This window comes from Barbus barbus (assembly GCF_936440315.1).
Source record: "Barbus barbus genome assembly, chromosome: 41".
Classification (NCBI taxonomy): domain Eukaryota; kingdom Metazoa; phylum Chordata; class Actinopteri; order Cypriniformes; family Cyprinidae; genus Barbus; species Barbus barbus.
In genome coordinates this window covers 11808962-12750159 of record NC_136719.1, presented here as the reverse complement: position 1 = coordinate 12750159, position 941198 = coordinate 11808962, and the positions used below count along the sequence as shown (strand labels likewise).

Genomic DNA, 941198 nt, shown 5'->3' with positions numbered 1-941198 from the left:
ATGTCACTTCAAAGAGGAAGTCTGTCGTCACTTTATGTGTTATTACTAGAAGACTAAACAGGATGGAAAGTGATATTGTCAGTAACATGACAACCAGTTTAACCTATTTAAAACAACAGAAAACAAGTTAAGTCTTCATTATAGAAAGGAAACCTTGAAGAAAAACCTTTTGGAAAAAGGTACAACTTGGCTATAATGACTTGTCCACTCAAAAGTTGTGAAATTAAAATTCACTCCTACTTTCAAGTAATTGTAATAATGTGAAAAAAAAAGGATTTCTGTCTTTAAAAACTGTCTATTCATATTTTATACTGTATATTACAGTATGGGAAAACATACTGGACAGAAGGATTTAGAGAATCTTTAAAGAAACTTCCAAAAGTAAAGAACCCTTCCTTTGCCGTTTTATTATATCTTCGATGCAGTGTTGGTATTGCTGACATTTTTTTTGTTACTGAAAGTTAAAGAAATTATACTAAAATTACTAAAACTGAAAAATTAAAGCTACATAGTAATATTAACTACATTAAATAGTATGCAGTAAGGTCTAGGCCTACTACATACTAAAACAAACTGAAAATATAAAAATAAAAAGGTATTAAATGCAATAATAGTATATACAGTAAGTACTAAATAACACTGCTTAGATGACACAGTGAGTCAGATATGGTATTCTTACACCTTTATTAATTTGAGCTAATTCAAAAGCAGACATTCAGCAACAGTTGAACATTGTAGCAGCGGGAATAGGCGAATAGACACTAACCGGGTTTTTCTTCTTTTTTTTTTTTAAACAAACTTCACACCATGCATTCAGCTCAAGAACACCCTATCGCAGGTGTGTGTTTATATTGTAAGAATAAACTTAAAATCACTGAGACTCTTCTCTCAGTGGCACCTTGCTTACCAGATGCACAACTTGCTCTGGGGAAAATGTTTAATCTGCAGAATATTATAGTGTGAATTACGGTCACATGGAAGACAAAACAAACAAAAAAAATCAATTTAGTTATCTTGATTTTGATCAAAACAAAAACCCAACCTGAAAAACAGTGGAAAAAGGCAAAAAAATATGCAGGCCCTTTTTATTCTTTATCTTTGTTTCATTGTTGATGCAGGTAAAACCCTTTACAAATCAGAAAGTATTTAAATTTTTTGGGAATAACATTAAACAAGCTCTCATCTCACTCTTTAACCATTTACACATGGAAAACAATAGTCACACACATTTGCATCGCATCACAGAACCACTGTCAGGCCTTGCCTTCCTCACAAACTGCAAACAATTCATAGAACACCACTGCAAGAAAAAAAATTTGGAAAAGAAATCCAGACATATAGAACAAGACGATGAGAGATTAGTTAGTGAATCTGTAACTCTTAGCCAATTTAGAGTCAAAAAGCACCATTAAAAAAAAAAAAAAAAAAAAGGGAAGAACAATTAAAGCCATCAGGGTTGTTTATGAAATAATTACCTGCAACATGTCGGATCAAAACAGCATGGTGTGTTTTGTGTGTATTAGGTGTTACAAAACCATTGTAGAATAAATGCGCATTAACTCGTCAGGCTACACGTCACTTTCTTGTTTAGGAGAGAGTTATAACTGAATGAACCCACGCGGAGATCAGGAGCAGAAGTGGAGGTGAATGAGTGTGTTAATGCGAGCTGATAGAAGTTTTGGGAGCCTGGGCCCCGATTGAAAGGTGTCCTTATGGAGTTGCGAATAGCAGTGTCCGGGTAGCAGACAGACTCCCTGTTTAAGGAACACCTGCACTGGACAGAGCGGTCATAAGTCCGTAAGTGAGGTGCATAAATGTGTGCCATCAGGACACAGAGTTTAACAGGTCCTGCAGGAAGGCGTCAGGGTCTGGGATGTCTGACAGAAGACCTGGAAAAAGAGTCAGCACAAGAGATTAATATTCTATAGCTCAACACTTTTTTTATTTGTATTACTTTCCACTGAGCTTTGTGTTCAGTACATGACAGGAAAGTGTATTAAAAATGTCTGACCTACGACATCCAGGAACTCTGAGAAGGATTCAGCAGGCATGAGCTCATCCTGGAAAGCCCTCAAAACCCTTTCTGAAGCCTCATAGATGGGCATGTCATTGTGCCTTATGTACTCTGCGAGCGAGAAGGACCAGCCTCCTTCTGTGTTGCTGGTGGCCACTTTCTGTTGTGGGAATGGGCAGATAAAATTAGATTTCATACATCCACACGATGCCACAGCTTTCCCTATCTGATCTTTGTTTTTTTCACCTCACATCAAGAAATATCTGCGTACACACGAAACCGACACAAAACGATGTAGTATTCATGCCAGACCAGTATATTGGCGCTGTAATTCTGCCACAGAGATACACTAATAGAAGACTTGGATTATGTGCATAAACCTTATGTGCGATATACAAACGAACATGGAACAATACATTTATTAATCTGTGTTAATGTTAGTTAATAAAAAAGACAATCGTTCAGTGTTTGTTCATGTTTTTGTTGTTGTTACGTGATGCAGCGGTGTCTGACTAGGGGCGAGACGTGGGGTGATGGCATCATCGCTTCAGAAAATATACAGATTCGCAGTAAACACGCAAAACACAAGGGTGGCGTTTTCAGATTTATCCACTCTCGGATCCGGTTAAAAAAAACAAAAAAAAAAAACAGAGGTTTCCCTCTCCCAAAACGCCTGATACATCTGGACGAAACACCAATATGATAAAATTTTGGCGTATACGTTACAGCTAAATGCGTCTCCGTGTGGACGGGACCTTAATATGAAATGACAAGTGTGAGGAACAGCAAAAAACAAACACTCATACCCTGAACATATCAAAGACATGATCCACCAGACCCCAGAAGAGAAGCGGTGAGCGGTAAACGGCATACTCCTTCACGGATTTGTCTGTGAGCCTGAAACGATTCAAATCAAATATGCAATTAAATCACCTATCAGAGAGATATTATTCAAAATGAATAAAAGTGGCATACATACATATACATTTAGTTTTAATATAGAAAAGATATATTTAATGTATATTTATACATTTAATTTTTAACAAAATACTAAAAAATCTGCAATTAACAAAAGGAAAATTAATACAAGTAAAAGTACAAAGTTATGCAGGTATCAATATTTATTATAATAACCATAAACAAAAGAAAAAACTGCAATTAAATCACTCAGTGCATGTATAAATCTATAAAATGTATACAGTAATACTGAGGCCTGAAACAATCCGACACACCCAGCACAAGCCATGTCTGATATAATCTTGCATCAATCTTCTAAGGCAAAATACAGGCTTAAAGCCAACATCGGCAGTTTGAGCAATCACAAAACACTTGCCAAAACCAAAAATAGACACCCCCATAAAGTACAGCACATGCTTGTACAAGCTCTTTAATGTTCAAGCTCTGACACATGCACAGTCATGCTTTATTCCCTTACTTGTTAGCACCCCCTGGTGAGACCTTGCGGGCATGTGAAGTGATCAGCAGCCTACGAAGGAAGTCAAGACGCGTAGTCCTCCAGCGGTCGGGTGGCAGGATGTGCATGGCCAATATGGTGAAGTAGTGCGCCCCGTCCACCTCGTACGAAGTCTCCACCCACTTTTCACAAGGCTGCTCTAAGAAGCTCTGAAGATTCTTCTCCTCCCGTGACGTGGCCCTTGTTCTGAAGAGAAATTCAGAAAAATTTTTAGATTCTCAAAACGCACTGGAACTTAGTTCTCATCTTTGATAAACGTACGTGTTGAGGACGTAGAGAATGGTGTGAATGTTGTAAGGGATGAGGTGGATGTTGCTCTCGCGGCCTCCTCCCCCTGTGTCCATGCTGAAGGACTGCTCCATAGCAAAGCGCAGGAACAGCAGCTTGGTATCATGAATGTTGAGCTGGTACGTGGGTTCCCTTTGCCCTGTGCACTCTTGCAGATATGTGTTGTGCCTGTAACAGTACAAAACAAGCTTAACATCCTGTAAATATTCAGTACATCTTAGCTTTAAACAAGCTGTAGGCATGACGTACCTTGCCAGGCAGGTGGCAAAGGCAGATTCGGGTACGTGAGGCCCCCATACTGGTAGGAGCCCATTGCACTTTGTGTTAGCATTTTGTAATGCGGCACTGTCCCATTCCTCACGCCCTCTGGCAAGCCTGATCCAGACCGACAGAGAAAATTATGAAACAAGTGAGATAAAACCTTCCTTGAAGCGATAGTTCACCCAAAAATGAAAATTCTGCCGTCATTTAAATCACCCTCAGTTGACGGTAGCCATTGACTTCCACAGTATTTTTTTTTTTTCCATACTATGGAAGTCAATGACTACCGTCAACTGTTTGGTTACCAACATTATTCAAAATATCTTAAACATACAGGTTTGGAACAACTTGAGGGACGAGTAAATGATTGTCGTTTTGGGTGAAATATTTTTTTAATCAAATCTATTGCAGTTTCACGTACCTGACAGCAGCAAGGTGACAGTCATAATGGACTATGTTAAAGTGTGAGACAGTGCTGTAGCCCTGCTGCTTGCGGGGTTTGTTCTCGAACTCCTCTAGGGGCACACGCTTTGTAAATGTGTAGATGCCAAGAACTTTGGTTGGCTGTGGGGTACAAAGTATGATCAAGGATCAGACAATGATGAGGTTGAACATTTACATCTACAGCTAAATAAAACGTCATTGATAGATAAATGGACCTGGAACTTGTAGCCCTCTCTACAAATACAGCAAGTCAACCCAGGTTCTTCTATGAGCTCCTCCATCTGTTTAAGTAGGGATGTCTTGGTCACCACCTGGCCCTTCTCATTGGTCTAAAACAGAAAAATTTGAATTCAAAGTCAAGTTTTTTCTGGATTATACATCAAGCTTCTCTCTATATATGCGACTCACTGTCATTCCCAGTGTGCCGAGAGCTTTCTGTCTCATCGCCATGGCCATGCGTTTCTTCTCCGCTCGAGTCTCCCTTCGGGCAGCATCAATCTTCAGGTTAACCTCTGCGTGTTCCCTTAGTGCCTCCAGAAGATTCTCTGCTAAAGTGCCGATACCCTCGTCACTGGACACCTGCTCCAGCTTGTGCAAATTGGTTATTGAATCTGTTCCGATTAGCATCTATAAGAAGAGGAGAATATATGATTTATGTCCATTGTAGGGGTGTAAGAAAACATTGATACACACGAGTATCGCAATATTTTGTTTTGTGATACTGTATCGATTCTCCAAAATGGAATATCGATATAAAAAAAAATACATTTTTTAAAAATTCATACAAGAGTCCAGTGTTGGGGAGTAGTTAACTACAAGTAGCGACGCTACTAACTTAACTACATTTTTCAGTAGCTTGGCAGTAGCTCAGTTGCTTTTTAAACAGTGTAGCTTTTCCAGTAGCTAACTACTTTTTGCAGCAAGTAGCGGTGTAGCGCGAGCAAAAGCTACATTGCGTTTTGTCGAGCCTGCGCGAATCAGCGCGATGCAAGGATATTCTTCTTGTTAGATTACAAACTCATTTTTTGCCATTACCGCCACCTGTTGTTTAATCACGCATCTTGCGGCTAACGGTTCACTGACGTACAGAAGTGGGTTGACACACCCATATTATCCATGATGGAGCAAGACAGATTTGGAGGATGGAGAAACAACTAACGTTAATTACCCATGGCCTTATTTGTCCAAGTTCATGTCTCTCAAAGAAACGACAAGTAAAGGTTACACTTTTTGTAACAGTCTGAGATATTTGAGTGTTGTGTGTAATAAAACAATACTCTTTGAAATCATAATTGTATTGCATTGTTTTAAACACTAAATATTTTACTTAAAACATTCCTCAGACACTTATTCAGTTATTTATAATATACGTTGTTCAAAAAAATCAAAAGTAGTTTCAATGTAGCTAGCTACTTTTTGATAGTAACTTGTAGTGTAGCTAACTACTTTTCCAAAAGGGTAGCTTGACTGTAGTTTAACTACTTTAACTTACGAGTAGCTTGTAAAACTACAGTTTCAGAGTAGCTTCCCCAACACTGCAAGAGTCATAGTAGTTGTTTCGTTTTGAGTTCATATCCCGACCGCTAGATATGAGTCTTCATCTCTGAATTTAAACAGTGACAGGAAATACTAGCTAATAACAACAACTTTTTATAAAAAACCTTTTATACATTTAACTAAAAATCATGCAAGCACTTGAATATTTCCCCCTTTACTCGTAGTACTGCACAAAAAGTGGTTCAGTAATGTTGAATGGTATAGGGATTGATAATTGCAAATGCAGATCCTAATCTATTCTATTTAAACTATTTTTATTTATTTTTTGCTAAGGTTTGCATATGGTGGTGTGTTCTTAATGACAGCTTTCCTAAAAAATATATATCCTATTCCTAAAATAAGAAATGTCCCAATATATCGCCTAGCTTACAGTAATCGCAATGTATTGCAATACATCATATCGCAACCCATGTATCGTGATACGTATCGTAAGATTCTTGCCAATACACAGCTCTAGTCCATTGTCTGTGTACAGGGATACTGCATGAAAAAAAAAAAAAATCTAAACTAGTGATAAAAGTGTTACCTGTGTAGGGGGGTGCTGGGTGGCCAGACCACGCAGCAGTCTAAGGATATATGGAAGGGCAGGTCGAGCAAGGAACTTCTTCCAAACGTCTGCATCCAGGCTGCAAAATATTATTTATAGTTTAGGTAATCACTTTAAAACAGTAATGTTTTTGGATAAGGCAGATGCAATGCATTTCATTTCTTCTTGTTTTATATTTTTTATTAGTTCAAAAAATTATTTATTTTATAATGTATAAATTAAAAAATATGAATAACTTATTATTGAACTTATATAAACAAATATAAAACAAAGTCTAATACATAAGAAAATAGAGATAATAAATATGCATCTATAAAATATATTTCTGGATATCAGGATATGGATAAAAGACTACACACAGACATAATTTATAATACTGTAATTATTATATATATTTACATGTGTTAGTTTAATTTATGATTAAAATATCATTTATTTTTTATTTATTAATGTGTAGATATATACACATTAATAAATATAAATAACCTTTTTAATAAAAGCTAAAACATATATATTAATACATTTACTATACATAATTACAGTATTATACATTTTATATCTGGATAAATATAAAATTACATTTATAAAAAGAAATTAACAAAAATAAATATCTAAATATAATAAGTATCTAAATATAATGTATAATATCTACAAAATGTATTTTGGGATTTGCATAAAAGATACTATATTATATAAGTGCATATACCAGTATTTACTATAAATAAAAATTAACACTTTATTAAAATTATATTATATAAAAATAAAATATATACACACACACGATATACTTATTATATTATGACATGTCATACTTCTTAGCACAGGGGATATGTTTCTTCATATAGTCCAGAGCACTCTGGGTGATGCCCTTCTGCAAGATGAGGTCTTTCAGTTGATGTCCATTACTATTATTTTTGATTCCAGCAGCTATTTTACAGAAGCAGTCCAGAAAGACCTTGTCATCTGCACTGTGCTCCTCATCATACCTGTATTACGAAAACAAACGGTGTTTAATGCAGCAAAATTTCACTATTGTTCTATCAGAGTTCTAGTTACAGAGATGAACAAACTCCATACTTGTCGAAGTTACAGCAGGGTTTAAAGCGCTCGACCAGGATGTGCATCTTCTCTAGTTCACCGAAGGACAGGTAAGGGATGATGCGGAGCAGCCCCTGTAGGACACTGGGGTTGGAACGCACAAACAATGTGTTGATCTGGTCCAACAGCATCACCAGCTGGTCCTTATCACCCGTCAGCAGCAGGTTACCCTGAGGAGAAACACAAAGGAGAGATATGAATACAGCTGGCTGACTTCTATTTTGCTGTAATATTCATTGCATAAATCAAAATATCTTGCTGACCTTGTCTTCAGACACAGTCTCCGCATTGGCCTCATCCAGGATGATCTCCATAATACTAAGAACCTGCTCTGCTATGGATGCTCCTCCACTGTCCTTGCTCTCCTGCTCTGCCACCAATGCCTGAAATACAACATCCAATTACAAATATTCTCTTAAATATTACATTTTATCCTATCAGATGATGCCTCTGGTATGTTACTTACCAGATTCAACGTGCCCAACATAACATTCAGTGTGTTCATCTCTGGTTTCACCAGATGCTGCCTGTTGATTTTCACTTTCACACAAAAACTAAATAACTTGAGGAGAACCTATAAAGCAAAAACAAAATAAGAATTTTCTTCAGTTTCTGAGGAATCTGTAGGGTGTGATGAATTAGAGAGGTGAACTTCATACTCACTGTGAGAAGGTGCCTGCCCTGTTTGAAATCTTTGATTCCAGAGAGCCTGTTCAACATGCACTCCAGACCTCCACACTGCGCCATCACTCCAGCCATCTTATATACCTCCTCATCATCCTCCTCTTCTTCTGAACAGAGAGAAAACACCAATTACAAGTGAGAAACATGAGATAGATTATGGGGAAAAAAACTGAAAATAATGTTAAGAAAGGGTCCGGCAACATAAAACCAACCTGTAGTTGAGTCCAAAGACTCAATGAACTCCTCTGTTGCATCTCCCAGAAGCCCCCTCATTCTGTAGATGATCCTCATTGGCTCACCCTTTATTGTAAGAAATAGAGTGTTTAAACCATGGTTGATATGTAAAAAAGTACATTATCTTCCTTAGCTTACCTCGTTGGTGGGGCACCAAACCTTCTTATAGACCTCAGCAACAGACAGATCCAAACTGATAATCTTGTTATTCACAAGGAGCTGCAAAGAAAAGTCATCTTTAAAAACATATTTCAATAGAGGATCAGATAAGACTGCCCAAAACAAAAACAAAAAAAAGTTTAATTAATTTTTTTTAATTATGCAAAAACCTTAACTTTCTTTCATGCATGTTTCTGCTTGCACAACTTGACATAGTTAGGCACAATTCATAACTTTGGCAGTCAAACATTTTTCTAATATTTTAAAATGTAATATATAAATATTTATAAACAGTGTTGGGGGTAACGCATTACAAGTAACACAAGTTACATAATCAGATTACTTTTTTCAAGTGACTAGTAAAGTAACGCATTACTTTTTAATTTGCAAGAAAATATCCGAGTTACTTTTTAAAAAATGCCAGTTATTTTTTTCCCATTTATTGAATGACAGTTTTCCTGTCCCCATGTTGGGAGAAATCGGAAGTACAGACGCGTTGTGTGCGCTGTGTGAACATGATGTTACTGTAGTTCTAGACTAAATGTGAATGTGCATTAATTCATCCCACTCTCAAAAAACAGATTTAGTGTTCATCAAAATGAATTAAAACAGTGAAATGCAAACTCAGAATATGACGCAATAATTAATGTTAAATGACACAAATGTATCTAATCCCATTTTAACCAATGTCTTTGCTGCTGACCTTTGATGATCCAGTTCAACCAGACTAATAAAGCAAAAATGACTTGGAAAAATTAGAAATTAAATTTTGCTTCATTGTTTTTTTTATTGCAGAAGAGTGTTGAACCTTCTTCTCCTGCGCTCTACTGTACAGATGTGAATTTACTCTTCCTTCAGCCTGAGGTTTATTCATTACACTTTTTGGTGTGAAAGGGCTTCTACATTTGCTATAAATAGAACTTCTTATGTTAAAAACGATCAAGCCCTGCTCATATTTAAAAAGTAATGTGAAAGTAAGTAACGCATTACTTTCCATAAAAAGTAACAAGTTACCTTTTTACGGAGTAACGTAATATTGTAATGCATTACTTTTAAAAGTAACTTTCCCCAACACTGTTTATAAAATGTATAATATACATTTAAAATATAAATATTTTGGAACATTATAAATGACCATGTTGAATAAATGCATTGCTTTAAAAAGAACCTGACCTTGAACATTTGATCGCCAGTGTAATTGTCCCTAACACCTCAATTACCCATTTTATTAAGTTAGTTTTTTTCTTGCTTTATATTTCTAAATTATTTTTAAACCTTAATAATGCCAAGTGATTTATTTGAAGAAGTCTTAGGACATAGTACTAAGGCAGATTACGTACCTCCATGCCACTGTCATCTTCCAGTAGTGCCACAAGATCGCAATCTTGGCAGATTTTGTTCTTGATGTCTCTCATGAGAGGGCCGATGCCTGGTTCATTACTGCTGTATGGGTTTCCTGGCATACGGCCTTGCAGGAAGTCCTCCTGCTGTGGGTCCTTCTCCAGCGTAACAAAGAACTCTGTCACCTCATTCTCCTCCTCCATATACACAGATGGGAGAAATTAGTTTTACCAAAATCATTATTCCAAAAGTTAGAAGCAAAGGTCAAGGAGCTGAAGTCTACTTACCGGATAGATGATGCTACATAACCTCTCGAAGATGAAGACAGGGGTGCGATAATCATCCAGGTTGTACCGCTTTGCAGTTTCGATGCACACAGCCATGAATGCTTTGGTCTCAGATTCCGTCCCTAGAACAGAAGATATAGACTTGAGCTGATTTGGTCTCTAATAACAAAAACATCAGAGAACATCTGAAGGTGAAGGCTGGAACCTGTAGTCATGTCCTCCAACATCTCCAGCAGCATGTCTTGGGTCTCATCGATCAGTTTGGTTCTCTGGACCACCAACTTCCTTAAGCACAGGTAGCCGTTAAGGACCGTGCCAACCAACCGACTCTTAAAGTGACGCTTAATGGACTCCACTTCCACGAATGAGGACAGCAAGCCTATGAGAGAAGAGAAACCGTTAAAACAAGCCACAAGCTCTCATGAAGTTCTGAGTTTAACTTGAACTTGAATATGACACAAAAGCTTGAATTCACCTGTCAAGCTCTTGAGGGCGTATCCCTGCTGTAAGTCTGTGCTCAGTGTGGCTTCTTCAAGGGCTAGTAGATGAGCAATTTCCTAAAGACCATATGAGTTTAGGTAAACGGAAATGACACATCCTCACTATATAACCCTATAGTATCTACAGTTTTTGATGATACCTTGGTGATGAGGTTGCCGATGTATGGTAGGACACCACGGGCAGCCAGGTAAACCTTCCAGTGAGCAGGTTTGATGAGTTTCTGGTACAAAGCCAGGTACTCTGCAGCACATTCTCCAGCAATGCTCAGCTCATCCAGATAACTGGAAGAACAAACAACAAAAACTTGGGAATGGCTCCTACTTCTGGCTTGATTGAGCCTAATATGGAAAAATCTGGTCCAAAAAGGATTGTTTTCTTCATCCATGTCAAATATACCTTGTTAGGAGGTCTAGAACTTGCTGTTTGCGGCTGGGGATTGTTGTTAGAGCTTCGACGATGGTGCAAGCCGCCTGTCTTGCTGCCTGGGTGGCTGGGGTGAAGAGCACCTACAAGAGGGTCAGATTACATTAGAGCACATTAAAGCAGAAAAGAATGAGGCACTCTAGAGTCCTTTGAGAGAGCAAGTACCTGTCTCAGCCAGTTGTTATGACCAAGTTTGAGCAGGCGAGGGAACAGGCCCTCTGACCTGGACCTCATGAACTGCTTCCACTTCCACACATACTTCTCCATCAGGTACTGCTTCCTGATCTCAGCCTTATTCAAAGGTTTAGAGACTGTTTCCTGACCTGCGATAGACCAGAGAGCAAAATTAAGCAAACTGTTTCATGGAAGTAGCCGAGAACACCGCTGATAAAGAATCTGGATATTTACATCTAGCAGGAAGGCACTTTTTCCAGGCTTCATAAGAGGCCTTGGGGTCTTTTTTGAGCCAGAGCTGGGCCTGTGCATGGATCTCATTGTTGTATGGCTTGACTGTAGTCAGTGATTCGACAGCAGCATCCTGTTAAAGAGTATAAGTCAGGTAAGGGCAGGCAAGTGCATCAATACATATCGATTAAAACATCATCAGTACTATGGGTCTGTCAAACCTTGTTTCTCTTGCTGGTTGGGGAAGGAGGTTTGATGAGTTTCTGCAGGATCCTCAGGCACATCAGTGTAATGTTCTCCACCACCACAGGGGTCTTTATATTCACCGCCATCAAGAACAGACTCAATGCTGGAAAAACAAAAAAAAAACCAGAGGCTCGAGTAGGAAGCACTAATATTACTATTCCAGCAATTACAGATAAAATGTTAATTATTCGTAACAATATTAATTACCTAATCATCATAATTACATGATGTAATAATTGTAACTTTTATAATAATTATAAGGATATAATTTAGTAAAAGAAAACAAATAAAGAGAAGCATGTGTAGGGTAAGCACAGAAAGTTCAAATTCTGGCCAAACCAAGTAAGATAATTACTAGTGCTGGGCAACGATTAAATCGCATCCAAAATAAGTTTGTGTTTACATAATGTGTGACCCTGGACCACAAAACCAGTCATAAGGGTAAATTTGTCGAAATTGAGATTTATACACCATCTGAATGCTGAATAAATAAGCTTTCCATTGATTTATGGTTTGTTAGGATAGGGCAATATTTGGCCAAGATAAATCTACATAAAAATCTGGAATTTGAGTGTGCAAAAAAATCAAAATAGAGAAAAATCGCCATTAAAGTTGTCCAAATGAAGTTCTTAGCAATGCATTTTACTAATCAAAAATTAAGTTTTAATATATTTACAGTGGGAAATTAACAAAATATCTTCATGGAACATGATCTTTACTTAATATCCTAATGATTTTTGGCATAAAAGAAAAATCAATAATTTTGACCCATACAATGTATTTTTGGCTATTGCTACAAATATACCCCAGCGACTTAAGACTGGTTTTGTGGTCCAGGGTCACAAATGCGTGTGTACTTTGTGTTTTTATATATACATAATAAATATACAAAGTATATATTTTGAAAATATTTATATATTTATAATCATAATTTATTTTATTTATCATCCGTCTTTCGGATGAGATGTTAAACCGAGGTCCTGACTCTCTGTGGTCATTAAAAATCCCATGGCACTTCTCGCAAAGAGTAGGGGTGTTACCCCGGTGTCCTGGCCAAATTCCCTCTACTGGCCCTTATCAATCATGGCCTCCTAATAATCCCCATACACTTGATTGGCTCAATGACTCTCTCTCCTCTCCACCTGTAGCTGGTGTGTGGTGAGCGCACTGGCGCCATTGTCCTGTGGCTGCCGTCGCATCATCCAGGTGGATGCTGCGCACTGGTGGTGGTTGAGGAGAGACCACCCCACATGATTGTAAAGCGCTTTGGGTGTACAGCAATACACAAAGCGCTATATAAAATGCATCATTCATTCATATTTAATATACAAACATAACATTTTTCTTAAATATATACGTACATGCGTACATATATATATATATAAAATGAATATACACAGTACACATACATATATTATGTACCAAAAAAACTGTTATTTGGATGAGATAAATTGCGATTAGTCATTGCCCAGCACTAATAATTACTTATTATTATTATATGAATTAATATGTGCTATGTGATGTACTGTGAGCATTAGATGACCTAATATATAACAAATTCAATACATATTCACTATTGATCACAGCATCTCCAATATTGGCCAATAATTGATATTGAGAGATTATATTTCTGTGGAACAGCTACAGCATAAGGCAAAATAAAGGTTCAGACTTTTAGCTCTGGAAATCCACCACAGGACTCACCACAGCGAAGTCTGAGCTCCCAGCATCCTCCCTCCTTAGCAATGGAGTCTGTAAGAAGCAGCATTTCATACTGCAAACTACTGACCTAAATGAGAAGAGACGACAATTGTAAGAAACAGTCAAATAAGTACTACCACAGGCATCAAAAACAATAGCTACATGTGATCTTTACTATATAATAAAGACAGTTACCAGATCAGGGTTGGCCCAGTGACCTTTAAGGGCAGCTGACACCTTGACAATAATGAGGTCATTCATCTGCTGTGTGGCTTCTGGGTGATCTCTGCAAAATACATTGACGTAAAAGTAGCTAACATCTTGTAGAACAAACAGTATTAGCCATTCTATTCAGAAATTTGTATATTTGTGTGTATATACACCTGGTAAGCAAACAGACGAGCTGGCGGACCTCCTCCCTCATGGCTCCAGTGCCACGGCGCAGGTTGTACTCAAACAGTTCTCGGATGAGACCCTGCAGTACCAGGATCTGCCTGATGGCAGTGTTGGTTGCCAGTGCACGCAGTAGAGTGATGCAGTGGCCCGTGACAGCAGACGCACAGCCGTAGCACTTGGTGGAGGATGTGTACCCGCATCCCAGCACAGACAGGGCGCGATACTGGCTGGCTGTGAAGGTGGGTTGGGTGGAGGTGCGAGATGATTTGGTAGCAGCTTCGCGCTGTTGCAGGTCATACTCCAGCAGCTCCTTACGCGATGCAAGCACTTTCTGAATGAGTAATAAAAACAGAGACATTACAACAACCATTTTATAATAAAATTATCTAATTATTATTTAAATTAACATTATTTAGCTTTATCGAGTAAATCTAATAAACATTCATTTAAATATTTATAATTATATTAAACTATCACCACTAGCTGCATAAATATATTACATAATGTAAAAATTATCAACACAAACAAGATAGATTGATAAAATAACATTAATATTATGAAAATAAAATAGCAATAATAATTATTATTCATTAAAATTTTAATGTAGTATTATCATCAACACCAGACCAATAACCAGTTAATTATATAATACAAAAATAATCAACACTACTAAAAAAGAAACTTAAGAAAATAATAATAATATAAAAAATTATAGATTTTAACAACAACAATTGGAAGTCAAATATTATTGTTACTGCCATTTAATATTAAAATTCATTTGTTAATATAAATGTGAATATTTTAATTACTTAAAATGATTTAAGTTTTATAGCATGTGTGTAATCATTTATGCAAATAAGTTGCTACTGAAATTTGTTGCAGTATAAATAGTATCGTGAAAATTATCTGGTATTGTTCTTGACTACCATTCTGGTACAGTAACAGCTCTATTTATCTCTAACCTGGATGATTTTGGAGAGCTCATCGAATGAAGTCTTGCAGTCTCCGCTATATTCCTGTGCCAGCTGCTGAATGTACCGATTGACACTGGCAGTGGAGGTACCGAGACCAGCGCCTGCTCCTGTATCATCCTGTCAAGTACCATGAAAACATGAACACCACACCCAAAACTCATTTGGGTAATTCAAGAGAGAAAAGTCATTGATCTGTCTGAAGCAGAAGCTGACAGACTGACCTGTGGTTTCTCAGGTGCAGCCTCATTTACTTTAGACAGCAGACCCTCCAGCTGTGGTCGATGACCCATGAGCTGATGGTAAACACGGTCAGCCTTGTCTAGTAGAGTGTTGATGTTGGTCACAGCCTGGACACAATAAATTATTAACATATTTTAGTAGTGGACTTATAACAGCATGTATTTTTACATTTACGATATTTATGACGATATACAAAAAAATATGGAACAACGTTTTATTGGTGATTGCAGCTGGCAGGCAGCAGTATTTATTAGTGCAAACACAATGAAGGGCATTTTCCATCCCTTTCCAATGAGTTACTGTCATTGATGACATACTACCTAATTCGAAGTGCAAATCTTCATGAGAATACTTCCACACTGCCGTCATGTTTGCTGCGTTAGTGCGCGCCTCTGTTTGATCACGTCACGTCATTGTTCTCTACAATTTATTAGTTTTTTTTGCTTATTTTCGGTAGAATAATTTTGGCTGCTGAACAATCGGTGCATCCCTAGTAAAAACGTCATCGCTTCGCTATATCATTGATATAGCGATATGATACTTTTTTTACATTGTAAAAATTTATACCGGTATTATCGTGGACTGTATGATATGGCACACCCCTAATTTAGACTATTCCTAACTTAACCTGGGGCCTGTTTCATAAAACATGTTTACCATACAAGCCAGGTTCATTTCAGTTAGTCTGACTTATTGTCACTTGATTTGGTTCAAAATAAATCAGACACACTGAAATAAGCCTAGCTCCTTTGGTTTTATGGAACAGGCCCCAGGTCTGTTTGCATCTCTCGTTTTCTGTTGTTGCTGTACACATTCCTATTTTACATTACACAATCTACATAAATGGACATTTATTTTTATATATTAGATATGCCTGCCATACCTTTTTCCTGTCTTCTTCATTTTCTATAGGATCCACAGCACAGCAGGGTTTTGCATACAGCATGAAGTCAAAGCGTGCATATTTACAGAAACCACAGGCATTGCACAGGAATGGGTCCTTCTCGTCATAATTAATGGATCTGGAAAATTCAAAACAGACAATTACAATCTCAATTTCACTGCAATTCTGTCAGTTTTCTTGGGTCTTTGTACAATATTCACACTATGCCTACCTGCACTTGTGGCACTGATACACATTCTCTCCACAGTTGCCACAGACTCCTGGATTGGCAGGGACAGAGGCGCTGCAACGAGGACACTGCAGGGTCTCTGTAGATGCCTGGTAGTTCTCATAGAAATCAGAGAATTCAATCATCAGGTTGGAAGCCACAATGGGGAGAGGGAGGTCGATCTTCACTTCAGTTTGGCCAGGGGTCAACTGCACCTTCTTAGCTTTGTGCCAGCGAGCAGGTCTGTGAACACAAATGTCAAATTATTTTAATGTATCATCAAATTTCTACAAATACAGCTCCAAAAAAATTGTCATTTTTAAGAGTCTGATTAGTATGCTCACTTGTTCTTCAGCTCTACAATGGCCTGTACGGTCCTGTTGTTGTAGTAAAGGTTGATCGTGCGAACCATCTTGGTTCTCTTAAGATCGCCAATCTTCACAGTAACTTTGCTGATTGTGTGGCTGCCAATCAGCTTCACCACTTGCTGAGTGGTGGTGTAACGCGTGTCCACTTTGATAGATGAGAGTTTGATGTTCTAAGAGCATAGGGAATAAAGTAGACCAACATTTAGAACCGTAGCAACTTAAACAACCGTTATATGTGACATGTCAGAAACTAGGGATGCACGATATTATCGGAATCGGCCGATAAAGGCTTTAAATGTAAATATCGGCATTGGCCCGATATGACAAATTATGCCGATATGTCTTGCCGGTAAGAGGACTGCGTTAACGTACATGTGCTCAGGGTGTGCTAGTGATTAGATCACATCAGCAATGTGGCTCATTCTTGAAGCAAAGTTTTGTCTGAATGATGATTAAATTCACTCTTTTGGATGGCTGCATTTAATCTGTGAAAGCACGTACAGAATGACGCGTTCGGTGTGTGACAGAGTAAACAGAAACAGCACGTGCAGCGGCAGCCTCCCACGGGTCCTAATGCCCGCTCAGTAAGGAGTTTTAATCTGTAGGGGCAGTGCTTGAAGTGGAAAAAAAGAAGTGCCGGTACAAATCAATACAAATTAGCACAAGTCAAGCTGCAATACCAAACAGGACCACAGGGAGACGCCACAGACCACTAAATCCCCTGCCTTTAATATACGGACCCATTCAGAATCGCTAAATCTCTGACCACCGCATAATCAGCGTTCATTATAAATCACTCTTGCTTTTAAGCCAAATACACGCTGAAAATAATAATTTTACTGACATCTGGACGTAAGTCACTATTCTCTCCGTAATGGCTGATAAAATCGGCATTAGTGCTGTTTTGAGCTTACTGTTTGAATTCGTTCACTGGATCCTTGGACTTTCCAGGAGTTTACGGTTTAAAATGTTGTGATTGCAAAAGCCTGCTTCTTTTCATTTTAAGATATGATTTTCGTTATAAAGTACTGATTCAAATTAGTAATCAATAATTCATTATTATTCTACTACTCCGCGCGCCTCCCCGACATGCTCTCACGCACCACACAAGGAAGTAGACCGACTCTGCTTGCATTCATTCATGTGATTGGTCGAAATGAGAGGTATCCCGCCTGGGTAGCGTGATTTACATAGTTTCTGATTTACATAGTCAAACATGACGCTTGTAAATTAAATTATTTTATATATACTGATTTATTCATTAATGTGTAATGTGTTTTATTTTTTAAACATATCATAAGCTCTAAAAGATTCAGAATTTTTACAACTCTTTTCCTTTAGACCATCTACAAATGTTACATTTAAAAAAATGAAATGTTAGGTTTAACAGCATTTTTCTGGGGGAAAAAAAATGCAGCGATTGATATATAGTTTATTTTTAGTTATTTTCAAAGTTTCAATGTACTGTCAAAAAAACCTTCATTATTGTTTAATTCTAACAAATAAGTTCTTGTTAAAAACTAACCAAAATTAAAAATATTTTGCTTATAATTTCTGCACAGGAGAGACTTGCTGTTGTTTCCAAACAAAATAAATATATATCTGTATCGGCAATTGGCCAAAATGAGTTGAAAAATATCAGCATTTCGGATATCGGCAAAAATCCAATATCGTGCATCCCTATCAGGAACATCACTCACAGAGAAGGGCACTTCAGGATTGTTGCACACCAAGCAAGGATCACTCTCCAGGTAAAATCCATCAAATTCCACCAGTCCAGAGAGGGTGCTGAGAAGACAAGTGTGAAAAAGGGATGTTATCGCATCCATGACCCAAAATACCCTAGTCCAATGAGAGCATGCTGGGAACACTTACTTGTATATATTTGAATTGGGATGATTGGTCAGGATGTGGTTCTGTGCCCTCAAAATTTCTACAGCCTTTTGAGAGTATTCCTTCAGCTGGAAAACACAGAATCAAAACATTAGCTGCAATGCAAAACACTCACACTAACATTTTAAATCTAATAAATTACCAACTCATTACACTACGACTCAAAAGTTTGGGGTTAGTAAGATTTGTTTTAAAATTTTCTTTTGAAATAAATGTATACTTTCATTCAGCAAGGACACATTACATTGATCAAAAGAAACATTTGTGATGTTACAAAACATTTATATTTCAAATAAACGCAGTTCTTTTGAACTTTCTAATCAAAGAAACCTAAAAAAATATTAAGCAGCACAATTGAATATATTTTATAATGTAATGGTAAATTAAACAAACAAAAAAAATTGTTAATGTAATATTTCACTTTTTACTGTATTTTTGATCAGCCCTAGTGAGCATAAAAACCATCTAAAAAAAAAAAAAATCGTATTCTAATCTGACCCAAAATTTTGAACAGTAATGTATGTTCATAAATTATAAATCAAATTCTACCCAGTCATTTAATACCGAATCACATATTCGAGTATCACTACCTGTGCTGTTCTATATGAACATTCTGCATTTATTTGATATAAAAGTTGTAGTAAAGTGACCCCTTCTGTTCAAAGTTGGGTATTGCATATAATTTTGTTAATGTCCTTATATGATGACATCACAAATGTGAGCCCTGCAGCAAAGAAGAGCATGCGGTCATGGCTACTATTGCTCCTTTATTTAAGTTGTTTTGAATGTATGTAGATGTTGCTACATTATAATTCCTATGCATATTTAATTGTTATATCCCAGATGTAAATTTAGTTTTCTTTGTTTCGTGAATGCACAATCTGTTTCTGTTATAGTTGATGCTAACTATATTCAATGTAAAAGCCTTTGTTGTGCTTAAGCAAACATGTAATTGACGCTGTACATTTAGGATTCTGTATTTTTACAGTTTTACGTTATTCCTTGGGCAGCAGTAAACCTTGGAAACAATTCCTGTGTCTGTTGTCTTTGGGAGGCGTTATCTGACTGCATACTCAAGCAAGGCGTTTGAGATAAAGGGCAGAACACTACCTTCTTTTCCGTCTGAGGTGTTTTAAGCGAGAAGTATCCGAGTAGGTCCACAAACTGGGCTGCTTTACGACCATAAGCGGGTAGTTCTGGCCAAATGGCCCACATCAGGTCAAGCAGCAACTCCTGCTGGGATTTGTTTGAGTTCCTGCAAGGTAAATAATTCATTTGATTTAAGATGGAACATCTGGATCAAGTTCAAAGCACAGGACATGAGAGTGTGTTTAGGGAAGGTGCTTGCATGTAGTAGCTAAGTACCTGTAGATATGCAGTGTGAGGCAGTGGGCTTGCCAGCGCACAGAGGAAGAGTTGGACTCGAGCAGGAAGCAACGCAAGAATTGAATAAGTGTCTCCTTATCTGCAAATTTATTGAGCTGACTGACCAGAGCTGTACACAGCTGATCTTCCTGACTGCCAGCTCCATCTCCTGCAGAAAACACAACAGGAACATTGAGAAAAGTACCATGGAATTTTTTTATTTATTATTATTAATCCTAATGATAGTTGGGTATTGCTCAAAGATCACCAAACCTTCTTTGTCTTTTTCCTTGTCCTCTTTCTTGCTCTTCTTGCTGGAGGATTTGCTCTGAGAGGGCTGAGATGAACCTCCACCTGAAGCTCCAGAGGAGGCCGCCAGGACTTTACTGCCACATAAAGCACAAGAGAGCAGCTGCAGCAAGACCGGAGAAACACCTTCATCCACCAGGAAACTCACTTGCAGCAGGAAGTACAACACCGCTACACAGAGAGAAAGAATTTGATTAGTACCACTAGTGACACCAAACTCATGGGTTTGATTCCTAGGGATAGCAAGAACTGCTAATGCAAGTCACTTTGGATAAAAACATCTGCCAAATGCATAAATGTTAATGTAGGACACATTGTATACTTACAGTCGTCCTTCATGCAGAACTTCTGCCAGTTGATCGTTCTCTGAGTGGCTATTTCAGCACATGCTTTAAGGTGCTCCATCTGTGTAAAAGGAAAAAAGGTCAAGCAAATCCAAACTCAAGGAAGAGTAAAATTCACACAAGCCTGTTTACTCACCAGACTAATGAGAGTGTCATACTGTAGAGCTGAGCCAGATGTCACGGTCACGATTCCTCCCCTCAGGAAGATGCCCTGCTCCTCCAGAAGCTTCTTGATGCCCCGCACGTGGGAGTCCAGCGTGTGGAGATCTCGGAGTTGACGGTATTTCTCTTTGGAGCCACAGATGAACAGCAGGAGCTTCCTCACTTGTCGCCTCACGAACGGCGTCTGCTGGATCATCAGATACTGGAAGATGATTGAAGAAAGTTGATTCATGCTTTCATGCTAAATTATTCACTGAAAACTCTTCAGCACAAGCCAAAAGTGAATTACGTGCATTACCTCTGACAGGAAATAGAACCAGGAGTGATCAAAGATTGGCGGTGGGATGCGCGGGTTGGCGTCTGCAATTTTCTTGATCTGGTATGGCAGTCGGAGGACCATCTCGGTGAGAAGCTGAGAGTACGCTTCAAACACATCAGCAGCATGGCCCTGAGAAACACACCCATAATTTAAAGATCATGATTTTTCTTATGCAATACATATACACAAGAGCAAGCTTTTTAAGACCCAGCCTGTACCTTGACATACTGACGCAGGAAGAAGGGGCTCATATCTGGGGGTGAGGAGGAAGTGTGGGGTTTTAGGAGCTGACTGGTGGCCGTTGGCTCCTCCTCGCCCTGCTGAGTCTTCCAGAACTCCAGCAGGGATTTGAGAACATGCAGGCAGTAGTCTATCGCTCCCATGCTGAGCAGAGCGGTAGCTGTTGCATTGGAGATGAGAGAAGACGACTGGCGAGACAACAGAGACGAAACTGAATTATTTGACAGTTTTCACATTCACTGTTCTGCAAACTGAACCTGGTAGAAACATGTAAACAACCGTATTAGAAATGTACACTTCCTGAAGCAAAACAGTGTTAATGTAAGCTTAAGTTCAAGGCAGGAAGACTAATCTAAAATGGAGCATCCAAATAGGTTTATAAAAGAGGCGGCCAAATTCCAATCAAAGTGTGTGGCTGACAATCAATGTTGTCAGGGACATTTTAAATGCTGACCATTTTATCAAATGTAAATTATTGGCAGATTTCAAACGTTCTTATTACAATTCTTAAAATTAATCTTCAAAAATACATTTCCTAAAAAAAGAAAATAAATGAGTTACATTTTATTTCTCAAAGAATTACAAACTGTTAAATGTTAAAATAAGGAAGTATAATTTTTTTTAAATAAATTAATGCTTTTATTCAGCAAGGATACATTAATGTCAAATTATTTGTCAATGTTCTATTAACTGAAGGATCATGTAAAAATGTAACCGTTTCCAAAAAAAATATTAAGCAGCTCAACCGTTTTATCGGTTGAGCTGCTTAAAAGGATGGTGCGGGGTGGTGATGGTGCAGTGGATAAGACACATGCCTTTGGTGTGAGAGACCCGGGTTCGAATCCACTGTGAGACACCAATGTGTCCCTGAGCAAGACACTTAACCCCCTAGTTGCTCCAGAGGCGTGCGACCTCTGACATATATAGCAATTGTAAGTCGCTTTGGATAAAAGCGTCAGCTAAATGAATAAATGTAAATGTAAAATGTTATCATTGATAATGAAACAAATCAGCATATTAGAATGATTTCTGAAGGATCACGTGACACTGAAAACTGGAGTAATGATGCTGAAAATTCAGCATCACAGCAATATATTACCCTTTAAAATATTCAAATAGGAAACAGTTATTTTACATTGTAACATTTCACAATATTACTATTTTTACTGTACTTTTTTTATCAAATAAATGCAGCCTTTGTAAGCATAAGGGACAAAAAAAAAAATAAAAAATCTTATCGACTCCAAACTTTTGACTGGTAGTTTGGATTGAGGTTTAATTCTCAGACTTTGTGGTTCGAAAATATAATTTAAACTTTTAGAACAAAGCCTTTTGAGCACTGTATTACCAGACTGAAGTTGAGAGTTACCTCAGAGGAGGATTTTGAGCCAGACTTGGTGCGGGACATAAAGACACTGAGGAGCCTCATGATGACCAGGTGCACTTCGTTTATGGAGCTGCGCTCATTCTTCTTTGAAACATCCTGGAAACCATAAATGACAATCCATATTGTGTTTCCATACAAGAAAAATGCATTTAAGTTCTTTCTTAATGTAGTCATACCTTCTTATGCATGCTAAGCTCGGTGATGAGTTGGGCCAGAAGGTCATCCAGGGCTCCTTTGTCTTTCTCGTCCTCTCCATCCAAATCTGTAGTCAGCATGAGGATGACCTGCATGTAGGGGATGGCCTGAACTCCACCTACAGTGTGGAGCTGGGGCAGATGCTGCAAGAGACGCTCCAAGAGCATCAAACGCACCATGTGCAACCTGGAGAAAGGAGTGAGACAGTGCATAAAGTACATTTTATTCTAGTTTATAGTAGGAGACAAGTGCTCCATCATGTAGACAGACCTGTTGCTGGTGTGGATGTCGCCCTCTGTCTCTCCTTCGCCCTCTGATCCATCTCCTTCATGCTGGGCCGTGGTGGTGCTGATGGCTCCTGTGCTGGAGCTCACGCTGCCTGGCCCTGCAGGGTGTCCTTCAACAGTTGTGTCCCCATAAGCACTGCTGCGGCCAGACACTGAAACGCACACATCATCCTGAATTGATGAAACTATCCAAAACAATCCACTTCAAAATAATTTACATTCAAAAACATCAGACAAACAGTAGAAATACAGTCTTACCATTGTGTTCTCCTGCAACCGAGTCGATGGCGCTGCCGCCGCTCTCAGAGCCCACGCTGCCCCCGTGCTCGGCGGGAGAGGTGCGCAGCGTCGAGCCGTCTGTGGCCGCTGTGCTCCCCTCATCATCCGAGGCTGGGGCTGAAAGCATAACCAGAGCTGTTACAGGAAAAAAACAGCAGGCTTTGCTAAGGGGGGTTTCTAAAGGTGCACACAAACAAATGCCTAGAAAAACAGCCATATGTTTGAAAATGATTGTAATTAAAATTATGGGACATGAAGGGATGACAAGAGGAATGCTGGGTGAGCATGCAGTAAGCATGACAGAAAGTAGGGGTGGACAATCTTCCCAAAATATCACCACAATTTTCTTTTAACAATCACGATCTGAATCGCAATCTTCCCAATTTTGAGATGTTCTCTTGAGAATATCCAGACCGGAACAAGCTTACAGACTTATCAATTTGCAAAATTTAAAACAGTATTGCATTAAAAAAATCAGTTGTCAAAATGGTAATTAAAACCTAAGTTAAACTTAAATCACTACATTGTCTTCACTATATGAATTAAATTGATTCTTATTAAAGCTACTAAAGTTCTTCAGTCAAGAGCAGTGAATGATTTTCTCTTTTGTTTGATTAACATTAATGACACAGACAGCAGCAGACGGAATGCACGGATCTAATTTACTTATGCATTTCTTTCCCAAATGTTTATGTTCACTTACGACACAACTGACTGACTTTATGTAAATACTTGAGATGGACATTGAGATTTTTGTGTGTATATTTCACCATTTAGGCATGCTCCTGAAACCTCAAATATACTTTACTTGTTCATGTTCCGCTCCATTTGAAATCAAAACGAAAAATTTGATTTGCCACACAGCTCACGCTGAAGTGTTTTTCAAATATGTCACAACGAATTCAAGACACATGATACAGACATATGGTATAAATTGGCCAGTCAGCACAGCCATCTAGCAGGCAGTCATTGCTGTAGTTTTATTATTATATTATTACGAGGGCATAAAAGACCACAATATAAAATGGTCAGATTGTCCACCCCTGACTGAAAATGTGTCTTTTGGAGAGATGGGTGCAGTTACCTGATGCAGTGGTGTCAGAAAGGGTTCCTGCGTCCAGGGATGAGGAGCTTGGGGCCTGACCAGATAGGCCCAGACTCTGTAGGCCCAAAGCACTGCTGCTGCTGCCTGCAGACACAACATGGACTACACATTAGACAAGGAATGACACATGCACTACCGGTCAATTTTGGAACAATAAAAAAAAAAATTTTTTTTTTAAAGTCTCCAATGTTCAACAAGGCCGCATTTATTTGGTGAATACAGTTAAACAGTAATATTGTAAAACATGATTATAAAGAACAGTTCCCATTTTAATACGTTTTAAAATATTATATATTCCTGTGATGGGAAAACTGTAACGACTGCAGAAAACTCAGGAATAAATTACATTTTCAAATATATTCAAACAGAAAACAGTTATTTTAAACTGTAATAATATTTCACAATATCACAGTTTTTTATCAAATAATTGCAGCTTTGGTGTACATAAGACACTTAAAAAACAAAAAGTACTGGATTCCAAACATTTGACCAGGTAAACGGTGACCTTGCTGGTCTTGTTGCAGACTGAGAGCTATAGCCAGCTCCACCATGGTCTCATCATCAGCGTCTGGAGGGATGTCCAGCATGGGTGGGAAGCCCTCTGCCCCTGCTAGCAGAGCTTCAAGAGGAGAAGGGTTTCCATTGTTTACATTCTCAGCCGTATCCAGGACCATAGACTCAGACTGTAGATCAAACACAGAGAGGAGAGGATTACATAACCGCCTTCTTTACATACAGTAGTTTGGACAAAGACTCATTTTAAAACAACTACCTCCATCTCAAATATATCATTACAGTGTTCAAAACAGATGTTTTGGGGGGCCTGGCTCTTAAAAGCATGAATTCGACGTTCTCAGTTTACTTGACAAATCTATTTGGCCAAAGTTAATTTATTGTTGTTGTTTTCTTCCTAATTAATTGTCCACATTATGGAATATGAAAAAACTAACGCACCATGACTTGTGATGATTATTTGTTCAGTACATGGTATATTAATATATAATTATATGACCTTACATAATTTATAGATGATCATTATTATTGCCCAATAACTTTTATTGAATCAATAAAAAAAAAAAAAAAAAATGTAAGCAATGTTAGTTTGCTGACATGCATACAGTTTAATCACTGTCAGATTAACACTTCTAAGTGTCCAACAGCTGGATTCACAGTGGAGTCGAAACTCACCACCATCTCAAAGTCTCCGTGGTCCACCTCGCTTTGTTCTTGACTCTCCTGCCTGCCGCTTTCCCCTCCCGTCATGTTGGAGGGCTGCATCTTCTCATCAGCATCGTCATCATCGTCGTCATCTTTATCTCCTAGGTTATGAAAGCATAGCAATGCATTATTTTTGGGGTTGATTCGTTTTGAGGTTTGTACAAGTCACAAAGCTGAAAGGCATGGCTCATACCCATAGGCGTATTGGACCGCGGAGGAGAAGGCAAGGTCACATGCCTGCGTTTGTTTCTGGGTCTTAAAACTCTAATCAGAGCCTGTTTGCAAGCAAAGCTCACAGAGATATCCTGTAGATAAGAAAGATGTAAGAATTGCAATATTAGTTTTTCTCAAAATATATGGATTATGGAGAAGAACGACAATAGAACACGTACAGGGCAGAGCAGCATCTGCATGTAGATTTTAGATGCCACGTTGATGTAATCCAGCTCACAGGTGCAGTAACCGTGGATGATATCAATCAGTGCATTGACTGTGGCTTCAATGTGAGTTAGACCTAAATGAAAAACGTAAAAATGTGTCAGATTCCTAGAACAATAAATCAATGAACTCCTAGTGTGGCTCAAATCAATAAACACCACCGTGTGACTATATACCTGGCAAACAGGCGGGAGCCAAAAAAGCATTTTTGGGTTTGAGAGCATGAAGCTTCCAGAAGTTAGTGACCAGCTGCATGATGAAGCTACAGCTCTCAGTATCAGCTTGCTTCAGTCCATCCTTCCCATCATCACCTACATCTAAAGAGAGGAAACGCTGACTTCATGAAAAGGCACATAAAAGGACAACAAGATGAACGTCTAAGAGGTTCAATGGGTGTACCAGTGTCTGACTGAGGAAGTCTGGACTCGGTGAAGTGCACAAGGTTGTTGGGTCTCATGATGGCGATGGAGCGGGCTGTGATCACCAGTCTCTGGAACACATCAGGGTCCAGCTCCTTCCCTTCTTTACTGCAGCTGTTCAGACACTGTACTGCGTTGCTCAGCAGAGACTGATCCTAAACACAGATTAAGCACCAGTTAAAAAGCTGAGCAAAACAATATAGTGATTCATGTCTATCACAGGATAAAAGTGATCATGTTTGCACCTTGTGGTTGTGGTAGGCTGTGCGGCTGGTGTGCAGGCTAGCCAGAAGGCCTTTGGTCTGCTGTTGTACTCCAGCAGGAGTGGGGATAGACAGGAGGAGAGTGGCCAACTCTAGAGCCGCAGCTTTATTTTTCTCCTATAGATTGTAGGGATGGAAAGTCACATGTAAATGCAAATTTCATTGAAAACAAATCAAAAATAAAGTGAAAAAATCTCGCAGTACAAAGCAGTATTGTAATTTTGCATTAAACCTATTAAAAGTTGATTTAGTTAACTGAAATAAGATGAAAACTGAACTAAAAATTGTAAAAAAAAAAATATATAAAAAATTGTAATAATAACAACCAGAAGTATTAAATTAGTAAAACTGTATAATCTTGTAAAAAAAATAATCAGTGTAAAAACACTAAAAGTTTGCTTACATGTGTACTGTGTATATATAAACACACAGTATATATTTGGAAAATATTTACATGTACTAAAATAACGTTTTATTATATAAAAAACATTTATCGCAAAACAAAAGTTCATCTGATTTTTGAAAACAAAATCGATTTTACAGCAAAAATTTTACAAGCACTGAATTATGTACAATTAATTTCCTACAATGGTATCATTTTTAGTTTTTAATTTGTTTTTTAAAGATTTAATTTGTTTTTTAAAGACAGTCTTTTATACTGTCTTTAAATCTTTTATAATTATACTGACACCTAGTGGTGTGGATGATAATTCACAAAGTTTTCAGTTACTGATGCCACTTTAGAAATGCTATTGACAGCCAACCATGAATAATTTATTCCTGAAGCAAAAATGTCTAATAACAGCAAGAAATGAGTAGTATATCAGTTGATCATGTGATCTCAGCATGGCAGCCTGTAAGATGTACCCGCTCCATGCACAATAAACAGTTTTATTAAGTAACCGATATGGATTCTTCATCCTATGTAAGTGCTCTTCATTTTAAACATTTATTCTAATTTTGGATCACCTGGTACTGGTTCTTTTGATATCTATAAAATCACAAAGAGAACAAGATTTCCTTACCTTTTCATTGGGGGAACCCACAGCAAAGCAGCTCTCTAGAGCTTCCAGTGAGCTGACGACCAACCTAGAATGTATACATAAAAAGATTAGAATAAAACAATGTATTATATTAAAATTATAGCAATCCATTCTAACATATTCCAACTCTACATCATTCTCAAAGCATTGCCATATTCAAACCATAACACATTACCAAACGTTAAAAGCGTTAAAGTAAAACACCTATGTGATTACTAATGCTGTAATTGTCCTGCATGAACTACACCAGAGCAAGCTCAGTCTGACTGCTGTCTCTCACACATACACGCACACACGAGCAAAACACCATGCACACAAGCAGAGAAAGGGCAGTTACTAACCGGTCCAAGGCTGATAAGGACTCAGTTTCACAACTTTTTTTTTGTGTTAGGGAGCAAAGAAAAAGAAAAATGTGTGAGGATCACAGAAAAGAAATGCGTAAAAATGATTTGTATGTCAAACACAGGAAACGCAAGCGTGCTAGCACGAGGTCATTATGATGGCGGCAGCCATGCACTGGACACGTCACGCACACCCCTCCCCAAATCCCTTCTCTTTCCTCTGCTCTTCGTCTCGGTTACGTTAATCGACATCAATTACGGGCACTCTTGAGACAATAATACAGATTAAATGCAGTGAATTCATTGAAATGAAGACAGATAGAAGACATTTTCTCTACAGGAAATCATTAATTAATAGGTTGAAATCGGAGCACCCAGGCTTAGGAGACAAGTATACCTCTCCAGTACAGTGCCACTTGTTGTGATGGGGCTGGTGATGTCACTGTCTCCGGTGCCATTGCCCTGGTTTAGGTTGGGGCTGCACACGTTGTTGACTGCAGCTGATGGGAAGTCCTCTGGGGGCTCATCTGGCCAGCCAAACTGCTCTTTGGTTTTGCCATAAATCTTAATGGAGTCCAGCATGGTGACACCTGCTGGGTCGACTGAAGCACCAACTGAAACAAAACAAACAAACATCAGAATTATTCATTATAAATCACCACTAATGTTAAGAGCTTAAATGTATGGAATTCATTTTTTAAAAACAAAAGTTATGATTAAAAATTGCAATCGATTATTTATATAAATATATTAAAAGTGTCAATTTTTTTATTTTGGCGCACACACACACACTCACATAATATAATATATTTATAGCAGATCACAATTTCTTTAAGCAAATGACATTAAAACAAAAATCTGCATCTACTTTTATTTCACAATATAATAATCTGAATTTTACAAAATAATGTAATGTATTTAATTTTTTAATCTGATCTAATTTAAATCTAATAGTGCAATTACTATTCTTTTCTTTTTGTTTTGTCTGTTGGGCTCTTACTGAAAATGGAGAGCTTCTTGTCTGCCTGAAGGGCTTCCTCACGAGTGAAAGGGAAGTCAAACCAGCGGGAACGTGTCAGGTTGAGCTGCATGGTGCGCCCAAAGATTTCAATGTAAGAGGGAGCTCGCTCAATGGCCTGAGTGCCCACCTGCACCCTCATTCCCGTCATCACCATTGAGTTGTTATTGTTCACCACTTCCACCGTGAAACCTCCAGGCTGTTGACAGGAACCAACATAAATGACTCAAAGTGAGAATGTCTTAGCGAGCCATTAAATGATAATTTCTAAATTATACTGTAGCTTGAATCATGTTTGTTACCTTGGTGTTGGCCACATACATCCCTGTAGAATTCAGGCGGTGTTTGATCTGTTGGCCGTTGTAGACCTGCAGCAAGTCATTGCCTCCAAACTCCACCTCTGTCAGCTGCTGATTGTGCTCGAAGAAGTCCACAGGGAAAGTAACTTGGCTGGATGTGCGTGTGGCTGATGAGGCAAAACACAAAATGAAACAAATCTCTCTAAATAACACTAAACAATGTGATTAATCAGAGCAAATGTGGCGTGACTCACTGGCCGTGGCTGTCTTGCGTTTGCGGACAGGTTTCATGATGTTGATCACACTGCTAGGCTGAAGGGAGGGCTGGAGCCAATAGGATGTGTTCTCCACATTGGCCATGTATATACGGAGACTGCCATCTTCACACAGCAGTATCATGGTGGTGCGCTGCTGCTCGTTGCTTGCTGTGTGACGGATTGCAACCATGTCCTGAATCTTAGGGGAAGAGAGAGAATTGTTTATTTGTGTTTGCACCCTATTAGAATTTATTGTACACACTTTTTGCCCATTCCAGCCTCTGGTACCCTGGTATTGGTACTAAATATTCAGTGGATATTCATTTGTTACCAAGAACTTGTGTGTGATACTAAACTGTTCTATTCAGTATGTCCTATTTGGGACTTGGGTGACTACGGAAACTAGGAATGATAATAGACTGCAATTTTAATATAAATTGATAATAATAATTCAGTGTCAATATGCATTTAATCAATTTCTGGCATTCAATAATCATCAAAATGCATCAAAATGTACCAGTAATGCAACTAATCTCAACACAAATCTTTTTAATCGTTATTAAATATTTATTATTTGTACTTTTAAAACAGAGAATAATTTTAATATAGATAGATAATAAAAATTCAGTGTCAATATGCTTTTAATCGAAATTTCTGGCATTCAATCTTCAAAATGCACCAATAATGCAAACTAAACTCAATTTTTTTTTTTTTTTATTAAATTTATAATTTGTACTTTGTTTATATTTACTATTTTATAATATTTCCAAGGCTGTGAATAAATTAAGTAAAATACACAGTTTTCTGTGATTAATCACATCTAACATTATTAACTGCAATTAATTAGTGTGATCATATGCTAGCCACAGGAAGTGAGCAAAAACATTAGAGCAGCCTCAGAAGTGGTGGGCAGGGGGGAACAAAAATACAAAACAACAGATGTTACATTAAATGATTCACACTTATCACAGAAATCAATCTGTTTTTTTTTTTGTTTTTTTTTACTACAATAAAATATTCAAAGTTTCACAATATATATATTCTATACTTCCTTAGGACCACTAGGAAATTCTAGGAACTGACCTTAGCTTTTGCAGGCAGGGTTTTGATCTCCTGGATGAGAAACGTGTCTGGTTTAACCATGATGACCAGCGGGATTCCTGTGGTCTGCTGGACACAGCACACCAAGCCTGGGTGGTTCATGACTTCTGACCACTGACAGAGAGCTGGAGACGTCTTACTACCTCCATTAGATCTGCATATACAAGAGAACAAACATTAGAGAAAAACAAAACACTTGAGAGAAAGAGTGCTAAAATCTCATTTTAAGATTTGAAGACTTTTCTGTACAAATTTAGAAGAGGAGAAATCCTACCCTTTGACATTGATGGTAAAGAGTCTCTGTGTTTCCATGTTGCTGCAGCTCACTGTGGCAGCGAATGACTTGCCCTGACTGTAGCTGAAGAAGAGCATCTGCAGGACGTGGGAGTAGTACACAGAGACTCCGCCTCCAGCCACCTGGCCATTACTGTCCTGCGAAGCAAACACAATACAAACGGTCACACTCAATCCATTCTGAATCCACTTGGTTAACTTACTGCAGTCTATCTGACTATACAGGAAAATAAACCATTGTAAAAACCTTCAGATCCTCATGGTTGATCTCCAGAACGTTGGTGACGTAGAAAGGGCCATGCTGGGCACTGCTGGACTCATCCATCATCTGAGTGTACATGTAGCCAGCTGAGGACATGATCACGATGATGTTTTTGCCCTCCTCGTTGAACAGGAATGTGGCATCTCTGATCTTTGAACTTGGTAGCAGGAAGTAGTACATGGGGCTCAGGGCATCCACAGATAAGTCATAAATCTAAAAAAAAAGTGTGATTTAAGGGGCATTACTTTTGATAGAATTGATGACACATGACTATATAGGCAAATTTGTGTCACTTTTGAGGATAAATGTATTTTTAATACAGCAAGAACTTGTTATACATACAGTTGTGTTCAAAAGTTTGCAGTCAGTAAGATTTTTTTTAAAGCTGATCAGCAAGGATTCATTAAAATTTATCAAATGTGACAGTAAAGATATTTATATTGTTACAAAGTGTTTCTTCTCCAAATAAATGCTGCTGTTCTAAAAATCTGAAAGCAGTCCCTAGCTCAGTAGCCCATGATATAGCTGGGGACTACTTTCAGGTGCAGCGTAATATCATTGCGCCTGCTGCACCCATGGCACGGCAGCAAAGTTCCTTGATTATTATGCCGGAATGAGAGTATAGTTCCTAGCCATATCAGCCTAGAAAATCGAAACTTTTCATTTCGGTCTTCGTACATGATGTAACTACAGAAATGTCAAGTTTAAATAGGAAAATTATTGAAAACTCTTTGGTCATTTTTGATGAACAAATGCTAATGGTCTAATCTGATTCAATGATCTATGCTAAACTAAGCTAAAAGTGCTACCGCCTGACCTGGAGACCGGCTGAATGGATTCAAAAACGGTAAAACTCAACTGTTTAACTTTTGGGGAGTTGTAAAATGAGCCTATTTCCAAAAAAACTGAGTGTTCCTTTAAAGATTTGTTGTTGTTTTTTGGCATTTTGCCTTTAAGATAGATAATGAACATGAACAGATAATTATTGGCCAAATTCTGGCCGGGCCAATATATCGATTACCTTGAAATAAAATGTAAGTTCTATAACAAGTAAAATTACTCACCTTGACAAAATCAGCAGTGATGATGGCCAATTCAGTCTGTGACCCAGGAAACCATATGGCCTTGATGATGAAGTTTCCAGTGGCAAGTTGAGGATGCAGGACTAAGTGATCTGAGACAGAGCCTGTACTGCTGAATGTCAGAACGTGGCAGTCCTGAAGATGAGAGACAGACAAACAAGACTAAAGTCAGAGGAAACAAACCTGTGAAATAATTCCTAAATCTCCCTGTGAAATTATTCAGTGGAAACTGTGAAATAAATTCCTTCAAATTTGTGTCTGCGTTTGTTACCTTGAGTCCACACACTGCCAGATAGTCCTCATTACAGGGGTTTCCAGTGAGACTAAGCACTGTGAAGGGGACTGGAGCGGAAGCCAGGCGAGTCAGAGTCAGTTTCCTCTTACTGGAGTCAGCCTGCTTCAACAGCGCAGACAACTGCAGAACTGTGATCTGCAAAAAATACAGCCAGCCACCATGTAGTCACAATTAAAAAAGTAGCGAAGGCACAAACTCGCGTTTAGGATTTCTGAATTACCTTGCCCTTCTCATGGCTGACAGCGAGGTGTTGTCTGCGTCCGTGTGGGGACGACAGCACACACATGGCCACCCGACGAAGCACATGGGCGCTGATGAGCTGGCGGATGGTCTGTCCTTGATCTCCACTGTAGTTCATCCTGACGTTCTCAAAAGCGCCCTCTTGTGAGCCAAGTGTGGGAACCTGGAGGATAAAAACATGTTTAGTGTCAGGTATCAATGTGGGTGTTAGAGTTAGTCTTCAGGTGTTTGGTTCATACCATGAGCTGATCTGTCATCTCAACCGCCTTGTCTTGAGTGTGTAATTCATTTAGAGCGTGCTGAGCCCGGCTGCTGCTGCCCACCGCTGATGCCTGCTGGAAATTGGTCTGAATGGCATCCATTAGGAAAATGAGCAACTCCATCACCAAGGCTGCTGTGGAAGAGCTTGTCTGCGAAAAATAATGATTGCAGTGAATCAGATGCACTTCTAATATCAAAACGGATTCAGAGAGTGAAGAAATTCTCATACCACTTGGATGAGCAGATCCTCTCTGCAGCCCTCAATGTTTTTACACACGCTGCTCTTCTTAGGTTTGTCGTCGTCACTGCTTTTGCCATCACAGATGGTGACTTTTCCCTTGTCCGCGGGTGAGGAGCTCTGGTGACGGATGGCACTCTCCGGCATGCGCAGCTCGCTCTGGAACGCCGAGGACTCCTTCATGGTGGAGCTCATTCCACTGCTGGGACTTCTTTTCACTAGAGCCTGTAAAACAAGTATACAGACCCAAGATCAGGGATATGGGATACATTTCATTACTCAGACTTAATTACAAAAGGATGTTTATGCCAGGAGGGGGAACACAGGGAAGAGGGAATCAAATTTGATTGTTACATGCTTTCTGTTTCCATCAAGGAGACATGCATGAGTGGATATGGCTTAAATATTGAAATGATTATCTGAAAATCTTTTTAATTAGAAAATTAAGCGAAAATCTTAAGGAAATACTACAACTATATTGAAGATTAAAGGAACAGTTCACCCAAACATTAAAACTGTTACATTACTTAGCCTCATGCTGCTCCAAACAAGGCATTAAAGGCTACTTTTTTGCAAACAAGGCATTAAATGAACCAAAAAATTAAGTATTTATTTCTGTCTACATTTTATAGAAGTGTTTGTTTTTTAAATTCATTTTCTATGAGGGTTTGCAATCTAAATACAATTTGAAACCTAGATTGAGTTGAGTTGTATTTATTTGACACAAAAAGTAGTAATTCACTGTTACAACCTTCTTGTCAAGGATAACACAAAGTTACAGTAACTTATTTCCATTGTGGTCCTTGCTTTAAAAAATAAATAAATAAATAAATAAAACATTTCTGAGATCAGTAATTTCACAATTTTCTAGAAATAAACACTGAATAAATTACATAGACTAGCATTCAAAATTTTAGAGTCAGTCATATTATATTTTTTAAGAAATTGATTTTGGAAATGGATTTTAGGATTGTGCGACATTGAAGACTGCAGTAATGGCTGCTGAAAATATATTAAAATAGAAAAGCATTTTTTAAATGTAATATTTCACAAATATTAGTTTTCACTGTATTTGTGATCAAACAGATGCAGCCTTTGTGAACACGTCTTTTAAATGAATTAAAAATATCAGCGACTCTTTCAAAACTTTAAACATTAGTGTGTGTGTATATATATATATATATATATATATATATATATATATATATATATATATATATATATATATATATATATATATATATATATATATATATATATATATATATATATATATATATATATATGCATGCTGCACACAAAAAGTAGGAGACTTAAATATTGCATTCTTGATCAGTAAATTAATTCAATAGAATCTAAAATTATGACATTATTATTTAACTAGTTTTTAATTGTTACAGCTTGTGTGATATAATGCAAGTCTTCATTCAGTAGTTCTTCACACTACTTATGTTGTTTGTCTTTTAAGAAGTTTAACAGCCATTATTACTTTGGAAACAGCTGCACAACTCTTCCTGTGGGTTTGAAACACCACAAGTAAATGTTTATTTTTTGGGGGTGTACTATTCCTTTAACAACAATGAAATGGACTGAATTCATCTGAAGTAATATACTACCAAACAGTAGAGAATAAACTTAACTATCAAAAACGCAAAAGATGAAATTCATTGCAAACCCTGATAAATTGAGGGAGGTCTGAAATGAGCTAATGGCAGTCAATGATAAATGATTTGCAAGCCAAAGTTACCGCAGTTGCTCTTTTCCCATGATGACCTGAAGTATTCGGTCTCACCTGGCAGCTGCCATCCTCCTTGGCACCGCAGTCACAGAAGAAAGAGCCGTATTTGGCATAGGAGATTTCATGGTCTTTGTGACAGACCTTGGCACACACTGTGCACACACCTACCCCATCCACCATCTTACAGGTGTGACAGTGATACCTGTATGGGGAAGAGCAGGAGATTAAAGACCCACTGCACAGCTTCTGAACGCTTCTGTTGCATAGCAAAGGAGTGCCGAGTTGATCCATTACCAGTGCTGGTTCATGAACTCCTTTTGTGTGATGGTGAAGGTGCATAGCTTATTGCAGAGCGAATCCTCATCCTAAAACACAAGAAACTCAGATATGATTGGAAAAATTGAAGCAATATTTAAATCTAAGGCACAGTGAGCAGACTGTCTCCTGACCGAATCTTCAGCCTGCGAGTCATCCTCCTCTACGGCCAGCTCCTCCACCCAGTCAGAGTCAACTTCAATAGCCTTCTCCTCTCCCTCCATCAGGAGCTGGGACGAGCCCTGGCCGCTGCTCTGCCTCAAAGCGTTCATTACATCTGCCAGGTAGGAAATGATGTGGCAGGCACACTCCAGCATGCTGGCATGCTGGAAACAAGAATGTTTCACTTATGGTCCGACACAAATGTGCGCAAATGGTTACCATCAAAATGGACTTAACACCTACCTTGCCTTGTGACACATTAGCTGTAACTTTTTCCACAACATTTTTCTGATACAAGTATTTTTTACTGAAAGAAAAAGATGAAAAGATCAGGTTTAGATTAAATTGGAGGTAAAAGACCCCATGAAATCAAGGTAGAAATGTTGTGGCTTCAGTCTGTGTGTGGTAGATTTTAGGTCATACTGAGGTCAAAACTTTTAGTCTTTGCCTTTTATTCTCTTCTAGGAAAAAATAGAAAGCACTCCCTTCTAGGGAACATTTACTTAAAGCGTGTCTAATAAAATGTTGACATTTAAGTACATTTGTTAAATTTAAATTGTATCTTATATTGAAACACCTTATACTTCTTATTTACTATTATTATTTAAATGTAATGTAAAATATTTTACATAATATATACTAATATTTTAATAATATTAATATAACAATTTAAAATAATACAATTTTAAAATATTCATTATTCTGTTTGTATATATAAATTAGTTTTCAGAATTTATAACATTTAAAATATATCAGCTCTAAATAATAGTAGTTATGATTATTATTATACATCTTCGCACATTTTATTTATATATATATATATAAAACTGACGAAATATCTAAAAATATATATTTTATATATATATTTTAATAGTTACATTTAAATTGATAGTGAATGATTGTTTAATAATACTACTAATAATAAATATATTTCAAAATTACGTATTTTAAAATCTACATTTTGTAAAATATAATGTAATGCATTTTGTAATGTGTATATATATATATATATATATATATATATATATATATCCAAGTTACTTACCATCTCGTGAGCCAGTCAATGGCGGCTCTGTGTAGCTGTAGATGTCCTGCTCCTTGTCCTGCACTGGCAAGAGTGGCCATGATGACCATGAGCTCAGGGAAGCCCGCTCCATCCCCGCTGGCCAGCATCTCCGATGCCATGGGTATGAGAGTGCTCAGAAGCACAGTGCAGACGCCCTCACCCACCTGGCTGTTATCACGGACAATGTAGGAGGTGAGGAGTTGCAGTAGCTGCCTGTTCTCTTGCACTGTGTCCAGCTGGTCCGAATCTATAGGAGGGGAGGCCGTCATGCGCCTCAGCCAGGCCTGCAGCCTCGTGGGCTCCACACAAGCCAGCTGGGCTAGTGAACCACACAGGCACAGAAGGCTGGGATTGGGGCTCTTTTCCGCTGAGGGATGAACACAGATGGGATGTGTGAGAGGGGAAAATCAGATGGCATAATTCTGCGAGACGTTGCATGGCTACTTACTGAGCTGGAATAGTTTGGTGAAGAACTTCAGAACCCGGTTACAAAACTTTGCAGATAGATTCTCATTGGCAGTGGCCATCATGATCTGCACCAATTCTCCGCTACAAGACAAGAGAGGAAAAGGATGTATTAAACTGATTAAAAAAATGCTTTAGCGATTTCTAAAAGGAAATAATATTCAGCCAAGACCTACCTGAATGAGAAGAACTCCTCCATTGCTTTGCGGACCTGACTGCTTTCCAGCTGTTTCTCCAAGTACTGTAGACACTCTTCAAGAATGGACTCATCCAGACCACTAATTGGAAACAGAACCATATCAATCTAGATTCCTTCAGATTGCAGTTCTGGAGTCTGCTTAAAAGTCATATGGTCAACTGGGGTCCCACCTGTTGGGGTCAGAGTGATTGGCGATGATGTTGTAGCAGCCTGTGATGAGGCGCTCGTAGACGAGAGCCAGGAAAGCGTCTGATTCAGCAGGGCCCAGGATCCTCTCCAGTGAAGTGCTGCAGATCTCCACCACACTCTCTGTGCTGCTCTCCAGCAGGAGGGGCAGCAGCGTGCGGATCACCTGTGGACTGTTCAGCTCCTCTGTGCTGCAGCAACACACAAGTAATCTGTAGCATCTATCAATCTTTTATATAGATATGTCTGTTTTAACTGCTGCTCAAGACTTACACAATGAGATCCCCAGTAAGGCGCACCAATGAGAGAAGAATGTGTTTGAGCGAGGAGGCTAAGGGCAGTGATTGGTTGCCGAGGGTTCCCAGGTGGGCAGCCTGAATGGCGCTGATGTAACTTTCCGATGGGATAGTGTCGTTGGCAAAGGCGTTCCGCTGTGGACAAAGAACCAATCAGTTTACGGTAAGTAGTGAGAGAGTATATTCACTCGAAGTGCTGAAGGATAAGCATTCTAACCCATGAGCCAAAGTTAGGGAACTCATTGGTGTGAATGTTGTTCCATGTTTCACACAATGTCTGAACAGCTGACGGTAGATTCTGCATTACAGTCTGACCTTAAAGAGTGAAAACAGAACCAAAATGGATTATATATTCAAATTTACATAAAAGCCGCTAATATCTTGATATTATCCAGAATTCTTACCAAGCAAATTGGCTTTGCAGCGTGTGGATCCGATGGACAACACAGCAGCATAACCCTGCAGTTTAGCTTCTGTGGGTTTGTTTTCTCCATCTTCTGGCAGGCTCATCAGCAGGTATGACCTGAGCAAACCAATCAGGAAGGGCTTAAGAACTTGGTTTGGTTTTCTAATGTTTACTTGAGTACTTTAAAAGAGATGGTTCATCCAAAAATGAAATTAAAATTAACTTCATTATGGACATGTTATTTTAAGGTTGCTTTTTTCTTGTGGTGCATGTGGTGTAATCGGCACCTGGTGAAGGCTGTGTAGACATCAATGAGCTGCAATGTGGCGGGCAGCAGGTTTTTGGTGATCTCAGAGGATTTGTTGGGGTCTGATTCAGCAGCTACTTTGGAGAAATGCTCATCTAAAGACACTTGCACTTTGGAAATCACAGCATCCAATGTGTAGATGGTTTGTAGAGAGGGTACTTGGTGAAGAGGTAAGATGCTGTTGGGGTCCACGCAGCAAAACGACGAAATCTATGAAGGAGAGGATTTATGAGGCCATATATTAGGAGACAAGCAGAAAAATCTATATCAGCTGTTAATGGCAACTCTAAGAGTGTACCTGTCTGGCGATGTATTCCTCTGCGAGCTCCACATCATATTTCACTGCGCTGCATTTAGCTGAGGCCACTTCGATCAGAGATGTGGCGTGGTCAGCTTTCATTCCCTGTTTCACTAGGTGCTCCTGATTAAAGGGTGTTAACAGATGATTGACCTATAACTTCAAGGCATCTTGATCAGTTGGTTATATTTTCTTAGTGTTAAAATGATAAAACTAACCTTGATCCAGTTAACGTAGGTACTGACTCGTAACCTTGATGACCATCTTAGGGTGTGCAAGATGTCACTCTCACTGGGGTCACTGTTGCCGCTCTTAAGCTGCTCAACATAGGCCTTTGAGGGTGGCAGCACTCCCAGGATTTTCCACAGCACCAGGAAGTAGTACTGCAAGGAACATGCTTCCTGTACCAGAGATTGACAGCAACATTTAGGGCAAAGTCAACCAGCGCAAACACAAGGTTGATTGTAAAAACTGCAGAATGTGTGCAACTCACTACTGGGGTGATGGGCTTGTTTTCTTGCCGTCTTGCTGTGTCAAAGCGGGATCCCGCATCCAGCAGGGAGATCAGAGAGGAGTACAAGTCATCATACTTTACCACGCCATTGAACAGCACTTGGAAGGCCTGTAACAGTTGACAAATAACATGCACATTAACTTCTTATATTCATTTATCCATCTTATATATCTATATATCTATATATATCTATATATATCTATATATATCTATATATATATATATATATATATATATATATATATATATATATATATATATATATCTATCTATATCTATATCTATATCTATATCTATATCTATATATATATATATATATATATATATATATACACACACACACAGGAGTCTTCAAACTTTTAATGCCAAAAACCTCATGGTAAATAAAGAGACAGAACAGGATCTCAGATACATAATGTATGCTGAGAAAGCTATAGAAAGAAATATTTTATTTGATTCAACAATTTATTACACAATGTTTAGGCTACAAGGGCCTAACAAACTATATAACAAAAGAAGATAGTTTGAGAAACATCTCAATATTTTTTGTTCATGAAATGAAAGTCACTGGTTACCAAAACAGCTTTGTTAACAACAGTCTTCAAAATATTCAAGTTTGAACTGACATGAGGGTGAGTAAATGTCAGAATATTTTTTTTTGTGAACTATACCTAATGTTCTTATTTACTGAACTGTTGTATAAAATCACATTTGCACTCATGCTATTCAAACATAAACAGCACTATTGCTCCCGCTGCTCATGTGATATAAATGACAAATAATTTTTTTCCCCAGTATCTTATGGAGTTGTTGCCTGCATCATTTGTCAGTCAACTGCATGAAACATAAGATGATGTACAGGTCTGGGGGCGGGGCCAGTGCCTTTACTACGTTAAAATATTTTAATCGTGTTACTTTCATAACTATTGAATTTAACGTGTTAAACTGACAGCCCTAATTAAAATATACAATATAATAATTTATTATTTAATAACGTTTAAATAAATACAAATATTTAAAATATTTTGAGTAATTAAAGCAGTCCACTATATTTGGTAAAGACCAAAATGGTTTTCCTTAACTAGGTGCACAGACACTCCCATGTCTCTAATACTTGTGTAGACTTGTGATGTGTAGCCTCACCTTGCTGTCAAGCCGACTCCTGTCATCCTCTGAGGCTTCAGGAGACAGAACGCAGTAGAATTTCGGCTTTACTGTGGAATCTAAATGAGAGTGACGACAGACATACAGCAATAAAACAGTTCTTGCACTCTTGCATTGACCATCAAGTGCACAATTGAGTGAAATATGAGAGATCTGACTTACTCCTACCTGCCGAGCAGTGCTTGGCCCAGTTCTCTTCCACCTCTTTGAAACCGTAATAAAGCGGGACAGCACCTCTCTTTCCTCCCTCCTGTCCTGAACTGGCCCCGGATGACAGGGGTGTCAGAAGATTGTACTGAACCTGAGTGAGCAAATCAAAAAATAATTGTTACAAACTAGCTACAAAACAGTGGTGTGTTTACAGTGAAAGTACAGCTACATCCCTACCTGCTCAAACAAGTACATGGGAGCTTTTGAGTACTGGTGCAGCAAGTAGTCAAACACAAGCAAGATGCGGGCCAGGTTGAGGGGTACAGCCTGAATCTGAGAATCCGTGTGGACTGCGATTTCTGCGATGGTCTGCATGCAGAGGGTGAGGATGCTGCGGCGGCCCTTTTCAGAGAAGTTGTGAAAGATGAGCAGAAGCAGCTGAAGGTGTTCAACATTGAGATCCTCATCAGCAGGCACTGCTCCCTGTAGTGTGTGCTGCTTCAGAGTGCCCACAAACCTAAAAACAAAACGCACATATTCAGATTGAGAATGTTATGCAATGTTATATGAACTTGATGCTAACACACAATATACACATGGGTGAGAATTTGGTGAAGAATCCAATGCTAGATTTAAGAAAAGAGGTGTAATTCTGTAAGATTAAGTGAAGTCGTACCTTTCCCAGACCTTCATGCATTCTAGTACATCAGGCTCCCCCTGCTGACTGGCTTTATGCTGCCAGATCAGCAGTAACCTGGAGAGCACTGAGAGGGACTGAGGATGGATGTACATGGGCCAGGGACCCTCTGAGAACGGGGCAACACCCAATTGCTGTAGAAGAGTGTTCTGGAGAAAAGTTAAAGAAAACATGGTATCATATACCTGACAGCTATTAAAAATCTTAAATTAATATTGAGTTTTTTTTTTAAAGCATATTTCAAAATTTACCTGTAGGGATGGAGAGGGCAGGTCTGATGTTACCAGAGAGTGATTAAAGTGATAGAGGGCTGAGGCAAACTCTTCATCAGAGGAACCTGGACAAAAAAGGTTACATGTTAGGAAAAGCCTAAATGTATGATCAGAGTTAGAAAAAAATAAAAAAAATAAAAAAAAATAAGACCTTTGACATCTTTGTCGACATCCTTGATGATGCTGGCGAGGGTGGCCATGTGCTGCTCCGTGAGGGACACGCTCAGGTAGTTGCGAATGAAATTGTTTCTGGACTTCAGCATGGAGGTGGTGATAAAGTTCAGTATGCTTGATGCCAAACTCAAAAACTGGAACAAGAAACGTGTCTTTAGGTCAACATGAAAACGTCACTCATGCAAATAAATAAAATAGTATACAAATGTAATTATATATTACTGAAAAGTAATATATAATATATAAAAATATATTTCAAAACATGTATTTTGTACTGGCTGATATGGCAGTTTTATTGGACTTATACTGGCAACCTAATGGCATAGCTGAAATATCACACAAACAAAAGTGGTTTTTGAATCATTTTAAATAATTACAAGTACTAGTTATGTATTTATAAGAAAAATTAGAATGACAAAAAAAAAAAAAAAATGTTATGCACTTAATTAAACCGTAAAATACAGAAAATCATACATTTTGATTCAACATCAAAACAGCCTCAGAGGTTTTCTGATTTTGAGCAGCTAAATCATAAACAAGTCTTAACTCTCCTTTGACAAGGTTGGTTATGAGTTATGTAACAAATGTGTTTGTACAGGACATAAAACAACATTTAAGTTCTAGCAGCAAAGGTAGTCAAAATCAGCATTCCTCTACACATCGTGGACTTACCAACTCCGGGTCCTTGCGACTAGCCAGGATGTTGCCGTTCTCTGCCGTGTTCAGCTTGCTGGGGCTCTTGAGTCTCGGGGATGTTTCCAGAGGTGGGGGTGGAGGGGGAGGTGGAGGTGCCACCTTCTCTTTACTGGGAGAAATAGTCTCTTCAAACCACAGCCCCAGAATGGGCTCACTATCATCATCTGAAAACATGCCAAGAGCCACAATCAGCACCGCATTCAAACAAGTCATTGTACTGTATGCAAACAAAGCTACTTTAGCCATGGAAATACTTAAGATCTTTTTACTGTTTAAGGCAGAATAAATAGAAGCATAATGAGACACTACGATTCTGACCTAAAACAGAAATCTGCTGACCTGAGAAACAAGCTGCTCTTGTCCTCTCCTGTCTTCTCTCTGCTGAAATAACGAACACTGTCACTAGCTGTGACGGCTGCCAGAACGGCGCAGTAAGCAGAGCATGCTTAGCGTGCCACAGTGTTCAGGAACAGGAAGTAAACTGACCTGACTCTGAACTCTGGGGAGGTCTGACCGCTGTCCTTCTACTACAGCGTGCAGTGCTCAGGAACTGCCTAAGAATGTCCCTGAGATTCCTCAGCCCTGACACTAGCTCAGTAAACCACAAGCAAACCCTGACCTCAGCTGCATAAAAAATAACTCATGCCAATAACATTAAATAAGACTGCTGGGGAATCTTACAAAAGATGTCAAGATATGAACAGGTCATATTTCAAATCAAAAGAGTGGAAAAACATGAATTTTGCAGAAAGAAAATTAATAAAATGCAATTTGACAATATTGTTATCAAAATAAGGCAAATTTAAATCCACCCCTCCCAACTGTCAGTAGCTTACTCTAAAATCAGCATTACAGTAATGCATATTTTAATCGTAAAGTACATTTAGAAAGTTTATTTCTTCAGTGGTAAAATAAATCAACAAGGTAACAATGTGCATAAAATAAAGTAAATAGAATTTGTTTGACATCGTCATCAAAATAAGCATATTTCAAACCCTTCACTATAGTCAGCAGCCTACTGTAATGTACAAAAACATTTCTAATTCACCATAAAGTTCATGTATCTAGTTTACTTGTTCAGGGGAAAAACAAACAAGGAATAATAGTGTGCATAAATACAAAAATAAAATAAAATAAATTGTAAAAATTAATTAAATTAAATAATATAAAATTAAATAAAAAAAATTAAATTGTGGACAGGATCCATTATTCCATTCATTTATATTCCTGTACAGATAATGTGATATTCTTCAATGGAAATATAATTTTCATGAGAAAAGTCCAAAAATATATGCTTCCTTTTCTGCAAAATATATAATTTTTCCTTTTGATTTTGAAATATAACTTGGACATTTTATATGAGTTTCACCCAGATAGACAATCCAATGGGGAATTTTTACAGTTAAAAGCAACTACTCTGTTTATATGAACTAAATCAACTTCAGTGTCTGACCTCACTGTGGCCTTTATTTACAAGGTTAAATACTGAGAAATCTGTAGTGTTTGCTACCTTGACTGCTGTCCTCTTCTGTGCTGCTGAAGTCATCTTCGTAGTAAGTGTTGGAGTCAGTGGAGGCACTGGCGTCACTGCTGACCGAACCTTTCCTCTGCCGCTGCAGCACACACGCCTGAATCAAGCAGAACCAGAGGCACCACATTCAAACACAACGGACCACTTCCTCATAGCAACCATGATCAAGCCTTGTGGTCACAAACCTTTTTATAGGAGGTGGAGAGCAGTGTGAAGAGCAGGTTGGTGAGAGGGACCGAGTCAATGAGTCTCTGCACTCTCTGTATGGACGTGCTCTGGGCCATGATGTTCAGCTCTGCTGGAGGCCCGTCACTGGCCCAGCCCTGGAAGACAGAAAACAGCTTCACTCGTATTTACAAAACAAAAAATGCTCCAGTAGTTTAAAAGCAGCAGTTATGTTCGGTCTTACTCTATGAAGAGCCTCCACTTGTAAGTCCTGGAACAGTGATGTGAGCAGCTTGATTGAATGATTGGCCAGAATGACTGACAGAACCCCAAAACCTTGGTGCCTGATGAGAGAAAACTTCACATTTACTGACACACTTATTTACATGTCATTTTTGTAATAATCTAAAATACACCAAATATGCAACTCATACATTCAATACATTTCACCTATTATGTTTAATTTATTGCTGTATATAAAATTAGATTTTGCTTGGGGGACATAAAATAAAAAAATGACAATGATACTATCCTAATAACATAATAATTTAGAATATATATACAAAACAATTAATAAATATATATTAAAATAAAACTGTTTCACTGCATATTTTTTAATAAAATGTAAAAATTTTATATATCATAAAATCATATACAAAAAAAAAAAAAAAAAAAATCAGGAAATAATGTAGAGAAGATCTCTGCAGACCATCATTAAAGTGACGAGGTCAATACAGCTCTTAAAATATAAATGCATTTAAAATGAATAATAAATTAAACCTTTTTATTTCAAGGCAAGACTAGGTTGTAAAATATGGTGTGAATTCCCCCAAAACTTCTCACAGCTTAATCATTATTTTTTAAAAATGTGTGTGACTGTGTGTATGTGTGAATGAATGAGTAAGTGAGTGAATGCATATATGTGCGCGTTTTTGAGACAAACGAGGACATAAATTTGTAGAATTGACAGGTATGACATAGGTATTACAAGGCGAAGGTGACTTATGAGGACATTGCCCCATGTCCCCACTTTTCAAAACGCTTATAAATCATACAGAGTGAGTTTTTTTGGGGAAAGTAGAAATGCACAGTTTCCTGTGAGGGCTAAGTTTAGGTGTAGGGCAAAAGCACATACAGTTTGTAAAGTATAAAAACCATTACGCCTATGGGATGTCCCCACTTTTCACAAAAACATATATATATATATATATATATATATATATATATATATATATATATATATATATATATATATATATATATGCATACACACAAGCATACAAACATACACATACAGACAGACATAATTACATTTAAAAAAAAATAATGATTAAGCTGCGTTCTCCCACATGAAATCAAGATGTAACCAAAATAAGTTTTTAATTGGTAGTTGATCATCACACCACATGACATTTAGACATTGAAGTCACTCACCTGAATATTTTTAAAACTAACATGAACAGTCTATTTCTAAGAACTTGGCACTTGCATTTTAGGGCTCTCTTATATTTCATGCTACTACATTCATTAGGTCATCATTTCAAGTACAGAACACAGAGGCACTTACCCTTTCCCTGGGCCAAGTTTAGGAGATCCTGCTCCGTCCTTGGTTCGGGTGGCGATGTCTCGGACCCGTAGAGCTGCCAGGGGATCTTTCTCCTTCCCTTTATCAGCCAGGGCCGTGGGGCTCAGGTTCAGTATCAAATACAGGCTGTTCAACAGGCACCAGGCACCCAAGAGCTGAAAGTTCTGATAATGCTGTTGAAACACAAGCACGATCTCAGACATGGGCCGTTCTCATTAATGTTATATACTCTGTGGCAAAGTGTTCACCTACCTCTCCTCCAGCTCTGCGAGAGTCACTGATGGCCTGTCCAATCATCTCATAGATTTCCAGCTGTTGAAAAGAGGAAAAGCGTAAGATGAGGAGTGTACCAAAGACAATAAAACTGTCATCTTGACTATTGACACCTACGCATTTCTGCACAATGGTAGCAGCGTCGTTTTCATAGTCTTCCTCCTTGGAGCCAGTGGAGGCCGCACGAAGCTGCAAGCCGCTGCCCACCTGCAGTATGGCCATGCAAGTTGCCACACTCACACCTGAGAGAAAAAAAAACACTCCTGAAGCTCTCTGTGTATATCTAAACTAGACAAAAGGAGCTTTTTCAATCAACTCACCTGCATAGAGGCAGCTTAGTGCTAACACAGTCACATCAAGTAGTCTCCCAGGAGTCAAAGGCTCCAGTACAGGCAAGGAAAGTGTGTCCAAGGCCATGGTAACATCAATCACCAGGGAGTGAAAACTTAAAACACAGGGAGGGAAGGTCAGGATTACTCAATCTCAACAGATTCAATAAACAGCAGTGAGCTGAGGGTGACTTTGGTTTACCCATTTCGGACAGCGGTGGCATCTGCCACAGTGGCCGGCATGATGAAGAATGAATTGGCGGATACTGCATCCTGGAAGCGGTTTATATACCGCAAGAAATAGGGAAGGTTGAGGCACACGCGCAGCATCTTCTCTGAGCCCCCTGTAATGCATGAGACAAAAATATAGGATTTCATTGTGTAACAAAATGAAAGCAACTTCCATTTCAACATCTTGTATTTGAAATCAAACATTTATGAACCACTGACAAAGTGCAAGTGCAACTCACCTAATTCTTGTAAACTGGACACATTTTGAGAGACGAAGGCATTCTTCATTTTGGCCTGCGTTGCCTGATCTGTTGTTGTCTGGTCATCACACTCATTCTCACCCTGTAAAACACATGACATCATGGTTTTGTCCAAAAAACATCTTTGTTTGCTCATAACAAAATGTGAGTAAACCCAGGAGTGGTCACATCATCGTGAACTTAATCGGAAAACTCGCCTAATTTACTGACCTGCATGTGAGCAGATGGAGAGGCCAGCATGGTAATGTCAGGGTTAAAGACTGAGGTCAGCTGATTGAAAAAGTTCATTTGGACTTCTTTTTGTCTGAGTTCAGGGTTAACAGGGGAGGGAAGCTCCTTCTGGTCCTCCACTGGAAAACAAGATCACCAAAGACAATTGGAGAATATCAGCAGACAGAACCTTGTCTTTGAGTTAACCATTCTGGACAAACTCGAATCTTATCTGACAGAGGAAAGAGAACAAAGCCTCCTTTCTGCCAGCCTGGCACTCACATGAGAAAAAAGGTTAATACACTCAGATAACACAATGCTTTGTCTGGACTAATCTGTGCCACCAATTACTTGCCAAGCTGTGCCATGATGAAGGATGCTATTTTTGTAAAAATGAGATTTCATGATTAATTTGTAGGGCTTGATGCACTGTTTAAATCAACCAAATTAATTGCATACAATCATAACAAAATATTTGCTAAGAATTGCCCCCAAATTAGAACAACTCCATAAAATGTCATAAAATGTAATATGAATTTATGTACAGGTCAGGAGGCCTGACTAAATCCATTCATTTTTAAATCATGTTCTCTTTTTTAATAATTAATTGTACTAAATTAGCAAGCTAAAAATAATGTATTACTAATGTGTAATATTAAAGAATTCAATTACTAAACAGAACAGCTCCCTCCTGACTTGATCTAAACTGAGTAAAACTCACAAGAGAGCCTATAATTAGCCACAATAATCAAATGAGGAGCAAAGCAGGCACACAAGAAAATGATGCTTCATTAATTCTCGTGTACAGCAGATAACAAGCTGTAAAGAGGACAAATATAGTTATGACACATCTGTGTACTGCCTGAACTGCATCAGCATTGCAAGACAATAGCTGTGTCCGAAAACGCTCACTTATCTCTAATGTATGGCAGCTGAGTGGACCATTTCAGAAGGAGTGAACGAAATGAAGTGAATGGATTCGGACGGTGACGTGTACACTGCGAGTAAGACTTGGCTGTTGCAAAAACATCTTCGTCACATATGTACTTCTATATTACATATAAATAATATTAACAGCAATAACACTTAAAATGACTTTATACTGTAATCAGCTTTGTGCTTTCATTTGTTTTGTAATGCTTATTTGGTCATAATCATTAAATACTATTAAAATACTGTCAACAAAAATAAACTAACACAAGCACGTTCATCATTTTATGTATTTATTGTTTGTATCTTGAAACTCTCCCGAGCAACGTTTTTGCATTCAGATAAGATGCCATTGGCCGTAGAGCGCCCTCAGGCGACCGCTAATTCGACATCGGAATGAATACGCTACCAACGAACATTTTTAAATATCAACCAAATTATAATCATTTTTTGTAAATTAAACGGCATCTCTAATTCAAACTCTCTCGCTCCCTCTTCCAGCTCGTTGGTTCTCCGCATTGGATTGTGGGAAATAGTGCTTCAGCGAGTGTACATCGGTTGTACACTCAAAATCAAAATGCATTGTGGGTAAAAAGTAGTGAACGAATGTAGGGAATGAAGTCATTCACTCAGAATTCGGACAGCTCTACAAAATGGCTGAAACCCAATATAGTGCACTATATAGTGGATAGAGAGCAGTTTCAGACACAGCTAATGCATTAAAGAGAACTTAGGCAATCTGTCCACATGGAATCTGTCCCTTTAAAATTCCACATTTACACACTATTGGAACTTCAATAACATCATAAAGGTCCCCCTGGTCCTTCAAAATCAGCACAACTAGACCTGTAAGAATTAACTAAGCCAGTCTACACTGGATATTATTAGTCTTTAATTACAAGGCAAAAAGGAAAGCAAACAAGAAAATCCTACAAATGAAACACCTTCACCACCTCAAGCTGTTTATTTCTGAACAGCTGTGTTGAATTTACAAACAAGACAGTCAACATTCATATGCACCAAAAACACTGCTGCTGCATATCCCCATCCTGGCTCTATATTGTCTAGCTAAATCATAGAGATTACTTCTATAAAGACAGATCACTACACCAATCCCGACACTTCACGTTGTCTTTACATGAAATAGAGAGATCAATTATCTGGTAACACAGTGCTGTGACAATTTGAAACTACTCTTACCATCAGAAAGGGTCTTGACAGTTTGGGGTAGTTTGGCTGACTTCATCATTGCAGTAAAGGTGATGATTTCTGTCCGATCCAATCGACTGCAGCCAGTACAAAGGCCTTTTATTAAGAGGATCAGGTGCTTCTGTGGAGCGGAAGGAGAAAGGAAGTTAGTCTATGAAAAAATGCTATGCTTAAACAGACAAAATGTATTACACCAAGGTTCATATCTGACCTGAGAGACTGCACATGCTTCATCAGGATTCTCCAGACGGAGCAATGAGAATTCAATCAATACTTTACATGCTGCAGCTACTGACAGCAACTGATTTCTGGGGACTGGAATGGGACATAAAAAATATAAAAATGGGAACATTTTTAAAAGCCAGTTAAACCTGTGTATGCTTATATTTAGCTAGAAAATGTAATGAAATGACAGTTTCAGAATAAAACATTGAAATGTGACATACTTTGTCCACAAACTGTGGTGATGTAATGTGCAGATAGTGCCACAAACGAGGAGTAGAATGGCTCATACTGTTTGTCATGGTGAAGAATCTCAGTTTCACTGCAGAAAAAAAAATTAGAGAAACTGCTGAAATCAATTGCAAATTGCAGTTTGCATCTCATTTACATTTAACATTTACATTTATCCAAAGCGACTTACATTGCATTCAAGTTACAGTTTTTACATTTTATCAGCTCTTGCTTTCCCTGGGAATCGAACCCATGACCTTGGCGTTGCTAGCACCATGCTCTACTATTTGAGCTACAGGAAAGCATTTAACTGCTGTAATGTGATACTTCCAAGTGAAACCACGTATTTAATGAGCTCAAATTCAAGATGGGACTTGATTATCCATCAGGAATTGACTGAATTGTGAAAGTCAGTGTGCATCAGAATGCAAGTGTGCTAAACCAATACCACCACAGCTATTTGGCTATTGGTTAATAATATTATCCAGTAGTTTGCATGATCTGACTATTCTGACAAAGATGGAAAAGCTAAATCATTACAGATAAAGCTGCAAGTTATGTTCAAATGAAAGATTATGAAGACAGACAATGTTTTCTGTTGGATTATCAAATGAAAAATTGACCATAAGAATGGAAACAAATTAATAATTACGGTTATGTTGAAATTCTAAACAGAAGCTAAAATAACTAAAGAACTCCCAAAATGCTGTTCCATCTAGCAATTTACATGATTCTTACAGAGATGAAAATAAAAACTCTCCTATAGTGCGCATTTAACAACTGGTTAGCAATAAAAGGTTCCAAAGGCACAAAAGGGAATTTATTTGTAAGAAAAACTCACAGGAGTAGGAATGCATGACCTTATCTGACAGACTGAACTATGATAGTGCTTTCAGATTTAAGTGTAACAACAACATACAAACATCACAAATGCGGTTTACGGCTTTAAATGATTGCTAAAATCTTGTGTGGTAATGGTTGTACCAGTGTTATTTTACCACCATTTCTATACTATTATAGTAGGCTATTTATTAATATTTTTGAATGAGTTTCAGGGAAAACACTTTTAGGAAAAATGCAGATTTCAGCTTCATTTTATCCATTCAGAGAACGCCACTGGCAATAAACGTTATTGAACAAATACACTCATGTCAGAAAACATTCTACACACGGATCACATAAAATGAGCACAGACATATGGAAAAGTAACAATGAAAACAATTATTATTAAAGTGGTTTAGTCCAGTGGAGGTTGGCAGCTCAATTCATTATCAATCGTGTTACTTTCACTTTGAACTAAGTCGCACTTAGCTCACGCACATCGATAAGACGACAGTCAAAGATTTCATATGACAGATTCATTTCAATGCGTGTACCGTTTATTTTAAAGGTCAGTCAGTTGTTTGGCTCGTAATTAAATGGCCGCTATAAATGACAAACACCACAATGTGTTTGTTTGGGAAGACCAAGCACTGTTTCCGTAAAAACGAAACTGATGACAGTACACATTTACACACAGACAAACAAGCTTTTGAAATGGACAACTAAGCTTACAACAAACTAAAACAGAATTCCGACGTTTGTCCACTTGATCAAAAGAGGCTAACTCACGATTAGCGAACCATCAGTGACACTAGCACCAGTTGCCAAGTCATGGCTTGCTAGTTAGCAGGCACACCCCCTATATGCATTAATTTGAATCGACTGCAATTAAAACTTTGAGTAACTAGGACTAGTGCGGTTGCCTCTTACTGACAGAGAAAGATTTATCAGGATGACAATTAAAAAAGACGAGTTTGAGAATTATGAATAGCTCTTGACAGGGGCTAGCAGGCTAGCTAGCGTTGGTTGGGGTTAATCGAGGGAGGCTAACATGCTCATTCGGTGTCAATTAATTCACTTCCGACACAAATATAAAATCACTTTATTTAGGGGCGGATGTCGTGGGATCCTGTACGTCCATTATAAGCAAGCGGCATTCCTAAAATATCAACCAGGCAGATTATATGAACGTAAAAGAGTGGATCTCCGGCCTGATGATGAAGCAGAATCTGATGTATCTGCTACTGTAAATGCACAGTAACACTCCGGCTGTGTCTCAAAACACAGTGAGCTGCATTCGTGGACGGTACATTTAGTCATCATATGCGAATCTGAACTATTCAAAATCGTTTTTGGCCACCGAAAGCATTTGGAATCCAATCCCTCTCACGATGCCCCGAAATGCTGTCCAGGTAGTCAGCTGACTAGGTTTTGGGACACAGCCTCGGTGCTGCCATAGCATCACAGCTAATGCAGAGTCACTCAACAGTTTATTTCAGCCTGCACGAGCCATTTCAACAAACAAGCCCTCTTCTGACCTGTTTATGATGGATCCTATAAGCTGAGGTAGCTCTTTCGTTTCGAAAGCCGTGTAGGACGCTGATAAAAGTGGCCGTACGGCTGCGGTCCACTCAGGTTCTCCATCTCCTCCACTCGACGCCATCTTGAGATCCTCAATAAGAATCTAAGAGCGGAAATGAGGTTAATCATCAGACGCCAAATAACAGGAACTGTCGTCAGAGATAAACATGAAAAGTTTCGTGTGTTATGTCATGCATTGCGAGCACGTAGAAACCTTCTGAAAAAAAACAGGACTGTGGTTAACGGTTTTACTCATGAGCTTCAAAACCTTTGTTTATTTACAACTGTGGCCAAACAGCTCAGGAAACGTGAGCTTAAAGCGGCAGTTCACGCAATAATGAAAATTTTGTCGTTATGTGAATCGCCACCATGTCTTTTCAAAATTTTCTTCTTAACTCAAACATAAATGTTAGGCAGAATGAGCCTATAATTGTATGTGGAAAAAAGATGCAGTAAGTGAATTGTTACTGACTCTCTTGTCAAACAACCTGAGGGATAGTAAACTTGACAGAAATTTCACTTTTGGGTGGTTATCCCTTTAAAATAGTCCAAAACTTGACCAATTGTACATGCCATCATTTTTTGTCCATACAATGGAAGTCAACTATAACCAAAACGGGTCCCAACAGTCTTCAAAATATCATCATCTGTGTTCTGAAGAAGAAGAAAATAAAAAAAGACTTTGAGGTTTGTAACGACATGAGGGTGAATAAATGACTTTTTTTTTTTTTTGTAACTAACCCTATAATATCATCCAAAATAATACAAATTGTAGGCTACATGTCAAAATTATTTGTCTATAGAATTGAAGTCAGTGTAACGAAACTCCCAAAATTCTGCAGAAGTCAGTCAGTCATACAAGTATAAAATAATGGTGAGTAAAATATTTATTTTCTTGGATGAATGATTTAACGATAATTTAACCCTAACAATGATATAACCTTTTATTAAAGCAACCAGAAAATATTTCAACTGGTATTGCCCAGACTATCCACAACTGCAGCAGTTCTACCTTCAATTTTCAAAACGATACAACAGTCAACCATTAGGAAGGGGATATTGTTTATTATTGATCAGGGGGAAAAGAACAAATAATTTATGCATGTTTTAAAAAAAGCATTAGGTTTGTTACCAACTTAATTGAATGTCTACTCTTTTGTTACAAATATTATTATTAAACTTATTTATTTCTGACATCATTAATTTGCAGCAGCGGGGATGCTTTCAAAATTATGTATATAAACAGGCCTAGACTGTATAAACATTTTACACAATAGTAAAATCACAAGGATTTGTAATGTGTACAAGTCAAAATCAAAGTATGATATGGCATATTAGGATCTTGCTCATAAATATATCAAGTAAGAACATGGCTCCAAACCATCCAGTGCATTTGACATACCATAAAATAACTACAAAAGACTATTCAAACTCCTATGCAGAACATTATGTCATTAATGTACAGGAGAAAACAATTTCACAGTTCTCATGTGCACTAGTGATTGCCCATTCAAATCCTGTACCCAAGGCAATATATTTTTAAACAGCTCATCAGATCATATCAAATTTAAAACCAAATAATTTTATTCAATATTTTCATTGATTTAAATAAAAAAAGGCAGTCATTTTGCAATACTCCTTCCCTTAATATTAATTTTCAAAATAACACCATTTCTTCAAAAGGCAGACTCAGACTTACTGAATGAAATCTATAATGGAAAGAAATGAAATAAACGGGACGGGTATTGTGTTATACCTGGCAAGTCTACCTTTAAATCACATGAGTTATGTTACCCTAAAGGCACAATAAATAAATTAGCAAGGGGGTGGGGGGGTGGGTGTACATCGTTACTTCTCTCTCTGAAAAGGGAAAAAATATCATGGCCGTCTATACACTTACACTCAAAACACCACAAGATCTCTAAGACAGCTGGTTGCAAAAATACACCAAACTTATCAAATGATCTTGCAGTTTTGACATGGTCACCAGCTAGTCTCCTGCCATCAATGTGTCGACCACATTGCAGTGAGGGCGAGAGTGAAGTCAACAGGCCTTTAGGATGAGTCTTATCGCCATGCCCTATTGAGCAGTTTCACTTCCGCTAGACGTTTGCTGATCATGGTGGCAAAGAAGAGGCCAAAGAGTACGCTGCTGATTAATACATAGTCATAGTCATCCTTAAGGACATCAAATTGCTTGGAGGGGAACACTCTGGTCTGGTAGATGTCAAGCCCATACGCAACCACCTACAGGGTGAAGAAATTAAATGCATTTCATTCATGTAATAAGATTGGCATAGATGTTAAAGGGATAGGCTAGTTCACCCAAAAATTTAAATTCTGTCATTAATTACTCAACCACATGTCGTTCCTTTCATGATCTCCTTTCATTTTTGGAACACAAATTAAGATATTTTTGATGAAATCCAAGAGCTTTCGTTGTGCATATAGTATTCTCATAGCTTCATAAAATTACAGTTGAACCACTGAGGTCACATGGACTATTTTAACAATGTCCTTTTTACCTTTCTGGGCCTTGAACGTGGTAGTTGCATTGCTGTCTCTAGAGGGTCAGAAAGCTCTTGGATTTCATCAAAATATCTGAATTTGTTTTACGAAGATGAACGAAGGTCTTACAGGTTTGGAGCAACATGAGGGTAATTAATGACAGAATTTTCATTTTTGGGTGAACTATCCCTTCAAATTAAGACAAAAAGTTATTTAATATTGTGAAATGTAAAAAAAAAAATTGACTAAACCATCACTCTTACCAAACAGGTAGACTCCAGGCCAGAGGGGGCAGTGTGGATGCCCCTTACTCTTGACACAGTTTGGTTGTAGTTTATAAACCACTCTTCACGAATTGGCATTTCTGGAGCATATGGTATGAGGTTTTCCTCCCTAAATGGTGAGACAATTATTGTTCAGCTTGGTTACTCAGAAAGCAAATTGTTAATCAAAGTCAGAATCGTATGTGATTTTCCCAACATAGTAAATATTAGTTGAAAACCTACCGACTCTGTTCTGAGACCACCTCTGGTCTCCGCGGGTCCAGAAACATCTTTGGTAAGGATAAAATGTTGCCTGATGGCAGCCCGACTATAAAGTAAATGTAATACACAGAATTTAATATGAGCATGCTGATATTTTTCATAAGACTTTGATTTTATAGATCAGAAAAGCTTAAAAAATAAAATAACAGATGAGATAATCTGTCAGTTTCTGAAGATTCCAAACTGCTTGATATGCACAATACTAACCAAGAAGGTGTCGGCTGGTGATGCCCTTTTCCGTAAGTGTGGCTTCCAAAGTGCTTATGGGAGCAGGAAAAATGTACGACTGCTGCAGAACCTGAGGTGGATGTGGTCTGTCCAGGGAGCTGAACACTGTGCTGTTATAGAGATCCGCTCCCTCAAAGAGCTCCAACACAGAAAACTCATTTCTGCGGAACTTGGAGTTCCAGTACACATACTATAGGGAATAAACACAAAAAGTGGTGTTAAATTCTGTACCAGAAACATTTCTATCACAGTAATCATAATGGATAAATGCATGGATACATCTGTGCACTTACCACCACCCAGTTTTCAGAGTGTACAAAGTGAACAGGTCCTCTGGCTTTCCGCTGCACTGCTTCATGCACAATACGGCCAGTGACACCATCAATCAGGAAGATTCCAACAAAGCTCCGCTCCTGATGGGTGTCTGTGCTTTCCGTTATCACAGCCAAGAGATTAGGGTTCAGATACTGCAGAAGAACAACAGGTAGGATATGTGATTAGAAAAGAGTGTAATTACGTTTGCCCGATAAGAGCACTTATCGAATCAGCAGTACCTTGTAGAGCACACTACGATCCCCCATGACTCTGCCCTGGGAATGCACATGTTCATTTGCACGCTTTCCTTTGACAGCCACTATCTTCTGCACCTCAGTGGGGATTATCACCTCCCAGATTAGCTCTGTAGACAAATCCTAAAGGAACCAAATCATTTATGAACACAAGCATCAAAAGTGCTTTTCATGTGTTCTGCATGAATGGACACAAACCTTGCGCAGACGGAAACCTGACAGTTTTCCCTGACTAGAATCCACTAGGTAGAAGAATATGGAGGATGCTGTGTCCTGAAGCTGCTGTAGAATGTTCTTTGTAGATGGAAATGCTGTGACCTGTATGAGAAAATAAACAGTTTCACATTCTCCAAGGAACACAGAAGGTTTGTCAGAAGAACGGAGACCCACCTTGTACTGGTCATCAATAAGTAGAAGGACTTTAGCATAGTCCTGGTCAATGACAGGCAGCAGCAGGGTCTGAAGGACAGGTCTGGGTAAGGCAGGGGCACTAATTTGACTCTTCTTGCCAAAGATGGGATTGAAGACATAGAGGCTTCCAATACCTGTGTCCTATAAATACAGTCCATTTTTAAATTTAGAAAAAAAAAAAAAATAATAATAAGAACATGCAGTATTGAACATTTCACTGTACTAAAAAAAAAAAAAAAAAACAGTAAAATGAATGGGGAAAACAAAAGTGGACAAATGTGTAAACTAGGCAAGCAAACAAAAAACAAATGAGTACAAACTAACAAGCAAGCAAACAAAAATGAACAAACAAATTAAACAAAAGCAATTGAACACACAAACAAGTAAACAAAGTAACCAAACAAGCAAATAAACAAATGCACAAATCTGTAAACAAACATGAAAGCAAGCAAACCATAACATAAGCAAACAAAAACATTAGATCATACAAAAGCAAACTTCAAAAGCTTACCTTGTTTTTTATAAGAAGTGTGCACTGTGGAGGATGTGGAAAGTGAGCAGTGGTCCTCTGCACAATAAGTTTGAAAACAGAGTTGGGCTGGATGTTTTCTAAATACTGCTTCCACAAAATCGTTCCTGACTTACTGTCGATGCCAAAGAGCTGAGTAGAAAAACAACAGCCATATGTTAACCGACAAGACAGCTAAAAGAACAAAGCAACAGCTGTGCTTTCTAAACTTACCTTCCCAGAGGCAGTTACCATCACCATCATCTTCTGCAGGTTGAATTCATCCCGAGACAGTGTGTCTATGCTGACCTCATTCTTCACACTGCTGCGGGGCTTCCGGGCATCATAAAAGAGTTTCCAGAGATGGGCCAGCCAGGCCTGCAGCAGGATGAACTGGGAAGAGAGGCGCTTGAGAACCATGGGTAACAGCCCATCTGCAGGCAACAAGAGACCACAGCGATGAATGACAGAAGTAAATTAATCTAAAAGAAAAAGTCACTTCAGCTTTAACATCAATTAGTTACAGTCTTGAGCCAATTCATCGTCCAAAAGTTAGAGACGCTGACAAAGACATTACATAAAATAAAAATGTGATTAGGAAGAGAAGCAAAATTAGAGGAAACTCTCTACTTTACCTTGAATGGCTGGATCCAAGTGCAGCAGATAGGCAAAAGAAAACACATAAGGACATAAATACAAAAAAAAATAGCAAGAAAGCCATGGAAAATAGGACAGATGAGTGAGACGGGAGGGTTTTTATTTTTGCTTAGCAAGCAAAGCAGCAATGTCAAAACATACATTAGCCATACATCACAAACACAGAGTGCATACATAACACTTATATCTAGAAAATGTTAAAATCGGGAAAAAAAAAAAGGGCCTTAAAATGACATTTTATCTGACCTTAAGATGTGCTTCATATTTTGAACTAACACTTAACTGGGTTGCTCCAAAATTGCAAGATGAAAAAATAAGACTATAAGCAATATGTAATAAGCAAACAGAGTCATAATAAAAAAAAAAAGGTTTTACCGGCTTTCTTTCCAAACTCTCCCTCCAGTTCTGCCTGTGTTCCAGTGAATGGCAGATCAACCATCTCCATCGTGACCACATCAGCCAGCGCCTCCTCCCTCATCCAGACCACCCTGCCTACATTGAGACACAAAAATCAACTTCTTGCCTTTTGTAGTTTAGACTAGATTGAGGTGAAGCTAAGCTGAATTTGACTTCATATTTTTTACAGATATAGTACAGAGGTCCAGGAGAGAAATCAATTCATTGACTTATTTAAAGCTATTTTGATTAATTTGATTAAACTTAGAATTTAATAAATAATTGTAATGATTTTTTTAAATGTATTTTAAATGCCACATTTTTAAATTCATTTTAAACAAAAGGATTTTGAAACAGCTTTTCGATAATTATTTTCCAGATTCTTAAACAAGAATTATTTTCATTTTTATTTTTAATAAATCAATTTCTCCGTAGTGTAGTTCATACCAGGTTGCTGTAGGAAAGTGAGAGTAAGATCTTCCGTCTGCACCATGACTCTGTAGCCCACAGAATCATCTTTCTTCAGAAAGGCGTGGACATATAACTAAAGAACAGATCAATCAAATTAACCTACATCAAAATAATTGGCCAATAATCAGTTAAACTTAAATACTTCAGCATCAGCCCTCACTCTGTTTGGCTTTCCTCCATTAGGGTCCATGTGGTAGATTATGGTGGTGTCAAGGTGCCTCCGCCCTGTGTCAGCACTGAACAGGTTGATGCTGCAAGCCTGGAGTAAGAATAACAACCGATTAAGGTACAAGTACATACCTAGAAAGACATTTTTGTCTTGTTTTTGAAATGTGACTCACAGTATCATTCTTTGGGGACATCACAGCAGCAACTGTCCTTTCTCCAGATGTGGCAAAAGCAGCCAGATATGACTGAAACATGAAAGACATTGGGCTTTAGACTTTTGAGTGAGGAGTAACCAGTAAAACTTCTGTAATCAATAACACTTTATGAAAAGGAATTGTAAGGAAATTAATGGTTCTGTTTCACTCTGAGATGTATTAGTTCTTACTGGATTGAAGTCTCGGAGCGGAGCGATGAGGCCGTCTTTGAGTTGCAGCAGGATGTGATGATCTAGACTGAGCTGCAGGAAGAACTCAGAAAGAGGAGGCTGTGCTGGATTGGGTTGAGTGGATGTCAGAACAGGCTGGAATCCAGATGCCACCTCCAAATCTAGTGTCTTTGAAAAGAGAAGACACCCATGATATTATAGATAGATACAGAAGACTGAGGAAGCACTGTATGTTAAATACAAGCGTAGCAACATCTGCACCTGGAGGTGGATCTGTTTCATTTCTGTCTGTTCTGCAGACTGCAGTAGTAGAGTATACAGGGACTGTGTGATCTGATCCACACACAGTAGGATCCCTGAGCTGATGACTGTACAGCTGCTCTCCAGGCTTGACATCCATGCGGCTTCAACTGATTTCTGAGAAAAATAAGAGTGATTGTATTATTATCCAAGTAATCTGACTCTCTCAATAAGAAAACTCCATATATTTTTCCTTTTTTTATTATCGAAATAATCAGTCTTTAAATAAGAAAACTGTAGTGTGTATAATTATACATGTAAATTATAAATTGTACTTTGTGTACTATTATACATGTTTTTACTGTCAGTTTTGATCAATTTAATGCATCCTGCAGAACAAAAGCATTCATTTCTTTTAAAAAAAAAAATCCTAAAGAAAGTAAACTCCATACCTTGTTCATAATTTCTCCATCTTCAATTTTGTATTCAACAATAACAATATGGGAGTTCGGCACAACTCCAAAAACAAACAACAGTCCATTCCCACCAGAATAAATAGTTTGATACTGAACAGTGTCACTGTAGGATGCAAAAAGATGAATTCACAATAATTAATTACAGCAATTAAAGAAATAATAATAATAATTACACAAAATAATAACTGTAATAAAAAACAAAAAGAACAGCTGTTATTCTGAATTCCAAGATTTTTTACATCACCTGTCAGGTAGGTTTTCTACCCATATCTGGCTGCCACTTGAAAGGTCATTGAGCGAGATTGCTGATTTCTTCAGCACAGCAACATACTTCACAAAGTCTTGAACTCCAACTAAAGCAGCAGCCTGAAAGCTGTGTTCAAAAGTGGACACTGTCAGTTTGATGCACCAGTTAATCCTAATACTGTCACAAAATAACATAAAAAACATACAACCTTCCTGTATCAAGTACTGTCTCCCACTTCAAGCCACCAACTGTGGTCTCCCAGGAGCGAAGCAGACGGCCATTTCCAACAACAACAAAAGCATCTAAGAGACAACAAACACAGATTCAGAGGCAAAATACAAAACCTAATTTCACAACATACGCTTTTTATTGCATGCTTACCCTGTCCATACATAAGCAGTGCATCAATATGGCCCTCTGGTCCAGTCTTATCCACATGCCGCCAGACTACAAGAAACAAAAACATTTCACTACACTGTTAAATGAATGAATCATACAAAATCATTGCTTTTTAATAAACAAGCTCGCAATACTAGAAAGGTGTATTCTAATAGCCATAATGCAAACCTCTCTCACCTGTCCATCCAGATTATTTTGATTATGATTAAGAAACCCAGGATGATTTTTTCATTTGAAATTTAGAAAATTAGTTATCTCAACCATGGTGAAGTAATAAGGAATTAAGATAGATTCTATTGTTTTTCATTACAATAATACCTTTTAAAGTTTTTTGTAACTATAATGAGGGCTACATAATAGCATAACCCTTAAAGAGACAGTTGAACAAGAAATGAAAATGCTGTCATCAATTACTCCCCTCGATGTTGTTCCAAACCTGTATGACTTTCTTTTTTCAGCAGAACATAAAAAGATATTCTGAAGAATGTTGATAACTAAACAGTTGCAACTTCCTCTGACTATCATTGTGTATATATATATATATTTTTTTGTCCATATAATAGAAGTGAATGGAAACCGAAACTGTTTGGGTCCCAGCATTCTTTAAAACATGTTCTTCTGTGTCCCACATAAGGAGCAAAGTCATATACATTTGTAACAACAAATCACAGAATTTACATTTTTGGTTGAACTATCCCTTTAATGAAGCAACCACTAAACATTTCAGGATTCATTGCCTAGACAATCTTTTTTATTTTTTTGACAGACTGTCCCTTTAAGTATGGGTTGTAAATAAACAACCTGTTATTCATTGGACATAGGAAGAAATTAGCCTATTTCACAACAAACATAAGAAGAGATTTCTATATTACAACAAAGCTCATCTACTTTTTGTATGTTGTAAAGGTTCACCAATAAAACAAAATCTTTCAAATCAAATAGTTAACGCTTTAATGCACAAACTATTCAAATGTAATTTTTCTGGTTACATGGTTTTTTAAATATGCTTTTATTACACATTTGTCCACTTCAAAAGACAAATGATGTATCACTTGTCAGCCATGTAAAAGTTATTTTGTCCAAAAAAAATAATAATTATGGTTAAGTGTCAAATGTTGTAAAATAGTGGTTTATAACAGTGTTTGGGCTGAAATCTGATTATGGACGCTCATTCTTTCACGGTCTAATAACCAATAAACGCTTATAAACAGATTCTGACAGCAATTTATAAATGCCTATAAATGATTTAACGTAAAAAGACAGTCAGACGAGCAGAATGACTTACACAGGTCTCCAGTCCTTGAATTGAGGGAAGCAAACACGTTCTTGTCAGTTGCCACCAGGAGCTTTTTAGACGCTTGAGAATGAGTGTCAAACAAGGCAAAACGCACCTTGCCGATAAACTGTTGCCTCCTGAAAGAAATCGCAGGTAGTTTAGAGTGATGTTAAGACATGAAGACTGACCAGCCCGGTGTAGTAGCCTGCTTAAAGTACCGGCTGTTTTCACAGTCTCAGAAATCCCACAATGGATTATAACTTACGCCAAACCAACACACAGCTATAAATTCCGTTTACATACCAATCAAACTTTCCAACTTGGTCTTCAAATACCGCCGATGCAGTATATAATAAAGACACAAATATTGCTAATCTTACTACAAGCCAAGCCATTGCTGCAGAGGAACAACTCCCACAATGCTCTGCGGTTAAGGACCCATATAGCCAACCTTTAATAAAACAATAAAAATGTATTTAGGCATTCTTTCCATTCCATCCTATATTTAGTTCTTGATATGCAAAAATATTTTTAATAATGTAATTAAATGCATCGGTGTTAACTGCTGCTCAACATATTAACATCAGGCATTCGCTTGAGATGCCTATAGACTGGATTTAAAATATTTCTTAAAGGGTCAGACAGTACATTAACTAATATAATGATATGAAAGTTGTTATAAAATATGAGCGATAATATAAATTACCAAAAAGATTGAAAATAACTTGAAAGATCTGGATAAGTGTGTCTAAATATGAATTTGGGGTTTATAATTTTTATTTTAAATGGTCTAGTGTTACTGTGCAGTTTAAGCCATTAGGTGGCAGCACAATCTAAAGACACTTTTAAACATTCAGTTTGTACCTACGCAGGTGTTCAGTGTGTGCGACAACTCAAGCTCTGTTGTTTTATTACTAAACTCATTGCAAAAACTATTTTAACCCAAATACCTCTACCGACTAAGTTATGTTTAAATATCTGGATTTTGAAAATATATTTTAGCATGTTCACCGAACAGTGCATGATAGATGACCTTCTCTAAAATATCACTCGTGTCCACGCCTGCCCCATCCATGCAACACGTTACTGTAAATGCTTTTAGTAAACACTCAGTAGGACTACAGTACCAGATATGCCGTTCCTTCTCAGCTGTTTGCTGGCTTTCAGATGAAACAGCCTGAACACACTCAGTTTAATTTGTATGGAAAAGTGTTGTGAAGCTCTGTGACATGGATATACACGCAATGATGTCATTATTACTGCTTGCTGAGATCCGTTCATCGTGCTGTCATAGAGATCTGCAGCCTTTAATGTAAGTAGTATGAAAATAAATTACATTTTAGTCATGTTTTTATTATTTTCATTTTGCAATTTTATCGGCTGCATGAAGATTGGTTTGTATGCACAAATCTGCTTATTTTCGTGCATGAAACGTTTGTTGCGAATATTAATAAATTAAAAAATAAGAAATTAAAGCATATTTTTTTCCTTACAGAATTATGTATTAATAAGTATAAAGTACTTTTGATATAGTACTATTATACTATATAATATAGTATATAAAAAAGTTTTATTAAGCAAATTAGTATTTATTTTGTTCAAATAGCTATGTCACTATTAAAATGCAATGTATTATTATTGTTTTTTATATAAATTATAAATCAATTTCCAGTTATTGTGTTCTAAAAGACTTCAAAACAGAGTTGTTGATGTAAGAGCTGCATTATGCACTTGAAATGGAAAGTAATTCTTTCATTCTTCTTTGTTCAGGCCAAATGTCTGCTCAGAACAAGAGAAAATCATCACAGCTGAGAAACAGCCATGTGTACAGGCTTTTACACGTATGGTGAAGGTTTGGAGGCCAGGATGCACAGGTCATGCTTGGTGTATGGAGTATGAAAGGAGGTACATATTAATTTGACTTAAATATCTAGTTAGATTGAATACAGTTACAACAACATTGCCACTAGATTTTACATGTAGTAAAGAGTCCCTCTGTCCTGATTCACTATCAATAGTCCTTTTTACCCCGACTGCCATTTCTCTTTGGCACACCTTTCAGTTCCAGCCAACTTCTTGCCGCTTTTGAGAATGGGCAGAGGGCTAGAGAAAGACAGCAGTTAGAAACTGATCCTGTTGTTGAGAGACGATGGTTATTAAGGGTCTCAGATGCTTTGGGAATCAAAAGGAAGCTCAAGACTCTCAGAGCCATCAACCCCCTTGGCAATTATGGAAGATCATTGAATAGCCCTCATTAAACAGGCACTGGGCTTGCTAAACATTGCCATTGCACTGAGCAAATGCTGAACTAATTGAGGTTTAGAAGTCTATTATTACACGGCTCTCTGAAACACTTAATTCTGATTGGCCAATTGTGAGAATCCATGCTATCTGTCTCAAATTTTGCAGAACTAGTTTTATAGTAATCATATTTTTATCGCTTTATAGGACTGCCTACTACGTAGGCTACAGGCATGTCTACAGACATGAATTTAAGACTACATACAAATGCTGTCCTGGATGGTCCCAACTCAATGCAGAGACAGGCTGCCTCTATCGTAAGTATTTCCACTGTCAGATCTGTCCTATATCTCATCAGACTCAAAATGACATGAAAAACAAACATATAGGCCCTAAACTTTAAGTGCAGATTTGTATGGTTGAGGTTAATGATTCATAAACATCATTCACTGACGGATTGTGTAGTTAATGGCTTACATGATTAATGAGATTCCTGTTCTTCTCTGGAGATTCCATGAGAGGGATTCCGGCTTTGTTGCTGTTGTCAATCATGTACAGAAACTTTTCATCAGATGCTCATTTTGGGGACCAGCAACACTTCAATAGACTCTTTATCTTGGTTCAGGATGGTTCAGGATTGTTGTTTGGGCACAATGGAACTGTATATTCTCTAAATATCAAATAATAAATCATTGGATTTAGTCAGTGTTGTGTTGAAATCTATGAGAATAATCCAAAAGATGATGTTTTGAATGGTTAGCCCACATTGTTAAATCTCTTTAAGGTCCCTTACTACTGTCACTTCTGCTTTATTTTGTGGAGTGGTTTGCCCTTGGTGACATGGCATAGCATGTTTTTGTATTTTTAGAAAAGACATGGCAGCCAGTTCATCACAGCCTAAACATGTTTTAATGCTTAAATGCCATAAAAAGGCAGAGCATAGCTTCTCATCAATGGCTTTGTAAGAATCTGGAAGGCTTAGTGACCTCTTCTTGCAGTGAGCTAGGACACAATGAACCTTTGTGATCATCAAAAGATAGCTGTAGGTCGAATACATTTACTGTAGCTTTCGGTGCAATGAGTTTGGAGAGCATCTCAGGGTAAATCATAGTTTTTTTGTTTTTTTTTTGGAACTCCCAGATCGTAATTCTACAATAATATTATCATATGAATCCCATAATTAGATTATGAGAGTGAATTGCTCCTGCTAAACTCAGCCTCTGTCAGGCGTTTAATAATCAACAGTTGTAGTCCAACTACATGTAAGTCTCTTCATAAGTTGGCATTTAATATCATACAAAGCTATATTATGCTGTTTTCTTATTTTTTGAGTTACATCTGTCAGATAGAAGGGGTATTTAAAAATGCTTAGAGCAGTTTTAATATAAAATTGCTTTCTGGATCTTCAGTTAGAAGGAAATGAACAGGCTGTCAAATGGACACAATATGAATTCATAGTATTACTTTATTCCTTTTATTGATTCATTTACTTATTTAATATGACATTCATCAAACTAAAACAAAATTTTAGGGTGTAATTCTATTTCTTTTTAGTTTTTTCATCTAGTTCTCTCATTTACTGTAATTGATTTAGCAGCTGAATTGCCATAACAAACAGAATATTATAAGTAATTTGTCATTATTGCTGCCTGGTGAAATAAACCAACTTTCAGTATTTTCTGTGAAGATGTATTCTCCTTGTTAAATTTCCCCGTAGAACAATTTACTTGACTGTCTGCTTCTAAATCTCTTTTCTGCTCCAGCTCTCTGTGGGGGGTGGGGGGTGGGGGGGCGCACATGCATCAACTGTGTGACTGCCCCGCAGGATTCAATGGATCCAGCTGTCAGTATGGTGAGTACACAAGTTATCTGAGCTTTAAACTAAGGCTCTATCTCATTCTTATAGCACTCGGTGAATGTCAGTTGGCTTGTGTGATGAATTTGAACAGAGTGTGTTCCATCAGTGTCATGAAAACACTTAAACGAAAGGCTGTTTTTCTTCCTTATGATACTGATGTGCGCACTTTTCTATGCATCAGAATATATGTTGTCCTCCCAAAGGGCTTCTCACTTTCATTATTGCATCCTCTGGACTTCTCAGTCATTTCATTCTGCTTTACTCATTTTGTTCCTCAGCATTTCCACTGCTTTTGTATAGAACAGCCTCCAGGTGCATCAGTAGAACATAACCACTCTAAGGTCACAGCAGGGCTGATAGGGCAGTCAAATCCCTTTCCGAACACTGTAGGATCAGTGTTCCCTTATGGCACTTCTGTGAAAGTGAGTGTGAGAATAGAGTTCTGGAGGAGAGTCTGGCTTCTCTGTGAAGTCACTGTGATTTAGAGCAGATCTCTGGAGGCTTCGGGGGTCCTTCTGCACAGCTGCATTGTCTGTGCGGGTGGGAAATTCATGCAGGTTACTAAAGACCTTCTGGCTGCTGCAGAAAGTGCTAGATTTGCTAAATTTGCAGGTTGTAACACATTTAATCAGTTTCTAATTTTCTTAGACCTGCTTTGATAGAGGCTTTGACAAAAAAGTAATCAGCACCCTGCACTGTGATGTTCTTCTGTGACACCATCAAAAGTGGGCAGTGATAAAAGTTTGTGTTGTAAAGTAAGTATAGCTGGCAGAGCCCACAGGACGAAAGTCAACTATGTGCAGACACATCCTGCCAAAAGAGTTTTATAATACCAGGTGAGAAGTGTCTGACAGACATAACGTTAACTACTGCTGACAGGAAAAAGATGAACCTGCTGATAATTATGAACTCTGTTTAAAAGATAGATAAGAGAACATGAGGATGTTGATGACATTTTCGTTCTTTATCCTAAAAATGTTAATTGAATCTAGTTACATAGATTAAATACTAGAACAATGATGAACTATTACAACAGATTCATTCAAGCTATTTATTTTTTGTAGAAAGGCTTAATCTACTTAACATTTTCCTTAATTGAATTAAGCTCCACTAAAACTCGTTGTGAAAATTAAAAAAATGGGAAAAGATTTGACGTGATTTTTTGAAAAGCTCCCCAAAAAAACAATGGAATCGCAAAAATGTTGGATTGTTTGTTGAGATATGTATGGTCAATCACAGAAATGTAATTCCATTTTTATTGTTTAAACACTGTCTCAGAGTTTCCGTCTTGCCTGTATTCCGTTGTTTCCAAAGGGACGCTGTGTGTTATTTGTAAAGCTAACTTAAGATTATTTTCTCTGAAATATGACAGGAAAGCCTGAGAGTTTCTAAAGAAATCACTCAGAGTTCGTAAAAAATCCAAGAATAACAACAGGATGCATTCTGAATTTGTTTTTGGTGGCAGTAATACCTGTAATTATAACAGGGTCGGTGAGAGTGTGATGTGAGATGATTGAGATGATTCTGACTGCTCAGTTGTGCTACATTAGTAGCCATGAATGGTGATAATTGACAGTATGTTTATTGCTTTTTTAAATCGTATCCTCTAAGTAATTGTAAGAGATTTATTTTCCTTGTTTGATGCATGATTACTAGAAATAATTCTTCAATTTTCTTCAACATTATTGGAAATTTTAATTATTCTTTTCTGGCCTCCTCTGCCCTCAGTCTTTTTAGTCAAGTGATTGTATTGGACACACAAACCTCAGCAGGTGGTCTGTCTTCCTCTCCAGATCTGCTGCCTCGTGAAGATTGTGTGTGATACAGCCCAAGAGGCTACAGGAATTGTAGTTATGGACGTGCTGTTATATAACCCCTTTTGTCTCATGGGTCTGATGGAATGACTCTCATTCCTGTACTCAAACGAAGTGTTCGATCGGCTGTCCCTTTATGACACTCACATTTTTGAGCAGACCTTGAGATGTGACCTAAGCCCTCATAGTGATCGCTGACTGTAAGAACAAATGTTTGGAAGATCAAATCTGAGGGTTTAGTCGCAGCACAGCTGCAGTATTCTATCACACTCCTCAGGCATCGGTCACACCACAAGTATCAGACTGAAGGAAAAGTTTTGGCTGAACGTCAGTGAGAATCATCAACAACAGGGCAAAAGAAAATCCCCAAATCCCAGTTCTTATGTATGCCAAGTGCTTAATGCAGATTTATGCTGCTTTTGTGTCCTGTGCTGTCCATTTGTCTTCAAGAACATCTTGGGAATTGTTGTCTTCAATTGATGGTACAACAAAAGCCCTTTCTTTTACAGTTATGGCCTTATCCATGCTGTCCTGATCCGATTTGTTTTATCATTCTAGGAGTGGTAGAGGAACAGTTTTGGTGTGCAATAATTCATCAAAATAGAAAACCTGTTTTATTGTGTAATGTGATTTGTGAAGGATGTTTTCAGATATATATCAGAGAAAACAGTTCTTGACACACGTTCAGTTACATTAATCACTTTGCTTAAGCCCCATTGCAGCGGTAACTGATTTCATTGTAAATACAAAGTTCTGTCATGAAACTCTAGATAAATAAATAAAATAATAAAATCAATTAATCACAATTGACAGCACTATCGGTGGATAATTCTCCCCTCCACGCTCTCTTTTTGTTCTGTAATTAGATTTTTTTTCTCAAAAGTTTCTCTGAAGTTGAATAAGTACTGCATCTACATGCCAAGTATTACAGCAGTCAAAGGAAATTGAAGACATAAACTGTAAGAAAAAATATGATTATGCATTAAATTCTCTTCATATTGTTCTTTTTACAATGATATTAATACATATTGAATGCTATGTTTCACTTGTAGAAGCAAATTTGTTTCCAAGTCATTCTGTGATTTTAAAGACAAAACTAATCAAATTCAGTGTTTTGCGGGGGGGTTTCAAAGTTATTTAAATCGTTCATGTTGTCATCAGTTTCCTTTGGTTATTGTGTGACCAATTCAAGTTCAAGTTCTGAAGCTTTGTTGTAAATTTTAGCACATAGATACAACATGCATAACAGACCATATGTGGTCCCTCGATGCATCTTGTGTCATGAATTACATCTAAACCAATCCGTGTGAAATAGCTTTGGCCGAGGTGTCTGGTGTAGTCTTGATGTGGTTCCCTCAAGGGATGTCATTACATTGAAAGGCTGTGAATCTAAATTTCAATGGATGTATTAGACATAACAGTTTTCTTACTGTAATATTTTCAGTGGCTAAAGCAAAACTGATTGTTTTAACAGTAGAGTTTCTGAGGTTGTTTTGAGTTCAGGAATCTGGGACATCATAAAGTAGCTAGCAATGTCAATATATGTTGCTCTCCTACTGAAAAATCACTTTCTATATTCTGTATTTAAAAAATGCCTGGGTGTTCAAACAACTTATGCAGCCCTATATAAACTCTTCATTCACTGCACAAAAAGAGCAGTCCTTTGTACACTGTTGTCTTACAGTTTAATACAGATTCTTTGCCTCTTTTCTTCTTGTCAAGCCTCATTTGACTTTTTGTGGGTGTCCTTCATCGTGTCAGTGATGAGTGCTCTATCAGAAGCAATGCAAACATCCTGTAGGCATCCTGTCATGAGAGAGGTAGCCATTGGCCAGGCTTCCTGAACCACTTCAATATGCCTCATTTATCACTTTCATGTAAATAAAATAAACACAAATATGGTTTAAAAATGACTTTTCTTGATGAGTGCTGTTAAGCTGAAAATGCCAGTGAGTTTTTTTTTTTTTTTTTTTTTGGATCACTGACAGGGAGCTTAATTTGCTGAGACTCAATGAATCTCAGATGTGTGATTAAGTGATTTGCTTTAGGTGTTTTCTTGCTGTATTTAGAGCCTTTAAGTAAACCAGTGGAAAAGGCAACCAAAGCAGTATCAGTGGAAAATGGGCTAGTGTTTCCTTCAGCAAACAGGGCTGTGTTTGCAACATGAAGGATCTGTGCCGCTGAGGTCAAAGGGCACATGGGCACAGAGGACATTGGAGCATTGATGATTGTCTGTGGGCAGAACTTTGATGAATGGGCAAAAAACAGGTTTTATATTTCATGCAGAATTTCATTTTAAATGGAATTGGGTTAATCTTGTCTTAAAAGAGACCTATTATGCCCCTTTTTACAATGTGTAATATAAGTCTCATGTATCCGCAGAATTTTTCTGTGAAGTTTCTGCTCAAAATATAATAAATAGATAATTTATTATATTTAAAAATTTAAATGCAAATGAGCTGCTGCTCCCCGCCCCCTTTTCCAGAATTGGACTGTGCCTTTACAGCGCGTACCTCAGATTTCTGTCAAAAATAATATCAGTTTGGTTTTGATTATCATGTCTATTGTGCAGAAATCATACGTTTTAAATGATATTAGTTTAAACTTCTGATATACAGTTTTCTGAGCGCACACATTTGAAGCGCACACAGAAAGCGGCTGTCACATGACATGCGAGTACTAAACTAAGTTCTCTTTCATGTCTTATTGTGCTTAAACTGTCAAATACACACAAGTTTATGTTAAAACACACAGGTTACAAAAATAGTCGGTTATGTCTGTGAAGGTAAACAGCCGGGAAAGAAATTGCATGTTTAGATTAGATCTGTGTGGCAGCGTAATATACAGTAAATAAGTCCAAATAAATCCACTGCTCTCTTGTCTCCTCTGAAGTTGGGACTCTAAATAGTGTTCTGTGCTCGTCAGAACAGAACAGTTAGCATGCTTTGCTCGAACTTTTGCTATGACATTAGATCTGGTACACCACTGTCGCTTGCGAAAACGCAATGGAGGCGCCGTGGGTGGAAACATGCAGATTAAGGGGCAGTGATATTATAATAAGAACCCTTTTCTATGTCATGGGGGAGCAAAATCTGAGTGGCTCGTTTTTTCACAAGCTTGCAGATGAAGGCTTACCAAAATAATTACTGGGTTCTTTTTCTCCAGTATGACTGACTTTTTTCACTGAATGATACAAGGATGTGTAACTTCAAGTCAGATTTATTTGCGGATAAAGTTGGATGTACTATACAGTATATCCTTATAACTTTTACAACTTTTTGTCATTTAATTCGCAGAGCTACAGTTTGTACTAGCAGTAGCAGCTGATGCATTTTAGCATGAAGTCTGTAGGGACTGTATATCTGGAAGCTTTTCATTAAAACCATGCAGGGCAGAGTGACAGCTACTGAATTTACAGTGTGACAAATACAAGACGACAAAAAGTGAATCAGAAACATAGTGCAATCATTGTAGTTTGATTCTTTTTAGTGAATAAAACAACTAGGTTACAGATTACATTTTAATAAACATTTACTGTTACTAAGGTTTGTGTAATATTGCTTTTTAATATATAATTAATGTTGATTATTGGATTGGACATTTTTAATCGTTTAACTGTTTTAACCATTAAGGAACTGCAACTGATTAGAGGAACTGGAACCAAAACCAAAATTCTTTATGATTCCTGTCCTTAGTTACTTCACATGCCTTTTGATTTACTCAGTATTTGTATTAGTAGTTAAGATATAATTCATATATGTGGGTATTCAATGACCTTATTCAATATTCTCTAACCTTTAGACTGTTTCTGAAGTTTGTCTTTAAGTTTAGTATAAATTTAGTTGGAAAAATAAATGTTAACTTCATAGAGTAGACAATATTTTTTTTCCCCTGGACTACATGACGCCTGCTATCAAGATGTCAAGACGTGCATGTTCAGTCTCATGCATTTGTATCTGGAAGACATCCAGCTTCCACTAGAACTTGATTTAATGTCAATATATGTATATGAGTTACAGTACGTATTCCTGCCCTGAACTGAATCTGATTGGAGACATGTGCAGAGGAAAGGCTTTCATGAGAATAGTAGCTGTAGCTTTGTATAAGGCCTTAATTCTCATTAATTACTCTTAATGTGAGAGGGATCATGGAGTTAGGAGCATCTGAAGTGAAATGGAAACGTCTCTTTTCTCTTACCATCTCATTCTTTATTTTGCTTGTGTCTCTGGTCTGTCATGATGGGGTATTACTTGGGAAGTCACTTACCTGTGAGGGAATTGCAGCAAGGTATTAAAGGCTCATATTGCCCGGATAATAGCTTATTAGGAGATCAGTATTCTGTGTTGGCACTGGGTTTAGTGAAGAGAGAAAAGGAAACTTGTCCAGATTTTTTTTCCCCCAGGAAAGATTTATCACGAATAATAAAATCACACACATATTTATCAGCAGTAAATTGCAGTTATTACCAAGACAGTTAAGCCTGGTTAATCACAGTTTTCCCTTGTGGGGATCCCACAATATAAACCTAATATCCAATAACAAGGAAAAAGTTTAGAAGCAATCAAGAGTTTATAAGGATCATCTTTCTCCTGCCAGAGTCTATGCCATCTATCATTTTTAAAAGTTACATATATATGTAAAGCATGTACGGGTTTGTTCAGTATGTTATTGTGCAATTCTGGATCAGATTACTCGTAGATCTTTATTACTTTTTCAAAACCATGATTCGGCATAAGCCTATTTAGTGAAGCCAAAACCACTGTTTGGTGTTGCATTACATGGTTAAGATGTTATTAAGTCTGTTTGTCCATCCAACCATCCACCTATCCATCCATCTTTGGTTTTTATGCATATCTGTTTTTTTTGGGCTTTTGTGTGTTATCTATTATTCCATTCATAATATTATGTACAATGAGTTCTGTATGTAATATTTATTCCATAAGAATGAAGTCCATACCCAAATCATATTAGATGCTGGGGCTTTTGACTAGCTGTTATTTATGTACATGTAATTTTTCCACCCTAGATGATAAATAAGGAAATAGAGACACTGTATTTCTTGAAATAATGCCAGGTAATTTTAGAATTATGTTTTTCAGGCCTGGAAAAGACATTGATATTTTTCTTGGATAGACTTAAAGCTTGCTGAATCGAGTCAGTTCAATGAATCAATCGAACCGGTTCACAAATTGGTCTGAATAACTTGGAATTTGAATAAAAGTCATGGAAATGATTTGGTCCAAAAGTCTGGGAAATGCATAAAAATGAAAGTTTTGTTTTTTTCTCAGTTCTGGGGTGACATGATGGGGTGCTCAGTTTTGATAGCACTGGAGCTTTCAGTATGAAAGAAATGCTTTGCATCGGCCTGATTGATATGTGGTAGATAAGTGGAAATAGTACATCTTCAGCTTTAGCAGTAGGACTTGCTTCCTTTGACATCTTAGATGTTTCCTTCCATATACGTACACACTTTCATCAGTGTGTTCATGAAAAACGTTTCATTTGGATAAGGTCCTAATAAGTTTTTAATTTAGTTTTTATCCATATTTCTGTCTTGGAATATGCTTTCTTATGCTCTCAGCATGGAAATGTAGGAACTCCCTGATCGCATACTTGTAACCTGTACTTCACCTGTCTAGAAAAACACAAGGACCTGTTGTACCCACTCCATTCAGAAAGGAGCTCTAGAATGTCGAGGACTGGAAGGGATGAGTGTTTCTTATTCTGCTCCCATTGGCACTGATGTGGTTTCATTCATAGAAAGCTTACAAAAAGGAAATCCAGTGTTTGGCTTGATTAGTGGCATAAAATGTGTATAGCCAGAGCTCCTCAAAATAATAAACTATTTTTTCACTATACGTCATACAGTAAGTGAATTCGACCCTCATTCATTTGCAGATTTACATATACATGTTTAACCAAAGCTAAAATGTCCTCATATGGTAGTTTCCCTCAGCCTGGACAGTACCATTACCTCATTAGAGAGATTTTCCTGTATTGTTCTCAGCACACCTGTGTTGGCAGGGACCTTTACTTTCTCCTCTTACTGTCCTCAGTGGGACATCCTTCTCTACTCACTTAGGCCATTTAGTTTTTTGGGAACATGATACCACATGCTACCTGAAGCTCTTTTCAGCCATGAGTTTTACCTTTACTTATGTTTATAACTAAATGGTTCTTCCCTGCTTTTAAAGAGAGAGTTCACCCCAAAATAAAAGTTTGGTCAGTATTTATTCATCCTCATTGTTCCAAACCAATACACTGTTATGACAATGACAAGTATCACCAAAATATACACTTTTCCAGAAATGTGTCAATGTTGTCCTCTAGTGGAGGCAATATGTACTGCTTTTGGTGGTAAGATCTCTCGGTGTGTACATTTCCCGTCTCTGTTTGCTGAATAATAATCAGATATTTGCTAAAGGTTTATGAAATTAAAATAAATAAAAATAAAAACTAAGAAAAAAATCGAAATCTCATTATCAATTATCTATAACAAAGTCATATGCAAAGGTAAGAAATAAAAATTAAAGGTAACTTTGGTTCAGATTCCTAAAATTTAAACTAAATATTTTTAAATATTTAGTTTAAATTTTAGGAATCTGAACCAAAGTTACCTTTCATATATATATATATATATATATATATATATATATATATATATATATTTTTTTTTTATTATTCTTTGTTACTGCAAGTGTTACTGCTTTGATGCTGGGATTTCATACAAATAAAATAAGATATATTCCAGAAATGTTGAATGATTCGTCTTGAAGCAGGTGCAGTCTCTCCATTTGATTAATGTGGAAGTATTAAGTGAATAAATGTCCCATGTGGTGCTGTTGCAGGTGTCGACAGTAATTGAGCCTCAGGGCGGACCCTGAATTTGAGTCCAAATGAAGAAACAAATATCCTGCTTATGTCAGCGTGTCAGGGCCCACAAGATTTAGTTTTGCAGTATGCATACTGTTGTCATAAAGATGCTGAGCCCTTTGTTCTCCCTGCCTGGATGACTATACAGACAAAAACCTCCCATCTGTTCATAGTTACCCGACGTGTGTTCTCCTTCACCCTCATCAGAATTTGTGTTAGATGTTATCGGGGGATTTAGAAGCTCAAGGTTTAAATCAAACAAAATTCAAACCGCCAACCTCACCTTGATGTTTGAAACTGATGCACACAGATCTTGTATTGATATTGATCTTGATCTTGTATCCCTGTACGTTTCATACTAAATATCACATTTTGATGGATTTATTGTAGACTTCAGTGTGAGGAAAAATATCTTGACCTGTATTATACAAAGACTTACTGTACATGTTTGACCCTCTACTCCTTCAGCAGCCTGACTTCCATGTTCCTCTGTGATGGATGTGGCTTTACATCCATTTTGTTTATTTAGATCCAAACTGCTTGATTTCTTTTTCCCCTGCAGTGCTCTTGGAGTTTAGAGTTGGAGGGCAAAAAGTTTGGAGTTGGAGGGCAAAAAGCCCAAACAAAACAAGGTCTAAATATCAAGCAGAAACTTTACATCTCCGTTCCTTTCCATGAACCCAGACATCCATAGTGAAAGATTGATTAAAATCAGTTATCATTATAAGACACTATAAGGTATTTTTTTTTTATATATATATTATTATTGGCTGTTTCACAATATCCAACCCAGCAACGAAAGTCTATATTTAATTTTCATCACAGGGTATTAAGATTTAAATTGCATAAAGTACGATGCAACATTTTTTCCTAATCTCTGATGCATAAATCGGTAGGAGGTGTTGGAATAAGTGGCAGCAGACCTGTCTAGACAGTTTTGACATCTTCAGTGCTTTATCTAAGGGTTTGCGTCAGAACATGGTAACTCGGGACGTGACTAGCACTGTGTTTTTGTTGGAATGGTTATCTGTTCGGAAGATGGAACAGCATTGGTGTTCAGCAGAGACAAACTGGCAAGGCTTTGCTCCCTTGGGCTCACTTGTCCAGCGTGAATGGGGTTTCAGCCTCAAAACACACCCATGTCTTGAGCATTTCATCCTAAATTTAATGGGATTTGTCAAGTCAGAGCAGGAACAAAACGTGAGTCATGAGCACGTTTTTAATGTGTTTTTTCTTGAGAAGTTTTCTATTGAATATTAGTCTTTTTTTGTAATCTATAAGCAGTGGTTCAGTATTGGTTTCAGTATTTTACATTGGACTTTGAGGATCTTCAGAAGATTCACCCAGTTGTAAAACCTTCTATTTGAAACCTTAATATTTCAGTGTGGTGAATTTAAATGATCTAATACCATAATATTTGCAATACTGTGGATACATATGCATGCTAGTGTTCATGATTGCCAGTTAAGCATTAATTTGGTCACACTTTATTTTAAGGTCCAATTCTTGCTATTAACAAACCATTAACTTCGACTTTTGCCTTGATAAACTCCTAATTTGCTGCTTATTAATAGTTAGTAGTTGTTTAGTTTAGATGTTGGGTAGGATTAGGGTAGAATATGGTCATGCAGAAAATGTGCTTTAGAAGTACTAATAAACAGCCAATATGTTAATAATAGGCATGCTAATAAGCAACTAGTTGATAGTGAGAATTGGTCCCTATACTAAAGTGTTACCATTGATTGTTATGTCCATATTAAATGCTTTTCATATGGGATTATTTCCCTTTTTGGTCTTAATTGGTTCATGCCTCGGGTCAGATTGCAGCTGCACATCAAAAAGGAGGGATGCAGAGTTATATAAAATAAACCAAACATATTTTCCAAATTGTGAAATTAGGGAAATGACTTTTTGTGATGTTGGAAAGTGCATTGGCTGTTTTTTTCTGTCACTATTTATATGATTCTATATAAAAAAAAGTCTTTGTGTGGCCGATCCTGCAACTAAATTGTGTCCAGCTTTCTCTGGAGTAAGAATGCTTACTTTGTTCATACTGTAAAATTTTATGGCCTTTCATTCTCAAAAGCACTAGGGGGAAAAAGAAATGGCATAGTAGCTTTTCCGCACCGGCTTTCCAATTTTGCTTATTGGAAAGGCTGCATTACCACAGCACCAAAACCACTTTACATTTTCCACTGCTAGACACTTAACACCTCTCGATCTCTATTTTATACACATGTACCAGTGGGAAAGAGTTTGCTCTAACACTAACCAAACACTCAGAGAGAATGTAAGGACCTGTTATATGTATGTCATTATTTTAATTTACATTTTCATATAAAAATGAAGGAATGGAAAAAATGAATGGAAATGTCACACCAATCAGGTGTCTGTTGGATACGCCCAAGAATTCCTAATAAGAATGCAAGAGTTCAGACGGACACTCCCTGCTCCATTAGATGTGCTTTAACGTGTTTAGATGTGGTCTGTGGACTCTGGCTAGTGTCCTAAACCTGAAGTGTCTCTCATTAGATGGGACAGGCTTGGCTTTGTAATGACACTCAGTGAACTACGTGGACATCAAAAGGTGCTTTGACACTTCACTGGAGGGGCCAAAGTAACCTTCCTCTTTAAGTACTGGGTAAGGCATGTAGCCATCGGGAGTACTCATTAATATATCTGTTTTTGTCCAGACCTTCATACCATGCAACCTCTATTTAGGTCAGTAACTGAAAACACAATTAGTACATGGGTCAATTGTTTTGTTTAAACTGAGTCTATTAGTGGTGTTGGTTAAAATTCTTGCATATGCATTCTTCTTCGAGACAAACGTTTGGTGAGTTACTCCTTTAGCACTGTTTTATGACATATGGATATTAATGAGATCTCAAATCATGTGGCTTATTGAGAAGAATTTACCTGACTTATGATGTTTGAACTCACTAGCCTCTGTTAAAATAGGATCCATCCAGAACATCCCAGCTACCACATAGCAATGACACACAGCAACCAAATCACCTCAAGCATATCAGCACTCTAAAAAATGCTGGGTTAAATACAACCCAGTGCTGGGTAAATTTTGGACAGAACACATGCTGGGTTGTTTTCAACCAACAGTTGGGTTAAATGTTTAACCCAACCTTCTGGGTAGTAACCCAACTTTTTAGAGTGAGGTTCAAATCTAAGAAACTTGGGAGTGGGTTCTTTTGGCAGTTTACCGATGTAAACATCCTGGCAGTAAGGTTTGCCTCAGCATGATATTTCAACAGTATGCTATCATGTTCTTTATATGCTGAAAGGTGTAACAAAAAATTAATGTGACTGCCACATGAATTATTGCATTATGATTAATATATTGTTTTGTCTTCACATCCTTCATTTAAGTGAAATGAATGAGACTACATAGTCAAATTTTGGATCACATTTTCCTCCACAGTAGGAGTTATTTTCTTCCCACAAAGTGTGCTGGATAAAGAAAGGTTATCAAAACTGTTTTCATGAAGACATTCCACAGTGAATGCATACTTCCGAGGCTACAGTTCATTTGTCTAAATGGTTTATTGTATGTATACAGTACTGCACATGTTCATTGACATCTGCATGGGTGATGGATCAGTCCAAAGCTACCATTGGCCAATAATATAAACTTTGAGCCACCTATAAGTCCATCAATAAGACTTGCTTTTGAGATGAAGAGGGAGGTTTGGACTATATTATAAATCAAGATAGCATGCACGGTTTGCATTAGGTTTTGGCAAAAAATTTAGGTCTTTCCTTCTCCTCATTAATCAAAGGAGATATTAGTGAGCTCAACTGGCAGTGCATTAGAGTATAGACAACTATATTAGATACATGGAGAAGCATGAGTCTATTTATCTGCTTTAGTCCATTTCACGAAGCCACTTTACCACTCAGCAACCAACATACTTAGCAAACCACATTTTTCCATCTCTCGCTAGTGGTTGCAGGACATAATATCTCCTAAGAAGTTCCTCTCAAAGAACTGCAGCTCATAAAGATGAGCTGAAAATCCCGCGACCTGAGATGGGTTTTATTGCATATGTGAGGTTTGCTGTGAGATCAGTCCTGCTGGCGAGAGGACGGCATCATAAATGTAAGGAACATTTCTTCCTCTGTAATCTCCCCAGAGGTCACAGATCCATGGAAAAGACGGAAGAGCTTCTGGGATACTTCCAATGCTAAGGCTTGTATTGTGAGCTCTAGATTTAACCAAATTACTGACAAAAGTGATGGCACTGAAAGCCAATGCTTGAACTTTTCATTTGGTATCCATTTCCACCTGTTTCAGTCCAAATATCCCACAGCGGATAGAAGGACTTAGCAAATACTTTTTCATAATATTCATTAGTAATCATTGTTGTGTGTGTGTGTGTGTGTGTGTGTGAATTAATTAATTAATTAATTTATTATTTTTTGTTTCATCCAAAATCCTTGTGACCCTTCATAGGACAAGCAGTTTGGAGAAAATTGATGTTTTTTTTTGTTTTGTATTGTTTTTTTATTATTATTTGTTTTTTGCTTTGTTTTTGTTTTGTTTTGTTAGTTTTGTTGTTTTGATTAGTTTGAAATCAAACAATAATTAACAGACCCTCCTTGTTGAAGTCTCCGTTTTTCAAGAGACTTTGACTTTAAACTATAGTGCAGGACTTTCAGTATCTATATGAACTACAGCTGTGTATTTTTTGTGGATCCCCGACAAGTTACCTGGCACATCACTAAAGCTAAATGGCATTGGTCTAAATATTTAGCTGAGCTGAAACTGGCAGTCTGCTTGACATTCAATCCAAATACAGCAGCTTTGATGGATTATGTAAAAACAGCTCTCTCTTAACTCCCTTAACTGCTTACCTTTAACATCTGAGACACCATATGATTTATGGTCAATCACTGTAGGGATAATTGGAACAGCTTCAAGGCTGCAAGATATACGGTCTATTTAACTTAATTCATGACTTAATGAAGATAATTAAAAATTTGATGTCCTGTAAAATGGAAAGCTTTTCTCTTGAAATTCAAGTTGAAAATCACCAAGTGTATTTGTCCGTTTAATGCTTCCCAGTTCCGACACCTGTGCCAGGCAGATGGCAAGAAGATTCAGTTCAAGAAGATTGATATCTCATACTGTAGTTTATTGTGGCAGAATGGATTTCTGAAGACATTTTATGCTGCACTCCTATAAAACCGATTAAGAAAAGTCCAGTTCTTCATGTGGATATTTAACCAGAATCAATCGCAACTGCTGTGACTGTTCAACTTCTGCAGATTTGAGGAAGTGCGCTGTATCTGCTCTGTGAGTTTATACTAGACCATGATCCTGTGTGTCTCAAGACACATGTGGACACTCTGAGATCAGATCTATGTAGGAGAACTGATTGTTTTTGTACTCTCAGTCTCCCCAACAGAGCCCCTATCATTGTGAAGCTGACTGTAATTTAATGGGACTGATATGCTCAGTTTAGTTTGATGTATTTTTTTAGGATCAATGATTTTGGTTCCAGCAAACCAAATAAAACATGAGCAGGTGCTTTTAATTTTTCATTCATATGCAAGACTGAAGCAAGCATATCTTTTTCAATGGCAATGGCCTGTTTTCTGTTTGTTTTATTAGTCAGTGTTTCCCAACTATTTTTTATCTTTCTTACTTCCACAGCCTCAACAACAAGGCTCTTCTACTCACTGACACCAAATCAGAAATGTGTCAGTCTGGATAAAACCGACTCGTAAAGCAGAACATTCTGCTGTGAAAGTCATGTGCTTAAAGCTTTACACTATTTCACACATTATTTAAATTCTGAAACAGAACTGAAAAATGAAAGAATCACAATTAGCTTTTGTTAATATCTATTAGTAGTTTAAAGTACTAGCAGCTTAAAAAATATTCATTTGATGTCTTTTCTTTGTAAATATTTATATATTTATTTGGTTACTTAATCAGCATATGATGTCATTTGATCAATTTGTCATTTATGATGTAAATAGTTTTATTACATTTTTATTATGCAAAATTACTTGCATCATAAATAATAAATACAATTTAAAAAGAAAACAAAATACTTTTTAAAAAAGAAATTATTGATGTAATTAATTCCATGTTTTTTCTTCTAAATGGCTCTAGTTTTATATTTCAGGCACTTTAAGTTGTAACCCACTGGACCCCGCTTAAGTAGGTTTAATGCATATCATTTGTTGGAAATAACTGTTTGTATGGTATACATGTTTTTTTTCCGAATAAATAGCAGCAGAATGAGTAATGATGTGTTTTGCCATTGTATTCTGTGCATCTGTGGATTTTCTTCTGTTATTTAGGGAAGCCTCAGTGTGTCGTTATTAATGTAATTTAATCAAATGGTTTAAGATGAGCCTTAACCCACACCTGGCAGCAGTTTAGACTGCCTCACTGACACAAAGGCATTCGCACAGAGAGTACGACTCACAAAACTCACATGAAAAGAGACGCTTGAATTGTGTCCAGCTGCACCTTTTAAACTCCCCTCAACCTTCATATCCTCTGGAAAAACTGATACTATGTTGGTTGCATGCTTTCCCTCTTATTTTTAATTACTTATTTCCTTGTCACTTTGGATAGATTCCTGTCTTGTTCAAGATGCAAGATATCTGATACTGTAAGCACATATGCCATGTTTGGACTGGTCAGGCTCTTATTCCATGACTTATTTTGGTTTTGTAAGTTTATATCATGTTTTGTTTAAGTGCAGCATTTTAGCTTTTCTTTGGTTCCCCTTTACCCTGTAAAATATTTTTCCATGTTTTCTCTCAAGGTCCACTGCAATGGACCAACAACTTGTCAAAACTAGGGTTATGTGTGACTCATTTGTTTTACTTCTGAGCTGTTGAAAAAAAGTTGAATTGATGTAAAGATTATTAATAACCAAGGCTCTATAAATCACTGAGCTTATGACAGGAATGGCTATTTGAGAAGTCAAGACCGGGGCTCTTTCGTCTTTTTAATAAAACAATCTCATGACAGCTGTAAAAAAGTAAATAATTATTAGCTACTAATTACATCTTCAACAGAGTAATTACTGTACTAATTACCAAGAAATATTACTTAGCATTATCGCATAACTCCTTATTAGCATTACTTATTACTAATACTTTCTAAATCCCATATCAACCTCAACCAGTTGAACAATATAAGGATAGATATAAAACTATTCTTTTAATTTCAAATAAATAAAATTTGCATAAATTATTCTTGAACCTGACCAAAGTATATAAAGGGGGAAGGTTACATTAAAAACATACATTTTAACATCAGATGTTTAATTTTGATGTTAAGCCACTGGTAACACTTTACTATAGCGATCATTTCTCACTATTACCTAGTTGCTTATAAGCATGCCTAATATTAAAATATTGGCTGTTCATTAGTACTTATAAAGCACATATTCTGCATGCATATTCTACATCCCTGATCCTACCCAGTACCTAAACTTAACAACTACCTTCATAACTATTAATAAGCAGCAAATTAGGAGTTTGAGGCAAAAGTCATAGTGAATGGTTTGTTAATAACGAGAATTGGACCTTAAAATAAAGTGTGACCAATCTACTCTTGATTTATAGAATTGTTCTATAGTCTATACAGTATTTAAAACAATTACATCAAAAGAAAATGTGTAGTCAAATTACAGAAAAAAACAAGAGTAATCCCTTATTTAACTTTTCAAGTGCAAACTAATTATGTACAGTGAAAATTTAGTAATGCAATACACCCAACACTGTTCCCAATGGCCATAATTTTATTACAGCCAAGATTAAAAGAAATAGTATAGTAAAAGCAAAAGTGACCAGATTGTGAGCCCAATTTTGAAAATCTCCACTGTTCACAGTTTTGTTTTGAGTGAACATTTCATACAACATTTGGTAAATTTCTCAGCATCAATACCTAAGAGAGGAGAAGGGAGGAGCAGAGACAGACAAGAGGGTGGGACTGCGGAGGCCTGCCCTGGACACAGGCGATGGAGACATAATAGGAGAGACAGAGCCACGAGAAACTACATGTCTGTCAATGCCGAGAGAGAGTGAAATTACTTCATTCTGATGCCAGGACACACAGCTTATTTAAACAGTTTTTCAAGCCCACAGCAGCAGTTGTTCTCTCCTGTTGCATAATGGACATGCTGAGAGTCTGTTTATCCTGTTTTGTTTGCATGATCTTATTTCTTTCTGTTTGAGTGAGGTCTATAACACATTGCGCTTGGACAATGCTGTCCAATTGGCTGAGGTTAGTGCTCATATTTACCTTGCTGGTCCCATGTTTGGGTGCTGGAAATACACGTTTCCGCTACTATCACAGGAATTGCTACACATGCTTCAATGGATATCAGGGATACAACACAAGACACCTGGGGACAGGTGAGTGTTGCTGGATTCACTGTGAATCGATTCATTTGATTCAGTGAACTGATTCCTCTCGGTTAAGGGAATAACCTTTACTGTTACTTAGCATTAGATTTTTAGTTTTTTCTTTTTTTTTTTTACTCCTGAGAGCTGGAATGTGGTGGAACGCATTAGTTTAATGACTGTGCGAATTCAGAGAAATTCTGGGACAGAACTCCAGTCGTGCTGTATGATTTGGTAACGTCTTGGCTGTGACTAAAGAAGCTTCTTTCAGCACTCGTAATTCACCGTGAAGGACTGGAGACGATAATGCCTTCACTCCACTGTGAACAGATATCAGATGTGTAACAAAATAAATAAGCATTAGTGTTTGCCAAATACTATAAGAACGACTTATGTTTTGTTTTCAGTTTTAGGAACCTGCAGCTAATTAAAACTGTGTAATTTAGACTACTTAGTCTTTTCAATAATATTTCACTTGAAATTTTTAAGTGACAAAGAGTTTAGGTTTAGTTGAAAAGAGGATTTATGGATTTACTCTCAATTGAGGGATTGTGAGTGTTAGGGAGACTCAGAATGTGACCAATCACTGGAACACCTTGACTTTGCTTTACCAGAGTAAACTAACTTTAGCTCAGCATTTGTCATCCTAGAATTCATTACAGTCATACTTTTGATAAAGAAAATTGCATTTTCTTCCATGCCTGTTATTCATTTGGTGAAAATAGTGTCTGTTTTGCATATAAAGAATGATTTCTAAGTTTTTGGGATCAATGAGTTTTAAAATACCCTTAGGGTTATATCTTCTGCAGCACCTAGGAAGATGACACTAAGATCATGGAAATATTTCAGGTAGACAAGAATGTTCCGGCATTTACAGTTTCTTCAACTTCCATTCTTTTGTTCTCTGCCAAATTGGTGCTTTACAGAATCTCTACAGCAAAATGTGAAAGACAAATGGATTTCTGTTAACTGTGGGCAAAATGATTAATGAAATTAAAATTAAAGGCTGCATTAATTTGATCAGAAAGACAGTAAAAAATTGTAATATTGTGAAATATTATTTTAAATAATTGTTTTCAGCATTAATTTGAGATAGAAATCAAATGTCAATTTAATGCATCCTTACTGAATACAACTTTCCAACTGTAGTCTATATAGCAAATTATTGCAGTTAGAATTAGTGGTCTCTTTGACTTAATCTGGGTCTTGTATCTTCTAAGGTTTGAGGTTCCAAGGTTTCCTTAATGACCTTAAACGGAGAGCTGGTCTTGAATGAACGTGCTCCAGGGTAATGCTCTCTTACATGGAATGCAAGATTAAGGAGAAACGTGTTTTGGATTAAAGGGAGGCTGCTTGGCATAATCAGTCTGCAGTCAGAGATGTCCTTTATTTTTCATTCCTAAGAATTCCTCTGATCCTCTTTATGAATATCGGACTAACATTTTGCCTTCTGATTTGCTATTTGACGTGCCTTCTTTATTCCAACAATGTGAATGACAGACTTAGATTCTGGCACCAGAGAACTATGCATTTTTATGCTGCGCTTACCTGTCAAACCTAATGTGACAGTCTTCACACAAGCCTGTAATGTTTGTAATACAGGTAGTAATGCAAGATTAAAGCATATCTCACATCTATAATATCAAGCCAGATCTTTGCTAAACTTCAAAGCAAAGGTCTGTGATCTCAACTCAGGGTTATGGTGATAAGAAGCAGTTGTTTTTCTAACCTGTAGACCTGAGGAGTTCACATATGTCATTGATTTTACCTTCTGATTCAATTGCTGTGTCCCAGCTGTACCTCACATAACTGCAGGACTTTGAGGGCCAAACAACATAACATTTGTTATTTTGGTTGAAATGTGGGTTTCACTATTACCTTGTGCACAGTGGGATCCAGAAGTCTGAGACCACATTGAAGTTCTGAGATTTTAGCTTGGAAATAAACTTAGGTTTAAGGTTTGAAAAAGAAATTTCAGTTTATGTACTTTGTCTAGGTCACTAAGCAAATTTGTGGCATTGATCATGTCAGTGACTGTACATTTGGTCAAATGTTCTTGAAGCTCAAGATGCTCTTGTGGAAGAACTCGTGGAGTTCATGCAGCTTGAGTACTGCTGACGTTAAAGGGTTAGTTCACCCCAAAATGAAAATTATGTCATTAGTTCCAAACCCGTAAGACCTTTGTTCATCTTCGGAACACAAATTAAGATATTTTTGATGAAATCGGAGAGCTATCTGACCTCCATAGACAGGAACACACATGCTGACATATTTTAAAGATTCTATGCCGCAAACTTTAAATTTTTCACATACTTTTGAAAATCCAGTGTTGAATTGATCCTGATAAGCGCTTGTCGTCACCGTTGTAAACACGGCGGCTTTCTTCTTTCTTGAGGGTGTTTGGCGCCACGGCATTTTTGTTTCCAGGCGGAACATTAAAGAACACAACACACGCGTCTCCCGGAAATCCTGTATAATTCAACCAATCCTGAAGTATTTCCACTTTTTTCCACTCATATGCATGAGACGTTTAGCCAACGTTCCGTGGGTGTGACGTCTGAGGCTGAGATAGTGTTGCTGTGTCAGGCTGGCCGAGATACTCACACCTGGGTGCAACAGATTGTAGATTATTTGTGATCTGTATGGACCAGACCCCACGGCACGCATGTGATTCGAGGGTTAACTATTAAGTTTAACCATCATAGAGTGAAAGTTTATCATTTGCACTGTTTTGTCTTGCCAATTTATCCATTCAAACAATTTTAAACCATTCAAGCAAATGAGAACACTTGCGTTTGTTTTCCCCGTTTCTTTTACCGCTGCTGCACACACCCAAAGCAAGCACACAAAACAGCTGAGAAAGAAACCGGATGTGTGTCAGTATTAGGTACGTGCATTTGGTCTTAAAGAGACAGCAGCTTATACCTGCAGTGAAGAGCACTATTGTGTTATTTTATAATTAATTATTACATTTCTGCACCTGAATATTAGTGTTACTGACTTTATTAGTAACTTTGTTGTATTCTTCTATGCTTGTAATTTGTGTAATTTTTCTTGTTTTATTATTGACTTTATTAGCTCAGCTAGTAGTTTTTGCTGTCGTAAAGTAGTACTTCAAGTAAGCTTTCAGTAACTAATAAAAAACAAACTTTTTTGTTTGTTTGTTTTTTGCTGATCCAAAAAAGGATCTGATCCGTGACTCAAAATCCGTAATATGATCCGAACCGTGAGTTTCGCACCACAGAGCCACAGTTTGCAAAAATAATTAAACAAATGTCTTACTTATAGTTGTTTCTGCATATTAAAGAGGTATTTCACCACTGGCAAGATGGGGTTTCAGTAAATCTATTTATCTATCTATGTCTATCTATGCAGAATTATTATTTTTTTTTTATTTAAACTTTGGTGTTATATGACTAGTTAAATCAGAGAAAAAAGGATGTGGTAAAAAAAATAAAAACTTCAACATCCAAGTGTTACTTGCAGTTTCTTTGTAATTATTTGTGAAATTAACTTGTAATTTTTGAGTGAAAGTTGTTTCATCACCAATTTTTTTCTTCTGTGTACACACTTAATATTTCATGTAAAAAGTCTGCCTATTCAGATCTTTAAATTCATGGTGATATTTTCTCCTCTGTTTATGTCACATCAAACATGTCCCTTGTGTCAGATAATTACTTGTTTGTTCTAAATCAAATATGGATTTCACCTGGTTCTTGGCTGTATGTTATTACATTCCATTAGCAGTTGTTTGTCTGGCAACAAAACAGAAATTATCATTAGTAACAGTTATTTATACATATTGATATATTGAAAATCAGCCTTTAACCGCTGTATTAACTGTCATCCAAATCTAAACCGGATTTGTTGTTATATGTCAATGTGGTTTAAATAACTAAGAGATAATATACAGCCAGCTGGTCTGCTCACCCTGAAGGGGTTTATTTTGGGATAACGACCAGCTGACTGGACATTATCCCACTTATTTCATGGCTTTATACCAAATAAATAAATATGTGGACATAAAATACTGTTTTGAAATTTAAATTTGTAGATTAGCTTTAAGCTTTTGCTAATAACAACAGTCCATAACAAAGAAGAAAATAATCTGCCTAAGACACAACATTACAATATTGATTTACTGTTATAATAACTATAAAACTGCAATCTAATATACTTTTTCTGTGGACTAGCATAATGTAACATGCCCTCCTCTATTTTAAGTACATGGAACTGAATTATTCTTCACTAAATCATATTAATCATGGTGGACCTTTAGTCTTCTCTGCTCCAGGGCTGTTATTGCACTTAATCAAAGCACTTTCATTAAACAGAACTGCTCAGGGTCAGACAGTCTGTCTAAATGCCTGATTTAAAGTTTTAAGGTTCAGTCTTAATGAGTAAAACCACTGCACTCAAGTGGACCATCACGTCCATCTTCCTGGCTAGTGGTATGGTTGCTTGATTATCATTAAAGGCATGAATTATAAAAGTTAACTAAGTTTTTATACACACATGATGACCTGAATTGTACTTAAATCACCTTCACACACATTAATTCTTCACAGGAAGGTATTTTATAACAGTAGGAGTTCTGGTGGAGTTCAAACTGGAATATTTAATGTATAAATGAGTCTTTTGTTTAAATTTATCTCCAAAATATAAGCAGTTATGGAGACGCCTCATTATAGTTTGCAGTAACTCATACTTTGAATGATCCTCTCCTTGGATTCTTCTGTTTTTGCCATGCATCCAACAGCTAAAAGTCTCTCTGGCTCTACAGTAACTATATTTTAATGTATTGGTATTTTTTGTCCTGAAAATATTTCTTGCTTACAGAATATTGGCCATTTCTGCATATGCTCTAAGGAGGTTGAAGAAGTTTGCTTTCTTTAAAATACTATTTAGTCCTCCATTAATTTGTCTAAAAACTTAATCCACCAATTCATTTATACATTTTCTCAAGGCTTTTTCACTGTATCTCTTGGAAAGACATTTAAACTATAGGACAAGCAGCCCTGTGAAGGGAGTATATGAATGGTCGTTAAAAAAAAGAAAGAAAATAATGTCATTATTTACTCTCAAACCCCTAATGCTCTTAGTTTTTCAGTAACTCAACATTTTTTTTAAGTTTCTTTATAATAAATCCATTTTAATTGTATATGTAATATTTGTGTAAACAATTAATTAAATTTGTATTAATTCTGTCACTAATATTAAATAATAATAATAATAATAATAATAATACTTTTTTATTTAGATTAATTCCGATTGTTGATATTGAAACAAATAGCAAACTGACATCTACTCCCTCAATCAGTTCCATGTGTACAATATGTTAGTAAGTTATAATAAAGTTGCAGCCCACATATTTATATTTATTATAATATAATATTCATATATTCATATATTTATTATAATATAATAAAGTTGCAGCCCACAGAACAGAGCTCATAACTCACTGACACTGTCTGCTGGCATTACAGTCTCTCACCAGCAGGGCTTTCACAGGCCTGCTTCTCTAGATCATCACTGCACCTGTACTAGACTTATCCAAAATCTCCCCTCTGCATCTTTTCCTTAAATAGACTACTCAGTGGAATCCACTGGGTCATGAATGTAAATGGAGTATGAAATGGGAGTAATAAAGGTAGACTGTATTGAGTCAAACATACTTGCTTTTCCTTTCAAAATGTCAGATCTATTCAAACTCACTTTAATATTATGCTGTTGCCATATTTTATGGCAGTGTTTTGACCTTTTAATGCACCACATAGTTCTCAAAAATGAATCCTGTGTTTCAGCTTGTCAACATTGATCCTTACCTGATCGTTCTGCTTTGGGAAAAGCTCTGTTACTGTAATTAAATTAAGCATAGGCCATACTACTTTAAAGGTCAGGGTGATTGTAAGACATATGGCCTGAATCAGACGGGACACAAAGAGCTTATTCACCTGAAGATCTTTATAATGTGCAGATTGCACATTTCCACATTTTCTTAAGTGCACTTTTTGAATTGCCTTCAAGCAGTTTTAAAGGGGTAGTTCACCCAAAAAATGACCCAAAAGTTGTCCTCATGTATTACTTTTGTCTGCGAAACAAAAGAAGATGAAAAAATGTTTTAGTGGGTTTTTCTTTTATACTTAATAAATGTGTGCGTGTGTTTAAGTGTTACTTAAAAACACACTGTTGACAAAAAAGTGGCAACAACAAAATAACCATGCACTAATGTTTTGTTGTTGTTGTTGTTTTTATCTAAAAAGATTAAAATGGATTATTTATGATCTATGTTTTATTATCCACCTAAATTTATGGATTAAATTATGTATGTAATCAAGTTTGCTTTTGATTCAGTGTATCAGCAGTGTCTGAGCTGCCAGCTATTGATTTTGGAGGTTAGAGAGACTTTAGTTAAAACAAAACAGAACAGCATCTGACACAGCAAAATAAATGGTTTTGCATATGTCTTGGAGTGGATAAATTAATTTAGGAAGTTAGAATGACATGCTTTGTTTTCTTAGGTGAATGCTTTGAAAACTTGTTCAAGAGTCAAACCACATTCAAAGCTGTGGCCTCGTGTGTCTACTTTTTCCTCCTCAGATATTGATGAGTGCCAGGTTTACAACGGGGGCTGCCAGCATAGGTGTGTGAACACCAGAGGCTCGTTCTACTGCGAGTGCAACCCGGGGTTTCGTCTGCACATTGACGGCCGCACCTGCATAGGTGAGTCGTTCAGGGGTCGAGAGAGGTCACTGACAGAGAGCTGACAGACTGGCCTGCATCCAAAGGTTTAGAGAATGTAATCATCACGGCCTAAGAAAAATTTGCTTAGGACAGGTTTTTCTTCAAAGCTAGCAGGGGTCCTCACCTTGAGCTCTGTGTATGAGGGGGAATCAAAGAGCCTCTTGTTTTCTTAATAGTGGAATGTTTGCAACTGTTCTGTACTGTACGGGTCTTGTCATGGTGAGTTTGTGATGGACCTTTGAGATAGACCAGATCAGGACCCAACTGTTCTGTTGCCAGGCCCGCTATCAAACTATCACATCCATCTATTCAAGTGTGACTATGGTGTAGAAAGTGTCAGGTGAAACCCAACAATTTAGTTTTTAAAGGAAAAACCCTGTGGGAATAAACAGTTTTTGCAAGCGTATCAATTTAGCTAATGTTGTTTGGATAGGGGTTTTGTTTTTCAAATATGTGGCAATAATAAGAATGGATTTTGTATCGTACCATTCCAGAGCTCAGGAATTTCTTTATAGGAACATTGAAAACATTAAACCAGCTTGGTAAATAAAAATGACAAACAAGGATTCCAGTCAAATACCTTCTTCAAAGCCAATGCCCTGTGCTTCATCTTCCAGCTGGGATGCCACATGTCAGCTGAAAAAGACTTTCATTTGGACATGATTTGGAAATGTTAGTTTTTTCCCCTTGTAATATGGTTATAATCTTGTGGTATTCTGTGTGCGTTCATGGGGTGAAATGTTTCATTGGGACTCTTGGCTCTGAGATTTGTCAGTTTACTTCCAAACTTCCCAGTTTTATTTGGATAAAGTACATGAAATTCTATCAGATTTCTAAATAAATCATTAAAGGAATGTGAAATGGCATCAGATTATTCAATACCATCTGTGATATGCTGTTCATTACCATACTTTCAAAAAACAAAACAGACAGTGGAAGTCTATGGGACTGCTGCAGTGTTATATATATATATATATATTTTTTTTTGTAATATATATTCTCTTATAGTATTTGTTTATATTTTTCGAATTAGCTTTTATTTTATATTTTAAGTTTTCATTTTAACTTCAGTTAAATTTTATAAAATTTTAGTAATTTTGTGATTTTGAAATATTAGATTTTAAATAGATGTAATTTATATTAGTTTTAGGAATTTTAGGATTTAAAATTAGTTCAGTTAGAATACTAGAATAAGTTTTTTGAAGTTTTAAGTTTATTGTCTAATATTTATATTTTATTTGATCTCAGCTTTATTTCAATTTAGTTTTAACAATAACAACACTGAAATGCTGTTGTATTTACTAAAAAACAAGTCAGAATTAGTTTCTGTCATAATCAATTGCATGTCACATATTCTGATGATTGAGCTCAACTTGTGTTGAACCTAGAACATTCTGTTCAATTTCCAAGGCAGTTTGACACTGTAGCAAATTAGCTCAAAGTGAGATGAACATAATTAATCATAACGGGCTGTTATCAATTATATTCATCCTCAGGAATTAACCGTAGCATTAATAGTACAATAAAATTATTTGTTCGTCCGCAGTACGGACAGTTTTAATCGTCTATTGACTCTAAGGAAAATTATTTCTCTGGCCACAAAAAATTATTTCATTACTGATAAATTGCTCACAGAGCATGTAACAAAACCGGAACGTTAAAGAGACCTTGTTCTGTGAGCAGCAGACACAGACAACCAAGCGTGAATACATATGGATGCTTATTAAACTACACTACAGGGGAACATGCAACATCGAACTATACACAAACATACACACATTAAACATAGATGCCAACGCAAGGAAGGCAGAGAGAGAGAGAAAGAGAGAGAGAGTGTTAAAATCAATGACAAACGAACTGATTATTTCAGTCAGACCAAAGGAGTCCGTCAAGGCTGCAGCCTCAGCCCGACTCTATTTAATATCTATATTAACGAACTGGCATCAGCACTTGATAAGTCCTTGTCCTGGTCTGATCCTCGAGGGCAGAGAAATCAAATGCCTCCTGTATGCAGATGATCTTCTGTTGCTGTCGCCTCATGACGAGGGGCTGCACCAAAGCCTCTCCATTTCGGAAAAGTACAGTAATGATTGGGCCTTACCAATAAACATGGAGAAGTCAAAAACCATGATCTTTCAGAAAAAGCCTCATCTTGCTGACAAAAAATACGAGTTTAAAATTGGGGGGAACAATTATTAATAATGTCACCTGTTATAATTATTTGGGTCTGACAATCTCAGCCTCTGGACAGTTCAATACTGCAATAAAAAATCTGACAGATAAGGCACGCAGGGCTTTTTACAGTATAAGAAGACCAGTGTTAAAATTCAACCCACCCATTAAACTGTGGCTGAAAATCTTCGATAGCATCATCAAACCCATTCTTCTCTATGGCTGGGAAATCTAGGAATTTAAACTAAACTATGAAACATGGGACAAAAACCCTGTTGAAATATTCCACCTTGAGTTCTGCAAAAACATCTTGGGAATTCACAGAAACGCCCCAAATCTCGGCTGCAGGGCAGAACTGGGCAGATTCCCTCTGCTCTCTGAAATCCAGCAGAGAGCAGCGAAGTTCTGGTTCCATCTATCAGACATGCCCACAAATAGCTACCATCACAGTGCTTTCACTTACCGGCAAAAACACCCAGAGAGTGACCCCTTACACTATTTAGTGGAAAAACATCAATTCAATTCCACAATTCCGTGTAAACATTCAAAATTTAAAGAAACTGAAAAAATAACTCAGGAAGAATACATTCATGATTAGCAACAAAAAGTAACTCAAGTAAAGAAATTAACTTACTTCCACAGTATAAAAGCTGATTATAAATTAGCGCCATACCTGAGCAGTATTAAAGACTATGTTCAGAGAAAGCTGCTGACGAGCACAGTCTGTGTGTAGAGACGGGCCGACACAAGCAGAGCTGGAGAGCCAGAGAGCTCTAACTGTGTTCTCACTGCACAGAGGGACTCATAGAGGACGAGCTGCACTTCCTTACGGAGTGCAGCAAATATAAACACATCAGAGATGCCTATTTCAAACAAATAGTGCTAGTGTCACCTGAATTCCAGCAAACGAGCAACACAGAGAAACTCTCGTATATATTGGGAGAGAAGGAAAAGTGCATCCACCTGGCAGCGCAGTATGTGTACTCCTGCCATCAAATGAGGGACAAAGGCTGAACCCTCTTTATAATTTACAATTACTCTCTGTATTCTTTTAATCTGTTATTTATTTATTTTTTCTTCTGTTTTCATTGTGATAAGTTGGACATGTATGTGTGTTTATTTTTCCCCTTTTTTATTAATCTGTTTGTTTTTATAATATACTTATTGGGATCTGTTTATCATCTAATATTGATATTTTATTTTTTATTTAATCTTTATTTCAGTTTAGTTTTAACAATAATGGCACTGAAATGCTGGTGTATTTACAAAAAAAAAAAAAAAAACAAGTCAGAAACTAAAAATTTATTTTCAAGGCAGTTTGACAGAAAAAAAGCAAATTACATTTATATTCCAGTTGCATTCTGGATCTGTTCATTTTGCTGAGAGTCTGATGCAGTAGCAGCATAGAATAAACCAGAAACAGATGCCGCTAATTAATCAGTGAGGGTTTTATCCAGGATCATTTGGTTTTGGTTAACAGTAATTTGAGAAGTTAGTAATCTTGCTCATACTTCATGCCAGAAGCTTATGAAGTTGTGAGTATTGAACGACAGATAAAACCTTAATTATTTTTAATTCACCCAAGGATTTTCTGCCAAAAGAAATATTATCATTATCCTTTATTAGACACACTCTCATAATGTAAAGATTTTTTATTTTATTTTTCAACTTTCCCAGTACACCACTCCAAAAGCTCATCCCGTTTCAAGAAATTGGCACTTTTATTTGAATTGTCTGATTATATACACTGTAACAAATGCTGGGTTAAATGCAACCCAGCACTGGGTAAAATATGGACGAACCCAACGATTGGGTTGTTTAGTCCCAGCGGTTGGGTTACTGCCCAGAAGGTTGGCTTAAACATTTAACCCAACTGTTGGTTGAAAACAACCCAGCATGTGTTCTGTCCAATATTTACCCAGCGTTGGGTTGTATTTAACCCAGCATTTTTTAGAGTACAGAAAGAGCCTCTGTGAAGACTGCCATTTTTGAGTGCAGAATACATCAGATGGCCAGTGAATTGAGACTACATTAACTGTACTATGTGTTTATCTGGAGCTCAGCTGTAACCTTTGTCTGACCCCGCTTGATGAAAGAGGTGAGTGAACATTCACAGGAAAAGGATGGAGAAGACCGACTGAAAGGTCTCTGACAATAGGTCATCATCCGCCCCCTGCTGCATCATTAGAAACAAGATAATGAAAGAGCCAATACACCAGTCTTTTGTCTTAAATCTTACACACCTCAGGATTTACTACAAAGGCATCTTTGCTAGTCATTCAAGATCTAAGATCACACATTACAGGTTCCTGGCCATTCAGAGTGTATTCAATGTCGGTTATCAACCACAAACATTCACGCTGAGCGTTCCCTTATCACCACACCAGATGGCTTTTAAATAGTGCAGAACAAAGCTATTTAGTGGTATTTTACTGAATATTATGATTGGTTTCCATCCTGAGATGACTATGCTTTTTGAAAACAGAAGAACGGCAACATTGCCAAGCATCACAATCCAAACACTTGAGTACGATGAGAGACTGTTTTTTCATCAAAGCTTCATATCAGTCATCTGAGAAAAATGGTCCGTTTGCAGTGAACTGTTTTCACTAAATGAATCAGCTTCTGAAAATAATTGCTTGGTACTATTTTGGATGATTAGTGAAGAATGCTTTCGACAGGACTGTTCAATGATTGTTCCACATTCTCTTCTATTACTGGAGAAAATATTGACTTAAAGAGTGGAAATTGAAATCTACTAATAAAATACACAAATTTTAATACAAAAAAATGTATTAATGCAAAAGCTAAAAGTTATTTATACGAGACCTTGATATAATATTCAGCAGGTTACAGCATTGCATAAAAGAAAGCAAATTGCACATTATGTTCAAAGATAAATTGTCAAGTCAAATTAAGTAGATAATAAATGAATAATTTGAGCTGTGGTGGCAGCATCATGTTATGGGCCTTTAGCAGGGCCAGGTGCTCGGTTATAACATAGAGAAATAAAAATAAATTAAGATATAAAAATATACACATGTTTTTGTGCAAAACTACTGCCTTCTGCCAGAAAGCTTCCAGAAAGTTACGATAAATAACGAAATACCAAATCCCACAGCCTGCTGAAACAGAAAATGTTTAAAAAAAGTAAGGCCATGTCAATATTATTTGTAACGCTTTTAACAATGCAAATTGTGTCAAAGCAGCTTTACATCGGCTTGATATAAAGCTTTACAGTATTTAGACGGGGAAATAGTTTGTCGAAATAGTGTCATTCTCCTCTGGCCAGAAAAAATCAGCAGTTTAAAACTAGGCTAAAGCAGAGTCAGATTGTGCAAAGGACTCATCTGGTTCCTGTGGTCTTGTCCCGATGGCCGTCTTGGAGACGGGGTCTTCACTGGGGATCAGTCTCTGGGGCTCATCTAGGTGTCCTGGCTGTAGAGGTCATCTCTAGGTGCTGATACACCATCTGATCTGGATAAAGTCTGGATCTGGGTGGCTACGGTGACCTCGGAATAAGAAATAAACAGACTAATATTAGCGTAGATGCCATTCTTTTAACAATGTAACAAGTACATCAGGTGTTTTGAGAAGTGTTCCTGGTTCCGGTTGACCTAATTAATGCAGCCTAACAATCCTTTAACGGACTTGAATTATAGAAATGCGATAGTGTATTATGTGTAAACCAGGTTAAAGAGATGAGTCTTTAATCTAGATTTAAACTGACAGAGTGTGTCTGCTTCCCGAACAGTGTTAGGTAGATTGTTCCAGAGTTTGGGCGCTAAATAGGAAAATGATCTCCCGCCCGCAGTTGATTTTGATATTCTAGGTATTATCAAATGGCCAGAGATTTGAGATCGCAGCGGACGTGAAGGACTATAATGCGATAAGAGCTCACTCAAATACTGAGGTGCCGAACCATTCAGGGCTTTATAGGTAATTAGCAAGATCTTAAACGTTTAACAATGTTTAATAGGGAGCCAGTGCAGTGTTGACAGAACCGGGTTAATGTGGTCATACTTCCTGGTTCTAGTAAGAACTCTAGCTGCTGCATTTTGAACCAGCTGGAGTTTGTTTATTAAACGTGCAGAGCAACCACCCAATAAAGCATTACAATAATCTAGCCTCGAGGTCATGAATGCATGAATTAATGTTTCTGCATTTGACATTGAGAGCATAGGTTGTAATTTAGATATATTTTTAAGATGGAAAAATGCAGTTTTACAAATGCTAGAAAGATCAGTGTCCAGGAATGGCGTTGGTGTCAGTGGACAGGCTTCAGATGTGTAACAAATCTGTGAACTGACCCACACCGGACTGTGAACTGGAAGAAGTCTTGCAATTTGAACTTTTCTGCAAGAAAAAGAAAATCCAGATGTGCTACGCTGACTGAGTCCAATATAAACAGAATTACTGATATAATTAAAGCCAAAGGTGCTACCACAAAGTATTATATAAAGTGTTTGCATAAGAGTGCACTCAAAGTACTGACAGTTTTTAATTATTTTCCTCCAAGAATAATACATTTGTTTTTCAATTTAATGTCTTACGCTGTAAGGTCTTATTAAAGTGTAAAAAAGCCTTACAGGATTTGTTTGAATTTTAATGCATAGATTTTAATTTGTTATGTGTGTAGAAGACAAATAAGAGATCATATAAATGGAAATATATATATATATATATATAAATGTGTGTGTGGGTCTTGTTTTTCTATTCTGGTGGTGACTTGACCTGAATACACACCAACTCATGTGGACTCGTGTCACCGTGGAGACCTCCCCATCGGTAAACAAGCATATAAATCATATAGAATGAGTTTTTTTGAGAATGTAAAAATGCAGAGGAGGGGTAGGTTTAGGTGTAGGGCAATAGAGTGTACAGTTAGTACAGTAGAAAAACCATTACGCCTATGGAGAGTCCCCACAAGGATATTAAAACAGACACGTTGTGTGTGTGCGCGTGTGTAAATGTATCATATGCTGCGCCGTTCAAAAGTTTGAGAACAGTAAGTTTTGTTAATGTTTTTTTTTTAATGTTTTTTTTTTAAAGATGTCTCTTATGCTTATAAAGGTTGCATTCATTTGATCGAGCATACAGAAAAAAACGATAATACTGTGAAATATTATTGCAATTAAAAAAAAAAGAAAAGGTTTTCTGTTTTAATATACTTTAAAATATAATTTATTCCTGTGATGTCAAAGCTGAATATTCATCAGCCTTGACTCCAGACTTCAGTGTCACATGATCCTTCAGAAAACATTTTAATATACTGATTTATTATCAGTGTTAGAAGCAGTTTTTACTGCTTAATATTCTTTGGAGCCTGTAATACTTGTTTTTTTAAGGATTCTTGTATAAAAGGTCAAAAACAACAGCATTTATTCAAAATAGAGATTTTTTGGGTCAGTACGGTTTTTTCTTTTTCTTTCCTTTTTGAAAGAAATTAATACTTTTATTTTTGCAAGGATGTGTTAAATTGATAAAAAGTGATAGTAAAGACTTATATTGTGTATAAACACTCACATGTATTTTTTTCAACAGTGAATGGCTATTAACAGTCATTTCTTTTATTCCTTATTCCTCCCTCAGCTGTCCAATCCTGTGCAGTGAATAATGGAGGCTGTGAGCATGAATGTGTCCAACTTTCTCCAGTTCACTTCCAGTGCCACTGCAGACGTGGGTACCAGCTCACAGCTGATGGAAAGCGCTGCAGACGTGAGTCTTTCTCTTCATTTATCTAAATTAGATATCTAACAGTGGCTTTTCTTAATTGTGCTCAGTTTTGTTGAGTTTGCAAGAAATGTAATGAAGTCTACCAAAATTAACATCTAATGATGCTTTGTTTGCTGTTTCAAAATAGCAAGCCTCAACTTGCTGTAACAGTTAATATTGTTCTTTTACTTATTGGCTTCATGTTTTGTACAGTAATATTGATAGTTTAGTGCAGTACTTTACAGTACAGTAATCAGAAGTCATATTTCATTCGGTATGTTTTAGATCCTAGTGCTAACCAGTCTGGACCAGTATAGAAGTTCATGATGGTAAAAGCCAGTCGTTTCAGCAGGGTGTAGAAGCAGTTATTTTTGTTGCTTATTTAAACTCTTTACCTTCTGAAAGTTTTGTTATGTTCATGATGTCGTCCATAAAATGTCCCAGCAGTGCATATCACATGCTGTTAGTCAAAGAGCATGCTGACGAGAGGATGAAAGTAGGAAAAGCTTTGGTCTAAGGCTATGCCATAAAGTCAGTATGTAGCTCTTGGAAGTATGCATGGAAGGGTTATTAAAGGTGGAAGCTAAAGAAAGTGATCAACATCTCTAAAACCCACTGTTTTCTCAGAGATACCCTTGACTTGGATACTTTGACTTGGTATCTTAAATCACAAATGACAAACTTTAGACTGAACTTGTATACTTTCAAAAAGTGGTACAGCTCAAAAGCAGTTACTAACCTTATTAACAGGGTCATGGATTCCAGTAATTATGAGCTTGAAAACAGACCTCAGTACAGTGTGAGTCACTTGAACAGCAATATCTGAAACCGGTGTGCATTATGGCCTTTTTTAAATAGCCGTTTTCACAGAGAAACACTTATATTATTCAGACTACAGCATCATCATCTTGGCGAACACTGTGTCAATTCCAGTGTGTCTGCCAAAATTCACATTCACTGTACACAGCCCCCACAGATCCAATGTCCTGACACTCACCAGAGCCCATTGCTCCCCTATGAAGTGTTACCACTGAGAGTTAGGTGAAGACTAGGGGAAAGAACAAGGGACAGAGAGAATGTGTGTCTTGTGTAACTAGTATCTCTTTGACACTGACAAAAAACATGCTAGAATCTGTGTGTGTTCGTGAGAGAGCAGTGCAATTCAGCAAATGGATAACATTGCCATTGAACTGTTTTCATACTGGTGTGATCAAAATACAGTCTTGGGACAAAAGTCTCTGTGCTAGTTTAATATTTAGACAATTCTTAAAAACACCACTAAGGCTGTGCAGTGCTACAGCGATGGTAATACCACAGTACATTGATTTGTAGCATGGTTAGGGATGATAAATGATTGTACATTTTAACTGCAAATTGTTATTTTTCTGGTTATTTACCTATAGTGAATCAGAAGTCTTGCACATTTCCAGGAAATAGATTCCTTCATTCTTAACAAATAAGGTATATGAGTACTGATATTCAGACAAACATGATTGTGATACTGCTTTTATACAACAGTTAAATAAACAAGATGTTAATATTGAGTAACTTCGATTCAATATCGTTAGTTAATTTTTAAATGCATTTTGCCAGTTCTCTTTTTTTGACCCACCTGTAAAAAGAGTTCACCATGAAGTCAAAACAAAATTTAAAAGTGATACGCATCTCTGAGCAAGACACAGTAATGGCGTTGCTAAGTGAATTTGTGATTTTGAATAAATCACTTAAGTGAATGATTCAATGACTCTTAAGACAGTAGCTGTGTCCAAAATCACATAAGTCTGAGTATACTATATCTGATGAAGAGCTAGCTTTTCAAACTGTAAAAAAGTATGTACTATATAGTTTAAAATTAATTCCTGATGTACTACATTTATCTTGTTGTTATTGTCACATGACCTACAGCATCAGTTGCTTACTTCATGAGATAGTAGTGTTAATCAGATGCACATTTTGGAATCATGTTATATATTTGGACAGTGGGAGCCATTTGTTCAATTCCTTAATAAATCAGCGTCGAATTAATTGGTTGCGCTAATGAATCAGGGATTCACTCATAAAAACAGTCACTTGTTTCCACCTACTGGCGTAATTTGTAATATGCAGAAAGAATCGCTGTAAAATCCCCACCACTGGAATGCACAAACACAGTGAAACAGTGAAAAAAGTATATCAACAATGAATGTCATATTTATAGTATTTATATGGTACTCCAAGGAAGTACTTCTAAAAGACATGCAATTGCCAAGGTACTATTAGTATTTAGTTAATGTGTAGTTTTCTTTGGTTTTGAACAGATCATGTGACCCAGATTTGCTCACCTAAATCTATAAAAACATGTTGAAAAGTAAGTTTATGGCTGGTCTAAACCTGATATTATTTGTTGCTCTCCAAATGCAGTATATGATGCCATACGTTTTTTATTTTCTGAGTTATTCTGGATAAAATCTGTCCTCCAAAGGGTCTCAAAACTGCATTGTATATGTATGATGTTTTTTATGTCATAATGTGACTGAGGCAAAAAAGCTGGCCAGGGAAGTATGGGAATTCAGATAGAAAAAGACTGCAGAAATTATGTGTGTGTATTACATGGATTGTGTTGACAAGATAATGAGAGTTTGTGTGCGTGAGGGAGACAGCTAGTGAAATGACATATAAGATTTGATTAAACGGCATGTGTTTCAGTGAGGAACCCATGTGCGGAGAGGAACGGCGGCTGTGTGCACTTATGTCGCAGTGATGGCGGTCATGCTGTGTGCAGCTGTCACCAAGGCTTCGCGCTGGCCCCGGACCAGAAGAGCTGTGAAGGTAAAAGCTTCTGACAGCAGCAGTGAAGGGCTTTTCCACCGCGCTAGGGTTCAGTTACACTGTCATGGAAAGTATTAAATGGTCTCTCATCTGCTGGATCCTCTTTTTCCAAAGTTTTTAAAGAAGTTTCTTTCCCATGGTGTGAGAACAGTGGAAGCACTGTGTTTGATTAGATGGCTGAAGGATGTAGAACATGGTTCATCATCTCAGTGAGACAGTGAGCAGAGATTTCCACTCTGAAGTCCATGATGGAACCTGTTAGCGCTTGAAAGATTGCACTCATTGATTTTCATTTAAGTGATTGTAAGAGACAGAAATTTCGTTTGTCTGACTAAAAGTGACTCAACAAATCCAGAGTGGGATTCTCGTCTAATTAGATGTCTGTATAAATAGAAAAAGGCAACATGTGATCAGTAACTTGTAATTGGTGCGTTTCAGATGTCGATGAGTGTGAAACAGGATTGGCGGCATGTGCTCACAGTTGCCGGAACACTCCGGGCTTGTTCTCATGCATCTGCAATCCAGGATACGAGCTGGGCTCTGATGGCAGGAAATGCTACCGTGAGTTACCTTAAACTTAATTACGGTGAGAGAAGCACAGAAACATACCACAGTGGTCCCAAAAAGTAGAGATTGGTGGGTCAAGTGTGAAATATTGATACTTTCAATCATGATATTAAGTATTAAGAGAATTTATTAGTTTAGTGGATGAGCAAGTGATAACTGATTTAATTACCATTAAAAAGTTTGGGTTAGCAGGTTTAGTGTTTAATGTTTTTGAAAGAACTCTTTACCAATGCTGAATTTAGTTGATCATAAATACAATAAAAACAAAATATTTTGAAATAATAATGTAGTTCAAAATGACTGTTTTCTATTTGAGTATATTTTAAAACGATTTATTCCTGTGATGGCAAAGCTGAATTTTCAGCAGTCATTAATCCAGTCTTCAGTGTCTTTTAAAAATCATTCTAATATGCGAACATGGTGTTTAAGAAACATTATTATCATCAATGTAAATATCAGTATTTTTGTGCAAACAGTGATTTTTTTTAAGGATTCTTAAAGAGGAATTCAAAAGAACAGCATTCATTTGAAATGTGAAAATTGTAATAATATCGATGTCGTTAATGTTACTTTGATCAATTTAATGCATCCTGGCTGAATAAAAGCATTGGTTTCAATGAGTGATAAAAATTAACTGTAAAATAATGTAAAACTAACCATAAATATTGTTAGGATAGAAACTATTTCTTATCTGAACAAGTACAAAACTTCTGAATGATGAGCTTTAAAGTTAAAATTCATCATATTCCATAATTAATAACAAACATGGTCCGCTGACATCTGATTGATTGGTCAAAGGATAATGAACAGTCAATTGGCCATTATCATAAAATAAACCTAGAGTGAGTGAACAGGACTGGTGTTGCATACTGTAAATCAGAAGGAGGTTTATTTTGTAGTGATGACTGACTGACTGTACATTATCTGCTTATTTTATGGCTACTTAATATATAAATAAATGGACGTGATTTTAGTTTAGTTTCATTTAGTTTACTTAAGTTTATCGTTGAGGAGAAAACCTTGAACCTATAACAGTATTTTTAGTATTGGAATCAATATCAGCGATAATGTCCTTGCACTTGATATTGGATTATTAACTACAAGGAACATGGTCCTTTAACATGTGACAACCAGAAAGTGTCCAACAAAACCTAACAAATTTTGAAGTAAATGACACATAGTTAGCGTATATATTGTCTAATACAATGACATTCATGCTCCTGTACTTTCATAATCATTTTTGAACACTTGTTCCTTTTTATTATTGACTCTCTGTAGGTATTGAAATAGAGATTGTTAATAGTTGTGACTCGGATAACGGTGGCTGTTCACACCACTGTCAGCACGGCACACTTGGACCTGTCTGCAGTTGTAACCAGGGTTATCAGCTCGCAGAGGACCTCAAAACCTGTTTGGGTGAGTGTGCAGGTGTACAGACAGATGCATAAATTAGTTTTACAGAATAACTCCAATGAAATCCATCTCTTGGATTCAGCGTGCATCCAGCTGCACTGATAAACCTTTAATATCATCATTCCTCAAACGATATTAATGACTATTTCCTGCAAAAGCAAATGTAAGCCAGCTGGATCTCAGCAGTTAGGTCTTGTGTTTTTCTGGCTGTGCCCTGAAGGTTCTCTCCAAATATTGACCCCTCTTCATAACTGGAAACGTGCTTATATAAATACTCGGTCTACAGAGTCCTAATACACGCCAATGACTCGTGGCCTTGCTTCCTGTACTGCTTTTTTTTGCTTTAGATCTGGAAGAATGTGAGGAGGGAACTTCATGCTGTGAGCAGGACTGCACAAACTACCCCGGAGGTTATGAGTGCTACTGCAGGGCAGGATACAGACTCAACGCTGATGGATGTGGATGTGACGGTATTTCACAACCTGTTTACTGCTGATCAACTATTAAAGAAGAGCAAGGAGACATATCAGTTACTGGCAATGTGCTATAATAATAAACAGCACTAGTTACATCACAGTGCAGTCACATTGTATAAAGATTGTTGTGTTTTCCACTGGTGTCTAGATGTGGATGAGTGTCTGTCTGATAACGGGGGCTGTGAGCACACATGTCAGAACACAGCTGGCTCCTATCACTGTTTCTGTGAGTTTGGAAACAGGCTTGCTGAAGACAGACACTCCTGTATTCGTAAGTACATCATGGGGGGCACAGTGGATATCAGTTACTGTATGTGATGTGCATTAGGATGACTTTATACACAGCTTTCTAGAATACTTGATCCTGATTGGTCAATCACAACATTCTATGGTCATAGTTGTAATGATTAATGTACATTCATCTGGTCATTATAGCAAAATAAACACAATGCGTTGCATTACTTAGATTGTAAAGGGTTATGTTTGTGAAAACAATCAGCTGTCTATATATTATTTGTTATTTCATGGGTGCTTAACAAATAAGTATTTTATTTAATTTTAGTTTAGTTTAGTAGAAAGAGACTAATAGTAATAAATAAATAGTTGAGGGTCCATCATACAAAAATTGACCTCAGAATGCCAAATTCCAATCAAATTGAAAGACCAATCAGAGTCAAATCGTCCAGTCAGCTATGCACCAGTAATAATTTTGTAAAATAAATGCTAAACTATGTAATTAATTTTCTACATAATTGTGCTTTTATTTCCTACAGTACATAGCCTTTTTTCACACAATTAAATATGTATTTTTTTATTCTTTAATTATGTATTTTGTTATCTGTTTTAATATGTATTTAATTATTCATATTATTGTAAGATGATAATGTGGAATAAGTATTGTCTGGTGGTCTGATTATAGTAGTTTTATCTTTGTTTTGGTCATTATCTATGTATATAGTTAATATTGTTGAATGGGCCCTGGGAAGACTAGAAACCACTTTGTGAAAGCTAAAGGGCATCTGACTAAAGAATGTGCATCTAGTATTTGATAAATATCTGTCCAATAAGCAGGATATTGTCCAGCCAGCAACATCTAATTATCCTGTCAAGGATTATTTGGCAATAATAACAGACATTATTACTTGCATAGTTGGTGTAACATCAAGACAACATTGATCGTGTCAATATATCTACTTCTGTCTCTGTTCTGTGTAGCCCTGGAGAGAACGGTTGAGGAATTGTCCAGTCCAGTGGTGGTTGAGAGACCTCTCCTTCATCTCACTCTCCTCCAGGACTACCCACAACCCCTGGAGCGCTATCACGACTATGAGGATGACTACGGCTTTGGAGAGCTGCGTGCTGAGAGCACCCTCTCTGAGAAATTTGGTCTGTTGTTACGTCAAGTGTCTTTATTTATTATTAGTGGCTGTTGTTTCTTGTTACCCTTACCTTTGTGTTGTCACAGTGTGTTTGAATGGGACGTTTGGCCATAACTGCAGCCTGACGTGTGACGACTGCTCTAACGGAGGACTGTGTAACATTGACAGAGATGGCTGTGACTGCCCAGATGGTTGGACAGCAATCATTTGTAACCAAAGTGTGTATTTTATGTTTTGTATAACTTGTTTGAGATTTTTAATGTTTTGAGATGATTCTTAAGCTCACAAAGGCTGCATTTACTTATTAAAAATTACAGTCAAAATTATAATATTATGAAATATTATTACAATTTAAAATAACGGTTTTCTATTTTAATATATTTTAAAATTTAATTTAATTCTATGATGACAAACCTGAATTTTCAGCATCATTACTCCAGTCTTCAGTGTCACATGTTCCTTCAGAAATTATTCTAATGTGCTGATTTGCTGCTCAAGAAACATTCATTATTATTATCAATGTTGAAAACACTTTTGTGGAAACTGTGATACTTTTTTTTTTCAGGATTCTTATAAGTATTCATTTCTTTCAAAAAATATTTTTGAACAGTAGTGAAGGCCTATACTAACTACTGTTCAAATAATTACTCTGTATAAAATAACACTTTCTTTTGTTCATTTTAGCCTGTCCAGAGGGAACATTTGGTAGAAACTGTTCATTTACTTGTAAGTGCAAAAACGGTGGCACCTGTGACCCGATTAGTGGGAAGTGCCGCTGCCCACCTGGAGTCAGTGGAGACCTGTGCCAGGACGGTGAGGGACTGCGACATTACAGCATACAATGAAACCGTATTTGTGCCAAATCTGCTGTTCCAATCACTGTTGGCATGTTTAGATGAAATATGCCTTGTGTTTTAAGTCTCAAATTACATTCATATGATTTTATATCATGTTAATCTTTCATTTAAAGCTAGAGTGTGTAATTTTTATTCTGTGTTCTTTAGGCTGTCCAAAGGGACTATATGGAAAGCACTGCAACAAGAAATGTAACTGTGCTAATAATGGCCGCTGCCATCGCACATATGGAGCCTGTCTGTGTGATCCAGGACTCTATGGCAGGTTTTGTCACCTACGTAAGTCCAGCAGTATATCAGACTGACAGTGACTTAAAACTCCAGGAGATACTCTCCGTGTGATTTTCCCTAGTAGGAGATGTTCCTGGATCAACATCCTTTTCTGGACTTTCACAAAATTCCTATGAAGCAATCAAAGCTCTAATCCTATTCCAAACCATGATCATAAAATCAAAGGGAAAATATACAGCTGGGTTTCTTATTTGATTACCATCATATGGCACAAATGTTTCTTCATTTAAATCCACTAAAATGTTTTTAAAAACACTTTACAATAAGGTCCCATTAGTTAATGTTATTAATTAAGATTAAGTAACGGTGAGCAATACATTTGTTAGATTATTTATTAATTTTTGTTAGATATGTTAATAAACATACAGCTGTTCATTGTTAGTTCATGTTAGCTTAGATTCCATTAAATAATGTTAACAAATTCAGCTACGATTAATAAATGTTATTGTTAGTTTATGTGAACTAATGTTAACAGTTGGAACCTTATTGTAAAGTGTTACCCCTAAAACTTAATTTCAGGGTTAAATGAAATGAAATTGAATTAAATTTAATACCAGATTCATTGATACATTGATTCAGTGGATTGTTGTTCCAGAACTAACAAAGATGTTGATCCAGGAACATGTCATATTTGGGTTAATCATGTTATCTTTTTAACATCTGATGCTTCTCCTGCTTGTAAACAGAATGTCATACACAATGTCTTTTCCAGCTTGCCCCAAGTGGTCGTATGGATCTGGCTGCTCATCGGAGTGTCAGTGTGTGCAGAAGAACACACTTGAGTGCCATCGACGTCATGGAACGTGTGTATGCAAGCCTGGCTATCAGGGCAAGACCTGCAACCTGGGTCAGTTCAGGGAGCACCATTCACTTGATTGACAGCTTGTGTGTGGCAAGTATGTTTTATCTGTTGTTCTTTGTTTTTTTAGAGTGTGATAGTGGATACTACGGTCCAGGATGTAAATCAAAATGCCAGTGTCCAGAGGGAGTGTCTTGCCATCACATGACTGGGCAATGTCAGCGTCAGTGCCCAGCCGGTCTGCACGGGGATCATTGCGACCGAAGTGAGTAGTAATGCATTAGCTGAAATGCAGTGACATTTGCAATACACGGTCCAATACACGGTTCCGTAAAAGTGAATTTATGACCATCTCTGAGAGTCATTGTGTAAGTTTCGCTGACTAGCATTTGACAGTACGAATAGCCAGGCCAAACACAGCTGCCAAACACTGGAATACATGATGGAAATACCTTTATCTCCTGGCTTGCTGATAAAGCGTGCTCCCTTAACACAGATATGATCCTGTATTTCACTCAACTGAAGATCTAGAATAAAAATTGCAGCCCAACATGTTACAAAACAGATTTTAAAGGGGAAATGTCTTGAATAACAGGAATTTTGGGGTATTTGGTGAACTTTGTGGAGGTTGCAGGTCTGACATGGTCAGCAGGGGAAAACAGTGCTTAATCCACATAATTAAATGCTAGTTTAAGCATGTATTGCTAGAACATCGATTTCGTATTTTTGTAGTCCAACACGGAAATTACCATCACCCTAGTTCCCTCGACAGAAACCCTACTAGATTTTTCCATTGGCTTTTGGATTAATGCAGAAAATAAGCTCTATGGTCAACAAAGATTTATGATTCTTACACGTTTTGTTCAATCTTCATATAATTTTCACGAACACCATCACTAAGCTTCAGAAAACTCTTTCAGCCTGTATTTAAAATATATTTTCCCTAAAAGTTTGAGTCTGAATAGTTTGCAAGAGTGTGATTATAAATACAATGAGGTTGTAAAAGCAGACTAGCGAGTAGATGAATTTTCCTGTTCGGCTTGATAATGTTGTCAACAATCTATGTAGTCCTATTTAGACACTTGTTAGAAACCGCTTTTTAGTAAAAGCTTTTTTTATAAAATAACAAGGTGTTATTACTATGTTTTGTGTTGTAGAATAAAATGTGACAATGTCTTGAGTTTGTGTTAAACACAGACCTTATTTCAAGAATTTAACCAAAAAATCCTTCAAAGAAAAATAAATCCATTCAATTCAGGACAATGGAACTGGTAGTGCTAAAAGTGCTAACTCATTTCTGGATTTAGGCCTGCAACAACAACCCCCTATTTGTTGTTGATGTCAAAGGCTGTGCATGCAGTAAAAATGTGTTAATTTGGTATTTTAGTGAGAATTCATCTGTCACTTGGTGGTAGATGCCAATATGGTTACATACACACCCTCCCTCATCCTTAAACTATGAACATGAACTGAACTACAAGAATGTGTCAGTTTACTGTACATATACACAGTAGTAAAACCAGCCTGTTTTATAGAAATGGTCAGAGAGGTCGTAAAATGGCAGTGGAAAACTAAACTAAGACTCTTTTTAATGAAAGAAATCTTATACAGTTTAAATGTGCTTTAGCTGAGAAATAAATAACATGCTACAAAAGTGTATGATAAGGAACTTTCAAGGTAAGAAAGAGTTCAAAACCAAAGGTGGCCATACTGGAACCCGCACACTTTTATTTATTAATGATATCCGGCCCAGATGACAGTCAGTTACTTGAATTGATATGTATATATGTTTTTTTATGAGTATAAAATTGTCCTGCTGCCATGATGTTCAGAGCCCCAGCAGCTTTCATGCCTGAGTCCAGTCCACTTGGCAGGGGGTATGGAAATATCCAGAATATTTCGACAGAAACACTGAGCTGGCAGTCAAACCTCACAACCTGGAAGTCATTAAACGATCAGAGTGCTACGTCTGCCAGAACAACAGGCTGTGAAGGGAGTCGATTTTTCTTGCCTCGGCATTTCAGTCGTAGCCTCTTTGGTTGCTTGACCTGTCCATTCATTTCTCTTGATGCTTAGTTGACTCAGTTGACAAACCATGTAAAATACACATTTATACTGTGTGGCATTTGTTTCTAATTACATTTTTTTAAATCTTTCAAATATATTTTTTAATATATATCTTTACTATTGTCACTGTGAAATAACATAGTATAGTATTTACCTTATTGTTTGTTTCTTTTTCTACCCATTGTTAGAGTAGATGTATAAACTTATGGATAATGTTTAATAATAATATTTATATTCTTAAACAATTTAATATTATACATTTCTTTTCCAGCTAATTTTACGTGAACCTCCAAATGCCGCTCCTGCTCAAGTACAAACAAACAGTATTAGGTTTATTTTGCACTGTTCACTCTGTGAAAAACTATTTGAACTGTCTTTTACAGAGTGCGCTGTGGGACGGTTTGGAGTTGGATGTTCACAATCTTGTGATTGTAATGGAGCTCCATGCGACTCAGTGGCTGGGAAGTGCCACTGTCCCGCTGGGCAGACAGGAGAACACTGTGAGAAAGGTTAGGAAAACAGCACATTAAGAACTACTGAAAACAAAACAAAAACAAGAAACCAGAGACAAATAGTTGCGAGTTTGCAAGTGAACCATCATATTCCCTTTCCAAATCACATATTCTAAGTTGGTCTGGAATCGCATTTACATGGTGTTTCATCTGAACCAAATTAAACACGCTGACCTCTGCTTTCTCTCCTTGCTCTGCACATGTTTAAAAGAGAGGAAAATTGTTTTGCCATTAATGACTTTTCATTCTGTTCTGTTTTGGAGTGGACAGGGTAGTTTAGAGAGGAGAAATTGCTGTGATTTTGGAGGTCTATTATTAGCCGCATTTTGCTGAGCCAAAGATCACAGACATGTGTGTGTTTAAATGTGAAGTTCTCTGTGATGCTGTCAGGACTCCCATGTTGACAAGTATGAATAAGAAAAAGTTATATACAGTCTTCAAGCACCGGTTTAAAATTACAGTCTTAAACTTTTCCCCCTTATCTTGATTATTTGGTTATATCAGTTCATGTATTCCCTGGTAATCGAAGCCATGACCTTGGCACTGATAGCATCATGCTGTGTTATTTACACTTTGAATAAAACTTACTTAAAGGGATAGTTCACTCAAAAATTAAATCTTTCCAAATCCGTAAAAACCAAATTTCATCAAAAATATTTTACTTTGTGTTCCGAAGATGAACGAAGGTCTTACAGGTTTGGAACAAGATGAGGGTGAGAAATTAATGACAGAATTTTCATTTTAGGCTGAACTATCCTTTTAAAGTATGGAAGAAAAAAAGAATGTAAAAAAAATCTTTGCTAAATCATAATTATGAGATAGTAAGTCAAACTTATGATATACTTAATTATAATTATGAGATAAAATGGTGAAATTATAACATGCAGTCATAATTGTGAATGAAACCACTAAATTATGACATCACCTATGAGATAAAAAATTAAATTGACAAAGTAAAAATTATGACAAAAATCACAATTATGAGAGAAAACGTGACCCTAAAAAGTTAAAATAATGATGGATGTTTTGGCCTAAAAAGTCAATTATGACAAAATGTCAAAGACTCTTTATCTCAGAATTTTGACTTATTATCTCATATTTATAACTTTTTTAGGTAATTAAATTTTTGGACTATCCCTTTATGAATGAATTTATTCTATAACTTTTTTTAATGTTCAGAGTGTGAAGAGGGCCGCTGGGGGCTGGAATGTGCAGAGCTATGCCCTTCCTGTGATAATGGAGGATTGTGTGATCAGCTAAACGGCTCCTGTATTTGTCCACCGGGATACATGGGAAATCTCTGTCAGAATGGTAAGATTTAATATTTAATTTTCATAATCTTAATGGATCATCAGAACTCTGTTCAGTACCAGACGTCTGCCATGGTTTTGTGTAACACATTGTAAGAGTCTTGCATATTTCTGGTTTTCAATGTCTGCTTTCCTCAGCTTTTACCTTGTCTGTTGATTACACCGACATGGTGGTGAATCTTGTTTTATTTCAATCAGTCTGCCCATTTGGGCACTTTGGGCTCAGCTGCCAGTTGCGCTGCACCTGTGAAAACAGCGGGCATTGCCACCATGTGACAGGTTTCTGTATTTGTAAAGACGGCTGGACAGGACCCAACTGTGCGAAAGGTAAGGGCACACTTAAAAGTCACACTTCAGCAGATTTAGTTGTTTGTCTAGCACCTAGAAGTGAAAGAAAGCGCACTAGATATGAGGCAGCCATGACGGAAGTCGTGGCCTAATGGTTAGAGAGAGAGAACTACCCAGTCTTGCCTCGTCATGCCCCATAAATGAACAAAATCCAGACCTTCTTGCATTGCCACTACACACACTTTTGTACATCACACGGCCCGTTGCTGGTAAGCTTGCATCTGTTATGTATATTTATAACACTTGAGTTCACCCAAAATGAAACTCCACATAATGCCTTTGCCCTGTTCTCTAAATTGGCGTCACATCACATCCAGTCAAACAGTCACATACTTATTTCAATGTAGACAAAGCTCAAGTAGAATCACTACCCCATCAATGCAACATTTCTTATTTCAGTGGCAAATTGTTTTTGACGTGTTTTGTTATTATTATTATTATTATTATTTAAATAATAATAATAAATATTTTTATTTTCTATTCATTTTTAATCTATTCATTGAGGTTGTAATTAAAACAAATCTTTTAAATAATTAATAATTAATTATTTTCAGCATTTAATAATTGTAATCAGCATTTTTGTAAATACACTTGAGAAGCAAAATTGCTAAATATAATTCAATATTTATTTCAAATATCACACACACACACACACACATAATAACCATTGACATGTTTTTTTTATTTATATTATAAATATATCAATATATTTATTACTCCACTGACACTGATTTTTGTCTTGTTTTGAATTTTTTGTAAACTTTTTTTTTTATATATCTTTTGAATCTAAAACTGTTACTAATTTAATGTTGTCATTTGAAGTATTCGTCAATGCTAGTTTTTTTTAAATATTTAATTTTTTTAAATTTAATGTTGTCATTTGAAGTATTCGTCAATGCTAGTTTTTTTTAAATATTTAATTTTTTTAAATTAATGACTTGTAAAAAGAAGTGAAAAGTTAGCTTATGACTTTGCCTTATTTATTTCTGAGTTCCTATCTCACCATACACTCCAGCCAAACCATTGCAATCATCTGCATCAGGTTTCTGCACATAAATGATCCTTGCCCTCACTACATGCAGTTTGTTGCAAAAACATCTGCCAGGAAAACATAAACTCAAACGGAAATAACTCAGGACTGCTTTAATAAATCTGGTCCTTTTACTTCACTCATAACGTCAGTGGTAGAGTGGGAATTAATTATTTGATGAAATGGGGCATGTATACTCTGTGGCAGCTTGTGAGGCGGGACGCTGGGGGCCGAACTGCGCCAACCAGTGTGACTGCAGGAGCAGCGTGGGCAGCTGCGACCCTGTGACTGGGCAGTGCCACTGTGAAGCAGGCTACACGGGACCACGCTGTGATCAAAGTATGAGCAACCAGGGAATGGCATTTCCAGGGAACACAAATCTAGCATTTTCTGATGTTTTCATTGCATTTTCTAGAGTGTCCAGAGGGTTTCTTCGGCCAGGGCTGCCGCCACAGATGCCAGTGTGAGAATGAAGCAGAGTGCGAGCATGTGAGCGGTGCCTGTACTTGTTTACCAGGCTGGACTGGAACGTACTGTGAAAAACGTAGGAGAGGAAAAAGGGTATAATGTCATTAAAACTAGTCCAGTTAACGTATTTAAGCGTATATATTTATCTTCAACAGCCTGTCCTGAGGGTTTTCATGGTTTCGAGTGCCAGCAGAAGTGCCAGTGCTTGAATGGTGGTTGTTGTCACCCTTTGACTGGAGACTGCCAGTGTCCATCTGGTTGGGTTGGGCATCTTTGCAACACCAGTGAGTCATTTTACTGCGGTCAACATCCCATAACAATAAATGGTAACAAGAAGCATGTTCAAAGCATTCCCTCTGCTTTCGTGTAAGGTAAAAGTAAAGCAATAAAACAGATGCTTTGAGTTTGTGTGTCCATGTATCGGCACACTTTACATGTGAAGTAACGAATGGTGGCGCAGCCTCACCCTGATGTGTGTCTGCACGCTACAGCTCTGCCTTTGATGTGGAAACCTGGTGGCATTGTATTTCAGAATGTGTTGTAGTTCCTTGTGTATGGAGTTTTATATATGTCTGTATCTATATCTGTCTTGTCGTAGCATGTGAAGCTGGCACCTATGGCGCTGGCTGCAGTCAAATCTGCAACTGCCACAATAATGCCACCTGTGACCCTGTTGATGGAAAATGTGAGTGTGCAGCAGGATGGACAGGGAGCAGCTGTGAACAAGGTAGTGTTTTAACTGTCCTCACGCAATCCTGAGAGATGTTTATACTTTTTTAAATCAAAAACATGCAGAGATTTTTCTTATTACATTTATCCAGGGATATCTGATTAACTGATGTTACTTTAACAGAGATGTGTGTATATATATATATATATATATATATATATATATATATATATATATATGTGTGTGACCCTGGACCACAAAACCAGTCATAAGTAGCATGGGTATATTTGTAGCAATAGCCAACAATACATTGTATGAAATTATCAATTTTTCTTTTATGCCAAACATTATTAGGATGTAAAGTAAAGATCATGTTCCATGAAGATATTTTGTAAATTTCCTACCATTCAAAACTTAATTTTTGATTAGTAATATGCATTGGACTTCATTTGGTAAACTTTAAAGGCGATTTTCTCTATATTTTGGTTTTATTGCACCCTCAGATTCCAAATTTTTAAATAGTTGTATTTCGGCCTAATATTGTCCTATCCTATACATCAATGGAAAGCTTATTTATTCAGCTTTCAGATAATTGTATAAATCTCAATTTAAAAAATGATCATATATATACACATACACACAGGTTCATCTCAGAAAATTAGAATATCGTGAAAAATGTCTTTTTTTTTGTAACTTATTTCAAAAAGTTAAATTTTCATATATTCTAGATTCATAACATGTGAAGTAAAACATTTCAAAAGTTTTTTTTTGTTTGTTTTAATTTTGATGATTAGAGCTTACAGCTCTTGAAAGTCAAAAATCCAGTATCGCAAAATAATTGAATATCTCCTAAGATCAATCAAAAAAAGGATTTGCAAAACAGAAACGTTCAAGTTCTTTAAAGTATGTTCATTTATGCACTCAATACTTTGTCGGGGCTCCTTTAGCACAAATGACAGCATCAGTGAGGTGTGACATGGGAGCGATCAGCCTGTGGCTCTGCTGAGGCACTATTGAACCTTCAACTCGTCTGGATTGTTGGATCAAATGTTTCTCATCTTTCTCTTGAAAATATCCAATAGATTCCATATGGGGTTCAGGTCAGGCATGTTGGCGGGCCAATCAGTAATATCATGGTCAGCAAACAACTTTGAAGTGGTTTTGGCTCTGTGGGCAGGTGCTAAAGTCCTGCTGGAAAAATAAATCAGCATCTCCATAAAGCTCGTCAGCAAATGGAAGCATAAAGTACTCCAAAATATCATGGTAGACGGCTGCATTGACTCTGGACTTGATAAAACACAATGGACCAACACCAGCAGACGTCACAGCACCCCAAATCATCTCTGACTGTGGAAACTTCAAACTGGACTTCAAGCAGCTTGGATTCTGTGCCTCTACAGTCTTCCTCCAGACTTCAGACCTTGATTTCCAAATGAAATGCATAATTTACTTTTATCTGAAAAGAGGACTTTGGACCACTGAGCAACAGTCCAGTTCTTTTTCTCCACAGCCCAGGTAAGATGCTTCTGACGTTGTTTCTGTTTCAGAAGTGGCTTGGTAGCCCTTTTCCTGAAGATATCTGAGCGTGGTGACTCTTGATGCACTGACTCCAGCTTCAGTCCACTCCTTGTGAAGCTCTCCCAAATGTTTGAATCAGCTTTGCTTGACAGTATTCTCAAGCTTGCGGTCATCCCTGTTGCTTGTGCACCTTTTCCTACCCAATTTCTTCCTTCCAGTCAACTTTGCATTTAATATGCTTTGATACAGCACTCTGTAAACAGCCGCACCTTTCAGTAATGACCCTCTGTGACTTACCCTCTTTGTGGAGGGTGTCAATGATTGTCTTCTGGACCACTGCCAAGTCAGCAGTCTTCCTCATTATTGTGGCTTCAAAGAACAAGAGATACCCGGAATTTATACTGTATGGATGGTCATTTAATGAAACTCAAATGTAAATATTCTTATATTTTGAGATACTTGATTTGTGACTTTCATGAGCTGTAAGCTCTAATCATCAAAATTAAAACAAAAAAAAAATCTTTGGAAATGTTTTACTTTACATGTAATGAATCAAGAATATATGAAAATTTCACTTTTTGAAATACATTACAAAAACTTTTTCACGATAATCTATTTTTTTAGATGCACCTGTATATACTGTGTATATATAAACAGCTTGATAGAGCACAACAGAATTAATTCCAGGGGATTTAAATCTGAATTGTTTAAAACTTAATGTAAACTTATTAGCCTTGTAAAATGGTGTAAGATATTACCGCCACTGGGAAAAAACACCATTATTATTATTATTATTATTATTATTATTAACACACACAGTTACTTTAGGCATTCCATTATGAAATGATTTAAATGAAATGCAATCAGTTGACACCTCAAGAATCATGTTCAACTGAAAGTTCACATGATAGAGAAGATATTTGTCTTTATTGTGTGCATTTTTTTCCCAGAGTGCCTATTTGGTTTCTATGGTGTGGGTTGCCACCAGCACTGCTTGTGCCAGAATGGAGGGTCATGTGACCGAATCAGCGGCCACTGCACATGTCTAAGTGGATGGACTGGAGTGGCATGTGAACTGGGTAAGACATAAACCAGACATTTTTGATACACAACAGCATTTCTAAAAATTCACCCAACAGTGAAAATATATAGCAACTTTCAGTTGCCAAATTGACAATTTAGTTTTTCAAACATCCTGTTTATGTGTTTTGTGTTCAGAATGTACTCTGGGACACTTTGGCATCGACTGTCAACGCAAGTGTGAGTGTGAGAATGGCGGTGTGTGTGATCGACAGAATGGCAGGTGCTCCTGTCCAGCAGGCTGGATGGGCTCAAGCTGTGAGACAGGTAAAAAAAACATCATAGTGCCTCAGAAGTCATCATAATGTCTGCTTTAAAAACTGACCATAAGGAAGAATATCTGTTTTGGGAAGACATAACATACATTTATTTCCATTCTGTGTGTTTTCATTAGCATGTACTCAAGGTTTATACGGTCCAGGCTGTAAACGGCAGTGCAGGTGCGATCATAACACCCCATGTCACCACATCACTGGCACCTGCATCTGTCCAGCAGGTTGGAGAGGGTTGCACTGCGAGAAAAGTAATTTACCCAGTGCCCATCTTGTTTGCCCCCTGCTGGTAGATCCAGAGTACTGTAACTCATCTGTGCTCTTTCAGTTTGTTTACCTGGTTCATATGGGAAGCGATGTGCTCAGCGATGCCACTGTCCTCGTGGCACGTCCTGTAACCATGTGACCGGGGAGTGTGGCTGCCCACCTGGATTTACTGGTAACGGCTGCGAGCAAAGTGAGTGATTATATCCTGATCTCATTACACTCTTGGTGAAATGTCTTTGACAGCTTATATGTGTTCCTCTGCTCTGCAGTGTGTCAGTCAGGTACGTTCGGACTGAACTGTAATCAGGTGTGCCAGTGCTCCGAGGTTAATCAGCTCTGTCATCCTGTCACTGGTGTCTGCTACTGTGCTCCAGGATATCAAGGCAGCAAGTGTGATACAGGTGTGGCCTTCATGACCTCACCTTCTTTCATCTTACATACATTTGAGATGAACAGAAAATATTTGACAATATTGGCTGTGTGGAAAAAAATATAGTAATTCATTGATAAACACACCAGACAGGTCAAATATGCTCTTATTTATTTATATACCAGCACTGTTGTCACAGGTGATGATTTTTATTAAAACTAATGCTAACACTTGACAATGAAGTTCCATTTGATGACAGTAGTTAACTACATTAGTTAACGAGCTATCAATGAAAAATACTTTTAAAGCATTTATTAATCTTGGTTAATTTCAACATTTATTAATACATAATTAAAATCATAAATTGTGTGTTAATATTATTTAATGAACTAACACTGTGAACATTTGTATTTTTATTAACTAATGTAATGTTTTATTAACATTGTTAGTTAATTAACCATTGTTAACTAATGGTACCTTACTGTAATGTTACCAAACTAACAGATTTAAACTTTTTTTCTTTTATTTTTAGGTCTTATTAAAAACCTTTTTATATGCATGCTTTTATTTTTTATTCGCAGTTTACCTTTCAAATGCCTTAAATATATAGATTTTGTTTTAGTTTTGTTCCATATCTTAAAATTAAAAATAAATTATATTTTTATATAATTACTGTATGAATATCTAAAAAAAAAAGACTCGGTATTTACTATGTGAAAAAGTATTATTATTAAAAGCTTTATATTTATATTTATATATTTGAAAAAAAAATGCACCATTTACTGCCATTACAAGTGACACTTTATAAACTTTTATCAAAAGTTTATAAAACCTATTTACCAAGTAGACAACATGGTTGGAATGTGCTTGAGATTAAATAAGAGATGTGAAGAAATGTAAGAATTAACAAAACCAAAAAAATCTAGATATTTGCATGGAGAATATTTTTATTGTGGGTAATTTCCAATCTGTAATGGTCAAATAATGCAAAAAGTGCAAAAATGTTAATTATATGTATTCAGAATATAAAAGCTGTGAAATTAGCCTTAGCAGGACAAAGCATACACTTGTTTTATTGGAAAAAAATAAAAAATAGTAATTTGCATTAGTGGTCAAAATGCCCATTGTTGAAGAATCCACATTAACATTCTGAGAGGTTTTAAAGGTGTACATCCTCATTACTACTGTATGTTGCATGAAGGATGTCGTACCCATGATGCCTTGTTGTTTTAGAGTGTGCGGTAGGCCGTTATGGTCCCAACTGCGAGCAGGAGTGCCAGTGTCTGAATAATGGAGTGTGCAAGACCAGCACTGGCACCTGCACCTGCCCACCGGGATACATTGGACCAAACTGCAATATCAGTCAGTCACATTTTTACAATTATTGTCTCGGTTTTTTTCTTTTTTTTTTTTTAAAGGTGAGTGTAGTTACTAACTGACTGGTTTCTCTCTAAAGCCTGTCCATCAGGGCGTTACGGGCAGGACTGTGCACGAGTTGCTTTGTGTGGTGAAGGGGCCCGGAGCGATCCGGTCACAGGCAGATGTGTGTGCAGAGCAGGCCAGCGAGGGGAAGACTGTGGCAAAGGTCTGACTGTACTATAAAAAGTGACGGTGAAGGGATTGAGTAATATTTTGCTGAGTTTGTATGAAATAAGCTGATGTAACTGTGTCTCAGGTTGTCCTAAGGGCTGGTTTGGGGAGGACTGTGCTCAGCGCTGTAACTGCAGTAATGGAGGACTCTGTGATGTGGTCACAGGAAACTGCACCTGCGGGCTGGGCTGGACAGGAGACAGCTGTGATAGAGGTCAGCTGAGTGTGCACAGTTCACACGGACATACAAATTCTGTGATTTAAATTTGAATTCTAAAATAAATGAAATATTTTTATAATATAATGTTTATATGTTTATTAAAATAAATGGTTAATGTGCTATAATATATGAAATTATAATAATAGAATATAATTTTATTCTGTTAATTATAATTTTGTCTAAATAAAATAAATTTTATTATATAATTATAAAATAAATAAATTAAAAATAAAAATTAATAAATTTAGTAATCTAACATTCTAATGTATAGTATGAAAAAATGTATAAATTCAGTTTAAATATGTTGTGTTGATCAGAGTGTCCCAGAGGCCGATATGGGGCCAACTGCAGGGAAATATGTCACTGTGAAAATAACGGCACCTGTGACAGAGTGACGGGCGAGTGTCACTGTCCTCCTGGGTACTATGGACATCTCTGTGAACATGGTAAGAAAACACAGCATCTATTTCATCTAATTTTGCATCCTGACTAATATTTCCAGTTATGTAATGATTCCATTTTTTTTTTTTTGTTCAAAAGCATGCCCTGTTGGTTTCCATGGACATCGCTGCCAGCTTTTATGTGACTGCCGTGTCAATGCACCTTGTGACCCTGGAACTGGCCGCTGTCTCTGTCCTCCAGGATATCAAGGACTCCGCTGTGATAGAGGTGCAGAGGAGCTCTTGTATGATGTGGATAAATTATAGATAATTAATACATTATATTAAATTATATATATATATATATATATATATATATACACACACTGTATATTTATGTTTCAGAGTGTGATCCAGGTAAATTTGGGCCTAATTGTGTCCACAAATGTGACTGTGATGGAGACACACCATGTGACCCTGTCAGTGGCAGGTGTCTGTGTGCACCTGGGAAAATGGGATCTCGCTGTGATATTGGTAAGCCTTCCACCGAATTGGAGTCATTTGATTTTTTATTTTTTATTTAGTCAAACATTTCTTTTTAAATTCCTATAAGACTGTAGAGTGAATCAGTTTGGGCCTGACTGCTCAGAGAGATGTGAATGCCTCAACGGAGGTCAGTGCAATCCACGCAATGGACGCTGCTCCTGTCTCAGTGGTTGGGTTGGACCGAGCTGTCGAGAGGGTAAATTCACTGTTATTAATTCAAAATAACCTTCACATTTTACAGCAAGCTCATGTAATAATACGTTTCTTTATAACAGGGCTCACGTCTAGTTAGAATACTAGCAGAAGCAAAAGGAAGGACTCATCAGTATAGCAATCCCACCCAGTTCTGGAACAGACACGGAGAGTTTCACTGACTGTAAACTGACCTGGCTTGAATTTGTGTCGACTTCTGGCTAAAATTAAAGACTTGTAGCAGTTTTTTTTTTTTTTTTTTAGATCTTTGAACACAAAGGTCCACCAAACCGTCAGATGACTCTAACGAAGACAAACTCTTGTGGCAGTTAAGCTGGAGACTTCCATTATTTAGTCAATAAATTATACACTTTCTCAAGGAAAAGTGGACAACTTGAAGGAGAAGAATGTTCATATTGAAGTTCCTCCTGGATGAGGACAAATTCAAAGGATTTTTTTCAGCATCAGTTCTGCTCAGGGAGATTGAAATTCCTGATGACTTCAGTTTATCTCTAATAAAGAAAAGCATCAAATCAAGGCCTTGGCTTCACCAGAAACTGAAGTGAATCCTAGTTCCACTGTGATCGGAAAACAAGGGCCTTAAAGGGACAGTGCACCCAAAAATCAAACTTATGTTGTCATTTATTTAACCTCATATTTTATGGTTTGGTATCCATTTAACCCCAGGTTTTGTCTTGAGTGAGAATTTTTGGAATACTTTTATTAATGGTATCTTACATCATTCATAATGAATATTTTAAGTAATAATTTCTTTAAGATTTTAGGTAGAATGTTGCACAAATATGAGCAAATTTGTTACTACGGTGTATAATATTTTGGTGTTGACATTGTCCATATTTCAGAACATTTCAAGTAATACAAAAATATATAAAACTGGAGCCTTTTTCATTTTTTTTTTTTAACCCGTTTACATACTGTATAAATGTAAAAGTTTTCATGTGTGAATTCTTGTGTACAATTTTATTTGAAAGATAACTGTACTGTAAACCTTATAATCACTATGATTCCTGTTATACTGAACCAGTGTTTTGTAATTTTAGGGTTTTTGCTTCAGATTTATTTTTTTACAGTACCATCTCTACATAGCTATGGATTTTGTAAAGTGTGATTTGCATTCTCAATGAACTCAAAGAAAATGTATATTTCAATACTTCTGCAGCTAAGCCAGGGCCAAAGATAGCACTTAAAACCTTGTTTTTTCAGCAACCATGGCAAACATGGTTGATGGTTTTTCTTTGTTTTGTAATGGTTGATTTTCTGGAAGCTTACAAATGTTTTATTCATGGTTAAACATCTCTAAGGGGTGTAGAAATAGGCATTGCATTTTTAATGTTTTTGATAACTGCAGTTAAATAATTTCGATATTTCATATGCTGTTATGTGTGCGCTCTTAAGGTGTTTAATTGGCAGAAATAATCACAAGAATATTGACATTACTTTGCACATGATTAAACTAATTCTTAAGATTTACCAAAAAGGGGGAAAACATTGAACTGGTACTTTTTTTTTTTTTTAAGTTTTCCAGAAGAAAATACTCTGTTTTAATAGAAAATGTTTCTTGGCACCCAGTAATGTTCTAAAATAAGTTACAACATTTTTAAGAGAAAAAAAAAAATATATATATATTTATATATATATAAATCATACATATTTCCACATTTGTTGTACACTCATAATAAAGGTATTCCCTTACACATAAAACACAAAGACTAAATTAAAGAATTTTAGAATAATTTATTTTCAGTTGTTTGAAGCTGTACATATTTTTTTCTTCAAGCACAATGACATAAGCAATAATTGCCAATGAAAAAATAAATGAAGGCAAATGTGATAATGGTCATTAAGACCAGTATATATATATGTATATATTTAGATTATATACATGTATTCAAATCATTCCATATATGTATCTACAGAAATCACCATAACTTAATGCATATCTGTAACAGTAATGGTCATAATACAGTTAACAAATGTCATAATTATAATACCAAAAAAGTCTATTCTTATCAAATCAGCTTCAAAACATCAGATTTCCTGTACATAGTTAATTCTGTTGACAATATTGGACTCATTTTACAGCAAAGTCCTCAACTTGGGCTCAATAGTAACAACCTTTACTATTGCAGAAAAAAAACTGTGCACCAACAATTTCTCATTCAATGATATTTATCCTCCACATGACTAAACTGGTAAAACTGGCTCAATATAACCATCTAATTACTAACAACATATTATGGCTTCCTGAGCGAAAGCAAACCACTAAAGTCTCATATGATAGATGCAGCTTGACTCAACATACAAATGACAAATATAAGGACATTTACAATGTCTTTCAGCTAAAGGCAACTGAAGCAACGCCTTCCACTTCTATCAAAGCCTGTGGTCTTTGGTTAAAGTGCTACTTCAAAAAGCCTTACAGATATTATTAATAATCTCTACACTTTTTTTCTTGTTTAACAGTACGTTTGACGCATGTCCTCTGCTAAGACTCGATGTAGCTCAGGCGACAATCAAAACCAATATAAACTGCATTACGTTCCAACTACTGGTCAACACTTTCATACCCAGTCAAGCATAAGCATTGTTCTACTCTAAAATAATAGGGCATTATTAAAATTCATTACTATGTACATGCGGCCAACTCTATTACGACTTCTTGAAGATTAAATTCAGTAAAAAGTCCATTCATATTAGAATGAGTGTCAAAATATTTTGAACTGCCTTGAAATGTTATGAATTTATTTGGGCATTATTTTAAAGTAAATAATTATGATAACATATAAATTACTCCATAAAGCCTCTGTTACCCCTACCAGCTTATGCTTACCATTCACCACTGATGGTTTTAAAATGCCATAATACATAACCACACTATTGGTACAGATGAAACATGCAAAACAAATGATTGCCAGCACTGAATATTTTCCATTAATACTAAATAAGGCATATAATCCAGAATTTTTCAGACAGCAACTTAACACTGTCCTAATCATTGGCTTTTAGTTTGAAAAAGTCTAAGATATGATTTACCAGTTTTATAGACACATCTAGAATAATGTTTCATGGAAAACACATGCAAAATAACTCGTACTAAGAGGAAAAGACCCATTGCCTTGCAAATATTATTAACTATCATTAATTAAAAGCAATATAAATAAAAAGCATTTTTTTTAAACCTTTTTCGAATGAGTAATCTAACGTGTAGTGATGTATTTCCAGCTAGTAGAGGACGCCATTGGACAAAAATAAATACAACCACATATACAGGTGGACAACAAACATTAAACATGGCAAGGTAAAACAAATAATAAAACCTTAAATTCATAATGCCTTCAAAAAATCATTTAGGCTTGTCTTGTTTAAATACTGGCAGACTGAAAAATAAAATCCAGTGCGCTGAAAATGATTCTGGTAACTTAGCATGCATTAAAATATATAAATAAATAGCAACAGACTTCCACACACATCGAAAACGACTTAAAATACACAACATAAGGCATAAAACACTGAGTATACGACGAGTACCAAATAACATTTTAAACAATAAGTCACGTGATCAAACGACCTAGCCATCTACGCGTGGTTTGCATGGAGTTAAATTTCTTTGGTTTCAGCCTGATGAAGCGACGACAAATGAGCACACAGACCACCACTCAACTTCCATCTGTTCTAGGTCATTTGCTTCTTAAAAGTAAAAAGAACAATGGGCTTACAAACACTTTCAAACATTGCACATTTGTTGAGGCCTGTATTTAATGTCTATATTTCTGACGGTCTCACAACCCAAAGCTTTATACAGTATTATGTGTAACTCTACAATAGCTCTCCCTTCTATGTTTAAAACTAAAACACAGCCAGAAATGATATAGCTTACATAAATGAGGTCTTGTAAACAAGCATATTGGCTAACAATTTCGATATGAAACTAGAGATGAGTAACATCCAATGCCTTATTTAGTTTATTCAGTCATGTAACTTTCTGCATTCATCAAAGTACTTAATCAGCTTCGTTACTTCCTGTGAGCGTATGCAAATGTATTTGTTTTCCAAAACATAGGGAAAAAAGCATGTGCCATGGCCAGTGGATCTCATGCATTTCTAGACTAAGTACAAATTCTGGATCTCTAATACTGCACTACTTCAAAGGGGAGGAGGAAGCGAGCTTGATTTCAGTGGTTTCTTGGAGCGGCGTTCTGCTTATTGAGCCGGCCTAGCTGATTTGTACGTGAGCATGCTTCCCTTCTGCCCGTGCGGTTCTTGGCCTCCTATCAGGCTAATGTCGGCAGACTCCATGTAGTGTGCGAGTTGGCGTCTCCTGCATGACCTGTGACAGTGCTGGTCCCATGTGCCAATGTTTTTCAGTCAAAGCTCAGAGAAAGAAGCAGGTCGACACAGTGTCACTGCCTTTCCTTTTAAGAACGGTAGTCCTTTTTACTGTAGGGCTTGTTGCCTAGGATACTCTCCACTTCATGTATAATTGATGATGATAATTTTGGAAGAACCTGAAAGAACCTTGGGTTGAAGTTTAATGTGTTTTTCAATGTTACAAATTTATTAATAACAAAATCTGTTGGCTAAAAGCAAGCACCTAATATTTGTAATTTTTTTATGTCACCTTTTCCATTTTTGCTGTTTCATAATTGATTTATTTTTATGTAATGTTGGGAATGCAACATGCATCAACCATCAAAACGAGAAGCTTTTAAGGGCTTCTTGTGGTTTTCTGACAAAAATAAAAGCTTGATAGTTTAACATTTAAAAATGTAGACATTAAGACATCCATAAATATTAGTATATTCATTGTACTGTAAAATAAAAACACTATTATAGCATTTTTTTAAATACTCAATTTTTTTACAGTAATTCAATAGTACAACAGTAGTACAATAGTAATATAATACATTATTTTACAATTGTATTACAATAGTATTATTCATTTTTATTTAGTAATCAAATTCACATTTTTAATATAATTATATTTTATTATATTATGTATCTTACTGATTTAAAATCTTTCAATTATTTGCTCAAAACTTTTTATTTGTATTAAATTTGTACCGCAATTTATATTAAAATACAATAATAATAATAATAATAGTAATAAAATAATATAAAAATAATAATAAAAGAGGTTAGTGTGTGTGTAATGAGCTTTTTCTAGGTAAATAATTGTGGAAGTGTTGAGTGACTTTGAGGTATATTTATGTTCATAGCTTGTTACGACACATTGTTCTAGTGCGATTGCTGTTTGCGAATGAAATGAAAAGCTTTGTTCATGTATGAATCCTGTTGTGAGTAGCTCACCTGAATGGCTCCTATGTTCTCCATCAGCTGTTCAGTGCTGGAGGCCCCCAGCAGCACACAGCTCACCCCCTCATTCCTCAGACACCACGCTAGAGACACACCAAAGCACAGACACTTCACATCTCTCTAAAAAGTCAACAGAAGACTCCAGAACTGTAAATGTGAAAGCCTTTTGAAAACTCAATCAGAAATCTGGCCTCAGGCAAAGAGCTAATTCTCTAGATATTAGATTTTCTAAGGAGAGATGAAAGCAATTCAGGCCTGGGTGCTTTTTATATAACCAAAAATGTCAGAACACTGAACAGCAAAAAGACAGGTAGGTGTACTTGACAGAGTGCTAACATGTGTGGGCATTAAACTTGAACTAAGCAGTTACTGCTGAAGCAGGTGCATTTTAAACTATAAAAATAAACTTCAGTTTTGTTCCATTACAACCGACACACAGGAGGAAGCTTATTTCTGACTCTAACCAGCTATTAAACTCACTTGTTTTAAGCTTGGACAACTTATTTATTCAAGTTAATGCATGTTCTTTGTCTTACTGTACAGTAAATCCACAACATTTTTATCACTGAATATCCTGTTTCACGCAGATATAATTAACATTACAGAAGTAAACTGAGCTTAATGTTAACATTCACAGGTTGCAGAAAGTCATCACATTAAAACCGTCACACCACAAGAACAGACACCATCACATCAAGTGCCAAACAATGTGTATCTGGTCTGCAGTTACCAGTCAGCACTAACCTACTGAACCCCTGCTGTTACTCTGACCTTTACTGCTCTATTAAATAAGGTTATATAAATGATTAGTGTGGATACAAGCAACAAAGCTGAAGCTACACAGGGAATTGCCCAAAATCTGCAGACTGTCTCTGACTTTCACCAACTAGCATTGACTCCTCCAGAGACAGGACTGCAAATTGCGGCAAAAATCTTGGCAAAAGTTGTCTAATGTATTCCTGCCTTAAGTGCCTTAAAGGGATAGTTCACCTAAAAATTAAAATTACCCCCATTATATACTCATCCTCAAGCCATTCTAGGTGTATATGACTTTCTACTTTCAGACAAATACTATTGTAGTTGTATTTAAGAAAGTCCTGGCTCTTCCAATCTTTATAATGGCAATGAATGGGGGTTGAGATTTTGAAGCCCAAAAAAAGTGCTCCACACAGCTCTGAGGGTTAATAAAGGGCTTCTGAAGCAAATATATGTATTTGTGTAAGAAAAAAAATCAATATTTAAAACTAAATCTCCAGTAAATGCCACTCTCTTGTGAATGTGCATACGACAGTTAGTGGAAGCTAGAGATTATGCTTTCTAAAGTTTTAAATATGGATATTTTTCTTACACAAATGCATCGCTTCGCTTCAGTAGGCCTTTATCAACCCCCTGGAGCCGTGTGGAGCACTTTTTATGATTGATGGATGCACTTTATTGTGCTTGAAAATTCTGAACCCCATTCACTGCCATTATAAAGCTCGGAAGAGCCAGGACATTTTTTACTATAACTCTGATTGTGTTCATTTGAAAGAATTAAGTCATGACATATACACCTAGGATGGCTTGAGTGCGAGTAAATCATGGGGTAATTTTAATTTTTGGGTGAACTATCCCTTTAAGCAAAACATTTAAGGCACTTACGACTTTTAAAGATTTGAAAGCATGGATCAGGTAAAATTTATTTACCGGCATTAACTTAATAGGGCCATATTGATCAACCAAAACTTATCCCATGGCATCAGGACAGTGAATGGAACAACCTCTGATTGGTTGACAAAGTTCAGGAACAGAAACAGATATTTAACAGACACAAGATTGCCAACACAAGACCCCAGACAACAAGACACAGGACAGAAGCAGGAGACGAGGACACACAGCCTGTCCTGAGCTCCAGGCAGGCAGACAGACAGACAGACAGAAAGAGAGAGAGCAGCAAGGCCTGGACAGTATTACCGATGGCCAGCTGGGGCAGCGTGCAGCCCAGCCGCTCTGCAATGGCCTGCAACTCTTTCAGCTTCGCCTGCTGACGGCGGCCTTCCTCACTCAGGATCTTGTCCTTCAACCACTGGTAGCCCTGTTTCAAACAGACAACACACCTGCTCAAAGAGCCACACGCCACCGGCTGATGAGCCACAGGAATAGCTGCTGGATACTCATTGTGTTTGTGAAGTAATGATGGAATGGATGATATATGCACACACAGCCACAGGAACATGTTTTATGAGCGGGTGCTGATGGGATAGTGCGGTGGGAAAATGATGGGTGCCAGCTGGTTCACACTTCTCAAAATTTTGCTCAACTGATCATATACTAGTTGAAATAGGACAGGGCTATGTTGTAGACTTTAATTATTAATTATTAAATGAAAGTTGTATAATGTTATAATTTATGCTACTCGCTGCTATACGAAAGCACATCTCATGTAAGAAAAAAAAAACTACTTTTTATGGATCACATAAAAAGTAATTTTCTAAATAATTTTCACATACACTACTGTTCAAAATTGTAATAGTTGGTAAGATTTTGTTTTTGAAAAAAGTCTCCTGTGATGGCAAAGCTGAATTTTCAGCATCATTACTTCAGTCTTCAGTGTCCTTCAGAAATCAGTCTAATATGCTGATTTTGTGCCCAAGAAAAATGTATTTGTTGGAACTGATACATTTTTATCAGGATTCTTTAAAGAAATGAAAGTTCAAAGGTACCACATTTGTTTAATGTTTATATTACAATATTATAATTGCAATCTTTAATGTCACTTTTAAACAACTGACCCCAAACTTTTAAATGCTAATGTTGATTTTATTATAGTGTATATAATAGCAGAATTACAATTTACAAATAACTATTATATTTCAAATAACTATTATATAATTTACAAATAACTAACTATATTTATAACTATTATATTTCAAGATAAATATAATATTTATATTTATCTTGAATACTTTTAAATGGAATATGTAGCCTACAGTATTTACATGTTTGAATTTTACTGCTTTTATTTGTATTTTTTTTTGCTTCCATACTTAATTCTAAACATGTTAATCATGTATTATCATGCTAATTATGTACATTTACAAATGTTCATGTATACATCAGGTGAATCTACTACTGACATGCTGAGCGTGTGTTGCAGTCTACTTACATCTGTATGTATTCTTATGCGTACAATACAATGTACAGTAAAGCACTCAATGGCTGTGTGTAAAGATATGTATGGAAAGCCACTATATCACAGCAAAGAAAAGAGAAGAAACGCTAAAGTGTTTGTGCATTCATCTACACGTGAGCAGATGAGTTGGAGCAATCCAATAAAGTGAGAGAAAAAAATCCCAAAATACAAACGAAAACTCAAGCAAGGCCTTCATTTCAAACACACACACACACACACACACACACACACACAGTGTCATCAATGAAGAATACCACCAACAACAGCAAGGACAGACTGTAACACATAGCCGAGGAATACCTTGAGAGAGGCTCTGGAATAAGGAGGCACACCACTGTCATACTTCCCTGAGATGATTCCACAGGCCAGCGGAGACCACGTCATGGCGCCCACACCTGCACAAATGAACCAGCCACCATTACAACAACTCCGTAACTTCATTTCATTTTCTGAGGTTGTATGAAAAATAATGTTTCTCTAGCAAACACACACACACACGCACACACCTATCTTATGGAAGAGTTCAGGCAACTGTACTTCCACTTTTTCTCTCTGAAACATGTGATATTCGGCCTGCTCACAGACAGGTGGGATCAGGTTAAACTGTCGTGCCACTGAGTACGCCTCCTGAAAAACATACAATAATACACACAGATTCACAGCTGCTCAAGAGAGATGGTACTTCACTTTGTGTCAAAATGGTTGATTTATTACCCTCATAAAAATTCCACCCCCCTCCCATAACTGGACACCTGTTTTGTACACCCCTAGCCCCCACCGTCTCTAAGCGGCCATTTTATTGACCTTATGGTGAACTTAAGAATTTATGACTGTGTGTGTGTGTATGTGTGTGTGTGTGGGGCCGATGTTATGTGGTTTAAACTTTAAATGATGAATTTGTGTTAAATGGGGTAAAGGGAAGTTTTTATTAAAGTGTTTTCACATACACATCAAGAAAAAAAAACATCAAACATGTACGTAAAACGTACAAAGACTGTTTATTTCCCTACAAGTGTAGACTTAAAACAGGAAAAACGTAGAAAATAAAACAAAAAAGCATTAGATACACTATCTTAAAACTAGTTGTTTGACAAAGTTAAATAGAAGAAGTGAGCGCGTTCGTTTAAACCTATTTTGCGGTTTTAAAAAGTTGTGACTTTAAAACAGATACAAAGTTAAATAATATAGATTCGTTTTTATCTTACGATGGTACGTGTGTTTTTCCCTTACAAGTGGACACTAGTCTTGTTAAAACAGTTTTAGGAAAAACTAAAACAAATAAAAAAGCATTAGATACGCTATTTTTCCTATCATTAGAATTTAAAACTAGATCGTTTGACAAAGTTAAATAAATAGAAGAGTTGCGAGCGCGTTCGTTTATCTATAACAAAAAAGAATCGGATGCGTTAGTTAAAACAATAAGATATTTATCAAAAAACTATGTCTTGCTTTAAAAAAAATAGTTTGACTTTATAACAGACATAAAGTTAAATAATATAGAGACGAGTTCTCTTACCGTGAAGTGAAATAAAAAATATCAGACCGTTAAAACACCAGCATAAGATAGCTGTAAAAATCTTCTCGCATTACAATTGAAAACCTAGCATTTGTCCCAACTTAGAAAAGTTAAACAAATGTCTATCTTACGCAGCGTCCGTTTACACAACCTCAAGCTTCTGTGTCAAAACTGAGAATGAGCTGCGGGCCGCTGTCAGGACACACCCACAGCACCGCCCTCTAACGCTGTAAGGAGAGTCTGAAGATTTGCATGTTAAAGAAATTAAAGTAATGTTTTAACATTAGAACAAAGTTATTTTATAAATATTTTACATTTCTCAATTAATGAAACCGTTCACCATTCATCATAAAACTTTTCACTTTAAAAGGTTACATAACCTTCTTGTAAACAAACGCCCCACAGGGGAAAAATGTTGTTTGTTTGTCTTATTTTATTTTAGTTATTCACACTTAACACCTTTTATTTATTTACTCTTTGATATTGTCAATCTTAAAACTTCTAGTGTGCTGCGTCGGTTAAAATACACGTGCGGGAAGAAACTGAAATGATAGCAAATGTTTTGGATTTTCAGTCATAATTAGAGGGGTGGTAAACTTTTTTTTTTTTTTTCTACAACATCTTACGAATGTAAATGTATGTCTCACACAGAGCGACCGAATGAGAAAGTGCGCTGCGCGTCTGGTCGCACGGGCACTGAAACGGTGTTATCTGATCAACGTTGTAAAATAGCTAAAGTTTCTGGGGATTCAACTCATTTGCAATCTAATGAGTTTTTGAGGGGATCTGGCGTCGTAAACTTTGTTAGAACGCGGTCCATTGATTAAAACAGACGGTGTTTCTAACATGTTCAGCGATCAAAGCATCTCTATGGCGTCTATTTTACGATGTGCACCTATGCGCGTGTGTCTGTGCGTCTCTGTCGAAGGTTTAGACAAAACTTCCCAACCCGGTCAAAGGAAGTGTAGTTGAGAATTGAGTATTTATAATGTATTTATAATCTATTCGAATGGTGGGGTTTAAATTAACGTTCAGGAAGTGATGAGATAGAAAAAGAAGGCGATAACCACAAACTTAAATAAATACAGGTCCCCAAAGATGACGATTTTAATAAGACGGTCTATAGGAAAACATTCTTTAATTTACTTCATTTACCTATTATTTCTTTGTTTCACTCATATATTTTTCAACCGTCAACACAAACACACACACACACACACACACAAACATTCAACATATCTACACGTAAACATCCACATAAACAACCATACAGTTAAATATTTAAACTTATGATGTCTCATACAAACCTTTTTTAAAGAACGTTTAGAATCACACTGGGTATCTTTACAAGGTGATGAAAAGCAGCATGATTAAACAATGATACAACTTTTGTTTTAACAAATAAGTTTAACCTAAACTTATAACAAACCTAAAATCATGATCCTTTAGACCAGAGCAAGGATTAGAAGCAGTCAAACGATCCTCTGAGTAAAGCAAGACTCTTACAGAGATTTTTCTTTAGGAATTGGACCTATATTAGACTGAAAATTACTTAAGGTTGTCTGCAACAAAAGTATAAGGTCCCACAAATGCTTCTCAGGATCTTTACAACAGATTAGACTTTCTTTCTCACCTTAAAAACGGTATTATTAACCGCAGAGTTTAAATGTAGCATTTGTTCACAGTATAATGTTCTATTAAAATAAAAACAACTGGTCTATATAGGTTTATCTGACTAAGATTTGATCAAATAACTGATATAAGAAACATGCAAATATTTGATAAGTCCATCTTATCACACCACAACCTGACGTGTCTGATGGTTTATGATGATATCTTACTGATGCACATGTGTTAAGTGTCTGTAAAATAGTTTAAAAAGTCATATTTTTAGCTTTCACGTAGGATTTGTGTCCACGCTCAAGTGGTTTTGTGTAACAGAATCCTGAGACAAATGAAAACAGAATGCGTGAAAGGGTTTTCTCTTTAAGATATTTGTAATGACAGACTAAAAGCTTTATAAAACAATCGTGTGTATGCATTTCTCTCGTACATGTATACAGTAACCGATGAATACACAAAACAGTATTAATACATAACCTCATAAATTCAGCGTAATTCTATCATATCAATCAATAATAAAAGATTTAATTATATACCGTATCAGACTTTCTCTTCAAAACACAAACTTTCTTAAGACTTTTTTAAATGTGTTGAACAATCGGTTTTGGGGGAAAACAGTATAGTTTTGTGTTTCTATTTTAGGATGCTTGTAGTTAATCCCGTCTTTATCTAAAATATTTTTGTATTCAAACTGTCTCACGCACACACACACATGTTGGTTTTAATGTTTTCTGGGGACTCTCCATAGGCGTAATGGTTTTTATACTGAACAAACTGTGTGCGCTATTGCCCTACACCAACCCTACACCTAAACTTAGCCCTCACAGGAGACTTTGTGCATTTTTAGATTTTCAAAAGAACACCATTTAGTATGTTTTTTTTTTTTTTAAGCCTTTTGAATTACGGGGACATAGGCAGTGTCCTCATAAACCACCTTCATATTGTAATACCTCTGTCATACCCATGTCATTATACAAATTTGTGTCCTCATAAACCACATAAACATGCACACAGGTACACACAGCTTTCCCGGTCAGCCGCAAATTGCCAACAATATTCTTAACCTTGTTTTATCATTCAGCTGTAGCTAAAACCTATAACGGAGTTATACTATAGATGCTGAAAGAGCTCATTAACCTGTTTAACTCTAAAAATGTTAACAATGTCGCTCACGAGTAGTTTAACAAACAAGGGTACGCTCATAAAACAAGTCTGGAAGCGATTTGAAGCATTCTAACAACAAGCACAACCGCTGCAGAAAATAGCACCGCAGTAGGCTAAACTCTGGATGTGATATCGACCGACTTATCAGATGTTCAACATATTATTACAAGGTCTTGCTTATAGTTTATGATGAAGCTAGAAAAATATAAGAACACAACCAAATCCTAACGCTATTTCACGAAATAACGCAACAACGGGTGCTCCGTTTCAACATATACACGTCAAATCTGTTTTACCCTAAGTATATCCTATTCTTCTTATATATATCTATCTATATATATATATATATATATATATATATATTTGTTTAGGCTAAATAGCAACGTTTTAACAATTCTTTTTGTTTTTACAAAGATGTTATATTGAACGCGTGTAACTAATAACTCCTTCAAACGTTGCGGCCTTTCAGGTCAGCGAACCACAATACCCAGCATACACCTCAGACTACAAACGTGGCCGTCGGGGGTCCATATCCCAAAACGCTTGTGCGTGACAGCGCTCTAAACCGTAGGACTTCTGATTATACGGGCGCACAGATATAAAAAGACACGCTTTTCCACACTTTTTGTGAAGTACACGCACCTTTCCGTGTTGTGATGATGTAAACCCTTTTTGTGGTCTCTGTTAGCGACGTGAAGTCCAATTCATTTCTGCGAAACGATTCTTTCCCACAGTTCGGTTCAGTGATTCGGTTCAAATAACCAATTCTTTGTCTCATTAAGTCGTCTCGCTGTAATCAAAATGGGTGTGAAAGGTGGGATAACATATTAACGTGATGTTTTGGTACGTGTCTTACACAACTGCGCGTTACTTAACGTTTTTATTAAGTTTTAATATAAAAGGTAATAGTCTGTTAACAATTTTGATGCTTTTATTATGAAATCGTACAAAGAACCACTAAAGTACGCACTGTTTGTTAACACGGAATAATCAAAATAATAACCTACTACGATGTTTATTTACAGCATGCCGAATGTAATACAGTTAAACAGAAACATTACAACATTTCAAACTTGTTAAACAACAGCTTCAATACATTCCTCTTATGAAAACGGTTAAAATCGAATGCTGTCAAACAGAACGTTGTCTGCAAGTTCCCGACGTGTAAATTACCAACAAGTTCTCAATATTCTCAATATGAAAATATGTTCAAAACACATAAACATCCATCACGCATATAGTTTGTGCGTCGATTTAACACGTTCTGTACACACGATCAAAAACACGACCGACAGACAGACAAAACCTCAACGATAGCTGAGATGGATCAGGAGGGAGGACAAAATTATTATTCATCGTCACAATAACATACCGGGTCCGAGAAATTTGATACCCTTACTACAGATTTTGCGACATTCTTTATTCTAGTTGTTATTTTCCTCTTATTCAATCATAAACCTGCAAGAGTTAAATTAATTGATAACATTTGAACAAATTCTCTAAGTGAAAAATGAAATCCTGTGTTTTACGTTCAGATTTGTCTGATCGTTTTGCGATATTGCATCATTCTGTAATTCGGGTTAACGGGTTAAATTCTCAAAAGAAATACATCAACGATTAAATGACCGTCCTTCTACATGACATCGCTTAAGACTAAACAACACTAAAGGACATCTTTCTGGTCTGTCTACGATGTGTACGTTCACAAGACAAACCTCCACTTCAAATTATTTCCCTTGAGGCGTTTGTCCACTGAATCTTTTTCAACACAACGACATTAAACATTAAAGAGTGTTATCGGTCACTATCGCCATCTTCTGTGAGTCAAATAAAGCAACATCTCTGGCGTACCTAAGCATCTACAATGCGTGCATGCGGTAAACATCTTTGTTTCTCCACTTCTGTCATTTTTGTTAGATGTAATGCAAACAATATTTTGAGAACTATGATGTTCCACGCTTTTGTAAAGGCTATAGAAAGAATTCAAACATAATTTTTTACATAGGAATTATCTTTGCGCAAAGCCGATCGACTAAAAATCATTGAATTACAAAATGCAAAACTGTATACACCATTTAAGAAAAATTGCTCTAATGCCTACAGAATACAGAAATCCGCCTCTTGATCTATTGCGACTGGCATTTTACTAAGTCAGACGATCGGCATTACGGATGACGCGGCTCACATTTTGTTTGCTGGATTGCATATGCCATTACGCTGTACTGTAGGTGAGGCCCTCCCTCTGAGAACCATCAGCATTCGGTGTTTATAGAAATAAATGAAAATTAAGAAAAATTTATTGTGAGTGTTTGACTAAGTCGGTATTTCTTTTTTAGGACAATTATACATCTATTTGATGTGAGACTTCATTAAGGCGTGCTGTTTTACACTTACAGCTGCAACGTATCTCACCATCGTACTCAAAGTTACACATTCAGTAAAGTCTGAAGTTGTACGCGATCTTGAAAAGGCTACAGACACAAAATATTAAGGATTTTTTATGCTTCCTATGTAACTCAAGAGTCCGAGTCACTAAGAAAATTATCATATGAATGCAGAAAACCCACTCATGATCATCTGGGTTTATTTTTGTAAATGTTGTTTTAAATTACTTTTTTCTTATAACAAACAACTAATACTGAAATCCTCTCTTCTAAATATATTGATACCACTCTATACTTTTTCATTGTTTTTAGATGAAGACTATTCTCTGAATTCGGTCAATCATGTCGCGACTGCTTGCTGGAAAACATGAACAAATGCATTATAAGATAATAAAAGAATAATCCTTGTACAAGAGTTTGTTTAAACCGAGATTGTGATGTACTGCAGATCTTTTTCTGCTCTGTCTACAAAGCGGCCATCAGACACAAGCATTCCCCGATCTTACCGTTTCTCCGTTACATGTACATCTATGTCATTTAGAACACAAAGTTGCACATTACAAATTGAAGATGGTGTGGAAACACTATTTTCTTTGTACGCGTCTCTAAACAGGTCTTTAATAAATAAATCACAGACGTCATGTAGTTGAATTCATTGAAAGGTGCGCATTTTTGGCCGTTTTAGACGGTCTGCTCCAGCACACAGACGCGTTTTAGGTATTCATCTGACCAAAAGGTTTGATCCTGGGGAAACACGCACGACAGCGGCTGTGTTTTGTCACGATTGTCTTCATAATTGATCCGCTTTTATTAAAACAATGCAGTGCGAAGTTACTGTATTCAACAGCACGGACCCTTGAAATATTTTAGTATATTTTTTTCCCCCCTTCTAAATATCTTAACATGTATTTAGCTTAAATATTGTTTGTTAAGCGTTTACAAAGTTGTCATGCCTGTCGTTGAATTTTATAACATATATTTCACCAAACCTAAAGGACAGAAAATTAGGTTTAGCATAAGTCCGCGTTTCAGCTAAAACGCAAGAGAACTGAGATTTCTTCACTGAGATAATCTACAGAATGTGAAACAAACTCATTAGAGTTACATTAGAGTTTTGGATTCTAGCGCATGTCGAATATTGTTTGTTACTGTTTCACAGGTATAACACCTCATTATTTGAAGACTCATAGGCTGCTGTATAAATCACAAAGTTTTCCACTGTAGTAGGGCGACTCTGAAACCAGACCAAAAATAAATAAATTAGCTTGAGACTTAGTCGTAGCAGTATGACAATTGTTGTTTTTATCTTTCTATGATTTGTTTGTGTTGTTCCGAACCACGGTTTCATTTTACCTATTGTATCGTCATGTGTGATTGTAAAAGTTTTGTCTGTGAGTGTCTTGTTTTTTTTTTACAAACAGTACTGCTGTAATGTTAGCGAACTCTTTGCGTTCGTCAATATTTATGCAAATTTGCTTGATGAAATAAATATACCCTCTTCATTCACAATATTGTATCAGGTATAAGATACAAGATCCTTTCTTATTACATTGATAACAAACAAACAAAAAACTTACTATCTGTACCGCTTAAATAGTTACCTTTAAACGTTTTAAATAATGACATTTTTATGAAGTCAGAGAACAGAACAAGGAGTTGTGACAACCTTTTATTTCAACAATATATCGTTGAGTATACAATCATACATTGAAGTAGTGACAAATTTACAAAGAAGCGGTAGTAACGACATTATACCGGTGGTCTAGCCAGAAAAGAAAATCTCTGCAGACAAACATGTTTTGCTCAAATATAAAATCAACCAGCGATTCAACAATTTCACACGTTATAGAATCACAATTTTTTGCAGCCAACGACGTGCATAAATCTGTTATGCACGTACACAGACAGAGAACCTCGTTAATGTCCATTTCATCCTCACATTCGGACGTTACATCCAGAATTTTTCTGGTTATTAAAAAGGCAGACTCTTTGCCGGTGAGAAACATGCTACTCAAATCAGGCCATGGGTTATTTTTCAGGCTTCTTACAATATCCATTTCGTTCTTGAGATTTTTTACACGCTCTGTATCCCCCGCACAATCGTGATTCGGATCGCAAGCATGCTCGATGACCGTTTGCATCAGTTTGATCATCTGTCCTCGGTAATGCGGTTTAACAGCGGGGTCTATGACGTCTTTTACAAGACACGTTTTTCCAGTACCGTAGTCGGACTCCAGTCGCACATCCGCGACATCTCCAGAACTCCGGTCACGATCCATTAGCTTTTGCACAGCGTCAGACGATTTTTCAGAATTCGATTCTTTCCAAGAGATACGTTTTGTCCCCTAACCGATATAGAACGTTGTCCCCGTTTCCTAAAATCTTGATTGACCGTTTTAATCCGCGATGGTCCTGTGGAATTTCGCTTTCAGTTTCCGGTTTATGGTTCAGATCCGCCGAGGCGTTATCAGTAGAAACATTGCGGGGGGCGTCAGGCTCAGATGAATTGGATTCTTGAAGCTGATTCTGTCGATCCATGTATATAACGTTTTGATTGTTTTTGGTAGCTCCGCCGTCTGCACTTTCAAACCTGGTAGCAACGCCGTAACTGAGTTTGTCAGGCCAGTCATCGACGGTTTTAGATTTCGGAACCGCCCTCAACCTGTTGGCTGGTGTACAGGGTGGGTGGGGTTGTCGCCAGGAATTCCTAAACATCGGTCACGGCTAAGATAAGTTTTTTGTTTGTTTGTTATCAATGTAATAAGAAAGGATCTTGTATCTTATACCTGATACAATATTGTGAATGAAGAGGGTATATTTATTTCATCAAGCAAATTTGCATAAATATTGACGAACGCAAAGAGTTCGCTAACATTACAGCAGTACTGTTTGTAAAAAAAAAACAAGACACTCACAGACAAAACTTTTACAATCACACATGACGATACAATAGGTAAAATGAAACCGTGGTTCGGAACAACACAAACAAATCATAGAAAGATAAAAACAACAATTGTCATACTGCTACGACTAAGTCTCAAGCTAATTTATTTATTTTTGGTCTGGTTTCAGAGTCGCCCTACTACAGTGGAAAACTTTGTGATTTATACAGCAGCCTATGAGTCTTCAAATAATGAGGTGTTATACCTGTGAAACAGTAACAAACAATATTCGACATGCGCTAGAATCCAAAACTCTAATGTAACTCTAATGAGTTTGTTTCACATTCTGTAGATTATCTCAGTGAAGAAATCTCAGTTCTCTTGCGTTTTAGCTGAAACGCGGACTTATGCTAAACCTAATTTTCTGTCCTTTAGGTTTGGTGAAATATATGTTATAAAATTCAACGACAGGCATGACAACTTTGTAAACGCTTAACAAACAATATTTAAGCTAAATACATGTTAAGATATTTAGAAGGGGGGAAAAAAATATACTAAAATATTTCAAGGGTCCGTGCTGTTGAATACAGTAACTTCGCACTGCATTGTTTTAATAAAAGCGGATCAATTATGAAGACAATCGTGACAAAACACAGCCGCTGTCGTGCGTGTTTCCCCAGGATCAAACCTTTTGGTCAGATGAATACCTAAAACGCGTCTGTGTGCTGGAGCAGACCGTCTAAAACGGCCAAAAATGCGCACCTTTCAATGAATTCAACTACATGACGTCTGTGATTTATTTATTAAAGACCTGTTTAGAGACGCGTACAAAGAAAATAGTGTTTCCACACCATCTTCAATTTGTAATGTGCAACTTTGTGTTCTAAATGACATAGATGTACATGTAACGGAGAAACGGTAAGATCGGGGAATGCTTGTGTCTGATGGCCGCTTTGTAGACAGAGCAGAAAAAGATCTGCAGTACATCACAATCTCGGTTTAAACAAACTCTTGTACAAGGATTATTCTTTTATTATCTTATAATGCATTTGTTCATGTTTTCCAGCAAGCAGTCGCGACATGATTGACCGAATTCAGAGAATAGTCTTCATCTAAAAACAATGAAAAAGTATAGAGTGGTATCAATATATTTAGAAGAGAGGATTTCAGTATTAGTTGTTTGTTATAAGAAAAAAGTAATTTAAAACAACATTTACAAAAATAAACCCAGATGATCATGAGTGGGTTTTCTGCATTCATATGATAATTTTCTTAGTGACTCGGACTCTTGAGTTACATAGGAAGCATAAAAAATCCTTAATATTTTGTGTCTGTAGCCTTTTCAAGATCGCGTACAACTTCAGACTTTACTGAATGTGTAACTTTGAGTACGATGGTGAGATACGTTGCAGCTGTAAGTGTAAAACAGCACGCCTTAATGAAGTCTCACATCAAATAGATGTATAATTGTCCTAAAAAAGAAATACCGACTTAGTCAAACACTCACAATAAATTTTTCTTAATTTTCATTTATTTCTATAAACACCGAATGCTGATGGTTCTCAGAGGGAGGGCCTCACCTACAGTACAGCGTAATGGCATATGCAATCCAGCAAACAAAATGTGAGCCGCGTCATCCGTAATGCCGATCGTCTGACTTAGTAAAATGCCAGTCGCAATAGATCAAGAGGCGGATTTCTGTATTCTGTAGGCATTAGAGCAATTTTTCTTAAATGGTGTATACAGTTTTGCATTTTGTAATTCAATGATTTTTAGTCGATCGGCTTTGCGCAAAGATAATTCCTATGTAAAAAATTATGTTTGAATTCTTTCTATAGCCTTTACAAAAGCGTGGAACATCATAGTTCTCAAAATATTGTTTGCATTACATCTAACAAAAATGACAGAAGTGGAGAAACAAAGATGTTTACCGCATGCACGCATTGTAGATGCTTAGGTACGCCAGAGATGTTGCTTTATTTGACTCACAGAAGATGGCGATAGTGACCGATAACACTCTTTAATGTTTAATGTCGTTGTGTTGAAAAAGATTCAGTGGACAAACGCCTCAAGGGAAATAATTTGAAGTGGAGGTTTGTCTTGTGAACGTACACATCGTAGACAGACCAGAAAGATGTCCTTTAGTGTTGTTTAGTCTTAAGCGATGTCATGTAGAAGGACGGTCATTTAATCGTTGATGTATTTCTTTTGAGAATTTAACCCGTTAACCCGAATTACAGAATGATGCAATATCGCAAAACGATCAGACAAATCTGAACGTAAAACACAGGATTTCATTTTTCACTTAGAGAATTTGTTCAAATGTTATCAATTAATTTAACTCTTGCAGGTTTATGATTGAATAAGAGGAAAATAACAACTAGAATAAAGAATGTCGCAAAATCTGTAGTAAGGGTATCAAATTTCTCGGACCCGGTATGTTATTGTGACGATGAATAATAATTTTGTCCTCCCTCCTGATCCATCTCAGCTATCGTTGAGGTTTTGTCTGTCTGTCGGTCGTGTTTTTGATCGTGTGTACAGAACGTGTTAAATCGACGCACAAACTATATGCGTGATGGATGTTTATGTGTTTTGAACATATTTTCATATTGAGAATATTGAGAACTTGTTGGTAATTTACACGTCGGGAACTTGCAGACAACGTTCTGTTTGACAGCATTCGATTTTAACCGTTTTCATAAGAGGAATGTATTGAAGCTGTTGTTTAACAAGTTTGAAATGTTGTAATGTTTCTGTTTAACTGTATTACATTCGGCATGCTGTAAATAAACATCGTAGTAGGTTATTATTTTGATTATTCCGTGTTAACAAACAGTGCGTACTTTAGTGGTTCTTTGTACGATTTCATAATAAAAGCATCAAAATTGTTAACAGACTATTACCTTTTATATTAAAACTTAATAAAAACGTTAAGTAACGCGCAGTTGTGTAAGACACGTACCAAAACATCACGTTAATATGTTATCCCACCTTTCACACCCATTTTGATTACAGCGAGACGACTTAATGAGACAAAGAATTGGTTATTTGAACCGAATCACTGAACCGAACTGTGGGAAAGAATCGTTTCGCAGAAATGAATTGGACTTCACGTCGCTAACAGAGACCACAAAAAGGGTTTACATCATCACAACACGGAAAGGTGCGTGTACTTCACAAAAAGTGTGGAAAAGCGTGTCTTTTTATATCTGTGCGCCCGTATAATCAGAAGTCCTACGGTTTAGAGCGCTGTCACGCACAAGCGTTTTGGGATATGGACCCCCGACGGCCACGTTTGTAGTCTGAGGTGTATGCTGGGTATTGTGGTTCGCTGACCTGAAAGGCCGCAACGTTTGAAGGAGTTATTAGTTACACGCGTTCAATATAACATCTTTGTAAAAACAAAAAGAATTGTTAAAACGTTGCTATTTAGCCTAAACAAATATATATATATATATATATATATATATATAGATAGATATATATAAGAAGAATAGGATATACTTAGGGTAAAACAGATTTGACGTGTATATGTTGAAACGGAGCACCCGTTGTTGCGTTATTTCGTGAAATAGCGTTAGGATTTGGTTGTGTTCTTATATTTTTCTAGCTTCATCATAAACTATAAGCAAGACCTTGTAATAATATGTTGAACATCTGATAAGTCGGTCGATATCACATCCAGAGTTTAGCCTACTGCGGTGCTATTTTCTGCAGCGGTTGTGCTTGTTGTTAGAATGCTTCAAATCGCTTCCAGACTTGTTTTATGAGCGTACCCTTGTTTGTTAAACTACTCGTGAGCGACATTGTTAACATTTTTAGAGTTAAACAGGTTAATGAGCTCTTTCAGCATCTATAGTATAACTCCGTTATAGGTTTTAGCTACAGCTGAATGATAAAACAAGGTTAAGAATATTGTTGGCAATTTGCGGCTGACCGGGAAAGCTGTGTGTACCTGTGTGCATGTTTATGTGGTTTATGAGGACACAAATTTGTATAATGACATGGGTATGACAGAGGTATTACAATATGAAGGTGGTTTATGAGGACACTGCCTATGTCCCCGTAATTCAAAAGGCTTAAAAAAAAAAAAAACATACTAAATGGTGTTCTTTTGAAAATCTAAAAATGCACAAAGTCTCCTGTGAGGGCTAAGTTTAGGTGTAGGGTTGGTGTAGGGCAATAGCGCACACAGTTTGTTCAGTATAAAAACCATTACGCCTATGGAGAGTCCCCAGAAAACATTAAAACCAACATGTGTGTGTGTGCGTGAGACAGTTTGAATACAAAAATATTTTAGATAAAGACGGGATTAACTACAAGCATCCTAAAATAGAAACACAAAACTATACTGTTTTCCCCCAAAACCGATTGTTCAACACATTTAAAAAAGTCTTAAGAAAGTTTGTGTTTTGAAGAGAAAGTCTGATACGGTATATAATTAAATCTTTTATTATTGATTGATATGATAGAATTACGCTGAATTTATGAGGTTATGTATTAATACTGTTTTGTGTATTCATCGGTTACTGTATACATGTACGAGAGAAATGCATACACACGATTGTTTTATAAAGCTTTTAGTCTGTCATTACAAATATCTTAAAGAGAAAACCCTTTCACGCATTCTGTTTTCATTTGTCTCAGGATTCTGTTACACAAAACCACTTGAGCGTGGACACAAATCCTACGTGAAAGCTAAAAATATGACTTTTTAAACTATTTTACAGACACTTAACACATGTGCATCAGTAAGATATCATCATAAACCATCAGACACGTCAGGTTGTGGTGTGATAAGATGGACTTATCAAATATTTGCATGTTTCTTATATCAGTTATTTGATCAAATCTTAGTCAGATAAACCTATATAGACCAGTTGTTTTTATTTTAATAGAACATTATACTGTGAACAAATGCTACATTTAAACTCTGCGGTTAATAATACCGTTTTTAAGGTGAGAAAGAAAGTCTAATCTGTTGTAAAGATCCTGAGAAGCATTTGTGGGACCTTATACTTTTGTTGCAGACAACCTTAAGTAATTTTCAGTCTAATATAGGTCCAATTCCTAAAGAAAAATCTCTGTAAGAGTCTTGCTTTACTCAGAGGATCGTTTGACTGCTTCTAATCCTTGCTCTGGTCTAAAGGATCATGATTTTAGGTTTGTTATAAGTTTAGGTTAAACTTATTTGTTAAAACAAAAGTTGTATCATTGTTTAATCATGCTGCTTTTCATCACCTTGTAAAGATACCCAGTGTGATTCTAAACGTTCTTTAAAAAAGGTTTGTATGAGACATCATAAGTTTAAATATTTAACTGTATGGTTGTTTATGTGGATGTTTACGTGTAGATATGTTGAATGTTTGTGTGTGTGTGTGTGTGTGTGTTTGTGTTGACGGTTGAAAAATATATGAGTGAAACAAAGAAATAATAGGTAAATGAAGTAAATTAAAGAATGTTTTCCTATAGACCGTCTTATTAAAATCGTCATCTTTGGGGACCTGTATTTATTTAAGTTTGTGGTTATCGCCTTCTTTTTCTATCTCATCACTTCCTGAACGTTAATTTAAACCCCACCATTCGAATAGATTATAAATACATTATAAATACTCAATTCTCAACTACACTTCCTTTGACCGGGTTGGGAAGTTTTGTCTAAACCTTCGACAGAGACGCACAGACACACGCGCATAGGTGCACATCGTAAAATAGACGCCATAGAGATGCTTTGATCGCTGAACATGTTAGAAACACCGTCTGTTTTAATCAATGGACCGCGTTCTAACAAAGTTTACGACGCCAGATCCCCTCAAAAACTCATTAGATTGCAAATGAGTTGAATCCCCAGAAACTTTAGCTATTTTACAACGTTGATCAGATAACACCGTTTCAGTGCCCGTGCGACCAGACGCGCAGCGCACTTTCTCATTCGGTCGCTCTGTGTGAGACATACATTTACATTCGTAAGATGTTGTAGAAAAAAAAAAAAAAGTTTACCACCCCTCTAATTATGACTGAAAATCCAAAACATTTGCTATCATTTCAGTTTCTTCCCGCACGTGTATTTTAACCGACGCAGCACACTAGAAGTTTTAAGATTGACAATATCAAAGAGTAAATAAATAAAAGGTGTTAAGTGTGAATAACTAAAATAAAATAAGACAAACAAACAACATTTTTCCCCTGTGGGGCGTTTGTTTACAAGAAGGTTATGTAACCTTTTAAAGTGAAAAGTTTTATGATGAATGGTGAACGGTTTCATTAATTGAGAAATGTAAAATATTTATAAAATAACTTTGTTCTAATGTTAAAACATTACTTTAATTTCTTTAACATGCAAATCTTCAGACTCTCCTTACAGCGTTAGAGGGCGGTGCTGTGGGTGTGTCCTGACAGCGGCCCGCAGCTCATTCTCAGTTTTGACACAGAAGCTTGAGGTTGTGTAAACGGACGCTGCGTAAGATAGACATTTGTTTAACTTTTCTAAGTTGGGACAAATGCTAGGTTTTCAATTGTAATGCGAGAAGATTTTTACAGCTATCTTATGCTGGTGTTTTAACGGTCTGATATTTTTTATTTCACTTCACGGTAAGAGAACTCGTCTCTATATTATTTAACTTTATGTCTGTTATAAAGTCAAACTATTTTTTTTAAAGCAAGACATAGTTTTTTGATAAATATCTTATTGTTTTAACTAACGCATCCGATTCTTTTTTGTTATAGATAAACGAACGCGCTCGCAACTCTTCTATTTATTTAACTTTGTCAAACGATCTAGTTTTAAATTCTAATGATAGGAAAAATAGCGTATCTAATGCTTTTTTATTTGTTTTAGTTTTTCCTAAAACTGTTTTAACAAGACTAGTGTCCACTTGTAAGGGAAAAACACACGTACCATCGTAAGATAAAAACGAATCTATATTATTTAACTTTGTATCTGTTTTAAAGTCACAACTTTTTAAAACCGCAAAATAGGTTTAAACGAACGCGCTCACTTCTTCTATTTAACTTTGTCAAACAACTAGTTTTAAGATAGTGTATCTAATGCTTTTTTGTTTTATTTTCTACGTTTTTCCTGTTTTAAGTCTACACTTGTAGGGAAATAAACAGTCTTTGTACGTTTTACGTACATGTTTGATGTTTTTTTTTCTTGATGTGTATGTGAAAACACTTTAATAAAAACTTCCCTTTACCCCATTTAACACAAATTCATCATTTAAAGTTTAAACCACATAACATCGGCCCCACACACACACACATACACACACACACAGTCATAAATTCTTAAGTTCACCATAAGGTCAATAAAATGGCCGCTTAGAGACGGTGGGGGCTAGGGGTGTACAAAACAGGTGTCCAGTTATGGGAGGGGGGTGGAATTTTTATGAGGGTAATAAATCAACCATTTTGACACAAAGTGAAGTACCATCTCTCTTGCTCATAACAGAACAAATCCATTTATATGTGTGTGCAGATTTCTTTATCATCAAAAGCATCTCCCTGCATGCACACTGATATTATTTTAATAGTTGTATATAAAATAAAGACAACTGGAGGATGTTTTACAAGAAAATACTATTTTAGTCTTTCTACTTCTACAAGTTTAATATGTTACCTGCCATGTAAATGTGAAAGTTGTTTAAAAGTAAATTCTAAACCAAAATTTTTCAGTGCCCAACAACAGAGCAGATGACACTGAGACAAAAATATGTTTAATTTGTGACCATGCATTAAGTACAATATAGCCACAATTTATAAAAAAAAGTTGCCACAATTTACCAAAACAAGAGAACAAATTAGTACAACATAGCCATGATTACGGTGGCCGAGAGAGCTCAACGCGCTGCAAATAGAAAAACACCTGCCAATGAAGAAAACAACTTCATCAATTTGACAACACACGCGCTGCAAATGCTCACAGCACAACCAAACAAAGAAACACGCTGCAAATAAAATTCTTTATTTGGTTGTGTTGTGAGCATTTGCAGCACGTTTCTTTATTTGTTTGCGTTGTGAGCATTTGCAGCACGTTTCTTTATTTGTTTGCGTTGTGAGCATTTGCACCACCTCCTGTCAAACTGATGAAGATGTTTTCTTGATTTGCTGGTGCTTTTTCTATTTAATAATAATAATGATAATAATAATAATATGTTACATTTATATAGTGCTTTTCTGGGTACTCAAAGCGCTTTACATGGAAGGGGGAGTCTCTATTTGCATGTGTTTTCTGAAGTTGCAGCGTGTTGAGCTCTCTCGGCCACCGTACATGATTTATTAAAACAAATTAGTACAATGTGACAATTTAAACAATGGAGCAAATTATATAAAATGGCCACAATTTACTAAAACTAGTCAATGAATTATACAATATAGCCACAATTTACTAAAACTAGTGAACAAATTAGCACAGTTTCCCAAATTTACTAAAACGAGGGAACAAATTAGTATAATGTGACCACGATTAAATAAAATGAGGGACAAATTAGTATAAGCTACGATTAACTAAAACAAGGTAACAAAATAATCATTTGTGGTCACGATATATATTTTTTCATACATAAGAGAGCAAAATAATAAAAAAGGTCCAAAAAGGATGACTGTCATTTGCCATTATGACAGCAAAAAAGGTACATTTGTGGGTAAGTAGAGGTTGAATTAGATGAATCAGCATAATGCTTATCTATCCAAAATACACTGACAGCAAATGAGATGCTGAGACAACCTGAAAAATTATTTGATATAACATTTATTTTACTGAAAAAGTTTTTATTTTAATACGTTAATAAAGTCACTGTGCTTTCAAACCCACCATAATCTCCATGGAGCTCCAGCGAGACGTGCCCCAATACATGGCCATTCCCTGGTTAATCACATGGGTCATCGCTCGAACCGTCTCTGCCAATCACAATATTAACTATCAAAGTCCAGACAACACTCAGATATTGAGGGACCGAGGAACAAAAGCAGATGTGATCAGAGAGTATCTGAGAGATAGATAGTAAGATGACCGCAATACACCTAGCCAGTAAAAAAACAAGGACTAATATAACAGTAAAGTAATGGAAGTGGAGCAGAAGTAGATTCTGAGAAAGGCCAAGAGCAACAAAAGCCATTATTCATATTTTCTTTATACAAAGTGACAGGGCATTAAAAATGGCCTGAAGGTTATGCATGTTATAGTAACTCTACTCAAAGAGTTTCTCAGTGGGTGGAAAATAAATCAGAGTGTGACTCCGGACTGCACGACATCTCCACAAGGCTGCATTTCATTGACATTTAGCAAAGGAGCAATTTTCCACGGTCCAGCCTACAATCTACTTCATGTCAAGAGATTATTATACACTGCTGCATGAACATATCCTATTATGAGAAAGGAACCAGATAAAATGGATAAAAAACCCTGTTAATAATAGAAAATATCTATATAGTGCTATAGCGAACACTGCAATAGTTTCACACAAACATTAATTTAAGAAGTAGTAGGTCTCCATTCTTCAGACTTAGATTCTCGAAAAAGTTTTGATTAACAACATTTTAAAGGATTCCAAAAAGCTGCTTGTTTAAAAATGCATTTTGTGGGTCTATGTACTGTCTCTACAGTCTCTTTTTATAAACCCACATTAGATGCCAATATATTTACTGTGTTCCTAGTCACATAGTTTACTATTTTATTTTATTTCTGTATTTTATAGTTTAATGATGAGGCCACACCACAAGAAATTCCCACATATTAAACTGCAAAAAAAGAAAATATATACTTAAATATACAAACATAATCAAAAAGGTCATATGACAAATCATACAATTATTTTTTACTATTATTTAGTAAGTACAACACTGCAGGCAGGAAAGGACAGCATTCACAAACTATGTGTTCATATGGTAGAATTTTTGCAATTTACCAATAGCAGTTTTTTTTTTTTAAGATTTGTGAATAATATCAGTGTGAACAATCAGTAGACAGAAAGAGAAAATATCACAAAAGACAGACACATGCAAAAAAGAGAGCAGCCACTTGCAGTAATAAAATATTCACATGCAGGGAATCTGAGGACACTGCAGTCAATCATCTTGCAAAAAATATATATTTTTACTGGCTTTAAGAAAATCAAAATATTAGGCTAAAGCATAGTATGAGCAGAAGCAGATTAAAGTGTTTTAATATATTGAATTATTTACATTTCATTATAATATGAGTAATATATGCAACTGTATTTGTCTGAACTGACAGAAAAAAAAAAAAAAAAAAAAAAAAGCGAAGCCCAAAAATGTATCTGCTCAACACCTACATAAGTGCATTTCTAGGAAAAATTAATAATGGAGAAGATATTAAAATGGAATGAATGGTAAATATTCCAAAAAAAAAAAAAAATTGATAAAATGGATAAAAAAAGACACTATAATCCCGGGTCAGTAAGATGCAATGACCTTCTCCAAATTTCACTTGCAAGATGGACAGGATAGTCAAAGAAATCAATCATTCTATGGCATACAAGGTTTAATAGGAACTTCTGGAAATCTTCAGCATTTTATGGACACAGTCAGGTTTCTCACACCAGGAAAAGAGGGCAAACTATCACAAATCAAAACCATAAAATGCTTTTGGAGACAGGAGGTCAAAACTCTCACTGAGGGTACCATGTACCTTCTATGATGAATGTTCTTGATTTTGAAGTGTTAAATGGATCTCCTGGTGATAAACAAACAAACAAAAGACTGAGAAAAGAGGTTTACCAACCAGCAAATGGAATGAAATCTCTGAAGAAAAAAAAAAAAAGGCAGCAGAACTGGACCAGAGCGGATTCTGCAAATCCACGTTTGAACTAACGAGGTCTGAGACAAGCACAAGCAACCATGACCTCAGAAGCATCAGGCTCGGTCTCAATCTGTCCACATACCCCTCACAGCTGTACAGCATGGTATCGTCACAGTTTAGTCAAGTTGGGCTCAGTTAACAGCATTTGTAAGATGTTGATTACCTCAAAATTTTATTTCCACTCATCATTCATTTTCTTAACAAGAAAAAAAAAAAAAAAATAGAGGTTACACTGAGGAAGTTACAATGGAAGTGAATGGGACCAAAGTTTGGGAGGGTTTAAAGACAGAAATGTGAGGCTTACGATTTTATAAGGGCACTTGGATTAATTCTTCTCTTAAAACGCAAACATTATTTGAGCTGCAAAGTTGTTTAGATAAGCATTTTGGGAGTATTTTAACATTCCATTTAACTTCCATTATGAGTACCTCACTGTAAGCCAGATTTTAGCCCTTGTTTTAAACAAAAGGAGGATCAAATCAAAATTCATTTCAATGGTAATGAAAATTATGCCCAAAATGATGTCAACTGAGTTTAACTTGAATTGACCTTGTATTCATTTAATATCTCACCATTCTTTATGAGAGGAGCATTATCAGCCAATCAGGACTTTAAGGAAATGTGACAAAAACTTATTGGTCTGACTCCATAAACATTACCATGCTATAGTGCTGTGAATATGCTATTTAAGTTACCAAAGATCTTTCAGTCATGCTGCTTCGGTTTTTTAGCCCTCTAAACTATTACTTTCTATAATGAAAGTTCTAGTGTGACGAGATGTAGATGTACTAGTCCACTTAATGCGTTTGTAAAACTCTCCAAAGCGAAAGCATGCACTTTTCCTCTGCTAAATTACAACTTGACTCAACTATTAAATGCATAATTGATGCAACGGCTGTGATGCAAACTTGAATCATCTTGACAGCACACTTAGACAACATGCTCCATTCACTGCTCAACGTTCCAAGACAGACAATTAATTATTCCTTATGACATAGTTTATTACAAAATGAGTGGGATTATTAGACTATTTTTAGAACTTTTGCACCTTAAAGGTTAAACAACTCCTTGCCATTGGTCTCAATGTGTTTGATCTCTTTTATGAGTTGGTCTGTAGTCCCATGCTTCAGTGCAAAGCAGTTAAGTGAGCCATTCCAGTGCTGGGAGTCAAAGATGCAAAAACTATCCCAGCATCCCATCAAGCACACCTACCTTCCATTGGCGTGTTGGGGTCAGGTCTGTTAGCAAACACTACGTCCACATACTCTAACTGAAGTCTCTCCAGTGACGCCCTTAGACCTGAAGGTCAGAAAAACAAAGACTATTTAAAGTTTTTTAAACTACATTTCCCTTTCCATTTATCTGCAATCATGAATATTTATAACACAACTTACCCTCTATTATGTGCTTTCTGGACAAGCCTCTCTCTGTTTCTGCTCTGAAAAACAAACAAGAATGTGACATTTACAGATTGAAGTATAGCTTACTGGTTGTGTTTTTAAATCTTGTTATTGACCTCATTGTGAACGATTCTTTAATTATTCAAAAAATGTAGTTTGCCCTTGTTATTTTTAATGAAAATGACAGCTTGATCTTCTGGTGAAATGACAGACTTCTCTCTGTTGACGTATGTCAGACTTCTCCAATCATTTAGTCTGCTTAAATCCCATCAGCATTCAGATCTATCTTCATCCAAACAACAAATAGAACTAGTCCAAATCCATTTTTTTTTTCAATAATCCACTCAAATGTGTCATAATATGGAAGAAAACATCTATTGCTACTTCTGTTTCATTGCAAATTTAATGTGATGCTGATGTGCAGTGGCGCACATTTAATAATCAGTGATCTTCCTCAGGTAAATTTACTAAAGGTCACATTTAATATGGCCATTGATTCTGTATGTGAGACTAATTAATATCAAAATGTAAGCACAGTGGCAATTTAAACCCATTAATGTTTGATGGTGACCTCATATCAGTGCTTGGCTTTGGCTTTTAATTTGCCCTGAGTGAAAGAGCACAGCTCAGAGGGGGGATTCGACCTGGATCATTCTCCAGTGAGGGTCTGCAGGACTATATCCCACACACAGCTTCACTCGCACTCCTATGAAAGAGACTATCATTAACCTGCTTCCCCTGTTGCTCTCACAGGTATGAATCATCGTTAACCTCTTTCTGACACACACACACACACACACAAGCACTTACTTTCCACCCCAGTATATCTTGGTGGTGATGACCAAACTGGAACGTCTATGAAACACAGGAGACAAAGTGGTTAAAAGCGAAACAAAGGCAAGGACGGGCCACACATCACGATGATTGATGGGTAAACAATGGTGTCCGTTTAGGTTGCAGGAAATGACACTGTAGTTACACTGTCCAGTAAATGAAAAGTCCAGGAACCATTGTATTTGAACATCATTACCAGGGCTTACATTTTTTTCTAACTAAATTAAATCCAAAGTACTGTACATATTATATTATATTATAATGAAATACAGTATTTTACACTCATTTTTGCACTAATAATAGAACCTTCATGTCATTTTTCAAAACTCTAGATACAAAACTCAAAACAGTCATTATTTGTAACACAGGCTATGCAATGTTCAAAACTTTGCATATTGCGTTCATATCTTTAAAGAAGCCTTGCATTTGCAGAAGCATTGGTTCAAAATACTAATTTATTATGAAATATCATAGGAACATTACTTTAGATCACCCACACACAAGATACTCATAGTTTCACTGTTTAGTTGTTAGTACAATCATTAAATATAGTTGTTCAAAACACATGATGCAGCTTTCATTACAGTTCTACACATTCGTACATCATTTAGAAAAGTACAGACACTGGAATCATTAAACAAAATTTGAAAATTATTGATGAAATAATCAACACAACAGGTTTTTCAAAAAACTTTAAACAAGGAAAAAAAAAAGTTAAGAAAAAACTACTTAGGCCTGCAGTAAAATGTAAACTGGAGTGTCCCTCACTGCACTTCTATGTTTTTGTGGGTTTGGCCACAGCAGGTTCTCATCCACATGAGCTTTTCGTTAGTTAAACACCTTGGAAAAAATCTTCTAGTATGGCAAAAACAGGCCTGACATCAGTCTCCTTTGATATCATTGCACATATAATCTTTGGCTTGGAGAAGAGGGACTTCTTTGTGAGGTCTGTTGTGAACCTTCCACCTCCATGTGGAGAAAAACAAAAACTGGTGATAAAATGTGGATGGGCCTGAAACCATAATTGCTCTCAGTGCCATCGCTAGGAATTCTGGGCCCATTGCATTGATTTTGCTATGGGTCCCCTCAAAATCACATTCAGTGTGGGGTGGTAAGGCCCCCAGCGAACATCGTTTTGGGCCCCTCTCAACTGCTGGGCTCTCAACCTTTCATTCATGTCATGGCCTGCCTCATCCAAAAATATGAATGGTTTTCATCAGCTTCCAGCTCTATCAACCTCTAAAAAGACTGTAGAAAAACAAATACTGATAACAATTGTATATAATTTTTGGGATTTCTTTTCTCCCAACAACAGGTATCTTGAAACTGATCATACCTGAACATACTCAGTCTTAAGTTGCTTCACTTTCGTAATGTAATTTCGTAATAATTTTCCATAAGAGTAATGCAACAGTTACATAGCACTTTGAGCTGTTGTAGCAATTGATAGTTAGATCATTGCAATGAAATGAATAAATACTCAATTCAGATGTAATGTGCGAGTTGTATTTTGAAATAGTAACACTTTGATGTTGTGTCAATTTGAACCTGTGATTTTAGTTCAATGAACAAAAGATATTTGGCTCATGTGTATTTTATCCAAGCATTTGTAAAAAGTGTTATGCGTTTTGAAAAATGTGCATTTTGATCATCGGTTGTGAATTATGTGTCTAGAGTTTTGAAAAATGACATGAAGGTTCTGTTATTAGTGCAAAAATGATTGTAAAAAAACTGTAAATTAAATAAAAATAAACTAGGATAAAAATAAAATAAAATAGAAAACATTTTTAAATCTATTAAATATCCTTAAACCCATTTTTAAATACTAATTGACAATTTTTTTAAATTAATTTGTATTATTAAATTTGTATTTGTAAAAATTTTAATTAAACTATATATATATATAAAAAAAAAAAACAGCCTTGGTGAACATTTCAAACCCTAGATGTGTTAACCTATTTGTATAACAAATAAAACAAAAATAATTTATTAAAATCATAAAATACATTAAAATGTTAACCCTAAAATAACATTCTTATTTTAGAATAAATATATTTGTTTTGAATTTTAAATATCTTTTCTGAAAAAGTACACTTCTTTGCAGAAGATGATCTAAATAAGTGGCTTTTGTAGAATATTCATGCTAAAATATTCTCCTCTCCCAAGAGAAGATTTTTTGAATACTTGAAACTGCAGTCATGCCATGTTTCTAAAAAGGGCAAAAACTTGGGTCCAAAATTAGACATCTTTCCCTAGGGGAAATGGCTTTTCGCCTCAGTGCTTGCATACAGTGAATGGAAGGATGAATAAAAGTTAATGTCCCCTTAGGTGCAAATTCCACATTAGTCATTCACAAACTAACAGGAGCTGCAAGGTACAAACAAGCATCAAGTCAGCAGTTATACTGACAGTCTGAAGAGGAGAAAACAGCACACAAACATAGGATATCACATCAAATAAGAGAAAGTTCTGAACCCTTAAAAACAGCAAATCAATGTGTTTACCTCCATCCTTTCTTCTTGATGATACTGCCGAGAACCATTTCAGCCCTGCAAGAAAGCGAGAAGTAATTATCATGCTATTATTATAGCCTAAACCTTCTCCTCCTCACTTACATCACAGTCGGTGAGCAAAGCGTCCTCTACACTGGGGGATTCCCTGTTCTCAGCTTCCGGAGAATTAAGCTAATGAAGCATTCACTTTACAGCAATATGAAAGGAACTCCCAGTGTAAACACAGGCAAAATACTTCATGTTTTTTTCCTCCTGTGAGCAGATTTTTAAAAAGGGGAGAGACTGGAAGGGAGGGAGAGCGTCTAATGACAGATGTTACATTTTTGCCCTCAGGACCAATGTGTTCTTCATGAATGGTTCTCCCATCAGGCCTAGTCATCCCTTTGCGAGAATGTGAGTCCTTGTGACAGCTTGTAACAAATGAAGCGCTATTGTAACGTGGGCTCAAGAGGGCAGCAGATGTCCTCAGACAAACTCACAAACAGTACTAGTCTTTGTCTTTTATTTAACTAGCAGTCTAAATGAGTAAATCCACCATTTGTGAAGATGGCGAGTGTATGTGTATGAGTAATAAAGGTCGGGTAGTTTGTCTGTGCTGAAGTATTTACAGTGCTGTTTTCATCATTCTGCATGAGCCTCATCGCCAGCTTGAAATGGCATGAAACATGCCCCCCCCCCACACACACACAACATATATAAGGTCGTGTCCTTTAACACTCGTGAGGTCTGCCTCATTAAAGTGCCGTTTTGTACCGTTGAGTGGATTTCCACTGACTCAGACTATTTCCGCTCAACTTTATCAGCAATTCCCTGACGTTACAGTTCCACGGCATTGCAGAAAATAAAGACGCCACTGCTAAATTTACTGCAAGCTAGCAGGTTTTGACTATTCCCCTTTCCATCTTTTTTTCTCTTCTTGCGCAAGTGAATTCTGCTGACAAAACACTAACTTCTTTCACTAGGTCGTCTTAAACATAGATACCTAAAGTATACAGTAAACAGCAGTTGTAATGTAATAAGTATAAATGTTAGTGTAATGTACAACAATTTAGCAACTCATAAAATTAACACATACATACATACATATACATATACATATATATATATATATATATATATATATGTGTCTGTGTGTACATATATATACACACACACACACACACACACACACACACACACACACACACACACACACATACATACATACATACATATATATATATATATATATAAAATAATACATAAATATAAATATAATACAAAAATATTATTAAAATAAAAAAAATGATTAATTATATATAATAAAATGTATTAATACTAAAAGTGTTTTATGGAAAACACATCCGTCCCAAATATTCAGAATAGAAGTCAATCTTGTTCTTCAACTTTAACATTTGGTCTCGACAATCTTGAATATTGTGTCACATCTTTGCTAAGAATCATGAACCTTGTTGCCAAAGCTACAGTATAGTAAAAACTAATTTAAACATTTTAATTGAAAACAATTATTTGGCTTCCTGAAAGCATTTGAGATCCATCAGATCTGTGAGAAGTAGGTCTATACGGTCCTATAAAAGATAATGTTTCTAAAACTAGAGTTAATACTTTACTAATCTCCTATCGTTATTTAAGAGCGGCAGCAATGAATGATGGGAAATCAGTAAATTCAGTACTCACTTCCCTGCCGCATACACCTCGGCTGTGTCAAACAGATTGATACCGTTCTCATACGCCAGCGTCATCAGCTGCTCAGCTATCTGAGAGAAGACAGAGAGAGAGGAGAAATGGGGACAGATCACAGATGGAGAGAAAACAGACAGCTGAGAAGCCATTATAGCTTAATGTTGTCTTCAGCAGTACAAAACTCAAATGACATGGTTGTAATTAATTAATTAATTTAGTTACTGTACAGTAGAGGTTGATTAAAGCTACACTTTTTATTTTGAACCTAAAGGAAGATAATTTGAAGAATGCTGGTAATCAAACAGTTGTTGGTCCCCATTTCTTTTCCTACTATGGAAATTAATGGGGAACTGTTTGGTTCTTCAAAATATTTTATTTTGTGTTCAACATAAGAAAGAAACTTATACAGGTTGGAAATGACATGAGGATGAGTAAATGATGACAATTAAAATTTTTGTGTGAACTATTCCTTTAAAGCATAGTGTTCATGTTATGTTTATTTGGGTTGTTGCTTTGCTGCAAAAGCATGCTCCATGCTATTGCCCAGTAATTTGTGAATAAACAAAGAGTAACAATCCACGAAAACTCTACCTCATCTGTTATTTGACCACCAAATGTCACCCATGTGCCTGAAGAGAGAATGTTTAAGGTAATGTCAGAGCGACCCATGCAGTGCTATATACTTTAACAGTGAATCTTAAGCTAACCTACATTTTTGATATTTATAAGAATATAGAGACTAACAGTGATCGTAAACATAGCATAGCTTGTTTTACTCACCCAGCCCTAGACATGATACCCGTAAGCCGGATTTCCCAAGGTTCCTAAAAATAAAATAGCAAACAGTTTAAGTCACATGGTAAAATTAAATGCAATCATACTGATTAATGTAAATCAATGATAACGTGTTTCAATGTAATGCATAAATATATGTACTGTGATGCATAAATTGTACTTTTTAATGTTTCAAACTGGTCTGAGGATATATATTGTATTTGTGCCCTGTGGCCAGCAGCACAGTTATGAATAAATCTGAACTCACTGTGTTTTCATTGTGTGTAACCTGGGCCATAGGCTACATATGTACTGTAGCAGTCTTTCTTTGTAACTCCCACTCACACACAGCGAGAGAGAATGAGAGATACAGCCTGGATACAGCACTACAGTACCTTCAGCCCAATGAACCAATCAGAAGACCACCTGGGTCTTTTGTTTAATATTTTTGAGTTTGCAAAGAGCCAAGGTTATAGTGCTGAGCAATTACTATAAGACCACTCAGTCAAGGCCTTCATAATTACAGCTATTCAGTGAGCTTTTGATTCTTATTTGAAGGATGAGAAGCAATTTATGACTGGCACAAAACAAAGATGTTGCTTTAAAAGATCTTTTTATGGTTTCCAAAAAAAAAAAAAAAAAAAGTTTAAAAACCTTTTAGAAGAGAACAGCAACACTTATGAAAATGCACAACATTTCCCAGAAGAAACCAATCAAGAGTCATGAATTTATCCTTGAGAGACATTCCTACTGTATCATATCCTCCGGCCAAGTTATTCACCCTGCTTTCATCACACACTGACAAAAGTGTTGAATTTACATGAATTAATAAACAGAATTGGTTCACATAATTTCAACGAAAAAAAAGTTATTTTGAAGAGACCAAATTAAGCGGTCTCAAAAGTGATTTTTTATGGTTTCCTGACAGGATTTAATTCAATTATATATATATTTGTGTGTGTGTCACATCATGAATTGTAAGATCCCAGATGTACATATACAGGACTGTTAAACAGCACTTCATCTGGAAAGCATCTGCTATGTGTAAACCTGATAAACATCTTCAAAAAATGAGCTTTACATACAGTATCTCACAAGAGTACACCCCTCACATTTTTGTAAATATTTTATTATACCTTTTCATGTGACAACACCGAAGAAATTACACTTTGCTACAATGTAAAGTAGTGAGTGTACAGCTTGTATAACAGTGTAAATTTACTGAGACCTTGTAACACTAACGAGTCACATGACACCAGGGAGAGAAAATTTCTAACTGGGCCCAATTTAGACATTTTCACTTAAGGGTGTACTCACTTTTGTGGCCAGCGGTTTAGACATTAATGGCTGTGTGTTGAGTTATTTTGAGGGGATAGCAAATGTACACTGTTATACAAGCTGTACACTCACTACTTTACATTGTAGCAAAGAGTCATTTCTTCAGTGTTGTCACATATAAAGATATAATAAAATATTTACAAAGATGTGAGGGGTGTACTCACTTCTGTGAGATACTGTACATTCAAACATTAAACATCTTAAAGACATTTTCTAAATTTCTGTTTAACGTTTGACAGCAAACGTATTGCAGATGAGCGAACACTCAAGACAAAAAATATGTCTTTCGGATGTAAACATGCACATCAAATAGACGTCTCTGAGATGTGTGTGTGCTATCAGGGATAGTACTAGCTAGCTAATGAACTGTTAGCGTGCAATGGCACATATTACCATGCTAAATGCCAAGTCTGCTCCTTAAAGCAGCAAAGACGTATTCCTTATGTACCCATCCTCACGTTAAGCAAAAGCTTCACTCTTCACCACAATAGTAACCCAGTGTCATTTAAATGGTGACAGGCATCAGGAATATTAGACTGCTGTCACTTTAAGAGTGTGTGTATTTAACCATTCAAGGCCTATAAAGTGGCAAAAACAACTTAGTTCAATACTGCCGTACTCTATGAGCACCGCCATCTTAATATGCGCGCACCTCTCTGACACTGCTCAGAAACAGTCTCTCAGACGGCGTGAGTTGTCTTTCGCAGCTGATTGTGTTTTAATGGCTTAAAATGACTTATTTTTAAAACACAATTCTCTTTCCCGTGACCACGTAGCACAGAAGTGTTACGTGAGCGTGTAGCCACGATAGAGATGACAGTCTAAAATCTCTACTGGTTGACAAATTTCTACCAGTTAATCATGTCTACCAGTATATCGCCCACCCCTACGTACTGTAAACCTGCACTCTAAAAAATGCTGGGTTATTTTTTTTAACCCAAATGCTGGATTCAGCTTGTTGGGTCATTTTATTGGACTATTTTTAATATTTTTTACCTAGGTGCTGGGTAGTTTGGTGGGTCATTTTTAATGCTGGGTTATTTTTTTCTACCCAACCACTAGGTTGAGCCTGTCTCCAAAGACACATCCTAGCTGCTGAGTTACAGTCAGGGCTTTCTGAGTCCACTACAGAGCAATTCTCAGTGCCACCAATTTAGTGCACTCTTTTGGGGAATTATAGGTTTGTATACATTTTATTTAATTTATAAGTCTTTACTGTGCTGTAAATTGTATTATTTAATGCAATTAGATGTCAGTCGGCTGTGTCAGCAGCGGCCGTTTTGCATGATGGAAACGCCTTTTGCCTTGCATAACATAAATGGATTTTATTCATTATAATTAGCTTAATTTGATGTTATAATACAAAACAACCCAGCATGTTGGGTAAAAACATTTAACTCAACCAACATTTAACTCTGTCCAACATTTATCCAGCATTGTGTTGCCAAATAACCCAAGCTGGGTTGTTTTTAACCCAGCATTTTTTTAGAGTGTGAGCACTTGAAACAATAGTGGCACAGGCTTGTAGTTTTACAATGAATTATTATGAATTATCAACAATAATCAATAATGTACAGTACATACTTTCTTGAAATATATATTATATATTTAATATAATATATATTAATATATATATATATATATATATATATATATATATATATAATCAGAATGCACTTATATGCACTTGCTCTAGTGTGTAGACTCTGAATAAAGGCCTGTAGTCGATGCATGTACAGTGTATCTATTACCTGTAAACAGGCTGTCATCAATGTCACCTCCAAGTGGCTTTGAACAGAACATCAGCGGAGAATTTATCAACTCAAATCAAATTATCAGTGAGCATGGAGGTCCTGAAAACCCGTGATGAATTTTTAACTGGTTTGATGGAGATAGAGTTACAGGATGGGAGATCCATTCACCAGCCTGTGAAGGTGAACTGGCCATCTGCTGATGGGGCTCAAACTGATGTGCAAAGCCCTGTACATGCTCACATGTTCACACAATTGATCTTTTCATCTAACAAGACCCAGAATCCTCTCTGGCAGTGCAGTGGTGTAGTGCTGAACGACTGCGGTTGCAACCAGAGAACAGCGAGAGACAGTCAAGCACGTCTTTAGCCCTCTTTAATTATGGAACGCAGCAAACTGTAGAACATAATAATTGGAGAGAATGTTCCCTTTAGTAGTTAAATGACTGAAATTAAAAAATATATATAATTTGGGATAATAATTTAATAGTATTCAGGTGGTCTGAAACACCAATAATTGCCTATCAAATGTATAATGTGCTAATGCACAGCTTCACAAACTCATGTTCATGGTTCTCTGATGCCTCTTCATTTTCACAATATGCAGTTAAACACACAACATATTTAATCTATTTTCGCTATGTTCTTTTGCTTTTTTACCAACCCCTCCAGTTACTTCACAAACCCCAGTTTGGGAATTCCTTTGTTAATTAACACATAATAAATTATAAATTCACACATGCATACTAAGTAAATAAAACAAATTAAAATAAATAAATAATTAAATAAGACAGACATTGTCTATGAGCATGAAAAAATTACTAATATTTCTCTTCTAATTTTCATAAAATAGGCAAAAATTTATTAATAATAAACTAATGCTACAATACACCAAATTTTTTCTGTAAAAATTCAAGCTAATTTATTATTAGCATACAGCTAATTTATATGTTTTTGTTTCATAAAAGACATTTATGTCCCCTGTCTTTTTGCTTTACACCCTAACTATGGCAACACTGGAATTGAGAGAATACAAATGCAAATGCATAAAACCTCAAACGTCACAGAATACCTAGCACAAATTTCTAAAATCAAGCACATGGACAAACATTTACAGTAGAATGTGGTTGCACAAAGAACTCATTGACTTTCAACGTGACACAATCATAGGATGCCATCATGCCACCAGTAAACTAGCCTAAAATGGAGTTTGGTGTCGAAGAACTTGACTGGCCTGAAAAAAAATATCAGATCTGCTCAGGGACTGTGAAAGTGGTCTTCTTTTCTTTGAGCTCCTCTAACAAAAGCAATTAGCTTTTAAAGGCTCTCTCATTTTTTTTTTTAGACAATCAAAAACATGTTCCACAACCAGTGTAGTCTGATTCATGAATAAATGACACTGAGCCAGTTGTTTTTAGCAGCATGGCATCATATACAGTTCAGCCCTTGCATCCAGATGGCTGTTGGTTCAAACCCTGAAAGGCATAAATTGTAATCTATCAGCATCTTGAGAAAGACACTCTAACAGCAGATTAAGTAAATATATTGGATGTCACAGTGAATAAAAGACTTGTACTGTACTTACACTGAACGAGTAACATATTACAACTGCAAAAATGATTCTGCTGGACAGATATGGAAACAGAGTTTGAACTGAATTATTTAGTGCACACCAATTTGCTTAATGATCAATACTGTTCTGTTTGTCTAGAATTCAGTACAGCAAGATGTGTAGTCTGGAGTGTTTTACAGTAAATGTCTATAACTTCAGAGGGTCAATGCAGACTGCTTAATATACATCATTTGCTGTAAAGAAGTACAGTTAGCCAGAGATCTTGCTACCTAACATTACACGTGGAAAACCAATTACTGAAATCAATCAACATATGAAGTCTGCCATCAATAATTCACCATGCCTTTAAACAAAGCAAGCTTTCGTGATCTTTTAAGGTGAATGGCAGCAAAGCACCTCAGCAGCGTATAGATGTTTAAAAGGCACGTTCACACTGAGAGGAGAAACTCACTCAGTATCTCCCCAGAGATCTGCACTTGGCTGAGGTTGCATGTGTGGGAAACACTGGGCCTGCTCCACTAATCTTTGGCATTCGTTAATGGATGTCGACAGGGCCTTTACCATGGATCAAAATGGGTCTCTTAAAGCAGCACACTGCCTACCTACACTATCACAGCAGTTGATGGAGGTACAGTAACTGGATAGTGCTGGAATGTGAGCAAACACTCTCTCTGTTGCTCATTTAGGCAATCTTGAGTGTTTATAATTAGCAACACAGATTATTTAATGACAGATTGCACAGCAAATTCTTTTTTTGTGCAGATCAATTAATATATTAAAAAGAACTTTAAACATACATTTCTCTATACATAGTGACTTTAAAACACCTGTATAAATACACACGCACCTTACAGTATATGTGTGTGTAACTTTATTTGGGAGTTCGGCATTATCCAATTTTTTTTTAATCACAAAAGTGCTTTGCTGCTTATTAATTTTTGAAAAACTTTGCTCTGCCAAACCAAAGCCATGTTGTACAAGTTGTGGGAAAAAAAAAAAATCTAATTAATTTAAATGAAAGTAATTAAAAATTATGATTACAAATTACATGGCATTTTTAGAGTTTGAAAACGTTTTTAGAAATCATATGAAACCAACCTGAATTAAATTAAGACCTTGGTGATTTTTCTTTTGCTTTATCATGGACACACACTTTTATTCGTCATTTATTCGTTATTGACCTGTACAAGACACGGTTTGACTCCAAACTCCAAAACTGCCCTATGGCGGTCTCTTCTTCAGCCCTACGGCTGACCCAGACAGCAGATGTCTTAATTAAAGAACACACACACACACACACACACAATCATACAAGCTCATTAGCATGGCAGATGAGCAAACACTCTGGGCTTTAGAGGAGTTAAGAATAGCGATACACACACATTTGACCTCACACACATTCAATGTACAGTGATTCACCAGGAATCCCTCTGAGAATGTTTTCATCATATCAAGCCTGAACTTTCAAACAAGATCCACTCAGGTAAGATAAAAAGCCAGTATATTCACTGTTTCATCACTCCAGACTAAAAAAAGGGCTTTAAGTGGAAGAGTAGGAAGGTATGCAACATAGTTACATAAGAAAGGCTGGGGGCATGAGTAATATGGTGAAAAGGTAGAAAGGATATGAGGGAAGTAAAAGACAAAACGTTAAGAAGAGTTAGGAAACCAGGAGGAGGATGCATCAACAAGAGTTTTGTAGGCTACGCTTCACTAGAGAACTACAGGCACGATATTGCCTAGGAGGCATGGGCACTTTATCAAAATGAGTAATCTTATCCCCACAGGGGCCCACTCCTCCCTGCCCAAACACTCCACATGGGGTGCCAAATTATCACAATGTGTGGATGAAAAATGGCCTGGTGGGCAAATCTTTGCTAAGAAATGGTTTTGGAGTAATGAAGTGTATATCGATAAATTAAGAGGATAAAGTCACTACAGAAACAATGCTGTACAGGATTATGGTTGGATTAAGAAATCATCCAAAATAATGACAGAAAAAGGTATGCACATTCAACACAAATTTTGGTAGAGGTGAAAGTCACAATGCAGCAAAAAGGTGCACTGCTAAATTCTGGGCTCTCTGTTGACATCTGTGGTTTAAACGTAAAATTGAAAGTAACTTGTGAACATTTTTATTTATTTTTTGTTGTGTTTACGGTGTTGTCCTTCTGTATTCATCTTCTGCATAAAAAAAGAAGGTTTTTTGTATTTTTTTCCCCCCAAATTAATATAAAGCGCTAGGGTTCGAGTCCCATGTAACACAAATCACGACATTCAATGAAAGAGCTCAAAGCCTCATGAACAAACTAAAGTGACATGGTTGGCACAGCAAATGCATTTTGATCTCACTTTTGATTTTTAACACTATTAGTTAGATTTAGGGTAGGGTTTAGTGTTATTGGTTTGTTATTTTAAAATGTGAAAGAGTTTTAACTTTTTAACAGTACTGACTGCTATGATACGTAACAACCAATGTAGTAATAATACATTGCCTTAGTCAAACTGACCTGTTCTGGAGAAAAGAAATTGAACACTTTTAGCACCATTCACTGGACATTTCACTTTGAATGTGTTGCGAAACATGCTATAAGCAACACATATCATTTAGCCAAGCTTTACCTACAGGCACAAGACACATCTGCAAGAAAACTAATTATATCACTTATAGCACCTCTTGTAAAGCAATACTGTTTGTACCCGCGGCAATGTATTTCAGGTTTTGCAGTAAAATAGACTGGGTTGAAATTTTGTCATGGTGTATATCTCAAAACTTTCATCAATCCAGCACTGCACACTTCCTATAACATCTTCTACTCTGGGGTCTTCCCAGTTAAGAGTGCACATTGGGTTTATCTTGGACAAATAAAGCGTAGCTTGCATAATGGGCTGGCCAGACTGAAGCAGTCCTGCTGTTTACTGCCCAGGGAACAGCCAGGCAGAAACTGCAGCCCATTTGTGCGTTTATGTAATCACCACTTCAGTTTTCTTCCTGCAGACCCCAGAGATACACACGTTAACACAATGCCTGAACACAACCCTCTTCATCGTTCTAATTCTGTATCTTTCAAATTCGTGAACAAAACAGGCACAGGAACTTTGATAATAGTCAAGGGATAATTGTAGCTCCTAGAGAGATGCACGCATTCACAAATGCAAGACCACAACGGACGCAAGTTACACAAGTATGTAGGGTTTTTAAAGGTTCTTGCCTCAGGTGCATGTGCATAAACTCATCCTCACCACAATATGCCGGGGCACATTTAATGTTGGCTCATCAGACATGGAGAGGTTACCATGTTAATCATTCATAGTCGGTTTCTGTTAATCAACATCATTGCACAAAATTGTGATTGTGTCATAATTTCAGCAAAGACCCTCACAGCATTGATGTGAACATAATGCTAGATCAAACTTAAAGGGATAGTTTACCCAAAAATGAAAGATTAGACAAGTATGACCTTTTTTCTGTAAAAGACTAAATAAAAATGTTCAAACATCTTTGGACCCCATTGATTTTTATAGTATGGACAAAAAACAGACATGTTTCAAAATATCTTCTATTGTTTTCCACAGTAAAAGAAAAAAGGCTCAGCGAGTCATAAAAACTGATAGACATTAAATAAATACATTGCAATTTGTCTAATCCCACTAGCATACATGAATAGATCCATTACATTATTGTACAATTATGTTGTAAGTTATTCCCTCTTACAGCCAATGTGTAAAAAACAAAAGGTATTGTAAATCTGATTGTTTTTTTATCAATAAAGACATAATTATGATCAGGTAAATTACAATTACACACACAAATCATCTTAAGCAAGTCCAAAAAACGTCAGCATGCCTCATCTCGTATTCCAGTGGAATAAACCCAGCCTTCACGACTATGACATGAAATTTACATATTTACAGCTTTGAATTTCAAAGACTTAATTACAATGTGGGAATTAGCTTTAAGAGCCAAGACATTTGGTAGCAGAGCAGCAAGAAAGAGAAGCTTTTCAGGTGTTCAGTTACACATTAGTTTAATCAGGAAGTGGAAGACACTCTACATTACCTTGCATGGCTACAAAGTGCCTTTTATGTACAATTACACAAATTACAGTATGGAAAAATGAGGAGGGAGGGTGGGCTTAATTTAAGGATTGAGCACACTATTATTTTATCAGTGAGCAGATAGTAAGCAGCACGGGTATGTTACAAACGACCGTGGGCTGTATGAATGCTGCAGTCGAAAAAGTGAGAGAGCATCCTGTGCTCCTAATAATGTTAAGCAGTGGAACATGATCACACTGCATCTCCATTTCATATAGAGACCATGCTAATGGGTTTAACAGGCACTAACAGAAATCTCCATCTCTAACCCCTCCTCGGATCCCAGACAGCAGAGCAATGCGTCTACACAAACTCAGTCAATTAGTCAAATGAAAGACTTGATCTTTAACTTTGGAGATGTTAAAACTATTACTATATATACTATTGTGTCTAAAATAAAACACCTCAAACTGAATTCAATAGCTTTGAATGCTATAAGCGAATTTATGCATGACATCATTATAATATACAGCATGAAAAAAATGGATATTCATATTGAGATTTATTAACAATTATGTTTAAAAAAGACATTTACAAATTACATTTAATGTCATTAATTTATTAGTGTTATATTAAGTGATCGTTAGATGGAAATAAATTAAAATAAAATGGGGAAATGTTAATTCAATTGATTGCTGTATTAATAGAAACAAATTAACCAATATGGAGCATATTTATATAAAAACGAGCCCTAAGAAATATTTAGATCAAATATACAAAAAGAAAACCAATCATGATTTCATTACTTGAAATATTCTCAATTTTTAAATTCACAAATATTTTGTTCGTGCCACAATGAATTATAATGGCTGTAATAATGGCTACAGAAAACTCAGCTTTGCCATTACATGAATAATAAAAACAAAATGTATATTAAAATAGAAAGCAGTTATTTAACAATAATAATAATAACAATACATTTATTATTATTATGCAATAATATTTTACAATAGTACTGTTTTTACTGTATCTTGGATCAAATAAATGCAGCCTTGGTGAGCATAAGAGACAGTGTGAACAGTAGTGTATATATAGATACAGACAAACCAAATCAATTACTCATAATTTGTCATTATTTTTTTATATTTTTAAATTTACAAATATTTTGCTGACGTAGAAAAAAAAATATGAAGTGCACTGAATACAGTTTGATAAAATATGCTTCTCAATCACTATCTCGACATTCACAACTACATACTAACTTGACCACAAGAGATCAATGAACAAACCAACTAACAAGCCAACTAAACAACTAACCAATCAACTAAATAACATGTCAGACATTCCTTTTAAACCATGACCACTTTAAACTGTAAAACCTGTGACCCAAACTCACCCTGCATAACAAATCAAATCTCAAGAGTCAAAATTTTCGGTATGAGACAACTTTACTTTGCTCAAATCACATGAACATCTGATTACAAACAGTCTAAACTGGAACAAAAACCGAAACAGCACAGAAAGGTTAAAGTGCTACATGTTAATTCTTGGAATCCCCCTCTCACCTACCTATACTTCATGCCAGTTCTCAAGCAGTGGTCACCAGAGGAAGGCATGTTATGCACAGACAGTTGGCCCAGGCTGCGGGCCACCATTGCCACAGCGCGAAATTTGCTTTTTGTCCCCAAACTTGGGCTGTTGGTGTTCTGTCGGTTCAGTCGGTCCTCTGTGCTGCGGCTGACAGCTCGATGGTCCGTGCACACAAAAGACACCTGCATGCTGACGGCGAGCCCCCGCAGACAGCTTTACCACGGTGAGGATGCTGATGCTACAAAGAGCAACTAGTCCTAAAATCTCCAAATGCTGTTACCTCAACAACTAAAGACAAGTGTCTTCCTTCCCTGAGGACAACGAGGAGAAAGACACTTTCTTAAAACCTGAAGAAAATGTCATTAAAAAAGGTCAGAATGAATGTGGCAGCTGTCAAAAAAGTGAGTGCAACACTCTGTTTAAACCACAAGTGCACTTATCGCTCGGAAGTGCTGCCAGAGTGTGTATCTGTCCATGTGCCGTCTGTGTGTGTGAAAAGTGTGTAAGTAAGTGTCTCCGTGCGTGTGTGTGCGCAAGTCTCTGTGAGAGTGAATTCCTGCGCTCTGGCTCCAGGACAGCAGCAGCCTGTGAAGCGGTGAACTCTGGGCACCAATCACATCAATACACAGAACAAGGAAGAAATCCCACATCCATCCACGTCACATTGCAGCACATCAAGCGCACGCTTATCCGCTCTTCTCCACTCTCCTCTGACTGCACTGTAAGTGGATTTGCTCCTTTTTATTCCTCACTTTCTTCAGTTGCTTTATTGTTGTCCATCCAGTATTCCTAATGTTAACTGACAGTGAGCTTTCATAATCAGGCTTCTGGTTTAGATCAACTACCAGTAATGTTTCCCACTGTGTGCTGAGTAAATGCATAAATGCTGAGTGAGAGAGAGTATATAAAACAGCATAGTATGACGAGTGTGCGAGCAAGCAAGAGAGAGAGAGAGAGAGAGAGAGTGTGTGTGGGTATACTAGAGAGAAAGTGGGAAGGTCTAAGCTCTCACTATGTTGTGTTAGATCAGCTCGTACCTGATATTCCACACTGCCTACGCATGACAGAATGTCCGAGGACAAAGACAAGTCTGGTTTGAGAGTCACATGTTAAAAAGAGCTGATAAAATAACAGATGTAGCATTTTCTTCTGTCTTTCTATTTATTCTATAACAAAAGATACTGTGTGGTGATTTAAATGAGCAGAATTCTCACATGAATTAGTGACTTCAGTGCACATGACTGCTGCAGTTTTGAGTGTAGGAGTGAAGTAAGGTCTATTATGCAGTCTGACCATCCATTAATATTCATGACAAACATTTGAGTATGCAGAATGCAGATTGTCCGCTAGCCTTCATTTCTGATGACTTATTGTGCAGAAGGCTTAATTTCATTCAACAATTTTAATCTCATGAATAAGTCACATTCTTGCCTAAAAGTTTATTCAAAATTCTTCTGGATAAAGTAAGTTTCTGACAGTGATAGTAATATTAGAGTAACGGAAAAAATATGCAAAATTTTTCTTTCAAATAAATGCTATGTATTAATCATGATACTACAAATAATTATTTAATTACAGTTTTTCTCAATTGCTTTGGCAATTTTTTGAAACAGTCTTAACATTCTCTAAACTGTGAGTGCAAATGCCACAACGGTTTGCTGGAACTTCAGAACTGTATTGCATGTCTGTAAAATGTAGTTACTCACCCAAAACATTTCATTCATGCTTCAAAACCTAGTTATCGTGTCGGTAATTTGGCCAAGGCCACCAAAATATAAAGTATTTTTGTCATCGTGTGAGCCACGCTGGTCAAAATGTTTAGTTGTTTTTTCACCATGACAGTCAACCATGGAGTCAATAGTACATAGAAAAAAAAAGTATATGAACATTTGTATTTATACAGTACATTTATTTTTGTACGAATGTATTACATGTAAAGTAGTGTGAAGTGTAACAGTGCACTCTGTTACAGTAGTATTACCTGATGTAAACTATGGCAACAGCTTGGATGACAGTTACTGTACTGAAATGCTGAAGGCTGCACTTCTTATGTATGCCATATTTCCTTTCAAAAGTACAAATGTACACATTACTGTATGTGGGATATTGATTGAAAGAGACTGTTTCAAAATGTTTGAATTATTGAGGATATGGTCGATCTACCAATTTTTAGCTGCACCCTTCAGCCATTGTAAGGCCATGATTGACAACATTATTTAATCTGATATGCACCTCTGTCCTTGGCCTCTTCTTCCTCTTACTTACAAGTAGTTGTGAAAATTTCATTTCTGTTCTGAGAAATGCACCAAAGCTATATTGCTATATTGAGTACAGACAGAACGACAGATAGATGGACAGCCAGAGGGAGAGAGGGAGAGAGAGAGAAAAGAAAGAAAGAAAGAGAGAGAGAGAGAGAGAGAGAGAAAAGAAAGAAAGAAAGAAAGAAAGAGAGAGAGAGAGAGAGAGAGAGAGAGAGAGAAAGAAGATAGAAAGATAGATAGATAGAACGACAGAGACAGACAGATAGAACGACAGGACGATAGAACGACAGGCAGATAGAACGACAGGACGATAGAATGACAGGACGATAGACAGATAGAACGATAGACAAATAGAACGATAGAATGACAGAACGATAGATAGAACGATAGATAGAACGATAGAACAATAGATAGATCGATAGAACGATAGATAGAACGACAGAACGATAGATAGAAAGAACGATAGATAGATCGATAGAACGATAGATCGATAGAACGATAGACAGATAGAACGATAGACAGATAGAACGATAGAATGACAGAACGATAGATAGAACGATAGATAGAATGATAGAATGACAGAACGATAGATAGATAGAACGATAGAACGATAGATAGAACGATAGAACGACAGAACGATAGATAGAACGATAGATAGAACGATAGAACGACAGAACGATAGATAGATAGATAGAACGATAGATAGAACGATAGAATGACAGAACGATAGATAGAACGATAGATAGAACGATAGAACGACAGAACGATAGATAGATAGATAGAACGATAGATAGAACGATAGAACAATAGATAGATCGATAGACAGATAGAACGATAGACAGATAGAACGATAAACAGATAGAACGATAGACAGATAGAACGATAGAACGATATAGATAGATCGATAGAATGATAGATAGAACGTTAGATAGAACGTTAGATAGATCGATAATTGATAGAACAATGGAACGATAGATCAATAGAACGACAGATAGATCGATAGAACGATAGATAGATCAATAGAACGATAGACAGATAGAATGATAGAAAGATAGATAGATAGACCGACCGACCGATCGATAGACCGATAGACAGATCGATATATCGATAGATAGATAGAAGGAATGATAGAATGATAAAACAATGGATATAATGATAGATAGAACGAGAGAATGATAGATCGAATGATAGAATGATCGAGAGAACAATAGATAGAACGATGGATAGATGGATCAAATGACGATAGATAGATAGATAGATAGATAGATAGATAGATAGATAGATAGATAGATAGATAGATAGATAGATAGATAGATAGATAGATAGAACGACAGGACAATAGACCCTTTTTGAGTCGACGTCACGATTACGTCACAGCACAAGCTGGAGGCAAAACAGAGGGAGAACTGGAGGCGGCCCATTCAAACCAGCGCAGATTCAGCAACATAAGGAGCTTTAAATATAGTCTTGTTGCGATGTTGGGTGCCACAATCGACATAGTACAGGCTCTGATTTGAAATTTTATCGCTTACCTGCTGCCACTGCCAGACAAAAACGGACGACTGTGATTAAAACGCGATAAAACCAGAGGACTGAACAGAAACGACCGTCAAAATGCTCGCGTTTGCAACGCACACTTCTTGTCAGAAAAGGTTCAATAAAGTATTGTCTTTTGTTGTTATCAGTGCGTCTATAGATTTCTTATGCATCTCACGATTATGTTGTGTATGAAATAATGTCTGTGTGCATGTGTGTAAAACAACAAACTTATAAGCTTAATCATTTGTAATTGTATTGTTATGAGTAATTGTGGCTTGGAATAATAATGTTTCTGTAAAAATAGTTGCCTGCTGAAATTGAAAATACATCTTCATGACTAGATAGACACTGTGAGTCTGTCTTAACTACACAGGTTAGATGTGAGTCAGTCAACCGGAGGGAATCCTGTCAGATCGTCCATGCTTCGAGGAAAAGCGTGCGCGGGTCGGCCGATCTGGTTTCGTCCATTAAAGTTAACCTTTTCAAATAACAATCGCGGTCCTGGACAGTGCGTGACCTTACATATGTGGGTGAAATCGGATTTTCTCCAGTTATTGTTAAAAAACAAGCTAACAAACTTCATAGCTAGCGTTAGTGAAGCGGTCAGTGGAATTTTTCTGCCTCCAGCTAAGCTCCGCGCACAGAAAAACGTCACAATGTTTACTAACAGAAAAAGGAACGGTCTATAGAACGATGGATGGAACGATAGAACGAGAGAACGATGGATGGAACGAGAGAACGATGGATGGAACGATAGAACGAGAGAACGATGGATGGAACGAGAGAACGATGGATGGAACGAGAGAACGATGGATGGATGGATGGATGGAACGAGAGAACGATGGATGGATGGATGGATGGAACGAGGGATGGATGGATGGATGGAACGAGGGATGGATGGATGGATGGATGGATGGATGGACGGACGGACGGACGGATGGACAGACAGACAGGACAATAGAACGATAGATAGAACGATAGAACGATAGAAAATCACAAATTAGCAAAGAAAAAATCTTGACAGAGATTTTTCAGTTAAACAAACAATAAAATTTCTGCATACCTCTACATAGTATTTGCAGAAACATTGATATCGTAAGACAAAGTTGTAAATCAGAGATCAGAGAGGAAGCCATAGATTAAAAATGAAAAATTTCTCTAGTTTAAGCTAACTGCTGTGGTCCTGCGATGGTGTCTGTGAATGAGCGTGAGTGTACGTCCCGCAGACCGTAAACACTGAGATGAGCTCTCTTATAATCTGACACACGCTATTCCTGCATCTCTAGCACATTACTGCGCCTAAAGCCATTGACTGACAGAGCCACTTCCCGGTTTTCATGCACTTGGGATTAGAGGAGCTCGTGTTATCCTACCTCTAGATGAAAGCATGTGGACAGGCGGCTTAAGTGAGCATAGAGAGTTTCCTGAATGGCACTTTGACACTAGCTAGCCTCAGGACAAAGACTCTGCCAGCAGGCTTGAGTAAAGGAGCGGTCCATTTAAATCAGACAAGCAGACAGAAAAACAGGATACTGAACTCGGGCATCTTTCATCACGCTATCTCTTGAGAAAGAAAACTGACAGGAAATCATGGCTTGAGATGAGATGAGAAAATGTGCCAATGGATATGTAAACTCCAATCCACTGGCAACCAGTTTCACCCCATCTGCCACTGCACATGATCCAGAGTCACAGGCATGCCACATGCTAACACAACACACTGAAATATGTGTGATACTGTGTGATATTAGCAATGTACTTCAAATTGTTTGATTAATTGACCTGCCTGAGCTGCGCAAGCTGAAGAATCAATGAACACTGTAAACTGAAGAGCTTTGCTGGCTGGTTAATTGACAAGTTTTTGGCAATTTACAAGAGATTGTTGTGAATGGGTTCTTCCCATAAAAATGCATTAAAACACAGACAACGAATAAATTAAGCATAATGATTTCACAATATCATAATACAATATTTGCATATTTTGAGTTACTGTAAATATACAAAAAATAATAAATATGACAAAATATTAACTAAATTTAAAAGACACTTTCATCAAAAGAAATAAAAACAAATGTCAAGTTCTGCCATGAATCGTTAGATGGCGCAGGCTGATGGGTCGTTAATGCAAATTGATGATATACACAGCGTTAACTTGGCAAAAGCTGATTAGTTCATGTTGCATACACAGCCAGAGAGTTTACTGCTTTACATTTAAATGGCTGGTCAGCATTCACTAGAGCAGTTCGCAGCACGCTTTCAGAGGTTCTCTGAAACCCTCCGCCTTCCCCTGCTCCACCTGTATAAATCTTCTATGGGTTATATTACTGTATATGCTACTTGTGCAGCAACAGTATGTCTTAAATACTCACAGCACCGTATCGACATATGTATTGGCAGTAACAAGTTCCTGTACTTGCTTTGCAGCAGCAGCAATAATCTACAACAACAGCAATAAATAACCGCAGCAGAAATTCAACAGCGTAGATCTATCTGATCTGACCAAATACATTAACATTGTCATAACTATTACCATTCTAAAATCTTCCAAGAGTTATCATGATAGAAATGTGTAAAAATGAACACTACACCACTACTGTTCTGCGGACATTGCTTGCTATCTATTGAATGCTGCTGTTGTTCCCTAAAAAAAGATGCTAAGCTCTAAGGTGTTCCAAGATTGCTGCAACATGATCCTCCTGGAAAAGAGTACACTTACCGGACACTGTGAATAAACAAGGGGGAGAGAACAATGTACATTTTGTCATGGTCACAAATGTATTTGTGTCATGGTGACCCTGTGAATGGATTAACACTGAAGTTATGAGTTTGCATACAGACAGCAGCCCAGTGCAACGCTTACGATCACCTGTCAGCCTCCTGCCATTCCAATACACCACTGTAAATCAAATCCATCACCACTGCTGCAGGTACCAAATAGTTTCAGTCGTAGATTTTAGAGGCTAGTTTTAAATGTCAGTGCAGCCGAATGTACAAGCAGTAATTGAATTATCATTAGAGAAAGGAAACCAGAGCCACAGCCCATTATGTGTCAAATGGTTGAGTATGAGGCGTAGTGTTGCACCAGGGGAGATGTGACCTTTCTAATGAGAGAGGTGGGATGTGTGAGGTGTACTTGAGAGAGAGAGAAGGCTATCATGCATCAGCTGCAAGCCTGGTTCTGTTTTAAGGGCGCTTGTTTTAGTGGGGCATTTGTACTGCCTAGAAAGGCCATCAGTCTGGAGGTCAAAGTCATGAATCAAAACCTTCTTAGTATTACAGATGGAGAGAGAAAACATGTGGAGTGCATTGTAGCTTGCTTTGGATAAAAATGTTTTCCAAATTAAATGTAAATTATATAAATTATTATGAGGTCATAAACATGGTTTAACAATTATAAAAGAAGAAGATCTGCATGAAAAACCAATCGAATGGTTTTACATGGAGTACAGCACATTACACTTCATGGATCATGAAACATGTCAAAACTGCAACTGGATATAAGCACTGGTAAGATCCTCCATTCTTCTCTTAAAGGGAGGTGCCCTGTCATATTGGAGTTGGGCTGGGGCCATAGGTCTCCAAAAGCAATAATCTCCCATTGTTCCTCGCTTTTAACCTCCTGGCACTTTACATCTTTACATCTTTAACATCTTTACTCCATTTAAACTGTCAAGCGCTCCCTCCTTTCACCTTTGATTATTAGCCTAACTCCAGACTTATCCACAGTCAAATAAGCTCTGGAAAATCCCCCAGAGCCGTTCAATCATCTACCACCTCACAGCAGAGCTCAGTCTTTCCACAGTGAGCTTCACTGCAGGGCTCCGGCTCTCATCATAAGCTCACGCAAACACCTAACAGTTACCTCTCAGAGCTACAAACAACACTCTCATCTTCATTTTATTCACTTTGTGGATTAAAACAGTAGTTCATACAAACCAGTATAGTTCATTCTACCAGTATTTACAGTATTTATGTGGTTCCAACTAAAAATATTTGAAGAATTATTCAGTGGTCATCATTATCCATATGTAGGGCCCTATGATTTCCTTGGTGCGGAAAATTCAGACAGAAACACGGAGTCCTGTCATAAAAATGGGTACATCAAAAGGAGGTCAGTTCACTTAAATCAAAACGGGATAAACACGATACTAGTGTATGTGAATATTAAGCCACAAAATACTATTTAAAGATGAATGTCTCTGTGTGAATAAATGACACAGATGCGTGGTTTCATTTTCAGACTCTGTCGCCTCAAAATATAGAACTATAAACAATCTCTAGAACTGCTCTGAGTCACTTCATGCGCATTTACCGTTTCTTTTGAAGAAAAACTATTATTATATCATATAGATTATAAACAGAAACTTAAAGGTCTTCACAGCAACGCATCAAAATAAAAGTGCATTTTAACTTGAAGAAACGGTGACAGAAATATATTCATTAATGTAATTAATTAATTAATAGCACTACTACTACTACTAAAACATTATTTTAAGAATTATTTACCAGATTTTTTTTTTCCATAATTTATTTAATATACAATCAATTACATTTACATTTAATCATTTGGCAGACACTTTTATCCAAAGCACACAACCACAGCCATATCACCCTGCAGCCCAAGACCGGTGTCCCACTGAAGCTAAGCAGGGTTCAGCCTGGTCAGTACCTGGATGGGAGACCTCCGGTGAAAAACTAGGTTGCTGTTGGAAGAGGTGTTAAGTGTGGCCAGCAGGGGGTGCTCACCCTGTGGTCTGTGTGGGTCCATGAGACGTTAAACCAAGGTGAAAACCAAACCTGACTCTCTGTGGTCATTAAAAATCCCATGGCACTTCTCGTAAAGAGTAGGGGTGTAACCCTGGTGTCCTGGCCAAATTCCCTCTACTGGCCCTTGTCTATCATGGCCTCCTAATAATCCCCATATACTTGATTGGCTCAATGACTCTCTCTCCTCTCCACCTGTAGCTGGTGTGTGGTGAGCGCACTGGCGCCGTTGTAGTGTGGCTGCTGTCGCATCATCCAAGTGGATGCTGCACACTGGTGGTGGTTGAGGAGAGACCCCCCCAACATGATTGTAAAGTGCTTTGGGTGTACGCTATATAAATGCATCATTCATTCATTCAAAGCGACTTACAATTGGGGAATACAAGAAGCGATTCCTCTTGAAGAGGCAATCAGACAGAGGAAGTGGGGGAAGTCGTGGCCTAATGGTTAGAGAGTCAGACTCGTAATCCAAAGGTTGTGGGTTCGAGTCTCGGGCCGGCAGGGATTGTAGGTGGGGGAGTGAATGTCCAGCGCTCTCTCCACCCTCAATACCACGACTCAGGTGCCCTTGAGCAAGGCACCGAACCCCCAACTGCTCCCCGGGCACTGCAGCATAAATGGCTGCCCACTGCTCCAGGTGTGTGTTCACGGTGTGTGTGTGTTCACTGCTGTGTGTGTGCACGTTGGATGGGTTAAATGCAGAGCATGAATTCCGGGTATGGGTCACCATACTTGGCAGTATGTCACTTCACTTTCACTCACTTTAAGTGCTCGTAACACCAAATCTCAGTCATTGTTCAAATAAGTACAAGCTAGCAAGGGAAGAAGAGAAAGATTAAGGTTTTTTTTGTTTGTTTTGTTTTTTTTGAGTTTAGGATGAAGTCAAGTAGTGCCGAAGGAGATGAGTTTTCAGTTGTTGCTTGAAGATTGTCAGGGATCCAGCATTCCGTATAGGGGTGGGAAGATTATTCCACCAGCCAGGAATGGTGAACGAGAATGTTCTGGAGAGTGATTTTGAGCCTCTCCTAGATGGTACCACAAGGCGTCGCTCACTAGCAGATCTCACACTTCTGGAGGGGACGTAGATTCGTAATAGTGAGTGGAAGTGCTGAGCCTGTGGTGGTTCTGTATGCAAGCATCAGTGTCTTGAACTTGATGCGAGCTTCAACTGGTAGCCAGTGCAAGTAGATGAAGAGAGGTGTAACATGGGCTCTTTTGGGCTCGTTGAAGACCAATTATTTAGAGATATGCTTTTGGTTATTAAAAATGAATGAAACCATTAAAATTAAATCCAAAAAATGAATGGAAAACACAGAACCTGGAAATTTTTTTTTGAAAAGATGGAAAAGTTTCACAGGGCCGTAAAAATTAAATAATAAATTTTAATTTTTAATAAATTGCTGTTAAATTGAGTAAGCTTCATGATTTCAATTAATTAGTCATGCCTTTTGATTAATAAACTTTAATTTATCCATTAAAACTAGAAAAAATTTAACGAAAAAACTGAATCTAGAAAAATTAAAAGGGAAAAATGGAATTTGGGAAAAAATAAAATGAATTTGGAAAAAAAATTTAATGGATTTCATAGGGCCCTACATATGCTGGCAAGCTGAAAAAAAATGTTCTACATATGGTCTACAACTAGCATACTACAATTATGTTTTTTTTTGTTTTTTTATGTCAAAAGCTGTAACAATTATACTTTTGTGTTCACAAGAAAAAAAACAAAACAGGAAATAACAGGTTGGATTAAATGATGTCAGTTTTCATTTTGGGGTGAACTGCAGATTCAAGTCTGTTAAGAGGTTCATACAGTACACAAAACCTCTATCAGCTCTTTGTAAGACACACTTTCTGAGTGCCTGAACATTAATTGTGGCAGTTAATGCTGTGAATTACCCATGAATCAAGAGTGCTCAGCCCAGAGTACAGGAAAACAGAACAAAAGAGTGCGCCAACTCATTCTGCTTGAGGCTTCTCAGCAGGACTCAAACAAGAGCTTTATCAGATCAGTGATGATGACTCAACCATACAGAAAAAAACTAATATCTTCTCAGAAGATTAATTACAGTGGATTCCAGTTTTTATGATCTCAAATTAACTGAGACACCAAATGAAATATTTATACTTTTAAAATGAACTAATGAAAGGCATAATGTTCCCTTAAATTGTAACCTTTCAATTTTAAAGGACTGTTTCAGCCTATTTTAGCTGAAAATGTTCTCACCCTTAGGTCATCCAAGATAGGTTTGTTTGTTCAATAGAACAGATATAGAGATATTTAGCATTACATCATATTTATTAATGGATCCTCTGCCAACCAAACCAAATAAGGTAAAACACAAGCAGGCAATCATAAAGTCGCTTCTCATGTATATTTATAAGTTTGTTCTGTCAGAGCCCTGAAGTTTACTATAAAAGACTCAACATATCCTAAAGCTCTGCAGTCCTGATGACATTAAAGAGACTTAAGTACACACACACACACACACACACACACACACAAACACACACGACAGGCTTCTCAGAAAATGTGCCTGCCAATATAGTGCACAAGTCATGCAAAATCCGTAAATAAATATATTTAAAATTTCAAATAAGCTACATCTCATTAGACTGTAACATCCCGATGATGAAGCAGCAGACTTTTAATGCAAAATCGAACTCAGTGTAGCAGAGAGCAGCTGCTTTGCCTCTCAATGTCAAATACTGTGTGGTTACATACTAGAGCTGTCACATGTGTTAGAGGCTCTGTTTCAGAGATTAGAAGTGGAACAAACATTTATTTGAGACATGTAGACAGACAAGCGAAGAGAATAGGAAAAAAAACAACCTAAATCTCATTTGATTTTTAGTAGTATTTGATGTGTGAGGGCCTGAGCAGACAGTAACACAACAGGTGGACAGCATAGCAATTACTGCATTAAAGCACTGACAGCAATTACAGCTACATATACCAGCTGCTGCAATTCAGTGGCGCTGAGCTGGTCCGCAAAGCAAGGAAAATGAAGAGTGTAATAATCAACAAATTAAAATGAGCATGCTGCAGAAAATTGCAATTCCATAAGCTTTCTTTCTACTAATGATGCACACAAAAGCGCAATCACAGCTTCAAAGGAATAAAGAAACTCCTTGCAGATATCGTGAATCTGACATCTGTCCTGGTTCTGTAGTCTTTACATGTGAGGACATGTTCAAGTGGTACATAAAGAAATGTGTGAAGGGTATGATAAAACATAGGTTCTCAATATTTTTGACTACAAGTCCCCCACTTTGTCCAAGACAATATTCAAAGGCCTCCTCGTAGCTGTTGTAATAAAAATAAACTAAAAAAAAAAAAGTCAGTTCAATGTTTACACTTATTTTTTTTCGCATTTTAATTAAGATTATGGTAATATAACTCAATTTAAATAATTTTAAGACTTATTAGTGGCCACTGGAACTTTGCCTTAAGAACCACGGATGTAAAATTAATAAATATTATTCAAATTAGTTTTTTTATGCACATGAAATTTTTCTTGCATGCGCAAAAATATAAACATTTGCAGAAAATAATAGACTTTTTCAGGCACATAAGAACATCTACTGTATGTGTGCATGTGAAAACTCAAACCACATAAAACACAAACCGAATTTTCCCAATCTCCTTTTACAGTGTCTGTAAACATTTTGTATTGCTAATAAAATAAATACAATTATTTGTAGGCTATGTTTTTTTTTAAACTTAAATAGAAAAAAGAAAAAATTTAAAAAAGCTAAATAGATGCAGTTTTCATTAGTGACGTCAGACTTTTGGACACTACTGTATTTATTTGCAAGAAAATATAGAAAAACTTCCACAAGACAAATTCCTGATACTCAGGGAAAGACTGCTAGGATCTGCACAAATTCAACTCCCCAAAAGTCTAAGGCAGCAGTGATAAGGATGAAATGCCGGGTCTCCCGTTTCAAGCTTACGCTGCATGAGCAGCTTAATTCACAGCTACAACGCCTGCGGTTCTCTCTCACATTGCTCCATCGCTCCATCTTCTAGACGCTCAAAAAAAAAAAGAAGCTAACTGCACTTTCTTTAAATTGAATTCATACAGCCTGGCCTTTTACTGAGCAGACCTGGAGGGGACCGCCTGTCCATCAGCACTTCTGAATAGTGGAAAAGAACAGAATAGATTAATGAGTTTAGATTAGACTTTTACATTTTATAAGCACATTTGGTCCCACTTAATATTAGGTGTCTTTAACTACTTATGCACTTAAAAACACTTTTATACTTCCTATTAATGTGGGATACAGTGCATAGGAATGGTCAACAGTGTATTATAGATGAAATTACATGCAGATATTTTCTTAAATTTAAGTACAACATAAAAACTTGCATTTTACCAAAAGATTAAATGTATTAAAATGTAAAAATATAAAATTTTATCACATAGGAGTTAAAGCATATCCACATTTTTATGTTTATGTGGGAGGCAGGAATGCATATTCGAATTTACATTGGCACTCTGTTTGATAGAATTACTTATTCAGCTCAAATGCACAGCCTTTTATGCAGGATTTATATTAAATATTCTTTCCATAGCAGTAACAATTAAATGAAATTAAAATGTATTTGTATAGCACTTTTCACAAAGCTTTTACAAAGAATAAAATACTTAACAACCAGCCTTACAAAAAGACTTACATTCAACAAAAGTGCCAAGAAAGAATCCATGCTTCTTTCTGACTTTCAACAGACAGGGGATATAAATCATACACAAAAGCTAACTTTTATATAAAATGAAAGACAAAGATGTGATGGAACCCAATCCATTCAAGGTAGTTTTACAGCACCGTCTAATCCAGGCCCAGTGAAGCATGTTTTATGGGCTTGGTATCGGCCTGCAGAAAGCTCTTTTTCCAGAATGTGGTTTTCCCAATTAGTTTTATGTACTGAGATTATGCCAGACTGGAAGACATGATAACGCATTTATTCTCCTCTCCCTTTCCTTTTTTTCTATTGAAGCACAAGATGCTCTTTGGATGACTCTCAAACCATGAAGTCCATGCAGCTTCAGTGCTGCTGCATTAAAATGGGAAATAACAAATACAAAGACCAAACAAATAAATACACTCCCAACCAAAAGTTTGGAATAAAGATTTATGTTTTTAAAAGAAGTCTCTTATGTTCACCAAGGCTGCATTTATTTGATAAAAAAGTAAGTAAATGTAGTAAAACTGTGAAATATTATTACAATTTTAAATAACTGCTTTCTATTTTGATATATTTAATCCTGTGCTAGCAAAGCTGAATTTTCACATGATCATGTGCCACATGATCCTTCAGAAATCATTCTAACATGCTGATTTCATTAAGCAAATAGTAATTATTCCAAACTTTTGGCTACCAGTGTATGCATTTATGTATTTAAGTATAATCCAGGCTGCATTATGTAAATGCATGTTTAATCCAGAGTACATTCCCTAAGGGGAAATACCGCATAAAAAAATAAAAGGGAAACGCAGAAGGAAAAACAAAGAGACAGAATAAGCGACGGCCTTTAATTGAAGAGGAAGTAGAGCAGAAAAGGCCTGCCTCATTAGTTCTGCACGACAGAGAGAAAGAAAGAGAGACAGAGACAGGGGCTCCAACTCCCTCCTGCACAACACTTAATTAGTTAATAATTATTACTCTTGTACGGTTAACTGATTACATTCAAGTCCAGGAGTCTTGGGGTGACAGCTAATTGCATTGTGCTATCGGACTACGGTTGGATTCTGGGACAAACAATCAATCATAGAACTGAATGTCTTAAATCCATAAAAATGGCATCTCAAAATGTAAGGGATATAAATATGTAATTCTATGAGAACTGAACTTGACAAATGAAGACAAGATGGACTGGTAAGTGCTGTTTTTGACAGACACAGACTTCACAGCACACATGATGCCAAGATTATGTGCACTTTCTGCTATCTGGTGGACAAACCTGGCACAGCAGTTCATTAGGTTAGTGCCACCAAATGAGACAGAATTTGACCGATTAACATGATCCAGTTAGCCCCTGCTGGTAGTTGCTGTAACTACATTATATGGACCCACAAAGCATTTTTTTTTTTTTTTACATTTACAACCATTTAAAAGTAGCCGTATATTCCACAAGCAATATATAAAATGCAAATATTGGAGATGTTTTAGACCTGGCTGCTGCTTTTCATGTCATGATAGTTGTTAGTAAAAGGTTTGGGACTGTTTAGACATGACAACACAAGAGACTATTTAAATCTACACAGGCAAAAAGGACGGTAAAGGAAGTTGATGATGGACTTAGTGATTAAATAGACCGATATAGATGTATGAGAGCATGTGGCAGGTAGAAAATAGACAACTGCTTTCAACAATTCAGCAACAACATGCCAGGCTGTGAATATCAACACCGTTATGAAATGATCCTGTGTACAGTGTGAAAACTGTAAACAGTGGACATTTTAGCAGGAAGATCATTTGTATTTCTCTTTTGTATTACTACTTTTGACAAAACACCAACTGTCCCTGATCATCAGTGCAAAGACATGCTGTCTCTCAAATTCCAAAAGCCTCCACAGGGAGCACTGGAAAACAACACAATACACATTTACAGGTAAATTAGGCTATCTATGATTTAAGTTTGTATTGGTAACACTTTAAAGGTTCAATTCATTAACATTAATTAATACATTGGGTATTATTATCTAACAATGGATGAATTTAGAGCATTTATCTATCTAGGTTTTGACATTTTAAAAATGGAAAAATTATAGCATTATTTGAACAATGTGAACTTTTGAATATAGATCAAATTTGGTCATAATACATTTAATAATTCCATTATTTAATGTAGCCTATTTTGAACAAACATGATCAATGAACAATAGTATATTTATAAAATGGAAATAAGATAGCCAATCATTTGGTAACTTTAGTTAACAAACTTACAATTAAATATTTACTACACTCACTGTAAACCCTAATGTTGTAAAGCAATCAGGTCCTCATAAATTAACATGACTTAAAATACCATCTTTTGCCATCATAACTCAGATATGTTTAATTTATTTATTTGACAGCAAAATCTGCCAAATGAAAGTTTTAAAAACTCAAAATTACAATTTAAATGATTCCCTCTTTCACTTTTCAATCTGATAGCTTGAAGTTCTGCCTGACAACCATGCTGATTGGTAGATAACACAAGGCAGTAAATATTTGGTCTTTGACTATTTCCTTTTCCACTGCAAACTCATTATGAAGATATGGATATACATTAAATATATTATTATAGTCCTTTCATAATATATTAAATATATATGAAAGGACTAAACTAGAAAAATATTAAATTGGTAGTTAAAATGTGTACACTTTTTCTTATTCATGTTAGCAAATTCATACTTCATTGCAATATGCAAACTACTGTAATACTAATAAATGAGACCTTATGTTAATTAATTGAAGTGTGTTATGATTGTAGCATTAAAACAAGAATGACTAGCAATGCATCATTTACAAAAAAACACATTTCTAAGTAGAGCCCAAACCGATATATCGTTTTGCCGATTTTAGCGGCCGATATGAGCCTGCTGCAGATATATAATTTTTTTTATTTTTTTCACAGAACATATAGACCTTTTCCTGAGTAAACGATGAGCACTGCCATTACACCGATGAAATACTTCTAAATGGTGTAATTACTTAGTTTGTCCAGCAGAGCTCCATTGTTTGCTACTGGCGACCCAGGTCAGTGTAGTGTAGAGTTGCGCGGATGAGCTCAAACTCTATGCTCAAAATTCACGCTTCAGTCCGCTGCTTCAGATTAGCCGTCCATCACCCATCCGCACCTATATTTGGTCCTCACATTACAATGATTCTAATTCTTAGTTTAGCATGATTATATGATGAATGGATGGTTCATTTTTAAAGGATTCACCGAATGCCCATTTTACACAATTTGATATGATTCTTTAGGGTCTTAATGAAAGGTCTGTAACATACTGTGGTTAAAATTTCTCAATGGTAGTGTAAAAAACACCTTCTTTACCCTGTCAAAATCAGCTCTGTCTTCAGCACGCTGATCTAGTCTGTTTCTTTAAATCCTAGTGAGCTCTGCTGACTCCGCCCCTCTCTTCCGTGGAGTGACAAGCAGACCATAGATACGTGTAGATTCCCTATTCGACCGCTCCATATACGTTGACGCGTCAGCCATCTCGCACCCACCATAATAATCAATGAATATTCAAAGATATACAAGCGTATAACTTGCTGTTGTAGACGCACACACACAGTCAATGCGCTCAAAGATTCGCAGACCATTCCAAAAATGGCGGATGGCTTACGTATTGCGGCCCATAGAAACAGTCCATAATGAGGCATCTAGGTATATATCTATGGAGCATACTAAACTTCATCTGTGAAACTGGCTAACTAGCACATTATTAGGAAAGGTGATTTGCAAAGATTCATAAAAACCCTTATACTCACTTCTTCTGTAGATAAAGCTGGATCACGAATGATTCGGGCGAACATAGATGCATTTATGTAGATCAGAGATCGGCACATTCACTTCAAAGCGAAAGTAACGTTAATCCTCTGCGTCTTCAGAGGCTCAGATGTTGGGAGTAACTGACAACTGCTTTATTCATTATTACATCCAACAACTACACCTCAATCACTTAATCGGACATCTTGTCTTCCCCTGCACCGAAGCTGACAGAATGGCAGACAGCTCTCAGTTCACTCAGGGTGAGTCTAAGGTAAGATGGTCTTGTCAATCAACTCTCGTGGGAGGTGGCCTGTACAGAACTACGTCATTCTGATAGGAACCTCAGAACAGCCTGATTTGAGAAAGGGGAATTTAGAACAGAGATTTAAAAAAAAAAAAACACTGGGTGGATTTTTTTATCATTATAGGATGGATGTGTACACACACTTTCAACACATTTTTGTTCAAACAATTTAAAGTAAAGTGAATTTTGCATCCGGTGACCCCTTTTAACAGCAGACGTTAGAGCTGATCTGCGCATCACTGCATGTGTTTGTGGCCACCGGAGCTGATAACGGCAGTCAGTGCTTGTGTTTATATCAGCCGCCGCCGTGTCCCAGAACTCATGCTTATCACATCGTGATATCACTCATACTCACAGCATAGTTTGACAGTAACGTTGCAGATTAAAAAGTTAGTATCATTCTGCAGTCCAATAGATGGCAGTGCGGTGGTGGCTTGAGTCTGTTGAATGGTAATTTAACGCTACATTGTCACCTAGTTGGTGAGATGCAATGCTATAAAGTAAATAAACATTGTCCCCCATCTTTTACTCTCACAATGAGTTTATCATACTCGTTTTCTGGTCTATGATTTCCTCAACCTCGATGCAGAAAACGGAAGCGCGGATTCAGTCATAAAAGCGGAATTTACTGTATAACCCGGAATTTCACGTAATCTGTCATATTTGTGATGAATAAATAAAGAACAGGTCAATACACTTAAATCAAATCACGATATAGTGTCTGTGAATATTAAACTGCAAACATACTAGGCTATTTAAATACGAATCCTCAAGTTCTGAGTGTTCATTTGATTACCAGAAAATACACAACACAGAATTTTGTGGGGGAGGGGGGGAAATATTATGCATTATTATTATTAATTTGAGATGTTTACATTTGGAAAAGCTGTGCTTCCTGCACAAACCTGCCCCTGTTGGATTGGTAGTAGCTTGTTGCCCTACAGTTACCTTGTTTATTTGTTTATTTTCTTAATTCAAGTTAATATATATATTTTGTTCTATTTGTGTTTTAAAGTTATTTATAAAAAGTGATGTAAAGTGTACTGTTAAGTGCAATGATGTCAGGTTAATTTTGGATAATTAAGCCTCCATTACATATTTTTGTCACATCATTATAAGTACTTGATCACCACATTTGAGTTATCATTGCTAAAAATGTGTTTATGTAGCCTATATATTCTGTTTATGTACTGTTTTCTATATACAGTACCAGTCAAAAGTTTGGACACACGAATGGGAAGTTTGTCCAAACTTTAAACTGGTACTATCCTATAATATACACACAAAGAATATGGGCCAATATATCGGTATCGCCTTTTTACCCCCTAATATCGGTATCGGGCCCAAATACCCATATCGGTCGGGCTCTATTTCTAAGTATCATGATATGCTTGATCTGTTGCTGACAGGACAGTCATGTAAAGACCGAAAACACTATACTAGCAGGCCATCGTGGGACCAATGCCCTCCCAGTGGCTTATAAAAAGCAAAGCACTTAATCCAAATCACACAGCTGGTCCAGACCCCACTTCAGTCTCTGCTTAACACTTGCTATTCTCTCCGGGTGACTTAGATACACACAACACGGGCCAAAACAAGACTCCATTACACCTCCAAAGTGACAACCAATAGTCTAATAGACCAAAAGGCAATTTGTATGCAGTACACTAAGATTGGTGTGAAAATGATTATCAAAATGGTTACTTTCCTGCCGAACAGACTAGCATAACCATGCTAGAAAATGTTCATCCAATAGAGAAAGGTAGTGTTGTTATTGTTACAAACAAACTTCGATTTTGGTAATTGAAAAAGTTGAAATAAAAATAAAATATAATTAAATATACTAAAAGTATATTTATATTTTCTACATTTATTTTTTATAATTAAACAAAATATTTCATAAAAAATATAAATATAAAAACCTCTAAAAAAACATTTTAAAAATGTACACAAAAATGAAAACATTTGACTTGCCAAATAACGGAAAAACGCCACAAAAAAAGAAAAACAAACTCAAACTGAAATACAAATTAAAGCTATTTAGAAATATTTTTTTTAAATGAATAAAATGAGAACAGCCTAAGAAAAGTACGTAAATTCAAAATATATGATTTAAGTACTAATATTATTAAAACTAAACTGAAATAAAAATGAAAGCTATTTAGATTTTTTTAACTAATAAAATGACAACAGCATAAGATAACTGCATGAAACTGAAATTAAAATATAAATATAGAAACAAATTAAAAATATATATCATATAAATACATTTCACTGGCTGAAAGACCAACTAGTACCTTACCAGTAAAGAAAGCACATCTTCACAAATAATCATCAACCTTGATTAACATAGGAGCCACATTCCTATCCAGCATCAATCAATAATAACTAATCATTTGTGAAACTCAATCCCAGATTTAAAAGCAGGACTTGCAACCTCTGTGGCCCTTACCTGTACCTCATCCCAGTCTGGAAGGAGATGGACTCCTGTAGAGACACTCCATTGGTCCTCAGAAAGTCCTCCAGGTTTTTGAGCTGGGCGGCCGCCCGCACCTCACGCAGACTCCTAATCTCCCCCAGTCCCCCCCCACCCTGCCGCAAAGGGTACAGGCCCTGGTCAGACAGGTAGCGGTCGATGTCGCTCCGCATGCTTTCGCTGAAGGACAAGGACAGCATCTTGCCGCTGCTAATGCTGCTGCTCCTCTGTATGCTGTTCCCCGGCGGCCCATTCTTGGGGATCTGCAGGGGTTCGGAGGGGACACTGTGTTGGTGACTGAGGTGGCGGCCTGCATGCCCGACCCGCACCTCAGTCAAACTGCTTCTATGAGTGGCAAACATGCCCTACCACCAGGGGACCAGGTCTCACACACACAGACAGAAGAGTGAAGTGAGTGGCATGACAGAGACCAGCAGACTGTTGCAGGTCAGAGCCCTTGCTTTAAATAGCACCCGCCTCCCATGGCAATCAACACTGCATTCAGAGACCACCCTCCCAGCCCCTCTTCTCCTGTGGGACTTCAATACAGCGGCCAGTTTTAACGGGCTGATCTTCATAGAATAAAGTCAAGTGGGAGTTGTATTCTTCCATACACATGCGTGATAAAGCAACAGAGGTGAGTGGACATTCAGGCATGCTTGAAGAATGCTGTAAGGCCTGCCGCAGTTGTTCTGGAGAACCCGAATGCCAAAACTATCCAGGATCCAGTCAGTTAAATCCGCCTAACGTATGACGGTCAAAAAATAGACTGGCATTGATCCCAACAAAGGCCAGAATCCTAAAAGTAAACATCATGTACTTTTCACTTGTAGTACAGCAACATAAATATAAAATGTGTCTATATTCATGTTTCTTCAAATTTGGGCACTTTTATGTACGATACCGATTAGGTTTGGAGTTGATTTAGGTTGATTTTATTTTAGAATTAATATCACAATTTTTTTTCAGTTACTTTGTTACATGAAAATCACACTAAAATTATCATGCCTTCATCGCTTTTTTTTACTACTCATTTATAGACTAAAAAATGGTCACAATTTTAAACTTAATTAAAATCCACCATAAAGATATTAATTATTGCATGCTTAAACTTATAAATATGAATAGTTTATAAAATATATATAAATATATTCAATAGTAATATATAAAATTGTATATATTGAAATCATTTGAATATTTATTGTTTGAAAATTATTTAAAACAATTTTTCAAAATACTGTAAATCATCTCATTTTATGACTGGCTTTCTGATCTGATGTTTTTGCCACACAGAACAATTTTTGCTATAACAAATTTTGTAATCTTAGTGAGCGGAGTTACTAAAGAGACAACAATGTTAGTGAAGAACATTATGATTGAATGACAAAAAATTAAATAAAAATACGATATTTAAATTATTTACAAATAAGCTGCAATTGTCAAATTATGCAACACATACTTATTTTATTTTTTTATTGTGTTTTAAGAATACATATAATATTAATTATGAATTTAGCTTTCATGTAATTTGAGAGGTGTTGGAAATGACACTTTGGAAAAAAATTAAGATGAAATGTATGCATTTTGTATGCTGGACATTTTTTGTTGGACACATTTAGTAAGAAACTAGTGAGAGTGTGAAAAGTGTGTTTTAAGAGATTTAAAATACACAGCCTGAATCAAGCAAACAAGCAATATCAAGCAATTAAAAAACAACAACAACAAAAACAAAACAAGTGAAATGGTCTGATGCTGGTTCTCTGTGGTTTTGATGAATAATCAACTAATAATCACAGGTCTAAACCTTTGTAAGATTGTCATGAGGAATGCTGAAAATAGTCACTGCTCAATGTCAAACTGACTGGTGTTCTGCTGACAAACGACAACAGAAATCCATTTAAACCAATATACAAGAACCCCTTGTGCACAGAATTGTATGCCTAGGACATATTTGAAAAATTCACTCAACAAAAATCCATGTCACATCATTAAAAATATATGCTTTCTTGTTATTAAACATGACAGCTGAATTCAGTGCAGAATATTTTATTTTAGAACACCTGTTAGAAAATGCAGTCAGGACAGCATGTACAGATATACAATCATGCTTATTCAGATCTAATCATCTGAATCCACATCTCAAGTGAGTCTCCACTGAAGACACAATCCTGGTCCAAAACGACATTTCTCCCATCACAAAAGTAGAATCCGGCTTTAGATCTCATTAAGTCAGAGATAAAATCCACCAAATCTGCAACATTACACCCTCTTCTCATTCTTCACGGCTTAGTTTTTCTTTCTACCCTGCAAAAGCTCCACAGTGGGAAGAAAGTGACTCAGTATGAGGCAAAACCTTCTTTACTCTCATAACTAAAACATCATGATGCAGTGGCTTATAGTAGACCAAGACAGTCTGTGGATGTAAGCCCTGGTCTCCGTTCCCCTATCACACTAACGCCTCTAACCTGAGAGAGGACTGTGGGCATGAGCGGGATCACCATGCAACATCCTCAAGCGGGACCCATGTTCAGCAAAAGTACCAGCCTTGTACTTACCCGGTTCCTCGGAGGTCGAGTCACGTACGGGTTTTGCACCACACTGCTCATCTGACAACTTAATGCTGGTCAGCACACTAAAGACAACTGCCGTTTTCCTCCTTAAACCGAGAGTCTTTTGATTATGAGCTTTAGTAATTAATGAACGGCAAAATAGCTCCTCCCCTCAAAAACATCAGACACCACCCACTGTGGCGAATGTCACAGAGAATGTTTTGCGAATCTATCGCAGTGCCAGAATGCTCTACAAACATGAATTATTCAAGACAGCTTTTGCTCTAAAAGCCTTTGATGTTGTACCACAAGAAAGTGTATTAAAAGCCATTTTTGCTTGTTCTTTGTTTCGTACGAGTACAAAATTCAAAAGTACAACTCAGCTATCCCAAGCAGAATAAAGAACAAAAAAAGCATTGCATATTACCTTGTTCATGCTATAGTGAGGAAATCCTTGCTAAAATAAAATAAAATATTTTAAATAGAATTAAAATTGAAATATTTTAATTTAATTAAAAATATTTGATACATTTTGAATTTTTTTTTTTTTTTATAAATGTAAAAAACAAAAACACAAATAATAAAATTCAATTAAATTTTTAAAGTTCTACACACATTTATTTATTTTTTTAGTCATTTAGCAGACGCTTTTATCCAAAGCGACTTACAAATGAGGACATAAGAAGCAATCACAACCAACAAAAGAGCAACAACGTGCAAGTGCTATTACAAGTCTTGGTTAGCCTAACGCTGTACAGATAATTATTGTTATTATTATTATTATACATTTTTTATTTATTTATTCTTTTTTTTAAATAAAAAGACATAGATCAAATAAAATTAGAATAGAGAGTGCTAGAGTTAGAGGGTCAAGTAAAGATGGAACAGATGAGTTTTTAGCCGTTTCTTGAAGATTGGTAAGGATTCGGCTGCTCGGATTGTGTTGGGCAGGTCATTCCACCAGATGGGAACAGTTAATGAAAAAGTCCGTGAAAGTGTTTTTGTGTGTCTTTGGGATGGCACAATAATGCGTCGTTCACTTGAAGAACGCAAGCTTCTAGAGGGCATATAAGTCTGAAGTAATGAATTTAGGTAAAGGGGTGCAGAGCCAGTGGTGGTTCTGTAGGCAAACATTAATGCCTTGAATTTAATGCAAGCAGCTATTGGTAGCCAGTGCAAATTGATGAACAGAGGTGTGATGTGCGTTCTTTTCGGCTCATTAAAGATTAATCTTGCAGCGGCATTTTGGATTAATTGTAGAGGTTTAATAGAATTGGCTGGAAGACCTGCCAAGAGAGCATTGCAATAGTCAAGTACACACATAAGATAAACTCTAATAATAAGGTGCTACAAATCATTTAAATGCAAATGTGACATAAGTGTATGTGTGTGTCACTCTGGTGCAAATATTCCACTTTAGATGATGATGACAATGAATTCAGGACCATAGGGATGCGAGTGAGATGTTGGAAAGAGAAAGAGAGAGAGAGGGAGAAAGAGGTTACATATTCAAGTAGAAGTCAAACCCAGCAGACCATAAACTTGTTCATAGTAGATGGTGAGTGCTGTTCTTAGCTGCCCATTACAACAGGAAACGCATTAGCTTTGGATGTATAAACACAGTAGCTTATTTGCTCCTGTGTTAATTACAGTTCTCCATACTGAGCAACAATGCTGCGACCTATGCTGTTTCCTTCATTTCCCTGTGACTAAAGACTCCAGGCATGCCTTAAAACAGTAGCATCTATTATTTAGCATACACCATTTGCCTGTGATGTCACATCCAGGCTAAATATATAACTCATTTCATAGGTCAGTTCGAGTCTGCGTTCCTCCGTCTCTCGTGTGAAACCAGATCGCCAGTAAGCATTGGTTCAGTATTCTCTCAAATGACTCAGCAGAGCTCATTATGAAATAGTTACACTACATCTTGGCTTTGTATAAGATGTTCATGTCAGGAATAGTTAAACAGAAACAGGAAGAGCTTCAGCATCACTCTGACAAGATGAAAATAGAGAACATATCTCTGTGCTGGTGATGAACACTCAGGGCACTCTTAGCTTTTTAGATTCTTTTACAATAATAACAATATTTTGTACACGCAATTTCTAAACCAAAGTTTAAATTTGGGGTCGGTAAGATTTTTGTTTTTTTGAAGATTATGAAAGAAGTCTCTATTTTCTATTTTACTATATTTTAAAATGTTATTTATTCCTGTGATGGCAGTGCTGAATTTTAGTAATGAATCATTACTCCAGTCAGTGTCACATGATCCTTCAGAAATCATTCTAATATGCTGATTTGATGCTCAAGAAACATTTCTTAACATTATCGATGTTGAAAACAGCTGCTTTGTTAATTAAAGTTCAAAAGAAATTTGAAATAGAAATCTTTTGTAACATTACAAATGTCTTTACTGTTACTTTGATCAATTTAATGCATCCTTACTGAATATAACTATTTAAAAAAATCTTACTTACCCCAAACTTTTGAACAGTACTGTATATATTTGAAGTATATACTCAATACTTACATCAACTTGGCAATAATGCCTTTTAGGTTTAAAATATGGCTCCTCTGACTGAAGTAAAATTTTAAAAAGCCTTTTAGGCCATTTTAGAGCTATTATCAACATATACAGTACTATGAATAACAAATATAAAAATTACTAGTTTGCACAAGTTTTCCTTCGCAAGTCTGCATCTTTGAAAAGTTTCAATTATAGATGGCATCACTGTCAAAACAATCCCTGTTCACAAAGATCCATGAAAATGGCTAAACACACTGTATTATGCATGCCAGGCCATTAGTTGGCGTAGAAACACTACGCACCTGCACACATACCTTTACACTAAATATGTAATAAAAGTAAGCGTGAAATCACCATTTTCAAAAACAGTGTTTTTGTAGTAACAGCACTGTTTTCAAAAACTTGTACGTTCAGGCCCCCAAAACTTTGTTGTCATGTAAAAGAATGGCCAAAATGCATAAAAAGTCTTCTGTTTTCAATTGGAAATACCCCCCAAGATATATTTTTAAACTATTTGACCAGCTGTACAAACAGCTGAAAAGCTTTGCTGTTAACACAAAAGTTTCAGTCTCAGAACATGTTTAACAGGAGAGTTAAGCATACTGATTTTACAATCCCGCTCCATCTCCATTGTCCTTGAGCAAGGCACTTAACTCCAGGATACTCCGTCTCTGCATTTTACTCTACTGTATAGAGCTATGGATGAAAGTGTTTTATGTAATCTTGTGGAGAGCTGGCTATATTTACACATGAAGGGCAGATGTACAGTACCTGTAAAACTGCAGCTGCCTCTTTGGACTCCCATATCGAGCTCTACAGCAACAGCAAAAAAGAAAAAGAGTGTTATGACAACTTAGTTTGTCCTTTTTAACTTTATTTAGTGAAGGTGGTAAGAATAATATAAATATAGCACATTGGTTATGTATTGTTCATATAGGTCTTTTCATTTATCAGCAAACTATTGACTGTCTTTGAGTGAGAAGGTTCTGCTCACGTATAGGGGGATCCAGTTTGCCGTGTGGAGAGACGAGCAGGGGAATCCGTGTTGGGTTCAGGGTACATGGAGCCGTGAAACCAGCTGACAGATCTCACTCAGACTCTCAGCTTCTGTACAGAACACAGAAAATATGTCTGTTAAAAAAGTAAAACAGTGAAAGGCCAGGAGGTGGCGCCACTTATATGTTTTGTGCCACTCATTGGGGAACTTACACTAAGCACTCTGGAAATCACCCAAACGACTAACTTCCATTTACTGTATATCTCTATATATAGCCTGAATATCTAACATATTCAAGTATGAACTATTGGAATAGTTAATATTCCATAGTTAATACATCATAGTATTGATGTAAGTATTGTTTATCAGTTGCTGAATATCTAATTGTACGATCTAATGTCTGTATCTGTATGATTCTGCTTCTGAAAACAAACTCTTCCTGAGCTAAATTAAACATGATGCTGACTTATTTTTTGTTGTTCTTGACATACAAACATTAAAGGACATTACATAGAGAACATATCGTAGGTTCAGGAAAAAAGACAATTGAAATGTTTTAACTGATTGCTGCACATCTTGGTCTAGGCTTGACTCACTGATAACTTATTTAGCTACTATGCTAATGCATATTTCAGCATTAATGACACGTGCCATAAATAGCTGAGCTTACAAGTACACTCATGATTAAGTGGTGGGGTAACTTTATCTTAAAAACCAATTAGAATTCAGTGCAGCGGTGAATTTTAGCCCCAGGAGTCACTTAACACATCTCTCTCATTAGTGCAAGAATTCAGAGGTTAGAGGCCATAAAAATGCAGATTCTCAGAAAGAACAATCCTAAATGTCCTCAGTGATCTGTTATTGCCATTTATACTATTTTAACTGCTATTGACATAACAGTGAAGTCTAGGAGTCTTCACCTTTTATGATAAACAAATAAAATCTACTATTGTGAATGCAATGATAATTGTATAATCACTGGCACAAATAGGGTACAAAACAGAGCTTTTAATTGCTTTATGTTCACATGAATTTGCAACCTACAATTAGAGACATTATTAAAATCATTGTGAAATACAATCACACGTGTGCATATTCTGTATCCTGTCTTTGTTTAATCAATAAACATTAAACAAAAATTTAGTAACAACAAATGAAAACAAATGTTGCATTATTTTTCATACAGTAACACTGGTAACTGAATAATTTAAAATTATGTAATTTAAAACTTGAGTAAATTATGTAACTCCCTTAGTGTCAATATCAATTGAATATCAGCTAAACAAATTATGTTGCTTTATTCTATTAATTAAATAAGTTTTTCAACAATATCCAATAGTTCACACAACAATATAAAAACACAGGATATAAGCCTGTAATGCTTTAATAACATTAAAAAGGGACACAAAGGTGCACCCTGTTTGTTAATTCATGGATTGCAAACTGGAACAAGAATAAGCACTGCATTTCACAGAATTCCAAACTTTTGATCAATGTACCTTAAAACAACAATGTCAAATAACTACATGAGATATCAATCTGTGTGTGTTGTTTCCAGCATGAGCGAACTCTGAATATTACTGAACAAGCATGACTCTGTTGAAAGCCTGTCGAGGTCCACCTGCTGTCTCCTCTTACCGCATGGCCAACTGGCCCATCTCCAACCTGGCAGAATTTTACCAGCAGTACATTATAAACTGCAGAGATAAAACATCCAGGCAAGAGAAGTGAGAGAGAGTGTAGGGTCAGAGTACAATCCTGGATAATGTAGTTTTTCGCCATAAACCATTAAACAATTGTTAAAAAAAAAAGGAAATACTGCAAAAAGATGGTTTCAACAAAAGCATTATCATCAATTAACAACCTTGGAGCTCATTGTAGGTCTGTCTTGGAAGGTTTATAAGTTATTGTTAAAAAATCAATTTCTCTAAGGAGAAAATTAATTGAGGTTTTCATTTTGACTGTTGCACATAACTCTTTGGAAAACTTGATTCTGATTAATGTTTAAAAAATCCTATAAAAAACTGTCTGCTTATTTTCAGGTTAAATCATTTTGTATCCTACTTTTGAACCATACTTTATACAGAATAATAATCAGAAAGAACAAATACAGTAGAACTATGTTGAGGGAAGGAAATAATGCAGAAAACAGAATTGAAGTTAATATTTACAATGATACAATTACAATGTTGTTTTATATCAATTCATGATCACAATTTATCCAATAAACAGCTGTGATATTTTAAAATAAAGCCACTAAACAGAAATCAGCTAAATCCAGTATCACACTCTAAAGAACCTAAAACAACCTCCTGAAATCTACACCAACAATTAGGTACGTTTTATCAGTCTTTATCACATCACGTCCCGCGACTCTTGTTTCAGGATACGTCTCATATCAGGATACCCATCCCTTTAGTCTAACGGCTAACGCTTTGGTTTTGGATGTCCATGTGACAGAGAGACAACAGCTACAATCTGGCCCTCGATATGTTTGCTAAAGGTGTCCTCTGAGAGGCCAGGTGGCATGAGCTAGTAATCACCCTGGATGACCTGAACACACTGCACACATGAAGTCACTTGAAGACATGCGAAATATGAAGAGAGATTTTATCAAAAAAATAAAACAAAAAGTCATATCATTATACAATTTGTAATGTTTCTTGAGCACCAAATCAGCAATAATATATAATGTTACTGTATTTATTTACTGTATTTTTGATTAATTTAATGCAAGTGACTTCTTTATATACTGTAGGTGGTTATAAACAAGGCAGCAATAATGGGACATAATAGCTGTCAGTATTGTCCTGCATATGTTCTTCAGTTCAACGTCCTACAGCGAATGACACACTGCTCAATAACAGCTCGGTTCTAATACATTTAGCCTGTGGATACTTGCTTTCTGTGGCATTTTAAAATGGAGAAAAAAAAGAGAGAAAGTGAAAGAGAGAAGAGAACAAGGGAATGGAAGTTAGATTTATAATATCAAATTTCTGCTGTCTCATGCTGTTATGGGTGGCAAAGTGTGGGGGGAGGGAATAGTATCGGCTGTAATACACAGTCAGACATGAGCAGCACTGCAACACACACACACACACACTCAATGACAGGTCATTTCCATGACACAGCAGTTTCTTTCAAAATCAAAACCAGAATTTCAATAGATCTTGAGGCATATTGACATTTGATAATGATTTAGGAATGTCCATATCCTGTGGGGTCCAAAAATCTGAGGCAACATTAATAATCTAGGATTTTTATTATTTAATTTTTTTATTCTTTTGGAATTTTGAAATAATTTAATATTTAGAAAATATTGAATTATTTATTAATTGAATGTAGAACAAAGAAATGTTATGATTCAAAATGAAGAACTAGTTTAATAGATTCAGTTTATATCAGCTCCTACGGTGCATTCAAGTTTAGTTTATTTGCTTACATGGGCTATGCACATTAATGAACATGACTGTAAATGTGCCACAATTAGCCAGAAGGCTATGTTTCATAAGTCATGTCGCTATAAGTCGTGTCGGAAAGATTGTATTTACAAGTTGAATGCACATGAACTCCACCACAAAGTCGAAATTACGAGAGGGAAATTGGAAACTTTAAGACCACAGTTTCCAATATAGGAAAGTGTCAGTGGGAAAATAGATGCAGTGTCTATATTGATGATAAATGTATTCAAATGATTAAAAACATTATTATTATTTTCATTTACGATAAAACTAGCATGTACAGAATATGACAGTATTGTACAATTACAAAAACAGCACCTTCATAAACTAAAATAAAAACATTAAAAAAGCAACAACAAAAAAATAATAATAATGATGTGCATTCTGTATTTCTAATTTTTAGAAATTAGAGTTAAAAATTTTGCTGAATTTGTTGTAGATAAAGGGAATCGCCATCTTGCTCTGATCAATGTGACATGAATGCACCTGATTCATAATTATGACTTCCCAAATGATAAATAACTTCCATTAATATACCTGTGCATGTAAGCTCTATTATTTAAAAAAGGCAACAGATCATTATTACATTTATCAACTTTATCAGTGTTTACAGTATGCATGGTTACATAACATTCTAGCTGAAACAAAGTAGGCAGGGAAACAGAGTGATCCATCCTTCAGACATATGGAGTGAGTCAGGTTTAGAGAGGGAGAGGTGGGGCAGGCTTTGAGATCATAATGCAGTGAAGCCTCACTGTTGCCTCATCAGGATTCTGGGCAGTGTACTGCATTGTCAGCATGCTCTCGCTCTCTCTCTCAGCACTCCTTCAACTCCTCTACAGTGCTTTGTGGGGTGGCTCCTAACTCTGCTGTGTGTTAGAGATGAGCTGAGTGGTGGTCAGTGTCTATTGTAGACATCCCACTTCCCCAAGGGCTTTTAAGAGCAGCTGAAGAACACAGAAAGTGCTGGCTGCCCTCGTGCCAGTCCTCATTAGGAAAGTATCCAAGATGTTTTTTTTCTTTTTTGCCTCTCTCTCTCTCTCTCTCTCTCTCGCCATCGGTTAACTACAAAATCAATCATATGTGCTCTGTTACAGTCTCTGCTAATACGAGGCACAAAACCTGAGAAAATTTGACAGTTTGTTTGCTTTAGTCACAACTGAAACCTGAAACGTGTCTGATTTGTGTTTAAATAGATCTATAAGCATAGTTGGAAAGGTAAAATAATTTCCGGGTTTGTTTTTTCATTTTGTTTACTTCTGATCAATACTGAGAAATAAGTATGGATATAAAATATAAATTCACATGGTTGTCTCAAAAAAATCACTTGAATTTATGACATTATGGTGCCTTGAAAGGCTGAAATCACATACATATAAAAATGCTGGCTGTTAAGTCACTGACTGACTCAGAAATTAAGGGAAAAAAAGTTGCATTTAGATAAAAAGTTTAATTTTATTATTAATTTATTATTATCTTATATTTTATTTTAAAACGTTTAACTTGAAAATGTCACTGATCTACTAATCACAAAAAGTTGTCTATTAGTAAGATGACAAAAAGCTTCAGCGATTATAATGAAATTGATTAAGTTTTGCAGTAAGTTGGACAAAAGTGAAAAAGTCTACATCCCATTTTAAGTTTTAACATCCTATTTTAAGATTTTAGAGATGACAGATGACAACAGATTTTAGGGATTGAGCAATAAGCCAAAACATTCACACATAAGACCCATCTTGAATCAAGGTCTTTACAGTAACAGAGCACTCTACACTTACTGAATATAGATAATATAAAATGTGTTATAAGAATTCATAAGGATCCATAAATCAATTATACAATTGTGAAAAACTTCACAGTGCCATTCTAACAAAACTGGTATGGTATGATTCATAACTAAGTATACAGTTGTGTAAATCCATTTAGATGCATTTCAACTATTAAATAACACTTTTAAAGGGACAGTTCACCCAAGAAGGAACATGGAACATTCTGTCATCATTAACTCACCCTAATGTCAATCCAAATCTGTATCACTTCTGTAGAAAACAAAAGATGTTATGTTTTGAAAAACACTGAGACTTTTACAAAATATCTATTATCTTCCGCAGAAGACACATTCATACAGGTTTAGAATGACATGAGAGTAAATGACAGAATTTTTATTTTTGGGTGAATTATCCCTTTAACTCATTAACATGTAGAGCAGCACAAAAGCTGAGCTGATAGTCCAGTCACTTTAATACCTGCTATCCACCTTCTTCTTCTCATATCCTCCAGAATAGATAATCTGGACTACCACAGTCATCTCACTCCAGTGAAAATACAGTATAACTGTATATATGAGGCACCTCGCAACAATATGATTGCAGTGAGCCAATCAGAGTGCAGAGTTTGAACTGAAGCCAAAACTCTGTAGCCAAAACTACGGAGTGCTAAAACATGAGTATACACATAAGGGATGCATCAGTGTACAAATAAAGATGCAATACATCTCTTCCAACATTATCAGACAAAACATGTTAAGGTTATTTCCCACAGAACAGAACTCTCACTGAGCATCAAAGAACACAAAGGATTCTGGCATTAAACGTAAAAAAGACTAGATACCAGTCTAGTATGGATAAAAAGACATAACTGCAGATGCACACTCACCGGTGTCTTGTGCTGTGTTTCTGCCTGATAACTCCAGCTTGGCTTTCACTGTTGAAACACAGATGGGCTGAGCAGAATCCTGTCTGAAAGGTGTGAGATAGAGAAAGGAAGAGACAGACAGGGAAGAGAGAGAAAGGGAGGAGTGTGCTCAGGATGTTGCCAGTGCTTTGGCTTGCAGTAATGTATTCCTCTCCAAGCTCAGCGAATCTGGCTACCAGGCTATACAGATCATCAACTCTGATTGTGTGTGTGTGTGTGTGTGTGTGTGTGTGTGTGTGTGTCAGTCAATGTGCGGAAAAGTAATTGAGCTTGAAACACAAAAGCATAATAAATGCTGATATTTAAGTGCTGAGTTAACTAAACAAAAGCCATTCAGAGCAGCCTTGTAGATGTAGATCTTTACAGGGGATACTGTGACAATGTCAATTCAGTCATCAGGCAAACAAAACATGTATAAATATGGAATGCAAAAATAATACATACAATTTAAATTAACAAATATACAGGTGTTTCATATTGCTTGGCTGTTTTTACTGCTGTTGACTATTTCTGTGATGATCCATTGGTTTGTAATGCTTTGTAATGCACTCTTTGAAGATAAATGTGTATTAGCAAAAGGAATGAATGAATGAATGAGGCATTTTATATAGCGCTTTATTGTGTATTATTGTACACCCAAAGCGCTTTACAATCATATAGGGGGTCTCTCCTCAACCACCACCAGTATGCAGCATCCACCTGGATGATGCGACGGCAGCCACAGCACAACGGTGCCAGTGTGCTCACCACACACCAGCTACAGGTGGAGAGGAGAGAGAGGTAGAGCCAATCAAGTGGATGGGGATTATTGGGAGGCCATCATTGACAAGGGCCAGTGGAGGGAATTTGGCCAGGACACCAGGGTTGCACCCCTACTCTTTACGATGAGTATCATGGGATTTTTAATGACCACAGAGAGTCAGGACCTCGGTTTAACGTCTCATCCGAAAGATGGACCAATTTATCACTAGTTAGACAAGAATTAGCAACAGATAACAGTCTGGTGCTAATGGTTTTCTTTCTAAAAGTGTGGTGCTTGACTGATAGAGCTGACTTGTGATACAAATCTTGCTAAAATTTTACATTGTGATTTGGAATGACAATACGTCTTCTATTGGACTTCACAAACAATTATGTGTGATGCATCTAAAAATGACACAGCTCTTCAAAACTGTCATGATTCTGATTAACTATTTTGATTCTTCACTCTTAAAAATGAAGGTTCCAAAAGGCAGTTAGTGATGCCACAGTGATGCCTTGTGGGGAACTATTAAGATAAGTATTTCACCAAAGAGCCTCATGATTCAACTGACTATTGCCTTTTTGTGAACAAAACATTCATGCTGAATCATCATGTCTACTACCCAGCATGCTTTTTATGGATATACTGTCTGGGATGGTGATCAATTTACAGGGCAAGTAAATAACAGTTAAAAGAAAATGTTCTAACGCTGTCCTTTCAAATGATTATTAAAAATGTTGCTATTTTAAAACTTAGCTTAACTTTTTAGCTTAAACCATCCGTTTAGTTTAGTTTTCTATATAGTAGTTCTTCACTAGATAAAAAGTATCATTTTATTTTTAATAGTGATGAGATTCTGGCCTTGCTGGGTTTGAACCTGCAGCCTTCCAGAGCTTTTACAACTAAAATTCAAGAGTTGTCACCTTTAGCAAATAACCTCAGCTAACTTGTCCTTGGAATAAAAATCACTTTGAAATGACAAAATAATGAACCAAATATGCTTAAATTCCTACTTGTAAGTGCACTCACATGGAACAGTGAAATACCTCATCACCTTACAGGTTCCACCAGGCTAAACTATCACTTTGCTGCCAGGGATACAGAGGTTAAGGAACACTTTCTATAGATAAGCTCCGGTTTCTGTCTGGGCTGTATTAAGTGATGCTGCATCACAGGGTTTGTTCCATCCAACTAAACATTCAACACTTTACTGAAACTCGCACCCAAAGCTTCTGTATAGAGCATAACTGGAAATAGAGGTGATAGCTGCTGAAGTAGGTGATGGCAAAGCTCAGCTACAGGCCCTGTCCTTGAACAGAGACAGGAACATTTCCATCCTCTCTGTCACTTCGGGTTTTACAGTTTGTGGTGACAGACTTGCTCGGAGAAGCTGAAGTCTTTTAGGTCACACCACTTACATCATGCAAAAAACCTTGTGAGAAAACTGAACCTTTGAAGCTATAGATAATTGCATATGTAAATATTCTTATATTCTAATACATCAGTAGATCATCTGATAATCAGGACTAAAAATCTGACAAAACAGCATCTTCAATTTAGATATTCAGATATATATGTTACCATGCTCAATTCATTTCGCAAAATGTTTTATTCAAAGTTCATAACAGTGTTTACTGCTGTTTCAGCAATAAAAAGGATACAAGATGCTGAATGGACAGATTTGTTCTCTGGACCATGTTTTGAACAAGTGCCTTTATACCAAGATCAGTAGCATTGAGCAAAAACAGCAGTGACTGGCATTATGTTTTCAACTGTCCTCTGACAATGGATATTAAATTTCATTTAGAGGTCAAATACTGAGGTCTCATTTGCGCTGAAAACAGAAATTTGATGCTTTCTTGTTGTTATCCAATGATGTTGTTAGATTATTAAAAGCATCAGGAAAACTTTGAATCACTAAAATGGAGAAATATTTTGCAAATATAAATACAGTATTGACATCCTCAGTGCAAATACAAAATCAGTTTCACACAAAATGAGGACAATCACATCCACTTCCAATTAAATGCAATCGTGTCTTATATTTGTGTTTTAAAATAATAAATATACATTTTCACTCTTAAATGCTCCAAAATTTCTTTATATTGACGCCCAATATTCTGATCAATACAGATAAGCATGTAATTATTTTATGCTATGGCCAATAACTGATAAATGACCAATATTAAAACTATATAAAACTCTAAAACCTAAAATCAAACGTCTGAAATGCTACAAGTGAGATCTGAGATTTGCTAAAGATTACATTTAACAGTGTTATTAAACATTTTAAAGTTGTCAAAGATTAACTTTGTGACCAAACAGCAAAGGTCATTTAAATGTATAAACAGATAAACTGAGCAAGCACAATTAAATATTTAATATAATCCAATACCAATAAATGAAAAAAAGGTCTAAAATTGGCCAATAACAAATTTGGTAGATACATTGTCAGTCTCTATTTATACACTGTAACTTCATCACAAGAGTCCCAAAGAACTAAAGCCCTAATTCATCTGGTCGATTAATAAATCTACTTAAAAGATAAATCCATTAGTCTGAGATCACCTTAAGGAATGAAATACAATGACAACCTTAGAAACTAATACAAAGAGTCAAAAAGGTAAAGATCATAGTGTTCTGTTCAAATGCTTAACACCACACAGGACAGGACATGGTTAAGGCAATGTTACTGTTCTAAATTCCCTATGTACCTTTATAGGGAAGGACTTTTATTATGAATGTGTGCGGCTAGTTGACGTTGGTTTCCACTATTCCGCTTTACTTTCACTTTCACCAATCGCTTGCTCCGTCATTTCTTCAGGTGTTATTGTGCGCGATTGAATGTAAGTTTATTTAATCATTCCTGATTATAAGTCACCGATGTTTATTTCATTGTTGCGTTTAAATATTCATCTTGTGTAATCGAACCTTACATTGTTTCTAATGTTGTTTTATTTCAGATATACGGTGATTCAAATGCGTATGCTCGCTACTGTTAATCCTCTCCTTGTCATGTTGATTCATGTATAACGTATCAGTAGCAGGTTGTTATTTACATGTATGTAATTTACATTTAGCAGATGCAAACCGGTTTACTTTACTCTGTTTATTTCAGAAAGACCACATTTAACACTTTGAGACCATAAGTTGTACAACATCCAATCCAATTGTGGCAATGTTGTGCCATCTGCTGTGAACAGTTAAATATTTCAGTTAAAGAGTTGAACAGTGCCCTGTCTCCTGTCTCCAGCCCCAGACTCGATCCATTGCAGTCTATCATGGCAGTGATCAGCCCACAGAAGCTAGCACAGGGCAGTCTGTCCGTACCGATGCTGCTCGTGCTCAATCATCAACTAGGAGACTGAAACGTTTGTGTCTGTTCTGTAAGAGTCAGGAGCATTACCTATCACAGTGTAACAAAAATTGAGTGCTCACCTGATCAGATTCTAAAGTGGATAAAGGATGGCAAAAGATGCTGGAAATGTGGGTGCACAAGTCATAAATGGGAGGAATGCACGTTGAGGAAGCGTTGAAAGGACTGTGGTAACATAGATCACGGAGTCCTGCATTCCATTGCCCAGGATGATCCTAACAGTGTGCTGCTGACAACATCTCACGAGCGAGCATGTCTTACTTCTCCTAGTTTGACGGGTCGTGTTTACGTGAAAGTAGTTCCAGTGCTGCTGTGGAGAGGCAAGAGGTCTGTTTCGACCTACGCTATACTGGACAATGGGGCTCAGCAGAGTATCATCCTTCCTGCAGCAGTCCAGCAGCTAGGAATTCAGGGAAGGGAGGAGATTATGGCCCTTCGCACCATCCGACATGACATCACAGAGTTGAAGGGGGAGTCTATTGACCTGCTGCTTTCCCCACAGTCGAGACTAGAGGAGAAGCACAGCCTTACGGGTGTTTTCACCGCTCCTCTCCTCACGTTAACCGAGCAAACCTACCCTGTAAAGAGGCTTCAGCGATGTTATCACCATCTCAGAGGGATCCCCATTCCATCTTTCGATAGGGTCTAACCCCTAATTTTAATTGGGTCCGTTTATCCGACTCTGATTACCCCTAAGGAGCCCATAAGATTGGGACCAGCGGGCGGACCAGTCTCTGTACGCACGCAGCTCGGTTGGGTCCTCCAGGGACCAGATGGATTGCTCCCACATCAGGTATTTTCCCCACAGTGTTTGTTCACTTCTCTTACACCACTACGAGACCCCATCTATCAACATGTCGAGCGACTCTGGCAGCTCGATGTCCTTCCATCTCGCAGCGATATAGTGATAACTCGGTCTAAACAGGATCAGATGGCTGCAGACATGTTGGAGACCAGGACACGACGAGAAGAAATTGACAGAGTCTGGCGCTACGCTACTCCACTCCTTCGTGCTCCAGATGCTCCACCGCTGAAGGGGACTATGGAATCCGTTCTGTCCAGCTTCAAGAATACTGATAAGTGCCTGAGTAGAGACCCCGAGAGGGCTAAGGTGTTCGAAGCTGAAATACAGAAGCTACTTGACTCAGGGTATGTTGTCAGGGTACCACCAGAAAGCCAGCACGTAAACGAGTCATCGTGGTTCATACCACACCACCTCGTACAGCATAACGGCAAATACAGGCTGGTTTTCAATTGTTCCTTTGCACACCAAGGTGTCTCTCTTAACCAGCAGTTGCTTCCAGGTCCTACCCTTGGTGTCTCACTGCTAGGAGTCCTCCTCCGGTTCCGGCAGTACGCAGTCGCCATTAGTGGGTATGTTCCACCAAGTGAGACTCCTACCCGAGGACAGACCCCTTCTGAGGTTCATTTGGAGAAACATGCGCCACAGGGACCCACCGGACATCTACAAATTGCAAGTCTTGCCTTTTGGCATGACCTGTAGCCCCTGCTGCGCTACTTTTGCGCTGCAGATGCACGTTCGCTGCCAGCAGGTCGGGAATGAGGATGTGTTGCAGTCCATAGAGCGAAGCTTCTACAAGGACAACTGCCTACAGAGCCTTCCCACTGTTGAGGAAGCCAAGCAACTAATCGACAAGATGAGGCCTCTCTTAGCCTCTGGGGGCTTCGAGATCAGGCAGTGGGCCACGAATGTCCCCTCTGTTGTCCAGCACCTACCGACTAAGGCTCGTTCAGAGAATATCGAACTGTGGTTACAGCAAAATCATTCAGACCCGCTGGAGCTAGTTCTTGGCTTAATGTGGCACTACCTAGAAGACAGCCTAGGCTACAGGCATCGTGCACTAGCAGAGCATCACCTAACCATGAGGTATATCTATAAGGTCTTAGCAACGCAATATGGCTCTTAGGATTCTCCATTCCCTTCATCACCCGAGCCAAGGTTCTTGTCTAGAGCCTCTGGACCAGACCGAGGGATTGGGACGACCCAAATCTTCCTGCAGACCTGCTGGAGAAGTGGAATGCGTGGGAGGAGGAGTTACTTGATCTCTGTAAGCTCCGGCTTCCTAGGTGCTATCTTCCTGTTGACTTTGATGTGGAGGAGTCACGATTCAGCCTACATGTGTTCGGTGATGCTTCGGAGGTTGCTTATGGATCAGTGGCTTATCTCTGTGCCGAGAAGCATGGTAAGATCTACACAGCCTTCGTTATGGCTCGCTCTAGGGTGGCCCCCAAGCGGCAGCTGTCGATGCCACGCCTCGAGCTATGTGCAGCACTGACCAGCGCCCAGCTTGCACAGTTCCTCAGACAGGAACTGACCATTGCCATAGAGACAGTGACATTATGGAACACCTCGACTACAGTGCTCACCTGGATCCAGTCCGAGTCCTGTAGGTACAAGGTGTTCGTCGGGACGAGGGAGGCGGAAATACAAGAGTTGACCGAGCTCCACTCTTGGCGGTATGTTGATTCCTTGAATAACCCGGCGGACAAAATTACCAGAGGGAGGACACTCATGGAGCTGGCGAACTCTGACATGTGGATTCAAGGCCCAGAATTCCTCCGCAAACCACCAGACCGATGGCCAGCCAAGCCCCTTGTAGAGGCCCGAGAGGATACCTCAGAGGCAAGGAAAGCTGTATTCTGTGGATTAGTTGCAGATCATCGAAATCCAGACATGCTTGATGCATCTCAGTATGCTTCTTGGAGTGCCTTGATCGACACGACCCTCCATGGGGCGGCCGCCCAAGATACAAATAAAGAGTCCTTCGATTACAAGTGTGCGAAAGTGCTCATCTTGAGTCTATGTCAGAAGGATTTCTTCCCAGAGGAGTTCAAGGCTTTAAAGTCAGGGAACCAGGTGCCCACAGCTAGCCGTCTGAACACACTTGCACCTGAGTTCGACCCCGAGTTTAGTCTAATTCGTGTGGGCGGTAGGCTACGGCAATTGGATAGCTTCAGCGAAGCTGAGATACATCCAGTGGTTCTAGAATCCCACCATCAGGTGACTAGATCGAGGTCAAGATTGGCCATCGCCAGGAGAAGCGATGGGGTGTCATCTTCAAGTGCCTGACGACCAGATGCATTCACCTCGACCTACTCAACAGCATCGACACCGATGCATTCTTACTGGCATCAAGGCGTTTCTCAGCACGTAGAGGAACCCCGTCCGAGATCCTCTCAGATCAGGGGACTAACTTTCTTGGAGCCGAGACCAAACTGAGAGAAGCTTTCAAGGAGATGGAGCCCAGACAGCAGGAGCAGCTGGCTAGCTACCAGATCACCTTTAAGATGAATCCTCCCGCTGCACCCCACTTTGGAGGCGCATGGGAAAGGGAGATCCGATCAGTAAAGTCTGCACTACGAGTAGTCATCGGGAGCCAGTCTGTGCCTGAGGACATCCTGCAGACTGTACTGATCGAAGTAGAGGGTATCCTGAACAGCAAGCCCTTAGGATACGTTTCATCCGACGTGGCAGACTTAGATCCGGTTACCCCCAATACGCTTCTTATGGGGCGGCGAGACACCTCACTTCCCCAGGTGATATACACCCCTGAGCCCTTTTCCAAGCGTCGTTGGCGTCATTCCCAGACTATCGTCGATTACTTCTGGTCTTACTTCACACGACATTACCCGCCGGATCTCCAGAGTCGCCAGAAGTGGCAGCGGGTAACTCGAGATCTAGCTGAAAACACAGTGGTCATGATAATCGACCCGCAGCTTCCCAGAACCCAATGGCCAGTTGGTCGGGTTGTCAAACTGATCCCCAGCACTGACGGACATATCAGGTCAGCTCAAGTACAGGTCAATGATCGCCTATACCTACGACCTGTGGCCAAACTTGTCAGACTTCCGGCACTTCTTGATGGAGGTGACACTGACCCCAACGACTAGGGAACTTACTTTTAGACATATTAGCTATGCTAATCCGGGGGCGGCTGTTCTAAATTCCCTATGTACCTTTATAGGGAAGGACTTTTATTATGAATGTGTGCGGCTAGTTAACGTTGGTTTCCACTATTCCGCTTTACTTTCACTTTCACCAGTTGCTTGCTCCGTCATTTCTTCAGGTGTTATTGTGCATGACTGAAATGTAAGTTTATTTAATCATTCCTGATCATAAGCCACTGATGTTTATTTCATTGTTGTGTTTGAATATTCATCTTGTGTAATCAAACCTTACATTGTTTCTAATGTTGTTTTATTTAAGATATACGGTGATTCAAATGCGTATGCTCGCTACTGTTAATCCTCTCTTTGTCATGTTGATTCATGTATAACGTATCAGTAGCAGGTTGTTATTTACATGTCTGTAATTTACATTTAGCAGATGCAAACCGGTTTACTTTACTCTGTTTATTTCAGAAAGACCACTTTTAACACTTTGTGACCATAAATTGTACAACATCTAATCCAATTGCAACAATGTTGTGCCATCTGCTGTGAACAGTTAAATATTTCAGATAAAGAGTTGAACAGTGCCCTGTCTCCTGTCGCACTTCTTACATGAGTCCCGTGGTGGATTAGCATCAGTACCCCTACCGTTCAGTTACCTTGTCTTGTCATGTGATTACAACCAGGTGAGCTTGACATTAGATTAATGAAGGATAGCCTCTACATACCACTAAAGCTCCCTGCCCTATTTCAGTAAATTTGTTTACTTCTGAGCTACATGCAACATGCAATGGGTAAAATATGCAATGACTATGCAAAAGTTGAAGAAGCCACTTCTTCAACAAGAAAAATACAGATAAATTCATGTACAAGGTTAGGTCATCAGGGTCAACGCGGTCAAGCAGGACAATGGAGCTTGGGAGCACGCGCGGATTTATAGACCTTTGAATATTTTTATAAATATCCGAACTGTCCTTGACAGAGGAATCCGCCACAGGTGGACCTATTTATTTATTTATTCTATATAATGCTAAATACATTTTACATATCTGCTTTTCCTGTATGTATGACTGATGTCTGCAAATACTCGCGCTCAGAGCTCAAACACATATTGGCGTTCTCGTGCTCACGAGCTGCCTTACCTCTCAATTGTGAAACATGCATTCTCGCTGTGAGATGATGTCGGGGAATTCCTAATACAAAACAACAACTCCCGCTGCTCTCAGCTCTAGCGCAAAGCCACGCGCCACGGATGCATGCGAGCTGCTCTCATTGGCCAACAGTGCAGCGCTAGGAAACCGGTGACATGACGGTCAAATGACATGACGTCACCGCGGAGGGTAGCGTGCAACGATGGTGATATTGCAAATCAAATTCTTTCACGCGAGCAGACGTTGCTGTGTTTGCCGCCTTTACAGATAAAAAATGTTTCATATTTAGGCTACTCGTTCCAGACGTGGTATAAAATATTTCAGCAGCTCACAGCAGCATCTTCAGATAGAGATGACACACAAAAGACAAAGTATTAGAGATAACAGTCTATATGTAATGATAAAACATTTGAAATTTTAAGCTTATGCAAATGTTATTTTGGAATATCGGTATTTGGAAATAATTAAATAAGTAAATAATTTTTGATTTAACACTTCACAATTAGCCTACTCTTCAACAGTGAATTCTATAGAGCTACTGCATAAACAGAGGTTCAAAGATAAAATTCCAAAGATGTGCGCATTTTTTAAATTATACAACATTTAGTTCCAGTCAAAGGCTACATTCTCAATCCGTAATTTGATTGGCCAAGAGGCATTCTAAATTAATAATTGAACCATTCACTCAGTTGAATCAGTGAATTCTTTCATAATTAGTTTATCATGTATTTTGTAACTTAAAATGTAGGCTTGTAGTGATATCATACAATATGCCTTTTTTCTATTTCCGTCAGCTTGAGAGGCTGAAGAATTTTGCAGTGCATTGTGGTCATTTTTAAGAAACGTAAGTTTCAGCACACTAGAACGATTTTGACAACAGCCCTATAAATGTCTGACTAAAATTCACAAGGCTGGGAACACAATTTCCCCAAGGCCTAATAAATATGTTATATGTGTAGTGCAGTGGTTTTCAATCCTAATATGTCTACTCTGCACATTTTGAATCTGAAACATCAAATTCAGGTTTTGGAGCCTATGGAATGTCATCCAAAATATGCAATATACCTGGGTCTTCCAGAGAAGCTTATTTCCCAACTCCACCACTTGAGGGTAGTATTTGCTTAGTTAAGAATGAGGTGCTGTGCACTTGCTGGATAATTGACCTCACAAGTGTAATAAAAAATATTCCAAAATAATTACATATTTTTAAGTTTAATGTGTTTATGTGCTGTCAAACAGCAGTAAAAGCAGTCAATGAAACTATGAAACTAAATATTTAATTTAAATAAAATTATATAAAATAAAGAGTGCATGTAGGAGTGCTTATAAATCAAGGTCAGTTTGAAAAATGAGATATTCACACATTTAATTTGTATCCCATATTTATTTTATGTCCAGTGAACATTTAATAAGTAGGCACTTTAAAGCAGCAGTTTACATAATGTTACATTGAGCTGGGTGCCTTAAAAGCATTCACTGAAACACTGGATTAAACAAAGATTTGGGAGGTTTGAGCCGGCCTATTTCTATGGCTGCGTGCAAATCCAGCAGCCTCTGTGGTGATTACCAAAATATGCAGCTGGGCTTTAGGGTCTCACCGCAGAGATTCACCAGCTATTTCTCTCTATACAGACGTCTGAGTGTTTTTATTTATTTATTTTATTTCTCACAAAGAAGCTTATGATGTGCATATAATCATAGTGAGGGAACGCTTATTAAACTTGCTTGTAAACCAGGTAACCTCGTAAGAATGGGTATTAGATTGAGAAACACTAACGATGCAAATACACCCGCTGTGCCATCTGCGAAACGCTGCAAACTTAAATCAGCCATAGCAGAGTATCTTCCTAAACACCCAACTTTCTTTTCTAGCCCTCTTTGTTGTCATAAAGCAGGGGAAAGCCGCTCCAGATGCAGGGAGGGAAAGAACAAAAAGCCTTTTGTAAACTAATTACTCTGAGCTATTCTTTTCCCTCCTGCAAATAAAAACATCTTTTTTTTACTGATCAATTCAGTTCTCAATAAATCTGACTTTGCCTACACAGCAAAAATTAACAATCCACTGTATTGTGTAGCATCTCTTAAAACTTTGCATGATTTTGCAAGACAGTTTTTTTTCTGGAGTTTGTAATCTTTGTCTTTGTAACAAACTACTATTATTTCACAATAACACTCACTCAGAGGGAGCGATTTCACTAAGAAATTTAAAGAAATATTAGACATGACAAAGAAATTTGGATGCTTAGAAATCTGGGTAATAATAAATTAAAATCAATTGCACTCTTATATTTTAAAGTGTAATTTATTTCAGTTTAAATGCATTATATTATTTTGCTCTCTATATTTATACTGGACATCTAAAAAGCAATAAAAAATTATAGTTTGATAGCTTAAAGATGATCACACACTCTTGATGATCACACAATCACATCATCCTGAAATTATTAATTATCAGATTAATAAGTGCATCCTAGAGGTCAAGATTTGTAATATGTACTTTTTAAAAGAAAATGAACAATTAAAAAGAATATTATCAGGACTTATGCTCATGAGATATTGTGATTTTTATGGGGTTGGTGTGGTAAAAAAAATATGGTTTACAGTGTTGTACCGCAATTGGATTGTTTTTTAGAGGTAAAACAAAAAGGTTAAAATAAACACAAGAGAACTAATACTATAAATCGCAATATGGTAATAATACTGTAAATGAAAATACAGTATGAAAAGACAGTAATGTACTGTAAATGAAAATGAAATAACACTATATTTTTTAATAAATTACTTATTTAATTCAGCAAGGATGCTTTAAATTTATCAGAAGTGACAGGAAAGTCACTTATAATGTTATAAAAGTGTTCTATTTAAAATAAATGCTTTTCTTTAGAACTTTCTATTCATTAAAGAATTTGGGGGGAAAAGTATTGCAGTTTTCATAAAAATATAAATCAGCACAACTATTTAATAATAGATCAAAGAAATAAATTAAAATTTTAAATATATTTGAATAGAAATTTTGAATTGTAATACTTCACAGTATAATTGTTTTTACTGTATTTTTTATCTAAATGGTAAGACTTGTAAGACTAGAATGGTAAGACTAGAATGGTAAAAAATTATAATAATAATAAATAAATAAACAATTGTTACAACCTTTGAATGGTATTGTACATTATATATGTGACCCTGGACCACAAAACCAGTCTAGGGTCAATTTTTTTGAAATTCAGATTTTCTGATTTTCTGAAAGCTGAATAAATAAGCTTTCCATTGATGCATGGTTTGTTAGGACAATATTTGGCTGAGATACTATTTGAAAAATCTGGAATCTGAGGGTGCAAAAAATAATTTGAGAAAATATTGGAGAGCAGTTCATATTACTAATCCAATATTTAAGCTTTGAAATATTTACAGTATGACATTTACAAAATATCTTCATGGAACATGATCTTTACTTAACATCCTATGGCATAAAAGAAAAATCAATCATTTTGACCCATACAATGTATTTTTGGCTGTTGCTTATGACTGGTTTTGTGGTCCAAGGTCACATATGTCATGGAAATATTAGGTATTCTAAAATATGGTGGTTTTGAGTCAACAGATTTTCCTAAATAAAATGTTGATACAGCTGCTACTTTATTAACTTTTTGAATAGGTAATCTAGGAAATATGACCATATTAGGACACACATTTCCTCTTGCTGAAAAGCAAAAGAAAAAGAAAAGAAAAGAAAAATTCACACAAATTAAGCTTAATAAACAGCTCCTTCTATACAAAGCCTCCAAAACAACTTAAACTGCCCAATTTTCAGAGCGGCAGCTCAAACCACTGTGTTGCTCCACATAACAGGGTGTTTTTATTATGCTTTCAACATGTCTTAGATACAATATGCATGACATGTATGCCTATAGAGCTTCTCAAGTTTCTTCTCTCTGTCCTCAGACCAACCCCACATGCCTTGTATCACTCGCACCTAACGTCAAATCAACACCTTCAGCTACCCTCGGCCTCCATTACAGCAAAGAGCCTCCTCCCGCGCCGAGGAGACAACTGATCCTGCGGCAGCACGCAGCTGTAGGAAATGTTGCCATACCAAGTAATAAAGACACTGGGATTATAGCAATGACTCACAGCTTCACTGCTCACAGTGTCGCTCCTTCTTCCCGCCATCAAGTGAGAGACTGATGTCTTTATGAGGCGATGGTGATGAAATGTTGCATAGCGCGATCCTCTCGAATGGGGAAACAAGAGGAAACATTGAGGAGGAATCCGAGGAGGGCTGGATAAGCCTGTGATTCGATTTACAGGCTATTTAGTTGGTAGTGGGAGAGGGAAATTCACCAGTTCACTATGCATCAAGTGGGACACGATGTTATACCGTGGAGGTGAACCTTATCGTGAAAATTTGTGATACTTCTTACAGGACTTACAGGAGTCAAATTTACAGAATACAGTTTAGTCACTGTTAGTACAGGTCAGCCTTCTGGAATAAAGACAAATATTCATGAACAAATATGCTGCTGCGGGATGACAGATAACAATATCTTCGCATTGTTTCACACAGTAGCTTCCAAGAATGATTTCTGAAGGATCATGTGATTCTGAAGACTGAAGTAATGCTGCTATATGTGCCCCTAGACCACAAAACCAGTCATAAGGGTTAAAATGAGATTTATACATCATCTGAAAACTGAATAAATAAGCTTTCCATTGATGTATGGTTTGTTAGGAATAGGACAATATTTGGATGAGATCCAATTATTTGAAAATCTAGAATCTGAGGGTGCAAAAAAATCTAATTATTGACAATATAGCCTAATATATCATAAAGTTGTCCAAATGAAGTTCTTGGCAATGCATATTACTAATCAAAAATTAAGTTTTGATATATTTATGGTAGGAAATTTACTAAATATATTCATGGAACATGATCTTTACTTTATATCCTAATGATTTTTGGCATAAAAACAAAACGATAATTTTGACCCATGCAATGTATTGCTGGCTATTGCTAAAAATATACCCATGCTACTTACGACTGGTTTTGTGGTCCAGGGTTACATCTACCTACTATTTTTAATGAATTAACTATATTCACACGTCAGCTTCCACATAGGCTGTAGTTGCCTTTATCTGGTATAGCTGGCTCTGGTTTTGTGATGCGTAATGTCACTTACAGAAGACCCTGACCTCCGTTAAAATATGGACTACATCGATTTACCATCCCTTCCTCTGAAAACTTCAAAATCCCCTTACACACGGGAGATTTACACCCAAACATCATGGTATAATGTTTCTTCCCTCCTTACTCTCTTTGTTCGTACTCTTTCCCTGACTTTTATACTCTGCCAACATGTTTGCATTTGGGTTGTTGGTCATGGTGCTATGGATTCACATAGCAATGGTAATAGAGAACAGAGGTTTTTCTGTTAATACTTGGCTTGGTTTACATGTTTGTAACATCTCATTAGCCAGCACTGAGAGGCCTTGCTCTAAACATAGTCCATACTGTATGTTAAAGTAGAAAACATCATCAACACATGAGATTATTCACACATATCACAATACTGTAAAGAGCCTTGGATAATTTGGCCAAAATCAGCTTTGCAAACTATATCTTGTCCTCACACTTTCTGCTGAACAATTGACATAAATCTTCTGTACTCTACAGCAGATGTGGTTGCTAGAAATTCATTGTGTAACAATATCTATTTTTCACCATATGTATAAGGTAACTTACAATTAACCAATTAACATGTTTTTTCAATAAAACAAATTCTATAAAAATTACAAATGGTTTTTGATTTAGAATATATATCGGTGGTTGCAACAGTATCATATAAAATATTATAATAAAATGTAATATTAAAATACAGTGCTCAATGTCAATCAGTATGGGTTTAATAGCAAATTATCCCATTTTACGTTTTGTTCCCCTGAATATTGTTTTCTATAAAACTCTTTATCTTTTTAATCTTCTAAAACTTTCAATAAGGGACAAATTACTGTCTGAACCTAAAAAAAAAAAAACATTCTGACTGTTCTTCAAATTAAAATTTCAATCATCACATCATCAAAATTCAAATTAAACAGTGCACTAAACAGTGATATTCAATGTTCATCATAAACAAGACTGTGCAAAGACCATAGTGAAATATTTGCAAATTAACTTAACATAAAAATATATTTTGAAGAATGTTGTTAATCAAACAGTTACTGGTAACCACTGACTTCCTAAGTATTTTATTTTTTCCCATACAATGGAAATCAATGAGTACCATCAACTATTTGGATAAACAATCTGTGCAAAAATATCTCCTTCCATGTTCAACAGAAGATAGAAATTCATACAGGTTTGGAACAACATGAGGGTGAGTAAATGATAACAGAATTAAACATTTTTGGATGAACCATCTCTTTAAGGTCAAAGGTTATGGACTGATAAAATGTTTACCCTGAATACTATCAAGATACAAGAAATCAAGAGATCAGGCCATGCCCCAGCCTCTCTTCCTGTTAAAAAAGAGCTCCTCTCACTGAACACCAATGAATTGGAAACAAATGTGCACAGAGAAAAAGGCTTTTCCATATGGGAGAGGAGAACTGTTGAAGAACAGGACAGATGTTTCCTTATCTACATCCCTCTTTTGCCTCTCTGTTCAATCCTACATGTCATTAGACAAGTCAACTGTGTCAAATGTGTGTCTTCAGTGAGTCACTCACCATCACAAACATTCATCTTCTGCTCTCCGGCTGCCCAGCGGGTTGCATCATAAAGATGGATGTCAGTGGGATGATCCAGAAAATGCTATTTGCAATTTGGAGATTGTATATGCAACCTACACATTTAACTGTGACTCTGAAATGCTCTCTAAATTCACAAAAGAAAATGCACAGACTTTTCCTACTGTTAGCATGAGATGTAAAGGAGGAAATTCAAAACACATATAAAAACTGACTACAGCTCACTGACTATCTTCTGTTTTTGCTCTAATCATAGTTGGATAGGCCTCCGAAAGAACTCAGAAGATGATTCACGCTGATTCAGTTTGTTTTAATTTTGAACGGCTATTTATCCCTCTTAAAAGGGTGAAAATTTATGTTTCAGACAATTGACCAATGAAGACATCCAGTCACTGTTCATGAGTCACAGCTGGAGAGGCTGGCTCAACTTTTCTAATGCAGGTCAGTGGAGCTGGGTGTCCATCCTCAGGCCTCTTTCACAGTGTAAGAGCAAAGCGTGTCGGTAGCCAGCTACGTGTGCATTGTGGGATGCGGCGGAAGGACAGCAGAATTCAGCTGCCATCTCAGGCTTGTGCAGTGCATGGCGCATCTGCTTCAACAGGATTTACTCACCCAGTTGCTCCCTGATGTCTTCTGTGGGCTACTGTCAGTGATTTAACCATTACACGGCCGTGTTGGGTCTATAAATGTGACTGAGGGAAGAACTGAAAACCAGATTACATCGAGTTGTTCCATTCAAAAGTTATAAATCACGTAAATGTTGACACAGACAGAATGCTAAAATGTTTTCTGTTTTACTTTAATTACTAATTAAAGTAAATTACTAATTACTTAATTTACTAATTTACTTTTCTGCAATACTTTAATGGCTCCATAACACTGCAAAGCAGTCTACAATAAACAAATGAGTCGGTTATTTTTAGTGAATGAAAAATAAACATATAGCCTACTTTGTCCGAAATCACTCACTCATTTACTAATCCCAATATAGTGTATGGCAGTTGAGTGCAATCAGAAAGAAGTAAACAAATGTAGGAAATGAAGTTGTTCAATACAAAATGGCTGAATTACTGGATTGCATTTATGCTGCCTCTAAAAAAATCCCCCCAAAAACAGTGTAAATGCAGAATTATTTTAAATGTTAAATGACTGTTTATTATGCCTATTGGAATTTTCATTACTTGGCCATGGAATTGCTTTTCCTTTTTCAAAATATTTATTTTCTTTTAGTAGAACCATTAAGAATAATTTGAAATTTTATACAATATCTCTTATCTCCACTTAGAAGTAACCAAATGTGGAAGTGGATAAAAACAGTTGTAATACAATATCATGTCAACAGAGGTCACCCTTATCAATTATAGGGGGTTCCAAACAAATATATGCTAGTGCAGAGGAAATGGCCCAAATATGATCAGCTAGGACTGAAAAATCCATACCACACTAAAAATCAGTTTGAATGATGCTCCCTCTTGTTCAACACAGAATATACTGCATTCTGTTTACGGGATTTCAAGCTATAAAATGTCTTCAAACTTAATCCTCTGTATTCACCGTTCATCTCAAACCTTCCGATGGATACTTTGACTCTTTTGACTTTCACAAAATGTGCGTGGTACACATTTTCCAGACATAAAGTATGTTACTGGCTGATCACAGGGAATTTACAATGCTAGGATAACTGTAGAAACAGCTGCACTTCAAGCAGGTGTTTGGTCAAATCACACAGTAAATTGTGGTTGATATTGTGTCATGAGAATATCCTCACACCAAATGCGCTGTCACAAACGCCCCCAGCTTTCGGTGTTTAAGTGACATAGAGATCGAAACCCTGCACAAATACCCAGTGCAGCTTTGCAGGCGAGGCGTCACGAGCGGAGGGCTATTGAAAAGCTGCTTGTCTATCTTTATTAGCCAAATCCAATGCAGAAAAATGGATCCCTCTGCTTATCAGCGTGGTGCTCACTGTGGCTGCTCATGAGCCAGAGGTCAGAGACATGACACCAAATTATGGGCACTGTAGACTTATTATATTGATGGAGAAGATGAAGGAGAGCGAGATGGGAGGGTTTGGGTGAGGAGGGTGGGGTGTTAAGAGGATACTGAAGATTAGGAAGGGAATTGCCGCAGTACACTGGCTGCTTTTGTGAGTCCAGTGTCCGAGGGGAAAATATCTCCTGGGGCAAGAGCAGTCTTCCACAAAGCACTAGTCCTATTATAGATACAACAACTTGTTTTAAGACTCCTCAATGTGAGACACCACGTTTTGAGTGGTAGTTTGGAGAGACGGGCCATGTGAGCAAGGTCATATAAAATCATTGTGGGACACAAATAGATGCTGGGTGTGTACAGACAAAAAAAAAACCCTAAAAAATTTGCTGAAGGCAGACTGGCGTTGCATGTCAGTGGCCCGCTCATTTGTTTTATTGTTTTACCAACATAGTACTCATTTTGAAGCCAACTGTTTAGCAGCAGTAACATTTTAACACAGAAAAGCTGAGGTAGAGGTTGAAGATGATAAATGTTTTAAGGATGAGGGTGGAGGGTGGAGAGTGGAAAATTTGCGAGGTGAAAAGTCTAGAAAAAGTACAAAACTTTTCAACCAGACACCCCAGAACAGATTGACAAATAGTGGAAAGACCCAATTTGTATTAATAAAGCCCCACAAGGGCTGGCAGCATCTAAAAAGTATCTGGAGCACTGTGCTTTTGATGGTGTCGTAACCTTAAGCATCAATATAAAACAGAATAAACAGACCAAGGTTCTTCAAATATGACATATACAGCTTTTAGACCACATGGTGCAAAATGAAAGATGTTTTTGTTGGTGAAGCAGAGAGAGATTGGTGATATGAGCAATGTCAGGTAAAATAAAGAAGAAATTTATCTCAATTCAATGGGATGAAAATTTCCAATTTTGTTGACTCTTGGGTTTCTTTGATGTTTGTACTCAAAAATACACAAGATGCAACATTTAAGGCTATTATGATGACTATAGGCAACATACTGAAACCCCAAATGTATCACTTAACTTAGGGTTTAGATTATGACAAATTACAAATATTAATATTAAAATTTAATATAGTTTCTATAAACACAAAGGGATGCACATTTATATTTTTAAGTATATTATGTCATCATATCTGATACATAGTGCCCGTCTTAATACCAGCACTTGTGGGGTTTGCACTTGATCACTTTTCTACTTGCATGACGTATTTGGCCCAAGTGTTCATGTGAGAATTTTGTCCTGATGGGACACTCTTACAACATAGTGTTGTTAAAAGGCAAGTTTCCATGACTTTTGTGAAGTGGTCAAGTGAAGTATGCCAAATTTTCCCTTCCCAGTGAGTAGGGAACAGTATACACTGTAGGGATGAAGGTTTTCCCTACGTATATCACTTTAAAGGTTCATTACGGTCTAAACAGAGTGTATCTGTGTATGATGGAGTCGAGAACAATCAATAACTCATCATTTCACATGAGCAGTACAAGACAGAAAATCTCATCTATGAAAATAAACAACAGCTCAGTATTCGTAGAAAGTAATGATTTTTCTCTTTAGCTCCAGTAAGAGTTTCATCTCTCCTGTTTGATTGCAATAAAACTTTTCTCTCCCTGCTAAGGACCGAAGGGTAGAGTTTGCAGTCTCAGGAAGCTGCCTTGTAATGCCCCACTTATTAAAAAGCAACGTTGGGGTCCCTGAGGTGGCTCGGTATGGTCTGTACACACAGGCACAGAAAGGGAGATGTTTGGTTTACGTGGTTTATATTAGCATGGCTGGTGAGCTAAGCTCCATAACGAAGCCTTAGAGTCTCTCTCAAACAGAGGGCCCCTTCTCAGTGCTCACATCACAGTGGGGTCCTATCAGACATCATATCTCCTCTCAAATATGATATAGATCTATGGACCCTCTCTGCAAGTGCAGGCTTAGTGTTTAAGGTAAAGCCCACTCTTTACTTGAATTTCTTAATTTCCTGAATAAGCTATAAAGCCTATGCTTTTTGATGGGAACTAGTATGATTATCATTAAGGTGTATAGATCTGCCCTACAAAAACATCTAAAATACCTAACAAGATTAATGCAATGGGTCTTATTAAGTAACACCAGTAAGTTTTTAACTATTTAAAGGGTAGTCCACCTAAAAATGAAAATCATTCATCACCCCCATATTACATTTCTTTCTCTTTGTCCATACAGTGAAAACCAATGGGAACCAAAACTGTTTAGTTATCAACATTCTTTAAAATATATATATTTTTGTGTCCCACAAAAGAAAGTCAGTCTTGCAGGTTTGGATTGACATGATGGTGGGTACTGATGACTTACTTTTCATTTTTGAGTGGACTAAGCATGTGTGTTATTTTTTCAGATTACCAGAAAAATTTGCACATGGCCATCTAAGAAAGTGTCTAAACACCTTTGTCTTAATTTTGAACAGTATATTGTTTTAATATGTTTGTAATCACATATATACTATTTTATGTATGTCTGAAGAAACATATTTTGTAGACATATTTTGCTCACACCTTAATCGTTATTTCCAATAATAATAAAAAAAAGATTTCAGTTTCATTCTTTCAAAAAAAAAAGATGATTTAAAAAAAATTACGTTTAATTCTGTGTTACTTGCCATTTCTTAGCAATCATTTGTGAAAATTATTAGTGATTTCTGAATGAAAATAGTTTCTACACCATTTTTTTCGGTTTTGTCATTAAAAACGTAAAAATATCTGATTTTAAAAAAATATATATATATATTTTTTTAAATTGATCTTGACACTATCATGAGGATCCTCAGGACTGATTCTTTGATATTTTAATGTTTTTTAAATAAATCAATAGATAGGACAAAAACGAGCATCATATCATATTCCCCACCACCAGCAGCGAAGGCAAATCCGCCCACCTCACCTTTCCTGACAGCAGCTCTCTCTCACGCTCTCACACTCGCACCCTCTCACTGTGTTGTCTACTGGGGCCAGCTGCCCTCTGATGACATCACACACCCTTCCAGCTGCAGTACTGATGGTGATGGGAACAGATGTTGGCTTTTGGGGGGCCTCCCCCGACAACCACAACTTTCTCTACCCACCTAGAGTTGCAGGGCCAAGAGTACTGTTGACATCTGCTCTCAGCATTTCACTCATAATAAAGCCTTTAGCCAAGGCTAACTTTGTGGGAAACCACCCTCCAGCTTGCCACATCCCATGCATTTCCTTTTTGATGGCGCTAAAAAGTTAAATTTGTTCTCATGATGCATCCTAAAATGCATTTCAAATAGTCAAGGCATTCAAACTGCCAGGAGTTACATGGCTCAAACTAATATTGTATGTAAACTGAGCATATGAGTCCTATTATCCATATTAAGAGAACAGGAGAGGAGAATTTATTTGGGTTCCAAGGTTTGATGTTCAGTGTTTTATGGCCTCCTTTGGGCAAACTAAAATTACATTAAACAAATGATAGCAGCAGATGACCCTCTGCATCCTCTCTAACATTTTATATAATAAAATGCCCTGCAATTTAGCATAATTACTGATTGGCATCACAAGCTGCTCTGGGCCTTGTAATGGAATCCAATTAAGACATGAAACAAGATCAATGATTATAACATAATTAATCATTTCTTTTGAATATAAAAACACTAATCATTGACGTGTCATTCATAAAATATCTCTGCATATTGAAAGAGTAAAGACTGAGGGCCATCAGCAGGAGAACTGAGAGTGTAGCTATTCCGACACATGGAAGAACTGCAGCTGTTCGGCCAATCTCTCTTTATGCATGTGGGAGAAAAAACATTAAGCAGGAATGGGCATTCTCCCCACTTTTCTCATTACACAACTTTCCCCGTTCTGGCACAACATCACAACCTTCCCTCACACACATCTGTGGGCACAATGAGCTGTCTCTGGCCTAAAGGATGGGGGAGGCCGGAATCTCAGCTGTTCTAGTTGTCAGAACCCTGGGAAAGTGTTCCCTCCTCTCTTGCTCCCTCTTTCTTATGCCCTCTCTCCCTATCGTTCTTTTCTTTTCCCTTCCCCCCACCCCATATTTGATGCCCTGAAACCTGAGGACTTGCCTCTGATCATAATTTTAAATAATACCCAGTGAGGGAAAGAAGAGAGGTACCAAAGGGCTTAGAAGAACATTTATATTGAGGCACAAGCTCCCTTTAAATTTGATGGATTGCAAGTTCTGCTTTCAGTTGTGATGTTGATCCCACCTCAATTTGAACAGGCAGATCTGTTTGATGGTTGCTACAGCTGTACACACTTTGTCAGTGTTGATGTTTTATGTAGCCTAGACATAGAATGTACCATTCTGTGAATCCACATAAGAGGGAGAGCTAGAGTTATACTTGAAAAAAAACAAAAACAAGAGAGGCACAAAGAGAAAGGAAAAATACCATACAGCGCTGGACCTTGAAAAAGATACCACAACTTTTGATAATAAGTTTTAATTATAAGATTTTAAGTCAATATTGAGTAAGTTACATTTTAAACACATTCACATGCCAACTGCAGTAACTTGGTCTATTTTTACTTTTTGCTTCTTTGCCTCTTCAAGCAATACACAGTGCTGTTGAGTTTTTCAATGAGTTTTTGAATGAACCGGTTGAGTAAATGATTCAATGACTCACTCATCAAAGGTCTTGTCCCAAATGCCACTTGCAGTCTTGCAGACTTACAATGGCCTCTGCGTAGACATGTCCATTAAGTCCACAAGGGTGTCCCATTCGTCATTTTAGCTTCAGAAGGGTGCTCATGAGCAACCCCATTGCACCCTCAAAGCCTGCACTGTGGCGAGCTCTGCAGCAGACTTCTACCCGTTAGTCAAAGCGACATTATATCACAAAATGTGGACTGACTGAATCAGCATTTGAAAGAATCAGTTGAGTAAATGGTTCAAATGACTGTCAAGAGGTCAACTGTTACCATCTACTATAGATGCTTGCAGAAAGAAGAATATGAGAGATACAATACATTTCTTCTAAATGTAGCTTATGTATATTAATAAAACATCTGAATTACTGTTGCAAAATGTGAAAAATTTGAATGACATCTGTTGGAAAAGAGTTGTTAAAATTATTAAACATATTTGATGTTTGACAGTGTGAGCTGTTGCACTGAACAGTTCGAAAGTATCTCTCTTTATATATTTAAAGTCATGTTGTAATATTTTTCATCAAGAGCTGATGTCTGGATTTGAACCCGGCATTCTTTAAAAATAAGTAGGCTGCCTAAATCTCAGTCTTCCCACTGTGTTCTGAAACATTTGACGGCATCATGTACCATCAGGTTGATCTGAGTTGCTCTAATCCCTCAAATTAAAATGTTCTCCCTCTTCTGTGCTATTCTCAGATCAGTACCAAATGCCTGTGTGTGCAAATGTAATGAGGGAGGAAAATTCTATAACTGATATAAGGCCTTGTAATCCCACTTTCGTCTAGATGTTCAATTCAATTGTAATTGCCCTTTTCCCAAACACAGGTCTGTTGCAGAAGCTGACTATTCCCCTGACTACACGCGGGACAATAAGAGGGGGATTTCTTATTTTCATCCCAATGAGACTCCAGAGAACATAAAAGATTTAATACAGGTGCTGAGCAGAGGAGACAGACGGCAGCTGATTTGCCGTCTCAGGGATTAACATATTCTCAAAACGTGAAGGACAGCCCCACAAGACATTCTGAATATGTTTTCATAATTAAAAAGTCATTACTGCTAAGATAGCAGTAAAGGACAGAGAGAGAGAAACATAAGTAGTCTACATAAACTCTAGACCATTATACTACTCGTGCAGTGGTCTTGGCCTTACAAACACATAGCCTACCCATGGAAATAACTATTTCGACAACAATAGGAAAAGATGAAAGTATTTTAGGAAATGAATTAGTTACATTCAACTTCACAGGTCAATGAAACAATTAACTTAAAATAACATAGTAAAAAAAACAGTTTTGGCTATAAACCTAAAATGGTTTTATTCAAAAGTAAAAAAAATATTTAATATGTAAAAATTGTCTAACTTCGTTAAGTTATAAGAATGAATAGAAAAAGCACTTAAGCACTCATCCGAATGCTCTGAAATACTTGATTCTTATTGGTCAATCACGACATTTAGCAGTCTGATACTTGCTACAATTCTCCTTGGTCCATGGGCCATGGCAACTTTATAGACCGCTACAGGACTGTAAGGAATAACGGCGCATAAAGAAAGACACAGCGCCTATCACTGCATCCACAAATAATGAAGATTAAGCTTTTAAATGCTTAACAAGTAAGCCTTCAGTAGTATTTATATTTGTGATAATTTAAGATTACTTGTGAGCCTCTATTCTTTACATAATATTTACACAATCAAAGCTTGTGAGAACGTCACAACAATGTGGCACAGCAAGAAATGTGGAATGAAGATCTATGCAAAATAAAACTGTACTTAAGACTCTTCATCTCTCCAGACTGCAGGCTTTACACGACGTATGGGACCATCTTGTCGTAATTATTCTTCCTTCCATTCAAACTTGTCCTCCACAAAAGACAAAACACACTCGTGCGGCTTGGAGAACTGTCGCTGCACGTATTGTAAATTGCATGAAGATGTGGCAACTGGCCTCAGTGTCCAAGAGCCTGTTGGTGCTACATACAATACTGTCCCTCCAGCCTGAATGCAAAGAAAGACAAGCCTTCGGTTAACAAAGAAAGATTCTTGCACTGGCAGAGGCTTACTGGCACAAAACAAGCACCTTTTATTACCGTCATAATTAATGACCCGCAGTGCCGCAGATCTGAAAAGAAGAATCTTTCCTTTTAGGGAATTAAAAAGAGCAAAATGACGGCCAAAAAGAGCTCAATTAATAACAAAGTGGGCACAGCTCTGGGATAACACAAACAAGGCAAAACATCAGTCAAACGCACAGACATGTTGGATAAACAAATGCTTGATTCATTTCTGCGGCCCGATGGGACTACTGATTAAATTAGAAAGCTGGAGAAGCGACAATCAACATGCTGGAGGATAAACAATGACAGTGTGCTGTAGGGGGCAAAACAAAATAAAACACAGAAACATTCAGTGACATTTGACACAATTCTTGAGCCCCAGCTGGGTCAGCGCTGAACATATCACAAAAATGTTTATGTAAACAAGGGAAACGTCCACCTCAATATATGTCACAGGCTGTCATGTGTCAATCAGAACATGGCGCACGCAGATAATTGGACAAATCGCTGATGAGTATTTTCCACTTTTCAACTTGTGTATGTAAAACATAATTGGCTTGATGCTTAATTTTAGTCATGTTATGCATATAATACTTTTCTTTGTGACAGACAAAACAAAAACGGTGAAGTGTTCCCTTTTAGGAAATGAATTAGGCCTAGTTACCTTCAATTTCATAGGTCAATGAAATAATTAACTTAAAATTACATAGTAAAAAAAAAAAAATTGTCGAGAAACCTAAAAATAGCCTAAGTGTCTAACATGGGTTAGCCTACATAAATTATAAGGATTAAAAGAAAAAGCACCTAACAAAGCAAATGCACATTTTCACTTTTTACAGTGTATTTTTAATGTTAACATTAAAATAAAGTGAATAAAGTCATTTTTACGAATTAAGTCATTTAAAAGTATTGTTTTTATTTTCAATTTTTTAAATTTGAGTTGTACTAATTTTTCAGTTCAAACAAATCAAAAGAACAAGACAAAGACAACTTGAAAACATTTGACACTGATGTTAATTTGCTGCTTTATCCAAACATGAGATTTGTGCGTGTGTGTGTGTCCAGAGGTTAATACAGATACAATAAGAGAAACACTGACTGGAAATACAATTTAATTTTTTGGATTAATTTATTTTTATATATTAATAGAGACATTAGAACCTCTATTTCATTGAGCTTTCATTGAGCATGCATGCGTGTTTATGGTGACATTAGTGTGCACTGCAGGTCCTTCTAGGATGCTGATTTTTAAAGAACTCATGCTGGGCTTTTCGAACAAAAAGCAATTCTGCCTGCTCTCCCCCTCTTGAGTCAAGTTTGCAAAGTCCAATTTTCACATAATATGAAGGTCGTGACTGAATCTGCACTGGTCTTGGTAGGACATAATGGCAACAGAACTGTAAATTGTTTTTGGGGGAGGGTTGGTTAAGGTGAGGGAAATTACCATTGAGTAACACAGTCAGGGAAACTGACAAAAAGAATAGATTTTTCATCTCAGTGTGTCACATTAGATTTTCGGAGGTGCACAGTGGCAGGTACATGTGATTAGTAACACTGTAACAATGTAATGAACTTTTAAGTTTATTCATCTTCCAGCTCAGGAATGCAAAAAGATCCACCTGCATGATGTGAATGGAGAAGAGAAGAGGAATAATTTTGAGACTTTTTGAAGGTTCAGAATCAACTTTTGTTGTTTAGTGTTTTAAGTTAATCTTTATTAAATCATGCAGACTCATTATATTTTATGCTTTTTTTCTGTAGGTTTATTTAGTACTTTACATCTATGTGAGGATTAAAAAAAACATTTACAAAAATATATAATACACTTTTCTTTTTTCCACATGCACATGCCAAAGTATAAAACTAAAATTGAATTTCCACAGGAGACCATCAAAAACACGGCTCGATTGAAATTGAAGGCCACAAAGCCCTGTTTTTAATACCTTGTTTCTGATATGCCACAGCGCTTCTCCTTCGGTCTCTTTAGCCTTCTGGTCCTTGAGTTGAGGTGGTCAGAGGCTAAGCCTTCAGCGGGAGGAAGTCTGCATTCCTCCAGCTTCCAGCAGCCCTGTTCTTCTATCGCCCTCTTTGTGGCTCACAGTGTGGTGGGGTTAGGAGACTGCCGCCTGAGCTGGCCAGAGCCCAGAGCTGCCGCCTCAAACAACTTCAATGTTAATTTCCCTTTCATCTTGTGTGTGAAATTGCTGCTGGTGTGGCGCTGACCTCCAGCATTATGAGGTCAAGTGTTGAAATCTGATGTGCGCCTGTCAGGCAGACAGTGCACAGAGATAGATAGAGGAGTGGGAGGGGAGTTAAGGAAGGGAAAAGTCTTTACAAGTTCTCTCCTAGCATTGTTAAGGGCTTCTCTAGGCATGAAGCAAGCCTTCACATGTGTGCTGAAAGGAAGAGAGAGCAAATCCACAAGACCCTCCATCATTCCAACTAGACAACTGCTGCTCTTCTCCTTTTCCAATAGTCAGAACTGTGTGAGGAGCAAAGCTATCTGGGAAAAGGTCAACAAGGCCATATGTTGTATGTGAAGTGGTGTTGTTTCAATTTGCTTGGAGAAGAAATACTATCATACAGTACAGCAGCACACTCATTTTATTTTGGCGTGATCACTATTATGACTATTTGTCTTTATCAGCCTATTATAATAAATTATATTATATTTTACATTATAATATGCATATCATTTTTATAAATAGCTACATATATTCAAATATAAATCCCTATATACTAATCTCAGAAGCCTATTGTCTATTTATGTCTATGCTAATCCACCTATATTATATTATTAAAATGTGTATAAGCATTTATATATGTATATATATTGTCAAAGAAATATAATATAATATAATATAATATAACATAATATAATATAATAATCTGTTTCTGGTTCATTATAATGTTTAAATAATAGTGTCTATCTATGTCTATCTATCTATCTATCTATCTATCTATCTATCTATCTATCTATCTATCTATCTATCTATCTATCTATCTATCTATCTATCTATCTATCGATCTATATATATATATATATACATGCATACATACAGTCACATACATAACACCCCTCACATTTTTGTAAATATTTTATTATATCTTTTCATGTGACAACACTGAAGAAATGACACTTTGCTACAATGTAAAGTAGTGAGTGTACAGCTTGTATAACAGTGTAAATTTGCTGTCCTCTCAAAATAACTCAACACACAGCCATTAATGTCTAAACCGCTGACCACAAAAGTGAGTACACCACAAATTTGGTGTTATCGCTCTCACTCTCTCATACTGGTCACTGGAAGTTCAACATGGCACCCTTATGGCAAAGAACTCTCTGAGGATCTGAAAAAAAGAATTGTTGCTCTACATAAAGATGGCGTAGGCTATAAGAAGATCGCCAAGACCCTGCAACTGAGAGGTTTAACAGGACAGTTTCCACTCAGAACAGGCCTCGCCATGGTCGACCATGGTCATGTCCAGAGGTTGTGTTTGGGAAATAGACGTTTGAGTGCTGCCAGCATTGCTGCAGAGGTTGAAGGGGTGGGGGGTCAGCCTGTCAGTGCTCAGACCATACGCCGCACACTGCATCAAATTGGTCTGCATGGCTGTCGTCCCAGAAGGAAGCCTCTTCTAAAGATGATGCACAAGAAAGCCTGCAAACAGTTTGCTGAAGACATGCAGACTAAGGACATGGATTACTGGAACCATGTCCTGTGGTCTGATGAGACCAAGATAAACTTATTTAGTTCAGATGGTGTCAAGCGTGTGTGGCGGCAACCAGGTGAGGAGTACAAAGACAAGTGTGTCTTGCCTACAGTCAAGCATGGTGGTGGGAGTGTCATGGTCTGGGGCTGCATGAGTGCTGCCGGCACTGGAGAGCTACAGTTCATTGAGGGAACCATGAATGCCAACATGTACGGTGACATACTGAAGCAGAGACTGGGTCGCAGGGCAGTATTCCAACATGATAACGACCCCAAACACACCTCCAAGATGACCACTGCCTTGCTAAAGAAGCTGAGGGTAAAGGTGATAGACTGGCCAAGCATGTCTCCAGACCTAAACCCTATTGAGCATCTGTGGGGCATCCTCAAACGGAAGGTGGAGGAGCACAAGGTCTCTAACATCCAACATGATATCGTCATGGAGGAGTGGAAGAGGACTCCAGTGGCAACCTGTGAAGCTCTGGTGAACTCCATGCCCAAGAGGGTTAAGGCAGTGCTGGAAAATAATGGTGGCCACAAAAAATATTGACACTTTGGGCCCAATTTGGACATTTTCACTTAAGGGTGTACTCACTTTTGTGGCCAGCGCTTTAGACATTAATGGCTGTGTGTTGAGTTATTTTGAGGGGATAGCAAATTTACACTGTTATACAAGCTGTACACTCACTACTTTACATTGTATCAAAGTGTCATTTCTTCAGTGTTGTCACATATAAAGATGTAATAAAATATTTACAAAAATGTGAGGGGTGTACTCACTTCTGTGAGATACTGTACATACATACATATAGTTTTTAATAACTAGGTAATATAATATAATATAATAATTCTATGTTTTATGATAGAAACAATGTTTTCTGAGCCTTTATATGATTGGCATGCATCTCTTCCATCATCCTAAGAGGCTGCGCTCACCTCTGAATTACATGCCTTGTTCTTTTGTACCACTTGCAATTCACCATAACTTTCCAAACGAAATGTACAAGTTACCATCTTTTCTTCTAAAGATATTCCTAATCATAAATAAATGCAATCTCTGGCAAAGAACAGGGGGTGCAGAAAGGAGGGAGAGAGAGAAACATCTGAGTAGATAACCATTAGATATGATCCCCATGATAAAACTCAGTAATTTGGCTTTTAAAGATAACTCCAGGGGCTGTCAGGCTGAACGGCAGCAATTTACTGTTTGTTTTGTTTTTCCCCTATCCCTTTTTTACACATTTTTATCTTGCCTGTTGAACAGCTTTTCATCTTAGATGATTTCCACTCTTTTTTTTCTGTGTTTTCCCCAGAAGGTGAGATCAGATGGCAGCAGACTGGCATGTTTTAAAACTATGGACAAAATACAAATATTTGAGAATGTATTTCATGGTAATTATGTCAGGTTTCATGGCCTGAGCTGTGCACTGATGCGCTGCCTGGATGCCTTAATTTGTATAGAAATTGTAATCATTTGTTCATTTCAAGGTGAAAATTGCATTTTTTAATTTAAATTGTATCCTGCGTGATAGGCTATTATCTAGAAAAATTGTCTTTGTGTATTAGAGTCTATACCCAGGCGTCACGCTTTGTTAAAAGCTGACTGCTTTCAAAAAGAAGGTTTATGTATGTATCTCTTCACAGAATGCAGCAGCGCCTGCTCATTATTTTCATTCTGTAGTATTTCCCCTCCATTTTGGATTATTATATGAATAAATCCGCAAGCTGACTGTAGATTTTGCACGCAACCTGTAAACAGGCTCCGCGACTTATCTCTTGGATTTAAACCTGCATGTTCACCTTGAAATCCCGCCTTTTGCCTCACTGAGGTGAGATGGCACGGAGGACGCGAGAAATAGACGACGCGCGACATTAAAGAGAGATACGAATGAGACATATTGGTAGGGGAAAAATGTTGACTGCACCGAGGCTTTTTTTTCAATAGGGTATATTGAGAGCCTTTTAGACCGAGCGGGGTTAAAACGACTCCCAGCTCTCTCACAGCTTAACCTGTTACCCTGCGCCCCTATTTTTGAGCATTTTGTAAAAAACGATATAACCAAATAAAAATGTCTGTAGCTCTTGAACCCTAAGGTCTATATTTAAAAATCTGGTGTTGTTTGAAACTAGACACTTGATCCTTTGTTACTCTAGAGTCATAATAACTCAAAATTAGTATAGCAATAGAGTAAAACAAGGTAAAATATACATGAAATTGACTCGCGATATGTTTTAATGAAGCTCACTAAGGGAAAAATGGATGAGACTTTCATGCCAAAGGCCTGAAAACACCATAAAGATAAAGCTGAACATCTGACCATGTTTTGATTCAAATTTGAGGATGATACTCCCAAAAATGTAGTTTCTGTAAGCTTTTATTTAAAAAAAATCTAGGCGTCCTTTCAAAAAAGCCATTTGGAGACCCCAAATAGACACTTTGTAAACAAATGTCCAAATGAGTCAAAACTACATAATACATATATGTATATCAATTCAGAACTGCTCTGCCCACCAAAACACACAATAAAAAACTATTTCTGAACAGCATTTGTAGTGCTGACTCATTTAGTCATTTGGTTAGTCTACAAATGGCATTTTTGAAAAAAAACGCCTAAATATTTCCTGAAATAAAATATGAAATAATAAATTTTTTATAGGTAAAGACTTACAGAAAGTACATCTTTATGGTATTTCATTTCAAGAAAAGCTTTGGAAAAGTCATTTGGATATTTTATTTCAAGAAAAGTCTAGGAATCCTTTCAAAAATGCTATTTAGAGACTCCATAAGACACTGCATACTACATATGTATATCAATTCAGAACTGCTCTACCAATGAAACCACAAAAAAACACAAAACTATTTCAGAATTTGAACATAACTAAACAGTCTTTATTCTGAACAATTCCAATAATGAAAACAGTGAACCAAAACAGATTTGATCATTTTTGAACTAGTGAAAACACAAAACATGCAAAATACATTGTTTTTACAACATTTGTATTTTTTATTTATTTTATATGGTGAATATTATGAATATTACTATTTTACTAATATAGTAATAGATTACTATTACTAATATTACTAAATAATAAAAAAAAACAACTATTTACAGTATTTACAGTGGAGGAAGACGCTCTAGCAGCCACTAAAATGGTTTTTTTTCTGACCATCTGGATTCACCAGACCTCTGAAAAGACCGGGAAGAGTGAGAGAAAAAGAGTGAGAAAGTGTGTAAGCAAAACAAATCAAACTTGCAACACTGTTTACATTTTGTACACACACACACACACACGCGCGCACGCACACACACACAATAACCGGGACATACCCACAAACAAACACACCCACCCACCCACACGAACAAAACTCATGTAATCCCCTCATATTATCCCTCTCCGTTGTCATTTTTAGAATCTAAAACAGCTAACATGAAACAAAAGCTGCAAATACATGATAAAGACACATAAACATTCAAGAGGAGGGTGGAGACACTTACGTGCTAATGCTATCCACGCTTCCCAGCGATCTCAGCGCGTATTCGGCTACTAAATTAGCCATTTTTCTCCCCACGTCCTCCAAAACACCACCAAACGCCACAGAAACACTTCTCAAGTCGAAGATCCACGATGGAGAGATTCAGATGTGAGCTTTGGACAACATCTGTTCGCTGATAGCCAGTCTGTGTAGCGCTGCGACGCCATTATGTGTACGCTTCATGCGTAACCCGAGAGCGCACGAAAACACACGGACAATACGCCGAGCTATTCTCTAAACAATCTTACGTAAACTATTCAAACTGTCAATCACTGTAAACGTCCTTGTGGTTGGCTAACACTTCCATCCATCAAAACTGTGCTGGCGAGGCATTGGCTGGGTTCAAACACCCCTATTGTGATGTGTCCGGATTGACACCTCGCTGACCCATTCACGGACGCGCTTACTGTCCCGGGTTATAACAGCTCCTGCGATTGAAGGAGAGAGACGAGGGAGGGCTATTCTTACTCGGAAGAGACGATTCTGCTGGAAATAGATGGCGTTTCAAAGCTGGAATACGAATTATAATCGATATTTATTGGAAAATGGACGCTATCGATAACTATAACTCGAATCGCTTATGTAAACAAAGGAGGATCTATCGTGTTTTCCCCTATTTTTTCGTTGTTTTGGATTAAAAAGTGGATGCATTTTGAAGAGTGGACCCTTCTCTTGAAATGTATGCTGGTGTGTCTTGGAATAGTCTGAGCTGACCAGCGCTATTGGCGATCAAACGTGAGTACTGCGGTTCGCTTTGTTCATTTTAAATGGCCGGTCTTTCAGCATTTCTGTTAACCCTTTCCTCTCTGGTGTATTGATTTCAAAAACAAGCTCACATCGTTAATCTTGAGTGTTTTAGCTTTCAAATGATATATAGTTAATGATAATTGATTGAATATTGTTCTAAAACAAAGGTAATAAAAAGTCCGACCACGCCCGACCACGCCCTTCCGGCCCGCCCGCGGGCCGATGCGGGTTAACAGGTTAATTTTGCAGTGATGCTGGAGTGTGGAGATTAGAGTCTGGGGGCAAGGAGGGGCACACCGAGGCTTGGTTGAGGGATGCCAGGGTTACTATGGGGGACTATAATCTTGTATTAGGTGCCTGGAGACAGCAAATGAAAGACTGGGTTTAAAAAGGGAAACTTCGTAGAATTGCGAGGAGAAATAAATTGTTTTACCCTATTGACATCAGCACTAAAAAAAAATCCATTTTAGAAGAGTATAATGCTTCGCAGAAGCAGTATATGTCGAACAATGGAGTCTGTCAAAGGGATACATTCTTCTCTCTGTAACAATCTTCTGCTAAGCGCTCTACTTACCGATCCGGGTTATTAGACAATCATGAGATCTGTCGGTGTAAGCTGATTGTAGGAATGTGGAATCCCTTCGGTGAAGATCAGACACCCGGGCTCAGGTACATAATGTATCCTGGAATAATTATGGGATTTAAGGAGATGTTAGGCTTTGTAAGTGCTTTCTTTGTTACGTTTTCGAGAGGTTGACACCACAGGGTTTCTAAAACATAATAATAACAGTCAAAGGAGGGGACGGGGGTGTCGTGGTGAATTCTTCAGACATGTTTTAATCAGTCGGCACCTCGTGGCATGTTCCTACATCCAAATAACAACGTGTGAGTGACCCAAAATACTCATTATCAGGAAAGCACCACATCCCAGGAATTATTTAAAATCCCCCTCACTGCAAAGTCAGTTGTTTAATTTTTTTGATGATAGTGGCTATTTATTCACCTATTTATTTATTATAATTTTACATTATATATTCATTTAATTTAGCTATTCGATTTTTCCATTTATGTTCATAATAATATTTGGAAAATAATGGCATGATTCAGCTGTCCTCGATGTAATGTGGTCATAAATTATCATGTCAAACATTTCCCATATTAGCCTATTTTAATTTGTTTAATAAATAATCTAATATAATGTATTGTTATTAATACATTATATTATTAATAAAAATATAATATTTAATGTAGCATACTAGATTATTTATTAATAAATATAAACAAAAATATCAAATATAGTAATGTAGCCCAAATATACTAATTGTGTCTTCAGTATTTCATTCTTTCTTTCCGTATCACATACACAAATTCCCTTACATGTATTTCTCTATAACAATAAATATATCTAAATAATATACAGTATAATAAATAAATACTAAAAATATGTTTAGCATCTATGACTGTCAAAGGACAAAGAACTGTCATGACCATCCAAACATCAAATTTGACTGTATGAGATCATCCCAGCAGCTGCTCCCCTAACAGTAATATTGGAAATATCTGAAATGATATTTTATGACATCACATTGAGGACAGCTGAATCATAAAGAGGATTCCTCAGTTCAAAATCACATTCCAGAAAGATTCCCTCACTGTGTGAATGCGCTAAATGTACCCAGATGGCCGCACTAAAACTTGTTTACAATGTATGTTCCTTTAAAGATCTTATAAACACTGAGAGTTAATCTATCATCAGAGAGGTGCTCGTTTTGAGGGGAGGTGCAACGAATGCCCGCATCTTGGGCCGTAATGCCATTACACATGGGCTGGTATTCAGTGCCCAGCCTTCAGTGCCCCCATAAGAAACGCAGTAAATTCCCTCAGGCCCTGCAGCTCTTCTGTGAATGCAGTGCTCTGAGAGTCTCTGTTGTGACACTGTCTACAACACTTCACTCTATTCACTTCCAGCGCAGCTCAATTACTGGAAACTGATATTTTTAGTATCTTAAATCACCACAACTGTCATGATGCTCTTGACTTCAAAGTGGCTATAAAAATACAGCATTGTTAAGAGGGGGATTAAATCATGATTATAGTTGACAGCAACATCAAAGCAATGAAAAGAGTGTATATGATAAATGCCAATAGATTTTCATGTTTTAAGTATTACAGAAAATGAGCATTTCAGATTAAAAAGCTCTTCACAAATTTAGTACTAGATTGTAAAGCAGGCCTACACGATACTTCTTCTGGCCATATATCATCACTTAGTCAACTATTAAATGCGTAATAAAATGTTTGAGCATTTTTAAATAGAAAACATATTTTAAAATATATACCCCATGCATATATTTGACTATTGCGTGATCCATATAGTGGGTGTTGAGAAAGAAAGAAAGAAGCAATCTGTGTTTCTTTGTCCACTTTTTTGAGCTTTAATCCATAACAGATATGCCAGTGCTACAGTTAAGACACCAACAGGCTGAAGGTAGTAAATGCCAATAAAAGTTCCCACTACGCAAGTATTTCATACAGCTGAATAAATTATGCCATGATAATATACACACATGCTGAACGGAAATATATCAAAGAAAATTACATATGCGCAAAAAGGTAAACAATGAAAGAATAAGGAGCAACTGAGGTCGAAAAGAGATTTGGGAAAGGTGTATCGCCCAGTCGGATAGTGCTTCAAATATCCCAAAGGTAGATTAATGCTTGCTGTAGAAATGAGTGCTACACACTAAAAACATGATTTTTTTTCACATTTCTTTTTTGTCTTTTTCATTTACTACAAAATATTGTAAATGTTAAAATGGAAATGTCCTCAGTCTTAAGTTGGCACATGGTCACGTGTTCATGTTCAGTTATTGTCCTGAATATATATGCCATTTTAGGACACACTGGAGCACAGTTTAGTTTCAGTTCATCTTAGCCACAGAAATTGTCTCTGAGGTTAAAAACACAGTTGAGAAAAAGTGGAATAAGGAGCCGTGGTGGCAAACATTAAATGTAAACACAGAATCCATAAATGTGGTCATATATTCCACCTCTCAATGTAATATTTTGGACAATTTTTTTTCGTCAAGACAAGTATTCAAGACCATCACACTTTTTACCTATGTAAATGGCATAAGACTTACAGTAAAAGTCCACTTCTCTCTACAAACTGTGAAAAATCTGATTCTCATTCTACAGTTCATTTTACAGTGACCACAGAGACAAATTAATTTCCTCATCATGATTAAAAAAAGTGCTACCAATTTAGTACATCCTCTTGCAAACGTCTGAAACATAAATACACAAATCGCCCTTTGGCCATAATATCAATATCTGATTGTTTTTAAGTTCTTGGATAAATCATAAGCTATACTTTCCATGAATAGCAGATAAGCATATGGGAAAGTATATCAAAAACCATAGAATGCTATTATAATGAGCCCATAAGGGCTCATTATAATGGTAATTATACTGACCACAGACAAGAATTAGTCTGTGTTCAATGCAAAAAATACTAGAATGAAAACAATGTATTTTTTATCATTTGGTCATCATATTTCAGAACAGTGTATGTTTTTAAGACAAAATCATCATAAATAACACTGATAACCCTAAAACACTTTCCACCCATATAGAGCAGGTCACAGACTGCTTTTTTGCCCCATATCAAGGCTCCACCACTAGCCCAGGTTTTGTGGAATGTCAGCATCTCTCTGTGTATATCATCAGAAATGTAATGTTACAAAGCAAGGCCCTGTGGTTAAAATAGAAACAGGAACTAAACACAAGAAAAATAAAAATGAAACATGTAAACAAAGAGTAATTACAATAGTAAATGCAACAGCAATAGGAACAACCACATTTATAATAACAAATATAATTATAATACCATCATTTTCTATAAACAACATGGTCCGAACAGTTTGGAATGGCCAACGGCTGCAGCTGTAGCCTATGTGTGCTAACACTGGATGCCGACGGGCAGGGCTTTAGTGATTTGGGCTCAGACAATTGATGCTCATTTTCCCTCGGATTCTTTCTGAAGCCCTGAAAGGGTCTCTTTGTTGTGAAAGAGAGAAAGGATCAGGACGAGTAAGGAGATGCAGCACAATAGTGTCTGTTTTTTATATGGAATGGCTTTTGTATTCACGCTGCTATAGGTAGAAAGTCTAAGACTGCCCGTGATTTTGTAACATCTCTTGGTCTCGTTCACTCCTAGTGAGATGGACCATTTGTGGGCGCTGCAGAAAGCATGGAGGGATGCTGGTGAAACAGATGAGTGGATGTTCAGTTCGAGATCCATCAATACGCCTGTCCCGTCTCCACCTGTAGAAGTCCGAGCACAGCCGAGTGCTCGCCGAGCTTCATCCTTCTCTGTGTGGACAAGCTCACATTCTTAGCCAGGTAATCCACCGCAGCTACAAACAAAGATAAAAACAATTCATTCATTTCTCAGTGATATGAAAATAATATGCATCAGTGACAATTTTTGCCTGGATCTGTGAAGCACATTCACTTCATACAGACAGTTACTTGAATAAACCTGTTCAATGGTATCATCTCTCTGTGTATATCCATCAGAAATGCTTCAAAGCAAGGCCTTGTGGTTAAAATAGAAACGTGAACTAAACATGAGCAAAATAAAAATGTAAACAGAGTAATCATAATAGCAAATGCAACAGCAATAGTAACAGCCACATTTATAATAACAAACATAATTATAATACCATCATTTTCTAAAAAACATTTTGGCATAATCTATCTAAAATTAATATCTTAATATACTGTTATAGCTTTGTAAAAATAGGCAATAAAAAATAAATTATTATCAATATATATAAAAAAAACTTTGTCTGCCTAATGAAATCAGTGTGGTATAACCAACATAATTTAAACATAATTTATTTATTTTTATAAATAGATATATTTATTTTCTATATATTAACTTTTCACCTTGATTTTTGTTTTTTTTAATAATGATAAAGTTCTGGAAAATATTTTATAAATTTTTACTTTAGGGTTACACCACTTGACAGTTTTTTAGAGCCTTTCAATCTAAATCAAAATGACAAATTTTAATTTTAAAAATGTATGAAATAAGGATGAATACAAAGGTAGTATTTCTACATTTTCATCTTGGTCATCTTATTTGTAATTGATCCATATAAGCAATTATTTTGAAAATTATGATTTTTTGAAATGATGGGAAATATTTTATTACTTTTAACTTCATGATTATACCATTTGACGTTTTATAGTCTTTGAATCAAAATCAAAATAAACAAAAAATTTTTCTATTTTTATGTATAAAACCCAAAACGCATACAAAGGGGATTTTTCTACATTTCTTTTTAACTTAGACAACCTTATTTGTCATTGATCCATAGCAGCAGACTACTTTGGTTTTAGTTTTGGGTTGAGTTTCAGAGCAGACACTTCACATCACTGTGAGCTTTCACAAACACACTGCTGATTCCAGAGACACAGAGCACCTGTTCCCCACTGTCACTCACTCCTGTCATAGCGAGTATTCCTCAGCACATTCCTCATTATGTCTGTCATCCTTCTTCTCAAAATTCCACACTTCCCATCATATAACATTATATTGTGACACACCAATCTTTTCCATCCATCTTCCTCAAAAAAGCCACCCAATTTGGCATAAACAAGATTTAAATAAATAAATAAATACAAGCCTTTTTAAAGTTCTTTTGAACACAATCAGTTGGGGGAGAAACTTTTTCAGCTCTACTGAGCTAAAACTTTTTCAGCTCTACTGAGTAGATTTAGATAATGAGTCCACTCGATTTTCTACGCCTGAGAAAACTGTTACTGTTGATCGAGATATGTATCTGTTCGTCTGCGCGAAATGCAATAGAGAGAGAGGAGAGTGAGGGCAGAAAGAGTGGCGAGATTCCCACCAGATAGGTGTAGCACACAAAAACGGTGTGACTAACACAGCACCTGAGGGCACGGCACGCATTGGATTGATCTGGAGTCTGGCTTCGCTGGGAGATCTTTATCAGGCGCACGTGTCGGCTCTATCCCGTGGGCTAATCCAGGGTCAGAGGGCACCCAGAGTCCCGCTCGCAACCCAGGACCTCAGCATTGATCTGCTTCCCTTCTCACACTGTTTCAATTTAAATACATGAGCTAAAGACATTAAAGACATTTGATTGGTGGAAAAAGACAGTGAATCACGTTTGGGGTTGCAAGGACAAACCAAGGACAGGACGGAAGTGGTGTGGCGCAAAAAACTGGGGAAGCTCCAATTAACCCCTCTAGCCACAGAAAAGGCCTCCCTCGCTGAGTCCAACTGGAATTGGTTTACTTATTAAGTTAGCACTGCGCTAGCTGTAACCTTCAGGTAATTATTTGCATAGACGTTTCTCACCCCCATCCTCAAAGCCGAAATGGAAAAAATGGAAGTGGAAACAGTCAAGCAGAGGAGGTTAAACCTGAGGGCTTTGCATTTCGAAACTGACAGGATTGGGTTTGCACTACTTGAGTGTTTTTGGAGTTGGCATTGCGACCACAGCCACTCCTTTTCCGACAAGCAGTAAACACAGTGATCATTTGATCAAAATGTCAACAGTAATGACAAAATGCATCACAACGGAGACATCTACGATTAATGGATATAAAAAAGGTGAGCATTAGCGCGCTGGCATTAGCTGCTGGCATGTCAAGAGCCTCTGATGTTTTTTGGTCGGAGGCCCTTTGATTACCCCAGTCGAGGAGGTGTTATTTGAACCTTTCCTTCCTTTATTCATCATTAGCAGAAGTGAGGCGGGGCAGAGCGAGTGTGCGCGCGGACGGTGCCAGACATCTGTCAGTGTGACAGTAAGCGCTGCAAGTTATCGTCTGTAAGCAAGAGCAAAAAGGAAGCTGTCAGGGAACGGTGGCACGTACGGTAGCAGCCGCATACCTGTGGGTGGGCTAGCTGTCTGTACAGGAGACACTGGGGCTGACAGCTAGCAGAGAGAGTAATCACAGCTCATTTAACCTCTCTCCCTCAGGAAGCCTTTCTCTCCTGTCAGCCCCGTTTACTCCTTAAATCCCGCTCAGACTGAATCTCTGCCTTCCTTAAGAGGAGCAGCGAATCTGCTCTCTGACACTCACGGTCACAGCCAACACACGCAAATACACGCAAATATACAAAGTGCGCCCTTAAGCTGTCTCCCGAATTTCAATGAAATATTAGACAGGTGGGCTAAATCAGTGATTTCACACCACGGGGAGTACTTAAAAGAAATAGTTCCCTCAGACATTAGAATTTGGTACTAAACTCAGCTAAAATAACGGAATGTAAATTAACTGAATTGTAAATCATTTAATGAATAACCAGGTACTCTTTTTCATACGATAGAAAGTGACACCATGAATGTATCGCAAAAGTGGTAAATATGTACTTGATGTGTAATTGTTTGAGAAATCTACTAGCAATTTCTAAATAAATATTGCTTCTACATCAAATTTTTTGTGCCAGTGAGTTGAACTGGAACCAGATCTGCCCGATTCAGGTCAGTTTTGTGTACTAGCTAATTTGATTCATTTAATTGAAAAGATCTGTTATTTTTCTTATGAACTCTAATGATCTATAGTGCATGAATTAATTTGGTAACACTTTACAAAAATGTGTCATTTCTTAACATTAATTAATGTATTAACTAACATGAACAAACAACGAACAATGCATTTATTACACTATTTATTAATCTTTGTTAATGTTAGTTAATGAAAATACAGTTGTTCATTATTTATTAATGTTAGTTCACAGTGCATTAACTAATGATAATAAACACAACTTGTGATTTGAATCATGTATTAGTAAATGCTGAAATTAACATTAACTAAGATTAATAAATCCTGTAGAAGTATTGTTCATTCTTAGTTCATGATTACTAATGTTGTTAACTAATGTTAACTAATGTACCTTATTGTAAAGTGTTACCATTAATTCGACTTGAATTTCAGTCCATGTGGCTTTAAAATATATGATATAGTGCATTATTATTATTATTATTATTAGTGCACAAGTTGTATTGACCACTTTTATGGTGCTTTTTTTTTTTTTTTGAGATTTTCACTACATGGATTGAGTGGCCAGAATGTTCAAACTAAACTAAAACTAAATTTTCAACTAAAAATTCTTCTTTTGCGTTCCATTGAAGAATTAAGTCATATGGTTTATAAAAATACAGGGAGAAATGGATGAAATACGTGTCTTTTTTACCATTTCTTTAAGAAGGTCCTGGTTCTTGAATTATATAACAGTTGTTGAGGGAACAAATTAAATAAAAAAAAAAATCTAAATGTCAGTTTTGTCTTGTTTTTAACTCTTTTAGCTTATCTAAAACTTTTTTGTCTTATTTTAAATCATTTTAAGCCATCTTGAGGTCTCCTTGGAAGAAGTTTGCTGCAGCCCCCTGGTTGAGAACCACTGCAGTATAATATTAAAAATATAAAAAAATAAATTACTATTAGGAATTTAAAGGAACACATTTCAGGTTTGGAAAAACATTTTTATATTTACTCATTTAGCAGCTGCTTTTATCAAGCAACTTACATGCAACTTGAGTCTGACGGGTATGTCAGAGTAAATGCGGCAAAAACGTAATACATTTTCATCAGAAGTAAAGAGAAGAGAGGCACGTACTCTGGCCGTACTGACTGTACTGGTATCCCGCAGTGACCGGGTCTACGCTGTAGCTGGTGGTGCTGTATGTAGGGTGGCAGTAGGACTGGGAGGAGGGCAGGCTGTCAGCAGTCTTGATAGGCTCAGAGCGCTGGCTGCAGCTGGCTGAGATGGAGTTGGAGGCCTCCAGGCCGCTGTGCAGGGGGGAGATGGAGAACTCATGCTGGGGCTGAGGGGCCACAGCGCTAGGGTTGCTGAGGATGCTCATCACCTGGTGGGTAGAAAGGAGCTAGAGTCAGGATCAGCAAACAGATATGGAAACCACTTCATCATAGGCAGTAAATCGGTTTCCCGATTCATTGTTGGTCACTGCATGTCACGCAAAGTTCAAGGCCTCATCCTTGATAGGGGTTAAACATCTTCACAACGACCCCTTTCCTGCATCCCAAGGGAGCATTTACTGGGCTAAAAACAGTGTCGGGGAAAATAACAGACACAGAAGGGACCAGCGCAGAGCTGGGTGGTAGAGGGGGTGTTCAGAGAGTGCCAGGGTTGTCTGTTCTGAGGCTTTTCTTCATAACAAGCTCCCAGGGAGAATTTAATCTGGAGCCTTCAGCCATCCCAGAGTCTCAACCCTCATGAATGATTAAAATAATAAACACTCATATTAGATGCCCCCAGAGATTGGAAGATTAGACATTCTACAAGGTCTGCCCTTGTATCGTGTAATATTGTTTACAGCAAATGTAACCCAGTAAACTCTGGAAAAAATAATAATAGTAATATTTTAATATACATTACTGGCAAAAATGTTTGGAATCATTATGATTTTATTGAAAGAAGTCTCTTATGCTCACCAAGGCTATTTTTATTTGATTAAATGTAAAAAGTAAATATATTTACAATTTAAAATAACTACTTTTTATTTGAATATATTTTAAAATGTAATTTATTTTCAGAATCCATTACTCTGGTATTCAGTGTCACATGATCCTTCAGAAATCAGTCTAATTGTCTTATCTGCTGATTCTTCAAATTTGCTTATATGTTGAAGATGGATGTACTTTTGCTTAAATGTTGAAGATGGATGTACTGCTTAATGATGCACAATAAAATATTCCATTTACAAATATTATTTAATTTTTCTTTAGTTTCTGCACCCTTCACATTTAATCTAAAGTAAAAATGAAATAAAACCTAATTATAATGCAATAATTCATAATATTCTAATGATTTTTTCCAGTTATTTTCATCGTTTTTCATAGAAATCTGTACATAAAGCCATCTGTACACAAAGTCATAGTGTCATGCTGTTGATTACCACAGAAAGCAAAAAATAAATAAATAAAATAAAATGTATCATTTACATATATGTACACACATAAACAAATATACATATATATATATATATATATATATATATATATATATATTATTAATAATGACTGAACCATTGTATAAGTGACATGTTAAAGTCAGGGTCATTTAAAGCTGTTTCAAAACCAATGTGAAGCAACCGGATAGAAGGGGTGGAGGCAGAGAAAAAAAAAGTGTGTGAAAGGAGAAAAAGAGGGTCAGAGACGCTGCATGCAGAGGTTGCTCTGCATGCCACATGCTCCCCATCCGCAGACTGAAACAAAGCATCCTCCTGAACATCAGGTTCACGTTGTGGCTCGCTATGCCCCGCTGCCCTTTGGCCGTCTCAGGACCCAACCTGCTAAACCAATTAGCCCATCACAGAGCTGCTGCGAGCAAAATCAAGCCCACATGCACCGCTCAAAACAACATCCATGGGCTATTTGTTGAAGTCTGATACAACCCAGGAGATGACAGAGGACTTCAGAATGATCAGCTACACCTTGGGAAATAAATCAACATACTACAACAAGGCATCGGCCCACCAGTGTGCATACATTCTCAGACGCATGGCCTAAACAGATAAGTAAATTTAGATCAATATCCTCCTGAAGCTTCCAGGAAAATATGCAGCACTTGAAACTTATTAAATACGTAAAAGGCCACTTGAAATGGAGCATGTTGGACTATACGAGTGCGGAAAGTCCCTCTCCTCGTGTGATATATGATATGAGCAGGCCAAGCAGACTTCCTGTGATGAAGGTGGTGGAGAGACAGAGGGAAATGTGTTAATTAATGGGGCAGCACACGGTGGGCTGTCACGCCGCTGAGCGCTGGTGTATGACCATGGACACGGGGTGATGGGTCAGGGGCAAACCGCCTGCCCGACAGGGGGCTGAATGGGCAGCTGGAGGGGAGACAGATTTAACAGGCGCTTAATTGAGGTCTGATTATATTCAGCTCTAGCCGTTAAATGAAATGCCCCTCACAAGACTGAAAGCAGCACTATTGTGTTAAATATATGGTATATTAAAGATGGCATGAACCGAACTTCATCTGTTTTCTATATGCACATTATTGATATTATGGTGAACAATTCACCTGTGCATATATTTAATAAAAAAAAAAAAAAAAGTTTGACCTCAAAAAATGTTTGACCTCATAATTCTGATGATGTATGCCAGACTTCTTCAAGCCCCGCCCCTTTCTTACAATACACTGCAAGCTGCCATTCAGATTTGCCTCCATCCAATCAACAACTGACGGATAGACCCAAGTCAACGCCTAACATTTTGTCTTTTTTAAGAATCCTTATTACTCGGATACACAACACAATACGGAAATATTGCTACTTCCATTTCATCGTGACTTTAAATAGCAAAGTATTAAAGATGTTAGACAACATATTGAAATGACATTAAGTCATGAGACAAACACTGATGTCTGACCTACAGCGTATGCAGCATATATTCACAATACATATTGTTTCAAAGCAGCTTTATAAAAAATGCTTGTTTTAAAGTTACATTTGGGAAGAATTATTTTATTAGCCACAGATGAGTATATCAAAATAATGTCCACATAACAGTAATATAATACGTTACATGGTTAGTTAACATAATGTTTTCAGTTAAGCAGACAAAACAAATTTTTTTTATTGTTAGGCAGCAATCGTAATGATATTTACGTATATTTTTAAAAGCACCACAAAGGTGTCCATATAGGCAATATATTCCAAGTCTTTTGATGTCATATAGCTTTTAAATTGCAAAATGTAATGTCCATGACTGTGATCAGTACATCAACAAATTTGGTCTGTGGTCACTATAAAGCACAGCAAGAAGATTCATGAGATATAACAGCAAATGGATTTGGAAACACATTAGAATAAGTAAATGGAGTAAATAATGATTTTTTTGCAAAATACTCTTTTAAAGGTTTTATTTCTGTTCCTCTGTCCATTTAAACTAGGAATAACAAGAATTTCCAGCAAACCGCAATGAAGTCATGAAAATCTGTAATCCTCTGTATTCCCCAAATACTGACGTTTCACTGTAATATGAGGTAATTTGAGTTAATAGTAAAGCTTGAGCCTATGTAAGTTCAGCATCTCCCCAGGAGTGGCGTTTTAATCAGATGAGCGGGGGACGCTAACACAAGGGGTGTCAGCCCAGAATGTGGGCAGAGAGCGCTGGGTGCCTGACACCTCCATTCAGCCCTGCGCTTAAGCAGCCTGTAGCCTGGGTGATGCCATTATTGTGCTGGAAGACAAATTATTCAAATCTTCAAATTTAGCATAACCTTATTGACATCAATTAAAGTGGCAAATGGAGAATATTCCAGCATGGTGAGAGGTAGAGCCTGGCTTTTTATCACGAGAGGCAGCACGTGGTGAGGCTATTGTCAGCTCAATCCTCTCGCCGCACAGCGCACCACGGAGAGAGGCCTGCCTTAAACCGCAGCGCCTAGCCAGCTGTAATTAGGACATTCAACTTAAAGTGCACATGGAGCCACAACACAAACACTAACAAACAGCAGGATGGCCTGTGAACTCTTTACATGGGCTACTGCACTCACAGTGGGACAACCGCAAAACAGAAGGGGCAGAAACGACAGTCTGGCTCTGTTTTAGAAAGGGATCACATATCAGCCACAATTTTTGTCATGGAAATCGCTGTGCTAAAGTTGAATTGTTTTTAAGAAAACAGAAGACAATTTTCTTAAGAGACTATAATAGTGTGAATGTTTCAGGATAAATGCAAGTTAATTAGTATAGAAAATTACACTGTTACACAGTTTGTAAGTAAAAATAAAATAAAATGGAGGGGAAACAAAATTGGATAAATAAATAACAACATGAAATAATGCTCTAGAATAAATAAAGGTTAAATGATTAGCACAGAAAATAACATTGCAACTCATTTTGTAAATAAAAGAATAAAAATAAGTTAAATGATAAATAACACTGTTACTCAGTTTGTAAACACAATTTTAAAAAGAAACAAAATTGGGAAAACAAATTAAATAAAATTGGAGGAATAAATAATAAAATTACATTATATTCTAGAATAAATAAAGGTTAAATTATTAGCATATAAAATAACATTGCCACTCAGTTTGTACAAATAAAATAAAATAAAAGAAAATTAAAATAAAAAGGGAGAAAAATTAAAGTGGAAGAGTAATGAAATGTAATAAATGGGAAAGATTAAATAGATATAGAATAGAAACACAAAAATAGAATAAAATAAAATAGTACATTTAGCCCATAGACTTTAAGTAACTATCAAATACTTTTTTGTATTTGTTTCAAAGCATAAGGGTTAAATATGCAAAACAAATGGTTTGCAGAAAAGGTTCCTACATCATTAGAATTTTGTAGGAATTTCTTAAATTGTCTACATAAACTTTTACTATAAGCCAGAGATTCTGTTAAAGGGCAAAATGTCTAAACTCGGATAACCTTGCCTGCAGTTATAACCCAAGACTACAACCGAGTAGAGTCAACAGCCCAGTCAGACGCAGACTTGTAATCTATTATTTCCTGCCATACTACCATTGCTAAGTAAAAATCAATATTCTTTCCACATGTGTAACCTTTTTGTATCTGATACGGCTGGTGGGAGAAAGCTGGAATATTTGCCAATCAATCTGGCTGACAAACAACATCCCCAGGCAGTGCGACTCTCCAGGCCCACAAACACCAGAGGACAAATCCAGGCCGACCCACACCAGCACACAGTGCGAACACCCTGGCTGAGACGCACTTAACTTTCTTGAGCCCTTTCAAAGTAACTCCCCACCCCCACAGCCCTCAACCCCCCACCCCAGCCCAACTATCTCCTCTCTTTCTCTCTCTTTCATTCTGTGAAGCATCCCCCCAGTAGCTAGGCTTTCATTTGTTGTCGGTCTGTGTGAGAGCTGCTAGTGCAGATAATGCCAGGCAGGATCCAGTTTAAAGGACAACGCTGCAGGCGTTTCGCTCCTCTCCCTCTCTCGCTCCTATTCACTTTCTGTCTCCCAACAGATAGATTCTTTATAAATAATAATAAAAAGTAATTAATTCTCTCAACTTCAGAGCCCTCTAGCCTGCAGCAGTGTAAATGTAAAACTGGAAATTGATACAATGTGCATCCTTTCAGATAAACAAACAGCGCAGTGGCAATAAAAAGGAAAGCTTTTCACACTACCATAATTTCCTTAACTGTCAAATTATATTTTTTGTCTGAGTAAATGTTTGACGTGACTTGGTTCTTTGTTGGATTTTTTTTTCTTGCCGAAATGGAACGAGGCTCATGCTTAACTGGAACAAAACTGAAATGCGATGACAGGAAAAAACGAGAGGCTAATTCAACAAAACTGGAACTAAACACTTACACAGAAGATGGCTTAATAGCACTTCTCTTTATTAATAATGAGATCTATCAATAATAACTACATCACGATACAATCTATTGTAATTTGGTGGGCAGGAGTTTTAGGACTTGCTAGAGAAATAGCATAAATGTTACTTTAAATCTAGAGGTTACAGGATTGTTTACTGTCAACCCCATGTTCCATGTCAAATAGAAGTGGTCAAAGTGATATAACTTTGACTCAACAACAACAGTATTGAAATATATATTTTGTTTTTAAACATTTATTTACAACTTCGAAAAATCATTTGTAAGATGTACAAGAAAATACTATTTCAGTATCCTTCAACATTTCACATTTAATTCAGTGTTACTTGCCATTTCTTTGTAATATTTGTGAAATTTAATAGCAATTTGTCAGTAAAAATAGTTTCAAAGTAAATCCTATACCATTTTTGTAACAACGAATGACTACAAATATTTATAAAACAAAATATAATAACAATAATAATCAAACAATTAAATAATGAATAATTGTAATCAGTTTATACATTTTATTATATATTATACTAATATAAAGCATATATAATATATATATATTGCATGTTTAAAATATAAAATATAATAATATAATACATGTAAATTTATCCGTTTTTCTATTTTTACAGACAAAGGAAACAGTTTCTTTGTAATTATTTGTGAAATTTCTCAGCAAAAATTGTTATTGTAAATGTTATTGTCATTTTGTAACAACAATTGACTACAAATATAAATAAAAAATAAAATAGAATAAGAATAAGAATAATAAGAATAATAATCAAACCAAATATAAAATATAACAATAATATAATATATGTAAATGTATCAGTTTTTCTGTTTTTACAGACAAAGGAAGATGTTTTCTATGGTAATCAACAGCATGATACCAAGTTTTTATGTCAATAGATTATAAATTGTATTTAAACCAAAATACACTCTTAAGAACATCAAGCGTTATGCTGTAGGTTTAACTGTATGTGAATCCCCTGTAGAGAGCTACAATAGCATAAAAAGACAGTCAGAGACCCTGACAATACAGCCCAAAATCTGGCCTGTCCACCTGCTCTGAGAGGAGAGAGAGAGAGAGAGAGAGAGAGCAGTAGGACAAATGTGGGTGGAGACTCCAGGAGGACAGTGTGTAACTCACACACACAAAATCTCTCCTTTTATGCACATCCACACTCATCTTAATCTGTCCAAGACTGGATTTGCTGGTGTGTGAGAGAGAGGCTCTCATTTCACTGGAATTTACACAAGCATGTTGGTAAAATGTCACCTGTGCAGGGAGCTGGAATTACAAGGGTTGATGTCATAAGGCTATCTGCACAGCTAAAGGTTACATGTCCTACCCTCAGACCGCTAGTCCTAATATCATACTTACAGAGATCAGCTGCAGTAAATGAACTGAGTTAAGGGGGATAGATGAGAATACATTACATAAATTAAAAAAAAAAGGACACTGCTTCCAAAAACCGATATTGGATTTGGGGATTAGCAAACAGAGCACAATGTTCTCTTGAGTGACATGAGTATAAAAACACTCACCGACTTCAGCATTACATTTCAGGGGCAATATCTGATGCAATGCAGCCGTAATTAAAGAAGCGCTGCCATTCTTTGTCGGAAAGTCGCTTTTCAGAGAGAAGCCGTAATCCTCAAACACCCCAACACACACAATGCCAGAATCAACTAGCAAACAATGTCAAGAGGCAAGATAGCAAACTGGAAAACACATAAATGGAAATGTGGACATTTGAGCGTGGTAGTTCCAGAATGCTGTGATGACTGATGTAATTCCACACGGATTTGGGCAATACAATCATGACTAGTTAAAAACAAAAGTGTGTCTTTCTGCACTACAAGTGACAACATACAGAATTGCAACAAGAATTTAATATAAATAATAAAAATAATATACAACTATATACAAATATAAATAATTCATAATAATAATTCATATAAAACAATATAATTATTGTTTAATAACAATTCTTTCAAGTTACTCCCTCCCCAAATTCACACAAAAAATATTTAAAAATAATTAAAAAATAATATAAAATGTTTAAAATAAAGTATATAAAATATAAATAATTAATAATAATATGACAACAATATTATAATGATTATTATTAATAATTATTATTATTTCAAGTTACTCCCTCCCCAAATTCACACCATTGTACATTATCGTTCAAAAATTAGAGTAAGATCTGTAAAAAAAAATCAATAAGATTTTATAAGACGTCTCTCATCCTCAACATGACTGTATTTCTGATGACAGTAAAATTGTGAATATAATTACAATTTAAAATAACTCCAGTCTTCAGTGTCACATGATTTCGATTTGTTGATCATGAAAATTAAATTTCGTGCTGCTTAATATTTTTATGGAAACCGGGTTACATTTTTTCAGTGTTTCGGGGCTGAACAGTATTTATTTTAAATACTTATTTTTGTAATAATATAAATAATGTAATGCACCTTTACTGTACTTTTGATCAATTTAATGTGCCCTTGCTGAACAGAAATATTTTTCAAAAAAAAAATTCTTACCGACCCCAAATTTTGCAGTTTGTAGTTCCAGAAAATACACCATTCACATACATTGACTATTAGAAAATTCTCTCTTCTGTGATATTGTTCAATATAAAGCCTCAACATAAAAAGTGCAAGGGGCTAATCATATAATTTAAATTCATTTGCATATATCATCACCTATTAGCTAGTAGCATCACTAGAATAGACACTGTTGCTGCGTCCCAATTCGCATACTATCCGTCCTAGTATTCGAAAATAGAATTAGTATGTCCGAAATCAAAGTTTCTTCAAAAAGTATGCCAAAGATTCCCGGATGGTTTACTATTTCTGGTTAGAATTCGAAGTGCAGATCGATGCACACTCTAACAGCTAATATTGCCCACAACACATTGTGCGGTCGTTGGGGGATTCGATTAGAACTACAAACACGCATAAAAAGTGTTTTAAAAAACTACAAACATGGTGGATATGCGCAACCGACGGACCAGTAGAGAAAGGGATTTGAGTGATAAATAATCAATGTCTAACCTGATTAAAAAATGTTAATTTAATGTTATCCACGTTATATTTCATCTGCAGCAACACTGTGAACTTATATAATGATACGTTTGGTCATTAACTTTTAAATGCATCATTATGCAAACACATGAGCAGAGTTCTCGGCATGAAAGACCCGCGATGTGCCTCTTCATTTCTCTCCAATATGTTAGGAAATCAAATTAAATGAAATGTGGACGATGTTAACTGTGACAAGATGATTGACAGGGCAGTTTAAATGGTTACAGGATGCACGTAACTAAGCAACAGAGCGTCCGTTAAAGAAGATACTATGACGAAGCAGTATGTCCCAAAGTGTGCCTTCAATTCTGCTACATATTTAAAAGTATGTACTTATTCATCACAAAAAGAGTACATACTTTTAAGGCATAGTATAAGTAGGCGAATTGGGACGCAGCATATGAGTCTGTCAAGCATACAGTACATGAACTCACACTGCAGAGCCAGTCGCCTTGAAAGGTGACAAAACCAGACCCCCACCCGAGAGACAAAATGGCTATTTTTGAAATAAACACTATTTCATAAAATCAATTAATGGTTTTCACGGCTGGAGGCAGAGGTGGGTAATTAGAAGACCCGTCTGTTTACGCCGAGACCTTCGTGGGATCTCTCTCTCCTCTAGTGGCAGGGAACAGATGACATAGATGATTTCCTCTCCTGGCTCGATGTCACTGCACTAATTGGCCACAGCACATTAATTGAAAGTGAAAAGAAGAGTCGGCCAAAAGCGGAGAGGATGGGGGTGGGCGTTTGACTGTGAGAGGGGATGGCACAGACTGTCATATAGGGTGGAAGTGGAGGCTGAGGCGGCTCGGGAGTCTTTAATTGTTTCAAATTAGGCATGTGATTGACAGTGACAGAAAGTGGGCATTGACAAGCTGGGCCCAGATGAGAGCGATTAGCGTGCAACCAGACAAGCTGTCACTTCTCGCAACATGTTATCTGTAGGAAATATTATGCATATGGCTCTTTTAACCCTGTATAGTAACCAAGAGCTCTGATAACGCATGATGGGAATCAATGTGCTGAGTGAAAGAGAAAAATCACTTACACTGATAGATGTCAATACATAACACAAACATGAAAAATAAACATGGTGAATAGCTGAAAGCTATATAACTTTTGTACAATTATAACCCCATAACAAATTGTTCTACACATAATCTTTTAAAATAATATTTAAAAAAATTAAATAAATAATGGATTATGTTTACAAGAAAGTAATATTCAAGATTTTTAACTTTTTTTCTACATTTCACATTTAATTTATTGCGTTACTTGCCATTTCTTTGATAGTGTTTGTGAAATTTACTAGCAATTTCTGAGTGAAAATTGTTTCTACACCATTTCTTATGTGTACACATCATCTACCTCTAAATATTAAATATTTTACAGGATTACACAGTTTGCTACAAATTAGAAAGTACTATTTACATTTCTTTTTAACTCATTTTACCTCTGCAAAAGACTGCAAAACTTGCACATATTGTCCACCCAAATCAGCACAGAAAATTAAAAGTAAACTCGGCATATTATATTATGGCAAAGTACAGAGCACATATATAATAAATCTTTTAAAATTGCTTAAAACATTTATTTAACAAAAGCTATTTTTAGCAAACAAGACCTATTTATTTGAAATTAATTATAAATAAATAAAATACAAAATAAATTGTTCACAATAAATATAAAAAATACAAAAATAAGTAGCCTTTTTTATTAATATGTATTTTTTTAATCTAGCAAATGGATGGATGGATGGATAGTCTTTTCCATCTATATTTACATATAAATAAAGCCTTGTCTGATTAGTGTCACTACAGTCTATGACACTTTGTTTTTATCCTCAAAATTCGCTTCTTAAAACATTTTTTCTAGAAATATCTTGCATTCCAATCACTGCTAGTCTGCTCTAGTGCAATACAGACAAGGCTTTTCAGTACCACTAAATGTCCCAAAGTGCTACAAGGCCTGAAGTTAACCAAAGGTTAATGCGTCCTATTGAGCAGATACAGGAAAAAGTGTGAGGTGCAATCTGATTATTTTATTCAGTGTTTGTGGATGTGTGAGAGAGATTCAGTCACAAGGAAAAAAACATCCCCCTCTGACCTCTCATCCCACCCGCCAGTCTTTTCACGCCTGGCGCTGCTGCTGCCTCCGCTTCTGCCAAATTAAACGTCTGCTTTAAATGATTTCACAAGGAGCGGCTCGGCAGCAGCTAACACCGTCCAAGAATAATGCAAGGTGGAGAGCTGGCGTAGGAGGCGGGAGGATGGGGTGTTTGTTTGCTAAAAACAGCAGGGAGCAGGCCTAGTGAAGAATGTCAAATCAAATTGTTCTTGACAGTGTTAATATCTGCACTTCATAGGGATAATTACATGTAAATAAATAGTGAAATAGCTCTCAGCTGGAGTCTGAGAGGAGAGAGCAGGGCAGTTAGTGTCAGCCAGCTGGGGACTCCAGTGCTAAGGACGGTGAGCGAGCGTGAAGGAAGGGGAGGAGGGAGAAAACCTCCGAGATGTTGTAAAACCACATCACAGAAACTGTGAAACTATTGTAGCCTTACATACAAAACCAAAACAATGAGGCAAGCTTACAAAAGTCCGTCATAAACTGTGGAGGGGGCAGGCAGGGTGATTGGCAGTTCTAGTTTTGCGAGGCTGTAGTATTAATCATAACTTCACACCTGTCAGACTGGCATCTGGAACTAACAGGAAGCATGTGCACAAAAACCACCCCCCCCCAACATGGTGTTTTCAGCAGGTTCATAATTGTTGGAAGTTTTGCTGTTCATACTCAGTGACCCTGTAGACTTACTCGCTGTATGATCCTGATAAAATAAAAAAAATACATATTTACTCTGCATTAAATTTTTTTATTCAGAATAAAACAAATGAATAGCAAAATCCATACTGTAAAACCGTACAAGCTGTCATAATAGTTATTTTTTAAAATGAAATAAAATATAAAATAGATTAAATATTTAAAAAATCTGAGAATAAATATAAAATAAATGATAAATATAAATTTCAATGAGTATAATTATTCTAATATATAATATAACATAATAAGTATAAATATAAAATAAATAAATATAAAATGGAAGAATAAATACAAATGTATTATGATAAAATATAAATGTTAATAAATGTAAAAATTGTTTAAGAGAATAATTACAGAATAAATATAAATTAAAATAAAAAAGTTAACATAAAATGTAATAAATATAAATGTATTGTTAGAGAATAAATAAAAAGTAATTATGAAAATACATAAAAAAGTAAATATAAAATGTAATAATAAATTTGTATTGTTATAATAAAATATAAATGTCAATAAATCTAAAATCGTTTAAGGCAATAAATAAATATAAATATAAACGTTAATAAATATAATAATAATCATGTAAAATGTAAAAATAAAAATAAATGAATTATAAAGCAAAAATAAATAAATAAATTTTAAAAAGACTTTTTTTTTTCATCTATAAATGAAACTCTACTAATGAGATATACAACAATTTTCTATTCCCAGCAGCTCCTTGTTTAGAAACATGTAGCCACTAAGACACAACTATGTCTGTTTAATCAAAACAAACTAAATAATAGACTTCAATAATGCTTTATGAAAATAATAGTTGTGCAAATGTATGTTCATATTGTTCAATCACTTTTTATAGTGCTTTAAATAAATATTTGAGGATTGCCTCGTTCATCATAAGAAATTAAGATTATAGTTTATGGAATCCATCTTATGGAAACAATATGCATGAATACATGCAATCAGGTATTTAGGATATTGTAAATGCTAAGGTAATATTAAGAAGTAATAGTATTTTTCAATCTAACAGTTAATTCTCCTGCATTTCAGCCACAATGCAGTGAGTGTACTGGTCTCGCTTTAATCCTCATCTCCTGAGCTGCCTCTGCCAGATAAATGTAAATCACATTCTCTTATATCCCTTATTTATCAGGATGCAACAGCTCACTTTCACACACAAACACTCTTGAATTTAAATTGTGCTTATTGTCTGCTGCAGCCTTTCATCTATGTAAGAGAATAAGAAGAGAAATGCAAGTAAGAGAGAGTGAAACAGATCAGAGATGCTATAAACGAAAAGCAGAAAGAATGGAATGAATATAGAGGCTGAGAAATGAAAATGTGTGGACTCTACTAGACACCATGTTTAATTTTTCATGAATGAAAAATAGACAAAAACAAGGAACAGACAGCAAAACTAAAAATATTAGTCTCATTTTCACTGGAAAAAAATATGTGTGGCATTTACCCTAGCTGATTAAAGTTATTGCTTCTTTTGAAATAATCAGATTCATGCATACCAGATCATAATTAAACCATTCTTAATATCTTTCTGTCTTTCCACGACAGACCCTCTATTTCAGTCTAGAGCCAATGGAGATGTTGAATGTGAAATTTACATATGTATTTGAGTGACCTGAGAAACCTAGTATGTTTCATTAACACACGCACAAGACTTCAATTTCTCTCAGCTTTCGCTAGAGAGGGGAAAAAAGATAGAAAGAGAGAGAAACCAAATAAATTCATGCAGAAAACATTCTGCCAGTGGATATGATTTAAATTCCCCTGATTTTCTTGGCAGCTTCTGAGCAGGTCTCATCTTTTTTTTTTAAAGCCTCTTACATTTTAACTCTTGCCAAATTGAAACAGCATCTGTATTTAAGACGGGTTCTAATTAACAAGTATTTCTCCTCTGCTCTCGGAGCAAGGGGGTGATGTAAATATGTATGTATTTAGTCTTATGATTTGTTGATGGTGACACATGCCAGCTGACATCGTGCCCGGCGAGCGGCTTAATACCGCACTGGTAATAATAGCAGAGACAGCACATAGACTCACTCATTGATATTCAGGTGCACAATGTCTTGTCAAAAATCTGCAAAAAAAAAGAAGTGAACCAAAACTCAATCATCTTCTTTTTCTCTCTCTCTATTTCTCACCCCCTCTCTCTCTATATATTTTTTATTTTTTGGCAACCCCTGTGCAGGCTTCTTAAATATAATTCATCCAGTTTAAAGTGGCTGCTGTGCTAATGGAGGAGAGGAGAGAGGTTGGAGTCCCCCTCCCTTATCTCTAGCAGACAGTTGTCAGGAATCACTGGTGAGGCCTGAGTTTTGCGCGTGGCTCAGGCAGGGAGGCCTGGGGATATGGATCAAAGGGAGAGCTGGTGAGCACTGCTCTGCCTCTGATCCCCCAGTGCTGAAGCCCAGCCTATTCGCTCTCCCTTCCTAACATCAAATGCTAGCCAAAGTTCCTTCATTCCAAAACACAAATCTTCCAACTGCAATGGAGAGGCGCACGCACACACACACACACACACACACACACACAAAATTATACATTTGCCATTTTTCTTTCACTTCTCTTACAAGTGTGTGGATGCATTTGTTTGAAAGAGTATTGCTTTTTTAAGTCTAAATATTTCATATATATATATATATATATATATATATATATATAAATAAAAATAAAAATGGTATTCAATATAGAAAGTGTAGAGAATAGATATAATAGATATATATATATATTACTATAATCATTCAAGAGAATAATTACAGAATAATTGTAAATGAAAATAAATAAACATCTTCTAAAAATGTAAATATAAAAAGCAATAAAATATAAATGTATTACATATATATATATATATATATATGTTAATAAATATAAAAAATCTAAGAGAATAAATAAAAACAATTATAAATGAAAATACATATAAAAGTCTAAGACAATTTAATTTTATATATATATATATATATATATATATATATAAATGAAAATAAATAAAAAAGTCTCTTGAAAAGAGTAAATATAAAATGTAAGACAAAATATGCATACATTGTTATAATAAAATATAAATGTAAAATATAAAATAAACAAATCTTCTAAAAATATAAATGTATTATAATAAAATATAAATGTTAATAAACATAAATATCTAAGACAATGAATAAAAAATTATGAATGAAAATAAATATAAAGTATCCTATAAAATAACATTATATATATACTATAATATAAAATGTAAGAATAAATATACATGTATTGTTATAATAAAATATAAATATTATCTAAGGCAATAAATTAAAATAAGTATAAATGTTAATAAACAAAAATCTTCTTTAAAGAGTAAAAATAAAAATATAAATGAGCTATAATAAAATATTAAATCTTCATAAATATAAAAATCTTGTCATGAATAGAAAGAAATGACTATAATAACAAAATAGTTTTAATCATTTGTTAATTTTGTTAATATTGCACTCACACACAATAAGTACCCGTTACGGGCCAATCAACCTGACACTAATGTTGCAGAGTGAAATTGCAGTAATGCTCATTAATACTGGCACTGGAAGCTTTACTAGATGAGTCGAGTGCCATGAGGGGTGGCGTTGTTGCTACGGGGCCCGAAACAAAAACCATGACTGATTATACTGAATGGTTGGTTTTAGTAAAACCTGTTCATTAAAACGGGTGTGTGTTGTTTTCTTCTCCGGTTACAACAACTAACAACAAAAACACTGCACATATCAGACAACCATAGCAGAAAGTCTCCCACTGTAAAACCCAATCAGCCACCCGCACAAAGCATCTGTTGTAGGAGGAGGAGCGACTGTAGTAGCAAAGCAGCCTACGGCTTTATTACCGCATTCATTCCTTCTCCACATGTCCAGTGTTTGGACTGGTCTCAATGTCCAGCAGTGGATGAAACACAGAAAAGACATGCAGTCTAGGCCATAGAAATCTGTCCATAGCTCTGACCTGGTCCAAAAGTGGGCTTAATGGAGATTAGGTCTGTCATTGCATAATTTTCTCCCGAACTAAGCTGCAGTGCTGTTTAATGTGTTTTCCAGAGGTGGAGTGAGAAGCGCTCTGCCTCTGCTGGCACATGAGAAGAGTGAGAGATGCTTGTGCACCTGTTGGTGTTGTGAACCCAGCAGGGTTGCATTTCATTCTGGCACGCAGCCATCACAGCACGTTTACTGAAACCCAAAAGTTTTCTCCACTCGACAGAAGCTGCAAAGCGGTCCATCCACACAATCTGACAAATGCACAACTGAAAATGAGCACATCTTTCTCACGTTTTCCTAAACTAAAAGCCAGGTCATTCCAACCATGCACTAGATTTTCATGGATATCAATGTCCTTTTTGCTGTCCCTAGGTTTTGAGCGCTATCTTCTCAAATTAAAATTAAAATGAAAATTTTCCCATTTACAAATATAATTTATGTACATATATTACATTATATGAAATATATTGTTATAAAATGCAAAATCATATATGAAACTTTAGAAATTGGAACAATTTCATATATTAACATATATCTCTAGCCCACAATTATGTACTGTGTTATATTTATTTATTTTTTATTCATATTTTTGATATATATGGTTGCTACATAAATAGCATATAAAAATCATAATATAAATTTTACTACGATGATATTATATATGTTATAACCTTGTATGTCAATGTATGTCATATATTACATTTCTGGATGGGTAAGCTCATTTTTTCCTATCTTTTGATTAATTTTCTTGCCATTGTGAAAGCAGTCAAGTTAAAAAAATAATATTGTTAATGTGCATGAGCTTGACCAGAGAATATTTAAAAAAATGTCAACAAAAACAGAGTTCAAAAGATATTAAATAACAGGAATAAACCAGTGCCATAACCAGTTGGAGCATGGTGGAAAAACAGAAATATCCCTGTCCGCTGTTGAGAAATAGTCAATCTTCAGAAGACAGGATACTAAATATAAAAGAAATCAGAAAGAGACTGAGGTAAACACAAATATTTCATAAATGGAACAAATAAGCAGAATTACTTTGAAACCGTCAGTTAGATGTGCTACAAAGCAGCAGTGAAAATTCAGTGTCAAAGAAGGGTTTGTCTAGACAAATCAGAGAAGGCCATTACACTACTATGACAACAACTTTAGGCTATAAAGCTTTTAAAATGGTTGATAAGATTTCACAAGCAAATAAACCAAACAAAAAGCTCTCTGTGCAATACCACAGTGCCCTACTATTTAGGAAAAACGGCACTCTCTATATAATACAAACTGCACCACATTAGATTCTAGATAATCTTGCACGCACTCACTTATTTGCATGGATTTGCATGAACTGTCTTCATTGAAGACAAAATTAATGTGTTAAAATAAATTACTAGAGGGGGAATTGTAAGTAACAGAAAGACAATAGATTAGACAAATGATGGAGAAAATTGTGATGTACAAAAACAAGCATTTAAGGACTGCCATGTGGACTCCCTGTAGCTGAGAAGAATGGAGGGGGGGTTTGCCTTGTGGGGCACTGGCGGCCCTTTCATGGACATTGAGGCACAGTGTGATGCTGGGGTTGAACTATGATACTCCTGTCAAAGAGAACATTAATTTTTCCTACAATAAGTGCCTGATGGAATAGCCACATGTGACATGTGGAGATGGGTGAGAGGGGCTGGACAGGGGTGGGGAGGTTAGGGGCTGAGGAGGGGTCGGATGGAGGGTGAACCATCTTCATTTTAATGAGAGATTAATACAAAACCCACTGGGGAAAAATTTCATTTTAATTATGATTTTAACAACTGCAATTGTGCTTTTATTATCTTTAAATGTATAGAAAATTCACTGAAGCAGCAGTGCACCATAATTTGATTCATCTTAATTTTTGTTGACATGCTGCGTCTATAAAAATTGCTGCTTTTGTAAAATAAAATAAAATAAAATAAAAGATAAAGACGTAAATTAAATTAATAAATTAAAGACGTTTGATTTTATTGGATCTATTTCTGGCTGTAAACTGCATAAAAATGCTTGAACTATGTTCAGTTATTTATGCAGGTTTGCAGCGACAGCATTAGTACTTAAAGCCCCTCCACTACGATTAACAATCAAACATGCTGAGAAACGCTTATGTTATCCCCCAACTCTGCAGTACAAGAGAAAATCTCTTTTTTGTCATCAAATCCCTAATTCTTTCCTCTCTTTAGGAAAAAAATAGTAATACCAGTTTCCAATCTGCTTTGAGAAATATTTGGTGGGTGGGGGGGGCATAAAACATGCGAACAAGGGGGCAATTGTGGACAAACGCAGTATTGAATTTCATTTCCAACTCCATACACACCATTTCAATCTTATTTTCTGCCTGTTAGCCAGATCTTCTTGGCTATAGTGGGCAGAACTGGCCACTAATGGTGAATAATTGCTTGTAATACACTCTTTACCAATGATGTGCATCACTAGCAACCATTTTCCTTTTATTTAGCTTTTAGAAATCAGCCATTGAGTCCTATTTGTTACTCTCCATTATTCAAGAATGTTACATAACATCTAAAACAATATACTTTGCTCAGAAACACAAGGACGAAAACCTACAAAACCTTACTTCCCCTCTATAATATTAATAAGGACTCAAAGATGTATCAGAGCAAGTCAAGACAATACTTTTCTTGCTTAGTTCTAGTTAATTAAAACATCCTGACTTATTAAAATGTCTGTTAACGCTTGAAAATTACTTCTAGACAATTAAACATACAGATCCATTAGTTTAGTGAGATTACGCTCTTTTCTGAACAAGGCGCAGTGCTAGCAGCTCTTTGACTGCATATGGGATTTCTTCTCTTTAGGGTATCCTGCATTGTCTCAAAACTAATTTTCTTAGAATCAAACAATTAAATCTTTATTTTAATTTGGAGAGTGAGTAAAACAAAGGAATATTAATAAGAACACAGTATCTTAGAAACAGTTCAGGAGCACAAGGGGGGTATCATCCACTAGAAGATGATTTCTCCAAAACATGTCTGCTCAGTACACATGAGACGCATCTAATCACCAGACAAAGAATATGCTGTATTATCTTCAGAGAGGTCTCGTAATTCCACTTGAAAGACTCCTTGACATGTGGCTATAGAGAAGAGTATTTAAACACTGTGGCCAGTGACCCTTACTGACCTGTGGAGATAGTCCATTGCTTACGGGATTCATGTGATTACTGCTCGCTGACTGGCTCATGAAGGTGTCGGTGTAGCTGGAGAAACCGTGGCGGTTGGACGAGAGGCCATAGGCGGAGCTGCTGTCGCTCGAGAGCCCGCCCTGATGCATGGTGGAGTGGGGCAACGGCTGGGGCCGATGCACCGTGCCACTGCCGTCTGGGAAGAACAGCACGCTCAATTACATCAGAGAATTATTCTCATATGCATCATGGGAACGTTCGTTTTATTGCCTTTCATGTATGAGACGAGTTTGTGTAATGAGTATTAAATAAATATAAAAAATGGTCAAGTTCTTCATGGAAACATTGGTTCACTCACCTTGTGGTAATGTTGTTGAAGGATAGGGGGACTCAGGAAGCTGGTATGTTGGTAACGTGGGCATGCCTGTGGGTGGAAACCCTCCAGGTAACAGGTGGTTAAATGCTGCCAGTTGACTGGCTCCAGCTTGTTTACGCCACCTTGCTCGACGATTGCTGAACCAAACCTGAAATAATAAAAATAAAAATAAGTGCCCTGAAATTCTGGCCAATACCACTAAGCTAATTATTAATTTCAAGTCTAATTAATAAAAAATGGTTGAAATTATAAATGTATTCTACTTGATTGTCATTTTGATTAAATCTGTTTGAATTAGAAACAGAATTATTATTGTTAACCAAACTAAAACCATAAAAAAGTTAATTGCTTGATATGAATTAAATCAGTAAATGAAATAAAATATTTATCTTATATTTAATGTTTTATCTTATAATAAGTTACTTTCAACTAAAGCAACATTTCTTTTTCGTTTAGTTGAATACTGACAAGCAATTCCCGCACACTATCGCAACTTGCAAAAAGGTAATATTTATTAACACAACGTTTCGGTCACACGACCTTCATCAGGAGTATACAAATGTTCAAATTCATCTCTTTTAAGATGAACACATGACCACTTAACGAAGCTCCATCTGTAAACAATTAAGCTCATTAGGAGTATAAATTAACATCACATCGTAAACAGTAACAAATTATGATAGTTACAACAACCAACAAAGATCCCACTACAAATTCACAAGATCATCTAAAATACATAAACAATACGTTGTCTTCAAACAGCATCAAATTATTACACCAATCAGTCAAAACTCCATAACCACTCAAACTCATTATAAATTCATAATAGAAACGGCACATCATTCAAAACAATTACACCACTATAACATTACATTAAATGGTGCTTCATCGTTCATACCCATAGGTGATAAAGTTTGAAGGGTATAAATCCAAAACAATTCACGTCTCTGTAGAAGTAATTCAATGTCTCCACCCCTAGGTGGCAAAGTTCCTTTCTCAATCCCACAAAAACGTAAAGAGGTAACATCGTGATTCAAATTTAAAAAGTGTGCCGCAACTGGATAATTCATATCTTTTCTTCTGATCGAACTCTTATGTTCACTAATTCTTTGTTTCAATTGACGTGACGTTTTTCCCACATAGCCTATACCACAAGGACAACGGATCAAGTACACATCATGAGTGGAAACACAAGTAATCACAGATTTGATGTTATATTTTTTACCAGTTCTAGGATGACAAAAAAATGATGTTTTAAAAGTATTATTACACTGAGCACAATTCCCACACCGATAATTGCCCTTCTGTATAGGACTAAGTAAACTCTGAGATGCACGAGAACTGGCGCTCTGAAAACGAGCATGTACCAAGCTATCTTTTAAATTCCTGGCGCGTTTATATACAATCAAAGGAGGATATCTAAAAATATCCTTCAACTCCGAATCAGAAGACAATAAATGCCAGTGTTTTTTAAAAATTGATTACTTGCAGGTGTGCGATGGAGTTTGATCATTAATTAGTTTAGTTGAATACTAAAATAACTAAAACTAAATAAACAAAAAACTACAATTTAAAAACTATATTACTAAATTACGAAAATCTTAACTTAAAATAAAACCAGAAAATATAAATCAAACCGAAATGAAATTCAATATATTAAAACTATAATAGCGTATCACTAACTGAGGGGAAAAATGGTCACTTTATTTTAAGGTTCTCGCTATTAACAAACCATTAACTATAACTTTTGTCTCAATAAACTCCTAATTTGCTGCTTATTAATAGTTATTAAGATAGTTGTTTAGATTAGGGAAGTAGAATATGGTCGTGCAGAAAATGTGCTTTAGAAGTACTAATAAACAGCCAATATGTTAATAATAGGCATGCTAATAAGCAACTTGTTAATAGTGAGAATTGGTCTCTATAGTAAAGTGTTACCGAAAAAACAAACAAACAAAGACCTCATAATATTAGAGGAGGGATGTCCCGGGCTATATGCATAATATTTTGCTCATAACTCCAACAAGTACTCATAAAGTGCACTTCAAGAGAAAATCCTTGAAGGGATAAATATTTTCCGTAATCTATCCCTATAATAGTTAGTTTAAAAGTTTTTTAATGTAGAAAATGTGTTTTCATATCCAAATCTGCATGTGACATTTCAGTGATATTTTAAATGAACAAAAAGCCTCTATTTAAAGAAAGCACGAACGCAAGAAAGGAAGAATGAAATGCCTCTGCCACATTAAGACACATTTTCAAAGTTTCATTCTAATGTGACTCATTGAAAGGGGAGCACGGCCAGTAACCTGCACCTCTCTGGGGCCGAGGCGCTGCCCCTGTGTATGCAAAAGAGTGAATGACATTGATCTATGCCTCAGAGGGGCCATTCTTCAGACTTTAATACACTGGCAGTGCAGTTAATCTACTGTTGTTTTTCAAATGGTCCCCACCATTGTGAGTGGAAGTGAAAGAGGGGGACAATGGCCCTTCAATGAATCAGACCACAAAGAGAGGGCGTCCCTTTTTAAACAGCTCCTCAAGAATGACGCTTTCAGCCTGGGCATTGATCAAGGGGCTGGCGTAGACATACTGTATGAGTACACACTCTTTCTCTGCCTCTCGCTTTTATCCTCCCAGGCTCCCCTTCAATCTTTGTACACAAAGTGACAAAGAAAAGATAAAAAGTCTGATTATTTTTAATAAATTCTAAAATTCAAGTGAGCCAATGAGAGCAGTCTACAGCAAGATATTTTTGATAAATGCAATTTATTCTCAAAAAATATGTGGCATTTATAGTAATTGGAAAAATAAAATAAAATAAAATAAAATTAAATAATATAATTTATTATTAATATTATTATTAATTCATTATCATTAAAAATCCCACCCATAGGACAAAAACAGCAATTATGGCATTCCTTGAAAAAATTCCCGTTCCATTCCCATATCCAAATAAAAACTAGGAAACACCTATAAGACTCTGGAAACACCTATAAGACCTATATAATTACTCTTATTAACACACCAGGCGACTAATTACACACACACGGTTAGCAACCTTGAAAAAGCTAATTCCCAACACCCATCCTAACCACAACGTTAGGTTAGACAACTGGATTTTTTGAACTTCAAGAACTTTCTTTTTTTAGTGTTAATTAATAAATCATGCCAGTAAAAATCAGTTTCATTCAAATAAAAGTTAGCAGTACTCAACCATCCCCCATTAGCTGTCCCACACTGCTCTTTCAACAATGCCGTGCATCATTTCCCATAAAACCACTAGTCCCGCTGACACGAGCCCCATTACTTTACATGTCTTAGTTTAGGATGGTTTCTGGTATTAACGAGAAGTGGAGAGTAGCACAAGGCATTAGAAGGTGCGTATCTCAGTGTTAGAGGCTAGAGTGCCTGCCGCCCCACGCTCAATGATCTCCTAAGAGGCTTGCTGCGAGCTGGGGCTTCTGAATGCACCATTCTGGAACCTGATGGCAAAGGCACCTTGAGCAGGGATTTTCTCTCTGCTGTTCCCTCTAATTCCCACTCTTCTCATTTCCCTGCTCGAGCTGAGACACAAAGCACACTGCCCAACTGAGCTGGCCGACTCATTTCGTATTTCTGAAAGAGTTCGAATAATTTCCTAAAAAGTGAACGGAGTCGCTTGGCGATACATTCAAGAGAGGAGATTTGGTGGAGTGTGGCTGAAGGAGCTGTTGTTTGATTGCATTCGGTTCAGAGGGAATGGAAGTCGAAAAATTGAATTCAATATACTATCAATCTCCAAGTGAACAAGGGGAGCGGGAGAGACAAAAGGAAGGGAGGTAAATGGAAGACAAATCTGATTGTGGACTGTGTCATGATTTCACATTCCACTTTCGGCCAGCATCTCGAGCTCTCATCCAATATCAGTCATCCGGGCCATCCTATCAGTTCCTCTCACTTTCTTTTTGCCGTCTTTCTTGGACGACAATGGCTATATGTCTTCCTAGGATTACCGCTTGCCATGCGCAGGGCAGTTGGTGAGCAGAGAGGAAGACGAGGAGTAAAACCTGGATAACGTGATTGAATTTCACAGCAAAAAAGAACATAACAGTAGCTGAGAGGCGTAAAAAGGCAGACATCTCGGTGGCTCCATACAGGGGTGGTGGGAATCTGGATGGGCAGTGGGACAGGATGGGTTACGATGGAGGGTTGAGGCTGACTGGACTGGGCCTTGAAGGAAACAGTGTGGCAAAACTCTCTAAAATGAGACATTTTTCCAGCAGAATTGAGATAGTTGGAAAAACTCAGTTGAAGTTGTAGAACACTGTTAAGTCCATGCACATCCTCTTTCCAGCTTTTATAACCATCATTATCCATAAACAGAAATATATGCATATAAACATACATATAATACTTTCACATATTTGTATGATCTGTTCATTGAAATCCTGAATTTTTATGTGAGCCAGCAGCATAAGTACAGAATTATTGGCTCCAGATTTTGCAAGGATCAATCACAACGCATGTGATATGACTCCACATCAGGGGGCTGACATTTGTGCCCTGGAAGTCTTGTTTCCAGATTTGATCAAAGGGTACCAGAATAGAGAGGGGAAGTGGACATATCTTCAAACCTGTTTGTACGTAACATGTGGTAGGACTAAGTCTCCTCACTCTATGCCTGACAGGTATACACTACAATTCAAAAGCTTGGGGTCAGTAGGATTATTATTTATTATTTATTTTTTGAAAGAAAATATGGTAACACTTTCCTTAAAGCCTTTTTGTATAATGCATTATAAAGGTTTATTATAATGCGTTATAATTATTCATTATGTGCATTGTAATGTGTTATAGTTTGTCAGAAATAATTATAAGCAAATTTAAAATGCATTGCGTAATAATGAATTGATAAGTGTTATAACATATTACCTGTACCATTATTCATGAGATTGTATATAAGGTGCATTACAAAGAATAATTAAAGCATTAAAACTACTTTTATAATGCATTATACATAAAGGCTTTAAGTAAAGTGTTACCGAAATTACTTTTACTCAGCAAGGATGCATTCAACTGATTAAGGCTAACGTTACAAAAGATTTGCTGTTCTTTTAAACCTTTCTATTCATCAAAAACTGCCACTGCTTATGAAATTTCCTGTAAATCTCCGTAAATTCATTTTGTTTCTCCCTCTGGCCTTACAAAACCAGACAGACAGGCAGCAGTGCTGTAAGACCTGGAAACACTTAGTCAGATATGGATCGCTTCCTCTGACTTGTCATAAGGAGCAGTAAAACAGTAGAAGCACGAGTAAAGTCTCTGTGGTTAAGAATAACCACAGTGACAGACTGATGACACCTAATAGAAAAGCACCAAACATAAATTAAAGCCTTTGACATCCTCACTGATCCATGTCTGACGTCCCCTCTTTGGCAGCAGGAACGCTCCCTCCCTCTCTCTCAGTTTCTCTCGCTCTCTCTCTCTCTCTCTCTCTCTCTCAGACATCTGGATACTGTGTCAGCGCAGCTGCACTCAAGTGGGTTGACACTGAGGCCGCGGGGTCTGCCAAAAGCCAACAGGGTCAGACACCTTCCACTCCACAAAAGCAATGATCCCAGAGCCCTGGCATCTCCATGTGAGCTATCTCGAGACAGAGATCCTCACACATCATCTGCTTGGCCTCTCAAGAACCAACTGCTGGGCTGTGACAGGGTTGAGAAAACAAAACATGAGCTGTTGGGCCAAGATACTGAGGATGTGGTGGTTTCAAATGATCTTTGAGTGATCTGTACTTTCCATCCAACATGGCGCCAAACGTTTGACAGAAAAAGAACATTTGAATTTATATTCATGATTGAATTATCAGTTTTTAAATATCTAATTCAGGTCTGACATATGCAGGTCAGAAGTGATGTAATGTTTATTCACTTGTCTAATTAGCATCAGTGCACAAAATGCACAAAAGGGTCAAATGTCCCATGGGGCTCCTTTCAGGGAGAGCCGAATCACTGACATGGCAGAAAAAAATCAGCAGGATCTCTGACACTGCCAGCAAGAGATCTTCTCGATGCTAAAAAGCCTGCCACGAGGCCACTATGGGTCAGCTTTTTCCAAAATGGAGTCATTTTCAGTTTGTCTGGGCAAACGTTTGACTGATTTACATTTCTGCATTTAGCAGATGCTTTTATCCAAAGCAATTTGTCAAAGAGCCAGCAATATTTGTAATATACAAATTCTGATTTGAAACCAAAGTCATGAATACAAATGCTACTAAGTAAAACAGAGCAAAACAAAGGGTCTACAACTTTATTAAATGGTCAAATCACAGAAAGAGTAAGTCATTTGGCAAGTCGAAAGGTGGTGAAGCCAATTTAGCCAGCTAAAAAGTGGCTGAGAGGAAAAAAGAAAGAGACAGCTGCATTTCAATTATGCAGTTATGTCATTTAGTCAGCTTGTATACATCTGGATCATCGATTGCTGATCGATTGCTTCTGTCTGTCATGCTGCTGAGAGGTTTGCGATTGTAGCTCGTTCACTCGCGGTTCCATTCGCGTTTCTATTCGTGCCTATTATTGTTTTCTTTTTTCTCGCTCCGTTTTCCACGAGTTCATCAAACAACATTGGTAAGCGAATCATTCTTCAATCACGGTGAGTAATGGCTTCTTCTCCTGCTATTGTTGTTTGCACTGTTTGCCACATGTACAGTTTATCTCTCTCTCTGTCGGCAACGAGGGATTCACATGTGATATATGCAGGGAAATAGTTAGGCTGACAGAGAAGATTTCAGAATTAGAGACACACATCCAAACTTTAGTTGAGGACAGTAAGAATGTGAGGACTGTAGATACTGCTTTGGATGCGACTAGCTTAGGGAGTCCTGTACATTGTTCGGTTCCGGCATTAGAGCCCGTGCAGCAGGGCAACTGGGTGACTGTGAGGCGGCCTAGTTGCGGGTCAAAACATCACTCTTCATTTCCAATCAAAACATCAAACAGGTTCTCCCCACTCAGTGACGCACCCACTGAGAAACCTGATGAAAGTGCTCTAGTTATTGGCAATTCTGTTGTATGGAAATTGAAAATAGAGACACCAGCCACCATAGTCCATTGTTTACCGGGAGCCAGAGCGCCTGACATCTTGGCAAATTTAAAAGTGCTGGCTAATGCTAATCGTAAATTCAGTAAGATTATTATTCATGTCGGTGCTAATGATGTTCGACTTCGCCAGTCAGAGATCACTAAATACAATGTTAAAGAGGTGTGTGAACTTGCAAGTACGATGTCAGACACTGTAATATGCTCTAGTCCTCTCCCTGCTTACCAGGGTGATGAGATTCATAGCAGACTGTCGTCACTCAATGTCTGGATGTCTAAGTGGTGCCCATAGAATAACATAGGTATCATGGACAATTGGAAGAATTTTTGGGGCAGACCTGACCTGTTGAAAAGAGATGGTCTTCATCCCTCTTGGGGTGGTGCCGCTCTTCTCTCTAGAAATATGGTACATAGTCTTAGAGTTCGTACTTGACTAACTGGGGCCCAGGTCAGGAAGCAGACAGACTGGCTAAACCGACCGTCTGCTAGCCGCTTCACGTCACAGAAGTCAGTTAATTCTCAGCACATAGATACTCTTTCACCTAGATATCACACTATAGAGACTCTATCTGTTCCCTGAACTAGAAAATACAGAAAACATCCAAACCAAAGTAAGAGTAACAATTTAATTGATGTTCAACAAATAAAAAACAGATATAATACAGATAAACAAATGATAAAGCTTGGCTTATTGAATATTAGATCCCTTTCTACAAAAACATTTTTTGTAAATGATATGATCACTGACCATAAACTAGATGTGCTTTGTTTGACAAAAACCTGGCTAAAACCAGATGACTATTTTCCTTTAAACGAGTCTACCCCCCCCCACGATTACAGTTACAAACATGAACCAAAAGGTAAAGGGGGAGGTGTTGCCACAATTTATAGCAATATTTTCAGTATTTCTCAGAGGTCGGGTTTCAAGTATAATTCGTTTGAAGTAATGGTGCTTCATATAACGTTATCCAAAGAAACAAGTGTTAATGATAAATCCCCTGCCACCAGGGCACCATACAGACTTTATTAAAGAATTTGCTGATTTTCTATCTGAGGTAGTGCTGGCTGCAGATAAAGTCCTAATTTCTGGTGATTTTAATATCCATGTTGATAATGAAAGATATTCGTTGGGATCAGCATTTATAGACATTCTATACTCTATTGGTGTTAAACAACACGTTTCAGGACCTACTCATTGTCGAAATCATACTCTAGATTTAATACTGTCATATGGAATTGATGTCAGTGGCGTTGAAATATTTCAGCAGAGCGATGATATCTCAGATCATTATCTAGTTTCATGTATATTCCATATAGCTAAAGCTGTAAAGCCAACTCCTTGTTACAAATATGGTAGAACCATCACTTCTACCACAAAAGACTACTTTATAAATAATCTTCCTGATTTATCTCAATTCCTCAGCATATCCAATAGCTCAGAACAACTTGATGATGTAACAGAAACTATTGACTCTCACTTTTCTAGCACTTTACATATGGTTGCTCCTTTACGCTTAAGGAAGATTAAGGAAAAGAGTCCAACACCGTGGTATAATGAGCACACTCGGGCCCTAAAGAGAGCAGCCCGGAAAATGGAGAAAAACTAAATTACAGGTATTTCGTACTGCTTGGTGGGAAAGTACCCTATCCTACAGAAAAGCATTAAAAAGAGCATTAAAAACTGCTAGATCTGCTTACTTTAGAAGAAAACAAACACAACCCCAAGTATTTAATACAGACATTACCCAGCAGCAGAGTAGTAATGACTTTATGAACTACTTTACTTCCAAGATCGAAACTATTAGAGATACAGTTGTAACCATGCAGCTGTTATTAAGCCTCTCATTAAAAAAACACAACTTGACCCCAAAGAATTAATTAATTACAGACCGATCTCAAAAATATTAGAAAAGGTAGTATCATCACAACTATGTTCCTTCTTAAAGAAAAATTATATATGTGAGGATTTCCAGTCAGGTTTTAGACCATATCATAGTACTGAGACTGCTCTCATTGGAGTTACAAACGACCTGCTTTTATCATCTGATCGTGGTTGTATCTCTCTATTAGTGCTACTGGATCTTAGCGCCGCGTTTGACACTATCGACCACAACATTCTTTTAAATAGACTGGAAAATTATGTTTGGCATTAGAGGAAGTGCACTGGCATGGTTCAAATCGTATTTATCTGACCTCCATCAATTTGTGGCAGTAAATGAAGAGGTATCATACCAATCACAAGTGCAGTATGGAGTAACTCAAGGCTCAGTACTTGGCCCTTTACTTTTCACGTTTTACATGTTACCCTTGGGAGATATCATTAGGAAACATGGTGTTAGCTTTCACTGTTATGCTGATGATACCCAGCTCTATATTTCTTTGCGACCTGATGAAACTTACCAATTTGCAAAACTAACGGAATGTATAGTTGATATCAAAAAGTGGATGACTAGCAATTTCTTACTGCTAAAATCTGAAAAAACAGAGGTGTTAATTATTGGACCAAAACCTTTTGCATGTAATAACCTAGATCACTGTGTAATACTTAATGGCTGCTCTGTAAATTCTTCGTCATCAGTTAGGAACCTAGGCGTACTTTTTGATAGCAATATTTCCTTCGAAAAACATGTTTCTAGCATTTGTAAAACTGCATTTTTCCATCTTAAAAATATATATAAATTATGACCTTTGCTCTCAATGTCCAATGCAGAAACATTAATTCATGCATTCATGACCTCGAGGCTAGATTATTGTAATGCTTTATTGGGTGGTTGCTCTGCACGTTTAATAAACAAACTCCAGCTGGTTCAAAATGCAGCAGCTAGAGTTCTTACTAGAACCAGGAAGTATGACCACATTAGCCCGGTTCTGTCAACACTGCACTGGCTCCCTATTAAACATCGTTATACGTTTAAGATCTTGCTAATTACCTATAAAGCCCTGAATGGTTTGGCACCTCAGTATTTGAGTGAGCTCTTATCGCATTATAGTCCTTCACGTCCGCTGCGATTTCAAAACTCTGGCCATTTGATAATACCTAGAATATCAAAATCAACTGCGGGCGGGAGATCATTTTCCTATTTAGCGCCCAAACTCTGGAACAATCTACCTAACACTGTTCGGGAAGCAGACACACTCTGTCAGTTTAAATCTAGATTAAAGACCCATCTCTTTAACCTGGTTTACACATAGTACACTATCGCATTTCTATAATTCAAGTCCGTTAAAGGATTGTTAGGATGCATTAATCTGATAATGATTCTGCAATCTGATTCTGCTTTAGTCTAGATTTAAACTGCTGATTTTGTCTGGCCAGAGGAGAATTACACTATTTTGACAAACTATTTCCCCGTCTAAATACTGTAAAGCTGATATAAAACCACCCAGCTTTATATCAAGCCGATGTAAAGCTGCTTTGACACAATTTGCATTGTTAAAAGCGCTATACAAATAATATTGACTTGACTTGACTTGACATACAGTGTTTACTTATTAAAACAAATCATCTTTATTCCAAAATCGAATAACCAAGACAGATTGACCTTATATGGCATTTCACTACATTAAGGTTACATCCAGAGCATTAGCATATGAAGACCACAAGCTCATACCATTTCAGAGGTGAAGCAGGCAGCAGGGCTACGGTGAGCGGTCATATTTTTTACAAGCTCTTGATTGATTAATGTAACTGGTGGAGAGGGGTTCCCAAGAGAGTGTGTGGGATGTTCTCTGATATGCCGCAAATTTTACAAGAAGCAGTGGTGGGCTTTAAAGTGGTGGGAAGAAAAGATCCCAGCCAAAAGCTGAAGTGAGAAATCCATCAGGAATGCACTCTTGTTCTTTTTATCCCCCTCCCTTTGCTCCCAACAGCTGCTGTCATAACTCTACTGTATTTTCCCCCTCTTATTGTTTCAACTATCCACATGGTTGACAAGCTGTCAGGACCAGTGGTGGGCGGAGCCAAAGTCCTGTGAATGCTCTGCAACATTTACATGCACTTTTAAAGTCCAAATACAGTCAGACTAAAACAAGCAATTCATCATGTAAACGCACTTGTCCAAGTCCAAATGAAGTCATACCAATGGGGTTTCTGCAACTACAAGTCTCAGTGTTGTGTGAATGCTACAAAATTCAGAAGTGCCACAAAGGTTTTTAAACCTTCGGATATTCAGTTATGTATGTTCTGACAGAGAAGAATGTAACTCGATTATGAGTTGCTTGATTAAAACTGTGAATATAAACATACTTATCATATGTTATATTGTCTGTTATTTCTCTGGAAGATGACATTGACATTTGGATTAAAAATTCAAAAAGTTGTGAACATGCATGATAAATCGTTCACAATATAAGATCACAGTAACATGCATTTAGAAAATAGATAGGGTGAGCTTTAATTTCAAGCCAACTTTGACAGAAGTAGTGCCATGTTAGCCACCTGATCGCGTTTCTCCGATACGGCTGACAGGAAGAGGCCTGCTGTGTTTTTCTAGCACTTTCTTTGAGACGAGCAGTTGCATTGTTACACGCGTCATCAATCAGACGACCTCAGTTCAGCAGATTTAGTGACACTTTAGAGCTCTATAGACCTCTAAGCACATAGCTGAACTCTTACTGAGCTCTCATTGTGCCATCTACATATCCAACTGAGAGCATCAGTCTTACGGGTACCATCCTTTCATAAGTAAGCTTCATAGATGAGCACAATTACAGGGATAGGTCACCCAAAAAATGAAAGTTCTGTCATCATTTACTCACCCTCATGTCATTCCAAATCTGTATGACTTACTTTCTTCAAAAGAAGATACTTAAAAACTAAAGGGGTTTCAAACAACATTGGACCCATTTGACTTCAGTTTTACAGTATGTGTGTTCAAGATGACAATTTAGATTTTTAGGTGAACTGTCCTTTTAAGTTTTATATACAGACTTATGTAGATTCAATAAAACACATTTTGATCTGCATCTCAGTCAACCATGTGTATATCTAGCAACTACAGAAACTGCTTTAGGATTTGGCAGTGCCATACCTGTACTCTGGCCTCGGTGAGCTTTGCTCTCTGGGCTAGTTCCTCTCTGGTGTAGATGTCTGGGTAGTGTGTCCTTTCAAAGGCCTTCTCCAGCTCTTCTAGCTGCTCGGCTGTGAAGGTGGTCCGACTACGCCTCTGCTTCCTCTTCAAGGGCAGGTCCGGTTCAGACTCAATGTCCGAGCCATCATCCATTCGACCTGTCATAGAGGATAGATAATGGAAGAGCTAAGTGTGTTGTGCATGGCGCTAAAAAAGTCACACACTTACCAGAAAGCTCTCTGGTTACGAATGCTGTCATCATACTGATATGATGTGTGTAAGAGAATGTGTACCCAAAACACGGATGCATTGCAGCACAGTGAGATGGATTCATGTGGCTTTCAAGCGAATATTATTTCAATGCATAGCTATTTATATAAGCGAAGCTCTTGTAAATACAATCCCACATCAGTGTGAATCCCAGCTCGCCCCGAGGCCATAGAGGGAAAAGTGGGGGGAGTTAATCTCCACAGACCACCTTAGCGATCCTCATACCGGTGCTAAAATGAAACAAAACTGGCACTTTGCAAATAACTCAAGTTTATTTCATTAAATGCCATTTGCGATCTTGCTGTCTTCAAAATAAGAGCGGTGGATTATCTGTCAAATGCAGCCATGTCAACTACAGCATTTCTGTTTAGTGGTTAGCTGAAGAAAAGATGAGAAACAATGAGCCCAAATCTGATCTGATGCAAACCAGAGGTGTGTGGGTGGCAATTCAAGCTGAGTAGCTTAGTGATGAAATGAAAATGACACATTAGCTTATCCGGGCTGTGTGGAACAGTGACCTTTATACAGGTGTGTATGCATGATGCTGATAACTTTGCATATTAATGAGTGTAAACATGAAAGATTGACAAGTATGCTGGTAAAAATAAAAAATAAATAATAATAAAAAAACTCACTAACAATAGAGATTCAAAAAGATCTACCTATGTCCCATTCTTTAGTCACATTTCCACATGTGACAGGGAAGATCTTACAGCCCATTTTTATCATTTCCTTTGAGTTGATTCCTTATTTATTTCCAGTTTGGCTGGCACTGGGTTGATCCTTGAAAATCCCTTCAGCAGCATTGGGGGCCTAGCTCTGCAGACACTGGCCTTAATCCAGGCCATGACTTCCCGCTAAATTGAAGCAATTCTACATTAGTGATGGCTGAACCCTGGCTTCTTATTGGCTAATGCTGGTGTGGGCTTCCAAGACTGGCCCCTCTGAATAGGGCTGATTATGGAGGAGCCGATTGGGGTGCGCTTTGACTTTTCTTATATGTTAAGGCTGGGTAAACATTTTTATTTTTTTTTCACATAATCGCAATCTTTATTTAAAAGCGATGTTTCCACGAAGGACCCTTAAGATCCATAGAATACCTTTTCATTGCACAAAAGAGGGAAATGGATCTTTAGATTAAAAAAAATTTTACACAAAGAAAAAAAATGGTTCTGTTAAAGGCTGTTCATTGAAAGGTACTTTGAGGAACCCAAAATGTTCCAAATATGCATTAATGCCTAGCCCCATATACATACAATTCAACAGTGAGCTTCAGAACATACATTCTACACCCTAAGAATACGCTTTTTGCTAGTACAGTACAGTGAGAACTGGTTTTTCAGGCCAGGTGAAACACAAGATGGATTTGAGAGGTAATTCAATGACTTTAAATCTTGTCAACAATGGCAGATCTGTTTATTCCCATTCCACACCATAGGGGACAGCAATGAGGCGAGTTTGAGAAACAGAAATGCTCACACAAACTCTTAACATTTGGCTTCTTTCCCCAAGTTTGAGTTCAAATGATTATATTTGTTGGAAGGTTCTACATTTAAATTTTTTTAAATGTGAAAATGTCATGTTTTTACTTTGCCACTATCACCTGACATTGTTTTGGTCACAACAACAAAAGCTAACCAACAGCAACACCAGATTACAGAATGAATATGTGAACACGTCTCTATTTGTTTGTTGGACGGTTGGACAGAACGTCCCAAAAATAGCCTCCAAACAAAAGCACAACAATGAAAGAGCCATCAAAGTGACTTCGACTCCAGACCAGCTCTGTCTTTTAATTAAACAAGGAATTATGGGATTAAAGGGAGGTTCTCATTACAGGCCACTTGAGGAGTCCTCTGGTAGATGTCTTTTTGTCTCCTAGAGCTCACACTCAGGAATTCTCAACGGATTACACATGGCCGTAGGACATGAGGCCGCATTAATTAAATCAATTCCTTTGCCTTTTCTTTTAAGATTCATTTTGCCAACACTCTCCCCTCATCCCAACATTCTGCAAAAATCATACTGAAGACTACATATATATTGGAACTCATGTTCTTTAAATCCCTTTGTTGGTTTTGGAGAGAGTGTGACAAAGTGATTTGCTTTTGACTTGCCATGACGACCACTTGAGGCCGGTGCAATGATCTATACTGATCGTTTTTGTGGAAAGTGGCCAACACTTTTATTAAAGACACAACATGGAATTTAGTTGTTCTTCCCTACATGCTGCTAGACATTGAAGGGATTGTTCACCCAAATTTGAAAATTCTGTCACCCTAATACCATTTCAAACCTGTAAAACACAAAAGACAATGGACTATATATATATATATACATATGTATGCATGTATATATATATATATATATATACATATGTATGCATGTATATATATATATATATATATATATATATATATATAAAACAGATAAACGTCATACAGGTTGGGAAAGGAATGAGGGTGAATGAATGATCCTATAATAGAAAAAAAAATCTACACTACTTGTTCAAATGTTTGGAGTCTGTAAGATGATTTTCAAAAAAATAAGAAGAATTAATGCATGCATTCAATTAATGAAAAGTGGCAGTAAATACATTTATAAAGTTACATCTATTTCAAATAAATGCTGTTCTATTGAACTTTCTATTAATCAAAGGGTCCTGAAAAATGTATCACGCTTTCCAATATTAAAATATTAAGCAGCACAACTGCTGTCAACACTGATAATAATTATAAATGTTTCTTGAGCAGCAAATCAGCTTATTAGAATGATTTCTGAAGGGTCATGTGACACTGAGAAAGTAAAGGCTGCTGAAAATTAAGCTTTGCCAAATTACATTTTAAAATATATTGAAATAGAAATAATTATTTTAAATTGTCAAAATATTTCACAATATTACAGTTTTTACTGTATTTGTTCTTAAGCCTTGGTGAGCATTAGAGACTTTTCAAAAACATAAAAAAGAATCTTACAGACCCCAAACTTTTGAACAGCCACAATCCTGCCACAATTATCAAAAAAGATTTGCTTTGAAACAAGAGATAAACTTCTCAATTTCCCCACATTTTTACCATCAGACAATGAAAATCAGGGGGACAAATCTAAGAAACACAATTTTAAAAGCTACAAGCTTGATGCAGTTGCGCCTGCATGACTGATGAGTATTCTGCCACATCCCATTCTGCCCTCGTCACAACAATTACGATGTCATTTAGCTGCCATAACAGACAACCCACAAGCTGCTCCTCAGCCAGCCCTGCAGAGACAGATAAAACCTGAATAAGTTTGACAGCACTCTCCTGCTAAAGGTCAGCATCTCTCGCTCTCCTACTCGCAGTATAATGAGGACAGGATTATGGAAATGAAACAGACGCTGATGCAGATACGCGTCTAAACCTGGACCTCATCTTTGTCTCTGCGAGATCCCACGATTGACATGCTGGGTCCCATCACACGAATGCAACCATGGCAAGTACCCAGATCTGTCGAATGTGCTGCGGCATAAATATAACTGAGTATGACACATTTTGTCTGAGATGGCCTGAAGCAGACAGCAGCGAGAGCTTTTGAATAAAGGTAAATAGAGCAAAAACTGGGTTTTAAAAATAAAAAGAGCTCTTAACCAAGCCACTAATCGGTAAAGAACAGAAACATTCCAATTACAATAAGACGACCCTCTTAAATCTATTAAAAAATTGAAGGGACACTGATAAAATGTTTTTATCGTAAAATGTGGGCTTAGTTAAAAAATTCCCGGTGAATTTTATTCCTTTATCCATGTAGTCCTCCAGGGTTTGCGGTATTGTTGGGTTTGTTTCAATATGTTTCAAGCAAAAGGATGCTAAAAAAAAAAACATGATTTTTGAAGCAAACAAGTTAATCTGACAGCGAATGAGCGATGTTTTCTTTCAGACAAACTCTGACAAGTACTGCGTCCCCAAATCCTATTATTTTCTGAACTTAAAATTGTCTCTTTGCATCTCATCAGTTATTGAGAGTGAACATGCCCCATGGGATAAACCTGATTTGTAGCACTTACACATCAAAGAGTGTTAATCAGGAGAAAATTGGCCTAATATATCTTGAATATGGATTTGATTGAAAGCCCTTTGGTGAAACTGAACCAGAAGAGTCGCTGTAACACATTAAAACTGATTCACATAGATCTGCTTCATGCAACCAACCTGACTGAGCTTTTTGCTGACAGCTGGGCGTAAAACTCTCCAAGAGCATCTACTCGTCAGACAGTGATTAACCACTATGGGTGAGGAGCGACTAAGGCCAAAGAGGAGTCATGACCACCCAACATAAGCCTTTAGACCACTTCCATCACCGATGAGCCTGTGAGCAGATGGGATATTCATCATCACGGCCACAATCAGACCTCTTTCTCTGTGTTGCCTTTTTATTTTCATTCCCTCGTTCTCACTCTCTCTCCCCCAAACCTTTCCTGCCACAGTCTCTGTGTAAAGAGCTAAAGGGCCTGGGGTAAAGTGCTTGTCCACAGCTGCACATTCCACTAAGCTTAGCATGGTAGCAAACATTTACACATTTGTCTTCATCAGAGTTGGCTCTCAAAACAACATTATACTGGGTCCGGTATTCAATGGGGCACACACCTGGCCTCCTTGTTTGCGATATATGCACTCATCTGTGAGACTCCAGATTGATAATAACAGTAAAGGTACAACAGTGTCTGTCCCATTTATTTTTAAATTATTACTGGTTTAGACCATCATTCAAACCATCAATTAATGAACTCTCATTGAAACATGTCCACACTCTCTGGCCATACTAGCTATATAGATCATTGTACTCCATTATTTTATACATTAATTTGCACTTGATTCCTAACTATTTTTGCAAGGCTATGAAAACTATAATTTTACATTTTCTGAAGAAAATATGAGTAGTTTACCAATGGAAAACTCACCTCCACAATGCAAGGTGGTTCTTGGTGGTTACCATCAGTGATGAACTGAAATTTTGAAAACTGAAAATATTCAGCCAAAAAAAAAAAAAAATTGATGAACCAAAATTGATGGTAGAATAGCAAAGTTTGAGAGGCATTTTGGTGCTGAAAAACATTTTACTATATTCTTAAAAAATAAAGGCTACAAAGGGGGTTTAACAGCAATGCCATAGAAGAACCATTTTTGGTTCCCCAAAATCATTGATGAGTTTTTGTGTGAAATTTTAGAAATCTAAAGAAACTTTTTTCGCTGTAAAGAACCTTGTGGAATGGAAAGGTCCCATGGATGTTAAAAGTTCTTCATGGAACCATAGATGCCAGTAAAGAACTTTTATTTTTAAAAATGTAGGACTGGTTTAATTGATCACTTTTAAAGATTACATCCTGAACACCACAAGGAGTACAATTACCCAAATTTAAATTAGGAAACTTTATTTCCTAGTTTGATTGTCGAGGTGAAAAGTCTCCATAATATTGTGGGCCATAGATATGACTCAGGACTATCTTTCAAGGTCCGTCAAATGGATTGTTTTCACTGACCTATTGCCCAATAATCATAAATATGATTTTTAAATCGCTCTTCAAAAAGGATCACAATTTGAGGAATCATTCATGTTTGTAGCATTGTGTAGGAAAGTTGTGCTAATGTTTAATATCAATGGTTGGGGATTTTAACAAACTCATTAACATAAGTATGAGCATAATAGAGATTCTAGTTATTAATTTGGGTTATTCCAAAGATCAATAAATCAAATACCTGACAATGCTGAAAAATGTGCTAAAACGTTCGAGAGAAAAAAATGTTAACCAAAATATGTCAAATTCTTTTTATTCAACCAAATGCTATACGTGTGGTAAAAAAACGTTCCGTTTAGATTTGCTATCTGCTCCATGTTCATTAATTTCTTTCCATGGGATAAAAGAACACCATTGAAGAAGGGAAAAGGAGGGAAAGCGCTGTAATTTTGGCTCCCACAACAAACAATTAGCCCTCCTTTCTTTTTGTAGTATTCAAAAACATTTGAGAGAAAGAGAGGGAAGATGTGAAGGAGAGGTGATGGGTGATGCTCTTTTATAGGTCTTGTCATGTGCATGAAGGCTCAGTGGGCTTTTTGTCCACCGTGCCTGTGTGAGAGTGTGCTCACCTTAAACAACAGAGAAACTCGGGGGCCTCCGTGGCCTTTCAGGCCTAACAGAAGACGCACCTTAGGGGGCCATTTAAGCCTGAAAAGAGGCCTGACAACCCTGTGCAGCTCTGTGGGGCATCAATAAATGCTGACATATTGACTCTCTGTGCCCAAGCGCCACTGGAAAATGCTGCCTGAATATGAATCCATTTAAGGGCAGGGAAAAGGGGGCAGCAGTACAGAGAGACAGAGAGAGGGACACTCTAAGGATGGCTTGTGTCTCTTGTGTTTCAAATGCTCAGGAATATGGTGACTGAAAAAGAGTTTTGACAATGAAAACTATAACTATTGACAGATAGGCTAAAGAATGGAGAAGACAGAATTGGTTAGGATAATAAGACCTACTTTAGACATCGCATTAAAGAAATCATGTTTTGCTGAAGTTATCAGATCCACACAGAACATGAATGTGAAGATCACATCTATTCTGCTGTATTAGCTGAATTTCGCTGCAGTGCTATTTAAGAACAACTTCGAAATGGTTCTTAAAATATCTTTAGGCAATTAGGGGGGAAATTCTTTAAAGATATGTGTAGTCGATTTGTTGGGAAGTGCTGACTTAACTTGGTCAATGGAAGAGGCAGAGAGCTCTAATTCAGTTTCTTGCTGCAAGAAACTGAAAGGCAGGTGCGTTTACTTCCTACCTCATTCTTTCTTTTAATATCAAGTTTTAATTTCCTGGGATTGAGATCTCGCTAATTGAGGTCAAAAGCAATCAGCACCGTGGAAGTTAATCAAATATCTAAAAGGTGGGAAAGATGGCAAAATCAGCCATTTAAACTAGCATGCCTATAGCTTATTAAACTATAATTTGTGTGTCAGAGAGGAAAAAAAGACATGAACATACTTCATCCCTCAGCACATTTTAGTCAGTATGAAAGAATTTACCTGCCCCACATAATATACATTATAAGCAGAAAATTAATTTACTCATCCTTGTGAAAATTAATTTACTCATTCTCATCCCTTTACTCAGTCCTCATGTTGTTTCCAACTGATCAAAAATGGTGTAGGATTTACGTTGAAACTGGTAAATGTACAAATAATAATAAAGAAAGGGCAAGTAATACATTGAATTAGACTTTTTTTGTTTAAATCGAAAAATAATTTAGTGTGTAATGTGTATGACTTTATTCTGTGGAATACAAAAGAAGATATTCTGTCCAAACAATGACAGTCAGTGGGGTAAAATATCATTTTTGGTCCATTTTCTTACAATGTTTGAGAAAAACAGCTTCAAAATATCTTAATTTGTGTTGCACAGGGAAAAAACCCCATAAAGGTTTAAAAAGAGATGAGGTTGAGTAAATAAAATTTTCAATTTTTAAGTGAAATATCCTTTTGTAATGCTCCATATAATAGACATTACAAGCAGCTCTGACACAAAATGCCACTGTCAACATCACTTGTCTACTCATTGTGTCAAAGGGGAAAACATTGGCCTCAGATAAAAGTTTCCTTGCATTACTTCAATAAAGTAAATTTTCAGAAAACTTTCTGCTTCTCCATGTGAGGCCTTCCCTGTAAATACTGAGGGTAAAACTGCAGCTGAACTTAATTCCATCCTCACAAAGATGTTTGTGTTATCATGGCTTTATGTCTTAGCAAACTACCATTTATTAAATGCAAAGCCTTTATTCGCTTTTCCCACAGCGGTGGCGTGTGTCTCTTCTCGAGATAAAACAGTTGCGTAAACAAAAAAATGCTGAATGTCAATTTTACCACTGACTTAGCTTATGGGAAATAAATCTTAATATATCAATGTGAGCTTTAAGTGGACAGCCTAGGGCTTAAATACAAATACCAAAAGTGAAAATAAATAATAATAAAAAAAGGCATAATCTTATTTCCAAAAGAAAAGCAGATAAATAATCAGAGATGAAGAAAAAGTGATTTGAAATGCATCCATATACAGTAGTGCTTCTTAAAGAAGAGGTAAGCTTTTCTTTGAGCGCTCTGTCAAAACGCAGACCCTATAACATAAACGAGGTGCTCTGATGTCTTTACGTGCCAACGCGGTAAACACAATTTAATGGAGGCCGTAATAACTCAACGTTGTAACCAGAACAGTTGTTTTTAATTGGCAAATCTCATATCAACAGATGCGAAAACTGAGCAGCACTTGCTTTTGTATACTGCAGGGTGAGAGAAAAAAAGTCAATGTGGAAAGAGTAGCCTGAAGAGAAACTGACAATGGCTGCATAAATAAGCCCATTAGTTAAAAATGTAAGACAAGTGCCCTGTTTGAAGCCTGCGTGGGGAGAGGGGAGCGGGATAGACTCCCTCACAGCTGCCTGGCCCCTCTGCAGCTCTCACACTGCCCCGCACATTCACCATTTAAGTTGGTGGAAAGAATCTGAGCAAATTTCTGATTTGCAACACTCTAGGAACATGTTTATTGTCTTTGTGCAAGTGCAAAACACACACATAAATAAAGCTAATGAAGAATCTCGGGGTGAGGCTGCTAAAGAGCATAAAATGGGAAATTTTATGGCCATAAGTAGCGTGGGCTGATGGTGATTTTTAAGCCATTGGACCAAGTTGTTCAGCACTAATCATAGGACTGATGCGGCGCAATTGCCCTCCTCACTTAATTACTGTTACCTATTATATGGGCCATGCTTCTTTAGTCATCAAAACTGGGCAGGATTTTAAGGGTATTTTTATGACTGCAGCATATTACGGAAATGCCACCTGTTATTCCTAATCATGGTCTTCACATATTGATAATCTAACTTCCACCATGAGAAATTGAGGGTTGAAGGCCTTTTATACTACTGTGCTGACTTTATATCTTGTGCCAAACATACAGTGAACAATCATAGTTAAGTTCAAATGACTAAATTATTGCTCAACGATCAAATCAACAGTCTTATATTTTCATAGTGCATATATTTTCACAATATAGGTCATTTCATCCCAGAGAGATTCATCAACTAGTTAGCGGATATTAAATTACACTGATGTAAACAAAGTTTACAATCAATTTTCACTATCAATTCTGTTACATCTTATCCATTAAATACAGACTCCACAAAACACTAAATCAGCTACAGCTTATCATTAGTGTACTTGCTAAAATCACAACAGTAATGATGAAACCATGGAGGTCACTTGTTTGTACACGTACTCTGTTTCTGAAAGACTTGTTTTTGGAGCTGGCAATGTGAAAGCCATTCAGGAACGACTACATTTTCAGCCAAAACTAAATTGCTTTTATTCATGTCTAAACACAGTCGACATTGTGGACCGGAGGAGAATGCAATTATACTTCTCATGCCAGAAAGACAGCAATGCATGCTTTTTCAACTTTCACTAGTCTCTTTATGGGTCGTCAATAAATAACTCATTATGGATTTGAATGCATAACATGATATGATGCTTGTTTAAAGGGACAAGTAAAAAGGCTACTTGAAAATAACACAGAGAAGACAAGCAGATGTTATGAATGAATGCTAGTATAAAACAGAAAAAAGTCCTGTGTTTTTTTAATAGCCATAAATGTAAATAAATGTAAAATGTAAATAAATGTTTCTGTTTTATGTTTCATCAATAAGAATTTGAAAATAAAGCCATACAATTTAGTTTATTTTATAGTTTAGTTTATTTATTTAGTTTAGTTTATATTTTTCCTATATTTTAACACGATTTAACCAGATATGGCATAAAAAGTTGAAATATTAAACACACCACCTGTATACATTTTGAAACCTTTAAACCTTTACATGGAAGCCCTGTAAATCCCATTGGCTGCATTAAGACAAAATTCAAACCCTACAAACAGGCAATTTCAAGTCATTCACTTGGAAAACGCTCTGTTTAAAACGTCAAAAGGAGGGTGACTCTTTTCTTTTGCTCTTAGATTACCATATTTCTCTCGGGCTTGTGACACCTGCAGCCCACTGAGGGCGTGCAGAACATAGGACTTTACTTCAAACAGCCCAAAGGCTGTGGGTTTGGGTATTGACTGGGATTGAGCTCGTCCAGCTTGGACCCTCCTATACCGCAGATGTACATTAATGCAGGAAAAATACAAATCTGGGAAGCAGAAAGAAAGGCAGTTCCTTTTAACATGCTGTTGTCTAGCTTGATCGTGTCAGTTTGAGGGAGCCCATTCAGAGGTATTCATGCATCTGCCTTTGAGGAACAATGGCAGCTAGTTTATAAACTGTCTCTTTTGGCTGCCTAAAGGCTTTAGACGCCATTGTTTTGCTCCTCTTAATAAACTTTTGGAGGAGTTCATCAACTTGCCTGAATAGCCAACGCAGAGAGGCCAGAGACACAAAATAACAGACGGTTGGCTTTTCCCTTTTCTTTCTCACTTTTGAAGTGACTATCTTTAAATCAGGAAAGAGGGCTGTCAGACACCAGAATAATTTTTGCTCAAACAAAAAAAGCAAACAGCCGAAGGAACAAAAGTTAATTCACAGAAGAATGGAGGACTTGACTCTTTAAATGAAACTGAGAAAGGTGCACCTTGAAACATAGTCTTAACTCTTCAACATCACATGGTAGATTTGTTCCTACAATAATTAATGAGCTAAATGATAATTAATGGCCTCCATTATGCAAATCTTGATGGGATTTTAGTCAGAGCAGCTTAAATTCAAGTAGGCTATTTTATTTCAAACTTTTTGTCTTTCAGGTCAACTACATTTACATTTATTCATTTAGCTGACGCAAAGCGACTTACAATTGCTATATATGTCAGAGATTGCACGCCTCTGGAGCAACTAGGGGTTAAGTGTCTTGCTCAGGGACACATTGGTGTCTCGCAGTGGATTCGAACCCGGGTCTCTCACACCAAAGGCATGTGTCTTATCCACTGCGCCATCACTAAACTAAACTCTAAACTAAAAACAAATAATACATAGTGTAAAATAACAGACTTCAGGCCTGAAAAATATTACATCGAAAGAGACATGAACATGCTTTTAAATTGTATTTATGCAACATAAATAAATGGAAGAAGATAAATTACAATTTAAAGCAAATAAACACAAATTATGGCCAATATAGGCTATTTTGACATCCATTATTAAATACTCTCCACAGAGCTCATTCCATTAATTTTGTCTACTGGGTGACCCTACAATGATAGTATTTATTTAGGGTATTTGTACACGGACACCTGCAATTCTCATTTGCACAGACACTTATGTGGACCGATACGTTTCAACATTTGTGCTCAAAATGTTATAAGATCTTTCGGCAAAAGGTTACTTTTCCTTTGGTCATTTTATGAGTGCCCTGAACCAGTTTGGCACTCCTGCTTTGTGGAAGGATTCCCTTTTGTTAGCTGATCAGTCTCCCATTGGGTCTCCAGACAGGATTCTTGGCATTTGTCGGCAAAAATGAAAGCAGGATTAAGGAATGGCTACTGAACACTCCATGGTAAAGGAGTGGGCAGCAATTCCCCCGATTCAACCCCCCTCTTCCACTTTGGTAACTCCTCTTTTCGTATATTTGTATTCCCAAAGAGGCCATTAAAGCTGGTTTGAAAGCGATCCGAACAATAAGATCAAAATCAACAAGTTGAGTCGTATGTTGAACGTTTGGCCGTTTTCGCTGGTTTCTTTAAATTGAACACCATGGTGCAATTAAAGCAAACATATAGGCATATAAATGGCCATTTTGTCATTAATTCCGTGTGCTTTATTCCGTAGTATTTCCTATATCTATACTGTGTTATGAAATCGCTGGTAGTAAAAAAAAAAGTCGTTCTATTTTTATTCGATACATTCACTCTTAAAAATAAAGGTGCTTCACGATGCCATAGAAGAACCTTTTTTGTCTAAATGGTTCAATAAAGAACCTTTAACATCTGATGAACCTTTCTGTTTCACAAAAGGTTCTTTGAGGTGAAAGAAGGTTCTTCAGATTATAAAAAGGTAAGGAAGAGATGGTTCTTTAAAGAAACTTTGACTGAATGGTTCTTTGTGGAACCAAAAATGGTACCTTTTGAAGCACCTTTATTTTTAAGAGTGTTCTTGATATTATTTTATAGGCTATATGTTGCTATAAAACATTAGGTTATTATGCCACATGCACTTTGCGTCAGAATTTTCTTCTTTTTTTTTTAAATGTTCGCAACCAAAACGTTTTGCCGATTTCTAACTTGAATGGTAATTTTAGCGTCTCTTTGGACCAATGGACGAAACATCCACGATAGGGTTACCAAGAGATTCGTGCTCTTCTAATTAGCCTATTTAGGGCAACATACAGAACTAAAGCGATGGCGAGTCCAGGGCATCAAAAACACTTTTGTGACATTACATAGGAAGCCCGGAGGCCAATACTTTTATTGGTGTCAGCAGGAGTTTTCCCTAGTCGTTTGTTCGTTTTGTTCTTCTGGTCCAACAGGATGCCCCCCACCCCCACCCCACTCTACTGCACAGTGCAAATCTCGGTGAATGACATGGATTTTTGACCAATTAATTATTTGATTTCCCAAAACATCCCGTATTGTCAGGGCTTAATTGAAAACTTTGCATCATTTTATTTCTGGCGACAACGAAGGTGAGTGAGAAGGGGTTATGTGCTTCCTTTTTAGACGAAGGAAAAACATCCACATGTCTTCTGCAGTGGATTTATCAATTTCAGCAAATTAAATGGAAGATTGTCCCTTTAACCAAAAAAAAAAAAAAAAACCCAGCAGATATCCAAAAGCCATTCGCATAGTAATATGTGCACTGAGATAGTCCTTGTCCCACATGACAAGAAATACGTTAATTAATAGACAGGCCCTCTTGAAAGCAGCACTGGCAGCCTGTAATATGATGAACTCCCATTGTAGTGGTGTCACCACAAATGTTTCCGATAAGAAAAAGCACCCAAGGATCAAAGACTATAAGCCTCTCAATTTCCTCCAGATGCCTCTACTTTTCTGCACCTACTTTCTATTTTTTTTTTTTCCTCTCTCCCTTAAACATCTGAAACACACAAAATCCTCTTCATTGCATCTATTGGATCCGCCTCAGGTTAACAGGTCAGCAAAGATGTTGAAAATAATCGCATATTAATATTCTGTTCAAGAAGACTTAGGCTACGTAATCTTTCTACATTTTAAAAATGATTAACGTCAAATGTCATTCGTAGATTGACTCTGATGACACGCTATTTAGACACATTTAGTCGAATATTTACGGCTATTTTTGTTCCGATAAAATATTATTTAGAGATATATTAAACAATACACATACAACCATATAGCCTATACAAATATTCTGTCAAAACTACCCCAAAACGAATTCAAAGAGAGCAGTGCAAGAATTTATAAAAGAAAAGCTGTCAAAAGATGTAAGTAAAAACAGAAGGGCTGAATTCGACGTTTTCCGACATTCGATTCGTTCCACGAATTAGGGACCTGGATTTGGCGCAGGCCTAGTTTTTGTGTGAACTTCATCCTGGGTTAACGTTTGGAAAATAATTTCCTCAGCAAAGTGCAGGACTGAAGTTAACCAGCATGTAATTCAGTTCTGGTGTCATGATCTCCGGATTAGCATTTTTCACAGCATAGTCTCATCATTAGACGATGACCTAGCAAAGAGATTGGTTATACAAACGCCAGACTTGTTCTATTCATTTGCACCATTGTCACTGTCCATCATTACTGACCAACAACAGTTTTATCATATTATGCGCATTACTACGACTAATAGCAAGGAACTTTACTCACATATTTTTATCACATATATTTACAAACATATTTTTATTAATAGCCGACAGTGAAAAGAACAATGAATAATTAAGCTCCATAAAATACTTGCACATTAACTGCAGTTAATTTGTATAAATGAGTAGACTAATTCTGTGAATATACATTTATTTAGCTGAATAATGTAAAATCTGACCTGAAGTGATGATAATAATAATAATAATAATAATAATAATAAAATTTTACAAAATCACTCCCTCTCCCAAAATTCCAATATAATGTGTTGGGTAGCAGCGCAGGGAAAGGGGAGGTTAATCCGAGTTTAATACATTGATGCAGAGCGCAGGACCGCGGCTGTGATGATTGTGTTATCTCTTCCCAACATTTGGGTCTCCCTCAATTTCAGCCCAGCCAAATAGCTGCAAGAAAGTGCAGATGGAGTGACTCTCGATGCCTGAGGAAAAATATTAATAGCTAAATAACTTCACCATACTTTCACTAAATCTCTCCCTCTTTCTCTCTCTCTCTCCATTCTAGATGGATTTGTTTGAAGTGGTCTCCCGACTCATCCTATGGTCTCTTTTCTTCAAACGAGGCTTATTTCAAAGTCTCAAATATACAGTATAACTTTCGTTTCTCTACAAATATCTGGGAACTATACCCGTGTGCAAACACTTTTCATTCGCTCGATGTAATTGGCCTTTTGTAGCATTCTTAAAATGAATGCTCCGCCAAATGCACATATAGAAAAATCAAATTTCACTTCATTCGATTTCTGAGATTCTTCTGTAATTATTATAACTCTTGTTTAAATGTGTTCGGTTTCTCCATTCAAAACGATTCTTTCTCAGCGTGGTCTTAACGAGTTAATTTAATAGGCTATGCGTAGTGCCACCCTAAGGTCGTGTTGAAAGAGTACTCTTTTTAGTAATTAACCGAGATCAGGTAATCCACTGATTTGTTTAAACGATCTTTTGCGTTGTTCTGTGGGATAAGTCTCTGAAAGCCAATTGGTTTAATCAACTGAGCCTAAATGGGGAATCTGTCGATCCCCATTAATTGGCTGACAAATTTTTCTCTGGGTCAAATGACATTTTATTGGTCGAGTAAAGTCCATGTGGTGCACGCGCCTTTCATACTCTGTGCGTTAAAGAGGGCCGTGAACGTCAGAACACATTAGGAGCACAACAACAGGGGCAAAATTTGATAAATACAAAATGACAGGTATCCTTTGGGGGTAGCTTATTTCAGAAGTCATTAAATAACCGAACTTTGTTCTAAACCTGCATGATTATGGACAAAACGTAGTTTTTGGTTTTAAAGCCAGGAGTCATTTGTCATTGTTCAATAATTTCACACCCGTAATCATACAAAACTGCTCAATTTGTCCACAAATGGCATGCTTGGGGTCTCATTCTTTTGCCATGTGTTTGTGCGTCGAATCAACTAAATAGACCAAAATACAATAAAACAATATTATTAAATAAATATACGAACAAGTGTGAGAAAAAAATGTAAAATCTCATGAAGTTGTGCCGAGGGCTAGCCAGTGAGGGCTGTTTAAAGATGAAAGCGAAGAGAAAGAAAAGGCTCAATTTAATCTGCTTTAAAACCTTTCAAAATAACGTTGTGCTTGGAACTCAGCAGTGAGAGCTGATTGGGGATAAATAAGTTTCGTACTATGCCTGTGAGCTATTACACCCATCTCCAACACAGCCGCTTGTTCAAAAGACACGTTTTCATTACGAACTCTAATAAGTCTTAACATTATTAAATGCCAGTTGGATGATCAAGTGAAACAAGCCCCGAGAAAAATCTTTTTAAGTCTGGAAAAAGATTGCATTTGAGCCCTATCTCGTTTGCACACTGAAAAAAATGATACATTGAATTTACTCATTTTTTTAAGGTAGGCTAAGTGGTTGCAATCAATTTATTTTAGCTACATTTAAATAAACACATTTTGCTGAAAGTTAGTCAACTAAATTTGATTATTTAAATGTAGCTAAAATAGATTGATTGCAACCACTTACTTAAAAAAAAAATAGTATAATTTTTTTCAGTGCATGACACATATAGCTCAAATGTGAAAAGACATTTCACTAAATGTAATACATGTGGAGTGAATTTGGAGATATAAATAAACTCTAAACTCTGATATTTACACAAATTATTAATGAATCCTAGCAGATATGCATGCATTCATCAGATGGAAATATTCATATTCTTAATGCACAGCGTTTAGGGCAATGGCAGACATTTCTAATCATGGATTGCACTTTGTATATCCGTAATCCAATAGCTGTGGCTCATGCTGGCATGTGGAGGTTGTATGAGGGTTTTGAGTTTCGCGCGCAAGCACACATACACAAACACAAACATGTGTTCTAAAACAACCCAAATTTTAGATCAATCGTGCACACAATTAAAAGCCGCTTTAAATCATTCAGAAAAGTACGCATAATCCGCATTCTTTTCATGAACAAAGAAAAGCCCTTTGCAATTTTTTAAAACTGAACAAAATTAATGTGTTGTTCCACTTAGGCTATTTATTAATATAGCCTATAGTTAATAAAAATAAATAAATAAAAGCCGACAAATTTCTTACAAATAACCAGTGTTGAAATATAACATACGCGTAAAAGACGAACAGGGCACCTCTTCTAAAGCACCTCTCTAAACGTCAGCTAAGAAACACAATAGTGATTCCAAAAAGAGCAGTGGGCATTTCCAAACAAGAATAAAACATTTTGCACCCTCCAAATCTCATTCTATTCCAACAGACGATTCCATAATATTACAAAACTATCTACCAGCAGGGTGTATTGAATAATTCATCTCTCTATAGATCCCCTCTTGGCCTTTTGTTAAAAGTTTTTCCCCCCTTTACGGATTTTTGAATGTGAAAGGAAGGGTTCATTCCTTCTTTCGAAGCCTTGCTTTTAGGCTTTGCTTTGTAGCAAAGATTCCTCGCTCCAAAAGAGCTTCAGTGAAGGAGAGATCTTTGGACTGAAGTTCATTTTCAAGTGTGAAAAAAAGACTGTCTAAACCGACAATGTTTTGTAGTGTTAGGCTACTTCAAAAAGACAATCATATTGTTTGCTTAGTTGCAGTAATTTTTCTCCCGAAATATTAACATATTCTGGGCACGACTTATTAAATTTAGCTATTTACCTATTTCATAACAGCGTATAAAAATTAATAAAAATAAATAAATAAACAACCTAAAATAATTTTATATTATTACAGCGTTGTTTCTTGTTACCGGTTGCCAGATGGAAAGGTCTGTTGTGCGAATAAGCGTGCCGAATTATCGCGAGAACCAGCGGGCAATGTTGAATTTATGGGCTGTAATTGATATTGATTGCCACATCGGTCATCTGTCAGTTACCGTTTTCAAGGGACCGTTTACTCAGCGTCAAATGAGTCTGTTGTACAAATAGATCAAGGCCTAAATACCATCCGTCAGAGCCAGTATAAATACACACTAAATCAAATGACTAAATGACAGTTCAACAAGCAGAGAAATCGCAAGGACGCCGAGCACCGACACAAAAAGCATACACCGATTTAATGTGCAGAGAAGACCCCCAAAAAACTCAAGCGCAAAGTTTGTTTTGACAAGAAGTCAGGTGTTTTTCTGCATAGATTAAAATAAAATTAAAATGAATTACCTTTGTCTCCCAGTATGCCGTCAATGCTGTGCTTAGTTTTTTTCTCCCCACTGTCATCCTTTTTGTCACAGTCGTCCTCGTCGTCTTTTTTGCCAAATCGCGCACGAAGAACCCGACTGATAGAACTTACTGATGGGATAATTAAAAATAAATAAACAAATAAGTAAAAGAGCACAGTGAACAAAATAATTATATGTGCGTAATAATAATAGGCTAATAATAATAATAATAATAATAATAGGCTAATGATAATAATAAAGTAGGCTAAATAAATTTAATCCGTAATTTATAATTAATAAAGGCCTAGTTATTATAAAATAACAATAGTAATAATAAAATAATCAATACTTTTATTTTCAATTCAGTTTGTTCAAGAAGACTATACACAAAATGATTGTGATAAAAATGACTGGAGGTATGAGATAGGTGATGTGGACATGATAAAAAAGGGTCTGCTTACCAGATGAGGCCTCACCTGAGGGAACTGTACTTCTGTCACACACACCGTCCTTCAGCAGTTTATCCCGAATCTCCCAACTGAACATACCGGGATTATCGCGCTTGTATTCTTCGATTCGTTTTTCCACGTCAGGTGTTGCCACCTGCTTTTGTGTTTGATTGAAAAGGCGAAAATACGAAGAGAAAGGGAAAAAATAGCAAGTATGGGTGAAAAGAAAAAAGACAGGAGAACAAATTTAGTACAAATTGTACATAGCTTGTTTCCTTTTCCTTTTAATACGTACCAACTTTTCTTAAACGATTTAAAATGAAATATTTAATTAGCTTTGCAAATAAAAATAATAGCTACAAAAACCCATCATGCATAATGATAATAGCAAAAATGAAAATAATAATAATAATAATAATAGGCTATAATTACTCTGGGTTTGCTTCCTCCTATTGCTCCAGGACGGATCGAGCCAGTTTCTTGATACCGGCAGAGGATTTTGGACACACAACCGTGGGAAACGCGAAGTTGTCGGGAGATCACGCAGGGACGGATGCCGTGGTGAGCCATTTCAACTATTTTGTGGCGGATATGATTTGGCAAAGGCCTGCCATTGATGAAAACTCCGCCAAGCTGATTGACTCGACCTTGACCCAGAGGAGTTGAAACTGCAGTAAAGAAATGGGAATTAAATCTAACTTTGGCTAGCTTTCACTCAAAATTCAGACTTCCAGTTTACCCTCTTAAATAGGCTATTTCCCCCTCAAAAGTAGGATTAAAAACAATAACGATAATAATTGTATCTTTCATAGGCTATATACGAACACCAAAAAACACGCACTTTGAAATATAGAGCCACACTTTTTAGTTTAACTCTATCTGTTACAAAAAATACAGTGATAAATATATATATATATATATATATATATATATATATACATTTGAACTTGAATCTGGAAAATTGTTCAACATTTAGCCTATACTGGTGTCTTGAGATGCGCTAAAAAAAAATTCCTGTCAGTTAATGAAAGAAAATTTAGCAGATAATTTATCTTAATGTAATTTAACAGATTGCTCTTGAGTGGTCCTCTTGGCCTGCATGCGTTATGCTTCATTATTTTTTTGCACTCGGTGTTGTTCAAATATTTGTCTTTAGTGCATTTTGGATTAACTTGCAACACTAGATCACTTCAACAAATCTTACAATGACGGACAGGCTTTGTAATTGAAAGTTTTATTTGAACCACTGAAATAAGAACATTGCCAGAAACAAAATGGCCCTGGAAATTGTATTTTTTATTTTTTATTTAATTTGATTAGATTTTTTTTATTCTGGTGCATTTAAATGCACATGCGTTCTGCTCATCAAAATGCGCAAAGCCAACAACTATCTCTAATATAATTGTATATATAGCCTATATATATATTAAACTCCAATCGGACATTTGCGTATAGCATTCAGTCGATAACTTGGTGCAATATAGTACTCACAAGTGTAATATAACCTACACTTCAAACTCTTTAAAAATCTTTTTGGCTATAGGAAATCTGTAGGCCTGGTATTATTTACAACAATTAATTACAGCAAAACAAAGTACCCTAACATCTGTCCAACCAACCTTCCAAGGGGAATCCAGTGCGCGGATAGTTCTGTCCTGGAGCCGGTCGCATCATTCGCGGTACTGTTCCCGGTAATGATGACATTCTACTTTTAATAAATGACGAGGCACAGTAAGGCTGATGTTTAAACTGCGAAAGCAAGTCCAGACTTGTTGATGAATGTTTCCTTAATGACTAAAATTCCCTTAAGTCCTCTCTTCAAAAAAAAAAAGGGGGGGGGGTGTTATCCAGCCACACTATCGCAGGGATGTGAAACCTCCAAAAAATCAAACAAAGATAAACACAGTCGTTTTGTGCGGAGGGGGTCATGAGCAAAATAACTACCGCAAGAACAAGATGCAGCGCGCGCCAGGGAGGGGGTACTCCAAACGCTCTCGAGTGAACAAAGGTTACTTAATTCTTTGCAGTGTTTTCTTAAAAGGTCTGATAGTTTTGGATGGCAAAGTCTGCTTAGGGGTTGGGAGTAGTTGAAGTGGATAACTTTAGCGCGCGGGGAGGGGTGTCGCGCGCGCCGATAGGCTCTTGCAGTCTACTTTTATTCATGTGGGCATGGAGGGGAACAAGCAAGTTTTTTTTTCGACCAATCACAAAAAGCAGAGGGTAAGACAAACACGCAACGCACACGCGGAGGGCCTAGCTTTTCATTCACTTCATCAGATTGCCTTTGAGCAGAAAACAATGCAAACACTTGATCGATCGACTGCCATTTGCTAACAATGCCTAAAAGTCATGAGCTAATAAAACAGCAATTATTTATATACTTTATTTTTTTTTCATATAAAATTATAGATAAGTGTGTTTTGTTCATTAATATACTCTCAAATGTTGCTATAGCCTACTTGGCCTATTGTGCAACTAAAATGTGTTTTCAATTGTAGGAACGAAAACACAACCTTGGTTTACCCAGTCAATTAAAAAAAAATCTTGTGCTAATTCATTTGTTCTGTAGTACTATAGCATACAATTTTTAATGCAAGTACAGATAAGCTAATAATGTTCCTTGTGGGACTTTTTAAATTGACGGAGCACTTCAATGATTTGTTTTATTGTAGTTGGTTTAATCTTTTTAATTAAACACCACTCTCCTAAACATCTATCCACAACAACCAAACAAAGGCACCCCCCCCCCCCCCCCCAAAATAAATAAATAAATAATTACAGTCAAAACTACAAAAATCAATAAGCAGAACCTGTACACACCAGCACCAAATGAAAGGCAAAAGTGTCTTTTAAAAACCATTAAAAACCCATTTTGCGAATGGGGGGGGGGGGGTATTAGTCTCATAAAGCATAATAACCAACAAATGGCCAGTCTTCAATCTTCATTTTTAAAATGTGAGACTGATGAATGGCAAATACGTCTAACAACAATAATAATTGATAGATAATGTTAGTTATTGTGTTTAATAACATTTACATTAAAAAAGAAATAAACAGTTCATAGCATTTGTATATTAGGTTATTTATAAAATGTGATATTATATTTGAAAGTTATTAAAGTGTCACCTGAAATAGTTCTAACGTTCTTGCATCAGATAATGATTCATTATAACACGTTGATCCATACATTGACAAATCACACTCTACTAACATATTTGTACGAGTCAGGAAGAAACTCATTAAATTATGACTTGTACAGTCCCATGATTAACCACTGCCAAGCCTACGATTAGCAGTGATTGTTTAGGTATCCTGTGTGGAAAGGCATGCTTAAGAACATCAAACACTGGAATTCAACTTTAAGAACAGACAGGCAGTAATGACTTGAAAGCTGCGCTTTGTTGTTAACAATGGCATCGTTAATTTGTGTGCATTGCTGGTTAATATATACTTTCACATGACTAAGCATGTCACATCCCAAGGGACCGGTAGCTTGAGTGCCTTTGAGGTCTCTTGCAGATGTCGGAGTAAAGCAAGACAGAACTCTTGTTGGCACGATTTATTTCAACGCATATGTCTATAAAGACGTACAGAAATCAGATGAAGCTAAGGTACATTCTAGTTCTTTAATTGTGCTCAAGCTGTAGAAAATATATCCCCTATTTTTTTAAATGTATACTTTAGCAACCCAATTTTCTGGAAGATAATCGGCACTTTTCAAAGATTTGTAGCTTTAATGTGTCAATTCACTTTCACATTGCACATGCAATGTTTTTAACATAGCCTATATCTTGTTCAGCAAGTACTCAGTTTAGTAAATTATTAAGGTCCCCCCCCCCCCCCCCCCCCCCCCCCTCCCCCAATTAGGTTTCACGTGCTAGCATTAGTCTATTATAAAAACACACACACACCTTTGAAACTTGAAGAAAACTCAATATTTGACTTCTTTCTTTACAATAATACAAATAAATCTACACTGCATGTATGTAAATTTATGTTGATTCAAGTGTGCTCACTGTTGGTCTAATGTGAAAACCATGCTGCATACAGTAGGGCTTCGTTACCTACGAATGACAAATTATAGGACTTGCCACTAGATGGCGATAAAGAACCAAAAATGCAATTCTTCAGTTTTTACTCCAGGATTTCACTCCACTTTAGCTTTTTACACTGAGATTGCATGACTGAATATTGTTCTACAATCATAGTTAACTGTTATTTATATAGTAAAAGCTTTTAGCAATAGACACACAATCGTAAACAACATTTACATATATGCCTATATATAAATCACAAGTGGATTAGCCCATTGCTGTCCTATGGACACTACAAAGAAGAGTAAGAGAAGCAAAAGCGCAGAGCTGCATATCTGAAGCATGAACGCAAGAGAAGGACAGCAAGCAAAGAGAGAGAGCAGAGGGAAAGAGAGCAGGTGCACCAGATCACACAAAGCCCAGCAGACTAAGGTTGAGTTCCATATGACACTTTTAGCATTGGGGCAGAATAACATTCCAGCTGGAAGTGTTTAACGGTGTTAAATCACTGGCTTGGTAATGACATTTTGTCCCCATACATCACTGAAAGTAAGGGAAGGAATGTCTGAGGTAGCCCTGTCTTTCTCACAAGCATTCCTACCCATTTCCACAGCACAGTAGCTTAGTCCATTTGTAAGTGCTGATTGTCTGAGATACTTCAAAATAACTAGTAAAACAGATGAGGTCTGTTAGCGGTATTAACTAATTTAAATCATAATTAGGTAAAGAAATATATACGTTTTACTTATTGTATAATTCTATTCAGTGTTTGTGTTGTTCTTTTGGTCTTTCATGAAAGAAACAAGAAAATCAGTATCATGGTTACCACAAAAAAATAATAAGCAGCACAACTGTTTTCAACAAAATGTTTCTTGAGCATCAAATCAGCATATTAGAATGATTTCTGAAGGATCATGGGACACTGAGGACTGAAGTAATGATGCTGAAAATTCAGCTTTGCACCACATGAATAAATTACATTTTAAAATATATTAAAATAGAAAACATTTAAAGTTATTCAAAATTATAATAAGATTTTGCTATATGATTCTTTTTATGTATTTTTGACCAAATAAATGAAACCTTGGTGAGCATATGAGAGTTTTCTTTCAAAACCATCTTATAGATCTCTAAACCTTCAGGCAAAAACACAAGAAAATAAAAGGCTTTGAAATAAACACATGTATGCTAAGGATATTCTGTCCTTAGCATAAATTACTGTAAATTACTGTTGAACTGAGGTATCCCTGAAGTGGAAGGAGCTGATAAAGTGACCCTGGTGTCCAATCAGAAAAATAAACAGAAGAATGCAACTATTTTTACATTTAATATAAAAAATATTAATAAAATATAAATTAAAATTTTAAATGTTACACTCTTTATTTAATGCAGCGGTGTTATTCACTTGTAGTTAGAGTTGAAAACTCTCATCTCACAATAAAATAATGGAATTTAAAGTTTGGTCCAACGACAGATATATTATTCTCTCTCCTCCCATCTTTTATTCAGACATAAAATGCACCATGAAGGCTCTCGGGATGCCTCCATATGCCAAGCATGTGATCTCGTCAAGGAGCACCAAACCACTGCACTCTGAACTCTTGTGCCTCATCCTCTCACACGATACATCCCCTCTGATGAACTCTTTCATGTGCTGGTGAGTGCTGTGAAGGCTGACGGGGGGACATAAGTGAGCATCAATAGGTCGTGACCAGGAGGGTCATGCTGTATGGGGTGTTTCTTTCTCTCTTAAACCTGAATACACTGAGACTATTAACTGCTTACTACATACAAACCAGGGGTCATGGGCAGGCATTTCTATAACTGAGCTGATCTGGGATCACTGTGTCACTCATAACCTGGTAAATATTATCATGGATTGACCCTATAGATGAACTATATGGGGGCGATTGACACATTTTGGATGAACTCTCGATTCTGCTAGCCATATCATTAAATATACAATTATGACAAGTAACAGACTCGTTATTTGGGTCAAGGACAAATTTGATTTTCCATGGACGGAAAAAAAAGAAGAAGTAAAAACCATGCACTGTTATGGCCAATACCACAAGTGTTTTGGGGTCAATGACCAGTGTTGGGATGGTTACTTTGGAAATGTAATAGGTTACAGATTACAAGTTACCCTATTTAAAAAGTAGTGTAACTCTTTCAGTTACTTTATTAAAGTAATGTAACTTATTACATTTGATTACTTTTTGGTTACTTTTCTAAATTTCTAATGAATGTTTTCAACTATTAATCATTTTGAAATTTTAAAAGCAGGCAGGGTTAACCTTACGGTAGTACTCAACACTTACGTTAGACTTTCAAAATCCTTTATCACTTGAATTAAGATTATAAAAATTTAATTTTACAGCACAGACACCACAAAATCAGACTTTAGCACCTCCTACTTTGAGGTTAAATACAATAATATAATAGTTATGATACTGTTTTTAAATCAAATCCTTGCATAGCTATGACAGGAAACACTGGCATCTCACAATGCCTTGGGAAAAAAAAACAAAAAAAAACAGTTAATCTTAAAAAAATAAAGCATATACATAAACCTAAATAGGAAATAAAATAGTTATCCAATAAGTAAGTGTCCTAAACTCCTGAAACACTGGTGTCTCATAAAGCAGTCAATGCAATTTGGGAAATAAATCAATCATACTGTATGTTGTGTGAAAATATTCAAATGTAACCCACTTTGTAATTGTTAACATTTTCATAAGTAATGGTAATTTAACTACACATTTTGTCTCAATAACTGTTTTTTTTTATTATTATTAAATTACGTAATTCCATTACATGTAACTAGTTACTCCCCAACACTGTAAATGATACATCAATGACACATAATCAACTATTTAAAAAAAAAGAATTCAAGCAATCAATCAACAATTACCCTCACACATCTGCAGGTAATCCATAGTTGCTACAAACAACCAAAAACAAGTCAAAAATGAATGAATCCCACATACTATCAGTACTTGCAAAAAATAAATTTATTAATTATTATTTTTTGTACGGGACTCCTTCATTTTTGTTTTGATACCATTTTCAAGTAAGGTTTCAAAATGTTATGTGGTCTAAGCATCAGTTAAAACACCTTTAATATATGTTATAGTCTACATAATCTTTTTTTTAAAACATTTAAAAATATTTATCTAAAGTAAAAAGTCTCTTTGAAAATGTAAATATTTCATAAATATCATCACACTTTCGGGTCATACCACATGACGATTTGCCACCTGAACTAGTTTTCATAAAAAGGTAAAATTATCTGATATGCTCAGAGACTTCTTTCAGAAATTAAAAACATGCTCATCAAATAAAATGTGTTCAAGTGTCATTGTAAGAGAGCATTATTTTAATAAATTAACAGGTAGGAAAAACAAGCATCCCATGATAGACCCAAATCGTCTCAATTAAATACTCCGAAAAATGTTATGATACAGTATCATCTTCTGTGTTTAGTGGTATGACGAGGGTAATGTAGGGCTGGACGGGAGGTTACCTCCTCTAACAAGACATGTCCCAAGGTTTATCAGCATGTGATAGACTGGCTGTTGTTGTTTTTTTGCCAAAATCAGTTTGTCTGGACCTTCCCAGAAAATGTCAGAGAAGAAAGAGGTCTGTTTCATGTAGATGAAAGTAACATCCCCAATTTTACATGCTGCCCCAATTGGTTTCACTAAATCAATCTAAAGACTGGTGCATGAAGAGAATCATTTGATGCCCCTTGTGGCTCTCCTTTACTGTGACTTTTCCCCTTGCGTGTGTACTTGCTCGTTTAAGTTTCATGAAGAGTTATGAAAAAATTAGTGCATAAAAGGATGCATGATATTCTAGGGTCCAAGTTTCATCAAATGACTCGTCAATTCCCGTTAGTAACTCCAAAACTTTGACTAAAAGACATAAGCTGTACCACAAGTTCCTTTATTAAACGCCAAGACTGGAACCTCTGTTTAATCTATTCTTTTCATTCGAAGTCGTTCTTATTGTCATTTTTATGATTAGCATGTAGAGCTCAAAGTAAACTCTAAAGCCACATAACATTTTGGCAGTAATGACAAAATATAAAAAGTGATTGTTAAACTATACCAATATTTCTAGAAAGTCTAAACATTGATTTGATCCCCATTTTTACCCAAATTAGTCGGAGTGAGTTGGCATGCATTAAACAGGGCATCAACAATGAATCCAATCAAATTACTCTGCAAAATTTGTCTCAATTTGTTATCATTCACTGTCCAGTGGCGTGGAGGTTACAGCAATACACTGAAACGCAAATGTTAGCTCAAATGATAATCAAATTGAAGAAGAAAACTTTTCCAAATTCCTCAAAACTCAAGAAGGCCTTAGTTCTTATTTTAGAGTTTAGAATTATGGCATATACTATTTATATATGAATATCTCAAACTTTATTTTGTAAAAATTAAATGAAAGATTTATTTTCAAATTTTAAATAACCTTCAAAAATGATTTTGATATCTCAGTCAAGATTTTTAAATAAATAAATATTTGACAATCTTGGATAACCTTAAAAAATAAATTTTGAGATTTCAGTTAAGACTCTAAAATAAATAAAGTTACATTATTGACTAAGATGTTTTGTCTCCTAAATACAGTCTGTTAATGGAATTAATTACATTTTGGCTAACATAAAAAAAAAATTGACTTGAGTTTATCACATAGGTGGTCTGAAAAGGTCAAATCTGTTTTTACTTTTTAATCAAATCACATTTTGTCACATCGTAAAGGCAGAAATCACCAGATGCAATGTGAATATAGCAATCAGACAGGATTTGTGTCTTAAAACTTAATTTTGCAAACAACCAACTAAACACACAGTCTTGTGTTTGCAAAGGCGTTGTAAACATAGCTAATTTAGTACGGTGGTGTATTTTTTTGCGCTTCTCAGAGTATTATCAGGTCATCCCAGCATCTCTAAGTTGTTTTTTCATAGATGATTATGACTGGAACCGACAGCCTTGGAATCCAGAAGAGCATGAGACCTTCATGCGGGGCTGAGCCACCTCCGGGATCAATGTCTGCATTTTGTTGATCAAGAACTGCAGATCCACCATGCAAGATGCATTTTGTTTGCTAAATAATTATCTGAAGTCTCTATTCATTTGCAGATTTTCACACACAAACAGAATGCATGATAATGACGTTGTATGGTTGAATAATGTCTTCAGTCTTTATTTGGCACAATAGGTGATTAACAAAGTGAGATGGCTTCTGGTGCTTCTTTATTTAATGCATGCATTGACTTTGCTTTATTTGAATGTTTTAATGTCAGTTTCCCACTAGATAGAGTGCTATGTAGAAATATTTTGGTAACACTTTAGTTTGTGGACAAATTCTTAACTAGTTGCTTATTAGCATTAACATAATTCTAGCATATTGGCTGTTTATTACTACTTATAAAGCACATATTAATGGCTTATTCTCCATGACCATATTTTAGATCCATTAGTCCTTTCCTGTACTTAAAGTTTAGGCAAAACTTAATACTTAGTTATTAGTGTGAATTGGTCTCCAAACTAAAATGTGACCAATATTAAAAATGGAGGATAAAAATGTTTAAAATGATTGATGCACTGACAATTAAATAAATAATGTCCACATTTTTACTTTGTAAATGTAGTTTTAATATATTAGTCATTTTATAATGTATACTACAAATGGCCTTAAAGTTGCATGTGCCTTCAATGACAGTTCACCCAAAAATGTATCCATCCTCATATCATTCTAACCTGAGAAATGTCTGTCCCTATAATGGAAGTCAACGGTGACCAAAATATCATCTTTTGTGTTCCACAGAGGTTACGGTTGAGTAATGATGAGAGAATTGTCATTTTTGGGTGAGCTAACTCTTTAATTCTAAACAGAGTTCGTATTTATCAGAGTTTGCATGGTGAAATAGCTATAATTCAGTTAAACTGACACTGATTAAACTGTTTTAAGTCGGATTTGTGGAGAACAGAGAGTGTCATAACTCACAGAGTGAGTTTTAACAACATCAGTTTGACCAGTTAGAAATGAACTGAAACAAACTTGTTTCTACACCAAATTTCACACAGAAATTGCTAGTAAATTTCTCAAATAATTACAAAGAATCAGCAAGCAACATTTTTACAGTGATACAGAGATGATTTTTGCTTCTAAGCTTGTAATTTCAGTTGTGGCACATTTTATTTTCCAGCAGATTCTCAGTTATCACTCTCATTTGTAACAGACAAATATGGGTTGAAAAAAGTTTCAACACTTTTTGGGGAAAAATGTCTTTGAAAAAAAAAAAACTATGCACAATGTTAATTGGAATACAATAATCTTTAAAGCATGCTTTGTGAAAAGTTTAACTATATTTATTAATACTTGCTCTTTTCCATGCATTCATTTTTATTGTCCACAGTACCGCATGAGAATTTAAAATGTAAAACAATGTTTTACCGCCATCTACTGGATAAAGGGGGAAATAATCTAATTTGCACAGTACAGTGGCCTTGAGGTGTGTTTTATCCGTGGAAATGACAAGTTACTGACGTGGCAATTAATGTTATCATTACTGAATGTAGTAGGCCTAATTGTATATAATTATGGCTTTAGTAATACATATTAACCTCAACTACATGAATATATGTTGTGATAGTACATAAAGTGGGCATGCAACATGAAAAAAATATTATGGAATTATGGAAGCTCATAATTCCTCATCCTCATTCTCTTTTTTTAATGTTGCATAGAGAGCAAGATTTCACTCAAATATTTCTTAGGGTAGGTTTACTTTATTTATTATAAGTCACTTTCTGTATCACATTAAAAACCTGGCTGCATATGTATGTATGCATAATTAAATAAAACAAAGGTAACTTGAAAAAGTACAATTTTCTTGTTTTACAAATTTCTTGTTTTACTTGTTTCACAAAAAACCTTTAACAAATTTTACAAACATAAATTACAAACTTTAAAACAGATGACAACTTGCCCCAACCTGAAAATGATCCTTTATTTTATTGTTTGGCCAACACTAAAGTCAAATATGATGATGCTCTAGCTTTAGTTTAAAACTCTAGACACATAATTCAAAACCGATGATCAAAATGCACATTTTTCAAAACACTTAACACTTTTTTCCAAATGCTCGGATACAATACACATAAGCCAAAGATCTTTTGTTCATTGAACTAAAATCACCAGTTCAAAATGACACAACTTAACATCAAAGTATTACTATTTAAAATGTAACTCCCACATGTTTATTAATTTCATTACAATGATCTAACTACCAATTGATGCACCTGCTCAAAATGCTACGTAACTGTTGCTTTACTCTTGAAGCATAGTTTTTTATGGAAAATGATGAACAATTTTAAATGTTTAGATTATGAAAGTGAAGCAAATGAGGACTGGGTATGTTCAGGTATGATCAGTTTCAAGATACCTGTTGTTGGGAGAAAAATAAAATCCCAAAATGTTCTATATCATAGTTATCTATATTTGTTTTTCCTACAATAAATGTCTTTTTAGAGGGTGATAGAGCTGGAAGCTGATGAAAACCATTCATATTTTTGGATGAGGCAGGCTTTAACCTGACCAAGACATGGAGGAGAGGTTGAGAGCCTAGCGGCTGAGAGGGGCCCAGAACAATATTCACTGGGGGGCCTGACCACCCCCCACTGAATGTGATTTTGAGGGGACCCCATAGCAAAATCAGTGCAATGGGCCCATAATTCCTAGCGACAGCGCTGAGAGCAATCATGGTTTCAGGCCCATCCACAGTTTATCACCTTATATTTACCCCCGTACTCCCCTTTCCTTACTGTAACCCGACTGAAGAATTGTTCTCCACATGAAGGTGGAAGATTCACAGTAGGCCGCTTACAAACAAGTCCCTCTTCTCCAGGTCATAGATGATGTGTGTAATGGCATCACAAGGGGAGACCAATGTCAGGCCTGTATTTGCCATGCCAGAAGATTTTTTCCAAGATGTTTAACTAATGAAAACATTCATTATGATGTGGATGAGAACCTGTGGCCAAACCTACAAGACAAGGTTGATAAAAACATGAGGAACTGTGACTTTTCTAATCTAATTTTTCTTATCTAAAGTCTTTTTTTTTTTTTTTTAAACCTGTTGTGACTTGATTATTTCATCAATAACTTTCAAACGTTTCATGATTCCAGTGTCTGTATTTTTCTCTCTAGTCTATTACAATGATATACGAATTTGAACCAAATTGAAAGCTGCATCATGTGTTTTGAACAACTATATTTAATGATTCTACTAACAACTAAACAGTGAAACTATGAGTATCTTGTATTTCATAATAAATAAATGCTTTAAGTTTTGCGTGTAGAGTTTTGAAAAATGACATGAAGGTTCTATTATTACATGGTGAGTCAAGCACAAACGCCCAAAGGTGCACTCAGTTATTTTAACACGCTGACACCTAGCAGCGTAGATGTAGCATAATATAAACACTATAAATACTTAGGATTACTTTATACTTAACTTTATAGTTTTTCTCATTTGCTAAGACACGCTCAGTGAAACTGGCATCCACTTGATCTTCATCATCACATTCTTAGCACAGCAGAAGTCTTCTCTTTCAAATGCCTTAACACTTTTTCATGTTTCACACATTTTTCACACCCTTTGTCAAAACAGTCACCACAGATCTCATTTAAAGACCCCAAACGCTATTCGATTCACTGTGTTGAACAAAAGGAAAACATCTATTCACAGCTGATAGAAAGTACTTGCATAATTATGAATCTCCAATGCACCTGTGTGAAACTTGTTTGCACAACTCTTCAATCAGCAATCAATCCTCATCCCTCTACAAAATATGCCACCTCTGTATTGCTATTTGCAAGCATGGATCAAAGACGCCATCGGCACGGAAGGAGAGTAAGAGGCCATGGCAGAGGGGCCTGAGGAAGAGGAGTTTGTATGCGTGGTGGAGGAGCTGCAGCAGCAAGAGGACAAAATCGAGCTCAAGTTTCAAATGAAATTCGGGCAACAATTATTGACCGTGTCATCAATCATGGCTTGTCCTTTAGTTCAGAGTCGGAGCACTGTGGCATCTATTGTCAGGCTTTTTCGGAATGAGAACAGGTAATTCACAGTGTTACTGTAATGTGTATTTCAGCTTTACTGCATTGCCCTGTTAGTAGAACAAACTGTGTCTACAGTAATGCAGATGTTTTATCAATCCCATTTATGTGACTGTCATACAGTAATGTCAATTTTGACATGCTTTTTGCTTTTACTTTATAGAATCCACACATTACCACACACTGGTGGCAGAGGAAAGATATTTGGTATTGAACAGGAGTCTGCCATTGTAGATATGGTATTGGCAAACAATGCAATCAGATTGCGTGAAATCCAGGCAGCAGTAATTGCAGATCAGGGAGCATTTAGAAATATAAACGGTGTGAGTTTGGCAACTATAGATCGAGTCCTTAAACGAAACCATGTCAGAATGAAGCCGCTGTACAGAGTTCCATTTCAAAGAAACTCTGACATCGTAAAGGAGGCACGATTCCAGTATGTGCAAGTACAGATTTTTTTATTGTAATACCTTGTTTACCATAGTTACATGCGACTGGAATAATTTGCTTTATGAATTTGCTCTTTTTCTTAGAGAATAATGGAGTTTGAAGCTGAAGGGGCACATCACAAATTCATTTTTGTGGATGAAGCTGGCTTCAACCTCTGTAAAGTGAGGAGACGCGGGAGGAACATCATTGGGCAGAGGGCCACTGTCACAGTGCCAGGTCAGAGGGGTGCCAATGTCACCATGTGTGCCACCATCTCCATTGATGGTGTCCTTTGCCACATACAAACACTTCAATACAGAATGCCTCATCACATTTTTTGATGCACCTAAAGAGAGGGCTGTTGATGGATTTGCCAAGCAAGGAGGTAGTTCTATTGGTGCATTGCAACACTGCAAGGGAAAACATCCAATGTGAAGGTCGGAGTATTTCAACTCTTTATAATGCTCTTTTTTTTCTTCTTCTTTTTTTTTTTTATACATATTCCCACCCATAAGCCTCCTTTTGTTTTTTATACTAATATTCAACACTTCTGAGTTTGAACGGTGTAATTTCATATTGATAGCTGTGTTTTGTATTTTGTTTATTATTTAATGATTGATTGAAAGAATAAATTAATTTGACCAAGTTGTGGTGTTTGATGGAAGTATTTGCTTATGTTGATTGTTTTTAATGTTTTGTGAGTGTTTTGCAAACAAAATGAGTCATTTTGGCCATTGAACTTCAGTTTCACCGTGTGTTAACTGTTTTGAAAATGTGATGTCTGAGTGGACAAATGTGTTTAAGCAATTGAGAGAAACTGTAACATAATAAATAACAGACCACTGATTTGAGTGGACCTTAGTTGGTGCAATAATAGGCTACTAATAATACATTTTGGCACGGGGCATGGCAGAAATTAAGCGCCCAGAATGCAATACGCTTTATTACTAATTATAAGCTGTAGATGGCGCAACGTGCTTTAAAATGGTATAACGTTTAGTTGTCATGTTCAGCAATTTTAGTTAACTTTTACAGCTAATTAACAGCGAAATTCATCTACATAGACTTTTTACTTCCTTTTAGTAGTTATGTGGTCATACACATCTGACAGTTACATTAAGGGAAATAACACTTAGTTTGTGAAACCATAGACGCCAGTGGTGACTCACTGAGGGCAGCTTACTTTAGAAATATTCCTCTTTCCTGTAACATTTCGCACATTGTGGTCGTATTTTAAAGGAAGTGACTCAGGCTTTAGTTTCAAAAGCTTAACAGTCTCCTCACTATCACAGCTTTGAGCAAACAGCACAGAGATAAAGATACAGCATTCACAATAAAGCTGATATCACCTCTGCATATCCTCCATACTGATAAGCCAGACTTGACTTGAACAGACTGGCTTGAACAGAAAAAAAGTGAATCATCCACTGATCATATATATATATATATATATATAGAGAGAGAGAGAGAGAAGTGTGGTCATCTTGGTTTGTCCTTTGATAGCCTATAAAAGGTTTGCCACGAACAGTTCATTTAAAATCCCAGGATGTGATCAATTCAACAAACTGCAATTAAAATAATTCAAGTAATCGGTGTATAAATAAGTTACTTTATTTAAATAGTCTGGTGTGAAAAACTACACCAATACTGTACATTTTAGAAGTGCATGTTTCCTCAGCAGATGAAACAAAGTCAGTTAACATTAGCGTTCACACAGAAAATATCCAAGTAATTTTCTTGGATGGACAAAACATAAGTAGCCGAAAATGTAAACAGTTACTGGTCTGATAATGTCAAGATTATAAAGTCTAATCTCAATAAAAAAACAAGTGTGCTCAACGTTTGGTAAGAAATACATGAAACAAGGCCAGGACTAGTTATGGGCTTCTATAACATGGTAAACGGTATAAAAAATAAAATAAAAAAAAACCTATCCATTTACACCAAGTGTCCTGCATTTGGACACCAAACAGCAAGGCAGTGGCATTTCTGCCCTTGTAACAGACGTGACCAAAGAAAAAAAGGCTTTAACACAAATTAATCCTTTTTCACTTAGCAAAATGCAACTATAAATGTCATTCTTTAAAAGTCAAATGATAAATGGATTTGTGTCACATCTGAATGGCCAAAAAAGAAAGCAATATGCATTTTTCACATGAAAGCTAGAATACTAACCCCTGTGCCCAGACATTTCCATTTATGCCACTACATTAGTACCGAGTCTTTTTGATCATCCCGCTTCTCGTAGGTGTAAATCACATGGCATAGTCCTCCACAAATAAAACTTGGCAGCTATTAATTATCTGGAATTCAGGTGAGTGCTATTCCTAATACTAGTCTTTTCATTTTTCAGCAATATATGAATTTATACTGTTGGTGCATAATGTCTTAATAGGAAAAAAAACATGCAACTTTACCATTCCATGTTACAGAGACGAAAAAAAAAAACCCAGCTTATACGCTGGTTACACAGTGTTAACAATGTAACAGTTAATCCTATTCCTTCATTAAAGGATACTGCACACTAATTTAACAATACAGCAATGAAATAGTACAACAAAGAACATGGACATCAATAAATAGGGTGGCACGATTTGAGGGAAACAACCCAATTGTAATTTAAAATACAATTTAAAAAAAGCTCCAGGTTTGCTGTACTTATATGACTATAATAATAATAACAACAATAATACACACAAAACAAGAGATACTACTATTGTAATAGTTCACTGTAAAGTATAACGCATTTATTACTAATAGTCTTTATTTTACAGAACAACTGTACAATACTAATTTTTAAAAATTTTATAGTCTTAATTTCTTCTTTTCAACTGTTAAACCATCTACCATAGATTTTATTTCGGCAGAAAACCACAGGGAGACTGTAAAATCTTTTGTTCAAGTCAAAATCCCAACTTCGGTTTCATTTTGATTAATCGTGCATCCCTTTCAACAAAGGACACTTTCAGAGCTGTTCTGTAGTTTCCAGCAGTGGTAAACCAATTATTTTTGTTTTTCTTTGCGTGTAGTCCAAATACATACTTATCCAATTGTTAAAAAGACCAGTAATTCGTAACACTGAAGAATCAGTTCAGTCAAACAACATATCAGTTTATATCCAGCCTTCCTTATTTCCACTTTAAACAAGCAAACAACTCCCCACTCAGTCACTAATAATCACTATGAGTCTGATTCTTTGAAAAACCTCTCAAACTTGTCCAAGTACCCGGGCCGATGAGGGAGGAGGAAGTAATGGGTACTGCTGACTTTCTTCCCATCTTCCATGATGGGCAGAATACAGGGGCTACGGGGAGCTGGCAAGCCCTCACAGCTCTGCTTCTGTTGAGCCTTACTAACGTACTCCGGATAGGGAGCAAAGCTCTGAGTAGGAGGCATTACCCCGTTGACGTAAATCGGAAGACTTTTTGGACTAATGGCACGCGGTATGACCTGATGAATGGGCTCCCTTGGTGGCACTTTAGGGGGTTTGTCTGCATCAAAGTCATCGGTTGACAGCCACCTGCTGTCCGTGCTTTCACTGAAGCGAGGACGAATTGGGACGCGAGGCGGGACTTCGGGTTTCTCCTGCGGGTGGCTGTGGGGAGAATGGTGAAGGCCGGTTGGTCTGAAGTTGGTGGCCTTGAAGGATCCGGCAGGGCCAGAATGGGAGCGATGCAGCCGGCGCTGGGGTCTGTCATGGTTCTGTGTAACCATCTGCTCCCACTGAGGTCCTTCGTGATACGCAAAGTTTATCTGACCGTTTCCCCGAAAACTGCGCCTCCCTGGCAAGCCATACTGGAAGGACGGGGTTTTAGGCACCAGACATTGGCTCTCAGAGGTGCTGGAGAAAAACTCCACCTCGTCGTCTTCTGCTTCATCAGAGGAGAGGTCGCCTATGTCCGGGAGGGGCGGGAGGGGCTTAGTTGTTCTCCTGGGCGAACAAGGGGGTATGTGTTCATAAACAGACAGTTTCTGTAAGGACGGAACCACCTGGTCTCCCACAGGTGGGTGGCACTGAGAGGAAAACAGCAGCTGTGTAGGATTGGGAGTCTTGGGAGATAGACATGGAGAACAGGAGCCAGACATCTTTCCTGCGAAGTAAAACACAGAGGGAAAAAAATGAGGATTTAAGCACAAATCCTTTAAAATGGCACCTTATTTAAGTTATTTTCAATGGCTCCATCTCTTAAAATGGCGTCAGCCTCAACATAGTAAGTTTATCAAAGGATTCACTTATCAGCAGAGCAAATGACAATCATACACTTCCTATAACCTTCTGCGCTTCCTGAAAAACATCCGCAGCAGGCTTCGAGAACAGAGGGTGACCAGATTGTGATATAGTTGATAAAATTCAAAATCAAGCGTTCACTTACTTTCAAAGCCCACGTTTGCAGAGTTTTGCGGATACATTCTCAAGCTGTGGTCCATGGACTCCGAGCCAAATCCAAAAAACAGCCTACAACAGATGAAAATGGAAGGTGTCAATACTGGTGACTGAAGAAGTAGATCTCTCAATATATAACACAGCCGGTTGAGCTGAGGACTGCAGCTCACACTCACTTATCCATGGTGTCGTGGTCATGGTGTTGATCCCAGTACGGTTGGGCTGAGGCCATAATGTAAAAGAGTACAGGCTAGTTCAGGCCTGTGGGGATCTCCACCTTCCTTGAACCTGCAGAACTCATAATCCAACCATGGGTAACAAATTCAGGCCTTTAATGCTCCACTTTTCCAACAGCAATGGGAAAAACTGTATAAAGAAGAAAGAAAAAGTTGCTTGAATATACAGTAGGTGAGAAATGGTAATTTATGTAATAACGACGAGAAAATCTTTAAAATGTTATCTTTATTCAAAGCTCAAGTCACAAACTAAATTTTTGATTTTCCCTCTTTTAAAAAAGGGACCACTTATTTTAAAGAGAAGAATACTTTTATTCAGCAAGGACACACTAAATCAGGGATCCTCAAATCTGGCCCACAAGATCCACTTTTCCTCTTTTTTTTGAGTTTAGCTCTAACCCTAATCAAACACACCTGAGCATGCCCATCAATGTCTTCAGGATCATTAGGAAAAACAAAAAAACAACAAAAAAAATAAAACAGGTAGGTGAGTGATCAGAGCAAGAGTTAAGGAACCTTGCACTAAACTGATCAAAAGTGACCGTATCAACAAATGATGTTACAAAATATTTAGATTTCAAATAAATAACATGTGAAACAATATAAACACAATAAACATAGTCCGACTCGAGTCTATGTACGTTCTGTAATGTAATTGGCATGGCTTGCTTTATTTTTCCATGTGCTCTGCTTGAGCTTGAATGCTTCTGTTCTTTAGATGTATATAGTTTTTTGGTTTACACATGTTTTCAAATAAAATCTTGAGATACAATGTAACTTTGTTGTAGAACATTGTTGTGTATAATGCCTAATTATAAGCTTGTTCAGAAATCGTTACAACTAGATTATTAAAATACTTGATAATTAAAAATAATGTCTCTCATTAAACCTCATTTAAATAAATATTCAAATATTCTTTTTTTATGAGCCCAAATATTCGAATACAATATTTTTGAAAAATGCCCATCCCTAACAAAAATATTAAACATAAAAAAAACATCCACACTGATATTAAAAAATGTTTTTGAGCACCAAATTAGGGCTGGATGATATTAGGAATATTAGCGATAATATCGCGATAATTATGACAACGATGTCAAATTTGAAAATATTGTGAATATTGAATATTTCAAACTCAAAGTATTACCGTGCAATAGACGTGAGGTAGCTTACATTAGTGCGGTTGCCAGATATCAAGAGTTCAATTCCCTGAATCAGAGTTTCCTGTTACAAGGATACATTATCTGCCCGGTGTTTTGTTTATTTTACGCAATCTGGCATCCATGCACACGTGCTAAAAAAAAAGTTGACAGAATGCACATTCTGTACTTGTTTTGCATCACTTCAGTTACATATACATGTGTTCATTTAATAAAAAGCAGTAAGTTATCACGGTCTAGATTTCCTGAAATTTGCACTAAACATTTTGTATTTACATTGTAACAATAGCTGTTTTATCTAAATATATATATTTATTTTTTTATGGGGGCAAAAGAAAAACATGTTTTTTTTTTTTATTATTTAAAAGCAAATGCAAACATAGAGATATATATATTGAATATCGTAAAAATTTTGAAAATAGAGATCTCAATTGTTTTTATATATCGCCCAGCCCTACACCAAATCAAAGAATGATTTCTGAAGGATCATGCGAGATGTAATGGCTGCTGAAAATTCAGCTTTACCAAAGGAATACATTACATTTTAAAATGTATTAACATAGCAAATGGTTTTTCATAATACTATTTCATGAAACAATTAACTCCCGAATTAAAATCTAAATAAGCCATTTAAATAGGACAAAAACATTAATTACACTAAGAACGTTCTTTGAAGAAATGGGTTGTCTTGCAAAAGCCACGTGCGATTAATATTATTTCTTTTAATGCAGTTTTTCCATTGTTATATATGGGCAGGCAGATGTAACCAACAGCTCAGCTATGAAGCTGCGGTGATGCAACATCAGTTCTTTAAGACATTACACCAAAACACAATAAAGCATCTGTGCTAGAAAACAAAACCATTCAGTGAGAAATGAGCTGGAATGCCTGGGCGCAAGTCAGAATGTAATCAATGAAATACCCATGCAGGCTCCATTATGCAACTTATCACATGCTCGGCCTCTGCTTTGGCTCAGTCAGAACCGTGAAAGGCAGAAACTAACAATCGTCAATTCTCCCAGTAAAGACCTCCATGCAGATGCGACGCTAAAGCATAAATAGTTCTTTGTGTGTTTGCGTTGGGGAGAGTACATCTGCATTTTCAACATCAGTCAGCTCTTATCCGTGAGGTTAAAGCCCTTCCATAAAGGCATGAAAGAGGTGTGAGGTAGGACGTCACCAGCGGGGCCTGGGACAGCAGCCAAAGAGGACGTACTGATCCACTACTCAGAGGAACAGCATCTACTATGCCAAAAAGTACAGTGGGGCAAATTATGTATTAAAACCCAACACCACATAAGAACACAAAATTAAGCTTTCACTATAAATCTATAAATCTCCACAGAACTTGGACAGGAAATAAATCCACTTTACAGTAGTTTATGCTTTTAATCCTGTCCAAACAAAGTGTGGATGGATGGAATATATATATATATACACACACAATCATATGAAACCTTGCTAGCAATGTGGCACTAAAACTTTTGATATTGTCATAGCATACAAACATTCATAATTAGTTGCATGTCTAATCACAGTGCGTAAAAGACTACCAAGTAAATAATAAATATCAGCACAAAAATAAAGGATAAAAGGACCAGAGCTATCTCATGCGTGTTTGTGTGCGTGTACACATTACATTAAATTAGATATTAGGCTAGATTAGATCACTGCTATCAAATTATTGGAATCTCTGTGATTGCAGTGCATTTATATTATATTATATTACAATATAATATAAATACACAGCACATTATTATTAATATTCATATAGGAATCGCGGTGCATTTATATTATACTATACATTTTACAAGAAAGTTATCTTATTTGTTTCTAAATCAATAAGCCTATGTGACAGACTGTAAACAAGAAAGATGAACACCTAAACACAAAACAGAAATATACAGTGGGCACTTGGATTAGAGCTTGGTATGCAATGATAATTGATCATTTGAATTAAGAGGTACATTGCTGGCGAGGTTCCATAGGCAAGTAAATAAATAAAAAAAATAGGTAACAGAAAAGCAGAATCAGCTGGAGGCACGAGGCTGTCAGATGAATCCATAACAGAAGACGTGCAAGAGTTCATAAAGCTGTGGACAATAATAAACTAGGTTACTACTACACAGAACAGATCGTACTGGTTGCGGTCTTGTAAACTGTTCCCTGGAGTGGCGTAGGGCAGCTTGTAAAGTACGAAATTGCAGTGGCAATATAAAGATCAATCTGATATGAGGACATGTTTTCTACATTTATTTCAACACACACCCATCGACAAACCCTTTCTGACTCAGGTGCGACTCATCTCAAACTATATTCCAGTCCAAAGAACAGCCATAACAAGAGTTGCACATAAACTGTGAATTGCACTGAACATTCTGACATATTCATCTGTATGATGAATGTTAAAATTTTATCATATTTAAAGCTACTTACAGGTTAAATGTTTCGCTGGGTTGTGTTTATAGGTGCTCTCTTATATCCAGTACGAGTGCTGTGAGTAATCCCGGAGTATCTTCATAAAACTTTCACAACAATATATTAAACAAAACGCACGTGTAGTACTATATTCTGCCGTCAACTTGCCGTTTTTATCACGGAAAGCAGCGAGCTACAAACTATTTATAAGAACTGTCTACGTCAGATCATAGACACCGCCCACTGTCTTAAAGGAGCCGTTTTGTGCGACCTTATATGGCTGTGACAAACAGCACGTTTTCAGTTAATATGCATTGAATTATTTTACGTAAAACACAGCAAGTTTTCCTGTATTGACAAAGTCGTGGCCTAATGGTTAGAGAGTCGGACTTGTAATCCAAAGGTTGCGGGTTTGAGTCTCGGGCTGGCAGGGATTGTAGGTGGGGGGAGTGAATGTCCAGCACTCTCTCCACCCTCAATACCACGACTGAGGTGTCCTTGAGCAAGGCACCGAACCCCCAACTGCTCCCTGGGCGCCACAGCATAAATGGCTGCCCACTGCTCCGGGTGTATGTTCACGGTGTGTGTGTGTTCACTGCTGTGTGTGTGTGCACTTGGATGGGTTAAATGCAGAGCACGAATTCCGAGTATGGGTCACTGTACTTGTCTTGGCAGTATTTCACTTATTATTAAAATATTATGTTGCATGTTTTGGAGGCTCAAATCCAGTGTTGCCATGTCCATTTATTATAATCGACTTTGGACTGATTTTTTTTAGAGAGCACTGGCTCCCTATTAAACATCTTATACATTTTAAAACCATGCTGATTACATATAAAGCCCTGAAGGGTTTAGCTCCTCAGTTCTTGAGCGAGCTCTTATAGTACTTTGTGTCTGCTGCGATCTCAAAACTCTGGCCATTTGATCATTTATATATGGCCATTTTGATATTTAATACCTAGAATATGAAAATCGACTGAGGGCGGTAGATTCTTTTCCTATTTAGTGCCCAAACTCTGGAACAGTCTTACTGGCGTTGTTCGAGAGGCAGTTTAAATCTAGATTAAAGACCCATCTCTGTAACCTGGCATACACATACACTGGCATACACTGTAAAGGCCCGTTCACACCAAACACGGTAACGATAAAGATATAGTTCTTAAAATCGTTCTCAGTAATAAACAATAGCAGCGTCCACACCACAACTATAACGATAAAGGCACAAAGAAACGATATCCTTGGAATCACTTCCCGAATGATTTTTTCCAGCTGTTGAACGATAAAAACACTGACAGCCAATCAGAATCCATCCTGCTATAATGTGCTAGAGAATTTAAAGTGGGAGATGATATCGTTCGCTGGTGTGGACGCTAATATCGTTATCTTTATAGTAATAAAGGATTCCTGTGTTACATCATATGAAGATTGACATACGCTAATATTAGACTGTTTCATTCTTATTCCGAGGTCACCGTAGCCACCCGATCCAGGCAGTATCCAGATCAGATGGTGGATCAGCACCTAGAGATGACCTCGACAGCCCTTATTGTCAGCAGAGACCACAGAAACTAGATGAGCCCCAAAGACAGATCCCCTGTGAAGACCTCGTCGGCTATCAGTACAAATCCTCTGCAAAGACTACGAGAGCCAGACAAGACCAATTGTGACTTGTGTTGCAGCCTGGAATTAAGCCACACCATGTTGTTTCATCTGGCCAGAGGAGAACTGACCCCCTGTCTGAGCCTGGTTTCTCCCAAGGCTTTTTCTCCATTCTGTCATCAATGGAGTTTGGGTTCCTTGCCACTGTTGCCTTTGGCTGGCTTAGTTGGGGACACTTAATTGTTGGCAATATTGTCGACTTGATTGCACAGACGCTATTGGAAGGGAATTGAACTGAGCTGGATGATGACATTACTAAATCAAGGATGAACTGACTTTATCTAAAAAAAATGACTGTTGTATTTAATTTACTGTTGTCCTCTATTTAGAGCTGCTCTAAAGCAGAATTGAATTTTGTTTGCATTATTGACACACTATTTTTTAACTGCTTTGACACAATCTGTATTGTATAAAGCACTATATAAATAAAGGTGACTTGACTAATTTCATAAAGCCCAAATATGAGCAGAAGGGTTGCCTTTTTTGTGGGATTATGAACATAAATTAATAACATTTTGTTGCAGAAAGATGCAGTTTGTTGAATAAATAAGAACAATTATAAAGAAATTCATATGAAATATCCACAAAAACTGAAATCACTTTTTGAAAGGCAAGTTGCTTATTGTGGGATTATTCTGTCAGACCAATCATTTGTTTTCTAGAAAGATCTGGCAACACTGCTCAAATCCAAACTGCTGTTTCCACATGCACAGGCTGCATTCGGGAGGCACACTTGGGCATGTCTAGCTGTCAGCATGTGGGCCTAGAAAGTGGGAGTGTGAGGGTGGAACTCTCTGTGGAGGCTGATCATTTCCGCTGAATCTTTCTTCCATATGGAGATGTGTGGTCTTGAATCACTGCTCTAGAATGCAAACAACTCTGAGGCTGTTACAGAAAAGGGTTTTACTAACGTGTAATGAATCACGTCCACTCTGGTCACAGAAGACGGCTTCACATAATCCATTAATAAGACTGAATAAAACCTTCAGACTCAGACACACATTTCATTCACTCTTAAGAGAATGAATAAATCACCCTGACAAATCACATATGGGAAACAGAGTCACAATCAAATAGAGCACGCTAACTTAACAGATGAATGTTTGAATTATAAATCATTGTGGAAAAACACCCCGCTCAGCAGCATGTTGATGTGCTGTTTGTGTCCCTGAAGCCTGTGATGATTGTTGAGAGAGGCTGGAAGCCACAGGGGGACTGAACTCCCAAGGAGAGGGTCAATTCATTTCCTGTCCCTGGTCCCACACAGCTGCTGATGCCATGCATCCCATGTGAACAATGTCCTTAGATAACTATATCAATGTTGCCACACAATACCTCAGGGTATTTCAGAGTATTTCTGTGTAATAATATAAGTTTACAGATAATCTTATTATATTATATTATGTTTCTTTTTCTATTTTTAATTCTGTTTTCTATTATTCAGATTCTGAAAATCAGTGACCTTTCTGAACTGAGTGATAATGGTTTTATTGATCGGGAAGAATGAACTAAAAATATCTTGCTAAAATCAGTGACAAGTATAGCTGAAACATGACCCATGCTCTTGAAAATACTATAACCTCTATATTTAAAGCCTTTGTTGTAATCAATGTCATTGTAGTTCTATTCTAGCATTTACTGATATTGTGAACAGCTTTTATTTGTATACACTCCAAAAAGTGATAAGTTGTGATAAAGTGATAAAAAAAAATGAGGAAACCCCTTGCCTTAAAATTAAGTAAATAATAATAAAAAAAAATAAGTTAAGTGAATTGTCAAGTTCACTTAACTTATTTTTTTTATTATTATTTACTTAATTTAAAAAAATGTTCCTCAATTTTTTACAGTTAAGTCAACTTATCACTTTTTACAGTGTATTTTCATCTTTCATTTTAATTTAAGTTTTAGCAATTTTGGTATGTACTTTTGTCATTTTTATTAGTTTTAATTAAATCACTTTAATTTTAGTAATTTCAGTACGTAGGCTAAACTTATTTTCAGTTACTTGCCAAGGAAACATTTCTTAAGAACTCAACCATTTTTTAAGTCCATCTGAGATATACATTTTATTTTATTTCAACTTTATTTCAGTTACCGAAAACTATTTTAACAGTGTTAATTATCAATAATAGCACTGATTGTAATGTATTGTATCTGCAGTCTATTGTGAGCAGCAACCAACATCATAGCCTTGAGATTTTAACCAATTTCCTGTGAAATCCATGAACTATAGGCACCTCGTGGGCCTTGTAACAACCCCAAAACTACTCTTGAGAAAGAGCTTATCTGGAATATTGGGCCTTTCTGGGAATGAGCTGTGGGTGTGTGGTCAAAATGAAGTGCTCCCAGGTAGGCGAACACAGTACAGAGCAATTTCTGAAAACCACAAATGATTTCTACAGGAACTATATATCTGAATGCTATCTCCTGGTGCAAATTCATCCAAACACCAAATTAACCCATGTAACCGCTATTTTAGCCATGCTTATCTGAAGCACAGCACATGCATTTGGCGTACATGGAGGAATTACGTGCCATAAACTGCAAGGCAAATGTTTTACAAGGATGACTGCTCTCAGCACATGTTTTGTCAATTCACCGAGTGCTTCCCTTGACGTACACATACATCTTTTCACTCTCTGTTCTGGATGTTCCGCCCGAGTTCTCCACAACATGAATGATGGCAGGCTGAGAATCCTTTGCAAGTTCACTGGAGTGCAATAGCGAAAGAAGCAAAACAAGCAGCTGACTGATAGTATTTCCTCTGTCCTGATTACATGCTCCAGAGATACTCTTTGTCTCTAGAGGCAATTGAAGGAAACAACTGAATGGAAATAACATTATAGCATGGGAGGAGATCTCTGCTTAAAAACATTCACATACTAAAATTATAAATATATAAAATTATAAAGTTCTTATCTGTATCCAAAAACACTTTGATCTCATCTGTGGATATGAGATGTGTTTTTTATTGTTGTTTCTGTTCATGTTTTAGGAGTTGATTGTAGAAGATAGTCTGTCAAACACTGTAACCATTACTTTTACCCTTTTTGCATGATTGACCTGAGTTAGTTTATAGGTGGAGGAACCTGACAGGGCTGTTGAGTAGCTTCCTCTGTTGTTGTTTTAATGGGTTATGGTGGCTCAGATCACCCACTGCATATTTTCTTATGAGTAAGTCTCTTTGTAAGCGAGCGCTGCAGTAAGCTTCACTCGATAGGCGGGGTCATGCAAACACACTGCTTGCCCCTGTCACTCCATAGCACCACTGCACTACTGCATCTCACACAATCTAAACAATCTATTGAAAGAGATAAAATAGCTGAGAGATTTAAGAATGGTGTTAGATGGACTAATATCAGAATATGATCATTTTTTTAAATGAATGAACTAATATGTTGTTATATACATTGACAGATTTTTATTTATCCAGAGAAATTAGTATTTATTCAGCAAGAACCCAATAAATTAATTAAAGTGACAGTAAATAAATGCTGTTCTTTTGAACTTTTCACTCATCGAAGAATTCTGAATTGTATCACAGTTTCCACAGAAATATTAAGCAGCACGACTGTTTTCAACATTGATAATAATAAGAAATGTTTCTTGATCAGCATATTAGAAATCAAAATACTGATTTCTGAAGGATCACGTGCGCATTAAGAAAAGTCATTTTTTAGCCGTATTTAGAATTAAACATTGCACTGTGTTGTGTTTTATGGTTGAAGGAAATGTCTGTAAATTTGACAGAAAATGTACAGGTAATTTTCTGCTCTGACTTTTGTTTTCTTACAGTGTGTGACTTGAAGACTTTGCCATCACGGGAATAAATAATATTTTTAAATATATTAAAACAGAAAACTGTTGTTTTAAATTGTAATAATATTTTACAATATTATTGTTTTTACATCATTTTTAAATAAATAAACCCAGCCTTGGTGAGCATAAGAGACTTCATTCAAAAACATTAAAAAAATCTTACTGACCTCAACCTTTCACATGATAATGTAAATACATGCATTACATTACAATAACATTAAGGGGATAGTTCCCCTTAGTCGTGATACTCTTGTGAACGCGCGTCTAAGACTGACACGGAAGAGAAAAATAGTTGAATACGTTTTTTTTAGCGTATTTTTTAAAAAGTATTCTCGTAGCTTCATAAAATTACGGTTGAACCACTGATGTCACATGGACTATTTAACTATGCCCTTACTACCATTCAGAGCCATGAATGTGTCAGTTGCGTTGCTGTCAGAAAGCTCTCAAATTTCATAAAAAAATATCAATGATATTTCAAAACCAGGATCCATGAAAAAGTATCAGAAAGAATAAGCTGTAAGAAAGAGTTACTCATTATTTCATGCATCATGAAAACAGCCATGCTTTCAGGATATGTCGTAAGACAAGTTACACCAAAGTTGGAAATGTGAATAGTCCCAAAGGTTGATTTACAAATATTTGCATTTCATCATGTTCTGTGTATTGAACAAAGGTTGCTGGGATGCGTCAGGCTACCACATGCATACCACTCAAAACTCCAGCGACATAAAAAATGGCCTGTTAACATATAAAAACAGGCTTTTAATATTTAATGGACAGGAAGATTAAATCCGCACAGGAGTTTGTTCAATAAATTAGCAGGTTTACTGGAGGGGAGGATTAATTTCCTCTGTCTCTGAGTCACTTTAATGTGACCTTGAGTGGCGAGAGCAGCTGCATGACAGTAAGTGCGCCACTATCAATCATGACAAGCGGGACCAAAGAGCAAACGGAAGTATAGATGTGTATTTTTATACCAAAGCAGCCGCTCATACAAAAAAAGTGGTTGTATTATACAGATAACAAAAACATGAGGCAAAATGCTTATCTATTCCTCTTTTCATTCAAGTACTTTAGCTTACAAAATCACAACGGCCACTCTCAAGAGGAGTCTGGGACAAACACACACACAGACACTGAGCTCCAGTCACACAAATACAAGGGCATCCATTCTCAAGTCACGCACACTTTCCCAGGATGCTAAGGGAACTTAGACAAAGAGAGTCTTTTAATTGAATAAGTGTGCTAGGAAGTAGCAAATGATTTGAGGACAAAAAACAAATGATTTCATGGTAACAGAAACTATGAAAGGCCATTTAGGCTGGATCGTAGAAAAGAAAGAGGTAATTACTGCTGTTTGCCTGGGATACGGCAATAGAAGGACGGGTCACTCAATTACCCATGGTTCCAGGCAACAGAAAGGGCATGAGGTTTGCTCACCCAGAGGGGTGGCTTCCGCAGAGCATTGTGAAGAAAAGACCAGCACATTAATCTCCTCCAAAAGTGCCTTTTTTTCTTTAGGCCAGGCTCCAAAGACTCAGAGAGGAATACAAAAGAGGCTGATATACAGGAATAAGAAGAGAGAACAAACTTCCATGGATCATTTTAAGGAATGAGGGATGTGTTTTGACTGCTAAAAAGCACTTTTATAGTTAAAACAGTATCCTTATTCATAAAACAACAACATCTGAGGTTAATTTTGTGCTTTTAAGCACATTTACATTAGTATAGGCATCACCTGGTCACCACTATATTGAAAAAATTTGCAAATAAATATCATAAAATAAAAAGTAAATAAAATGAAACAAAATATATACAATAAAAAAGAAACACTATAATTAAAAAATATGCACATAAATTCTACCATAAAAAATAAATAAAATGAAACTAAATAAAATATAACATAAAAAAATTATATAAAAACATAAATTCTACCATAAAAAAAACATTAAAATGACATGATCCTGGTTAAATTATATTATACTGTAACCCACATAACCAGTGTAGACTAACAATTCAGCTCTAAATATACAACATGAGAGATGGAATTTCTGTAAAACAATAATTCTTCTTGAGTTTTGCACACCAAAGCAGCATATTTGCATGATTTCTGAAAGATCATGTGACACTGAAGACTGCAGTATTGGCTGCTTTCACTTTTTTTCTATCACAAAAATATATATAATTTTAAAATATGCTACTTAAACTTATTATTATTATTAGATCAAAATTTCTGAATGCTACTCCTCCTAGAGCTTTTAATGTTAGTTAAATTGTAATAATATTTCACAATATTACAGTTTTTTTATGTTTTTATTTATTTATTTTTTTAAATAATTTAATGTAACCGTGGAGAGCATAAGAGACATTAAAAAATCATGCTGACCATATATGTCTAAATCATGCTGACCATATATGTCTTTATTCTTACTGAAGGCCAGAAGAGATTAAAAAAAGTGAGAGGGAGTGACAAGTCATGTGTGGAAAGGAGTATCCGGTTGTAAATACGGAAGCGGTCTGTCTATTTAGACCTACAGATTTCCTCTGAGGTCCCAGCCAGGAACTTGTTTTGGAATCCGGGAGTCTGCTGCTGACACCACGTTTTTCAGCCAGCACTCACCTCACAAGCTATATCCTGTGACTCACCATATCAGAGTCATGTTGAGCAGTTACGGTTCCTGGCCCGGCTTTTTCCTGATTCCATCAGCGTGACCTACATACATCAAATGAATGGATTCTGAATGTCATTCGCAGTCATTCAGGATGCCACTCAAAGATTAGACCATGTGTACTTTTTGAAGTTCACCTTTTCCTTGATGTTCCTGTGACTTATTGTTCACCGAACTTAACCTTTCTAACTCCCACTCACCAAGTTTTCAGAAAACACACACTGCTTCCCCCAAACTTACCACAAAGAAAAACATTACTTCTGGATGGATTGTTTGCTGTTTCAGCTTCTGTTGTGAGAGAAAGCATGATTTTTATCCCATTTTATCCCAAGAGTGGGTTATTCAACAGCTTAAATTTAAAAACAGAATTTCTCAACAAAGTGCAGTTTTGAATGACTTTTGCACCAGATATAAACCCTAATGACCCATGCTGGGCATGAACATCTGTGAATCAGATTTTATCATCATACAAATTACAGTGAGGAAACATCCATAGGTGTGCAACTTTTAAAAGTCGTGCAACTCAGTACGTCCTAATGATGTCACTAAACCTAGATAACTAACTAGCATATCACACAGCCCTATAAGAATGTGATTGTACTTCCAAAGAATAAAATGCCTGCCTTTGTCTGAGTCAACAGCTGTATTTTATGAGTCACGAGGTTCTCAAGCTGAGCTCATGATGATGCATGCTGGTTTCGAGTGGAAATCATTTGTTCTTCGCTTTGGCCTGGCTGATCAGATGTCATAGCAAAAAGAATATATGATGTTGGCTACTGCTTGCACCAATAATCAGATCCATCTGGACAATGCTCATGTTAGAGGTGGGAGCCAGCCGTCATCCGATTCATTACACAACCAGTGAGTTCAGTGTTCATCCTCCCTCACAGTCATTACGAAACTATGCTTGTTTAAAAGTGGCCAGTTGTGCAGAGTGATGCAATGTGGTATATCCTGTATTTTAGACATTGTGGCAAGGAGAGAGTATTTATTTGACATTTTGTGAGTCATTTAGGGCAGAGGTATCAAAATGCACCAAGATTTATCCCCTGGCTCTCTATATGAGAGAACTAAATAATGACTTCAGCAGAGGGCCTTAACCACAAAGCTTAAGAGAGAGATATAATACAATTTCATGAGCTCTACCGTTTAGACTTTCTGTGATGAATTTCTGCGCAATTCATTTGTACATACATTTACCTGAAATCGACTATATAAGAATGGTTTTACATACACTACAAGTCAGTAAGATTATGATCATCAAGGCTGCATTTATTTAATCACAAATACATTAGAATATAACATTTTGAAATATTATTCTAATTTAAAATCATTGTAAAATATTATAAAAAGTAATTTATTCCTGTGATGGCAAAGCTGAATTTTCAGCAGCCATTACTCCAGTCTTCAGTGTCACGTAATCCTTCAGAAATCATTCTAATATGCTGATTTGATGCTCAAGAAACACTTATTAATATCTGGAAAATGGTTGAGCTGCTTAATATTTTTGTGGGAACTGAGATCAATTCTGATCAATCGAATGCATCCTTGCTAAATAAAAGTATTAATTTCTTTAAAAAAAAATAAAAATCTTTCTGCTCGTGTTCCAAGGCCCATATTTAAAACCATATTTTTGTAAGAAATAAAAAGGTTTTGTACAACCAATGCAATGTGCCTATTTACATACAGAATTTTGTAAAGTAAAGTTTGAGATGGTTTTCAAAAAGGTTTTTTATCCACCATGAGTGTCAAATACAATGATCTTGTAATCTGTTTAAGTAACCTGCCCACAACCAAGATAACCCACCCACAAAGTCAGCAAACTAACAAGGTTTGGAACTGAGTGGACAGACTGCAAGGTTATGACACCCTACAACTCACTGTGACATGCCACCTCTCCCCAGTCGGAAACGCCATCTACATTCAGTGACTAATGTAAAAATTGCTATTTGTTATATAACTATAGATAATTTTATTAGCACACCATTAAAGTTTATCTCCTCACACACTATCATTTTAAATAGCTAAAGATCTGCAGTATAATATATAGACATAAAAAATATATATTCTTTGTTTTATGTTTTTTTTTTTATATATATAAAAAGTAGGCTTCTTAGCATATGCAGACAATCTACTTAAAGGAACAGTTTAGCTGAAAAAGACATTTAACTTAAACCATTGCTTCTGTTGCTAAAAAAAATAGTCCTTTATCCATATTGCTTTCTCCAGTGAAAAAGTAATCTCATCTAAATCAGGAGGGAAAAACTACAAAACAGTGAAAACAGTCCAGAACAGTCTTAAACAAATATGCCGGCAGATTTTGATGTGATATAACAGCATTGGATGGACTTTTTCACTGGAGGAAGTGTTTTTATGGATTATGGACTATAGTATTTTGGCCAGAAATTAGTGTTTAAAGTTTTGTTTTCTTACAAACATGTAGCTTTTCGCTTCACAGGATGTTAAGTCATGTGTCAGCTGGAGTCATGTGGATTACTTTTGGATTATTGTGATGTTTTTATCAGCTGTTCAGACTCTCATTCTGACGGCACCCATTCACTGCAGAGGATACCTGAAGTGATGTAATGCTGAATTTCTCCAAATCTGTTCTGATGAAGAAATAATATCATCTACATCTTTGAAGAAATTTTAAGCAAATTTTCATTTTTGGGTGAAATACACCTTTAATTTGACTGTCGGCCATTGAAAACACTGAAAGATAATTATAATTGGCATTGGCATTTCAGTAAATGCATAATTTCTTCTCAAAGTCTGAATGGCTACTAAAATACATTTAAAAAAATATTATTAAACCTAAACAAAAGACCCATAATATAATGATTTTTATTTAGATATTTAGTAATTCCACATCATTCATTTGATTTGATTTGGGCGCGTATTACATTATATTTTTTAAGTTACATTAAACACAAGAAATGTGATTGAACATTTACTGTTTTATAATTCATCTGAATAAAAAAGACATGATTTATTTATTTACTTTCTTCTTAACGCCATTTTTTTATTCATCTGCTGGGTCCCCACAGAAAACAACTCTGTTTTCCAAATGGGAACGTTCTGCAGCAAACAGTAGTTTATAACTTGATAATGTCTCCTTAGAATCTGAATCAGAATCAGCTTTATTCACCAAGTGTGCGCAAACACACGAGGAATTTGTTGTGGTTTTTAAGAAGCTCTGGTACATACATACATACATAAATATCTGACATGAGAACAGAAACATTTAAATAAGACTTAACAATAATAATGTGTAAGAACCTGGAACAGAAGATTTATGTACAGATTTGTGCCTCATTTACTCTATATATACAGCTGTTTAGAAAATATGCATATATATTTACAAAGTACTAGGGAGAGAGTCAATAATTAGAGATGGGGAATGAATTACAGGCATGAATTACAGGACACAGGTAAAAATTCCTGTGTTAGTTGTTTAGGCTGGAGATGGCATGGGGGAAAAAACTGTTTTTATGCCTAGATGTTCTAGTGCACAGAGATCTGTAGCATCTGCCTGAGGGGAGAAGCGCAAACAGGTCGTGTCCAGGGTGAGAAGGGTCTGTGATGATGTTACCTACCCGTTTCTTCACTCTGGAGTAGTACAAGTCTTGAAAGCTGGACAGGTGGACACCAATGATCCTTTCTGCTGACCTAACAGTCTGCTGCAGTCTTCTTAAATCTGATTTGTTGGCTGACCCAAACCATACAGTTATAGAAGAGCACAGGACCGACTCAATAACAGCAGAGTAAAACTGTGTCATGTGCGCCTGTGGCAGGTTGAACTTTTTCAGTTGACGAAGAAAGTACAATCTCTGCTGATCCTTTTTCACGATGGAGTCGATGTGAGTATCCCACTTCAGGTCCTGGGAGATGGTGGCGCCCAGGAACCTGAATGACTCCACTGCAGTCACAGTGCTGTTCATGATGGTGAGTGGGGGGAGAGCAGGGGGGTTTCTCCTGAAGTCCACTATCATCTCTATAGTTTTGAGCGTGTTGAGCTCCAGGTTGTTGTGACTGCACCAGACAGCTAGCTGATCAACCTCCTGTCTGTATGCAGACTCTTCACCGTCCTGGATGAGGCCGATGACTGTAGTGTCATCTACAAACTTCAGAAGTTTGACAGAGGGGTCTTTAGATGTGCAGTCATTCGTGTAGAGGGAGAAGAGCAGTGGGGAGAGAAGGCAGCCCTGAGGAGCTCCAGTGCTGATGGTGCAGGTGTTGGATGTGAGTTTTCCCAGCCTCACTAGCTGCTGCCTGTCTGTCAGCAAGCTGGTGATCCACTGACAGACGGAGGTGGGGACGGAGAGCTGTGTCAGTTTATTCTGAAGGGTGTCCGGGATGATGGTGTTGAAGGCGGAGCTGAAGTCCACAAACAGGATCTTTGCATAAGTCCCTGATTTGTCCAGATGTTGGAGGATGAAGTGCAGTCCCATGTTGACTGCATCATCCACAGACCTGTTTGCTCGGTAAGCAAACTGCAGGGGGTCCAGCAAGGGACCAGCAAAGTCCTTCAGGTGAGCCAACACAAGCCTCTCAAATGACTTAAAGCAATTAGGTCTGTAGTCATTAAGTCCTGTGATTTTTGGTTTCTTGGGTACAGGGATGATGGTGGAGCGTTTGAAGCAGGAGCGGACTTCACACAGCTCCAGTGATCTGTTGAAGATCAATGTGAAGATGGATGATAGCTGGACAGCACAAGCTTTGAGGCAGGCTGGAGAGACACCGTCTGGGCCTTTGGCTTTCCTTATCTTCTGTTTCCTGAAGACTTTGCTTACATCTTCACAGATCTTGATTATGGGCTGAGAAATAGTAGGGGGGAGGGAGGGGGGAGGTGTTGATGGCTGTGTTGTGAGATGGTCAGAGTGGGTGTGGGGTGTCAGACCAGGCTTGGGGAGGGGTCTTGTAACTGGTGATGGTTTTCAGGCCTTTCCACACTGATGTAGAGTCGTTGCTTGAAAGCTGTTTTTTTTTAGCTTTTCAGAGTAGTTTTTCTTTGCCACTCTTATCTCTCTATTCAGTGTGTATTTGGCCTGTTTGTACAAGACTTTGTTCCCACTCCTGTGAGTATCCTCTTTGGCCTGGCGAAGCTGTCTGAGTTTTGTACTGAACCAAGGTTTGTCGTTGTCGTTGTTAAATGTTAAGGACTAGACCGTTGTTAAATGTTAGGACTAGACCTAATCAGAGTTGGGTCTTTATGCTATATTTGTTACAGAAGCAGACTAAACACAGATAATTATCAAAACATGCTTTGTGTACATACTCATAATCATAAAGACTTGTTCTTAAATCACCAAAATAATTGGGCTGATAAGGTTAGACACTCCTGCTAAACTGGCTTTTTGGAAGTCTGACAAATCATCCATTTCACCCAAGGCTTGTACCAACACTGTTAAACAAAACTTCTACTATACTGATATACAATCTAAAACTTAGATCTATAACTTAGATCTGACGACATTAAAGTCAACTTTCTTTTGTAAACGGGTCAAATGATTGGTGATATAAAGAAATGAGGATGTTTTTTCAAGTGTTGCCTTTTAACGAAATCCCTGTGCGCTTTAACAACATTTCTTGATCCTGAATCTGGTTAGTATGCTATATAAGTGTGTGATTACGTGTATAAATACAAGTGAGCAGCTACATATATATGTAAAACGAAAGACGTCTGTTTTAGAAGACTGGAGCGCTCGGTTCATTCATAATATTTGTGTTGATTAGGCTACGTTTGAGCGTTGAAGTTTAAACTTTGCAAGAGCAAGACTTGAATGAACATGTAGCTAATCATTAGCTGATGTGACGTCGTTCCAAACCTTTCTTCTACGGAACACGTAGGCCTAATATTTTTAAAGGAACACCCTGGTTTAAAACTACAAATAAACGACATAAAAGCATTAGGCCTATCATAAATGGTCCACAAGAATAAGAGTAATTGTGAAGGAAGTCGCTGAAAAATCTTTGATGAATGAACGGTTTATTTAAGTTAGGGTTAGGTATTTTTTTTTTAATTATATTTGCATTGGATGGCAATTATGTTTATTACATTTTTGAATTTATATGTTTTCTGTCTTCAGTCAGTTTTAAATAAAAATTATTTGACTTATATTTTGGTTTATAGCTTATAAAATATAATGTAATATTTTCTTAAGAAAATGCTAATCTTATGTCAATAGGCCTACCAAAGGTTTTCTGCTTTTTTTCTCAGGTCATGTCTTACTTCATACTTCATTTTGCTCAAAGGAGCTGGATGAATATGCCTATAGGATTTTTCCTCAAAGTCATCTGAGGCAGTGCTTCCTCTTGTGTACAGGCGTGATAAATACATATTTAAGATTTACAATTTAAAGTAACTGTACAATTTAATGCATCCTTGCTTAATAAAAGTATTAATTTATTTAAAAAAATAAATAAATCTCACTGACCCCAAACTTTTAAGTGCATGGTTTACATAGTTCATTCTGCTTATTCTGTTCAACGTACACGATTTCTGATTTATTTTTAATTTTTTTTAAACAGATTCAATGTGCCTATTTACATAGAGCATTTTGTAAAAAAATGCATTTCATACATGGTGTTCAGGTGGTCATAAAGACATTTATAAACGTTTCTTCTTTTTTAACATTCAAAATTGTCAAATACAATGCTCTGTTCAAGTAACCTCCCCACAAAGCCAGCAAACTAACAAGCTTGGTAACTGTGTGGACAGACTGCAAGGTTATGACACCCTACAACTCACTGTGACAGGCCACCTCTCCCCAGTCGGAAACGCCATTTACATTTAATGACTAATGTAAAAATTGCTATTATATAACTATAGGATAAATTATTTTATTATCACATCGTCAAAGTTTACATTTCATGTTTTTCAATCATCATTTGTCTTTGCTGTTGTTTTAAAACATGGTGCTAAATGGTTTAGCTCCTCACACACTTCCATTGTAAATAGCTGAAGATGTGGACTACGATAAATAGAGGGAAAATAATGTAGGCTTCTAAGCGCATGTAAACATACAATTTTTGATGACTACTAATACATTCTGTATATTGCAGTGTAATAAGAATATAATTACCCCGCCTCGTTGTTTTACGCATTTAGCTGATATATTAAGTATAATGCTTTATTTTTATTTCCTGGGAAGACCTTATATGGGCAATGATGTAACCGTTTCAAATGTATGTGTTTTTTGTTTTCTACTGTTCTACTGTTAGAGAGAGAAATTGTAATCATTAATTGTTTTTGTTTTTTTTTAAACAAAATTTGCCTCCTGGAGTATTCAATTATCATAATGAACAAGAACAGACCATGGATGAGTCTTCTGTCCTAAGTTGTAAGTATTTATTAGGTCAGATTTGTTTTACTTTACCTATTTTATTTCTTTTATTAAATATATCACGTTTAATTATCAATTATCAAATGTATAGGTATCAAATGTGTACCATAAAACAATATATATATATATATATATATATATATATATATATATATATATATATATATATACACACACACATACATACATACATATATATATATATTATATTCAAACTGAACAAATGTTGATAAAATGTAAAGATTTTTATTTAGGTCCACATGATTAATTTGATTACATAACTTGATCTAGGTACATTTAAAAATGAAACATTAGGTTTTACATGAATAAATTCAAGTATATTTAATACATAAAATGCAAGAAATGTGACTCAACACTTACTGTTTTATAATTCATCTGAATAAACAGACATGATTATATTAAGAAAATCACATTTGACACAGTTGGTCTATTTTAAATCACAGAAAAAAAAAAAAAAAAAGTAAGTTATGTCTAGAGCTACAAAGACAATGTGAATATGTAGTGACTGAAATGTAACAAAAAAAAACACTGTGCAGATTTGGCTTTCACATATACATTCATTGGCTCTATCCATCACATGAGTCCCCACAGTACACAACTCTGTTTTCTAAACGGGAACATCAAACACTAGTTTGTGACTCGCTAATGTCTCCTTAGGACCTGACCTAATTTGAGATGGGTCCTTATGCTATATTGAGCAAGAGAGAGTAGAGAGGCCTTATGAGAGTGATATTATGAGACAAACAGAGAGAAAACTATCTTCCAGATCCATCAGCTTACCTTCACAGCTGCAATGAAGGAGTCGATAAGATGATAATCTGCAGACCCATGACTCCCAGTGCCAAAGTTACCTGGAACTCTTGTGTCTGCGGCGTGTTTTGTGGTCTTTCTAGTAAGGAAGTCAAACACTTTGATCTCAAATCCATTGTAGGACAGCTTCCCCTTGTTAGAAAATAAGCAAAAATGTTTTAAATCACTTTACAGTCATCAAACAGCTGAAATGTTGACACAAATGATGTCCCACCTTACCACCATAGATAGATGTTTTGCGTAGACATATTTCCTCTGTAAATGCAACCATGGTGAACGCAGCAGTCAAGCCTCCTTCAAATTCTATGTTCACTACCGGCAAAAACAGTAATAAAACAATATCTTCTACTTTGTTGACAAACATAAAGGGAACATCATTAATGATTATCTGAGATGCAAGTATACAGTATTCTCCAGCCTGATTTGAGCACACATCATTGTCACACTCATACACACAGCGGCCGTAAGGTCCTGTTCTGAGCGCTTCAGTCACAGACTCAATGACAGGAACTGAGTTGGAGCAAATCACTGACACTGGCCAGCCAACACCGCCCTGATTTATGAATAAAATGTCAGCCATAAAATATATGATCTTTTTGTGCTATAAACATCATATGATTATAAACTTCATTAAGCAGAGTGAAGAAAGCAATGATGTGCCACTTTACACAATGTTTGGGGTTTTAAGATGTTTTTGAAAGAAGTCTTTCCAAGCATGCACTTATTTGAATAAAAATACAGTAAAATAGTAATACTGTGAAATATTATTACAATTTAAAATAACTGTTTTCTATTTGAATATATTTTAAAATGTCATTTATTCCTGTGATGCAAATCTCACATGATCTTTCTGAAATCATTCTAATATGCTGATTTGCTGCTCAAAAAACATTTCTTAATATTATCAATGTTGAAAACAGTTGTACTTCTTAATATTTTTGAGGAAACCATGATATTTTTTCAGAACTCTTTATGAATATAAAGTAAAAAAAAACATGTATTTAAAATAGAAATCTTTTGAAATATAATAAATACCTTTAATAACACTTTACTGACCAATTTAATGTATCCCTGCTGAATAAAATTATAAATTACTTAAAAAAAATCTTACTGCCCCCAAACTTGTGAACTGTAGTGTACATGAATACATTACTCTTTTCACTTGATCCAAGTAGATTTTCTTTGCTGAGTACGCACAATCCCCTCTCTACAGGACAGTCTAAACAGCGATCTGCAGCATTTGCTGGCTAGGAAAATTGTGAATTTTTTATTTGATTTATTTTTTTCATTCATTGTATTTTCCATTTAATATACAAAAAAAATAATAATAATACATACTAATAAAAAAGACTAACCTTGTTCTCTTTTGTGAAGTGGCTAAGAGACCCAAATGATGAAACTTTAATACACCTGTCAAATTAAACTAAAAATTTTATTTTTAACCTCCCAAAAATATAATTTTTTACCATTTAAACTTCATTAAAGGGGTCATATGATGCGATTTCAAGTTTTCCTTTCTCTTTGGAGTGTTACAAGCTGTTTGTGCATAGATAAGATCCCTGAAGTTGCAAAGACTAAAGTCTCAAACCCAAAGAGATATTCTTTATAAAACTTATGACTCGACCACACCCCCCTAAAACGGCTCATTCAAACACGCCCCCACATCTACGTCACGGTGTGGGAAGATTTGCATAACACCGCCCAAATGTTCACGCAACGAAAGAGGATGTGATTTTTATTCTCGCTGTAGTATTGTTGCTGCCTCCGGCGCCATGTCATGGAGATGCTGTGTTTCGTTGTGAAAGTGAAAGTACTTTGTTTGGGCTTCCAAAACAGGACACAACTAGAAATCAGTGGTTAAGTTTTATTTACAACACTGTTTCAGAACAGTTCAACCCAAATATTAGAGTGTGTGCAGCGCATTTTAAGGAGGACTATTCCCTGAACCTGGAAGAGTAGCCTACAATGCTGACTTGCACAAAGGCTGTTTCTATAAAGTGGGGCAATTCCAACTTTGGACAGTCTGGTGATTCTGACTCATAACCTGTAAGTATGTTTTCTTATTTAAAGAATTTGCCACTGACGATTCAAACGTGAGTTTTGAGCAGTGTAGAGTAGGGCTTGTTGTTTGTCGTTTCTCCGATCACAAATGCAGACATGGTAATGTTTACGTGGTGCGATGCAACACGACGCGTAAAAAGACAGTACAAGTCATTATAATCAGTATTCCGTCTCACCCTTGAGGTATTTGGCCAATCACAACGCACTGGATAGCTGGCCAATCAGAGCACACCTTGCTACTCAGAAAGATGAGCTTTGTAAAAATCGACGCGTTTCAGAAAGGCGGGGCATAGAGGAGCAACAATAATGTACAGTATGTGGAAAATAATGTGTTTTTTAACCTTGAACTGCATAAACACATTGCATTACAACAAATACACAAAATAATGTTCTTTTTAGCAACGTCATATGACCCCTTTAAAACTTACAAATAATAATAAACAAAGAAACCATAAAAATGACTTTTGTGATCATTCACAAGACAAAGAAATTAAGTTACGGTATTTCACTCATTCTTTCTGTTAATTACATCATTTTTCCTCAGCTCAGCTCCACCACATGTGCATAAGTCATGTTACAATTCAACTCAAGTGCACCTTCGTCCACCAGCCCAGTGATGAATCAGATCCAAATCATCGCAGGATTTGGCGAGCAGAGCAAAATAACTTTCCGCCTCGTTTCTCCAGTTTCCTCTGACAAAGGAGTGAGCAAAATGATACAACCCCACCTATTAGAGAAGACAGCGCTGACACAACACAGAGAGACACGCATTACACGCACACCACAAACACATTAAACACATCCTACCGGTTACAGATGTTGAATGTGGATGACATCGCCAATCACTCCACTGTCAATCAGCCCCTGAATTGTTGAAAAAAAAAAAATGTATATGTTCTTTTCTGCCTGAGACTTGGATAGTTTATTAAGACTCAAAGGAAAATATAACTACTTTAATTTTGTGGATGACAGGGTCGTACCGGAGAACATGGCGCACTGTGAGCATGACGCCGCTCTGAATGCAAGCCTCTACAATCTCTGTGCAGTCCTCCTCTGTAACCTTAGAAAGCATAATAAATTATATTATATTTATTTTATATAAATAATATAATAATAAATAAAACAATTATAAAATTAAATCAATACACAAATCATGGAAAATACCACAGATGTTTGTGGGTCAATGACATATAAGAGTAAATAGTGTAGTTTATGTACTTTTTGTATTTAAAGTGGTTTCATGGTCTTGAAAAAAAAGTATATTATTTTGAAGTTTAAAATGTATTAACTCTAAAAAGATCATGTTGTGTAACTAACATACATAACATAACTTACATCTCTTCAAAAAAAGTTTTAATATATATTTATTTAGTGTATAATAAATATTTTTATGTACAGTTAGGTCCACATATATTTGGACACAGGCACAATTTTTATTATTTTAGCTGCTGACCAAAACATGTTCAAGTTACAGTTATACTAATGTGGGCTTAAAGTACACACTCTGAGCTTTAATTTGAGGGTATTCACATCAAATTTGGAGGAAAGGTTAAGAAATTACAGCTCTTTAATATGTACCTCCCCTCTTTTTCAAGGGATCATAAGTAATTGTACAATTGACTCAAAAGCTGTTTCATGGACAGGCATGGGCTATTCTTTCATTATTTCTACATCAATTAAGCAGGTAAAAAAGGTCTGGAGTTGATTCTAGTGAGCCATTTGGATTTGGAAGCTGTGAACCCACATCATGTGGTCAAAGGAGCTCTCCATGCAAGTGAAACAGACAATTGTTAGGCTTCAAAAACAAAACAAATCTATCAGAGAGATAGCAGGAACATTAGGAGTGGCCAAATCAACAGTTTGGTACCTTCTGAGAAAAAAAGAATGAACTGGTGAGCACAGCAACATAAAAAGGCATGGACGTCCACAGAGGACAACAGTGGTGTATGATCGGAGGATCCTCTCCATGGTAAAGAAAAACGCTTTCACAACATTCAGCCATGAGAAGAACACTCTCCAGGAGGTGTCACTGTCAAAGTCTACAATAAAGAAAATACTTCACCAGAGCAAATACAGAGGGTTCACCACAAGGTACAAGCAAGGCCAGATTAGACTTTGCCAAAAACATCTAAAAAGCCAGACCACTTGTGGAAAAGCATTCTATGGACGGCTGAAATTAAGATCAACCTGTACCAGAATGACGAGAAGAAAAAGTATGGAGAAGGCTTGGAGCAGTGTGATGGCACGCTCATCTAAGATGATGTAACAGAAGACAGAAGCAACCGGAAGAATGATGTAACAGAAGACAGAAGCAACCGGAAGAATTCTGAAGTGTATAGGGATGCCTCCTGTGTGCCCTCTCCCAACTCTGGAGGACCTTCACAGTTCCCACTGTCTCAAGAGAGCTCACACACCCAGGTCACTCTTTGTTCAATCTGTTACCATCAGGCAAATGGTAGAGAGCTATTAAAACAAGGACAAATAGATTCAAACACAGTTTTTATCCAATAGCTGTACAAGCTTTAAATGCCTCAGGACAAATGTGAAATAAAGGATTTGTGTATTTAGTATTTGCACCAATACAAATATATATCCAAATATATATGGAGCTGACTGTATAACTGTATAAAGTATTTTTTAAAATTACATTAAATAACATAACACTTTTTTAAAGAAATGATAATAAATGATTGCGAAAAAATACTTAAAATTAGTATTTTTTAGTATTTTATACCTTTTTTACGGTGGCCGAGAGAGCTCAACGCGCTGCAACTTCAGAAAACACATGCAAATAGAAAAAGCACCTGCAAATCAAGAAAACATCTTCATCAGTTTGACAGCAGATGGTGCAAATGCTTACAACACAAACAAATAAAGAAACACTGCAAAATGCTCACAATACAACCAAATAAATTTTATTTGCAGTGCGTTTATTTATTTGTTTGTGTATAATAAAGGTCAGTGTGACTCTGTGATGGGTTAGATACTGCTTACCAGAATGCTGTAAATTTTAAGCATGGCATTGATGATAAACCAAATCTTTGCAGTCAAATAATATACTGTGTTCATCTAAAGATATTAAAGTGAACTTTCTTTTGTAAGCAGGTCAAACGCTGTGTGATGTTATATGAAGAAATGAATGAGTGTGTCAGGTGTTCTCAAGTGTTACCTTATAATGAAATCCCAGTGCACTTTTTAACTACACAATAACAAATCGGAGTTCTTGATCCTGAAAACGGTTAGGATTCTATAAGTGCTTGATTATGTGTATAAACACAAACTTCACTTGTGTGTAGGCTACATATATGAACAGAAGTCAAACGGAGCGCTCGGCTCATTCACAGTGTATTAGTTACTTTCTTGTCTACGTTTGAGCGATGAAGTTCAAATTACGCAAGAGCAAGACTAGAACGAACATACCATATGGTTTTGTTAGTTCAAAAAAAGTGCATTTACAGAAAAATAAATTGTACTTACTTAATCTCCTTAACAAAATTTTATATACACAAATGTAAATTTTCATGTCAGAAGCCATTGTTTTATGCATTGCTTGCAGACATACAGCACTACTTTGAGACTATTGCTAATTCTTGCTATAAGAAGGCTTTAAAAACTGTTGAAATTTGTAAACTGTTTAATATTTTCCTTTGAATGCAATGCATTTTATTTTATACCCCTGTCTAATACTTTATTTTTGCTATAACTTTTTTTTATTATTATTTAATTTTATTTTTATTATTATTTTGTATTTTTGTACTGTAATTGCTTTTTATTGTTTGACAATGTTCATAATAATAAAAAAAGAAAAAAAACAACGAACATACCATACCCATTGCCTTATCCAGTTTTTGAACACCCTCTGAGAACATCCTGGACTAAAATTACAAAGAAACAGCATAAAGGCACTTTCATAATAAACCATCCACAAGACTCGCAATGAGACTTTGCAGCCAAACGAATGGTGTTGGATTATTAGGATTAGGAAATCACTGTAAAATCTGGATGTTTATAAGACGTACAATCCAATTAATTAACAATTTTTTTTTTCTTTTTTCACATTTCATCTATTTACTTCTTTTCCCCTTGGGTTTACAGCTTCTAATAATATGCTTTAATTACTGTAATCCTTCAGGAAATTCAAATCTGAGATTAATACCTAAGAGTATGGCAGTTCTCCCTCAAATACAATTTAAAGAATTGAATCTGTACTGATGCACAACTTTTTAAATTTAATTTAATTAACACACACACACACTCTTAAAAGGTGCAAAATATTTAAGAAAAACTGCATGTTTATTTTGTACGCTCTGTCATACACTGGATTTTTTTTTCAACTCTCAGCTTTTCACAACTCACCCACAACTGAGTCACCTTTGCAGCCACATCATACAGCTGAATTTGATACACATCATATCATTTTTCATGTTTTTGAAAGAAGTTTCTTATGCTCACCAAGGCTGCAAATATATATTTTTTAAAATTCAGTAAAATAGTAATATTATATAACCATTTTCTATTTTAATATATTTTAAAATGTAATTTATTCCTGTGATGACAAAGCTGAATTTTCAGCAGTTATAACTCCAGTCTTAAGTGTCACACGATCCTTCAGAAATCACTATAATATGCTGTTTTGGTGCTAAAAAATCATGTCTTATTAATATCAGTGTTGAAAACATTGATAAAACAAAAGAAAAAACTAAACAAACTTACCTACTTTGAACAGTAGTGTGTATGTCAAACAAGACTACTTCAAATGTTAACTTGGACAAAGCTTAAAATAAGAAAAACTTATTATACATAAACAAAAAGCAATAAAAATTATTATTACATAAAGATCACTTGTGCAACACAATATCTTACAGAAATATTTGCAGATTTATAAATAGAAATTCTTGCCATTATATTTGCCTGATTAACCATAAATATAAACTATAAAGACATACACCATTTTGTCATCATCTAAGCATGCATGTTTCATCTTTAGTGTACAGTACATGGACCAGAGACTTCTCGTTTTATTCTAGCCCTCAGTCTGCGCAGTTCTACATGGCCACTGTCCACTTTAAGCCCGGTCTCTGTCAGAAACCAAGCTTTGTCGAGTTTCTGTTTCCCATAGTTCTGCAGGGCAGAGCGCAGAAACATTTCAGCTAGGCCTTGTGATCCCAGACCAGACTCCACACACAGCAGAGCCTGTTCCTCGTGCAGGCCCAGGGCTTGAGAAAAGTCCTGTAACCCAGACTCTTCATGGGAACACAACAACAAACTACGGCCTCTGCGGCAATGGTCCTCTGCCCAAACCCTTTGCTCCTCTCTGCCATCTGCACTGTGGCCCTGGATGACCTTATTCAGATCAGACACCGCCCTCTCGTGGAGCCCCAGGTGGGCCAGACAGGCTGCACGCTGCCTGAGGTACTGAAGCTTCATCTCATTGACCGCTCGCACTGCTAGAGTAAGGAGGGCTAAAGCCTGCTCCCACTGACCACTTTCAGAAACACTGCTGGCCTGCTGAGAAGCTGCCTGGAAGCACAAATTCGCTTTATTAGCCACTGTAGAGTTGAATTTGCCTTGAGAAATAGGGAAAAATCAATACAAAAGAAAATCATAGGGCTGTGAATGGATAAAAAAACTTAAATCAATCAGATCTACCATTGAACTTGTAGTCATGAATAAATGTACTGTACACATCGAATCCCTGCGTTAATAAAGAATCAAAAAAGAAAGTACCTGTGCCAGGCGTTTTCTTTGAGCCGGTTGCAGAAGAGTGATTAGAAAGTCTATAGTTGCTGGATCTTTCTCAGCCAGCACACTCAGATAGTTGGCTGCCACTTTGTAGTGCTGCTGCCAGGCCTTCACAACACCCCACCTGGCCTTAGCTGCAGCATCTCGAGGCTCTTGACCAAACACCTGCTTCAGGTGTGCACCTGCAGCATTCACCTCCCCTTCACAAACATAAAAGTTACATTTTACATAGACATGGCCCACATACTTGACTCTTACATGCTTTATACTGTTCCATACCTTTGGCAAGTAGTGTATCTATGTACAGGAGGTGCCACCTGGGTTCCCTGCAGTCAGTGTTCATTAGCGCTCTGCCAGTCAAAAAGGCCTCTCGAAGGAGCTCCTCGCGGCAGGGTACAGGGTTGGCCGACAGAGTCTCTGACAGGCTGCTGCGACAGTGCTGACCCAACCATTCACTGACAAGTTTTCGTGCTTTGTCTTTAAGCGACAGCATGCTCTGAGTGACCTCCTCAGCTCCACACTGAAGGGCAACCAGTATGTCTAGTGTGCATTCCTGGTGAATTATTGATATTATAGTGTCAGTTTACAAGCATATAGGAAAAAATTACTTTGAGTGTCTGTTATCAACTACAGATATTAAAATATTGATATCACTTTATAATGAACACAGTTTACAGCAGTTAATTTATAAGTTTGTTTTTGTCACTTTAAAACTATAAATTAAAAGGAAAAATTATTGGAACTGTATATGTAGAAGTTAACATTAACCAAGGAAAAGGAAAAGTTTGTCTATCGTCAATTCATGTTATCTATGCATTAACCTAATTGTCATGTGTTACTGAATTATGAAACCACCAGCAAAAATATGTTTTGATAAAATGAGGTGGCTCCCATAGGTGGAGGTCTTTGCTTTTGCTCCCACACCTTCTGCTGGTTCAGCATAAGATAAGTGAATCCTCTTCCACACAAAGCCTGCACATGGTCTGGGTGCTTTTTAACGATTGCAGTGAAGTCAAAGATAGCTGTCTTCCATTGGCCCAGCAGAGCATAACATCTTGCTCTCTCCAGCAGAGAGTCTATTGCTCCACCACCTAAAGAATAATCAGTTAACTCAGTTAGGCAATATAAAACAGCAGAGTTCTGAGTTACCTTCTTCTCTTTCTATAATAATTTATATTAAGTTGATCATATGAGTTATACAAAATATATAATCAAGATCAATAACAGAAGCAAGTATCTGAAATTTGCAGAAATAAAAAAAGGAAACTGCTGTATTTTTCAATAGAAACTGCGTCAATTAGATAGAATAAGTGGTGTGATTTTCTGTTAGCATTTACACTTTTTCCCTCTACATTTCACTATGGTAATCATAAATACTTTGTAATGTAAATTTATATATTACTCTACTGTATGTGTCTGAAAACAGCATGCCCTCATTACCTGAAGCCATAATGGCAATGGACAAATAGGTCACAGCTTCCCTTATTGCACTTTCTGCTTGATGGCCACACAGTATACGCTTGGAAGCAGTGTGACAGTGTTTTTCTAGAAGAGCTCGGTCTTGTAAAGATGTTACAGATAAAAGGGGCCGCAGACAGCTAGTGTCTCCTGAATTGATCAGCTTCTTCAGTAGCTGTAAGACAACAGAGAGATTACTTACTGTGAAGATGAAAATTAATATATTTTTATTTTATTATAGATACATTATTTATGCAATTTAACTAAGATGAACTGTAAGAGAAATATAATATAGCACCTGATAGGCATCATAGAGGAAGCCTCGATGCAGCTGCAATATTGCAAGGCGTGCGAGAATCGGTGGCCGTGGGCCTGTGTGCTCAATGTTCAGAAGAAGACGATAAGCCTCCTCAACACGACCCAACTGGTACAGAGCATCTGCTGTGAGAATCTGGGGTCCATCGGCACCGGGTTGTAACTCCATTAGGAGAAGAGCAAGAGCGTGCACACTAAGAGCAGACCTGAAAGGAAGCACAGGAGACTGAATAAGTGCCATCCAGTCCTAATCATGAGGGCTAAAGTTCTGCAGAGTTCAGCTACAACCTTAATTAAACACACCTGAACAAGCTAATTAATAGAGGTCAACTGGCTGAGAAGGTCCAACCCAAATGTTTAATGTGACAATATTAGATTTCATCCAGCTGGTCATTTTTATGCATTCATTATCCAACATAGTTACAACATTTACTAATACATTTTTCGATTTTAAAGTTGTATCTGTTATAACATTAGTTAGTGCACAATGAACTAACATGAATGAATAAGGTATAAATAATATATTAATATCTATTTATATGCAAAAAGTACAGTACATTTTCATGGTTCAGTACTTTTTTATTTTCTGTAATAAAGTTTAGCACTATTTTACTTGGAGTGTTATGTTTGTCCATTTTATAAACTTGAGGTGAGGTTGATTAATCAGTGATCGGCCAGTGCAATCCAAGTTATTGTTATCAGTAAAATCCACTATCGGTCAACCTCTTTTAAAGAAGGTCTGCAGAATCTTCAAACTTCTAGTCAGGTAGGTTGAAGCAGATCTCTGCAGGAAGGTAGCCCTCCAGGAGCAGGACTGGACACCCCTAAATAAAACTAGGAATGAACCAATAATAAAGTTATGCCCGTTACTAATAGGCCGATTCCCAAGTCATTGCTGATAACTGAAAAATATTAAAATTCTATATTTTTTTGTCTAAGAGATTTACAGAGAATAAAAATCAGTGCTTTGAAATGTTACAAAGTGAATTTAGGCATGACAGCATTTTAATTTACAGTTTGAAAAATGGATACTAATTTTTATATTTGGTCAAGATTACATTGAACAAAGGTAATCAAAGGTACACTCTTAAAACTTAAAGTTCCAAAAGGAGGTTTTCACAGGACACAGAAGAACCTTTTTGGGTTCTTCAAAGAGCCTTTCCATGAAAAGTTCTTTAAAGAATCATTATGAAGAACATTTTAATCATCTCAAGAAACTTTTTCTACTATAAAGAACCTATTGTGCAATTAAAGTTTTCTATGGATGTTAAAGGTTCATCATAGACCCATCAATTTAAAAAAAAAAAAAAAAATATATATATATCTTATATTTAATAGTGTAATCCATAATAGTACCGATATATTGTGCATCCCTAAATAAGACACAAAAGACAAAATGAAAGATACAGCACAACAAATAAGTTTCATCCCAAACCATAAAGAAACACAAATGTACCTCTGTTTGTTGTTGATGTGACTCTCCTCATGCTCTTGTTGAGCTCTAGGGTTTGTCTCAGCTCTTTGCTCTTCGATCCCCTCAAGCATGACTCTTCCCTGTTCCAGCAACACGGTGCACAGCAACCCACGGTAATTCCAAGGCACCAGGCACCTAACAGTTACAGAAGCATCCTGTAGCTGTAATTGGCTTGCTGTAATGTAATCTAGAGCAGTAAGGTAGTGTGAACCGGCCATCATACGCAGGATACCCCTACCACAGAGTGCACGGACACAGCTGGGTGGGTGAGGAGTACTATGCTCAATCACCGCTTGGAAATCCTCCAGAGCACCTTTATGGTCTTCAGTGAAGAGTCGGGAATACCCTCTGAGCACTTGCACGGTGTTCTGGTAGCGCTGCTGAGCTGGAGCTGCAGCGGCAAGCTGGCTACTTATGGAAAGGGCTTCTCTATGTTCTCCACGCAGGAGGAGGCAGTCTGCCAGACGCACCCGCAGTTCCCTGCCTCCTCCGTCCGACTCCAGGTGGCATAGAGCTCGCAGTTGAGCGATAACAGGATCCAACAACTCCACTCCTTTCAAAGACCTAAGGTCAGGCCTCATTAGAACAGCCTCTCTGAACTCTGAGACACCTTTCTCGGCCTGTTGACGCAGCTGGATGCGAGCAACCAACCCTATGCCAGTGTCCGAGAAAAGACTCTGGAATTGCTGTCTTGCTGTGGCAGGATGAAGTGCAAAGCCGTCACCTAGATCTTTGCAGACTTCTCTTGCTTGTCCTCCTGCGGAAAAATGAGCAGCTGCTCTGCCCACGAGTAAACAAGCTCTTTTCTCTGGCACCATTGCATGTTCAGTCTGTGATTCACCTAGTTTAAGAGCCAACGACAAAGCTTCTGCACTTTCTATGAACTTTCCGGAATAAAACAAGACTGCTGCTTGAAGCTCTCTTACTTGGATGTCATCTGGTGAAATGGCAAGTAAAAACTCAACAGCTTTAGGAGAATCAATGTCTTCACTTGCTTGTGTAGCACTCGATGCTTTATCCATCTGCCCCTTAGTATGGAGAATGGAATATCTTGGAGATATTTGCTGGTAAAAGGCTTTAATTAACAGCTTCACATATTGAGTTTGCCTTTCTTTAACTAGTCTAATAGTTTCTGATTGATTTCCATGAAAGGCCTGCAGATAAAGCGGAGGAACTTTGGGATTTTGTGCGTCAGAGAGCAAGCAGGCCAGAGCTCTAGTTAGCTCCAGAATTAACTTTGTGCGACCCTCAGGTTGAGGCATTTGTTTTCCCTCTAGAAGAGCAGAACACCGTGCAAAGATCTCATCTGAAGCATGACCTGTACCTTGCAGGACAGACTCCATTTTATAAAGAGAAGCAGACACATTATTGGGGCATAATGTAGACAGAAATACAGCAACAAGACCTTTACTCAGGCCCTCAATAGAATTGTGTGAAACGCCATCAAGCCAGGCCTCCAGCATTGAGATCACCTCCTCTAAATGACCTGCGTTAAGGCCACGCATGTGTCCTACAGTGGAACCGGCATTATTTCCAAAAGCATGGGTGTACAGAGCTGCAGCTCTGCCAGCGTCCCCAGAGAGCAATATTTTGTCACCCTCTCTGCACAATTCAGCTGCTCCTTTATGTATGCCATTCATCTCCCTTCTGTGTAATGCTATTTAGATTTGGATAACATTTCCTTCACAAGGGTCCTCAACGACCTTTAAAAGAATTCACATCATTAAAAAACAATCTCTCTTGCTCTTAATAACATGCAATGAATGTGTTAAATATAAATTGGATAAATAAATGACACTATGTAGCAAGCCGTTTAAACATTTCTTCCTTTAAACTAATTAGTATCTTTTTTAATGTTACTAGTTTATTTTCAATGTAGAGTGATTAGTATATTTTTCTATTTTGCCAGTAACTATTCATTAGACACTAGTTAGTACTTATTGGAATAATGCGTAGTAGGGTCCCTATTAGTCAGTCTATTTGTACTAGAAACTAATCATTATTATGTACTTGTTTCCAAGCTATTCCAGCATTACTAGTACTTATAACTATTTTGTTTTAAATCGCGTCTTAAAACTTTTTTTTTCGAGATTATCTTATTCAGATTTATATAGTTTTGTGAATTATTGTGCACTGTTTTCTTTTCATTTATTGTTTATGTATTTTATTATTTGTAAGGTAACCATGATTGTCTTGAAAGGTGCGCATTAATAAAATTAATTATTATTTGTTACTTAATTATTAGAGCCTAGTCATTTTTAAATTAATATTACTAGTATCTGTTACATTTATTACTAGTAACATTTCTTAAACAATTTCCTTTTGCATAATCTTACTGGTGGAGTAAAATTGTTACTAGTTAGTTACCTGTCACTGTTTGGATAGTGACTAGCAGCAAATTAACAGGTAGGCTACTAGTATCCAAATCTGAATTAGTGATTAAATTAACAGAAACTAGTCGCTGTTGGGATTAAGTAGTAGGCTAATGAATAATTATTTAAAAAAATACAAATTGAAAAAGATACTAGTCAGTGTTGGGTTATTTTTAAGTAAATACCAGCACTAGTTTAAACAGTTGTCCGTTCTAAGCACTAAATGACAGAACCTGTCCTGCAGACACCAATTTAAAACAGATTACAATTTTTATACATAATGTAGGGTACATGATATAATGTAAAACACGACATTATATCGTGCAATAATACATGAGATCGTGCACACTTCTTAATGATGGTTTACTCACCTGTCTGTGTCTGTGAGTTTGAGGGTGCAGTCCTGACTTCAACGAGTTAAACATTGTGTTCTGAGATGTACCGCATATTAAACACGATTTAGATGGACCACAGATGAATGTTCCCACTCTTTACTCAAAACAGCTGTCAAAAGATGCGACTGTGTGGTTAAAGAAAAGCTTAGTCCCTAAAAGAAGCTCCTGACGAAACTCAATATGCCGACCCCATGTGTGAAGTGAAAGACGATAGGACGACGAAACATAAAAGAAAACACTTTAGCATCGAGAAAAGACGACACTTAAGGCGTTAAGGGGATAATATTAGGAACAACGAAGAATGTATAGGTCTGGCCAGATGTTTGCTTGTTCGCTCGTAAAAATGTCGTTACACAACGCGTCGGTCTTAATTCAAAACTCGTCTCGTAAGAAAAAATGTAATAAAGTCGCCATGGTCTTTATTCAGTCACCTGTTGAGGGACTTTGTTACATCCACATTCCAAAAAGTTTGGCTGTAGGCAAACATTCGCTTCACGCAGCATGTGTTCACTGGTTGCTATGGAAACGACCAACTCACCTAACAATGTTGTGTTCTAACATTTTCCAAACGTTTTAGTTTCTTAACCATTACGTTACAGTGACGTTATTTTCCGAATAATATGCCCACAAAAGTTTTTCAAATGTATAAATAATTTGACTGGACAAAAATACAGTCAAGGAATAATAAAACAGAACGTCAAATATAGCCAAATTAAAAACTAATTTAAACTCAAGTTTCATTTCATTTTTCCTGTTTGAATGGGTATTTCTGGACTGGAAGATTTAAAGTATCAAAATTAGAAAAGAATGGCTTATTTGGGGGTGCGAGTTATGGTTCATATTTCCCAGTGAGCATGAGCTACTGTATGTTTCTTCGAACTAACAATATATAGCCTAGCAAATAGGTTATGGTTATATACATGCCTGGAATGACGAACTAAAAAAGTTAAACTGCTTTTGATCTTCACTGTGGTTTAAACAGAATTCAGATGAACCTGGGGTACGAGATGAAAGGGGAATTTCCCACAGCAAACTAAACTTAATGTCAGAACTTTTCTCTGTCTGCACAGCTAGGACACATTCTCTGTCACACTTTCCATTTTATAACTACATGTTGCTGTCAAGATCTGGGCCACACATATTCCACACATTCATTGTTTTTATTATGAAAAGTAACAAATGCTGGTGTGACAAAGCTGTAAAAAAATTATGTGATTTCACAGCATGCAACTGTAATATTTCACAGTAAATTACATTATTATCACTTTACAGGCTTCGGATCGATCCTAAAGTATCGATACTTTCGATACTGATGTTGTATCGAAAGGATCGATCCTCGCATAAAAATATCTATTCTAAAGTGCCTTTTTTAACCACTAATTTTATTTATCAAGAAATTCGGTGCATAAAATAAGCTTCTCGGTGTTAGTCTAATTGTGTTGAAAGGCTCAGTCGCAGTGTTTGTTCAAATAGAGCTGCGTTTCCCAAAGCATCAGAAGCATAGATCTTAAGAAACCATTGACACATTATTACATTACATTACATATCATTGTTAGGCTATATGTATAAAATTAATTCTGAAATGCATCACGTGAAAATGCATTACGGTTTCCACACAAATATGAAGCAGCAATAATAATAAGAAATTTGGATTAACTAAGGATTTTCATAGTCGAATCGGAATTTTCGAATCTTGCCGATAGTCGACTGATAGTCGAATCATACCTTTGAGGGCGGGGGGATACATTACCAAGAGTCAAGTCAGATATTCGACAGTCATAATTGACGTTAACATACAGGGAAAATGTGTTACGGATGCCTCACAGATTCAAAAATGTTTTATGTTTTGATTAAAAGATAGCATGCAGAGTTCAAATGCACTAAAGCAAGGCAAGTGATGACACTTTCAGAATCCCGAGATCCTTTAATACGGGAAGTTAGACCAACTCTGCCAGTGGGATGAAAATGGATACCAGATGATGCCGTACAACTAGCAAAATCAGCACTTCATCATGCTGACATTGTGGGACATGTCCAACAAGGGAGAGGGGGCCTGGGCCTATCTCAGTGCAGACCATTATGAAATAAGGCAACACCATCAGAACGGCGGAAACTGGTGGTTCAAGAAATCCGTCATCAGGAGGAAGCGGCAAGACACGCCAAGGCTGTTGGACAAGCACAACAGGGACAATGGACCACCTGGGAGGGCATAGAAAAAAGGAAGATCAGCTGGAAAGATCTCTGGGAGATGGAGGCAAGAAGGATCAATTTTCTCCTCAGAGCTACATATGATGTTCTTCCATCACCAAAAAATCTCCAGCAGTGGTTAGGAGAAGATCCTTCATGTTCTCTGTGCTCATCCCCAGCCACCCTCAGACACATCCTCACTGGCTGCAAAGTGAGCCTTTCTCAAGGCAGATATACATGGAGGCACAACCAAGTGCTGAAATGTCTGGGTACAGCAATTGAGCTCAGAAGAATATCTACCAACTCCACACCTCTCATTACGTCAACTAAAGATATGCTGTTCATCCAAGCAGGGGAACAGGGGCGGAGAAGGGCCACTTCGCTGGTGAAGATTAGTCAGTTGGAGGGAGCCAGGGACTGGAAGATGCTGACTGATGTAGGCCAGCCACTCACAGTCCAAGCCGAGATTGTGACCACCACTCAAATACCAGATCTAGTACTATGGTCTGATGCCCTGAAGTCTGTCTATTTCATCGAGCTGACAGTACCCTGGGAAGACGCTACAGAGGAGGCAAATGAGAGGAAGAGACTACGATATGCGGAAATGGCAGATGATGCTAAATCAATAGCGTGGCTGGAAAGTGTCCGTATGCCATGTGGAGATTGGCTGCAGGGGCTTTGTAGCAACATCCACTATCAAGTTGCTTAAGGAACTGGGAATTCTTGGCCAAACCCTTTTTCAGACTATCAAACAAGTTTCAGACTCAGCAGAATACTGCAGCCGGTGGCTCTGGTTGAGAAGGAAAGACCTCAGCTGGGCCCCAAAACGATAGGAACCCACACCAAGGTCTGATCAGCCTGTGGTGGGCCTGTCTTAGCAGAGGGTGTATTGTGTTTAAAAGGCCGAAACACCTGAGGAGGCAAAGGTACACAACTGAAGATGGGTTCCTATCTTATGCATAGGTGGCCCTGAACATCTGCTGGTGGTGACAACTATATATATCCAACTGGTGGGAGAGGCCTACAATTTGGGGGACTTTTTATCATCATATCCTATGTATTTAAAAAATGTGGACGCGTTCTTCACACAACAATGTGCGGAAACACAGCAAGTTGGCAACTGAACTCTAAAAATTCACAGTGTTTTATTATAATAGTGTTCTCATTATAATGTTATTTATATGACAGTCCCAGTCATAGTTATTAATATTCTGCATTGTTGTTTGTACTGCTCGCACTGCGCGCTGAAGAGATAATCACCGTAGTACTACAGTGAAGTGTTTTACTGCAGCACAACTCAACCAAATACATCTTATACGAGATCAATAATATATAAACAATATACAGTGGGGCAAATAAGTATTTGATACACTGCCGATATTTCAAGTTTTCCCACTTACAAAGAATGGAGAGATCTGTAATTTTCATCGTAGGTACACCTCAACTGTGAAAGGCAGAATCTAAAAAAAAACAAATACAGAAAATCACATTGTATGATTTTTTAATAATTAATTTCCATTTTATTGCATGAAATAAGTATTTGATACAATAGAAAAATAGAACTTAATATTTGGTACAGAAACCTTTGTTTACAATTACAGAGGTCAGACGTTTCCTGTAGTTCTTGACCAGGTTTGCACACACTGCAGCAGGGATTTTGGCCCACTCCTCCATACAGGTCTTCTCCAGATCTTTCAGGTTTTGGGGCTGTCGCTGGGCAACACAGAGTTTCAGCTCCCTCCATAGATTTTCTATTGGGTTGAGGTCTGGAGACTGGCTAGGCCACTCCAGGACCTTGAAATGCTTCATACGGAGCCACTCCTTAGTTGCCCTTGCTGTGTGTTTGAGGTCATTGTCATGCTGGAAGACCCAGCCACGACCCATCGTCAATGCTCTTACTGAGGGAAGGAGGATGTTGCCCAAAATCTTGCGATACATGGCCCCATCCATCCTCCCCTCAATACGGTGCAGTAGTCCTGTCCCCTTTGCAGAAAAGCACCCCCAAAGCATGATGTTTCCACCCCCATGCTTCACGGTTGGGATGGTGTTCTTGGGATTGTACTCATCCTTCTTCTTCCTCCAAACACCAAAAAGTTCTTCCTTTTTATACCAAAAAGTTCTATTTTGGTCTCATCTGACCACATGACCTTCTCCCATGCCTCCTCTGGATCATCCAGATGGTCTTTGCCAAACTTCAGATGGTCCTGGACATGTGCTGGCTTGAGCAGGGGGACCTTGCGTGCGTTGCAGGATTTTAATCCATGACGGTGTAGTGTGTTACTAATGGTAACCGTTGAGACTGTGGTCCCAGCTCTCTTCAGGTCATTGACCAGGTCCTCCCGTGTAGTTCTAGGCTGATCCCTCACCTTTCTCAGGATCATTGATACTCCATGAGGCGAGATCTTGCATGGAGCCCCAGTCCGAGGGAGATTGACAGTCATCTTGAATTTCTTACATTTTCTAATAATTGCGCCAACAGTTGTTGCCTTCTCACCGAGCTGTTTGCCTATTGTCCCGTAGCCCATCCCAGCCTTGTGCAGGTCGACAATTTTGTCCCTAGTGTCCTTAGACAGCTCTTTGGTCTTGCCCATAGTGGAGAGGTTGGAGTCTGATTGATTGAGTGTGTGAACAGGTGTCTTTTATACAGGTAACGAGTTCAAACAGGTGCAATTAATGGGTGGGGGGTTATATTCCGTCTCTCACAGTTGAGGTGTACCTACGATGAAAATTACAGATCTCTCCATGCTTTGTAAATGAGAAAACTTGAAAAATCGGCAAACCGGCTGAAATCACTCGTACCCTACCTGATCGGAGAAATGCAGTCTTTCTCTCTGCCTGTGTCAGTTTGAGTCTTGTTAAAGATTTAAATCCCTGCTGCCAAGATGGTCCTGTGTCGGTCACGAATTATGGAAAGTGAAATTTATAGGGGTGGTTGGATTTATTCACGCACGTTAAAATATTTATTTAACGCTTCCTTTTCAGATTCTTATTTACAGCATTATCATAATAGGCTGTATATTAACTTATTGGGAGAAAACCGGTAGTTCTATGTGAAATCAAGACATCTGAGCACCCCCATATAGCCAAAATGGCATGATCAGAACATCTCTGCGAATATTCAACTGTGAGATTGGGATTCAAATCGGGCTCCTCCTATCAAAGCATCGAATCGTCAACTATTCGGGGTCACCCCTAAATAGTAGGTAACAGTAGGCCTATATCTGTTTCTGTTACAGGTGACACAATGAAGACGAGGGCATGGATGCTGACATTGGACGGTCAATTTGAAGTATTCTGAAGATGCTTCTTGCACTGTGGAATTTACCAAAGGTAATTTCTACATAACATTGTACTTGAGGGCTTGTTTTTTATTTGGTGGGTTAAACAAGGAATGTTTGGATGTGTGGGGATTTTGCGAGCCGCGCAGGACCACAGCAGCCAAGTGGTGACGAACCCCTTCTCCCCTTCAAACAAGTGGTGAGGAGACCAAACAAGCTGTGCTGGAGACCAGAGAGGAAGCTGTTTTTAAAAGGATGCTCCATCCTCTGCAAACAGTACATATAAAGTGATGTACACAGTTGTGTGCAAATGCTCTGACTGGATAAATCAAACACCTCTACTTTGTTGCAGGACTGTTTTTAAGCTGCTGTTATTTAAATGGTTAGGGTAAATATCATCTTGTTCTGTAACTTTTTGGTCTGTACTGCAACAGCAGTGACCCACTGAATGTGGTGACTGGGAACTGACACCGTTTTCATCCAACCTGAAAGAAAGTAACAGCTTGGATCTTGGATGCCTTTTTGTTTATATACTTCTTGGGCATCAATCCAGAGAGGCAGAGAGGACATATCAACCAGCAAGTCTGTACACTGATCAGGAAACTCATTGAATTTGATGGATGTCAATCTAGTGTGTAAGCAATGTTCCAATGCCAAAATGGAGAAACTCAACTCTGGCTTTGTGTTAAGCTAGATGTAGTCATGCAGTAAGATGATCACTGAATATGTTCTATAGTGTGTCCTGGTTCAATGGAGAGAAGCATGACCGTCTGAACCTCTTTGCTGGAAAGTTTAGACAGAATTTATTAAACTGCTAAATAAATGTGTACAATTGATTTGTTTTTGTGTTTATTTGAATTTAACATCTTTCCAGTGTTATAGGTTATTGAATGGGTTAACAGATAAAATAAAAACACAATACTGGCTACTGAGTTGCATTACTATTTACACTGTAATTCTACAGCAGAATACTGCTAAATTGCAGTAATCTGATGGCATTAACTGTGACTTCACCGTTAAATACAGTAATTCTACAGGAGCATACTGCTAAATCACAGTATGGAATAACTACTGTGAAGTCACAAGCTGTCGTTTCACAATTATTTACTGTAAAAATAACAGTAACTTACTGTGAAAGTAATGCAACTAGTAGCCAGTAATTTACTGTGAATTTACGGTCCAATTTTTTACACTGTGAGTATGAAGTAATACTTCACACGTGTACAATATGACTGAGAACTTATAATACACAAGTAGCTAAGTTTATCCTGAGAACCCCTAGTTGATGGATGCTAAAATTGAAACAAAATTCAAACGTTAAATTGGTAAATTATTCTTTAAATATTCACATTTGTACAAGTATAGTGACACAAGGCTGATTCATATAACCAAGAACTAGAAATTGTAATAAATTATTACAAAGCACCTATGATATGCATAATAATCTGCATTACTTTTACATTATGCTTAAAACAATTCACAAAGAATATTTTTAACCATGACTGAGGGTTTCCTGTTCAGAAGACAGAGCGTCTTCTGTTCAGAGTTCCTTGTAAATGATTGTAAAATGCAACTGCAGCTCACAAACATGAGATGGAGTCAAGATGAGTCAGTTTTACATGCTTGCTTGCAATTGTTCTAGCTTCTCTTGCAGTTCCTGGGCACAGCCTGACAGGTTCATGTAGTGTAATGTTGAGTAGATATTCTCTATCTTTGCTCCACTGCTCTGGCTCCACAGACGCAGCATATGATACTGCTGTTCTAGATAGGATGGGCCTGCCTCCAATTCGATCCGTTCCATCTGATCATCTGACACAGAAAGCAGTCGCACAAATTCCTTCCAACGCATCACAGGAATCGCTCTTATGACAGTGTAGAGCACTGGTGCTGGCCAGGACTCCTTCTGCAACACCTGCATCACTGGGGGAAAGTAGATATGGCCTTTAGATACAAAAGTTGAGAAACCCCAAGCTCTCACATACAGTAGGCCTATCAGTGCCAGATGATTTTAAGTTATATCGCAAAAGAACCATCATGCAGAACCAAATAGTTCATTACAATGTGCATATCAATCAGTCTAGCAACAAAATGAGCACTGCAACAACATTAACATACTGAATTCCTCTTGAGGTCACTGTCACTAGGCTACATTCTATAAAAATAGGGTTTAATGTATGGGTAATATGAAGGAATTTTCCGCATTGAATTTTCACAGGTGTTTTCCCCGTGTTTGGACTTTTTCATTATATTGTGTTGTGGTTCAGGGAAATGTCCATAAACTTAGAAAATGTTGTGGCAGAAAATTACCAGTTCCTTTTCCGTTTTTCTATTGATTTTTTTTTTCTTTCACTGCACTATTGATAAGCCAGTTGCACTTTTGTAAAACGAAACTGAGCGAATCCCTGGTGTGATATGAAAGAATTAAAGTAGTGCCGGATGAGCAGAGTGCCTAATAAAAGAAAATATTAAGGCTATGTCATAACAACTAAAACAAAGATTCCTACTTTCTTTTTATTCTCATTTACTCTGAAAATTATCTACTTCGTTTAATCAGCACATTTTAATGCCCTTTCAACATAAAGCTGTGAGACTCCTACCACACCAAGCAAGCAACTAAATGTGTGCAGGTTATTAGAAGTTACTATCTGATTAAACAGTTCTCAGAAGTTCTTAGACTTTGTAATGTAAGCCTGAAAGCTAGCTGATCACAATCAGTTTCACATACGCCTACATGACTGACAAAAGGATAAGACAAATAGTTGACAAGAAAACTTTAAATATTTAAAAAAGCTTAGATCATAATTTATACATAAATGGTCATTTTCTACCCTGGATTTAGCTCTCTGATTTGAGTGCTCCGTTGGAAGGGCCGTGCCTGCTGTGAGACTTCAATTTAAATGCCCACTGCTATGATTGAAACATCTTTGCATATGAAATGAGCATGCAAACTCTCGAAAACTTTTACTGCATTTGTACTATAACAGCCGCCAAGATGAACTAATCCTGAAAAGTGTTGATTAAAGCATTTTATTTAGAACTACTCCGGTTTCAGCACTGCACTGTAGCCGGACAAAATCATGTCTACTGAGCACATAATGATCTCCTGCAATCTTACCAATACTACCATCATAAGTAACACAGTGAAAACACAATGTAAATAAGAGACTCGTTCAGCAGTGAAAATTTTGCCATTGATCACAAAGGAAGTTTTGTTGAAAATGCAGAAATCACTGATAGATTCATGCTGATCTTGACTGCTCCAATCCTAATTTACATGCTACCATTTCTGCCCTAAATAGTACTCAGGGCTGCATTCAAAATCTCATAACAGTTTACTATATAGTAGGCAAAAAAACACAAAAGAAGTATGTCTGAATTCACAGTACTCGTAAAAGAGTAGGCAAAAATTACCCAGGTGACCTACTACTTCTGGCATGATTCTGAAATGTGCATATGATGGACACTTTGCTTTCCCATGAGGCCACAGGAGAGGATTTATGAATGGCAGTGACGCCTTGCAACTGATGCTGATAGGTCATGTGATAATGACAACATGATGAATGTAGTATGTCCAAATTACATTCATACTACACACTATCATACTATAAAAATGTACTCTTTTTGTGGGTGCAAAGTAATTACTTATTCAAAAAAGTACCTACTCAAGATAGTATGCGATTTCAGATGCAGCCTAGATCCATGCACACTTTAACGGCTTATATCGCATTGCAACCCATTGCACATTGGAGGCGGATTCGATTAGAACTACATGCCTCTTCATTCAATATGCTTGGAAATGAAATGAAATGTGGCGGATGTCCACTGTGATAAGATGATTTACAGGGTTGCTTAAACAATGACAGAACGCACGCAACTAAGCTACAGGGCAGTCCATTAAAGACGCGATTACGACAAAGCAGTACGTCCCAAAGCTGGCTCTTCGGCTACACACACAAAAATATGTACTTTTTCTTCACAAAAAGAGTGCATACTTTTAGGGCATAGTATATGTAGGCAAATTGGGACACAAAAATATTACATATGATGATGACGCATGTTAAGGGATGCATTGAGGGGAAATTGTGACGTCACAATTCTCCCGATTTCAAATCCGGGTGTTTCAGTAGGGTAGAAAAAAATTATTTATATTTTAAATTAGAGAGTTAGTTTTAAGTTTTTAAACTTGCAGTATGTTTTTATTGTAGAGTAATCTCCTATGAATGTAAATATCAAGAGCATTTTGATTCTCCATTTCATGACCTCTTTAATGTTTTATATAATTACATTTTGGGTTTCCGTTTGCTATCAGGGGGGCCATGATGCTCTGTAAATCTCCACTGAGGATGCTTTGTGGGTAGCTGGTCACTGGTAAAGTTTTGATAGCGGCTCCATTTCTTTCCTTTAAAGACAACAAATGCTTTTCAAGGTGATGCTTATCACTTAAAATGACAGAGAACTTAAAAGAAATCCTCAACATCATTTCCACCTTGTTATTTAATTGTACACAACAGAAGCATGTTAAATAAAACAATTACAAACCATTGCTGTGGGAACGCTGATTACATCATTAGGTTGATCTGCTGAAACAAAGACAAAATTCACTTATCTAAGAAAGAACTCAAACCACAGAATTAACAGAAACAAAACAATGTTAAGCTGCTTCATTTTGTAACGATGCAAGGCCCCATTAAAGGCATAACAAGCTTTATTAATCTAAATCAAGTACATGTAAGTGTATATGAACCTGGTTGAATCTGAATGTCTGGATGTTTGCCAGCATTCCAGTTTCTGGCTTGGCAGCAAAGCCATCTCCGACTGCAGAACCAGATGAGAAGACCAACCAATAAGGTCACAACGACCAGTAACGCCAGCAACAGCTTTCTTAGAAAATCTAAGAAAAGGGACAATATATCACAAAATTTAACCTCTGTATTTCTTGAAAGGTTTGCATATATAATTTTTTCTAATTATACATGTTAGGATGTTGTGATACCTTGTGTTTCAGGGGTAGATGTACAAAACGATTTACAGAATTCATTCTTGCACTTATACCTGCAACAAATTACATTAAGCATGACAAACATATGCAACACATAACAATAAAATAACTACAAATGTATTTTCCATAAAAACATTTCCATAATCACAAGTTTTAAAACAAAAAGATGAATCATATTCTTTGGTGTGCTGGAGTGTTTCGTAATGCCAAACATTATGCACAGGAAAACCACAAGTGTGTTAATTATTGGACCAAAAACTTTTGCATGTAATAACCTAGATCACTGTGTAATACTTAATGGCTGCTCTGTAAATTCTTCGTCATCAGTTAGGAATCTAGGCGTACTTTTTGATAGCAATATTTCCTTCGAAAAACATGTTTCTAGCATTTGTAAAACTGCATTTTTCCATCTTAAAATATATCTAAATTACAACCTATGCTCTCAATGTCAAATGCAGAAACATTAATTCATGCATTCATGACCTCGAGGCTAGATTATTGTAATGCTTTATTGGGTGGTTGCTCTGCACGTTTAATAAACAAACTCCAGCTGGTTCAAAATGCAGCAGCTAGAGTTCTTACTAGAACCAGGAAGTATGACCACATTAGCCCGGTTCTGTCAATACTGCACTGGCTCCCTATTAAACATCGTTAAACGTTTAAGATCTTGCTAATTACCTATAAAGCCCTGAATGGTTTGGCACCTCAGTATTTGAGTGAGCTCTTATCGCATTATAGTCCTTCACGTCCGCTGCGATCTCAAAACTCTGGCCATTTGATAATACCTAGAATATCAAAATCAACTGCGGGCGGGAGATCGTTTTCCTATTTAGCGCCCAAACTCTGGAACAATCTACCTAACACTGTTCGGGAAACAGACACACTCTGTCAGTTTAAATCTAGATTAAAGACTCATCTCTTTAACCTGGCTTACACATAATACACTATCACATTTCTATAACTCAAGTCCGTTAAAGGATTGTTAGGCTGCATTAATTAGGTCAACCGGAACCAGGAACACTTCTCAAAACACCTGATGTACTTGTTACATTGTTAGAAGAATGGCATCTACGCTAATATTAGTCTGTTTCTTTCTTATTCCGAGGTCACCGTAGCCACCCAGATCCAGACTTTATCCAGATCAGATGGTGTATCAGCACTTAGAGATGACCTCTACAGCCAGGACACCTAGATGAGCCCCAGAGACTGATCCCCAGTGAAGACCCCGTCTCCAAGACGGCCATCGGGCCAAGACCACAGGAACCAGATGAGTCCTTTGCACAATCTGACTCTGCTTTAGCCTAGTTTTAAACTGCAGATTTTTTCTGGCCAGAGGCGAATGACACTATTTCACCAAACTATTTCCCCGTCTAAATACTGTAAAGCTGATATAAAGCCACCCAGCTTTATATCAAGCCGATGTAAAGCTGCTTTGACACAATTTGCATTGTTAAAAGCGCTATAAAAATAATATTGACTTGACTTGACTTAAATACTCAAATAAACTAAAAATTCTTATTCTCCACAAATAGAGTAATCTACCAAAAATCCATTAAGATTCAGAAGATGTACAGAAAATTTGAATATTAGACCCCATACTTAACACAGCTTTGGCATTTTCCACTTTCCGGAAAAGATCCAAGCCCACACACTACTGCTGTGGTTTTAATAGCTGTTTCTTGGTTACAATTCTTTTTACAGTTCAAACCTGAGAAACACATAAAAGGAAAAACATACCATTCAGTTACGGTTTCCTAGCCACAAGATATGAAGAATATTTAATTTTCTGTTTTTTTATTTACAATACTGTAGAAAGTATCACCTTTGTTCCTTGGCCATAAATTAACTTCCTTTAATGGTACTTACATTCTGTGCACTTTTGACAACTGTTACAGTGTTTACAGTGACCATTACTCTTGTAAAACCCAGGTTTACAATCGCAGACTCTGTTCTGTGTTGGTGTACAGGTGGCATTCTCTACTTCATTAGCTGTAAAACCAGGAGTCTTATATTTAGATAAAAAGTCCACCCTGCTACAGTTATATAAATTTCAAATGCCTAAATTCCACATGCATTAATTAGATTATTGCAATAAGTATACTCTGATATTTTACTTACCACCTCTATCACATGCCGTACATCTTGAACAATGTAGCAGATTATTTGGTAAATCAGTGTAAAAACCGCTCTCACACTTCACACAGTCCTGTCGTGATTTGTAATATCCTGCAGGAAATATCAAAACAATGAGATAAAACAATTGAATTCTGGTTCATGTCTTTTCAGCAAATATATTCCACAAAGGTCCATCTTTTATGGGTGTTTTTCACTGTGGTTTTACTATTATTTTTATTTTAGTTAGTGGGAGGCATGTCTGTTTACCTGCTGGACAACGTCCATCTGTCATGGGTGGAATTTTATTTTGGCATTGGCATTGGGAGACAGTAAATAGTATAAATACCTAAAATAAAGACAATTAACTGCAATCAAATAAATGTCATTGCCTTCTGAACATAAGAAATACCATCATATTAAATACTCAAAAAGAACAAAAAAATGAAATCTGAATAGTTGTTATTAAATCAGGAGTTTTTCAGTGTTTTAATGCCAAAGACCCCCAAATCATGTTCTCTTATAAATGTTAAATACTTTGTGAGAAATATTTTAAGTGTGATAATATACAGAAAAGACAATGCTATTGTTTATCCTACAACAAATGTAGGCAAGCAATTGTTGACACACTAGCTGTCAAATTAATGTTGATAGTAAAGCACAGATCACTCGAAGAATTTGATTAGAAATATTTAAGTTTATACTGACTTGCTTTAGTATTTTAACAAATCTGAGAACCGTTAGAGACGGTTTTGAGATTAATTGTGATTAATGTCATAGTTTCCAGTAATTTCCTCTCTGTAATAATAAAGTAATATTTTTTAGCTTTTACTCATTTTCTCGGATAATGTCTACATAACCCTTTGCAGTCCATTTGAAATCATCTTTCATTTTTGCAGCACAATCTCAGCAAAGCTCTTGATATAAATACTTGCTCAAGATGGATTATATTTTGAAAAATTAATCTATTTAGACATTACTAGCATAATGAAATAAGATATCCCACTTAAATATAATATATGCAGGAGTCAGTTATACTGAAGGACAGTCAATGCAAGTTCTTGTCACATTTAATGATTAAAGTGTGTAGACATATGCTGTACAAAAATTATATATATATTTTCCATACTCATATAACAATAAATTACAGTTACTCGAGAAGCAAGAATACAGAAAGGACCTTTTAAAGTTAAAGTTTTGAAGTTTGATAAATTTCTTTCAAAACTTTTTAATATTTATTATTACATCTATATTCTAAAGAACTAGTAAATTATGATTTTTTTTCTTTTAATCATAGCTCCTTGTACCCCACCCTTTTGAATCCATGCTGTTTTGTATTGAGGCCTTAAACCCCTATAGGCTTAAAGACCCCTTTAATATTTATGGATTCAAGCTTGTCAATGTCTTATTTTATTATATCTTTAACAAAGATAATATGTTATTTATTAAATATATATTTTGCCCACATATCACAAAGTATACATGGCCATGACAACAGGATGGTGGTTACTGAAAAGGTATTTCTCAACAATCTATAATCAGAAATGGAAATATATATATATATATATATATATATATATATATATATATATATATATATATATAAATAAAAACAACAGATGAAACTGGGGTATTTCCAAAGTTCTAATGAGGTACAGACATTTATAATAAGGAAAGATAGCACAGTCTGTCCAGGCAAAGACAACAACAACAACAATGCTAGTTAAAAATTAAATACTTACCAAATCCAAACACAGTCTTAACACAGTCATGATGAGATGTTGTTCAGTTTTAGCTCAAGAGTCATGAATGACGAGCAATAGTATGATTTGAATTCATAGACTTACAAATTGATGAAAACATGAAATAGTCCAACTCTGCTTCATGTCAGCATTTGTGGTATCCATCTTCTGCCTCACTCTGACAGAGTATCTGTTTAGACAGGAAGGTGAGTAACCAAACCAGAAACCTTTAAAGTACAAGATGTGAGAAAGTGTAGATGAGAAACAGGAAAGCACGTCAAAGCATACCGCTGGATATCAGATCATTTATAAGGTCTTTCCTTTGGTTAACTTCTGCTTACATGAGTTCTTTCATTTCTTCACCAACCTATAACTAACATTCCATAACATAATAAAAAATATGACACTATGATTAACCAAATTAAATGTTGAAACAGTGACATCAAGTGGAGGAAAAAAAAACAGTGTTCATTTTTCCTTGGTAAGCTATTTTTAGTTTGAAGCAGAATTTTGATTAATATGCACGGAAAGATATTAGGCTACTCCTCATATATTAGTTAATTTTGAACAACACATAATAGGCACAATATTACTAGTTATGTTATCAGTTTCCATGCCGCCAACAAATATAGTTTCAAACTAAACAACCAAACTTTTCTCGTCAGCAAGCTGTGTTTCATTCCTAAATGAATCAGTGTTTTGAATAAACGATTGACAGACTCACTTACAATGACACTGGTCACTTGTCACCACCTACTGGGCATAACGATGTATAAAAAAACTCATCCCTTAAAGCTGCAGTCCGTAACTTTTTTGGTTAAAAATTATCCAAATTCAATATTTGAGCAAGTACATAACTAGCCAGTGTTCAAACCTATTGCCTTACTTTAGCCCGATTCACAACGGTTATCTTATAATAATGTTTTCTAATTTGAGTGGTAAGGGTAGGTTTTCGTGGGAAATTCGAGCATGGCACTGCGTCATTACGTCACGTCTGTAAACATAAAGAAGTTGTCTCGGCTAGTAGGCTATGGCATGTGAGGATCCTGCAGGTGGAGGATCGTTTATAGCCTTTTCTCACAGCAGCTAGGGCAATTAAATGATGGCGGATTGTGATCCAGAAAGGATTATGTGTTTAAGAAACACGTGAATGAAATTACATTATATTCCAGTTTTAAATATGCTCATACAGATAGCCTGGGATTAAACAAAATTTGTTTTTTTTAAAGAAAACCAGTTCGAAGCGAGCATAGTTTGCTTTTTGGGTTAAAAGAATTCCTTAATAAGAAATTCAAATGGCATGACAATTAGATTAGACTGTACAGAAATTGAAATCTACACGCTAATACACACTACTCATAGTCACGCTGATGTTGATAACATTAATAATTTGAGAAAATTCTTATTTGGATCATATATTCCAAGATGTAGGCTAGAATCTGTGATTGCGAGGTACAGTAAATATCCACCATTCTTTAGTGGTGATTAAATTACCATATTATTTAAATTTACTATAACAAGCACTGGGTGCATCAAACTAGCTACTACAATATAATATGGATTAACTTGCTAGAAGCCACCATTTCCATATATCTATATATATATATATATATGTATACACATACATACACACACACACACACACACACATATATATATATACATACACACACACACACATATGTGTGTGTGTGTGTGTGTATATGTGTGTGAGTGTATATGTGCGTGTGTGTGTGCATATGCATATATATACACATATACATACACACACACACACACACGCACACACACACACACACACACATATATATATATATATATATATATATATTAGGGTTGAACGACTTCTGATTTTTTTAAAGTCGACTTTTTTGTGATGAAAGTCGAGTCGACTAGTCGCTGATGACATCATTAATGAACAAATAAGTCTGGAGCTCTGACAAGCACCTTGTTACAAATTATACATATACGGCTTTATTACAGGAGGAGTAGGTTATAATAAATCATGTTACTATATAAAATTTTGCATGGGAAAGCCTCGATTATGTTTGTTCTCTCAAATGCCCCTCTTCTGTACTCAATGGAACTGTAAATAGAGTAAATATGGTTACTATATTAAAGTTTCAGAGGTAAAAGAAAAAGATACAGAGATGCCCGACCAATTACTTAAGCCTAACAGCAATGATCCCGTATATGTGTGAGACAAAAAGCCATTATTGCCAGCTAAAATGAGAGATTTTGGTGTACAGCACCCAGAAGTGAACAGGCTGACCCGGAAGCTGTGCTGTCTGGAGGCGCATAGAGAACATCCAGCCTCTTCTCTGCTTTATTAAAGCCTCTCCTGCGAGGAAAAAACACTCTGACATCGATAAAAAAGGTTTGTGCGCTCATGGCGTCTTATTCTTTTTTCCCACGCTGAGCTATCGTGCACATTACTGCATTGTACAACACATAACTGCTCGACGGGCGCGATTTATCGCCTTTGATCTACCACAGGTTGCACAAAGCGAAATATAACATTATAAATGACAATATTTGAATGCCTTGTGCATGCATATAATAATGGCTTCAATGTGCATTCGCTATAACGCTGTTATAAAGAGATCGGGGCGGCAGATGTTGTAAAATTACACAGCCGTGCGCAGCGCTTCGCCGATTGTAAGACATTTTTGCACGGCATGATTGTCGGAAGTGTCAGGTTTTTTTCAAGGGGGGCCGGGCAATTCAAAGGTGCTATTCTTCATAAACAAACACACACACACAAATATATAACCACAAACATCTCGTTGCACGATCGGTTTTTCCAAAAATGGACCGAGTCGAATGTGAATTTTTGGGCTCTGCAGAATATGGCGTCCTTATGAAAATATAACAGGCTGCCATTTTTGTTTTTTTCTTTTGTCTGAAATGTTTTTGGTGAAACTGTGCAGGAATGAATCGGAGGCTCTGGGTGATCAGTAGAGATGAGCGATAACAGTGTTGTGCAGCTGCTGTTTGGGGAAATCATAAAACTTCTGTGACTGTTGTTTTCCTCTAAAGAGCTGTCAGGATTTTTGTACTTTACATCATCCGGATCAGCTTTTTCTTTATAGAGGCATTTGAGTTTTGTTGAATTTGGTCACTTTTTTATAGTTTTGATTAAGTGCTTTCAGATTTGAATGAAATATCTTAAATACTGACGTTTTGAATACTGACTCACCTCAGTCAGACTTGAGTCACTTGGCAAATATTATAATTCTTGACACTTGAGCTGATGATGACTCAAGTCATTTGAAACAAACACCACAGTAGCCATTAAGGTCAGAAATTGGGCTAAATATAATATGAATGTTGAATGTATAGCAAATCTTGTTTTATTTAATTTTATAGATAATTGTTTCAATTGAGAATTTATTTCAATTTCCAATTCCTGGGAACAAATATTGTCCCTTAAGAAAAAAAGTTAATTTCTAACATTATTAAGCAAAGTTTTTGCCAAAATGTCTGTTACTACAGTTATTGTAAAAAAAAAAAAAAAATCATTAATGACAAGAAAGCTTCTCAAATGAAAAATTATTTTAATTTATTGTGGTTTTAGAGTAGTAACAATTCGAGTAATAATTATGGTATTTTGGTAGATCAGTAAATTTATAGTACAGGAAGTTGCTCATCTAAAGCAGTGTTCAGCATTTTGAAAAACCATTAATTAAAACAACAGTTCAGACCAAAATAGAACTTGTGTCATATTTTACTCACCCTCGTGCTGTTCCAAACCCGCATGACTTATTTTCTTCTGTGGACCACAAAAGGCCTGAGTCACCATTCTTTATATAGAAAAACGAAATGGGGGGGAAAAAGAAAGATATGCAAGATTGTAATGGGATGGCAATGATGACATTATAATTGTTATTTTGGGGGAACTACAGGAACTAATTATGAGATGTGAGTTAAAATGACTCATCTTTTGTGAGAACAAATGAAGCAAGCACTGATGGTAGTGTGGCATATTGCTCTATTACAGTTTCAATAAATTATTATAGATGTGTGATTGAAAATAAAAAGAAATTAAAGACCTGAGGTTTTGTAAAGAGTGCTTAATATTATAGATACTACATTACACGGTCTGACTTATTTACATTAGAAAGAAATTGACTTATTTCATAACTACACTCAATTTGGCTTATGAACACTTAAGATTTAGGTGAGAAATAAATGTTTCTAACTAAATCCTTTTAGGCTTGTGTGTGCTTTTAATCGGCTATATATCATATTATGACCCTTATTCTGTTTTATTAGAAGGATGGCAGAGCCTCGATTCAATAATCCATATTTCTGGCCACCACCTCCCTCTATGCCTGGTCAAGTGAGTATTGTGTTTTATAAAAAGTTCTCTGACATGTACTTGCGTTCTTCAGTATATTTGTAATAGTTAATTTGACATATGAATAGTTTTCTAGTTTCATTTTAATTGACCAAAAACTAAACAAATGCCATAGTGTTTATTAATTAATGAAAACTTCCTTCAGAAGAGTCATTTGTACATACTGTACCACTGATTACAAAGAGAAACTGTGACATTTAGTGATTGTTTGAACATAAGAAAGCATGACTGTATGCACGTTTGCTCAAATCTGTACATGTCAATGTGGTTTGCCAGAGCGAGCAGCCCAGACTTCCCCCCTTTTTTTGCTCGGTTTGGTTTTGTGTCTCACGTCACATGATGTCCATGCCCCCTGTTAAACCTAACCAATGACTTTTACAGCTGGATAACCTGGTTCTTATCGACAAGATCAAAGAGCAACTGATGGCAGAAAAAATTAGACCTTCGCATTTGCCGCCCACCACTGTTTCCTCTCAGCAGACTCTGCTGGTGGCCTCTCCACCTTCAGATGGTGGGCAACATGTGATGTCTATCCCCAAGCTGCAGCAGCTGCCGGGTCTTCAGGCCTACAATTCCTCTCATCCTGACATCGCCCTGCACGCCCGCCCAGCATCCAGCATCATCGCAGGTACCGACAGACCTCCCATATATTATTATGACAAAGTTCACGTGTAATGCTTCACCATTATGCACTGTACATTTTGGTATTACAAGTACAAGTACATTTCAAAAAATTAGAATATCATGAAAAAGGTCAATATTTTTTTTCACTCATTTCAGAAAGTGAACCCCATATATTATATAGATTCATTACACATAGAGTGAAATATTTCAAGCCTTTATTCAAGCCTATGATTATGGCTTACAGATAATGAAAACCCAAAATTCAGTGTCTCAGAAAATTTGAATATTACATAAGATCAATAAAAAAGGATATTTTAAACAAAAATGTCAGGCTTCTGAAAAGTATGTTAATTTCTATACACTCAATACTTGGTTGGGCTTCCTTTTGCATGAATTACTGCATCAATGCGGCGTGGCATGGAGGTGATCAGCCCAGGTTGCTTTGATAGCGGCCTTCAGGTCATCTACGTTGTTGGGTCTGGTCACTGGTGTCTCTCATCTTCCTCTTGACAATATCCCATAGATTCTCTATGGGGTTCAGGTCAGGCGAGTTTGCTGGCCAATCAAGCACAGTATTACCATGGTCATTGAACCAGCTTTTGGTACCTTTGGCAGTGTGGGCAGGTGCCAAGTCCTGCTGGAAAATGAAATCAGCATCTCCATAAAGCTTGTCAGCAGAAGGAAGCATGAAGTGCTCTAAAATTTCCTGGTAGATGGCTGCGTTGACTGTGGACTTCAGAAAACGCAGTGGACCAACACCAGCAGATGACATGGCAGCCCAAATCATCACTGACTGTGGAAACTTCACACTGGACTTCAAGCAACATGGATTCTGTGCCTCTCCACTTTTCCTCCAGACTCTGGGACCTTGATTTCCAAATGAAATGCAAAATTTACTTTCATCTGAAAAGAGGACTTTGGACCACTGAGAAACAGTTCAGTTCTTTTTCTCCACAGCCCAGGTAAGATGCTTCTGACGTTGTCTCTGGTTCAGAAGTAGCTTGGTATCCCTTTTCCTGAAGATGTCTGAGCGTGGTGACTCTTGATGCACTCCAGCTTCAGTCCACTGCTTGTGAAGCTCTCCCAAGTGTTTGAATCAGCTTTGCTTGACAGTATTCTCAAGCTTGCAGTCATCCCTGTTGCTTGTGCACCTTTTCCTACCCAATTTCTTCCTTCTAATCAACTTTGCATTTAATATGCTTTGATACAGCACTCTGTGAACAGCCACAGCTTTCAGTAATGACCCTCTGTGACTTACCCTCTTTGTGGAGGGCGTCAATGTTCGTCTTCTAAATAATTGCCAAGTCAGCAGTCTTCCTCATTATTGTGGTTTCAAAGAACAAGAGATACCTGGAATTTATACTGTATGGATGGTCATTTATTGAAACTCAAATGTAAATATTCCAATATTTTGAGATACTGATTTTTGACTTTCATGAGCTGTAAGCTCTAATCATCAAAATTAAAACAAAAAAACTTTTGAAGTGTTTTACTTTGTAATGAATCTAAAATATATGAAAGTTTCACTTTTTGAAATAAGTTACAAGAAAAAAAAATACTTTTTCACGATATTCTAATTTTTTGAGATGTACCTGCATGTATTATATTGGTCAACAATGTAATGCTAATTTTTGTAACACTTTAAGGACCAATTCTCATTATTAACTAGCATGCATATTACTACATATTGGCTGTTTATTAGTACTTATAAAGCAAATAATGCCTTATTCTGCATGACCATATTCCATATTTCTAAACTTAACAACTGCCTCACTAACTATTAATAAGCAGCAAATTTGGAATTTATTGAGACAAAAGTTAGAAAATAATGAGAACTGGACCTTAAAATAAAGTGTGAGCAAAACTTGAATACATCTTTTCAATGATGTGTATGTTTTCAATTCCTGAACTTTACTTTACAGTGTCCTTGTTCCAGTGTGATTATATATTTAAGTACTGAGCAATATTAATTAATAACGTACTTACTATAGGGTTAGGGGTAGGAATAGGGTTTGGTTTTTGGATATCGCATGCAATTATGCATAATTGACAAGCGATAGCCTTAAATACATGTAATGTGTAACAAGAACACTGTAAAATAAAGCATTACCTACAATTCTTCCACAATCATGACAAACGTCTCATTTTAAAAACATTAATTATTGTTAAAATAATATTAATATATATTGTGGTTTAATATTCTATCAATTTATTATTATTATTAATTAATGTATTTATTTAGAGTAAAAAAAACTAATATTATTAACTATATTTAACTGCTTCACTACATGTTAATATTCTATAAAACCATGTGGTGCAACCAATGCATTTATGTGCTCCAACCAATATGCAGAAAAAAAACATCATAGTCATGTGGTGTGGCTCCCCAAAAGTATATTTTTAAATTATTAATTAATAATATTGTATTTGTAATAATATTATTTGTAAAAAAAAGAACTACTTGATATTATTACTTTTTACTTGAAATTTTTGTATTCATTCAATTTAAAGGGGTCATATGACGCGATTTCATGTTTTTCTTTGTCTTTGGAGTGTTACAAGCTGTTTGTGCATATATAAGATCCATAAAGTCGCAAAGATTAAAGTCTCAAACCCAAAGAGATATTCTTTATCAAAGTTGAGACTCATCCACACCTTTCTAAAACACCTCATTCAAACACACCCCCACAAAATCTACGTCACTGCGTGGGAAGATTTGCATAACACCGCCCAAATATCTATGCAAAGAAAGAAGGCGTAACTTTTATTCTCGCTGTAGTATTGTTGTCGCCGCCATGTCGTCATTTCCGTCACGTGCTTGAGGTATTCGGCCAATCACAACACACTGGATAGCTGGCAAATCAGAGTACACTGCATTTTTCAGAACGATGAGCTTTGTATAAATTGGCACGTTTCAGAAAGGCGGGGCATAGAGGATCAACAATAATGTACGGTATGTGGAAAATATGTTTTTGAAACAAATTGCTATATAGCAAATAATGTTCATTTTAGCAACGTCATATGACCCCTTTAACTTTTCAAAACCATATGAACCGAACATAAAAACAAAGCATATATTTCTTGCAATTTGGTACATGTATTTAAAATACATGCTTGCTTTTATTCTTACATAATTTCAGAGCTGAATATAGATGACAAGTCTACAGTGAAGGCAAAGGGGTTATGGGAAGATTGGCATATGCGGCAAGCAGTGGACCAAGCCTCTAGAGCGAACCATCGCTCAGGTGGAAGAGACATGCATGTATAAACAAGAGATGTTACATTTCCATGTGCCATCAACAAGTTATAAAAATCTTTTTAATTTTCAAAAAACAGGTCTCACGCTGTCATCCCGCACAGAAAGCCACAACACCTCTGAGGCTCTAACTCCCACAACCCCGACGTCTAGCAGCCAGAACCGCTTGGGCGGCGCACCTTCCTTAAACACCATTTCCGGCCTGGCCAGCGGTCCTGGCATGGAGCATTTGAAAAGTGGAGGTCTGGTGGGGATGCTGGGACCACAGCCCAAAGCTCCACGGGGTCGCAAGAAGATTAAAGCAGAGAACAACACAGGCCCATTGCTGGTGGTGCCCTACCCGCTTCTGGCCTCAGGCCCTGACCAGGCAGTTACCATCGCCAAAGAGGGAAAAACATACAGGTTTAACACTTTCAGTAATGAATCATATTATTTATAACCTGTATTACATCTTGTATCAGACACACAGAATTTCATTTCAGTAACCAAGTATTAAATTTTTGCGTTTCATACAGGTGTAAAGTGTGTCCCCTCACTTTCTTAAACAAGTCGGAGATGCAGATTCATTCCAAGTCCCACACGGAGGCCAAACCCCACAAGTGCCCTCACTGTTCAAAGTCATTCGCCAACGCCTCATACCTAGCACAGCACTTACGTATTCACTTAGGCATTAAACCCTACCACTGCTCCTATTGTGAGAACTCCTTCCGCCAGTTATCACACCTCCAGCAGCACACCAGGTCAGCAGAACTCACAGCAAAGCCTTTAGTGCATGTACAACTGAAAACTATACAACCAGTTTAGAGTTCTATAGAGTGTTAATATATATGCATTTGTTTTGAAGGATTCATACTGGTGACAGACCTTATAAATGTGCCCAACCAGGATGTGAAAAGGCATTCACACAACTCTCAAACCTACAGGTGATGACAACATAAAGATAACAAGGGCAAAAGTAAAATGACATTATACAAATGGAAAAATTAAATACACACATATATATTCAAATTTGTATTAATTGTTATAAATTATATAATTGTCTTATAATTGTGATAAATATATGACAGTTATAAAATGTAAAAATTAATCCTTGAGCAAGGAAACATGATCAAAAATGACATTAAATATAAATATAAAACATATAGCATACTGTCATATATATATATATATATATACACATACATACACACCTTACCGACCAGTAATGTGTTATTTATATGTGTGCAGTATTTTATATTGTATGTCATTTGAGTCTTAAAAGGTGTTAAAGTTTCTTCCTCATTTCTTTTCCTGTTCAGTCTCACCAGAGACAACATAATAAAGACAAGCCATACAAGTGTCCGAACTGCTACCGTGCATACACAGACTCAGCTTCCTTACAGATCCATCTCTCCGCACACGCCATTAAGAACGCTAAATCGTACTGTTGCAGCATGTGTGGTCGGGCATACACCTCAGTGAGTATCAATCTACCTCAGCCTATGAGAAAATATGGGCCCCTCCTCTTTTGTCATATTATAACATAACACCATTTTATTTATTTTTTCAGGAGACCTACCTTATGAAGCACATGTCCAAACACACCGTGGTGGAGCATCTGGTCAGCCACCATTCCCCACAGAGAACAGAATCTCCCAGCATCCCCATACGCATTTCACTTATTTAAGCTTCCTCCCTCATGTTTCTCTTCCATTACAAGATATTTTGTTCACTGCGATGGTCTTCCGTTAAAAAAAAAAAGAACATAAGTGTTAAGAGACCTCGGAGGACATTTGAGTCTGATATTGTCTTTGCCCCTTTAGCTCTTAGTGATATTAAGCCTACAGGCCACAGACTCAACAACTGCTGTCTGAACTGAATGCTTCAATTCAACTCCAGACACCAGTCTAAAGGATTTTAATTGATTATTCCAAAAATAGAATGTCACAGTTGTGATCATTTTAACATTTTGTTTCAAAGGTGTGTAAGGGAGACTTCCAAAGATACTCTTTAAGCACTTTTCAGCCTCGTGGGTTTTGGCTCAAAGTTGAATGAATCTTTTCAGAATGGGAGCAGCGTCTCGCTTTGGGCAGCTATGAGAGTTTAAACTTAGTTTTAACCGGATATTGTGTTTTATTTTACTGTGGATGTGACACTTCTTCCACTTTAAGCTTCTATTATTCTCTTAGGTCATGGTGAGAAATGAAAAGTTACATTTTGAGTTCTGTACGCCGTGACACAGTTGCGGTAAAGTCAGTTTTGTGGATTTTATAAGAACGGTCATTGCTTGAGTATTTTGTACTTTCAAAAGGTGAAGGAATTCCAAGAAATCCCCCGCTAATATAAAGAGTGTTAATAAGATATGACACTCTCTAAAATAACGACTTGTGTTACTTGCATCATAGATGTTTTACTTCTTTCAGTTTTTGCGACAAGGCCTTTTTTGTGTGCAATGCAAATTTCATCCCTTCCAATCACAGTATTTTAAAGGAAAAAGTGCCCTTTTTGTCATTTTTTTGAATAATTACATGATGACAATGTCCATTAAATGGATTTTTGTCATGATGTAACTGAGGAAGTGTGACACAGGTTCAGTGTTGTTAGCTGAATCACACATTTAGGGTGTAGCGTGACCTCTGAACTCCGTTAAGTGTTAATGCCCTCTATTCTTCCCGACATAAGCGATGCAAAAGCACCTTGAGACATTAAGTTACACCGATGAAAGGTGTTCATGGGTTTTTCAGATTATGATACAATCTAAAAGCAGTGGCCTATTTTGAAATGTTTTTATTTGTGAAATTAGAATCTTGTATACCAAAATATCAGTAATCATGTTTTAAGAAATTCAAGTGAAAAAAACTCATTTTGAATGTAGTCATGTTCATTTCCACCGGTGCGTTCATCCAAAACTAATAACTCTGTAAATCTGGTATGTTTAACAGATTTTTTTTTTTAAATACAGTATATATATATATATATATATATATATATATATATGCTCTAACAAGCAAACCAGCATACAAGCTGATAAAACATTTTTAACAGTAGTGGGCAGCAGAATAAAATGTTCTTACTGAGTTAAAGAACACGTGGTCTATTGAATTGTTCTAAATTTGATCATCATGATCATACTTGCCGTATGTGATTTCAACAGGCCACAACACTGCAGCTCAACAACATTCATTTATTTTTGTGGTCATTTATACCAGTCATTTGTTAAGCTTATTTTTTTTTTCATGTATATTTAGGAAACCTTTTTTTTTTATCTATATGTTTGCAAAGGACCAAGCTTTTGCTCTCAAATTTCCCCAAAATATATATAATTGTGATTATATATACAGTTCAGCTGATTTGTTATGCAGTAATGGTTTACTGGGTCAAACAGAATTCTTTTTTTCAAACAGAATTTCACAATTTTAGATAACAGCAATTTGATGAGGATCTACTTCTTGGTGCTTTCTACAAAACCTCAGCTCATTGCCGGGAATAGATTATTACATTACAGTATAATCTTGACTCGTTTAGCCCTCAAATCCACTTTAAATCAGTAAGATGTGTACATTTACTATAAAATATACCCTGTATTCATCATTAATAGTGCAAATCGCAAGGTTTAGATACTGTACTTTGTTCATTTTTGTATCTGTTTAGTATATTTCAACTTATTAATATGTTTTTCTGTAAGTACTGATCATTGTTTTTATAGGTATCCTTGTCATTTTTATGTGTACGCCTTAATTTGATCATCGCTGAAAGATCGGTTTCTTTCTCTCTCTCCCTTCATGTCAGTGTTTTTCAGTATTTGGTTTTCTTAAGCCTATTTTCCGCATGGAACACAGTACTCGTTATTAATTAACTGTAACCATGTATTATGTAAGACATTGTTATGTATGTTCTGAAATAATTCACGTTTTTCTTCTTGCATTGTGGTTCCATATAATAATTTTGTTTAATACGCACAGACAAGACTGATAGGTGAATTAAGAAAATATCAATGTCAAGAACACTTTGTATCTCTATCTTGTTTATTAAATTCAGACTGTTATACCTGAGCCTTTGTATTTTTTTAAAGATGCATTGGAGTCAATATCGATACAGTTCTGCAGTTACTTTTAAAATTTGCAAGTGACAGATTAATTACCACCACAATTGTTTCAAGGAAATTCAGCTTGAATCCTTTTGTCTTTAAGGTCATTGCACACGGAGTCCGAAATTTTCGCACATTGAAAAATAAATACGACCTCACGTTGTGTCAATCATGTTTACACACTGCCTCCAAAACTTTCGTCCGTCATAAAAAAAAAAATCAGATCAGGTTCGATTTTCTGCGTTTTCGCATCCGTTGCATGCATTTTGATAGGAAAGGATGAGGAATACAAAAAAACTGAAAAACGCACGCAAAAACTTCGGACTCAGTGCGTAATGACCTTTAGACCTAAAGCCTTACTTTGATGGCAATTGCATTTGATGTTTTTAGGGACTCTTTGTGTTTACTACTTAATTTCAACATTTACGAAACCATTATTAAAATCAAAAGTTTTATCATTGTTGTCTCATTACCAAAACACCAGTTTTGAAGTATTAAATAATAATTTTAGCTCAGATTGACTGAAGCAATCAAACAGTCATCATGAAAATAAGTTTATTAAGAAAATACATACTTTGTGTACACTGATGTCTTTCGCAGTTTAAATGGCATGAGCCCTATGTTAATATTTTGTGAGCGTTGCATCCTAATATCGTATAGCAGCAGGACACAATGTACAAAGCTCTCATAATGTACAGGCACAACTACAGGATCTTGATCCTTTTGCCACAGTTCAAAACAGAGGCTGCTCACTGCAGATCAAATGGGCGGAGCTTGATATCCAGCAGGATGCAGTGGGCGGAGCTTGTCTGTCTAGTCACATCCTATTAAACATAACTAGGACAAGCTCCACCCATTAGGTCCACAGATGTGGAGCTGGATGTCATTTGGCTCTGCACTTGGTTTAAAGTGATACAACAATTCTCCTCTGTCAGATGACTTTGCTCCCAAATCACAGGTCATTCAGTCTCTGAGACTATGTACAAAACACAAAGGGAGGGCAAAATATTATACAAATCTATAAAACTCCCATTGCACCCCATTCCATAAGTAAACAACAATACCATAAGGCTGATAATGCTACCAAGTCTGTTTTCTTGTCAGTAGCCATTTTTTTTTTCAGTGGAACTTAATACCAGCAGACCAACATTTTCCATGATAAATTATTAATCACAACCACATTGCTCACATTAGTACTTAAAGCATATACTAAACATAAGGTCTAAATAAATATTTCATGGTTGTGTTTTCTGCCCTCTCAATGGAAAAAATATAGTGTATGTGTGAAATACAGTCACGAAATAATCTCTAAAAAATAATTCTGAGCAACGAAACAGATGATGATCAACTTTCCAATGAAAAGATGATATACAGCAAGCTTTTATAGCGTTTGTCTTTACAGTGATCTAAACTCTGTCTTACAAATGTACACTACTATTCAAAAGGTTGGTAAGATATTTTGAATAATTGTTTTTTGTCTCCGATAGCGTTGAGCTATATGCTTCATAGTTGTATCGTCAGCCTGTGAGATCGCCGATACACGCCATTATCGTGCTAATTTATTTATTTATTTAATTACTTAGTTTCATAGCCGGAAAGTGAACAAACTCCTAAAAGGCTAAAACCAGCCTAATGTTAGTGTAATCTATTAACTACATATTATACCTTATTAAATCAAGTGGCGTATGGATGTCATAAAATATTTTTAATATGACTGAATTTGTATTTAACATGATCATAATTGAAAAAAAAACATTGTAAGCTACTAATTATAACGCTTACATTTCCTGCTACAGAAAATGAGCAAAGAACATTAACATGCTCAAAAACATAATCACTGACTCCCGTTATAATCAGTGAAGCCATCTACACTGCATGATGAATAAATATCTTATACTTACATCGCATGTACATCTACACTTTGTTTTTTACAATGAGAGAATTCGCGAGTGAGCAGAAATCAGTCAACGCACGCGCACTCAGGTGTTTCAGCGATGACTAATCTGAATGCCTCTGATTGGCCATTGCACTCATACAATCAACAGAATCCTGTGATTGGTTATAACACGCAATACTGTAAAAATGCAAAAAAAAGAAATATGAGGGAACAAATCAGCACTAATATTAACTAGATAATTATAATTATAATCGTCTTGATATTGTCAAAGGCATCAGCCACAGGAGATATCTCTGACTATTGTCGATACACGATACTATCATCTATCGGCAAAACCTTAGTCTCCTAAGGCCAATTTACACTGCACCGACAGATGCAGACCAATGCATACATCCGACAGAGTAAAGTACAGTACATCACCTCTCAGATGTTATTTTGATCAATTTAATGTGTCCTTGTTGAATAAAAGTACTAATTTCTTACAAAAAACCCCAAATCTTTGAACAGTAGTGTACATGCTCTTATCTACAAAGAGTGTAGTAATCTGAGCTCCATGTAGCATTTAACCAGGTTTTTTTCACCCAAAACCAGCACAGAAAATGAGAAAAGGTCTACTGATACATGCAAGAGTTTCGACATGTATCGGGTAGAATTTACAGTACACCAAATCTCACTAAAACATACAAACACTTGATTTCAAATACTTACCGTTTATCGAAAGGCAATAGTGCATTTCTGTTGTAAACACCTGCAGATTGTACCATCTGAATATCAAATTAATAGTGCTTTAAGTGCTTCTCCACAGTCGTACCATTATAGGGTAAATGTATACAAAAATACATATGGCATCTTATAGATGTGACAAGGCTCCTGACCATAGCATCCAATGAAGTGTAATGTTTGTGGATGATATAAAATCTCAGGCCTTCTAGACTGACTATGTCAGCCACAAAGGCAATGCAGCTGAATTCAACTCAGGTGATATGAGCTTGAGCAAAAATCCAGCTCTTCACATTCGCTTTAAAGTCAATTAAAGTGTAAGGAAATAAACTGAAGACCAAACATGACAGATTGTCACAGTGCCAATTTGTCTGCGTTTTACCCATTTACAGTTCACTTATTTTTAAGCCTTGACTGATCCAGTGACTTTTCAGATTGGCAAACCTTGTAATGGCATTTCGCAGTCATCGTAACTCGCTCAGGCCTCATCACTTGTGGCACTGAGACTCTCTTCCTGCTCTAACCTGCTGTTCAGAGCCACAGGTGAGGTCACGTTCAGGTAGCCTATCTCAGTGGACTGTGAAACGGGCACAGACGAGGAGATCTCCAGGCTCTTCACTCCAGACTCACCCACTTTGACTTTGCGAATGGCATCCAATATTCCCCATGAGTCACCGAGCCCAGGCTGGAGACTACAGCAAGATGCAATGTAAGATGTCACAGTTTGTTTATGGAGACTGAAAAATTATCCCATAATGTACTGCAACCTCATCAGACAAATAAATCCAAAATGGCAGACGAGACAAGAATATATACTACAGTTAAAAAGTTTGGGGTACGTAAGGTGTTTTGGAAAAAAGCATCCTATGCTTACCAAGGCTAAATTTATTTGAGTAAAAATACAGTATAACAGGAACATTCTGTTTAAGTATTAAAATGACCATTTTCTTTTTTTTTAACATTATGTTATATCCAGTATTCCTGCAATTGCAAAGCTTAATTGTGACCCTGGGCCACAAAACCAGTCTTAAGTCGTTGGGGTATGTTTGTAGCAATAGCCAAAAACACATTGTATGGCTCAAAATTATTGATTTTTCTTTTATGCCAAAAATCATTAGGCCATTAAGTAAAGATCATGATATCATTGTCACTTTTGAACAATTTAATGCATCCATGCTGAATAAAAGAATTCATTTAAAAAAAAAAATTCTTAAGGATCCCAAACTTTGCATAGTGAGTACTTAAGTAACAGTATTTTTAATAGTGTAATTGCTATGTATTATACAACCCCAAATTTTGTGTATTACGTATTTTTGATTGAACTAGATTTTAGAACAGAAATACGGAGTAAGTTGCAAGACAGAAAAAAATGGTATTTCTGAATTATACCTTGGAGTTGATGTCCGCAGTTGGCCATCAGGATGAGCTCCAGAAGGATACATTTTCTTGACCTCCTAAGACAAAACACAAAATTGTAGCATCAGTGCAATCCATATTTAAATACTAATAAAAACAATAGTTAAATAAACGTGTACCTCGACAGTACACAGCGACTGAAGGTTTCTCAATGCGCGATCTAAAATTCCTATCTGATTGGCCAGTGTTAGAGTTTTTTCTTGCAGCTGTTTATTCTCCATCTCCAGGAATTTAACTCTAAGAAAGTACCGGACAAATTGACAGTTAGCATGTTTCTGTGCTTTTCTGATAAATGCAGAAGAGGACATAAGATCTTTACCTTTGCTGGATAGTAGTGGCAGTTCTCAGTCCATTATTTCCCATCTCCTCAGCTTCACTTATTCGCTGCAGAAGTTCTCGTCTTTCCAGGAGGAGCTGGTCATTTTCTTCTGTCACAGTCCTAATCCAGTCCTTCTCCTGCTCACAGTGTGCAACACTCAAGATGAAGTACATGTTACGCATGTAGTGTTAAAGGTCAGATCTGAAAACACTCACTTTCTCTGAGAGACTTGTAGCAAGAGCCAGATCATTCTCTAGTTGCTGAATCCTGTGCTCGTGTTGGGTGACTGTCTTCATGAAGATCTGTTTAGCTCTGCGCAACTTGGTTTTGTGCTGAGACTGTTTCTCATTGTATCTCCTGCAGAACATGAGTTTCAGCATTTCATATTAACACACTGCATGTAATATCTTTACTTTTAATCTAGTTGTACTTTTATTATATTTGTAGTAAGAGTGAAGGTTGGAATTCACTACACAACTTTTACAATCTCAACAGGTTTTAAAACACTAGGGACCAGATTTACTAACAGCATGTGCCAGAGCAAACCGTCTTTTGGTGTTAAAATAGTACTGACAGGATTTACTAAAGACACGTAGTGAAGAATTAGTGTTGAAAAGGCGTAGACACAGTTATTTTTGCACCTGACCTTATTGAATATGCATTTGTAGGAGTTTCCCTTTCACACGCAAAATCTATGGGAGGAGATTATTAAAATGAATCACACAACGTGATTTACTAACGTTTGCGCTCGTCAAATGACGCATTTGCGCCATTATTTATTGCCCCCAAAAAGGCATGTCTTAAATTATTTTGTGCTTGAAATGGCTGAATTTGTTGTTGCTCGGAGGAGGCACCGCAGAGAACAGAGAGTGCGTGGTAGAAGGGAGAGGATTTTTTCCACACGTACTCATTTATTTGGAATGCCAGAAGGACACATTATCCGATTTTGAATGCATCTTTACTCTAATTTGCGCTGCGCTTGGTATATTGCATTGGTCATTACGGAAATGAGATGTTGCATCTGTGTTCTTTAATTTGCGCATTGTCAGTAAATCACCCGCATAAATTTCCACGCCCATCTGCAATGTTTTGGAATTGCGCTCTCGTGCTAACTTGCCCTGTTTATTAAATCTGGTCCTAGGTGTCATACACTATGTCCACCCATTGAAGAATGATACCGGATGTTTGTGTCAAGCTGCTGAACAACCAGCTTCAGTTCCTCCTGCAGTCTCTCAGAGTCATGCTGGGAAGACAGTAGATGTTCTTCCAGCCTGTGGCAGCTCTTCTGACTGCTTCTCTGCTGCAGGACACATTGGGAGTTCTTTGTCAAGAGCTCCATTAGTACATCATTTTAGCAGAAGTCAGATTCAGTTTCACCCCACAAACCTCTTCTCTAGCTGTGTTAAGTTCACTCTCCAGCACCTGCAGCCGCATCTCCAGCTCTTGTGTGCGGTGAGACATCTCTGAGTTGTTGCGTGTCAGAGTCGCCTCCTTCGCCCGCAATGAGCGCACCTGCTGCTGGAGTTCCTCATCTTTCTGCTCAAGTAATTTTCTGTCAGGAAACAAAGAAGGTCATCTTAAAATCTCACTATTAACTAGTTGCTTATTAGCATGACTATTATTAACATATTGGCTGTTTATTAGTACTTATAAAGCACATAAACTGCATGACCGGTAACATTTTAATTTAGGGTCTCTTAACTAGTTGCTTATTAGCATGCAAATTACTAGAATATTAGCCATTTATTAGAAGTGATTAAGCACATATTAATGCCTTATTCTACATCCCTAATCCTACCCAATGCCTAAACTTAATTACCTTACTAACTATTAATAAGCAGCAAATTAGGAATTTATTGAGGGAAAAGTCATAGTTAATAGTGAATAAGTGTTTCCTATATAAAGTGTTACCGCATGACCATATTCTACATCCCTAATCCTACCCAATGCCTAAACTTAATTACCTTACTAACTATTAATAAGCAGCAAATTAGTGGTTTGTTAATAGCGAGAATTGGACCTTAAAATAAAGTGTAACCACATTTTTCTATGATTAAGACAAGGCAACACTGACAATATCAAACTATAACTACATCAACATGCAATATATTTAACAAAAAAAGACAAGACTAAAACGTAGTTAAAAAATAAAAACTCTCTATATCCAAAATCTCTATTTTCTTTAACAAAACAAAAAAAAATGCTTGCATGTTTGAATCCACCATTACAGCTTTGCTCTTAAAAAACAAGATTGAAGTGCAATACAAAACATCAATATAATTTTGGGGATTTAATTGATTTAAGTTATTGAATATTAGGAATTTCCCTGTTTTACCGTTAGAGAAGCTTTTGACTTTTAACAGTTTTGATCATTTAGAGAGTGTGTTCATTTGTATAACAATTTAACAAAACAGTAAACTAGATAAGGTCAAATAAACTGATAAAAAATTATTATATCTCTATATTTCTAATAATACAAGAACTGCATCTATTTTGTGTATTAGTCTAACCACTATGCAGTATGACTGTATTATGACAAATTTTTCATTGACTAAAACGCCTAATAGACTTTTTCCAGACTCAACTAAAACTTGACTAAACAAAAACCAAGATAAGTTGACTAAATATGATTACTAAAAAGGACATTTGACACATTACTAAGACTAAAGGTCTCTGCACACTGAGTCCGAAATTTTCATATGCATTTTTTCGTATTCATTATCCTAAAAATTAGTCACGCACAGAAACCTTGCACACTGAGTCCGATGCATATTAATTATTCCGTTGCGAAAAAATTAGCAAAACAGTAGTCTACTAAATGGAGTCTTCAAGCATTGAGGATGATTTTGTTGTCCTCTTGCTTCTTAAAAAAAGAAAAAGAAAGGAAATTATTATATATTGGGTCCATCCAAACCTGACATAGCCTATAGAGAGGACGGAGAGTTCCCCCTCCTTATAAGGAGCAGCGGGATTATCACAGGTGATTCAAAGTTTACTTTAGGATGTCAGTGTCTCAGTTTGATGCAGGTGAAACTAAAGCTACATATTAAAAAGAAGACCACCAAATTCCGTGAATGCAGTGTGCAAGGATCTATATACAGTGCTTTGTGCTACGAGACGAAGTGGATGAACTTGACAGTCGCCATTCTGGATTTTGGCGTTCTCTTCAAAAGCTTGCTACGGATGCGAAATATTGAAAAATCAAACCTGATCCAATTTTTTTTATGACGGCCGAAAATTTTGGAGACAGTGTGTAAACGTGATTGACATAACGTGAGGTCGTATTTCTCTATTAACGTGCAAAAATGTCAGACTCAGTGTGCAATGACCTTACGACTAAATTTAAAAACACCTGCCAAAATGAACACTACTTGTGACACAGTGACCTGTCTGACCTCTGTAGTTGCTCCTCTTGCAGTCGGGCTCTGAGGGCAGACAGGTTATCAGACATGTCTCTAGTGTCTCTCTCCAGTTTGCTGGATTCTCCCGCTCTGGCCTCCTCCAGACGCAGCTGGTGCAGCGTGTTCTTCAATTGCTGTTGCAGTTCTACAACCTGCAAAAATGTTCAATTAACATGTTCTTCATAACTGCTATACTACTACTGAAGATTTTCAATCTGCTGTAAATCACACACCTTCTTGTCAGCAGCGATCACACGTGCTCTCTCTGAATTAAGCTCCTCCATCAAGCTGCTGTTAGTCTGTCGGTTCTGAACGCTTCTGGCCACCTCCAGCTCCAGATCTCTGACCCTCTGCTGGAGTCTCTCCAGCTCTGCCACCTGTCCAGCTGCGCTCCCCTTCAGCTGGGCTACTTTGGCCTGGGCCTGCTTCAGCTCTGCACACAGCTATCAGGAGCAGAAACATAAGGTTTCTGAGCATTAAAATCAACAGAACAACGTTCATACAGGTGCATCTCAGAAAATTAGAATATCGTGAAAAAGTTTATTTTTTCTTGTAACTTATTTCAAAAAGTAAAACTTTCATATATTTTAGATTCATTACATGTAAAGTAAAACATTTCAAAAGTTTCTTTTGTTTTAACTTTGATGATTAGAGTTTACAGCTCATGAAAGTCAAAAATCCAGTATCTCAAAATATTAGAATATTTCCTAAGATCAATCAAAAAAAAGGATTAGCAAAAGATAAAATCTCAAGTTCTTTAAAATGTGTTCATTTCTGCACTCAATACTTGGTCGGGTCTCCTTTAGCACAAATTCCAGCATCAGTGAGGAATGGCATGGAAGCGATCAGCCTGTGGCTCTGCTGAGGCACTATTGAGCCTTCTCATCTTTCTCTTGAAAATATCCCATAGATTCCATATGGGGTTCAGGTCAGGCATGTTGGTTGGCCAATCAAGCACAGAAATATCATGGTCAGCAAAGCACTTGGAAGTGGTTTTGGCTCTGTGGGCAGGTGCTAAAGTCCTGCTGGAAAAGGAAATCAGCATCTCCATAAAGCTTGTCAGCAGATGGAAGCATAAAGTGCTCTAAAATCTCCTGGTAGATGGCTGCATTGACTTTGGACTTGATAAAACACAATGGACCAAGACCAGCAGACGTCACGGCACCCCAAATCATCACTGACTTCGGAAACTTCACACTGGACTTCAAGCAGCTTGGATTCTGTGCCTCTCCAGTCTTCTTCCAGACTCCAGACCTTGATTTCCAAATGAAAAGCAAAATTTGTATTTATCTGAAAAGAGGACTTTGGACCACTGAGAAACAGTTCAGTTATTTTTCTCCTTAGACCAGGTAAGATGCTTCTGACGATGTTTCTGTTTCAGAAGTGGCTTGGTATCCCTTTTCCTGAAGATGTCTGAGCTGGTGACTCTTGATGCACTGACTCCATCTTCAATCCACTCCTTGTGAAACTCTCCCAAGTGTTTGAATCGGCTTTGCTTGACAGTATTCTCAAGCTTACGGTCATCCCTGTTGCTTGTGCACATTTTCCTACCTAATTTCTTCCTTCCAGTCAACTTTGCATTTAATATGCTTTGATAAAGCACTCTGTGAACAGCCACCCCTTTTTGTAATGACCCTCTGTGACTTACCCTCTTTGTGGATGGTGTCAATGATTGTCTTCTGGACCATTGCCAAGTCAGCAGTGTTCCCCATTATTGAGGTTTCAAAGAACAAGAGATACCCAGAATTTATCTGTAGGGATGGTCATTTATTGAAACTCAAATGTAAATATTAGAATATTTTGAGATACTGATTTTTGACTTTCATCAGCTGTAAGCTCTAATCATCAAAATTAAAACAAAAAACTTTTGAAGTATTTTACTATGAATCTAAAATATATGAAAGTTTGACTTTTTGAAATAACTTACAAGAAAAAATTCACTTTTTCACCATATTCAAATTTTCTGAGATGCACCTATACATTTTAAGTTCATACCTTAATCTTCTCCTGGTCTAGCAGTGCATTGTGTCTCTTAAGATCTAGATTTTTCTCTCTCTCATAGCGTAGCTCTCGCTCTGCAGAAGTGAAAAGATGCTGGGTTCTCTGAAGGTCCTGTCTCAGCTGTTTGTTCTCCTCTCCCTTCTGTTGTAGGAGTGAGTATTGAGCCTGTGGACAACCACATTATGGTCACGTTATGTATGGCATAAAAGGTAGAACATTAAAAAAAATAAAAGTGTTATAATTCAATGATGCAGGTTCTAAGAATGTTTTGTGCATAAATAAAAGTAAAAATGAATGTGAATATGTTTGTGTGGGTGTATGAGTGACTAGAGTGCAGGGGTGACCTTAGCCCGGGCCTGAGCTTCACTGATCTGGGCCTGCAGGGCCAGCTGGTGTTGGCCGGCCAGCTGTCTCTCCTCCTCCAGGGTGGAGTGTAGCTTACTCATCTCTGACTTCACACAGGTCAGCTAGAGGAGCAGCACATAACGCTTTACACATGATTCCAGCAAATACTACTGTTCTTTTTAAGTTGACTTTTCAAAAGAACAGTTTCACGTCGGTAAAATTTGTTATTGTGTTCTTATAGTTATTTTAGAATAAATGTAAAAATACTTCAACAAAACACTAATTTGATTAGATTTATATTTGGTCTTAATAAATAGAACAATAAATTGTAAATGTAAAAATAGCAATATAATTTTATTTTGATAGGTTTCTTTAATAGTGTAGTAATGTTTAAGATGAAAAAAATTGAAACATTAAGTTGGTACATGAATTTACAATGGATTAAAAAATGAAATACTAATGAAAAATAATAATAATATAATTTTAGAACACATATTAGACAAGCTTTACCTGACAATGCCCATCATCTTCTGCAGTAGGCTTGTGATTGGCCGTGTGCTCCTGTGATGCTCTCGGCATCTGCTCTCTCGCATACTGGAGCTGCTGTTTGACATGCAGGAGCTCCAGACTGAGTCTCTCCCTCTCGCCGTCAGTCTGAAGCCTCTCATGGGCTTTCTCGCTGTGCTCCTTCTGTAGCTGCATCACATGCCCGCGCTTCTCCATCAGCTCATCCCTAACACAGAGGCACAAAACATCTTACAACATGCTTTCTACAGAGACCTGGAGCTTATACTCAAGATGGGATAATGACAGCTATATTTTACAATAATCACTGTCATACAGAGATGAAAAGGAGGAAAATAGTGACGTATCTGTGACAGGTGTCTTACCTTAGAGTGCTGTGCTCCTTCTCCAGTCGAGTCAATTCTGTTCTCAGCTTGTCCACCATAGAATTAAGCTCTGCCACCTGTCCCCTGCTGTCTCTCAGGTCCTCTTCTGCCCGGCTGTTCTCTGTTTGAAGGGCCAGGTTGTCCTGGAGTCGTGTCTGAGCACGCTCCAACTGGGCCACCTGCAGAGCCCAAACACAGCCTCAGTGAGTTTTTACAAGCTACGGGAAGGATCTCACAGAATCCTAACAATAAATGGATTGCATTCTTTGTGATATAACCCCATCATTTAGTGACCTTAATTTTTTATTTATTATTTAAAATTTATTTAAATTTATTATTACCTTTTCTTCCAAAATTCCCTTTTCTCCTTTAATCTGTGTGAGGTTCTTGTTAAGTGTCTTTCCTTGTTGACATTCTACCTCTAGTCTCTGGACCTCCACACGTAATTTTTTCAGTTCCCCATGTTCTCTTTGCATAACCTGTCCACAAAATAACCATGTGGCATTTATGGTTTAAGATCACTTTATTATAACTCTTCTGAACAAATGCATATTGCTATATGAATAATGAACAACTTTCCAGGACTTTAAACGGTGTATTTTATGATGAGTCATGTGTGGCAATGACATTACCTCTTTTTCCGTTTTGAGAGCAGCCTTGGTTACAGATAGATCCACCTCCAGCTGTTTCCTCCAACCTTTTTCTTCAGCAAGACGTCCCTCGAGGAACTTAAGTCTCTCTTGAATGTTCTCGCTAAGCTTTAGATAGATAAAAGATAATGAAAATATAATTTATCCTACCACACAATTAGAGGGTACAGGTCAGGGACTTTTTCAATGTGTCTTAACCTTTACCTCAGAGTCAGTCCCACGAACCTGATCTTCATCTTTCTTCTCAAGTTTCTTACTATTTTGCTTACTCAGTTCTTCCTCAATACTTTTAATCTAGAAACAAAATCAGTCAGTCTTTACATTCAGGTGTTTACTTATCAAATTTAGCCCAATGTGGATGGATAAAAACGCACCTTTCTCTGTAACCCCTCTATCTCACACTCATGTCGCTCCCGCTCCTCTTTCGCTGCGTTCTGCGCCTCCCCCAGAAGCGACTCCAGCTCCTCATTCCTCTCCACCAGCTCCTCATGCTCATGCTGCTGCTTCTGCAACCTCCTCTCCAGCTCTCGCAGACGGCTGTCCTTATCTTCAGACTCTCTCCGACACCTGCCATCATACAACTGCCATATCAGCATCTTTAAAGAGTGGTAGCAATGACATGTAGAGCTTTTAGCACTATAAAAGAAGACAAAAGTTTCACCTTTTGTGGAGTATCTCATCCTCTACATCCAGTGATGGATCAGGATTGACATTATTCCCAACACCCTGACAAAAAATATCTGTAAATGCTCTCCAGGAAACTACTCAATAACTATTAAATTACCTGTGTCATGTAATATATGCAAACTAGTGCTTTTAAGGGAAGACTGTAATAGTATGAATATCTACCTGTGTAGAGTGTATTTTATTGTGTTCTAACGTTACACTGGTCCCTTGATCCAAGTGCAGCTTTGATTGTTCAACCTGTGGCACATCCAAAATGGAAAATTATATCTGTCCCGTGTTTGCAAGTAAGACTACCTAGTGATAAGACTAACTTACAGGTAGTGGCACTAAAACTACAATTTTGAAAACAATAATTCTTGCCAGTTTAAGAAGAGTCCTCCTCTCTGTGTCCACGGAACGAACTCTATCCCTCAGCACACGAATCTCACTATCCAGTCTTTCATTGCGTTCCTTGGCCTTCTGCAGCTCCACCATATCTGTCAAACATTGGGATTACAACCAGTACACATCATTTGAGATGATTTTATGGTTTGTTCTGTCTTTATGTACAGCGCTTTTTTATAAATAAACTTGAATATAGTCATAAACAAGCAAATGTGAGATGTTTTTAAAGATACACGTGATATCTTGCTGCAGTATCAGACACTATCTCACCACACTGTTTAAGGTTGTCCACTTCCTGTTTCAACTGCTCCACTTCCTCCCCGGTTTTCTGCAGGTCAGGTACTGAAATGAAAATTTCGTTTTGAGTTTACATTACGCGCTAAGGAAAAATAGCAAGCAAAATTCTAAAACTAGATTTGTACATTTTCTAACGATGACTTGAGTGATGCTTGGTCATGTCAATGTGAATGGGGTGTTCTGTACGGCTTTTCAGGGGAAAATAATAGTCTAGTTGCTTAAAAAACAATAATTACTAAGGATGCACAGCATATTAGTAACAAAAAGCATCAATTATTATTAAATTTTTAATTGTTTACACTCATTACTTCTATTTTTACATTTAGATTACATTACCGACACTGTAGTCTAATGCCCATTTAAAAGTTATTTTAAAATAACTACTCTGTTAAATGTAATCTTTAGCAAGTCTCAGAATGAATTTCCATTTTCATACTATACATATTAGAATGTTGTGATGCTTACATTCACATGTAGCAACTAAAAAAAAATGCTGACTTAAATTTTTAGGGTTTTTATCCTTTCATTTACACTACTGTCATAACATTTGGGGTCAGTAAGATTGTTCTGAAAGAAATTAGCTCTTTCATTTAGCATGGACACATTACATTAAGCAAAATTGACAGTAAAATATTTCCATTTCAAATAAATGATTTTGAACTTTCTATTCATCAAAGAAAAAAAAAAAGTTGTTTCCACAGAAACACTGCTTTCAATATAGATGATAATAGAAGTGTTTTTGGGCACCAAATCAGCATTTTAAAATAATTTCTGAAGGATCATTTGACACTGAAGACTGGAGCAATGGCTGCTGAAAATTCAGCTGTGCAATCACAGGAATAAATTATATTTTAAAGTAATTTCAAATAGAAAACTGTAATTTCAAATTGTAATAATATTTCACAATGTTACTATTTTTAAAAATAAATAAATAAAAATGTAAAAAAAAAATCTAAAATAATCACTAATAATTGGCATTAGCGCTATAATCTGAATCCTGAATTTACTTACCACACAAGTTTTGGACCTTACGAGCTAGATCTAGTTCATCCGTCAGGTGGCGAATCTCTTTATGTGCCATAGCAAGACGACTCGATGCCTCTTCCAGATCCCTCTCCAGCCTCTGGCTCTCTGTGTGTTCTCTATTGAGTTCTTCACTGTGGCCCTACAGGGGACAGAGATTTCAGTGAGACATAAACCTGGTTTCACTGGCTGGACAAGCAAGGAGCATGTCAGCATCCATGCGTTTTTAACATGCATAAGCCACAGAACACAGGTGAAGCTGAATGTGGATCATGTTCCAGTGTGAACAGAGTTTAATATGCACCTGCTCCCTTATAACCATCAGAAACAACTGTATGAAGGGGACAACCAGCCTCTGGTTAGTAACCACCCTGAATGAAAGGGGTCCATAGCGCTGTTAAGAGTCAAGAGTGAAAATAAGAGTTAATGTGATCATGCTAAGCTCAGCATGTGAGAGGATAGATATCGTTATTCTCTGCTTTGTGTTCAACCAAGGCATGCATTATTTCATGAGGTAACCATGGAGCTGCCCTAATCTGCTTAAGTGGATCATCCTGTCTAGGACAATACGGAAGGTTCCAACTCTCTTGATTTACATTTCTGTCATGCCTTTTTTATGACCGGTATGGAAACCTACAGGAAGGTTCTGTGCTGTTAGTGTAGCCTTGCGCACACCAAAGAACTTCCTCCAAGGACTTTGAACTGATGATTCCTGTCCATTTAAGGGAGGAACAAAGAATCAGGAGAAATTATGATGCAGAACATATAAAGAGATGGACAGTGAAACACTTAAATATACATAAATGGGAGATTACTACAGCACACTGCTTTTGAAGTTGCTTCCTGCTCATGTGACACTAAGATCTTCTCACCTTATTCATACTTTCCTTTTGCTGCCTGAGTTCCTCTTCCAATATGTGACGCATATGATCCAGCTCTTCCTGATTTCCATAAGAGAGGAGATATTAAAATGATCACAAAACTAATGAGCCACAACTGAGGCATTACCATTAAGAGAAGGCTCCACATTTTAACACATATACTGTATTTATTATTCAATATTATCATATTAATACTTACATTTTATGCATTTGCCATTTTATGCATTCAAGTTATAAGTTTTATCAGTATGCTGATGTTGCTATAGGCAACAATAGGCTGATTTCACAGCTAGCATTTTCTGTATCCTAAATAAAATATAGATATTATAACCGTCTACCTTTATGAAAACTATTACTGATATAAAGTTGTATTTCTCGTAGTACCTGCAGATGCACCTCTCTGAGGTTGCCAGTGAGGGTCTGGGTGTCCAGTTTTCTTTCTGCAGCCTCCAGTCTCTCCAGGAGAGTGACTCTCTCCACCAGCAGATAGGCCACCTGCTCACTGGCATTGCTCTGACTGATCTCTGCTAGACCCTCCTGCTCCAGCATCTCCACCACCTCCTTACACTGGGAGTCTGACACATACAAACATGACTAAAGACCACTTACCAGACATTGTGCAGAATGCTAGGGCTATGCTCTTAATGGAATACTAGTGTACTACATATTGCATACAGTGCAGTATGCACTAAACACCGCAAACTATTTTTATCACCTCAAAAATACAATTATTTTGCATTTTTTATCTAATTCTAAGTTTAAAAAAAATAAAGTAATAATTATATATATATTGTTATTTTAAATACAATTACATTGACAAAAAAAGTTAATTAGAAAAAAGTTAAATAAAAAAAACTTTAAAAAAACGTAAATGAACAATGAGAAATACTGCTAATAACTGAAATAAATTAAGTTTAAAGGCCTGTTCACACAAAAGATGATAACTATCACAATAACTATAATAATCATTCTAATTCTAGAGACAATAGGAGAGTGCACACCATAACTATACTGATAATGAGACAAAGGAACAATGATTTTCTTCCAGCTGATGAACGACAAAAATGTTCACAGCCAATCAGAATCCACCTATTTAAGAACTTAGGCATTTAAAGCAACAGACAACACTTCTGCAGTGCGTAAAAAAATCAGAACATTAATGTCTGTTGGTGTATTCCCTACTATGTCGTAGTTATTGTTATAGCTATTTTTATAGTTATTGTTCTTTTTGTGAACAGGCCTTGTTGAAGTTGAAGTACGAAGACTGAAAATAAAGCTGAAAAAAAAAATTACATTTGAAAAAACTAAAGAAAATATAAATTGGGGAAAAAATTAATACAAATTACAAAAGAACTTAAAATTATTGAAACATACTAAAGTTAAAATGAAAAATAAAACAAAAAATCAAATATTAATAAAAAATATGAATAGATTGATAAATAATATAAATATTTATTTAATATTTATATTCTATAAATATAATATTTAAATAATACTGGTAAAAACATCTTAACACTTGGCTGTCAGATCAAATGAGAGAAGAAAATTGTGGCTGATATTACTTCCACATCCAGGTCCAGCCAAGCACATTGCATTGTGGGATACATTAGTAGTATTCTACACAGCACGCTCTATAACATACTGTACACTGGACAAATGTAGTTGCAGATCTACGAGTTCTATGCATACAGAACATTTACGCACTGTTCACACTGCAGAATACTGTATGCATTCTTATATTTAATACACAAGCATGCATAATGCAGACATAGAATGAGTAGCATGCAACCAAACTTAGACCGCAATCTATTTTATTTATAAGTATGTTAAAACCAATATGAGTTAAAACTCACCCTGTTGGTGTTTCATTAGGGCGAGTTCAGCACGGAGCTGTTCGTTGTCACGTTCATACTCCGCTGCAAGAGATTCCCGCTCCTCCAGCATGTTTCGAATATGCTCCACGTAATTTTCCACCTTGAAAAAACACACCAAACAACCCCACAGCACAGCAAAAGCATTAGCTACAGAAGTAGTGTGTCTTGGTCAGGAAACAGTGTGGTCATGTTACAGTGTTGATGAGGGAGACCATCATTAGCTATTCTTTAGGGTGGGAGGATGCCCGGCCTGCCATCTGCTGGCTCACCTCTTTCATCTCGCTGGCCTGCTGTGTGCGTAAAGTCTGCAGGTCTTCAGTGGCTGCGGTCAGGCTGCCCTCGCTGCGCTGGACCAAACGCCACAGGTGCAGCTCACGCTCCTCTGCTGGAGCCTCAGGGGACACACCGTCCCTCTGCAAGCGGTGGGTGAGCTCGTCCAGCTCCTTTTCCTTAGGAGAAAACAAAACAATGAGCCTCTTTTTTCTTGATGAGGCCTGGGCTACCCGACACCGTTTTCAACACACCATCGTCACCTTGTCAACAGCACATACAATTGCTCGGTGTTAAGTGCATCTCAAAAGGTGCCTAATATCTCACTATACTGTCTCTTTAAGCAGTGTTTCATAAATGGGGGGTTGGGGTCCACTGGGAGGCCTTTAAACTGGTGCTTTAAAAAGGTGCTGAAAAATATTTTAGAATGATTCTACATTAATTAATTTTTTATTCTGCATAAAGATCAGGCTTTAGTATGACTATTTATATATAAACCAACGATGAGGCAATAATTATTGACTCAAATAAAATCTCAAAACCAAGTAATTACATGGTTGTATTGAACAACACTGCTAAAATACATAATGTAAAAGCTAATACATAATATGAACATAACCAACTTAAGAACATTATGTATTATAACAAATACCCGCAGAGTGCGCCAATGGCCTGTTTCACTTTACAGCGTGATCAAACGACAATATTTGGCCACATGCAAACTCAGAAACTTTTAGCATTAGAAATAGGTTGATATGTTGGCAATGGTTTATAAATGATTTACGTTACAAATCTAAGATAATGCATAATTTATTCCCAGATGAACGTTAAGCAATTCATATTCACAGCATATGCAGAGGAAGAGTTTAGCCCCTTTCACACATACAGTCTTTACTGGTAAGTTACCATTAAAGTCCATGTAAAGAGAATTCTGAAAATTGTTTCTAAGCCCATTACAAATGTTAGAAATGTATTACTGAAACACATTACAAAGACTCTGAACTATGTAGTACTTAATTGTGGAGTTTAACCGTTAAACAGTTTTTCACCAATGCTGTGTTCAGGATTTTTTTGTGGGCGGAGCTATGACGCAATGGAGCCACCGAGCGTGGCCCCGCCCCTAACGCTATAATAACTGTTGAGAGGTCAAGTTCTTAGTTTGTCTTTTTGAATGTCTGTGATGTTAGATATACAGATTCTAGGCAGGGACGGTTCTAGGGTGAATGGATACCCGGGTCTTAGCCCAGAGACATCAATATGTGGCACAATACATACAATTTAAAACATGGAGCGTTCACAATTCGCCTCTAGAAACATAGATATATATACTTCATAAAGTCATGAACATTTATGTACTTCATAAAGTCATGAACATTTATGTAATGGATATCTATTTGTAGATTAAGCGCTAAATATTTTTAGTAACACGCGCTCAGAAATTGCCTTTTAAAAAATAATGTTAAACATTATTCCATAATCACTAGAAAAACATAAATAATACAAATAGAAGAAACTTTAATATTATTTGAATATAGTTATTTTATATTGACAGTGTAATTAAAAAACAAGCAGCTTATTACAGCAGAAGTGCTAGAAATATCTAGAATATATATAGAATATTGCCTTTGACAAATGGAGGCCTTGGAGTCAAAAAGGTTGAGAATTACCGTCATAAAGTTATTTGTATTATGTATTGTATTAATAAAGTACATATTATTACACCTGTTGACATTAAAAACAACTGCCCCTGTGTAGTTAAGAAACAAGTCTTCATTAACTAACATTTCATGCGTATGTCATATTTATAAACATAAAATTGAGGACACCATACCTCTCTTTTTTCCATGGCCGAGTGCAGCTCAACTGGAGTCCGTGCATCACTTGCAAATTAGCCAAGAGTTTTTATGGGAGCAAAGTTTAGATTGTGGTTTCCAGCATTTGCCTGCGCCCATGGCAGTCTCTGGACTAATCATTACTTTATTGTAAAAATAGAGAAGCATAAAACATAACTCAACGCGTTGCTGAAGTTTGCATGCCTTTTAGTTGAACACAATACCGCTTAAGCAACAACCTTTATATACAACCACTGCAACTGCAACAAATGACTAAGTTAACTTACACGTGATCTTCTGCATAATCCAAAATCCATTATCATCCCTCATTAAATGTTTCTCTCACATATTCATAATTTATCTGCAGTCACCCGTGTATAATGTTGCTTCGGGCTCAACAGGCTTCTTTTACTGCAATATAAAAAGTTTCCTAACCCTAGCACAGTCCAGTCCGCTAACTTTGGCTAGCGGCTAGTTCGCAGGTATTATGCACGAGCTTCTTTTCATATCCTCCAGACGCCTGCTACAAATAAAACAAATTACGATTGTCGTTGTCCGTCGAAATCGATTTGAAACAGTTAATGATGTCTGTCTGTTTGCAAATATTGATGCAACCGTAGAGTGTCGTATCTCCTGAGGCCTACCAAGTGTTTTGTTGCAGCTGCTCGCAGTAGCTTGGACCGGCGCCTAGGCAACGGGTTAAACCATTACAGACCAACAGGGGGAGAAGGATGCGCTGAGAAGAGCTTTCATGGTAGACCAGAAGATGGCGGTGTTTGCTCTATAAATCAATAAGCATCAAAAGTCAAATGTAGATACAGCACTGAATGACTTAACGTTTTTTTTTTTATATTGTTCTATTAAAATAAAGTAAGTCATACATTTTATGTTATCCATAATAATTCACATTTAAACACTACCGGTCAAAAGTTTGGACAAAACAAGATGTTATCCAAGGCTGCATTTATTTGATTTAAAAAATAATAATAGCCTACTAAAAAGAGTAATTTTGTGAAGTAATTTTACAATTGAAAATAATTGTTTTCTATTTTAATATATTTTAAAATGTAATTTATTAATGAGATGGCAAAGCTGAATTTTCAGCAGTGTTCAGTGTTCAATCTATCTATCTATCTATCTATCTATCTATCTATCTATCTATCTATCTATCTATCTATCTATCTATCTATCTATCTATCTATCTGTCTATCTGTCTATCTGTCTGTCTGTCTGTCTGTCTGTCGATCTATCTATCTATCTATCTATCTATCTATCTATCTATCTATCTATCTGTCTGTCTGTTAATGCGGTATCAGGGTGAATTGAAATAAGTGAACTGGAGTCACATGTATAAAATATAATTATATTAAAGTAAATTAAATGTGGGTGGCATGCTGTAAATCATTACTTGTACAAATCCTAAACTATGTCTAAACTAAAACAAACATTCAAAAGGTTTTTTTTTTTTACATTCATACACTGGGTAAGTGTTACATCTAAATATCAAATTTAACACTAGAACAAAAGGATTTAAAGTGGAGGATTGGACATTCATTTATGGCACAGTATTTTGCATGTCATTCCATAACAGAAGCATAAGAGCTTTTATATGATGGAGGTCCTCATATGTGTAAAGCCAGATATAATGTACAGTGTGCTTGCACAGTCAGACAAAGATTTTATATTATCCACCAGCTGCAATAATTTCCATGTTTAGTTCAGCCCTGTTTTTCCACTCTTAATTAAAACACATTACGAGATTCAGATTTTAATTTAAGAATTAGAAAATGCAGAAAAAATAAAACAAACATTTCAATGCAAACAAGTCCTTACATATCTAAGTTTTTTTTATACAACAGGCATGCTTTTCTAAAACAATGTGCTTTTCGGAGTGCATAAAGTTAATAAAACACTTTGTTTAGTGTAGTGAAAAATACCTCATTATCATGGATTTACAATGAAATGTAATAATGTAAATTGACCAGTTTTGACTCATTCACTTTCTCCCAACATCACACTGCAACTTTTTTTTTTTTTTCTGTTGAATCTGAAATCTGCCAGATAATCCCCGAAGTCTCTCATAACAACACACTCTCTGCCCTCATTTTCTGGTGATATTGCAGCTTTTGAGCTCATAGAAGAGAACATACGCCTGATTGGACTGAAGCTTCTCTTCTGTTATTTCACCAACACTGTGAAACAAACAGAGAATGAATGTTTACACATTTTCCTCTGCTGTATGAATTAAATGAAATGTTATTTCTTTATTACGATTAAAAAAATCCTAACATCATTAAACAAACAAATAATCTAATTTGTCTATATTATCTCTAATAGGAGCAAATTACTACTCTTGTATATCATGTGAGAAAACTGGCCTTTAAATACCATTATTTTATTGCAGAGAAAAAACTGCACCCACCATGAGTCATTATAGTAGCACCAGCCCTCCTCCTCTCGACATGCAGCCGTGTAGTGACCCATATTTACTGTGCCTGAATGATTGCATACTGCATAAAGATCATACAGCACTGGACCTGAAAGCAAACATACAGTAATATTTCATACACCTCTGCACATAATAATAACCAAAATTTATATTGCGTATGATACTTATTCAGATATTATCAGCTCACTGTAGTCAACAGGTCCAAATGGCCCTAAATCCAGTCCATTCAGGGGGAAAGAAACTGACACTGTGCTCTTTGAGATTGAGTACCTTGACATGGCAAATCGATTTAAGTCTGAGATGGGAAGTTAAGTCAATGTACCTTTTGTAAAGCATGTACTTGGTCATAAGACCTTATACTTACTGCTCCACACCACAGATAATTACTGAACTTACTGAAAAGGATACGTATTACCAGGACTCTTGGAAACCTTTGGATAGTCAGTCTCTTTGTGCTCTCAGTGCGACGGTTACACCGCTCACACATCTAAGAAACATACACATCCATGGGTATGAGCAAAAATTCCCATTTTAAATGCAAGCAAAAACTGGCCATGCTTTTCACTCACTGGTGAGTTTTCTTTATCAAGTTTTTCCTCTTGTGAAAAGAGGTCTAGACACTCTCTCAGTGTGACGGTTCGTCCATTATCACTCTGCTGCAATACACACACAAACAAAAACGATGACATGATGACATCATCCGCACAATGCCAGAAGGGCCTGGGAGTGTTACCTTTGGGATGGGGAGTGACAGGTCGCAAAACACGTCAAAGGTGTTGGAGTAATGGGAGCAGATTGAACAGTGCAAGGAACTGCGCAGCTGACCAGAGAACAATTCTGTGACAGAAGGGAAAAAATATTTGAGCACCAGGTGCACACCAGGATTTAAAATGGACAGAAGTAAATAAATAGTATTTACTAAATAATCAATAGACTTGAACAATAAAAATATACATTATGATGATGATCACAATTATATATGTTATATTAACAGTACTTTAATTTATTTTACTTTGGTATTTTACTGTTTTTAAACATTTATACACACACTCACATATATAAAAAATAATAATAAAATCAATTAAATCCAGAAATGTATTGAAAAAACCCACCCGTAAGCATGAATAAGGTGTTATGCAAAAAAATCCACCTCCCCCAGCTTACCAACAATTTTACTGTCATCCCTGTCAAGGTGCTTCTGCCACATTGCAAAGGCCTCCTCTGAAATCCTACAGGAGACAATACGTGATTTAAAGGCTCTAAATGACTCCAGATAGGTTTGCTCCTTTCAAGATCTGTCTCTTTGTGGAGTACCTGAATCGTGTGTATGTTGGTTCCTTAATTTCCATAACTGCAGGATGTTTGGATGGACGACGGTTAATTTCTGTATGAAGCCTGTCCAGGAGGAACCGCAAGAACTCCTGAGCATCCTGCTGACTGTGTGAGTGGGATATGAAATGGATTTTAGATTATTTGTCAGCAAAATATTATATACATAACAACTGAGAAGGATATCTCTAAACACCAGTACCCTAGAACATATTTTAAATATAGTGTTTATCAGAGAAATCTGAATAGATATCTGTAATCATTTGTATTGAACATACCTATAGCCACTGAAGTAAGGCACTGACTCTTTAAAGACGTGATAAAACTTCCCAGGATTCACTGTGGTTTCCCCACCATCACATTCCCACAAGCCAGCCAAAACTTTAGAGAATTCTACAATAAAGTCATTAACAAAAATATTTCAGAAAGTAGATGAGAAGTAGAGGAATGCCTGATTTTAAAATCATTAAATTGATAGATAAAATAATCATTCAAATAAATCTTTTTAGTATTATTTTTAAATAGCCATGCAGCCCCAAACCACTCAGATTTTGATTTCCCTTATTAATAATGTTTAAATAACAGCTGAAGTGTGCTTACCATTCATAAGCACAGGTTCCTGGTTGGAGTGTTTGTCCTGAAGGTAAGTTCTCATCAGACAGTAGTCCCGAAGAATACGAGTGTGAGAGAGACACTGCACGATGGCATTAAGGAAACACTACAAACAAAAGAGAACATCTGAATATGTATAGGAGGGATTTTTTTCTTGCAAACATAAGCATTAAAACCTGGCTTTGAATTAGAACATACAGTATTTCCAACGTTACGCAGTCCAACTTGTCCATTTCCCAGTTGCAGCTCTTTCTGTAGGATGAAAAATGACAGCAAATGACTGTCAGTGTGACTTCCTCAATTACATCACAAGCGGCAACAGGTTTGCCATTTACTATCCCTCCTGCAGTGACTGAGTGTCTATTTATAGGTCTATGATCCAATTATAACAGAGAGGGAAGACATTTTCATGTATGACACTGAGGTTAATACCAGATATACTTAACTCGAGGTGAGCACCTACAGGTGCCAAAACACATACATTTTATGCTCTTTTTATAGTAATTATTAATGTAGTTTATAGATAAGCTAAGCCTGTTGTTTCCAGCATATAAGAGTTGACAGGATAGGCCTATATATAATAAATGCCATGTCTAAAACAGACTAATGTGGCATGTTTTAGACAGAATGTGTCAATGGCATAACACTGCTTCACCTCGTTGTCTGTCACCAGCAGGAGTCCCATGATGGATGTGTATAGTACAGACTTTGAAATGTCCACGTTCTCTGGCTGAAGACCATTTTGAGTGACTAAGTTTCAGCACAGGGCCTGACACGAGTTGTCCATTGCTGTGGATTCAGCTCTTGGCATTACCACATCTGTGTGCAGTGCAACGGTGCCAATGATCCTGTGAATGAAATCATGAATAATTCAAACTCCTTTGAATTTCTTATTCATTAAGCAACTATATTGATCATTCTGTTGCTAAAAACTTTGGTTTGCGATTCAGTCCAGCATGAATAATCATTTTGGTCACATTCTTTGACAGTATGTCAGTTTTGCAATGATGGAAACTTGACATTTTATGTTCAGTCAAGACATATTTAAAAATAAGTCAATTAATGCAGGCTGTTTTAACTGATTTTGACTGACTGTTTCTCATTTAAAGTGAAAAAAAGAGAAGTGATAATTCTCTTGGCTATACATAAGGCAGCACTTTTACAGTAGTTTGACTTGGATATAATATTGACCAATTAGTTTAAAAACATTAAAATAGCAGAGAGAGAGAGAGAAAGAGAGAGAGAGAGCAATGAGCGTTGGTAAATTAAAAAAGAAAAGAAAAAACAGCAAACTAAACAAAAAATAAACGTGTTGTTGTTGTTTAAAGGTATGTTTTCAATAAAACTGCATTAATTACATAAATTGATCACATAAACGTTTGTTTACTCACCCTTATAAAGTATCGTCTACACTTATTTTCCGACTGATGGTCAATGAGCGCCAGTGTTTCTATCCAAACATCAAGCCCAATTAGAAAGTGTATAAGCGTTACTGTGCTCTCATTACACCTGCTGTTCACCTGTCTGTCCTGTCGCTGTGTGTGTGAACCAGCTTTAATTATGGCTAATCTTTCCTTTCTCTCTTTATGACCTTCTATAATTAGCCACGTCTTCGTCTTTGCTTAAGAACAGCTTTGACACTGAGAAGAGACCATGTTTGCACGCTTCTCACAGTCACTATAGTAAACTAGAACTGTATACACTATGAATAATTATTGGACAGTATGCCAGTATCAATGAGAGAAATAGTCTTAACTACTATGTATTAGTACTAGGCGAAAATAGGGTTAGTTGGCAGACTAGGAAGTTGTGGAAGTATTTTATTTTGAGTAAAAAGTTGACAAAAAATATGCTTTCTCTAGCAGTGGTTTTGTATGCTTATGCATCCATAAAATATACTTTAGCATCTTAATTCAACACAATATTGTATTTTTGTTGAACATATAAAAAAAAAAAAAAAACTGGCAGATTATTACATGACTGAGAAATATCAATTTAAAAAAAAACACTAGTAAAAGTGAAGCACTAATCTAATAAGTGAAATTAATGTTATGAATATTCCTGCTTTGATAAATAATAATAATAATAAAAATAAACAAATCCACTTTTATGGAAGTTGTCAGTTTATTGAAAACAAAACGGTAACGATTATGCACTGAAATGAAAATGGGAACGAATACCTTTTTTATAAGAGGCACAGAATACCTATAAAGCAACTGTATAGTTGTCTGTACTTTTGCTAATTTGGGGCCCCTTATAGTTAAATGAGTGGAATTTACTGTCGTAAATATACCACTGTCATAATAACAGTGGATTGCTGTACATGTGCGTTTATTCCTCCCATAAAGCAATTCGCCTTTTTAGCCACAATTTCGTACTCACTCTCCAAACTTACACTCCTAGAATATACACATAAGGGGATCGTTGGAAAGAAGCTATTCGCCTTATTATAAGTCACTGTACCATCAGAATGATTTTGAAACTGTCATTTCAAGGTAAAACATAAATACAGTTGCTTTATATCAAGAGGAAATAAGCATTTAGGCTAAATTCAGGTAAATATCAGTGAAAGACTAGCAGAACTGTTAGCCCTGATGCTACCAAAGGGCAATGACAAACATCCTGGACTCATCTAAGATTAGTTACCGTTCAGATTGCACAAATGTTGTTCATTAACTATATGAAATAGAAATGGTACTCAGTTTAAAGGAATGAGGAACTGAGAGATGGTCCCCATTGCCCATAACCTAAAACATATTTAACAAATATCACACAGTATTCTCAACGTAAAAAACAGGTTAAGCAAGAAGCATAAATCTAATATAAAATATTCTCCTTGTGAGACATTGACACCAACAAACATCCACACATGCAGAATACAAATATAGCTACATGACATTATTCTCACAGTTTCTAGACAGGGTGTAAGACGGCATGTGTGATCTCATTTGTCGGCTGTCACAGTCACAATAACAGTGTAATTCTGTGTTTGTGAATGAACCATTCAACTGGAAAGCACCGGTGGGCCCTGGTCTATGTGTCTGGCATCTCCACATCAGAGTTAAGGTTGAGTTCAGCGATGTTGTTATAGAGTGCAGGGTCAGGGCTTAAACGCCTGGAGGGTTTGCAGTGGCTGCTTTGAGCCTGTCTGTCCCGTGACTGAACCATTGCTTGGCGCAGACATGAAATCCATTGCTGTTTGTTGAAGGAGTCATTAGCCTGCAGGCTGTGGGATTGAGACTTGGAGCGCCCTGTGGCACTCACGCGAAAACAGTTCTTCACTGGGAGGGAATTAGAAGTAAAATGTGTTAAAAAAGTTAGAATGAAGTGAAAGCAATGTGTTACAAAAGTTAGAATGAAGTGAAAGCAATTGAACACCTCTAATGTCAAATTAAAAGCATATAGAATTACAAAACAGTTGAATATTTTAGCCTCTAATGCAAGCATTATAAAAGCAAAAAGCATTAAATAGGCCTATTGAATAATTTAGGTATGTTGCCGGTGGAAAAAATTGAACAACACTTTTGGCAAACTAAATCATTGGTATTACTGTAACTGTTTTAAAATAATGTTTACTCACTAGTAAATTTAAATCATTTTTATTGCAAGAAAAAAATGGCTTATTCTAGTGCTGTCAAACAATTAATCACGATTAATCGCATCCAAAATAAAAGTTTTTGTTTACATAATATGTATGCTGTGTTTATTTATTATGCATATATAAATACACACATACAGTATATATTTTGAAAAAATTTACAGGTATATACATTGATATATTTTTATTATATTTTATATTATATATAAATATATTTAATATATAAACATATTTTTCTTAAACATATACATGCATGTGATTGTATTTATATACACAGAATAAATATACACAGTAAACACTCATATATTATGTAAACTAAATCTTTTATTTTGGATGTGATTAATCATGATTAATCGTTTGACAGCACTAGTTTATTTAAATTCAAATCTCTTCGATTTTAATCATTTAATTGCCATCCATTACATGACGTGCATGCAAACTGGAAAAAAATTTAACCCGGTTACCTTCATTTTAATAATTTTTTTAAGCAACTGATAAATCAAAATTATTATTATTATTATTATTTTTATATCTTAAAACATTAAAATACTGAAAATTTTTAAATACTGAATATAATATAAAAAAATATAATATACAATGAATAAAATTAAACACTTTGCTGATGTTAAATAATCGGTTTATTCAATTTCAATGGTAATCATTTTATTGCAATCCTGTATGCGTCATATGCTTTCAACTAAAAAAAATCTATAAATAAATTATTATAAGTGTAAGATGCGATGCTGCTACCTTTGTCATTGCCCGTAAAAGCCCCACGAAAGGATCCAGAGCTGCTTGGCTCTCCATCAGGTAGGTCCTCCAGATGGAGGTGAGCAGCTGGGAGGGGCTGACGATACACCTGGAACTGGACTGGTCCTTCCCTATCCTGTGCCATTGATCGGGTCAAAACCAATACCAGCTCAAAGAGGAACACATGCAGCTTCTAGAGAGGAGAAATGAGAAGGAAAAATCTGTGTGGATTGTTTTTAGTTTAAACGCTAGAATGATAAACTGCTATACATTTGTTGAAAAGATAAAATATCAATTCAGATGAAAAACTTGCAGTTACCTGGCCTTTAGTACTCTTCAGTTCACCATGGCAGTATAAAAAACGAGATGCCTGGATTTCTGGAACCCTCTGGCTGTCTTCTGAGTAGCACAGCCCCCGTCTGTAAAACTGACACTCAGCCTCTCCAGTTTTAAGATTGACTTCTGTTATAATCCTTTGGATTAGTTCCATCTGAGGTAACAAGAAATAAAAGCATATACTAATTGCATTGTTACAACATTAGGTGGCAGGCAGTGTTGCCAAGTCTGCGGAATTGGGCTACTTTAACACTCATTCTGCAGGATGTTTTTCATGTCCGCGGGTTGAAGCGACCCCAATAACATGATATTTAGCCCCTGGAATGAGACTTTTATCATGGGAACCCCACCAAAAAACGTGTATTTAACCCGCCGGAAAGCGGAATGTGGCTAGTTTTGAGTAGCAATTGGGCGGGTTTTGCTGTTAAAACCTGGCAACCCTGGTGGCAGGTCTTGAAAAGTGAATCACTCAACCAATTGTTAACAGGCAACAATAAAGGTAGCTGCATTGCATGTTAACATCCTAGCATACTACCCTTACTATTTCTCCTATATTTATATGGCACAAATATGGCTTCATGTGAGAATAATTTCATCAATCACTCAACCATTTTGTTCAAAACGTTAACTGAGTCCCAAATGATGCACTTATACACTATCTACTTACGCACCATGTACTCAACCATGTAGAGCGGGGGTAGGCAACGTCGGTCCTGGAGTGCCGCTGTCCTGCAGAGTTTAGCTCCAACCCTAATCAAACACACCTGAGCAAGCTAATCATGGTCTTCAGAATTACTAGGGCTACAGGCAGATGAGGATTTTTCAGGGTTGGAGCTAAACTCTGCAGGACATCGGCACTCCAGGACCGATGTTGCTTACCCCTGATGTAGTGTATGATTTATATAAGGTTATTTTGTCATTAATAATTGGAGTCTGATAGCACCTCCCCCTTCGTAAAGTAATTAAAGTTGAGACAGTCGAATGCATGAAGTGTCCAACATTCCACACTTCGTTTTTTCAGTTATTTAAGTGCATCATCTGGGTAATTGGGACGTACCTAATGAGTCATTCATGAAGAAGTAACGTGGATCCATATCCAGTGTTAGTATGCTATATGTGAAAGCATCTAAACTCACCGCCTGTGGCAGCGCTTCCTCGTCCGGATGCTCAGGTGGAGTGCTCTTCTGAATCTCCTTTAACAGCAGTGGATATTTCACCAGCCTGCTGCGAGGCAAGTCTAGAAAGTTCCACAGGTCTAGCTTTCTGCTGAAGGACGACTCCTGGCACAGCCGCAAGAAATGCTCAACCCGTCTGTCCTGCTTCTTTTGATCGAGCAGAGCTTTTGCCCCAACCTGGTTACAGCAGTATGTGATGTATGCCTCCAGACATGGAAACTATGAAAAGACAGCAAAGAGCTTATAACCCACTCAAATGTTTTATTGAAGTTCGGTGGGTGAAATTTCAGGCCCGTTCACACCAAGAACAATAATTTATTTATAAATAAAACTTCAGTTCTTGTCATGACAACTCTCTGAAGATATTAGCATGGTAATGGATATGACAATGTTAATATATTTGGTCTTGGCGGAATAGATCAGCTACACTGCTGCTGCTGAATTGCTCCCGCCTTTGGTTATTGCTGTAGTTGTAGATAATTGCTGCTGCTGCTGCTGCTGTAAGCAAGAACAGGAACTTGCTACTGTCAAAGTGTATGGCGATATGGTGCAGTGAGTATTTAAGACATACTGCTACTGCACAAATAGCATATAAAATAACCCGTAGCAGATCTTTACAGTTACAGCTGGGGAAGGTGGAGGGTTTTAGAGGAACTCTGAAAGCGCACTGCAAAAAAGTGAAATCCTACCAGCCATTTAACGTAAAGCTGCAAGCTCATTGGTTGCGTACGCAACTGTGAACCAATCAGTTTGTGCCAAGTCGTATAACTCTGTGAATATCATCAGTTACGTTAACAACCCGTCAGCCTGCGCCATCTAGAGTTTCATGAAAGAACTAGGCATTTACACACGTGGTCAGAATTGTTGGTACCTTTGGTAAATATGATCAAAGAAGGCTGTGGAAATAAATGTGCATTGTTAATTCTTTTGATCTTTTATTTTAAAAAATCACTCAAATCTAAGCTTTCATTGGTGAATAAGAATTTAAAATGGGGGGAAATATCATTATGAAATGTTTTTTTTCTCAAATACAAGTTGGACAATTATTGGTACCCCTAGAAATTCTTATGAGTAAAATATATTTGATATATTCCCATTAATATATCAAATATATTCCCATTCATATTCACAATTTTGAGCACACTAGCGTGATTATGAACATTAAATTATTCAGCCATGGCTTCCTGTTTCACAGAAATATAAATAGGAGGGAAAACAAAGGCCAAATTAATCATCCATCACAATGAGAAAAACCAAAGAACATATTTCTGATGTGCAGCAAAAGATAATTGAGCTTCACAAATTAGAAAGTGGCTTTAAGGAAAGAAATAGAGCAGTGAAAATTCCCATTTCCACCATCAGGGAAATAATTAAGAATTTCCAATCAACAGAAAATGTTATGAATCTGCCTGGAAGAGGACATGTGTCTATATCGTCCTAATGCACGGTGAGGATGAGAGTTTGAGTGGCCAAAGACTCCAAGGACCACAGCTGGAGAATTGCAGAAAAAGGTCGCGTTTCGGGGTCAGAAAACCTTTCAAAAAAATTATCAAACAGCACCTTCATCACCACGTTGTTTGGGAGGATTTCAAGAAAAAAATCAAGAAAAGAAAAGGCTTTCACCAAAAAACAATCTCCAGCATATCCAGTTATCAGACACGACTAGAACTTCAAATGGGACTGGCTTCTACGATCAGATGTAACAGAAAATGAGCTTTTTAGCAGCAAACACTCAAGATGGGTTTGGTGAGCACAGGGATAAAAAGTACCCCATGTGTACAATGAAATATACTGCTGTATTTTTAAATTTTGTATGCCTATATTTCTGCTGGAGGTCCTGGACACATGGCATTATGGATTTTATCAAATACCAACAGATAAAAAATCAACAAGTGACTGACTCTGTTAGAAATCTTATAATGGGCCATGTTTGGATCTTCCAACCGTACAATAATCCAAACACAAACCTCAAAAACAACACAAAAATGTGTCACTGGGCACAAAACCAAGCTTCTGCTATGACCATTCCAGTCCTCTGAACTGAACCCCGTAGAAAATGAGTGAGGTGAACTGAAGAGAAGAAGGACCAACATGGAGCTGTGAATCTAAAGGGTCTGGAGAGATTCTGGATGAAGGAATGGTCTCTGATCTCTTGTCAGGTGTTCTCTAACCTCATCAGGCATTATAGAAGAAAACTCCTATACCATTTTGGCAAATGGAGGTTTCAAAAAGTATTGAATAAAAGGGTACCATTACTTGTGTCCAATGTGTATTAGAGAAAAACATTTATTTCATAATATTTCCCCCCATTTCTAAATTCTTATTATCCAATGAAAGGTTAGATTTTTGTTATTTTTTTAAATAATAGAGCAAAAGGATTAACAATGCAGATTTATTTCCACAGCCTTCTTTGATCATATTTACAAAGGGTCCCAACAATTCTGACAACGTGTGTATATCTGTATTATATAGTTATATATTTATTACACGCGTGAGCTGCTTTTGTTGTCTGCTGCTTTAAATGTTCACACTTTTTTTGGTTGGGTATGTTCTGATTGGCTGTCAATGTTTTTATGGATCATCATCATAATTCCAACAGTATTGTCCACCTGTGTCTGTAGCTGTTATATGGACGTCTCTATGGAAGCCTGTTTTTGCGCCGAACTTTTTGTCTTAAAAGTCTGTATGTTGTAAACATGAAAGAAAGTCAGAATTGTAAGATATAAAACTCTGAAATCTTTTTTCCATGTAATTCTGAGTATTATATAATATTTCAGAATTTGTAAATTTCTCTAAGAATTCTGAGTTAATTTCTTGCAATTCTCTGTTTCTTTAATTTCTCCCTAGAATTGTGAGGAATAGTCGGCGCCAATAATAGCCTCGTGGTTAGTGTGCCGTGTCGACATATAGCATAACTGCTCTGGGCAACTCCAGTTCGAGGTCCTTTGCCGATCCCGCTCTCCTCTCTCCACCCAATGCTTTCCTGTCTGCTCTCTACTGTCCTGTCCATTAAAGGCATAAAAGCTCATAAACATAACTTAAAAAAAAGAATTGTGAGGTATAAAGTATACATTGTGATACATAATCTCAGAATTCTGAAGTAAAAAGTCGCAATTACCTTTTCTATATTTTTTTTATTTCGTGGCAGAAACAGGCTTCCATACTCTTCCCCTTTCTCATAGAATTTAAACGATAATTGAAACTTCACAGTTTTGTTTATCATCCTCAATGTGAATGGGCCTTTAGAGTTGCATCGATAATAGCAGAGGCAATGTTTAAAAAAAAAAATGGACTACAACGTTTTGTTATTATTTTTACATATTGGTAGGCTGTCAAACATAAGACTGACCCAGTCCATCATGGTCGGGCCGACCTCTTGCACAGTCTTCTCTGCTCCACGAAGACCTTCAAGACGAACTAAAAGATCTAAATGCACAGGTAAATAATTGTGAATACACAATTATATCTCAAAGAAACAACTACAAAGAATTCACTAACATTTACCTTCATGAAGGGGTATTAATGAATCAAGGGTTCCGAATATCTGTCCCAGCTCACTTTCTGTCATGATGTCTAATTTCAGCATTGGTTCATAGTACACCTGTCAGGAGAGATGAAATTTAATTCCCTCCATAAACACAATAGAAACAAACCTGTTGAATTCTGCACAAACCTTTTTCACTAGACTTAGATCCTCAATGAGCTGTTTCTCACCCTGGGTTAGCTCATAGATTACCTGCAAGCAAAGAAAATAAAGAGGTAAATAACACATAAATGAAGGGTAAAAACTGCATTGGTAGTTCTAACCTCATGAGGCCTTACATAAGTAGAAGATACCACAAATTCGCACACTTTTATAACTGCGCTACTGTCATAAGTTACCAGTCAGTTTTGGCAGTGTGTGGTAGGGCCTTTCAGAGGAAATTCTGACACTGAAATAGAGAACATGGCTTCGTATTCCAGCTCACTTCCTGTTTCACAACTAAGGTAGTGAAGACAGAGTTGGGCCACTGAAAGCTCTTTAAAAAGGTATTAAGGTACACAAGCCAAAACTACCAGTTTGATGCTTTAAATTGTAACTTATTAATAAAGAATTGAATTACATCATGCAAAAAATAAACTTTAAAGAGTACGAATCATGTCGTTGTGGTGTTAACTCAAGCAGCTTTTCACACCTCTTGTCGCTTGATCTCTTTGGTACTGAGCTCATGGCTCATACTGTCAACTGTATCACTCCACAGCTGGCTGCTCCGCCGGCGAGGAAATGAAGAGGCCTTCTGACGTGTTCTTATTGGCATTGGGGGCAACGGCCGGGCCTCTGTCCGGAAACTAATAGAACGCTGAGGAATATAAATAAACATACATAAATATATATATATATACATATTTGAGATGGATAAAAAAAAACAGAGTGAGTGTATGAAGAGGTTTATTGTACCTGTATGGACTGACCCAAGCGTTTCAGTGCTGGGGTCTTCACCGGTGCTATAATACCAGTGACTGAAGCACTTTTATCTACTGGTTTGACTCTTTTGTTACATGGACCCTAATATGAGGGCAACAGCAGAGAATAACGGTCAAGGTTAAAATGTACTTGTATAATTATGTTTTAATGTATCATGGACCATTAATATCTAGCATGCAACACCAGGGCATTCACTGAAACTGAGAAAGGTAACTGACAGTTCAGTAAGGAGATTTGAGCTTTATCAGATTTGATCATGATGTTTTGACAACTCTAAATGTTTATAGACCGTTGTTGTGTTGAGCAGAAATGAACTAGAACAAGGATGCATATTAATTTCTGTACCTCAGAATCTTGTATGTGGTCACTGATGGGAAAGTCATCGTCTTCCTGAAAGAGACGTGTAGTGTAGTACAGATGTCAGCACAAGCATATAACCACAAGCAGATGAAAGCAGTAAACCTAGACGAGTTTATTCCACCAAATATCAGTAAATACATCAGTAACAGAACAATAACGCAGAACACAAAGACTTTCACTCACAAATGAGTGTGTGTTTTTGCTTTTTTTCAACTACAGACACTTTTTTTCTTCTTTTTGCTATATTATGGTTGTTATAATGAATTTGGAAGTGTTTTCCAGAATTCATCATTTATTTTTTACTCATAGACCAAGACTTCATTCCTAAAATAAGTCATGAAATATCCATTGTAAAATTTATTTGAAAAACAATGATAATCTAAAATATTATAATCATAAATTTATCATCTGTAAGTTATTTTATATAAAAATCTGACAAGTTATGATGTAATTTCCACAGCAACTTCTTATTTAAATTTACTTTATTCATTTGTTAACAAGGAAATTACTTTTTTTTTTTTTTTTTGCATCATTTCAAAATGTGTGAATGGCAATGTATTTAAGGTACATTAAATTCTATAAACTTAGCCTTAGCAAAACTAGGCCATTTCCGCAACGTTGTTTCCACTACAGAATATGATCAGACCCAATTTGGAAAACATACGGTTCTGGTCCTAGATTCTAATTGGTTTTTACAGTATTGAAGCCGTGTTGTATTTCCATCTTATATTATCAGCTTTCATTATTTCCGGTGTTTTATTAATGTGAGAGTTTATTTTCTAAAAGCCCACAGGGTCAAAAGTGCCAGTATTTGAAGAAACAGCGACAACGGCAAGTGAGACTGAACCGCTATCATTCAAAGTGTGCTCATAGCGGATTCAGACAGGAAACTGAGTTGTAAAGCTTTTTTCTTGTCAGCTTTTTCCTCACAGCTGAGCACAAGTTGCTTCATTCTTTTACTGTAACCTTCCTTAATTTCTCTTGAAAGCTGAGTGCTCTTTTCTAGATGTCTTGTGTAGCAGACCAGGAAAACCATGGATTGTTATGGAGTCACCTGGTCTCAACACGTTTCCGGTGAAGAGTACAAACAGGTAGACTATCTTCACCATGTCAGACCCCTCAACGCACGTATATTAATCTTCATATATAATCAATGATTAAATTAAAACATATAGGGAAGAACTTTAATCTCTGAGTAGATTATCTTTAGATCATCTAAAGACAGACTAACAGGAAATATCGTGGCTGTTTTTGTAACAGATGCGCAAACAATCATATTCAAACATCTAATACTCTATAAAACAATATCAAAATGATTCACAACATACTTAGATCAGGCATGTTGCATCTTATTTCATAGATAACAACTTACACAGTACTCCAAGATTCGGGCTGAATGCTCAGCATCACTACTTGGGTCTTGTTTTCTTTTCTTCTGCTTAGAAACCAACAGATAATACATTGGTGTTCTTCAAAGGAGCAAGACCTACAGTTTAAGGTCTGTCCATCAAAATATGCATAATATCTATAACCAAAACGAAACTTACCCCTGCGATATCTGACAGGTTGGCGCATGTGAGGAGCCTTTCTCTAGATACAGGAGACCTGAATAAGAATCAAATAAAGTGGAATTATGATCCAGTGGTGTATGATCCAAATTATCACCTGTTAGTTCATTAATGAAGGGCTATAGTGAATTTATAGACCATTACAGCTGATCAGAATGACAGTTAAACACCAAAATGTCATTTAGTTTGAGCGACTATTGATAATTTGTGAAAAAGTCATACCAGGAAGGTGATGTATCAACCTCCGTCTCTTCAAGTTCCATCTTTTCCTCTCTCAAAGCATCTCCAAATGTGTTTATGAAAAGAAACAGCAGTAACTATAAGACTATTACATTAAAAATCAGACCACAAATCTTAGAAGTACCTGTTCCAACTTTTCAAAGAAAAGACAAAAAAGATAATGTGCGCTCTCTCCTAGCCCTCCCCTCTTCCTCTTACACTTGCATATCTGAAACCACATCCTGTGTCAGAAAAAAACATGTACTTCCTGTTGTCAGGCAGAATGAAGACAAATCAGCCTCTCTTAATGTCTTTACAGATCTTTGAGTCTCTGTGTAATTACACCAGCCACATATAACATTTCTGAAAATAATGCAGTGGTGTCTGCTGCTCAGTTGATCAGGTCATGACTGGCTCAGTTTGACAAAGAAATGATGCAAAATTTGGCTTGTCCTGAAGCATGTCAGACTCAGAAATAAAGCATGCAAAGATATTGCCTAAAACAAAAAAAACTAAAAAAAATTCCCCATTAAATGTCTGAGAAACGAGGTGCTTAACCTTAAGAAAGTGCTGATGGTCAACCTCAGGAGGTTAAATATGTTAGTGGTTTCCATTTGCTGAGTTTAAGACATCTAAATTATGTAAACGTAGCCTAAAAACAGCAGTCGCTCAATAATCATTTTGGGACCAAATGTTAGTTTAATCTTTAACTTGAATTTCCCTTAAAGAAAAATACTTTTTTTCTTATAGTAACAGGGTTTAATGGTTGAGCTTTCAATGCAGTCAGCAAACTGGATAAAAATCAATAGGATTTACTCCTCTTTCTGGATACGTTAATTTAATGCACATTTACTGTATTTAAATGCCACTTTAGATGCTGGGTAAATCAAAATCAAATGCTTTAAAAAGGGTTAGGTTTAAAATTGTATCTATTCTTGAAAAGTGACATAACCACATGAAGTGCACCCACAAGCACTTGAAAGGTAACAACCTGAATGATTCTGTAATCTGTTGAGAGCAAACTTGTAAAATTAATACAGCACCACAAACACGGTTCCAAATGTGAAGCACATAGTGGCAGCATCACACTTTCAGCTTTGCAGCAGGGATAAACTCAATAGAAAAGGGGGCAAAGTACATTTTAGACAGAAATTCAATGGGACAATGTGCTATAATTTGAAGGCCAGTAGGAGTTGGATTATTTAATTTACAATAAAACTGTGACTCAGAGCACCATACAACAGCCAAACTGGAGTGAACTTAAAAAAAGTTAATGTCAAGAAGTGGCCCAGTTAAAGTGGAGTGGCTCGCAATGCAGCGCATGAAAATGCAATTTTCTCTACAACTGGATAAAACCCTATTATCTAGATTCAGAGCCTTGATCCTGGTGTTGTAGTACTCAAGACCGGTCTTAAGACCATTTTTGATGGTCTTGATCTCGATTCCATTTGTACTCGGTCTTGTCTTGGTCTCAGACTAAGAGGACTCTGGATTTTGTTTCAAGACCGGTCAAGACTACAAATGCGGGGATATCACTAAATTGTCTGATTTATTTACAACCATCATTAATGTGATTGGATGTAAAATTAAATGCTTCAAATGCAATCAGTAACTAATTAAATAAAAATAATTTTATTTATAACAGTGGTTCTCAAAATGTTTGACTTCACTGCACCTATTGTCCACATTATTTAAAGGCCCCCCTCCACGCACACAAAATATTTTAGAGATTAGCATGACTAGAAAGATGTATATTCATTATAAAAATAACCAAATACTAAGAAATATCTTTGATTTTCATCTGTTTTAGTTCATTTTAATGCTTTTGTTTTATTTGAAACAATTTGAAGTCATCTTGAGGCCCCCTTGGAAATTTGTTGAGGCCCCATAGTGGATTGCTGTGAACAAATGATTTATACCGTTATGGCGGGTCAGACATTATTGAGTGATGGTGTCAAAAATGTCACCAAAATTAATACATACTCCAATAAAATTCAAGATATTGTTGTAAAAAAAGTGCTTGAGAGTTTAAGTGCTCGAATGATGTGGATTTTTATATTAAAATATATGATTAAGCAATACCACAAGAGCAAGAGAACCGTTTAAAAAATATATATTACTTTTATAAAAACATTTAAACTATTTTTAACATTATTCTCAACATTTATGCATTTGTAATTGTACCAATTCAGATACAGCTTCTGTGCAAAGATTAATTTTGTTAGAGAATTCATTTGATTGGAAACAGTGTCTTATAATTAAGTCTTATTATTGTATTTAATGATTAAAAATAAGGCATTTCTCAGGCAGTAAATGTGGATCCTTTAGATTAATTTGAGCAGTGCTGGTCTGGTCTTGACCACAACACTACTTAATCCTAATAAAATGTTGAACAAGACTACTTATTTCTGCTATTTATTATTGATGTAAAATCTTAAAGATTATAGCGTTTATATCCATGAACAGCAGATATATTTAAATTGTGACACTTCTCTTTCTATAAACAATGAAAGCTGAAAGTGTACTGTGCATCTTACCAACTGAAATATTCCTGATAGCCAGTTTGATTAATTGCAGATTCTTTTATTAACTTTATAGATACATTTTAAAAACAGTAGCAAAGAAAAGACAATAAAGCAAGAAATAGTTTTCAACTTTATTCACTAACACACTAAGTGCTCCCATTACAGAGTAAAATCACTTCTTTTTACTGTAATGTTTTTTTTTTTTGGAGTTTAACAAAGTAGAAAGAATACAGAGTTTATGTTCTACAAGGTTAACAAATTAAAAATAAAATAATAAAATGAGGGAGAAAAAAAAGGTTATGTGCAAGTTCCTGAACCCAACCCATACAGAAGCCAGAGAGGCAAAGGGATGTTCCCACTGGGCCTATGGGAGAGCAGGAGTTCAGTAAGTGGACCAACTCGCTCCGAGACCTTGGCCAAAAAGAGCGCTTTAAGTTACACTTAAAGGTGACATCAAGCCAAGGCAGTGAATTGAAACGATTAAGAAAACAATTGATTTTTCTCCTTTGTACTCCATTTTTTGGCATCAGTCAATATTTTACTTCAGAATACAAAGCAAGATGGTGCTGCCCGCAAAAGTACCATGAGGGCAGGAACAGAGACTGGTGTGAAGAGGATTCAGAGGGAGGGAGTGACGAGTGGTGTACAGATAAATTCATACACTGAAGCTGTGCGTTACAACAACCAGTTCAAATAAGTTGCAGCCAAAGATTCACATGCTCCCCATAATCCTAAACATTACCAGCCTGACTGATTCATACCCTAGAGAGCTCGACCAATAGGGAAAGAGGGGTGTTTGAGATGTAATACTTCTAGAATTCAATTACTGATAAAAAAAAACTGATTGGTTTCTCTCTGGGCTCTCCAAGCATACTGATACTCCCCCATCCCCAGTGGGCCACCCTCTCCCGCCTCTGACTGGTCCCCTTCCCTACCCCACAACCCTCTCAGCGAATAGTGTATCTGACATAGGGGACCTCTACATCCTCTTCTGTGTCATCATTGCAGCAGAGCTCAAAAACTAGTGCTTTAACATGCTTCCCCAGTTTCTTCTTGGACACCTTAGTCACGATCTCAGTCATCCTATGAAAATAAAAACAGAGCCAAACAGTTAATTTTCTTCAATCCCATATGCCTCACTGCCACCTGTTATGATTAGAATTGAGTAAATCTTTGAAGATAGGAAAAACCAACTCACGGCAGTTCCAGCCGTTCTTTAAGCTTGGCCGCAGGCATGAAGAAAGAGTAGAGCATGGAAACTCCCTGAGAGAGCATAGTGATCTCCAGTTTGTGTTCATTCTGAGGGAGCATCAGAGTGTCAACCATGAGTACACAAAGTCTAAGATTGAAGAGACATACGTTTGATTGCTTCTACAAGGGATGGACAAATAGGGCATGGCAAAATGTAAATTTATAGGTTTTAAAACAAAGTGCTGCAAAATAGACTTTTTATCATGTATAAATTAGAACATGGATTAAAAACATTCATAATATGATATTTCTCAATACATTATATAATTATATTATGAAAACTAAGTACATTTTACTCTACAATAGCAATATACTTCTGTCATAACTTCAAGATGAACAAAGGTCTAGCAGGTTTGGAACAACTTGGTGAAATATCCCTGTAACCTTTGTCAACTACAAACATTTTGCAATTATCAAAACTTATTTACAACCATATGAAAAAACAACAAAAAGGCCTCTTTCTTCATTTCTTAATTTAAATGAACAAATTAAACTTAATTTGTGCAACCAAACCAATCAGAATGTGTTACTAAATGTTTAACTTTATAATCTGACAACTGAAATACTTATACTTAACACTTACAGTCCAGAATAACAAACTGAGTTAGGGTAATTGAAGTAGTGGTTTCATTTACTAAAATAATCTTCAATGTCCACCACTAGTTTCTTCAAACACAAACTATGAGCATCAAGCATTACCTTGAAATAGTCCAAGAACTGTCGGAGTGTCATTTCTTCACCATTGGACTGAACTCCCTTCACCTCAAAGCGGTCCCAAAGCGTCCAATCAATCTCATAATACTGTGAAAGAAAGCAAGTGTCAAAAGAGCCAACCCTCTACGGACACCTCGGCAATTGAATCGCCACTGGCTAGTACATTAAGTTTACTCACCAAGGCAAGGCAAGTTTATTTATATAGCACATTTCATACACAGTGGTAATTCAAAGTGCTTTACATAAAAGAAAGTGAAATAGACATTAAAAATCAATAAAAACATGGAAATAAAAATAATAAAAAAAGGAAATTTAAGATGATATAGAAATTGATTTAAAATGAATTTAAAGAAAATGATTATACATAAAATGTATTGCAGTCAGTTCGGACATATAGCACAGTGCTCATTCAAATGCACAGTTAAACAGATGAGTTTTGAGTCTTGATTTAAATGTGGCTAATGTTTTAGCACATCTGATCTCTTCTGGAAGCTGGTTCCAACTGCGGGCCGCAAAATAGCTAAAAGCAGACTCCCCTTGTTTTGTGTGAACCCTTGGTATTTCTAACTGACTTGATCCTAATGATCTGAGTGGTCTGTTCGGTTTATATTCAGTGAGCATATCAGCAATATATTTAGGTCCTGGGCCATTGAGTGACTTATAAACAAGTAAAAGTACTTTAAAATCAATCCTAAATGTAACTGGAAGCCAGTGTAAGGACCTGAGGACTGGTGTGATATGCTCAGATTTTCTGGTTCTAGTCAGAATCCTGGCAGCAGCATTCTGGATGAGCTGCAGTTGTCTAATGGTCTTCTTGGGAAGGCCGGTGACTATCACCAGACTGATATACAATACATGTATGTTTGTGTATATATTGTGACGAGTCGGCTGCCTCCCCCCCCTTTCTATCATCACCACCCCGTCCCATATTCGCCGCCCTTCACCAGGCTCCCGACGGGAGTGGGTGTGTGAGAGAGGAGGGGCGCTGAAACAGCCAGGGCTGGCGGCGTGTGATGAGGCGCACCTGATGTGAATAGAGCCTCATCACCGCCGCTGTTTAAATGCCGAGCGCGCCTCTCCTCGGGAGACCGGTCTCTTCCCCCGTGCATGCACGCTGGTGTCCTCGTGGGTCCAGGAAGGGAGCGTTGAGGGATTTCCTGCCGCCGCCAGAGACGCGAGCCGCCGGACCCGCAGTCCAGATGACGCCGCACTCGTGATACGGCCGACGGGCCAGGATGCCGGGCCGTAGAGTCCCCCAGAAGTGCCGCGGCCAGCTGAGGACGAAGCCGCGAGGCGAAGCCGCCGCCCCTCGCGCCCCGGACCAGGAGGGGAGCGCGTGCGGCCACCGGACTCCGCCCCTTCCCTGGACCCTTCCCTTCTGAACACTGCCCTCCTTCACTAGCCCCGCAGCACGACGAGGACACCAGATCCCTGTTTATTTTGGACACTTTCCCCCCTTTGGACACTTTATTTTAATATTTTGTTTAATAAAAACCTCTCCGAGGCTTGACGCCACGCCCACTGTGTCTGTCGTTTGCTCCTCCCGCCACAATATGCACCATTTTACAAACATGTATATATTAGTGCTGTCAATCGATTAAAAAATTTAATCGCGTTAATCAGTCATGGACTGTGATTAATCACGATTAATCGTACATTTAAAATACTAGGATTTACCTGTAAATGTGTTGAAAAAGAAAAGCATGACAAACTAGTTTAAGGAAACAGAACCTTTCACACCTCCGCAAAGTATGAGACATATTCCTTATTCTTTTTTTTTTTTTCAGCCATTATCAGCCTTTATGCTGGCAATAAAACTTTTACCAAGCCACATCGCTTCAATCCCAGTATATATTTACCCAACTATTATCAAAAAGTATTTCTAAATAAATACAAAACATTTTCTTGCAACCTTACATTAAGAATTATGACAAAAACCATTAAGAAGAACTGGACCTGTTCTGCAGGTGCATTAGAGCTAACATTAGCATCATGCTACATAAGACAATTTATGAGATTAATAGTACACTTTCACTCAGAACTCACTTTAAACCACCATTGAGTGTTTGTAATAACTTCCTTTTGTGATCACGTGTGTGTGTGATGTGATATATATATAAAAAACACACACACATACTTTGGGCGGCCACGGTACATTATAAAAGTAGCCCAAAAAAAACCCCGCAACCCACATCGCTGTCATTTTTCCCGCGGCTGTATTTTCAAAATAGCCCAATTGCGCGGGAAAACCGCAACCCTGGCAACACTGGTTCGCTGTACCCTTATCACATAGGAGTATACATCTCTTGCGCACTGTCGCTCGCTCTCTCCGCGTTTGCTTCACTTTTGTCTAGCCTGGCACCTCAATCACACAATCCCTGCATCCCAATGTGCATACTATCCACCCTATCTGCCCTAAATAGTATTGAAAATGACTAATATCTCACAGAATTTAGGATGGATAGTGTGCACATTGGGACGCAGGCAATGATGACCTTCCGCGCTGTATGTATATATATATATTTTTTTTTTTCCCCCTGGAAGTATACTCTTAAAGTCGGCATGAAATCAAAATGGACTATTTACTTTACTAGCGCACATTGGTAATCTTGATGTTAACAATTAATCCGTGCAATAGGGCTGCACGATTTTGAGAAAAAACCTAATTGCGGTTTTTCTGACAAATATTGCGATGCGATTTTCGATTTTTGCGTTCGATACTTTTAAGTGCATAAAACCTAAAATTATTAATAAAATATGTTGTTACTTTTACGACACAGAGGGTTAAATAAACTACATACATAGTGATTGAGGTAATGAGATTGTTTGATGCTTCGTGATTATTAAATAACTGAACCTAAATACCAAAGAATAAGAAGACATAATGGAAATTAACTTAACCACTTGGTCATTTGTTTTTAAATTTAACAATCTTAAACACTGAAAAATAGAAAATGAATTCTTATTAGATTTAGATTTACAATTAGAAAAACAAAATAATTCTGTAGTCCACTGCCATTTACTGAACATGAAACTGTTATATTGCACACATTTTAAAATAAACGACAATAACAATTAAAAACAACACCTTATCCAGCCTTCTGCAAGATAAGAAAGTGCAAAATCAGAAACTGTCAGAGTGCTACATTAAAGGTTTTTTACTACAGGCTAGTCGTGGCTTCGTCTTCATCCACACTTTTTGTGCATGCATCATATTGCTGTCGGTGGTAATTTTTAAGATGCTGGTATAGATTGGTAGTGTTTCCTCTGGATCTGGCCACAGCACGTCGACATATTTTACATTTAGCACTCTTTTGCTCCACGTCGTTCTTCGCGAATCCAAAATAAGTCCAAACAGCTGAAGTACCACCCTTCTTGTTAACCAAGTGCTCCCCCGCTTCCTCTCCCGTCACCGAAGAAGTGCTTTTGGCCATTTCTGCGCAGTTACAAGCTTTTTCTATTGGCACAATTCGAGGTACACGTTGTGTGTTAGCTGCTTTGCTGCTAACAGAAAGCCGGTGCACTGCATACAACCTTGTTTCCATTTCTAATTGGCCAGCAAGCCAGGAACGCGAGATTCGACCATTTTGATTGGCTAATAGGTTTGTCACTCAAATGTCAGAGGCAGGGGAAAAAACCTCAGACTCCTGAGGTTAGGTTATTGCGGGAGTTAAAACCTCAATATCGATGCAATAAAGGTTAATCGTGCAGCCCTACCGTGCAAGTTAATCCACTGAAAATAATCAAAATCTGAAAAATCTTAAACACACCCCTCCGACCATTAGGTTGCTATGATTGAGAGACAGAGGAAGAGCGCAAAAATAAAACCTGCCCTCTATTCAATATTCCGTTTCTGATGGAAATACGTCACTACACTGAAATAAAGACGGCAGCAACTTCTGGTTCTCGCAGACTTTAACAGTCAGTCAAGCATTATAATATGATAATCACGTAGGCCTATTATTTAATGATAGAACTTTAGTAATTAGAATTAAAACTTGGTAACCATGTATGCATGCATTTTAGTCATTTTAACTGAACTTAGGACTGGTGGTGGTGCTTTTTTTTGTCATTCAGTGTTTCTGTAAAAAAAAAAAAAAAAAAAAACAATAATACGCATTCTACTAATAAGAACAATATAAAAAGTACTAAGGATTAATGAGCTGCTGGATTCATGAATATTAATCAGGTTGTGTGCGTTTGCTCGAACTGATTTGCTGAAAGCAAAACAGGGACAATAGTAGGTGAGCACCAGCCAATGAGATTGTCGTGTGCACATTAGTTCTGCCCACTACCGGAGAACCCGGCAGTTCTTAAAAGGTGAAGAATTCCAAAGGAACTCTTTTGACAGGAAAATACAAGAATATCGTTTACATGTAGCGAGTCAATTCTGCATGTTATGCAAGACTCTTTCGCGCTGTCTTTGCATGTGCGACAGCGAGTCGTGCGCCTTCACACTAGAGTTTACCGTTCGTCTAATTGCATGTGCGTTCATTCAGATGAACTGAAAAAAAAAAAAAAAAAAAAAAACAGATCGCTTGACGGAGTGTAAAACTCTGAAGCGCTCAGTGTTCAGCGAGTGAAAATATATCGGTGCTAAACTTATATACTTAGTCTCCAACTCACACACTGGCGAGTAAAATCTGAGAATTTATTAGCCAGTGGCTAATATTAGACATCATTTAGTCGCCCAGTGTGAAGATTTAGTCACATATGCGAGTCATTTACTAGCAATGTAGAGGGTTGAGAGCTCATTCATATTCAAAGGGACGCCAACTCTGCTGCTGTAATGGACAATGCTGTTGGTTACCTTGTGCTTGGGAGCAGCTATGGGCTCAGAGAAGGCGAAGAAAGGCAGAGCAAGGTTCATGAAGCCGTTCTTGTAGGTCTCAAGCTTCTCGTGCCCCTGAACGATCTTTAGTAGTTCCAGACACACCAGACCCACCACGGCAGCTGTCGTTGTGGCGATTGCTGGAATGATTTTTCCAGCAATGAGTTTGCTCTGAAAGAAAAAATAGAAAGGTGAGGACCTGCGATGGTGGGATTTGGCTCCCAAGAGAGTTAAGAAAGCATTTCATTGGCCCTCTCACCTTGTGTCTATCTGCAGGAGGAATGTCGTAGTTCTCTGCTCTTAGATTAGAGGCTGCTACAATGAAGTCCATATGAAAGTTTGCATCATCGTCCTGAGGAGGAGAATTTAATTAGCATTTTAACTGAAGTACAAAAGTTCTAAAGGCCAGGAAATTGGGGTCCAGTTATAAGTGGTACCTTTTCAAATTCAATGGGACAGAGCTTGAATTGAGAAGTCGCTTCTGTAGAAGGCAACTTTGTCTTCAGTTCTTCAAGCCTAGAGTCATCTGAAAACAGATCAATAGTAAATTGACCAATGCTAGGAGAGTGAAAACTAGCATTTGCTTTAGCATCCAGTTTTCTTTGTTCTGGATTCACTGGAACAAAAAAGATGAGCTCAGCAACTGTTTCAAATCCACGTACACTAAAATGTTCTCCACCACTTCTCCACTTACCGATTGATGCATTGGCACTCTGCAGCTCCTGATCAGACACATGGATCTTGACTCCTGATTTGGGTATGAACTCAGGCACTTTAATATCCTGCAGCAGCTTAGTCAGAGCAGAACGGTCAGTGGAGCCCGGCAGACCATATGACTGGGCAAACAAATTACCCGCTGCCATAATGTAGTCCATGTGAAGATCCTACCAATCACAATGACATAAAGATCAATCTTTTTAATTATTTTTTTAAGACATCAAATTTCAAACCAAGACTTGTCTTTTCACAGTGAATACTCACATTGTTAGTGCTGAATTCTAATGGATGGGGACATCGTTTTGGACCTGACCAGAATGGCGCCCCAGAACTTGTAAGCTAGACAGAAAGAGCAGGAAGACATTAAACTAAATGTTCATTACAGTTGGCATGAAATGGAAATTCACACTATTTTATAAATGCATTTTATTGATATTTATCCATGCGTGTTTTTTTTGTAACCAATTTCATAACTCAATTACAGACCGACTTTCTCCAGTCTTGGCTTAAATCCCACCCTGTTCTTTCAAAGTGACCAAGTTTGCATTCAGATCTGCCTCCATTCAATCAATGGATAAAAAGTTCACGCCCTACATTTTTCAAAATCCGTTTCACTCAGACGTAAGGCACAATAGTTGATGAAGGTTTTGATAAAACTTTTAAACTAGGCAATGAAAGATTTTAGCTTAAGCTTTCAAGAATTCAGTTTAATAAATATTTTTTCTTCATTATGACTTCAAGCCAGCTGTATAACCTTGACAAATTTTGCCTCAAAACTGGAAAAAAAAAAAAAAAGTAAAAAAAAAAAAAAATGTATTTGAATAAATTAAGCTTCTTGTACTCCTCGGGTGGCAGTCAAAAATAACCACTTTTTTATTTCAGTTGTGAATATACTATATTTTACTTCAATAATGTTTAATATTTTGTATTTTTAGGGGGTTTTATGGCAGTGAATTATATTTACGCAGTAGTTATAACCCATTACCTATTTACCAACCACTTTTTGAGCATAGACCTGAAAATTTAATTTCCAACTTAAACTGTTGTAAATCAAAGCTGTGCTTTGTAGCACAGACTTAAGTTTGGTCTCATTTTAAAGACGACACCTGGCAGATTATTGATTTAATATGAAATACATTTTCCAAAACATGTTTTACTCTAAAACAAGAAAATAGAAGATTTAAAATCTTAAATTGTGTTCCAAATTTGGCTTTCAATAAAACTATTTTTTGGGTGCAGTACCAACTTGTTTCCACTAGATGAAATTCATTTACCATTAGTTTTCAAAGCAGTCATTTGACAGTGAGGAATATAAGTGACTATTGTCAGAGCCATTTAACCTTTTCAAATCATATCCATAATTTTCTGTTCACAAAGCAAGTGCCAAAAAAAGCAAGTTGGTAAAGCAAGTTTTGTACGATTCCGATGAAGTAAAAAATTCTAAAACACCAAAATAAAAACAAATATTCAGTTTAAAAATGACTGAATAGCACCAGAGGGTTACTATTTCCTGTTAGATTAATATGAAAAAAGGTGTTGTGTCATTGACCCTTTAAGGTTCAGATTATGAAAACAGAGTCTACTGATAACTAATCAAATGAGAACAGACAGTCCTCACCTGGTCTGGAGGGAAATTGTGCAGTAGCTGACGGATGTTGTTGTTATACTGACACTGCCAGTGGTTGCGGGCCCAGGCTACACAGTCCTCCCAGCTGTGTGGTTTATCTGTCACCAGGCTCTTGTATACTGCCTCCACCACCTCCAAAGGCTGAGCTCCAGGGAGCTTCAGTGTGCGCTCCATAAACTTTGGGTCTCTGGGGAGGAATGAGAACATTACATCTTAAAACGGCTGACAGCACCATGCGTGGCAAATTTACGGGTTGTTTAGAGTGACAGGAACTTGCGTCAGATACTGCAAAGCGTTTTCAGCAGGCTGTTTGAAAAGTCCCTCAAACTCGTCACGAGCCCACTAAGAACGCAGGTGGGTAAATGGTCAGTTTAGGTCAGTCACGGTACCCAAGGCTTAAGACACCAGAACTTCATCACAAAGAAAGGTTACCTGAAGGGTGTGTTCAATTGCATTAGGGAAGTTTTTGAGCGTGCAGATAGGAATGGACTTCTCAGGAGGATCCTGGCTGGAGCTGTATGACTCTGTGAGGAAGGGAATGACCACCTGCACGTTCCCTTTGGTGCCTAGAGTACCAGACTCCAGCAATGGCTTACGGTAGTACACGCACCTCCGGTCCATATACATACCTGGAAAAGCAAAGTATGCCGAGATAATTTCTCATAAACAGCTTTTTGAATGTTACATTTTGAAGTGACCTACATGACCAGCCACTTTGCTTTCTAAAGCTCTTACTTACGGGCATCTACATTGTCAAGAGCATTTGTCACTCCATCAAGGCTTTCAAAGAAGTCATCATCGTAGATCTTCTCAGTTTCAGGCCCTACACGGTTCTGATGACCCGTGATACGGACTGATGGGTTCATCTGCTTCACGGCTGCAGCGGCGGTCTCGCTCTTCATCTTCTGCTCAGAGGAACAACAAAATCATCAGCAACCATTCAAGAAAGACATTACAAAATTCCTTTCTTCTTCAGTGTGTCACTCAATCTCACCGTAACGTCCCAAGGCCTAAAGAGGAACTGTCGATTGAGATTGGACTTCTCTATGGTGTCCATGTCAGTAACTATGACCTCTCCTTCACCGCTGGCCAAGCCCATCATAGCGAAGTTTTTCAGCAGCTCACAACCAATAGCTCCAGCACCAACCTGAACACAGGAAACAAGTCACTAAAATTCACACAGACTAAATCAGCCTTACTTTAGTACAATTTATAAACTATTAGTTTTTAGAAATGTGAATTCGCTTTATTTTCATTTAATTTTAGTAAAGTTTATACATTTGTCATTATTAGTTTAGAAATAGCTTTGATTTTTTGTTTTACATTCAATTAGTAATTTTAGTACTTCAACTTACACTTATTACAGTTAGTAGTTGGAAAGGCAACATCACATTTTCATTAAAGTTTTTCATCTAATATTAATATTTTACTTAAATTAAAAGGGGTTTTAATAGCTTTATTTTACAATAACACTGGACTAAAGGCAAAACAATCTTGGCTGGAACAGTTAATACTTGCGGCATAAACTTGCCTTTTGAAAAATATGATTTAAAGAAGCTTTGTTTGATTGTCTCAACATAATTTCAAGGGGAAAAGCAAGCATTGCATAATGCTGAATAATTGGCATGGTGTAATCATCTTCCAATTTGATGAATGGACAGTTTCAGCTCCTCACCAGAAAATATCGCTGTTTGGCTAACAGCTCCTGCAGCTTGGACCCAAAAACAGCAATCTGGCCATCATACCGGCAGTTCCTCTACAGAAAACAGATGAATAAATTATTATTTGCAATCAACCAACACTCTTTTGGGTGAGATGCATGTAGCTCCACGAGCATCAAACAAATACAGAAACACATAAATAAACAATGGTACAAGAAGCACTCACAGGTGCACACTCTTCCTCTGTCAGAACAGCATCCTCAGATAAGCACTCCACCGCATCAAAATACAGCCACTGCATGATGGGCATAAACTTTCCTGTGCAAGCCTGAAGAAAAAAAGCAATATATAACAGACCATGACAGGGGAGTCTAACCAAACGCGTTCCTCATTCATCTCACTGATTCCAAGCTCAAAGAAAATGACGGGAGACCATATTACCTTCATGACCTCCTGGGCAGCAAGCCCACCAATAAAGGCATTGATGGGTGCCAGGTCTCCAGCAGCCATACAGGACAGTTTTTTGATGATTGCCTGGTCCAGCTGCTCTTGTTTGGCAGATCCGGTCTGCGCAGCATTTGCCTCTTCAGCCAGAGCCACAAGCTCATCCGCATCAGACTGCAGCAGTACGAAGAGAGAAAGAGATCACTGCTGAGTCACTGAGACTGATGTCCACAGCACAGCATTCATATGCCATTAAACAGAACACTGTGTAATGGTTGAGGCGTTACATTTCTTGGCCAGAATAAGCTTGGAAGTGGATTGGACCTCATGCATAAATCTAACAACTAACAAAATTTTTCACCTGATTCCAGGGCTTCGGTAGACGACTGTGCTTCTTCTCAAATGCATGCAGCGCCTGAAAGCCCATGTGCAGTTGGCCTGGACGATCAAATTTGGCAAAATCAGTCAGCAGGAACTCTGGTTCGGCCATGGAAGAGGACAAGGATTTCTGATCGAAGAAACAAATGTGCATATGTAATCCACTTTTTCACTTTACATGAGTTCTATAATGTTAGCCTCAGCATGGGCGTCAACTTACAAAGGCAACTTTCTTGGGCATCTTCACTTGTGTGACAATACCACCTCTCACATAGTCCGAGAAAGAGCTGGTGTCACAGATGCTGAAGGTGTAAGGACCTGATGGCAGAGGACATCACGATCACAAAACAGCCTACAGACAAACCTTCAAACGGTGTACAGTTATCAGTACACCTCCTTAAACGGTAACACAAGTTCAGTGCTTTGGGCTCTGAGACAAGGAACTTATTTCCACCTTCCTGTTCCTTTAGGACAGAGGTAGTTGACTAAAGTGATTAGTAGTTGCAGTGATTAACGTTTGTTGCCCAAAGCTGATCCAGTTACATGTTAAAAAGTAGGTTGACATTGCAGTAAAACATGTCAAACAGTCAAACACCCATAAATAGTCAAAAAGTTCCAGACATCTGAAACAGTTGTCAATTTGCTGAGATTAAGACAAATGTGAATTGTCTTTTCATGCTTATTCAATTACTTTGCTAAATGACACTAGTTGTTTACCAAGCAACTCCGCCCACCCTCAGCAAAAATCCAAGGGATGAAAATTCTTAATTATTTAATATAGAAGCTAAAACTACTAAAAATCTAAATGTTTTATTTTAAATCACCCCTGAACAAGTGTTTTTTTCTTCTTTGAAAAAACTGGGTTTCCACTGTCTTGGAACAGCTGCAAATATATAATCTACTTTTAAGTGTGATTACTAGACAAAAAAATCATGAACATTACCAAAATCTTAAAATAATGTGCGTTTTTATAGTGAATATAAATTTTTCTAGTAGTGTTGAATGCTAGATCAGGGAGTTCCTCACTATCCACGCTGAAGCAGAGATCAGGGAGTTCTCCTCACTATCCGCGCTGAAGCTGAAATTGTTCACCAGTGTAGTGAAACAGTACGCGTTGCATTATACACGTCACATGAAATGTCACGTGTCTTTACGGGTTGTGTGTGAATGCATGCACAGATTCCGGAAAATCCCTGGCAGTGTGAATGAACCGAAATCAGACGATCCCGGGACAAATCACAGGACACATTTTCCGTGTATTTTCCGGAATGGCTGTGTGAAAGAGGCTCTATGGTAACTCACCCAGCGTCTTGATCTCTACTGGTTCACAGCCGTTGAGCTCTGTCATGCCCTGTACTTCTGTGAAAGTGATGAAATCTCCACTCTCAAATCCATGCCGTGCTTCATCCAGACACGTAACCACACCAGCACTGTCCTTTAAACACAGACAACACAGAGCAAAAGGTTCAGACAGCCAGAAGTTTAACAAATAACAATGAGACCGTTCATTCATTCTGACTACAGTAAACAAGGTTTAATTGATACCATCACAGTGTAATTTGGCCCATTCCAGTTGACAGTTTTTACCTTTGTGATCATTGAGATCATGGCGCTCAGTGGCTGCTCTCCATTGGTATCAAACACCGTCATTTCGTCTCCAAAATCACAGAATAGTTGCCTATTGAAATACAGAAAGTACATGAGAAAAAAAATAATACCAAAAACATTAATAACTCAACACAAAAGAAAGGTATTCTACCCAAACAGGCCACGCGTGTCTGCCACGATGAACTTAATGCCGTTACTATGGCAGAAGTCACCGATGCGTATCTGCTCATCGAGGCTGGAGTTGGTGAGCACAACAACCTGGTCAAATACACAAACACCTGTTAGCCGAGTCTTTTAAATGCATTAAACTAACTAATGCAAAGTTGTGTATGTATGTGGGTATTTAGTCCATGTGTTGAGCTCATGGATGTAGTCCAGTGGAGCCATAACGGCAGTACCTGAAACTTGGGCAGGTATTCGTTGGTGAGGGTGCCAGTGTAGGAGGTTACAGGCACATAGCTGTTGAGTTCTGCCAGTCGAAGCTGACTGACCTCTGCACGGTTCTTCCCAAGATCCTCCTCGCGCAGGTAAAACTAACATGTAACAAACTATTATTTTTATTATTACTACAACTACTACTATTAACAAATCACACTACATTTTCATTTTCTTATTCCTAAAATTCGTATTTTTACTCCAGTGAATATTGTTATATAAGGTTTTAATTGTTTAATGCACACTGCTGTTCAAAATTTGGGGTCGGTAATATTTGTAATGTTTTTGAAAGAAGTCTCCTATGATCACCAAATCTGCATTTATTTAATAAAAATTGTCTTATTGTGAAATATTATTACAACTTTAATTTCTCAATTTTTATGCATTTTAAAAAGTAATTTATTCCAAAGCTGAAATTTCTGCATTATTACCCCAGTCTTCATTGTCACATGATCCTTCAAAAATCATGTTGATTTGGTGGTCAAGCAACATTCATCATGTCATTAACATCTGTACTGTTTAATATTTTTGTGGGAACCATGACACATTTTTCTCAGGATTCTATGATTAATAGAAAGTTGAAAAGAACAGCATTTATTTGAAATATAAATCTTTTTTAACATTACTTTTTTTATCTTAAATAACCCCAAACATTTGAAAGTAATGGAATTTAACTGTTGCTTGAGCCACAAATGTGGATTTTGACTATGCTCCCGTTTTAGTTATTTTACAGCGCCTTTGCATTGCACAAAATTAGCAGCAATGGCTGTGTTTTGCATCCCCCCAAAAATGTTTATGACTCACGACCAACCACTAACCTGTGAAGAAAGGTCCTTCCATTCAGCCACACCCTGGTCGTGCAGGGTGACACTCTTGACTCCGCCCAGAATTACATTCTTGGCTATCTCTACACCCAAACCTCGCAGCCCTGAGATCAGAACATTGGAGCTCTGCATGCGCTTCATAGCATCATGGCCCAGTACGTACCTGAGAGACACATACTAAATTTAACTACTAATGTGACCTCTTATTTGCTCAGAAAGAACGTTCTAAGGATACATCAAACTGAAATGAAGGCCAAACTCACAGCTGTCTGGAGTACAAGCCCTCATCGATCTCAGCATCATTTCCATTCTTAGCCATGCCCTGCAGAGACCAAAACCACAGTTAACAGACTATAAATAGACAAGCATAACTTATGAAACTGGCTGCCTTTCAAAAACCAGGCACAGTAAAGAATGAAGATTATATATTTCACAAAATATATGACTACACATACCAGTTCAGATTATCTAGATCAGTGTGGTTCCCAATCTTTTTCCCTTCGGGGCCCCCCTACGTACAAATATGACAATATGAACCCCCACCCCCTCCCTCTTGAATGCATCAAACAAAACTAAGTCTGGGCACAGAAGACAACAGGAGCATTTAGAACAAATACACAAATTAAATACTAAATATTTGGCACTGACGGGTAACAGCTCAGGGTGAAAACGGCTGACGTGGTTTCTCAAGTTAAGGCCATCAGATGCAAGTTTCCCAAAGCCATGAAAAGAATGAAAGGAAAAAGTAAAGATAAAAGGTAACAAGTACCAAATACATGCGTTTCAACTAAATGTTACACCATACTGCTGCTACTGCTGTAATTGTTCTTTCAATAAGCAAATTTAAAATGGCATATAATTGGCTAAATAAAATGCCAAGAGAACATACAATAATAAACCTTTGTTTTTATCAAATCATGACACCACATAAAATATAAAAACCGTGTAATAATTGATCCAGTTTATAAAAAAAAAAAAAAAAAAAAAAAAGTGCAAAAAAGTTGTACAGGGTATGTAATTAGCAGCAATATGAGGTAGAGAAAAATGAATAGCTTATTGATATAGTGATATTTACATGGAGTCAAGTGATGTTATGACACAGAGTTAGAGTTTAGGAGCCTGATGGCCTGGGGGAAGAAGCTCCTCCTAAATCTCTCAGTTTTTACCATCAGGCTACGGAAGCGCTTACCAGATGCAAGCAAAGTGAATAGTCGGTTACCAGGGTGATTAGAGTCCTTAATGATTTTGACAGCTCTATTTTTGCAGCGTTTGAGGTAGGCACTGTCCTTGCAACAACGGTGTCATAACATCACTTGACTCCATGTAAATATCACTATATCAATAAGCTATTCATAATTTTTCTCTACCTCATATTGGTGCTAATTACATACCCTGTACAACTTTTTTGCACATATTTGTTTTGCACATTCCTCCTTATTACTATTTAAGACAACAACATACTGACCTGCACATTTATATTTTTTATCTTATTCTTTAATTTTTTTCTACTTTTCTTTTCCTTAATATTTGTATTCTATATAATTGCACTGTCCTTGGAGCGGACCTGACCTACATTTCACTGCTGGTTATACTCTGTATAATTGTGCATGTGACAAATAAAAATCTTAAATCTTGTTGTGTTTAGGGCATTTGCGAGAGCGTCACAACACGTTTACATTAATCTACACCCCCGACTCCAGCAGCAGGTGTTGGAATGTTTGGAAACGGTGTACCGTCGCTCAGCCTTTTCAAACTTCTTTTTGCCCCCAAACGAAGAACGAAAATGAACTTTGTTTGAAGTATATCAGGGCCTTTAGTGGTATTACCCCCTGCATATTTTATTTGTACGTGACATGATTTACACACAGCGTGTGTCTTCTCCAGGTCATGCTAACCAGCTTGCTCATAAAAGCCAAAATGTGCCCAGATGTCAGCTTTTAAAGTAGTTGGAGCATTTTTAATTACTCGCACTCGCCTCCCTCTGCCATTGTATGCTTCCACGACAAAGCACATATGCAACATATGATGTCAGAAAAGAGTCAATACGTTATAATCGGTTATGTTCTATTACTAAACCGATACCGAATCGTCCTCATCGCATTTATATGAAGACTTTATTTGCAAAAACCGATAACGTTTTTTTTTTTTTTCAAAAATCAGGTTTTTATTGTGTTTTATTGCGTTAGTAAGCGTTTTTTTTTGTGTTATTTTTTAACCTAGTCAAAATAACCCAACTGCAGTTTGATTGAGATTAATTGGAATGCACAATGAAAAAAACATGATTTCTGAGAATTGTTCAAAACAGAGTAATCCGTTTTTGCAAATGAACTCTTCACATACATATTAGGGATGGGCATTTCATGCAAAATTAATATTCGAAAATCGCTGGGAATTATTAGAAAATAGCACCCCTTCCCTATATGCATGCACACACGTCACATTATTAGGCTAGTGTTACACAACTATAAACAGAGAGAGAGAGAGACCATTCACGCTTTTAATCTGTATGATATCAAACAGTTTAATTTATTTAAAGATAGGCTCTCTTAACTCAAACCATTTAATGATTGTAACATGCTGAAACATTGATACAATAAACGTAGCAGAATGACAGCACTTATTAACATAGCAGTCCATCCATTAGCATATATCAGCTCATAAGGTATTAAACTGCTCAAAAATATATATTGCAATACTTTCTCGCAATTATATCGTTGGGTAATTATACTGTATATTAACTGCGGGCATCAGTGAGCCGTTATTAATATGAGGGGCATTGAAAACGCTTTTGAATGCGTGTGCGCGAGACAGTTTTACTTTCACTTTGGAGATTCGCGATCACGTTTATACTATGGAGCGGCAGTACTTACCACACATTTTACAAGATTAGATGTTTGTCAGTGGTGCTCAGGATCTGCAAATCATTCGCCATCATCATACTCGGTTGCTGGTAAGTAAAAGTGCATGTACTGTAGTGTAACAGGCTATCGCTAGCATGCGGCTAACCATATGTCCGTTTAGTGGCTCCTTAGAACACGTTATTCGTTTTCCGTGCCTTTCCCAGTATGGATTCAGCACACCTCTAACCCAGTCGGGGATATTTGTGGTCTGCACAGAACTCTTATTTGACATCGTTGTAAGTTGCAAGTCTACAGCATTCGCTCTGCTTACGCATCAGCACCGAAAACATGGGGAATATTTAGACAAATATAATCGCACAACCTATTCGATATTCTATGAATAACTCAACTAATCGAATATTCGAAAATTGTGACCCATCCCTAATACGCTTACATTTATACATATACAAGTATATATAGTAAACATGTTATACTAATAATATTGCAAGTTTTAGAAATAAACATTCAACAGTAGATGGAGTTGAGAATAGCAGGAGCTTGAGTTGGGATGCAGATGTACATTTAATTTAATATAATAAAATTTAATATGAGTATTCTACTTTTCTGCCACAATGCCATGGCTACTGTCAATGTTACTACAGTAAAACCATGGTAAATGTTGGTGATTTATAGATTGAAATGCCTTCTAACTGGATCATTGTTGCACAGGCGTTTCCGCATCAGTTGTTGAGAATGATCCAGCTCTGATTTATTTGGCTTTAAACTAGTTTAAACCGCAAACCTATGTGATTTGTACTGATGAACTCTGCGCTGAACTAGAGCGCGATCACTAGATCTCACAGCGCTGTTTAGTGGTCTCGTGATCGAGACTGGTCAGTGTAGTAAATACATTCGCTTTAGCTCACACTGCCCCGTTTTCTTTTGAGCTGAGCTGATAAAAGGTCAGTGCGACGCGCACTTTCAAACGAGAAGTGCTATTTCGTTTCACTTTTGGTGCATTTGGCGTTTAATATGCATTTATCATGCACAACAGAATGCTAACGCTTATCGGTTAGGCAGATCGGTAGTGGCACCAGCAAGACCGCTAACAAAATTTAGTGTCACCGGCAGAAAAAAAAGTAGCAAAATATCCATTTAGTTGCAGTCTGGAGCTCTGGTAAACTAATATCAATTACACTTTTAATTGTCTTATCTTGGCATTGTAAGCTAAGATTTAAAAACGTTTTTATATAAAATTATTAGTGGAACATTTTATACATCTTTATTTGACCTCAAAGCATATCAGCTCCCGTGCCCCCTCCCCCTGTGAACTCTGGTGCCCCCCTTCCCAGGTTGGGAACCACTGATCTAGATGTCCCAGTTATATGCAAACAAGTTAGTTCTGAAAAGCTTGACTTGAACCTACGTTAGCTGGTGTGTGTGACAGTTCGGTTCTGACAGAGTTAGAGGAGGAGCAGTGGGATCCCGTCTTCGTCTCTGATCCTGACACGCGACGCTTCTTGGACAGCGGCGAGCTGGACATCTAGAAGAGATGAAAGAAAACTCAACCTCTATTTTTCGTAAGTGAATATTATGAGTTAGGTGTGCATAAATATTGATACACGAACAATGCAGATAATGTAAAATCTAGAGAGAAAATAAAAAGAACAGCATCTTACAGGTCACTTAGTTTCTGGTGGAATGAGTTTCCCAAATGAAACAAACCAATTATCATCTTAGTGTAGCCTTAAAAGCATTTTCAGGCTATTTGCTCTAGGACTTGGCAAAAGCTCACGTGTTATTTCCACAAACAAATGGAAAGCAGTGGTGCAAATGAACAATAATAGCAACTAGGGCTGCACCAACTAATTGACAGATGCGTGTGCGTCCTCAGCACAAACACTTTCAGTTTACGGTCATATCCTTATCTGTAAATGTCATTCACGCGAGCATTTCTATTTTTGCGTAAAGGCCCATCCTGACAGTCTGTGTTAAGCTTTAATTTTTACTGAATGAGCGTTGGTGCGTGCAGTCGCGTCAGACAGACGGAACACCGTAGAGAGGGAGACAATTACCATTCCGCATAAACATCAATTGTGCTGAAATATCTGTTGTTGTACGTTAAATTAAGGTTTAAAAGTCAACATGTAGTGCACATATTTTATGAATAGGAACTGTAAAAGAGATAACTGCATGTAATTGTCTGAATATAAATATCAGACGCTTCATATAGGCGCCTTTTAAAGGATAAAGAAATGACAGTAAAGAAGACTAAACTAGGCTATAGTCACTAGCCTATATACAGTGCTTAACAAATTTATGTAAGGCTTTAAACAAATTACATAAGGTTTGTGCCACTGCTGCTCTAAACTAACAGTATTGGTGATTACCAAAATCTTTTTTTTTTTCTTTTTAGCTTTCTGTATTGGTTAGTCCTTCAATATGCATAAGCTCTTTAGTACCAGTAGTTGGCTATTTCTAATGCTATAATATTTCTGTTATCTAAGAAAGAAAAGCAGAAAAAAAAGTCAAGCGCTTTATAATGCGTTTTTTTTCAGATACCCAATTACAGTAAAAAAGTACATAAACAATATCAGCAAGAACGCAAGCTGTTATGAAAGACATAGGCCATTTTTGTTATGTGAATAAATACTAATTTGTTGTTTGTTATTTTCCCAATAAATAACATTTTATTTAAACAATTTTTGACAGATTCCTAAAATTCTTTTTTCTTTATTATGACAGGTGGTCTAATAAATTGTTAAGCACTGTATGTTTTCATAGCATTAAGTTGGCACGTTTGTTTGAAGGACATTGGGCTGAATGTGGAAGTAGGGGTGGGCGATATGGGAAAAATATCATATCACGATTTTTTATAGAAATATCACGATTTTTATCCCGATTCTTTGTTAGTTTTACTATTTTGGTTTTACAAGTTGTCTGAGCATTACAGCCAAACTAGAAAGACAAAGATGCATGGCAGATATTTAGGCCAAAGTGGGTGAAGATAAAAAATCTGTGTCATCATTTTCTCTTTCTTATTAAAAAATAAGAACAAAGATACACATTACAAATACACATAATATACAAATAAAACAAACAGTGCTTTATTTCCAGGTACAATAGGTGTATTTAGCAGAGCATTCAATGAAATTGAATGAACAAATATAAAAATAAAACACTAGATAGACTGATTCCTAAAGCAACTGTATTAAAGTTTTTCAGTCAAGAATAGGGAGTGATTTTTCTCTTTGTGTTTTGTTGTTTTGTTAACGTTAAATGAATAGTTCCCCCACAATTTAATATTCTGTCATCTGTCTGTCAATTCTGTCATAATGTTGTATTTTTATATCATCATTTACTCAAAAGTTGTTTTAAACCGGAATGAGTTTCTTTCTTCTGCTGAACATTTATAAATGCCATTTTGAAGAAGGTGGAAAACCAAACAGTTGCTGGTCCTCAGTGACTTCCATAGGATTTTTCTTTCCTACTATCAAAGTCAATGTAGACCAGCAACTGTTTGGTTTTCCACTGAGTAAATAATGACAGAAATTAAATTTTAGGGTGAACTATCCCTTTAATGACAGTCGACAGCATGTTTAGTGTCCTGTCCCTTTAAGAGCTGCACGCATCTAATATACAGTACAGGCACGCATCCGTTTCTCTCTTAACTATTTACTTTCATTTTAGAGATAACCAACTCAGTCTGTATGTAAACCTTGTGTGTTTTGACAGTATTAGCGCAAAATATAACTTAGTTGAGTAATCAGGCGCTGTTAGACAGGCGTTTTAGTGCGCGTGCTTCAGGTGTATGCGCTCAGAACAAGCGCACGTCAGACCAGCGCGCGAATTAAACATTTAACCAGCAAGGCTTGTATGCAAATAATGTACTTTTGCGATCGCGAATAAGTGCAGTGTCCTGTCTGAGTAACTCTACTGCTGTATGTCGTGTTGTACAGTACATAGAGACGGCGGCGCCAGAACTGTATTTGACAATGTGTGCTGCAGCACGATACTACGATATTTCTTCAAAAGCAGATCGTGGAGACATTTTTATCGTCCACGATCAAAAATCGTCATATCGCACACCCCTATGTGGAAGTGTTGTGTGTCAATAAAAAAATAATAGTCCAACTAATTGATTATCAAAATAATCGTTAGTTGCAACCCTAATAGCAACATCCAGATGGTTTGAATACATTACTTAATGTGCAAGCACCTGGACAAAAATAGCTCTACTAATTGTACTTTATTCATTATTGAACAAAGATGTTTTAATCTTGGTATAAAGCCAACATGAAACAAAAAGCACGAATGTTTTTGTTTTTTTTGAGAGAGAGGGGGGGGGGGGGGTGTTTCATCTGTGTAAAACAACATGTGCATTCAGAAGAATGTTGAAGTATGGCCTTATATACATAAATGGTTATTTCAGCACTGGACAGTTCCTTTAAGAGTAAAAAAAATCCATTGTACTAGCAATGCAGCGAAGTCAGCATCATTCTAAAGGACACAAAGAAATTCTAGTCTATAAAACTAAGGCTAGTTATTATTAGACTGCTCAAATTTCGCCAAAAATTGCATTTAAATTAGATTGTACTAAGAAAAAAAATCAAATGAACGGAAAACACCAAGCTACATTCAGATCACTTATGTGTGGAATAAAACAATAAGGTTTGGCTTTTCACAGCACAAGGAGAGCCCGATTTCTGCCACAAGATGAAGCGCTTTGGCTATAAATAGCTCGCGGACAGAAGCGTAGTGTTTATTTATTTATTTAGTCATTTAGCAGACGCTTTTATCCAAAGCGACTTACAAATGAGGACATAAGAAGCAATCAAAACCAACAAAAGAGCAACAACGTGCAAGTGCTATTACAAGTCTTGGTTAGCCTAACGCTGTACAGATAATTGTTATTATTATTGTTATTTTTTAATAAAAAGACATAGATAAAATACAATTAGAATAGATAGTGCTAGAGTTAGAGGGTCAAGTAAAGTTGGAACAGATGAGTTTTTAGCCGTTTCTTGAAGATGGGTAAGGATGTTTATGGTGAACGGCCCGTGTATTTACTGGCTCACCCATTCTGCCTCAACAAAACCGCTGATTCATTAAAACAAATCTGCAGTGAATGTCACATCCCAAGATCGGTTCCGTGCAGCGTTTCCACAACACAGACTTAAACTCTTATGACAGTTTCCCATCCGTTCATATATTCAGGGGCATAGCTACGTGGTGGCCATGGGTGGCCAGTGCCACCCCTAATTGAAGCATGCAAGCATTTTGACAGCATTACCAGATGACTTTTCACCGCTCAAATATATGACACTGGCACAAAGGCGTGCACACTAACTGAACTAAGTTGTCTCTTCACCTTTTAATTTGAAACATCTAAGCTCAAAGATGCATATAAGTGGACACGGCAACGCTGCAAGTGAGCGCTTAGCGAAGCAGCTTTACGAGCATAGACAAAAACAGATGCGAGCTCAAAGATCAAACTTCAAAAAAAAAAACATTTGTAAAAAAAAAAAAAAAAAAAAAAAAGGCTTAGCACATCAAAATTATCATTTCATGGTTATACACGCTCTCAAAGGTGGGGTGAGCGGGGCAAAAACTAATTTGAGTTTAGTTCCAATTCAGAATTGTTATATTTTCTCCATTCAATGAATCTATGGTTATCTGGCAATGGGCCGTATACTTCACGATGAACTGAGATAGTGACAGCTTTTACTGATTAGAAAGGGAGTTTGCAAATGTGATATTGATTTTATGCAACAGTTCAATAAACATATGTTAATATTAAATGACTTAAATTTTAGGAACACTGTCTGATTTTGCTCTATTTTCACCAGCAAAAACAGTTCCAAATAAAGTCACAACTGAGCCGCTGCGCATCAATGCAAACACAGCGGTGTTTCGTTTATGAACGAACACGCATTTTAAACGATTCATAAACTCATTCATAAATAGAGTCAGTTTGCTTCCTTCCTGAATTAATGCTGTTTGATTTATGAATGATTTAAGGCTAGCTGTTCGATTGATGAATGAATGAGTGACTTGCCATCATTCTCGATTTTGGTTTCATTTTTAAGTAGCCTATAATTTCAGTTATTTGAATAATTTAATATGGCAGCCAGCGGGCGGCTATTTACACTTATTGCAAATAGGGATAGATGCTATTCACACCAGTGGCGAGTAGGCCCACCGTTTGAGAAGTTGGTAATTTTCAAATGGATGTAATTTATTAAACAACAATATTAAGTCTTATTTCACTATAACCAGGGATGGTTATAAAAACGTAGCGTAATATTTGTGTCTATGGTTCGCTGCGCAATGCCATGTTTTGTGATAGGCCATATCTGCAGACAATGGAAATACTTCTCTTTCGGTGCTCCGCACAGCCTCAGCACAGATCGTGAAAGCAGACTGCAGTTTTTGTCATTCATATCATCAAACAAAGTGTAGAGACGATGTAAATAATAGATTCATTGTGCAGTGTAGAGAGATTCATTAATTAAAATGGACAGTTCATGAGATCCCGTTGAACTAAGACGAGTTACAGCTTTAATGATTATAAAGAGACTTACATTTTAGGAACACTGTTGTCTGACTGTGCTCTATTTAGTCAACGAAAATAGTTCCAAACAAAGTCACAGCTGAGCATCTGCCACCTACTGGCATTTTCAGTTTCATTTTTAAATTATAAATTGTCATTTAATAGTTTAATATTTTTATATTCAAAACATTTCATAACATTGTTATTATGAAATGCATTAATACCACCTCTGGTCTTGTCAAAGTCTGTAAATATTCCTTAATGCCACATTTCTGCTCTTCTGTGCTGTGCAAAGATGAATCAATGCTGATTTCATTTGACTAATAACTTATTCTTCCTTATTTTATCTTATTTTAATTGAATTTAATTAAATTTCGATAAAAATGTATAAATGAAAATTTATTGGCACAAAATGACATACATTTATTAAAGAAAGGCATTACAAAGGTTGAAAAAACCCTTTAAGGTGTTAAACATTGCCTTCTAATGGGAAGGTTAATTCTGTCTAATTCAGGCAAATAGTGAAATAACGAGATCCTATTTAACCAGTAAAAATAGCAGCAGTGTACTGGGGTCGACAATATAATTGGCCCGGTGGCCCGGACGTGCTTTTAAAACCGTCAGGGCCACCAGATCGCTCCAACCACTAGCCCGGTGGGGCCAGTAAAAATAATGCCTCGATTAAAAAAAAAAGTCTAATTTCACATTAATTACCTGTGGTTCTGTGTTTTGATTTCTGTTAAATCGTCTCGGTAACCACCGCTAACACGTTACGTGATCCCGACAGCCTTTTACAGATGCAGCGGTTTATGCGCTCCGTGACGTCTGCACCGCCTTGCTCGCTCCCGCGGTTACGCGCGCAAACTGCACACTGCTGCTCAGCACCTACCTATAGCTACTATTAAGCTAGGCTACATGTTTCTGAAACCCCCATCACCCGGCCAAACGCCGGGTAAAAAAAGAGAAGGCAAGTAAGAGAAAATCACCAGAGGAATTGAGGGAAAGCGAAAGGGAATACGAAAAGAAAAGGCAGAGAAAGTTTCAGCCCCAGTGGCGAGACCGCTGGAATTGGCTGGGCTTAGGGGTGTGCGATATGACGATTTTTGATCGTGGACGATAAAAATGTCTCCACAATCTGCTTTTGAAGAAATATGGTAGTATCGTGCTACAGCACACATTGTGTCAAATACAGTTCTGTCATCTCCGTCTCTATATACTGTACAACACGACATACAGCAGTAGAGTTACTCTGACAGGACACTGCACTTATTCGCGATCGCAAAACGACATTATTTGCACACAAGCCTTGCTGGTTAAATGTTTAATTCGCGCGCTGGTCTGACGTGCGCTTTTTCTGAGCGGATACACCTGAAGCACGCGCACTAAAAAGCCTGTCTAAGAGCGCCTGATTACTCAACTAAGTTATCTTTTGCGCTAATACTGTCAAAACACACAAGGTTTACATACAGACTCAGTTGGTTATATCTAAACTGAAAGTAAATAGTTAAGAGAGAAACGGATGCGTGCCTGTATATTAGATGCGTGCAGCTCTTAAAGGGGCAGGACACTAAACATGCTGTCGACTGTCATTAAAGGGATAGTTCACCCTAAAATTTAATTTCTGTCATTATTTACTCACTCACATGTTGTCCCAACCCTCTATTAATTTCTTGTGCTGAACACAAAAGAAGATATTTTGAAGAATGAGGGTAACCAAACAGTTGCTGGTCGACATTGACTTTGATAAAAGGAAAGAAAAATCCAATGGAAGTCACTGAGGACCAGCAACTGTTTGGTTTTCCACCTTCTTCAAAATAGCATTTATGTTCAGCAGAAGAAAGAAACTCATTCAGGTTTAAAACAACTTTTGAGAAAATGATGGTATAAAAATAAAACATCATGACAGAATTGACAGACAGATGACAGAATATTTATTTTTGGAACTATTCATTTAACGTTAACAAAACGCAAAGAGAAAAATCACTCACTATTCTTGACTGAAAATCTTTAATACAGTTGCTTTAGGAATCAGTCTATATAGTGTTTTATTTTTATATTTGTTCATTCAATTTCATTGAATGCTCTGCTAAATACACCTATTGTACCTGAAAATAAAGCACTGTTTGTTTTATTTGTATATTATGTGTATTTGTAATGTGTATCTTTGTTCTTATTTTTTAATAAGAAAGATAGAATGATGACAAAGATTTTTATCTTCGCCCACTTTGGCCTAAATATCTGCCATGTCTTTTTTTTTGTTTTTGTTACCTTGAAAGGCTTTGTCTTTCTAGTTTGGCTGTAATGCTCAGACAACTTGTAAAACCAACATGACAAAGAATCCTGATAAAACCGTGAAATTAAAAAAAAAAAAAAAAAAAAAATTGTGATATATTTTTCCCATATCGCCCACCCCTAGCTGGGCTACGATCAAGAAAAAAAGAGGTTTACTGTGAGCTCTGCAGATCAATGCCCACATATGCAGACAAGTAAGTTAGAGAAAAGTTAACGTGTATGAAACCTATGGTATGAACATAATATAATGAATTGCTGTGTGACTACGGAGAATGAATCCTATGCAATAGGTTTATTTGCACTTGTTTCATGTTTTTGCACAGTTTTGCTGCACTTTGCACTAAACCTACCTTAAAATAAATGCTATTCATGTTGTTCAAGCAAACTGTTCTTTTTCGTGATTATTGGGATCAATACCCGACGCGTTGACCTGGGCCAGTGAACTTCAAAAGACACTGGCCCGGAGGGCCAGTGGCAAATTTCCCTTATTGTCTACCCCTGGTGTAAGTGTAAATAGGATGCAGTGCAAAAATGGCTGATATTTTTACATCAATACTGTAGTACATTTATAAAACGGTATGCAGTTATAACATATTGATTGTAAATTATATAAAATTGCTAAATATTGCCACCTTATGTTTGGACAATAGATCCCTACCTACACCTACCCGATAAACTTATTTTTTTCGATTTTTTTAAATATTTTCTTCATTTTATTAAAAAAAAAAAAACCTCTCCGATCTGATGTGATGGAAAAAAAAAAAAAAAAAGCGGAGGATCACTCAAACGCGCTTTACGTCCTACGGAGGCTATATAATCCACTTTTGTTTTCTTTTTTTGTCCACCCCAAAGAAATCGATGGGCCTTACCTGACCACCACTGAAAAACAAAATTCGGGCTACGCCCCTGTGCATATATTCCATGTATCATGTTAGGATATCTCATTAATAAGGCACTGAATGACGCGGAGTTCAACATTTACGACATTCACTAAAATATAGTGTAAGAAACAGGAGGAAGACGACTTGCTTTACTGAAACGAAACTTTATAACGCTCTTTAAGTTGCATAGAGTTCAGCGGCCCCTGAAACAGAGCGTAGCTTCTAGAACGACTCCAGACTCGCGAGCTGCGCACGAGCGGAAATACCGCAGGCAACCGTGCCGTTCTGAACACAACTCCCATCATTTAAAGCAGAATTGAATTATAACATTTCCTCACTCTCTCGTGTTCTTCTAAACCTGTATGGTGACTCCTGTGCTACATAAAAATTCAGGCAGAAAATGACAGCCTCGTTCACCATTCACTTTCATGTTTTCCATACAATGACCGAGGCTGTCATTCTGCCTGACAACAACTTTTTTGTTCCACGAAAGAAAGTCTGTCAGTCATACATGTTTATAACAACACGAGAGAGAATTATAATTTGTTTAATAAAACCTAAATAAAAGCCCACAAATTCCATTAGCGCACAGATGGCTAAGTGAACTTAATATATTGACACACCAAGATTACAACACCGTTTGATTTGACCCAAGCGCAATCGAAACATGAACAAATCTGTGCGTGACATAAGCAAAAAAATAATTTTAAATAATAAAAAAAAATCATACAAGCTCTTTTATCAGGTACAGATTTACGGTTACACCTGCTTTGTAAATGTCTGATATTCACTTCCGTTTCGACGAGAGACACACAACAAAATCATCCGCAGTACGTCAAGACATCAAATATTATCAAATGTTAAATTAAACAGACACGAGAAGCAAGTCGCGTAACGCTAATCAGATTTGACTAATTTAACCGGATGATCACTTAGCAGGGAGAACGAGGGGATTCTTGGACAACTAGCTTGCTAGCCTGCTAACGTTACATGCTTTGTAATAGTAGGTGCAGGCAGTTGACTGAGCCTGAGGCCTAGTTCACTACAGTCAAGTTCGCATGCTAACCAGTGAATGAAAGAACTCGGCGCTTGTACAAACACAACGATCAGACAACACATAATTACACGAACCTAGGCGGGGAAATACACGTTATAAAGCGCTACCCGAGCGGACAGCTGTTTGCACTGAGTTAGCACAGAGTGCAATGGTTCGCCTCTTACCAATAATCCTTCTCAGTCCACTCTCAGTGTCAGCAAACCGCTCCTCGTGTGAAACTAAGTTAGATGTGCGGATTACAGGCTGATGTAGAAGCGAGGAGAAAACGGACAGCGCTGGGCGAGATGCTGAGTTTAGCCCCTTCACTATCCTGCCGAGTCACAGTCTGCTGCCTGCCTGTGTCGCGTTTCTGGTTTTCTTTCAGCGAACGGAACAAAACCAAAATGGCAGCTGGGACACAGGGGCGGAGCTGCACGGATAACGAGGAACAGGAAAAGGTGGTCCGGCCAAGTTTGCTGCAATCCTCCGCAGTCGCCCATTGGCTGCCCTACCTATGACTTTACGGAAAACCCACCCACTTCTGCATATGCCGAGACTTCAGGCTTCTGTAATTGATATTCAGTTGTGCATATTGAACTGAACCACGTTATCTATTGTCATGAGGCTGTGGATAAAGGACTGAACCCATGCTGTAGAAGGAAAATTGCCGTCATTTTCTTCCTCATGACTCCCCACCTGTATGACTTCTTTTTTTTGTGCAACATAAAACATAAAAGATGTTTTCCATTCAGTGTTCGTCAATGACAACCAAAACTGAATTTCTTAAAAATTAATTGTGTGTTCTGCAGAAAAAAGGCAAACATTTTTAGTTTGATGTGAGGGGTGAGAATTTATATTGTGTGTAAACTTTCCCTTTAAATGATTTTATGTCCTGGACAATTTATATATGAGATACAGATGGCACTGACAATAAAAGCAAATTAAGATGCATTATTTGAGTCCTAATATGTTTGAAAATAACAAGACAAATGTCCCTGTCCATATAAAAGCTATAGCTACATGACACCACAATACAATTACAATCTTGTTGTGGGTGGAAAATATGTTAATGCATTCAAATCAACAATTAAATTTGTTTTTCTGCAAGACATTGTCATGAATGTCTCTCAGTAGCACTTTATGCTACAGCAATGTAAAGTTATGATTTATTTACAATTAACAGTCAGAACTAAATGTTTGTATGGGTTTGGTAATAACACTGAATATTTAATACTAGTCAAACTAAACGGCACAAATAACCTCCTGTCAGATCTGACAAGCAGCATTCTAGTGATTACAGTACATTATGACATGCAAAACCTTTTTTGCAATAAATAATCGTGCAAATCTGTAGAATATTTGTCAACGGCTGAATGGAGAAAGTAAAGTGCTTATTTGATAACTTAACAGACATCATTTACCAAAACAACACTAAAGCAGATGCTGCATTTATTCACTCTACTTAAACATGAAGAAAGCCATACAACCTGCTAGTTGACAGCTGACTCCGTAAAGTAGGTCACAACTATTTCACTAAGGAGAAGACATACTTGACAAAACATTTGGGTAAAATATGTCACCCTTGCAGATGGGGATAAACAGTGGCATAATATAAAGCCATAACAAAACCATAAAATAACAGCCTGCAGAAATACTGAACATCCATTCTTATAATGCATACATGAAGAATAAACCTCGTTTATTTGCCTAGAGCAGTTTACCTCCCCTAAACCAACAAACCATGTAAAACTGTGCCTTTCAAAAGCATTGACTGCTAAATGAGGGGTTAGGTATGGGCTTTCTTGTAAATGAGAGGAATAAGCGTTGGGGGATGGGGTGATACTTGTGACAAAGGCCCAAGTGGGCCGCTTATTCTCGCATATGGTGCATACAAGAAGGAAATGTCCCTTGCGTGAGTTACCTTTAGAGCAGGTACAAATAATGTCAACAACCCCCAACGCATCGCACCTGCACTTGATAGTCAAAACCTCACAGTCCGAGTGAGCCAGTTAGCTCACTGCAAAACACCATCTTAAGATGAGTTTCACATAGCAAGTTGCATACTTACTAAAGAGGGATTGTGGGCTTAAAGAAGCTGCCGTTTACATTATAGCAAATCGATGCTAACAATGCACAGGGGTTACATAAACAGGTTTAATGATCAGTGATCTAAGCGGAGAAGCAAAGCAACCTGGTACCCCACACGCTGACAAGTTTGATTCAGTATTTGGTCTATTTTTCCTAGCGTGGATCTTGAGATACTTTTAAAAGACTGTAATCTGAGCAGTTGTGCAGATATGTTGGCAATGAGATTATCTCGCTATCTTTCCAAGCTAGCTTTCAGGGAAACGATGCGAGGACGTTTTGCGATAACGTTAGCCTGCAAAAACTAAGCTTGTTAGCTTAGCGCAACCTTCTTGCAAAGCGTGAAGGAAATCTGAAAAATAACCCAAACCATAGGACGGGAGAACTAGCCAACTTTTCCGAAAGGATGAGTTGGTTTCTTTTATCCCCAGCTCGTGATGCGCGCTTGGGGCGCATTGTCTCACGCATGCCGTTAGCTGGTTGTCCCTAAAGTGGCCAGTTGAAATTTACAGACAAATTGTTGCACCTGGCTAGCTGACTTCAGCGGTAAAAACTTGGCTTTGGCTAGCTGTAACTGTGTTCTTGTGGAGACGTTAGCTAGTTAGCATTAGCTAGGCACATAAGTATGCAGAACTCACCACATCCGATATTACTTGGCCTCTCCACGGTACTGAATACAGAAATACCTCGCGGGCAAAAGATAAACAACAAAAAGGTCAAATCAAACCGTTTCTGTAACTTTATCCCTGGAAGTGGCGGGAGCTCCGTGACTTTCCAGTGTGAGGGGAGGCTGGACGGTTGCCTGACCGGCTATTCCCTGCACCGTTAACAGTTCAGCAAGTATTCTTCAGTTCAGGAGCGTAGAACCAACATGTGCAGAGTTTGAGTTTAGACTGTGCTATTATTCAAGATACAGGGAAAAATCACAAACTTGTGTTTCTATTACACCGTCATATACATTAAATGCGCTGATGGTCAAATGTTAAACGTTTAGCATAATAATTTAGAACAAACGTAATTTGGTAATAATGAAAAACTTTTCTATAGTTTGTCGAAACCATTATTTTACCATTGCTATCCCCCCAGCGAGTTACAAAATAGACTCGCCCAAAGCTTTAGTTGCGCTATGCTCTATGGGAGACGTAGTTTTTATGCGTAGAAATGTGCGTGAAGTTGCTTTTATGTAAACGGATTATTCTGTGTACACATCAAGATTTCGGGTTAAAATGTATATTAACGGGTAAGCAAATTGTTATGTTGTTCTATTCCTTTTGAAATGTTAATAGTTTAAATATATGTCTGTATTGACTGTATCATTTGAAATGGTCAATGCAACTGCATGTAAAATCATTTAAGATGGCTTTAGCGTGTCACCACATGGCATGTCAACGTGATTTAAAGGTATTTCATGTCAACTGCCCTTTTGTCATTTTCAAAGCTTACACTGGATTTTATGGGCATTGAAATACTTAAGAAGCAGCTCAGATTGCAGGACGTTGACAATACAGACAATAGACTGTGCAAACAAAACGCAGGCATAGAGTATGTAAACACTAAGGTAAATGATAAAAAGATTGGGAAATCTGTTAAACAATGATTTAAGTAAATGGGATAAGTGCACTAAGGCACTCCTGAAGTAGACGGCATTGTGTTGTAGCAACAAGTTGTTAAATGCATCTGTAGTAGACAGTAACAATGTGCTGAAAGTGTTGTTCACTAGAAAATAAGATGAGTATAGTAGCATATCTGTAATTGATAGCAAAGTGGCAAAGTGCTAAGAAGAGAGTGAACTAGTACTAGTGACTTCTTAGTAGTGTGATGGGCAAAAAGTGAAAGTAAAACACTTCTAAATTATTATATTACCAAATAATTCTATGCATTCTGAACTGGAAACATCCGTAACTTAGGGTAGCAAACATGCTAGTTGGCAAGTGTCTATGATAGCCCTTTTTCACAATGTATTTTAAGCAAATCTAGCATATTTGATGCAAGGTTATTTTGTAGTTATATTTACTATAAGGCTTATGTAACAACTGCCGTTTTATACCAATCATGCGAAAAGAAAAGGCTATAAAACAAGATAGTTTGATCTGAATTTTATTGAAATAGTCGTGTAAGTGCAAAAAATAACTTGGAATAATATTCACATCACCAAAATCTATATAATAACTGGGGAGGTGGAAGCCACAGTTACAGTTCACAGACATTTGCGGGAACTTTACATATAGACATTACAACTTACTTTAGGATATATTAGCAAAAGTACTAGATATACTAGTATGCATCATAACTTGAAAAAATAGAGTAAGAGAATGAGAATCAACAAACACGTAAATGGACACATACAACAGTGAAAAAAGGGCCAGGAAAGAGAATATAGCTTTAAAGTTGTCTCGAAGTTATGATCAATTCTCGCCCTCTGAGTATTATTATTCTCAATCAATGAAAGACTGTCATGTTTTGCTGAGACGTAAAGAAACTGCTGTACAATACGAGAATATACAATAAGAATGATAAATGAAATAGTCTTATTGGAGATATTACAGAAGGTAAATGATTGATGAGAGTACACAGATGCACTGCTTCAACTTCACTATCTCAGAGCAAAAATCCAAGATGGATGAAGTGACAAAAATAATAACACCCTCCAAAGTCAGTACCTGGCGAAGAGCAAATGTGCAGTAGTTCTCCAAAACAGAGCAGGATGCCAACTTGTTTTAAGGGAACAAGTTTTATTAAAGGTGAATTTTTCAGGTTATATAAACTCTTGTATCCAAACTCTCCACAGACTCTAAGTTATAGTTATGAAATTATTTAGGAAACATAATAGTGTTTGCTATGATCTTGTAGTGTAGAGCAGAGCCATTTACAAACATTTGTAGTGGGATAACCTTAGCTGTTTTCTCTAATAATACAAAATAGTGTTCAGTTTGCTCACTTTCCTCTTTACACATTTAAAAATCTTCTTATCGGTCACATACAATCAGTAACAAGGCTCTTTGCATTGGAGCCCAAAGATCATTGTACAGCCCCGAAAGGTATGCTGTACTCATGGATCCATAATCCATATCCCAAAGATTTTTTGTTACATGCCGTACCTACTTTATTCTTGAGCGTTCACATCCTTTTAGCATATTTACACCCCTTTTCCTGACAAACTTCCTCTTGGTGATTGGCCAGACCGCTTTGTAGACTTCTGGTCATCACCATTACCCTCGTCTGCAGTTGGATGGCTGTGACCCTGGATGTGACTGGGTGGGGAAGGTGGTGGGTACGAGGGAGGCGGGATGGTCAGGTGTGGTAGAGAAGGCATTGCTGGGCGAGGTGTGGTGGGAAGGGGCGGTGGGGTCGAATGATGGTACGAGCGAGGTCGGGGTGATGGGGAAGAGCTGGCGCTCTTTGCTCCCGGAAGGGTCTCGGGATGGTCGCTGATCTGCTCCAACAATGAAGGCATGTCCCCCTCGATCTTCTCTAACACGGCAGCCATTTGCTTTTCAATTTGTTCGATTACACAATCCATTTGCCAGTCCGCACTGGCTCCACTTCCGGGATCTAGACCACTGTACTGTCCGACAGAGTAGGTTGGACAGTATGGGCTACCATACCCTGATGCACCATGGACCATCTCTTGCAGCTCCTGCTCAAATACTGTTTTATCACAGCCAAGACTTGAAGATCCCAATCCTGCATATGTACACTGGATGTTTTTCACCGACTGGCAACCCTTGTCCGTTCTTCCTTTCTTCAACTCTCTGCTTTTTGGACTGACCTCGCAAGTCGCTCCTACTTCTGCTGGACTCTCTGCAACTGCTTCCGGGAGCTGTGTTTGACACCAGCTACTTGCAGCCATATCATGGACTGTGTCTTTTTTATCTTCTGATTTAAGAGTTGGTTCCTTTCCCACTGACAAGGTACTGGTTTTGGTATCTGAACATGAGCCATGATCCATTGAGAGGTTGGCTGCCATTTTGCGTCGATTTGGAGTATCAGGGAAAGGTGATTTTTTGTCGACACTGTCAACAGTTGTGGCCTCTGGCTCCTTGGGGACATTGTTCTCTCGGTCGTCTGAGATTTTGATAGGCTGGCTGGGTGCTGTTTTCTGGCTCGCTTTTGTTGATGGTTTGTCCTCACTTTCAGAAGTGCCTTCAGTAGTCTCTTTCTTGTTTTGCTCACCTGCTTTTACTTTTAAAGAGCTGTTTGATCTGGCAAGGGTCTCTGCTTCTTTCTCTTCTGCTTTTAGGTGTCTTGCTTTCTCTTCTTGATTCTCCACAGGTCTGCTTTCGACAGACACCTCATGGGACGTGCTCACAGTAGAAATGCTTCCCGAGTTTGTTTGTATCCCTTTACCATCCAATCCATCCGCTTTGTCCTCTTTGCTCTGGCGTTCAACTACCCCTTCAGAAGATCCTATTTCAGAGGCTCGGAGACGCTGCATGAATGTGGTGACACGAATCGCTTTCTGAAAGTGAAATCAAGACATACCAAACACTTAGTACCTAGTCAATTATAAAGTAACATGAGGTCTTCTTTGCTATGGATGAAATGCACTGTTAACAGCGTGGCAGTCTGTGGTAGCCGTTTTCCATCTCTATCGCTTTCATGAGACAAACACATTGGAGATGGGCGTTTTAGTAATTTCAGGGAGGCGTCTAATTTTTTCACGAGTATCGAAACATCAACAGTTTTTTAGCAGTTAAATTAGTTCAACAACTACAAATTACAGCTGATAATTATGCCGGAACCCAACAATGAAATGAAAATATGAGCCATTTTTGGCTCATTTGTGTTTATTACTGGCTGCTGATCTGAATGAAATGTTTTTGATATGTATGTCATCAACAAAAGCATGATGTGAATCAATGAATCAGGGCCACGGTAAGTCATCTGAGGACAAATCACTTTGCTCTCTCTCTCTCTTCATAAGGACCACTTTGGTCCTCTCTGGCACACACACACAAACACAGGGACAACTTTTCATACACATACATGTGACACTACGATGAATATTCGATCTGGAAATTTGTCTGAGTGAATGAAGGACTAACTGGAATTGAAACTAGAATATTGAGGACACTGTGAGTAAAAGCCAGACGGCATATGACTGAATGCACATGGGACCAGCTGGGCAGTGATAAATTTGTTAGTTACTGGTGTGCAGATACAGAGAGGCTTAAGTACAGTGAGAGTCTTTCCAACAATCAGACTTGAACTACATATTTCCTGAATGATCGCTGCTTAAAGAATCAGGCCAGGCCATGAGACACTGCCATGTACACAAGGTATGATGCTAAAGGAAATAAGAGTGCCCAAGTCAAAGATTGTTATACAGAGAAAAGAATCTCTGCCTCTAGGCTGCCCCGCGAATATCAACAGTACCTTCAACTCCTGGGTATCACATGCAAGGAAAAAGCAAACATTAATATAATAACCATCAGAACATTTAATAAACAACAGCTTTATTTTGCATTACCATCTTTATAGTTACTGTCCTTATCCATTGTCCTATTATTTACTGTGCTGTTTTCTAGAAGAGTGATTAATGCAATCACCTGGCAATTTGTACATGACTGTTGTGTATGATAGTAGACCCTCTTAGTATGATAGTACTTACCCTCCACTTGGCCTTTGCAAAGTTTTTCTCAAATTGAGCACAGACTCCTGCCTTCAGATTCTTTTCCGAAGCCCCATTTCCAGCAATCCTGGCAAAAAAAAAAAACAAACAACAAAAAAACAAAGTCTCTAAAAAAAGCAACTGTGTGTTTGAGTTTGTGTGTTTGTATATAGTCTTACCATCCATGCGAAAGTGCATCTTGTGCGGTAATTCTCAGCATCGGGTCAACATCCATAAGTCTGCAGACCAGCTCTTTTGCTGCATGACATTAAAGAGAGGAAGACTGAGGTTTAAAACATCAAAAGCTTTAAAAAGTTTTGATCAGATCAGGAACTTATATCAGATCCTGATATTAGTACCAGCAGGGGAAATGTCATCCCAGTATGGTGAATCAAATTCAAATTCTCCAGCAACAATGCGGTTGAAGATTATCCGGTTGTGCATGTCGGTGTTCTCCTCCTCAGTTTCATCATAGAACGGAGGGTTTCCAGACAACCTACAAATGAGATTTGTGTTATTTGTATTATGATGTGTTGTGTTGAATCCATTAGTATGTATGTAGATTTACTGATTTTTTTTTTTTTTTGGTGCCATAGATGCTGTATAAAACTTCAGGCAGGCAGTTTTTTGGGTTGCTGGGTTTTGGAACAATGTGCATTTTAGAAACACTAAACAAAAAATATTAAATATTCAAAATTAATCTCATGATTTCTGACCAGTCTTCTGAAAGCAGAAAGCCACAAACCCCTATTTTAAAGAGCCAAACATAAAGATATTAACAATCACTGGCAAATCCATTGAATGTCACTTACAAGATGTACATAATGACCCCCACCGCCCAACAATCGACTGGTCTTCCATAGCGATGACGAGCCACCACCTCAGGGGCTGACAGGAAATATGACAAAAAAAGATGTGAAGATTAGTACTTTACATACAAGTACAAATAAATAGAAAGAGAAAGAAAACATGGAAGAGATCATGTGATAAATCAATACCCAGGTACTCGGGTGTCCCGCAGGGCTCGGTGATTGAGCCATTCTCAAACCTGGACAGGTAGAAATCCCGTAACACGACCTTGTTGTGGTTACTCTCTCTATAGTACATCAAGTTCTCCAGCTGAAATGACAGAAAAAGGCACAGGGTAAAAAAAAACGAAACAACAACAAAAAAAAATCAATACTTTAATATATAAGAAAGACATGGCATTAGGCCAAAGTATAACTGAATAAGAGGTCGCTGTGTCCCAAATAATGTTGATATTCTTCTTTCAGCTGGCTAGTAGAGACCAGACAGGACACACCCTTCACCCACTCTCAATTTGAAGAATGAGTTTTTTCTTTAAAAATAAATCCGAAAACACACAGCTGACCTACAACGTATAATAAATGTATCCCAGTCTGTGATATTTCAAGCACAAGCCTTAAAAAAGAAATGCATCAATGCTATATCTAAAAACACCCAGGAGGCAATACAGAATTATGCATTACTGACAAGAATGAGCTTTGAGCAAATGAGATGCACGTATACATGTCTGATGCTAATATTGTGCACAGCATGTTGCTGCCGTGCACTAGAGGGCACTACAAACACGTTGTCTCATGACAAACAGCATCATAACCTTAATGGCTTTAGTATGAAGCATTAGAACCACATGAGGTGGCAATACTGTTTATTACTTTCATATTTGTTTTGAACATTAATGACACCCACAGGGAGCTCCTGCAATATTCCACATGCACAGTGTTATGAGTCAAAGAGGACTAGGCGTTTGATTAATATAACTGATTATCATTAATACTCCGCAGACAAAAACATCCCCAGCACACACATATACAATAACACCGAGTTACAGCCTTATTATCTAAAATTCAGACTGTTTCTTTGTATTAAAGTTAAAAAATGAAGCAAAACCACAAGGTATCATTACAAATGGCCTGTCTTTTCAATTTCATATATCAGCCCAGTTGCATTCCACTCAATGCACATATTGCACTCCATTATTGTATTATACACAATGCATATGGACAGCACATATGTATTTTTCATTGATAAATAATATATTATGATTGCAAACCCACCTTTAAGTTCCTGTGGACTATGTTGAGGGAGTGAATGTACGCCACGGCTTCTAAAACCTGACGGATCACATTGGCGGCATCTCTCTCTGTGTAGTTCCCCTGGTCTAAGATCCAATCAAACACATCTCCACCTGTGGCCCTGTTACAAACACACAGTCACAAAAATAAATGAGAAAAGGACAGGAGATCTGAATATGTTTGTAGAGTTAATTCCTATTTAATCTTTATTTAATCAGCAGTAAGGTTGCTTATTCACATTCTTAAGTTATGGATGGATTCTGCCCTGGACCAATGCGCCAATATGTGTGTGTGTGTGTGTGTGTGTGTGTAATACCAATCTTATAAAATTATATAAAATATTATGAATGATTCATTAAAAATCAAAATCAGTTGTTGTTCTTTGGCTAGTCACCAAACATAAAACAATTAGTAAATTAGTATCACAGTGCTTTATTAGAAGTATTCTGACCAAATTTGGTAATTAGCTGCAATCATGAAGAAAGTTTCAAGAAAGGTTTCAAATATCATATTGCTTATGAATATATTATAATAAAAAATATATTCAATATAAATAATAATAAAAAACAACATTTTAAATCAAATTTAAGACCAAATCTAAATCTATAAATTTAAATCTGGCTCAGAACATTTTAATAATACCTAAAGATGTGAAACTGCAAAATCTTAGAATATCTTGTCAAACCGTTGACAACCAAGGGGAATATGTTAAGTATAACACTGACACACCATTGCCACCAAAATGACATTTGAAATTCTTCAAACACTTAAAACAAATATTTTATTTGCAGAAGGCTAGATTTACAACCAGCATCCTGCAAGCTAAATATAAGAGGACCTTTAAAATCTCAATGGAAATTAAGATTACACTCATTACTGTAATCTTAATAGCTCTAATAGCATGTCAATGTCACTCATGCAAAAGCAGATGACAGGGTTTTAATAGATTTTAGCTCTGGCTAGATATTTGCATGAGGAGCGGAGACAGAAGAAGTGCATTTTCTGGAGTGATGTTCTGATGCAGAGAGATGTGTCCTTGGCCTACTGAATGACACTGGGAAGGGAACATAACTGATCACAGCAAACAGAGGTCAGACTCACAGCTCTTGTATGATGAAGAACTCTTTCCTGGTCTCGAATGCATCAATCAGCTGCAGGATGTTTGGGTGTTTGACCCTGGAATAAACACATCACGGCAAAAAGCTGAATAGTTTCTTTATCTCACATTAAATAGAGAAAAGTGCTTCAAAGAGAGTTAGAAAAGACAGAAATAATCACACTAAGGGTGATGCATACAGCATCTCTTACCCTCTCCATCCTTAAAGGAGTAGTTCACCCTGCTACATTTACAATTTTGTGCTCCAGAGTTAAAAAAAAAAATTGAGGTTTGAAATGACATGAGGGCAGAATTTTGATTTCTGGGTGAACTATCCCTTTAATTTTTTCTTTGTCCTCTCAGAGCAGCACTCTCGCAAAACCCTACATCATCTGTTGATGTTTTGAGTCACCACGTACATTTTCAAGATCATGATCTCGTTCTTGGCTGCCTTCCGCACTTTCCTGCCATCCTTCTTGAGGAATTTCTTGCACACATAGACCTTGTCCGTCTGTCGTTCCTTTACCAGGCACAGCTCGCAAAATTCTTTGCTGCGAAGAAAATTACACTGAATGCTGCATTTTATGTTTTAATAAATACTCCTTATGGTTGTTTTAATAAGCACATTACTGTGACAAGCACCCATCTATTGGGAGAAATGTATCTTAAATTAACGTTTATTGAGATCATGCATCTGTAATTGATGGATTGGCTTTCTTTTAAGGCTATAATGGCAGATCTATGCACACTCACGCCTTGAGGACCTGTCCAATCTCGTATTTGTCAGTAATGTCTGACAGGCTGTTGTATGTCCGCCCATCTCGCAGAGCAAGGCACCCAAATGGCATGACAGCATCCACCTGTCCAGAGGAGAACAAGCGTACACATACACATACAGCCATCAATCTCAATAAAACTAATGTCATTCACTCTAGAGGAGCATGTGTCTTCACAAACTAGCCACACCATGACAGGTTCCACACAGAAATTGCGAAATGCTATTGAATGCTGTTTTAACACAACTGAAAAGAGATTTAAAGAAAAAATTACTTTGGAACATTAACTGGAAATATTGGAAATTATTCATCCAACATGTGCACAACAATTTCTGTATAAAACATTCTTGTGAAACAATCCATTCCTTCATAAATCGACTCATTGGACAGAATGTGACAATTTGCTACACAGAAATTCCTTCTGCTTGTGTTTCATGAATAAGGCCAACTGATTATAAGACACTTACTGGAACAAGGGTGCAAAATAGATTTGGAAAGCCTTAGAGTTTTTTATTTTCAACCAAGTCTCAGTAAAAGGAGATATGTTTAGCCCTCAGAAAATGGTTTTAAGGAGGTCTGACTAAATATTATATGAGATTTCATTTTGGGTTAACAGTTATTTTTTCCCCACCCAAGTCTTAAAATTTGGGGCATGTCTGAATATAGTATAAAATGCTGATTTGTATGATTTCATTATGTTCTAGCAATAAAATTAAATAAGTGAGTAAATAAACAAATAAAACTGATAATCTATCAGGGTTGTAAATCACATGTTTGCAGATTTTGCCTAGATTAAGCTGTCACTCACTAGTGGCTAGCTAGTATGGGGCCAAATGTTAATTTTCTTAGTTAATAATAAACATATATTTTCCATATTTGCATAATAATAATAAACACTCTCCCTATTAAAACAGCAACTTCACATAAAATGATCAAATACACACATGCATACATATTATATGTATGTGTGTGTGTGTGTGTGAGTGTATACACACACATAGATATATACTTATATACATGCATAGATAATAGTTTATAGTAATAGATAACAGTTATCACTCCAGAGAACACAATTTGCATAATAAAATTGTATCCCATTTGTGATAAGGTGTCATATAGAAAAAGGTCCAAATGCTGCTCGAAGAAACGGAAACCACTCTTTGTGTTAGATTCTGAAGAATTATCTGATGTATCACACAATGACAAGATCAGAAATATAATGCTCAAGTGAAAATAATTCAACAGATGGTTGAGAGGACATGTTTGTCTGTGAGGAGAAAAAGAAGATCTTTAAGACTGATGGTATAAGTGAGGAAGAGCGTGTTGAGAGTGACAGCATCTTTATCAGAAGAGAGAGTGCTGGTCTGTTAGCTGTGTAATCCAGCTCCGGCTCCTGCCCCTAATCCTTAATCCCTCACATGGATCAATGCAAGGGAGGGGTCGGGATACAGTAGGAGAGGTCGGGAACAAGAGAAATATTACATAACCGGAACACCGTGTAGCACTACGCTGATTTCACGCTGAATATCTGATATGAAGCGATGAACCGAAATATCGCAATATCTGTTTTATCTGCTTAGAAAAGGAAGTGAAGAAATGAAAACCATCGAGGCACTTCCATGCTTGTGCTTGACAGCTGTTCATGCTACAGCAAAGTCAACATGGCATTCTTACTTGTACTTCTGAGATATCATGTTTGTTATATTTGCATTTCTGTTACCTGCCTTCTGGTACTACACAAACAACCCCATAACAGTCAATTAAAATGAAATTGTGCCACGATGATTTGTATGTGACAGGCCTTTTAGAAAATTTCTGCATTTAAATAAATTAAATATGACACCCAAAAAACATGTTAGAAGAGCGCCCGGTTAGTCATGAGGCTAAATTAAGATGTAGTCAACATGAGAACAATGCTGTTGTGTTGTAAATTTTGACTTGATAATATTTCATGTACAGGTCGCAACAATAACAAAAACATGCTCACCCATGTGTAGAATATAAGGAACTGCAATGGACAGATTTTTTTAGAAAGCAAATGAAAAGTAGGGGTATTTTCTAATTTCCTGAATCGGATGGTTTTGGGTTAACTTGAACCCAGTCAGACACATTTCTTAAGGGTCCTTTACATAAGATGTCGTCTTGTGTTCAAATTTAACTAGATGGGGCACAACAGAATGAAACCGATCACATGGCTCTCCAGACGTTTTTCAAAAAGTGAAACTATTTTTAACTTGACATGCTACCTTAAAAATGCAACACTCATTTCAGAGCTGTGGCACAGAGGGTAGTGCGTTGCTTCTGAAATATAAAAGGTCTGAAGAGCTTGTGGGGTTCGAGTTTGGCTCAGACCAAATCCCTCTCTCTCTCTTTCTGTACATGGCACAATATTCAAAAGCAGTGGCCACTTTTGCAAGAGGGTTTTATTGTGTGCAGGAGCAAAACACAATTTTAGAATAACAAATAGATATTTATTTACAAAAATAAATGACAATTTTAAACAAATAATTAAATTAGAAGAATGCTTAATTACTTTCATAACAAATATTTATTTATAATAAATGCTTCTATAATAATATAATATAACTTTAATAGATAGATATTAAGATATTTAATATATTTTTTAATTAAAGACACACTATGTAACTTTTTTGTTTCATCATAAAACCATCTTTTGTGAATCAGGTTGCCTTACCCTAAATCACAACAGCAAGCCTATAATAATTATTCATATTTTAGAGTTATCAGGACAAATTTCCCAAGAAACTGCATACTTTCATAATTCGTTTATGAAATATCCGTAAATAGGGATATAATGATTCACTCAACTCACGATGCGATACATTTCACAATACGATTTTCTCACTCTCAGTTCTTTAAATCAGATTTTAAAGCAAAAACAATGGTCTGACTTCAAATTTGTGAAATTAGGCTACATAAAACATACGTGACCAACAAAAACAGCAGACGTGCTGGATGAGACGCAAATTCAATCTCTTCCAGCAGGTGGCGCATATGGAACAGTGGCAATATAGTGTTTCCTTGCACTAAACACTACTTCAGTAAGCATTATACAGAGACAAGATCGAAGGAAAATGCCATCAAAACCTTTCTGAAGACAGTCAGAAACAAACTTTCATATAAACTCCCACCCCAAACTGTATCGCAGCTAGTTTAACATTTCAACCCTCTGGAATCGTCACACATTTTTATCAATTTTCAACAGGCTCGGGGTGCATCGCTACATCCCTATCTGTAAATAAAAGAAAGAAGGCTACTATTCTATTAAGTGGAAATAGCTTAAAGCCACAACAACTGAACGTCTAAACCAGTTACTAGTTTGGGCTGTTTGTTTACAAATAGTTTCCACCATTATCTGATATAAATAGCAGTCTGTTTAACATTAGCATTTCAAAACTTTTGTTATATTATTTTAAAACTACAAATTTTAACAAAGTCAGAACAATGACAGCATTGGCAGCAACTTACCTTAATAAGACCTTATGCAATTTTATTAAATGGGAGGGTTTCGATGTTGTTAGTGACTGATAAGGCGATCATCTGTAACTATTTACACAGGGGTGTGCCTTAATCCATCAAATTCATCCACGCAGAATAGCACAGCCGAAATTCATTTTATGCCCAAAACAATTATCCTCAGCAAGTGTTTTGTAGTCTTATGCCTCAACCACTAGAGGGCCAAAAGTCACACAGTGTAGCTTTTTAAAAGAAAAGATATAAATAAATAAGACTAGTCATTGGAGGATGACTATCTGACGACTGTGGCCCATCTGTAATGCAGAGGAAGTTATATGTTTTGAGCCAGAGCTGCTACTTCCCTCCTACTGGCACTTTTTATCACTCTTTCCGTATGGTATGAACATGCTGACAAGATATATTCACAACGAGCGTGGATTCCCTCAGGAGATGGATGCAAATACAGAAGGTGACATTAGGGTAGCGATGCGCACGTTTTGATGGGAACCTTGCACTGGAACGACAGATCACATCTGACAGCTCTCGCTCATTAGTTGCACTCAATACGAGTATGTGCCCTGTGTTACAGGACTCAGGTGCAGCGTAAACACGTACTGAACCACACATCCTTCTCTCTGCGGTGCGGAAAAAGTCAATCTTGTTGAGAAGACTAATGTTCCATTATGGAATGCGTTGGGATGAAAGATTACTCTCTGAGAGCGTGTGATTTCTCAGATCGGTTCTGACAAAAATGTATGTCGTTTTAATTGGGTCCATGCATATTCATAATGGCTATTTTTGCACACGCCCACGCCTTGCATACACACCCATCTTTGGGTCCAAAATTAGCATTCGAATATTCTCCCAGCTCGCAGAAGGCAACGCGTCCACCGGAGACAGAGTTCAAGAAAGATACGATGACAAAGACGAGGCAGCGACAAAGGGCTCGAGGGGGTGCCTTCTACAAAGACTAGCTTGCAACAGATGCTTCCCTCCATCATTAAAGACCATGAGACCCTCAACCATCAGCCTTTCCCAAAACGCTTTTCTGTAAAGCTGCGCTCTTCTCTTTCCTGTCTGTACTGCTCTTATTAAAGCAATGAATCTTCATCTCTAGAGACACCCACATTAAACACCAGATCCAATCCCGCAGGATGGATGAGAGGAGCTGTGCTGTTCTCCAAACACATCTGAAACCAAACCCACACACACACATGCAAGCAAGCACACACACCACCTTACAATCCAGCACAGCAACAAGTTCAAAAGTCACAGCATGGAGCGTAGAAGTTTGATGTCCTCCCTTCTTCCCCTTGCTTAATCTGGTGCTAAATTATAGCGTGCAGTTCTGCGTTCATGTCCACCTCTCACAGACAAACACCATAATCATTATCATCCTGCTGGGTTTATTATGCATTTGGTGTTCTGAAACAGGATTTTGGCACCGCTATAGGCGCAATATTTGCCAGAGCCCCGGCTCCAGCCTCAGATGTAGTGAAAATATTGAGAAAAGACTCATCCGAATTAGTAAAGCAAATATTCTGCCTTCAGTTCAGCTTCTTTGTTACAATTACATGTCATGTTGGGGTACTGTATCACAGAGCATTGTATGGGAAATGTAAACAGAACATAATTTACACTTGTGACAGATAGCGATTTTTCTTCCGTACTGTGACATACATCCAAGTAAAATTAATTATTGAAAAGAAATGAACTCAGGGACTCAGTTCAACTCAACTTGGTTGCTGATTGGATAGAGGCAGATCTGAATGCAAGCTTAAGAAAGGGTGTACTGTAAGAAAGGGGCGGGGTTTATATGGACGAAATGATTGGAGAAGTCCAGACATATGTCACGAGGTCTAACATTTCACCGGAAGATATAATATTTTAATAAAAAATTACAAGATCAAAGTATTTAAAAAAAAATAATAATAATTTAATTGTTCACAATGGATGAATCGTTCACGACAAAAATCTAAATTCATTCTGAATCGTTTTGTGAACTGAATCAAATGATTCCCTCAAAATATCTGACTCGAATGATTAGTTCACGAATTGGACATTGCAATTTCTCTCATGAGCATGCCTTAAAGAACTGGGATGGATATTTGTTGGTGAAGACTTAAATTTCAGTCTGTTCCTCACACAAAATCATCATATGACTTCAGAAGACTTGGAATATAGTTCATGAATCGTACGGATGACTAGGGTTGGGTATCGTTTGAATTTTATTGATTCCGATTCTGCTTATCAATTTTGATTCTTTTCAATTCTCAGTTTCGATTCTGATGTGATTAAATATGATTGTGATATCAAACATTTATCATGTGTCTCTTTTTTGCAAACCATTTATTGGAGCTGAATACCAAGAACAAAAATCAACAAGCTACATAAAAACTGGACTCTTTAAGAGCTGTCCCAAGTTTTAATTCTTAGACTTTTTTTCTGCTTTATCAAGATGCAGAAACACACTGACCTCTTTCTGTCTGACCACTTGTGAACAGATCACCTGAGACAGATGTTAATACCAAGTGTAAACACAGCCTTGGATTAATTTTTAAGTTACCCACCCATGACGGTCCGACTCCAAAATCAATTTTGGCATGAATGTAAATGGGGCAGTGTTAACCCCACCCAGGCAGAGTGAGTCCAGCTGGGCTGCTGCTTGGAGCAGCTGGATGCTCCACAGATCAGTAGAGGGAGGAGGGAAGGGCTCTCATTCACACACAAGATGCTCATCCAAACTGTCTGCTCCTCAGGAGGGAGGCTCAGAAATCTGGAGCTGATGCAAAAGGACAGCTTCCATACAGGAAGGGCAGCGTAGGCCTGGATTAAATCAATCTGTTTCAATATTTTATAGTTGTGTGTTCCACGTTTATTGTTGAGTGTTCATGAGATGGATTTCCTGAGGGAAGAAACTAAAGTAAAGTAAAGTAAAGTCGTGACGTATTGTCAAGTATGGTGACCAAATGCACAAATGCACACACACACACACACACACACACACCGTGAACACACACCCGGAGCAGTGGGCAGCCATGCTGCGGCACCCGGGGAGCAGTTGGGGGTTCGGTGCCTTGCTCAAGGGCACCTGAGTCGTGGTATTGAGGGTGGAGAGAGCGCTGTACATTCACTCCCCCCACCTACAATCCCTGCCGGCCGGGGACTCGAACCCGCAACCTTTCGATTACGAGTCCGACTCTCTAACCATTAGGCCACGACTTCCCCCAACTGTTCCTGTGTCCGGTCGTTCTGGTGCTCAGAGCTCTGTAGCGTCGACCAGACGGGGGGTCCAGAGTGATTTTACCAGCCCTTTTGCTCACTCTGGATAAGTACAGTTCTCGAAGAGTGGGGAGGGTTGCACCAATGATTCGCTCAGCAGTCCGGACTACCCTCCGTAGTCTTCTGAGGTCAGATTTGGTAGCTGAGCTGAACCAGACAGTTACTGAAGTGCAGAGGAAGGATTCAATGAGTCTATGTGAGTATCCCACTTCAGGTCCTGAGAGATGGTGGAGCCCAGGAATCTGAATGACTCCACTGCAGTCACAGTGCTGTTCATAATGGTGAGTGGGGGGAGAGCAGGGGGGTTTCTCCTGAAGTCCATGATCATCTCCACAGTTTTGAGTATATTAAGCTCCAGGTTGTTAAGACTGCACCAGACAGCCAGCTCCTTAACCTCCTGTCTGTAAGCAGACTCATCATCGTCCTGGATGAGGCCAATCAGTGTGGTGTCGTCTGCAAACTTCAGGAGCTTGACAGAGGGGTCTTTAGATGTGCAGTCATTGGTGTAGAGGGAGAAGAGCAGTGGGGAGAGTACGCATATGGTATTATGCATACCTTTGTTGTAACGAGCGGTTATTTGAGTTACTGTTGCCTTTCTATCATCTCTAACCAGTCTGCCCATTCTCCTCTGACCTCTGACATCAACAAGGTATTTTTGTCTAAACAACTGCTGCTCACTGGATATTTTCTCTTTTTCGGACCATTCTCTGTAAACCCTAGAGATGGTTGTGCATGAAAATCCCAGTAGATCAGCAGTTTTTGAAATACTCAGACCAGCCCGTCTGGCACCAATAACATTCCACGTTCAAAGACACTTAAATCCCCTTTCTTCCCCATTCTGATGCTCGGTTTGAACTTCAGCAAGTCATCTTCACCACATCTAGATGCCTAAATGCATTGAGTTGCTGCCATGTGATTTGGCTGATTAGCAATTTGTGTTACCAAGCAATTGAACAGGGGTACCTAATAAAGTGGCCGGTGAGTGTAGGTGAAGACAGAGGCAACACGAACAGGGAGGAGAATATATTGAAAAGAACTGGGAGAATGAACCATTTGTGACATACACAGATGTTTAGCAGGGAGGGAGGGAGGAAGGTGAGGACTGAAGGTTAGAAACGTGGTCACGTCACTGTGACTGGCTGATTACACGTTCAAAAGCAGGGCTATTTCATCCAAAAATTAAAATTTTGTCGTCATTTACTCACTCTCATTTGGTTCCAAACCTGACGTCTGTGGGGAAAAAAAGAAGATAATTTGAGAAATGGTTCAACTGTACCATAAAATGACAGACAATGGGGTAAAAACAAAACAAAACAAAAAACAGGTTTGCACTATATTTCGTTGAATATACCAAAAACATATTTTTCCAGTGTTTTCCACAGCAGAACAGTCAAACAGATTTAGAATGACATGGGAACATAATTTACATATTTAATTTGGTTTTGATACTTTTATTTTTTATAATGAATTTGGTATGCATAAGGACTCAATTTTACTATTACATGCGGTCCCGGGAATCAAATCCATAACCTTGGAATTGTTATAACCATGCTCGACTATTCAAGCTATAGGGAACACACTATTTAAATAATTTAATAATTTTAATAATTAATATAAAGATATAAAAAATATTTGTCCTACAAAAAAAGCTGCTCCAAATGTCTTTTAAGTGAAAAACTGCATCAAAAAAACCTCTACCACATGCCACTGACATGTTTGTCATACTCAAGTGGGAAGGGAAAGAAATATAAAACGAAAACTCCAAATGTGCTGTAAAAATCGGTTCAATGATTCATGAGAAATGTTAAAGTATCCATAATGGTATTTTGAGACTCGTGTAGGCAGAGGAGAGGAACTCATTGTGTTAAAAGACCGCAGGTACAACACGACTGTGGGAGGACAGATTTTATTCATTAGAAAGACAGAAACCATCAAAGCTTTCATTCGTCTTCCTATCCGAGTCTTCACTCAGCTCCTATTGTCTTTAATATTAAGTGGAATCGTTACCTGTGATGACACAAATTGATTTCATTGTGGTTTTGCCACAATATAATGAGGGACTCCTGCTGCTCGCTGTAGTCTCTTATGCATCTGAGAAGCCAATGCAAATGTTGCATTTACTTTTTTAAGCCGTTTGCCTGCTCACTGCATGAGTGAATCCTCCGCCCAATTATAATCAGTGATCGCCACATAGTTCATAGTTCCCTCATCACTGAACTGTCTGCAAGCAACAACAGAGCAGAATATATATATAACCGAAGACATTTAAAGCTAGAAGACGGGCTTCTCGCCGGTCCGGTACAGCAGCAGATGCGACTATTGCTCCGGTTTGCTATATAACGAGTTTTTAAAGCATGCTGGCAGCAGCGGTAAAAGGGCCCTTCATGAGACCCTTCTTTCAGCAATTCTGCTGCTTTTTTAACACGGATGCCTGTGTCCTAGCAGAATCTAAATGAGGTCCCTGGGGTCTCGCACAGCCGGGGCCACATACAAGACATCCGCATCATTACCTTTCCTCTGTCTCCCTACAGGCTGTTCTTCAGCTATAGATACTCGATATCTCCCAGTGGGGAGACAGTGGAGCTAAAACAGGAGCTGGTGTGTGTAACCTTTGGTCAATAGACACCTGCGGATAAAAGCGGCGATTGAATGAAGCGAAAATCAATTTGACGAGCAACAAACAGCTATAGTCCAAAACTGAGACACAAACACAGGAAGGATAGCAGAAGAATAAAACATTATGCCTCATTCTTGTTTGATGATGGATTGGCAGATTTTCATTTGATGGATCGAGAAAAATGAACAAAACAGGTTGTGATAGAGTTGGGAGGGTAAATGTGCATTCGCTTGCTATTGTTTATGAATTATGCATTAGCATTGAGTGGATTACTGCTGAAAGGCAGCATGGTAACTCACGCTTAAATGCAGTAATGAGAAAAAGATACACTTACTGTGACTTTAATTCACCATTATGCACAGACCTTTGGGTTGCTCAAGTGTTTTGGTCTGAGATGAGCTTACTCTAGTGAACATACACACAACACGCCCCTACACACACACACACACACACACTTTCAGACAGACACATGGTCACTGATGATTTGAAAGTCTAATGATCATGTTAGTAAGAGGGGGATTGTGCGACCCAGAAATTAAAACCACCCACAGTCACTATATCCAAATTTTCAGCAGCATGACGAGTGTAATAATGGGGTCAGATCATACATTTTTAATTATTATTATTTTTCCCTTATAGGTTCACTATGTTAAGCTTCCCTACACAAAAAAACAGTGGTATCTTGAGATTTCATTTTTGTCCCAAGCAAAAAACAGTTTATAGTAATGCACTTTTTTGTAAAGTGTGAAGTAACGGCAATGACTTTGGCCTCTCTATCGCCATCTGTGGCTTATACATAAATCGCAAGATACTTGAAGTTGTTTTTAATGGCAGTTGTGTTCAACATTTTATTAGTTCGTGGGAATCTGTCATTCTTCACCACTGACAGTAAAAAGAAGATCTGACAAGGCATATTTCTGAAACATAAGTCATTTGAGCAAGTTATCTATGCTTCTATAATAGCTTGGATCTTTTTTCATTACTTGCAAATATGATATAAACAAGCAACTTACAAATGATGTAAACCTGAAATTCCCCACCAAATCCAACAGGATTGCTCAATACTGTAGGTAAATCAATACTGCTATCTTATCATATTAAGTCAGGGTACCCAAGTAAAAAGTACTAGGGTTACATTTATTTCATACTAAATAAAGTTCAAATCTATTAACTTATTTACTGACATGTCGCTTGAGACTTAACTGATATAAAATTATTACTAAACTTTATTTGGAGTACTACTTGTGCACAATGCATGTTTCTTAATATTAAACTTAAAATGTGTTTTAATGTCACTGAGGTTTGTATGATCTTTGAATAATATCAGTCTTTAAATGTAAGATATTTAAAATGTACCTGAAGTATGCTTGCAATATTCCCAAATACATATATTTACACATACAAATACATTTTAGTGTATTTATTTTTCACTACGGTAAGGCGAAAACAGTTTTTTTAAGTAATCATCAATGGGAATTGTTAAATTCATTGTGCAAATTTAAAGTATTAAACATTATTAAATGTAATTTAAATAATAGAATCTAAATTTTAGATGAAAAACCTAAAATTAAATTTAAACTAAATAATTCCAAATGTGGCTTTAGCAGCTAAATGAAATAAAATGTTATGTTGTATAATAAAATGTTACATACGAAGTTGAAGTACTACAATTAAATAAAAAAAAACTTAAATTGAAATAAAGATAAATTAAAAGTATATAGAAATATTTAGAAAAAAATTGAAAATGACTGAAAAACAAAATATTACTATAACACCATTTCTAACTGCAGTAACAAACTGAATTTTTTTTCTGTCCTGTTTGACAGCCTGCCATTGTGTTGAAAGCGCTTAAACTGCTTTTACCCAAAATATTCATTTTTAATGGGCCATATTTTGCGTCTATGTAAATGCCCATTTCAAATGTGACACGAGTGACAATGCTTACTTATGGGTTGTGGGTTTGCTGTCAGGTCTAATATAGTTGTTTTAGGCAATAACAGCCTTGCATTACATTCCAACAGGTTCACAAAACAAATCTCACTGAAATGTGTCGCACAAACTGTAAAGGTCAGATTGATTCGATCAGGCACCTTGTTAAATGAAGGTTTCTGGTTCAGTGTAAGTTAAGCTCTATCGGAAACATTGGTAACATACTGTCAATCACCACTGAAAATAATTTAGAACCATTTTACAAGCTGAGGGACGAATAAAAATTGTCTGTGGTAATCGACAGTATGCCACAAATGCGGTTGATAAAACTGAACTTGTTAAACCTGGATCATTCCTTTAAAAATAAACCTCACCTACACATTTCTAACGTTATGCAAAGCCGCATGTGCTGCCCTACAGCAAGGAACAGCTTGCAGACCCGTAAAAACAGAAAGGTGGTACTTCTACCTTGAATTGCTAAGATCGAAGAAAAATGCATGTCAGGGAACATAATCTGATTAACTAAATTCATATAAATACTGCATTCAAATTTTTAGATCCGGAGAAATTTAGCATCACATCACTTGCTCACCAATGGATCCACTGCAGTGAATGGGTGCCGTCTGAGTGAGAGTTCAAACATCACAATAATTCACAAGTAATCTTGTAAGAAACAAATTCATCATTATGACACTTTTAACATTAAACTATCCATAATTTTCCAGTGAAACAGTCATCTTGTCTTAATTAGGAGAGAAATATGCACAGGTCATTTACGGTTTACAAGCGAAAACAGTCCAAAATGCTCTAAACAAATATGTCAGTAGATTTTGATGTGAGAGGACAATAGGAGATGGACTATTTCACTGGAGGAAACGTTACTAAAGATTATGGATTAGTATTTTGGCCAGAAAGCTAAAATGCCTTGATGTTGAATTTGTTTCATGCAGCTTTTCACTTCACAAAATGTTAATTGATGGACTGGAGTCATGTGAATCACTTTTGTGATGTTTTTATCAGCTATTTGAACTCTCATTCTGACGGCACCCATTCACTGCAGAGGATCCATTGATGAGAAAGTGATGCAATGCTAAATTTCTCCAAATCTGTCCAATGAAGAAACAAACTCATCCACATCTCGAATGGCATAAGAATAAATTATTATTTTAGGAGGAAATATTCCTTTAAATAAATGGGCCTGTCTGCTGATAATTCAGTGGTGGAAAGGAAGAATTTATGGTGTAATAATTATTGATTTGTTTCTGAGAACCTTCTATGCTTCATAATGTTTAGGTTGATTGATAATTGTACATGTGCAAGTAAAATTATGCACAACCCTCACCTATAGACATTCACATGCATTACAACTCTCTCTCTCACACACACACACACACACAAGCACACACACACATCCTTCTGGCGCTTGCTTTCACCAGCTGTGATGCTAACTAACATTGCAGACTGTTCAAGATTCTGTTTGAAAAATGCCTCCGCTACTCCACTCTCTACTACTTTATTATTTTCATGTAAAATGAACCATTACAGAAGCTGTGGTGTATTCTTTTCCCCTCAAACCCCAATTGATGATTGTACTCTAAACGTTTGGTCTCCACACTATATCTCTCTATTCTCATGAAGCTTTGATCCTTTACACTATTGTTCATTTACCCAGCTCCCCCTCTTCCAGTTCAGCCTCTGTTTTCAAATGTGAAAGTGGAAAGAACACACATGAAGAGAAGAGTGAATAAAGGACACAACCTGGGATGATACAATTTTCAGATTTAAATCAGCAATGGACAAAGGCTTTGTTTTGAACATTGTTATACAAGCCAAATTTGGCAAGAGAAATGAAGAGCATCTGTTATGCACACAGCCAATTAAAAAACTGTTATGTCATTCATTGTTTGTCACAATCACAAAAAATGTTAAATTAAACGAAAAGAAATGGAGAAATACTTTAAAACACCCACAAAGTAGTTTGCAGGTCAAGTACTATATATGCCAGACATATGACATCGTACAGTTAGAATGATCTCAAAATCCAGCTGTAAACTGAGCCTCTGCAATACCATGAGCCTCAGGCTTGTTTCCTATGGAAGTGACACATCTGCACATGCGCTTTTACACTCACCCATACTCAACTCATTCCACTTTAGGATCCTGGTTTTAGACTTACCAGTCTACCACAAGTCATCATGCATATTAATGTTACTATGCCCATGGGACTAAAAAAGAGACATTAAGTCATATATATAGCCACTTAAAGTACACTACAGTTTGTTGATGGGATAAAGTGATAACCTGGCCTTATTTGACCGCAGTCTAACATTTTATAGTATTTAATATCTTTATGCATAATATAAGGCACAACAAACAAGCACATCTATCATATTGCACATTGACTCTCCCACTAAAAGCCTCTAACATGTATTTTGGGCTGCAGTTTGTCATATTAATGGAGAGCTAGTTTTCCGGCCACTTGTTGTCATCTCACCTGCATGATTACATATTTGTTAATTTATGTTGTCTTCGATGTGGAAAGTATAGCTTCATTTTCAGACTGGGAGGTAAACATTTTAATACTTTTTCCACTTACTTCTGTTTATCTCGCACAACTAACAAGGTATGACCATGGTGATTCACTGTCCTGAGACAGCGTAAGTGAGCTAGTCAGGTTTTACTGGAATAACAGAGAGGACAACCTGGAGCCTGTTTCATAAAGCTATTTTACCAAATAAGCCAGGCTTGTTTCAGTTAGTCTGACTTATTTTTAACCAAATCAACTGACAATACGTCAGACTAACTTAAATAAACCTGGCTTATTTGGTAAACCTGTTTTATGAAACAGGCCCCTGTTTAAGCGCGCAAATTGCCTTCTGTTTGTCTCTGAGCAGATTGGAGGAAGTGAGTCACCCATGCTGGAACCGCTACGTTCGACAAAAAGATTCAACCGATTCATTGAAAAGGAGAGATTCAAAAGAGTCATTATGTCCCGAATCAGACATCGCTTGTTCTGATTCAAAACCTTCAGAGAAAACGTCTTTATTGCGGAAGTATTGTCAGTAAAAATAACACAATGTACCACTGTTTTACAGTTCCACATTGATACTTCTCAAATAAAATGGCTTAACTATTGAAAAGGTGATTTAAAAAACCTTTCTACTGAGAAATGTAGAAATCTAGCAATGGATGTTTAAAATGTAATTGTAATTTAAAACATTTACATATTTATATCTTCATTTTTATAATTTGATTTAAAACAATTACAAATAATATTTCTTATACGTGCAGCCATTTGTAGGCTTTAAATAATTTTCCAAAAAAAAGAAACATGTGTCATATGACCATTAATCAACCTCAGAGAATCATTAATATGCGAACATGTAATTATTGAACTTGAAATCTCAGGTACTTTAAGTAGCTAATATATTTTATGTAATGGGTTAAAAAAAAAGTTTGAGAACTCCAGGTGTGCAGTTTGACTGGACAGTGGACACATGGATTTGGTGTCAATAACAATAACAAACAACAATAACAATTGTTAATAAGCCTATTCATTTTGCTATCCAATCAGAACAGACCCATTTTATTTACGAGTGGCCCACCAAATTAGAACCACTGCTTTAATCTTCATTAATCAGACCTTCCTATCAGAAGGGTCTTCAAAAGAGTAATGGGTCCACTGAGGAAGTAAACTCAACAAACTTTTAAGCTGCTAACGCAACATTAAAGTTACTGTGAATTAAAAAGCACATTGAGGACATTGCATGAAACTACTGCAGCTGATGAAATAAAAAATATTGTTTTTTCATAACGTGAGGGATATGGGAGATATGAGTGTGAGAAACAGCATTTCGCGCCCATGCGAGTGCAGCCATGTCTTCGGAGGAGAATTAGGTCAGTTGGGCTCCTGGGAGAATCAGAGGAAAAAAGAGAGAGAAACAGCAAGAACAAGCGAGTGAAACAGAGAAGACAGTGGGGATGAGGGATGGAGTGAACAAAGTAGAAGGTTAAAAGTGAAGGATGAAGGAAAAAGAGAGAAAAAAACACCTGAAATGCTTTAAGTGGATGGTACCAAGAGAAAAACAGCTCTGCATCAGTGCAATGCTTGGAGTTTTAAATGCTTTGACTTCATGTCTCTACAGTAAAAAAAACAAAAAACATGTGCACTGCAAAAAATGATTCATAGATCAAGTGCATTAATGTATTAAATAATAATGAAAAAATTACCAATGGTATGCTTTTTATGGTATGTTTTTTCAGTTTACTTCTAACAACTAAGAAGGAACAATGCTAGCTTTTCTATCATGTTTTATGTTGTCAGTCTCAAAGCATTTGAGTTTGATTTATGCTTTTATTTACCTGTTTTTAAGGTCAAATAGCCCTAACATGAAAAAAAAGTCAGATCTTTGTAATACGTCCCATGCACCCTCTTTCCAGCATGCATTGGGACATACAGTACATAATTAATATGGTTGTATTGACCATTTGCCATTTTCATTTTTAATTTTGTCTGCACATTTAGAAATTAGTTGTCTTGTATGCCAGGATTAGTTTTATGATCCAGTCTCCTGTATGATCATATATGACTGATTTTAAATCATGTGAACTTTACATTACGTTCAGTCAAGATATTTACTTAAAATACCAACGCAAATGAATTCAACTCTTAAAAAGACATGCAAACTGTAAAAGTGTCTATACAAACTGAAATGATGTATAGACACATTCTTTTGAATGTTTTATGTGAAACATTCAAAAGATGAAGCATCATAGAGAAAAATCAGACATAACTGCACTAAAGTTTACACAAGAGATGTCCGTTATGTCTTTCTAAAGCCAACCACAGATCTTGTGCACGTCACAACAGCTCCTCAGCTCAAATCTCAAAGTACAGTGATGTGTCTCTCCATCCCCCCTTCAGTCATTCTAAAACACATCTCCCGCTCTGTACTGTAGGGCTTGACACTGTACTGGGGTAATTAGTTAGTGGCTGGAATAGATGTATGAAATATTAAGGGACTTCCAATGGGACCAAACTTCAAATGAAAATCTTGCTGGCCTTCTGGAAATGTGCCAAGCAGGAAAACTGGAAATATGTACTAAAATAACTGGGAAATGAGTATGCATGTGTCCTTGGGCATGCACTGGGACATACATAATTAATAAGGCTGTACTGACCATTTGCCAGTTTTATTGTTGCTGAATTTGTTGTCACATTTAGAAATGTATTGTTTTGTATGCCAGGATTAATTTTCTTACAGTTTCTTGTATGGTTATTTATGGCAGATTTTAAATCATGAGAATTTTTAAATACCACACTCTTAAAAATAAAGGTTCCAAAACCATGTTTATGCAAGGGTGCCATAAAAGAAACATTTTTAAGTTCCCCAATGAACCTCTCAGTGATAAGTTCTTTAAAAGAACCTTTTCTTTTTGATGAAAAGCACATTTTAATGATCAAAAGTAACTTTTTCCATTGATATTAAAGATTCTTCATGGAACCATCAAAGTCAATAAAGAACCTGTATTTTTAAGAGTTTAAAGCAAAATGAATTCTCAGAAAAAGAGCATAGAAACTATTGCCTCGAATGTTTTATTCATTTAAATTCTGTGAACACTTCATTTACAGTCTTCAATTTTAGACTGCAAAAGTATCCATGCAAAGAGGAATGATGTAGAGATGCTTATGTGGAATATTACAATTAAAAATAAATGGGAATGAATTTATATAGCGCTTTTATTGTGTATTGCTATACACCCAAAGCGCTTTACAATCATGTGGGGGTCTCTCCTCAACCACCACCAGTGCATAATGTGCATAAATATATCCTTGTGCTAAGTGTTGATACAGATTTGATTCAAATTCTCAATTGATTCAAATTCTTGATTTTGATTTCACTATATTAATTCTGATTCATTTTGGCATGTTTCATTTTGTAATATATGAAAGAAATGATCTCCGAGCTAATGCTGGATTATACAATGAACCTTCTAAGTACCTTTTAAGGTACATTACAATATTTTACATGGTCCATTATTATTCATTTTTATTTCATATTGTTTTTTACAGATTTAATAACAAGCACAGCTTTCTCTGTGGAGTGCAGGTTAATTCAACTAAAAATTGTATTTCTTGTTTAAAACATTATTACTTATTTTGCGACAACTCGTTTTGCTTTATGTGGTAGGGATGTAACCATTCACTCAACATCTGATTCACAATACAGATGGGCTGAATGAGAATGCAATTTCACTCTCTGACAGCAGGTGGCGCTTATGGAAAAACCACAATATAGTGTCCTTTTTTCCAGGTTGACGCTGTAAACAAAGCAGAGCTGCACTTCTTAATACTTCTTTAATATGCATTATGCAGAGGCAAGATGAAAAGAAAACATCATCTAAACTAAATTCACATAAACTTCCACCCCCAACTGTATCGCGATTCATTCACATCTCAACCAATTTGAATCATCACATATTTGTATCGATTACTTTTATCCAGCTCAGGGGGCATGTTTACATTCCTATTATGTGGGCATTTTGTCTCATCAAATTTGATTAGGGACTGCAAACTCAGGTAACACCTGACTTATTTTGTTGTATATTTAACAATGCGGGATATTTAACAATCAAGACTGAGGTTCAAATTAAGATGCAATTACCTGGAAAATTCATATTTTTAGCCTCCTTCAACATGGTACTTGACAGTGAACAGAAAATGGATATCTGGATTAAACTAATGACAATAAACAGGCTGCCAAATTCAGTTCATGCACCACATTTCCTCAGCTGCACACTTTATCCAGACTGTCTGCCACTCAAAAAGGCAAACCTTGTGAGTGTTAAAAACAAATGAATGAATTTCATCAATAGGGCCTATATTAACAAAAAGTAACATTAAAGATAAAAGGCAGTCAACTTCAGCACTTCAAATCCAAACTCTGTTTTACAGATGAATGTTTTTAGAGAAGTGATATGTTGCGAGGGTGTAATGAAGGGACAAGTCCTCTGCTAAAGGCATCAGCTTCAGAGATCGAAGACCAGGGAAGCTGCACGAAAACACCAGAGCGGGAAAATGAAAGGGGGGAGAGAGAACAGAAAGGCAAGTGTAAAATATTCAGCAGTGAAATCCGTTCCCTGGTGAAGCGAGAGCTAATGATTGAAATGAAGATAATGGTGGCCACGTTACGAAAACTCTCAGCGTCATTTATCCTCTTTGTGCCTGCAGACTGAAATCAACCATAGGGCTGAAAACTGTCCCACACTATCACACAGGGTACTTAACAACTCATTTACTTGTTGTAATACAGATTCTGATGTTTGTTCTGTTAAAAGATTGCTACGTTATGAAATGCTCGCCTCAACAGAACTGCTGTAGCTCATGTGCAAATTAGCACAGTGAAGAAAAACACATTGAGTGGAAGTCAGAAGTGGCGACCAAAGAGGAAAGTGAATCAGCAGGCCAAAGTCACTGGAAAGTGCCCATCTGGAGAGTTTGGCTGCTTCCTCTCACTGTAAACTGTGATGGCGTCAAAGCCGGCTGTCACATCAACACACAAAAACTCACAGCACTAACAGATTAGCAGTTAGCATCATCTCCTATACTCTAACCTAAGGCACATTGGTTACAAAGCAGCCAAATATAGGACCTAGGGGTGACGATTCAGAGTTTCAACTAGGTGGATTATCTAAAATCAGGTCAGTGAAAGACATCACAGGCTCATTTCCCTTTACTTCCAATTGGATTCGCTTGATACTCCAATAAAGTGTTGCATAACACCTCTCCTTTCTGTCAGTAATGTAGTAGTCAATCGTCTCAGCCTCGTACGTATCTAGAACATTAGCTTAGACATCAAAGGTTTGGTTATTTAAAGCACGCCCAGAGAGGGACAGCGTGTAGAAGTGTGTTGAGGGGTGAATGAGAAACTGAATACATTAACAACCGAGCGTATGTGTGCGCATGACTGTGCGTGTGCGTATGATGCTACAGCAGTTGACTTGCTATCACGGATGGGTAAATGTTTTTGAAGAGAGAGGTTGCTTGGGAAAGACAGAAGAAAGGAGGACAGGAGAAGGAGGGAAAACACAATGATCAAAAACAAGGAGACAAGAGGCCAAAGGGCAGAATACGAAGAACGTCTGTAGGAGGACAGAACACATGAGTCAGATTGTGAAAATGTTGAAACAATACATTGACCGTTCACAGCTATATTAAAACATCAGTCATTTATTTTTTTACAGCTGGAAGAAAATCATTATGCACTATAAGGAAATTGCCTTGATTTTCAACAATAAGTTAATAAAACTTAAAGGTAAAGTGCGTAATTTTGTTGATATTAAAATAACTAACACTGGATGTTAATATGCAGAAAAGCAATAAGAAGTTGGTTCTTTTTTAAGAACACTGTGATTCTGTGGTTCTTTTTAAACATTGTTCTGTTTGTTTGAACATCCCAAACAGCCTGACACAGAAACTCTGACTCGGCCAGTAATGTGTGTGGGAGGGCGGGCTATCTGTTTGTCAACCAATGATAGACAGGGTGAATGGTGAGGAAACCTATTAGTTTTTTTTTTTTTTTTTTTTTTTACTTTTATCCTTCGCTAAGTCTCAGCTCCTTGGATACTGTTGCTAAATCAGACATGCTTTACAGAAGGTCCCAAAGGAATTAATTGGAAACCTTTCTGGCAGAATGGTTTTTAGTTAAATGTGCTCATAAAACGGTCCAAATTAATTACATATTATTCTGACATAACCTTGAATGAATTGTGACATTACAAATACTTTTTTTCTGATATTTCTCTTTTTAAAAAAAGTTAAATTATACAGCAGCACGACTAAAAATTCTTCAGACCTATTCTTAATTATTCTATAACAAATTAATCCATTGCAGGGTTAATATATAGTTAAATAAAACTAAAGCCATAAAAATATATTTACTTGAAAGAAAATTAATGTTAAATAAAATAAAATCTGAAAATAATTACTTATTTTATTTCAGCTAGCAGCCGAAGCAAAAATGAGCATTTTCATTTAATTTAACTTAATGTACTAAAATAAATACAACTAAAACTAAAATATATATATTTAAATAAAACTATATTAATATATAAACTATAATAAAATTACAAAATTGCCTAACAGCAAACAAAATGATCAAATCTTTAAATTAAATTACGTTAAAACACAAAATACCTTTAACAACAACAAAAAAGAAACATTTAAAAAAATACTAATTTTAAATGTCAGCGATACTAAAATAGCACTGATTCATGACCATGAAATTGTCTACTTATATGATTTATTTCAAGATTGATTTCAAGATTTAAAGTTAATATTTTGTATCTTTGTATCTAATTTCCTTTAAAATGCACTTAAAATAAACAGATCCTCCACAGACTTACATTATAAGAGAGCAAAAACTTGTATAGGAAAATGAAGGCTGGCAACAGTTGCTAAGATATGACTGGTCAGTAATGTTTTTAAGGTAAGTTCATTTGGTGCCAACAGAGATGCAGAAATGTAGTCATTACATTATTAAAAAGTTTACAGTTTACAACATTTTCTTTTAAAATAAAGGCTCCAAATTGTGCTCACACCTTTTTCATGTGTCCACTGTTGTGGTTTGCTTTGAGCTGAATAACACACCTTGCCCATTCATAGTGATTAAAAAATAAATAAAAAATATGCGGAGATTTATCACTGTCTTTACTGTAAATAAAATTAGATAAGACATTTATATTAGGCCATCAACAGCAGTAATTTAATTTCCACCGCCGCAGTGTTTTTTTATTTCCTCCTCCCTAGATAAATAAACAGAAAGAGGACGATTAGTGGCTCAGTGTGGGACAGCATTAAAATGACAAGAGTATGTATAGCACCGCTGTCATAATGAGGCTCAAACTTTCAATGGCATAGGCTTCATCTCTTTTTTTGTTCCTCATCTCATTCTCCATTCTCTTTTTCCATCTCTCTTTATCCTCAAGTTGGGAGTAATGGCGGACAAAACGAGGAGTCCTCATCACTGATTTATGTTTGCTCCCATGTCCTGAATATATTTACCTCACTTTGAATGTAATCGAAAGCACTGCACGTCACAAACGCGCACACAAAAGCTCCAGCTTTCATTGTGATGCAGAAAGCCTCAACTTGCATATCTCACTCACAAAGCCCTTTTTGCTTTGTTTTATCACAAATGCTTAAGTGGAAGCTGTTCTGTCTGTTTTCACATGCAATCGGAAACAAAATTATGCTGAGAAGGTGCCTAAGCGAGGCGGTGGAGAGCGCTTCTGCTTGAAATTATATCGTGTAGATGATTAGAAGTAATTTGAGGGAGAGAAAGAGAATGCGTGAGTGTGAACGAGTACATTAAGACTCACATGACCCTTGTAATGGCTTAGTAGTCCGTGGATCTCGATTACACTATAATTTCCACTCTGTCCAGTGTTAGTTTCTGCTAAAGGGGCTATCATGACACTTCTATGGCTGGGCTGCGATTGTTTTAAGGGGAGCAACTCATCCTCTGTAGCCTGCACTGTAAAATAATTATATCTCTTTAATATGTTAGTGAAGAGTGCTGCAGGGGGTGAAAATTATTGGTGATCAGCGTGGCTGCAGATGTATGGCATCTCAACTGTGCTGTAAGCTCTCAACTTAACTCTTTATGACCTCAGCTGGCATGAATGAGGGCATGTGCTGAGGTAATGGGGCACTTAAAAGCAACAATTAACATCTTCCAACAAGTTCAAGACATGCAGTTCTTACGTATTGTGACCTGTTTGATACCCTCTCTCTTACTTCTTTTCATATACACAAACAAACATTTGGCAGACGCTTTTATCCAAATTTACAGTGCTTTCAAGTACATTTCATCAGTTAATGCATTCCCTGGGATTCAAACTTGTGACCTTGGCCTTGCTCTCGTCATGCTCTACTGTCTGAACTACAGGAATACACATATGTCTTCAAGCTGATTCATTTATTAATTGTTGAAAATGTGTATGTTTATGGGATATTATTAGTAATCTAGCACACATACATTTTTACACGCTCAAAAAATGAGTTCAGTTGTCAATCAAATTTAAGGTAATGAGTATAGAATTATTGCAGTACATTTTACAAGAAAATACTGTCTTTCTTACCATTCTTGTTAGTTGCCATTTTCTGTAATACTAGCAAATTCTGAGTGAAAATGGTTTAAAATAAAATCCTACACCATTTGGTACAGTGAATTATTTATGCAATGACAGCACATGTACTAACTTTAGACAGAAAAATGTTTACAAACTGTTTTAGTTTCATAAATTGAATTAGTGGAGTTTATAAGTTGGTTTTATTGTATATGAACAATGGTATTAATTAAATACGACATTAATTAAAATATCAAGGCCTTTTTTAACATTTATTTCATGTATTCACCTAATTTGACATTATAATAGCTTCTATTCCATTCTGTGTGGTTTCTAATGCTTTAGTCAACTAATTTTTAATGTTTCCATCTCTTTACCCAAGACTAACTTTTAAAATGAGTTAAAATTCCGTCATCATTGAATCATCACTGAATCATTTAGTTTTTATTACTTAAAAAACTGTGTAAATATACTGTAATGTTATATTGTAAGTAACATTATTGTCAATTATTATTATTAATATAAAAATGATAGGAATGTAACGATTCACTCAACTCACAATGCATTACAATTCACTATAATGATTTCACAATACAATTTTTTTTTTTTTTTTTTACAAAATGAGATTTAAGACTAATTATCAATGAAAAAATATGTCTTTTATTTTTTCTTGGACAAAATGCTGTACATTTCTTTGTGAAATTGAAATTTGTCAAATGACAAAACTAAATTGAAATTTTACAACAAATCTCAAATCAAATAAATCTCTTCATATAAACAAAGGCTTTTGCCTGCTGTTTCCATTTACAATTACAGGCAACCACTGTATTCTAATCACAATCCAAACAAAGATGCTGAATACATGCAGAATGAGCTGTTTTTAATCTAAATTAGATTGTATAATTTTGAGATATGAAGTAAAAACATCTGCACGAAACAAAAACAGCAGATGGGCTGAATGAGAATGTAAATTCACTCTCTGACAGCAGTTTTTTTTTAGATATTGTCAATACATCCATATCCATATACATTGTACATTATACAATAGCAATACAATACAATAGCAATACAAAAGCAATATACATTGCTTTGTATATTTATATTAGGGCTGTCAAATGATTAATCGCGATTAATCGCATCCAAAATAAAAGTTTTTGTTTACATAATATATGTGTGTACTGTGTATATTTAAATATACACACCAACACATGCATGTACTGTATATATTTAAGAAAAATATGTTAAGTTTATATATTAAACATATTTATATATGTAAATTACATAAATATATACTGTACATGTAAATATTTTCTAACTATATACTGTATATGTCTGTATTTATATATACATAATAAATATACACAGTACACACACATATATATTGTAAACAAGAAGCAAGTGTTTGCTTCATTTGTTTAAATCATCTGAGCTTACGAGCTGAATGTTGGACAAGAGACTTAGACGCCTGGAGTACTGAAATACACCCGTCCATACACTGACTTTACAAAACGCATCTGTGGGAGGTGTGTAGTGTGTGGGCAAAAGGTACGAATCTAACTTGAAAGTGCTTGCTATATGTAGTCTAGCATCAAGGTGGCCCACAGGAGTCGGATTGGATGCTGCACTGGTTGGAAACTGAACAGAAAGGCTTCATATAGTGCTCATATGGTGGGTTATGTGTATGCATTATTTTGCACTGAATATATTTGTCTGAGCTTTTGTCTGTCTGAGTCTCCAAAATTAAGTGACCTCTTAATTGGCACCATCCAAGAGGTGAAAACAATGTTGTGAGACACAGTGCTAATGGGCATTAGCATGTTTATAAATAACCGATTGCATATAGAGCTTCAATTGTGACTCATTGATTGTGATTTCCCTCCACTAGTGTTATGGAGAGTGTAGCATGTAATGTTTCCACGCTGTGATAACAAGCTATTTAAAAAATGCGAACTCGCTAGCATATGTTCTAGGAAAGGTTCTCCACCCTGTCAAGCTGAGGGTTGCCAGCACTTACTCTCATAAGTGGCGTAATTTGTTGAGTAGCTGGAGGTGATAGAACGCAGGATGGGGGCTGAAATGATTCAGAGCTCCATCCAGTAGAAACGCAGATAATGATGCTGCTGACATTCGGCATATCAGCGGACTCAGGGGTGCTTTTATATGAATTCAATGCACCATTACGTCAATATAACTGTGAATGGGTGTCTTTCATTACATTGGATAATGTCTAAGGTGTTACATTTGTTTTGATCGTGTCTAATGTCATTTTGAGCTAAAGTCGTCATTCAGAGTCGCTGTAAAAAGTGGGAGTGACGTTCATGGGCGTCTTGGAAACCTCAGCTGGGGATTTAATCTCGTCTGGGTACTTGTCTTGACTTGATTTCATTGCCACCTTTATGAGAGAGTCTACCGATTGGACAGATAATCCCCCCTGGATGGGAGAATATGCATCTTTTGTGAGATGGCTGAGAAATTTCTTACTACAATCTGGGATTTGCTTTTACATCTTGCACACAGTTGAATGTTTTAGGCTTTTTAGTAAACTATACTGACCATTTGTCAGTATGTATATAGTAAAGTTATTAAATTAGGTGCATGTTTACTACGACCATTTCACCTGACCTGAAGATGACATTGTGTCATCTTTATATTGTTTGAAACGCGAACTGTACAAATGCAGGAACCTTATGAACTTCTCACATATACATTATTGTTGTCTTCATGTAAGTTTTAAGTTTTTTCCGTCTTTTTTAAAGGGGTCATCAGATGCCCATTTTCCACAAGTTGATATGATTCGTTAGGGTCTTAATGAAAAGTCTATAACATACTTTGGTTAAAATTTCTCAATGGTAGTGTAAAAAACGCCTTCTTTTCCCTGTCAAACTCAGCTCTGTTTTCAGAAAGCTGTTTTTTAGTCCATGTTGCTTTAAATGCTAATGAGCTCTGCTGACCCCGCCCCTCTCTTCCGTGCGGTGATGAGCAGTACCGTTTACTTTAGCAGCTAAACTGGCTAAGTAGAACATTATTAGGAAAGGCAATTTGCAAAGATTCATAAAAATCGTTCTACTCACTTCTTCTGTAGGTGAGGCTGGATCACGATAGATTCACGTGAACATAGATGCATTTAGGCAGATCGGGGATCGGCGCATTCACTTCAAAGCGAAAGTAACGTTAATCCTCTCCGTCTTCAGCTGCTCAGATGTCGGGAGTAAATGATGACTGCTATATTCATTATTACATCCAACAACTAAACACCTCAATCGCTTAATCTGAGACATCTAGTCTTCCCCTGCACCAGAGCTGACACAATGGCAGACAGCTCTCAGCTCACTCAGGGCGAGTCTAAGGTAAGATGGTCTTGTCAATCAACTCTCGTGGGAGGGGGCCTGTACAGAACTACGTCATTCTGACAGAAATCTCAGAACAGCCTGATTTGAGAAAGGGCATTTTAAAATAGGGATTTAAAAAAAAACACTGGGTGGATATTTATCATTATAGGATGGATGTGTACACACACTTCCAACACACATTTATGTTCAAACAACTTGTAAAGTGAATTTTGCATCCGATGACCCCTTTAAGGAGTTCTTAAAAGCAGCAGTCAAACTGCGTGCTGCCACCTAGTGGCCCCAGCAATAGGTGCAGTCGATTTCAGGCAGATGTGCAAGCTGGCACATCCTTTAGGGGCCTGGCATGCATTTTTTAAATGCATGTTGTACGTCTTGCCCTGAACAATTAATCTGTGAATATGTTATTTTCAAAGATTTCTTTTTGCCATTTTTGCATTAATTATGATAGGACAGTTATGAGACAGGAAGTAGGACACAGAGCGGGGGGCAAAATCAGGAAAGGTCCACAAGTTGGGACTCGAACTCAGGACGCCTGAAGCGCAAGGCACTATATGCCGGCACACTGCCCACAAAGCTATCAGTTTCAATCCGTGAATATGTTTATATTTTTTTTTCAATATTCTAACCATGAAATTTTTCATCAAAATGTTGTAAATGGATCTTCCAGTGAAAACCTCTCTCTGGTGATGTGTGCAAGACTTCTCCAATCATTTTACATTCCGTTTATGCTCATCTACCTCCACTTTTCAGCGCAACAGCCACATCTCAACATCCAATCAACAACTAATGCATTGAACCAAGTCCCTACCCTTTTCCCTTTCAAATAATTTCATTTATATCACAATACAGAAGAAAAGATCTGTCTACTTCCGTTTCATTGCAACCTTGTTATATTTACACTGCAAAATTGTTTGTACTTTTTGCAGAAATAAACTGTAAAAATGATATAGTCAAAGTAATTTAAAAATAAAAAAGTAAAAATAAAAATGTAAAACTGGTTAATTCTAAGTTACTGTTCCATAAACGTGTGATTATAAATGGTTTACCTTGCATTATATTTAATTTTACTGTAAAATACTGTCAAGTGTATGATTTTTACAAGTAAAACTATGATATATTATATAATTTAAGGTGAAAAACAGTATAATGACATTCCCATGTTGTTTTACTACCTGTATTATTATTGTGGTTATCAATACATTTTTTAGTTAAAAATCAGATTTTGAGTTCAAGTAGACTTGTTATATAACATTATATCATATAATTGAATATAAAATATACAGGCACCAATATACCACTCAGTAGTAACTGAAACATTGTCTCCATGATGGTAAACTTCTGGCAACCACAGCTGCTGTTTTTTTTTTTGTCTGTAAATTTATATTTGTTCTGTGTAGTCACAGCCATATTTTTGTGGGCAGTGCTCAGACATATGGTGCAACAGCATTTTGGGTGACCCGAGTTCAAGCCCTGGCTCATGGTCCTTTCTGAGTTCCATTCTCCTCTCATGTATCCGACTGTTTCTTGTCTCTCTTTAACTGTCCTATTCAATTAATGGCAAAAATACCAAATACCAAACTCAAGAAAAGTTAAAGATTGAAGAAAAGGTCAGAAAACATCCTGGCAGAGTTTCTACCTCATAGCTGACCCTGACGACTTGAATCCTCCACAAACAATTAATTTATTTTGCAAGCATAAGATTCTTCTTCTTCTTTTTTTTTTAATCGGACCTGCATATTCTAGACCACCAATGACTGTATTTCATGAGAGTCTCTTTTATTCTTAGTGCAATTCCATTGAAATCAAACTAATCCCACATCCATACTACCAAGTTTTTTGTTGTTTGGTTTGTTTATTTATTTTTTCTTGCTAATCCACTGTGGCCCATTTGCCCATCCGTTCAACTGCTGGTTTTTGGCACATTCTGATTTTGAATCCGTCACGGCCATTAACCATTTATAATAGATCTGCTCTAGAGCTTAGAATTTGTGAAGTCCTGTAAATGAGTGTTAGCTGGGAAATCCTGCATCATGCTGCTATGTGTTAAAAGGATGTGCAAGATTTCAGTCAAGTTCACAGCTCACCTGTGGGTGCGTCTGTCACTTTCACAAACACCTCTCTGGCTGCAAAGACTGTTTAAGTGTGGCATGGGGTAAAATGGTCTCTGTTTCAGCAGCTACAACCTGCAGCTGAAAGCTGTAGAAGGTTTCACAATGATCTTTGCATCCGTGAGGCATGGCATGTACTGTATGCAAGTACTGCCATTACATAGACAGGCTCTCTATATACTGTTACGCAGCAAATCCTCCATTTTCATGTTTTCATTTAAGAATGAATCCTTTTTCATTTAGATCTCAGATCTAATTTGTCTGATATTTTCTGTCTACAAAAGATTGGATTTCTTTTGGTGTGTCTGGCAATTGATAGAACAAATTATTGCAATCTGATGTGCCAGAAAGCATCTTCACAGGTATATGAATTATAAGACCAGGAAAAATGAAATTATGCATTAAGAAAAAAATGTCTTTTAGATTATGCCAAATGGGATTGGTTCAAGTGTGCTCAGATTCAAAGAAAAAAAGAGTGTGTAACTTTGCCTTTGTATTGCCGTAAGTTTCAAATAAATGTTTTATTTTTCCTCCCACATTCCAATTAAAAGTCAAATTAAAACATACCGTGCATCAATAATGAGTACATTAATAGCTTTTCAATGTAAGCACCATAACAAAGTCCTTTGTATGAAAAAGGTTGAAGACTCCTGGTTATTATGACTGACTGAAAACAATACAGTAATGACAGAGAACTAGATGTGTGGGAGTCTAAAAATGCAGTGCTTTGACAGACATAAATTTAAATGTTACAAAACCGAATATTACTGACTTTTTCAAAACGGAAATTAAAAAATGTCATCAAAATGTCAGCATGTGGATATTTTATTATGCATTCAGAACATACACAGACTTTTGAATCTATATGAGTGAGAACGTCACATAAATGTTTTTATACCTACACTGCTCTAAAACCTGTTGACGTTATTAAATAATAGGCAAACCGATCTTTCAAATAGTAAAAGACCAAATGTCCTTGGTTTTTGACATGCTAAACATGTTATGTCACTGTATTTGTAAGGACATTTGGCCTTGACAGTATAATAAAGCTGTATACACACTCACAGGCTTTACTGACCCTGAATTTCTCTCAGCTCTAAACCACCACTCTCGAGTTAAGCCTACTTGTACAATAAATGGATGAATATCTCAGTAATGGCAAGGACAACATGACAATAAGAAATAATAAGCTAAATAAGTGCAGAACCACGAATAGCCTAATAGTCAACTTATGCTTAACCACAGCATGACAAAAAACATGAATAAACTTAGGGAACGTTATGTCACAATATGTCCGTTATTAATAATTAATATGTCATTTCAACCCAGACTATTTATTGCTACATTACTCAGAGCACCTGCTCTCAAAACAGTTTCTAAAATCTCACGCGAAGCGATGCACGTCGCTAATCTCATATCTGTTTCTCTCACGCGCTCACTCTTATTTCTTTTTTCAAAGAATAGCTTAAAAATCACCTGTTAAACAACTTTTCGGCGTAAATGCGGTCAGGACTCTAATTACTAGAGGAATAATTAAAACACGCAACACTGGAGGCAATCGAGTGCAGAGAAACAGCATCTGTTCCTCACGCACCTACATGTTTGGTTTTGTGCGACATCTTCACGACTGCTGCACTCACAAACTCCATCGCAATCTATAAACACGAAATCGTGATATCTTAATTTGTTTCACAGATGTTCCGCATGTTTTGCGGTGCCAATATGTGATAGGAAGGAAGGCTTGAAAGGAAATAGGCTAGCCTACATAAAAGAAAAATTTAAGACAACATACCAAAACATCTAAAGTTGTTTTACCTGCTCGGAGCGGCACAGAGTACGCACGGGATGGATGAGGAAATCCAAACTTTGAAGACTTGCGAGGGTTAAAGACTCGTTTGTTAGAGACGCATTAGATCGGCGCAGCTCTGACAAGACAATCGGCGTGCAATGCTGCTGTCTGTCTCTGCCTCCCTCTCTCTCGCTCCCCCAGAGAAATAAATCATCTCTGCTTTCATCTGGATCACCGAATCTCTCCCTCCCTCTCTATCTCTATCTCTCTTTCTCACACACGCGCGTTTCCATTTAATATTTTCTCTCCATTTCTACTAACATTTCTACACTTTAGTTCTTAATTAAAAATTATTTAATACGTGTAATTAGCCATTTTCTTGTGACCACTGGCTGATCCCCATGTATGTGAATTGGTGCATCACTAAAATTCACAGTGCCTGGGACAAATTTTTTAAGGAACCCCTCTTCCCAGGACAAAATGATTAGGATATGCCCTTTTGGACATTATTGGGCCCCTTCATCATAAGGCCTCTCAATGTAGGCTGACCCATTAAAAAAAATGAATTACAATTTGTATTATTCTATTCCTCTGATACTGTTGAACAGGTGAATATCTTACATTTTTGCACAAAAAAACCCCAAATCATGTGCAGTAAAAAATAAAAAGCACATGCTTTTTTTAAAACAAATTCTGCCCCTTTCTTATTCACATTCTTTCATAATTGTACCTGCATATAGAATTTATAGTACACATAGCCTATATATTGTTTGTCTTGTCACATACACATATAATTAACTTCATTTTATTATCTGTGTCTTGTTTTTTAATGTTATACATTTTTTAATGTGTAGGCTACTGAAAGCTTCGCCAAGACAAATTCCTTATGTGTAAGCATACTTATAGCAATAAATCTAATTCTGTGACTGAATTGAGTAAGCATGCTCTCATATTTCTGTAATTGATGGGACTGTATGCTTTAGTCACTATTAGTATTTAATAGCCTTCAAAAGGATTTGCAGTGACTAATTCAGTAATTCTCAATTCTGGACCGCATCATTTTGTGTGTCTCTCTTGTCATCAACTCATTAGTAGTGACTGCGAGAAGTTTGTCAGATAAAGGACACATCCAAAACGTGCAGAGTTGGGGCCCTCCAGGCTAGGATTGAGAAGCACTAGCAGATTGCGAGTGACGGGATTACTATGTCGGATTAAACTGCAACAAACATCATTTCATTATCTGCGCATCAGTTGAAAAGGACGATGCTGTGGCGAAAATCCCTCACCGCTGTGTCCAGTTTTGTTTTTATAAACTTGGACATTTTATAGGCTCGTGCTCAGGAAAGAACAATACTGGGCATTAATATGCAATGACAAGAGTTAATATACTGGAGTTTCTTTATGAGCTTTGTGGGATTTTATTTTGTCATTAAAGCTTCAGACATACCAGTAGTCTTCTACAAATGAAATAATACAGGCATCTCAGCATGTAGGGATGAGTTTGGTAATTTACATGATCTCATGCCATTATGAAGTTAATCAGTCAGACAGGGAAATGAGAAGTCCTTTCTTCCAGTATATAGCCATTATGTCTCTCTGGGAAGAGCTAGTCTGTTCTTAATGGGATGAACCATTGAACCACAGAGATCAGGGCACCGATGCTGTACAAGGTCTATAGTGTGCCAATGGGATACGGACAGATGGCTGTGTAATTACGCAGGAACTAACCCCTGTGCGTGTGTGGCTTCCGTTTTCAAATGCGAATATGCTCAATTATTGTTGTTTTCTCAAGAAAACAACTATTACGTCATTCTCTGATAAGTATATGTGACTGATAAGAACAGAACATTTAATGTGGTCTAATCTAGATAGTAATGCAGCTTAATGTGGAGAGAAATTTATTTGTTAAACACACACTATACAGCCTCAAGAAATTCATTATAGCTAGCAACCCAGAGCAGTGCTAGATAAGATAATAATATGTTAAAGGCCACACAAACAAAGGCTTTAAGGGATAATGTACAGTCTTTTATTTTGTGATTAATACCAATTAAAATTAATACCGAAGTGCTCTGAGGTCATTTTCACTGAGAGGAAAGATATATAAAAAGAGAGAATCAGAGTTTTGAATTAATCGATTGAATGAATAATTCAACGACACTCATAACAGTTAGTTGTTTCGTTCAATGAATCTGCTTTTCTGGACAAATCAGTTGACTGAATGATTCAATTGATTCACTTGTTCCTTACCGCCACCTATACTGGCATAATGTAACCCGCAGAAAGAGCCACTGAAAATCCAACACTAATTCACGGACTGCCAGTCTGAAACATGAAAACACAGACAGTAAAAAGCCACTCAGCCAATCAGATTTGTGGACTGGAACTAATTGTTGTATGAAGACCAATGCTGTATGACCTTGATAGTGTAAACAAAACCCAGAAAATTATCTGTACACAAGTGATTGTTTTGGTTTTGGATAAATACTTTTTTTTTTAGTGGTTCTCCAAAAAAGTGGTGCGCAAAAAAAAAATAAAGCACCAAAATAAAATATAACAAAGCCTTGTCTTTGACCCATGGTCCATAAAAACAAAAGCTCTATAATTAGCAATTGGTTTTTAAGAAGGGAGGAAATGGCCCCATTGGCAGGCCTGTGTAAGACAACCTATAATTGGACCACAGGCACACCCATTAAACCAGCTACACAGTGTCCCTGCGTCATGCATTACCATTTAATTGTAATAAATAAATTTCCCAAATGTAGTAGTTGCAATACAATCTAAGTAAGAGGTCAAAACTGAAATGGCAACCTGTTCAATGCACATAAATAAGCAATCTGTATGTGCAATGGTTTACAATCAACCACTGTTTTTTAAAAAAAATACATATGTTCATGTATTTCTGAATTAGGGATCAAAGGATGAAGGCAGCCTTTGCAATGCTATTCATCATATGGTTATTTCCTGTGTTGGAACTAACACGCATTTGTCTTTTACAGATAGCCTTTCAGGGTGAAATTTGGCTTTCGCCCACACAAGTTTGCACTGCGGCCTTGGGTTTGTGTGACAAAGCCTTCTTCAGAGAAAAATAATGTCCTTCAAAAAATATATATATAATAAAAATGTGCAGTAACTGTGAATGTGTGCTTGCTTAAAGACAACACAGATTGAAATGTTGCCTGTTGGACAGATAAAAAGCGAGATGGATGTGATTCTCAACAGTATGCTTCATTGAAACTGGGTAAAATCAATTGTCTTCAAATACAAATATACCACAAATAGAAACTGAGCAGGTGCTTGAATTAACTTATGGGATAGTACAATTAAAAATGAAAATGTGCTGAACATTTATTCAGCATCAGGCCATCCAAGATGTAGATTAGTTTGGTTCTTAAAACACAGATTTGGAGAAATTTAGCATTACATCAATTGCTCACCAAAGGATCCTCTGCAGTGAATGAGTGCCGTCAGAATGAGAATGTCTTGTGAAGTGAAAAGCTGCATGTTTGTAAAAAACAAAAACAAATCCATCATTAAGACGCTTTGAACTTCAAACTGTTGCTTCCAGTCCTCTGCTTTTCTCCAGGAGAGAAATATGCACAGATCAAGCACCATTACACGCAAAACAATTCAAAACAGTTATATGTCATTCTATAACAACAGTTATAAACAAATACTTTAGTGGTTTTTGATGTGAGAGGATGGATAGACTTTTTAAATGGAGGAAGTTTTATTATGGATTATGAATTGGTATTTTGGCCATAAGCAATGGTTTAAATTTAAAATGCTGGATTTGTTACAAACATGCAGCTTTTCACTACACAAGATGTTAAATGACAGACAGGAGATTACTTGTGGATTATTGTGATGTTTTTATCAGCTGTTTGGGCTCTCATTCTGACGGCACCCATTCACGGTGGAGAATACCACAAGTGATGTTATGCTAAATTTCTCCAAATCTGTTCTGATGAAAAAATTAACTCATCTTGGACTGACAAAGGGTGAGTACATTTTTGAAAAAAATTTAATTTTGGGGGGAACTATTGCTTTAAGGTTACATAAAAGCCAACCTTCTACAGAGAATGATAGAAAATTGGCTATATCATAATCTAAACAGATACAGAATAAATTATGCTTAGTCTGGTACAGGTTTTCCGGTAGTACAATACGATTAAAAGGAATCGTTCCCAGGCTGGGTTATTGGTCACGTGTACTAGATGGCCTTAATTATGAAGCTATATTTGAATGGGGATGTAGGGCAGGGATTACTCTGACATTAACTGAGTATGGTGGTAAATCATAAAGGCATATGTCCGGTTCAGCATGTGTGCTGACATCTGCACTGCATGAATGTCACCGATCCAATAAATGAGCACATTGACAGTGGCGTCCTTTAGTGATCGTAACTTCATGGGAAACTTGGGGAAGTTGTGGCATAATGGTTAGAGAGTCAGACTCGTAACCCAAAGGTTGCGGGTTCGAGTCTCGGTACCGGCAGGGATTGTAGGTGGGGGGAGTGAATGTACAGCGCTCTCTCCACTCTAAATACCACGACTTGAGGTGCCCTGGGCGCCGCAGCATAAATGGCTGCCCACTGCTCCGGTTGTGTGTTCACTGCTGTGTGTGTGGGATTAGGATGGGATAAATGCAGAGCACTAATTCTGAGTATGGGTTACCATACTTGGCCACATGTCACATCACTTTCACTTTTTCAAGTCCTTAATTGGCTGGTCAGTAAAAGTTAGTCTGAGCGTTTCTGTCCCAGCACAGATTGACTGAAGTGAGTCGGAGAACTTCATTAATCACATGGACATAATGGTGAGGAAAAATATGGGACAGTCTGTGATGGGTGATATTTTGAAAAAGGTGAAATTTATTTTTAAAACGGGATTTTTCTGTCTTTATTGGGATTTCTATGAGCTGCTCAAAAACATGGGCTATTAAGTCTTAGGTACACAAAAGCTGTCTTATTTCCAGACAGAGGTCTCCAATTAGCCTGCTCTTTCCTCTTGGAAGTCTTTGAAATCTAGTCTTGCACGCACTATTGTCGTTTGCGCATCCGAAATAGGTGATAGATTCACCCTTATTCTGTTTAGTTCACACTGGAGCTGTGGCAGTGGAAAGAATAATGGGTCAATGACATATAAGTGTGTCTACAATAAAGAATACACAAATAGCAAAATCTTGAAAATGTAATGGACTATTTCTCATAACATATAACTTTTAATATAACTATCAAAACCTTTCAAAATATAACTTTTGATTCTCCTTCAATAATTTTTGTATTTTAAAACAGCTACTGACCTTGAACATAGTCATAAGACATGTTTCAGCATGTTGGTCACATAGGCCTAATGTGACGTTTTTTTCAAATATTAATAAACAGTGAACCATATTTTTTTTTCTATTACATAATAATAAAAGACTATGTCAAAGTATTTTATTAGGCATTGTGTTATTTTAATGAGACCTTTTCTTCATTGTATGGTATCAGAAAAGTTGTCACCCATTTTACATATGCTAAGTACCTTTTTGCCTTTTTTTTTTTTTTTTTTTTCTCTGTTCCAGTTTCATCTCCTTATTAATCTGTATTATGACATGCAGAAGACAGGTTGTACAGTATTAGAAAATGAATGTATCTATACTCCGAGCAGTCTTTCCCCCAGATTTTAGAGGTCACTAATAAAAAGAGATATACCCTGAAGAGAGAACGCATGAACTGGGTCAGAGTGGAGATTCTTTCACTCGCTAGGTGCTTTTGCAAGGCTTTTTAACAGTTTCATTCATTGCACTATTCAAGCAAATGAGAAAGTACATTCAGTCACATAATAAGAGATACAGTTGAAATCGATTACTCACTGATTCTCCCCACAACTGTAAAGGTTGAAGTGTTAAAAATAGCACAGTAACTTGTCTTACCTCTCAGTCTCCGGCTGTGTGTCGCTTCAAAGATAGATTAAAACACCAATACTTCCATTAAAACTCAACCGAGAAAAATAGGCCTACTTAAACCATGGACAAATATATGCCTATAATTTAGGCTAAACATATAATAAAAGAGGATAGGGATTAATGTACAGTCATAAAATAAATCTTCACTGTAAGATTATTATAGGTATATTTGCGTTTTCTCGCAAAATCTCTTGTTTCCTCTCACCTCATATTATTTCTCGGCGCAATACTTTTGCGAGAAAATGCAAAAGCATAGAAATATCATTTTTTACTTCCATCCCATACTTTTTTTCATCACCAAGTCACCTTGTATACAGTTGTACAAACCTGTTAAAAAACAACAAAAAAAAAAAAACTAGCAGGCAGCGGAAGCCCTTTGACCTCCAGGTCGGCATTCAGGATGTGACATCACGTGAAAACTCCGATTTGATCATTAACAATGAATGGACCTTCTTTGCTTGCAAACATTTAACGTTTTGTTTATGTGACCCCGCCTTAATCTGAAATGAAAGTGACAGAAACTGTTATCAACATTCTAAAAAGTATCTTCTGCAAAAAGAAAGAAACTCATTTTTCATTTTTGGGTGAACTATCCCTTTAAGGCATTATATTGTGTACATAACCACAACCAAAGGGGTGGCAGGGGATGCTGAAACATTCATTTATATTTACATTTACATTAATTTAGCAGAGCTTTTATCCAAAGCAATTTTACAAATGAGGAATACAAAAAGTGATCCATTTTATATAATGACCTATTTTCAATATCATGACCTCATGTGCCTTATTGCTTGAATAGCTATGTAACATACAAATATAGGCTATATTGAATATCCAGAAATTAATGTTAAACATTCACAGGCAGCTTCAGTCTCTACCACATATTACACTACATACCAATTTGCCTGTAACAGGTTTCTGCATGAAAACATTTCATTTGCACACGTCCCACTCAAGGTTTTCCTTTGTATCCAGTTTGGCTCATCAGTTTTTTTGCAAGAACTGTCAGCTTTAACCTTTCACACCCTAACACACACACTCACGCCATCAGCAACTTCTTTAGCGTTGACTGAGGCTATGGCTGCTGCTTTTGTATGTTGTTTCCCTCAAACTATTCGGCTGACCTTGAGCTTGCATTATCCGGAGAATAAAGACTCTGCTTAAGTCGTTGTGGTTAAAAACACGTTTGCAAAATGCTACGAAGGAGGTGATATGAGAACAAAGATGGAAATATATCATCACTTCCATGTTACAGAAATTTTGCATAATGAGCAGAAGCTGTGAAGTATGAATAATTTTAAAGAGAAAAAACTGTCAATAATTCATGACTCAAAAACTCAAGCCTAAAAATATTTTTTTATTGCATATCTTCAGCTAAACGACCAATACACAACAGCCTGTCTCTGAGTGTATAAAGATCAGCTTCTATTTCAATCATCTGCTCTCTGAATAAAATGCAATGAATAATCAATAGACATGAATTGAAAAACACTCAGAATTATTCATTTACCTTACAAATAGGAAAGTGCACTGATATCTAACAGAATATGACTTTCCCCCCCTTTTTTGACTGGAAAAAGGGATACTTTATAAAACGTTGTTGACGTCAGAGATAATTTCAGATATGTGGTGCATATAATCATAGTATAGGAAAACAGTTTATAATTCCGGCCATCAGGAACTGGAAGCGGGGCACAGATTGCTCTTGTGGCCAGGGACCAAAACAGGAGCAGAGTGGAGAACGTTCCAACTGTGCAATGGAAAACCCCACTGAGATCCCCTTTACATAAGCACTCCAGCCTCAGTGCTGGCCAATAACACACCACTGGCCATCAGCACAGACAACAGAATATATAGATGTACCAATTAAAATGTCATACTGTTATATCGTGTAAGTCATATTACAGCAGACAAGTTGGAGCTGTAGCTTTTTCCTACCTGTTGTGTCTGCTGCTAAATTAAACCAATATTAATTGTGAGACAGCAAAGCTTTGTTTAATGCAGACATGAAGCTAAAACATATTTCAGCATCAGCTTTTTTATTTGTAGTGCCTTTATTTCTAATTTGTATTTTTTGTTATTTTATAAAAAAAAAAAAGTGTTTTTTTGCTTTAGTTGTCCTGCTAGACATTCACTGGAAGAACATGTTGTGGTTTGCCCTGCACAACCTTTTTATAACACTGCCATCTAGTGATAACAACCTTATCCTGAATCCAACAGTTTTACATGTCGTCAAGATGGTTTGGAGGAGTCTTTAATTTAATTTTTACTGTTTATTATTTCAGCGTTTAGTCATACAAATTATACATCATACAAGTTCTGCAGGAAATGCAACAATGTAGCTTAACAAAATTCACGCTATCATTTAAATTGTGATTAATCTATGCAAAATGGTAATAATAAAAAGAGAAAGATCCACACTCCAATTTTCTTGCTATTTTTCTCCTTTTTTCCTTATTCTGTGATTTTTGTTCTCATTACACAACAGCAGATTTTGTATGTGCTGCTGTGTTGCATTATGAACAATTTTAATAAAATAAATAGAAATATAAAATAGTTCAGATCTTTGTTTTTTTTTACATGAATTAATGTTAACATTTTCTTCAGTACATGAACTTCAGGTGTTTACGGATCTACACACCCTTCATACTTTTTGATCTCAGTTGAAAAAAAGTAAAAAACAAAAAGTTATTTTCTTTTAAATGTTAATTACAGAAAACAACATTTAGAAAACAGAAGAAGAATCAGAATTTACTCATGCAAATTACAACAATGCAGTTCTGCAGGAAATGTAAAATATGTGGGTTACACTTTATTTTAAGGTGTCCTTGTTAGAGTGTAATTATACACTGACTTATAAGTACGTTTAAGTAATTAATTAACTACATGTACTACTGTATAGGTAAGGATTAGGATTTGGTTTAGGGTTACTTGCATGTTATTTTGCATAATGTATTGTTATTATAATTTATTGTTATGATAGTAAGTACATGTAACGTGTAACAAGGACACCTTAAAATAAAGTGTTTCCTATACGTTTTAAATATGCAGAAGGTCTTTTGAATGATAACACTGGTGACATTTACTCCAAAATCAGACACACAGATGTTGACTCAGACCCAAAACATTTTGAAGCTTTTAAGAGATTTTATAACATGCTTTTTACATTTCTAAACTAGAGAAACCTTTGAGTATGTCTAAGTCCTTGAATGTTTTGAGAAGTCAAAAGACCTCTTTGCATTCAGTAAGGCTTATGCTGTCTCTTTACTTTTCAAGGCATTTTTTTAATGATTAGTTGCCAGCTTTTTCTCTCACAGCGGTTCCCTCCTGTCACCAACCTTATGGCCCAGTCTCTTTTTTTTTTTTTTTTTTAAATCGAAACCTCATGCTCCACAAGTCAATTTGCATGTTTTCCAAGTAGAAGCCAAAGCTATATACATAATAAATGCACTCAAGTCAGGTTCTTCTGAAAATAAACTATAAAAACAAGATGTTAATAACATGTTAATAAGACTCAACATCCATGATTTAATAATCCTTTTCAATGAATAGTGTCACGCTACAATTAATTAAGCGTACAAAGAAAAAGATGATCAAGTCTTTAATAAATCCACAGGAGGCAGGCAGGACACACACGTAGGGGCAACATTCACAATACCAGACCAGGGACAACTGAACAGGATAGAACTAAAGTAGGGGTGCTAATGAGGGACAGACAGGTGAGGAGGATCAACTAATGAGGACACAGGTGAACTGACTAACATAATCAAACATGGGGAAAAACTGGGTCATAGAACACATGAGGAATAAAAACACAACAAAAGTCCATGAAAACTAAAAAGAACACAACATAAGTGTGACATGTAGGTGACTTTGGCAAGGTATTCATGTCTTCAGAAGGCAAAAAAGTATGATTTGAGTTAAAAATCCAATTAAACAAACACAGATCTCTAAAACCAAAATTACTGTACTTACTATGAATATACTAAAACGGCACTGACATTCATTCACGTGACAACTGTATAATAAAGGTTGATTTTAATCAAAAGAACATGGGTTTTCAGAACGTGGGTTTTTGTCTTTTTTGTGGGTCTACTTACATATTTGCTGGTGTATGAATTGTTTTATATTTCATAATTGTTTATTATTTAAAATCAGCTGAAATGTGCAGGTTCTCATTGTGACAACATACCCCACTGGTCAATGTGTTTTAAGAACTCTTTCTGGACATTTAATATTTTTAACTGAATCCAGCATTCTGACTTTTAGTATTATTAATACATTTATTAATACTTTGAATTAGCTTTATATTTATATTTTCAATTTATATCATTTATGTGCTTTTTATTTAGCTACAATTTATATGTAAGTTTTTGTGTTTATATTTTAAGTTTTTATTTAAGAGTTCTAGCACTTTATTTCAATTCATTTAAAGGCAACATTTCTAATTTTTGTGGTTTCCAACTAAGATTTATATTTTACTACTGATTTATTACAATGAGAGATCATTTAAAAGTTTGGTTATAGATAACAATAACCTAAATTCCCCTGCAATGATCAGATTTCAACTGAACAAACGTGCATGCGCAGCAGTCATTCAGTATTAGCTTAAATCAGGGCTTCTCCATCAGAAGTGGCAGAGCTGCTCTCTGGCTGCAGGGGGCACTATAGAGTTTTCCCACAGACGTTCTCATGTTCCCCCATTTTGGTACTGCTCTGTGGACATGCCTCATCAGGCCTCCATCAGTCAGCCTGATAACAGTATGTCGCCTTTCATCCTCTGTTCCTCAGCTCAGTCCCCAATCCTTCCACACCCAATAACTGGAGCACACATGCTGCTCTCTTTCCCTCAGACTTGCATAGCAGGATAGAAGACATTTATTGAGAGCGACCATGCACTTTCATATCATCCCACCATTTTGAAATCCCTCTTACATACTGTATTCTCTTTAAAGTGAGTAGATTGACCTCAGGGTCACAATTCATGGTATAGAGTGCAAAAACTTTTCTTTAGCATGAATGGCAAATAGATTTCAATCAATCTGGGTTGATGACAATCTCAGTCATCTTGACTTACCTAAAAGTAGAAGCCTCTTGTTTTTCAATCCTTCACCTCTTTCCACTTGTCATTTAGAGACCATTTTTAACAATCCAGTGAATAAACATCCCGTTTTACTCAGAGATGTTATTAGCGATGTTAGCTGTTAGCAGTGAAATGGGTTGTGAATCATCTTAATTTTAAAAATGTGTAAAGAAAAAGCTGTAAGTGAAAATGATTTACTACATACAGCCTATACGATTTCATTACATTTTCATTACTGTATACATTACTTTTTGTCCAGAGAAATCTCAAGTTCAAATAAAGAAAATTGGCAGCTCCCTTATTAACTCAAAATATAACATATTAACAATTTTGGTGGCCAGGCAAACTAAAATGACAACAAGATAAGAGAAAGGCATTATGAAGTGTTTCGAGAACACCATTGCTTGCATGATAAAATATCATATTTTTCGAATATTATACTCCATACTTTACATATTAGTCCACAAAAGAAAAGAAAACATGTCAGCCTTGAAACACCTTGATGTAGTTTGCAGCAGACCAAAACAGCAAAACTGGAAGGTCATAGGTAAAAAAAAAAAAGACAAAGAAAATACAGACTGGCCAGGGTTAGAAACATTGTGAGAAGGACAATACAGCACTTTATTGTTCAGAAATGTTTGCATTGACAAAGAAAAATAGAATAAAGGGGACAAGATAAACTGGAGGTCTCAAATTTAAACATACAGAAAGTTGACTGAATAGAAATGCTCATTCTGGACCCAAGATCACAACAGAAGCCCAGCTGGAGGAGAAAAAGTGTGTAATTGTTGAAAAAGAAAACAGTCAGCGGAGGCTGAACCAAACACAGGCTAATCTACTAGCACAATGCTACAGTGGTCAATTTAACTGCCATGTACTCTTACGTTAGGGCAGGTGTGGATGTATGAAAAGCTGCTCTGGAAGCAAAACAAGTTACAGGATGGTAAATACATATTATAAAAAAGATGCTTCAGTTATAAACAGGCAAAACAAAAGCAAGAGATTATGTTCTTTTATTTTGCATTATTTATACTGATATATTTTTAGAATGCTATACTTTTGTTAATAAACGTAAACAGGAAAAACAGCCACCGAAGCCACATCCATTGTCTATGTGAACCAAAGTAGAACATATGACTATTAAGCGTGAGCACAAAAAGTATAGCAAATCTTTTTTTCATCAGTAAGTACACCTACACATCTTCTTAGACATATCTAAAAGACTGTACAAATATACAATGTGATAACATGAAATTCAAGAATACCTGCTGGCTCTAATAAACACTCCATTTGCCACAATAACGGCTGAAAAAGTCTGTTTCTGGTTATGTTAAAGAATCATAAACTGAAGGCAAATCATGTATTGTTTGGTAAATGTTGAGCTTTCTCTTTCCCTATCCTGAGGAAAAGTTGACCCCAGATTCACAATCAAAATTTGCATTCATCTTCATATTTCAAAATATGCCTTTTTTGCCTTTCTCAAATGGCTTTAGGAGTTGAGGGAACAGCAGAACCTTATAGCTACTGTCTGTAACCAAGGTCTAGAAGTTCAATGAGGCAGCATTGTTGGTGTATTTCAAACATAACGCAAAAGTATACATGTGCATTTTATTAACCCTGTCCAGAAATCAGACCTGTTGCTTGGTTAACGGAGTCTCTGATTGTTCAAGCTTGTTTGTGATACCTGACTGGCACTCTCCCTTTTGCCGTTTTGTTTCGTTTAACAAGTCTTTTGACCCATAACCGTTTTCACTGTGGGCATCCTCCCTGATGTCAGAGTCACTCCCATCCACTTGATCATTTGTCTCTGGTTCCTCCCTACTAAGTGACTGTGCAGTCTGCACAGTCTCCTCATTATCAGTGTCAGAGTCCACAGCAATTGGTTCAGAATTGATAAGTGCTCCAGGTTTTAAGGTGCTCTTCATTGAATCATTGCAGTTGCTCCCTATGATGGCCTTTTGACCATTCGAGTGGAGTGAGGCTTTGGCGGAAACCCTTGCTAGCGCGCCATGCTTCTGCTGCAGGTCACCATTGGTTGTAGCTTTTTGCCGAAAGCGAATGGCATTGGCAGATCGGCCTATCCGATATCTAGTAGTTCGTCTTTTATGTTCATGGTTATGATTCTTGAAATAGCACTTTGACTCAAAGTTCATGGGATGTTGCAAATCTATAATGTCTTCCATTTTAAATCCCAGCAGGACCCGAGTGTTTAAGGTCTCACAATTCAGCATACATCTCCTCCTTCGATTTGAGAAGTGGCTCGCAATGTCAGATTTCCAAAGCCAGAGATTGGACGCAAGCTTCTCCACCTCTCGACGAGTTGGGTAAGGCTGCCTGTTGAAGTACTGAGTGAGGAAAGCTTTTCGTGTCTCGTAGGACTCATTCTCGTAACCCTTTGGGTCCAAGGCAAAGGCTACAGGTTCATCTTGTTTATCAGTTGAAAGTGGTGGGCTATGCCCAGTCTGGTCATCGGTTGCAGATTTCCGTCTCTTTGGCTCAGTTTGGTCGAAGTTTGCTAAACCTGCCCGTTTGAGACCAGCCCCCTGGGCCTGTGCAACTCTTGCGGATGGAGCAGGTCGGCCATTCTGAGTTTTGCCGACACCGCGGCAGTGAACTAGATGCAAAGTGATCGTGGAAGCCGTCATGTTACTAGTGTAGACACCAAGGCAATGGATGCATTTGTAGGTCAACTTCTTCTCCACAGGATGAACCGTTTGTATAACTTGATGGCGGTCACGCAAATGGTGAGCTAGAGAATCTGAAATAGGTCCCTTAAGAATTGAAAAGCAGAGAGGACAAAGTGTTTTGCCTACATCCTTCTTATAAGGTACAGCCGCTTGTGGTGTAGCCTTAGCCAGTATGGCGTCTGAGGCATCTGGGAGTATCTTTGGGACTGGTGGCAATACTGGCTTGTTCCCCTGCAATGATGGTGGTAATGCGTTGTTTTGGGCATGAAATGCCACCGATTCTTCTGGGGCATCCCGCATGTTATATGTGGTGACGATCAGCTGGACATTCTTGGGATTTCCCTGCTGAAGTGTGAGGTCAAATGTAAGTGGGGATTCTGTCCGTGGCCCAACAGATTCATTGGGATGCACCCCTCGCATGTGTGTCACCAATTTTTCCACATCATTGAACGTGGCCCTGCAGTGCGGGCAAGATAAGCCATGTATCAACATGTGGTTAAGAAGTGTATCGCTAGGAAGGTAACGGTTACAGTATAAGCATTTACTAGTGAAGTTGTGAATTTTCATGATGTAGTTGGCCACCGCCGGTACCTTCTCCGCTTTGTGCTCCTTTTCAAAATGCGAACTATATACATTTTCTGGAAAGAGCTCATTGCAGATGGTGCAGATCTTCCATTTTTGAGTGTACGACGTGCCAATGACAGAGTTGCCCTTCTTGGAAGTAACAGATGACACCGTAGTGGCTGCTGCCTGAACTCGAGAGTTCAGCTGAGGGATCTTTAGTATGGAAGTGGATGATGATCCAGAAACTGAACTACAAAGACTTGTTTGAGACTGCTGTGGGATTGAAAGCTGCACCCGTTGTCCCCCAATGGTCAAGGATTGTGTAGTCCCAGGCTTCAGACCAAATGCCCCCTGCTTCAGGTGAACACCTGACAGGAGCCCGCTTGAGCTCAAATTCCCTTTAGGAATAACAATACGACTCAGCTGCTGAGCGGATAAAGGCCGTACTCCAGTCAATACTGTACCTTTTGGCATTACACCAATGATGCCCTTATCACCCTGAGCTTTAGTGGACACCATAATCACAGGCTTCGCCCGAGGTACCACAACATTGGTGTGTCCAATCATAGCAGTAACTTGATAACCAATGCGCTCATGGTCCTCAATGACATGCTGCACAAGGGCTTCATAGGTACGAGGTACAAAGAGGCACCGTTTGCAGTGGATGGCTGTGCTCGTACTGTTGGTACCACCAGAATCAGCATTGCTCCCTGTACCAGAGCCTGCAGTTGTCCCATTGGCTGGTGTTGTCTTCTCACCAGGCCTCACTAAGTACGGTGCCGCTACGTGCTGGAAATGTTCCCGGTAGATATGCTTTCGCACCACATTATATAGCGGGTCCCTGTAAGTGCATTTCTTGCAGTAGTACACTGCTTGCTCTATATTATCACGTGTCTTATCCAGACGAGCACCATCCTTCAAGCCAACCCCTGCCCCCTGAAGTCCTCCAGCATTCTGGCGCACGACATTGTTGGGCATATGAAACAGTCTGATGTGTGTCTCCAAAGTCTTTTTGTTCCCATTGTAAGTGCAATAGGGGCAGTTAAGGAGAATGCGGTTTTCAAAGTCCTCGCTGTGCACATTACGAAAGTGACTCTTGTAGGCGGAGAAAAACTTGGAGGAGAATGTACATCCTGAACAACAGAATGGCTTTGAGCGGTACTCCTAACAAGACAAAGAGGGCAAATTGGTAAAGAAAAAAACCGAGATGGGTTTAAAAAAAAAAAATAGACAAAAGATTAATAAAAAATGCTTCCCCGTCCTTAAGTAAGATTTAAGTTACTACTCACTTGTGATTTGGTCATTGAGGGATCATACATGCACACATCGTCCCATGTTGTGTTCTTAATGTAGAACTCATTGGGAACAAAGTCCTTATAGTCCTGGAGGGGGAAAAGAATAAAAAGTCTTTGTAGAATAAATTTTTCAAATGCTTTGCACATGTACTTTAGTGTAAAATTAATGAATACTGAAAAAAATAAAGAGTTGTTTCGCACTGAAACAATCAGTTCACACAAACGGATTAGCAGAAAAAAATTCTAAACTTCCTAACTCTGCTATTTGAGGTTTGAATCAGAAATGTTAATAAAATAGCTCTTTCTTATAGTTCATAAGCAAGCAACTAGATACTTGACATGGGTTTTTAGGAAATTTAATGGCCAAAATGTACATTATAAATCACTGATTTTCACAATGTCACTTTATTTTATCAGACACAAATCATAAAATACAACACAGGTGTTCCTTTGTGGTGTTGTTTTAGAATAATGGAAAAAAATGGAAATTGTGGTAGATGCAGTTTTTTTATGTTAAAAGATTTTGTTAGATAAAGTAGTGGATTTATCAAAAACAAGGGAGGCGGCTTTATTTCTGGCAATCTCAAAGATCAAAAGTTCACATGGGCCTACTTCATAATCTAAAGAAACGGCACCATATGTGTTACTGCGTTAGCAAAAAAATACTGTTAAGACTCGAGGTTAGAACTTGAATGGTAAAATCATACCAACAAGCTGATTTCACAGCTACAGAGCTAACGGTAACACTGTGACACAGAATGTAACATAAAAACACTAAGCCATTTGGAGCTGTCTTAAGGGGACTTAGATGGTCCATGATAGTGAGCATGTACTTCCTTGCCTATGGAGACATTTTAACTAGAGAAATTTACTTACATCAATGTGCTCCCTGCAAAACTCCAAGCCAATGTCACCCAGCACTTTTTTCACATTCTTCCTTGCTTTCCTTAGACTGCTGATGTTGTTCACTGGGAGTTGAAACATTCTGCCACCTGAAAATAAATGAATCACATTATTGCCATCATGAATGAATAATACACATGTATCGTTTGAATGACTTCAGAAAACATGAATAATACATGAATAGTATATTAAAATATATCTCACTGTGACACTATCAATTTGACTGTTTAAATGCACCTTAATCCAAATCATAAATGCAAGCTCATGTCAGAGAAACGGTCACTAGGAGAGGAAAAGGTCTAAAGCAAATGAGTCTGAGAGCATCTTTCTCATCATAGCCTTGGAAAATGAGCTGCATAATAAACACAGAAAGCAAAAAGCCAACTTACTTTTGACACCATGCAATATCACTTTCTTATTTTACAATAGTTTTTTCCAACTTTTTACTTCATCAAAAGCCACAACCAACAAACGTATTTACGAATTAAATTCCAAAGAGTCCTTTCACAACAGGAAACTTATTTGCGGCCTTTGTATGGTGGCATACAATTATCATCAAAAGTACTTCTACAAATGAGAATGTCAATGAGAATAAGGACAGATAAAATAAATCAATCTCTGTCTGTAATATGTAGTCTATAATTGATCCAAACAAACTGACACAACCTTATGTTTTGTTAAAAAGGAACTGAATGCATTCATTTTTGTTTTTAATTATGAGGTAACAATTCACTTTAATTGTATTTAAATAAACTACCATTCAAAAACCTAAGATGCATTTATTTGATTAAAAATACAGTAAAAACTACAGAAGTTCTAAGCGGCCATGCATTATTATAATTTTTCTGTCTTGTTTTCTCGTGATCACGACTTAATTTTCTCGTGATCTCGACATAACGAAAGTTGTTTTGTGGTTATCTGGACATAATGAAAGTTGTTGATCTCAACCTAAAAAACGTTTTCTCACGACGTAATTGACGCTATCGTGAGAAAATCAGGGTCGCTATATTGTCTTCGACGATAAAGTTGCAGACCCGACAGCCTCCTTCTCAAGTGTCGAACACTTATGTGTAAGTCGTCAATCACTGACAGACACAGAGCTAAAATGGCCAAGTATGAATATGCATGACACGTATTCTATCATGGATCAATGTAGTCGGTCACACACACAACACCTTCAATATTTGGGATGGTACTTATACCATATTTTTATTTTTATTATTTTAGTTTGAGTGAGTCCCTGATCAAAGTAAAAGCGAATACGATCATCCATGATGCTGCGATGATGCTGCTTCTATAGCATTTTCTCATGCCGAATACACAGAGAAAATTAAGTCTTGATAACGACAAAACAACTTTCGTTATGTCGTGATCACGAGAAAACAAGACAGAAAAATTATAATAATGCATGGCCGCTTAGAACTTCCGTACAAAACAGTAATATTGTAAAATATTATTACATTTTAAAATAACTGTTTTCTATTTTAATATGTTTTAAAATTAATTTATTCCTGTGATGGCAAAGCTGAATTTCAGCACCATTAATCCAGTCTTCAGTGTCACATGATCTTTCAAAAATTATTTTAATATGCTAATTTGGTGTGTTTTTTTTTTTATTATTATTAACATTTTATTTTAACATTTATTATTATTATTATTATTATTATGATTCAAAAAACAGCCATGCTACTTAAAGTTCTTTCATCATTATATGCTTTATTTTTCAGGATTCTTTGATGAACAAAGTTCAAAAGAACATTTATTTGAAACAAATCTACTCACACTTCTGGTGCACCTTTACTCTAACAATTTTCTGCATCTCAATAGTAGTGCGTATGTATATTAAACCTATTTTACATGTAATGCAAAATGAAAATCTTTCCAAGCACCAAGTATGGGATGGCACCATTTCAAAATATGATCGCCCAACCGAAAAACACAAACGCATCCAATGAATCTGTGGCCAATAAACTACAGTACCAGCATTGCAGATCTGTGCTCTAATGAATATTGTACATGAAGAGTCAAACATGCAAACTGCAACGCTAAATTAGGCTGATCCCACAGCAGCCCGCAAAAATGAGGTCAAAGTTCAAATAAGGTCAAAGGTCATGTACCTATCTGACCTGCCTTAATGGAAAACCTGCATCAGCTCTTGGCATCCCCAATCACAAGCATCAAACGGTACACCCTGCTTGAACAAAGAGCAGCAGTTTCACTGAATAGGGGCTCTCTCTCTTTGGTTAGGCGTTCCTCATCGCCTCACTGACTTTCTCGCATCCTTTCTAGATGGCGCTAGAGAACAGCTCTTCCTCCATGTTATATAAGCCTCTCCCTGTTCTGCCTGCCCTTTTTCCGCTCCTTTTTTTGTGCAGGCTTCTGCATTACAGCCCTGGAATGGCGCCTCCTGTTGAGGCAGCAGCAGAGGCCAGTGCGTGGAAAGCCATATCTGCAGTGTCTGCTCTGGGTGGAGGTTATTTCATGATCTCCTAGCATACAGATGACTTGGTTTGCATCCATATGCAAACAGAAAATTAAAATATCCATCACATTTTAATTAACTGCTTCATGGCCGTCCATATCCAAAAAACATGGACCCCGTGGTAAATACATTCAGCATCATCTTTTCATCAAAGGCCCAACACCACAGCTACAGTTGCGAAAATATCATTGTACATATTAAACACACACAGCATGATAAACATAAGCTGTCTAAATGTCAAACTCAAGCACTGCAATTTGCTGGTTGACATCTATACTACCCAGGATGGTAAATACTAAAGTAAATATCGAACTTGCCATTCAAAGAGCAAGTCATTACAAATTATATAGAGCAAAATCAAGTAGGCAAGTACATGAGTAGGACAACACACTGACGAGGAAAACAACTGACCAATTAGAGACCAGTCACACGTTGGACTGTTTGGTTTGTTGACATGTCAAAGGAGATCAAATCCTACAACTTTAGTTCATTATTAGTAAAACTGCACGAGCTCAACTGACAGCGCTTGTTCGATGATTAAAAGGACAATTCACCAAAAAAAAAAAAGATTCAAATGACTTATTCAACCTAATAATGCTCCATACTATACGTCTTTCTTTTATCTGTGAAACACTAGATGTCAGACAGGATGACAGCCTCAGTCACATTCACTTTCAGTGCATCTTTTTCCAAACAAAAAAAACTTAGGTTGTCATTCTTAACATATCCTTTAGTTTATATTAGAAATTCATACGGGCTTAGAACAACGTGAGGGCGAATAAACGATGACATAATTAGTTTTATCTTTGGTGAACTGTCCCTTTAACGATTAATTCGTTGCAGCGCGAGCTTTTCGTGACGAGTTAGCCTAACTGTCAAAGCAAACGGAGAGATAACAGCGGGCTGGAGTGAGTGATCGATTTAGGGTCTGTGTGTGAATGATAAAAACCCACAGTTACACTTACAACGGTAAGAACACATCAATAAAAACTTTATTTGTAATTCACGACCTGAGAGAACTGTATGACACAAACAATTAGCTAGGTTTTCCACCTGAGAGTCTGGTTAAGTCCTTTCAGATTTACTCCAGTTTTAATTAATAAGTTAGCAGGTCTCTCAGTCAATTCTCACTCGGTTTCGTTCCCCAAACGCACAACTGGGGGCGAGTTGAACGTTACCTGGCCCGCGCTCCGCTAGCTGCAGCGCGTAATGTCACTTTCTCGGCCCCCGAACCGAGCGCCTTGTCCTCCGCTTCCCAGGCGGACACACACCGCCGAAAGAGGGAGCTCGACTCCTGTCACGGGCCGACCCAGAGCTGTCTGTCTGCCGCGAATGAGCTGCTGCAACTCATCTAGCAGAGTCTGTGCCGGTCTACGGGGGTCCTGGAGGGAGAAGGAGCGCGTGCTGCGTTTGCGATGATGCACAGTCCACAAGACGCGCGATGACGGTGTAATTGACAGCAATTAACGTAATCCGCCATCCACTTAAACAATACGACCCGGCCCAGTACCTATACTATCCAAAATGGCGTGTGAAAAAGGGCGGAAGTGACATGTGTGTTTGATTAGCATAAAAAAGCATTGTGCCGACAGAGAGAGGCGGTGGGTGGGGGATTATATGGTGAGAGGTGTCAGACGACCACCAAGCCAATATTTACCCCCATCTAAGCTTACCTTGAATGCACAAGTGTGTCTGTGCGCGCATAAACTGTTTTATTACATGCTTCCGAAATTGGTGTAAACAACCCCTGGGTGCAGTTACATGGAATGAGCCCATAGGAGGCGCCACCGGCTGAAACTTGATTGGATAGAGTCGTATGCGTCAATTCTGCTTCTGGTATCTACCCCCGCAGAGAGTCGGATGTATACAGTGCCTCAGTACTTAGCCAGCATCGGAGCAGCATGAGTTCGGGTGGTGGCGCTGTACCGCGCTCATGCGCAACTCACCGGGACTACTTCTGCATGTGAAGTGCTGGGGTTGCAGACTGTGAGCCATGGTGATTCCCCCACCCTCTGGCCCTTGAACTCTGGAGTTATTCCTCCCTTGGTGTTGGCTGCATCAAACTCGCCCAAGCAGTTCCTTGCATTACACTAGTTTGGGTGTCATTTGGGACGTAAAACTCCACACCCAGAGAAAGAAGAAAATATTTCCTTTTGGATATGTCAACAAGACAGGGTAGACACTTAACTCAAGAGATGGCAGTAGCTCTTAGGATGTAGGCTGTTGTTTTCTTTTGACACTGACTGATGTGTGGAATTAAGTGCATAATACAACTTCATCAGTTTTGATGAAGTCCCAAATAGTTTATAACACACATCCAGATGAAAGTGTCCAAATACATTGCATAACCCAAATGATCTGCAACATTAAATGTTTATTTCAAAGCATAAATCTCTATTGCCACTCAGAGTAAAAAAAAAATGGTTCTCAGGCTGTTAAAAAGATCAATATACATACAGTAATGCGTTTAGGCACTGCACAATTGAACGTGGTTTCTACTGAGGTCTGATGAACCATCAATGCCAATAAAGAACCTTTGTTCTTATGATTATATAGCCTAGAAAATGCAGTTTATATGAAATACACTTAAAAATAAAGTTATTTTTATTGGCATTAATGGTTCCATGAGGAAACTTTAACATCCATGGAAACTTTCCATTGCAGGAAAGGTTCTTTATAGTGAAAAAAATTTCCTTACATTATTAAAATATTTTCCACACACACAAAGGTTCTTTTGAGAGCTTCACTAAAAGTTCTTTGGGGAACCAAGAATGGTTCTATGCTATGGCTATGAATCCCCCTCCCCTCGGAACTCCCTTTATTTTTTAAGTTCTTTGTTATAAAAAAAAAAAATCGTTCTGTCAATTTGGTCCTTTTTATTAAAATGTAGATTTTTTTCAAACATTTTAAATGTACATTTCAACATACAGTCTAGTAATTAACCAAACTAAATGGAAGATGGAAAATGGTAATTCCAAGCAATCCACACACTACTGTAACCTGATATGGGACAAATAACTCATTGTAATGGACTTGTTACTTGGAAAGCATGAATTCCAGTTCGACTGAAGTGATAAGTGCTGAACATATAGCACAAAACTAAACACAACAAAATGAGGTCAAAGGTCATGTAGTGGCAAAAAGAGTAAGTAATCCTTTCAGGAAGGAGACAATTTCATTTCCACCCAATTTGGACTCCCCATAAACACGGTCCACAAATGAAATAGGAACCTGCGTAATAGACAGACAAGACCCCTTTCAGATAATCATAAAATAATGCAGTCTGCTACTTTGAAAAAAACTTAACTTGATTTTATAAATTAATACATGTATTAAATAGAGTTCAGTAAAATACAGCAATACAATTCACAGTCTTATGTAAATGTATAATGTAAACTGTAATTTAATTTATTAAAATAAGAACAAGATTTATAGGAAATGTGGAATGAGAGATGTGTGCTGACCTCTCCAACAGTATAGCCCAGTTGTCTAGCACGGACAATCATCTCCATCTGGAACACATAGCCTTTTGACACACAATGCTCAACTAATTTTTCAAGAACCTCTTTCTTATAGAGCCTGAAATGTAGAACAAGACAGTAGACAATAATTCAATATTGTAATATATATATAAAAAAAATAGTTTCATAAAACAAAACGATTCATTTATTAACATGCCCTTACCTAAAACTCCCCGTGAGATCAGATGCCCCTGGTCTAAGCAGCACTTGTGTTACAAAGTTTGCACCTCGACTAAAATGAAACAATTATTACAAAAAAAGTAATATTGTGCCATAAAATCAATTACACATGAAAAATGATACCTGACCTACAGTATGTATATATGGCAGTAACAGATGCAGTCTCAAATTTCTAATATTTCTATATAGTTGGATATCATTATAAAACGTAGCTTCCAGTCACACACCTGATCAGTTTCCGGCGCAGATCCCATCCATATACACCACCGTCTCCTCTGTACCTTGTTCCAGACACCAGGTCATATCCACCCTCTTTCTGTTTTCTGAACAAAAAAAAAAAAACAAAACAACAAAAAAAATCATGAAAGTGACTGTTATACAAGTGCACATGATATGCTATTATAGCAAAACTATACTACACAATACAATGAGCAGATAAAATGTCTTTTAACTGCAGAGGCATAAGGTAATTGAAAGAAAATGACTTACTCAATGAACTGTGCAATAAACTTTGGCTGTGAGGGAGAAGAAAAAACAACAATGTAAACAAATGCTCCTGAAGGTTTCATTTATTGAAAGCAGGACCAAATGATCCATTTTAAATTCCTGAAAACTCTGAGTAAACATGCTTGAAGCTATCCAACACTGCTTTAACATATCAATTTTCATGACATTTCCAGTAGTTCTTAAAATTAATTTACTATTTCAGTTGTTCAGACTAATATATAGATAGATCGACAGATATCAAATATTTTTTTTCCACTGTACGTACATGCATAGAGATATATATACACATATATATACACACACACATACAGTGGGAAAAAAATATTTGATTCCCTGCTGATTTTGTACGTTTGCCCACTGACAAAGAAATGATCAGTGTCTAATTTTAATGGTAGGCTTATCTGAACAGTGAGAGACAGTATAGAAAAACGCATTTCAAAAAAGTTATAAATTGATTTGCATTTTAATTCGCAAAACATGACTTAGTACTTGTAGGCAAAACCCTTGTTGGCAATCACAGAGGTCAGACGTTTCTTGTAGTTAGACACCAGGTTTGCACACATCTCAGGAGGGATTTTGTCCCACTCCTCTTTGCAAATCCTCTCCAAGTCATTAAGGTTTTGAGGCTGACGTTTGGCAACTCGAACCTTCAACTCCCTCCACAGATTTTCTATGGGATTAAGGTCTGGAGGCTGGTTAGGCCACTAAACCGTGTGTTTTGGGTCATTGTCATGCTGGAATACCCATCCACGACCCATTTTCAATGCCCTGGTCCTGACGGTACATGGCCCCGTCCATCGTGCCTTTGATGCGGTGCAGTTGTCCTATCCCCTTAGCAGAAAAACACCCCCAAAGCATAATGTTTCTACCTCCATGTTTGATGGTGGGGATGGTGTTCTTGGGGTCATGGACAGCATTCCTCTTCCTCCAAACATGGCGAGTTGAGTTGATGCCAAAGAGTTGGATTTTGGTCTCATCTGACCACAACACTTTGACCCAGTTCTCCTCTGAATCATTGGCAAACTTCAGACGGGCCTATACATGTGCTTTCTTGAGCAGGGGGACCTTGCGGGTGCTGCAGGATTTCAGTCCTTCACGGCGTAGTGCGTTACCAATTGTTTTCTTCGTGACTATGGTCCCAGCTGCCTTGAGATCATAGACAAGATCCTCCCGTGTAGTTCTGGGCGGATTCCACACCGTTCTCATGATCATTGAAACTCCACGAGGTGAGATCTTGCATGGAGCTCCAGTCCGAGGGAGATTGACAGTTATTTTGTGTTTCTTCCTTCTCTGGAAGTTCCAGTTCCAAGGAACTGTTGTCACCTTCTCACCAAGCTGCTTGGTGATGGTCTCGTATCCCATTCCAGCCTTGTGTAGGTCTACAATCAGGTCCCTGACATCCTTGCACAGCTCTTTGGTCTTGGCCATGGTGGAGAGTTTGGAATCTGATTGACAGATTGCTTCTGTGGACATGGGTAGCATTTGGACCAATCAGACACAACTATTTGTTATATTTAACAAATAATCTCTTATGCCCCCTCACCTAACCAAAGGGCCAACTATGAGGGTCTGTGGACCCTTCCCCCGAAATGCATCTAACACCTAAGAAAGGCAGAACAGGCTTCTGGTTCCAAGGCAACCCATCTGATAACACTTGTTTTATTGCTCAAAGGAATGCGGGCAAAGCAACTCACTTCATCTCCCTTTAGGAAAAAGACATTATGCCATAAAAATGGACTGTTTAATTAATTCAAAGAAAAACCTTTCTTTGAATGAACACATATCTTCAGGTCATTGTGTATATTATTACTGTTCTTGTATACGTTTTTGTGTATTGTATACTGTTTTATGCATGCTTACGATAGATTACTAGTTAATATCACTTTAGCTGTACCATGTTTAGTCTCTATCAATTCGTCTTCGGATGATCTAATTGAGAGTGACCATTACATGTTGATACCTATGTAACATATTAGTGTCCTAAGAATCTTTAGTAGTTTGTGCATTAACCCAGGCGAATTACCTATGCAAATTACCATGTTCAGAGACAAAGAGTCGTAAAACTTTCCCTCCAAAAATTCAGGATTATATTGGCTATTTGACACCCCAGAGGTGTGACCTCTATAGCAGATAAAGCTCTAACATCAGTGACGCCCCTCCAGTCTGCGGTTCTGTTAGATCCTAGGAGGATGGGAGTTAGAACTCTTCTGGACCCTTACATTTTTGTGCCAGGCCTTGCGGCCTTGACTTTCCTTTCAACCAAGGATCCTTGGATCTCAGCAGATCTCTTTCTTAGCTCTTTTTCCCTTTCTACCTGGGAAGAAACTCCCAATTACCACCGAGCCAGAATAACATCTTTTGGAGTTCATCATACTTCAAACCCAGAAGAACTTGAACTCCAACTCCAACACCACCAAACCATCAGAACTTTCATCCGAGACTGCATCAGGACACTCGTTCAACGACCAAAGGCATTGCAAGTATCGTACATTTAACTAAACGAAACTGAGGTTTAGTAAAAGTTATAAACCCTGTTATAAATGGCGCTGATGGTTTTATTCAGGTGGTTAACTGACTTTTTTCATAGCTTCATTCTCTGGTTTCCTGATGGTTTCATCCATCAACTCTCATTTGCCCTTTCCCCATGTATGAGTGAATGTATGTTTGTTTGTTTGTTGGACTAGTTTGCGTTAGTGTTTAGTTAATAAAAGTTGTGCGCACAACTTACACAAGTTTCTGGTTCTGCCTTGCACATTAAATGTCTCTTTAAGATTTTGACCCTTAATAGGAAAGTATTTTATGTGGCCAAGGAAATATCCTTTCTTAAGAGTTGATATGAACTTGCACTGAATGTTCGCTGGATGGACAGATCAGTTGATGGCAATTTAATTCTGCTACAGTTATTACTGTCAGCCGATATAAATAATTGTAATTAATCATAATTGTAATTATTTATATACAATTCCCTTTTGAGCTATAATTTGCTACACACGTGTCTGTTATACAGGTAACAAGCGGAGATTAGGAGCACTCCCTTTAAGAGAGTGCTCCTACTCTCAGCTCCTTACCTGTATAAAAGACACCTGGGAGCCAGAAATCTTGCTGATTGATAGGGATCAAATACTTTATTTGACTCATTAAAATGCAAATCAATTTATTTTTGATTATCAAGTTTTTTTTTTTAAATGCGTTTAAAAAAATATATATATTATTCTGTCTTTATTCTGTCTCCCACTGTTCAAATAAACCTACCTGTGATGGAGAGACTTTATTTGCCTTCCATCACTGCTTTACTGTGTTCGAGTTGGTTTTAATGTATTTCTGATCCAGCCGAGTGGGCGTGGCAGTAAGTGTACTCTAAAGTGCTAATTTATTTATATATATATATATATATATATATATAATGAATAAAAGATAAAAAGTCAATTATTAAATAAGGTATTAAAGGTAGTTAGTGAGAAAAAAAATCTAAATGATCATAATCATAAGTCATATGACTTAGTATCTTATAGTTTTGCCTCATAATGACTGATCTAATCTTGACTTTTTTTCTCATTCTTTTTTTCCTGTGTTATAATCATGACTTGATCTTATTATAGTTTACCAAAACAAGATTTGTTTTTCTTATGTGGCAGAAATGAGCTTCCATAGATTCACTGAAAAGAACAGACTCAAAATAATGATTCTCAATAATATCAGTACGGCTTGTTAGTATGTTGAAATACTGTATTTTAAGTATTTCCACAGTCGTGGGAAACATGAATACCAGTATTTACTCAAGGAGGTACAAAACAGTATACTGTACAATGGAAGAGCACTTACATGATGTGAGAGATCTGCATCCATAATGATGACGAAGTTTCCTGACGCGTGTTTAATGCCGTGGATGTAAGCCGTTCCTGGAATGACGTGATCGTCAGTCACGCTATTCCTATAACTGAGCTATAAGAAGTATTAAGAAATCTGAGCCAATTTACCTAATCCCAGTTTTTTTGCTCGCGGTCTCAGGAGCTGAAAAGAAGAGAGATGCCAGATTTCCATGATTTCTCTCGCCAAGCTGTCAGTCATGTGCTGTCTATTATAATGCACAACTCACAATCTTGTCAGCGCCGTAGATCTTCTGCAGCTGCTCGGCGATCTGCAGCGTTCCGTCTGGACTGCCATCATCAATCACTATGATCTCGTAGTTGTATCCACTGCATTAAAACATGGCCATTTGAGTAAAAACGCTCTTCTTAAAACGGAATATTTAAGTTAATCTAAGAGACTGAATCAGGTGATTAGACCGATGTCGCTGACAGCTCATCATTAGGTCTTCAACAGTTTGATAATTGGTTGTATTCCTGTTCTCGCCCATTGACTGTGTATAACAACACACTTACCTCTCGCCAAAGTACTTCACCAGCAACCACACAATCAATGGGAGGTTTTCTCTCTCGTTGTAGGTTGGCAGCAGAACAGAATATTTGTCAGGTTGTTCCTCAGTCTTCGCATGACCTCTCCTGCTCGCCATGTTGGCGTCTCCGACGTAATTAATACCGGATGTTTACATCTGGTAACGTTACGTTGTCCGTGGAAATCACTAGCTCCATTCTTTGGTTCCGGAGCACATATTTCACCAGGGGCTGTTTCATAAAATACGCTAAGAAAAGCGGGGATTAAAGTCCAAAACCTGACTTGAAATAACCTAACAAATCAATCGGGACTAAAGCGGCTTCATAAACGACCATTTACATTCACGTAATCTCACTAATCCGATCCAGGTTCAGTGAGTCTGGATAATTTGATGTGAACGCTTATTCTTAAGCAGCCCTTAATGTCGATCATGGATCAAATCGATCCACCATGGCAAACAGCGAATATTTGTGCTGTTTAATGCATTTGAGACGTCGTGTTTTCCTCAGTGCATAACTGATACGTCACAGGTATATTTTTCCTCTGTCAGGAGTGGGCGTGGTTTACGCGAGCGAATGAGCGCTGCTGAGCGCATGCGCGCAACACAGACAGAGCAGAGTAGAATAATAGCGCAAGAATTCAGAATAAAATATACATTCTGCCAAAATATTGGTTTTTGGACATTAAATGTGACACATAGAATTGTAATCCTACATATAGGCTAAGTGTATTTTTATGATAGCAGTAACTGTAAATGTAAGCTGGCTGATACAGCCCTACTCTCTCAAATTAGTTAAATGTGTGTTCCTCTTATCAGTTAAAATGTAGTCTGATTTATATGATTTATTTTCATTTTTAATCAAGTGATTTTAGCTTTTGATTTAGGTGTTTTTAATGCTTTAAAGAGCCATTTTAGATTGTAATGTTTTAATGTTCTACTAATAACCATAAAAGGTACAGCTGTCATAAATTCAGAGAGAAAGGCTGCATGGCTAGAAACTGCTGATCAACTGAATGCACAAGTAGCAACTATGCTAAAATGTCATTATCCTACATTTTGGGCACAATACATTAAATACAGTTGGTTGTAGCCTATTTTTTATTGATTTGATTATTTAAGGTGTATTTTCTGTATACTTTTATTTTTGGACTAATAATAAAGTCAACTAATTGTATGTGAGAGAGTCAGTGGTAATATCGATGCGTTCCTATTGGTCAGAGTCAGAGGAGCTCAGTTTAGCCTGACAGTTAGCCTGCTCCTGACCAGGTTAGTTTCTCAGCATAAGTTGCCACAGTGACTGAGCTTGAGCTATGGTCATTTTGCTTTCGGAAACCAAATCAAGTGAAAATAAGTCAGAATTACTGAAATAAGCCTGGCTTATTTGGTAAACTAGTTTTATGAAACAGCCCCCAGTTAAAATACTGTGAGTGAAAAACATCCAAATATTGTTTGGACAGTTGAACAACAGCAGTGCAATGTGTCAATAGAATTTAGTCACACACCCTTAGGTTTAATCGCTTCAATTTGCATGAAGGCTGTATGTTAGATGCACTGCACATTGGGATAACATGTTGAGACAAGAAATTAATACAATATTACAACAGTACTTAACCCTGTAATGACCACACCCAGGGAAAAATAGTAATGGACAAGTAGTTTTTTTGCGGTGTGTGGCTCATTTGTACGGTATTCGTTGCACTGGCGTGTCATTTACATTGAGATAAAAGGTTTCCCCATAAAATACTCAAGACTGGTTGTGTTGTTGATTTTATTAGTTCAGCAAGATATCTGAAACTATATTACATCAAAAAGATATTTGCCTTTGAAACACTGATTAAAATGATGCCATGAGTGGTTTAACTGCTGTAATTACAAACACAGTAATTACATACTGAAATTATGCTCATTAAATTGGTATTTTTGTAAACAAAAGTAATTATTATTATTTTTTAATTACATTATTTCATTTTGTTTTTCAGTGAATGTGAATAGTAACCATTTCATTGACGCAGCATGATGGATCGCATGCAAGTCAACGTTTTTTATCTTTAACAGTTTCATTTCATAAGGGTTTACATAAACATGTATATTAATACAAAAACAAAAGACCAGTTCACTTAGTATAATTCTATAAAACACTATGGACAGCACGTCTGCATATGTAAAAAACAATATAATATCACAGTGTATTTCATATTAACATACGTATTGCTCTTGCAAAATATTACTTATTTCATATAAAAAACAAACAAACACTTGATACAAAAACCAGAAGTAATAAGAAACAGGAATAGAAAACATTGAAAGTAATATGCCTTCAACAATATAAATGTAAAACACATACAGTGCATTAAATACAATAAAATACTTAAAGTCAAATATTAGAAACATTCTTAGTGTGCATTTTAGCTGTTGCTCAGAAAGACACTAGTTCCTCATCTGGACACCAAAATATCGGTCTCTGTAAAATAGAGTCTGAGTCTGTTGTGATTTCCTCTGGGCTGCACAAAAAGTTCTGCACATGCATCTACTGTAGTCTCAAAGCAGTAGATCAGGTTGAATACTGGGTAGAAGACAGGGTCAAGGATGATCAGTGCTTTGGTGATCTCAGAATGGGAGTATTGAGTTGAGATCAGCTATGGAGTCCATCAACTGGCTCATTCAAAGTCTGGCAGAATCTCTTTATCCACCAAGTCACAAAGTGTCTTTCTACAAAGTCTGGGGCGAGAGATGATTCTGGCAGTGCTGAAGTAAAACGGTAACTCAAGGCTGGTATCCAGGGTATGGATCCTCTGAAAAATTATATAAACGGCAATTTTACCCACTTGAATTTACACTGATTTTTATGGAGGTCACAATGACATAATTCAATTTACCTGCAGCCGGGGGTCCTTGATAACATCCACTGCTGTCACATACACCAGGGGGTCCCATTTCTCCTTGCTGACCTGAAACTCCTGGAATACCTGGAGGTCCTACTTTGCCATCCTCACCTTTGGAACCTGCTTCCCCTATTTTAGCTTCACCTAGAGGTCCTGTACGAGTAGAAATAAGTAGTGGTGTAATTAACACTTAAAAAAATCATTACAAAGACATTATTTGTGTTTGTGTAAAAGCAAAATTATGTAAAATAACAGGCCTGATTTTCAGAAAAATATATATATATTGAAAAAATTGCTTAATTTGTCAAATTCCTATTGTGCATAGTTTTTCATGTTTTCATCATAAATTCACTAAATTTTGATTGATTTATGCTTAAAGTACAAAGACAAATAAAACCAATCTGTCAGTGATGTAAAAATAAAAAAAATGCAGGATATACACTACTGCTCAAAAGTTTGAGGTCAGTAAAAAAAAAAAAAAAAAACTTTTATTCAGTAAAGATGCATTAAATTGATCAAAAATGTTTATTGATCAAAAATGTATAATTAGTATAGTATAACAATATTTCTATTTTAAATAAATGCTGATCTTTTGAACCTTCTATTCATCATAGAATCCTGAAAAAAAGTATCACAGTTTGGGAAAGTTTTTTTTTATCAAATAATGCATCCTTGGGGAGCAGAAGAGATCATTTACTACTTTATTGTGTCTCTCAGGTAAATTTCTCTTGTTTTAAAAGATGTTTAGATATTTTATTTGAAAACAAGACAAAAATACTAATTAAAAATATATTTTTGCAATGTACAGAAAAGTAAATGATGATATAAATAATGAAGACCCCTTTAAAACAATTTACAAAGACAGCTGTGTGATACACAAATATGTTTCAATACCTGCAAAACCTTTTATTCCTTGTGGTCCCACCACATTTGCTCCTGGAGAGCCCTTCTCACCAGGCATCCCTCTGCGTCCTACAAATCAATCACAGAAATACTTACATAACGTAATCCAGAATTTCAATAAATCAACTAATGTGTCTAATGACAAGCATCAGATGTGGTGTTTGCCCAGCAGATTGCATCTCCAAATAAATGAAAATGTCAAGGCTTACCCTGCTCACCGGGGTACCCTGGTTTCCCAGACTCCCCTCTGCTTCCTTGTCGACCCTGAGGGCCTCGGGATCCAGGTGGCCCCCTTCCCCCTGGTATCCCAGGCTCTCCTGGTGGTGCTACTGGTTCCTGGATGGGCACTGGCTTTCGATTCATGTCATTCAGAAAAGCATCCAACTTCAGCACTTCATCTAAAACACAGTTTATTATCAGCTCATAATTGCTATGCAGTTACTCAGGCCAAGATTCCCATTAAAGATGCTTTTAAATTCTGCATTTACTGTGACAATTAAAACGGATGTAATGAATATACTACATACTGTGCACAAGTTTTTCGCAGGCCTGTGTAACAAGCTGGTAGATCGTGGCAAGAGACTGTGGCTCACCCTAATAAACAGAAGAATTATTAAAACAAACAAAATCTATTTTATGTTTGGCATATAGCAAAGATGTCATTTTGTTAGCCACCTTCTCTCCTCTCTCACCCTTACTTCCGGGAAGCCCCTGTGAAAGAGAAAAAATAATCTGGAACATTTACTTAACAGCCCATTTCTATCCAACTTTTTTCAAATGTATCAAATCTTTTCTGGCCATCTATCTCAGCTGGACTGGATGGATGAAGGACATAAAGAGTAATAGAGCACAATTTTACTTACAGTGGGCCCTACAGGACCTAATGGCCCTCTCTCTCCTACTGGCCCTGGATGACCAGGCATACCCTGGAAGCCCTACAAATTATAGACACAGATATGTAAAAAAAGAGAGCAATGAAAGAATGTACAGTATGAAGTGTTCAATGAATGCATGATATATGTAAGGCTAAGTCTTACTCTTGGGCCTGTGATTCCTGGGCTACCGATGTTACCCTCCAATCCTCTGGTGCCCTGTGGGCAATTTATTGACATAAGGATGAATGACAGACTGAAAATTTCAAACACACTTAGGACAATACCTGCCTCAAACCACACAGAGACTTGCCTTAGGACCAGGCATGCCCTCTTCACCTTTTGGACCAGGAAGCCCTGGTAAACCCTATGAACACAAAGTGAAGAAAATGTGAGATATACCAGAGAAAAAAAAACAAAAAAAAAACACTAATATGATCAGCTGCAACCATGGCCTATAAAATGTTTGTTGAAGCTCACCTGACTCCCAGGCCTTCCAATATCTCCTTTTTCCCCTCTTGCTCCTGGTGGGCCCTTATTAAGACAAAGAGAGAGGGTTTAAATCTGTTACAAATGCTAATACATTAGATCTTCTCTGTAGAACAAGTGTAGGCGTACCACTTTGCCCATTACAGCTATTCCCCGTGGACCAGCGGGTCCAAGAGTGCCAAAGCCGCCCTCAGGGCCCGGTTTACCAGATGGGCCCACCTCTCCCTGGAGAGATGCAGAAAAGGAACAAAAACAGAAACAAAAGTGACAGTAAATACATATATAGTGTTCCAAAAGATTAGTATTTTAAATAAATGCTGTTCTTTCCATCAAAGAATCAGCATATTAGAATGATTTCTGAAGGATCATGTGACGCTGAAGACTGGAGTAATGATGCTGAAAATTCAGCTTTGCCATACAAGGAATAAATGACATGTTAAAATATATTCAAACAGAAAACTGTTACTTTAAAATGTTTTTAAATTGCGCTGTGGATTAGTGGTTAACATAATGGTTGTAGGCTCAAAGCCAACTTTATATGCAAGTTTCCTTACCTTTTGTCCCACGTCTCCTTTTTCTCCCTTCTCCCCACGTGGGCCAGGTCTCCCCTGAATACAAGCATATCATTACACCAATAATTATCATAACACTGATTATTCCAACAACTATTACAATGATTTCACAAGCTTTCTAATGTCCGTGTCAGTTTAAAAATGCAGCGTTGTAGTCTCACAGGTGGCCCGGTGTCTCCAGGTGCTCCAGGGACGTCAGTGGTGCAGGTGCACGCATAAGCAGGGGCAGGACAGCTCTCCTCGTCTCTCTAGAGAACAGAGAGCCACACTTAAAATACAGAAGCAACTTTAAGACATCCTGCACTACATAATGTAATTCAGTGCCATCCATATTGATATGTCAACTCAACCTAAACTGATCATGTACCTGTGAGGGCAGATCACAGCAGTTGTCTTCTGATGCCCAAGTAGTGTTGCACACAATCTCAAAGGACTGCAGCTGTAACTACAGACAAATATAATACACATAGCCTTAATGTGTGTGTATGCATTACTTTTTTCAGTATATTTATGGTCACGAGGTGAGACTCACAGTCGCAGATCCGCTGTGAGGTCCACGTGTCCTCACTAGTTTGCCCAACATCTCAAAACCATCAGTGGGCAAAGTTCCCAGGGGGCGTGCGGGCCTCTCGCCAACCCGCTGGCAGTCCACAGACAGAGATACACTCACCTGACTGACCGACAAATGGATCTGCCAATCAGTTAAAGAGAGGAGAAGAATCAGTGGCAGATTAAATGTTGTATTTATTTTCTCCCCACTCAAAATACTCAACTGACTCTTCACAAAGCCTTGTCCAAAACTTTACTGACCAAACCTTAGAAAATGTTGCCGTCTAATATTTTTGAGAGAAGCTTTTGCGCTTTTCTATCTATAAAATCTAGAAGTAAATGTAAACTTTCAAATTAGGCGTTTCACTTTTTAGTTGATTTCGAGAAGTGTTTGCCTACATTCTGATTCCAAGTTACATTTTTCAAGTGAAATGGCTGATAAGTACAAATAATAATAACCATCACTGTTGGAAATCTCCAGTTCATTCCTATGGGACATTCTGTAAAGCTTGTCTGACTGAGCAACATTAACTAAAAACCTTTACACAAACCTTATGAAAGCTTCCATAGAAAACTGAGTGGACTTGTGGCTGGTCAAAGGTCAGTTCCTGTATCTCTCCTCTGTAGTCCAGACTGAAATACAGCAGAACCTTCTTCTCAGCTAAATAACAGAACAGAAAATAAGCATCTAATGAACTTGGGATTTACAATTTAATAGTCCTTGAATTTATCTTCTCAAGCATCCAGGCACTCACGGTCCAGCACCACCCCCATCTTGGGCTGGAAGTCATTGTCCGTGAGCTGCCAGAGGGCGAAGGGCTCCCTGGGTGAATCCTGCAAGAGCCTGAAGGCCATGCTGATGGTGTGTTCTGGAGAGAAGCCAGCCGGATGAATGAAGCTGAGACAGACAGACAGGGTGTGAGCGCTAAATGAAGGGTGCAACTGAGCGGTTTAATAATACGTTCATGTGTGTGTTTTGTGTTCTCACCCTGTGCTCTGGGTCAGCTGTACGTCTCTGTAGAGGGTGTAACTGGGTAAGGTGCTGAAGATGAAAGGTTCAGCTGCCACACCCTCAATAGTAGAGTGTGCTCTCTGAGTTAGACCGAACGCTTCCATCATGTCGAAGCCTAGAAATCATAAATTCACTTTTTATTTTTTTATTTTACAGTAAGGATGGCCTGTTCACTCAGGTTTGATATGCAAGTGTTTATGAATTTAACCTTGGAGTTTTCTGTAAAAATAATAAGCATAGTTTCCAGCTAATTTTATTTATAAACAAAATGTAACATTTAATTTAAAAAAATAACTACTGTTAAAATACTTCATTTGAAAAAAAAAAAAAAGGAAAAATTTACATAAAACTTTTAAATAGTAAAAATTATTTTAAAATGAGGAACAAAACAAAATATATATAAAATCAGATATTTAAATCTTTAAAAAATTTGTTGGGCAACACTGAAATTAAGTATTGGCTAGAATGAGCAAATAGAAAAAAATCCTTACTGTTGAGACTTGCAATGATATAATGTTGCTTACTGAGAAAGTCAGAAAATCTTTTTGTTTCCATATTTGCTCTGCAAAGCTCAAAAATCAGAGCATAGTGCTAGAAAATGCCATGGTCATGGATTTGAGTTCCAGGGAATGCGTGAACTGCTCATACTTACACCTAAATCTCAATGCAAGTCATTTTGGATAAATTAAAAGTGTAAAATGTAAATATGACCATACCTTTAACCACATGATTTCTGACCGTCGCCTCAGGACACACTGAGAAATAAAAAAGACAATGTTATGTTTGAAGAAAGCTATATTTTTATCAAAAGCAGTGTAAAGGCCTGTTCACACCAAAAGCAAAGCGAACTGCTTTCAGTTCATGTGCATTCAATAAATTTCCATTGCTGTATGAAGAATTGATCCACTCAATAGTTTTAAAAGAAAAATAGTTTTGTTGTGTTGTCAAATTAATTGGTTTGGTGTGAATAGATGAAAAGGTATGCATTATTTCTATTCAAAATCCTGATTTCACTGAATGCTCATGGAAATATTTGTGTTTGATTTGAACAGGCCTTAACTGTTGCAACTTTTACCTTCTCTTTGTACAGGATGCAGTCGAGGAGGAACCTGAATTCTCACCGGAGCGGTTGCTTTATGAGAGAATCACATGCTATTACAGTTGAGCAAAACAAGCATCAGTAATTTTTTAGGCTGAAGTATGACTCAAACCTGTAGGGTGAAGGATAGTGACCGCAGCGCCCTCTTCGGTTCCCACACGGGAGTGCACACTGATGCGGTAGACAGTTTCCGGCTGCAGCTCAGAGAAACAGTGACTGCTGCTAGCAGCATCTACTATGGCCTCTTTAGTCTGTTTATCTGAGCGCATATGTACAGAGAGTAAAGTAAATAACCTAAAACAAACTATCTGTTAAGAACTTTTTCCGAAAAAAAAGGTACCTCTGAGGGCCTGGGTGACTATGCGATAACCACTGACCGCTGGCACGGGCCTCCAGGACACACATATACTGGAGTGGTCAGACCGCACCACACTCACGCTGCTCACCCGCAGACTGGCTGGTTGTGCAGAGAGAGAGAAACACACATAGGAGAGTAAATACTAGACATGGTCTGGCAATGCAATGTAAAATGGGAAGTTTATACACTGTAATACTAGAGATACTGTATTGATGTGTGTGTGTGACTCACTGGTCTTCCCCTGGGCTGAGGCGCTGCCGCCCTCTCTGTTGCGGTACTCAGCAGTCACCAGCACACTGTAACGAGTATCAGGCAGCAGATTCTGTAGCAGGACGCACCTCTCGCTGCCTGGCAATGACACCTATTTAACCAAAATTACACCTCATTTACACAACACAACAAACAAATTAAGCAATGGTTGAGATGTTCCAGGGTTATTATAGTTTTGAATTTAGTTTTTATTTCTATTTTATTTTCAATTTATCCTTTATTTCAGTTTCCTTTTCTTTTTTCTATTTGAACATATTTTAAAATGTAATTTAATTCTGTGCAAAGCTGAATTTTCAGCAGCCGTTACACCAATCTTCAGTGCCACATGACACTGAAAAAAAATATATGCTGATTTGGTGCTCAAGATTTTTTAAAATTATTATTAGCAATGCTGAAAATAGTTGTGCTGTCTAATACTTTTGTGAAGACTGTGATGCATTGTTTTCAGGACTCTTTGATCAATAGAGAGCAAAATAACTGCATTTATTTGATATTGAAATATTTAGTAACAAATATCTTTACTGACACTTTTGATCAGTTTAATGTATCCTTGCTTAATAAAAGTATTAATTAATTTTTTTAAATCTTAAAAGTTGGAATGAATGAATAGAAATATCACATGGTGTGATATTAATATTATAATAATATATTAGTATAACAGTTAATTGTTTTTAGGGCCATCTAGTATTATCAAGTTTCAATAATCAACCTTGATTTTGTCAAAGGTCACTATTAATTTATTAATTTGAGAGTCACTTAATTGTTGTGTAATTAGATTTTTTTTCAGTTATTTTTTTATTTTTATTTCAGCTATTAGAAGTGTTTTCATTTATTTGGTGTGAACTAGATCTTTGCATTGTCTGTAGAAAATATGACTGGTGTTTGCCCATTCATAGGCCAATGCCACAATCTTCAGGTTTTGTGTGTGGTTGTCAAGCGATTGCAATGCGTTAGCGAAGGTGGCCTGAGTGGTTTTAAGTGCCTTTTTTCTAAATGGTTTTGAGTGGTTGCTATAAGAGCCCAAGTACCCATGTTTCTGTAGTACCTATTCCCTAATATAGGATCTATAGGGTACGTAGACGGACATATGTCAATTCAAATACACACAGGCAATACAAAAATTGCACTCTTCTAAAAGCACTCACTGTGTTTTCCCTTGCATCCCCATTGAGTGGAGTGTACGATACACGGTACTGCAGCACATGGGCGTTGGGGTGAACCCAGGTGACCAGCATACTGACTGCGGTCTCCTCTGAGATGGACAAACTGCTCGGACCACCTCCAGATACTAAAGCAGCACAAAAAATGCAACAAAGTTATTCATGTGTTGTAATCAAAGGCATCACATGCGTATAAGTATATACTCACAGGTGCTGTATCGTATAGCCACAGCCTCACTCTGAGCGCCATCGGCATATAATGCGGAGAGTGAAATCTGATATTCCTTATCTTCCTCAACCTCTTCCAAGATTGCCCCCTCACTCTCCCCATCTACTGTCAACTGTAATATATCCATGAATTACCACCTATTATCACCTAATTCTATAAATCACCCATTAATGTAAGCTATTTCAATCAGTACTGACAGCACAGATGTAACAAAGGAAGTGTTAGAGTTGGAGCTAACCTGCCTGAGGTCTCCTTCACTGAGGGAGATCCATTTAATGAGATAAGAGACCACGTCATCCGCTGCCGCTTCCCATCGCACTGTTATCTCACTGCCAGAGAAGTTAGTGACTCTCAGATCCGAGGGAGCTGGGACTCTTACTGGAAGATTAAAGATAATATAATGAACAATCTTCTAAACTGAAGTAACAAAAATTAAACGAGTAAAAATGTGTGCAGCTTACAAGTAGTGACATTGGCTGTGATTGGATTGGACAGGCCCTTTTCGTAGAGAGACTGAACTGACACTAGATACCTGGAGAGGGAAGACAGATTCTGCAGCAACACTGTGTTCACACCTTTGACCTCCACCTGAGAAACAGAGAGAACATAGAACATATGCTGATTTTGTGCATTTATTATTATTATTGAAAACAGTTGTGCTGCTTAATATTTTTGTGGAAACCGTGATACATTATTATCAGGATTCTTTGATTAATTTTATATTCAAAAGAACTGCATTTATTTGAAATAGAAGTTTTTCTATTTCACTAAAACACGACAAAAAAGAAAGACTCAAAGCGGTTTGGGTAGAACATCAAAATCCTAACAAGTGACTTCTGGGAACTGCTCACCTGCTTGACGTCACTGCCGTGATTGGTGCTGTAGACGATGCGGTGTGCAGGAACATCGACAGCTCCAGGGACCCATGTGACCTTTAGAGTGCTGTGACTGACCATGGGAAACTGCAAACTGAGAGGAGACGGCAGTGGGACTGGAAAATAAACAGATGAGAGTAAGAACAGAGGGAATGAGGAAAAGACATTAAGGAATTTCCAAGGGATTTCTGTGGGACAATTTGATATGGCAAGAGACTAAACTTCTGAGTTGCAGGTATAAGAAGTTGCAGCCAGGAGTTGACAGAAAAGTAAAAATGTTGTTTGCTATTTTGTTATTAATCAGTTCTCAGTTTTCTTTTACTGGTGGGAATTCCCATGTAAAACTGTTCTTGTCAGTGAATTGGCTCAAAATTATTAAATGATTTAGGGTTCACAAATGTCCAAAATAGCACTCAGCATTTGTGTTCAGAGCAGAAACAGTTAGTACAGACACCTTACCACCACGTATTGGTTGACAGTTTTCATTCATGTTCATTTAATTTTTTACCATCGAAGAACAAAGGTTAATGTAGTTAACTGGCTATTATTATAGACATGAGAACCAGCCATCCGTTTTTTCTGATCTAATTTATGGTGTTTAATGACAGAAAAGTTGTATGTGTAGTTTTTCTCTCCTTTCTTCTTTTAAGACATTATTAAAGAGGAAAAAAAGATTCTGTGAACATTTACTCACCCTTATGTCATTGCAAACCTGTATGACTTTCATTCTATTGCAGAACACACACACACACACACACAAAAAATGTTTTTATCCAAACAGATTTGACTGACTTCCATAGTATGGACAAAGAGAACATTTCTAAAAAAAAAAAAAAAGTCTTCTTTTATGTTCCAGAGAAGAAAGTCATACAGGTTTGGAATGAGGTTGAGTAAATTTCCAAATTGTTCAATTTTGTGTGAACTATCCCTTTAAGAAGATGTGTCACACCTGTCTGGAAAGTGGATAAAAGCATGTGTGAGCATAATGGGGAAAACAGTCTCAGGTAGATATTTTTCTACGAAAGTGCTGATAATGAATCTGTATTTACAGGTGGTGCCGATGGCTGTAATTGGGTCACTGGGGTCCTCATCATAAAGAGCATAAAGTGTGACTGAATAATCTGTGGATGGCATCAGATCCACCAACTCCACATCTGTCTGAGCTGGTCCAAACTTCACCTGGCACAAGAAACAAGAGCACAGGAATAGAATCAAACCATTGTAACATAATTAGAAACACTGAGCCACATTGTGAGATGTCCCAGACTCACCTCTTTGGCATCATCAGGCTCTCCATCATTGAGTGCTGAGTATAAGGCCATGTACTGTGTGGCTCCAGTGGCCGGCTGCCAGCGCACCCGCAGACTGCTGGGGGAGGAAGCTGTGACCTCTAGAGCCTCAGGTATCGCCAATGGTACTTTAAAGCGGAGAGCACTTTTAATGATATGCAGTGGAAACTCTGAGACCAAATTACATTATCAGCATAAAAATAAGTAAAAATCCCTTTTTGTTTTAACGTCAGCAGCACTTTAGCTGCACAAAATTACATTTACATTTATGACAGTATCAATTTCTTATTCATTTTTTGCCATAGTATTTGTTTTTAAGTTGCAAAATCCTAAAACTTTATGCTTCCAAGTTTAGAATCCCAGATTTTCAGTGTGGTCTAGGGATTTTTAACTATAAATTAGGAAATGTTATGAATGAGCATTTTGAGTGCTGAAACTCACAGGTGGTGAAGGCGCCTCTCAGAGCAGAGCCCACATTGTTCTCATAGACAGGAAAGATGGACAGGTGGTATTGTGTCTGTGAGGACAGTCCTGTCAGCAGAACTGTGGAGTCTGTTCCATTCACCACCGCCTGAAATCAATCAATAACATGCATATAAAAAACACAAAGTGAGTTTTCTGAATGCAACTACAGCATAGAAAACATCCTCTAGGTGGCACCAACAAACCAACATTTCTTCAACTCTCACAATTAAACCACAGCGATCTGATACAAGCAATTCCAGCTTTTAACATCTTTACAGGACACCAGTCTAATGGCTGGAAGATACCAACTTTTAGGCAGCATCCAAAATTGTACACTTCTCTACTATACAGAGGGTGAAAAAGAGTATGTCCGAACTCACATTTTTCATAAAACCGTTGGCAAAAAATCCCCTGATGACTTATTATTTCTGTTATTCATTATAATCCCATGAGGCCACAGGAGAGGAGTTGTGAATGGCAGTGAAGTAATGCAACTGTAGTAAATGAATTCATACCCACAAATTCGTAATATATAACATACTTTTAAAGGTCACAATGTATACTTATTAAAAAAAGTACTTGATTTCAGAAACTTATGCAGACTTTGCTTTTACATTTTAGCGCTTGAAAGAGTGCGAGACACTTGGCTCACCTCTTTGAGACTCTGCCCTTCAGCGGTGTGGTACACCACTCTGTACTGCTGAGGACTTTTGCTGGGGATGGTCCAACGCAGCCGCACCTCTCTCGAGCCTAGTCCTACATACTGCAGATCAGTTGGGCTGGGATAGGACAGAACTGGGTCCAGAGTGGGACGCTCCAGTCCTTCTCAAAAAAGACATATACCATTTTGTTTTAATGGGAGTATGTGGGAATTTAGATCAGTTTAAGATCAGTATAATGAAGATCAATGTGTATGTGATTGGCCTACTCTTCGCTTTAATACGGTCTTCAATCTTGCCACAGAGGATGCGTGCTAGTCTTCCCACCAGTTTACTGAGCAGAGGAAAATCATTCACGTTATACACATTCAGCTCCAGCGGTTCAGACGCCACCTGCCTCAGCTCTGCCTCATCTGCATTTTTCACACCTGGACATGAGTACTTATTAAATTAACACAACACAACAAAAGTGGAAATAAAGACATTTATAATGTTACATTTCTATATCAAACAAATGCTGTTCTATTCATCACAGAATCCGAAGAGAATGTATCACGGCACAACTGTTTTAAACAATGATAAGAAATGTTTGATCAGCAAATCATCATAATAGAATGATTTCTGAAGAATCATGTGACATAGAAGACTGCAGTAATGGTGCTGAAAAAAGCTCTCACCTAAAGCAATGATCTCTACACCGGCATTCTTCAGCCTGTTGGCTGCAGAGATGGCATCATCCTGAGATTTCCCATCAGTCAACAGCAGCAGGAACTGTGGGGTGTTGGGTCGAGCCCCCATCTCCTCCTTCAGATTGTTCTCAAGAGCATGTATGAGAGCCTGACCTGAAATATAGACATGTTAAAAGTGAGCCAATACTCCTTCATCACTGCTGGACTACCTTGATGTGTGATGTATATAGGATTCAGATTATTAGATAACAAAAAAAAACAACAACAACCAATAAGCCACAAGAAGCTGTGTGTTTAGTAACTTTACAGTGAACAAGATTTGTTGTATATAATGCAAATCCAGACTGCCTAAAACCCTCTTTACCATGTTAAAAAAATAATTGCTTATAAATGGTGACAAAAATAATGATGATTAAAAAAAAAAAAAACATTCAATAGATATTAAAGGATGCATGACATATTGGTTATACTGGTTCTGGCTGTAAATGTAGCTTGTTAATGTTATCATTATCAGTCCAATAATTAAAATAAGCAGGTATATTTAGAATGTTAAATTACAGGTAAATTCTCATGTTTATGGTTGCCATGCAATGTACATTATTAGAGAATATGCATTCACACATTTATCTGAATTGTCCATGTGGCTCTTCCAATAAGAAATTAGATTCTGAACCTTCCTTTTTAGAATACTTTTTAATCCCAGGTCATTAAGAAATATACAGGGTATAATATCTACAGTTACCTGTGAAAGTGTTGCCTCCCTTGTATCTGAAGTTCCTGATGGCCTCCAGAAGTGGCTCTCTAGAGGTGAAGTTATTAAGATGCCACTCTGTCCGTGGATCCCCGCTGTACTGAGATAATGCTGAAACAACAACAAATTAATGCTGAAATAACATGAAATTAATCAAAAGTGACAGTAAAGACATTTATAATCTTACAAAAGATGTCAATTTTAAATAAATGCTGATCCTTTCTTTTGAACTTTCAAAAGAATCCGTAAAAAATGTATTATGGTTTCCATAAAAATATTAAGCAGCACAACTGTTTTCAAAACTGATAATAATAAGAAATGTTTCTTGAGCAGCAAATCATCATATTAGAATGATTTCTGAACGATCATGTGACACTGAAGACTGAAGTAATGATGATGAAAATTCAGCCTTGGGAATCAAGAATAAATTACATTTTAAACTATAGATCACTTAAAAAAACAGTTATGTCATAACTGTAATAAAATATGATAGTTTTGATCAAATAAAAGCCTTGGTGAGCATAAGATACTTATTTCAAAACATTAAAAAACCTTACTGATGCCAAACTAAACAGTAATGTATAAACTTTCATTAAGTAAATTAATTAAAAGCTGACATTGAAATGCACAGCTATACAATGTATATAGATCTGAAATAACTTTTCACCTATTTGCACACCCTGAGGCCCAATGTGAAAGGGGACAGCCAGACCCTCCAGGAAGTCACGCACTTTTCTGAAGTTTGTGCGGCCGATGCTCCAGGATCCATCCACCAGCAGGACCAGATCAGCCTGAGCTCCAGCACTGCATTCAAACGGCTTTCGTGTGGAAACAGCTTGAGACACATGGGCAAGAGTCAAACACTGCTGCTTTAATAAAGGGTAGCATTAAGCACTAAGCAGTGGAACTTAAACTGAGTGTGTCTTTTAATGTTTTTAAGCCTGGGCATTTTTGTACTTTGTGGTGAAGGGTATTCAAGGGTCTATTCAAATATTCTTCAATCCTCTCTGCTGCTATATAAAACAATTTGTGCAATAATTTTGCAAGATCCCTTTTGTCAAGACATCTACTCTCTCTCTATGGTGCATTCCTATCTATATGTGTGTTTTTTACAGATGGGAAAAAGGAGGGAACAAATTTCAGTCCTAAGGGCACACAAGAGGCCCTGATAACAACCTACACAGTGTCATTAACTCTGGTTTGTCCCTAATTCTGTTATTAGCCCTCACTACACAGACACAGGAAACATCAACACAGCTCATTAACTCTGTTAAACACTGACCCTAACATGTTCCTGTATCACTGAGTCAATGTGCGTCTTACGTTTATATTTGCATATTTATTAGGTCAATAACAATGAGCATTGATTTTTCATTAACTGTTTGCCCATCTGATTGATTTAGTTCATCTGAAATGTGAGTGGCATTACCTGTGACAGGCTGGCTTGGGGTGTTTTTTCTCGGTTTGTTGGTGATGGTGACCTCTTCTCTCACTGACTTCCCTCCATTTTCTTCTTGATCATTTTTATCCTCGGTCTTGGATCGATTCTTGTCTTTCTTCTTTTTCTTTTGTTTGGTGTTTCTGTCAACTTCTGGCTCAAGCTCAGGTACAGCAGGAGGCTCTATTGCAGTAGAAAGACATAACTTTAATAAATAAATAGATAAATAGTTAAATAAAAGTATTATATACTGCTGCTAAAACACAGTTACATGACATCAAAATCTTAAATTATCTGCAAAATAAAATATAAGTATGTTGATTATGTTTAAGCATGTTAAGTGGTTTCTGAAGAATATTGGAAGACTGGCTATTAATAGACTGAAAGATCACTGACAGTTTAAATGAGTGACAATAGCGAGTGATGGTGTCTGTATTCCCACACCCCGCCTTGTTCTAAATGCACACTCAGCACAGGTGGACACTTCCCCTCCTTGTCCAGTCCTCTGTCCCATTACAGCTGCATTAACTATAGGCATTTGGGGGATGAATGGACTTTAATAGGTTAGATAGTAGAGCTGGCGCCAGTTCAACCATCTGTAGCTCCACCAGTAAAACGCTGATAATGACAGAGAGACCACGGGACAGAAGGTCGGCACAGAGTTCCTCTGCTTTGTACACCCAGTTGGGCAGGAACTAAGAAATGTTATGCTGTAAATATTTTTTTTAGTAACACTGTTTCACACACATGTAGCTTGGAGCCAAAACTGCAGCAGCAGGCATATAACTTTTTAGGTTTTGACAGAAGTCCCTCACGCTCATGAAGGCTGCATTTATTATTAATAATAATAATAATACAGAAAAAAACAGTAATATTGTGAAATATTATTACAATTTCAGAAATCATTCTTATATGCCGATCTGGTGCTCAAGACATTTTTTTTTATTATTAACAATGCTGAAAAAAAGTCGTGATGCTTAATTTTTTGTGGAAACAATACTTTTTTTTTTTAGGATACTTTGATGAATAGACAATTCAAAAGAACAGCATTTATTCGAAATTAATTATTGTTTCCAAAAACAAAAGTCTCCACTGTCACTTTGAATCAATTTAATGCATCCCTGAAGAATAAAAATATTATTATTATTATATATATATTTTTTAATATTACTGACCCCAAATCTTTGAATGTTAGCGTATAAAACACAATGCCTATTTTGCAGGTAAGACTGTGTTGACAAATGCATATACAGTTAACTTCTAGGCCACTGGCAGACAGTGTTTGCGAATCCTCTACCTGTAGTCGTTGGTTCTTGGTAGAGCACAGTGGGAAGGGCTGTTAAAGCCTCCGTCACGTCATCCACCTCTCCAGATCCAATGGAGTGAGTTTTCTTCTGCTCCCGGTTCCCGCTGCGGATCAACTCTTCTTCCCGCAACCCATCGACTGACAGGAAATCAGAGAATGGGTGTGTGTAAATGTGAAAGGATGTGGAGTGAACAATAACATTTTTGCTGATTTATTTAGCAAACTATTAGATGCATCCTACTACATAAAACAAATAAACAGTGTTTAAGCCCCATTTTATGAACACCTTTCTGACATACAAGCAGATCCACAAGGACAAAATGAATGGATGCTTATGCTTTTATGAGGGAACAATGGAATAATCCCCCTCAGACAAGCAAGCCTGGCCCTCTAGCCAAACCACACGACTGGCCTGTCCAGTCCTGCACACTCACAGGGTGACACAGTAACCTACTCTCCCAACCTCTCATCCCAACGCATCACAGATGTTTGGCATTGTCTGCATCTTTTAACAATGACAACACCAGGCTATTATGGGATAAAGAATGATCTCCCACAACAAATTACTTGCATCACTGGTGTTTAAGTTCTTATTTTAGCACATACACATTTGAAGTGAAATCTGAATGTTAGGTATTTCATCATTTGATATCAGGCTTCTTTCAGGGAGGTCTTTTCGGTGGGACATTACTGTGTTTTTAAGGGAATTCCAAAAGTGTTTTGTGCCTGTAAAGACACAAGCGTCAGTCCCAGCCTGTAATCCAGCAGGAATCCACCATTTGACATTGTAAATTATACACATTTCTCTCCTGAACACTGTTTGTGTGTGTGTGTGAAGTATGTAATGTGTTAAAAGGGATTGTTTCTGTACTTTGGGACTGTGTGCTGACAGCTAGTGACCGCTGGGAATTACGACGTACAGATTTCTGCTTCTTGTGCACAAAAAAGCACTTTGGGAAGATCCCCCACCTCCAACAACAAATCAGAAGGGAACCCTCTAATCTAAGGCTTATTGTAACTTTCATCATTTTTAGTACAGATGTGAATGATAGTTCAAATTGTGTAGCTTGTTGAGGATAGGTATGTAATTAGTTTTCTAAATAAAAATACTTGAATACGTGAAATATTCCATATAGGTTACAGGAAGGAGTAGGTTGGCTATTTTGACTTCGACACCTAACAACAACCTAGTGGCAATTCTAACCACATTTGCAACCACAACGCAACACCTTCTTATCCTCCACTCTTACTGGTGAAGCGTCTTTTTGCAATGAGTTTCTCCAGCGTCCCATTGAGCACCATAACTTGGAGGAGATACTCCTGTCTGGGGTCCAGGCCTGCCACCGTGGCCCGGCCGCGTGTAGTTGTGAGCATCAGTTCTGGCTGAGGAACCTCTAGAAAAGAGAATGAAATGGTGATTTAGAGTAAATAAATTTCTCTAACAATCCTCCGCCTTCTATTGGGTGGAGAAGAAGATAGTCCCACCCCAAACCTATGCCATTGGTTAAGCTAAGGAAGTGCCCTTGAACTTTTGATATAAAAAACGTTTATTGTACTATTTGCACTTTTCCTGATCATTTCAGTCATAACTGCTTGAGACTAAACTGAAAAACAAAAAAACAGAATGAATGCGTTAAAAATTAATGCATCTATTATGAGTGCCTCTTTTCGAAAAATTCTATTAAACAAAAATTTAATAAATTAAATACATTTATATAGATATATATACATACAGTGCCGTGAAAAGTTTTTGCCCCCTTCCTGTTTTGTTATTTTTTGCATATTTGTCACACTTAAAAGATTCCGATCAAACAACTTTTAAGATTACACAAAAATAATGCAAGTAAATACAAAATGCAGTTTTTAAATGATTTAAGGGGGGAAAAAAACTGTCCAAACCTACCTGGCTCTACGAAAAAAATTAACTGGCCCCCCGTGTTAAATCCTGAAAGAACTGTGATTAACCACATTAATTTAGAAAGCAGAGTTAAATTTCACTAGCTAAACCCAGGCCTGATTACTGCCAGACCTGTTAAATCAAGAAATCACTTAAATAGAACCTTTCTGACAAAGTGAAGCATGCTTAAAGAGCCATACATCATGCTGCGATCTAAAGAAATTCAAGAACAGATGAGAAACAAAATAGTTGACGTATCAGTCTGGAAAGGGTTATTAAGCCATTTCTAAGGCTTTGGGACTCAAACGAACCACGGTCAGAGCCATTAAACTTGGAATAATGGTGAACCTTCCCAGGAGTGGCTGGCCTACCAAAATTACTCCAAGAGCGCAATGACGACTCATTAAAGAACCCAGAACAACATTTAAAAAACTGCAGGCCTCACTTGCCTCAGTTAAGGTAAGTGTTCATGATTCAACAATAAGAAAGAGACTGGGCAAAAACAGCATCCATGGGAGAGTTCCAAGGCAAAAGCCACTGCTGACCAAAAATAACACAAAGGCTCGTCTCACATTTGCCAAAAAATATCTTGATTATCCCCAAGACTTTTGGGCAAATATCCTGTGGACTGATGCAACAAAAGTTTAACTTTTTGGAAGGTGTGTGTCCCGTTACATCTGGCATAAAACCAACACAGCATTTCATAAAAAGAACATCATACCAACAGTCAAACATGGTGGTGATATTGTGATAGTCTGGGGCTGCTTTGCAGCTTCAGAACCTGGATGACTTGCCATAATTGATGGAACCATGAATTCTGCACTCTATCAGAAAATCATGAAGGAGAATGTCCGGCCCTCAGTTTGTGACCTCAAGCTCAAGCGCACTTGGGTTATGCAGCAGGACAATGATCCCAAACACACCAGCAAGTCCACCTCTGAATGGCTCAAGAAAAACAAAATTAAGGTTTTGGAGTGGCAAAAAGTCAAAGATTGAGTGGCTGAATTAAAACAATTCTGCTAAGAAGAGTGGGCCAAAATTCATCCACAGGGATGTGAAAAACTCATTGCAGGTATTGCAAACGCTTGATTGCAGTTGTTGCTGCAAAGGGTGGCACAACCAGTTATTAGATTTAGGGAGGAATTACTTTTTCACGTCGTAGTGCCAGGAAGGTTTGGACAGCTTTTTTCCCTTAATAAATGAAATCATCACTGAAATCATCAAAACTGCATTTTGTATTTATTCGGGTTATCTTTGTGTAATATTAAAATGTGTTTGGTGATCTGAATCTCTTAAGCGACAAATACGCAAAAAACAAAAAAACAAACAAAACAGGAACAGGGCTAAAACCTTTTCACAGCACTATATATATATATAAGGTTAAAGTGCACTGCAGTTTTAAGTCATTTTATGTGATTAAAATTAAAATGTAGTATGTACATATGATTGTTGTGTGAAGTGATTGTTGCTGTCTTATATCAAAAGCTGTCCGCTCCAGGAGTGGCTTTTGTTGTCCACAAACATATTATTCCTTGTGAGGTATGCATTACTGTAATTTCTTTCTTATTTTGGAATATAAATTTGCTTTTATGAATTGAGACAGACTTGATGACGCATGCAACTGACAAAGGCCACCTCCTGAAGGCGCAGACTTCGAAATGAGACACAGCATGTGGTTTTTCATTTCAAGGTAAGAGGGAAAATAAGAGTAGTGAATTATATACTTATAGAGAATGGGCAGTGAGAAATTACACAGAACTTAAACCTAAATATCATCAAACGATGGCAGTGTGAGAGATTTTATTGTGAAACATGAATGCCTATTTCTGTCTGTCTCTGCCTGGAGCACTGTGGGGCATGTGTGCTGTTTGTTTTGCTGTGGGAACTTTCTCAAGACTGCAACAGACCTGTCTGAACTCACCTAACTGAGCACAAGGGCGGAACAGTAGATAAGAGAGACAAAGATAAAGACGGAGAGAGAGAAATGGTGGGAAAGAGAGAGGGAAAGAGAAGGGGTTTAACTGAAAGATATGGACACACATATATAGAGTGGTAAAAACAAGATGAGAAGTCAGACAGAAGAGATATGAGCAAAGGTTATGACCATCCTGATTTGATCATCGCCCAAAAATCCTGCTTTCCTATTCCTCACCTGTTCTAAATGCTTACTCAGTGGGATAAGAATGTACTGAAAGAAAGAAAGAAAGAAAGAAAGAAAGAAAGAAAGAAAGAAAGAAAGAAAGAAAGACCCTTATTAATGTCTGGCTATAATCTGCAAATCTTTACTCAATTTTTAAATGTAATGCATCATAATATTAAAGGTACTTTTTAAAATGAGTAACTTTTCTATCTATATATTTGATTTATTTACAGACAAATACAGACATTTTGTGTTTCAAAATCTCAAATTCTGTTGGTACATGAAATAAATCGAGTGCTTCAGTGGAATCCAATTCTTGTTATGTGTAGTGGACAAAATTTGGGTGTTTCCTCAGAGCAGCAGATGATTTAATCTGCCCTGGAGCCACTAGTTATGACTGCTATATGCTATAACAATCAGTGAGATTTTTTTTTTTGGAAAACATTTATACTTTTATTCTGCAAGGATGTATTAAATAGATTATAACTGACAGTAAGTAGTTTTACATTGTTATGAGAGTGTCGTGGTCAGAATTATTGGCACCCTTGGTAAATACAATCAGAGAAGGCTCTGAAAATAAACCTGCATTATTAATCCTTTTGATCTTTTAATCACAAAAATCTAACTTTTCATTGAACTAAAACAATTGAAAATGGGGGAAAATCTCATTATAAAATAAATGTTTTTCTCAAATACACGTTGGATCATATTTACCAAGGGTGACAATAATTCTGAAAAAAAAATAGTGCTCTTTTAAAGTTTTTAATTAACAAAGAATCCTGAAAAATATATTACAGTTTCCACAAAAATATGAAGCAGCACAACTGTTTTAAATATTGATAATATTAAGAAATGTTTCCAACAATCAGCATATTAGAATGATATCTGAAGGATCATGTGACACTGAAGACTGTAGTAATCATTCTGAAAATTCAGCTTTGCCATCACAAGAATAGTGTACATTTTAAAATATACTGAAATCAGTTTTAATTATAAACTGTAAAAATATTATTTCACAATATTACTGTTTGTACTGTATTTTGACAAATAAATGCAGCCTAAGTGAGCATAAGAGACTTCTTTTAAAAACATACAAAAAAGGTTTGAATAGTACTGTATATGTCACTGCATGCACATACTGTATGTAATCTTAATTAGTTACCATTAACTGCAGTCTCACCTGTGATGGGCCGCACACGGACCTTATAGCCCTGAACCGGCCCTTCTGCCTCCTTCCATTTAATCTGCAGCCGATCTTCAGAGAGAACAGTCAGCTTCAGACGGCCTAGAAATGCATACCAAGACTTTATGCAACGTGATTTGTTGGAATACAAGTTCAAAACACATTATTAGCAAAGAAAACAGATGTATTAAGACTGTTAGTCATTTGATAAGTCTTTGGCCAGATGCACACACAATGAATATATGTGTAATAGCATAAGTGAGATGAGGGACAAATACAAGCCTGTAACTCCTAGAGAGAATCATGGGAAAAGAGGCCTGTATGTGGATCTTTGGGGAATGAAGCTAAGATATGTATGTCTTGAAAGATCAAAGTCTTCCTCTAAAAGCATCTCAATGCACCCCCCCCCCCCCCCGCTTCCCCTCTGAGAAGTTTTAATATTTGAACAGGAAGTTTTTCATTCATTCCTCCTTTTCCTTCATCACTGTTCTCTTGCTCAACTCTGCCCTTGTCTTCATCTTATCTGCATAATTTCCACATGCCAGCTTGTCACAATCCCCTCTTTCATGTTCCCAGCCCCGTCTTCCCCTCTCTCCAGCTGTCCGTGAGTGCTCAAAGCCGGCCCTGTAATGCCCTGCAGGGTAAAAGGGGGTTGAGGACCACAGGAAATCTGCTTTTCGGTGGGGTTGAAGGTCAGCCTGAAGGGGCTGCATGCATGTAACGTCATAGCCCAGATGAGCGTTACAATGAGGATGACCCCAAAAAACATGAAGATCTTTGTCCCCTCTTACTGTAGTGTCTTTAAGCTCCCGATTATGTTATTAGGAGAATAAAATTGGGGAAATGTTGAAATGCTGGGTTCATACACTATACAAAAAATGCTGGGTTTCATGTACTATAAAAATAATTATTAGGTATAAAAATGTGCTTCATGTGTTAGCATCCAAATTAAGGGGTTTAATTCAAGGGGGAAAACTTTTTATTTATTTATTATTATTATTGCTGTTATTATAAAAGCAGGGAATGGTGAAATGCTGGGTTTCACGTACTATAAAAATGTTTTATTAGGTATAAATGATGCATTAAAATTAACAGATTTAATTCAAGTAAAAATATATATAATAATATATTATTATGAAATTGTAATATTGTTATTATTAATATAAAACCAGGTGAATGATGAAATGCTGTGTTGCATGCATTTAAAAAAAAGTGTTATCAGGTATAAAAAATGTTTCATGTGGTAGCATTTAAATTAACAGGTTTAATTCAAGTAAAATTATTATTATTATTATTTATGACAATTATCTGCATTAAATTATGGCAATAAAAGTACCTTTAAGGGTGAAATTCAGTAGAAATAGCTTATTACGGTAATATTTTAGTGTGGCTACAAAAATATATCCATGCTCTGCATTAACTAGCAGTGGATCAGAGGCAAAAGGAAGCTTTCACACAGCAGCACCACCAACCCAGAAGTCAACAAATGTGCGGCCAACTGCTCAGACAAAAACAGTGTGGAAAACACACGCGCAGCATGTATCCTCTAGGGATAACATGAGGCCTAGAGAGGACACATAAATTACTCCAAGCATTTTTAAGGCAAATTTCTTTCCCAAATGTAGCAACATTCACAAAACCCTATGTGCAGTTGTCTAGGGATTCCACAATGTTGCACAATGGCCTCAGGCAGTAAGTTTGCATTCTAGACTATTCTTTTCTGGTGTACTGCGAACCAAGAATTTCCTTCCTTTGGAGAAAGGTACAATTGTGACAGACTGAGGTGGAAAAAAAAATCAGTATCATTTGGCTAAAAAAAGGAGTTTAAAATGTTAGTGTTTCTGCACTGTTATAGGTTTTTCATTGTTGTAAAAGTACAACACGCTTTTCTAGCAAGTGGGTTGTAAATTTGGTCCCATCAGAAGGACTGTTAGGAATGCAGATGACATTTCACAAACAAAACAGATGCTGTGTGTTTTCTGACAGTATTCATCTTCGTCTTATGTAAAAACAGTTCTTCAAGGCAAATGTGATATAGTATTGATACCAAATATTAGTACTACCAGCATTAACATTCAGAAGACACAGTTATGATGAGATATAATTTAATGCACTGAATTAATGGTTAAAGGTATAATTTATGTGCCACTAAGGAAACTACCAGTAATATATAAACGAATATGGATACTTATATTTGTTTCTGCAAACTGGATTAGGAATATTTTAATACTACAAAGCTACACACTTCACCTTTAAATAAACAAGAGAGGGAACAGTTTTGCACCAGAGGGGAGCTATATGTGGATTGTTATTTTTGTTGGCGGGCATGAATGCTACTTGACCCTTTATTTCATTTTGAAGTGCACTGGCATTGCATTTTGGTTAGAAAAAAGGACATCTAATTATGGAAGCACCAATTATCCACAGCTCTCAAAGTCTGACCATATTCAAGGATGCAGACACATACGTGCAAAAATACAGAAACAAACATACAGTTAGGGGCTTGCAAAAATGACTAGAGTAGATTTTTCGTAGTTTATCCTTATCTGCCAGTATTTGAACAAACATTTTCCTTATGTTTACATTCATGTTCCCTTTGATTACCTTACCAGATCATCTTTCACTACAAAATGGTACCGAAATTTAACCCCGGCAATATTTCAGATCAGTCATAAATATATTCTCAATATCATTCCAAAATATTAATGTTGGTGCATATCTAGTAAATGAGTGGCTTGAGTGAAAGGTAAAGGCAATATATAACCTTGGGAATGGACTTTAGAAACCAGCATCAGGAGAATTGTCACCAGGACAAGTGTCGTTCGCTCTGAGAGGACGGAAGGAAAGCTGTGGGCCATCATGATTGTGCTAGTATCAGTTAAAGACCTGTGGGAAAATGGTAACTGTAAGCAAGACGAAAATGTGCGTAACTTTCATTCACTCCAATCAAATATCAAAGCAGAAGTGATAATGATAAAATAAACACCAGTTATGGTTGTTGGCACCATAAAGCGGTTGTTTTCTGATGAAGCCACATAACGAGAGCATCCCAAACCTTTTAATGTTAAACATACTCTCCTAAACAATGAGGGGGGGAGGGGGGGGGGGGATAGGGGGGGTGAGAAAGACAGACAGAGAGAGAGATCACTTAAAGAAAAGGCTGCACCAAACTGGTCATTACAGGCCCATTGAAGACTATTACAAGACAAAGGATGGAAAGCTGAACACCTGTTATATATGTATAACCAGACATGTCTGCAAAATCTGAATGCAGGTTAGTAACTGACCCATTAGAATCCCACCTGCGCACAATCAAAAATAAATGGAGAGAACATAAACATCTAAAAGCAGTGCATTGGTAAATATTATTCGTGCAATTATTTGACACCTATTTTAATTGGACCCCCTTCCCTCACCTCGCTTTGGGTCATAATAAGACGGCATTTACATACATTGGCTTGTTGTACTGAATACAGCAGAAATAGATGATATCAGGAACTTTAAAGAGTTGAATCTGTTGTGATACCACACCTATAATGAGCTGTCGAAAGCTATTACCACCGCTGCACAAGCGCATTATGAAACTCAAAACTGAAGCAGCACGCAAAAATGAAATGAACTGTGCGTTAGTAGGTGGTTAGACTTGACTGTCTTTACTCGTTATTTAGCTACTCAAACTTAACTTGTATAGATTTTGCTTAACTCAGTCATAAACCTAAACCACTAGGAACAATTAGAGCGAGTCAAAGCGAATTAAAATATATAATTCAAAACAGCAACAGCTTCTGTTTCTGCAGCAAAGCAATGAGACATGCACACTCACATAATATAACTCAAATAAAGGTCTATGCGGCTAGGTAGTTTACCTGAAGCGTGTACCTGGCGCATTCCACACAGGTAAGGGATGTTAACACATTGAGTCCCGGTCACTCACTTCCCATTTGCTGCCGTTGATGTCTCTACTTCGGTTGGGTTAGGTGTGAAATCTGATACGGGTGCAGTGCCCTCCTCTAGTCATAGAGGCGGAGAAAAGTCAGGGTGGTATATCAGCTGTTCTACGAGGCTGGAGAGAGAAGAGAAACTGCTGCGTTTTTGAGACACAGGGCCTACACACAAAAAAACTCACTTGCTGCTTTTATAAAACTTCACCTGAACTGCCCGAATGCGGTAGGCTATAGCCTTCAAAGTGGCTGATTGCTTTAATTACCATAAATTTAGCAGCCAAATGAGCCATGGCTGTCAGGGTAAAACAAGTTATATGTCTGAAGATATAGCTTGTGAGGTAAAAAAGCGAAAGGGACTAAAAAGGGACATAAAACCTTCAAGCAACGTTTGCGTCAATGCGTATATTAGGGTGACCATAGGTCCTCTTTTTGGACCTACAAAAATGCGTCCGGGATTTCTTAATCGCCCAAAATGTCCGGGATTCTGCTGTTTTCTTAATCCCGCTCCCGATGAATTTCTAACAACTGCGGCCTGCTCCCGCGATTTTCGTGTCCACTCCTTTAAACAGTTAAATATTATATAATTTTGGCGCATTGGGGAGCCGCTGTCTGTATGCGGTGTATTTAAATATTTTTGAATGAGCGTTGCTGTTTACTTTCACTTTCGATTTCGCGATCACACCACTCTGTGTAAAGGGAGCACATCTTACAAGATCAGATATTTGTCAATGAGCTCAGAATCTGTTGAGCAGCAAATAGCCTACTCAAGCATGGTCTTGTCAGTCATCGCTCCTTATTCTTGACCTGGCTGAGATCAGTCAAATCGGACTCCTGCAGCTCTTGTTGGATGCAGGATTGCCAAGTCTGCGTTTTTTTCCAAAGAATTGGGCTTCTTTTAAACTATTGCCATGGGTTGATTTTCCCAAGTGGGTTAAAGGTTTGAAATATTACATAAATTACATTTGACTGAAATGCTTGTATTGAAACATTTTGCATTCTACCTATTCTACCTTTCATGGACTTTTTCATTAACTGTTCCCTCCTGGTGGAATGACCTGCCCAACTGAGTCCTTAATATTTTCAAGAAACAGCTGAAAACACATCTCTTTCATTTTCATTTGACCCTCTAACTCTAGCACTCTCTATTCTAATGCTAATTTTATTTTTCTCTGCTTATTTTTATTTAAAAATCTTGACCCTCTAACATTTGCACTCTCTATTCTATTTATATTCTATCTACTTGTTTTATTTATAAAGAAAAAAACACTAGCATTCTCTATTCTTTCTACTTATTTCCTTTTATTTATTATAAATAACGAGCTTCTATCACTAGCATTATCTGTTCTTTTTCTGTTCTATTGACTTGTTTTATTTTTAATTAAAAATAACCCTCTAACAATATCATTCCGTATTGTTTTTCTATTAAATCTACTTGTTTTCTTTTTATTTGTTATAAAAACAAAAGCAAAAAAACTAAAAAATACCTTGCTAGTACTCTTAGGCAAAGCCTACGACCCCCGCGACCTAATGTCCTCTTTTTGGAAATCTAAAATATGGTCACCCTAGGGTATATGAGCAAAGGAAACATTATCAAATATTTAGATTAAAGTGTTTAAAAAAAATATTTCCTTTCAATAAACGTTTGTATTAAACTTTTTATAAAATGTTTGTTTTTAACTATTTAATACATACAGTTTAGGCTACTTGGGATGGGATGCACGCGAGAACCCTGCCGAGAGACGCATCGGCATACTGTCGGCCTAAAGTGAATTCACTGTCATCTTCTAAAACAGCTGTGCTCTCTCTTGATCCTGGGACTGCTGGAAACTGAACTGGCCTTCGAAATTAATCCTCTAAACAAACTCAATGAACTCAATCAGGTTCCTGAATTTACAAACTCCCCTGCATCTGTACGAAAACTCCACACTAATCTAATTAGGCTATAATGAAGTCTGAAGTAAATAGGCTACACACAATTCACAAAGTTGCCTTGTATAAAGGGGTAAAAGGGAAGGAATCTATTGTAAAAGAAAACCAAGTTCATTCATTTTATAAAAAAACAACAACAAGTAGTTCACTTTCATTCTATATCATATTAGTGAAGTAATTATTGTGGGCAAGTGAAACAGAATTTATATTTAGTGAAATAAATCCTTTATTGCCATGTAAACAAATGTGTAAGGCCACTTGGAGATTGGTCCTGTGGTGAGATCAATGCCATCAGCGGTTTTGAATTTATATTTCACCTTTAAAATTACAATTCTCTCAAACTTACTCACCCATGTATCGTTCAAATTACACATGACTTTTTCTTCAAAGAGTAAATAAATGATCATTTTATCTTTTTTTGACAGCCCTTGGTCTCCATCCACTTTCATTTTAAGGAAGACATTCTTTTTGTGTTCCACAGAAAAATAAAAAAGTCATACAGGTTTAGAGCAGCATGAGGGTGAGTAAATGACTGAAGTGAAATGTTCGGATGAACTAACCCACCCAGTCTCTTTTGGAGTCCTGTCTTCCCAAGAGCAAAGATCATTCATATCATGTCTGGGGCTGGTTGAGTACCTGTGGTCAATGTGACCATTCATGTAAGCCTTTAAGGGAAAACATTCCACAAGTCTATTTAGGACATTCATGTCATCCTGGAACTAATAAAGGATCTCTTGCTCCTCTTCATCATTTGTGTCTTCACAATAGTCTTCTTTTGTCCGTAGAAGTGGAAGCTCAAGGTCCGGGTTGTCTCTGACTGGTAGTTGTCTTATCATGGGGCCATTTCCTATAAAAAGACAGAAACTCACACCCTAAGAACAGTACCTGGTCAAAACAATTATTGATTTAAAAACCAGCTTTGCCCATTTTCTTTTTCTTAAGGGCATTATGAGTATCCATTTTACCCAAATTATTACTGAAGCTGTACTTTAACACAATCAATCATGCCAGCAGAGGTCCAATATTGGCTATATGTTAAAGTCTCTCATAAATTAAAGAAAAACATGATTGTGTAGAATGATATTTTACCCATTACAAAAATAAAAAGTTTCACACATTACAGAAGTTCCAAAAAAAAAAAAAAAAAAAGTTTGATACATTAAATAATGACTTTAACAAAGTCAGCATGAAATGAAAATTCACACTATTTCTTAAATGCAGGTCTTATTGTGAACAATTCATCTGTACAGGTATTTCATTTTTTTCAAGAAAAAAAAATTACGCTAATTTATTATACAAGAATGTCAAAATAAAGAACGTGTCGCTACTTAAGTTTCATCACAACCTGTAAAAATTAATTGACTTTGAAACCGCCTATATGTCCTGATTGTTTCTGGGGTTTTTTTTCTTTTATTATTATGATTTTATGCATTTTGTCTCATCTTGTTGTTTTGTTTGGTGTTTATTGTGTAATACAAAACTATGCAAAACATTACAAATACAAGGGCATAATGAATGAGTCCTACCTTTGTTATAGTATGTTTTGAGGCCAACATGCAGTGATATGCCAGACAGACACACAGCAAAGCCCAACCAGTTGACTGTGCTCATTTTATCCCCCATGAACTCCACTGCCAGCAGCAGAGTGCACACCTCCTACAGACAGAGACAGAGATGAAGAGAATGTCTTTGAGAAGAATAGTCCTGGTCTAAGGCTAATAAAGGCTTTGAAATCTAGCTGTTGAGAAATGGAGAAAAACAAAACGATTAGGAATACAAAGAGCTTCTGCAGGTTTATTACTCATAAGTACAGTGCCCTCCAAAAGTATTGGAACAGTAAAGACAAAATTGCTCTGTTGGCTGTGGAGTCAAGACATTACAAATATGATTAAAAGATGAATATGAGACAAAACTACAGAATGTCACATTTTATTATTGGGTGATTCAACACAGATGTTTTACCAAATAAAAAGAACAGCCCTTTTAGAGTTTCATCCCTCTATCTGATGTGAGCATAAGTATTGGAACAGTTGCCTCACAGGTCTTTCTAAGTGATCAGCTGTGTCCTGTAGCATTACAGTTTTTCTCGATTGCTAACACACTATAACCAGGCTTTTGAACTAAAATTTCAAAACCATAACGCCATTTTTCAAAAAGCACACCCATTTTGCTGAATTATAAACACTATTCCCTGCTTTAACGCGAGTCAGATTTGGTGAACTGTTACTGCAAAACTCTACACACAAATCCCTACATTTCTCAGTGCTTACACCATGTGATCATTTAGAAAGCACTAGCATTCAATATTGTTCACTCAAGTCTGCACAGTTTGAGCTCAATTAGCACACAATTACTGAAGTGGAAACACTAGGAGTCAAAATGTATCACACACCAATCAGAACCTTCGCTGGATAGATAAAAGGGCCAAAGTCAGCTTACAGTTTTTCTCAGTGGCTTTGGTGCATTTCTCAGATCAGAAATGAAATTCTCAAAACTACTTGTTCAACCTCCACATCATCTAGTCACTTGTGCACACCATAAAAAGTTTCTCATTCTTTTGAACAAGTTGGGATTGCTTTGTTACATTCATGCAACTGATTATGTACATTTGTCTGTGGTTTCTTACATTATCAGTTGCTAATGTCATGTTGCTCAAAATGTATAGTTCTCTGTGCTATAAACTTAGCCCTCAAAACCTCGAGTCATTAGTTCATCGTATAAATCATTACGGTAAATGCAAAATGGTTGATCTAGTTGTCAAACTGTCAGGCATATTTTCTACACATTTCTATTAGACTTTTTATAAATTTGCCATGAATTGTTCAAGTGAATCTTGGCTTTCACTAATGAAGAGAATATAGATCAATCAATGACAAACCAGTTCTCTGAAATAGCTCAAAGGTACATCTCATGAACCTTCAATCGGAAAGCATATATAGAAAGAGGACAACACAAGACTTACAAATTCTGATAGTGGACTTTCTAATTTTTATTTTCGCCTTTGTGCACATATTTCTTTTTATAATCTATTTACAATGATGTTGTAATGTGTTTTTTTTTTTGGTCAGACCACTAGTAAAAGTGTAACTGTGAATCATATCCAGTCTTTTTCAATCAATATCCCACATACAGTAATGTGTACATTTGTACTTTTGAAAGGAAATATGACATGCATAAGAAGTGCAGCCTTCTGCATTTCAATACAGTAACTGTCATCCAAACTGTTGCCATAGTTTACATCAGGTAATACTACATTAACAGAGTGCACTGTTATATTGACAACATGACTAAGCATTTTACCTATCTTGTTTGTGAACAATGACACAAGGACATCAGGCAAGCAAGAGGATTTTACCCCCACTGCCTGGCCAGGGCCAGTATAACCTGTGATGTTGAGGAGGTTCTTTGGCCTGTCCCTGAATAATTATTTTTGTTGTTTGCTGTATTGTACTGTACTCTACAGTACATTAAATTGAGGGATAAAACATTTGGGGAGTACCACAAGCAACACTTATTACCGTTTTTGTAGTATTGTTTTTAATTTATCTCATCAGTGTGTAAAACTGTTGTAGTGTGTGTGTTTTTGACTGTTTGTGTGTCGTGTCTGAGAGCAAAGTTTGGTTTTTCAGCAAGATTGAGTTGTTTTGAGTGGAGAGCTTCATTTTGACCTGAATATAGGAAGTTTGGGGAATTGAGTTCGAAGTTATGGATTCGTGTTTACTGTTTTGAGAATACAAGGCATAGTTTCAAGAAATGTGTTTAAGCAATAGAGTAAAACTGTAATTCTTCAGCTATTAAAAGCAGGGAATGTGTCATATGAGTTATATCCATTACTTCTGCATTCTGAATCTTGCATTCGATGACACACAAACCAGCATGAAGATGAGGAAGCTGACTTTGAGAGAAAAGCAAGCAATTTGGATGCTAAAAGAAAAGAGGAAGTCAATTAGAGCTATAGCAAAAACAAAAGGCATGAAGAAATCAAGAGTTTGGAAACCACCAGCGACACCAGCAACCAACAACTACCTGATCTGCTGAGAAAACAACAGTAGTTGATGACAGACAAATCATAAAAGCGGTGAAAATGAATCCTAAAAGACGTGTCTGTAAAATCACCAACAACTTCCAGAAAGCTGGGGTGATGCTCTGACAATTTACTGTCCTCAGGAGACTTTGACACAGAATTACAGATGCTACACAGCAAGATGCCAACCTCTGACCAACACCAAAAATAGAAAGGCAAGATTAGAGTTTGCAAAAAAGCACAAAGGTGAGCCAAAAGAGTTTTGGAACCGTGTTTATGGACCGATGAGACAAAGAGGAACCTTTATCTAAGTGATGGGAAAGCAAAAATGTGGAGAAAAAAAGGGAACTGCAATGATCTCAAGCATACAGCCTCATCTGTAAAGCATGGTGGAGGTTAGGGATGTGCCCGAAGCCGAATACCTTATTCGGAAAGGCACGGATAATGGCTTCAAAACGAATAACGAATTCATCCGAATAACAGAAAAAATATTCGGCAGACACAATCACATGTTTGCTGGAACAGCACATTAGTGAGGTCTGCGGTTGTTAAGATTTGTGCAATAATAATGGCTAGAACTGCTTTGATAGCATTTGACACAGTTTCATACAGATAATATCATGGTGATCATTGCGTTAAAGAATGTGGTCTCCTCAGCAATAAACTATCCGCGCGCTCCTTTTTTGATTTGCTGCCTGTCAGTGCCGGATTATTGCTACTAAAAACAAACACAACCAATGCCCTGAAAAATGCATCAAAATAAGTTTAAATCTTGTATTTTGCAAATAGGATACAGAATCTCTAATCTCAACCTTCAACTTCCCAGTTTATTAATGCCCTAATTACTTTATTAACTCTGTTACATTTAGTATTAAAACAAGTCCAGCGACGCTAATAACTAGATCTGGCAACACGGTGGAGCGGAGTGGAGACGGCATTTGCGCCAAGCTCGTTCACTCAGCTGCTGCGAGTCAGTCACATGAATTTATTCAGCGACATGATTTTAAATAATTTTTCATATGTTTTCAAATTTTATTTTTGAACATGAAACATTTACGGAGGTCTGGACCTCATAGCTGGCTATGGGCCTGGATGTATAAAGTGAATGAGTGTAAACTAGCCTATATGAATAAAATTAGCTCAAATCAATAGCCGTGTTGGGGTCTATGCGCGTCTCTCAGAAATCAGAGCTTTGTCTGGAATTATATCAACTAACTGGCAAAAATATCCTAAAAACGGTCCTAACTTCAAACCTTTTCGAAATCCAACTGTAAAAACGCATTACATTAGCCTTTTTTGTGAATGGCATCACATTTAATTATACAAGACGAAGAAAAGCGAGGTTTGATCAAGGCTTTTGGAGGGTCCAAATGATTTGTTGTGCTCTGTTGATAAAATACTCGTAAATGATCACAGACTCCAGCAATACATGATCTCCAAGTTACTTCAAGTTCAAGCGAGCTTTATTGTCATTCTGCTATGAGTACTGAACACTTTCTTTCCATTAATTTTTTTTCTACTAGTGCTCTTATTTAAGATTGTGGATGCTTGTCTCTTGACAAATTTGTACACAGTTTCACTGGAAAACAAGGAGAATAAAGTTATTTTTCTTTTTTGATCAACATTTTCTGTAGTTTTAAACTGAAAATATTTGCAAAGTTATAATTATAATAAAATTAATTTCTTTAGTTATACAAGGCATATTTGTTAAATGAAAACTACGAATCGAACAGATTTGCATTTAAAATGGTATTTTCACGTAATTTGACGGACTTCCTGTTTAAGCCACGCCCACTTCCGGATCCATCTGAATACAGATACAAATAATTTTGAGATTGTCACAGATACAGATACAGATACAAATAATGGCTCCGCTGCACACCCCTAGTGGAGGTGGTGTGATGGCATTGATGACTTTACTGATGACTTAATGTATGATGACAGTAGCAGAAAGAATTTGGAAGGGTACAAAACCATCTTGCCTACCAATATTCAAGAAAATGCCACCAGATTCATTGGGAAGTGCTTCATATTGCATCAGGACAATGACCCTGAACACCCTGCCAGTTCAGTCAAGGGGTTTATAAGGGCAAAGAAATGGAAAGTCTTAGATTGCCCAAGTCAATCTCCAGATTTAAATCCGATTGAACATGAATTTCACCAGCTGGAGAGGAGAGTAAAGGCAGAAACTCCCCAAAAACAAGCAACAACTGGAATTGGCTGTTTCGTCTCATATTCATCTTTTAATCATATTTGCAAATGTCTCGACTCCACAGCCAATAGAGCAATTTTGTCTTTACTGTTCAATACTTACTGAGAGACTTAGGAGGAGCGTCTTCCCCCAGGCCATCAGGCTCCTAAACTCTAACTCGGTCTCATAACACCACATGACTCCATTTAAATATCACTAATATCAATAAGTTATTCATAATATTTTTCTACCTCATATTGCTGCTATGTAAATACCCTGTACAACTTTTTTGCACATTCCTGCTTATATTATTATTATTATTTAAATCAACAACATACTGACCTGCACATTTATATTTATATTTTTTATCTTTTATTTTTTCTACTTTTTTTTTTATATTTATGTATATTTTGTGTGTTTGTATTCTATATAATTGCACTGTCCTTGGAGCGGACCTGACTTACATTTCGCTGCTGGTTATACCTGTCTAATTGTGTATGAGACAAATAAAAATCTTGAATCTTATGGAGGGCACTGTATGTGAAAGCAACAAAGATGTATTCTCACCTTAAAAATGCCTGCAATAGATAGCGTCAGACTGGAGGTGCGGGACACCAGCAAGAACTCAGAAAAGCCCAGGCCAAATGCCAGCATGCCACCCACAGACAGCGTCACTAGAGTGTAGAGCAGGGGGGAGAGCTCACTGACCCGGAAGAGCTTCTCTGTGGTACTCACACTCAGGCCTGCTCAGCAATCACAGGATTAAGAAACAAGCAAACAGATCTGTAAAGATTGCAGTGCCACTGGTAACCAAGAGACATATTTTACACTAAGTAAATTAAATCAATTTTAAAACTATTAAGATTTAGTCCATTGTGACTTTCATGACAGGTCTTAGAGCAAAAAATTATTCTTACATAATAAGTACACATTATGGTAATATTCGTTGTATTAAATCGAAGCTGATTTTATTTTTTATTTTTTTTAAATGTGTATATTTTTACCTACTACAATATTATAATGTCTTATTTTTTATTTTGAGGTAAAATATGACCCTGACATTTCTTTGTGAGATTTGCACTTATCGAAGACAAAATACTAAAATACAGCTCAAATTAAATAATTTTTTCTCAAATGTTTTTGTGACCACTAGATGAAGATTTCTTAAATTATTTTTTTAGAGATCACACTCATAAAAGCAATTTCTAAACAGCAAATTATTTAACAACTGAGCATAGCTAAAAAAAAAAAAAAAAAAAAAAACAGCATTTCAAATTGTATTAATTGCAAATGATTTTCTCAAATCTTAATCTTATTGGACGGCCCGTGTTTTTGCTTTGCGAAACTGAAAAGATTCGTCGGACAGGATGAAAAAAAATAAAAAAAACATTCGCATTTTTAGTGCGTGAATGTTCGGGGTCTATGTGGAAGCATCCATAGGAAGCTGTTGTTTTATTCCAGCGCGTCATCGCGTCTGAAATTTGTTTCGCTTTTTCATGGAAAGGCCTTAATACTTCCACATTTTCCAGGATTATGGAACATACACTGCTAATAAAAAATTTGGGATAATGTTTGTAAAAATGCTCATCAAGTCTGCATTTATTTGATCAAATATACAGCAAGCACAGTAATATTGTAAAAATATATATATATTTATTTTAATATATTTCAATACATTTTAATATATATATAAAAAAATATATTCAATATGTCTGACTGACCTTCATTAAAAAGAAATAGAGGAAAGAGGCCCAGGAACATGAGAGGCTGCAGATGGTACATAGTGTCTATGGGGTTCTGAAGGCCTGTGTAGCAAAGACAAGGACATAAGAGTCACGAGAATTCACCACTTCACCATACAGATTGAACAAAGTTCATAACATGTTGACTTACCAAGCTCTGCTTTTTGCATAAGCAATTGAGTGAGAGTCCAGCGGATCCCTCCGATAAAAGAGGCCAACAGGACCATGATGAAACCCTCCAAATTAAACTGAGTGGACTTCAGTGTGAACATGAACAGACCACTGGCTATCAGCAACACCACGAGGATCAGGAATGGGTTCTGTTGGGTTAAAAAATAAAAAAAAGAGTCAGGCAGCACACATTACTACAACATGTCAAGTAAATACATCACAGAAAAAAGTTGCATTCATGAATTTTAATACATCTAAAATCAAAAGTGAACATGAACTGGTTTATAATGGCTTCCTGTTACAATGGATTTTACCCTCTTAAATCACCTAATGGCTTGGCAACGGCATGTATTACTGATTGCTTGCTATTAATGTTCCAGTACGACTCTCCCAGGTTATGTGAAAATTTTAAAGTGACAAAACTGCAGCGGAATCATACAGCTTTTATGCATTTATGAAACACTGCTTTATTTTCCTTCCCTTTCTTTATTTTGTTTAATCATCTCTATAAACATTGATATTATGTCAAAAGTACAAAAGTTTGTTTAATTTGAGTTGTCTTTGAAGAGATCTGTATTTACATCTGATGTGTTTTTTTTTAATAGTCTAAGCTTCATTTGAAATGTAAGAACACAGATCACCCTTTCTCTTTGCAGTCTACACAGTTTTATCAAACACCATTCTCAAAGTGAACTTTTGCCTGTATGCTGTTATTTCTGTTTTATTTTATGGTATCTGCAAGCAGAACTGAAAGCCATTCAAAAGCCTGATTTATAATCGAGACTTCATCTGACAAAATCCCCATAGCCATAAGATAAAGACACTAGCTGTGCTGTGATTTGTTAACTGTTCACTAAGGGAAAAAGTTAGAAGCAAAAGAATATCTTTTTGACATACATTGGTGAGCCAATTACTGCTCAGCTAAATAGAGAAACATCTAATCAAGACACACTCAGTGGCAAAAAAAATAAGTTGGGTTAACATCTCACATGCAGTTTTCAAATTGTTCTTCTCAGTGTGACCTCTCAAAAAAACTCACAGCATATTTATTAAAGAGCATTTTAACAGTCCTTTAACATGATCTAAAAACGTCTAATCAAAAATCTCTGCTGTTAAAACATACGTCATTATCCTTCACCACAGTTGGAATGCACTCTCTTTAAAATGTCTAAATGTACTTTAACGTCACACTCTATAACATGCTGTTCTCTATCGTCTGGGGTGATAATGATTATATTATGTGCACACATACATAGACAGAGAGCAGCCAGTTCAACAAAGTTTTACACGTTGGTGCCTATGGCTAACTTGACCATGCATCTTGATGTGGTCTTTATGTATGTAAAATATAGGCTTAATGGGTCTGAACTAAAAATAGCTTCCTTTGAACAATAGCTTCCTTTAAAGGGGTCATATGAAATGATTTCAAGTTTTCCTTTCTCTTTGGAGTGTTACAAGCTGATTGAAAGTCTCAAAACCAAAGAGATATTCTTTATCAAAGTTAAGACTCTGCCACGCACCGCTAAAACGCCCATTCAAACATGCCCCCACATGTCTACATCACGGTGTGGGAAGATTTGTGTAATGCTGCTCAAATGTTCACGCAAGGAGAGAAGGCATGGTTTCAGTAACCGCAGTAGTGTTGATGCAGCCATGTCAGGGAGACGCTGTGTGTTTCTATGCTAAAGCAAAAGCACTTTATTAGGCCTTCTGAAAGCAGATGCATTTAGGAATCATTAAGATTACTTACAACAGAACAGTACAACCCAGATGTTATCACAACGCATTTTATGGACGACCATTTCGTGAACCTAGGAGAAGAGGTCATTCTGATTTTGCTATGACAATCTGGCGCTTCTGAATTAGCGACTGTAAGTATGTTTTGCTATTAATTGAAGTATTTATTGACTGTTCAAATGCGGAGTTTTGTGCGTTGTGTGTGTGTGTGTGCTCACTTGTGTGAGAGAGGGAGACAAGGTCACACAATCGCGGCTTGTTTGCAAACACATTTGAGCATCATCACTGTGTCTGTCACGCAACTCTGTTCCTCTTTCGAGCTTGAACTGATGTTAAAACTAAGGACATTATTAACTGTCTTTACATTTATTTTGAAAGCTAAAGCTCGCAATTATAGAAAGGGGTGTTACATTTCCGACTCGTGCTTGTGGTGTTTGGCCAATCACAATGCATTATGTCAGCTGGCCAATCAGGGCAGACTGCACTTGTCGGAAGGAGGACTTGTCTTTGTAGAAAATGAAGTGTTTGAGAGAGGCAGGGCATAGAGGATCTACAATAAATGTACAGTATTTGAAAAATGTGTTTGTTTTTTTACATTAAAGCATGTCAACATATTCTGTTACACCAAATACACAAAATAATGATCTCTAAAAAAAAAAAGCATCATATGACCCCTTTAAGTCCTTTATTCAAGAATTGAGTGTATTTCACACTTACCGGTTCCTCCAGTTTGAAGACCAGAGAGAAAAAGAGAATGAAGAGAACAGCTGAAGACTTGGTCATGGTGTACCTAGAAGACACCCCAAATTCCCAAGTAGTTTCAATTAAACTTGCATTTCCTGAAGCAAACACCTGTGTTTGTAGATGTTCAGAGTTCAAGTTAAGACTGGAATACACTACATGACTATTACATAGATTTTGCCCCAATTTGTAGTCTGGAGGAATTAATTGCTAAAAGTATTTTGGGTAATCTCTGTTGACAGATTTCACAGAAAATAATGAAGAGTATGAAAGGAAGAAAGATTTTTAAGCTTCAGGCTTTGATTTCATCTCGAGTTTGGTTTCATCCAGAGAATAACAAATGATTTTAGAACATATATTATTTTCATATAACATTCATCTCCTAGCAACGTGATGCCCAGTAAGCATTTACAAAGATGATACGCAAGAAAAAAAAATTGTGATTCATCAAATTATGTAAGAAAAAGAGTCCTACGACACAAGTGTAGAAAACTGGTTGCCAGGAACAACACTAAAGCATTCATATATTTTTATCATTTTAACAGTCACTGCACAATCCCATGACTAATTCAATCAATTAAGTATGAATTTAATTAAATATGCATTTAAAAATAGACAACACATCTACATGCGAGGCTAACAATATCTACAAAATGTTTGAATGAAGTCTGTGGCTGTGTTCGAAATGGCATACTTGCTTACTGCCCAGTACACAGTGTATACTACCTACTATTTTTTAAGAATAGTGTGTGAAACAGTATACAATAAGCAACAAAATGTTTCAGAGTAGTATGCCGCATTGTATACCGTGCTGTCACGACAAAAAAATAACCTTAATTCAGCACAGCTGTCGAGGTTGTTACCTTACAAATAAATGTGTGAACCATTCTTTTTTTTTACAAAGGCTTGTTAATAAGGATGCATACTAGTAAACAATGCTATATTGCCCAATTGAACTCATCTCATAATTAATTAACTTGAATCTTGAACAGAACTGGATCAACACTAAGCTGTCTTTAATTGAACAATATTTTCTTTTTGGCAGTTACACTTAGTGAAAAAAGCAATATATTCTAGTTACACTAAGTGCAAATAATGATACATTTTGTTTATTTATATATTACGGCAATACTATTATTATTTAATATCTTTGAAACAATCTGTACTGTGCTATAAGTGCTATAGAGATAAAGGTGACGTCATTTGATTTGATCGGAAATGTGCCATAGAAATTAAGTTACAATTTATGTCACTGTAAAAAAAAATATTTTTAAGGCAACCAGCTTCAGCAGATTTTTGAGTTCTTTCAAATTATTTTTGCAGGAGATTCTCAACTTTTTGTTGTATAAACTTAAAACAAGTTGAGAGAACTCAAATCTGCTGAAGCTAGTTGCCTTAATTTTAAGTTGGCTCAGCTTTTTTTTTTTTTTTATACTGTGTACTAACGCTATTGTTTTGAGATACAGAGCAATAGTTTGTAGTTTACAGTAATATGTATATACAAATAAAGTGTTACATTTATATTTACTATCCCCCGTCTCCAGTTCACTCACACATTTGAAGATGAAACGTTACATGCAGCGTGTTGCATTCTGGGAAACAGTATCCCATATGCATACATCAATTGTAAACAAATGTAGCAGGTAATCCGGGAATTCAATGTATACAGAAAATTCACATACTATTCACATTATACACACTGCATACTGCAATAAAGTAGGAGTTTTATGGTAGTATGGCATTCTGAACACTGTTTGTCCTTGTACTGATTTCAGTGTGCTTGAGTTACATTTAGCAGATTCTGGCAAATATCATCCGGGTATTCCATGCATACAGAAAATTTGCATACTATGCACAGTATACATACTGGATGCTGCAGAAATAGTAAGAGTAGTATGACACTATGGCATTTCGAACACAGCATATGCATCTGTAGTACTTAAGGTTAAGGGATGTTTTATGTTTGAGGAATACGAATAAAATTCTGCCTTGCAAGCACTATAAAATCCAATCTCTCAGGTAATAGCATGCTTACAAACTAATAGTGATGAAAAGGAAGCTCCAGTTGGACAATCCGATATCCAGCGCTGTCGCCAGGGCTGATGGACACAGACAAACAGGTGTTTACATATTACTGTATGATGAATCACTGTACATCATAAATAATTCTATGCTAAAACTTGAAAATGATCTGATGAATAATGGGCTTGTGGACATGATTCCGAGCAGAGACTCGCTACATTCAATCAGTGTGGACTTCACCCACCCAAAAGATAACAGGTTTTATCTCCTCAGCTACCATTATGACACACATTCAAACACATTTTTGGTCTTTGGACTCACTGATGAATTTTTTCCCCAAAACAAACAAAAAATTCTTACCTGTTGGGGCCACTTTAGAAAGGTAAACCTTCCAGGGAAGTGTCACTCGAGGCTTTCCCGTCCAGCATTGCATGGCAAAGCGTGTCAGTGTGGAGAAACTGAAAATTATTACGAGATGGACCAGCGTCATGAACAGAGGGAAGTGGAAGTCCTGAGGCAGATAAAAAAAAAACAGACATTATACAAACCAAATGGACAAAAACAAGCCCTTTTCAAAACAAAGAACAGGCAGGTTTTCACCCAGCTGAACTATATCTTACCCTCATGAGCCACTTGTTGTAGAATGTTATGCCAATGGAAAACACATAGTAGAAGAGCACCAGGCCCACGGTGCGCAGCGCCCTGAGGAGGAACTGCGTCGGGCACGCCATCCTGGACAACCCGGATCCGACAAGGCACAGCTAAACACGATTACCATGAGCTAGTATGTTAACTCTGGGTAGGTTGATAAGAGCATGCAGGGCCAAAGTTTGATGTGCGCGAGTATTGATCAAAGAAGCACTTGTCGAACAGCGCAACATATTGTATCAGAACAGCTGTGCTTTTATGATGTTTGATGAAGTTTACTTTTTGTTTTAACAGGCGTTTAAACAATAAACTCCAACTAAACGTTGTCTCACACACTCGCGAGCACAAAACCTAGTTATTTCAACTGATGCTGTGACAGTTTGCACACGTTGACTGCGCCATTTACTGCTAACCAGAACTAGCTAAGGTCAGTGACCACATTTTCTTACCTCACTGTTTACATAGTCCTCGTAAAACAAAAAGCTGGTAGCATTAAACACTATGTGACCATCATTTGGATACGCGAGTCGCCTCACAGAGCACTAAGGTGACATTAACGCGAGACTCAAATAACTGTTGTTGTTTGTGAAGCTACAGACACCCCTGTGTAGTTACTTCTGCTGCTGTGACGTTGCTCTGCTGGCACACGCGCTGCAGCCCGGGAAAATTTGAATTCTACACATAATGTTTTGAAATTAAAGCTTTTTCTGAATTTTTATTAAGAACAGAAAAAGTGCCAAAGCCAATGTAAATGCGATAAATAGTAGAATGGCTGCTGTTTGTTATGTTTAGTGCTGATCGGTTCGTTCTGTTGATTCGAATCGTTTTGATGAATCAGTTGAACCGGTTCATGAAACGAATCGTTCACGAATCGGACTGATTCGATCTTGAGCGGTTCTCCAGTCAAGAACTCATCGGCTGAATTCAGAATAAAGTTGTCTTGTAATAATATAATTACCACCGACATGGTCCGAGAACCGATGATTAAGCTGATAGTTTGTGAAGTGAACATTTAACTGATGGACACACGAAATTATAGTAAACTCCCTCCCTAATAAAATGTGTTTATAATTTATAACCGAAAGAGAGAGGAAAAATAAATAAAAAATTAAACTAAATATAAAAGACAGCAGTTTAAAGTTTTAAATGATCTTTAGCATTCTAGAAAATCTGGATTTGTTTTGTTATATGCACTTAAAAGAACCAATAAGCATAAGAAATTCAATAAATACCTTAAAATAATCACTACGTTTGCTGCTGTGTATGTGATAGTTGTCAAAAAAACAAAACAAATTATCAGATATATTTTATGATTCAAAGACATGTTTTTCCAAAAGTATGCCCAGGTTCCTGTTGACTTTATTGATTGATTTTATTTTATATTTACAAAATCTCTCCAATTTTATTTAGAATATTTTACACACTATCTTATAATTTCACGTGCATAGGTAACAAGGTAAAACTGAAGTAAATTCAATCCACAACACATATATAAAACACATAATGTGGCTGAATTTATCACATGCGATTTTATTTAACAATACAACTATTTAGAACAAATCCAAACATAAAAATACACATTTCAATCTAAACTGCTAGGCAGCATTGATGGGCGAAAGAACAAATACAAATAGCGATATCAGAATATATCAAGAAATATAACAAAGATCAACGATAACAGCCAGGGGAAAGAAAACTCAATTATAATCTAAATAAAGCGATACATAAAAGGATAATAAATAATCAACACAAAAGAGTTGAATTGATTTGTTCAAAAGAACCAATTCACGGAAATGATTCGAACATTCCACCACCCCACCTTTAATAAGTTCGTCACCCAGAACTCTAGGGGTCGCTGACGATTCCTTCCAGTGGAGCGTGATGTGGAAATGAACGAGCAGTACTTCCTGTCTTTGCATTTGCTGGTTGGGGTGTTTTGTTTTTGTTCCCGTCCGGTTTTCACAAGTAAGTTATACATAAACGCTGTGCCTGTTAGTGTATTATAATATAGAACACTTGACTCTTGTGTTTTGAATGGCTGTTTCTAATCAGCGTGCTGCATTTCGTTTTAAGAATGGCTGAAGAAGAGGACGAACCTGGTTTTGATGAGGATTTAGACGACGGAGGTAACGGGGTAGACTCGGGCCAAGGTAAAAGAAAGCGGCTTTTTTCCAAGGAGCTTCGCTGCATGATGTATGGGTTTGGAGACGACCAAAATCCCTACACCGAATCAGTGGATATACTGGAGGATCTGGTGATCGAGTTCATCACGGAGATGACACACAAGGCGATGTCTATAGGGCGCCAGGGTCGCGTGCAAGTGGAGGACATTGTCTTTCTTATCCGCAAGGACCCTAGAAAGTTTGCGAGAGTGAAGGACCTGCTCACTATGAACGAGGAGCTGAAGAAGGCTCGCAAAGCCTTTGACGAGGCAACTTATGGATCTTAAAATAGGCCATCGGTTGCTATGTCGTTCATGCAATCCATGAAAAGGGTTATTTTTTATTTTCGCCTATAATAGAATTTTACCGGTTGTGATCCCTAGTCCACTTTTCTTACAGCTTTGTGTTACTTCAGTTGCTTGACAGTTCACAGTTCATTTGAGTGTTCGTTTATTGTGTGTGTTTAAGATGTTGTACAATAAAGATGCATTTGTTAAACATTTAATGCAAGTTTATTATTGTTTTGAAAAGCCTTTATGTACACTTTAAAAATCAGAAGAAACATGGCTGTTTCTTAGATAACATGTACAACAACCCTAGTATAATATCCCTAATGACAGTTTAGAACAGGGGTGCCCAAACTCGGTCCTGGAGGGCCGGTGTCCTACAGAGTTTAGCTCCAACCCCAATTAAACACACCCGAAGCAGCTAATCAAGCTCTTACAAGGCATACTAGAAACTTCCATGCAGGTGTGTTGAGGCAAGTTGGAGCTAAACTCTGCAGGACACCGGCCCTCCAGGACCGAGTTTGGGCACCCCTGGTTTGCAATATAAGCTATATAACCATGATATTATTTAACTCTTATAGGGATAGTTCAACTCACTCAAGTTATTCCAAACCTGTATGAGTGACAGAATTTTCAGAATTATCTTGGTGAACTATCGCTTTAAATGTTGTTGGGTTTTGTTTTTTTTTTATCCAGGGAGATACTTTTAAAATTATTGATCAGGTATGTTTTACATTTTATTAATATTAAAATATTTTTATAATTTTTGTTGCAAATTGAAGGGTTAATGCAAGTGTAAAATTAATTGGTTTGGTAAATAGTGCCTGATATAGCTGGGGAAAAGGCATTTAAAATAGCTGACATTTATATTTTTGGCAATATTGTAAATATAACTAATGCATGGAATTTGGGGACAACTTGAGGCTTTTGCTTTCAAATTTATGTATGTGTTTAAACTATTCCATTTTCAGTGACATTAGGCATTCTATTTATAGCTTAGACATGCAAATCACATTAAGATGTTAATAATAAGCCAGATAATTATTATTATACTCATTCAGTATTCTTTTAACATTTGATGTTTTTCACCCAGTGTATATCATTCTCACAAAAGGAGGAATATGTAATTTACTTTGTCATCAGTTATATTTGCATTATTAGTGTGCAACCCTTTACTTTGTAAATAATACTCATCAGCCATTGACCAGATAAACAAGACACAATTTACTGATTTACACACTTGCAGCACACAAAGAATGTCATGTTAAAAATCTAAATGTGCAATAGAGAAGGAGAGCTATTCCTACAGCATGTCTAATAAAACTGAATGCCATATTGACATAAGTGAAATATCACTGTGATATTTGTAAGAGTTTGTGGTTTGGGTTTTGCTGCTACATAAACAGTACTAGTTATAGTCTTTAGTATATACAGAAATTGTCAACTAATTGGGATCAGAGACTCCAGAGAAAAAAAACAATGTTTAATTGCTAAACTCCTCAAAACAAAATCATACAAATCAAAATGTCAGACCAACTAAACAATGTGTGTTTTATTTTTTATTCTGTTTTCAAGCATTTGTTCTTAAATACAGTGAAGTGGTTTGGCTTTGGCATTGGTCTATGCAGCGGTAACAAGCTGCTGATCTAGACTAAACACCCACAAATGTGGGGTCTACCGTGGCATGTGCTTCTAGAGAACTTGAGCGCCATCATAACACGATGAGCCTGTGAACCACACCACAGCTTGGCTCCTTGGATCTTGCATGAGGGTTCAGTGGGAGCCAAACCTTGGCAAACCCCACAGAGGTGTTTATCTGTCTGTCTGCTGAAGAGGTGAGATGGAGGCAGAAATAGGACAAAAGGAAGAAGTAAATTTGAGTGGCACTGAGATGTAAAGTTTCCAGTTGGCAGGGGTGAGAGGGGAGAGGAATGTCCTTGAGTCTGTTTTACTGCACGTTCTCCATCATCTTGAGGAATTCTGGGGAAAAATGGACATGGGTGTTGCTTCAATACTTGGTCTTGCATGCTCATAAATGAAAGGAAATGTAATTTATAAGCCATCGTACCATCAAAGTCCAGCATGCCATCGTTGTTTTTGTCTCCATCTTTAAGCAGCTCATCAATCTCTTCCTCTGAGATGGATTCACCAGTGCTGCGGATGATCTCAGCAAACTCATCTCTGTCGATGTAGCCATCACCGTTCCTGCAGATTCACGGTGTTACATATGCTAAAGTGAGTCTGGGTCACATTCAAAAACAGGTGCATACAAGAAGATATCAGATGACATACTTGTCCAGCACGCGAAAGCATTCAGCCAACTCTTCCTCGCTCTTGCCAGCCTGGTCCTCCTTTAGGAGTCTCACCATCATGACCAAGAACTCCTCAAAGTCGATGGATCCGCTGCCTACAGTTTCCAGTATAAAGTACATTAGCTATTACAATCTACATTTTTGTATTTTATGCTTAAAGTTGAACAATTATTATTATTAATATGAATAATAAAAATGTACAGACATCATCACATAGGCCAGAAACATACTTCACGCAAGTGTGAAAACACATACATTGAACATATTTGAAGGCCTGAAGGGGTGACAGATTTATTCATTCATATGATTTTGACTTTAAAATGGGGTGTTTTAATATTCAGGTAAGTTGCACTTTATTATTTCTGTCTTGGCAAGATCATTTTTAAACTCTTGCTCCGCAATGGCACTATTAGTCCCGAAGGAAATAATTGGCATTTTCCTCTGTAGCGCCCCTTGCGGCAGCGCTGAGAATGCAACGCGTACTTCTGCGTAAAAAACGCAAGAACGCACGGAAATGAGCTTGCGTATAGTATATTTCGTTCTACAGCGTTATATGGTTCTATGCATCCACTTTTTTCCCAGCTGTAGCATTTTGCTTACCGTCTTCATCGACCTCCTCGATGATTTCTTCCAACTCTTCTCTGGTTGGATTCTGACCCAGCATCCTCATGACGGTACCCAACTCCTTGGTGCTGATATCACCGCCACCGTCAGTGTCGAACATGTCGAAGGCAGCCTTGAACTCTTTGAAAAAGACGCATAACGTTTAATGGAAAAAACGTCGTGAATATTGGTGATGTATAATTTTTATCAGTACACTCACCGGCAAGCATCTCCTCGCTCAGGTATGAGCGGGCCTCCTGTTGCGCGTCAGTCTGTGAAACAGTTACATTATGAACGGTTCGTTTCAGATATAAACAGTTCAGTGCATTAATCTGATAAATGAGAAACCCAGGTTCTTCTGGACAGTCATTTGTTTTCCTAATTATCTGTTTGTATTAAGACAGGGTTTTGTAGGCCTTGCAAACAACAGATGGTACCCAGAACACTCCTCCAAGACACTTTGCGACTATTTTAGGCTCAACACGTTATCCTCGCAGTCAGTGACTGTACATGGTAATTCTGAAATAGGAGCCTTGGAATGTGTCGCCTCAGCTTTTAGTTAACCTACTTAACCTAACCTGCTGACCAGATTCATATCAAATGGCATGATGTCCATCTTACGGATTTCTGACCACCACCCCTTCTTTTAAACACTCATTAGTACCATTATACTTTAACAGATATATGGATGATATTTCAGGGTGATCTTTGACTATTTGGTCTTGGAATAATTAAACTTTAATTAAACATTACTACAACAGAAAAATAGCAGTGAGCTGTTTCAGATGCCATTTTTCAACAGTGGATTTTGCTGCAATGTGATGAATTTATCATATAGTAATGACATTTTTTTGTCAGAGAGAAATCTTGGTCTTGTAACACAAATTGATCAGCAGTCAGTTAACTTTGAATCTGTAATAAAGTCACCTAAAATAACACCTAATAAAGTTACTCTCAGATTATATCAGGCATTGTTGCCCAGGCAAAAATAAGACAAAAATAGAGCAATTGTCTGATTAAAAAAAAAAAAGTCAAAAGAGACAAAATAAACTCATTTAAATATATTTTTATTTAATCTATTTTTCAAAACCATAATGATTTTTTTAGTCATACTAAGGTTGATTTTTATTTATTAATTTTATTATAAAGATTTATTAAATGCATGCAAAATTGCAAGGGAACTATTAACAATACTTTAACCTTATAATCCATTACTAATAATGACAGAAATGTAATTCTGACTTTTTGACTAGGCCATTTGCACATTTTATGTTTTCATGCGTTAATTAGCAAAACTGACTGCTTAGATTATTTAAACTCTTACCATGGTTGTGGATTAGCCTCCTCACTTATATCCACGAGACAAGCAGTGGTCAATGCGCTCGCACCCCAACAGAAGGACTAGACTCAAGTGACAGTTCTGACACACTTTAAACAGGCCACCCAAGACCCGCCCACAGGCCTCCAGATTTAGAATCCTGAACTTTTAGGGTTCGACGGCTCCCATAAGCCAATAGAAATGTGAAATGAGTACACTTTAAGAGCAGTCTGCAAGAAAACAGGAAAATGGTAACTGCCTTATTCTGGTGTGTTTATTGTTAAAAAGCCTGTATTTATTGGAAGACCTGTTCAAAGACACAATAAAATAATTATTTAGTGTGTCTGGTAAAACTTCATTATGGAAATTGCATGTTAATGTTGACCACACTAATGTTTAGACACGAAATCCTGGCAGACTTTATTTTTTAATAATTCCACCCCGAAATTTCTACTAAATTTGAGAAGTAACATACTGATGGACTAAAATGGCTTATAATGATTTAAAATAAGTAGCGTACAGATGGAAATTCATTTTTAAAAAGGAGAGAGCCAATAGTGTTCTGCACCACCCCTCTTTAGTCAAGCCGAGAAACCCTAAACCTCTTGGGAAGGTGCTGTGTTGCAAATCTTCAGCGTGCCCTGAATAGCAAAAGGTTTAGATCTCTAGTCCACCCCAACCAAAACGCAACAACACAAATGGCGACACAGGTACCCCAAACCCCGAAGAGCCTAAACCCGAGTTTCCATATATGGCATGTGTTTCCTGAGCAAGGAATTGTACAGACGTGGATTGGAGAAGGATGTGGGAGAACTCGGAGGAGGGGTTGTGGACTCTATACTTTCAGGCAGAAATGGAGAGATTTAATAGGAGATTTTGAGAAGAGCAGAAAGGTCCGATTTTGAATTTTGCATATGATTGCAGCTCTGGAGATTTGCATTCACGGCACTTGCATGAGATAACACCTCCATCAATATGACCTGAAGAAAACGAGGTGTCAAAAGCATCACATGGCTTTCTACCATGAGAAGAAAACATGGAAATCTGACCTTTTGCACCTTTCAGAACTCATTTGTATAACTTGCATGCTCCTGGCACAAAACGTTGACATTAGGATTCGAAATTGATCTTTTTCATGACGTTTTTTGGCCACTAAAGGAGGTAGAGCTTTTTCACATTTGGCTCCCAAACTCTGGAATAGCCTTCCTGATAACGTTCGGGGTTCAGACACACTATCTGTTTAAATCTAGATTAAAGACACATCTCTTTAGCCAAGCATTCACATAATGCATTTTATAATCTTGTACTGCAGTTATATCTGATCAAATGTATATTATTATTATTCTTTAGCTTGGGTTGAACAAATCATTTTTGCTTAGATGAAACAGCAGCTACGCTAATTATGTCTATTTGTTTCTCTGTTTCTGTCACGGGATTAACATCCCGTGGTAACTAGGAATTACAGAAGCTTCAGTCTGGATCCAACCCTTAAATCATCTGAGATGACCGAATACCTGAGAAAAGATCATGCCAACCCCTCAGAGGACCTCAGAGGATGCCAAAGCTCAGACCACATACAGAATTACCAAATTTTGCCACAAGTTAAATATATTAAGGTTCTGCAATATATAAATATATTGTGGAAACTTAATTTCCTGTAGAGCTGCTTTGCAACAATTTATATCGTAAAAAGCGCTGTACAAATAAACTTGAACTTGAACATGTGAAGAGGTTAACTATGGTTAAGTACGGAAATATCAGAAGATATTTGTCCAACACTATGGATCTACTGGATGGCCAAAGTGTTATGTATTTTGGACATGGGGTTCTGGAAACCATCATGGTGCGATGATCTTGTTTTTCTGATTGGGTGTAGTGAAATTATGGGCAAGGTGGGTGAGAAGATCCCATGAGTGTCATGAGTTGCAGCTTCCAGAAATGTGATATTTGGCCCCATAACAACATTTTTTTAGGCCTGAAATTGCATTTAGCTTTAAAAAATGTTAGAGCTGTACGTTTTTACAGACACAGAGATTCTGTATAAATTTAGATAATACAATCACAGTAAAAAAAAAAAAATCACCAAACAAACAAGCAGATTGGCCAAGATATGCCTTTTTAATAGATTTGCAGACGGCGTTAACGTGAGCTAAAGAGATTTCTTATCGCCATGACAACATTACGTCTTTTTCCGAGGCTAATGCTGTAGCAGGGTTATTTTGAATCACTGTAAAGGGTGAGGGAGAGGGGAAGGGGGTTGAAGGAAGGTTGCTTGGTAAAAAGCAGGTGTAGTAGGAGACAGCTGAGGGGAGAGGCATAAGTGGTTTCCTCTTAAAAGGTTTGAAGGGTTATTTATAGATACATCACAGTGCGGTCCCAAAGGAACATTTCCAACAAGACGGCACTGATCTATAATATTCTCTGACCCTCGAAGCGAATTCAGCCCATCTTCATTGTTAACAATTTGAACCTGGGTGATGTTGTGTTTTCTGCTTTTCCTTTAAAGATCTCAGCTTGGTTTGTTCTTGGGAGTCTTGACTGCTGTCATTAGTGGTTGGAGGACATGGAATGTAAGTTTTTCTTACTGGACATTCTCCATCATTTTAAGAAACTCTGGAATGAAAATAGAAAAAGGGATGACGTAACATACAAGCCCCTTTCCTGGTATTGTTTACACCCTCTCCACTCTGAACATATTTTGCATTCAAATATTGTGATTATTCGTTTCTGTAAGAAAATGCTTGTCTTGTCTCACGTCTTGGGATTCAAAAGAACTCGCTGATACCTGGAGATCAGGAAAAAGAATCCCCCTGAGTATGTGTGTAATTACATCTTTTTATATATGTGTGTAATTTTATCTGCTTTAGTAAACTCTTAAAAATACAAGTTCTTAATTGGCATGGTTCCATGTACAAACTTTTATGTTGTAGATACACACATACATATAATTATCACTGCATTTAATAAGAAAATATCAAATCAGACCGAATTTGCAGACAAATTATGCAAGTGCTTTTATCATACTTAATTAAAAATTAAGCTATTGGTTTGATATTTTGTTATTTATTGCAATGCCATCCATACATTGTTAGACTGCTAGACATACCTAGACTGATGTCCATATCATTTCTAGGTGACCTGGAGGTGGTAAAAACACTTAGTAATCTATCTGTTTATTTTATTAATAATCTTCTTATAGAACTTTTATGGTCATACTTTATTTTAAGGTTCAATTCACACTATTAACTACAACTTTTGCCTCAATAAACTCCTAATTACTGCTTACTGCTAAGGTAGTTGTTAAGTTTAGGTATTGGGTATAGGATTGAGGATGTACTGTAGAATATGGTCATGCAGAATATGTGATTTAAGCACTAATAAACAGCCAATATGCATGTTACTAGCAACTAGTTCATAGTGAGAATAGGTCACTTATACTAAAGTGTTACCCTTTTTACCATTTAAAAAACTAACTAAATAAAAAATGGACAAACATATGGCCATGGATATGCAATAAATAAATGAAGTATTTATCGAAGGAATAAGAATTGAAGGAAAAATACTGAGGACATATGGTAAAAGTGGAGATCTTTGTGCTTATATATATAGACTAATGTCTATATAACAAAGCACTGTGGAGAACATCTGCAGAATGATCTCCAATTTTACCATATGTCCTCAGGTTAGGAAGACTTAATTTTGTTTATATTGATATTGAAGAGTTATTAGTCATAATAAATTGATTAGTTCTGCAGCCACGAAAAGAATAAGAATGTGACTAAAGGATGAAATTGATTAATTTACCTAATAATGACAACATCTCTCATATCACACGTCAGTAATACAGTCGTATTTAAATAGAAAATAGAAAACAAGAGTCAAGTCAAGTCCTTATATTGTATTCCAAGAGAATAATATTGAATCTGAATGTATAAACATTTCATGAAATTATATTTAATTTGCTAGTGTTTTTTATAGCTCCCTAAGGAAGGCATAAGAGTATATTGCATCGATAGTTATGTATAAGGGTGTATTTATATCTGTCTACTTACTGTTTAAAACAAAAGATCATAATTGACATTCTTTATAGTGCAGTAAGATTCTTCAGATTATTTAAATGTTCTTCACACTAAGAAAAAATGGATAACACTTTAGAATACTGTTTCTTACTTACTGCATAACTAATAAGGAATTATTGAAGAACTAACATGTAATTATTCATTAACACTTAACTCACTACTGTTAACTACTAAGGAAGATGTGTTAACTAATCAGTACGAAATACAATTTTATGATTGTGTTAAGTAACAGTTAGCTACTCAATAACTAATGTATTCTGTCATGCCTCCTGAATAACTACTATTAATTATCTACTAGTTAAGGTTCAAGAAAAATAACTATGAAATAACTACTAATGAACAGTTGAGTAAAAGGACACGTACAAAGTACTACTACAGTAGCAACTTTGCTACAGTCCACTACTACTATTATTAGCCTATAATGGAAATAAAATATGCATTTTGTTTGCTGTACACCCAAAAGGACTCATTACTATAATTGTACATAACGAGGGGTGAGAACCAGAGAGGCGTAAGAGATATTTTGGGTGAAATGGATATATATATAGATATATATATACATACATACATATATGAAAAGAAAGCTCTTGATGAGCACTTTATACGGACAAAAGTATACTGTCATCCATGAGTGTACAAATGTTTATTACAAACGATTGAAATCAGTGCACAAATTCAGATCAACCAATGGTAATTTTTTGTTTTGGCCGTCCTGTAAAGTTGGTGAAATGTCACCTACGCCTTTATGGTGCTCACCCCTTATGCTTTTGCCTGTATCTTAAATAATTGCATTGTGCGCATGTTCTGTAGGAAATCTGCTTCGGAAAGGAAAGCCAACTGCACTGTCTTGCCATAACTATCCAACTTAAAGTTTTCACTATATTTTCACTTTAGAAGGCCTACTGTTTCAGGTTCGAAATAAGTCCTTCAGAATTATTTGATAATTCTTTATTAATTACTAATGGGTTACATGTATTTTAATTTTTTTTACATACAGGAATTAAATGAATGGTAATGTGGTATATGGTGAGGAGGCACACATACAGTGCTGTATATAAAATAAAAAAAACTAAGGTAAGTTATCGCATGGCACTGGAGTGGTGATTTCTTACAAAACACACTCACAAAACAATTCACTACAAAGGCAAAACCTCTATAAAAGTAACTGCATTTATTAATATTGCATTTTCATACTGCTACTACTACTACTGATAATAACATTTATATGAAAGGGACACAACTCAATTGAACTGTATATGACTGTTCATTAGTAGTTACTTCATAGTTATTTTTCTTGAACCTTAACTAGTAGATAATTAATAGTAGTTCTTAAGGAGGTATTAAAGAATACATTAGTTATTGAGTAGTTAACTGTTACTTAACACAATCATAAAATTATATTACATACTGATTTAACACATCTTCCTTAGTAGTTAACAGTAGTGAGTTAAGTGTTAATGAATAATTGTTACCTGTAAATACCTGTTAGTTCTTCAATAATTCCTTATTAGTTATGCAGTAAGTAAGAAACAGTATTCTAAAATGTTACCAAAAAATGCCCAAAATGATTCTTCCACTGCGTTTTTACAAAAAAAACAAAAAACATGTTTGGAACTTTTATGTTCCACATGAGGGCAGCATAGAATAAATAAGATTTGATTTACCATCAAAATCAATCTTCCCATCTTTGTTTGAATCTGCATCTAACATGAGTTCATTTATGTCTTCGTCTGTCACTGGCTCGCCAGTTGCACGCAAGATATCAGCAAACTCATCACGGTCGATGAAACCATCTTGGTTCCTGTTGGGAAAATATATAATATTGTTTTAATTACAAAATTGTTCTTGATTTTGTTGTCAAGCTAAGTGGCTTTTTGTCTTGTGATGTCATATGTGATTGTGATGCCGGGATGATTACATGAGTGTTTTTGTTTAAAGGGTTCATGAACTGAGAAACCAAAATTCCCTTGATCTTTCGACATGTAAGAGGTCATTGTACTATAAAAAACATCCTGTAAGTTTCAGAACTCAAAACTTTCTCATTAGTCTAAACACAGCTTATATTGGCCAGTCTGCCAAAACGACAGCTTGAGGAATGTGCCACTCTATGATGTTATAGTGTGGCTAAATATCGCCTCCACATTTACAAAGTAAATGATGACTGCTATATTCATTATTACATCCAACAACTAAACACTTCAATCACTTAATCTGAGATATCTGGTCTTCCCCTGCACCGAAGGCGGACAGCTCTCAGCTCACTCAGGGCGAGTCTAAGGTAAGATGGTCTTGCTATCAACTCTCGTGAGAGAGGTCTGTACAGAACTACGTCATTCTGACAGGAACCTCAGAACATTTGATTTGAGAAAGGGGATTTTAAAATAGGCATTAAAAAAAAAAAAACACTGGGTGGATTTTTATCATTATAGGATGGATGTGTACACACACTTCTAACACACATTTATATTCAAACAACTTGAAAAGTGAATTTTGCATCCGATGACCCCTTTAAAATATCAAAGCCAAAGGTTTTCATAAAGCAATAGGTGGTAGCCACATCAGTATCGCTTATACTGTCTGTATAGAGACGCTAAAAAAGCTAGAAATTGAACATTTATAATGAAATATGAATTTTGAATAATGCAAAATTAATTTGTGTCTGTTTATTCTATTCATCAGTGTTTGAACCATTAGAATCAGAATCAGAAAGAATTGATAATAATAAAGAGAATTGACAATAAACATAAAATATAGAGAAAAATAAAATGTCAATGGACAGAACTGTGAATGTGCATATGTAGAAGAAAACTCCATTAAAGAAGAAACCACATTTTCCATATTTCATTTCTGGGTTAAAAAATGAAAAATGAATGGACGCAAAAGTACACAGAGCCAACCTCCATGTCTTGGGTCCATGTACGTTTGCATGCATTCATTTTTCCTTTTTCAACCCAGAAATGAAATATGGAAAATGCAGTTTCTTCTTTAATGGTTCACACACTGATGAATAGAATAAGCAGACACAAACTTATTTTCATTATTCAAAATTTGTATTTCATTAAAAATCGTAAAAATGACATAAAACTTGATTTTACTGTATATAAATGCAAAATTTAATTTATAGCTTTTTTAGCATCTCTATAGCCTTCGGACACTTTAAGCGCCCTCTCGCGCCACTGATGTGGCTACCAGTAACCTATTGCTTTATTAAAACCTTTGGCTTCGATAGTTTTATGATCTTGGTAATTGTTCATGAATGAATGAATGAATGAATGAATGATGCATTTATATAGCGCATTTATTGTGTATTGCCGTACACCCAAAGCGCTTTACAATCATGAGGAGGGGGTCTCTGCTCAACCACCACCTGTGTGCAGCATCCACTTGGATGATGCCTAAAAACATGTATGAAAGACTTATTTCATATTTCTTTGCAATTAAATGTATCCAGGTTCGGAGAACATCAGTTGAAGCTGTAGAAATAGGACACTGGCGAAACATATGCACATATGGTTCAATGTGTTTTTGTAGCACTGATCAATGTAGCCGATCACCATTTTCTGTTGATTTCCTAATGCAATGGCCAAGCGTTTTAATTTAGAATCTATAACAAGCAAAGTGTAACATGATGCAAATAAGACATTAATTGTGCAGTGTAGAGCTTCATTGATTATAACGGAACTTTGTAAGATCGCAATAAACTGAAATGAGTGACAGCTTTTTAATTATTATAAAAAGAGCGCTCTACAAATAAGTTTTGTTTTTCATGATGCTAAGTGGACCAGTGACCGCTTACACGCTGCAAAGTTTCGGGAGTGACATACGAATATAAATGCTGCATTTATATGCGGATGTTACTATCAATGGACAGGGCAAAAATATGTCAAAATAGATGTACATGATTGCTAGAGCACCCTCACTGACTTCAGAAGCACCCTCAGTGATTTAATTCTGAAATCAGGCCTGCCTGTATATGGAGAAGTAGGAGAAATTATAATTTTATATATTTCTATATTTACCCCATATTAAAGCCTTCAGTAGCACTTTAACGCGATGTACTGTATGTATTTTGAGCGACCATGCATGATCCTCTCCAATACCGTGACCCAGACAGCACACAAAATTATGGCAAAATTATACCCTAATATATAATTTCATGATGATAAAGTTCCCAGGATTCTGCAATGTCTATTTTAAAATCATATTTGTGATAGGTCTCTGCTTTGTTCCAGAGACGGCTCTTGTTCTCAAGTGAACGTGCAGGAGAAGCATTACTTCTAATTTGGCCAAAGAAAACTTGTTAAAATCGACATATTTTGATATTAATTTGTGCATTTGTCAAATGTTTATTAAAGGTGCAAAAAGTCATAAAAATCTAAAAAGAAGCCAATATTTTACTTTTTTGGGCAGCATTTTGTGTGTACAGTTCGAATTTCTAATTTTTGAAATTTGAAATTCCAAGTTTTTTCTTGGGTCCTAATGACCTTTCCTCACACTGCTGTTCAGTTCGGTGTTAACATCAAATGACATACTTGTCAAAGACACGGAAGCATTCAGATAGTTCCTCCTCACTCTTGCCAGCTTGGTCTTCTTTTAGTTGCTGCACCATCATGACCAAGAACTCCTCAAAGTCAATAGAGCCACTGCCTGAGAATGCAAAAGATGTGAGATGTGATGGGATAGACTGAAATGCAGACAGGAATGAACAGAAAACAGTTTGAGTATTTGGATGAAACCAAATACTCATCCAAAATTTGGATAATTCATCCAAAAATGAAAATTCTGTCATCATTTACCCTCATATTGTTCCAAACCTGTATACATTCTGGTATTTTGAAGAATGTTGGTAACCACCACTTCTTTTATCTGATCATTCTCCAATAATTACATCTTTACTGCAATTGATGGAGATTTAATACCTCCTTGTTACATGATTGTACATCTGTGGCTGATTTATGCAGCTCTTTGACAGAGTTTTTACAGATTAACAGAGATTCAGCCTCTGACCCCCAAGTGTTATGGGAAACCACTAAATGATTTATTAGGGGTAAATTTAGCCTTTAATAAAAAGTGTATGGAGAGCCGTAAATTTGAATTATAGGAAAAACAAATTGATCTACATTTTGTGAGATCAAAGCCAAAACAGTAAAATTGTTCTTAAATCAGAATCAAAATCTATACATTTAAATAGAGCTGAATTCATCATACATCGTACTAGACAATCATATTATTTCCAAGGAGGACGTTCTTCCAAGCTCTCCCAGGATTATCCTATTTTTCTTGTATTTAAGATTAAGATCTGTACTGAAAGCTTTCAGAGTACCCTGGTTGATTAAAATATCCCCTCATCCTATGATAAACTGGATAGATTAGGATGGCTTCCAGAAATATTGCGAGTATTAGAAATAATAATGAGTATAATTTATAAATCACTTGTGGCATGACAGTATTTAAACATTCTGACTGAGGTTTTCTGGAAAAGAAAACTTAACACTGTGATTGATTGGGACACTGTCTGGGGGAATTATTTTTATACCTCAAAAACCCAGCTCACCAAATGATTCATTATAAATTAATCTATAAGGCATATGCCACTCCCCGTTTATTATATAAAATGAAAAGAAAGTCTGACCCCTTCTGTCACCTGTCTAGAAGCTCAAGTCAAAGTACATGTATGCATTACCCCCCCCCCCCCCCCCCCTGTTTTCTACGGCCAGATCTCAGGCTCTGCAGTAAATAGTTATAAATCTAACATGTTTAATAAACAAGGAATCAAAAAATAAATAAATAAAAAGAACGTTGGTAGCCACTGACTTTCATAGTATGGAAAAAAACTACTATGGAAGTAAATGGCTACCGTCGTACCCACATTCTTCAAAATATCATGTTCACCAAAATAAAATAAAAAATTCATACAGGTTTGAAATGACATGAGGGTGAGTAAATGATGACAGAATTTACATTTTTGGGTGAACTATCCCAGCTTATTGCATGTGAACCCTTATTTAATGTAGTCCTTTTTTGGGACATGACCCAACTTACCATCTTCATCTACTTCTTCAATGATGGCATCCAGTTCCTCTCTGGATGGGTTCTGACCCAGCATCCTCATGACGGTACCTAACTCCTTGGTGCTAATATCACCGCCACCGTCGGTGTCAAACATGTCGAAGGCAGCTTTGAATTCTTTGATTTGAGATAAAAAAAGGAAAAAAATCAATAATTGAAAACAGGATGTGAAAAGCTGCTTAATAAGATTTTTATACATGAGCAATTCACCACTTAAAGGCAAGCAGTGTGCATCAAATGTTCTGAATGAGCAAAATCATGTAGAGACTGTCAAAGTTCACACACTCACCAGCAATCATGTCCTCACTCAGGAAAGAGCGGGCATCATTCTGGGCATCAGTGGGCTAATGAAAAAAAGAGATTATGATATATTAAGAGCCACAGGGGGCTTTCACAAATCAGACTGAAAATGTAAAATCATTTTGTTCATTATTTGGAACTGGACACCCTTCACATGGGAGTTCCTAGTCTTGGATTAAGCAAGAAAAAACATATTTCCAGGTATATTAATGGCAAACAAAGAGCAGACAAGAACAACTTTATGAAAAACATTTCCTTTTAAACAGTTCTGTCTGAGTTCAACTTTATAAAGTAAAAATATATGAAAACTTTAGAGGCCTCTAAAAGTATTTGGTAAAATAAGTATTATAATAAATATTAATTATCAAACAGCATTAGTGTAAACGTGTAAGATTATCACTGCATTAAATATCAAAATATCAAATCAGATGGAATTTTCAAATGATGCTAGTGCCTTTATCATACACAACAAGATTAAGCAATTGGCTTGCTATTTTATTTAATGCAATGAAATTCATATTTTATGTATAGACTGAATCTCATAATACTTTATATGTAACCTGAAAGTGGACACTTAAGACACTTAATAATCAAATTAACCAATTTCTTTTATTAATGATATCTTTAGATCTTAGAAAAACAAAACAAAATTAAAAAGCAAACATTGACAAGTATATGGTTATGTATGCAATAAATAAATAAAATAAATAAAGTAACATCTATTTAGAACTGAAGGAATAATGTAATGACTAATAGCTCCACATCACAAATCACTATAAAGAACATGTGCAGAATTTACTCCACTTTTACCATCCATATGTCTTCAAGTGAAGCAGATTTAATGGGTTTCTAGTGAAGCTATTATTGAAGAGTTAAAAGTACAGAAAACAAAGTTATTTGCATAGATTAGCCACAAAAAAGACAATGTGACAGAAGAATGAAATTGATTTTACCTAATGATGACAAGATCTCTCATATTACACTTCAGTAATAAAGGTGATATAATAATATAGACGATTAAAAGGAAATAAGTCAGAACAAGTCCTCAAATTGTATTCCAAAAACATAATATTGAATGCATAAACATTTCATGAAATTGTATTTAATATGTTCCCTAAAGAAGGCATGAGATGTGAGAAGCGCACATGCAGTCTCTGTATGGAGTTTCTCCATGAAATGTATTCTGTCAAACACATTTTAAGAGATCTGTCAAACAACATGTTCTCACATAGTCCAGAAATGAACACAGTGTTTAAATTTAGCTGCAATAGCTCCTACTACATCACAAATATTCTCCATCTCCATAAGATTCACTATACGATTTGATAGAGAAGGGCACACAAACTGTCGACAAGCATGGAGGAAGTACCCTGTGACCCTTTTACCTGTTCTTGCCTTGGTTTTGTGTAAAAATGCTATTTAAAACCAACATGAATATGAATTCCTCTCATAGAGCTAGAATCCTGTTGTTCACATGCACATTATCAGGAGGAATCACAGAATGACACTGCAAATGTCAAAAGACCATGATAGTCTTAGCACTGTAATCAAACCCTGTAACTTCCCTCTCTTTGATGTTGTGGATTACCACATGTATCCAGAAACCACAATCACTAACACTAGCAAAGGCAAAGAAGTCACTTGTCAATCACTAGAAAACACTCTAAATACTTAACAGTAGTGATGCTTTGAATATTAATTGCACTGTAAATATATTTGCAAAACACAACAAGCCAAAAAAGATTCATAAAATTTAAGCCTTATATTCAACCAGGCTCAATATTGACCTAAGTGCTACACTCAAAATGTGCTTTATGTGTAGCATCTGGTTTTATTCAAGGAAAATATCATTTCATATGACTGAATCAACTTGATGTCATTAAGTTAAAACCACCATTTAAACCTGCACATATCCACTTTTTCATTCTCTTCAAGATCTCCTAGAAAATTGTCCAATTGTAAGTATGAATCATATCTAATAATTTCCAAAAAAGCTTACCATATTGACAGCTTGCTATTGAGATCAAAGCGTATCTGAAAACAATAACAGTCTTCTGCCCAGCAGCCTTCCTCCTAAACGTACGTCTCCAGACTCTTCTAATAAGACCTCATATAATCCTCATATAATAAAATGGCCAGGATTGGACAAGAAACTCTACAGACTGAACTTGTCAACCAATGTCTGTTCAGACTTTAAAAAGCCCCACCCTTCTTCTTCATCCCTTTCTAATCCAGTGCCACCTCTATGTGCCCTCCATTGCCCCATATTTAGCTGAAGGATGGACAAGTGGTCTCAATGACATTTCCCTGCCAATAAAAATAAATAAAAAATAAATAAATAAGGAAAGCAATGCAAGGTTATTTAAGCAGTGGATTCCAGGAACAGATGTTGGCTACAATCACTTCCACATCAAGGTTGGATTAGTTCCCTCACCCACATGACTGTGTTTCTTCACCTTATCTGTCAATCTTACCATCTAGCAGTCAGTTTGGCTGATTATCCCTGTCTATACTGACTCTCACTTGGATCTGCATCAGATGGACGCATATTAGGAAACAGTGAGTCACAACAAGACAACGAAATTCATGTCAGGCTTCACCGTCAGCTGGTCATTGTATGACCCTGAAGAGATTTATTACACAGCCACACTATCAAAAAAAGATACAAATCTGTGATTGGGGAGGTGCCCTACCAATATGTGCCATTTAGGTAGCAAGTACAATTATGGTACTATAATATAAAAATGCCCAGGTGACACCTTTTGTACCTTTTTTTTTACTCTCAAAATATACAAATTATGTGGACATGATGAAATATTGAAACTGATTCATAATGTTACCCATAACCAGTGTTGGGGTTAACACAAGTAACACGAGTTACATAATCAGATAACGTTTTTAGTAACTAGTAAAGTACATTACTTTTTTAACCCTTTAACTGCCTGTTCGACCAAATGATTGAGCACATTTTGAGTCACTATTTTATTGAGAGGGGTACCTAACTTAACTCAAGCTGATTGAGCCATCTCTACCATCTGGTTTAGGTATGTTATGCCAAAATAAATCCACTAAGTCAATCAACAAAGTCAATCAACAGCACTTCACAACACTTCCTCTAACATGGATGTCAGAAACAAATAAATCACTCCTGCCACGTGAACTGTTCTTGGTGAAATTTTGCAAGGTAAGCATATTTTTTTGACATATTACACTGTCAGAGCCATAACTTTACAAAATTATGTTACTTGGTGCCATGAAAAAACTTGAGCACGTTTTTCAAAAACATGCTCAACCAAATGGTTGATTTGTCACTTTATGGTAAAAGCAGAAAAGCTAAGCTAATGTTTTCAGATATTCCATTTCTGCAGTCAGAATGGACTATTTGCTGAGAAATATAGACTTCAGATCATTCATAGCTATGAATATGACACAGCTATTCTTATTTCTTCACGAATATACTGAGATAATTTCGTAAGTATGTATTTTTTTGCCATGTTTGGGTATTTTTTAAGTAAATATAATGAATTCATAGAATTAATGTATGGAAATCATAATTATCAGAGGCAATTACTTCTTAAATGTGACCCTGGACCACAAAACCAATCATAAGGGTCAATTTTTCTAAATTTAGATATATGCATCATCTGAAAGCTGAATAAATAAGCTTTGTTTGGATTGGACAATATTTGGCCGAGATACAACTATTTGAAAATCTGGAATCTGAGATATTGAGAAAATCATCTGTAAAGTCGTCCAAATGAAGTTCTTAGCAATGCATATTACTAATCAAAACTTAAGTTTTGATATATTTACAGTAGGAAATTTACAAAATATCTTCATTGAACATGATCTTTACTTAATGTCCTAATGATTTTTGGCATAAAAGAAAAATCAATCATTTTGACCCATACAATGTATTTTTGGCTCTTGCTACAAATTTACCCCAGCGACTTAAGACTGGTTTTGTGCTCCAGGGTCACAAATGACAAATGCTGGACTACTAACATTACAAAAATTGTAAGAGATTGTTATTTATTTGTTTGTTGTTGTTGTTTTTTACAATTACTAGATGGATGTCAACAGTTTCTATGGTACAAGAACGCACACTCTTCAGGCCCATGTACGAGAAAACCCCCAAGACTCTGATGCTGATCTCAGTGATGTTGATGACCCAATAGAGGATCCTGATTATCACCTCATCCGAGAAGAGGTAGCTGTTGACAGTTCTTTTGAGTCCCTGGATGAAGACGATGCTCCTTCAACAAGCACATCCTCAACAAAGTCAAGTCAAGTCATCTTTATTTATATAGCGCTTTTAACAATACAAATTGTGTCAAAGCAACTTCACAATATCAAAATAGGAAAATAATGTGTATGTGTATGTAAAATGACAAGATGAAACACTCAATTTTCAGTTAAAGGCATTTCATTATTGAATTCAATGATGTCGTTGTCCAGCTCAGTTCAGTTTAAATATTATCTGTACAATCAGGTCGACGATATCGCTGGAAATTAACTGTCCCCAACTAAGCAAGCCAGAGGTGACAGCGGCAAGGAACCAAAACTCCATCGGTGACAGAATGGAGAAGGAACCTTGGGAGAAACCAGGCTCAGTCAGTTCTCCTCTGGCCAGACGAAAAGCTTCCATGTAAAAGAAGAAAAGGAAAACGCACTCTAAAAACAGTTTCCTTGAAGGAGACAGAGAATACCCCTGGCTCAAGTTCGCCCTCAGGCCCACACAATGGCACAAGAAGAATCTGGAAGCATGAAAACATTGAGGAATTCCAGGTCACAGAATCATGATTTGAACAAGATTTTGTGGATGAGGTCATGATATAAAGGCACAAGAGCTGGCATCCTCCGCCAATATATTGGCAACAAACCAGATAAGTGGGGCTTTAAAGTCTACTGCAGAGCCAGTTCATCTGGCATCATCCATGACTTGCTGCTGTATCAAGGGGTATCCACATTCTTCAATGTCGCCCTCAGTGAGGACGAGCAGATGCTACCTTTAGGAGCCAAAGTTTTCTTGAAACATAAAAGCCTAAAATGCCATTATATTACTATATTTTGCTATTTTGTTTTAGTTTTTGAATACAGAAAGAATGTAATGTCTTTGGTTTTGTTACTTTTAGTTGTTAAATAACGTGTTATTTATTTTTGTTTATTGTTAAAAAACAAGAAACATATAATTTCCTGTGTTAAAATAAAAACCTGAAATATTTTATGGCATACTTCAATAAATAAAGAATTATTTTTTAAATAAATTAGTATTATAATTCATATTTTCTGATTTTTGTATGCATATGAATTCTGGCACTTTTACCATAAAGTGTTGGTTTATGGTCATTTGGTAGAGGCCGATATTTAAAAAATTATGGGATGTGTTGAAAAAAAAATACATTGAATGTGGTAATTAGTGACATAAGGAGATAAGAAATGCAAAAAAAAAAAAAATATATCAATTGCCTTTTTGTTGGTGGGGCAGCAATTTAGAAATAAGTAACAGTTTTAGAAATAAGTCAAGACTTTGTTTCCCATGTCTTGATTGACAGCTCTCGTGTTGCCATGTTGAGAGAAATCGGGAGTAAGAGCAGAGGTGTCGTTCATGCTGTATGAGCATGATGCTTGCTGGAGACTAAATATGAACATGTATTTACTCATCTCACCTGCACAAAAATAGATTCGATATTACTCAAAATGAATAAAAACAATCAAATGCAAACTCAGAATATTATACACATCTGCAATAATTAAATATGTTAAATAAGACAAATATCTGAATAAGCCTATTTCCCTACTATATAGAACAGGGCTGTCCAAACTCGGTCCTGGAGGGCCGGTGTCCTACAGAGTTTAGCTCCAACCCTAATTAAACACACCTGAAGCAGCTAATCGAGCTCTTACTAGGCATACTAGAAATTTCCATGCAGGTGTGTTGAGGCAAGTTGGAGCTAAACTCTGCAGGACACCGGCCCTCCAGGACCGACGTACCCCTGGGCTAACCAATCACATGATGTCACTGAACTGCTGTCAGAGTTGGACATCAGTGAAACAAACCATTGCAATTTTGAATGGACTAGAGCTTTCAAGCTTCTAAAAACAGCTTCATTCAGTTATATAAAAGCTTTATAAAAGCAGTCTGTCCATGTGACTGGAAGTTTTCAGACTGAACAAGCTGAAGTGGTTATATGACATGAGGGTAGTTATGATAGAAATTAGATTTCCAGGTGAACTGTCCCTTTATGCTTGCATTTCCTCCTACAAGAACAGTGCTGCTTTTTTCCTCTCTACTCCTCTATATTTTCTTCGATATGACAGCAGAAGGAGTGACCTTGTCAGACTCTCAAGGCTCGCCGTCATTACCCTTCCATGCCTTATCTGGTTTCTCCTATTAATCCTCTGACTGCTTGAGTATCGTAGGCTTTACAAAAATATCTACTCCATGGACAAGTCTTAGCAGATAGTCTTGATCCACATGCTTAACACACCCACAGCCATCACTTATAAACACTTGTAACTCAACTTGTAATACAGTTAAATAGAAGGCATGATGTGTAAAGATGTAATAGCCAAATATAGACTTGTGTCATGGTCTCAGTTAAAGGCAAAAACCTGTATCTGAAACAATGCTGCCTTACTTTTGGATATCAGACAAAGATTCATATTTGCTGATAAGAGAGATGCATAGTAAAGCAACTGGATCTAACACATATGTACAAAGAGTATGAGATTTAAAAATGATTCATTAAAAGTGTACTCTCAGATTCTATCTTTAACATTCTTTCTGAACTTCCTTTTCTACGAAATGACCTTAATTAGCCAAATAAAGGTAAGTCTCACTGAACTCATCCAGTAGCGAAGAGCACTCATTCCTGTGGCAAGAAAATGAAGGCCAACTTCTTTTCCAGTGAAAGCCAAAGTATTTTCATTATGGTGCTCTGGTTCTGAGGAAGGCTGTCCATTATATAACGAGTATACAGTTTTTTTCTTTATTATCTATATTATTATAAAAATTAGATATATTGAGGGCCATGTATCAGACACATGTTTTTCTGTGAAATTAGAAAGAATGAAGTGATATAGAGCCAGATGTGAACATATGAATGTGGGAATCGTATTTCAGTTATTTCCCCCCCCCCCCATGACTTCATTGGCCACATCTGGCTCTAAATCACTTCATTCTTTCTGATTGCTAATCCCAGATTCTTCAAAATAACCTTAAATAGCCAAATAAAGGTAAGTCTCATTGAGCTCATTCAGGAGCGATGCCTCTGGCAAGAAAAGAAATGAAAGCCACATTCCAGTGAAAGCCCACTTATCTTTTTGTAGTGGCCTGGTTTGTAGGAAGGCCGCACATTATCTTATGGTAATGCAGTTTTCTAATTACTATCTATATATTATTAATTCAATTTGACTTACTGAAGGCCAGGCATCAGAAACATGTTTTCTTGTGAAATTTGAAAGACGACAACTTAGAGCCAGATGTGGTCAATGCAGTCAATGTACACTATTGTTTTTTGTTTTTTTTTCAAAGTTAGAAATAAAAGTTCAGTTCATATACACAAACAAGTTAATATACACAAACAAACAAATATAATGTAACAATTACAATATGGTTAACATATTTATCTGTTCGCACATCTCACAAATGAATGAATAAATTTATATAAAATAAAAACAAACTTCATCAGTCTATCTCTGCCTTTTATTCTCACTAACTTCTATTAAGTAAAGTTTCCACAAACTTATGAGGATGACTTGGAGCATCAGAATAGCTGCTTACTCATTACGGATAGATTTACATAAATGAACAAATCACTCAGGGCAGTGTGAGTGTCCTGTCATCACTCTTTCTAATCCAGCCCCCATCCAGTCCATAAGGCAGAGAGTGTACTGGTGGGCTGCTGCACATAGGCAACCACTGGGGGCTCAGTTAACAAGCATTTATTCTTCATGAGTGCCTAATGTCACCCCAAGCTCTCCAAGACGCTTAAGCTGAGGTAATTGACAGCAGCAACTGTCAACCTCTCCTTCCAGTCGCTCTGACACTCCTCCTTTTTTCTTCGCTCTATTCTTGGACATTCTTAAGCACAGCAGCTGAATCTAGGAGAACAACTAGATGTGTAGCAAGCTAAATAAGGAGAAAGCAGTAAACGCCCCTGCTCTTGTCCTCACCTTAAATCCCTGTTATCTATCAAGAGTGCTCATTGATTCTACAACTGCACTACTAATGCAAATACAACCAGTCGATAGGCCTAATTATGTATCAAAAGCCTATCACTATCACTATATTTAATCACTTCTATTAGCTTTTTGATCTTCCTTCGATCATTAACGTGCTTTTGACAAGAAAAGACAAAATCAAATACGGAGACAATATGAAATGCCAGAAGCATTTGCTATGTTAATTATGTTTATTTTCATAGATCACCTCAAACATAAATTGTATAACATTTGTTGGATATCTGAACTGATATATGACTTGATAAATTAAGTTGTTTACTTGATGGCTATAATTAAACTGTTGCAAATCACATTTTATGGCAATTCTGACTGAAACTCCATGATACGAAAATCATCACAAACAACTGATTTAAGTTTAGGCTACATTTTTGTTGTGATTGGAGTGACTTTAAAAATGGAACTGGTCAATGTAGTGTAGCCTACTTCACTTACTTTGTATTTATTGTAAACCTGAATTTTGGGACAAACATGCAATATCTACTTTAATTACACTCATAATCACTCAATCAATCAAAAAAACAAACAAAAAAAACGTTCAAGTCATTTAGTTTTCATCATATAGTGTATTCAAGAAAATAAACTATTTTAATCAAATGTTTTTCTTATTAGCCTACATGATTATTTGATTAACAAATGAAATAATTGATTATTCTAATCGCCAATATAGGTTTAATATTAAACCTTTTGAATGAATTTAGAAGGAAATTAAGTTTGTAGGTGGATTAGCTATTACTTAAAAAAAATATATATATTTTTTTTTACAGTTTTATACAAATGCATATTGTCCATTACAATGAATAGTTTTTATTTTTTTCGTTATTTTACATTATTTTTTATTCAGAAATCAACAACCCTTGATTATTAGACTACAACCTAATAATCCTCTGCGGTTTTAACAGTCTTAATGGAAAACTGAGGCGAACTCTTTCAACTGGTTATTTTTTTTACAAAAGATATGACTCTTTGAATGACTTTAAGCCCCACCTTCATTCAAGTCACTCAACCTGTCTGCATCTTTTCTGGAGATCGCATTCGCAACAAATGCGAACATCAGCCACCGCGTCGTCAAACTCCCAAAGCTGTCATAAAAGCGCTTGTCATCACCCAAATGCGTTTCACACGTGTTTTACCATGTTTCATGCTGTGGAGTGCAGTCTACGCGTGTCCGAGCCCAATCCAGGATGCCAACATCACCTCAGACGTCCTCCAGCTGCTGGACCAGGGACGCTGCCTCTTCAGATCCATGCTGCCATCAAATACAGCTGTGCAGGTACTGGTGTGTGTCTTTGTGGTGATGACCATCATCTCACTTATCATCAACAGCTGCACTCTGTTCAGTCTTGGCAGTTCAGAAGACTTATCCAGGGAGCCACGCTTTGCTCTGCTGAAGAACCTCATAGTAAGTGACATCCTGCTCATTGTAACCCAAGGTCCAACGGTGGCATACTGTCTGCTACAGAAGACCACTCTGCCGTATGGAGCTTGGTGCATCACTCAGTTCTTTGTTAACACTGTTTGTGTTTTCTGCACTATTCTTACTATCACCTGCATGGCTTTGGAGCGTTACCTGTACGTGTGCCAGGCCATCTACTACCTTGTTATACTAACCACCAAGCGCCTTTACTTGATAGTCGGGCTCACGTGGCTTATTTCACTATCCTTTTCAGCAGTGATCACAGCTTTGCTCAGTTTAGGGCACCAGAGCTCATTGCTGGGGAAACCCATAACGGGACTCCTTTGTGAGCCGGACACCTTGGAGGCCCACCTTGGCTTTCCACGAGGCTCTGCTGTGTTTCGAAAAGTAGTTGGGCTCGTGGTGACGCTGCTTTGCATCTGTTCCTACTCATTCTCGTACATCCGCATGTATCAGGAGGCACGTAACGCCGTTCAGCCTTTCCAGCAGGTCAACAAGAGGGCACGCAAAACCGTGATGTTCTACTGCTCCATGCTGCTGCTTCAGCTGCTCCCCATCTTTCTGAAGATAACCTCGGATGCTCTGTGGGAGCTTGAGGGCAACAAGTTCCGTTCACTGGATTACACTGGAGACTGGATGTCGGCGGGGACCCTCCACATCATGCTGCTGGTGATGCTTCAGGTGCCTCCTTGTATTAATCCACTCATCTACGGTCTGCGCAACAGGGAAGTGAGGGAAGCTCTGCCGAGGCTGCTGTGGTGGAGGAGGGACAACCGCTAAGGGAGACAGAGGTTAAAGCCAGGAGCTCACATCTTCACTGTTCTAAAGAAACAGTGTGGAAGAAGGATAGAGTGTGTCATGTGTAGGTCTGGTTATTGTGGTTTATTGTGAGATTGTAATAACGCACAATGTAAAACTTTAATGCAAGATATTTTGAATGCAAAACAGTAAATCTGACTCAAATGCAATGTGCCTTTTGTTTGTATAAAATAAGCCTCTACTTATATTTATATATATATCTACTTACATATAGTTTTTATATCAATATAATTTGGTAACGCTTTACATGTAGGTTCAAATTGTTTATTTAATACATCATAAACTAACAGCATTTATTAATGTTTGTGTTCATTTATAAATATACTATTGTTCACTGTTAATTCAGGTTTGTTCATAATAACTGGATTTATTAAACTGATGCATAAAAACAAACGTGACATTTTAAAACTGTGTTAATAGATATTAGCATTATTCAACAATAAAAATGCTGTAAAACTGAGGTATATTGTAAAGTATTATATATGTGGATATATTTTAAATATATGATTGACTGCTTACTGTTAACCACTATTTCATTTTTTCATTATTTTTGACAAGAAAGGAAGTCGAATTTCAAAGAGTGGTCAGAACAAATTCATCTTAATAATGATTCCCCTGATTTTCACTCAAACACACTGTTTAAAGTACATATCTGACAGCTTTATATCTATCCTTGTATATAACCTTGACAACATATGCACATATACCTAAAGCTGTGAACTATAATTATGTTGACATTCTTAATGATTACCTGCCAAGAATGTGGATGCATTGTAAAAAGGCATAGCAGAAATTAGTAAAGGGTTTAATTGCAGAGACTAATACTGTAGCGTCATAAATTAATACTTATGGAAAACAAAACATTTAGAAATGTATATGTGAACAGGTGAAGGAGGGAATCATGTTTTAATAGCTACATTTTATTTATTTATTCGTATTTATTTGATTATTTATTGTGACAAATATTTTTACTTTTATCTTGCTGCCATTTATGTAAGATGCTCAAGTATGTATTATGGAGAAAATGTTGATTCTTTACACTCTCTTTGGTTTTGTTGAAATTTGAGTAGAAATGAAAGAATTTAGCTGAATTTTAAGAATTTGTCTGTGCAAAAATAATATGTATCTGTGAGATATGACAATTATTTGGTGCAAAATAAAAATACTTTATTAACATTCATACCACTATGGTGTCTCCATAGAGATGTCTGATACCTGCAGCATGCTTAATAAACTGCCGGAAATGGTGATCAAATCCATTAACTTAATCGTCCAGACTCTTTTTCATCTCTCAATCAGTAAGTGTTTAAAATCCAACTTTCATATTTTTCTGACTATTTTCTTAATTGTATGGCTTGTTGAGAAGAGGTTTGCTAATATTTTCTAAGCAGTTAGACTTACTATTTTTGACTAACTACTGGAGAAAGAAAAAAAAGAAAATCTTACCATTATGCTAGACATGAAGGACAAACCTGTGAAATCCATAGTGAGTGGAATATTTTGCCATGTTAGACAGACCGCATAGCAAAATACTAACAAACACTCAGAACACCTTAGCAACACCATAACTTTGCACTTCAAGCTCCACTTGCATTTTCTTAAGAAAATCTATTTTTAATTTGACCTCTTGGAACATGGTACATTACTGCAACATTTGACATGATAAAACCTGCAATGCATTTCAAATGTGATCAATATCCTCATGTGGTTTTTAATCATGCAACTCATGTTTTGATCTTAGAAAAGTGCTTTTTATCACTTTTAAGCATTCAAAGTTTCTTTAAATAAAAGTATTTTAAATGGCTGAATAAGTGTTGAGAAAATGGCAAAAATTAAAATGAAATGTTTATATAAACTGAAAGTTCATTATCATGTGTGAAAATTGGTGGCAAAACAACATTTCCTTTTTCCTCCTGCATGCTTCCAAAATTACATGAGCATGCATATAATAGGACAAATAACAAAAATATAGCTCTTGACTCAAATGAAACTTTTAAATTGAAAAGAGAGAGAAGAGAGAGATCTTGACCAAACAAAAGTTTTTGCATTTGGAGATACAGTACTTTCTAATCCAACCAGTCTAAAAATAGGCTATAGGCTCCCTCTAGTGATTAAAGAGGGTGACATTCTACTTCAGCTTTTTAGAGTCATTGTTCAGTTCAAGCAATACTGTATTTAAAGCCCCTTTTAATTCTAAGAGTTCTTTTCTTTTATTTTTTTTTTATTTTTTTTATTTTACAATTACTAAGTGTGAACATGAACAGTCAGAACCCTCAGTGAGCCCTTACCCCATCCCACCCACCCCAAAGGAGGAGAATAAAATGAAGTACCAAATAAAAAAAGAAAGAATAAATAGGGCACCCCCATAAATTGTCAATGCAACTAAATAATTATACCTTAAAATATAATGAAACAAAAGAAAGCAAAGATCCATAGGTTAAAGGGAAAAAAATCAGCAAAGATATGTGGGTATTCTTGACAAAATTAAGTAGAGGATCCCAGTTTTTGTCAAATCTGTCCGTGGAGTGGAACCTCTTAATGTGAACGTAATTTTTTCGATATATAGAAAATACATCAAATCTTCTAACCACGAGAAAGTGGGAGGTTTAGAAGACTTCCAGTGCAAAAAAAAAATCTGTCTCCAAGCTATCAGTGAGGCAAAGGCTAGAACATTAGCTTACTTTCTTGAAACCACCGGTACACCAAAAATAGCAATCAAATGGCATGGTTCAAGGGAAATATTGAAAATGTTCGAAAAAGTTTCAAGATAGGAATACCAAAAATCTTCCAACGTTGGACAAGAAAAAAAACATGCGAGCAATTCTAAAAGTTCTTGATGAAGACTAAAACTAATATTAATGTTTGGGTTTATATACAGAGAGATGGTAATAGGGTAGAGTGGGGGAAAACGCCCCCCTTAAGTGTAATTTTTTTTCTGTGAAACAAAAGTGAAATGTGTTCAGAAAAGTTATCATAGTTTTAGTGACAATGACATAAATTATAAACAAAGTATGAAAAATGTCCAGAGTGTTCATTTTATTCGATTTTTAACAAAAATTTAATTTGTACCAAGGGGGTGTTACACCTATGGGGCAAAACGCCCCCATGGGTGGGGTAAAATGCTCCCCAGTCTGACAAAGCAATTTGCTTTAAACATTTACAGCAAAATCAGAGTACAGACAGTTTTTGCTTAAAATGAAAAAGAATACAAGAATAAAATAATTATGAATTACAAAATTATAATAGCCTATTTGAAACATTTTGTTAGCTGATGTTAACTGGCTAGCTAACTAGCTACCTGATGCTAACTTGAGGTAATTTTTTAAACATAAAATCCAGATATTTGTATTCAACCAACTAGTTAGAATATATTTTATGGAATAACAAAGATTTGATGTTCAGAACAGAATAACTACAGTAATCGCTCATTGCCCTCTGGGGGGGTTGTACCCGGCTGCGGGCATTTTAGCCCACAGACTATGTTTGTCATTCTGAAAATATAATTATATTTTTTATTAAAATAAAATAACACCCACTCCCCATCTACAGGCCCTACAGGACTGATGTTCTACAAAACAACAAGTTTTAAAAAACTTTTGAACCTTACTGCTGAAAATTAGATCATTTAGGCCTACTGTGAAATCCGTTTTCTCTTCGTTATATCACCAGCTTCATGGTGAAAACTTCTACATCACTCTCGTCAACGTAGTCCATAGTTACAATAAAAATGTATCTCGACTTTATTGTGTGGTTATTTTGGGAAAAACAGTAGGGGGGCATTTTGGAGGCGTTTTCCCCCACTCTACCCTACGTCATAAAAAACAATAATAATAATAATTGGCCATGGAAATTTCATTCTGAATTAAATGAAACCAACAAAAGAAAATAAGCCTGTAGTGATCAAAACTTTCTTCCTCTCAGGTGCAGCAAGACAAAAGAATGAGGAAGTGATGAGTCATTGTGCAATCAGTCACTTCACATTGATGCATTACAGGGAAATTGAACTGTAGCTTACACACAAGCCACAGAAACTGACCTGAAACCAAAGACATATAGGCTGTTTAGGTGAGTGTAATTTTCTGATTCATTATAATAATACAACACAAACTGACATTCAGTATTGTAAATATGTTGTAAAACACACAACATTTTGTGAGGAATATAGTACTTACAGTCTGTAGATTTTCTTGGCTTTAGCAGAGCAGGGCAAGGCTCAAGAATGATACATTCTTGATGAGTAGCTGGCAGAACCAGTTTGTGTGTTGCAAAACCTACCTCAAACTAAAAACTGTATTTATATAAAAACAGGTGCAACTGGTGTATATATATATATATATATATATATATAGAATGATAAAGCTGCAAAAACGATAATGCTAAATTACAATTTACACATTCATCAAGGTTCACATTTAATTGATTAAATAATAGTTTACTAAATAAATACCAGTAAGAGAGTGGAGTAAGATACACCAGCGTTAGGTTGAGCCACCCTGTGCACCTTCTAAACTGTGCACAATTTTTGTTATGTGATATTATTTAGGAAGTCATTATCATATTTAGCTGCACCATCATATCAAGTGCAAGTGAGAGAAAAGCAGCATGTTAAAAAATTAGCATGTTACTTATCTACATTGTCCAGTGGGTTTATGTCAAAAAATGTACCCAAATAAAAACAAAAACACACATTAAATTTTTTAATATATATTGGTAATTTACCGGAAAAAAAAGAAAAATAGAAAATCACTGGCAATGTGAAAATCCTCTTTACTTTACAATAAATAAATAAATAAATAACTCCAGAATTTTATACGCTAAAGACAATATTTAACCTCACAAAGTTGGAGAAATGCAAGGAAGCTACATTAATATCTACCAGTAATATGGCTGGATTGTAAAATAGTTTTGCCAAGACAAAAATGTCACCTTGATTTTATTTTATTGTTATTATTTTTTAAGAAAATATATGGAATGTCACATTTCTTATTACAGTAGTCACTCTGTTTGAATTCTATGTATTGTACTCTTTTACTTTGCTTAATATCCAACCTGCATAGCAACATGCTAAAGCATGCTCTAGCAACCAGTCAAAGCACCTTAGCTTCATAACAGAGAGTTTAGCAAGTGCAAGCACCACGTGGCCATTTTTCGTTACATTTATTTTTATAATTTATTCCCAATTACAAATAAAACTTTACCCCAGTCATGGCACTGCCTTTTAAAAGTCCCCTTAACACTACACAAAAAATAAAAATAGTAATAGTTAAATGTGTTAACTTCCATTCCAGCATCCATGGAGAACACATGGGATGCACACCTGCAACAGGAACCTTGCTCAGATAACAGCCTTGTATTTATTTGCAAGTTACCAGTCAGGGAAGGTTTCCAGGTCCTGGACAGCCAGGAGCCCGTTCAGGTCAAACTCCCAGCGCAATGCAGCGTCCACCAGCTTCGTGTGCGTCTGTGTATGGTAGCACAGGAGAACAACGGACTTTCTGAGCCATTTGCACTTCTGGACCCAGAACGATACAGTCTGTTGTACCACAAGGAGGAAGAGTGGTATGAAATTTATGACGACTATCAGGTTTTGAAAACTCTGGATGCACCCTGGTTTCAAGGTACCGATGGTCTTCAGACAGTCTGTGTCACTGTGTTGGCTCAGAAAACTGCGTCTAAGGAGAAAATTCACTTCCAGGGTATTCTGAATGAGTTAATTGGATATGATTTGGACTCCTCAGACACTAATCGTTTAAATGAGCTCGGCTATACCCGAAGAAAGTTTGCCACACCACGAAGGGAAGAGCTGAAAAATCGGGATCCAGTAGCTTATGCCACTGAGCCGTGGATAACTTCCACAGTGCTCCCAAACGACCAGCAAAGTTACCTTCAACAGAAACTCTCAGTGACTCTTTATTATAATAGTTCAAGCCTTTTAATTATAGCTGACCTGACACATACCCCCAGCGATCTCCTCAAGATCTTCTGGGAATCATTGCCAAAGGAGTACCTGTCATTCGAAGGATGGTCAGTTGATTATGTACTCCAGGTGTGTGGCAGAGAGGAATTCTTGAGTGGAGGCTTCCAGCTCTCTGACTACCTGTGGGTCAGGCACTGCCTTGAAAACACTTTGGAGCTTCATCTCTCAGTGGTGGCCATCTCATCCCTTCCAGAAAACACAGTAAGTAGAGAGTACTGGCCACTGGTGGACAGTCTCACTGGTCTCTCAAGCTCCCACGAGGAGCTTTCCCTTAAAGGGAAGAAAGTAGAGGACATTGTGATGATATCCCTCTGGGACTGTGAGAGAAAGTTCAGGGTTAAACTCTTAGGGTTTGACATCCCAGAACTCCCAAGTAAGGTACCGCCACTTGTCCATGTGGAAGCCACCATAATCTACGGTAGAAAGACTGTGTCATCGGTTTGTTCAACTTCAAAAGAGTTTACGGATGAAGTGCTGTGGAACACCTGGCTGGAATTTGACATTCTGATCAGGGATATCCCTCACGGAGCTAAATTAGGCCTCACAATTAATGCCAGTACTGTTGAAGGCACGTCAACCAAGGACACAAAGTCAAACTCCTCTAAAGTACAAGATTCCCAGAAGGGAAAAGGGCAAGTACTGTACTTCGTAAACCTTCAGCTTATTGACCACAGATCCCTTCTTAGCCAAGGTCCACACACTCTGCACATGTGGCCTTTCCCAGAATGGGACGAGGATGCATTCACTTACGAAGCAGAAAAGCTGTCTACCGCCACTAACCCTGATGTAGCCAAAGCAATGGCAATTACCTTCATGCTGGATCGCTACAGCTTTCCTGTTGTCCTGCCATATGGCAAGAGCTCTTCTGGTAGTGGTATATCTCCTGTTTCAGACTCTTCTACACTGGACCTCTCAGGAGAATCCAGACTCTCCTCACCATCCAGTGAGGCTTCTCCAACAATACCTTTCACAAGGACAGATTGTCTCAGAAGGCTTAAAGAAGAAAGTGTCCATTATATCTCAAATTTACCTCAGTTTCTTCGCACGGTAGACTGGATGTTGCCAACTGCAGTCCAGGATGTTCATTGGTTGTTGAGTCACTGGGAACCAGAGGATATAGAGCTGTCTGTGGCCCTTGAGCTTCTGAGTGTGGATTTTGCAGACATGAAGGTCAGAAGATTGGCGGTTCAAAGATTAGACATCCTATCCAATGATGAGGTACTTAAGTACCTGCTGCAGCTGGTTCAGGTAAAAAGTTTTACAGGTGTAATTGACCTATAGAGTAGTGTCAAAGTAATGAGCCTTCTTAAAGCTCTTGCTTAGAACTCATAGTTGGGGAATTGAGAGGCAAAACTTAATAAGGCATGTAATTTTCTGTAGACCCTTAAAGTCGAACCATATCATGATAGCTGTTTGGCAAGATTCCTTCTCAAAAGAGCACTAAGGGTGAGTCATGTTTGCATGCTTCATCAGAGGATAATTTCCACCTCTGTCATTATCACCAAAAATGACTTACACCATTTCACCTGTCAGAAGATAAAGGTTAACTATGTACTATTGCAATTTCCTGGAACACAGAGCAAATGGATCGGACACTTCTTTTTCTGGTTTTTGCGGAGTGAGGTGGCAGGATGTCCATTTTTTCGCCAGCGTATGGCGGTCATACTGGAGGCCTATCTGTTGGGCTGTGGAGAGGCAATGCTGACTGAATTCCAGCGTCAAGTACAAGTCGTCAATTGCCTGCACGAAGTGGCTCTAACAGTAAAGGTGCTCTACCCAGACAGAACAGATCTTCCATCAACAGGTAAAGTAAAAAAAAGGTAAACAGGTAAAGTCCTGGGTATTATGTCTTATAAGTAGTACATACATCTATATTATCATGTATGTGTATCAGCTCCTCAGAAGCTGCAGGAGTTATTGGAGGAGTGCAATTTACCCTCGGACTTCCAGGTGCCTTTTGATCCCCGTGTCAGAGCAGGAAGTATCATAGTGAGTTGATATCTATATATATAAACTGGTTGATATATATATATATATATATATATATATATATATATATATATATATATATGAACTGGTCCAAACCAAACTTAACCAAAAACAATAATAATAACTAGTCCTTAATGCATAGTTCACCCTAAAATGAAAATAAATTCTGTAACTATTTATTCACCCTCATGTCATTCTAAACCTGTATGAAACAAAATAAGACGTTTTGAAAAATAGTTTTTTGGACCTCATTGACCTTTATTGTTTCATTAACATGCCTCAAAATATCTGATTTTGTGTTCGGCAGATGAAAGAAACCATAAAGGTTTAGAACAATAAGAGGTTAAACAAACAATGGCAACATTTTCATTTTTTAACTGTTTTCATTCAGCTAAAAGACTGTAAAGTGATGGCCTCTAAGAAAAAGCCACTCTGGCTTGAGTTCTCCTGCGTACAGTCAGAAGCTCCAGCCTCTCCGCCTGTCGGCATCATCTTTAAACATGGAGATGACCTCCGACAGGACATGCTCATCATCCAAGTAAATAAGCAACTATTAAAAAACCACTGACTGATTTTCACTAGTAAGAAACCAAATTAAGAAATTAAAGTTCTTTTTTAAATGTGTTTTTTTTCAGACTTTAAGGGTCATGGACTCAATTTGGAAAGAAAAAGGTTTAGATTTGAACCTGGTGCCCTATGGATGCATTTCAACTGGATATAACATAGGTAATGATCAGTCTTTCTTGTTCTTATAACAGAATTATAATACCGCTTATTATAATATTATTATAAGAACCCTTTAAATATTCAACAAATATTGATAGACAAACAAAAATACATTTTAATATATTTTAAAATAATAATAATTTTGGCACAGATACTTGAAAAAATGTCTAATGACCAAGAAACAGATCAACTGACTGTCATCCCTGACTTTACATTCAGCTGTATGTCTGTCTTTGACACAGGAATGATTGAGATTGTGCGAAATGCGATCACTATTGCCTCTGTTCAGAGGAGTCAGGGAGGTGTGGCGGGAGCTTTCAAAAACAATGCCCTGTATGACTGGCTTGAGAGGAAGTGCCCATTCCAGGAAAAAGTAAGCAGATATACTGTACTAATACTATGTCATGTGAGCTGCCTTCTGTCATTCTATCAGATCTGTTTTCTGTATTGTCTCGACAAGCAGATATTTGATCATTCTTTTCCTTTTGTCTTGAACTTCGGTGCAACAGCACTTTCAAGCTATGGAGAAGTTTGTGAACTCGTGTGCCGGCTATTGTGTAGCTACATATGTGCTGGGTATAGGTGACCGCCACAACGACAACATTATGATCACTGAACAAGGTAAAAGAACAAGTTGGTTTTTGTCTTGTGCACCTGACAAGACAAAAACAAAACAAAAAATCACAATATAATTATTGAATATGCAAAACAAGTAGACTAGATGAATATATTACAAATAATGATCCAGTTCAACTTCAGTCATGGTCTTGTTACATCTGGTTAATAAAATATGATTCATGTCACATATTTGATGTCTACCATCCATACAAAATGTTCAGAGTATTATGGGTACATTTTTAGAGAGGGTTCAATAGCACAGAACATGCCTTGAATAGATGTACCAGTATTTTACTAATGTCCACTTGGAATCAAACTAATGTTAAATTCTCAATTCTTCTCAGGGAATTTGTTCCACATTGATTTTGGGCACATCTTGGGCAACACTAAGAGCTTCCTGGGGGTGAACAGAGAAAGGGTGCCATTTGTCCTCACCCCTGACTTCCTGTATGTGATGGGCAGGGTGAAAGGCCGTCCCAGCCTCTACTTCCAGAGATTTAGGGTAGGTTCTGTTTCTCTTTGAATTATTTTCTGTGTTACAGGGCCTCGCAATACGTGTTGTTATTGTGAACTAAAATGATAAACTATTCAAATTTGTTATCGTAATTACAATGAAGCTGAAATAAAAAAATAAATATTACCATTTAAAGTTAAATGGATAGCTCACCCAAAAATGAAAATTACCCAATGATTTACTCACCCTCAAGCCATCCTAGGTGTATATTTGACTTTCTTCTTTCAGATGAATGCAATTGGAGTTATAAAAAAAAATAAAAAATGTTCTGGCGTTTTTTTTTTTAAGCCCAAAAAGTGCATCCATCCATCATAAAAGAGCTCCACATGGCTCTGGGGGTTAATAAAGGCCTTCTGAAGCAAAGTGATGTGTTTCTGTATGAAAAATATCCATATTTAAAACTTTATAAACCGTAATCTCTGGCTTCCACTAACTGTTGTACACACATTCACAAGAGAATGGCCTTCCAGCAGATGATGTGTAGCGTAAGCTCCGGTGAATAAAACTCAAGTCTCCTATTGGCTTATATTTAAATCTTCCAAAATTTTTCTTTACAAATCCTTGTTTTGGAAAGCCACTTTCCCCTGAACATGCGTATGACAGTTAGTGGATGCAAGAAATTAGTTTATAAAGTTTCAAATATGTATATTTTTCTTACACAAATGCATTGATTCACGTCAAAAGGCCTTTATTAACCCCTCGGAGCTGTGTGAAGTACTTTTGGATGGATGGATGCTTTTTTGGGATTCAATATCCAGGACATTTTTTTAAATGACACCGATTGTATTAGTCTGAAAGAAGAAAGTCATATACACCTGGAATGGCTCGAGGATGAGTAAATCATGGGGTAATTTCATTTTTGGTTGAACTATCCCTTTAAAAATTAGAAGGGTTGCCTCTGCAACTAACTGAAATAAGTTAGTAATAAAAGTAATAAGTAATAAAATGACTAAAACTAAAATAAAAATAAACTTCAGAAAATTTTTTTTAAAAATCAAATTAAAGTTACACATAAAGCACATGAAATTACTAAAACTTAAATTAAAACGGTAACTGAAAATATAGAAATAAAAGCTACTTCAAAATATTAAAAAAACTAAATTCGTTAATAAATAACACTAAAACAATACATGCCACTAACAGAAAACTTGAGAAGCATTTGTTACTCCTGTCAGGCCATTTTATTACGCATTTACAAAGTTTACTCTGATCTGTTTTTGTGAGACAGTAATTAATAAAAAAAATGCAGACACATGATTTGAACAAGTCAACCAAATGCTACAAACATACTCTGAGCTGCAGTATATGTTCTTTCTTCAGGACACCTGTATCAATGCCTATCTGTCCCTCCGGGCTCAGTCTCGCCTTCTAGTCACACTCTTCTCTCTAATGCTGCTCACGGGAATCCCTGAGCTCAGCATGTCACAGGACATGCGCTACCTGCGAACCGCACTGCAGCAGGATCAAGGGGAGGAAGAGGCTCGGAACCACTTCCTGCAGCAGATTGCCCTCTGCGAGCAGAAAGGTTGGACTGTCCAGGCCAACTGGTGGTTTCACATGATGGCAGGCATTAAATAGAAAACATAAGGAAACTATGTACTTTTCTGACAGTTAGCAAAGGATATTTCTCTACATGCTACAAAAAGATTGAGAACCACTGGCTTAAAGAGACAGTTAACCCAAAACTGAAGATCTGTCATTATTTACTCATATAATTTCAGACATGATTTTCTGATTTCCTTTGCTGAGCTGAATACAAAAGGAGATGTTTGTCAGGATGTTCATGCTGCTCTATACCATGAAAGTGACCAGAGGCTGACAAATTCCTAAAAGGACAAAAAGCACCATAAAAGTACCACAAAAGTGGTCCATTTCAAGTATTCAGAACTTTATGTAAATAATAAACAAATCAATGTAATTCTCATTTATGCATTTTAAATATGCAAATTCACATTTGGCACATTGTTGTAGTATGAACAGAAAGAAATTTAAACAGAATGAGGGTGAATTTACATTTTATGAACATTAACATTACATTTTATCATGCAAAATAGATGGAGGAAAAAAATTGTATTCAATATAATCAATAAATGTTTGTTTGCTACTTCACGTTTCTTATTTTTTGCATTAAATAATCATCGAAGAACCTGAATCACAATTGACAGATGAATTAAGACCATCTTAACCATTAGAAAGACCATCAGTGTGCCATGATGGTACTGTAAGTAATAAGGATGGCACACCAGGAAATGAGATCTGGCATGTAAACAGTGTAATCACATGCTCTCATGAGTACCAACCTGCCATTTACAGTGGTTGCCTTTAGAGGGCACCCTGGCCCATATTCACCTCACATGCACTGGGTCATGAGACAACAGACCTAAAAACACATTGCTTGGTAACAATAGACTCTGAGATAAAACAGTTTAAGTTTTTGTTAACAGTACTAAGAGTACGACATAAAAACATGAAATTCCCCGCACAAAGGCTGTGTTGTGGAGTTGTCGTGGTTTTTGGTGAGGGTAGAGAAAGAAGGGAGGGGTGTTTGGTGGGTGTAGGGGTGTTTTCAAAGCCAGCAGTTTGGGGGGCATGGGCGGGGGGCTGTCAAGTCTGTCTGAGAGACTGTTTCCAGACAGACAAGCCTCCATGCTTCTCTTCTCTCATCCACTGCATTCTCACATCATGCTGTTCTTCCTTCAGTCTTTTCTTTTGTTGAGGTATTTTCCGGTATTTTTACATTTCTCATTTAATATCAAGCTTTGTTTTTAAAACAGATCAGCATTTATTTATTTCACTCTTCCTCGATTCCTCTTTCTTACGCACTCACACACAAACACACACACCTAGAAGGCATCACTGTGTTTGTGACAAGGATGAGCACATGGTCGTCCCACATGCTAAATGTCTTTCTTGGAACTGTTCGTTCTTCACTATAACAGCTCTACAAGCTCTCTTTTGCAGCACTTTATCAAAAGGTAAGACTTTTTTTTAGAATAGATTGAACGTTGTTATTATTTATAAATGTTTTCATTTTTGGTCTTCAAATACATTGACTTTCAGCTGCTGATTCAACGTCTTCCTTCAGACACAGGTGAGTGTAATAGATAAAAAGGTATTTATTCTATCATGTTATAAGAAACTATTTATTTACTATGTATATTAATCATACATAATTCAAATAATAATAATACAAAATATTAGAATATAAATATGTCACAGAAAATATGCTTCTCGTGAATGGAGGCTAATATTTCTAGGTAATATGCTATGAATATTGAGACAAATATTTGATTTACACTTGATACCCTATAGGTCTTTGGTTCAATTACAGTGAACCATGTTCAGAGCATTGCTTTACACTAAACCATCTGTGTGACACCCTTTAAACACACATGGATTTGTGGTCATATCCCATCGCCATGTGCTCTCCTTGAGGTCACGCCCTCAAAAAAAACAAACAAAAAAAACATATCTGATTCAACCTGCTTTTTATAATTGAGAAGCCAGTAATTACTTATACGGGTGTGTCAGTGGGCAAGTCCATTCATATCTGTTTGAGTCCAGGATACTGAGTGCATGTGGAGAAGAGAGTCAAGCAGCAATGGTTTCCAGTGCAGAAAAGAGCACTGACCTAGTTCATGCCAGACAGAACAGCCAGACAAGCCCCCAATCTCCCCACATTATTAAAAAAGCGAGAATGAGGATTTTTCTAATTACTGTCAAATCAATGCAAATTCAATAACACAACAAATTACTGTAAAAAAAAACACATTTTGTAATGCATTATGAGGTAAAAGTGTATAAATAGTTTCATTAGTGTGTTCTGTAACTACTGAAAGATTCTGCCCAAAGAAAATGCTAATCATCAAAGTGACTTCAAATGCAGACTTCAAAAAATGACGTTAAAAGGGACATGTTTTTTTACTTTGTTGTATGTCTGTATTTATGTAGCACCGTGGTCCAGTGAGGCATGACATTTTGTTCCACTGTATGTCCCCACATGTAGCGGAATGACAATAAAGCTCAACTTGACTTGACTTGACTTTATGGATGCCCTAAATACATATACTAAAACAAGGTAAGAAAAAAACCCTACTGACTATGCACATATGGTTATCTGATTTTGGAACACAGTATACTTGCTTTAAAAACTATAGTGTATTAGCATTAAAATAATAATAACAATAATAAAATGCTGCAACATCTAGACTTAACTAATCAGTTTGTTTTCCTCAGTTGCAAGTTTCTTTGGATAAAAGCATCTGCTAAATACATTTCTGCTCATAATAGCACTGAACCTTTAGAAAGGTGTATCTCAAAAGTTAACGTGGGTCATAAAAAGACACGTCAGCTGATTCCTGGGACAAATGTTAAAGACTGGAGTCAAAATCCATTCCATTTTGTGTGTTTTTAATGACTCCAAACTTTGTGAACATACCACAGGTGTGTCTTTAATAAAATCTGTCTTTTCAGGTTAAGTGCAGGTGTGGCTAACAACATTTAACTAAAACTGACAGAAACACAACTCATTGGCCTAATCTTTAACGATCACGAAACCCTAAGACACATTGTTTTTGTTAAAAGTCGTGCACGTTGCATATTATGGAAATATTAATAAAAAAACACTGAAATCAAATACAATTTTGAAATATAAAGGGCAAAGACTATTAGATTAGATTCAACTTTATTGTCATTGCACATGTAAGGTACAAGGCAACGAAATGCAGTTAGCATCTAACCAGAAGTGCAATAAGCAGAGGTACAGGATATACAGTGCCTACAATATGTTACATATGTACAGAAATATACAGATAAGGCAGTACTAAGGACATAATTTACAAATTTTAAATACTATCAGTATGATATACAGATGGGTGATATGAACATACTATACAGATGGATTATGCAGTAAATGTATGTACACTATGAGCAAAAACTATGAACATAATTACAAATGGATATGAATAAGCTATACATTAAGATATATAAACACTAGTGCAATGAACATTGAAAGTGCATAGAAAATAAAAATGTCCAGTACATAGTACTCAGATTTTTCTTTTTTTACCGATTTAGTGATGGGGAGGGGTGGAGAGTTTGTAGTGGTGTGTGAGGGGGTATCATCGGGCAGAGTTCAGTAGGGAGACAGCTGTAGGGAAAAAGCTGTTCCTGAGTCTGCTGGTCTTTGTTCGGAGGCTCCTGAAGCGCCTCCCAGAGGGCAGTAAGTTAAACAGTCTATGGTCAGGGTGAGAGGAGTCCTTAAGAATGCCGCGAGCTCGACGTAAACAGCGTTTTCTCTGGACGTCCTCAATGGCAGGACGTGGTGTCCCTGTGATGCGTTGGGCTGTTTTCACCACCCTCTGCAGTGCCTTGCGGTCAGCAACTGAGCAGTTCCCATACCAGACTGTGATACAGTTGGTCAGGATGCTTTCAATCACACACCGGTAGAAGTTCACCAGGATGGCTGGAGACAAGTGGTTCTTCTTCAGTGTCCTAAGGAAGAAGAGGCGTTGGTGAGCCTTCTTGGCTAGGCTGGATGTGTTGGTGGTCCAGGTCAGGTCCTCCGAGATCCAAGTTCCCAGGAGCTTGAAGCTGGAGACACGTTCAACAACCATCCCGTTAATGTGGATGGGGTCATGCGTGCCACTTTTCTTCTTCCTGAAGTCCACAATAAGCTATTTTGTCTTACTGGTGTTGAGGAGCAGGCTATTGTCAGCGCACCATGCAGCCAGATGGTGTAACTCCTCCCTGTAGGCAGTCTCATCGTTGTCTCTGATGAGGCCAGTCACTGTGGTGTCATCAGCAAACTTGATGATGGAGTTGGATCCATGCACAGGCCTGCTGTCATGGGTGTAGAGGGAGTAGAGAAATGGGCTCAGCACACAGCCCTGTGGTATGCCGGTGTTGAGTGTGATGGTGGTGGAGCAGGTGTGGCCTGACCTAACATGCTGAGGTCTGTTGGTCAGAAAGTCCATAATCCAGCTGCAGAGGGAGGTGTTAACACACAAGTCTCCAAGTTTAGTGGTCAACTTGGAGGGAATGACGGTGTTGAATGCTGAGCTGAAATCAACAAACAACATCCGTACATATGTGTTGTTGTTATCCAGGTGTGTGAGTACCGAGTGCAGTACTGTGCATACTGCATCCTCAGTGCTCCTACTGCTACGGTAGGCAAATTGGTGTGGGTCCAGTGTAGGTGGGAGGCAGTTCTTGAGGTGTGCCAGGACCAGTCGCTCAAAGCACTTCATAACAATGGGTGTGAGTGCTACGGGGCGGTAGTCATTCAGGCACGTCGGGGAGGAGTGTTTCGGCACTGGCACAATGGATGTGGACTTAAAGCATGTTGGCACAGTTGCTTGGGTGAGGGACAGGTAGAAAATGTCTTTGAAGACCCCTGCGAGCTGCTCTGCACATATCCTGAGCACACGTACAGGAATGCTGTCGGGGCCAGCAGCCTTGCATGCATTGATCCAGCTCATTGCTGTGTAGACATCTGTGGAGGTGAGTTTGAGGGTCTGGTGGTCTCCTGAGAGTGTGAACTTGGTGGCTGTCTCCTTGTTGTTATTGTCAAAGCGAGCATAAAAGTCATTTAGGAAGGAGACGTCTGTGACCGTCGGAGTGGAGTTGCATGGCTTGTAGTCACTGATGACCTGGATGCCCTGCCACATGCGCCGGGGGTCAGAGTTGGAAAAATGTTCCTCTACCTTTAGCTTGTAGCAGTGCTTGGCCTTCTTGATACCCCTCTTCAGGTTAGCCCTGGATTTGTTGTAGGCCTGAGCGTCATCTGATCTGAAAGCTGGGTTGCGGGCTTTCAACAGGAGCCGCACCTCCTTGTTCATCCATGGCTTCTGATTAGGGTACGTTGTGATCTGTTTAAGGGTAAATAGTTGAAGCTCACAGACTATTTCAGTCTAATATGGCCATTAATAAGTTCAAACACTACCATTGAATCCAGCACCACATTTGATTTGAGATCTGCTCTTAAGCTGGAACAGATCACAGTGAATAGTAACTTAAATTTAGATTGTAACAATTTAGATTGTTACTTTAATGCTTATACTGTATATAGTGCATAAGTTGTATGCACTCTTAAAGAGAAAGGTTATTTATTGACATCAACGGTTTCATGAAGAACCTTTAAGATACACCTTTCAAACCCACAAAATATTTTTTATAGTGAAAAAAAGTTTCTTTCACTAAGAGAAATTGTTCTTTTAATAATGTTTACTGAATAGCTCTTCTAATGCACTGCTGTGGACTATGGAACTTTTGGAACCTTTACATTTAAGTATGTGGACTCATTTCAAGGTGCCTAGTTGTATTTTGACAGTCAATAGACACTAGAAAGTGCCATTTATCGCAAAGAAATGTGAAAATAATTCAAAAACTCTTTTTTGTGTTCTACTTAAAAAAATAACAGTATACGGGTTTGGAACAACATGAGGGTGAGTAAATGATGATAGAATTTTCAGTTTCTGGTGAATTGTCCCTTGAAGTGTCTCTCTATTAATTTAAACTTGAATGACTGAAGGATGTTATTTCAATTTTATGTATAAAAATGATGTGAAATAAATAAGAGTGTATGATTTTAAAAGCAATTAAAGCATGTTTCAAAAATATGTGTGTGTTTGTGCTGGTTATTTCCCACGTCTCACACAGATCCGCTGCCATGCTGATTCTGGAAGGTCCCCTCTTTTCAGCACTGATGGTCCATGGCTAAGCTGCTATGACACACTGCAGCGTCCTTCAGAGGGGCCCTCCAATTACCACAGAGACACAGCAACCACCAAAAACAATGTGTATGCTATGTATGGAAAGGTCTTCAGGAAGCAGACTATAAATCGGTGCGAGTAAATGAGACTAGAAGAAGACTCTTATGCTCATTAGCAGACATATGTCTGTGATTGACATTGGCATTCAATTATCTTTAAAATGCATTCATGCCATTTATATAAAAGCTTATTTAATGATCCCACACAAAATCAGTCTTCCGCTATGCTTCTACCTTTTGTAGCGTGACTGATTTCCTCTGGTGTTCAGAGTGGACTGGGGTTTTCTAGCACCATTTGAAATCGGTCGTGCTGAAAGGTATGGCGTCCCCTTCATATGAGCAGAATGTGGACCACTTTGTAGATGATGAAAAGACAGGCAATGGTTGGGGTGAAGTTAAAAGTTGTTAACCTATTAACCACTCAAGCAGGGTCAGAAATTAACCAGATCTGAGGGCAGAAAAGAGACAATTACAGATGATTAAAATGCAGGGCAAATAATGCTCCCATATCATTTCCTTTTTATCTGTTGTCCAACATATAGGCTACATCTATTAGTGTAGGTTTAGTGTCTTGACCTGTAGATGTGACCTTTTAGAATCAATGTTGATTTTGAAGTACTTAAAAAAAATTTGTACTTAAAATTGAAGTACTTAAATGGAAAACATTGTGTGTCTTCAGTTAAATTCAAATACATTCATTATATATATATATACACAGTGGTGTGAAAAAGTGTTGGCCCCCTTCCTGATTTTTTATTTTTTGCATGTTTGTCACACTTTAATGTTTCAGATCATCAAACAAATTGAAATATTAATCAAAGATAACAAGTAAACACAACATGCAGTTTTTGAATGAAGTTTTTTATTATGAAGGGAAAACGATATATATATCAATATACATATATATTGATACAATTGTTCAACATTCAAAACGATGCAAATGTATAATAGATAGCAACAATATTGTGTACCAAAAATGAAAGCTTAGACAATTTAATTTAGTATCAGATATAGTAATATCACCCAAGAGGTCATTAATTATTAATAAAAAATTTAAAACAAATCACATTATTTAGTGCAATATCTAAAACTTTTTTTTTTTAATGATGTAACTGTGCAATCATTTGTCTAAAATAATTACGTATTTTTTAGCTTAGCAAAATGATGAATATTTATTTTCTGGTGTCACTCTTGTCCTGTCAATTGGGGAGAAGGATCAAGTGATAGGATCACGCTGATATAATACTAAATTCAGCATTTTAATAAACAGTGGTTTAATAAACAGCGTGCTACACGGGTGAAGACACACTCTGGACAGCGAGGACTCTTCTAAGAGTGACTCAGATGACCAACGTTTGCATTTTAAAGAGCCACTAATATAATTCCTGACGGAAGCCTTTTATTCTTAAATTCATGAGTTAAAATGTTGCTCGGCCATATATAAAAAGCTACATAATTTTAGTTTATAGTCAGACTAAAATCTGCTGGTATATTGGTTGAAATAGGAAATATCTCCTTACAGGCCACTTTTAGTTTTAAATGTTGTACAAGGCATGTATATTACTATATATAAACATAAATATGATAAACTATGATATCCCTTATGAAAATTAAAGTTGGTTTTACTATTGTAAAAGTGTGGTAACCATGTTTTTTTTGCAGGTTACCATTTCAATATAGGCAGCTTTACTACAACTACCATGGTATTTATTTAGTAAAACCATGGCTAATTTTCATAAGGGATATTAATGTTTAGATTATATTTTGGTACATTTACATAGCTGAATCACAATAAAGCTCACCTGAACTTAAACTAGTTTGATTATAGTAGCCTATTTGTATAATTAGATTAGCCTACTCCTTTCAGTAGGTTGTCTATGTGTAGTTTTATACTTGTTTAAACTTTTACTGCAGAGGTAGCCTACAGCATTTCTCTCCACTGTAGGCTATGTTTCAACATATATACTGTAGAAGAAAGACAATAAATCTTACTTGACCTAACGTAAAAATAAAATTCAAAATGCTTTCATTTTTGGTACACAATATTGTCGCTATCCACTATACATTTGCATTTTAGTATTACAAAATATTGTGACACGATATATTGTTATACCCCTGCATTGTTTTGAATGTTGAACAATTGTATCAATATATATCAATATATATGTATATATATGTATATTCTATATCCCGCGATCCAACAGAGGATAAGAGGTACGGAGAATGGATCAGTTTTTATAGGGAAAGACTGCCTAGTTAAATGTTTAGCCAGGTCACTCTTGATTTTTGAACTAATCAATCATGTTAACAACTTTACAGCACTTGTTGTGAATTTCACTGACACTGTAGTAGGGTTGCTTTGTGAAAATTTAAATCTAAATGGTTAATTATAGATCTAGTAAGACAGAAACTCACCTGTTCCCCACTCATATTGGTCTGAAAAGGTAAAGAGGTGTTTCAGGTCTCGGGAGACTAGCGTAAATTGACCAACAGCGCCATCTGCTGTTTTGGAAAAGAAAGTTGCTCAATTGCACATGTGAGAAAATCTGCCCGCACTCGTGTGAGAAAATCAGCCTGTCGCATTTGTGAGCAAATCAAGCAAAGTTTCCCCATAAAAAGGCAAATGAGTCTCACAGTTGTAACACACAATACATAAATTTGTCCATACCTCTGCATTTTCTCTCAAATAGAGTTTTGTATTTGAAAATCACTTTGCGTTTGTTTGAAAGTCGAGTTTTTCTTTGCAAAGCAGATTGTGTTTATTTGCAAAACACTGGATTTGTTTGATGAATATTGGCACAAAAATCGCTCCATACAATTGGCTTGATTTTCTCACAAATGTGTGCAGGCTGATTTTCTCACGTGCAATTGAGCAACTTTCTTTTCCAAAAACAGCAGATGGCGCTGTTGGTCAATTTACGCTAGTCTCGAATCCAATTTTTATCTCGAATCCTTTTTATATATGGCCGAGCAACATTTTAACTCATGAATTTAAGAATAAAAGGCTACCGTCAGGAATTATATTAGTGGCTCTTTAAAATGCAAACGTTCATCATCTGTGTCACTCTTAGAAGAGTCCTCGCTGTCCAGAGTGTGTCTTCACCCGTGTAGCACGCTGTTTATTAAACCACTGCTTATTAAAATGCTGAATTTAGTATTACATCAGCGTGAACTTTATCCCCAATTCATAGGACAAGAGTGACACCAGAAGAGAAATATTCATCATTTTGCTTAGCTAAAAAATATGGAATTATTTTAGACAAATGATTGTACAGTGTTACATCATTTAAAAAAAAATATTGTACTAAATAATGTGATTTGTTTAAATTTTTTTATTAATAATTAATTACCTCTTGGGTGATATTACTATATCTGATACTATATTAAATTGTCTAAGCTTACATTTTTGGTACACAATATTGTTGCTATCCATGGGCATTTTAGTATTACAATATATTGTGACACGACTTGTGTTTTTGGCTAATGGTGGGCCTTGATTTGATTTAGAAATTGAAGGAACAGTTTCAGATGATTTAACTGATAGTTTAATTGTTTGATCAGCTGGCAATCTGTCTTTCAGTTTGTTCGCGGAATCCACCGCAGAGTATTTAATCAGCCCTTCCTCTTGCTCAAAGGAAATGCCCTCTTGGTTTTCACAGATAAAAGACGACATGAAAGGTTTTTTTTATTATTATTTGTACAGGTGGATGACTGTCTGAAATGAATTTTTGGCATATATTTACTGGTTTAGAGAATGTCAGTAATGTCAGTTTTTTTGTGTGTTTGAAAGGAGTCTCTTGTCATCAAGGCTATGTTTATTTGTCATAAATTATGTCTAGATGTTGCAAATACAGTAAAATTAGTAATATTGTGAAATATTATTACAAGTTAAAATCTGTTTTCTATTCTATATTTCATGTCACATGATTCTTCAGAAATGTCTTTACTGTCAGTTTTTCAGAATAAAAGTATTAATTTCTTGCAATAATAATAAAAAAATCTTACTGACTCCAAACTTTTGAAGTGTATATAGAAACATGCATCGTGTATGTGGAAATAAAGTTTTAGCATTTGTAAATACTGAAAACAAAGGAAGCAGAGAAAAGTTGTGTGAAATGGATAAGAACTATTTAAGTGTCTGTTGTTAGATCACACAAGTGCCGTTTCCTATGAGAACGCTCTGCAGATACTGCAAGAATCAAACAAAGAGCCCTCGATGGTGATTACTAATGAGGTCCACTTACACCCAACTCAGTCAACTCTGAAATCCCAAATTAATTTTTTTATGATGAGACAATCAGCAATATAACCCTTTGCTCTTCTTCAACAGATTGTTAGAAGGGTGACAGACTGGAAGACAAACAAGAAACAGGATCATCTGATGCACCTGTCAGGAGTAAAATACATGTTCCACTGTGCCAAGCGTAACCAGGCCATCTCTGCCCTCCTTCTAAAACATAACCCTCTATTTGACCATGGGATAAATAATGGACTGAACTGATCTTGTCCATATAGCAGAATCAACCAAAATGAGCACAAGGTGAGGTGAAACCGCAACAGAAGGGGACTGTGGAAATCAGCGAGACATTTAGGACACAGGCAAACTAACAAAGAAAAAAGTAAAAAAAAAAATTCCAGCACTTGTATTGTCCTGTTGTTCCATTTAAGACTTGCACAGGCTTGAGAAATGAGTCCGTTAAAGTGGTGCACTGTGATAGGCATTTGTACTTGCCGTTCACTACCATCAGGAGGCAGCAGATTGTAAATTTGGCCTGTAGTCTCACCACTGAAATAATTCTCATTCTCTAGCTCAGTAATTTTCTGATTTTTTTTTTTCCCCCGATTTTTTTGTTTTTTTTTGTTCAAGGATCCAGTTTGTACTTAACAAATCATGTAATAACTTTTTTGTAATAACAAAACAAAAATAACCATTAGAAACTGTATAAATTGTCATCTGTGCCATATTTTATTTTGTGTATTTAGCATTGTTTTTCCCTTGTGAATCTATCACACACAACCCACAAGTAAATTATTATAATAGCAATAAGGGCTGAATACACAATTTTAACTTTTTTTTCCCCTTGCATGCTATCTCTGCTGTGTCTCATTCATTTATATCTCAGCAAGTCAAATATATCTTCAGGTGTTAAGCCATGTGAAAAAGCCCTAACTTTGTATTGCTTGAATCCTAAGTATCCATACATTAATGCCTTTATCAACTCTTCACAGAAGCATTAGTTAATCATTTTTTATCGCATGTAATCTAAGATGTAGGTGAATGTATCTGGCATATGTAATGCATTATAATGACAAACTAAATGTTTCATATCAAATGAGAAGGTTTTCAATAAGCACAGAGTGGAAAGCTCTGCTTAACTTAGGCTAATAATTATGTGCCAAATCAGATTTCACATGATCTTTGTGAAATACCATCACACTTAATCTACATACAAAAACATGATTATTAAAACAAACTATGAGATTAATGTAAACAATACATCGCGTGGGTCAAAATTATCGAATTTTCTTTTATGCCAAAAATCATTAGGATATTAAGTAAAGATCATGTTCCATGAAGTTATTTTGAAAATTTCCTACTGTAAATATATCTCAACTTAATTTTTGATTAGTAATATGCACTGCTAAGGACTTCCTTTGGACAACTTTAAAGACGATTTTCTCTTTTTTTTTTTTTTTTTTTGCACCCTCAGATTCCAGATTTTCACATAGTTGTATCTCAATGGAAAGCTTATTTATTCAGCTTTAAGATTATGTATACATCTCAATAATAATAAAAAAAGACCCTTATGACTGGTTTTGTGGTCCAGGGTACAAATGATGGCAAACCTACTGCAAACAAGCCCCCATGCCAACAAGCCAGGATGCCTTAGAGAATTGATGGACCGATTACAAATGAAACAACTCGCTCAGTTGGCCGTTATCACTATTTGGTCATTTCCGAACTGAAAAGAACTTGAAATGACACAAAACACGAAATGATTAAAGAGTGGTCCGGGTTTTAGCACATAAATACGCCATTTGATTTAAGCCGACGGTGCATCTCAGTAGCCGACCTGCCATTTAGTACATTGGTAAAAACGCACAAACTAGACTTTGGTGCAGTTTAGTTGTAACACACAAATATCGTTTTCTTGTTGATTATTAGTGCAACTGGAAGCCGTTTAAGTTTTAAATAAAACGAAGCAATTTCAGAAACTCAAACGCCACTTTCAAGTTACAAACGGGCGTATACTTTCTCAAATCTTGTCATTTGGTGAATATTTTAAACACAAGCCATGACGTCGCCATGCAAACACACTTATCTGTTTATAATACAGTGGGAGGAAAAACCGCGTGGACTCCTCCTTCACAAGTGAGCTGTGCACGTGAACAGGTGAACGCGCAGCTCGCGAGAGGAGCGCTGCTGCTTATGAGAGTCAACTCACAGGTAAGAGTTGAATCTCGGCTGTCTAACTTTGTACTTTGATTAATTTACATGCACTTTTACTGGTTGTGATCTTATTTTAAAAGGATTAACGGTTGCAATCTCTTAGTAAGTAGCGACTTTGGAAACTGGGCAGCAATTAACTTATTTCAATCTGTTGTTCCTACATTTATGTCGTGTGAGAGATGGATTTTTTATGTAGCGTTTTAGTGTTTACCATACCGACTGATTAGTTGTTATAAAAGACACTTGAGGGTCGAAGTATTTTTTATCTTTCTATGTCTGAAGTGCACAAACTCGTTATGAAAACGCGTTCCCTTGGATTGAAAAAAGCAAACTCCGATAAAGAGTGGCAAATCATTTGTCATGTGGGACTATGGATGGAGATCTGTCGTCAGGATCAGTTTAATTACAGTGGCAATGAAAAAGAAAATGACCAGACCAATGACCATTTTCAAAAACACATTGCAGAAATATGCAATAAAAAGACTTCATTTTTTTTTTTAATTGACAGGATTGATCTGCTACATGAATATCAAAGTACCGTGTGCACTTAAGATACACTAATAAATTATAATGTACTAAAGCATTTAATCATGTATATCTGGGGTCTCTGAGAGTTTGAAAACAAGTAATGCATTTGCATACAGGATAGATGCATCTAAGCAGGGATTTTTTTCTTATTGGTTGTCATAAGATAAAAAAAAAAACATTATATTAAATTGGCCTTGTAGTCTCTTAAACACTGAACAGAGTGTTAGGGTTAAATTGTGAACTGAATTCTGTCCTTGCACTATTGGGATAAGTGTGTATTCTTCAGCTTATCACATTCAGAGACCTTCCATGTTCCCAAACATTTCCTCCACACTTTCTTCTGAATGTAAGAACAGCTCAGTGGAGATGAGATAGCTATCATCATTTACTCATCCTCATGTCATTTCCAAACCTGTTTTGTTTCTTCGGTGGAACATTAAAAAAATATGTTTTGAGAAATATCTGTGTTTTTTGTCATTATATTGGAAGTCAGTGGACACCAAAACGGTTTTGTTACCACAATTTATCAAAATGTCTTCTTTTGTATTCTGCAAGTTTGGAAATAATGAAAGAATTTTTACTGAACTACCCTTTTTAACTTTCCTAGTGTTTTATTCAGTCTTTTTACAGAATGTGATTGTCACCGTGACAGCTGTCATTTGCTTGTGAAGCCTGCAGTATAATTGGAGTTAATGAGTGTGATGTCACATAATGATGTCAAGAATGTGATTCTTTCGTAATCATTTATAATGTTTAGAAACTACTGAGACTGACAGTTGTTTTGTCCAGTCACATCAGCATGGCATAGACCCTGAAGTGGTTTGGTCTGTAACAATAAAGACTGATTGTTTACACTCTCCCAGCAATCTGAATGATTTCCTCTGTTGTCAGAGACATCAAATGTGCAAATAGTTTGTTGAATATATAGCCTTAATCTATATAAACATACATGTTTTAATGAATCTTAAGGTGTGTAAGCTGACAGTCACACGCAGGGCAACTTGAGGCACAGCTAGAGTCATAAAGCATGGGAAACGATCTGTTTTTCTGAGTATTGCTTTAATCGGCTCTCTTTTGACCTTTAGCCTCATTGCTGTGTGTGACAGTGAAGTTTAAAGAGTTCCACGAGCCTTAAACCTCTAAGAGGGCTTCAGGTTCTTCATCCCTTGTTAGCTAATAGATGTTGGAAACTACATCAGTTGATCAATCACCCCTGAGATGAATGTGAATGTTAATGGATAGTTTCTCCAGGTTTTATAGACCTAGTTGACCTAATTGATTGCAATCCCACCTGCAAATCTTCCCTCCAAAACACAGATACTCTTGAGATTAGTTTAAACCGTGTTTTGGAAATGCTAGATTAAGTCTGAAGCCTCTGCAATAATTATTCACAGTTGAAGGAAAAGCTGTCCAAATATATTCTACGTTTCTGTGTCTCATGATAGCTCTGCTGGCCATTCAGTCTCTCTGGAGCCTTATTTAAAATATCAGTCCTGTGATTGTTGGGATTTTCAGGTTTTTGAAGTCAGTCAGATGATGTATTCTTCACTGTCAGACATGATTAAATGATGAAGGAATTTGAAGTTCTGCATGCATATAAAACATAAGAATTGGAAAATATATGCAGAACCTAAAGAATAGTAGGCCTATTTTCTGACCATAGTCAGAAAGATGAATTTCTGATCATTGTAAATCAATGAGATCTTTATAACAGCAGTCTAGTTCCTTAAAATGCATATAAATATAATTTGTCACTCTATATCTCACAATAATATGCAATAGTAGTAAGATGATATTTAAAATACTTTAAAATAGTTTGGGGTCAAAAATATAGTTTAAAGCCATACAATGATGGTTGAGAGATCCTTAATAATAAACAATCCTTAAAAGCCTTATGGATCATATTTGATACATTCATGATTTTTCTAAAAAATGATGTTTGGATAATCAAATAAATCTAATAGTCCAGTATAGTTCACCTTAAAATATCACTAATGATGTAAAAGTTATTATTGCATTTATATTTAAAGTCATAAAACATTTAACAGCAGAAAGACATTTTTAGAATTATGCTAGAAGGCCTTTTATCTGCTAAAAAAGTATAAAACATCAGTCAGATGACAAAAAGCATGTAGTAGATTGTGTATAGCAAAGTTTTGATCAAGTTTATAATTGAGAGGCCATAGACATTTGCATATTCAATAGGATACATTATAGGGTTAACTGCAAACTAACAAATTACAATTTCTTTGTTTAAACGTTTACTTAATTGAACAATTATAGAAATTTTAATATTGAGAATGGTGGGATTTCACTTGTATTGATATCAACTACCCTAGTTTAAATCAGTGTGGAGACTGGAGAGTAATGTAGCTCTCTCCAGCATTCTGAGAGGAATGCAGGGAATTGTACAGTTCCGGAACATCACTCGTCACTCTACTGAACATTCTGGAATGACCCTCTCAGGAAGACCTGGTCGTCTTCTCAATCTTTCATTCTGTGGAAGTTCAAAGGTGATGGTCATCAAGTGCAACATGAGGGAGGAATTCTTTAACATGTAATTGGTTCTTTGATCATGCACTACTGTGTCTCCTCAGGACCCTGAAGCCTCAGGATTCTCCTCATCCTGCACGCACCAAATGAAAGGAACATACTGCTATATTGTTACATGAAGGCATGGCTTTGTATACATTAGGGATATTATTTTTCTGGAATTTCCATAATCCATTGTTATTTAATGATCTATTAATGATCTATAATTATTTATTAACTGTTAACATGAACATAAAAAACACTACATACAGTACTTAAAGGGATAGTTCGCCCAAACATGGAAAAGTCATGAAAAGCTGCTTCTTATTTGGCATGTCTTAGATATTTAGCACAGTTGTCCAGTGATTCCCTCTTACACTCAGCCAACACTGACGTCAATGTTGTGATCATATCAAACATCAAACCCTGTCAGACTGATTGGTGATTCTTCGTAAATCAGGGATCTGGAACCTTTCAGGTCATACACTAGGAAAAGTTGTAACTAAACTTTCAAAGATCGGCATGCTTTTTTGTTGTAAGAGAAAGAGCAGCTTTTGCATTGCGTTTATGGGAAAAAAGTCATGAGTTTCAAGCAAAAACAACTGTCAGTTTTCCTGACTGCCTGTACAATCACCAAATGTAACATTTTATGGGCCTAAATGACTCATTTTAGGCATTGAAATGTTACATTTGGTGATCATTCAATTTATTAGCATAATAACATTCGAGGATAATCAACCAAATTTTTTACGAATTGATTGACTCTTGATTACCTTAAATGTGTTTTTGTTTGTGTTTAATGGAAAAGGGAAGTGTTAGGAAGTGCAATAGCTCTATGACTGAATCTGAAAGTAACCACAGGTTTTAAGTTTACTCTTGGCTACTGTTTGGTCTTACTCCAGAAAAGCCAGAGGGATGGAGCTCACGTTAAAGCACTCAGGTTGGTTAGAGATTAACCTTGGGGATAGATGGTCTTTAAACAAGCACAGAAGACAGAGCCTGCCCTGAATTAAGATTTAATATCCTTATAACACCAAATGATTATATACATAACTGTATTAGATGCCTGTATATTTTCACACAGCTAGACGTTGCAAGCGAAACTAAATGAAAAAAGCAGTCAAATCAAATCTATGATTTCTTGTCCCCTAAACACAACAGTGATAAGCCTTTGTGCATGAATGAGAGCATACCTGTGTCTGCTATTTTGAGCAAGGGTGATTCTAAAGTCTCTTGCATACTTTTTAGTCATGTGAACAGTATATTCATGTTGGCTGTTGGAAGTTCTTAAAGTTCAGCTGGATCTCATGAGGTTCAGATGTTACATTGTTAAACAGTTCTGTCAAATTAGCCAAGTAGATACACTCAGTTTCAGTGCTTTCTCAATAATAGGTTAAGTTCTGTTGTCACTCCACCTCAGTTTTATGTGGTTGGTTTATATATGATGTATCTATTTCCAGGAAATATTTATCTGAAACCCACCAGTGACTGATAGACTGAGATATCAGAAGTACTGTATGTTACACCTGCCTTGTTCAGAACAGATGTCTCACATTTGCTGAGGGCTTTTATCTGACAGAAGAGCCCTCAGCAGCATATATCTATCTATACATTTTCTTATAAGGACTGAGAAGAGTCAAATACTTCAGTTCGTTCAGGTAATGCTGGCTTTGAATCATACACTACTAAGTAAGTGAGTGAATGAATGAATGAACACATTTTACTTACGTTTCTTACGTTTAATAGGTTACCAGTGATAACCATCATAACAAAGCAACTGTCTTAGGGAGTAGATGGTTTACCACATTTCACACCCATATGCTCTTGTTCATGAGTGAACTCCTCTGTATTGTGAGTATAAATTAGTAGTTTTTGTCTTCATGTGGTCAGGTTGGCCTTTGCAATGGCTGATGTTTGCAGATAAAGCCATTAAGCTGCTGTCTTAACAGCTGTGTGCGCTGTGCATGAGTAAGATTCTGTCTCAGATATCCTGGCAGCCTACTGAACATTGAAGACCAACATCAGTTTGCTCTCTTTATTTAGGGTGTAAGGAGTATTTTAATATGTTATACATTACTATTGATCTCTGTAATATTTCATCTGTGTTAGTCCTAATGTAAACGTATTGAACTCTGTTTAAAGTCTGATTTAAATATGTTAACAAGATAACGCTAGCTGACTAACAGGCAAAGTTTTGACAAAATTGATAGTCATGGAAGCATCAAACAAATCAGTTTTGCAAGGCATGCCATTGCTTTACAACAAAAGTGTGTTACAGAATTTTTTATTATTGCAATTTTTATGGTCAGGCATAAGAAGAAAAAGACATAATATTTATTTATTTAATCCAAAAGTGAAAAAACAATTGCCAGAGGTTCAAATACAGCAAAATTAATTATATTCAATAAATAAAAGTTTTTTGATTGATTTATTTATTTATTGATTGCATTCTTTATGTTCTTTGTTTTATTATATTTTTTGGTCCAAAATGGCCAACAGAACAAATCTTTTTTGTTGAGCCCTGAATGTGCACTTCAGTCTTAGGTATGTTCAGTAAATAACTAATGCTATTGGTAATTGCATAAAAATATTAAGTAAATTTTAAGAAATACATAACTCCTCTAGGGAAATATTGTTTCTTGCACCAAAATCTTCAGTTCAGCTCAGCATCTCTTTCAAGTTTTTCCTTCTGTTCAGAGTTGTATTGGAAGGGAAGAAGGTGTGTGTGGTCACAGAAAGCCAAAGCATCACTGCCCTACCCTCTGTACCCCTTAACCAGCTCAACGCCCCCCTAAAGAATGGTTCAGTGCATTCCGTCAGCCTGGAGACCGGCTCCCCCTTTCACACAATGGCTTTCAGAGTGACAGCTGCATTTGAATAAGAATCGCTCTCCATTCACCCCATTGCTGCGCTGAAGGCGGGGGAACCATTTTCCATCCACTCTGATTGGCTTAAGCAGATCCTTCTGTTTTTGTCCGGAAAGGCCAGTTGTGCCTGTAAAGGTTTTTTGGGTTTTTTTGTGCTTAACTTTACACACTCACACTTTTTTTTTACACACACCAGGATATCACACACACAACCAGCCTCAGCCTTTTTGTCTCTCCAAGGAAGCTTTTCTGAGAAATCCTTGTCCAGAGGATATTTATCAACTTGCGTGAGTACTATATGTTTCTTGTATTTAGATAAAGAATCGGTGACTCTGCTGTGCTTTGGTTGGTCTGTACAGATGCAGGTGATGTGCAGGTCATGCTGGTATTATCTGTTGCCTTGCCAGCACTGTAAATCCTGTTATTCCCTTTATCTTTGTCTTTTGTCCTTCCTCTTTGATTTGACAGTGTCATGTTGTGCTCTTTATGGGAGGCATCATACCTATGCTCTAGATTTGATTTTAAGGACTGTGATTTTTCATTTAATGTCTCATATGACAGTAAATTCTTTCAGTTCTGAATATGTAAGGAGTTTAAATGTTTTCACATTTATTTATAATCAAAATTTTACAATTTTTTATTTTTTTACAAAACATTTTTTGTAAATTAGGCTACTTGTGCACTTCTTATATCAGGCTTTAAGTTATTTCTGTGGCTCTGTGCTTTGGATGTATTTGCTGATATCAGTGAAACAATTTGTTCACTATAGTAGTTGAGTGAGTGTGAGAGGATTTTGTGGCAGTGAATTATGGAGTGGAATCTGTGTGGGAAATGGAGGCTGTTGTATTGTGTGGTGGAAGTTCTGACCTGTCACTCCTCTCACCCTCACACTGAAGAGCCTGCAGCCAGGGGCCCGGCGCTCCTCTCTTCAGATCACACTCATGCTCCCACCAGACAAAAGCTGGCTTCACTCTCACTTTAAATGTTCAATATTGATTTGGTGAAATGCCTAGTTAAATTGCACTGCATGTTATATACTATAGTGCACTAATATATATATTTTTAAAGTAATGTATGATAAGTAATGTGCTAATTGTTTTTGTTAATGTTTATTTATTTTCTTGTAGATTTTTTACTATATTTGGCAGGTGTATGCTTAGCCTCAGTCAGTACAGCATCTCAAGTGACCATTACATTTTGAGTGTATGTTTTTATAAGTTAGATTGCTTTAATATACTAATACATTTAATATTGATCATTAATGTCAATAATTAATTATTTTTAATTAAATTGTTGCACTGACCTTAAATTCATTTTTCCCCCCATTGATTGTATAATTAATGTAAACAAATAGTTAAATATACTACACAATATGAAACCATTAAAGAGCATTTTAAACCATATTTGCAATTGTTTGTGTCCAGTGAATAATAAAATGTTGTGAAAATGAGAATCTTTGATATTCAAAAGCTGTAGAAAACTCACCATACTGCTATATTTTAATACTAAGAAATCATTTTTTCACAGTCAGATGCTGTTGTTTTAAGTTCAGATAATGTAAAAGGCAATTTAAAGAATTATGAATAATATAAAATATTTTGTAAATGCACTGAATGATTAACTTTAGCACCTGATGCTACATTTTGGTTGTGACCTGAGCCACTTTAATCTTTGTACTTTTTCTTATTTTTCTTTACATTTCAGGCTCCTGGAAATCAGCTGTCCATGATTGTTTGATAGTGGTGATGGCCAGATATTTCAGTGTTCTCCTTCTGGGTAAGTTGCATGTTAAATTGAACAGATTTCTGCATATACTAGAGTTTGGTGGTCATACCTTTACCTTCCAGATGTCAGATAAAAAGCTTAAGGTGGGATCATAAAGTGACTGATGACAACACAGACAATCCCATGTGATTATCAAAGTCTGTCTCTCCAGTGAGGTGAGCGGGGATAAACTTCTTAAACAAAGTGAAGTTCAAACGCACAGCCCCCCACCCAGGAGGTCTTTCACAGTAGCTCCCTCGAGAGCCCTTTTCAACACAAAACAATATAGACTTAAGCAAACGAAAACATAACCAACCTGTTACCCCTCTCTCTCCTATAGCATCAGTGCCTGGCCTTTCTCTCTCTGAAGAAAAGTAATCAGAGGCATTGTGTTTGCTTGTCCTTATGTCCTTTGTGTTTCATAATGAAAGGTATATGCATTAAGGAGAGGAAACCGCACACCTGCGGCGAACTCTGCTAAACAAGACAAGGAAAAGTTCTGTCGATGTTTGCACAACACTGAGAAATCACAAATCTCTAATGACCACCCTAAAAATCATGCAAACATACACATGAGAATGAATTCATAATTAGTTGTGCTGCTTTAGTGTTTAGTATTAGGTGCCGTTCACACAGAACATGTTTTTGCATTCCACTGCACTGCATTTCCATAGTTATTTCAATGTAAACATGCGCTAGGCAGACGTTTTTGAATTGTTTTACTGTGTCTTGCATGACATGCTGATCTGAAAATGCGCAGCTCAAGTTAAATGTTTTTTTAAAATAAGCATGTAGTAGGCTTTTGCAGGGTTTTTGTCATTGCATTGTACTGCTACAGTACATGCTAGACAATTGTGTTTGAATGTTGTACTCACTTGTGCATTATACACCAGTTAACCTCTTAAGTTCTTCAGTTGTAAATGTTCTAAAACAAGCAACGCTAAGTTAAAAAAAATTCATTAGTTAAAGTTAAAGTAAATGTGTCTCTAGATTTTTATTTTTATTTTCATTGCACTGCCCTGCGTCTCTTTTTGAGGTGGATGTTTTTGCCTGTTGGGCTGGTTAGGTAGGTTTTGAAGCATGGATGCTGGTTTGAGCTGGTTTATGCTGGTCATGTGCTGGTCCTAAGCTGGTCAGGACCAATTTAAGACCAGCACATGACCAGCTTAAACCGGCACATGACCAGCTTAAACCAGCACATGACCAACTTAAACCAGCACATGACCAGCATAAACCAGCTCAAACCAGCATCCATGCTACAAATCCTACCTAACCAGCATATAATGTTTTTTTCAACAGGGTTGCGCAGCACATTTTAAAAATGCAGCACTGAAATTAAACAGTTCAACTTTTTACACATCTATAGACCTTGTATGGTTTAATTCACTGCCCTGCTTCTCATTTTTAAAGACAAAAACACATTCTGTTATGTTTGTCTAGGCAAATTTGCAGTAGATGGCATGTCTGAGTCTTTTGCAGCTGCTAACGAAGGACACAGTGTTCTGAAAATGCGACCGACAAGTTAAAAATAGTTCAATTTTTAAATGCATCTATAGACCTTGGGTTTTAATTTTACTGCCCTGGATCTCACATTTTTAAACGCAAAAACAGTTGTGCAAAAATGCTGATAGAGTATCTATAAAGCTTCTGCTGTTCAGTGCTAAATGTTCTGAAATAGTTCTGTGCTATCATTAACTTAAATGATTGGCGTTCATTTAGTGCAAACATGCTTCCTTTTAGGTTAATTAGACTCATATTTAATTAGACTTATATAATTAGACTGATTATAAATTAATTGCTGTTTGCCTGCTGCACATTGCACCCCTGGGAACCAGGTGCTAGATGTTTTAATAGTTAAGTGAGGTGTTTCTGAGTGCTTTTTAGTTAATTTGATGGCCTAACAGTTTTAACACATGCTTCTGACATGTAGACCTGGTGTTCATGCAGAGGATGCACATTTAAATCCAGTCTCTTTCACTTTCTACTATATGCACTGAATCAAAAGAGAGAGCGAAAACTGAATGAGAGGTAGAGAAGTGGAGATTAAGAGTGGAGAGCAGAATTTCATTAGCGAGGGTACTTGACTGAGAATGGAATGAGAGCAGTGCTGAAGATGGCCATTAGTTTTGACATGTGAGAGAGAGGGGGATCAACACGCTTAGTTTGGCCCATTATTCGCATTGTAGTACAGCCCAATTATCAGTGCATTTATTATTTTATCAGGATCCTTGTATGCTCAATCATAAGTTATTTAACTAAATTACTAAATGTATATTCCTTGTTGAAAGTACTTCACTTAAAAGATTAAATGACTTGGATTGGATTGGATGGAAAATGGAAAAACACTGCAATATTGGCACTGTTCCAAACCCTAGTGAGCTGCCTACCCAGACGGCATGTTTAGACATCATACTGTAGGTCCGCTCCCAATGTGAGGCTGTTCTGAACAGTGAAATTATGCTGCTATAGTTGGAGCCATAGCCATGTGGGCAGAACTCCAATATATGGTGTGGCTGTGCCTTAGGTAACCCAAAATTAAGTTTTGAGCTGGGTCCAAAATTTCATTCTGTCTGAGTAGGTGCTGAACTGTTAAAACAGGTATTCTATGTAGTCTGAATGTAATCTGGATTTAATACATTTGTACTACATAAATACTATTCATTCCCACATACAACTCTTTTCACATACTGTTTTAGGCTACTATAGTGAAGTATGCACTACTTGAGGACTTGAGTTCCTTTCCTGGTCTTTTGAATTGTAAGCATTAGCCAAGTCCCTTTCATGTTCTTTTCACCTGGAATACTGTATGTGTGATATGAAGATATTATCTGCATTGTTTTGCCTTTCAACTCAGAAAGCTGTGTTTAAAGGTTCAGCCAGAATTTAGAGCATGAGAGGAATGTTTTGGGAACGATTACAGTCTCGGTGAGTGATTTCCATACGTGGCTTTTTAAAAGACGTTTTAAGTAGCGGCTGGGAAGTGTGGATCAATGAAGGAGTGTTAAACAAGCCTCCAGTTGATTCTTATTGTTTACCTGTGGAGTCTACTTCAAGCGAAAAATTCTGTCAATAAAGGGGTCCTATTATTCTCTTTTACAAAGTCTTGATTATGTTTTGAGGGTGTACTGGAACATGCTCTCAAGCTTGGTGGTTCGAAAAATGCATTATTTTTCACATAATTTACATTATTACAATACCTTTCTCCCCAGCCTGGCACAAACGGCTCGAATAGTTTGGGATTTGATGAAGGCCCGCCTTCCGAAAAACTAAATGTGATTGGTTAGCTGTCCCAGTGCATTGTGATTGGCTAACAACTTAGACGGTGTTTCAGTACTGCCTTGCCAAAGCAGCAAGTTCTGTCTGGTCCGGTATAGTTAAGGATGGCATCAATATTGCCATATCAATTTGAGCCGGATTCAGACCCCGAGAATATTGAACAAGAGGATCGCGCAGAACCTTTGCTCGCACAGATATTGCAAGACATATTAGAATGGTAACGTTATTGTTTTTTTGGGGGTTTTTTTGGCTAAATCACATTTTACATATGTCAACAACCTCTTAAAAATAACTGCAGTTACTATGTAAAGATAAGTGCAACGGAAATATGTATTATGTTTATTATTCTTTAATTCTAACATTATAACATGAATTGCAGTAATACTGTTATACAGTTTAATTAATTTATACCATAGTCTCATAATTGAAGTGTAAATTCTGCAGATTACATTATTGTCCAGTATTGTACTGTCAGCAATTTAAGTTGGAATTTCACTATTTAAGTCTTTCAGCAAAAGCTTTTTTGACGAAACCAGCACTGTACTCCCTCATGTTGTGGAAGCTGTCCTCGGTAAAATGCGCAGCACACAGTACTAAATTGGGGCTAAAATGCTCAGGAACAGAGTTAAAAATAAATTGTAACCACTGTTTCCTGACGTCGTCTGCTTTAGGAAGGAAAAAGACGTTTGGGCATGGGGGTGAAAAAAACAGTGTTTCTTCGACATGACGAAAACTTGACGCTACAACAGCACTTCTTTGTCGTCGTCTTGTCTGATGCACTCAACCAAGCGTTCGAACCACGACCTCGCCCCTCCCCACTCCCCAACCATTCAAATTTATTTGAATGATATTCTAATGGACCACTTTGTGATATCACAACACCCGGAACAAAAAGTCTGTAGTCCAAACTGGTTTCGTTGTAGTTCTTGAAAAGCTTCTTTAAAAACGAAATATCTCCCTTTGGAGTGGACTTTGAGATTTGTAACTTTGTAGATCTTTTTTTATGCACAAAAATACACACTAAACACTGACTAAAATTCAAAAAATGAAAAAGCATAATAGGACCCCTTTAAGTACTCACCCTCATGTTGTTCCAAACCCGTAAGACCTTTAAGGTTCATCTTCGGGAACTAAAATTAAGATATTTTTGAAGAAATCCGAGAGCTTTCTGACCCTCCATAGACAGCAATGTTGTTACCACGTTCAAGGCCCTGAAAGTAAGGACATCATTAAAATAGTTTTGCGCTACTATGTACGCAGATATTAACAGCTCAGCTGAGTTGTAGGTTGCCTGGTTGTGGCCACAAATGGGTTTAAATTTGTATGATTTGTTGATTGTGTGAGTAGGATGCATTTCATACAAGATCTGGCAACTTTGTGGTTGCCAGATCTTGTGGGCCATACAAATTACAGGAGTTTCCCTGGAGAAATAATAAAATGGGAGGGGGCGGTAGATGGGTGTGAAATATGGGAGACTCCCTGGAAAAACGGGAGTGCTGACAGGTATGGACCTAATATTATCATTATATCACACAAAAATTGGTGTAACAACCAATCACAGTTTTTTAATTTTTTATTATAATTTTTTTATTTACGCTATAAATTTATAACGGAAGATGAACACCTGAACAAGTTTATCCACTGCTTCCCAGGAATTCAAATGCTAATCATCACAGATAACATGGACTTGTGTTTTACAGTATATTCTTGTGGCACATAATCAAATTGTGGGCTCTGTGCCGGTTTTACTCTCTGTACTTGATGTAGGTCAGTGAGACTGTGTGTTAATGATTGTACAAGGAATATGATCAAGGTGTGTGAGCATGTGCCATTGTAATGGAATGTCTCTATGTGGCTTACAGCATGTGTACTTTGTGAACTCTGGCCTATTTTGGAATAAACTGCATATAGACTTCATCTATAGGTCTGCCAGGTTTAGGGTGCATTTCTTAAGCCTGCTTTATATCAGTTCGATCTGGATATGGGGGAATAATCTAGTTATGATCTGTCAAGTGTTCAATTGTGATTGTTTGATTTAAACAACAATAGCTGCCTTGCTTTGTCTGTACCTGCAGGTTCACTATCTGATTTTTTTTAACATTCCATTTCAGGGTTTGAGATTGTATTGTCTGTGCATGCTAGACCACCTTTTATTCCTAAATTTCAATGCATAAGTCCACTTATTAATAATTTAGGCATCATAAAATTATAATATACAGTATGGAAAATGCATATTAATATTGAGCACAAATACATATCTAATACTGACCAATAATTGTAAGTTAAAAAATCTCGAATATGGTCCAAAACTGAAACGGCACTAATCTGTCTTGAGTCATAAGTCACAAGATTGTTTGGAGACACATTAGTCTCTTCTGCGGTGGTCTCAGCTTCCTTATGACATGCAGTTCAGCACATGTGGCGGCTTGTTGTTGAATGTTTGTAGAATGCCATTCCGTAGCTACAGATGGGCATTTTGTAAGACCAATGTGATATACTTTTACACCTGGAATTTTTCTCTTAATGAATGATATTTTCCTGGTTTTGCATTCCTGTACTGTCGTCACTTTGCAGATGCTCATCTGCCTCTGGAACCGGAGACGTTCTTGTGTCTTCAGCCAGATGTTTAGCTTGTATCTGTCTGTGTTGTAAATGTGGCATGTAGGTAAGAGGGTGTGCGGTAGCTTATGTAGTTTGTGGGTGTGTTAAAGAATGCAGGGGCAAGCAGCCATGTGCCTCCCTCAACATAAAAGATGTTTGTTTGTGATCTTGTTTATAACAAGTTCTATTCTGACATTTATTTGTTTGTTAATTTACTTATAAATATAAATCAAATATTAAATAAATGTTTGTGCATAAATAAATGAGCAATATCACACAAGTAGCAGTGCGATATGGCTGTATATACAGCCATATTGTTCAGCTATGAGTGCAATATTGCGTTTACACAGCAGTTCGATTGCACACGTGTGTAAATAAAAAAGGAAACAACAACGAAGTGTCTTTAAAAACCCTCTTTTGTGCAGAATTACTTCCTTCTGCCACAGATTCAAATCTCGGTTTGACAGTTTAACAGCTGAGCCCAAGCCTCCGTTACTAATTTGAAAATGTCAGTTTAGAACTAGTAACGAAAGAACACTGAGTTGCTTCATTAAAAGCTTATTGTATTACTGTATTAAAAGCTGTGTGTTATAATGTAACTAATGTAATGTGTGGAATAATGTAACTAATCATCATCACAAACATACACCATTTCTCAATACTAAATACTACCATTATTTATATAAAATATTATTTATTGAATAATAATTAACAACAACAGCCATCATAAAAGTTGCTAGGCAGTTCAGTCAAAAGTACAAAGGCAGCACTCTGATATATAGCATTACATTTATATAAAATATAACATGATGAGATTTTACCCTTAGCCCAAACTGTGTGCTCTGGAACTAATAATAGATTAATGAGAACAAAGACTGCCCATTAGATTACCCAAAGTGAATTATATCTCATGTTTAATCACTAAAGAGACAAGAGCCAGTGGTAAATTCCAGAAGATCTGGCCAAGGTAAGGCTTGTCTTGGCCAGTTCATGAGCACTGAATGGCCAATGACGCCCTGGAACTCACATCGCCGAAAACCTTGAACCAAATTTTCATATAGATGTTATCTTTATTAACACACTGCATATTTGAAGTCTAAACAACTACATTCTTATCTAAAAACTTTTAAAACATTCTGTGACACAAAAACAGTATTGTTTATAAAATTATTGTGTATTTGGGCATCCACCGTGACACTCACTGTGAGAAATACTGCAAGCGGAGTGATACAAACAGTTCTGTTATCACTCTAATATCACACTGCTGGAAAAGGCTCTCAGCCAATCAGATTCGAGAACCAGAAAGAACTGTTGTGTAAACACAGCAGTCAATAATTGAAGTGGCTCAAAAAAGTTCATCAAAGTTGTCCTAAGACAAGAACACATTTTGGTTTTAGGTATTAGGTCAACTTTGAAAGGTTTTGATCCACTTCAAATGCTGACTAGTGTATATATAAATAATATGTATCTATTTACTTTATTCAATTGCAATGAAATTATGGAGCTTGAAATGACTTTGTGATTACAAATTGTACTGTTTTTAGTTTCTCCAATATGGCTTTAAACTATTAGAATGCAGAGTTTTTTTATGTTTATTTTAATTAGTCTACTGAATTATTTAAGAGGAAATAATCCTGCATGTACAGATATCATCCATTTTTCTATAGGTGATTATGGCTATTTATTTCTCTTTCCCTCTGTCAGTCTTTTCCACATTTGTGTTGACAGGAGAAAAATAATGTGTGGAGGCTCAATGACAGACTATGGCAAAACAGTCAAAACCTATTCTTGCCTACCAAATCCACAAACACACACTCTTACAGTCACGTTTTCACGCTGGCTAGTCAGAACATGTGAAGTCATGAAGAAAAAGTGTTAAATGCATCCTTTACCTCAGGGAATCTGTTATGAGGGATGCATCAGCGTCAACTCTAAGGCAGAAAACTATTTGTGGAGAAATTGTATTTTCTAATGTGTGTGGCTGTAAAGACTAAAGCGCACTCTGTGCTTATGAAGGTTCCTCAGACGGCTGTCCTGTAATTAGCAACCTGAACTCTCAACAGATTGCCTTTGAAATACCCCATCTACTTAGAAAACTAGCGAGATTGTGAACGGGAATCCCCAGCTCTCGCTCTTACAAATATAATAAACAAACACACATAGAGGTCAACATTCCCTTGAGAGATGTAATTGTAAACTCTATTGGTCATGCTATCAGAGCTTATGCAAGACCTGTAGAGAAATGTATTTTAAAAAATTATAGTGTATGTATATAATATGTTTTATAAAACACATTATATTAAACAGATTTTATTAAACATTTTATATAATTGTTTTTAATATTAAAATTTTATTGAGTCCTGGTGGTTTTCAGATGTTTAGCATACATATAGCAAGACTGTTTACCCAGGGGGGGTCCGATGTGTGCGGACACATATACCAAAGATCAGGACCTTTATCCCTTCATTGTGTGGAATTTTACAGTACGTGAGTTAACCATAAAGTCTTTCAATGCCCTCACAAACTTTTTAGCACCTTGACATAATCAAATGGAATTGATGGGGGAAGTCGTGGCCTAATGGTTAGAGAGTCGGACTTGTAATCCGAAGGTTGCGGGTTCGAGTCTCCGGCCGGCAGGAATTGTAGGTGGGGGGAGTGAATGTCCAGCGCTCTCTCCACCCTCAATACCACGACTGAGGTGCCCTTGAGCAAGGCACCGAACCCACAACTGCTCCCCGGGCGCTGCAGCATAAATGGCTGCCCACTGCTCCGGGTGTGTGTTCACGGTGTGTGTGTGTTCACTGCTGTGTGTGTGCATGTTGGATGGGTTAAATGCAGAGCACGAATTCCGAGTATGGGTCACCATACTTGGCTGAATGTCACTTCACTTCACTTGATGGTGCTTATTTTCGTTTTTTTTAAATGAGAAGGGGCAAGTTTTCAATATTGTTATGAACTTTGCAGGCTTATTCTTGTACAAAGAACAATGTTGGGTAATTGAATGATTTACTGATTTTATGCCTAGTGATATATTAAAGTATCGCCCAGCGATATATTAAACAGATAGATAAAACTTTATCTAATAAAACTATACATACAGTACACATAAAGCAATACAGCCAATCTCGCTTTCATGATTATTTATATCATTGCAAAATCTAAACTATATTATCTCCAGCTTGTTTTGTCAAAAACGTTTAAACAATATTACCACCCAGCTCTAATCTGCTAAATGTGACTATAATGAGGATATTAAGATATTATAAACACTAACATCATGATTTTCGTAAAGCTGCTTTCAAACAATGTGTATTGTGAAAAGCACTATATAAAATAATTGTTCTTATATTACTTGACTTCGTTATTATTATTATTTGACTTCATATACTGTGTATTTGTATTTTTTAGAGTATTGTATTTTAAAGTCAAATGGTACATTCCTGTAAATTTATTCAATTTCTCTCATTATTCTGTTTTGAGATGATAGCATTATTATTCAGAGTCAGCAGTGTGTTTAAAAATGTTTGCACCAAGGGGCCCAAAGATTGACCACGACATTGGTTTTCCAAAAGGCTCCTACCCCCCTGACTGTCGAGACCTGTCTGTTGTTATGATAAAGAAATGATAAAGAGGTCAAACACATTGAGATGTACGGTCACATGTTTATCGCCATTCTCCACCTGCCACATGCTAACCCATTATGAGCTGGTATATAGTTTGAGGGTGCGGTTACATGCTAGTCCTCTGTAATGATAGTTCCACAAAGTTAGAGATGAATGTTTGAAATCCATGTAAGACCTCCCACACATCTGGATTTGACAATGTCTGATAACCCTATGATGAAAGGCAAATGCAGTGCATTTTGAGCCCTCCCTTTGCAGAGGTAACAATGTGGAACAAAGCCAGATATTGTCCTGACTCAAAGAGAAACTAATCCCTCAGTCTTTGATTCTGCCGCCTGGGTGGGACCATGAGCCCCATGAGGTCGTCAAACAGAAGCCGCTCTGCTTGTATGCAGTGTCATCCAGTCAATGGCTGTCATTTGGAAAGAAAAGTGTGGCGTGGGTCAGGAAACGCTGATGCATGAGTTTTTACATTATCTTGATGTGGATCAGTTCATTCACCACTTCCTTAGAAGGTGCATTCCAGTCACACAACTGTGGGATATTTGGTCATATTAAGTGAAATTTGTAGTCCTAGGGAATGCATATGTGAATATGTCTGAAGGGCCACTTAAAGAGTATATGTATCAGAAGTCACTTCACAGGAAGTGGAAAAGGAATTTTACCCACAAGTCATTGTGCACCACCTGCAGAAGTTTACTTACCTGTGTCAAGCGAAAAATAAAGTTTGTAGGAAGAAGTAAACACGGCTTGGGGACTCTGTGAATCAAAATACACAGCTAATGACCTCCACTTCCTGTCTGTGTCCTCTTAAGTTCTTCCAGTTGTGGCTCAGGAGCTGCCCTCCGCCCCACACGGCTGCATGGAAGGCAGCTGTTATCCGGCGACGGGAAACCTTCTGATTGGCCGAGCTATTAACCTGACAGCCACCTCCACCTGTGGCCTGGATGGGCCTGAGCAGTACTGCATTGTCAGTCATTTGCAGGTAAAGCCAACATTATTCCTGAACCGTTCTTTCTCTTTCATATAGACACAGAAACATGATCTCATGCTGTGTACACCATGCTCTCTGCTCCTGCTTGTATGGCCTTGCCCTGTGCTCACGGAAATTATTTGTCATGTGAAGATAGATGTGCTCGTGCACGCAGCACCTTTAGAAGTTTTTTTTTTTTTTTTTAAATGTGAGGTAAATTTGTGTAAATGAAAACTTACCATTCATCAAAACATCATTGTATTGATTTTAGTTAAACACAGTTTTTAGTCATGCCAGGGATTTTCCATTGACTTCTATTGTTTGGCAATTTTAGATTTTCATAAAAATGATAGTTCACTCAAAAATCTGTCATCTGCTTTAACTGTTCCTTCACAACTTTGTTTATTAAAACCGTTTGTTCAGGCACCACAGTGCTTTTTTTTTTTACTATCCTTATAGGGACTTTTGATCCCCAAAATGAAGGCAAAACTTTACCCACACAAACACACACACACACACGCATGTTGCACACTTGTTAGATTACAAGATACACGTTGCTGTCTTGCACGTGTGTTGCTCAGTATGCCACACCTCTTTCACTGAAGTAAAATCTGCAGCCTAAGGCTTTTCTGTTCGATACGTGTGTGATTTAAAAGATCTTGTATTCATCTGTTTGCTTTTCCTCTTTTATCCTGAATAACTACTCCTCCCTTTTCCTTCAGGTGTCTATAAAGCACTCTTTTCTGCCCTCATAAAATGTATTTTCATTTACTATTTAATGTTTCATGAATGTCTATTTAAAATGTCTGGTGTTCTTTTAGGTTCTATGTATGTTCCTCTCATTAAAGCGTTTTGGGTGCATAAATTTGACAAACTGTTCAACCGCCTGGAGGCACCACATGTCCTTGACAGAGAGAATTATGCTCGTTTTGTCATCAGTGCAGGTGTTACCTGTCAGCGATCTGACAATTTGTTTGTTAGTAGAGTGTCTGCAGAGTTCTCCATATTTCCGTTTGTAATGCAATATATCCGTCAAGAGTGTCAAATGGAAATTCTAGTTTTAATTGACTGCACTGTTATTATTATCAAAAAGCACTGTAGTAATAGTGATACTTGATCCATAATTTTTACTCTGGTCTTTTTTTAAATTACAAGATTTATACCTTTCAATCATCTAAACATCCTATAGGCCAGGGTTTTTTAAACTTGTCGATGTCAAAGACCTGCATTAAATGAATATGAATGCATGAATGAGCAAATGAAGGAAGAAATGAATGAATAAGGATGGATGAATGACTATAAATGAATTGGGATTGATGAATGAATATGAATGAATGAATAAATAAATAAGGAAGGATGAATGAATGAATAAATAAGGAAGGATGGATGAATGGATAGATGAATGAATGAGGACGAATGAATAACAGTGGATGAATGGATGGATGGATAAATGAATGAATGAGAATGGATGGGAGTATTGAACGAATTAATGAATGATTGAGGATGATGGATGGATTAATGAATGAATGAATGAGGATGAAAGAATAAGGATGGATGGATGAATGGATGAATGAACGAATGAGGGTGGGTGGGTGGATGGATTGATGAATGAATAAGGATGGATAGATTAGGATTGGTGGATGAGGATAGATGGATGGATGGATGGATGGACAAATGAATGAATGAATGAATGAATGAATGAGGATGGATAGATTAGGATGGATGGATTAATGAATGAATGAATAAGGATGGATAGATTAGGATGGATGGATGGCTGGATGGATGGCTGGATGGATTGAAGAATGAATGAATGAATGAATAAGGATGGATAGATTAGGATGGATGGATTAATGAATGAATGAATAAGGATGGATAGATTAGGATGGATGGATGGCTGGATGGATTGAAGACTGAATGAATGAATGAATAAGGATGGATGGATAGATAAATAAGTCTGGATGAATGAATAAATGAATCAATGAAAAAGGATGAATGAATAAGAATGAAGGAATGAGGATAAATGAATATGGATGGATGGATGATTTATTGTTTCCTAAATAAAATAATTGGCTTTTGGAATGGAAATATTTACTTTATTAATTTACTTTTTTCTACTCCCATTAGAATAATGTTGCATGTATAAACTATGTATAAGAAATATTTTCAGATCAATTGAGAATTATTTGTAAATGACTTTTCACAATAAATATTATTTCAAGGCCATGCTTAATTTTTTTTTCTCTGTTTGATTTAAACTATTGTGTAATTTAATCATTCAGCATAAAAAATACTATTTAGAAATATCCAAGTCATTATTTTTATAAATACAAATTTAAAGTTAACCATATTGACCATCCTATTCATTGTGTATGTATTCTTGCATCAAAAAAAAAAGTATCTTAAACTAGACTGGGACACCAGAAATATTAGAAAGCGACTTTCTTTATCTCTATTATTCCTTATTTCACTCCATGCACTTAAACTGTGTGAATCCACAGAGCTTTTAAGCCGCACTAGAGGAATTAGACATGTGTTTTTTGCAGGGCCCCAGTATAGCATTCCTGTAGTTCATAATCCAGTTGATCACTGCTAATCCTATTGTTGGCAGCTCACACTCAAAACTACCCCAGTAAGCATGTGTCTAGTGTGTGTGGTAAGCACAATATTGTAGAAGTGCTGATATCAGTGTCCTGCAGAGCTCGTGAAGATCTGAAATAGATACTGAGCTTCCCCTGGTCGTCGCTGTGACCTTTTCAAGGGAGCTGAAGAAATACACGTGTCTCAGTCAGTTTAGCCAGGCCACTGCTAGAGGTTTTGTTGCTCATGACAACAACTCTGCTTAGACAAAGTGCTCTGGCATTCGTCCACGCTAACGCTCATGTTCTGACCTGAATCCAGAGGGCCCATTCCCTTCTCCTCCTCTGCTTCCAGGTTGGCATGGAACTTGCCCCTCATTCTGAGGGAATATTTTGCTCAGGCTATGACCCAGATTTTCTTTGAATGTCTTGGCAGCTACCTGAGCCGTGAGCCATGCTGGTTTAAGTCGTTACAAATTAAAATGTACCTGAAAAAAGGTGTGGAGAGGCTCTGAGGACTGAGGGCTTTTGCAGAATGAGCTTTTTTTTCTCACACTATTTCTTTCTTATGTCTTTGTGCAGGATTTAAATAAGTGCTTTAAGTGTGACTCTCAGAAGCCGTATGATACCTATCATCACGACAGCAGCCACAGGGTAGAGAATGTCATCTACCAGAGAGACAGCAGGGGAGAACTCACCTGGTGGCAATCTGTAAATGGTGCGTGAGGGTTGTGTTTTGAGACCAAAAGCCTGAGATCGCATTAAAAGTCACATTTTGATTTTTTTCTTTACGTTTACAATTTTTGTACTTTACGTTTGCATTTATTTTGAACTTAAGTTTTAGGATTTTGGAAACATGAGAAAATGGTCATGTTAATTTTTTTGCATGATAAGTAAAATGAATTATTCTTCAAAATAATTATTATTAATACACATTAATGTTAATTAGAATTACTGCATATTCAAATTGAAAAAAACTAAATTAAAAACACCAAATTAAACCTAAGAAAATGTATAACATAAGTAATTGTACTACCTAAAAGATATGAAATCATGTTGATTTTTTTATTTAAAATAATTTGTGATGAATAAATTGTATATTTATTTATTTAGTCAGTTTTTTTCTAGTTTAATACATGGTGATGACAAGTGTTGTAAATATAATAAGTGTAAAGACAAGTGTTTTAAAAATCATTTTATTAGTATTTTTATGATGTTAATTGGTATATACTACTGTTAATTAGTGTATATTAGTATTTGATAAAACAAAAACTTTAACAAAGAATGAAAACATTTTCACTGGTGGTCTTAGGTTTGTGGCCCACACCAAATTATTACAAAGAAAATGTATGACAGGAGATAATTCTTCTACCTAAAGTGTATGAAATTCATAAAAAAAAAAAAAACATTTTATTCAATAATTTGTTATGAAAAAATTGACTGTATTAGTTCCACTGAATACTTGCAGGTAATGACCTTGAGTTTTCTTTTGTCTATTTGTGTGCAGGAGAGGAGAATGTCAGTATTAGACTGAATCTTGAGGCCGAGTTCCATTTTACTCATCTCATCATGAAGTTTAAAGTATGTATACAATATAACTGGATATACATAAGCACAACAATATATTTCAATAATATATAAGTATATATGTCAGTAAAAGTGAACCAACTTCCTCACGGCTAAAGACTTTAACCTTCTGTTTGCATCTCCACAGACGTTTAGGCCTGCTGCTATGATAATTGAGCGTTCTTCTGATTTTGCCCATACATGGAGGCCATATCGCTACTTTGCCTACAACTGCACCAAGACTTTCCGCCGGATTCCTGCCCACTCGCTGCGCTTTATTGATGAGGTCATCTGTGAGGAGCGCTACTCTGATATTGAGCCGTCCACTGAAGGAGAGGTGAGTGTGTGCTGAGGCTATTTTAATAAGGATATGTTTCAATCTGTTTTTTATTGTTACTTTTGAATGTAGCATTCACCCAAAGTCCCACTATATTATTGTATTAATATTATTTTCTAGGTCATCTACAAAGTGCTTGATCCTGCGATCAATGTCAAAGACCCATACAGTCTTGACATTCAGGGTTAGTGAAATGTAACAAATCTTTTACCATGTAACTGTGTAATATTTTTTATTAAAATATATTTCTCCTTATCTAAATGGGATTATTACTCACCCTCAGGCCATCCAAGATGTGGATGAGTTTATTTCTTCATCAGAAAAAATTTGGAGCAATTTAGCATTACATCAATTGCTCACCAATGGAGTGAATACAGTGATCCGTCAGAATGAGAGTCCAAACCGCTGATAAAACATCACAATAATCCACAAGAATCCAGTCCGCCAGTTAATGTCTTGTGAAGTGAAAAGCTGTGTGTTCTTAAGAAAAATCCATCGTTATGGTGTTTTAGCATTAATGAACCAACACTTCTAGCCAAAATATGATTAAATAATCCATGATAATGCTTTCTCCTGTGAAAAAGTCCTTCCCCTATTGTCCTCTGACATCAAACTTCACCGACATATTTGTTTAGAACTGTTTGCGTGCAAACAGTGTTTGATCTGTGCATATTTCTCTCCTGACTTTTTTATAGATAGATTATAGATAGAAGACTTGTTTGAAGTTAATGTCTTAATGATGGATTTGTTTCTTACAAACACGCAGCATTTCACTTCACAAGACATTAATTGATGGACTGGAGTCGTGTGGATTACTTGTGTTTTTATCAGCTCTCATTCTGACGGCACCCATTCACTGCAGAGTATCCATTGGTGAGCAAGTTTCTCCAAATCTTTTCCAATGAAGAAACAAACTCATCATAGCCTGAGGGTAAGTAAAATTTTAGAAAACTTGCATTTTTGGGTTTACTTTTCTTTTAATGTCTTTTGACTTGTGTGTTATTTACTTGTTAAAGCCAATTTTACTCTCATTTACTATAGTGAGTGTTCATTTGGTGTCTACATCACTGCATATAATGCAGCTGCCAATCACACAGTTTGTTAACAATCTTCCCTCAGATTTGTTGCGGATCACTAATCTCCGGATAAACTTCACTAAACTGCACACTCTGGGTGATAACCTGCTTGACCGGCGTCCGGATGTGCTGCAGAAATATTACTATGCGCTGTATGAGCTGGTTGTGCGCGGGAGCTGCTTCTGCTACGGTCACGCGTCAGAGTGCTCACCAGTACCTGGAGTGACCTCCAGGGATTCGGGCATGGTGGGTATCGTCAAACTGATTAGCAGTTTTGATTTCAAATAACAGCTTGATTATTGTTTGATTGTGAATGAAGCACACTATTTAATACATCCCATCTTTTTGATTGGACAGATTCATGGACGTTGCGTGTGTAAGCACAACACTGTGGGATTAAACTGCGAGCGCTGTAGAGATTTCTACCATGATGCACCCTGGAGGCCCGCTGAGACTGATAACGCACATACATGCAGGGGTAAGATAATGTACACATGCATGAAGTTGTTCAATACAAATACAAATGGCAAATAAGTCTTCACTTGTGATTTTTCTCAGAATGCAACTGTAATGGTCACTCCAACCAGTGTCATTTTGACATGGCGGTGTATCTGGCTACGGGGAACATCAGTGGAGGTGTGTGTGATAACTGTCTCCACAACACCATGGGCCGCAACTGTGAGACCTGTAAACATTTTTACTATCAGGATCCAACTCGAGACATCAGAGACCCGGCAGCATGTATCCGTAAGTAGTTTGTTTCCATGAGTCTTTTTTGTTTAATGGTTTTCTCCTGCCTGTTGTTCATGTTGTTTTCTGTGTGTGTGTGCAGTTTGTGACTGTGACCCGGTGGGATCTTTGGAGGGAGGAGTTTGTGACAGTCATACTAATCTAGATCTGGGTATGATTGGCGGTCAGTGTCGCTGTAAGCAGAACGTCAGGGGTCAGCGCTGCGACTACTGCAAAGAGGGACACTATGGACTCAGTCTTGACAACCCACTAGGATGCCAGCGTAAGTGATTGTGTGTTTAGTGGATGTAAAGTCAGTTCTTCTTAAGTTCATCATGAACGTGTTCCACTAACCATTGAAACTGTCCAAATTTTAAACTATTTAAAAATTATGGGCTCTATAAAATTGAATGCTCACCAAGGGGCATCTGAATGTGACATTTATTGTGCTTATATGTATGTCATTGGCAGCATGTAACTGTGACCCCCATGGCATCACTATGATCGGGGCTCCGTGTGATCAGATCAGTGGTGACTGCTCCTGTAAGAGATATGTAACAGGCCGCTACTGCAATCAGTGCCTGGTGCGACTTCACTCTCTCCATAAACAATAACCATCACAAAACTTTTTTGCAGTTTTAATATTGAAAATTCAGAAAATGCCTGTATGTATTTGTTTGTGTGCAGCCTGAATACTGGGGACTCAGTAATGATCTGGCTGGTTGCAGACCGTGCGATTGTGACTTTGGTGGAGCAACCAGCAACAGGTGAGTTACTGATGTCAGTTATTGCATTTAAATGTGTATTTATCCTTGATTAGCAATAAGGAAGTGTCTGGTATCTGGGTGTAGTTTTGATATGCCAGGATTAAAGTCCTGCATTCTTTTGGGATTTGACTAGGATGTTACTAAAGTCAAAAACTCTTTAATTTGTTCCGAGAGTTGAACTGAATGGAAGTGCCCAACTGCAAGGTGAAAATAATGAACGTTTTGTATCTATTTTCAGGATTAGTATTTTTTAGTATTTTTCCCTTGATACATATAAAATAAAATTTTAACTAATATATATATATATATATATATATATACATACATACATACATACATACATACATACATACATACATACATACATACATACATACATACAGTTGGGCAAAAAAGTATTTAGTCAGCCACCAATTGTGCAAGTTCTCCCACTTAAAAAGATGGGAGAGGCCTGTAATTTTCATCATAGGTACACTTCAACTATGAGAGACAGAATGGGGGGTAAGAATTAAGGAAATCACATTGTAGGATTTTTTATTAATTAATTGGTAAATTCCTCTGTAAAATAAGTATGCACATTTTCGCTCTATACATAAAAAATATATACATACATATATAATACATATATACATAGACTCACCGGCCACTTTATTAGGTACACCTGTTCAGTTGCTTGGTAACACAAATTGATAATCAGCCAATCATATGGCAGCAACTCAAAGCATTTAGGCATCTAGATGTGGTGAAGACGACTTGAAGATCAAACCGAGCATCAGAATGGAGAAGAAAGGGGATTTAAGTGACTTTGAACGTGGAATGGTTGTTGGTGCCAGACAGGCTGGTCTGAGTATTTCAAAAACTGCTGATCTACTGGGATTTTCACGCACAACCATCTCTAGGGTTTACAGAAAATGTCCAAAATATCCAGTGAGTGGCAGTTGTGTGGGCAAAAATGCCTTGTTGAGGTCAGAGGTCAGAGGAGAATGGCCAGACTGGTTAGAGATGATAGAAAGGCAACAGTAACTCAAATAACCACTCGTTACAACCAAGGTATGCAGAATACCATCTCTGAACGCACAACACGTCAAACCCTGAAGCAGATGGGCTACAGCAGCAGAAGACCACACCGGGTGCCGCTCCTGTCAGCTAAGATCCGGAAACAGAGGCTACAATTCGCACAGGCTCACAAAAATCGGACCATAGAAGATTGGAAAAACGTTGCCTGTTCTGATGAGTCTCGATTTCTGCTGCGACATTCAGATGGTAGGGTCAGAATTTGGCGTAAAGAACATGAAAGCATGGATCCATCCTGCCTTGTCTCAACGGTTCAGGCTGGTGGTGGTGGTGTAATGGATATTTTCTTGGCACACTTTGGGCCCCTTAGTACCAATTGAGCATCATTTAAACGCCACAGCCTACCTGAGTATTTCTGCTGACCGTGTCCATCCTTTTATGACTTCTTCTGATGGCTACTTCCAGCAGGATAATGCACCATGTCACAAAGCTCAAATCATCTCAGACTGGTTTCTTGAACATGACAATGAGATCACTTTACTCAAATGGCCTCCACAGTTACCAGATCTCAATCCAATTGAGCATCTTTGGGATGTGGTGGAACGGGAGATTCGCATATATATAAAGCAAAATAAAACAAAGGAAAAAGTTGAGGGCTTCTACAGAATATGAACTGATTTCATTATGAAAACAAATCATTAAACTCTTGATTTGAAGCATTTTGAAGATATCTATGACAATTTTCTCTAAACTGTGTTCTCTTTCACCTTCAGATGCAGGATGGACAACGGTCAGTGTGACTGTCGGCCTCATCTCATTGGTCGGCAGTGTTCTGAAGTGCAGCCTGCGTTTTTCTGTGCTTCTCTGGATTTTAACAAGTATGAAGCAGAGGAAGCTATAGGTCGCTCCCCTGATGATCCTACACTTCCAGTGAGTAATGCTCCATTGCACGGAGATCACATTTCTAAAATCAACCTAATACTGGCATTTTAACTATGTATTATTTTTCCTTTTGGCAGCCTAAACTACGCAGAGTTCATGTCATATTATCAGGGTACTGCTATAAATCTTCCTTTTGTTATGAATAGGTGTCTGTTCTGCTCTTGGGGGTGATGCTGGTATCATGGGTCATGGAAACAGGATCAGGCACATAGATTGAGAGAGTAATATGTGCATGTCTGTGAAAATTCCTCAATTTTTCGGTTCAGCTGGATCTTTCAGTCTATAAACGTTGATGTAATGTTGACAAATCGTCTACTTGAGTTTACTGTGACTACTGTGAGTTTACATTCATGTGAGCTGAACCCTCAAGTACCTTCACTTCCACTGTTCTGTGTGACAAAACAATCAGAGCAGCATGCCTATCTGATACCATCATATCCTCTGAGTCACACTCAGGTTTGGTGATAGCTTTGGTTAAAAATTCAGTGGAAAAACAACCTTTTTTCATTAATCAGTGTTTTTTCCTGTTTTTTCTCTCTCTCTCTCTCTCTCTCTCTCTCTCTCTCTCTCTCTCTCTCTTCCCAGTTAAAATGAATCTTTAAAAATATATTAATATTTTAAATTATGTTTTATTTCCACAATGGCAGTTTTTTCATTATAATTTAATGAGGTTTTTCCAGAATAGTTCACTGTACCCCCCTCAGGAACTCAAGCAGTGCTGGTTGTGCAGACACACTGTGGCATACACAAACAAACACGCAGATGACCTGCAGAATGCTCCACAGCTGAAGTGACCCAGAATAAGATCAGAGAGCAGAAGAGATGCCAGCCTGTCAGAGAGAGTTATTAATGCCCACCACACATATAAACACACACCAGTACTGTCTGGCTCACAGTCTCTCACACTCTTCACCATCATTGTTCCAGTTCACACTTTCTCTGCCTGTCACCTCACTCACCTTTTTTTCAGAATGGGTGTCATGTTGTGTTCAAAAGTTTGGGGTTGGTAAGAATGTTTTTAATGGTGTTTAAAAAAAGACTGCATTACATTGAAAATGTTCTTACTGCGTGCAGAGTATATATAATTCATAATGGAGCAGTTGTATACACACTGCATACTAGAAGATTAATATGAGAGTATGGAGATATGCTGATCTGGACAAAGCCATACTCTGCAATTTATGCACTACAGTATATATAAATGTAATCTCATGAATATTATATAGTTTGTGTGTTTGTTTTTGTAGGGCAACCCAAGGCCTCAGGCTGAGACTGACTGTGTGCAGCATCTTAACAATCAGCTGAGAAGAAACCGTCGTCATCATCGCCGGCACATTGACCAACAGCAGAGGGCAGCACTGAGACGCATCCGACAGTTGCAGCAAACTGTAAGTTGCAGATATCACCACCTCCGCCTTCATCAGCCAACTACACAACACTGCTGTATCTAGTTTGATATGAATCTGTGAATCTGTTTTCAGCCCAGTGTAAGCACAGTGCATAGAGAGAGACAACCGGGTCAGATGGTCACATGGACCGGGCCGGGCTTCGCTCGGGTTAAAGACGGCGCTGGCCTCGAGTTCACCATCAGCAACATCCCTTACGCTATGGAATATGACATTATGATCAGATACGAGCCAGAGGTGTGTGGTCTGAAACACTTGAGAGATTGTTTCGAAACATGGTAGCTGATTACTAGCTGGTAGATCATCTTAGACCAGCCTACAAACAGCAACCAGCTAGTCATACTAAGAAATCACCATCTGGAACCAGCTTAGACCAGAAACCAGCTACCACGTTTCAAAACACAAAAACCAGTTTAAACTGGTTTAAATATCCTTAAACACTGCAAAAAAAAATATTTTCTTCCTTAGTATTTTTTACTTAAATTTTTAGTGGGCAGTCGTGGACTAATGGTTAGGGAGTTGGACTTGTAACCTGAAGGTTGCGAGTTCAAATCTCAGGTCCGGCAGGGATTGTAGGTGGGGGAGTGAATAACCAGCGCTCTCTCCACCCTCAATACCATGACTGAGGTGAGACCCTTGAGCAAGGCACCAAACCCCCAACTGCTCCCTAGGTGCCACAGCGTTGGCTGCCCACTGCTCCGGGTGTGTGCTCATGGTGTGTGTGTGTGTGTGTTTGTTCACTTCTCTTAATTCTGCTGTGTATGTGCACTTGGATGGGTTAAATGCAGAGCACAAATTCCAAGTATGGGACACCATACTTTGCCATGCCATATGTCACTTCCTTTCCTTTCCTTTCCTTTCCTTTCCTTTCCTTAGTATTTCAGTATTTTTGTCTCGTTTTCTAATATAAACATTCACATTTATACTACACATTTACTTAAGAAGGAAAATTATATGAAATAAAGTTTTGTTTTTCTGAAAAATGTATCAAAATTAAGTGAGTTTAAGCTTAAAACGAGAAAAAAAATATCTGACAGTTAGGTCAGAAAAATATTTCAAAGATTAAACAGCTTTTTATTTACCTCAGTGGCAGATTTTTGTTTTTCTTGTTTTAAGCAAACTCACTTAATGTTGATACAATTTGCAGAATTTTTTCATTTAGTTTTTCAGGTAAATGTATTTTGATTAAAGAAAGTTGAGATATTTGTACTGGACAAACATACAAGGTTTTTTCCCTAAATTAAAAAAAAAAAGTAACGTATTTACTTCAAATATGACAAAAGAGCCCTGACAAAATATTATCATTAATATTTGATTAAATATTAATGATATTATTAATAATTTTGTCTGTTCTTTTTTTGTTTGTATGCAGTCCACAGAGGACTGGGAGGCTCTAGTGAGCGTCACATCCCTGGATTTACCCACAAGTCTTCGCTGTGGAAACATGCTGCCCACAGAGCAGATGTACACCGTCACAATGTCCCACCAGAGGAGGTAATATCATTATGTTTATGTCCGTGTGTCTGTGTTTACTTGGCATATCAGGAATGCTTTGTTTTTGGATGCAATTACGCATTGATATTTCTTTGTAAGCACTCCATTCGTAGTTAGTGTAGTGTAGACTTATGTATTATTGTATATTATGTACAAAGTGCTATTTTAAAGCTTGTTTAGCCTACCAGAGTTCCACGGCAGTTGTTTTGATCATATAGATGCAAGGGGTGAGTTTTTGGGTGCCATTGTAATCTGATTTCTGGCCTCTTCCCATGGCTCAGGGAATGAAGGAGCAAATTAGACTCTGTCAAAAGCTGCATATGCTTTTGAGCAAACACTGAGAGAATTAAAAAAAATAAGAGACTGGCTGAGCGAGAAAGTGGGAGAAACGAGAAACAATGAAAGGAGACAGGGAGTCAGGTGAGTTCAGGAAGTTCAGTCTGGATATATTACTGGTCTAAGTCTTTCGATGGGGAAATAAAACCCAGGCAGGAGGTAAGACTTCACAGACATCGTCAGGCTGGTGGAGCTGCTGTCTAACTGAGGGAAACTAAATAAGGGTGGCTGTCTGGTGCTGGAAAGGGATTTGAGTCAATGAATGTTGTTAACATAGGGAAAGGAAGCAGCTGTATGTGCTCCACCCAGTTAAAGCTGGTGAAATATACTGGTAGATTGTGAATAAAAATACTAATCATATCTCACATGGTACTTTTCATATTTCAGTGATATGAACTACCGTTCAAAAGTTTGGGGTCAGTAAGATATTAATTTATTATTATTATTTTAAAGAAATAGTTTTATTTAGCAAGAAAACATTCAGTTGAAAGTGGTAGTAAAGACATGTATAATTATACCAAAAAAAAAACAACAACAAAAAACTATTTAAAATCAACTGTTCTATTTAAAGAATCCAAATGTATGAAGTTTTCCAAAACATATTAAGCAGCACAGCTGTTCTCAACATTGATAATAATAAGAAATGTTTCTTGAGCAGCAAATCGGCAGAAATAAATTACATTTTAAAATATACTCAAATAGAAATAGGTCACAGTGTTTTTATGCCATAATATTTCTTTGTATTATTTTTTTTAAATCTTAACTTTATTTAGAAAGTTAAATTATTTATTTAGAAAGTAAAATTCCATCAGATTTGGACCCCATTGTGTATATGTTTAGACATTTTTAATTGATTTGTAGAGTAAAGGGAAAGAAATATGCATGATTAGACTGTTGATGAATATTGTTAATAATGGTTAGTAACTCTTGACAGGTACATTAAAATGACAAGGCCCTTTTGCTTTGAGCCAAACAACCAGTATGTGATGTCCATCCGTTTCCAGCGTCATGCCGTGTCTCACCGACATCTCACTGCCTTCACCCTGATAGACTCAGTAAGAATCCTCTCTCATTTCCCATTAGTCATTTTACATATTATTAAAAGCTTAAAGGGATAGTTCATCCAAAAAACAAAAAATCTGTCATTAATTACTCCCCCTCATGTCGTTCCAAACCCTTCATCCATCTAACAAACACAAATAAAGATATTTTTGAAGAAATCCGAGAGCTTTCTGACCCTGCATACTAGACAGCAAGGGTCCTACCATGTTCAAGGCCTAGAAAGGTAGTAAGGACGTCATTAAAATAGTCCATGTGACATCAGTGGTTCAATTGTAATGTTATGAAGCTATGGGATTACTTTTTGTGTGCAAAGAAAACAAAAATAACTACTTTATTCAACAATTTCTTCAATGTTGTTATTTTTGTTTTGTTTTTGCGCACAAAAAGTATTCTACTAGCGTCAAAACAGTCCATGTGACATCAGTGGTTCAACTGTAATATTTTAACGATGCCGATAACTAAATAATGAGTAATTAATGCCAGAATTTATTTTTGGGTGAACTATCCCTTTTTGAAACTAGGAAAGCATGTGGTGCAATTTCCTAGCCACAGTTAAAACAAGCACTGCCCCCTGCTGGTGCGATTACATAATTATTGAGGCTTCTGTTGAAGTAAAATTGACAAATGCTTACTCTTTCTCTCTCTCTCTCTCCCCACAGCTTGTACTTATACCCAGGTATGATGAGCTCCCAGGTTTCCAGGGTGATGAGCGTCGACACCAGGAGATGGAGTTGTACATGTGTTTGGAATCCTTCATGACCATGCCGATGCCTGCGCTGGCCGAGCTGTGCACTACACTCATCTGCAGCATCTCTGCAATCATGTATGACGGTGCCCTGGGTGAGTCACACAGTGATGAGGTCAAAGCTGAAGATCCCTCCACAATGTCCTGTCAGAACAACAGTCACATCACAACAGATTTTTTTTATTAGATTTGATAATAGTTTGAACTTTTTATTTGTGCAGCATGTCAGTGTGACCCTCAGGGTTCACTGAGTGCCGAATGTGACAAAGTCGGAGGTCAATGCCACTGTAAACTCAATGTTATTGGCCGTAAATGTGATCAGTGTGTGCCAGGGACATACGGATTTGGGCCATATGGCTGCACTGGTAAGACACAATTTATATTTAAATTAATAGTGCAGTCTTTGTTTTTTTTATATCGTAACTGTTTATTTTTTCATAAGTGTTAAATTTGACCCATTTCTCATTGTCCCTCACTCCCATTTCTTTGCCTGCAACAGTATGTGACTGTCACTCTCAGGGCTCTGTAGGGCATCAGTGTGACCCTGTGACAGGCCAGTGTCCGTGCCAGCATGGGGCGACTGGACGCCAGTGCTCTGAATGCCAGCCGGGTCAGTGGGGATTTCCAAACTGTAGACAGTGCCAGTGTAACGGCCATGCGGAGAGCTGTGACCCTGAAACGGGTGCCTGCTATGAGTGCCGAGACTACACAGCTGGACAGCTGTGTGAGAGGTGAGAGACTGCTTAAAGTGGTCAATACACTGACTAAATCAATGTTGACAAATTACATTTGGGTCACTGATTTATGTCTCAAAGTGATGCATGCCATGCAAAGAAGGGTGAAGCTGTCACAATCTGTATATCAAATATGACAAATTATTAATGTAAATTCATAAATATAGATATTTCTATATTAGATACTGACTTCAAATGTTTGAATGGTAGTGTAAGATTTGTTGATTTTATTCTGCAAAGGATGCATTAACTTGACCAAAAATGACAGTAAAGACACTTACATTTTTGCAATGTCTATTTCAGATAAATGTTTTTTTTTTTTTTTTGTATTTGTCAGAGAATCCTGACAAAAATGCATCATGGTTTCCACATATGAAATGTTTCTTGAGCAGCAAATCAGCATATTATAATGATTTCTGAAGGATCACGTGGCACTAAAGACTGGAGTAATGGATGCAGAAAATTCAGCTTTGCCATCACTGAAATTTCACAATATTACTGTTTTTACTGTATTTTTCTTATTAAATAATTGTAGCCATGGTGAGCATATGTAAGAGACTTTCTAAAACAAAATAAAACTGTAAAAAAAATTATATTTTAAAGACTAAAAATTACTGTAAAAGCCTAAATATTTGTATAATTTTTGTTTAGCAAAATACTGCATAAAATATTATGTTTAATAAATAATAACAATATTTATAACATTAATGTGGTATTATGCTAATATGCATGTATCCATAGGCTGCCCTGTAATAAGTGTAGTGAGACAAAATAGTGTTAAATTAATTAATAAATTAAATAAGATATTAATCTCTAAAGACGTGTATCTATTATTCTGTCCTTTCTTTAGGTGTGTAAACGGTTTCTATGGTAACCCAATATTGGGTTCTGGTGAGCACTGTCACCCCTGTCCATGTCCAGGAAACCCTGACAGCGGACACTCCAATGGAGCTTCCTGTCAGGCAGACTATGCCTCCAACCAGATCCTCTGCCAGTGTGGTGAAGGATATGCAGGTAAAATAGTGTCACTAAATCAACAGTTTTTGATTGTCATTAAGTAGGTTTACTGACAGTGTCCTCTCAGGTCCTCGCTGTGATCGCTGCGCCCCTGGGTACTATGGGGATCCTGAGCAGCCTGGCGGGACGTGCCGGGCGTGCCAGTGCAACAGGAACATTGATCCCCAGGACCCAGAGTCATGTGACCCACGAACCGGCCAATGCTTCAAGTGCCTGTATAACACAGACGGCCACTCTTGTTCTGAGTGTAAACCAGGATATTATGGAAACGCACTTGCTCAGGACTGTAGGCGTAAGTGTAGTGACTCTAAAGCTTCAAAACCTAATTGCATTGGAAGTGAATTTATGCATTTGTGTGTAATTCTGCACTCTGTCTCGTCCTGCAGGCTGTACTTGTGTAACTGCAGGCACTGTAGACGACTACTGTACTGATGGAGTGTGTCACTGTGATAAACGGACTGGGCAATGCCCCTGCAAGCCAAACATCATTGGCCACAACTGTGACCAGTGCACACCCAACCACTGGAACTTCGGCTCGGACTGTGGATGTGAACCCTGCGAATGTACCCAACCAAATGTCCTCAGCACCCACTGCAACATGGTATGTCCTGTGGCAGTATCTTTCTTCTTCATTACATCTGTATTTTATCAGGGTTATTCTCTCAAGATTGAAACCTCAACATAAAACAATATATAACAATAAACACATAGGTCGAGGTAAAAATGACATGAACACATGTGACTATACATTACAACAGGGGTATTCAAACCCCCAAACGTGATGAAATATAAATGGCAACTGTTTATTGACATGCATAAACATGCAAAAACATTTAATGCTACTAAGCTTGAAATTATATAAAAGACATGTTTCTTTATTGTCGTGGCATTTTTATTTTGTTATCTTCTCACGAGAACGATGGGGTAGAAAGGAACAGACAACAAATTACAATAAATATAAAGAATATATAATGAAGTACAAGACGATGAAAAAATATAAAAACCATATGCAATAAAGGACAAAACAAGGAGGCAAAACTATTTTTAATTGCCATATATATATATATATATATATATTGGCAATTAAAAAAAAAAAAGGAAATTCAAAAGTACATATACTTTTGTCATTGTTTATTTTTGCTATGCCTCCTTGTTTTGTCCTTTATTGCATATGGTTTTTATATTTTATATATATATATATATATATATATGCTACAAAAGTTCAAAAGGGTCAGAAAGTTTTTTTTTTTTTTTATATATATAAAATTTTATTCAGCAAGGATGTATTAAATTAATCAAATTATATTTAAAGATATTTATAATGTTACAAAAGATTTCTATTTCAAATAAATGCTGTTCTTTTGAACTTTCTATTCTTCAGATAGTCTTGAAAATCTGGTCACAGTTTCCACAAGAATATTAAGCAGTCTTCATTATAGTGAAAGTTCCTTGAGCACCAAATCAGCATACAGTATTAGAATTTAGCTTTGACATCACAGGAATAAATTACTTTTTAAATGTAGTAAAATAGAAAATTGTTATTTTAAATTTACATTTACATTTATTCATTTAGCTGACGCTTTTATCCAAAGCGACTTACAATTGCTATATATGTCAGAGGTTGCACGCCTCTGGAGCAACTAGGGGTTAAGTGTCTTGCTCAGGGACACATTGGTGTCTCACAGTGGATTCGAACCCGGGTCTCTCACACCAAAGGCATGTGTCTTATCCACTGCGCCATCACCACCCTGAAATTGAAATAATATATGAAATTGTAATTATATGTATGGTATAATATGTAATTATACCATATGAAATTGTAATAATATTTCATAATATTATTATTTTTACAGTTTTCAATCAAATAAATGCATCATTGAGCATAAGATACTTCTTTCAAAATATTATGACACCAAACTTTTGAATGATAGTGTTTCTTAAATTAAAAACATTAAAAAATGTAATTAAATGTAAAATTAAAAAGACAAACTGGAATACCTAAATATTTATTACCTTAAACGGATGTCATTTTAGACTTACATTACGATCAAAGATGCTTCAGATGACGTTTACTTTTTATTTATAATTCATTAATCTCATTTTTTTTTTAAATTTGTCTGAAGAGGGACTTGGATTTGAAAGTTTTTATGGCTTAACTTTCTTCTTCTGCCTCTATACTTGTAGTTCAGTGGCCAGTGTCATTGTCAGCCAGGTTTTGGAGGGCGACAGTGCAGTGAATGTGAGGCGTTTCACTGGGGTGATCCCAGAGTGCAGTGTGTAGGTGAGTAGTACACACACACAGTACACTTACTCCTGTTTCTTCTCTGTGTCATATCATTATTCCTTTTATCTCCCTCTGATCAGAGTGTAACTGCCACTCTCTGGGGTCCGAGATGGCTCAGTGTGACCGCGTAACAGGAGCGTGTGTGTGTAAGGAGGAGGCTTCTGGACGACACTGTGACGAGTGCGCCCGTGGCTTTTCCGGAAACTTCCCCAAGTGCGTTCCCTGTCATCCCTGCTTCCAGCTATGGGATGATGCCGTGTGCCAGATCGGCCGAGATCTGACCCACATCAAGGATGTCATTGCTATGATCCTGGAAAAGGGTGAGGTTCCTGGAGTCAGCGATAGCCGCATACATGAACTGGAGAAGAAGCTCACGAAGATTCAAGACCTGATTCGAAATGGAGACCGGGAGGGAATCTATAACCTTATAAGCCAGGCCATTGATGACTTGAGGTAAAGCTTGCACACAGTGGGCGGCACTGTAAATGTCTTTTTACTTTAGTAAAGCTTGCAGACAGGGCCTAAAAATCATTTGTGTCACTTGCATTAACAGAGGTTACATTTTCAGTCTTAGAGTTCAATTTAAACTATGCATTATTTTGCTAACGCTATTTTATTATGCACCAAACATAAATTGTTAGTTGTGTTGGCACTTTGCGAGTATAATTTTAGACTTTGGTTTCACGTTACATGAAGATAATTGTAATTTCTCTCCATTTAAATGGACATATTTTCAGAGCGGAGATAGCTTTGACTGATGGGCGTCTGATGGGTGTGAGTCGGGAGCTGAATGTGACGGCAGACCTTGACAATGCTCTGAAACGAAACCTAACTGCACTGGAGAAAGAACTGAAAGACTTGAACAACACACTTCACCGACTGCGCAGAGAGCTGGAGAACTACTTCATTGCTGGATTGGCAGGTAAAGTAGTATTTTTTTTAACAAGTTTTGTTTGAGTTGTTTTAAAAATTAACAAAATTTCCAGAAAAAAATTAGCAGAAAAAAACACCTTTTCATTCACATTCACCACATTGTTGTTAAAAACATTTAAGCTTTTAATGTCTTTTGTTGTATTTGTTTTACAGACCAGTTTGAAAACGTGCGCAAGTACTACCAGATTTCATTGAATTCAGAGCAGCGCTGTAATGCCTCTGTTTATGGACCCCAGAGTCCTGTGGAACAGTCTGAAGACACACGTAACCGCACCGAAGCCCTGCTGAAAGAGAGAAAGGACAGCTTCATGCGTACAGTCACTGCCAATAATAAATCTTTGTCTGAACTGGAGGAAAAAGCTCATGAGATCGACCGAAAACTCCAGCACCTCAACAACAAGGTAAAGACTTTGGGCAAATCTTTGGCTTGAGACCTGGAAGGGAGCGTCATGAATCTTTATCAGTGACACATTCTTGTTTTTCTTACGCTTTAAGGTATGTGGTGGCCATGGCAATGCTAGTGCTAATAGTAGCTGTCCAGATAGCCCCTGTGGAGGAGCTGGCTGCCGTGATAACGATGGTGTGCTGAAGTGTGGAGGCAAAGGATGTAAAGGAACTGTTGGTGCCTCATTGAAAGCCCTGGACAATGCTGAGGATGTTCATAAGAACCTGACCGCTACTAGTGAGGAGCTACAAACCATTGCTAAAAAGGTAAACGGGTGTCTATGTGTGAGCATGTGCAGTGCATGTGTGATTTTGAAAGAGCCTAAATAATCGCTGCTTAACTCTCAGCTCCAAGACATTGCTGCACTCACCCAGACTGTGAAGACTCAAGCGAAGAACACTCTTGAGAAAGCCCAGGGCAAGAAAGAACTCTTTGAGAGCTCCAACAAGATGCTTAAAGACTTCATTCAGAAGATCAGAGATTTTTTGAATGGTAAGTGGATGTGATTTACGTCTTCAATATTGTTTTTGTGTTGTGTGAAATGCAGAGGCGTCAAGGGGATAGTTCAACCAAAAATGAAAATGTACTCACCTTTAAGGCTTGTTCACATCTAGAACGATAATGATTAAGATATAGTTCAAAAATTCATTCTCAGTATAAAAGAATAGCGTACACCACAACTATAACGATAAAGGCACAGAGAAATTATATAGTTGGAATCACTTTCAGAACTATTTTTTCCAGCTGATCAACGATAAAAACATTGACACCCAAGCAGAATCAATCCTGCTATAATGAGCTCAAGCATTTAAAGCAGCAGACGATGTGCGCTTAGAATAAACACACGCTGGTGTGAACTCTAATATAGTTATCTTTATAGTTATCGTTCTTGGTGTGAACGGGCCTTTATGCTGTTCAAAAATTCCATACAATACCATAAATGTGAAGTGAAGTGACATATGGCCAAGTATACACTCAGAATTTGTGCTCTGCATTTAACCCATCCAAAGTGCACACACACAGCAGGGAACACACACACACCGTGAACACACACCCAGAGCAGTGGTCAGCCATTTATGCTGCGGCGCCCGGGGAGCAGTTGGGGGTTCGGTGCCTTGCTCAAGGGCACCTCAGTCGTGGTATTGAGGGTGGAGAACCCACAACCTTTGGATTACGAGTCCGACTCTAGGCCACGACTTCCCAAATGTATACTATCTATCAGAAGTTTGGAAAATATTTTTTACTCACCTAGGTTGCATTTATATGAACAATAATGTGAAGTATTTTTGCAATTTAAAATGTCTGTTTTCTATTGAAATATATTTTAAAATGGTATTTATTCCTGTGATGTTAAAGCTGAATTTTCAGCAGCCATTACTGCAGTCTTCAGTGTCACAGGATCCTTCAGAAATCATTCTGATATGCTGATTTGCTGCTCAAAAATACATTTTCTATTGTTATCTGTGATGAAAACAAGGACACTGTGATCATTTTTTTTAGTATTACTTGATGAATAGAAAGTTCAAAAGAACAGCATTTATTTAAAATAGAAATGTTTGTTTACTGTCAAATTTTCTTTTTAAGAAAACTCTTACTGACAGTAGTGTAGTCCATAAAACCATATGGCAACAGTAATATGTATCCAATACTGTTGCTTTGTCTGAGGAACAAACCAAAATTAAAGTTACTTAAATTCTGCATAGCTCTGAAATTTTATTCCTGTATGCACGTTCACACCTGGTACATCATGATTTAACATTTGTTAACATTTGCTGCATAATGATAATGATTTGTAAACGTGAATAAAAAAAATTAATAAAAGCTATGCCAGAGAACAATATTTCTAACAAATCACATCTTAAATCTCAGCGCTGTATACTTTTGGTGTATGGAATAGCTTGGACATACTACAAAATATTATCTTTTGTGTTCCATGGATTTAAAAAAAAAAAGGAAAATCATTTAAATTTTAATATTAACATAAGGGTGAGTAAATGATACATTTACATTACTGCATGAACTGTCATTTTAACATGTTTAATTATCATAAATGCTTAATTATCATTTATTTGAAAACAGTAAAAAGCCTTTATTAATACTAAAACTGATATGTTCAGAGGAGGGAGCAGATCCAGAAAGCATTGAAAAAGTGGCCCAGCAGGTTTTGGCGATCTCCTTGCCAGTCAACAGGACCGTAATACTCAACATCGTAGAGCAAATCAAAGCCAACATCGCCAACCTCACCAACGTGGAAGGGGTGTTCAACCACACCTCAGAGCAACTGGCCAAAGTCAAGGATCTGCTTAAGAGAGCTCAAGATGCAAAGTAAGCGAGAAAGAACATTGCTCACTATTTTACACAGAAATCCACATATAGTAAATTTAATTTTGCGTGTGTGATTTTGCGTTTGCACAGGGCACAAGCTGAAGGGGTGAGCGATAATATCAATAAAACTAAAGCAGCACTTGAAACATCTCAGAGTGCCATAAAAAAAGCTGAGAAGGAAATGACCACAGCCCTAGAAAATCTCAAGAATGCCCAGAACATCACTACTACGGTAAACCTTTATTATTATAATTAGTGTTAAACAGTTGTGCTGCTTACTTTTTTTTTCTTTTTTTTTTTTTGTGGAAACCATCATACATTTCTCATGATTCTTTGTAGCATTATTGAATTGATATTGAGTCATAGTTTAAGATTTGAATTAATCTGCTTCTGTCTCTTCCCTGAACAGGTTGACAACAAACTCTTAAATTTAGACCGCAACCTCATGGATGTGATGATGCGATTGGCCAATTTGTCACATGGAGTAGATTTATTGAAGAATAAAACGGAGCAGAACAGGGAGATGGCAAAAGATGCCAAAGCTCAGTCCGACAATGCAACTCAAGAGGCTGCTGGACTTCAAGAGGTGTGTGTGTGTGTGTGTGTGTGCGCACATCTAGCTATATTTTACAGCTTCTGCCATTAACATTTTATTTATTTTATTTATTTTTTTGTGTATGTAATTAAAAGGAACTGGTAAATGCCGAGAATCTGTATAAGGAGCTGAAAGAGAAGGTGGACTCTGTGGGAGGGACAGGAGAAGGTAACATTAGCCAGAAAGCTATAGAGATGAAGAAAGAAGCAGAGGAACTGCTGAAGAAAGCCACCACGGGCATGGAAACCCTCAGAAGTATGTGTCCAAATGCATCAAACATTTACTAAAACAAAGCACTGAAATGTTATGCTCAAATTAACCTATGAGCCAAGTGTTATTTATGCTGTCATTTTGTTATTAAACACAGAAACAAATGTGAATATTTTGAGATATTTGACTATGTTTGGCTCTTTTTTCATCATCTTGTTTTTCTGTGTCTCTCCTTTGAAGAATTGGAGAGAAAATTCAACAAGAACGAGCAGAAAATGCAGCAGCAGCGTGATGAATTGGCGGGTCTGGAGAAAAACGTTACAGAAGTCAGAGAATATATCCGATTAAAAGTCATGGGCTATAACAACTGTCAGTAGGAACTATAAATAACGTGCCTGAAATCCTGAAATCAGACTTCAATTTATCTTCTCAATCACCCTCTTTATGATTCATATATTGCTCCATTACAACCCTAATTGCTATGCCATTATGAATCAGCAGTTTCGCTACTTAATTATGATGTTGATGACAAACTTCAGAGTAAAGTTCTAATCTTATTTTCTTCCTGCTAAATCAGTGGTTCTCAACATTTTTCAGGTGTCGGGAGGGACAATGGACCATCTAATACCCGAAGTCTAATTTGATGTCCTTTTCACTGTTCTCCTTTTTTTTTTTTTTTTTTTTTTCTCCAAACTGCTGTTTTGTTTATATTTTATTGAAAATAGCAACTAGCTGACTGTTTGCTAGCTAAGAAATTGAAACAAATGCTTACATCCACTGACAGAACCATCAGTAATGTTATTAATTTAATGTTAACAGTCAGTTTATTCATTTGAATAATTTTGATTAACTCCATATTGGTGCTTTCTGTTATTATTGTTTTTTTTTTTAAATAAGCCAATCAACAAAACAGACCACAATTTGAGAACCACTTTACTAAATGAAATTCAGACCAACTGTTGCATAGCCTAGTGGCCAAAAACATGCACTACTGTTCAAAAGTTTGGGGTCAGTAAGATTTCTTTTTAAAGAAATGAACACTTTTCAGCACGGCCGCTTTAAATTGGCGAAAGTGACAGTAAAGACATTTAGAATGTCACAAAAGATTTATAAGAACTATTTATCAAAGAATCCTGAAAGGCTTCTGAAAATTCACTTAATTCACACTTAATGTTCATTTAATATGAAAATAGAAAATAGTTATTTTAAATTGTAATGTTATTTCACAATATAGCTGATTTAGAAATCTTTGCAGCCTTAAGAAGCATAAGAGGCTTCTTTCAAAGAAAACCGACCCCAAACTTTTCAACTGTAGTTACATTTAAACACTGAAGTGTCTAACGTCATATTTTTTTTATATTGTGTAAAAGACATATATGAACACATTAAACCTTTGATATGGAATTCAAACGTTACTGTTTTGTTTTATTTATACGCAGAGACAGCCTCAGTTATTTTATGTATTACATCTGTAGTACAAGAGGGGGCGATAGAGAATGTAGAAAAAGTGCAATAGTGGGACATGCTACAATGAAACATATATCATTTCTAATTTTTATGGTTCTAATGCATATTTCTGAATTTCAGGTTTGTTTCAGCATTATATATTGCCCCTTTAAAGTTGTGCCCATTGGCTTTTCTGTCTCTGCATCATCCTTCCTGTGCCGGTTAGTGTTAGGCAGGACATGTTCATGTCTGTGTTTGGATCAGTGGCTTTAGCTGACCCTGAGCTTTGATTCATATCATACCACTGAATCACATATTTATTTCATGTCTTCTCCCGATAGTCCTGTACTATAATGTACATTTCATAAGAAAAATGATGTTTGATTGATCACCTGACTAAAATTAGGCTATATTTTATGAGTACAGAGAATAGACAAATAAATATTTAGTGCCGGATATGTTTTAGAGACAGGGTTTTAATCCAGGGCATTGTGTTGTGTACGGTCAAAAATGTTTACTTCATTAATTTGTAATGATCTTATAGGCATTATTTAATTGATTAATTTTTATGAGTTTAAATAAAGTGATTATAAAGGTTTGCTGGTAAAATCTAGCTTTTTTATTATTCTGTAGGTCTCTAAATTTGGCTGGGAAAACCCTGATTGAAATAAGTTACCAATAAAATCATTATGTGAGCTGTTTTCACATAACCAGACAATGTTTAACATGAGTCTTTCATTAGTTATTTGCATAATAATATATAAATTGTCGCTTAATCGATCATGCAGTTTTCCTAAACCTAAATCTATTAAAAATAACTACAGTATTGTGTAAAATTTAAGTGCATATTACTATACTTGTTATTGAGAGAGTCCTTTTAAATCGTTTTTTCAGAAGCGCGCGCATTCCTGTTTGGTTACGCGCGTTCATGTGGGAGCTTCGGAAAACAAGAGGTGGATTTTTTCCTAAATGACTCTGTGGCGTTGTCTGAAGAGTGTGTCGCTTCACCTTCCGCGGGCATCTTTTGAATCCAGTTCGTGATTTCCTTCGGTTGTAACAGGACTTCAGAAAGTCCGCCTGACTGTGATAGATAGCGCTCAAAGTCTCAATGGCTTGAAGAACAGCTTGACCATCGACAAAATCACAGTAAACGTGTGAGTACGCGCTTCCAGCATTAGTAAATACATGCCTATGTTTGTGTTTTATTACTGGTATTACTGAAGGTTTTATAAGACCGTACACTTTGTCTAGTAGTTATATATGATAAGCTGAAGTTGTGTGACAGCTCATTAGTGATTTTCATATTTTAGAGGCGCGCGGAGGTTGAAGGGTGCTCATCATAAAGCCATGCGCGCGCTTCCCTTACTGTTCATCTGTGGTAAGTGTAGCATGAATCACAAAATCCTGTTATGTGCTGTTATTAGAGCTAGACTCAATATTTACTCATTTAGTTATTATTCTTAATATCTTATGTTTTATCTTAATGTATTATTAGCAACCATTTAGTGTAATTTATAAAGTATGTAAATATGTTTCGTACATTATGACACAATTTTGTTGTTGTTGTTGGTATGGGGCAATTGCCTCTGCTTATTCTATGCACATTTTGAGAGACAGCTGATTTTTTAGAAGTTTATCACACACACAGAGAGAGAGAGAGAGAGTATAATAAGTAATTATACGTTTTATAAATTATTTGTTACCCTGGACCATAAAACCAGTCATAATAAGTAGCACGGGTATATTTTTAGCAATAGCCAACAATACATTGTATGGGTCAAAATGATCGATTTTTCTTTTATACCAAAAATCATTAAGTAGTTTTTTTCCATGAAGATATTTTGTAAATTTCCTACCGTAAATATACCAAAACTTAATTTTTGATTAGTAATATGCGTTGCTAAGAACTTCATTTGACAACTTTAAAGGCGTTTTGCTCAATATTTAGATTTTTTTCAAACTATGTGCTTGAAATAGTTGTATCTCGGCCAAATATTGTCCTATCAAACCACACATCAATGGAAAGCTTATTTATTCAGCTTTCAGATAATGTATAAATCTCAATTTCCAAAAGTTTGCCCTCATCCATCTATTAAATCTCTTCCATATTCGGTTTTATCAACTTATTTTGATCTGCATGTGTTTCATATTTTCCAAGTGGGGCAGACTGATTAACATTATATATTTGAATATCCATGTTTAGATGTACTTTTTAGGCAAAATGTGTTTGAGCCACAAGTCTTAACCTTATCTTATACCTCTCTTACATTAAATATGTAGGAACTCATGCATTCTTTGCATTTAGATGTGTACGGCTAAGTTTAAACATTCACCAAATGTTTTTGTGCCTGACACAAGTCCCATGAATCATTTGCACCTGCTTATATAACTGAAGTCTGTTCTATCGATGTCTCAGGAGACAGTTCAGTTGACTTGTGATGCTCCACACTAAAACTGAGTCTGAAGGGAGGCTCTTTCTCAAAGGTCTCCAGACAATGTTATTACCCCCCTCCGGCACCCAATTAGATTATTTGCTTATTGCCTCTGTCTAGTTAAAGGCATTCTAAAAAGGAAACAAGAGGTCAGCAGGTTACAGAGAGGCCATGTGTATTGTGTTAGTAAATGAAAGTTCTTCACTCACTGAGTTTGTTTCATCCTTGATTGCTTGTTCTTTGATGAATTAAGCACCTTTTGGATATCAGACACTAAATCTGCTCATTCGGGTATACTGACCTTCACATTCCTTTTTCTCTGCCCTTTCTTCCTTTAATCCGTGGTTTTGCAACTGGGAGTTTGACATTAGGGATATTTGAAGGACCTTCAGTGGGTTTGTGATTAGAAAGATTAAAGTGCTCAGCACAAGTTGACAGACTTCCTACACATTTTACTGTTATTTTTTAATTCTTCTGGTGTAATATCTAGCTTTCTCCTTATTACTTCATATATTGTGGCAGGGTGGAAGGATCACGCGACAAGGAGAGCTCAGTTTAAGGCCCCAGAAGGTGGATTTTATTGAAAGACAGGTGACTACGTCAGTGGTGATGGTGCTCTTGCTCGCAGAGTTGCTCTCGGTCGTGTCCAGGTGCAGGTGAATCCATGCGGTGCTCGTGGCGGTGCTGATCGGTCACACACTGCTTTCTGGAACGGAATAGAGAGCATGTTAGTCTGCTGTCTCATGGAGAGGTTTCTCACCCTTCGTCGGTGAGCACGCTTCATTTTAAAATATAAAGCAGCATTTTATTCATTGTGCCTTTTAAAGAGGCTACAAGGTTATATTCCAGTTTTGTTTGGTACATATACTGCTAAGAGTCACTGTCTCGACTGAAAAGTTGCCATTTATACTGCTGACCTTGCTCATTAAATACAGTCTCCTCAGTGCATTTACAGTGTCCATATCTTTCGTTATCATTTAGTGTTACTGTCCAGCTGTCCTCCGCTGTAAGTTTTGTGTAGGTGATGGGCTGCAGGGCTCAGCAGGAGCCTCTGTTTTTGCGAGGATTGATAAAGCTGGAGAGAATGTGGAGTTTTTGGAGGCAGAGCAGTGGGAGTGTTATTTTTGGTGAGGCTCTAATGAAAGTAGCAGGCTTGTAGGAGGCAGACAGCTGATGAGGAGATGCTCTTATTTAGTTCCTGTCACATTTACCGTCTGCTGCCTGTCTGAGTTTAATTTAAAAGGTCTTTGAACTATTCGCACATTGTGTGACTCGGACAACATTGTTCGCAGACCGTCATGGTCTGTGTTAGTTTAGAATTCAGTGTTTGATAACTTTATTCAATTTCTGTATATATATGTATATATAAAACATTTATTATACTGGATTTATGTGAAGATTGTTTTAAGTTCACTTAAATTAGAAGTTATTTTTAATATATATATATATATATATATATATATGTGTGTGTGTGTGTGTGTGTGTGTGTGTATGAGAGAGAGCAGACTTTGAGACTGGGCAGTGGACTCCAGATAGCAGACACCTCTCGTCAGACTAACTAGACTCACAGTGCCAAAATAAACTCAGTGGAACGGGATTAACAAAAGCAGCAGCAATATCCTGTATCCACATGTATTCTCTATATTTCACATTTGCCCACTAGGGCATCTCAATGCTGCATCATCATTACTGTCATGTCTAGCTGAGGCTGTGACAGTGGTCAGGACTGTGAGGAAACAGTGGTCATTTTACTGTCACACCTAACTTTAAAGACATTTATAATAATACAATTTTTTAAATTTATGATGCACTTTTTAAATCCTAGTGAGCTCTGCTGACTCCGCCCCTCTTTTCAGTGGAGTGACGAGCAGACCATAGAGGTAAGGTAAGGTAAGGTAAGACAGACGCTAGTGTCAATCAACTATTGTGGGAGCGGTCTGTACAGAACTACGTCATTCTGACAGGAATCTTAGAACAGCCTGATTTGAGCCTGAAAAAACACTGGGTGGATTTTCATCATTATAGGATGGATGTGTACACACACTTCCAACACACATTTATGTTCAAACAACTTGTAAATTGAATTTTGCATCCGATGACCCCTTTAAGAACAAATCAGCATATTGTAATAATTTATGAAGGATCATGTGACACTGAAGACTGGAGTAATGACTGCTGAAAAGTTTTAATTATATTCCAATAGAAAACAGTTTTTTGGATTTTAATATTTAATTTTAATTTTAGAGTTTTAATTTTTGTGTTATTTTTACTTTTATCAAGTGAATGCAGCCTTGATTATTTACAAAAATCAAAAAAGAAAAAACTGAATTGAATCATTCCAAATGCATAAGATTATTCTACATTTGTAATAAACGAGTTTTAATCAATTGGTAATGCACTGAATTAAACTATTTGCTAATACTGTAAATCCAAGAGACTATTTACTTTAAATATAGACAACACAAGCAAACTTTTTAACCAGAACATTTGGCACAATGACATTTGAGATGATTTAAATCAGAAGTTCCCAAACTCGTTCCTGGAGCCTCCCCAACACTGTACATTTTGCATGTCTCCTTTATCAATCACACCTGATTCAAATCATCAGCTCATTAGTGGCAACTCCAAGTCCTGAAATGGGTGTGTCAGACAAAGGAGACATGCAAAATGTGCAGTGTTCATACTTGATAGTAGGTACCACATCACTCATATAGTGATGCTAGAGACCTTGTGTGCAGATCTGGGGGTGAATTCTTAGTTTTGTCACAGAGAGGGTCAGAGGGTCTGTACGGGTGGCATGTATTTAGGAATACTGGCTTCCGTCCATCCATCCATCCATCCCTGGTCAAATCTGTTCCCCTCTCCTAGAGAATATTTACCGCAGGATAACATTTTCTGTATTCCGACAACAGGTGTACAAATGAGTCGAGGAAGAGTCTCTAAATCTGTATGTCAAAGGAAAGCAAAGGAAATGCTGATTACAAAGATTTTCAATCTGTTTTTGTTTGACATGTCCATGGTAGTTTGTAGTGGCTGTTCTGCTTTTGTTAGTATTTGTGTAAAAGCCCTGCTCAAAAAATGTTTCAGAGTGGCCTCCATGCTTCTTAATGGACTATTTGGGAAGTGACCGGCTGTTTTCTGTCACTCAGCTGCTGAAGAATGTGCCATGTTAGTGTCACTTTTTCCCCTCCTGTCAAATGAACAGTCCCCAGGATTAAAATGGCTCTCTGGGGTTAGACTAGAGACAGGCACAAGGAGGCGATTCTCTGCCTTTCCTGGTTGGGAACAATCTCCCTCTGAAAGCTGAGAGGGGCAGAGATGCAAGAGAATGAAAAAGTGGAGCTCTTGAACAAAGCGGACAGTCCCAGCTGTGATAATCCCTACCTGGCACACTGAGCCAAACCCTGATCAGCAGAAACTGAAGACAACAGAGGGAGGGGGGTTATTAGATTTACAGAAAAAAAATATATGAAAAAGTACAAGAGAAAGGCTGAATGTGTTTAAGAGAGAGAAACACAGAGAAAGAGTAGCCCTCTCTTTGTCTCATCCTCTGGGTCTTACTAGGAGATTAGCTCAGACAGGCCAAACAGGACACCAGAGAGCATTATGGGATATGGTCGGTCCACAATCAGTGTGGCTGTGTTTTCAGAGATATAGATAACACACTCTGCCCTACACCAGGCTGCACTGTACCGCACTGAGACGGAGTTTGTCTATTCTGAGTCATTGAGCCTTGTCAGGACCACAGCACAGCACAGCCCCTATAGCAGCCCCCACTTATTCACAGAAAGAAATATATATCAGTCGAGGCTGACACTGTTACAGACTTCAGAATATTTATGTTGGTTTGAAAAAGACGGCATATTCCTATTGTACAAACGTCTTTAAAACTGTCTAAACAAACAGTTTTTAAGATTCACATTCACCACCTATCTATCTATCTCGCTATTTATCATCTATCTGTCTAGTCATTTATCAGTCTATCTATCGCTCTGTCTCGCAGTTTATTTTCTGTCTAGTGATTTATTTATCTGTCTGTGTAGTTGTCTATCGGTCTGTCTGTCTGTCCGTCCATCCAAATGCTACACTATCTGTCTGTCTGTCTGTCTGTCTGTCTGTCTGTCTTTATCCGTCCATCTATCCATCTATCCGTTTTTCTGTCAAAAGTGAAGAGTCATTCATTTCGCATTATACATCGACTGTAATCAGTACATTCTTTTCAATACAGTAATGGTGTTCATTTTATGTATTTCTGAAACAGCAACCTTGGCTGCAGGGTCTTTAATTTTTCGATCTCCTCAGCAACTACAGTAAGGCAACAGCAGGTCTTTGTTAGCTCTGAGGTATGTCTGCCGTGCCAGCTGTCCTCCCACATTCCTGAGATCTTGTCCATGTAAGGCAGGAGCAGAGAGTGGCACAAACTGACTGAGGGGCAGCTTTCTCAAAGAAACCCTTGGATATATTATGAAACTTGTATATATGACACATGGTTTGACCATCATAAAAATACAACGACACTATCGACTCTGTGTTCTCGCTGTCACCATTTATTGTCATAGCTCATTGTGGGTGTAGCAGCTAAATGCTAAATTATTTAGCTAAATTATTACTAGAAATTATTTCCATTTGTCAATCCCATAAGTGAATGTTTCTTCCTCCATCCATGACTTTATTTTGCTCTTGCCACCTATTGATCTTGTATAGCCAAGAATATTTAAAAGGACAGTGTACTCAAAAATCCTGTCATCATTTACTCATCCTCATGTTGCTCCAAACCTGTATGGAACACAGAATTTTTGTCTATATAGTGAAATCAGTGGGGTCCAAAACAAAACTGGACCCCATTAACTTTCATTGATGACTGAGATATCACTGTGACGTTTTTCAAAATGTTTTCTTTTGTGTTCCACACAAAAAAAGTTGTGCAGGTTTATAACCACATGAGGGAGAGTAAATGACGAGAGCATTTTCATTTTTGGGTGAACTATCCCTTTAACAGAGAAACTCCTCTGCCTCTCGCTCACATTGAAGCCTTTGCTTCCCATAATTCAGCTCCTGTCCACTTTCTCACTGTTTTGTGGTTCAACACACTGCCAGAAAGATTAAATGTAATACCAGCGCCAGATTTGTCATTGCTCAGTAATTGCATTTGGTGTATCTGGACTTATCTGTGGTTAGCTGTTCTGCTTGTAAGAGGAAAAGACATGGTTTTCCCTTGAGTTTCAATTGATTATTTTTGAGGCATTTTCCCATCAGCTCCTGCAGTTTACTGTAAGGCTTTATTTTGGAGTTTGGCTCCAGGTGTGTGTGTGTGTGTGTGTGTGTGTGTGTGTGTGTGTGTGTGTGTGTGTGGTGGCAGGCGGGTGAGAGATGGTACGGTGCCAGACAGATGCAGTTGTCTTGTGTTGACGACATAGATCTCTGATGGATAAATGCTGTAAACAACACTTTTCCCATTCATGTGACTACGCTTTCCAAATTCTCTGTGTGTTAGTTTGATTTCTGAGGTTAAAATTAAAAAATCCATTAAGACAAATTGTCTGAAGCAGTCCCAGCTTTCTTTACTGCAAATCCCAACATCATCTCACACAGGATTTGTTTGGGACACTGGTAGGAATGTCTAGCAGCTGTTGGGTGTTGTAAAAGGTTATTCTGAAACTTGAAATCTCGTAACCACTGTCTCTGTCTCTCTTTCTCTCTTATTAAAGCTACACATATGCATAACTACATTTTATCCAGTTTTTAAATGTGGCTGCAAAGCATGTACGTGTTTAATTGCTAGGGCTAAAGACATTTATACTGATATTTTTTAGCTCTTTTTTAATAGTTTTTTTTCTTCATATATAAATACAGACACACTAAATTATTAGAACACTAGTATTTTCACCAGCTAAATAATGGTTTTAAGTCCACACAATTCACCAATGGTTTTACTCCACACAGAGATCTGATCTCATCATCATCCAGTCTGTCTGGAAAGACATGAAGAAACAGAACAAACTGAGACAGACTAAATCCAGAAGAACTGTGATAACGTTTCCAAGATGCTTCAAGAGACCTACCTGCAAAGCTACAGTACTGTTAAAAGTTTTAGGTACTTGTTTAAAAATGCTGTAAATCGAGGATGCTGTTAAAAATAATGTCATAAATAGATTTTATCAATTAACTTCTATTAACTAAATTAAATCAACATTTGGTGTGACCATCCTTTGCGTTTAAAGCAGCTTTTGCCCAAGGTGCACTTGCGCATAGTTTTTCAGGTAGCTTTGCTGGTAGGTCTCTTGAAGCTTCTTAGAGACATTGCCACAATTCTTCTGGAGTCTGTCTCTTGTTTGTTCTGTTTCTTCATGTCATTCCAGACAGACTGGATGATGATGAGATCAGATCTCTGTGTGGAGCACTGGCTGTTGTCAGACTCCTTGTACAAACAAAAATCTCCCTGGATTATTACAATTAATGGCAAAATGAATGTTTGGAAATGTAAACTGATATTTCCTACTGACACACTACAGCAAAAGACAGAAATAACTGACTTAAACCATTTTTAGCTGGTGAAAATACTAGTGTTCTTATCATTTTTTGCCACCACTGAGTGTGTGTGTATTTATACACAGCATACCAGACACACACAATATATATATATACAGTTGGGCAAAAAAAGTATTTAGTCAGCCACCAATTCTGTCTCTCATAGTTGAAGTGTACCTATGATGAAAATTACAGGCCTCTCTCATCTTTTAAAGTGGGAGAACTTGCACAATTGGTGGCTGACTAAATACTTTTTTGCCCAACTGTATATAAACCCACATCTATATATACATCTATATATATATATATATATATATATATATATATTGTGGCGGGAGGAGCCAACGACAGACACAGTGGGCGTGGCATCAAGCCTCGCAGAGGTTTTTATTAAACAATAAAAAGGGAAAATAAAGTGTCCAAGGGGAAAAGTGTCCAAATAAACAGGGAACCTGGTGTCCTCGCTGTGCCGCGGGGCTAGTGAAGGAGGGTAGTGTTCATCAGGGAAGGGTCCAGGGAAGGGGCGGAGTCCGGTGGCCGCACGCGCTCCCCTCTCGGGGCCGGGAGCGAGTGGCGGCGGCGTCTCGTGCGCGGCTCCTTCCTACTCCTTGGTTCCCGGCGCTTCTGGGGGACTCGACGGCCCGGCATCCTGGCCCGTCAGCCGCCTAACGGGTGCGGCAGTCCTGCTCGACGCACCCTTCCTGGACCCACGAGGACACCAGCGTGCATGCACGGGGAAGAGACCGGTCTCCCGAGGAATACGGGACGGAGTGGTGATGATGGACAGGGGGGAGGCAGCCGACTCGTCACAATAAATATATATATATATATACACACACACACACACACACACACTCTATATATATATATAAGAAAACCACAATATTCATGATTTTGCTTAATTTGACATTGCTAAATAATTTCTCCTCATACTACCACAGCAATGCTGCTTCTCACCATCACAGCCAAAAGAGACTTATTGTGGAAACTTGGCCTTTGCTGAGCACTTATGGAAAATTGCTTGAGTTCTGGTTGGCCAAACTGGCAAGAGAACAAAAATTATACACAATCATGTTCTGCTCATCATGTCTATTTTGTTTATTTTTGTTTCCTTGAAAGTCCTGTCAGCGGCCAGCGCACAGGAGCCTGATCTTGTCCACGGCTGTGCCCATGGAAGCTGTTACCCTGCAACCGGTGACCTCTTGGTGGGTCGAGAGACGAACTTGAAAGCTTCATCCACCTGTGGCCTGTGGAGGAGAGAACCCTACTGCATTGTCAGCCATCTGCAGGTAGAGCCAACACCAGTTCTCACAGACAGTGAGACATTTATACACACACAATTTTTGTAAAGAGTTCATTCTTTTCATTTTTGACCCTTGACCTTATTTAGGAAGAGAAGAAGTGTTTCCACTGTGATTCACGGCGACCTTATGATCCTTATTCCAACCCCATGAGTCACCGCATTGAGAATGTCATCACCACCTTCAAACCACACCGCAAGAAGTCCTGGTGGCAGTCTGAGAATGGTAAGAGAGCAAGAACTTCCATAATCAGCTATAGTTTTTAGGCTTTTTACACTTTATAAGACACAGATATAGGTCAGAGTAGGATCTACATATCCACCGCAGCTCAACCTCAGCCAACTATTAATTCATACAGAAAACTATATGTGCTAATCTGCATCTTCAGTGATGTTTTGATGGAAATCCACACTTCCATTTGGTTTCATTTGTCAAAAGTAAAGTAATTTGTTGCCAGGAAATTTGATTGCCTCTCTGAGCCCTCCAAACCCAGCTGCTTGGCAAGGACTGGAATTGCTTCACATGTATTATTAGAAGGTTGATGTTTAGGGCGTCTATTAATAACACAGAGGCTGAGGGAGAGAGATGCATGCACTCAGAATGAAGCCCAGTGCTAGGGTAAATTAGCCTAAAACAGTTCACTGAACTGAAAATAAAAAAATATTTATTAATTATTTTTTAATGTACACTACTGCTCAAAAGTTTGGAGTCATTAAGGTTTAGTTTTAAAAAAAAAAGTTGATCAAATATGATGTAAAGGCATTTATAATGCAAAAATGGTGTTTTAAACTTTCTTTTAATAAAAGAATTCTGAAATAAAATGTATTATAGTTTCCACAGAAATATTAAGCAGCACAACGTTTTCAACATTGATAATAATAAGAAATGTTTCTTGATCACCAAATCAGTATATTAGAATATTTTCTGAAGGATCATGTGACACTAAAGACTGGTTTAATGATGCTGAAAATTATGTTTTAAAATATATTAAAGTAGAAAACATTTATTAGAACTTTTACTGTATTTTTGATAAAATCCTTTCAGATTACTTATTCATTGAATACAAATAATTTATTGTACTAAATTAACAACTTAAATTGACAGGCCTACTTTTTGTAGTACTAGGATGAAGATTGATATTCAAAATGGAAGTATGTACAAGAGTGCAGAAATAGAGAAAGGTTGTTAGTTGACTTGGCTCAGATGTCAAGGCTCACCCTGACACACACTCTCTAAACCCTGCAGTATTAGAGATAATTACAGACACGGCCTGCTGCTGGCATATCCATAGAGAGGATGATATGGATGATATGGATCCACAGCTGCTGGCATATCCATAGAGAGGATGAGAGGATGATATCCAGTGCTGGCAAAAAGATTGTTGGACTACCAGTACACTACTGCACTAATACAACAATCTTTTTGCCAGCACTGGATACCATCCAATGCACATCCATGACATTTGCACATCCGGTTTATATATAATCTGCTGCATCTTCGCATATTACTGTGTGTATATAACGTAGAATGTGTACTACATACTTTGTATAATGTGTATCGGTAACTGTATGTCTGTCTAATAGTACACTGTGTGTACTGAGTATATGTATGTGTATATTACACATTGTCATCTGTATAAGTCTGTACGTATGTATGGTAATGTCTATATGTAAATTGTTTCTGCACTGTCTGGAGCACGCTCTCAAGAATTTCACTCACGAAGGCACATGTGCTGTGGTGATGTGACAATAAAAGTGATTTGATTTGTGATTTGAAAGAGGGAAACAAAACTCTAATAGAGCAGAACATGGAAGAGAAAAAAAGATGGAAGGACAGAAAACTTCAAGAGATCAAGAAAAAGCTGCAGGCTAGTACTTGAACCTAATGCACTCAGCATTTATTGTTTACTCCGCTAAGTGCACTTGTGGGCTGCAGTGTTGGGTGTTGGGGAGTAACTAACTAAAAATAGTGACACTAACTTAACAACTTTTTCCATAGCATGATAGTTATCTGTAGTTATCTGATAGTTTATTTGTTTTCAAAGTAGCAAGTTTTTTTTCCATTTGGTTTTTTAGTAACACAATTTCCAGTAACAATTAACTTTTTCCAACAAGTTATCAGTGTAATGAGTTAAATGCTAAATGGTTGTTTTTCATGTCACATTGTATTGTGAACTCAATGTAGCTATTTCATTCGAATAAAAAAAAAAGTCCTGGTACTTTTCTGCCATTCATTTTACGGACATTTACATTAAACAAAACACAACCCAATGCAGTTGAGTTTTAAACTCAAAATACCGTATATAACGCCTATACAAATCAATACTGAATTTTCCTTCATATTAATACAGTACATTGTGCCCTACTTTTACAGATACTTTTTGTTAGTAGCTTATCCTCTGCACTTGATTTTACTACTTAAATTAGCTTGTAACTTGGCAATCTACAGTTACAAATAAGCTTGATGCGCTTATGGCTGATGAGCTGAAATTATATTTAAATCTTATATGTAATTTTATCCAAAACAATACCTCTTTACATCTTAATAGAGTTCCTTTTATAGTTTAAGAGAGTGAAACCCTTTTGTGTCAGCTGTGTCTCCTTAGTTAGGGAATTAATTATGGGCGTTCACAGGAAATGGTCACTATTTTTGCTCACGGTCGCTATGGCTTCAGTAACTTTTCTGTAACAATGTCGTATAATGAACAGTAGGTCAGTTGTTCAACACTTGTAGAGTGTGTCTCACAAGTGGACCCCTGTCATGACCCCTATATTGATATTGAGTGGACTCTGGATATGGTACATTTTGGTTCAATTTGGTGTACTTTTTAAGGCTTAAAAAATAAGCATCAGAGAATAAGATCAAATAATTTTTTTCTTTCATTTAAGAGAAATGTTCATTTTTATCAGTAACCAGAATCCAACATTTGGTCCCTACTACTTAGTGACAGCTTAACTTGGTCTAATTTTCAACACTGTTATTGGCATTTTTTTTTTTTAATTTGCCAGGTGATGTATTGATAATTATTTGATGATGTTCATAAATGATGACAAACTGTATAACTGTATTTGATATGTCTAAATATAACCCGAATTCCGGAAATGTTGGGACATTTTTTAAATTTGAATAAAATGAAAACTAAAAAAAATTTCAAATCACATGAGCCAATATTTTATTCACAATAGAACATAGATAACATAACAAATATTTAAACTGATCCATTTTAAAATTTTATGCACAAAATGAGCTCATTTAAAATTTGATGCCTGCTACAGGTCTCAAAATAGTTGGGACAGGGGCATGTTTACCATGGTGTAGCATCTCCTCTTCTTTTCAAAACAGTTTGAAGACGTATGGGCATCGAGGTTATGAGTTTTTGGAGTTTTGGTGTTGGAATTTGGAACACTGAACATGCTGTAGCCTATATTAAGGCCGATGTTAAAATCACATTATCACAATACTTAAGGCATTTTTAAGGGGTGAAGGAACAAACAAGTATCAGTACACAGAATGTGATATTGTCTATTGTGCCAGTCTTAGGTGAGAACTCATACAGCGGCCTTGTTTCCGCACAGACATACATTATTTTCATACAGCTACAGGACCATAAGATGATTTGCTTCATTCATCCATTATCGACACTAGTTGTTGGGCTGAGTGAGCATGCACATGTCATTATGAAGTGGCATCCTCTTTCAAAGGTTCTGTCCAGTTAGTTTATATGGGTATGTATGTGTGAAAATCACTTTTAACAAGTTTCAAACATGTTGTAGATGGAATTAAGAACCTAGCCAGTGTACTTTCTTAAAGATGAATATATATATTTCATCCTTCCCCAAATGCATTTGTAAAAAGTATAGTATTATACAAATTAATTTGTAGTGCACTAATTTTGTGCTTGATGAAAGCATGAAATAACTACATTTAGAATGTGAAGTGACATACTGCCAAGTATGGTTACCCATACTCGGAATTCGAGCTCTGCATTTAACCCATCCAACATGCACACACACAGCAGTGAACACACACACACACACCGTGAACACACACCCGGAGCAGTTGGCAGCCATTTTATGCTGCAGCGCCCAGGGAGCAGTTGGGGGTTCGGTGCCTTGCTCAAGGGCACCTCAGTCGTGGTATTGAGGGTGGAGAGAGCGCTGGACATTCACTCCCCCCCACCTACAATCCCTGCCGGCCGGGGACTCGAACCCGCAACCTTTGGATTACGAGTCCGACTCTCTAACCATTAGGCCACGACTTCCCATGTCTATACAAACTGAATGTATTTTCAGTTTGTATAGACATGTCTATTTTTAGTATACTTATCATGACATAAATATATTTTAAATGCAATTAAGTATATTTATTTTTCACTAGGGGTGTGTCACGTGTTCTATGTAAAAAAAACAGGTGCTCGACATGAGAGTAGTCTTTTTCATGGCTCTTTGGCATGTGCTCTGGACTGAGGCTTAACGACTTCCTCCTCCAACCAAACACTGAAACATGTATTGAAAAAACAGCAAGCCATTCAGTCAATTTCCTTTTGTGCTCCACTTCACCTCTGCTGGCTTCTCCCCCTCATTCTCTTCAGCTCTGGTACAACCTGTCTCTCTTTTCCTCAGCGTCCCTTTCCTTCCTGTTTAGCTGTTGATTATGAAACGCAGGTTAAATCCAGCAGTCAGACAAAAGGCTGCTGCAGTGGACTGAGTTACAGCTTTGTAATGGTAATGCAGGGAGGCACAGGTGAGGTCTATATGAATAATGAACTGTCAAAGTAAGAGCTGAACAGTACAAAGGTAGATTGTTAAACCATCCCATCTATTTCTAGCTCTGCTTAGTCACTGTAGGACACTGTGTTTGAATATGCATATTGTTGTGCATTGTTATTCTGAGCCTTATTAAATTCCCAGATAAAAAGTGGTTCAGGAAGGAAAATATATGATCTCGTTCACTGCAGTGGCTGTGTTGTTATTGTGTTTCACATGTACTCTGGGTTACAATGAGAGTGTAATAACACTGGCAATCTGCTAGCAAAGATTAGTTTAAATAAAAGTTCATAGGCTTTGAAAAAAGCTCTGTCTGAGATGTTTATAAAGTAAAATAGTAATCACAATCTGTTTGAAGTCATTAAAGTTGTGAAAATATTGAAACAACATAGCAAAATCTTACTCAGGCTGATACAATGAACAACTTTTTGAGCAATGTTGCTGGGCATCTTTGGGAAATGTTGCAGTCTACGAGCAACCAGGTGAGGCACAGGGCCCACGACTGATTTAAAATATCCAGATAGAAATTTGTTACCCATTCTCAGTGGGAAAGTGCCCAAGCAACATTGCTCAAAAAAAGTTGGCTAGCAAAATTGCTCAAAATGTTGCCCTGTGTATCATCAGCCTCACTGGAACACTAATGTTTGGACATTTTATGTCCTATGGTTTTTGCGTTTATTATTATTATTTATTATTAGTAGTAGTTTCTGTATTTTAGCTATATGTAGGTTACATTGACATCAGGCCAATCAGTTGTCAACAAGGTATGTTTAATTTGCATAATTTCCAATCAAGCTGCAAATTTGTTAAATTATGCAAAAAGTATGAAAATATTATTTAAATGTATATAGGAAACATAAAATGCTAGCAATTAAATGACCATTAGAATGTTTGCAATTTTATTTCATTAATAATTTATTATTAATAAATAATTAAATAAAATAGAATAAAATAAAATAAAATAAAATGACAAAAATGGTCAGTGGTGCATTTATGTCCACTGCTTAGTAGACAAACTAAATAAACTAATAAATAAGTATGTGAAAAAATTCAAAAAACTATTTTCATCAAAAGTATAATAATAAAAAGCCACAGTTTCATAATAAAATAAAGTAATAAAAAATAGCAGAAATGAAATTATTAATGTGGAACTGTCTTCTCTCCTCAGGAAAGTCTGATGTTTACCTTCAGCTGAATCTGGAGGCAGAGTTTCACTTTACTCACCTCATCATGTCTTTTAAGGTAAGACAGTTTTTTTCATTTAAGAGATCACCCTTGAAACACTCCAAAACTGACCTCATACTGTCAATTGTTTTTGTACGCAGACTTTCCGTCCAGCAGCCATGCTGATTGAGCGATCTGCAGATTTTGGCCGTACCTGGCAGGTGTACCGTTACTTTGCCTTCGACTGTGAGTCCACCTTCCCAGGAATTTCCCATGGTCCTCTTCGTAAAGTTGATGATGTCATCTGCGAGTCCAGATATTCTGACATTGAGCCGTCTACAGAAGGAGAGGTGAGAGATATTCAGTTGGAAGACTATGTTAATCTGTCAGTTAATTTGTTTGTTGACCTTAACTTTCATTCCGCTCAGGTGATTTATCGTGTTCTTGACCCTGCAATCAAGATTGAAGACCCTTACAGCCCCAACATTCAGAGTAAGTGAAACTTAACGAACCTAACCTCTGACTGAAGAAGATACAGCTTTTTGCACTCTTTTCCATCATTGGCAAAGATCTATTCACATGTATTTAAATTCAGTTTACTGTTTGCTGCTGTCCATCCTGCCTCTTTAGTACATGTCAGATGGAGGAAAGCATGCAAAATGGAAATAGAAGCTGATTTCTCCCCCACAGGTCATTGTTCCTGTACTTTAACTGGCTAACTTAAAGTATTTCTAGGAACATAATCAACAACCTGTTTTTTTTCTTATAATAGGCAAGTGCAGTATGTCTCATGAACAGGTTCACTTGGTAACAACCAAATATTTTTTAGTCTGATTCCTTCCTATATGACAAATATAGGAAGTTGCATGTCTTGCAGGTGTTATTTCAAATACATTAAAAGCAATTAAAAAAATTATATATATATCTCTGATATTACATTGCAATAGCTATGGTAACCAGGAGCTTATTTAGGCAATCTTAATAAACTTTTTGTCTTTGAATATTTCATCCATTTATATATGTTTTACCTTTTGCATAACTTATCGAAAAAAAGATAATGTAAAGGAGCAGATGGACTTGTTAGCCGAAAACAGGTGCGGCCTACATATCATGTACTCTCTAGACATTTCATATATCCTGTATGTGTGTGTATTTTTATATGCGTAATAAATGTACAGAGTACACATACATATATTATGTAAACAAAAACTTTTATTTTGGATGTGAATAATCTTGATTAATCATTTGACAGCACTAAAAAGCTAAAACATGCTATTAAATGAAAATAAAAACAGATTTTCAAAAGAATGGAAAATAAACTGAAACTATATATGTGCACTAAATTACAAACAAAATATTACAGAATGAATAAGGTTTTGTTGGATGGTCAAACAATATTGGGTGATCTCTTCAGTGTAAGTGTGTTGAAGCCAAGTACCCTCACAGTGTGTGTAGCAGAATAAGCTGATGATGAACTTCCTGGTTCAGCTGGTCAGTGTAATATTCCCATACAGCTGTGAGTTCTCAGTCATGCACAGTGTGAGTGTATAAATTGATCTCACACTCTCTGTGTGGCTCTCACTTTCTGTTATAACGAACATCTAGAGCATGACTGGAACAAACAGTATGTGCACAGGAGCTGCATTCGCTGATCTCTGATGTTGAGATAGGCTGTAAGCCCCTCACACACACACACACACACACACACACACACACACACAACTCCATGAATTTCCCTCCAACTGTTTATCTTATAAATCACACAAGTCCCACTTCATTGAGTGTCTGTGAAGCGTAACAGGAGTGTATCCGCCACACTTGTGCTAAAGGCCTCCACGCTCAGCTGACTGCAACCACCCACTGAGGAGCAGGCCATTGGCTGAGGGGAGGAAGGGTCAGAGGTCATGGGTTAACAGGGTTTAGGGATTTTTTTTTTTTTTTTTACAAGTGTAGGAGGATGTTCTCATAATTGGGTGGTCGTGACTCTGTGGTTGATGATAGTTTGGTGTGATCCTGATTTTTCCCAACAACTATTGTCAATTAGGCATCATATCCTGGAAATATAAGCACTTTTGCTGAAACAAAAACCTGTGGTTAATTGTATTTCTCTGTTAAACAGGACCAGGCATGTTCAAGACTACAAGATGTTTTAAGAATGTCTTTTATTACAGTTTTATATGTAGACAGTAAATACACTACAGACAGTAAATATAATTTGTCTGAAAGATTTTTTAAATGTTTTTAAATGTCACTTATGCTCACCACGGCTGTATTTATTTGATAAAAATAAAGTAAAACTAATATTATGGCATTTTAAAATAACTATTTTCTATTTGAATATTTTAATAATGTAATTTAGTCCTATGATGGCAAAGCTTTTGATGCTCAATAAACATGCTTTATTATGATAAATGTTACCCTAGTTCATTCTAAGTATTGATCAAATCTATTAACATATTAACTGACATACCGCCCAACACTTACTGATATAAAAAATATAATTATACTTTATTTGGAGTTCTACTTGTGCACAATGCACATTTCTTAAAGGTGTCATCGGATGCAAAATTCACTTTTCAAGTTGTTTGAACATAAATGTGTGTTAGAAGTGTGTGTACACATCCATCCTATAATGATAAAAATCTACCCAGTGTTTTTTTTTTTAATGCCTATTTTAAATTCCCCTTTCTCAAATCAGGCTGTTCTGAGATTCCTGTCAGAATGACGTAGTTCTGCACAGACCTCTCCCACGAGAGTTGATTGACAAGGCCTACCTTAGACTCGCCCTGAGTGAGCTGAGAGCTGTCTGCCATTGTGTCAGCTCCGGTGCAGGGGAAGACAAGATGTCTCAGATTAAGCGATTGAGGTGTTTTGTCATTGGATGTAATAATGAATATAGCAGTCGTCAGTTACTCCCGACATCTGAACCGCTGAAGACGCAGAAGATTAACATTACTTTCATTTTGAAGTGAATGCGCCGATCCCCGATCTGCCTAAATGCATCTATGTTCGTGCAAATCATTCGTGATCCAACTTCATCTACAGAAGAAGTGAGTATAAGGGTTTTTTATGAATCTTTGCAAATCGCCTTTCCTAATAATGTGCTACTTAGCCAGTTTCGTGGCTGAAGTAAACAGTACTGCTCATCACCGCACGGAAGAGAGGGGCGGGGTCAGCAGAGCTCATTAGCATTTAAAGCAACTAAAATGACTTGCTAAAAACAGAGCTGATTTTGACAGGTTTAAAAAGGTGTTTTTTTGTTAAGAAAAGGGATGAGTCAGAAGTATAAATTATTATATTATTTAAAACCGGTTTATGTGGGTGGATTTTTGCATTGGTCTGAACAAAAACTACAGACTGGATTATTGAAAATGCTCATTCATTCTCTGCCAGTAGGAGGTGATTTTGGAACATCAGAAATATAGTGGTTTCCCTGGTAACGGCTGTAAACAAAGCAGCGCTCAGCTCATAAATGATACTTTATCAGGTCAAATGAAAATGCCATCAAAACTTTTCTGAAGACAATCGGTTCTCTTCAGAGGTTCATTCTTATAAAAACTTAATAATAATAATAATGAGAAAAGTGTGAATATAGCCTATATTGACGAGGAAAGTCCACTGATGAGTTACTAGCGTAAGCCTACATTTAATTTTAGTCATTTTAATTTAGGGCTGTCAATCGATTAAAATATTTAATCGCGATTAATCACATGATCGTCATGAGTTAACTCGTGAATAATCGCAAATTAATCGCACATTTTTATCTGTTCTAAATGTAATTTTACAATTTACTTACACAAACCTGTTTACATTATTTGCAGGACAGGGCAGCTCACTTCTTCTGAACATGCAAAATGTACATTTATTATTTATTACATTTGTTTGCCTCTATGTGCCCACATACTGTATTTTGATGCAGCTAAATTCTCAATAAAACTGTTTTCATTAATATATTTTACTGTTTCTGTTGTCAGACAAGGGAATGAATATGAAATAGTGACTGAAACACGACCCATTAAGACTAGGCTACATAACCAGCTCTCCCTTCCAAGATGTTAATCTGCAAAAAATCCAGATTTATAATCCAGCCGTCGTCTGATAAAATCAAAAAGGCTACACATAAGATAAAGACAATAGCTGTGCTGTTATTTCGGCTATACTTGCATGTAAAATTAGAGAAGCAACATATCTGTGTTTAACTGAAAGCGCAGCTCCTTTCAGCCACTCGCTGAACAGAGCAGATGCAAAGAGAGAGGTGTGTGGGGAAAGAGAGACCTCGCGCGGCAGTCAGCTTCAGATGCATAATATTTTCATTTGCTACAACCAGGAAACACAAGAAGCACATTCAACTCGGACACGCAGACAGTTGTCGTGGTAATAAACACCGTAAACAGAAACCGTTCGCGTGTCCACGCTTAATGCGCATCTCGTCGCCTATATGAAAAGCATTTTAGGGGGCCCTTGGCTTTTGGGGGCCCAAGGCAGTCGCCTACCTTTGCCTAATGGGTAAATCCGCCCCTGATGCTGAATGAAAGTATTATTTTTTTCTTTAAAAAAATAAATAAATAATAATAATACCCAAAGACCAACCTTTTGAAAGCTAGTGCATGCCTGCTAATCTCTATAGCTCGTATGCTGTTTTCCATCTGTTCTCACATCAAAAGTGGCATTAGTGTCCTTATCTTTGGTTTATGGTCCGCTATCCTCCACTAACCCCAATGTCTTCATATTGCAGACCAGCTGAAGATCACTAATCTCCGTCTGAACTTCACCAAGCTGCACACTCTGGGTGATAACCTGCTGGACTCACGGACCGAGATCAAAGAGAAATACTACTATGCCATATATGAGCTGGTTGTCAGGGGCAACTGCTTCTGCTATGGCCACGCCTCCGAATGTGCTCCCATTGACGGCATCAGGGATGACACTGAGGGCATGGTGAGTTACTGAACTGTAGCTAGTTATGGGTATGCATTATATAATGCACAATATATAATATATAATACACAATATATAATACATATCGCATTTGGTCTCGTTCTGTCTCGCTTATCTTGTCAGTGTCGGCGCTTGCTTGGCCATTTGTTGTGGAAAAATAAGGAAAGTGTGTCCAGCTAAATTCAATTAGTATTTTGTTAGATGGGTATAAAAAAGCTTAGTTTTCTGCGGCAGCAGTCGCGGCAGTTGTCGTGTGAAGGCTTCCTCGTGTGAAGACCGAAGAGTGTAAAGACCATCGACTCCACCGGGCTGGGACACCGGCAAAGGATACAAGTATCGCTTTTTATTAGGGCTGCCACTAACGACTATTATTATTTTGATTAATCTATCGACTAATTTATCAATTAATCGATTAATTTACAGCAAAAAATCAACAATTTTACTTAAGAATACTTTATTAGACCAAATGAAATCCAAATGTCTATGAAATCCTTTTTTTAAAGCAAAAGTAAAGTGCAACAGAGTGCAAGAAGCAAGTGTCCATCTCAGTCATTATTATACTCTTATACCTTTTGTTCTTTAATATTTTGAATTGTTTTTAGCTTTATTTTTTTTTGTTTTTCATTTAAATGTTAAGTTTTGAAATTTTGTTGTATGCATTTGTCATTTTTATTTAATTTCTTTATTTTTAAAATGTGTATAGGTTGTATTTATAAAGTTTTAGCTTTTAGTTTTGGATCTGTTTTTAGTTGTTTTAATACTACAATTGATTGCTTCTGTTGTCCTTATTTGTAAGTCGCTTTGGATAAAAGCGTCTGCTAAATGACTAAATAATAATAATAATAATAATAATAATAATATTGCTACCAAATCAGATATCAGACAATACTGGAGTTTTTTTTTAGATCTAATGGTTTTGTTGAATGTTAGATATTTATTTGCACATGCTAATTTTCCCTATTTTTACATTTAGATTACCTTTGCTGTCATTTAACAACCACTTAAAGTAAATTTTTTAAAACACTAAAAATGTAACACTGTTAAATGTAATCTTTAGCAAATGTCAAAATAAATATCCATTTTTCATAGTGTACATGTAAATGTAGTAATATTTAAATTCACCACTAGCAGTGCTTTATTTATATATTTAAATTTAGTCTATTTATACAAAGCAGTACATCATTTTAATATGGATCATCTCTAGGTACACGGGAGGTGTGTGTGCAAACACAACACCAAAGGACTGAACTGTGAACAGTGTGATGACTTCTATAATGACCTGCCCTGGAGACCAGCTGAGGGCCGTAACACTAATGCCTGTAAAAGTAATTATGAATAACCAGAATCGTATAGCTCATAAAGTCCATAGAGACATACACTTCTTATGTCACAGTTAACACCTCCCTATTTTTCCCAGAATGCTACTGTAATGGTCACTCCAACCAGTGTCATTTTGACATGGCGGTGTATCTGGCTACGGGGAACGTCAGTGGAGGTGTGTGTGATAACTGTCTCCACAACACCATGGGCCGCAACTGTGAGACCTGTAAACCTTTTTACTATCAGGATCCAACTCGAGACATCAGAGACCCTGGAGTCTGCGTGGGTAAGGAGCTAAATGCTAAACATATATGTTTAAGCATTATACTGGATATGATTGCTGATATCTGTTTTCTCTGGCAGCCTGCGACTGTGACCCAGATGGTTCTCTGAATGTTGGCATTTGTGACGGGCAGGATGACCCCTCTCTGGGCATGATAGCTGGGCAGTGCCGCTGTAAAGACAACGCTGAAGGAGCACGCTGTGATAAATGCAAGCCTGGTTTCTTTGGGCTCAGTGCTAGTGATCCTCGCGGCTGCCAACGTAAGTGTCACCTAAATGATTTTGGCGTCACTACATTATAATGTACAGTATGAAGAATAGGATATTCATTTTGAGATTTGCTGAAAGTTACATTAAATAGAATCATTACATTTTTAGTGTTTTTAAAGATTAACTTTATGTGAGCGTTAAATGACCGCTCAAGGTATCTGAACAAATGAAGGTAATCTAAATATAAACATAGTGGAAATGTATAATGAACAATAAAAGATACAATAGCATAGATATGACCAACCATTCAAAAGTTCGGTGTCTGTAAGATTTCTTTAATGTTTTTAGAAGTTTTTTTTTATGCTCATCAAGATCAAAAATACATTTTTCTCCAGGATGCTTGACGAATAGAAACTTAAAAAGAACAGAATATATAAGAAATATAATTATTTTATCTTCAAATATCTTTACTGTCACTTTTGATCAATTTAATGCATCCTTACTGAATAAAAGTATTAAATTCTTTAAAAAACCTTACTGACCCCAGATTTTTGAACAGACACTTTGACATTTCAGAGCACAGTTTTTTAGTCCAAGTTAGCAGGGAGTTAAATGGCTCTGCACTTTTAGACCTCAGTCTATTTGAAGAAAATTTTTCTAGTATGTTTTACTATTGATACTCTTGATACTTGATCATTCTCTCTTTCTTTCACTGGTCTACTTTAGCATGTAAATGTGACCCCAGGGGTACAGTGTCCGGTAGTTCTCAATGTGACCCTGTTAGCGGAGACTGCTTCTGCAAACGCCTTGTCACTGGACACAGCTGCAACCAATGTCTGGTAAATTAAACTGAAAAAATATTATTCCCCATAAACCTCTGTGAGAACATTTAATTATCAGTCATCAGTTGGCATTGCATGCTTTCTGGTACCTTGTATCCCCTCTACTGTGGTAACACGAACTAAGAGTGTTTGCTCTGCGGTAGACCTGTATGTCTGCATTTAGCCCAAGGGTTTATGGAGGATGGTGTAGGTTTTAACACAGCTTAAAATGGAATGAAAGGAAGAGCTGCATCCTGAAATTAGACAAGCAATAAATGCCTCTAGTAGTAGAGTGATGTCACTTCACTTTATGGATATGTACCATGGTGATTCTTTACTATTTTTGTCATGGTATTTGCTTATGGTTATTGATTAGCACTGCATGGTTTCAAAGTATCATGGAATGACCATGGTTTTGACACAGTATTTTGTATTTAATAATCTGAATATTAAGTGTCATGTTGTGGCTTATGTATCATTTTTATTAGTATACATGACACCGGTTTGTGTTTTGTAAATTTCCTACAGCCTGAGCACTGGGCCCTGAGTCATGACACCAATGGCTGCAGAGGATGTGATTGTGATGTGGGTGGAGCTGCAGACAACCAGTCAGTATTTTTCAGTTTACAGGGATTCAGGCTGTTGTAAGTTTTTGTCTTAATAAAAAAATATGTGCTTTGCATCTGCAGATGCTCAATGGAAACAGGCCAGTGTCACTGTCGGAGTCACATGATTGGTCGCCAGTGTAACCAAGTGGAGTCTGGTTATTTCTTCATGGCCCTCGACCACTACATCTATGAGGCTGAAAATGCCAAACTGGGTCAAGTAAGTGCAGAAATGGGACAAATAAGAAGATATTTGCTTTGTTTTTAGCTACATGTACTCTGTCTGATAACTATGGAACTATTTTTTTATATCACACAGTTCTGAGAAAAAAAGTCAGAACTGTGAGTTTATATCTTACAATTCTGAGAAAAATGTCAGAATTGCAAGATGTAAACTCACAATCGCAAGAAAAAATGTCAGAATTATGAAATAAAAAGTTGCAATTACCTGTTTTCATTTTTCATTCAGTGGCAGGAGTGGGCTTCCATAGATAACGTATTTATAGTACTTGTCAGTTTCTTGCCAGTAAAATTTCTTCATCAAGCAAGAGAAGAAATATTTCAAAAATGTTTTCAAAATATCAAAGTTGCATGCCAAGTGTCAAAAGGAAAGAAACACAAATGTCGTACCAAGGATATTATGATTAAATATTTATTGGGGCCGATACAATAATTATTTAATATTAATAAATATTTAAATAAAAAGAAATATAAAAATACTATAAAAATATAAAAAAAAAATTATAAATAATAATTCTCCACTATTTTGTCTAAATAAATGAAATGTAAAACACTAAAAACTAAAATCATTTTTAAGTGCAAGTGAATTCATACAACATTATAAGGTACAGTTTTAAAAAATGTATGTTCATTTTGAGATTTGATTAAGGATTATATTTGTTTATATTTTATAGGGCTCTGCGTTTGAGGAGAGAGAGTACCAGCCGGGCCGTCCCGTCTCGTGGACAGGCACTGGGTTTGCACGGGCTCCTGAAGGTGGTACGTTGGAGTTTGCCATTAACAATATTCCATATTCTATGGAATATGACATCCTCCTTCGCTATGAGCTTCAGGTAGATTACATGTCTTCTCAATGGCTTCATAGGCTACTCAGAGTAGTGTGTTATGGGTGTATTCATGTGCGTTTATGTGCTTTTAAAGATGCCACGGGACTGGGAGGAGGCCCGTGTAATGGTGATTAGACCTGGCCCCATACCTACCAGCAGTCCATGTGGAAATACCATCCCTGCAGATGATCTGCTAACTGTATCGCTCCTATCTGGTGCCAGGTCTGTGAAACACATGTACAAATGTTTTGAGGGTCAGTCCATCCAGGTCAGTAAATGAACATTCTGTCATTATTTAGTTACCCTCATGTTGTTCTTTTGTTCTTCTGTGGACTATAATAAAATATATTTTGAAAAATGTTTCTATTTATTTTTACTTTTATTTTATTTTTATTTTTATTTTGTATTTTTTGTTCCAAACAAGAAATAAAGTCTTACAAGTTTGGAACGTCATGAGGGTGAGAAATTGATGCACTTTATTTTTTGGTGGACGATCCCTTTAAGCAATCCAAGTATATTTTTTGCTTTTGTATCCCAAAATCTTCCCAGTTTTGCTTATAACACTGATTTAATCACTTACTTTTTTGTTTTGATTTTCTTTTGTTTTTATTGTTGCTGTTTATTTTTGGTTTCAATGTTTTTGTTTTATTTGTTTCTTTCTTTTTGTTTTTGATTTGATTTGATTTATTGATTTATAATAATGTGGACAATCCCTTTTATTAAAAAGAGCAGCTTTAGCCTCTATGGCTAATTTCCAGCTGTAGTCCCCAGCCAGTTGTTAGAAGGCATACATCAAATAAAATACTTTTCTTTCTCTTGTTTTTATTATTGCTTTTTGGTTGTTTTTGTTGTTGCTGTTTGTTGCTTTTTTACGGAGCCCTTTATGGGACATGGTAGTGGGAAAAATTTGCCTAATAATTATCAGGATTTATTATTATTATTGAATTTAGTCCTCCAATGCCACAGTTTTAAAACACTAAGCCACATTAAGCATTTTAGAATGTCCCAAAACCATGCCTTGAACTAAGCACTGACGTATTACTTTATTGAGTCCAAGTTCAAAATAAAACTCTGTGAAACGCACCATTGTGAACATACAAGCAACCACTGCAAGCTGTAAAGTAAACAGGAAGAGTTTGTCTGAACTGTGGTTTTGCGAGAGATCTCAAATATCTTTGTGAGAGGACGCAAAAGTTTCTCAAGGGAACGCAAAACATTTGAAAAATATTTTTTCCTTACACCCCAAATTTTTTCCACTCATCGCAAATTTTTCCCACCACCATGTCCCATAAAGGGCTCCGTACTTTTTTGTTTCTTCATTCATTCATTTATTTTTTTGCTTTCTGTCTTCTGATGCTCTGATACAGGTTTATGGTTCTGCCTCAGCCGGTGTGTTTGGAGAGAGGAGTGAGTTACAAACTGCGTGTGGAGTTCATCCGTTATGCTGACAGGAACAGCATCATTACCTTGACTAATGCCTTTTTACTTGTTGACTCTGTAAGCATTAATTTGTGACTATTCAGCTCTTATGAAGTCTTCATGTTCTGTCTAATTTTGACTTGTTCTTTCATCTCTTCACCTCCCCAGATTGCCCTTCTCCCTCGTTACTCTTCTCTAGAGATGTTTACTGCAGGAGACCCCGCCTCCATCGCACAAAAGCAGAGCTACGAGCGTTACCGCTGCCACGAGACTGCCAAGAGTGTGTCCCGTCCACAGATGAGTGAAGTGTGTGTTAAACTCATCACCAGCATGTCTGCCCTCATTAACGATGGCGCGCTGCGTGAGTGTCAGCAGAGAATGTAGGGACTGTCATGGGAATATTGGGGTTTGTTTTCACTTGTTCATGTTGTTATTAAGACAAGAACATTGATCCCACAGCTTGTGAGTGCGATCCTCAGGGTTCGCTCAGCTCTGAGTGTGATGTCCGTGGGGGTCAGTGCCGCTGCAGGCCCAACATATCAGGCCGGCGCTGTGATAAATGTGCACCAGGAGCTTACGGCTTTGGCCCTTCCGGATGCAAACGTAAGACAAATATTTTCCCTGCTGTGGTACATTAGTAACATTTTGATAAAATTCCTCTTTGTGTGTTCTTCTTTGTATTTTTTCCCCTTTGTTTCTTTTCATTTGTTTTTGTTCTATTTATTTATTTTTTCTTTTCTTTTCTGTTTGTATTTGTTTTGCTTTCTTTTACTGTTTTTTCCTGGTTTCTTTCTTTCTGTCTTGTTTGTTTTTCTTTTGTTTATGTTGCTTGTTTGTTTTCCGTAATTTTTCATTATTTATTTTTTTGTATTTTGTTTTATTTGTTTTATTTTTTGTTTTTCATTTTTGTTTGTTTCTTTGTTTCTTTTGTTTGTTTTTATTTATTTTTGTTTTTACTGTTGCTTTTGCTTTATTGTTTTATTTATTTATTTATGTTTGTTTGCTGTTTTCTTTTGTTAATTATTTTTTATATTTTGTTTTGTTTTATTTGTTTTTTGCTTTTACTGTTGATGTTGCTTTATTGTTTGTTTTTTATTTGTTAGTTTCTTTTTGTTTGTTGATTTGTTTTTATTTTATTTGTTTCCTAGTTTTTATTTGTTTTTCTTTTCCATGTTTTATTCTTTGCACATTTTTTGTTGTATTTATGTTTGTCTTTTCTTTGTTTCTTGCTTTTCTATCCTTCATTTGTTTCTGTCATTAATTGCTTTCTATCTTCGTCCTTAGTTTGTGAATGTAGTTTGGAGGGCTCTCAGAGCCGATTCTGTGACCAGTACTCAGGACAGTGTCCATGTCAGGCCGGTGCGTTTGGTCAGCGCTGTGATGGTTGTCAGGCTGGACACTGGGGCTTCCCCAACTGCAGGCCATGTGAATGTAACGGACATGCTGACGAGTGCCACCAAAGGACTGGAGCCTGTATCAGCTGCAGAAGCAATACAGCCGGGGACAGTTGTGACAGGTACAAAGGGAAAAAGACAGACATTCTTGACATTTATTGTTAAACTGATAATTATTATCATTAGAGGACACTTAAAGATATTTGAGAATCTTTCAACGCTTACAGGCAAACAGTGAAACAGGTTGATTTTGCTTGATTGTTCCTCTGCCTGAGCTAATGTAATAAATACCTCTTGTCACAGGTGTGCTAATGGCTACTATGGAAACCCGGCTCTTGGTTTAGGGAGTCCATGTCGGCCCTGCCCCTGTCCTGAGGGCCCCAACAGCGGACGCCACTTTGCCGCCTCTTGTTACCAAGACAACCGCAACCAACAGGTGGTCTGCAACTGCAACCATGGTTACACAGGTATTTTTAACCACAGAATTTATTTCCTTCCACAGATGGATGGAATCAAATAAATTAAGATGAGGTCTGGGTCATGTACAGTTGCATTTTTTGCATACATGCAAGGGGAGAATGTAGACATCCCAAATTAAAAAGTGCTTGAATTGGGCTTTATAGTGCCATTTAACACCCTGAGTCCATGTGCATCTGGATAGGATGCAGAAAATGCCATAATCAGAGATAAAGGCCACTGTCACTCTGATCAGCCAGTGCAGTGATCATGTGTGTTATCTCCTGTCCCCTCCTCAACTGGACACAGGAATTTTAAAGCGCTCTGCAGGGGCAGTCCTCAAGCGTGAGTAACCATGGAGACCCACCCCACCTCTGCTGCCCAACCTCCGTCACCCCTCCCGTCCTATCCCTCCCTAGCGCATGGCTCATGCACTTCACACCTTGAATGTACATTTGCAGAACCCTGTGAAACTGCACCAAGTGCAGTCGTATGTGACTGGGCAGTGTTGGAGTGTAGTTGGAGTGAACTAAATGTAGCTAGTAGTTGTTTTTTAAAAGTAAGCTATTATTTAGTTTTCAAGCTGAGTGAAATTAAATAGTAATAATTAAACGCTAACTTAAAATGTCTTCTCTCTCTCTCATATTAAGCATTGGGAAGTCCAGTTTATTTAAATGCAGAGTCTTAAAGGGATAGTTCACCCAAAATGAAAATTCTGTCATTAATTACTCACCCCCATGTCATTCCAAACCTGTAAGACCTTCGTTCATCTTCAGAACACAAATTAAGATATTTTTGATGAAATCCGAGGGCGTTCTGACCCTGTATAGACAGCAATGCAACTACCACGTTCATGGCCCAGAAGGGGTGTAAGGACATGGGTATAAAATACGCAGGGGACCTGTCCCCCAATTTTAATAAAACGTAAATTCATCCCCTGCACTTTTTCCAGGCAAGTGTGTTCACGTAGATGTAGCAACGGCCAGTGTGAATAAATCTAGATTTAAATGCTAAGAAAAAAGATAGTCAATGTTTCTGGGCGGTGAATGTGATAGTTGTGCTGCTGTCTGTGGAGGGTCAGAAAGCCTGTGGATTTCATCAAAAATATCTTAATTTGTGTTCCGAAGATGAACGAATGTCTTAGAGGTTTGGAACGACATGAGGGTGAATTATTAATGACAGAATTTTCATTTTTGGGTGAACTATCCCTTTAAACAATTACATACTATATTATACTATTTATTACAATACTTTTACTAAATAATATTTATTATTCTTTATTAGTTCTAGTTTTCAAATTTTTCTAATTTTATAGCATTTAATGTAATTGATGTTTTTAAATTGATATTCAAATGCTATTTAGTTCTCTCTCTTAAACCTATCTGATTTAAATTATATTCTATTGTATTATTTTCTACTCTATTCTATTCTATTCTATTCTACTCTATATTTCTATCACTAGAAGTGAGTGCTAATCACTGTTCCATTGCCAGCATTTGAGCCAGAGAAGCAGGCGTCTGTCTCTATATAGGACTTGGCTGCAAAGATATATGAACATTGCAACAGAGTGAATCAAAGCTTCCTGTTTTGACAAATTTAAAATGACAGCTAAAGTAAGATAACTGAGCTTCAAAATTGTGTGAGATCTATTCATGTAAAACAGTCATTTTCACTCTTATGCTTTGTACCTCTTCACTCTTCAGGAGATTATTATACTAGTACGCAGACTGTTGAGTGTATTATGATTGGGTATTAAGATTAAAATGTGACATTTTCAAGAAATCTTCTAGAGAGTCATTTTTCATAATTTGTGAGTTATGTTATTTGTATTGTTAGACTGTTTTCTTAGTAGAGCTTTACATGAAGATTTTGTATGCGTGCACTTGCATCCTTTAAATATTCATTTAAATATTTTTTCCATTAATAAATTAATTCATTAAATGTCATAACTGAATATTTAAAAACGCCCCATATTGCTGTTATTTTAATATTAAGCCACCAATAATGATTTTGTTCTAATTCTATTAGATATGTGAACCTAATATTGGTTATATTAATTATGTAGTTATAAAGTTTTACTCAGTAACCCAATTAAATAAATTGTGCAGGTTATGAAAAAAATAATCATGAAACTGGAAGTGCTTTATTTGAAGAAGACTGTGGATTTTCCAGCTGTGGCAGTTTTAATGCTATTCTCTTGAAGAAAATATTATTAAATGCAGTTCAGTATTAAAAATGTCCATCAAATGTATTAAAGCCATTTTTCTTTTACTATGTTTTCACAGATGCTTTATAATGTCATTTGCTCTGTTTAGTTGTGACATGGGAGTAAAACATAATTTTTAATGAAATGTTAGCAAATGCTATCTTTATGTTACTAAACGCCTACTTTCTCCCTCAAACAGGTCCACGATGTGACGAATGTGCTCCGGGTTATTACGGCGACACCTCTAAGCCCGGTGGACGGTGCCAACCTTGTCGTTGCAGTAACAACATCGACCTATCAGATCCTGAGGCATGTGACAAGCGTACTGGCCAGTGTCTCAAGTGCCTGTACAACACTGAAGGACCGGACTGTGGCGTGTGCAGGGGCGGGTACTATGGAGATGCTTCCCGCCGCAACTGCCGGAGTGAGTTTACCTGGGTCTTACATTGCTTTTCTACATTATAGTGCACTATTAATATAAAAAACATATCAACTCTTTCACCTACCCAGAGTGCACTTGCAACTTATTGGGCACGGAGCGCAGTCAGTGTCTGTCTCGAGATGACTGCGTGTGCCAGCGTGCCACAGGACAGTGTCAGTGTCTGCCTCACGTTATCGGACAAACCTGTGATCACTGTGCTCCCAATTACTGGAACCTGGCGAGTGGTCGAGGCTGTGAGCCCTGTGGCTGTGACCCCAACAATGCCTACACATCTGCCTGTAACGAGGTACTGTTGGCTTACAAATACAGCTCACATTCAATATATACATATAAACTACCATTCAAAATGTTGAGGTCAATAAGGTCAATAAAATTTTTTTTTAAGAAATTAAAAATTCAGTACGGTTTAAACTGATTAAAAGTGACATTAGTGAAGACATTTATAATGTTATAAAAGGTTTTTATTTTAAATAAATGCTGATCTTTTGAACTTTCTCTTCAACAAAGAAAATGTCATTAAAAAGTCTTCTACAAAAATCTTAAGCAGCACAACTGCTTTTTAACATAGACAATAAGAAATGATTTCTGAAGGATCATGTGACACTGAAGACTGAAGTAATGGTACTGAAAATTCAGCTTTCCCATCACAGAAATAAAGTACATTTGAAAATATATTAAAATAGAAAACAATTATTTTAAATTGGAATAATATTTCACAATGTTACTGTTTTTCCTGTTTTTTTGATTAAATAAATGTATCCTTGATGAGCATAAGAGACGTCTTTCAAAAAAAAAAAAACTTGCAGACTACAAACTTTTGAATGGTAGTGTTTATTTATTTATTTATAATACAGTATTTTAGATTTTACACAAAGACAGATTGTTGATACAGTAAGTAGACTTAGGAACTGAAAATCTTAAAAAAGCTTGGCTTATCTAATATTAAAATTCTGGACAATATAGAGCAATTATCATTTTTATGTTATGGCTGATAAATGGATGATTTAAAAATGCTATGCTGTTTTGTTTAAATAAATGAAATGCTACAAGTGAATTATAATTCATTTTGAAATTCACTAAAGATTACATTTAACAGTGTTATTAAATTTTATGAGGAAAATATGATGGAAAAAATTACCTAAATGTAAAAATAGAAGAGTATGAACAATTAAATATCCATTATTGACCGATATCAAAAAATAAAATAAAAATCTCTGATAACCAATATGGTATTCATATATCTTTCCTCCCTAGTTTCAAAATCTCATCAGTAGTCTTAAATATTGCTTTCCTCTTTTTAAACCCAAATTCATATAGTTCACAGGTCAGTGCCAGTGCCGTGTTGGGTTTGGAGGGAAGACCTGTAAAGACTGCCAGGAGAACCACTGGGGTGACCCAAGATTACTGTGCCGAGGTACCATGATACTTTCAGAGCAGTCCATATCATCTGTAATGCTAATGTAACACTGTTCATCATCGCCTCCAATGCTGATGCACTTTTTTGATTCGCAATTAATCATAATTCCCAAAATCCAATTGATTTGGTAACTTCTCTCCCCACAGCATGTGACTGCGACCCCCGGGGCATCGAGTCATCTCAGTGCAACCGTGTGACTGGTCACTGTGTGTGCCAGCAGGGTGTTTCTGGCGTCCGCTGTGATCAATGTGCCCGTGGTTTCTCTGGCACCTTCCCTGATTGCAAACCTTGCCACCAGTGCTTCGGGGACTGGGACCGCATTGTTCAGGATCTCGCGACCAGAACCAAAGTGCTCACAGATCGAGCAAAGGAGCTTCAGACCACTGGCTTGACTCGAGCCTTTGAGAGAAGATTTAAGGAGTTGGAGGACATGCTGGCACAGGCGCGGGACATTGTTAATGCCCGCAATGCCACTGCTGAGGCTGTGACCACTCTGATGGGCATGATCGAGGATCTCAGGTACACTTGACCCTACATTTTTGTATATTGCTTGAAAGACTAGTTGGGAGTGTTAGAGGTTAGGGAAAAAATTACTTGAGTAATTTTACTTAATTACCATACTCAATTATTATTATTGGGAATTTATGTTGAGAATTGATCATTTATATTTAGAATTATACAGGTACATCTCAAAATTAGAATATCGTGAAAAACTGCATTTTTTTTTTATTTATTTAAAAAAGTGAAACTTTCATATATTTTCTAGATTCATTACATGTAAAGTAAAACATTTAAAAAGTTTTTGATTTTATGATTTTTTATTTTTATTTTGATGATTAGAGCTTACAGCTCATGAAAGTCAAAATCCAGTAACTCAAAATATTAGAATATCTCCTAAGATCAATCAAAAAAAGGATTTGCAAAGCAGAAAAGTTCAAGTTCTTTAAAGTATGTTCATTTATGCACTCAATACTTTGTCAGGGCTCCTTTAGCACAAACTCCAGCATCAGTAGAATTTTTTCTACCTCATATTGCTGCTATTTACATACCCTGTACAACTTTTTGCACATTCCTCTTATTATTATCTAAGTCAACAACATACTGACCTGCACATTTATATTTATATCTTTTATTTTTATTTTATTTTATCTTTTTCTACTTTTCTTTTTCTTAATATTTGTATACTTTATAATTGCACTGTCCTTGGAGCGGACCTGACCTACATTTCACTGCTGGTTATACTCTGTATAATTGTGTATGTGACAAATAAAAATCTTAAATCTTGAATCAGTGAGGAATGGCATTGAAGCGATCAGCCTGTGGCTCTGCTGAGGCACTATTGAGCCTTCAACTCGTCTGGATTGTTTGATCGACTGTTTCTCATCTTTCTCTTGAAAATATCCCATAGATTCCATATGGGGTTCAGGTCAGGCATGTTGGCTGGCCAATGAAGCACCGTAATATCATGGTCAGCAAACCACTTGGAAGTGGTTTTGGCACTGTAGGCAGGTGCTAAAATCCTGCTGGAAAAGGAAATCAGCATCTCCATAAAGCTTGTCAGCAGATGGAAGCATAAAGTGCTCTAAAATCTCCTGGTAGACGGCTGCATTTACTCTGGACTTGATAAAACACAATGGACCAACACCAGCAGACGTCACGGCACCCCAAATCATCCCTGACTGTGGAAACTTCAAACTGGACCTTGAGCAGCTTGGATTCTGTGCCTGTCCAGTGTTCCTCCAGACTCCAGACATTGATTTCCAAATGAAACGCAAAATTTACATTTATCTGAAAAGAGGACTTTGGACAACTGAGCAACAGTCCAGTTCTTTTTCTCCTTAGACCAGGTAAGATACTTCAGACGTTGTTTCTGATTCAGAAGTGATATGAAGACTGAAGATGTCTGAGCTGGTGACTCTTGATGCACTGACTCCAGCTTCAATCCACTCCTTGTGAAACTCTCCCAAGTGTTTGAATCAGCTTTGCTTGACAGTATTCTCAAGCTTGCGGTCATCCCTGTTGCTTGTGTACCTTTTCCTACCCAATTTCTTCCTTCCAGTCAACTTTGAATTTAATATGCTTTGATAAAGCACTCTGTGAACAGCCACACCTTTCAGTAATGACCCTCTGTGACTTACCCTCTTTGTGGAGGGTGCCAATGATTGTCTTCTGGACCATTGCCAAGTCAGCAGTCTTCCCCATTATTATGGTTTCAAAGAACAAGAGATACCCTGAATTTATACTGTAGAGATGGTCGTTTAATGAAACTCAGATATAAATATTCTAATATATTGACATACTGGATTTTGACTTTCATGAGCTGTAATAAGTTACAAAAAATGTTTTTCACGATATTCTAATTTTTTTTTAGATGTACCTGTATATGGGTACTATTGAAATACATTGAAAATTTGCAAAAAAAAATGCTTTTCATACTTTTATTACTAAGATTAAGTAAATTTTACTCGAACCTTTAATACAGTTTTTGCAACAAAATTACAGTAATTTCTATAATTAGATTGCATTGATACAATTTAACAAATTTGATTAATTAGAAAATTTAATTTTTAATAGCTAAGAATTTTTTTTATTTTAAACATTAAGTAATTAATTTGTTAAATACTTGTAAATGAGAACAAATTTACCTATTGGACACAATTACTGGTACCTCTAGAAATTCTTATGAGGAAAATATATCTGAAATATATTCCCATTCATATTCACAATTTTGAGCACTCCAGCGTGATTATGAACATGAAATTATCCAGCCATGGCTTCCTGTTTCACAGAAATATAAATGCAAATGCAAAGGGAAAACAAATGCCAAATTCCAAATTAATCACCCATCACAATGAGAAAAACCAAAGAATATATTTCTGATGTGTAGCAAAAGATAACTGAGCTTCACAAATTAGAAAGTGGCTTTAAGAAAAGAGCTAGAGCAGTGAAAATTCTCAATCAGGGCAATAAGAATTTCCAATCAACAGAAAATGTTATGAATCTGCCTGGAAGAGGACGTGTGTCTACAGTGCCTTGGGAATGTATTCATACCCCTTCATTTTTTTCACATTTTGTTATGTTGTTGCCTTATGTTAAACTGCTTTAAATTACTTTTTCCCCCCACATCAATCTACACTCCATACACCATATTGACAAAGCAAAAACAGAATTGTCACAACTTGTCACAGAATTGAATCACAGAATTGAATCACAATTCATACCCTTAACTCTTAACTCTTAACTTAAGTCTTTTTTGTTTGATGCGACAAGCTTTGCTCATCAACATTTGGCAATTATCTGCCATTTGTCTCCTTACCTCTTCACCTCTCAAGCTCTTTCAGGTTGGATGGGGGCTGACGCACATTTTCAGGTTTCTCCAGAAATGTTTGCTTGGGTTCAAGTCCAGGCTGTGGCTGGGCCACTCAGAGACATTCACAGAGTTGTGTATAAGCCACTCTTGCTGTGTGCTTAGGAAGGTAAACCTTCTGCCCGGCTGAGGTTCTGAATGCTCTGGACTGGGTTTTCATTAAGGCTGTCTCATCTCAATATTTTGATACATTGAGCTTTTCTTCTATTCTGATGAGTCCCTCAGTCCCTGCCGCTGAAAAACAGCCCCACAGCATGAGGCTGCTACCAGCACACTTTACTTTTGGGATGGTATTCTGCAGGTGATGAGCAGAGCTGGCTCCCTTCAAACATGATGCTTAGAATTGAGGTTCATCAGACCAGAGAATCTTGTTTCTCACAGTGTGAGGGTCCTTTAGGTGCTTTTTTGTAAATTCCAAGTGTGTTTTCTTTTGTCTTCACTGAGGAGAGGATTGAGTTTGGCCACACCGCCATAAAGCCCAGATCGTTGGAGTGTTGCAGTGATGTTTGTCCTTCTGTAGGTTTCTCCTATCTCCACATATGATCATGGAGCTCAACTAGAGTGACCATCAGGTTCTTCGTCACCACTCCAACCAAAGCCCTTCTCCATCAATTGCTCAGTTTGGCCAGGAGGCCAGCTCTAAGAAAAATCCTGGTTGTTTCAAACTTCTTCTATTAAGGGTAACAGAGACTACATGCTTCTGTGACCCTTGAATGAAGCAGGATTTTTTTCTGAACTCTGCCCCAGATGTGTGGCTTGATGCAAACCTGTTTCTGAGCTCTACAGACTGTTATTTTGACCCCAGGGCTTGGTTTTTGCTCTGATATGCATTATCAGCTGTTGGACCTTTTATTAAGACGTGTGTGCCTTTCCAAATCATATCCATTCTATTGAATTTGCCACAGGTTACCTTCACTCAAAGTCTAGTAACACCTACAAGCAATATGAATGATGAGCTAAATTCCAACTGTCCCAGATAAGGGTATGAGTACTTATGCAATGGAATCATTTAAGTTTTTTATTTTTAATAAATTTGCAAAGATTTCCAATTTTTTTTTTTTGCTTTACCATTATAGTGTATGTAGTGTAGATTGATGTGGAAAAAAAGGAATTTAAAGCAGTTTAACATAAGGCAGCAACATAAAACGTGAAAAAAATTAAAGGGTATGAATACTTTCGCAAGGCACTGTATATCGTCCTAATGCACGGTGAGGATGAGAGTTTCAGTGGCCAAAGACTCTTCAAGGATCACAGCTGGAGAACTGCAGAAAATTTTCGGGGTCAGAAAACCTTTTAACAAATTATCAAACAGCACCTACATCACCACATGTTGTTTGGGAAGGCTTCAAGAAAAAAAATCAAGAAAAGAAAATGCTTTCACCAAAAAACAATTTCCATCATATTCAGTTGTCAGACATGACTGGGACTTCAAATGGCACTGGCTTCTATGGTCAGATGAAACTAAAAAATTTGCTTTTTAGAAGCAAACACTCAAGAAGGATTTGGTAAACAGGGATAAAAAGTATAATGTGTACAATGAAATATACTGCTGTATTTTTAATGTTGTGGGCCTAAATTTCTGCGGGAGGCCCTGGACATCTTGTTTAGATACATGGCATCTTTGATTCTATCAAATACCAACAGATAAAAAATCAACAAGGGAGTGACTCTGTTAGAAATCTTATAATGGGCCATGTTTGGATCTTCCAACTGGACAATAATCCAAAAACAAACCTTAAAAACAACACAAAAATGGGTCACTGGGCACAAAACCAAGCTTCTGCTTTGGCCATTCCAGTCCTTTGACCTGAACCCTGTAGAAAATGAGTGGGATGAACTGAAGAGGAGAAGCACCAACATGGAGCTGGGAATCTGAAGGATCTGGAGTGATTCTGGATGAAGGAATGGTCTCTGATCTCTTGTCAGGTGTTCTCTAACCTTATCAGGCATTATAGCTGAAAACTCCTATACTATTTTGGCAGATGGAAGTTTCAAAAAGTATTTAATAAAAGGGTACCGTTAATTGTGTCCAATGTCTATTAGAGAAAAACTTTTATTTCATAATGATATTTCCCCCCATTTCAAATTGTTACTCTCCAATGAAAGGTTAGATTTTTGTGATTTTTAAAAAATAATAGATCAAAAGGATTAAAAATGCAGATTTATTTTCAAAGCCTTATTTGATCATATTTACCAAGGGTATCAACAATTCTGACCACGTGTGTATAATTACAGATTTTACCATTTTTCTCACATTTTTGTTCTCACTTTTTACACCCTTGTTGGAGATGAGTTTGGTCAGTTCGTCAGCAGTCTTTCTGTCTGTCAGAGCTCAGATTGGTGAGACCACAGACACACTGAACCAGCTGGAGGGAGACCTGACCGCTGTGCAGGACAGCAACTATGAAGCCAGTAATGCATTAAGTACCCTGGAGAGAAAAGCAAAAGAACTCAACCTGAACTCAGATCAGCTTAACCGTCAGCTTGACATCCTCAAGAACTCCAACTTCTTGGGTTAGTCACTGATTCTGTATTACTATAGCTAAAATGCACTTGCACCTCCCCCATTATATGCAAAATCTCGAAACAAGTGGCATTTATTTATTATTAACTCCCAGAGAATAATCCTAATCTAATTTGATTGATCAAACTAGGAAAACATGCTATTTAACGTGCTATTTTTCCTCAGGTGCATATGACAGCATCCGGGCCTCGTACAACAAGTCACGTGATGCAGAGCACCGCGCCAACAGATCTACCACTGACATTCCCAGCACAGTGAGCCAATCGGCAGACACCCGCAAGAAAACAGAGCGACTGATTGGCCAAAAGAGAGATGATTTTAACCGCAAAAATGCTGCCAACAAACGTACGCTCACAGATTTAAATGCTAAAGCTCAGAATTTGGACATAAAGAAACTCAATGAAAAGGTAAGCTGGATAAAACACAAATAACAACAAATGTCTCAAAAAATATAAAAATATAACAGTTACAAGAATTTGTAACCAATTTAAAAGTATTATTTAAGGGAATGTATTTAAAATAGAAAATCATTGTTTTTTATAATATAAAAAATATTATAAATTGTTTAATATATATTATTTGAAATAATATTTTATTTAATTTTACTTTAAAGCTGTTGTTTTATTCTTTTTGTAGGTATGTGGAGCACCGGGTGACGCTCCATGTGTGGACAGTCCTTGTGGCGGTGCTGGATGTCGTGATGATGAAGGCAAACGCCACTGTGGTGGTCTGAATTGCAATGGAGCCGTTGCAGTGGCCAACAATGCCCTGAGTAGATCCAAGCATGCAGAAAAAGAGTTGGATAAAGCTATGGGAGTAGTGGAGGAGCTTTTTAAGCAGGTAGAGACACACTTTAATTATTGTGACCAATGACTTGCATGATCAGAGCATTTTCAGAGCCTGATCAGAGCTGTCAATTCCTTTAATTACTTCACATTCTCCAGAAAGTGTTCAGTCTTTTCTCCAAATCTTATATTGTCTTGACGGTCTTATTAAGGTGGCAGATGCTAAGACCAAGGCTCAGGAAGCTAAGGATAAAGCCCAGGCAGCTTTGGAAAAAGCTAGTGATACCAAAAATAAGGTGGATCATTCTAACAACGACCTGAGGGACCTCATCAAACAAATTCGTGAATTCCTCATGCGTGAGTTTTAATTATATTATACAATTCAAAATTTTGTAAACATTTTTATTTTCATTTTTTTCTGCAAACCATTGTTGCATTATATTATATTATATTATATATTTTATTAAGAGAATAAAAATGAAATACAGGAATAAGAAAATAAAATACATAAACCTGACATTATTCTCTGCATCTTATACCTAGTTTACACTTTATAGTATACCTTTAAAATTTATTTAAAAAAAATCATATATGTGACCCTGGACCACAAAACCAGTCATAAGGGTAAATTTTTCAAAATTGATAGATTTATACATCATCTGAAAGCTGAATAAATAAGCATCCCATTGATTTATGGTTTATTAGGATAGGACAATGTTTGGCCGATATACAACTATTTGAAAATCTGGAATCTGAGGGTGCAAAAATATCAAAATACTGAGAAAATAGCCTTTAAAGTTGTCCAAATGAAGTTCTTAGCAATGCATATTACCAATCAAAAATTAAGTTTTAATATATTTATGGTAGGAAATTTACTAAATCTCTTCATGGAACATGATCTTTACTTAATATCCTAATGATTTTTGGCATAAAAGAAAAATTGATAATTTCAATGTATTTTTGGCTATTGCTACAAATATACCCCAGCGACTTAAGACTGGTTTTGTGCTCCATGGTCACATATTCGCTCTAATTTTTTTTCCATTTCTGATTTCACCACTGTTTACAAATTATCCTAAAGGACTGCTGAATTTTACATACTAATTAAAAAATTTAAGAAATATTATTATATTATATTACATTTATATTAAAAGAATTAAATTGAGCTAAAGAATTAAGAAAATAAAATATATAAAACACTACTCTTGTACTAAATTACCAAATTTTCAAAACATACATCAATAATCTGATTTTCAAACATTTCAGTAACATTTCATATATTATATTCCCTCTCTCATTTGTTTATTTTTTCATTTTAATTTACGATACTTTGAATTCTTTTGAGCTCATTTACATGTCATGTTGTATATTTGCAGAGGAGGGGGCAGATCCTGACAGCATTGAGACGGTGGCCAATCGGGTGCTGGAGCTGTCAATCCCAGCTTCTCCCAGGCAGATTCGACACCTCGCAGATGAGATTAAAGACCGTGTCAAAAGCCTGTCCAATGTGGACGCCATTTTGGAACAGACCCAGAATGACGTCCGCAAAGCAGAACAGCTGCTGCTGGATGCCAAGAAAGCCAGGTGACTATCTGCACATCTGGTATTTTGCACTGTTTTTGTACATCACTTTTTAAATGTAAATGCAAATCTGTTCTTTCACTCTAGGAATAAGGCAGAGGGAGTGAAGAGCACAGCTGAGAGTGTGAAAAAGGCCCTGAACGATGCCGGCAGGGCTCAGGCAGCTGCAGAAAACGTCATTCAGAAAGCTAGAAATGACATCGGCTTGACTCAGAACCGACTAGCACAGGTAAAACTAATGTAATTAGGAATAACTTGGAATTTTGTATGCTCCTAAATTGATTGGTTTTCTTACAATCCTTCTAAAGATCCAGTCAGAGACCACAGCGCGTGAGAGAGATCTTAATGATGCTATGGACAGACTGGGAGATCTGGGACGCCAAATAGAGGCTTTAAAAACCAAACGTGCCAACAACAGCCTGGGTGCAGCCCGGGCAGAGGAGACAGCCACTATGGCCCGGGACAAGGCCAATGAAGCTAAAGAGGTGTGTGGCAGTCATTTGCGTGTCACTGAGTGTTGTGTTGACCAGAATTTAGTGACTTTATTGTCTGTTTTAGATCCTGGACGGCGAGCTGTCTGATAAGTACCGTACTGTTCAGGGTCTGATGGACAACAAGGCGAAAATAATGCAGGAGGCCAAGCAGAAAGCAGAGCACCTGAGAGAAGAAGCCAAGGAGCTGCTAAAGGATGCCCAGGATAAACTGCAGAGGCTGGCGGGTAAGTGTGTGAGAGACACGCAGAGAGCTGGAGGAAGTTCTTACAATTCAGTTTTATGTTTTAAAATGTTTTATGAATTTGGAAGAACCTGTACAGTTTGGTCAGAAACGTTTATTACAAGTATTAGTTACATTATTTATTACACAAAAGTATTACATTTTATATTATCAGCGTTGAATTGAAAGATTAACATGAATATCATTATATCTTAGTATTTGGTTTGTCCCTTTTTTAGCTGTAATGACATCTAATTATATACATAAAGCGGTATGGGGATGTACAGCACTGAGCTGGCCTAATATAACAAAGTGAATAAATATTATTTTGTAAATAAATATTAAAAATAACTATTATTTTATTATTTATATTATCATTTGAATTTATTATAAAAAAGCATAAAAAACTATTTGTGTAATAATTAAATAATATTATAATGATATATATATATATATACTGTATTTTGAATGTAGAAACATCACAGAGATGTAAAGTACAGAGCTGGCATAATATAACAATAAATTAACAAATAAATATTAACAATAAGTGTTATTTTATTATTCTATTATAATTTATACATACACACACACACACACACACACATATATAGATAGATAGATAGATAGATAGATAGATAGATAGATAGATAGATAGATAGATAGATAGATAGATAGATAGATAGATAGATAGATAGATAGATAGATAGAGAAAAAATATATTTATTTTCTTAAATATATAGTTTTTTTAGTTTTTTTAATTTAAATATAAATCATTTTATGTTGTAAAAGAAATTGCGTGTAATTATATTATATATATATATATATATATATATATATATATATATATATATATATATATATATATAGTTATGTGTGTGTGTGTGTGTGTGTGTGTGTGTGTGTGTGTTTAAATATATATATAATATAATTTTAAATAATATTATATTATAATATTAATATTATAATATATATGAAGAATATGTTTTTTTGTTGTTGTTTTTTATCATGTTTTTATTATGTTATCATGTTTTTGGGGTTTTATTGTGTTAGTTAGCTGTATTTTTTGTTATTTTTTAACCTAATCAAAATAAGCCAACTGCAGTTTGATTGAATTTAATTGGAATGCACAATGAAAAAAACATGATATTTGAAAATTGTTAAACACGGATTTATCTCTTTTTGCAAATGAACTCTTTATATATATATATATATATATATATATATATATATATATATATATATATATATTTAGAATTTAGGTAGATTTACGACACAGAGCTGGTCTAATATAACAATAAATAAATAAATATAACTATAAATATAAATTATAACTATATTATAAATATTATAATTTTATATTATAAAGAACTCAGTAGTTAAGAGTACCGGTCAAGTAACTGAAAAACCTAAACTGCCCTCTTGTGGAGATAAGTAGTACTGATCTTGGAAGGCATTCATTGTTTTATTTCCTTGTAATTCTGACCTGGTTTTGTTGTTGTTTTGCATACACAGAGCTTGAAAAGGACTATGAGGAAAACCAGAGGGTATTGGAAGGAAAGGCCAGGCAGCTGGATGGCCTGGAAGATAAAATGAAGGCAATCCTGAATGCAATCAATAAGCAGATTCAGATCTACAACACCTGTCAATAATCGGTCACAGGAAGGAAAGCCCAACAGCTGGATGTTGCTGTCTCTGAAAGTTCACTACTGTCTGAAAGGATCTGTCATTTGATTCTTTTCCCAGGCTGCTACAGTTTTTGCCAACAAACCTACAAGACAATGCCAAACTGCCACCAGACGCGATGTCTGGAGCAAATATTGTTTTAATGAAGGGCGACTGTTATAACAAAACTACATGAACCTGTTTTCATTCTGGAACTGAATGCAATGCAGATGTTCACATGTGTCTTTTAAGGCAGAGCAGTATTCTACTTTCTTGGTATTAGAAATGTGCTTGTGAAATACTGAATACAATATAATGAAGATACTGAGTTTGCTTGAATGTAAGAGACACTGAATCATGGCACAGAAGTTTTATTGTATAGATTTTCTGCTTGCCCTTTTTCTTTTAAAACTGGTGTAGCTTGGTTCTTTATTAACACTCGTTGTCTAATGAGAAATATACATTTGTTGTCTTTAGTTTCTATAATAGGCTGAACATCTGTCTGAGAAATTACAGTAAAAGACATTGTTAAATGAAGTAAAATGAGTTGACCATTTAGAGTCATTGGTTGTGTATCATGTACATTGATGATACACCGTGTTTCTTCTCACGATAAATAATACAAATAAAAGAAAATCCCTGTGTGATTTCTGTACATTGTCTGTGTGATAGTTAGCCTGTTACATTTAACCCTAATATGATAATATATGAGGAACAAACAATTAAAAAGTTAAAAACATAAAGGTTGAATGAAGATCCATTAAGTATTCACTTATGTTGAGTGGGATCTGCATCTTCCATTTTCTCACAAATTGCGAGAAAGTGTCTTCCTTCCAGATCATGTGTGAACACCATCAGATACAAAAATAATGTCAAATATTTGACTGCAGGGTGGTTTTGAATAGATTTTCAGCTCCTTCTATATGATGTGCCACAGCAGTCAGAAAATCTTCCAGTGTTGACAAAATAACTTGTTTGTATATCACACATGTATTAAATGCAAATGCTGTTTTTAGAAAATAGGACCAAATCAAACTTACTTAAAATGAGAGAAAATATATGAAAAACCCAAACAATTAATTTACCACAGATGGCATGCATTAATGTTTCTGAAATTTGATTATTAGAAGGTTGCGTTTACGTAAAATGCAGTTATAAATACAGTATAAATACCCTAAATGTTAAGTTTAATCAATGCGTAACTTACAGAGTCATAAGCAGATGGCACTGACGCACAACAGAACAGTTTGACTGACATGTCCACAAACGAAACACTGTCTTTGACGTTTTTAATGAATAACATCCAACAGTATGTTTCAAATGTATGATATTTACTTATCAAATGCATCATAAAATCTCGCACCAAAGAAGTTCTCCTCTGCGCATGGCTGTAAACGTAGTGTCCGGAAGTAGACCGTGCGTATGTTTGTGTGTGGAGCAGGTTGGCATGATCGCCGTCTCTACCCGGTTTGTTTTTGTTCTCTAACAAAGTGGGAGTCACAGAGCAGCGGTCGACTCTCAGGTGGAGGACGGGTCTTTGTTTTTGTTTACCGTAGCTCGGTGTCTGTTTAACGCCACAAAATGGGTCCTGGTTAGGATTATATGGGAAATAAAGAAGAAATAAAGAATTATTTTTTAGGAGGCGAGCTGATGCGGCTCAGGGGCGATCGGCGGCCCGCTGCCGTGTGTGAAGCCTGGGGCTGAATTTAAGCTGCAGTCGCCGCGGCTCCGCTGACGGAGGAAAGAAACAAAGTAAGATTTAATTTAAACAACTGTTGTCTTATCCAGGTATCGTAATATGCCTTCACCTGTCCTGTAGGTATACATCAGTTTGGTGTGAGAGGCCTCGTGCTTCTGTTCCCTTTAACGGGTAACGTTAACGTTATTCAGCTCGCTCCGCACACAACACGGGAACCGGCATCTCCTACAACCACACAACAAAGTTAAGATATGTCACAAATCGTACGAATGATATTTATTTGTATTAGACCAAAATGAATGTTAAGGGGCATTTTCTTAGTGACATGTTTTGAGTTAAAGAGAGCTAGAGTCAGACAGGCTAAGCTAGCCAGGTTAGCATCCGCGGCATTAGCGATCATTACGGGTTTATAAGCTGATTGATTTCCCTTGGATACAGTTTTCTCATTTGACAGCTGAAAAGGAGAACGAAAGGAAATGTGAAAATGATTAAAATCAAAGATATCTCGTCTTTCTCCATATTTGTTTTGGATAATGACAGCGAAGTGTCTTGACAGTATCGGTTTTGGTGGCTAACGTTAACTTACACGTTTTAATAAAAAAGTGAAAGTGTAGTAGTGAAATCAGAAGGTTTGGTTGTCCGAAAACACTAGATTTTTATAAAGAGATCAAAAAAGTCAATACAAAATATTCTGTTATAAATGTGAGGTCCTTTTAAATTTCAGATCATGTCTGTTGTTCAGATGTAGACCCTGTTTTATATCCTATTACATAAAGTAGGATCTAAATTTCTGAGACCACATTAAAAATACAGGTTTTTCTACCTGGAAATAAACAGTTTTTCAAAACAATGAAAATAAATAAAAACAGATATCTTTATTTCATATATTATTGTGGTGTTTAAAAGGATTAATGTCAGCATGAAATTAAAATTTCTTTGATAAATGCATGATTCATCCATGTATATATTGCATTTGTTTGGAAAATAAAAAAAGACCTCATAATGTAATCAAAACTTCATAACGGGATCATCTCTCTAGTGATGTATACCAGACTTCTGTAATCAATTAATCTGTTTAAACCCCACCCCTCCACAACTGACTTAAATCCAACTAAAAACAGATGGATAGAACATACATAGTTCAGCCCTTTTTTACGATCTGTCTTTAAGATCTGTCACTACTTCTGGTGTACCTTAAATCTGCTATTTTAAAACATAGGCATCTTACATTTGTGTAAACACTGCAGTAAATTACACACTACATGATTTTCTGTGGAATGTATCAACTCTGATTTCAAACTGACCTAGCGTTGGGGGAAAATCTGTGAAAAAGTTGTGTAGTGTATTCCAGACTTTAATAATATGTACTGCCACTCAACCAGAGTCCGGTTGTAATACACACATTGCTGTTGTTTTTTGTTCACAGTCTCCCTCTAATTCTCTTCTGGGAGTGCTCTCACTTGAAACGCCGCCACGATAGCTGGACCAGGCAGGAAACGGCACAGCTCAGATCCAGAGCCCTGTGGAAGCAGCTCCAGCAGCGGGAGCGAGGTAGGAGACAGCTGACCCATTAGCACCAAGTGGCTGAAGATGGCCAGCAGCAGTACAGGCCCCAGCGAATCGGGCCAGAGGCGAGGTCAGAGAGGACCTGACGACGCAGTCAGCACCAGTAAGAAGAAGCAGAAGGACAGAGCCAACCAGGAGAGCAAGGAGGCCAAGCGGGCCGCCTCAGCCACCAGCTCAGAGACTAGAAAAGGTGAGGAGGCGACTTAGTTTGTTAACACTCATGAAATAGGTCTAAATTGCTTTTTCTTATTCAGGTCCTTTACCCCAATTCATTTTATCTCTTATCTTTTTGATTTTCCTTTCGCTTTGTCTTCCGCCAGGTGTTACTTTTGGAAATCAAGCTGTTGAGTCCTAAGACAGATATTTGATTTATATGCTTGGGGCAAAAGTACAGTGTGGGATAAAATATGTACTACAGTGATATCTAATGTAATATTAACTGATAGGAAGCGTATGTGGTGCAGTGTCCTTTTGACTGTTATTAAATGTAGACTGGCCCATAACTTGAGGTTAAAGTCATTAAAGGCATGGTGTAGTCCATGTCCTATTTTCATGTGCAGAGCTGGGCTGGTTTCCAATCTGTTACGTAGTGTGGTAAACAGGGAACTGGAAAGTTAACAGACATTAACTTTGTGAAACAAACTGAACTCGTGTAGTTGTTCTGCCATGCTAGTCAGTATTGATTTAACTATGGCACTGTGTCCTGAGCTTGTCTAATGAATTGGTTGTTGTGTGGCATTAGAAGCTGGTTTTGGTTGGTATGTGGCGAATCCAGTCATAAATTACATTTATGATAATCATCTTTAGGTAATTATCTTTGAACAAAACAAGGAAGTAATGAAAGTAAAATTACAACAGTAAGAGCATTTTGAATGATGCGATCTCAGATGTTTTTTTTACAGATATGTAGGCCTATATTTCATATTACTTTTGATAGTTCCGGTCATCTATGGTAACTGGATAGTTCTAAAGGATAGACCTAAAAATCTAAATTCTGTCATTTACTCACCTTCATGAAAGTCAATGGTTACCATCGACTGTTTACCATCATTCTTCAAAATATTTTCTTTGGTGCTTGAGAAGAAGGAAACTCTTCTCAAATATATAATTTTCATCTCTTTAAATAAGCCTTATTTTACGTGTTGATAGTTTATGTAAGACCAGATGTATTGTTTATTTAGTTTGTGGTGGCTTTTCTAATCATCTAATGGTATCATGCACCTGGCATTCATGGAGAATTTTAGCATCTCAGCGTATGTGTGTCTATGTATGGTAACTTCTTAGACTTAGTTGAATATACTTAAGTTGGCCAGTCTAGAGAGAGATGGATATTGCTTTATAATCATCCAGTGAAAATTACGGACTTGAATCTAGTGATGTTTGCCAGGCTTCTCCAATCATTTAGTCCACTTAAACCGTGTCTCAATATGAATCCAATGGATAGAAATAATACCCTGTCCTGCATTTCTTCTGATCTATCTGATTTTTAAAAAGAGGTTGCTGCTACTTTCATCATGAATTCACGTTACTTTACCCTTAAAAATCATTAGGTATATTTCTTCAAACATCCAACAAATGGTGCCATTTATCAGTAGAACCAATATTGATATCCCCCAGTTCAGTAGCAGTCTATATATAGATCAGCATTTGACTGTGACTTTAACTTCACTGAACTGAAGGCTAATTCTAAAACACGGACGTTGTCTCGTAATGCTTTCAGTTTACAATGACTGATGTTTGAAACACGTGTAAGTGTACATGAGTGTTTCGTTTGTTTAGTCCCTGTTTGCCAGCCTGTGTCTAAGGCTGTGCCCTTTCTGCTGAGCGCGTTTTGCCTCTGCAGTGCTCTGCCGAGTGCTGAAGTGTTGTAATCTAAGCCTGTGAGTCTCTGCTTCTGTGAAGAAGGGCTTTGTCAAGGTCAGTGGCTTTGCCCAGCGCAGCATGAAGAGTATTCCTCCAATTTTCTCGCTGCCCTCGTTGCCCTCTCTACATGCATTTGATATGAGTGCGCCATTGTCTTCCTCCTGTCGAGGTGTCATGTTTCGTCTCAGCCAAGCACCATCCCTACACAGCCTGTAATGCTGATTCCTGTCATGTAAGGGAGGCTCATGGGATACTGGCAGATGACATCACGTGGAATAGAAGACCAGCTGTGGGGCGTGGCGGCTTTTTGATGACCTTTTAGAACTGTGTGTCACAGCGAGAGAGAGTAACTGGACGGGACTAGCTGTCACTTGACCCTGAAGCCTGATCCGTAGAGATAAACTCGCTCTTTCCTGCTCTCTCTGACCTGATCGCTAACACGCACCTATGTTAAACTCCATAACAGAGCAGTTTGAAATCGAAGGGAGTTGGGATTCCTGCTATGAGTGGCTATCAGATTGTGTAGCGTTATCATGAAATCAGGTTTGATTTAGCTCTTTTGGTAGTTTGTGTTAATCTTTTGTGTATTATCTGTAGATAAATGTTCTTTTGTTTTCCCTCTGCTTATGAAATAATACATTCAATTGCAGTCATTTAATGTGTTTCTGATCGATCTATGTAGATTTGTTTCTGGACTGGAAGCAGAATGCGTTCGATGTGATAGTGAGACTGAACTGTGAAGATGCAGGGGTGCAGAGAGTGGAAGATATCGATTATGCCTTTTCTGAGTCCGCCTGCCACATCCGCCTGCCGGGTAAGGACATTGTGTACTTCTGTCTGATTTGATACATCTTGGTCTTTTGACAGAGGACCATGTGACACTGAAGACTGGACTGATTGCAGCTGATCACAGTTTTGCCTCACTGGAATAAATTACATTTTAAAATATAATCAATATTGTTTGATAAAATTACTGTTCTTATTGTGTTTTTGATCATATAAATGCAGCCTTGGTGAGCAAATGAGTCATCTTTCAAAGACATTTAAAAATCTTACCTTTTGTGTGTGTGTGTGTGTGTTTTCTCAGATGGCCGTGAATGGAGCTGTAATCTCCATGAAGAGATTGAAGCCTCCTGCAGTAAACTGTTTTACAAGGAGAAAACAAATGTTCTGCAGCTAGTCATGCACAAGAAGATCCCCCTCAACACATGGCCCACCTTTGCTGTAAGAGCACCTGCTCATTGTTTTCCAATCTTTCTCCAGCTGTCCATCTCCTTTTCAAACTTTTTTTTTCCAAAAAAAAGATTTTAAAAACAAAATTTGACCTAATTTATTGCTATTTATTTTTGCGGGTGTTCTATTTTGTACAGTAACTACAAATGTAATTACTAAAAATCTAGGGTTATTTACACATTTTCCAATATATATATATATTGCAAATGTTATGTCATATATCAAATATTATATCATCACATTGGTCTGTGATTTAAGCATATGGTCTGACAACAATATCAGAACTGCATGGCCATGCACATGTGCACCTTTGAGCATTCATAAATGTTTTCCTGATCAGAGATCCCTCAATAAAGCTTTATTTATTTGTGTTCCTTATTGAACAGAACAAGAAAAAGACAGAAATAGTGAACATCCTTAGAGAGAAGGGCAGCAACCACCACCAGTCAACCACAGGGCAGTCTGAAAAAACTGTTGAAATCATTGAGAAAATGCCCGCAGTGACCTCTGCTGAGCAGAAACGAGGTAAACCCGACCGAGGGTTGAAACGAGGAATGAAAGGCAAACAGACGGAGCTCACCGAGAGCACAGGTGTGAAGGTAGCTGAGATTAAATCAAGCGATAAAGCAGCCCCGATCAATGAGCCCAGCACAAAGCGCACAACGCGACCCTCCAGAAACACAAAAGAACCCCCAATAGCTCCCTGCTTGACAAAGGAGTCTCAATCCAAACCAGCAATTAATGGAAAAACACACGCATTAGCCGGGAGCAGTGGTGCCTCTTCAACTAGCACTGCGAAAGACAACAGGGTTCAGATGCAGGTTAAAGGTCAAGGATGCCAGGCATCACCGAGAGAAAAAGACCTGGACAGGGGGCCAAAAAGCAACGATCAGGTGAGACTAATAATTCACTTGAAAGTGAAAATAATCAGCATGTAATATAATGGTGGAAAAGAGTCTCTCACATCCTGATGTTCGTCCTTTGTGCTTTTTACAGGTTGAGGCAGATGAAAGTAAGACTGTTTCCTCAGTGTGTGAGCTGAAGGTGGTGCAAGAGGAGAGTTCTCCAGTGAAAACGCAAACTGGAAAAATAATATCTGATGAGAGAGAAAACAGAAAAGATGAAGAGAAGCCACAGGCCGATGCCCAGATCCCTAAAATGCTTCCGTCTCATGATTTGGTATCTGGGGAGTCTGTTTCAACAGCCTCTAAGAGAGAGGAGTCTCCTCAAAAGAGCTGCACAGAGGAGAAGACAGACAAGTCCAAGGAGGATCCACATGGAGGGAGCCAAGAGGATGATCCAGAAGGTCAGTTAAGAAAAATTGTGGCATCATGTTAGCGTTAGAGCTATAATTTATTGTCCTTTGCAGGAAATTTGTCTTGGACTCAAAGCTGCAGTAATACAAAACAACCACTCACAATACTACACAGCAACCACACCAACAACATTAAGAAAGAAGAAAATAGTTAAAATACCATCACACTTACTGCAATATACTTTTTAAAATACCAATACATACCGGTATAAATTAATTCTTATAGCGATTACGTCTATAAAATGGAATTCTATAACGCTTTCTATAATGTTATGTTCCGTCAGAGCACAACGTTAGAATATTCACCACTACAGTTCAAAAGTTTGGGGTCTGTAAGGTGTTTAATTTGATAGTGACGACAAAGATGTATAATGTTTCAAAATATTTCTATTTCAAATAAATGAGGTTTCTATTCCTCAAAGAGTCCTGACAAATAAAGTACCACTGTTTCTACAAAAATATGCAGCAAAACGTTTTTCAACATTGATAATAAGAAATGTTCCTTGAGCAGCAAATCAGCATATTAGAATGCTTTCTGAAGAATCGTGTGACACTAAAGACTGATATTTAATTTTTTGTATTTTGATCAAATAAATGCAGCTTTGATGAACACGATAATTATTTAAAATATATATATATATATATATTGTTACTGTGCCAAAACTTTGAATGGTAGTGTATTTACTATAGAGAGTTTGAGTACACATTTCTGTAGATATATTTCTCACATCTGTGAGGCAAGTAGCCTATACGCTGAATTTCTGTTCATTTTGTGATGCGCTCCAGTTCACAGAAATGGCAGGAAGCGCAGCTTGTTTGTTTTCTTTAGTTTACAAAAGCACAAAAAATGTTGACGTTGAGTTTACACAAATAAAAGTAGACCCTTTACAGTTTTGAATAATGCATTACTCTTATCTGTATGAGCAAAAATGATGGCGTATTTTGTTTCCAATTTTATATCAGGGAAAAATGGCAGTGATTGCACCGGTGCCTCCCTGTCATGCAGAAAGCGTGCCAATGGCTTCCACACTCCACACAAACACTTGGATAAGCACCTACTACTGCACATATTTCTGGGTTAATGTTAGAGTGAACGGACATGTGCAGTTGCTACTACTAACATGTTTCAATTTTAAATGATAATCCATATTTGAGGTCGATGAATGATAGGCAAATGTTTGGATTTCCTGTCCAATATACAGTGTAATTACCTCAAGGACCAGCCGTTAACGTTCTGTCTGTAACAAACATGTACAGTTTAGTTTTTCCGGTGACTAATTGGCTAATACATTTTCTATCCAACTAAGCCTCTTCTTACTATACTCTTACTATACTTACTATACTCATGATTGATGTGTGTTAAGGTCCGGAGCCGATGGTGGACTTGAAGTTTGTGAAGAATGACTCGTATGAGAAAGGGACAGACCTGATGGTTGTTAATGTCTACATGAAAGAAATCTGCCGGCAGATATCTAGGGTGCTGTTCAGGGAACAAGACTTCACTCTTATCTTCCAGACCAGGTGAGAGAGTCATCCACACAGTGTCCAGAAAAAAAGATTCCAACTCTTACATTTATACTAATTGCTGAAACTGTCCACAGTGATCCCAAATTTTTATGCCTTCATCCGGAGTGTGGACCAAACACTGTCTTTAAATGGCAGGTTAAACTCAGGTAAGACTTTCTAATGGGCATCCTAATCTCTGTCGATCCATTGGTCAAGTGTGTATTTCTGAGGGTTTCTTCACCGGTCCCGTCTGCTGATGTTTTAGGAATTTAATTCAGCCAGATCTGTCCAGCTATGCCTTCACTCCGTCCCGTATCGACATCACCCTGAAGAAAAGGCTCAGTCAGCGCTGGGGGGGTCTGGAGGCACCTGCCACACAAGGTCTGCTGCCTGGATTCTATTTGCTTCTGAGCAATCTTTTACAATTAAACAAACAATCATGTCATGCACATTGTTTTGTCTACATTTATGACACTATATAGTAGGGGTGTAACGGTACACAAACATGACAGTTCAGTACGTACGTCAGTTTTGACGTCACGGTTCGGTATGGTTTCGGTACTGCAGGAGTGGAAAGACTAAACTAATATTTTTTTTTTTTTAGCATTTAACAATGGTTTACTGAACAAATTGCTCTTTCTTTAAATAAATTCAATTATAATTAAAATTTTCTTAGGGATAAAAATCTACCTCAGCTTATGCTCTAGGGAGCCCTTTTATATTACTGTAAGGTTGCAATTAACAACAGAGCCCAAACTTAAATTCAGTTACTATTTATTTTTAACAAGGGTATAATAATCAGTACTCAAATTTAAAAATTGTATGCAAACATGTAAATTGTTTTTAAATTAATTTCTAAATTATACAATTTCTATTTGCTGTTGGAACATAATAATTTACAGAGTCATAACTTGTTTCATAAAATATTTATTTAAACATATGCATTAAATAATTAATTCACTAACGGGTAAAGTAAATATAATGAAGTATAGTCTAATATTTAGCAAAATGCTCTTTACTAGACTTCATTTCTCTAGCATGACGTCCCTGAGGTAAATGAAATGCTACATAACATTTGGTGTACAAGCTGTTTTAATGACATCTTTGCGCGGTTGAAACACCAATTGAGCGATTACACAAGGGGTGAGATGTTCATTCATATATATTTTGCGTTAAAACTAGTAAGGGCGGTCGTGGCCTAATGGACCGAGAGTCAGACTTGTAACCCGAAGGTCGTGAGTTCGAGTCTCAGGTCCGGCAGGGATTGTAGTTGGGGGAGTGAATAACCAACACTCTCTCCACCCTCAATACCACGACTGAGGTGAGACCCTTGAGCAAGGCACCGAACCCCCAACTGCTCCCCGGGCACCGCAGCAAAGGCTGCCCACTGCTCCGGGTGTATGATCACTACTGTGTGTACACATGGATGGGTTAAATGCAGAGCACAAATCCCGAGTATGGGTCACCATACTTGGCCACACACCACTTCCCTTTCCCTTTAATAAAGATGAAGGGATGATTATAAAAGTTTTTGTTTACAATATATATGTGTGTGTACTGTGCACATTTATTATTTATATATAAATACACTCACATACAGCATATATTTTGAAAATATTTACATGTATATATTTATATTCATATAATTTATATATAAATATATTTAAAATATAAACATAACATATTTTTCTTAAATATATACATGCATGTGTGTGTATATATACATAATAAATATATACAGCACACACATATATTATGTAAACACAAACTTTTATTTTGAATGCGATTAATCGTTTGACAGCACTAATTTTGTTCCTTTGTGCAGTGGTTCAGGAGTCTTTGAGTCTGTATAAACGTCAAGGAGCTGAAAAAATCATTATTTATATAATAATGTAATCTTGTTAAAATTGATTTCATACAATTGGTATCGAAAAAAGTATCGTTCAGGAACCGGTATCGAAGTCAAGGTATCGGTATTGATTTTTTTTTTTTTACGATACCCAGCCCTAGCTGCTAACCACAAGCTCTATTATCATCTGTTCAAGGTGCAGTGGGGGGCGCCAAGGTTGCTGTGCCCTCCAGCCCTTCCATGCTCGAAAAGAGCCAACCAGGAAGCAGCCAGCATGCACTTCCTGCTAAAGAAGAACCACGAGTGGGAGAGGAGAAAGCCAAACCCCCTCGGGCCCCAGAGGACTCGGGTCTGGATGCCGTGGCCCCTCGCTTAGTCTCCGAACACATGTCTCTCAAACAGGAACCAACTGTTGCTACGGTAATAAGTGCAATGTCTGTTTGTCACATATGATGTGCCATAACTGGTCTCAGGACTATTAATTATGACTTATCCTTTTGTCTGTCCACAGCCCAAGCCCACCTGCATGGTGCAGCCCATGACTCACACTCCTCCTGCAGGCAGTGAGAGAGCTGAAGAAGTGGAGGAGAAGAAAGTGTGTCTCCCTGGCTTCACTGGACTGGTCAATCTGGGAAATACTTGTTTTATGAACAGTGTGATCCAGTCCCTCTCCAACACACGGGAGCTCAGGGATTATTTCCATGGTCAGTGGCATATATTATAATTGATGAGAGTTGCATGTCTTTCATATGGTTGTGTGTCCTACCCAGGTGTTGTGGTGTTTGTTGTTTCCAGACCATGGGTTTGAGTCAGAGATTAACTGTAATAATCCACTGGGCACCGGTGGACGGCTGGCCATTAGCTTTGCTGTTCTGCTTCGAGCGTTGTGGAAGGGCACTCACCACGCGTTTCAACCCTCCAAATTAAAGGTATTTATGCAGCAACAAAATCATATCCTATATCATATCTTCTAGTTTCCCATATGTAATTATGGGTGTTGTTTCATTTCTCTTCATAGGCTATAGTTGCCAGTAAGGCCAGTCAGTTTACAGGCTATGCACAGCATGATGCTCAGGAGTTCATGGCTTTCTTGCTGGATGGGCTGCATGAAGACCTGAACCGCATCCAAAACAAACCGTACACAGAGACCGTTGACTCAGACGGCCGTCAGGATGAAGTGAGCTCTTGTTTTTGTCTCAAAACATACTGCATATACTGCATCCTTGGATATGGAGCAGAGTGTGTTACTAATAAGGGAAAGGGGGAAAGGGAAGTGGTGTGTGGCCAAGTATGGTGACCCATACTCGGAATTTGTGTTCTACATTTAACCCATCCAAGTGTACACACAGTAGTGAACATACACCCGGAGCAGTGGGCAGCCTTTGCTGCGGTGCCCGGGGAGCAGTTGGGGGTTCGGTGCCTTGCTCAAGGGTCTCACCTCAGTCGTGGTATTGAGGGTGGAGAGAGTGTTGGTTATTCACTCCCCCAACTACAATCCCTGCCGGACCTGCCCACGACTGCCCCTATAAGCATGTCCAAAAGTCTGAGACTACACTGGCAATCTGAGATTCAGAATTTAATTTATATAATTACAGTTGACCAGGCATTATAATGTAAAATGAATAGGAAATATAAAACATTCTTCACTTAAGTCATTAATCAAATAATTGAATTTGTGACATTTGAGCTAGTGTTGTCACGGTACCAAAATTTCAGTATTCGGTACCAATAGCAGTGAAAAATCCACGGTTTTCGGTACCAAAGCAAAACACAACAACATGCTAATAAAAAAAAACACAATTTTTATTAATAAATTCAAACAAAAATAAAATGTACAAAAATCAAAGCCATTCTTTATACTTCTTTAAAACTGTTTCAAGTTTTTCCGCAAGTAATAAAAGTATGAAAAACAGTAAACAAGTTTCACCCAAATTTAATTTGTCTTTTATTTAATGAAATTTAAACACATTTTATTTTTTTGGTAAATGAAGGGAATTTACTATTCAATATGGAAGAAATATTGTGTGATTTATTTCTTTAAAATAAAATTAAAAAAAATAATAATTCTTTATTTGTGTCGTGTGAAGTTGCTACGGGAGGCTTTTCTGTGATGATAAATCTTCTGAGCGTTGCTCTTGTTTGTGGTTTGGCAGGCTGTTGCAGAAGAGGCATGGCAAAGGCATAAAATGAGGAATGATTCCTTCATTGTTGACCTCTTTCAGGGCCAGTACAAATCAAAGCTGGTGTGTCCCGTGTGTTCTAAGGTAATACATCAAGAGCTATGATTCAAATTCATGAAGTCAGTAAAAACAGTGTAATTTTAGCACTTTTAATGGTGTTGGGCAGATAATTGTGATTTTCTGCGTCTCTTAGCAATATGGTTGTTGGATTTTTCTCATCATTTTTTATTTTTCAGGTTTCCATAACCTTTGACCCCTTCTTGTACTTGCCTGTCCCCCTACCTCAAAAGCAGAAGGTGCTGACTGTTTTCTATTTCGCTAAAGATCCCCACAAGAAACCAGTCAAGGTACACAGCACAACTTTCTGAAGTTCTGTTCAGCTTTGTTTAAATGGACACTTGGACAGTCTTATTTATTAATGTTTGACCAAAGCCTTTTGCTTGTGTAGTTTTTGGTCAGTGTGAGTATAGTCAGCGCGAGCGTGACTGAAGTACTGGAGTCAATATCTCGCAGTGTGAGGAACAAACCAGAGAACCTGAGGCTGGCAGAGGTATGATGATCCTGTTCTGAACACTTCATCTGCTTGTGTTTGATTCATGTTTTCTAGCACATACAATGTATTGTGTTTGTGTTTTAAAATATTTGGAAATGGAATTGGAAAGTGTGCTGAGTATGGCTGCTCAATTATGGCCAAAATCATAACTCTTGATTTTTTTTTTTTTTTTTTTTTTTTACATTAGTCATCATTCGAGGTGGGTTTTTTGTTGTCGTTTTGTTTTTTACAGTGGATATAATATTGTAGAGCTACTTAAAAATCCTAAACTTATATTTAACATTTTAAAATTTAAAATGTTAAAATACTAGGGAACGCCAGATTTTTAAATCAACAGCCCGGAAGAGGGTGCAAGGAATAAATACAGACCAAACAGCATTTTATTATATTGTTTATTGCAAAGTGCATTTAATTTTAAACTAAAGTTTATCAAATCAAAAGATTTAACCTAGGCTCAATTCCAGTTGAAATTTTTTACATTGCTTATGTCAGAATTTGTCTTTTCATAAAAAATATCCTTTAAATATAGGCAATATTTTGTAGAACTGTTCTTTCTTTTTTAAAAACACTGTTAGTACATTGTTAATAACTTGTGTGCCATTTTTTCCAACAGTAGCATTGCTAAATGGAATTTGGCACTATAATTTATCTTGATTGTATAGTTTTCACTATAATAATGTATCTTGTTGTAAGCCAAGATCACACTTGAAAGCAACTTTGGTCGCAATTTCCGTCGTTTCCAATAGAGTTCAATGGAACTAACGACCATAGTTGGTTAACAATGCTTTAGGGAACTGTACCACAACTCTACTGATGTGTGCTTTGTGATATTTATACATTTTATTCTTCATTAATAGATTGTGTTCCCTCAATATTTTCTCTCAGGTGGTGAAGAACCGTTTCCACAGAATCTTCTCACCGTCTCAGGCTTTAGACAAGGTCACATCCTGTGACCAGCTCTTCTGCTTTGAGGTGTTGTCAAAAGATCTTGCCAAAGAGAGAGTGGTGCTGCTGAAGGTCCAACAGGTACACCATTTCCGTCACTCTTATTATTTTCCTAGGTTTTGAGAATTTTCTTGCTGTGATAGAATGCATTGATTGTGTCTTTGTGTTGATCTTCAGAGACCTCAGGTTCCAAGCATCCAAATCACAAAGTGCGCTGGCTGCGTGAAGTCTCCTGCCCCTGACGACGAGAAGCTCAAGCGCTGTACTCGCTGTTACCGCGTCGGCTACTGCAATCAGTAAGTTTTCATATGTTCATTAGAAGCGTGTGTTGTGCTGGCTCTGAGATCAGACTTAGAATTTAGAGACTTTGCCTTGGGTAGTTGTTATTAAATTTCTTTCCTCTGGTTACAGGACCTGCCAGAAGAACCACTGGCCCAATCACAAGACCACGTGCCGGTTCTATGTGGAGAATATTGGACTGCCGTTTTTAATAAGTGTGCCTGAGTCTAGGCTGACTTACACCCGTCTGACACAGCTTCTGGAAGGCTACTCTAGGTAAAAGAGTAGCCTAGATTAAGTATTTACCCATTTTGGTAATTTGGTCATCTTTAGAAGATGGTAACAAGTGCACTGATACATTTTTAATATTTATTTGTCTGTATATTTTATATTATTGTCTTATTATTAATGTATTGTTTATTTGTCTCATTTTATGTCACTTATATTTCATATACATTTTATTTTGTATACATTTTGTGAGGATTTTATTCAGGTTGATGTCTATTTAAAATTTATCATTTATTTGTCTTTATTTATAGAGCAGATTTATTTTTTTAGTTATATTTTTATAGCATTTGTTGTATATAAATTATATTTGATAGCGTTTATGTATTTGTTTGTTATATAATTTATGGATGTAATTGATAAATTATGCATAACATCTTTTTGAATTTTTATAACCAAGTTTTATATTTTATACATTTTTATACACTTATTTGCTTTGAATTTTTTGTTATATTTTTTATATATATTTTTTTATCGTAGCATAATTTTTATAGCATTTATATTTTATATCAGTTTTGTATTTGATATACCTACTTTTATAGCATTAACAGCATTTTATTTGTTATATTTTTGATAGCATTTTATTTATTTGTCTGTGTAGTTATAGCATTTATTTATAATTATTTATTTTATGATCTATTTTAAGGTGGTTTTGACAAATAGATTGGGGTATGCTGACAAAAAAAGTAAAATCTTTTAACCATTAACCAGAAACACTGTGTAACCCTTCTTTTTTTGTGTGTGCAGGTACTCTGTCAATGTGTTCCAGCCACCTTTCCAGTCGGGTCGGACGTCTCCAGAGGCAAGCCTGTCCCGTGTTGACCTGACCCCCATGGCAAGCAGTGTCTCAGATTGTCAGGAGCAAGAGGAGGAGCCGTCATCTGCGGTAGAAGCGGAAAGCCAGGCAGAGCAGGGTGGCTCTGGCACAACACCACAAATAGAGACCGCGTCTGTGATCTCCGCAGCAGGTGGGGACACTCTCTCCAGTGACTCGGGCTGCTGTGAGCTCGCCTCCAGCTCCCAAGATTCTCTGGTGGAGAAAGAAACATCATGTGAAAAGGCTATTAAACCAGAAGGTAAGTTGGTGTAAAGCTCTTTGCTAAAGTTTTTGTTTGTTGTGGAGTTATAATCCACTGATGTTTGTTCATTTGTAGCTGTAGTGACCGGGTATCAGCAGCCGTCTAAGTCAGCGACTGGAAGTACGTCTCAATTCTACATCACAGTTCTGGACTCAAGCCAAAATGAGGACCGAAATCTTGAGGACAAAGGTCAGTCAGATTTTTGAATGGATGTGTTTCTCGTGTAGGTGCAGCATATCTTCTTCATCCTGGTGCCACTTACAGGTGATGCGGTACTGGAGCTGCCTGATGACTGTACGCTGGAGCTTGTGTGGAACAACAACGAGAAGCAGAAGGAATATGTGCTGGTGCGCTCTAAAGAGCTGGAGTTTGATGAGGACCCTGGCTCTGCTACAGAGACATCCAGGGCAGGACACTTCACCTTGGAGCAGTGCCTGAACCTCTTTACCAAACCTGAGGTGCTGGCCCCTGAAGAGGCATGGTACGGACAGAAGTGTCAGTTTCAGTGTGTTTAAATGACATCATAGATGTGATTGGACTCCTTATATCTTCTCTTGTTGTGATTCAGGTATTGTCCTAAGTGTCAGCAACACAGGGAAGCCTCTAAACAGCTGCTGCTTTGGCGTCTTCCCAATGTGCTCATCATCCAGCTCAAGCGCTTCTCGTTTAGGAGCTTCATATGGAGGGACAAGATTAATGATATGGTTGATTTCCCAGTCAGGTACACTGAGCTATATTCGGTCTCCCTGGCTATCACTAGCACAGGATTTCAAAAGTTTAGGGTCTGTAAGATTTCATTTTGTTATATGTTATGCTCATGTATTTATTTGATCAAAAATAACAGTAATATTGTGAAATTTTATTACAGTTTAAAATAACTGTTTATAATACAATAAGAGTGCAATATTTACAATTATTCCTATGATGGAATTTTCAGCATCATTACTCCAATCTTCAGTGTCACATGATCCTTCAGCAATCATTCTAATAGGCTGATTTGCTGCTCAAGAAACATTTATTTTCAGAGTAAAAAAACTATTTTTCTAAAAACCATGGTAGTTTTTTTGTAAGATTCTTTGATGAATTGAAAGTTTAAAAGAACATAATTTATTTGAAATAGAAATCTTTTTTAACAAATGCTTTAATTTGATCAAAAGTGACAGTTAAGGCATTATTACTGAATAAAATAAAAATCTTACTGACCCCAAACAATTGTTATTTTAGGATTGCGATACTGTTATAGTTTTATTCATATTTTGAATGTTTTGTTTTTATATATTTCATTTTCCTTTTTTCACTGTCACTTATTTTAGTTTTTATTTAATATTTCTAGACAGTTCTTCCCTAACTGTAGTCACCTATAGCTGACTCGCTAGTTGTCTGGCACTGTCTTCTGAACAGCTGCTTTGTACTTATATTTATTATGAAAAGTGCTATACAAATAAAGTGTGGGTTAAAAAGTTACACTGATAATTAACAATAATATTGTTAATACAATCTCAGTTGTTTGTGCCACTATAAAAATAATCCTGATAGTTTAGGTGTATCTTAATAGGAGTATGAATTGTGAACTTGTCATTTAGCTATAGTTTTGTTTATTATCCATGTTTTGGATTGACCGTATAATGGATGTTTTCTCATCAGAAACCTGGACCTGAGTAAGTTCTGTATTGGTCATAAGGGTGACATCCAGCAGCCCCCCATCTATGATCTCTATGCTGTGATCAACCATTATGGCGGCATGATCGGAGGACACTACACGGCCTACGCTCGTCTTCCCAGTGACAAGAACAGCCAGCGCAGCGACGTTGGTGCGAGCAAGCTCTTCTAGATCAATAACATCTCACCAGCTGTGATGTGAAACATCTCACTGTCTGTCACTTACTATTTCAGGCTGGCGTTTGTTTGATGACAGCACAGTGACAACAGTGGAAGAGAGTCAAGTGGTTACGCGTTACGCCTACGTGCTGTTCTACCGCCGCAGGAACTCTCCGGTAGAGAGGCCGTCTCACTTTCTGGGGCCGCTTGGCGCCGAATCCTCTGCTGCAACCGGAGGTGCTGCCAGTCAGGTGAGCTCAGCACCTTCTCATGTCACTGCAGCCCAATGGAAAACAGTTTAATCTTAGTGGAGCAGCTATATACTTGTTCATTAAAGTTGCAAGGGATTGGGTAACGTTCCTGGTGGATTCTCAACATTTTTCTCCATCGTTCATTTTTTAATGAGCTGTCTCTCAGAAATCTCTCAGACAGCATCAGCTGATTAAAATTGAATTAGCTGTTTCATGAGAGATTGTTCTCTCAGATGTTATAGAGTATAATCACCTTGTGATATCTATCAGAGTCGTGACTAATAGATGAATCACGAAGCATCACAGACATTGAGAGTCGATTTGATGAATTGTATTTTTTTAGAATAATTTTTCTTTGTTAGTGATTTTTGTGAAAACTCACACCAATTACATTTTCATCTTAGTTTCAACCATTTCTAACAAGACGTTTTTTCACATATATCACATATATCTCAGTTGAATGCGTCACTGACCATCGTAAAACTTGAGTGATTCAGTAACATCTGGGGTCTTTAACAGATTAGATAACGATGCTTGTTAAAAGGTTAAACATTTTGGTATTTTTGAGGGAATGTTTTACATCAGTGGTCCATCCTTAAAGTTCAAGCTGGGATTTATGGGTTCAAGGAAACATTTTGCCTTTAATTCAGTAGATATTTCACTCACAGGCTGTGTACATTGATTCAAAAAGCTATGATTTGACAATGAAATGCTACTTCTGGACAGGAAGAGACCTCTTTGTGGTCCTTTTGCATGCTATTTTGCTTACCCATCCACCTGAGTGTGTGAAACTGGAGCAGTGAGCTCTCTGATACTCTCAGTGTAATTGGTGTTCTACGGTGGAATGGTGAGGCAAGGCCCTTTCCCAGAAGCTGACACAGGTTTCCACCAATCGCAGGCGTCTCTAATATGGCAGGAACTGGAGGAGGATGAGGAGGGGCAGCGAGAGGCCTCTTTTCGGAGCCTGTTCCGCCCCGGTCTGCGTGGAAGAAGAGCCAGGACGAGACCGGAGGAAGAAGAGGAGGGCAGGGGAGGACATTCTCACCGCAGACGAGAACGCATCTCAGATTACTCTGATGGCGAGCGTCTGAGATATTTCATCATGGGCACTGTGGCGGCAGTCCTAGCCTTGCTGTTCAACCTCATCTATCCTTTGTTATACTGGTCCAACTGGGTTTAATTTACTAGTCACTGCAGCTACAGACCCTCAGCAGAAAGTGCAGATTTGCACTTTGTATTGTACTGTTAGTCATCACTCTTCTCTTGGCCACTTCAATGTTATATAGCTTGGGAGTCACACAGCCACTCAGGATTGTTTTTTTTTTTTTTTTTTTTTTTCAGTTGTTTTACAATATTGTCCAGAGTGTTTCATAAACACTCAGGAAAAATGTCTTGCATAAATATAAATATACTTAGTATATGCATTTAATGGTTGACAAATACCCAGAGCAGTTAGGAGGACACCTCCTTTTTAGCCAGACTTGAGATTTTATTTTAGCTCTATTGACCAATCAATAATTTACTTAGTCATGTTGTTCCAATCCTCTATGACTTTCTTCTTCAGTGCATAAAAGAAGATATTTTGAAGAATTTTGGTTACAAAAGTTTCCATTCCCATCAGATTTTCTTTGGTTCATACAGTGGAAATCAATGGGAACCAAAGCCAACGATCTTCTTTTATGTTCATACAGGTTTGGAAGGACATGAGAGTGAGTATCTCTAACATCTGCCAGTCAGCATTGTGTATCAGCTGTATGTTTTAAATTGAACTTAAATGACTAAACAGCTCAATTATGATCAAATCTGCGATGACTCTATATCTCTGTAGGTGTATTATGTCAGATTTAAAGTAAACATGAATTCAAAGTTTACACTAGTTAATATATTAGTGGTCTTATCATGAAGACCCAAGAAAAAGTGTTTTTTTTTTTGTTGTTGTTGTTTTGTTTTTAAATCTTGATGTGTTTTATTTCAGCTGATGAAAATAATGTTAACCAATGGTTAGATAGTGATCTTATGCATGGTTCATTCTGACCCCACTCTGTAACACCCACTTTTTGCAATCAAAGACATCAGGTTCGGTCTTGGAATGTCTTTTTTTCTTCTTGTTTATGCCATATTATTGAAGTAAAATGAGCTGTGTATGCCATTTCATGTTGACTTTAAATCTAGATTGGTAGAAGTCCTACTTTTTGTTTTTGGGTAAATCTTGCTACTTCATTTCATGGTTACATGTTCTTGTTGTTTTTAGTTACATTTCTAATAATCTTTGTTGATTTTATTTACTCATTTTAACCACTAAATGATTTTCTTCTGTCTTAATGATTTTTTGCCAAACTTTGTCAATAGTCTGGCATGTTTTAAGATGTTTTAACCCTCTGGTGTTCTTTGTTTAGGAGTTTCACTCATGGTCTTTGCCATCAAAAGAGAACAAACACCTCAAATGTTTTTTTAAATGGTTAAATCAATGTATTTGTTTTTGTTCCATATTTTTTCATGTATTATTTTGTATTTTGAGGGAATTATATGGTACTAGTTAATATTTATGCAATAATTGATCCCACCCCCCACACAATTAAAATTAACACTTTTTTCCCCCCAGGTTAAAATAGAGACAAGGCCTTTAACTATAGTAGATGCTTTATTGATTTTATATCACACATTTCCAGAAATGTGCTGTTGTCGTCACACAAGTTAATTTGTGTGTGTGTGTGTGAGAGAGAGAGAGAGAGTGGTTGTGTTTTGCACTTTTGATGTTTTGACGTTTAACCCCTTCATTGCTGTGTCCTTTTTTCCTGCATTGTAGCTGAACTGTTCACACATTTGCAAAAACTTGCTCTGTTATAGTTACATATATTCACGTCAGTCAGTTTTTTTTTGCCGTCTTGATGTTTCAGAGTGACACCCCTTTATTGCCGTGTACTTTTTTTTTTTTTCCTGCATCAAGGCTGCTTTGTAGAATCTACATCCAAAAGCTTCTGTATTTTTGCCTGTTACCTGTTTATTTCATTGGCGATCATTTTTGACCATGAAAGCCACAAGTGTGACTCCTTTTTTAGCCTTTTTTAAATCATGCCCTCAATTTTATTTTGTGTTTACATAGCAAGTCTCATTAAGGTCACCCAGTTTCATACCATCCCGATGAAGATACAATTCTTTAAAACTCAAAACATCAAATTATTAGGTCAGAAGTGACCAAAGAACACCAGAGGGCTAACAATTACCATTTTGTGATCAGCGAGGCAGATCAGCTCCGTACTGTACTTTTGTACCCAACAAGGGAAACCAGTGTGATCTTTCCCCTCTACTTTGCACCATTGATTCAAAGCCTAGTAGCACATGTTGTAAATTGAGATGAGATGCACATATTGTAAAATGAATGGTACTCTTGTTTTTGGGTATGTGTCAGTTTCAACAGTCTCAGGGAAGCTGGTGGGCTATAATGGTTGATGTGTCCGTCCACACTACAAAGCCTAAGACATTCGGCTTCTGTGAATGCCTCCGCTGTGGACACCATGACTGAAACAATACCATCAGATTGTTATTGTACCTCATTATGGTCATAGATTTAGGTGTTTGAAATTACTGGTTCTAATTAAAGGGTAAATCTTTGGGCACAGGACTGCATTATGCATGCATGTTATCATGTAGGCAGTAATTGAATATTTTTGGGCAAGCAATTTTTATTTAAATATCTTCAATATTCATGAAGATATTTTGGACCGATATCTCTGAAGATATCTCTTGAGAAAATATTCATGTTATTTATGATGCTGCATAAAATGTCCCAGCAATAATTGAGACCACTTTAAATGCTGTTCAATTGTAATAGTGCCTGTATCACGCTCTTCATAAACAATAAATAATTCAAGATGACCCTGTCTTGAAATCACTCATTTGAATTAGTTGAATACTTAAACTCTTTGCTGTTGAGTGTTTTTTTTCCCATGTTATTTATAATGAAAGAGTGAATTAACAGTTGGCGTTCATGACTCCATTCAGAAGATGCCTAAAGTTTCTCCCTTTATAACAGTGGTTTATTTTACAGGCTTCTAGCCAGACACTGTTTGGGACAGACCTGGACCCAGACGGACCTCCTCAGTTGAGCACGGATGTGACCTCTGACATGTTTGCACACTCTGGAGAATGTGCCGCCCCATCCTACAGCAACATGGAGGAAGTGGATTGAAACTTGACCCAGTCAGGGAGACTTGCTTCCTCGAAAAAATGAAAAATAGACATTACTACTCACAAGTGGATCTAGCATGGCAAAGGTGCTCAGTTTCTTTTTATTTACATTTGCAATGCAGACAAAAAGGCTCCAACACAAAGACTGTTTGGAAACAGCCGATTAAAGACGTACAGTAAAGTGATGCTTAAAGACTAATCCACATTTACAAATAGTTCTGTAATTTGGGAAGGTGCACACATTGAAATACACTGTCATAAGAGGAAGCGCACAGATGTTCAAGGTTTTTTTTTTTTTTATGTTTAAGCATTTTAACCTAGAAATTATGCCATTCACGTTTTCACACGGTGGGGTTCTAATACAATGTTTATCTTGCTTGTATTTACACGAGGTGTTACTTTGGTAAAATCAATCAGTGACTGCGATCAACATGGTTGGTTTGGATGCACAGAAGAGTTTGTTCTCACTGAAATGTTGCCTGGCCAGATGTGTTTCTCTGTAAAGAGTCAGGAGGTGTTGTGTAAAAAAAGTTTTTGCAAGTGTTGTAGGTGAAGTTTTAAGTGTGGGCAAGGCAGATTGTTAGGTTTTTTTCTTACACTCAGGCAATTTCTCAACTTTATGTCCTGTTCTTTCTTTCTCAGACAATCCAGTGATTGAAATTCTTTCGTTTTACTTCATGTCAGCTCCTGTGGAAATGCAAAATCTTGATTTACTGAGATGCATGTTGACCTACAATAGCCCTAGTACAGTGTATCATATATTATCTCTCTTGTTTTTCTAAGTTTTGAGTGGATTGTCCCATTTCCCCATTCCTTGTTTCTGTGTTGGACTGCATAGCAAGCAGGAACTGGGGATTTGATCGTAAGAATGCTGCTGTGAATAAACAAATGGTTAATATAAATAAAAGCCTTTTTTGCGTAACAACCTTAAATGTTAGAGTTGTATATGCATATTTATTTGTCAAGTTTCATGTTAAGTTTAGAACTAAACAAGCAGGTGAACCTCATGAAAATTTATGAAAAAGCAACCGGGTCATGTTTCAATCCAAAGTCTAAAGAAATCATATTTTGCATTAAGAAAGTGTGACACGTTGGCTGTTGAATGAATGGGAACGTCTATAACAAAGCATTGTTATATACAAAGTGACATATACAGAAGGCAAAAAATGCACACATAAATGGAGAAAGACTGAAATATTAAAATATAATAGTGTATATATTGAAATATAATACTGTTAGTCTTGATACTAGTATTTTTCTTACAAACAACTTTTCAATTCAGTCCTGTGGTTTATTTATAGATTATTGTGATGTTTTAATCAGCTGTTTGGACTCATTCTGACGGCACCCATTCACTGCAGAGGATACATTGATGAGCAAGTAATGTAATGCTAAATTTCTCAGGTGAAGAAACAAATTTCTTTGCACAGTGACTGCTTTTGTGTATTATTTAACACAATATTTATGATGGCATTTATTTTCTATTATTATGGTAATATTTTCTTATGCATAGAGAAATAAATGACTGGTTAGTCTAGTATTGACTGGCCACTTTGAACTCCCGACAACGAGGTTATGCATGATTTCAATCAAAATATATGTAACACCATATTTCACCATATTAAGTGGATGAATACAAACACATAAAATAAATGTATTATAACTATGAAAGCCGGGAGGAGAAGGAAGGCAGCAGTAGGTGGCGCTCTCCACATTCACCCGTAAAGCGCTGCAGCCCCGCTCTTTCTCGCGGTGTTTGACACTGACAAGGAAGTCATGCTGTCAGTCCAAAAGCCGGTTTTAGAGCTCAGCTGTTTTCAGTCAAACTATATTTTTTCAACGAATGTTTCTGTACAAGTAGAGAGTAAGAGCATCACGTGTCAGGCTGTTTTCCCACTGACTGAGATGTGTGTCATCCGCATAGGTCACGTGGAATCTGGACGGATTCACCAGTCATTCATCGCCAGAGATATTTATCCTCGTTTACACTTAAGTATATGTGTTTAGTGTATATATGAATAACTGTAGTTCTAAATATATCCTCCTATAAACACTGTAGCACTATGTATAACCCGGAGAGGATCCCTGAAACAAGTATCGATCAGAACCAAACTAATGGATGCAGAAGTGATGTGAACTCTGACGGGACAGATCAATATAAAGACCCCGCTGATTCAATCCAAAGAGGACCTTCCAGAAGAATCGTTCTTCACTTTGATCTCAACAACACAATCCTTGTATCTGACGCGGTCACAAGACAAGGAACTGTAGCTGCTCTTGAATACTTCCTGTCCACGGTGACCTGGGGGCGCATGACAGAAGGTAAGACCACTTATCTAAAGCCCGGCTCACACTGTGCGATTTTGGCCACGATTTGGTCGTCCGAGTTAAATTCCTGAGAAAGATTCCTATTATCCTAGGCTAAAATCTGTAGTATTTGACATGTTCACCGACAGCCGATTAATGGCTGTCACCTCCGACGAAATTCTGGCAGTGTCAGAAGATTTGGCGCACAGTCCTGTAGTGTGACTACCCCTACGATGAATGTCAAACTGTCTCCGTTTTTCAAGACAAGCTATGCTAGACAATTAATGCTAGAGAATTACTCTATCAGCCATAAACACGGAATTCATCTGATATGTTGTCTTTTCTATATAAACACTGGTCACTCAGTTCAAGGATGCCTACAAAGCCCGCTCACTACCGGCTTTTGGCAAATCGGACCATGCCGCCATCTTTCTAACACCGAGATACAAACAAAGGCTCGTTCAGGAACCTCCGGTGCAGAGAGTAGTGACGCGCTGGTCCTCCCACTCAGAGACTATGCTGCAGGCGGCGCTTGATGACGTCGACTGGGACATGTTCCGGGCGAGTTCTTCTGACGTCAGCGAGTTCACGGATGTAGCATTAAGCTTCGTAAACACGCTAACCGAGCAAGCTACAGAAACAATAACGATAAGGACATTCTCCAATCAGAAACCGTGGGTGGACAGAACAATCCGTGCCGCGGTTAACACACGCACCGCCGCTTACAATGAGGCTCTTCTGTCTGGGAATACGAGCGAGTACAAAGCATCGTGCTATGCTCTCCGACGCGCAGTAAGAGCCGCCAAACACAGATACAGAGAGAGAATTGAGTCTCATTTCCAGCTCAACGACTCTCGACGGATGTGGCAGGGACTGAGGACCATCTGTGACTTCGGAAACAAATCCTCCGCGGAGGTGAGAGCAGATCCGTTGCTGGCCGACGAGTTAAACATCTTCTACGGCCGCTTCGATGGCAACGGCGGTGGCGCGTTTCTGCCGACCAGCGCGTCTGGAAGCAGCAGGCAGAGCAGCGATGATCCTGTAATCACCGTGTCGGAGGATGAGGTTCGGAGGGCGCTAAAGAGAGTGAACGTCAGGAAAGCAGCCGGACCTGATGGGATAACCGGCCGTGTTCTGAGGTCCTGCGCCGATCAGCTCGCTGGTTTGTTCACTTCTATCTTTAATGAGTCCCTTGCTACCGCCGTGGTTCCCACCTCATTCAAAAAATCCATCATTATCCCTGTGCCAAAGAACAATAAACCCTCTTGCCTGAATGACTATCGCCCAGTTGCCCTCACATCTATAGTCATGAAGGTTTTTGAGAGACTTGTAAAGAGCCACATTTGCTCCTCCATCCCTGATACTCTGGACCCTCTTCAGTTTGCCTATCGCCCAAACAGATCCACGGACGATGCCATTTCTCACGTTCTCCACTCTTCCCTCACACACTTGGATAGCAACAATGGAAATTATGTAAGGCTGCTATTCATTGACTATAGCTCAGCTTTCAACACTATAGTCCCCATCAAACTGGCATCTAAACTCACAGACCTCGGCCTAAACTCCTCACTCTGTGACTGGATTCAAGACTTCCTCACCGGCAGACCTCAAGTGGTGAAAGTTGGCCAGTTCACCTCAAACTCCATCACTCTGAACATAGGAGCCCCACAGGGCTGTGTCCTGAGTCCCCTGCTCTACTCTCTCTACACGCATGACTGCGTGTCCTCTCACAGCTCCACATCTATTGTCAAATTCGCTGATGATACTGTGGTTCTGGGCCTCATCTCCAACAACGATGAGACCGCATACTTGGACGAGGTAGAGAGACTCACATCATGGTGCCAGGACAACTGTCTCTCTCTGAATGTGAGCAAAACTAAAGAGCTGATCATGGACTTCAGGAAGAGACAGCAGCAGCCCTACACACCTCTTATGATCAGTGGGACCCCTGTGGAGAGGGTGAGTAGCTTCAAGTACCTCGGTGTAAACATCTCCGAGAACCTGACTTGGACTACACACATCCAAACTCAGGTAAAGAAAGCCAGGCAAAGACTGTACCATCTGCGACAGCTGAGGAAATTCAGGGTCTCACCAGCAATCCTGAAAACTTTCTATTCAGGGACCATAGAAAGTGTATTGACTCAGTGCATCTCAGTGTGGTATGGAAACAGCTCCAATCAGGACTGCAAAGCACTACAGAGAGTTGTGCGCTTAGCTGAGCGCATCTCAGGGTCTGCTCTCCCCTCTCTGCAGGACATCTACCTCAAACGCTGCAAAAATAGAGCTGTCAAAATAATCAAGGACTCAAATCACCCTGGTAACCAGCTATTCACTTTGCTTCCATCTGGTAAGCGCTTCCGTAGCCTGATGACAAAAACTGAGAGACTTAGGAGGAGCTTCTTCCCCCAGGCCATCAGGCTCCTAAACTCTAACTCTGTGTCATAACATCACTTGACTCCATGTAAATATCACCATATCAATAAGCTATTCATAATTTTTCTCTACCTCATATTGCTGCTATTATATACCCTGTACAACTTTTTTGCACATTATTTTGCACATTCCTCTTAGTACTATTTAAGTCAACAACATACTGACCTGCACATTTATATTTATATTTTTTATCTATCTTTCTATTTTATTCTTTTTATTTTATTTTATTTTTTTCTACTTTTCTTCTCTTAATATTTGTATACTTTATAATTGCACTGTCCTTGGAGCGGACCTGACCTACATTTCACTGCTGGTTATACTCTGTATAATTGTGTATGTGACGAATAAAACTCTTGAATCTTGGTCGCGCCGCTGTTTTCATGTGGATGTGTAGAGCTGCATACACTATTCTTCTTAAATACGCCGCCGTTCATATACTTTTCATGATAGCCAACATTTCGGTCCCGCGTGCAATGCAGTTCACAGTCACTGGACGTGTATGGGTTGATAATGTAAAACTCCAGACAAGTTTTCTTGCGCGCACCCGTTTTTAACTCGTCTTGACTGTCGTATAGTCTGACATTAATGACAACTGTGATCCCATAGTGTGACATGATCATCATGTTCGTACAGTCTGACAAGTACAATCCTAAAGGACTTAAAAAAATCGTACAGTGTGAAACTTCTACAGACCAGAAACCCTCAAGCCAGCTTTCCAGACAACAGGCAAACCGGGGACTCTATCATTCTCTATTCTCTATTCTATTTCTATTCTAGGTACTTCTTTTTATATTTATTTAAAAAATATAATCACCCTCTAATACTATTGCTCTCTGTTCTTTTTCTATTTTATTAACATGCTTACTTTTTATTTATTATAAAAAAACGACCCTCTAACACTAGCGTTCTCTATTCCATTTCTATTTTACTTTTCTTTTTTTATTATTATATAAAAAAACCCTCCAACACTAGTGTTCTCTGTTCATTTTCAATTCAATTGTTATATATATATATATATATATATATATATATATATATATATATATAAATTAACCCTCTAACACTAGCATTCTCTATTATTTCTGCTTCTTTTCTTTTTATTTATTATTAAAATTACCCTCTAATACTAGTGTAGCGTTCTCTTATCTTTTTTATTCTATCTGCTTCTTTTCTTTTATTTATATTACAAACAATTTACCTTCTAATACTAGCGTTCTCTAATCTTTTTCTATTCCGTCTACATTTATTTATTATTTAAAAAATGTGTACTGCATTAGACTAACTGGAAATTGTATACGTGTTTGTGTGTGTGTTTAATTTAATTTATATACTTATGTAAAAATTACAAAATATAGTTCAATGCATTATGCTTATAGAAATCTGTGTACTTGTGTAAAATACAGGATGTTTTTATATTTATATTAATTATAACAAAATGCTATGACCACCTTATACTCAAATAGAGTTTTAATTTTTAAATGTTTACTCTTAATATTATAGTACATACAGTGGCTGTTTTGCATCATGACTCAAACACCTTTACCCAGCATCACGTCACATGGTTCTTCTCACTGTTCTCAGGTAAATGGGAGTGGTTGTCAGAGGCACCATCTCTCCTCCAGCCTTGTGAGGGTGCCATCACATACTACTCTCAGTTTGGCCGAGTGGCAGGCTTCGCCACCATAGGTCCAGGCCGACGGTTCCGGAAGGTCCTGGAGGAACATCTAGAGCTACTCCGATGGCCGTCTGACTTACCTGGAGATAAAGAGCTGTCTGTTAAGGGAGATGATGGGAAGCTGTATCACTGGATCCTCCCTTCCTTCTTCCAGATGCTGCAGGACTTGTCTTCACAGGGTGTGGAGTTCTCCATCCTGTTCCGTACATTCGGCACAGATCTGCCCCGTGTTCTGAATGCTGTCAAGCATGCTGTAGAGCAGGGCTTGCATCCGCTATTCCCCGACCTCCCGGCTCTGAAGGTATTTGATATGGAAAAGCAGGTTTTGTGTTGTCCTAGATAAACCGAGCCTCATTAAGACGGTCTCTTCTCACAGCTGAGGGTGAACGTGACCGCCGGACGCATCAAGTGCAGCAGTAAGGGTGCAACACTGATTCGTGGAGAAGAACAGGTGTCCACAAGGGATGGAGAACGGCATGTTTACCAGTACCTGAGCTCTGCTGAGGGTCTGGGTGGCTTCCAAGACCACTTTGACTGGTGAGGAACCAGTTATGGATCTGAAAACAATGGAATTGTATTGTTTATCAAGTCTTTGTTTTGTTTTTTTTAATAGGTGGGCACGGAATACATACTCCATTTTAGGTGGAAAACCGCTCTGGATTGACCCTTTTGACCCCAAAGTTCAGCATATCTTCATTGATGACAACATTCGGCAAAACGATGAGGACACTATTGTCCATCCTAAGGTATTAGATGTACGTTTTCTCTTTTCCAGATTGACCGTCCGTCCCTTATGTTTTACCCATTCTATTGAACGCTCACCTGTTTCTGCAGGTGTTTCTGGACCCTGAGGGCTTGCAGACTCGAACAGCCTCCACATCAGAGCTGTATGATCTCTGTCTGGTACAGAACGACCTGCTGAAGGCCATTTCTGAGCCTGGATATTTCACCCGACGCATCCAGATCTGCATGGAGAACTATGAGGGGAACATCCAAAAGAGATAGCCAAATGAATCTCAAGTCATACAGGGAAACACAAATTATGCCTAAAGACAATCCTGTGGTATGTGCATATATTATGTGGAAAAAACAATGTGTGAAATTCTCTGCTACAATCACAGATCGCCACCCTTTATTTACCTAATGAAGGATGTTGCAATCCATAAATCCATATATACATTACCATTATAATCAAGGGTCAGATGGGACCCCTGAAGATGTAACAATCATAAACATCACATGCTATAGTATATGTAGACGTTATTATGGTCATAAGCATTGGCAGCTGCTTCATAGATCTATTTTGTTATATGCACATGTAAACCGAGGAAGGAAGATGATTCTACCACCAGTATTCTCAGGAACATCGGGTAGTTTTTTGGTGTTATTTATTTTTTAATGCATTTATGAATATCAAAACACTTTAATTTGTAGACATTTTTTAGTGATGAAGAATCTTTCTCTCTTTTTAGTTTTTTTATTTGCTCTTATGCTATTAAAGCTTGAAAGCCTTTTGATTTCTTCTAATACTAATTTAAAGCTGAGACTAACCAAAGCGGAATTTGCTAATATTCCTAACATGTTCATTGGATTGAGTTTACAATTATGTAGTTTTACACATTACGTGATGATTTTAAATCACATGCTAAGAGGTAAAACTTCTGGTTCCTAAAACAATGTGTAATTATATTCAAATTTTCCAACAACAATTAATGTTTTGATTGTTTGAATGTAGTTTTTCTCCTTATTTTTGAATCCATTTCCTCTCACCATCATTGGAGGATGTTAATCTACTGAAGCAAAGCTTGTCATTGCAGTTACTGCTTTTAGTGTGCTTTATTTATAATGGCTATTTTGAAATGGGTTGTTTTGTTGTATGATTTATTATGGTAGTATTTTCATTTGGAGAGAGTTGCAAAAATAAAATATTGACTGGTGACTTAACTGTTGATTGCCTCTGTATTTATCGTTTGTTTACATATATATCTCTTCTCATTTACATCTTAAGTTGTTAAATCAGTGGGGATACTGAATAGTTACTAACATTTGCTCTTCTGACATTTGTCAGCTTTCTTTTTACGACAACTCGACTGTAACATGACTGTTCTCAATTCATGCACATGTAATATTCATATTCACACAGGAGATAAATATGAATCGTGCATATACCACAATATTTCTATGTGGGTAATACAGAGACCTACGGTGTTACTATGGTAACGGCCATAAACACGATTCAGCGCGAGGAGCGTGACAGAGAAAACATGTTCTGAAGTAAATACTTTATTAATTCATTAATTAAAGTTAGCTAGCGTGCTAATGATGTAATTGTGAATGAATTGGTTAATTTAAACGTCGAATCGTTTATTTAAGCCGTGAAAAGTTGATCAACAAGGTAACGTTAACCAAGACAGAAGAATAATGTCAGACTCTGATGAACGCGAGGTGTTAAAAGCAGAGACTGAGGAAGAGGATGAAGAAGGGCAGGGAGAGAGAAATGATCTTGAAAGAAAAGAGAAGGAGATTTCAGGACAAGAGGACCAGGTAACCAAAATTTACATTAAAAGCCAACAATCTTTATCTAATCAATTATCTTTAAATAACACTTATCAAGTAAGGTTAATAAGATTTAGTTTTAAATATGCATTTATTTTATATTATATGATATATACAAAATAAACTGAAAATAAAAAAAATATCATATGACTGTACTTTCTGTAGCCTACTTTCTTGTGCACTGGAATCTCCTGTAGCTATGACAAATGCCTTGTGTGTGTAAACATACTTGGTAATAAAGCTCTTTCTGACCTCTGACATTAAGATTGTCCTTAAATTTGACTTTATTACCAGCTAAAGCCCTGTCCACTAATCCAGGACATGATGGTGAAAAGCTTGTCCTTATTGTGTCGCACAGGGAATGGTCTGTCTCATGCATATGTCAGACTTGACCTTAAAAGCAAGTAAGCTTGTCTTGAATGTTCTTCTGATTCCCATCATTTCCAACATACTACCATACACATTTACCGTATCTCAAGTATAAGTTGAACATAAGCTTTTAAAATTGGTTTTCACTGTACCTTTCTTAACCAGGGGTCTGACAGACCAGGCCTTGCTCAGCTCCTTCATCCATCTGCGCTACTTGGACATCTCCTCCAATCATTTATCAGACTTCTCTCCATTGGCTGATCTCACCCAGCTGCTGTGGGTGAAAGGAGATGGCAACCTGCTTCAGAGGTTTGAGGGTCAGCCGTTTGGCAAGCTCACTTACCTACAGTGGCTCAGCTTTGCCAACAACCGCCTATTTGATGTTAAAGGTCTTGGAGGTCCAGCACTGGAAACCCTCAATCTCACTGGTTAGTTAGATCCGTTTAGTAGATTATTTTACTTTTACAATAAGCTCTTTTTATACTCTTGCACCAACCACACTGGTTTCGTTCAGCAAATCTAGAGTGGTGTATTTAGCTGTATTTCACATATGTGATTCAATAATGTGATTAAAAAAATTATGAGCTGTCCACATTTCATTGTAATCTGCTCTGGACAATAACCATGCAACGTTAAGCTTTATCTGCTGCACTAAACCAACCAGCATTTCATTATATATTTTTAGGTAATGGTATCCAGAGCATGCAGGGCCTGGAATATCACAATCTGACCAATTTGGTGACTCTCGAGCTAAGAGGAAATTGTTTGGAAACTACAGATGGCATTTACCTCCCCAATTTACGCCATTTGTATCTGGTATAACTGCTTGTATTTATGCCTATTGTAGATAAAAGTACATGATACTGATTTTCTCCAATAAACTACCATCTTGCACTTTCACCCATCTATTCAGGCTCAGAACAACATAAAGCGATTGGAGGGTTTGGAGAAGATCCAGTGTCTCAACACTCTTCACCTCAGAGATAACCAGTTGGAAACACTAGATGGACTCAGTGCCAACATGAAATGTCTCCAATATCTTAATGTCAGGTAACAGGAATACTTTAGCACCAGGTTTGGCATTTTCCCAGTCTCTCTGAAATTGAGGAAGCAAATGTTTCTAACTGAATAGAGTTATATTACCACCACTGTCTGACAACCCTCTTTTTCTTACCTTAAGAGGGAACCTTATATCTTCAATGAGGGCTTTGCGAACTCTAGTGAATGTGGGGCAAACACTGAAGGCCCTTGTGCTCTCAGACAACCCTTTAGCAAAGACTGACGATTACAGGTTGTATGTGATCTCACATCTCTCCCAGCTGGAGAGACTGGACAAGGATCCCATCACGGCTGAAGAGAAGTCTGAGGCCCAGGAGAAGGTGCGAAACCTGTTTATGGCATATTCTGTGGTTAATTATCTTCACTGTTTTCATGTAGTTGTGCCAATAAAGGTCTATCAGACAGTATTTTAATTGTAAAACATATTTTTTAGGATTTTGAAGATAAATATGCTGAAGATCAAGAGGATAGCTGAACAGGCTTTGCTAAATACTTGTAAATATAGTTTTATATTCAATAAAGTCTACTAACATAAAACGTTCTGGTTTCATTTAATGCAATATAGTTCCTGATGTGATCTTTATAGCTGTAGCTGCTGTTAAAAAATGATACTGTCTAGCACGTATCACTAGATATGAAAGCAAGGTAGGCCTACATATCACTGTAACCTAATACCTATTGTGAAGAAAACAAGGAAATGCATCTTATTTGGACCTAATTTACAAAGAAAAATCAATGTTTTAAAAAGGAAACAAGAAAGAATATGAATAGAAATTGGAAGCTTAAACATCCTTTGTTTTTATGTTTTAGTTTTCTGCAATGTCACATACACTTTGGTATTCTATCAAAATAGAACAAGAAATGTCACTTCCTTGTTTGTTCATATCATATCCATCCACATTAAAGGGGCAGAGCCTTTTTCTTTTAACTGTAAGCCTGACAGGAAATAATAATCAGATTTTCTTTTTTAATGGAACAACTTATTGAGCAAAATATAAAAGGTTTGCATATGTGTTTTATTCAGACTGAATAAAAGCATGCAGTTTGGTGCAAATGTTTTTATTTATATGGCCATAAAGATTCTGATCACTTATAATGAAAATCAATGGTATCTTTATAATTATATTGCAGACAATTACCTAAATATCTCCCAATAAGATGATGTGTTATGATCAAAGCTCTGTAGTTTTTAATGTGAGGGGGTTAAAATGTATCGAAATATGTAATATATATATATATATATATATATATATATATATATATTGTATAGACAATCAAGTAAACCTAAGGGAATGTTCATCTTTTGAAATATTAATGACAGTATAAAAATTAACCACACTTTTACTTTATTTAAAATAATAATAATAATAATCAAATGTGCACCACGACCTAGAGGTGGACATTTTTTTTAGTTAGAAATTAGAATACTAAAATTACCTGTAAACAATGTATGTACTATCACTGTATGTCCTGCATGAACAAGATTATGTACAACAGGTTTTTCAGTTTTGTTGGTAATTTAAGTCCTAGAGGCCCTTAGAAATTTGTGTATAAAATACAATACAGTGTAAAGGGTTAATCAGTTTCCGCGCTCCTTTCCTCGAGACTGTCACCATGACTCGACTATCATTGATTCAATGATATCAGTGATATCAGTGTAAAAACTCAAGTAAAACTCGCTTCCGTCCCACCCTAATCTTATGCATGAGAGATTTATTACAACACACACAGAGTTCTGTCTGTCTGCGGTCTTTGCCCTGATCTGGCAACCCCTCTACTGCTGTCCTGTTGCGAAAAGCGTTCCGTCCAATGGTTCGCTTCATCGGATGAGTTGACAGCTGACGTAACGCCTCGCTTAAAAGCTACAGCGCAGCTCGTTACCCGAGTCCCACTCGGCTCTGGTGCTTACTGCGTTTATTTGAGCAATTACAGATTAACGTAGTATCGGAAGAGTTACAGCACTCGCGTTCATTTCCAGTTGAAACATGAGCTATCACAAACCCGACGAGAAAACTCTGCAGGCCCTGAAAGACATCGCCAACAAGCTCCGGATTCACTCCATCAAGGAAACATGCGCCTCAAACTCCGGGTAAAATCTTCTGCACTTATGAAACTCATTCGCAACGTCTTTCTATGATGGTAAACGACATATTTGCAACCGTATGCGTACGTTAATCTAATTTGTCGTGCGAATGTTCACTTTATATTCCTGCATAGCACGTGAATTTGGCGAGGGGGCCGGGCACATTGCAGCTAGCTTATTAGCTTTGAATCCTTTGAGCTATTGTAAGTTAAGCGAGTCATTAGCTTTGACAGCTTTTTAGCCCGTCGTGGCCTCCAAAGCGATGACCAGTGAAAATTGGCTTAGCTCTCATCGCCCCTATAATTAGCACGGGTATGTGGGATTATAAAGAGTACATTTTCAGTAAATTCCAAATTAACCATGGCGTTTAATTTCTTCGTAACGTGCAATGCGCTGTGGTGCAACTGATTCATTTCGGCTGTTCGTGAACGACTTGTTCCTTTGAGTCGGATCTTTTCAGAACGGCTGTTGAACCAGTTCACAGATTCAGAAAGAACGAATCCCGACTCGCTGAACCGATGAAGATGACAGAAGAGCATTTGGAGTACGAACATGTTACAAAAAAATGTTTTGGAAATGTGTTTGGCTTGATGACATGTAATAAGCTGTTTAATAAAAGTTGAGATGTAAATGAACTCTGTGTAAATTAACTTTTTATGTTGAATCAAGGACAATCACCCTTTTATACGTACTTAACAGTATACACATTTATACGTGATAAACAGCGATGTATGTTAACATGACTTGGTAAAACAAGCACGTAATGCCACGCCGGGTCAAGGCAACGTAATGACCCAATTACGCTGTGAATCTTTTTTGAGCCGGTTCTTTGAAACAAACTGCTCGAAAGAACCGTTCCGTGGAAGTGATTCGGACTTCATCACTAATTTATCCTGCGAGCTCGCGGCTGCACGCTTCACCTACAGGTTGTCACATGGAGTCGTGTAGGTCTCGTGGTATCTGTTGTGCTGTGGGTTAAAGTGCTGTTAGGCACGATGAAGTTATGGGCTGATGGGACTCAAACCAAAGCGCGCTGTATTCAAGGGTGTGGAGATAAGCAGAGTTCAAATGAAGCTTGTGTGAAAGGAAAGCTTTGCTTTGGCATTGCTCAATCTCTGCGCTGCAGTTCTCTTTTGAGAGACTGACCACTATATTGCTACAGATGGTCATTTCTCAACATGAACTGAAATCGAAGAGGGGAGTTTCTAAACTTGTAGGGGATATAAATACGGCCTTAGATGGATTAATACTATCAAAAAGATAATGCAAACGCATGGTTTATGTAGTGAACTCTGTGCATCAGAGGGTTAATCTGTTACAAAACTTTACACACACCCTTGCTGGCATGCAACAATCTCTCATTCATCGAAAATATTGTGAAGGAATTTCCCTGAGTGTTGAAACTTTTACCTGATACTACTTGTTTTATGGTCATGACACTTCCCCTTTTTTTTTTTTTTTTTGTTCCTTCTCATTTCTATTTGGGTGGGGGTTTTTTGTCCTCTCAGGGATAATTACTTGTGTAGAGGTTTAAACAAGGAAGTATTGATCATAACTCAGACTTTTGTAATCTAATCCTTCATTCTAAAGTTGATCAGTAGAGATTTGTTTCTTAATTCCTTGTCCATTTTCTTTTTCAGCCTAAGTGAGTCACTGTATAGGACAAAGATGGTAATTCATCAATGGTGTTTTGTTTTTTAGATAATTAGGAATATTTTGAAGAATAACATAAGACTGCATGGATTTCCACTCACAATAAAATTACAACAGTGTTTTGTGAACACATTTTTGTGACCACTGAATTGCATGAGTGATTTATAAACTTACTTCAAACATCCTGTTACTTTAAACCACTTTGGGAACAAACTAACAGTTGTTCTGTATCCTCAATTCAAGTTATTGCTTGGTCATATGTATGTGTTAACAGCTACCAGTGCTGCGTTTTTTTTTTTTTTTTTTTTTTTTTGGTTTTTTTTTTTTTTTTTTGGCTTTGACCGTTCTGAATGGAAGCTCATTTTTGCTGCGGAATAAAATAAAGATATTTGTGACTTTCAGAATTGCATAGTCCGAATTAAAATTTAATAATATTGCAAGGTAAAAAAGAATCTGAATTGTGAGAAGTTGTAATACTAATTACCTTTTTTTTTTTTTTTTTTCTGGGGTGAAAACTGGCTTCCATAGTTCTGTGACTTACGCACTCATTAAAAAAACCAAAATGATTTCAGTCCTCTTACTTGCCCTCATGTCACTTCAAACCTGTATGGCTTTGTTTCTTCCATGGAACATAAAAGGAGAAATTTAGAATAATGTACAGTCACTCTTTCATGAAATTACAATGAAGGATGCTTTCAAGCTAAAAAAAATATACAGGTTTGGAGTAACATGAGGTTGAGAAAATGAAATGTTGATGTTCTGTTACATAAGCTTAGTACCTCAAAAAAAGCAAGATATGTGTCATGGTTTGAGTTTGTACTGTTTTCTCTATATTTGAATATTAGAGGCCACAGGCCTTATCATTATAGGTCTTATATGATGTGCCTGGTTTGGCAATAGCTGAAGTAATTGTTTCTGATAAGGTCTATTACTACACCTCAAAACCCAATGATGACAGTAGCAACTTTTGCCCTTTAGTACTATTTGCAGTCATGTTCTAGTTTTGAAGTGAAAGATAACCTGCATGTCTGATTGGTCTTTAACATCCAGCATGTTTGAGCTGATGGTTGATGGCTAGATTGATACTGATGTGTTTTCCCATTCACAGGCACCCCACCTCGTGCTGCAGCGCTGCCGAGCTCATGTCAGTGCTGTTCTTCCACACCATGCGCTACAAAGCCAAAGATCCCCGCAGCCCCAGCAATGACCGCTTCATCTTGTCCAAGGTGGGCTGTTGTTCCGTGTTTGGTTATGAGCTTCCTTTTTAGTTTTCTCAAAGTGCTTAGACTAAATGTATTCTACCCCTCATGTTGCTGTTTTCAGGGCCATGCTGCTCCCATTCTGTATGCTGCCTGGGCAGAGGCTGGATTCATCAAAGAGTCTGAGCTGCTAAACCTGCGCAAGATCGACTCTGACCTGGAGGGTCATCCCACCCCTGTGCGTAAGACCACTCTTATCACCAGCATACACTAGCTTTTAAACGTTTGCGGTTGGTAAGGTTGTTTTAATGTTTGGAAGAAGTCTCAAATTCTCACTTAGGATGCATTTATTTAAAAAAGTAAAGTAATGTTGTGAAACCCTACAATTTAATATAACTGCTTTCTATTTTTATGTATTTTAAAATGTAAATTATTGTTGTGATTGCAAAGCTGAATTTTCAGCAGCCATTACTCCAGTTTTCAGTGTCACGTGATGCTTCAGAAATCATTCTGATATGCTAATTTGGTGCTTAAGATTTCCAATTATTATCAATGTTAAAACCGTTGTGATGCTTAATATATTTATGGAAACAGTGAATTTGTTTTCTGGATTCTTTGATAGTAGAAAGTTCAACAGAACAGCATTTATTTAAAATGGAAGTCTTTAGTAACATTAGTTCTTCTGATTAAATGTATGCATCATTACTAATTAAATGTATTCATTTCTTAAAGAAAATCTTTGTGTATCAACTCTTTCACACAAACATTTATGATGCAATTACCCTCATTTCCCTGTTTATTTCAGAAACTAGCATTTGTGGATGTGGCGACAGGTTCTCTTGGCCAGGGTTTGGGTGCTGCCTGCGGTATGGCGTACACCGGAAAACACTTTGATAAAGCTAGGTACTTGCATTGGATTCCCTCTGTAAATTAAGTTATTCTACAGGTTTTTTGGTTTTTTTTCATACTATGGTCAATTTTACTGCATTGCTTATTTACACCAAATTCAAAATCTGGAAATTCCCATTTGATGCTGCTGTAACTGGATGTGTCTGTCTTGTCTCATTAGCTACCGTGTGTACTGCATGCTGGGAGATGGTGAGTGTTCAGAAGGGTCGGTGTGGGAAGCCATGGCTTTTGCCTCCTATTACAAGCTTGACAATCTGGTGGCCATTCTTGATGTGAACCGCCTGGGTCAGAGTGAGGCAGCACCACTGCAGCACAACATGAACACCTACAAGCATCGCTGCGAGGCCTTTGGGTGGGTTTAATGAATACTGAGAGTTTATCTCTTGCTTTGTTTGAGATTGCATGGTAGCGTACTATTTGTGCACAGTTCATATACTCCAGAAACAGATGAATTGTGCAGCACAGCAAACCTGGAGCTCTCCTTTATATATATATATATATATATATATATTTTTTTTTTAAATCGCATTCAGTTTTTATAAGATACATTGCTAGGTATTTTTATTTTTTCAGACCTATCAATGTAGGGTTTCACATAGTGTTTAACGTAGTAGTTAGTATAGAGTGTATACTAAGCAGTGTGCTAGTATTCTATTCAGAACACAGCCACTCTCTTTGTATTCCATGTAACAAATTTGTTTCTTCAGCTTCAACACTTATGTGGTTGACGGCCATGATGTGGAGGAGCTGTGCAAGGCTTTGTGGCATGCTGAACAAACAAAAGGGAAGCCCACTGCCATCGTAGCCAAAACATTTAAAGGCAGAGGGCTCAAAGGTGAATTACTATATCTTGTACTGCAAGACCATCAGCAACGATATCTATTATGATTTTTCACATTCTCATGGTCTGTCCTGTGTTTTGTTCAGGCATTGAGGATCAGGATAACTGGCATGGGAAGCCTGTGCCTAAAGACCGTGTGGAAGAGCTGATTAATGACCTCCTGAGCCAGATCCAATCACCCAATAAGCCCCTCCACCCTCAGCTGCCCGATGAGGATGTTGCTCTAGCTGACCTCACCCCCATCCACCTGCTCACAGCTCCAGAATACAAGATTGGAGATAAGGTTATGAACTAACATTGTTTTTAAATGGTTCTTTTCATTGAGTAAATTCTTCTGAAGTTCCTCAAAAGAAGGATCTATAAAGGATCTTCTGCTTTTGTTTGACCACTCAGATATCCACCAGGAAGGCTTATGGTGTAGCCCTGAAGAAGATGGGGGATGCCAGCCCTCGTGTGGTGGCCTTGGATGGTGACACCAAGAACTCAACCTTCTCTGATATCTTTAAGAAGGCCCATCCTGATCGCTTTATTGAATGCTTCATTGCCGAGCAGAACATGGTGTGTAAATGGATGGGTTTTTTCTCCCGTTTACAATGATAATTTACAAGTCATGGTGGTAAAGCCAATGTATATTGGCTGACAGTGTGTGTCATGTATGTCACAAATGAATGGACCTGTAATCTGTGTTTGTAGAGCACTTTGTGGTGAGTTGAAGGTGTGGTGCACTATTCATACAGTGCATTGTAAATACCTCACAGTTAAAATGTTATCTCTTACTATTCACTTTCTGACTAATACTTTTCACTGCCAAGTGCTTACTCAATAGGACATGATTTCCCACAATGAGAGAGAATTCCTTTCTGCATAAACACGTGGTCATTCAGAGGTCAATATAATCTAGGAAGTTATTTTTATGAAATATATTTTAATTAAAATGACTTTCAGCAATGTATTGAATATTTTAATGTTACTATTAATGTGTAAATGATACTAATTAACATTTAATGTTTGGGGTAAGATTTTATTATTTTAAGGGAAAAAAAACTTATTCAGCAAGGATTTATTAAATTAGTTTTTCCTTCTGAATCCTGATTGACAAGAATTAATATGACCATTTTATTGTTTCTGATCATAATTCAAATAAGACAAAGTTTTGAATTGAGTTGACCTCAAAGTTTTGAATTGTAGTATAAGTATATTAGTAATAGTATATACGTTGTATTTTATCTAATAAAATTATGTATTTAATTATGCTGTGTCCAGGTGAGCGTGGCCATTGGTTGTGCTACTCGTGATCGCACGGTTTCATTCGCCAGCACTTTTGCTGCCTTCTTTGCTCGTGCCTACGACCACATTCGTATGGCAGCGATCTCCCAGTCTAATGTTAACCTGGTCGGCTCACACTGTGGTGTTTCCATTGGTAAGGCATTGTGCAGTGAATACATGGATTCTTGCTATTTTATCTGGGCTTAATTAATAGTCAAATCTCTTCAGAATCTGAAGTATTTCTTTGAAATGTTTCTTAATTTCTGATTTTGTCCAGGTGAGGATGGCCCCTCACAGATGGCACTGGAGGATCTTGCAATGTTCCGCGCTATCCCAACATGCACAGTGTTTTACCCTAGTGATGGAGTGTCTACTGAGAGAGCCGTGGAGCTTGCAGCCAATACAAAGGTGTGTTATTGTTTCCATTTGTTGGTCTTCTGTAGATACATTCATTATTATTTTGGAAAGAGAAGTTAATCTATTGTTCTTTGACTCAGTGTTCATGCCGTTTTCTGCTTTCAGGGTATCTGTTTCATCCGTACCAGCCGACCTGACACTGCAGTCATCTATGATGCTGGAGAGAAATTTGAACTTGGAAAAGCCAAGGTGAGGAAAATCCAGGAAAATTTTAATTAAATTATTTAGTTACAAACTACAGCAAGGAAGGCTAAATTTAGCATCCATGCTGAACTTTGTCATTTTAGTGTAATCGTGGCAGTGGTAATAGGGCAGTCGTGACCTAATGGATAGAGAGTTGGACTTGTAACCCAAAGGTCGTGGGTCCGAGTCTCAGGTCCGGCAGGGATTGTAGGTGGGGGAGTGAATAACCAACACTGTCTTCACCCTCAATACCACGACTGAGGTGAGACCCTTGAGCAAGGCACCAATCCCCCAACTGCTCCCCGGGCGCCGCAGCAATGGCTGCCCACTGCTCTGGGTTTATGTTCACTACTATGTGTACACTTGGATGGGTTAAATGCAGAGCACAAATCCCGAGTATGGGTCACCATACTTGGCCACACACCCCTTCCCTAATGCGTTTATAAATGCAGTGAGCAAATGGGGCCTCCTGTTGGACAGCTGTGAAATGCCTGGTTCACAAAAGTTGTTCTAACAATTCTCTTTCTGTCCTGTAGGTGGTGCGGCAGTCTGACAAAGATCAGGTGACTGTCATTGGAGCTGGAGTAACACTGCATGAGGCACTTGCAGCACATGACCAACTGGCCAAAGAAGGTTTGTTCATCACCTACTGGCCGTAATGGAACATTGTTACATTACTACATTTAACAGTCCCTCAGTTTCACTTTAGAGAATTAAAACGACTTGTGATGAAAGTATACTAAATGTATAATTATTATTGATATTAAATATAATTAAAATATATATATATTAGTGCTGTCAAAGTTAACGTGTTAATAACACTAATTTTAACCCGTAGTTGGAGAAATGGTGTTTCCAACTTAGCAACATTGCAGACCCCTTTAGGTATTGCAGGGCTTTATAATGATATGATTGGGGGTCACTGAGTTTCAGATGTTTCCAGAATTTAATTGCGTTTTTTTTTTTTTTTTTTTTGAGGATATTTGCCTAATTCTTCCCTGCATGCGTTGTTAGTTGTGTGCTGGTGCATGTATAATATAGTTTTACAGAGTTCTGCATGCAGGGTCTCAATTGAGTGAAGTGACATTCTGCCAAGTATGGTGACCCTTACTCGGAATTCGTCCTCTGCATTTAACCCATCCAAAGTGGACACACACAGCAGTGAACACACACCCGGAGCAGTGGGCAGCAATTTTATGCTGCGGCGCCCGGGGAGCAGTTGGGGGTTCGGTTCTCATGGGCACCTCAGTCGTGGTATTGAGGGTGGAGAAAGCGCTGGACATTCACTCCCCCCACCTACAATCCCTGCCGGCCCGAGACTCGAACCCACAACTTTTGGATTATGAGTCCGACTCTCTAACCATTAGGCCACGACTTCCCAAATTGGATGTTTTTCCGATTTGGTGAGATCTTGATTTGGATTTGTCGGCGGACCCCACACCTCACTGCCATAGAGGGCAATGGGCTCAATTACTGATTCTAATATTTTCAGCCAAATTCTAATAGGGATTTCTATAGGATATTGTCATTGCGAGCGGCGGAGAGGAGCCGCGCTTTCAGTTCAACACAGATATTATGTTGCTTCTCTAATTTTACATGCAAGTACAGCCAAAATCACAGCACAGCTATTGTCTTTATCTTATGTGTATTTGATTTTATCAGACGGCGGCTCAATTATCAGGATTTTACAGATTAACTTCTTGGAAGGGAGAGCTGGTTATGTAGCCTAGTCTTAATGGGTCAGATTCAATCACTATTTCATATTCATTCCCTTTTCTGACAACAGAAACAGTCAAATATATCAATGAAAACAGTTTTATTGAGAATTTAGCTGCATCAAAATATAGTGTGTGGGCACAGAGAGGGAAACAAATGTAGTAATAAATAATATATGTGCATTTAGCATGTTCAGAAGAAGAGCTGCCCTGTCTGCAAAAAATGTAAACCGGTTTGTGTAAGTAAATTGCTCAGTACAAAGAAAGAGAAGTAATGGGAACCTGGCATTTATTTTTTCATGTGTCTAATAGACATGAACAAGCTTTTTGAAAACCATCTCTGACCTTTCATGCTCGGACTATGGTTTCAATAATAATAAACACACATTTGGATAAAGCATCCATATTTGTCCATGCCCATATTGATTATTGTATTCAAAACTTGAAACATATTAATTTTAAGGTACATTTAGAACAAATTAAAATGTGCGATTAAGTTACGATTAATCACGAGTTAAATATTTTAATTGATTGACAGTCCTAATAAATATATATAATTAATTATTTTCCCCAGGTGTGAACATTCGGGTTATTGACCCATTCACCATTAAGCCCCTGGATGCCTCCACTATTGTGGCAAGTGCTCGTGCCACAAAAGGAAGGGTGATAACTGTGGAGGACCACTACAAAGAGGGTGAGCTGTTATTTTATTTATTTTTTATTCAGTGAAATACCATCAAGATTAAAGGGGAAGACTACCCCCCCTTGTGCCGTGAGAGGTATTTTATGTTGGTTCCTCTGCTCTCATTGTAGGTGGTCTGGGCGAGGCCGTCCTGTCTGCAGTGGGTGAAGAGCCTGGCATTGTGGTGCACCGGCTGGCCGTGAGCCGTGTGCCTCAGAGCGCCAAACCGCAGGAGCTTCTGGACATGTTTGGCATCAGTGCCAAATCTATCGTTGCTGCCGTCAGGCGCACTTTTGCCAACTGAAACTCTTTGAACCACCCTGAACTACACCCTTCCTCTTTCTCCACTACTAACCCAGACCCTTATTCCGGAAGCTCACGGATATACCTAACTTCTTAGTGTGTGAAAATACTTTCACTTGTGCACTATAGTCTATACAGTGTCGCCCATAGCTTTTGGAGTGTTTTCACTTTGCATCATTATCAGTTTTGACTTCTTGAAAACTTTAACTGCTGGAAGTGTGGATTAGATCAGTGTGCATTGCTTTTGCAGTTTTCTGAATATCATTAAAACGATGACCATTTCACATTAAGTCATTTCATCCTTTCCGTAGCTTTGATTCTGTGTGCTTCCTGCAATTATTACAAGCCAGTATCATGAAAATTAAATTTGATAGCAGTGATGGTGCTTTCAGAGAGTAAGAAAGTGTATCTCTCTTTTCTTTTTTTAAACTGCTGTTGCATAAACTACTGGACAACTAAATTTTGGAAGGTTATTACAAGAAAGTTTTGGTGATCTGATAAAGTGTATCTCATGTTACTGAGACGCCCTCACTGTCATTGCTTGTGTAAACAGTTATCACTGAATTTGATGTAATGTGTTAATAAATTTAACTGCCCAACCAATGTGCCTATATTCTGTATTACCTCTCAGTGAGTTAGTCGGTTTTAATGTACATAAATGACCTGTAGCCTGAAGTTAAACCAGATTCATGAATCATGATTTGGTACTTGCTGGTACACAGTCCGTCCATTTTGTGCTATAACAGACAGCCAGCTAACAGTGAGTTTTGTTTCTACTTGACAGGCAAATGTTGTTTTAGAAATAGGGGGCGTGTATAATTCTATTTTTACAGTATATGGGCGTGTATAATTCAGCCAGTCTGATGGGCTATGCCTACGGGTAATGTTATATCTCAGGGGTAGGCAACATCGGTCCTGGAGTGCCGCTGTCCAGTAGAGGTTAGGTGCGTTCGACTTGAAGCGGCGCTGCGCAGAATGATCAGTGTATGCCATCAAAGTGCCGCTATTCCATCTGCTCTCTTATGGCTCTCGCGGTACTGTGATGTCATACACTGATCATTCTGCGCAACGCCTAATTACTAGGGCTACAGGCAGGTGAGGTTTTTTTCAGGGTTGGAGCTAATCTTTGCAGGACTGATGTTGCCTAGACCTGTTATAGACCATTGGTCTCAAACTCAATTCCTAGAGGGCCACAGCTTTGCACAGTTTAGCTTCAACCCTAATCAAACTCACCTGATCCAGCTAATCAAGGTCTTCAGGATCACTAGAAACTTCCAAGCAGGTGTGATTTGGAGCTATACTCTGCAGAGCTGTGGCCCTCCAGGAATTGAGTTTCAGAAAGTCAGACCACTGTTAAAAAGCGCTTGCTGTTTAGGAGTGGATACAGTTACATATAGAAAACCTCAAACTTTAAAGTCAAAACCCAATCTGTTTTCATTGAGGTGTTTGAACAAACAAAAAATAGCATGTGCTAGGGAAAAAACGTGCAACTGTGTACAGAAAATGTTTTTACTTGAGCACAAATAACATTCTGTTCTGGGGAGCGGTACATGACACCATTTACTTGTTTCAGCAAATTATATAAATATATGAAATACAGATCATTTTCTGTGCTTCCCAATCGAGTTTGTGGTGCCGTCAGAGAGATGGTTTGAGTCAGGGAATGAAATGGCAGGTATCCGTTAGGCCGGAATTTTACTCGACTCCCTTCATGAATTCCAGGAACTCTGTTGGTATTAAAAGTAAAATATGTTTTTGTTGTCGAAATGTGAATTTTCGAATAAATATTCAGAAATGTACCATATTTTGAGCGTGAATTTACCGTCGTAATCGATCTTGCCGTCGTTGTTCTTGTCTCCGTCCTTCATGAGCTCCTCGATGTCGTCCTCAGTGATGGCTTCACCTGTCGACTCCAGCATGTTCTTCAGCTCATCTAAGTCAATGTAACCATCTCCATTCCTTAAAGAGACAATGATAAAACATGTCTAGTATAGGAGGTAATGTGATATACGACTACAATATGCTTTGAAAAGGCAGTTCATACTTGTCAAACATGCGGAAGACTTCAGCCAGCTCCTCTTCTGATTTTCCTTTGCTCTCCTCTTTCATGCAGCGCACCATCATCACCAAGAACTCATCAAAGTCCACTGTCCCGCTTCCTATAACCCACAGAGACCTTTCAACAATCAAATCTCAATTCATCCCATAAACTTCACCTGAATCTGTATGATATCTTCAACTAAAATCCAACATACCATCCTCATCTACTTCATCTACCATTTCCTGCAGCTCTTCTTGAGTGGGGTTCTGGCCCAGCATCCTCATCACCTTGCCCAACTCCTTAGTGCTGATACAGCCATCCTCAGCGTCCTGAACGAAGATGTCGAACGCAGCTCGAAACTCTGCCGGGTACAGTCAGATAGCAGCGCAGAAGTCACACGTCAGTAACATTTGTAAGTTTAAAATAGAGTTGACATAGTGTTACATCATAATACATGCTGCTGTATGTTCAAACTGACATGTTAAAAAGAGAAACTCACCATTTTTTTGTTCTTCTGTCAAGTTCTCTACCTGTTAGGTGGAAAAGAGAGCTCAAAACTTTGCTTCACTTGACTTCGAACTAAAAATACAATGTGTTGTAAGACTGTACAGCATGTCATTCGACAGAGACTGATCAAGGCCTATTCTTTACAGGAATGACAGCTGTCACTTGGGTAATGTTCTTCAGACATCAGACACCCTCTGCCCAATTGTTAAACGCTTTAGCCTCAGCGACTATGACCTTTCTCTATTTCAACGACTATTACGGGATATGTTAAATCTAAACCTGGTTACACTGGTTTCGGTACTCTTTTTTTTTTTTTTTTTGACCAAATTCATTTTGATGGTGTGTCCTGTGCCCCTAAAAGGGCCCCAAACTTCTACTGTCCCATCTCCCATTTATTGATTTAACCTTGAGAGCTAACTAACCCGACAGTGCACAGATTGATTTCTCTGGGTGATTTTTAGTTATAATGCTGAAATCTGTCATTTTCAGAAGGAAATGGTCAAGGACAGGTTAACTTATAGATGAACAGTTATTAATTTATCATTTATTTTACATGTTCATACTAACTTTTGGGGCACGCTCCATTCAGGCAGCTTGAGGTTAAATGCAATGCTTATAATTAGTGCAATCATAACTTACCGCTGCTTTATATACATCATCCATGGCTGTCCTGGGTTTGAGGTTTCCTTTTTGAAATTGTCTGTAAAATCCTCACAGGTAATCCAGCACTCCTCTCTTCACGGCAGACACAGGACGAAGAGTCCCAGGGCCACCTGCCTTTGCCTTTATGGCTGGAATGGATGGCCCCAGAAGAGACAAAGCCTTTTGTCACACCCCTTTCCTATCTAAGAGAGTGAGGGATGGGTGAAAAAGGAAAAGGAGTGGGACAGAAAGGGGTTAGAGATGGCATGGGCTATAAATAGGGGAGGAATGTCAGAGACAACAGGCAGGAGAACTCGAGTTATGACAATAAGTCCTTGGCACTGGTCTCCCTGGCAGCAACAACCCCATATCAAGTTCTAAACTTATCCACCAGTCACCTGCATTTGCCAATCATTGTTGAGCAGCATCACGACTGCATTCTTGTGTCAGGCACTGATCCTTTGTGTGCAGGAAATTACTATAATCAAAGAGGCCAATAGCACTTCTTGTTATTAAATCTTAACCAGTGTTTGGGGTGTGGGTCCTTTAAAGGACTGAACATTAATAATTCCCTTCAAAGTTTTTCCTTTGGTCAAAGAACCACATTGAAAATATGGGACTGGATAACTAGAATTTCCCAGTACCACTTTTCCAATGTAGCTATTTAAAAATTTTATAGAAACATTTGAACAAAAAAATGATGTAAACATATTTAAGAAATATTTAAAAAATGGTCTGCATTTTTTTCTAGGGCATTGAAGATCAAGATGGCCTTTGGGTTATTCTCAAAAAGTAATGAACTATAGTATTTAATTAACTCTGATTTTTTATTCTAAAGTTTATTTTGCAATTTTATTTTAAATTAGAAAAATGCCAAATGAGCAGTTTCACTTGAGGTCTCGGATGACTGGATGCTATTTATACTCATGAATTATTTTTCTTATGTTCATCGTAGATAAAAGGAATCATAGGTTTTTGGCTCAAGTAACTGTTTTAGATGCAATTCTGAATGAAAGATCAGGGGAAACATCTCATTATTCCAGTCCTAAGACTAGTGATATGTAAACAGTTGCTTCACTGTGGCATCTCTCACCACAAGTCCATCTTTATTTCTATTTCTATAATTAAGTCCAGAGAAGGGAACCTAGTACTCAAGTCATGTCTTGTGCCTGAGCTGCTTGAAAACATATGAACATGTTTTGTGAATTATTATATCATTCCAGACTGTAAGTCACATGTCAATTTCTGATGTTTTCGTGTTTGGGACAGTTTTATAATTTAGAATAATTTGGAATACTTCTGTTTCTTTTTAGTTGTTGTTTTTTCCTCTTCATCTTTCTCTACAAATCCATCAGTATTTAATGTCAAAATCAGACTGCATCAGTGTCATTATAGGCCACAAGCAGCATCAAGCATAGACTAATGCCTCTGGTGCTGACATCACGATGATACGCTATGCTATTCTGGATCCCTCTGGCCTAAATTAAGAACTGGTCATGAACCTTCCCTTAAAAGACTATTAGAGTGAGAGATTACAAAACACACACTTGTACAATTCATAGACAAAAAGCAGTATAATTTCATAAGTATAGGTTTACAAAACTGTTTACACAGTTTACAAAATTTTGATGCGTTAGAGGAAGCTCCTTTTCTTGCTTTCACTCATTGCATCTAGCTGACGATCAGATGTATTTTTCTTTGCCCATGTTCTCAGCAGCTCTCTCCATGGCCAGCATACAACAACCGCAACCACCTCACCCTGAGAACACGTAACAGCTGAGACACTGAGGTTCAGAGGGCATGTGTGGGACAATGAGGACAAAGTGGGCTTGGACACCGGACAGGTCAGCAGAACACTCACACCAGTGACTCACTACAGACAGACATTTGTACGAGGAGCAGCAGTCTGGCAAAGTGATTTTTGCCAGATAGCATAAAATTACAGATTCTGTCTCACTCTTACCCACTGTTTGTTTGGACAGTAATACAGGGTCATCCATTTGAAAGGGACCTTGGTTGTCAAGGGAGAATAAATAAAAAAAACATTTTAGAAATGGGTAGCCTAAACTTCTTTAACTTTATATTTTGAGTTACTCTTTAAATAATTATATAATTTGATTTCCCAGTAAACTCTTTTTTTAAACAAACACAAAACAATATTATAGGCTTTAAAATTCTTTCTTTAAAAGTTACTGAGGGAGATGGCCATGTTTGAAAGTAAAGACAATTAAAAAGTATATTATTCAATGGTATATATATATATATATATATATATATATATATATATATAATATATAAACACACACATGCATATATATTTAAAATTCAAAGAAAATGTAAAGTTAATTTAATTTGTGGACTTTTCTGTATGCTTGCTTTTGCTAATAAAATAAAGTTAAAGAATTCTATAATAATATGAATTAAAATTTGTAATGATATTTTATATCTAATGCAAATCAGATTAAAACTGTTGAGAAACCTGAAAAAGAAGTATAAAGATGCCTCAAGGTGTGCACATTGAAAATATGCTTCATATGTCAACGTACACAGTTGTTGCCCATTTTGTATCCAGTGTTGTCTGAGCAAATTTAAACAGAGTCGCAAAGCAATATCTCGCTCTGCAGTGATACTTTATGGTGTGAATGTAAATGCAAACAATCTCTCCCTATACAATGTGACCCTGAGCGCTGGTCTATTTGTATGTGTCTGTGAGACCCTTGTCCAGCCATAACTGTGGCTTTTTTTAAACATCCTTCTTTCCTCCCCCACAGATTTCTCAAATCTCTGATTTCCCACTAATGAGTGAAATTAAAAAGATAGTGTTTACAGAAGTTTTATACAAAAAACTATTTGGGCGCTGATGCCAAACTTAAAATTAATGAATCTCATTGGTTTAGAAAAGAAAATGTCAAACCCAGTGGCCCTTGTTTTAAAGTAATGACCAGAATTGCAAACTAATTATCAAATGCAATGACATTTAGACATTTTAAATGTGACACTATATATAAATCAGCCTATAATCTCCATAAACGAGAAGAGTGTGTAACTGTATGCTTTGAAAACACATAGCATTTGTCTGTATGCCTGTCTGTCTCCATCTGTTTGTTTTATGAGTTAGAGAACCATGTCTTTCTCTTTTGGCAAGGTCTTTTTCTTTTTCTTACATACGTGATAATGGCAGCATGCCAGGCAGGAACATGTCGAGAACGAGACATGGAGCCGGAGAGAGATCTCTGCACGGGTCAGTCAGGCTGCTCGCTCGCTGCCCTCTTGTTTGGATAACTCTCTCATTTGTCCATCTCAAGTGCTACAAGGTGTGAACACACTGTCACTGTGGCATGACGTGACTGACATTGACCAGCATTCCTCTCTCTCTCTCTCTCTCTCTCTCTCTCTGTGTCCCACACTCTAGTGTTTGTTGGCACAACCATTGACTTTATAAGGAAGAGTTGATATTTTTGTGAACTCCTGGCAATGAAGGTCCTTGTACATGTCTAACCACGTACTGTGATCTCCTCCCTGTTTTCTCCTCCTCCTCCTCCTCCTTCTCACTGCTGACAAAGAGAGAATTTAAGAGGGCAGCTGGAGGTGAGCCTGCAGGTACATGGTGAGCGACTGAATAGATCGGATTAGAATCATGCAGGCTCTTTTGGTGTTTTGCGTGTGCTTAGGAGCTTTATCTGTGGAAGGAGAATTCCTGAACGAACTGAATTCACTCCTCACATTTTTACCTGAGATTGATGTTTCATCCTCACAGCATCAACCAGTGGATTCTTCATCAGCATCAAGTGAGTTCATCAGTAATTATAATTTCAAGAGCAGTGACAGAGTTTGCAGTCTCAGGAATGGTCAGACAAGTTCATTGTGAATAGTTAATCTTCTCTGTTATACTTTGTTCTTGTTTAAAGTTTTATTGAACTATGATAAAGTTATAAACTAAAGTTAGAGAATCAAAGCATATTTTGAAAGAAATAGAAGTAAAAGCAACCTTCTTTACAGTTTTATATAGAGTATGTCTGCCATCAAATAGTTTAAATTGTTGAAAATTACTTTCAATATTTGGAAATGTGCGTATGGCTGCATCTACAGTGACCTTTTAATTTTTTAAGTAACTGTAGTTCTCCTCAAGTACACACACATGGTGTCATAGCAGAGTAAACACAGGTGTAGTTATTCACATTAATTATGAACATGAGCCACTAAACATTACACAATACAATACGATTCAGTACCGATCAAAAGTTTGGGGACGGTAAAAATATATATAAAAGAAAAAAGTATTTTATTTATTTGAAAATAATTAATAATTATTTAAAGAAAATACAGTAAAACAGTACTGTTGTGACAGTACAATTACAATGTTTTATAACTGTTTTTATATTTGAATATATTTTATAATGTAAATTATTCCTGTGTTGTCAAAGCTGCATTTTTAGTAACCAGTACTTTGGTATCTAGAATATGCTAATTTGGTGCTCAAGAAACATTTCTTATTATTATCAATGTTGAAAACTTTTAAAATAAACTTCTATTTAAAATAAATATTCTTTGTAACCCTGTAAAATTCTTTACTGTCACTTTGATTCATTTTATGCGTTTTGCTAAATAAAAATGTTAATTTATTGGTTACACTTTAGAATAAGGAACAAATTCACTATAAATGAAAAATGTTCCCTTTCTAAACTGCTAATTTTCTGCTTATTAATAATTAGTAAGGTAGTTTTTAAGTTTAGGTATGGGGTGGATTAAGGGATCTAAAATATGGTCATGCAGAACAAGGCATTAATATGTGCTTTAAAAGTACTAATAAACGGCCAGTAATATGCATGCTAATAAGCATCTAGTTAAAAGTGAGAATTGTCCTTAAAATAAAGTGTTACCAAGTTATATATATATATATAAAAAAAAAACATTTTCCTAATCATTTAAACAGTAGTGCATGTGTAGCTTCTTCTGACAATAGCGGAGTTGTTGGTTCACACACGATTCTGAATTCACTAATTATTGTGTTGAATCATGGCTGCATTTGCAGGTGAAAAGAGAAGCAATGAAGCACAAAGAACAAGGCAAGTAAGCGACACTGCCACAAACACACAGGTGAGTTTGTATTTATGGAGACAAACCAATCAGGTTTCTTACATCAAATAATTTGGTGAAATAAATATAAAACAGTAAATATTGAATTCGTGACCATACTCGTGTCCTATAGTAACACCTGTTTGCTGCACAGACTGCTACTGTTGTTACAGTGGAAGAAGTATGTGTATTCTGGCAGTCCAAGATAGCACAACCATACCATAAATGCTAATTACAAGTCTATTTTTGCTTCCCGTCTTAATGCTCAACCTCTCATTTTCCACCTCCTTTATTCCTGCCTGTACTATTTGTCCACTATATTTAGTTTGTTCAGCGTGTTTCTGGTTATTTCTGTGTCACTAATGAGCTCGATTCCTGCTGTGTTCCTTCTGTGTGTCCCATCAGTCAGTTATGGGGCGAGCTGAGGCTGTGTGGGTGGAGCTCAATGCTGTGTTGGAGAGATGGGGCGGAGCAGCAGGGAAACTAAATGCAATCTTGAGGGACCTCGAAGAGGAGAAAAAACGCCTCTTGGACCAAGGGGAAGAGCAGAAAGCAAAGAAAAAGGAAGAGGATGAGGATGAAGAAGAAGAGGATGATGATGATGATGAGGAGGAAGAAGAGGAAGAAGAAGAAGGAGAAGGAGAAGGAGAGGAGGAGGGAAAGGAAGAAGAGACAGCCGAAGAGGAGGAGAATGATTCATCTAACAGCACCTCGACCCAAGACTCGCTACCGGAAGGCTGCCAAGTGGGAGAAAGTCGAGTATCCTGCAAGCAGATTGGCTTGTCTCACCTGCCAGTCATCACAAACCAGGAAGTCACCATACTTGAACTGCCTGGTAAGGTCTCTGGAAAGGCTGAACAATCCAACATAAATATATGCATCACTGAGACGTTCTGTAATTTATTTTGGTTGTATCTTGTAATTAGCACAGCCATACAACATTTTAAGAAATGTGCTGTCTTACAGGGAATAACTTAACAAGAATTTCTCCCAGTGGTTTTTCTGGACTGCCAGATCTTGAAGAGCTTGACCTAAGGTTGAACAAGCTGGACGACTCCTCTTTCGGCTTTCGGCTCTTCATGGTACTGGCATTTTTTATCCCTTCAATTACACCAGTGAAATACTCCTATAATCTTAAAAGAGTATGTACTGTATGTCTACATTAAACCTAAAAATAATTCCATCCTAGTCAGGATTTTTAAGAACATACAAATTAAAAGTTTCAAATTATAACTGCTAACTATAAGTCCAGCCAAGATTCGTGCGGATTTCCCAGCAGGAGACCTTGAGAAGAGACCAAACACACCACTCCCAAAGCAAACTCAGCAGCATGAAAATAGGAACCACAGTTTGGCCAGTGGAAAATGCCACTGTCTTCTTTGGACCATCTATGAAATGTCGGTGAAATTAGCATAAAGAGTAAATTCACTTTGATGGTAAATGAGTACACAATTTACAATGCACATTTATGTCGTTTCACAAATGGTAAGTAGCTAAAGTCAGGCAGGTCCGATAGTCTGGGGCGCATTTACATGTCTTAACATTAAAATAACTGAACAAACATGCGCAATTGAGGCTTTTCATTTGGTGGTAGGCACAGTGGAAACATTGCTGTGTTAAAATGCAGGCTCATAATTCACTAGGCCCAAAACAGACAGGACATAACCACTAAGTCCCAAGTAGACAAGTGTGTTTCTGCTCTTTTAACAGAATCTGACAAAGCTGAAGATTCTGAAACTTGACGACAATGAACTTACAACAGTTCCACAGTTGTCATCTTCTTTGGAGGATCTGAAGATTAACAACAATCAAATAAACCAACTAGCTTCACACAGCTTCAAAGGTTTGTGTTGTTTTCATACCAGCCACAAGCATGAGTTTATTCATGGCTTTGGTAATTCATGTGAGTTCATTTCCTCATTGTTAAGATTTGCTGATGAAGAATGGAGTAGTACTTTTGAAATGTTTGAAATAATTTACACTCACAAGAGAAATAATCTAGTCTCATATCAGTAACTGAATAAAAGCTATTTTATTACAAGTTGCTTGCAGGGGTTGACATGTTGAGATCACATGACCAGCTGAATATTATTTGCTTAATCTAAGTAACTCCCCTGTTGCTGGACATTTTTGTTCACAAGATACACCATTAGGCTGGAATACAATGCAGATTTTTGCCCTGATTAACAGTCTGGACAAGTTGACACTAGTAGTCAGAGCCAGTCTGCAGGTTTGACTTGACAGATTGCAAGGAAAATCATGTAGTTTATGATGAGCAGACGCAGATCTTTTATCTACAGACTATGATTTCACTGAGTCGGAGGAAATCAAACATGTTTTACATTTTGAGCTGATATTATGACACATAATATTTTCATTTGTCACTAGTAGTGTGTGATCCTCAGTCGTTTAGTGTATGATGCACAGTTTTTTCATCTATAACTATTGGCATAATGCCTAGTGTTTTAGTCCTGTAGTGTATTCCAGCCTTAAATAAATCATGACTGACTGCTAAAAAATCATTTGAACAATAATTTTAACAACTGAATACCTTTTTTGTTTGAGGTTCCATCCACACCACTAAGTGTCAGAATAAGTGTAGGACAGCTCAAAATAAAAAGAAATTACTGATGCATCTTTAACTGAAATAACTAAGAACATTTTGTTTTCTGCAGGCTTGACTAACCTAAAAGTCTTGGAACTGACAGGAAACATCCTCTATGAGAGTAGCATTGCACCCTGGGCTTTCAAACCTCTGAAGGCACTCAAGTATTTACGACTGGATAAAAACAGATTCAGTGGTATCCCAGCGGGCTTGCCCCCATCTATAGAGGTCAGTTCTGTAACCCGGTCAATGATTCAGTCACTTGCTTCTCTGTATAGGTTTATGGTATTTATATTTTGATATGTCTTGGTGTATTTGCAGGACCTGAGGTTGCAGGGCAATCAAATAGTGGAGGTGCAGGACAGGCTTTTGGATAAGTGTGTCCACCTGAAGGTGTTAGATCTCAGTCACAACCTCCTAAAAGAGAACAGCATCTACCCTGAGGCCTGGATCAACCTGCGGTGAGTCTCACATTAACTTTTTTTATATATTTTTTTTTTTTGTGAACAGTTATTTTTATTGAGACAAAACATTGCAGTGTAGAAAAGAACAAAGTGCAACACCCAATCACCAGAATAACAATAAATACACATGAATACAAAATAAACTTTTTTATATTTATAAAACATATTATATTATTGTATTAATACACTTTATATATAGACACTTATTGCTTCTGGAATGGTAATCTGTTTCAGCATTTTTATTTTTTTATATATTATACAAAATATATTCTATATTAATATTTTATATAAAATACTTTATAAATTGTTTATATATATATATAGATTATTAAATGAATCAAATAATTATTTCTGTATAAAATATACATTTCTGTATATACAGTGGGGTATAAAAATATGTAGTGCAAGTTTTGTCATAAATAGGAAAAAATATACAGTGCCCTCCATAAGTATTGGAACAGTAAAGGCAAAATTGCTCTGTTGGCTGTGGGGTCAAGCCATTTGCAAATATGATTAAAAGATGAATATGAGACAAAACTACAGAATGTCACATTTTATTATTAGCCGTTTCAACACATATATGTTTTACCAAATAAAAATAACAGCACTTTTAGAGTTCATCCCACTCATTGATGTGAGCATAAGTATTGGGACAGTTGAACATAAGGCAGATATAAAAGATTAAAAGCTATTATTTAGTTGCAGATGCCTTGCGCACAATCACAGCAGTGAGTCTGTGACCCATAGACATCACCAGACTCTTGGTCTCATCCTTTGAAATGCTTTTCCCAGCCTTTAATGCAGCCAATTCCAATTGTTGCTTGTTTTGGGGAGTTTCTGCCTTTCCTCTCCTCTTCAGCTGGTGAAATTCATGTTCAATCGGATTTAAATCTGGAGATTGACTTGAGCAATCAAAGACTTTCCATTTCTTTGCCCTTATAAACCCCTTAACTGAACTGGCAGGGTGTTCAGGGTCATTGTCCTGATGCAATATGAAGCACTTCCCAATGAATCTGGTGGCATTTTCTTGAATATTGGTAGGCAAGATGGATTTGTACCCTTCCAAATTCATTCTGCTACTGTCATCATACATTAAGTCATCAGTAAAGTTGAGAGGGCCTGTTCCAGAGACACCCATGCATGCCCATGCCACGACAACACCTCCACCATGCTTTACAGATGAGGCTGTATGCTTGGGATCATTGCAGTTCCCTTTTTTTCTCCACATTTTTCCTTTCCCTTCACTTAGATAAAGGTTCATCTTTGTCTCATCGGCCCATAAACACAGTTCCAAAACTCTTCTGGCTCACCTTTGTGCTTTTTTGCAAACTCTAATCTTGCCTTTCTATTTTTGGTGCCCGGTCAGAGGTTTGCATCTTGCTGTGTAGCATCTGTAATTCTGTGTCAAAGTCTCCTGAGGACAGTAGATTGTCAGAGCATCACCCCAGCTTTCTGGAAGTTGTTGGTGATTTTACAGACACGTCTTTTAGGGTTAATTTTCATTTGTCTGTCATCAACTACTGTTGTTTTCTCAAGCGATCAGGTCGTTGTTGGTTGCTGGTGTCGCTGGTGGTTTCCAAACTCTTGATTTCTCCATGCCCTTTGTTTTTGCTATAGCTCTAACTGACTTCCTCTTTTCTTTTAGCATCCAAATTGCTTGCTTTTCTCTCAAAGTCAGCTTCCTCATCTTCATGCTGGTTTGTGTGCATCATCATCGAATGCAAGATTCAGAATACAGAAGTAATGGATATAACTGATACGACACATTCCCTGCTTTTAATATCTGAAGAATTAATGCAACAGGACACAGCGGATCACTTAGAATGACCTGTGAGGCAACTGTTTCAATACTTATACTCATATCAGATAGAGGGATGAACTCTAAAAGTGCTGAACTTCTTAGCTGGTAAAACATCTATGTGTTGAATCACCAAATAATAAAATGTGACATTCTGTAGTTTTGTCTCATATTTATCTTTTATTCATATTTGTATACGTCTTGACTCCACAGCCAACAGAGCAATTTTACTGTTCCAATACTTTTGCCGCTGTCGCCTCTGGCTTGCTTAGTTGGGGACGCTTCATTTCCAGCGATATCGTCGACCTGATTGCAAAGACACTATTTAAACTTATTGACACATTATTTTCCTTTTTTGATATTGTGCAGTGCTTTGACATAATTTGCATTGTAAAAAGCGCTATATAAATAAAGGTGACTTGACTTGACTTGAGGGCACTTTATATATTTTAAGATTTCTATATAAAATATTTAATACATGATATTGTAATATCAATATCATATTTAAATGTATGTAAATATATAAATTGGCCTTTCTGTGTCAAATAAACCAGAGGTCCCCGGATTAAATTTTTCATTTTGCAAAGTTACCCACATTTGGTTTTTGACCACTGAACACGTGTACAGTTTAACAATTTGCTCCTGGGGTCATATTAAAATTCCAGTATCTCTGGAACTGAACTATATAGGGCCTTAAAAATGAAGATTGTTAAGACCCAATATCTTAAAAGGCATTAAGATATCTTTAATACATCTTGAGTTACAGGCTGTAACTCAAGATGTATTAAAGATATCTTAATGCCTTTACAGGTATGCAATCTTTGGAGAAAAAACTTGAAAAGTACTCTTTCCCCATTTTTGTATGGTCACCATTGGCATAAAATGCAACGAAGATTGCTAAAGATGCTGTCATCTTTTATCTTTCTGATGAAAAAATATTAGCAAAATCAGAAATTTGAGCTAGGGAAGTTTCTAAAATTTGGTTGATTTGACTTGGAGTAACCCAAATGATAAATGTATATACAATAAAACACACACACACACATCCAAACACACAGTCCCTTGGTACAGTCCCCTTATTAGCCACTAGATGGTGCACAAAGGACATGCTGAGGGCAGTAATCCACCCAGTTGCTAAATGTGTTGTGGTACAACACAATTGCAAGAACCTGTGTGTCCGTCATCATCAGAATCAGTTGAAGGAGTGTGATCATTTATTCTGGACCTGCTGTCAGCCTGCATCTGCCCCATAGTTTCGATTCTACCAGAGTAGATGTGCTTCTCCAAGGTCTCACATCACTCATCCTGAGGAGTGTGTTATACAGGAGGCAGAAGCGACAGAGAGCCCACTCATCAGTCACTCTGCCCTTTACCCTGTCAAACACACTGAGTGATGGGGTGGAGTTAGACAAACAAGCCCGAGAACACACATACCACATCCCAGCTGTTTGGAAATCCAAGCTTAATTTCACAAGTAATAAAGACTTTGTCTAGAGTCGTATAAAGAGGATTACTAGGGTCTATTTTGTGATTAGGCATAAGCTCACTCATGGATAACAGTTTGCACTTGTATTGCGGTGAATGCAGATGTTTGGCTGGCCGCTCATCGACCAAATGGAGCGGTTTACAGCACTGGTTGTGGCTTGGCTGTGTGAAGGTGAATGTGTGGGGGTTATGATTCATACAGGGGTGACCATGATGCTTGAGCATTTTGTGGATTTTGTTTTGTAGAGTTGCCAACCTACAGATCATACTTCTACTAAAAGCAAAAAAAAAAAAAAAAAAAACAGAAAAGGTATAGTAATCAGAAAAAAACAGTAATAAGTACTTTATACCTAAAAGAGACATCCAGAGTTCATCCTAAATTGAAAATCCAGTCATTTACTCACCCTCCTCTTGTTTAAAACCAGTTTGAAGAAGAAGATACGTATTTTAAGAATGCACTGGCTTTTTTTACCACTCAATTAAAATAAATGTGAAATGGAGCTGTCAATTTTTTAAAAGGACATAAGCATCACAACATTAGCATAAAGGTATAACCTATATGACTTATATTTAAGTATTCTGATGTTATACAATGGCTTTACTTGAGAAACAGACCAAAGTAAATTAAAATGAGACCTTCCATTACAACTTTCTCCGCACCATAAGCTTTTTGTCTTTTCCACCCCCCACCCCTGCATTGCCTATCTCACACTGATTCTCATACCGTCAGCAAATTATACTAATACATTATTCATCTCTAACATCTTTTACTCATTTTCTTTTCTTGCAAGTTGCAAATCTTTTTGAAACAGTGCCATTCAAAGCTGGTTTGCAGAAATTCATAACTCTTTCTTTCTATTCACTCTCATCAACATCAGCATTACCAGGAAAGCGGGCATTATCGCTGGAACTGTTTCCATGGCTGTTGCACTGTTTACTTTCCAGCTGCCTTTTTAAGGTAACCTGTAATTAGCTGCAGTGAGTGTAAGTGAGCTTTGATCAGCCATCAGCTCAACTTTACAGGCTCTTTATTTCAAAAATAATGTCACATTGTCACCAAATTGCTGCTGCTAATTGTTACTGTTGATGTTTGTGTGTGTGTGTGTGTGTGTGTGTGTGTGTGTGTGTGTGTTCATGCATTCACGTGTGTGATCCTGTGATCCTGTGATCTACCCAAACACTGCAGCACTATGCTATTATGTCGGCACAAATCTCTGAACCTCCCCGGGTTAAGGCAAGACATTTACTGTCTCCTTTCATTTCTTCAGCCTTTATGAGTGCCTGTCAGCCCAAATAATGTCCAATCGGCACCATGGACCCAGTGTAAATCCCAGCTCCATCAACACCTCCTCAACACTCCATTTCTCTAACTTTCACACACACACACACACACACACATATATATATATATCAGCCACATTACATTTCCAGCTGAGACAACTGGCTAAAAAAAAACATTTGCAGTCCAAAGATGGCAAATTTTGTACTTCTGGGGGTCTTGTGGCAGAACTGCTATTGAAATGATTGGAAATGCTTACGGCTAACTATTACAGTCCCTCAGCATATAAAAAGGCACTTCCTACTAATAAACTTCTTTCCTTTTCTCTCTGTATTTGTTTCTGCATTTACACTTATGTACGGAAGTTCTAAGCGGCCATGCATTATTATAATTTTTCTGTCTTGTTTTCTCGTGATCACGACTTAATTTTCTCGTGATCTCGACATAACGAAAGTTGTTTTGTCGTTATCACGACTTAATTTTTCTCGTGATCTCGACATAACGAAAGTTGTTTTGTCGTTATCACGACTTAATTTTCTCTGTGTATTCGTCATGAGAAAATGCTATAGAAGCAGCATCATGGATGATCGTATTCGCTTTTACTTTGATCAGGGACTCACTCAAACTGAAATAATAAAAATAAAAATATGGTATAAGTACCATCCCAAATATTGAAGGTGTTGTGTGTGTGACCGACTACATTGATCCATGATAGAATACTTCATGCATATTCATACTCGGACATTTTAGCTCTGTGTCTGTCAGTGATTGACAACTTACACATAAGTGTTGGACACTTGAGAAGGAGGCTGTCGGGTCTGCAACTTTATCGTCGAAGACAATATAGCGACCCTGATTTTCTCACTATAGCTGCAATTACGTCGTGAGAAAACGGTTTTTAGGTTGAGATCAACAACTTTCGTTATGTCCAGATAACCACAAAACAAATTTCGTTATGTCGAGATCACGAGAAAATTAAGTCGTGATAACGACAAAACAACTTTCGTTATGTCGAGATCACGAGAAAATTAAGTCGTGATAACGACAAAACAACTTTCGTTATGTCGAGATCACGAGAAAATTAAGTCGTGATAACGACAAAACAACTCGTTATGTCGTGATCACGAGAAAACAAGACAGAAAAATTATAATAATGCATGGCCGCTTAGAACTTCCGTACTTATGCTCTAGCTTCTGTTCAATGCCTTATATGACCTTTTCGCACCACAAAAGTTTTACTTGCATGGACTTTCAATGGACAGAAATCTCTTAGGTTTAATTAAAAATGTCTTAATTTGTGTTTTGAATTTTTTTTAATGGTTTGGAATGACATGAGGGCAATAGAATTAAATTTTTTGCTTGAACTAACCGCTTATACATTGTATGTGCATATTAATGTCCTCACTTCCTTGAACTCCGTCCTCCTTTTTTAAAGATCCAAGTGCCAGGCCTATAAAATCTAATTACAGGGTTTAATGTCACTGAACAACCTTTATGCTTTATTTCTCTTAGAGGAGAGGCTCTAGTAGAAGAACTGCTAATAAGATTCTTTTAAAAGTTTCTTTAAAAGTGATACATCTCTGACCAGTGATGTAACGTCTGCAATAAGCAGGCAAATGTCATGGGAATCTGGGTTGAAAGACTGTGGTGCTCTGTATGTTCATATTCCATTGTGTTTATATAGGTGCACAAATGTCTGTGTGTGAGCAGTGACACCACAGGCCCCCTGTCATCTGGAGGGTTGTTTTGGTGTTCTGGGAGAGGGCTCCTCTGCAGGCCAGTGACCTGAGACCGAGGATTTTGATGGATGCGAGGACAGTGTGGATGCGATAGCTGGACTGAGCTTACGGGAATGAGGCAGGGGGGTGAAAGAAAGGACACGCACTGCTTGTTTTCTCACACAGGGAGAAAAAAATGCAAGTTAGTGCAGTTTCACCAAGAAGTTCACATTCTCATTTCATAATGAGTTATATAAAGTGTCTTTGCCCGAGGTGACAACCAAGAGCCAGCGGTTGTGCAGATATGAAGAGACAGTTGCATACACATAAATGCCTTTCGCTCTTTTAAAGTGTGAAAGAAAATATTCAAAACCTGAATATTGTCAGGAAAAGAGCATGAATTATGGAGCCACAGCTGGAGATGGTTATGCCATTGCTCGCTCTTGCTAGTTGAAATCATAGTGCCCTAAACGAAGAGGCTGAGTTTAGCTGTGCTTGGGTCTCCCGCATGCATGATATAACATGAGAGCCAACGAAATGTGCCTTGTCGTGACAGTGGTCTTCCTGTCCTGCGTGCCAGGTTACGTAAGGGCGGTTGTGCAACGCTGGCATCGGTGTGCCTGTGGACATGTGGTGGCAGCCGTGCTCTCTGCTTTTCATTATGGGAGTGCTCCCTGAGGATGCCCACCGTTATTAGCTTGTCGGTGGGGGGAATCTGTGTGGGAACAATATCAATATGTAAATCTGACTCAGACATCAGAAGCCAATAATCCTGAAACTGCTTTATTTTGTTCTTGAATTATGCTATTTTTTGTAGCGAAATCTGTATTTTATGGCAGCTTTGTCACTCAGATTGTATCTGGTATTGCACGTTTAAAATTTTTTACGATGGTTCTAGATATGGTTCAGGCAGTGAATTACTTTTTTTTTCTACTGGTCAGATTAATTGTGGATTTCTACAGACTGCTAATATATTATAACTAAACATAAACTAAAAATATATAAAATATATATTTTTCTCTGTGTATGTAAGTATGGGTATGTGTGTCTTTTTGGCTGTAAATTATTTTGTTGGCTCACTTGTGACAGTGGTCCATTGCACACATTCATAATAAAACATTTATGGATTTATTTAACAATCCAACTGTTGATGAAAATCTCCTAAAGAGAGGGAAAAATTCCCTCTATTTATTAGCATTAACACTTATTTCCAAAAAGCAGGAACGGCATGCACCTACATTATTTGTTTTTTAATGTTCACCAGTGGAAGTCTTGACCCACTTTGTGCCCTAGGCAAGACGGACCAAATTTTTGGATTTTCCAAATGTCTGACACAGCGTTTTAGACTAACACTTTTGCCTAAATTAATCATGCAACTTTATAAATTATGTTTGGGAGCTTGCATTAACATAAACATTATGTTTGGGAGGAAATGCACTTGTCTCTAACTAGTTTGAACACTCAAAAATGCTTCTGCAAGAGAATCTGTGATAAATAAACAATAAATCTGACACATTGTTCTAAGCAGATTTTCTTAGTATTCAAACGCTTTCTAAAATATACATTGAGGTGATACCAACAAGTGCTTTATTTAACTTAAAACTAGGACTAGACATAACTAGATAGCTTAGGGCTCCTCTCTGAAACGCTGTCAGCTATATTCATTGCCAGATATTCTGATTGATATTCAGTCTGCAACATCTGAAGTTCCATCTCTCATCTCAAGGTCAGTATCAAAGCTTGTTGGGTGAATGAAATCCACATGGAGGTCACTGTAGCTTTTGATGTAATAATAACAGTCATTGCCATATGAGACCCTTATTTCTTCTCAGCGCACTGGTAGACTGGGCAGCCGTCAGTGTTATGGAGGCAGAGGAAATGTGCTCCTGACTCCTGCTGAGACGATCATTGTAAACTTACACCAGCTGCCTCCTAGACCCCTCTTGAAAAACACAAAAGCCTCTCATACACTACCATGACTTTTAGGACGTTCTCTCACTCGCTCGAAATCTTCCACCCCCAAACCCCCCTTGTGCCTTCACAGAACACACACACACAAACACACATAACCAAAGTCGACACACAAGCTTTTTTGGCTCTAGCTACCTTGTGCTGGGTTAATGACCTGTCATGGGGCCCTTTCTCCGTGGAAACACTACAGAAAATTTCACAAGCTCCCCCAGCACTTGAAAGAAACCCACTACATATGATGCAACCAATGTACACTAACCATCAAAAATACTCTAACATGGTTTACGTAAATACAAGTTGTAAAGACATGCTTATACAAGCAAATGTGTCTGGTAGACCAGCAAAACAGTCTTTCTGATGAAGCTGTTTGAGCAAGGAAGCCTATAACTTTCATGTTACCTACTAGTGGTGGGGATTTTGATTCATCCCAAAGTATTGACCTTTTGAAATCCATTGACCAAAAAGATTTGTTTTCCGATTTATCAACTGATATTGTCACTGATTGGTTCAGATTGGTTGACCATCTCTTCAGATTACATATTCCTGGCAGTAGGTGGTCAAAATATGTAAAGTTAGCAACATTTATGTGTTATGAGTGAGCCCTTGAATCATTGAATGATTTGTTAAAAAGCACCAAGTCACTGAGAACTAAAAATTGAGCTCACAGGCTTCAGTTAATGAGAAATAGTAGTGTATTGAAGAGAATGAGTATAATTCCTTCACTTAAAAGATTTGTTCAAAACACTGATTTGTTTACAGACTAAACTGTTGCTAAATTGCTTAACATTCTGAATTATAAAGTTGTTAAAAGTGCATTAATTCACAAAAGACTAACATTAGTTAGCACAGTTTTAGTATTGGTATTAAGAATTATGAAATTTCACAGAAATCTGACATTTTTGACATTTTTTAATAACCTTATTTCCAGCAAAAATAATTATTGTTATCGTGAAATAAAATTACTTACTCATATTATGATATAAGAGTTTGGTCATCTTGACCACTGCTAATACACTTCATGAGGTAACACCACACCTCTGTCTGTCTGTTTTCTCAGGAAGCTGGAAACTCTTGACCTGTCCCATAACCAGATGGCAGTGGTGCCCTCAGATCTGCCCAGGGCATTGCGCCAACTCTCCCTGCAGCACAATCACATTCACTCCATTCCACCATACTCACTGAGTCACCTCCGCCCAGGCTTACAGTCCCTACACCTCTCCCACAACCTGTTAGAAGAGCACGGTGTGCTGGGGAAGTCATTTCGTGGTGTTTATCAATCACTGGAGGAGTTACACTTGGACAACAACAGATTTCAGAGGGTGCCACACAATATGCGCCACTTCAAGAACCTCAAGATACTGCGTCTAGACCACAACCGTATAAGGTATGTACACTTAAGTTCTGTTCCTTAACACAGTGGTCAGACATCGAAGCTGGAGTCTTAAATCTGTCTAATGATACACAGTTTGTCCAGATCAACTGAGAGTGTGATGTTTCTACATGCTGTGAATGTTGTACAACATTAATCTGGGGCCATCGACGATCCTTGCTTCTAAAGGGGTTAAAGCTTCACTGCCTATGCCCTACGTAGACTGCTACCTTCTAAGGCAGCGTCTTAACTATTATAGAATCTCAAGTGACTGATTTGGAACACTCTTAATACTCTAACAGGCACAAAAAAACAGTATAGTGCACACAAATATTGTGTGTAATAGTAAATTTATATATACACACTACCATTCAAAACTTTGGAGTCAGTAGATGTTGTTTTTAAAAGAAAATTAATACTTTTATTCAGCAAAGGCACATTAAATTGGCAATAAAACATTGTTGTACATTGATTTCTTATTCAAATATAAGCTTTTTTATTTCATTCATTCATTCATACAATGTTGTAGGAAAAATGTTTACTGTGTTCATTGCTGTGCATTCTGGAATTCCATAATTCTCAAAAAAGACATACAATGAAATTGAACTTTGAATGCCATAAAAAACGTCTAGTAAGTCGCTAGGTTTTGGAACAGAACTGTCGTGTTAATCTTCTTCATGCCCATGAATGCAACCTCCATTTGTGAAACTCTCTCAACCTTACGCCAGCAATCACAATTCAACTCCTACTTTGTCCTGTTATTTTTCGAAATCCTCATTCCCTTTAGATTTTTTTTCCTCCTGCTCCGACTCAGCTCAGATCATTTTCTTTGATCTTCTTTTAAACATTCTCTCTCATTTATTACTCACTAATTTCATTCTTTCTTTTCTGTTAGTTTGCATTTCAAAGGCGTAAAGGCTTAAGCTTGTCTGTACCCGCAGACTAGTGCAACCAATATGGCAGCTGATGTAGTGCGAGCTCCAAGCTCAGGAGTGAACTACATGAACTGCACTTATTAAAATATTTGTGTGCTTGCTTTAGGGTCTGCCGGTAATTACAAGGACGCATATCTCTACTCTCTAAACTGCTCTTGAATTAGTAAGCTATTAGTAAGGTCTTGAAACACTTCAGAATCGATCAATAACTACACTGTAGTCATTTGCTTAATTAGCATTTTTGTCTTGTTTTATAAATATATTAACATTTATAAAACAAGGATACTTGAGGATGCTTTTTTTTTTTAAAAGACATGGCATTTTTTTTATTGCGCAAATATGCTTTTTAGATTTTTATGAATTTACATAAAAGTGATCTTTAGGTATTTTTCTTTAAAACATTACAAAATCATTGTACATCCCTACAATGAAAGTGTTATAGTGAGTAACATGTATGGCTTTCTGTTTTCAGCTCTGTCCCAGTGAAATCAATCTGTAAGGTTAAAAGGACTGAGGATTCTTCCCTGTCAACCATCCATTTAGAGTACAACTACATCAATGTGATGAAAATCCCTCGTGCTGCTTTCTCCTGCATTCGGGATTCCAGCAAGATCATACTGGAGCCCCAGAGCCAAACACAGGGCTAGTAAACTGCTACAGAAGCATCACCCTGTCACTTCAAGCCTCCCCTCTGCTTCTCCTGACAGTCACTCTAAGATTGAATACTGTAAACACCATGCCCAATAGATCTATTAATAGTGTGCATGCTTCCTCTTCAAATGCACATTTGGGACATGTTCAGCAACTTGTAGCATAAAATACTTTATTTTGTTTTTTTTTGTATGTAATAAACATTCTTCTTGTAAGCTATTGAAACAAGCGGGCTTAGAAACCCCCTGACTGAAAAAAATAATCAAATGCCTTTCTTTCACAATATTCATTTAGACTTTGGTGCATCTGCAATGATTTTAGTATTATATAATTTTATATTTATATTTGTGTTGTATTATTTTAAATCATCTTCTTATGTCACATTAAAACAAATTCATGTCTAAAATTAAATGTTTTAGTAAATATAAGGCTAAATGTACAGAATTACCACTATTTGTATGTCAGACATATTGCGTGATGGACCCATAGCTCACAGCCCAGGTAGGTGCAGCTAAAAAGAAAAAAAAAAATTGCAATCTGAGACTGAGGGTTATGTGACAGCATCTTTATTATCAATGACTTTCAGGACACACTGCAGGATTCTTGAGTGAAGCATCAGGTTAACGGCTGGATGCCTCTGAGCAGAGCTGATGATTTGAATGGCAAGGTAATGAGATAGAACTTATGAGCTGTGATGTCTGCTGAGTTCAGGTGTGAATGACACCCACAGCTCCGAATAGGGCCCCTCTGTGCTCATTCAGCAGCACCGCCTCTGGGTAAGAACGGGTTACTTCAATGCGATTTACATAAGTACCTCAGATTTCTCCTAACCAAGAAATCTATCAAAACATAAAGCGCCCCAAGATGAGTTTTTTTAAGCATCTATGTCGAGCTAAAGGATTTACATCAAGCTGCGGATGCCCCCAATGACCTTGACTGATCATTCAAAGGCAATCTGATGGCATGACACATTTAGTTTGAATTGCATTACACTGAAGGCATTTGGGCTCATTTATGGGCCTTTAAAACAGTCCACTCGCTGGCCATCTTGGTAATGTCTTTGGACAGCTATTACAAATCATCAGAGCACTGCTGTAATCTACTTGAAAGGGAGAAGTCCTAAGTCTCTTAAACAGTTTGCCAAGCTTGCATTTCATTAGTATGTCAGGTCACCAATAATGTGACAAAAATACTGGATTTTGCATCATATAGTAAGACTAGCTACAAAGCACATCTATTGACATATATTATTTGTGTAATATAATGATATAGGCTTTCAAAATCTCTGTTTCCATCACCCTGTTTTTTATGCACATTTTGACGTATCGCATCAGAAACGAGTGATGGAAACACCAAATTTCGAATAAAATCCCTTAATTCGCAAAAACGTTTTTACGCTCATTTGAGGTGGTTTTGACTTGGGCGAAAAAGGGTTAATGCAAATAATAGGAGATGGAAACGCATTCGAGTAAATTCCACCATATTGCGCATCAAAAAAGTCATGTGACTTTGCGCTATGGGACGGCAAGACCTGACTAACCAGTGGACCGATCTCATTCCACAGCATCTGAAATGTTATGGTCATTTTGAAATGCCCGAGCAAAGTCTGTCATCAACAGATTTCTGTATAATTGCCTCCCATAACTGTTACACGACTGAGTTCCCAAACAGCAGCATCCGCCTCCGAAACCAATGATGACGCATTTGTTTCATCTGAGTCGCAAGTAATTTATTATATAGGCCTATGAAAATTATTATATACAGGAGCTTCTACTACTTTTCTTAGTGATATATAGCCTAGCACCAGTTCTACCAGGAAGTGTCGATTTTTTGACTCATTGGATGGAAATGGTGCTTATAATGTTTTATGCGATATTTCAAATCTTGCGCATAAGTTAAATTCACAACTTTGGATGGAAACCTGGCTAATAATGAGTTAGGTATAGCGCAAGGTATGTCACTGACGAAAAAGACATCATGTACTCAGATCTTGTGAACAAGTGACCCCATCAACATCTTGAGATCAAAAGAGCAGCTGTACACTTTAAATAGTGCTTGTAGGGAAAAAAGAGAAGCGTTACATGATTTGAAAGATCACATATGTTGGTCTCAAATGTGTTGTCAAGACACATAAAAAGCAGCAGGGCTTCTGTCTTCTATACAGAGAGAATGGCTCTGAGGTTCAAATGTGCATGATTCCTGGTGCTCATTTTCCTGGAGGAGAGGTTAAATAACAGAGTGACTGGTCTGTTTGCAAAACACAATGCCTGTATTCTTGCAGCCGCATACGGGAAAAAATATTGTTAACGATACTGCAGAAAGGCATGAGCTAAGGGTCTGAGATCCTCTCCAGCACACCAAGGCCACAGAAACACTGGTGTCCTTCCAGCTTTGTTAACGAAGTGACTTCTTAGGTCTTTATGTTCTTTGTCCTGACGTTTTATTAGCAAGCATTAATGAGAAACATGCACAGCAATCAAAACAGCCTTTCAGGATGCTAGAGCCTTCCTCTCTTTAAGAAAACCTGTCTAATTTGTAGCACACTCATACATAATCCTGTGCTTACTGTAAAATACACAGTAGGTCAATTATTATTATTGTTCTCGTTAAGTCTCTTTGGCTTCTATTTATAGAGACTTCTCCTCCTCATGAACAGTCTGTATAATCTGACAGCAAGCAGATTTCTGACAGAAGTTTAGAGAGTCTAGTAATCCTACTTGTCTTGTACTTAAAGAACATAATTCATCTCCATTAGTCACTAGACACACACACACACACACACACACACATATCACACTTAATGCTTTAATTAGCCAGTTCACTGCTCAGAAGACACTGGCTCACAAAACTCACAGTAGCATTACTTTATCAAACCTAATATTGATTTAAAGTTTTCAAGCAATGATTTTATATATTTTACTACACAAGTTATAATTTTATCTATCTATCTATCTATCTATCTATCTATCTATCTATCTATCTATCTATCTATCTATCTATCTATCTATCTACAAATATCTATATATCCATTTTTTATAATTTGTGACCATTATTAACACTTATTCTCCATTTACATGCTGCTTATGCATGTGTGAAATGGCCTTATATCCTAATCTGACGGAGGTTGTAATCCAAAGATTGCGAGTTCGAGTCTTGGGCCGGCAGGGATTGTAGGTGGGGGGAGTGAATGTACAGCGCTCTTTCCACCCTCAATACCACGACTGAGGTGCCCTTGAGCAAGGCACCGAACCCCCAACTGCTCCCCGGGAGCCACAACATAAATGGCTGCCCACTGCTCTGGGTGTGTGTTCACTGCTGTGTGTGTGCACTTTGGATGGGTTAAATGCAGAGCATGAATTCCGAGTATGGGTCACCATACTTGGCCATATGTCACATCACGTTCACTTTCCAGCTGCCCTAGGACAAAAATAAATGCATCTGGAGTTCTTTTAAAGCCACACAATAGGCAGTACAGCTCACAATGTCTGTTGCAACAAAAAGTACAACAAACCAACACTTTCTCCAACTCCCAGCTGAGCATGTAATCACACATTACCTCTAAGCATCACTGAGTTGGCCAGTGCAATTGGTTATCCGATCTGCACGCAGAATAACAACGATTTGACATAATTGTACAGTCATTTTGAAAACAGTGCTTTACTATCTAAGAAAGTAGCCACCGCAACTAACAAAATTCATGGTGCTCATAGTCCTGCCGGGTTTTCAGATGACATCTGAGTGATTTTTAGCTTGGGGGTGCATATGTAAATGAAACAAATTGTGAACATCTTCCCCAGCAGTGTAATTTAAATGATACATACTCTGATGTCCGTCATGAATTTCATAGCATCACTGCAGGAGACCACCTATGGTTGTATAACTGATTCAGAGATCCATTGTCGACTGGACTCACTAGTTAGAAGGCATACGATGTGACTGGCTCAAATTCCTCCACATGAGAACAAGAGCACTGAGGATACACTTTTTCAACCCAGAGGAGATCCGTCTTATCCTTCATATCCTCTTTGGCCCACAGACAAGCACTGTTCTTTTTTTATTCAGCCTCAAGCTGTTTTCACATTTAAAGCGGGCTCTTCTATGGAAGGCAATGCTGACCTTCACACATTCTCACAGACATCTCATGCAAAAACATCTCATATTCTCTCTGATTCATTTTCTGTCTGATTAGTTAGTTACTTTTATTTAGAAGAAAAACTTTTTGTCAGTTGGATGAATCCCACAATTTAAAATTTTAAAGTTCAAAGGCAAACTCAAAACAAATCTCTTTCGTCAATAGTTTATTTAAAAAAGAAAAACTAAAAATGTTATTGGGGGAAGAAAATGAGAAATTTTTCTTATGAAAATACATAACTTGTTATGGAAATAATATGAGGTGAGAGGATAAAATATGTTTTAATGCTTTTGTGACCAAATTTCAAGTTTCTTTCAAATTTCAGCAAATGCAAATGCATTGGAGAAAAAAAAATTGTTTTCTATTAGTAGCCAATGAGCTTGCTGCTCAACATTCAAATACTTGGCTAGTGCTTACTGTAGCAGTTGCAGCACGTTCTGAAACCCTCAACCTTCCCCAGCTCCACCTGTATAGATCTGCTACATGGTCATTCATAAATAATAATAATAATAATTAAGAATTAATAATTAATAATCAAATAATTTTTTTACATTTATATAACACTTTTCTAAGCACTCACGCGCTTTACATTGTTAGGGGGGATCAACCACCACCAGTGTGCAGAATCCACCTGGATGATGCGACAGCAGCCATAGTGCGCCAGAACACCCACCACACACCAGCTTATTGGTGGAGAGGAGACAGTGTTGAAGCCAATCAGCAGATATGGGGATTGTTAGAAGACCATGAAGGTCAGAGGCCAATGGGCAAATTTGTCCAGGATGCCGAGGTCACACCTCTACTCTTTTCGAAGGACATCCTGGGATTTTTAATGACCACAGAGAGTCAGGACCTCAGTTTAACATCTCATCCGAAGGACGTTGCTTTTTACAGTATAGTGTAACCGTCACTATACTGGGGCATTAGGGGCCACACAGACCACAGGGTAAACACCGCCTACTGGCCTCACTAACACCTCTTCCAGCAGCAACCTAGTTTTCCCAGGTCTCCCATCCAGGTATTGACCAGGCTCAACCCTGCTTAGCTTCGGTAGGCAACCAGTCATGGGCTACAGGGTGATATGGCTGCTGGCCTACCATTTGCTATATGGGGGTATTTCATATATGTTATATGTGCAGCAGCAGTATTTCTTACATGCTCACCGCAGCAGGAAGTATTGGCAGTAGCAAATCTCGGTACATATAAGATGTAGATGAGTTTGTTTTTTCATTGCAGCAGATCTGGAGAAATTTCCTCAGTTGTCCTCTCACATCAAAATCCACCAAGTTGACTGGATTCTTGTGGATTATTGTGATGTTTTTATCTGCTGTTTGGACGGCACCTATTCACCACACAGGATCCATTGGTGAGCAAGTGATGTGATGCTAAATTTCTCCAAATTTGTGTTGATGAAGAAACAAACTCCTCTACATCTTGGACGGCATGAAGGTGAGTACATTTCCAGCACATGTTTATTTTTGGGTGAACTATTCCTTTAACTTTAAATGCAGTGCGTCTACTTTTTGTAATTCATTTTGGATAAAAGCATCTGCTTTTACCTTACATGTAAATGTTGAATCATATGTACAGTTATAGTCAAAAGCACCATGTACAAAAATAAAATGCAGGTCTAAATTAATCTGTTTTAATGTAATAAGTCCAAGAAACTCTGTTCATCTGTGTTGTCCTCTTTCTGCCCTTGTCCAGTGACAGCAGCTTCCTGTGTTTGTTATTAGAGGAGCAAGAAGGGGGCAGCAGCCAATAAACCCCCCTACTGGACAGTGAAACAAAAGCACGGGGTATTCCATTACAAAGAGTGAAAGAGAATGGAAAGAGTGAGAAAAGAGAACGCAAATTGTTCACGAGAATATACACAGACATGTTCCTTACATAATTGCATTGCATCCATCCCCAGTGTAGTTTTACTGACCAGCTTCATATAGATTTCAGACTTAATATTGTAGAATCGCACACAAAAAAGATGAACAGGACAGCTGACATAAAAGATGAAGGTGGAGGAGATGTGTTCAGTGAGAAAGCGGACAGTCCATCATACTTAAAGATCTGGGCGTGAGGGAACGGATGAGGTGCTGTCACTGTTAAACTAAAAGTATCCATACTGACTTTGTACCTCATTTTAAAAATATAATTAGTGCCCTTTAGAATCAGGAAAATGTTTTTCCTTGATCGTCTTCAGAAAATCTACCAGTTTCTGTTCTCATTCCTCCATCTGTAGTCAGTGAGTGGGTGCTGGCAGTAGAATTAACTAAATGCTGAAATGAATAACAGCGCAGGTTGCCAATGGTAAATAGGAAACAGACCTGAAACACAGCATCATCATGAGCTAAACCGTGCTTTCTATAGCTCAGCATTACATGAATTAAATGAGCATATCCATAAATTATGATGAAGAAAAGTAGTACTCTTCATATTAGATTATGTAGCTCTCTACTGTCTAACGTTAGGGTGTATTTGAATGTAATCACTGATGTCCCCTTGCAGACAATAATGTCCTGCCTGCAGCTTTCTCTGTGCATCTGAGTGAATCTCTTTAATGATTGTCTCCTCAGAAAGTGAGCATCTCCACAACCTCAAACATGGAAGTAAAATACAAAGCTACATTGAGTTAACTGCTGTTAAACAGTTCCTCATTGGTGTTAGAGAGCTGATCAAACTGAAAAAGACAAAGTATCAACGAGGAATATCTAAATAGCTGTGAGAATGGAATAATGTAACAAAATTTTGACCTTTGACATATTTATAAGATTTGTTTTTGTATTGCATTGCATTTTTCCCTCCATCAACTTGTTGAAAGAGGCACTCTTTTGCTCTCAACTTCAAAGAAATTAAGTTTCTTATGAAATGGGTTTTGACAAGCAAAATTGATTTTAACACCTAATGATACATTCGATTTTGGATGAATTTCATTCACCTTTGGGTATTACATTCCTCAGAGTTAAACCTGTCTAACTGATAATTATCTGTTCCCACAAAACATCCTCATTACTTGATATATGACTGTAGATTGTCAAAAAAAAGTCCCAGTGATTATTGTGATTATTAATAAAATTGTAAAATTAAAACCGTATAGCCTACTTTTTTGTTACATGTACAGTGTGCAAATGGTTAAAAAACACGTAATTATTAGCCTATAGTATTTGCTAACTAATTAACATTTTTCATTTTGTAAAGTTTCCCATTTGGAAGGTAAATCGAAATAGAAAATATTTTAAGTAACCTATCTGAAATTTATTGTGATTACAGTAACAGCAAATGGTATTTTGGCGGAAAATGTACGGTTACGAGGGTGACATTTTTGTCAGGGCATCAGTGCTGGAATTTGAAATCCACTTTTGGAGAAACCGCTTCATTTGCCTGATTCGAGCTGAAGGCGTGTAGAAAATCATTAAATCATGGAACTTCAACTCTGTCAGAAATCGTTTCTTTAATGTGTTCTGCAATAAGTAGCCTACACACAAGTGAGTGCGCATCACTTTTATGAAAGCGGCCGGTTGGCTGAAGTGGCACTGTTCAACCCACCCTGTGTGCGCCCATTTCCTCCGCGTGGAAACCAGTCCAGCTCTCCGCCTCACTGACAGAGACAGGCTTGATGACCCGCAGAAGTTAGTTAAGACAGTTAAAACTAGAAGACCAAGTCACGCCGAAGAGAATATATGCTTTAAAGCCCAAATAACAAACACTGCAGGCAAATACGGTCGCAGGAGTGTGATAATATTGCAGCCCAAAATAAGGTAGGCTAAGTGTTTTTTTTTTGTTTGTTTGTTATTTGTCTTTGTTGTTTTGCGTTTATTGGTTATTTTGATTGTGTTTTTTTCTTTATTATTATTATTTATTAAAAAAAATGTTGCTGTCATTTTCTACCCGATATAAAGTTTCTGAACTACAGCACTTAAGCTTTAGTGAGCATTATATACTCATGAAACCAAAGCCTTGTTAAACCTCCTCAGTTTAGATGTATGCAAGCGCAAACTTGTTGCTCTCTGTTCATTCAGATACACCGATGGATGAACGAGTTGTGCAGATATTGGTGGGCCCTGGTGTTTGGGTGGTTAAAGAGTTAAGTTTAATCCAACGAAAGAGTGTTTTAGTTAAAGAAATACGCAAAATGTAAAGAAACAAGTAAAGATGCTTAGTATTAGAAAATGTTGCTTTATATTTATCTTCACCTGTCTGCTTTGTATTTTAGTGGCAATTCCAATTACTTGCTTAGGGTTGGGTATCCATCTTTTGAATTTGATCGATTCTGATTCTGCTTCTTTTCTTATCTTATCGATTCCCTGTTTCGATTCCAATGTGGTTAAAAAATGTTTTAGACATTTAGATATCAAACATATTTATGCAGTGTCTCTTTTTGCGAAACATTTAATTGTTGCTGAATGCATGAACAAAAATCAGCAGGCTACATAAAAAGTGGGCTCGATTAAGAGCTGTTTGTGTGCAAAATAGAGCTGCACAATTCTGAATAAATTTAGACTTTTTTTATTTTCTTTTTTTGTTATGAGGTTCTAGTTCTCTCACAATTCTGAAGAAAAAATGTTAGACAACAAAATCTCATGGAATTTGAATGGAATGATTCAATGACTCACTCAAGATTTACCTGTTTCATTACTGGATGAATCTAAGGTGGCCGAGAGAGCTCAAAGCGCTGCAAATAGGAAAAAAAACCACCTACAAATTAAGAAAACAACTTCATCAATTTGACAACACACGTGCTGCAAATGCTCACAACACAACCAAATAAAGAAACACACTGCAAATGCTCACAACACAACCAAATAAAGAAACGCTCTGCAAATAAAATTCTTTATTTGGTTGTGTTTTGAGCATTTGCAGTGCGTTTCTTTATTTGTTTGCGTTGTAAGCATCTGCACCTCCTGCTGTCAAACTGATGAAGATGTTTTCTTGATTTGCTGGTGCTTTTTCTATTTGCATGTGTTTTCTGAAGTTGCAGTGCGTTGAATCAGTGTTTTTGAATGAATCTCTTGAATGAATGATTCAAAGACAAATACATTTTTAACAGCCCCTTTTCGCCACCTGAAAAGGAAAAAAAGAAGATGCGTACAGGAATTGATAAGTGGAACTGAAATGTAAATTTTACAACAAGTATATGATTTCTGACTTAAGTATCCGATTCTGGAATTGGAATTGATTTTCAATTCCCAACCCTATTCTTGCTATTCATATTGATATTCCTCATTCTTCAATTTAATCAAACAGAATTAATTTTCGTCATAAAAATTCTATCTATCTATCTATCTATCTATCTATCTATCTATCTATCTATCTATCTATCTATCTATCTATCTATCTATCTATCTATCTATCTATCTATAAAAATATAGGTCTTTATGAGATCACTATTTCAAGTTTTTTCCCCTTTAAAGCAATGATTGCACCACTACCACCTAAAAAAATAAGTGGATGATGCTCATATAAAACAAAATGGTCAGTTTCTATCAGAATTTTAGATGTTTTATGATTTTTTTACAGTAAGTTTGATTTGATTTTTTTTAATTATTTCTCACACATTTCAAAGCACAAATTTTGGGGCATGTCTGTCCTTTTCCACTTAATTTACCCTCACTTTCTCTTATTCAGTCTATCTCCGAATTCACTATACATAAAATTGTGGAAATGGCCAATATCTTCTCAGTTTCACACTCAATATAACTCTTTTAACAGCCTGCTCTGTTGATCAGGTCTGCCTTCACTCTTTGTTGTGCCAGTCACCACATTCACGCAGAGCAGTAATAGACATTGCCAGGCAGAAGCTTTTTTAGGGACTGAAGTTAACAAATTACAGTCAAGCCAGCAATTAACTCCTGCCAAGCACAAAGAACCCAGAACCACCCATTGGTTTGTCAGGAGAGAAAGTGTGAGAGAGAAAAGTAAATAGCCTATACATGTGTGCATTCATCAGACAAAATGGCTCAATTTAGATGCTTGACTTTATTTGTGAGAAATCTTCATATCATTTTGATTGGTGATGTCAGACTTTTATTGGCTGTTGAACATTAAAAGCAAGTATGTTAATGGACTCCCAATCAGACAACATTTAATATGTCAAAGCTGTTGTTTTGAAAGAAATTCTTCTTTCTAACTAATGTAACAAACCAGAGATTCACTGAACTCATGTGAGTTCACTGGCTCCCACGGTTAGTGCAGTGAACTGAACAACTTCCTCCTCCCAACTTTGGTATGTCAGTTAGAGAAGTGCCATAATTTAACTCTCAACATTCAGCTTCTCATGATCAAGGCATTTTTTATAAAAAATCGCACTTGAAGATTTAGAGAAAAATATTTATGAAGCTTTTATCTTATTAGTGTTTCCCAGCATTTTTCTCATATGTACCCCCACAGCTTCACAATCCAGAAATACTGTGGGTAAATTCGCTAATGCTGCGTTCCATTTACCTCAAAAGTCGAATGTAGGAGCTGGGAATGACGTCACACTGGAGTTGACCGAATTCCAGTACACAAGTACTGAACCCCCCCCCCCCCCCCCCCCAAAAAAACAAGATGGACATGTCAATTGTTAGCAATACCAGTCAATAAAAACACATAAAAAGCAGTATTTTTCAGAGATAATTCTGTGTTCACACAAAGAAGCTGGATAGTGTGTACTGTGTGAATTTATTGAGACATAGACAAAGAGAAGTGCTAATAAACTATATATTACTACTGATTCACCTAATGTTAATGCAATGAGCAGCTATGTTGAATTCGAACTCAGTTTTATGCAGTTCCTCAGAGATTCCGCATTAGAACTTACTTGAGGGGGCATTCTGGTTAAAAGTTTCTAAAGGAACTCAGATTTTCCTACTTCAAAGTACAAATGCAATGCACCATAAGTATCACATATTCTGCTATGAGTGTTATCAATGCACATTTGTAGACCTTAAAGCTGCAGTCCGTAAGTTTTGTCTCTTTGATGCCATCTCTGTTTGAAAACCTGGAATTGCAGTTACTTGCGGAATTATCTTCATTGCGTGGGTTGTACTCTGGCACGGCTCCAGCGCGGATTAATCTAATTTTTTGAGGAGTATGTGTAGCTGTATGTGTAGTATGTCACCGGTGTGAATCCTGTACTTAGTAATCACAGATTCTAGCCTAAGTCTTGGAATATATGACCCAAATAATAATTTTCACCGTATATAGTCATCTGAACAAGTAAGTAACAAGTCTGCCACGTTTGTTCTGACCAATTGAGGTAAAAAGCATTACAATAAATCGCGCTACCAATGGTAATTAAATCTAAAGATCGTTTAGCTCAAATCACATCAAACCATGCAAAGTATTATTATTTTTATACTTTATTCTCAAATTATTATTGTTAACAACATCAGCATTGCATGACCATGAGTATCCTATAGTGTGTATTAGCGTGTAGATTTCAATTTCTGTACAATCTAATCTAATTGTCATACCATTCGAATTTCAAGTTTATAAATTCTTTTAACCCAAAAAGCAAACTATGCTCCCTTCGAACTGGTTTTCTTTAAAATACAAATCTTGTGTAATCCTAGGCTATCTGTAATCAGAAGCACGTTTAAAACTGGAATATAATTTAATTTCATTCACATGTTTCATATAATCCTTTCTGGATTACAATCCGGCATCAAAATGATTTTTTGACATTTAATTATTCTAACTGCTGTGAGAAAAGACTAAACGATCCGCCACCTGCAGGATCCTCACATGCGATAGCCTAGTAGCCAGGACAACTTCTTTATGTTTACAGACATGATGTAATGCCGCAGTGCCATGCTCGAATTTCCCGCGAAAACCTACCCGTACCACTCAAATTAGAAAACATTATTATAAGATAACTGTTGTGAATCGGGCTAAAGTAAGGCGATAGTTTTGAACACTGGCTGGTTATGTACTTGCTCAAATATTGAATTTGAATCGTTTTTAACCAAAAAAGTTATGGACTGCAGCTTTAAATGCATTATGCACATTATGTGCTTATTCCATAAAAAGGAAAAAATCCTAATGATGCAGATCTGTGTATCAGCACTCTTTCCATATCATGTGCAAACCAGCCATTTAATTTTATGATGCATTTTTCCATAATATTTTTTTAATTCAAATATCCTTTTCTTTATCAGATCTAAAAAAAAAAACTGAGTAGTTAGCCATATTTTATATTGTATATTATAATGTGTTTTTAAATAAAGGACATTTATTGGTTATTGGCCATAACACAAAATATACCGACATTCCAAAAAACATGGAAGAAATTAAATAAGAAAACTGATTGTAATTAATTATGACAATAGACCTTAATCAGGTTAGATGCCATGTTGAATTTAGTGAGGATGAAAACAAGCCTGTGAGGGATAGACTAGTCATTACAATGGCATGCACTTTATAAAGGTCCTAGATCACAGAATTATGACAACTTTCAAACTACTTTATAGTTTTGTCCACTGAATTTTTAAAAAAAATTTTTTAGAAAGACATTTTGTTAGCTGAACAGTCATTATGTTATTAAACAACAGTACAAGTCACTGAACACACTACACTGTAAAAAACTTAAAATTTTAAGGCAACCAGCTTCAGCAGATTTTTGAGTTCTCTCAACTTATTTTTTGTAGGAGATTGTCAACTTTTTGTTGTGTAAACTTAAAACAACAAGTTGAGAAAACTCAAAAATCTGCTGAAGCTGGTTGCCTTAAAATTTTAAGTTGGCTCAACCTCTTTTTTTTTTTTTTTTTACAGTGTACTTCTGTCCCTCACAGCCTGATTTTTATTCCTGCAAAAACTCAATATGGCACTACCCTGACTAAGGTCTATTGAATTTTAGTATCCCTTATAGTTTTCACAAAGCCACAGTTAAGCCTTTCTACTGATAACTAACAAATCTCTGTACTGCTTGCTTTTTTAACAAAACTTCCTGTGAAGAGGTCAGGAGCAGATTTTGATGGAGCACTTTTTCATATTTCTGCACTACTCTGATATTTTATCTCTTGTCTTATTTATAGATTTCGGTTCATTGTATAACTCAATGGCAGGCATGCCATAACCTTGGTTTTTAGCTTTTCAGCCTTAACTGTATGAATAAGGAGTATTAAAGATATACAAATCAGACATAAACACACGGCTCACAGTGTGCAGGGAAATTCCCTTTTTGGCTAATGTGTTAGTTTTGTGGTTTATTATTATTATTATTACAGTAATCATGGAAACATGCTGCAGTGTTCAGAGAGATCTCTGTGTGGGCACTGCTCAGTCTCTGTCATTTCGGGAGAGGCGTCTGCTGTGCGCTCTATTATTAAAATCTAACATTTAGTTAATTACTGTTTGTCTTTTTCAGAAACACCAGACTAAGTGGAGATTTAGAAATTAATTGTTTTAATGAAGAGAAAAGACATGTATTGATGCTCAAGATCTAAATATTAAAGAACATTGTTTTATAAGTTTATTAGACAAAAAGGAGACAAAATAAATGTAACCTCAACAGAAATCAAGCATTATTTTTCCAGTGTTTAAAGATATATAATCACACTATGATCAGTTATTAAAAACAATTTATTACTCATTACAAAGTTTCTGCATTCCTCAAAACAAAATCCAACAAAACATCATAATGGTACTGCATAGAAGCCATGAACCAGTTAATCTCCACAAAACTATATAGTCAACTTCAAACTGAAGAAACTGTATGGGGGAATGCTTAAATTTTACATTCACTGATCGTGTGCATGTGTGCATACGCTTTGTAAACTCAAACATTTTGTTTTGTTAATTTCAAGGCAGTATTATGTTGGTGGCAGGCATAGAAGAGGTTTTGTCAAAATAGCTAGAGAATAATAATAATAATGCTATAGGAAGCTATATTTTAAAAATATACACAAATCAGTTATGCTTTGCTAATGCCATCATTGTTTGTAAAGATTATGTATCAGAGGTTTGAAACTATTTAATAAAGAATACATTAACAAAATATGACAACTAATTAAATTTGTTATTTTTTTCTGGCACATAAAACAGTTTTTATATGCTAATAGATTGGGTTCAGTAAGTTTTTTTCTTTTTCTTTTAGTTTTTCTCTTTTTCCAGTAAGGACACTATTAATTGATCAAAAGTGACAGCAAAAACATTTAGAATTTTTTAGATTTCTATTTCTATTCATCAAAGAATTCTAAAAAAAAAAAAAAAAAAAAGTACCCTTTTTCAGCATTTATAATAAGAAATGTTTCTGGAGCAGCAAATCAGAATGATTTCTGAATGATCATGTGACACTGAAGACATTCATCTTTACCATCAAAATAGAAAACGCAATATTTCACAATACTGTTTTTATTTAATTTTTGATCAAATAAATAAAACCCAGACCTTTGAACAATATTGTACAATATTGTGTTTGTTTAATAAACTGTGGTGTGACCACTAAAATTTGTACTTTGTGCTTCTGGTCCAACTGGAGTATTAGAAAACTGCTGGTCCTAATACAGAGTACATTTTAGCAAGGAGAATACAGCACTTTCACTTTCACCTTGCTTCTGCCATCAGCTCTACCTCCACTTTCTTAATTTCTCTCACATGTTCATGTGACTTTAAGACATTTTGAGTGATAGAAATAGCTGTTTGCTTTCCACGTTGAGGAGTATTTGCTGTGTAATTAGCAGCAGAAGCAGTTGTTATGTCTAGGCCATACCATTCCTCAAGTCACCATACTTTAGACTGGAGTTATAAGTGCTGTGAGCTTTGGATTGCCCACTGATGTATTTGGCTAAGGCCGTGGGATAAGATTATCTTTGTTTCAGCTAAAGTTTGTGTTTATCTTTGTCAAAGGCATTGGATGTATGTGGCTTTTGCTTATTGGCTGCTTTCATGCAGTCACTGTTTGGGATCTCAAGTATATTTACTAACAGGTCTGACTCAGATCTTTATTATGTAAGTCTCACTAAATTATAAGTCACAGTTATGGCTCTGGTTCATTTTGAATCAGACTTTGAATCAAAATGACTCTTCAGTGATGAAGTCAGTCAGAGTAGATAAGTGATTCACTCTCCAATGAGTTTGAGGCTGTTTTGTGAATCCTTACTCATCATAAACACGCGGTTCTTAAAGGGGACATCAAATAAAATTTTCACTTTTTTTATTTTTTAGCTTTTTTGCATTTAGTTCTGGCGTGTCTGCCAGCTCAGAAACGCAAAAAAACAATTAAACGACAACACGCAACCGGTTTGTAATGAGCAGTGGCTCATTATCATTTTAAAGTTGGCATGAAATCAAAATTGAAAATTCTTATTTTTTAATGGAATACTGTAGTGTTTATTATAAATAATTTATCAGTGCACTTCAATTTTTTTTATGCCTTTGTAATCTTTAATCAAAAATGTTAACCTCCCCTCCCCTTCAAAATGACTCATCTTCTCTTCTGGTCATAAGCTATGGTGCAAGGGCGGAGCTAGTGACGTAAGGGGGAAAAGCTGCTAATGCTTCACTTTATAGAAATAATGCATTGACCAGTGCTGACGTGAGCCATGGGGGAGCACTACCCTTAAAAATTGAAAGGATATTAGTATATTACCACAACTTTACTCTTAGGACATAGCAAACAATTTCTTTTTTTTTAATGAATATGACTTAACCTGATGGAGGCTCAGTCATTTAGGCAGTCTCTCTCTCGCTCTCTCTCTCTGCCGTTGATCGCCGTCATCCTCAATAAATAAAAAAATTCTCCATGCTAGGGTGTCGGCGGTGAATCCAGTGGAGAAAAATCCCCCCACACTAACTGCAAACTGGCATTCAGATCTGCCTACATTTTGTTAGCAACGCCCCAATTTCCAATGATCCAATCAATTCTCGAAGGACAAAATCAAGTCCCGCCCTCTCATTTCAGATGCCGTTTCACTCGGGTAGACTTTACAATCTCTACTTCCGTTTCATGCCGACTTTAAGGGACATGCACTGAAACGACTTGCTGTGAACAGTTGTTTTTGACAAGGTTAAAAGGGTGTTGTTTTACACTTACTTTGAGGAATTTTTACCAAAGTATGAAAAGAATCATACCAGCTTGTGGAAAATGGGCATCCGATGTCCCCTTTAGCAGTCATTTGTTCACGAATCACATCCCCAGCTAACAGATAACATTCTCAGAACTTTGGCAAACATTGACTCAATGTTCTCTTGTGAACAAACATTCTTCCAGGAACATTAACAGAATGTTAGGTCATTGTTATCAGGTCTGTAATAATGTTCTCAAAACATTAGCACAAAAATGTCATTTATGCATTGTTCATGGAATGTTTTTTTTTTTTCGGTTTTAGTTGCATTTTTTAAAAATGTTACTACTTGTTTCAGAATGCTCAGAGAACATTCAAAAGTAAAGTTCCATAATGTTTACAATATAAAATGGAATGCTTCCTTAATTTTTGCATAATATGTTTTTAAAATATAAAAAACAGGATGTTCTGAATGTTAAGAAAACATTTAGAAATAACTTTTTTATAACTTTATAGGAACTTTTGCAAAATATTCTTAGAATGTTTTGACACACTGGCACGCATTTTAACAAAATTAAACAGACAAAGTTTTCCCAACTAGATTGTAATGATGCTAAGACACTTTCTGTCGCATTTGTGACAATATTATTTCCAGTTTATGGCGGCCTGCATAGCTGTATTTAGCACTACAGCACAACCGCATTCTGCTGATATGCGAACATAACTTTTGAGATCCCTCTCAAGACACCTTGTTTTGTTGAGCTCCTTCTAATTAAAGATTTTCTGCTTGGAACAGTATTTTATCCCATAAAAACGACGTATATACTTAACCGTATTATGATGCTTCTGTTCATAAATAACGCATATAGTTTTCAAACTCTTCCGTGAAGAGCAGGATGCAAGGACTTGTGTGTAATTGTGCCTCGGCCCTCTCCTTGCATTCCTCTGGCCAGTCCAAACCAGACCTTTTTTGGAGAGTGTGGTATAATTTAGCCGCTATTTTTACAAATGGGTACATTTTCTTCCCTGTTTGCTTTTATTCCAGGTCAACAGCATAAAAAACGGCTTTCCCACATGTTTGACATTAAAGTGAAAGATGGGCAGACGATATGAGAGGAGCACACATAGATGTTGGCATTTCAGGATAAAGAATGGGATTCCATTGGATACTTAAGGTTTTAATGCCTACCTTGGATGAACTGATATTCAGCAAATGTTTGGATCAGCAACATATGGTCAGCTCTGGGAACTGTCGGGCACCATGACAAATTATTAATGTAAATGTCTGTTTGTAGTCATTTCAAAGATCTTTCTGTTGCCTCAGACCTAGATAACAAGCATGAATGTTCACAGAAGATGACTGAGAAGTAGCCAAGGGGAACGGCAAAAGCATCCATGCTCATTACTCAGTTAATGACACAGATGCTGTGTGAAATGGGAGACATAAAGGACTCAGTGGACACATTTACATGAACATCGTTTGTGTGGGATCCCTCTAAGCTTAATGGGAGTCTTTACTGAGTTTGCTATGCATAAATAGGAACTGAGGCTATTTTTTTTACCTATAGGTATCCCTCAATTCATTGTTCATCTTTGAATGACAAATGTTATAGCAGATATTATCTAACTTAGAAATAAAAAATTAAGTTCATTGGAGGTCTTCTTGGATGCATAGGATAGAAAATACATATTATATTACATTATGCCTACTGTTATGTTGTTACAGCAGACATTATCTAACTTCATAAAGTTCATGGGAGGTCCTCTTGGATTCATAGGCTAGAAAATATATTATATCTTACTTATGTCTATATCTTACTGTCTTAGTTGTATTCCTCTTAAAGTTGAGGACAAACACAAAAGACAGAGAGTTTAAGGAAACTTATATGAACTTAAAGCTGCAGTCCGTAACTTGTTTTGGTTAAAAATGATCCGAAATCAGTATTTGAGCAAGTACATAGCCAGTGTTCAAAACTGTCACCTTACTTTAGCCCGATTCACAACGGTTAGTTTATAATAATGTTTTATCATTTGAGTGATATGGGTAGGCTTTTGCGGGAAATTCGAGCATGGCACTGCGTCATTACATTACGTCACGTCTGTAAACATAAAGAAGTTGTCCCGGCTACTAGGCTATGGCATGTGAGGATCCTGCAGGTGGCGGCTCATTTATAGCCTTTTCTCACAGCAGCTAGAATAATTAAATGTGTCATTTTGATGGCGGATTGTGATCCAGAAAGGATTATATGTTTATGAAACACGTGTGAATTAAATTAAATTATATTCCAGTTTTAAACATGCTTCTGATTACACATAGCTTTATTACACAATATTTTTATTCTAAAGAAAACCAGTTCTAAGGGAACATAGTTTGCTTTTGGGGATAAAAGTTGAATTTCTTAATATGAAATTTGAATGGTATGACAATAGTGTTGTCACAATACTGGAATTTCTAACTTCGATACGATACCTTGAAAAATATCGATACTCGATACCATTTTCGATACCACGGTGAAAAATACTGCCACAATATTAAGGGGGTAATTTTTTTAATTTAAAGATAAATGTAACAAGTCGAGAACATGCGGTATATTTTACATGAACAAAAAACTGTCTTGAGGTACTGCATTTGTTGATTTATTTATTAATCTTTTATTAATCTTAGTTAAATGTTAATTGAAACTAACGTTTACTAATACATGTACTAATTAAAATCCAAAGTTCTATTTGTTGATATTCTCATTTGCTTCATAACCAAAATATTTCCAGATAAAGGGCCCTATGAAATACGTTTTATTTTTTTCTACATTAAATTTTTTACATTTTAATTTTTCTGGACTCTTTTTTTTTTTTTTTTAATGGTCAAATTAAATGCTATTAATCTAAAAGCATGTCTAATTCATTAAAATCATGAAAATTATACAATTTAACGTTTAATTTATTAAAAGTGTAACAAAAATGACACGTTTAGGGCCGTATAAAATGTTTTATTTTTTTCTCACCTTATGTTTTATTGTTACCAAATTCTGTGTTTTAGCATGTCTATTATTTGAATGCATACAAACTATTTTTATTTATTCTTACAGTAGCCTTATGAAATGTGTTTTCCCCCTCAGAAATTCTGTGTTGTGTATTTTAAATTTTACTGGATATCAGATGAAGGCATAAAACAATTTTAATTAATTTATATTTGAATTAATGAAAATTAAACATTTACATTTTGGGCAAATGAAGTTGATTTACTATTAAAATTAAATATTTTGTGATTTATTTCTTTCAAAAAAAATGAACAGTAGTAGTAAGTAGTAGTATTATGTACATTCTACTAAATAATAGTAATATAGCCTATTTCTGGCACACGGTCTTTAATAGGCTAAATTAAACCGAACTTTTATTTTGACGGGTTGCTGTGAATACTTTTAAAGTTCTGTGTGTGTATGATATGACGCTAGTTTTATTCAAATTAAATGGTAAAATGCTGGTAAAGTGCCTTTCAGATCAGTTCTGGAGATATTGTTGATGCATTTATGTCCTCATTGAGACAGCAGATGCTGAAATCACCGCGAGCGCCACATAAACAAAACCGCACGTGCAGCACATTCACACAGAGACGCGCAGAACATGCAGGATTCATATTTAAATCCACTTTTGCAGCTTAATATTTACAGACACTAGTCCATATCGCGATTTGATTTAAGTGTAATGACCTACTTTTGATTAATTCATCCAAACTTTGACAAATTCCGTGACATTCCGCATTAAACTGTAAATTCCGTTTTTATGACTGGATTCCGTGCGCGTTCTCTGCATCGCGGAGATCATAGATCCCTACAGATAGCGCTCCTGCTGTGTTCTTTAACAACCAGAGCAGTCATCTTTCTATTCACTTCACTTTTGCTATTTAACCAGAGCGAAGGAGACGAGTGCGGTCACGTGTGGTGCTTGTCCACGCGCCTTTGGAGAGAAGTGAAAGTGACAGCTCGGCTAGTATCGGTGTATCGATACTTCGGGAAATTAATATTGGTACCGTTCAGATATTTCAGTATCGATATTTATCGAAATATCGATATTTTTGACAACACTATATGACAATTAGATTAGACTGTACAGAAATTGAAATCTACACGCTAATACACACTATACCCATAGTCACGCAATGCTGATGTTGAGAATGAAGTATAACAATAATAATAATTTGCACGGTTTGATGTGATATGAGCTACCCGATCATTAGATTGAATCACCGTTGGTAGCGCGATTTATTGTAATGCTTTTTTCCTCAGTTGGGCAGAACAAATGGGGCAGACTTGTTACTTACTTGTTCAGATGACAATATACGGTGAAAATTCTGATTTGGGTCATATATTCCAAGACGTAGGCTAGAATCTGTGATTACTAAGTGTTTGATTCACACCGGTGCGGTGACTGACAGCTACACATTCACCTCAAAACATTAGATTAATCTGCGCTGAAGCCGTGCCAGAGTACAGCCAACGTAATAAAGATAATTCCGCACCTGGCTGCAATACCAGGTTTTCAACAGAGATGGCGACAAAGAGGCAAAACTTACGGACTGCAGCTTTAAAGAGCTACTTTTGTGTAAAAATATTCTTCTAGGTAGTTTTTTCCATTTGATCCAGTAATTGAGACTGTTTATTTCCGTTTGATTGAGTAACTGGGATTTTGAATGCTTTTCACTTCCTGACTTATAATGTTGTTGAGGGAACATATTTGAATGTGGCTGTAAATTGTGATGGGAAGACATTGAGTTTCTCTCTTGGGAAACATGAAATTCTCTGACATCTGGCTCCTCTCACTCATCCACATGTGTTTCTTCCCAGCATGTATAGGGAATACTATGGATTAAAGTGTTGCGACACACTTGTGAAGACAATCATCTATGATGGCAGTGAGATTTACTGAAATGTTTTCCCCAGCTGGTTGGATTTAAAGGATAATTGCAATGTTATGTTGCTTGAGATATCACATTCAGTGTGAGGTATTAGAGTATGCATGATTCAGGGTTATAGTTCAGGATGCAGGTTGGCTTTAGGGTGTTGATTTGGGTTTAAAACAGGTGTTGGCTTTAACTGTAGGCCTTGGTTAGATCAGGTTCAACACACGGGCCAAGGTTAAGTCAGAAACTGACAGATGGGGGGTATGTGGCTGAACAGGATTTGCGGTTTAGGTTACAGGCCCATGTTTAGGGTATCAGCATGGTCCTCTGGTGGGTTCTGCAGACCCCAAATCCTTAACCACATCTTAGCCCCAAAAATGTCTGGTGACGTCACAGGACTCAGCTGGAAGACATTGAGAAATAACATCATGAGTGGCTCCCCACCCGTTTAGTCACACACACAAACAGGGACTGTCAGAAATATCCCCTCCTACCTCCTTCCTGTCTAATGAATGGCTTGTTTTAAGATATGTTTTAAAAAGGCCAGTTTGAGTTTTTCCACCACCACACACCGTCTGACCAGACCTGTCCTACAGACACAGACTCACCGCTTGTCTCTTTAGTTTCCCCTTCGCTTAATTAAAAAAAAAAATGTTAGCAGATGATACCAAAAGATGAACTGACATGTTTTTAACATCAAACAAACTTCTTTATGCACGTTTGAATAATAATAATTTTGAGTAATGTTTACTGTCCATGTCAAAGCTTTTAGTGTTTCTCAGGGAGGGCATGTCCAGTGCTGAATGATGTATTCATATTCAGATGGCAATGTTACAATATTCTCCCAAACCCCCAAATAACAACCTACTTCCATCCTGTTCCTTTGATGTACTTTGTGAAATCTGTTTTAATTATTATAAACAGAACTGAGGAAATGGGTTGTGGGCTGAACTTGAGAGAGGACACGGAGTCTTATTAACATTGTCCTTTGTGTAATTAACACATTCAGCTCCAAACAAAGTAAAGGCTCTGCCTCTGTGTGTGTGAAAGTTTATAACAATCACACTCAGAACAGGATTTACACAGTTACATATAAAAACAGTTATGTCAAATGAAATAAGCAATAATTAATCTCTTTTTGTCTCTTCCTCACGCAGGTCTGTGTGTGTGTCTCTGTATCTCAGCGATGTTCTCCTGCCGCTCTTTCCTGCTTCTGCTGCTCAATGTCTGCAGCCTGACGGCTCCCTCATTGGCTCTGCCCTTCGAGCAGAGAGGATTCTGGGACTTTTCTATGGATGGAGAAGTGGGGGATCTGACGATGGTAATGATGAGAGATGAAGAGGGTTCAGCTGTGGAGGAGCTGCCGCCGGATGTGTCTTTATGCCCCTTTGGTTGCCAATGTCAGCTCAATGTGGTGCAATGCTCAGACCTAAGTGAGTATCTATCTATCCATCTATCCATCTATCCATTCAATATTAAAAGCATCTTATAGAGACTGTTTGACAGCCCTCATCCAAACAGGCAAAAACAGTCGTTTATGAGCATGTCTGTTTGTAGTAGTTTAGTCTCCAAGAAAACTTGGGCTTGAATGGGAAACAATTAAAAATCTCTGTGTAATTTTCCAATGAGTTGTAAGAGTGGTTCTGTGTTGTTTTTATGACACACACAGGATGTTTTACAGGAAGACAGTGTGAAAGAGATAGACAGGGAAAGTGAAAAGGAATGTGCGAGGGAGAAAGAGAAGTGATGAAGATTTGGAAGTCTTTGATGAGTGTTTGTTTATTTCAGAAGGCCGAAAATAGTCCTGCGTTATGTCTTGTCAGCAGTACATCCACAAAAATTCAATTTAGGTCTAAAATTATTTTATTTTTTTACAGGGGCCACTTCATTTCATTGTTATTGCTTTTAGAAGGTCTTGTTTTCTTTTCTACGGATAGGAAATAACAGACCTAAAATGAAAGAGGAAACTGTTAACTGAACTCATTGGTTAAACCATTTACTCTCATCTTGTAGGAACTTTTTTGTCATTCAAATGAATGTTATGCTTTTCAGCGATCACTCAGTTTGCAAATCTAAATACTTAAACTGCAGATGGACAAACATATGTACAAGAATGATATAAACACAAAACAAACAAGCCAACCACCATGTATGTGTGCACCTATAAAGCAGTGGTGGTGGAGCTTGACTTTTTAGTATGTGGGAAAGTGAGAAGGCCTGGGTTAGATGCAGTCTCCAGAAATTGGATAAAACCTTATGTTTCTGACAAAATTTAGCCAGTTTGTGTATATTTTCTGCATGGCACCAACAGCACCCATTCAGGCTCCGCTGTAACTCTATAGTCATACTTACGGATAGACATGCTCTTTCATTCTCACTCCAAGTTTGCTCAAGTTATGGTCCTCATAGAACATTGAACTGACAGAAGCAACAAGAACTTTGGAATTTGGAGTTATTATTATTTTAATTATATGTATTCCTTTTTAGTTTGTGCGTGTCTGACTATGTTTGCATATGTGCATGAATGCTTTGTGCCATGTGTTTTGGTCTTTGCAAGTGTTTTTGTTTTCGCAAAATGTCATTGCATCTTTGTTTATGCTTGTGGATTTGATATAAAAATCGAAAAATACAGCCCTTGCTTTAGGCGGTTCTTTCTATGCTTCTTCCCACTGTGATGAAGGTTTGCTTGTAATACATTGATCCGTCCACTGTGCTCTTTTCTTTTCTTTCGTATCTGGAAGTTATTCTGCCATGTAGGCTGTAATTGAATTGATGGTGATTCTTATTCATAACAGATGTTCATAATTGTGTATATATTTAGGAGATTATGTGCCTTCATCATAAAATATGTTCCTACTAGGGGGTGTAGATGTGTGTAGAGCTGTGGTTTGGGGGGCTGCGATGTGCTGCGCTCTGGGGTTTGGCATTGTGTTTGTCAGCGGTCGACTGGTTAAAGTCACTGAGCACTTTGAGTGGCAGGTGGGCAGATGGCTTAGAAGAAATATTGTAAAAGGAAAACAGGAAAGATCTTTGACTTGAGCTAATAGTATATTGGCTTAAAATGGCTTGAACTCATGATATTCTATAGGATAATTAGGGCCCAAGCCAGTAAGGCGCAGGGCCCTATTGTTCTTCTAAGGATTATTAGGGCCCAAGCCAGTAAGGCGCAGGGCCCTATTGTTCTTCTAAGGATTATTATTTTTTTTTTTTTTTTTTTTTTTTTTTTTTTTTTTTTATTTCAATCATCCGGGCACTTTTGGGGGCCTTAACGTGCCCGAAAACTCTCGAAAATTGGCACGCACGTTGGAACCTGCGGCCATTAGGACGCCGCTGAGGCTGGGACCCGGGCGTGGCACAGGGGCTCTACGGCGCCCCCTGGAAAATTGTCAGAAAGCTTGATGTATAGCTCACACATACTTGCACGTATTCATATGAAACTCGGTACACATATAGAACTCATTGAGCCGAACAACTTCCGCGCAGCATGTCATAGGCTCCGCCCAACAGGAAGTCGGCTATTCAGGGCTGTTTAAAAAGCGCATGCTCTGGAATTTGATATACTCCTCTGAGGATTTCCATACGATTGCCACCAAACTCGGTGAACATGATCTCAAGACATTGGGGACGCTAAATTGCGAAGATATTTTTGATATGTCGAACGGTTTGCCCGTGGCGAGGCGATGAAGTTATGGCGAAAAATGAGACCCAGGAAATGCCTAATAACGTCCACATACATTGTATGATGTTGATCAAACTTCAGTGATTTGTTCGTTGTATGATGCCGATCGGATAGATGTGACTATAATGACTGAAAGTTATAGCGCCACCAACTGGCTGCAGGAAGTGTGTCGTTTTCAAAATGCTTTGAATTCAGCATCTTATTTTTACTCGATTTGCTTCAAACTTCACCAGAATAATGTCAAAACACGGCCGATGTAAAACTGTGAAGGCAATATTGATATCTAAACTTATGTTGCCATGGCAACGTGTCAAAGTTGAAAATTCGTTTCTGGTGATTTTGAGGCAGATAACATGTTTAGAATGTCATGAAACTCAACACACATATGAGTATTAATGATAGTTAGACACTGGAAAAAGCTCATAAACGGGCGTGGAAGAGGCACTCTATAGCGCCACCTTTTGTCAAAAATGGGGGGGTTAGTTTTAGCTACAGACACCAAACTCGGTACATAAATTGTTTTTATTAATCCGGACAACTTTCTAATTTACAGTCATTAGCTACGACCAACAGGACGTCGGCTATATTTATTTTAATGTGGGTTTTTTTTTAAAACGGGCTGTAAACAAATTCATACTCCTCAAAGCAGAAACACGTAAATCACACCAAACATTTTTTCTCATGATGCCAAAATACTGAAGATGCTAAATTGCGGACGGATTTAGGATATCTTGAACGATGATTTAATGGCAATTTATTAAAGTTACAGTAAAAAAGAGATTTTTTTTTTTTTTTTATCTTTTAAGAGCAGCTTCCAAACACTTCATAAAAAATTACATACACAGAACAATACAGTCTGAGGATATGTGATTAATTTCATGAATTTACAATACACTATGCAGAGGAGAAAATTTAAAAACTATCAGACAGTTGTTACAATGCTTCTATGAGTGAGAGTTCCCTGTCAGCCTGCAGCTGAGTGAGGGGGTGGGGGTGGGGTGGGGTGTGAGTGACTGTGTGGATTGAGGAGCTGGGTGAGAGAGAGAAAGAGAGAGAGGGTCTGTTTTTTTTAAATCTTTAAAAAATGCTTATAAAGCATTAAAGGTTTTCATAACACTTTATAATTAAGTCTCAATTGTTAACAGTAGGGAATGCATTAATTAACATGAACTAACAATGAAAAATATAATTTTTTACAGCATGTTAATTCTTCATTGATAGTATGAACTTACAATGAACTAACAATGAACAAAATATTTTTAATGTTAGAAAAATAGTCATGTTCAAAAGAGAAACTTTAAAATTTAATAATATATTAACACATTTTGGAATTAATATTGATCAACATTAAATGGAATATAATTATTAATGATTATATATATATAATGATAGCTACAGACACCAAACTTGGTACATAAATTGTTCACATTAAGCCGGACAACTTTCTAATTTACAGACATTAGCTACGACCAACAGGAAGTCGGCTTTTTTTTTTTTATGTGTTTTTTTTTTTCAAAACGGGCTGTAAACAAATTCATACACCTCCAAGCAGAAACCACAAATTCACACCAAACACAGAACAAGACAGTCTGAGGATATGTGATTAATTCCATGAATTTACAGTACACTATGGCGAGAAGAAAATTTTAAAACTTATCAGAGATATCCTGTCACTGTGCTTCTAATGTTTGCGGTAGGTGACTGGGTGAGTGACTGACTGTGTGAGTTCAGTGAGTGTGGAGGGGGAGAGAGAGAGAGAGAGAGAGAGAGAGAGTCTGTTTAAACTTCTCAATAAAATCCTTAAAAAATGCTTAAAGCATTAAAGGTTTTGATAACACTTTATAATTGAGTCTCATTTGTTAACAGTAGGGAATGCATTAATTAACATGAACTAACAATGAAAAATATATTTTTTAAAGCATGTTAATTCTTCATTGATAGTATGAACTTACAATGAGCTAACAATGAACATAATATTTTTAATATTAGAAAAATAGTCATGTTCAAAAGATAAAACTTTAAAATTTAATATATTAACACATTTTGGAATTGATTTTAAACATTAAAACATTGATTTCAACATTAAATGGTATATATTTATTAATGATGTAAATTAACAACAGTTAAATAATGTTGTTTTTTAACATTGGTTAATTCACAAATAACATTAAATATTAACAATATATTTTTTACTTTATTCATTTGTGTTAGAAAAAATTATTAATTTTAGTTAATGGAAAAATAAATCATCAAAAAATGCTTATAAATCATTAAAACCTTTGGTAACTATAATAATTTCTCATTTGTTAGCATTAGTAAATGCATTAACTAACATCAACTACCAATGAAAAATATATTTTCATAGAATTTAAAGTTTTATATGTTGTTCTGTGTGTGTGTGTTTCACAGAGTTGATGGTTTGGATTAACCCTTTAATTGCCGTATCCCTTAAAACCAAACTGCCAGAGGGTTACTGTGATGCTTGTGCTCGCTGGGCACCGTTTTATCGATGCCACCGGGGTGGCGTATGCTGACGGCTTGGGCCCGTCATCGCTGCTCGCAGCTATATTTATTTTTTTTTTTTTTTTTTTTTTTTTTTTTTTTTTTTTTTTATTTCAATCATCCGGGCACTTTTGGGGGCCTTAACGTGCCCGAAAACTCTCGAAAATCGGCACGCACATTGGAACCTGCGGCCATTAGGACGCCGCTGAGGCTGGGACCCGGGCGTGGCACAGGGGCTCTACGGCGCCCCCTGGAAAATTGTCAGAAAGCTTGATGTATAGCTCACACATACTTGCACGTATTCATATGAAACTCGGTACACATATAGAACTCATTGAGCCGAACAACTTCCGCGCAGCATGTCATAGGCTCCGCCCAACAGGAAGTCGGCTATTCAGGGCTGTTTAAAAAGCGCATGCTCTGGAATTTGATATACTCCTCTGAGGATTTCCATACGATTGCCACCAAACTCGGTGAACATGATCTCAAGACATTGGGGACGCTAAATTGCGAAGATATTTTTGATATGTCGAACGGTTTGCCCGTGGCGAGGCGATGAAGTTATGGCGAAAAATGAGACCCAGGAAATGCCTAATAACGTCCACATACATTGTATGATGTAGATCAAACTTCAGTGATTTGTTCGTTGTATGATGCCGATCGGATAGATGTGACTATTATGACTGAAAGTTATAGCGCCACCAACTGGCTGCAGGAAGTGTGTCGTTTTCAAAATTATTTGAATTCAGCATCTTATTTTTACTCGATTTGCTTCAAACTTCACCAGAATAATGTCAAAACACGGCCGATGTAAAACTGTGAAGGGAATATTGATATCTAAAATTATGTTGCCATGGCAACGTGTCAAAGTTGAAAATTCGTTTCTGGTGATTTTGAGGCAGATAACATGTTTAGAATGTCATGAAACTCAACACACATATCCATTTTAATGATAGTTAGACACTGGAAAAACCTCATAAACGGGCGTGGAAGAGGCACTCTATAGCGCCACCTTTTGTCAAAAATGGGGGGGTTAGTTTTAGCTACAGACACCAAACTCGGTACATAAATTGTTCTTATTAATCCGGACAACTTTCTAATTTACAGTCATTAGCTACGACCAACAGGACGTCGGCTATATTTATTTTAATGTGGGTTTTTTTTTAAAACGGGCTGTAAACAAATTCATACTCCTCAAAGCAGAAACACGTAAATCACACCAAACATTTTTTCTCATGATGCCAAAATACTGAAGATGCTAAATTGCGGACGGATTTTGGATATCTTGAACGATGATTTAATGGCAATTTATTAAAGTTACAGTAAAAAAGAGTTTTTTTTTTTTTTTATCTTTTAAGAGCAGCTTCCAAACACTTCATAAAAAATTACATACACAGAACAATACAGTCTGAGGATATGTGATTAATTTCATGAATTTACAATACACTATGCAGAGGAGAAAATTTAAAAACTATCAGACAGTTGTTACAATGCTTCTATGAGTGAGAGTTCCCTGTCAGCCTGCAGCTGAGTGAGGGGGTGGGGGTGGGGTGGGGTGTGAGTGACTGTGTGGATTGAGGAGCTGGGTGAGAGAGAGAAAGAGAGAGAGGGTCTGTTTTTTTTAAATCTTTAAAAAATGCTTATAAAGCATTAAAGGTTTTCATAACACTTTATAATTAAGTCTCAATTGTTAACAGTAGGGAATGCATTAATTAACATGAACTAACAATGAAAAATATAATTTTTTACAGCATGTTAATTCTTCATTGATAGTATGAACTTACAATGAACTAACAATGAACAAAATATTTTTAATGTTAGAAAAATAGTCATGTTCAAAAGAGAAACTTTAAAATTTAATAATATATTAACACATTTTGGAATTAATATTGATCAACATTAAATGGAATATAATTATTAATGATTATATATATATAATGATAGCTACAGACACCAAACTTGGTACATAAATTGTTCACATTAAGCCGGACAACTTTCTAATTTACAGACATTAGCTACGACCAACAGGAAGTCGGCTTTTTTTTTTTTATGTGTTTTTTTTTTTCAAAACGGGCTGTAAACAAATTCATACACCTCCAAGCAGAAACCACAAATTCACACCAAACACAGAACAAGACAGTCTGAGGATATGTGATTAATTCCATGAATTTACAGTACACTATGGCGAGAAGAAAATTTTAAAACTTATCAGAGATATCCTGTCACTGTGCTTCTAATGTGTGCGGTAGGTGACTGGGTGAGTGACTGACTGTGTGAGTTCAGTGAGTGTGGAGGGGGAGAGAGAGAGAGAGAGAGAGAGAGAGAGAGAGAGAGAGAGAGAGAGAGTCTGTTTAAACTTCTCAATAAAATCCTTAAAAAATGCTTAAAGCATTAAAGGTTTTGATAACACTTTATAATTGAGTCTCATTTGTTAACAGTAGGGAATGCATTAATTAACATGAACTAACAATGAAAAATATATTTTTTAAAGCATGTTAATTCTTCATTGATAGTATGAACTTACAATGAGCTAACAATGAACATAATATTTTTAATATTAGAAAAATAGTCATGTTCAAAAGATAAAACTTTAAAATTTAATATATTAACACATTTTGGAATTGATTTTAAACATTAAAACATTGATTTCAACATTAAATGGTATATATTTATTAATGATGTAAATTAACAACAGTTAAATAATGTTGTTTTTTAACATTGGTTAATTCACAAATAACATTAAATATTAACAATATATTTTTTACTTTATTCATTTGTGTTAGAAAAAATTATTCATTTTAGTTAATGGAAAAATAAATCATTAAAAAATGCTTATAAATCATTAAAACCTTTGGTAACTATAATAATTTCTCATTTGTTAGCATTAGTAAATGCATTAACTAACATCAACTACCAATGAAAAATATATTTTCATAGAATTTAAAGTTTTATATGTTGTTCTGTGTGTGTGTGTTTCACAGAGTTGATGGTTTGGATTAACCCTTTAATTGCCGTATCCCTTAAAACCAAACTGCCAGAGGGTTACTGTGATGCTTGTGCTCGCTGGGCACCGTTTTATCGATGCCACCGGGGTGGCGTATGCTGACGGCTTGGGCCCGTCATCGCTGCTCGCAGCTATATTTTCTTTTGTTTTGTGTACAAGAACCTTCTTAGAAATTAAGTTTTAAAATAATTTTTTATTGCTCATACATGATTTTCTGCTATTATCATGCAGTATTTTATCCCCCTTAGACCCAAAAACAGTTCTGTTGGTTAATCAAATTGTTAAGGGGTGCTCTATTCAGTGCTTGATTATAAATTTTAATATTCCTAATATTATTTGCATAAAATTACAAAGCAGGTCAATGCAAAGACTGCATAAATTATTGGTTTAAAAATACAGGAACAACTGTAATAATGTGAAATATGATTGCAATTTAAAGTAACTATTTTCTATTTGAATATTTTAAAATGTAATTTATTCCTGTGATGCAAAGCTGAATTTTCAGCAGCAATCCAGTCTTCAGTGCCACATGATCCCTCAGAAATAATTCTGATATGTTGATTTGACATTTCTTATTATTTTCAATGTTGAAAACAGTTGTTGATTTAATATTTTGTGGAAACCATGATACATTTTTCCTAAAAGTTCAAGTTCAAAAGTTAAAAATAACAGCATTTATTTGACATTCATGCTTGTTGTAGAAGAATCTGAATCTGAATAAGAAGCATATTAAACACTACAACACACAGAAACACAAGTCTTTTCTGTGAAAATGCTGAGTTGATTAAGGTATCCAGAAGTAGTTTTTTTCATTAATGAAAAACAAGTCAAAATGATTTTCTGTAGTAATTGACAGCAGGCCACAGATGCTGTCTGTAGAGATTACGTTTTTAATATTTAATCCAAAATATATCAATATATTTCTTTGATATGCTTAATATCTCAATGATTTCACTTTTCCCTCCTCCTGGAAACTAGACGGCTTGGCAGTTGTGGTTCTCAAGAACGTTCTAAATGGCTGAAAGGCAACAGAGGTTAAACCCAGCCTAGTATAAATTATTGGGCTCTGCTGGAAATCATCATGAATCATTGGCCTGATTTAGAATCTTGGACACTTTACTGTTAAAACAGACACAATGCTGGATTTGTGCTTTGATGTGGTTCTGCTGGAGTTTACATATAGTTTTGTGATGTGGTCCATGTGTGGCAAAAGAACCCAAATGATTTTTAAAGTGCACATTTAAAGTGCTGGCAGAACATCCTCAGGTCACCCGCCTCCAATAAAGATAAACTAATGCAAATATAAATCTGACACAGAATTGAAAATGTCCTCATTTGGCCACAGTAACTGGTTTATATCTAACTAAAAATCTTGTCAAAGACATGCTGTAATTGTTAAGATTTTCAATTGTATTCACTATTTAATTCTGTTATTTTGATGTTGAATAAGAAGCCCTGTCATGGGGAAATCCAGACCAGATGGCGAGCTAATGGTCTCTCTGTACAAACATTTGTATACAGATATGTATGCTCTATATCCTACAAGCTTTAAATTAGCTGTAAACATTTTGTCTTCATGTTTAGATTTGATTGTAGTGCCCAAGGAAATTCCCAGAGACACCAAACTCCTGGACCTACAGAACAACCGCATCACAGAACTGAAGGAGAATGACTTCAAAGGACTTACAAACCTCTACGTAAGACACTGATAGTGATCAAAGAAATGAGAACTAGAGAGTGTGAAGGTCAAGCAATAAATTCTACTCCATGTTAAAGGGATAGGTCACCCAAAAATTTAAATTCTGTCATTAATTGCTCACCCTCATGTCGTTCCAAACCCGTAAGACCTTCATCCATCTTCGGAACACAAATTAAGATTGTTTTGATGAAATCGGAGAGCTTTCTGACCCTCCATAGACACTAATAACACAACTACCACGTTCAAGGTCCAGAAAGGTAGTAAGGGCATATTTAAAATAGTCCATGTCGCATCAGTGGTTCATCCTTAATTTTATTTTATTTATGATGCAACCGTGCGTTGTGGTACTCGCATTGAATGCACAGCAAAGACTGACACGGAAGAAATTGTTGAATAAAGACGTTACTTTTCTTTTCTTCACGCACAAAAAGTATTCTCATAGCTTCAGAAAATTACGGTTGAACCACTGTCACATGGACTGTTTTAACGATGTTCTTACTACCTTTCTGGATCTTGAATGTTGTAGTTCCATTGCTGCAGGGTCAGAAAGCTCTCGGATTACATCCAAAATATCTTAATTTGTGTTCCGAAGATGGATGAAGGTCTTACGGGTTTGGAACAACATGAGGGTGAGTAATTAATGACAGAATTTTCATTTTCGGGTGAACTAACCCTTTAATGATGGGATAAGTGAGAAAAATAAATATAGATGAGGCTGAAAGTAAAATTAATGATGTTCCTCAAAACACTAACATATTATTTCAAATGAAACGTTCGTAGTGCTGTAAATTTATGAATGATTTCTTGTGCTGTTCACTGATGTGTGCCAGTCTCACAGCTTGATTTTTTTTGTTTTTGGTTTGATTGACCATTGGCTGATGCAGCCCATCAAGCTCCATATTAGCTAAATATGTCATTATTTACTTTAATGCTGTAGATTTAGATGTACATTTAAATTGAATATTTACATTTTAACATTAATATTTAAGATTTTATTTTCTATATTTTACACAAGAAGCAACGAGACAAGAATGTTTTAGCTAACTCTTGAAAAATTGGTCTGTCGTTTGCAGCACGTTTACTTTACGTTTGGCACTCTGTGCAAAACAGCCTGACAGGATGTTCAAACAGTTCAAGTCTCTGAAGAAGAATGCTCCTGTAGTTCGGGAAACACATGCCGGTGCCAAACTGAATGTTTTAGTTCCCTTCTTAGAACTCATATTATCCCCAATATTTATCCCTAATATTTACTCAACCTCTCTCACCAAACACAATATTTGACATGGCCTGTAAAAGAAGAAGAAGAAGAAAAAATGAACAAGACATTAAGTTATAACATCATTTATAAGTCATTTGTTTTTGTGTACATATTTAATGCTCATGGTCAAGCTATTATTAATCATGTCTTCATGACTTTCCATGAAACAAATGCTAACGTCTTCCTGTCTCCCGCCAGGCTCTGTCACTGGTCAACAACAAGATCTCCAAAGTCCACCCGCGAACCTTCGCACCCCTCCTACACTTAAAAAAGCTTTATTTTTCCCGTAACCTCCTAACAGTGGTACCCAAGAACCTTCCCCCATCCCTGGTAGAGCTGCGCATTCATGACAACCGTATTAAGGAGGTTGCAGAAGGAACGTTCTCTGGTCTGGGCAGCATGAACTGCATTGGTTTGTATGCGCGCTCGCCATTATGTGGTATAGATGTTACAGTCTGACCAAACCATTTCCTTTTTTAGATGGAGCCTGCTGGTTTTTGTGATGGGATATTCTGTCTGATGTTGAATGCTTCTTATAGAGATGGGCGGAAACCCTATTCAGAACAGCGGCTTTGAGCCCGGCGCTTTTAAAGGCCTGAAACTCAACTACCTGCGCATCTCTGAGTCCAAACTCACTGGAATACCAAAAGGTGATTCTTTGGAATAATCAGAAAATTTTTCTCGTATTTATTTTCAGAAAGAACATTTGGATAATTACTCTGTGCAGTTTCTCACTTGAATGAGCTTTAGGAATATCTTTGGACATAAATCACAATTTGCATGAGTTTTAATGTAATGTTAAGAGCAGAGAGACGTGGTGCTACATCCATTTATATAATGATGAATGTTCCTCTCCTTCCAGACCTCCCTGACAGTCTTCACGAGCTCCACTTGGACAATAACCAGATCCAGGCAATTGAACTAGAGGACCTGAGCCGCTATAAACACCTGTACAGGTGAAGCAACTCATAACTCTCCCGCACTCCATCACACAACATGCCTTTTCCCAGCCTGTGGGCTCTCTATAAAGCAACAGCGCCACCTGGTGTATGACATTTTAATGATGTTGGAGGGGGAGGGGGGGGGGGGTACTTTGTATACAAGTTCAACTGTGTATACAAAATACACAGTTGAACTTGTTAGCAATAGTACGTGATTATAAACCCTATGTTTCTCATCTTAGGCTCCTGAAAATCTTGAAAACAGCTGCAGATATTTCACTCAAAGTCAAGGATTATCCTTTAAAAAATAATTTAAAAAAATCACAATTGGCAGTTTAATTTGTTTAAACTCAAAAGTGTTGTTAACAAACTATTGTGTTGACAAAAGCTTGCAATGAAACAATATTTTTTAAATAAATTAAGAAAATGGATGTTTGCAAAAGCTAAATTGACATTGAAGTGTACATTATAACTAAACACAAATAGCACTAAACTGAAAGTGCTTTTTTTTTTTTTTTTTGCATTAAATTCTAGTTGGTCTGACTTTAGTAGAGTTTGGGTACTTGGACTCAGACTGGAAGTATGAATTAATTTGGACGGACTTGTACTCAAATTTGACACACACTTGGACATTTTGGACTAACCCAAATCCAAATCATGTGTAACATGAAAGATAAAAAAATAAGTAACATAAAATTAAGAAAACAAGACATTAATAACTGTTTACCACCAAAACTCAATTGGTTAATGTCTTGGTGTATTCTGATCAAATGCTAGTAACTAGACAGAGTGGGATTGTCTGATGTAAAACAACCTACCACCATTTGATAACGACTGGTCTGAAATCACAATAATAACCAGCAAAGACCACACAAAACAAATAATTCTCATATGGTTAATGCAAATGGCCTCAAATAATTTCTTTTAACTATATTTAAAGGTTATATGCCATGAATTTGATAACTTTGGCAAATCCAGTGACTAGTTGTTCTCCTGTGATGGCCATCTGATGGTGCTGAATCATAGATGCCCTAGAGATTTACTGCTAAATGCAAATTTACTGCTAAATGTACCCACAATGGCACATTTCATTGTCAGCAAGTACTGCAGCTGTTTTGATATAAACTTGACAAATGACTTTAAGACTTTTGTTGGTATTATTTATTTATTATTGTATCTCTTGCACAATGTTATATGGGATGTAAAAACCAAAATAATTGTGAAACAATAACCCTGATATTAGTCTAACTCATGCAAATCTCTTTTTGCAGAAAAATCCTGCATGTGCTGGATTTTTATAGTGCAGCTTGTCCTGCGGGGCTGCAGTTGACCCAGTGCCTGTTCACAGTGTTTCCAGTCTATTGTGTTTCCACCTCACTAGATGCCTGTCACAATGTATGCAGCCCATCTATTGTCTGTTGCTTATTCATTGTTGTGCTTGTGCTTGTTTGCCAGATTGGGTCTGGGTTTCAACCACATCCGGATGATTGAGAACGGCAGCCTATCATACGTCCCTAATCTCAGGGAGCTGCATTTGGAAAACAACCGGCTGAACCGCATCCCCATGGGTCTGCCAGACATGAAGTACCTGCAGGTGCGAGATATTAAAAATGAACAAAAAGTGTCCCATTCACACATGCACGATCATTGATTTTTGCTTTGTATTTCAGGTGGTCTACCTTCATTCCAACAACATAAGTCGAGTGGATGTGAATGACTTCTGTCCTCGGGGTTTTGGCATGAAGAGGAGCTTCTATAATGGCATTAGCCTCTATGGCAACCCGGTTAACTACTGGGAGGTACAGCCTGCCACCTTTCGCTGCGTTGGAGACCGACTGGCCATTCAGTTCGGAAACTATAAGAAGTAGAGAATGGATGAAAAGAGAGATTTGGGGACAAAAAACAATGCTGGAATTGAATCAGAACAGAAAAAACTTGGAGAAAGTGGGCCAAAATGGTGTCAACAAACAGTGTTTGCAAATCATTTTTATTATGTATCATTGGATGTATTTGTTTATGAAGTCTAAAGGTTCACACCAAGTATGTTAACTATAATGATAAAGATGTAGTTTTAAAAATTTAAAGAAATTTAAAGAATAAAATTAGAAGTATAGCACAGTCCACACCACAACTATAGCGATAACTTTTGTTGGAATTACTATCAGGCCAATTTTATTCAGCTGATGAATGATAAAAACATGACAGCCAATCAGAATCCACATTATAAAGAGCTCAAGCATTTAAAGGAGCAGACGACAAAACTGCAGCATCCATATAATAACCAGAATGTTATCTGTTGGTGTGAATGCTAATATAGTTATCGTTATCTTTATAGTTATTGTTCTTGATGCAAATAGGCCTGAAAGAGAAAAGGAAGGAGCAATAAAAATAAGTAATGGAAACCTCAAAAAGAAATTTGATCTCTTACAACTTGCTCAAAACCATAATAATAGTCATTGTTTCATAAGTGTTTTACAGTAATGTTTTAACATTATCAGTTCACTTTTTAAGGGCTCTTTGTTTGCTTGACACTTTTATAATAATATTATTGATATGTACTGTTATATTGTTATTATTTTATATTAGTTTATGTTGTTTTTAACAGTGAAGTTTGGATGGGATTTTAAAAATGGAAGGTTAAATCTAGATGTTAAATTCATGGTGCTTATAATAAGTGTATCTGTGTTGTTTGTAAAAATTGTAGCTTGCTTTTTTCTCCTTTTTTGCCTTGCTTCCTTGCTTCAGGGGTCTTATTGTTGTGGGAGTACTTTAGGGCAATGGAGGAACTTTACACAGACACAATATAATTATGTCGTCGAGTTTCATTCAGCCAAATGCCTCATATTTTTACCCAGCCCTTTTGGGTTCGAGGCTGATTCAGAAAAGGATTGTAATGCTATGTTGTTTTGCACAGTTTCTCAATGAATTCCAAATCTTTTCTTTGTAGCGTGTTGTTTTTCTCATGTTTTCTTTGGCAGTGACTCTGCATGCATTTACGCTAGTGCGCCGCACACTACTGCATGTTCCAATAAAATATCTTTCAGCTTGACTTCAGGAGCAGAAGTGGTGTACCATCATGGTTTGAAAGCTGTGACTAATAAAACTTGAGTTAACATGAGTTTAATGAGTTCAGTGAAATAAAACCTTTGCAGTGCTCTTCTTGTTAAACAAGAATGTCTCCTCTTTTCTCAATAAAGCCAAATATTGATTGATTGCATTATCAAGCACAATGTCAATGGGTCACTCTACTTGTTGCAATGTCAGAGAAATTCCAGATTTGATACATAAAAATAAAACAAAATTATGAAAACATTGTTTGAGATGTATTTATGTATCTTGAGTACTACTTGTATGATTAAGTTTCTGTATACACTATATGGACAAAAGTATTTCAGTTGTCGCATGTATAAAATCAGGCACCTACTGTAGCCATGCAGTCTGCATTAAAATTTGCAGTAAGTCAGTTCATGAAATTTCATCCCTGCTAGATATTCCATAGCCAACTGTAGGTGGTATAATTGGAAAGTGGAAGCATTAGGAATAGCAGATTCCAAACTTCCACTGGCATTAATATAACTGCAAAACTGTGTGGCGGGAGCTTCATGGAATGGGTTTCTATGGCTGAGCAGCTGCATGCAAGCCTCATATCACCAAGTATAATGGCAAGCAATGGATGGAGTGATGAAAGAGAATGGTACATGCCACTGGAGCAGTGGAAACCTGTTCTGTGAGACTCACGTCTCTCTCATTGGCAGTCTGATGGGCGAGTCTGGGTTTAGCAGATGCCAGAAGACCGTTACCTGCCTGACTGCACTGTGTCACAATGTAAAGTTTGGTGGAGGAGGGATAATGGTATGGGGTTGGGCTAGGCCTGTTATTTCCAATTAATTAATTTTCATAATGCTTCAGCATGCCAAAATATTTTGGACAGTGCTATGCTTCCAACTTTGTGGGAACAGTTTTGGAAAAGCCCTTTTCTATTCCAGCGTGACTGTTGCCCAGAGCACAAAGCAATGTTCGTAAAGACTTTGTTGGATGAGTTTGGTGTGCAACTGATAGAACATCTTTGGGATGAACTGGAACAGAGATTGTGAGTGTACCTGATCTCACAAATGCTTTACTGGATGATTGGGAGAGCTGTTCATTTACTTCCCCCACCTACAATTCCTGCTGGTATTGAGAATCGAACCCACAACTTTTGGGTTACAACAAGTCAGACTCTCTAAGGGACAAAAGTAGTGGGACACACCCAATTAGGCCATATCTGCCCCGTTTAGAATGTGATGCCATTAAAGTCTCTGATGGTGTAGTGATCAGGTGTCTGAATACTTTTGTCCATATAGTGTATATTAAATTGTTTAATGCCAACAGCAGATAATGAAAACATGTACAATCTACAGCCACACTTGACAATTTGAATAGCTACATCAATTTTAATTTCAGGATTTTTTTGGCCAACATGACAATGAGAGTAGTGCTTACTCAATAACCAGATTGTTCAATGATAACATGTTTTGTGAAATTCTTTATATATATATATATATAAAGAACAATTTCTGTGCATTTTCTCAGCTTAAAAAAAATGTCTTGGATCCAAGTGTTTTCGTACTAAGCAGATATTTTATTAATTATAATAATTTGAAGTACTATCTGAAAGAACTACTCTATTAAAGAGGTTATGAAAAATGGTCAAGAACATTTTTTTGTGCATTTTCTCAGCTGGTTTGTAACAGTTTAAGTAGAATCACCTTAGCTATATTATTATGGAAACTTTTTTTGTTTTGTTTTTTGTAAACACAGGTTAGATGGTTTGTTTTGTTGATGACATTGTAACCACTTAGATATAATCCACATGATTACACATCGTGTCCCTTTTTCATCAATTTAATTTGGCTTTATAAACCTGTATCGTCATCACAAGATCATCTGGCTAATGAAACGCGCCTCTAGCATTAAACCTGTCGCGTGTTTCTCACTAGAAGGCACCACTGTGATTTTAACACAGGTATCTTAGGGCTTTTATTGTAACAGCGTCAAAGAATGCCCATCGATAGCGCGTCACCGCATCAAACATGTCTGTCAGTGGGTCTCTGCCTTGAGCGTCTTGAGCGTCTGGAGCGTCTGTCGCGCTCAGGAAGCGTTCCGCGACGCGCTCGATGCGACTGCGGATATTATACACTTTTTCGTGCGCCATAGACGAATGCTTATCCACAATCGAGTGAGTAATATTAAATAAAGGCCTAGCTATCGACTGCTGCTGGAGCCTGAATTGAAGCGTCGCTGTGGACCGGGTGAGTCAGAGGAAACGCTTGACCTGAACTGTTGAAATGATCCGTTATGTTGACACTTATTTCGCAATAATTGCTCATTGCATGTCGTTGCTGCATGTATGGTTGCTTAATAAATACATTTCAGGTTTATCGTTGTGCAATATGTGCTGGTTTTTAAGCAGGAGATCTTGTTGCTTTTTAATCAGTCCAGAACTATCTGTCTCCTCAAGGTGCGCGATGTTTTGTGATGGACAGGAGGAGGAGGACAGTGCTCTCTCAACCCTGTGTTTATGACCAGTCAGCACAGGTACTCATATGGTATACCAGTCTGTTATTCACCGATTAAAGGCTCATTCCTGTTGTGCAGCACATTTTCATATCAACATGTCTTAATGTAGCTAATAGCATACTGTACTCGCAGGTTTTGAACAATGAGATAATAGTTGTCACAAAATCAAAAACAGTGAACTTTTTTTATTTAATTAGAGTGTGTATGTTGCCATTTTTGCTAAGTTTGAGTGTTTCATTCATATACACTTCTAAATCTAAAAAAAGTAATTTGTTAAGAAATATTACAGCTATTTTCTTTAATCAAAATGTTTTAAACTACAGCTAAACATCGGTTTCATTAGTTTTGATTTATAGTCATATCTTGTAATTTTCCTTTAACTAATAAAAGCCATATCCTAAATCACTTCAATCTCCAGTTTTAATTAACAACAACTGCAAAAACATAAGCAATTAGTTATGGATTTGATGAATTCTATGGTGTTTCTGTGGTATTAGATGGTTCATTGTACTTTGAAGCATTATTTTCTGTTAGGTACAATTATGCATATTTTATATTATAAATGTGACCCTGGACCACAGAATCAATCATAAGTCGCATGGGTATATTTGTAGCAATAGCCAACTATACATTGTATGGGTCAACATTATTCCAAAAATCTTTAAGTAAAGATCATGTTCCATGAATATATTTATAAATATATCAAAACTTTAAAAAATGTTATTAGCAAAATGCGTTGCTTAGGACTTAATTTGGACAAATTTAAAGGCGATTTTCTCAATATGTAGATATTTTTGCACCATCAGATTCCAGATTTTCGATTAGTTGTATCTCGGCCAAATATTGTCCTATCCCTAACAAACCATACATCAAGGGAAAGCTTATTTATTCAGATTATGTATAAATCTCAATTAAAAAAAAAATGACCCGTATGACTGGTTTTGTGGTCACATATGATAATATCGAATTTTCAAAAAATTTATAAAATATCAAAACTATCTTCAAATATACAACCTCATGTAAAATAACTCACAATCCTTCACCGAATGATGTATTTCCATCCTGTTTTCCATTTATTATCCTGTTTTTAATTAATTAATTTATTTATTTTGTATTATAATCAAGCATTTTTTGTAATCATGCATTTTTTAAAATTTGTAATCAAGCATACATAATATGTATTATTAAAATTTTTTTTAAAGTACTGTACTGTGTAACAGGAGTGACCCAAAAAGTGTGTGGTCTTTACTGATTTAATCCGAGATCTGGCATTGATCCCGGGCACACTGGCACTTTAAAGTTCTCCTTTGTAGTTAGATGTGATGGATCTACCACTATTGATTTTTGTGTTCCTCTGTTTTTCCAGTGACTCCCACACATGCCATAGATGTCCTTCCCTTAGCTCACTGAGCTAGCTCCACTCACCCCTGTTATCCTTCCACTCTTCCCTCTCTCATGCCTCTTGCGCTGTTTTCACTCTGTCTCTCTTCTCTTATCTGTCCCTTGTCCATGCCCTTTGACTTTACCATCCTCCCTTCCTCTGTCACTCCTGCTCTTTGTCGGATGTCATAATGGTGTGCTGCGGTCGAGCGCTGGACTCCCCCTGCACTCTGGCTCTGTTGGTGGGCTTCCAGTTCGCGTTTGTTCTCTACTTCTCCCTGGGAGGCTTTCGTGGCCTAGTGTCTGTTTTGGTTCATTCTACCGAGCCTGAGATCGACTACTCTCGACCGCATGACGTCTACACCAACCTCACCTCTCTGCTGCTCCACAATCCAGGACCCAGTGGACCAGAACAGCAGCTCAGGGACTGTATACTGCCCTCTCCACTGCTGGGTAGATATAAATCCACAATGAAGTGCTTAAGACATTGATCAGTCATTGGATTTGTTTGTTTACTATGTCTCTTTGCAGTTTTAAATAAACCAAAGATGCTTTATTGAGTTTAGTTCACCCAAAAATTAAGATTCTTACATCATTTACACTAATAAACATAAAAAAATTATATGAATAAAAAATCAAATAAACAGAAAATAAAACCTCTAAAAGCTAAAATCAGTCATTTCAAATGTTACAAATAAATTGAGTCATCACAATATTATAAAGTACAGTATTAGAAACAGATATTTATCTTGAGATATGCTAAAGATTGTGGAGGACTTGATGCGACACCTAAAATAAAATGAAGGATTAAGTTATCAATTATCAGGCCCTTTATTATTAATAATAATTATTAATATTATTATTGATAATAATGAATTATTAATATTAATAATAATAATAATTATTATTATCAGGCCCTTTCTCTCGGAACATGCAACACAACTCCTTGTTCAGGCTCTTGTTCTGTCCAGACTTGACTATTGCAATGCTCTCTTGGCAGGTCTTCCAGCCAATTATTAAACCTCTACAATTAATCCAAAATGCCGCTGCAAGATTAATCTTTAATGAGCCGAAAAGAACGCACGTCACGCCTCTGTTCATCAATTTTCACTGGCTACCAATAGCTGCTCGCATTAAATTCAAGGCATTAATGCTTGCCTACAGAACCACCACTGGCTCTGCACCCCTTTACCTAAATTCATTACTTCAGACTTAAATGCCCTCTAGAAGCTTGCGTTCTTCAAGTGAACGACACATTATTGTACCATCCCAAAGACACACAAAAACACTTTCACGGACGTTTTCATTAACTGTTCCCATCTGGTGGAATGACCTGCCCAACTCAATCCGAGTAGCCGAATCCTTACCAATCTTCAAGAAACGGCTAAAAACTCATCTGTTCCATCTTTACTTGACCCTCTAACTCTAGCACTATCTATTCTAATTGTATTTGATCTATATGTCTTTTTATTTTAAAAAATAAATAAATAATAATTAAAATAAATAAATAATAATAACAATTATCTGTACTGCGTTAGGCTAACCAAGACTTGTAATAGCACTTGCACGTTGTTGCTCTTTTGTTGGTTTTGATTGCTTCTGTTGTCCTCATTTGTAAGTCGCTTTGGATAAAAGCTAAATGACTAAATAAATAAATTAAAGAAATTAAAGAAATTTTAAATGTCAATTCATTTTTAATTTAAAAATGATTAATATTTTTTAGTTTTTAACTACATTTTAAAACATTAAATAAATAAACAGTTTTAAAAATGTCTGTTAATTTACTACTTTAAAAAGGAATTTGTTTATTTCTGTTTTTATGTTTGAAATATTTTATTTTTACCTGTCTCTTTAAGTCCTCTATTAAGATTACATTTCACAGTGATATTAAGTTATTAGTGGGTTAAAAATGAAAGATGTAACATTTTTAAGTGAGTGTTAAATGACAGCAAATGTAATCTAAATGTAAAAATTACCATGAAGAATTAAATATCCAATAATAACAAATAAAAATAATAATTTAAAAAAATCTCTGATATTGCACAGTAACTGATATGCACAATATTCAATTCAATTCAATTCAAGTTTATTTGTATAGAGCTTTTTACGATACAAATCGTTGTAAAGCAGCTCTACAGGAAATTAAGTTTCCACAATATATTTATATATTGCAGAACCTTAATATATTTAACTTATGGCAAAATTTGTTAATTCTGTATGTTGTCTGAGCTTTGGCATCCTCTGAGGTCCTCTGAGGGGTTGGCATTATCTTTTCTCAGGTATTCGGTCATCTCAGATCATTTAAGGGTTGGATCCAGACTGAAGCTTCTGTAATTCCTAGTTACCACGGGATGTTAATCCCGTGGCAGAAACAGAGAAACAAATAATTAGCGTAGCTGCTGTTCCATCTAAGCAAAAATGATTTGTTCAACCCAAGCTAAAGAATAATAATGTACATTTGATCAGATATAACTGCAGTACAAGATTATAAGATGCATTATGTGAATGCTTGGCTAAAGAGATGTGTCTTTAATCTAGATTTAAACAGAGAGAGTGTGTCTGAACCCCGAATGTTATCAGGAAGGCTATTCCAGAGTTTGGGAGCCAAATGTGAAAAAGCTCTACCTCCTTTAGTGGACTTTGCTATCCTAGGTACTACCAAAAGTCCAGAGTTTTGCGACCTTAGAGAGCGGGTTGGATTATAGCGGGGTAGAAGACAAGTTAGGTACGCAGGTGCTAAACCATTTAGGGCCTTATAGGCAAGTAATAATATTTTGTAAATGATACGGAACTGAACAGGTAGCCAGTGCAGAGACTGTAAAATTGGGGTAATATGATCATATTTTCTTGACCTGGAAAGAACTCTAGCCTCTGCATTTTGGACTATCTGTAGCTTGTTTATTGAAGATGCAGGACAACCACCTAGCAGTGCATTACAATAGTCCAGTCTAGAGGTCATGAATGCATGAACTAGCTTTTCTGCATCAGAAACAGGTAGCATGTTTCGAAGCTTGGCAGTGTTTCTAAGATGGAAGAATGCTGTTTTTGTAACATGGGGAATATGATTTTCAAAGGACAAGTTGCTGTCTAATATAACACCCAGATTTTTGACTTTAGAGGATGTGACAGTGCATCCGTCTAGTTGCAAATTGTAATCCAAGAGATTCTGTGTACTGTTTTTTGGTCCAATAAGTAATATCTCTGTCTTATCTGAATTTAATAGGAGGAAATTATTGGTCATCCAATCTTTTACATTTTTTACACAATCTATTTAGATAGTAGCTTAGATAGTTGAGAAGTTTCATCTGGTCTTGTTGAGATATATAGTTGGGTATCATCAGCATAACAATGAAAACTAATCCCGTATTTTCTAATAATATTACCAAGAGGCAACATGTATATTGAAAATAGAAGAGAACCTAGGACAGATCCTTGTGGTACTCCATACTTTACTGGTGATAATTGTGATGACTCTCCATTTAAATGAACAAAGTGGTAGACGATCGGACAGGTAGGATCTAAACCATCTTAAAGCCTGCCCTTGAATACCAGTATAGTTTTGTAATCGATCTATGAGTATATCATGGTCTAGTGTCGAACGCAGCACTAAGATCAAGTAATACTAGCAATGGGATGCAGCCTTGATCTGAAGCAAGAAGTAAGTCATTTGTAATTTTAACAAGTGCAGTTTCTGTGCTTGGTGAGGCCTGAAACCTGACTGAAATTCTTCATAGAGATCACAATATATTATCCTTTTGTGTTCCACAAAAAAAGTCATACTGCTTTGGACTAACAGTGATTAAATAATGACATAATTTAAATTTTTAGGGATAGTATTCCTTTAATTTGGTGTTGTAGGACAGATTTTTTTACAACAAATGCCTGTGTGCTTTCCTCCTGCTGTCTGCCAGTGGGTCCTGTTTCTGTCCACCTCTCCTCACCCCCCTCCCTGGAGAAGATAAAAGAGAAGAACCCCTTGGTGACCTTAGGGGGTCATTACCGCCCACCAGACTGTGAGCCTCGGCACCACACAGCCATCGTGGTCCCCTACCGGAACCGCCAGACCCACCTCCGCGCCCTCCTCTACCATCTGCACCCCTTTTTACAGCGGCAGCAGGTCCACTACGGCATTTACATTGTGCACCAGGTCTCTTGTTCGTTGTTATGCTGACTTGTCACATCTATTGTATGGAAAAAAAATCCTAGCAGTAATTAGAGGAAGTAGCTGGGACAAAAGGGTAAACATAGCTCATAGCTTATTGTCAAGCTATATTAGTGTTCTATTCTTGCTGAAGAATGCATTTGTGTACACTTGATTTGCTCATAGTCTGTGTTATCAGTCAGGGAACTCCACGTTTAACCGAGCGAAGTTACTGAATGTTGGAGTGCGGGAGGCGCTGAAAGAGGAGGACTGGAGCTGTATTTTCCTGCATGACGTCGACCTGCTGCCTGAGAATGACCACAATACCTACACCTGCCACCCCCAGTACCCTACACACCTCTCCGTAGCTATGGACAAGTTCAGATACAGGTACCCTACCCACTATCATAGGATTTAATTTTTTAACAAAGCTTTTCTCTCATTTTATCTTAATGAACAGGGGTGAAACCTAATGACATTTTTGAATGCATTTTTATGTTTCTAGTCATATTAGTGACACTTCAATATAACTGTATTAGTTTTAATATTGTTATTATTATAATAATATGTTTTCATACTACAGCATTATAATATAATAATTAAAAACAATGTTGTGTAGTTGAATAAAGTCAAGGTTAGATGCCATTATACAAAAGTTTAAGATTGGTTAAAATATATTATAATATAGTTAATATAATATAATATTACAAAATAATGTTTTATATTTTAATATATTTTAAAATGTAATTTATTCCTCTGATGTGTCTTCAGTGTCACAAAATGCTTTATATTTTTGTGCAAACTGATTCATTTTTTTCAGGATTCTTTGATGAATAGAGTTTTCTAAAGAGTGCCAATTATTTGTTACATTAAAATGCCTTTACTGTCACTTTTGTTCAATTGAATGCATCCTTGCTGAATATTAGTATTCATTTCTTTAAAAAAAAAAAACTTACCGATCCCAAATTTTTGGATGGGAGTGAAAGTTAAATATTTTTAAATAAATTGGTGGTCAATTTTTCAATTCAATCCTACACACTTTAATTCAAAACAGGCCATTTAAAAATAATAATTAACGAAAAGAACAACAACTGTTCATTTAACAACAGTTTTTTACTTTTTGAAGAAGCTGATAGATCTTATAAAACTTCTAGAAACAAAAAGTTCATCCTCTTCACGCATGGTAACATTATGTAGTTCATTCATTATTAGTGCTGACACAGGTATACGCAGTAACTCATGGCTCTGGTCCTCTAAATTGACATCCAGGTCTGCACATCTCGGGTCACGGAATCTGCATTTCTGTATTCTGCAGCCACAATGTCCACCGAGATACAAACATTCACTGAGAACAGAAAAATTGCAGAGAAAACAACCTATATATTCAGTCCACCAAGGCTGAGGACAACATCAGGACCTCTCTGTGATGAATCTGCTGAAGGCTGTAAAGCATTCAGACACGACTCAGAGAGTTAGTCCTTGGGAAGAAATACAGAGAAAATTACAAAGAAAGTTACATAGAAGCAGCTCATCCAGCTATCAGTCAATATTTACTCAACAGTACTAAAGAATTAAGAACAGGTTTTAGGAGTACAAGGGATCTCTGGAGGGCAGGTTCAATAAGCAATCAAAGTTACATTACAGCTCTTTTTATTTGTTTTATTATTATTATTTAAATCAGTGAATACCTTTATTCAGCAATAGATTAAATTGAGTATTGGTATTATGATCATGAAAAAATGTTCATGGTTTCATGCATCACGGTTTTCACAAACATTTTAAGCAGCATAACATTGATAATAATAAGGACTATACATCAAATTAGCAAGGATCATGTGACACTGAAGACTAGAAGACTGAAAAAAGCTTTACCAGCATACAAAGTAAATTATATTTTAAAATATTAAAAAAAACAGTTATATACAATTTTATATTTTTGATCAAATAAATGCAGCCTTGTTGATCATGATAGATTTCTTACAAAAACATGAAAAAATCTTTCCAACCCCAAATTTTTTAACAGTTGTGTATATACAGCTCAACACACAGCAGTAGCTTTTCCTGTCCTTTTTTCCAGATTATTCAAAGATCATATGAAAATACAGGGATATACGCATTATGTATGATGTCGTCATGTTTAATTTTTGAAATCTAATAAAACTTTATTTCCTTTTTTTTTTTTTTTTTGCCACGTTTACGTAAAAACCTATTAACATTTGGCAGCCTTTTAAAAAAATGAGTCAAGAAAAAGATGAATGTATTATGATTTGCACCAATATTTAATTATTATTAATTATTTAATTAATTATTATGCATCAAGTCTTTGATTATTCAGTGCATAGAAAAAATGTGTACATACTTTAGAAATATTAGTGTGGTGGTGTTCTGAAAATAGTTCAGGATAGAATTATTATGACCAATTTAAACAGCATTTTTTTGTTCATTTATAAGGGTTTCCTATCCATCTGTACAGATTGCTGTAATGATGTAAAGCAGAGGTACAGACAAACATTAAACTGCAGGGGAAGCTGTGACACTTCAGATGGAATGATTGATGAAGGGTAGTAGATACAGATGACCTTATTCCTCTGTGCCTCACCAAATCACTGCTCTGACTCCTTCACAGGCTTCCATACTCGCAGTACTTTGGAGGGGTGTCTGCTGTAACCCCGGAGCAGTACCTCAAAATGAACGGCTTTCCTAACCAGTACTGGGGCTGGGGAGGAGAGGATGATGACATCGCAGCTCGGTGAGGATGGCAGAATTCAGTTTATAATGCATTTTCATGTGTTATTTCAACATAATGGAATGTAGTGATCAAAGTAACTGGCACATCTACATCAGAAATGCATCCTGTTAAGAATTTGTGTTGCACGTCTGTCATCTCTCCATCACCATTTTGTTCTGATTTCACATTCGCATCTTGTCATTATTCTCATTTTCACTGCATCCGTCTATCCCTCATGCCCTCCCCCGCATAGCCACAGGAGGGACCAGTAAGTACATGCATGAATCACTAGATTGGACTCAAGGGTATATAACTATATAGATGTCAGTACACTTCAACGATTACGGCCTTTTTATTCAATAATAAACTTAAGTAATTTTATTTCTGTGACAGAAAGAAACTTGCTGTAGAAGATTAAAAGTTGTTGAAGCCTTGAAACCAGAATGAGTCCGGTGTAGTAATTATTATTAGTAGTGTTGAGGATTTGAATGGCATTTTCTTTGTTTAATTCTCTCTTAAAAAATTGCCTTTATTTTTTATTTTGTACCGTTCTCTGAGGTCCACTTATAATGTTATCAAGATTTAGAAGTAATGGTCTATTTTTTGTCCTGTTTTGACCTCCCCACATCAGAACAATCTGTTTGAATAGGCGTGGGGGATTGTAGACTCAGAAGTAAATGCCCACTGCTATGATTGGCTTACAGTTGTGTATGTTTGACAAAGACATTCCTCATAGATGGATGCTGCTGTGATTTAGGTCAAAAACTCATAAATGCTCAGTACATATCAAACGATCTGTAATAACAGACAAAGCAATAGTAATAAAAACAGTTACTCACACTTGTGTGGCAGGACATTACTGTCGGATTCAATATAGTCGGCACAGAATCGCGTTTCAATCTTTCTGAAAATCCTGCGTCGAATTGTGACTTGATTGTAAAAGAATCCGCGATAAAATTAAGTGAACAAAGGACCAAGTTGTTGCTGATGCGGTCTGGAACTTCATTAAAAATAAAGTTAATCAAATGAAGTTTATCATTTGGTTCCTGCGCAGACCTGGGTTTGCCACTCTTGTCATACCTACTATGTGCGTGAATGGGTGGGCGGGGCTTAAACTGGCGGTGATGTAGAAGCAGGTTTTGGTCCTCTGCGGAGGTGATGTTTAGCCACACTATTACATCATAAAGTGGTACATTCTAAAACCTGTTGTTTTGGCAGACTGGCTTCAATTTTAACATGATTTTAGACTAACGATAAAGTTTTGAGTTCTGGAACTTACAAGATGTTTTTATAATACAATGACCTCTTGTATGTCAAAAGATCAAGGGAATTTTGGTTTCTCAGTTCATGACCCCTTTAAGTGACTTTGGCATGAATACGATTGAGCAACATTAGGAAACTAATCTGGTTCTTCTGATTCATCATTAACAGTTGCGTTAATGCTTCTTTTAGTGGAACTTTTCTTTTACTGTCTTTTGTATAGGCAACATACATTAAAAAAACAATAATTGACCTAACTGTGTATTAAATAACAGTACTAAATACACAAAAATGTGACATTTAATTCTACTATTATTATTATTTTTTTTTATAAACTACTACTGACAAAAACCATAGTATGTATGTTTAACTACATGTTGTCATATGAACAATCAGTCAGTAACAACAATAAGCTTGTGTTATTCACTATAAAAGCTAATTTGATTGTGAATCAGATTACACTGGTTGCTAAATGTATTTGATTTAGTAAATGATTCATTGAGGAATCATTTGGTTGAGACCAAAATAATTCATAATTGAATCATTTGGTCAAGAATTGATGGACTACACTGGTCATGCTAAATAGTTTTGATTCACTACAATAGGGCTGAACGATATGGACAAAATTTCATATCTCGATTTTCATGCCAGATATCTCGATATCGATACGATACGATATGACTACGGGTTCGGTGAAAACCAAGCATTTCTCAGAAAAATAAAAACATCATAATACAAAAAAATTTGGAAACTGTAGTTTTATTTTTAAGAACTCACTGGTGGACGTCGACTCGTACGGCGTAAAGGCCCTTTCAAGGCCCTTTCACACAGGACGCGGCATGCGCTGCGCTGCGCTATGAAACCCATTCATTTCAAGGCTTGCGCTGCGCGAGGGCGGTTAGTTGCTGCGCCGACCAAAGCGCACGCGCAGCGGAGCGCACCAGCGGCGAGCTTGCGCGCGCGCCGCGGTCAAAGTTCAAAATAGTTCAACTTTTGCCGCTGCGCTCTGTGACGTTTCCCCGCGCGGCCAATAGAAACGGGGCATCCAAACAAGCGCCGAACTCAAAATGGATGAACAGCTGATTCTCTGTGTGTCTGGATTTCCAGAGCTATACCATACAAGTTTGCGGTCGAATAGGGACCTCAGCGGTGCATTCAAGGGCACTCGTAAAACTGATGTTCGTTGTGTGACTGCCAGAGTTGTATGCAGGGCGGGGCGAGCGCGGAGAGGGGAAATCTATATCGTCTATATCGTTGCTTTTTTCGATAGTAATATCTTGAAAGTTCATATCTCGATATAGATACGATAACGATATATCGTTCAGCCCTACACTACAAACATCTGGCTCATTATATTCATTCATTCTGAAACCTATCTATACTTTTCGCGCTGTCTGTTTCACGCTGTAGATTCAGTAGTAGAGCATGACTCTGAATAACTCAAAATGTTTTAGTACATTTTCATGAACCATTAATGGAACCAAACGTAATTTTCTGTAATGTAATTGGCTATTTTTGAGTATTAGAACTAAGTCTAAGTCCCAACCTGCTCAGCATCTTTGACAAGGCAGTACCTCTGAGTCCATCACTGTTTTTTCTTTGCTTTCTTGCTGTTTAACATGCCTACATGGTTTGATTTCACCCTGAGCAATTTTTCAGGGTACTGCACAGATCAAATCTAGTCCAAGACGAAAAGTATTTTAGTGGAGATAATCCAGGACCCGGCTTTATGCATTTTGGGAAAACTGACATTACATGTATTCTTGGAGAACATTTTGAAGGGCATATCAGCTCATGGTGATTTGTAAACCTGACTGTCGCATAATTAACCATCAGTATCCTTGTCTAACTCAGATGACTCAGATGGCTGAATCAGAGGCAAGAACCCAAAGTTTTAAGTATTTAAAAGCTGGATTAGACTCCCCAACTTTAGATTAACCTTTTGAGGATTTTCAGTTGTGGTTAGAACCTTTTTTATTTTTTTTTACATAAAAATCCTCAACAACAGTAGTTTTTTAGTCATTTTTTTAGCTAATTCACATCCATCTGGCCCACCTTGCGGACTCTGCTGGAAATAGTTTTCCTGCTGTGCTTTGTGCCGCTCTTTCTTTTGTCTCTGTCTGTTTGATAATTCATACCATCCTTCTTCAGGGTTTTTTTCTTATATGTTACTATTATTACTTGCCCTGTGGTTTTGTGTTTAGAGTCCGTCTCTCTGGGATGAAGATAATGCGCCCCCCTTTGGCCATTGGGCATTATAAGATGATCAAACATAAAGGAGATCAGGGTAATGAGCAGAACCCGAGAAGGTGATGTCACATGCCAAATATATTATAAACTTTGTAACTAGGGTTGCAAAGGAATGGAATATTTCTGGTAAATTTCCAGAAACTATCCAGTTTTGCAACCCTAGTTGGTACAGTCTTAAAAATAAAGGTTCCAAAAGTTTTTTTATTTATTTTTTTACAGCGATGCCATAAGAGAACCATTTCTGATTCCCCAGTAAACCTTTAAGTGAACAGTTCTTTAAAAAAAATATTAGTATGAAGAACAGTTTAGTCTAAAGAACCTTTTTCCACTGTAGGAACCTTTTGTCCATAGGAAAAGTTCTATGGATGTTAACCATTCTTCATATGGAACCATAGATACCAATAAAGAACCTCTATTTTTAAGAGTGTATGGATAGATAGATAGATTTATTATTTAATCCATGTATTCTGTTTGAGTCAGTTCCTCTTCATGAATTCGTTCTTGTAGGTTTGACTTGCTGAAGCGCACAAGGCTGAACTGGCACTCAGATGGACTGAACTCGCTGACTTATGAGCTCTTGTCCAAAAAGTTGGAGCCATTGTACACAAATTTGTCTGTCAACATTGGGGATAATCCACACCGTCCCCCTGTGAAGACTCCACCCCGGAAGTCAGAGCCTCAACCCGCTCCAACTAATAAAATGAAGACTGAAAAAGTGGGTGTGGTCATCAATCATAATGCCACAAAAGTGAAGCCCACCCACTTGAAGGCCAGTAATGAACGTTCAAATGTTCAGAAAGCTCCTTTGAACCAGGAGGTAGGATGATACTGATAATCAAGAATCCACAGACAATTCACAGAGTGAGTTATTAATGGATAGTGGAGGGAATACCAGTTTGCTCTTTATTTTATATCGTGAAGCATTGCTACTCTAGGCAAATATGTTCATTCCACTGAAAGTCGACTAAAATTGTTTGGCCACCTCTGAATGTTGTTCAGCTGCTGATATGGTGACATTTGCACAAGCCTGAAGATCCCGTTTCGCTGTAGGAGCCGAATCAGAGTGGGGCGAGTTGTAAACGCTCTCGAAAGTGACCTATCGATGTACCTGTGCAAGTCCTGTGTGTTTTTGAGCCAACCTGCTGCCAGCTGCTACTCTTCACCCCACTGTGTGGGTCTGTTTTTCTGTGCCTTTTCTTGCCCTTGAACCAGTCTCTTATCATCATGCCATGACTCAGTCGAAAGCATTATTACTGTACACCACTGTTATTGATACTACAGTTGAATGCTCTTTCCACATGTTTATCTATTTTTCTCTTCTTTTAATATCTAATCAGCACACACTGCTTTGTGATCTAGTGCTTGATCAGACGTGTATCACTGTGGTCTATTTTTGGTCTTACAGTACAAACTTAGAAAGGTGTGATCTTTGATAGTGAGCGCTAGTTTATTTTCTCTTTTAGCTGCAGATACCTATTAATAGTTTTATGATACAGTGTAAAAGAATTTAATTATTTTAGGTATTGTGTGGTGCCTTTGTTGGATTCCATTTTGGTTGTAGACAATCACGGATAAGCATATAAAATCACAAATTTATTTATAATCTTTACAGACTTCTGTTCTATTATTTGAATTCAGGAATATGTTTCTGTTAAATGAAATAGATTTGATGGTTTAGGTTGAAGGTGTGACTTTAGTCTAAGATATTTGATATTTTAAGATTTTATAAACAGGTAATGGCTAATTTTATGGTTAGCTATATAGCAAGAATACATTTTATTTGTTAGTCAAAAATATTGGTCGTATCACCATTATGGCACTTTTACAGTAGGTAAAAACTGCATTCTGTGTTAAATACAATCCTTGAGTATAAGCTAGAAGAACAAGGATATCAGCAACAGATGTTTTTCTTTTGAAGTTATTTTGAAATGAAAATTGCATTGCACATTACATTAGCAGCTCCACTGACAGTTTTCACTCTCCCACAATGCAAACTATAGAACATTAAGAAAAAGATCATATAATTTGCTGTAAATGATAGTCTGAAGGTGCTCATTGAGAATTCAACCAATCATGTGACATGGTGCATATCTCACTGTAAGTACAACATATTTCAAATCTAGATATACGTTTCAAAGAGCCTGTTTAAATTATGTATTCTGATTTTGATACGCAATTCTTGTGTGTGACAGACTCATATGATAAAACATGGTGTTTTACTTCATGCCTTTTGTATGAAAACTACAAAAAGTGTAACTTTTTTTCTGAGATGCATGTGGCAGATAAATATATTTCATCCTAGCATATTTGCAAGACCCTTGTATACCGTATATATATTTAATAAAGCACATAGTTTTCTATCAGATACAGTATTTGGCAATGCCTCTAATTTGGTAACATCATTACATCTGACTTGTTTTAGACGTGACATACTCTGAAAAAATGTGGTAAGATTTTAAAGATTGTGTTTACTTTTTATCATGTCATTTTTGGTCAAACACTGTTGATTTGAATGTGTATTATTTTGGCTATGACTGTTGGGTTATATAAATATACATAGCGGAGACTCTGAAACTGCATTTCCACCTGTGTCTGAGTTACATTGAGGTTTGCCACAGATGTTACTACTGATCAGTTATCTTGAGAATAAACACACTGACAACATTGTACCATTGTGATTTGACCATGCAGCTGTTTATTGTATGTTTATCAACAGAGAGTGGAAAAATGTTTTAACATTTATTAATGTCTTAATCTTTAGGAGCCATGACTGACTTAGAAGGACTCTTAAAGGGATAGTTCACCCAAAAATGTAAATTCTGTCATCATTTACCCTCACGTCACTCCAAACACTCCAAACTTTTCTTTCTTCTACAAAACACAAAATCAGATATTTTGAAGAATGGGAACTGCACAGATTTGGAGACTACTGACTTCCATTGTATAGACAAAAAAAAAAAAAACACTTCTCACAATATCTTATGTTCCAACAGAAAAAGAAAGTCAGGTTTGATACGACATGAGGGTGAGTAATTGGTGGCAGAATTTAGTTTTTTGTGTGAACTATCCCTTCAGGTTCTCCTTCAGTTCCCCAAGCATTCAGTGTCTGCACACAAAATCACTCATTGGCTTCCAAGCACCAAAAACAAAAACCGATGACTAGTGAATTAAGCTGATGTTGTGTCCTAGGGGGCCCACAGTTGTGTCATTGTATTATTGAGCAAATAAACAAAAACTAATTAAAATCTTTTGCGCTGTTTTTTTTTAAAGAATATTATTAAAATACAGATATCAAGGTACTCCGATTTATTTTCTGGCAATACTTGACCCTGCATGCAGTATTTAATCTAAGCAGATTCCATTACAAAAGCCATTTAGTAAAACTAATCGGCTTTAGCTTCATTGAAACAATTCAGTTAATGTGTTCTGACACACACACACGTTATAGTATGCACAGAGAGCACAATTATAAATAAATGGAACACAAAAATAATAATATCTGTAAAGTAAAAGTGTTTTTCAAAGAAGTGTTAGACTTACGTAATGCCATTTCATGGAACAACTTTTATAATGGCCCATGCAGGGGATCTGATTATAAATGGTGCTATTTCTGCTGAGATGCTGGTCTGCTGTTCTGGGTTGGTGGTCTTAACTCAGTTTGGCTCTCTTGAGTGGCTGGTCTGGATGGAGCCTGTTGGCTGTGGTGACTTCCTGGTCTAGACTGGTTTTGGCTGTGCTGTGATTTGGGCCTCTCTGGTTCATTTTGGTCTGGGTCACTCACTGGCATTTTTGACTCTTCTGCAGGCTGGTCCACATTTATGTTTTCCTATAAGCATATTGTTTAGTCAGAATTATTAAAAGCAATGTAATCCAACACCATAGCATCATAAGTAGGAGATATTAAACACCCACCACATTGTTAATGGTTTTGTTTGTAGCCTGGCTGCAACCAGGGGCCTCGTGAGTCTGGTTTGTGGCAAATTTCATCTGTCCCCAGATCTTGAGGCGATCCTGGCCCTCTAGTGAACGGGCAGTGGGGTTTATGGAAGCAGGAGGGACATACCGAGGTAAATCCCATGTGCCTTGAAATGCTGGCCATGCACTTCCACTCTAATAATGAAATCATTTATAAATAGTAAAATGAAACTGCTGCAAAACGTTTTAAGCTTGGTAATTACATTTAAATTTCATGCAAGTCATGCAAATCATCAAAACAAACCTTTGTTCTCACACCAGGTAGAAGGTGGCCACGGTCTGTGGCAATAAATGTAGTGTGGCCTTCTGCTGCTGATGGTCTCTTGAGGAACAAAAAGTAAATAGACCAAACACAAGTACAGTATTTATAATATGAGCTAGGCAATTATTCTCTCCACCCCAGAGCAATTTGTATAACTGCGTCATTTAAATGAAAACTCGAAGCCAGACAATAATTAATTCTTCTTTCGTTTCTTCTTCTTTATTTTTTATTTTAAAGTAAACACATTTATATTGTTTGCACATTCCGTTGTGCTGTTTGACTGACGAGCATGCTTCTGCATTTGCAAGTTTAATGCCGTTCACTGTTTGTGTACGTTAATGGAAATGCGCAGTAACAGTAAAGTGTACACTACAGTTCAAAGGTTTGGTTGTAAGATTGTTTTTGAAATAAATAAATATTGTTATTAAGCAAGGATGTATTAAATTAGTCAAAAGTGACGGTAAAGATAATGTTACAAATGATTTGATTTCTATACATAAAGAATATATATTTCAAATAAACGATGTTCTTTTGCAGACATTTTTGTAAACGATTAAATCGACATTTATTCTAGCTAATACGGCTTTAGCAATGAGACTGACTGTGTTAACTTACCTCTTTGAAATGTTTTGGGATGGTCCAATTCTGGAGCTTTTGCGACCTAAAGGCACTTTCATACTGTAGAAAACACCATAAATGCATTTAATACGTCACGTTTATTCAATTATACAATAATAAATAAATATCATAATATAATATTTACAATTTAAGCACCTGGTTTGCAGAGTAACTAGTCGACATCTTTCCGCTCGAATGTGTTGGCAGTGGTCTCCTAGCAACCACTCAAAATTATACTTTCAAATCAGTAATTCACTTTTTCATATTCTTTAACTCTTTGAAATACTCACTTGTCAAAGTGACTATTTTAAAGTGACAACTCATAGAATATATGTTATATAATAGTTATATAAAAAATAATTATTTATCTTTCCTTCGGCGCTCAGTTGGATCTTCCCGTACGTGAGGGGCGCTAGAGAGCTACGTTCCACTCCAAACGATCCGCTGAAGGAAAGTTACAGGCTCTCTGTTCTCGTTGTATTTGGACAACCGACTTGTACAAAAGGAGGAGTTGTTAAGTTTGTTGTACAAAAAATGCAATAAGTATATAAGTATAATTGTATAATAACAATAAGTATATATTGAATAACACGCGTTGACACTGTAACCATTTTGCTGCAAGCCGTAAAATGAGCACACAGGCGTCAACATCTGGATCCGTCAATGAGGCGAGAGGCAGAAGAAGTGCTCAAGATGTGGATGACTCCAAAACACACTTCAGAGTCTGTCGGTTTATCATCGAGGCTGGTATTTGCAGTTTTTCTGTAACTGTCGAAATTGTAACTTAAGGATGTACTGCAGCTGCTTGTTAGTTCATTCTCGTTATCCAAGGATGAATTGCTGTGCAGTTTGTGATCTCATGTTCATCCCATGTTTTCCGCGTCTGTAGGAGTGAAGTTAGGCATGAGATCTGTGCCCATGGCTACAGCATGTGTGCTGTATCACAGGTTCTTCCAGTCTGCAAGTCTGCAGGTCTATGAGCCTTACCTAGTGGCCATGTCTGCCATCTACCTCGCTGGCAAAGTAGAAGAGCAGCATCTCAGGACTAGAGATATCATCAATGTCTGTCACAGGTATGAGAGAGGATATTATAAAGTGACAATTTATTCATGTATAGTAGGTCATTTCCTATCTTTTTCTTGGATCCAGGTATTTTCACCCAGAGAGTGAACCGATGGAGCTGGGTGGGAAGTTTTGGGAGTTGAGGGACAGTATAGTACAATGTGAGCTCCTTATCCTTCGACAACTTAATTTCCAAGTGTCCTTTGAGCATCCACATAAGGTAATGCATGCAGTGATTACCTTGTTCTCAAGCTTTTAAAATAAGTATTATACACTACCAGTCAAGTTTTTGAACAGTAAGATTTTTAAAGAACTCTCTTCTGCTCACCAAACCTGCATTTATTTAATCCAAAATACAACAAAAGCAGTAGCATTGTGAAATATTTTTACTATTTAAAATAACTGTTTTCTATTTGAATATATTTTAAAATGTCATTTATTTTTGTGATCAAAGTGGGAAAAATTCGGGGTGAGTGGAAAAAATTTGGGCTGGGAGGAAAAAATATTTTTTCAAATGTTTTGCATTCTCTCGAGAAACTTTGTGTTCCCTCTAGGGCTGCCACTAATGACTATTTTTATTTTCGATTAATCTATCGACTAATTTATCGATTAATCTAAACGATTAATTTCCCACAAAAAAAATCAACAATTTTACTTACGAATATTTTATTAAACCAAATGAAATCTAAATTTCTATGAAATCATTTTTTTTAAAGCAAAAGTGAAGTGCAATATAGAGTGCAAGAAGCAAGTGTCGATCTCAGTCCAAATCACTGAAATCAAAGTCCAGTATTATAGTGTAAGAATAATAATAATAAACTTTATTTTCTATAGCGCCTTTAAATGAAGATCTCAAAGCACTTTACAACAACAGATAAAACCATACACAATAAAAAGATCAAAAACACTACAAATAAAACAATATAAAAATAATACATTACTCTTTTGAGTAATACAAATGTTTAATTAAAAGCTACCCTAAAAAAAAACTGATGATGACATTAAGAATGATAACATATCCACACGTTCTAGTCTAATAATGAAATTATAATAAAAAAACACTTTTTAAAGGAGTGTTTACCAGAAATATTATTTACCATAATTTATTTAGGTGAAGAATGTAAATGTGCAGTATTTCTGAAAAAAAAAAAAAACTTTTCTTAAAATATAAAATCAATTAATTGGAGATGCTTTTTATTTAAAAAATGTATTGGAATCCAGAAAATAATGGAAAACAATTTGGTAAAGCTAAAACTGTAAAACTCAATTAATTAGACAGGCTTTTTTATTAATAAAATTTAATTTAGCCATTAAAACAGAGTATAGAAAAATGGAAATTAAACGGATTTCATAGGGCCCTATAATTATAATTAATTTTTTGTTGTAATAAAAATAGATGTAAGTGAACAATAGCTTTTAAAATGACTTAAAATACATATATAATAGCAATAATGCAATAATAATTAGTTCAAATAAAGTCAAATAAATCATATGGTTTTATTGAACAAAACTGTTAAAATACATAATGATACGTAATAAGAGCTAATGTAGATTATGCATAACAACAAAGGCCTGCAGGGGGCGCCAACGATTGTTTTTACACATTACTGTGCGATCTAATCCTTGTTTAATATTGACCAAGCAATAATTTAATTCAAATAATAATTTAATTTAATCCATTTAATTCAAATGTCCGCTTAATCTTTAATATTCGTCCATTTCTTTAGGACAGAAATGCTATAGCCGCTGTAATTAAATGAATATATGGACATCAAACCGTGTAAACTCAGAGTGAGGGTTTGAGCTTTTATTTTGAAATCGCGATGTATTCTCCTGTTTGTGTAGATTTATAAATTATTTACCTTACAAATCTGATGCGTTCCAAGATGAAGGTTATAATAAACCCAAACTCACAACAACATGCAGAGATGAGTTTGAGACGCTCCACATGTAAATGATAGCAGTTTCTGTGGAGCTACTGTAACTCAATTTGAATGTTCCAAACAAAGTGAAAGAACCATAACTGGTGTCATACGGTGTTCTTCCTTGATTTCTCCAGGGCTTTTCGAAGTTATGGTTGAGACCAACCATTATTTTCTCGGAAAACAATGAAATTGACTCAAGATGCTTATGCACACGATAAAGGATGTCTCGAATGTCCCAAAAATATAAAAAACGAATTTTCTACCAATATCGAAGTTACAGCCTTTTGCCTTTGCACGGCAGTGCAGTTCTTTAGATGTTGTTCTGGGTTCTTTTATGACCTCCTGGATGAGTCGTCATTGTGCTCTTGGAGTAGTTTTGGTAGGCTGGCCACTCCTGGGAAGGTTCATCACTGTTCCAATTTTCTCAGTTTGTGGATAATGGCTCTGATCGTGGTTCCCTGGAGTCCCAAAGCCTTAGAAATGGCTTTATAACCCTTTCCAGACTGATACGTCAACTATTTTGTTTCTCATCTGTTCTTGAATTTCTTTAGATCGCGGCATGATGTATGGCTCTTTAAGCATGCTTCATTTTGTCAGAAAGGTTCTATTTAAGTGATTTCTTGATTTAACAGGTCTGGCAGTAATCAGGCCTGGGTTTGGCTAGTGAAATTTAACTCGGCTTTCTAAATTAATGTGGTTAATCACAGTTCTTTCAGGATTTAACAGGAGGGGGCAATTAATATTTCATGTAGGGCCAGGTAGGTTTGAAAAGGTATTTACTTGCATTATCTTTGTGTAATATTCAAATTTGTTTGATCTGAATCTATATTATATATTTTTTTAATTATATATCTTTATACATATTTGTGTGACAAATATGCAAAAATAAAAAACAGGAATGGGGCAAAAACCTTTTCACGAGACTGTATATAATATATATACTGTGCCTTGTGTGCAAAACAATATAATGGAAAATTATTTAAAAATATTTCTGTGCTGCAAACAATATACAGTAAAAGAACTACTTTTGTGAAGTTAAATATTTCTAAATTTAAATTTTGAATTTAAATGGTTGTCATACCCAAAACTAATAAAATGACTAAAGCACAGCAAAATGACTACAACTTTAAATGAAAACTGAAGTATATAAATAAAAGGTAATGCAAAATATGAATGATAGTATATTAATTATAGTTAAAACTCTTATAGTATGTAAGTGCTTTAATACTGCTTTAAAGTGACGTCACTGGCAGAGGTTCTTTATGCACAGTGTCAAGACTCGATGAATCAATTATTTTCATTCTCGATTGATAACAGTTTCATCAATTATATATTGTAAACTTACTCTCATCTTTGTACCTTCTCTAACTAATGCTGTCTGAAGTTTAATTGCATTTTGCTCCATCTAACAAACTTAATTTTGCTATGTCCCAGTACGTGCTGCACTACCTGCTCTCTGTGAGGAGTCTTTTGAATCGCCACGCCTGGTCTCGAACCCCCATCGCGGAGACGGCCCTGGCTGTATTAAAAGACAGTTACCATGGCTCTGTTTGTGTCCGCCATAAGCCTCAACACCTTGCCCTCACCTCCATCTATCTTGCTCTCCAGACATATGGAGTGCAGCTCCCCAGAGGAGAACTGGAGTGGTGGCAGGTAGGAGGTTTTTTGTTGTTTTTTTTTTTTACAGTTTCATGTGGAGAAAAACATTAAATGTCCAGGCAGCGTTTGGGTCATGCTGTGTTTGCATTGAGTCACCAAGACTGAACGTTGACTAGTTTGAGTCTCACCGGTGCCAGAGCCGGATCAGGCATCAATAGAGCCATGATTGCAGTAACCTTTAGAGTGCGGGAAGTAGTTCCCATGGCAATAAGGGCACCTAATGGCTGCTGCCTGGTCTGAGAGAAATAACATTGTCTTTTACACAAGTTGTGTTCCCTTGGTGACATCCTAAAGTAATATTTAAAAGAATCAAATCATTTCATACATTTCAAAGTCTCTTAAAACCACTTGCTTAGCTTCAGTTTCCTATAATTCTGTCAAGTGCCATCACTAGAATTCAATGGACTTAGTCTTCCATCTTCTGACATTTTTAGCCTCAAGACTGAGAGTCATTTTTCTAGTCATTTGTTGAAGCTTTTTTAGGCAAGAAGAGGCCATCTAACTCTCATGTAAAGGGACCAACCTCAGTTTAGTTTTATGTGGTTTTTAGAGTGGGTGTATCTGACATATGCCAAAATAATGGTGTGGAAAATCTATTCAAATAATTTTTAGGCAGTGACTGCAATTGGTTGTACATTATAAAAAAAGAGTAATTGTCTTGTTTTGTCTAGACTTTGTTTCCAAATGGGGTGCTAAAAACCTGTGTGCAATATTAAGATAATCAATATATTAATGGTCAGAGTGTTTTTATCCATGGCACACAGGCATTTCTTTGTTATATTTGTTAAAGCTATTTTGTCCATTTTATATTCCTAAAAAAGTACTTTATAAAAAGCTTAAACATGTTAAATAATTGAGATATAAAAGGCTGTATTCCACAGTATTTTTAATGTTTGGTGTTATTTGATACATGTAGAGATCTGGAGTGATACCAGAATATTGGCCAACGTATTGGTTACAACTTATGAATGCAAGAATATATAAATACAAAATACAGTAGTGGCCAAAAGTGATGTCCGGCATAGGAAAATGTATCAAACATTTTATTTTGTATGCTTGTTGCATAGTTTTTCTTGGAGTGTAGTTGTTTCATTTGTAATAACGCAATAAAATATGACAAATTGTGTCATACAATTGCTTATTGTGTCAATGTATGCTTTATTTCCTGACAGCTTTTTGTTTTTCTTTGCATTTTTGTAAAATAAAAAAATAAAACCTACATACATGATAAGCTGTAGTTTGCTTTCCAAATGATTTTGTCAGCTCAGTATCTTAACCAAGTTAGCTTATTTTTGTTCTTCTTCGCAATATATTTTGATCTTGTAGGGTCATTGAGGGCAAATATTGTGAAATATCCTCTCCAGACATCACTATTGGCCATTACTGTATAATTAATTATTGGTTATTATTAAATATAATAATCAGCACACTATCAAAATTTATATATCACATGGGCATGCCATCTGAGGCTGAAACTAGCAGAATTTAGGCTTTTGGTACTTTCATGAAATAACAAATATTTATAAATCTAGTTCAATGAATGTACCATTTTTCCTCATCTTTCTCTCGCCTTTGTTGGGTTTCCTGTTTACAGTGACTTTTAAATGGATATTTCAGGTAAAAATGTAGCCACAGCAAGTCCTCTTAGAGGAAATTGAAATAGGAAGCAGTTGTTTTCTCTAGACTGCGAAAAGTGCACATCTACAAGAGACTAGACTCTATTATTAATTGCCTCAGAACTAATATTTAGTTGTCATCTCCGATATAGCGTGCAGATGGACGAAGTCTGAGATCTTCATTGATGTTTTGCTTGTTTCCCTGCAGGTTGTTTGTGCAGACATCACCAAGTCTCAGATTGAGACCATCATGAGTGAATTACTGCAGCTCTATGACATGGAGGCCAAATGTACCTGAGAGACAAAGAATGAAGCGGGTACTAAAACACTGACGCGGAAACCAACACCTTCAGCCGTATCTGTATCTGGCGATCATCTTAACATATGCATTGAACCCTCTTTCTCCTGATGTTGTGATGTAACCTAATGAGCTCTACTTGTTAATTACATTACAGAACATGAAGGTTTAGAAAGGCTCATCATGAATGATGAGAGGAATTTAGATATAGGAGCAGGCTTTGCAAGTGGTGCTATGAAAACCAGACTTTAGCCACACCACATCAATCAATTCCCAGCCACCGACCTACTTTCTTCTCCTACCTTGTGCTATTTTTCCCCCTAAAGGGGGAGAGAGAAATTACAAAAGAGATGGAATAGCTGGTTGAAGGAAGAATGAAGCAAAAGAAGAGCCATCCTGTCCCCAGAGCTAAATTCTGAGGTAAACGCTAGATCTGAGCCATTTCTTTTATACTTTCTAATTTAATTACTCTCCTCCTCTCCCTACAGAACTTGTCCCGGTAGGCTTCTTTATGTAACTCCTTAAAGCAGTATTACTGTATGCTGTAAAGCAAAGCACCACAGTTTTATTAGACACCTGGCATCTATTTCAAACTTCAAAAACAACACTTCACTGATGTAAAATTTTCATATTCTCGGCTAAAGATGAGCATGAACTGACAGGTTCATTCTAAGTCTATATTTAAAAATGTAATTACGAATAAACATTTTTTGCACTAATGCTTTTTGAAACGGAACCTGTAAACAGTCTTTCTTTGTAGTTTTTTTTTTTCTCCATCTATGATGTTCTACTTGAAATTTCTGGATCTAGTTAGGTCAGGACATCGCTCTAGAGTGGATCTTAATAAGTTACTATGGCAACTGCTATTGTGAAGGGAGCCTTTGAAACATACAAATGTGAGACTCCATTATAGCGCACCTGTCAAGCTCAACACATCAAATAATTGCAGTCGGGGAAATGTACTAATTTAGTCATTATTTACCAAATCAGTCCTTGCTAACATGTTAACCAGCTGTTTCCCCTGTAGCTTACTGAATTGTTTTGACCGGTGACTGCAACTGCTGTTTTAAGAGGGGTTTTTTTGGCATCAGATTTCAGTCAAAAAACTAGAAGGATTTAAAATCAATATGATTTAGAAATAGTGTATTTAATCACTCTTAGGATATTACAAATGTATACCAAATTTATTATATGGTTAAATTTGTTAACATTTGATGTCATGCACTAACGATTTTATTGCATTTATTCATATTGATTAATGTTCATTTCTACATCAACTAACATATTTTTAATGTATAATAGTATATTGAACAAACATTAAAAACAACATTTAACCTAGATTAATTAATGCTGTAAAAATCATTGTTTTTTTGTTCGTTCATGATACATAATGCATTAAGAAAAAGCTTACTATAAAAAGTTAGTTATTTTACAATTTGCCCTATCGTTTATTCATCCATCGATGCAGATGGATGAATTTCCTTTGCGGTAAGCAGTTTTATGGATTATATTTGGGAAAAATATCTGAAGATTCCTGCTTCTCTCTCCCTCTCCTTGCCACACGCACACAGTTACGCACACAAACACACACACACATCTCTCAGCAGGCAGGCCCTAATGCTGGGTCATCATGAATTATGGAGAGGGTACATGTGCAGCCGGATTCTCTTCCATCAATAAAACATCAGCATGGCCCTTACTATGGGATAGAGTGCTGGGAATAGGAAGGATGGGATTGATTGTGACTCTAACCTTACTCTCTTTGCCATCTCTCTTGGTTCTCTACTTTCAATCTGTCCCCCATTCCAAGATTTTGTCCTGTGTAAAAGCAAGCCTCTTTGTTGCATTCTTGGCTCTGTGCTTTTCTCTCATGGTGTTCATCTCCATCTTTAATCTCTTTCTCTTTCCTGTCCTTTCTCCTCACTGCCTCACATTACAGATCACTGCAAACTCTTTTCTCCCATTCAAGGTTACTCTATTAACATTCCTCATTTCCATTTTCCTGTAATGGACGAAGTATGTTTCTTTCATAATTCTGGAGCTTTTTTAATACACTGTCAAAACTGATTTGCAAAATAAATAAAAAAAACTATTGGAAATAAAAACTAAAGATTTAAAATGTAGGGTCTTAAAGGAACATTTCACCCCAAAATGAAAGTTGTCATAATTTACTTACCCTTATGTCGTTCCAAACCTTTGACTGGCTGCTTATGTGGAATATGAAATTAATTAATTTATTTTGAAAGAAGAGATTTTTATTTTTTAATCCATTTAGTGAATGTCAAAATGAGTCCAATTTTGTTTGTATTAGCCACTATTTTCGTAACACTTTTATTATATGGTTAAATGCATTAACATTACCTAATGCATTCAACACAAGGTGCTAACAATTTTATAATTTATTAATCTACGTTAATTTTATTTTCTACACATACTTTTTTAATATTTCAAGGTTTTTTTTGTTTTTTTTTTATGGAACAAGAAAGAACATATTTTGAAGGAAAAACAGTCTGCTTGGTTTTTGTCCACACAATAAAAGTCAGTTTAGTCCAATGTTGTTTTGAACCCCATTGGCTTTCTTTATATGGAGAAAAAAAGTACTTCACAATATCAGCTTTTGTGTTTAGCTGAAGAAATTGAGTCATACAGGTTTAGCAGCATGAGGGGTGAATAAATGATGACAATTCTTATTTTTTGGTGAATGAGCCATTCAACCTTCAAATCACTGCATCCTTGAGCCAGAACAATAGTTTTGCGTCATGCCTCATATTGTTCAGTTTCTTCAGTACACCATCCAACCTGCAAACAACCCATTCCCCCTTAGAATATTCCCTGACTTGCTCCCATTTTGGAAGTACTACAATATCTGTTGCAGACCAAAGATGCAGTGTTTTTCTCTTCTTGACATCAGAACTCCTGCCAGAGTTGGGAGTGCAGCCAAATCAATCAACTCTCAGAGAGGCAAACTATTGATGTTCAATTCAGAGAGTGCTTAAGAAAAGCTAAATGAAAGTGTTGTAATCTATCTCTCTGTATTTACAGCATAATGAGAAACAGAAAGAAATGCAAGGGGATTAGAAATAAGAGTAGTTACAGGTAAAAATTGCAGTAGAAATGGGATGATTAGCCAAGGGACCATTAAAGAGAGAGTTCACCCCAAAATGTTTATTTGTCATCAATTACTTAGCCCCATATTATCTCAAACTTGTATGACTGCCTGTGGAAAAGAAGATATTTTAAATGTGATTCAATGATGTTTTTGTCCGTTCAGTGAAGGTCAGTGTGGTCTAGTTTTGTTCTTTTTGTTCATTGTATGAACAAAACAGTTCTTTTATTTGGAACAACATGAGGGTGAGTAAATGGCAATTTTTATCTCTTTAATACTAGTCTTGAATTGTTTTCTGCTCAACCACTCTGCTGAAATAGCTGTGAAATGGTGAATGGTTCAAATCTAATCTCCATCCCAAAATAGAGAGCCTTTAGATGCAACAACATTCATGTTGAATCCTGGAGATGTGGGTTGAAGTTCACAGACATAGAACGGTTTCACTCGGGTAGCTTTTGGATGGAGTTCCTCAGTAAAGCGGCGAGATGTAACGCGCGATTGGGCAGATTGCGTTTTGACTGATAGCGACACTCCATCTGTTGGGTTGGGCTCCAAGGCTGGGATGCACTACCTGCAGGGCTAATGCACGGCAGCTCCCAGAGGGACAGCCATCTCCTAAACCCTCACCTCTGAATTATAGATACAACTCCTCATCTGAAACTTTCTCTTTACATTCCCGGACGTGCCTCACAAATATTTCAGTGTGAGTGGTCTCTTGTGCACAAGTAGGGAAGAAAAATGTGTTGAAGAGTGTGCAATAGAGAGCATGCAAAATCAGCCAATGCATGCGTTTTTTTTTCTCATGTCGATTACAAGGACAGTGAATCATGGATTGTCGGTTCAGACATGTCAGACTTCATCATGGGAGTATATTGTTGACAACTAGGTGCAACCTACCAAAACTGTCATCCAATTCTTGGTATTTCCCTCTGTGTTTTGGAGTTAACGTGAACATCTGCTGAAGAGCATTTAGTGTATGTGTGTTTGTATATGAAGGCTTCAGGAGAGGCCCACTTGAGCACTCGTCAGCACATAAAAGCTTTTTCTCGATGGTCTGAGAGGCCTCCTGCATTAGGGCTATTAGATTTGAGCCCTGTATGCTTGGAGACAGCTAGAAGATTACACCTGCGGGGGTGTGATGGGGCGTCTGAATTTATGAATTGAAAACAAATCTATCTATCGTTCTATCTTTCTATGTAATAGAAGGAAAATATATATGGAAAAATTCACACACATATTTTACTAATTAAACATTCCCCCCCCAAGTGTTTTCGCTTTTTTTGCGACTTTGTATTTAAGTTTATGTATTAAGTTAATGAAACCTTAGTTATTACATTTATGAACCCTGTTAACTATTATTTTTTAACAATTTATTGCACAAAACAAGTATATTTGTAGAAATACCTACAGTTAAAATAAACACCTTTCTGTTTCTTGACCTTGAGCACTAGTCAACCCTGCTACCATCAGCATTATGTGTTTGCATATGTAATTTTTACATACATTTACATAATTTAACTTGATGACAAAGTAGTTTCTTGGCACTTAAGACATTCGTTGTCTCATGGAATATGTATATAATTTATATATATATATACAAAAATAGGCTAAATGGCACCTGTGTCGTGAAATGACCTAAAGCAACTATCCGTCCTGTTCTTGCATTAACTCGGAGGTTTGAGCTCGGCGCATGTTGTGTGAGCTGACGTGATCGCACTGTAACGGAGCAGAGTAGGAGGGATTTGAGGGTGGGAATAGAGAGAGAGAGAGTCCCCCCTCCTCCTCCTCCTCCTCCTCCTCTCCATCCGCGCGCATAGCAGCCCCGCGCGGATGCTGCGTCCACGGTCCTCAGCGCGCAGCTCAGCGAGGGGGCTCTCATCACACATCGCATATAAAATCAAAATACCGCATCACCACGCTTCACCACCTCTTTGATTTACACGTTCAAGAAGAAACGTAAAAAACAAACAAAATACCTTTGCGTTTTTGATTCACTGGTCGGGACAGTCATCTCAAAACGATGTCTCCATCTCTTAATTTTTTCCTCTGCGGAACCTCCATCTAACCAGGCAACAAATGCATTAGTTTAGGATCCATCATCTCCATCCGTAGTAAAAACACAGCTGAACACCTGGGAGATAAAGGACGACATGATAACAGCTACTGAGTGAATCCAGCCCTCTTGTGATTCTCCAGGATAGCTATTCCCTTTTCCCAACAAACCACGGCAATGTCCTTGGAGCATGGCCTGGTGAGTATCAGATATTTACACCAATCAGGATGTGTTTGCCATGGTAACAGTTGGCAGTTGTCTCTGTCATACTGTTAAATTGTCCATGCATATGTTTTTTCTAATGCAGATCTCTTTGTCATGTATAGCTGTTAAGCACGTAAAACTACTGCATTGAAGCCTTAATGATCTATTAGTTGTCTAATTATTCACGTTTTCTCATCTGAGGTGTTTTGTTGACTATTGACCATCGCTTGTCCTTTGGATTGTTTTGGACCGTATGACTTCTCAGGATGTTCTGATATTTTCCTGCACAGAAAATGTATCATGTACTCTAATTTTGTTACAAAATCAACAAAAACCTCGCACATTTAACTTATAGTTGTGTTGCTTTTGTGTGACATCTCTGTGAGCTTGTGTACCTCGCATTGGTACCCACACTGGTCACCTTGCGGAGGGGCATTGCGCTTGTTCCGGATGCGAGTGGCGCACCATCCTCTCACGAGTAGCATCTTCTCGCTATTAATTCAATTAACACCGCGAGCCGCTCACGAGACTCGAAAGAATCGCGTTTTGTCTGTCACTATTAGAGCTGTCACACTTGTTTTTGCGTGAGGACCGCTCGCCCTCTGAAGGTGACCAGTAAAGGTCATTTAACTGTGGAAAACAGCGCGATGGGAAACACACCTGACTGATGGAGCGCGGTGTGGGAACTTCACCGTCTGAGTTGCTCAAGGTGCTCTGCTTTCATTTTCCTTGGCAACCGTGCGGACTTCTTTTTTTTTTTTTTTTTTTTTCCTTTCTGCTGCAAGGTGTGCGAGTATGCTGGGTGTGGGACAAGGAGAGGAGGGGTGGTTGTAGTCTCGCATGCCTCAGACAGCTTGGTGACCGTGTATGAGTCCGTAAATCTATACTCGACTCTGATTGGCCATTTACGTATGACTTTCAAGGCAGGATCCTAGTTCTAGGGGTTACATAATTTCAGAAAGATTTGAGACTGTTACACTGTGCTGTGTGGAGATGTTTCAAACATTTACTAGTCACTACTGGCTGATCAATAAGAACTGTTTTTGCGTTATTTTTAAACAAATTGATGGTTGTAAAGCAGCAGTTGATTCTCAGGCTAATCAATATACTAGGCTTCTTTGTGTTTGTCTGCTCAATTTAGGAGGGGGCCAGGCAGTTTTGTAAATTGTGCCAGCCAGTGAATTGTAACATCATCAGTTTAACCAATTACAAATGACCTACAAGGGTGAAATCAATCTCCTGACACCATCCTCCTGAGGTGACAACAACAGACTCTGAGTGTAAGAATATGAAGAATTTACAGGACAAAGATGTTTTTGGGTAATTTTGCGCCTGGTTTATTTGATTTGTAATCGTGATACTAAATGTTCAATGGCAAAATTTTATATATATATATATATATATTCCAATGTACTTTTCCTGGACTAAGAAATTTTTATAAAGGCCTATATTTAAGTTTCACAACTCACCCTATCAGTGTGGTATGTCATTTTAATAGCATTTTTTAATACTTTACATTAATTTACAGTTTAGGGATAAGTATTAGATTTGTAAACTAATTTCAAACAGACAAATGTGGGAATATTATGTCTAATTTTTATACATAAATCAATGAGTTAAAAATATTTAAGAAAAATGTATGCCCTTATTAAGATGGCTATAGATTTTCTCATTGAACATTACAATTTATGTTCATGCATTGGTGTTGCCCATTAAGGCTGTTGCTTGACTGTTTTTGATTCCCTCACTGTAAGTAACTTTATATATTTTAGCATTGCATTTGTCTTATACAAAAACTGCTTGTAAACTTTACAGAAAGAGGAAAGAGTTGTTGGTGCTCCAGTTCTCTGTCCAGGTTGCCCCAGTTTGAATGCTGTCTGGACAAAACTGCAGCCACACTAAGAATTTATGTAAAAATGTGTAATATATATATATATATATATATATATATACACACATACATGCATGCATACAGTGCCTTGCGAAAGTATTCATTAATTTTTTTTCACGTTTTCTTTTGTTGCTGCCTTATGTTAGTCTGCTTTAAATTACTTTTGTTCCCACATCAATCTACACTCCATACACCATAATTGTAAAGCAAAAAACAGGTTTTTAACATCTTTGCAAATTTATTAAAAATAAAAAACTTAAATGATTCCATTGCATAAGTACTCATACCCTTATCTGGGACAGTTGGAATTTAGCTCATCATTCATATTGCTTGTAGATGTTACTAGACTTTGAGTGAAGGTAACCTGTGGCAAATTCAATAGAATGGGTATGATTTGGAAAGGCACACACGTCTTAATAAAAGGTCCAACAGCTGATAATGCATTTCAGAGCAAAAACCAAGCCCTGGGGTCATAAGAACAGTCTGTAGAGCTAAGAAACAGGTTTGCGTCAAGCCACACATCTGGGGCAGAGTTCAGAAAAAAAATTCTGCTTCATTCAAGGGTCACAGAAGCATGTAGTCTCTGTTACCCTTAATAGAAGAAGTTTGAAACAACCAGGATTTTTCTTAGAGCTGGCCTCCTGGCCAAACTGAGCAATTGATGGAGAATGGCTTTGGTTGGAGTGGTGACGAAGAACCTGATGGTCACTCTAGTTGAGCTCCATGATCATATGTGGAGATAGGAGAAACCTACAGAAGGACAAACATCACTGCAACACTCCAACGATCTGGGCTTTATGGCGGTGTGGCCAAACTCAATCCTCTCCTCAGTGAAGACACATGAAAACACACTTGGAATATGCAGAAAAGCACCTAAAGGACCCTCAGACTGTGAGAAACAAGATTCTCTGGTCTGATGATCCTCAATTCTTAGCATCATGTTTGAAGGGAGCCAGCTCTGCTCATCACCTGCAGTATCCCAAAAGTAAAGTGTGCTGGTAGCAGCCTCATGCTGTGGGGCTGTTTTTCAGCGGCAGGGACTGAGGGACTCATCAGAATAGAAGAAAAGCTCAGTGCACCAAAATATTGAGATAGCCTTAATGAAAACCCAATCCAGAGCATTCAGAACCTCAGCCGGCCAGAAGGTTCACCTTCCAACAGCACAATGAACTTAAACACACAGCAAGAGTGGCTTAAAGGCAACTCTGTGAATGTCCTTGATTAAACCCAGTCAAATATTTCCGGAGATATTCCTGAAAATGTGCGTCTACCTCCATCCGACCTGACAGACCTTAAGAGGTGAAGAGGTGAGGAGAAGAATGGCAGATAATTCTCAAATGCTGATGAGAAAAGCTTGTCTCATCAAACAAAACAAAAAATGACTTGAGACTGTAAAGGTGTTTCAGCTAAATATTCAGTTAAAGGTATGAATACTTATGCAATGTACTTATTTCAGTGTTTTATTTTTAATAAATTTACGAAGTTGTGACAATTCTGTTTTTGCTTTGTCAGTATGGTGTATGTAGTGTAGATTGATGTGGCGGAAAAAAAAGTAATTTAAAGCAGTTTAACATAAGGCAGCAGCATAAAACGTGAAAAAAAAATGAAGGGATATGAATACTTTCGCAAGGCACTGTACACACACACACACACACACACATATATATATATATATTGTCATTTTAACGAAAGAAGCATAGAAAGCCAGCTGTGACATCAAATGGACAAGGATTGAATATCAAAATACATATGTACTCTATGGACATGCATATGACAATGATGCTTTCTGCAGTGCGTGTGGAGTTGCAGATACGTCTTGACACATGAATGGCAGCGTTGATGCTGGGTTAGATAACGTGCATAGACCAGGACATGGTGAAAACAAATGACCCATGGGATGGCGGTTCATGGTTAGATTTAATTTCCATGAGATAAAAATGTCTCTATAGCCTTAGTTTGCAACACATAAATAGAACAAGAATCATCCCATCTTTGTGCATTCGGTCAACATCGTACAAATGTCTGGGCCATGAGCAGGTATTTAGAATCGAAGCCGAGCAGCTTATGCTACTCCCTACAGGCTCTTACGCCAATGCAGTCCATGTCTCGCTTTGAAAGCCTGAAACCAGTGTAACGCATACAGGCCACTGCAGTGAAGCTGGATGGGAGGAGGTAAAAATGGAAGAGCAAAGAACAGATGGACAAACAGAATAAGATTGAGGATAATGGAGTGTGCGTGGAGGGGGTTGGAATCCTATGAACTTATAAAGAGAGAAGGTAATGTTCTCTTACAGAGTGGTTTTGTGCCCACATGAGATGATAAGGCAGACATAATCATAAATAAGGTAATTCAAGCAAGTTTTGTTTTCGGGGAATGTACATAAAAAAGTTCAGCTCTGTAAGTGTCATGTCAAACAAGTATGTGGATGATTGAAAAAAAGTATATTATGCAACATTCACCAGTGTTCAGAGTCATTGTGACCCAAGGCTTTTTCTCCCAGTGAGTTGCTGCCTTTTCTTCATTTTTAGCTTATAGCATATTCCAGAGGGAGTGTGTCTGCTATGTCCCACTCCGTCACTTTGTGGCAAAATCACCTTTTTCTCTCCCTCAGTATGACAGCACCTTCATTACCGCCACTGTGTTTGATCCCATTAGTAAAGCCCTGTCAGCAGCAGGCCTGCAGGCCTCTGTGCTGTATTTACCCTTGTCACTGAGACACTACATAAACAGGGAGCTCATGGGAAGGAGAGTTTATTTTCTGCTCTTTAAAGAAAAACAAAAAAAAATACTGGCTGACAATTAGATGAGTCCTGTAAAGTGTAACTGAATTTGTCATTCTGCAGAAATAACTCGAGCGTTGTCTGTCCGCTTACATCAAAGCAGCATAGACCTGGAATGATTTTTATCTTTTCCTTTTTTATCCCCTCTATATAATTTTTCTTTGTTCCATTTTTAGAAACCGAACAGAAGGACATTTTTTTCTGATTAAATAAACTCACTGACAGTAAATTAGTGTCATGGATGACATTTGTTAAAGTGACAGTCCACCGAAAATGTAAAGTTCTGGAAATAGTTAGTTACCCGTAAGAATGCTAAAGAGATATTTAGCAGACTGTCCAAGTTGCTCTTTTTCATACAGTAAAACTGGATTAGGACCATAGCCTGTAAAAAAAAAAAGATATACTATAGTAAAGTGAAGCCAAAACATCCCAGCATGGCCACTTTCATCTTAAATGTTTTTTTTTTTTAACTTGGAGCCAACTGAATGGGGACAAGACAGTTTTGGTCCTCATTCACAGGAGCGGACTGGGGCTAAAAAGTGACCCTGGACTTTCTGGCACAGAGCGGCCCACTACACCCAATCCGCAACACACCACACCAAACCCACCAGCTCATTATGCACAGAGCATTTTTTAACACCTCTTACTAACATAAAAATATAAGACAATACAGAAATAAAAATGGCATTTTTTTATATTGAAATTCTTATCATTAACATTAAGGCATGACTGGCATACTTCTTTATTTACGTATTTTGTTATATTTAAGAAAAAAGTTGTGTCCCCCAAATTCATGTCTGTGGTGTTACAACAATGAATGTAGCTCCTTTAAGAAAAGGGAGACTGCTATTTGGACTACTTCTGGTGTGTAAATGTCACATCTGAGGGGTGCATGGGGAGTACATTCTTTCTTATTAATTTTCTTAAAGTTAGCTAAATTTCTGACTATTTCATGTGTCGCACTTTATTAGTGCCTGTGGTGTTACGTTGATAACTTGCAAAATTTTGACAAATACATACTTATTAATATTTCCAAAATGTCCCCTGATCTTGAAATCATCATGATAGCAGCCTCCATTTTAGAAAAGACTGGATTTTGGCTAATTTGTCTGTGGTGTTACTGTTACTGGAAAACCCCCTGTGCTGCAGATGGCCAGACCGTCACTGCTCATTCACTTTCATTGTATGGAAAGGAACAGTTTGCACAACATGCTAAATATCTCCTTTTGTGTTCCCCAGAAGAACAAAGAGTCACAGCGCAAAAAAAAAAAAGAAGAAAATTCTGACATCAGTTGCTCACCATCGTGCCGTTCCAAACATGTAAGATTTTCTTTAATTCCAAGTTGCTCTTTTGTAGTAAATCTGGAGCCCAGAGACAGTTTTGGTCCCCATTCCCTTTCATTGTATGGAAAAGAGCATTTTGCACAAAAATATTTTTTGTGTGTGATCCACAGAAGAACAAAAAGTCACAGCGCACCAAAAAAAAAGAAAATTCTGATATCAGTTACTCACCATCATATTATTCCAAACCTCTAAGATTTCCTTGCATAGAACACAAAAGGAGATATTTAGCAGATTGTGCAAGCTGCACTTTTCCATAACTGGATAGGGACCAAAGCTGTCTCCACTTTCCTTGTTTGGAAAAGAGCAATTTACGCAATATGCTAAATATCTCCTTTTGTGAGTCATATGAGTTTGGAACAACATGAGCGTGAGTAAACGATGACAGAATTTTCAATTTTTGGGTGAATTTATCCTTTAAGGCATCTCATGTCTGTTCAGATTCAGTTTATTTATACTCTAAAAGCTTCTTTCCTTGAGGCCTATTTTAATCCGCCTCGGTCACAATAGTGTCATACAACTGGTGTTCATATTTGTTTTTATTTGGTAGGTGTTGAGGGAATATGTGTCTTTTTTTCCATGGAAACTGTCATGCCTTGTTAAAGAAGTCATTTCAGCTGACGTCTGAATGCGAGTGGACGGAAGTGCGGCTAAACTACTTCGCTCAGTGGTTGAGGTGTGTGTTCAGACTCTGTCAGTGACCTGTCTCTGTAATAAGAGTGAAGTGAGCAGAACACTGACTCATCGACCCTTGCTTGCTTTTTATTTTTTTTGTTCTGCAGACATCTTGATTTTGAATGTTGCCAGTTAACAAAGTAATCTCCTGCATTGTTTCACAGTGCCAGATCACTGGCTCCTGGCGTGATAGACTGGTGTGGCCTTATTTAATGTTTGAATATGGGTTATAGTTTTTTCTGTCTTTAGGGGGTTGTGTTTGTGTGTGTGTGTCTGTGCCCATGAGTGGGTGTGAGAGCGAGTACGTCTCTGTTGGTTACTTAGACACATTACATAAGGCGCTGAACAATTTATGTAATGCTGGCCCCTCTGTCTCTCCCTTTTAACTTTAGCAGATTGGGTTGGGTCGCGGTAGTCAGGGCCGGTCTGGGCAAGGCAGACCTGGGAAAGCTCAGTACACTATCAACAGTGTCTTACCGAATGGCACTAGAGCACACTTGCTAAAAGGTTTGGGAAAACACGGATCAATATGAATATTCAGCATAATCTCCAGACCATCTGCCTCCTGCACACTGAACATAACTGCATGGTTAAGCAGTCTCTTGGTGAGGGAAATCTGGGGCTGCATAGACCTGCAAGTGAATGTGTCTGATGCTAGCAAGTGGACCCAAAGGATGCAAATGTGCTTAAGCACATATCTTCCACACAAAAAAAAAAAAAAAAAAATCTGACCAGGCCCAGGTAGAATCTGCTGCAATCTGATTTGCTGGCTTTCATGTTCAGAGGCTACTGTATTGACGCAACAATTGCTTTTGATTTGCAAGGTTAGTGGCATTAGAGTTATGCTGAATGCAGTTAATTTCTGCATACACTAAAAAAAAGTTTAGGGTCAGTAAGATTTCTTTTTTTAAAGAAAAAAATAAATACTTTTATTGAGCAACAATGCATTAAATTGATCAAAAATGACAGTAAATAAATTTATAAAAAGTTACAAAAGATTCCTATTTCAAATAATTGCTGTTCTTTTGAACTTTCAAATGTATCACATTTTCTGCTAAAATATTAAACAGCACAACTGTTTTTGTCATTGATAATAAAAAAAAAAATTAAATCACTGTAATAAATTACATTTGAATATATATTAAAATTAGTGATTAATCGCATCCAAAATAAAAGTTTTTGTTTACATAATATATTTGTGTGTACTGTGTATATTTATGTATATATAAATACACACTCACATACCAGTATATATTTTGAAATTATATATATATATATATGTTTTTACATGTATATAATTATATTAATTTAACTTATATTTTATTTAAATATATTTAATATATAAACAACATATTTTTCGTAAATATATATATATGTATGTGTGTGCATTTAAATATACATAAAAAATATACACAGTACACACACACGTATTACGTGAAGAAAAACTGTTATTTTGGATCGTTTGACAGCCCTAATTAAAATATAAAACAGTTATTTTAAATTGTAATAATATTCATGTGTTTTTCTTTTTTAACTGTATTTTTGATCAGATAAATGTAGTCTTGGTGAGCATAAGAGATTGCTTTCAATTTAACAATGATTGTTAATTTTGGATGGACAAACATCCTCCTGTTGTCTGTACAACCAATAATGGAGGAGACGGTCTCACCACTGTTATTTTAGTTTTATTTTTTGTATATCTTTTCAGATGACCCCTGGCTCTAAGCACATAAAAATTGAACTGTGGTTGGTCACATTACACTGTGCTCAGACTGTGTTTTCCATCTTAGTAGGCAGTTCTTGGCCAGAATAAGACTCTTTGCTATCTTGTTTCTACATGAAACTAGGACATTCTCAGTTTGCTGTATGTTCATATATGTTAAATTTTTGGGATAATTTGCTTACAGCTACAAATAAAAGCATAGTATGCTCAGCTCCGTTAACACATTTTACTATGTTTAAATCAATTCCTCCACCAAAACTAATGCAGACCAGGTGAAAAATTCTAATTCTGTCTGGGTCTGCACGTGACTCCTGATTATCTCTTGACTGTGCAGAACCTCCTTGTTGTGCATATATGCAGTGCACCAGAGAAGAAGAAAGTAAGGGGAAAGGAAGGCTGGGGTTAGTGAGTCAGCATGAAAATGATGACACCCTCTATGTCACTCCTGCACATTACCAGCCTTATCTGCCTACACACTACGCACACTGCATACCCCAGACTCATCACCATATAAGCAGTCTCGCATTGCCAGACTTTGACTAAATGGCATATAGCCTGGTCCACATCGCTGCTTCTTCTGCACAATAACAAATAACTTACACGGGAAGATCTGACTGACATGACCAAAAAAAGCAAATGAATTGACCAACCACAAATTAATTTGCTTTTACAGTGTCATTAAATTATATATTAAATTTGTGTGTGTATACATACAGTACTGTCTCTCTCTCTGTGTGTGTGTGTGTGTGTATATATATATAAATATGTGTGTATGTACAGTATATGTATGTAATTATTATATATTATACATTACGTATATATATATATGTGTGTGTGTGTGTGTATATATAAATATGTGTGTATGTACAGTATATGTTTGTAATTATTATATATTATACATTATGTATATATATATGTGTGTGTGTGCGTGTGTGTGTATATAAATATGTGTGTATATACAGTATATGTATGTATGTAATTATATATTATACATTATGTATGTATATATATATATATATGTGTGTGTGTGTGTGTGTGTGTGTGTGTGCGCGCATATAAATTGCTATTTTAGGTAATGTTTTCTGACTTCTATTTAGATTACTTTTTATTAAACTTGTTTTAAAGTGACCATTAAACGTACTGATATGAAAAAGCAAAGAGACAGAAAATATATTCCTTGAAATATTTCTTTCTTTCTTTCTGAATGGTATGACACACAGTAGCATTTTTAGAAAGGAAAATTTAAAAGAGGGAAAAAAATAAGAGTTGGGGAGAATAAACAAATTATGAATAATTTACTGCCACTGTGTGAATAATATGTAATAATTCATAAAAAAGTAACTAATCTGATTATGAGCATTTTAAAATGTAATATACTCTAATTGTAAGCAATACATTTTTGGAATCCGATTACGTAATCCAGATTACATGTAATCACTTACTACCCAGCTGTGTGTGTGTGTGTGTGTGTGTGTATATATATATATATATATATATATATATATATACATACACATGTGCAGTATATGTTTCAGTACAGTATATATAATTTAATATGATTTATTATTTATGATGACTTGATATGATTACACTGACCTGGCTAATTTTTCTCCAGACAGACTGATGAAAAACCCTGACTGACATGTAAACTGACTAACTATTTTCCCCTTTTGTCATTCAGGGCAGGTTTATCTGAAAAATTATACCACAATAATGACAACAAGCATGTACAAATGTATTAATTGATATATTTTTTGTGAATTATTAAATACATTTTTAAATTTTAAATATATTTGTAATTATTAAAAACTAGTAATTTTTTAATTAAATACATTTCCAATCATTCATATTCCAATATATTTATCTACCCGGTGCCTAAACACAACTTTGTTTCCAGATAAACTGTTAAAAAACCCTGTGACTTTACTCCTGGATTTTGCATAGAGTCAGCCAATCATATTAGACCTTGCCAGATTGTGAAAGTTCTTTCCAGTTTTGAGTGCTGTGTGCATCAGACCCACAGTGAATGGGCTGTGGGTGGTCTGTGGGCATGCCATCTGAGGCTGAGACTGTCATCTAAGAGAACATAGGGACATATACAGAGGCATGCTGGGAGATGGAAGGAGAAAAAAAGAAAGATGAAGAAAGAAGATGATGGCATTAGGGCCAAAATGACAGAGATGGAGCGAAAACTCTGTGCTAGTGTAGAGGTGTTTGTGAGCAAGTGTGAATAAGAACCAAGTGTATATGTGTGTGTGTCGGGGTATAGCAAGGCCGAAGGAGCTTTGTGGGAATCAGAGGCATCTGTAGGTTTCCATGGCAACTATGGGCCAATGCAGTGGTCTGGATCGCTAGAGATACAGTATATGTTATATGCATCACCATCTGTGAGAGCACACATTCCTCATACTTTATACCTGTGCAAGGATTTTAGTTTTGTTGCGCTCGAAATGGACTGACCTGTCCGTTTAGCATAATTAATATCGCCAAGACCTGTCTAATACCTCATTATAGAGAGTAAGGAACGTGTGTGACTCAGTTAAAACACAAAAGACCTTTGAATTAAGGTGAATATGGGCTGATAGGTTTGAAAGCATTAGCTCGGAGCGATCTGACTGCATGCTCGCTCTGTCTCTTAAGGAATGCCCACTGTACTCTGAGTTGCTGCCCACACGAGCACTTTGAAGACTGTAATGTGTTATTCTGTCTGTGTGTCTCTGCAGGCTTCCTCACCAATACCATTGTCCCGCACCCTTTGAATCCTAACGCATCAGATCTACACAATATCCCGCTCGGTTTTGCACCCCCTCTTCGCTCTCGTTCTCTGTGTCCTGATGGATTGGAAGTGGCCTGATCCCTTGTTCTGTTGACCCTCGGGGCGAGGGGGTTGAGTGGAGAGGACAGGATTTCTCCAAACACACTAGAAGTGTTGTTGTCCCGTTTTCCTCCTCTGATGAAGAGTTAGAAGAACGGGGGGAACTACCGAGGAGGGCGAGGAGTGGAGGAGCAAATTTGAAAACAAAAAACTTGTGCCAAGAATCATCACTAATACTGACCTCGTGTTGCTGAAACCTCCTAGACGAGAAGAAGTCATATAGATCAAACATTGTGGAGCCAACACCCTAAGACTCAAGATGTCCACCACGGCAACCATGGGTGAGATGGCGAATAGCGCAGTGGAGTTTTACCCCAAGCGGGGTGGAGGAGGCGCAGAAGCCAACCATGCTGGAGACTTTGGGGTGACGTTGGAGGAGCTCCGGTCCCTGATGGAGCTGAGAGGAGCCGAGGCCTTGCAGAAAATTCAGGACAGCTTTGGAGATGTAGAGGGCCTATGCCAGAGACTCAAGTCTTCCACCAATGATGGTGAGAGAAATGTTTTGCTTTTCTGTCGTGATTTCTTGACATGTCATCTCATATATCTCATTTAGACCCTGCACTCTTAAAAATAAGGTTCCAAAAGGGGGGTTTCATGGCAACCAATTTTGATTCCATAAAGAACTTTTCAGTGAACAGTTCTTTAAAGAAGCTTTTTTTCTTAGTGTAAAGAACCATTTATTCCACTATAAGGGAGCTTTTGTGCTATGGAAAGGTTCCATGGAATGGTAAAGAATCTTCATGGAACCATAGATGCCAATAAAGAATCTTTATTTTTAGGAGTGTAGGACATTATTCCTCATCAGATGTACCGTGTTTCTCTTTGAGCTGCTTTTGAGCTGAAAGGATTAGTTCACTTCAGAATTAAAATTTACTGATAATTTACTCATCCCTATTTCAAGATGTTCATGTCTGTCTTTCTTCACTCGAAAAGAAATTAAGGTTTCTGAGGAAAACATTACAGGATTTTTCTCCATATAGTGGACTTCAGTGGGAGCCAATAGGTTGAAGGTCCAAATTGCAGTTTCAATGCCGCTTCAAAGGGCTCTACACAATCCCAGCCGAGGAATAAGGGTCTTATCTAGCAAAACAATTGGTAATTTTCTAAGAAAAATAAAAAATTACGTACTTTTTTAAACACAATTTCTCGACTTGCACTAGCTTGACTTCACGCATTACGTAATCACGTTGGAAAGGTCATGCGTGACATTGGCGGAAGTACCGACCTAGTGTTTAGAAAGCCAACATGCAAAGAAAATCAAACACCCTTTACAAAAAAAAAAGGTAAAACTACAATGTCTGACGATTTTGAAATTGGAGGAGAAAATGAGATGCATTTTTTTCCGAAATACATAGACAAAGAACTAACCACACGTGACCTTTCCAACAAGATTACGTAAAGCATGAAGCCATAGACGCACATCACAGAGCTAGTGCAAGACATTATTTTTATTTATTTTTTAGTAAATGTTTGATTTGGTAGATAAGACCTAATTCCTCGGTTGGGATTGTGTAGAGCCCTGCACAGAAACTGCAGTTTGGACCTTTAACCCGTTGGCCACCATTGAAGTCTACTATCCTGGAATGTTTTCCTCAAAAACCTTCATTTTTTTCGACTGAAGAAAGAGTGACATCAACATTTTGGATGACACGGGGGTGAATAAATTATGAGGAAATTTTAATTCAGGAGTGAACTAATTCTTTAAGATGCCTTTAAACTCCAAATATTTCCCTTTCTTTCTCTTTATTTCTCCCTCACCTCTTCACACTACTTGTCCACCACCTCTTTCTCTGTCTCACTCGGCCAACTTCCCACTCTGAGTGTTGGGTTACTAGGCGACGGTGCTGTCGGTGTTGAGGTGGGTGTAGAGAGAGGGGTTACTGGGTAAACGGAGTTGGAGAGACTCACTCACTAGTGTCAGTGACTCGAAAGGTCCCGCAGTGATCACAATTCTTGGCGTATCCATCCATCCTCTTCTGACTCGTAATTGAATGTGTTGCTGTGATGTTTTATACGCCATGATGACTGCAGATGAGAATTTAGATAGCGGCGGAAATAATGCTCAGTCATGAGAAACAGATAAACCCCATAAAACTCAAATTGAGTTGTACTGATTGTGAGTATTTATAGATTCATGATAAAGCTGTTGCTTTTGGTTCTTTTGTTTTGCCGATATATGCTCATAATTATTTTCATGTTACAATCAATATTATTATTTGTATTATTTATTTTATAATTTTATAATTTATTATTATTTTTTATTACCTTTTTATGTAGCCTTTTTTTGTATACATTAAAATATTACATCATTTTTCAATAGTAAGTACATTTTGGCATCACGTGTACAGTATGAAAAAAGGATATTCATTTTGAAACATTACATTTTGCAGTGTTATTAAATTATTAGGGTTAAGATTAGAAGATTAGTGAGTGTGTGTGAGTGTTAGATGACGGCAAAATTACTCTAAATATAAAAATAGGGGAAATGAACGTGAACAAATAATTATCCAATTCTGACCAACTAAATTAAAACAAGTTATTATGGTACAGACATGTTGTGCATTCCTATTAGTAAACCTATAAACTTGTTATAATATTGTATGAAAAGTTGTTTTCTGCATTAGGCATCACAACAATGAAGAATTAGCATCAGGAACTTTTTTTGCTCAGAGGTTGTTTTTCCATAGCTCACTGAAGTATTAGATTTGTCTCAGATTCCTTAGGAGAAATGCAAAATGTTGTCATATTGTAGAATTAGAACTGGGAAAATTTATATACAGTACATAGTTAAGATAATTTGGTCTTGGTCTTCAATCTGAAATCTCTGACTTGGCTGTTAATTTGACTTTTATTGTTTTATTTATTTTGATGTTGTTTAGAACTCTTCCGAAACACTTCTGAGATGGATGTGAGATTACTAAGCAAATGTTTTCATTTGCTCTTCATTTAATCTCACTTGTGTCTATGAGAAACATCTGAGATACTACAGAGAGCTCATGTGCGACTATTCTTTCCTGCAGGATGTCAGTGAGGGGTGAATGCCTACCATGCAGTTTTTGTCCGATGGTTCTAGTACTGCATCCTGCTTTTGTGTAATGAGTGCCTCACTCTGTTTTAAGGCCACAAATATACTCTTTGAATGTATGCAAACATCTCCTTAAACTGGATGTTATTTTTCAGGTTTCTGTACATATAGAAATAAACACATTGACCCATGAGAGAAGTTGATCTGAAGGAGAAAGTGGACAATAGAAGACAGTTAAAATGATGCTCATTATAGCGTCCCTTGTGGCCACACGGAGAATGCAATGCATAGTTGTGTTGTGTTATGATTAGGCCGCCCCATTGTCCACAACAATAATCAAAGGCCCCATATAGAAATATCTTTCTAATATTTTTTTGTTCACAATTTCTACCGAATTAAATATTTTATTGCTTGGCATAATTGGAAAAATATGTTTATTACAAAACTGTCAAAAAATCACACTTTTAAGTGAATTAAAATAAGATATATGTTGATTTTGACCCTTCCTCAGGATTTAATTTTGTGCTTAATTTTCTGACAGTTTCCAAACTCTGTGCTGCACCAAAAGTTCTAGTGACCGGTGAGGCTGAATGTGGACGTGATGGTGCATAGAGTCCATTGCATTCTAAAACATTTTGGAACACAGTGATGCATGAAATTGAGCGTGTATAGCTTAAAGCATTTGCGTCTTTAGTAGTGAATAAGCCTTAAAATATTTCCCGAACTGACCATAGACCATAGTTTGGTCGCATATTAGAAGTGTATAACATATTACAATTTTGATTTGCTCATTTTTGCTCCAAAATAATCTAATTCCCACCATCAGTGGCATTAAGCAAGAAGCCATGTTTTTTGAGTCTTATGAACTTTATCCTGTTGACGAGAGAGCAGAAAGTAAAAAGTGCCATCAAATATTAAGGCTTATTACTACTTCTTTGCCGATTGGAGAGTTTAAAAAAGAAAAATTCAGAAAGAATGAAAATAGTACAAGGATCTGTTATTTTATTGATGAAAATATATTTTTTAAAGATATTTTGCTTAAAGGGTAAGTTCACTTTCACTATCAACTATCACTTTAAGTAAGCATTTATATAAGTGGTTGTTAGAATATCAGATGTTGCCCTGCTGTGTAAAACACTTTTCAGGAGATAAACCTCAAATGAACCAATACAAAAGGTTTGAAACCTCCACACCTCCACTGGTGGTCATGGTTGAAAAGACATAAATAATTTCAGACCAGCTTTATGTATGGAGATAGCTAACAGCTGTCATCAGGGACTGCTCTGTTGACAGGTGATAACAAAACCTAATGCTCCTGATGCTAATAGTCATACAATAAGTGGAGTTTGCCTCTAAGTGCAAGTGGAAACAGAACTAATCCTGTTACATGGCCATGACAAAGCAGAGACAACGAGAGAGGAGAGAAAACCAGAGGGGGCGGAGATGAAGTGACGCTGAATAAGGCTGACACTGTGAATATGAGGCCCTGAAAATGGAAGTCAATTAGTGTCTCTCCCTCCTCTCCAGCAATGCGTTTCAGCCGAGCTTCGGAGTGCAGACTGCAGATCCACGGATCTAAACACTGTTTTCAGTGCAGGGCGTGGACGTATCAATCTATCAGCCTGAACATACACAGATACCTGTTCTGCAGCAGCAGGGCATGGAGATCCGAGAGCAATGGGGGTGGAGAGAGAATGAAAAAGAGAAAGAGAGAGAGAGCGAGAGAGGGAGGTTAGGAAGGAACGGAAGGAGAGAGAAGGAATTATGCTACAGCTTGCCGCATTGTCAAGGACACACCAAGGGGAGATGGAGAGAGAGAGAGAGAGAGTGGGTGAATGAGTGAGCGGGGTGGGGGGAGAAGGAGGTGGGGTGTTTGAAAAGCAAGAGATTCTTTAAAGCGAATGGATGCGGGCATGGCTACTCAGCAGTTTTTCTTAAAGGGACAGTTCATCCATAAATGGAAAACCTGTCTTCATTTACTCAGCCTCCTGTTGTTCCAAACCTGTATAACTTACTTTCTTCTGTTGAACACAAAAGGAGATGTTTTGGAAGATGAGCTGATTGCTCTTTTCCATGCAGATACATTATCTAGAGATTGGAGCTTTAAAATAGACAACAAAAGTATCATAAAAGTGGTTCATATGATGTTTGCTGTACAATATTCTGAAATCATGCAATAGATTTGTGAGGAACAGACCAAAATGTATTCTTATTCGCTAATAATCTCCTCTAGTGATCATTAACAAATCAAGACTGATTTTGTGTACTTGATCAGTACGAATCATTTGGATCATTCAGTTTACTGAAAAGATCTGACTCAGGAAAACAGTTTCTTCACAAATCGAACTGCTTCTCTCATAATTGTGCAAAGGAGATCTAGGTGAGATTTTCAGTGAATACTCTCTTAAATTTCGTTTTGTTTTTCTCTCTAGTGATCTGTTTATCGCTGCAACCAGCTAGTCAACTAATTTAGTCTGATTCATGAACAAATCAGCAATTAATCAGTCAATTCACTGAAAAGGTCTGTTTAAAAACCCATTACTTCTCAAATCAGCCATTAGCTTTTCTCATGAATGTGTCAAGCTAGGAATATTTTAAAAAAATAACTGAAAATCATATGACTTCAAAAGACTTTGACTACAGTGCATGATTTGTATAGATCACTTTATGATACTTATATGGTTCCTTTGTGTCTTTGTTGATGCTTGATAGGTCCCCATTCATTTGACTTCTTATCAAATTTAAAATAAATAAATCAATAAAAGTGTCTAAATTTCTCATCAAAATATCAGAAAGACAAAGTAATACAGGTTTTGAACAACATGAGGGTGAGTAAATGACAGAATTTTCAGTAAAACTTTACAATAAGGTCTCGTTTGGTTACGCAAGTTAATTCATTAGATAACACAATGAGCAATGCATTTCTTAAAGCATTTATTAATCTTTTTTAATGTTACTTAATAAAAACACTGTTAAATAAATGTTAACAAATATAACTTCGGATTTGAAAAATGTATTAGTCAATGCTTAAATTAACATTAACTAAAACTAATAAATGCTGTAGAAGAACTGCTTATTCATGTTAACTAATGTTATAAGGTGTTCAGATAGCATAAGTTTTTCATCTTCATTCATCTTCTGTCCTTCCTGACTCTCTCTCTCTCTCTTTGTCTTTCATTCATACGTCCACTTCTCATGTAGAGTGTTGTATAATCATGCATTCAGTAATGGTAATGGCAAGGTTAGTGCTGAGTGCTGGTATGGAGTGACTGTGATCAGTGTACAGTATAACCGCAGGAGCTCTTGCCAACAGTCGACCTGATGCTCTGACTCAGTGGCGGTATACATACCAGCCTATACATTCCTCCTTTGTCCACTTAAAGTATTTTCTAGTTGGTTTGTCCTGTCCTTATCCGTCCCTGAAGCATGTTCACTGCACACTCATAGACTGACGTCAATAGTGCCTCATTCAGCTGAGCTGTAATGCTGGGTTTCACTCCGGGTGACTCCACTGACTTCAACACTGACTGAAAACATCATGAATTTTCTCTCAGGCTTTGAAAGACTCACTGTTTGCAAAAACAGCTTCCACAGCAGACCAATCAAAAATCTATTATAAGGCTCACGCGGACCGCACCGAATCAATGACATCATCTGTAGCTGGGCGAAAAGGTGCCCGAAGACAGGAAGTTGAAGAGCAGCACGATTTGTGCTTGATGTCTTCATCACCATGGAAACTGCACCAATCTATGAAAGACTGAAAGCGAGAGTAAGAGAAAGACTGAAAGACATAGATGGCTGTGGAAAGGGGGGCACTGGGCACATTAAACGCAGTGTCTTCATATCCATTTCTCTTCATCCTTCTTGTCTTCTCTCAGCCTCTCGTTCTAGATAGGAGCCCTTTGAAATGAGCAGAAACATGCGATTAATTATTTACATCAGAAATTCAATATATGTGGCTCAGGCCGACTCGCATCGCTTCTTACTTTGGAACAATCTGCTTTAACAAGCGATACATTCTAATACGCTTGGGTCAATATAATCAGTTGGTTATGTTTTATTGTATCGTACACGCACATGCAATATATTGTGCTATTCATCTCGTCTTAGTGACCCTCATTTGAATCTTTGAGATTGTAAGATGGCTAAATGTGTTGTTTGAATGCGTGGTGATAATAGGAAAGGGAAGCAGTGCATATGCTATTAAAGGTGTCAGTTATCTCCATGGTGTATTTAAAGCTAGCGTGTGTGCACTTTTGTGTGAAATGGTATTGGAGTTGTTCACTGTCGGAATCTTGAACTCTATTCATATACAATGTTTCCAAGCTGTAAGTATTGGCTTGGTCCAAAGTGGACTGGTGAAAGACTAGAAAAAATTCCCATGATTCTCTATGATACTTTTTGTTTTTGTTTTTTTGTAAAAAGGCACCAATATACTGGTGACTTTTGGAACAGCATTTTTCAATTTTCTTTAACTACAAATGGCTTCACTAGTTCAGTTTAGTCTTTGCATAACTGTTACCTAAACAGCTGTGCAATGTTCACCTTATTATTAACCGTGTAAACAAAAAGTTTACTTTTTACACATTAGTTAGGCTGCATCTTTCCCCACTACATTTGTTTGTGTGTTCAGTGACAGTTGGCCTATAAAATGCTTCAGTAGTTAAAATGTTGACTTTGATGTGAAATTTTGAAAGCCTTTTCTGAAACCTTAAATTTTTTTAAATCAACCAGTACAGCATGATGCAAGCAACATCAAGTTCATGGGTTTAAATTCCTGGGAAAGCAAGAACTGATCAAATGTAAATGTGCACCTTGAATGCAATGTAAGTCGCTTCGAATAAAAGTGTTTGCCAAAATGCATAAATATAAATGCAGAGCACCCTTAGATGACGGAAAGTTAGGTGTCACATCTGTATGGAGGAAAGGGAACAACATGGATGTGCATGAATGTATTTCACTAAACAGGAATTCAGACAGCTACTTATTAGCAAACTTTATTTGGTAGCTAGCTTATTTTCTGTCTTATTGAACACAATTCCAACACAATATGCTGTAATTATGACAAAGATGATTATTTAACTTTTTTATTAACAAAAATTAAGATATATTAAATTGATTTTGATTGATATATTAAATGAATGACACAATTAATTTTGTGATTTTTCAAGAAGTTTCAAGAAATTTATATTTTTCAATAAAAGCAATAATTAGTGCTGTTTTTTATTACATATTGTTACGATTCACAGAGAAGTGCATAGTGTATGATGAGCAAACACAGATTTTTTAGCTTCAGATTGTGATTCCATCCAGTCAGAGAATATCAAACATATTGTTTTCATCTGTCATGTGTCTCCTAGCAACAAGGTGCATATTTCTGCATGAGTTTGTTGTGTTCAGAGTGAAAGTCTGGTAGTATGTGAAGGCTTGTGTTACAAATTTTATTTTCAGTGTTGCAAGCAACCTCGTAAAACGTGCACAACATTACAATTTATGCTGGTCTATGATGGGACCAGCATATTTTCAAATTTGTTGGGATAGATGGCTGAAATGTGTTCAGACGGTTTTACAGCTTACCATAGTAAAAAAGTAATATATTTAAAATATTTATTTCATACTAAGTATAGTTCAAATCTATTGACATATTTATTGACATATTGCTCGGAACTTACTGATATAAATATTATAATTAAACTTTATTTGAAGTACTACTTGTGCACAAGTTGTGTTTTAAGGTCACTATTGATGAGGGTTGTATGATCTTTGATTGGTATCGATCTTTAAATGCAAGATATTTAAAGTACACTTGCAATAGTTACACTTTAGCACAATCAAATATACTTCAGTATATCTTTAGTTGGACTTCAGCACTATTTCCGCACAATTAAAGTGCATTAAACACAAAATTAGTTGTTGAAATTTAGCAGACTTTAAGTAGACCAGTTTAGTATAGCAAAAATACAATTGCAGAGTATTTTTATTAAATGCATAAATATGTAAAGGTTTTTGTAGTATACTTAGCATGAAATAAGTGTATTTCAAATACGTTTAAATGTATTTATTTTTCACAAGGGTATCTTAATATGAACCTCATAAATCAATTTATAGTCAGTAAGTTAAATGTTAAAATTGTGTAATTTAGTTTTTTGTATTTTATATAAATTACACTGTATTATAAATTTCTTCATTAAATTTTCAATGTTGACATTCTCTTTCAAACATCCCTCTGTTTTTTTAACAAATCGCACCCAGATTGCGATTCCTCGTCATTAGGTAGATATCAAGGATTTATCAGTAAAACTTGATAGTACCCTTGTCAAAAGACATTAGTTTGGCCAAAAATGCTTCTTGCCAAAAGAGATTAGGGCTAAAGACCATTAAAATCCAAATTGCGTCAAGAGCCAGACTGCAGATAGCAAACACAAGCACCTCATTCTTAATGACTGTTTAAAAACAATGTGTCCTGCATTGGGTAAAGCCAAATGTACAGAATGTTTCGAACCTTAACAGGAAAGTCCCAGGCTCTGAGATGAGAGAGGCACACTAAGTTCCTTAATGGTATATCCTACTCATTGCCCTGGGGGTGAGGGTGCCCCACGCATTACAAAAATTGTGATGACCTCTGTTTGACTTTTCTTCTTTTCCTTTCAGGTTTGTCAGATAACCCGACAGATCTGGAGAAGCGCAGACAGGTATTTGGACAAAACTTCATACCCCCGAAAAAGCCCAAGACCTTCCTTCAGCTGGTGTGGGAGGCATTACAAGACGTCACCCTTATCATCCTGGAGATTGCAGCCATCATCTCCCTCGGCCTGTCCTTCTATCAGCCACCCGGAGACGAGAGCGAGGGTGAGAGAGAGAGGGAAGCTAGACGGGGATGTTAGAGGGATGAGGTGTGTGTAGAGGAAGGGAGTTAAAGGGATGGTATGGGTCTAGGTATAGTAGTTATAGTATTTAGTATATGTATTGTCAGATGCTCTTTTTTTTCTCTTATACTTGCATTGTTGTATGTTTATCTTATGTTTAACTAGTACGTAGCACCATGGTCCTGCGAGACACGACATTTCGTTCCACTATATATCCACACATGTAGCAGAATGACAATAAAGCTCAACTTGAACTTGAACTTGAAGGGAGGAGGGAATGACAGATAGAGAGTGGGAGGGAAGAGAGAGAGAACTGAATCAAGGGAGTGTGGGAGGAAAAAGGTGAGAATGAAGGTGAGAAATGGAGTGAGAAAAGAGGATGTCACGCAGGAATGCAGAGAAAGAGAAAACCAGTTTAGGGATGCTGGGGAAAAATAAAACAATAAAACGTTCTGAAAGTTTTATATAATCGCATATTGAGTTCTGCATAACATAAATGTCACTCTGCATAAAGAAGTGATGATGTACAACCAGCCGAGCATTATTGCAAATAAACTCTGGCAGGGTGAACAGATTTCTGAAAGGGTCCATTTTTTTATATCACCAGCCGTACTGCACATTATTCTATTAATTACATGGCAATTTACTAACATTTAATACATTTTTTTCATTCTTGTATCTTCCAGCAAGACAAACACTGCAACAGTATTACAACATTAATTTACATATTAATATTAATCTGCGGTCCAAGTAAGCTTTTCAATAACATATTTAGCTACAATGTAGTCTTTTTCTATTTATTTATTTTTAAGTTTCTCTTACCAGTTTGTTGTTATTCAAAGTGATATTTGTTTCTTGCTCTAACTGGGGACTGCCGAGCATCTAGTCATCTACTGTTTTATGCTCATCATACACTACCATTCAAACGTTTTTAAAAGTCTTTTATGTTCACCCTAGGCTGCAATTATTGAATCAATAATACAGTAAAGGCAGCAATGTTTGCTCAAGAAACATTTCTTAGTATGATTTATGTTGAACATTTGCTGTTTAATATATTTGTGGAAATATTTTGTTAATTTTTTTCAGATTCTTTAAGATATCGTGATAACACTGCATTTTCTCAGACATTGACATTAGCATTTCTTTAAGGTCTTTTGATTCAGAACATTATAAATGACTTTTACTGACATCTTAATCAATTTTATTGTCAATGTAATTGCTCAAATTAAAGTAATAATTTCTTTAAGAATATTTTCCCAAACTTTAGAATTGATGTGTGTAGATATTAAAAAAATAAATGAATAATAAAGCACACAAGCTTGTCAGTCAGCTAATCATTCTGAGTTGCAAGACAGCAAACTTGAATTGGTATGAAACAAGAAAGAGACCACAGAGCAAATCGAAAGACATTAAAGAAATGCTTATCTCAGTATCTGCAAAATGAGTGTTATCATGAAATCTTAGTCTAGCTAATCAAAAGAGCTCTCCTTAACCAGATTGTGCTATGCTTGTTAGCTTGCAAACTGAAAACACAAAGAATTTGAAATAATTTTTTTTCTTTTTTATTGCCTTTGATGTGTTTAAATGACAGTAATTAGCATATGTTGATGTTTAAGAATAAATACATGCTATATAATTTCTAATCGGGCACCAAAAAGCCTGCCCATTAAAAGTCATCCCAGTTATAGGGACAAAGTCCCAGATAGCACACATACATCTCCAAGAAGTCTGTTAAAGAGTACTTCATCTGGAAAGCATTTGCTGCCAGCAACAAAAAACCTCAACTGCAATTGATCAGTCAGAATCAAGTATTCCAGACGCCCATGTAATAATGAACTTCTAACCTCTGCAGGTTGTGGAAATGTGTCAGGAGGCGCTGAAGATGAGGGGGAGGCAGAGGCAGGATGGATCGAAGGTGCGGCCATCCTACTATCCGTCATTTGCGTGGTGCTGGTGACGGCTTTCAACGACTGGAGTAAAGAGAAACAGTTCCGGGGACTGCAGAGCCGCATCGAGCTGGAGCAACGATTCGCTGTGGCGCGCAATGGAAACGTCATCCAGATCCCCGTTGCTGAGCTGGTGGTTGGGGACATGGCCCAGGTCAAATACGGTCAGTGTCCTGTTCTGCTGAGCCCAGAGAATGGAATAAATGCTGAGATTAGTTTTAACTCATCTATTATGAGGAAGGTGTGGATTAACACAGCAGTATTTTTAGAGTAATGTTCACATTTCCACAAATCACGATGGGAACTCATTTGTTGATAATGTACTCTGTGCAGTGAATGCTTTTTGGCATATTAAGGATGCTCTACTGATCACGGGATATTTATTTGTCCCACTTTTATTTCTTAGGTGACCTCCTACCTGCTGATGGGGTCCTGATTCAGGGAAATGACCTGAAAATCGATGAGAGCTCTTTAACTGGTGAATCAGATCATGTGCAGAAGTCGGCCGACAAGGACCCCATGCTTCTCTCTGGTAAGCATGCGTACATATGTGGATCATACAGTAGATTGCTAGACCTTACTTAATGGTGGCTTCAAAATGATTAGTTTCTACGTATGTGTTTCGGTTCACAGTAAAGCTGCTCTGAGAACCTGAAACCTGAATGAATCATGCATCTTTATGAACACAGTGTTGTGCTTCACTATAAAATTCACAGCACATTTATTTATTTGCCTGCATTCAGTCAACATGAAAGCTTTAACATCTGAAAATGAAGAAATTAAGATGAAAATGGTAACTATTATAAGTTTACAATTGTGCTATAAATGATTTTATTACATATTTTTTATTTTATAGTACAATAGAATTATATTGTTAAATATTTTATTTAATAATCTCAATTAAGGGTTACACTTTATTTTATACATTTAAGTACTGAGTAATATTAATTAACTACATGTACTTACTGTATGGTTAGGGTTAGGATCAGGGTTTGGCTTAGAGTTACTTGCATGTAATGATGCATAATTTATTGTTATAATAGGACACCTTAAAATAAAGTGTTACCCTATTAAATAACAATTGTTATTATTTCATAGTATTGTTGAGGTTTTTTTTAACTGTTCACTTTATGGTTATTAAGTTATGAAAGAGGTTTTAAACAGATACTTTACACACAAAAAAAGTTTTTAGCTTTTAAAAAGTATTTTTATGTTCTGTAATCCCTAACAAAATCACAGTTCTAGAATGATTACTTATTTCCAAATATACAGTACCTATTTAAGTTGTCTAGTACAAATGTCTGCCTGTATATCACAGAAAAAAAGAATATTGATAATGTCAGTTGTTTTTCCAATATTGCGTAACCCTAATTCCAATGAGGTCTCAAAATAGGTTAGATCAAACAATCACTTGTAACCTTTAAGCAAGAGATAGAGCTTCCCAACTCCACCTGGAGGGGGTGAAAAACATTATTTGAGCCAATCATAAAACTAGCTAATCTGAAGTGCTTTATGTCTGTGAAACTTTTTTTATTTGCAGACATGACTTTGGAGAGAGGAGTTTTAGAAAGCTTTATACCTATAAAGTTTTAATAATTGCCTAATGCCTAGATAATTGTTTAAAAGTCCATAACCAAGCTATAACAATATCAATCTCTGGAATCATTTTAAGGCAATTTTTTTCCTGCTCATTAACAATATAAACATTGAAAGTCAGTCTGAAAATCCACTGACTTTAAGAGCTTGAGCATTTAAAGTGGCAGACAGCATACAGTAACTGCAGCGCTTATAAACAGAACATTATTGTCTGTAGGTGTGAATGCTAATATTGTTATCTGAACAGGTATCATTCTTACTGTGAATAGGCCTTTAGTCTAGTAGCAAAAACCTCACTGTGAATTAAAGTAAAATCGTTGTTAAAGGTTGATGCCCATCACTCTCCTTAAGAGATTGGTCAACCTTTCTTGAAAGTGTCTGAAGTAGTTTTGTATTCTCCTCTCGGCTGCGCTTCATCAGCTGTCAGTCAGCAGCACAAAGCACTCAGAGCATCCGCATTCTGTGTGTCAGAATAACTGAGATGCTGCAGTGGCATCCAGATGTTATTAATTAGATCTGAGAATCTCTGTTTCCTGCTGTGAGCACTGGTGCATGCCCTCTCCCTTCCTCCATGCTATTCTTAGACACTTAAGATGATAACTCCATTCTCTTTATGAGGCTGTCCTGCTCTACTGATGATATTATTGAATAATATCCCAATTATATTTTTGTGAAGTTGATGTATGGAGGCTGTTGTTGTGCACGGTCTGGAGTCAAATGCTAATGGTGAACTGCAGCAGGCCTGGCTGTCTGCATTTGTAGATAAAAACTCAATGTCTAAATGGAATTGTTGAGAAAATGTGAAAATAATCACAGAAATATGAGCTGCAACAAATGTCGCAATAACTGTCTTCAGTAATGCTACTTTTTTAGCCAATTTGAATTTGTGCACTAAATGTAAAATGACTTATTCAGTCAGTAGATTCTTGTCAAGGCAATTATAGATTAAGAAGTTTTTTGTATTTTTTTTTCTAAAGCAACCTTAAACTTTGGAAAAGTGCAACATACATTATTATTATTATTATAGAAATTGGTCATTTTCTTCTTTCTTAAATTAAACTGTTATTATTATTTTTTATTAATCAGTAATTTTCTTGTAAATTTGATACATTTATAGAAATTGGCCATTTTCTTCTTTCTTAAATTAAACCAGTGTTGTTATTATTATAGTTTATATTGTTATTATTAAGCTCAAGGTCACTTTACAAGAAAAGTGCAATTATTAAATTTTTTATTCATTTAGACATTATTATTGTTATAGAAATGTGTTACATTCTTGTAAAATGAACATAAAACATTATTACTAAATTCTAGGTCACTTTATAAGATAAGTAAAATGATTTAAATGTGTTGTTTTTTAGACATTATACATTTATTTCCTGGCATAAATATAAAAGGCATGATTTTAATCTAACATATAGTTTTATATTGACTCTTAATATGAAGTGACAATCTTTGAAACAGAAGGGTAGAACATAATTTATTGATGCTGCAATGCATGCTGAGAGGTCACAAATCAGCCACATTGTTCAACAAGAAATCATTTATTTAAACTAGTTCTATGAGGCTAGCTGGGACAACATTGGCAGAATTTTTGGGGGGTCTTTCCATTTATGCTGCAATTAAATATCATTTGCCTACATTGTGTCTTTTCCTAAATCTGTCTATCTCTCTCTCAATCATTCTTTCTCAGGTACCCATGTGATGGAGGGATCAGGCAGGATGCTGGTAACCGCAGTTGGAGTCAACTCTCAGAGTGGCATCATATACACTCTGCTGGGAGCCGGGGAAGGGGAGGAGGAGAAGAAAGAAAAGAAAGGTAGGTGTAAGAAGGAAGAGCATCAAACACCAACCAAAACACACCGCAATACTCAGAGAAAATGCTGAGGCTAGTGTAGGATGTAGTGAGAATGACTGCACACGTTGTGAGTAGCACTACCAGACAGTGGAGAATGGAGAGAGGGGGGGTGGGAGATCCTTACATAAGAGAGAGATGGGTTGGATATGAATGGAGGACCAGTGGGCTCGGAGCCTGCAGGAATATTTATGAATGGTAAGACGAGCAAGAGAGACAAGCAGAGCTTCACTGCTGCAAACTTTATGGCCCATGTCATGGGTAATTTAAGCTGCAGCCAACAGAGAGGAGACTGGAGTGAAGGGAATAGAGAAGGATTAGGAGTTATATTGGAGGAGGCTGATTAATTATTCAGAGAAAGGGAACGAAAGAGAGAAACAGAGAGAGAGGTAGAGAGAGCAAAGGTTGGATGTGGGTGGATGAAGGATGAAGTAGCGCCATGTTCTGTTACTGTCCCACTGAATCGCTCTATATGTGTCATCAGCCACCGAACTGACTTAAAACTGCCTCACAATCACAACTCAATTGTCTTTTTTGCTTTTGCGAAAGTGATTTGTAATATTTGTACATCTTTACTGATACCCATAATTGTAGATTAGTAGAATGCACATATGACAAATAATGTCAACAACCCTTTTTAATTCACCATTTAAGATTTGAAGTTAAAATCTATATGAATGCATGAAGGATAGTGTATGTTGATTTTTTTTTTTTCAACCTTCAAATATTTTTGCAGTCCTGCAGTGTGAATTTTTAAAATACATGTATTCTATGTTGTGTCTCAATTAACATGAGGCCATAAAAGCTACATGTTTAATTAGGGCTATCAATAAATTAATAAAGTAATTACTCAATGTGTTGATTAATCACAATAAAATTTTAATTTTTGTCATTTTTAGTAGTCGTTTTTAAATATGTGTGTATAGTTTTTATACATTTTTATTTCAGTTTTACTCTAAATTAATTAGACTAAATTAAAATGATAAATGTTGCCTTGGCAACTAAAAAAAGTTTTATTATATTATTTTATTTCAGTTAGCATTTATTTTTATTTCAAGTAACAATTTTTAAAATTTATTTTAGTTTCAGCTTTAGTTTTATTTAAAGCTGCAGTCCGTAACTTTTGGCACTCTAGCGGCTTATAAACATAATGGTGTGCGTCTTGCAGAAGAACATTGTAGCCGGAACTACTTCTCTCAGGTACTGGGCTTCTCCGCAGCGGTAGCTACCTGAACCAGTCTAAAATAGTCCGAATAGAAACACTTACTAAAGGTGTACAGTAGTGATTCAGGACAAGCCAAAAACACGGTTTGGAAAATGGATTCATGGTGTACTTGCTTATTATATAAATTTTGAACTCAAAAAAGTTACGGACTGCAGCTTTGTCTATAATATAAATGTTTGCTGAGCAAAGCCCCCAAATGATGGTAATTAAAAGACATTACATAAGAGTAACTCACTGAGTAGATTAATATATTGTTTGCTTAACAAAGTAGATTCACACTAGATGTGATATTTTATTCTTTCTGCAGTATTTTTTTTTTATTATATCTCTGGCCGTTTCTTTGTGTTTTTCAGCATCTTGCCCCATGAGTGCTGTATTTTAGGACGCTATAAGTGAAATGTAATTAAAACACATCTAAAGATCTCTCCGTTCTGTTTCATTCTGTAGCTTGTGAATCTTTTCTAATAATTAATCATGCTAAATTAACTAGATTACTAAACTATAGTTTGACTCAACTATGGCCAAACCGAGTGGCATCACCAATGGTACGTAATCCACAGCCCTGCTGTTTTGAGTCCACTGGAGTTACAGAACACCTTCAGCATAGATGAAGTGACTACAACCAGCACTAAATAGAGTCGGATTAGCCCAAAATTGTGGCGGAGCAGTTTAACATGTCATAGTTTAGAAGCTCAGCTCAATGTGTGTGCCGTATGTTTGCGTTTGTGTGTCTGTTTCCATAGTTCTGTGAGCTCTCATTTTCCCCACTCAAGAACACTGTGTGCCCTGTCTCTCATTCTGTCTCTGTCTGTCGCTTTTTATTCCCTTGTTCCCCCTCTATCTCTCTCTGTCTTTCTCTGTCTTTCTCTCTCACAGGCAAGCAGCCAGAGGCAGCTGTGGAGACCAATCAGAATAAAGGTACCACAGGGATAGTAGAGTAGATGAATGGAGAGAATGAGGGGTTAATTATTTTCTTGTTGTGGAAAATTTCTGTGGACCCCTCAGTTACGCTGTTGCTATATGAGGATAGCAACGGGAAATATCATCGCTAATACCATGTATGCACACAGCCACATACATAAAGAGGCAGAAAAACACTCTTTGTGTAACATCACACTCGGTTGCTCAACGGCATACATGACGACCGCTGCCTTGCATAGTACATTGTAACCGTAGTTCATTGTTTCCGGTGTGGAGAAAAAGCACCCAAACACATTTTGCTGAATAGTGCCAGCTCTGTAGAACTTGAGAACTTGTTGTGGCCCGACTCTAACTGACATCAGTGTTTATGCTGTGCGTGATCACATTTGTCTTGCTTTCCTTCATTGTGTGTCCAGTACACCACTTTGGGCGTAAATATTTATGTGGCATGAAGGTATTCAGAGCTTTGAACGAGTCTCGTTCATGCCGGAGGCCTCTCATGATGCCTCTGAGTTGTGACACAAGCACACAACAGATTTGTTGTCCATATGTAGTGACGCTAACTCATGTCCCGCCCACCAGCCAAAAAGCAGGATGGAGCCGTTGCCATGGAGATGCAGCCTCTGAAGAGTGCGGAGGGCGGAGAAGTGGAGGAGAGAGAGAAGAAAAAATCCAACGTGCCCAAAAAGGAGAAGTCTGTACTGCAGGGTAAACTCACCAAACTGGCTGTACAGATTGGCAAAGCAGGTGCGTGGGACTTCATGTGGCCAACTACGAGGTGATGTCACATGGAAAGATAAATCACCTCACTCTGACACACTTACACTCTGCTGTGCTGATCCTATTCTCTTTTCTTTTCTTTTTTTATCCTCATACAAAGCTAAAAATTAAGTGTTGAAGAATGTTACTTGAAGCAAAATGTTACTGTGACAGTATTTCATTACTTCTTAAAAAAGAAAATATTTGTGCTAGATTTTTAGTGGAAAGTAACATGTTAAATTACTTTTGTACAAAATTTTCTCATTAACTGAAACACTTGCTAATTATGTTAAATTGTTACTTTTTATGGAATGTAACATTGTCCTCCTTTTGTTACATATTTTCAAAATTAGTTGAGAGGAAGTGCTGATTAGATGTATTACTTTGTTACTTTTTATGGAAAGTAACGTTAAATTTTATGTTACATTTTCTCACTGTTAACTGTGAGGAAGTACCAGCTAATTGTGTTACGCTCTTATTTTTCATGGAATGTAACATTTTAATTTGACATTCTTGCATTATTGAGAAGTGCTGACTAATGAATTTGCTACTTGTTATGGAAATTAATGCTAAGTTACTTTTGTGCTACATTTTCTCACTGTTAACTAACAAGAAGCACTTACTGAAAGTGAAAAAGTGAAAGTATTGTGACAAGTATGGTAACCCATATTCTCAATTTGTGCGATCTTCAGGTTGCATATCCAACCATTCGTTTTTTCTGAACTTTTTATGAAACGTAACATGTTAAGCATAAATGTTTTCACTTACAATCACAATAGTTTATGATGCACACAAATAATTATCATAAAAAAGACACATTTAGACAGGGGTATAAAGAAATATACCCCTATTTTATTTTACATAATAAATTAAATTATTATAAATTAGATATTATACTGTAATTTGGATAAGTAATGCATTACTTTATTTGTTATTTATAGTCAATTGACTGACTATGGATTGATCTGCAAGTATCCTGAAGATTTATTTTATTTATTATACTGTTTTGTTTGCAGGTCTTGTGATGTCAGCCATCACAGTTATCATCCTGGTGCTGTACTTTGTGATCGAGACGTTTGTGGTGGAGGGGCAGAGCTGGTTGCCCGAGTGCACGCCCATCTACGTGCAGTATTTTGTCAAATTCTTTATCATCGGTGTGACTGTGCTAGTGGTAGCTGTGCCTGAGGGTCTTCCCCTTGCTGTTACCATCTCCCTGGCCTATTCAGTTAAGGTGAGAGAGAACAGGTGCACTGTGTGTGTGTGTGTGTGTAAACAGCAAATCAAATGTATTGTAGAGCTAACAGACTACATAAGCAAATTTTAACAAAATAAACACATTTTTCTCTGGATGTTTTTTTTCATGTATTATTTTGAGCATGTTTTGCTTTTGTCAACACTGTTTTTTCACCACCCAAATCTTCTATTGCTGTTAATTCAGAAAATGATGAAGGACAATAATCTAGTGCGTCACTTGGATGCCTGCGAGACAATGGGCAACGCCACTGCCATCTGCTCTGACAAGACCGGCACCCTCACCACCAACCGCATGACTGTAGTGCAGGCCTACATCAACGACCGGCACTTCCGTGAGATCCCCGACACCAGCCAGATCAACCCAAACACCGTAGAGATGATTGTCAATGCCATATCTATCAACTGCGCCTATACCTCCAAGATCATGGTGAGAGATTGGATATCATGAATTTAAATAAAAAAAATGATAGAAAATTTTATATCCAGCCTCAGCTAGTTTTAGCTGGTTAAGCCCTGGCTGAAATGGTCTTCAGATGGTCTAGCTGGACTCCCAGCCAAGTTACCTGCATGTAATCTGTTCATTTTACAATAAAAACACACAGCAGGGTTTGCCAGGACTTTACAGAATGAACTTAAATTTACTGTAAAAAAAATTAAAATAATAATGGCATATTCCATTAATTGATATAATGTTAATATTACATCCTACTACTCTGTTTTGTACCTTTATAATATACTGATAACCAAATCTATAAATTTAACAGTATAATTACTTAAAATGTCCCCTATTAAAAATTTTCACTATTTATAGTAAGGAAAATTGCTATTAAACAAATAACAGATAGTACCGTAATATTTTTACAGTATTTTACTGTTAAAATTACAAAAACATTTTACAGTTCAGGCTGGGAGACCAGCATGCCAGCTTAGGATTTATATTTCAGGAGGGAAGCACTGTTAGCCTATTAAGAATTTACTGTTGTACTGGCTTGTCAGATATAAATAGAAACGTCTTCGGTCCAATTCTTTTCATTTTCTCTCCTCCGTGTCTCTTGCTTCATTTCAATTCTCTTTCAGCCACCGGATGTGGAAGGTGGTCTGCCCAAGCAGGTTGGTAATAAGACAGAGTGTGGTCTGCTGGGCTTCCTGCTGGACTTGAAGAGAGACTACGTCCCTGTGAGAGAGCAAATCCCAGAGGAGAAACTCTACAAAGTCTACACTTTCAACTCTGTACGCAAGTCCATGAGCACTGTGGTGCAGATGCCGGATGGAAGTTTCCGGCTCTACAGCAAAGGAGCATCTGAGATCCTTCTGAAAAAGTTAGTAAACCACAACAAGATCTACAGTAGGAATTAAAACCGTAACTTTGTTGGTTGTCATTAAACACCTCCTTTTGTCCTTCCTTCCTTCTCTTCTACCACAGGTGTTCCTCGATACTTGGTGCCAATGGTGAAGTACGTAACTTCAAGCCACGGGACCGAGATGAGATGGTGAAGAAAGTGATCGAGCCCATGGCGTGTGAAGGCCTGCGAACCATCTGCATCGGTTATCGTGATCTTCCCTGTGACCCCGAGCCTGACTGGGATAATGAAGCTGAAATTGTCACCAATATGACCTGCATCACAGTTGTCGGGATCGAGGATCCTGTTCGACCTGAGGTACAGTATGCAGTGAGAACATGTTTCCTGTGTTCTTGGAATGTGTTTTCTCTTTTCAAGTATTTCTCTGCTCCTCCCGCAGGTCCCTGAAGCCATTCGCAAGTGTCAGAAGGCAGGCATCACTGTGCGCATGGTCACCGGCGACAACATTAACACAGCACGAGCTATTGCTGCCAAGTGTGGCATCATTCAGCCCGGGGATGACTTTCTGTGCCTGGAGGGTAAAGACTTCAACCGAAGAATCAGGAATGAGAAAGGAGAGGTTCGTGAAAATTGAATCTCAAGTCATCTCAGCGCCAAACCAATACAGACTAAACTGAATCATGAATGTCTGTGCTATGGGTACGTGCATGTGTGTGTGTGTTTGTGTTATAGATTGAGCAGGAGAGGATTGATAAGATCTGGCCTAAACTCAGAGTCCTTGCACGTTCTTCCCCCACGGACAAACACACTCTCGTAAAAGGTGAAATGCTCTTTCTACTCATCATTCTCAAACCCAGACTCGCTTGAATCTTACTGAACCCTACCATGTACAGTCATGGCCAAAAATATCGGCACCCTTGGTAAATATGATCAAAGATCAAAGAAATTAATCTGCATTGTTAATCCTTTTGATCTTTTATATTAAAAAATCACAACAATCTAACCTTTCATTGGATAATAATAATTTAAAATGGGGGGAAATATCATTATGAAATAAATGTTTTTCTCTAATACACATTGGCCACAATTAACGGCACCCTTTTATTCAATACTTTTTGAAACCTCCATTTGCCAGTTTAACAGCTCTAAATTTTCTCCTATAATGCCTAATGAGGTTAGAGAACACCTGACAAGAGATCAGAGACCATTCCTTCATCCAGAATCACTCCAGATCCTTTAGATTCCCAGCTCCATGATGGTGCTTCTTCTCTTCAGTTCACCTCACTCATGTTCTACAGGGTCAGGTCAGAGGACTGGAATGGCCAGCAGAAGCTTGGTTTTGTGCCCAGTGACCCATTTTTGTGTTGTTTTTGAGGTTTGTGTTTGGATTATTGTACGGTTGGAAGATCCAAACATGGCCCATTATAAGATTTCTAACAGAGTCAGTCACTTGATTTTTTCATCTGTTGGTATTTGATAGAATCCATGATGCCATGTGTCCAGGACCTCCAGCAGAAATATAGGCCCACAACATCAAAAATGCAGCAGTATATTTCATTGTACACATGGGGTACTTTTTATCCCTGTGTTCACCAAACCCATCCGTGTTTGCTGCTAAAAAGCTAATTTTTTTAGTTTCATCTGACCATAGAAGCCAGTGCCATTTGAAGTTCCTGTTATGTCTGACAACTGAATATGCTGGAGTTTGTTTTTGGATGAGCTAGGAGAATTTTTCTTGAAACCCTCCCAAACAACATGTATTTGACAATTATTTTAAAGGTTTTCTGACCCCCAAGACTCAACTATTTTCTGCAATTCTCCAGCTGTGGTCCTTGGAGAGTCTTTAGTCACTCAAATCTCCTTCTCACTGTGCATTAGGACCATATAGACACACGTCCTCTTCCAGGCAGTTTCGTAACATTTTCTGTTGATTGGAAATTCTTAATTATTGCCCTGATGGTGGAAATGTGAATTTTCACTGCTCTAGCTCTTTTCTTAAAACCACTTCACTAATTTGTGAAGCTCAATTATCTTTTTACATCAGAAATATATTCTTTGGTTTTTCTCATTGTGATGGATGATTAAGGGAATTTGGACTTTGTTTTTCCTCCTATTTATATTTCTGTGAAACAGGAAGCCATGGCTGGATAATTTCATGTCCATAATATCACCCTGGAGTGCTCAAAATTGTGAATATGAATGGGAATATACTTCAGCGATATTTTACTCATAAGAATTTCTAGGGGTGCCAATAATTGTGTCCAACTTGTAGTTGAGAAAAACATTTATTTCATAATGATATTTCCCCCCATTTTAAATTCTTATTATCCAATGAAAGGTTAGATTTTTGTGATTTTTTTTAATAAAAATTGTTTTAACTATGAAGATTAATTTTCACAGCCTTCTTTTATCATATTTACCAAGGGTGCTGATATTTTTGGCCATGACTATATGGTATGGGAATAATGTAATGTCCAAAATTGTTAAACTTATATTTATATTTTAAATAGTTTTTTACTCAACATTTTTAAATTTCATTTTTAATCACATTTTAAATTCACTTTTTATAGATTGTTTTTATATCCAAAGTTGTAACCCTTTGACTGCAGCTCTACACATACTAGATCAAACAGATATCTAGATTTTAAGACCGTGAGAAAGTTACACTATTGTTCAAAAGATTGGAGTCAGTAAGATTTTTTTAATGTTCTCTTATGCTTACCAAAGATGCATTTGTTTGATCAACAAAACAGCAAATCATTAAAATGACCATTTTCTGTTTTTATATATTTTAAAATGTAATTTATTCCTGTGATGGCAAAGCTGAATTTTCAGTATCATTACTCCAGACTTCAGTGTCACACGATCCTTCAGAAATCATTCTAATATGATGATTTGGTGCTCAAGAAACAATATTTTATATTTAGTATTATTAATATTGAAATAAATAATGCAAAGATGAATAATATCAATATACTTAATATTTTTGTGCAAACCGTGATTTATTTTTTTCAGGATTCAGTAATGAAAATTCAGTAAAATGTGTCCAAATTGTTGACTGTTGCAGGAGTATATTTATAATGTAAATTTGACACTCAGTAGGGCGTAACAGTCAATTAAAATGTATCAGACTGATGAATTCATGTTCTGTGGTGACAGTAGTTGTATTCAGTGATTGGTCAAGGTTATGTGCTAGCTGGTAATTGTTTGCTGGGTGATGATGCCATTGTGTAGGCATCATTGACAGCACTGTGTTGGAGCAGAGACAGGTGGTGGCCGTAACTGGTGATGGGACCAATGACGGGCCGGCTCTCAAGAAGGCAGATGTGGGCTTTGCGATGGTAAGCACATCTGACGAACGCTTCCCTCTAATCTATTCATATATTCGTCCTTCCATCCAAGAGGTAGTTGAGAGATGAGTAATGGTAGGAGATGAATATTGATTTATTAGAAGCTCTACTTATATCATGTTCACCCAAGAAGATCTCCGGCCACTTTTCTCCATTGAATCTGATTTTGATGCATGTATTACAGTACCTAAATCTCTTGCTCTTTCTCTCTCCTGCCGTCTCCAGGGTATAGCAGGCACTGATGTAGCTAAAGAAGCCTCTGACATCATCCTGACCGATGATAACTTCTCCAGCATTGTGAAGGCTGTCATGTGGGGGAGAAATGTGTATGACAGCATCTCCAAGTTCCTGCAGTTTCAGCTTACTGTCAATGTAGTGGCCGTCATCGTAGCTTTCACCGGGGCCTGCATTACACAGGTAGCACACACACATGAACCACTGTAATTGTAGTATTATTAATATGCTATTATATACTTTAAATATTATATTAAAATTTTTCATTTTTAGCTTAATTCACTCACTTCAAACATTGCATCCCCCCAAATCTATTCCTCAGATGAGTGTCGTTTGTTTTAGCCCGTGGCGTTGCGGTAAGTCAGAGACGGCCACTCTAGATCGCTGATAGGTCTGTGTCATGCAGGTTATGAGAACTGACTGCATTGCACCTCTCAAGCTCATAGCAAAAGGAAGGAAGCTAGAATGAAATCAGCCACTGAGCCTCCTGCTGGAGACTGGTGGTACTGCACACACTTCACTGGCCAAGAGCGCAATTCAGTACCTTCATCTGCAATCTCATATGTGTTTGTGTGTAGGACTCTCCGCTAAAAGCAGTACAGATGTTGTGGGTCAATCTGATCATGGACACATTTGCCTCTTTGGCTCTTGCCACTGAGCCGCCCACCGAAGCTCTGCTTCTTAGGAAACCCTACGGGCGCAACAACCCCCTCATCTCGCTCACAATGATGAAGAACATCCTGGGTCATGGAATCTATCAGCTCGTCATCATCTTCACCCTGCTGTTTGTCGGTAGGACAGAGAGTTCAAGGATCAATATGTGTTGTTTTGCATTATTTATAAGATGAATAATAGTGTAGCAGCTTACAATTCAGACTTAACATTATAGTGTCCGATATGTTGAAAATACTTGGATATTCATTTAGCTGATGCTCTGAGAGTGAGAGCAATACTAGCATAAGCAACTGATCTAAAGGGGAAAAAATGAGTGCATGCTGAGTGCACCTTTAAAACTTTTAACAACAGTTTAATTTTGTATGCCTTCATCTCTTTCATCCTAACAAGGAGAGAAAATCTTCAACATCGACAGTGGCCGTGACGCCCCTTTACATTCCCCCCCATCTGAACACTACACCATCATCTTCAACACCTTCGTCCTGATGCAGCTCTTCAACGAGATCAACGCTCGCAAGATTCACGGCGAAAGGAACGTCTTCGACGGCATCTTCAGGAACCCTATCTTCTGCAGCATTGTTCTGGGAACTTTTGGAGTGCAGGTCAGAGATACTATTTGCATTGTGCTCTATGAGCAGATTCTCCAGATTTCTGCAGAACTTGAACCCCACCGTTAACAAAGTTCTGCGCACATCAAAAATTTGAGTCAGTATTTTTGTGTTGTTTGCCTTTTGAAAAATCTTTTAAACAAGATAAATTTTTTTGAGAAGCATAATTGTGTTAGATACTAAGACTAGTTCTACTATAGACTGTTTATATTTCTAAACTGTTATATTATAAACTATTACTGTACTGTATATAGTTTTTCCCCTCACCTTGTTTGCAAATAGCTTTTTCTTGATTTAAGAATACATTTAACAAAATTAAGTATTAAAATATTAAAAATTAACAATTTAAATTATATATGACTTTTTTGGGGTATATTTTGGCTAATTTGTTCATGCTTGCAGCTAAAAATAACTGTATTACTTCCTTAAATGCATGTTGTTCCCAGTTAAGCACAAACCTTGCCCCACAATCGATTCTAAAGACTTCATTGGTCGTGTCAATCACAGTGCTCATTGCCTAAATAACGCTGAAACAAATACTGACCCCTAACCCTAAATTTAAAGGGATAGTTCACCCAATACTCTGTCATTAATTATTCTCCATCATGTCATTACAAACCCGTAAAACCTTTGTTCATCTTCAGAACACAAATTAAGATATTTTTGATGAAATCGTAGAGCTTTCTGACCCTTCACTGAGAGAAACGCAACTTCAAGGTCCAGATTCGTAAGGACATTGTTCAAGGTCGTAAGGACACATTCAAGGTCCAGAAACGTAAGGACATTGTTAAAATAATCCATGTAACACATATGCGTCGTGGTACTTTCATGAACTCGTGTCAACTGACACGGAAGAGAAGAAGTTGTTGAATAAAGTTGTTATTTTTGTTTTCTTTGTGCAAAAATGTATTCTCTTAGCTTCATAAAATTATGGTTGAACCACTGATATCACATGGACCATTTTAACAATGTCCTTACTACCTTTCTGGGCCTTGAACATGGTAGTTGCATCACTGTCTTTGCAGGGTCAGAAAGCTCTTGGATTTCATCTAAAATATCTTCATTTGTGCATTTGATGTGTGTCCTGAAGAAGGCCCGAAACGCGTAGATCTATTTTTAACCATTTTGTAATGATTTAAGCCCAGTGCATTAAAGGCTTTTTATCTTACCACGTGAGTGCCTTGGAAGTATTTCGTCTATATAATTAGATTTTTTACCTCCACCACATACAATGAGCACCAGTGACTTTATAAAGACACCCGTGTAGCACGCGCCGCTTCTGTTTTTTGCAAGTATCTTAATTTGTGTTCCAAAGATGAATGAAGGTCTTACGGGTTTGGAATGACATGAGGGTGAGTAATTAATGAAAAAAAAAAATTTGGGGTAAACTATCCATTTAACATCAATATAACATTTGTGGCACATCCTGATAAATAAGATCCATCCATTTTTGACAGTTGAGTGTGTGATTTGTGCTTAACTGCTTTATTTTTTAAATAAAAATTCTATCTGAAATAATTCTAACCTGTCAATGAGATTGTATGAAAGGTGACATGAGAGGGTGACTGATGTACTGCCCAAATTTCCGCTGTGCTGAGTGTTTTAGTGTTGACTCTTTGTTGTTTTTTTCTGTTGATCTGTGTGCAGATTGTGATTGTGCAGTTTGGGGGCAAGCCCTTCAGCTGTGCTCCTCTCAATATGGAGCAATGGCTGTGGTGCCTCTTTGTGGGAGTTGGAGAACTGCTATGGGGTCAGGTAGGAGAGCAAGAGACATAAAAAACAAATAAGGAGAACAACTATCAAACAAAATCTTTGTGTGACTGAAGGTGTTGAGTATTTCATCAAGTTTAAGATCTTTTTCCCCAAAGAATCTGATTTATTGGCTGATATTTGGCCATTTTGAAATTATTGCATCAGCTGATAACTTTGCTAGACTGCCTTACATCCTATATCCTTATATCATGCCTAGAAGCACGTTTTAATATATTTTTAGTGACTTTAAGAAAATATTAAAATAAATGTTAATTATTTTGTGTGCTTCTAATATACTTTCCTTTTCAATTGTAAGAGTACAGTACACAACACAAGTATGTGAACACCCAAACTGTGTGCCACGTGTGATTAATTTTAAACCAATGTCCATTAATTGGGACTTTTATTGCTACAACAGCTTCTACTCTTCAGGGAAGGCTTTTTTCTACTAGATGTTGGAACATAGCTGTGCGAATTTGCTCCCATTAAGAGACAAGAGCATCAGTGAGGTCAGGCACTGATATTGGGTAATGAGGTCTGGCTCATCCTGAATTCATCCCATGGGTGTTCAGTTGGGTTCAAGTTCTTCCACACCAGACTCAGTGCAGCATTTTATTGGTGGGCAAGCTGTTTGGTTTTTATCTTACTGTGAATATTTGTCAGTGGATGAATGATTGATTTTATGCATCTGAAAGTCTCATGAATTGGTGTAGCCAAAATAGACAAACCCGTTAAAGGTGCTAAAAGTGATTTTTAGTAGAATGCTACTTAGAAAATATCCCCGTTGCTTGACAGATATCATAAGACCACTGATTCATCATTTAACCACTCAAAGCCAAGTTTTTTAAAGATACTTTCTGCCTGTCAATCAATTTGTATATTCTTAGGGCAGCAGGAATGAACTGGATCATGCAAGTTAAGCACCAATTCCAGCTTCATAAGCATTTTTCAGTTTTGTCTTGCAACAATGTTATCTTGCTGCCACCAATTCTGACAGCTCAGCGGTAGGGCAGAGTTTTGGGAAAAGGGGGTGTGGCTAATTGCACAGCTAAATTTGATAGAATGCCAGTACTTTTAATTAGAAGAGGCGTCTATGTGTTTGGCCATAGAACCATCCTAGTGCTGCATGGGACTTGAAAATGTGGTTATTTAGACTTGATAGAGCTGAACAATAACTGTGCCGATATTAATTGTGCTGATTGTGGCTGATATGATGAGTATTTTCTGATACTTTCATCTTAAGGCTGATATAAAAAATTTTGACTATTTTGTCTAAATAAATTAATAATAAAACACTAAAAACTAAAATGAGTTAAGTGAATTTATACATCAAATTGTAATTGTACAGGATGAAAAATAGGAAAAAGAGCATGCACTGATAAATATGTATTCAACATATTTTATATTTAAAAAATATTTTCAACATATTTATTCAAATATTTAATTTTCTAATATTTTCAAAATGCAGCAAAACTGCATTTATTTGATCAAAATGACAGTAATATTACAATTTAAAATAACAGTTTTATATATATATATATATATAATTTATAATGTAATGTATTTCTGTGATTGCGATGCCATCAATATATGGTTTTGACGGCCTCATTGATATCTTTATAGGGCAGAGTTTTGGTAATAGGGGCTATGTCTTATTCAGTTTCAATCAGTTCCAGATTTGTAGCATTTTTAAAAATATGAGATATCCACATATTTTTGCCCATGTATTGAATAAACTGTATATCCAGCACTGCTCACCATCGTACAGTATCAGTGCAACTCCTTTTAAAAAAATTCTTATTTTTATCTCAGGTGATCGCCACTGTGCCCACTAGTCACCTGAAGTGTCTGAAGGAGGCGGGCCATGGGCCAGGGGCCGACGAGATGACAGATGACGAGCTGGCCGAGGACGAGGAGGAGATAGACCACGCTGAGAGGGAGCTACGCAGGGGGCAGATCCTCTGGTTTAGAGGCCTTAACCGTATCCAGACTCAGGTGCTGTGCATGAGACCCCTTACCTCTGACCAATCAATCCCTCTGGTAGAACTGGTTAGAGCTCTAGTCACCTAAGATGGTTTCCACAGACAGTAGAACTTATGTCTCCTCAAAGAATGCTCTTTTGCTTTTCCTTTAGATTCCTCCTCCTTTTCTCCTCGCTCTCTCTAAACCCTCTCTGAATCACCAACATTAGTTCATCCTTGCCTTCTTCCTCTTCTCTTTCCTCCTCTCCTGCACTACTCTATCTCTGTCTCTGCTTCCCACTGTTGGCACCCTTCACTAAATGCGTAGAGATTTCCCCCAGCAAGAATCTATAACATTCCCTCCCCCCTTCCCATGCTCAGAGCTCTGTTTTGTCACTCTATTATGTAACTCGAGTCCTTTAAAGTCCTAATTTATTGCTTAGTAACTCATATGGCTCAGAGTCACAGCACAGAATCAGTCGCAGCCTGGTGTGCTGCATGGGACTTGAGAATGTTGCTCCTCAGACTTGATAGAGCTTGAAAGATTTGATGAGGATCTGAACAATGTTTGACTTTGGGGATCCAACAATATTAAAGATCTGGCTGATATGATAAGCTGCTATAATTTTCATGTTATGGCTGTATCTAATTCTATACTATTTTGTTTAAATAGATTTAAAAAACACTAAAACCTAAAATCAATTCATTTTAAATGCTAAATGTGAATTTCATATTGTACATTATAATGTACAGTATGAAATTAGGGGTTCAGAAGTTTGGGGTCAGTAAGATTTTCTTTAAAATATTTTTGTCTTTCAAGTCTTTTATGCTTACCAAGGCTACATTTATTTGATCAAAATACAGTATAAACAGTAATACTGTCAGTTATTACTTAAATTATTATTATTATTATAATTATTATTATTGGAATTATTATTTCAAATAGTTTTTTTTCTGTTTTAACATATTTAAAATGTAACTTATTCCTGTGATTTCAAAGCTGAATTTTCTGCATCATTACTCCGGATCCTTCAGAACTCATTATAATATGCTGGTTTGATGGTCAAGAAACAAATATTATTATCGATGTTGAAAACGTTTGTGCTGCTTAATATTTTTGTAAATCTGTGATATATATTTTTTCAGGATTCTTTGATGAACAGAAAGTTCAAAAGAATAGCATATAGTTGAAAGAGAAATCTTTTGACATTTTAACCTTTGCTGTCATTTTCATCAATTTAATTTGTCCTTCCTGAATAAAAGTATTAATTTCTTTCAGGAAAAAATACTGACCCCAAACTTTTGAACAGAAGTATATCTGCTGAAACAATAAGATAAACTTCTAATATCTACTGATATAGTACTGAATTATAGTGCATCCATATCTTGGACGCATAAAAGCTTGTAATATTATCATAAATGTGCTTACCTTAGTTACAATATAAGGTGAGAAGAATATATTAGAAGTAGTTCTTATTTTGATTTGATCTGTATATATAATCAACCAAATGTGTATTATACTATCTTGTTTCTCTGTCCATTTTAGGTTTACTATCTCTTTCTCTCTATAATTTTCAACTCAGCTCACAGTTTTTTTTATTATTGTTGAAGTAACTTGATTTGAGTCCAATGCTAAATTAATTTCCTTGAGTAGAACTGAATTGTTCTTATGCAAATTGTAGTTCTCTGTCTGGACTCCATCCATGACTTTAAGTGAGATTTTCTCTCTTTATGTGTTTGGGTTTGCATAGAGTTGTTGTGTGCTTGTTCCTTAAATTGTGCTAGAAGAAACCTAATAGCGTCTTTGTGGAAAGATCTGTTGTGTGGTGCGCTTGTGTGTTGTTACTTTTGTTTCCTGAGCAGAATTGCACTAGGTACATATATGATATTAAAGGTCAGCAGGCATAGAGGAGGTGGGTCGTGATGCCTGTTGGTTCATGGCACTGTAACTTACGAAAAAGTTTTTTATAACAGAACGCTCTCAAAGCACATGCATGCATGATGTAGCACTCACTCTTTTGGCCATGTTCTTGCCAATACACACCATCAGGGAGCAGACTTGATGGGATAGTAGAGCATTATATAGACTGTTTTTTATTTTTTATTTGGAGTGCCCGGTATAGATTGCTGAAGTGCTTGGAAAGCTCCTTACAAGGTTTCCATCGATTCCCTCACTGCTCGACACTGAGTAGGCAAAACACGACACATTATAGCGGCTGGCCTCATATCATCAGTCAGCCTAATCTAATCACCGCTTTCATCCTGCGTGGCTCCACTGAGGAGAGCGCCTCCATTTCTCAGTGTTGTGTTTTTGACACAGGGTATTTGCAGATTAATTATCAATGAGGTCTTATGCAAGATGATTGCATATTCTTACGGCATTTCCCATTTCGGTTTGGCTTGGCTGCATGTAAAATTGATTCAGCGCACAAAGTGAATTTCAGAGAGTTGAAACATTTGGGGTGGTGTAGTTGCAGAGGCATCCATTTGTTGTGTTAGCTTTTATTACAAGTAATGTTAAGTGAACTTATCTTGTGCGGTCTATTTGATCTTTTAACAAAGCCATTTAGAAACAAAAGAATACCGCAGTGACATCTGCACTCTATTTCTGGAAAAACAGAACAGAATCCTGATAAATTAACTGACAATGCAGCGTGTTTCTTTAAGTGAAATGCCGTTTGCAACCAGCTTATTTATTCTTGAGTGAATATGATATTCAGGACTTTATATTTTATTAGAAAATGACTTGACCTTGATATGACAGGTCTTGGTGGTCAGCGATTAGTTGTGTTAGTGAGAGAGCAAGTTATTACATTTTGATGAATGCTTATAAAGACTTATATTTTCTTTGTTATATTATGCACCAATAAATCATTCTTAATAAGACCCAGACCATGTACTAAGAAAGTAAACTGGGTCAATTATGATTTCATCATGACTTTCATTATGATCCTGGTGGCAGATCCTTAAAGGGGTAGTTTACCCAAAAATGAAAATTATGTCATCGTTTACTCAGCCTCATGTATGACTTTCTGTCTTCTGTGGAACCCAAAAGGAGAAATTCTGAAGAATAATTATGCTGGTTCCCACGTTTCCACATAGTGACCCTGTCTGTGAAGCCCCGAAAAGGGCAAAAACATCATGTGCTTTCCAAGTAACAGCTTTGTGTGAGGAATAGACTGAACAAAAATTAAATTGATGTTTTTCACAGCAAAAAAGAACAGCAAATGGGTTTAAAACGACATGGGGAGGAATAAATAATGACAGAATTTTCATTTTTGGGTGAACTATTTAATGTCTATTTAATAGTCTATTTTAACTATTTATTTTACTTTTAATGTCTAAAGATGTACCCCTTAGTAGACAATGGCAGCATAGCTTTGTTTTCTCCTACCGGGTGAAATATCACAAGCATATTTTCTCCTCGCTCTGCTACTTCCTTGCTCTTTCTCTCTCTTTCTTGCTCTGAAGTGTGTATATGATGTGGTTCTCTCTCTCTCCTGCAGATGGAGGTAGTGAGTACGTTCAAGAGAAGTGGTTCGTTTCAGGGTGCAGTGAGACGTCGATCCTCTGTGCTCAGCCAGCTCCATGACGTAACCAATATTTCTACCCCCACTCATGTAGTTCTCTCCACTGCCAATGCAAGCGCCGCTCCCGGGAGTGAGTTCCCTGCTTTCCCTACCTGTGTCAGACACAACACTCACACACTCAAAAACACTCACAAAACAAGAAAACTCTTACAAGCACACACACACATGCTCCAAGCAATCCTCCTCACACACAGCAGCACATGCAACACCCCACTGTGTGTGTCGTGGTACTTCTGTTCTGTATTTGAAACCTTCTCTGTAGTCGTCTCTCTGTGATTGAGTGTCTCTTTGCAAGATGGCCTGTCTGGCTTTGATTGATCCTCTATGGGCCGCTGTTTGTGTCTCCTCCCCGAGTCCCTCCTCTCCTTCTCTCGATTTCTGTGTGCTGTCTTGCTTGTGTTGGGCCTTTTCTCTTGTTGTTGGGTTCTTCTTTGTTGTCTGAAGGTGTTGGTTTTATTTTCAAATCCCTGTTTCTCTATAAGCCATTCTCTGTCTTCTCTCTGTCCAAAACTAAAGCTATTACCTACAACAGAATGCGTACAAAACACAGCGATAATGTGCGTTAAGTGCATGGCAGAAAATATATTTTCTTTGATTGAATCTGATTTATTTTTTAAAGCTGAAGTGGGTGTTTTTTGAGCAAATCGAATTTCATAAACATGAACCATTGGTTGGATAAACAGATAGTTCCGCCCCCAATCCAATGCCATTGGTTGAGACAATGTTGTTTTAATGCACCACAGAGAAACGCTTTTTGGACAAATCAACCTACAAATTACTCATTTATAATTGTCTATGGATATTTGTAATAGGATTTTAACATAAAAATTACACACTTCAGCTTTAAAATAGCATATTCTTAAAGATTTGTTATATAGATTTGGAAAACAGAATATATCATATAATATATGGCTATTAAAATATCATGCACAACATAACTTTGATGTATAGTAAATAATTGAATTGCATTAAATAATTAAATAATTGCTTTCAAAATTAATCTTTTTTTTCCGAGAGAATACAGAGAGAGCATTTATTTTCCGAGAGGCTTCTGTCGTCAAGCATGGTTTGCTAAAAAGATGAGGTTTTACAGTAATCAGAGGTACTCAATGTGCTGCACTGCTATGGCTTTTGAGCCTACACAGGGGTAAACCTTCGAGTATAAGCCCTATAAGGTTCTTCTCCCTCTGATAGTTCTCTCTGTCTCTCTCTCTTTCATTCTCTTTCCCTCTGTTACTTTTTTCCAGATAATGCATCTTGTAATTTCCATCGTGAGACTGTGTGAAAGCATCTTCTAATGTCTCTGTGCTACTGACTGCATCTACCTTCCACAGATCCTCACAGTCTTTTTCTCTGTTCACATGGTTCATGGCTGTTCAAATCTATTTTTACCTGTCTCCTGTTCTTTTCTCTGTAGGCATCTTCTAAACTCTTCTTAACTAACAGTCTTTCATCATTCTATCAAAAGTAGTACATTAGCATATGTCTAGATATCATTCTTTAAAGGGTTCAAATCAAGTTCAGCTCTATTGATAGCATCTTTGTCATGCTGTTGAAAATAATATCAGCTTGTCTGTCAGTTTACAAAAACAAGCAAAGTTTACAGATGCTGTCAATTGAGTTCAAATTTAAAATTCTGTCTTAAAATACATTTACTTACTCTCAGGCCATTCCAAACCTGTATGGCTTTCTTTTGTCTGTGGAACATGCATTTTTTAAATGTTTTAAAGAATGTTCATGCTGCTCTTCCATACAATTAGAGTGGATGGTGACCAACTGCACCGTAAAAGTATCATAAACACTATATTTAAACAGCTTTGTGAGAGGAACAGACCAACATTTAAGTTGTTATGCACTGAAAATACTGAAGTCCTTCTATTTATGGTCACCATTCACTTTCATTGTATGGAAGTTTGGGCTTGGACTTTGGATTTAGCTATAAATATATGCTTTTATGTTCCAACGAAGAAATAAAGTCATGCATTTTTGGAAAAACATGAGGTTTAATAAATGACATGATTATAATTTAAAGAATAATAATTATAATTTGGGTGAACTATTTTTTAAACTTGTTTTGAACCCAGAATAATGCTTTAATACACCCTGATAGTGTTTAATTAGTGATTTTAAGAATGTGTATTATATGTTTTCTTTTCTGGGAATAGTGGACTAACTACATTTTTTTTTTCAATACTTTCCTAACTATTTCTCCATCTTTGTGATATTTTTTTGTTTCAGGCTAGAAATGTTAATTACGACTACCATATATCATTGCGGCTGACTGCTCTTTGATGTGTTTCATGTGTATCTGTACATTTTTCATCACATCTTTTCACTTTGTGTCTGGGAACTTATGCTTATGTGGGTGAAAAGTGCCACTCTACTCACTCTAGTCTTCTTTTTCAGCCCTATACATATCATTTTTGTTGTTGTTGTTTTTCTCACGCTGAATTTTCTTTGGCTTTGACTGAGATTTACAAACATTAACATCATTCTGTCAACCTCGTGTTAGAAATCAGACAACAGAAACATTTAGTAGATGTTAGAGCGTTGATATCTTTGCCTAAATGTAGTATTTTTATTCATTTATGATGTATATATTTATACATCATCTGTACGTATCTTTGGAAATCATTTCGTGCCCGCAATGTAGCTCTTTAGAGAAGAAAACTAAAATCCAAAATTATTTAGATCAGTCATTCATCACAGCTCTCCAAAAACATATTTTTTTCCTCACAGCTCTCACACACAAATGTTTGTTTAAAAATATTTGACAGATCTACGGATCAAGTTTGTTTTCATTTTAGGTTTTGTAAGATGGGTGCACATTGTAACCCAGCGGTTGAGCCAAAGTGCTGCCACTGATAGATTCATGTTTATCTCACTCATTTGCTCAAACATTTGCCTTGTACGGTAATGGTTCACTGCTCAGCACAGATGCTCCCTATCAGTAAGAGAGTCAGTTGAATATATTTTCTCAAAGTGGAAAGGTCCAAGCGATTCTAATTTATTCAAGTTTTCCTAGCTTTGATTACTACCATCTGATAAAAATAATCATATTCATAGTTTGTGTCACTGTGCGAATTCTACCATCAGATTATACAGTGCATTTTATAAAGCATGTTGCTAAATGCATAATATTGTATAATTTATAAAGATCACCATAGTTAAATTATTCAAGATGCAAATATGTTAGATAAATCACAAATTATGGCAAAGAATATCAATACAAAATACACATTGCTGCAATTAAAAACAACTCCTTTACAAAAATGTAATAATTTATCATTTGAGTTGCATTAATTGTATTAATTGAACAAAATCTGAAATTCACTACATGGAGAGAATTGCACTGTATAATTTACAGCATTTACAGTCACTTCTAAATATAAATTGTCAAGTTAAAGACAGCAGTTAGATATATTGATAATTCACTCAAATTTTTACCAGCTTCATTATTTACCCATTTTAAAGAGTGAAAATAGGTCTATGTCCAGCGATTACCCTTTAACAATCTTTATGCATAAACGTTCTGAATGCATTCATACAAATTCAACATGAAATCATAATCATCACTGCTTTGTTAACTACTTCCTCTCCTTTCCTGCATCTTATCACTTTGTCTGCTTCAAGTCTTTCTGTGTAGCTCTATTTTCATTTCAGACATCTTTGGGAAATATTTGTTGAGTAAAGAAGTCTTTTTTGGTTTTAATGATAAAGTTTTTCCATCAAGCTTTTTTCTTTGAAGGACAGCGTGGGGGAGACAGTGGATAGTAATCTGGCATGCAAACATCCAGAACAAAGAGAAAAAAAACTCAAACAGTTTTAAACTAACACACATTTCCCAAAAGTGGGCGATATACTCGAACGTTTACCTGTATCCATGCAAAGAAAAACAAAAAAGACAGAAAGAAAGAAACTCAAAGAACAAAAATGAAAACAAACAGTTTCTCGATTCAGATTTGCATGACTTTTTCTCAACAAACAGGCTCTTTGGAAAAACAGATAAGCACTTAACCAAATGCTTGACCGTCCCTTCCTGTTTGTTTGTTTGTTTTGTCTCTTGTAAATTCTTTCTTGGTCATTTTAGCTTCTTTTCCTTTGCTGGGTGAGTGTTGAAGTGAGGGTTGGGGTGGGCGGCACCGGCCTGTGGCCACAGCAAAGGATTGCGCTCTCAAATCTCCTTCCTTCTGAATATACACACGAGAGACGCGTGTGTATATGTGCTCCAGCCGCATTTGAGTTACTCTTACAGCATGAGCCTGACTGCTTACCATCATGCATTCAAGTTTTTGAGTTTGACCTCGACTTTCATTGTTTCTGTTCCTGTAACACGACAACGAGACAGCTGCACTGGAATGAGCATTTTGTTTTCTGATCGGTTCACGTGCTCCTTCTTCTTTTCTCTGCATATAGACTGAGGCAGATCTCATCAGCACTCTTCAGCTCTTCTCTGTGTGTCATCTGCACGCGACTGCTCTGCTGCATGCCAAAAGATGCTCGCACTTTCTCTATCTCTCTCACTGAATGTACTTTTCCACACCTCTCTAAACATTCACAACTGAATCTGTCATCCAAACAGTAATCCAGAATAGTATCCCTTACCAAGATAAAACAAAAAATTAAATTCCAGGCCTATAATACTGTACAAAGGTGTGATCCATTTGTGCTGATAAGGTGACTTTTGGAGAAACCAGAGATGCTGTGACCTTGTTTATTGTACCTGCTCTGTTCTTGTCAGTGTGATAGTGCTTGTTAAGGTCTTCTGTCACAGCAGTTGGTGTCATGTAATCAATGGCATAGTGCCAGGAAGTGACTAGTCATCATCATCCGTCTAGATGATGTCTCTGGAAATTTTATAACTTATCCTCTGGCAGTCAATATAATCTGAGCCTGTCGAGCAATTAATCATATAGGCCTACTAGGACAGACTCACATCTGTAGATAATTTGCATGTGTTTCTTCAGATATGCACTTTTATGTCATATGAGTAAAAAAAAAAAACTAACAAACTTAAAACCTTTTTAATATGTATGTCACAATAAAACTGATAAAATCCTTGAATTATGATTTAATTCTAAAAAAAATATAATTTTTTTAAATCATATTACATTTCAACATTTGTTTTTGTGTGAAATTTAATTAATTTTTTACACAAATGACTGTTGCTCGTTTGTGGCATAATTTTGCTGCAAAAAAAAATAAATAAAAATAATTTATATATATATATGTGTGTGTGTGTGTAAAATTAAATGTAAAATTACTATTTCGTTTAAGGATTAAATGCTAGCTATGAAATTATTGAATGAATTCCATTTTATACAATGTCACAGAATTTTATTAAAAAACATATTTTGATATGTGCATTTCACTAAAGAATGACAGAATTCTCCTTCCTTATGATTTATGTACGTCTGTTGCTGGAAATTGTTATTAGTACAATTGAAGATAAATTATAATAGTGAGAATGTAAGAAGCCTTCTAACGTTTTTTTTTGTTTTTGTTTTTTCTCCTGGAAGTGCCCATAATTGAAGAAACACATGTTTTATATAATTATTATTATTATATGGAATTTCCATTTCCTGTAAATCATAACAGAAGAATGCAAACTGGAATAAAACTCATTTTGCTGATCAGGGAGAAATATAATTCCATTGAGATTACAGATCCTTTGATATTTAACACATCAGCTACAGTAGGCTATATCTTCATAGTTTATGACCTATTTTCACTCATTGGCATTAACTGGCATCATTGGCTGATGGCCTCATTACGCATGTTGTCTCCATGGCTTCTGTTATGACATCACAATCACATTACTAGAATGCCATTGCGTCCTTGTTAACACACTCCTGAATGCTGCCAGTACACTTGAGGAGTACGTCATAACTCCTCCAAGAACAGCATACTGCATCACTGTGGGTGCATCCTCCCTCCATGCCACCAGCCAGACCCCCAGTCATGCATCAGTCTATTCATAACATCCCCATTTGCTTAGCACTGTTGCAGATTCTTACCCACTGTTTCGTCCATTGGCTGTGTGTCTATGTGTGTATCAAGACATCCTCCCTTATGTTTCTCTTTCTCTTTGTGTCACTATTTCAATTTTCACCACTAATAAGTCGATATACACACATGGCATATGTTTTGTATTGGCTTTTTGTTTGGTACTTTGTGCTTTCATTCGTCTCTTTGTTTGAGGCCTGGTCTGTTTTCTGTTTTGAGCTTATGAGAATGTTCATCACCTTTAATTTTGAGTGAAAACTGTGAACTGACAGGGTCCATTTCCTATGTCTTAGATTTGGTTTTATTTTGTTTGTCATCTGTCTTTCTTTGAGAAACTCTTAAGATCTGGTTGTGCAGCTTTAGTATAAAGCCTGTGTTATGTATTAGAATCTAAAAAATGAATGTGCATTGTCTAATTTCTGCAGCATAAAACCTAAAACAGAATTGCAGTCTGTTTGTCTGAGCAGCCCATCAAGCAATGACCAGGGGCATTATGCATACATGGTGGATGACCAAAGGAAAGAAAATTATTACTATTAGAAACCAGTAAAAAAATGTGTATAGTGTTTTTCTAATGGTAGAGTTTTTGTTACAAATTCCAACCTTTTAAGCAATATTATATAAGCAGGAATGTTGAATATTTAGACCAGTAAAAAATAACACAATTGCAAGTATGGAATTGTTTTTATTCAACAGTTCAATAAATAAAAGTTCAAAAATTAGGGGTAACTTAGATTTCAAACAGAATATTGTCAGTTACTTGGCCTATTTTTGGTCCACCAATAGTTCCAGATGAAGCCACAGCAGATGTAACTGATGTGTCTTCAAGGAGCAAACAGTAGAGCTTATTCATTCCCAAATGAATTAGTGTGATTGAATTAATTGCTGTAAAATGGAGTATACTTGGAAAGGCTACATATTCGGCAGTAAATATATGCTAAATGTTTGCATTTATATAAGTATACAGTTTCAATTTTGACAATTTAGCATTTGCGTAAAAACTGAAACATACTTTGGGTGTAAGCATTTGCATTAAAACTAAAGTATACTTTGGGATTTAGTTTTGCTCCAAAACTGAAGCATACTTTGGGTTTAAGCATTCACATTTAAGGGTTTGCATCAAAACCAAAGTATACATTGGGTTTAAGCGTTCACATTAAAACTGAAGCATACTTTGGGTTTAAGCGTTCATATTAAAACAGAAGCATTCTGTACTTTAGGCTTAAGCGTTTGCATCAAAACTGAAGTATATTTTGGGTTTAAACGTTCACATTAAAACTGAAGCATACTTTGGGCTTAAGCATTCATATTAAAACTGAAGCATACTGTACTTTCGGTTTAAGCGTTCACATTAAAACTGAAGCATAATTTGGGCTGAAGCATTTGCATCAAAACTGAACTATACTTTGGTTTTACACATTCACATTAAAACTGAAGCATAGTTTAGGATTAAGCGTTCACTAAAACTGAAGCATATATTGGGTGTAAGCATTTGCATCAAAAAATTTGTTTTTGCAATTCTGTGTTTTTGTGACTAGAAATTTCACATTGCACCTTCAAATACCAAAATAAAATTATTGCTCTACCCTAATAAAAAAAAGACACAGACAGATTCAGTCAGTGCACTATTTTGCAGCAACCTGATCTTGAGCTGTCTGTGCATTGTAAGGCATGTTCAGAACAGGTTCTACGGTGTTTCAGGTATTTTCTATCACACATGTACTGAGAGATTTCTTTGCTCCCACCCTCCTCTGTTTCAACCCTCTCCCTGTCCTCACTTCTCCCACTTTGTTTTCTCTCTGTGCCTCGTCCCCTCTGTTCCCGTGTAGATGCGGGTGGTGAAAGCGTTCCGTAGCTCCCTTTATGACGGAATCGAGAAACCCGCGTCCAGGAATTCCATCCACAACTTCATGGCTCACCCTGAGTTTCTCATCAACGACTTCATCCACAACATCCCGCTGATCGACGACACCGACATTGACGATGAATCCGAGTGGTCGAGGCACAACCAACACTTGCATCCGGCCTTCCGAAAGCCCCCTCCTCCTCCGGTCCAGCATCCGCAGCGTACCCACCCACCACCCCGTCCCTACCGCCAGTACAGCCTCCCCACCACGCCTAACCGCAACAACAACGCCATCGAGAGCATCTACCACCTGAACCTCCCCACAGGCCCAGACGGGCACTGGACAACCCCCTCTCGACAGCTGTACCCCCTCCTCGCCCTGGAGACCTCTCTATGACTGACATCGCTCCAGAGGATAAGACCCTAAGAACTCTGAGGATGTGGACCTTTGTGGGTCAGGCTGGTGGGGGAGACTCCTACGGACATGTTGTAGGTGGTTGACCCCCAACACTAAGACAGGGTCATCCAAATCATTTGCCCACTACCACCATCCACCGAAAGCACTATCACTCCTCATGTCACAACAACAGCCCCACAGACACCTCTCCTCTGACCTTGTGGAGAGGAGGCCAGTCTGCTGCATGTCTGTGGTTCCTTTGAATGGACCTGAGAAGGTGAGGAATCCAGACCTGATGGATTTTAGCGGCTCTTTAGTGCTGGTGACTACTGACTTCTCAGAATGCAAAGGAATATGTTCCCTACGGGTGGAGTAGGGGTCCATTCACTTTACTTTTTATCGGTGTTACTAAACTCAATATTATTATTATCATGTTTGAATTCTTACTATCGCCACCATCATCCTGAGTGCTCGCATTATCATTGCGATATCACAGAAAATGACTTTTATTACTCTGAGTAATGCTTTATGGATTAGCTTTAAAATTTTTATTTATTATTTATTTATTTATTCATTTATTTATTGTGATCACCCAGATTTTTTTTTTCATTTTCACTTTGTCTATCTCTCTCTCTCTATGTGTCTGTGTGTGTGTGTTGCGTCTGTCCTAAAAGCATAAAAAAGCAAGAAAAAGAAGTACTAACAAAGCAAAAATAATATTAATTTGAAGCTTAGACTAATTCAATTATAATGCATCTGCTGATAACAAAAAGACAAAAATGTTGCCGCACCATTTTAACGATCATTATTTACAGCATTTTATGTAAAAAATAAAAAAGTATTATTTTAGAGTAATTTGTAGCCTCACTCTAAGTGAGAGTAAGCATTTTTAAACACTGAAATCATGATTATGATATTTTAAACATTTACGCAACATGTTCATGTTTAAAATAAATGACAGGGTAGAGGATTTGGGCAATCCCATAACAGCAGTTCAATGATCGTGGGTGGGATTTCGGTGGTTTTCCATCTCAGCAATGGCAATCAGCCTTACGACATAATGGCCTTGTTAATATGTTATACCTTGTTCAAAGTAGCTGAAATTGGATTTAAGGATTTCAGTGGGTTTGCCCAGACTCCACATTTAATGGTGTCTTATATTTCTTTCACATTAAAGCCATTAAAATTCATGTTGTGCAGATGACACCAACAAATGCATCAACCCTTTAAACATGTTCAAATAATTATATTTACTCAGTACATGCATATCTGCTGGCCCTTTAAATACATTCGCACTCATACTTGCTTTCCTCATGTGTGTGGAATATTTATTGTGAATATCTGCAGACTGTTGTCACCAGGGTAGGGAATCCATCTTATACTGCCACACCATAGTTAAAAAAATGTCAAAGATACTAAAGATGGACAATCCGTGAGGGTATCATTACTTTTGCACAATATCGAGGTTCACCGTTGACTTTGATAGACACACTGTCTGGCTATTGGTCTATATTTTAGCATTTCAGAACAGAACATTTTTGTTCTGTTTGCACAGAACAGTAATCCCTATTATATATGTAAACAAAGACATGCATGATTCTCCATGTCAGATGATAGTGTGTTTGATTCCATTGACCTTCCATTGATCAGTTGTACCATCCGGGGTTACCTCCTTTTACACCCCATAATCGTCTGGAATGGTACCGTTACTATCATACCACTTCAGTCGATGCATTGCAACTCGATGTATTACAATTTTTGGGGAATGAGACCGGCACTTATGCAACAGACTGTCCTGCCCACAGCTCTGTGAAATACGCTTCACGACATGTACATATTGATCTCGAAAAAAAAAAAAAACTTTATCTGTATAGAATACTTTTCTAGATTGTCCAGTTCAAAGAAACTGGCGAATATCGAAAGCAGACAATGCAAGCATGAGCGTCTCTAGATCATGTCATTGCATTGGTCGGTCGTGTCTTTGCAGAGCATGTTGATATCATATCGCTTGCTTTACACCGTCATTGTTTGACTTCACTTTTGTCTGTTGATGCTTCAATGTGGCTCTTAAGCAGTTGGTGGACACACGTTTCTCCTCCCAGCGCATCTGTGCTGTCATTAATGTGCTATAGTCCATGCTGATGTTCTCCTCCTGATACTCTGCCCTGTCTGTGGCGTGGAGCCTGGAGGTGGAGCAGTGTTGCACTGCCAATCTGACTAGTTATATGCCAACAGACACGTTGCTTAAAATGGGTTGACTTGTTCTACGACTAGCAGAATGTTTTGTCGTTGGATCTTTAACTGGAAACCCATTTTTAAAGGAATATTCTGGGATCAGTCCCTGCTTATGTTTAAAAAAATCAAAAACCTGGGAGATACAGCAAGGCTACAATGGAAGTGAATGGGGCCAATCTGTAAACATTAAAATACTCATTGTTTCAATAGTATAGCCAGAAGATGCAAACAGTATGAATGTCAATGTGAAAAATGACTTGCTAACCTTTTCTGTGTAAAATCAAATCCAAATGAACAACTTTTGCCATGATGATGCAACAGCATAGACCATAAAACCCTAAAATGATTGTAAAAATGATTGTTTAAACCATTTTACAGGTCAAATAATACACATTTTGACAATAGAATTAATGCAAGTATTTATGAATGCAAGTATTCATTTTTGCTTTTAAATCCTTCAAAAACCATTCAATTTCATTGTAGGTGCCTCATCGCAACCTTGATTTTTGCTACTTAATTTATCAATTATATTATCAATAATTGTCTCTCATTTTCTTTTAAAAGTTTTCATTTAAAAGTATTTCTTGTGGTAATCAACATTATGTCACAAATGCTTAACATGCATTGAACCCGGAATATTCCTTGAAGCAAAACTATGGTATATCTGCATGAGTGTGTCCGACCTTTCACTGGGTTCGATCGGGCTCAGACAGTTCCAGTGGAGTCTCTAGTGTAGAGAGCGCTGACAGGTCTCACAGTCTGAACCCATTTAAAGGCCCAGACACAGTCAGCAGGCCAAAGTGGTGGTCAGGGAAGATAGGTCAGTGAACCTGCTATACCATAATAAAGAAACATTTCCTAACCTTATCTTATCCTCAGCAAAGCTTAACTACCAAAATAGGCCTCAAGCTATGCTCGTCTCTTAACAATTTTTAAATCTAACAACTATATCTAAGACGTATACCCCAATCATCGAACTCTCCAGACAGTGATGATATATATTACAGTGGCATATGTATGGTATCCCTCCTCTCCACCACAACAGACAGCCACTTTATCAAGACTCCTGATAGAGTGACAAATATATATACGCATATATATATATATATATATATATATATAAAAAAAGATAACAGATAATCCAAAACTCCATCGTCTGCCTTCATTTTGTTCCATTCTGTTGTAGAAAAATCACGCAAGGTAAGGTGAAAAATGTAATGTGAAAAAGAGTAAATAATATACTATATTTAATATAAAAGTTATAAATTATTGTACAACTGCACCATCACTGTACATTTTGCCAAAATGTGCACATGTGCATCGTTTGTTTACGATTTAAGCACATTTTCTTTTGTTTTACTCTGTCTCTTCTTCTTTCTTTCTCCCTTTGCTTTTTTGTAAAGAATTAAAATTGAACAGCTTGTACATTATTATAATTACTATTATTATGACTATTATTATGATTATCGTCTTTTTCCATCAGTGCTCTTTTAGCTAATGGAAAAAACAGTTGCACATTCTCCTGAACATGCACTTACTGCTCTACAATGGAAAAAAGAGAAAAAAAAAATTAACTATTAAATATATTAATAATTACCTGCCTGTTACTTAAGAGAAAAAAAGTATCTATCTATGATGAAAGAACAGCTGTTTACTGTAGACTAAACTGTATGGAAATCTAAGAATTTAATGGGAAAATAAGTCAACACTTTTTGTCTGTATAAAAATCAAAGTATTCTACAATAATAACTTTGACCAGTGTCTGTGGTTGTGTTTTATTGTGTGCCTGTGATTATTTCTTCTGCCTGATGACATTGCTTCACAAACTGCCGGAACACCTCTAAAGGAAATCTTATTTTTGAAAGATGAATTAGGCCTAATTCTGCTTATCATTTTGGGAAGGTGTCCAACACTTTTGCATCACATATTGTCAAACTTCGTATTCTGTACATAGTTTGTTCTGGTTCTCATTGCAGGTTACTTTGGCCAGGAACTGCCCACTTAGACAGGAAGAGAACATGTGACTTAAATGTGAAGTGATTAACTATACCATTTTTTTTTACATACCATTTATCTGAAATAAATTATGGGAGACCATGTTAATGTAACTGTCTTGCTGCCCATGATGGAGCGCTGCTTAATAAGAATAAGCTATATAATATTTACTATTTGGAGTTGGGATGGTGCAGCAGGGATGCTAGATGAATGAATGAGGTAGACTAAGCATTAGTGAGCATTCCCTGGCTTGGCTGGAGCAAAACGTCCTGGGTGTTCACAATTTAAATTCATAGTTTGTTTCAAGTCAAATTGCTGATAAATACATAAAAAGATAATTACAAAAGATAAAATAGTTTTATGTTATTATTAGTGCTGTCAAAGTTTACGCGTTAATAACGCGTTAGAGCAAATTCATTCTAACAGCACTAATTATATTAACGCAGCGCGTATTTTCTGTTTGACCCGTGGCCTATTATGAAGGTAAATTTGGTGCAAAACGGCTGAGCGTCCGTGACAGCAGAATTTGTAGTTGTTGAGAATAGCCACACATGTGTATCAGTAAATTTGAAGCCACAGACAAAAGTCGCAAACTTGTAGATTTTTTTCTCTCTCCCACAAACAACACAATAGTTACACCTTCTCGGATCCTTCATTGCAGAAACACAAATCCTACTCTACGAATCACAAATCAAGTAACTCCTACTCTCACATGTTTTGCTATTATTGCTGCAGTGAATATGGTGCAGAACACATCCACACACCTGCATCAAAAATGTGAAGTCACAGATGAATTTTGTACATCCACAGATCAGTATTTGAATTCTTGCAATGAGATTTACACACTTGTACAATGTTTTCTTACATATATATATATATATTTTTTTTATTTTATTTATTTATTTTTTTCCTCAGATACTTTTTCGAGCACAAACCAGTCAGAAAAGCCTAGCAACAAATCTTTAGGGTTAGCCCAAATCTTATTTAGTTACTGAGACTGAGCGCGAGGTCTTGCTGTCCCAGCGCGCACACACATCTCTCTCTCTCTCTCTCTCTCTCTCTCTCTCAATTCATAAAGCTTTATTGGCATGACAAAAACATACATTTTGTATTGCCAAAGCATTAAAACAACATAGAAAGTGATTTAGAATATCTGAACATTTAGTAAAGCCTAGAGAAAATAATAGTAATAATGAAACTAAATAAAAAAGGCAATATTATGTAAACACATGGCTAGATATATTAAAAAAAAACAATAAAATAATAGTGTTAATAGAATAATATTAAAAAAATAAATAAAGAATTAAAATAATAAATAAAAGATTATACTACAGACATCGTGTAACAACTGAAATTAGAAATCTGAACATTTTATAGATGTGTGTAGATCTAATGGGTGTGTGTTTGGGCTGTGAGTGAGTGTGTGTTTATTGGCTGTTTGTTTCTCTCTGGCTGTCCCTCAGGAGATGACAAGATGCTACAAATCTTGCAGCTATATTTGGCTTCTTCGCCAAGAATGAAACTGAGTTTTTGGGCTGGATTACAGGTGTTAAATTGGGGGAATATTTTATTCATTTTGGGGTAGTAGTGGTCTCTGATATCTTTATATTTTGTGCATTCTGTGAGGAAGTGCAGCTCCGTCTCCGTCACTCCCAGGATGCAGTGCGAGCAGAGTCTGTCCTCACGAGAGAGCCAGGTCTGTCTGCGGCCTGTCTCTATGGCCAGACTGTGTTCACTGAGTCTGTACATCGTCAGTGTTTTCCTGAGTCTCTCATCACTGACGGCGCTCAGGTAGATCGCAACACTGTATTCTCGATTTAGGGCCGAATAACATTCCAGTTTGTGCTGGTTTTTAAAACCATTTTTGTCCAATGGTCTTTTTCTGTGTTTATAATGTGTGTGGGCCAAATGTGTGTGAGTGTGTGTGTGTCCTGAGGCTGGCTGATCTCTGTGTGTGTGAGCTCAGTCAGTCTCAGCACCAGCTGGCACAGGGGACTCTTACTTACGCTCAGCTCTTGGTGTTTTAGGGCTTTGTAATGGTATGTGTTGGGGCCGCTTGTTTTTAGGTGTTTCCAGAATTTCAGGGCTCTTTTTGGATGTTTAGGAGGAGAGGGTATTTTTCCCAATTTAAGAAGTCAAATTTTATAGAAGGACCCCACACTGCCATATAAAACAATTGGTTCGATTATAGATTTGAAAAGTTTGAGCCAGATTTGGATTGGGATGTCGATTTTAATGGATCGTTTTATGGCATAGAAAGCCCTTTGAGCTTTCTCTTTGAGTTCATTCACAGCCAAAGTAAAGTTACCGGTTGGAGTTATTTTCAGGCCGAGGTAAGTGTATGTTTTTGTGGTTTCAATGGTTCTGTGTGATAGTGTGAACGTGAGTATTGGTCCCTGAGATCTGGAGCGTTTCTGGAACATCATTACTCTAGTTTTTTGGAGGTTGACCATCAGGGCCCAGGTCTGACAGTAATCCTCCAGCAGATTCAGGCTGTCCTGAAGCCCCTCTTCAGTGGGCGACAGGAGGACCAGGTCATCTGCGTAGAGAAGACACTTTATCTCTGTGTCCTGTAGAGTGAGACCTTGAAAGGGAGCGTGTTCTAATATGTTGGCCAATTGGTTGATGTAAATGTTGAAGAGGGTGGGGCTTAAACTGCATCCCTTTCTCACTCCATGCTCCTAGAGTCATTAATAATAAACATACATTTGCATAAAGCATCCATATTTGGCCATGCCCATGTTGATTAGAGTATTAAAAACTAATTTAAGGTACATTTAGAACAAATAAAAATGTGCGATTAATCGTGATTAAATATATTAATCGATTGACAGCCCTAGTTGTTATACTTGGTTTTTGTTATTTGGTAATGGCTTGGTAGATTTGAAAAATTTCTCTAGACAGAGATGTTTTGTTTGTGTGTATATATAATACATGAAGTGAGTCACTGTGTAAACAAGATATAGGTTTTAACAACATGTGTTGACTTAAAAAATCTGTAATTAAAGGAATGTGCCTTGTCGACACCTTCTGACGTAACTATGTGAACCACTGAAAGAGTCCCTGAACTAATCATAGCGAGTCTTTTTAGTGAACAAAAGATTCAAGTCACCGAGGAATCAGTGCTCACTGCACACCAATACTTCTACGCTTACAATCAGGAAACACTGCGCAGAGCTGAAGGTGCTTAGTTGTTTGTTATGTTTTAGTGTAGAAATCATTAATTTCTCACGCAGTTTTTGTATTTGAATGCTTCTTTTAACTTATCCAACTAAGCAAAATCTCCAAAGCTAAGCATCCGTCTCTATGGAGGAGAACCAACCTCTCAATGAATCAGGAACGGTAGAGGTAACATTTTTCTTGATGTTTGATGCTTTTTATTACACAAATGGAAAAAGTACATTTTCAAAACACTTTAATGTTTTAACACTAAAAGGATAAAAAGGAGACGTGTTGTGTTATTTGTCTTAAAGGGATAGTTAAAGAAATATTCTGTATTATTCGTTCTTATCACTTTATTTACAGGTTCATCGATTAGCCAGCCTATATTCAGTTTTACAAAATATTATAATAAACATCTATTAGAGTGCATTTGACATGTGAAAAAGGAATTAAACCAGTTCTGTTTTGTAACACTATAAATAGCATATTAGGGAGTGTACATATTGGCTGCTCTCAAAGAAAGAAACGTTAGGCTTGAAAGAACTGGAGAACACCCTTCATCACCACCCCAAACTGCTATGCTGACAGACACACAACTGCAGTCTTACCTTGGGGATGTTATCATTCCCATCTTTTGTATATAACCAAAACAGAGTTGTTATCCTTAATCCCTGTTTAAAATATATCCATCTCTTGACTATACAGGAACAAGCTACAAGAATGCTTCAAAAGAAATGTAAGATAAGAAAAACAATATATGAACAAATTGAGGATCTTTGTGAATTATATTCTTGGTAAATAATCAAAAATTATGATTACACATATGATACAACACTTATATTTGTATGAACTTGAACGTATAGGTCTATGTTTCAGTATCTAGCATTAACCCTTGATGTTCAGCTCAATATTCGTGATACAAATGTTTAAGCACTATGATATCATGCACATAAAGGCTATTTAACCCTCCTGTTTGGGGTCTCAGTTACTCAATAACTCAAAAAACCTATGTTGTATTTGCTGGCCTCTTAGCAATAAAATCATATGTACACTCTCAGAAAAAAAGTACAAAAGCTGTGAATGGGGTGATACCTGTACATTATAGGTACTAATATATACCTTTAAGGTACAAGTATGGACCCTTTAGGTGCAAAGGTGTACTGCGTAGTGACAGCTTTTGTACCTCTTTTCCCCCTGAGACTGTATAACATTACTAAAATGTGATATTATTTGATTCTAATCTAAATATACCTTATACGTACTTAGGAATCACGTCAACTTTATTAAGCAGGATAACTATAATATATATGTGTGTGTGTGTGTGTGTGGAGGGAATGTAAAATATGTTGAATGTTTGGAGTGTTCAAGTTCAAATTCACTCCCTGTCAGGCTCCTGGCGCAGGGACCGCACAGCGTCGCTTCAACATGAACCATTACGCTACTAAGAAGAGTGCAGCGCAGAGCATGCTGGATGTGGCTCTTCTGATGGCCAACTCCTCTCAGCTGAAGACAGTGCTGCATTCAGGAGCACAGCACCGCTTCTACGTTCCTCTCATCGCTCTGATCTCACTGTCCATCTCACTGCAGGTTATTGTTGGCATCCTGCTCATCTTCATTGGTTAGTTTATCTCTTTGAAAGTATTCTGCTTAATTTCATTGATGTAACACTGATGTGTTTTCTCTTGCTCCCTTCAGTGAAGTATGACCTGAATGATGTTAAGAAACAGCCAAGACTTAACACAATGAATGACGCAACAACTGTTTTTGTGTTCTTTACTGTTCTTATCAACATCTTCATCACGGCATTGGGATTTGAGTCTGGAGGGTGAGCAGGGTAACAGCAAAGTATCATTAGAAAATAGATTTATACTCATTCTTTCCATCATTTTTATAGTTAAGTTAATTGAGGGAATGTCCCAATAAGAAATCTGCACATCTATGAACATGTATCCCGTTTTTATTCCCACGTCGGAATAATTCTCAGACTGTACTAACTTTACATCTCATCACCTTGTTTCAGGGGCAGTGTAATATTTGAAACTGCACTCGCTCAGACCAGATCTTTAAACTTCTCTGATGATGTATAAGCACACGAGGACTGCTCACATGATTGAATTGCCACTCAACATGCCTTTTCATGTCATCAACATGTATTTAACTTACTGGACAATGCACTCCATAATTCAGCAAAAGATCTCATGTGATATTTTGTAATGTTTGGGCAGCACATCTTAACAAACTATGAATTTGTCTTTTTCTCAGTTTATGTGAAAGATACCTTTTTACACAAGGAACACAATAGAGGATATAGTAAAATGTTTGTGATTTTTGTTTCCTCTTGGTTGTTGCATCTTTATAACAACACTGCTGAAAACCTCATTGAAATAAAAACATATTTTGTGTCCAAAAATATTTTAGATTAATTGAATCAAGCTGTTTCATATAGTACATTAGAGCTTTGATTTGTGACAGCAAAAATGTTTGGGATGTATTGATAAATCAGTTTGCATGTGATCTAAAATGAAGAATTAAAAACAGTTTAGAAATATAAACACACACATACATACATAAAATATAAGAAATTAACAACTTACACTTTTTGTCTTGCTGAATCACCAAACAAAACTGCTCAATTATAATGATTATAATACTCCAGGTAAATGTTATAATCCTGTGTATGCCTGTATAATTATAGTAGCCTCCTGTGGATTGTGTTTCGTTGTAATATGCTTGTGGCCGCTGGGGGTCGCTGTCGCCGCGTGCGCTGAATGACGCTGAATGACGCTGACGCACAGACTCGACTCGCCGCGGGAATAACAACATGGCGGGCGATTCAAAAGAGCAGCTGCTGTCTGTGCGAGTTTACAACACCCTTCAGGTAGTTTACAGATCTTCATAGACACACCACACACAGACAATGACACGCTCAATCATTTTCTGATGTTTCGCGAGTTCAAAACTGGCTGTGTTGGGTCTGTAGTAACGTTAGTGTTTTGGGTCTGTGAGTTGCTAACTTAGCTGCTAGTTTTGGAGCTAACAACAGCTGTGTGTAAGTGTTTACTTAATTAAAATAACATATAAGATATTATCCTTTGTCCACAATTCAGGACACCATTTGTGTAATAGAAAAAAAATACAGTAACGTTACTTGATATAATTGCTGGTTTAGTTAACGTTATCGTTTCTTCTGTCAGGCTCAATGTATGCTGCATATGTATCTGATTAGCTAGCAAACAAATACAAGAAAGCATACCAACGTGTCAGTATAACACAATAAATATATGGGCTGTTGAAACTGTTGTGTTGACTGCTCAGAGTCTGGGCTGTCCTCTGGTGGATGGGCTGTACCTGCGGGAGCCAGATAGTGTGCAGGAGCTCCTCTGCTCTCCTTCATTACACAGGACTGATATACTCAAGTGGATTTGCGCCAGGTCTGATGCCTGATTGACTAGCAAACATGATTCGAATGATGCCAAATGTGTAGTTTGCAAATCTGTATACTAAAACGCCTTGTTCTGTTTGTGTGTTTATTTTTATAAAGCATTTGTCCATCCCTAAAGGAGAGGTTTTCCACAATTAAAGCAACTCAGAATGAGGATTTAGTTCAAGGTAATCCTTTGTATGGGTCAAAGACAAAAAAAGGTGTTCAGGCAACAAAACAATACTTTTTCAATTTAAATGTTAAGCTTTAAATGTTTTTTCCCCCTACATTAGAATGTGTCTTGTTAAAGTCTCTTTTTCTGAGCATAAAATAATGACTATGTACATTTTTACCATGATTTACAGAAGACACCCATGTCATTCAGTGTAATAATAATTTATATAACGTTACCAAAAACTTGTCAGGTATATTTAGAACAAGAATCATTAGATGACACTCTATATAAGGATCGATAATTGTAATTTAATTAAGATAGAATTATGCTAACTTTCTCTTTTATACGTTTTAAAAATCACAGGTTAGAATAAGTTGTTTAATTTTTGCATAAGTATATCTGTTACTCTGATATTTATTTATTTATTTATTTGCAAAGAGAAGATCCGATAAAAGCTCAAGTTTCAAATTGTTTTGTTATTTTCTTATGCTTATTGTTTAATATGGTTATATATGCTTATTGTTTTGTTGTGCTTTCTCTCTCGCACACAGAACTCGCACGGTTTGGTTATGAATTGATGTTATGTAAAGCTAACGACAAGGATTTAATCAAGGTATGAAGTTATACAATGCTGATCTTTATACTGTCTAGTGCATTTTATGTAAAGAGCAGAATCGAGATTACTCTGGAGTGTTTTTGAAAATTTGATCTTTTCAGTTTCACATGCACCTTTAGCAACACTGTTAAAAACGTTATTAACATGATTGAACAAGCAAAAATGTTTGGGACAGATTGATACTTGGTTAATAACAGCTATTCTTATCCAATCATTTTAAATGTATTATCTAAAACAGAATGAATTAATGTGTCCTGTTGTGTCTGTTCTATTTTCAGGGTCTTGCACCACCATTACAGCAGCTGAGGTTTCTGGAGCAGCTTCTAATGGTCATTCAAGCAGACTCCTCCATAAACTCTAGGTATCTGACTTTTGCAGCTTTTTGTAACGTTGATTTAACATCAACCTTGAGTCCTGCCCTCTTAAGCCCCTGCAATAATTTAATGTGGTCTTGTTTCTATGTTGTTTGTTTTGATGGATGTAGGCAGAACTCATCCTCTGGTGATGACAGTGTGAGGAACGATGATCTTCTTCGGGAGCTAATGCTTCAGGATCACTTATCAGACCTGGATATGCTCCTGAATCCGGTCTGCAATCCGTGGCCTGCGCATATCCGTGAATATCTAATACGCACACAGTCAACTCACAACAAAATGAACGGAAAACCACACAGTAAACCCAGCGATTTCATAAACAGGTCTGTATGATTGTTATGCACCCATCATGTGTGTTTTCAACTGTTGTCTTTAACACTGTTGTTATGTACTGCCACTGAAGGAGTGATCAACATTCCCGACTAGGAAGTCATGGAGAAGAAAGCCTGACAGAGGCCATGGTGCTGCTGCAGTCTACGCAGCGCACATTAGACGAGCTCCACAAAGAGGTGGGACCATCATGTGCCGTTTTTTCACATCTGATATAATGTGTTTGGTTTTTATAATAAAATCATATCATGATAATCTCTGTTCCTCAGTGTGAGTTCCTGCAGTCACATTCGTCAAGTTCGGCAGCTGTTCTGTCCCCCTGTGCACTGAAAGTGGCCATCTCAGACATGTCTCAGCTCATGACGGCTTTTGGACACATCTACAACACAGACTTTAAGGCATACTGCCAAAGAACCCCTCCTGCCCTCAATTCTGGCACTATTGTGTTTCAGTCTGTACATCAGCTCCTGCACACCTGTAATATGGTAAAGCATCCTACATCATTTATCTGCAGTAACTTAGAGAAGATTTTAATTTTTTTTTTTTTGTAGCTGAAATCATGGTCCTTGGTAGTGCATGAAATACAAGTCAATGGCTACAGTCACTTTGAGAGTAAAAAAAAAAACAACAACTAAAATTATGGGACACAAAATTTAATACCTATGGCTCCTGACAATATATTGAGGTCTTATGAAGCAAAATCATTGGTCTGTGCAAGAAACTGAACATTAACACCTGTAATCCATTCCGAGTTTGCATGTTTTTATAGGAACAAATGCAGAGTTTATTCGAGGAAATGCAATAAGTTTGCAAGATAATGCTAACCTTTTGCAAGTGAACCCAAAGGGGAAATGCAGTACTTTTGAAAAGCATGAAGAGAGTTTTGAATTACATGGCTGGATACTCTCTGGACAGCCCTTGTATATATTTTGCACATTCAAATACAAATGTTTAGCATATTCTTCATTTACGTTTCAGGAGCTGGAGGCTCTTAAGCAGCTGTCTGAAACCTCATCGTTTCTCACACAAACCGTGCAACAGCTGCAGACAGACAAGCGGTACTGGTTTAAAGGGGAGAAGCACACGTTGCGTGAGTGTTTTCTTGGATATCTTGGATTTGAGCAAAATTGGGTGCACAAATTTCTAAATAACATGCTTGGGTTTTTTTTTTAATTTTTTTTTAGCTGAACGGTTGGAGGAGCTAAAGAACAGATATGTGGCTTTTCTCTCCCTTCACCAATCATAACCTCGAGGACTAAGCAGAAATCTACAACCTACAGCTTGGATTTTAATTAGTGTCAATCATAACCAGACCACTTATTTACATGTTCAGGACTGTTCTCATAGCACTTTGTGATTTATAACACCACTGTGCCATGCACTGTTATGCAGATTTATACTAGGAATAAATAACAAACTGCTGTTTTTGAACTCCAAGACATTGATCAATAAGCATTTCACCTATAAAATTGCCTTCTAATAGAACACTCCTAAACAGCTATAAACTATAATCCTTTCTTTACAAAAGCCTGTGATTTAGTATGTGCTGTAGCAAACACAAGTGTGCCAGTGTTTGATTTGCAATCATATGTCATTACCTGTTTTTTGTTTTGTTTTAAATAAAGACTCACCTTCTAGAAACAAGGTGTTTTTAGTTTATAGATAATTTACATTTCTTTAAACTTAACTAAAGTTTGAAGTCTAAAAGACTAAAGTCTGTTCACACATTGGTGACACTAATGGGAGGGTCTTTCTCTCAATGTTTAAAAGCACATCTTTTGGAGAGAGCCAGGAGTTTTAGTGTAAAACACATCTCAGGCTGAGCTATTATGTTTGTGAGCTTCCTGTAAACATTTCTGTTGCTAAACAAAACCCAAAGAAAATGGAGAATCAAGACCATAATCAAAGCGGAGAAGTGAGTAATAGATGTCTGCTTTTTATTGTTTGTTAAATATGCTCCACACTGAGGCAATAATATATGCTTTATATGAATTAATTTGTTAAATATCTGGTTTTGTTACATGCAAGCAGACTATCCACAAGTCCACATCCCTTCGATTATGCCTAAGTGATGCTCATCCTTGTACACACAATCCTTCAGTTGTGTGTACAAGCAGTGCTGTGTGAAGTTTCATATTTGCTTAAGCTGTCAGTGATACTGTCCTGAGGAGAGAACTTGACTTGCTTGAGGAACAGACGTCTTTCAGCCTAAATGTGCCAGATTTAAACATATTACATTTTCTTTCTGAAGAATGTTCATGAGTTGTGCTCGTTCACTTTGGTCTTGCACTCATCAACTACTTTTTACTTATCTATTTCCTAATTACATGATCTTGTGTGGACAGGCCAATGAATGTTATTATACTCCCTGTCAGGCTCCTGGCGCAGGGACCGCACAGCGTCGCTTCAACATGAACCATTACGCTACTAAGAAGAGTGCAGCGCAGAGCATGCTGGATGTGGCTCTTCTGATGGCCAACTCCTCTCAGCTGAAGACAGTGCTGCATTCAGGAGCACAGCACTTCTTCTACGTTCCTCTCATCGCTCTGATCTCACTGTCCATCTCACTGCAGGACATTGTTGGCCTCCTGCTCATCTTCATTGGTTAGTTATTATTTTTGGAAGGATTTTTTTGGTCTGCTGTAGATTAATTTATGTAACAATGTGTTTTCTGCTGTTGCCTTTAGTGAAGTATGACCTGAATGATGTAAAGAAACAGCTGAGGCTTGCCACGATGAATATAATATGGCCACTGTTTTTGTGTTTTTTACTGTTCTTATCAACATCATCATAACAGCATTGGGATTTGAGTCTGGAGGGTGAGTCTCATTAGCGAATGTTATTTTCCAGACTTTACAGAATCTGCAGGAATTTGTCAAATTGTAATGTATTCATAAATTGAATTAAAAAAAAATCATGACCATTACCAGACATCTGCGGTCTCTCCTAGAGCCTTTAAACTGTACCAGAAGCCTTTACACATGTGGAAACCATACAGCTGAAAACTAAGTAAACCCCCCTTTTTTTTTGGTCAAAGGATTTAATGAAGTCGAGATGTACATGAAAAAAGCACTTTATTAGATAACATTTCAAATCAAGTGGCATTTTTTTAAAGACAGTACATGTTTTTGAAGCAAACGGTGGGAATTTAATAAGTGTTTGGACATTTTTATATGTTCAATCACTTTGTGCAAAGGGTATAAACTAAAGCATTTCTCATTTTACAGAGTTATCTAGTAACAATTCTTATAAAAATAATATTCACTGTATGTGTGGCTTAGGTTGTAAAAAAAAAACCTTTTGGCAACACTATATATTTAAAATTTGAAAAAAGCATTTTGGTAGTGTTTAAATGTCAGGTACAAGCAACAAGAGGAAAGTAATGAATGAAATTTGTTTAATAAAACATTTATACCCTTAATCTTCCATAATAGTAATAAGGCACTTAAAGCTTATATTGTGAATATAGTCTTGGCTGAAAGGATTGTTGCGTTGTGCCCAACAATGGCCTTTAGCGTTAACTATTATTCACAAATTAGCACAAGCTTGTGTACTTTAATTGCTCAAATCTCTTCAGTTTTAAATTCAGTACCTTAGAATTTATTTTAAAAAGGGGTTTAACACTGAAAACAGCAAATTGGAACAGTGTAGCAAATAGTGCGCTACAGAATGGCACATGAACACAAGAGCTAAATACATGGCCGCAGCAAAAGGATTTTACATACAATTCATGAGAAAATAAGCTTTAAAGACACAAATGCCCCAATGATCAAAAAATTCAGAATTTTCTCAATATGGATAGTCTTCCACATCTGTACCTGGCTGATTCTTAAAATGTACAAAGCAAGTTTTTGGATAAAACTTTACACATTATGCACCCGTTTATGGTTGTATGACAACTGGTACTAAACCTCACAATCTGTACTCACACAGAATATTATTTGCTCTTATTCCAGGCTATATTTTTGGTTGTTCTTGTACTGAATCAGTTGGGGCTGATGAACATTTAAAACATCTCACTGTTCTTCTAGTTAATGCTTTTAAAGGGGGTCTCCTCTGCAGGCTCCATACATGTGTACACATAATAAAGAAACACGGCAATGATAAGAAACACCAAGACACGAAGCCAGCCCGGCACACCTCCAGATTTGCTGGTCTCTGGACTGGATTGAACATGCTGCATGGATTTGGAGACTGATGGGCCTGGCCGAGAAGAACTCTGATAGGACGAGCGAGTTGGGCTGATAATGGGCCTTCAAAATAGACAGGAAGGACATTTCATTTATTTTCAAGTATATTACAGTATTATAGAGAAATTGTAACATTTTAGGAGAAGACGAAAATAAGATAAACACTTAAATAATATTGTTAAAACAAAAACGCACTCGTTGTTATAGCCTTCATCTCTGTAATCAGTCAGCTTTGACCTCCGTATGCTGTGGAGAGATGGCATATATCCAGTTAGCAGTTAGATGAAAACCACTTTTAAGCTAAAAAATGAGATGGAAAGAGGAACAACTGAATCTCACTCGTGGGCAAAATCGGCATCGGTGACCTTTGACCTCCGTGTGCTGGGGAGAGATCACACATACAATAACTGTAAGCATATAAGTATATTTGTGATCTCAGCTAGACATTTTGATAGAACATACACAGAAAATAAACCTGCAGAAACACTGATGTTTAGCAGTAAACTTCAAAGTTTGCAAACACAACTTCCATTTATTTTACAAAAGCACAATATGGAAAAAAATTTCATATCCTTTTGACAGATACTGTATTTCTTCTTGTTTTAAGCATAAACTCACTTTATTTTGTTCAGTTTCTCAAGTTTTTGATGTATTCTTATTTGAGAATGTTTAGATTATTTGTATTGGGAATAGGGCTGCAACAACTAATCGATAAAATCGATTATTATCGATTATGAAAATCATCGACAACGATTCTCATTATCGATTAATCGGGTCTGCCCACAGTGCACGTCCAACTTCAGCTGGTTAGTCAAATTACGGCACTGAATAATGCATTTCTATGGACAAAATGCATCTAAAAATAGTGGAGGAAACAGAATGAGATTCTGCCGGAGAAGCACGTGATCCAAGCTGCCCAAAACATGATAATTCTTTATTTTAAGCTTTAAGTTAATGCATAAGAGTAATGGCTTGCCCTGTCAGGCGCTTTGACAGATGCGTGTGCGTCCTCAGCGCAAAAACGTTCAGTTTACGGTCATATCCTTATCTATAAATGCCACAAATTCACGCGAGCATTTCCATTTTTGCATAAAGGTCCGTCCTGACAGTCTGTGTTAAGTTTAAAATACCGAATGAGCGCCGGCGCGGCGGGCGCGCGCACGCGCGTCAGACGGACAGAACACAGTAGAGAGGGAGACAATTAATAGGCTTTTCAGCGCAAACATATCCATTGTTCTGAATTATCTGTTGTTGAAAGTTAATTTAAGGTTTAAAATAAATTAAAATATTTTATGAGAGTAGGAACTTTAAAGGGGTAACAGCGTGTAATTGTCTGTCTGAATATAAACATGAGACGCTCCATAACGGCCTTTTACAGGATAAAGAAATGACGAGGTGACTGTGATCAAAGTAGTTCCTGCAGAACATTACTCTTACCTGTTGGTTAACACTGAGTTTGTGTTTTTATTCGTCTTTATTGTTATCTTTATTATTTTAATTTTTTAATAGAGGTTTAAACTATATTCAGTTTTTACAATGCTTAACAAATTTATGTAAGTTTAACAATGTGTTTATGTAAGGTTTGTGCCACTGCTGCTCTAAAGTAACAGTATTGGTGATAACCAAAATCATTTTTCGGCTTTCTGTACTGGTTAGTACTCCAATATGTGTAAGCTCTTTAGTAACAGTAGTAGGCTATTTTTAATGCTATAATATCATTATTGCTGTTATCTATGAAAGAAAACCAGAGCACTTATTTTTTCTTGTATTTTTTATTTGAGTATTTTTTTTTCGCGATACCCAATTGCAGTCAAAAAGTACATAAACAATACCAGCAAGAATGCAAGCTGTTATGAGGACATTTTTTATTATTATGTCTAATAAATGACAATAACATTTTTAAATTTAAACAAATTTTTGACAAATTTCTAAAATATGTTTTCTCTTTATTATGATAAGTGGTCTAATAAATTAAGCACTGTATGTTTTCATAGCATTCAGTTGTCACGTTTGTTTGAAGGACATTGGGCAGAATGTGGAATAGTGTTTTTTTTGGTCAATATTTTTTTAATACGATTAATCGATTAATCGAAAGAATAATCGGCCAACTAATCGATTATCAAAATAATCGTTAGTTGCAGCCCTATTGGGAAATAAAAATACTGAGGAAGGTATTTATTTTCTGCTCTGATTCAAGACCCTTTTAATGCCTTAAATTGGGGAAAGGCAAATTAAGACTTTTTAAGATATGCAGAAACCCCATAACATAGTCAGGAAAATGAAATAAGCTACTTACACATCACCAGATCCATCGTACATGCTCAGTTGTGGCTGCCGAATTTGAAAAATGGCATAATAATAATTATAATAGAGCAGTTATCCTTCAAGTTAAGTTCGGTTTTTACTTACTGGCTGATGATAGGTAATATATTCCACTTCCTCCTCTGTGAAAACAAAAGCAAATTTTACAAGTGTAATTCTACACCTTAAATATGGGGAATGTGAAAGCCTGTCTCTTCTTTTTTGTTTTTTTTTAAGAGAAGCCTTACGTTCTTCTCGGTAGAATGTCTTGTCAGATGAGGAAGGCTTAGAAGGCTTTTTGGTCATGGCTTCAATCAGTTTCTTTTCATAGAGCTTCCGTGTGGATTCTGCAAAAACAAAAACCGCCACCAAATCACAGCACAACATTGACAAAAACCATGCTCTAACATGCTTTCCTGAGCTAATGCCAAATTTAATAAAGAAAAATGATCAAAATGAAATGTTTTAAATAAAATAACTTTTATTTTTACACAATGTTACAACTTATTCTAAAAGACTAAAGGCTTATTATTACATACCTACAATGGGTCCATGTTTAATGCCATATTCATCCAGCAGCTGACTGATCTCCTTATCAGATTTTCCACTTAATGAGGACATATCTGCAACAACAGGATTTATGTAAAGGTTTAAGATTTAAAACTGTGATGACTCATAATAATGTTCTAGCATGTAGGTAACTAGTAACTTAGGCCTAACGTTACTGGGTGACTGAGAAACGTAACGTGAAACCAAAGAGAGTCTGAAAGAACAAAATCAATCTCTCATAGAGAGATACAACAACCAGCACTGCGTAAAAATAAGCAAAGGTACTTCAGTGTCAGACTGCTAACGTTATAACATCTGGGGCTGAATGTGTCACGTGCAGCCTGCAACAGCTGTAAACTTTGAGAGGTAACGTTAATGTTAACTTTACTCTGGAAAAAAGACGTCCAACGCAAAGATAAAGCGAACATGGCATCTTTTGTCAGATTAAAGCTAAATCATTTGGGATAAAAGGACCACAAAGGCGTTTTTCATGCGAACAAAAGGTCAGAGTAAGGGATTTCTTAGATCGAGCTAGCAAGCGAAACCACTAACACAACTTCAACAGCGCGTTTAGCATGAAGAGTGAGCAATAGCACCGCAATAGCAATAATTTCCTGTATTTTGTCGCCTACATATAAATTTTTTTATGTTTAAAAATAAAAAATGTCATAATCGAATTACCTTAAACGATCCCAGGACGTTAAAAAGGCGCTTTCCTGAGCTGGGCGTGTCGCGAGGAGACACGCGTCACTTCCTCGCGCCTCGCACTGACTAGGCGTGGTTTTTCTTTTCTTTTTTACAGTCATTTATTTATTTAACTCACTGAAAGCAAAATGTTGTGCAAAGCGCCGTTTACAACAGCATAGCTTACTAATGTATAAATACCCATAAATACAGTCTGAAGAAAATCAAGAAATATATTGAAAAAAAACAATTACAATAAAAAAATGGGGGTTTTTTTACATTCAAAAGATTTCCATTTCAAGTACATATTTTTTTCTTTCTTCTATTCATCAAAGAATTGTGAAAAATACGTATCACAGTTTCCACAAAAATATTTAGCAGAACTATTTTTTTTTCCGAGTGACAAATCATGTAATCATATATAATCATATATCAGTATATTAAAATTATTTCTGAAGCATCACGTGACACTGAGGACTGGAGCAATGGCTGTTGGAAATTCAGCTTTGCCATCACCGGATTAAATTACACTTTAAAATATAAAACAATATTTAAAAATAACAATTTTAATATTTCACAATATTATTTTTTAAGTATTTTTGATCAAATATAATGAGAATAAGAAACTTTTTTCAAAAACATTTTTAAAACTTACCCAAACTTTTGAACAGTCCTGTAATTCCAGCTGTACTGAATCTTAAAACAGGTATTATTTGAAAAATATTTAATAAATAGAAAATAAATTAGAGTCCTTTTTGAAGCTTGAACTCTTCAGTCCAATCATTGCAATTTCATAAAAAAAAATTTTTTTTTAAAAATCATTAAAACAATCTACATTTGCTCTATTTCAGGGAAAAGGAGAAATACTGGCTCAGGACTATAATAGGTGACCCGCCCAGACACGCAGTGCATTTTCTACCGCAGTGGGGCGACATGCAACTAGGAGAAACCCCAAACTGTTTGTTTTCGCGTTGTCATGGACAGACAGAGATAACGTGATTCACTGAAGGGAAGCTCTTTCCTTTTATACGAACTAAATCGCCTGTGATACCTGTGTAAATTACTTTTGGTGTGGAAAAAGCTAGTCAAATCATATTTATTCAAATCAAAGTAAACGTAAAGGCCGTCAAAATTTTCCTTGACAGGGGCCTCACAAGCAGGGGCCTGCAGTAATAAACAGATCCAGGGCCCTGGAAACCATAGTTATGACACAAGACATGTCATACCTTATATGGACAGAGTACAGTTGTTTATGTGCAGTATCTTGACTGTCTTGCATGCCAGCCTTGGGCGTCAACCTGATAGAATTACTCAGATTTCATCAGGAGCCACAACTGATTTGATGAATCAGTAACTAAGCAATTACAGTAGTAGTAGTATTACTTTTTGCGCCAGTGTGTCTTTTAGTAGTATACTTAGTTCATTCTTTGTAATAAATTTTTCTTCCCATTGTGGCTTGTGTCTGAGTGAAATGGCTTCTTGAACAAGGAAAAAAAATTAGTAGATCAAGACTTGAATTTGGCATTATTGCAATCATTTTTTGATTAGATTACTAGAACACATTAAAAAAAAATTTGCATGGCTAAATCATTTAAACCGTATTTCATAAAAGAATTGGCAATTTTGATTTCAGAGCGAGTAAGGTAATCTTGGATGTTCTCAATTAATCAAATATTGTATGTAGAGGTCGGAAGTAAAATTGAATTTTAAATATGCTTAATATTAGCTCAAAGGTCTCCAGACGTTTTACATATATTACAGATCACCAAATTTCAAGTTACAGTTCCCTTACATGCATTACCCATATTAAAATAATTTAACCATGAAACCACCATTCATGAAAAATAGATAAACTCGCAGATATACAAGAAAATAAACATTTACACAATTGTTGACAAAAATAGTTAAGACAACTTTGTGTATCAAAATATTGCAAGTCAAATCTTTAATTTTTAGACAACCAATTTTTTTTTTTTTTTTTTTTTTAATTCTGGAATACGGATTATACATTGACATTGGAGCACAAAGGGCTAAAGAGCTGACAGAGCGCAAATAAGTGAGGTTTTGCCAAATGTTACAAATTCCAAGTGCCTTTTACATAACCAACAATAAACTCAAGCAGTATGCATAAAAATAAATCTCCCTTTCGTTACACCTTCAGCCAAATGATATGGTCAACATCATCTTTATTCTGCCATGTAACTTCCCTTTGATTGCTAAATCACTTGGCACACAATCATGGTTTTAAATGGCACCCAAATGACAATTTTCAAAAATGTCTTCATGGTCAAACAGAAGCAACATGCAGCTCTGCAGACTGAAAAAATATTCAAAACACTCAGACAGAAGGTCAGATCCACAGAGCTTTGGCACCAGTGTTAATTCAGTCTACATGACAGTCTATGGTTAAGCACCTCTTCACTCAATGGAAAGTAAAATGAAAAATTTGTGTTAAACAAGCGGCTGAATCACATCTGCATTTCTCCTGCTACTAGCAGTGGTTACTAGCAGTTTAGCAGTCTCCTAAACCAGGCAAAACATACTAGCAGCTACTCTGTGTTAGAGACTAGATCAGTAACAAACCATACACTGAGCAAAAGCCAACAGGACCCTCTGATTTAAAGGATTACTGAATGCAGCAAATGTAACAGGATCCAAAAATGACTGGCATACAGTGACAAGGTGCTTCTTTGAAATCCCTCTTTTGCTTGAAAGCTGAATAGTGGTGCAGGGAGATACTGGATGAGAGGATCATAAAAAGGAAGGACAAGAGAGTTTTCAGTGTTCTTGTATTTGATGCTGGAGGTTTTGGTGGAGGGCCTTTAGACAGTGATGTGATACGGGCTCCCGGGGATGTGCTCGTCGCCCCATTTCACCACCAGAATGTACTCTCCTTTCTCCTTCAGCTGGTAGGACACATTATAGAGACGGTTACCCAAGTGTTTCACCAAGATCTCCTCACAGGGCACTTTGGGTCCGTCCACTCCAACCAGGAGCATGTTCCTCCCTGTGGAGATTGATGGAAATATTGTGTCAAATGCTTGCAATTAACATGATCTGACTGAATGGCCAATTGTTTCAAAGTAATCAATTTCTAGATAATTCATACCTGCTTTACTACAATCCACACTGAAAGTGTTCTTCTGTCCTATGAAGCCCTTGTTGAGGCCAAGACCCTTGGCAACTACACGGCTGGCATCGGAGCTGCCCCAGCCTGGCGCTGCCTGCTGGCTGGTTGTCACGCTGCGGGTCAAAGGGTCAACTAGTACTGATGAAGTCTCGTGCATGCTGTGGCTATTGACCAATCGGGAGCCTGCAAAGGACACATTTGGCATTACACACGACAACAGTTTCTATCCACCACCAGTTAGACCATGATAAAACACTGAATTTGACAAACAAAAGCAACAAGTTCTAGTAGTTATAAATAAAAATATTTACATATTCCAAGATAAAACTATGTAATTGAACCTAAAGCTTTTTTTTCCTTCTTCATACCTGTAATTTTAGCTTTGAACGGGCTGCCAACAATATGATATGGTCCACCATATTTGATAGAAATTAGGTAGTTTCCAGGTGCCATAGGTGTGTAGGTGACCTTGTAGCCCTCTGGGCATTCCTGACAGTCCATCTTCACCTTGGAAGGCCCATCGATGGTCACTGCCAAAGCACCTGGGCCAGCTGAACTTGTGTTCACAATGAACTCGCATGGAGATCCTGAGAAGGTGGTGGTGTACGGTCAGTTTAGTTCAGCTGCACACTTTCACAACTATAAAAGATCACACTATACATGATATCTAAAGTGCATTATACCAGTGGTGCCTCCTTCCAGACCAGCTCCATAAGCAGACACCATTCCTGGGTCTCCAGCCTGGCCAGTTTCACCAACACGGATCTTGAAGGGGCTTCCAGGGATGTGAGAACCATTGAATTTCACATCTATCAGGTACAGGCCATTCTCCCTGGGGATGAATCTCACAGCATACTTATCTGTGAGGAAAGGCGGTGAGGAAAGCAGTTGAAGATAAATTTGAACTACTTTTGCTAATTTTGGCACCAACATTACACTTGGTACTGTAGCTTTGAGGTAATTCAAGTAACATTTAAGTCCTTTTTGAAGCTGTTAATCTTTATTCTGGATGCTTCATTTCCAAAAATATGTAAATGCATATTTACATACAATGCAAAACAGTCAAACCTTTAACCCATCGTTACCTTCATCTATCTCTGTAACACAGCACTCCTCAAGAGCTCCGGATGGGCTGTGAACTTTGGCATCGATGACTCCCTTCGCTCCATTTAGGCTCACAGCAAAAGAGGCCGGCTGGTTCACCTTTAATCCGGACTCCTGCATTAACACGACACTGCCACACTCAACCAAGGATCAAAAACTGCCTAAAAGCCTGACACTACAAACATGTGTAACAGCTCCTTGCCTAATACGACACTCCACATCTCTTACCTACAGGCTAACAGGGTTAAAGAGAGAGGCTTTGAGAGACCAAGAAATGAAAACCCTCCACCCCCCAGCAATTCACAAATGGAAATAGTTCAAAGTCAAGAACAGAAAGACAAACAAGCCTCTTTTGCCCTCTTTAACCCTTTAGCCTATCATTTCCATCCATGTTGGTGGGTGGGCTGTTGGGAGCCTTTAGGACAAGGCACGAGAAATGCAAACAGTCCTTCAGTATCCCAGAAACCCCAGTGCAGCCCATGAACACAGCAGCAACTGACAACTGTGGCCTTTTTGGTGTGACATGCATGCAATATTTTTACTTCATTTATCAACGGTTGAAGTAAAAGATTTATACGTGCACACTTTTGATAACTGCGTAATGAGTGTGAGAGCATGTGTGGTGCAGTGTGACATTTACCTCTCCTTTCCTGTAATTATGATAGTACCATGACATGAAGCTAAGTTTTATTTGTTTAATGTGAGGTAATGTTTTCACAGTCATTGTGGCTGCTGTGCCAAGGGTTCACTCGGAGTTGTTTTGGGTGGACAAATGTCTGTCTTTCTCGAAGCCTCACCTGAAGACTGGCAACAGTGAGACGGCGGGCGTCATCAGATGGTGAGGCCACAGGTACCACAAACGGACTGTCAGGGATGTGCTCATCATTGAATCTGATGGATACTTCATAATCACCTGAAATGGATGGGAGAGCAGACAGCTTAGATACTTATAACCTACCATAAGGATGAAAAGGTAGAATCCAGAACAAAAGCCTCACCAGGCTCCTGGACAATGTAGGAGACACCGCTGGATCCATCCTTGCGGTCTTCAAAAGCAATCTCTGCCTTGCTGGGTCCCTCAACTGCAATGGACAGACCACCAGCTCCTGCTTCACGGGTCCAAATGCTGAACTCAGCTGCACATGGGGAAAACATGAAGCATTAAGATCACTTATCTTTGTTCACTTTTCATTGTTCTGCAAATTATTGTGGGTGAAATCCAATCTTTTCAATCATTCCACAAAATCAGGATTTTCGCTTGAAGGTGAAAGATATCCCAACATGGCTTTAACAACTTGAGCCCACTGCATAATCTATGTTGAAGAACGGAAAGCTGCTTGATTTGAAAGTGCATATGCAATTTTGCCAAAAAGTGACCACTACATATTCTGTCAAATTAGTTTTAAAGACAAACTAACACCTCATACCTGGTACACCCGCCTCTGCTCTCTCTAATCCTGGGCCTCCTGCACGGACCTTATGGGCGCCTCCCTCTCCAAGAGGACCCACAGTGAACTGGAAGGGGGATCCGGGGACATGCTGACCTTGATACTTCACACTGACCGTGTGCACACCCATCTCTGTGGGCACGAAGCGAATGCAGTATGTGTTGTTTTCTCCCTCCATGATCTCAGCCTTGTGTACTTTGCCAGATGGGCTGGTCACCTGAGCGGTCATGTCTGCGATGCTGATCTCTGTGGATCAAAAAGTACAGAGGGCAACAGATGTAGATGCCTTAAAAGGAGGGAATTGCTTATAATCATTGTGTTAATTTTTTCCCCACAAGTTTTACCGGGGATCTTCAAACTGAGGTCACACTGGCTGCCAACATTGGCCACAGAGGCAGCTTGTCTTCTGCGGGTGATGCTCTCCTTCATCCGACCCTCTCCTGTTACTTTGACGGTAAAAGCACTTCCTGTTGGAGGAGCATAATGGGTGAAGTTAAACAGTCGGTTTAATCAAACATCAATAAATGACTAACTAAAACTGGCATTCTGAAAGTACAACACTGCTCGTAAATAGTAAATACCTGGAACATGTTGGTCTGCAAATTTGATGTTAATAATGTAATTTCCTGGTTCTGTGGGGCAATAAGTTACTTTGCAGGTGCCATCTTCCTGATCTTCAGTGTTGATATCTACTTTACTGGGACCCTCAATAGACAAACTGAGTCCTCCATATCCTAATAAAAAAAGAAAAGAAAATTATGAAAAATATAATTAAACAATTTAATAAAATACATAAATACGCAAGTATTAAAACGAAACCAACATTTTTGTATTTGAACGTTAATTACCTGCATCTCTGGTGTCAATGACAAATTCTGCAGGCTCAAAGGTGCGGGCTTCACTCAGGCCTTGACCAGTTACACGTACACGGCTGGCATCACCGATCTCTGATTGGTTGATCATGACTGAGATAGGGCTATTAGGAATATGACGTCCATTTTTCTTAATGTTCACAAGATGCTCTCCAATTTCCTTAGGCACAAAGGAAATACCTTGAGAGAAAACACCAGAAATAGATGCGATTAGAACAAATGTGACTTCACACATTTCAATCCACATACTGTCACTTCCATCATAACACTTACCCACATGCCCATTCCTGAGCATCTTGAGCAGACATGGCTCCTCCCGGCCAGAGGGGGTGGTAAGAGACGCGGTCAGCTGGCTGAGGTCCAGCTCACCGATGTCTAGAGGGATGTCAGCTGCTGAGCCCACCTTCAGATGAGACATGCGCATTGAGTCATCGCCTGCGGACAGACACAGATTTGATGATTTCACTTTAAACAATGAACATGAATATACTTTTTTTGCATCCAAAAATCATAGCAGCACTTAAAGCACCTGTGATCTTGGCCATGAAAGGGCTGCCGGGAATGTGCTTGTCATTATACTTCACAATGATGTTGTAGTCTCCGGGAAGAACAGGGAGGTAAGAGACCGTACAGGTACCATTCTGATTATCAGTGCAGCTGATATCTGCCTTTGATGGACCCTCAATGGCCAGAGACAGACCACCTAATGAACATACAAGAAATTTTGTAACCAGTTTTTCCACTTTGGGCTGTTCGAGTGATAGAATTTAAGGTTGTCTGTTAAAAAACAGAATGGCTTAAGCATTAGTATAATAAATAATTAAACAGGATAAACAACATGAATTAAATAAGAAAATTAAGGGGGAAAAAAACAAGAAAAAAATAAGATAAAACTAAGGAAGTTAGAAAAAACATCAGTAAAATTGGATAAATAAAATAAGAAAATCAAATAAAAGCTGAATTAGTCAATGTGTGAGCATCTTTACCCTCTCCAGCATCCTTGGTGTTGACACTGAAGACTGCAGGTTTATTAACCATGCCATGAATTAGGCCAGGACCATAGGCAGTCACATGACCACTGTTGACATAATCCACATAGAACTGCAGTGGACTTCCTAAAATGCAAGAGAAGGATTTCTTAAGTGAGCAAATTATATACGGATTAACCCAAAACATTTTTGAAGTATTTAATTCTCTTGTAAACTTGTTTGTATGGCTGGAAAAAGAAACTAGTGACCAATCACAGATTCTTTTACCTGGGATGTGTATTCCGTCGTATTTGATGTCCATCTCATGCAGGCCAGCCTCAGTGGGAGCGTATTTCACGGTGACTGTGCCGTCCTTGTTATCGGTAATATCAGGCTTGGCCACTTTTCCAGAAGGCATTCTTACATCACCTGTAAGGCATGGGGTACGCATAAGAATCTTCTTGTAGAAATGAGGACATTTCTATTATTTGATAGCTTTGTAAAGCAGAATACCTGTAATTTCGCCTTTCTGGATGGTGAAAGGAATGACCAAGTCGAAGGGTCTCAGACCGGCTACATCCAGTCCGTTCATGCCCAACTGCCTGTCTGTAGCCTGTGAGGAAGGACAGGGGAATCAGACAGATCAAAACTAACCATGAGGTGGACACTGAACTCAGATTGCCATCAGAACCTGAAGATCTATAACTAATGGGTTTATTTCTGAGTCTTGTTAAGTAATCTGAATTTGCTTATTGCTTACTTGGTTCAATATTACTTTTTATTCCACTTTGTGTTTAATTTACTAGGTCATGAGTCTCTTCAAGATAAATGATCAAGAGCAGACAAAGAATAATATTAAACTGACATCCTGAGAATATAAAATTATGGCTGATGTCCACATATACTACTGTTAAAAGTTTGGTGTCAAGATTTTAAAATGTTTTGAAATAAGTCTTTCAAATACACTTATCTGAATTCTAATATTGCTGATTTGGTGATCAAGAAATATTCCTAATATTATCAATGTTAAAAACAGTTGTGCTGCTTAACATTTGTGTGTAAACTGTGATACACCTTTTCAGTTTCTTTGATTAATAGACCGTTTCGATTAATAATAATTAAGTCATCTTAGTGACCCCAAACTTTTTAAGGTAAAGTATATTGATTTTGATGTCAAGAAAACAAACCCCCACACATATACATATATATAAAAATGGATATGAAGCGCACAAACAGCAGACATGACAACAGTACCCTTAAAAACAAAAAGATAATGGAGATGAGGATGACGAGGATGATGATGCAGCCACCAACACTGTGAGAGAATTATATTCTAATGAGAGATTGAAGGATCAGTCAGTGATTGACCAATCTGGAGAAGGGGTGGAGAAAAAGCCAAGCAGACAAGTGACAATGTGACCAACGATGATGTACCACACACAAAAATAACATCTAAATGCCCACACAAAAGACAATGGCAGGGTCAACCACACAGCTTAAGCTCGGCAACAAACAGCCATTTTGTTCAAATGTGTGATTTCCCCACATTTAGTGTTTTCCAAAATGGCTGTCATTCTATGATTTAATGAAAATGTATTTAAGAGTCCACAAAGGCAGAATCATTGGAAATGAGGTGAAATGAACCCTAAACTGGAGGAAGAGGAAAACAGGAGGGTGAAAAAGGGAAGGACATAGGACCGATTGGGGACTCATCAGTAGCAGAGCAGGAAATGGAGACGGGGAGGAAAGAGGGGCGTGTCAGTACCCATGGCTGGCCCATGTTGGGCGCGTAGGCGTACTGCGGGTTCTGGGTCTGCTGCATTAGTTGGTCAGGAGAGTCACCTTCCAAAGCCTGAGACAGGGCAACAGAATCAAAGATGAAATCCCTTCAATAAACACCTCCGGTTCAAAGCTGCTCAACCAGAAGCCGCTTTAAGAGATCTAGATTCTTGTCAAACAACAGTTCATGCCGAAATTAAAACGGTGTTATTACCCTTGTGTTTTTCCAAAAACCAGTTTTTGTGAGGAATTGGCTGAAATGTCATTAAATGATGATTCATATTTGCCTCAGCACAGTGGTTCAATCGTAAAAGTAATTATGTTGACAAAAAAAAGCAATTATCTTGCTTATAATGCTAAAAACACACAAAAAAAAACTTGTTCAGTATGGTTTCAAGTTCACATAGCAGAAATGCAGAAAAAATTGTGCATCCTGCAAATTCATGTGCGAGTTAAGTTACACAATACACTCAACACTTCAGTAAGGACACAAATACAGCAATGTGGCCTTCCTCCGAGACCAAAATTACCATCATTAATAGAGCCTAGAGTTCAATCTATGACCAAACTCAGGCCAAACTTTCAGGTTATTCTGACTTACTGTACGCTGTATCTGTTCTATGATCAGATTTACGGTTTTCCTTAAAGTCAACGATACAAATCTCAAATCCCATAGATCTACACTGATGAAATGTTCGAATGAGTCTTCACACTCCCACTGTTTTAGCAAATTACTGAGGTAGACTTTAAATTTAAGTTTGAATGTTTACATTTGAATTTGACAGTTGAAGTATTAAAACATGCAAGCAACATGTGGCATAAAATTAAAAACATTTTGAAGTTTACGGTGTTGGCTTGAAAAAGACTCGTCTTAAGTTTTTAAACTTCAATCTTTTTTTTTTTTTATTAAACATACAGATTCAGTATCTTGAGTCTTCTAGAAAATTGCTAAATAAAGAGTCTTCAGTTTAATACATTTCACTCCCAGTTTCTGTGAACAAAGTTTGAAAACAAGCAGTGCTGTCATAATTACAGCAGAAATACAAGAGAAAATATTGAGGGGCTTTGAATATTTTGGTTGTTGGACAACGAGGGGCCTTTGAGTCAAAAGGTTGAGAACAACTACCCTAAAGGAAAGGAAATCGTACAGTTTTGGAACAACATGAGGATGACAATGTTCATTTTTGGGTGAACTAATCCCTTAAATTGCATGTTGATGCTAACCACAGTGTAACTGCAAGAATAAGCTACGAATTTATTCACATTGTAGTGATTGTTTTGCACTAAAGGTATATTTAACACTATACCGCTGGAAAGACTTTCCTGTGAGTGTTCAACATTTGAAATTAATGTACAGTGCTCCATATGAACACAAAGGATCTGTATGGCATATATTTACCGTGACTTGGAAGGGGCTGTTGGGGATGTGCTCTCCACCGAAGCGCACACAGATGACGTATTTGCCAGGCTGGGGTGCTGTGTAAAAGATGTCAAATGTTCCATCCTCATTTTCAACTACATCCACATCCACCTCGCCTCCATCCGGAGTGCACACCGTGCATGTGACCTTGCCCTTCCCAGCAGCCTTCGCATCCACAGTGATGACCGTCTGCTCTCCGATCTGAATAGTTGGACCAACTCCAGCACCTACAGAATACAGATAAAAGTTTGGTAACAGGTAATATGCAGACAGATGTTTTATTAGATAGTTTAGTACCCATCCCTCCATAGTTACATTCCACCATGCACTAGATGCAAAATATCTGGAGCGTCAAGGCAACAGCTTTAGAGATTTGGGATCCATCATTTAAAGAGATCTACTCAGTCTATGCAGGTTAAGATTTAATACTCCTCTGACTTTATGATAGAGCCACAATCCTTTTTGTCTGTTACCTTAATTTCCAGAGCTGTCGATTTAATAATGACACCACTAATACAAAAGAAATATACGCAAGCTGAGGAAAACGATATCAGTACATGTACATTACACCATACTGGCATATTAAAAACCTGGTAAGTTAGTCATTAGTCACCTGCAGTCAACAACTATGCTGTTGTACTTCTAAGAGTCATTATGAAATGACAGGAAAAGCAAGATAATATACATGGACTACGTCTTCGCTATAGTAGTGGATAGGATGGCAAATTATGAGGCCTTTGGTATCAGACACCGTGCAATTCTGCATGCAGTATCAAATGACAAGACTAGAGCATTATTCAAAGTGCTTACCCAAACCGTGACCTCCGATTGAGACTGAGAGACCGTGAAGCAGAGCGAGAAAAAGTGAAAAAGTAACAATCAGGGCAAAATACAACAATGTGTGCAAAAGATAAAAGAAGTGAGGAATGAAGTGATGGGAATGTGAGCAGCGCTGCACAACAGGAGGTGTGTGTCTGGGTGGGGGATGAAGATGGGAGCAGTACACAGAACAAACTTTACACAAAAGGATAAAAATCTGTTCCCTTGTGACACCCAGCCTGAGGTTTAGATTAGATGGGAAAATGGTTCAAAGAACACAGTGGAGAGTCATCAAAAACATTCAGTTTCCAGTGGCTCCAAAACCACAGGATTATTCTGATCCCTTCACTCAGTGTACACGGGAGACCATCTTAAGACACCAGAAATGGGTAAATAAAGAGGCACATTTACCCTCTCCTTTCTGTAATATGGACATCAAGCAGTTTGGCTCATTTTTCAGAAAAAAAAGTACTTTAACAAAAAAGGCAAAAATATTGTAGTGTCAGTTTTTCATTGTAATATGAAAAAGCAGGAATATTCTCCAGATGATTTTGAAGATTTGAAGAGTTACACTTTTAAAATATGAAACTTTTTTGAATCATACTAGTGTTGAACAATTCATAAAACTTTAAATTAGTTTTTTTTCATAACCAAATTCATTAAATTTTTGAATTTGACATAATATACAGTACCCTCCAAAAGTATTGGAACAGTAAAGACAATTGCTCTGCTGTGGAGTCAAGACATTTACAAATATGATTAAAAGACTAAACTACAGAATGTCACATTTTATTATTGGGTGATTAAACGCATAGATTTTTTACCAGGAAGAAGTTCAGTACTTTTATAGTTGTTTCATCCCTCTATCTGATGTGAGCATAAGTATTGGAACAGTTGCCTCACAGGTCTTTCTAAGTGATCAGCTGTGTCCTGTTGCATGATGAACTCTAAAAGCGCTGTTCTTTTTATTTGGTAAAACATGTCTCATTAATCTTTTAATCATATTTGCAAATGTCTTGACTCCACAGCCAACAGAGCAATTTTTTCTTAACTGTTTCAATACTTATGGAGGGCACTGTAACTTCAAAATAAACCTGATTGTCATTGTTTTATTAAATAAAAATTAAACAAAAGAAATATTGCAATAATACTACTACACTGGGAAAAAACTGACTATTTAAGAAAAAAAATGTACAACAGTAAAAATCACAACAGTAATATTTACATTCTAATTCTTTATTTTCAAGTGTTAAACTGTCATGCTGTTGGCAAATTACGCACTACCGGTTTCAGAGTGAAGCATGGCACTGTGTGCAGCTCAGGACACAGTGTTTCAGCTGTATTTCGTATTACATTTTTAATCAATATTGAGTAATTTATCACATTAAGCAATACAGATTACATATTGATTTTATTTCAACATCATGCTGCACTACCAAATTATTATATTACTTTCTATGTTTAGAGCTCAATAGATTAGTTTGAAATGAATGGAAACGGGCCTGCAAAGGGTAGCAATCAGTAATGAATGGAATGGTAATTTAAACTGATCAAACCTGAGCATTACATACCTGTGACTGTGCATTTGCTGGCATCTCCAGTTGGCAGGGCTCTAATACGATATGGAGAGTATGGGATCTCATCACCACCATATTTGATGAGAATAGTGTAGCGGCCAGTCATGTCAGGCACATAGGACACAAGATACGTCCCATCCTGATTATCACGAATGTTAGCCTTCTTTGGCTTCCCATCAGGGTCCTAAAACAAGCATTAACAATGCATAAAATGTTGAATAAGACCATGGCAACTTTATGTCTATAAAGAGAAGCATCAACTCACAGTGATCTGGACCGCCAAGAGTCCCTCTCCTGCATCTTTGGCATCAATAGTGAACTCTACAGGCAGACTGGCAGGCACACCAGTGGTATTCAGACCAGGGCCGCTGGCACGGACCTTACTAGCATCATGAGTGGGCAGAACCTTCACCTTATAAGGACTAAATGAGACCAAAAAGTGTGTGAGAGAGGGGAAATAGCCAGCAGGGAAGGACAGGGACCAAGGGAGTTTAAAAATGCAGCAGGCTTGCTATAATATCAACTCCAGTAGTCGATGCCAATACCACTGAAACTTCACAATACTTTAATGCCAACTGAAGACCACAGCAAAAACTGATTGCGCTATTATGCTATTAAATATTAATATAAATGATAAAATACATCCTTCAAATATTTCTTAATTGAAAGTACTCAATATTGCAGAAAGTACACATTTTTTGTGATGTCAGTTTCTACATATATTTTTCTATGTATATATTCTTAACGCAAATTCCAGGTTAAAAGAAAACAGAAACAAAACCTACATATTTACGATCCATTTTCAAAACTCATTTTGATTAACAGGGTGGTGGTCATTGATCTGAGCCTGGAGTTTACCTGTGTGGGATCTCTTCATCAGCATACAGGACATTAATAGAATACGGCCCCTCTCTGGTGGGTACATAACTGACTGTGTGAGTCCGGTCACCATTATCCACCACCTCAACAGGCTCCACGACACCTACACAACATAACAGTCCTCTTATTCAATGGAGGGGGAAAGAAGAAATCCAAATAAACAAGATTGATTATTGAATCACAGTCTCACCTTTGGGTCCCTGCACTCTGACCTGCAAGGGAGCCACTCCAGCCTTGCTTGTATCCACAGAAAAGACCTGTGGGATGTTGGCACGCACATTGTTTCCAAGCCCCTGACCCTGGCATTTCACTTTAGTTGCATCAACAGTATCATGGACAGGTACAGAGAAAGGGCTTCCTGTGGAGGGGGGTAAAAAAAATAAAAAAAATAAATAAATAAAAAAGGATTAAAAACAAAATAAATGACTTCAATCAAAAGAGAAAAAAATAAAAAAAAGTTAATAAATAAATATATATATATATATATAAATTAAATATATATAAATTAAATTACAAAAAAAAATATAATAATTACTAGCACATGATGCAAAAATGCTGACCAGTGATTGGTTGGCCTCCATAGGTGACATTGAGGTTGTATGTGCCTGGCTCATATGGGATGTATTCAACACAACAGCTGCCATCTTTGTTATCAGTGCAGGACATTTTGGCCTCAGAAGGTCCCTCCATAGCCAGCCCCAGTCCACCTGTACCAGCCCCACTGCATCAAAACACCGACAAAGTGAGGCAGAGAACCTTACATCCAGACCTATTGACACTGTGACCGATATTTAGTTCAAGATTAAATCAAAAAGCAGAGTGCTGAATCTACCAACCGGGTCTCCACTGTAAACTTGTTGGGTTTGTTAGTGATGCCAGACTGAAGTCCTGGACCATGTACACGCACACGTGCTGGGTCACAACCCTCGGTCACCGGCACACGGAACGGGCTCTTGGGAACTGGGGCGTTATCATATGCAACCTCAACAGTGTGTGTGCCTATTAATATACAATACAGAAGATTAGCATAAAAGCAACCCATGATATACCACATTTTCATATTTTTTTTAAAAGTGGTGCTGAAACTCACCCTCCTCATAGGGCGTGTACTCCACTTGGTAGGTGCCGTCTCCCAGGTCTCTGATCAGAGCTTCAGTGTGGTTGCCTGACGGGTTATTGATACAGGTCTTGATATGATTGCCACCCATTTTGGTGAGAGCACGAGCATCCACAGTGAAATCGGTAGTGGCCTCCCGGAAAACACCTACAGACAAACATGCAAAGTGACTAAATAAGCAAAGACAAGAGGAACTCCTGCCTGATAAACCTGAGAACACCACACTACCTTTGCCTTCCACTCCAGGTCCGAACACTTTCACTCCACTGGTTTCCACAGCAGGCTCCACGTTGAGTCTGGCTGGGAAGTTTGGCACATCCTGATCACCATAGCGGATGGTGAGAGTATAAGCTCCAGGGTACAGAGGGATGTAAGTGATGGTGTAGGTTCCATCCCCATTGTCCTGAATATGGACTTCAGCCTCAGTGCCATTGTCTGAGATGATCTCGATAGTCAGCTCAGCAGGACCAGCATTAGTGCAATCGACCACAAACTGTCCTGGCTCGCCAACCTTAGCTCGCTCCAGACCTGGCCCAGAACATCGCACCTATACATGAGAAGAGACGTTAGGATATGAATGAAAGAGTATATTTGTTCTACTGCTAAAGCCAATATGGGACTCAGATGCCAAAACCACTCACTTAGAAGTTACAATTAAGCAAATTATAGTTTATAGAATAAACACCCCACAAAGAGCTTTTCCTGACGCCTTTTTGTCGTCTTGTTAAACCGGTAATAATGTTTAATTCCTAGGTTTCTAAATTGCCTTACCTTAGATGGGTCAGTAGGTGCAATGGCTTCCACGGGGAACGGACTGCCAGGGATGGGAGCACCATCATATGTCAGTTCAACCTCATAAGGTCCCTTATCTCTGGGGATAAAACGGACCTGACTGGTTTCTGGGCTCAGGCCTGGCTCAACTTTACAAGGCACCGATTTGCCAGATGGACCTGTGACCTTGGCGCCAACCTTGCCCTGACCGCCTGCTCCTTTGGACTTGACTATGATCTCCTGATCCTTTCCGACGGTCATTGCTAGAAAATAAAGAGCAGATAATTTGACTTGTAAAAGGTTAAAGGGGATTCAATCCAACTAAAGTTTATTTATATAGCACTTTTCACAACACATTGTTTCAAAGCAGCCTCACAGATGTTGCAATGTTACATTCAGTCAGAGAAGTCAAAGCAACTCATTTGTGACTCTGGTTAACTGGGAAGCTAGACAAGTAAAGTGATAACTTACTATCTCCAATACCAGCCACTTTAACTTTACTGAGATCCATGGATGGGGCAACAGCTACAGCAAACGGGCTCTTGGGAATGGGATCCCCACCATATGTGACATTCAAACCCATATTGCCCTAAAGAAGAAGATTAGCACTTAGATTGCACCAGTACTCAATAGCTAAATAACACTTAGAAAACCATAGTTGCAATATTCAAACATTGCAATAATTCTTTTCAAACCAAGCATCACCAGTCATGGAGACTGCGATAGCAAACGTTGGCTCACCTGCTGAACAGGGGTGTATTTAACAGTGTGGGTGCCGTCATGATTGTTGATGATGTCAAAGTCACGGACTGCCTCTCCCTTGGTGGGTCCAGTGAACTGGGCATCAAGCCTAGCTTTGCCTGCGGCCTTGGTGTTCACGGTGAAGTGAGTGGGTTTGTTCAGCTCCACACCTTGAAAAGAAATAAGCGCATTGGAGATTCACCTTTAAACTAAAAAGCAAAACTGAAGGGTGAAAAACAAACTTTTTATCCGAATAGGTTGGTCATACTAAATAATTGCCTACTTACTAATTTCTCATTTTATTAAATACTTTTTCCTCACCAGCACGGTTGAGTCCAGGACCCTCTGCTTTAACCTTGCTGGCATCATGAGAGGGATCAACCTTGATTCTGATGGGCGTCAGGGGAATGGCCTAGAAAACAAAACAAGTTTGAATAAAATAAATCTCACTAGACCATCCACCACATACACTTGTGCTCCCTCTTACCTGCTCAGCAAACAGCACCATGATTGTGTAGCTGCCCGCTCCAGGAGGGGTATATTTGACGGTGAATGTGTCATTGTCATTTCTAATGATGTCGAAATCGATGTCTGCCTCAGCAGGTCCCACAACACCTGGAGCGCATTTGATGCCTATGCTGATGTCACCTTGAAAGACAGAGGACAAAAACAGCACTAATATTTTCATGTGTTTTTGGGTCAAATAAGCTTAGTTTGCATCCAGCACTTTTAGAGTTAAAGTTCTTACCCTGTCCCGCCTCAGCACAATCCACAGTGAAGTATGTTGGTTCAAATGCCTTCAGGCCAGTCTTGGCCACTCCAGGTCCTGATACTTTTACCTTATTGGGATGGCACCCTGCCCCAATGTTCATCTACACAACAAACGCAGTGAGAACACATTCAAAAACATATTACTAATTTTAAGGATGTTAACCATATCTGATTGACTACCCACCCTGAATGGGCTCTCTGGGATGTTGACTCCGCCCCAGGACACCATCACTGTGTGTTTGAGTGGCTTGCGAGGGGTGTAGCTGCAGCTGTATGTTCCATTACCGTTGTCCTTCACCTGCACATCCACTGGGTTTCCATCACGGTCCTGAGAGGGAAAGAGCTTGTAAGTGCTTTGATTTAGATCGATGAGTCAGCCATGAGCCATAAAGCAGAATCCACACCTGAGCTTGAATCTTTAGAGGAGCTTTGCCACCTAGCTTGGCATCCACAGTGAACTCTGCTGGTTTGCCGACTGAAAGGCCAGAGCTCTGCAGACCTGGACCATAAGCCTTCACCTGAATTACAAAATGAGACGTGTCAATTACCAACAACAGACTCATTTAGACTATGAACTACCAGCTGCTCATGTTAAGAATAAGTTTTCACATCAAATATTTCTAGAAAGAAGCCAGATTAATTACCTTGTCAGGGTAGAAGTCTTTTCCTGGAGCAGGCACGATTTCAGCCATGAAAGGGCTGAGCTGAATGTCCTCATTCTTACAGAGCACATGAACTGCATATTCGCCTGGTTCTGTGGGCCAGTACCTCACATCACAGGAGCCATCTCCCTTATCGTCACATTCGATCTTAGCCGGGGATGGGCCCTCCACTGAGAAACCTGAATGGAGAATTCCCAAATTCATATTGGATTTAAGAATTACAATTGTATGCCGTTCAAACAGACAGATGAGAGCAGAAGCTAATGGAACGTACCCAAAGTGCCCACGTCATCCCCGACAGCTTCCACCACAAAGTCAGCCGACTTGCCTACCACGCCACTCTCCAGTCCTGGACCCCATGCCCTGACCGGCTGCGGTCCTGCTTCAGATCCAATCTTTACCTCAAACGGACTGGAAACAAGAAAAATTCAAAAATCACTACGCTCTTGTTGGGAATAGAAAACCACTGCATGGGATTAATTATTTACCTGCGTGGGATGTGTTGTCCACCCCATGTGATCGTGATGATGTAATTCCCAGGTGTGGAAGGGTAATACTCAAAGCTGTACACCCCATCTCCCAGATCCTTCTTCTTACAGGGCTCCTCAAGACCCTCTGTGTAACACATTTAGTTGTTGGGTAATTAGCTCTTAAAACATCTGTACTGTAGCTTAAGTTAATACAGAGGGTTCTGGCACTGTGAACACTGTTAATGAGTATGGCGTCCACTCACTGGGCCCTTTGATGGTGACTTTGAGGTCTCCAGTGCCAGCTCCTTTGGTGTAAACCTTGAACTCTGCAGTCTCCTTGATTCTCAAGCCTTTGGGCTGAAGTCCACGGCCCTTGGCTCTACACAGGCTTGGATTACAGGCTGGTGAGAACACAACCAAGTTAGTACAAATTTTTAGTTAAGCATGTGCCCTTCTATTTACAAAAAGAAAGGATTCAACAGAAAAAGCAACATCCCACATTAATAAATAAGATCTAAAATACACACTGTGTGATAAAGTCAATTGAGAAACAGTGTCACAATTTTCTATGTATGATATCCTTGCATAAGTTAATGGGTTAACAGCCTTTTTGTGGTCATGACAGGATTGAAATATGCTAACTGTCAGTGAAGAGCTGTGTAGGTGCTAGCTAAAATAGTCTCATGTTAACATGTATAATGTCGGGAACATGCTTTCGAAACAGTATGTTTAACATTTCAATGTAATGCCTTGCAACACAGACTTCGATTGTACACTGCATTATTGTAAATGTGTCTGGTATTTATAAATTGAGGAACAAGTTGAAATTTAGGACTTCTATTATTTTAAAAATAAACTTGCACTGCATCTTTAAAAAAAAAAAAAAAAACAGGCAGGCAGGAAAACAGAGCATACTGGGGGAGAGATACTAGGCTCTGCTCGTGGTGTAAATTCTTATCTTTCTTTGTCTTGATCCAAACAGCCTTACAAGAGGAAGTGGTAAGAATGATTGTACAGTGCTGAATAATACTGGTGGAAAAACTGTCTGATAATAAAACGCTATTTTTAATGTTGCATTTGACTACTGCTCCACACATTACTGAGTCACAGGAATTTTGCTTGGCTTACAACGCCATGGATAACATTGTCTACACACGTCTCCAGAGAAACAAACATCTATTAGCACTTATATGGGCAGTTAAACACTTTCTGGTCAGTATAATCAGCGGTCCAAAATGATGTAATGTAATTTCATTGGCACTTTATAAATGTAAAGGGTTTGCAGTCTAAAGTGAGGGGCAACTGAAAACAACAGAACATTGACAGAAAAGCAGCAGGTCAAGTACCCAAGACATATCCAAGGAAACAGGAAATGACATCAAAAGCCAAAAGGAGGCCGATCCAAAGAGAAAAGGAGAGATACCAGTGGATGTAGACGACACCCGTCCTTCAAAAGGAGAGACACAATTGGCAGTGAAGAAAAACAGAGGAAAAAGACAGCAAGAAAAAGCAATGCAGCCAAGGACAGATAACAAACCTAAACTTTTAAAATGAAGAAGTTTTATATATGCTATTCAGTGGTAATGGCCTTTCCATGCCTCATTCAAATGAATCCTGTGTGTATATCCCTTTCACCTACTTCTCTTTCCTGTCTTACAATATATTCATGCTTAGCCCTTCTCTGGCTCTTACCCTCTCCCACATGGACAGTGTAAGGGCTCTTGGAGATCTGCCCCCCAGCAAAGGTGATATAGATGATGTGCTGGCCCTCCTGAGTGGGCTTGTAGGTGCATCGGTAGCTGCTGTTGCCCTTATCCTCAACACTGCATTCAACCGTGCCCTTCTTTCCACTGGGGTCCATAATGACCACCTCAACCTCTCCTACTCCAGCACCTGAGAAAGAACGTCTCTTATTTAAAAAATAAAGTCTATTTTGGTTGGTTTAGGTTAAATTGTTACTTTAGATAAACTATAAATATGATGTTTATTTTGTCTCCCATCTTTAGTTTTAGTAGTAAAAAGAAAAAGAAAAGCTTATTTTATATACTTTTTTTAAAGCATCATCTACAACCAAAATATCATAACATATGATATACTAAGGACAAGTACCAGCTGTGTAGACATCAAAGTATGTGGTCTTGTTGGCAATGTTGCCAGCAGGCTCAAGTCCTGGGCCCTGGGCAGTGACCTTGCTGGAGTCTCCCTGAGCCATTCCCACATCCACCTCAAATGGGCTCTTGGAGATGTGCTGCCCTGCAAACAGCACTGTCACCTACGAGAACAGACACAGGTCTATTAAAAACCAGGCAAGACTGTTTGCTTTCACACGGTGATGCACTGCCCTCATTTAAAATATCACAGTGTTATTTTTTTTGTTGGGACATTTTGTTTTATCTTTTTCAGGTAAACACTTCTGAGTACCTTGTGTTGTCCAGTGACTTTTGGTACATAGAATACTGAGTAGGTGCGGTTCTTGTCATTGTTGGCTGTAACTTTGGCCTCCTCACGGTGGCCGGCTGGGTCCTCCACGTAAACCAGAACCTCGCCCTGACCAGCACTGATGGTCTCAACAGTGAACACTGCCTTCTTCATCACAACATTACCTGTGGGCTCAATACCTGCATGACACAGAACAATTCCCATGATTCTTCACTTTTCAAGAACTGCGTCTCAAACACTTATATTAAAACAATAAGTTTCAGACATAACTATAAAAACCATAGCAAATATGCAACTGGTCACTGTTTACCTGGTCCATAGGCACGGGCTTTTTTGGGGTTGAGTTTGGGCCTCAGGGGGGCACCAGGCTTGAGTTTGGCTTTGGGGAACTGGGACAGGTAAGTCATAACAGAGTGCTCGTCCACATTGGGATCAACGATTTCTTCTGGAGTGATCACCTGGTGAAGAAACAAGCATGCAATTTAACCTAAACCAACTAAAACGCATGCAATTTGTAAACATTTTGTAAAACGAGGCGTTTTTACCGTGCCATGGCAACAGGAAGTTTATTAAGATAAAAACTGAGAAGTCTGTATCATAGTAACATCAGCCCTAGGGACGGAAACACCTAACCACATGCATAACTGACGGCACGCAACATGACAGCCTTGGCACACCATCAGCACACGCTGTGACAAAGAAACCTCACTGGGTAGTTTCGATACATCAGTAGAGAAAAAAGTGATTTGACTCTGTTCCCCATTTGTCTAGTCCTTCAAAAAAGTTAAACCATAAACGCTACTTTAAAACTAGGTGAGATTGCATACTGCAACTTTACCATGATGACTAAGGTGAAAACAGCATGTGGCACGACAGAGCCAAATGCTTTTTCATTTGTTTCCTTTCCAATTCAGGTCATGATGAAACCCCAAAAGTCATGGTTGCTGCATTAAATTAGAAACATGCCAGGTGTGGCCTCTAGAACATTCTGTTCTCTGATTATTCAGGAGTTAATGAAAAGGCCAGAGATGACTGATCTGATGAAAGACAAATTACCTGAGGAACACCAAGCCAGTCATCAGCCTGCTGCATGGCCTCCCTGGCATTGTCCACAGGCTTGGTCTGGTCCCAGGAATCCCAGTCTGGACAGAGACCTGTAAACCAAAAATAAAAATAAACTGTATTTGCTCCCGTTTTCTAAGGACTGTGTCAGACTTGTTTTAAAATACTTGCTGGCGTTGCTGTCGACAGCATGAAAAAAAAAAAAAATAAAAAAAAAATAAAAAGGACACGATTCAACGAATTACTCGTTATTACTACACATCCACGCAGGGACCTCTTTATTTATGCATTCAATTTAATAAAGAAAATACTGTATATAAACAATCTGAGCAAATGTATAATTTTTTTTTTTTTTTTTTTTTAAGTCTATTGATCATGATTCCATCATTCATGTAGACTGAACATGCCTAATAGGAACACCAAATTTAATACTAAAGACTCAGACCACTAAACCCCTGAGATCTCTAAATTCCCCCAAAACACCATCTCAGATCTTTCACCTGGAGCACAACTGTCCACCAGAGCGCCAAGGGCTTTCCCTGACTGCCAGTCCCGGCTGAAGTTGGTGATGGGCAGCTCGGGCAGCTTGTTCTGGATCCATCCGAGCAGCCTCTGTTTGGGCGTCTTCTGCTTGCTTGCTTCGGTCTCCTCCTCCTCGTCCCACATGGGCATGGAGATGGAATAATGGAGAATCAGAGTCCATATCAGACCCAGGATCAGCTTCAGGTTCCCATCCACTATAGCCTTACTGTCTGTAACACAGGGACAGAGAGAAGAGTTACACAGAGTTTGCCAAAATGCATTGGAATAAATAAGATTTTTTTTTTAATCGTCTGAGGGCATCTGGATCTATAAAGCTGGAACAAATCCTTTTATCATTCAGCACAGAGCATTTCGGCTTTTTTACGCCTCTAGGGCCAGGCTTCGGGCCAATTTTCACGTCATAGTTCAGACGCGGGCCAGCCTCGGGCCTGTTTTGGCTTTCTCATTTTTATATTGTAGACATCCATCGATTAGGGATGAAAAAAATTGCCGCGCTGGTGGAAACAACAGGAGACCGTGCCGCGACTGTGAGCAGCTCGATGGTGTTTAGTGTCCCGCAGCAGCAGCAGCGAGCGCAAGTGACTTCAGCGCAGCTGAATACTTCTGCGTTCAAATGCACGCAATAGGCTAAAGCTTGCTGCAAAACCCCAGCAAACATAACCATGAATGTGTCTGCGGGAAATAGTAAGGAGATATTTGAATTATTTACTAATAACTTCTGAGTCTGTGTCGCAAGGATGAAGTTGCTGATCCTGACTCGCCATCTCCTCATTAGACGCGCCTTTAGAGAGAAATGCATCTTTGATTATGATTAAAATTATAATAAGAGTTTGTTTTCGATTTTTTTATTTCGTTAAGTAATTTAAAGCTGTCTATAGATATATTTATCATGTCTGTGAGGCATGCATTCGCTCAGCTTCGGTTCATTTTTATGAAGCACTCCTGTTCAAGATGGCAGAAAGCGCATCATGTTTGTTTTCTTTGTTTTATAAAAGAACTACCTTTTGTTTGTATTGTGAGTGCACACAAATACAAGTAGACCCTTTACAGGTCCGAATGATGCATTACTCTTACCTTTATCCAAAAAAAAAAAAAAAAAAAAAAAAAAAAAAAAAACTGCGTAGGCTATTTTAATTTGTTTCCACTGAAAGCAATGCAAGTGTTTGCGCTGGTGTCTCCATGTCCTGCAGAGCGCGCTGCGCACATTATTATTATAGCGCAGGTTTAACGTTTAAACATTGTTATATACTTGAACTGTTTTAGTATATCTATAGATTTTATTTTAGGCAATTCGTGATGATATGAGAAGGCTAAGTTGATCAAACATAGGCTATGATCAGCTCATGCAGCTGGCTGTTTGATTCGTTCATTAAAAAAAAAACAAAAAAAAAAAAACTTATAGGCTATTTAACGAACAAAAATGCTCCAAACTTTTTTCTAAATTAACTTAAAAAAACAAAACAAAATAATTTTGCCATTACACACAAAACTGAACTATTTTAATAGCCGAAACAGTAGTATAAACGGTTTTAGGAGAAGGGGGGGAAAAAAAGACAGGGTAATTCTGATAAAATGTCGGACGTGGGCCGGGCTAGGGCCTGAGCGTCTCGGGCTAGGGCCGGGCTAGGGCCTAAATTTGAGGCCCGTGCAGGGCTCTAATTCAGCACAAGACTGTGAAATATGTTGCAGACCATCCCACAAATGGTCAACAATCAATGAAGTGCTTGTATCTGCAATGCACATATCAAACATTCAGCCTTAATGCTGGCATGACTTCAGATTCAGAGTGTAGATGATAATCAGAGGAGACATTTGTGGATTAAACCGTCTAGATGGTTGGCACAACCCCATTTGAGGATTATCTCAGGACAAAATTTCATTTTGAAATCAGAGCAGGATGAAGTCTGGTAGCCTTTTATTATTTGCTCTGCTCTTACTCTTCTTAAAAAGGATGGAAATAAAATGTAAACCCATCTCCTCTTCTAGTCGCTCCACCCAGTGTCTACATCAAGATCTGATCATAGTCTGCTCTCCACCCTCATACAAAACTTTCACACTTCCCTTCCCCCTGCCATTTTTCTTTAACAAGAGCATACGCCCATTCAAAATGTGGTTATATGCTTGCACGTGTCCAGAGTTGCAGAAGAGACACAAAACAACTTCAAAAGCACAAACAGAACACTCTTGCCGTATCCCATGCTGCATTTAGTATGTAAGTGAGGCCTAATCCAAGCTGGGAAGATGAGAGAATCAAGACATATAAGATAATGTGGATAATTGTTCTTTGATAGCACTCACATGCCCTGGGGGGAGGACTTGGGCAGGGCAGCGCAATGCAGTGCAACGTCCGGTTTTAACTGACACCTATGACACATAGGGAGGGGACACTACTTCGATACAACCCAGACATACTGAAAAATATTGATTTGGCATTTCATAATCAAAGTGACCCTTTCGAATGAATCATACTATGAAAGTTAAGTACACTTCATTTCAGCATTTATTAACGTTAATTTCAAAACTTACAGGTGCATCTCAGAAATTTAATATTTACATCTGAGTTTCAATAAATGACCATCTGTACAGTATAAATTCCGGGTACCTCTTGTTCTTTGAAACCACAATAATGGGGAAGACTGCTGACTTGGCAATGGTCCAGAAGACAATCATTGACACCCTCCACAAAGAGGGTAAGTGACAGAGGGTCATTACTGAAAGCAGTGGCTGTTCACAGATTGCTGTATCAAAGCATATTAAATGCAAAGTTGACTGGAAGTAATTGGGTAGGAAAAGGTGCACAAGCAACAGGGACGACCACAAGCTCGAGAATACGGTCAAGCAAAGCTGATTTATACACTTAGAAGAGCTTCACAAGGAGTGGAATGAAGCTGCAGTCAGCGCATCAAGAGTCACCACGCTCAGACGTCACCACTTCCATCTGCTGACAAGCTTTATGGAGATGCTGATTTCCTTTTCCAGCAGGACTTTAGCACCTGCCCACAGTGCCAAAAACACTTCCAAGTGGTTTGCTGACCATGATATTACGGTGCTTGATTGGCCAACCAACATGCCTGACCTGAACCCCATATGGAATCTATGGGATATTTTCAAGAGAAAGATGAGAAGCAGTCAATCCAACAATCCAGACGAGCTGAAGTCTCAGTAGTGCCTGAGCAGTGCCACAGGCTGATTGCTTCCATGCCATTCCTCACTGATGCTGGAGTTTGTGCTAAAGGAGCACCGACCAAGTATTGAGTGCAGAAATTAACAAAAGAACTTTTCGGTTTTGCAAATCCTTTTTTTTTTTATTGATCTTAGGAAATATTCTAATATTTTGAGATACTGGATTTTTGACTTTCATGAGCTGTAAGGTCTAATCATCTAAATAAAAATAATAAAATACACTTTTGAAATGTTTCACTTTACATGTAATGAATCTAGAAAATATGAAAGTTTCACTTTTTGAAATGTTTCCAAAAAAAAAAAAAAAAAAAAACATTCATGATTTTTTTTAGATGCACCTGTACTAATACAGTGTATATGTTACAATGCAATGTTAAGAGGCAACATACATACATATATATATATATAAATAAAAAGCATATATATAAAAAAAAGTTGCCTCTTAACATTGCAAAGTTTCTAATAGTATGTTGTGGACCCATAAAATAAAGTGTTAGTAGACTGTCTGCTTAATATCTTCTAATACTCTAATGACTGCTAGTTGACGTAGTTGCAAAGTTACTTACTGTTAGTAGAATGTCTAAAGTGGACTATCGAAATAAAGTTACCAAATATTTTACTGAAAAATTAGATGTCTTTGAAAATTTTGAAGCTCCTAATAGTTATACAATAATAGTTTAGGTACGATGTGAGATAAATGACCATTTTGATTTTGGGGTAAACTACCCCTTTAAAACAAAGCTCAATCTAAGAGCAAATCATTGTCTCAAGGAGGAAAGCAAGCATAATATCAGTTCAGAAATAGACTCAAAATGAATGCGCTGTATATTGTGAGATCTCACATAACATTTTATCCCCCTCCTGACCTGTTCCAGTTATCTAACAGCGCTTGTTTGGCCATGTAAAATAATACATTCGCATTCTCTAGTTCTGGTCTCCCAGTGTGGTTAAACCACGAGCCCCCAGAGCCTGCTGGAATTCATCTTGGCTTCTGGTGAAGGTGCTATTGAACCCTCTCTGTTCCCTTTATTCACAGACCAAACACACTGGGCATGTGCTTCAGCATCGGAGCAATAATATGGAAATTTATGGACCCATAAAGAAGCGCCATTCTGGTTAACGCTGAAAGGGGAAGTTTAAGCATCACCAAATTCTTCCAGAGTCGGCTCTGGTGGAACAACCTGTAGATCGTGCTGACTTTGACTATGATTATTCTTATTCCTACAAGGGTACTGACGGGAAAAAAATAGTGAAATATTAGAAATGAACCCAAATCAGCATAATACAATAGTGCAGACTTTGATGAGTGACTATTACAGTCTGATTCAATGTTATGGTAGTGAAGAAGACAGAAATAACAAAAAGAGTGTTAGGACATGGGAACTTGTTGGCGCTTGTTTAAGGTATTAGAGGCGGACCTTACCATCAACTTAAGGCATGGCAGGGCTTGCATAGACATCCTGAGGGCTGTACAATTAAAATGATCCTTAGCTATTTTTCGTCATGCAGCATTTTTTGGCCTTTAGGGCCTTGGGAATTGATCTGCTTTTGACATCTCAAAATCCTTTGCCAGTTCGTTTCACATGGTTAAAGTCACAGGAAAGACCTTGATGCTCAATGGAACTGGGATTAAGTGGGTGTGCATATAAAATTGATGCCATCTTATTTATTGATGCTCACCCTCACAGACAGAAAAGCATGCTGCAGTTTACAATTCCCAAATATCTAATGAAGTAGTAAAAATGTAATGAGAGCTAATGTCTCAGGACAATTTTTGGGTGCTAGTCTACTAGTCAGCATGAGCCCTATGTAATTAGACTGATTTAGAGTCTTGTTCAGCATTGATCAAAAGCATTACTTAGGAGGCGTTTCTTAGGACACTGTTCTTGATTGTGGTGGGTGGGGGTCGGAGGGGGGACACAGGCATGGTGACGCACTGCACACAATGGTAAACATATGAAACATGACAGGAATCTGTGTTGCTGCAGCATTCCCACCACACACACTGCAGGAAACACACAGAACACTCATTCCTTTTAAGGACATTTGTGCTCACAGCTATCCATCAAGTTCCCAAAACATGAATCTCACATCCGAGAGAGAAAGCTGGCAGCGAGTAAGAAAAGATAAATCAAAGGAGGTTGAGAAAGAGATAGATGATGGAAAGAAGAGAGGAAAGAAGGAGTGAACCAGAGAAAAAAAAAAAAAGACAAACAGTCAAAGACAAAATACACAAAGGACAGAGATGGCTTGTGTTCGAAGCCCAAGGTAGCAGCATCCTGCCCAGTCACTCGATGACTAAACTTGATGTTTTCTGCATGAAGGCATCATGACATCATGTCTGATTATCCAAAACAAATCTACAGATTTAAAGATAACCAAAGCAAATATTTAGTGACCATAATGCTAAATTTCTCCGGAAACATGAGTCATCAAAAGACATTCTTAGATTAATTTACACAGCTCCATCAGATACCATTATTTCCCACCACCCATCGACCACAGACAAATAATTGTGGCTTAAAGGCAACAATATGCTGCCAATCAAATGAAGGCATCTTGGTAGAAAATGTTATTGTTACCTTCCTACCACCATATTGTGCTTGCCAAGCTTTCAGACACAACCAAGACTTTGACCAGGAGGGAAAAAGACAGGGTTGGCGAGTTGTGGCCTTCCTGTTCGAGCCATGTTGGAGTGCCGAGTCATCAGTAGTGGATCAGAGCACAGATTCATTCCCTCTGTCTGGACCTGGCAAATCACCTCAGCCATCAACCTTGACCCCACACTGCCGGACAACATAACACACTGCAGATGTCTGAAGACACGCAGAGGATGAGGAGGAGTGTTCGTCCCGAGATGCATTTCATAAGAAAATGTCACATTTCAGTAAGATAATTAGCCAAATAACTTTTCATTCACAAAGTTGAGGTCATTTTCCAGCAGTGGGGGTTTCATGTTTGCACGCGGCCGTAGAGGAGGATTGAGGAAATTGCACACATTCCAAAAAGGTCTTATCATCGTGGTCAGGACGTCTATACACAAATGCAATCAGAGACATGGAAAACTCGACAGGACTGGCCCCCCCTTCTCTTTCTCTAGTCTACAAAAATACATTTCTTACCTCTGTGGAACACAAAAGATGATATTTATAAAAAATAAAAAAATAAAAAAAAAGTTGTCCAAACACTGGAAGACAAAGCTGTGTGGACCACAGTGTTCTTTAAAATGTTTTTGTTCTGCAGAAGGAAAAAAACAAAACAAATTTGGAATGTTAGTTCATCCAAAAATGACATTGATTTTTGGTTGAACGAATCACTTTAAAAGGAAGTTATATTTGAGATGTAACGGAAGACAACTGAATAAAACAACTGATTGATTCATTTGTTTACTTTTTTATTTATTTAAGTAGGGCAGGACTTAGTCCTGGCCATCAGTTGATGATTGGATGGAGGCAGATCTGAATGAGAGCTTGCAGCTGATTGGAAGAACGGGGCAGGTTTAAGCAGACTACGTGATTGGATAATTCTGTAATTTGATTAATTATGAGAAGAAACCTATGCATAGATGAATCGTTTACAATATATAAAATAGACTATAGAAAACGATAATTTCCACTCAATGCCAACTTTAAGAGTGTTAACTAGGAGTGCCTGGATTTTCCAAGATATAACATTCTATGTGATTCAATGTTATATTTCAGTTTAACGCCATGATAAACTTTCACCACATGGGTCGCCCACAATGCCACTAGTGCTTGTCAGCATGTTTCTATTATCTCCAACATCTGCAGTTTGAAGAACCTAAAAAAAAAGCATGAAAACAATTGTTGTGCCGCGGGTCTTGATGAGGACCATGTGGTGCAGAAATGTCGAATTCTCTTAGTCCCGGCTTTGGTTTTCAAAACGGAGCACATCCAATACACGATTTTAGGAGCATGAACTGCGTAAGAAAACTTCCTTTTCTTTTACTTTCTATGACTTCCAAATGTCCCTCCCTCCTTTCCTCCTCCTCTCACTCACTCTCTGGAAATGTTCACCTTGGTTTTTTAGCCTTAAAAGGGCAGAAGCAAACTTGATCCTGGCAGGCCACCCATTCCCTTGCACAGGGGTTTCTGATTACAGCTGGGAGAGGGAGGGAACAGGAGGAGGCAGGGAAAGCAAGAGAAGGAGTGAGGGAGGGAAAACTGACTAGAGCATAAAACTGCTGTGGTAGTGCTTTTGTAAAACCCCATATTGACGGAGCTGGATTGTCATTTGGCTTGGTTCTTTAGTGACTGTACAGAAACCCGGCTCAATCAACTTCACCTCAAAAAAAAAAGGCCAGGAGAGTATCTGTCCATATTAAACATACGATTTTCATTATGGTCAAGCCAATAGAGTGCATCTAGTGCCACAATCCATATAATCACACAGACATACAAAAGGCCAGCCTACATTTTAACGAGATCACTAAAGATGTGGCCATGTTCAGTGATATTTCCGTTCATCAGTAGTTCTGCCAGTGTGCCTGCGAACATAAATCTCTGCTCTTAAATAAGGATTGAGATAAATGCTTTGGGACAATCAGATAAGTGCCAATTGTGCTGGATTCTTTCCTGAAACCATCAAGAGTGAAATCACCCTATCATCTCCATTATACAATCCTTGAAAGAAGTCTTACACTAGCATGTAAAAAAATAAATAAATAAAATGGGTCATGCATTCTTCTATGGGTTGCCAGATCAAGGAAGTGCCATGCAGTTATACCCATTAGGAAACACCCGCAATACCATCCCGCCTTTCTTCAATCCCACTTGCACTTCTCTAATTTGCCGTCCATCTCCCTTTGACCCACCTCCCTTCAACCAAAATGTGTAAGTCGTATCCTCAGTCTAAAAATAAAAAACACCCCATTTCTCTGCATTAGCTTAACTTCTGCCAAATTCAATTTCTTATCTCCAAAAAGAGGAAAAACTGAATTGCAGCAATCTATGCTCAGCAGAGGAAGAATTTTCCCTTTTCATCGATTGTCTAGCCACATTATTTTAAAATCAACCTTATTCACCGTCTCCACTCTAGGTTGAGTCCCTGTTTATCCGGTCTACCTACACATTTGTGGGTTATTCTACCAATTCTTGGTTGGTAGTCATGAGGCTTTTCGGAGAATACAGAGCGCGTGGCAGATGTCTTCATGTGGTTTCCATGCAGCAGTTGTCTAGTAGGGTGACAACGACCTTAAAAAAAAAAAACTTTACAGTTCCACAGTAAAGTGGAACTTCAACATCTGAGTCACAGAGAGACATTTAAGTGCAAAAATCACCGTATTCTTTTGTTTATGCAGAAATTTGTAGGTTTAAGTGTGACCAATTAAAAGAGCACTAACAATACAAATAAAAACAGTGAAACCACACTGAGGCTGGGTTGCGAGACTTGCCATAGGGTGCTTTCCAGTGTGGTGAAGAGTGTGAGGGTACACAATCACGCACATACCACTTACTTGCTGGTGCAAGTAGGCATAAGTACACCCAATGTACTTCAGTTTACACCAACTTGAGTTTCTCATATTTAAAGCAGCTGCAGTGATGTAAAAGTTCTGTTCGGGAGCACTAGAGTGCAGCAGTTGGGTTCCAGAAGTAAAATCCATTTAATTTTCTGCCTTTCACAACAGAGCTCAGAGATTAAACAACAATATACGCATCTATAGAGTGAGATTTCAAATTCAACATCTAGCATAGAATTACCAGTAATCCTGAACAGTATCCACTAAACTGCCACTATAACCATAGAAAACCATGCCAAAACAGCTCAGTGACAATCTCCTATTCCCATGAAGCATTGTGCATGATATAATTAAGCCAGGCTTCCTACAATTGGTAGGAATTCCTACTTTTTTTGCTTTCAAATCAAAATCTAAGGTTATGTTTTCTCTCAGAGCTGGTTGGTTTAGTTCACGTCTTAGAACTTTATTCAGTTTTTTTAATCCCCATGGAGAAAATGAATGGGAAAAATACTTCTGCAACAAAGGCAGCTGAAAAAGTGTCCCACTGCTGAGCTCCATTGCCACAGGACTGTCGCCCAAACGAACAGGAAATCCTGGCATTGCTAATAAAGCAAAGGAACATAGGAAGCCTCCCTCAGCTACTGACTTTGTTAAATAACTACACGCCTCTCCATTTAGCTCTATAAGTCTTTATAAATAAAATGTTTACATTAACAAAATTCAGCTTAAAACTTCTGCTTTCTACAAATAAAAACACTGAAAAGCTAAGTGCGTGTTATAGTGAGAATATTCAACAAATGTGATGACCAGGGAAAGACTTAAGCACGACAACAACCTCAAGTGGTCAGAACAAAACCAATACAAAGGAATCTTCGGTTTACTGCATTCACGTCACCTACACAACAGAATCAAGTCTTTACTCGGAACTCATTTTGACAAGCTTAACGAAGACAATTATACTCAATTCATTGTACTAGACTTATTCTGAATTAATGCATTTAAAATCACCTCAACTGAGACAAGACATTGAGCAACTTTGTTGAACAGCATCAAATGTTCTTAAGTGTCCTAAATATGGTTAAAAATGCTATGCTGATCAAGATCATGTTTTGTTGCATCACATTTAAGTACTAACATGCAAGATGAAGAAACCGATTAGCACGTCTCTAGGCTCCACATTTGAAAGCTCTTTTATGAGCCCCACCCAGATGAAGACAGATACAGGGCTGTCATGCTCTTCCAGGCTTTGGAAGGCAGCACTATATTCATATAGACCGGTAAAATATGGGACCTGTCATGACAGGGGTACACACATACCACCTTTATGCTTTCTCAGTAATTCTCTGTGCATTCATGTTACAATGTTCTTATTGCAAAGCAATGATACAAACAGTTCCAGTTACAAAGTTACAAAAAAACAGCAATGACTAGAAAAACCCATTCCCCAACCAATAAGCATATTGAATTCCTAAAAGACGCAAATAACTCCCATAACATGGTGAAAAATGCTTCACTGGCTGCAAGATGCCATCATAAAATACAATTACACCATCATCTGTGGGTGAGCAACTCAGTCCAGCTAAACTGTTTGCTCATTAACAGTAAGGGATGATGGTGTTTCTAAGTACAATTGCTGAACAATCCTTGATTGCACCATCTAAGAGGATGTTTATTTATGCCCTCTGGGCGCTGTTGGGAAACTCCCCCATTAAGAGCAAAACCCTACAGCAATTGGGTTGTGGCACTACTGATGAAAGAATGGGCTTCCGGAAGAGAACAAATTATACTAAAATACTAAGGCAGAATGATCTAGCGGGACTAAAAATCTTGGAATTCAAAAGCTAGTTTAACCTTGGAAATTTGAAAAAATGTTTAGGGTTTTGAAAAACTTAATATAGAATTTATATATTTTTAAAAAAGAACAATTAAAAGATACTCCACTATTCCTAGGACATCAACCAAAGATGCAAATAGTACAGACAGTAGATTTCGCTCCACTGAAGCGCAAGATTCTCTAAAATTAAGCAGAAGAACACGAAAACCACAGGTTTGTGTAAAACTTACTGATTATGATACTTGAGTGCTGTCATTAAAGCAAAACAGAACATTTTCAAATTATGCTAATTTCACAATACAATAACCCATCTTCTCTGATTATGTGGAGCAATTTGTTTTGTAATAAGGGGAAATGCTTAATGCAATCTTGTTTTAATGAACATAAGTTGGATGTAGATCATGTAATGTTTATTGTCATGCTTGTCAAACATGCATTGCCATTGAATATCTGCTCAATAAAACGGTTTGGGGGAAGAAAATAAATAAAATCAAAATGTAATTCAGTATCAGACTGCACGCATTCACTGAACCAATGATCCAGTACAGATTCACTGGCTTGTGCCTGAAATGAGCCATAAACTGGAGGGCGTGTCACTGTATTAGTCATCAATCAATCACAACCAGCACTGAATGAAGGAACCGTGTCTCGACATCTCGAACACAAGCGATGTTGTGCAACTTCATGTTCTAACCCCTCCGTTAAACCGTTGACACCCAAAACAGCCACATTAAATTGATGAAGACAGCGGTGTTCCTCATGAGAGGAAGGCGTGTCTTCGCGGATCGATAATTCTACTTTGTGCCACCCAGCCGCGTAAGAACTATAATGAATAGATTGACACGGACAACAAAAAAGCAAACTTCACTTAAATAAAAGCCTGTAGCGTAGGATGTGAACATTCCCATTAAGAGGAGCAGTACAGTTTTTCCGCCCTTTACGCCTTACAGCTCTCTTACTGCATCAAAGCAGAAAAAAGGTTGTTGCACTTGTCGAGTTTGGATTCATTCAGCACTCAAACTAGGGTTAAACCACCCTAAACTATTCGCCACGATGTCTGCTGCTGCTGCTATACGACATTCGGGGTTGGACTTACAACAGTTGAATGGATCGACTGTGGTTCCTCACTTCTTTGTCAGATTCTCTACTGCGAAGGCGATTAAAGCAATCTTATCTTATTTTCCAAGTTACAAAACGTTCACAAAACACGTGCAACTTGTGAAGCAATCATACAACTGTGAACAAAACAGTGTCCACAAAGGCCTTGATTCCCATCATTCTTTCCCGTTATTTTGAGGCCTGCCTAAAATTTCATGCCCAGTTTGTTGGCCAAATACAGGGTCACAATGGATGCCACAAACTTAGTTTTATAGCTTATATACTATATTTAATAAAGTGCAATGTTCGATTGAAATCAGAACATACCTATAGACACCAGCTTGATGTTTTCCCTGTCGAGGAACTCCAGAGCCACAGAGACGTTCTCCAGCTGCATCTGCCTGAACGTGGGGCGCTGGTTGTACTTGCGGAACATCTTCTTCTGGCTGAGCACCTCCAGAAGCGCGATCAGCCGGAGCCCATCGCTCAGGTCCGTCTGCAGGTTCGCTATGCGCTTATTGACACATTTCAGATGCTCGTTGCACCAACGCGTGAATGTGTTTTGCTGGATCTTCTTCCATGGCGCGTCCTCGGCGAGATCTTTCTCTGTAGCGGGCATGTCTGCGTCCTTGTCCGGGGAGAGAGAAGCGTTGGATAGGGGAGCGGCGGCGGCGCTCGACTGGTGGGGGCGTGTGTGTTGACTCATTTTTATCGACTCGGGTCTCCTGCACTAATTCGCTGTCTCGCTTTTTGGGTGGAGTCTTGTGGAATTGTACAATTCGTGTGCTCTTCTTTCCAAAGTTATGAGACTAGAAGGGAAAACAAAGAATCTGAAATCAGGCTAAAATGCACATGCTTTTAATTACATTTGTGTTTCTGAAGTACGTGGACATTTTCAAACATATTTTTTATCAAACTTATTCAGTTTTTAAGAAGTTGCTGAATGAAAGTATGCCATTGTGTGTCATTCATTTAGTCGTTTTATCTGTAGGTGTACGGTACCTGGTCTGAAAACAGCTCACATGATACAGCACTCACAAAATGTCTAGTGTGCATAAACCTCTGTTGCGTTGGCATGTCATGTACTGACAAAAATACTCAAAATATCGTTCAAAATCAGTATTTCGACCTCCTTTGACGTGAGAAAGTGATGTCAATTAAATAAATAATTTGTGTTACACAGCATTTAAAGCTCTGTTAATCTACATTATGTATATGTTTAGTCATATTTTTAAAGTAATACTAAAATAGTGTTTCACTTTATGCATTTATCAAGACATATAGCCTAGATAAAGTCCAGACAAATGTTCTACTTTGCCATTCGTGTGTTGATGTAATGCCACCAATTATCAAATTATGAACTGCAATTGGATAAGGTGTCCAAATAACCTAAGTAAAAATTCACAATAGATGAGTAAGAAAGTTGAAAATATGTCTAAAGAGGTGTTTGAATACCCAAGGTGTGCAAATAAAAATCTTGGCCGGATCTCTATCCTCCTTGTAGCCATTTTGTAGGAGAAAATCACAAAACAGAACAATTTAGAAGTGCATTAATCCCGATTTGACTAAATAAGGCAAATGAGCCAAAACAGTGTGTGAGGACGCAGTCCAAAAAGAATGTTTCCCTTTAGAGCTTTTTTCAGCGTTTGTCCCTCCAGGAGAATCTGTGGAATGCCCTTCATGTAATGAGCCACCGATGCCCCCCTGACCCCCTCTCCAATTCCCCGCCCCCATCATAAAACATCTACATAACCACACAATGTGTTATACTCTTGCTCTCATTCTTTGTCTCTTCATATTTATGCTCAGAGAAAACTTGATATTTCTAGCAGAGCATAAGACGAGAAGAAGAAATGCTCAGACTTGTCATTAAGCTTTCATTACAGTCTCACAACCGATAAGGTTACTTCATGTCAGGCTCAAGATCATGAACTTCATTCATAACTAGGTAGCTATTCATAGCCCTCGGATAACTTTATATTTCATTAGTTTTATTTCCAGTTAACAACATCACCAGTGTCCTATTGTTCTCAAACCCCATGTGATATTATCATATCCACAATACAGTCTAACTGTAAATAGGCCAGTTGCTCAGAAACAAAGGATGAACAAACAAGTCTGGCATTCAGAACAAGCCACTACTGCAGCCATATTGTAGTCTGGCGTCACCTGCAGGACATATGAAGTATGACAGGCTGATTTTATGTTCCAGCTCTACATACAATGCTTATGATAATAATAATAATAATTTAAAAAAAATCTAATTAACAGCAGGTTCTCTTTTTTAATGTAATTTATAACATTCACACAAGCTCTAAATTTGAAGTATTTAAAAAAAAATATATATATATATATATATATATATATAGACTATATATATATATCTTGTCTGACCAGGCAGGATGAGTTTTCCAGTGTATTTTTAAAATGGGATTGTACAGTTTTCTAAAATACTTTAATATGCACCAGACAAATATGGGACTATTATTTGAGGCACATAGCTGAAAAGAACACTGTGTTAAACTCAACAGTCTCCCTGATGACAGATGTATATATTAACTCTGAGCTGTTAACAATAGTGACCTTAACTGAAGGAAACCCTAATAATAATAATCATTATGAATTTTATACATTTCATTACTTTGATATCATCAAAACATGCTATCAGTGTAGTGAGTTCAACCAAGATAAATGTAATCATTTGTCTTTAGTATAATCATTATAATGTTAGGTTCATTTGAGGACAGATACTTGTCAAAATAGTGAAGTGGAGATGGCACGTGATGCTTGATTCATGCCATGCTGAAAAGTGTGGTTAGCCCACATACTGGCTGTCAGACGCAAAGACTGAAGTGCATCTCATCTGCACCAGTGAAAAACACAGATTAGACACACTGAGGGGGAGAATGGCACGATGGGTATTTTTGTAAAGGTGTTTTATTCTTTCGTTAACAGGATGTGGCTTTGTTATTGCATCTGTGCACATGGAAACCAAACAGAAAAATATGAGCAGCTAAGTTGTGTTTTATATTATTTTAAACACAATAATTATAACACTGCAAGTGGCAGGGGCTAGTTGACACATTTTTGTACTGCAGTGAATATTCCTCAGGGCAGGTTTACGTTTGAAAGTGAATTTAAGCAAATCTACTGAACATTTTGACCACAGTTGCCCGGGAAAAAAATATACAGTTCATTGCAAGTGGGCTGACTAAAAGCAGGGTCACATGGGGTGAGTTGTCACTATGGATCCTGCTAAATATAAATAAAAATTTGACAACTTGCCCCACCTTCACATTTATTTAAAAAAATGTCAATTTACACAAACACAATCCAACTTTTCAAATGAAATATGCTTTCATTCATATTTGACTTGTCTGAATGTATGCCAATGTGGTTTTATTGTGCTCACTTATTTAACCTACAGCTATAACAAAAATATAATGATACTGTAATTTTATTTTGGAGGACGTAATTCACCAAAATAACCCCAATTTAAGACGGGTTTGAGCTATGTGTATAAAACCAACATGCAAAACGACTTCTGGAGAAAACAGACATTTGTTTGGGCTTTTTGACTTGACATTATAGTTACTAATAGCCTAGCTCTTGTCACAACCAGCCCCGTTCTTCCCTATAAAGGGAAAAAAATGCGTGTTTTTACTGTAAAACCTAATGTTTTTGTACGAGCCCTACTGTCTCTCTCTTACTGTCATCCAGGTGAGGTCGCGATGTTTCGTGCAAGATTTTCCTCGAGCATGGGGGGGCGCGCGCAACTCTAACTTCAAAGGATGAAGGGCGCGCGGACCTTTTCCATATTTTTCCCTTATTTGGTGAGGAGGCCTTAATTAGATTACGACAGTGATGCGCCAAAACCTCTTAAGAGCATCGGATTTATACACTTTTTATAAATGACAGGCAATATTAATATTAATTAAATATTAATATTTGGGTTTGCATTTACAGAACCTACACAGCCATTAATATAAATTCATTTTTAATTATCGTTAGCTTGTTTCGTTTTATCTAGTCTCCTAATTTTTGCAATATTGTATAGGTACGCCCTCACATGTCGTTAAGCATGCAGGACACAAGTACGCAAGAATATGATATTCAGTCATTCATCACAATTACGGCCGCTACGCATTTACGCAAAATACAAGACGTTTAGTGGTGAAAGTCTGCGTCAATGATTTTAACCCTAAACGAACTAAGATTTGACGCAGAACCGGAATAAAAGTAAGTTGCCCGGGCTCAAAAGCGCTTAATGCAAGACAAAGCATGCCTCGCAGCAGTGAATAGAAGTTTTATAACTTACATTTTGATGCTTGTCTTGAAGTAGGCTAATTCTTGTTCCTGTATCCCTTCAGAGTCTGCGTGTGGCACAGACAGCGGAGAGTGAACGTGACTGGAGCACAGTGCAGAAATCTCACTGTAAGACCCTCCCGGAGCCGACGAGTGTCCCTGGAGGAAAAGCTTACTCGCTGAACTCGAGAAAAAACACTAGTGACACCCCTTAGTCGTTTCTGCCTCCTTCTGTCCTCTCTGGTCTTAATGCGAGAACCTTAATTGGTAAAGTATCAAAGAGGGGGGCTACTCTTCTGTTCTCGAGCTGACGTGATACCGGCGGCCGCGCCTTCAGATTGTAAAGGTATGATGTCACCCTGTTCAGACTCTGAGCGCCTATGTTCGAGCTTCGAGTTATGTTGCAAGTCCTGAGGTAATGATATTCAATTCATTCTGAACTTCTATTGTGTATGAACAAAATGATCTTGACTCAAACATTCGGACACAGGTCACATTAAAAGAGACAAAACATGCTTTTCCCTCAAGACACATTGGATTTCATCCACCCTTTATACTGTACAGGGTTAAAAAAAAAAGAAAAGAAAAAAAAAGTGGTCCAAACTCATAAATCAGCCCATTTTGATTTAAATCATATGCATTTTTGTGTAGGCTACATTTTAGGTTTAGAGGTCAGGTTACGGTCATCGCCATTGTGTCTGAGATGTTCTCACTATTATAGTGAGGCCAAATATTTTGAAATGCAGTCTAAGGATATTATTTTGCATACTTTTGGGACAAATTTCTCATTTGCTACTAAATTGATTGGCTGCTGAAGAGAGGCAAGACTGTAAGTATGTCCCTTTTTAATAATTAAAGACTCAAGAGTTTGCTGTTTAATACATTACTTTATTTCAGCTGGATCTTTTAATGGCCCAGTATGGGTCTGTCTATGTGACTCCATAACCCTCTTGGTACCAATAAAAACTGGTGTCTCCCTTGGGTAACTATCTTTGACTGCAAACATTCCCAGTACTTCATTCCTTAGAGGGAAAGAGAAGGGACCAGCTATAACTGCCTTATTTATCAAAGAACCTTGGGGTGGGGTGACATCATATTGCCCCCACCACATCTTTAACTGAATCCAGCAGTCTGAAACCTGGTATCATTTGTGCCATATGGGATTTGATGCTGGTATTTTAACACTTGTATACAGAAACACATTCATGGCAAAATGAATGTTTGCAAATGTAAACTGATATTTCCTACTGGCACAATCAAGCAAAATAATACATAATAATGGTGACCAATCTAACATGTCAAACATGTATGCTTATGTATGTATATTATTAAAAAAAGCATATATATACAGTGGTGTGAAAAAGTGTTGGCCCCCTTCCTGATTTTTTTTTTTTTTTGCATGTTTGTTACACTTTAATGTTTCAGATCATCAAACAAATTTAAATATTAATCAAAGATAACAGAAGTAAACCCAACATGCAGTTTTTAAATTAAGGTTTTTTTTTTTTATGAACGGAAAACAAAATCCAAACCCACATGGCCCTGTGTGTGCCCTGTATCACACCTGAGTTCAGTTTCTCTAGCCACACCCAGGCCTGATTACTGCCACACCTGTTCGCAATCAAGAAATCACTTATATAGGACCTGCCTGACAAAGTGAGGTAGACCAAAAGATCCTCAAAAGCTACACATCATGTTTAGATCCAAAGAAATTCAGGAACAAATGAGAAAGAAAGTAATTGAGATCTATCAGTCTAGAAATGTTATAAAGCCATTGCTAAAGCTTTGGGACTCCAGCGAACCACAGTGAGAGCCATTATCCACAAATGGCGAAAACATTGAACAGTGGTGAACCTTCTCAGGAGTGGCCAACCGACCAAAATTACCCCAAGAGCACAGCGACGACTCATCCAAGAGGTCACAAAAGACCCCACAACAACATCTAAAGAACTGCAGGCTTCACTTGCCTCAGTTAAGGTCAGTGTTCATGACTCCACCATAAGAAAGAGACTGGGCAAAAATGGCCTGCATGCCAGAGTTCCAAGACGAAAACTGCTGCTGAGCAAAAAGAACAAAGGCTCATCTCAGTTTTGCCAGAAAGCATCTTGATGATCCCCAAGACTTTTGGAATAAAATATGGTGGTGGTAATGTGATGGTCTGGGGCTGTTTTGCTGCTTCAGGACCTGGAAGACTTGCTGTGATAAATGGAACCATGAATTCAGTTGTCTACCAAAAAATCGTGAAGGACAATGTCCGGCCATCTGTTCGTGACCTCAAGCTGAAGCGAACTTGGGTTCTGCAGCAATGATCCAAAACACACCAGCAAATCCACCTCTGAATGGCTGAAGAAAAACAAAATGAAGACTTTGGAGTGGCCTAGTCAAAGTCCTGACCTGAATCCTATTGAGATGCTGTGGCATGACCTTAAAAAGGCGGTTCATGCTCAAACCCTCCAATGTGGCTGAATTACAACAATTCTGCCAAGATGAGTCGGCCAAAATTCCTCCATAGCTCTGTAACAGACTCATTGCAAGTTATCGCAAACATTTGATTGCAGTTGTTGCTGCTAAGTGTGGCATAACCAGTTATTAGGTTTAGGGGGCAAGCACTTTTTCACACAGGGCCATGTGGGTTTGGGTTTTGTTTTCCCTTCATAATAAAAAACTTCATTCAAAAACTGCATGTTGTGTTATCTTTGATTAATGTTTAAATTTGTTTGATGATCTGAAACATTAAAGTGTGACAAACATGCAAAAAAATAAAAAATCAGGAAGGGGGCCAACACTTTTTCACACCACTGTAAATTGTGTGTGTGTATATATATAATGTGTAAATATATGAAGAGTTCAGATGCAAAAGCCTCTAAGTGCCATCTGAAATTTTCTTCTAAAATTAGCATTTTCATCAGGCGCCTATATTTATGTTCCGTTATTTCACTTTAATTGCACAGAAAAGGACCTATACATTGCTACATTAGAGTAAAATGACTGAACCTAAACATAGGAGCCTGATAAAAAATGCAAATTTTAGGTGAAAATTTTAGATGGCACTTAGAGGCTTCTGCATCTGAACTCTTCATATATATATATAGGCTATATATATATATATATATGACGAGTTCCTATGTTTTATCAGGCTCCTATATATATATATATATATATATATATATATATATATATATATATATATATAGAAAGAGAGAAATCTCATAATTTGTCTGTTTTTTCTTGCCCACATTCCCTAGAGTGTGATCAAGTCAACCTAGATCAAGACAAGACAGGCAGAGATTTTCTGGCAGCAATAGAAAGGCAGAAAAGGTAGAAATGCAGTGGGTAGTAAATGAAAATAGCCACATGCAAAGAAAAGGCATCAACAAAGCCAGGAATCTTAGTGGGAATAGTCCAAAATCTTCCATAAATCAGGAGCTTCAGACTAACAAAACATCCCAGGTAGGTTAAACATGCATAACCAAATCTGTTTTTTGTTTTTTTGTGAAGACCTGCTTCTGTGTGTTTCATTTGTCAAGGTAACCATGTGATCTTGGTGCTTACTTAGAAAGGAGCACAGAGAAATTAAGAAACTTGTGTAGAATCTCATAGTAGTTGACTAACTAGAACTAGTTTGAAGATGTTTAGTTACTAGGGTCCTAACTCTCTAAATATACGATTAAATAAACAAATTTCACAAATATAAATATCACAACAAAACATGTTCATTATGCACACAAGAGGCAGTAGTAATCTCATTCAGCGGCCTGTGAAGACCAGGAAAAATGTTGTCACTGCTAGAAATTGAGCCTATATATGGGCTAATAAAATATTATGCGCAGTTTTATTGACAGTAAACACAGAATTAGTACAGTAGCAGGCAAAGAGATCAAGGAGGAGCAATGAAAAAAAGAGAAATGACGTAGGGAGAGAAAACAGTTTGAAGCTCTTACATTTTCCCATTGTAATCCCAAGAATTCTTTGTCTACATTCCTTTTTTGTTTTATTAGTTTAGAAAAAGGAGGCAATTTATTCTCAAAGATAAGTTAAGACAGAAAGAATGAGGCAGAAAAACATTTAGTATTTTATTATTCAAAGTGAGTCTTGCACCCTAAGCATTATACATCACTTTTGCATGTTAGATAGAAGCCATGGCAACATTTTGAATGGTTTAAATTTACTAAACATCCGCCTAATTATGTTTTATGAAGTATGGCAACAAAATAGCTGCAAGTTTAACAAGGCAATAATGTTTATCAAGAACTGGCCAAGTTAAAAAGCGAGTATGTGTTCTTTGATCAAATGTGTCACACTGTTGAGAGAAAAAGAAGGACAGAAAGATTGAGAGAGAGGGGCGTGTTGTGACCCATCCGTTTCTGGGTGTAATTCTTTAACACAGGAAGCTGTAGTGACAGATACGCCATGTTTTCCACAACAACGTGTGGCTCTGAGGAAGGAGGATATGATCATTGGAATGCATAGTGTGCTGTTGTTAACTGTATTAGCTGACAAACAAGGATGATAGCTGAGCTCTGATTCACCACCATTCTGACAAGCAAAATGAAGGCCGAAAACAAACCAAAAAAATTTAATTTCCCTGAGGACGTCAGGTAAATTTGTGCACAGACTTGAGTTCACAGACTTACTTTGTGATCATAATCCTGACACATTTTTTTTCATAATGTTAGAATTACATCAAGCTCATGCACCCACACCCAGTAAAAAACTACAGAGATCCCATCCATCTGAACCACTGCATGAGAAATCCTTTAAAAACAAATGTGTTTTTCAAAAAGAGCAGACTCTTGTTTTCCTGTTCTTCATCTTTGTGTTTTCATAGGTTGATGTTCACGGCCTTCAAGGACTGTGCTGAGAGGTTCAAGTCGTATCATACGGGGGGACACTGTATCAACAACCATTGACAGACAGAATAACAAGATAATTCTTCTAAAAGACTATCAAGATTGCATTTCACAAACAGAGACATTCTGATCTACAGAGGTCAAGTTTAGGCTACATGAAACCAGCAAGCATTAGTGCTCAGTTGTTGTTCACATCATCTCTTTTTAATGTGGCAAATATTAGATTGCTGTGTGAACCGTCCTGAAATGACCCGCATGCACTAAAGAACGATAATGAGATGCCATGACTGTCATACGGACGTAAAGACGGAGGCCACTGATGTCAGTGTTTACATGTTCATTTATAATGTGTTGTGGCATGGAAGCCAGCAGATTTGTGAGCAGGTGATTAAGAGGACGAAGATGAAGAGAGAGCAAGTTTTTAAATATTTAGCTCGTATAGAGATATAACTGTAATACTTATGAGTTTAACACTTCACTGCCTCTCCACCGACTACCTCTGCAACTGTATATCATATTCACAGCGTGATCAAAGATCTACTGGGATGTAAAATCTTTGGAGTGACTTCCATCAGTGCCAAATCATGACGAACATTGATCTAGAATGACGTAAAGTTCAGGCTGATGCCGTTTTGCAAAACATCTGACCTGTTTTAGATGTAGGACCACATATGGAAGTGGCCCAAATTAGAATCAAAAAGATCAGATTCCATGTGGTTTGTGCTCTTCACACTGCATGAAAAATAAAATGATCCGAGTCACATATCAGCAAAAAAATTGGAATTTGAACTTTTTTTTACTGTTTAATCTTATGTTGTGTCGTCTTCACAAGTTAAAGATTAGAGGATGTCTCCATCTCAAGGTTTTCAACATTGCAGGACAGTGTTGTGTAGCAGTCATTCTTTTTTTTCTTTTTTTCTTTTTGTCTTTATAGCGCTAAAGTCAAGAGAAAAACTCATCTGCATCAAACTTGGGGTTAATTAGAGTGGAGAAAGTCATCCTACGTACAACACTACACTTATGTGTATAAAGACACTCACTATAGACAGCAGCACTCACCTGCAAACATGTCTGAAGGCAGTGAAAGAGTCTGTACCATCTGTTACTGTTTGAGAGGATATTACAGCAGAGTGAGTCAGAGTCGAAAGCTCTAGAAGTGTGTAATAGGTGTCATCAGCTCCAGCGCTTTTATACTGTGGCTTTATTCTTCACTGCACATCACAGAAAACAGAACGGCCTTCTGGTTGACTGACTGTTCATGGATAGTCACTCTGATCTGACAGGCGGTTCAAGTACACACACACACTGAAATGCCAGAACATTGCAGTGCATGGCCAAGGAAAAACTATATTAATCAGTGTTGATATCTTTGATCTTAACCATCCACTGGAAAGAAGTATGACCAGTGAGCACTGTGATACAACTGATCCAGTAAATAAAACTACCTGCTTTATCACTGATGCCACACCCATCGTGTCTGTCTCATTCCACCACACCTCATTAAAAAACAAGAGGTGTCATCAGGTTTTGGTAGCATGACAATATAAGCTTAGCTTCTTGATGAGTCTCATGAATAATCATCTCTTTTTTACCTCCTCAAGTCTGTAACTCTCTGGTAGGGGAGCAGATGTGGTGTTTGGGGCACATTGTCCTTTCCCTGGGGTATCTAAAAAAATACATCAGAGAATTAGTCAATTAACTCATTCCTGGTCCTGTTTTTTGGCAGGAAAAAGCCATCCGTAATTCCCTCCAACCACCTATTGGTTAAACTTGTCAATAAGTACATTTACATATGGTGGATTTTGAGTAGCTGAACATCAATCTTCATTAGTCTGTCCAAGAATAAATGGCACAATGCATAATTGAGTATTTAAAGAATTAAATACACATTGCTTTCTGTGATTAATATCTATGCACTAACGTTCAAAACTTGGGATTGGTATTTCATATGTTTTTGAAAGAAGTCTCTTATTCTCACTAAGACTGCATTTATTTAATCAAAAAGTAAAAACGTGGTATTGTGGAATATTATTACAATTTAAAATAAATGTTTTCTATTTAAATATATGTTAAAATGTATTTCTGTGGTGCAAAGCTGAATTTTCAGCAGCCATTACTCCAGTCTTCAGCGTCACATGATCCTTCAGAAATCATTCTAATAACAGAAATCTTTTGAAACATTGCAAATGTCATTTTTGATCAATTTAATGCAACATTGCTCAATAGAATTATTTTATTTTATTATTAATTTATTGTTTAAAACTGTTTTGGAACAGTGTGCATGCTGGCCAAAGTCGAGCTACAATCAGATTATCCAGGTCTGTTAGTCCAACTTCACAAAAAACAGACTCGTACGATTACAGACAGACTAAACTTTAGTCACTAAAGAAACATTTTTAAAAGAATAATTATTTCAATAGTCCAATTTTTAAAGTGCATTTTAATGCACTAAATGAGTGGTAGAAGAGGCAAGAGTGCTGGTATAGGCCTATTTTGTGTGCTAAAGAATTGGGATTGATAATTGTGTACTATGCAAATGATGAAATCGCAAGAAATATGTATTTATTGGCTTAACAAGAGATTTTTCATTTAGTTAATGAGCAAATTAAAATGGCCAAACAAGTAAGTGAGGACTATTAAGTCATTGATTTTTTTAACGTCTCAACTATTACATTTTTACTGTGTGGCCTACAAAGTGTAAGGATATTTTACAACATAGAATCTAGTCTTGTTAGATTGGGCACTATAATGCATGCCTACTCTTGTCTCTGTCTATCCTTGCAATGAGATTGGAAGGAGATTGCTTCCATTTAATGCTGCTTGGAGAACAGAATCAGCTGATGATGGAAGTGCCAAAATTGTGCCCACTGAAAGAGAAAATTGTAAATATGAACACCGTCAATTCAATAGATCAGATAACAGAAATTCTGATATGTAGAAAGCAGCATGCATATGAAATCATCCCGGTTTATACATACTAATGATAATATCTTGCCAGAAAGAGTCAACATTTTCCATTTTGATAAGATGTGCATGGAGAATTTGTGCATGACTGCAACAATCTCAGCAAAGATATTAACACATTGCGGTCAAACATGATTATAAATTTAGCATTCATTTGCTTTTCCTAATTGTGTTTGAGTTTGTTTAAAGTCAGTATTACTCTGATCAACACTGACACATACATAACTACAATACAGTTGACAATTTATTCTGTTCAAAATGTTAGATGAGTGTAAATAAGGGTAGATACTGTTTGCACTAAATAAGTAGCAACAAATAGCATCATGTAATATGTTATTTGCACTAGCGTAAAATAGTCAAAGACTTGAACAATGAAGGGTGGAGTCAGACCCTGCCTTTATTTAAACAATATTTTACTTTTTTATGATATCATATTGTTATCATAAACTGAAGGAGGTTCAATTGTAATCATTTAATTGTTAGATAATATAACATTAATAGAATTCATAATTAAAGGGTTTTGGCTTCAGCCATAAATTTCATTACAGTGTGTCACTAATTCAGTCTGCTTACATTCATCCAAAAATGTTGTGGGAAGAAGGAAAGGTAAACAAACAAAGTGAATATTTACCCCTGAGGTACGGAAATGTGACATTTTGGCAGTGAACGCAGTGTGTAAAATCTTTGTAGTGTGCAAAATGAGGCCCAGTTTATTCTCTGCAATGAACTGAAAACAGACATTAATGTCTTGAGGGATCGAGATAATGACAGTCAATGAACATCATCTGCACGTGATCATTCATTCCTAGCTTACAGCCGTCTGTTTGTGTTGCTTTCAAGGAAGATGCTGAGACACGCTCAGAAGGTTTGACTGTACAAGGGTCAACGTGACACAATAACCTTCAGAGCGGCGGTCATGATGTCTGAGACTCCCACTTTTCTTCCTTACAGTCTCTTTTTCTTTTCTCTCTTACTCTGATTCGTTCCAACTGGGAAGTCTGACCATATTAAGAACACTGTGAGATGCAGGCATAGGCAAGCAAGCTTGACAAATCACACATTACGTCACACCCTGCCTTCCAGCGCATTTCATATCGCAAACGTGCGCATTGAAAACAATGTGCTGGCAGTAAACATTACTTCATATTCAGATAACTAGAGATTGTTTTATAGTCACTGAAAGCTGGGTGCATGAAGATACATTTTATGTCTGAAAAACGCAGGTTTTCGACTTACATTGTAATATATAATGTGAGTCTTCGTGAGTGTGTTACATTCACTTCATCACTGGCTGATTTGATTCATGATGTCTTTAAAAGGTAAGCCTTGAATCACATCCAAAGAATCTCTCATCAATTTGTACTCAATACTTCCCACAAATTCGTTCTTGCTCTTTCCCATTCAAAAGTCGTTTGAATGATGACCTATACCCACAAACCCATTCAAACACTCATATGCGCAGGCACATGATGGTGCAAAGCCGTACAATTGAACGCAGAGACACGCACTTACCCTTTTCCTCTCCACAAACACAGCCATATATGGTAAGCTGTGTTTGTGGAGGTAAGAGAGACAAGGAGAGCGAGAGAGAGAGAGAGAGAGAGAGATCTGCTCTCACAGAGAACTAAACAACCCTCCATCATGAAGGCCTCTGTGCATATATTATTTCAGCCACGCCTCGAACAACCCTAAAATCGTGTTGCTGTGTAAAGACTGTATAAACATTATGAGCGGTAGCTGTAATTTTTCGCTTTTGGTGGACTGGCCGACTGCAGGTTACATCACTTGTTTGCAGTAAAATAAAGAGTGATGATTCCCTGCAGAGTGAAGCTCGCTTAGCCTCAGAGCTGCAGTGAGGAAGGAGATCTGATGTTTGCTGAACAGATGAGGAATTTGCTTTTGTACATTCTCATACCTACTTAATAGTAAAATTATATACCCCCGGTTTCACAGACAAGGCTTAAGCCTAGTCCTAGACTAAGATGTAAATCTGAGCTGTTTCAACTGAAAGAAACTTGCACTGACTAATCTTAAAACATGTCAGTGCCTTTGTTTTGTCTTAAGATGCACACCAGTAATGCTTTTTTCTAAGGCATGTTTATAAAAATTACTTAAAACCTAATTGAACTACAGGCTAATCTTGGTTTAGGCTAAACCCTGTCTATGACATACCATGGATGCTTACAGTGCATACTGCAGTAATATGTTACGGCTGGTGGAAATAAATTATTTCTTGAAATTAGCTTGTAAATGGTTGAAATTTGATACTGACATCAGCAAAGCGTATGTGGAGAACCAGAGAATAATGCATACTAATAATCTAAAACAGAGTTTCCCAAACTGGTATTGTAATTAAATCATAACAATCTAAAACATACAAAGAAAAAAAAGTAAAAAAAAAAATATATATAAAATAGAATAGAATAAAATGAAATAAAATAAGTAAAAAAAATAATACAATAAAATAAAGCACTTACTAAAGATGTTTAAATATTTTATTTGTTCAACTGCATGTATTGTGAACATTAACCAACATCAGATAATGGTGAACACGCAAATGTGTTAAATATTCATTTAAAATCACAGAGGATATTACAAGTAAATATTTTAGGTCAAAGGGGATTGCCTGACAGATATAGAATTTTTCTTCTTTTTTTTTTATTTGTTTGGAAATAAACATATTTGGCTATCATTTGGTTTGAATATTTTATTGATTTTTTGATATCACATTTAACAATCTCCCAATCCTTACCAACCCCTGAGTAACGTTCATGCTGTCCAATAATTCAAAAAGGAATTACAAGTAAAAAATAAATAAATAAATAATAATAATAATGATGAAAATAAATAAATAAATTCAGTGCATACATGTATACATCAGAGAAAAGAGGGAAATAAATAGATAAAATACAAAAAACAAAATGTAAATTCAAATCAATGAAAGGGTATTATTTAAAATTGTCAACATAATCGATGAAAGGTTGCCACAACTTAAAGAATTGTTTTCCCGATCCTCTTAATGAGTACCTAATCTTTTCAAGGTATAAACAAGACATCGTTTCTCTAATCCATTGAATATGTGTGGGTGGGAGAGAATTCTTCCATTTTAATAGAATGGCTCTACGTGCCAACAAAGAGGAAAAGGCAAGAATTTTACACATTGATACAGACAGCTGTAACTCCTCTGGAGCAACTCCAAACAATGCCACAAGTGGTTCTGGTTCTAATCTGCACTGAAGAACCACAGAAAGGGTGTTAAATATTGACCGCCAGAAACGTTCCAGTTTGGGACATGTCCAGAACATGTGAATTAAAGTACCTTCAGCACACTGACATCTACAGCACAAAGAGCTAGTACCAGGAAACATTTGAGCTAATTTAACTTTGGATATATGAGCTCTGTGTACTACTTTAAACTGAATAAGAGAGTGTCGAGCACACATGGATGATGAATGAACCTGTTTAAGTACACAGTTCCATGTGTCATCCGAGAGTGGTCCGCCAAGGTCTTCCTCCCAAGCTCTCCTGATGTTGTCTAAAGAGGAAGATGCCTGATTTATCATTAAATTATAAATTATGGAAATTGAGCCCTTAGCTAATATGTTGCACGAAAGATAGCAGTCCAAAGGATTTTCAGGAGGGATCATTGGAAAATCAGATAAAAATGACCTAACGTAATCTCTTACTTGCAAGACTCTAAAGAAATCAGATTTAGTAAGACCAAAGTGTGACACTAACTGTTCAAAAGAAGCAAATAAGTTGTCGATAAATAAATCTTTAAAGCATGTTATCCCCTTGTCAGACCAACTCCTAAACGACCCATCCTCCATTGAAGGTAAGAAAAAGTGATTACGGGCAACAGGGCTAAGAAGAGAAGGATCCCTAAAACCAAATGATCTCCTAAATTGAGTCCAAATCCTCAGCGAGTGTTTCACCACTGGGCAATCGACAAAAGTATAAGAAATTAAATGTAATTTGGCTACAAGAAGTGCTGGAAGGGAAATTTGCTTATGGGCATATAATTCCATGTCCACCCAGGATGGTTTATTAGGTAGGAGGTGATAATGCCACCAATACAGTGTATTTCGTATGTTAGCAGCCCAGTAGTAAAATTTAAAATTAGGCAGGGACATACCACCATCTCGTCTAGGCCTCTGAAGGTATAATTTACGCAAGCGAGGATGTTTACCATTCCAAATAAAAGTAGAGATAACCGAGTCCAGAGATTTAAAAAATGACAACGGAATAAAAAGAGGTAAACACTGAAAAAGATAAAGAAATTTAGGAAGCACCACCATCTTAATGGAATTAATGCGTCCAATGAGATAAATTTTTAAAGGAGACCATTTAGGAAGATCCTTCTTAATTCGTTCAAGAAGCATACCAAAATTATGTTTAAAAAGATGTTTATGCTGGCGAGTGATACAGACACCAAGATAAGTAAAATTATTATATCTTCAGTGGTATGTTGGAGTACTGTAATTGCATATCTACTTTATTAATCGGAAAAAGTTCACTCTTTTGCAGATTAAGTCTGTAGCCGGAGAGCTGACCAAATTTCTCAAGTAAGGTTAGAGCTGCAGGCAAAGAAGTCGGCGGGTTAGAAATAAAAAGCAATAGATCATCTGCATACAGAGTTACTTTATGCACGGCCTCACCACGTGTAATTCCAGTAATCTGCTGACACTCACGTAGAGCAATATTGCTAAAGGCTCAATAGCAAGGGCAAATAATAATGGGCTCAACGGGCAGCCCTATATTTGGCTATCATTTGAACATTGCAATGCCTATTTATGAGTAGAATACCTTATTTGTTAATCAAGTAATATCAAACAAGTAAATATATCTAACTCGTATCTATGTTCAAATCACTCATAATGATATTCAGACCAACAGTGAGTGTAATATTTCTTCTGTACAAGGGTTTAATAAACATGAAGTAAGGTTATTTAGTCATATTGCGAGTAAATGTGTCTTTGTGCTCCGTCAACAAAAATGGTGGTTCCAAAATAGGGAAAATTGCCAAAATATATTCAACTATCACATCGCTGAGCACAGTGGTGTTTTGTTTCTGAGTGTATTTGAGTCAGTTGAGTGAATGTTTCAATGATTCATTCATAAAGACAGGCCTTTTTTGTTTGTTTTTAAATTAATCAGTGGCTGAAAATTCAATTGCATACTACATCACAGTATGAATAAAATAGTATAGGCAATGAGTAATTATTAGATCATTCTGGAGTGTGCATACGATGGATGCTATACTATATGCCATGAGGCTATGGGAGAAGAGTGTTTAATGGCAGTGAAGCAGAGCAACTGACGAAGGTGGTGAATGTAATACTTCCTCGTTACATTCATACTACACACATTCATACCATAGAACATATTTTTAGCAGCCATGAAGTAATTACTTATTCATTAAGATGAAATGTTCCAGTACTGTACGTCTGTATACTTTAGGAATGAATAAAAAAATATCAAGGACAAAAACTAACTGGTATTTAATAATGAATCATTTAATAATCAATATTCAGTTGGAAAGTTTAAATATTTTCCACATCCCTGGTCTTAAAAATGATTTGTGTAGAGCATGTCTCTTTTAGATTCAGACAGGGGTTTAGTAAACTGCAGGGCCCTGCAAAGCTAATGTTAGCCTCAAGACCCCCATC

The 941198-nt window shown here is 37.0% G+C and overlaps 39 protein-coding genes and 2 pseudogenes across 77 annotated transcripts; 20 read left to right on the top strand and 21 right to left on the bottom strand.

Annotated features, from left to right (window-relative positions):
• Positions 1–661: 661 nt before the first annotated feature.
• LOC306860211 (E3 ubiquitin-protein ligase UBR4-like) lies at positions 662–52474 on the bottom strand (the record flags this gene model as incomplete). Its single annotated transcript, XM_079401785.1, is given in 105 exon segments — positions 662–1889; positions 2012–2174; positions 2821–2911; positions 3450–3674; positions 3750–3944; positions 4026–4151; positions 4459–4601; positions 4697–4810; positions 4890–5108; positions 6565–6664; positions 7398–7571; positions 7663–7853; positions 7947–8066; positions 8150–8257; positions 8347–8474; positions 8580–8667; positions 8740–8820; positions 10101–10298; positions 10389–10510; positions 10594–10767; positions 10864–10945; positions 11029–11170; positions 11286–11395; positions 11478–11635; positions 11721–11850; positions 11939–12066; positions 13668–13752; positions 13860–13950; positions 14048–14391; positions 15023–15151; positions 15256–15381; positions 16158–16296; positions 16390–16629; positions 16731–16924; positions 18455–18542; positions 18630–18715; positions 19758–19902; positions 20013–20181; positions 20286–20492; positions 20648–20726; positions 20802–21029; positions 21126–21275; positions 21365–21574; positions 22756–22869; positions 22950–23154; positions 23239–23407; positions 23514–23651; positions 24619–24723; positions 25145–25322; positions 25828–25958; positions 26051–26162; positions 26250–26371; positions 26472–26612; positions 26695–26869; positions 26960–27094; positions 28003–28066; positions 28759–28975; positions 29362–29578; positions 29682–29845; positions 29933–30134; positions 31019–31190; positions 31311–31468; positions 31578–31805; positions 32657–32809; positions 32946–33104; positions 33190–33372; positions 33449–33619; positions 33700–33933; positions 35501–35648; positions 35741–35811; positions 35896–36087; positions 36167–36230; positions 36969–37356; positions 37438–37538; positions 37631–37732; positions 37824–38030; positions 38113–38270; positions 38353–38450; positions 38540–38658; positions 38829–39058; positions 39147–39269; positions 39365–39547; positions 39640–39768; positions 40804–40883; positions 40993–41125; positions 41212–41491; positions 41651–41820; positions 41923–42008; positions 42095–42251; positions 42790–42977; positions 44324–44441; positions 44530–44667; positions 44754–44853; positions 46077–46267; positions 46347–46406; positions 46485–46609; positions 46688–46812; positions 46899–47040; positions 47167–47269; positions 47394–47436; positions 47438–47537; positions 49528–49657; positions 49748–49851; positions 49983–50080; positions 52350–52474. Coding segments are annotated over 105 exon segments (15441 nt in total). The 3' UTR covers positions 662–1824.
• A 784-nt stretch (positions 52475–53258) lies between these two features.
• Positions 53259–62298, bottom strand: LOC306860784 (ER membrane protein complex subunit 1-like). Its single transcript, XM_079402702.1, has 22 exons — positions 62180–62298; positions 61886–62013; positions 60583–60648; positions 60410–60503; positions 60199–60327; positions 59931–60057; positions 59500–59655; positions 59239–59406; positions 59027–59098; positions 58846–58944; positions 58662–58758; positions 58194–58310; positions 57396–57595; positions 57165–57314; positions 56633–56794; positions 56441–56560; positions 56228–56365; positions 55967–56140; positions 55653–55863; positions 55407–55491; positions 55164–55293; positions 53259–54639 (listed from the first exon to the last, which is right to left on the bottom strand). The coding sequence occupies exons 1-22, from the start codon at positions 62269–62271 to the stop codon at positions 54460–54462; spliced, it is 2895 nt and encodes a 964-aa protein (XP_079258828.1). The 5' UTR covers positions 62272–62298; the 3' UTR covers positions 53259–54459.
• A 20613-nt stretch (positions 62299–82911) lies between these two features.
• On the top strand, positions 82912–120727 carry LOC306860519 (annotated as a pseudogene). Its single transcript has 34 exons — positions 82912–83062; positions 89651–89773; positions 97559–97684; positions 100367–100489; positions 100928–101050; positions 102335–102472; positions 102817–102939; positions 103094–103216; positions 104161–104331; positions 104411–104542; positions 105009–105137; positions 105329–105457; positions 106182–106316; positions 106399–106533; positions 108719–108844; positions 110027–110158; positions 110356–110484; positions 111743–111874; positions 111951–112079; positions 112159–112287; positions 112602–112730; positions 115142–115270; positions 115410–115538; positions 115666–115794; positions 115872–116000; positions 116080–116211; positions 117414–117542; positions 117637–117765; positions 117856–117984; positions 118308–118436; positions 118531–118659; positions 118776–118904; positions 118984–119112; positions 119192–120727. The product of its transcript is annotated as an uncharacterized misc_RNA (transcript).
• Positions 120728–120851: 124 nt separating this feature from the next.
• LOC306860106 (voltage-gated potassium channel subunit beta-2-like) lies at positions 120852–191472 on the bottom strand (the record flags this gene model as incomplete). 6 transcript variants are annotated; one of them, XM_079401639.1, is made up of 15 exons in its annotated part: positions 120852–123634; positions 124437–124525; positions 126396–126516; positions 127915–128009; positions 128121–128241; positions 145999–146084; positions 149218–149304; positions 149400–149443; positions 150216–150260; positions 152744–152788; positions 154430–154509; positions 155027–155064; positions 155216–155259; positions 191182–191223; positions 191405–191472. In XM_079401639.1, 15 exons carry the CDS (start codon positions 191470–191472, stop codon positions 123545–123547), a joined length of 1095 nt encoding a protein of 364 aa, XP_079257765.1. In that variant the 3' UTR covers positions 120852–123544. The 6 variants fall into 6 exon arrangements, with proteins under 6 accessions (XP_079257765.1, XP_079257762.1, XP_079257763.1 ...); XM_079401636.1 differs by lacking the exons at positions 191182–191223; positions 191405–191472 and adding exons at positions 147835–147879; positions 185308–185693; XM_079401637.1 differs by lacking the exons at positions 191182–191223; positions 191405–191472 and adding exons at positions 147835–147879; positions 165478–165954.
• A 38438-nt stretch (positions 191473–229910) lies between these two features.
• On the top strand, positions 229911–879009 carry LOC306861073 (ninjurin-1-like; the record flags this gene model as incomplete). Of its 5 annotated transcripts, none has more annotated exons than XM_079403146.1 (4): positions 229911–230199; positions 877994–878222; positions 878300–878429; positions 878625–879009. In XM_079403146.1, 3 exons carry the CDS (start codon positions 878030–878032, stop codon positions 878689–878691), a joined length of 390 nt encoding a protein of 129 aa, XP_079259272.1. The 5 variants fall into 5 exon arrangements, 4 of the variants coding, with proteins under 4 accessions (XP_079259272.1, XP_079259271.1, XP_079259273.1 ...); XR_013783444.1 differs by lacking the exon at positions 229911–230199 and adding an exon at positions 876522–876790 and having other exon boundaries at positions 877994–878191; XM_079403145.1 differs by lacking the exon at positions 229911–230199 and adding an exon at positions 876567–876790.
• Positions 234514–290297, bottom strand: LOC306860518 (paired box protein Pax-7-like; the record flags this gene model as incomplete). Its single annotated transcript, XM_079402248.1, has 10 exons — positions 290046–290297; positions 288859–289094; positions 288439–288583; positions 287979–288107; positions 273619–273747; positions 270180–270376; positions 258053–258218; positions 257694–257890; positions 238871–239120; positions 234514–234629 (listed from the first exon to the last, which is right to left on the bottom strand). Exons 1-10 carry the CDS (start codon positions 290128–290130, stop codon positions 234514–234516), a joined length of 1650 nt encoding a protein of 549 aa, XP_079258374.1. The 5' UTR covers positions 290131–290297.
• On the bottom strand, positions 303618–310405 carry LOC306860476 (ERBB receptor feedback inhibitor 1-like). Its single transcript, XM_079402212.1, has 4 exons — positions 310244–310405; positions 306588–306777; positions 306401–306483; positions 303618–306118 (listed from the first exon to the last, which is right to left on the bottom strand). The coding sequence occupies exons 2-4, from the start codon at positions 306641–306643 to the stop codon at positions 305208–305210; spliced, it is 1050 nt and encodes a 349-aa protein (XP_079258338.1). The 5' UTR covers positions 306644–306777; positions 310244–310405; the 3' UTR covers positions 303618–305207.
• LOC306860701 (tumor necrosis factor receptor superfamily member 25-like) lies at positions 346659–354889 on the bottom strand. 2 transcript variants are annotated; one of them, XM_079402530.1, is made up of 10 exons: positions 354688–354889; positions 353216–353294; positions 352952–353059; positions 352700–352822; positions 352433–352541; positions 350828–350886; positions 350579–350725; positions 350374–350414; positions 350119–350233; positions 346659–347754 (listed from the first exon to the last, which is right to left on the bottom strand). In XM_079402530.1, the coding sequence occupies exons 1-10, from the start codon at positions 354715–354717 to the stop codon at positions 347450–347452; spliced, it is 1116 nt and encodes a 371-aa protein (XP_079258656.1). In that variant the 5' UTR covers positions 354718–354889; the 3' UTR covers positions 346659–347449. The 2 variants fall into 2 exon arrangements, with proteins under 2 accessions (XP_079258656.1, XP_079258657.1); XM_079402531.1 differs by having other exon boundaries at positions 346682–347754; positions 350374–350411.
• LOC306860822 (zinc finger protein 362-like) lies at positions 356942–364710 on the top strand. Its single transcript, XM_079402766.1, has 9 exons — positions 356942–357064; positions 358963–359029; positions 359429–359675; positions 362812–362916; positions 363008–363329; positions 363443–363667; positions 363772–363850; positions 364226–364384; positions 364477–364710. Exons 2-9 carry the CDS (start codon positions 358967–358969, stop codon positions 364591–364593), a joined length of 1317 nt encoding a protein of 438 aa, XP_079258892.1. The 5' UTR covers positions 356942–357064; positions 358963–358966; the 3' UTR covers positions 364594–364710.
• Positions 367533–386567, bottom strand: LOC306860120 (uncharacterized protein). 2 transcript variants are annotated; one of them, XM_079401661.1, is made up of 29 exons: positions 386168–386567; positions 385880–386023; positions 384048–384227; positions 383758–383878; positions 382289–382479; positions 381896–381964; positions 381661–381735; positions 381012–381165; positions 379974–380045; positions 379680–379795; positions 379482–379556; positions 379294–379358; positions 379007–379199; positions 378837–378926; positions 378615–378740; positions 378324–378461; positions 377983–378161; positions 377603–377825; positions 377092–377214; positions 376742–376912; positions 374980–375189; positions 374741–374898; positions 372732–372897; positions 372524–372645; positions 371561–371702; positions 371346–371482; positions 371146–371263; positions 371000–371064; positions 367533–370302 (listed from the first exon to the last, which is right to left on the bottom strand). In XM_079401661.1, exons 2-29 carry the CDS (start codon positions 385892–385894, stop codon positions 370089–370091), a joined length of 3708 nt encoding a protein of 1235 aa, XP_079257787.1. In that variant the 5' UTR covers positions 385895–386023; positions 386168–386567; the 3' UTR covers positions 367533–370088. The 2 variants fall into 2 exon arrangements, with proteins under 2 accessions (XP_079257787.1, XP_079257788.1); XM_079401662.1 differs by lacking the exons at positions 371561–371702; positions 372524–372645 and having other exon boundaries at positions 367539–370302; positions 371346–371479.
• On the bottom strand, positions 387232–391829 carry LOC306860306 (ubiquitin carboxyl-terminal hydrolase 21-like). The gene is made up of 13 exons (XM_079401932.1): positions 391662–391829; positions 390926–391118; positions 390469–390522; positions 390259–390376; positions 389937–390051; positions 389644–389766; positions 389494–389558; positions 389063–389166; positions 388899–388985; positions 388738–388816; positions 388517–388624; positions 388303–388417; positions 387232–388072 (listed from the first exon to the last, which is right to left on the bottom strand). The coding sequence occupies exons 2-13, from the start codon at positions 390953–390955 to the stop codon at positions 387982–387984; spliced, it is 1089 nt and encodes a 362-aa protein (XP_079258058.1). The 5' UTR covers positions 390956–391118; positions 391662–391829; the 3' UTR covers positions 387232–387981.
• On the bottom strand, positions 392075–402978 carry LOC306860359 (rho guanine nucleotide exchange factor 3-like). 3 transcript variants are annotated; one of them, XM_079402018.1, is made up of 13 exons: positions 402745–402978; positions 402502–402559; positions 402327–402389; positions 400940–400984; positions 400568–400675; positions 400305–400469; positions 399803–399865; positions 399634–399730; positions 399479–399555; positions 396091–396348; positions 394938–395108; positions 394619–394811; positions 392075–393551 (listed from the first exon to the last, which is right to left on the bottom strand). In XM_079402018.1, the coding sequence occupies exons 1-13, from the start codon at positions 402783–402785 to the stop codon at positions 393304–393306; spliced, it is 1587 nt and encodes a 528-aa protein (XP_079258144.1). In that variant the 5' UTR covers positions 402786–402978; the 3' UTR covers positions 392075–393303. The 3 variants fall into 3 exon arrangements, with proteins under 3 accessions (XP_079258144.1, XP_079258143.1, XP_079258145.1); XM_079402017.1 differs by having other exon boundaries at positions 392380–393551; positions 402327–402392; positions 402745–402956; XM_079402019.1 differs by lacking the exon at positions 402327–402389 and having other exon boundaries at positions 392380–393551; positions 402745–402956.
• Positions 405384–436345, bottom strand: LOC306860212 (ubiquitin-like modifier-activating enzyme 1). Of its 4 annotated transcripts, none has more exons than XM_079401789.1 (26): positions 436082–436345; positions 424023–424139; positions 420020–420078; positions 419751–419919; positions 418896–419030; positions 418649–418755; positions 418477–418567; positions 418192–418324; positions 417110–417207; positions 416873–417019; positions 416509–416685; positions 416294–416395; positions 416082–416162; positions 415401–415553; positions 415146–415311; positions 414839–415035; positions 414684–414748; positions 414398–414593; positions 413044–413118; positions 412757–412946; positions 412500–412588; positions 412322–412414; positions 412042–412233; positions 407217–407318; positions 406465–406565; positions 405384–406349 (listed from the first exon to the last, which is right to left on the bottom strand). In XM_079401789.1, exons 2-26 carry the CDS (start codon positions 424137–424139, stop codon positions 406214–406216), a joined length of 3171 nt encoding a protein of 1056 aa, XP_079257915.1. In that variant the 5' UTR covers positions 436082–436345; the 3' UTR covers positions 405384–406213. The 4 variants fall into 4 exon arrangements, with proteins under 4 accessions (XP_079257915.1, XP_079257913.1, XP_079257914.1 ...); XM_079401787.1 differs by having other exon boundaries at positions 412500–412678; positions 436082–436297; XM_079401788.1 differs by lacking the exon at positions 436082–436345 and adding an exon at positions 433544–433852.
• LOC306860202 (uncharacterized protein) lies at positions 437526–474946 on the bottom strand. Of its 2 annotated transcripts, XM_079401773.1 has the most exons (12): positions 474734–474896; positions 452990–453014; positions 445003–445109; positions 444669–444800; positions 444255–444329; positions 443136–443274; positions 442053–442173; positions 441867–441942; positions 441414–441550; positions 441234–441312; positions 441055–441142; positions 437526–439902 (listed from the first exon to the last, which is right to left on the bottom strand). In XM_079401773.1, the coding sequence occupies exons 2-12, from the start codon at positions 452993–452995 to the stop codon at positions 438580–438582; spliced, it is 2283 nt and encodes a 760-aa protein (XP_079257899.1). In that variant the 5' UTR covers positions 452996–453014; positions 474734–474896; the 3' UTR covers positions 437526–438579. The 2 variants fall into 2 exon arrangements, with proteins under 2 accessions (XP_079257899.1, XP_079257900.1); XM_079401774.1 differs by lacking the exon at positions 452990–453014 and having other exon boundaries at positions 474734–474946.
• LOC306860594 (activity-dependent neuroprotector homeobox protein-like) lies at positions 486328–495420 on the bottom strand. Of its 2 annotated transcripts, none has more exons than XM_079402366.1 (4): positions 494852–495206; positions 491165–491280; positions 490283–490375; positions 486328–490157 (listed from the first exon to the last, which is right to left on the bottom strand). In XM_079402366.1, the coding sequence occupies exons 2-4, from the start codon at positions 491270–491272 to the stop codon at positions 487371–487373; spliced, it is 2988 nt and encodes a 995-aa protein (XP_079258492.1). In that variant the 5' UTR covers positions 491273–491280; positions 494852–495206; the 3' UTR covers positions 486328–487370. The 2 variants fall into 2 exon arrangements, with proteins under 2 accessions (XP_079258492.1, XP_079258491.1); XM_079402365.1 differs by lacking the exon at positions 494852–495206 and adding an exon at positions 495347–495420 and having other exon boundaries at positions 486334–490157.
• Positions 496029–502830, bottom strand: LOC306860593 (dolichol-phosphate mannosyltransferase subunit 1-like). Its single transcript, XM_079402364.1, has 9 exons — positions 502264–502830; positions 501978–502077; positions 501859–501892; positions 501704–501780; positions 497864–497889; positions 497602–497697; positions 497358–497426; positions 497138–497252; positions 496029–496904 (listed from the first exon to the last, which is right to left on the bottom strand). Exons 1-9 carry the CDS (start codon positions 502392–502394, stop codon positions 496800–496802), a joined length of 753 nt encoding a protein of 250 aa, XP_079258490.1. The 5' UTR covers positions 502395–502830; the 3' UTR covers positions 496029–496799.
• LOC306860240 (collagen alpha-1(XX) chain-like) lies at positions 504030–529345 on the bottom strand. Its single transcript, XM_079401834.1, has 42 exons — positions 529231–529345; positions 528129–528250; positions 525362–525466; positions 521395–521538; positions 520136–520282; positions 518830–519021; positions 518068–518235; positions 517392–517511; positions 516638–516802; positions 516230–516388; positions 515954–516123; positions 515278–515407; positions 514819–514964; positions 514597–514726; positions 513524–513663; positions 513134–513260; positions 512911–513050; positions 512652–512784; positions 512429–512571; positions 511245–511374; positions 510996–511112; positions 510768–510914; positions 510632–510688; positions 510273–510311; positions 509533–509671; positions 509300–509442; positions 509096–509205; positions 508528–508686; positions 508363–508440; positions 508157–508243; positions 507978–508031; positions 507553–507648; positions 507415–507468; positions 507248–507301; positions 507100–507153; positions 506926–506997; positions 506738–506773; positions 506590–506656; positions 506272–506460; positions 506054–506131; positions 505154–505312; positions 504030–505069 (listed from the first exon to the last, which is right to left on the bottom strand). Exons 2-42 carry the CDS (start codon positions 528223–528225, stop codon positions 505041–505043), a joined length of 4704 nt encoding a protein of 1567 aa, XP_079257960.1. The 5' UTR covers positions 528226–528250; positions 529231–529345; the 3' UTR covers positions 504030–505040.
• On the bottom strand, positions 531440–545336 carry LOC306860699 (solute carrier family 35 member C2-like). Of its 3 annotated transcripts, none has more exons than XR_013783402.1 (10): positions 544963–545161; positions 544486–544626; positions 544226–544376; positions 543879–543942; positions 541820–541892; positions 539346–539514; positions 539174–539257; positions 538020–538195; positions 532764–532975; positions 531440–532084 (listed from the first exon to the last, which is right to left on the bottom strand). XR_013783402.1 is itself a non-coding variant. In XM_079402528.1 (10 exons), the coding sequence occupies exons 2-10, from the start codon at positions 544594–544596 to the stop codon at positions 531957–531959; spliced, it is 1086 nt and encodes a 361-aa protein (XP_079258654.1). In that variant the 5' UTR covers positions 544597–544626; positions 544963–545151; the 3' UTR covers positions 531440–531956. The 3 variants fall into 3 exon arrangements, 1 of the variants encoding a protein (XP_079258654.1); XM_079402528.1 differs by having other exon boundaries at positions 532764–532893; positions 544963–545151; XR_013783401.1 differs by having other exon boundaries at positions 544486–545336.
• On the top strand, positions 545324–547178 carry LOC306860700 (transcription initiation factor TFIID subunit 13-like). The gene is made up of 2 exons (XM_079402529.1): positions 545324–546478; positions 546587–547178. Exon 2 carries the CDS (start codon positions 546588–546590, stop codon positions 546960–546962), a length of 375 nt encoding a protein of 124 aa, XP_079258655.1. The 5' UTR covers positions 545324–546478; position 546587; the 3' UTR covers positions 546963–547178.
• On the bottom strand, positions 548166–551390 carry LOC306860155 (troponin C, skeletal muscle-like). Its single transcript, XM_079401710.1, has 6 exons — positions 551202–551390; positions 550098–550149; positions 549875–550018; positions 549255–549369; positions 549031–549167; positions 548166–548942 (listed from the first exon to the last, which is right to left on the bottom strand). Exons 1-6 carry the CDS (start codon positions 551202–551204, stop codon positions 548911–548913), a joined length of 483 nt encoding a protein of 160 aa, XP_079257836.1. The 5' UTR covers positions 551205–551390; the 3' UTR covers positions 548166–548910.
• Positions 553291–563807, bottom strand: LOC306861062 (troponin C, skeletal muscle-like). Of its 2 annotated transcripts, XM_079403134.1 has the most exons (6): positions 563643–563807; positions 561633–561687; positions 561317–561460; positions 559807–559921; positions 556939–557075; positions 553291–553808 (listed from the first exon to the last, which is right to left on the bottom strand). In XM_079403134.1, exons 1-6 carry the CDS (start codon positions 563643–563645, stop codon positions 553777–553779), a joined length of 486 nt encoding a protein of 161 aa, XP_079259260.1. In that variant the 5' UTR covers positions 563646–563807; the 3' UTR covers positions 553291–553776. The 2 variants fall into 2 exon arrangements, with proteins under 2 accessions (XP_079259260.1, XP_079259259.1); XM_079403133.1 differs by lacking the exon at positions 553291–553808 and having other exon boundaries at positions 556214–557075; positions 563643–563738.
• Positions 565713–572084, top strand: LOC306860517 (olfactory receptor 2G3-like; the record flags this gene model as incomplete). The annotated part of the gene is made up of 2 exons (XM_079402247.1): positions 565713–565929; positions 571045–572084. The coding sequence occupies 2 exons, from the start codon at positions 565713–565715 to the stop codon at positions 572082–572084; spliced, it is 1257 nt and encodes a 418-aa protein (XP_079258373.1).
• LOC306860631 (phosphatidylinositol 4,5-bisphosphate 3-kinase catalytic subunit gamma isoform-like) lies at positions 576096–584050 on the top strand. The gene is made up of 11 exons (XM_079402420.1): positions 576096–576188; positions 577412–579348; positions 579481–579546; positions 579679–579904; positions 579995–580089; positions 580481–580627; positions 580725–580815; positions 581058–581188; positions 581325–581436; positions 581778–581935; positions 583268–584050. The coding sequence occupies exons 2-11, from the start codon at positions 577417–577419 to the stop codon at positions 583523–583525; spliced, it is 3216 nt and encodes a 1071-aa protein (XP_079258546.1). The 5' UTR covers positions 576096–576188; positions 577412–577416; the 3' UTR covers positions 583526–584050.
• Positions 590038–594219, top strand: LOC306860515 (uncharacterized protein; the record flags this gene model as incomplete). Its single annotated transcript, XM_079402245.1, has 4 exons — positions 590038–590107; positions 593280–593396; positions 593867–593952; positions 594049–594219. The coding sequence occupies 4 exons, from the start codon at positions 590038–590040 to the stop codon at positions 594217–594219; spliced, it is 444 nt and encodes a 147-aa protein (XP_079258371.1).
• Positions 608591–638333, top strand: LOC306860514 (laminin subunit beta-1-like; the record flags this gene model as incomplete). Its single annotated transcript, XM_079402244.1, has 34 exons — positions 608591–608639; positions 614176–614345; positions 617492–617627; positions 618417–618490; positions 618624–618812; positions 618933–618996; positions 619932–620134; positions 620246–620366; positions 620447–620635; positions 620721–620900; positions 621089–621201; positions 621305–621384; positions 623172–623328; positions 624588–624728; positions 624822–624983; positions 626119–626240; positions 627511–627631; positions 628298–628478; positions 628605–628748; positions 628883–629114; positions 629968–630131; positions 630202–630426; positions 630521–630735; positions 632319–632415; positions 632499–632871; positions 633156–633340; positions 633505–633752; positions 633847–634062; positions 634144–634288; positions 635914–636121; positions 636212–636353; positions 636531–636707; positions 636812–636971; positions 637167–638333. The coding sequence occupies 34 exons, from the start codon at positions 608591–608593 to the stop codon at positions 637301–637303; spliced, it is 5520 nt and encodes a 1839-aa protein (XP_079258370.1). The 3' UTR covers positions 637304–638333.
• LOC306860585 (laminin subunit beta-2-like) lies at positions 639432–682427 on the top strand. The gene is made up of 34 exons (XM_079402350.1): positions 639432–639526; positions 639683–639750; positions 648452–648621; positions 648723–648858; positions 654568–654641; positions 654725–654913; positions 654992–655055; positions 659299–659501; positions 660706–660826; positions 660919–661107; positions 661185–661364; positions 662040–662152; positions 662663–662742; positions 662824–662959; positions 663654–663812; positions 663901–664028; positions 665174–665303; positions 665394–665586; positions 665685–665828; positions 666510–666741; positions 666923–667086; positions 669481–669705; positions 669792–670009; positions 671041–671137; positions 671287–671659; positions 676837–677021; positions 677197–677438; positions 677668–677871; positions 678029–678173; positions 679193–679400; positions 679485–679626; positions 679706–679882; positions 679956–680115; positions 681624–682427. Exons 2-34 carry the CDS (start codon positions 639720–639722, stop codon positions 681758–681760), a joined length of 5349 nt encoding a protein of 1782 aa, XP_079258476.1. The 5' UTR covers positions 639432–639526; positions 639683–639719; the 3' UTR covers positions 681761–682427.
• LOC306860740 (ubiquitin carboxyl-terminal hydrolase 19-like) lies at positions 683013–705317 on the top strand. Of its 4 annotated transcripts, none has more exons than XM_079402607.1 (26): positions 683013–683525; positions 684899–685228; positions 687584–687715; positions 687989–688125; positions 688521–689027; positions 689131–689440; positions 690814–690970; positions 691051–691122; positions 691221–691336; positions 693001–693224; positions 693316–693508; positions 693600–693733; positions 693823–693981; positions 694958–695068; positions 695221–695331; positions 695433–695534; positions 696423–696563; positions 696660–696778; positions 696894–697037; positions 697794–698122; positions 698201–698314; positions 698390–698606; positions 698694–698846; positions 699770–699936; positions 700019–700194; positions 704243–705317. In XM_079402607.1, exons 2-26 carry the CDS (start codon positions 685063–685065, stop codon positions 704381–704383), a joined length of 4332 nt encoding a protein of 1443 aa, XP_079258733.1. In that variant the 5' UTR covers positions 683013–683525; positions 684899–685062; the 3' UTR covers positions 704384–705317. The 4 variants fall into 4 exon arrangements, with proteins under 4 accessions (XP_079258733.1, XP_079258734.1, XP_079258732.1 ...); XM_079402608.1 differs by having other exon boundaries at positions 683185–683525; positions 693007–693224; XM_079402606.1 differs by lacking the exon at positions 704243–705317 and adding an exon at positions 701093–704063 and having other exon boundaries at positions 683185–683525; positions 693007–693224.
• LOC306860158 (uncharacterized protein) lies at positions 706122–712746 on the top strand. Its single transcript, XM_079401714.1, has 5 exons — positions 706122–706704; positions 710704–711098; positions 711174–711334; positions 711411–711543; positions 711632–712746. Exons 1-5 carry the CDS (start codon positions 706446–706448, stop codon positions 711800–711802), a joined length of 1119 nt encoding a protein of 372 aa, XP_079257840.1. The 5' UTR covers positions 706122–706445; the 3' UTR covers positions 711803–712746.
• On the top strand, positions 713023–715314 carry LOC306860431 (leucine-rich repeat-containing protein 23-like). Its single transcript, XM_079402149.1, has 7 exons — positions 713023–713341; positions 713648–713757; positions 713888–714150; positions 714408–714538; positions 714636–714772; positions 714903–715101; positions 715215–715314. Exons 1-7 carry the CDS (start codon positions 713219–713221, stop codon positions 715254–715256), a joined length of 1005 nt encoding a protein of 334 aa, XP_079258275.1. The 5' UTR covers positions 713023–713218; the 3' UTR covers positions 715257–715314.
• LOC306860801 (transketolase-like) lies at positions 716569–726705 on the top strand. The gene is made up of 14 exons (XM_079402732.1): positions 716569–716870; positions 719626–719743; positions 719841–719954; positions 720522–720619; positions 720786–720977; positions 721333–721460; positions 721553–721749; positions 721860–722024; positions 722730–722886; positions 723010–723140; positions 723255–723338; positions 723869–723965; positions 725622–725741; positions 725861–726705. The coding sequence occupies exons 1-14, from the start codon at positions 716767–716769 to the stop codon at positions 726031–726033; spliced, it is 1878 nt and encodes a 625-aa protein (XP_079258858.1). The 5' UTR covers positions 716569–716766; the 3' UTR covers positions 726034–726705.
• Positions 727513–729427, bottom strand: LOC306860298 (troponin C, slow skeletal and cardiac muscles-like). The gene is made up of 6 exons (XM_079401922.1): positions 729220–729427; positions 728573–728603; positions 728288–728434; positions 728077–728191; positions 727855–727991; positions 727513–727759 (listed from the first exon to the last, which is right to left on the bottom strand). Exons 1-6 carry the CDS (start codon positions 729241–729243, stop codon positions 727728–727730), a joined length of 486 nt encoding a protein of 161 aa, XP_079258048.1. The 5' UTR covers positions 729244–729427; the 3' UTR covers positions 727513–727727.
• On the top strand, positions 732821–749010 carry LOC306860137 (extracellular matrix protein 2-like). Its single transcript, XM_079401684.1, has 9 exons — positions 732821–733010; positions 734255–734319; positions 734704–735133; positions 735265–735380; positions 736009–736141; positions 736974–737131; positions 737225–737364; positions 746676–747002; positions 748395–749010. The coding sequence occupies exons 1-9, from the start codon at positions 732860–732862 to the stop codon at positions 748567–748569; spliced, it is 1695 nt and encodes a 564-aa protein (XP_079257810.1). The 5' UTR covers positions 732821–732859; the 3' UTR covers positions 748570–749010.
• Positions 755981–786129, top strand: LOC306861070 (biglycan-like). Its single transcript, XM_079403142.1, has 8 exons — positions 755981–756457; positions 770738–771013; positions 780350–780462; positions 781921–782134; positions 782262–782372; positions 782585–782678; positions 784119–784257; positions 784334–786129. The coding sequence occupies exons 2-8, from the start codon at positions 770767–770769 to the stop codon at positions 784529–784531; spliced, it is 1116 nt and encodes a 371-aa protein (XP_079259268.1). The 5' UTR covers positions 755981–756457; positions 770738–770766; the 3' UTR covers positions 784532–786129.
• LOC306861046 (beta-1,4-galactosyltransferase 3-like) lies at positions 787724–803226 on the top strand. Its single transcript, XM_079403114.1, has 8 exons — positions 787724–787954; positions 788164–788240; positions 789589–790055; positions 793514–793749; positions 793943–794133; positions 796370–796492; positions 799936–800040; positions 800489–803226. The coding sequence occupies exons 3-8, from the start codon at positions 789794–789796 to the stop codon at positions 800805–800807; spliced, it is 1236 nt and encodes a 411-aa protein (XP_079259240.1). The 5' UTR covers positions 787724–787954; positions 788164–788240; positions 789589–789793; the 3' UTR covers positions 800808–803226.
• On the bottom strand, positions 802650–805443 carry cfap126 (cilia and flagella associated protein 126). The gene is made up of 5 exons (XM_079403116.1): positions 804993–805443; positions 804834–804896; positions 804201–804278; positions 803894–804091; positions 802650–803807 (listed from the first exon to the last, which is right to left on the bottom strand). Exons 1-5 carry the CDS (start codon positions 805017–805019, stop codon positions 803586–803588), a joined length of 588 nt encoding a protein of 195 aa, XP_079259242.1. The 5' UTR covers positions 805020–805443; the 3' UTR covers positions 802650–803585.
• LOC306861047 (cyclin-Q) lies at positions 805264–813468 on the top strand. Its single transcript, XM_079403115.1, has 5 exons — positions 805264–805583; positions 805726–805909; positions 805986–806118; positions 809258–809476; positions 811307–813468. The coding sequence occupies exons 1-5, from the start codon at positions 805466–805468 to the stop codon at positions 811394–811396; spliced, it is 744 nt and encodes a 247-aa protein (XP_079259241.1). The 5' UTR covers positions 805264–805465; the 3' UTR covers positions 811397–813468.
• Positions 828305–869634, top strand: LOC306860633 (plasma membrane calcium-transporting ATPase 3-like; the record flags this gene model as incomplete). Of its 10 annotated transcripts, none has more annotated exons than XM_079402422.1 (20): positions 828305–828533; positions 837722–837919; positions 839789–840046; positions 840289–840414; positions 843172–843297; positions 846062–846226; positions 847255–847469; positions 847677–847919; positions 848570–848811; positions 848916–849150; positions 849233–849412; positions 849526–849613; positions 852028–852134; positions 852369–852560; positions 852956–853169; positions 853443–853654; positions 855308–855415; positions 857225–857407; positions 860880–860966; positions 868799–869634. In XM_079402422.1, 20 exons carry the CDS (start codon positions 828305–828307, stop codon positions 869210–869212), a joined length of 3822 nt encoding a protein of 1273 aa, XP_079258548.1. In that variant the 3' UTR covers positions 869213–869634. The 10 variants fall into 10 exon arrangements, with proteins under 10 accessions (XP_079258548.1, XP_079258552.1, XP_079258551.1 ...); XM_079402426.1 differs by lacking the exon at positions 860880–860966 and adding an exon at positions 845435–845476; XM_079402425.1 differs by lacking the exon at positions 860880–860966 and adding an exon at positions 845435–845476 and having other exon boundaries at positions 843172–843303.
• LOC306861071 (HAUS augmin-like complex subunit 7) lies at positions 878898–883395 on the top strand. The gene is made up of 10 exons (XM_079403143.1): positions 878898–879482; positions 879920–880035; positions 880146–880213; positions 880752–880813; positions 881095–881177; positions 881301–881513; positions 881594–881699; positions 881790–882005; positions 882499–882610; positions 882705–883395. Exons 1-10 carry the CDS (start codon positions 879426–879428, stop codon positions 882764–882766), a joined length of 1095 nt encoding a protein of 364 aa, XP_079259269.1. The 5' UTR covers positions 878898–879425; the 3' UTR covers positions 882767–883395.
• A 536-nt stretch (positions 883396–883931) lies between these two features.
• On the top strand, positions 883932–884343 carry LOC306861074 (ninjurin-1-like; annotated as a pseudogene). Its single transcript has 2 exons — positions 883932–884124; positions 884208–884343. The product of its transcript is annotated as a ninjurin-1-like (transcript).
• On the bottom strand, positions 884253–889334 carry emd (emerin). The gene is made up of 8 exons (XM_079403144.1): positions 889242–889334; positions 888551–888634; positions 888260–888358; positions 888120–888154; positions 888007–888041; positions 886050–886091; positions 885906–885956; positions 884253–885773 (listed from the first exon to the last, which is right to left on the bottom strand). Exons 2-8 carry the CDS (start codon positions 888630–888632, stop codon positions 885548–885550), a joined length of 570 nt encoding a protein of 189 aa, XP_079259270.1. The 5' UTR covers positions 888633–888634; positions 889242–889334; the 3' UTR covers positions 884253–885547.
• A 1829-nt stretch (positions 889335–891163) lies between these two features.
• On the bottom strand, positions 891164–927951 carry LOC306860908 (filamin-A-like). 4 transcript variants are annotated; one of them, XM_079402921.1, is made up of 47 exons: positions 927729–927948; positions 923738–924219; positions 911774–912025; positions 911268–911365; positions 910522–910669; positions 910194–910390; positions 909882–910044; positions 909465–909665; positions 908036–908173; positions 907791–907917; positions 907577–907713; positions 907285–907481; positions 907045–907158; positions 906825–906968; positions 906618–906741; positions 906357–906517; positions 906191–906281; positions 905870–906039; positions 905600–905717; positions 905129–905391; positions 904586–904904; positions 904331–904504; positions 904077–904239; positions 903801–903961; positions 903431–903598; positions 903220–903343; positions 902627–902783; positions 902356–902545; positions 900776–900799; positions 899945–900192; positions 898532–898618; positions 897280–897379; positions 897055–897195; positions 896785–896913; positions 896328–896501; positions 896072–896233; positions 895775–895978; positions 895508–895660; positions 895271–895393; positions 894906–895172; positions 894477–894614; positions 894276–894391; positions 893460–893592; positions 893058–893234; positions 892743–892961; positions 892354–892557; positions 891164–892251 (listed from the first exon to the last, which is right to left on the bottom strand). In XM_079402921.1, exons 2-47 carry the CDS (start codon positions 924114–924116, stop codon positions 892067–892069), a joined length of 7662 nt encoding a protein of 2553 aa, XP_079259047.1. In that variant the 5' UTR covers positions 924117–924219; positions 927729–927948; the 3' UTR covers positions 891164–892066. The 4 variants fall into 4 exon arrangements, with proteins under 4 accessions (XP_079259047.1, XP_079259049.1, XP_079259048.1 ...); XM_079402923.1 differs by lacking the exon at positions 900776–900799 and having other exon boundaries at positions 927729–927951; XM_079402922.1 differs by lacking the exon at positions 898532–898618 and having other exon boundaries at positions 927729–927869.
• Positions 927952–941198: the final 13247 nt, after the last annotated feature.

Bases quoted from the DNA above. Each gene is read 5' to 3' on its own strand.
- LOC306860784 (XM_079402702.1), bottom strand. From the start codon at position 62,271: ATGGCTTGGCTTGTAGTAAGATTAGCAATATTTGTGTCTTTATTATAT. The intron at 59,656-59,930 runs GTATGGAGTTTA...TATTTTTCTCAG, and splicing joins ATGGAGAAATTATGAACAAG to AAATCAGTTGAAGCCGCATG. The intron at 56,561-56,632 runs GTGGGTCTCCGT...TTTCTCATACAG, and splicing joins TTATTGATGACCAGTACAAG to GTCACAGCATTTCCATCTAC.
- LOC306860476 (XM_079402212.1), bottom strand. From the start codon at position 306,643: ATGGCCTCAGCCCAACCGTACTGGGATCAACACCATGACCACGACACC. The intron at 306,484-306,587 runs GTGAGTGTGAGC...CATCTGTTGTAG, and splicing joins GACCACGACACCATGGATAA to GCTGTTTTTTGGATTTGGCT. The intron at 306,119-306,400 runs GTAAGTGAACGC...TTTACTTCGCAG, and splicing joins TGCAAACGTGGGCTTTGAAA to GAAAGATGTCTGGCTCCTGT.
- LOC306860701 (XM_079402530.1), bottom strand. From the start codon at position 354,717: ATGACTGTGTTAAGACTGTGTTTGGATTTG. The intron at 350,415-350,578 runs GTTCATATACAC...TCTTTGTTTCAG, and splicing joins AGACATTCAGATTCAACCAG to CAGATCAACCTAATGATGTA. The intron at 350,234-350,373 runs GTTTGTAATTGT...TTGTCTTTAAAG, and splicing joins TCAGCGTTCCCACAGCAATG to GAAAGAAATGGAGCCGCTAT.
- LOC306860822 (XM_079402766.1), top strand. From the start codon at position 358,967: ATGGCAGAGCCTCGATTCAATAATCCATATTTCTGGCCACCACCTCCC. The intron at 363,330-363,442 runs GTTTAACACTTT...CGTTTCATACAG, and splicing joins AAAGAGGGAAAAACATACAG to GTGTAAAGTGTGTCCCCTCA. The intron at 364,385-364,476 runs GTGAGTATCAAT...TTATTTTTTCAG, and splicing joins GTGGTCGGGCATACACCTCA to GAGACCTACCTTATGAAGCA.
- LOC306860120 (XM_079401661.1), bottom strand. The intron at 381,166-381,660 runs GTAGGTTTCCAT...TGTCCCCTGTAG, and splicing joins TAACAGCACAGAACCTTCCT to GGCCACAGTGAAGAACTCAA. The intron at 371,483-371,560 runs GTGAGTGTTTTC...CACTGTGAGCAG, and splicing joins CTACAAGTCTCTCAGAGAAA to GAGAAGGACTGGATTAGGAC.
- LOC306860306 (XM_079401932.1), bottom strand. From the start codon at position 390,955: ATGGGACTCCTGCTGGTGACAGACAACGAG. The intron at 389,767-389,936 runs GTATGTTCAATA...CCACTCACACAG, and splicing joins CCTTACTTCAGTGGCTATAG to TCAGCAGGATGCTCAGGAGT. The intron at 388,418-388,516 runs GTGAGCTGATAA...GTTTGCTTTCAG, and splicing joins ATTTGGACCTGTTGACTACA to GTCCAGTGCTGTATGATCTT.
- LOC306860359 (XM_079402017.1), bottom strand. From the start codon at position 402,785: ATGGAACTTGAAGAGACGGAGGTTGATACATCACCTTCCTG. The intron at 400,985-402,326 runs GTAAGTTGTTAT...CGTCTCTTTCAG, and splicing joins CCCGAATCTTGGAGTACTGT to GAAGACGATGACTTTCCCAT. The intron at 399,556-399,633 runs GTAAATGTTAGT...CTGTGCATTTAG, and splicing joins ATTAATACCCCTTCATGAAG to ATCTTTTAGTTCGTCTTGAA.
- LOC306860212 (XM_079401787.1), bottom strand. From the start codon at position 424,139: ATGTCCAGCTCGCCGCTGTCCAAGAAGCGTCGCGTGTCAGGATCAGAG. The intron at 418,756-418,895 runs GTACTGCCGTTA...GTATTTGACCAG, and splicing joins AATACCTGCCCAAGTTTCAG to GTTGTTGTGCTCACCAACTC. The intron at 415,554-416,081 runs GTGAGGAGCTGA...TCCTGTGTTCAG, and splicing joins CCAAACAGCGATATTTTCTG to GTTGGTGCTGGAGCTATTGG.
- LOC306860202 (XM_079401773.1), bottom strand. The intron at 444,330-444,668 runs GTACGTGGTGAC...TGTTTATTCCAG, and splicing joins GAGATCATGATCTTGAAAAT to GGTCAAACACCCAAACATCC. The intron at 441,943-442,052 runs GTATTGATTTAT...ATTTCCTGTCAG, and splicing joins CGGGACACCCGAGTACCTGG to CCCCTGAGGTGGTGGCTCGT.
- LOC306860594 (XM_079402365.1), bottom strand. From the start codon at position 495,377: ATGCGCGCACAGACACACTTGTGCATTCAAG. The intron at 490,376-491,164 runs GTAAGTAAATTT...TTCCCCCTCCAG, and splicing joins TTTGCAGGGAGCACATTGAT to GACTATAAGGACTTTGTTCC. The intron at 490,158-490,282 runs GTGAGTAGTAAC...TTGTCTTGTTAG, and splicing joins CCTCAATGACCAAATCACAA to GAGTACCGCTCAAAGCCATT.
- LOC306860593 (XM_079402364.1), bottom strand. From the start codon at position 502,394: ATGGCGAGCAGGAGAGGTCATGCGAAGACTGAGGAACAACCTGACAAA. The intron at 501,893-501,977 runs GTGAGTTGTGCA...TCTTCTTTTCAG, and splicing joins TCTACGGCGCTGACAAGATT to CTCCTGAGACCGCGAGCAAA. The intron at 497,427-497,601 runs GTGTGTGACTGG...GTTTCATTTTAG, and splicing joins CTGCGCCGGAAACTGATCAG to TCGAGGTGCAAACTTTGTAA.
- LOC306860240 (XM_079401834.1), bottom strand. From the start codon at position 528,225: ATGATGGCCCACAGCTTTCCTTCCGTCCTCTCAGAGCGAACGACACTT. The intron at 516,389-516,637 runs GTGAGAGCTTTT...ACTCATGTCCAG, and splicing joins TGTAGAGATCATTGCTTTAG to GTGTGAAAAATGCAGATGAG. The intron at 505,070-505,153 runs GTAAATTGAATT...ATAATTTTTCAG, and splicing joins TCAAGGACCCCCGGCTGCAG to AGGATCCATACCCTGGATAC.
- LOC306860699 (XM_079402528.1), bottom strand. From the start codon at position 544,596: ATGGCGTGCCCGACGCAGTTCCTCCTCAGGGCGCTGCGCACCGTGGGC. The intron at 544,377-544,485 runs GTAAGATATAGT...TATCTGCCTCAG, and splicing joins ACAACAAGTGGCTCATGAGG to GACTTCCACTTCCCTCTGTT. The intron at 539,258-539,345 runs GTAAGTCAACAT...TTTGCTACACAG, and splicing joins TATGCAAAAAGCAGAGCTTG to GCCTTCAGAACCCCATAGAC.
- LOC306860700 (XM_079402529.1), top strand. From the start codon at position 546,588: ATGGCTGAAGAAGAGGACGAACCTGGTTTTGATGAGGATTTAGACGAC.
- LOC306860155 (XM_079401710.1), bottom strand. The intron at 550,019-550,097 runs GTGAGTGTACTG...TCTTTTTCAAAG, and splicing joins GAGCGAGGAGATGCTTGCCG to AGTTCAAGGCTGCCTTCGAC. The intron at 549,168-549,254 runs GTATGTCATCTG...GTGAATCTGCAG, and splicing joins TGCTTTCGCGTGCTGGACAA to GAACGGTGATGGCTACATCG.
- LOC306861062 (XM_079403133.1), bottom strand. The intron at 561,461-561,632 runs GTGAGTGTGTGA...CTCAAATCAAAG, and splicing joins GAGTGAGGACATGATTGCTG to AATTCAAAGCTGCCTTCGAC. The intron at 559,922-561,316 runs GTAAGTTGGGTC...TTGCATTCTCAG, and splicing joins TGAAGAAGTAGATGAAGATG to GCAGTGGCTCTATTGACTTT.
- LOC306860631 (XM_079402420.1), top strand. From the start codon at position 577,417: ATGGAGAACACATGGGATGCACACCTGCAACAGGAACCTTGCTCAGAT. The intron at 579,349-579,480 runs GTAAAAAGTTTT...AATTTTCTGTAG, and splicing joins ACCTGCTGCAGCTGGTTCAG to ACCCTTAAAGTCGAACCATA. The intron at 580,090-580,480 runs GTGAGTTGATAT...GTTTTCATTCAG, and splicing joins TCAGAGCAGGAAGTATCATA to CTAAAAGACTGTAAAGTGAT.
- LOC306860585 (XM_079402350.1), top strand. From the start codon at position 639,720: ATGCGCGCGCTTCCCTTACTGTTCATCTGTG. The intron at 659,502-660,705 runs GTGAGTTACTGA...GATCATCTCTAG, and splicing joins GGGATGACACTGAGGGCATG to GTACACGGGAGGTGTGTGTG. The intron at 660,827-660,918 runs GTAATTATGAAT...TATTTTTCCCAG, and splicing joins TAACACTAATGCCTGTAAAA to AATGCTACTGTAATGGTCAC.
- LOC306860740 (XM_079402605.1), top strand. From the start codon at position 685,063: ATGGCCAGCAGCAGTACAGGCCCCAGCGAATCGGGCCAGAGGCGAGGT. The intron at 690,971-691,050 runs GTGAGAGAGTCA...AACTGTCCACAG, and splicing joins ACTCTTATCTTCCAGACCAG to TGATCCCAAATTTTTATGCC. The intron at 697,038-697,793 runs GTAAAAGAGTAG...TTGTGTGTGCAG, and splicing joins CTTCTGGAAGGCTACTCTAG to GTACTCTGTCAATGTGTTCC.
- LOC306860158 (XM_079401714.1), top strand. From the start codon at position 706,446: ATGTATAACCCGGAGAGGATCCCTGAAACAAGTATCGATCAGAACCAA. The intron at 711,099-711,173 runs GTATTTGATATG...CTCTTCTCACAG, and splicing joins CCGACCTCCCGGCTCTGAAG to CTGAGGGTGAACGTGACCGC. The intron at 711,544-711,631 runs GTATTAGATGTA...CTGTTTCTGCAG, and splicing joins ACACTATTGTCCATCCTAAG to GTGTTTCTGGACCCTGAGGG.
- LOC306860431 (XM_079402149.1), top strand. From the start codon at position 713,219: ATGTCAGACTCTGATGAACGCGAGGTGTTAAAAGCAGAGACTGAGGAA. The intron at 714,151-714,407 runs GTTAGTTAGATC...ATATATTTTTAG, and splicing joins GGAAACCCTCAATCTCACTG to GTAATGGTATCCAGAGCATG. The intron at 714,539-714,635 runs GTATAACTGCTT...CCATCTATTCAG, and splicing joins ATTTACGCCATTTGTATCTG to GCTCAGAACAACATAAAGCG.
- LOC306860801 (XM_079402732.1), top strand. From the start codon at position 716,767: ATGAGCTATCACAAACCCGACGAGAAAACTCTGCAGGCCCTGAAAGAC. The intron at 719,744-719,840 runs GTGGGCTGTTGT...TGCTGTTTTCAG, and splicing joins ACCGCTTCATCTTGTCCAAG to GGCCATGCTGCTCCCATTCT. The intron at 723,339-723,868 runs GTGAGGAAAATC...TCTGTCCTGTAG, and splicing joins TTGAACTTGGAAAAGCCAAG to GTGGTGCGGCAGTCTGACAA.
- LOC306860298 (XM_079401922.1), bottom strand. From the start codon at position 729,243: ATGGATGATGTATATAAAGCAGCG. The intron at 728,192-728,287 runs GTATGTTGGATT...TGTGGGTTATAG, and splicing joins AGATGAAGTAGATGAGGATG to GAAGCGGGACAGTGGACTTT. The intron at 727,760-727,854 runs GTAAATTCACGC...TAATACCAACAG, and splicing joins CGGCAAGATCGATTACGACG to AGTTCCTGGAATTCATGAAG.
- LOC306860137 (XM_079401684.1), top strand. From the start codon at position 732,860: ATGCAGGCTCTTTTGGTGTTTTGCGTGTGCTTAGGAGCTTTATCTGTG. The intron at 735,381-736,008 runs GTACTGGCATTT...CTCTTTTAACAG, and splicing joins TCGGCTTTCGGCTCTTCATG to AATCTGACAAAGCTGAAGAT. The intron at 737,132-737,224 runs GTCAGTTCTGTA...GTGTATTTGCAG, and splicing joins GCTTGCCCCCATCTATAGAG to GACCTGAGGTTGCAGGGCAA.
- LOC306861070 (XM_079403142.1), top strand. From the start codon at position 770,767: ATGTTCTCCTGCCGCTCTTTCCTGCTTCTGCTGCTCAATGTCTGCAGC. The intron at 782,135-782,261 runs GTTTGTATGCGC...TGCTTCTTATAG, and splicing joins GGGCAGCATGAACTGCATTG to AGATGGGCGGAAACCCTATT. The intron at 782,679-784,118 runs GTGAAGCAACTC...CTTGTTTGCCAG, and splicing joins CGCTATAAACACCTGTACAG to ATTGGGTCTGGGTTTCAACC.
- LOC306861046 (XM_079403114.1), top strand. From the start codon at position 789,794: ATGGTGTGCTGCGGTCGAGCGCTGGACTCCCCCTGCACTCTGGCTCTG. The intron at 794,134-796,369 runs GTACCCTACCCA...ACTCCTTCACAG, and splicing joins ATGGACAAGTTCAGATACAG to GCTTCCATACTCGCAGTACT. The intron at 800,041-800,488 runs GTGATGTCACAT...TCGTTCTTGTAG, and splicing joins AATGAGCAGAACCCGAGAAG to GTTTGACTTGCTGAAGCGCA.
- cfap126 (XM_079403116.1), bottom strand. From the start codon at position 805,019: ATGTCGACTAGTTACTCTGCAAACCAG. The intron at 804,897-804,992 runs GTGCTTAAATTG...TGTTTTCTACAG, and splicing joins CTAGTTACTCTGCAAACCAG to TATGAAAGTGCCTTTAGGTC. The intron at 804,279-804,833 runs GTAAGTTAACAC...TTGTTCCTCAAG, and splicing joins TCCCAAAACATTTCAAAGAG to AGACCATCAGCAGCAGAAGG.
- LOC306861047 (XM_079403115.1), top strand. From the start codon at position 805,466: ATGAGCACACAGGCGTCAACATCTGGATCCGTCAATGAGGCGAGAGGC. The intron at 805,910-805,985 runs GTATGAGAGAGG...TCTTGGATCCAG, and splicing joins ATCATCAATGTCTGTCACAG to GTATTTTCACCCAGAGAGTG. The intron at 806,119-809,257 runs GTAATGCATGCA...GCTATGTCCCAG, and splicing joins CCTTTGAGCATCCACATAAG to TACGTGCTGCACTACCTGCT.
- LOC306861071 (XM_079403143.1), top strand. From the start codon at position 879,426: ATGGCGGGCGATTCAAAAGAGCAGCTGCTGTCTGTGCGAGTTTACAAC. The intron at 880,036-880,145 runs GTCTGATGCCTG...ATTTTTATAAAG, and splicing joins CTCAAGTGGATTTGCGCCAG to CATTTGTCCATCCCTAAAGG. The intron at 882,611-882,704 runs GTGAGTGTTTTC...ATTTTTTTTTAG, and splicing joins AGGGGAGAAGCACACGTTGC to CTGAACGGTTGGAGGAGCTA.
- emd (XM_079403144.1), bottom strand. From the start codon at position 888,632: ATGTCCTCATTAAGTGGAAAATCTGATAAGGAGATCAGTCAGCTGCTG. The intron at 885,957-886,049 runs GTGAGATTCAGT...ATCTCTCCACAG, and splicing joins GATGCCGATTTTGCCCACGA to CATACGGAGGTCAAAGCTGA. The intron at 885,774-885,905 runs GTGCGTTTTTGT...TCTATTTTGAAG, and splicing joins GATGAAGGCTATAACAACGA to GCCCATTATCAGCCCAACTC.
- LOC306860908 (XM_079402921.1), bottom strand. From the start codon at position 924,116: ATGAGTCAACACACACGCCCCCACCAGTCGAGCGCCGCCGCCGCTCCC. The intron at 906,040-906,190 runs GTGAGGAAAAAG...TTTCTTTTCAAG, and splicing joins TCCTGGACTCAACCGTGCTG to GTGTGGAGCTGAACAAACCC. The intron at 900,193-900,775 runs GTAAGCACTTTG...TGTATTCTGTAG, and splicing joins AATCGGAGGTCACGGTTTGG to GTGCTGGAGTTGGTCCAACT.